The sequence below is a fragment of the Acartia tonsa genome, chromosome 12, assembly GCF_053477335.1.
Source record: "Acartia tonsa isolate MP-2025a chromosome 12, ASM5347733v1, whole genome shotgun sequence".
NCBI lineage: Eukaryota > Metazoa > Arthropoda > Copepoda > Calanoida > Acartiidae > Acartia > Acartia tonsa.
In genome coordinates, this window is record NC_137271.1 from 8,996,610 (window position 1) to 10,078,195 (window position 1,081,586).

At 32.2% G+C, this 1,081,586-nt stretch overlaps 16 protein-coding genes, 3 long non-coding RNA genes and 1 other non-coding gene across 29 annotated transcripts; 12 read left to right on the forward strand and 8 right to left on the reverse strand.

Moving 5' to 3' along the window:
* Positions 1-2,864: 2,864 nt before the first annotated feature.
* Positions 2,865-5,231, reverse strand: LOC145333515 (uncharacterized). Its single transcript, XR_013884524.1, has 3 exons — positions 4,426-5,231; positions 3,720-3,872; positions 2,865-2,936 (listed from the first exon to the last, which is right to left on the reverse strand). It is a non-coding gene; the product is annotated as an uncharacterized LOC145333515 (long non-coding RNA).
* A 1,987-nt stretch (positions 5,232-7,218) lies between these two features.
* LOC145334166 (uncharacterized) lies at positions 7,219-12,635 on the reverse strand. The gene is made up of 7 exons (XM_080179524.1): positions 12,584-12,635; positions 10,677-10,760; positions 10,481-10,536; positions 9,667-9,714; positions 8,434-8,546; positions 8,327-8,361; positions 7,219-7,409 (listed from the first exon to the last, which is right to left on the reverse strand). The coding sequence occupies exons 1-6, from the start codon at positions 12,614-12,616 to the stop codon at positions 8,357-8,359; spliced, it is 339 nt and encodes a 112-aa protein (XP_080035650.1). The 5' UTR covers positions 12,617-12,635; the 3' UTR covers positions 7,219-7,409; positions 8,327-8,356.
* An 11,606-nt stretch (positions 12,636-24,241) lies between these two features.
* Positions 24,242-30,171, forward strand: LOC145334197 (uncharacterized). The gene is made up of 11 exons (XM_080179567.1): positions 24,242-24,278; positions 24,759-24,825; positions 25,680-25,731; positions 25,981-26,038; positions 26,454-26,517; positions 27,050-27,133; positions 27,676-27,718; positions 28,114-28,237; positions 28,757-28,835; positions 29,677-29,748; positions 29,907-30,171. Exons 5-11 carry the CDS (start codon positions 26,495-26,497, stop codon positions 29,953-29,955), a joined length of 474 nt encoding a protein of 157 aa, XP_080035693.1. The 5' UTR covers positions 24,242-24,278; positions 24,759-24,825; positions 25,680-25,731; positions 25,981-26,038; positions 26,454-26,494; the 3' UTR covers positions 29,956-30,171.
* Positions 30,172-32,364: 2,193 nt separating this feature from the next.
* Positions 32,365-51,055, reverse strand: scf (Calumenin B scf). The gene is made up of 13 exons (XM_080179526.1): positions 50,976-51,055; positions 40,940-41,047; positions 39,908-40,030; positions 39,389-39,459; positions 37,035-37,147; positions 36,673-36,722; positions 36,223-36,300; positions 35,730-35,841; positions 35,493-35,580; positions 34,960-35,028; positions 34,379-34,484; positions 32,934-33,341; positions 32,365-32,559 (listed from the first exon to the last, which is right to left on the reverse strand). The coding sequence occupies exons 2-12, from the start codon at positions 41,045-41,047 to the stop codon at positions 33,297-33,299; spliced, it is 963 nt and encodes a 320-aa protein (XP_080035652.1). The 5' UTR covers positions 50,976-51,055; the 3' UTR covers positions 32,365-32,559; positions 32,934-33,296.
* A 941-nt stretch (positions 51,056-51,996) lies between these two features.
* Positions 51,997-69,109, reverse strand: Pfk (ATP-dependent 6-phosphofructokinase). The gene is made up of 22 exons (XM_080179525.1): positions 68,950-69,109; positions 67,844-67,891; positions 66,729-66,780; positions 64,530-64,584; positions 64,093-64,150; positions 63,496-63,594; positions 62,694-62,766; positions 62,324-62,405; positions 61,385-61,507; positions 60,596-60,707; positions 60,150-60,225; positions 58,326-58,665; positions 57,829-57,936; positions 57,181-57,264; positions 56,688-56,788; positions 55,418-55,547; positions 54,625-54,832; positions 54,212-54,315; positions 53,606-53,671; positions 53,117-53,234; positions 52,408-52,522; positions 51,997-52,221 (listed from the first exon to the last, which is right to left on the reverse strand). The coding sequence occupies exons 1-22, from the start codon at positions 69,030-69,032 to the stop codon at positions 52,096-52,098; spliced, it is 2,361 nt and encodes a 786-aa protein (XP_080035651.1). The 5' UTR covers positions 69,033-69,109; the 3' UTR covers positions 51,997-52,095.
* A 3,273-nt stretch (positions 69,110-72,382) lies between these two features.
* Positions 72,383-97,788, forward strand: Prp4k (Pre-mRNA processing factor 4 kinase). Of its 4 annotated transcripts, none has more exons than XR_013884737.1 (32): positions 72,383-72,595; positions 72,905-72,969; positions 73,668-73,757; positions 74,346-74,406; positions 74,764-74,853; positions 75,336-75,411; positions 75,580-75,617; positions 75,756-75,818; positions 76,468-76,514; positions 76,986-77,060; positions 77,479-77,517; positions 77,798-77,860; positions 78,168-78,224; positions 80,332-80,425; positions 80,666-80,734; positions 81,368-81,449; positions 81,933-82,011; positions 82,518-82,622; positions 83,188-83,311; positions 83,743-83,841; positions 84,580-84,684; positions 85,108-85,216; positions 85,822-85,877; positions 86,783-86,910; positions 87,647-87,760; positions 88,088-88,152; positions 89,211-89,325; positions 91,272-91,366; positions 92,046-92,200; positions 96,465-96,572; positions 96,898-97,123; positions 97,682-97,788. XR_013884737.1 is itself a non-coding variant. In XM_080179527.1 (31 exons), exons 1-31 carry the CDS (start codon positions 72,494-72,496, stop codon positions 97,003-97,005), a joined length of 2,676 nt encoding a protein of 891 aa, XP_080035653.1. In that variant the 5' UTR covers positions 72,383-72,493; the 3' UTR covers positions 97,006-97,299. The 4 variants fall into 4 exon arrangements, 2 of the variants coding, with proteins under 2 accessions (XP_080035653.1, XP_080035654.1); XR_013884738.1 differs by having other exon boundaries at positions 96,898-97,098; XM_080179527.1 differs by lacking the exon at positions 97,682-97,788 and having other exon boundaries at positions 96,898-97,299.
* LOC145334172 (trypsin-1-like) lies at positions 92,361-94,932 on the reverse strand. Its single transcript, XM_080179530.1, has 7 exons — positions 94,829-94,932; positions 94,502-94,587; positions 94,238-94,346; positions 93,644-93,820; positions 93,207-93,310; positions 92,891-92,996; positions 92,361-92,564 (listed from the first exon to the last, which is right to left on the reverse strand). Exons 1-7 carry the CDS (start codon positions 94,872-94,874, stop codon positions 92,410-92,412), a joined length of 783 nt encoding a protein of 260 aa, XP_080035656.1. The 5' UTR covers positions 94,875-94,932; the 3' UTR covers positions 92,361-92,409.
* A 773-nt stretch (positions 97,789-98,561) lies between the features above and the next one.
* Positions 98,562-123,582, forward strand: LOC145334170 (WW domain-binding protein 4). Its single transcript, XM_080179529.1, has 14 exons — positions 98,562-98,624; positions 99,135-99,254; positions 99,605-99,725; positions 102,085-102,147; positions 102,683-102,733; positions 103,043-103,132; positions 103,896-103,961; positions 107,760-107,820; positions 116,608-116,705; positions 119,952-120,014; positions 121,160-121,245; positions 121,841-121,898; positions 122,392-122,465; positions 122,984-123,582. Exons 2-14 carry the CDS (start codon positions 99,154-99,156, stop codon positions 123,024-123,026), a joined length of 975 nt encoding a protein of 324 aa, XP_080035655.1. The 5' UTR covers positions 98,562-98,624; positions 99,135-99,153; the 3' UTR covers positions 123,027-123,582.
* Positions 123,583-137,077: 13,495 nt separating this feature from the next.
* Sh (Potassium voltage-gated channel protein Shaker) lies at positions 137,078-680,718 on the reverse strand. Of its 6 annotated transcripts, XM_080179531.1 has the most exons (21): positions 305,681-306,051; positions 305,262-305,339; positions 296,400-296,479; positions 203,245-203,299; positions 194,477-194,545; positions 192,405-192,490; positions 187,572-187,670; positions 185,907-185,987; positions 181,819-181,882; positions 172,392-172,474; positions 164,680-164,773; positions 163,040-163,153; positions 162,098-162,172; positions 161,595-161,664; positions 160,381-160,435; positions 159,385-159,470; positions 158,715-158,844; positions 156,302-156,492; positions 146,369-146,472; positions 142,295-142,361; positions 137,078-140,984 (listed from the first exon to the last, which is right to left on the reverse strand). In XM_080179531.1, the coding sequence occupies exons 2-20, from the start codon at positions 305,331-305,333 to the stop codon at positions 142,302-142,304; spliced, it is 1,668 nt and encodes a 555-aa protein (XP_080035657.1). In that variant the 5' UTR covers positions 305,334-305,339; positions 305,681-306,051; the 3' UTR covers positions 137,078-140,984; positions 142,295-142,301. The 6 variants fall into 6 exon arrangements, with proteins under 6 accessions (XP_080035657.1, XP_080035663.1, XP_080035661.1 ...); XM_080179537.1 differs by lacking the exons at positions 305,262-305,339; positions 305,681-306,051 and adding an exon at positions 286,649-287,220 and having other exon boundaries at positions 162,098-162,176; positions 163,044-163,153; positions 296,400-296,481; XM_080179535.1 differs by lacking the exons at positions 296,400-296,479; positions 305,262-305,339; positions 305,681-306,051 and adding an exon at positions 680,627-680,718 and having other exon boundaries at positions 162,098-162,176; positions 163,044-163,153.
* Positions 307,226-308,588, forward strand: LOC145333692 (uncharacterized). Its single transcript, XR_013884580.1, has 2 exons — positions 307,226-307,361; positions 307,843-308,588. It is a non-coding gene; the product is annotated as an uncharacterized LOC145333692 (long non-coding RNA).
* Positions 456,847-459,210, forward strand: LOC145333465 (carbohydrate sulfotransferase 1-like). Its single transcript, XM_080178616.1, has 5 exons — positions 456,847-456,885; positions 457,335-457,392; positions 457,834-457,897; positions 458,223-458,397; positions 459,000-459,210. Exons 3-5 carry the CDS (start codon positions 457,849-457,851, stop codon positions 459,181-459,183), a joined length of 408 nt encoding a protein of 135 aa, XP_080034742.1. The 5' UTR covers positions 456,847-456,885; positions 457,335-457,392; positions 457,834-457,848; the 3' UTR covers positions 459,184-459,210.
* Positions 573,316-574,860, forward strand: LOC145334374 (uncharacterized). Its single transcript, XM_080179828.1, has 2 exons — positions 573,316-573,804; positions 574,168-574,860. Exons 1-2 carry the CDS (start codon positions 573,316-573,318, stop codon positions 574,378-574,380), a joined length of 702 nt encoding a protein of 233 aa, XP_080035954.1. The 3' UTR covers positions 574,381-574,860.
* Positions 625,818-628,582, forward strand: LOC145334220 (uncharacterized). The gene is made up of 4 exons (XM_080179596.1): positions 625,818-626,043; positions 626,367-626,566; positions 626,690-626,886; positions 627,180-628,582. Exons 1-4 carry the CDS (start codon positions 625,939-625,941, stop codon positions 628,010-628,012), a joined length of 1,335 nt encoding a protein of 444 aa, XP_080035722.1. The 5' UTR covers positions 625,818-625,938; the 3' UTR covers positions 628,013-628,582.
* Positions 649,192-970,061, forward strand: LOC145334174 (all trans-polyprenyl-diphosphate synthase PDSS1-like). The gene is made up of 16 exons (XM_080179538.1): positions 649,192-649,202; positions 930,361-930,530; positions 931,029-931,068; positions 931,982-932,053; positions 932,565-932,673; positions 933,292-933,369; positions 951,280-951,341; positions 951,884-951,968; positions 956,342-956,375; positions 957,168-957,201; positions 957,680-957,761; positions 961,852-962,019; positions 964,678-964,748; positions 967,500-967,557; positions 968,619-968,682; positions 969,254-970,061. Exons 2-16 carry the CDS (start codon positions 930,377-930,379, stop codon positions 969,322-969,324), a joined length of 1,182 nt encoding a protein of 393 aa, XP_080035664.1. The 5' UTR covers positions 649,192-649,202; positions 930,361-930,376; the 3' UTR covers positions 969,325-970,061.
* Positions 846,304-911,865, forward strand: Ttc26 (tetratricopeptide repeat domain 26). 2 transcript variants are annotated; one of them, XM_080179066.1, is made up of 26 exons: positions 846,304-846,401; positions 847,780-847,818; positions 848,608-848,678; positions 851,882-851,954; positions 855,236-855,337; positions 856,361-856,410; positions 861,217-861,261; positions 862,254-862,321; positions 863,191-863,239; positions 863,692-863,725; positions 868,119-868,208; positions 869,066-869,142; positions 870,158-870,203; positions 871,365-871,451; positions 871,812-871,913; positions 872,456-872,521; positions 873,502-873,549; positions 878,353-878,396; positions 878,778-878,895; positions 906,394-906,468; positions 906,854-906,904; positions 907,412-907,528; positions 907,824-907,848; positions 908,158-908,239; positions 910,226-910,277; positions 911,358-911,865. In XM_080179066.1, the coding sequence occupies exons 1-26, from the start codon at positions 846,357-846,359 to the stop codon at positions 911,415-911,417; spliced, it is 1,716 nt and encodes a 571-aa protein (XP_080035192.1). In that variant the 5' UTR covers positions 846,304-846,356; the 3' UTR covers positions 911,418-911,865. The 2 variants fall into 2 exon arrangements, with proteins under 2 accessions (XP_080035192.1, XP_080035193.1); XM_080179067.1 differs by lacking the exon at positions 861,217-861,261.
* LOC145334836 (small nucleolar RNA U3) lies at positions 869,316-869,519 on the reverse strand. Its single transcript, XR_013885033.1, has one exon. It is a non-coding gene; the product is annotated as a small nucleolar RNA U3 (small nucleolar RNA).
* Positions 970,062-976,223: 6,162 nt separating the features above from the next.
* LOC145334175 (uncharacterized) lies at positions 976,224-990,446 on the forward strand. The gene is made up of 6 exons (XM_080179540.1): positions 976,224-976,287; positions 976,670-976,719; positions 977,279-977,332; positions 982,527-982,607; positions 983,137-983,224; positions 989,876-990,446. Exons 1-6 carry the CDS (start codon positions 976,254-976,256, stop codon positions 989,899-989,901), a joined length of 333 nt encoding a protein of 110 aa, XP_080035666.1. The 5' UTR covers positions 976,224-976,253; the 3' UTR covers positions 989,902-990,446.
* Positions 990,447-1,004,411: 13,965 nt separating this feature from the next.
* On the reverse strand, positions 1,004,412-1,049,075 carry tun (N-terminal glutamine amidase tungus). The gene is made up of 12 exons (XM_080179087.1): positions 1,048,962-1,049,075; positions 1,047,704-1,047,810; positions 1,044,033-1,044,093; positions 1,037,811-1,037,927; positions 1,037,126-1,037,231; positions 1,032,552-1,032,598; positions 1,027,655-1,027,727; positions 1,025,031-1,025,080; positions 1,009,105-1,009,177; positions 1,008,371-1,008,453; positions 1,007,813-1,007,860; positions 1,004,412-1,006,936 (listed from the first exon to the last, which is right to left on the reverse strand). The coding sequence occupies exons 2-10, from the start codon at positions 1,047,790-1,047,792 to the stop codon at positions 1,008,371-1,008,373; spliced, it is 699 nt and encodes a 232-aa protein (XP_080035213.1). The 5' UTR covers positions 1,047,793-1,047,810; positions 1,048,962-1,049,075; the 3' UTR covers positions 1,004,412-1,006,936; positions 1,007,813-1,007,860.
* LOC145333526 (uncharacterized) lies at positions 1,022,239-1,022,674 on the forward strand. Its single transcript, XR_013884528.1, has 2 exons — positions 1,022,239-1,022,344; positions 1,022,498-1,022,674. It is a non-coding gene; the product is annotated as an uncharacterized LOC145333526 (long non-coding RNA).
* Positions 1,049,076-1,057,272: 8,197 nt separating the features above from the next.
* Positions 1,057,273-1,058,929, forward strand: LOC145333545 (uncharacterized). The gene is made up of 2 exons (XM_080178708.1): positions 1,057,273-1,057,362; positions 1,057,857-1,058,929. Exon 2 carries the CDS (start codon positions 1,057,876-1,057,878, stop codon positions 1,058,851-1,058,853), a length of 978 nt encoding a protein of 325 aa, XP_080034834.1. The 5' UTR covers positions 1,057,273-1,057,362; positions 1,057,857-1,057,875; the 3' UTR covers positions 1,058,854-1,058,929.
* The last annotated feature ends 22,657 nt before the right edge of the window (positions 1,058,930-1,081,586 follow it).

The following is a 1,081,586-nucleotide window of genomic DNA, read 5'->3' on the forward strand; positions in this document are numbered from 1 at the left end:
ATTCAAAAAGACAATTTTCAAGTCTTGATATTTTAAAAACTACGTAGTAGAAAATTAAAATTCTTTCAATTATATGCCATATAAATGCAGTTTAACCAATTAACCAGAAAAAAATATGTGGTTCACTAAATTAAGTTCAAATGCATTTCGTGAAACTACCCCTTTGCATTGAAATTGCTATTATGAGGAAAAATACAGAACATTCAAGTAACGGCGCCTGAACTGAAGTTTATTTTGGCATAAAGGAAGCTTGCAAGGAATACACCGCTCAACTGATTAATGACTGCCACAAGTAGACCCAAAATCCCAAATGTGAAGCCTTCAGCTTCAAAAACAAAAAAATGGATGATGGAAAAAAACGAATTTTATTGTATTTTCACAGTAGCTTTTCTCCTATTTCTAGCCCCTGCGGGGACATTCACCCTGGGAGAACAATTTTCCTAATCCTGCAGGGCAATCATTAACATTTACCTAACTTAACCTAAATAACCTACGAAACCTGCTACTTTGTTATTTTTCCATGGTCCAAAAAGTTATAGGCTTCTTAAATTACATTTAAGGTAGATGACAATTTGAAAGTTTTCCAGCACTTCAAATAGAAATTTCAATATTGAATTATGTCAGCTAAAAGCAATTTACAGTATTTGAAAACAAAATTTCCACCAATGGATAATAAATGAGAAGAAATCATATGCTACAAGTTTAATAAAATATAAAAAGAGTATCTACAAATAACAACAAAAAGGTGCATAATTCTTGATTTTTACATTCTTGTTTAATTCAGAATAATATTACATATTCTTGTTTTTTTTTAACGAACTTATTATGAATATGAATTTCATTTGATTTAAGTTATAAATATTCATCAGTCTTATAACATAAAAATTTTCTCTTAATCTGTTTACTTAAAATAATAATTTTAGGCATTGTTCTTATCTGGAAAAGCCAAGAAACGGAATATCAACCCCCCCCCCTTCCCCCCCCCCAAAAAAAATTCAAAACAAAGATGTTTGAGATTATAAAGGAATTATAAAATGTTAAATTAAAATTTGAAGACTTTAGGTATAAAATTGTTATAAATCGAAGATAATATATATATAACCCACAGAAAATCTAAATAGCATTATAAAGGGGGAGGCGGAATTAATGCAACCATCTCGTAATCAGTGTGCAATTGCATATAGAATCCGAATTTCATTATGAAACTTAGGATGAGTAAAGGGAGGGGGCGGAATTGACACTTTTAGAAACCACAACTAAAAGTCAAAGGAACTCATCTAAATAAAGAGTTACAGCTCTGAGATTCGGCATGGCAGTTGCTTTTAAGAGGTACAATATGGAACTGTTAAGAAATGGCGGGTGAAACACTGCTACCGCCGAAAACCGCCATTACCCACTGAAATTTTTTTGCATTTCTCGCTAAAGTAGCTAAACAATTTTCAATCATCTGAGATAAACTTTTTTTTTCAAAATAATATCCAGCGTTCTCCTCTTAGTAATTTTTAAAAATTTTATACCCCTGAAGTTCCTTTGATTCTTAGTTTTGGTTACAAAAAGTGTCACTTCCGCCTCCAACCTTTAAAAAGTAACGGCTAATGGCTGATACCTAAGCCGTTCAGTCTTTTTTTTGTTGTTGCTATTTTCAGTACAAATCCCTCACAAGCCCTACACCATATAGGCCGATCCAAACGAGAAAGGGACTGGTACTAGAAATCTAAAAGTTTTTTTTGGTATCATTTAGCTTGAATTAATGAGCCTTTAGCTGTTACTTTTTGTTCAATTTAGGGAAATAGACCTACCAAGGATATTTGCACACTGATTACGAGATGGTTATATTGCCCCCCTCCCCTTTATTTTAGTTGAATTAATTCTAGATATGCAAAGCGGATGCAAAGATAATTAGGTATAATTTAAAGATTTTTTACTATTTAAATTATTATGATAACAAAAAAGGCCAGTCTGAAATAAAATTATGTTTTGTCACAAAATATGTCTGAATGGTTTTTATTTTTTATCGATAGATTGCAACATGGTTAAAGTCACTGAATATACCCAAAAAATTAACGTTGTGTTTTTTTTTCATGCGCTGCTAACCGATATTGTTAGGCTAGGGATGTCTACTGCTGCATCTGGCAGGCACAACTCCAGCAGCCATTAGGCGACGGTTTCATGCCTACTCATTCTTAGCAATAACCTCTTGGGATAAAGACTTCCAGTATAGGTCAGGGATCGACTTGTTAAATATCTACTCCAAGGATTTAGTTTGAACAGGCGGTTCCGGCGAAGGATCTTTAAAATCTTACTGTTCGTTTAATTACACATTTCCTGTTAAGACAAATTAGATGTTATTTGTACATAAAAAATGTTTTAAATTAAAATTTGCTTAGGTAATTTACAAAAACAAAACAAAAAAGCTTTTTTAAAATTTTATATGATTCAACAAAAAATAAACTCAAAATATAAAACGATAGCTTATTCAAGTAGTTTCATGTAGAAAATAATAGAGCCCCAAAAAATATTGATTTATTATGTTTTGCTCTGAAAACTTAATACATAATAATCTTATATCGTCAGTATTAGTTTAAAAAACAGAAAAATATGTGGGAGGGGTAACAAAAGTGAATAAAATTAAGAGTACTAAAAACATTTTTCCTTTTTCAACCCTCCTAAGGAAAAAAATCAGTGGGTGGGGGAAAAAATGATTTGCAGCCGAGGAAAAAAATTAATCTTGTGTAGATAAACACCCCTGCATTTTTTACAAAACAAATTATAAGTTAGAGATAAATATGTCCATAATCTCTAGGTGCGAAGCCACTAATTATATATAAAACAACATGGAAGAAAATGAAATAGCATCTAGTTTGTTCCTTGAGTGACGAGTTATGAGAATAAGAATTATGTCACTCTCCTCTCCTGTTCTTTCGTATATACGTGTCCTGAAAATAAGTATATACTTTAGTCAAATAAGGTCTGAAAATTGAAAACTGATTAATGTCTGCTAGATTAGAACTGGTTCTCAGCTATACAGAAAAAATCAATTTTCCACGATTACTAAAATAAAAAACATAAAATGAATACCAGATTTGTTAGCCAGGCCTTCGACCCCTGGGGTTCAAAACTGGTTTTAATCTTATATTTTTTCATTTATGATCTGCGGAAAGCTGTCTATAATACAATGTGAGAAATAACTATGAAATGACCAATTAGGTGAATTTTTTTCTTCAATTTTTAGGGTGATTCCCTAGTAGTGATACGACATACATATGAAGCTTATCTACAATGTAGAAATCAATCGGTTCAGTTGTTAATGAAATCTTAACAGAAAAAAGCTTAGGAAACCTTCAAATAAGTCCGGGATTTTTATTATACTGATTCATATTGAGATTTAAGTCTTAGGGTGGTTTTAGCTAATTTTTCCTGTCTCTCCCTCCCTCTTTACTTTAAGAGCCCTTACATGCAAGGGGGGGGGGAGGGGCAGTCGCTATTAGGATACAATAGCACTTGTACCTTCGCCTTAAGTCCTTAAATTATTTTTTTTCTAGAAAGAAGAAAATTGTGTAAAACATTGCTTGGACTAAGGGGAATTCACCTAAAAAAGCCTACTCGGTGCAGCGCAGCGGTTGAACAGATAAACAGACATCATTCTATTTTGTAAGATATCAGTAAGTAAATTTAGGTACATAAAAAAAACCTTCCATAGGACAATCCCGTTACATTACCTTTTAAGAATTTGAGGAACTTAATTATTTTGTCACGACGCACCCCAGCACCTCTTTCTTCTCTCACCAGTCACAACCACTGGCGTCCCAACTTTTGTTCCTATTTAACATCCACAGGGGTTTCACCTCTCAGAGTTTGGCAGCTGGCATAGGCTGATAAGATAAAAATTCTAAATAATTACAAATCAAATTGAAGAGTAAAATAAAAAAGAAATTATTACTCACAGCTTTTAGCAATCGTTTAAGTTCATGGATAAACTTGATTTTAGTTTTAAATAGACTTATTGACTTTCTGATAAGGGGTGTTTTTAATGCAACCAACTCTTAATCTATGTGCAAATATTGGCATTTAGGATTCGAATTTTGTTATGAAACCTGGCTTGAATAATCCTTGTTAGGTCTATTTTCCCTAAATCGAACAAATAGCTGGAAAAGTAACGGCTAACGGCAACAAAATTCGGATTCTAAGTGCCATTTGCGCATTGATTACGAGATGGTTCCATCCCCCCCCCCCCCCTTAGTATAGAGTTGCAATGCTTCCCAGATTCTACCTAACTGTTATTGCAATCATATAAAGTTTGAAGTCGACAGTTGTGTGTGTGTGTGTGTCAATGCTTAAATAAATGGGCTATCTGTTACGGATAAACCGACCCTTACTATAAAAAGCTATGCTTTCATAAAAAATAAGATTATGAATGATATCTACCTAAAATAGACCCGTTGAAGGAAAATCATTGTGTGTAGGTATTCATTCTAACTATGAAATTTTTAAATATTAGTATTTTTAGGATATGGGAATGTTACACCCGTCATCGATTTAATTTGAAAACATTCATGGGACAAAACATTAGTTTCCAACACATTATTATATATTAGTCAAAATTTGTCTTTGCTAACAAGCCGAAGCCCCCAATAGCGACAAAACAAAAGATGTTTTAGCTATATTTTTAACTTAAGGATATTCTTAGTATATGAACTGTAACACACCACATTTTAGACTAACAACTAGTAAAGTATATCCACCCCCCAACCCCATCAACTTCGGCCATCTCACTTGACTTATAATTGACATGAGAAATAAATTCTGAAAAATACTTTATCTAACACTAAATAAATTTGAGAATTTTAATAATGTTAAGATTTCTAATAGTACTCTAAAATAGTAGATATTATTACGTACCAACTATTTATTTTATAATTTTTAACAACGATATTTTCGTCGATTTTTGATGGAAAACAAATGATAATACGGCTAACAAATGGTTTAGTAATCGAAATTAAACATTTAAGAGATCCTCTGTATTATTTTTAATTTAATTGGCATGACCTAAGAATCTCTTTAAGTGACATGACCAATGAAAGCAGAAATTACGTTATATGTCAAATGATAGATAGATTTATAAGCACTAGTGGCTGCGTCACTAGCATATTTAGGGACTCTATATTTGTAGGGATATGGAAAGGCTGAAAAATAGCCCATATCATATAGGGACTATAAATTCGAAAGGGCATGGAAGGGAAGAAAAATATTTCCTCGGACGGACGGACAGACAGACACACGTACGGACGTCGGACAAACCCTGCTTGATCTAAAAAGCTTCGCTTTTAAAATAGGTAATGCTAATATTCATTGTAAATAATAACCAGGAATCTTGTATGGGAGATAACAGTATACGATTAGATTATTGAATGAAATTTAATACACTTTAGAAAGAATGTAATAAATTAAGAATTAATTGAACTACAAAAAGTACCAGCATCGATCGATCACTAATATAAGAAATTGAATTATAAAACTACCATTTTATACTGCTGTCCTTCCTCCCTAAAATTGCAACCCAGTTATTTTCAAGTCGAAATCTTTACTTAATAACTAAAATAAAACTACTTTATCACAATTTTAAAAAAGTTTACGACGCCATTATGATATGAAATCAGCTGTTTGTTGTTGTGTAAATATTATTGTGTTTTTTTTTAGATATTCTTTGTATAATATTAAAGCCGACGAAATTAAATATCAAATAAGTCTTTTTTGTTGACAACTAACCTCTGCAGTTTTTAAAAAATAATTATTTTTTTGTTTTAAATCGTCGACATATTTTTATTGGTTAAAAAAACTACAGCTTCAGATACACATCACCACCTAGCGCGTAAGTAGGGATTTTAACAGTTATTGCTAAGCTCTATCAATTTGATGTAAAAATAATGAATTTTTTCTCGGTTATACATAAAAATTATAACTCAAATGCTAAACAAAATATGTATGGTTACTGGCAACCTAAAAATATGACAAAGATGGGATTTTAATTTTGCTTCTCGGCAACGTAGTTAATTTTTAAAAATTTTCATAGAAGCATTAAAATTCTTTCAAAAATTTCATGTAACACAAAATGCCGTTTTAGAAGGTCCATAACTTTTTTGTTATTGAAGCTTAAGGCTTCAAATTTTGTGTATGGGGTCTACTTGTGGCAGTCTTTCAGCAGTTAGAGCGCTGTATTTCTTGCAGGCTTCCTTTAAAAAAGTTTACTTGATGACAAAAGATATAAATTAGAATTAATTATTTTTATACCTCAACACAGCTGGCAGTATTTTCTAACAGATTTATTTCATCATAACCTTCCTTTTCTTTTCCTTGTGTAAATTTTTGGATTATTTTTGCTCTAATTCCAACCTTGATCAATAATTGAAAATCAATTGATAAATTTTACTTATCTATACCAATCTCTTAATAATAGCTCTATTAGGTTGTTGTATAGTATCTTAAATTTAAAATGGTAATTTATAGTAGTAAAGTTTTGATATAAAATAATGTTATTACAATTTTTAGCACATTGATTTCAAATCTTTTGTGATCTAAATATAATACATAACAGATGAATATGAAGAATAAAAAATCAAAACAGGTCTATATAAGAAAATTTTCTTTTTATTCTTGTATTATGGTATCAAAAACAGTAAAAGGTTCATTGAAAAAAGTAAAATCAGATGAAAAGCTTTACTAAAAATTCTGCTTAAAGCTGTTAAAAGCCACTTAAAAATTCTGTGAAAAATTAATTAATTGATAACAACTTTCCTTTTGGTCATTTTTTTCTTCCAATTTAGTTTCAATTTCTTTAACTTTATTGTATTTAATTGCATCTAATAGCTCTTCCCCATCATGCTCACTTAACCTAAGTAAAGAATATAATCATTTTCTAAATAAGGAAACTAAGGAAATTTTCTCTGATTGAAAACAAGAAAAAGTTATGTGTCATATATATCAAAAAAAATTGATTAAATAAATCAATTCATTAACTATCCCTACCTTAAAGTTTGGTAAAGGATCTCCATTATTTTCACATACCCATGTTTGGCTGCAATTTGGAGTGCAGTTTTATTCTACAGTGGGAAAATTATCACATACTATGTTAGAATGTAGTCTATAGTCAGAATAAAATCTTTAAAAGAAAATTCAATTTAATAAATAATTAAGTCCAATTTACTCTTTTTAAACTTTTACCTCTTTATTTTTTGTTTTTACCCATTCAAGCACATTGGAATCATCTGTTCCCTTTTTAGTTTTTAAAAGGAAAAGAAATGCAGCTTTGTTTCCACTATAAGCTGCATGATGTAGTGCTGAATTGTTATTCTCATCTATTTCCTTTTCTTCAAGTTTGTTTGTATTAGATAGAATCTCTAATAGCTGTAGAACTAAATGATAGAAAATAATTGATATCTTAAATAAAGGGGGGGGGGGAGGGGTTTAATGCAACCATCTCGTAATCAGTGAGCAAATGACACTTAGAATTCGAATTTCAATCTGAACTTTTGCATGAGTAATCCTTGGTAGGTCTATTTTCCCTAAATCGAACAAAAAGTTGGAAAAGTAACGGCTAGCGGCTCAGCCGTTCAGCCGTTTTTTTCCTATTTTCAGGGTAAATCCATCATCAATTACATAGGAATCGACTTTTTAAAACATATTTTTGGTTTAATTCATGTTAAATGATAGCAATAACCAATTTTAAAACTTCTAGTACCAACAGCTACCGTCTAGAACCGTTTGATAGCGTTTTGGAGTAGAAAAGAGTATTATGTTGAGAGAGGTTTCGTGACTAATTTGCAGTATAAATATAAAAAAAATGGCAAAATAGCTGAGCCGCCAGCCGTTAGCCGTTACTTTTCCAACTTTTTGTTCGATTTAGGGAAAATAGACCTACCAAGGATTACTCATGCAAAATTATAGATGGAAATTCGAATTCTAAGTGCCATTTGCTCACTGATTACGAGATGGTTGCATTAAACCCCCCCCCCCCCTTATTAATTTAAATTCTAAACCATTGATATATGTTTTTATCATCTTTATGTCTGAATGTTTTAATATTTTAATTGTTTCAACCTCATGATGGCATTTTTGTTTATTTATCCTGGTATAAGCTCACCATTATGCCATGAGAGTGTGCACAATTCACAAAAATATTAAGCTGCTTTGAGATTTTAACTGCTCCTCCCTTTCTTCCCCTCTCTCAGAAAACAAAGCATTAAATTTAAGAAATATGGGAGAAATAAATGATTTAACTCACTCATAGAAAGTAATGGAAAAATTATATTAAATATTCAAAAATATTAACCTTGTTTCCCCTCCTCTTCTGTAGAGTACTTTATACTAAAAAAATATACTTTTATTAAAATACTTAGGAAATGTAATATCTTAACTCAATATATCAATATTTCTTACCTACAAACTTCATGGAGTGGATATGTTCCATTACTTTTTTATTAACATCACAGCCCAAATCCAAGAGTTTTTTAATAGTGTCTAAAGAATCCAAGGTCTTGTTCTTAAAGCAGCTGTATGTAAAAAAATACTATATCAGATTCTATATAAAATAAAAGGTTTTACTAATAAATTAAGTATTTATTAAAACTAATAATTATATTAAACAAATTCTTGTTAAACTGTTTTTAACCTATTTTTTAATCATATATCAAAAATTTACTATGACACCAGTAGAGACAGACTGCAGAGCCCAAATTTGAATTAAGTCCCCAATAAACTTTTTTGGGGGGATTTAAAAATTAATTTTATATGTTGCTGTGATCATTTTGACGGAAGCAAAAGCAACTTTTAGTTTGGGGTTAAATTGTTTCTTACAGAACAATTTTATTTGATTCAGTTTATATCAATACAATAATAAAAAAAAATCTACTCTGTTCGATGGAAATAATTTTGTTTCTAAAACAATCAATTTCAGTAAAAAAATTAACATAATACAATAAAACACATTTGCTAAAGTTAAACCAATAAGATTTCTTGTTTCATTTCAATTTTTTATGATTTCCGAAAGAGTGTTTTCACAAAGTGACTTATTTACAATGTAGTTAAATAATTTTTATTTAATTAAAATGAAAAGAATGAAAACTATACACGTAAAAGATACATAATTTTTAAAAATATTTTTTAAAAAAATAAGTTTGAATAATCTTATTTTATATCATATTTGTATATGTGTCAAAAATAATTTTGTTGTATTGCATAAACATTTGTTGACATCTTGTAATGTTGACATAAAATTTAACCCTTTACAGCCAATTTTTATGTGTTTAAAATAGGTGAACGAACACAAACATGTTAATGTTAATTCATTGGTATATTGTAAAGATTTAACTTTTTAGTGAATTTTTATAGTAAAATCATAAGGCCTAATTTTACTCTATACCAGAATACAATATTTATGAAGCAAAACACTCTAAAAGCTACGAATTTTACCCAAATAAAAAAAAGACCTTTTGCTTTGATCAAAATGACTACGGCAATAGTAAAAATTAATATTTAAATCCCCCAAAAAAAGTTTATTGGGGACTTAATTCAAATTTAGGCTCTGCAGTCTGATTTTACTGGTGTCATAGTATATTTTTTATATACGTTTTAAAAATAGGTTAAAAACAGTTTAACTAAATTTTCAAATACCTGATTGCATACATTAAAGGAGTTCCTCTTTCCCCATCAAATGGAAGTCTTATGAAAAATAATTGTTTATACAAGGTGTTTTTTTAATAGGACTAAAGTATTGCTTAATGTAACCCACTTTTCTTTGACGGAAATTAGTAATTTATATATTATTTTCTTCATTGGGTTGGGGAGTTTTGTATCAGAAAAAAATATATAGCCATTTTCAACAAATTGTACCCTAAAAACCTGTTTTTTTCCACGGCGGGCAGTACATTCAGAGCAAGCATATCATTTGAATCGTAATTGAAAGATCTAAAAGAAATCTTTGAAAATTAATCACAAAAAAGAGCAGAAATTGCACAGCACACAAAAATGCGCAAAAAAATTAAACAAAATTGCGCATTTTTATTTGCTGTTCCATAGCTGTGAAGTTTTAGTTCTTGACTAATTCTTGTTTCTTTATATATTTCAATTCTGGTTCTAATAATATGTTGTCAGAGACTGTGCTGTATGTCAGTCGTTTGGGAGCTAGCTCCATTCAAAGTTATTTAGTCAGAATAATGACCTTGGAATTAGGTGTGGTGGGTTCTTAAAACATGCTATGGAAAAACCGATTTATAGGGTATTACCTGTTGAAAATCGCTCAACATATTTTTGATTATACAAAACTCCTCAAGCCAATGAAGAAAATAAGATATTGATTATCAATTGCTGTCAATGGTAAGTTGGTTAAATTAAGCATAAGCAATACTTTTGTCCTATTTAAAAAACATCCTGAACTATTTATAAAGATGAAATAAAATGAAAGTATGTAAAATATAAACAAAAATACCTGGAAAGCATATCTTTCAATTTTTCCAACTCTTTTAAATTCCCATTTTGTATGGCCTTACAGCATAAAATCAATTAGAATAATAAAACATAAAAAAATTCTAAATCAGATTAATATTTATGCTATTATCATATTTATGTCTAAAACAAAATCATTTACTAAAAAAGGATCACAATAAAATTTTAGTTAAACTCACCTCATAAACTTGATTTTGTTTATGGGAAATGTTCTGAGGATTTTCAAAATCTCTCCCATTGCTTTCAATGTCATCATCAGGAGGCTAAAATTTAAAAGTCAATATGCATTATAAAATTATCTTCAAGTTCCAATGGCATCTCTAATAAATTTAACATCTTTTTTAAAAATCGGTATTGAAGGTTTTTAATCAAAAATTAAGAAAATTCAGAATAAGCAAACAAATATCAGTAAAGGAAGTCTGCAGGAAATACATCACTTTAACTGCTGAAAGATTGCCACAAGTAGACCCAATACCCCAAATTTGAAGCCTCCAGCTTCAATAACAGAAAAGTTATTGGCATCTTAAAATGACATTTTAGGGAGTTTGAAATCTTTCAAATTTTTTGACTCCTCATATCAAATATTTTAATATCAAATTTTACCAGGTAGAAACATACCAGTATAAAATAGATATTTTGACTATAAAAAGGGTCTTTCTATTGCAAAAATATAATCAGTTACTGGCATTTTAGCTTTAAGCCTAAATAATCTTACAATTATGCTTCTACGTGGTGTAATTTAATAATGTTATTGAGTGAAATAAAATCAAGTTCATAGTGGGTTTGATGATAGTTATACATTTAGCAATTAGGAAGCATCTGCTTTACAATGTCTATATAAAAGAAAACAGTAAAAGTGGCGAACTATGACGTCAGAAGAAATTAACAATTAACCAATGAGAAGCCAGTATTCACAATAGTAAAATATATAGCTACCTCTCATTGGTTAATTGTTAATTTTTTCTGACGTCATAGTTCGACACTTTTACTGTTTTCATATAAAATCACAAACACAAAGTATATTTATATTTGATATCATTAAGGGTGAGCAAAAAAATGCGGACCATTTTAAATTGAAATTGCGCGGCTTGTGTTAATAGTAGAAAAATGTTATGCATACCGTTAGAACCGCTATGAACTTTAGTTTTTGGAAATATAAAAATGATTCCTGTGCTACATATAGTAAAAATACGTTGTAAAATGTCTCAACTGACTTAAAACTTGACTAAATCTTTAAAGATTACAGTTTAGAATGTGCAAAAATTAATAAGTACATTTTTAAAATTCAATCTGCTTGGGTTGTGTTAATGACAGTATATATAAATATGTGCAATTGTTAAAACCGTCATAAACTCTTCTTTTTGGAAATAATATAAGAATCAATCTTGTGCTATTTGTAGTTGAGAAGCTTCATTGAAAAATGTAATAAAGGTTAAAAAAAAATTTAAGTCAGCTGAGACATTTTACAACGTCGCTCGGTAGCACAGGGACCGTTTTTATAGTACCAAAAACTAGAGCTTATAGCGGTTCTAGCGGTATGCATAACATTTTTCTACTATAAACAAAAGACGCACAATATCAATTTTTAGAGGTGCGCATTTTTTTGCTCGCCCTTCAACTAAATCAACAAGTCAATAAGACAAGGCCTTTAAATGCTAGAGTGAATCTGAAAAAAAACCTTCACTAAGCTTATAGGAAAAAGTAAAACTTAATATTCAGAGCTGGATCTTTAAATCATTTCAATGGTGCGCTAAATCACCCCGCGCAGAATTTCAAAATTTATATCAATACAACTATTAGTTAATTCACTTCATCTCAACCTATATGTGTATATAAATGGTCCTAGGACAAACCCATGAGTCCCAAACGTCGAAGTGGAAACTTTACCTAAACTAACCTATTTTTTAAAAATGCCTAACCCCTGCGGGAGGCTTATTTGTATATTCATATCTTAACCTAACCTAACCTGTATAGAAATAAATTATTATTTTAACACTCTTACGTTTGTCCACTATTACGTTTGGGACTCCTGCGTTTGTCCTGGAACCGTATATGTATATGTATGAATTGTACAAATAAATTCTACCTTTCCTCCTTCATTGGACAAAATGTTTCCCATTTTGGAACAAAATCAAAATGATTTGAATATGATTATGACCGGCTATATATAATTTTTTTAAACAAATAAATGTGATAAGGTTATTTCAATTTTTGAGACATTGACATTATTTTTTACCATGGATATAGAAATGTGACAATGGATCTAAAATCATTTTCTTGGCTATAAAGACTTTGGTTACTGAAACTGATGCAACTTTTCTTATTTTGGCTAATTTTAAGACTTTGGAGACTACCGAACATAATGCCGCTGAACTTGTTAAGATTCTAATATACAAAAGAACATTGAAAATAATGAACATAATTTTTAGCAGACAACAAGATTCATATTGAACAAAATTATTTGTTCTGGTTCGAAAAATTATTATTTCTCAAAAAAGCATCATTTCATAGATAGAAAATTTACTGTGATATTTGTGTAATAAACAATCTAAAACCCGAATATTCAAAATTCATGTTTTCCTGTATTTTGGTGTCATTTTTTATTAAAGGAGTAGGGGTGAATATTAATAAGTTCCAAGGTCAATTTTTCTGGTGATTATTTACAGAAAGTTTACTTCAATGTAATGTATTTGTATCCGAATTTTCAAATAAATGCTTATTTGCCTATAACTCTTTCTCATATTTGAGTTTTCTAAAATAGATAAGCATAGCACTTACTACTTTCTTTGGATTTTCTGGGTATCAGCGAAAACTCTTAAAGTGAATTAAAGGTCACCCCCCCCCCCCCCCCCATATAATATGATAAACTTTCTAATACACTTTCTGAACCTTGAAAAAAAAATATAAAGTACATAGAGAGATAAGTTTTCTTAATATTGACACAACATCTTAAGTAACATTAATTTATTTACTAAATGGAACAAATTCAGAAAGCAACCAAAGGCTAAAGATTAAAACGTTTTTAAGTTTAAATTAATATGCTAAAGATTACTGACCCACGACAAATAGGAGCTGGATCTTTAAATCAATTAGTGATGCCCACTGCCACTGCCGAAAACTCTCATTAAAAAATATTTAATTCTCTACTTTTTCTGACTAAACTTGAAAGTCAAGGGTCAACTCCTTCCCCCCTTTCCTCAAGTGTCCGCTATATACATATCCTAACATTTATAATTATAGAGTAGCTTTGCTATTCAAATTTAATAAGAAATTATAAGAAAATAGATAAGTATAAAGGTCAGTCCTTTATCATTCTAATTTTGAATAAAAATTATACAAATAGAAATTATTACTTAGTACGTTTTGAAGACAATAATACAAGTCTAAGATATCTGAATTCAAAATGTTTTTATTTACCAGATCTCTATTCTTATGTAAATATAACATAATGTTTGTCTGTCCGTGCCTAAAAGTCTCTCAACTCCCTGGATCGGAATCCTTCTTCTTTACAGTAAAGTTTCTCATAGGTCCCAAGTAGATTTATAACTATTTTAGGGGGAGGATACCTTCACTCTCACAAGAGTAATAGTCCCTTCGTTAATCCTAAGTGGATTGTTGGCTTACTTCCCTCCCCCATCAAACAAGTTCCATTGGATGCAGCCTCAAGGGTCATAGCCAATAGTTTATAAATAAGTTTTCCCCCCATTTCTTCCAAGAGCTTCAGTAAGAGAGAGGGTTGCTAATTACAAAAGTCCCCAAAGTTTTATTATAATGTCTCAATATTCGTTGGCTTGTCAACTTTTGGGACTTTAGTAAATTTTGATTGGTTGCTTCATTAGGTTGAGTGTTCATACGTTTCAATTACTCATTTTAATGTACAGAAAGGATAATTACGTGTATCATCATTAGGGATGTACATCAATTTATCGGCCATTGTCTTATCCCTTTAGATCCCTGCAAAAGCTTCCATGTTCAATACGACATTTACTGTTCATCTAACAAGTTAAAGTAGCTGGATGTAAATCTAAATGTAATTTATGATCTTGGAATTAATAGATCTGAGCTGGGTGGGGTAACTATCTCATACTACTAGTAAAGTACTTCTGCCTACTTACGTTAAACCCAGGAAGGGATGGGATATTGGGCTGTTTATTACACTAGTCCTTAAAGTTTTATAATAACGTTTTCTTATTCGTTATTTCAACAACTTTGGAGACTATATTAAATCTGATTGGTTGGTTCATTAAGTTGAGTGTTTAAAGTTGTTCAACCACTAATTATAATCTACAGAAGGGATAATTTTATATGTATTAATTTGAGATTTATATAAATTTATCGGCCATTGTCCACTTTAGATCCCCGCGTCATACCCCTGCCCCAAACTCAACACCCTCCGCTCCATCTCCCTCCACCCCCCCCCCCCCCCGCCCTCCTTTAAAGTGAATATGAAAAAAAATGAGAAAACAATGTATTTAAATCAACATGATTGTATGAATTGCATTTTTAGGTGAAATCTCAATTTCTCCAGGGAGGGAGGGGACAAGGGACTGTGATTCATAATAGAACCCAAAGTTTTTAAAAACGTTCTGTCATTAGTTGGTTAATTTACGGTTGGTCTGTACATTGTGTCCAATCTTTTTCTGCCAATAACTTTTACCATAACTAGTGTATTTATTTATCCGTCATTGTACTCTCCCTGCCTTTTCTTGCATTATGCATTTTCTACTACTTGTTCTACAAATATTAGAAACTTTAATCGATATATTATTACTTGGATGTTGCACCAGATTTCCATATACTCTAATTAAGTGATGCTAACAGCTGGCTAAAATAACGATACCCGCCATCCAAACCCTCCTCTCCTACTTGATAAACGAACGATTAATAAATGAGGTTCCTATTAGCAAGCTAAATTGACAGTACATTTTCCCCTGTTAATATATCCATGTATATTCTAAATCCAATGCAACTTTCCACCTGTACTAACATGGTAAATTTAAGCTGCGAAAATAACATGAAGGAGAATATCATGAAAGAGGAGCCGTCACTTTTATCTGGCTAAGTTGTTATAAGTGAAGCATTTATATAATTACGCGGTCGTACGCAGTCATTCGCAATTTTTGAAGTATGACGCAAATTTCATATTTAAATTTTCGCGATTTGATTTACTTATTTTCTCTATAGGATAGGATAAAAGCGATGCTTGCAAGTTTACATAATTCGCTATGATATAAAGATGAATTTTCTCAAATCGCGAAAACTGATCTGACCCAAAAAAAATGAACTAAAATAAAAAAAATGGGGTTGTGAGGGGAGGGGAACATTCAATTTCCCCGCCCACCACCCTCCCCAAAAAATACTTCCTTTTTTAATCTACATTTAAAAAAAGGGTTTTGAGATTCAACTCCCCCCTCCTCATGTGCCCCTAGAGGCCTCTAGAGGCGTAGCCGCTAGTATTTATGTAAAATAGTAATTGTTTTTTGTCTGTTGCTTAAGATATGAACTGATTTTTAGATACATGTCTTGGTATGGAATTAGGCTATTTTTTGTTTAATTCCTTCCTCTTTGAATGCACAGCATCTAAATGCTAGTGGCGCATCCACTAGTAAGTAAAATTGTAGTCGTAGAAGGAAATGGTTTTTGTCTAGAAGATGATAAAAAAGGACAGCAGCTGTATATGGTAAACTAGGATGACAACATCCATGATAAGGGAAGCTATGAAATGGTTTGACAAACGAACTTTTACATTAAAGAGTGTCAGAACTGAATAAGCGTAATATAATTTACATAAGTTTAAATTGAGTTATAAGTAAATTAGTTGAAAAAACTGCTTAAATATAGCCAGGATAATGTTTAAGGACATACTTACAATTTTAGGACTTGATTATAGAGATGCTTCGCTTATAGCATTATATTTTGTTGTTCTAGGAATCAGTATTCCAAAAATCAGATCAATCGGATAATATTATCATATACAATTTTTTGGTAAAAAAGCTAAAGATGAACATGTTTAAATGTTCGTACGGATCATAACGCTAACTAAATTGTTATAGGAATCATCATGCAAAGTTTAAAATCGATAGGACAATTTTGTCATGTCTAAATAAACGAAAAGAGCCAACCGTTTAAACAGACGGACCAGCCTTAAATATAGAAATGCTTTGCTTTTAATAAGAAGTTATTATTTATTATGGACATACCATGCCAATTGCTATACGTTTCACGGAAGATGATTAAAGTCCCTCCAGAGATTATGACGTCAAACGATAAAATAACCAATGAGAGGCCATCATAAATTTTACCATTGGTCAATAACAGTGTATACTGTCCTCTCATTGGCTATTCTATCGTATGACGTCATTCATTCTGTGGAGGGACTTTAATCAGCTTCGTTTAACGGTGAAAGTTATTTATGTGAAAAAATGTACTACTCTTACTATCTCACTTTCTAAAACTTGTGGCTGCCCTGTGCTCTAATAGCAGTACCAGTATGGCTTCGAAACCGTTTAATATCCGCTGGATTAGAACCGGTTCATGATTAGCATCGTATTACAGACATCTTTCCACGAATATTAAAATGAAAATCATAAATGGCAGTTTGGTTGGCCAAGGCCCTCGGGGTTATCAAAACTGGGTTTAATATTTTTTCATTTTGATATCCGTGGAAAGCTGTCTTTAATACGATGCGATAAATAACTGCTTTTTACTACAAGTTCAAAACATACATAATCAAAAGCATTGATACGCATGGATGGATAAACAAAACAATTTTGTTCATTCTTTTATTAAAGTTATTCTTTTATTAAAGATAACAGGATGACTATCTGTTTATCTTTTTGTCTGTCTGTACCGAAGGATCTCGCTAACTGATTAACTGACATGGTTCTACTCTACTATGTAGCTTTTATAGGCCCTGGGATATAATAATTTTTTTACTGATGAGTGGGGGGGGGGGAGTAATACCTCTTACACTTGAATGCCCTTGGATTTTTCCATAATTTTTTTCATGGTTTGTTAGCTTAAATTAATGCTGCGCCTCTTGTTTCTTTACTTATATGGTTTTGACAGTGGGAATGGATTTATTACTACTTGGATATTACACCAGATTATCATGTATTTTATTAAAGAATACCTTGTAGCTGGCTCTAATAATGACCCCCCCCCCCCCCACTATACAACCCCTTTACCCCATCCCCTACCCTCCTGCAGGATGAACGATCTGACCTATAAGTAATGTCCATGTAAGCAATCTATAATATAGATTTATATACCGATAACTACCTGCCCCCCTTTTCAAAGAACCTTTTTCGTCTGCTAGCAGATTGTTTCTGCTACTTGGCTGTGTTACCATTCCCGACACTATTGGTTGATTTTCAAAGACCCGATTGAAAGTTGGCAAAAGGTCCTTGGGATGGGGACATACAGTTATTTAAACCCTTCCCCCCTTCACTCTATTGTTTACATTTATTGTGAACATAAGTGTCACACACTTTTACAAATGAAGAAAGTTAAATTTCACAAAAAAATTTTATTAACTAGGTATGTTCTATAGTTTGCTGCCAACCATGGTATTAAGTGCACATATATGGTATAACATTGAAAAATAATATTTCAATCAAACATTGATTAATAAGGTGCTAGTGAAAATGTGAAAAATATGATTTTTTAAATGATTTGATTAGATTTTCAATTTTAAGTAACTAATTTAACAGAAAGATTTTTTATAAAAAAAATAGTTATGAGAAGATTAAAAGGAAATTTGTTGCATAAACATTATGAATATAAGGAAATTTTTTATAATATATAAAAGTAGCAGGATGTCTGTCTGTTTGTCTGTCTGTACCGAAGGATATCGCTAACTTAACCGATATGGCTCTCCTTTACAATATAGCTTTTCATAGGTCCTGGGAAGGTTTATAGCTAATTTTGTGAAGTGTACCACCTTTCCACCTCCCTCACAAAAAAATACAACCCCCCCCCCCCCTACATTCTTTTTTTGAATTGTCAGATGGGTTGTAGACTTCCCCCTCCCACACCACAAATGCCCCTAGAGGCCATGTTTTCTTTTTATAAATTTTTTAAATTAACAATATAGATATAACAAGAAAGCTTAGATCCAAAACTAAATTATCCTAGTAATAAATATACAGTTGCAACTCATTTCAAACTGAATCTAACTATTACAAGAATCATGTTAAGTTTCAATTTCCTGAGCCGATTCTAACTTCTCTATATTGAAAATCAAAGCTAAAAATTATTAAACTAACTGACCTACTGATTCTAGAAAAGCTTCGTTTAAAAATATTGTTTTCCTTATTTTTTCATTACAATTGTTATCATTAATATGAAAATAATTAGGTATAAATAGCTTTGACATTTTCTTCATTTAAAATTATATGCATATACAAAATTATAAAATAAAATTCTTGAATGTCTTTTGTAAAACAATTATAATCTTAAATTAACTGTTAATATTTCTAAAAAAATTGTAAGTGGTTTTCCTTATGTCCTAAGGCGGGTTCTTTTAAAAGTGCCAAGCTAGCACAGAATATCGATCCCCCCTACCACATTTTTAAATGAATTAAAGTAAGGTGGCAGGTAGTTTTCTGTGTCTCATTGTTTTACTTCAGGCTACGTTAGGTTATATTAAGTACAGGATAACCCAGTAGGAGATAAATATATAGGGAAAAACAATACCCTTTCCGCCGAGAATCGAACCTATCACCTCCACGAAGAAAAGCAGATGCACTACTTAGTAAGAAAAGGTCGCCGCAACGGTAAAAATTCGTATACTTTATTTACTTTACTAGTGGCTGACTAGCATTTAGGGGCTTCAAATTCAAAGTAGGATGGGCAGAAAAATAGCCTAAAACCATATCAATACTTGAACCCAAATATGAAATAGCCTAAAACCATCCGAGAACCTATGTGAAGCTTCACTAAAATGGAGAACTTAATCACTTCTTCATTAATTGACATCTTAAGCTGCAGACAAAAAACTACTTTTTATAATAGAACTGCTCTTTCATGTTAAATAAAAGAAAGTTGTTAAAAGAAGATAAACGTAGAATATTCAGCGTAAACAAAAAAACATATTGGTTTTGCATGGTATATGAGTATGATCTATATCAGGAAGGGGGGATTTCGGCTGTTCATTACATTAGTCCCCAAAGTTTTTTAATAACGTTTTCTTATTCGTTAGCTCAATAACTTTGGGGACTATTGTTGAATTTTGATTTTTTGGTTCATTAATTTGAGTGTCCAAACCTTTTCAACCAATGATTTTATTCTACAGAAGGGGTTATTTTGTTTATTATCATTGGGGATGTATTTTAATTTATCGGCCATTCTTTTATCCCCCTTGATCCCTGGATCTTAATCAAATTAATGATTTTAACAAATAGATAGATTAGGTCGAGGCATTTTCCCCTGTTTAACTAATAATAACGCGCATTTGCCATAGGAGCAGTTGGAACCTCTTTATAATATGTTGTTTAGCCTATAATTTCAAACCTATCACCTTGACGATGTCGTCATAAATCTTTATTTCCCTGTCGTTATATCAATATAGAACAAGGATGAAAACATCCATAAAAGCGAAGCACTGAAACGTTAGGACAAACGGACATTAACACTTGTATAGTGTTAGAACCTAATTATCATAATATAAATTTATAAGAGTCAAAGCAAAATTGTAAGTAAATTTGTTGAAAAACTGCTTGATACAGGATAATTTTTATGGACATACTTACATTTTTAGGACCTGATTATAGAGTTGCTTCGCTTATTAGATTGTACTTTGTTGTCCCAGGAATCAATATACCAAAAATCAGATCAATCCGATGATAAGATCACATAAAAATTTATTGTTAAAAAAGTAAAAAATCACCTGTTTAAAATGTACGTACGGACATTTTGGTAATGAATATAGAGTTGCTACGCTTTCTAAATCGTACCTAACTACTAAAGGAATTACGAATTTGAAATCGATAGGACAATTCTAACATGCCTAAATTAACGGAAAAAGCTATCCTTTACGGACGTACGGACGGACGGACCGACCCTAATTATAGAAAAGCTTTGCTTTTAAAAAAAATAATTAAAATTAAATAAGAGAAACCTACAATATTCACCGTAAACAAAAAAAATCGAATGCATTTTGGTTTTGCACGGTAGATGAGTTTGATCTACATATTAATCACGGATCTGAAGAGATAGGACAATGGCTGATAAATTGATATACATCTCCATTGATGATACACAAAATTACCTCTTTTGTAGATCACAATTAGTTGTTTGAACGTTTAGACACTCAACTTAATAAACCAATCAATTAAAATTCAATAAAAGTCCTCAGTGTTATTAAGCTAACGAATAAGAATAGTTATTTCTCGCATCGTTTTTTCGTCACCTCGGGGCTAAAAAAACTAGTTTTAATCTCATAATTGTACATTTCTATATTCGTAGAAAGCTGGATATAATACGATGCTAGACATAGTTTTTTTCGTATGGATGAGAACCGGTTCCTATCCACCGGATTCGAATGAATACGAGAAACATTATTACACAACTTTGTGGACTAATCTTATAAACAGCTCATTGTCCCCTCTCTCCCTGCATATTAATAATCTTATTTAATACTTATATTTGCGGGAACTTTTGTTTAATGAAATCTTCCAATTTTTAACATTAACAAAACAGCCTGCTTTATTGCAAGATCCATGACAGATCTATATAGGAAACTAGCGGCTGCGCCCCTAGCATCTAGGGACTCATTCCAAGACTTATTTATAAAGATAAAATAGCCTAAAACCATCTCAGGACCTATAAGAAGCTTCACCATAAAGACTAATTGTATCGGTTCAGTGGTTAGCGAGATCCTTCGCTACAGACAAAAAATCTTACTACTTTATATAATAGGATAAATGTCTATATATGAGATCAAATTTTCCAAAGAATTAATGTTTAAAACTCATAGTGCTCCAATAATCCGTAATAAACTCTCATTGACCAGAACGATAATACCCATTATTTTACTGTATGAAGTATAAATTTATTTTTTTATTTCATATAGCTATTTGAATTATATTCAAGTATTAAATTTCTATCCATAAAATAGAAAATTTAAATCTATAATATAGTAAATAAAAGAAAACTTAGTTTTAAAATAATTTGATACTAGCAATACGTGCATAATGTGTTCAGATATTGAACTAAAATCTAACAGTTAACTTAACATTTTAACCCTTTCAGGACGATAATTTGAAATAAAAAATATTAAGATCCTAAAAAATTTTAAAGAAAGAAATCGTCAGGGAGAAGATAATGGAAGAATAGGGTTAATAGTCAGAATTCAGATAACCAAAAGAAAGTAAATAAAACATTGAATAAACCTAGCCAATAGCGAGATAATAATAACGAGCCCAACTCTAGTCAAATATATAGATTGCTTTGAAACCAATAAGGGTAACATCAACCATAAACATGAATTTAAAAAAAAATGCCTTTGATTTAGGTTGTAAATTTGCCGAATGTGTAAAATTTCCATAATTGGCGTATTAGAGGCACTTTAAATTGGGGGATACCAAGATAGCTTAAACCAACCAAAGACTTAAATCTAAAAATAGAATAGCCTAAAATTATCACAGGACCTATGTGAAGCTTGCCTACAACAGAGAACCTTATCTGATCAATAGTTATTGAGATCTTAAGCTTCATACAAAAAAAACCTTACTACCTTACATAATAGGATAGTATAGTTATGCAACAAATTGACAGGCGTCTTCATTGGTTCTGGCCTCTGTTTAGTTTTGTTTATATCAGTCAACATAGTTATTAGAGATACAGTCAACTCAGACATATTTTCATCAAACAATTTGGATTTCAATTTTAATACAGGTAATTTTATATAGGGATCTAAAGGGATAAGACAATGGTCGATAAATTGATGTACAACCCTAATAATGACAAAAAAACCTTACTTCTTTATATAAAAGGATAGGATAGATATGCAACAGATTTACATACACATATTTATATCACACAACTTGGATTTTAATTTTATTTCAGGTACTTTTATACACAGAGAGAGAGGGGCTGTTTATTATACAACTACGCAAAGTTTTATAATAACGTTTTCTAATTCGTTGGCCCAACAACTTTGGGGACTTTTGTAAATATAGATTGGTTGGTTTATTAAGCTCAGTGTTCGAACGTTTCAACCACTAATTTTAATCTACAGAAGGGGTGATTTTGTTTTTCATCATTGGTAATACAGTACAATAAAGTACAATAATTTATCGCTCATTGTCTTTTCCCTGCAGTAAAACTACTCTATAATATAAGGTAGAAGTTTCATATTATTTGGCATATGGATCACAAAGATCAGTTTAAGTTAGGTTGGTTAAAAGTATCTAATTAGCGGGATCATTTTTTTAATAGGATTTTAAAAATATTTTCAGTATTTAGCTAATTATTTCATTAATTTTTTTAGTTGAAAAATCAAATCAAGAATCAAATAAAAATCTGTCCGATTGGGTTGTGAACTTTGATAATAATTCTCCATCCTTTCATCCCTGGAAACAGGTAAGAAAATATTTATAATCCACTACATCTCCTGTCTCCCTGGCAATGAGTGTACACCAAAAGCTTGGTGTTGGTTGGAGGTGGGTGGGTAATCTGAATTAGTGGATCATGGAAAGAAAACGAAGTAGTTTGGTTTGTTATATTTTCACAGTAGCTTTTCTCTTATTTCTAGTTCCTGCGGGGGGCTCTAACCCTGAGGGGCCAATTTCCTAACCCCTATCAAAAGCTACTATGATAATAAGAGTTTTTGAGAATCAAGCTATAGAACTAGAAATTTATTCAGAATGAAGATTTTTAAAACCTTATCATTAGGAGGGGAGGGGGGCTATAAACTCATCTCGCCCCCCCCCCCCCCATTGTTTTCTGTGGTTAAAAGATAGAAGAATCTAACTTATTTACTTTTCAAATTGAAAAATTACTAATCCACATGTAGGAATTTCATTTTTTAATAACAACATCCTGGCAGGCTAAGGTTGCCAGAAAACCTGTCATGGTCATCCATATAACAATAATTTTTAGGCTTAAACTAAGCATCAAAAATGGCCTTAATGAACATAAATAGATGAAGGCAGTAGCTTATTTGATTTATCTAAAACTTTATTCTAAGATTCTGCTCATATTTTTTTTTATAGGATGCATCATGTAAAAATTTAACAGTTAGATTTGCTGCTAAGAAATTTTTCTGGCCGCCCACAGCTCTTGTGTCTTATCCAGGTTCCGGAAACACATTTTTCAGGTAAATTGATTATTTAGTTCTTTCCATAGAGGGAGGGTACATTGGGCTGTTTATTACACAACACTAGTCCCCAAAGTTTTATAACAACGTTTTCTTATTCGTTAGCCTAACAATTTTGGGGACTTTAATGGAATTTTGATTGATTAGTTCATCTAGGTTTGTGTTCAAACGTTTCAACCAATAATTTTAATCTACAGAAGGAATAATGTAATGGGTAATCATTTGGTATGTACATCTATTTATCGGCCATTAAATTCTCCCTTTAGATACCTGGATTATTTGGGATTTTCCTGCAAAGTGCCTATTTAAATTAAATAAAAAATAATGATAAAATTGTTTCGGTGATCTTTAAGCACTACACTGAAAAAAAAACCTGGGAACGCCACTGTTTTTAATTCTCAAATAATACCACTTAATTTTTTTAGGATATTAGTAGAGCGATTAACTGGAGTTTTTACAGGTTATACTACAGCCCCTATAATAAAGTAACGGGATCTCTGTGTGTCTGTACCGAAGCTAACCGCTCAACCAATATGGTTCTGCTTTACTTTGTAGCTTTTCATAGGTCCCTGAAATTACGTTTTTTAACTATTGTAGGGGTGGAAAAATTAATAATTTCGGGGTCTAATTTAACCCCTCACCACCTAAAGTGCCCCTAGAAACCTCTAGGGGATGAAGCCGTTAGTAAAACATACGACAAATAAAAATAACAAGTGACATCAAACTTAATGGCAAATAAATTCACCATGAACCGGTTCTACAGCATACTAAATAATCTTGAATAGCATCGTATAAAAGACAGTTTTCCATGAATATTAAAGTAAAAATCATTAAATTATCCCCGATGAGCCGAAGGTTTTATCTTAGAATTTTTTATTTTAATATCCGCGGGAAGCTGTCTATAATGAGATGCTAAAAAATAACTGTCATTTATAATCAGGAGATTTGGGATTTGATGATTTTTCCATAAAAGCTGGATTATTGGGGAGTACAACTGAAAGAACTTGGTAAGACACATTTTCCCATCCAATTTCCGCTGGATAAAAACCGGTTCTGAGCCATACTGAAAAATCATAAGTCGTATCCTATCATAGAAAATGTTTCACGCATAAAAAATATCATAAATTACACCCTGTTTTTGATAGCCCCTTGGGACCAAAGCAAAAAATTAATCCTTTTATCTTATTTACTATCAGCGGAAAACTGTATATAATATGATGCGATAATAGAATATTTTATCATCGGCTACGAACAGAAAAATGTCCATAAAAAAGTATTAAACCGTGGATGTATTTCTTCCATGGTTATGTCAATTTTACTTTTTATTTATTTGTATTTTTACATTCATCTATACTTTTATTAATTCACCCGTTTGCATTTTTTTTATCTAATAAACTAATTATCCATCTGTCCACCCATCATCTATCCAATAAATCTAATGTAGAGATATATAACCCAGACAGCTACCTGGCCCCGGTATTGGGGACATTTTCGTCTGTTAGCAAATTACTTTCTGCTCTTTTGTAGCGACTTGGCTGTGTTGATATTTACGATACTATCAGCTGATATTCAAAGACCTGATTGAAAGTCGGAACAGGATCCACGGGTTCGGGATATACAGTTAATTTACCACTTCCCCTTCCATTGTTTTACCGGATATCCGGCCATTTTCAATATCCGATCGGATACCCGATCTTGAAACTTTCCGGATGCCAGATATCCGGCTGATTTCTAATGTAAAATCTCCGTTTATCCGGCCTAATATCAACTAATTTGCAGAATATTCTGCGTTGGCCAGATATCCGGTAACCGGCCAAAAAAGTATCCGGCTCAATTCTAATCTATACATCTATTATTTTAGGGATGGAAGTACAATATTGATAAAAACTCACCATAATCACGAATTAAATGAGGTAGCTTTATGAGTTTTGTATTTTGGTAGCGTAACTCCTCTATAGTGTTATCTGTATTTCTTTTATTCAGATAAAAAAAATAGATTTTCGATTGACTTAGATACTAATTTATTTTGATAGAATTTTCTCCCTTTTATCTTGTTTCTAAGTGCTTTTGGACAAAATTATAAAAGTAGTAAAGTTTTCTTTCTCTGAGGCTAAAGATTCCAATAACTGGTGAAATGATTGATTTTTTTCTGTAATATTTAGTATAGCTACTGGAAAGTGGATAGGTCCACAAGGAAGGCATTTGTCGAAGCTTATGAAGGTACAACTTTAATATTTATTTATTATATCGTATTATAGATAGCTTTTCAGAGACATCAAAATTAAAAACCGAAGGCCTGGTCTAGCAAGACTGCTCTTAATCTTATTATTTTTATTTTAAGTTTAGTGGAATTTTTTTTGTAATACTATGCTATGCATGATTTTTCAGCATTGCTGAGAACTAGTTATAATCCAGTGGATATTAATCGGTTTTGAAGCCATACTAGAAAATGTATAGTTTTAGCAGCAAAGCAAATCTGTGATTCTTAAAAACTTACGGCTATTAATACTTGATGGACCAAAAAAAGCATCTTTATGAAACAAATAAGTTATATGTAAAACTTATTAGTCGATAAAATCATTGAAAAAATAGCTTTTTTGTGTGTTTTAAAACTTTTGAAACATATTTTTTTAAGGTTGGGGAATTTTGCTTATCAGAAATCCATTTGAAGCAATTATGTCGTATTATAATCTTGAAAGGTATCTTTTGTTAAAATATAATTAAACAAGGATGACAACATCCGTAAAAGCGACGCCCTAAAACGGTAGGACAAACGAACATTAGCACTTGCAGAGTGTCAGCACTGAATAAGCAGAATATTGATGCACAAGTCTAAATAAAATTAAAAGTAAATTTGTTGCAAAACTAAAAAACAAAATTCAGCATGTATTAATGGAGGCACGGACTTTTTGGAAACGATTACATAGTTGCCACGCAAGAACGCCCAAGCTTTTTTATTTGATTGCGGGGGGGGGGGTGAAAAAGTTAAAAACTAATGTATTATGTAGAGAAACAATACCATATTTAATATTTACAGAATTAGGAGGGGTTAAATAGAATAGTAATAGATACCTTCCCTTTATATACATATTTTAGGGGAAGGAGTAATTTATATTTATAATTTGCCTAAAATAGAAATAATACAAAAAAAATATTATTATAGGAAGCGAGGTCATTCTTCAAATAACTCTGTCCGCTACTTTTGTTTTCAGCTAAAAAATATGTTTTTAGAACGATGAATAAAACAGGAACAGTTCCCATATCTGAGTTTAAATCAGAAAAATTTCAACAGTTTAGCAGTGCTAGTATAATCAGGTATACTTATTTATCGCATCGTATTATAGACAGCTTTCCGCGGATATTAAAATGAAATATTTCAAGATTAAAACCAGTTTTGTTAGAACCGAAGACCCAGGCTAACAAAAGTCGCGGGTACAACTTTCGTCATTTCAAACTATGATCATTAATATACACAAATTAGAGATCTATTTGTACATTTGTTTATATATACATCTATAATACAAAGTAGCTTGATGTCTGTCCGTCCGTCTGAAGCTTAAGATCTCGGTAACCACTCAACTGATCGGATTCTACTCTTTAGGGTATATACCTATTGGTCCTGTGGTGGTTTTAAGCTATTTTCTTGGGGAGTGGGACACCCCCAACCCCCCAAAAAACAAAAAAATCCCACCCCCATTTTTTTTTTTTTAATTTTTTTTTTAAATCTTTTTTTTTTGCTGAAGATTTCCTTGGTCCTTTAACGAATTTCGCCTTAATTTTTTTATCACCTCTTGGGGCAAAGCCCCTAGAGGCTAGGGGCGAAGCCACTAGTATTATATATTTTATTATTGTTCCAGGTGGTATGAAGTGATAGCAGATTGGTTAGATTTCGGAGATAAGGTAAATTTTAGTAGCGAAGCTACTCTATGACAGCTCATGTTCTTATGTCTGTGAAGAATGAAGATAGGGTCGTATAATTTTTTGTACCAATTATTCAACTAATACAGTATTTTTTCTTTAAAGGAACAAAAGTATTTCTTAATTTAACCCACTTGCCATTGACAAAAATTTAAAATCGAACACAGTAATAGTGTCTGACTGATTATGACGTAACAAAAAAAATTTAGCCAATGAGAGGCCGTTATTGACTAATGGTAAGATTTATAGTGGCCTCTCATTGGCTAATTTTTTTTGTTACGTCATAATCAGTCAGACACTATTACTGTGTTCTTAAAATCAATATCTTATTTTCTTCATTGGCTTGTAGCGTTATAAATAACTATTCTTATTTATAGGTTTATATTGTCTTCTATGAAGACCTGGTGTCCAACCCAATAGCCGAGGTGGAGGCAGCGCTCAATTATTTTGGATATCCTATTCAGTCAGATATGAAACAATGTCTTATTAATAATTTTACAGGTCAGGAAACCTATATATTACAATAGTCCCCAAAGACTTACAATAACGTTTTTTTATTCGTTGGCCTAACAACTTGGGGGACTTTTAATTGAATTTTGATTGGTTGGTTCATTAAGTTGAGTGCCTAAACGTTTCAACCACTATAATTCCAATTTACAAAAGGGGTAAATTTGTGTATCTTCATTGAGGATCAATTTATCAGCCATTGTCTTAACCCTTTAGATCCCTGTAAGAAAACCCTAAAATATAATTTTTTGTGAAGATTTGTTTGTTGTATAAGAATTTAATGTACTAGAGGCTATCAATCTATGAGCAGCAGCAAACTAGAAAATTAGCCTATAACCAATAAAGCCTTTTTAGACTTAAATCTTAAAATAAATAGCCTAAAACCATTCCATGGCATGGCAGAAAATAACATACAACCTATAACCACCTCGACTTAAATCTTAAGAAAAGGCGGTCAAATATTTGCAAACTTGCAAAACTCTGTACACGCCACTGATAATAATTTTATTTTAGAAAGCATAAATAACAATTTGAGACGAAAATCTCACCACAACGACTGTCCCTTTAACGAGGATAATATCTTATTATTTAGGTAAGCGCATTTTACATTTACAGTCTTGAAACCACTATAGTAAAATTGAATATCAATTAGTATAAATCAATAGATGGAGAAGGAATTAAATAACTGCATGTTCCCACCCCGAGGACCCTGTGCCGACTTTCAATTGGGTCTTTGAAAATCAACCTACTGCGTCTGTAATATTAACACAGCCAAGTCGCTACAAAAGAGCAGAAAGGAATTTTTTAGCAGACGAAAAAGGTCCACGGGCCAGGTAGATGTATGTAGCTATACATCTATACTTATTACATTTATTGGGCAAAGCGATTAAGAAAGAAAAGTGAAACCGTGGCTTAAGGGCTTTTAATTGAGATAAGATAATACAATCCAAAAGCTATAATTGGATAATTGATTAACTTACTTCTTTAATTTTGGTTCTATAATATTTATTCATCGCATCGTATTATAGACAGCTTTCCACGGATATCCTTATGAAAAATAAAGATTAAAACTAGTTTTGTTAGACCTGAGCTAAAGGCCCGGGGCCTAAAAAACTGGTATTAATCTTGCAAATTAGTAATTTTAATATTTGAGAAAAGTATCTGTAATACGATGAAGACGAAGAAATTCGCTCAATGTAACGTCATAAAAATGAGGGATTATCCATCTCTTTTTAGGGGTTTTCTTTCCCACTCCTCCACTCCTTTTATGACGTCAGAATTATTTTGAGCGACTTTTTTCGTCTTCAATACGATGCCATACATTATTTTTAAGTATGGCTCAGAACTGGTTCTGTTATCGAGCTAGGATACGGTTTTGAAGCCATACTGTAAAAAAATTATCACTTATACTTATTTTTTTTTTACTTTTTAAGACTTATGATAGATTTAGCAGCAAAAAAGCTGAAAGAAAAGACTGGAAAAGTTCTGCCTCATAAAAAGTATAGGTAAGCCTTTAAATTGTCTTCTCATACAAAGAGTGAGAATGTCGTACTGGAGAAAAACAAGGATGACAAAATCTATTAGTAGCGAAGCACAATATTAAAATGAATAAGATGAATTCAAGAATAGCCGCACATAGTACCTACTAATTATTTATTTTTAGATGCTATCCTTCTGATGAATTGAGACCATTGGCTGCAATCAGAAATTAAATATTCAGATGAAATCAAACGTCATGAACGCGAAAGATCTTTATTTCTTTATAAATTGTCAACAGAAACCTAAATAAGTAGCCCCTAATCCCTAAACCCAGCTAAGAATAGGGTGGTACTACGTCAAACACTAGATACGTCAAACAGTAGATGCGACAAACGCTAGACAGACAAACAGTAGATACATCAAACGCTAGACAGACAAACAATAGATGCGTCAAACACTAGACTACGACAAACAGTAGAATTTTCAAATTCGCGACAAACAGTAGAATTTTTGAAGGGCGACAAACACTAGAAGAGACATATGCTAGAATTTAAACTTTAAAAAAATATCATAAGTATTTTGTTAATTAATACTAAATTTATACCTATTACTATAATTGGAGGGATTTAAAGGGATAAGATAATGGCCGAAAAATCTATGTACATCCCCTATAGCGTAAAAATAGTGGTTAAAACGTTTGAACACTTTGAACTTATTAAACCAACCAATCAAAATTCATTGAAGTACCAAAAGTTGGTTAGCCAACGAATAAGAAAACTTTCTTTTAAAACTTTCGACCCACTCGCCCCAACCCCATTTTTTATTTTAGTATTTTTTCAGGTGGGGGGGTATAATTATTTTCTAGGGACGAAATATCTTGAGATGGTGGTAGTACCCTTCCCCAAAATAGGTTTAAACCTTCCCGGGACCTATGATAAGCTACCCTGTTATGGAGAATCCGATCGGTTCAGCGGTTAGCAAGATTGTTTGGTATAGACAAACAACCATCCTTTTACTCTTTTATAAGGATTAATTCTAGCGTTTGTCGCATCTATTGTTTGTCCCATTTACAAAAAATCTAGCGTTTGTCATATTCTAGTGTTTGTCGTATTCTAGTGTTTGTCGTATCTAGCGTATGTCGTGTCTAGGGTATGTCTGTCTACTGTTTGTCTGTCTAGCGTTTGTCGCATCTACTGTTTGACGTATCTAGGGTTTGACGTAGTACCGAATAGGGTATAGCCTACAAGTGAAATAAATATAAAATAATATTTGGGGGGCAGACAAAAAGGTCGACAATGTCCTATGGTCCCAGGTATAACCAACAAGTCAAATAAATCTAAAATAATATTTGTCGTTAATTTTACTATATGTTGCCCCACGACAGTCGAAAACCACACGTATGTTTCGAGATTTTTTTCGAATTTATTTCGTTGTTGGTATAAGCAAACCCCAGCTCATTTGGGCTTCAAAAAAACTTGTGATTTTTCATTACAAAACTGTGATTTGTTCTCTAAAATTAAGCATAAACTTGGACTGATCAATAGATAATAATTTTCTTTAGTGTATTTTGTATTTTTTTTAGATTTTAAGCATTAATTTTAAAATCTAATAATTGCCAAATTGTTTGTGATTCAAAAATAAATTTGGTTTAGAACTAGAAGTATGTTGTTTATTTGGTCCTACGACAAACGCAGGAGTTCCAAACGTCGGAGTGGACACTTAACCTTACCTAACCTATTTTAGACCATCTTATAGGTTTTTTAAATGCCTAACCCCTGCGTGGGGCTTATTTGTTCATTCATTTCTTAACCTAACCTAATCTGTATAGAAATACTTAATAAAATTAATATTTTAACACTCCAGCGTTTGTCAACTCCGACGTTTAGGACTCCTGCGTTTGTCCTGGAACCGTTTATTTTTGGTAAATTGTAATTCAATATTTTTAAAATCAAAGCTTTGCTATAATAAGAGTCGGGGTGTCCGTGACATAACGGTTGGCTCTATTCGTTGATGTACAATGTTATATGCGAAGTATCTCTATAAACAAACCCTAAAATGCAAGTATGTCCTTAAACAGTATCCTTTATTTAAGCAGTTTTAAAACAAACTTACTTAAAATTTTGTTCAGATTTTATACATTTATATTCTGCTTATTCAGTTCAGAAACTCTAATAGTTTTAATGTTCGTTTGTCCTATTGTTTCAAAGCTCCACTTTTATGGATGTTGTGATTCTTTTTAATTAAGTGATTCTTTTTAATTAAAGGTTCAAACAATAAAACAAATAGGTAATATAGATGATAAATAAACGTAAAATGTTTTTGCCAAAATTATCATTAATTCAAAGCACATACAAATTTTAAAACCAAAAATCAGTCCACCAATAAGAAGCCAAGCCAGCCTAACCACAAAGTCGGGCTAACCTACACTAAATAGAATAAACCTTAATAAACCCAACTTAACCTAACCTATCAGATGGCTATTTTGTGAAATGGATGCAAATCGACTTCCACAATCTTTTATTTGGTAAACTCTACGCGACAATAATAGGAGGAATGCCTTGGCCCAAAAACAGGCGCAATTCATTATCATGCATTGCACAGTTAGTTTTTTTCCCTTTCGCTTTAAGGTAACAAAATACAAGTTTTTATTTCAATAATAAAATTTTATTAACAATTATAAAAAAAATACAATTAGCTAGCAAATAAAATTAATAATACATAAGAATATCTAATAAAAATGCTGGATCAAACAAACAAAAATGCATTAAATTGAATTTAACAAAATAAATAAAATTATTAACTATTAGTACATAATCTAAGTTAACTAAAAGGCGGATCTAGTGTAGTTCACGGCAAAATGTTCCTGGTGACGAATATCTCTAAAAATCTATGAACTTAAAAGGTTGCCAAACGGATGAACGTTCATGGCATGCCCGCACAACATGTTAGCGGCATAAGAAGGCCTATAAATAATCTGAAATAACTAAGATCCATTATGCACAGGTAAAAGACTCGCGACTTTTTCACGTATTTATGTGCACTGCGAGATAACTGTGCATTATTGAGTAATGGCTATTCTAGTTAATTTAAAAGCCTTCTTTTGTCGGTAAAATTTTTTTTGCGATTACAATCTGTGTGTTTCAACGTTTGGCCGTAATCAGCCTTTAAAATACAAAACTTTTGGGGATAATAGTTAACAGGAACATTTTACTGTGAACTCTACTAGATTCTAATAAGCTTATAAATAACTTTTCAAAAAATCACTAATTTTCAATTCACTGGCAACGATAAAAAAATGAAAAAACAACAATATGTATTGCTATGCATTTTAAGAAATAAAAAAAGGCACTTTCGGTACTTTAAAAAAATAACAAAATACAAAATTGTGCGATTGATAATGAAATATCATTTGAGATTCAATGTAGAAATTATTGGTTTAGAATTGGAAGATTTAGTTTTAATAGAAAACTAAGAAAGTTAATTTTTTCTAAGTTCTTAATTATAATGAGTATCGGTTTGGTTACGTAAATAAGTACATTCATAACAGTATATAATTGTGGTAGTTTCAGACCAATTAGAATTCATCGTGTCTGTAAAGAGCCTCCCCAAAGTCAGTAGCCTAAAACAATTAAATTAGTATGATACAAAAACAATGGATGTGCAATTGTGGCAGGGAAAAAGTTGTCGTCAATTTAGCTTGCTAACATGGAACTTGAAATTGATCAGTACATTCATACAGTAAGAGGGGAGAGGATGGGGTAAATGGGGGATCGTTATTTTAGCCCGCTGCCAGGTATAAGGTATAACAAACAAGTGAAATAAATCTAAAATAATATTTAAGGGGCAAATGGAGAGGTCGTTAATTCTGCTATATGTTGCTTCCCAACGACAGCTGAAAACCACGTATAGATTTCGAGATTTTTTTCCGAACCCGGTATTAGTGTCGGACTGATTATGACGTAACAAAAAAAATTAGCCAATGAGAGGACATTATTGACCAATGGTAAAATTCATAGTAGCCTCTCATTGGCTAATTTTTTTTGTTACGTCATAATCAGTCCGACACTAATACCGGGTTCTTTTTTTCCAATTTATTTCGTTGTTGGTTTAAGATACCCCGCTGCAAGTTTCACTTTCTAAGAGAATATGAAAATCTAATGTAAGATCCACGTAATATCGATTTTAATGAAAAGTTCAAAAAGTTCGAACAAAACAAAAGGTTTTGCTAAATAGTGTCCTCTCTTTTTTGTTTATCTTATCTGAAGCAATATCTCAAAATATACTAGTCCTAAATAATTTGATTGAGATTTTCAGTGAAGATTTATTATGTATTTAAACTTTTTTCATATCACACCCCACCAAGGGAATTATCTAGTCAGAGGCTTAAAGTTTTTTTTTAATATTGAAATTGGGGACAGAAATAGAAAGGGGTGGGGGGAAATAAATTTAACTAAAATGGAAAACAACCCTGAATAGATTAAAACTAAAGGGATAGGACAATGGCCGATACATAAATGTACATCCCCAATAATGATGCACAAAATTCCATTTCCATAAATTGAAATTATTGGATGGAATCTTTGAACACGTTACTGAAAACTTTGGGGACTAGTGTAATAAACAGCCAATTGCCCCTTCCTTTCTGTTGTTAAATACCTGAGACCCGACGAACAGATCATAATTGTTAAGAATCTCCTCCTTTGTAAGTTTGCTGTCCTGGTCCTCATCTGCTTCGAATACAAGATGCTTAGCCTCTGCCTCACTGTTGTTACCAAGTATATCAATCAATTCAAGCAATGTCCAGTAGTAATAAAATATTTCAAACAACTTTTTGTTTTAAAGTAGGATTTGAAATACGTTTTCGAGAATCTTGATAATCCAAATTTTAATGTATCTTTAAAATGAAACTTTTAGGGTAAATATAAAATAAATATCCATAAATACAGATATGTAGAAATGTAGGTTAGAGTAAAACACTAGAGGGAGTAAGGATTATATAACTGTATCTCCCCATTGCAATTGTCTTGTACAACCTTTCTTTTGGGTCAATGATATCGCTTATATTACACAGCCAAGTAACAGAAAATAATAATAAGCAGACGAAAGAGGTCTATGAAAAATGAAGGGAGGTAGTTGTCTGTATATACATCTATACTATAGATCTGTTATCAATACAATAGGAAAATGAAAATATTCTAAAAGTTTATAATTTATTTTATATTTTCATTAATATATCCCTGTGATCAAAATCTGGGGGCACAATCCAGGCTTTCACTTCTTCCACGTCCAAATATCCATTTCCATCCCTGGACAAAAAAACAAGATTAGTCTTCTTCAAAATTGACGTCTTTTTTTAACTAAAGATGTGTGTGTAATAGCCACAAGAGTCCCTAGAGGCCTCTGGGGCACTTGTTTAATTTCTAAAATGATCATATTGTGGTGTTCTTTGTACAGGGAAGCAAACAATAAACATAGAAAAATGTTCAATGCTTGGCGGTCAATGCAGTCAGGGATCTAAAGGGATAAGACAATAGCTGATAAATTGATGGACATCCCCAATGATAATACACAAAATTACCCATTCTGTAAGTTACAATTAGTTGTTGAAACGTTTAAACACTGTGACTTAACTTAATAAAGCAACCAATCAAAATTCAATAAAAGTCCCCAAAGTTGTTAGCTAACGAATTAGAAAAACGTTAGTGCATAACTTAGGGGACTGGTGTAATAAACAGTTCAATATCTCCTCCCTCCCTGTTCTAACCAGTACCTGTCTCTCTGTTTGGTAAACATCTCTCTCTCGGAGACAACCCACTCTGGTTCTTCAGCACCCTCGGAGGAGCCTTTGAACATGTCGCCTTCGAATTTTCGACATTCAATCCAAATTCTTTTAAAATCTCCAAATTTTTATTTTATTTTACTTCCTAGTGCCCCATAGAGGCCTCTAGGGGCGTAGCCGCTAGTAAATTAATAAATACACTAGTCTTTAATAAATGATTGAATGAACCTATATATTCTTGAAGCGTAATTTTTCCATCCTTGTCTTTGTCAATATCCTCGAAAGTTTCCGTGACAACAATATCTCTCATATGGTCCGCGTGCTCGGGGTGAAGGAATGACTAAAATAATACAGGGATAAGACAATGGCCGATATATGATAATAAGTTGCTGGCAACCTAAGTTTCTGCCGAAAATAAGATAACAATTTTGCTTCTGGCCAACTTAATTTAAAATTGAAATTTCTATCATGAGCAATAGAAAACTTTCAAAACTTTCATATACCAAAAATGTCATTTTAAAATACGTATAACTATTTTGTTATTGAAGCTGAAAGCTTCAAATTTGGGGTTTTGGGTCTACTTGTGGCAGTCTTTCAAAAGTTAGGTCGGAGTATTTCTTGCAGGCTTCCTTTAGGATGAAATTACGCATTATGTGGAAGACATTTATATTTATTTATTATTTACTTAACGAACTTCAAAACACGGCAAAACAATTTTTACCTGGAATTCGAGCTTTGTAAGCCTGCCATCCTTGTCTACATCTGCTAAACTAAATCTTCTCTGATCTCTAGCTTCCATCTATTAATAAACAAATTATTGGAACAATAATTAACAGCATGTTATACCGAAGGAATCTCGCTTACCGCTGAACCGATCTTGTTCTCCTTAACAATGTAGCAACTTAACAAGTGTAACAAAATAAACAAAATTCCGCGAAGTTGTGAGTCAAATGCGCTTATTAGATCAAACTGTTTTTAAATATGCATTTAACAATAGTATACGTTTGGACAATATTTAACAGTTAGACTTAATAAGCGCAATGACTGGAAGCTTACTCACAATTTTCGGAATATTGCGAAAGCTACTATTCTCTTTCTAAAAGATATGATGTAAAGCCTTATTTGGACAGACAGACAAGCATTCTATTAATTATGTGTTAAATAAACTTACGTCTCTATATGAGAAACCTTCTTCAATAACATCGCCTTCTGGCTCATGATCTAAAGCAAAGCAAAATCAAAATATAGTTATAATTTGGCGTCAAGCATAATAATAACGGTATGTCTGTCTCTCTGTCTTTTTGTACTGGAGGGACTCTCCAACCGCCGAACCGATGTGGTTCTAATTTACAGAATAGCTTCTAGTAGGTCCTAGGAAGCTTTATAGCTATTTTGAGGAAGGGTACCACCACCCTCCTAAGATTTAGGGTTAAGGATCTTTTTAATGGTTAGGTATAAATATTGTTATTTAGGCCTTTTGCAGCAACGCCAAAAATTGATTTAATTTGCGGTACAATTTCCAAATCAACTTACCCAAAAATCCATAGACAGCCTCCCTGTATTCATGCCAGTCAAGGGTATCCTTCTGACCATCTGTTGCCTGGCGATAGTTCTCCCATTGCTTCTCTGTATCTTCATCTACGTATCTAAATATATAATCCTTATAAAAAGTAACAGGATGTCTATCTATCTATCTGTCTGAACCGATGGATCTGGTTAACCACCCAACCGATATGGTTCTACTTTACAGGGTAGATTCTCATAAGTCCTAGGAAGGTATACAACTATATAATTTTGAGGGAGGATACCACCACCCTCCCAAGAGAAATCGCAAAAAAAACATGCCTAAATCTAACTAGCATTTTTTGGTAAACAGCTGATCTTAACGTAAATAAAAAAAAAACAAAAAAATTATGTTACGCTAGCACCCTCTAGTGGCGTAGCCGCTCGTGAAACATATTACAGATAGCGGATTTAATTTATATAAATTTTCTATCTTTTATATTATCCCATGCATAAAATACACCTCTGTTTCTTATAAAAATCATTATATAATCTATTTTAGTTTCCAAACAGACTAAACCCCACATAATAAATATATCCTATTATAAAGGGTGTGCAAAAAAAATGCGGACCTTTTTAAAATTTAGATTGCGCGGCTTGTGTTAATAGTAGAAAAACGTTATGCATACCATTAGAACCGTTATGAAGTCTATTTTTTGGAAATATAAAAACAATTCCTGTGCTACGTATAGTTTAGGAGCAATGTGGTAAAATGTCCCAACTGACTTAAAACTTGACTTGCGAGTAAATCATTAAAGATTAAAATATTTAAAAAAATATGTACCTTTTTAAAATTCAAATTGCGCGACTTGTGTTAATAGTAGAACAACGTTATTTATAACGTTAGAACCGCTATGAAGTCAATTTTATGTAAATGTAAAAACCATTACTGTGCTACTTATAGTTTAGGAGCTACGTAGAAGAATGTCCACACTGACTTAAAACTTGACTTGAGAGTAAATCATTAAAGATAAAAAAAAAGTGTGTGCAAAAATGCAGACATTTTTAAAATTCAAACTGCTCGGCTTGTGTGAATAGTAGAAAAATGCTATGTATATCGTTAGAACCGTCATAAGCTCTATATTTTGGAAATATAAGTACGATTTTTGTGCTATTTTTAATTTAGGAGCTGTATTGATAAATGTGAGAAAAGTGGAAAAATTTCATCCTTATTGATTTACTCGCAAGTTTTAAGTCAGTTGGGACATTCTACCACATAGCTCATAAATTATACGTAGCACAGGAATCGTTTTCATATTTCCAAATAATAGAATTCATAGCGGTTCTAATGGTATGCATAACGTTTTTCTACTATTAACACAAGTTGAGCAATTAGAATTTTAAAAATGTACGTATTTTTATTTGCATACCCTTTAATTTAATCTTTAATGATTTACTCGCAAGTCAAGTTTTCAAGTGCAGAGAAATGCAATAAAAAATTTTTTTGGTGGCGGCGGAAAACGGCGGCTGACGGCGGGAGCGGCGGTCCCGCCGCCGTTTTTTTGAAAGATACCAAAACTTGGGGTTATTAGTGACCCAGCCCAAAAGATTTTACCCAATTATCTCTAAAACTAAGGGTGTAGCATCCAAAATAAAATTGCTGGTATGTCGTGGCCCGAGTCACCACATTTTACCCCCCCCCCCTTTATGAAAAAATCTACCTAAATTTATACAAAATAGTCACTTACAAATTTTGAAATATCTGGTAACCTTGTTAAGATCAGCTGATTCACTCCCACACTCTTCTCTCTCACATTGTATTCGAGATTAAAGAATAAATATTTTTAAAAAAAATTTGGTGATTTTATTTTTATTGTCAAGGATCCGGATCCAAATCCGCACTGACCAAATTTGGAGGATCCGGATACAATCAATGCGGATCCGCAACACTGGAATATACCTACTGGTCCTGTGGTGGTTTTAGGCTATTTTCTTGGGGGGGGGGGGGGGAGAGGAGGACACCCCCAACTTTTTTTTTCTTTTGCTGAAGATTTTTGTGGTCCTATTACGAATTTCGCTAAATTTGTGTTTTATCACCTCTTGGGTAAAGCCCTTAGAGGGCGAAGCCGCTAGTTAGTTAGTTATATATCGCATCGTGTTATACAAAGCTTTCCGCGGATATCAAAATTTTTTAAAATTTAAACCTGTTTTGTTAGACCAGAAGAAACAAAAGCCCGGGCTAAAAACACTGGAATTGATTTTATGATTTTTATTTTAATATACATGGAAAGTTGTCTGTAATACGATGCTATACATAATTTTCAGTAAGGCCTCAAATCAAGCGGATATTAACCAGTTTCAAAGCCATGCTAGAAATTTTTTACCTGGCCTGAGACTGTTTGATCCATTCTTGCATCTCTTCAACAGTTATCAAACCATCATTGTCAGAATCAATCTTAATAATAACAGATGAATCATTTCAGGAAGGGAGGGGACAACACTCTTATCAATATTTTTTTTTACTCCCTTAGCTCCTCTCATTTTTTTATACTAAAAACCAAGATTATTTTTCTTCTTATCAGAAGAATATTCTAATTTTTCAAAACAATAACCCTTTTAGTAAGTGAAAATTATAAAGAAGTTGAAAAGTTTGGACACATTAGTTTAGAACAAATCAATCAAAACTCAAAAAAGTCACCAGTGTTTATTATGGTCCATTGTCCCCTCCAGCCCAGGTATAACCCATTTAATTAGTTATATTAGATATTTTTTCCAGTATGGCTTCGAAAACGATTAATATCCGCTGGTTTAGAACCCAGGGTTAATAAATCTGGTTTTGATCTTATAATTTTGCATTTTCAAATAAGCTAAAAACTGTCGTATGATACAAAGCGATAAAATACCTTATCAACAATGAGCGCCAGCCGGCGTACAGATTCCTCCGGATCTAGTTCATTGAACTCAGCAGCCTCCTCCTCGCCAAGGAAAGCTTCGTGATCATAGTCATGGGTCCCGTCATCATGCTCCTAGAGACAATTTTAGATTTTTGTTTGATAGATTGAACAACAATAATGAATGAATTAAATGAATAATATACCTATACATTTATTTTTACAGTCATATTAAATTGAAATGTTTTTTTATTGGTATAAAAATTTTCTTCCCTAATGGCAGTTTCCTAAGGAGTACCTAGTAAGTATGCAGAAATGCGCATTAACACATTCTTTTCATACCTATATGCCATATAAGTAAGACAAAAAATAAGTTTAAACGATAGATAAAAATCATATTGTAGACTTAGAGGAAGGAATGATAATAGGAAGGATTGATTAGGGCACAAAAGTATAGTTGTGTTGACTATAGTGATATAAAATTCTAAATTAAAAATATTTGCTTCTACGTTAATAACACTGCCCCTACACTCCGTCGTTGTTCTAGGAATCGCCATCTAAAATCACCTAAAAGTTATACCTTATGGCTGAACCTGCGACCGTGGCTCAACGCGTAGCACATTCACTCGTCGTCGGGGAAACTTATATCATTCACAGTAATGTCACACTAATGTCGTGCAATCAAAGGGTTTGTTGTCTATTGGGCAAATAAAAAGACTTCCACTGCAATTAAGACGCGGAGTATGTTTCAAGGTGCGTGGTAAGGTCTAGAACTCTGCCATGTTCCTTTCCGACAGTATGTGATTGGACCAGACCCACAAGAAGAAAAAAATCGGCATGTTTAAAATGGACGTACGGACTTTCTGGTAACGATTGTAAGGATGCTACGATTCCCCAATCGTACATAATTGTTATAGGAATCATCAAGCAAAGGTTGAAATCGATAGGACAAGCCTTACCTGTTTAAACTAACGAAAAGAGCTAACTGTCCCGGAAGGACAAACCGAGCCTAAATATAGAAAAGCTTCGCTTTTAAAACTATACCTTATGGCTGAGGGGAATATCCTGAAGAACTCTGTCATGTTCCTTCTCCACAGTGAATGATTGGACCAGACCCACAAGCAGAAAACCAGCCACAAGATACAGTCTCATCTTTTCACAGTTGTATGTTTGTGAATACTTTATTGATTACGCCTACGTAACAACCCTAGTAGGCCTCTAGGGGCACTTGAGGGGTACCAACCCACTTACAATTTTAGATTTAAAAAGAAAAAAAGCTTTTTTGGGGGAGAGGATTTTTTTCTATGAGCGATTACTCCTGGGGGGGGGGGGATTATGTTACCCTACCTCAAAATAGTTATAAAACTTCCCAGGACCTGTGCGAAGCTATCCTGGAAAGGGGTATATTTACTTAGAAGCACGACCTAGCTTCAACTCATACTCTAGTTTTTATCCTCATATATCTTTTGTTTATCTTTGTAAATTCCTGTGTTAAATATATATCTTTTATTTACAGATTCAATCACAGGAGGGTTAACGTTTACCTTACTCTTATTGATCTCTTACTTGTGTGATTTCAGAGAACCATGATTGGCCTCCAGTTTGTGCCTGAGTGAAGGACTAGTCACTAAGGTAACTTTTAGTCTCTTTCAATGGTACCAGAGCTACGAAAAAGGCTTTGCTAACATTGTATAGGCAATCAGAAATTCTCTCTGTGAAGTGAAAAAGAAAGGTTACCCTACAGGCTAACGAAAGCATAGCCTAAACATTACGGTTCCCCTAAAGTGAATGCGGATATTCGCTACGATTAATAATCAAACTTAAGTGATCAACACGGGCATCAGTGATACTGTGAAAAAGAGATCAATAAGGCAATCGGTAAATCCGAACAAGTGAATAAAAATGTCAATTCTTAAACCCATTGTTAACCCTCCTGACCTAGAAGAATGTCAGACCTACGCAGAGTTCAAGAGAGACATAGCAGCATGGAGCGGAATGACGCATGTGGAAAAGAAAATCCAGGGTGGAGTGATAGCGTACAACCTATCCAACAATTCCAAATTTGGGCATGATCTTAAAGATTATGTTTATTCGGAACACACGCCTGAATCCCTCAATGACGATGAGGAAGGAGTTAAAAAGGTTCTGAAGGTACTTGACAAGTACCTGGAAAAATCAGGCCTAACTAAGGCAGCAGAAAAATGGGACGACTTTCTGGATATCAAAAGAAAGCCTGATCAACCCATCAAACAGTATTTACCTCAATTTGAAAAAGTATGTCAAGGATACACTGAAAATATTGGTGCACTCACAGAACTAGGTAAGGCACTTCACCTTCTGCGCACGGCAAACCTGTCAGAAACTCAATATGAACTCATTCTTGCTGTAAACAACAAAGATGAGAACATGACAAATATATACAAAAACATCAAAGACTCCATTATGATACACCTGTCAGACAGACTCAATGAGCTACAAACAAACTCATCAAAAGAAATAAGGCACGAACAAGCCTTGGTAACAGATGGCCAATCCATGGAGGACCTGGAAGCTGAAATCAAAGAAGATGTATATGCAGCAAGCTTCTACCAAAAACAAGCATGGAAAAAGAAGCAACTCTTACAACAACAACAAAACCAATACTACAGAGGATCAAGCAGGCCTAGCAGAGGAGGCAGAAATCAACAGCCATCTAGACCCCAACAACCCCAATATCAACAACAACAGCAACAACGACAACAACAACCAAGACAAGGAATGTCTAGACCATATCAACCTCAACAAGACAGAAGGTGTAATTTCTGCCGATCTAAAAATCATATCCTAAAAGACTGCAACCAATACAAAAAGATGAAAGCTCAATATCTAAACTCAAAGAGATTCTCAGGATATCAAATCCATGCAACAACGGAAGAACAAGAACAACAACCTGAAGAAAATATTGAGAATGACCTTGGACTCAATGACTTAAACTTGCAGGATGATGACTTTGATTCAGAATCACAATTCAACTTCTCTGAAGATCAACCAGGAAGTATCTGCCTATCTGACAACATGAAAGACCCAGAACTGAGCAGATTCACAAATGAGGCACTTAACTGTGCAGCATTAGATACATGCTGCTCGCAGACAGTCGCAGGAAAACAATGGCTCCAAATCTACCTGAGATCACTTCCCAAAGACCTTAGGGATGCAACAATGGGACCACTCAAGGCCAACAAACAATTCAGATTTGGAAACAACCAACTCCTAACAGCGACAGAAAAATGGGAACTGCCAGTATACATGGGCGACAAACAAAGAATCATCACAGTCTACATCATACCCTCTGACATTCCAATGCTTATGTCAAAATCTGATTTACAGGATAATGACACAATCCTATACATGAAAGAAGACAAAGCCTCGATCAACGGAAAAATAGTTGACCTCAGCACCACCACTGCCGGACACTACATTGTGAACTTGCTTGAGGATGGAGAAATGCATGACATATTCTTAGCAGAAGATGATTTTGAAGAGATCTTCGCCGCCATAGACCTCAAAAATGCTGATGAAGCAACTCAAATGAAACTACTGAAAAAGCTTCATGCTCAATTTGGGCATCGGCCCAAACAAGCTTTTGTCGACCTTCTCAAGCATGCCAATGCTTGGCTACCAACATTCAGTAAAATGCTAGACAAAATCATTGACCCATGCGAAGGCTGCGTTCTACGACGAAGGAACCCAGACAAACCCGCAGTAGCCATGTCAATGGCCAAGGATGTGAATGACGTCATAGCCATGGATCTCAAAAAGCTAAAGAATGGCAAACACATTCTTTATATCATTGACCTGTTCTCTCGCTTCACAATGGCAAAAATAATTAACACGAAAAAGCCTGCAGAAATTGTTAATGGTCTCATGGAAAAATGGATCAGCATCTTTGGCACGCCAAGAAAAATCCTCACAGACAATGGAGGAGAATTCTGCAATGAAACAATGCTACTACTGACAAACAAATTCAATGTGGAACACAACACCACTGGAGCGGAGTCACCCTGGGAAAATGGTATATGTGAGAAAAACCATGGGACAAATGACAACATCGTGGAAGCACTAGAGGAAGACAATCCCGATGTACCCCTAGATACACTCCTAACCTGGGCTCTAGTTGCTAAGAACTCCCTACTAATGGTTCAAGGATTTAGTCCATACCAAATAGTTTTTGGAAAAAACCCCAAACTACCCAACATAATCACCGACCCGCTTCCAACATGGGATGATGAAGGCATCTCAGGTGCCCTGCTCAAGCATCTCACAGCAATGAAAAGCGCTAGACAAGAATTCATCAAACAAGAGAGTGCACTCAAGCTAAAGAAAGCACTAGAAGCCAAAATCCGTACCAACAATACAGTCTACAAGCATGGTGACAAAGTCTATTTTAAAAGAGCTAATTACAAGAAATGGTTCTCCGGAAAAGTTGTCTTTCAAGACGGAAAGATCATAATGGTCAGCTGTGGCAGCTTCTTCTACAAATGCAGTGCAAATAGAGTTATCAAAGCAAACACTGAACATGCATCCAATCACGACACTGATGGACAAGAAACCCAAAGTGATAACACCCAGACTGGAAATATCACAGAAAACACAAATCAAGCAGAAAACGCAAATCATGCATCTAGAACTACAGCATCAGAACTACAAGCTAACAATAGAGAGAACAAAACCACTGAAGAAAACACCGAGAAAGTAAATGAACAAGATGAAACCTCTGATAGCACCAACGAATTGGACCAAAACCTACAAGAAGCCAGTCAAACTGACAAGAACACATTTGACGATAATACAAATGAAAATGCATCAACACAAGGGCCTCATGGATCAACGGTAGAAGTCCAAACACCAACTGCAAATAACCAAACCAATCCCAAAAAGAAAGACAATGCCAAACAAAAGAACAAAGCAAAGCAAAAAGACAAAGCACAAACAACAACATATGAACCACCGACTCTCCATAAAGGAGATCTAGTAGAATGCAAACTTGAAGGAACATGGAGACCAGGCAGAGTTTTCTCGCTGGGAGGCAAAAAAAAAACAAACAGACACTGGTATAATATCACTTTCCCGCACCTAAACAACACCATTGGAGTCAATACAGAAGAAATTGAAACGAAAAGGTCCAATGAAGAAAACATACTTGCCTTATGGGTACATGACGAGATTCTCGCCACAATGACAACACCAGATACCAAGAAGACTGATGAAGGCTTAAAAGCTATGCAAGAGGAATTACAAAAACTTAAAGACTTTGGCACCTACACTGAAGTTCCAGACAATGGGCAGAATGCAATTACCACGACATGGGTACTTACAGAGAAAGAAGGATCAATCAGAGCCAGACTTACAGCAAGAGGATATGAAGAAGAAAGCAACATAAGATCAGACTCACCAACAGTTCAATCAACGTCACTAAGATTTCTTCTCACTCTGGCAGCAGCAAATGTCTGGAACGTCTGCTGTACAGATATAAAGTCAGCCTTCCTTCAAGGAAAAATACTAGACAGAGAAGTATTCATAAAACCCCCAAAGGAAGCAGACGCAAAAGGGATGCTTTGGAGACTAAACAAATGTTTATATGGATTAACTGATGCATCTCGCCAATGGTACGAAGAAATAGACGAAAAACTAGAACAACTAGGATTTGAAAAGTCTTGCCAAGATCCCGCCCTGTACCTATACAAAGAAGACGATATTTTGGAGGGATTAATAGCTATTCATGTAGACGACTTCCTACATGCTGGTACGGATAACTTTGAAAACAACATTATCCCAAAGCTATTAAAAGACCTAGTAGTTGGAAAAACTGAGATAAATAACTTTACCTACACAGGATTCCACATTGAGCAAAGCAAAGATCGCATAACTCTAGACCAACACGAATACTTGAACTCTATTGAGATACCAACCTTTGATGCAAAGCGTATGAAAGAATCCGCAAGCCCCCTAAAACCAGAAGAAACGACAACTCTTCGCCAAATCATGGGCAAAGTTAATTGGGTCATAAGAGCAACAAGACCAGACTTAAGCTATGAAATGGTTCACATAAGCTCAAAATTTCACAATGGAACCATAGAAGACATGAAACAAGCGGCAAAAGTAATGGCAAAAATGCAAATGAACAAAGCATACATCACCATCCCCAATATTGGCAATCTAGACAATGCGGAATTATGGTGCTTCTCAGACGCAAGCCATGGAAATATTTGTAATAGACAGGAATCAGTCATTGCATACATCATTCTAATAGCAAACAAAGACACAAAACAGGCGGCACCCATTGCCTGGAAAGCAGGCAAACCAAAACGAACCTGCCTATCGACACTAGAGGCAGAAACGTTGGCCATGGAACAAGCTCTAACAGCAGCAATTGGAATCCAACAAATGGGTGAGGAATGCTTAAACATCAAAATACCAATAGTAGGAGTAGTAGACAATTACTCATCATATGAATCAATACGGTCAAACAAACAAGTGGCTAATGCTAGACTCAGAAGAGAGATTCACTGTGTCAAGCAAATGCAAAAACATGGACATGTGGAAAAAGTTATGTGGCTTCAAGAAAACATGATGCTAGCAGACTGCATGACTAAACGAGGTATGCCAGGTAGAAACCTACTGGAAACACTCCAAACAGGTTATCTAGGAGAATCTATTGATGCTGCCAACTCCTCGGAATTCTTCATGACCTACGATCCCAACCAAGACAAAGAACTTGCAGAACACACCCCCAACTGGTAACCTTATGAACCAACACAAGCCAATCTCAACTTTTATTATTGTAATATTTGTAAAAAAAAAAAAAAAAATAAATATTAAATAAATAAATAACATGTAAACAACGACAAGTGTTTCATTATTTCGGAGCTTTGTTAGTTAGAAAATTTCCCAACACAAATACAAAAACATTTTTTTCTTGTACACCGGCATTCCTTCAAATTATCCCTAGTCAACCATCTTCACCAAAAACTTATTTGTTTTTCATTTCAGGCAAATATAAGAAGAAATCTCATCACCTTGGAAAACACAAATCATTCCATCAAAATAATCATCAAAAACCAAGATCCGATGACCAACACATTTGTATTAATCAAAAAAATATATATAAACCACATTTTTTGTTTCTTTTGCTTTTTATTTTTCTTTAATTCATTTTTCTCAACAATTACACTTTTTTTCTTTCTCCCCTCAATTTTCATATCTAAAACAACATGCTTCCCCCATTCATCATATTTCCTGTATGTCGAATCTAATGGGCAAGAACCAGCCCTTCAAAAATCAAAAATTATTGTGTATGCCTCAATTCCGTCGATTAATACAACAAACCACAAAAATATCATATTAAACAATATTTTCACCAAAAATTTCATATCAAACAACAAGTAATCCAAACCCCATCTCAAATTTTCGAACCTAAACGGAAGACGACATTCATAACGTCATAAATATACGCGGCATTCAAAGATATTACGCGCGCGAAATGGACGAAAATAGGCGCAACAAATTTTCCCTAAAAACTACCCTCAAAAATTGAACAGATAATTACGAAAATTTAAGTGATAGAAATGAACAAACTTATAACGACCATCACCAACAATTTTCTGTGATAATTTATCACAAACAATACATACACAAATGGAAAGCATAAAAGGAATTTTTAAAAAGAGAAAACATGTCCCCTCTCAAACCTGCCGCACCAAACCAAAACAATAAAGAATTTCAACCCGACGTGGGAAATGGGAATTATATCCACTCAACAAATAGTGATTTATAAATGTATTTTTACTGTTATTTTAATCGACGAGTTTATTTTAAAAAGAGTTAGTTAAAAGTCATTTTAATCCTACAGTTATATTTCATGCTAAAGAGCCAGTTACAATTAGTTTGTTTTTCTTTGCTCACAATTATAATATATAAACGTATCTACCTTCAACCTACGGCGTTTTTATGAAAAGAAACTAGTTACAATTAGTCATTTTTCTTGCTTCAAATCCACAGTCATCCTTTTATATAAAGAAGCTTGCTAATGATTAATTTAACCCCACAGTTACAAAAATCGACATTCTTTTGTAAAACTAGTTACATCATTGATTCTCCCAAAAGTTTTTTTTTTTCACAATACCTTCCTTTTTTTAAAAAAAAAAAAAAAAAAAATAGAAATGCCATAGTTTTTTTTTTCTTTGTGATTTTTTTCTGAAACACCAAAAATTCTTTGTAGAGATCAACAAAACAAAATTTTTTTTTCCTCCATTTCAGAAATTACCTCAATTGAAATGTCGGAAAATATGTCTGAAGACAATGAAGTCATAATATTTGACTGGATCAAAGACCTAGATCCTCTCTCTGATGACATCTTTGACTGTGGTGATAACCATCATGAGGCTGACACGACTAAGTCAACCAATCACTCTCAACCCAGTGAAAAATGTGAAAGTCAAGGTGAAATCGAAAAATCTGAAAAGAGAAAGTCTGTCTCTTTTGAAGATGCAGAGAAACGCAGTCAAAAGCGTTCAAGAAGCTCCTCCAGAAATAAAAATCACTGGACCTCCACAAGGAGCTTATCAAGAGAAAAATCCGCCGGAAGTAGCAGGCAAAGCCACTCACCATATAGAGAGCCACGAAAGAGGTCTCTATCAAGGGATCATAGACATCAACAAAGAAACAGCAGACAACCATCCAGAGAATATAGAAGATCCCCCTATCGTGAAACATCCAGCAAAAGAACCTCAGCCGCCACTGCCAGCTCCTCCAACCACGAAACCAATCAAGGAAAATTAGATTGGGACAGCATTGCAATCAAGAAAATTAACTTTAAAGAAGAAGAACACTATGCTATAGTTGATTTTTTTGTCTCAAAGTCCATGCTGGCCAAAGCAACAAGCAAGGATGGTAAAATACACTTTGATAGCATCAAAGATGGCACCATCAATGACCTTGCAAATGCTGTCTCTGAAAGAATCCAGCAGGCGAAACAAACAAGCAAAAGGACCTACATCACTGCCTCCATCTTCAATAGACACTTTGAGCGCCTGGGAAGAGATGGTGTTATTGCTATTACAAAAGAAATAGCTGAACTAATCCCAATGGACCGCAGAGGATATTCAAAGATAAGACTTACCTTCTCAACTATAACATACGCCCCATCATTGCAACACCGCTGGCAAGAAATTCAAGAAGCAAACTACTTCCTAAAACAAGTGACTCATGCTCTAGGATCAGCACCCCTGAATGGTCACAAATGGACACTTACCATGAACAGATATCACACCAAAAGAAGAGAAGTAATGGCTCATTGCTTTGAAGAATACAACCGAAAAACCGGACTAGGACACCAATTAAGCCTAGCTGGTACAGAAAAAGTCGCCAAAGCCATCATCATGCATCATACAAGTGGAGTCCGTGAGATAACAGGACAAAACTTTGACATGGAACCAGCCCCAGTCCATCTAAATATAACTCCTGGTTACAAGCTGCCTGACAATGAATGCAACAACAGAGAATTGGTGAATGAAAGGAGATGGCTTTTCTCTCTTATGGGTGCCATAGAGGGCAAAACCCAGCTGGCAAAGAAAGCCTCAAGACAAACTGAGGGAGAATTCAAGTCTATTGTAAAACAAGCTATTGAAGAAATCTTAGCAAGCCAGCTTGAGAGACAAGGAATACCAATTTATGAAAAGGAACAGACAACCATGGAAGTAGTTACCATCGAAGACAAAGCAGACTCCATCCAAAATATTCAGCTAAAAGATATCATCAAGGAACAAGAAAACAAAATAGCTGAACTAGAATCACAAGTTGCTACATTCAATGACTGCAGAGAAGACTTTAAACAAGCACTGATGGAGGAAACAAACAAAACAGAGCTACTTCAACGAATGCACAACAAAGAAACTTCACACTTCAAAAGACAAATTGAAGATTTAATGCTCCAAAGAAGTGAAAAACAAGAACCAGATGACAGAGCCCAGAAAAAGATAGACAGACTTGAGAACAAAGTGGCTAAGCTGCAAAAAGACTTGAGAGATGAGCAGGACGACAATGCTAGAGACATGGAAGAGGCCAAAGATGAGATAAAGAGTCTAAAAAGCAAAACCCGTGCCCTGGAATATAACCTGAAAGTTGAAAAGGAACTAAACAAAGCTCTCAAAGAAAAACAAAAATAAAAATAATACCAATATTTGATTATTATCAATCACCTACCTACCTACCTAGGTGAACCAGCAGATCTTCCAGTGAGAAAGAAATGTCTCCACAATCAACACATCCTGTGATTTGTATATATCTTAAGAGCACACACATGGCTCTAATGTTTATCCTAGGGACACGAACCAGTCTCACCAATATTATCATAAATATCACTTACTTAGGAGAATGAATAATCTCCACTATTACTTACCTAGGAGAATGAACTATCTCCACCTAGTTTTATATTTACTTAGAAGCACGACCTAGCTTCAACTCATACTCTAGTTTTTATCCTCATATATCTTTTGTTTATCTTTGTAAATTCCTGTGTTAAATATATATCTTTTATTTACAGATTCAATCACAGGAGGGTTAACGTTTACCTTACTCTTATTGATCTCTTACTTGTGTGATTTCAGAGAACCATGATTGGCCTCCAGTTTGTGCCTGAGTGAAGGACTAGTCACTAAGGTAACTTTTAGTCTCTTTCAAGGGGAACTATCTCGGTTCAGTTGTTAGCGAGAACCTTCAGTACACACAGACATATACTGTTAAAATATCATAAGGGTTGTTCTGTCTTTGTAACTATGAATTTGCCGTTTCCCTCAAAGTGCCTTGTCGTGCATAGAACTTCCTCCCCCCCTCCCTTATTTCGAAAAAAATTTAAAATTGTTTGGTTGATCGTAGGTCCCACAGCGGAGGGGTAAGTCATAGAAGAAATCTGAATATCTAGAAAACAAGAAAGTAGTCTCGATAGAAAATGCAGAGTCAAATGTAGTTTTGAAGAACTCTTTTTAAAAAATATAAAATCTTTTCTTGTAAATCATCAAATATTAATGAAAGTTCACAAACAAACCTTGATGATATAAAAAAAATCTCTAAAACTTGAAAGCCTTTTCACTATAAGATTCTGAAAATATTTTTAATATCAATAAATAATAATAATAAGACTAATTTATATTTTATATTCACCAGACAGAAGAGTATAAATATGCAGGGTTCTAAAAGACAATGGCTGATAAAGTGATGTACATTCCCAATGATGATACACAAAATTACCCCTTCTGTAGATCACAATTAGTGGTTAAAAGCTTTAAACACTAAACTTCATGAACCAACCAATCAAAATTCAATAAAAGTAACCAAAGTTGTTAGGTCAACGAATAAGTGATCGATATTATAAAACTTTGGGTACTAGTGTTAAAAACAGCCCATTGTCCCATCCCTCCCTGATAAATATGTCACACAGATCTAAACTAAGTTACAAACAATAATCTCAATTAGTTTTTCAATTTGGTTTGTTTTCCAGGCTAAAAATCAACAATAACATCTTCAAATTTTGGTGTAATGGCAAGCAATCAGTTTTCAAAATGTTATAAAATTAGAATGATTATATAAATTACTACAAATGCTAAACAATTTCTAGGCTACTTGTAGGTTCTTTTTGTATATAAACATTAAAAGCAAAAGCATTTATTTTTGAGAGTTTTCATAAATTTTATTTTATTGGCACGGTTTTTATTTACTTTGTACAATTTTGTTCAGTTGCATTTTTTGTGAAAAATTTTGAGTACTAAAACTAATATGGCATTAAAGTGATTTTTTCAATATTGCAAATTTTTACTGACATATAATTTTAAAATTAGCGAGACTCTTTATGCAAAATTAACACAGATAACAAATACTAACTTCTTTATAACTACTAATAGTTGACTAGGTAGGATTTTTGTTTATCATTTTACTTAAAAATGGCACAAACTTTTTAAATTTAAAAAAAACAAGAAATAAAATAATCTCTAAAATGAATAAAAAAAATAGTTTAATAGTAACATTATTAGAATTTATGAATCTTTTAGTCATTCAACATTAAAAAAAACTTATAATTTGCTTTGTTATCAGAAAAGTTAAAACAAAGGCTTAAAATAATATTTTAGGCTCTTTTTTGAGATGGAGAGTTAAGTTTCTGTTAAACTTTCTTACATATTTTCTCCTTCAGTATAGGCCTTGGGATCGAGTCCGTCCACTTCATAAGTTGAGTTATGTTGGGCCAGAATATTCATGATGCTGCGAACCTTCATCCACCACTGACATTCAGTTTTAGCCTGAAAAATAGAGATACTTAATTTTGTAATTTGAAAATATAGTAGTTTAACGTTAGGACACTCAACATAATAAGCCAACCTATCAAACTACAGTTAATGTCCCCAAAGTTGTTTAGCCAACGAATAAGAAAATGTTATTAAATAACTTTGACAACCCATTGTCCGCCTCATCCCTGAATAACTTACCTTGCGATACGTGAAGTCAGTTTCCTTCTTGACCTCACTGACAGGCTGGAACTTGTATCCCCTGGTGCGCATCCCCAACAGGGTGGCCGTCTTCGGGTCCTCAGCATACACAGTCCTGTGCAGTCAGAACAAAGGGTTAGAAAATGGTCAGAACAATATTTATGGATGGTTGGCAGGTTATTACAAGTTTGCAAATGTTTAAAGTATATAAAGAAACATTGAACATAAACATTGAAATAAAATTTGGGCCAATTTCCTTCCTTTTATTTTTAATATAAATGTTTTCTTTGTTAGATTGTTGTTTAGACACAAAACAAATTTTGTCCCGTTTGTTTATAAAATCCCTTCACTCTATCATTGATTTTTAAATATTTTGTGTTATTTTTTAATATACTAATGAATGAAGTTCTAAACTTAGTCACGTATAAGTGTTGCAATCCTGTTCAAGGGTGATAAATATTGCTTTAAAAAAATAATGTTAAGTTAAACTAAATTAACTAAATACACCAAAGTTAAAACAAGGAGTTTAAAAAATATAAGACAAAAGCTAGAATATAAATAAATTTAATACTTTGTGGAATATAAAAAAAGGTTAATATAGAAAACAAAATAATAAAGCTTTAAATTAAATCAAGTGTGAAAAAAATCTAAAAACTCATGCAAACTAAAAAAAGCAGGTGTTAATTAAGTTGACCGTTCTCACCCTGACCTATCCAAGGCAGCGCAGTGAGTCAGCTGTTCAACCAGCCACGTGACTGTTTTTGCCGCCATTTTGGTGGCCACGTTGCGGTCAAATGGAGACGGCCAGCCGCCTTGCTGCATATGACCTAGAAGAATAATACTTGCATCAAGAAAGCTGCAAATTTTATATAAGGACATGTATAGCTCAAATACTGATTAAAATCTGCAATAACTGTGAATTGCTTTTTAAAGCTTTAATCAGATTAAAACTGCAGCTATTGAGATCAGAATAATCCAACAGACAGAGACCATTCATATCTCTTTTGCATAAGGAAACGTTGGGCAGTTTCCACCACACGTATTTTTAATGCTTTTTAAGATTAGGTTAAGTAAAGGTTAGAAGAGTAGCTTAGAGATAGGTCTCCCGGAGGTGCTAGAGGAAAATTTGTTTAAAAGTCAAAATTCAGGGGTCTAAAAATAGGTTTGAGTGAAACTATATTCTTGATGCAAGTATTGCCTAAAATGTTCTGTCGGACAGTGAAATTTCCTTTGCCCTCTTCAGTAAACACGCGGTACAGGAAATCTAATATTAGGCATATTATATTATTTGAAGATTTACATATTTTGATTGTCATATTTCTTTAAAATAATGATAGATAGAACATTGAAATCCTCTTTTTCTGGCTGTGTCAACTTGTCAAGATTAAATCAAAGAAATAAGGGAATGGTGAGTTTCCAGTGATCCAAAGGGATAAGACAATGACTGATAAAAAATTTACATCCTTTATGATTATTCAAATAACTACTCCTTTTTAGATTTCAATTACCTAGTGATTGAAACGCTTGAAATTGATAAACCAACCAATCAAATTTTAATGAAAGTCCACAAAGTTGTTAAGCCAACGAATAAGGAAACCTTATTATTAAACTTTGGGGACTAGTGTAATAAACAGCCAATGTTCCCTTCCTCGCTGGTGAGTTTCCTAATTTCATTGAAATTAGACAAAATTAGGATTCATGATTTCTTAAAAATATCAAGTTTCAGATAACTAAGGTTAATGGGACATCCTTTACAAACAATAATTATAAGGTATCTGTTAATACTCTATAATATGCTATTTTCCTGTATCATAGTTAGCAGAAGATTTCTCATTTCTCAGGATTAATCCACGGTAAATATTTCCATGATCCATTTTGTGAACCATAATCTCCAGATCTCGCAGGATGTCCTGTAGTTCAGGGGATTAGGCAATTTAAATTGATACATTTGGACAGGTTGAATAAAGAGGTATCCTTATATAAAAGTAACAGGATTTCTATGAGTGAGTCTGAAGGATCTCGCTAACTGCTGAACCGATATGGTTCTCCATCACACACAATTTAGCTTCAAATTTTTTGGTTTGTTTAAAACTAAAATTAAAAATTTTCCCACCCACTTTACGTGCCCCTATAGGCCTCTAGAGGCGTAGCCGCTAGTATCCAAAATATAAATCAATTGATATTACATCCGGCGCATTTAATTGACCACTAATCCTTTCCTTCATTTTCATTGGTTCTTCAAAAATATACGCGGCATCTGCGCCTCCCGCCAAACCAGCCATGGTTGCCAAATATCCGCAGTAGCCGCCCATAGTTTCCACAATGAACACACGACGCTTGGTGCCCTGTGCAGACTGACGGATTCTGTCGCAGATCTCAGTAATTTCATTAAGAGCAGTGTCACCACCAATAGAGAAGTCGCTGCCTGATTTCACAGAATAATTAAAAGAAACCCAAAGATCATAATAAAGTACCTAAAGGAATTGATAGATTCAAACGTTTAACATCAATTATTAAAATGTTGATTCCGTTTAACTTTATTAAAGTGTTTAATAACATATGTATAAGAGGCCACATTTACATTTTACACAATATTCTATTCTAAGAAAAGGTGAACTGAATTTTATTATTAAAATGAAAAGGTATTCCTGAAACATTTGATCATTACACATCAAATTGTATGTTTATACCTAAGAATTTTAGTCCTTAAAACAACTTACACTTACAAGTTAGATAAAAATTTCAGTATCGCTTGGAACCCGATTAATATCTGCTGGAATAGAACCGGTTCTAAGCCTAACTGAAAAATCACGTATTGTATCGTATTATTATCCAGTTTTCTAGGAATATAAAAATTTACAAACATAATATTAAAACCAGTTTTGTTAGCCTGTGCCTTCGGCATCTCGGTGCTAAAAAAACTAGTTAAAATCTTCTAACTGTACATTTTTACATCCGCGGAAAGCTGTTTATAATACGATGCGCTGAATAACTATTCATTATTCTATGCCTGGAACATTATTAGAAATGGTGGCGGGAAGTACGACCATAGGAATTCTGAACTCATGAAATTTATCTCGAGCTTCTGAGAGCTGGCACACGGCTTGGAATGCTTCAAATCCTCCAATCACAACAAGGCCCTAAAATACATCAGGAATAAACCAGGGAGGATGGGTGGGGACATTAGGCTGTTTATTCAGCAGTCCTCAAAGTTTTTATAATAATGTTCATAAAAACTTTGGGGACTTCAATTGAAGTATTATTGTGTGGTTTATTAAGTTTAGTGTTGAAACGTATCAACCACTAATTGCAATCTAGAGAAGGGTTAATTTTATTTATCAATTTATCAGCCTTTGTCTTATTCCTTTAGATTTCGGGGAATAAACTAAAAAAAAAAAAATTATTTTTAAAGCAAAAATAACTCCTAACACAAATATTTTATTTTACACTGGTTGTTTTTATTATATATGTTTTGGTTTGTTATTTCTATCAGCCTTGAAATGAAAATAAAAATTATAACTACAAAGAGGGTCATTTTTTTCCGTATTGTCCGTAAAGTTTTGTGTTAATTTTGACCATATTTTATTTATACATTTATTCAAAATAAGGAACAGTTTGACTTAATAAGAGCATTTGACGAAACGCTAACACACAGCTTTACGGAAAATACACGAAAAAAATGACCCTCTTATTACTGCAGCGAAATATTACCCTGTTTATCATTACTTCTTTCTTATTATATGTAGAACAAACACCTTACTTTTTTGGGGGTAAAGAAGTTTAATGGAAATAAGTCACTAATCTTAGTTTGATATTACTTTTATCTCATTAAAGGTTTAGCAAGCCCTAAGAGAAAATAGTACCAAAACAAACAATATGAAGATTTATCAAAAGTTGAAGTCCTCTCTATATACAGAGGTGGGTTTTCTAAAGAATTATTGCCGCGTGTTAAAACACTTGTATACATCAAAATGCCAACTAAAATTCGAGAAAGTACATTTTACAATGTTAGTTTTACTTTTTATATCTAATTTTTAATCCTCCTAGCTTAGTTTTTCTAGAAAATATTACTCGTAAGATTAGATAAGAAAAAAAAACTAGAAGGATTAAAAGCAGATTATAAAAAAATATTGCAAAAATGTACATTTATTTGATATTTAGGTTGCATCTTGATGTATACAAGTGTTATAATGCACATGGCATTATTTCTTTAGAAAATCCACCTCAGCAATATAACAGATTTTTATAGATTCATGGACTTTAGTGTGAGGTATCAATACCTGGATGTCAAATTTCTTGAGGTTTTCAGCACACTTGGCCAAATCTTTTTCAGGGAGAGTTCTCCTGGTTCCGAGCAAAGCTCCTCCCTCAGACACCCAACCTATATTTTGTTATGTTCATACAAAATATTTATTTGGCCAAATATTTAATAATTACTATTTACCCACTAAAAGTGAAATTAACTTCAAGAAAACATTATATGCATATGGAACCTTATATTATATCTTATTATATAAAGTACTAAGGTTTTTTTATCAGTATAGAGGTCAATATTTCGATAACTACTAAACCAGTAAAGTTACCATTTTAGGAAGCTTTATTACACTTATGTACCGGGGTGGTTTTGGGCTATTTTTCTGTACTTTCATATCCCTTCTATTCTAGATGCTAGGGGCACAGCTTCTCATTTATTATATTCATTTATTGGGCGAGTGACGTCTATATTTTCTTATAATAATTTACAAATGAGACTATTCTCAGTAAGAAGAGAACCTGTAACATCAGACCAGTTGATAGGCTTGATTTCACCATTAATCAGACCCTCAATACCATTGTGGATACCAATAGGATTGTTGCCTGAAATAGTTTTTAGATTTTTATTTCGTCTTCAACAGTTTGTATGTGTATGTATATTAATCTGTGAAAAAGTTAATTATGCTTCTATAAAAGCATTCCAATTGACAATGCCTATAATTCTTGTATAGTTTTATATCTAACTTCTATCATGGAAATATCTTACAATTTAAAATCAGGAAGGAAGGGGACAACGGGCTGTTTATTACCCAATTGCCAAAGTTCTTAATAAAGTCTTAACAACGTTGGGGACTTTCAATGAATCTTGATTGGTTGATTCATCAAATTGACTGTTCAAACGTTTCAACCAATAATTATAATCTATAGAAGAAGGAATTTTATGTATCATGTGCATAAATTTTTCTGCCATTGTCTTATCAATTTAGATACCCGGTTTTAAATATTGGTCCTAGGACAAACGCAGGAGTGAAAAACGTCGGAGTTGACTAACGTCAGCGTGGACACTTAAAACTAACCTAACATAGAAATACTTAATTTACTCAATATTTTAGACACTCCTGCGTTTCTCCACTACGACGTTTGTCCGGGAACCTATCAAACATTTACCTGAGAAAATACAGTTTCTGGCAAAGCTTCTGACAGCAGCATTCATGCCACAGCAAGGAGCCCCACAATGAACAACTGCCAGGTTCCAGCCCATACCTTTCACGCCACCTGCACAGTACCATACAGCCATTATATGACAATTTAGCAAAAGGGGACTTTGCACTAACGAAGGCAAGTGGTTTTAACCACCTTCCAGCACCGATTTTTATTATTTTCAGGTGTAAAAATAATAGGTTTTTGTTTAATGCCTATAGTTTATCAATTAAAAAAATTTGTTTTCCTAATGATTTATATTTTGTGACGGAAAATCATCAAATGAGATACAATAGCCACCACCAATACAACACAACAGGATCTATATGAAGCTTACCTAAAATAAATAACCCAAGTAGTTATTGAGCTCTAAAGCTTCAGACAAAAACCATTAACGACTTTATATTTTAGAATTAATGGCTTAGGTTTAGAAAATTTGAAATTTCTTGAAAATGCATGCATGCCTTTTGGTTTGTTCTTGGACAACATCCTGAAGGTTTCCAGGTTTCTCTGGAAGGATCTGCCCCTGAGTTGCACTGCCAGCTGCCAATTCTTTTCCGCCATAGCCTTAGTAACGGCCTGTGTCTTCTCCACACAAGCCATGAGTGGTACTCTAATTGCTTGATTTCCCTCTAGCGAGACTACACAAGCCTCAGTTTCAGGAGTAGCATCCATCAGGGCAAGAACTGCTTCAGCACCCATCCTGCAACCTAGAATTCTGTCAAAAGCCGAGGGTGAGCCACCTCTCTGTACATGTCCCAGGACAGTGATTCTTGTATCCTGCTGCAAACGATCTACTACAACCTGAAAGATAATTTTTGTGAATCAAAACATAATTCTCTCATAAATTAGGATAATAGCCTAAAACCCTCCTAAGACATTTATATAGCTTCCTTGAAAAGTATAGACTATCTTTAGCTAAAAAAAAACATAAGAACTTTTTCTTGGTAATCAGGCAAATCGTTTTATCAAACAGTTAAAAATGGATGTAGTATATATTGATGATATATCAGGAGAAAAATTGTCGTCAATTTAGGTTTTACCCCTTGCTTTTATTGGTCGGACCGTTTATTCAGTAGGAGGAAAGAGTATAGGGTAAAGGCGGGGAATGGGGGAGATCATTATCTTAGCCCGCTACAGAGTAAAAAATTCCCTTACTCTGATCTACCAAAGTTATGGAATGAAATCATTATTCCTAATACTAATCCTAATCCTGAAAATGAAAATGATAATAATAATGACGAGGTTATTTATACTTTTAGCACAGTTATGTCAAGAAAACAATTTTGTATGAAACTCAAAGATTTTTTGTTGGAAAAACTTAATTTTATATGTAATAGAGAAAACTGTTCTGAGTGCATAAACAGATCTTGAAAATTGATTTCATAAAAAACCTAGTGATTTTTTAAGTAGGGGGGGGGGGGGGTTGTCTTTTGGCGGGGAGGGGAGTGTTGTTTTTTGGCGGGGAGGGGAGGGTTGAATATAGGGCAAAGCTCAAAGTGGCATTCTATAAAAAAATATTATTTTGAATTGAGAAATTTCTGTTTTTTTTTTGAAAAATAATACAATGACAAAGGCTTGAAGTATTGCTTTTTTTTCCTTTTTATGTTTTTTTTTCTTTCTCCTTTCTTTTTATAAAAACTTTACTTATTAATCTTCAATGATATTTTAAAACTTGAAATATGGTATTAAAATTATATACAACAATGATCTATCTTATTATTTTTCCTTTTTATTCTCTTTACTTTCATATTAATTTTGTTTATTTTTCTCTAAATTCCTTCATATATTTTTTTTTTCATTTTTCTTATTATTTACTGATTTCTCTAGCATAATATAAATGTTTATTTGTGTTTTTTTTTACTTTTTTACCATCCTCACAACTCAATTTAACTAAATTAAAGTTTCAATTTTCCCTTTCACATTTAATTTGTTTTATATTCTTTTTTTTTCTTTTCGTCTCCTTTAAAAAGGGGCTTCAGGAATCAAATACACTATCCCCATTTTGGTCAAGATAGTACTCCTGTAGCTCCTGGTGCATATCCTGAAAATTTTACTTCTTTCTTTCCACTTTACTATAGAACATGAAAATCTGGTGTAGGATCCAAGTAATAGTACATCCATTCAGTTAAGACTACTATACATACAAAGGTTATGTGATAAAAGTTGATTATCACAATACCATAGCATTTAGTTCTAGGCATGAATTCAAAAGGCTACTAAACAAGGTCTATAAAAGTTGACAAGGATCAACCAAAAACAACCACATGTTAAAAGGGAAAACTGACCTTCTTAACCATCTCACAAGTGATATCATTGCCGTCAGTGTCTATCGCACCCTCAGCCACAATAATGATATTCAACCTGTAAAAATTAATATCTATTTTAGAATATTGCAATTGACACAAGAAAATGAAATATTAAGTTTTTATTGAGCACAGAAATTATTGAATGTGTTCCTTTAGCTTTTTAAACAAATATACCTACCTACTACACATTTAAGATAGAATTTCAAATTAATTTCTTCATTATATGACAAGAAGTCTTTTTAAAGTAGCTGCTATACAAAATCTCTAAAGTTATTTGAATAAAATTAAATAATTATTAGCTTTTAAAAAGATTCCATGAAAAAGAAAATCACTTTGTTATAGCAGTTTGCGAGATTCATTGCTAAAGACATGCCAGACAGACAGACTAAACAGACTTCCTTTTACTTCAATATAAGGATTAGTACCTATTGCCGACTTCTCTCTCTGTTTCCAGTTTCTTGCAGAGGTTGTCCTTCCAGGCATCCTTGTCCACCGGCCATTCAGGGATAAAGATAAAGTCGGCCTCTGTCACAATACCTGTAACAAGAATATATTTGTTTAAATCATTAATTCATAATATCATTTCAACACAAAAGACGACATTTGACTCTTTAATATTCTACGCAGCAATCATGTACAAGTATCACGTTCTGTCAACAGCTGATTTTTGTTTACATTACACTTCCAGGAATCCTTGTCCACCGGCCATTCAGGGATAAAGATAAAGTCGGCCTCTGTCACAATACCTTAAAGGGATAGTTCCATGAAGTGCATTTAATGAATTAAGCTACTATACTTGGAATAGTGAACCGTAATTATGGGTTAGCAATTTAGATATTTGAAACAAAAATCAACTTTTCCTAGACATTTTTGAGATACACTTTAAAATGTCTAATATGGTACAACTTTCAGAAAATATTTTCAAGCATAAAACACAAGAACACCTTATTTCAAAAGGAAGTAATAAAATATTAAACAGTATGGTAGGTACTACTAAAAGTTTTGCCTTGCTGTTTTGAATTTTGATAAAAATTTTACGACTTTAAAAGACGCATAAAAATTATATCCGAAGAGTTTTATTATTTTTACGTATAAATTTAGAAAGAGATTTCTGGGTACCTAATACTATCTATCATATTTGATATCCAAGATTTCTACCCAAGACGTTCATGATAGTATCTATCTAGCTAGGTACCTAATCCTATCTATCTAACCTGCAACAAGACCAAGATATCCACAATGTCTGCCCATGACCTCCATGATGAATGTCCTCTGATGGCTGTAAGCTGTCGCCTTAATTGCATCCACAGCCTCGATAATTCGATGCAAGGCAGAATCTAAAAAGTTTAAGTTATATTATTTTCGTATTACATTAGCGGTTTTGCCTCTAGCATCTAGAAAAATATTCTAAAACTAATTCAAGACTTGAATCTGATATACAAATTAGCATAAAACCATCCCAGGACCTATGTGAAGCTTCTCTAAAATGGAAAACCCAATCGGTTCATTAGTTATATAAAATTTAAGCTATAGACAAAAAAAACCATACTTCTTTGAATCTTTATTCTATACATAGGATAAATCAAAAGTTTGATACCCTTCCCAAATTATAAGCCTTCCCTGGACCTATAAAAAGCTTCACTATAAAGCAAAAACATTACGGTCCAGCGTTTAGTAAGATCCTTTGGTTCATGGAAAGCAAACGAAGTAGCGGGTTTTGTCTATTTTGACAGAAGCATTTCCCCTATTTAGCACCTGCGGCCGGGGGATCTAACCCTGTGGTGGGGCAATCATTAACATTTACCTAACCTAACATAACCTATCAAAAGCTTCTGTGAAAAGAGGACGAAACCCGCTACTTCGTTTTCTTTCCAATACCGATCCTTTGCTACAGACAGAAAGACAAACAGATAGACATCTTGTTATTTTTATTATCCCACTTTATCAGTAAGTCTTTAACTCTAGGTATTATTGTACACGGAGGTAAAGTAACAGTCTAGTAATATTTAGTAAATCTAGTTATATCTATTAATCTATGGATTGCTATAATTAACAGGGTTGGTATTTTTAAAGTAAATATGTAGTAGACATTTTCTTGGATAGGCGTATTTTGAGATACGCGTTTTTTGAGTATAGCCTATCTATCTATATACCTGTTCCAATTGTCATATCAGTTCCACAGAAGTCATTATCAATAGATCCAACCATACCAACAATGTTCAGATGGCTGTTTGCCTGTACAATTTCAAACCATGGATCCAAATTAAAGTTATAAAAGGATATTGTATTTTATCAACCTACCTTACTTCCAAAATTGGTGAAAAATTAAATCATGTCTTTACGAGATTTGTATTTGCACTAGAATTTTGAGGAATAAAATATATAGTTCACTAGCGTCTACGTTCCCTGGACATATAAGAAGTTTCACTGAAAAGGAGAACCGCAGTTAGCAAGATTCTTCGGACAAATAGACAGACAGACATCCGGTAACTTTATTATAAGGATATCCTATCCATAGTTTGCCTTGGCAGTTTCATCATTAATGGAACCATTTGTCTTTAATTCTTCAACTAGAGAAGGCCACTCTTGACGAAATCTAAATATAAAACAATACAGGGTTAACACAATGGCTGATACATTAATGTACATCCCTACTGACGATACACAAAATTAACCCTTCTGTAGACAACAAATAGTGGTTGAAACGTTTGATCACTCAACAAACCAACAAATAAAAAGGGGGGAGGCGGATTTGCCACTTTTTGAAACCAAAACTAAAAGTCAACCTGTGTAACCCTATAAAGCAACTGCCATGCAAAATCTCAGACCTGTAACTCTTTTTTTTAGTTGAGTTCCTTTGACTTTTAGTTTTGGTTTCAAAAAGTGGCACATCCGCCTCCCCCCTTTTAAAGTCCCCAAAGTTGTCAAACCAACGAATAAGAAAATTATGGGCACTAGTGTAATAATCAGCCCAACCATCACAGGTCAAATAGGCATGTTCCCAGAAAAGTCGAGCCCAATTGGATCAGTGGTTCCCGAAATACAAACGGAAAGACAGAGAGACAGTTACTTTAAATGTTTAATTGAAAGTAAATGTGAAATCTATTTGTACTGAGCTGTGTAGGATCTTATAATATGAAGTAGTAAGTTTTTATCTGTCTCAAGCTAAATATCTCGGTAAACAGTGACATGAATTGGTTGTACTTTTCAGGGAATCTTTAGAAATGTCTTTGGGCGGTTTTAGGTTATTTTACTTACCTTCTCCCCACCCTCCCCTAGAGGCTAGGGGCGAGGAAACTAGTCTTTTTAAAAAATGAACTAAAACCTGTTAGCACCAGTCAAAGAACCGTCACCACCAATGACCACAAGGTTTGTAATGCCATTCTTTATTAAATTCAGTGCTGCCTTCAATCTGCCTGGCCGCTCCTTTAGGATATTTTTTGTTAACTTAGAGTAAATACATGTAATAGTTAATTTTAAAATGAAAAATTCAGCAAATAGTTCTGTTCTTTGTTTAAAATGTTTAGTATGATGAGATGTGGAACTAATTTTCTAATTTCCCTATTTGAAACATTTATAAAATACCTACCAAATTTACTAACTTAAAAAAAATTGGTAATTCAATAATCAAGGAAATTGAAGTAATTCCTCATTAGTTTAGTTCATGGATTGATAAAGAGATACAATCCAACTTATACGAACTACGAAATAAATTTTTTTGAAATCGCGAAACCTATGCATGATTCTCAGCTGTTGTTGTGGGCAACACTTAATAAAATTTACGACCATTGCATCTGCCCCCCAAATATTATTTTAGATTTATTTCGCCTGTTGGCTATAGGTACCTTATTCCTGATATCAGCACACTCGTAATTATAGAGTAGCTTCTCAACTAAACTATTTACTCCTAGTTAATCCTTATTCCTTAAATTCCATGCATCTTGCAGATCCAATAATGGTTCCTCCACGGTGGATTATACCTGAACAAAAAAATATTATGAGTCAGGAATGCATTAACACCAGATTTGCCTATTTCAACCGTGATATCAAATGACCATTATAAATAATTGGGTTAGGGACAATATCTTGACATGTAGGCTTCTTAAGCGTTAAATCCATAAATCCGTTTTTTTTGTCATACTTGTTGGATTAGATTATTATAAGAAAAATCGGCTAGAACCCCTTTCGGTCTTTTAAAAGTTGTAGGGAACCTTAACATATGAACATATTAAGGTGTAAAAACCAGATATTTTTATTAAGGCATAAATCCTAAAATATTTTAATATATAAATACAATAAGTATCATGTTTTAAAAAGCATTAGATCTCCACGTAATCGTATTCCTGGCTATGTCTTTACCTGAAACAGATGCCCAAGTTGCCTCCACAATGTTTTCTCCTCCATCTACCATCCCCTGAAAAAAAATAGTTGAATAATATTTTTTACGGGTAATATCCTCTTAGAAATATTTTTTTCAATTTTGAATTTTTTTTGTTTAAAACACAGTGGGATCTTTTGCCAAAAAACGGGACATTAAGGGTAGACAAAAGTAAACATCAATAAAAAAGCTTGTATTTGACGAAATGATGTAATTTCTTTTGCTTTAACTCAAAAATAACATAAATTTTGCTCCTGTTAACTTCTAATGTGCATTTGGTAAGTACGTCTGGCGGTTTTGGAGGAGCGAAGCTACCCTATTTTTAAAAAATCTATAAACCTTCATAACTTTAGTTAGGATAGGAATATTTTAACAAAATAAACGTCTATGTAAATATTTCTTCAATGCAAACAATGTTTGTGAACATGAATATAGCGTCAGGTGCACCCAGTTCGAGTCCTGGCATTTTTAGGTAGGTCCAGTATAAGTAAAATAGGACACTAATAAGGCATGTTTTCTAATGTTTTTTTTTACAGATATAAACAACAATAACATAATTTTCAAAACACTTTTGATTTTGTGTTAATACCTTTATTCTAAGTCTAGCTATCTTCATTTAAAGTTTGTATAAGAATATAAACATAATTGCTTATATTATATTCTCTCTCAAACGTATATTTCTCTCTCTCTCTCAGACGCATATATAATGTTTTTGCAATATTATAATTAATCCCCGAATTTGAATTTCTGCTGAACCAAAACCAGTTAGAAATACAATTTTTTTCAGAACACATGAAATTTAGCAAATTTAATTGCTAAAATAAAAGTATTTTTAAGTCATCTTTTTTTAAGGACTCCTTGTTCCCTTAAATGTTCATTAAAACCGCGAGAATGGCAAAAATCGTTAAAAATCACACTTACGGCGGCAAATAACGGTGAAACGGTTGGCCGGAGGCAAATAATGCATAAGTAAAGAAAGTTCTGCCTCAAAAAGTTAGAAAACATTGCAGAGATGATTTTGGGCTCTAAAATGACTCCTTCCCCCTCTAACGAGGGAAAATTTCAAATTAAAAAGAACGAAATTGTTCAAACCATGCAATGTAAAATGCTCAATTACTCAAAAACGGCCGGGAGGCCCCAGGTTATGAAAACTGTTTTAAACACAATACATGTTGCATATTAATATTATTATTGCAAAACCCGGGGCATCCTGGCCGTTTTTGGGTAAAATGGAGAAAACTGATTTTTTGGGGTTAAAAATCTTAATATTTTTGGTGAAATTTTCTCACAAAATGTCAATTTACACCACCAAAAAAATATTTTTTTTAAATTTTTCTTTAATTAGACATTGGTACAGGTATCTGAAAAGTACCTCAATCAAAAATTATTTTCATAAGATGAACATAAATGTATTTTTTGTTGCTTTGAAAAAATTGTGTAAAAAAATCTGGAAAATCATCAAAACTGAAAAGAAATTTTTCACTACCTTTTTTAAAAATGGCATAAATCCGCCAAAAATGAATATTTTTTTAAAAATTTCTTTTCTAGCTGTCTACTTACAGCCATTATTAATTCCTAGGATAGATAAAAGTCAATTTTAAATTTTTTGGATGTCCCACTGGATCCCACTGTGTAAAACAGAGAAAATAATCTAACTAGATTTCGATCCGAACCTCTAAACCTAGTTAAATCTAGGTGTAATCTAGATGTTAGAAGTAATTTTTTCTGTGAGAGAGTAGTGGATGGTTGGAACCTAATTCCTTCGGACATCGATAACACACCAGATGTTAAAAAGTTCAAGCAAAAGTTGGTTGAATGGATGCAGGTACCAGTTTAACAGAATATCAGACATTCTCACAGGGCCCCTAGCTGGGAACACGGAGAATTACAACATCAAGTATCCCAAGTAAGTAAGTAGGTAATAAGTATTGAAGCACGGAACGGACAAAGTGAGTTATAGAGCAGATGTTCAGTCAGAAAGATAGAAAATTTGTGATACTAAATTGTATAAATGAACGAAACACCGAGTTATTTAATTTATATCTCCACTAACAGAATTCTCTGTCTATCTTAAATGTCAACAGAGTGAATCACATTTCCCCTATAGTCTGTAAGACAGATCGACGTACAGACAAAGAAGTGAATTAGAGAGTAGCTTCGCTACTTAAAGCTTTACCAACCTGATAACCTTCTTTGATAAAGTAAACTTTGCATCCAAGATAAATGCCAAACCTGAAAGTAAAATGTACACATGAAAGTCTAATGATACCTAAATTATAAAAAGAGGGGGGGGGGGCGAAAGTGACACTTTTTGAAACCAAAACTAAAAGTCAACAAAGGAACTCAACTAAAAAAAAGAGTTATAGGTCTGAGATTTTGCATGGCAGTTGCTTTATAGGGGTACATTATGGAACTGTGAAGAAACGGCGGCGCAACCGCCGAAAACCGCCGTTTCCTGCCGAAATCTTTTTTGCCTTTTCTCGGCGGTTTTCGGCGGTTGCGCCGCCGTTTCTTCACAGTTCCATATTGTACCCCTATAAAGCAACTGCCATGCAAAATCTCAGACCTGTAACTCTTTTTTTAGTTGAGTTCCTTTGACTTTTAGTTTTGGTTTCAAAAAGTGTCACTTTCGCCCCCCCCCCCTTTTTAAAATCCAATAAAATTTTTTTTTTATTTTTGAGGTAGGTAGGTAAGTAGTTCTTTAGGTAGGTAATAGAGCATCTGAAATAACATATTCTTCCATTTACTGTTTTTAAGTAAGCAGATAAGTATAGTTATTTATCTAGTCGTATTAAAGTGAGATAGCTTTCCGCGGATATTAAAATGAAAAAATTTAAGATTAAAACCAGTTTCGACCCTAGGGGCTAACAAAACTGGTATTAATTTTAAAATTTTTATTCAAATAATCGTGGAAAATTGTCTGTAATACGATGATATTCATAGTTTTTCAATATGGCAGAAAACCGGTTCGAATCCAGCGTATATTATCGGTTTCGAAGCCATACTGAAAAAGATATTTTGACATTTTAAAACAGCGGCGGTTATCCATAAAAATCAGGGATCATAATATGACAATTGACAATTCATTAGGTAATGAACATCCTCAATGATTAAAATTAATTGTTTATAAGTTTGAAAACTGCTAGTTTGAACAAACCAATCCAGATTTTATAATATACCCAAAGTTTTGAAGCCAATGAGTGAGAGAGTGTATTCACAAAACTTTAAATTCAAGTATTCTAAACAAGCTAATGTCCCATCCCTCCCTGATTACAAATCAACATGTAAAAAGTACCTAACAACGGCTCTAACGGCTGCATTCATTCCCTGAGAATCTCCTCCACTAAAAGGTGACTTTTCATCAGAAATATTATTTGTTAGAATTGTCTTATCGATAACAAACTTTGCATGGTGATTCCTGTAGTAGTAAGGTACGATTTAGAACGCGTAGCAACTCTGTAATCGTTACCAGAATGACCGTATGTCCATTTAAAACATGTTAATTACTAACCTTTGTGACAAAAATTTTCGATTTTTTAATTTTGATTCCTATTACAACAAGTTACAATATCCTAATAAGCGAAGCATTTCTATAATCAAGACGTAAAAATGTAAGTATGTCCTTTCCTTATGTCCTGTATTTAACAGTTTGAAGTTTTGCAACAAATACTAACAATTTTGTTTAGACTTTTACACTAAAAGTTTCTTTTCATTATAAATAATATTTGTTGGTTTTTAAGGGGTAGTACCTTGCACTCAAGTCGGACTATTTTAATCAGCACAATAAACATGATTTTTTTTGTAAAAAAAATAGTGTTATTTTAAGACAAATCAAAACAATATCCTGTAGGTAGCCTATGGAATTTACAATATATTATGCATCCATAAGAAGTATTTTTTTATAGCAATTGTAAATTTTACATTAATAAAACAGTACAAGAGCATTTCATTTAATTGTTTGTATATTACATGATATTTAAGAAAGAGAGTTAATAGGTAATTCTTTACAAAATCATTTCTTTGGAAATATTCTTCTACAAAAATTACTGAAATTATACCTAATGTAATTCATTGAATTTTAATAAAACTGAATGATCAGCTAAAAATAAATTATCTTTAGTGATTTATGATTACATTACAGATAGATATTTCAATATAATTTTAATAACATTTTCATGAAAAACATTTTTGACCATAAAATTAAGTTTTTTGTAATAAATCTAAGCATTAAATGTTGAAGTAAATCGTTGAAATGTACTTAAATATTAGTTATAGCTAAACATACTAAAGTAACAAATTATTTTTTTTTAAATTCGTTAGATTTGCCTAGGTAGGTATAACTTTTTCATTATTTTTAAAACTGTTTTATTTCTTTCAATGTATTTTCTGATGAAAAGATTCCTTGTAAAGACTGCGATGCCCTTGCCCTTCTGAGATCCTTGGTCCACCAACTTTCTTTGCACCTCTAGGGGTAGGATAGGCATGGGGTCATGGAAGGGATCCGCAGGGGTCTTGGTGGGAGTTTCTGCGGGGGGTAAAACTGTTAATTGCAGAATATTATTTTTAAGCTTTCGTCATCCTTATATATATAATGAGAGATAAAGTATCAGAATGTTAATCAGCCTATTGTAACCTAAGGTTCGCTAACCGCTGGATCGACACTGTTTTGTTGGTGGGTACCTCCACTCTATCAAAAGAAATCGCCCCTGGAAAAAATACACCCACCTCCAAATTTATTTTTACTTTGTCTTTTTAAATCTCTCCCTTCCCTAGATGACTTGCCAGAGCAACAATACACTTTATTCATGATAAAACCAATAATGGTATTTCGAAAAAAAAAATAATTTTACAGCAAAGCTACTTTGTGACTATATACTAGCGGCTGTGCCTTTAGCATCTAAAGATTATGAGTTCAAGGGGTACTAAAGGGGCAGTCATGTACCCTACAACCATCTCAATGATCGATTTTAAAAATGAAATAGACTAAAACCAACCCAGAACCTGTATGAAGCTTTCATAAAAAGGAGAACTCCTTACTACCTTACTACTATATAAAATAGGATTAATAGCAGGCATAGTTCAAGCTTTAATATTCAGTTCCTTGAGGAGATTCTGGTTGAAAGTCTTTGGTTTCTTTTCCGTCAGCCATTTTGGTTCTTTATTGTGTTAGGTTGTATCAGGAGATTTTAAGGGAAGGAGGAGTTTCTGAAATAAAAAAGTCAATCACTATTTATTTTCTACATCAATCTTTAACCAAGGATAAAAATATCCATGAGTAACGAAGCACAAAAAATCATGAAAATAACAACTAAAATGAGTTTTCATAATAATTACAAAAAAACCAACAGAATCAAAGTCATAGGAATCTTCACTAAAAAGTTCAAATGTCTATTTAAATTGCAGCCGATATAATCACATTTCCCCCATAGCGTTACAGATTTACTGACGGACAGACAAAGTGAATTATAGAATAGCTTCACCACTAAAAATCAGAGAACTTATAATGAACCAACATATTTATGTTCAGTAGCTAAGAAAGGTAAAATACGCAGAACTATTATCTAATCCCTTGAAAGCTCTCGTGATTCTAAAGTTTTAGCATGTTTGTATGTGTGTGTCTATCTGTGTTTTTGTGTGTGTGTGTCTGTCTGTACGTGTTTGTGTGCTAGAATGTCTGCTAGCGCGCTGGTTACATAAGCTAGACTGTACGTGCATAGACAATTATTATAGAAAATAGAACATGAAATATCATGAGTAGGGGTTTGTTTGGCTTTAATTAATAATTATTGTGGAAAATAGAATAGGTATAAAATATCAAGAGAATGTTTTTCTTTGTACGTTAAAAATGAACCTAACTAATCACGCATTAGGCTTTTATTTACATCCAAGAAAATTCTAATGAAGGATTTAGGCTAATTTCTTCCTTCACCCTCTTTGTATGTTCTAGAGGGATGGCAATCCGTCAAATTTTTGGACCGGATTTTGGATTGTAGTATGCCCTTATTAAAAAAATCCAGATAAATTGTCCATATCCTGAAAGCTAAGTCAGCTGTTTATATGCCTGCCTTGAGTTTTTTTCTTCTTAATAAATATGTAAATACGTCTGTATCTAAGCGAAAAAATGTCAGGGAGGGAGGGAACAATAGACTGTTTATCATACACTTGTCCCCAAAGTTCTGTAATGATGTTTTCTTATTCGTTATCTCATCAACTTTGGGGACTTGATATCTTGATTGGTTAGTTAATAAAGTTATGTGTCCAAACATTTCAACCATATATCAACCATTAATCAACAATAAGGAGTAATTTTGTTTATCATCAATTCAAGGACCATTGTCTTATCCCTTAAAATCACTGACAAAGTCCAATGTAAAATAATTTTCATCTAATTTTAATTTAGAAATTAAATGCTTTTAGACATTTAAAGTAAACTTTAATAAGTAAAAGATTAAATTTTAGACGTCCTATACCTATCGTACATGCATTTAAAACATCAATAACCCTAAAATTTCGACTTTAGCATTATTTTTTATTGTCAAAAAGGCTTATAGTTCATTATTTCATTTACATTTTGTAAATAAATAAACTTTAATACTTTAATATATTAAATGCTAAAAAATAAACATTAAAACATAAAAGTACATTTAGAAAATAAAATTTCCATTATATACATAACAAAATGTTATTTTTTTTATCACGTATAACTAACTTTTTAAGACTTTATATGAGTTTTTTGGTTGTTTTACAATGAAGAGAAAGTTCACTTGTTAAAATCGTGACATTTTCCAGATTTTTCCCCTTGTAGTAGACAGACTGACGAAAATTCTGTCTGTCTGTTTTTCCGTCAGCTTTCATCTCATTTGATAAGGATGGATGTTGAATAAAATATACTTTGATAATTTTCCCCCTAATAATTTAAATTATAAGATTTAGCAAAAATTTCACTTTAAACATTATCAAAATATTGGAAGATCAAGGGTTTAGACATCTCATCTCTCTTTTTAGTTTTTAGTGGCGAAACGACTCTATAAGTCACGTCGTTAGTCCATGAATTGATACTATGGGGGAAATGTGAATTTATCAGCTGCCATGAAAGATAAGCAACTGAATTTTTTTTAAATTCTCTGCTCTGTAACTACTATGGATGATTTGATCCTTGTTCCTTTTTAAACTGTTGCAAAAGTTTATTAAACAAGTAGGGAAAAAATAACCTTATACAAAATAGAGAAAATATGTCTATAAACTCCGATCAAATGTCGTCGTACCTATTGTAAGCGCTTTTGCCGCGGTGCATCACAAACATGTAAACGTATTTTCAATTTTGAGCCGACGACGAATGGAAAACAAATACATGCTGGTTACTTATTTATATTACCTATTTATATTTCCTATTTAATAAAGTAGTGATGTTGTTTCTTTGTTTGCCCATATATTAAGATCTCGTTAACAAGAAAACCGATTGAGTTCTCCATTTTGAAGAGGCTTCAGTTGTATCGGGCCGGATATGGATTTAGGCTATTCTTGTATATATAGCTAGCTACCCCCCCCCCCCCCCCATCCCCATACCTCAAATTCAGAGCCAATTTAGGCATTTAGGGTAAGGATATAATTATTTGTAGAGGTATTCACGTACTTGTACACCCAACTAATTGAAAATTAATATAAATAAGTGTAATGTCGAGTTTTCTATCCCTTCTTAAATAGTTCATTGAATAAGTACCTAGGTATATCTTGTTTAAAATATAATTCCTTATGTGCGTCCGTCTATCCGTTAGACACGAAGTAGGGGAAACGTTATTTTCTCGGCTCCTATTTCAAGATCCACATTTTTGTAATCGGACTGCTTTTAACGGGTTTTTGGCTATTTTTATTTATTCACATTTTCCCCCAGATCTTAGGTGTTTTGGTCAGATTTTAAAAATTTTACAGATAAGATTATATTATAATGGGAGGTGATTCTAGCGAAACAGCTTCCGAAGACACAACTGTGTCCAGCGAACAATCCACAGACCAAGAGGAAATTGAACGGAAACGCAGAAGAAAAAAGGTACCCAAACCTAGCCTTAAAAGTACTCAATGACATTTGTGTGCCTTGTAAGCAAGGATGACAGCATTCATAAAAAGCGAAGCTAAAAAATTTTTGGGTGGTTCGATGAACAAGTAAGAGGATTCTCTTTAATATGAAATATCTTCAGCAGTTATATCTAAAATAGCAGCCGAGAAAATCCCATTATTCTTACAGCGTTTCAGACTGGTGGACGGACAGAAAAGTAGATTATAGAGTAGAAGCTACAATTAGTTTTCAAGTTACGATCTTAGCTACTTTTCTAAATGTTGATCTTTTAAATTATATTAGAAAAGCAAGAAACGTCGACGGGCTAGAAGTAGCAGCAGTGAGGATTCTGATGAAAGTAGATCAAGGTATAATTTTTACACATCTGCTTGCTTTAAAGTGTCCAACAACTAGAGATCTAAAGGGATAAGACAATAGCCGATAAATTTACATATATACAACATCCCCCAATGATGATACAAAAAAATGTTAAATCAACGAATGAGAAAACGTTATTCTAAAAATTTGGAAACCAGTGTATTAAACAGCCCCCTTCCCCTTCCCCTCTCTCTGAGTTCAAGGTATTACTTTTAATAAAAAATAATAGGATGTCTGATTGCATAAGAGTGTATCTAACTACCCATTTTTTGGAATAGGTCACTAGAATTTAAGTTTCTCTTTAGTTGTTTAGCCTATGAAAACATACAAATGTTGTGTAATTGTTATATGTATATTATTAGGTAACTAGATGTGGAAATTGTTTAAATTACAGAGGATCCTTATCGTCATAAATATAATTTTCTTTTACATAAAAAAAAATATTTCTTAATCTTTGTTACCTGTTTGTTACTATTCATCCTTCATGACACTTTTAAAACCAGCAGATTAATAATAAATGTTTTTTTAGACAAAATTGTTTGTGTGAATTTATAGGTATTTGATAGATGAATTTGTGGCAGATAAATTACTTTAAATATGACTGAAGTTTTGGCAGAGGTTAATATTATATTTTGTTAAAAAAAAGCACCCACCTATATCTCTATGCTATAAGCTTCTGATATTATAGGTCACGCGAAAGAAAAAAGAAAAAGTCCAAGAAAAGTAAAAAGAAAAAGAAACGCAAGAAGAGAAGGAGGGAATCATCTTCTGAAGAAAGGTAACAACCAAGTTTAAACTTATCTGCAATTTCCTAAATTATCAAATATTTTTAATGAGCCAGAAATTACCCCAAGTATCAGTGATATCTTATATTGTCTTTATTGTGATTTTTTTTTAAAGATGGGACAAAGCAATATCCAGCTAAAAAATAAAATTGATTCTCAAGTGCGAAGGAATTATTGATATTATGCGCTGCTGCAAAAGACCTAATTACTAGATACCTAAATTACAAAAGATCCATTCCTACTCGTAATTAATTTAGGTCTTTTGTAATTAAGGCCTTTTGTAGGGTTAGGCCTTTTTTAACATTATCCCTTTTGTAGGATTAGGTATTTTTCAATTTAGGCCTTTTTTTGGTTTAGGTCTTTTGTAACATTAGCACTTGTATTTTGTAGGGTTAGGGTTTTTGTAAGATTAGGTCTTTTGTGATTTAGGTCTTTTGTAGGATTAGGTCTTTTGTAATTTAGGCGTTTTTAATTTTTATTATTTAGGTCTTTTGTAATTTATTTGTTTTGTATGTTTAGGTCTTTTGTAATTTAGGTTTTTTGTAGCAACGCCTTTATTACCTAAAAATGTATTGTTTTAGTTCTGAGGAAGAGAAGGAGTCAAAATCCAAGACTTGGTCAATGGTAGAAGATAGAGAAGAGGTAAGATAACCGGTTTAAGAGTTAATTCAATTTTTAAAATAACAAAGAATAACTGGATTATAAAAGTAACAGGATAATGGCAGTATGTTTATGTGTAGAGAAGGATCTTACTGACTGTATCTAGATATCCAGGAAGAAGAAGGGGGAGACTTGTGTAGCTATCTAATTTTTATCCATCTGTCCATTATTACTAAGTATTAGAGATGCATCTAGCTATGTAATTTTTAATCATGTATTAATCTAGAATCTAGATATCCAGTGAGGAGGAGTTGGCATCTTTGCTGATTTTTTATCTCTATATGTCTAGATATCCAGTGAGAAGGGGATGGTATATACATCTAACATCTATCTATCTAGATATCAAGTGAGGAAGAGGGAGAGGATGGGGACAGTGCCAAGGGTGATGATGTTGATAGCTCAGATCTTGACATCAATCATATGCTCGAGGCAAGGATAAAGTGCGAAGAAGCTAAAGTATAGCTTAAAACCATTCCAAGACTTAAATCAATGAAATAGCCTAAAACTTTATTAGTTATTGAGATCTTAAGCTTCAGACAAAAAAAAACATACTACTTTATATAAAAGGATATTTGTATTACTAGAGGCTGCATCCCTAGCTAGCATCCCGAGCTCTTTATACAAACGATAGAAATAGAATTACCTTAAACAACATTAAAAATCCCTGGACCTATGCGAATTTGCTTAAAATGGAGTATTCTCTTTGTCAGTAGTTATCAAAATCTGAAGCTTCAGACAACACAACCTTGCCTTGCTACTTTATATCATAGGATTGATAAATAATGATTTTAACCACTTCAAAGCAAACATGTTTTATTTATACTTAAGTTTGAGTTTTACCTTTGAGCTAACATTTGACAGAGAAAAAAAGAATAATGCGTACACTTCTTTATCCTTTTTGTTACCTATAGGAGATCGAAGAAAATCTTGACTTAGACACGCTCATGAAACAAAAAGAACTGCTACAGAGAAAGCTTGGTCTTGAAGGTACCTTTTTGTAGAAGAAAAGAACCCACTTATTTTTAAAATCCCCTATTAAAACTGAATTAATGCTTTCTCTTTTTAATTACGGATATTTTTTGAGCTTCTCTCCTCTACGATTAGGTTTTTTTTACGTGTAATATAATAATATAAAAACTCATTATTTACTTTTAGGTATATCTGATGAAGATCTTATGAGCAACGAACCACAGGTAGATTTTTAAAAAACAAAACACGGTACAGTTATGTTTTTAATTTCTGACACTCTACAAGTGTTAATGTTCGTTTGTCCTACTGTTTCAGTGCTTCACTTTTATGAATGTTCAAGTTGTCATCCATTCTAATTCTAGACTGAGAAAGTGACACTAGAAACTGTATCAATACATTCAGATGAAGAGCCAGAAACTACTCAGGTAAATAATAGTTATCGTATTATAGACAGCTTTCCGCGGATATAATAATATTTAAAATTATAAAATTTATCAGTTTTGTTAGCCTTGAGGGGCCGACAAAACTGGTATTGATTTTATGATTTTAATTTTAATATTCGTGAAGTATTGTCTGTAATTGGATGATATATATGATTTTTCAGTATGTCTAAAAACCAGTTCTAATCCAGCAGACAAAATAATCGGTTTCGAAGCCATACTGGAATAAAAATTAAATAAAAGATCCAGGGTATGAGACAAGGAACGATATATCGATCAGATCCTTCAATTCCAATGGCTTTGTGGTAAACTAAAGCTCCTCGTCTGTAGATTGGTTTAAAAATATAGACGCTATGAACCTACATAAACTCAAACTCAAAGTTGTAGAATAAGATAACATGGTTATAAAAATATGGATACCAGTGTAATTTACCTAGAATCATGTCTCATTTCTCCATGAAAAAAAATCATATGCACTTCGTGTCTAACGAACATACGGACGGACATTTTTAGTTATAGAGTTGCTTCTTCGCTACTAAAAATCATACGTTAAGGACACATTATCGTTTGAAGACGATAAAATCCTTGAATATGACTTAAATTGAATAATATTTGATTTTATTATTTTTAACAGGCCAAAGCTGATTCTACAGACGTGGAGAGACTTAAGAAACAAGAAAGGTAGAAAGATTTAAAACTAGCCGAATATAAAAATAGGATGTTTGTTTGCTTCAAAAGATCTCTCTAACCGCTGGGCTGATATGGCTATCATTTACAGTGAAGCTTCCTATTTTTGTTCGGGGAGGATTAACAATTAGAATAGTTGATCCACCACTGCACCCCTTAGGTGACCATAATAGGTTTCAATGGGTCGTATGAATCCACTAGTAAAATTATAATATATTGGTTTTAAATATTCCATCGATGGGTAATAAATCTGTTAAACAGACATATATTAACCTTATATAAAAGTAACAGGATTTCTTTGTATCGAAAGATCTCGCTAACCGCAGACCCTAAATGATTTTCCTTTACAGTGTACTTATATTCTCATAGGTCAAGGGAAGGTTTTTTTTAACTATTTTGGAGGTTAAAGAGGATTTTTTTTGGAAAATACCTCTCGTCAAACACACTGACTGACATTTTTTAAAGGCGAAGAGAACGAGATTCTCGACATTCAGAAGCTTCATCTAGGTCCAGCCATCAAAACAAATCACATCATTCGAGGTATTTTTGCCTATATGGTGTAAATAAAATCTGCGACTGTCGTTTAAAACGTAGTTTATTCCATTTTCTACGGGTAGGTAACATGGGTTCTAATCTCAGCCCAAACCGCATCATAACTAAAGAGGTAAAAGTTGTACATACCGATTCTATGTCAGATGCGCCACATTAATGTTAAGATTATGGGTAATGCCTTGTCCCAAAACAAGCGCTACAGCATGCACATTCATGACTTCCAGTCTAAATTTGTCCAATCAATTTTGCCTAAATGTCTGCAATAGATGGGATAGTTTTATACGCACCCTTATACAATTTCTGTGAAATGTTTTCTTTATGCATCATTGCATAGAATGGACTAATATATCAAATATCTGATAACCTAATTTTAATTTATCTCAACAAATTTTTATTTTATTTTCAGAGATCATAAATCTAGCTCCCATGCTCATCATTCGTCTAGGTAAGCTGTTTTAGAGATATTGAAAACCACTAAATGTTATTTTTAAGAATCTTTTTTTCAATTTTTCCCCACTTTGGGGGGGGGGGGGATTAAAAATGAGTACCTACCTACTGAAAATATTTTACCTTTTTTTGTAGAAAATACCAGGTAGGGGATGTGGGGGGAGAAATGAAATATTTTGTGACCTGCCAGCTTATGAACTTTATGTTCCTACTTGATTAATGTTTACGAATTTCATAGTTATATCTATCCATCTATTAAATGATGTTTTTGTTTACAGTCCATCAAAAGACAGACTGAGGGAGAAATGGAAATCATATGGAGATCGCAAAGAACGTGAAAGGTAATGAGTCTTTTAGTAATAAATTATTAGATATGGAACCCTTCTTATATGTTATAGTATAGTATGCCCTTAATAAGTAGAGTATATTTCCTATACTTTGTCCAATGAAAATATTTCTTTAAAAAGTGCAGTGGTCATTAAAAAGTTTGTGTGTCTACTCTCATACTTTCATTTGATTTTAGACATTTTTTGTAGCAAAAACAAAATTATTTGTATTGCTAAACATCCAGCTTGCTCAATTTGTATATTTTTGCCTACCCTAACCGTTTCTCAATGTTTTTTTAAGCTAAAACCTTTTTTGTTTTAGAGATACGCGGGATTTGAAGGATGTTCGTAGAGAATATGAAAGAGAAAATAGAGACAGGTCGGTTTAATGCTATTTTAAACTAAACAACCAATGTCCCGAAATTACGATTAATTTTTCTTTGCCTTGGTTTACAAAGTACAACTGAGAACCAGGGAGGTAGGGGACATTGTGCTGTTTATTACTATAGTCCCCAAAGTTTTATAATAACGTTTCTCGTATTCATTTGAATCCGGTGGATAGGAACCGGTTCTCATGAATACGAAAAAACTATGTTTAGCATCGTATTATATCCAGTTTTCTACGAATATAGAAATGTACAATCATAAGATTAAAACTAGTTTTTTTAGCCCCGTGGTGCCGAAGGCACCGGCTAAAAAAACTAGTTTTAATCTTATAATTGTACATTCTATATCCGCGGAAAGCCGTTTATAATACGATACGAGAAATAACTATTCTTATTCTTTTGCTCAGCAACTTTGGGAGCTTTTATTGAATTTTGATTGATTGGTTCATTAAGTTGAGTGTCCAAACGTTTCAATTACCATTTGTACGCTAACGAAGGGGTTATTTTGTGTATTGTCATTGGGGACTTACACCAATTTATCAGCCATTGTCTTATCAATTTAGATCCCTGTTTACAAAATCACGCTTGTTCCAGATTAGTTCTACATAGGGTAAGGGGGGGGGAAGTTTCGGTAAGGGGCTATTCTCGGTAATTTCGACCTACCTTCATTAAATGACCTTTTTCTCCATGTTCCTTTCAAATGACAGAAAAAAACATAAAAGCAAATTTGTTCCTTATTAAATTGCCTACAAAAAAGTATAAAATGAATTTTTTGTGAGATGAATATTAAGGGTACTTATTGGGTCTCAAAGTCGGACGAAAAATTTTTTTTTTCCAAAAATTTTTTAGTAGGTGTGTAAAGATCGACCTACACAAAAATTGGTAAGACCTAGAGCTGATCTGAAAAACTTTTTGAACTAGAAATTGCCCGCTTTTTCCAAATCCGTTGAGAGCTTTAAAATCGGGTTAATATTTTTTTCAAAAATGACCAAAGTTGGCGCCGGGGGAAAAATCGGTAATTTCAAAAGAAATTAAAATTCAACTTTTAAGGTCATGTTTTCATGTTTTCTTTTGTCAAATCTATTATTCCATATGGACTTTTTAAGAATTAGGCCTAAAAATGAATAGAACAGATAAAAAACAAAAAAAAAAAAATTTTATTTTTTGAATCAAAATTTTGCAAGGAAAAAATCAAAATTTCTGGTCCTTTGAAAAAAAAATATTTTTGACATAGGAGGAATAGTCCGATCTTTATGAATTTTTTTGTGGTTAATCCCAATCACCTATACTAATTATGATTTATTACGCTTGTTTGGTCGTTTGGCCTTTTTTCATCGATTTTTTTAAGGTTAAAATGTAGTCAAGATTTTTTGCAAAGATGACACTTTTGCTTCAAATTCAATTTTTGAGGTCAATTTTTAATCAATTTTCATGTTTTTTGGGCTAAATCTATAGTTCAATGTGAGCTTTTTTGGGATCAGGCCTAAAAAGTAATAAAATACGTTTTTTTCTTATATTAATTTTAAGTTTTAAAAAAAAAAAAATTTCGAAAAAAAAAATCGAAAATTCGCGTCTTTCAAAAAAATTCATTTTTAACATAGAAGGAATAGTCCGATCATTATGAAACTTTTTGTGGATAATCCCTATAACCTATACTAATTATGATTATTTATGTTTGACTGGCCGTTTTTCATCGATTTTTTTTAGGTTGAAAAAAATTACCGATATTTCCCCCGGTGGTGGGGAAATATCGGTAACTTTTTTGCGGTCAATTTCGGCCAACTTCTAAAAGTCCTAGGATAATGTCCTTTTAGGACCTGATAGTCCTTTCCGTAAGCTTTCTACTAGTCTTGGTTTCATTTGAAAATATTAATATTTACCCCATTTTTTTCAAAAAAAACGAAAAAAACCCGAAATTTCCCCCCCTTACCCTATTACTTTATAGATTTGAAATGCATAAAACTTGTAATTTTTAATTTAGCATGTTGTCAAAAACGGCCATAAGATTAAAGCGGCCTGCCTTTCCCTTTTTTCACCCCTGCAAGGTTTACCCCCTCCCACTCCTGTGCACAGTGCACACCACTAATTAATATGTTTTAGAAATCGTGAACGAGAAAGAAGGCCATATGACCGTGACCGCAGGGATAGAAATGACCGGGATAGAGACAGAGACAAGGATAGAGAGAAACAAAAAGTAAGTAGGGACATTTAAAAACTATAATTTCAACAAAAAAAAACATTGAGCATGGGTTATAGAAAGAGAGGGATTGATTACTCCTTCTTCTACTAGCCCACTTTTATATTAATGTTGTTGTTTGTATTTTATTTTCTCTTATTATTTAAACTTTAAAAATCTCTTGAAATTTTTTTAAAAAATCTTCGAAACTTTTTGAAAATTTTAAATTTTCGCATTGAACACGAATGATTTTATTAGGAAGAGGAGAAAAAGAAAGAGGAGAGCTCATCTGAAGAATTAGATATCGACTTAGATGAATTAAATCAGGTCAATATTTATTTGGTTATTACACTAGTCCCCAAAGTTTTATGACAAGGTTTTCTTATTCGTTTGGGACTTCTTATTGGTTAGTTTATTAGGTTGAGTCTTAAAACGTTTCAGCCATTACGCGACAGAAAGGGTAATTTTGTGCATCATCATTGGGGATTTACATAAATTTATTGGTATTGTCTTATCCCTTTAGATCCCTGGGCAGGATATTGATAATAAAGATAAGCAAGAAATATCAATCTTCTATTTTGCAATATTTATACAAAAAGGAAGAGATTAGTTGTTAAGGAAATTTATTTTTACACAAATATATTCCCTTTTAATACTTTTCATTAAAGTAATAGAATAGAGAAGCATGCGCTATATCTATATGTAACTGTCCACATTGTGGGGACCCTGTCCCAATTTTGTATTGCGTCCCTAGCATCCAGGGTCTCAGTAATCAACGAAAAACAACATAAAACCATCACAAGACTTAAATAAAAAAAAATATCTCAAAAACCTCACTTGGCTTATATAAAAATTCCCTGAAATCGAGAACTAATACGGTTTAGCAATTATCAAAATCTTAACTACAGACAAAGAAAACCTTACTACTTTATATAATACCTAATAGGATTCATATTATAGGATGAAGAAGAAATTATTGAGAAAAGAAGGCGGGAACGCGAAGCTCTGATGAGAAAGTTGGCGGGCGGCGGTGGAACTAAAGGCGTGTTTATACAAATATTATATTATATCCTGATCTCGCTAACTACTAAACCGATCTCTTTAACCACTGAACCGATATTGTTTTGCTTTATAGTGTAGCTTCTCATAGGTCCTTTTTTTATCGCCAGCTTTCCGCAGATATTAAAATGAAAAATTATGAGATTAAAAGCATTATACTGTTAAGACAGTATAAGTAAACACAAATGATTGTCAGGGAGGAATGGGACATTGGGTTGTTATTAATACAGTCCCCAAAGTTTTATAATAACGTTTTCTTTGGCATAACAACTTTGGGTACTTTTACTGAATTGAATATCGATTGTTTGGTTCATTACATTGTGTGTCCAAACGATACAACCACTAATTGTAATACACATTAGGGTGAATTTTGTGCATCATCATATAGGATGTACATAAATTTTTCGGCTATTGTCTTATTCCTTTAAAATCTCTACAATGTTGTATGAACATAACTGTGACAAAGGTTCAGAACCCAGCATTTCCCAACCAGGATCCAGACCTGTTACCCCTCCGGAACTAAAGATTGTAGAGAAAATTAACAGGTATGTTGGACAATGAACAAACTCTTGCAAAATTACTTTAACTTGCCTACTATACTTGACCTCTTTTTGCAATCATTTTTTTGTGTTCAATTAGCGATATTATAAGTCTTTTTGTCTGTCTTTTTTTGCCGGAAAGAAGTTTGGACATTTGGATCAACTTTGCTGTCTTTCCTCTTATTTTATTTTTTTCTTTGACTACGGAAATATCTAAATATGAAGGGTCAAGTAGTTGTTTTTCTCTAAGTCATAAGTTTAAGTAGAATCATTTTTCCAGTATGACTTCGAATCCGATTAATATCCGGTGGATTAGAACTGGTTCTCAGCAATACTGAAAAATCGTGTAACGTATCGTATCATGTCCAATTTTCTACGAATATAAAAATGTACAATCAAAATATTAAAACCAGTTTTGTTAGCCTGTGTCTTCGGTATCTTATAATTGTACATTTTTATATCCGCGGAAAGTTGAATATAATACGATGCAATAAACAATTATTCTTCTTCAGAGAGCAAGAAGAAAAGAAATGGGCCGTGGAAGAAGAAAAAGCATCGGAAAGAAAAAAGAAAACTGAAGAGAGTAAAAGGAGAAAATCTTCCGACAGCTCAGATTCAGGAAATTATACTTAGATATTAAAGTCGAATTATGTCAATTCTCGCATCATTTCATTAAATTTTTGTTGTTGCTATGCCTAACACTTAAAATAATATTATGAACAGAGAATTCCCCAAATAACGGAAGTCTTCAATATGTACTGTAATGACTTTTAAGGCAAAGGTCAAGTAATCAGCACTTCATCGCAGCATACATAAAGCCTTATACAAAAACAGTGAAGCGGCACTTATTGTATTAGGTTAACCCGCGGCGCTGGCACATCACATAGCACATCCTCGGAGATATAATGGATTCCAATGTCAACTCAACACTTTGTCTTTACTAAATGTTGAAAGTGGATCTTACTGCTGGTTACCATGCAATGCACAGTTAAGACTTTTAGACAATTCAAGAGGTTTATCGTCTTTATGTCGTTCAGCCCCATTATTCTGCATTTCCTTAGCAAGACTTGGTTCAGAGTTTTACTAATATAAGAAATGATAGTGGATTGTAACCTATAGGTAGAATAGTACTGATTGAAGTCTCAGCTCTTTGCTCTGAAAATGCTAAGTTATAATGCCATTAGATTCTGAGCGGCGTAAGAGACACAAGAAGAAAAAGAAGAAAAGAAAGAAGAAGAGAGGAAGTTCCTCCAGTGATTCCAGATCCTCAGATAGTGATTCCTCTTCTCATAGTAGGAAGAAAAAGGTAACATAGATATATAGAGAGACAGACAGCAAGCTATACCATAGATTAATAAAATATGGACCACAGTTTTAGGCACATAGACAGACTGTTAGAAGAATAAGATTAATAATTAGGTAATTTTTTTATTTTGTTGGACTTGATAGATTTAAAAATATTAAAATTGACAATGACATGTATGCTTAAAAAGATCGTCAGTGGGATGTTGATTTACTTAACAAAGTGGATTATTTTTCCCCCTATAAGACAGTTATCCATTCCATTGATTGCATGAATTTTAACTTTCATGCTTTCACATAATTTATAGATTCTTTGGGACATCTAAAACGATGGTTCCCTAAAAGGTTGTCTGTTCGTCCGTTTGTTTATTTGTTACACGTTCATTATACTCTAATTCATAATGAACATACATGTTACATATGTCCTTTATTTAGGGAAGTAGCAGTGACAGTGAAGATTTAGAGTCTGAATTTAGAAAAGTGGAGGAGAAATTGAGGGTCAGCAAAGAACCTAAACAAGAGGCTGAAGAAAAGGTGGATATTTTGTTTATTGTAATGGCAGATAAGAGATGGGTCCCCAAAGTTTTTAAATAACCTTTTCTTATCTGTTGGCTTAACAACTTTGGGGACTTTAGTGAATTTTGATTAGTTGATTCATTAAGTTGAGTGTTCAAGCGTCTCAACCACTAATTTAATCTACAGAAGGGTCAATTTTGTGTATCGTAATTGGGGATGTAGATCAATTTATCGTCTATTATCCCTTTAGATCCCTGAAAAAATAGTCATAATAACACAAGCATAGCTACACTATCATCTTAATGGGTAGTCTTATCTTATGAAATACTAACCCATTATTTTGGAAGAAAACGTCTTACTCTTAATTTTATATGTCTTTGGGTGGTTTTCGACTCTGGTCAAGTCATGCATGTTTTGACTTAAGTCATAAATTGAGGAATGTTTAATTCATGTTATTTGTCATTCTTTTACTTAAGTTGTTACTTCACAATATGCCTCCAAGAAAATGTATGTCATCATTGTTTTGTTTTTTTCATTGGTATATACATTAAAAATGGTTAATATATATATAAAGATAATTTTTCATGGCATTCAATCTCACAAGTTTTTGTTACTGTTTAATTCTTTCTTTTAACTGCCGTTAAGTCTGAAGGGTAAATCCTTGTGGGAGCTAAACCACTATTTAGGGCTATCCAAGCTATCATAAGCCAAAGCTAACGCAACTTGACCTAACCTAACTAACTGGATGAAATTAAGATTGAACCCGAGAAGCCGAAACAAGAGGTTGATATGTTCTCTGAAGATATGTTTGCTGAAGATTATAATTCACCTTCTGGGGGACAGGGTCTTATTCAAAAACAGGTTAGATAACAAGTAACAGGATCTGTGTGTGTGTGTGTGTGTATATATGGGTAAGTGTGTCTTTCTGTCTGTCTCTACTGAAGGATCTCGCTAACCAGTGAACCTAAATGGTTTTCCTTTACAATGTAGCTGCTTATAGGTTATAACTATTTTTACGAGGGTACCAAAACCCTCTTAAGATAAATTGCCACTATAAAAAACCTTTCCCTCCCCCCCCCCCCCAAAAAAAAAAAATGTTCCTTTGTTTCTTTCTCTTTTAACACTAAAATTAATATGTCTATTCCCCCCATTTAGTTCTGTTTCTTTTTACTGTGAATGTGATTGAAATTATCAATATTATTTCATATTCCACAGTTTCCTGATATTTTTCTGCCTTTCAAAAGTATCTATGTTGGTGCACAACCTATAGATAATTTACTTTAGAACACTGAGAACCCTAACCTGACTGATAATTGGGACGACGCTGAAGGTTATTACAGAGTTAGAATTGGAGAAACCTTGGATGGAAGATACAATGTCTTTGGCTACACAGGTTTGCTTTATTCAAATATTCTAAAATTAAAATAACAACATCCATAAGAGCAATGATCACTATCAGGAGGGATAGATGAACAATGACAATTATATGGCAACTGAGCTACCTTTAATACACTTAACTCTAAGCTTAGACAAAAACCAGCTGTAATTCTGGTTAATGTGGATGACGTAACAACCTTTTAAGACGTAATTAAGAGATGTTAAGCCTCAAGTATTTGCAGACTGGATAATTTCTTTTAAGAAATTAAAACTTCTATAATAAGATTGATTTCTGAAAGGAAATGGTAACTTTACATTACCGATAACCATTATTAGTCCTAGTGATATAGTCACAGTATGGAAATGGTTTCCCTTATTTTAATAGCCTAAAACCTGTCTTGGACCTTTCTGTACATGCCCATGCTGCTGTTACTTTAGATTTTAGATTTAATATATACATATGTTTGTATACAGTCAAATTTTATTGATATGGTTATTTTGTATGAAAATTTTCTTCCCAAATGATGTTTCCTAAAAGGTAGGAAGTATGACTATGCAGTAACGTGTATACTATTCACACATTGTTTTCATACAGGCCAATAAAATTGTAATCTAATTTAGGTCAAGGTGTGTTCAGTAACGTGGTGAGAGCAAGAGATACAAGTAAGGGTAATCAGGTAATTCACATTTTTACCATCAAGATTCTATGAGAACAACAATCAAAAGCCTTTTGTAAATTGTTGTTGTTGTAGCCATGATTCTCTGAAGTTAGGACTCAGATGCACACGGAGACTTGAAGTGAGAATCCTTTGGCCAATCTTAGATTGGTAAGCTTCGCGCACAGCTGATTATATTCTATGTTACATTACAAGCTGACCCGCAATTCTCGTGGAAGCTACTCAATTATTACATCACCCTGGCCTAGAATTTTGGCAGGTGTTCCATATTAAGCCACCCTAATTAATGGCACTCTCATACGAGGAGCATGGATGAGTGAAAGCATGGTTAGAGCTGCTTGATTTGTAGAATCCTAACTTCCTACAAATCTCCCTCCTTACAACCCTAGGGCATCTTAGGGAAGGTTGCGTGATCATAATCTGACAAATTGCGACAGCATTTGTCAACCAAGTGCAAAGTCTATGTGGGGACTTGAACTCGGTTTCTCCCAACCACAGCGTAGTGCGCTAACCACTACACTATGGGACACCCTATCCTTTTGTAAATCAAAAATATACTCGAATTGTATAGGTACTTTTTTTTTGCATAAACAGGTGAATTTTTGACAATATTAGGTCAGGTTTATTTTGCCACTGAACCAAGGGCCACTCGATTGGGGGTTCAATTCGACCCTCATCCCTCATATTTTTATTTTAGTTTAATGACGAAAAGTTTTTAAAATCGGGGGGGTGGGGGGGGGGGGAAACAGTTTCCCAAAATTCTTATAAACCTTCCTATGAGAATCTACATTGTAAAGGAGAATCAAATGAATCGGTTCAGCGGTTAGCGACATCCTTCGGTACAGATGGACAGAGAACCAGTTACTTTATAATGAGGATTTAACTATCTCCATACATCTATCTAGGAGATAGCTATCAAGATTATAAGAAACAATGAGATAATGCACAAGGCTGGGCTGAAAGAGTTAGAAAATCTACGAAGAATCAATGACAATGATGCCGATGACAAATATCATTGCATTAGATTACACAGGTTACATAGTTATCTATCACATCGTATTATAGACAGCTTTCCGCGGGTATAAAAATGAAATATGATTAAGAAAGATTAAAGCTAGTTTTGTTAGCCCCGAGTGTCTATGCTAACAAAACGGTATTAATTTTATGATGTTATTGTTTATTTCATTTATGAAAATTGTCTGTAATACGATGCTTTACATGATTTTTTAGAGTGGTTGAGAACCGGTTCTAATCTAGTGGATTTCAATCTGTTACGAAGACTTACTAGGATCGGAAAGCTATTCCTTATTTAGAATGTATAATGTATATAGTAATATGTTATTAACTGATTTCTTATGTAATTTTGGAATAGTTCTAAAATATTAAACTTTAGGTACTTAATATTTACATCTTCAAATTTTGGTACATCCATGGTAGTCAATCCTCAAGCATCCATTTTTATTTTGTAAGATATCTAAATTAATACTGAATACCATTAAAGTCCTATAATAGCAATTTAAAATATTCATTGGTATTTCATTTCTTGGCGCGATTTCTCTTTGGAGGAGGGTTGTGCCCTCCCTAAAATAATTATAAACCTTCTAAAGACCTATGAAAAGCTTCTGTGTAAAGAAGAACCATATCGGTCCAGCGGTTAAGGATATCCTTCGGTACAGACAGACAGACAAACACCCACACAGATCCTGTTTTTTTTTTATTTAGAGATAGTATGAAGAGAAGTTTGATATTTATTGTTCTATTTTTTCTAGATCATTCTTCCACAAGAATCACTTGTGCATGGTGTTCGAGTCGCTGTCCATGAATTTGAGAGAAGTTTTGAAGAAATATGGAAAAAATGTTGGTCTACATATCAAAGCAGTCAGGTCGGTCAATTAATTTGGGTACTTGGTTTAACTTTGGGTACTTTAATTCAATTTTATTAGTTAATTTCATCATAATAATAGTGTCCAAACTGTGAAACCAATAATTTAAATCTAAACCAGGTTTAATATTGTTTTCACCAATGGGTAGTATTGTTTACTCACTTTAAGCAACTTTTTTTTTGTTCTTAACTTTTTAAAGAAAAATGGGTACTAATCTTTTGGTTTATGGTGAGTTTTTTGTTGAACTTGAAAAATCTGAACACCATAGCTAGGGGCCAGGTACTTGTCAGGGTTATACATCTATACTTATTACATTTATTATCGTAGGTCATATTCCCAGCAGCTATTACTGGCATTGAAGATTATGAAGAAATCTAATATTATCCATGCAGGTATAACATTTTCCAGATACCGATTAATATCCGCTGGATTAGAACCGGTTCTTAGCCATACTAAAAAATCATGTATAGCATCGTATCGTATTACAGACACTTTTCCAAGAATATAAAAATAAAAATCATAAAATCGATACCTGCCAGTTTTATTTTCAGCAGTCCGTCTAACGATTCGTTACATATTTGGTGAAAAGGACTATAGATTAAGATATATAAGTTTTCCGGAATTTTAATGTTAGGGGGAGATTTGAAATCTGGATCAAATTTTAAGGATCTTTTATAAAATTCGTTTTTTGTATAATTCTTTATCTAAAAGCGGAAATGCATTTTAAGTTAATTAATTTTGACCAATAGGATAGGTGGATTTTAAACTACCTGTGCTCTAATTGGTTGAATGATGTACGCCATCCAATCAGAGCGCAGATTTTTTAAATCCACCAATAACAGATGCCAAAATTAATTAACCTAAATTGCATTTCCGCTTTTAGATAAAGAATTATAGAAAAAACGAATTTTATAAAAAATCCTCAAAATTTGATGCAGATTTCAAATCTCCCCCTAACTTTAAAATTCCGGAAAACTTATATATCTTACTATAGATAGTCTACCAGTTTCTCTCTGGCCACGAAATCTCCTATACCTTATTGTTTCTTTAGTTACTAACTAGCGTCTGCGCCTCTAGGGGCACTTGAAATGTTTTTTTTTTCAATCTATGTTAAGGTCAACTGTTTACCTAAATATCAAATTTGCGGCGTTTTCATATTTTTTTTTATTTTTGGCGATTTCTCTTTGGAGGATGGTGGTACCCATCCCCCACATAGCTTTAAACCTTCCTTGGACCATTGAGAAGCTCTACTGTAATGTAAACCAGAACTGTTTCGGTTCAGCGGTCAGCAAGATCCTTCGGTACAAACAGACAGAGAGGGATCCTTTTGCATGATAGTTTTACTAACAAACTATAGAAGGGTTTTTCTTTAAAGTCACTGCATTGCAATTTACTGTTGTTTTTTTTTCTAGCTTTTTAATGCAAATAAATATTCTTATTTAAATTTTAGATATCAAACCAGACAACATCCTAGTGAATGAGTCCAAACTTTTGTTGAAACTTGCGGATTTTGGATCAGCCTCCCATGTTGCTGAGGGGGAAATTACTCCCTATCTTGTATCAAGGTGGGTTACATCATTTTGATATCTCCTTGTCCTAATGAACTGTGAATTATAGGAAGCTGCTTATTTTAGGTTAGACATGGTTAAGAAAGGTTTAGTTAGGAGAGGCCCTGAATACTAAGTTACTAACCCTTAGAATATAATGTCAAAGAGTTAAGCACAACCCCTCCCCTCCACACACAAGGGCTTGATTGAAATATGTTAAAAATTGAAAACAATGGAGGCGGCTTCATATAAAAGGATTTATATATTATTACTTGGATGTACAATCAGATTTTCATTTTCTCTAATAAAGTGTTACTCGCAGCTGGCTAAAACAACGATATCCCCACATCCACCCCGTTTAACACATCCCCTCCCTTCTTACTGGATGAATGAACTTACCAATAAATAAGGTCCATATTAGCAACCTAAATTTCCTCTGTCAGTGGGTATGTCCATGTATTCTATATCCATTAATAAAAGCTATCCATTCTAATCATATGTACTGTCCAATAAAAAGAATATTTAAAAGTTGACAAAATACAGAAACTTCTATTAAATCAATATAGAAGAAAATTTGATGATTCCTAATACTATGATACCTTTCTGAGTAATGCTAATAAGTGTTCCTTTTCTTTTCCCGTAATTTTATTGTCAAGGAAAAAGTTTTTTAACAAGGATGATATCTTCCGAAGATTAACAATTACAAAACTTTTTTTTTAAATACTTAAATTGAAAACTATATTACAGGAAATGGGTAAATTTAAAATATTTAATCTCGATTTCTCTAAGTTTGTTGCCCCTATAGAGTATATACATTATAATACATATTAATCTTACTATTAAGAAAGAATAAAAACATATGTCTTTAGTAAGTTCTTCTTTTTACTTTAAGTAAGGCTTTGGTAATATTTGTAATACGGCGGTTTCCCTGAAAGTTCCTAGTCGAGCACAGAAACTCCCCCACTTATATTGAAATAAATTGAAAATAAGGGGGAGGAGGTACATTTTTCTGGTGTTAATTTGTAAATTAAAAGGTTTTAAATAATCCAGAGGCTTCGGAGCCACACTAAAATCGCATCGTATCATAGACAGCTTTCTGCAGATACTAAAAACGATAAATTGTAAGATTAGAACCAGTTTTGTTAATCCCGAGGGGCCGAAGGCTCGGGCTAACAAAATTGGTATTAATTTTATGATTTTTCTTTAATATTCGTTGAATATTGTTTATATTACTATGCTTTACAAGACTTTCAGTATAGCTGAGTACTAGTTATAATCCAGCGGATATTAATCGGATTTGGAGCCACACTGGAAAATATTTTAATAATATATTCTTTAATAATAACAGCACAGCGGCCAATAAAATTCAGGGAAGAATTTTTATTGTCTTCTCTTTACCAAGAAATATCAGATTTATGACAAGTATTTCATTAGCCAAAGAATTCCGTTTATCACATTTTTTCTTGCTAAGGAAGGAAACAAATTTCCTATGAAAAGGTTTTGAACAGGATAATGTAAAAATAAAGAAATAAGGCGACTATTTTCAAGTATTTAGTTATCATCTATCACCCTAGTGTATCTGAATAATTTTATTTATACCTAGTAATTTTAAATCAAAATTTGTAAGAAATTTTGTATTATTTATAACAGATTTTTGGCAGTTTTACCTAAAGTACTAAGTCAAGTATAGACGTCCCATACCCCGCCCCATTCTTAATATTAGAATAAATTGAAAATGAGGAAGGGTTAGTTAGTGTTTTAACAAGTTATGTTGGGTACTGGGTTAGGTCACCGCTAATATAGGACCTGTAGAGTTAAGGCCCCTGAAGGGGTAAAAATAATTGAAAAATTTGATACGTTTTAGGGGTGGGGGTGGTTCTGAGCTTGGTAGTTTAAGAGAAATCACTGTCATTTTTTCAAATTAAACTGGATTGGACGAAAATAATATTTTTTTCTTTATGTAGGTTCTACCGAGCACCAGAGGTTATTCTTGGGTTGAAATATGACTTCATGGTAGATTTGTGGTCCACAGGAGCTACTATTTATGAGCTCATGACAGGTATTGTCTCTAAATTTCATGGATAGAAATATCAGGGATCTAAAGGGATAAGACAACAGCTGATAAATTGATGTACCTAATCTACCAAATGATGAGACACAAAATTACCCCATCTGTAGATTAAAATTAGTGGTTGTAACGTTTGAACACTCAACATAATGAATCAACCAATCAAAATACACTAAAGACCCCGAAGTAGTTAACCAAACGAATAAGAAAACATTATAATAAAACTTTGTGGACTACTAAAATAAAATAGAACAGCCCATTGTCCCCTCCCTCTCTGTAGAAAGATACACATAAAAATATCTTAGACAACTCAGGTAGATATTTTATTAGACTGCTGGGTATTTATTAGAATAAATTTTAGGAATTTAATAAACCCCTTATTTTAAGTCTAAGAGTAAAAAGCAAACCACCCATCTAAAATAAAGTATTATTCCTATTTTATAGTGGCAATTTTTCTATTAAAAGGGTGGAGGCACCCTCCTCCAAACTGCTATAAACCTTCGCTGGACTTTAAGAAGCTTTACCTTAAATTATTACCATACCCCTGCTCAGTGGTTAGCAAGATCTTAAGCTGTAGACAGACACACATCCTATTACTTTTATAAAAGTATTAATTTTTTTTGGCATGGGAGATTTTTTTTATGAAATATTATCAAAAGTTTTGTTTTAGGAAAAATCATGTTCCCTGGCACAACCAACAACCACATGTTGAAGTTATTCATGGACTTGAAGGGCAAGATTCCCAACAAGCTGATCAGGAAGGGGCAGTTCAAGGACCAACACTTTGATCAAAACTGCTGTTTCATGTACAGAGAACTTGATAAGGTTAGATTTTTCAGTTTAATATCCTTGGACAGTTTTAGTTCTCTCATCTAGGATATGTCTGTCTGTACCTCAACGACTACTAAGAATAAGTTTTCAATACTTAGACTTCTCATCAACAATACACATTCCATGGTTTAAAAAAGTTTTTAAAAAATACATATCAAATTAGTTAATTTATTCTTACTGGAAATATGAAGAAAAAATTAAAATTATTGGTTGTTTGCAATCCAGTCAACAAAGTATGAGACTTCAGTGTAGACACCGGGACTCCAGAGACCAGCACAGCCTCTGCCCCAGCTGACCACTCCACCCAGGTAGCCGGATCCATCACCATTGTAACAGATCAGTGGTCCACCAGAATCACCTAGAGCAAAAAGAAATCATCTTTAAAATATAGATATCTTCAAAATCCTCTAAATAGGTATTTTGTTTACCTATTGTTTTTATTCATTGATGTTAAAAGTCCTATGAATTTGAAAAGAAAATTTTGTCAATTTAACCTCATTCTGAAATACAAAACTACTCAAGTGTCAATCTAAGATTTATGACCTACGTATGGATCAAAGTTACAACTCTCTGAAGGAGGTCAAAATTTATTGTTTGATTCAATACCAAAGTTTTCTTTGTGTCTAGACCTAGACAACTCAATAGTTTGATCATTTAATCTTATACTCAAGCTTAAAGTCTCACCTTGACAGCTGTCCTTTCCTTGTTCTCCAGCACACAGCATGCTCTCAGCAATAGAGAAGGGGTATTCTAGTTTGCAGGTGCCCTCTTCAACAACAGGTACATTTACCTAACAAAAATATTATTTAAGTTTTGTTCTTTTTGTTATCTTCGGGTATGAAAATAAAATCGTAACTGAAAATAGATTCTGTGTCTTGAGATCTAGATTTCTCTTTTTTTTTAAACATTTAACAAGTTAAGCTAAGCTTGCCTAAATTTCAACAAGCAATAAACTGGGTATTGGCTTGCTCTGCTTAACTTGATCCCAAAATACACTGACCTTCATAAGAACATCAGGCGTTTGTCCACCAGCTGAAAGAGTTCCCCAACCAGTTACTGTACATTCTCCTGTGGACTGTTGCTTAGGTGAGGGAAGTGTAACTCCTGAAATTTTTAATTGATTGGATGGATTGAATCTAAGGCTTATCCTCTGATTGGAGTTTTTGATTTTCTGTTAAGGCCTTGCTATTTTCTGAAATTTTTAGGGAATTTTTTCACATGTCTTATAAGTTTTAGGCTATTTTAAACTTAAGTTAAAGTGTTATAATATTTTAAAGCTTTTTTAATAGCCCCATTACTTTAATTCTTTCCCTTTGGAAACAAATGCTAGGGACAAAACTGATGGGTTCTAAATAGAATAACATATAGTAGATCCAATTGTAGAATTAAAACTGAAGGTATTTAAATATGTACCTAAAATTTATAAAAAATGTTAACCTGAAACATACTCATTTAACACCAAGGGCTCAGCCAGAGACCAGATAGCAATGTCATTTTCGAAAGCCTTTCCATCCTGGTAGTGCTCATGGACAGTGAGCTTGGCAACATTGACAGTCTGCTCAGTACCCTCATCAACATTCTTGTTGTGTTCACCAGCAACAACAACTACCTGATCTAATTAAATTAAATGTTTAATAGTTATTTCTTGCAACGTATTATAAACATCTTTCTAATCCACCAGATATGAATCAGTTTCAAAGCAATGCGAGTAAAGGTGTTCTTGCCTTTGTAGATATTTTATTTATGTAGACCTACACAAGCATATGAAATACATGATTTTTGGGTAAAGTGTTGCTGGCTTTTAATAACTCTAAAGGCTGCTTGCAATCAAATGGCTAAATGTACATATTATTATACAACAATGGAAATATGCCAAAAAAAGACTTTATAATTGTAGATAATTGGGCCAGTTGTAAAACATGTATGTGCTGCAGTTTCCGCTAGCAGCCTTTAAAGTTCTTAGATTTTGGTTGACATAATCGATTCTTGCAACATTTTTCTACAACTTTACCAGATCCTAAACTTGTATACCTGGAGAATCCCAGATGACAGTGCAGTGAGCAGCACTGATGACAGTGTTCTCATTCAGTACAGATCCTCCGCAGAAATGGAAGTTGTCTGACTTCCTTCTCAAGCTGACCTGCATAAACATAATTTCAATTGATTTTTGAAGTTTTCTAAAAAATCCTTACGTATTGGATAAATTGAAGAAATTTTTAAAAACATAATATTTTAATACAAAATAGCATCCAAAATAATACTAAATTTCACAAAAGATTAATGTGATAGACTGACCTGCCATGGAAATTCATGGGGAGTAGCCTCCTCACCTCCAACAATCTTGTCCTTGTCAACCAGAGAGGCAGCAGTGGTCAGACCGACTAAGAAGTAAAGAAATATAAGTTCTATTTCTTAGCCAAAAAATAAGACTGTATCATACCCTTTAAATTCTAATGAAAAAAAAAATTTTTTTTAATCATTTCTGCTTTAATTTTATATAATACAGACACTTGAAATTTCTTGTACATTATAATTAATCAAAATTAGATTAAATTGTTGGTCCCAAACATTATAAAATTATGATTTTACAATAACTGTTTTAATTTGTTGTAAAAATATTACCCAATGCTGTAAGTATTAAGGCAGATCTCATTTTGATGACTAGCATAAGGACAGAGATAAAGTTTATTATTTATATAGGTATGTACACTCTTTGTCTTATCTTTGTTTGCTTTTTAAATTACCTTCATTATATTATAACATTAACTTTTTGTCAAAGCCCTCTTTAGTTTTAATTCCAATTGATGTATTATATTCTTTTTTTTTTGTTAAAAAAACAGATAAACTAAATTTAAAGGGTTTTCTGTAGTTTTCTTTAACAAAATCAAAATAGCCTACTTGCCAAAGGGTTTGTTTTCAAATAAAATTACATGTCTGTTTCATATCGAAAAAGTATACTTTAATATTATGTATCTTATATATAAAGTAGGTTTTTGATTGTCTGAAGCTTAAGATTATGGTATCTTCTGTACCGAATGAGTTCTACTTTTGAGGAAAGCTTTTTAGGCTATTTTATTTAGGGATTTCAGCATTTAGGCTAATTTTCTGCCCCCATCTTACACCCTTGAATGCGGATCCCCTGCACATTCGACTTGAAGTGTAAATGGAAAACAAAAAATGTTCTAGCTCTATTTTTAAAATGATTTATAAAGAATTTTTTTGTTTTCATTTAAAACTTTTTGGTTGAGGATAAAAGGGATGAGAGCAAGTGATTCTAAACACCTTCCTGCAGTGATTCTAAATGTTTTTTTTTTGTGAATATACAAGGGTTATGATTGAAATCGTTATATCAATTTAAAAAAATAAGTTTTACCATGGTTTTATATGAAAAAAAACTTTTAAATGTTAGGCATTTTTTGGGTAAATATAATCAAATGTTTTGTTGAGTTCAAACTCTTGTAACACAAAAGTTAACTTTTTCAAAAAAAAATTTTAATTAAAAGGTACCTATGGTAATTGTAATATTGTTAACAGTTTGTTAGTGTACTTTCGTAATTTACAGCATTTGATTATTTTTTGATGTGGTATTTGATATGAACCTTTAAACTCACCAAATATATGATGACATTTCATCAAAAAATGCTTAACATTTCAAAGTTTAATTCATAGAAAATCATGGTGAAACTTAATTTTTCCTTTTTTTACAACTATATCAAACATAACCCTAGTATATTCACAAAATAATATTTAGAATCGCTGCTGGAAGGTGCTTAGAATCACTTGCTCTCGTTCGTGCATAGTCCCCTTTTGATGAAATAATTTAATAATAAATGCAAACAATAAACTCTGAAGTACCCATATTTGTATGAGGGGTTTATCATGCTTATTTTGTAAGGATACTGCAATTGTACTTATCTCTGAACGTAGTTTAGTATTTTTCAAGCATCATAGTAAAGTTTTAAGCAAATAAACACATTTTATAAAGGACACATCACGTTTGATAAGATAACAAAAATAAAAGAATTTTATTGTAACATGATTTATGAAGCGTTAAGAATAAAATACAGAATGCTTTAAATCTCAGAATTAGTTGGACATCTAAACAATAATGAATACGACCAAATTTTTGCAGGAATCTTATGGGATAGGAGTAGGACAATGAAAGATAAATGAGAACCGGTTTAAATCCAGCGGATATTAATCGGTTTCCAAGCCTTATAGGAAAAAACGACCAATCCTTACCAAAAAATATTTGTAGGTAACCCAGCGAGAAAAGGTTGTCCAGATGCCGACAGTGAACAAGACAAGAAACTTGGAGACTGAGCTCAGTGGCGGTCACAAGCTACCTGAGGATCAATTTAGAAAGGTATACCAGCAAACTACCTAAAATAGTTTGATATCAATAAAAAAAGGACCTCGGCTTATACAAAATTAAGCTAATTTGTGACAGATCACCAAATTAATAAAATGCATAAGGGATGGAGGGGGTATGTTACTCGAAAGTTTTATAAATATTCTCTTTCATTTGTTTGCTCAAAATTTTGGGTACTTCCTAGATCTTGATTAGTTGGTTTAGAATTAAGTGTTCTAACTTTTCATCAAATAATTTCAATCTGTAGAATTTTATTTCTAATCTTTATGGGTGTATAATCTGTATATTTTTTTACCCAGTTAACCTTGTTTATATTCAGATATCCCAGTTGAGAGATTTTCTGGAGAAGATTCACATGGTTGACCCGGCCAAGAGAATTTCACTCAACCAATGTCTTACACATCCTTTCATTCAAGATAAAACATAATTTCATTGTTTGTTTATGTGGAGAAAAGAGCAGATAAAGATTTATTATAACTTGATATTTCCCCTATCATTTATTGGACAGTTCGTTCATCCAGTAGGAGGGGATGGGGGTAGAAGGGGTATCTTTATTTTAGCCAGCTGCGGGTTTCACTTTTTTAATGAAAATCTGGCACTTTTAAGAGTGGAGGGGTAGGGAATTGGATGGTCTTATTATATAACATCTTTGTTTGCCAGTTCTACTAGTTGATGTTACATGTTTAAGAAGAAGCAGCTTATACTGCCTATAAAAAATTACGTCATACAATACAAATGACCAATAATAGGCCAGTATACATTTTAATTGACCAATGGTAAAATGTTTACCAACTCAACTAAAAAAAGGGTTACAGGTCTGAGATTTTGCATGGCAGTTGCTTTATAGGGGTACAATATGGAACTGTGAAGAAACGGCGGCGCAACCGCCGAAAACCGCCGTAATTTTTTTTGCCTTTTCTCGGCGGTTTTCGGCGGTTGCGCCGCCGTTTCTTCACAGTTCCATATTGTACCCCTATAATGCAACTGCCATGCAAAATGTCAGACCTGTAACTCTTTTTTTAGTTGAGTTCCTTTGACTTTTAGTTTTGGTTTCAAAAAGTGTCACTTTCGCCCCCACCCCCCCCCCCCCCCCCTTTAATAAGCTGCTTGAAATTTAATAATAACATTTGTGTAAGCCAAATTTAAAATTGAATAAATTTTTCAAAGTGTAATTTTAATTTAGTTTCAACAATATGATTAAAGTCATTTTCACTGCAATTCACTAAAATGTAAATAATTTTCACCCATTCTTTTTTTGTGCAATTTTTTTTTATAAAAAATGTTGTTAAAAGGCATTTTAATTTTAAATTGTGTGGTAATTAATTTGAAACTAAACTGTATGTATGCAGGGAGTAAGGGAGGGGACAATGGGCAATTAATTCAATTTAAGAGGGTTCGCTGAAAAGCAACGAAAACCAGATTTTTCAAGAAAATTTTACCAAAATTGTAAGGGGATCATGGTAACCTAATTTAGAACAAAATTAGTTCTAAGAAAAAAATCATTTACTTGAAAATTAAATTATCAACACATCGCAATGTAGTAAACATTCTGTAATTAATCACTAGAAAAATCTTGTTTAAACCACCCTCAACCCTTCTAATATATTTATAACTGACCCCAAAATTCAAGCGGTTCTTAGATTATTTAATACATAAATATCACAGTAGAGTTTCTATACATGAAAAGATATTTTCTTGGGAAAAAATATTTGTTAAAACCTGCAGCGATAAATAACAAACTTTTTTGTCTGCATATTCAAAACTAGCTCAGCTAGTTAGCGGGGCATTGATGCGCAAGTCCCCAAAATCAGTAAGAATCTGCTGTATTCGTGCACATTCCCTTTAAGCCAGTCCCCAAAGTCTGAGACTACTTAAAAATTGAATATTCGATCCATTGTCCCCTCCCTTACTCCCTGGTATGTATGTTTATGAGAATACATAAAATTTTCTGCCAGAAGCATTTGACAAGTTTTGATTAATTTTCAGATTAAATGTAAAGAGTTGATTTATTTGTGATTAATTTATTTTTTCCAATCATAAATAAAGGTAAGAAATAAAGTAGAATCAGGGAGATACGGATGGGACAATGGGCAATTAATTTAAGGATGTTTGAAAGTATATGGGGGGGGGGTGTTTTATGCAACAATCTCGTAATCAATATGTATTCGAATTTCGGTCTGAAATTTTGCATGAGTAATCCTTGGTAGGTCTATTTTCCCTAAATCGAACAAAAAGTTGGAAAAGTAACGGCTGGCGGCTCAGCCGGTTAGCCATTTTTTGGCTATGTCAGGTGCGTGACATCAATAGTAAGGATGGAGAAATGTTTTTGCCCATAAATAGGCGTAAATCATTACCATGTACAGTTAATACTTCCAGACAAAGGTCGTGCAATCAAAGGGTTGTACAACAGATCAATTTTATTTCTAAATTACTACCTACAATTTTTCTTATTAATTTACAGTTGCTATTAAAAAAACTTAGTTAAAAGTCTGGTGTTCGATCCAGATGATAATAAATCCTTTGCTTCTAAAATAATATCAAAGTATTAATGTTTAGATCTAGACCCTGACTGAAGATGACTGAATACTGGAAAAGTCAGGAGAACTGGTTTTGTAAATACTGTAAATGTTGGGTCAATGACAATCCGATTTCAAGACAAATCCATGACAATGGAAAGTAAGTATAACTATACCAGTATGGCTTCAAAACAGACCTATACCGCTGGATTAAAATCGGTTCTCAGCAATACTGAAAAATCATGTTTAGCATCGTATTACAGACTATCTTCCGAGAATAATAAAATAAAAGTTTTAAATTAATAGGTAACAGTTTTGTTATCCCGGGCCCTTGGCATTTCGGGGTTAACAAAACATTGTTTACTCTTATATTTTTTCATTTAAATATCCGAAGAAATCCATAGATAATAAGCTGCAATAAATTACTATTCTAAAAGAGCAGAAAGCAATTTGCTAGCAGACGAAAAAGGTTCCCAACAGGAGGTTACAGATCTATATATATTATGTCAGGCGCCACAAGCAAGCAGTGGAGGAGAAGCTGTCTGAAATGCGCAAGAAACAGCAGGCGGATGCAAAAAATACAAAGGACGAACAGCACTGGCTCAAAAAGATGGAGGAGGCGGCTTTGAAGGTTTGAAAATATTTTTATTCATACCCATGAAGACATAGGATAAACCAGAAGGAACAAAAGTAGAAAACATTTTGAGAAATGGATTAACATTTATAATCTAAGGAAATATATTAATATGCTGTTATGTAGTTACTTTTTTTTTTTATAAAAAAAACGTAATAGAATGCCTCTTTGTAGCGAAGGGTCTCGCAAATCGCTCTCACTGTCCAGAAAAAGTTAATAACTCGGCCTTTAGGATGGTGGATACTTCTCAGGTATAAGGTTTAACCAACAATTGAAATAAATCTTGAATTAAATTTGGGGGGCAAATGGAGAGGTCGTCAATTTTACTATATGTTGCCCCTCAACAACAGGTAAAAACCACGTATAGGTTTCGTGTTTTTTTATAATTTCATTTCGTTATTGGTATAAGGTGGATACTCTTACCCTCCTAAGAGAAATCGCTCTAGAAAAAGGACCGGTTTATAATAATTTACTTGGGTGAACTGAACACAGAAATTATGAGCCTTAGCATTTTACATTTTTAACAAATAAAGGGGGGGGGGGGGTAAAATGTGGTGACTCGTGCCACGACATACCAGCAATTTTATTTTGGGTGCTACTCCCTTAGTTTTAGAGATAATTGGATGAAATCTTTTGGGCTGGGTCACTAATTACCCCAACTATTGGTATCTTTTAAAAAAACGGCGGCGGGACCGCCGCTCCCGCCGCCCGCCGCCGTTTTCCGCCGACACCAAAAAAAAATTTTTATTGCATTTCTCGCCGAATTAGGCAATTTGCAATCATTTAAGACCATGTTATTTTTTTCAAAAAATTTTCCCCTTACAAGCACCCCTTGGTCATTTTTTTCAAATTCTCGTTTATCAATGCATATCTTAAATTCAGTGCTACTCCTGTGCTTTTAAAGATATTGAAACAAAATCTTTTTCGGTAGGTCAGTAAAAAAATATTTGAAAATATTTGAATAAAAAATGGCGGCGGGACCGCCGCTCCCGCCGTCCGCCGCCGTTTTCCGCCGCCACCAACAAAAACATTTTTATTGCATTTCTCGCCGAATTAGGCCATTTGGAATCATTTGAGACCATGTTATTTTTTTCAAAAATTTTCCCCTTTCAAATTCTCGTTTATCAGTGTATATTCTGAGCTACTCCTGTGCTTTTAAAGATATTCAAACAAAATCTCTTTAGGTTGGTAAGTAAAAAATATTTGAATAAAGAAAACGGCGGCGGAGCCGCCGCTTCCGCCGTCCGCCGCTGTTTTCTGCCGCCACAAATTTTTTTTTCATTTCTCGCTGAAATAGGCAATTTGGAATAATATGAGACAAAGTTATTTTTTTCAAAAATTTCTTCTTACAAGCAACCTTGCTCCCGCCATCCGCCGCCGCCGTTTTCCGCCACCGCCCCCCAAAAAATTTGAAAAAATAACATGGTCTCATATGATTCAAAATTGCCTAGGTAATTCGGCGAGAAATGCAATAAAAAATTTTTTTTTGGTGGCGGCGGACGGCGGTGCTGCTGCCGTTTTTTTTAGAAAGATACCAAAACTTGGGGTAATTAGTGACACAATCAAAAAGATTTCATCCAATTATCTCTAAAACTAAGGGAGTAGCATACTGTATTTAAGATGTACCTTCATAAACGAGAATTTGAAAAAATGACTAAGTCCCCCCGCAGGGTTGCTTGTAGGGGGAAAATTTTTTGAAAAAAATAACATGGTCTCAAATGATTCCAAATGGCCTAATTCTGCGAGAAATACAATAAAAAATTTTTTTTATGGCGGCGGGAGCGGCGGTCCCGCCGCCGTTTTTTTAAAAGATACCAATAGTTGGGATAATTAGTGACCCAGCCCAAAAGATTTCATCCAAAATTTTTGGTGGCGGCGGAAAACGGCGGCGGACGGCGGGAGCGGCGGTCCCGCCGCCATTTTTTATTCAAACATTTTTTTACTGACCTACCTAAAAAGATTTTTTTTCAATATCTTTAAAAGCACAGGAGTAGCACTGAATTTAAGATATACCTTGATAAGCGAGAATTTGAAAAAAATGACAGTCCCCCCGCAGGGGTGCTTGTAAGGGGAAAAATTTTTGAAAAAAATAACATGGTCTCAAATGATTCCAAATTGCCTAATTCGGCGAGAAATGCAATAAAAAAAAATTTTTATGGCGGCGGGAGCGGCGGTCCCGCCGCCGTTTTTTTAAAAGATAGCAATAGTTGGGATAATTAGTGACCCAGCCCAAAAGATTTCATCCAATTATCTCTAAAACTAAGGGAGTAGCACCCAAAATAAAATTGCTGGTATGTCGTGGCACGAGTCACCACATTTTACCCCCCCCCCCTTTCAGAACTTTTATATTTTTTAGGACTACAAGAAAAAAGATATTGAAAGTAACAGAGATTTCACAGCTAAATTGTATAATAATGAGGTAAAACTTTTTTTTGTAAGAACTGTTTTTCATGCAGCGGATATTAACCGGATACGAAGCCATACTGGAAAAATCGGCGAATAAATCACTTTTCAGTGGCACGGGAAAACTTTGACATTTTAATAAAGTGCTTACTTTAAAAGTTTGACTTAATGCGTCACTTAAAAAGTTTGACTTAATGCGTCACTTAAACTGGTTTGCGTTCGCCAATTTTTATGTGTTTTTCTATAACTAACAATAATCTAAAACTGGAATTTTCCAGTGTTTGCTACCTCTTTTCACTATTGAATTGTTTTCAGTACAAAAAAAGTTTATTGTATTGTTATTTTTATTTGTTTCATTTTCTCTAGGAAGTGTAATAGGTTCAAAGTTTTCTTAATATCTTGATTTACGAGACCTCTACAGTCTACATATATCTAAGCATTACTCCCCCCCCCCCCCCCCTCCTTTCTACGTTTTAAACTGCTTGTGTTTTTATTAGTACAATTTTACTGTGCTAAAAAGTACTGAGTTTAGATTATTTATGTTAATTTAGGATTTGCCGGATATTGATGAAAAATATGAGAGTATTAGGCAAGCGAATCAGGTATTACAAAAAGATAAAATATTAATAAAATTATTTTCGTAATTTAGAAGAAAAAAAATTTTGTGTTCACCCAGGGAGGAAGGGGACATTGGGCTGTTTATTACTCTAGTCTCCAAAGTTTTATAATAAGGTTTCCTTATTTGTTGGCTTAACAACTTTTAGGACTATTATTGAATTTTGACAGGTTAGTTCATTAAGTTGAATGTCCAAACGTTTCAACCACTATTTTAAATCTACAGAATGGATAATTTTGTGCATCATTATCAGGGACATACATCAATTTGTCGGCCACATAATAATTACCCATAGGTTGGACCAAGACTTCCAGGGGAACCCGAGCCAAAACAACAGAAATTTGAGAATATGTTGAAAGCCGGCTCTGAATCGGCAGATAAAGATGTAAGTTTGTATTTTATTTGTATACTAGCGGTCGTGCCCCTAGCATCTAGGGGGTTTATATTCAAAGTGATATGGAAGGACAGAAAAATAGCCCAAAACCATATCAGGGCCTAAAAGAAGCTTCACTATAAAGGAGAACCATAACGGTCCATCGGTTAGCAAGATTCTTCGCTACAGACTAAAAATTTTACTCATTTATATAATACTAGCGGCTACGCCCCTAGAAGCCTCTAGTGGCACTTTAAATGTTTTTTTTTGTTGTTGCGTTCAAGTTTCTACTATATGTTGGGTAAGAGACTCTTTGTACGATACCTCGCAATGTTACGTAGAAGTCTCTATACTTCAAATAAAAATTTTGATTTATTATTTTTTTTTTTCTTTGGAGGGTGGAGGTACCCTCCTTCAAAATAGTTATAAACCTTCCCGGGACCTATGAGAAGCTACCCTGTTAAGGAGAACCCGATCAGTTCAGCGGTTAGTGAGATCCTTCGGTACAAACACACAGACACACAAACAGACAGACATCCTGTTACTTCAGTATAAAGATTATTATATGTATAAACACAGTTTAATTTTTTATAGGATGGATATATTATTACTCTGATGTTACACCAGATTTTTATGTCCTCCCCTCTTCAGTTATATGAAAAACAAGATATTATTATACCCCCCCCCCCGCTAACTTCCAAAGGTTTCGTGATTTTTTTTGTAGAATTGATTGTTACAATAGCTAGGCCTGATTAATAGAAATCAATTTTTTCAGATTGTGATAGCACCAAGAAAAGCTACAACCTCGGGGACCAAGTGGCATAATCCGCCCCCTCCAAAAGTAAGGTTTAGATATATATTTATTAAAAAAAAACCAGACTTATGTGTGTGTGTGTGTTACAGTGTCCCGGATTAGAAAAATTTTGTTAAATTTTGGCCCCCAGCCTAAATACCTATGGTTGATTTATGCAAAAAAAAAATGAAATTTTCCCCTTATGGAGGTCAAAAGTTCATTGGTGCTCCATGGAAAGGCCTTGAGGAGTAGAATCAGGAACTTTTGTCCGTTTCAAAATATCCCTCTCCTAGCCTGAGAAAATCACAACTACACAGCCAAAAGTCGCTACAAAAAAAAACAGAAAGCAATTTGGTAGCAGACGATAAAGGTTCCCGAGACGGATCCAGATAGATATCTCAGGGTTTTAAAATATACATCTATACATAATACATTTTATCCTTGTGTTAGAGTTATCTTTTGTAGCAAATGAATGAGAATAATTTGGTTTAGATTGCTAGGCTAATAAGATATTAATCTTTTGTTTATTTAAAAGTTATTTGTTAGTTATTTATTAAAGTAAACAATATTACAATAAACCTTTCATCCTCCAATTCAACTGTAATGGTCTCCTTACCACCCAAGATGAACTCCACAACCTTATTTCAACCCTTAACATCCCAATTACCTGCCTCCAAGAAACTAAACTCTCCTGCAAATCTAATCCTAAACCTCTCCCTGGCTATAACTTCATCAGGAAGGATAGACAAGACCGACCTGGTGGAGGAATAGCCTTCCTCATTGCCGAAGACATCCCCTTCACCCAACTTAACCTTAACCACCTCTCCAATGGCCCCCTTGAGGTTGATGGCATCCAAATTTCCCGCAATGGCTCCCCTCTACAAATCATCAACCTTTACCTCCCCCCACACTCCTCCTGCCCCCCACAATACACCCCTGACTTTAACCTCCTTTTTGAAAATCCAAATGACCTTATCCTTGTCGGTGACTTCAATGCCCACAACCCTGCCTGGAACTCCATCACCCTCGACCAATCTGCCATGAATCGTGGGGAGGCTCTGCTGGAAGCTCTCAATGAGAGCAGCCTTTGCCTCCTCAACGAGGATTCCCCTACCCGCCTTCCCCCCAATGGCCAACCTACCTCCCCTGACCTTTCCCTATGCTCTGCCCACCTTGCCCTTGATTTCTCCTGGCACACCCTTACCACCCTCCGTTCTGATCACCTTCCTATTCTCCTCTCCATTCCTGAAATCACCAGAACCCCCCGTCCTGTCAAAACCTTTCACAACTTCCATAAAGCAGACTGGGACACCTTTACCCTAGAAACTGAAACCCTTTTTGAAGACCTTCCTGACCCTTCCTCCTGCTCCCAAGGTGAAGCCACTTTCCGCCAAATCCTCCAAACTGCCTCCAAACACACTGTTCCTGCTGGCTTCATCAAAAATTCCAACCCTACCCTCCCTCAGTCTGCTAAACCCCTTATCCAGCAAAGAGACTCCTTAAGAGAAACCAACCCCCATGACCCTCAAATTCAAATCCTTAATGACCAAATCTCCTCAATAGTAAACCAACATTCCAACAAAAAATGGCAAGAAACCCTTTCCAAATCCGACCATAGAACAAATCCTTCCAAATTCTGGTCCCTCCTCAAGTCCCTTTCCGGTAAAAACAACTCCCCTCCCTCCAACCAACCCATTTCCTTCAACAACAACAAAGTCCACACCTCCCACCTCCACATTGCTGAATCCTTCACCAGTCAATTCACCTCTGTCTCCCGTCATACTTCCAACCCTTTCTCCAGAAAAATCATCCGTAAAATCCGCCGCCGTAACCACCTTAACAGAAACTTCCAACCTTTTACCCCTGCCCTTGTCCTTGAAGCAATTAAAAATTCCTCCAATTCCTCTGCACTTGGCCCCGACAACCTTAACATTCTTCACCTTAAACACCTTGGTCCAAATGGCATTTCCTACCTCACTAAACTTTTCAACCTCTCCATCTCCGCTGCCAACATCCCTGCCATTTGGAAACTATCCAAAATCATTGCCCTCCTCAAACCTGGTAAACCCCCTGACCTTTCCACCTCCTACCGCCCAATCTCCCTCCTCTGTCCTGCAGCAAAAGTCCTTGAACGCCTACTCCTTCCCTACCTTAAACAATCCCTCTCCACCCACCCCTCACAACACGGCTTTAAACCCCTCCACTCCACCACCTCCTCCCTCCTCAACCTTTCCACCACCATTGCCAATGGCTTCAATCAAAACCTCCCTCCCAGCCGCACAACTGTTGCCTCCATTGACCTTTCCAAAGCATTTGACTGCATTCCCATCCACCTCCTTCTCCAAAAAATCTCCTCCTCCAACCTTCATCCCAACATCATTAGATGGCTGTCCTGCTACTTGCGTGGCAGGATGGCTTTCTGCTCCTATCAAAACACCAATGCCTCTCCTAAAATTGTCCACACTGGCGTCCCCCAAGGCTCTGTTATCTCCCCTGTCCTCTTCAACTTCTACATAGCAGATGCCCCCCACATTCCCCCTGCCCTCACCTCCTCCTATGCCGACGACCTTAACTCCTTCCACTCCTCCCCTAACATCCCCCAGTCAGTTGAATCCATCAACTCCCACCTCTCCTCAATCGCTGACTGGGCCTCCACCAACGGCCTCTCCATAGCCCCCAACAAATCCACTGTCACCCTCTTCACTCCTGACCGCAAGCACCAATCCAACCTCCATCCTCAAGTCCAAATCAACGGCTCCACCCTTCCCCTTGAGAAAACCCCTAAAATCCTTGGAGTTACCTTTGACACCTTTTTCAATTTCAGTTCCCATGTCTCCACCATTTCCTCAAAAATTTCCTCCCGCCTTAGAATCCTCAAATGTCTGGCTGGCACCAAATGGGGCCACCAGAAGGAGACTCTCCTTACCACCTACAACACCCTCCTCCGCCCCATCACCACCTATGCCTGTCCTGTTTGGTTCCCTAACACCTCCAAAAACAACATTGACAAACTCCAAGTCCTCCAAAACCAAGCCCTCCGCATCTGTACTGGTTCCACTAAAAAATCTCCCATCAGCCACCTCCACCAAGAAACCAAAATCCTACCAGTACGGAACCACCTTTCCCTTCTTTGTTCCCAATACCTGGCCTCCTCCCTCCGCCCCTCCCACCCATCCTTCCACAACGTCACAACCCCCCCTGGCCCTAGATCCAAAAAATCAACCATTCAATCCATGTTCCTTCCTACTCTCCAACCTTTTCTTTCTCCCGACAACACCCTCCTTCCCACAAACTACAAATCCACAATCTCCAGACTCCACACCTCAGCTGTCACCCAAGCCATAAATTCTTACCCCCCTAATCCTGTCCTTAATCAAGCTCCCCCTGACATCAACCCCTCCGAAATCCAACTTCCCAGGCACTACAGAACCATCCTCTCCCAATTAAGATCCAACTATTGTCCTAAACTCCAAAGCTACCTCCATTCCATCAACGCTTCTCTTACCCCCAACTGCCCATCCTGTCCTGCTAATCCTACCCCAGAAACAGTCCAACACCTCTTTTCATGCCCAAATAATCCTACAAATCTTACTCCTATGGACCTTTGGCAAAATCCCACCCATGTAGCTGCCTTCCTCTCCTCTCATCCAAGTTTCACCAGCCTTCCTCCCCTCCAACGCCCCCCTCCAGAGCCCCCACCATAAGCCCACGCCCCCCCCCCTCATCCTACTGATGACAACCCGGACCGGAAACGGACAACGAACAGCCAAGACAACAACATATTACAAATCTAATTGATTTTATCCAGTGCAGCGTAGCTTCTCTTCAACTAACCATTTGTTTTAGTACTGGTACGAGGCTAAAAATGAGGATGGACATTCTTACTACTGGCATGCCAATACTAAAGGTTAGCAGATATTATTTCAGGGGTGTATATTTTGCATGGGATCCCATGCTTACATGGGGAGGGAGGGGGGTAAAAATGAGAAACTGAAGAGTACCTAAGACATTTTTTTTTTCTCCTCGGGGAAAAAAACAGAAAATAATAAAATAGGGGGGTAAATAAGATGAATGAAATTAAGAACACTGAAAACATTTTTCCTAGGAGAGGAAGAAATAAAATATTTTGCGTAGAACTCTATGAAATATTTTTTAAAGGGAACTATCGACGAACGACAGCAAGTTATTCTAATCACCTTCCAGCATTGATCCATACTATTTTTTTTAATGAATATAATAGGTTTTTGATTAATATTATGTTTATTGACTAAATAGTTAGGTTTCACCATTGTTTTATTTGAAATAAACTTTGAAATGTAAAGCATTTTATTGATGCAATATCAACAAACGCTTTGTTGAGTTCAAAGGACAAAATAAAATAACACGGCAGAAAAGCATAAAATGCTGTAAATTGCAAAAGTACATTTGATAAACTGTTTTTTACAATATTACAAGTTACCAACTCTTTTTTTAGTTATACATTTTTAATCAAAATAATATACATTTGCATTAAGCTATTAAACAACAGTTTGAACTCATTAAAACATTTGATGATATTGCGCCAAATAATGCTTAACATTTAAAAGTTTTTTCATATAAAACCATGGTGAAACCTAACTTTTTAGTCGATAAACCAAATATTAAACATAAACGTAGTATATTCACTACAAAAATACTATGAATCAATGCTGGAAGGTGCTTAGAATCACTTGCTCTCGTTCGTGGATAGTCCCCTTTTTTTTAATCTTGGTACCCCTCACCTGACAGAACTATGACTCTGGCATAGAATAACAAGGGGGGGGGAAGTTTTGCCACTTTCGCGTAATCCGTGATTATTAGGCTAGGTATTGATGTGAGACTATAGGTTATTTGGGATAAAAGTTTACTTTTGGGTAGTACTTCACGTATATTTAATCATTTTTTGGATAGGTCTCCAGGTTCAGGTGCTGCAGGCTGGAAGGTGGTTTCTGGACAGGTAAAAAAAATTTAAAATTTTTGTTTGAAGAGTTAGAGATCAAATTATTAAACAAAATATGCATCTTTATGGATATTATTGAAATACCAGAAGAAAAAATTAAAATCGGCCTCCAGGTTCAGATGCTGCAGGCCTCCAGGTCCACTCTGGACAGGTAAAAAAACAAGTTTTTTATTTGAAGAGTTAGAGGTCAACTTATAAAACAGAAAATGCATATTTTTTTATATTATTGACATATTTGAAGAAAAAATTAAAATCGGCCTCCAGGTTCATGTGCTGCAGGCCTCCAGGTCCGCTCTGGACAGGTAAAAAACAAGTTTTTTTTTATTTGAAGAGTTAGAGGTCAACTTATTAAACAGAATATGCATATTTTTTTGATATTATTGACATATTTAAAGAAAAAATTAAAATCGGCCTCCAGGTTCAGGTGCTGCAGGCCTCCAGGTCCACTCTGGACAGGTAAAAAACAAGTTTTTTTATTTGAAGAGTTAGAGGTCAACTTATAAAACAGAATATGCATCTTTATGGATATTATTGAAATATCAGAAGAAAAAATTAAAATCGGCCTCCAGGTTCAAGTGCTGCAGGCCTCCAGGTCCACTCTGGACAGGTAAAAAAACAAGTTTTTTATTTGAAGAGTTAGAGGTCAACTTATAAAACAGAATATGCATATTTTTTGATATTATTGACATATGAGAAGAAAAACTTAAAATCGACCTCCAGGTTCAGGTGCTGCAGGCCTCCAGGTCAACTCTGGACAGGTAAAAAATCAAATTTTTTATTTGAAGAGTTAGAGGTCAACTTATAAAACAGAATATGCATATTTTTTTATATTATTGACATATTTGAAGAAAAAATTAAAATCGGCCTCCAGTTTCAGGTGCTTCAGGCCTCCAGGTCAACTCAGGACAGGTAAAAAAATAAAAAAAATTATTTGAAGAATTAGAGGTCAACTTATAAAATAGAATATGCATTTTTTTGTTATTATTGACATATTTGAAGAAAAAATTAAAATTGGCCTCCAGGTTCACGTGCTGCAGGCCTCCAGGTGCACTCTGGGCAGGTAAAACAATCAATTTTTTATTTGAAGAGTTAGAGGTCAGTTTTTAAAACAACATTAACATCTTTTTAGATGTTACATGTATATTTGAAGAAAAAAAATAAAATTGGCGTCCAGGTTCAGGTGCTGCAGGCTTCCAGGTGAACTTTAGAGACTATTTTCAGGTATATTTCCTATTTATTTGATTTCCCCCCTTTTTTTTTTCTATTCTATATTTATTTAAACCTGGTAGTTATCATATTTATTGAAACTTTTTGATGGATCCCAGTGACTGCTGTTGACCATTGGCCAGGTAAATATCCAGGTAATTTTTGAATTTAGAGTAAAGGTATGTATTTAAAAAATGGTTAAAATAAGATAATATAGTAAAATTAATCATTTAAGGCTTCAAAATGTGTGTCCAGACAGGCTCCAGGTCCTTTAATTTCACTATATTATTATATTTTAAGTTTTAAACTTATACTATTTCGAAATCTTTCTTATAAATTCCAAAATAACCATTTGAGATATTCACCTGGCCGGCAACAACCAGCGTTCACCAGGATCCAGGTAAAAGTGTCACTGTCCATATAAAAAAAGTAAAAATGTATGATAACTACCTACCACGTTTTAAAACAGGAAAAAAAGCAAAAATACCTGAAAATGAAAGCCTGCAGCACCTAAACTTGAAGGCCGATTTTAATTTTATCTTCAAGTATATTTATTATATCCATAACAATGCATATTTTGTTTTATAAGTTGACCTGTAACTTTCCAGATAAAAAGACTCAATTTATACCTGTCCAGAGTGGATCTGGAGGCCTGCAGGATCTGAACATGGAGTCCGATTTTAATTTTTTCTTCAAATATGTCAATAATATAAAAAAAGAAGCATATTCTGTTTTATAAGTTGACCTCTAACTCTTCAAATAATTTATTTTTATTTTTTACCTTTCCAGAGTGGACCTAGAGGCCTACAGCACCTGAACCTTTAGGCCGATTTTAATTTTTTCTTCAAATATTTCAATAACATCAAAAAGATGCATATTCTGTTTTTAAAGTTGTCCTCTAACTCTTCAAATAAAAAATTTGATTTTTACCTGTCCAGAGTTGACCTGGAGGCCTGCAGCACCTGAACCTGGAGGCCGGTTTTAATTTTTTCTTCTTATATGTCAATAATATTTATTAAGATGCATATTTAGTTTAATAATTTGATCTCTAACTCTTCAAACAAAAATTTTAATTTGATTTTTTACCTGTCCAGAGTGGACCTGGAGGCCTGCAGCACCTGAACCTGGGGGCTGATTTAAATTTTTTCTTCAAAAATGTCAATAATACAAAAAAAGATGCATATTCTGTTTTATAAGTTGGCCTCTAATTCTTCAAATAAAAAAATATAATTTTTTACCTGTCCAGAGTGGACCTGGAGGCCAGCAGCACCTGAACCTGGAGGCCGATTTTAATGTTTTCTTCAAATATGTCAATAATATCAAAAAAGATGCATATTCTGTTTTATAAGTTGACCTCTAACTCTTCAAATAAAGAACTTGTTATTTTACCTGTCCAGAGTGGACCTGGATGCCTGCAGCACCTGAACCTGGAGGCCGATTTTAATTTTTTCTTCAAATATGTCAATAATATTAAAAAATATGCATATTCTGTTTTATAAGTTGACCTCTAACTCTTCAAATAAAAAACTTGTTTTTTTACCTGTCCAGAGTGGACCTGGAAGCCTGCAGCACTTGAACCTGGAGGCCAATTTAAATTTTTTCTTCAAAAATGTCAATAATATAAAAAAAGATGCATATTCTGTTTTATAAGTTGACCTCTAACTCTTCAAATAAAAAATTTGATTATTACCTGTCCAGAGTTGACCTGGAGGCCTGCAGCACCTGAACCTGGAGGCCGGTTTTAATTTTTTCTTCTTATATGTCAATAATATTTATTAAGATGCATATTTTGTTTAATAATTTGATCTCTAACTCTTCAAACAAAAATTTTAATTTTTTTTTACCTGTCCAGAAACCACCTTCCAGCCTGCAGCACCTGAACCTGGAGACCTATCCAAAAAATGATTAAATATACGTGAAGTACTACCCAAAAGTAAACTTTTATCCCAAATAACCTATAGTCTCACATCAATACCTAGCCTAATAATCACGGATTACGCGAAAGTGGCAAAACTTCCCCCCCCCTTGTTTTGCAATTAGGTTAGGTTAGGTTATAGGCTAGGGGGCCGAACGCCTTGGCTAGGGTGCCGAGCGGGGGGGGGGGGAAATAAAATTTTTAAAATTAAGATAATACCAAATATTTTACAGCCAGAGAAAAAAATTAATCTTGGACAGAATATACTCCCGTTAGGTAGGTACTTCTTTTAAATTAACTTTTTTCAGAAGTTTTTTACTGTTGATTAGAGTGCATATTTACAATATAAACAAGCATGCCAACATTCATAAAATAATATTATTGGGATAATATAAAAATCAGTTAAATAGGATAATTATATCACATAAAATATTTTGTTCAAAAGGTTTTAATAAGCTGCTTGTCCTCTCTTCTACTCTATAGACACAAAGAGAATTAAGTGATATAAATATAATTTCAACTAGGGGGGGGGGGGGGGGATTTTTTTGCAGCAGGTGAAAACATTAATATTGTGCAGAATTTTCTACACCCCTTATTATATAACCAGTGTTGTGTAGTCGTTTGATTTTGTGGTGGCTCCTCGGAGCCACCTTTGAAAATTACAGCTCCGGCTCCTACCTAAAATCAAGAAAAACTCAACAAAAATTGGACTAGAAACACTTATAAGGGTTTCCAAATTTAAACATTAAGTTTAATCAATGTATCAAAAACCTTTTTTTTTCAGATTTTCTTTTAGCTACCCCCGGAGCCGCTTTGAAAACACTGTGATAACTAACTTAATCTTTAACATTAAAAAAATAAGTTATTAAGTAGGTAAATATATAACTTTCTGATACATATTTTTGTTTTTAACTCCCTCCAATATCCTATTCTAAATAGGGTGTTCATACAAATAGTAATATAAATAAACATAGCATTTTTTACATGGGTTAACATAGCCAACCACTGAACCGAATGGGTTCTCCTTTTTAATGAAGCTTTACTTATGTCCTGTAATGGCTTGAGGTTACTGCCTCGGCCCCCTTCACTGTGATGAAATCGGTATAAACATACCTATTTTAGCCGATTAGCACTATAAAGACATTCTATTAATATTAAGTTTTTTTTAATGCAACCATCTCGTTATCAATGTGAAACTTGGCATGAGTAATCCTCTAATTTTTTTAAACTTTTATGTAAAAGCATAGGTATGTCGATTTGTTGCTAATTATGTTATTTTTCATGGTTATGACGTTTTATTTACTGTTTACATTCTAGTTAACTCATGTTATAATTACCTACAAAATTGCCAATTAGTTTTTTCTTTAAGTCACATAAACATTATTTGGTAAAAAAAGTTAAAGGGATAAGTCCATTTAACTAGTTTTGTTTCTTTGAGTAGTGAACTAATCTAATCATATGTTCATCCGACTATCTATCTATCTAGAAAGTAGATGGGACCCTCCTCCTGAAGGATATGTATCTATAGAGGAATAATCTAATCATATGTATATCTGACTATCTATCTATCTAGAAAGTAGATGGGACCCTCCTCCTGAAGGATATGTATCTATAGAGGAATAATCTAATCATATGTATATCTGACTATCTATCTATCTATCTAGAAAGTAGATGGGACCCTCCTCCTGAAGGATATGTATCTATAGAGGAATAATCTAATCATATGTTTATCTGACTATCTATCTATCTAGAAAGTAGATGGAACCCTCCTCCTGAGGGATATGTTCTATAGAGGAATAATCTAATCATATGTATATCTGACTATCTATCTATCTAGAAAGTAGATGGGACCCCCCTCCTGAAGGATATGTATCTATAGAGGAATAATCTAATCATATGTATATCTGACTATCTATCTATCTATCTAGAAAGTAGATGGGACCCCCCTCCTGAAGGATATGTATCTATAGAGGAATAATCTAATCATATGTATATCTGACTATCTATCTATCTATCTAGAAAGTAGATGGGACCCCCCTCCTGAAGGATATGTATCTATAGAGGAATAATCTAATCATATGTATATCTATCTATCCATCAATCTAGAAAGTAGATGGGACCCTCCTCCTGAAGGATATGTATCTATAGAGGAATAATCTAATCATATGTTTATCTGACTATCTATCTATATATCTAGAAAGTAGATGGTAACCCTTCTCCTGAGGGATATGTATCTATAGAGGAATAATCTAATCATATGTTTATCTGACTATCTATCTATATATCTAGAAAGTAGATGGTAACCCTTCTCCTGAGGGATATGTATCTATAGAGGAATAATTTAATCATATGTTTATCTGACTATCTATCTATCTATCTAGAAAGTAGATGGTAACCCTTCTCCTGAGGGATATGTATCTATAGAGGAATAATTTAATCATATGTTCATCTGACTATCTATCTATCTAGAAAGTAGATGGTAACCCTTCTCCTGAGGGATATGTATCTATAGAGGAATAATCTAATCATATGTATATCTGACTATCTATCTATCTAGAAAGTAGATGGTAACCCTCCTCCTGAAGAATATGTATCTATAGAGGAATAATCTAATCATATGTATATCTGACTATCTATCTATCTAGAAAGTAGATGGGACCCTCCTCCTGAAGGATATGTATCTATAGAGGAATAATCTAATCATATGTATATCTGACTATCTATCTATCTAGAAAGTAGATAGGACCCTCCTCCTGAAGGATATGTATCTATAGAGGAATAATCTAATCATATGTATATCTGACTATCTATCTATCTATCTAGAAAGTAGATAGGACCCTCCTCCTGAAGGATATGTATCTATAGAGGAATAATCTAATCATATGTTTATCTAACTATCTATCTATCTATCTAGAAAGTAGATAGGACCCTCCTCCTGAAGGATATGTATCTATAGAGGAATAATCTAATCATATGTTTATATAACTATCTATCTAGAAAGTAGATGGGACCCTCCTCCTGAAGGATATGTATCTATAGAGGAATAATCTAATCATATGTATATCTGACTATCTATCTATCTATCTAGAAAGTAGATAGGACCCTCCTCCTGAAGGATATGTATCTATAGAGGAATAATCTAATCATATGTATATCTGACTATCTATCTATCTATCTAGAAAGTAGATGGGACCCTCCTCCTGAAGGATATGTATCTATTGAGGAATAATCTAATCATATGTTTATCTGACTATCTATCTATCTAGAAAGTAGATTGGACCCTCCTCCTGAAGGATATGTATCTATAGAGGAATATTTTAATCATATGTTTATCTGACTATCTATCTATCTAGAAAGTAGATGGAACCCTTCTCCTGAAGGATATGTATCTATAGAGGAATAATCTAATCATATGTTTCTCTGACTATTTATCTAGAAAGTAGGTGGGACCCCCCTCCTGAGGGATATGTATCTATAGAGGAATAATCTAATCATATGTATATCTGACTATCTATCTATCTAGAAAGTAGATGGGACCCCCCTCCTGAGGGATATGTATCTATAGAGGAATAATCTAATCATATGTATATCTGACTATCTATCTATCTAGAAAGTAGATGGGACCCCCCTCCGGAGGGATATGTATCTATAGAGGAATAATCTAATCATATGTATATCTGACTATCTATCTATCTATCTAGAAAGTAGATAGGACCCTCCTCCTGAAGGATATGTATTTATAGAGGAATAATCTAATCATATGTTTATCTAACTATCTATCTATCTAGAAAGTAGATGGGACCCTCCTCCTGAAGGATATGTATCTATAGAGGAATAATCTAATCATATGTTTATCTGACTATCTATCTATCTATCTAGAAAGTAGATGGGACACTCCTCCTGAAGGATATGTATCTATAGAGGAATAATCTAATCATATGTTTATCTGACTATCTATCTATCCAGAAAGTAGATAGGACCCTCCTCCTGAAGGATATGTATCTATAGAGGAATAATCTAATCATATGTTTATCTGACTATCTATCTATCCAGAAAGTAGATAGGACCCTCCTCCTGAAGGATATGTATCTATAGAGGAATAATCTAATCATATGTATATCTGACTATCTATCTATCTATCTAGAAAGTAGATGGAACCCTTCTCCTGAAGGATATGTATCTATAGAGGAATAATCTAATCATATGTTTATCTGACTATCTATATATCTATCTAGAAAGTAGATAGGACCCTCCTCCTGAAGGATATGTATCTATAGAGGAATAATCTAATCATATGTATATCTGAATATCTATCTATCTAGAAAGTAGATGGGACCCTCCTCCTGAAGGATATGTATCTATAGAGGAATAATCTAATCATATGTATATCTGACTATCTATCTATCTATCTAGAAAGTAGATAGGACCCTCCTCCTGAAGGATATGTATCTATAGAGGAATAATCTAATCATATGTATATCTGACTATCTATCTATCTATCTAGAAAGTAGATAGGACCCTCCTCCTGAAGGATATGTATCTATAGAGGAATAATCTAATCATATGTATATCTGACTATCTATCTATCTATCTAGAAAGTAGATGGGACCCTCCTCCTGAAGGATATGTATCTATAGAGGAACAAGAAGACCTGCAGAATAAAAAAGAGGAAAAGAAATATAAGAAAGCAAAGGTAACTGAACTCTTATTAGTCGAAAATATGTTTATAAACCCCGAACAAACATATTATGCAAATCTGAATTTTCAAAATAGCAGCTTTATTATTCATTTAGAATGATTTTACAATAAATATGAAACGTAGATGCCTCTTTTGGTTACAAAATTCCACTGTTATTTTTTAATTAATCAGCACCAATAAAGCACAAGATCTCAAAAACAGCATTTGGGGGTAATACTGGTGAACAAATATATTATGCAAATCCAAAACAAAGCAACAAAAAAAAGTTTTTTTGGCACTTTTCTCCTCTTTTACAGATTGATTATGATAAAACAATATTTTCTCAAGGGATTTATGCATTAATTATTATGAAATATAGTATAAGGTAGAAATTAATGAATTTTTTAAATAAGAAATGATTGAAAAAAATAAATTCGATCCCTATCACTTTAGAGGACAGCTGCTGACCCCCAGTCTTATGGATGGACCTAAATACATGTTAAAGATAAAAATTACCCTGAAAAGTATACAAAAATGTTTTTTTATGTGTTAAAAAAATTCATTTTAAAATCTTGATTTTGAGGATGATGACCTTTCAGATGCTCCTGTTGGTGGTGATGGTGAGCCAAAAGTTATCTAAGTACATGCCCATTACAACAACTTGTCTATTAACCTATGTACCATTTTTTGTAGTCATAGCAGCCTCCAATGGAGCCTTCCGACAAGAAATATAACCATCTTCTAAAAACTACAGTATTCACCTTATGAATTGAAGTAAATAAAATTGCAATTCTTTTCTTTTTTAATAATGCTGGGCTGGAGGATGCTATAACAACAAAAATTGGATCATAGTTTAATATATAAGTTGTCATCATGGACATGCACTTTGATAACATTTGGCTCACCATCGCCACCAATAGGGGCATCTTAAAGGTCATCATCCTCAAAATCAAGATTTTAAAATAGATTTTTTCAACACACCAAAAAACATTTTTGTATAATTTTCAGGGTAATTTTTATTTTTAACATGTATTTAGGTTCATCCATAAGACTGGGGGTCAGCAGCTGTCCTCTAAAGTGATAGGGATCAAATTTATTTTTTTCAATTATTTCTTATTTAGAAAAATCATTAATTTCTACCTTATACTATATTTCATAATAATTAATGCATAAATCCCTTAAAAAGAGGGAGGTCATTTTCTAGTAAATCCCGTAAAGGTGTGTGTTATAAGGCCTAGAAATAGTAGTAGAACGATAAGGTGCTCTATATATTTGTATTCCCTATTGAATAGAACAATAGGGAAATTTTTTTTTTTTTTTGATAACCGTACCTGGAATATCTTTAAAAAATACGAAATTTCTATCAAACGCTTTGTTTGGCTCAAACTGACAAAAATTAAAAAAAAATATAATTATAATAATAATGTTTTCTATAGGTACAAGGTAAAGGTTAAGAACAATCTATACCATTAAACAAAGGAAGAAGTCATTCTTTACAGGTCGATTTATTATAATTATATTCTTTTTTTATTTGTGTCAGTTTGAGCCAAACAAAGCGTTTGATAGAATTTTCTTATTTTTTAAAGATATTCCAGGAAAGGTTATCAAAAAAAAAAAAAAATTTCTTCCCTATTGTTCTATTCAATAGGGAATACAAATATATAGAGCACCTTATCGTTCTCCTACTATTTTTAGGCCTTATAACACACACCTTTACGGGATTTACTAGAAAATGACCTCCCTCTTATTATTTTATCATAATCAATCTGTAAAAGAGGAGAAAAGTGCCCAAAAAACTTTTTTTTGTTGCTTTGTTTTGGATTTGCATAATATATTTGTTCACCAGTATTACCCCCAAATGCTGTTTTTGAGATCTTGTGCTTTATTGGTGCTGATTAATTAAAAAATAACAGTGGAATTTTGTAACCAAAAGAGGCATCTAAATTTCATATTTATTGTAAAATCATCCTAAATGAATAATAAAGCTGCTATTTTGAAAATTCAGATTTGCATAATATGTTTGTTCGGGGTTTAGTAGTAAGATTTTTTATTTGATGTTGAAACTTTCCTTAGAGGAAAAAGAATCCCAATTCCCAAAATACCTCTAAATATGATATGATAAAGGAACCTTAAAAAGGGCCAAGGTTATCTTAGCAACAAGCTTTTTTTTGATAAGGGAATAGTTCCTTATCGCATCGTATTATAGACAACATTCCGCGGCTATTAAAATGAAAAATTATATGATTTAAACCAGTCTTGTTAGCCTTGAGGTGCCAAAGGACTAGGCTAACAGAACTGGTATTAATTTTATGATTTTTATTTCCAAGAAAAATTGTTTGTAATACGATGCTGTGATGGATGATTTTTCAGTGTGGCTGAGAACAGGTTCTAATCCAGCGGATATGAAAAGGTTTCGAAGCCATACTGGAACATATTTTACTCTTTCTAAAGTAAATTATCTATGATTGTAGCATTTGAACCGAAGACAAAAATTAATCTATAATACAAAGTAGCTTGATGTCTGTCCGTCTGTCTGTCTGTCTGTCCCTTAAGATCTTGGTAACCACTGAACCGATCGGATTCTACTCTTTAGGGTATATACCTATTGGTCCTGTGGTGGTTTTAGGCTATTTTCTTGGGGGGTGAGACACCCCCAAAAACTAAAAAAACCCACCCCCCAAATTTTTTTTTTTTTACATTTTTTGTAAAATCTCAGTAACTGCTGAACAAATTGGGCTCTACCCTTCTGGGAATATACCTACTGGTCCTTTGGTGGTTTTAAGCTATTTTCTTGGGGGGGGTGGGACACCCCATCCCCCCAAAAATAAAAAAATCCCAACTTCCAAATTTTTTATTTTTTTTTTTTTGCAAACAAAAACCACAAATTGGGGTGGGGTAACCCCACTGCATCATGGGGCGAAGCCCCCATGAACCCCCCCCCCTCCTCCAAAAAAAAAAAAATTTTAAATATTTTTTTTTTACAAATTTTAATTTTTGTGTATGCGAACAAACTGGGTTTAATTTGTACAAATTGAAATTTTTGTGTATCCAGCAAACAACCTGGGTTTAATTTGTACAAATTGAAATTTTTGTGCACAAAACGCACAACCTGGGTTTTATTTTACCACAGAGTAATTTAACAAAGAATATTTTTTTTGATTATTTCTATAAGGAGGGTTGACTTCCCATTACTTCATAGGGCGAAGCCCCTAGAGGCTAGGGGCGAAGCCGCTAGTATCTTATAATGTGTATTATTTCCAGATAATTCAAGAGCAAAAAGAAAAGTTTACACCTAAACCTGAAGTTGAAGCCGAACCAGAAAAGGTAAAATCTAAATGCGTATTTAAGATCCTATCTGTATCAGTGTATATTCTAAAGAAGTATGATGTATGTTTGTGTATTCTATATAAAAAAAGAAATTCTAAAACCTTTAAAAAGGTATAAATTTTAAATTGCTTGAATACAGGATTCTGTTTAAGGACATACTTATATTTTTAGGAAGATCTTAAAGACGCTTCACTAAAAATATCATACCTTGTTGTCCTAGGAATTATTGTATTACCTAAATGAATTATGGTAACAATTATAGAGTTAGTACCTATGCTTTCTAAACCGCACCTAACTGTTACGTACATACAAACCCTAATTATAAAATCTTCGCTTTTTAAAAAAAAACTAAGAAAAAGTTACCACGTAGTGAACCAGGGATGAAAAGATATCAGGGAATGTTAGAAAACCTTATTTAGACATTGTTAATTCAAAATTGACATTTGTTTCACAAATATCAGCGCTTAGGCCTACGGAAGAATTATGTGCTTGAATTAGATGATTAGCTATCCACCATTATCCATGAATTAGTTTACACACCAGTAAAAACTACGATTAGACACAAAATTAACTTTTACAAACTGAGAAAAAGTTAATAAATCCTTATAATAAAGTAACAGGATGTCTGTCTGTCTGTACCGAAGGATCTCGCCAACCGCTGAACTGATATGGTTCTCCTTTAAGTTTATCTTCTGGGAAGGGTTTGTAGCTAAACAAAAAATCCAAAAAAAACATAACTAACCCCATCTAGACTTAGAGGCGAAAAATATATTTTTCATGAACATCTGATCTTTACATAGATTGAAGGATAATATTTAACGTCCCCCCAGAGGCCTCTAGTGACGTAGTTGCTAGTAGAACATATAACAGGACAGATAAAGATTCAATACTAAAATATTTAAATGTAAACAAGTATCTAAAAATCACAAGAAGATTATAAATCAAACTGGTACTCAACGTTTTATTAACAAGTTCTCTCATTCGTTGGCTTTGAAAGGTTGGCCATTTTCTGATGCGGAGTCAATAGCATTTGATTATACTTAAAGCCAATATAAAACATTAATAAAGTTACAATCAAGTTTTATATTTCTATTAAGTGCCAACCCCCTGTATTCCTGAATAATAGCTTTTTTATGTTTAAGATTGATGCATACGGTGGGAAGGGTTGGCAGACAGTGGAGGCCCCCGCCCCGACCCCCAAAATTGATCTTGGCCTTCCTGAACAAAGGTAATTCAGAGTCTAGAGGTGGATTCTTTTTAAAAATAAGGGTCACTGCTCGCTGGTGAGGCTAAATTGTTTTTGTAAGAAAATCCTTCAAAATCACGTAAAAAATCTACAAAAATTAAACAAAATCTTATGATCTTACCTATTGATCTTTGCCTTCCCGAACAAAGGTATTTAGACCAGGGATCTAAAGGCATAAGACAATGGCCAATAAATTGATGTACATTCTTAATGTTAATACACAAAATTATCCCTTCTTTAGATTACAATTAGTGGTTAAAACGTTTGGACACTCAATTTAATAAACAAACTAATCAAAATTCATGAAAAGTCCTAAAGTAGATAAGCCATGAAGAAAATGTTATTATCAAACTTGGCCTTTCTAAACAAAGGTATTGTAGACCAGCTTATACAAACAGCGAAATTAATTCGGGAAAAAATCACGAAACCAATACGTGATTTTCAGCTGTTGTTGAGGGGGGGGGGGCAACACTTTTAGACTATCTTTGTGAACAAAAAGAGGTTATGAGCCAAATTACAAAGTTTAAAAAGTGAATAGGTCAAATTATGCATAATTATAGTTATTCATTATATTTAGACCTGATAAACATGCTCCAGTAATCCAAGCCGTACCTGACAGACAAATAACATTTAAGGTAACTTTTATCAGTGCAGATTCCAGAATCATATACTTTTCTATAGTTCAATCCTTAAATCGGTATTAGCATGGATCTCAAGGGATAAGACAATGGCCGATAAATTTATATACATCCCCAAAGGTGATACACAAAATTACCCCTTCAGTAGAGTAAAATTAGTGATGGAAACGTATGAACACTCAACTTAATAAACGAACCAATCAAAATTCACTAATGTCCTCAAAGTTGTAAAGCCAACGAATAAGAAAACATTATTCAAAACATTAGGTACTAGTGTAATAAGCAGCCCATTGACCCCTCTCACTGTAATAAATCATTGCTAAAATTAAAATATATATTCATGTCTTTGAATGGTGTATTTTATTTAAAATAAGTTAGAAAATAAAAAAATAAATATTTTCTCATAACGATAATTTCTAAAACTTGTTAACATTTGTTATTTATTTAAACCTCGTTATTAATCCCAAACGGTTAAACTAATATATTACAGGAGAAAACAATTGGCAGTTTGGGAGGCGAATCTTCGAGCGAAGGGGCCGGTTCCAAGCCTGCAATTGTATTTAGGTAATTGTTTTCGACCATCGATTGCTTAAGCTGCTATAAATGGCAGTTGAAGGCTATCAAATCAGCCGCAACAGTCACTTAAAATCCTAAAGAAAAGCTTTTATGATCTAAAATCTACATACAAGCTTGTTGGGTGTCAAGCTATCAAAGGAAGTCATATACTTAAAGAACAGGATGATTGACTGTCAATTTGCATGTCCGTTAAGATATCGTATACAGCTTAACCGAATGTTTCACAATTTTCATAGGTTAGGGGAAGGTTTTAGGATATTTCAAGTGGGTTACGACACTCACTCCCCTATTACATCTAGCCAATATGCCCAAGCCCCCCCCCCCCCCACGCTCCCAAGAACAATATAAAGGGTTACTACTACGAACCCATTTTGGCGAAGTCACAATTATGGAAAAAAATGAAGGATTATTGTTTAATGAAATAACATTAATATGAAAGATATATAGAATCAAAGAAAGAAAAATAATTGGAAATAATAATAATACACATATTTGTCTTATTTCAGGAAAAGAAAAAACCAATCAATTCGCCAACGAGGTGAAGATTAATTATGAAGAACAACAATAGTTCTATTTTTTTGTTACATCATGTTTCTTTTTACCTATTGAATTCAAAATCAGTAAGGATAATAGTTATTTATTGCTTCGTATCATAAACAGCTTTCCGTGGGTATTAAAATGAAAAATTATGGTATTAAATCCAGTTTTAACTAATCCATATTAATTCCAGCAAACTTGAGTCATTTTTCAATTTTTTTAAAATAAACATTTTTTTACATAATTTAGCAATAAATTATTAAATAGTCTATTCTTTATTTTAATACCTTTCGTTTCATTTGCAAAAAATTATTTGAAATTGAGTTTTATTCTTTTTAATAACAATATAGGTAATATTTTCTAGGTTTTCAATTAAAGTTTTATGAATGTATTAGCCTGAAAGTTTATTTTAATCCCATAATCAAATGTTTATTTTGTTTCATTTAAGTTTGAAAAATTTAATTTTCCTTAAAATGTAAAAACCAATGAATTTAAATTGTACCTTATTTTTATTTGTATCCCCTTTTATGTTCATAGTGTAAATAAAAAATAGACAAAACCAAAAAAATTGTTGTATTTATTTGTTAGATAAATTAAAATGTCATTAAACAATGATCCATAAAAGCGAAACTCTGAAATCAGGATGAAGGACAAACTTATGATATCGTAACTTGTTGTTGTAGAAATCATAATTTTAAAAATTAGATGTATAGAATAATTATTTTATCATACAAAAAATATTGTCTAAAAGTAAAAAATCAGCATGTACATTAAGATATATATGTTTTTATAAAGAATTTAGGTAGATTTGCAATCTGCATCAAATTTTGAGGATTTTTTATAAATTCGTTTTTTTGTATAAAATTCTTATTTAAAAGCGCCAATACAATTTAAGTTAAATAAATTTGACATCCGCGATGTTTACGCGAAAGTGGCAAAAAGTACCCCCCCCCCTTATCTCTTTTCTACTGAGAGGGAGGGGACATTTGACTGTAAATTATACTTTTGCCCAAAGTTTTAAAATATTCTCTCTCTGTCTTGCATGCTTAAAAATTTTCCATAATTTTTTGTGCTTCGCTACTTACGGATGTTTTCATTCGCGTTTCCAATGGTGTTAAACTAATATTTTATAGGAACCTTAGAACTGGGCTTTTAAGTATTTAGTGGTTGCTTATACAGTCGACGGCAAGGCAATACAATGATGCAAGAAAAAACCTGACAACTAATCAATCTATTTCCCACTAGCGGTTACGCCTCTAGGGTTGGTGGGTGGAAAGTGAGTCGACCCTCCCCCCCACTTTCAATTCTATTTTCAAAAGAAAAATTACAAAAAAACACTCATGAGATCAGTTTTTTAGGGGCCATTTCTCTGGGGAGACCAAAATAGTTATAAACCTTCCCGGACCTATGAGATTAACATCAGTTAAGCAGTAAGTAAGATTCTTCAGTGTAGATAATCAGATACACAAAGACATCCTGTTAATTTTATGTAAGGATGATTGCATGATTCATTCCCCCCCCCCCTTTTGTAAGTTAGACGGTCACATAAGTTAGTAAATAACAGGTGCTTTCCCTCAATGTACCTATCGAGCACTGCGAACCCCTCCCCTCATTTTTTCTTGATAAATTGAAAATAATGGGGGAGTTTCAGAGGGTATCCATGTGCCGAGGGAGGGGGGGTCAGTAGGGGAAAAAAGGTTGATAACCCCCCAAATACCAATTTTTAAAAGTAAAGCTAATTTTTTTCCCGTTTTATATAAACGTTCTAAACACACAAATTCTTTTCTAAACAAACTTAGTTTAGAAATAAAGAAAGGGCTAGCTGTAGAGAGAGGGGGGTGGGGTGTAGCCACCCTCCCTGCCAGAACGTAGGGACAGGAAAGATTATTTTATAAATAACTATTTGCTGTTATTAAAGACAAAGAAAACCACTAAACTGACTGAGTTCTCGTTTTAAGGATAGCTTCACATAAGTCCTGGGATGGTTTTAGACTATTTTTATACAGAGCCCTTAGATGCTATGGGTGCAATCACTAGTAGGATGATAAATATATCCAAAGAAAAATTACAGCAAACTTATTTTTTTAAATCCGATCTTAAGAAATATTTAACAGAATGTAAAGAATAGTTATTTATCGCAAAATCCCAGGCTAACTAAACTGATAACTATCTTATTATTTTCATTTTGATACCCGTGTAAAATTGTCTGTAATACGATGCTATACATGATTTTTCAGTATGACTGACAACCGGTTCTAGTCCAGCAGATATTCATCGGTTTCGTAGCCATACTGGAAAAGGTTTTAAACTTTGTTCTTCCTGTCCTGGGAAAACAAATTTAAATTAAAGAGTTTAAGTTTGGAAACCACAAAATGCTGGTGGTAGGTGTCTTGGGTCAGGGGTAGGCCATCTCAAGATAATAAGCCCGCGTATTGCTGTCAGGTTCAAGTCTGGATCACACTACGTCATTCTAGATTAGGCCAGATACCGGATACAAGATATCCGGATAGTTTCAATATCCGGTATCCGGCCGGATATCTGGAAAACTCTCGATATCCGGCAAAATACCGGATATCCGGCATTAAAAATCAGCCAGATATCTAATATCCAGATAGTTTCAATATCCGGTAACCGGCCGGATATTTAAAATGGCCGGATTACCGGCCAAACCGGATATCCGGCCAAACCCTATTCTAGATACGTTTAAATGAGTACCCACTGCTGCTATATCAGGAACGTGATATTAATAGTAAGAGATGGGAAATGTCCTGACCCATATTAAACAGTCGCAACTCATTACCATGCACATTTAGGATTTCTAGATATGGTTTGTGGAGTAAAATGGATGCTTTACACTGCACGGAGTATGTTTCAGACAAACCCCAAACTGTCCCACTTTGAGAAAGACGATTCCAGTGACGTCATATACGTTTAAGGAAGGGGGGAAGAAAATCTCTTCCCTTTTCTCCCATCTCTTTTAAAGAGATTTTCCTCCCCCTTCCCTTCTTCTTTCCCAAAATGTATATGACGTCACTGGAATCGTCTTTCTCAAAGTGGGTGGGGTTCGTCATGTTTCAAGGTGCGTAAAGAGGTCTAGAACACTAAGGGACACCAAGTCCCCTAGAGATCATCATGCCAAGTAAATCATTATTACAAGAAATTAGAATTCAGTTCAGTCTTCTAATATCCCCCCCCCCAGAAAAAAAAAAAAAACATTAGAAAAATTATATTTGACCCCTCCAGAGAAAGATTTTCCAAAAAAGGAGTTTTTGTCTGACGATTTAAATCTCAATAACTATTTAACCAATAGGGTTCTCTATTTTAGGCACGCATCACATAGATCTAGTGATGGTTTACGGTTAATTTATTTTCCATTTTAGGTATTTTGATGGTTTAAGCTGTTTTTAACCCCTATCTGCATCTTCTAAATTGAAGTCCCTAGATGCTAGGGGCTTGGCCCAAAGTGTTCTAAAAATAAAATTTAGAATAGGTGGTAATTTAAGGTAGGTTTGATTTTAGTAAAGCGTTCGATTGGCATACAAATTTTTGTGCTAAAAATATCTGTTATTGGTACACTTAATAGAATTTCCATATAAGTTGGTTATAGACTATATCAATGTTGCCATCAATAAATGTATAACATCATATAACCCAGACAACTACCTAGATCCTATGTTGGGGACCTTTTTCGTCTGCTAGCAAATTGCTTTCTGCTCTTTTGTAACGACTTGTCTGTGTTAATATTTTTGACGCTATTGGCTGATTTTTTAATTAAAAGTCGGCAAAGGGTTCCACGAAATTTGTTCTTTTCCCTCTATTTTTTTACTGTAGTGTACAACCAAAAACATTTAGTTACATCGTATGCATTCTGACTTTACCCTAAAATATTAAAAGGAAGAGACATGGAAAATGGTTAATCCGTTAATGCATACCTAGTCAGGGAGGGAGGGGCCACTGGGCTGTTCATTACACTAGTACCCAAAGTTAACATTTTCTTATTTGTTGGTTTAACAACTTGTGGACTTTTATTGAATTTTGGTTCATTAAGTTAATTCCAAATGTTTAAACTAATAATTGTAAACTTCAAAAGGTTTAATTTTGTTTATCATCATTGTACACCTTTTATCGGCCATTGTCTTATCCCTTTAAAATTTCAACCAAATATATAATATAGGTAAGTCTTACAGCTAACATAGAAGAGCTTGCTAAAATGTAGATTTTTTTATTTTGTGAGAGCGAAGGTTTCCTCCATAAAATTAGTTAAAAATCTTTTATGAGACTTATACGAAGCTTAAAAGTAAGTAAAGTAGAGTAAAATATATCAGCGTTTAGCAAAATCTTTTGGTGCAAACACCCCCCCCCCCCCTATGGGTTAAACATTTTTTTGGGGTGTTTTGATAAATTCAAATTGACTTTGCAATTGTATCACTATAAGTACGTCTAACAACACCATCTGCAATATAATGTAACATAATAGATTATCATATTTTTGAGAGACACTGATCATATCAACATAAAAAGACCTTACTAAATATACGAAAATATATAAATACATATGTTATTCATAATCTTGCCTTTTAAACTCTAAACCGGGGGGGGGGGGGGTGTTAGGCCATCTGAAGTTTAAATGGAAATTGCAAAGACTTCTTTAAATCCTATTTTTTCAATAGAAATATTTGTAAAGAAAATAATGTTTTAAACTTTACGCCTTTTCCATTATTTCAATTCAGACATTGTGTCCGATTTCTAAAGACTTTTTGTCTCTATTATATAACGGGTAAGAAACAGGATTTAGAATACAGAAAATCAGCTGTTATACTAATTAAAAAAGCAACTCTGGAACCCAACTTATTCCTTTGATCTTTCAAGAACACGCGTGTAAAAGTAAAAGGCCATTTTGAATAACGTAGCTATGCTTATTGGGACATGTGTGTCATTACGAATCAATAATCTAGTCCTCCAGGGATCTAAAGGGATAAGACAATAGTCGATAGATTGCGTTACATTCCCAATAATGACACACAAAATTATCCCTTCAGAAGATTACAATTAGTGGTTGAAAAGTTTAAACACTTAACTTGTCTGGAATCTCTAATCGGGCATGGCTACGCCTCTTAATGGGCCAAGCCCTTCCCCCTATTATTACTATATTGCTTAAGCTAAGTCTTTATCTTTAACTATCTCTATGGGTTCTTAAGGAGAGGGAGTTGAATATGATATCCTAATTTTATATTTAAAATTAGAAAAGAAAAAGTTTTAAAAATTTGGGGGGGGATTCCCACCCCCCCCCCCACCCTATTTTCAATTTTAATCATAAAAAATTGTTTGGGGAAGTGGGGGGGGGGGGAAATTTTTTCTAGGGGCGAATTATCTTAGGAGGGTGGTTGGTACCCTATGAGAAGCTACCCTGTAAAAGAGAACAATATCGGTTCAGTGCTTAGCGAGATCCTTAGGTACAGACAGACGTACATACAGTCAAAGATCCTGTTACTTACTAGGTATAGAAAGCAGGGTTCGGAAGCCGCGCCTCAACCGCGCATAAGCCTCAGTTTTAAACCTGCTTGTGAGCAGAAAAAGAAATTTCCGAAAGAAAGATTGTCTGCTAAAGAGCAGTTTTATACATCCAGCTGAGTTTTATAGTGATAAAATGAAGATATCATTGAGGCTTACACGCGGCTTACGCGCGGCTTCCGAACCCTGATAGAAAGCCTCCAGATTTTCAAATATGTGTAGTTTCTCAGGGAGGAAGAAATCAATGGGCTGTTTATTACACTAGTCCCAAAAGTGTAATGATAAAGTTATTTCATTATTTGGCATAACAACTTTGGGGACTTTAATTATATTTTTCTCGTATTCATTCGAATCCGTTGGATAGGAACCGGTTCTCATCCATAAGAAAAAACTATGTCTAGCATCGTATTATATCCAGCTTTTTACGAATATAAAAATGTACAATCATAAGATTAAAACCAGTTTTTTAGCCCCAAGGTGTACATTCTATATCCGCGGAAAGCCGTTTATAATACGAGAAATAACTATAATATGTTGGTTTATTATGTTGAGTATCTAAACGTTTCAACCATTATCTATAACCTACAGAAGGGGTAATTTAGTGTAGTACATCAATTTTATTGGCCATTGTCTTATCCTTTTAGATCTCTGGTAGTTTGTATGGAGAATGTTTGATGATATGAATATAATAATTTATCATTGTTCAAATTATTATTCTGAACATATATCTTATTAACAAAAATTGCTGGATAAAACATTTCAATTTTGTCCACCCTGACAAAATATGTAGCGATGATATCTATAATACAAAGTAGAACGATGTCTGTCTGTCTGTCTGTTTGTTTCTCTGTTTGTCTGTTTGTTTGTAGCGAAGGATCTCGCTAACCGCTGAACCGATCGGGTTCTCTTTAACAGGGTAGCTTCTTATCGTTCCCGGGAAGGTTTATAACTATTTTCTTGGTGGGTGGGACACCCCCAACCCCCCAAAAAATGAAAAATACCCCCCCCCCAAAAAAAAAAAAAATTCTTTTTAAAACTAAAATTAAAATAGTGGGGTCGACTACCTTCCCCCCCCAAAAAACAAAAAAAAATTACCCCCCCCAAAAAAAGAAATTAAAAAAAAAAATTTCTTTTATATCTAAAATACGAAAAATTGGTTTGATCAAACCTCTTGGGGCAAAGCCCCTAGAGGCTAGGGGCGAAGTCGCTAGTGTATATAAAAGTAACAGGATATTTTTGTATCTGTAGCTTAAGATGTCGCTAACCACTGGACCGATATGGTTCTCTTTTACAATTAAGCATCTTAAATTCCCCCACCCGAAAAAAAGGATATCTTTTTACTTAAAAAGTAAAGCATCTTAAATTCTCCACCCTAAAAAAAATATTTTTTTACTATAAAAGAAAATACAATTGAAAGTAGAGGTTCGACTTTAACCCCCCCCCCCCTCTCCCTTAAGTGCCCCTAGAGACCTCCAGGGGGTATATCATTTACGTTTTACATGATGACCGTTTTTGTATTCTTTAGTATGACATAGTAAGTGAAATGAAAAATCACAAGATTAGTTTTTTGATTTTCAAAATATACAAGAGTTTTCAGTATGTCTTAGAACCGGTGCTAATATAGTGGATGTTAATCGGTTTGAAAGCCACACTGGAATAGATTATTCCAGTTTTATTAGATCCATTTCTCCAAATGAAGAGAATAATTTTTCTTCTTTTCCAAAAAATTATTTTTATTAGATTTGGTCTCGAGGTAAATAACCAGGGATCCAAAGGGATAAGACAATGGCCAGTAAATTTATGGACATCCCCAATGTTAACCCTTCTGTGGATTACAATTAGTGGTTGAAACATTTGGACACTGAACTTAATAAACCAACCAATCAAATTCACCGAAAGTCCCCAGAGTTTTTAAGCCAACTAATACGAAAACGTTATTATAAAACTTTGGGGACTAGTGTAATAAACAGCCCATTGTCCCCCCTCTCTGTGTAAATAACAGGGACTGGATCAATCTTTCAGAAATACAAACATAATAAAAAGGACAGACTAACATTTAAGTTACTACATACAATGCAATGTAATAAATGTACAAACTAGACAACTACCTCAAGTGGTGGGGACCTTTTTTGTCTGCTATAAAATTGCTTTTGTAGCTACTTGGCAGTGTTTATATTTCCGACGTCATTAACTGATATTCAAAGCCTAATGAGAAGTCGGCACAGAGTCCTCATCCCGAGGGCAGAGTTGCAAATAGCTCGTGCCCCCTCTATTATTTTACTTTGATTACAATGTTATGAAGAATAGGTATTTTTGTATCCTCTTTATTTTAAAAAGTAGAAAGGTTTTTTCGGATCAACTGCAGTTCACGGTAAATATGAATTTTAAAGGCTACTAGCTGCCAAACGGCTGAAAGTACTGTCAAGCCAGCACACTTTTTAAGCGGCATAAGAAGGCCTACAGATAATCTGGAATAGCCATAAATCAATAATGCATAATTATCTCGCATTGCAGAGAAATGCGCGAAAAAGACCTTTTTTACACGTTTTTTCTTCAGTGAAGCTTTCCCTGTGCATCATTGGATCTTTGCTATTCAGATTATTTGTAGGCCTTCTTATGTCGCTTAAAATGGCGTGCGGGTATGATCTGTACGCTCAGCCTTTTGGCAGCTTGCAGCCTTTAAAATTCATAGATTTTTGGAAATATTCGTTACCAGGAATTTTTTACCGTGAACTGCAGTTGATCCGTTTTTTTATTCTCTCAGAAAATACTGGTTGTAATATTTAAGAAAACTTATAAAGTATGTTTGGTGGTTTTAGATTATTTTCCTGGAGGCTAGGCTTGGTGCGAAGTAACTAGTATCAAATAAAGTAGTAAGGTTTTATGATCTAGATTTAAAGATTTCAAGAACTACTTTTTTTCAGGATGCTTTGCGAGGAGGGTTTTAAGCTATTTTATTTATTTATAAAAGTCTTGGGATGACTTAGGCTATATACTTTACAGCCTCCTTGTTTTGCCTTCTATAGATGCTAGGGGCAAAGCGACTGAGGTTAGATTAAGTTTTACATATGTATTCACTGTGGGCTAGAATTGTATCAAGACAAAAGTAAGTGCCGAGCCCTGGGACCTATGTATGGTGAAAATAGACATAAAACCATTATGATTCCAGGTAAAACAAAAATATTTCAGCGGGGGCTTTTTGAGAAAATTAGATTTGAAAATTTCTAATTCAATTTTCACCCCCTGGGAGTTGCCGCATAATCATGACAAGAAAAGCAAATATTATTTATTTTACATTTTGAACAACTTTGCTTTTATAAAGTTCTTCATAAAACCACTGCTGGAGGGAGTTAATTAATGGCCATTTTTATCACTTGCTTTGCAAAGGTCACGAAAATTCAGCCCAAAATAAATCATATATAGAGAGGTTTTATGAAAGATTTTATAAAAGCAAAGTTGTTCAAAATGTAAAATAAATAATATTTGCTTTTCTTGTCATGATTATGCGGCAACTCCTAGGGGGTGAAAATTGAATTTGAAATTTTCAAATCTAATTTTCTCAAAAAGCCCCCGCTAAAATATTTTGGTTTTACCTGGAATCACCATACATAGGTCCCAGGGCTCGGCACTTACTTTTGTCTTGATTCAATTCTAGCCCACAGTGTATTGTTTAATGCTAGTCAAAGCTAGATGTCAAAGTGTTTAATTATATATTAGCTCATATAAGTTACTTGACCATTTGTTATGTACTTTTTAAACTTGCTGTGTACAATCTCAGTCTACCGAGTATCTGTCAACTAATATTCTTGTAATTGGGAACCAGAGAAATTACACCTGAAGAAAAAACATGTTTCTGCGACTCCAAAGAAGGCCGACAAATAATCTGAAATAGTCATTATTCAATAATGCACATTTAACTCGCAGTGAACATAAATGCGCAAAAAGACTTCTGCGTTTTTTCTTCAGTGAAGCTTTTTCCCTATGCATCATTGGATCTAGATTATATCAGATTAGTTTTTTCACAGGAGCTTTTGATAGGTTATTTAAATGATATTGATTGCTCCGCAAGGTTATGTTACTTATAGAGAAGGCTCCCTACAAAAAATATCTCTCTGACTAAGAAATCAGGGATCTAAAGGTATAAGACAACAGCCGACAAATTGATTAACATCCCCAATGATTATATACAAAATTTACTCTTGTAGCTTACAATAAGAGTTGAAACGTTTGGCCACTCACCTCTATAAACCAATCAAAATTCAATAAAAGTCTCTAAAGTTATTAAGCCAACAAATAGGAAAACGTTATTATAAAACTTTGGGGACTAGTGTAATAAACAGCCCAATGTCCTCTCCCTCCCTGACTAAGAAATATAATCCTAAAGAGTAAATAACTAAATAAGTGTCAATTAGGGATAACAAAACTGGGACAAGGAACAATATTCGTTAAAACAGATAAATATAGCCTTAAACCATATTCAAGCATCTATAATAAGCTTCTCTAAAATGAAGAAATGCTTTAGTGGTTCGCAAGATCTTAACAAGCAAACCAAAACTATCACTAATTAATATAATACAGAGTGATAAACACAGTGTTTCATGGTTTAATTCTAATTCAAATCTTCAGTTGGTTCTAAATAAAAAGACATGATACTTTGAAGAATAAAAAATCTAAAACTATTGGCTTCTCTCCTATCATCTAGGGGCCCTGTATTCTAAGGGCTAATGAAGGACAGACAAATAGCCTAAAACCATCCTGGGACATATTTGAAGCTTATCTAAAATGAAGAACTCAATAGGTTCATTTGGGGGGGGGGGGTCCTTTACCACTTCTGCTATCATCCTTCCTTTTTTTCTGAAACTTTAGGCTTTCACGGAAAAACAACCTTACTCCTTTATATAACAGGACAGTCATAGATTTCTTGGAATAATTTCTACAGAAAATTCCACCTTATTAGTTTTTTTTTTATAGAAAATGTTTGTATCTGGAATGAGAGGGTAAAGAGATACTATACACAAAAAGATATCAACATTTTACGTGGAATTAATCTTTGAATAGTTATTTATTGCATTGTATTATAAACAGCTTTACGTTGTTATTAAAATGAAAAATCATAAGATTAAATCTTATGATCATTTTAATATCAGCAGAAAGCTGTCTATAATTTTATGGGATAAATAACTTTTCTAGTATTGGCATTAGGTATATATATGTTGATTAAATAACAACAACAAATGGACGAAACTGAATTAAAAAACACTTACATATCTCTTATTCCCTGCATATTTATATAATTAGACTTCTCTTAGAAAAGCAACATTAGTAATTAGATACACATAACTATTAACAGAAGAAGAAATCAGGGATCTAAAGGGATAAGTCAATGGCCAATAAATTGTTGTACATCCCTAATGATGATGTACAAAATTATCCCTTTTGTATATTAAAATTAGTGGTTAAAACGTTTGGATTTTCAACTTAATTAACAAATCAATCAAAATTCAATTAAAGTCCCCAAAGAATAAGAAAATGTTATTATAGAACTTTGGGGACTAGTGCAGTAAACAGTCCATTGTCCCCCCCCACTCCCTCTCTCTCTCTCTCTCTCTCTCTAAAAATATAAACAAACACCAAGTTGTTGAGGAGTATTAGTTTTTCCAATATGGCTTCGAAACCGATTTATATCCGCTGGTATAGATCCGGTTCTTAGTTATACTGAAAAATTATGTATAGCATTGTATTACAGGCATTATTCTACTAATATTTTTAAAAATCATATAATTATTAATACCAGTTTTTCTAACAAAACTGGTTTTAATCTTTTTCATTTAATTAGTTTTACATTTTAATATTCACAGAAAGCTGTCTATAATACGATGCGATATATAACTATTATCTTACTCATATTTAAACTAGGACTCGGTAGCCGATTTTTAAACAAATATAAAGTGTTACGGTTTCTTTGCCCAGTTCAATATAATGTTATCCATTAGTCTTATTTATTTATTTACTTCTTAAAATTATACAACAAATTCAGTAACAAATAAGAACTTTTAAAGTAAAAAGTAGTTATTTTTGTCTAATAAAAGTTTTTAAAAGGAAAGTCATGTTTGTTTTGATTTATTTTTTTTACAGGAAAGATACCCTATAATCAATAATGCCTAGAAAATTAGTAAGATGGACTCTAGGGGCGTAGCCGCTAGTTTTTAAATAAAAAAGGAGTTTATTTTTCTATGCCTAGCCCCTGCAGTAGGCACTTTAACTTAACCTGATCTAAAGTAGCGGCTACGCCCCTAGAGCTACTGTGAAAAATACGAAGAATCGCTCCTTATGGAGGGATGTCGTGGAAAGGACTATACCCAAGTAAACAATTAAACAAAAACTTACCCCCCATCCCCCTTATTTTTAATTTATTTCAAAAAAAGGGATGCGGGTCAGGAATAAGGTGTAGCCGACAAGCGAAATAAATCTAAATAATATTTAATAAATATAATAAATTAATTTCGTTGTTGCTGTGTGGGGTTATCAGTGCTTAACAAGTTATTTAGGTGAAAGCATCGTAAGGTCATTGACTACAAACTATTGAATCATCTTTTTCATTGTTTTTCATAGTTGTGTCGTCGATGTGAATTGACATGCTTGTTTCTCAGTAATTAGATTTAGATGTGGGATTAAAGTTAATAAAAGTTTCTTTTTAACTTTAATTACCAGGCACACCCACACAACTACTCTAGTGAGGGGGGGGGGGGATTGAGCTGTTTATTATACTAGTCCCCAAAGTTTTATAATAACGTTTTTGGCTCATCAACTTAGGGGTCTTCATTAAATTTTGATTGGTTGGTTTATTAAGATGAGTATCAAAAATTTTCAACCACAAATTATAATCTACAGAAGGGGTAATTTTCTGTATCATCATTGGGAATGTGCATCAATGTATCGGCCTTTGTCTTATTCTTTTAGATCACCCTGCAACTAATCATACCATGCTGGAGTCAAATTAAGACATTAGGGAAGGGAGGGGACAATAGATTTTAAACTGATACCAAAATTTTTAATAAAAACATTCTCTCATTCGTTGCTTTAAAAGTTTGTGTGTTTAAGTTATCGTCCATTGTTCCTTAAAAGGCATTTAATTTATCTAAAACAGACTTTTTTTCTTTTTTCGAGGGTTGGAGGAGCACGGACAAATGGTAAAATTTTTTGAAAAACGGATATAACGACTTTTGCTGAAATTTATAAATATTTTCAAATAGTGGAAATTATTTTGATTTTAAATAGTTCTTGATAAAATCATGGTGTCTATTACATTATTAAAAAAATCACGTCTCAATGTAAAATAATGTCGGGGTGCATTAATAACAAATAAAACAAGGATGACAACATCCATAAAAGCGAAGCACTGAAACGGTAGTACAAACGGACATTAACATTTGTATAGTGTCTAAACTGAATAATCAGAATATAAAGTATAAGAGTCGAAGCAAAATTGTAAGTAAATTTGTTGGAAAACTGCTTGATACAGAATAATGTTTATGGACATACTTACATTTTTAGAACTTGATTATAGAGTTGCTTCGCTTACAATATTGTTCTTTGTTGTCCCAGGAATCAATATACCAAAAACCAGACCAAACGGATTATTAGATCACATAAAATTTTGTTGTTAAAAAAGTAGAAAAATCAACATGTTTAAAATGGCCGTACGGACGTTCTGGTAATGATTATGGAGTTGCTTCGCTTTCTAACTCGTACCTAACTACTACAGGAATCATCATGCTAAGTTTGAAATCGATAGGACAATTCTAACATGCCTAAATTAACGAATAAAAGCTATCTATCTCGGACGGACCGACCCTAATTATAGAAAAGCTTCGCTTTTAATAACACCAATAGAATTAACAATTATTATATCCTAACACTAGCTGCTACATCCCTAGCTTACTACTTTACATAAAAGGATTAAGAGCACCATACTGTTTAATAAATCCAACTTAAAAAAATTAAGATTACAAAACCATGGAGTCCAAAGGAGGCTAGTGAGGAAAAGTAATATATAGCAGCAGCGATTCGTCGTATTTTTAAAATGGCTTTTCATAGGTTATTTTAGGTTAGGTTATATTGGGTTAGGTGATGGCCTCGCAAGGTTAGAGCCCCCCACAGGGGCTAGAAATAGGAGAAAAACTAATGTGAAAAATACGAAAAATCGCCCCTTAAATTGCCACGAAAGGGACTATACCCGCAGTATTGATAGGAACTAATAATATTTTAATTTTTATCGCATCGTATTATAGTCAGCTTTACGCGGATATTAAAATAAAGAAAATAATTGATCAGTTTTATTTGGTCCGAGGCCCGGTTTAACAAAACAGGTATTAATCTTGTGATTTTTATTATAATATTGGTGGAAAATTGTCTCTATTACGAAGCTCTGAGTGATTTTTCACTGTGACAAAGAAGCGGTTCCAATCCAGTAGATATTAAACGGTTTCAAAGCCAGACTAAAGTACACCCAACAAATAAAACAGCTTTGCTTATGAAACAAAAAATACAGATTTTTTTTGCACAATTTATTGATTGATGTTTACTTGGCATGGATTGTCATATACAGCTGCGAGATTTACCAAATAGTCCAATAGAGGTCGTCTTCTAGATAAACACGAAAAATCGGCGGGAAAATGTCATCAGTTAAAATCCCTCCTATCTTGTTCTAGGATATGTGAGGAAAAAAAACGTTGGTTTCAGCAACCACTCTAGAAAAAGGATCCTTGATTTTGTGTAAAAAAAATTAAATAAGAGGGACATTTTTTCACGTAATTTCCTAAAGTTTGTTGACGATTAGAAGTCAAATGTTCTTATTAAGTCAAAGTTTTCTTAATTATAACCAAATGTATATATATGAAATGGTCCATAATTTAGTACAGTTTGACTTAATAACAGCAATTGATTACAACTCAACACCCAACTTTACAGAATTTCGCAAAGAAATTCCCTCTTTTTAGGGTTTTAATTGATGATATTCTCAAATATATAATAATTATAATCATAATAATAATGATAAAGAGACCAAATTTTAATTTTTTAATCATGGCAATTCTACAAAGCTCTCAGAAAGGATTAGTATGAAAATCATTCAGAAAAAAATAAATAGAATTTGCTTTAAAAAAAAAGGGGTGGGTTGTTTGGTTAGGGTTTTTGGGCAGTGAAATTTGAGTGAAACATTTTCTTTCTGTGAGAAAAATAAATGATATTACTAAATCTTTTTCTATAGACTATATATTTTAAAAATACATGAGATATACTTTATAATTAAATCAACAAGATCTTTTAGATAAAATTATAATTTTAATGAATCTTTATTTTAAGAATTTTTTGAATTTAGGAAACTAAGTTTAGTAATAACATTAATTTTTTCTCAAAAAAAAGAAAACAAATGGTATTACTTTGCTGTTTCAAGCCAATTATTGAATAATTTAGTAATAACAAATCTTTGCATTCGTATTTCATTTCAGCAATAAAATAAATTTTCAGGCTTAAAACTTTGGATTTTTTGGTATTGTGATTTTCAGTATAAAAATTGTTCAGCAGCCAAAATAAAAATGGTCTTAATATCTAGAAGTATGAAAAAGCGATAATATTATAAATGTTGAGCAAAGCCTTAAATAGAGATTACAAGCACTAGTTATGGTTATATAATAACAAAGAATAATAAAGTAGATAATAATTGCATTCTTGAAATTTTGATATGATTAAGCAAGATGCAAAATAACATTCAGTCTTCAACTAGAATTATTAATTGTAATCTAAATAATTTTTCTAAAGCATCATTTTTAAGGCAGCAAACAATTATCATCCTTTATTTTCTTTTGTTAATTAACCATTTGAGGCCATTTACAGTTGACTAGGGTATAATAATTAATTAATTAATAATTTTAGGTCTTTTTTTTATAGATCTGTACATTTGTCATCAGAGATATAAAATAGAGATTCAGGTTTCAGCACTTAAAATGTACAATTTAAAATTAAAATCATATTTAATGAAATAAAATATCTTTTGCTTCAACTGAAATTAAAATAGTTTTTTTTGTAACAATTAAAAGAAAAAAATGAAATAAAATTTTATGCTCTGAATTTAACAATAAAAATAAAACAAAAATAGCAGCAAGAAAAACAAATAATGATTCAACAATAAATATCACAATTTCTATATAGATATGCATAATATACATATTTACATACTTAAAAAGGGATCATATACAAATTATAAGTTTCATATAACCGGGGTAATCATATATAATATATAATAAGAATTCTATAAAAAAAAAATCAACAAAAATTGTACATTTTAAGCCTTTCAAACAATCACAACTAAGGCAAATTATTGGTTTTCTCTTAATTTTAATTCTTTGTTTGCTTCCTAGGTTGGTTTAGAAAAATAAATTCATTTGTTTAAAAGATAAGAGAGGGGAAAATAATGATAAATCTGACAAAATAATAATACCATGTAGAGCTATTTCTATACACACTGTAAAAAATATAAAAACAAAGTAAGTATCAAATATAATTTTGTAGATAATATTTGATAAATTTTATAGTAGTTTACAGAATTAATAAAAATTGCTACATGAAGTGAAATTAAACAAAAGGGATTATTTTCTACTGAATTTTAATAATTTCACTTAATTTAATACAATAAATCTAATCTGATAATACATAGGTAAATCATAATCTTAAATTTTTTGAGGTAATTTGAAGCATTTTCAAGTAGTGCTTGCTTTTATTGTGCAGACTCCCTTTCTTTAATAATTTTTTATAAAACTAATTCAGATAATATAAATCTATTCCCAAAATTTTAATAAACATTTTCAAACCATGTAACACACATCAAAAATAAACTGAAAGTCTTTTTATTATAATATGTTGTTCTAAAATTCTATATTTGTGCCGACACAAAACTTGTGCTTTATATAAAATTTATTTTATGCCTATATATTGCCTGTTATAAAACAACACATAGTGGATAAAAGCTTAGTAATTATCTTTTTTTATTTCATTAGCAAACTAACTGAATTATGAAAGAAAAACCTAGAGAATAAAAAATGTAAAATATACCTCTATTTTTATTTCAGTACAATCCACATTTTAAAGATTTATTTTTTGATAGATTATTTTGGGAGGACCTTTATTTTGTTATTTTCTTTTATTTTTATATTAAGATAATATTCTCTGTATAAACAAGTGACTGCTAGAATGGACAGTATTTCTTAGAAATATTAGTACACATAAAGAATCTACCTTAAAAATACCTATACTGAAACCAAAGCCAAAAGATTCATTGGACTATAATGAAAAGCATCAATTTAAAGCTATATTTTATCATTTTGTTAGATTTAAGCAAAAAAAAAATGGTTTCAGAATAAATTTTCATTTGGTAGATCCCTATCTTGACACTCCATATAAATTGCTTGAGATTTCTGAGACAAAGCATTTTATAACAAACATTATCATAATTTTATTTCAAGATAAAAATACTTTACTAACAAGACATAAATAAGCTATGAATAAAAATACGCTGTTTGAAATATTTTAAATATAGCTTTTTTATTTTGCTTTAATATTTTAATTTTGACCTCAGAAATCTAAGCAAAAATATCCAGTTATTTTATTTGTTATCACAAAGGTTATATTGGAAATATAGTTCTTTTTTTTTACAAATTATACTTTAACTTATAACAGACCTTTCACATGATTTATCTATTAATGTTTTCAAAAATTGTTTTTCTTTAATCTAATTGATAATATCTCCTTTCTTTTCTGAAAATATTTGTGTGAGGTTATGAAAGAAAGGATTTTGTTTATTTATTTTCATTCATACACAAGATATCTTGATCATCAAGTTTAGAAATACACAAAGTTTTTATTTAGCTTTTGTCATTTATATTTTATTAATACACTCCGAGTCCTGGAATATCATTACATGATCATTAAGTGGATTTTCAATAATCCCGGCAGACAAGCGCCAGGAAAAAATATTCCAGTCATCAGGAAATTATATTTACCATGTTAATTTGTCTTCTATACCAAAATAAATAAGCTCTGTTAGAATTAATTTGAGCAGTTTCAGAGCAGCACTTTACAGAGCAGATGGTATTTTTATTTATATTTTTTCTTTATTTATAATTTTTGTTATATTTAGTACAATTTTCATCCACAAGATGAACCATATTTTTTTTCTAAACATTCAACAGCTACAGTTGTTTGTGTAAGCTGTGCAGACTTAAAGGCTGTCAGTTAGATGGCCAACAGCTAGAAGCAAGTGTGCACAAATGCTTTCACAAACAGACACACATTTATTTATTGGGACAAGAGGGTTTATATAGTTTTGGTACATCTAGCAAGGTCTTTCTGTTTCTCTCTCTAAATTTTAGTTATTCTCTAATTCAGCACGATCATTAATGTGACCTGAAATAGAAAATCTAATTAATTAGAGCCAGTAAGACTTTAGTAAAGTGTTTGATATGTCATCTAAAAAATATAGTTATACAAAAAATAAATATTGAGGGTAAATGATATAAACTTAAAAACAAAATCCTTTTAATGATGATCTAAAAATCTAAATTTAGTTTAATTCCAAAATGTAAAACAATATAATACACCATATTTAAATTCATTTAGATTAGTGTAAATTTAAACAATAAATTCCTAACTGTCAGTTTTGCTACAGCATGACCCTCGAAAAAGTATTTTTAAGCATCTGCAGCCTATATTTCTCAATAAAATATTAAAAGATTCATATGTACTTGTTTTCTATAATTTTCTACATCAAAGGATATCAAAATATTTTTTTTTACATCAATTAACAGCCGAGATTTTTAAAGCCAAAGTTTGGAAAAAGTGCTTGAGAAACTGGATAATGCTAAATATTTCTTAGTTTTTATTAGTATATTAATTTTTATCAACCAGTTAAAAAACAAATAAGAAAGAAGAGCAAGTTTACAATTGATACATTTTTTATTGCATTAAAAAACGTTACTTTTACATATAAAAAACTACTTTTCAAATTTTACTGAATACATTTTTCTTATAACCATTTTCCCTCAAATCTTATAATATCTCCCACTTATTAATATGACCTTAAATAAACCCCTCCCCAATTTATGCTCATTACCGGAAGATTAGCACCACCTTTACCAATAAATTCACGCCCACTCATCAAATTAATCTAAGACACATAAAAATCATTTAAATTGTTAAATGTTTAATAAAAGTTTGTAGCTGTAACTTTTTGGTTTTTTAACTTATTTTGATAAAATAAAAAGTGTTTGATTTCTGTTTATGTAAACTTTCAATTTGCTACTAATTTTTATAGGATTTCTTTCTGTAAGGGTGTTTTTGCAATTTACACTAATCTAAAAATGCCTTTTAGAGCAAGTGAAAAAAGTGCTTTCAGCATGAAATAAATTTCTTGGAAACATCTTTATATAAGTTTTATAAAAAGTATTGAAATTATGAGGAAAACACGTCATTTCACTTTAAAAAAACATTTTTCTTGAAAAGTTACTTTTTCCTCAGTAACTTTTTCAAAACTTTGGCTCTAAAAATCTCAGCTGTTAATTGATGTAAAAAAATATTTTTATATCTACTTATGTGGAAATCTACAGAGAACAAGGACATATACATTTTTTGATAATTCATTGAGAAATATGGGCTGCAGATGCTTAAAAATACTTTTTCGAGGGTCATGCTGTATATTATAGCTGAGTTATACTTACCATTTTGTCAGACATCTGTTTCTATACTGACTGCATTGATATTGTTGTGTCTTGAGTTACAGTTGGCCTTAAAATAAAATTCTATTATATATTATTATCTTTTTTACCGTTTTCCATGAAGTTATATGCTAAACTGATTTTTTCAGAGAGAGAGTCAAAGCAGTAGATAAAATCTGGTTGAGGGCTTAGATATTACAAAATTTCTTTTAGTTTTAAAATTGATCAACCAACAAGGTAAAATGTATTGTGAAACTGTTATAAATCCTTCAATCATTTAGAAGAAAATTAATTCATTTAGACATCAGTAAAGTGTTTAATAATTAATTGTAAAAATAACAATTTTTGATAATTTACCGAACACAGTAATAGTGTCTGACTGATTATGACATAACAAAAAAAAATTAGCCAATGAGAGGCCGTAATGACCAATGGTAAAATTTATAGTGGCCTCTCATTGGCTAATTTTTTTTGTTACGTCATAATCAGTCAGACACTATTACTGTGTTCTAATTTACCTTTTCTCATCAAACTCTTAAAAAAATATAAAAATAATGCAAATCAAAGCCAAAGCATTATATAAATAATTTTTAAAATCTAATTAATTTTTGAAAAGCATTCAAATTCACGCAGATAATATAAAAGCATTAGAGTGAATAAGTTGAGTAAAAAGTTCTTTATACTTTTTATGACTGTTGATATAAAATTTTTTAATGAAATTACTTGAGTCAAATAATATAAAAATTATATAAAAATTGCATAAAGATGAATTTTAATATCAAAGTTTGATCGAAACCTGTGTTTGAAAAAAGAAAAGATGTATCATAATTATTCAAATAGTATATTCTGTAACTATTGTCTATTTAAAACAAAATTATATGATTGTTACCAAATGTTTTTGTTGGTTTTCCTGAATATTTATGTTACATCTTTAGCTTGCAAAACTAGTGCATAATAAAGCTTGAAAAAGTGAAGATTACAATACTTAGTTATGCAGATAAAAAAAGAGTTGTGTGTGCAGCAGTAAAAATAATCTCTAACAAGAGATTTACCATTTACATACCTTTTGTTCTTTATTTATTTATGTATTTATCCTAATGTATTGTTTTTGTACCTAGTTAATTATGTCAGGGACAGGTTATGGCACCTAAAAAATTTTCTTAAACTTTTCTGCCATTTTCACGATATTTCTGTTATTTTTTAAAACTTGTTTTGCAATGTTAAGAATCAAAAAAATACACAGAAAGAAAATATTGATGATCCTATTAAAGTTTACTAATGCCAAATTTTTTTGTAATACTTAGACTTTATTAACAAATAAATAACTAAATTTTTATGATAAATTATTTGTAAGTAAAATTATGAAAAATATCCTTAGTTATTCTTATCTATTAAAAGCATTATTTTTGTGGATTTTTATAATTAGAATATGTTTAACCTACTTTAATTACTTAAAATAAGTGCCTTTTTCTCAATAGTTATTTATGTTTAAGGAATCAAATCAACCTGCTTTGCTTATAGAAAAGATAGACCAATTACCAATTGAAAATTTACCCTTTTTGACCAAACCTATTAAAGCCTAACAAAGCAAAATATCTAAGAATATTTTTTTTCTCTCTAAATCATTAAAGACTCTAGTTGCAAAACATGATTTCACATAAAGAGTAGCAAAAAAAATATTTGGCTATTAATAACATTTAAAATAATCAAACAGTAATATTCCATTCAAATCTAACAAATTGTACACTGTGTTATCCCTTTGTTAAGAATATTATTATTGAAATTGTTTTGATATGTATATTTTCTGGCTAGCAAAGCATTTGATTAGAACATCCTTTAACCTCAATGTTGTAGAACATACCTATTTAGTGAATACTCACAGTTTGGGACAGGACATGGTACAACCAAAAACTAATAAACTTTTTATTAAAATAATATTTTTAAAAATATTCTATAATATGGTATGACCCTTTAAAGATCCTTAAAGAAACTAGTTAAGGAAAAATGAATCTTCCTTATTTTGGGGGGATTTTATATTTATTATAACATTTCTAAAACAAAATTTGTGTGAAGTAAGTCTCTTTGTTGAATAAGTAACTTAAAAACTATTAAAAGCTGTCTTGAAATTCTTTAAGATAAACTCATTAAACAGATAACCTGTAACAATTCTAAAGTTGTACTATACACTAATAAGTGATATTTGAGCAATAAAATTAATGATATAACTCTTTTTCCTTTTTCATTGCTTTTGTGAAACTTATTTTAAAATGAATAAAAAACAGTGTTGTTTAAATATATACATTGGTAACACTTTAAAAAGAACTATAATAAACCAGAGATAGAGACAAGTTTTCTAGAGAACAAATAATAGAACATGAAAGACAAAAATTTGAGAAGTTTGATAGAATTCAGTCACTTATTTAATTTGTATATATCTAATGAATATCATTCTTTCATTAATTTTAAAATCCAGAAGTCTAAAAGTATCTCATCTGACTGTAGATTTATTTTTGTTCTACTATTTGTTTTGAAGACTGCATATCCCTATCCCTGTAATCAGATTGATTACTTTATAGTTTCTGTTCGATATTCTAGTTGACAATTCTGAAATTCAGCAATAGGGAATTCAATTAGATTGTGCTTTTCAGTAGATTACTGGTCCTATGGTATGTAGAAAAATGTTCATCCTTATTACTTAAAACTACTTTTGTTTTATTTCAGTATGGTGAAAACCATAACAATAAAATATAGCTCCTAAATGTTAAAGTAGAAGGCTCTAGCAGTTTTAGATTAAGCTAAGAACTGAATAAACATTAAGTGTCATAATTCAACAAAGGATACCCAATTTTATTGGAAAAACTTAGGCTTGTCCTTATTTCTACTAGACATTTTCAGTACCTTTCCAAATTTCAAAACCTTATTACTCAAGAATTAAAACTTCAAACTAATTTAAAAATCAATATTTTAATACTTTTATATTTTTCTTCTGTTATGTTTTAAAATTTTAAAATATTTTAGAATGAAATTGAAATTTATTTAATCATAATTAACATCATTAATTTAAGCTAGCACATACAAACAAGCAAGGGACGCCCACTACCCTTACCAGCCTATACCTATAAGTAAACTTCAGAAACTGATAAACCTATACCCCCCTTGCTAACGCCCCTACAAACATTTATAAATACTGGTGGCAAACAAGTAGGAAAATTATACAAAGTCATAAATTACATCTTTTCTCATTTTTTAATAATTTTGCCACTTTTCATAAATTTCCGCAAGATAGAAAACAAGTTGGTGTTTTTATAATCCCGCCAAAAAGTTTAAATTTGTTGTTGTTGCTGTACTCTAAATACAAAAAGCTCTGAAATAAATGAATTATGTAGGAAATGCCATAACCCCTTGAAATTTATGTTGCTCACTACCCCTTAACACAAAAACTTAGATAACTTGTTAATTATTTTCTCTATTCTTTATTTGTAAATGTATGTAGTAATGATTCATGATTTATTATAAAAATTGTCAGCTGGAATCATAAAAACACCAACAATTCAGAATAAAAGATGCAGGGATTGGAACAAGAATTTAGAAAAACAAATTTTCAATGGGATTTTTAAGTGGAATAGTTGAAGAAACATTATTCTCTATGATAATTGTTTTTTGAAATGAGGACCAGAAATAAGAAATTTTTATGAATTTGAACCATGAAAATTCTTATCATTTTGAAAACATTTACTTTTAATTTCCCTGATTCATTCCATAATTTAAGACAATTAAAACCTAAATTAATACCCCTGCCCCACTTCTAAGATGGATGGAGGAAATATTTGTTTTCAAACTATATGTTCTTGTCCCTATGAAGAATAATATTAAGAGGCAGGACTCGGCAGCTGCCTGTAAGCCTCATGGAAATTAACCTTGTACAAACATAAAAATCTAACTTAAAAAGTCTAAACCTAACCCAAATATGGCACACCCTTTTAAAACAAATGTAAAGCATCCAGGCGGGTTTAAATTTGAGGCTTAACGCGGCTGCCGAGCCCTGAATAATGTAAAAAGGCATCCAGCATGCAATACCTTAGTTTGTGCATGTACCGTTGTGTAACTCAGCACACTCCCCTCCTCCATATTCATTATATCACTCGAGCTCTCACAAAGATGAGATTTTCGCAAACTTTCTCCTAATAGATAGATAGATAGTTAGATTAGATAGGTAGATAGCAATATAGTTTATGGGAGAGATAGATAATTTTGTAGATGTAGAGAGTTTCAAGAACATCAAATTAAACAACAATTAATAAAACAGGGGAAAAACTGGTTCCTTTTTTACCTTTACATTACTCCTATAACTATTTGCCAGTCCTGTATTATTATTTGTTATTTTTTTATCAAAATTTCAGATGATAGATAGATTAGTTATTGGTAGATAAATAAGTATTTTGAATTTCAAACAGTAGATCAAGACAAAACCTCAAAATATAAACCTTATTCCGAATTAAATGTTCCTAAATTCAATACTTTAATTTACATTCGTCCTGATCTACTACTTGTTTCATTTTTATACCCTAAGCTTAGATCTTTAATTAGATTTAATTAATTACATATTTTTGAAAGAATATACTCATATGAAATAGAATCAAAAGCTTTTTTGCAATCAGAAAACCAATATTGAATACAAAATAATATTTGAGAACAATCTAACTAAAGATCTTTATTATTGCAAGGGGTCAGGTCAAGTATTCTATAAATATATAGAAAAATAGAGCTTGCAAAGATTCACGAACAAAAAGAATTGCAAAAATTATAACTTCAGCTTTTAAGGGCCATGAAAAATGAAAAGTTGTAAAGGGAAATAAAATGAAATTAATAACTCAAATTATGTTCTCTGTTTTTCTATTTATTTTTGACTATTTGTATCTTTCCCAATTTAAAAATGTGAATGAAATGAATTTGATGTCAGTCTAAAAATAATTAAGAACACATTTATGTAAAATTTAAAATTTCACTGCGCACATCGTTTTGATGAGATTTAATTAAAATTTTTAGTAAAATCCACAATTTAAGAATGCACCATTTTACACCACTCTCAATGGGTAAAAGGTGTTCTAAAGTATCTTACTCTATTTGTTGCAAAAGGGGATGAAAAGAGTGAACAAGCACTAATCCTAAAATGTTTACCCCCTAATTTGCTTGACACTATACCACAAATTTTTTCCCAGAAAATCATGTATAGTATCGTATTACAGATAATATGCCATGAATATTAAAATAAAAATCATCAAATCATTACAAGTTTTGTTAGCCCGGCCTTTGTCACCTCAAGGCTAACAATAGCGTTTTAACAATATAATTTTTCATTTTAATATCCGGGGAAAGCAGTCTACAATGTGATGTTATAAATAACTATTCTCCATTTCAAAATCATTCCTTATCCATATTAGTTAAAAAATTTCCTATAGCGGGCGCGGGGAGGGGGGGGGGGGGGGGTTAAACAAATTGAACCATGGACAAAAAGTTGATTTTTGCAAAATATCCTCTCTGTTCCCTCAAACAAGCAAAATAATAGATTAATTTCTATCTTCAATAAGATAATTGAGTTCTTTTAAATTAAAAACAATATTATTATTCTTGAGTCTGGTATCTTATTTATAAAAAAAAATTATTCTTTGAATAAATATTCAACAACTAGGGTTTAATTTAAATTTTCATCTTTATGCAAGAACAACTTTCTTTCTCTTAAATAAAATAAGAAAATCAGTGTAAAATAAACATTTCTTTATATTCTTTTACTGACATCAAAATCATTTTCAAAACCATAATTTATTTATACTATGATTGATAGATATTATCTTAACAAAAATACTTATAAATTTATTTCTATTCTAATTTATAAAAAGAATTATAAATTTATAAGTCATTTTGTTCACCTGAAAACTTTAAAAAAATATTTTCTATTCTTTTTCAGTTTAAAAATGTCACCTGATCTGAGTTATACCAACCACTAATTCTGCTTCAGACCTGACCAATACCTACCCTAATACTCTACCTGTTGAGTAATCTATAAAATTCAATTTTAAAACTTGGCACCTTGGGTTTAGAAATAAAAAGTATGGTATGTTTTTAGTTTTCAAAACTACTTTGCTTTGTGTTAGGATTGTAAATAAGCTTTAATAGAAACTTTGTAGCTTTAGTGGAACAATCATGCAAAGTTAATGGTTTAAGGCCATTCAGAGAAGGGATAAGTCAATTGGAGTAGAAATTAAGTAAAGTGATATTTGTAATAAAAAAATCAAGCAAAATAAATGGATACAGTAAACTCCACAGTAAAACATTGCTAGAATGGAAAATGTCAAACAAACTAAGAACTTTATAGGCTGCTAAAGGTAAAATGAATGGCTGATTGACATGTCATGATTGTAACCTGCATTCAAGTAGGCTTAAAAATGATAAAATGTTATTGACTAGGGCACAAAATAACCTATTTCTGTAGCCATGTGCTCCCTGTGTTAAGTTGGATCTTTGCTATTTCAAGGCTTTTTAATGTAGCTTTAACCAGTTGTGTGCACAGGGTTTTTCCGGGGGCTGACACCCCCCCCCTTATTATTTCTGAAGCCCACTTTAAAAATATAATATCACATCTCTTATAGTTTCCGAGATAAGACAAATTTCTTTGATAGATTTTGTAAATAACAAAAAATAAACAAAGGTTTTTGTCTGCTAAATATTAGTTTTTAAATTAGTTTTTAAATTTGACAAAAAATCGGATTTGGTGGATTATCTAGATATATTATGGCTATTACATTGAGTACTTTTACTAATACCTATCAGAAAACTACCTTTTGATTGCACAGACTTTAGTGAACAGTGGAGGTAGCAAAAAATATAATATAATATAGACAACAAGAATGTGTTATTTTAGAGTTAGGGGGGTGGATATACCCCCAAGGTATCCAGGGAGGGGTGGAGGGGCGTTTATACTTCCCTGTTTTGCACGCCTCTGGATATAACAATATGCGAACAAAATATTTCAGTGGCCTTTAAAGTTAACAATTTTTCAGCAACATTTTACCGTGAACTGAATTGGATTCATATGACAAAAAGTATCTCCTTTTGACTTTCCCCTTTATCCCTAAATGTAAGGGGAATGATAAAGTTAAAGTAAATTTGTACATTTAAGACAATTTAATGAAAACTGAACAAAAAGCATGCATATCATACACAGACTAATAAAATGATATTTAATGCGAATAACTCTGCATTTAAAATTTATTTACATTCAGTTATTATTATAGGTTAATTATAACCTTATAATTAAGATATATGATTTATTCAAAAATATACTTTTAATACTTTTTAGATTGGTGATTTTTTAAGGTATCCTAATTAGAAATTTTGCTGGGAAACTCTTACAATCAAAATACAATCTTTGCTTGACTGAAAGCTTTGAAATTACGAAAACTTTATGAAAACTTTAATTACCAGAAATCAAATCTTCAGCAGACAAAAATATTTTAAAGTAAATGATTTGACTAGTGGAATAAAAATAGATATTGAGATCATTAGAATTTGGAGAGAAAGATTGAAATAGAAAGAGAAAGTTAGATACATTGAGAGAGAGAGAGAGAGTGAGAGAGAAAGAGAGAAAGAGGGGGAGGGAGAGAGAGAGAGAGAGAGAGAGTGAGAGAGAAAGAGAGAGAGAGAGAGAGAGAGAGAGTGAGAGAGAAAGGGGGGGGGGGAGAGAGAGAGAGAGATGCCTTGAAAATGAAAGGGAAAGAGATAGATAATAAGATATATAATAAATAGATATATATAGAGAGAGAGAAGGGAGAAAGAGAGATAAATACCTAGAAAATGAAGAGGAAAGAGGTAGGAAGAGATAAAGAGAGAGAGAAAAAGAGAGAGAGAGAGAGAGAGAGAGAGAGAGAGAGAGAGAGAGAGAGAGAGAGAGAGAGAGAGAGAGAGAGAGAGAGAAAGAGAGAGATAAATACCTATAGAATGAGAGGGAAAGAGATAGATGATATAAGTTTGATATGTTGACACAATTTATCCCCCCACTTCAATTTAAACTTTATGCCTTGCTCTATTATACTAAAATCACTTTGGTTACCAAGAAATGCCTGGGATCTAAAGGGATAAGACAATGGCCAATAAATTGATGTACATCCCCAATGATGATACACCAAATTCCCCCTCAGTAGATTAAAGTTAAAAATTAGTGGTTGAAACTCAAGTTAATGATCCAACCAAAAAAATTCACTAAAGTCCCCATAGTTGTTATGCCACAGATAGGAAAACATTATTATAAAACTTTGGGGACTAGTGTAATAAACAGCCCATTGTTCCCATCCCTCTATCCCTGAAGAAATTTACTTAAGATTATTTTAGAAACAAGGACCATTATCTTCATAAGTTACACAACTAGCTAAAAACATTTTGATTAAATTAGAGCAGAAAAATAGCTGGACGTATACAAGGACGTCCAAGCTTTTTTAAGGGGGAGGTGGAGGGGGTAAAAAATCTGTAAAAATGGATAATTCTCTTTTTGTCGGAAATTTTATCCCAGGGGAATTAATTTCCTAAATTTAGTTTATTTTTGGGGGGATGGGTAAAAACCCGTATTTTTGGTATAAAATGTACAAAAATTATCCGATTTTAACAACTAAGGGCATTAGACCTTTTTTGTTTGGGGTTTAGAGGATTTGGGGGTCCAAGTTTGGGGAAAAATTATTTTTTGGATAGAGGATCATGCCAACATCCATAAGTAGCGAAGCACAACATCTATTATAAAAAAGACAAACGGACAAAGTGAGCAGTAGATAATCTGTTATCATAACAAAGAAAAGGAAGAGAGAGAATATGCAAACACTAAAAATCACAAAACCTTTAAAAAGTCTTTTCATGTCTTTAAAAGTTATAAAAAGAAAAGCAGCCATACTTCCATAGATTTTTTTTATCTAATTATGGTGCATATTGAAGGGAAGTTGTAGTTGTGTAACTTTTGCAGGAGAAGATAATACATGTTGTATATAGTAAAAGCGGCTAAAAATAAGTAGTCCGACCGCTACGGATGTTTTATACTAAATTATGCTTTATATTAATGAGAATATTGACAAGAAATTTCAGCCTTCTATCTTTTGTAGGAGCCGAGAAAATCATGTTTTCCCCAATTTGTCTCTAACAGACGGACTGACGGACGGATAAACGGACGAACATTTCGAATTTTAGAGTAGCTTCGCTACTAAAAAAGAAAACAAATTTTGTATATTTAATTAATAAATTTAAAAACTAATCTGTGTTTTTATTTTATGATAGTTGTAATTTAAATAGAAATCAAAAAGCTTTACTGTCGATAAGCAGGAATTTTAAACAAAGACCGATAAATTGATGTTTATTTCCAATGATGATACACAAAATTTTCCCCTCAGTAAATTAAAATTGATGGCTTTGACGTTTGAACACTCAACTTTCTAAACCAAACAATCAAAACTCACTGAAGTCCCCAAGGTTAAGCCAAAGAATAAGGAAACGATTTCAAAAACTTTGGGGACTAACCAACAGCCCATAGTCCCACCTATATCTGGTCAATAAGTAACTTTTAGGGCTCACTATTCTAATTATTCAAATAAAACTAAAAGTACTATTTAAAAAAAAAAACTAAAAAATATATGCATACACACAAGCTAAAATTGTCATCTGTCAATTTCATGGGAAATACAAAACAAGGATGCATTTTATCATGCAAGGGTGGCCAAATGTCAAAATTTTTGCCACCTTGTCTCATGCTTGGTGTTTATACATTACAGCCAAGATTAAAATCAAACTATATTCTATACTTTCATTTAAGATTGATATATATTTTCAAAGATTATAAAATAATTTTTTATAACATTTTTTGTGCATAAAACTTTGACTGTATTGTAAAAACACATGTTAGATATGTATACTAAACTAAAAGTGTTAGATTATTGTAAAACTACAAGGTTTATAAACTACAAGTTCACATAGTTTGCAAGATTTGTGAAGCAATTTATTATAAAGTTTTCACCAAGGTGCCAAGACAATAAATTGAATTTCATATCACCAGAGTAAGATAAAGTAGGATTATACAAACCTAGAAAATCCCAAGAGAGCAACTGAGAGTTCAGTTTGCAAGCAAATTGCAAGGATTGTTTACTAAAATCTTATTTTCGCAGCATAATTTGTCCCAATAAACAAAAAGTACTTATTTGGTAAAAATTCTCCAACTTATTCCTATTAAATTTCTAATTTCTCTAAAAAAATATTTACCATTTCAAAAGATATTTGCTTTTTTTTCAACTCTTAGTAAACAATCCTTTACAAAATGTGTTTGTAGCTGCCCTTTTAAAGGATATCATAATTCACTGGCTGGATCTAGTTTTGCTGTCTTTTTATTCTATGTTTGACGGCGGGAAAAAGGGGAAGATTTGGCGGGAAAAAATGACATGGATGCCAAATTTTGAGAGAAAAATCCCCTAAATTATAAGATACAGCTTGTGTAAGTAACCAACCAGAACTGAATTATGGCAAATTGGCTGATAGCATTGTTGTGGCTAATCAGACTCTGTCAACATGACCTCAATTTATTGTCCTGACCTCTTGTCACCCAGAGGTCGGAATTATGACCTCCGGGAAGAGCGAGAGTCCGGGTATGACGAAATGCTGGGGTTCTGCACTTATTTTAACCAATGAATTGCGCATTTGAGGAAGTAATGGTTTTCAGACGACCCAAAGAATCAATAAATTCCTAAATGAGACCCAAAATTTTTGAAAAATTTACATTCGAGTAATATCTTACAATTTACAGTGGCCATTGATTTATTTTCATAAATTTACAAAAAACATTTTTAATATTTTGTTCAAAAGCTTTTGTGTTGAAAGCTAAATATTGAAAAATGTGCCTTTTTTGCTAAGCTTTGTGATATTGACTGTTATACACAATCAAAATTTTTAAAGATCAATTTACATTATTTTTATAAATAAATCTTCAAATTCTTTAAAAAAAATTATTATTACATTAAGTAGTAACTAATAGATTAAATATTAAATAATTTAACATTTTATCTAAAATTTTTATGTCTCTTCGAACTAATCAATGTAAAATAAATGATATAGATATGCTCCAAGCCATTTTTAGTTCAATTTTTGTAACACAAACAGAAAAAAATTTTGTGTTATAAATCATTAAAAAATTTATAAAGTTACATTTTTAAAATCCTAATCTATTACATAAAGATTTAGAAAGTATTTAACAAAAGTGTGAGCATGGAGTATAATTATATTGTGTAAAACAGTCAATTTTGGCCAAAGCTCCCAAAACTGGTGAGAATAGGTGCAAGTAAATTTGAAATTTGTCCTAATATGTGTCTTAATAAAGCCATATGTAATTAGATATCAATTTGACAAATTAAAGACAAGTAGCTGATGCCTTATTTGGTTACTTGTGTTTAATTTTAAATTGATAATGAAATATTATTAAATTACTTTTATTTCTATCTCTAAGCATACGATTTCAAAACCCTTGCTTAGAGCTAGGAATAAAAACAATTAATAAATATTTTTAAAATAATTGCTGAAGCAGTAATGTCAACCAATATAGCAACCATACTTCCCTCCGTCATTCAAAGCAACCCCAAAGGGTTAGATGGGTTCTTTTCTTATTGATATTTTGTAAGCAACTTAATTTTGTGTGTAATTATTTTCAATTGCTGATAGTAAGCTTTGCATAATTTGTACTGAAATAGCTGGCCAGTTTTACAAATTAAAATAGAATGACAAAATAGATATAGAAAACTGAAAAATTGTTTGAGTAATATTTTTTCATTAAATTTTAAGACTTATATCTTAAATTGTCACTCTATCTTTAAAAAAAGTGCTGCCCTATTAAATAAAATTCTTTTAGGTTTGCTGTTCTAAGATTAAATAGAAAATAAATAATTTCTTACACTTAATTTCTTACAGTTAAGACCTATTTGTTATAAAGAATTAATATTTTCATTTGATTAGCACAGCAAACCTAGAAATCTTTAAACTCAATGAAAATAAATATTCATATGGAACTTAATAAGCTTTTGGTTTGTAATAAATAAACTTTTCAAAGGCGAATTTGGTTAATTTAAAATATTTGTTTCCTATTTTTATATTTTAAAATTACAATAAAGCAATTTTGGTAGAATTAACCATAGGAAATTTTATAAATCAATCAATCAACTAATTCTTTTTGTAATTTATCTGTTTATTTTCTTTCTTTAAGACTTTTTAATTATATATTTAAAAGCATATTTCCTATCATTATTTCAACCATTTCTGTTCATGCTAAGCACATAAATGTGTTCAAAACAAAGCATGACCTTATTTGTCCTTCATAATTATTAGCATTTTGCTAATATTTCTTTTAAAATCATAGAAGCTAAATCCTATTTATTATCTATATAGATTTTAAATTTCAAAAAATCTAGCTTAGTTAACATTTTCTTTCTAAATTTCATTAAATTCAAATCAAAAGTAGTTTCCCCTTGTAAGACGATTAATTTCTAAATACATTTGATTTCTAAGTCAGCTATTTTACATTTACTGGGATAGAGGGTTCACATTCAAAACTTTTAATTGTGTAGGTAGGAGGAGGAGGAATTAAATATGGAATTGTATTTTAATACTGAAATCTAGATAAATAGTCTTGTTATGAAATAAATTGAAAGATCTATAAAAAGCACATGAAATTGCCATGCACTTTAGAATTGTCCTTTTACAACCTTCAAGAAACTTAAAATTTCCAAGACATGCCCAAAAAAGCAAATAGTGTTAAGAAAATTACAACTACTTTTGTAAGATTGCAGCAAAGCACAGTAATGATTGGAAATTAATAAGTGAGGTGAATGGATAAAGGAAGGGGTCAAGGTGATTGAATTTTATAAAAGATGAATTACCCAGATAATAATTTTATGGTCTATGGTAAATCTTAATATTATTTTGGAATTTTACACTTGCATGCCACACCGTCTAGTATATTCTACAGAGAATACTTGCTACATACAGACCACACCTTGATCATTGATTAATTAACAATATACTTCATCAACAGTGACACAAAACACACACAAGACCTAAGCTTGTTGTAGGCAAATATATGATGATTTTTTAAGGAAAAATGTCTGGAATAGTTTGTGTTATCTTACAACATATATGAAAAATCTATCACATAACTTTTTCCTTTAGCAAATTTAAATTTTTTAAAAATAATTCATAAATTGTACAAATTATTTTACACTTTTTTTACTGGAGTTTAGACATATTAAAAATTCCTTTCATTTCTTTAATAAATTCCTACATCATATATTTCACCTTATTGAGCACAAACAAGCTATCTAGTAATCCAAAGTCATTAAAGCTAGAAAGCATTTTATAAAAAAATTAGTTGATTGATTGATTGAATCATGTCATAAAAGCTGCATTTCATATATTTTTCTTTTTTAAAGTTTGGAGCCACCATAAAATTATGAAAGAAATTTGACCAGAAACTCAATTATTAATTTGCCAAAACTAATCGTAACATTCTGATGGAAAAATTAGTTTTTTTTCCACACAATGTAGAAAAAGAGAATATTAAAAAAATTTACCACTTTTTTTCTCTCGGCTGGGGGAGGTGTTTTCTGTAGCTAAGAGTTTACTCACTTTTCATATGGGTGTGTGTGTGTGTATGTGTGTTTGAATGTGAAAAAATGTAAAGCATTGTATATTTTTCATTTTATTCAAAACTTTATAAAATAAAATAGCAGGGGATTGATCAAATAAAATTGTTACACTTCATAACTTTCTTTTTACAGAGTATATTGGTATAATTTTATAAAAATTTCTTCCATTCATACACACACACACAGAGATACACTATGCATTTTTGTATGCATATAGCTGATGTATATTAATGTATCTTAACATTTTTCAATATAAAAATAAATGTAAAATATATAAAAATTGATGACTTGAAAAAATCACCTAAATGGCCTGGCAGATAAGGACAACTTTGAACATGGTTAAAGTTTTGTGATTGCATCTCCTCTTGGTCAGTTTCGCGGTGATAAAAATAGTTGAAGTTGCTGACAATGACGGGCACGGGCAGGGCAATTGTCAGAACCCCAGTAATGGCACACAGGGACCCCACAATTTTGCCCCAGACCCCAACAGGCCTGAGTAAAAGAAAAAACGAGATTTTTAGTAACGTCTTTTTTTCTTTAAATTGTGTCATTTTTTGTGTTACCCCAGACCCTATTGGGCCTGGGATAAACTATGAGATATGTTATCTCATACAAAAAATATTAAACATAAAATAAAACATCATTAAGGTTAGTTTAGTAAAGTAATGAGACTAATATAGTTAGTTGTTAGAGTAAGGTTAAGATGCAGGGGTTAGAGATGTAAAAAAAACATTTATAATTATGCTTTTAAGACATAACATAGATAATGTAATTATAAGAAGAAAAAAGTCATCCAAATTTTCCTAAAAAGAGGTAGAATTGTATAATTAAAGCCTATCTCAAAGCTCAATATTTGTTAATTATTAGTAAGTTTCAACTAAAGTCTAAGTTAGTTTTAAATTTCCCAAAACTTAGTATTAAATGGGAATTATTAAAAGCAGATAAAAATTGCTAAAAAATTTGATGATAAAAATCTCATAAGCATTATAGCATCATATTGTCTTATTAACAAATGTAGGGTAAAATAAAACACCAAGAGTTTTTAAAAAATAGCCATATAAATTATTTACATAAAACATAAATATTTCCTATAATAAAAAAAATATATTTTGGGGCATTATCTCTATTTCCTAAGTTTTTTTTTGTCATGCTTCATTAGTTTTTCTAAATAAATGTTAGTTAATTATATTATTTAGTAAGACCTAAACCTACAATTGGATTATATGTGTAAATATTTTGTAAATTCATTAATAATTTTGTTTTTTGTTACTTTTCATGCCTAATTTAAAAAAAAATCTAAATAGTAATATTGTTATTTTTTGATTAATAATATTTTGTCATGCACTTTCCTAAATATAAAATATAAACATCTAAATCTTTTCCAGTGTGGCTTTCAAACCGATTAAAATCCTTTAGATTAGAACTAATTCTCAGCCATACCGAAAAATCATGTATAGCATCGTACTACAGACAATTTTCCACGAATAATAAAATAAAAATCTTAAAAAGGTTTGTTATCCCGGGCCCCTAAAACTGACTTTAATTTTATCATTGTTCATTTTTATATCCGCGGAAAGCTGTCTGTAATATGTTGCGATAAAGTACTATTCTGTATGATAATCATAATCTAATTTCTCAAGAAAAAAAACTTTGTTGAAAAAATGAGAGAAATCTGGAAAAAAATGCGCCAGAACTTTTGACGTGGCATTCATCATTTGCTTGGAATAAGATTTTATGCATTTCTAAAATTTAAATGAAACAGCTGTTTGCACAAACTGGATAAATATTCAGTAAAAAAAAATTGAAGAATAGAACAGTTAAACGATTTTTGTAAATAAAGATTAAGTTTCATAGGTAATTTTTCATTAAATTCAGGGATCTAAAGGGATAAGACAATGTCCGATAAATTGATGTACTTTTCGATGAAGATAGACAAAATTACCCTTTCTATAGATTATAATTAGTGGTTGAAACTTTTGGACTTTCAACTAAATGAACCCACCAATCAAAATTCTATCAAAGTCCCCAAGGTTGTTGTATAAAAAACTTTATCATAAGACTTTGGGGACTAGTGTAATAAACAGCCCAATGTTCCCTCCCGCCCTGATTAAATTACTTTAATCTACAAAAAATCTAAAACTATAATATTACACCAATAATTTTTAAAAGAAAATTTATCTATTTTCTGATTTTGTGCTAAACTTAATCTGTCAGGAATTAAATGATTAAAGTTTTTAGCATTGCATAATTAATCATCAAATGATAAAGGATACCAAATAATTTGCTACAATTCCTTCTGCTATATAATTAATAATTTTCCCTAAAATCTTATATGTATTTTTACTAATGTATATAAATCCCTTGTCAAACCAGTTAAAATTGGCAAAAATGTGCATTTGTAAATCTCTGATAAGACATTCTTCAAATAACACTAATAAGTATTTAAACAATAATTCAAAAAGAAGCAGCCTATAGAGCCTATAAAAAATAACGTTATACAATACAATTGACCAATGATAGGCCATTTACATTGTAATTGACCAATCATTGGTCATTTGTATTGTATGACGTCATATCTTTTATAGGCACTATAAGCTACTTTATTCATAAAAAAATTAGTAACCAAGAATCCTTTTTTATGACCAATTTTGACTAAATTGAAAAGGTAATCATAAATATACTAATTATGGGGGGTTAGGTGTGCGATTACTTACGTCATATCTCCGTAGCCGACGGTGGTCATGGTTACAACTGCCCACCAGAAACCATCCGGTATAGACTTGAACTGAGACTTTGGGGACCCCGCCTCCGCAAAATATACTGTACTGGAAAACAGCACGACACCTGCCAGGTAAAACTTGTGTTATTTTTTCTTTCTTTTTATATTTCTATCTGTCTATCTAAGCTTCTATTCATCTATCTATTATGAAATTTACTAGTAGTTAGAACTTGAGTAAAAACAGGGAGAAGGGACCAGGATTCTGACAAACAATAATTAGTGAAACTTTCTCTACAATCCACTTCCTTCTTTTGGCCTTTTCTAACTTATTTCCCCTTAGTTTAGTCTTCTCCATATATATCTATCTATCCATCTAGATGTCTATCCATCAATTTAACTATATATAAAGTACCCTATGAATATGTAAGACATATCTATCTACATACTTATTCTATTTGAGGCAATTTAAGTATGTTTCTAAACTTCTAAATGAATTTCAATCCATTCATCTACCCATACGTCTACCTAACTCTCAATCCATTCATCTTCCTATCTATCTATCCATCCATCTATCCATACGTCTACCTATCTCTCTATCCATTCATCGATCTACCTATCTATCTATCCATCCATCTATCTACCTATCTATCTATCAGAGAACAAACCTATGAATAGAAAGAACATGAGAAGTCCAAGTTCTCTCATGGAAGCTTTTAGTGTTCGTGCAAGAATCTGAAGTCCTTTTGAATGCCTGAAAAGAATATTGTCCAAAGTAGGTTTCATCGAACATGATTTATCTATACAGCTACCCTATATATATGCATAACTCTATCGGCTGCGCCCGTAGAGGTCTCTAGTGGCACTTTGAATGTTTTTTTTTATTTAAAATATCTAATAAGAGAAATAATTGGTTTATGTTTCGTTCAAGTCTCTTTTTTCTGGGAGGGGTATTTTTTTCTGGGGGCGATTTCTCTTGGGAGGGTGGTGGTACCCTCCCCCAAAATAGTTATAAACCCTTCCGAAACCTATGAGAAGCTACCCTGTTAAGGAGAACCCGATCGGTTCAGCGGTTAGTGAGATCCTTCGGTACAAACACACAGACAAATAGACATCCTGTTACTTTAATATAAGGATATGTATAACAAAAAAGGCTGCGCCCCTCTAGTGGCGTCTTTATGCACTTGAGTTGGAAGGGGGGGGGGGGGAGAAAAATACCCCCCTCCCATTTTTAATTTTAGTTTTAAAAACAGAAGTAAAATCAAATTGGGAGCGTAATTTTCTACGGGCAATTTCCCTTAAGAGGGTGGTATACCCCTAAATAGTTATAAAAGAAGCTACATTATAACGAAGAATCATATCGGTTCAGCGGTTAGCAATATCCTTCGGTACAGATATACACACAGACAAACAATCATTACTTTTATATATAGATGGATTATCTTTATAGTCAGAAAATAACCATCTATCTATTTTTCTATCTTTTTTCTGCATTTAAAATAAAAATTTTGGTATTTAATTTTATACTTTATTAAATCAAATTATTTATTCCTGTTTCTAAGCCTTTTTTCTCAACTAGATATTGCAATTTTGTCTATACTTTTATTCTTCTCTATACAAACTTTTGCCTGTCTGTCTATCTATTTTATTAAATATGAACCAACCTGGAAAGTTTGAAAATTCTAAATACCCTAACTAGACGAATAACTCGTAATATAGCTAAAAAGAAAAAAATCCATTAAAATTTTTAGTAACTTTAGTAGAATTAAGGCAGATACTTAAATTTTTGTTACATATTTACAGAAAAAGCTGTAACTTTTTTTAATTTGGAAAATTAAATAAAACATATATATTTTTTACATCTATCCGAGGATATAAAACCATGAAAAACTATAGAATCGCATAGTATAATAAAACAAGGATGACAACATCCATAAAAGCGAAGCTCTGAAATGGAAGGACAAACGGACATTAAGACTTGTATAATGTCAGAACTGAATAATCAGAATGCGAATGTATAAGAGTTAAAGCAAAATTGTAAGTAAATTTGTTGAAAAACTGCTTGATACAGGATAATGATTATGGACATACTTACATTTTTAGGACTTGATTATAGAGTTGCTTCGCTTTTAATATTGTACTTTGTTGTCCTAGGAATCAGTATACCAAAAATCAGACCAATCAGATAATTAGGTCACATACAAATTTGTTGTTAAAAATGTATAAAAATTAACATGTTTAAAATGGACGTACGGACATTCTGGTAATGATTATAGAGTTGCTACGCTGTCTAACTCGTACCTAACTATTACAGGAATCACCATGCAAAATTTGAAATCGATAGGACAATTATAACATGCCTAAATTAACAAAAAAAGCTATTTAAAAAAGTAAAAAAATCAACATGTTTAGAATGGACGTACGGACATTTTGGTATTGATTATAGAGTTGCTACGCTTTCTAAATCGTACTTAACTATTACAGGAATCACCATGCAAAATTTTAAATCGATAGGACAATTATAACATGCCTAAATTAACGAAAAAAGCTATTTAAAAAAGTTAAAAAATCAACATGTTTAAAATGGACGTACGGACATTTTGGTAATGATTATAGAGTTGCTACGCTTTCTAAATCGTACCTAACTACTAAAGGAATCACCATGCAAAATTTGAAATCGATAGGACAATTCTAACATGTCTAAATTAACGAAAAAAGCTATCCGTTACGGACGGACGGACGGACGGACGGACGGACCGACCCTAATTATAGAAAAGCTTCGCTTTTAAAAAGGGGTTAACCATCTGATTTTTCTTATTTTTTTTTTGATCGAAAAACTCTTATACACACAGTTTTGATTTTAATGGATTTTATTTTCCTAAAGACATGGCTTGATTTTGATTATTTTGATGTGGCATCACAGCTGGCTTAGGTGCTATCACTTCCTCCTTAATAAAGATAGAAAATTAGATATCTAGACATCTAGCTATCTTCATATGGCCACACAGCTGGCTTAGGGGCTATCATTTCCTCCTTAATATAGATAGAAATTAGGTATCTAGACATCTAGCTATCTTCAAGTGGCTCCATAACTATACTTAACTATATACCTATATAGCTGTACGTATCTATCTAGTTCTCTACCGATCTATCTATGTATCTTTCTTTCTAACTAGGTATCTACCTATCTATATTGGTATCTACCTATCTATCTATCTAGGTATCTATCTATCTATATAACCTTTTCAGCCACAATGGTTGCAAGCGTAATGAAGTAAGAATTAATGGCTACCAGAATTTAATTATCTATCTAAATATCTACCTATCTACCTATGTATCACTATCTTCCTATCTATCTATCTATCTAGGTATCTATCTTACCTTTTCAGCCACAATGGTTGCAAGCGTAATGAAGTAAGGAATAATGGCTACCAGATCAATCATGTTCATGATGTCCTTGCTGAATAGTTCAACCAAAATCACAATTCAGAATTCAAGGACATCCTTTTTATTTCCGGGGGGAGGGGGTCACCCCTGTACCCCCACTTGGACGTCCCTGATTCAGATATTTTACAGCTTATGCAAATAAAATTATGGTAGAATTATGCAATACCTCAGAGAGAGAGAGAGAGGAGACAAAGTGCTGTTTATTACACTAGTCCCCAAGGTTTTATAATAACGTTTTCTTATTCGTAAGATTTGGGGACATCTAAATGAATTTTGATTGGTTGCTTTATTAAGTTGAGTGTCCTAACGTTTCAGCCCCTAATTGTAATCTATAGAAAGGGTAATTTTGTGTATTAACATTAGAGATGTACATAAATTTACTGGCAATACCTACAGTTCTAGTAATTATGTTTTTGTCTAGAATATAAGAATTAGAAGCGGTTATCCTTTTAGTAAAGTTCTTATTAAGCCTTTGCCCCCTTCCAAAAAAAAGCGATTCAAAAAAAGGCAAAGTCTTTACTATTTAGGAAAAGAACCCCCCCCCCAAAAAAAAAAAATCTATCTAACAATAATCAGCCTTCTCGAGAAAGAATTAATTAATGATATGTTATCATAAAAGACCATATTGTAATATTTTTTTGGACAATGGAAATAAATGGAATCACAAATCATAACCAGCAAATGAAGCTTTTATTGCCCATAAAAAATGATGCCATACTTGCCTATCATTGGTCAATTAAAATGTATACTTGCCTGTCATTGGTTATTTAGTGTGTGTATTGGCCTATCATTGGTCATTTGTACTTTTTTTAAAGGCACTCTAAAGAGCTATTTCTAGAGTAGAATATCGAATAAGATTTGATATTTTGGTTGAACTTTCCTAAACTCCATTTTACTCGGACACGCTAGGAATCGAACCAATAGCTCAAAAGTAAACCAAATTATACATAAAGTCTCCACAACAAAAAAGGGGTCCGTAACATCAGGAACCTGAAAAGTATATTTTTAGTATTTTAAAAATTATTAGAGGTCTCTAAGGACTTCCGTTATATTTTCCAATATGCCTTTCTTTTTAGGGAAGCTTACATATTATAAGGATGGACACGCGGAAAAAATGAACTATTATTTAGCAGTGTCATGAAAAAAATATATTTGATCAGCCTAAGACACGTAAACACTCATAAGACAAATCTAAATCAAACTTGGTGAAAATATGTAGAATGTGAACTATTTAAATCCCCAAAAATTTCAGTCGTCTATCTCGAATAGGAACCGAGAAAATCACGGTTTCCCCTAAACGTTACAGAGGGATTGACGGACCTACAGACGGACGGGCGGATATTTCAAATTACAGAGTAGCTTCGCTAATAAAATATTATCTTATCTATGTACTGAAAAGTAAACTTCGTACAATGTATATGTACACAGTAAATATATTCTAATTTAAGAAAATTTATTACAAACAGTGCTGAAACTTAGGGAGAGAGATAGGTATTCTAATAAACAATTAAAAGAGGATGACAACATCCATAAAAGCGAAGCTCTGAAACGGTAGGACAAACGAACATTAACACTTAGAGTAGAGTGTAAATCTGAATAATCAAAATATAAATTTGTATTTAAATATAAACAAAATTGTACTTAAATATGTTGCAAAACTACTTAAATACGATAATAGCTTTTTGTTACGGACATACGGACCGACCCTAAATTGAAGCCTAATTTAGTACCAGTTCTAAGTAAGACAACCCTATCGGATCAGCTTTTATTTTGCCTTTTAAGACTTATTATTATTAATGCTTTACTTAGGTCTAGATTACAAAAATGGCTAAAAAATATTAGGATTTAAAAGTCAAACACATTTTTATAATATAATTTTTCTTAGTATTTTATTAATTTCTTATGAGCAGTGGCGTGCACAGCGATTTGCCATGGGGATGTAAGAAAAGGGAAGGCAGGACGTCCCAATTTAAATTTTAGGAAGGGTGTTGACATTCCCCTTCCGTAAGCCACTGCCTTTAACAACACATTAAATTGCAAGACCTTATATAATATATATGATTTGCTCATTTTAAGTGTCAAAGCTCTTTTATAATATGGCTTTAAAACCGATTAAATCCGCTGGAACAGAACAGGTTCTTGGCCATACTGAAAAATCATGTATAGCAACTTATTACAGATATTTTTCTACTTCTACTGAAAAATAATAAAAATTAATGCCAGATTTGTTATCCCTGGCTAACGGTCCGTCGGGGCTAACAAATATGGTTTTAATCTAATAATTCCTAATTTTAATACCCGTGGAAAGCTGTTCGTAACACGATGCGATAAATAACCAATAAAGTCGAAGACAAAGAAAGTCCCTCAATGACGTCATAAAAATGAGGGATTAGGAGAGGAGGAGTGGAAAAGAAAATCCCTAAAAAAGAGATGGATAATTCATTCCTCGTTTGCTGATTTTTTAAGGGACTTTCTTCGTCTTCAATTATGTCACGCGCCTTACAAAGTAAACTTACCTCATCCTCAACGATTTTTGTGCCACCCGCTGTAGTATTGAACACTTTGTAGTGCTTAAATTCAGGTAAGGTCTCCAAACAGAATATCACGATACTGAAATAATGGATGTACAATATATTATGACAGGAGAAAAATTATCGTCAATTTAGGCTACAATTTTCCCTCGCTTTTATTTGTCGGGCCGTTTATTCAGTAGGAGGGGAGGGGATGGGAGAAGAGAGAGGGATGGGGGAGATCGTTATCTTAGCCCGCTAACTTTATTATAGATAGGATATGAAAATCTGGTGTAAGATCCAAGCAATAATATATCCATTACTTAAATATAAAAGGAAAGGCATTACGGATTGTTAGCATAACCGACCGACCAATTAAATTTTTTCCTCAATACCTTTCATTTTAATTTATCTGTTTATTTTTCTTTCTATTGTCTACTTTGTCTGTTTGTGTATCTGTCTATTTGTCTATTGTGCCTATCTTTTTGTCTATTTTGTCTATTTGTGTATCTGTCTATTTGTCTATTGTGCCTATCTTTTTGTCTATTTTGTCTATTTGTGTATTTGTCTTTATGTCTATTGTCTACTTTGTCTGTTTGTGTATCTGTCTATTTGTCTTTATGTCTATTGTGCCTATCTTTTTGTTTATTTTGTCTATTTGTCTATTTGTCTATTTGTCTAAATGTCTATTGTCTACTTTGTCTGTTTGTGTGTCTTTCTTTTTGTCTATTTTGTATATTTGTCTATCTATCTATTTGGCATTCTGTGTGACTATCTACCTGTCTATAATACGAATAACAATCTTTTAGATAGATATAATTATCTTTTTATAAATGTATACCTATATTTTAGGTATAGCCATATCAATGTGCAGATATTTATTAATCTAACCACCCATCTATCTTATAAGGACACAGACAACAAAATATATAAAAAAAAACTAAAAGTAATTTCTTCCCCTCCAAAACAGAAAGTAATTCCATCCTTGGAAAACATTTAGATATTATTTTATTATTTTCTCTTTTCACAATTTTGTATTTATTATTTAACAAATACATTCTTATTCTCATGATGATATAAACAAACAAAGCAACAAAAATTTTTAGTTAGAAGATTTCAAGCAAAGAATAAAAAAGGGGGGGGGGGAGGGTAGTTTTCAGGACATGTTAGGTTTAGTTATATAGGGTATTGGATAGCACCACTGTGTTATGGCACCTCAGGTATAGGCTCCGTTGGATGGTAGTCCCTATAGCAGGGGTCAGTCATAGGGAAACAAGGATCACAACATCCATAAAAGCGAAACTCTGAAACGATATGACAGACGAACATTAACTTTTGTTGAGTGTCAGAACTGAATATACAAAATATGAAAATAAAAGGTTTGACAAAATTATACGTAAATTTGTTGCAAAACTTCTTAAATACAGAATTCTGTTTAAGGACATACTGACATTTTTAATACTTGATTATAGAGATGCTTCGCTCATAATATTTTACCTTATTGTAATAGGAATCAGTAATCAAAAAATCAGATCGATCGGATGATTTTATCACATAAAAAATTGTTAATAAAAAAGTACAAAAATCAACATGTTTAAAATGGACGTACGGACATTATGGTCACGATTATAGAGTTGCTACGCTTTCTAAGTCGTACCTAACTACTACAGGAATCACCATGCAAAGTTTGAAATCGATAGGACAATTTTAACATGCCTAAATAAACGAATAAAAGCTAACTATCTCGGACGGACGTACGGACGGACGGACGGACCGACCCTTATTTATAGAAAAGCTTCGCTTTTAAAAATATGGATAGGGGGGGGGGAGTTCCTAATTGGAGCTTACTCATTATTAACCCTTTACAGTCGGGCCCCTAGCCGCACCTTAATCGGTTGGGGGGGGGGGGGGGGGGGGCGTTCAACGCCCCCCCTTATTATCTCAGTTCCTATTAGAGCTAGAGGGCTAAATTTTTTTGTGCAAGTCCCTTGTTTGATAATGAATTTCCGACCTTTTATAAGTCTAAGTCAATTTTCGCTTCCTTCACCCTTTTATTTAACAACCTTTGTTTTTAGGTCTTTTTTTACCTAAAAATTTCAAACGGCTGTAATTTTCTTATTTTTGAAGCTAGAAGAAAAATTTTTTTCCAGAAAATGTTTAACTTTATGTAAATTTCACATTTGAAATATCAAAATATAAATTTCAGCGGCCGCAGCTGTACTTGGCAGCTGCCAGCCGCCGCAGTCGGCGGTCGGCGGGAAAACGGCGGCGGATCTTCATGAAATTTTAATACGTTATGTAGACATGTCAGAAAAGCTTAAGTTTAAAATTTGAAGCCTCTAAGTCAAAAATTGCGGCCACAGGAGCCTTTTAAAGATTTCTGGAGACCTGGAGGATCAGGACCTGCAGGATCATACCTGGAACCTGAAAGTGACTTGAACACCTGTATTTCATATTAGGATGTACTACTAGAGGATTTTTTAGTATTTTGGTAAGATAAAATGCTTTGTTTTAGTCAAAAAAATATTTTTGCTCTTTACCTGGATGACCCTGCCAGGTTTGCTGGCATCCTGTGCCCGCCAGGATGGAGATATTCAAAAACTTCCAACTCTCAGTTATGTGTCATACCCATACTTAAAAAGTCAAGCAGTTTGGGCTCTTTATCTTTCACACACAGAAAATGAGATAGAAAAAACCAGATGGGGGGGCGTTCAACGCCCCCCCCCCCCCCCCCGACCGTTAAGGGTTAACTAAAACTAGCCTAAGTATGGCAGGTGCTATTTTGGAGGAGGTTACAACCACCCTCCAAGAAAATTCTTATTGCTGCGCTACTTATGGAAATAATAGTAGTTTCTAGAAAATTTGTTGGTTGTTTTTGGGAAATATAATTCTGTATTTTATGAAAATGATTTTATTTAAACAATAACAACACAAAAACAAATTGATTAAATTTAGCAACATGTAAAATGAGATATTTTGTTTTAGTTTTTTTTTATCATAGAAAAACAAATTATAGACAGTTATGTAAGATTTGTAATGGAGGGATGGAACATTGGAGTATAAATCATAGTGGTACCCAAATTTAAACACTTCTTGCCATTTGTTTTTTTTATCAAATCTTAAATGATTGGCTAAAACTAGCAATGCTCAAATGCTTGACTTTAATTAAAAGAAGTAGTTTTAAAAAGCGAAGCTTTTCTATAATTAGGGCCAACCCGTTTGTCCTTACGTTTGGAACGGCTTTTTTTCGTTAAATTAGGCAGGCATGTTAGAATTGTCCTGTCGATTTCAAACTTTGCATGGTAATTCCTGTGGTAGTTGGGTACGATTTAGAAAGCGTAGCAACTCTATAATCGATATCAGAATGTCCGTGCGTCCATTCTAAACATGTTGATTTTTTACTTTTTTTTAACAACCAATTTTTATGTCATAAAATTATCCGATTTATCTGATTTTTGGAATACTGATTCCTGGTACAACAAAGTACAATTTTAGAATAGTTGCTCTACTTTTTGGTCCATATATCTTTCCTAACTCATTTGACATTGTTAGCAAACTTTTTTACTATCCAGAGAAGAATGGGAAAAAAGAGAAATAAATAACTTTTTCTTGCCTAACTTTTAATTTTTTAACAAGATATGTATCATATGTTTAGGTTAAGTGTATAAATAACTTTTTTCATCTATTTTTAGAATCAATATTATTGAGATTTTTATTAGAGACCATGGAAAGAACAAAGTAGCGGGTTTCGTCGTATTTTCACAGTAGCTTCTGATTATTTTAGTTTAGGTAAATCTCAATGATCAACCTGCAGGGTTAGGAAATGGCCCCGCGGGTTTGGAGCCCCATGCAGGGGCTATAAATAAGAGAAAAGCAACTGTGAAAATACGATGAATCCCGCTACTTCGTTTTCTTCCCATGATCAAGATGCTATTCTATACTTTAAAGTGTCACTTCGTCTGTCAGTACGTTACAGGAGAATTATCATCTTGTTTAAATAAATAGTTTCCTCTTACCCTAAACAGCTTAGATTTGTTTGTCTGTATGTTCATTTTCCGGATTTCTATAGCTCTAAGATTTGTTAGATATGTTTTTTTTATGATTAACTTTTCCTACATACAATAAAGATTGTTTACGATAATAAAACATGTTATTCATTTAAAAATGAATATTCTTAAGTGAAATTTCAGCCGCGGCCGCAACTAGCCGCGCATGGGTTGGAAGCAGCCAATTATCTTTGGAGATTATAAGCGAAACTTCAGCCTCATCCTAGTCCCAATTCAAGGCTTCATTTTTTCTTTTTAGTTTTCGTCCATCTAAAAAAAAGATTTTTTGGCATGGCTTCAATGTGTTAGTTTTAAAAAACATCTCTTTAGTGTGTATGATACATGCATATTGTAGTAGTATGAGTCGGGTTTTAGAGTTTTTTGGTTTCATTTGTATAACATAAACGCAACAGGCTTGCCTTGATAGAAATTTTACTGTGACACCATGATTTAAAGCAATCCTAGGATCAATTGAATGTCTTTTGGGATATAGAACTAAATTTATTAGCGCTTCTCTGGGGAGGGGGCCGGGTAAAGTTAACCAAAGGACACATTTGCTCATATATCCTTATATGATATTAAGAGGATGTCTGTCTGTTTGTATTTATATAGCAACGAAGCTACTCAATAATTCACTGTCCATTTGTCCGTAACGCCAATATTTTAATTTGATTTTTCGGCTGCTATTGTAGTTAGAATGATAATTTTTTTAAAAACAGGATGATTTTTTTCTTAAAGTATATAGTCAAGCACAACCTCCCCGTAATATATGAATTAAATTAAGAGACGAGGTTTTTTCTTTTATAATTTTAGGTTATCCTGGTTGGGGTCTATTCAGGATAGGCAAAATTTGAATTTCAAGAAGTTTGCGATAAGGAAAATAAACTAAAAAACTCTATTTAAATTTTAAACAATTTCATCAGGAGACAAACACCAGAAATACAGGAATATGTCAATGGAAGACAAACTATTTACGGTTCCAGGACAAACGCAGGAGTTCCAAACGACAGAGTGGACAAACGCAGGAGTGTTAAAATATTAATTTTATTAAGTATTTCTTTACAGATTAGGTTAGGTTAAGATATGAATGAACAAATAAGCCCCCCGCAGGGGTTAGACATTTAAAAACCTATAAGATGGTCTAAAATAGATTAGGTTAGGTTAAGTGTCCACTCCGACGTTTGGGACTCCTGCGTTTGTCGTAGAACCCTATTTACTCCTATCTTAAAGTTGATAAATTATTACATAGTGGGCTTATTATCAAGTATTTTCATAAAAATTTCCCTCTCTGATTTACATTTGAATGAAACTTGTTCTGTGCAAGGCTTTTCTATAACTTTGGTATTAATTACTTCGGACCTAACATTTTCTTCATGTTATTACAGATTTAATAGTCCTATTGGTCATTATAGTATTGCAACTACTGAAAAATATATCAAATGTCCTAATATTCTTTCTAATTTGTATTAAAGAAAGATACTGTATATTATCTAATTTATAACAAACTATGTCCGTCAGTCTATTCTTTACATTGTTTTTCAAGGACTAGGTCTTATTTAATAAAGATATTTTGCAAGATTATGTCTTCTTTAAATACGGTCCTTTGTAGTTGGGATCTACAAATCAATTTCATATGTTTTTTTGTTGCTTTGTTGTTATGTATGTTGTCATCCTTGCGTCTACTAACTCATATTGAATTTGTAAATGTTATCAAAGAGAATTTTAACAGTCTGTGTATGTATATTCAGGGATCTAAAGGTTAAGACAATCGCCGATAAATTCATATACATCCCCAGTAATATTACACAATTAAAATTACCCCATCTGTAGATTACATCTAGTAGATGAAACGTTTGAACATTTAACTTTATGAACCAACCAATCAAAATTCCATAAAAGTCCCCAAAACTTATGGGACTAGTGTAATAAACAGCCCATTGTCCTATCCATCCCTGATAATACTGTACATCTAAATAGAATGAATGACAGGTCTTTAGTTACAGTACGTTAATAAGGTTGTTAAGTTCGATATTTTTTTTATTTTGAATCTTTTAAAATTTACTTTATGTACATGATGTACCTACCAATCTTTCTATGAAATTCTATCTATCAATCCATCAATCTATCTTTTATGTTTCAAAAGATCTGCTTATCAATCTATCTTTCCAATAACAAGGATGACAACATCCATAAAAGTGAAGCTCTGAAACGGTAGGACAAACGGACATTAACACTTGTATAATGTCAGAACTGAATAATCAGAATGCGAATGTATAAGAGTCAAAGCAAAATTGTAAGTAAATTTGTTGAAAAATTGCTTGATACAGGATAATGATTATGGACATACTACTTACAGTTTTAGGACTTATAATATTGTACTTTGTTGTCCCAGAATCAGACCAATCGGATAATTAGATCACATACAAATTTGTTGTTAAAAATGTAAAAAAATCCACATGTTTAAAATGGACGTACAGACATTCTGGTAATGATTATAGAGTTACTACGCTTTCTAACTCGTACCTAACTATTACAGAAATCACCATGCAAAATTTGAAATCGATAGGACAATTCTAACATGCCTAAATTAACGAAAAAAGCTATTAAAAAAGTAAAAAAATCAACATGTTTAAAATGGACGTACGGACATTTTGGTAATGATTATAGAGTTGCTACGCTTTCTAAATCGTACCTAACTACTAAAGGAATCACCATGCAAAATTTGAAATCGATAGGACAATTTTAACATGTCTAAATTAACGAAAAAAGCTATCCGTGACTGATGGACGGACGTACGGACTGACCGACCCTAATTATAGAAAAGCCTTGCTTTTAAAAATCTATTAGCTTTTTATTACAGCAATATTTCAATTTGATTATCTTTCTATCTTTTAATGTTCAAATCTCCTAATTATGCATTAATCTTTTTATCTATCAACTAATCTATTAATTCATCTATCAATCTATTAAATGATGTAGCTCCTAATCAATTGTAAATCTATCTTACTATCTAACAAGCTTCCATATTATCAATTTATCCTTCAATCTGTTTATCTAGTTATCTAACTTTTATATAAGTGTTCAGCTATTTGTAGTGACTTTAAAAATAACGTTATACATTACAAATGACTAATGATAGGCCAATACACAGACTAAATAACCAGTGGTAGGCCAGTATACATTTTTATTGACCAAAGGTAGGCTAGTATGACGTAATTTTTTATAGGCACTATAAAGAGCTTCATATGCATGTACCTAGCAGAATAATCAATACATATCTATCTATCTATCTATCTATCTATCTATCTATCTATCTATCTATCTATCTATCTATCTATCTATCTATCTATCTATCTATCTATCTATCTATCTATCTATCTATCTATCTATCTATCTATCTATCTATCTATCTATCTATCTATCTATCTATCTATCTATCTATCTATCTATCTATCTATCTATCTATCTATCTATCTATCTATCTATCTATCTATCTATCTATCTATCTATCTATCTATCTATCTATCTATCTATCTATCTATCTATCTATCTATCTATCTATCTATCTATCTATCTATCTATCTATCTATCTATCTATCTATCTATCTATCTATCTATCTATCTATCTATCTATCTATCTATCTATCTATCTATCTATCTATCTATCTATACCTGAGCAGAATAACAAATACAGAAATAATAGCGACGACCCTGGCATACTGTGAGGACTCGGGATACTCAAACAACAGCCAAACCTGAAAAATTGAGCAGCATTACTGATCAACCTTCTGCAAATATATAGGGACAATGGCCTGTCTATTACACTGATCCCCAAAGTTTTATAATAATGTTGTCTTATTCTTTTGCTTAACAACTTTGGGGACTATATTGAATTTTTATTGGTTGGATCATTAAGTTGAGTGTTCAAACATTTCAACCACTAATTATAACCTACAGCAGGGGTAATTTTGTGTTTCATTATTGGAGATGTACATCAATTTATCGGTCATTCTCTTATCCCTTTAGATCCATGTCAAATATCTATTTTCGGGTACATTGTAGCTCTTTCAGTATTCAACGGTTGTTGTTTTGATTCAATTATCAAGTCACCCTTCTTTTTTTTGCAGATCTGGAATGTTGTCTCACTGGCGGCTAAGGGGTATCAAAGATATATGCTGATGGCTGCGGCTCTGACGTTCTTAAAAATAGCGTCTAAGATGCCAAACAATTGTAAAGACTCTTATTAGAAGCGAAGCTTTTCTATAATTAGGATCGTTCATGATTTCTATGACTGTTAGGTATGATTTAGGAAACATAGCAATTCTAACCAGAATTTCAATACGTCCATTTAAAACATGTTGATATTTAAACTGTTTAACAACAATTTTTATGTGATATAACTATTATATTCAACTGTTTTTTTTTAATACTGATTACTATTACAACAAGGTACAATGTTATATGCTATGTTAGACTAAGTCCTTTTAATTAAAGTATGTTACAATTTTGTTCCGACTTAAACATTTAAATTCTGCATATTCATTTCTGACACTCTACCATTGTTAATGTTCGTTTGTCCTACCAATTCAGAGCTTAACTTTTATTGATGATGTCATCCTTGTTATTAATTATAAATGACAGAAATTAACATTTCTGTACAGTTAGTGCAGTTTTATAAAAGTTTTCTACATTTTATTCATTTATTTCAAACTTTGGTTTAAAAGTGAATATGTAATTTCTGAAGAATGTTTAAAAGATTATTTTTGGGAGCTTATGCATCGATTGCTATAGATATTTAAGCATGTAGCTTCTAACAAAAATCCACGTTTTGCAACTATATTCAGAAGAAGATGGGGAAATGGGCTGTTTTTTATTACACTAGTCCCCGAAGTTTTATAATAACGTTTTCTTTTTATTTGTTAACTTAACAACTTTGGGGACTTTTTGATTGGTTTGTTCATTAAGTTGAGCGTTCAAAATTTTCAACCACTAATTTTTTTCTACAGAAGGGGTAATTTTATGTGACTTCATTGTGGATGTACATATATTTATTGTTCATTGTCTTATCCCTTTAAACCCCCTGAACTATACTGCATATGTTTTATGGTTTGGAATGGTAAATTTAAGAATATTTCTTGCTATTTGTTTTTGCCAAATGTATTTTATGGTTCCTGTAATCAAATATTAAAAAGACAGGGGCCAAATTTTATTTTTATGAAGTTGTTGAACTAAATAAATGTTGAAAATGATTTAAATATTTTAAAATTAAAAAAAAATGTTTTAAAGACAATGGTCGATGAATTAATAGGCATCCCCAATGATAATACACAAACTTACTCCTTCTGTAGATTAAAATTAGTTGTTGAAACTTTTTAACGCTCAACTTAATGAACAAACCAATAAAAATTTACTAAAGTCCCCAAAGTTGTTTAGACAAAGAATAAGAAAACGTTATCATTAAACTTCGGGGACTAGTGTAATAAAAAAACCTTCTCCTCTCTCTTGCTGTTTATGTGTACATTATTTTGTTGAAAGAAAGCTTTTATATTGTTTTTATATTCTACATCAATGTTTAATGGATAATAAAAATAAATCTTATAAAATTGAGTAAAAAATGTATCAATGAATTTCTACTTTCGACCTTAATTCATTTATCAAAGTAAAATAATAGAGGGGGCATGAACTATATGTAACTCGTCCAACAGGTCAGGGACCCTGTCCCAATTTTGTATTGGGTCTTTCAAATTAGCTAATAGCATCGAAAATATAAACACACAAATATAAAGTCCCTACAAAAGAACAAAAATCAATTTGCTGGCAAATGAAAGGGTATCTGATACTTGGGGCAGGTGGTTTTCTGAATGATACATCTATGCTTATACATCTACAATTTTTTGGTTTGTTTTTTATGGATCAATATCAGGTACCTAAAAGTTCATCTGTAGATAATAATCTGTGTCTTCTATAAATTGAAACAATAAGTCAAATTTGCTATTAGCTTGATGCAAATAGCTAAATTTGGGCAATAAATTTACATTAAACATTATATATGTGTACTTTATATAAGCTCCTTAGTTTAAGTAAGACTTGATATAATATGCTAGATACTTTAAATTTTCATATATAAAAATATTTTAATTTTTCATAATATGTATATTTTTGTATGATAAGCTCCAATTAGGAAGTTAAATTTTTACTAAAAAGATATAAAGAGTTGGTTTAATTTCCAATATTTCTTTCGGAGTCAACTAGAGTTAACATCGATCTGAACCATGAATCATACATGTATATCTTAGCAGTTTTCTGCTCAAGCTAACCAGTGCATTATATGCTACCAGAGATCTAAAGGGATAAGACAATAGCTAATAAATTAATGTACATCACTAATGATGATACACAAAAATACCTCTTGTGTAAGTTACAATTAGTTGATAAAACGTTTGGACATTCAACTTAATGAATCAACTAATCAAAATTTAATAAAGGTCTCCAAAGTTGTTAGGCCAACGAAAAAGAAAACGTTATTATAAAACTTTGGGGACTAGTGTAATAAACCCCTCCCCTCCCTTCCTGTCATAATATAATATAAGTGTAAAAGAAATTATGTTATGAAAAAATACTTTCATACATATTACAGTCTTGATACCTAGTAGAAAGTAATTATAGCCAGAGAGAGAGGGATTAAATTATGTGGAAAAAATATTCATGAGTTCATTACTTTTTTGAAATTATCTATAGCACAACATTGTGTTTTAAATATCTTAAACAAAATAAAGTGTTTTCAATTTTCAATGATAATTTTGTAATCATCTGTATCTTAATAACTAATTATATTTATATTTTAACAATTTTTTACCCTACAATTCTTTACATTATTTAAGTTAATATTTCAGGAATCTAAAAGGATAAGACAATGGCCGATAAATTGATGTACATCCCAATTATGATGTACAAAATTACCCATTCTATAGATTAAAATTACGGGTTGAAACGTTTGAACTTTCAACTTAATGAATCAACCAATCAAAAGTCCCCAAAGTTATTGAACCAATGAATATAAAAACCGTTATTTTAAAACTTTGAGGACTAGTGTAATAAACAGCCCCCTCTCTCTCTGTTAATAATTTCTGTTCCATATTAGAGAGTGTGTTGGTTGCCCATCTGGAAAATATTCCCTGAACTTGCACATCTGTGCCAGGACAGGTACAATTATTTTGCAAATCAACACAGGCACTTTTTCAATGATTTTCTTTCTGCAAAAATTCCAACATAACTAGAATTTTATTCATGGACCTAAAGGAATAAGGCCAATAATTCATGTACATCCCCAATGATGATCCACAAAATTACCCCTTGTATATATTACAATTAATGGCTGAATAGTTTGGACTCTCATCATAAATAACTAACCAATCAAAATGTATACAAGTCCCCAAATTTGTTTAGCCAACATTTTTATGGAAATCACCAAAAACAATATAAAAAAAATTATTGTAAGGGCTTTATAGTTATACACCCTTTTCAATAATTCGTTATTAAGATATTTGTTCCCCAATCTGTAGATCTCAGTATTAAGGTATGAAAATATATGCTTACCCATTTATTACCAGAGAGAAATAACTTTTTGATGGATACAGACAAAGTTAGAGCAAGAAAATTGATTAGTCCTGTTTTGGAAAAGAAAATAATGCAAAAATGTAATCCTTGTTATATTTTTTACAAATTACACAAAATTTTCACATTTTTCCCATTCTTTTAAATTAATTAAGTTCATTTCAGGGAAATCCTCACATTTTCCTTACATTTAAATTAATACATTGCATTGGTTTAATTGATTAGAATTCTTAAAAATCATTATTTATAGTTAAAGTATGAAATTTTAGTATGGTATAAACTAAAATTTATATTCTTATGATTATTAAAATCTTTAATTTTATAGGAGGGAGGTTCCTATTGGTTCCTATTGGTTCCTAATTGATGAGATATTACAATATATTCCACCAAATGTCACCAGCATTTAGCATCAAATATCATTGAACCTTACCGTATTAAACTTGAATTTGGAAAAGAAAAGAAAGATGAATATGTGAAAGGAAGAGTCTTTTCTGATAAATGAGGAAAACTCTTTAAGATCTTTTAACCCTTACAGATCGGGGGGGGGGGGGCTCAAAGAGCCCCCCCCTCTAGTTTTTTCAATCTCATTTTTTTTGTAGGTAAGATGGAGAGCTGTAACTTCATGAATTTTTAAGTTTAGTAATTATACGTCGGCAAGAGTTGATTTTATTAGGATATCTGGTCTGTGTCGGTCGTGGTGTCCGGTCAAAGTCGGTTGGGTAGCAAAAAAAATTAGAAAAAATTCTAAATAAATCATAATTTCTACATTATGACTTTTGTGTATAAGGTAGAAACCTAAATTTTTTTTGGTGAATACTTAGATATCAATGACCATCTGAGAAAAGTGGTGTTATGACCGTTTGACCGCTCCCTGACCGACTTTATGACCGATTTTTGTCCGGCTTTTACTACAGACATATATCATGAATATCGTGGCTTCTATTACAGCTAGAGACCTATAATTTGTTTTGGTAAATCCTTGAGTAATAATAAACAGATAAAAATAATAATTTGCGCCGCCAACCGCCGTTTTACCGCCGTAACCGCCGAAAATGGCGGTTTCCGTTATTTGCCGTTTTTCGGCGATGATCAGAAAAAGTAATTTTTTTGTTATGAAAAATAAAAGTTCGTCCTAAAATTTGGTCATCCTAGCTGCAAAATTGGCCGCTCTACAGCTGTTTTAAAATTTAGCGGCTGGCCGCTAAAAAGCGGCTAAGGAGCGGTCTGACTGCTATGACTAGAAAAAGTAATTTTCTCTAAAAATACACATGAACCACCAGAAAAAAATTTTATGTCTTTATCTGTACCAGGAGCCGAGATAGAGGGGGGGGGCTCTTTGAGAACCCCCCCCGGCCCCCCCCCCCCCCCCCCGATCTATTAAGGTGGGAATTGGGGCCCGATCTGTAAGGTTTAAATATTTTTGGTGACCATTTGGATCATGAATATATATTTTCTTCCTTGTTTTTATATAATATAGTTTAAATCATCATTTTATGTGGAGCGCTAGAAATGTTAGCACTAACAATATTGGAAGTTCTAATTAAAAGTTTTTAAAAATGTTTTTCAGTTTAAATATTTTTTTCTCTATATTATTTTCAACATTTTTACCCTAGGGTTTATCATTATCATGGTTTTTGATAGTTGTGGGAACAATACCTCATTTATATCATGACATTTGTTTGACTAAAAACATGGAGTGAAATACAAGTGTATTGTTATCAATTATCAAAGAAAACTTGTTAAAAATGCTATGCATCTATTTATATGGGAAAAGAGCATAATGTTCAATTTCTCTCCTTCTATTCATGTCAAATTGTATGAGACCCCATTCTGTCCATGAAGTATGAATGGCTATTAGATGGGTTATATATTTATATGTGCTGCATTATTTTCCATCAATTTCATTAGCTTAAGACATTATAAGTGTGTAATGAAGTTATTAAACATCTTATAAATTTAGTTGATGATGACTTGAATTTCTCTTTAGTTTGTTATAATCAAGATTTGGCCAATAAGTAAATCAGTAAGAAAAAATTAATTTATTTCATAAGTTGAAATCAGCTGTTTAAGGGTTTTTCCTTGAAGGGAAATTATTACATAAAAAATTGCAAATGAAATATTCCCTGATTGAGAACTCAGGGAGGTAGGGGATATTGGGCTGTTTATCACATTAGTCCCAAATGTTTTATAATAATATTTTCTTGTTTGTTGGTTTAAAAACTTCAAGGACTTCAAGTGTCTGAACGTTTCAACCACTAATTGTAATCTATTTAAGGGGTATTTATAATATCATAATTGGGGATGTAATCAATTTGTTGGCCCTTAAGATCCGTCCTCTGAACAAAAATACTAATGAACTGAACTAATGAGTTTCAGAACTCAGTTTTTTAACTCCCGTTGCATTATCTGATTTCAAAATTATTCTTTTAGTTACTATTTCTTGTTGGTTAACCCTTATATGTACTATGTTGTTTATCATGCAGTATGTAAATTTTAATTATTTGAACACCCTGTAATTTGCAAATTAATATCATTTATATATTTTTCTTTTTCATATTAGTTAATCAGTTAGGGAGTTGAATCAATTTTTATAGAAGCAGAAATATAATCTATGATTATGGTTTGGACCCTCTAAAACTGTAATCTACCTTTCCACTTTCCCCTCTCTTGGTGAAGATATCTTCAACGCCGATACGATTTTTGAAATGTAAGATTCTACTTTCCCTTCTCTTGGTGAAGATATCTTCAACGCCGATACGATTTTTGAAATGTAAGATTCCACTTTCCCCTCTCTTAGTGAAGATATCTTCACCAAGAGAAGGGAAAGTGGAGGGTAGATTACAGTTTTAGAGGGTCCAAACCATAATCATAGATTATATTTCTGCTTCTATAAAAATGGATTCAACTCCCTAACTGTTAATAGTATTTAAGTATGTGTGTGTTTGGGATGATAAATATTTTTGTTTGTAGTGTATATTATGTTCTTTATATACAGAGTTCTCTCAGGGAGGGAGGGAGGAGGCATTAGGCTGTTTATTATACTAGTACCCAAAGCTATATAAAAGTATTTCCTTATAGTTGGCACAACAACTTTGAGGACTGTCATTGAATTTTGATTGGTCCACTAGTTGAGTACCCAAAGGTTTCAACCATAAATTGTAATTTATAGAAGGGATATTTTTGTGTATAATCATTGGGGATGTATATCAATTTATTGTCTTATCCCTTTAGATTCCTGGAGTTGTCTAGAAAATGAGAAAATTATTCAAGCATCTATAATAGTCTCGTGTTGTTTAATGGTACTAGGTTTTTTTTTTATAATCCACTAGAAAATGAGAGTTGAATTAAGAGAATTCGAGTCCGGTGGATAGGAACCGGTTCTCATCAATACAAAAAAACTATGTCTAGCATCGCATTATATCCAGTTTTCTACGAATATAGAAATGTACAATTATAAGATTAAAACCAGTTTTTTTATCCCGAGCCTTCGGCATCTCGGGGCTAAAAAAATGGTTTTAATCTTTTAATTGTACATTCTATATCCGCGGAATGCTGTTTATAATACGATGCGAGAAATAACTATTATTAGTTTGTTTATATGTTTCATTTAAATATATTTATTAGTATGTGTATGTATATTGATATTGGATGCTGTAAGAGTTATTTATTAAATCACATTTTAAACAGCTTTCCGCGGATATAAAAATGTACAATTATAAGATTAAAACCAGTTTTTATGGCCCCGAGATGCCGAAGGCACGGAATAAAAAAAACTGGTTTTAATCTTATGATTGTACAAATTTATATTTGTAAAAAACTGGATATAATACGATGCTATACATAATTTTTCAGTATGGCTGAGAACCAATTCTAATCCAGCGGATATTGTTTGGTTTTAAAGCCATACTGGAAATAAATTTATATTTTATATTTTACAGGATGCAGTCTAATTTGACAAACAAAATTAACTTCAAAATTAATTCACAATGGAATCTCTGAACTTAAGTGTCATTAATAGGTATTCTGTGATTGTCTATCCTGTGTTATAAATTAGTAAGCTTTTTTTGTCTGTAGCGAAGGATCTCGCTAACTGCTGAACCGATATAGTTTTCCTCTACACTGAAGCTTCTTATAGGTCGAGGGAAGGTTTTTAACTATTTTTGGAAAGATATCCTCCCCCAAAGAAAAAGCATATAGGGTGAGAGATAAAGTATTGCATTGAATTAATTAAAAAATAAAATAGACTAAAACCATAACGGCTCAAAAGAAGATTCCTTAAAATTGAGATTTCAATATTTTTTTAGACAAACAAAACGTCTTTTTAAATGGACTGATCAATTATTTTCTTTTTCTTTCAAAGATATGTTGTTAAAAACCTATTCTTTCATCTATTGGAATCGTGTATAAATAATTGATAAATTATACTTGGAATGAAATATATGTTTGTGTCTATGTATAAGGAGACGTATTACAGAATAGTTATTTCTCGCATCGTATTATAGACGGCTTTCCGCGGATATAGAATGTACAATTTTAAGATTAAAACTAGTTTAAATCTTATGATTGTACATTTTTATATTCGTATAAAGCTGGATATAATACGATGCTAGACATGGTTTTTTCTTATGGATGAGAACCGGTTCCTATCCACCGGATTCGAATGAATACGAGAAAAACAATTAGTATTTCCGTACAAACTGTAGGAAAAATAATTTCTTATTTTTTTTCTTATAGTTACCCAGGGAGGGAGGGGACAGTGGGCTGTTTATTACTCTAGTCCCCAAAGTTTTATGATACTGTTTTCTTATTCGTTGGCTCAACAACTTTTTTTTGATTGGTTAGTTCAATAAGTTGAGTGTCATTATGTTTCAACAACTTATTGTAATCTACTGAAGGGTTAATTATGTGTATCATCATTGGGGATATTAATATTTCATCAACTATTTTCTTATCCCTTAGTTAACAAAGGCTGTGTTCAAAATATCAAGATACCAATATGTTCGTAACTAAATACTAATAAGTTATTTTCCAGTATGGCTTCGAAACCGAATAATAACCGCTGGATTATAACCGGTCCTCGGCCATACTGAAAAATCATGTATAGCATCGTATGAAAGACAATTTTCCTCGAATGTTAAAATAAAAATCATAAAATTAATACCAGTTTGGTAAACCCGGGCAAACAAAACTAGCTTTAATATTATAATTATTCATTTTATTCTCCTCGGAAAGCTGGCTATAATACGATGCGGTAAATAACTATTACAGACCTTATTTTGTAAATCACTGGTTGGATTCTCCTAAAAGGAGATGAAATTTAAAACAAAATATAAAAAACACAATAGATTTTCAGATATGCCAAAAGCATTTGATAATGTCTGTTACCTAAAAAGGGACTTTAGATGCCTCTAGGGGCGTAGTCGCTAGTATATATATAAAGCATCTAAATAGCAAGGATGTTACAAAAATGAAAAAAAAGTCAAACCTTTCGTTGTAGATCATTGGTCGGCAACGGTTTCTCCTCTTCTTTGATAAATCCTTCATCCTCCCTGAAATGATCAAAATTACAGTTTAATTAGGATGAGAATCTGAAAAATTAACCTTTCACAGATTTAAAAATGAGCTGGAAGTCTAAACCTTTCCCAAATATGGCATTCAAAATTTCCATAAAATTATGCTAAATCTATCATGGGAATCCTACAAGAAATTTCAAACATCTATCTTTAACACCAACCAAGAAAAATTACTGCATCTCAAATGGACCAACTTAAGCATTACGCAGTAGCTTCGCTACTACTAAAAGATTAATCAAACACAGTTTTAGGAAGAGGGGAACAAATATATCAAATTTTTCAACGAAGAGAGTTACAGACATACAGACAACGGATAAATACATTGTAATAATGGATATTTTATTACTTGGATCTTACATTAGACTTTCATGTTTTCTAATGAAGTGAAACACGCAACAGGCTATAATAACGTTTTCCCACTTCCCTCCTACTGGATGGATAAACTGACCAATAAATTACAGGGGAAATAGCAACCTAAATTGACAACGATTCTTTTTCCGGTCATAATATCCATTATTTTCATTTATTTTATATTTCAGAGTTAATATCTCAAATATTGATGTTTATATAACCTTAAAAATATAAAATAAGAATTAAATAAAATTTAGTTCAGATGAAAATTTATATTAAATTTACTCTTTAGTATATGTAATAATACATTATTTGAATTCTTGTCTTAAATTTCAAACATAGGTATAGTTTAGCTATACGGGAATTTTAAGAAATTTTATATTCAGGTTATTGAATACTTTATAAAAAAAGAGTAATAGAAAAAGAGATTTTTAGAGTAAGAAAAATAGATATAAAGGGATAAATCGAAAAAATGTAATAAAAATATTAGTTTCATTAAAACTCATGCCTCTCAAAATTAAAAACTTTTAATTATTACTTTACTATTTACTAATAGATTTATTAGACCCAGATAGTCAAGCAGATACAAAAAAATATCTGATTTGAAAAGGAAGTCATAAGATTTTGAATGTGGCATAACTTTTCATGTGCTCTTTTCCTATTGGTCAATTATGGCATTGAGGATTTAGACTTTCTTTACTATTGATTTATTTAATTTAAAGAAAAATTGCCCAGATACGCTTTTCTATACAAACAAACGGGCTTCTACTTCAACTATGGGATAAAGGCATAATATAATAGTTATCTATTGCATCGCATTATACATTAACAGTTTTTCGCGGATATTAAAAAGAAAAAAATATAAAATTAATTTAATGATTTCTATTTTATTATTCGTGGAAAAATTGACTGTCATAAAGATGCTGTACATGATTTTCAGTATGGCTTAGAATCGGTTCTAGTCCAGCGGATATTAATCGGTATTGAAGCAATACTGGAAAAATGTTTAAAGGAAGCCTGCAAGAAATAACACGCTTTAACTGCTGAAAGACTGCCACAAGAAGACCCAATACCCCAAATTTAAAGCCTTCAGCTTCAATAACAAAAAAGTTCTAGGCATTTCAAAATAGCATTTTATGTACAATGGAATTTTTGAAAGATTTCCAATGCTCATAAAAGAAAAAAACAATATTAAATTACGTCGCCTAGACACAAAATTATACCTTATCTTTGTCAGAAACTTAGATTGCCTGTAACTGATTACATTTTTACAATAAAAACACCACATTTCATAGGCAAAAGCTATGAAAAAAATTCGATTTAAATTGCATTTTTAAACGAAAATCATAGCGGAAACAAAGGGGTAAACTAACACAAGCTCAGCTGTGATTGGTTATTAAGCTGATTCAGCCTTCTGATTGGCTACAGTACATTCGGTACAACGCAAGTAAAACTTAATTTTTTTAATGATTTTGACTATAAAAATGGGTATTTTTATTGTAAAAATATAATTAGTTACTGGAAACCTAAATTTATGACAAAAATAAGCTTATAATTTTGTTTCTGAGCCACGTAGTTTATTTTCAAAGTTTTTAACATGAGCATTGCAATTCTTTCAAAATTTTCATTGTACATAAAATGTCATTTTAAAATGCCTAGAACTTTTTTGTTATAGAAGCTGAAGGCTTCAAATTTGGGGTATATGGTCTACTTGTGGCAGTCTTTCAGCAGTTAAAGCGTGGTATTTCTTGCAGGCTTCCTTTAAAATCTGTATCTCCTCAGTACTGTAATTCTAAAATGAAAGTTTATTGAAAGTGATACTAAACTGCACATGCTACCCAGCCTTTTTTTTTTTACATAAAGTTGAAAAATAAATATTTTTTAACAGTGTATTTCCCACCCTCTTTTAAGCCATATGAAAAGTTAATATAGGAGAGAGGGACATTAGGCGGTTTATTACACAAGTCCCCAATGGAAACAATAAAGTTAACTTATCAACCTTGGGGACTTTAATTGAATTTTGATTGGTTGGTACATTTAGTTCAGTGTCCAAACGTCGCAGAAGGGATAATTTTGTGTATCATCAAGGTACAATTTATCGGTCATTGTCTTATCCCTTTAATTCCATGTAAGAGTAGTGAATAGTTTTTCAAATCTCCATACAAAATAATACTGCTATATCATAACGTTTAAATGGAAAATTCTGTTTCTAAATAATGTTGTGAAAATACTAAATAAGAAAGCGATAACATAAAACCCCTTTAATCGTACAACCTTTGTTTTATGACCTTAGCTGTACATCATGACGAATTTTGTGCTTGCAAAATTGAGCAAAACCACGCCTATTTGACAAAATTGGACAAGTTTACCTAAATTCTTTATTGATTGCTTATATTGGCAGATTTTATCACTAAAACCTATTAATTTTGCAGCGTTTAAGTAAAGTAATGCAAGTTTTTGCACATGAGAACAAAAGGAGCTGAACGGTTTGCAGAATACACATTTTTACGCTAAAATAATTACATTTCAAAATAGAGTTAACTTAGAGGTTTCATATCCCTAGTTTTTATGAAACCTTTTCTTGTTTTCATTTCTTGATCCATAACAGTCAGTTCTTTAATTGCACGACCTTTGTGGTTACCATTTTATAAGTTAATTATACTATAATCTTTTGTTATAACCAAAGTTCATTATTTTAGTTTACGAAAGATCTTACACTTTGATTGCACGACCTTTAGTTAGGTACATTTTAACCTTAGGCCCTCCCCCTCCCCCTTACGAATAATGTCACACGACTGATATAGCATTAGAAGTAATAACTATAGTCTTACATATCATTTCTAAGTTTGATCAATCTAAATTATTATCTCTATTACTTTACACGTTCTTAGCAAATTTAGGAAAATTAAATTAAGCCTTTTTCCTTAACTTTTTATATTTCAAGAGTACATTTAGTAAATCTATTTTTAGTTTTTGAGGATTTAAAAAAAAAATATCTAGAATAAGAAAAATCTTGTAGACATATCTTAATTTAACTGGAACCCATTAGTTCTAACCTAACACTGTGCCATAATTGAAGACTTTAAAAATGGTTCCTACTGCTACTGATACCAGATATACGACATTAATGGACAGAGTAGAGTGAATGCCTTGGCAAATAAAACAGTCGCAACTCAGACTAACTCCTTGGTTGTTGGTCCTGATGTTAAATTACATGGACAACAGTCTCGCCCGTGTCAGTTAATTGATAGATACAATTAACAAAGAAAGATTATAATAGTTATTTATCGCATCGTATTATAGACAGCTTTCCGCGTATATTAAAACGAAAAATTATAAGATTCAAGTTTCGTTAGCCCCGAGTGACCGGAGGTTCTGGTTAACAAAACTGGTATTAATATTATGATTTTCATTTTAATATTCGTGGAAAATTTCAGTAATACGATGCTATACATGTATTTTCAGTATGGCTGAACCCCTGTTCTAATCCAGCGGAATAAATCGGCTTCGACGCCATACGGGAAAAGATTATAAAAAAATAAGACAGAAATCACCTTCCTTGGTGAGAATTTGTAAGAAAAAGGAAAGGAAATAGCCTTCCTAACCCAAGGAAGGGAATTTCTGTCCTTATTAGGAAAGAAAATAATACCTGAATTTTGTAATGGCAGTTTCCCCCAATTCATAAAACTGAATTTCTTCAGAAAAAATATCTAAAGGAACGTTCACCGGCCTGAAAAAAGGAAAATCATTAATTTAGGAAAAATATCATTTATTAAACAAGGACAATAAAGCAGGATATCTGTCTGTCTTTAGCTTTAGATCTCGCTAACCAAGGAACTGATATGATTCTCATTTGAAGCTTCTTTTGGTTTCAGAAAGGTTCATAACTAGGGGAGGGAAAACCTTCACCATCGCAAGATATAAAACCCCTAAAAAAATAAGCTAATTTTTTTTTTATACATTTTCTTTTAAAGTAACGTTTTAATGTACCACCCCACCCACTCCTCTTAAGTTACAAGAATAGATGAATTTCAAATTTTAGTAGGAATTGTTATTAAATCAAGAATTAATGGAATGAGCCTAATTATCTTTGACTGTAATCAGTTTTTTTTATGTACTTACAAATTGTACTTGTAGAGTAGCTACAAAATTTATAAAAAAAAAGAAGATTAGTTCAATGTAAAACAGTCCTTTAGAAATAAATTGTAAAAGTAAAATTATACATAACAAACTTTAATATAAAAAGATACAAATTTTTTTCTAAATAATAATTTTGTTCAAATTGGAAAAATCTATTTTGTTCTTGGTTGCCCTATACCTGAAATTATGTAGCCTCCTGTCTAAACTAAATTGCTTAATTGACACGAGGTGAGGAAAACATATTTATCTCTAAATTCCATTTTTTAAATAGCGAAGTTACTTTATAACTAGCATTTGGCCGTTCGTCACTTTCTTAAAACATAATTAGCTAATTCGGACTTAGTGTCCTTGTTTTATTAGCAACATCTGCCAACATGTTTCATTTTTACTTAAAAACATTTTAATATGTGTAAATATTGGCAGGGATAAGACAATGGTCGATAAATTGATGTATATCTCCAATGATTAAACAAAAAATTACCCTTTCTGTCGATTTAAATTAGTGGCTAAAACATTTGAACTTTCAACTTTATAAACCAACCAGTTAATGAGCAGTAAAGGTCCCCAGAGTTGTCTAGCCAACGAATAAGAAAACGTTATTGTAAAACTTTGGGGACTAGTGTATAAACAGCCCATTGTTACCCCTCTCTTTGAAATATTGTTCTTTGTTATTGGCTTATCCTTGCTTCGCTACTTATAGGTATAATTATCCTTGTTAAATTTCTTAATAAGGTCATTTTGTTGAAAGTTTTTTTTTTAGATGTTGCGAAGATATTCTGTAATTCTTATCTGCGTTTGCTTAGATATTTTTATAAGTAACGAAACTACACTAAAATTCACTTTGTCTGTCTGTCTGTCAGTTCGTTATAGCGGAAATTAGATGCTATTCAAGATAACTGGCTGAAATTAGTTATGAAGATTTAGTATAATAATAAGCAGCTATTATAAAGCAGATTGCCAGAATGTACGGACTTTTTGGAAACGATTATTGAGTTACGACGCTTTCTTAACTAACTATTATAGAAATCAATATGCAAAGTTTGAAATCGATAAGACAATTCTAACATATGTAAATCAACGAATAGAGCTTACTGTTACACGAAAAAAAGCTGACCGTTACGGACGGACAGACCCTAACTATAGAAAAGCTTCTCTTTAAATAGTAAGCATTTACCTTCTTAATCTTCCCCCACTTTGATAATAATAGATAATGGCTTCAAAGCAATTTCGGTGACGGTCGAAAAAATATTCGTTGTGCACAGGGTCATAGAACCTGAAATTAGATAGATTGTTATGTAGGTAGATACATGAGAAGATATTTCATAGAACCTGAAAATAGATAGAATGTTATTCAGGTACGTAAGAAGATATTTCATAGAACCTGAAATTAAAAAAATTTTTATGTAGGTACATTGGATTATATTTCATAGATTCTAAAGTTAGATAGATTGTTATGTAGGTAGGTACATGAGAAGATAATTCATAGAACCTGAAATTAAATAGATTATTATTCAGGTAAATAAGATTTTATTTCATAGAATCTGAAATTAGATAGATTGTTATGTAGGTAGGTAAGAAGATATTTCATAGAACCTGAAATTACATAGATTATTATGTAGGAACATGAGAATATATTTCATAAAACCTGAAATTTACATAGACAATTATAGAGGTACTTTCCTTAAACACATTCTTTAAGATAAGTAATTCATAGATTGGTAGTTCACAGAATGATAAAAAATAGATAGTTAGTAGGTTTAGTATTATATAGATTATAAGATAGGTACATAGTTAAGGAGCCCAATTTACAATTTTAAAAAGTACAATCATAGATTAAAAAGTTAAAAAAATAGAAAGAAAGAGAGATACATGTAAAATAGACAATTAGACAGAAGGATATAGATTTATAATATGTAGATAGTTAAAAGTATACAATAGATACCATTTAGACAATTTAAAATCATATTGTTGTGTTTTAATCTTCTTTGTGCCGCCTTTCACTTATGTTGTCATCCTTGTTTAATATGCAAAATATGGAAAGAATACTTAATCAAGAACAAGCATATGCATGACTGGCTCATTTAAAAAGACAACAAACGGTGTTATCCCTCAAAGTGCCATGTGAGCAAATATGCCCCCCCCACATTTTTAATTTGAATTTAAAATGGGTAGGGGTGGAGTTTTTCGCCTGTTTATTTTACTTTAAGTCAGGCTAGGTTAGGTTATATTAGGCACGGTTACGGCACCGATGTTATAGTTAGTGCCCTAGTCAACAGTTAGGCATTAGTCACTTGCACTTGTGTGAAAAAAATTTTAAGAAAATTTTTAACATTTATTAGCTGTCACTTGTGGATGTAAGAACGAACGGACATACCAACACATGATTATAGAGTAGCCTCGCTCCTGCCAAACCACTATATTTCTGCTGTCATAGCTGAGCTTCTAATAGGATTACGGTCAAAATTTTCCAACATTTCTAAAACTTTCAACCAAAGAGGTTAAGAAAAAGGATGTTCCTATAAAGAATTTGAAGTCAAAACAGCAAACTTGTCAAATATGAATTATATGAATGATATTTGTTAATATAAAAAATATATATAAGATTAAAATAAGTTTTATTCATTTCATTTTAATATTTGCAGACTTGATTTCTCGGCATGGCTGTAAAGTGGTTCTAATCCAGCGGATATTAATCAGTTTCGAAGCCATACTGGAAAACTAATTTTTCTTTATCCTAGATTTTGTCTTTTTCAATTTGTAGAGCTAAAGAACAAGAAGTTTCCGATAATTTACAAACAGACAAACAAACATCCAGCTACTTTAGTATTTAGGATTTTGACTTGTAACAGAATAGTTATTTATCGCATCGTATTATAGACAGCTTTACACGGATAGTAAAATGATAAATTATAAGATTAAAACCAGTTTTGTTAGCCCCGAGAAGTCGAAGGCACGTGCAAACAAAACTAGTTTTATTTTCATGATTTTATTTCATATTGTCTGGAATACGATGCTAACATGATTTTCCAGTCTGGCTGAGAACTTGTTCTAATCCAGCGGACATCAATCGGTTTCGAAGCCATACTGGAAAAAAATATTTCCCATTATGATTTACTTCCAATAGATAAAAGTTAAAGGTGTCTTTTCAAAATAACAAAATGTTTTAAAATTAAATATTTTTGGGAATGTTTATAGTTTATCTTCTTTTTAATAAGAATGGATGAATAATGGAGTTGAATCATTAATAAAATCTTTATATTTTCAAATTTTAAAGCAGCTACCAGAAATATAATTTTAAATCTCCTCCTTCCCTCTAAAATAAGACAGTTTGAAAAAGATACATTTTAATAAATTATTTTGATTGCTGTTTTTATTTTCTCTAAATTGTATAAACACTCCTATTGTAGATAAAGATTTAACCCGGCTTTTTCATATTATATTTTTGGGTGTGCATACAGTTACACAAAATCTAAAAAGTGACAAACAAAAAATAATTTGGGAAGCAACAAAATTAAAATCCACCAAGGACTCACCTAATGATGATATACAAAATTACCCTTTTTGTAAGTTACAATTAGTGGTTGAAACGTTTGTACACTCCATCAATAAATATTTAATAAAGGTTCCCAAAGATGTTGAGCCAACGAATAAGTATATGTTATTTATTACAAAACTTTGAAGACTAGTATAATATACAGCCCAATGTCCCCTCCCTCTGTGCAATTGTTTCCTTTTTTTGCTATCTAAAATTTTTTTGGTCCAGTTTTTGAAAATACATTTTTTATGTTCATAAATCAAATGGCACAAAATATTGGAAATGACTGGTGGTTACCAGGGAGGAAGGGGACATTGGGCTGTTTATTACATTAGTCCCCAAAGTTTTATCATAACATTTTCTTATTTGTTGGCAACTTTGAGGACTTTTAATAAATCTTTATTGGTTGGTTAATTAGGTTGAGTACCTAAACGTTTCAATCACTAATTGAAATCTACAGAAGAGCTAATTTTGTGAATCATCATTGGGGATGTACATCCATTTATGGGCCATTGTCTTATCCCTTTAGATCCCTGAAATTGACTGGTGGTGACTGGCCGGTGTCAGCGGCTGTATTATGGAAGGGCATTGGACAGGTTTGCTGGTAAAAAAATGGTAGCTATTTACCCATCCAAGTAACCTTGAATGAAAAATAAGCAGAAAAAATAACCAGGATTGTAATTTTTGTGGTTTATTATCATTGTTGGCTAGGACGCCCAAGCTTTTTTTAGGGGGAGCGGGATAATCCTATTTGTTTTAGGGGGGGGGGGGGTAGAGAACCCTTTGACCATCCCTTTCTTGGACGTACATTATGAATTTTAAGAAGTCACATACAAGTAAATTTATTTAATCAATTTTTGTTTTGATACTCATTGTCCGTGTTTTGGTAGAAAAGGCTTTATCAGATAACAATTTATTTGATATTTGTGATAGCATCGCACATTGCCATTAGGTTCAAATTGAAAAAAAAACTATTTTAATGAATGAACACAGTAATAGTGTCTGACTGATTATGACGTAACAAAAAAAATTAGCCAATGAGAGGCTGCTATTGACCAATGGTAATATTTATAGTGGCCTCTCATTGGCTAATTTTTTTGTTACGTCATAATCAGTCAGACACTATTACTGTGTTCTTAATGAATATACATGGATATTATGACAGGGGAAAGATTGTAGTCAATTTAGGTAGCTATCATGGACATCTCTTATTGGCCAATTCGATTATCCAGTAGGAGGGCAGAGGATTGGGTAAATGGAGTGGTTAGGAAATTTTTGTTTTAGCCAGCTACAAGTTTTCCTTTGCTAGAGTGAGTACATGCTATCCAAGATCCAAGTAATAAAAAATCAATTACTACTCTTAAAGCTTTTCTCCGTAAATTTTCGACGGGATTTCAATTTTTTTTTGTTAGGGATAAGACAGTGGTAGAAAAATTGATAAATTCCCAATGATATTAGGCTCATAAATTAGAAAACGTTATTATAAAAGTTTGGGGTCCAAACAGCCAAATGTCTCCCCCCTCCCTTATTTTCCTTAGTTTTACTTGAATAAATATTTGTTTTACCCCACAATTGAAAAAAAAATAGCTATTGATGTATTGAGCACGAAGTACAATTCTTACAATCATTGTATAGTATAGTACATTGATAGATAGATACAAAAAGATGTCAAAAAGAGATTTATCAAATATGAATTTATGTTTTAATAAAAAAGAATATGGTTTCCAGTATGGCTTCGAAACCGATCAATATCCTCTGGATTAGAACCAATTCTAAGACATACTAAACTATCATCGTATTACAGACACTTCTCAACGAATATCAAAATGAAATTAATTCTAGTTTTGTAAGCCTGGGCCTTCGGCCCCTCGGGTCTAACAAAACTGGATTAAATCTTATAATTTATCTAAATATCCGCGGAAAACTGTCTATTATACGGTGCGATAAATAGCGAATACCTTCCTAAATTTTTAAATATTTTTTATATATAGATACATGGCAAAAAGATAGAAAGCCAGAAGAATAGAATAGTAAAAAGGGTAGCTAGCTAGATAGATTGATGGTAATAAGATAGATAGCCAGTTAGATTCCCAGAAGGATAGCTAGATAGTAAGAAGGATAGCTAGATAGTAACAGGAATAGCTAGATAGTAAGAAGATAGATAGCCAGTTATATAGCCAGAAGGATAGCTAGATAGCCAGCTAGATAGTAAAACGATAGCTAGATGGTCAGAAGGATAGCTAAGAAGGATAGCTAGATAGTAAGAAGGATAGCTAGATAGTAAGAGGGATGGCTAGATGGTAAGAAGATAGATAGCCAGTGAGATAGCCAGAAGGAAAGCTAGATGGCAAGAAGGATAGCTAAGAAGGATAGCTAGATGGTAAGAAGATAGATAGCCAGTTAGATAGTCAGAGGGATAGCTAGATCGTAAGAAGATAGATAGCCAGGAAAAATAGCTAGATGTCTGAATACCTGATTCTTCTGGATGGATCTCCAAGTAGGGTGTCTGGAAACTGATTCAATGTCCGGATTTGGGTTTCGTATCGTAACCCGCTGACCTAAAATCGAACAGGATTGAATTAAATTTATAATTAATAAATATGAAATAATGTCTTTCTTTTCGGGGATCTAAATTGATAAGACAATGGCCAATAAATTGATGTACATCAAAAATGATGTTACACAAAATTACCCCTTCTGTAGATTTAAATTAGTGGTTGAACCATTTGAGAACTCAACTTAATAAAACAGCCAATCAAGATTCACGTCCCCAAAGTTGTAAAGCCAACAAATAAGAAAACGTTATTATAAAACTTAGGGCACTGACAGAACATTGTTCAATCTCTTTAGTAGTAGGAATGCATTAGCCCAAAAAATGCGCAACCTATTACCATGCACATTGCACAGTCAGGACTTCCAGTCAAAGGTTGAGCAATCAATTGGTTGGTTGTCTGAAGGACGTTTGACTATATAATCATGCACATAATTAAGCACGATTTACACTTCTCGTTTAAGTGTAAATTCCTTGATTTTATTTCATCCAATAACATTCCAATGTGATACTCAATTTACGGTAAAAACATCAAGTAGAATAGTTTTGCTATTAAAATGAGAGAAAGAAAAGTTTAATATTTCTATTTCACAAATCCAATTTGTTTAATCAAGTAAAAATAATTGGATAAAGAAAGAAAAAAGAGAGAGAGAGAAAGAGAGAGAGAGAGAGATATGGAGGGAGAGAGATGGAGGGAGAGAGAGATGGAGGCAGTGAGAGAGAGAGAGAGAGAGAGAGAGAGAGAGAGATTAAGATTCGAAATAGAAAGAAATGGATGGAGGGTAAAAAAGAGAACTTAATACTTAAATATAGAAAAAGAAAAGAGATAGAAAGAAAGAAAGATAGATAGATAGAGAGAGAAAGAAAGATAGATAAATAGAGAAGGAAAGCTATTTTCATATAGAACAGGATAGACATAAAAATATGGTTCTGCCCACAAACAAAATTAATTCCTATGTGAGGAAAGGATCTATTTGACCTAAATGAACAAGGAAAGTCTCATATTTCAGAGTACACAAATTTAACCTCCCCCCCTTACCTTTAAATGACTTTATAGAAGCGCAACTAAACTGCATATACAGTTGTACCCCGCCTACAATATCTACGCAGTTTCTGTCTTAGTTTGTAAAGTTAACTGTTTTTAAAATCGAAGCTTCTCTATAAATAGCTTCGGTCTGTCCGTCCGTCCGAAACAGTTAGCTCTTTTTGTCAATTTAGACATTCTAGAATTGTCCTATTGATTTCAAACTTTGCATGATGATTCCTATAAAAGTTAGGTACGTTTTTTGATGTCTGTACGTCTACTTAAAACATGTTTCTCTTTTTCCTTTTTTACTTATTTTGTTTAGAATTATATACATTTATATTCTGCTTTTTCTGTTTTGACAATGTGCAAGTGTTAATGTTCGTTTGTCCTGCAGTTTCTGAGTTTCGCTTTTATGGATATTATCATTCTTTTTTTCTAATCTAACACTTCAACATGTTTTTTTCCTTCTAATGTTCTTTTCTTTTCTTTCAGCATAAAACGAATTTTTTGACCCTCTACTTGCAATGAAGTAATTTTGATGATAAATGGTGTGGAAACGGGGGTGTTTGATCCACTGTAAGCTGAATGTATTTTGCCAGAAATGATTAAATATAGGTTTTGGCAATTCATAAAGTTTCAGATTAAATCTATTCAATTTCACCATGGAGGTTATTGACATTGCGCTGTTAATTACACTAGTCCCCAAATTTTTATCATAACATTTTCTTATTCGTTGGCTCAACAACTTTTCAACCAGTAATTTATAACGAAATAAAGGTTAATTTTTGTGTATCATCATTGGGGATGTAAATCAATTTATCGGCCATTGTCTTATACCTTAAGATCCCTGCAATTTTACTCACACATGGATATTAGGTATGCAGCATTATAAAAATGGCATAGACATACAGACAAACGCGCATATGGAGTTATAGAGTAGCTGGGTCTAGTTAAAAATATACTTACATTGATAACAATACGTTGACATGACGCGTGATCGTGAGGCACTGGATGGAAGTGATGTTGCCCGGTGTACTACAATTCAAAATGGCCGCTTAATCACGTGGTCATATTTCAAATAATGGCGGGAAAACGTTATTTCTTGAATCTTAATTTATTTCAAGAAGTATCATTAATCTGTAATTTTATATTTTAAGATTTATTCTAATGCCCAATTAACCCATTTAAACTTTTTTGCACTATTGAAAATCGTAATTATAAGTGTGCTTTGAAAAAAAACTATTTGATTGATATTATAATAAAACCTTTACTTAAACACCAGATATAGTGAATCCGCAGGTTGTAGGACAATTTAAAAGTTCGAATCTCAGCCTTTTCTACATAAAATTCAAAGGAATTAAAAAAAAAAGCCTTTGCTCTGAAGTTGTATGCAATAGTTACAAATTAATAACCGTCCCCATAATAGGTATTTCAGGAGCTAAAAGCATAAAAGATCAAGGCTTTTAAGTTTAATTTTTATGTTTTAGTATCAAATGAAATACAAAATATATGTAAATTTTATTTCATTTTGCATAAGTAACTCTAGGAAAACTAAACTACAAACATAAATACATACAATGAGTGAAATTACATTTTCTGTTCCACAAAAACAGACAATTTTGTTCAGCACTACAAACAGATATAATATATCTAGATAATACAGCTGAGCACATTTTTTTTCATAAAACTTAAATGGAATATTTAGCAGACAAACACCATTGCTTATCTTTTGTTATATACAAGATCTACTCAAGAAATAGTGCGTTGAATTTTTTTGATAATATAATTTTAGAAAGCTAACTTTATCCTTCGATTCAACAATTCATAACTAACTTATAATGTGGTTTGTCATGTGTTTCACATTATAAGAGGAAAGAAATTTTACATGATATAATTTATCCAAGAAAAGTTTATCCCAAGAAATGCGACAATCCATAGCTGACTCAAAATGCCTACGAAATGAAAAAAATATGATATTTCGTACTGAAATCTGTAAAATGTTTGAACCAATGACATGTCTGGGTTCTTGTCTATTCTCCTATTGGCTGATTTAGACATTATGTTCCCAGATCATCTCTATTGCACTACACAACAAAATAGACTATTATACTATAGAACAGTAAACAGAAACTCTTTAACTTAGGGAATATCACCAATTTTTTTTGTGTGCACCTTCTCTATATATTTGTCTGATCGACTATCTGATAAAGATCACTTTAAAATATGACTTTAACTCTCAATCTTAGCACTTTTGAAACAAATTTACTCACAATTTTGATTAGACCTGATCATTTATATTAACAGATTCTGCTTTTTCAGTTCTGACAAAGAGTCAATGTTCGTTTGTCCTACTGTTAGAGCTTCGCTTTTATTAATGTTGTTATCCTTGTTTTTTAGAATCGTTGGCAAGTTTTTGGTTTTAATTTTGTGCTGCCATTTAACAATCTAATTCAATAATACTCATTTAATACTTATATTTGCGATTACTTTTATTTAATGAAATCTTCCAATTTTTAACATTTACAAAACGGCCTGCTGTATTGCATCAAGATCCATGACAGATCTATATAGGAAATAAATGTCTATAAACGAGCTCAAGTTTTCCAAAGGTAAGATGTTAAAAACTCATACTGGTTCAATAATCAATCATAAACTCTCAATGACCAGAATGATAAGACCCATTATTTTACTCTATGAAGAATAAATTAAATTTTTTATTTCATGTTGCTATTTAAATTATATTGAAGTATCAAATTTCTATTCATAAAATAGAAAATTTAAGTTTATAATATAGTAAATCAAGGAAAACTAAGTTTTAATGTAATATTATACTAGCGACGCGCCCGAATGTGTTCAGATATTAAACTAAAATTTAACATTTAGCTAAATAGTTTAACCCTTTCAGGACGACAATTTTAAACAAAAAACATTAGGATCCTAAAATATTTTAAAGAAAGAGAGACAAAATTATAAATACGGTTTTAAATAAAAATAATGAAATTAAAATAAAGACGGAAGAAAAGGGAAGTGAGAGAGAGGGACATTAAATCTTTAAAAAATGATGAATAAACGAAACTATAAAAGTCGTAGTAATCTTTATGAGTAACTTGATTTGTAGTACGGTTCGGAGAGACAGAGAGAGAGATTGAGGGATAGGTCAATGGAAGAAATAAGATTAATAGTCGGGGATAGGTCAATGGAAGAAAAATGATTAATAGTCGGGGATAGCTCAATGGAAGAAAAAAGTTAATAGTCGGGGATAGGTCAATGGAAGAAAAAAAAGTTAATAGTCGGGGATAGGTCATTGGAAGAAAAAAGTTTAATAGTTGGGGATAGGTCAAAGGAAGAAAAAAAAGGTTAATATTCAGGGATAGCTCAATGGAAGAAAAAAAGGTTAATAGTGGGGGATATGTCAATAGAAGAAAAAAGGTTAATAGTGGGGGATAGGTCAATGGAAGAAAAAAGGTTAATAGTGGGGGATAGGTCAATGGAAGAAAAAAGGTTAATAGTGGGGGATAGGTCAATGGAAGAAAAAAAGGTTAATAGTGGGGGATAGGTCAATGGAAGAAAAAAGTTAATATTCGGGGATTGGTCAATGGAAGAAAAAAAGTTAATAGTCGGGGATAGGTTAATGGAAGAAAAAAGTTTAATAGTTGGGGATAGGTCAATGGAAGAAAAAAAGGTTAATATTCAGGGATAGCTCAATGGAAGAAAAAAAGGTTAATAGTTGGGGATAGGTCAATGGAAGAAAAAAGGTTAATAGTCGGGGATTGGTCAATGGAAGAAAAAAGGTTAATAGTCAGGGATAGGTCACTGGAAGAAAAAAGGTTAATAGTTGGGGATAGGTCAATGAAAGAAAAAAGGTTAATAGTCGGGGATATGTCAATGGAAGAATAGGGTTAATATTCAGAAGTGAGATAACATAGAATATAATTTTTTAGGTGGTGCCTGCACCACCGATTCACTAGTAGTTATATATTTACAAAATCAAGTTCAACTTTTCAAGGAGAATGATTTGTATGTTGTTTTAAATTCCAAAAGTGTTTCCTTTTAGCAAGCACTCAAATATACATTTCCAAATGTAAATAAATATTTCCCAACCAACAACAAGCTTAAATACATGTGTTATGTAATTTGTTTTGAAAATGCATTGTTATCAAGGGCCAACTCCCCCCCCGGGCCCCCCCCACCAAATCTAGAGAAATAACAAAGGTTACTTTTTGGTGTTGTGATGTATTTAAGTGCTCTGATTAAGTCAAACTGTTTGTAAATATTTCATATTTGTTACATTTGGGCATAATTAAGAACTCTTTGACTTAATAAGAGCATTTGACTAAAACCCAACATCCATCTTACATGCGAAAAAATGACCCCTTTATAATTTCATGTTTTATCAATCTGTGGTTTAAGGATTAAACAGGAAAACCAAACACAACTCAAACATGAATGATATTGCTAACATTTTGTGTTTGTTGTGTGACAGAGAAAAATTAACTTTAAACAGATACAGCCGAGACATACACATGAATATAATCTTCAACAAAATGAACTTACAATAAATTTACTCCCCTTACATACAAGTTTAGTTTAGATTTTTAAAAATATTTTGTATTTTTGACTATCATTGTTTTGTCTGCTAATATTTATGAAAAAATATATTCATTAACATTTACATTTTCTCCTACCAAAAGACAACTGTTATTTAAATTACACATACCCAGTGCATAATTGCTTTTAAACATAAAAATGTAAAAAAAATTTTAAAAGCAAATTTCAAAAATAAAATAAGGAACAATGTTGTTCAATGTATTGAAGGCAAAGTTCTAAGTGCTTTTGCTTGATAACATTATCAATTGTTTTACTAGATAAATTATGCTTATGCAGTACAGCTAAAATTTATGATTTTTTGAGTTAATTAATTATAAGATTGTTAAAGTAAGAAATAGTATAACATCTTGGTGTACAGTATATAAAGGCTGACATTTATTCACAGTTATTGGTCAATAATTGTTTGTGTTGTTGTCATTTTATTTTTAGTCCCTATTTTTGTCAAAATAATATTTATTTTTCCTGTGAATGGTACAAAACAGTTTTTTAGATTTAGTAATATTTAAGCTGATTTGAGGGAAATCCAGATAAAAGCATTTGAATATTTGCAACAGAGAGTGGCAGAGGAGCAGTGAGCCAGAAATAAATCATCTAAATTCAAATTCACATCATGTATAAGTTCACTGTTTCATAAATGATCAGGATTTAGCTTTGTGTGTTAGTGAGAGTGGGTGTATTTTTATATCTGGGTAATGCTTATGCAGAACATGAGATGTGCATGGTAAACTTTCGTGGTATTATTTTGTGAATTAGCTTGCAATATATTATAAATAATCCCAATTTGAAATTCCTGATTAGTTTTAATGATTTTGAACTGAAATACTGCTTTTACTTATTTCAACCCATAATCTTAGAATTTCTACTGCACTATTTGGCCTAAATTATTAATATTTTCTCTATTTCTTTGTTATTCTTTTATTCTTTTACAAATTGTGCACTTTGCTGTACGCTTAAATCTTAATATCATTGTGCATCAATAAATCAAAATGTGAACTGAATATTTCAAATCTTCAAAAGTGTAAAAATAATCTACAACATAACATTTTATGAATACATTTTTTCCAGTTGTTAATTTCTAAATTTTGCATTATTTATATGAAATAGTGGTTGCATTTGGCTCTGTTAGTGGTCTAATTAAGTTGTTAAATTGTCAATAATTATCTTTTCTTTTATTTTTTCTCTTTTTATAGTATGGTATGAATTAATTATTGTACTAAATATGAAATATTTATGTATGACAAATTTTTAATTGCAATCAAGAAAATGCACTTACATCTAATTATTTCCGGATGCAAAAAATGCAAAATTGTGTAACATTTGCTTTGCTTATCTCACAAGATAGTAGAAAAAAGTTGACATTATCATTAGAGATTAAACTGAACAATTTGGACCCTCCTATGTAAACTTATATAATTATTGTTTATTTATCTACAAGTAGCTACGACCCCAGAGGCCTCTAAGGGAACGCAAAATGTTTTCTTTTCAATCTATGTTAAGATCAGCTGTTATATTTTTGTGGTTGCTAGATGGAGGGGTCAGTTATATATTTTTTTGTTGCAGTTTCAACTGGGAGGGCGGTGGTACCCTCCCCCAAAATAGTTATAAACCTTACCATGAACTTTGAAAAGGAGAACCATATCAGTTCAGCAACATCATTTAGTACAGACAGAGATCCTGATACTTGTATAAAAGGATACCTTATGATTTTAACTAGTTGTTACATTTATGGCTTATAATTGACTAATAAAATGGAGGGGATCAAAGAGGCACAACTAGGAATACAATGGATAATGACCATACAGCATTTAGAGAAGACATGACCTCTAAAACTTGTGAAAAGCACATTTATCTATTTATATTTTTGAAAAGTAAAAGTTAGAGCTAACTTGTTTACAACTGGGAAAGGAATTTTTTCTAAGTGTGTAATATAGAAGGTTTTTTTCTTCTCCTTTTGTTTACACTATAGGCTGTAGCATAAAGGAATAGTAATATTAGAGGCCTCCAGTGGCACTTGAGGTAGGGGGAGGGGGTAGGGTGATGAATTCGACTCATCTTATTTTTAATTTTAGTTTTTATTTGAGGGGAGGGTATTAACATTCCCATATAAACGACCCTCGGGTAAAAAATATTCATTCCTAAACAAAAAACTGGATAAAAAACTCGTGAATAAATGATGACCTATCGGTCCATCATTTAATCCCTCGGGTAAAAAATATTCATTCCTAAACAAAAAACTGGATAGGAATACCCCATTCCCAGGACCTATGTAAAGGAGAACCATATCGGTTCAGCGGTAAGCCAGATAATTTATTTAAGGACAGAGGACCTGTTGCTTTATTAAAAGGATAATCTTGTTTATGAAAAAGGTTAAGTTATAATTTTAGAAATGTCGATTGTACAATATTGTACTTTTATAGATAAAAATTGATTCTGCCAGGGAATGGTAAATGGTAAACCTTACAAGTTTGTGAAAAACATTTGCACACTTTAGCAAAACATTTGACATGTGTACCAGGTTCAATAACAATGCCAGCTGATCCAAAGGAATCATTTTCCAGTATGGCTTCGAAACCATTCAATATCCAGTGGATTAGAACTGGTTCTCAGCCATAATAAAAAAATCATATACAGCATTGTATTACAGACAATTTTCCACAAATATTAAAATAAAAAAATAATACCATTTTGGATGCCTCTCGGGAATAAAAAACTCGTTTTAATTCTATGATTTACTAAATGTTGAATCAATTGCTTTCAGATGATAAATTTCAGATTAAATAAACTTTCAAAATTTTGTTAAGTAACATAAATAGTGCTAATAATGTGAACTGGGAAAGGAGCAATTAATTCTAAATATTAGCCCTAGCAAGGAAAATGAGTTACAATATGGGCTAATTGCAATAATTTGAGGTTAATAATTGTTCTAGCATTGAATTTATTTACTCATCCTATTGTTTCTTGATTTTCCTCCCTTTTATATAATATGTAAAGATATTTAATGTTATGTCATTTATAAATTTATTTTCTAAAATTTTATTATATAAAGTAGTAGGATCCTAATAACTTCTGAATAAATTAAGTTCTCATTATTAGGTAAGCTTCACATAGCTCCTATAATGATTTTAGGAAATGAATTTAGGAATGACTTATATGTTTAAAAAAGTCTATTTAGATTATTTCAACAAATGTAATAAGGGTTGGTTAACCAAGCTTAAACTCAACACTTGTTGACAGGGTTTTCCAGAATGGCTTCAAAACCGATTAATATCCCAGGAATTATAACCGGTTCAAAGCCACACTGAAAAATCATATATTGCATTATATTGCAGACAATTTTCCACAAACAATATAAAAAACCCATTAAATTTATACTAGTTTTGTTAACTTTGGTCTTTAGTTCCTCGGAATTAGTTTTAATCTTAAAATTTTTAATTTTAATATCCGCGGAAAGATGTCTATAAAACGATGCAATAAATAACTATTATTAGCACAGTTGAACCATGTCAAGGTTAACAGAAATAGTGTATGGAGGCACACCTGAGATTATTATGGAAGGTTGTACTCTATACAGGTATAATACATCATGTTAAACAGGCTGGAAAACCTCTTAACACCATCAACAACAACTTATTCTACATTCTCATATCTAACCATGTGGGTATAAACTAATTTAAATTAGGTACATTTTAAAATTAGCAATATTTAATATGATGCTTGATCTTGTAAATGTTTTTTTATCTTAACTATTGTGAGGAATTTAAAATTTTTGAACAAATACTAATGATTATCAAACCTTTTTAGAATATAAAAAAAAACATTATTTTTTTCCTTTTTATCCAATAAGCAACAGGTATAAAAAAAAGGGTAAAAGTTTTGCTTCTTTTATCTTCTTTCTTAATCCTGTCTTATTATACTGCAAAGAGATGGATTTGCGAACAAAACTTTGCAGTGAAAACAGAGGGAAAATAGAAACTTAATACATTTGCCAAATTTACTTTTTTTAGAAGATGAGCATTTCTATAATTCATTTGTTGGTTTATTAGTAGGTTGGTAGGTTGGCCTATATTGATAAGGAATAAAAAGATTAAAGTGCAAGAGGAGTTTCCTCAAAGGGGCATTGATTTAATTATATTATGAGATACTATAAATTGGGGATATTGTCAAATCGTATCAGAAGCGTTACTTAAATAAAGACCTAACTCTCTTTCTATTGACAAAATAGTGTGAAAAGGGGTAGGGTTAATGGCTTACATTCTTTTTACAGCCTCACTTGCACTGGACATAACCATCCTTGTAAGAAAATTGATAGGGCTTGCCCTCTTTCATTAGGTTAAGTGCAACTCAATAATAATCATGAAACTTCATATGCTATAAATTTAGTTTTACATTAGATTAGGAAAATAATTACAGAGTTGTCTGCCTTGTTCTACAATTTCAAATTATTTGGAAGATTTATTTAATGTTGGTATAAAATATAAAAAGTATTGGTTTTGTAATCAAATAGACATTCAGTATGGAATGTTGGGTTTTCTTTGGGAAGTTGCTGCATTCTATCTATAATACAAAGTAGAACGATATCTGTCTGTCCGTCTGTCCGTCTGACCGTCTGTCTGTCCCTTAAGATCTCGGTAACCACTGAACTGATCGGATTCTACTCTTTAGGGTATCTACCTATTGGTCCTGTGGTGGTTTTAAGCTATTTTCTTGGGGGGTGGGACACCCCCAACCCCCCAAAAAACCAAAAAATCCCCCCCCCCCATTTTTTTTGTCCGTTATTTTTTTTTGTAGAAGATTTCCTTGGTCCTTTACGATTTTTGCCTTAATTTTTTTTATCACCTCTTGGGGCAAAGCCCCTAGAGGCTAGGGGCGAAGCCGCTAGTTTATTATAAAATAGAATTCAACTTGCATGTAGAATAAAAAAACTATTTAAAGGTAGAGATAAAAATTCTGGGGGGTTTTCTCTTGGAAGTTTCGTTATACCCTCCCCTAAAATAGTTATACACCTTCCCAGGACCTATGATAAGCTAACCTATAAAGGAGAAATCATTCAGTAAAGACAAACATCCTATTTAATGTTTTAAACATTATTGAACTAAATTTTGTGATTAAGCGTGTGTGTTAAATTCCTGGGGATTTTGATGTATTCCTTCTTCCTCCCCTGTACTTATCTTGGGCAAAGACCTGAAATAAAATAAACAAATATTAAAAAAAAACATTTAATTTAATTATTGGTGAATAAATTAGTATAACATCAAATAATATGAAAAAGCCTTGCGTTATACTAATTTTGTATTTATTCATTTTCTATTATGTACTTTACATTAAGAAGCTTTTTATAATGTCTATACAAAATGACGTCATACAATACAAATGACCAATGATAGGCCAATATTCAGACAAGATTACCAATGGCAGGCCAGTATACACTTAAATTCACCAAGAATAAGCAAGTAGGACGTCATTTTTTATTAACACTCTTAACAGCTGTGTACATTAATATTTAATAATATCAGTGTCTTCCCTCCTAATTACCTGTTAATTATATACTGTTTGACTTTAAAATAGCATTTGATAAACCCATTAAATACCATTAATAACAGTTTGACAAAAGAATCGCATTTGATACAAATTCTTCCACACTTGATATACTTACTTTAGCTGTGTTTCATTGAGATCTATAACATCTTTGTTAGCTTGGTTTGTATTAGAAGAGTTGGCGTCGTCTGTATTGATTATGCCTATCCGGCATCACACATCAATTTGTGCGTTTTTGCGCATTTATGAATTTGTTTTAGTTGATTTTGACCATTTAACAACACTTTACAATTTCTGTTTACTTAATGTAAGATACTTTTTAATTACAAAACGAGTAAAATATATCAACAAAGGACAATCTTGTTAAGTATTAGCGCAGCAATTTGACAAAATTTATTATTATTAGAGAATTGCAGATCGTGTTTTTTTTTTGAGGGTATTTTTCATCCTTATTAGTATACAAAAAAGACCATCTATTTTATATGAACAAATCTAAAAGAAGCGTCAAAATAATAAGAAACAATCAAAGGTATATTTGATTGAAGATTTTTTAAAAGAACTATAAAAAACTACAAGAAGAAAAACGAAAATGCAGTTAAGAGATATATTTTCCTGTTTTTAATGACTTGGGTAAAGTTTTAATTGAAGATGCCTTTCAATTATAATAATTAACTAGATCCTAGGTACTGTTAGACTGTCCAGAAATCATTGCAATTATTCTATACCTCTTATAGATTAGTTTGATAAATCTAGTAAGTATTCATTTCAAACTTATAAATATAAAATAATTTTTCTTTTACTGAAATAAGAAAATAATTATATCAAATAAATATTCTATTAAACTCGACATATTTATTCTAAACTTTAAAATTTTGGGTAAGATTATAGTACCTATAGAAAGATAATGTTAGTTAAAGCGTAAATGTGCTAGCGATGCATTATTCCCATATATATATTCCTAGGAATTAAGTAATCAAACGAAACAGTAAATTAGTTGCAGAAAAAATCTATGAAACTAAAATAGGAAAATCAACCAAAAATGTCCGACGGTTCTTAAATTAGGAAGTCTAGGATGCCTTACTTAAAGATTGCGGTAATTATTATGTATTATCTTTAAAACGTAGCAATTTAATAGGTGATAATAAATAGATGTGCGTCCATCGGTTGATTTGAACTTTAAAGGTGAATCCCAAGACGATGAGTATAAAATCTAATTCTTAATATCAATTTAAATTTGCTAGATCGATGGAACACCCTTAGTGTGCAATTATTAATCAAGGAAGGTGTTGCTTGAGTGTGTGTGTGTGGGGGTGTTTGTGTGTGTGTTTCCTGCATATATTTTAAATCTAATAACTTTACCAACAAAAATATGAATTCTATTTAAACTTTGGTAATTGGTTCCCCTTCCCCTGTGGATAAAATAGGATAGGGATAGGTTAACTGCGGATATTATTAATTAGCGTATTGATAATTAGTTTTATTAATAGTCAAAGATTTTAATGAATAGAATAATAGTTATTTATCGCATCGTATTATAGCCGGATCTCCGCCTACGACCCGGGGTAAAAAAACGTTATTACTTTTATAATTTGTTTGGAAAATTATCTGTAATACGATTCTTTAAATGATTATTCAGCATGGCTGAGAACTAGGTGTAGTCCAGCGGATCGGTTTCTAAGCCATACTTTTTCTAATGTGTTTACTTTTTCTCATAATGTCTTTAAAAGAAAATGTTTCAATTTAAAAGATACACTAAAAAGGTTTAAAAAGCAATACATATATTTATCGCATCGTATTTTGTATGTCCAAGGGGCCAAAGGCCAATAAAATAGGTACTTGCTATAAATGTTTTTTTTTCTCAGTAGAGGAAAATTGTATATAAATTGATTCAATACATGTTTTGTTTTCAGTGGGGCTGAAAACGAGTTTTTATCCAACAGAAACAAATCGGATTCAAAGCAATACTAGAAATCTAAAAGTAGATGTACTGTTACTGTAGATAAAAAGAAAAATATTAGTTTTTGTATTTTTGTTCTGTCAACGAAGTAATGACTCTGTGTTTTAAACATTTTAAACTCAATTAATCATGACGGCAACAAAACAAAACAATTCTCATGTTTTTTTAAAGGAGCGAAGCTTTACTTTACGTTATAATGCCTGTCAGTTAATTTTCGTGACAAACCAAGAAAAAATGCATTTTGACAAGGAGGGTAGTGTCTATGTTTGTGTCTGTTTTTAGCATATGTTCTCGCTTATCACTGGACCGATATGGTTTTCTTTTACAGTGAAGATTCTCATAGGTCCAGGAAAGGTTTATACTAATTTGTGGGATGATACTGTCGTTTGATAAATTTTCTTTAAAATACTTTAATTTAAACTAGCGGCTTCGCCCCTAGCCTCTAGGGGCTTTGCCCTATGAAGTAATGGGAAGTCAACCCTCCTAAATAGAAATATTCAAAAAAAATATTCTTTGTTTAATTACTCTGTGGTAAAATTAAACCCAGGTTGTGCGTTTTATGCACAAAAATTTTAATTTGTACAAATTAAACCCAGGTTGTTTGCCGTATACACAAAAATTTCAATTCGTAAAAATTAAACCTAGGTTGTTCGCATACACAAAAATTAAAATTTAAAAAAAAATATTTAAATTTTTTTTTTTTGGGGGGGGGGGATTCGTGGGGGCTTTGCCCCATGTTGCAGTGGGGTTCCCCCACCCTAATTACTGGTTTTTGTTTACAAAAATTTTTAAAAATTAAAAATTTTGGAAGTGGGGATTTTTTTATTTTTGGGGGGGTTGGGGTGTCCCACCCCCCAAGAAAATAGCTTAAAACCACCAGAGGACCAGTAGGTATATTCCCAGAAGGGTTGAGCCCAATTTGACCAACAGTTACTGAAATTTTACAAAAAATGTAAAAAAAAAATCTTTGGGGGGTGGTTTTTTTATTTTTGGGGGTGTTGGGGGTGTCCCACCCCCCAAGAAAATAGCCTAAAACCACCACAGGACCAGTAGGTATATTCCCTGAAGAGTAGAATCCGATCGGTTCAGTGGTTACCGAGATCTTAAGGGACGGACAGACAGACAGACAGACAGACGGACAGACGGACAGACGGACAGACCTCAAGCTACTTTGTATTATAGATAAATATTCTAAAACAAAAATCTTTTTAATGGAAAAGAAAATATTGCTTTAAGGAAGTAAGTTTCAGAAAATTTTAGATAAGATTTATGTTATTTATAATGAACTGTACAAAAATTGAAACTGCTTTATATTTAATCTGTTAATAAACTAGCCTATAGAGGCCATTTAGTCGTTGCTTCATACTCGCAAGAATTAATAGGGCAACTACTAAATAACTTGGCATGTAAATACCTTTATTCTTAATTCCGTCTGCCAGTTCTGACATTATCATTTCTAAACATTGTTTCTTTTTATTTAGAGCTCTTTAGCTTGATTGTTGCCAATTATATGCTAATGTATATAAAAGGGATAATAGAAACATATTCTATGCGCTCCTAGCATCTAAAGGCTTTATAATCTTGGGAGAATGAAAGATTAGAAAATAGCCTAAAACCATTTCAAGATAGATTTAAAGATAAAATAGCTTTAAACCACCCAGGAACTGTGAAAGCTGTGATAAAAAACTCAATTTGTTCAGTATTTATTGCATTCTTAAGCTACAAACAAAATCCTTGCTACTTTTTATGATAAGATATGCAAAATTTTCTACAAGATTCTTTTATGCTACACTATAGAAACATCACCATTTTTCCTTTATTTCTTTTGTTTTCAACTTTGTGTTTACACATTTTTACCAGGGATCTAAAGGGATAAGACAATGATAAATTGATGTACAATTATATCCCCTAAAATGATGCACAAAATTACCCCTTGTGTAGTTAACAATTAGTGGTTGAAACGTTTGGATACTCAACTAAACCAGTTAATCAAGATTTTTGATGAAAGTTCCCAAGGTTCTTAAGCCAAAGAATAAGAAAAAGGTAATTTTAAGACTTTTGGGACTAGTGTAATAAACAGCCCATTGTACCCTCTCTCTCTGACACTTTCAAATGTTTACTAGGAAGAAGGAGAATATATCAATATACATACCTTTCATTCCCCCACAGCTTATATAAGCCAGAATTTTATTTTCAAGAATTTGAAGTAAAATTAATTTAGCGTCTATTGTCCTATCCCTGCATATTTGCCAGACAGAGAGAGAGGGGACAATGGGCTGTTTATTACACTAGTCTCCAATGTTTTATAATAACGTTTTCTTATTCGTTGGCCTAACAACTTTTGGGACTTGGTTGATTCATTAAGTTGAGTGTTCAAATGTTTAAAGCACTAATTCTAATCTACAGAAGGGGTAATTTTCATAATCATCATTGGGAATGTACATGAATTTCTCGGCCATTGTCCTATCCTGTATCCCTGCATATTTGCTCAAATTCAGTTTGTTTTACTTATTTAATGCAAAGGACAAGAATTCTTTGATTTAGATGGTTGAAATGAATAAAATATCCGACTGAGCCAGTAGAGTTCTCCATTTTAGGGAAGCTTCTTATAGGTCCCTGGGCTGGGATTCTATTTTTTTTATTGAAGTCTTTAAATGGTTTTAGGATATTTCTGAAACATAACCCCTAGTTGGTGGTTGTACATCCGCTAGTTGTTTAAATAAAGTAGTTTTCTTGTTTTTTACTATTTGACTTTGCTGTGTTACTTAAAGACCTTCTGTTTTTTTATTTAGATTATATTTTACTGTAAACTTATCCGGTATTTTTATTTTACAAATTGTATACTTTCTTTCTGTAAATATTTATTTAGGTTGTACTCTTTAATTCATTTCATTTTTATTGTAGAAAAACAACAAAACATTTTTTATTTGGATTTAAAATTTTTTTCCTTCAAATTATGAAGTTTTAGAGTTTTTAGTGTGTTATATAATAGGAATAGAAATTAGTATAATAACGTAAATAAAAAGCCATACTTGATAATGTACTTTTACACCATGAGAAAAAAACGTGTTGTAAAAAAAATGACTGGCCTACCATTGGTCAATTAATATGTATACTGGCATGCCATTGGTAATTTTGTCTGTATATTGGTCTATCATTGGTCATTTGTATTGTATGACGTACTTTTTTAATAGGCACTATAAAAAGCATCGTACTTTCAGAGTAGCTACACCACAAGAAAAAAAAAAACGTGTGATAAAAACTGTATTTGAAGTGTGTAGTAAATGCCCCAAATTGCATTTATCCGGCAGACAACATAAATAATAATTTGTAAGCATGTGACAGACATTACTTATAATAAAGTAAAAGTATATCTTTATAGGGTAGCGTCTCATAGGTTCTGGAAAGGTTTATAACAGTTTTCGGGGGGAAGGTTCCACCATCCTCCCAAGAGAAGTCGGCCCTGAAAAATGACACCCCCAATTATATGATAAAACTTTTCTTTTTAAAACTACAATTCAAAGTGGAAGGTCGCCTTCCCCCCCCCCTCCCCTCCACTAAAGGACTAGTAAACAAAATAATTGAATTAAAAATATAAACTTTAATCGAAATAATAAAAGTACCAGGATGTCTTTCTTTTTGTATGTTCATAGCTAATTGCAGAGCCGATTTACTGTGAGATTCTCTACATTTTAGATTTGTTTAGAATAGTTGCTGCAACCCTATTTATTATTAAATATATGTATAATTATATCTTCTATGATGGAAAGACAGTCGACAAAGTGTTCCAACATTGTAGTCAAACATTTCATATAAATTGTGTCAAAAAATTATGTAGCGCATCTACTTTACAATTAATGCATGTACGTAGGTACGTATGAATACCTCTTCCATATACTTTTCGTTTGGCGGAATATACCGTCTTTGCTTTATTTAGCCACTAGCGGTTATGCCCCCCTAGAGGCCTCTAGGGGCCCTTCAGGGCGGGGGGGGGGGGGATATAGTTATAAACCTTTCCAGGACTTATGCGAAGCTACCCTGTAAAGGAGAACACAACCGGTTTATTAGTTAGTGGTAGACACACAGACAGATATCCTTTTACTTTATAATAAGGATTATCATTAAATCAATTGAAATTCTTCCTTTCCAATGAAAAATTCTTTCAGGGCTAATTAAACAAATGTGCAGTTATGTTGAAACACCAGACTCTAGCTCTATGTGCATGCAAGATAAGATATTTATCTTTTAAATAACACAAAAAACAAAATATATTTATTAGGAAATTGTAAGGGAAAAAATAAAGTACGGATCAAGAAAATATCAAATGATAGGTTTAAATTGTCTCTGAATTAAAAAGCCTTAAAAATGTCCAATAATGACATTAAACCTGCTCTTAAACTAATTACACCTAGCTGTCTATTTATTATATAAGGTAGGATAGACAGTAAGTGAAAATACGATAATAAATTACTAGGACAATGGTTTTTTTTATGGCATATTATTAAGAGATGGCTTAAAAGTTGGCGTTTATAATCTATTGAAAACCAAAAAAATTAACCCTTAAGTTATCAATTCATTTATATAAATAACATGGTTTAAGTACAATACAAATTAAGTGGAATAGATAAAATAAGGGAATACTGTTTTTAAAAAACAAACACCAATTTTCTCGTACTCATTCGAATCCGGTGAATAGGAACCGGTTCTCATCCATAAATAAAATTTACAATCATAAGATTAAAACCAGTTTTTTAGCCTGTGCCTTTGGCACCTCGGGGCTAAAAAAACTATAATTGTACATTCTATATCCGCGGAAAGCCGTTTATAATACGATGCGAGAAATAACTATTCTTAATTATTACTGTATTAGTGTTTACTGGTACATTTTCAAATATGTTATTTTGCTATTGCTATGATACTTAATTTTCCTTGTTATTAATTATACTATTTTGGATATCTACTTATTTTCTATTGCTGGCTATTTAGAAAATTTTCAAAACATGTTTTGTTCATTTTTAAAAGCAAATCTTTGCTATAATTAGGGTTGATAATAGTCCTACTTACGTCCTTCCGTTCATAATGGATAGCTCTTATGGTTAATCAATTTCAAACTAGACATGATGATTCATTAACAATTAGGTTCAATTTAGTAGGCATAGCAACTCTATATTCAATTTCAGAGAGTCAGTACGTCCATTTTTAACATTTGGCTTTTCCAAAAACAATATTTTATATGATATTATCATTCACTTGGTTTTTTTTCTGAATATTAATTCAAAGTTCCATTAGGTATAATTTTGTAGGCAAAGCATCTTTATAATCAAGTTTTAAAATGTAAGTATGTTTATATTAGGCATCCCATATTGCAGAAAATTTGGAATAGGTTTATACTGAATTTTTGATTATTGGTTTTTTTGTTATCCAAAAAAAATATGTTTAATGGTATCAAACGCTTTGCTAACTTCAAACTGCTGTTAAATACAAAATTACAATTAAAGTTTAGAATGAAGATTTTTATAGCATTGTTTGACGTTTGAATACTCTAGGATAGCTCCAAAATCTTGAGGTTTGAATACTCTAGGATAACTCCATTATCTTGAGGAAAAAGCAGACAAAATGTAAGCTACAAAATGTATAGAAGGTTTACACTTTTACTACTATGGTCAAAATGATAAAGAAAATGGAAGTTTAAAATATTTTTTTTGAAAAAATAATAGATTTTATAATTAGAGTCATAGTCATATTTTATAAAAGGTAGGATGTCTCTTTGTCTATATGCCTATCGGCCTGTGCCCTACGATCTCGGATCTCGTTAATAGATATGTATACTCTTAAGTTTTATCCACAAAAAATCGCCCAAAAAAGTCGAACATTTTTTTAAATGTACAAAACAAAAAAATGTACAAATAGAAAGGAAAAATAGTACAAAGCCTTGATTAGTATATGTAGAGAAAAATAAAAACTGTAATCAGAGTAATTTTATATTTAATCAGTTTCAGGAAAAAAAAACACATAAATGTTATATATTTCTTTCTTTTAATAAAAAATACCCTAATAAAAAATGTAGTTTTTTCCAATAATATCTCAAAAACCACTGAAATATTTTATAGGTAGGTCAATGGCTTGAAAACTAATAGCCTCCATAAAAATCAACCAAACCCCGTCGGGTTACAAATTTGGTTGCACTCCTATTAAATATAACTAGTTTTGACCACTATATAGCCTTAAGCCTGCTTCTTAAATAAAAATGTAATTAATTTGTACGTTGACAAAAATTTGCTAATATCCTGTTTAATTGTTATACACACAATAGAAAGTGTCTCATAGATAGTGTAATATACCAGGGATATAAAGGGATAAGACAATTGCGGATAAATTGATGTACATCTCCAATGATTATTGTCACTTTTGTAGAACACAATTAGCGGTTGAAACGTTTAGACACTCAACTTAATGAACCAACTAATATCATTAAAAGTCCCCAATGTTGTTGAGCCAACTAATAAGAATACGTTATTATAAAACTTTGGGGGTTAGTGTAATAAACAGTCCAATATCCTCTACCTCCCTACTCATAGACAGTGTAATATATGTACAGTTAAAGGGAAAGGCCTTAACACAAAATTTAATTTGTCGAATGTCGAAATTGTTCTATGTTTATGGTAATTCATAAATAGTTAAGTACACTAAATAGTAGTTACTAAATTTTTTAAAATTTGAAATTCCTAGAACTTTTAAGCTGTATATAATTAGCAAAGCATCTCTATAATCAAGTCTAAAAATACAGATTTTAACAAATAATAACGACTCAGATTTTGATTTTAATACTATAAGCGCAGTCATCGTTATTATGTCCATCTGTTTCAATGCTAAGCAAGGACAATTACGTCCATTATCAACTATTTAAAAATAGATTTTCCCTTCATTCGAAAGTAATATAAGATTAAATTGGCAAGACAAGAGTTAATAGCAAAACCTTTTTGTATAATTAATTTAATAGCAAAGTTGACACAATAAAAACTGTCCCAAATTTGTATTAATTTTGAGGAACACGACTCCAGTGACGTCATATTTTTCTTTCCCGAAAAAGGGAAGGGGGGAAGAAAATCTCTTCAAAAGAGATGGGGAAAACCCCCTTTTCTCCCATATCTTTTTTCTTCCCCCCTTCCCTTTTTTTCTTTCCCCCTTCCCTTTTTCGGGAAAGAAAAATATGACGTAACTGGAGTCGTGTTCCTCAAAATTAATACAAATTCGGGACAGTTTTTAATGTGTCGCCAAGTTCCACTAAGTTTAAAATACCACCTTTTTTTTGTCGGTTTAGATATCAAAAATGAGGCTGAAATATATTTTTAAATAAAATTTAAGAGGAAATGGTTGGTTGTTTATTTATATTTTAGCGTGATTTTTTGTTTTTGATCATAGAGCCTTTAAACTAAACTTAGCCACAATAGATTTTATTCAAACTAAACACAACTAAAACCAGGGCTCAGCAGCTGAGTCGTGCATGATCGGAACTGCGCAACTGCTGAGCCCTGCATAAAACTATTCTCCTTTAGCAATAACTAGTCCTCAAAGTATTATAATAGTGATTTCTTATTAGTTTGCTTAAAAACTCGGAGACTTTCGTGAATTTTGATTGGTTGATTCATTAAGTTAAGTGTTTAAACGTTTCCACCACTGAGGATGTACAACAATTTATCGGCTATTGTCTTATCTCTTTAGATCCCTGAGAAATTGAATAGGTTTCATATCAAAAGCTTTTTGTTATTGCTTTTATTTGATTTTTATAGCCACGTAGTCGTAAAAACTACAAATGTTTGTGTCAAAATAGTCGTAAAATTTTGTCGATCACATTTTTTCATGTAGAATTTTTTTTTTCAATAACTAAACTTTTTCTACTTTGTCAAAACAAGACTTGATGTTTGTACTTTTTTCACCCGCCATGAAATTTATCAATCACTTAAAATCTAATAAAAAATGTTGCATTTATGAGTATAAGCATTATTTACCTTTATGTACAATATCCATTCAAAATACTTTGAATTTTTCCTTTCAATAATATATTTGAAATGGTTAAACATATGACAATTGAAAAAGTAGAGCCTCTAGATGCTAGGGGCGCATCAGCTGGTCCTTATATAAAAGTAGCAGGAAGTCTGACTGTCAATGTATGTGTGTGTCTGCACCGAAGGATCTCGCTGAACAATGTGTAGCTTCTAGGGAAGGTTTATAACTTTTTTTTTGGGAGGGTTCCACTACCCTAAGAAGAGAATAGCCCATAGAATAAAATTAACCCAAATCCCATTTTTACTTTTTCTTTTTAAAACTAAAATTGAAAATGGCATCACCCCTCCCCACCTCATGTGCCCCTAGAGGCCTGTAGGGACGCAGCCGCTAGCAATATTCAAAGTACATAATATTAAATGTAACGTGTATTTGTAAATTTGTTTGCAGATGATATTTTGCTATATATCATAGCCATATCTGAAAGTAATATTAGCCATATATATCACGCAAAAATATGCACGTGTCCCTACAAAAATACAGAATAGTTTTTTTTATCGCATCGTATTATATACAGCTTTCCGCGGATATTAAAATACAGATTTTAAAAAATCTGTTTTGTTTGCTATATGGTTAATAATCGGTTCTAATTCAGCGAATATTAATCGGTTTCGAAGTCATACTGAAAAAAATTCTTCATATGACATGTAATTAAAAATAAAAATAAAAACATTATAAAAATGCTTTAGCTTTTGTTAAACAACACGAAAAACTGGATATTTTTCGACAATTCCTTCTTTTTTTTAACTTAAATTTTTTTCGTGAAGGATAAACATTGAAAATTTATAAGAAATCTAAAATCTTTTTTTTTTTACTGAAAACCACATTCATTCATTTATAAAAATAGGGTGAATTTTTGGACGCTGAAAATAGGACCGTTTTCAAAAATCATTCTAGGATATGATGGACTTGTGTATTTAGATACTCGTAGAATGTTGATCAGCGAAATAAATCTAAAATAATATTTGGGGGGCAAATGGAGAGGTCGTCAATTTTACGATGTGTTGCCCCCTAACGACAGCTGAAAAACACCTATAGGTTTCGCGATTTTCTTCCGAATTAATTTCGTTATTGGTATGAGCTGAGAAATACTATCAGTTGCGCCCCTGGCATCTAGGAGCTCTGTATTTAAAGGGACAAAAAATAGCCTAAAACATCCTAAGACTTAAATCTAAAAACATAGTATCTTAAAACTATATGAAGCTTTCCTTGAAAGGAGAACTAAATCAGTTCAGTAGTTATTGAAATCTTCTACTTTAGAACAAAAAACTTTGCTACTTTATATGATAGGATGTCAAAATAATTGTAGAAGTCAGAGGAGACTAAAAATAATATTGCAAATAAGTGCAAATATACAAGGAAAATGTAGTTTTGATTCAATTCTTATTCTAAAAATAACCTGGACCTACTTTGATATCTGTCTATCTTAATATCAATCTTTCTCCCTAGACATGGCACTAATGATGTCTATCACTAATTACTGCAAAGAAAAAAGAAGAAAGAAAAAAAAATATAGAATTAATTGCTTTTGTATTTTATATACATTATATTAAAGTGAAAGATTATGTATTGCTAAGCAAATAATTAATGGCAAATGTATGTTTTTTTTTTATATATTTAGATTTATTTTATAGAATAAATGAGGAATAAGGTTTAGTAAATGGTTATCATTATAAAATAAAATTGTACATTGAAATTATGCCTGTCTGTCTGTGTGTACTGAAGGATTTCGCTAACCACTGATCCGCTATGGTTCTCCTTTACAGTGTAGCTTCTAATTAGTCTAGGGAAGGTTTATAACTATTTTGGAAAGGGTGGCCCAACCTTCCCTAGAGAAATCGCCATTGAAACCAACTCCCCCCTCAAAAAAATCTATTCTAATTCTTTTTTCTTTTTATGAAAATTCGAACCTAATCCCTTGTGTAATGAAGGTTAATTAGAGAGAAAATACATTAATGATAAGTGATTTATATTGATTTATATACAAACATTTATTATACATTAAGTAGAGCCATGATTTTTACAAGTTTTAAAGCTTGAAAAGCGAAGCTCTGAAACGGTAGAACAAACGAACATTGACACTTGTAGAGTGTCAGAACTGAATAAGCAGAATTTAGATGTATAAAATAAAAGTAAATTTGTTGAATAATTCCTACATACTGGATAATGTTTAAGGACATACTTACATTTTTGGGACATAATTTTAGAAATGCTTCGCTTATAATATTATACTTTGATGTCCTAAGAATCAGCATCCCAAAAATCCGATCAATCGAATAATTATATCACTTAAATATTTTTTGTTAAAATAGTTTAAATCAACTGTTCTCTTTCTCAATTGTAATTAACTACTACAGGAATCACCATGCTTAGTTTGAAACCGATAGGACAATCCTAACACGCCTAAATTTATAAAATGATGTGTATCCTTCCTTTTAGATTGTTAAACCAACCATTTTGTCCGGCTTTCAAGGTTAGCTTCCCTAAAAAGTACTCATATCAATTAAAAATCAGTTTTCAGTTATTAAGCTGCATAACAAATTATAAATATTTGTAATGTTTTCTACATTTAGAAAGGACCATTAAAATCTTTCTTTCTTATAATTAGTATAGTCTGAAGTTTTTGCTATTGTATTTAATGACAAAAATATGACAAAATCCAGGGAGGGAGGGGACATTAGGCTGTTTACACTAGTTCCCAAAGTTTTAAATTAACATTTTCTTATCTGTTGGATTAACAACTTTGGGGAGTTTAATTGAATTTTGATTGATTGGTTCATTATGTCTAAATGTTTAAACCACTTATTTTAATCTACAGAAAGGGTAATTTTGTACATCATCATTGGGGATGTACATCAATTTTTCTGCCATTGTCTTATCCATTTAGATCCATGGATAAAATCTTGCCTTTCTTAAATTTAAACTGAAACTTATTGTGTCGGCTGGTTGGATCATTATCATTTCTGGAGTATTCATTGCTGTAGAGACCAGCAATGTTTGCCATTACCCTGACTTCAGGGTAACTGCTTCAGGTACTAGCCCTGCACACAGGAGAGTACTTCAAATAAATCTTCATCTTTAGAAGGTGTGAAAATGGTTTGCATTTGTTGTACTACAAAAACACACTCATGAAATGCTACCTTTTAAATGGCTTACACTGAAATAAAAGTGTGGTTTTAAGAGGATTTTATACAAGTTTTCTTCTAAAGCTAGCTATTGTAGCATTTCAGAATTATTAAAAAAAGTTTTTTTTTTAAAACTTAATTTGAAATACTATCCTGTAAGGAGCTAAAGCTATCCCATTAAAAAAATCATGGTAAAGGCTTTTTATATTTCATTATAAAGCCTTATTTGTATAGTTCATAATTCTTATTTGTTTAGCTATGGCTTTGATTTATCCGTTCTAGCCAACATTTGGATTAAATGCTTTTTAAAAATACGTCTTTCTATAGAAATGCCTTAATAATTATCAATTCTAGTTGCACATCTAATTTTCACTTTAACACAACATTTTACAATTTTTAGACAAAATAAATCACTCTCATATTTATCATTTAATTTCACTAAATCTGTAACATTGTTATTTCTAAAATTTAATATAATGTTATTCTGTTGATGTTCACAAATTCAGGACTTTAATTTTCAATTCTGGAAATACATAAGCAAACAAACATACATACACATATTTCATGTTGTACAGTATCCAACAACATATATTTTGGGAAAACAAGAGGAGAGAGAAAAAAACATTTTGTATATATTTATTGTGTTGGTAAAACTGCATTTCAAATAAGACCAAAAATGCATTACTTAGCAAAGATGGATCAGTGCCCAAGTGTAAAGCAAGTAGTTCGGGATTTTAAAAATTTTAAGTTGATGTATTTTTTTCCTTCAATAAACAAGAAAAAAAGTCTCAAATGAAATTATGAAAAGACTTTATTCAGCTATGAAAGATTTTTGTTTTATATGTAATAAGTCAAAAAGAATGTTTAATACCAAATATTTGAGATTTTCTCTTTTTGAAATAAAAAAAATAGTTTAAAAACACCTTTCTCATCTTATATTGAAGAAATGAAAGCTCCAGATGGTTTAATTAAGGAAAAATTGTCATTAACCAGCAGTTAATTGGCCAAAAGTGTTCCACATTACCCACTCTTGTTATCTGCAAAAATATACATAACATAGAAATATTAAGGACCATCGATAAAGGCAAGTTAGTGCATTTTTTGCACTTACTGTTCACTTTCATACATAATTACATTATATATAATGTTCGTATATATTCTTACATAGTACTTCATATTAACAATTCATATAAAAAATATAACATTTCATTTATTATTTTACAATATTGTACATGTAAATATATTATTTATATCATTTTCTATTTTTAACTCATACAATGTTTACATCAAATTTTTTTTTATAAAAAAAAACGTTTATCGTTGTTGATTTAATTAGGAGTACCTAAAATGGATATTTGCAATGAAAAGGCAATGTTTGATTTCGAGCAAATGAATTTGATGTAATTTATGAATTTTTGTCACTAGCTTTGTTTGAGTTTATCTGTTTAAAACTGTACACATTTTATTATTAATATTATTTATATCATGTGACCCATAAAATGATAATATTATTTTGACCTGGAAACAATAAAACGAGGAAGAAGGATAATTAATTAATATAATCAAATATTCTTCCTGATTTTTTATTATCATCTGTTTAAGGTTATAAAACACATTATGAAAAAGAAGACTATAAGATAAAGTATATTTTTAAGGTCTCTTTAAATAGATGCTTTTTCATGCTTAATTCATTATCAATGTTAGTTTAGGTAAGGTTAGGAGTGTCTCATAACAAAAAAAAAGATCAAAATAATGTTGAAGACATTGTCTGTCCTAATAATCAGGCCATTTAGACCAGTTCTACCTCAATAGTAATCCATCATTCTTGCAAATACTTATTTTGATAAAGTAGCGAGAAGAAATCAATTCTAAAATATCTTTGGTTAGGTTTGGTTTATTGAGCCCTCGAATGTATCTATATATCGATAAGTGTCTTATCCCTTCAGATCCCTGACTTTCTAGCTGTACTATTTAGTGACATAACTTGTAATTATTGATGTAAAATTTTATTCTCATTAAGCTATATACGCTAATGAGTAAAAATAAATTTCTAATGATCAAATATGAAATTTTACTTTGATCAAAATAATTCAAATTAATTTATTCTAGTAATTAAAATTTTAGGTAATTCCAAGGTGTGAATATTATGCGTCGTCTTTCTAGGAGCGTAGCTGCTCTTAACTTGGTCTTACTTAGTTTTTGAAATTAAATAGATTTGCACTAACATAGAGACAATTTCTTCAAAGACATTGTTACTCCATCCTATTATAAAAAGCAGAAACGTTTTTTGTCTAAAGCTCAAGATCTCAATATAACTACAGAGCCGATTTGGTTCTCTATTTTTGATAAGCTCCTGTTGTGGTTTTAGTCTATTTCACTTTAAGGTTTAAGTCTAAGAATGGTTTTAAACTATTTTTTAGGCTTTCTGTTCCATCAAATACGGAGCCCCTAGATGCTAGGGCAAAGCCGCTTCTCTAGTAAACTGAAAAAACTGGTTTTAATCTTATGATTGTACATTTCTATAATTGTAGAAAGCTGGATACAATACGATGCTAGACATAGTTTTTTCGTATGGATGAGAACCGGTTCCTATCCACCGGATTCGAATGAATACGAGAAATAACTATTCATATGCACTATCCCATTGTGGCCGAGAAAGAAACATTTATGAAAAGAAAGGAAATATTTAAGAACTTTTTGGTCTTCTTATGAACAAATGAAAGTGTTGTTTTATGCAAAACAACAAACTTTCGATCTAAAAAAAAAATATTGATAATTTCATTATTTGGATCTAAAGGGATAAGACAATGGCCGATAAATTCATGAACATCCTCAATGTTAATACTCATAATTACCTGCATAATTACCCTTAATGTAGATTACAATTAGTGGTTGAAACGTTTGGACACTCAACTTAATAAACCAACCAATCAAAAAATCCCAACAATCGTTAAGCCAAAAACGTTAATTTAAAACTTTGGGGACTAGAGTAACGACCCATTGTCTTCTCTCTCTCTCTGAGTTTTACAAAATATATTTTAAAAACTAAATGTAAGAAAGATAAAACTATCCAATAATCTATTTTCTTTTAGGAGATTTATTTTCTAAATTATTAAAATTTAGCTAATTTATAATATTTACTAGCTTGTAAAAACAAACATAATAATGTAAGTCGGTCAGCTGAATTTGAGTTGCCGAATGTGTAAACAGTTTCCTCATCCTATCTAAACATTTACTACTAGCTAAAAAAGCTTCAAGATTAAAAAAAAAATGAAAAGTTAAAATTTTGGATGCATAATGTATGAATTATACAATATTTTTTTTGGAAGTCTGAAGTTTTTATAGCTAGTAGTAAATATTGAGATATTGTGAGGAAACACCGAGGAAACTGTGTACACATTCGGCAACTCAAATTCAACTGACCTGAAAGTCTGTAGTAATGATGTGATGAAAATGGATTGCCTATTTCTTCCCTAATTTCCAAAGTTGTACAGCAGATAACCCAATCATTGCAAACGCTCTTTTAGCTACTCTGGTAAAAGGGAACAGCGATATAATGTATAAACGATTTATACATTATACATTCAAAATTTTAATTTTTCAAATTAAATTTTTTTTTGGAAGTTTGAAGCTTTTTTTATCTAGTAGTAGTAAATATCGAGATAGGACGCGGAGGCTAGGTACACTATCGGAAACTAAAATTCAGTATTTCTGTAGTAATTGTAAGTCATACCATATTTTTTGAGTTGGGAAGCTACTCTATAAGTCAACTATTTTCTTCTGTATTTTAGTATGTTTGTCTGTTTTAATACTCTTTATAAAAAAAGCGTACAGTAGGGGTGTAGAGGGGTGTCAAAACCCTCTCAAAATTGAAACTGGAAAACCTTTTTTTCCCTATATTCACCTCGTTATGGTTTCACACCCCCTAGCGAATCGGAGGAATGAGAAACTGTCCCAATTTTGTATAACTTTAGCGGAACAAGTTCCAATTACGTCATATTTTTCTTTCCCGAAAAAGAGAAGGGGGAAAGAAAAAAAGGGAAGGGGGGAAGAAAAAAGAGATGGGAGAAAAGGGGGTTTTCCCCATCTCTTTTGAAGAGATTTTCTTCCCCCCCTCCCTTTTTCGGGAAAGAAAAATATGACGTAATTGGAACTTGTTCCGCTAAAGTTATACAAAATTGGGACAGTTTCTCATTCCTCAGCGAATCGCTGTGTACGCCACTGATAAAAATATTTGAGCTTAACTTTTTTTTATGCCATATGTGCTAATGAAGCAGCTTATAGTGTCTATTAAAATATAACGCCATACAACCCAACGGACCAATAATAGACCAATTTATAATTAGTCACTATAAGCTGCTTCGCTATCAATTATTGTTATTACAAAATAGTAAAATTTCTTTAAAGCTTTCCTCCTATTGAAAGAAGTTTTACTTGTTTGGATAATATTTTTTTTGGTTTAGTGCAGGTTGATGGCTTATTATGATTGATATTTTTGGCAAAATTTCTAAAAGGTTTGCCAATTTTGTTTTTGCATAGAAAATCAGCAATAATTGATAAATTGTTTATAGAAAATATTCATTACTTAAAAACTGGAGAAAATAAATTTGAAAATATTTAATTGATAGAACAATGGAAAAAGAGAGAGAGAGAGAGAGAGAGAGAGGGGGGAGGGAGGGCGGGGGAGAGGAAAAGAGGAAGGGAGAAAGAGGAAGAGAGAGAGAGAGAGAGAGAGAGAGAGAGAGAGAGAGAGAGAGAGAGAGAGAGAGAGAGAGAGAGAGAGAGAGAGAGAGAGAGAGAGAGAGAGAGAGAGAGAGAGAAAGAAGGAGAAATAGAAAGTGGGAGATAAAAAAGTGAAAAAGAACTAGTTTGCCTGCCCAACTATTTTCTATTTTTCTTATTTTTATTTATAACAATTACAGCAGGCTAACACAATTTCTTTTAGAGTTGAACTATACCTTGATTCCCTGGACAATAAGGAAAGATGATCATTTCATTAGCGTCTTAATATAAACTATACTACAACCAAATTATGTATTTTTGTCTGCAAATTTGTAGCTTCTCTTTAACTTGTTTTATTCAATCTCCGCTCTGGTAGAATTTATAATAGTAATTTATTGTATCGTATTATAGACAGCTAATCGCAGATATTACCAAGGCTTACAAAACTGGTATAAATTTCATGATTTTTATTTTAATATTTGTAGAAAATTGTCTTTAAAACAAAATTTCAGTCGCCAACCTTTAATAACAGTCAAGTAATTTATGTAACTTATATAGGGTTTATTAAAGACAGACAGACAGACAGACGGAAAGAATTAGATTATAGTATTTTTAATTCACTGTAATACAATTTTGAAAAGAACTGTATTACAATATAATATTGGTAATAAGTAAAAGTAAAATGTAAAGAAATAAAATATTAATGTATTTAAGAAAGAGAGAGAGAGAAAAACTAAAAACATTTTCTTTAAGTGCTTAAAACTTTTTTACTTTTAAATGTACGTATTTTTCTTATTTCTATCTATTTGTCTGTCTATTTCATATGTATAAATACTAACGGCTTCGCCCCTATACTCCTTGTGAAGTCCCCTCCTATATAAGATTAGTCGTTTGTAATTTGTCAAAAGACAAAAAAAATTGAGGTGGGTATTTTTTCTGAAGGCTTTGCCCATGGTGCGGTGTGGGTTCCCTGCCCCGCTTATTTGTATTTTTTAGGATTTTTTTTGAGGGGGGGGGGGTGGAGGGAGGTGTCCCACCCCCCAAGAATATAGCTTAAAACCGCCACAGGACCAGTAAGTATATTTGCTGAAGAGTAGAACCAAATCGGTTAGATATCAAAGTATTGCCTATAATTTTGCCTGTGGAACATATTACTCTATCTAACTGTAAATCTATTTATCAATAAATCGATTAATCTATAATCAATCTATCAATCAGTCAATCTATCTAGTAATATATCTATCAATCTATCTATCAATCTATCTATCAATCTATCTATCAATCTATCTATCAATCTATCTATCAATCTATCTATCAATCTATCTATCAATCTATCTATCAATATACCTATAAATCTATCTATCAATCTATCTATCAATCTATCTATCAATCTATCTATCAATCTATCTATCAATCTATCTATCAATCTATCTATCAATCTATCTATCAATCTATCTATTAATCTATCTATCAATCTATCTATCTATCAATCTATCTATCTTTTTATCAATCTATCTATTAATCTATCTATCAATCTATCTATCTATCAATCTTTCTAAAAAATGTTCCAAGCTATCAATCTGTTATCAGATCAATATATTATCCAATCTATCTAATAATCTATCTATCAAACTATTAAAAATTTAAAACATGTATCAATCTATGTATGAAAATGTCTAGTAGAAATTTCAAGTGTCTGAGCACTTTGAAAGTTTTCTCCCTTCAACTTTGTTCATTGAAAATCCCTTTTTATGACTTTTGAGTGTAGGGAGATGGAAACTGACACAAAGTTTAACTCTTTTCAAAGTTTAGAAATTACATTTAAAAGAGTAACTTTGCCAGGGATAGTTATTAGGAATAAGATAAAGAAATGGGATCATTGAACGAAAATAAAGTAGCGGGGTTCGTCGTATTTTCACAGTAGCTTTTGATAATTGCATAGCAGTGTTAGAAAATTGGCCTCGCAGGGTTAAAGCCACCCCCCCCCCCGGGCAAAAAAGGAGAAAAGCCACTGTGAAAATAAGACAAAACCCGCTACTTCGTTTTCTTTTCATGATCCAAAAAAATGTTTTACAGTACACGAGATATCAAATTTTCTTTTCTATCAATGCCTTATCAAAATACTATTATATATGAAATAAAATAAAATACCAAAATCTCTCCTCTCCTATGACTGGTGAAAAGTGAAGGATAAAATAAGTATTAATATGAGAAAAAAAGAGTATTAATTGAATAAGCTGCGAAAACATTATTGGATTTTTTTTCTTTTTAACTTTAGGTTATTCAATTGATGAAAGTCTTCATATATGAAAAATCAACATATATGGAAACTAGTGAAACTATACAGCACAATTTCAGGTGGTAAACGTCAGTTAACATTCTGTTATTGTAGCTACTTGTAGACCTTAGAAACCAAAATGAAGGAAAAACATATAAGGAAATATGTGTCTCTTGATTTCAACTGAAATACCAATTTTAAAAGTTTAATAGAAATCTATTGCATCGTTTCAAAGACAGTTTTCTGCGGATATTAAAATGAGAGTACCCGTCTATTAAAACCTGTATTAGTTTGATGATTTTTAAATCCAATAATCGTAGAATATTGTCTGTAATACGATGCTATAAAGGGTTTTTCCGTATGACTGAGAACCGGTTCTAATCCAGCGTATATTAACTCGAATTTCTCATTCGTAATAATAATCACGCAACTTCCCCTGGTTGTGTTAGAAGGGGATTATTGAGTAAGTTTGGATACCCAATAGTCAAGTACATAACATCAGTACTACCCTTATCTCAAGCTTCTCTGCAGAGAGCGTCATTCATTACGGTGACTTAATTTGGGACCCCTGCCATACTCGGCGAGGGTGAGGTAATAATGAGTAGCTCTCATGAGACAGCGGGTCAAGTCATAATGTGCTTGAACGTGGAGCTTGATAGCCCTAGTGGCTAGACAAAAGTGTCTCAGCCTACTCCATGACTACTTAGACCCAAACCCTAAGAAACTATGGCTAATCAATCAATCAATCAATCAAGCGGATATTAATCGGGTTTGAAGCCATCATACTTGAAAAACAATTCCAAAAGTAAAACGATGCCAGCCTATCTTTCATATACGATCTCAGAAGAGTTAGGAAAAGCTAGATGTAAAATGTATGGATGTTATAGACCATAAAATCTTGCTTTAAATCAGACAAAATTGCTAAATTTTCTATATCATTTTTTTCCTTGATTTTTGGGTAGTCTTTTTTATTGTTTGAACAATTCCTATGGTATGTATCAAAAGTATTTTGATAATCCAGTGTTACATTAGAATTTATGTCTGTACATCATATCTATAAAGTGTCACTCTACCATTGCAAAGTGTCTTTAGGAACAGCTTTTCTTTATGAACTTTAACATGGAAATAAAATGTCACTGAAAACATAATCATTTTCTTTTTCCTTTTTCAACAGCGCTTCTACTATATAACAATCCTATTATATTGTATAGTAAGAGTTTTTGTCTGTAGCTTAAGATATGGCTGGCCACAGAACCGATTGATTTCTTCACTGTAGAAAGCTTCGCATAGGTCTTGGGATGGTTTTAGGCCATTTAATTTTTTTATTCTAGTATTCTTATATAGCAACGTCTTTTCTGTATTAAAATCAAATATATACACACTCACACACACACAAACACACACACACACAAACACACACACACAATACTGCAAGAATATTAAATCTTTTTCTCGTATTCATTTGAATCCGGTGGATAGGAACCGGTTCTCATGAATACGAAAAAACTATGTCTAGCATCGTATTATATCCAGTTTTCTACGAATATAGAAATGTACAATCATAAGATTAAAACTCGGGGCACCTCGGGGCTAAAAAACTGGTTTTAATCTTATAATTGTACATTCTATATCCGCGGAAAGCCGTTTATAATACGATGAAAGAAATAACTATTCCCGTATGGCTTCGAAACAATTAGTATCCGCTGAATTAGAACCGGTTCTCACCCCTACTGAAAAATCATGCACAGCACCGTATTACATACAATTTTCTAAAAAAAAATTTAAATAAAAATCATAAAATTGATTCCAGTTTTGTTAGCCCGGACCTTCGACACCTCTGGGTAACAAAACTGGTTTTCATCTTATATTTTTCTTTATGATATCCGCGGAAAGCTGTTTATAATACGATGGATAAATACCTATTCTTTATGAATAGAGTACTTTCTATCTATCATCCTTTTCTTATAAAAAATCAAACCTTCAATATTCGACATTGTATTGAAAAAAAGTATTCTTTATAAAGATATATAGATGTCCTTTTATAGATATAAAGCATTGATAAAAGATAAAAAAGAAAAAGGAATAAATACAATAAAACTGACAATTATGTCCCAAAATACCGCAGCGACATTTTTCTATAATATAATATACGATTTTTATGATAATAAGTTTGAAGAAATATGTTTTAAATTATCTATAATACAAAGTAGAACGATGTCTGTCTGTCTGTCCGTCCGTCCCTTAAGATCTTGGTAACCACTGAACCGATCGGATTCTACTCTTCAGGGAATATACCGGTACTTGCTTACATGTGGTAGACTGGAGCACCGAAAACCCCCCCCCCCCGCTTAGTTTTGACAAAAATCAAAAATAAGGGGGGGGTAGTTTTTTAATGTCTGGAAAACGGCAAGGAGGCAAAAAGCACCGCAAGGCAAAGAATTAACCCCCCCCTTAATTTTGAAGAAAATCAAAAATAAGGGGGGGGTAGTTTTTTCACTGTACAACACGCCAGAAAGTTGAGTGAGGTAAATCAAGTAAATCCAGTATACCAGAGGGGAAACCTTATTACGAGATATTCATGTTTTGGGGCGTAATTTCCTTATTTATTGACTTTGGCCAGTAAAAGGTTTTAATTTTGCGCAAATTTTCTTGATTTACCTCACTCAACTTTCTGGCGTGAAAAAACTACCCCCCCCCTTATTTTTGATTTTCTTCAAAATTAAGGGGGGGGGGTTAATTCTTTGCCTTGCGGTGCTTTTTTCCTCCTTGCCGTTTTCCAGACATTAAAAAACTACCCCCCCCTTATTTTTGATTTTTGTCAAAACTAAGCGGGGGGGGGGGTTTTCGGTGCTCCGGTCTTCACATGTAAGCAAGCACCAATATACCTACTGGTCCTGTGGTGGTTTTAGGCTATTTTCTTGGTGTTGGTGAGACACCCCTAACCCCCCAAAAACAAAAAATCCCCCCCCCCCCATTTTCTTTGTAGGGGATTTCCTTGGTCTATTTTTTGTAGGGGATTTCCTTGGTTCTTTTACGTGTTTCGCCAAATTTTTTTTTATCACATCTTGTGGCACAACATCTAGAGGCTAGGGGCGAAGCCGCTAGTGTATTATACATGACAATATAATTTTTTTACTTTTAATTTTAAATTTTATTTTTACTCCTTGTTTTCTCACCATAAGATTGTCGGCCGGAATTAAGGATTAAGTTAATTGAATTATGGTAACTTCTCTTTACTTGTGCAATTTTTTCTCTCCATAAATGTATCCTAGAAAAATTGACATATGTTGAATAATAAAGTTTATAGAAAGTGCTTGTCATTCTTATTCAGTAGCGTACCTTCTTTAGATCAAGGGTCCGTACAGCGTCAAAGGAGGGAGAGATACGTTGCAGATAAAGGGAAAGGTAGGTTTCGGGTAAAATCCGTAAAGGTTATGTGTTATAAGTTAAAAACAGTAGTAGAACGATAAAAATTTTTAAGCCTTAAAACACACACTTTTACGGATTTTACCCGAAACCTACCTCTCCCTTTTTCAGCTCTGATATAGACCCACAAGTTTTTTTTTACATTACATTTGCAAAACAAAGACTTTCAAAGTGAAAAAGGCCAGAAGAAATTCAGAAAAAACTCTCGACTAGCAAATTATTAAATTTTTTCTCTCAAAAATCTTTGCAGCAAATGGACGCAATTGTTCTCGTGTGCTTAATAGTTATTTCTCGTATCGTATTATAAACGGCTTTCACCGGATATAGAATGTACAATTATAAGATTAAAACTAGTTTTAATCTTATGATTGTACATTTCTATATTCGTAGAAAACTGGATATAATACGATGCTAGACATAGTTTTTTCGTATTCATGAGAACCGGTTCCTATCCACCGGATTCAAATGAATACGAGAATAGTTATTTATCGTATCGTATTATAGACAGCCTTCCGCGGATATCATAATGAAAAATATAAGATTAAACCAGTTTTGTTACCCCTAGGGGCCGAAGGTCCGGTCTAATAAAACTGGTATTAATTTTATGATTTTTACTATAATATTTTTAGAAAATTGTATTTTATACGATGCTATACATGGTTTTTCAGTATGGCTTAGAAACAGTTCTTATCCAGCGGATAATAATCGGTTTCGAAGCCATGCTGTAAATACTTTTATTGATTAATATGTTATCATAAGATGACAGAAACAGAAATTTTTTTGTTACATCATATAATAATATAAAGTTTTTTTTTTAATAGACATAACTTCAAATTTCATATTTGTTTAGTAAAAGTAAAAAAGTTACCATTGCTTATAGCACGGGGAGGGAAGTGTTAATACCTACTTCACCCTAATACATCTTATCATATAAAGTAGTAAGGTTTTTTGTCTGTAGCTTAAGATTTCGAAAACTACTGAAACGATTGATTTCTACATTTTATGGAAGCTTCTTATAGGTCTCTGGATGGTTTTAGGCTATTTTATTCATATATCTAAGTTTGGTTTTAGGCTATTTTCCTGCACCCCTTACTCCTTCGAATGCAAAGCTCCTAGATGCTAGGAGCGCAGTCGCTAGTAACATATAAAATTACAATTACGTCTGAAATTTCAAAAATATATTTCTATCTTTGTTTATCTAATAGTATTTGGTAAAAAATATAAATACAGCTTTAAAAATGAGTAAACAGAAAGTTTTCTTTTATCAGGGATCTTAAAAGATAAGACAATGGATAGCCCCAATTATGATAAACAAAATAACCTCTTCTATAGATTAATATTATTTCTGGATACTGCTAGTTTAATTATAACGTTTTCTAATTTGGTAGCTCAACAGCTTTGGGGACTTTTATTAAATTTTGATTAGTTGAGTTTCTAAAGGGTTCAACCACTAATTGTAATCTACATAAAGGGTAATTTTGTGTATCATTTTTGGGAATGTACATCAATTTTTCGGCAATTGTCTTACCCCTATACCCCTGCTATTTTCAAGTTTATTTGGTTGTATCTCTTCAATTTCAAGAGTCGCGTGATTCAATTTTGTGATCCTACTTGTGGGCTAAAATTCTAGGCTCTAATAATAGCGAATTATAGCAACTTACAAAAAATATTATATAAACCCCAATAAATGTATGGAGTATAGATGTATAACCCGAAAAACCTTTTCCGTATGATAGCAAATGGCTTTCTAAGTTTCTACTCTTAAGTAGCGAGTTGGCTATGTTAATATTTACGACGCTATTGGCTGATATTCATTAACCCTAATTAAAAGTTGGTCTTGGTCCAGGGGGGTTGGGTAACTAACGTTATTTAACCCTTTCCTCCTCTATTATTTTACTTTAATATAAACCCTTATCTTCCATAAATTACTACTAATGTGAAAAAAGTACTGCTGTAAAAAGCTAACAAATTTTTAAAAGCTATATCAATAAATTTGTATTAATTTTACTTTTCATTAACAAGATAGGGACATCTATCGAGCAAACGAATGTACAAACATCCCCTAGAAAATCAAGTAGCTAAGCCTCCAAAAACTTTTCTGAATCGTATGAACATTCTAAAAGTATACTATCAGGAAAATGATGAAAAATGAGGGAGATAGTAAAATAAAATCTTCACATAGTAAAATCTATAAATAGATTTCTGGTAAAGTATTCTTGAAATGTTTTCACAAAATTTTACTTTTTCTCTTTTTATTGGCCTTTTTTTTTTAACTATTTACAGTTTTTCTTCAATTAAAATCATAAGGTTTGTTCAGGATTTATCAGTGCAGTATAATTAAGGGTAACACATATAATCTTTTGAAGGAGTCATATATAGTTATTTTTATTTTTAATAATAATGGATTTATTATTACTTGATCTTACCCCTTTCCCCTTATAACCCATTCCCTCCCCTCCTACTGGATAAACGAAGAGACTTACAAATGACAGCGAAAATAGCAACCTAAATTGATCACAATTTTTAATCTGTCATAATTTCAAAGTATATTTGGAAATATTTGGGAAAAAATCTGACTATTATCTATGGTATATTCTCTTTGGTAGGTGTGTATTTACTTTTGCATATCGCCATAGTATTTTATGGTATATAATATATATACATATATTATATATATATACAGGAAGGAAGGGGGCAATGGACTTTTTATTACCCAAGGCCCTAAAGTTTTAAAGTAACGTTTTCTTATTCGTTGACTTAACTTTGACTTTGGGTTCGTTATGTTAAGTTTAAACGTTTCAACCACTAATTGTAAGTAGGGGTAATTTTGTGCATCATTATTGGGGATGTACATAAATGTATTGGCCAATTCATTATTCCTTTAAATCTCTGAAGGATATGTGGTGAGAGTTAAGTATAATAAAAGGTGGATTTAGTGCAGTTCTTATATCTTGCAATTTATAATGTGATACACATGCGGAAGTGGATGGAAACCCGCCATGGTCTGCAGTCCCTAACGATGATACATAAAAATTACCCTTCTGTAGATTAGGCCAACGAATAAGAAAACGTTATTATAAACCGCCCATTGTCCCCTCTCTCCCTGGGTTTTAATACAGCTGTTATATTATGCGATTTTATATTATGCTACACAAACGGAAATGGATGTACACCATAGCTATGGTCTGCAGTTAATAGTTGTCATTCCCTCCAAACCTTCCATCTCAAAATGCATTTTTTACACCTCTTATATCCTTCTTTTCACTTTCACACAGGGATATAAAGGGATAAGACAATGGCCGATAAATTGATGTACATTCTTAATGAAGATACACAAAATTACAATTAGTAGTTGAAACGTTAGTACACTGAACTAACAATTAAAATTCAATAAAAGTCCCCAAAGTTGTTAAGCCAACAAACAACAAAAAGTTATAATATAAATTTGGGGATCTGACATTTACCTCAAGGACAAAAAGTATTAATTTTAGATTTGGCATCATGACCTACAATTGATCAAAAAAATACAATTGATCAAATAAGAAAAATGCGCTAAAACCATTTTTAGATGTTGACACCTAAGTTTTTAATTTTCAACTTTACTGTACTTTTTCAACAAAAACTGTAATTTTTTTTGGTTGTTTCATAATTTCCTTTAAAAAACGAAGAAAATAAGCCATTAATCATTAAATTTGTTAGTAAGAAAAAAAGGAAAAAAAAATCTCAAAGAATTTTGATATCAAAAGTCGAATAGAGTGAGAAAATATTATTTATAAAGTCTGATTAATCTTACCACATCCCCGATTATAATAAACCATTTCAGGGTCCCTTTTCCTCCTTTACTTGGCAGTGGATATTTTATCTGTTTGGTTTTGATTTTCAATGATAAATAAATAGGTTTACCTTGGCAGTCAAAATATCTATAAATAATATCTAAAGCTGTAAATCAATATGATTTTGCAAACCTTGTATTAATAAACAAATAAATAAATTATATTAAATACATCTAGATATCCAAGAAGGAAGGGTACATTGGACTGTTTATTACATTAGTCCCCAAAGTTTTATAATGACGTTTTCTAATTTGTAGGCTCAACAACATTGGGGACTTATAATGAATTGTGATTGTTTGGTTTATTAAGTTGAGTGACATTTTCACCACCAATTTTAATCTACAGAAGGGGTACATTTCTGAACATCAATGGAGATATACATAAATTAACAGCCATTGTCTTATCCCTTAAAATCAAACTTTGAATTACTTGTTGCAAACAAATTATATAATCCATAATTTAATTACAAAAGTGACCTTTTTTCTTTGTTTTATATAAAAAGTACATGATAAAAAAGATAAAAAACTATAAAAAAATAATATTCTGACCAAAAATTATTACAAGAAGTTATTACAAAACAACTATGATTTTTATTTGAAATAGCCAAATAATGTCTATAAGAAATAATTCAAGCTTAATGAAAGCTTATTAATCATGCAAATATAATGCTATATTTTCTACTAGCGGCTACGCCCCTAGAGAAGGGGGAGTTGATTCCGATAACCCAATTTTTTATTTCAGATTTAAAAAGAAAATGTTTTGCTTGGGATTTTTTTGGGGGGAGTGGGTTCCTCCGGTTTTGATTTAAGTTAAAAAATTGAATTGAAATTTTTTTCTAGGAGCGATTACTCTTGGAACCCTTAGTACCCTTCCCTAAAATAGTTATAAACCTTCCCGAGACCTATGAGAAACTACCCAGTACAAACAAACAGACAGAAAGACATTCTGTTACTTTATTATAAGAATTATTAGCTAAAAGATTAAACAAATAAACAAGGCATAAGAGTGTAAAAAAATATGTTCAGCCTTTTTGTATTGACATCTCTGATTGCATGACTATGAAAATAATATTAAAGACTTCTTAGTGAGCAGACAAAAAGAATTTTTAATTATTTTCCAACATTTTTAATAAAAAAAAACATTTTTCTCCGTATATACAATATTACAAAATGCGATACATAGTTTTGTCGTATTCTAATTGAATTGCATATTCCAGTATTATTTTTCAATACAGTAATATGTACATTAATGTTGTAAATACAATAAATTTTTAAAAAATTGGGCAGTTTTCATCCCTGTTAAAAACCCATAAATTTGATATTTTTCTACAGCAATATGAAAAGAGGACATATAAAAGAATCTTTTATTTTTTTCTTTAGATAAATTTGTCATCCCAAATTTGAGAAAGATAATTCATCATTTTGAAATTGAATATTTTATCATCACTTCTCCTTATCTTTTAAGTTTTACATTAAAACTTTTTTCCTTCGTTTTATAATCATTTTTACATGTTTTTTTTTAGCTGCCTGGCAGCTGATTATTCGAGATCTAAAGGAAGATAATGGGAGTTAAATTGATGTACATACCAAACGATGATAAACAAAATTAACCCTTCGGCAGATTACAATTAGTGGTTAAAACGTTTGGACACTAAACAAAATGAACAAACAAATCAATATTACCAAAGTTGTTAAGCCAAAGAATAAGAAAACTTTGGTTACTAGTGTTTTAACAATCCTCTGTTCCTGCGCTTTTTTGCTGCAGAATACTTTCTTAATAAGATGAGGGGTAACTATGTATCTAACAGGATGGGATCAAAGTTTTTTTTTTAATAGCAAATACTATAATACCCTTAGGTACATATTTAAAGATATATTAAATATAAGAACTAGCAGAATTTCAGTTTGCTGACACGCGGCCGCAAAACCAAGAGCGTAGCTGCTGCTGCTTTTTAATGCGTTTTCTTTCTTTGGAAATTACAAAATGTAAAATTGTTACTGCTTTAATACTTGTCTATATAACTAATGGAAACGCCCCTAGAAGCCTCTAGGGGCACTTATGGTTGAAGGGAGAAAAGTTGAACCCAACCCCCCCACATTTTTATTATTCGGTTCAGCAGTTGGCGAATTCCTTTCCTACAACGGAAAAAAGCTTAATACTTTATAAAATAGAATATACTGTTATCTAGAGTTGTTTAGAATAGCAAATATAAATAAAATATTTTCAAATATACATGCACGGTAATATACTTTTTACATTGACGAACAATATTGAAAAAAAGTTATTTTTATATAAAAACTTTTATTTTTGGTTAGACAAATGACTCATAGAAACTTTTTATCAACAAGACTTTTGTAGAATTTAGACTGTACATTGGTAGTATGTTGATAAAAATGTTATTTCTCATTTTTTAAGTCAGTATTCTTCATATGCGTAGCAACTCTATACTACCCTATTATATAAAGAAGGTTTTGTCTGTAGTGAAGGATCTTGCTAAACCGATATGGTTCTCCTTTGCAGTGTAGCTTCCCATAGATACTGCGAAGGTTTAAAACTATCTTACAAGAGAGATCTCTATATAAAAAATAACCCCCCAAAAATAATTATGTTAATTTTTTTTTCTCGAAATTTAATTTGGAAAGAAGCTGGGGTCAAAACCACCTAATCCCCTGTACCCTAAGTTCCCCTAGAGAACTCTATAGTAAAATTACAAAGTTGCACTAACTCTATTGTATTTTTTTTTGTCTGCAAAGTTTAAAAATTCGGATAAAATTGAAATAATTGGATGTATATTGTATATGAAAGTCTAAGATATCAAAAAAGAAGATTACTTTAAATTTAAGAATAAAGATCATACAACAAAAGTAAATTTGTACGTAGTTAAGATATTGATTTTTTCACCTTAATGACATTGGAATGTTAATTACACTAGTACCAAAAGTCTTATAATAACGTTTTTTTTATTCATTGGTTTATAAACCTTCTATTGAATTTCGATTTAAAGGTTTATTTAGTAGAGTATCCAAAAGATTAAACCACTAATTGTAATCTACAAAAGGGGTAATTTTGTGTATTATCATTGCTTTTTTTTTATCAATTTATTGGCCATTGTCTTATCCCTTTAGATCCTTGATTGTAAGTAATAGGTTTTTTAATTAAATCTTTATCTTATATTCGAACATTTATCTTTTTTTACCGAAAAAAAGACACAACTATATGGTGCCTATTAAAGCATAGAGATTGGGGTGTTTGAGTTTTTCAACCAAAGTTTATTACTTGAATTAGCTAAATTTTAAATAGATATTAAAATAAAAGTTTTAATATTTCTTGAAAGTCTTTTTAATAAAAAATCTAGAATAATTTCCATGCAACAATTACTAGATTCAAATTAATTTATAAACATTTTACCAATCTATAATAAATCTATAGATATAGATGTATAACCAGACGACTACCTGGATCCCAATGTTGGGGACCTTTTTCGTCTACTAGCAAATTGCTTTCGGCCTTTTTGCAGTGGCTTGGCTATGTTAATATTTCCGATGCTATTGGTTGTTTTTCAAAGATCCAATTAAAAGTCGGGACAAGGTCCATGGGATGGAGACATACAGTTATTTAACACCTTCCCACTTTAGTGTTTTACTTTGATCAATCTATTAATAATTTTAACTACTTTGTGCTATTTTTAATGATATATATTTCATGGAATAATGAAGGAACACCAATGATCACAATAACCTAATAAAGGCAACAATAAACCCTTAATGTATGTCCATACTAAACTAACAAAATTCTACAAAAAATTTACTCATATTCTGTAAAAATTACATATCTTTTATTTAATATCTATATATTGCAATTTATTTATATATATAAAATCAATGAAAATAAAAAATAGAATTTGGTATCTTTTTGTTGTACAAGCCAAATTTTAAAAAAATCTTTAATTTCATTTGGACAAAATTTTGATAAATGTGAGAATAAATAAATTAAATACTTTGTTTTAGTCAAGGTTTCATTAATAATTGGATTACTTTAAAAGTTTCATAATCACGTTCTCTCAATCGTTAGTCTTAGAGCTTTGGAGACTTTAATTCAATATTGATTGTGTTGTAAAAAATAATTACGCAAAAACGTTACAAACAATTATTATATTCTTTAGAAGGGGTATTATTGTTTAATTTAATTTGGATGAGTTTAAAAACAAAGAGGTTTAGCTTTATTTACTTATTTTTGTAAGATTAATTTATTAGAATTATCTGCTAAAATGAAGCCACACCAAATAATTGTAATCTAGCTCAGTAATTGGGTGTGCAAACAAAACAGTTTAGATTTTAGAAATTAATTGTTAAAATCACATGTCACTTTGATAATGTTCTAAATCTACATGCCATATAAGTGTCAAAACAGAAAAAAGAGGGTCAGTTTTTTCGCGTAATTCTGTAAAGTTAGTTATTGAGTAGTAGTCAAAAGCTTTTATTAAGTCGAAGTGTTGTTAATTATAATGAAATGTATGTATATGAAATGGTCCATAATTAAGAACAGTTTGACTTAATAAGAGCATTTGACTACAACCAAACACCCAACTTTACGAAATTACGCAAAATAAATGACCCTCTTTGTAACAAAATTTAAATTAAAATGTGATGTAGGGTGATTTTAAATATTATGAAAAACAGGTTCTTTAGCACAATAGAATAAAAAGCCCTACTTGTAATTGAGGAAAAGAATAAAAACAGAGAGTAGAAGGAAAAAGAAAGGGGTGCCTTTTTATATAAAGCATAGCTACCCCATACAATAGTCAATCTGTAGGTTTTAATCCTATTATATACAGTAGTCAGGGTTTTATGTCTGAAGCTTAAGACTACAATAACTGCTGAACCAAGTGGGTTCTCTATTTTAGGTAAGCTTTATACAGATACTGTAATGGTTTAAGCCTATTATATTTTTATATTTAAGTCTTGTGATAGTTTTAGGCTAGTTTTTAGTCCCTTTCTGTTCTTCAGAGTCCCTAGGAGAAGGAGAGGAAAAGGTAAATTAATTATTTTCTTTTTATCAATTTGCTAATTTTTAATGTTATAGTCCTTGCTTTTGTTTGTTAATTTTTACATGTTTTGTATCTACAAAAATTGTAAAAAATTATAAATAGAAATAAAATTCTCAATGTTTTTATAAATTTAAAATAATGAAGACAATCTTTGAGGAAAAAGTAATTTCTTCACATTCGATATCTTATAAAATGTCAGTCTCAGTGTTAAAGCAAAAAAAACAAAAAAATTATTTTAATCATTGCAAAAACTATGGGATTTAAAGAAATAAGACAATGGTCGATAAATTGATTTACGCCCCCAAAGATTATACACAGAATTTCACCTTCTGTAGATTACAATTAGAGGTTGAAATGTTTGGACACTCAATTCAATGAAGCAACCCACGAAAATTCTATAAAAGTATCCAAAATTTTTAAGCAAACGAATAAGAAAACGTCCTGATATAACCTTGGGGACTTGTGTAATAAACAGCCCAATGTCCCCTCCCTCCATTATAAAAACCTAATCATATAATGATTTATTGCCAAATTATTATTGTATTGTAAAGTATGGCGTCTTTAAACGAGCATTACCAACATACAAACCAACCAACCAACCAACAGTAGACTAGTTTTGCTTGGGACTTACTTATCTAATTTCAAATGTCAAGACAAAAGGAAAATGCTACCAGGGAAATATCATCTAAAGATATAAAATACAATTTATCTTAGAACACATTATTGAACTCAATGTTGTATATTTATACTACGCCCCTAGAATCTAGGTTTTTTGCATTAAATAGTTAAGAAGGAGGCACAAAAGTAGGCTAAAACAATCCAAAGGCCTAATCCTGAAAATCCGTTCAGTAGTTAATGAAATGTTAAGCTTTAAAAATAAAACCTTACTACTTTATAAAATATCATTAGAATATTTTGAATTAATATATTTATAAAATATTTAGCATAAATATACATTAAGATATAGGAAATAACCTCTGTTTAATATTAGGTTTGATACTATGTTATGTTTAAACTGAACTGAACTATTAAATTAAGTAGTAAGGATTTTTGTCTGAAGCTTAAGTTATCGATAACTACAGTACTAACTGAGTTATCCCTTTTAGAGAATCTTCATATAGATCCCGGGATGGTTTTACGCTATTTACTTCATTATTCATATAGACTAAGAAAATATGTCAGTCAACATTCAACAATATAGTAGATAAAACCATTGATAATGTATGCCATCCTAGTCTAACAGGGGATTTTTATTAAAGATATTTAACTATATACATATATTTTCTATACAATTTATATTTTATGTACTATAAATTATACATACACATATAATTAATTATCAATTTTCATTAATTAAATAAAAATAATCATTAATAACCCCATTAAAACACATTGGAAACACAGACAAGTTTTCTATATAAATAATAGTAAATATAGACAGACATAGATCTTTAAGGAAAAATGTTCAAAAACTTTTTTCTATAATTTTTCTATAATTACATATAAATAATGAAATAGTTTTTTTGTTTTTATATCTCTCATGTCTCATAATACAACCAATTACATTAAATTTTCACACCCAAGACGTGCACTTTTAGTGCGCTAAAGCAGCGCTTAACTGAGGAGTAAAATCTCTCCTCCTTTCCTCTCCCTCAAATTTTCTCCGAGAAAAAAGTGTCCGACAAAAATGTCTGAAAAATTTTTTAGAAAATTTTCCAAAATAATTCATCCTTATAATAAAGTAACATGATCTGTATGTACCGAAGGTTCTCGCTAACCACTGAACCGATACGGTTCTGCTTTACAGTGTAGCTTCTCATAGGTCATGGAAAGGTTTTTAACTATTTTGGGGGAGGGTACTACCACCCTCCGAAGAGAAATCACTCTAGAAATAAAATACCCCCCCCCCCCCCCTAAAAAAAAACGAATAAATTGTTAATTGACTATTATTTCTTATTAGGTGAAATAAATATAATCAAAGATACGTTTTTTTTCCATCACGGCCCCGAATCCAATACATTTTGCTGGATAAAAAACCGGTGCTGTAACAGGAGAGAAATTGCCCACGAAGACAAAAGCAAAATATTCATTTGATTGTAGTCTATTTCAAACTTTATTTTGTTAGCTAACTGTCTTTAAAACAATATTATAAATTATTTATATATTTTAGGCTAATTTTGATGCAATTTTTTAGCTGTTTTTTAATCTACACACGTAATAGAACGTTAAAACGCTTCTCTTTCTCATTTTCTCTGTTACACCCACACACGCATTCACCCACACACGCACTCACCCACACACATACACACATACTCACACCTTTTTAGAAACATAATGGGGCCTCCTAAACCCTCTTACATCCCCCTCCCCCCCGTCTTCTTTTAATTAAATATGTCCTTATTTTTACTCTTATTCGATACTTTCATTTTCTCCTGATTTTAATAATTTAATAATAGGATAAAAGATATACGTGGATATTATGACAGGGGAAATTGTCCTTTTTTCAGGTTGCTGACATAGAAATCACTTATTGGTCAGTTCGTTCATTTTGTAAGAGGTTAGGGAAAAGTTTAAAGGGGTGGATCGTTATTTTAGCCAGCTACAAGTATCACTTAATTAGAGTACATGATAATTTGGTGTAAGATCCAACTGATAATAAATACATTATGATATGTAAATGTTTAAATTTAAAAAATTAATTTAGATACTTAAAATTTCAGCTTCTCTAGAATTAGGTTAAGACCGCACTACCGCAATTTTTTATCGTTTATTTAAATTTGTTAATATTGTTATTAATACCAAAAAAGATATACGCCTATAATTTTCTCTTTTTTCTCTCTCTCAATCTCTCATAGGGGTTACTCTTAACACACTTTTATATAGATATGTGTGTTTGTGTGTGTGTGTGTGTGTGTGTGTGTGTGTGTGTGTGTGTAAGTGTATGTGTGTGAATAAGTGGGCAAATTGTCTGTGTTTGATTATGAGTTATGTGTTGGGATAATTTGGTGTGTGTGTGTGTGTTTGTTTAAGCATAAATACGTGACAATAATTTTTTGTAACAAAGCTAATCTAAAACTTTATACATAATTTCGTCTCAATAATGATAGTTGTGTCTGTTTTGACCGAAATATCTCGATCTCGCTAACCAGTGGACCGACATGGGTCTCCTTTTAGTGAAACTTTTTATAGCTCACAATTATTTACAAGAAAAAATCGATCATATAAAGAAATTAGGCCTATCAAATTTTTATTATAATGTCAGAATAAAGTTTTAAGGCGGTGAATTCATCCCCCACCGCCATAATAATTTACCCTTAGCAACTATTTTTCTATCTATAATACAAAGTAGCTTGATGTGTGTCCGTCCGTCTGTCTGTCTGTCCCTTAAGATCTCGGTAACCACTGAACTGACTGGATTTTACTCTTCAGGGAATATACTTACTGGTCCTGTTGTGGTTTTAGGCTATTTTCTTGGGGGGGGGGTGGGACACTCATAACCCCCCAAAAAACAAAAAAATCTCCCCCCATTTTTAAAAAATGTGATGGTTTCAGCACCATAGGTACTTTTTTTTTAAAATTATCTCTTGGGGCATAGCCCCTTGAGGATACGGGCGAAGCCGCTAGTATTTATATAATTCTGCCTCTATCTATCTATCTATCTTTGTATCCAATCAAAAATAATAATAGGGTCTAACTTGACACACAAAAAGAGACCTTGATTTTTTATTCATCAGATTTAGGGACTTTGATTCTTGAGAATAATTAAGAAAATTTAGGGATCTAAAGGGATAAGACAATGGCGGATAAATTAATATACATCAAAAATGATGATAAACAAAATAACTTATTCTGTAGATTACAATTAGTGGTTGAAACGTTTGGACAGTCAACTTAATGAACCAACCAATGTTCCCTCCCTTCCTGTGGACAATTAGTTCAAAATAAATTACTATTATATTATATGGTAAAAAATTTAATTAGTTTTTTTTTGGCAGATTCTGGCAATAAATTACTTAAAATTTGGCTTGCACAAGGTCGGTCAATCAGACAAGCCCTAATTAAAGAATATGGCTTTGAAATCGATAATGGATAATAGATTAGAACCGGTTTCAGCCATAATGAAAAATCATTTACAGCATCATATTACAGACAATTTTCCACGAATATTAAATAAAACTGATAAGATTAATACCAGTTTTGTTAGGTCCGATGAAAGCTGTCTATATAATTCGGCGCAATATATAACTTTTCTGAATAATTGTTCTTAGCCCTTGATTTGCTATTATTCTTCTTTATTGGTGTTTTATTATTGGGACTTATTTTTTTATGCTTTAGTCCTAGTATAATGTAGGATACTGTAAGAATAAAAATGTCTGAGTGGTGGGATTTTTTAGGCTCTCTCGTTATATTTTAATAAAAATACTTCTATTGGGTATAAGAATAGGCCTAATTGATTTACAATTTTTTTTCGATTCCAAAAAATGAACTTTCCTCGTTTTTTATCCAAATTGTATGAAACAATACATGTATATGTATTATGTAAAAAATATCTTTTTTTTATATATTGATTATTCATTAGCCTAACAATTGTTTTTTGTAATAATAATTTTTTTCTCTCTCTACATGGAATACAAGAACGATCAAGTCCAAAGTATACAAATCATCTTGAAATCTTAGGTATGGGAACAAAGTGTCTCAAAAAATCAACCTTGTGACGTCATAAAAATGAGTGATTATCCATCCCTTATTTAGGGGTTTTCTTTTCCACTTCTACTCTCATCTCCCTCTTTTTTATGACATTACTTGGCTGATTTTTGAGACACTTTGTCCCGCTACAATATTAATTATTTAAACAAGTATTTTTAAAAAGTATGAAACGCAAGAAGTTTATTCGTCTCTGTTGCTCATTTGGGGTTTACTATTAATAGCCTAAAACCCTCTATAAATTCTATACTTATTGAAATTGCCGTTTGTACAATATTCATAGGATAACTAAGATTCAGAGAAATGTACAGACTGTATAATATGTAGAGTAGCTGCACTCTAACTAATAATATTCTTTGTCACACAGAAAAAATAACATAAAAAAGATGGAAAATAAATATTCTGTATTTATTTTTACCTACCTATACTAATTTTAGATAAAATATTTCATTATATATTCAAACTCAGCGGCTTCGCCCCTAGCCTCTAGAGAGATAATCAACTGGGTTTGATCTACCCATTTTTTTGTATTTTAGATTTTAAAAGAAAGTAAAAAAATAAATTTTGATGGGGGTTAGGTCGACCTCCCCCTTTTTTAATTAAATTTTTTTTTTTGGGGGGGGAGGGTTTGGTTTGTCTCACAACCCTAGAAAATAGCTTGAAACCATCACAGGACCAGTTGGTATATTTCCTGAAGAGTAGATCCCAATCGGCTCAGTGGTTACTGAGATCTTAAGTTTTAGACAGACAGACATTGTTCTACTTTACAATTATAGATATTCTAAAACTAAATATATTCAAAGGTGTAAAAGATAAAGAGAAATTGAGGACGATAAGATTTATAAAAGCGAAGCTAAAAAAAATGAGACAGACAAACATATTTAAGGAATTAAAGTGTTTTATATTTAATAATATCTTAAAGTCTATACAACATTTCCGTGTTTATCATTCCCAAAATCTATTGATGACGAGATGCTTAATACTTTTAAACTTTATCATAGAGATGCTTTGCTTATTATATAATGCTTACTGCTTAGTCGTCTTAGAAATCATTATTAAAAAAAATATATTATATAAAAAATTGTTTAAAATCAACATGTTTTATAAAGATCAGGGGGCTTTCTAGTAATAATTATAGAGTTTCTATTCTTTGTACCCGCGACCGTGGCTCAACACGTAGCGCATCCGCTCGTCGTCGGGAAGGTGATAGGTTCGAATCTCGGTTCGACACCGCGTCATAACTAAAGACGTTAAAATTGGTTCCCTCTGCTACTATGTCAGATGCGCGACGTAAATAGTTAGAGTAGGGGGAATGCCTTGGCCCAAAACAGGCGCAACTAGCTACCATGCACAGTTGGGACTTCTCAGACAAAAGTCGTGCATCTCAGAGAGTTGGTTGTCTGATGGGTGAATGGACGCTTTACAACGCAATCATAAGTATTGCATGTATGTTTCAAGGTGCGTGGAGGTCTAGTACCCGAAGCGACACCTAGCCCCTAGAGTCTTAACTCTTCTACTCTTTGTAAATTGAACCTAACTATTACAGGAATCACCATGTCGAGTTTAAATTTATAAGAACAATTCTAACAGACATTAATTATCAATAAGAAATCCGTTAAGTCCTGACAAACGGACCAACCCTAGATTACAGAAAAGCTTTGCTTAAAAATATAGAAGAGACAAAAATAGCAATTTATGTAAGGATTCTAGATAACATTTCTTTTAATGTAAGTTTTAATAATGTTCCAATTTAGGAGCTAGGGCCTTGCGTATCCTATTATATAAAGTAGTGAGGTTATTTCGTCTATAGTTTATTATTTTGATAACTACTAAACCGATTGAGTTCTCCATTTTATAGAAGCTTCACAAAAAACTATCTATCAAAACCTGCTTATGCTCTATATTAAGCTACCCTTAAATGGAGTACTCAATTATTTCAGTCATCAAAGGGATCTTAAAGACCCAACAAAACTCTTAACTACTTTATATAATAGGATAACTTATCTTTTATAATATAGTTATTTTTATGTATTTTAAGAATAAAAAGGTTTCGTGATTTTTCATCCAATGAAATACTCAATATTACTATTTTAAATACCATTGGTTGCGCCCCTAGCATCTAGAGACTCTGTAATTCAAAGGGAATGAGTGTAGATAAAGAATAACTTAATCCATCCTAAGACTTCAAATTATAAATAGCCTAAAACCCAGGTGAAGCTTCCCTTAATTGAAGAACTCATTAACGGAATAAACAAAAACCTTTAACAGTATTCTTTATCGTCATATAATACTTTAGAACATTTTTTCCATGGAGATTTCCATGTTTCTAGTTTAATGTCATAATAGTAATTTGTCGCATCGTATTATAGACAACTTTCTGAGGATAATGAAATGAAAAATTATAAAGTTAGTGTTAATTTATGATTTTTATTTTGCTATACATTATTTTTCAATATGGCTTACAGCCGGTTCTAATCCTGTGAATATTAATCGGTTTCGAAGCCATACTGAATAAGTAAAGCTATTTAAATGGCCAAAATTCTTATATACTTCAATTTGCTATATTGGCTTTATTTATGTATCTTTTTACTTAAATTTAGCCTTTGTTAATACTTTTATGATACCAAAGTTAACAGACTAAAAATGACAATTTTGTGAGCCCAAACTCTTATGTTGGCAAGCTAAAGCCAACTTATTAAATTTCAAAACAGTTACAAAACTTTTAAATCTAAACGTTTTCATAAAATTACTAAAAAAATTCAGTGCTCTGCCCTTTTTTTAATATTTCTTTTAATACAATTTTAGCTTTGAGGCTTTTTCTAATAGGGGAGAGAAGTTATTAAAGGATAAGACAATGAAAGATAAATTGATGTACATTCCCAATGATGATACACAAAAATACCCCTTCTGTATTTTACAATTATTGGTTAAAACGTTTGGACTTAATGAATCAAAATTAAAGAAAAGTCCCTGTAGTTGATAAATTAGCGAATAAGAAAAAGTTAATATAAAACTTTGGGGACTAGTGTAATAAACAGCCCAATTACTCTCCCCCCCTAGCAATTTAAAATCCTAGAAAATAAGAACTAATGCCATGGTCTGGAATGATGTGTCCTTGTTATACATACCCTCATACATTTATTGCTGTTTTTTGAAGATTAGTTTTGCTGTTTTATAAACTTTACCAAACTTTTGCATATGAATGTCAAAACTAAAATTCAATCAAAACAAAAATTGAAATTGAAACAAGAATAAACCCCCGTCCAAAGCGGCAAGTCTTTAAGTTGCTTATGAATTGTTTTAACATTAGTTGTTAATTATTGTTTATATTCTTTCATTATTATATACTTAAAATCTCTTAAAGTTACATTTTCCTTTATAAAAAGCTACGTTATTCCAAGGAAGGGGGATAAACGCAGCCACCCCCCCCCCCCAAGTTATTTTTGTCTATTATTTAAATTATATGAAAGATAGAATTACAAATTTTCTGACTTTTTCAAATGGCACAAATATGCAACGCTTTTTGGAATTGTGATACACTAGTACCCAAAGTTTTGGTTATCTTTACAACCTTGGGGACTTCAGTAAAGCCTGATTGGTTGGATCATTAAGTTGAGTGTTCAAACGTTTCAACAATGAATTGTAATCTACATAAAAGGTAATTGTGTGTATCATCATTGGGGATCTACATTAATTTATATCCCTAGGTTAAAATACAATATTTTTTAGGAAAAGAACTAAAATTCTGGAGAAGCCACGCATCTTAACAAGATTGAAAACCTGAAATGATGATTGTTATGATTCCTGGAAAGTGGTGGGTGGTATATTAAAATCAGAATTCTCAGAGATCTAAAGGGATAAAACAAAGGCCGATAAATTGATGTACATCCCCAATTATGATACACAAAATTACCCCTTCTGTAGATTACAAATAATGGTTGAAACGTTTTGACACCTAACTTGATGAACTAACCAATCAAAATTCAAAAAAGTCCTCAAGTATTTAAGGAAACGAATAAGAAGAAGTTATTAGAAAACTTTGGGGAACAGTTTGATGAACAGCCCAAATAATCTTTCCTTCCTGAGAATTCTAGTGTGAAAATATTTTCATGTAAAAAGTTGTTGGAAGAATTTTAATAATCAAATTCTATTGTTGGTTTAATTATTATCGTCTTTGAACTCTTTTCGTTTTTAAATTGATTTTTTCTCTCTTCAGGCTCAATTTTTGTATTTGGTTTTAAATGATAATATAACATACTTAAAATCTTTTCATTTATAAAAGTAACAGGATGTCGGTTTGTCTGTAGCTTAAGATCTCTTTAATTGTAGGAGTGATAGGGTTCTGCTTTGCAGTTAAGCTTGATCAGCAACGTAATTTGTCTTAGAATTCTAAATATTATTCAATAAGTAGCACAGCAAAAATAACATTTTCGTACGAGAAAATAAAATTTAACACAAAAACCAGGGAAGAAAGTAACAACCAATGGACAATAGTATTACCTATCAAAATTTATATAAATCCCTAATGTTGATAAACAAAATTACCCGTTATAAAGATAACATTTGTGGTTGAAAAGTTTGGATACTTAACTTGATAAAACAACCAACAAAATTAAATAATATTCCCCAAAATTGTTAAGTCAACGAATAAGAAAACGTTAATATAAAACTTTTGGGACTAGTGTAATAAACAGTCCAATGTCCTCTCCCTCCCTGGTTAACTTGGGAGGTAAGATTGAATCTTGATTGGGTTGTTCAAAGTAACCATTTAAACTAATAAATTCAATCTACATAGAGGGTATTTTTGTCTGTCGTAATTAAGGGGTACATTAATTTTTCATCAATTTTCCCATTCCTTTAAGATAACTGATTTAAGAATATGATATTTTAGGAGATTTAAAAAAATAAATGTATATGGTATAGATATTAAATTCCACCAAATAAATACTTGACCCAAGTGGTGAAGACCCTATTCGTATGCTAGCTTTCTGTTCTTTTTTTTAGCGACTTTGCTGTGTCTATATTTCCGACGCTATTAGCTGACTTCAGAGACCAAAACATAAAATCGGGACAGGGTCCCCACTATGTGGAAAGAACTACAAATAGCTAGCTCATGCCACCTTTATTTCTTTACTTTAATTCTAGATGTATCAAATTTGTCTTTAGACATGAAATTTATGGTCAAGAGTAACTGACGAACATAAATTTATTTTTATACAGTAACTACATTTGAATAAAATAGCTTTTTAGTCAAAATCATTTAGTGTTTGAAGTACTCAAAGAATTCAAAATATGTTAAATATCTAAAATTAGATATTTAATTTAAAATGATATTATGCAGTTTTAAAAAGTAAAAAGAATATTAAGGAATGCAAAAATATAGATTTTAACTGTCGAATGTCGAATTTAAGTTTTTTTTTCAAGTCAAAATTTAGTAAACTTATCAATTATCTTTAAATATTTTAGAAAACACAATTAAAATAATTTGTATAATTTAAAACAAAATGTAAAACAGTCCACATAAAGCGTAAGTTTATATTGAAATGTAATTATTTTCTGCTGAATTAAAACCGGTTCTAAAATACGCTGAAAAATGTATTACATTGTTAACAAAAAATGTTTGATAGAGGAAATAAAAATCCTACAATTAACTCTTTTGTTGTTGTTGTTGTTTTAGGATTTCGTCAATTATGGGCGAACAAAATAGGAAATAATCCTGAAATTTCCCTATTCTTGTCTTCGGACAACAGACTATAATACCATGCGATAAATATATATCATAGTTTTCCTTATAAACAAACTGTCCTTTTCTTCTAAAATCCACCAAAAATATTTTAAAAATCACCAAACCTTTATAGCGTAAATAATCACGCAACCTTATAAAAATCCATCAAATGCTATTTTAAAGTCAAACTGTAATATATCAACAATACGAGTTCTCTACAGCAATATTTGAATCAGTACTTACCTAAAAATAATAAATAATATTAATTATTATTATAGAATTAAAACAAAGATGAAAAGTAAGGTAGCTTATTACAAAATTGGAAATTGGAAAAGAAAACACAATAGCAAAAAGGTTTAGACATATCAAATCATAGGATTAAATTATAAAATTTAGTTTTTTAGATTAAAAACTAAACACGAATTATGTAACAACCAAGTTTGTAAGTAACAAATCAAATTGAATAAGGTTCCCAATAATGTCCATCCAGTATATCCTTCCTTAGCTTTCCTTGTAAACAAAGCTTTCAATATAATTCAAAGCGGTATTTATCTTTTTCATTTTATATTTGATTTAAAGTTAGAGTAAGTATGTATTAAAGGTATGCGTAAGAATATTTATTCTAAACCTATTTTTAGATTTTGTCTTCATTTTGACCATGGTATAGTAGCCAGGGAACAAAAAGGGAAAAGACAATAGCCGATAAATTTAAGTACATTCCCAATGATGATACACTTAATTACCCCTGTTATACATTGCAATTAGTAGTTGAAACGTTTGGTAATGAACCAATCAAATAAAATTCAGTAAACGTCCCAAGAGTTGTTGAGCCAACGAGTAAGAAAATGTTCTAATAAAACTTTAAGGTCTAGTTTAATAATAAGCCCAACGCCGCCTTCCTCCCTGTATAGTAGCCGCCCAAAATTGAAAGGATATTTATTCAAGATTTGATTTCAAACCTCTTTGTTGAGGGCTTTCAATGGTGCAAAATAGTGTGCGCTGGTAAAGCAGCAAATATTTTAGAATAACCTCAAATAAATATTGTATGACAGTTTAGTTATTCTTTTGTGGTTTTCTGTTAGCTTGTCGAAAAGTTTCTCAATTTCCACTGGACTGTTTTTATTAGGGAAGGAATGCTTTATCTGTTTTTTTTTATGCTATGGACATGAGAGGGTAGGGGATGTTGGGCTGTTAATTATGCTGGTCCCAAAAGTTATAAAAAAGTACCCTAATTCCTTTGCTCATAAACTTTTATTTTATTTCATTAAATCTTGATTGAGTGGTACAAACTACCGATTTCCAAACTTTTTGACCGATAATCTTAATCTACATAAATAAATAATTTATCATAATTGGGGATGAATATTAATATGTAGAGTTCATTGTCATATCCCTAAAGATCCCTAGAAGGGAGTAAACCCACTTAAGAAATAAACACAAAAACAAAAAAAATTATCCAATTTCCTGTTAAATTTTTTTGAGAAAGCCAAATGAAATTTAATTAGAATTTTTGAAAAATAACAACCGAAGTAAAATCGAAAAAACATTTGTTTTAATCAGTCTTCCTTGTTTTAAATGTAAGATTCCAAAAGTTAAATGAAAAAGATTATATATTTCTAATTTTATGTTTTATTGTAAAAATATATTGAAATAGAATTCTTTGCTTCGCTTGTATACAATATACACGTCTATATACTGTAAACACGCAGGGATAAGACAATGGCCAATAAATTGATGTACATTAAATGGATTAAAATCAGTGGTTGTAATGTTTGAACAATTAAACTTAATGAATTAATCAATTAAAATCAATCAATAGTCCCCAAAGTTGTTAATCCAATGAATAAGAAAATGTTATTATAAAACTTTGGGGACTAGTGTAATAAACAGTTTCTTGTCCCTTCTCTCTCTGGTAAACTAGTATACATATAGAAAGAAAGGATATTTTAAACCGAATCTACTCTACATATATATACTTTTATGCAAGATGTATCGGGTATTTTAGGTTTAGTAACATCGCCTACTAAGGGGCGTTTCGTCGTATTTTCACAGTAGCTTTTGTTAGGTTTACTAACATCATAGATAAAAGATACACTTAAGACATAATTTTTTTTGCCTCGAATGACTGAAAACTTAAGCTTTTAAATTAAAAATGACTAAAATAATTATTATCGTAAACAGCTTTCCATGGATATTAAAATGAAAAGTTATAAGATTAAGACTAGTTTTTCTTGATTTTTCAGTATGGCTAAGAACCGGTTCTAATCCAGCGGAGATTAATCGGTTTCAAAGTCATGTTGGAAATATTTTTTTAAACTTTCAATTAGAATAAATCAGATGAAAACAGCCAACCAAATTGATATGAGAAACACATAAATAGGCTTATAGAAAAAATATTGAGTTTTAGTCTTACAAATAATGAGAAGTATTTTTTATGTCTTGAGCTCAAGATCTGGTTAAATCGGATATGCTTTTTGGGGAAGCTTTATGAATGTAATTATATGGCTTTAGGCTATTTCACCACCCCTTTTCTCCCAAGAAGTCAAAGAGGTTAGTGGTAGTATTGTAAATAGAAATACAGATTTTACTTTTGTATTATTAATAAGAAATGCCTGCCCAGCCCTAAATATAATCTTACAATTTTCAACCAAAACAACAGAATTATATGCATATATGTTACTTGTAAACGCTATCCATTCATTTCTGGTAGACTTTTTTTTATTGCTTTTTACCTAACGGGGGCTGGATTCTCCGTCGATTTTAAGTAATCATATAGAGAACCCTAGGGCATTTTCCGCTTGTAATGTGATACAATATTCTAACGCCCTCTTGTTAAGTAGCATGAAACATGCAACCAACCTATTGATTGCACTACCTTAGTAGGGAAAACAACATCAGGACTTCCCGAGAAGAAGAACCCAATCGGTTTTTTGGTTGCCGAGATCCTAAGCTTTGAATACCAAAATCTAATAATCAAAATTTACTGAAAAGTTCAAACATAAATACGGCATGTAATGCAATTTAAACCGAGAAATACATTTCAATTTATTTCTGCTTTACACCTTTAACCAAATTCAAATTAGAATAATGCATTTTTTACTTCATTTTTCATTGTTTTTTTACAATAACATTTTTGCATAGAGCTATTTTTATTGGGTTAAATCTATGTTATAAATATTATGTACTACAAATGTCATATATATTCTGGGATCTAAAGGGATAAGACAATAACCGATAAATTGATGTATATCTCCAATGAAGAAACACAAAATTACCCTTTCTATATGTTCCAATTAGTGATTGAAACATTTAGACACTCGACTTAATGAACCAACCAATACAAATTGTCCAATGTTGTTGAGCCAACGAATAGGAAAATGTAACTATGTTACTTTGGGGATTGGTGTGATAAAGAGCCTTATGTCCCCTCCATAGACGTTCAAGGGGGGGGGGGTAATGGGGCGATTACCCCCCCAAATTTTTTTTCATTTTACCCCCCCCCCCATTTAAAATTTACCCCTACCTTGGGGGTGCCGTAGGCACCCCCAACAATGTAGGACGGGGTATTTACCCCCCCAAGCAATTTTTTTTTTTTGGGGGGGGGGTTAATACCCCCCCCAAAATAAAAAATCTCTATAAAAATTTTTTTTTGCGCGCGCGCCATTTTACCCCCCCCCCCAAAAAAAAACGTATTACCCCCCCCTTAAAAAAATGTTACCCCCCCCCCAAAATAAAAAGCTTGGACGCCCCTGGTCCCCTCCCTCCCTGGATATATTTCTTTTCTAATAAAAAAATAGCAAAATTAATTATGAGGAACTAATTTTTATAATCCTTAAATGGAAACTCTTTTTCATTTAACAAGAAGTGACGGGAAAGTTGGATGATGTTAGATTTTTCTTTTAATGACTTTAATCCTGTGACCATTAGCCCCTTTTCACTAATGGCTTAAACCCTGCGGTTACTTGTTAAATTCAAATTTTAGTATAGTAAAACAAAAAAAACAGATTTTGGATGGGGGCACTTAATAGCCTTTATAATATAGACCAATCACCATAGAATTTGTAAAATTTGAAATAATGTTCAGATCTACTATATATAAAAAGATACTTAATTCTGTAGATAAACCTATGTTATTAATGTACATTTAATATAAAAATCCTTGGAATTCCTATAATCATATTATTAAAAAAATGGAATATTTTCTTATTAAATTCTTTTGGTAATTTAATTATGAAAAAATTAGATTTTTCTTACAGAAAAAAATTCTGTATTTATTGAAATAACTTGCGAAATACTTGCTGAAATATTAAATTTTCAAACTATTTTTGTAAGGAAAAATCTTATGGACTATTGTAACAATATGTGTGTCTGTTAGTCTGATAAGATCTCGTAAACAGTTGTATCGGAATCTCAAAAATACTCTTTTTAATTCTAACACAAAAATATAATGATGGGTAGGTTAACTTCGTATCAAATATGGGTAAATGCCCCTTAAGTATAAGAGCGAAATTCATAATGGTTCAATCCTATAGTTTGTATTATAAATGTATGTACATTTACAAAATTACCCCTTCTGTATATTTCAATTTGTGATTATAACGTTTGGACACTCAACTAAATGACTTTGCGGTTTTTAGTAATATATGGTTGGATGATGCATTAAGTTGAGTGTTTAAATGTTTCAAACACTAATTTTAATCTACAAAATGAGTAATTTTGTGTATCTTCATTGGGGATGTAAACCAATTTATCGACCATTGTATTATCCCTTTAGATCCCTGAGGTATGGATGGATGTATTAGATTGACTGAATTATATTTTTTTGTTTGCAGATATGCAGTCCACCTGCCATAACCATATACGTGCATCCAAACATAACATCAGTTTTTAAATACACAAGAACAATCAATTAGGGAGGGAGGGGAAATTTATCACTGGGCCCCAAAGTTTTATAATATTAATAACATTTCCTTCTTCGTTGGCTTAACAATTTTGGGTTGTTTAGTGTATTTGGATTGGTGGATTCATTCTGTTAAGTATTCAAATGTTTCATCCACTAATTTTAATCTACGGAAGGGGTAATTTTTGTGTCATCATTGGGGATGTTAATCAATTCATCGGCAATTGTATTATCCCTTTAGATCCCTGCAATGAATTACATTCAAGCTTTATCGGAGATCTTAAGGGATAAGACGTTGGACTGTAATATATGACATATAATAATAAACAAAATTAACCCTACCGTAGATTACAAGTAGTCCCTACAAATAAACCCAATTGCTATCAGATGAAAAGGGTCTCCACCACATGGATACATCTATACTTTATGGATATTTTCACTCTTAATTATTTGTTTTAAAGGGTTTAATATTGACGCTAAAATATAAAAAAAAGATGAATATATTTTTTAAAACTATTTTGACAAAACAGAATTATTATGATGAAAACAAGAAAAGCAATATTCAAAACAGGTCAACCAAATGTTATGAAATAGAAAAAGATACGATAAAATCAATAAATGACATAGCAAAAATATTTTCGGTGAAAAAAGTAGTATGCTACAAAGATAATGGTCGTGCATATAAAGATAAATAAACTTTAATTAAGGGTTAAAGGAAAATTTCATATCATATATAAATGTAAGGGTTTGGATTGCCCGTTTATTCTCGCTATTGCCCTGTTCCGATTTTTACACATCACCTATGATGGTGGAACATAATGATCAATATCTGAAAACTATATTAGCAACCTAAATTGACGACAAAAATTACCTTCTCACAATATCCACGTATTATATAACTATTCCACTGAACCAATTGAGTTCTTAATTTAAGGGAAGCATCACATATGTCTCAGGATAGTGTAAGAAGTTTTTTTTTAGATTTAAGTCTTTGGATGGTATTTAGCTATTTCTAAATACTAGGAGCGCAGCCCCTAGTAGTAAATAATAATATTGCATGTATAATTTTATTTAAAATACGTCTATAAGTTGAGGAAAGGCAGTCATAGAGAGAACATGTCTCTCTGTGCAAACATTAAAATAATTAAATATGTGATACTAGTGAGTGACTAAATCAAACACATTTCAAAATGAAACTAAATTTTTTTTTTTTTGCTAACAATTGTAGCAAGTTTTTTTTCAAAAGTACTCAGATCAACTCACAAACACAAAAGGTAAAATTAGTAAAACAAACATAAAACAAAAATATTATGATATACAAACTGAAATACTTTTTTCATATCTGGTCAACATATAAACACAATATGCCCAATCCGCTGCTAATCAGACTATACTCTTACTCTTACAAAATAAAACTTTTAAAATTAGAACAATCCCAAAAAAGAATGTTAAAATTGTTAGGGATGCACATTACTTGTCTGCAGGACAAGCCTTGATTAGAAGCTCCAAGTAATCCTTACTTAAACATCGAGAGAAATGGATGCACACAGAAAATAAAGATATTTATGTTAAGTACCTTCCTTAATAAAAATGTTAAATATTTCTTTATTTTCATATATAATAATTCATTTTAAATAAAATAACAACTATTTCTTTTTTACGCAACAATAATTTGCTTAATAAGCATATCAAATATAACATTCATAAATAAAACAAGAATTTGCTTAATAAGCATATCAAATATAACATTCATAAATAAAAGTTTAACACTTTAAATTTTTTAAAATCATCTAATTTATTTCAGGAAAAAAGACTTGTTATCATAAAATAAATTACTTTAAAAGACAAATTACTAAAAATACTAAAATTACTAAAATACACTAAAAAAAAAAAAACTAAACAAATACCTAAACTACAAAAAATGACAAACATAAAAATAAACACTAAAAAACAAAATACTTTACAAAAAAAAATTACACTTTGAAAATACACTATAAAATAATACACTTTTAAAGTAAAAAATATGCAAAAATATAGACCTACATCAAAAAAACTTGACTTAATTAAAAAATACTCTCAACACAATAAAAAAATGAAATTATCAGCAAAAGTAGGTTTATATCAGCCTTCCTTTTCTCATCTCATTGGAAGCCTGCTGGTTTTCTTAAGCTTGGTGTAGCTTTAAAGCACTTTAAACTGTAACCCTGTAAATTTAACCTGGTCAACTGTAAGACTCCACTGATTGAAGCATATCATAGGAGGGTGTTGACCATGGTCTGCATGTTATATAAATTATAAATTTTTTATAAAATTGTAATCTTATCAAATGTAGATTCGAAAATATATATATTCATTCATTCATAAGTAAGGAAGTATCAGTCATTTTTGTACAAAAAATAAAAAGAATTGTAATTATTGAATCGTTGTCTCTGCTAATATTCCATTTCATAAAACATGTCCCTCTCTCTGAAAACCAAAGCAAAAAGTAGTTGGAGGTTATTTTTAGAACTCATATTCATGAATCATACAGATTTGCCAATTTTTTCTTTCATATTTCTGTTTTGACTGATTATCAGTATCAGAACTACTATGTAACTATTGCAGCCTAAGTCATTCGTTGTTCCCTAAAAAACTTTATTTATGTATCTACTAGTTTAAAAACAACCAATAAATATGCAATTACAAAAGTTTTAAAGCAACAAAAAGATTTAACTTTGGATACTGATGTAATTTATAGTCCAATATTTCCTCTTTTATCTTAGTTTTTTAATGAGGTAAAATATGATACTGTCATCATTGTTCTTTAGTATTCTATGGTCCCTCCTACTTGTAAATATACTTCTATAGTATTCTAAGGTCCCTACTACCTGTAAATCTATTTCTATAGTAGTTCATGGTCCCTTCTACTTGTAAATCAAATTCTGTAGTATTCTATGGTCCCTCCTACTTGTAAATCTACTTCTACAGTATTCTATGACACCTCCTACTTGTAAATCTACTTCTATAGTATTATATGTTCCCTCCTTTACTTGTAAATATACTTCTATAGTATTCTATGGTCCCTCCTATTTGTAAATATACTTCTATAGTATTCTATGGTCCCTCCTACTTGTAAATATACTTCTATAGTGTTCTATGGTCACTCCTATTTGTAAATCTACTTCTATAGTATTCTATGGCCCCTCCTACTTGTAAATCTACTTCTATCTCTATTTCAAAGAAAGGAAGATTTTTATTACATTTTCAATAAAACGTTTAAAGTGTTCTTTCCATCAATTTCCGTAGTTTTCAGGCTTGACAACAATAAAGCCCCCCCACCCCCTCCAATAAGAATATTTAGTATAGCCTAATGGTGGAATTTGTTCCACTGGCAAGAAATTTTGGTTTATTGATAACCCGTTTACCCCATCCCTTATCCTCCTTCCCCACTTTCTCTTTCATTACAAAATTCTGATGAAGGAAGATCTCGATCATAACTATTTTCGGATAGATTCACCCCCTCTCTTTCTCCATTCCCTTTGAACTGGATGGTTCTGGATTATCTATTCCAAAACTTGTTAGCGATGAGGTGTTTATACAAGTGCGTTAATGTTTTTTTTTATAAAATTGTTAAAAAATGACATCTGTTTGGTTTTCCTTTGCAATTAAGCTTTTTTTTAGGTACAGGGAAGGTTTTTAACTATTTTGGGAGAGCGTATCTCCACCCTCCCAATTTAAAATCACACCCCCAAATTTTTTTTCTGAATATTTCTTATTAAAACTCAAATAAAAAGTAGAAGGGCGGTTGACTTATCCCCCTCCCACCTTAAGAACACCTAGAGGCTTCTTGGGGGCGTCCGTTGCCCCTAGTCTTTCTTAAAATAAAAGCTATGTATTGCATTTTTTTTCAATTAGGTGTTTGATCACGAATTTCATATGGTAAAAATATTTTTCTTATTTAATTGTTATCCTAATAAGATAAAAGTTATGCTTGAAAATTGTTTTAATAGCTATTATTATATGTTGCATTTTTAGATAAACGTCAGAATTTGCGTCATTTGCGTCATTTCTATTTCAGATTTTTATTACCCGTCATCCAAAATTCTTCCATCCAATCTTAACAACGCTACTCAATAATATAGCTCACCAAATTTAAACATGAGCTGACGTTAAAATCGGAAATACATATCATTCATTATGAAAACAATATATCCAAGTGCGTCTGTCGATAAAAAGAGAAAGACGCAGTCACTCATTTAGCTCTATACTTTAAATTTTAAGTATAAAAATATCGTTTTCGGCTATTCCTTGTCCGATTGTTATATTTCTTCAAGGGAGGGAGGGGACATTGGGTCCAATCGTTTAAATCACTATTGTAATCTACTAAAGGGGTAATTTGTGTATCATCACAACAATTTATCGACCAAACATTCCAGATCCCTAAAAAAGAATAATTTACAATGGAATGGATACAGGAATAATACAATGGATGATAAACTAACATTATTCTGTCTTTGGTAGTTATTAGATATTTAGAGAAAGACTGTGGTGAAGATTGATTTATTAATTGTCATCTGTGATTAAAATAGGTAACATGATGTTTGTCTGCCTGTAACTAAAGATCTCGTTAATCTTCTACAATATATAGTGAAGCTTCTTATATTTTTCTGGATGGTTGTTTTCAAATTATTTTTTCTTAACCCTCCTTACTTAAAAGAAATCTTGACTAGAACAATTTAAAACTCCCCCCCCCCCCTGGTCACGTTGTTTTCCCCTGTTTCAAACAAAAATTTAAGTTGGGGGGAAGGGATTATTTTTGTCTTTTTCAAAAAAAAGGATACTATCTAGTATCTTTTTGCTATCCCCCCACCCCCTCACCTCTTTCTTCTTTAATGTCCGTCTCCATTTTCAATCTCTTATTTCCTTTTATTTCTCGGATAAGAACTAAACAAGGATAATTGTTGTTTCTTGTAGCATAGCTTATTATAATACACTAAAGGCCACGCCCCTAGAGGCATCTATAGGAAACAGGAGGCGTAAGTCAACTGTCCTTGTTTAATTTGAGTTTTAAAAGAAAGAAATAACAAAGATATTTTTTTAGGGAGGGGTTATTTTTTTCTAGGGGAAATTGTATTCAGGTACCCCCCCCCCCCCGAAATGGCTGTAAATATTCCCTGGATATATGAGAAGAATCAGTGTGAAGGAGAACCATATCGTTTCAGTGGTTTAAATGATCTTAAGCTAGATACAGATTAGTAAACCGAATTTTTAAAATTGTTTAGCTGATATATTGAGCTTCGCTGTTATGAATATTATCATCCTTGTTTTCCTTTCACTACTGCAAGCGTATTTGTTATTTATCACATCCTAATATAGATTGCTTTCCGCGGATATTAAAACGAAAAATTATGAGACTAAAACCAGTTTTGCTAGCCTCGAGGGGTCGACAAACCAGGCTAACAAAACATGTATTAATATCATGATATTTATTTTAATATTCGTAGATAACGATACAATACGATACGATATATGATTTTTTTCTGTATGGCTCGTAACCGATTCTAATCCAGCGGATATTGATCGGTTTCAAAGCCATACTGGAAATCCTATTCCTGACCGACAGTCTAACCGACCCAACATAAAATGTGAAAAATAAATATTCTAATAATAAACTAGATAAAAGCTTCGCTCCGGTTTAATGCGTAAAAGTAAAGGATAAAGTCAGTTTTAAACCATTGAAAACTTGAACAGCTGAAAAAGTACCTATGTTAAAATATATCGCATCGTATTATAGATAACTTTCCGTGGAAATTAAAATAAAAAATTGGAAAACTGTTACCAGTTTTGTTAGCCCCGTAAGGCCAAAGGCCAGGGCTAACATACATGGTAATAATCTTATGATTTTTCTTTTAATATTCATATAAAATTGTCTGTAATACGATGCTAAGCATGTCTTTTTGTAGTATGGCTGAGAACCGGTTCTAATCTAGCGGATATTAATCGGTTTTTAAGCCATACTGGAAAAGTATTTACTTGTTAAGTTTACAAGAGTGCTTATAACTCTTGGTATTTTGTATTAAGGGGAGAGTTAAAGCTTACAACCCCCCCCCCCCCCTAATCCTGACCCCAATCTTCAACAAAAAAACCTATCCATAAAAAATACAAACCACTCTTCTAACGAACAAAACTATTGTGGTATTCGGCGGCCGTGAGCCATGTCTATGGCAACCCTGACCTTGGTTCGGAGAAGGGCCGAGGGCCCTCCCCCGAGTACTGGGGAAGGGGTCAGCCGACCCCCTCCCTATGCCTAAAATTAATGATAGATTTTGACAGCCTTATTATGGTTAAGCTGTATTGTTAATTCCCCCCACCCTTTCCAGGGATGGGGGATCATTATTGCCCAAACTGATTATTGTATATGTATTTATATTGATTCTGTTTATGATTACTTATTCCAATCTGTGTATTTATTGTTTGTTGTATATAACTTTAGTAAACCTTAGACCCTGAATAAAGGAACAACTGAATAGACTCTGTTTGTTACTTAGTGATTGTTAGAGAAGCATAGCTTCTCTATAATATATGTGTCCACGTCTGTTCGCACTGCCGTAGTCATTTGAACTCGGGTGTCTGCCATTTAACCTAGGCGGATACCACACTATCAGTAGTTTTATATCTTAATAATACTTTATAGGAGTATGTTTCATAATTCAGATACTTACATATAACAATAATAAAGAATAAATAAAATAACATATCTAAAAAAATTGTAATTAAACAATGTATTAATCGTGGAATCTAAAATTCATTTTGTTTTTTTACAGCATTAGCAAGAAGAATAATCAATAAAGTTCAAGTCGTAACATAAACAATTCTAAAAATTATAGATTAATGCTGGTTTTGTTGGTCCCGAGGGCCTGAAGGTCAGGTCTAATAAAAAAAATATCATTACAAGATATAAGGCTTAAGTTTTCTGAACTAAAAAGGAGAAAAGAACCTTATTTCGAAAAAAAGTATACTAACGTATTTAATATATTTTCACCAAATATGTATGATCCTCAGTAAGGGAGGGGACATTTGGCTGTTTATTACATTAGTCCCCAAAGTTTTAAAATAAAGTTTTCTTATTCGTTGGCTTTACAACTTTGGGGAGTTTTATTGAATTTTGATTGGTTGGTTCATTAAGTTGAGTTTCCAAAAGTTTTAATCGATAATTGTAATCTGTAGAAGGGGGATAATTTTGTGTATCATCACTGGGGATGTACATCAATTTATCGGCCATTGTCTTATCCCTATATAAACTTAGCATGCTTTGAGTATGTAAATCAACACTAAACCACAAATTGTAAGTTAAACACTTTCAATATAACAAAACTAAAAGTTGAATAGAATGATGGGAAACGGGCAGGGGTCTGGAGGGATAAGACAATAGCCAATAAATTGATGTACATCCCCTATGATGATACATAAAATTACCCCTTCTTTAGATTACTATTAATGGTTGACACTTAACATAATGATCATCTAATCAAAATTCCCTTAAAGTATCCAAAGTTGTTAGGCTCAAGTAAACGCTATTATAAAACTTTGGGGACTAGTGTAATAAACTTCACATTGTCCCTTCTCTCTCTGAATAATCATAATCTTGAAAATTATAAAATTATTTACTAGTCCTTGGCATCTACGGGAGGGCGGGTAGTGGTATCTTAAAGGACAATATAAACTAAATAAAATGAGACTTGATACATGCGGGGCTCTATTTCTGCTGGTTTCTAACCTTATTAGACTTAGTTCTAGTTTATCAATCATTTATAACCAAGTTGTGCTTCTGTCTGTGTGTGAATAAATGTACAAGTATAGATATATTATCTTGAAACTACCAGGTTCCAGTGGTTGGACCTTTTTCGTTTGCTAGCAAATTACTTTCTGCTTTTTTGAAGCAACTTGGCTGCGTTAATATTTCCGACGCAATTGGCTGATATTCAAAGTCTTAATTGAAAGTCAAAGCATAGTCTCCACCCCGTGAACTTTTAATTTAATTTAACCCCTGTCCACTCAATTCTCAATTTTTATGCTTAAAATTTATTTTATGTATTTATTAATATGTTTATTTTCTTTGGAAACAGTATGTAATAAGTAAGAAATTCTGCATTAAGATTTAAAGATTTAAGATATTAGAGGGAACAATGGTTGTAGATTAATTTCAGGGATCTTAAGGGATAAGACAATGAACAATAAATTAAAGTATAATTTCATCATCAATAACAATAATAAAATTACAATTTTTTTTGTTATAAAGTACGGACATTGCTAGTTTGAACCTACCAATCATGATTTTATAAAGCTATACATGGTTTTTAGGCCAATAAATGAGTCAAATATTTGTTTTAAAAAAAGCTGTTTTAGAAAAGTTGATTAAATACTTCCAGGGATCTAAAGGGATAAGACAATAGATGATAAAATAATATACATCTCCATTGATGATACACAAAATTACCCTTTCTGTAGATTACATTATGTAGTTTTAACGTTTTCTCAAATGAATAATTCGATAAGTAAGACAACGTTATTATAAAACTTTGGGGACCAGTGTAACAAACAGCCTGTCCTGTTTAACTATCCAATTTTGATAATATTACTCTGTTTCCGCGAAGCAAACAATAAATTAAATAAAACGTCAGGAGTTAGGAAAATATTTTTGATGTGTTCAAATTAAAAGGGAATCAAATTTGTTTTCAAATTTCAATTTAAAATGTTTCTGCGATTCAACGAAAAATTAGGGATTTGGTGATTTTAAACTGGAAGGGTTTTGATCTACAGAAAGGGTATTTTGTTGATGATGATAACTAAGGATGAACATTAGGGTTGGCCCATTTCGCCATTTTTTTAGATTTTACTGTTATCATAAGTTGTGGAAGTCATATATATGTATGATAAGCCCCATTCAAGTTTCAAAAGTGACTTGGCTCTTATGGCTGACGGCGCGTGGGGGGTATAAAAAGAGCCCATCCCCATATAAAACCAAAAATTTAAATTCCTTCAAACACAGGCATGTTGCATATCAAAATGACCGCATTGAAATGCTGATTACGAATCTGAAAACCGTTTTGAAAAATATTGCTCCTAGTTCGAATAAGATCTCATTAAGTACCTAAAAACAGCTGATTTAGTCAAAATTGTTCATTTTGGTAGGTTATTTGAAAATTATTTCAGACTAAATCAATATTTTTCAGAACGGTTTTCAGATCTGTAATCAGCATTTCAATGCGGTCATTTTGATATGCAACATGCCTGTGTTTGAAGGAATTTCAATTTTTGGTTTTATAAGGGGGCGGGCACATTTTATACCCCCCGCGCGCCCGTTGTTTTTGAATTAAAAAACCTCTTTCAAGTTTCACAGGGTTTTATATTGGTCCAATAACCCTTGTCAATGTCTACTAATGTGAAATTCCAAAATCGACCCGCCCTAATGAACATCCATTTACCGCCCATTTTCTCACCCCTGCATATACCCGTTTATGTATATTTCAAATGACCTATCTTTGCTGAAAATAATATTTATCGCATCGTATTATAGACAGCTTTCCTTGATATTAAAATGAAAAATTAGATTTAAACCAGTTTTTTCCACGAGAGGCCTAATCTTAATAGTCGTGGAAAATTCTCCGTTTTACTATGCTATACATGATTTTTCATTATAACTAAGAACCGGTTTTGATTCAGCGGATATAAATCGGTTTCAAAGCCATACTGGAATGATATTTATGTAGAAGATTAATTTGCAGTTTTATAATAAATCCTGGGATTTAATTTGTATGCATAATATAAAGCATCAACCATAGAACATTTTAGAATAGTAACACAATCGAAAAATATGATATACCACCTACTTTTCTGTTGTAGGGTTGCTTAGCTTGGCGTGTAATTATAATGTTCGTAATAATTATCCATAAAATAAAGTAAAAGGATCTCTATCTGTGTGTGCAGAAGGATCTCGCTAACCACTGAACTGATATGATTCTTCTTCACAGGGTATTGCCTCATAGGTCCTGGGAAGGTTTGTAACTATTTTAGGGGAGGGTATCACCATTCTCCCAAGAGAATGATGCAAAAAAACTAAAATAACTAACCCAGCGGCCGTATATAGCCGATCTTAACATATCAAAACATCTTAACATTAAAAAAAATAATTAACGTGCCCCTATTAATCTATACATAATTGAATTTGAATAAATGTAAAGGCGCTTTCACACAATTGAAGTACACTGCTGAATACCTCCTTTCTTATTTTGACATTAGTTTTAGTTATGTTTTAATGCATACAATTGCTGTAAATTTGTATATAATAATGTATATAATAACAATGTATGTATATATAGACAGACAGAGAGGGAGAAGACATTGGGCTGTCTATAATACTATTCCCCAAAGTCTTATAATAACGTTTTCTTTTTCGTTGGCTTAACTACCTTATTGAAAAGTGATTTTTTGGTTTATATAGTTGAGTGTCCAAACGTTTTTCTACAGAAGAGTAATTTTGTGTATCATCATTTGGAATGTATATCAATTTATCGGCCATTGTTTTATCCCTTTAGATCCCCTGGTATGTATACAATATGCTTGTATTAAACATTAGAGTGGCACAAATGAAGGTCTAAATCGCTTTTCAATACGCTGAAAGTTAAAATAGATTATGCATTGTTTGTAGATTTTATCCCTATAATTGATTTTAAGAAAAAATCTATCGCTACCTCGTCAAATGGATTTTTATTTTCACCGTTTCTTCCCCAATTAAGAAAGCCTTACACAAGATATAAAGCAAAACATCAAATATTTTTTGTCTGCTTGTTTTCAAACATTTAGACGTTTTTCTGAATTATTCGGCAGGAATGGCAATTTTGTCCACTTTTTGAAATTGATTCATGACAGTTCTTTAATCATTTCTTTCTTAAAATTATGAAAATATGAAGTTTTTGATAAAAAGCTTAGAATTGAAATGTCGAGGTCAATTTTCATGGTAGAGAGGTCTAGTTTTCACTAAGAGGTCTACTTTTGCGTCGGTAATAACTTCAAGGTATCAGCAAATTGATATGGGAAAGATTTAAAAATTCATGTTTTTTTGGGCCAGCCTATTAAACATAAATCATATATAAGGAAAAAGAACAAAAACACAATTATCTTTAACTAATGCGCAATTTAACTCTTTTTTTACCCAATTTTTCGGACTAAAATGTAGTTAGGATATTTGTGTCTCAAAATGAGCTTCAAGCACATGTTGAGCCGGTAAATTGCTAGGAAACGTGTAGAAAACTAATTTTTAACAAGATGGTCAGTTTGAACAATAATAAATAGTAAGAAACATAAATACTTATGAAATACATGTAAATTTTTAGTAATAGCATATTAGAAATCATCATTCACAAAAAAAGTTATTTCAAAAATTTTAATTTCTATTTTTAACAAAATTGTTCCTTCTTTATTCAAGTGTATCTGTTTGTAAGTAAGGATATTTGTTTATTTGAGTGACTTTTTTGGTGTGTGTGTGTGTGTGTGTGTATTCGTATGTGTGTGTGTATTCGTATGTGTGTGTGTGTGTGTATGGGTATGATTTATTTGCTGTAGTTGTTTATACCAAAAAATTAGCATAGGTATCCGCACATTTTAGCAGAAAGTCTTAATTTTTTTTTTGAAAATCTAAGGGATATTACAAAGGACGGGAAATTGATACATCCGCAATGATGATAAACAAAATCATTTTCATTTCTGTAGATTATGTTAAAAGGTTAGGACACTGCTAGTTTAGAACCAACCATCAAAAACTTAACACAAATATCCAAGGTTTTTCAGCCAACATAGTTATAATTTTGAGAAGATGACTAGAGTCCCTCAACATATTATGACGTCATACAAGAGAATAGCCAATGAGAGGCCCGTATACACTGTAATTGACCAATGGTAAAGTTTATGCTGACCTCCCATTGGTTATTTTATCGTATGACGTCATAAACTGTTGAGGGACTTTAATCATCTTCAATTTTAAACAGAGACTTTTATAATAACTTTAATGTATAAATGACACAACAGATGTACGGATATAATGGACCGAAACATTTTGTACTTATAGAGTAGCTACGCTATTAACAAGCACCTAAATATGTAAGTGTGTAGAGACACCATTAGCATATATTTATCTCTCTTTCTCTCCCAACATAACACTACAACAAAAAACAAGAACAAATTATTGCTCATATTATTTTTGGCGCAATAGGGGATGCGAAGTCTTTTAGAAAAAACAAACTAAGAATTAGAAAATAGAGACACGAGCTATTGTAACTTTAAATATCAGCCAATAGCGTCGGAAATATAGGCACTGCCAAGTCGCTACAAAAGAGTAGAAAGCAGTTTGCTAGCAAACAAAAAAGTCCTCACCACTTGAGCCAGATAGCTGTCTGGGTTATATATCTATACTTATACCTTTATTATCTAAGATATAACGTTTGCATTACTTTATACGTAGCTTAAAAGGAATCCAAACCTCATAAATTTTGCAGAAAATCTTCTAATCTTGGATTCTAGAGAAGTTTTGCTGCTAAAAAAGCTGAATAAGTACACTGCGGGGTTTTAAAACATTAGAGTCATGTAAAATATAAACATACACAGTTTTGCTTTAGATTTTTTATTTACCGCATGCCGGCGATGAGTTCGAATCTTGGCTTAATCAAAGTCAAGTTCCTATTGTTAGCGCCGTAATGGCGACATTAGGGTTATAAAACACTTTCCAGTATCGCTTTAAAACCGATTAATATCCGGTGGATTAGAACCGGTTCTAAGCCATACTTAAATCATGTATAGCATCGTATTATGTCCAGTTTTCTACGAATATAACAATGTACAATAATAAGATTATAATCAGTTTTTTAGCCCGTACCTTCGTTTTCTCGGGGTTGAAAAAATTGTTTTTCTATGTTATAATTGTACATCTTTATATCCGCGGAAAGGTGTTTATAATACGATGTGATAAATAACTATTATTTTTTTACAGTTCCCCCACCTATATTTATTTGTGTTTTTGAATACATGTCCATAACCATCATACACATTTCAATCTGTTTTTGTGCTCAGTTCTATTTTTACATTTTTCAACAACGCAAAGAAAAAAATTATTGTTAAATATTTCTGAACAATCTGAAACTTACTTACTTTTATATAAAGAAGTAAGTTTTTTTGGTCTGTAGCGAAGGATCTCGCTAACTGCTGCTCCTTTACAGCGAAAAGGAAAGGTTTATAACTATTTTAGGGAAGGGTATCTCTACCCTCCCAAGAGAAATCACCACTAGGAAAAATGTCCTTTCCCCCTTAAAAACCTGACAAATTCTTTCCTTTTCCTTTTAAAACTAGATTGCCCATACCCCCCCCCCCCTCCCATTCCCTTAAGTGTCCATAGAGGCATCTAGGGACGTAGTCGCTAGTAAATAATAAAATGACAATAGAAGAAAGACAAAAAATAAATGATAGACCGATAAGACAGACTAAAAGTCACATTAAAAAATATATTAAACGCTTTGCTTATATCAAACTGTATCTTTACTTGGATATTATACTATATTTTCAAATTCTTTGACAGAGTGAAACTTGCAGCGGGCTTTAAATAACGATCCACCCCTTTAAACCCATTCCCTCTACTCAAGTAATATCTTAAAAACGGCTGGATCAATATTTTCATAATTTTAAGAACTTTTGCATGATTTTGAAAAGGTTCTTATCTATTAAAATCAAAAACGGAAAATGAAATAAAATGTTGATTCTTCATTCTAGAGATAATAAATAAAAGCAAGGTGCCATAAATAAATATTGGTATGCTTACAAAACGTCAAATTATTAATAAAACTATAGAAAAGAATATTAAGTGTACACTTCATTGTTTTTTTTATTTACATTATCTATTATACTACCGGCCTCTAGAGACATTTTAGGGAGTGGGAGGAGTCGGAATTCAACATTTTCAAGGAAAAGTAAAAAAAGTTTAATTTCCAAATAAGAAGTATCACTGTAAAGGAGAACCATATCGGTTCAGTAGTTAGCAAGATCCTTCGCTATAGCCAAAAAAGCTTACTACTTTATATCAAAGGATATACGAATATACCTTAAAAGGAAACTTAAATCCTGCAAATAATAAGAAATAGAAGGTAAAACATTCAGATTCTAGACATGTTTTCATATATTTTGTGAAAATGTGAAAACGTTTTAATATCTTCTAGAAGCCATTAAGCCCGGGAAATACAAGATTTATTATGGCTATTGAGATTATAAAAACAATCATTTCCCAAAAGTAGGATAATTTCATAAAATTAAACTAATATTATCAGGGCTATAAAGGGATAAGACAATGGATGAAAATTTGATATACATCCCGAATGATGATAAACAAAATAATCAGTAAATTTGCTGGTTGAAAAGTTTTAAACCAATCAATCAAAATTTGATAAAAGTACCCAAAGTATTAAACCAATTTAAAATTACACAATTTTGGGTACCAATAAGATTTACAGTACATTGTCCCCTCCCTCCGTGAAAAAACAAGTACAAATACGTTTCCAACTGGCGAGATTATAGACAAAAATCTACCCCAATAAAATGATGAGCTTTCAAGAAAATTGTGGACCATTTAGTTAAGACATTTACAAGATCTTACTAGACTTACAAACAGACAGACAGACAGACATACAACTACTTTACATCATATATCTATAATACAAAGTAGTACGATGTCTGTCTGTCCGTTTGTCTGTCCGTTTGTCTGTCTGTCCGTCTGACTGTCCGTCTTTCTGTCCGTCTGTCTGTCCGTCTGACTGTCCGTCTGTCTGTCCGTCTGTCTGTCTGTCCCTTAAGATCTCGGTAACCACTGAACCGATTGGATTCTACTCTTCAGGGAATATAGCTACTGGTCCTGTGATGGTTTTAAGCTATTTTCTTGGGAGGTGGGACACCCCCAACCACCCCCAAAAATGAAAAATACCCCCCCCCAAAAAAAAATTTTTTTTTTTACTTTTTCTTTTTAAATCTAAAATACGAAAAATTAGGTTGATCAAACCTCTTAGGGCAAAGCCCCTAGAGGCTGGGGCGAAGAAGCTAGTATAATAATATAGCAACTAAAAGAATTTGTTTGTTTAATTTCTTTAGAAAGAGATATATGACTTACTTTGCAAATCTGGATAATGTTTCAAGTGACACAAATTTTGAAATTATGAGGTTCTAGAATAATAGCAGGTGCATTCCAACAAAATGCCAGTCGAGCACTGTAAAGTCCCCTTTATGACAAAGAAAAAATTGTGTCAAAAATGATCGATGTGACGTCATAAAAATGACGGATTATCCATCTCCTTTTTTGGAGGTTTTCTTATCCACTTCTCCTCTCATCTCCCTTATTTTTATGTTGTCACATGGATTATTTTTGACACAATTTGGTCTCTGTCCCCCTTATACTTAAAGCTGGGATCGGCAGCCGCGCGTAAGCCGCATATAAGCTTCAGAGAAATTGTCATTTTATCACTATAAAATTCAGCTGGATGTATAAAACTGCACTTTAGCATACAATCCTTCTTCCTAAAATTTCTTTTTCTGCTCACAAGCAGGTTTTAAACTTAGGCTTATGCGCGGCTGAGGCGCGGCTGCCGAACCCTGATTGAAAGTAAATTGAAGTTAAGGTGGAGGGGTAGTTTTTTCCTAAGCACCTTCAGGGGTACGGGGGTTCCTAACACTGCAAGGCTACCCAGTCCCAATTTAAACTTCCCCATCCAATTATTTTCCATTTAAAAAAAAAATACGGGGGATGGGGAGGGTTTCTGCTCAAAAAGGCACAATGAGGTAAAACGCCCAATTGCAACAGGAAAAGTAACGGACTTTCCTGAAAACAATTCTATACTAGCCAAGTAAAGATTTTATTACTATTCTACTGATAAAATATTTTGTTTGCAGGTAAAGAACTTCCTTCCCTTTTGATTTTCTTTATTTCAAACTAGGGGGGGGGGGGAGTTGTTCTATGCTCAACTAATATAAGCAATAAATAGTTCTTAGTTTATCTTTTGTGTTTTTACAATACTTTTTCTTTCCTTTGCATATTAATACATAGCAATTGTGTGTAAGAATGAAATAAGTAAACATTTGACTTATTATCCTCTAACTAGGGTAAATCCGTTTGAGCATTCTAAATATTTGTTACTTTTTACTTAATACTACTTTTAAATAAAAGTATTCTTAAAAGTAAAAAGAGCTATCAAACAATTTAAAATTTTGGGATTAAAGCAGCTTGTAGTGTATATGAAAAATGACCAATGATAGGCCAGTATATATTTACATTGCAATGAAATTAAAATGTATACTGGCATATCAATGGTCATTTGTATTGTAATACGACATTTTGTATAGGCACTATGGGCTGCTTCTTTGTGATTTATTGACAATATTTTGTAGTTCTAAACAGCTTATTATAGATATGCAATTAATGGAAACTTTAAATACTATGAATGTCCCCATCCTTGTGCATTAAGCAAAAAAAGATTTATGTCTCAAAGAAATGAAATGTTGATTTAGTGGACAAATTTTTACACTCAGAATAGCAAAAAAGAAGTTGTAGATTCTTATATGAATATAGTAAATATATATATATATATATATAATAAAACTTGTATTACATTTTAAGTAAACCAAAAAGATTATCATAAACCTTAAGTAAAGGACTAGAATAAAGTTATGTTTGTTTAAATTTCTTAATAGATTAAACCCAGGGATCTAAAGGGATAAGACAATGACCAATAAATTGATGTAAATCCTCTATGATGGTACTTAAAACTACCCCTTATGTAGATTAAAATTTATGGTTGAAACACTCAACTTAATTAAGCAACTAATGAAAAATCACAAAAGTCCTCAAAGTTGTTAAGCCAACCGATAAGAAAACGTAATTTTAATACTTTGGGGACTAGTGTAATAAACAGCCCATTGTCCACTCTCTCCTGGTTTTAACCACTATCCACTTTTGATATGTTTCTGAAATATCAAAATATAAGTTATGCCCATAAAATATCAATTCTTAACAAATATAATAACGTTCAAATGGTCTAAATCTGAGCCAAATAACATTTTTTCTCTTCTTTCTGAATTGTCTATAAAATTCCATGTACCTTTCCTTAGAAATACAATATGATAATACCTATATAATCTATTACAAAAGACAGTTGGGAGGTTAAAACTATTTTTACTCTATTAATATGATAATAACAATTATGTGCATAAGTAGCAAATCATTGTATCGTTCTTAACATGCATAACAAAAAGCGTTTAGTTAAAGCAAGTTTAGTTAGTTAAAGCAAGGGAGGGAGGGGACATTTGGCTGATTATTACACTAGTCCACAAAGTTTTAAAATAGTGTTTTCTTAATCGTTTGCTTAACAACTTTGGAGACTTTTATCAAATTTTGATCGGTTGGTTCATTATTTTTAGTGTCAAAACGTTTCAACAACAAATTCTAATCTATATAAGGGTTAATTTTGTGTATCATCATTGGGGAGGTACATCAAAATATTAGCCATTGAGATCCCTGAAAGCAATAATAGCATAAATTTCTTTAATTCAATCTAATTTTGAAATTGTTATTTTTTTGTTGTAAAAATTTTGTTATTTGAACATTGCTATTAAGAGAAGAAAAGTATGTTTCATCTTACAACTGTTAGAAGTATAACTATAATATTATTATTAAGATTGATGTCAGACAGATATAAAGGGGCAATTTTGTAGGAGGGGATACCTATCTGTGAGGGAGAGAACAAGGATGATTAAATTAATCTACAACACTGGGATCTCAAGTGATCAGACAATGGCCGAAAATTGATCTACATCCCCAATGATGATACACAAAATTACATCTTCTGTAGATAACAATTAGTGGTTGAATCATTTGGACATTCGACTAAATGAACCAACCAATCAAAACAAAATTACACTTTCTGTAGATAACAATTAGTAGTTGAATCATTTGGACATTCGACTTAATGAACCAACCAATCAAAACTAGATAAAACTTTGGGGACTAGTGTAATAAACAGGCTTGTCTACAGTATTTTTTTACACTTATAATAAAGGGAGAATTTTACACAATAATTGAAGAAGATTAATCTACCGTCTAATTTTCTTTACGCTCATTTTTGCCCTTTTCTAAACTATTTATGATCCACTTTTTATCTATTGGAGCTAAATCCTAATTGGTGAAGTATGGTTCCCTTTTGAATCGATTTTGTTTTTAGTTTTTGTTTATAAACAAACAAAAAATCAAACTAAATTTCCTGATTTATCTAATAAAAAAAACTAAGCTTTAATTGTTCAGGGTAGCAGAATAATCTATCTGATGATTGTTGAAAAAAGACTTACCTAAAAAGTGAAAAAAAGTGATTAGAAAATACGAAAAGAAACATGTCAAGATATGTAACTAATTTTTGATAAAAGTATTTTTGTTCCTTTTTCTTGATATATTTATTATTATAGTTTAAAATTCTATTTTGTCTCTATTAAAACTTGTTGTTAAAAAAATTTATCTCCCCTTTGCCACAAATCTCCCCTTAGTATATTAAATTACCAGCAGCTTCGCCCCTAGAGGCCTCAAGAAGTAATTGAGAAGGGGGGGAGTTGAATCGATAACCTCCCCACCATTTTCTATTTTAGTTTTAAAAATAATTTAAATTTTTTGGGGGTGGGGTAATTTTTCTAGAGGCGACTTCTCTTCGGAGAGTAGTGCTACCTTCCTTAAAAATAGTTATAAACCTTCCCAGGACCTATGAGGAGCTTCCCTGTAAAGGAGAACATAGGGAAGAAAGATCTTACAGTACAAACAGACAAACAACAAGACATCCTGTTACTTTTTTTATAGATATAATGTAGCAGTAATCTTCTTCAGATCTTAATGTCTCCTTTTCATCTGTGGATTAAAGTATAATGAACATTATTGAGACACAACCAGAAACAAATAATAACAATATACAAAGGTATTCTTGCAAAGAGGATAAAAAAGTTGTAAAAAAACATCAACAAACTTTTAATGTTTAATACATAAATAGCACACTCTATATTATACAGTTGATCATGAATGTTAATTGATTCTGTTTTGATGGCTCCGATGGGAATCTGAAGAGGCAATGAAAAAATAGGATTGATTTTTACAGGTATTTTAATATCATAACCCAAATGAATGGTTAAAAGATATAACAAAACATGCAAAACTGAAACAAATATTAAATACATGCAAAAAAAAGTTTTGAAAAAACATGCACTTTTTGGAATATATAAAAACACTACAATATAAAAAATACAATGTTGTATACTAATATATATACATGTTGTAACAGAGATACAGTGATAGGCGTAAGGTCTACTGCAATCTTCATTTGTTTGACTAATTTTCAGGAACTTGGGGATTAAAATAAAAACACATGTTTATTTGTTAGATTTAAGGTTACTAGGTAATTCTCAAAACAGTGTTATGATAAATCAATAAAAGTAAGTCAATATGATGGTTCCATAGGAAGAAACTTTGATACTCATAGTACAGGAATCCTAAATTTCTATATTCAAATCAAACCCAAATATTAATAGAATGCAGGGAAGGCTCCATATTATTTTTGCTTTCTTACATTTGGGATATTTTTTGGATTTGAATATTACCAAGAAGTTTAGAAGTATAATAGTTCACACAAATAATATAAAGCCAACTTACTTTTCTAGATATTTACATTAATAGATGAATATAAGAGTATTATCTAATATTATATATTTAATGTTCTTATGATAAATATAACTAAAGTAAAATAGCAAAATGTATTTTACTTTTATTTACTTAATTTATTATTTATGCAGAATAGATCCAACTTATTGTCATAAAAATGTCTCAAAGTTTGAAGTAAATAGGTATAAAACCTAGATCCAACCCAAAATTATAAAATTTTCAATGCTACTTTTTGTAACATTGTATTCATCAGAAAATAAGAATAATATATATTACATTTATATTTGTTATTTTTGCTTCTATTAATCCTTTCTCATCTTACTAACAATACCTGAGTGTCCGCTATCTTTAATAATGGCCATGAAAATACAGGTCAAAAATTTAAACCAGACATTTTTCATAGGGGTAGAAAATAGCTTAATACCATGCAAGAATCTGAGAATAAAATAGCATAAACCCATCACAGAACCTATGTTAAGCTTACCTTAAGAAGAATCTTAAGCTTTAGACAAAAAAACCTTAAAACTTTATATAATAGGATACAATACTTGGGATCCTTATAAATCCTATTATATTCTTTTTAATTAAAGTACTTCACAAAATAATTGAAGTGGTATTAAAAACTGATTTTGGTGGAAAAATACAAATTTTCTTCTTAGTTTATTGTTTTTTTTATTCATTTTATAAATAAAAAAAACTTAATTATCTTCAAAATTTTCAATTTTAAGAAATTTGTTTTTAAACTAAAAAGAACTAAAAGTTGGAAATAATTTCCTCATCTATTTCAGTCAGACAGACAGACAAACATGATCTAGTTTTAATGCAGCATGGCTACTCATTTACAAAGTCACCAAGAAAGTTATTACAAAACAAATTAGAGTTTTTGCTTCAAGGTCAAAAAATGATTATTGGTGCTGGGATATGGAATCTTAGGAAAAACTTTTCTAGTATTGGCTTTTAAAACCGGTGGATTAGAACCGGTTCTCAACCATACAATTTTCCACAAATACTAAAATAAAAATCATAAAATGAACGATTAGTGTTCTAACATTTCAACCAATTATTTAAATGTAAATAAGTGTTAATTTGTTCATAAAATTTTCGATCATTGTCTTATCCCTCAAGAAAGATTAATATAAATAGGTAGATAGGTAGAAAGGTAGAGAAAGGGAGAGAGAGAGAGAGAGAGAGAGAGAAGAGAGAGAGAGAGAGAGAGAGAGAGAGAGAGAGAGAGAAAGAGAGCAAGAGAGAGAGAGAGAGAGAGAGAGAGAGAAAGAGAGAGAGAGAGAGAGAGACAGAGAGAGAGAGAGAGAGAGACAGAGAGAAAGAGAGAGAGAGAGAGAGAGAGAGAGAGAGAGAGAGAGAGAGAGAGAGAGAGAGAGAGAGAGAGAGAGAGAGAGAGAGAGATAAAGGGCAGAGGTTGATAAGACAATAATGTCAATGGGCAAAGTTATTGACAACTCAATAAACAATTAGACATTAATTTCATGATAATAATACTTTCTACCGAGTTTACTTTCAAAGAAAATAATTAATAAGTTTATTTTTCTGTTTGTTTGTCTATTATGATCTTGCCAATCTTTTTAGAGAAGCTTCACATAGTTCATGGGTTGGTTTTAGGTGATTTTATTTTAAAATATAAGTCCTTGCATGGTTTTAGACTATTTTACTGTTTCACAAACAAATATGCTAGGAACCTTGACCAATAACAGGGGTGGGGAAACCCCCAAATTAAAATTATTAGATTGGATTTATCTTTTTTTCGGGGGATGTATTTCTACTAGATAGACTAAAACCTGCTTTGTAGTATTACAAATTGTGGAATAATTTGTTTAGCCGTTTACGAGATTTTAATGGACAAACATGCATAAAAATAACAGTAAGCTAGATTAAGAGTTTGAATACTTTAAAACGTACATGAGGCCAAGGGTGTTTTGCGATGCAATTTTAAAGTTAATTAGTTGTTAGTTCTATTATTAATCAATAATCATGGACGTACAGACAAGCATGTAAATATTGAGTAGCAATGCTATAAAAATCAAGAATTTAAGGATATGACAATAAACAATAAAATTGATGTACTTCCCCAATGATATTACACAAAATTATCCCTTCTTAAGATTACAATTAGTAGTTGAAACGTTTGGACATTCAACTTAATGAACAAACCAATTATAATTCAATAAAGTTTCCAAAGTTTTACAGCCAACGAATAAGTTAACATTATTATAAAACTTTGATGACTAGTGTAATAAACAGCCCAATGTCCCCTCCCTCCCTGTATAAAAATACAATATCTTAATAATTATATTTTTGTAGGAGGGATATTGATAGACAAATTGTCTGCTTGCTTTCAATCAAATCATTCTTTCATGTTGGAAACATGGTGGCTCTTTAAAACTACCAAAACAATAAAGACAAAAACGATTATGTCTACTTGGTCAAAATATTTTTTTTACCAGGAATCTACTTAAGGGAATTAGAATTATATACATTCCCAATGATAATGAACAAAATCACTACTAATATAAATTAAATTTAATTTATTTGGTGAAAAGTTTGAACACTACTATATTGGAACTAACCAATCAAAATTCAAGTACTCTCATTTTCTGAGCCAATAAAGGATAACGTGGATATAAAACTTTGGGTACCAGTGTAATTTACAATCCAATGTCTTCTTCCTCTCTATATTTTACTTTTTATTATGGAAAATCAGACTTACATACTAAGCCCTTTACCATTCACCTGTAGCAGCCATATTACAACACATAGTTAATAATATTGTTTCCATTATGGATTCGAAACCGATTAATATACACTGGATTATAAACGATTCTTAGCCATACTGAAAAATCATGTATAGTATCGTTACACACAATTTTTCCACAAATATAAAGATATAAATGATAAAAATTAATACCAGTTTTGTTAGACCTGGCTTTCGACCCCTCAAGGCTAACAAAACTGGTTTTAATCTCATTATGTTTCACTTTAATATCCGTGGAAAGCTGTCTATGATATGATGCTATAAATAACTATTCTGTTAACTCCTACAAACACCCACCCTAGGTGATAGAGACACAAAGATAAGAGTAAAAAATCCTAAGGACCAAACTATTAAACAACACAGTACATTAACAAGCTTAGCAAAGTAAAATTCTAATGTAACACAAGAATAAATGGTGTATAGTCCCGGCCTATAAAGAGTGGATATCCTGAGGGGATATTTGACATATTACTCCAGTTTCCGATTCATATCATATAAACATTATACCCAGCTACCAAGTGTCCACCAAAATCAACAAAATATTTGGAGAAAATCTGTGAAATAATAATTGAAAAATCTACGAAAAATATTATTTTTGTACAATTTTGTTAACTAATGTAGTTTCTTTTAAATTTAACTTTAGCATGCTTTTTCAATTCTTTTTGGCTACGAATTGCTAGTAAACAAGGTTTTTAGAAACACAAATCTACGTTTAAATTTACTAGAAAGATAGAATCAATCATTTTTTTCCTAGAAGAAGAGAAAGTTAGTGTTTTAAAATTAAATCAATTCATATATTTAGTATCTCTAGCCTTTATATTGTGCTAGTGGCTGCACACCTAGTTTCTAGTATTATAGAAAAGACATAATATAGCCTTAATCCATTCTAAATAGCCTAAAACCATCCCATGACCTATATGAAGCTTACCTAACAAAGAGAACTTCTTTAGTTATTGATATCTAAAACTTGAGACAAATAAAAACCTTGCTACTTTATGCAATAGGATATTAAACTTTTGATAAAGAAATATTAGTATAAAAATCGTTAACGGTTGACATAAGGTACCTTTTCTAACACGAGGCTTTCCTGAAAATTGAAATCCAAATCAGTAAAATTCAGCCATGCATTTTACTGTTATATTAATTGTTTTTCATATTTCTTGTCTATGTAAAAGCTGAGTTTTTTCACCAAGCCTAGATTAACTTTTAATGGAATTGGAAAGGGGAATAGACAAAATAATAATCTAATATGCAATAAAAGCATTTCTTTATAAGAAGAGCATAGCAACTCTGTTTGTTAATCTGAGGAACATTTATTTAGTATCAGAAAACAAAACTAGAATTGTCATATTTTAGACATTAAAATTCTAGTAGATTGTGATCAATAATATTTTCTAATAAGAACTTAACTATTTTAAAAGCTTTGCTGTTATAGAAAATTATATCATTATTTATGTAATAATTATTAATTTTTTTTATATAATATATTATGTGAAATTATTGAAAAAAGGAGGAAAATATGATAAAACAGAGTATCTAAATCAAAATAGTTTTCATTTTTTTTTACAAAAACTCGAAAACAGAAAAAAATTATGATTTTAAAAGTAATAATTTGATTTTCGATGTTTTACAAAAATTGTCAAAAATTGACCCACATATTATTTGTTAAAATATTAGTCTTTTTTATCGTTAAAATTTTTGCTTTATTTTAGCTTGGCGTGCAATGAGTGAATGATTTTCTATTTACCAAATAATTATCAGGGCTCGGCAGCCGCGCGTCAGCCACCTTTAGGCCTCAGGTAAATCAGCTGGAAGTCTATACCTGACCCAGTTGAACCATCCTTAATTTTAAATAAATTTCCAAAACACTAAAACAGATTTAAATCTAATGCTTTGTCGCGTTTGACGGGTGGCTGCCGAGCCCTGATAAGTATCGTATTTCTGCCTATTATTTGCTCATTAAAGAGGTATAAACAACTTCCTATTTCCTTGATAAAAATGTCAAGAAAACAATATAGTTGACGAATTATGTTACAATTCGGATGTCCTTACATTTTTGCATTTAATTTTTTAAGCAAACATCTTTTTTCTTAAGAGTAGATTATTACAGGGATCTAAGGGGATAAGACAATGGCCGATAAATTGATGTATAAGCCCAATGATGATAAACAAATTTACCCATTCTATAATTAAGAACAAGTTGTTGAAATGTTTAGACACTCAACTTAATAAACCAACCAATCAATATTCAATAAAAGTCCTCAATGATGTTAGGAGATCGAATAAGAAAACGTAATTGTAAAACTTTGGGGACTAGTTTAATAAACAGACCATTGTCCCCTCACTATCTGCAATTATTAAATCTTAAAATTTTAGGGGTCTTTAAGAAATTGGGCATAATCATTTATTTTTATTATTCATTTAGTATATCAAATTTTAAAATACTAAAATTATGTACTACTCCTTAATATGTACAAGCTAAACAAATTTAAGTTGTAAGGAATAAACTCTCCAATTTCTTATATCCTGTCATTTATAATGGTTACCAATTGGGTGGGGAATTTATGACAGGTACTATCCTTTACATAAATCATAAGGATGTTCGTTTGTCTGCAAAAAAAAGTTAATATATATGCTACTAGTAATTTTTTGTCTATGTGTTTTCAATTTGTATGCAACTCAATATTGATCTAATATCAAATGCTATTATAAGTTCAAAGTGACTTTAATTGTCAAATATTTCTACTCAGGGTAGGAGAGGACATTTTGTTGTTTATTACATTAGTCCTTAAAGTTTTATAATAACGAGTTTTTATTCGTAGGTTTAACAACCTTTGGGACTTTTATTAGATTTTGATTGGCGGGTTCATTAAGTTTGGTGTTCAAACGTTTTAACCAGAAATTTAAATTTAAAGAAGGTGTAATTTTGAGTATCATCATTGGGGATCAATTCATTAGAAATTGTCTTATTCTGATTTCTACTAGTGTAAAAAAAGTGAAAACGTTTAATTTATTAAAAAAATTGGTTTATGAGCTTTAACTTTTGTATATCAAATTGTTTAAACAATTTGACTGTGCAAAAAGATTATAGTCAGATATACACTTTTATTAGTGTTCATACAAAAACTGCAAAAAAATGTACATTTCAGAAAGTAAATTCAAAAACAGAATAAGTACTCCCCTTCCCTTCCCCAAAAGTAGTATAGTGAATTCTATTATTATATATCTACAATTTATACTAAAGTCCGAAGAATAAATTTTAATTTTGAATATCAATTTTGGTTGCATTTTGATAAAACTATCATTGCGTGCTAGACCATACATATACGCAAGCAAAATAAAGCCTTACATTGTAAAATACAGGAATAATTAATCTAAACAAAAATGTTTTTGAAATTTTCTTTCCAAAACATGTTAAAGTACAACTTTAGATACCTATTAATTCAAGGCAATTCAATATGTATAATACTATTAGCTGCGCTCCTAGTATCTAGGAGCTTTGTATTTAAGATAGGGGTAGGGAATGACAGGAAAAAAACCAAAATCTTACTCAAGACTGAAATCTAGGTTTAAAATAGCTCAATACGACCTCAATACCTGCTGCTCTTCTTAAATGGAGAACTTTATCAGTTCAGTAGTTTCAGCTACAGAACATAAAAAGATTACTGCTTTATATACTTGAAGACTAGTTAATTTGCCCCTATACTCTAGGGAGGATTATGGAAGGTCAGCCTAAAACTTCCAAAGAACTCCTAAAAAGTACAACAAATTTGCAACAGTATTTTTTTGATATCTCAAGCTTCAATCAAAAAACCTTACTACTTTATATTTTAGGATTTGTTTATTATATTATTTATTCTAGTTCCATACATAACAAAGCTGTTAGAACCCAGGCATTTAAATCATGTTCCACCCTCCTGACATGCAATATTAATAGAATATGGAAAAACATTTTCCAGTATGGCTTCAAAACCGAATAATATCCGCTGGATTAAAACCGGTTCTCAGCCATACTGAAAAATCAAGTAAAGCATCTTATTACATCCAATTTTCCGCAAATACTAAAATAAAAGTCATACAATTATTATCAGTTTTGTTAGACCGGGCATTCGGCCCCAAGGGACTAACAGAACTAATTTTAATCTTATAATTGTATATTTTTGTATCCGCGGCTACACTTTATAATACAATGGGATAGATGACTATTAAACTGTTTATAGTAGAACAGGACAGACACAGATTATGTTTTCTCTGTAGAGTGCAAACCAAATGAAAAATCAGCAGGGATCTTAGGGGATAAGAAAATGGATGATGAATTAATTTACATCCCCAATGATGATAAACATAATTACCCTTTAAATAATAATTATTGAAAATTTTGGACACCACTTGTATGGAACCAAATTAAATAAGTTTCTAAGACAATTAATAGGATAATATGGTTGTAAAACTTTGGGTATCAGATTTATTTACACTCGAATGTCCCCTCTTTTCATGGGGATAGGATATCATGTTGAATTATTAAAAAGTTAAAGCCACTGTTTTTTAACCGTTTTCTTTTACAGGTATTGGTTCTCCTCTTTGTATTAAGTTCAACCATAAACTATCCCTGTATCCTAATCTTTATGCAGTCATAAAAAAATAATGAGAGAGGGGACTACGGGCTGTTTATTACACTAGTCTCTTAAGTTTTATAATAACGATTTCTTGTTCGTTGGCGTAACAGCTTTTGGTACTATAGCAAATTTTGATTGGTTATTGGATCACTAATTTTAATCTGCAGAAGGTCTTATTTTGTGTATCATCATTGTGGATGTACATCAATTTATCAGCCATTGTCTTATCCCTTTAGATCCCTGTAAGAAAAACTCTTGATTCTCTGTTTTTTCCCCATTCTTTTCCTTCCTAATATTTTGTAATGATACTGGATTAAACTAGTATAGCCAATCTACCAACCCTTGTACTAAGTTATCTAATACTTCAGTGAATAGGAAATGTATTCTGACAGACAAAAGTATAAAAAATTGTCACTGATATCTATACTGCAGAGAATGGCTACTAATCACCCAAATGCATTAATACAGCTTCCAAGGAAAGTATAAACCATTAGAATAAACCTTTTCCTTTATACAAGAAAAACCTTACTTTTTTACATTAAGTTTCTATTTCAAGTGCTTTTATGCTGCTAGATTAATTGAAACTATTATTTTTTGTGCTCTGTTTTATTATTTGGTTTGTAGAATAGTTTTCTGTGTTTGTAATTCTCTTGGAAACTGTATAATTTTTACAATTAAATTGCAGTCTGGGACTATTCTGGATGTTTTACACTATTATTAAGTTGAACATTTTTAACACCCAGCCCAGCCCCCCAAGTCAATCAATTTTAGTTAGAAAAAAACTTTTGTTAATGGGGTTTAGGTTAAATTAAATTATACAGGACTTCAGCAGGGATAGCCCCCTACTGTGTTAGAGATCTTAACATTAATAGCAACTGCTAGTGTTTAAAATCTTGGAAACTATTGGGGGAGATTTGCAGATCTTGTCATTATATAGGAATTTGCGTTATTTCTATTATTCTTTCTATTTTTAGAGACTACATTCAATTACCATAGCACATAATTGAATACTAAATATGCCATTTTTTTCAATTCTAGAAATGGGTTACCAGACACAATTGACAATTACAGCATGCTTAATTATATAGAATTTTAAGTGATTTAATCTAAGATTTATACTAAATATGTTATGAAGAAAACCAACTGAACATTATTGAATTACCATAAATCAATATCAGACTTAATTTACAAAATAGAGGTTAATTTAACTATCTACTACTAAGGATGTTTAAATTTGACTCTTTGATTTTAGATTTATTGTACATTTTATTCTAAAAAGTGTATTTTACTTCTAATCTAAGACAACTTTTAATTTTTAAAAGAACCTAAATATTATTTTTATATAAACTAATTTATTTTCTATCAACACCACAAACTAATAATCTATTGTAATAAACATTGGCAAAGCAACATATAATACAATCTGGATGCATTTTCAGTTTATAATGATTATTATTCTATTGTTAGCTTACATTTTTCTCTCTGGTTGTGGGTTGATGGCATCCTTTAGTTTTTGATAGCATGTGAGGAAAGCAGAAGCTGCGCAATCAAGACCAGGTGACATTCTCTTTACACTCTATCAGTGTAAGTGTGAGTGTGTTTGCGCCCGGCTAGCTGAGTCTCTGTACAGCGCCCTGTACACAACACACTTTGTACACGCGGCAAAACACAAAGACGACTTTTATGACTTCCCGCCAAAATGAGGGGTTGTCAATTGTCTGTGCACTTTTGGGGTCCACAGAACAAAAGCTGAAGCATTAGATGTGTGCAGTCAAGCAGTTGCTGGTTATGTGGATCAGCAACGTGGATGCAAGGGTTTGTTGTTATTTATGGCTCGCCTACAGAGGACAAAATTATGGTTAATCATTGTTAATGAATAGGTTCTGTTAGTTTTTAAATAAAGAGATACTTTACAAAACAATAAAATGCTTTTCTTCTCATAAAAAAAAATTTCTAAAATGATTAGAATATACAGAAAGCATCTCTTTTTATTGTAAGTTTACAAGGATTAGAAGTGTACTTTTTATATGTAGTTAAATTTATAGTAAAAGATATAGTGACTGAAACAATACAGTTAACAATTCTAGTTTAAAGGTTTGTTTCTAGGGGGAGTTATCTAATACTACAGTGCACATAAAGTACATAAGATTTATTTATTTTGTTTGTCTACCTCAAGTGTTACTTACATATTTATTTTGTTTAAATTTACTTGTTATATATTTGTTTTGTCATATTACATGTTGAGCAAAGTAATAAAATCAAAATTGTTTGAAAATGTGAAATTTCTAAATGTTCATAAATTCTTTTCATGTCTGGGTTCACAAAGATTTTTAAAATTAATTGAATTTATTACGGCAATTGTATAAAATATGACTTTCTACAAATATTACTACAAATCTGGGTTCTAATATTTCATTTAATTGAAATTCTAATCTAAAAAAGCTTTAAAGCATGTTATTACAAGATTGTGTACAATGCTAAAACAAAAGCTTTTATCTTTTTAACACATTGTGGCCTTGCTAGATCAAAAGCTAAAACTTTAAGCTTAAGAAATGGAAAGTATTCTGGGTATTTAGATAAAGAAAACAGATAATTTGTGAGTATAACCTTTATAGGCAGTTTCAAGGCCTGTCTGCATAAAAATGACATGTCCCACAAGTTAAAAAGACAGGAACAATTTTAATAACTAACAAGGAAGTCTATTTAAAGAAATATATTTATTTTTTTCTCAACTGTGCAAAAATTGCACTTTTTTAGGTTTATGAGTTTTTTATAGCTTAAGGTAAGTGTTTGAAATGTTTAAAGTTATACAAGTGGGAAAACTTTTTAGTATGATTGTTTAAATCTATACTTTCAAATTATTTGCTAAAATTATAGGATTCTACACCGGTTTTTCCTACTCAAGAATGAATAATATTCAGTTTGATTAAATGTTTAATATGTACATAGAGTATGCGGATCATGATCAATATTACACCATCCCACACTCTACACCAAGGGCTTGATATGTTAACTTATTCTAGCAAATATTAATTCTATATACCTACTTGTCAAACACAGATTTAGCAATGAAGAAAATGGTAGAGATATTTCTAAACATTACTAATGTTAAATACTTATTTCTAAGTAATAAAAACATTAGCTTAGAATGTTTAAGTTGTGGTCAGTTTGAATTAACACCAAAGAACACAAATCTTATTTGAAATGACTGCAGCAAAACCTGTGGCTCTGGTGTGGCACAAATTTAAAAAAAAACCTAGTTTATATGGTACTTCTATTAAAAATTAGTCCAGATTTTCAAAATGCATATCTTATTATTAAACAGTTTAGCATAAAAAGGAAAATGTTTGGATTTGATTTTTATTGCATTCATTTTCCATAACAATTTGCATATTTTGATTGCATTTTGGTACCTTTTTAAGATGCTAGAACATTGATAAATTAATAATAACATTTTGATAAAAAAAAATGTTAAAAAATATTTTTTTAAACACTGATCTTAATTGTAAGATTTTGCAGTTACAGCCAAGTGATAACACTTCCTGAGGAAGGAACTACAGTTTGTTAGAAACCTTAATATCACAGCACAATTCCTTTCTGATATAGCATGCTTTTCTTGTGATTTTTATGGGATATAAGTACTATGGTAACAATATTTTTATATCTATCTACTAAAGCTATAAAGCCTAAAGTTTTGCTTTATTTGCTGGGCAAATTTACAGTTAAAACTTATCTTAAACTAGGTATAATTAGCTTAAAAAGATAAATTAAAGATTACTAAAATAGATTTTAAGTTAAATTACAAATGAAATCTTTTGTTTAATATGTACTCAAGACAAAAGGCTTTTTTTTTGCTGCAAAATGACATTTAGCATATTTTTTTGTGAGGGTATTCTAATATCGTTGAACATATTACGATATGGGCAAGGAAACAGCTAATATTCAGAAAAAAATGTATATAGAAATTCTTTACGTGAAAAATATTTAAAAGAAACTAAATTTGGCTTTGCTTATAAATCTTGTTTTACCCTGTAATCTTAAAATAAAAGGAAAGAAGTTGTATCAACTTTTTTGCTTTTTATTTAAGATAGCTAGCCGGTCCTTTCAGTAAGTAGTAGATGTAAAATTTTTCATAGAATTCAGATATGCAATCGTTTTTTTTGTAGACCTCTTATTTTTTAAGTAATTTAAGTTTTTTAAAAAAATAATTAAGTCGGTTTTAAGGTACTAAAACGCAACAAAATAAAAGAAGAAAATAGCCAGTATAAACAAAAATAGTAAGATCTTTAATTTGACACCTTACTTTTAAAATTCTGTTGAGTAATTGTTGAAAAAATCTATTTTTTAACCTCGGTTTAATCAAAACATTAAACCTAAATATTTTCTCATACAGACATAAAAAATATGGGTTCATATATACCATTAGAATGAGAAAAATAATATGAATCCATTGTAAGCAAAATTGAAAAAGTTTAAAAAAATTGTAATAAAAAATAGAAAAAATAAAAAAGTTATTTTAAGAATTGTAACTACTAAACTAGCCAATCACAAATCGCAAAGATTGAAGAATCGGGAAGCCTAATCTATAAAATTAACCTATAGAATTGCCAGAAAAAAAGGAGAACGTTCATACAATATATACAATAGATACTACAATAAATATAGTGATATTAAAGAACATGTAAAGAATGAAAAATTATGAACAAATATGCATCAGTCTGTTTATAAACTTCAAAACAATGCAGTTAAAAATACATTATTGTTTCTTGTGTTTAAAAAATATCTGCTACATTGCATTGTCTTTTGTTTAGGTTTTGTTCAGGTTCGGTTCAAGCTAACCCTTTAAAGCCGAAAATTATGATTCTTAAAATAAACTTATGTTTTTTATTATAGTTTTATAAAACTTTTTCAATTTTGCTTAGAATAGATTCGTAATATTTTTCTGATTCTAAAGGTATATATGAACCCATGTTTTTTATGTCTGTTTGAGAAAATATTTAGGTCTAAAGTTTTTATTAAACCGAGTTTAAAAAAATAGATTTTTTCAATAATTACTCAACAGAATTTTAAAAGTAAGGTGTCAAATTAAAGATCTTACTATTTTTGTTCATACTGGCCATTTTCTTCTTTTATTTTGTTGCGTTTTAGTACCTTAAAACCGACTTAATTATTTTTTTAAAAAACTTAAATTACTTAAAAAATAAGAGGTCTACAAAAAAACCGATTGCATATCTGAATTCTATGAAAAATTTTACATCTACTACTTACTGAAAGGACCGGCTAGCTATCTTAAATAAAAAGCAAAAAAGTTGATACAACTTCTTTAAGATAAATTGATGTGCACAATAACTATGATAAAATGTACCCATTCTCTATGGTGAAGATATTGGTGGAAGAGTTTGGACACCACTATTTTATTCAACCCAATTCAAAATTTATCAAAAGTAATCAATAAGGTTATTGGCCCCGCAGGGTTAAAGCCCCCCGCAGGGACTAGAAATAGGAGAAAATCTACTCTGAATATATGAAGAATAGCCCATTAAGGGGCGTTTCCACAAAAGGGACTATACCCCAAATTTTTAGTGCCAATAAATAAGAAAACTTTAAAGTTATGGATAATTCACAGTCCATTTTAGGGTATTTCCTTATTTTATAAAGTTTCTTTTGGACACATGTCTCTTTTCCTGTATATTATGATAAAGGTATAAAATATGAATATCTTTATACTTTGCTAAAATATGTTTATATTAAAGCTGCCAAAGAAAACTCCCAAAAATTTGGTCAAAAAAGTATATATTGATCAAAATTGAATATTATATAAAATTGTAGAAAAGAATATAGAAAAAATTGTTGAACCTGAAAACTATATTAAAAGTGAAAACCTAACCTAAAAAACTATTTAACATCTTTAATTTGTCAAAATATTAATAGGACTAGATTGGGAGGGAGTCATTATTTGACTTTAGCTGTTTCAGAGACATTTAATAATTCGACTATGTAAAAACACATTCTTGTATATAAATTGCTACCAATCTAAACTGCATATCTTCAAAGTATACTTTCTTACTTAATACGACATACTGTAAAAAGCCTCCTATCCCCCTTAGTTCATCCCACTTTTTAAAAGTACCCTTACTCTTATTTATACATAAAAAAATTCCTTGTAGACGGCAGATTAACAATCTAACAAATTGCTGAGTAGATTTTCATCCAAGTTGAAAATGATAAAAATTATGAAGTATATACATTATTCATTCATAAAAAGATTATAAAACAAGTACACATATGTTCAAAGAAATCCTTAAATTCAGAGAAAGAAAAATTAAAGTGTTTAGGGTAATATTGGAACATATAAAATTTGAAGCAGTATAAGTTTACCTATTATCACATACTAGCGGTCACGCCCCTATAGGCACTTGAGAAGGAAGGAGTTGAATTCGATAACACAATTTTTATTTTAGATTTAAAAAGAAAAAAAAAATATGGAGGGTGGGGCTCGATTTCTTTTGGGAGGGTGGTGGTACCCTTTCTCAAAATGGTTGTAAACCTTGCCCCGACCTATGAGAAGCTACTCTGTAAAGGAGAACATTCTCGGTTCAGCCGTAAGCGAGATAATTTGGTAGAAACATCCTGTTAATTTATTATAAGAATTAACACACAGACCAACCAAATTAAAGAGAAGCTGCGCTCTCAACAACTCAACAATCATGCAATAGAAAAGAAAACTCGAAGTAAAATATGAAAAAAAGTAAAACTTCATTATTGTAATAGTTTTACTGGTAAATGTAAAAAAAACACATTAAATTTTTGTGTAGTATTCAAATTAAGTCCTCAACTTTTTAATAAAAGTCAAGTATAATCATATTTTTTATCTCAAAAACTTTATATTTGAATAAAGCTTTAAAACGCTTAACTAGAAGCAATTCAGTGCCATGTGCTATTTTGATAGAAAAATCATGCATTTTTTGCTTTCTTAATTGCAACTCAATATAATTTTTTGTATATCATCAAATATTATCCATTTTTAAAGCAATTATTTTGATAAACAGCGCAGCTATAGCAAATTTGTGAAATTTTGAAAAAATCTCAGAATTGTTTGTTACAAGTTTTTCAAAATTATTAAGATAAATTTATAATGAATAACACAAAATGAGAATTGCAGAAATATTGAACCAATCTAGGTTTAAAATTTGTCAATTTGGGTATAGTCCCTTTCGTGGCAACGCACCTTAAGGGGCGATTCTTCGTTTTTTTTCACAGTAGCTTTTCTCCTATGTCTAGCCCCTGCGGGGTCAATCGCCTAACCCTGTGGGGCAATCATCTAACCCAATATAACCTAACCTAACCTATCCTAACATAACCTATAAAAAGCCATTTTAAAAATACGACAAATCTCCCCTTAAGGAACGTTGCCACGAAAGGGACTATTCACGTCAATTTCCCTAAATTGTCATATGGACATACTCAGGTTATGGAGTAGTAGCGGCTCTAAAAAATATTTTTTTTGTTGTTTCAATTTTGATATACATAAGTTATATTGAAGTAGTAAAGAGAAAAGTTTTCCAAAAAACTAGATAATAGAACATTTTGTTTAGAATTTAACCTAATTTTGTTTATCATAAAGGGGTTATGTGATAAGACTATAAATAATATATGAATGGTTATATAAATACTTGGATGTTACACTAGACTTTCATGTTCTCTAATAAAGTAAAACTCGCAGCGGGCTAAATCAACGATATTTCCTACCCACCCCGTTTACCCCATCTCCTCCCCTCCAATTATATAAACAAGAAGACCAATATAAACTCTAATTTGACGTTGATTTTTTCTCTGTCATAATATCCAAATATACATATATTCTATTTATCCATTAATATATGCTTTTTACACCAATAAAACAACAATTAGGAAATTTAATTGTACCTATCCTTTCCTTCTCATAGATTTTGTGGATTTCTTCTTCTAAACTCTAATCTGCATGTTCTATTATCAGTTTTCTGGAAAACTTTTAATATCCTTGAAATTGAAAAAAAATTAAAATATTTGCGAACAGACCCAAAATAAACAATGATTACCGTCTCTTATGTTGCCTTTTCCCATACATTCTAGTTGACCACAGGCAAGGAGGGGTGACACAACTTTACAGGATCCTGCTGGTATCCAGGTATCCTGTTGCCAGCCAGCAACGGTCAGGTACACAACTACAACTAGTCAGCTTGATAAAAATAACGCGGGACTAGTTTTTAGTGGCGTGGATTTTTTTTGTTTGTTAAACACCTGTCATATTTACTTGATTTTCATAGATTTTTTAAAATTCTAATTCACATTTTTTGAGGCAATTTTGTGTTGGTTAGTTTATTAGTGATTTGTTAATAACTTATCACAGCTTTAATAATTCATTGTTTTTCTTCAGAAAATGAACATAAGACACATCAGAAATGATAAATTAGAAAGATAAAACAAATTCAGATTTGTCAGAAATATTTTTACTTTGATTGTTAACATTCAGAACTTTTTCTTCTTTGAATCACTGGGAGAGTGGGTATAGATTGTTTTGGGTTAGGTTAGGTTAATGTTAGGCTAGGTGGTTTCATAGATCATTGTTGAGTTGGATTGCCCTCGCTGAGAAGCTACAATTCTTCCTGGTCTAATATTAGAGCACGTTTCATGAATTAGTAATTAAAAAAAATTTAGAAATATTCTTAATATTTCGAATCATGAAAAGAAAACGAAGTAGTGGGTTTCGTCATATTTTTATTAGGTTATTTTAGGTTAGGTTCGGTTTGGTAAATGTTAATGATTGCCCCGAAAGGTTAGGAATTATGCCTCGCCGGGAGAAAAGCTAAAGTAAAATTACGACGAGTCCCGCTACTTCGCTTTCTTTCCATAATCTTAAATTTCATCTGAATTAATTCATGAAACGCCCACTTTTGAAATGTTTGAATTTATGTTTGTGTTTGTTAGTGTGTGTTTTATTATTGCAGACAAATAAATTACTCAAATGGTTGGGTGGCGCACAATATTGTCTATTCTTTAAAAATTAAATTGGATTAGAACCGGTTCGCAGCCATACTGAAAAATTATGTAAAGCACCGTATTATATCCAGTATTCTAAAAATATACTATCATAAGATTAAAACCAGTTTTGTTATCCCTGAGATGCCGAAATTGTATATTTTTATATCTGCAAAAAGCTGCTTATTATATGATGCGATAAATAAGTATTCTCTCAATCTTTCAATTAAGAATTGAAAAGTAAAAATTTGATCTTTTAATCCTATTCTGGGCAGCTATAAAATATCCTTATATAAGGGGGGGGGGGGGGTTATTTACGCCCTCCCCCCAACCTCAGCCAAAAGAGATATCAAATCAAAATGGAAAGCAAATTAAAAAGAACGAAGATTGAAATTAATTTATCATCGCGTCACCGTTATTAAAAGGTTAAAACCTGCAATTTCAATAAAATAATTAGTAATTAATGATAACGAAAGAAAATATTTTTAGCTGCCCAACTTTAAAAAGTTGCTAAAATATGCAATAAATGTTCAAACTAATTCCTCTCTCGCTTTCTTTAGCAGTAGAAATTAATTTAAATACTTTTTTTCTTTAAATTTTTGATTAAATTTCATATTTATATAATAAGAGTCATAATTCAGATTTATATAGAATTATAAAAATAGTTTTAATTTAGTTAGTAATGATGATTTTCAAAAGATCATAAAGAATACTAAACTAAAATTCAGTAAAGACAGTATATTAAATTATCTTTGAGTGACTAACGGTTATTGGAACGTAGTTACCTAACTTCTATATTCAAAATCTATTTGATCATAGAAATAAAAATATATTAAGATATTTTTATACTTGAAATAAAAAGAGAGAAATTAAAAAGAAACAAGGATGTCAACATCCATAAGTTGCAGTATACTTTATACTCATTGATAATGCATATCTTTACCAAAATTTTCAGCCGCCTTTCTTTAATAGCAGCTGTGAAAATCGCATTTAACTTGAAGCCTTCTGGACGGACAGGTAAAGTAAATTATAGAGTAGTTCTGCTATAGAAAAATACTGTATAAATATACAGAGAGCAAAAAAAAAGAGAAAAATCTATATTTATAACAAGCAACAGAAGTTTGTACCATACGTTTAGCAAATAATATTCTTTTTTCTTATAGATATATCTGTATCTATCTATCTATTTCCTTGGTATATCTGTATCTATCTATCTATTTCCTGGCTATATCAGTATTTATCTATCTATTATATATATATATATATATACCATACGTTTAGCAAATAATATTCTTTTTTCTTATAGAGAGATCTGTATCTATCTATCTATTTCCTTGGTATATTTGTATCTATCTATCTATTTCCTTGGTATATCTGTATCTATCTATCTATTTCCTTGGTATATCTGTATCTATCTATCTATTCCTTGGTATATTTGTATCTATCTATCTATTTCCTTAGTATATTTGTATCTATCTATCTATTTCCTTAGTATATCTGTATCTATCTATCTGTTTCCTTGGTATATCTGTATCTATCTATCTATTTCCTTGGTATATCTGTATTTATCTATCTATTTCCTTGGTATATCTGTATCTATCTATCTATTTCCTTGGTATATCTGTATCTATCTATCTATTTCCTTGGTATATCTGTATCTATCTATCTATTTCCTTGGTATATCTGTATCTATCTTTCTATTTCCTTGGTATATCTGTATCTATCTATCTATTTCCTTGGTATATCTGTATCTATCTATCTATTTCCTTGGTATATCTGTATATATCTATCTATTTCCTTGGTATATCTGTATTTATCTATCTATTTCCTTGGTATATCTGTACCTATCTATCTATTTCCTTGGTATCTATCTATCTATTTTCTTGGTATATCTGTATCTATTTATCTATTTCCTTGGTATATCTGTATTTATCTATCTATTTCCTTGGTATATCTGTACCTATCTATCTATTTCCTTGGTATATCTGTATCTATCTATTTATTTCCTTAGTATATCTGTATCTATCTATCTATTTCCTTGGTATATCTGTATCTATCTATCTATTTCCTTGGTATATCTGTATCTATCTATCTATTTCCTTGGTATATCTGTATCTATCTATCTATTTCCTTGCTATATCTGTATCTATCTATCTATTTCCTTAGTATATCTGTATCTATCTATCTATTTCCTTGGTATATATGTATCTGTCTATCTATTTCCTTGGTATATCTGGCTTTGGTTTTGACATATTACTTTGCTCTATGCTCCTACAAGATTCAGATATGCGGATCTTTAGAAATATTTATCAATTATGCAGCTAACCATTCCAAAATTATGTCATTCTGACGGTCTTAATTCTTCCTTGTTTAGAGATGGATCTCAAAAATCACGAAAAGTGAATTATAAAAGTATACAAAGCATCATAAAATCAATCCCATTAAAGAATTTATCAATCATTTCATGAATTCCAAAATTACTTTAAAAATTGTAGCAGAATTACTTTTCCTTTGTTGCCCATTGAAATTGTGTTGTAAATTTTTTAATGGTAGAAATCTTTTCGCAGGATTACTTTATATTGTTTGCATTTTAAATTAGCAATTTTAATATTATTAAATTCTCTGTTTCATTTACGTTTTTCTACCAAAATAATGTGCAAAGCACCACAGCCCTGCCTAATATTGATGGTGGAATAAGAAATAAGAAAATTAATTTTTTCCCGAGCATATTGGGTGCTGGGTAAACAAGGAAAATTATGTTTATAGGTGTACACAATATAGAAAGTAGTTTTGGCTTTATTTGGTTAAAATTAGATAGATAGAGAAACAAAATAGATAAAGCGAGAGAGATAGATAGATAGTTAGACAGAGAAAGACAGAAGAGGGACATAGAAAAATATAGAGATAAGGAGAGACACAAGAAATAGAGGAAATGATAGTTAGGTTAGAGATAGATGGATAGAAAGAGATAAAGAGAGAAAGAAAATGAGAGAGAGAGAGAGAGGGGGGGTTGGGGGGTTGGGTGGAGAAATAGAGAGGAAGAGGAGAGAGAGAGAGAAAGAGATGATAACATTAAAAGAAGAAATAGAAAAATATAATTATAAACTTTCGATCTGTAAGGGTAAAAAGAAACAATTTTTTTTAACGGTTCTCAGTTGCTTGTTTCTACAGTACATATTACATAAGACATAATAGTTATTTATCGCATCGTATTATACAAAGCTTTCCGCGGATATTAAAATGAAACAAAGTGGATTCATTTTTGCAATTAAAAGTTTTTAAAAGTATTAAAAATAAAGCATATTTTGAATTACATATTTTAAGTCATATTATTTATAAAATATGACTTTTTTCCGTTAACGAGATCTTACAGGACATACTTATATGAGTTTAAATAAATTTTTGTAGAAAACTGTTTAATAAGGTGTTAATGACAATGTAAATATATAAAATCTACAAAATATGTAAGACAAGGGTAAAGTTTCTTCAAAAGAAGGTGTTCTTATAAACCTGTAATAGATTGTTTAAAAATAATTAGCAATTTAGAGTCAATATATATTTCAGTCTATTCTAAACTTGATAGAGTAAAATAAAACATATTTTGTCTGTCCTATTCTTGAAAAGCTTTTTAAGGTGCCTATAAAAAATGATTTCATACAATGCAAATGACCAATGATTGGCAAATACATAGACTAAATTACCAAAGGCATGCAAGTATACCTTTTAATTGACCAATGGTAGTCAAGTATGACGTCATTTTTTACAGGCACTTTAAAGAGCTTCTGTTCTTGATTATCTTTATGTAAATGACATTAAATCTAACTTATCCATTCATGTTGTTTTGTTACTATCTGTTAAAATAAATATTTGAGGCTTCTTCTAAAAGTTATAGAAAATATTTGAGGTTTTATTGTTGTAAATATTTAAAACTTTCAAAAATCTAATATCAGTTTTTAAATGTCTAAAATCTTCGCCAGCCTGCTACAAATGACTCTAATGCCCCAACACTCAAAAGAAAACCATTCATCAATTAAAGTTAGGCTAGAAGTTTGAAACTAGGGCTTAAGATAGGCAAATATATTTCAATAGAAACAGTTTTCAACTTTTACACAAAATCAAACAAGCTCATTAAAGTTTCAAATTTTGACTTGCAAAAAGCATTTGATACTGTGCTCTTATATTTCATTTTTGAAAATGTAAATAATATACAATCCTATACTATGGAGTAGTTTGTATATGTTAGTAAGATTTATTAAACAAAGGTCGTTCTATTATAGTCAGGGACGTTTTGTATTGGTCTAAGCGAGGTATTATGCAACCTCCATCCCAAGAGTTTTTATTAGACCATAAGAGGCAATTAGAATTTTTATGAATTAAAAAAAAACTGAAATCGTAGAAAACATTAATTTTTATTTGCCTAAATATTTAACCAAGAGACAATTATCTTCAAAAATAGTTTTCTTAAAATTTATAAACTAAATATAAAAGTTTAAAAAATAATATTCTACAATATGTTTGCTTGTTGAAAAAGAGTTAATGTAAAGGTATACAATGAACAAGAAAAATGTAACCCAAAGTACGTATTTAAAAAAAAAAATTAAAGAAGAAATTGATGCTCTGATATTAAGAAATTATTAAGTACCTTCGGCTTCAAACTTTAATTTTGTTTCTTGATATCCATTTTTCCTTTATTATAGTTAACAAACAAGATCATGAGCAAAAGACAACCGGACATCTAGCCTTTAATAGTAGCTTCGCTACACTTAACACTTACATAATGTATAAATCTTTTGATGCATTTTTAGGTTGAAAAAAAAATTATTCAACACGATGCCAAGTTTTTACGAGCTTACGGGAGAAAGGAACAGTAATTAAAAAAATTTCCAGTATGGCTTTGAAACCGATTAATATCCGCTGTATCAGAACCGGTTCTCAGCCATACTGAAAACTCATGTAAAGCTTCGTATTAGAGACAATTTTTTGTTGAATATTAAAAAAAATAAAAAATTAATACCAGTTTTTTAAACCTTGGACTTCGGCCCCTCGGGGATAACTGGTATTTTATCTTATAATTTTTTAAATATCCGCGTAAAGCTGTCTATAATACGATACGTTTTAAAAGATACCCTTAAATTATCTACTATCTTATAATTCCCCACAAAACTCTGAACTGTAATAGAATATATATAGATCCATCTCAACCCAAGGCCACTTTATCAAATTAACATATATTTTTTTCTTTTCTTTTCAACATTTTTAGAGACTTTTACTCAATTTTGATTGGTTGGTTCATTAAGTTGAGTGTCGTCAACCACTAATTATATTATACAAAAGTGGTAATTTTGTGTATCATCATTGGTAGAGTACATCAATTTGTCGGTAATTGTCTTATTTCTTTAGATGTTTTCTATGTAAAAAATTGTTCTTGTTTGTGTAGCTCGCTGCCGCCACGTTTTTTTGGACTCATTATTTTATAATCTACCTATCTTACTATTCTGCATATTTGTATTTCTTTTCATTGATTAAATACATTAAATATGAACAAGCGGCTGCGCTCCAAGCATCTGAGGTCTCTGTATTTCAAGGGGAACCAAGGGAGCAAAAGAATATCCTTAAAAAATCCCAAATTTACTAATTTTTCTGTTTATTAGATATGTGGTATTCGGCAGCCGTGAGCCATGTTCCATGGCAACCCTGACCTTGGTTCGGAGAAGGGCCGAGGGCCCTCCCCCGAGTACTGGGGAAGGGGTCAGCCGACCCCTCCCTATGCCTTAAAATTAATGATAGATTTTGACAGCCTTATTATGGTTAAGCTGTATTGTTTGGTTCCCCCACCCTTTCCAGGGATGGGGGATCATTATTGCCCAATCTGATTATTGTATATGTATTTATATTGATTCTGCTTTATGATTACTTATTCCAATCTGTGTATTTATTGTTTGTTGTATATAACTTTAGTAAACCTTAGACCCTGAATAAAGGAACATCTGAATAGACTCTGTTTATTATTTAGTGATTGCTAGAGAAGCGTAGCTTCTCTATAACATACGTGTCCACGTCTGTTCGCACTGCCGTAGTCATTTGAACTCGGGTGTCTGCCATTTAACCTAGGCGGATACCACAGATACATAGTAGAATGTATCAAACATCTTTATGCAAGAGATATACACAAAATAATTTCAAGATTTTTTAATTTATATAAAATGTGCAACTTAGAAAAAGGCATTTGTCTTATGACTAAGCAGTGTTATCTGACTCACAAAGTCAGGCATGACGGGGACAAACATTCTGAAAAATATATATTTGGTCTTGTTGTTATGGTTGGTATACATAAGGTTAAATTATTACCCTCAAATAAAAAGGAGCTTACTTACCCCAAATTCTTCCCCTAAATTGCCTCTGGAGGCCTCTAGGGGCTTAGTCTATTCATTACAAAAAAGAAATATTTAAATAAATTCAAGACAGACGAATGACTATTCCTTGAATTCTAGATTATCTTGATAAAGTATTAAACTCCTTTACATGAACAGAGCATAAAACATGATGTTTAACGTCTAGTTGTACCGAAGCTTAAGTTATAGGCTAAGAAAGAGAAAGAGAGAGAGAGAGAGAGAGAGAGAGAGAGAGAGAGAGAGAGAGAGAGAGAGAGAGAGAGAGAGAGAGAGCGAGAGCGAGAGAGAGAGAGAGAGAGAGAGAGAGAGAGAGAGAGAGAGAGAGAGAGAGAGAGAGAGAGAGAGAGAGAGAGAGAAGGAGAGAGAGAGAGAGAGAATAAGTTTTTCCTAAAACCTAAATCTTTAACAGCAAAGACTTTTCCTTGTAAAAGTTTACTGAATCAAATGCGATAATATTATTTTCCAGTATGGCTTCAAAACCGATAACATCCGCTGGATCAGGCAAACTAAAAACTAAAAGCTTTTTATAATGTGATGTTATAAATAACTATTATAGATTTCTTATTTGAGGAGACTAGCCAGTGCCAAAATGCCTGTGAAAATCTAAAAGTGGCTGACATTTAAACATTTAAAGCAAGAAGATGCATAAAACAGGGATACAGTGATATGACAATGGAAAATAAAATTATATTTCTCCTTATATATATTTTTTCTTTTAGTAAAACAATGTTTATATATGGAAAAAGAGTAAAATATTTTCCAGTGTGGCTTCGAAACCGATTAATATCCGCTGGATTATGACCAGTTCTCAGCCATACTGAATAATCATGTAATACAGACAATTTTTCACGAATATTAAAGTAAAAATCAAAATTAAAATTAAAACCAGTTTTCGGCCCCTCGAGGCTAACAAAATTTGTTATCATTTCATTTTAATATCCGCATAAAGCTGTCTATAATACAATGCGATAAATAACTCTTCCAGTTACAAATGCTGTATTTATTTTTGAAATAAAGTAAAAGAATAGATAAATTAATGTAGAAAAATGAATCAACTTATGAAAATAGATTATTTTGTAGGAATTTATGCTATAGTGGTGCCTTTTACCTTATCTAGTGGTTGTTTCCCTAGAATCCAAGTGATGGAATCTTAAAGATAGGGTGGGCGATAAACCACCACTTAAAAATGTTAATATTGAAATAAATTTGAGGAAAAACTTTATCTTGGGGAGTTGACTATTTCCCCTACCCCCTTCAAATGCAAGGATCTTTGTAGTTCTAGCAATTAAAATTCAAGAGACTGAAAGATAAGCGGAAAATATACTTTTATATTAGGATTGAATCCTTGAAAGTTTCATTTCACTCAATTCATGCTTAACATATAATATTTTGTTATTTTCAATATCCAATTCTAACATATATCTTTTTTTACTCTCTAATCAGAAACCTTTGACAAACTTTGAAATATATTTGTATTATTACTAATTATGTAAATACGAAAATAAGGATGACTTCATTCATAAGTAGCAAAAAATTATAGTTAGGGTTAGTTTACAAAAAGCACATCAAACAGTTAACATAAACAACACATTAAATTATATCTAATTTATTTTTGATTAATTTATTTCTAATTTTCATTCCTTTATTTAAATTTAAGCTGGTTATAGGTGTCCGTCTTTCTGTATTTTTCAGGAATTCATTGTTTTAAATTTCTAAATATTATTTGTTAGTTATTTTTTTAAACACACACAAACAGAAGTGGATTATATTAAAGATTACATATTGACTTTAATTATAAATACAAGTTTTTTTCTTCAAGGTAAAGTGGTTTAAAACATTCAATACTAAATTGTATCTCAATTTTATAATCTTTAGTATAAACTTCTTACACAAACATAAATGTAACATTTATATGCTTGGCAAGGTTTAGGTTCAATTGGTTTGAAACATAAAAAAACCTTCTAAAATTCTATTATTTTACATTAACTGAAATGATTTTATAAACCACGTAAAGATTTGATTGTATATGTATTCTTTCAAGTTTTAGGCGTCAGAGTCTTCCTTCAGTTGTGTTATACCTTTATATTATATAAAAAAAAATTCTTTCTATAAAGGGGGTCATTTATTTGCGTATCTTCAACAAAATTGGATGTACCCTTTTAGTTAAATGCTCTTATTAGGTCAAACTGTTCTTAATTATGACAAAACGTTGCTTTATAATCTGTTCATTAATAAGAACATTTAGACTTAATAAGAGCATTTGATTAAAGGTTTAACCTTAATTTATGGAAAATAATTGAAAAAAAAGGAGCCCCTTTGTTCAAAGTTAATTTTAGAAAGGGGTTAATTATGGTTCAAACCACTAAACCTAAAAATTACCAATAGCATGGTTAGTTAGCCTGGCAGGTTGTATCTGTACCTATTGTATCTGTCGAGAAGATTCTGGATGCTGGGAACATTGTCGTAGTTCTCCTCTTTCTCCTCCCTACGGAGCTCCTGCTGGACAGCACACACCAACGTTGAGACAAATTTTTTGTTTTTATTTTTTACCCTATACTTGCTATGAGGAAAGAGAAACTGTCCCAATTTTGTATATCTTTTGCGGAACAAGTTCCAATTACGTCATATTTTTCTTTCCCGAAAAAGAGAAGGGGAAAGAAAAAAAGGGAAGGGGGGAAGAAAAAAGAGATGGGAGAAAAGGGGGTTTTCCCCATCTCTTTTGAAGAGATTTTCTTCCCCCCCTCCCTTTTTCGGGAAAGAAAAATATGACGTAATTGGAACTTGTTCCGCTAAAGTTATACAAAATTGGGACAGTTTCTCTTTCCTCCTTGCTATTAACATCTTTTTGCTGTTTTTAAGGAAGCTGTGTAGCTTATTAAGCTCTTTATAGTGCCTGCGAAATTGACGTCATACAATACAAGTAACCAATGATAGGCCAATACACAGACTAAATTACCAATGGAAGACAAGTATACATTTTAATTGACCAATGATAGGCCAGTATGACGTCATATTTTATAGGCACTATATTAAGCTTCGTAGCTTATTTGTAATTTTACCATTTATAAATCGTGCATAGTTTTCCTTTTTGGGAAACAGTTAACATTATGAGACAAATTTTCATAAATTGTTACCAAATTTTTGGTATCTTTTAGACTATACTTTTTCAAAGAACTAATGGACGAATAAATAATCATGACTTAATTAAGGATTCAACTTACCTAAAAAAAATAAAATATATAAATAGTTAATTATAAAATAAAGTTTTATTTTTTTGGCTAAATTATTACAATACTCTTCTAATTTTACAACAAATTAATTCCCATCAATTGTAGTCCACGTTAAAAACTAAATGAATTTCCGTTTATAGACAAATAGTTCCTACAAAAAGTATCTTAAATAAATAAGAATTAATTTTAATCTTATCCTAATGACAGACTATATCAATGCAAAATCTAAATTAACAAAATAATCCTATAATTCATTATTAGTGAAAAATACATTTTTTTACATATTTTTTGACAATGTACTTTTTTGTCAACATTTTGGCTACAATGAATGGGCGTACTTAAAGACACATGTTTAAAAAACTGGCATTTTTCCAATTTATAAATGTTATCTACTCTCTCTATGCATATTGTATTTAAATGTTAAACAGATAGATGGATAGATAATTAGTTAAGTGGATATATAGACAAAAATTATCTTTAATGGGTTAGAAACAATATAATTGTAAACAAATTTAGGTTTGAAAAAAATGATTACTGTCCTTTAATGTATCATTGAACCCTATAAAACATTTATAAATAAAAATATAAAAGAATTTAAAATCCAAAAAAAGGGAAGATACAAAAATTCATTTGGACAGACACAAGTACATCCTACTACTTTAGATGAGACTAATGTGTGTCCTGTACTACTAATTACAGATTTTGAATATGAGTTTAAATTTATGTTTATGCTTCCTTTATGGCGCCAATATAAGTATATTTCGTCAAGAAGGAAGGGGACAATGGGCTGTTTACTGTTTAGTACATTAGTCACCAAAGTTTTTAATAGGTTTTTTTTTAATCGTTGAAGTAACACCTTGTTAACAAATTATTGTAATCAACAGAAGGGTTAAGTTTGTGTATCATCATTGGATATGTACATAGATCAATTTATCGGCCATTGTCTTATCCCTTTATATCCCTGAGTATATTTAGTTTATATTTCCTTCCATGTATGATTAGATAGTATTTATGAATACCATTTGCATAGTCGTACACCAGTTGTTATAATCAACATTTACTAATATGATTCAAAAATAATTTTTATATGTATTAAATGATAATTCTATAAAAACAAGGATGACAACATTCGTAAAAGCGAAGCTCTAAAATTAGAAGAAAGAACAAACAATAACTCTTGTAGAGTGTCAGTACTTTATAAGCAGAACAATAATTTCTAAGTCAAACGAAATTGTACATAAATACATGATAGAGTAAAAGGGCATACTTTCATTTTTATGATTTTATTAAAGAGTAAAGTGAACAAAATAGTAAATTAAGAATGTATCAACTAGTCTTATTACAGAACTGTCTTCTAAACAATTATAATTATGGTCGCAAACATAGAATAACAAATTCAAGGGCGGAGATATTGCCACCCAAAAAACAACTAATTTGATCTCAAACAAGGATCCTTTATATGGTTATAATTGTCTTTAATTTGCTGTACAAAGGACAAGCTAAAACAACATTTTTTTCTTAATACTTTTATTTCAATATTTTAATAATTATTTACAAGGATTTAAAGGTATAACAATGACCGATTAATTGATGTACATCCCCAATGATTATACACAAAATTACCCCTTTAGTATATTAGAATTATTGATTGAAACGTTTGAACAACCAATCAATCAAATTCAATAAAAGTTCTAAAGGTTGTTAAGCCGAGAAATAAAAACCCGTTCTAATAAAACTTTGGGGACTCCTTTATCTATCCTTTCAATAATACGAATTAATTTTTTTGACTATTTTATCAAAAACTACTGGCTGTATCAAAAAAGTACACTCTACCAATATTGTCATCCTTGTTTAATATTAGTATGCTATATCATTATAACTAATGATATTGCAACCAGAAACAGAAACAAATATTCTGTAAAAAAAAGTAGAAAAAATCATCAGTTTATCTTAGATAGCAGCCGAGAAAATCACATTTCCCCTCTACAAACGGACTGGCGGACAGACAAAGCGAATTAAAAATCACAATTGGAATTTTAATATTTAAAGCTCGCGAAAGCATTTAAAGTCAATTTGATAGCATGAGAGTGAATATTTCTTCAAGTATGGCTTCGAAACCGAATAATATCCTCTGTATTAAAACCGGTTCTAAAAAAACCAGTAACAAGCCCTTTTCACTCCACAGGGGGAGCAAAGGCCGCGGACAATTTGTCAGTGTTTCTGTAACAATGTGGCTTTTTATGGACATGGGATAGGGTTGTCAGCCCTAAGCCCTATGATTGCGGTGTAAAGCGTCCATTTGCCCATCAGACAACAAACCCTTTGATTGCACGACCTTTGTCTGAGAAGTCCTAACTGTGCATGGTAGTGAGTTGCGCCTGTTTTTGGCCAAGGCATTCCCCCTACTCAAACTATTTATGTCGCGCACCTGACATAGCAGCAGTAGGAACCATTTTTAACGTCTTTAGTTTTGACGCGGTGTCGGACCGAGATTCGAACCTATCACCTTCCCGACGACAAGCGGATGCGCTGCGTGTTGAGCCACGGTCGCGGTTCTAAGCCATACTAAAATCATGTATAGTATCGTATTCTACGAATATTGAAATAAAAAAATAATAAGTTTAATCTCAAAATTTTTAATTTTAATTTCCGCGGAAAAGCTGTCTCAAATGCGATAAATAACTAGTCCAATATGTAACTGTAAGAAAGTAATAAAACTATTGCAAAATCACCTTAAAATAATTACGATTTAGTAACAAGTTTAATATGCCTACTTCTAAGGCTCTTTTAATTTTATAGATTTTTTTATTTGCAAATTTGAAATGGCAAATTCATTCATAATTTTGAAATATAAAATGAAGCAAAAAGTAGGCTAGCTTCCAGGGATCTAAAGGAATAAGACAATGATTGATAAATTGATGTACATCTCCAATTATTATACACATATTACCCTTCTGTAGCTTACATTTAATGGATAAAAACTTTTTGATGCTAACTTAATGAGTCAATTAAATCAAAATTCGAGAAAAGTCTCCAAAGCTGATGAGCCAACGAATAAGATAAGTTATATAAAAAATTGGGGACTTGTGTAGTAAATAGCCTATTGTCCCCTCCCTCCCTTGCTAGCTTCATACATATGAAGATGTTTAAACATAACTACATGTTTGAAAATATTAAGAAATTTTCTCGTATTCATTCGAATCCGGTGGATAGGAACCGGTTCTCATCCATATGAAAAAACTATGTCTAGCATCGTATTATATCCAGCTTTCTACGAATATAAAAATGTACAATCATAAGATTAAAACCAGCTTTTTTTAGCCCGTGCCTACGGCACCTAGGGGCTAAAAAACTGGTTTTAATCTTATAATTGTACATTCTATATCCGCAAAAAGCCGTTTATAATACGATGCGAGAAATAACTATTAAATTCCGCACTTTAAGGAATTAAGTAACGTAGCTGTTGCAATAAAATTAAATCATCAAAATACAATAAACGGAAATCTGTCTGTGCCGAAAATTCTCGCTAACCACTAAACCGATATGGTTCTCCTAGGAAGGTTTATAACTAATTTGGCAACACCCTCCAAAGAGAAATCGCCAAAAAATACCGAAAAAAATTTATCTTTTTTACGCAGGGTTGCGCCAGTATCGTAGACATTAATAAAAATAACAGCTGATCTTAACAGAGAGAAATTATTTATCGAATTAGATATTTAAAAAAAACAAAACATTTAAAGAGCCACTAGAGGCCTCTAGGGGCACAGCCGCTAGTTAAACCAAAACAGTAATAATACAGAAAACCAACTTTACAAAGAACCGTAGCCTCAGTACATATTGACAAAAACACCCTAATTATATTGTAGCAACGCTTATTGCAAGAAGTTATTGTTAGTTAAGATGCTATAATTCAATAATATAAAGTTCATTTTCAAACTCTTATATCTTTAATTTTGTGTCCAAAAAAACTTTGTAATGCTCAATTTTAGTTTTTACGGACACCCTGTCTGATGCTAAGTATAAAATTCCCATTTTTACGGACACCCTGTCTGATGCTAAGTATAAAATTCCTATTTTTATGGACACCCTGCCTGATGCTTAGTATAAAATTCCCATTTTTACGGACACCCTGCCTGATGCTAAGTATAAAATTCCTATTTTTATAGACACCCTGTCTGATGCTAAGTATAAAAGTTCATGGACAGATAAACATCTAATTTTCAATTTACATTTTCAGAGAATTTATCAAACATCAAACAACTCACATTTTAGTTAACAATTTTTCATATCTAAAATTAGACCGTTTTCCACGAGGAAAAAGCTCGAGATTTATTAATTTAGGCTGAAAACAAATCAGAAATTAATAAAATCAGAGAGTGAGAGAGGACAGTGGACTGCTTTTTACACTATTCCCCAAAGTTTCATATTAACGCTTTCTTATTCGTTTAACAAACAACTTTGGGAATTTAGTGAATTTTGATTGTTTTTTTCATTAAGTTGAGTGTTCAAACGTTTTAACTACTAATTTGAATCTAAACAGGGAGTAATTTTGTGTATCATCATTGGGGATATATATCAATTAATCGGCAATTATCTTATCCCTAAAATAAAACTGTAAATAATCATATTTTTCCTAATCGTTCAGTGATTCCTCATTTAATGTTTCAAAAATATGGGAATATGATGTTTATTTCATATAATGTGATATAAAATTAAATTGCTATGCTTTCGGATTTTATCTAATTGATACATGAATCCGTTTTCTGATAAATAATATAGGAAGCAAAAAAATACAATTGTAATGACCTTGGTGCTTTGGTGCAACATCAATGTTTCTACCAAATGTTGCTCTTCTATTATTACAAATAGACTTTACTAATAGTTTACATCCAGAGATCTGAAAGGATAGGACAATAGCCGATACATTGATGTACATCCCCAAAAATGATACACAAAATTACCCCTACTGGTGATTGAATCTAGTGGTTGAAACGTTTGAACTTTCAAGTTAACGAAACAACGCATTAAAATCATTTAAATCCCCAAAGTTAAGCCAACGAATAAGATACGTTATTATATGACTTTGGGAACTAGTGTAATAAGCATCCAATTGTCCTCTCTATCCATATCTAATATCACAAATAGACTTTACTAATAGTTTACATCATAAGGAAGAAAGAATAGTTATTTATCATATTTTCGTAATATTGATGAATGCTAGAATAGTTATTTCTCGTATCGTATTATAAACGGCTTTCCGCGGATATAGAATGTACAATTATAAGATTAAAACTAGTTTTTTTAGCCCCGTGGTGCCGAATGAATACGAGAAAACATATTCTTAACTTTATGACGCATTTTTAGTAACTTAAAGGTTACACATATGTTCATAGCCCATATGATTTTATTCAGTAGTAAGTTTTTTTTGACTGAAGCTTAGGATCTCAATAACTACTAAACCGATCCTATGATGGTTTTAGGCCATTCTAATTTCAGATTTAAGTCATGAGCCCATCTGAATGCTTTTAAGCCCCTATCTAACTCTTACAGAGGGCTAGATATTAAAAAACTAACCAAAGAGAAACTAACAACATTTAGGAAATAAAAATAGACCTCATACTGAAATTATCTTTAAAACGATCAAAAAAAGGATTGAAGTTTTATGTCAAATCCTATATTTCAAGCATAAAAAGAATAGCCTTTTATTACTGTAAATATGATTTTTATCATATTAGTAAATGTAAGTTTGTTGTAATTACATGTTTAACACATTGTTGTAAGCAAGGATATATTCATTGGTTAGATCATAATATTACAAACAAGTTTATCGAAAGTAAATATTTTTTTTCGTGTATTTTCCCTAAAAATAGATTTAACCTTTTAGTCAAATGCTCTAATTTAGTCTACAACCCTAGACTCTAGGTGAGGGTTGGGTAGATTAAGTAAATAATCTAAAACCATACAAAGACAATTATACAGCTTTGCTGAAAAATTACATTCAATCCAGATCCAATTTCCAGAGATCTTTAGCTTTAGACAAAAAAAACCTTACTACTTTATATCATAGGATATATTTTTTTGATAAATCAGGGTGTAATGACAAATTAAGTCCTATCAATTTCCCATCCTAAACAGATTATTAATTAGGTATCAAAATTACATTTTGAGGGAGGAAAACATCTTAGATAGGTTAAAACTGGGCAAAATAGTTTTTCTCCACTTTCCTGTCAGTTTTATTTACATTTTTTATATATTTTTCTAAATTATCTCAGTTGATTTAGCTGTTTAAATTTGGATAAAACTGGTGGAATGTCTGACTATTGTTGCACATGATACAAAGGGACAAAAAAGAACAATACAAAAGGAGAATATTATTCAGAGAGAGGGAAAAGTAATCTGGAAAAACATATCATTAATACCCCGAGTAAAATAATACACTAAAATTGTTGTTTATACATAATCTGATATACTATTCAAAAAAGTTTAAAAGTTATTTATCGCATCGCATTGTAGACAGCTTTCCGCGGATATAAAAATGTACAAATGTAAGATCAAAACTGGTTTTAATATTATGGTTGTACATTTTCATAAAGGAAAGTGGATATAATACAATATGATCTTTCAGTATGGCTTTGAACCGGTTCTAGTCTACCGGACATTAATAGGTTTTGAATAGGACTCACTCTATAAATCTGTAGCAAAGACATTTTGAGGTAAATTCAAATCATGGTCAGTATACAGGCTAATAAACATTTTCATTGACCAATGGTAGGCCAGTATGACGTCATTTTTATAGGCATTATAAAGAGCTTCTTAAATTTGTGGTAATTATGTTATATATATATTTGATCAAAAACGGGGGTAGGGTTATTAGTGGAGATATCTCGTAGATCAAAGTATGACTTAGAAATAATACAGTAAGAAAATTGTTTACATAAAAACAATCTTTATCTCTCATATTGCGCCAGTAGTGAATACAAATCATTTTTCACCCTCACAAGACGTGTTAAAAACAGCTAAAATAGTATATAGGAAGAGCTTTTTGGTAGACTAAAATTTGGTACTTTCCCGTAAAGTACCTTCAATCAATGAACCTACCAAATTTTATCTAATCAAAATGAAAATAAAATATGAATGGAATGATTTTACTTCCTTATGTCTAGCCCCTGCGGGGGTTCCTAACCCTTAATGGCTACCCTGAACTAAGTATAACCTAACCAAACCCTGCATAATGTGTATATTAAATATAGCATAAATATTTTGTTGAAAAGTAAGCACAACATCTCCCCTCTAATTTTAAGAAAATAAATTTAGATTAGCTATGTAATTACAAATAATAATGCTAGTAAATGTTTATTATAGAGGGGGAATTTCTTTGTCTGCAGATACATTAGATGGTTCTAATAAAAAAGAATAGATTTTTAAAAAACAATTGCAAATAAACTTTTATTTAAAAAGGAGAGAAAAACAATGAAAGCTACCCATTACATTTATACGAACTAACACAAATTATTGAAAGGCTTCACTTTTTTAAAATTTAGACTGTAAATTTCAAATTTATCAAATCTATTGAAAATATGTCTGCATGGGTATATATATTATGAGAATATGAATTTATATATTTTTGTTCAATAGGTTTTACAATTAAATTGAAAATTAATAGAAATCGTATGTATTTTTTATCAGCAATTATATAGGCAAAGGAATAAAAGTTTAGTATTTTGTCTCCATTTTGTGAAAACTATACATTAATTCGAATACATTTTTTAAAATTATTATTTTATTTTAATATCATTTCATCAAAATAACAATTTCCAAAATTACTTAAGAAATTTTCTAAGAATCTTAAAGGATAAGAGGATGTTGTACCTCCCCAATGACGATAAACATGATAACCCATTCTTTGGTTATTGATTGCAATGTTTGAATTGAATCAACCAATCAATATTTAATAAAAGCTACAAAATTTATAAAAAAAAACAACAAATGATTTAATAACAAAAGTCCACCAAATTAATTTTAAAATTTGTCATCAATGTTGTGAAATGTCCCTTTGTGATCTCTTGGACACTGCCTCTCTGTTGCTTCTCAGAGATTAGATATGAGGCTCCGGAAGATATCATTACTCTCTACACTCACATCAACATCAATCAATCAATCAGTTTTAATATTACTTATTTTATATTGTGCATGGGTTAGCTTTGAAAGAATAGTTAGAAAAAATAAAAATGTCAAATCAGAGCCTTTTCGAACACAGAACCCTCTCGACTTTTCATATAACTTGAAAATAAGGAGAGAGATAGGGTAATCTTTCTTTAGGTTAAGTTAGGTTAGGTTATATTGGGTGCTTGGTAGCTCTAAGAGTTAGGGCATTGCAGGTAAAGTCTCCGGAGGGTTAAGGTCCCCCAAAGAGTTAAGCATTGAAACTTTGAAGGAAATTATATTTTTGAATAATCTGATTTTAAAATTCCTAAGATGTGCGAAGATGTGGCAACTTCCAGCTTGAGTCACCACTACTTCTGAACTAGACAACAGGTCATCACTACCACACCAAGTAACAATATCAGGCGCGTGTAACTCACTAGGCTTATTATCTAATGCAACAATAACAACAAAATTAAAACACTTTTTCACTATTTCACTGCACTCTTTGCACGATTTTAGATCACATTGGGGGGCACTGTTGGTAATAAGGTTGGTGGGTGGGTGTGGGGTGGCGGCGTCAGGACTCCTGCACAATTTCCTGGATTTTCTGCTGCTGGACAGTTTCTGGACAGATGCACCTGGCAGGGGTCTGGTCATACTTGATGGGAGTTGGTTTCAACACCCGTCACATCTACAGCAGGTGTTTTATTTGAGTCTTTTCATTTGGGATCTTTGAAACTATAAACTTATTATTCCAACAGTTGCAATGAATATTTATCTATTTAACCATAAGCAACTACCTTACTACTTACAAACATAAATAATGCTAGAAGCTATATACACAGTATATCAAATCTTTCTAAAAGTATAATTAAAAAAATATATCTTATTTATTGTCAAAAATTATAGTTATATATATATAAAAATAAAAACACATATTTAAAAAAATTACTCAAATGAGTAAACTGCTTGACCCAAAAATCTAAAGAAAAATTGAAAATACACATTTTTAAAAATATCTTACACATACCTTTCTAAGAGACACAGCCTTAAACTTATATTTTACCTTAGATTTTTAATTGGATACGATAATCTAACACCCAAGAATATTAGGTTAAGTAACTTCCAACAGACAACCAACCCTTTGTCTGAGAAGTCCTAACTGTAAATAATAAATTGTGCTTGTTTATGGGCCAAAGCATTCCCCCTACTCTAACTATTAATGTAGCGCATCTGACAGCAATATAAACCATTTTTAATGTCTTTAGTTATGACGCGATGTCGGGTCGAGATCACCTCCCCGACAACAAGCGGATTATCAATGTTTAAAAGTGCTATCATAGAAAAGACAAGTGCTTAAGATATATAAAATTATTTATGTTAACACAAAATATAAATATTTTTTAAGGCCCCAGCTCTGATATTTCCCAATTATCCTGAAATCTAATACACTGAAAGACAGACTAACTTCTATTTATGTCAATCCAGAAAGGGAATTGTGTTAGGGAAAACTATGTCTAGCATCGTATTATATCCAGCTTTCCGCGGATATAGAATGTACAATTATGAGATTAAAACTAGTTTTTTTAGCCCCGAGGTGTGGGTCACCTCCGGGTTCTAGGGACAAATGTAATCCTTTATCACAGAACTACAATCTCTCACCAATGTCTCCTTTCCAGATCAGTGACGCATTAATCTCTGTTCGGCGAGTATATCTAACCTTAGAATGGCGGAATTATATTACACCGATCCTAAATCCAAGTTCGCTTTAAGAGATAATCTTTTTCTTAATAGCCCTAATCCGAAAATGATATCAAAATATTACTGATAACTTTGTATTCCTATTTAATCTGAGAATTTTTTATTCCTAGGTATCTGACTTTACCAACTTAAACTGGAAGTATCTGTTGTGATTACCAGAGTCATGCGAACATGACTACAACATTCCTGTTCTGCTGCCTGTATCCCCGTGAGGCGTGAAATTCCTTGTTAGGTACCTTTGTCAGGTAGGTAAATCACTAGGCCAGCACCGAACCGATCTTCCAGAGTATTAGCAAAATAAAACTACCTTTAAGACTTGAACTTATTCAGAGTTCTAATTCGAAAATGTTAAATTGTCCGAATAGATAATGATCTCCAACCTTTTTGGACTTCAGAAGCTCGAGGGAAGATCCGGTTTGTTAGTATCGGCCGTCAGATAATGAGCTATCATCAACCGTAGTGGCGCTGCCACCACCGTGCTTTCCCTTTGTTATTCCTATTTAGTCCCGTAGTAACTTGCAATTTAATGGTGTGGTCACACCACGCTATAGGAGTTCTCTTCAGAACAAAACTTGGAGATAACTATCCGTCCGGATGCCTAAGCTTTTAGGCCCTGAGAAGGCCTTATCCTTAAATTTATCTCAATTGACCAACATAAAATGATATTCTACAATTTATTTAACAAAGTATTTATGAATTTATCTAACAAAACTTTTTATTTTTTAGGTGTGTTTTAAATGAAAATCCTAAGTGTGAGCCGCCAAGACCCTCAAGAAAATTCCAAAGAAAGAGAAGGGAGTCTTCCCTTTAAATTTTAGAATTTTTTTAAAGAGTATATGTAATATAGTAATTCCGTATCACGACTGACTGTTTCTCTTTCCCAGGTTTACTTTTATAGGCCCTGAAGCCTTGGGAAAAAGAGAGACAAAAGGGATGACTTTTATTTTTGTGTTAATTTTCATGTTTTAGGGAAATTGGCGACCTGATTATTAAGATTTTGCATTTAAAAGTGTGTGCATATCTCAACTAAATCACAATTAGCATTGCATAAATTAGTAAGATCACATTTTATTTTATTTTACATCAAGAATACATTAAACTATTGGTTTCAAATTAGTTTTTCTAATAATGTTTTTTCAATGTCACCTTTATTTTTACAAATTTTTATTCTTTTAATTTAGTTTGTTTATCTCGAAACCTCTAATTTTATGATTCTTGTGTTGTTTTACTAATGTTAATTTATATTGACAATTTTTGCTAATAATTTTTTAGCTGTACTATGACCATTCTATTAAAAGGGGTATTGTCTCTCACTTTACCTTTATAGGGTCTTCGTTTTATAGATCTTATTTCCCCATTTTAATAAATAGGTCTTTATACGTGCTTTTTTACTTAAAAATTGTTTTAAATTTGTCTAATTTTGATAATATTTTATCGTCTTTTATTTTCATTAGAATAAATACATAATTTGAGGTATGGTTTGGATTTTTCCCCAGCAAAGCTACTCTACAAGTTATTCATAGAATCGGTTTAGGGGAAAAGGACGAACCATGTACCCCCCTCAAAAAGAAAAGCTCGATTATAACACGTTTCAAGAGGCTAAGGATGACCCGTGTTTCATACAGCCTTGGTTTTTGAGGTGTTTTAAATCATAGGACATCTTTCGTTTATTATTTTAATGATTTTTTTGTGTTTTTTGTACAAAGAAAAATTACTAAATACTATATTTACGATTTTGTTAAGGTTTTTATTTCATAAATATAAAGAGACCAAAAATACTTATACCGATGGCCAAATGTCGTCTTATCTCACATATTTCGCGAATGCCGCGTATACTCCAGAGTACGCCATTTTGAATAACCATGCCGGTTTTAGTTTACTTTAAGGTGGCGGCACGCTGAAAATTTTTTATTTTGTAAAAAGGGAAAAATACAGTGAAAATTCACCTTTTATAGGTTAATAATATGAAAAAAGCATGAGTAAATGCACAAATAAAGGCTAGGTGATAATTTCAATATTTTTTCCCTTCGAATTAGCCTTCGGTGATAAGTTTTTTGTCTTGTCGTATGAGGAATCAATTCTTCATGTTGATATTATTAAAAGTGATTCTTATTTTTCAGAATTTTCGATTATTTTCTGCGACCTCATTTCCTCAATTTTTAATTTATTTTTGTCAGGCATTATGTTAAACGAAGTTGCCATGGGGAGGTTATACTCGGTCCTGGCCGAGTATAATCTCACCATGCAACAGTTTAATGCCCTAAACATCTATACCGGCGGTAAGCTGGTAGAGATGCTAGGGCAGCCAGGCAGGGATAAGGAGGAGGACCGGTTGTTTCTGCAGGTAAATATACCTTTTTTATTGTTCCGGCACTGATCCTTAATCCTGTTCTTTCTATGGAGACTTTTTTACTATAATAGATAATGTTTTATCAAATGAATATTTCAATCACAATAATGTATTTCCTTAATATTAATAGTTTTATATTTATTAGAATCAGCTTCTGTTTTTGGTTTAGCTTTTTTCTTTTATTTGCTGATTTTAATAAACATAAAATGTTATTACATTAATTACAATATTACTTTAATTACAATATTTTCGGTCATTATCGCTTAGTTTCAAAGTAAATCATTTATATCAGTTTTCTTAAAAATCTCTATTCCTTAATTTAGAATTGTATAATATTTAGTCTCCCTATGGCGGTAGATAAATATCTTTTTCGGACTAAATTTTATACGTTTTCTTTAAAGAAACTTTTTTCATTTTCATAATCATATAAAATTTCAAACATCCCTGTATTATGCTTATCGCATAACAGTTGTTTTGTGTTTGAATTTTATATTTTATTTATTTTATTCTGTTTTAATTATTCTCTTTTGATAAGTAAATGATTTTTCCTTTTTTCAGAATACGTTATACCAGTTGGAGAAAGTCGGGCTTGACATGATAAGTCCTGCTGATCCCGTGTCCGGAGACGTGTTGATTGCCACCCTGACTCTCATCTCTCTGCTAATCGTTCTCCTTTCTGCTAAATTCCGTAAGTGCATAGTTCGTTTTATTCGATTTTGACCGATTTTTTAATATATTTTAACTTTACTACTTTATTTGCTGAAAGTAAAATACTCAAACAATTTAGCCTCTTTTTATTTGTGTATTTTTCAATCAGTTTACCATATTTTAAATTATTGGTCAAAGGAACCGTCTGATCAATGTCACCCTCTTCCACTTATATTATTTACATAAGAGCAGCTAGCAGTGAGAGAAAGCTATCATTGATCAGATATTTCCTCGAGTATATATATATATTATCGTATTTTATTGTTTTAGACAACTTAATTATAGAGTAGTTTCTTCCCTTTAGCTTTAGGTTTTTTTTTGTGGTTTTTTAGCTAGCATTAGCTTTTTTGTGTTTTTAATTTTTAAAATTTTATAAAGTTTTCCCTTTTAAAAGCAGGAAATTTTGCTTTGAATTATTTGAGTAAGAATAAATTTTGTTTTGGGTTTTGATTAAAAATAAATTTTGCTTGGGGTTTTTTGGGTAAAAATTTGTTTTGAGTTTTTTGAGTAAGAATAAAATCTTTTTTTTTTTTTTTTTTTTTTTTTTGCGTTTTTGTTTCCAGTGGTAGATTTTCATTACATTTAATTTTGTAGTCGTTTGACGGTCCTTTTTGTTGGAATCTTCCTGGTCTCGTGTATTTTTGTCTTGTGGTAGTCGGGATTATTGTGGAACATATTGAGTTTTTTGTCTATCATTTGTTGTGTAACCAAGTCCATTTGGTGTCTGCTGAGGTTTTTTATAATTCTTATCGTTCTGCATACAGTTTTCCGGCTTCCTGGTAGAAAAGACATAGGCCCAATGTCTATGTCATACACAGGGGTTTTTAGAAACCAATTTATGATGAAACGCCCGTCTCGTCTGGCTTCATTTGCCAAGAAGGTCCATTTATGTTCCCCAACTACATTATATTGTTGTTTTAGTATTACGGCAACTTCTGACATTTTTCTGCAATCTTTGTAGCTTCCTAACCAGTTATGTGTACACAAAACATTGTCTCGGTTAAAATCTAGATAGGGGATCTCGGTTGTTTTAAGGTATTTTATTTGTTCTTGGTATTTTTTATCCCATAGTTGGAAAGGATCTTCAACTTCCGCGGCTGTTACAGGCAGTTGGCTAACGCTGTCCATGGGGGTTGGTTGATCCATTGTACACTCCATGCTTGGTTGGTTTATCTGTTGAGTTGGTTGAGGGGCATTGGCTATGTCCTTGTCTATTTCAGCAAAGAGGTCCTCTAACATGTCGCTATAGTCAGGGAGATCCTGAAAGGTAAGGTTTAATTCCGTTTCTATGGTTTCTTCCAGGCTTGGTGATGTTGGTTCTAGCGTATTCGCAGAATTTGCCGGGGCATCTTTGCAGTCAATGCCAAGAACGCTTTTGACTATGGTTTTTCGATAGTAGTTTAGGTCTTGACCGCCAAAGTTGAGTGGTTCTCCCCTGATCAAGGCAACCGCCGTTTTACAGACGTAAAGGCCACATTCATTTAGATTTGTTTGTTGTGGCGCATCGTTGACGATATTAGCGGTTACAGGCGCGTGTAGAATTCTTTCTTCTACAAAAATGTTGTGTAATTTTTGCAGAAATTCAACAATACTTTTTCTATGATCTGCTAAGTCCCATTGAAGGAGCGAGTCATAGTATGCTATTTGATTGCTTGATTTATAAACTACGACGAGAGCCCAGTGGTTTCCCCTTAGGTGAAGGGGAATTAGGACTACTTCTCTATTTAACATGCTATTTAGTTGTCCGTCATATATTTGGTTTAGTTCCTCTCGGCTGTTGCTTTTTAGAAATTCGCCAAAATAGGTATGTAGAATAGCGACGTTTTCGAGGTGACCAAGTTCTTCCAATAGAAAAGCAAATATTACTTCCCCTCCCATCCATTGATTAGGACACATAGTTAACATTTCAGCTGGGGTGATTGGACGTTTGTATTTTGGGGTGTAAACGGTCAAATTCCTCTCAACCAATTGCATTACTTCTCCAGATGGGAAATCTATTTTTTCAGCTGATAACATCAGCTTCCTTAAGGCTTCGGTTAGGACAGATTGGTATTGCCCCTCGGGATAGGTTGCAGATTGTCTAACATGATTATTTACCCCCTCAATTGGAGCTGTCGTTCCTGAAAAATTATCAGCCATTGTCAATCCTCTCAATTGTCCACCTGAGCGTGGCTGGGATAGGCGGGAATGCCCTAACAAATACAGGTGGTAGAACCACCCTGAGCGGTGACGCTGTATTTGCGGGACTTTGCAGCCGCAGCTAATAACTTCTCGTCTTTAGGAAATGCAAACTCTGATTGTTCATTCTAAAAATATTTAAAAATCATTAAAGATTCTGTATCCTTTCCTTTATCCCGGATTAATGTAGCCTTTTTTGATTAAGAACAGGAAAATTATTAATTAGTGATTGGAACGTATCAGAATTGTTTTAAAAATTTAAAAATTGGAGAAATAAGCATTGGTTTTTGAGGTACTAGGTGGTTATTTATCACGTATGATTTATTAAAATTATTTCGTAATGGAAAAACTGTGGTTTACCTTAAAAATTGTTCTTTTACAAAACTATTTCTATTTGAATTATAATCAATGAAAGCCAAGCATAATTTTAGATAGATGTGTCCAGCCTCAAGTCTTAATTGTAACTGATTTAATTTGATTTAGAATTATTCTTTACATTTTTTAGAACAATATGGAGGTTTTTTATATGTTTTTATAATTAAGCAAAATTTGATTTTGTGACATAATAATGTTAAAATTTGTGTGCCGTAGTTTTTGTAAAGTAGACCTTTGCGTTTTAAATGTCTAGTTATTGTCTTTTGGTCTTTTTTAGAATTTTAATGGTTTTTTGGTTACCCTGGTAATTTCTGGTGCTGCGTGGATGTTGTACAATTTTCCTAGTCTGTCGGTCTAAAAATATATATATATAGGTACCTAAAAACAAAATTAGCAGTAAGGTAATTGGATGTATATTTTTTCCTAAATAAATTTGGATCTTTTAATGATATTAATTTAGTTTTTTGATAATTTTATTTATTTTGTTAGGAAATTTTTGTGTACACTGGTGGTCGACCTCTTAAGCGGCTGGCCTTTGGAGGTTAACGAGCTCATATTCTGTAGGCCTAATTTCTTGTTCTTTGCAACAACAACATTTTGCCAAATTTTTTGCGTCATCTTTTGTGCAAGGGAACCATCTGAATTCTCCTTCGTTACTAATGAAATAATTACTAAAGCATGTAACAATGATTATGATCACGTTAAGACCTCCAAAAGAAACCCACACGAAAATTGCCCACCAGTGTTGCATTATAAAGTCGTAAATTACTCCTAAAATATCATTGAAAGATCCGGTTTTTCCAAAATGTTTGTTAATAAGGTCTGGTGTCATAAGAAAGCTGGCGATAGGATTTCCTTCGTGTTGGTAAATTTCACATGTAGTGTTACAGGCATAAGTTAGGTCCTCTATTAATTCTGTGTGTGCGTCTGCTGAGAATGTAAAAGTATAATCGCAACTTTTCACGGTGTCCTTTATGCATTTGTTGTCCTCTACTCTTATATGTCTTCCTAAGCAATATACAGAGTGATGATGGATTAGTGTTTTGTCACAAAGGAGCTCTGGGGGAAAGGTAGATGAAAAAATCGTCCTTTCTCGCAAAGCCCATTGTGGCACACCACCAAACCACATCGATTTGTATTTGTATCCATAATGTTTATCTGTGTTAAAGGCCCATAGATAATCATCATGGTACAACATGCTTACTATAGGTTTATCAGCAGCTACTAAATCTACGCATTCTCGTAGTAAGGTGGGATCAATCACTTTAGGTTGATCCCCTAATGGAATAATATTAATTAGATAATTTGATATTAGGTCTATTTCTTCCATGATACGGCGGTATATTCTTTGTCTCAAAGGTGTTTTGGTCCCTTTTAAGATGTCATAGATTTTTTGTATTCTGAGGCCTAAGTCAAATTCCTGTAGTTTTAAGGTTTTTCTAAAATTGATTTTGGAATAGAGTGGTGTGAGTCCACTATTTGGTATAGATTCTAGAGTATTCTGAATTTTTTCGCTATCTCGTGCTAAGCTTGCTAAAATTTCAGTTAAAGTGTCATATTTTGTTTCCAATCTTATTAATCTTTGTCTAGTTTCCGGAGTTTGTACTAAGCTTTTGATCTTTTTAATTTCGTCATAAGCTAGATTAATTTGAGACAGAACTTCTTCGGATGTTCTGAAGTCTGGATAATCAGATTCGTTATCACCCTCGTCATTGTCTCCATTATCTGATTGTTCTGACCTATCGTTATTATTTTGATCTCCATTATTATTACTTTGTCCTCCATTGTTATTGTTTTGTCCTCCATTGTTATTGTTTTGTCCTCCATTGTTATTGTTTTGTCCTCCATTGTTATTATTTTGTCCTCCATTGTTATTATTTTGTCCTCCATTGTTATTATTTTGTTCCCCATTGTTATTATTTTGTCCTCCATTGTTATTATTTTGTTCCCCATTGTTATTTTCTTGGGATGATCCAGCATTGACTGGAGGTGTTTCACTGTTTGTTGGAGGTGCTTCACTATTATCAGGAGGTACGCCGTTCGCTTCTGATTGTCCTCCATTGTTAGCTGGAGGTGTTTCGGAGCTTGATCCTGCCGGTGGTGCAGGTTTTTCAGAGGATGAAGGAGTTCCATTCTCCACTTTTGGTCCGCTGATTGGTAAATTATTGCCTTCAAGTATTTGTCGTTTTAGAATACGATTTTGTTTCTTTAAATCCCTATTTTTCCCCATAGTTTTCTTGAATAGTCCTCTAAGATAGCGGTTTTTTAATGTTTTTGATTTTAACATTGAGTCAATGGAGATTATATTATTTTGTAATGCGATTTTTTCAGCAACAAGTTTTAGTTCTTTATTTTTTGCTACTGCTTTGTCATTTTGCAGAGTTTTTTCTGTTTCAATCCCTTCATTGATGTATGAAGTAGCAGATTGAAGTTGTTCTTTTAATTCTGAAATTTCTTGTGACAATTTCTCTCTTATTTGTAAGATGTTTCTCCCATAGTCTTTTTGAGCTTTTTCTTTTTCTAGTGTTAAATCTTTGATAGTTTTTTGGCAGTCTTCCAAATTATTTTCTAATAAACCCCTTTTTACTTCTATTTCTTTTATTTCTTTATTTAGCCATTTTACCTTATCATCTTTAAACCTATCTTTTTGGAATATTAAGGTATCTAATTGATTTTGAACTGTGGCTTTTTCGTTAATGGCTTTATTTCTTTCTAGTTCTAGTCTATTTATTTCTTTTTGCAAAGCAAGTATATTTTGATTTAATTCTTGGAGATTCTTATCTAGAGCATTTGTCCTTTTTTCGCAATTCTCTAACCTTATTGTTAGTAGTTCTTTATCATTGTTGACCTGTTTGTTGTCTATTGTTAATGATGTTACAGTACTTTTAAGTTCATTGAGATTTAAATCAGTACTTAATTTTTCAGCCGTTATTTGTTCGTATAATTCATTTAGTTCTGCCCATCTTCCTTCCGCTGTATCAGCTCTTGTTTTTTCAGCTGTTACTCTACTTTCTAGTGTTAATTTACTTCCAAATAAGGCTTGATTTTGCGTTTCTAGGTCATCATACCTTCGACCTAAGTCCTGATATGTTGTGGATAAATGTGCTAAGCTTGCTGAACAATCTCGTTGTAGATTTTCTAGCCTGGTTCTTTCCTGTGTTTCCAGTTTAATGATGTTTTCTAGATCTTCTATATGATCTTTTAACCTTGTTATTTCGCTATCTTTACTAGCTGCTTGATTAACTAGTTGACCTAGATGTTGTCTTAATTCAAAAATAGTTTGTAGTATGTTTACATGGTTGGGTTCATCACACTCTGTTAGATCCACCTCCATTATTTCCTCTGTCAACCTATTTAGTGGTATACATCTTAATCCCTTTCTATTATTTTCATCTTTAGGTAAAGGTTTTATTGAAGCATTACTTTCCCCACTGACTTCCATATGTGATTCGGGATTATTTTCTGGTTTTATTGGGTTAGGGTCATCATTGTCAACCTCCATTTCCGTGTTAAGGTTGTTTTCAGGTTTTATAGCATTGGCATTTGAGATGGATTCTTCCATGTCTTTGGATAGATAAGATTCTATGTCGGGTTTAATTAAGATGTCTTCAGGTTTTATGGGTGGAGTGTGTTCGGGTAAAGGAGGTTCTTCTTTTACAGGTGAGGAGTTTTCAGGTGAATGGGATTCTTCTGTCACAGGAGAAGAATTTTCAGGTAGATGAGATTCTTCTTTCACAGGAGAAGAATTTTCAGGTAGATGAGATTCTTCTTTCACAGGTGGAGAACGTCCAGGTAAAGGAGGTTCCCCATTGGAGGCTGCATGGCTATGTTCTTCCTGTGGTTCTTCCGGTTTGGGAGAAATCATAGGAGCTTCTGTTTTTGTTGTAGGATTAGTTTTTGCTACTGTTGCTGAGCTCGATTTTTCCGTAGGGTTAGAGCTAGTTTCAGTAGTTGGAGGGGTTTCTGTTTTTGTTGTAGGATCTGTACTTGCTACTGTTGCTGAGCTCGATTTTTCCGTAGGGTTAGAGCTAGTTTCAGTAGTTGGAGGGGTTTCTGTTGATGGGGTAGATTCAGATTGTGTTGAAGGTAGTGTTGGTGGAGGTGATGGAGGTAAAGATTCAGATGTTGGTTCCTCTGTTGAGTATGATGAAGGGGGTTGTTCATCTCCTAGATCATCTAGTTCACTTTCGTTAATTTCATCGCTATCGCTTTCAGAGTCGGAGCTTAAACTCATTTGAGCGTCAGAGTCTGTGTCAGGGTTATAATTTGGGTCGTCATAGTCATTATAATCATTATAATTGAGTCCTCCTAAATCCATGTTTTGACCCCCGTTGTCTTGACTGTTACTATTTGTATTTATATTATTTGAAGTAGAAGGGCCAGCTGAATTAGCACCAGGTAATGGAAGATTATTTGAATCCAAAAAGTTGATTAAACCAGAAGTTGAATCGCTGACATATCTACGAAACACTTCGTCTGGCATTTCTTCCATTCCTAGCAATTTAGCTATGCCTTTTCTCACTTTCTTTTTTAGTACTCGGGTATTGTATCTTTTTAAATCAAAATTCCCTAGTTTTCCTATTCTAAATAATTGTTCTCTTCTTAAATTTTCGATTCCATAATTTACTGATATACTTATTTTTAGTTGTTCAGATCTGGGTCTATCATTATATTGAGTAGGTGGGTTTTCAAAACCGTTATCAAAAATTATTTCCAATATTTGTCTCATAGTGAAAGCTGGAAATGCTGGATTTTCTATTGCTGGTGGTTTGTTAGAAATTGCGGGGTCAAGACGTGGTTTTTTAGGTTCACTTCGCTTTTTTCTAGTAGGACTTTCAGTGGTTGTAGGGTTACTAGCAGTAATCATGTCATATAATTCTATAATCAGATCCTCTACGTTAGCTAATTTACATGTAATAGTGCCATTTTTGATTCTATCCAAACTATTTTTTAAGTCTAGTAATCCTATACCAATATGGTTCAGTTGTTCGTTTTGGAAATATCTCCTAGCAATGAATTTAAAAGCTTGCCAAAAGCCATGTCGAATTTGTTCTCTAAAAATGTTTTTAAATTCTTTTTCCCCTAGAATTTGTATTTTGAATTTTATGGAATCTTGGTAATAAGAAGGGAATCTTTCTACTGGTAGGTAGTGAGATTCCTTGAGAAAACTGACCTGTTCCCCTTGTAACACACCACTACTAGCCCCAAATAGTAAGGATAGGATTAGCAAAATCATTTCCTAAAAGTAGAAAAAGTTTTTTAGTTTTTCGTCTAGTTTTTTGTGTAACCACTGAAAGTCATACATTTTTAATCGTCCTAGTGCTTTAATTTATCATAATGAATAAGCAATTTTTTGTTTACAATTGCATTAATCGGATAGTCAGGTGTTATCAGACAGTGCAGGTAGTCAATCCATAATTTGTTGTAGTCTGATTTGATGTGTAATCCATTGTCTTTTTTCAAGTCTAACACATATTTCAGTATTATTTTTTGAGCGGTCTTATTCCCTCCTAAATTTCGGAAAGAGTACCAGAAGTTCCTTTTGCACAGTTTTTTCAAGAATTCCATATCTGCACAAAATATTTCGTTTATGTCCAGGTTGATTAGTATGAAGTTGATCCAGTGGCGCAATGGCACCACTCGGACTATCGGTACTTTTTTTAAGGTGAAACATTGTTTTAAAGTTAATTGCATTGATGACACTGTATCATGGATTGTTTTTAAATCTTGTGTGTGGTGATTAGGATCTTGGCAACACGTATAGATAAATCTTGGGGAGGTTGGCAGAATCACGATTCTTTCCTTCATCTCTGACACTTCCATCCTTTTTTTCTTGAAATTTCTAACCAGGAGCCTTATTAGTTTTTTCATACATTCTATGTAGGATATTGTTTTGTCGTTGTCGAAACCGGTTGTATTTTCTGGGTTGTGGTGGTCATTTTTACATTGGTTGACAAATAGAGAGTTTCCTGTTAAATTTAACAGTATTAGTGTGTTATTGTTTAATTCTTTTCTTAAGGTTTTAAAGAAATTTCTTTTCATTTCCCTTTTTCTGGGGGGTAAGTTTGATGAGTATAACATCTGTACATTTGTTAGAAAAAGAAAAATAAAACCTGCCTTTTCAAGTTCGGACCTTACTCGTTGAAAGTAACTTCCCCCTATGCATATAACTTTTTGCTTTTTATATGCACGCGCCATCTTTTAATCTCTGATTTATGTGCTGTGCTGAAACATAAAAATAATATAATTGCTTTTTGAAAATGATATCAATTAATAGATTTATTGAGTATTGGTCCGATCTTTAAAAGGTTTATCTTAAATTATTTATGATGTTTTATTAATTTTGATTTATTTTCAGTGTTGCCAAAAGACAAACTGAAGACCTTCTCCCGGCGTTTTTCCCTGGCGTTTGGCCAGGTGTTTCATCTTCGCTCACGTCCGGGGGGGGCCACTGAAGAATTTCAGCTCCAGGATGTTGAAGCTCCTGTTTCTAACGCCGCTGTTGAGCGCAATGTTGTTGCTGTGGAGGATGCTCCCCCAGCTTATTGTTCTATTATGTGGTAAGTAACTTTTTTAAGTATCGGACTTATTTTAATAAAGTGTTCTCAATATCCCGCTAATTTTTATCTCGATTTTAGCGTTTTATTATCTAAAGACATTTAACAAGAGTCTTTTAATATATTTTTTGGTATTTCTTTACTAATTTATTTATGTTATTTTCAGATTTTTCTGCTTTCCCAGATCTACCTGGGGTATTTTTTGGCCATTTGGCTGTATGCTAATTTCACCATCTATTTTATCTGCTGTTTAGCAGATTGCGAGGTAATAATTAGAATTTTGATATATATATTGCTTTTTTATTTAGTCAGTGAAATTATACACTGAAATCTTACAGTTTTTGATTAGTTATTGTTATGGATCCCAACTACGTTTACGACGAAGATAGTAGTGAGGAGATTGGTGTTGATCTCCATGATGGTTCGTTGGACTATCATAAAGATTTTTTACGTTGCTTAGAGCCTTCTGTAGTTAATGTTATTTGTAGGTAATGATTATTTTTTGTGCTTTTTTAGAAGTATTTATTAGAGGAAAAAATAGTATTATTTATTAATTCTATCTTTTTCTTTTTTAGTCGCTACCAACATCCAGCGCCGCCTGTCTTGTTTAACTGTTCCGAAAATATCTCGGATTTGAAGGAGGCGCCCGTGAGCGGCCTTCGGGCCGCTTGCCCAGCACTCTTGCTGGTTGGGGCTGGCGTTGTGTGTTTTCTTTTGGTTATTGTGGTGAGTACCTTTTATGTTTTTTAAGTTTCAATATATTTGGTTTTTTATAACCTATGGTGCTTTCCTCCCTGTTTTTATTTTAGGGTCTTTGGAAAGTTATTTTTAGTCTATGTTTGACCTATTGCCCCGTTCTTATCTGTTTATAAGTTTGGGAGCTAGTTGCTCTTTTTGATTTGAGCTAAAAGACCTCTTTTTTCTTTTATTGAGGAATAAGGCCGTATGCATACTTTACCCTTATTTTATTTGAATGAAACTTTAAAGGATTTTTTATTAACCAAAAGATTTAATGTTATTTGCTATGGCAAATACTCTCCCCCTGTGGCAAAAAAATTACCGTTTAGGGGTATTTTGACGACATATATGTAGCTTTTATATCTCCTTTAATTATTTAAATTCCAGGGATTTAGTGAGGGAGGGTGTATTTGTTGAAAATTATTTTCTATCTATCTTATAAGTGATTATTTGTTCAAGACTAGTAGCGCTTTTTTACTGACTTTTAGAATTTTGCCTGACTGATTATTAGTGATATAGATTTAGTCGAGAGAAAGATAGATAAGATTTGCTATTTTATTTTATTTGTTGTTTTATGTGGACATTAGTTTGTTGCTATTTTATGTTCCTCTTTGTCTGGGGTTCGGTTATGGCTGGTTGTCCAATAGGAATTCGTTTTAAAGACAGGTTTAAGAGGTGTACTCGTGAGTTAAGTGCACGTGATTTGTTTTTATGAGCTTGGGTTTTTGGTATAAAAATGGTTTGCTTTTGATTTGGTTTTATTAGTTGTGGATTTTTGTTTGAAAATGCCTTTAACAGAGGAGGAGAAAGTTGAAGCTTTCGAGTTGAATAATAGCCATTTTGAGAGTTTGAAATTGAATTTTACTTTCCTGTTGGATAGATTTCAAGATGAGGCCCGTTATGCTAGTTTTACTAGATTTAATGATCCAACGTTGCCTATAAGAATGAGGGAAGAGTTCTGGGCCTCTGGATTCTTTGGTTGTTTGGATAGCCTATATGAGAGATTCCTTATCCTACAGCCAGTATTTGGTGTTGATCGTGATTCTTTTATTGCTAGTATTAGACCTATTATTGAAGGATATTATCAGCTGCGCGAAGAGTTTTATGCTAATATGATTATTAATTAGTTTGTTGTTTCTTATTAATAAATATGATGTGTTGTATAATTTGTATTTTATTTTTATTGTTGAGTGTTGTTAGGTTTTAATATTCGAAATTAATTTTATTTGGTTTAGTATCTATTTGTTTTGTTTATGTTAAAAAGTTTTATAGCAAGGATTACATTTTAGATGCAATGTTAAATATTATTTTTAATTTTGCTAATTTTTTCTAGTGCTGTTGTGTGTTAACGCTATAAGGATTATAACCCACATTTAGAAGTTTTATAAATTTAACGCTTTTGGAACAAAATTTAAATTTTTCCTATTTATTCTAAGGTTTAAGTTTTTTACTTGTTATTTGAATTTTTTTGATATCGGTGTGTGTGTGTTTGTAATCTGTATGTATGTTATTGACAATTTTAAGTATAAATATAAGTTGTGCTTTATGATTTTATCATTCTTTATTGAACTTTGGAGTAAAAATGTCTGAGAAGGATTCCATGGATGCGGATGTTTGTTATGAAAATGCGTATGAGAGTGCCTGTGAAGATTGGGATTTTATTCGAGAATACGAGTTTGGTTGTGCTCGGCAGCAGTTCGAAGCATATTTGGAATGTGTTGATGATGGTATCTGTATCTTGGCTAAAGGATGTTTGCGTGAATTGGATGTACTGTTCAACTATTTCAGCTTGAGCCGCCCCATCTTTGGAGAAACCAAGGGGGCTTTTATACGAAGAATTAAGCCTATCTTTAAAAAGGTTGCAAGACTGGATCGATTTTTCCGGGATGCTATGGGCTTTGCTGGCCAGACTGTTTATGATTTTTGGCAAGAATATTAAAAATTTAAATTTGTAGTTTAGTTTCAATTTGTAGTGTTTTATGAAATTTATTGTCATAATTTATGAATAAATTTTGTAATATTTATTTATTTGTTGTTTTGTATGTTCGAAAATATTTCTGATCTATTTTGTTTTTGTTCTATGGATGGTTTATTTAGTTTTGCGCGCGCGTATCTGGTGTGCTTAGAGTTCTAATGTTTTTTGGTTTTGGCCTTACTTTTAGTTTGTTATCGAATATTTAAAAGAATGGCTGCAAGCGAAACTGTTAGATTAATTTGGGAGGATTTGACTAGCGTCATGAGGAATGCCCATAGATATTTACAAGCGAGGATTGAGACCTCTGATCCTACCGTAGATAGACAGGAGGTGGTTAGACTATTGGCTGTCCAAGAGACTTTAGTCCCAAGGGTCTTGCTCTGTCGGCCTTTGCCGGGAGAAACTGAAGATGTTCAACTTGCTAAGTTGAAAACTGTAGAAGATGATGTGGAGTTTCACCAGCTGCAAGTTTTTCATGTTTAGACAAATTATTTGTGTTTCAAATATGCATTAATAAATGTGAAAATTTATTTATTTTGTTTTATTATTATTTTTTCTAAAATTTTGTTTTTGTTTTAACAATTTTGCCGCCTCTTTTATTGTCTAGCTGCCTGCAGCTGTTGTGTAGATTGGTTTTTATTTTAATCGGTTTAAAAAGGGGTGTTTTTTATTCTCCAGGTGTGATAGCTTATTAAACCTTTGTTATTTGGCGCGTTTAATTTGCGCGTGAGTTGGTTTATCTTTGTGTTTTAGTTGATGTTTGCTTGGTTTGTTTTGTTTAATTTTAGTTGTGTTTGGTTGCTTATTGCGAAAATGCCTATTTTTGCTAGCCGCGAGGCTCTAAAAGTTATTTATGGCGATTTCACTAGAAATATAGCCAAAATTGTGGTGGGTCTACAAAACGGCGAATACGGAGATTTAGCTTCTCAAACTGATCGCGATAATTTTAGAAGAGAATTGCTGGATCTAGAATTTGAATGGGTTATTCGTTTCACACCAGATGATACTAAGCCTGCTACGTTTGCCGATGATTTTATCGAGTATTCGAATGATTATGTTGATTATATTCGTCGAAGACTCGATTCAATTTCCAACAGGATCTGTGCGGAAACCAGCGGTAGCTTTCCTTGATTTCGAAATATTGTTCTTATTGATTCCAAATTAATTTTTTCAATAAATTGTGGAAAATTGTTTTTTATTTGTTTTAAATGGCGTAATAATTTATTAATATTTTTTATTAAAGGTTAGATTTATTTTATATTGTAATATTTGTATTGGAAAGGATTGTAATGTTAGGCTTGCCGCTGTAATTTAGCGCATTATCATGCAGCATTCTATTAGCCAATAGGAATTGATTAATGACAGGTTAATGATGTTTACTCGTGAGCTTGATTCGTATCCCTAGCTTAGTGTACCTGGTTATTTTGGTTTAAAATGAATGGTTATTATGGTATTTTAATCAGTTATATTTTCTGTTTGAAAGATGTCATTTGCAGAAAATGTGCTGGAAAATTCTCAAGCCTTGCTTGTAAATAATCTTAATTTTGAGAATATGCAGAATCATATTAAGGTTTTATTGGATAAAGTGTTGGATGAAGTTAAATATGAGAGTGTGACCAGGTTCAACAATCCTGAATTACCTATGAGAGTTAGGGAAGGTTTCCTTATTGGATTTCATGAACGTTTGGAACGCCTATATAGTGTCTTTCTCTCCCAATATCCCAGCTATGGTGACGACCGTGAGACCGTTGTCGTTCGCATGAGACCTATTCTCGATGAATATTTACGCCTACGCGAAGAATTTTTTATTAATATGATTATTAATTAATTTGTTACTTTTTGTTAATAAAAATTGTATTTTGTATGTTTGATGTTTTATCTAGGCTAAGTGTATTTGCGTGTGTGTGTGTGCTTTGCGCAACACGGGTGGTGTGTGTGTGTGTGTGTCCCTCAGTGACCTTCTGAGATGTACTTTACTGCTAATTGGCTTGTGTGTGCGTATGCCTATATGGCACTAGGGTGTGTGTATCCCTAACTGAGTGGTGTGACGCAAACACACCAGTAGGCTAGGCTGTGTGAGTGTGTTTCAAAAATTCGCAAGTTGGACTTTAAATAAGCAAGATGGCGTCATATTTATTCAAACTTGCATTGTTTGAATTAAATTTTAAATAATTTTGGATCTGTTTTATGTTCAAATTTGACATGTGTCAACTTTTTTAACCCTTTATTAGTTCTTACAAAAAGGGATGTTCATTCATTTACAAACAAAAATAATTTTGGAGCGAAACTTTCTCTAAAATTAGCTTTTTCCGTTCGTCGAAATAGATTTTTGTAGTAATTATTTTTTTAAAAGTCATTTTTCTGCTTAGGACCTTTTTTATTTTAGTTATTACATTTTTATAGAAACCTTTTTTTTGGATCGGTCCCTTTTCTAAAGTTAGCGTTTTATTTAAGTATTAACGTATAATTAAGATACACTTATCAACTAAAATTTTTTGGAAATAAATAAGTTTTTTTTTAAAAATTTGCGTTTTCGTTTTAATAACAATCCTATCTTTCTGGGAGCGAAGCTTTTCTAGGCATCAGCCGCACATTTTATTGATACAATTTGAGGCAAAACCTACTATTGTCGCTTAGAAACCTTTTTATAAATTTTTCTCTTTTTATAGAATCAAAATTGCAATTAATTTTTAATTAACTTATCCCTATCCTTCTTAAATAGAGTTTATCAATCTTTCATAATTATTTTTTAGACGACATATTAACTCATTTTGTGCTTATTGATTATAATATATTTTGATTAAATAAAGATTAACATATAGTGATTATAATATTAATATGGTTAAATAAGATTCAATAAGGATAATATGGTTAAATATAGATATCATGAATAAGGATTAAATATGTTGCTACTCTAGACTACCAACTAAGCTGATGGGTGCTAATTTTCTTAGCTGTCGTGACTTCTAGTGGTCATAGCGTGGCACTGGTTGAACCGAGGCACAGCGGCGACGTCCTCTGTCAAGTTGTTGGCGAAGGTCGCCACTAGTTGGCCAAGCTCTGAATCCCCATGCTGCTAGGCCACTAGGCCTTTGTCGCTGTTCCCTTGGGTACTCGCCAAGTATGTTGCGAGTATCGTGCTGGTAATGGTTAGCACGGTGTTCTTGAAGGTGTTGATAACGTCTATCTCGTCTATCCTGGTTGCGGTGAGAACGGCGGCTGAGGCTTTGGAGTCGGCTTCCTTCGTGATGGGGGAGCTCGTGTCGCTCTCTCTGAAAACGGCTGGGTTTATCTCGTCCCTCCCATACTGCAGAGTCCCATTCCCTAATGGCTTGGTGGTATCTGTTGATAGTATGGTCGATGCTGGCTGCATGGTCAATGAAGATTTTAGGCAGCCTTTCACTCCGTGGAGAGTCGCGGAACCATGCGATCAAATTCTTTAAGAAGGCTTTCCATTCGCCGTTCTTTCGAATTTGATCGCTCAGCTGGTCATGAAATATCTCATCGGAGGTGGCACTTTGGACCCATCTCAAGTCTCTGAACATTGCGTTAAAGTAGAAGACGTAATCATAGCAAAGTACAATCACATCCTCCGCCTTCATATCATCACTCACTAGTTCCATAAGTTTTTTCTTAGGGAAGCATCTAAAAAGTTCTGGTGAATTCACAACTATCATTGTTTTTCACTTAGTTTAAGTATTGTCTTTATTTTCTGATTTTTTACTGAAAATAATTTGTGTAGTTTATTTAAATGAATGATTGGTTGACTACTCTAAAGAGTTTTGTTGTCCTAAATTTCTAATTTGTGCGGCTAAACTTAGAATGACTCTTCTCAAATAAGGGCGTGCCATACGTTGATAGTTTAACTCCATATATCTATAAAAACGTGCGTCTGATTCCTGAGTAGCTGCTCTCCTTTTTAATTTCTTACAAGCTCTGCATAAACAGATTTTGGCTTGGATGATTGCGTTGTACAATAGATCCAACTGTCGAATTATTCTAACTAGCTCCCAATATATACTCATGCGATCATGGGACACTACTTGTTTGCTTTTTGTTAGATCTATTGTTTTTGGATGACACATATTACACTTATTCTAGCAAATGTGTTTTTTAATCACTTATTTTATTAATTTATATTTTTTATTTTCAGGTGACCTGTATTTGTAACTCCCTCTGCCTTTGGTGTGATTTGAGGAATGTTCGCCAGCTGTTGAAGAGATCTAAAACCGAAGAGGAGGGGTTAAAAATTCGCTATAGAATCTTGAATGCAAAAACCCAACGCCTAAGAGTGGAATGTTTGCGGCTGCGGACTGAAATGCATGGTTACCAGCGACGTTATAACGTGGCTAAACTAAAAATGGATCTAATCCCGTCGTCGCTGCGCGACCCTACTCCAAGATCTCTGCCTTGTTTGTACCCCATCGGAACCCGAAGCCTTCCCACCTCGCTCCAGGACATCTGCCTGTCTGGCTCGTGGCTGGAGCTGGATGTTTACAGTGAGGTCCAAGATGCTGTTACAAAACAAGGAACTGATGGACAAGATTTTCCCTTGGAGTCCGATGAGCTTGAGCTTTCCGAATTTGGCCGCAATGAAAGGTGGGTTTTTTAAATATTAAAGGAGAATAGCTACTATATAACTAGGATATTTGTCTTTCTTTAATTTAGCTAAGATTAAATACTTGACAGTGAATCTACTCTAGAACTAGATTTGTCGTCTGATATACTTTTCAGTATTCTATTTGCTTTATTTATTTTGTTAAATTTTCGGATATCTCGCAAGGTCAGCACCTTAAAGTGTTTAGCAACCTTGCTGGGTAATTGATAATCGCCTATTAAATCCTCACGCAGTATTTTTATTTGCGTGGGGTTCACTTTCTTTGTAGAAGTGCTCCAGATATTTTTTATCGTAATTAGGGGTGTTCCTATATGAAGTATTACCCATACTATTAAATCAAAAACTGGTTTATTTTTTGCGTAGTATTTCTTTTTTAGATGGTCACGGCGCAGCACGCAAAACTGCCCCACTTTATATTTATGGTCATGCCTATTCTTGTTAAGTTTTTTCAACAATTTTTCTTGTCTGTTAAAAATAAACTCTTGTGTTTCATCATGTAATTGCTTAAAAGGAATTTGATAATCCTCAAATCTCTTGGATAGAGATTTGGGGTCAAATGAGAAATTAGGTCTAAATAAATTATCATTTTGCACAATTCCACCTTCAAAACCGTACAAACTAAGGTAATGGAGGTTATAAGGACTTAGTTTTGTCCCTATTAATTTTATAGTATTCACTATATGTATTACTGTGCTTAAAGCTGTTTTAATTTTTACTTCTGCGGCATGTGCTCTTGCAATTCGTACTAAATTTTGGATTACTTTAATCCTATTCTCGATATTTCCGCGCGAAGCACTTTTATAAGCAGCACTGTCTAAAAATCTTGAGCCTATTTTTCTCAGAAATAATTTACTTTTAGAATTTTTGATGTTCTTACCGTTGTCGGCCCAGAAATTTTTGACATGCCCATGTAATAAAATGTATTGGCTTATGCCATTCTCAATGTCTTCGTAGTTTAGGTCTGGTAGGTAATGTAGTGTAATATACTGGGTGGCAACATCCATAAAGACAAGTATTCCTTTTATTCCATCTATTTTTGATTTCTTACTAAATTCTAATATGTCCATTGCCACCACAGTATTTCTAAATTTATTATTTCTATTAATTGAGGTTAATCTCTTTAATCTTAAGTGATTATTTTTGGATTTTATGCATGTACAACATAAGCCTATATGGGCTTCAATTATTTTCCGCAATTTTGATTTATATTGTACATAAAATGTAGATGTTATATTATCACGAACCCTTTTCACCCCTGCATGTACCATATCACGGTGCATACTTCCAGCAATATAGCCATAAAGAGGGTAGGGTAGAATTAATAAATTTTGCTTATACTTTAATGTCGTTGGATTGACGTCATCTGACAAATTTTCTTTTATTTGTAATTGTATAAAGGTAGACTTTTCAAAAATTCGCAGCCTTTCAAAAGTAGCATTTGCATTTGGTAATAATATTATGCTATCTTCATATTCGGTGTGACTTTCAGTTTTATTTGACAGATTTTGTTCATTATCATGGGGTTGATTTAGGAATTCATTTACTATTTCTTTTCTCATTTTTTCCCTTTCTTCCCTGTCAGGTTTTTTATTAAGTTGTTGCTCAAAATGTGCCATTTTGTCTGCCATAGCCTGATTTGAACTATGTCCTACTGTACTATGTTCTTGTGTATTTAATAGGACTTCAGAAAATGATTTTTTTGTATCAATGCTTATCCCTAAATCCTCAGTGTTTTCAACATTTAAATTTATTTTTGAACTCGTGTTAACATTTTGTTCAATAGGGTCAGGAGTCAGGGGATCTATATTATTAAAGTTTATTGATTCATTATCTGCAAGATTACTTATTGGATTTTCTATTATTTTTTGCTCTTCGTCAGGGAGAATTGGAATAGGATCATTTATAATAAATTGTTCATCCACGGGCACAATATCTATTGGATTATTATCCTCAATTGTTATAGGAATTGGGTCATTAAAAAGTTGTTGATTTTTATCTGAGTCTGTATCCTTAACCCCTGAATAAAAATTAACATGTTGGTCATCAATTTGATTTGAGCTCTTTTCAACATGTGTCTTATTGTCTGATGTCTCGGGGACAGGGATAGGCATACTAGTACTTTCATGTTGCACATTAATATTTTCTTCGGACGGATTTTTAGCAGGGACAGGAGGCAAAACTTGTTCTAGTAATTTTTCTGCTAAAGCTTTTGATTCTTGCAATTCCTTTTTACTGGGCTTTTTGGTTTTATCCTTTTTTGCCCTTTTATTGCGGGTTGTTAATTCCTCATATTTTTTAAGAACTTCGTCAGCTTTGCCTCTAGTTACTGCTAAAATTTGTACATCCGTGTCCTTGTTTATAAAGTTTTCTTTGTCCCGTATAATGGGTGCTGCATCAAAAATAGCAAAATTTTCCCCTTGATATACAGGCTTTATTTCCTCCACCTGAAAGTCAAGTCTTTCAGTAGCATGGGGCATTAAGCGGCTAATAAAATCGGCCAGCTGTTCGTCTGTCCGAATAGATAGAAAGGAAACCATTTTTCCAAACCAGTAGAGAATTTTTTGACTCAAGTAATCAAGCTTACTCTTACGATTCTCAATTTTCTTGTTTCTAAGGATCTTATAACAAGCCACATTGTCTGTCAGTATTAGTGTCCTTGTACCTTTGATCTCCACCTCAAAGAAGGTGAGGCCCTCGTATATGGCCAGGATCTCTAGGTACACTATACCTGTGGTCTCCATAACTTTGGGGGCCACGGTTTTTGAGAAAAACCCTAATATTTTTCCTCTCACATTAATATCATTTAAATTATTTTTCATGCTTTTTTCGAGGAACGTATAAACTTCTCTGTCACCGACGTCTAGATTCTGAACTGTCTTTTTATATTTTCTCTGTTTTATTTCAAAATTTTCTTTTACTCCCAAATAATAAAAATTGTCATTATTAACAAAAATTATAATTTCAGAGTTGGAGGATTCGGTGAACCGCTGGTAGAGCAAGTTCTCGAGGATGGATCCGTCCTTGCTTGACAGGTAAATTATTCGAAGTTTATGTTTCGAAAACATTGAAAAAGCATAGAATAGGAATGTCTGAACGTATGGATTATTTAATGATAGAGCCCCTGCTCTAAGTAGATTTATTTTTTCTACAAATATTTTATTCATTTCTTTTTTAGTCCTTACAACATCGTCAGATGTGACTTCCAAAAGATAGCTTAATTGTGAGTACATTGTAAAATTATTTGAAAAAATTTTATACCAATTTTCATATGAATTTGAAAAATCTAGTTTTAAGAAGATTGATATCTGATAAAATAATTTTAGATAATTTGATTCTTTAAAAAGTACCCCTATCGCTTCATGGTCATTAAAATATGCTTTTAGTTCAGCAGGCATGTCCATAAAGTTAGGCAGCTCGGATTGGAAAAGGTCTTTAATTTCAAATCCTAGCAAGCTGGAACCTATGGCATGCTTGCTGGCGTCCGTATATAACATCTGAAAGTCTATATTTCTTGCTGATTCATTGCTGAGATTATCAGATGCAAGTATTTCTTTGATTTTATTGAAATGAAAATCGGCTTCTTCATTCCAGTCAAAATTCCTTATTTGGGGGAACAAAGCATTCATATGTCCATGGATAGGTAGGGGTAAAAGTGATCTATAATATTGAAGATTTCCTATAAATGATTGAAGTTCTTTTAGTGTTTTTGGAGCCTTTAGTTGCATTATATATTTGACCTTTTTGTCAGGGATGGTAATCCGTCCCTGGCCGATTTCATAGCCTAGTACTACTACTTTATCTTTATTTAAGTCTGTACAGAAAGTACATTTGTCCAAATTTAATTTTAGATTTAGCCTGTTAAGGCGGGATAGAAAAGTTTCTAGTTTGGCGAGGTGGTCCTCTATGTCCTCTTCATACCAACTGAAAATTGAGAGATCATCGAACCAAACTAGTAACAATTCTATAATGTCATTAATTTTTAAATCATTTAAATGAATATTTGATAATATATAATGCAACAGAAGGCTGGGTGTTCCCGCATAGCCGGTGATGGCTCTTTTGAAGCGGAAACACCCAAAGCTAGTCACAATGCAGGACACCCCTGAGTCTAGAACTTTTTGGGATAGTTTAAGATTATAAAATGCATTTTTAATATCTACAAAAGTCCCATATCTTACTTTAGGTAGCAGATTTTTTAGCGTATTCATCGGATCCATTGTGATCGATGATACGCTGTAAGGAATACTAGCATTTACCCCCCTAGAGTCAATGATTATACGTGGGGGCGCCTGTTTATCCTTACGGCTCGTAAGGAAAACAGGTGACCCAAACTGCTGGCTGGGTGGGGAGCATTCTATAATGTCCATTTTTAAGCATAGGTCTATGAAATATCTAAGATGGAGCGTATCTGTTAGGGAGAGATTATAGATTTTAGTATTCTTATCATAATTTTCAGGGCAAGGGAAATCCATTTCTTCAATGCTTTCCCCAATATCGAAGTTGTGGGACGCTCCACTTTCAAATTTTAATAAAAGACTAGCTACTCTTTGTTTTACATTTTGGTCCTCTATGTAGCTTAATTTTCCTAATATTTGTTCTAAGGTTAATGGTGGTGGGGGTAGTGGCGCAGTCAACTCAATTCCCTCTTTATTATCCCCAAAAATATCTGCTATTTCTTCGAGACTTAATTCATTTTCTGGTTGTATTGTATTTACACTATTTATTTTAATAATCTTATTTATGTTAACATATGTTTTATCTTTCTTAAAAATATCAACATTAGAGCGGGGCTTTATACGTTTTTTAGCACTATTTTAAATGGTATTTTATCTAGTAATTTATTTACAATATTTTTTACTTTATTCTTAACATATTTTATTATATTTAGGATGGGTTTAGTTAGATAATCGCGCGTCTTTGACAGAATATTGGAACCTTTTTTTATTTTATTAAGCTGCTCTTTAATTCCATTGTTTCCTCTCAAGACAGCGATTGATTTAATTGAACCCATTTTAGGTGCTTTAAAACCTTTTAATTCTAATTTTTTGTTTGTTTCAGGTTGGCAAGGCAGGAGAGAGATCAGAAACCCGCCTGGTTTGATGACAAGAGGATTTTCTCCTACATTTTCACAGTACACCGCGAGTTTATTCTCCCCTGTCCTGGTTATTGAATACATTTTATATCTTATCTTAATTTGAGTATACATGTTTGAAAGGTGTGGGATAAAGTGTTCTTGTTTTGGGTCTTTATCTTTGACTTCCAGTTCTATTAATTTTTCTTCTCCCTTTGCTAATTCTAATTTTTTGATGTTGACAGCAAAAGGATTTTTTACCTTTTTTCTGTTAGGGTTTATTTCTATGTAGACTTTTTGCCCCTTTACTTGCATGCCTATATTACAAGTGATCAAAAATGGGCGTCCTAATAAGCAAATATTCTTTTCTTTAAGTACATGGAAGTCCAAGAACACTTTTCCCACCCCCTCAAACTCGACCCCTAGGCGTCGGGCATCAATGACGCTTATCGCTTTGCCTTCTACTGAAGACAAACGGTAGGCTGAACAAAGCTCCATCTCGTGGTAATTAGGCAGCACTTTTAGTAAGATATTTTCTGACACGCAGTTTACTGCGGCCCCAGTGTCTAGTTCAAAAATTATTTTGCTGCCATTAATTGCCACGGGAATTTGGATCTTGTCCAGCACGCCTAGGTGGCTTTGAATTGTTTTAATTTCGAGATTTGTTTCTAATTTGTCTATATCTATTATGTCGGTTGTCCTCTCAGCCAGCAATTGCAAGAAATATCTCCCATTGGGTATATTGACATATAGGAAAATTATTGTCAATAGCCCATATGGAGCAAGATAATTTCCCAACAACATGGCTGTGAGCACAATCATGATAATTGTCATAAGTTTATTTTGGTTTGGGTAGTCGTGTAAATAACTCAAAAACGATATTGTTTTTGCAATTTTTACACGACTCTCCAATGATAATTCATTTTTAAAATAATGTTTTTTATGTTTTATTCTGCTTTCAGACTCATCATCAGGTTCTAAAAATGACTGCTCAATGTGTCCGGCTTTATGTTGTTCCCTAGCAGACGCTGCATTATCAAATTCGTCCAGGTAAAAACAGCCGCTAGCGATAGTTTCAACTTCAGTCTGTTCGTCTGTTTTTATTTTGTTTGCCATATCTATGTTAGCTATGGTTTGATTGATATTCAATAAGTGTTCCTCTACAGATTTATCTCCCCGATACTCGAAATTTTCAAATATTTTTTCCAATCCGGATTCGGAGATTGATGGGGGAATATTTTCATCCTCATCTGAGCTAAAATCGCTACTATCTAAGTCACTTAAGTTTGATAAAGAGTCTTTGTCACTATCTAATTCAATTTTTTCGATTTCGGCCATGATTTCAGCCCTAGTTAATCCTGTAATATCTGTTAATAGATCGTTTTCATCTATATCATATTCAGGGGTATCTTCCATTGAAGGGTTTTCTTCGGAAAGAATTTTTAAGTCATTTTCTTCAATAGATTGGGTATCATCAGAATTACTACTAACATTTTTTATTTCTATTTTAGGGTATAGCGTTGTGTGTTCAAGAAGGGTGCTATTGGCTTTATCTTCGTTCGAAATGGGTAAGTTGCTATTATTGCTATCATTAATTGGTTCGTTTTCTGATTCTTTAAGCTCTTGTAGTTTTTCGGATATACCCTTTTTTACAATTTCTTTGACAGGTATGGTTTCTGTCAAATTGATATCTAATATTTGGTCATTATTTATACTATTACTATTTACAATATCACAGCTGTTACCTTCATTTAAGCTGCCAGGGGCTGCTGATTTATTATTTACAGATTCATCTTGAATATCATAATTAAGTGGAATATCTACAGGGTTATTTTGTTTATCTTTATTGGTTGAACATTCCAGTAGTTTAATTTCTTGATTTTCATTATTTATTTCTGTTTTTAGAGTGAGTGTAACTGCCACTGGAATGGATATTTGATGTTTGTTTATAGCAGGTGAGTTTTTCCCTTTGTCAAGGGCGCCGGGTATTTCCCAAGAATCCGTATTATGTATTTTATTGATTTCTTGAGAAGTACTCGGCGGCCTTAGCCGTTTTTTTCCGCTGGCAGTGGTAAAGTACACGCTGCCAGTGGATGATGGCGTCTCGTTATCCCATAATGTAGGCATCTAGGGCATTGTTCTTGAGCCGGTGTCACATTGGGGTAATAGTGACAATCGGCACTACCATGGGTGTCAGAATTACATAGTAGGCATACGATACGATTGGCTAATTCCTTCTCTTTTTTCTTTTTGTCCCACCATTCCCCATTAGCTTTCCTAATAGCAGGGTCTGGGTGTTTAAGACAATGTTTGCTATAATGTCCTTTTTTGCAATGTTCGCAGACAGGTTTAGGTTTTGTAGATACATCTTTGGCATTTTTATCATTTTGTTGTCCTTTATTTTTGTCATTATCTTTTGGTGTCTCTTTTTTGGCTGTTAGGGAATTTAGGCGATTTTTTCCTAATTGATTAACATTTCCATTTTTCTGTTTTTCCATCCTTCTTTTTCTGTCCACAGCTGCATGATAATAGCTGCGATTGTTGCTAAACCAGTTTAGTATTGTCTCTTTTGTGCAATTTGGTATATTTGTCGTTGCCAAAAATGCAGATTGCAAATATTGCGGTACCAGATAAAAACACACTTTTTCTCTAAGTTTAGCCATTTGATTATCGTGGGAATTTCCCGTTTTTTGCAACATTGCAGCTAGATTTATGACAGCTTTGTTAGGTCTGTCCTCGTCCTCTGTCGTTATCCTATAGGTATGGAAGCGCCTTTCGTAGTCCTGTGGCCCAAGTATTTCGGCACCTATGGTAGTTAAGATGGCTTTTACAAAATCCTGTGCACTTAGCACATTAGGATCTATTTCTAGCATGTCCAATTTGTTCCTTGATTCTGGGTTAAAATAGTGGATTATTATGTTGTTATAGGAACTATGGGTGAATGGTTTTATATATGTTTCTAAGTATTTAAAAGTGTTGAAGAAAGTATAGGGATTGGTTTGTTCCCCATATAGGTTAGGTATTTTGCCAAGGTATTTTATTTGGCGGAAAATACGCTCATGTTCCGCGGTACCCCATACTAAATTGTTTGGGATGAGTTTTATAATTTTTTTAATATTTAGATCTGTATGACTGGGCGAGTCTTGGAGGAGAAGTCTCAACTTATCCATCTGTTCAGAGGTTAGTTTATTTTCTAATATGTTCATTTCGATCATTTCCTCTCTATTTCTATTATCTCTATTGTTAGAGGATGTTCTTCTGTCCCAATCTGATTCGGTATCAGATGAACTGGAACTTGAACTTGATGTTGGACTACTACTGTCTCTGCGTTTATTCATTCTCTTTGGCATTGAGAAGTTTTTTTCGTCTTTCCTTCTGTCCTCTTTGTCGCTATCGCTTTGTTTGTCTTTTTGTTTGTGACGGTGTTCATGATGTTTATGATATCGCCTATCCTCAAAGCCATGAGGATTGAGAGGATCATAGTGTCTGTATTTTTTATTTGTATGTTTTTTATTTTTTCGTTTTTCTGAGTAGTCGCTAGATTCAGATTCATATTCTGGTGGATCTGATGATGGTTTATTTTCTTTTTTAATTTTAGGCTTTGTGCCTGTTTGTTCTTGCTTTATTGCTTGTGTATTATGCTCTATCTCATTTTGGAGGTTGAGATGTAATTGTGGCCTATGCAAGATTCTATTTCTACGTCTGTTATTTAAAACAAACATGGCTGGTATTGTGTGAACCTCAGGCTCAGTTTGAATTCGAGGTATTTCCTCGATTTTATCATTTATAGTTTCTAAGTGTAAATACTGATCTTCAGTATTATCTAAGTTAGGTTGATAATCAGGGTTATATGGTGGAGGATTTAATACATCCTCGTCTATATTATCAATAATATTATCTTCCATTTTCAGGACATATATTCGAGGCTTAGAAGAATACGATGTTAATTCTGACTATGGATATCTAGCGGTAAGACTTATTTAGTGGCTTTGTAGCCCTCTCCCCCCCTAAAGGAAAAGTTAAATCTTACCTGGGTTTATCCGGTAACGGAACCAATTTTATGGGTCACCTCCGGGTTCTAGGGACAAATGTAATCCTTTATCACAGAACTACAATCTCTCACCAATGTCTCCTTTCCAGATCAGTGACGCATTAATCTCTGTTCGGCGAGTATATCTAACCTTAGAATGGCGGAATTATATTACACCGATCCTAAATCCAAGTTCGCTTTAAGAGATAATCTTTTTCTTAATAGCCCTAATCCGAAAATGATATCAAAATATTACTGATAACTTTGTATTCCTATTTAATCTGAGAATTTTTTATTCCTAGGTATCTGACTTTACCAACTTAAACTGGAAGTATCTGTTGTGATTACCAGAGTCATGCGAACATGACTACAACATTCCTGTTCTGCTGCCTGTATCCCCGTGAGGCGTGAAATTCCTTGTTAGGTACCTTTGTCAGGTAGGTAAATCACTAGGCCAGCACCGAACCGATCTTCCAGAGTATTAGCAAAATAAAACTACCTTTAAGACTTGAACTTATTCAGAGTTCTAATTCGAAAATGTTAAATTGTCCGAATAGATAATGATCTCCAACCTTTTTGGACTTCAGAAGCTCGAGGGAAGATCCGGTTTGTTAGTATCGGCCGTCAGATAATGAGCTATCATCAACCGTAGTGGCGCTGCCACCACCGTGCTTTCCCTTTGTTATTCCTATTTAGTCCCGTAGTAACTTGCAATTTAATGGTGTGGTCACACCACGCTATAGGAGTTCTCTTCAGAACAAAACTTGGAGATAACTATCCGTCCGGATGCCTAAGCTTTTAGGCCCTGAGAAGGCCTTATCCTTAAATTTATCTCAATTGACCAACATAAAATGATATTCTACAATTTATTTAACAAAGTATTTATGAATTTATCTAACAAAACTTTTTATTTTTTAGGTGTGTTTTAAATGAAAATCCTAAGTGTGAGCCGCCAAGACCCTCAAGAAAATTCCAAAGAAAGAGAAGGGAGTCTTCCCTTTAAATTTTAGAATTTTTTTAAAGAGTATATGTAATATAGTAATTCCGTATCACGACTGACTGTTTCTCTTTCCCAGGTTTACTTTTATAGGCCCTGAAGCCTTGGGAAAAAGAGAGACAAAAGGGATGACTTTTATTTTTGTGTTAATTTTCATGTTTTAGGGAAATTGGCGACCTGATTATTAAGATTTTGCATTTAAAAGTGTGTGCATATCTCAACTAAATCACAATTAGCATTGCATAAATTAGTAAGATCACATTTTATTTTATTTTACATCAAGAATACATTAAACTATTGGTTTCAAATTAGTTTTTCTAATAATGTTTTTTCAATGTCACCTTTATTTTTACAAATTTTTATTCTTTTAATTTAGTTTGTTTATCTCGAAACCTCTAATTTTATGATTCTTGTGTTGTTTTACTAATGTTAATTTATATTGACAATTTTTGCTAATAATTTTTTAGCTGTACTATGACCATTCTATTAAAAGGGGTATTGTCTCTCACTTTACCTTTATAGGGTCTTCGTTTTATAGATCTTATTTCCCCATTTTAATAAATAGGTCTTTATACGTGCTTTTTTACTTAAAAATTGTTTTAAATTTGTCTAATTTTGATAATATTTTATCGTCTTTTATTTTCATTAGAATAAATACATAATTTGAGGTATGGTTTGGATTTTTCCCCAGCAAAGCTACTCTACAAGTTATTCATAGAATCGGTTTAGGGGAAAAGGACGAACCAGGTGACTAGTTTTAATCTTATGATTGTACATTTCTATATTCGTAGAAAGCTGGATATAATACGATGCTAGACATAGTTTTTTCGTATGGATGAGAACCGGTTCCTATCCACCGGATTCGAATGAATACGAGAAATGATATTATGTTTATTAATAGAGCAGCAATAACAATATTTTAATAAAAAAAATGGCAAAGTAAAATTAATTTTAAATGTCAAATAACCTAACTATAATTTTTATTCGTTTCCCTATTTATGTCCAATTTTCTAACAATATTTAGTTTAGTATTTTTTTTAGTTATATTGCACTTTAGATTCATATTGTATTTTAACTTTATTGTTAAAGAATTCAGTGGTATAATTCATGGATCTAAAGGGATAAGACAATTGCCGATAAATTGATGTACATACTCAATTACGAAATTACCCATTATATAGATTACAATTAGTTGTTAAAACGTTAAGTCACCCAACTTAATAAGCCAACCAATCAAATTTATAAAAATCCTCAAACTTGTTAAGCTAGCGAATAAGAAAATGTTATTGTAAAACTTTGGGGACTAGTATAATAAAGAACCCAATGTCATCTTCCTACCTGGATATAATTAAACTGAGCTGGATCTTTAAATCATTGTAGTGGTGAGTTAGATCGGGGTGAGCCGAATGATTTAAAGATCCAGCTCTGAACAATACTAAACTTTAGTGACGTTATTGCTTTATATTAGCCATATGACGTCATAAAATAAGGAATGAGACGAGAGGTGGGAAAGACAACCCCTAAAAAGGAGATAGATAACCCCTCATTTTTATGACGCCACATATCTGATTTTTTAGACACGTTGTAAAGCTTCTCTAATGAAAGTAAATAACTATTAGTAAATATATTAGTTAAATAGCTTGTAAACTATTAGGACAATATTTAGGGAAACCGGCTATTATATCTTGGTAAAGGGATAGTTTGTCTTTTTATTTCAAAGTAACCTTCAACCCCCCCCCCCCCCCCCCCCCAAATATTTTAAAAATAAATGTAGAGGGATGTGTTAATTACTTTAGTTCAGATTCGGTTACGTTATCCTGCGTAATGGGTAGCCCCACAGTGTTAGGGCCCCTCTCCAGGGGTTAGGCATAGAAAAAACTCCTGCTTATTTTCAATGTATATTAAAATTGGGGAAGGGGGTTCTTATTAACAATTTATTATCAAGCAATGTCTATTATCGGCAGGGTGATAATATTTGAAGAAGAAAGGGTGTAGATTCATTTTACTGGTATTTTATTCTCAAAAAATCCTTTTCCTTTACACACAGGCTTAATTAGCAAACTAACCGTTTTAAAAATAAAACAATTGGATTGGTAATTTTTCCCAGCACAGCTTTGAAGCCGATTAATATCCGCTGGATTAGAACCGGTTCTCAGGCATATTGAAAACTTATGAATAACATGGTATTATATCCAGTCTTCTTCGACTATAAATATGTACAATCATAATATTAAAACCAGTTTTGTTTTGCCCGTACCTTCGGCATCTTGGGGATTACAAACTGGTTTTAATTTTATAATTTTTCCTTTTACATTCGCGAAAAGCTGTCTATAATACGATGCGATATGTAACTTTACTAATATTTTTTTACATTCTACAGCAGAAATAATTTCCTCATGAATTTTGTTTGACACCCAAAAATTTGTTTCCTTACTCTAGGATGCAATCATGGATTCAACAAAAACTATGGACAATGGATATATTATTACTTGGATGTTGCACCAGACTTCCCTGTACTCTGATAAAGTGATGCACATAAGTGGCTAAAATATAAATACCCCCTATACAACCCCTTTTGCTCATCACCTTCCCTCCTATTAAATGAATGAACTGACCAATAAATGAGGTCCCTTTTAGCAAGCTAAATTGAGGACAAAGTTTCCTCTGATAATATATTCATGTATATCCTATATCCTTTAACATTACAGTTTAAGTTTATAACAAACAAAGAAGGAAGGAAGGGGGCAAAAAGTATAGCATAAAATCATCCATTGAACTCTGTAAAGTCTCAATAAACCTTGCTAACGAGAGAGAATAAAGACTTTACAATTGTAGAATTATTCAAAATAAAAATTTAAAAATGTTTTTTTTTCTGTCTTAATAATTTTCTGTAAAATTATTTCTTTCCTTGAATTTTGTTTTAAAAGTTAGGTCAGTGATTTTGTTAAAGAATTTCTTAATTAAACATTTTCTTGAAAGACTATTTTTTTTTACAAAAAAAATATTTATTTATTATTTCAAACTTTTAATTTTAATACATTTTTTTCATCAATATATTCATGGATATTAAGGATATATGCAAAAGACTCCTGTAACGGATGTATCAATTCATATTGGTCTCGGCTTACTTTTAGGCCTTTGACCCCGTTCCAATGATAACAATTAAATTCTATGGGTAAAAGCTACTAGTTTATATAAAAACTAGCGGATACGCCCCTAGCTTCTGAGGGCTGTGAATTCGAAGGGGCATGTTGAGGCTAGAAAATAGCTTAAAACCATCCCAATTTATTAACATGAAACAGTCCAAAACCACCAAACAACATATGTGAAGCTAAACTTAAAAAGATAACCCAATAGGCTCAGTGGATGTTGAGAGCTTAAGCTTCAGTCAAAAAAAACCTTAGGTAGTGATCTTATATTACAAAAATTTATTTGCAAATGAGTGCTAAAAAGAAAGCTGTTGTATATCGGGCATACAAAAAAAACATATAATATAATTATTTCCTAATTTTTGTTTTGTGGCTAGTGTACACTTACTTAAATCCGTGGTGTTTCCTTAATACAGATAATGATCATCGACTACGGATAGCTAAATATAGTTAAAGAATAGAGGGGGAAGGGATTAAATATCAGTATGTCCCTAAACCAAGGACCCTATGCCGACTTTCAATTGGGTCTTTGAAGAACAACCAATAGCATTGGTAATATTAATACAGCCAAGTCGCTACGAAAGAGCAGAAAGCAATTTGCTAGGAGACGAAAAAGGCCCCCAACAGTTGCCTGGTTTGGTTATACATCTATATTTATTGATTTATTAGCTAAATTAGGAAGTGTTGTTTCATTTGCATTTTTCATTAGTATTTTATGACAATAAACAATGTGAAACTTATGAAAAATACTTTTACCAAAGATTTCAAATATAAACTTATCAATTTTACGAGAATTTTTACAATTAAAGCAATTTAAGAAATCCTTTAACCTAGATTTCAATATAAATTTGCTGGTTTTTACATATACCTTCATATAGACGCTATTTATATGTGCATTCTTTCTTATGTCCAAGCCAGGGATCTAAAGGGATAAGACAATGGCCGATAAATTGATGTACATCCACCATGATAATATATAAATTTACTCCTTCTGTATATTACAATTAGTGGATGAAACGTTTAGACATTGACAAAAAAATTTAAATTTTTGTCAACAATTTTGGAAAGTGATATGTAAAAAAAATTGGATCTTTAGTATTATTTTTAACTCCATTTTCTTTATTTCTAAGAAGATTTTTTAATGATGTCATACTGACCTAACATTTGTCAATTAAAATGAATACTGACCCCCGCCATTGGTAATTTAGTCTATGTAATGGCCTATCATAGGTCATTTGTATTGTGTGACGTCATTTTTATAGGCCCTATAAAGAGCTTCGTTTTCTAATCAAATCTACTTATAAAGCAACTCTACTTCTTACTATCTATCTCTTATTCTTTTATTTCTTTGGTTTTTTCTTATTTGATTGCCAATCAAGGACTTTACTATTAATAGGTATGTTAGGTAAAATTTAAGGGAGGGAGGGAACATTGGACTGTAAATTATACAAATACCAATGTTATCTTATTCGTTAGCTCTTAAACATTGGGTATCTTCATGAAATTTTGCTTTAATGGTTCAACTGTTCAACCACTAATCATAATCTATAAAAAAGTTATATTTTTTTATCTTTTAGGATGTATATCAATTTACCCTGGTAAAAGAAAGAGTGACAGACACACGTAGACAACTTGTAGAGAGTCATATCTACTAATAAGAAACAGTTTGCAGCATAGTACAAAGAAATGTATTGATTACTAAGTAAAGTTAATGTGTAATAATTTGTATTTTCTAAACAAAACTCCCCTCAGGGGCCTATACAATTTCGTCCCAACATTCCAACAAAAATTTTCCATAAAGTTACTTGTTACTGTTTAGTCAAATTTGCTTATTAACTCAAACTGTTCTTCATTTTGACCAAAAATATATATATAAAATGGCCTTAATAAGTAACAGTCTGACTTAATAAGTGCCTTTGACTAAAAGCTAACATGCAACAGAAAATACACGAAGAAAATGGCCTTTTTTATGTTTGTTTGCCTCCTAGAGATTTATTCATCTAGAAGTAAATAAGATCAATACTTTGTTGGGTTCTAATTTTTAAAAGATTAAAGGCTTTGCTTCTTAACTTTTAGGGCAGCTAGGTATAAGACAGTCTCCAATTAAATAGCACAAAGCTTCTCTGAAAAAAAGATTCTTTGCTTCAAATAGGAAAACCAAATTGCTTTGGATTTAGATAGGCAATGATATATTTTTTAGCTTTCAAACAAATATAACATTAAACTGGCTATTTTTTTAGTTACATTGTATAAAAGTTGTTAACAATATCTTCATTAGTAGTAACTAATTATTTGCTTTATCTATTAGAAAAGGATTGCAGGCTCTCTTTCCCTTGGTAAACATATATACTTATTATATATACATCTACTTTACTTTTGCGAGCACCGCATTTTATACTCTTGGCATTATAAAACCAAATTTGATTGTATTTATATAAAAGTAACAGGATGTCTATAGCTTAATATCTTGCAAACCGTAGTACCGATAAGGTTCTCCTATGCAGGGGAAACATCTTATTGTTCCAAGGAATTTTTTAAATTATCACATTATTTTTTTACTTTTGATTTTTAAAACTAAATTTTGAAGTAGCTAGGCGACTTATCCACCCGTCTCTTACCCTCAAGTGCCCCTAGAGGACTCTAGGGGCGTATTTGCTTAAAGCTTTGATATGTTTCAAAGATATTTATCACTTCATAAATCAACCAATCTAATAATTTGTTTATCTGTTAATAATTCGATGTACTTTACATATATATGTCTATCTATCTATATATAATTATACAAATGAGAGATTAACTCACAAACATATTTATATGGAGCGTTTATTGTTCGGTATAAAATTTTAGTGTAAACACCAATTTTACATACTTATTACATAACCTAAAATATCCCATCTAAAAATAGACAGAAAAAAGGCCTTCTATGCTAAGTATTCTTTTAATCTATTGTTTTTTTTTGTAATTATAGAGTGTATTTTTAGTCTGTATATTTGTTTGTCTGTTTGTGTGTGTGCGTGTGTATGTGTGTGTGTGTGTGGGAGTGTGTGTTCCTGGATAACCATTTGTTTACCCTTCTAGCTAACCCATTGCAGGAAGGGAACAGTTATCTGAAAATATTTCCTTAATTTATAAACCAACTAGTAGCTACGCCCATAGAAGCCTCTAGGGGCACGTAAAATGTTTCTTTTAAATCTATGTTAAGATCAGCTGTTTACCAAATTTGATATGTTTTGCTGATTGGCGATTTCGTTTTGGGAGGGTGGCGGAACACGAGATAGCTATAAACCTTTAAAGGATCTATGAAATCTACAATGTAACGGAGAACCATATCGGGTCAGTGGTTGATAAATATCTATCTTATGATGCTATTCTTATAATGACATTAAAGGTCCAGCCTTACGTTGATATAAAAAAGCATAATTTATTTTTGAATACTTCTTTCCAATCCCTTTTTGTTTTACCTATTTGAGGTTTGTGTATACTGTCAGGGATTCTAAGGGATAAGACAATTGACGATAATTTAATAAACATACCCAATAACATTAAACAAAATTACCCATTCTAGTGATTTAAATTATTGGTTAGAATGTTTGATCACCATTAGTTAGGAACCAACATAGCAAACCTAATAAAAGTACCCAAAGTTTTTGAGCCAACAAAGACTATAACACAGTTTTAAAACTTTGGATACCAGCCTAGCTTGTAGCCCAATGTCCCCTCCCTCCCTGGTATACTGTATATATACCAAAAGTGTTTGTGCTGGGATTGCACTTATAGGTTATAGACAACCCCATAAGGATAATTATTGCCGGTATTATCCTCTTAGATTTTTTTTTCAATTTTGAAAATTTGAGTACTCCCCTCCGACAACGAACAACTCTGGCCGCAGCGCTCAGCTCCCTAGCCTGCCTAGCCGCAGCGCTCGGCCCCCTTGCCTGCCTAGCTGCAGCGCTCGGCCCTATTGCCTGCCTAGCCGCAGTGCTCGGCTCCCTAGCCTATAACCTAACCTAACCTAAACTAAAATAGTTGTTCGTTGTCGGGGGGGGGAGGGGGGGGGGTACTCAAATTTTCAAAATTGAAAAAAAATTTCCTAATAGGAAAACGCATTATTGCCAATAGTACAACAGCAAAAATTAATTTAGGGAATAATAGACAGTTAACTCTTATGGAGTGAAAAAAGGACGTTTGGGCAGGTATGGTCAATAAATCTTTCACTAAAAGGAAGTTATTTTATGATATGACTTTGTCGCCGGAAAAAAATACATAAATGAAAGAATAGTTATTTATTGCATCGTATTACAAACAGCTTTACGCTGATATAAACATGTACTATCAATAAACTGGATATAATGCGATACGATACATGATATTTCAGCGTGGCTTTGATTCTAGTGGTTCTAATCTAGTGGATATTGATCGGATTAGAAGCCTTTCTGGAAATTATTTTGTTTTATTGTTTCCTTTGTACTATGACATGGTGTATAATTACATAGAATATAGCTTTTTTGGATATTGTCGGTTTTATGAAATCCCATCTTAAGGTGCGTTTCGTCGTATTTACACAGTAGCTTTTAGGTTAGGTAAATGTATAGGATTGCCCCACAGTGCAGTGTTAGGAAGTTGGCCCCCTCGTAGGAGCTAGAATTAGGAGCTACTGTGAAAATACGACGAAACGCCCTCTAGAGGCGATGTCACGAAACCGACAAAACTTCCTACTTTTTTTTTTAATGGATTAAAATTAGAATAAACTCTACCCTTACTCAATTGTAATTGTTAGGTATGGAAAAGAATAATGAATAATAAAGGAAAAAGAAGAAATTCCCTAAACATTCAAGTGGCTTAAACTCTACCCTCCCCCTTATAAAAAACATCTACATAAAAATTCCAGAAAAATACAGGAATAGGTATTTATCGCATCGTATTACAGACAGCTTTCCACGACATTAAGATTTAAATATTAAAACTAGTTTAATATTTCCTGCTTTATGGGGCTAACAAATATGGCATAAACATTATGATTTTTATTTTAATATTCGTGGAAAATTATATGTAATACGATAGAATACACGATTTCTCAGTATGCCTGAGAACCATTTCTAATCCAGCGAATATTCATCGGTTTCAAAGCCATACTGGAAAAATTATTCTTCATTAGAAGAAATATTACATAAATAGGTGTAAAGCATTTTAAAAATATAAGTTTATCGAATTATATACTCAAATATTCTTTAAGCCTTTTCCAACTAAATATTTTCTGAAAAAATGTTTCTTACTAGAAGACAATATTTGCTTTTAAGCATAATGTTATCAACGTAAAGAAACTCTTTACCTATCATATTAATAAGATTAGGCATGTGATGGTTAATAAGTCGTAAAACAGGGCTAAAAATTTAAGACAATACAAAAAAAGTGACTGATTGAAGCAATGGGTACCTTTTCTAACATAAAATCAGGTTTATGAACGTACTAGTTGCTTCAAAAGAAAAATGGCCTGAAACCTTTCCAAGATATTTAAAAAGCTTTCATGTAAAGTAGAACGAAGTCAGACCAACATTTTCCAAGATCATTAGCTTCATACAAAAAAAACTTACTACTTTAGATTATAGGTTATTATTGCTTGAAAAACCTGTTTTCAAAACGTAAACCTAACTATTTACACATCAAAGGCTTTGCTTAATTCTAAACTACACAAATTGTAACATTTAAATTGACCCTAATAATGTAACATGACAGGATATTTATGAAAAGGGGGGGAAACATCAGGAATCTAAAGGGATAAGACAATGAAAGATAAATTGATGTGTATCCCCTATGATGAGACACAAATTTACCCCTTTTTTAGATTACAATTAGTGGTTTAAACGTTTGGACACTCAACCTAATACCAACCAATTCAAGAAAAGTCCCCAAAGTTGATAAGCTAACGAACAAGAAACAAGTCATCAATATGAAACTTTGGGGACAAGTGTATTAAACAGCCCAATGTCCCCTCTTCCTCCCTGGGGAAACAGGGTGTATGTGTGTTTGTTTGTGTGGGTGTGTGAAAAAAATTGACAGTAAGGGATAATAAACAATAGACAATTTACAATTTTAGACAAATCATTTAATTTGTTTTTACCTAGAATTCAAATAATACATCAACAATTAAAATATTGATATTTAAATAAAAGATCTTAATAATAATAAGGTTATTTTTATGCTCCCTACTTCCTATTTCAAATATAGAGAATCTAGGGGAGAAGCCACTTGACTGTTATAAAATGAATATGCTGAAATAATTTGACTTCGCTTATAACATTTTACTATATTGTCCTATGAATCAGTATTTCAAAAATCAAATGAATATGATAATTATATCAAACGAAGAATTGTTGTAAAAAAATCATTCTGGTAACGGTCAAAAAGTTGCTGCCATTATCTCACTTTTACGTATGGACGGACCCTCTAGTTTTACCTCTATTATGTGGGGGGAGCATTGAGGAATAAATAAATCTTTTGTTTACCAAACATTATATTTCAATATTTATGTACACTATAGGGAGAAGGGAAACAATAAATTGGTTTCCAGAGCTGGATCTTTAAATCATTTCAATGGTGCGCCAAATCGGGGTGCACCGAATTTCAGCCAATCACAGCGCGGCATTTAGTAAAATGCTGTGCTCTCATTGGTGGAAAGTTGTCTCACCCCGATTTGGCGCAACATTGAAATGATTTAAAAATCCAGCTCAGTGTTGCTTTAAAACCGTTCAATATCCGGTAGATGAGAACCGTTTCCCAGCCATACTGAAAAACCCTGTATACCATCGTATTATATCCCGTTTTCTACGAATATATATATGTACAATCATAACATTAAAACCATGTTTTTAGCCCTTTCCTTTGCCATCTTGGGACTAAAAAAACTGGTTTTAATCCTATAGTTGTCTATTTTTATAACCGCGGAAAGCTGTTTATAATACGATGCGATATGTAGGTGTCTTTCTGATTACTGAAATAAGTTTCATGTATATTTAAACTTATGCTAACTAAGGAAACCCAGTTTTTTGACTCTCAAACAATGGAAACTGATCAGGTTTTATTTTATTTTCTGTTATCATTATATTAATAGTTTATTGAGAATATATTAACTTTTATTTCATTGTACTGTCTATGTATCCATGATATTTGCTCAATTATGTACTTATTTTTTCTTCGTTACTCATTCGATATTTTTACATAAAGTAATAAGTTAGAATAAGGATAAGTTATTATGAAACTAAATTTATATCAAAGCTAAAAACAAATTTTGCTTTTAATTTAAAATCGGTCTTCCAAGGATCTTACGGAATAATATCTTAGACAATGGATGATAAAAAATGTTCAATGATGATAAACAAAATTAAACCTTATTTAGTTTAAGATTATTGATTGGAAAATTTAGACACTGCTATTTAATAAACAGACCAATTAAGATTAAATAAAAGTATCCAAAGTTTTTAAGTTAAGAAAAATGTTGGGGACCAATAAAATTTACACTTCAATGTGTCTTTCCTCCCTCTAGTGTTTAATCAAAATTGTATCAACCTTTCAAATAGTTAGATTAACCCTTTCTTATAATCTAAAAAGGACAAAATCAAATTAATTTGATGGAAAAAAGGTCGAACTAAAAAAGATTTTTTTGATTAAGATATTTGAGGGCAAAGTAGTGAAAGAAAGGAAACTGTATTCTAAATATTAATGCGACGAAGCCCAATCTGTCCCACTTTTGTGCAAGACGATTCCCATATGACGTCATATAAAGGGAAAAAAGGGAAGGGGGGGGGAAGAAAATCTCTGCAAAAGATATGGGAGAAAAGGGAATCGTCTTGCTCAAAAGTGGGACAGAATGGGCTTCGTCTATTAATGCATGTAAAAAACATGAAAATTAGTAATAGACAAAAAAAATGTCAAAAAACTTGCTCAAATTGTTTAGTATTTAAGCTAAAGGGTGTTTAAAAAAAAACCAATCGCTTTACTCTTTTTAACATAAACCCTACAGTTTTAGTCAAAAACTAACAAAAAATGACACAAATCATGTCCAAGCAATGACAATGAGAAAGCACTATTGAATTTTGATTTCTACTCACCTCTCCTGAGCACTACAGCTCGAGTCCTAGCCTTTGTGTAGAATTTTTTCCTTACATGGAGATAAAAAATCAACAAATCGTCTTAAATACTTAAAATCTTGTAGATAGACCCCATAATGTTTAGAATTTTTGATGGAGCATGTAAAGACCTTTCTATAGACATCTTAACCAGGTTTCTAACTCAATCCTAGCCAATTTGGCATTAAAAAGACAGACCCATCAAACATTTAGACATGACAGGTCTCTCCAGTTCTTGATGTGTGACAGATCTTTCTTTTTGATGTCAAAATGGCTAAGATTGTGTTAGAAACCTGAGTAAGGTGTCTATAGAAAGATATTGACATGCCCCATAAAAAATTCTAAACATTATGGGGCCTATCTACAAGATTTTAAGTACTTAAGACGGTTTGTTCTTTTTTTTAAAAGACAGAGCAGTCATGTCTCAATGTTTGATGGGTCTGTCTTTTTAATGCCAAATTGGCTAGGATTGGGTCAGAAATCTGATTAAGGCGTATATAGAAAGGTCTTTACATGCTCCATCAAAAATTCTAAACATTATGGGGTCTATCTACAAGATTTCAAGTACTTTAGACAGTTTATTCTTTTTAAAAAAAGATAAAACTGTCTTAATTTGTAATGAAATATGCACTATCCACGTAGAGAAAAATTTTCCACAAGGGCTAGGACTCGAGCTGTACTGCTCAGGAGAGGTGAGTAGAAATCAAAATTCAATAGTGTTATCTCATTGACATTGCTTGGACATGATTTTGGTCATTTTTTGTTAGTTTTTGACTAAAACTGTAGGATTTATGTTGAAAAGAGTAAAGCGATTGGTTTTTTTTTAAACACCCTTTAAACATAGACAACAATTATTAGTTAAATTATATTAGTATTTATTATAGATGTTATTTTAAAATCAAAATGACATTCGAGTTTAAAGCAATTAATGCAGAGAGAGAGAGGGGACATTGGGCTGTTGGTTACACCAGTCCCCAAAGTGTAATACATTTATATCATTTTCTTTATCGTTGACTTAACAACTTTGAGAACTTTTATTGAATTTTGATTGGTTAGTTCATGAAGTTGAGTGTCCGAACGTATCAACCATTAATCAAAATACACAGAAGGGAAAATTTTGTGCATCATAATTTGGGAAGTACATCAATTTATCGACCATTGTCTTATCCCATAGATCCCTGGATAAATGGCAATTAATCAATGTAAAAAAGCGCTGTAGTAATGATATAAACAGTAATGAATACACAATGAATTACTTTTCCGAATAAAATTCACCTTCCCCGAGAAAGAGAATAATAACCACAACTTCATTTAATGTGGTCTTATACCCTTGCCAGGGACGTAAAGGATATATGGTGTATAGAAACATATACATTCAATTGTAATGTTTTATAAAATTTAACATATAATCTTGAAGGGAGTGAAAATCAGACTATAAATCATAATGATGCCCAAAGTTTTATAAACTTACTTTCTAGTGTATTGGCTAAAAAACTTAACACTTTTAAAAGAATGTTTTGATTGGTTGGTTTATAAAGCAGAGTGTAATTTAAATCTACAGTTGTGGAAAATATAGGCATAAGACATGCACTAAAACTCCTTGAAATATTTCTAATCATCTGGGCCTCTCTGTGCTTTCTTATCCCACAGAAAATCTTCATTTCAATCCACCTTTTTTTCTGGCTATCCCAGATTCTATAAGCTAAATGAAGACAAAATTAAAAGCATAGTTGCCTACTAGACTAGCCTTTTTATATAATATCTTGACTGTCTAAACCCGTTAAATTATATTTAAAGTCATTTTTTATAAAAACTTTTTCTTGATTGTATGGTAGCCCCCTCTCCGCCTATCCCCACAATAAATTTTCATTGCACAGAGATATAAAACAGTGTTGCATCAGGACAGCAACGTTTTAGTTTCATAGTTGGTTCTAAGTATTGCATAATAAATGGAAAATGGAATATAAAAAAAAACTTTACATTAAATTATCCAGTAAGTTTTTTTTGTCTGTAGCGAAGAATCTCGTTAACCACTGAACCGATATGGATATCCTTTACAGTGAGGCATCTTATTTTTCGTGAGATGGTTTTGTGCTATTTTATTTTTAATTTTTCTGTCCTTCCATATCCTCTCTTCGAATATAGAGCTCTAAGATGCCCATCAGCTAGGTTAGATTATTTAGATTATATTAATAGGCTAGAGATTATTCTACTTAATCTATTATGTAATGATACTAGACAATAAAAGGTTCCATTAAAGTAATCATGTGTCAAATTCTACCTTAGGTAGTTTAAAGTCTATTTAGTCTAAATAAATTTGAAATGATGAGTTTCGGGATGATTAGACAAAGCATCTATTTAATCAAGTTTAAAACAAAATTACGTCAATACTAAATATCATGTGTTAAATAATTTTTTTTAGATTTAGAGTTTTTAAATTAAAGATTAGATAACCCGTTTGAATTGTTGAGCTTCGCTTTAATGAATGTTGTTATCCTTGTTAAGAATATATTTATTGCTAGAATGTTGGTACACTATAAGGATGGATTTAGAGTAGAAGATTTGGGGCAAAATGGACAATTCTTAAGTCATTTCATAAGACATTTTATCATCCTTATCACATCATAATATGTGTACCATAAAGTTTTCGTATTCAACTGTTATATTGTTGAATGAAGGGACCGTGTAACCAACTTTATTCTACCCTTAGCTAAACACTCTTTGATCATAAAGACACACGAGTTACAAATACATAGCAATTTTTTCTTGGAGGGGTCGTAGCTACTCTTCGCCTTTCTGAGATTGTCAGTATTTCTAACACTGAGCTGGATATTTAAATCATTTTAGTGGTGAGCCAGATCGGGGTGAGCCAACTTTCCATCAATGAAAGTAAAGCATTTTATGAATTGCCGCGCTGTGATTGGCTGAAATTCGGCTCACCCCGATCTGGCTCACCACTAAAATGATTTAAAGATCCAGCTCTGGTTGCTCAATTCAAAGATTGACATATTTCCAGCAATTTTAAGATAAATAAGATCAGGGAACATTTGGTTCTAAAAATTGCATTTTAGGTTCATTAAATACTTTTGAACAAGTGGTTTTAAGTTAAAATTCGATAGAGAAAAAAAAGTGCCTCTATCAAAGTATCATGTAATTATTATATAAAAATGTCTTTATAAAAGCATATTTTAGATTATAAGTCAGCATTTAATAATGACAAATGCCCTCTAGCAATACAATATTACAATACTTTTCAAATTTGCTTTTGCGGTTTTATTTCAAAAGCTCTGCCATTGCATAGGAAGTAATCTTTCTTGTTTATTTACTAATAGGCATTCTTTGTACTTGTGGTTCAGTTAGAGAGGGGACAGTGTGCTGTTTATTGCATTAGTCCACAAAGTCCTCTAATAACGGTTTCTTATTTGTTATTCTTTGGGAACTTTTATTTAATTTTGATTGGTTGGTTCATTCAGTTTAATGTCAAAACGTTTTAACCACTAATTGTAATCTACAGAAGAGACAATTTTGTGTATCATCATTTTTTATGTTGATTAATTTATCGGCCACAGTCTTATCCCTTTAGATCCTTATTATTGTTAAAGAATTTTAGAATTAATACATTACTAAAAATCGATACTAATTAATAATATAAAGACAATTGCAATTTATTATTTTTGAAAGCCAATAATTTAATCATTGTATGCCTATTTAATACATACATTTTATAAATATACTGTCCATTATAATAACAAATTGTTTCTAAAAATAGAAAAAATGTTATTTACTTAAATAAAATTGAATAAAACTATTTTAAACTTTTTTTATTTTACGTATTAACACTAAGTTTAATAACTTTTTGATAATCCCTATAAAATAACCTTAAACAATTCAAGATTACAAAACACAGAACCATAGAAGTTATCAGTAATACATAGATAAACAAACATCTTATTACTTATAATCTATAAAATATAAACGTATGTAAATGATATATTGTCATTATTATTTTTCCTAAACTTCACTAATTATGGAGAAAGTCGCTACAATCATTTAGTTCCTCCATCATGGAGGGGATGATTATTTAGAAGAAAAATATATTCACATGTTAACTATATGACAGAGAATAAAAAAAATATAAGATTATCTTTTTAATTAAGTCCTAAAATTGTGTTTTATTAATGTTAATGTCCGTTTATACCATCATATGGTTATAGATCTTCACTTTTATAAATGTTGGCATTCTAAGGGATTTAAAGGAATAAGAAAATGTACATCCCCAATGTTAATTAACATAAATTACCCCTTCTGTAGATTAGATCGCATTTAGTGGTTGCAACATATGGATAATCAATTTAACAAACTCAAAATTCATAAAAAAAAGTCCCCAAAGTTGTTAAGCCAACGAATTAGAAAACGTTATTATAAAACTTTGGAGACTTGTGTAATAAACAGACCTTTGTCCGCTCTCTCCATGTGTCATTCTAGTTTCTACTATATTATAATGATTAAATGTCCCAATTCCAGCATTTAGAATCATTTGGCCCCCCTTTCCCTAACTTACTAAACTAAATATTTAATAGTTTTTAAAAGTGAATCTTTTCAACATTTAGGGCGTAAGAACGATCTTGAATTTAAAAATTATTTAGTGAGGGAGTAGACATTCAACTTTAAATTATTCTGGTCCTCAAAGTTTTATAAAGACGATCCCTCATTCTTTGACAAAAAAACTTGCAACTTATTAGCTACCATGGTGTAAGCAGTATATTTAGTTCTCCAATTTGGGAAAACTTTATATATATAAATATATATACATATACGTACTTGAATTTTTGATTTGATTGGTTTAATGCTTTTTTCCTACCCTTTCACATAGATAACCCTAGAGGCGTGTCTGCAAATAGATCTAAAAGGGTTAAAGATAATAATGGATGGTAAGAAAGGGGGTTGAAGGAGAGTCTTGGCTCCTAATTGTTATAGAGAGAAACTTTCTTGATTATACAAACTTTCCTCTTCAAGTAGGGTATGTAGTTCAGCTAAAATTCTAAATAGCAATATAAATTATATGATTAGATGGGAAAAGGCAGAGAGAAAGGGGACAATGCGCTGTTTATTAACGTAGTCCCCAAAGTCTAAAATAAAGTTTCATATTCGTTGGCTTAACAACTATCGGGACTTTAGCGAATTTGATTAGTTGGTTATTTAAGTTGAGTATTTAAACTTTTAACCACATATTTTGATCTGCAGAAGGGGTAGTTTTGTGTATCATCATTGGGGATGTATATTAATTAGCTTCCGCACTAACCTAAAAAAACTAATTTTATTTTGTTGATTTTTCAACACACTTTTCTTAAGAGTCTTCTATCTATACCATGTTACCAAAGTCATAAATTCTACTGGAATCACAGTACAGTAACATAATTACTAGAAACCTATATCCTACTGTTATACTAGTGATTCATGCATATTAGAACCTAGCTCTAAATTTGTAAACCAATGCCTCTTTTTTTTTGCAAACTTTTGCTAGAAAACAGATTTTTTGCAAAACAACAAAATATAATTTTTTTTTTAAATTTTAAGAGTTCTGTATTCAAAGGGGACTAATGATAGTCTAAAACCATCCTTAGCTAAAATCCAATCATAAAATAGCCTAAAACCATCCTGGGACCTATCTAAGGCTTCCATCAAATGGAGAACTCAATCAGTACAGTAGTTACCGAAATCCTAAGCTTCAGACAAAAAAACTTACTACTCATAAAATAGGATAAAAAAACTACTGCAAACATTATTGATTATGCACGGATAAGACTACGGACAAAAGAATTATTGAACAATAAAACAAAATTTGACTTTAGTTTTGGTTTTATTATTTTAGTTTAAATTTTATTTGTAATTTCAAATGAACACTTACTGAAGAAATAATGCTATGGCAAATAGAAAGTAATAAACTGACAAAAGTTTTATTTCGAAATCATCTACTCTATCAAAAAGAAACTATTTTTTTCTTAACAAAAAACCTCAAATCGGTTGTACTTCGACTGTTTATGTTTATTGATTCCCAATTACTAAAATAACTTGAAACTGAACTTTAACTTATAACAAACCACTGTAAACACATAGTTTCCTAATGTTTTAATTACTTTTTTTTCTAAACCAAACCTTCTGCGCAAAACGTACATTTTTAAAGCTTAAACTTTTGGCAATAGATAGGATATAATTGAATTAGAATATCACTTTAAAATGCACAAGAAGTGCTAAGAACAAGAAGGGAAAAAGATATAAAGTTTAACCTATACCTATTTAGTAGTCATTTGTGAAAGAATCCAAAAAGAAGTAGTACCCAGAATGTAGTAAATTTTTCAAAAAAATATTATTTAAAAGAAAATCTGACTTAATTTTAAATAGGAATGTAGATAGGCTATTTAATAAGTATTATAAGTTAAAAAAATTGGGTCCATTTCAAAAGATTATTTTGATTTTTTTGCTGATATAATAACATTAGATAATTATTGATTTTATAAGCTAAACTTCTAAATAGTGTTGAATGTTTGTCTGTGCACACATCCGTCCTTTGCCCATATTATATTAGCTTTAGTCTATCTATTTACTGCTTATATTATAACAATTTATAAACTCATCTAAACATTGTAAAAATTAAACTTTTTTGTTTAAATACCTGGATAGGAAACCATTGCATACTGCACAAGAGAAAGATGTTTTTACCCAGGGAAAAGTCTTTTGCTTACACACTATTTAGATTGGCTGTGATAGATTAATACTTGGGTTCGGGGGGCTCTAACCCTCCGGGGCAATCATCTAACCCAATATAACCTAACCTAACCTAAAATAACCTATTATAAGCCATTTAAAAAATACGACGAATCATCCCTTAAGGGGCGTTGCCACGAAAGGGACCATACCCAAAAATTTTTTTTTTGCTATTATAAAATTCTGGTGTATTTGTTGCACACCTATAAAAAGGGAAAGTAAAATTGGGGATCTAAATTGTAAAATGAACTTGTGCATCTTTAAGAGGGTTAAACATAGTTACCAACTCAAAAATGATACAATTCACCATATTGAAAGGATAAAAAGTGACATACATTGAACTAATCATGATCATTATCTTAAAACTTTCCTATTGAAAATTAGAATTTAATTAAAAGATCTTAGCAAGAAATAAATAGGAGTATTTTGTTCGTCAATCATTAAAGATTTGATACTGAAAATTTACCTACTTTCCTTATGTCTAAGACGTATAGAGTTTGGGTAATGTGACTTTTTAACTAATTTCATAGAAATATGAATATTTAGAAAACACAACAATTTAAAAAATATATATTAACTAGAAATATATAAGCCATAGACAGTTTTATAGTATTGACATCCCTCGCCTACAGAAACCATTTGCTCGGATTGGTATTGCTTTAAAAGCAGTGTATCTGAGAGGCATAAATTATGTGCCAAAAATTGAGATCTTTTTATTTTTGCAACCAAAATCCAAGGATCTTTCTTTCTCTCTTTATCTCCTCCACTGTTGATCCCAAGATTTTATTTTTATTATGTTTGCATTTTTAGCACGACATACAATTAATTCTATTTTATTTATGATAGTATTAACAAAAAAAATGCATTACTTATGTAAATTAGTAATAACAAAAACATTTTCAACAAACAAAAATTGGTGAAAATTAACTTGTTCTTTTGTAGAGATACAATAAACAGTATACTTTTCCTAATTTTGAGATGCAATTATTAACAGTAAGTGTGGAATTGCATGAAACATGGTAAATTGTGTTTCCTAGTTCATTACATAATACATGAGAAATGGTAAATATTCAAAATTGGGACTTAATGTCAAATCATAATAATGAATTGTATTTTTTACTTCTAGATACTGTACAACAAAACGTATTTTTAGAATATTTTTAAATCCCTTTCCTCCCCCTTAGAATACAAATTCCCTAGGTACTAGGTTAGAAGTCACTAGTATTTTAAGAGAAGCTCAAAATTAAAATTTTCTTCTATTAAAACTAATATATTATTTCATGGATGTAAATTTCAACTAAATCCTGGATGCACACATGTACATGGATAAGCTGAAAATGAAGAGAAGAAATTTCTGGGAAATAAAAATCCATCCTTCCTTTTCAATCTCCTCTGAGTTCAAAATCCATATTTAAATGAATATATGATTTCAAATATATATATTATGTACAATTTATATATTTACTAAATATTTTAAATATATGGAAATGTATTAAAATATGAAACTCTGAAGTAATCAATAATAACTAGCCTAATATCAGTTTTTCTTAATATTCAAATTGTAACATATCTTCAGATTAATTTTTACATATATGTATGTCTTGAAAAGTATGTTTTTAGTTTTTATTTTATATTTTTAAATGTAAATTGTACACTGGTTGCAGAAAATCTTTCAAGGATTTTCAGATAAAATGTTTGTAAAGATTTATAATACTTTCTATACACAGACAACCGCAATGTGTGCGGGTGTGTGAATGGGGCGGGGTGTCTAAATATATACATCTGTGTGTGTGTGTGTGTGTGTGTGTACTGCAGTCTATGTGTGTAATAATGTGTGCTGGTTAGTGTGTAATAGTGTTTGTTAAGACTTTTGTGTAAAGTTGCTTGTGAACTGCATGCTATATTGTATGTGAGGAAAGAAGAATGGGGTAAATATATTGGTTTCCAATCCAGATGATTAAAAACAATGGAGGGCAAGTCAATGAAATGAAACAAATCTCTGTTGGCCACTAAATTATCAGCTCTTTCTTTATGCATTTACTTACTTTGCAGGGTTTTAGTTGTACTTTAGATATCTGTTTTAGAGATTATGCTTATGTTAGTATTTCAAACCAACATTAGGAATACCATCCCTAGGCAGTCTGAAGTATTAAATTCGAACAAGCCACAGTTTTCTTGTCCTTTAATATTCTTGATAAAAATAATTGTATTATAGGCCCGAGTTAACAAAGCAAGTTTAAGTTTTATGGTTTTTAATTTAATATCTTTAGAAAATTAATGTAATATGATGCTATACATGATTTTTTTCTAATCCAGTAATTATCAGTAATCCAGTACTTGGTTTCAAAGCCATACTGGAATTACAAAATCCATAACATACATAATATATTAAGAGCTTCAACTATTTAATGCACATTTATCAAGAAAGTAAGAAAAAGATCGATAGAAAAATGTAAATTCTTTTATTTTAGTCATATGGACAACTAAATTAATGTGCATTTGAAATTTTAAAAAAAAGTATTGCAATAAAAAAATATTTTTTTCTAAATAAAAATTATATCCTTAAAAAATCAATTTCCAGAAGAAAATCATGTTATATAAAGTGCTAAGGTTTTTGTCTCAAGCTTCAGATTTCAATAACTGCTGAACAGATTGAGTTCTTCTTTATGGAGAAGGTTCAAATGTATGGATTTAGGCAATTTTTCTACCCCCTTTCTACGCCTTTGAATACAGAGCCTCTAGATATCATGGACGCTAGAAGTTTAAAAAGAAGATATGACCAGTAGAAATGTTCCCTTAAAATTTGAGCTCAATCAGTACTAGAATTATTTTATGAACTGACGTACATACATCAGTTAGGGAGTTGAATCCATTTTTATAAAAGCAGAAATATAATCTATGATTATGATTTAGACCCTCTAAAACTGTAATCTACCCTTCCACTTTCCCCTCTCTTGGTGAAGATATCTTCAACGCCGATACGATTTTTGAAATATAAGATTCCACTTTTGTCTCTCTTGTTAAAGATATCTTCACCAAGAGAGGCAAAAGTGGAATCTTAAATTTCAAAAATCGTATCAGCGTTGAAGATATCTTCACCAAGAGAGGGGAAAGTGGAATCTTACATTTCAAAAATCGTATCGGCGTTGAAGATATCTTCACCAAGAGAGGGGAAAGTAGAATCTTACATCTCCCTAAATTATAATATTGTTATTATTGCTCTATCTACATTGAAATCTAGAAGAATAATGTACAGTTAGGGAGTTGAATCCATTTTTATAGAAGCAGAAATATAATCTATGATTATGGTTTGGACACTCTAAAACTGTAATCTACCTTTCCACTTTCCCCTCTCTTGGTGAAGATATCTTCAACGCTGATACGATTTTTGAAATGTAAGATTCTACTTTCCCCTCTCTTGGTGAAGATATCTTCAACGCCGATACGATTTTTGAAATGTAAGATTCCACTTTCCCCTCTCTTGGTGAAGATATCTTCAACGCTGATACGATTTTTGAAATTTAAGATTCCACTTTTGCCTCTCTTGGTGAAGATATCTTTAACAAGAGAGACAAAAGTGGAATCTTATATTTCAAAAATCGTATCGGCGTTGAAGATATCTTCACCAAGAGAGGGGAAAGTGGAAGGGTAGATTACAGTTTTAGAGGGTCTAAATCATAATCATAGATTATATTTCTGCTTTTATAAAAATGGATTCAACTCCCTAACTGATGTATGTACGTCAGTTCATAAAATAATTCTAGTACTGATTGAGCTCAAATTTTAAGGGAACATTTCTACTGGTCATATCTTCTTTTTAAACTTCTAGCGTCCATGATATCTAGAGGCTCTGTATTCAAAGGCGTAGAAAGGGGGTAGAAAAATTGCCTAAATCCATACATTTGAACCTTCTCCATAAAGAAGAACTCAATCTGTTCAGCAGTTATTGAAATCTGAAGCTTGAGACAAAAACCTTAGCACTTTATATAACATGATTTTCTTCTGGAAATTGATTTTTTAAGGATATAATTTTTATTTAGAAAAAAATATTTTTTTATTGCAATACTTTTTTTTAAAATTTCAAATGCACATTAATTTAGTTGTCCATATGACTAAAATAAAAGAATTTACATTTTTCTATCGATCTTTTTCTTACTTTCTTGATAAATGTGCATTAAATAGTTGAAGCTCTTAATATATTATGTATGTTATGGATTTTGTAATTCCAGTATGGCTTTGAAACCAAGTACTGGATTACTGATAATTACTGGATTAGAAAAAAATCATGTATAGCATCATATTACATTAATTTTCTAAAGATATTAAATTAAAAACCATAAAACTTAAACTTGCTTTGTTAACTCGGGCCTATAATACAATTATTTTTATCAAGAATATTAAAGGACAAGAAAACTGTGGCTTGTTCGAATTTAATACTTCAGACTGCCTAGGGATGGTTGGTTTGAAATACTAACATAAGCATAATCTCTAAAACAGATATCTAAAGTACAACTAAAACCCTGCAAAGTAAGTAAATGCATAAAGAAAGAGCTGATAATTTAGTGGCCAACAGAGATTTGTTTCATTTCATTGACTTGCCCTCCATTGTTTTTAATCATCTGGATTGGAAACCAATATATTTACCCCATTCTTCTTTCCTCACATACAATATAGCATGCAGTTCACAAGCAACTTTACACAAAAGTCTTAACAAACACTATTACACACTAACCAGCACACATTATTACACACATAGACTGCAGTACACACACACACACACACACACACAGATGTATATATTTAGACACCCCGCCCCATTCACACACCCGCACACATTGCGGTTGTCTATTAGAATTGTTTTTGATTTTTTTACCGCACTGACTTGGCTTTTCTTGAGATGATTCCCCTATGAACAAGATACATTTATTAGTATGGCTCAGTTTGCCAGTTGGCTGGTCATAAATTGCAGGAGAAAATAGGAAAAACTTGAAACTCACGATTCTGGAAAAGGAATATTCAATTGTTTTTTTTGTCTTTCAATCACGTAAATTTAATAGCAGTTAAGCTATTTATTTTTTTCTATGGGCGAATTATCAATTTTCAGGTAGGATACATTAAAAAATATCCTTTATGGTGCCTATTCGAAATCCATTCAGCTATTTTTATATAAAATTGAAATGTGAATCATACTAACATGTAAATAAGTTGAATGAATGATAAATACATGTTAATAAATAATTAATATATTGCAAATACAGAATGGAAAGTACTAAAAGAAAGCAGGATTCTAAAGGGATAAGACAATGGACGATTGATTGATGTACATCACCAATGATTGTGCACAAAAAAATCCTTTCTGTATAATACACTAGAACGCTGTACATCCCAATTATGATAAATAATGTAATTTCTTCGGATTAAAATTATTGGTGGAAAAGTTTGGACACAGCTTTGAAGATGTGTTTGGGGGGTTCAATGATGGGATATAAATGTTTAGTTCCGCTATTTGATTTATATTGTTCTAGTTTTAATGACTAAGTCAAAAGTTGATTAATTATTAATAGGTAACAATCATATTTTTAATCAATACAATAAACAATCAAGTACCTATTATACTCAGTTAATGTAGCGCAGCTACTTCATAAGTTTATGGCCTGGCGTGTCCGTACGTCCGTTTATCGAACCTAATAAACTTGGCTTTCTTGCATAAATTTTCCAAAAAACCAATGAATAGCTATTCATCCATATGTATAAAACTATGTTATGCTTGGCTAAGAAAAACCTATTATTTTGCCAATAAAAAATGCATACAATTTTTATATAGAATATATTAGTATACATACACAGTGCGTTCAAACATTAAAACATATATAAAAAAAAGTTTCCATTATAGCTTCGTAACCGATTATTATCCATTGAACTAGAACAAGTTCTCAGCCACACTGAAAAATCCTATAAAGTATCGAATTAGATACAATTATAAAAATCATATAAGTAATGCCCGTATTGTTAGCTAGGGACTTCAGCCCCTCGGGTATAAAAAAACTGGTTTTAATCTTGTTTAATATTTTGTCATTTTATTTTCCGCGGAAAGCTGTCTATAATAAGATGCTATAAATAACTATTTCCAATCATTGTAAAAGAGAAAAGTTTTGTTGACTTTTTCATTAAAATGAATTATAAAACTAACATACATAACTAAAAGAATCTTAACTTCTGAATTGATCTGAAACGTAAATAGAAATCATAGTATTATAAATTGTCAATACAAATTTTACAATAAATATTGCTATATTTTTTTACTTTTTTTTAAAGCATTGTATGTACATATAATAACATAATATACTAGTGAATCGGTGGTGCAGGCACCACCTAAAAAATTATATTCTACGTTATCTCACTTCTGAATATTAACCCTATTCTTCCATTGACCTATCCCCGACTATTAACCTTTTTTATTCCATTGACCTATCCCCGACTATTAACCTTTTTTTCTTCCATTGAGCTATCCCCGACTATTAACCTTTTTTTCTTCCATTGAGCTGTCCCTGAATATTAACCTTTTTTCTTCCATTGACCTATCCCCAACTATTAAAGTTTTTTCTTCCATTGACCTATCCCCGACTATTAATTTTCTTTTCTTCCATTGACATATCCCCGACTCTTAATAATTTTTCTTCCATTGACCTATCCCTGACTAATAACTTTTTTTCTTCCATTGACCTATCCCCGAATATTAACTTTTTTCTTCCATTGACCTATCCCCGACTATTAACTTTTTTTCTTCCATTGACCTATCCCCGACTATTAACTTTCTTTTCTTCCATTGACCTATCCCCGACTATTAACTTTTTTTCTTCCATTGACCTATCCCCGACTTTAAATTTTTTTTTCTTCCATTGACCTATCCTCGACTATTAATCATTTTTCTTCCATTGACCTATCCCCGACTATTAATCTTATTTCTTCCATTGACCTATCCCCGACTATTAATCTTATTTCTTCCATTGACCTATCCCCGACTATTAATCTTATTTCTTCCATTGACCTATACCCAACTATTAATCTTATTTCTTCCATTGACCTATCCCCGACTATTAACTTTCTTTTCTTCCATTGACCTATCCCCGACTATTAACTTTTTTTCTTCCATTGACCTATCCCCGACTTTAAATTTTTTTTTCTTCCATTGACCTATCCTCGACCATTAATCATTTTTCTTCCATTGACCTATCCCCGACTATTAATTTTATTTCTTCCATTGACCTATCCCCGACTATTAATCTTATTTCTTCCATTGACCTATCCCCGACTATTAATCTTATTTCTTCCATTGACCTATACCCAACTATTAATCTTATTTCTTCCATTGACCTATCCCTCAATCTCTCTCTCTCTCTCCGAACCGTACTACAAATCAAGTTACTCATAAAGATTACTACGACTTCTATAGTTTCGTTTATTCATTATTTTTTAAAGATTTAATGTCCCTCTCTCTCACTTCCCTTTTCTTCCGTCTTTATTTTAATTTCATTATTTTTATTTAAAACCGTATTTAAAATTTTGTCTCTCTTTCTTTAAAATATTTTAGGATCCCAATGTTTTTTGTTTAAAATTATCGTCCTGAAAGGGTTAAACTATTTAGCTAAATGTTAAATTTTAGTTTAATATCTGAACACATTCGGGCGCGTCGCTAGTATCATATTACATTAAAACTTAGTTTTCCTTGATTTACTATATTATAAACTTAAATTTTCTATTTTATGAATAGAAATTTAATACTTCAATATAATTTGAATAGCAACATGAAATAAAAAATTTAATTTATTCTTCATAGAGTAAAATAATGGGTCTTATCATTCTGGTCATTGAGAGTTTATTATTGATTTTTGAACCAGTATGAGTTTTTAACATCTGACCTTTGAAAAACTTGAGCTCGTTTATAGACATTTGTTTCCTATATAGATCTGTCATGGATCTTGATGCAATGCAGCAGGCCGTTTTGTAAATGTTAAAAATTGGAAGATTTCATTAAATAAAAGTAATTGCAAATATAAGTATTAAATAAAACGTGCATAAAAAGACAATGAAAAATAAATAATTATATTGTTTTATAACAAAACTTATGTAATTCAAATACTATAAAAAGTCAAGTTTTTATTTATTTTGAATAGTTCCACAGGACTCACAAGCAAATACTTTTAATATTAAAAACATTATGTATTTATTTCCATTACTGTGATTTTAGAATTGGTATATTTAAATTGTAATTAAGGAATAATAAAATATTAAACATAAAATATAAAGTCCAACTTTTAGTTTAAAGTAAAACCTGACCTAAGTGTTGGGGACCATTTCGTCTGCTATCAAATTGATTTCTGCTCATTTTTCAGCGAATTTTCAGTGTTTATATTTCCGACGCTTTTGACTGATATTCAAAAATTCAATTAAAAGTTGTTACATGGTCCCCACCCTGTGAAAAAGTTACATATATTTCGTTACCTCTCTATTATTTTACTTCAATATTTAATTCTTTATTTCTGTATAACTTTTAAGTTGAATTAAAACCAGTGAAACAAATTATATTTACAAAGTTGCTAATTTACTCTTCATACGTTACAGCAAATAAAGAACTACTGACTATCCTATTAAATAAAGTAGTAAGGTTTTTTGTCTTAAGCTTAAGATCTCAATAACTTATAAACTGATTGGGTTCTCTTTTTTAGGTAAGCTTCGCATAGGTCCCAAGTTGGTTTTTCAGATTGAAATCTTGGAATGGTTTTAAGCTTTTTTCTAAGCCCTTTTCAGTCCTTTCAAATACAGGGCCCCTAGATGCTAGGAGCGCATCCGCTAGTACCTTATATACTATTCGTTTGAATTTAAGACTGTGTTCGAAGATTTTTGTTGAACCACAGTACTGGGCAAATAAGAAACCGTGTTATTAACATTTATTAATTTTATATTTCGGTTTGTTAAAACACTTTTAATTTGTTTCATCTCCTTAGAGGCAGTTTTTCCTAAGTTATCAGATAAAACCGTTGATAACTATATCAATAAGTAGCTGGAAGTTCAACAACATGTAAATACGGTATAATAATCACTTTTAACAGTTATAAATCTATCTCAACCATAACATTTATAAATTAGTAACTACTGCTGCTTCATAACGAAATATATTTCAAAGAAAAAAATCTTCATTATCAATCGCATCTTTTAGTGAAGTGAATCAAGCAAATATAGCTTGGCCAGTTTAGACTATAATATTTACCATTGTATTTTTTTGGATAGTTCATTTTATTTTTATCTAAAATCTTTAAACAAAAATAAATAGCAAATAATTGCTTTTAAAGGTTACCTAGACACTTTTTTTTTGGTTAGAACACTTCATTTTATTGTTGAATCTTAAAAATTTGCTAAATTTTCAAGTTTAATGAAACACTAATTTTGCAACTATTCCTCCCCCCCCCCTCTATGCCATTCCCTAGTTGACTTTCAAAGAGGCTTCCCGCATTTTATTTAGCATTATAATTACAGTGAAATTGCAGTCTTTGCTAGCCAACTTATATGCTGTGTAAAAACAATGCCAGAATGCCTTTATAACCCAGCTTAAAGTGCACATACTTAAAGACAATCCCCGTTTTTATTCTTTATCTGTTTAACAGAGCTAAAGGATAGTTGTGGTGTTTCTGCAATGCAGGGAAGATAAAGATTTTAATAATATTACGGCAATTTTTTTTTTTATATTCATACAATAATCTTTCGTGGCAACGCCCCTTAAGGGGCGATTCGTCGTATTTTTGAAATGGTTTTTGATAGGTTATTTTAGGCTATGTTATGTTATATTGGGTTAGGTGATTGCCCCACAGGGCTAGGCAATTGGCCCCGCAGGTTTAGAGCCTTCTGCGGGGGTTAGAAATACGAGAAAAGCTACTGTGAAAAAAACGAAGAATCGCCCCTTAAGGAGCGTTGCCACGAAAGGGACTATACCCAAAATTCTACCAGTTTTGCCTTATATGATTTTTTACTTAATTCATAGTTAAAAATAGTTCAGATAATCTTCCTCTTGGTTTTACACTAAGTATTTTTATTCATAATTTTAGATTTTAATTGAACTCTAATAACGTAGTGAATCAAATAATACTTCATTTTCCTATTTATACCTAAGTTTTTTAATCTAGTCTTGATAGACATTTTTTGCTTTTGTCAGATTAAAGTTCTGAATTTTGTTAATATGTAAAAACTGACTCTAAAGTAGAAAAAAAGGAAAGCCTTGGGGTAGAGCATATTCTACTTTACACTTGGAGAGGGGAGATATTCAGAAAAATAAATAGTAGAAAAAAACGAGACAAACATGTTTCCTGGTTTAAAATATTGTCCTATGCTTTAAAGTAGTAAGGTTTTTTTGTGTGAAGCTCAGGATCTCAATAACTATTGAACTGATTAAGTTTATCGAAGCTTCTCAAAGGTCCCGGGATGGTTGTAGGTTATTTTTTTTTATAATCTAGGATGGTTTTCTTTGCTCCCTTCTTTAATTCCTAGGTGCTAATGGTACAGCCGCAACTTATATAATTAATGAAGATAGGTTCAAGAAAATAAACTTAACTCTGTCCCCCCTTCCAATTAAGATTAGCAAATAATCATTTGTGTAAAATAAAATTATTAATAGAAAAGTTGGGACAAGATTTTTTGATTAACTGTCCCATATCTCAACTTTAGAGTATACATGGCCAATTGCTTTTATTTCAAGTGTAAGTATTAAGGATCTTAAGGGATAAGACAATGGATGATAAATCATCAACTAAAATAAAAAATGACCACTTCTGTAATAAAAAAAAAATGTTTAAAAGTCTTACCACTGCTAGGCCTACTAAAGAAGATAAGCTTATAAAACTTTGGGTACTAATTTGAAATAACTCTATAACTATCTTTCTATCTATTTACACATTTAATAATTAAAATATCTATCTATCAATATAATCGTTTATCCATCTTCAAATTTATGTATCAAAATTATACATAACTTCCCACCAAAACTGAAAGACTCAAATAAATATTCCTGTATTTCATCAGATGCCCATTTCCTCCTTCAAATCTTACATTTTAACTTTTTAATTATAAATGTAATTATTAAATCTTGAAAAAGGATCACTGAAATCACTTAACAACCAAGCTATTAGGATTTTATTTATCACTAATTTCGAGGATTTTTTTTGTTTGGATTTTTAATAACTGGAAGATTTTTTCTCACTTTTTCTTCTGATTGTAATTTTTATCACAGAAAAACATAATTAGAGAAGGTTATTACATCTGTAACAAAATTAATTAAAAACTTATTTATTTACATCATATTTAGATATTGTTATTTTAGGAACTGCTACAAGATCAATTAAAATTGATTTAAGATTTAGAAATTTATAACATTCTGTGTCTTAGTGCTTTTTCTTTGCAGTATCATACTATTTTTAACATAATATATCATATTTCAATATTTGGAAAAAACATATCAACAAATCAATAATTCAATTTTTCATAAAACTTATCTATATCATTAGTTTTTAGTAAAGAAACCTTTAATATAAATAGGTAAAAATTATAAGATTATACGTCAATGGCCTATTACGTCAAAACAAACTTTTTCCATGGTTTCCTCTCTTTTATCTTCCCCTCCTTATAATCAAGGATTCGTTTACTTAAAAGTCAAGATTTTAAAACTTTGTATCTTTTTAAATCGTTTGAATATTAATTAGGTCTTCTTTCATTATTTTAATAGCGTTATTTGAAAGTCTTACCTCTAGAAATGCTTGATCTTGAACATGAACTATATCTCTAATAGAAGCATAAAAATAAGTTCTTTATTAACAAATTAATTATTAAATTAAAGATCAAAACATCTCTTTAAAGATCTACATATAAGATTAATCGAACACTTACATGATTAAAATAAATTCTTCACCGTTTAGTAAAACTCCCACCACCTCCCAGGATATAGTCTATAAATATTTTGCCTTGAGAACTTTTTTGTTTGTTAATAGCTATCAACCAATTATCCGAGTTTTAAACAACCTTTTAGCAGGAAAAACTTGACTTGGTACACAGTTTTAAAACAGTGACAAACAACTTGAATATTACGAACAGGGCAGATACATTTTTAAGTACTAAATTATCTTCAATTATTTACAAGAGGCAATGAGTTATAAACAAAATATCCCCGTTTGGAGCTAAAATATACCAGTACATAATTTGTCCACAGTTTGATAAAAATAATAGAAAAAAAAGAATTTAAATGATTTAGTCTCTTTAAAATTTCTAATTATGCAACAAATGTAGGTATGTTTAAAATTTCCATTTCTTATATTATATTTTTTCCCTATAAGATTGAATTAAGATAAGGCTTTCATGATAAGGTGAACTTTTCAAGGCGCATTGAAAATATTTGGTGTTATTTAATTTTTGAAGTATGAAGATAAACTGACCTAATATTCAGGGGTCTAAAGATATAAGACAATAGCCGATAAATTGTAGTACATCCCCAATAATGATACACAAAATAACCTTTTCTGTAGATTACAATTAATGGTTGATGTAATGAATAACGTAATGAAGCAACCTATTAAAGTTCAATAAAAGTCCCCAAAACTGTTAGTAGCCAATAAATGAAAATACGAAATTAAAAAACTTTGGGGACTAGTGTAATAAAAAGCCCCATGTCCCCTCCCTCCCAGCCTAATATCACTGAACAGACGGTGTGACAAATCACAAATATTTGGGATCTTTTGAAAGTATATCATTTTAAACTTACACACACACACCCACACACACAAACACACACACATATATCAAATATATTACGCATATACAGACAGACAGACAGACGGACATACAATACAAATATAATACACAGAGTTTAAACTTTTCAGGGATTTAAGATATGATAATTTTTAAAACAAAATTTATTAAATAAAATCTATCTTTATCGTTTAATATATCTTATTTTGGAACAACGATTCCTAGGACAAAAAGATACAATACTATAAGCAAAGCATCTCTATAATGAAGTCATTAAAATATAAGTGTGTCATTAAAAAGAATTCTGTATTTAAACAAATTTGCAATAGATTATGACATTCTGCTTATTAAGTTCTGACACTCTACAAATGTTAATGTTCGTTAGTCCTACTGTCTAATATTAGAGCTTTTATGGATGATATCATCCTTGTTTTATTATGGCTTCGCTGTTTGATGATTTTTTCGACTAAAGTTAAAAATGGTTTAAATTTTGTATGTTTTACTATACTTTTTTAGAAGGCTTATCTGGCGTAGAAAGTTGGTAAACACCCTGATATCCTGATATCTAATTTGAAAAGCTGAAACTTAAATTGAGTTTTGGGACAAGTAGAAACACAAACACACACACATTCACACACACAGACACACACACATACACACACACACACATACACACATACACACACACATACACACACACACACACACATACACACACACAGACAAACATAAACTTGTTATCTTTATATCTATCTAGGTGTCTGTATATTTAAATCTTGTAATTTTTAGGATGTCTGTCAATTTATTTAAAGCACAATTTTATATTGTAATGTAGCCTGGTGTATGTTTTTTTTAAAACCTCGCCACCCTTTGCAATAATTAGTTTACGATACAAAGAAAAAAGTTGAATTGATAAGATCAGGTTTCAGGCTATATTCCTTCACAATATTTGACCCTACTAAAGTATTAAAAAATATTTTTTTTTCTTTCTCATGTTTTATTTCAATAAATGTGGTTGAGGGGTTGCTTCAAACTCATTCTTGGGGGAATAAATTATGAAAAAAGGCTTTAAAAGCGTTACAGCCCAAAAACAAAATCTGTAAGAATGTCTCTAATCTTTTAAAAATCTTTTTCTACTCTGTTCTATTTATTACTTTTCATAACAATTTCTCTTTCCTTTCATAAAATTGCAAATTGTAAAAATTCTTGCACTTCTTCCTTTGTAAAATATCATACGCAATTTCCATTAGATCCAAGATAAACCATATAACACCTCTCCCAAGATTTAAAAAAAAGATGAATAAGGAAAATTGACTAGAAAAATATTGTTGTTTAATTTGCAATTTAATCCGATGAATGCTAAGTTTTGCTATGGTTATTACCATGCAGAAATAACCTAATGAAATTTAGGCTTAGTTGGGTGGTGGGTTATAGTCAAATGCTTTTATTAAGTCAAAGTCTTATTAATTGTACTCAAATGTATATATGTACATATATGAAAAGGTCTATAATTAGAAAAGTTTGACTTAAAAAGAGCATTTGACTACAACCCAACACCCAACTTTTTGGAATTATGATATCTATATTTAAAGCTACAACGTGGGAGGGGGGCTTTGAGGTCCAAAAGGTACTTGAAGAGAAATTGCCATATTATGACTGTGGCCATCAAACGCTTTACTGAAGTCTAACTGCTCATAACTGCAAAATATTCCCTTCCTCTATTTCTCTATGAATAGTAATACGAATCAGGGATCTTAAGGGAGAAGACAATGGACGATAAATTAGTGTATATCCCCAATGATGATACACAAAAAATTGTATAGATTATAATTAGTGGTTTAAATGTTTGGACACTCTAGTTTATAAACCAACCAACCAAATTTCAATACTATTCCCCAAAGTTGCTGAGCCAACAAATACGAAACTTTATTATAAGACTTTGGAGAACAGTTTAAAAAACAGCCCAATCTTTTTTTCTCTGAATACGAACTGAACTTTGATTACCTATTCACCTTTGTTAAATGTTTCTATTAAATTTTGCCATATCATAAATCACTAAAAAATCTTCAAATTTGAATGAATTAATTATCTTAATGCCAGGCTCCCCCAGATGATTGGTGCACTGCTGGATTTGTGCATTTACAAATTACGTGAGCAAATTAATTTGTTCAAAAAGCTCCTTTCAAAGACCATTTTATACATCAATGTGACAACAAAGTTATAGAATACCATGGGTTTGAACCTTACTGTGATGGAAGGGTATTGAATAATTTTGGGCAGAGCTTAAAATTGAGCAGAGTATAAGAAGAAGAACAGGGTTGGGCAGATGCATGCACAATTTAAAAGTGTTGGTACGATTCTACCAATATTAAAATAGTAATTATGATTCTTAATTGCTTAATTTATATAAAATTCTTGTATTAATTAGGTACAACTTTGAAACCGGACCAATATTAAAAGCCAGAAATTTTGAATTATCAGAATAATCTTAATTACTTTTGAAATTTTAATTCCTAGGGCGATAAGGCAAAGCTAGCATTTCTATAATCCATTAAAAAGCTTTATTTAAGCACTTTTCAACATAAGTTTTTTGTACTGACTTCTAGAAAATTAATATTTTTTAATGTTATAAAAGCACTGTAATTCGTCTGACTGTATTATTGGTTCAGCTCTAATTTTGTGGATGTTGCGATCCCTTTTCGAATATCATGTTCCTTATGAGATTAATATATTTTGTCAACAGTTTAAATTTAAAATTAAGCTATATTATGAATTGACGGTTTTGTTGGAAACCCTTTTGAATTGAAATCCCAATTTGGTAGTGAATTATTTTGACACCTAGGTAGATTTGCAAAGAATATTCATCTTGGTTTACCTATCAAGCTAATCCCAATCCTAATTTAGTGGCTTGTTATACAAATAGGAGTGGTGGGGGGATAGTAACGTCCAAGCCTTTTTTTTTTTTTGGGGGGGGGGGTTAAAATAAGAGTGAAGTTTAAAATGTTTGAGAGTGGTAATTCAATATTTTTTTTAAACAGGATAAAATAAAGGGTTTCAAAGCTTCCATCCTTGGACGTCTATCTTATAATTTAGTAACAGGATGTCAGTCTGTTTGTCTGTACCGAAGGATCTCGCTAGCCGCTGAACCGATGGGGTTCTCCTTTACAGGGTAGCTTCTAATAGGTCCCGTGAAGGTTTATAACTATTTTGGGTGAGGGAACCACCACCCTCCCAAGAAATATCACAAAAAAAACGAAAAGAGTCTATCAACAACCAATTATTCGGGTTGCTTTGTCATCCAGAAGGGGCTAGATAAGTTACACAAACAGAAAAACAACCCTTTAATCACATGGCCTTTATCAATCTTTTTTTTGAAAGAATAATCATCTATTTGTCTCAATCTTATAAAAGGAACGTCCAATTTAGCCTATTGCTCCCAGAACAGGTGAATTGACTAAGACAACCCTTTAATTAAACGACCTTTATCTAGGTGTACTAGTCAGAATATGTTTCAAGGCAATCACTCTAAACTTAATATACAAGGTAATTATCAAAATTATCAGATATTGATAGAGCTATGAAAATTTGAAATGTAGAAAATAAGAATACATTGTTTGTAAATCATTCATAAAGTCCCCCCCCCCTAATTTTAAATTAAAATTTTGTTTGTTTCATGAATCACGATATTAGATTATATTTGTTTATTCTGTTATACTATTTTTTCCCTGTGTATAAATCTGAACAGCTGATTGCAAAAAATAAGTTGGCACATTTAGGAAAGTCTTTTAGATTTTTGCATTTTAACAAATTCACATATTATCATAATGTAAAAGAGGTGCGATGTCCGCCTGTATGTTTGCCTAAATGACATCTTAACATACTATAGGTTATTTTAAATTTTAATTACTTAGGTAAAATTTTCTGCCGTAAGTCTTATAAATAGCTGGAATGATCTATTTGAAAGTTGTTATTTTAATACAAGGGCAAAACTTTTCGACGCGCTTCGTGCATATTCAAAATTATTTCCTACATTGAACTTGATCATAATTTACTGATCTTTATGCTTTCATAATTTTCAAATATTTATCATTTCATTTAGCACAGAAAGAGAAATATATTCTTTAAAAAAATATTGTACAGCCTAATAACAGCAACAGGATCTGTGTGTGTCTGTCTGTTTGTCTATTTGTGTGTATCGAAGGATCTCGCTAACCACTGACTTGCTACTGCTCTCCTTTACAGGGTAGCTTCTCATAGGTCCTTGAATGGTTTATAACTATTATTGAGGAAGATAGCACCATCCTCCCATAGAAATCAACCCTAGAAAATAGGCCCCCACCAAAATTAAAAATTTTTCTTGAAAACTACAATTAAAAGTTGAGGAGGGGCTCCTAGAGGCCTCTAGGGTCATAGCCGCTATTACTTAATATTGTGTCAATTAAAATACAGGGATGTCTGTACAATACGTGGGTCAGTCTAAAAGAAAGAATCTCACCAACTGAATAAGTGAATGCTTATAATTTCAGTGGTTTATTTCAGGTATAATATGGCAATAAATACATAAGGTTGACATAAAATTGAAATGATGCAATTCTAATAACATTGTAATAAAAGCCTTATAAAACAATGAAATCAGACAGAAGACAGTCGATTTTAATAATTTCCTATAATTTACTAGAAAATTGAATCTTATCCCATTAAAATTTATAAAACGTAGCTGTGTCCCAAAAATTAAGGTTCATTGAAATATTGAAATGAAATGAAATTTTCCAGTTGAAATGTAATAAACTAGCTAATTTTTGCTGACTACGACAAATTATTTGATGCCAAAAAATAAAATTAGGTAGGTTCAAATTGGGATCAGGATTTCAACAATTGGACAAAGATTTAATAAATTGTTATTTTTCAATAGCGAAGCTTTTCTATAATTAGGATTGGTCTGTCCGTCAGCCTGTAACGGATGGCTCTTATAATTTATTTAGGTATGTTAGAATTGTCCTATCGATGTCAAACTTGGTATGGTAATTCTTGTAGTAGTTAGGTAAAATTTGGAAATCGTAGCAACTCTATAAACGTTTCCAGGAAGTCCCTACGTAAATTTTTGATATACTATTCTATTACAACAAGGTATAGTGTTATATGCGAAGCATCTCTATAATAAAGTCCAAAAAATGTAACTATGACCTTAAACAGTATTATGTAATTAAGCAGTTTTAAAACAAATTTACTGACAGTTTTGTTTCGACTTACACTAATATTTTTAAATTCTGACACTCCAAAGGTGTTAATGTTCGTTTGTCCTAACGTTTAGGAACTTTGCTTTTATCGATGTTGTCATCCTTGTTTTACAATAAATATCTTCATAATGAACTACATAAACAATATACAAAAATCTGTTAAATCCTACTTTTTCCTGAATTTTTTCTCTCCAAATTTTTATCCCTCTCGCTGAACAAAAAACCGGAAAAAAACTGAGAAAGCAAAAATATTTTATCTTGAAATTTACATTGCACATTGAGCGAAAAATACGTTTTTTCTTAAACTATTCACTCATAAGAACTTTAAGGTATAATAATCATTCCTGCTTTTGGTATAAAATTATGCTTTGCTTATTGTATAAAATTATGCTTTGCTTTTTGTATAAAATTATGCTTTGCTCTTTGTACAAAATTATGCCTTTCTTAATAAAAAACTAGCAGCATCGCCCCTAGTTGGGTCTAAAGGCGCTTCAGGTGAGGGGGGCTTGAATTCGACCACAACCGCAAACCTCCCACTAAATTTCTTTTTATCATCTGAATAAGAAAAGTAAAAAAAATAGTAAGGTATTTTTTTGGTGGTTCTTCCCTTCAATTCCCTAAAACAGCAATAAACCTCCCAAGGACATATGAGAAGCTACACTGTAAAGAAGAACCGTATCGGTTAAGCAGTTAGTAAGATTCTTCGCTACAAATCTTACTACTTTATTTTTTAGGTTTTAAAAATGTTACATTTAAAAAAATATCAAAAACTAATCAATAATAAATAATGTATAAACCTAATATTAAAACAATAATAGGAAAATATATCTAATCTATCTATTCCTAATTTTCACTTATTTGTATCGAATTGAGATTTTTATTCTTAAAAATAATTAGTAAATCAAGTCAAATAAAATTTTATGTTAGACAGATAATTCATCCTTAAGCGAAGCTCTTAAATTGAGGTCTGTACGTCAGAAGATCACATACAGAAATAATAATAATAGTTTTTTTCGAATTCTATATTAGACAGCTTTCCGCGGATATCAAAATAAAAAAAATCTAAGATCAAAAGCAGCATTGTTAGCATCGAACGTCCGAAGGTCCGGGCTGCCAAAACTGGTATTAATTTTGATATTTTTATTTCAACATACATGGAAAGTTGTCAGTAACATGATTATATAAATTATATTTTATAGTATGGCTAAAACCCGTTCTAATCCAGGGAATATTATTATCGGTTTCAAAGCCATACTTTCTACTTGCAGCTTTGATTTTTCGACAGATCTAATGTTAAATATTTTTATACTTTTTGTTTTTGAGAATACAGATGCGGCAACCTGGTAATGTTGTATACGGATATACAAAAAAGCAATCACGATTACCACACGCGTGAATGAACCAACTAAATGAACACAAGCAAAGAAACAATGGGAAAATGAAGATAAAAGTTTTTTCCAGGATCGCTTCGAAACCGAATTATATCTACTCGATTAGTATCGGTTTTTTTGTAGCCAGTGACTTCGGCATCTTGGGGCTGAAAAACTGGTTTTAATCTTATAATTGAACATTTTTATACCCGCGGAAATCTGTTTTTAATAAGATGCGATAAATAACTATTATCATTAAACTGTTCTTTCAGCTATTCATTTTATTATAAAAATCATATTCGACTATGTCAAACTCTTCAGTGAGGTCAAAATATATAACATAAACATTTATTGTGCTTTTGTGATAGTAGGTTCAAAATTATAAATTTAAATTCAACTGTATTTTAAATTAGGAATAGTCTTAATCTTTTGTATTCAAAGTTCGTAAATCTTAAGTTGATAATAAGCTTTAGATCCCTTCAAACCCCAAGCTACTTTATTAATATACATTTTTTGATTTTTTCAATTATACTAAATAATCTGATGGCATTAGTTTTTGAAAACCAAACAAGTAAAATTGTTTTCATACAAAAATCATCAATGCCATATGAATAAATATATCCTGTTATAAAAAGTAGTAAGAGTTTTTTGTCTGAAGCTTAAGATCTAAATGGAACTACAGAACGGATTGGGTTTTCTATTTTAGGTAAAATTTTCATTGGTCCTAACATAGTTTTAGGTTTCAGATTTAAGTCTTGGGATGGTTCTAGGCTATATTCTGAACTTATGCTTTAAATCAAAATATTATAATTTGAAAACTTTAAAAAAAATTATAGCATTAAGATTGAAATAATAAATTTTCAACTTTATCAAATGCTATACTTAATTCTAACTTCCTTGAAACAACTGTTTTAGAACTTATATTGCTAATCACTAATGCCCTAAAACAATAAATCTATTCACCATCGAATGCTTTAATTCAAACTTTCATATGAAATAACTAATTTTTTAAATGTATTATCACTATCAACTGCTATTCTAAAGTCAAACTTTCATAAAATAACCACTTAAATATTTTTTTTTAAAAATAACTTAAACAGTAAATTTTAAAAACAAAAGATTTGCACACTAAAAAAATCACTATCAAATGCTATACATAAGTCAAACTTTCATGAAATAACTATTTCGATATTTTTGAATGATAATGCTAAGAACTAAAGCACTAGGACACAAAATGATCTTTTCTTTACATACACACATATACACATATGTATGCAGGTCATTTCACTACATTTTCCCCTACACCCGTCCCTAGGCTGCAGATGTCCACACAAAACCACCCAAAAATTACAGAAGTCAAGCTGTTTGTTGAATATTTTGCCTTCATTTTCTATGCTTATTTTCTCTTATCTTATTTATTTTTGTCAAAAACAATTTTTAGATGGTTTGCTGTTGTTTTTACGGGCTTATTTGATAAATTCTAACTAATCTTTTTGGAGGGGTTTTGCAAGGACACCTGGGCTCACGCCCTGAACTCCTAAACACCCATTTTCAATGTGTAAAACAGGTGTATTGAGAATAATATTACAAGCAAAACTGTAAAAAATCACTGATATTTTAAAGGATTTGTTGTAAGTATATTAAAATTTTTAACACACTAAAAACCATAAATTTTTCTATTTTCACTTAAAATCCACATACACACATATTGTGCTACATGTGTGTGAGTGTGTGTGTGTGTATACGGGTGTGTACAGGATATAGTTGTGTGTGTAGTTGTGTAGCTAATACACGGTGTAACTATCTGTTCAAACTCTCTGCATTCAGATTCCCGAACTACGCGCCCCCCCGGCCTCCCTTGCTCTCCCCCCTCCCTCCGCCCTCAAAAAAGCCTCCCCCACGTCTCATTTCAACCATTTCCCACTTCCCTTCTATCAACCTACCCACCCCCCTTTAAAACCATACCCCACCTCCCTTTTTTGAAACCCCCCATTCCCTTTAGAAACCCCATTTCAGACCCCAAATTGTGATTGTTTTCTCTCCTTCTTTCTCTCTTTAAACATACATATAGCCTCACTGAAAATATATAATATATTATATATAAGGGTGTTTCTCTGTATCCTTACTCTTATATATATATTATCCTTTTTTCTGTCTCTCTCTCTCTCGCTCTTTATTTTCTTTTGTTTCTATCTTTCTCTCTATCTCTCTCTCTCTATCTTTTATCCTCTTTTCTCTTTCTCCCCATCTGTTCCTTTTTGTTTTATAAAGTTTTTTCCTAATAGCAGTCAATGATAGCCCACTTATTATCCAAGGAAAAGTAAATTGTTTTTATTCTTTTCAACAAAAGTTTTAAACTTTTAATAGATAATAACTTCTTTTAAAAATTGTATTGTAGACATATACAACTAAAATTTGTGGTCCAATACTGATGAAAACTAATCTTAGACTATTTATTTATTTGTATAGAATTTTGTTTAATTCCAGGGCTCGGCAGCCAAAACCGCAAATGTATTCAGAAGCACGGCTTTAAAAGCTAAAAAATATGAACATTCAGTTTGAATTAAGTAGCAGATGAGCGCAAAAAATCCACAATTAAATTTGTAAAGATTTATTTTTTCAGAACAATTAATTTTCGGATTTGAAATAGTTATTTCTCGCATCGTATTATATACGGCTTTCCGCGGATATAGAATGTACAATTATAAGATTAAAACTAGTTTTTTTAGCCCCTAGGTGCCAAAGGCACCGGCTAAAAAAACTGGTTTTAATCTTATGATTGTACATTTTTATATTCGTAGAAAGCTGTATATAATACAATGCTAGACATAGTTTTTTCGTATGGATTAGAACCGGTTTCTATCCACCGGATTCGAATGAATACGAGAATAGTTATTTCTCGTATCGTATTATAAACGGCTTTCCGCGGATATAGAATGTACAATTATAAGATTAAAACTAGTTTTTTTAGCCCCTAGGTGCCGAAGGCACCGGCTAAAAAAACTGGTTTTAATCTTATGATTGTACATTTCTATATTCGTAGAAAACTGGATATAATACGATGCTAGACATAGTTTTTTCGTATTCATGAGAACCGGTTCCTATCCACCGGATTCAAATGAATACGAGAAATAATTTTACTAATTTTATTTTGATTTTAATGTATGTGTTACTAATAATACCACCAAACAAATACAAAATTAATAATAATCTTTAATAGTTATTTCTTTCATTGTATTGTAAACGGCTTTCCGCGGATATAGAATGTACAATTATAAGATTAAAACCAGTTTTTTTTAGCCCCGAGGTGCCGAAGGCACGGGCTAAAAAACTGGTTTTAATCTTATGATTGTACATTTTTATATTCGTAGAAAGTTGGATATAATACAATGCTAGACATAGTTTTTTCGTATGGATGAGAACCGGTTCCTATCCACCGGATTCGAAAAAAAAAGCAAAAATTAATTCCAGTATTGATAAAAAAGCTGCTATTTATAACCCTTTTGAGTTCTTGCTCAATATATTTTAGAATAGTCTAAAACCAATTTAAGACTTGAGTCTAAAATACAAATTAGCCTAAAACAATGCCAGGACCTATTTGAAGCTTTCCTGAAATGGAAGACCCAATTAGTTCATTATTTATAGACATCTTAAGCTACAGACAATAAAAACTTACTACTCTATATTATAGGATTAAGATTTTATCATCCAGCTTATCTAACAAGTTAATCATAAAATTATGAATTTTTAGAAGCTCAAAGGGGGCTGAAACGAAGCTGCCGAGCCTTGGTAATCAAACATATTGCAAAATAGCCTAAAACCTATAGGCGGTAAGGCTTCATAATAATGATAACAAGATTGGTATTATCTTTTAATGAAACACAAAAAACCTACAATTTTGTATCAAACTAGCGGCTTCGCCCCTAGCTTCTAGGGGCTTTGCCCCAAGAGGTAATTTAAAATAAAAATTGGAGATGCAACCACTTATTTAGAACATATTTAAAAAAAAACATATTTTGGTGCTGCGAACCATAATTTATGGGTTCCACACAACGCTTTCCCACCCCCCAAGAAAATAGCCTAAAACCACCACAGGACCAGTAGGTATATTCCCTGAAGAGCAGAATCCGATCGGTTCAGTAGTTACCGAGATCTTAAAGTACAGGCGGACTGACAGACAGACAGACAGACAGACAGACAGACAGACATCATTCTACTTTGTATTATAGATATGAAATACAACTTAATTTAATATAGCTCAAACTATATCTTGGGGAGAAAACGAAAACTTTTATGACGAAGGGCAGACAAAACAAGGGTGAAACAATATTTGTCATCCCAAGGAAAAATAAATTACATAGTAGCTTAAGGGAGAGGAATAAATATAATGCAAAACAATTTGTATTATTGAGATGCAGGGATTTAAAGGGATAAGCCAATGGCTGATTCATTGATGTACATCCCCAATAATGACACAAGTCGTTGGAATGTTTGAACACTCAACTAAATAAACCCGCCAAATAAAATTCAGCAAAAGTGCCCCAAACTTATCATAAAACTTTGGGGAGTAGTGTAATAAACAGCCCATTGTACCCTTTCTCTCTGAATGGTTGTTAATTTTATGGGGGGGGGGGTGAGGGGAAGTTATTTATCGTTTCGTATTAAAGACAGCTATCCGCAGATATTAAAGTTATAAAATAAAAAAGAAACTTTGGGGAGTAGTGTAATAAACAGCCCATTGTACCCTTTCTCTCGGAATCGTTGTTATTTTTAGTGGGGGGGGGGGGGAAGTTTTTATTAAATAGAAAATGTTTTTATTTTTACTATTGTGAGCTGCATACTACTAGAAGTTTACAATGCTATTCATATATATTTTTACTATTAAATTTTAAGATGTTTGTTTTTAATCCTTATACATATCCATGCTATTTTTTCCCACACCACTGCCACCCGGCCCCCCCTCTGTCCAAACCTCTTTAAAACAATTCCCACCAGAGAATAACCTCAACAAGTGGGGGATGGATGGGTGGGGACACCCCTCCCCTCTCCCCACAAACACACACACACAACCACACACACCCACACCCACACACACACACACACACACACACACACACACAAACTTGAACAAGGGGTGGACAGAGAAAGAAAGAAGAGAAATTTAAGGGAGTTAAAAAAGGGGGGATGGATACACACACTGAGAGAGATATATGTTACCATTGTTCATTTTTTCTTACCACTTTTATTCCCTTTTCCCCTTTTCATATAAACATATATGTAAGGGAGTATGTAACAAACCATTTTTCTTTTTAAAAGCGAGGCTACTCCTAGTTTATTATATATGTCCGTCGGAGGGGTTGTTTTTAAATCTTGGCTTTTAATAAAGATAGAAGTCTGAAATTTCTTATTTTAATTTGTCTGTCCATTTCGTTGAAGTGGTAATTAAAATTTATGTAATCAGTCGTTTAAAAGATAAATCCTATTACTTAGAGTAATTAATTTTTTTTATGCCTGTAGCGAAGTATCTCGCTATTCGCTGTACTGATATGGTTCTCCTTAACACTTTATAAGCTACTTATATGTCTGGGATGCTTTCAGGCTATTTTTCTTCCCTTCCGTTTGAATATAGATGCTAGGGGCACATCCGATAGTATTTCAAACTTAATGTGTAGATTTTATTTAGAAAAGAGCATCTACTCTTATTTCGCATTTTGTACGTTGGTCTATCGGTAAAACAGCTACTACTATTTCATTATGTCATTTTCAAACTAAGCAACAAAGAAGGATATAAAATAATAACTTGGTCGCTATATAAGATATACTTCTAAATATATTCTTAAATAAGCCTCTATATATTTTATTCTGTGATTCGCAACTTATCATGGATCTAAATGGATAAGAAAACGACCGATACATTGATGTGCCTCCCCAATGTCAATACACAAAATTACCCCTTCTCTAGATTACAATTAATGTTTGAAACGTTCGGACAATCAAATTAATAAACCAACAAATCAAATTTCATTAAAAGTCCCCAAGGTTGTTAAGCCAACGAATAAAAACGTTATTATAAAACTTTGGGGACTAGTGTAATAAACAGCCCATTGCCGCATATCTCTCTTTGTTTTTATCCTTGTGTTGATTCTTTCTCTTTTTCCAATCAAAAAAAGAGATCGAAAGAGAGAAAGGAGAAAAAAGAAAGAGATAAAGTGTTTCATATATAATATTAAAACATGCGGTGAATCCTGTGTTTGTGTGTGTGTGGGTGTGAGTTTATGTGTATGTTGAGAGTCATTAAATGTACCCCTACACCATTTTTTGTTGGCTGATTTTAATAATTATATCATAATCGTGATTTTTTATACACCACAGTAGCCAGATGCATGAAATATGTAAAAGTAAATCCAGTAAGATCTCGAAAACACTTGTCAGGTTCTAAGCTATTTTACTATATCTGTAAGCAACCCACTAACTTTGAGCTAAGCTGAAAGAAAAGTCTCTATACAAATTTCTTTAATACCAATTCCTAATTTTATGCTAAGAAAGTTTCAACTAAGATAAAATAGTTGTTTATCATATTGTATTATAGACAGGTTATATTAATAGTGGAAAATTGGATGTTATATACATGATTTTTCATTATGGCTGAGAACCGTTTCTAATTTAAATCTATTTCGACGCCGTACTGGAAAATGTATCAATGCTTTGTTTAATAAAATTTCTAGTAAAATTTTTACATAGATTGGTTGTCTTAACAATGTGTAGTTCAGAAATTTAATCCTAAACTAAGAGAGAGAGAGAGAAAGAGATAAGATAATTCTGAAAAAATAAAAATTTATGTTTATCATCCTTATAATAAAGTAACTGGATGTCTGTTTGTTTGTCTGTACCAAAGGATCTCGCTAACCGATGAACCGATCGGGTTCTCCTTTACAGGGTAGCTTCTCATAGGTCCTGGGAAGGTTTATAACTATTTTTTTGGGCCTCTAGGGGAGTAGCCGCTAGTAATTTTAATAAGGAAGGACGATAAATCTATGTTCATCACCAATGCTTATTAAACAATTTTCTATCTATAGATTACAATTATTGGTTGAAAAGTTTAAACACTACTAGTTGAATCAACCAATAAAGATTTAATAAAGTGCCCTAAATTGATAAACCAACTAAATACTAAAACTAAATACTAAAACTTTTAGCACCAGTGTAATTTACAGTCCAATGTCCCCTCCCTGTGTTGTAAAATTTATTTTTGAGAACACATTTCTTATATTTATATTACTTTTATAATAAGATATTTGAGTTAATTTCACAGGAATTTAATAAAATAATTTTCAGATGATATTTTTATTTAATTTTTTGGTTTACAAAGACAAATCTTGGCCAATAGTAGCTCAGCAACCTCTATCTATAATACAATGTAAACCGATGTCTCTACGACTGTCTTTCTGTCACTCTACTAAAAACAAAACAAAATTAGGATTTTTTTATCTTATTAATTATTAAGTTGGGGTAACCCCTACCCCTCTCCCTTAGGACAATTTAAAACGAAATTTCATAGTAACTTTTGTCCTATTTCTAGCCCCTGCCGGGGTCTTTACCCTGCGGGGCCTATTTCCCAACCCCGTAGGGGCAATCATTTACATTTATTTATTCTAAAATAACATATTAAAAGGAACTGTGAAAATACGACGAAACCCGATACTTCGTTTTCTTTCCATGATCCAAAATTTTCATTTTAAATTAGGTGTAAATTTTACTATGAACAATAAAAAATGTATAACTCCCTCTACAGTCTGCTTAGTTTTATTATAATGAGTTTCGCTACTTATGGATGTTGTAATCCATGTTAATTTTGAGAATATGACAAATGGCGCAATATGTTAACTGTAGAAAAGGCGTTGTTCTTCTTAGATAGAGACATAAACACTAGGGAGGGAGGGGACATTGGACTGTTTATTTTACTAGTTCCCAAAATTTTAAAATTACATTTTCTTATTCGTTGGTACTTTATTTTCAATTTTGATTGGTTGGTTTATAAAATTAAATGTCTAAACGTTTCAACCACAAATTGTAATCTACGGAAAGGGTAGTTTTGTGTATCATCATTAGGGATGTGCATTAATTTTTCGACCATTGTCTCATCCCTTCAGATCCCTGGACACAAAGGAGTTTCACCAAGGATACAGGATATAACCTTCATAAAAATTTTTAAGAGTGATATTCTAATTTAAAATTATAAATAATTGGGGGAAGAAAGAAGTGTAGATTAATTTAATAACCACTATCCTTTCTTTCCCTGAGTTCCGCATTCATATGTAAGGCTCTTCACACCAAAGTATTAAATCTTCAAATCTTTATTAATATCTCTAACATAACAAGGTTGATAACATCCACAAAAAACGAAGCAGGGATCTTCAGAGATAATACAATAGACAATTAATTAACGTATATTCCTAATTATGTTATACAAAATTAGCCCTTCAGTAGGTTAAAATTAATGTATTAACTTTGAATTATAAGAGTCTCCAAAGTTTTAACGTCACCGAATTTTGGAACGTTTTTCAAAACATTAGGCATTAGTATAATAATATGTTCCCCCGCCCCCCTCGGGTTTTATCTAGTTAAGGTGTTAAGCTGAAGGCTAAGCCAATCTAAAATTTATTTAAGATAATAGATTCAAAATACAGTTTGTTTTTATATGAGAATTTTTTTGAAAGCAATTTTACCCCACTTATAGTTATCAGAATTTAATGATTAATGGCTTATTCTCTTCATTTTTTATAATCATTAAAATAAAAGCAAAAAAATATTTCAGTTTTTATTTAAAAAGTACAGTAAATTCAAAAATTCAAAACTTAGGTGCCAACATCAAAAAATGGTTTTAGCTCATTTTTCTTATGATCAAATCTCCTAGCCTTTGCAAGAATGGCTGCAAAACGCTTTAAAGTTATGATAGAGAGCTAAAAATTAATACAGATACTATTGGTGATATGTACTAGAACATTTTAAAATTTGAAGGACATATCTTACCAGAGAGGGAGTACAGGACCTCCAAAGTACTCCCTCCATTCTTGCAAAGGGTAGAAGATTTGAGCATAAGGAAAATGCGCTAAACTCATTTTTAGATGTTGACATCTAAGTTTTGAATTTACTGTACTTTTTAAATAAAAACTGAAATATTTTTTGTTTTTATATTAATGGTTTTATTAATAGATTCAAATCCTAGATGCTAAGGCCACAGTCACTTGTTTAATGTAAGTAAATAAATAAAAATAAATAAAGAAGACTATAGAGATAATTTTATTAATCTGTATTATACAAATAAGAGGTTTATCCCAACAAAACTTGGAACATAAATTATTATTTACCCTTTCTCATCAAGAGGGATGTAGTATCAAACAATATATTATTTAACTAATAGCCAGGGATATAAAGGGATAAGACAATGGCCGATAATATGATTTACATTTCCAATGATACACAAAAATAACCCTTCTGTAGATTAAAACTAGTTACTAAAGTTGTTAAGTCCACTAACAAGAAAACGTTATTATAAAACTTTGAGGACTAAACTTCCAGACAAATATTATATAATCAAGGGTGTTAATAATATAGTTTTTTTAATGGGAACACATAGATAAAAAAACATATAAAAAAGAGGCAAAATGTTTCTTTTCTTTTGAGATACAATATCTCTAATTTTCTTGTGTTTCTTATAATTGTAATATCTCTTTCAGGGAAGTGTTTTGTATAATAATCATATTATTTATATTAATATCTATTTTTACTTTATTGTTTATACAAGGGGCTTCGGCTTTAGACTTTACTTAAGGATGTCTTAAACCCTATGATTGAAAAGTGTAAAACCAATAAAAACCTTCATTGATAGACTTAAACTTAAACCAAGAAATTTTTGTAAATATTTAACTCCTAATAGAATGGGTATAGAACACTTTTAACTTTGGTCCATCAACAAATACGGAATAACGGTTTATACGCTCCTCAAAACAGATTTGGGTATAGTCCCTTTAGTGACAAAACCTAATAAAAGGCGTTTCGTCGTATTTTCACAGTAGCTTCTACTTTATTTCTAGCCCCTGTGGGGGGGGGGGGTGTCTAACCCTTCGGGGCAATCACATAATTTAACTTAACCTAACATAACATAACCTAACAAAAGTCTCTGTGAAAATACGACGAAACGCCCCTTAAGAGGCATTGTCACGAAAAGGACTATACTTACAGATACAGACTTTTAAAAGAATTTTTAGTAGAAACATACGTCTAACTGCTTTGGGAGAAAGACCTCAGCTATTTATTATCTATATCATCGTTTTATAACCAATTTTTCACGAATCAAAAATAAAAGAAACATTAATTTTGTTAGCCCGGGACTTCAGCCATTCCGGGCTAACAAAACTGGTTTTTATCTTATAATTATTCATACTATAATAAAGCCTACTGTTTTCGAGGTCCATTGGGCCAAACAAATGGAGAGAAAACATTTCATTTAAATTTGTGGTAAAAGTAAAAACTATATCCCTTTTAAAAAAAGCATTAAAACACAATAAAAGTGGACAAAAAATCGATTATTCTGGAAGATTTTCCTCGGTCATTATTTATTTATATTTTTGTTATAAAATGATACGTTTTATGTAACTCTTATGTGTAAGGATTATGGCTTTTGTTTTTCTGCTGTCATTTGATGCAACAGAAGTAAACATTAGACAAGTTATATGCAGTGATATAAAGGGATAAGACAAAGTTAACCCTTCTGTAGTTTACAATTAGTTGTTGAAACGTTTGGATACCATTTAAAATTCAACAAAAGTCTCAAAAGTTGTTAATCCAACGAATAAGAAAACGTTATTATATAACTTTGGGTGCTGAAGTAATAAAAAGACTAATGTCCCCTCCCTTCCACGATTTTATGTCGACAATAAGAGCTGAAATAACAAGATTTTTGTGTAAAAAAGAAGTGTGGAGCATTTGTGATCAGGCTTGTCAATCAATCATTGAGAATGACATTGTTAGAAAGATACTTATCAATAATCACAAATTTTTTGTTAAATCATCCATTAAATCAATTAAAGGGATTATTGCAAAAATAGGTACAGTAGCTAATATCTAATTTAACCTCAAACAACAGAAAATAAACAAAGAAATGGTATAGCATGCAATGAACACCTATTTCCATTAATATTCATAATTCTAGCGATAATTTGATGCATGTATGGTAGCTACGCATAGATATCATACATAAAATAGAGGTATAAGACAATGGCCGATAAACTGATGTACATCCCCAAAAATGATACAAAAATTAACCCTTCTGTAGATTACAATTAGAGGCTATAAATAGGAGAAAAGCTATTATGAAAATACGACGAAACCGCTACTTCGTTTTCTTTCCATGATTCTAATTCATATATTTATAGTATTTGTCAATATTTTTATTTTTAAAACCTCTAAATGACCCTTAATGTGTAAATATATTAGTTCAATAGCAATTCCTTTTTACAAAATAAAAAAATAAATGAAAAAAATAAACTTATTTTTCTAATAATTAACTTTTTAAGAACATTTTTTGCTGACGTCAATTCAAGTGTTTTTAATTAAAAATCTGAGAAATGATAATTCAGTTTTTTAGTAGCGAATCATCAATATAATTAGGGCATGATTATTTGTCTGTCTAACGGCAATTACATTCAATAATTGAAAATTTCAAAGTATCTACATAATTACAGTATTCATGATTTTATTTAACCATTTGGGATAAGACAATGGCCGAATGATGTACATCCTCTTTCTGTAGATCACGATTAGTTGTTGAAACGTTTGGACACTCAACTTAATGAACAAATCAATAAAAATTCAAAGTTGTGAGACCATCAAATAAGGAAACGTTATTATTATACTTTGGGGACTAGTGTAATGAACAGCCCAATTTTTCCATTCTTTCTGATTAAACCTCTTACAAGCAAAAATTGATTACATTGTATTTAACTTTTTGCTTCATTCGTTTACTGTTATTTTGTCCTATATCCCATTGTTGCTGCGCTATTGCGGACAAAAAGTCCTTTAAAAAGCAAAGCTTTCTTTAATTAGGATCGGTTTGTCCGTCCGTCCGTAATGGGTAGCTCTTTTTATTAAATTGTGCATGTTATAATTATTATAACGATTTCAAACATTGTAATTCCTGCATCCAAGCCGTTTTGCAAAAAAATGTCATACAACTTTATTTAGACTCATATATTTATGTTCTACTCATTCATTTCAGACACTCTACAAGTGTTGATATTCATTTTCTTACTATTCCAAAGCTTCGCTTTTTCATCCTTGTTTCATATAAAATATATTAGCAATATGAGTTAATTCACAGAAATATGATGGAGAATAAAATTAAGAAGAAAAGGATTTCAATATAAAAGAATATAACATCATAAGAAAAGCAAATCTGCCTCCAAATTTTCTATCAGTCAAAACAGATGTTTTCAGCAGCCACTAGCAATAGCCATCTATTAAAACCCATATTTCTAGAATATCGTACAATTGACAGAATTGGCGGTTTCCATCATTTGAAAGAAAATATTTTTTTTGTGGCTTATTTACTATTAAAAACAACTACATCTGACTTTTTTCATATAATTTTTTTTGAACATTGGAAACGTTTGAGGAAAATAAAATCAATCCTCTAGGAAGCTCTTTATAGTACCCATAAAAAATTAAGTGATAATCTACAAATGATCAATGACAGGCAAATACAAAAACTAAATTTCCAATGGCAGGCCAGTATACATTTTGATTGACCAATGGTAGGCTAATATGACTTCATTTTTTAATGCACTATAAAAAGCTTCATCCTCAAGGATAGATTAGTTTCTTTTTTGATACTTTTGTTAACCAGGAGTTGAAATCCACGATCCATCAATTAATAAACTTGAATTGACTTACCTAAAACGAATTATATTATCATCATTATCAATGTAGAAAAAATAGAAATAAAAATTTCAAAATTAAAATAAAATTTCAAATTAAGGTCCACTTTAAATACTTTTTCAGTATTGCTTCGAAACCGATTAATATCCGCTGGGTTAGAGCCGGTTATCAGTCATGCTGAAAAATCATCGCATTGCAGACAATTTTTCACAAATATTAAAATGAAAATAAAAAATTTGGTTTTAATCATATAATTTTGATATCCGCGGAAAAGTGCCTATAATACGATGCGATAAATAACTATACCTTACTCAAGGGGTCAAAATAACCCACTCCCCACCATAAACAAATGAAACAAGGATGACAACATCCATAAAAGCGAAGCACTGAAACGGTAGGACAAACAGACATTAACACGTGTATAGTGTCAGAACTGAATAATCAGAATATATGTAAATGTATACCTCAGAGTCGAAGCAAAATTGTAAGTAAATTTGTTGCAAAACTGCTTGATACAGGATAATGTTTATGGACATACTTACATTTTTAGTACTTGATTATATAATTGCTTCGCTTATAACATTATACTTTGTTGTCCCAGTATTCAGTATACCAAAAATCAGATCAATCGGATGATTAGATCACATAACAATTTGTTGTTAAAAAAAGTAAAAAATCAACATGTTCAAAATGGACGTACGGACATTCTGGTAATGATTATAGAGTTGCTACGCTTTCTAAATCGTACCCAATTACTAAAGGAATCACCATGAAAAGTTTGAAATTGATAGGACAATTCTAACATGCCTAAATTAACGAACGTACGGACGGACCGACCCTACTTATAGAAAAGCTTTTCTGTTAAGAAAGCAAAATATACATACCAGAAGAATTTCATAAGCTTTGCTAAATCACCAAAATTTCCAAAATAACACTTTCAAATCACTAAACACTTATATTATTGCAATGCAATGCTATCATTTAAAAGATACTTTTAAAACAAATAATAGAACAAGAAAGATAAATAGGGTATTATTTATTACTTTCGTACAGTTGGGTGCAAGCTTCCAGTCAAATGCGCTTATTAGGTCAAACTGTTCTTAATTATGCTTTTAATTCTACTATGGGTTTGCTCAATTTACGAAATTACGTGTAAAAATTACCCTCTTTTTAAAGCATGATTATCATGGATAAAATCTTCTGAAACTAATTCTTTTCAAGCGTTGATGGTTGATTATTGGCACCGTATTATAGACAGCTTTCCGCGGATACTTATATGAAAAATTAAAAGATTAAAACCAGGTTTGTCATCCCCGAGGGGAAGAAGGATAACAGAACTGGTACTATGATGTTTATTTTAATATTTGTGAAAATTGTCGTTAATATGATGCTATACATGATTTTTCAGTATGGCTGAGAACCGGTTCTAATCTAGAGGATATTAATCGGTTTCGAAGCCATACTGGAAAATCTTTGAAAAGATTGTCACTCTTGCTTCGTTGTTATTAATATGACTAAACTAATTTTCCTACTTATTAAAATAAATCCACCAACAGGCTGCCTCTAAAACATTTTGTCTTGATACTTTAACAACAGTTTAGACAAAAATCTGGCTTATATACAGCTGTTGTGCTTTAAATTAAATGGCCTAAACCCCCAGCTAAAATGTAGTAACTTAAGGCTTGGTTTTAAGACACCGAATTTAGAGGTATCAAATAAAAATTAGAGCCTTAAAAGACTTTAAAATAATTGTTCTATTACACAATTTTGATTTTATTAATATCTATAAAAGACGTCAAGGAATTAAAGGGATTAGACAATGTCCGAAAAATTGACGTACATCCCCAATCCTGATGCACGAACTACACCTTCTGTAGATACAATTAGTGGTTGAAACGTTTGGGCACTGAACTAAAAGAACCAACTGATCAGAATTCAAGAAAAGTTCCCAAGGTTGTTATGCCTACGAATAAAAAAAAGTTATTATAAGCCTTTGGGGACTAGTATAATAAACTGCCCAATGTCCCGTTCCTCTCTGGAAAGGCGTGGTACTGAGACAAGACAAGTGTCCTATCAATGCCGCTAAATAAATCAAATTATTACAGCAAACAATTACTTTTAAACTTTGCTTACTTACATAATACTGCATCTATTTTTTTCTATTCGCAGTTTGTAAAGTTATAGGCCCATATGCTTTTTCACCAAAGATTTTGCTAACTACTCAATCGAAGATATTAATACTCAAACTTCACCTCCAATTTTTTTAAATTAGAATTTTGGATGGGTGTGTAAGATGGATTTAATCACCCATTTAGAAATCACGTTATATAGAAAGGTCAACCATTATTGAATACGAAAACTAGCCATATTTTGTATTTATTACTTACTATTTATAGACCTTCCCAGAACCTATGAAAAACTGGCCTGAAAAGAAGGACTAGTTCAGCAGTTAGAGACAAAAAAAGACAGACATTTTGTTACTTTTTTGCAAAGATTTTTTTTCTAAAATGGTTATAGAACTATATTCTTAGACAGATGAATGTTTTTGTGCGAGCTCTAAAGATTGCAGATGTTAAATTTAGTTGTGTAGAATATATAATATAAGTACCAGGGATCTAAAGGGATAAGACAATGGTCGATTAATTGATATTTCCATTCTGTAAATTAAAATTAATGGTTGAACTCAACTAAATAAATCATCCAATTAAAAATTCAGAAGTCCCCAGAATTGTTAAGCCAACGAATATGAAACTAGGGGACTGGTGTAATAAACAACCCATTGACCCCTCTCCTTTCTCTGCTTTAGTCCTATCCTAGGGTAGGGAGAAAGAAAATAAACTGTAAACTATTCTGCCACACACTATCTAAATACTTTGTAATAATCATTCTAGTATTACTTCAGAACCGATTAATATCCGCTGGATTAGAACCGGTTTCAGTCATACTAAATAATAATTTAAAGCATCTTATTACAGATAATTTTCCACTAATATTAAAATAAAAAAAAATGAATGAAATGAATAAAAGTTTTGTTTGCCCAAGCCTTCTGCTCCTCGGGTCTAACAAAACTGCAATAATCTTATTTTTCATTTTAGTATCTGCGGAAGTTTTCTATAATACGATTTAACTATTATTGATTGGGCTGTACAAAATAATGGTGTCTAAACTTTTCTACCGGTGATTTTAGTCTACTAAAGGGGTGAATTTGTTCATTATATTTGGTAGGTATATTTATTTGTTGTCAATTGTCTCATCCCTTAAGATTCCTGCGAAGTACAACTGTATAATCAATTTGGACAAACAAACTTTATACTTACATTTGTAACTATGAAATATCAATAAACATTTACATGAAGCCTTTTGTTTTTAATAAATAATCTGATCATAGATTAGGATATACCAAAGATTTCCTATTATATAAAGTAATAAGTTTTTATTTGTTTGAAGCTTAGGATCTTTGAAGTTACTTGGTGGGTAAAGTTGATTAATATAGGCTTTGTGATGTTTTTTTTAACGGCTAGGCACCCCTTAACCAAATAATGAAGCCCATGAAAAGTTGCTGGTTTATAATATTTCAATAAATACATAAATAGAGATTTAAAAATATTGGATGTTGTTTGTGTCAGGGATCTAAAGGGATAAATTAATGGCGGATATATTGATGTACATCCCCAATTATAATACACAAAATTCTATCTTCTATAGAAAATAATTATTGTTTGAATTGTTTGGAAAATCAACTTAATGAATTTACCAATCAAAATAAATTAAAAGTACCCAAAATTGTTTAGCCAACGAATAAGAAAACGTTAATAAAAAACTTTCGGGATTAGTGTAATAAACAGCACATTGTCCCCTCTCTCCCTGGGTTTGTGAAGTGATTGGAACCTGCTTGGTGGCTGCAGCTAGGAATAACCAGCCATGGCAAGAGCATGCATTGGCAGAAACAATCTGTTATTCTTGTATACTACATACATACAGGGAGGGAGTGGACATTAGGCTGGTTATTACAGCAGTTTCCAAAGTTTATAACAACTTTTTCTTATTCATTGACTTTACAATTTTCAGGACGTTTATTGAATTTTGATTGATTGGTTCATTCAGTTAAGTGTCCAAACGTTTCAACCACTGAAATTAAAATCTACAGGAGGTAATCTTGTGCATCATCATTTGGGATGTGAATAAATTCAACAGCCATTGTCTTATCCCATAAAACCCTGCCATACATAACTGTAACAAGTAGACATTTGAATTCAATCCTTGCCCAACAAAGAGAATTGATGCAGTCTAAGGGTACTCTGACAAAAATAACTAAATTAGTAAATATTCATCAAAATTTTGAAGAATCATTGGTTTATAGGGCCTATAAACAATGACGTCATTCAAAACAAATGACAAATGATAGGCCACTACACAGACTAAATTACCAATGACAGGCCAGTATACATTTTAATTGGCCAATAGTAGGCCAGTATGACGTCATTTTTTATAGGCACTATAGATAGTATTTTTGCCAACATTTTTGGTTTCAAAAAATTTTCAAATTTAGATATAAAAAATACCTATTACGTCTTAATTAATGATTATTAAAATAATGAAACTCTACAAGTTAAATCTTATACAGAGTGTAGCAACCCTAAATAATAATATATTTATAGATATCAAAATTAAAAAATAAATAGAAATTATAGAAGTTTGTTGTTATTAAACCATAAAAGAAAGAAAGAGTAGGGACCCTGTGTCGACTTTCTATTGGCTCTTTGAATATCATTCAAAAGTGTCGAAAATGTAACCACACAACCAAGTCGCTAAAAGAGAACAGAAACCAAATTGCTACCACACGAAAAAAGGCCCCCACACCTTTGGCCAGGTAGTTGTCTTGGATCTACATCTATACGTATACATTTATTATCAAAAATGAAAAACATAAAATTTTTGATTTTGTATACTATTTTTAAATCCTGTTCTATGCTGTTTTTGAAGACATCCTACTACTATGTACATGTCTTTCCGGATGAATTATCAAAATTGCTTTAGATTTACAATTACAATTATATTTATAGAAACTCTTTGTCCTAGTATCAAAGTAAAAGATTAGAGGTAGCATGAGCTATATTTAGCTCTACCCATAGGCCGGGGAATCTGTCCCGATTTTGAATTGTGTCCTTAAAATCAGCTAATAGCGTCAGAAATATGAACATAGCTAAGTCAATACAATAGAACAAAAAACAATGTGCCAGCAAATAAAAAGGGTCTTTCAGCAGGTAGTCATCTTGTTTATAGATCTACACTTATACATTTATTGATCCAGTAAGCTGTAAGGAAAACTAAAAATATTAGGTCAAGTAGCTAAAAAATACCAGCACAAAGATTAAATATGTGCAAGACGAAATGGAAGATAATAAGATCCATCCTGTAGGTCACAGGAGGTATCTAAATTTCAAAAAAAATCAGATATAAATGTCTCCTAAAATGTCTCACGGGGGCCTATAAAAAGTTTTACTGTAAATGAAAACCAAATCGGAACAGATGTTAGCAAGATCATTCAGGATACGGTTTAAAAAAACATTTTAGCTCTTAATAAAATTTAGTAAACCTCTCAAGTGATATCTTTTGACATCAAAGATAATTTCGTCTAACCTTGAATTATTGTTAACTCTCTAATACCTATTCTCTGGATTCATTTTCAAGTATTTACAAACCATTAGACATTCATAAATCCATAACTTTGTAGATAGATAGGTACAAGTATCCAAAAACATAATATTACCCATCCAGTGGACCCTTTGGACTTTCAATTGGGTCTTTAAATAAAGTCGGTACTAAAGAGCAGAAAGCAGATAGAAAAGGTCCTCAACACTGGATACTGGTTATGCATTTATGCATATACATTTATTGTTTTAAGTAAGGTTCTTGTTCTACCTTTTAAAAACGTTATCATTTTTTTTAGTTTACTCTTAATAGGTCAATTTGTTTCGTCCATTGCCTCTGGAGGCATAGACGTCCAAGGGGGGGGGGGGTAAAGTGGGGATTAACCCCCTCAAACGAATTTGGGGGTGCCGTAGGCTTCGCTCGCATTTTACCCCCCCCCCCCAAAAAAAAAAACGAATTACCCCCCCCCCTCCAAAAAAAAGCTTGGACGCCCCTGTCTGGAGGCATGTTATTGTTCAACCACACCATTAATTTTTGCTTTGACAATTTTTTTTTTATTTTTTTTTTTTTGGGGGGGGGGGTGAGGAAAGTTGTGCATCCCGCTGTATAATAGCCCAAAACTTTTATAACCAATGTATAACTTTACTGCTACAATGTTATAACAGACATACTTACAAACAAACAAACTTCCTGTTAACTAAAATATAAGGGTAATATATGTATATAACTGTATTCTATATTATGTTTTAAAATAGTATGGCTTTGAAACAGATTAGTATTCGCTGGATAAAAACGGTTCTCAGCCATACTGAAAAAAATGCATATTATCGTATTACAGACAATTTTAACGAATAATAAAAATAATTCTTGTTATCCTTGGCCTTTGTCATCTCGAGGTTTACAAAACTGGGCTTAATCCTATAGTTTTCATTTTAATAATCGCGGAAAGCTGTTTATAATACGATGTGATAAATAACTGTTCCCTTTCCCTGATTCAAAGTTGCATTTGATCTTATTATGATATACTAATGACTTGTAATACCTCCTAAGTAAATTTAGAGTTGAAACTTTGGCGCAGAGTTTCCACAATTTAGGTAATATAATTAATTTTGCTATATAATAATAATTCACAAAATTACCCCTTCTGTAGATTTTATTTACCGGTTGAATTGTTTAAACATTCAACTTAATGACCCAACCAACAAGAATTCAATAAGAAAACGTTACTCTTAAATACTTTGGGGACTATGGTTTAATAAACAGACCCATCTTTCCTCCCTTCTTGAGTATAATAATATATTTGACCTAAGGCCTTATATTCTTGGAACCCAAAGGCATTGTTTATTTTTCAGCTTACACGTATAAAAGCTGAAATTTAAAAAGTAAAATAAGCTTTTTTCATTTTTTAAAATTTTTTTAAACATAAATTTTGAGATAAAACAGTAAAGGTTTATTAACTCTCACTGATAAAATATTAGCATACCTATGTTTTTCTTTTAAACAATGCTCCAAAATGTACAAGATTAAAAAAAGGGTCATTTTTTTGGTAATTCCATAAAGTTAAGTCAACCTGTTATTAAATATGGACCATTTCATACATATACATTTGGTTATAATTAAGAACACTTTGACTTAATTAAAGCATTTGACTACAGCCTAACACTGTGGCCATTTGTTAAACACACAGGGTTGTTGTTGACATGATTCTCAAATCATATTTATGTCCATACTTAACCCACTGTGGCCATATGTGATAAACACAGTGGGTTGTTGTTAACATGAATTATAAATTGTTTACTTTAGAAAACTGAAAGAACAGCAAACATAAAAATGTTTCATCGGAGCATATGAAAAATTCGTTAGCATAAAAGACTAAAAGTACAAAATAAAATTGAAAAAGTACAAAATTTAAAGATAAATAAATTTAGTACTAGAAAAAAGAACCTATAATAAGAATATCTTTTATGCTTTCACAAATAAACATTCTTTAGATATCTTGGTTGGCTAAACTATAAGCTTTGGTTGATTTATTCCTTGTTTTTTATTATTATTTTTGTTAGCACATTTACCTGTTTACTTTAAAAAATTAACTGCATAAAACTTATTTTTTTTCATATATGATATTGTCTGTAATTTATGCTTTTCTTTTAAGAAATAATTCAATATTGCTAGAACACCAAACAGTTTAGGACAAAATCCTATTTTGGACTCTATGAAATTAAAATGTTTTATTGCTTTAGCTAAAAATTTCTAATGCAAAAATTAGCAAATATTTTTGATTTAGTTTAAAGCTAATAAACACGCAATTAGGTTTTTTAGGTTAACAATTAATTGCATAAAAGGTTTGGTTCAAAATGATATAATTTTCTGAATGACAAATAATAACTGTTAGTAGAAACCATGTTAGGATACAACCATTAGGTATTGCCAGGGAAAAGGGAATGTGATTCTGACAAACAATTCTAAAGGAAAATTTTCCCACAACTCCCTTCCTATTTTCCTCCCCCTTCTTACCCACCCCTCTTCGGTTACATTAAAAAAAGATACACCCTCACCTTACTTCCAAAGGTTTCGTGATTTTTTTGTGGAATTGATTGATAGAATAGCTAGGCATGGGTATAGCAAGGAGTTATCAAAATTCCCATTACATTTATCATTGACAAAAACAGATATTAATTTTATTATTTTTATTTGTGGAAAATTGTCTGTAATATAAAGCTATACATCATTTATCAGTATTGCTGAGAACTAGTTCTAATCCATACTGATAATAATATACAATTGAATGTATTATAGTTTGAACTTTGCACCGTTTTGAAATTTTTCTTGCTAGTCTTACAAATGTTTGAGGATTTTCAAAAATAATTTTGGAAGATTTTTTGCTATTTAACTAAAATAAAATTTTCAATATTGTTTCAATACTAGAGAAACTAAAAAAAGGCCTAGGTTTCTAATTTTCTGGTAAAAACAGATGCTCTAAAAATCACAACATTTTGAAAGCTAACAAATATTGAATAGGCTCGGCAGCCGTCAATAAAAATTAAACCTGGAGACTGTCTCAATGGCTGATTTCACTATTTGCGAAAATATATGGCTTTAATTAGTTTATATGTCTGAAAATTACCCCTTCTGTAGATTAAAGTCCCCAAAGTTGTTAACCCAACGAAAAAGAAAAGCTTATTATAAAACTTTAGGGACTGGTGTATTAAACAGCCCATTGTCCCCTCTCTCTCTGGTAATGCTTTCCTTTGAGAAGTCACATTCAATGATTTACTGGCAGATTTCTTACTAATTTTCTTCGATACATTTAGGGTTAACAATTTAAATAAAATATTAGTCTAAGATTAAATAAAACTGATTTTATTTAATCTTAGAAGGGCAAATAGATAAAAACAACAATATACTTCAATCTGACAGTCCAAAAGACTTTTTTACAACTATGTAACTTTATACTAACAGGCTAGTCTAGTTAGAATTTGTACTGTTAAACTAATGTTATTCACAATACTAGAAACTGTTCAGACTTTCAGTCCCAAAAAATATTTATTAAGATAAGGTTAATGACAAGTTTATCTGTCTGTGTGTTTATCTAGCTATCTAGCCATCTATCTATCTTTCTATCTCTTTTTCCGTATTTATATATATGTTTGCTTCTAAAATTTCTATCTAATATTCATTATCTATCTATTTTTCTATACATTTTAAAGGCGAAGCTTTTATACATTTATGGTCAGTACGTTCGTTTAGTCATAAAGGATAGATGTTTAAGACGTGTTAGAGCAGTCTAATCTTAATTTTGTCATGATGATTCCTGCAACAGTACTTTAGAAATCGTAGCTAGCAATACAAGTTAACACCAAAAAAGTCATTATGTCTATTTTAAACATTTTATTTTTTTTATTACATTTTTATAAGATGAATTAATCTAAACTTTTTTTGAAATATAGAATCTGGACTATTAACCTATCTATCTATCTATCAACCCATCTCTCTATCTATCTATCAATCTCTATCATTCTATAAAATATATCAGACTAACTACAAGACATAACACTGATACAATGTCGTATTATAGAATACTAATAATATATTCTGTCATTAAGATTTTTTTTGTTTTTTTTTTGGTTGGTAATTAAAAACTTCAGTATATACTTTGAAATAAAGAAGTCAGCGAAATTTGAGAATAAAGCAAGGAGAGAAGGATTCTTGGACTGTTTATTACACTTTACCCCAAAGTTTTAAATTAATGTTTTATTATTATTTATTTGGCTTAACAACTTTTGGGACCTTTATTGAAAGTCGATTATTAGGTTCATCTTTGGTGATGTAAATAAATGTATCGTCTATTGCCTTATTCCTTATATATCCCTGGAATAAAGATAATACGGCCTAGACTGTATGACCAGCTGCGCCTAAAGTCTCTCTCCGTGCCGGTCAGAATTCAATTCAGGTAGTAGTTTTTACCCACTTCCCCTTTTTATTGACTCCCCCTTCTCCCAATGTACCTTTTTTACCCCGCCCACTTTTCTACCTTTCCCGTTCTTATTATCTTTATATCTCTCTCTTTATCATTAACCTTTCTTTCTCTCTCTTTATTAAAGTTGTCTCTCACTCTCTTCCTCTCTCTCTCGTTCTCTCTTTCTCTCTCTCTCGTTCTCTCTTCTCTCTCTCTCTCTCTCTCTCTCTCTCTCTCTCTCTCTCTCTCTCTCTCTCTCTTCTTCTTATTTTATCGTACTTTATCTCTTCTTTTTGTCTTTAAACTCTCCCTTTCTCTCACTCATTAATTTAAATGTTTACCTTTCTTTTTTATGTCCCTTTAAATTCTTTTCCAGTATGGCTTCGAAACCGATTAATATCCGCTCTATTTAAACCGGTTCTAAGCCATACTGAAAAATCATCGTATTACAGACATTTCTCCAGGAATATAAAAAAAATCATAAAATCAACAACAGTTCTGTTAGCAAAGGCCTTCGACCTCTCGGGGCTGGCAAAACTGGTGTTGATCTTATAATTTTTCATTTAAGTATTCGCGGAAAGTTGTCTATGATACTTACGATAAATAAAGTTATAGCATAAATAGTTTTGCATATTATTATATATTGAATTAGTAACAAAGTTACAATCTGCTGTTTAGGTAGGCTTAATTTAGAGTTCTTTCATGTTTAGATGCGGCCACTGGATCCATCCAAAATCCAAGAAGATCAAGCCCCAAACCCTTGAAGGAGCCTAATCTTTATGACTCATATTGCTCCAGAAAAAAATTTACTTTGAAAATATAAGCTGAACTGCATTTTGACTTTTTAAAAACCGTTGCATTTAATGGTATACAGAAGTTTCCATTTTACCTGAGGCGTCCTACTGACTTTAAATTACCACAAATCCCTTAAATGCGAAAATAATAAAGAGTTTTACACTGCTTATAAAAATGACGCCATACTGGCCAACTATTGTTCAATCAAATTGTATACTGGCCTGAATTTGGTAATTTAGTCTGTTTATTGGCCTATCATTAGTCATTTAAATTAAATGACGTTATTTTTTTTTATATGCACTACAAGAGACTCGAAATTAATTTATAGACAATGCCTGCTACAAATTAACTGTTTTATTTAAAACCGTAGTTGGCTTGTTACTGCTTCACTATTTATTTACATTGTCCATGTCCATATCTGTGTTGGCTGCACTACATATGAACATAATTGTCCTTGTTTTCATAGAATTATTCCCCAAACCTGAGGTGTAAGGACACAGGGATCTTAAGGGATAAGACAATGGTCGATAAAGTGATGTATATCCCCAATGATATTACACAAAGTTGCTCCTTATGTAGATTACAATTAGTGGAACTCAACTTAATGAGCCAACCAATCAAATTCAATAAAAGTCCCCAATATTAATCTAAAACTTTGGGGACTAGTATAATGAATATTTCCACTGTTCCCACTTGTCTCCCTGGGTGTAAGTGTAAGGACAAATCTGAATTCCTAACAAGCATTCCTGAGTTTCCGGTTTCTGCATGCGTGTACATTGTACATATTTTATATTACTAATTTGCAAATAACACTTCTATCTACCTATTGCTTTGTTATTCATTATATTTATACTAGCGGATACGCCCCCAAGAAGCCTCTAGGGGCACTTAAGGTTGGAGGGAGAAAAGTCGATATCATCCAATTTAAAATTTGAGTTTTCAAAGAGTAAAAAAAATTTTTGGAGGCGAGGGGGTAAAAACAGCCTCCCCTAAAATAGATTAAAACCTTCCCAGGACCTATAAGAAGCTTCACTGTAAAGGAGAACAATGTCGGTTCAGCGGTAAGCGAGATCCTTCGGGACAGACAAAAAACGCTTACTACTTTATATAATAGGATTATCGGCACTAGAGGCACTTAAGTTGGGGGATAGGGAGACATCCTCAAATTCAAATTTAAGTTTTAAAAAGAAAAAGTAAATAAAAAAATTGGGGTAAATACATTTTGTTTCTATGGGTGATTTCTCTTGGGAGGGAGGAGATACCCTCCCCCAATACAGTTATAAAACTTACCTACACCTGTAAGAAACCCTTTAAAAACTTTTTGAAAAAGGCGTTTAGTTTTAGCCTTTTTTTCACTGATTCTTTCTAAACATCATAAACTAAAAAAATAATTTAATTTTTAGTTTGTAAGTTTAAAAACAAGACTTGTATCAACATTAGATGAGTAGTTATGGATTTCTCGTCCATTAGGCTGTCCCTAATGATCCCTGGCTTCTAACCAACAAAGATTTAGAGGTACATAAAATAGGTTTTGTGATTTCAACAAACAATAATTCTATCAGATATTTGTTAAATTAAAACCTTAAAGATTATTATTGGTAATTAAATCACCACCTGAAGAAAAAGAGATAATGGACTATAAATTAAATTGTTGCCCTCCAAAGATTTTCATATTTGTTCTGCCATTGGTTAGCAATTTATCTATCATAACTGAGGGTTAAGATATTTTCTCATTTTCTTATTGTTGTATACTTAACACTATACCTTCTTTACGTTGCTTTGATTTTGTTTAGACAATTTTAACTTACCTAAAAACATTTATAAGAGTTATAACATTTAAAAGTTAGATTAAAAACATCTAAAACATATTATGGAAAATTTTTTATGGTGCCTTTAAAAAATGACGTCACACTTGCCTACCATTTGTCAATTAAATTTTGTACCGGCCTGCAATTGGTAATTTAGCCTGTGTATTATTGGTCATTTGTATTGTGTGACCAGTGGCGTGCGAACCGAAGGGGGCATTTGGGGCAATCGCCCCCCCCTAGCGACCAAAACGCCCCCCCCTGCCCCCCTCTAGCCACAGCCCCCCCTGCCCCCCCCTAAATGTTGAAAAATGCCCCATTTTGCCCCCCCCTGGTCAATAAAAATGCCCCTTTTTGCCCCCTACCCTACAAAAAGCAAAACTATCCCAGTTTCAAAAAAAAAGATCAAGAAATACTCCAAAAAAAAATTTTTGGCGCTTCGCGCCAATCAGACAGTTACTATTCATTTAACCTTACCAAATTTTTTAATTAGTGTAGAAATTAGGTTATAATCTTTTTTCACTGAACATAACAAACCAGGTAATAGGAAGTATTTTATTTTGTATAATATAAACTTTTTACCAAAGAAATTTTGTACATCCCCAATGATGATACACAAAATCACAAACCCTTATTTAGATTACAATTAGTGGATGAATGTATGGAAACTCGACTTAATTAACCAACCAATCAAAATTCCATTAAAGTCCCCAAAGTTGTTGAGCCAACGAATAAGAAAATTTTATATGAAATATTCGGGACTAGTGTAATAAATAGCCCAAAAACCCCTCCCTCCCTGCATATTTGAAGAAAAAAATTTGCGCTTCGCGCCCTTCCAAACGGTTTCTGCTTTTTATCACATTGCATTGTATATTGTGTTTTTATTTCTTTAAAAACATGTGTAAACAACAAATATTTAATCAAAAAGTTATTTTATATAAAAAAGAAACAGCGTTGATATTTATCTAAGCCTTTTTCTCAACACTGTATGTCTGTCTAAATGAATAACTATATATGATGTCATTTTATTTTCAGGATAAGTTTATCATTTTTTTTGTGTACATACCCTTACAAAAAGACATGTTTTTTTTATGGCAATTTTCATTAAAAACCATTAAAACTAACTACACTCTATATTCCTAACCTGTTCAAATACGCCACTCTTGTTGTCTTTAATTGATTTTAGTTCAAAGGGTGAGTAAATATTTTAGGTGCGCTTCACGCACCGCCCTTATAAATCATTGGAAACACCACTTTATAAAAATTAACAGAGTTTTAAAGTGCCATTTAAAGAGGGTAGGATATGTTGATATAACTTTTTAGCATCTCTATAATTCACTATGGCTGTCAGTGCGTAATGCTAAGGGGGAAATGTGATTTTTTCAACTGCAATTAAAGATAGAAGGCTAAAACTTAATGTTAACATTCCCATCATTATGGAGTATAATTAACTATTAAAAATTCATGGAGGTTGGACTGCTTTTCAGGACGTTTTTGGCTATTTTTGTATCTTTTAAATTTCAGGTATAGTCCCTTTTGTGACATTGCCTCTTAAGGTGCATTTCGTCGTATTTTCACAGTAGCTTTTCACCTATTTATAGCTCCTGTGGGGCCAATTGCCTAACCCTGCAGGGAAATCACCTGACCTAACTTAACCTAGAATAACCTTTTAAAAGCTACTATGAAAATACGACGAAATGCCCCTTAAGAGGCGTTGCCACAAAAGAGACTATACCCTATATTTCTAAGAGATTTTTATATCTGTAGATGAAAGGACAAGTAATTTTTTTGTGGATTATAATATTTAAAAAAATAAAATTTCTCGCTGATTCGAGCATCCAGTATGTAATTTACTTTGACTGTCATCACACAACATACAGAAAAAAGGATTTGTGACTTTTTCTACCTAAAATATATATTTATTTCAACAGATGCTCTTTAAATTTACTTGTCTGTATTCTTATTCATGATTTTTTGTGCTTTGCTACTTAAAGATGTTGTCATCCTTGTTGTCATACAATAAATAAATATTTAAAATCAGTTTTACATATTAGGTTAATTTTTGGTAAATTATTTCCAAAATGAGTGTTTTTATCTCCCCCCCCCCCCCCAAATTTTTTTAGTTAGGTTATTCATCCTTCCTGCTGAGATTTTATAACATCCCCTTCCACCCATAAAAAATGTTTTGTGGTGGGGGGGGGGGGAGGTTAAATTATTTTCTCTACTTTTTTTTCAAAGATGCTTTCTAGCTCCCTTCCCTTCGGTCATTGCAGGGTGGGGAGAAGGAATTGGGGAGAAGAAGTGGGGGGGGGGGGAAGATGTGGGATATAAATGGGAAAAAGGGATGGGGGAAGGGATGGGGAAGATGGGATAAGAACTAGAAGGCCCATAATCAAATAATCCCACCCCTTAAAACGCCCTTATTTAAAATTAGTATATATAATCAAAATGCCCCCCCCTAGACAAAGTGCTTCGCACGCCACTGTGCTTCCATAATAGGCCACACTTACAAATAAATGCTGTTAATTTAAAGAGTAGCTGCGCTTCTGAAATACCTCTAACAAATAAAAAATAATTATTACTTTTTTATAAGTTATAAAAATAACTCGAAATAATAATTTGTTGGACTGGAGGACTTTGATGAAAGAAAAGTTTGTAAATTATAAAAGTTTATGCTGCATAGCAGGTTTTGTCAGCCGCTATTTTTCTTCCAGAATGGCTTCGAAACCAACTAATAGCCCCTGGATTAGAACCAGTTCTCAGCCATAATGAAAAATCGTTATTAGCATTGTATTATAAACAATTTTACACGAGTATTAAAATATTAATCATAAAATTTATTTTAGGTTTGTTAGCCGGTGCTATCAAACAGGTTTTAAACTTATAATTTTCATTTTAATATTCACAGAAAGTTGTCTTTAATAATACGATGCGATAAATAACTATTATCAGTCAGCTGAAGTTGAGGGATAATTTATTTTTTTTGACAAACTGTAGCTGTTGAATTAGCAATAAGTTGCGATTTACATAAATTTGCGGCGGCTAATTATTTTAAAGTGAAGAGGGATATTAGCCACAGAAGAATTTAATAGTTATTTCTCGCATTGTATTATAAACGACTTTCCGCGGATATAGAATGTACAATTATAAGATTAAAACCAGTTGTTTTAGCCCCGAGGTGGCACCGGCTAAAAAAACTGGTTTTAATCTTATGATTGTACATTTTTATATTCGTAGAAAGCTGGATATTATACGATGCTAGACATAGTTTTTTCGTATGGATGAGAACCGGTTCATATCCATCGGATTCGAATGAATACGAGAAAAAGTTTTACGGCTGGTTATCATGATGGACCATGGATCTCTTGTTGTTAAAAGGATAAAAGGATAAGCTAGCGGCTGTGGCTGCCAAATTTGTTTTTTTTAAATGTTTTATTAAATAGCAACTAAATACAGCTGTCGCAGCTGACAACTGTCTCTCCTAAGAATAAAGGAATACTGTTTTATATTATTAAAGTTCAAATATCAAAACCCGTGGTTGATATTGTACACCTTAGTACCAGAAATAGTTAAGATAATATTAAAATTTAAGTTTTCATTTTAAGAACTATTTCAATCTAAGGCAATCGCAGTGAGAATCATCATTGGTCTTAAATTATCGTCAAATTATTATTAAAATGTAAATAAAATGACTTCTGAAAGTAAAATTAGTATTTGATTTCATTATTGTAAAAATTATTAGTAGCTTGAAAAAAACATATGTACTGTGCAAAATCGGGCAATGAATTTGGCCTGGCACTAGTTACTATTTGCTATGATGGCTTATATTAATTGGTGGTGGTCATGAATATCATTATCTTAAGTAAATAAGTTAGTGTATTTTTCAATCAGATAGTTGGTCGTCTGTCTTTCCATCATGAAAAAAATTCAAATACAGGATTTGTAAACAAAATTGTATTTGACAATTATTTAGCAATCTGCATTTGTAATCTATTCATCTGCAGTTACTAATGTGTGTAAATTTTCTCCAAGTTGATCAGACAAGAAGATCAGAATTGCTAACATACTTCAACATATTCTTGCAAATTCCTAATTAAATTGGGCGAGAAAAATATGTGATGAGACAAAGCAGAGATTCAGAAAGAAACAATTACTCTAAAAAAAACGTTAAAAGAACTAAAAGGATATAATGAGTAGTTTTTGTATTGTATTGAACTAGAAATTGTTGAATATGCAACTTTTGAATGTATTTTATATAAACCAATAAGGTATGTTTTTTTTTGTGAAAGCGTACTTATGTAAGTTAAAAGTATGGGTTCAGTAAGATCTCATGAAGGGCTGGACCAAAAAGTAAGTAAGTAGGGTAAGTATAGGTTCATGTGCACAATATTACTCCTAAACATTTAATATGCTTAGTGTCAAGATTAAACTTAGGTGTAAAATCTTTGTTTTCATTTATCTTCCATGATCATTACCAAGAATTAATGTGATCTATAAATTATTTGATTGTCATAGCTTGCTAATTGTATTAATGAAACTTCCAATTCATTGAAAATTTCTTAATCTTACTTTACCTAATTTTAAGACCTAATGAATGTCTCTGTCAGTGTCAGTAAGCAGAATAGTGACTGATTCTTATCCTAAACTGTTGCAGAGTTTTGTTACATTAGAAGAAATGCTTTAAATGTATTCAGTGCTTTAAGGTTGAATTTTTTCCTTCCAGGTACAAGAAAGAGATGTAAGTGGCAAGTCGAATCCATGTGACTTAATTTCTATGGTAATCTTTCAGATGAGGTTTTTTAGATTCTTCTTACTTTTAGAATCGGTGAATCTAACTAAAGGAGTCAACAGCAAAGAACACTTTAGTAGTTCAACATTTATCTGGAACAATTAAAACAATTAGATTTTTGAATAATCAGGGATATTTAGCCTCCAACCAAATATGAGATATAAACTCCAAAACAATGTAAAATCCACTGTTGATTATGGACCGCGCTCTTCTGCCTCAAGTGTTAAAATATTGGTTAAATTAATCTCTTCTGAAAACTGCAAGGTATGTATCACATGCAGTAATAATTTAATTGTTACTTTTCTTATAACATTAATTGCTGTATCCTTAGCATCTAGGGGCTTTGTATTAAATAGGGCAAGGAGGCAAAAAATACTCTGTATACCATCCAAATTAAAACAACTTGCGCTACAAAGAAAAAACCCTTACTACTTTTTATAGTAGATAATACCAATATATAAATTTGATACTTAAATAATAATTTTTAAAAATGGATACACTGAAGTAATGTATTCAAACAGAAAAAGTTTTACAAACTTTAAATACAAATTGTATTTCATATTAATGAAATAATTATTCAATTTACTCTTTCACATATTTGTGTAACTAACCAGTTCAGTTTTAGTAGCAAATCTTTTCTAAACTGATTGATTGACTAGCTGGACCTAGCTAAGCTTGTTTCAAAGTTTGAATGACTTTAAACAATCACACTACAGCAATCTACTATGGGATTACAGTAATTATAATAAAATATCAAATAGAATATAAACTGCAATAAAGGCAAAAATTCAATTTTGAAATATACAAAACATTTGTAATTCACAAAATTAGTTTTACTTATATAACTTAAGAGAAATACTAAAATAAATTACCAATTTCAATTAAACTTTTTTATTTCTTTAAATAATTCCTGTATTGAAGAAAACTTTATTGAACAAAATTTCTTTTAGAATTTCCAGCTTATTTGAGATTAAAACTTGTTTTGAATAATCAGAATACTAATGATACAATTATCATTTGGATCTTTCTCTTATTTGCTATCTAAATTTTAGAAATTTCAATAAAAAAAATTAGATCATCTTAAAAGATACTATTTAATAAATATCTCTTTTGCATCTTAACAGATGTACTCTATAAAAAGGAAATATTTGCATATCGTTCTGATTGTCCAAACTATACCTGCACAATTACCTAATATTACCTAATAACATCTTGTTGTAATTTTAATTGAAATTCACAAGTTTCATGAGCAAAGTATTAAATAATTCCAGTAGGGCTATGAAACTATCTAACATCCACTGGATAAAAACTGGTTTTGAGCCATACTAATCATAAAATTAAAACTTTAATCATATTATTATTTTTTATTTATTGTAAACACAATAGCAAATATTTTTACTAAACTTACTTTCTTCGTTCATGAAGTCTTGAGCCATCATTGGAAATTCCAGCATACATGCTGACTCATTCAACCAAGCAAGAATGCCGCGCACAATTTTTTATCACTAATAACGTGCCACGTGACAGCAAACATGAGAATGCTGCACAAACAATCTCTACATCATTTTTATTTTGCGCATAAATCTGCCAACATTGAATTTTATGAATAATTTTACTTTGATTTGTCAGCTTTTAGTGAAAACTGGCTCACTGCTGACTCAAATTATCACTTTATAATATTTCTTTAATTTTTATTTATCATTCAGGTTTTTATCTCAAAGACAGACACTTCAATTATTGTAACATATTTAGATCTCATCTAATCCATGTTTCTATTTCTAAGAAAATAAATTTAAGCAATTTGATTTATTCTCAATGGTTGTTCTGATTAAATCTTTGACAGGTTAAATGAAATTGCTTGAACTCAATCAAGATTTGGACAGATAGAAAATCTTAATTGCATAAAAACTAGTTTTAGTCAGGATGAGGGAGGTGCTTTTTGCCAGTAAAAAAAAACAGTTTCACTTTAATATTTTATTATTTTCTTTGTTAACAAAAGTTATTTAATTTAAAGCATAGTTACTCATTTCCTTCTTTGCCTAAAGTTCCCTTAACCCATAAACAAATCCTAATACTCAATAGAAATTGATGAAGCTAGAATAGGGCAACCACAATATAATTTTTAAAGAAATATGAATCATTACATTTTTTGTATAAATTAAAAGAATGAAAATTAAAGGTTTAAAATTTTTAGTAGCACAGCTTTTCACAAAAAAAGTAAAAATAATATTTGGAATTTTCAACAATTCATTTAACAAGCATTGATAAAGTAAAACAATTTTATATCAAAACTTCTTGGAACTGTTAAGAATAAAAGAAGAAAATGGCTAACTAATTGATGTATAAACCTAATCTTAATACACAATATTACCCCTTCTGTAGATTACAATTAGTGGTTGAAACGTATGGACACTCAATCTAATAAACCAACGAATCAAAATTCATCAAAAGCCCCCAAAGTTGTTAAGCCAACAAATAAGAAAACGTTATTATCAAACTTGGGGGACTAGTATATTAAACAGCCCATTGTCCTCTCTCTTTGATATTTGTCCTTGTCTTGTGTTGAATTAATAAGTTTCTTTGTTGGGAATTAAACAAAGTAACTTTCTTATATTTATTACAGAGCTAAAAGAATTGTCTAATTAATTTATAAATCAATTTTGAACAGTAATAAATTCATGTTTAAATAAAATTACCCATATATTGTCATTTTAAAAAGGGCAATATAATCTTGATAATAATATAAAAACATGAAAAAATCAGTAAAAATAGTAAAAAAATGAAAATGTTGGTTTGTACAACCCAATCATTATAATGAAAGTCATAATTGTTTAGGCGTGGAAAATACAGAAAATTTACTTTACATGGCTACGTTCGAATGTTGAACATACTGTTATGATATTTCATCAGCTCTAATATTTTTTTAAATGCTAAATCTATAAATAATATGCCTTTGTTTCTTATACTAGACTATATTACCTATCTGTTTACTCATAATACAATCAGACCAATGAGATTGTTTTTGTGTCTGTGTATAATATACATAGATAATATTCAGGAAGGAAGGGGACAATGAGTTGTTTATTATACTAGTCCCCAAAGTTATTAATAGCGTTTTCTTATTCGTTGGATTAACAACTTCGGGGACTTTTAATGAATTTTGATTGGTTGATTCATTAAGTTGAGTGTTTAAACGTTGGGAATTTTATTTATCATCATTGGGGATATACATCAATTCATCGCCCATTGTCTTATTCTTTTAAATCCCTGTATAATATTAGCATAGTTTCAACAAATAATTGGAATATGACAGACACAAAGATTGATAATTTAAAATAAATTAAAAGACCCAATAGCTCACAAGATTCTGAGCTTACTATCCCATCGTGGATGAACTTTTTAATATAATGTTTCAGCCAACGCGACGAATCGAATTTTATATCAGGGGCATATGATAATTTTGGTTAAACTATTAAGTTGAGTGTTTGGTTGTTTCAACAACTAATTATAATCTGCAGTAGGGGTAATTTTGTGTAACATGATTGGGGGTGTAAATCAATTTATCGGCCTTTGTCTTTTCCCTTTAGATCCCTGTTCTCTTTGTGTCTGTTTTTTGTATAAATTTATAAATCTTTGTTTGATAGTACTCTAAATGGTTCCGAAGGTCTGGGCCAAGGTTAACATAAGGTTTTTATTTAATGCGAAGCACCTCTATAAGTTATTGATACGAAATTGTTTAGTAGCACAACTACTTTATATAAAAGGTTTACATGTCTATCTTTCGCTCATCAGATTATATTATTTTGTTGATTATTAGCTGTTACTTTGAAAATTTACATAATTTGTTCCTTCTTTGTAAAATACTAACTATTGAGTCCCTAGAAGCCTCTAGGGGTACTTAATGTGGGAGGGGGAAAAGTCAACAAATTTTTGATTTTTTTAAAGTAAAAAAAAATTAGGCGTGTTATTTTTATTGAAAACTTTCCTTGGACCTATAACAAGGTTCACTTTAAAGGAGAACCATATGGGACGAGCCGCTTGCGAGATCCTTCGTTACAACAAAAAAGCTTACTATTTTATATAATAGGATTATCGCAGCGTTGGTCCTTTTAAAATAAAGGTTCTTCTGAAAAGATCACAAAGTATTCTGTATATGGACTTTTTCATCCTCGAAATTTATTTCTCTTTCTCTCTCTCCCTAGAGAAATATGGGATAAGGATATTCAGATATAAAAATATTATTCTATTAGGGAAAAAATACAAAATTTTATACTATTACTAGGGTACTATTAGGGATATTGGACTATAAATTAATATTGTACCACTTCTTCGCTTGGTTAAAATTGCGGGTACTAATTAAAACTTTACTAGCAGTCTCTAAGCTTGTAAACAAATAATTTAGACTACAGAAGGGTTAATTTGTTTATCAACATTGATTTTATTGTATTACGATCCTTATTGGGTTTTTAGGGTAAGATGTAATTATTATAAAAATAATGCAAGTTTTAGATCTTAGGCGTCCAAGAGTGGGTAGATAGGGGTAAAGGGGTGTTTACTCCCATCATAATTTTAAAGATACATTAGATTACCCCACTCAATCGTTTATTCATTATATCTAACCCAAAATAAAAAGCTTGAACGTCCATGTTTTAGAGAATGTTTTTTAGAATACGAATCTCAAACAATGGTTCAGATAAGAAAAAGCTTCGGACTCAGCAAAAAGTGAGAAACAAGTGGTTTGGTACCAAAAAAGCGAGAACAAAAATGCTACAAAAAAGCGAAAATTGATTATCTCGAAAAACAACCATTTAATTTTTCAAATTTATTTTGCATAATTATTCTTATTTTTATCATTTCTTTAAAACTTAAATGTATTTAAATATGAGCATTTAAAAAGAATAATGATGGTAATTTATATGGTAAGAACAGCTAAAACGGCAAAATTGGTCAAGTTTTTGGGCACTTTAAGTCAAAGGCTATGCAATGGAATTTTGTTATTGTTACATTGAAAAAACACCCGTGTAGGAAGGAAGGAAGTGTTTCTATGTAAGACTACACTAAAATTAAGACGTTCATACGATTTGCAAATTTTATGGAAGATGATTAAAGTCCCTCAACAGATTATGACGTCATATGATAAAATAACCAATAAGAGGCCAGCATAAATTTTACCATTGGTCAATTACAGGCCTCTCGTTGGCTATTCTATCGTATGACGTCATGATCTGTGGAGGGACTTTAATCATCTTCAATGTTATGACATATATGTAATGTATGTCTGTACGTTATTTTCTGTCAGTAATGCTTTTCCTTATTCTCTCTCCTGTATAAATACACTTAATTAAAAATTCACTCTCTTTATAATATCACATTAAACGTCTTAGCTACAATAATTATTATAAGCGAAGTAAGTATGTCCTTAAAAATTATCCTGTATTTAAGAAGTTTTGCAACAAATTTACTTAAATTTTGTTTAGACATATGCATTGATATATTCAGTACTGATAACCAGGGGCGTCCAAGCTTTTTTATTTAGGGGGGTAAAATTTTGAAAATAAAAATTTTTAGGAGGGGGTAATCTTAATTTCATAGAGGCATTTTTTTTATTTGGGGGGGGGGGCATTGAAAATCCAAAATTTTTGGGGTGCCTTTACCCCCCCCCCCCCCTTAGACGTCTATGCTGATAACCTATATGTTTTGATAATCATTTGTGCTACCGTTTCAGAGCTTCGCCACTTTTGGATGCAATTGTCCTTTTTCTGTGCAGTTTTGTGGAGTTTGTAACAATTAATGAATTGAATCTTGAGTCTTGTCTTTAATGTTTTTTGTGTCCAACTGCTGGCGGTGCAAAAACAGATAAAAATTAGCAATTCCATTAATATCAGGAATCTAAAGGGATACGACATTGGCCGATAAATTGATATACATCCCCAATGAAGATAAACAAAATTACCCCTTTTGTGGATACAATTAGTATAGGGGTTGAATCGATTTAACACTCAAATTAGTGGATCAACCAATTACAAGTTGTTAAGCCGACAAATAAGAAAACGTTATTATAAAACTTTGGGGGCTAGTGTGAGAAACAGCTCAACGGCTCCTCCCGCCCTGGATTGATATAGTAGCGAAGCTACACTTTAAGCTTTTTATTTAGTATGTACTTTTGTATGTCTGTTAGTTATAAATAGGGTAGGTAAGTTGGTTATAAAGTGAGAAATATAAATACTTTGTGTACACTACTGAGGGGAGGGAGGGGACAATTAATTGGCTGTTTATTGCACTAGTTCCCAAAGTTTCATAATAATGTTTTCTAATTTAAATTGTTGGCTTATCAACTTTGGGGACTTTGGTTCTATATGTTGAGTGTCCAAACGTTTCAACTCCTTATTCAATCTACAGAAGGTTTAATTTTGTGTTTCATCATTGGGGATATAAATAAATTTATTCGACATTGTCTTATCCCTTTAGATCACTTACATTATTGTATGATTACTCCATCCATATATATGGGTTCATTGTTAGGGATAGATTAAGATTTTAAGGACCTAATCTTGAAGACCGTATCCTTTTTGTTTTAATTCATGATAAATGAGATGTAATGAGCAGAAAGTCTACATAGAATTTACATAATAATGCAAGAGTTTTAAAGATTAATCATGGTTTTTAAGAGATATTATTAGAAATTTAACAAGTAGCTAGTTCTGTAATCTAAAGAAACTAGCTGCCTCACCCCTAGAAGAGGACTTGAGAGAGCAGGAAAATAGCCTAAACCATCTCAAGACATTTCCTTGGAAAATTCAACATATTTGGACCTGGAATTCACGAGATCTTTAGCCCCAGAAAAAACCTTACTACTTATATAATAGGAGGAATAATCTGATTCCACAAGTAATTTAAAAACATAAAAAAATAAGTTAAAATTTATGATGTACGTATATTAATTAATGTAAGTTTAACTTTAGCAAAGCTTTTAATATTTGGTATTTAAAATAAATCGCTACTTTATCTTCATTTGATCCTCATATAAAAGTAACATAATATCTGTTGTAAGTGTGAATGTGTGTAATGAAAGATCTCGCTAACAACAAAACTGATATGTTTTTTTCAATATGGTGATTAATTGTATTGGTCAAGCAAATGCTTATAACTATAAATTAACTCTACAAACTGTTTGTAAAATAAAATAAAAATCTTATAGTAGAGTCAAATAGCTTGTTTTAGATTAGATTAAACTATGTAGTATAATATATTTTTGCTGAAGATATTTTTTATTTCTTCAAAGATATTGTTATCTTTTATTGCTGCGCTTTTTATCAACATAATTATCAGAATTTTTCACATTATTTTCACTGTAAAATCACAAAAGAAAGCATAGACATACTTAGAAATCATATTTTCTAATAAAAACTGAGTGTATTGTTATGTAGTTTTTTTTGCATGGGTGTTCTTAGGGTGTTTGTAGGTAACAAAGACCGGTGTTTCAAAGATTGCAACATAGGTGTCCCTATATCTTAGCTAATATTAGAGATAGTAAGATACTATCCTTATAATAAAGTAAAAGTATGTTTGTCTGTTTGTACCAAAGGATCTCACTAACCACTGTACTGATATAGTTCTCCTATCTCCTTTCCAGGGTAGATTCTCATAGGTAATGTTTATAACTATTTTGGGGCAGGTTACCATCATCCTCCAAAGACAAGTAGCGAGTAGTAAAAATGACCTTTCCCCAATTTTTATTTACTTTTTCTTTTTAAAACTAATTACAATTGAAAGTGTGGAGGGGTCGACTTCTCCCCACTCTAAAAACAACTAGAGGCCTCTAGGAGCGTAGCTGCTAGTTCTAGAGAAAGGTGAAGCTATATTAGAATATATTGATATGTGCCAATATCTAACATAATATCGACTTTTAAATAGGGAATATGCTTATATTTACGTCGACATTATCAGCCTATTATATTATTACAAGATATTGAAATAAAACAGTCATATAAATTCCGCATAACAAACTAAGCGAAGTAAATTACTTATGTAATGTTATTCGCATTTTTGTTGCGTTGTTTTTAATGCACATACTAGAGGCAGTTAAAAACAAAAAAATATCATAACATCTAAGCAGGTAAAATTAGTCGCTTTAGTTTTCGACCCCTATTCCTTATGCCTACCGATTAAATATGTAGTAGTGTATCCCCCCCCCAAAAAAAAAAAATCTACAAGATCAGTATTTGTCTGGGGGGGAGGGTATAGAAATATAGCCCCAAACCTAAATTTATTAATAGAGCAACCTAGGACCTATGCCGAGCTTCCCTTTGATGAAAATGTCAATCGGATCAGTAATTAGCAAGATCTTAACGGACAAACAAAAATAAAATAAATAAAGTAATTTTTGTTATATTTATTCCAAGGGACTTAAATAGATAGGGTCAAATTGAAAAGGGTGGAAAAATGAAAAAAATATTATTTTCAGATTCGCACAAAATTTTAATCCCTTCTCCTCTTAGACTCATTTGTTTTTTAACTTTTAACTTATTTTTTCTTTAAATTATGAAGGTGCTCAAATAAAGGTTTCTTAGAACATTTTAGTTTCATATATGCAATGAATGCTATAATGATATCAATAAAGATAATCATATTCAATGTCAAATAGTTATATTTTTGAATGGAAGTTAAATTGTAAAGTTAGTTTTTACAAAAAAAACTTTCCTTAAAATTAAATAGACATTTTCAGTGTGGTTTCGAAACCAAAACTGATTAATATCCTTACTTAAAAATCTGGTATCGTATCGTATTACAGCCAGTTTTCTAAATATTATAATAAAAATCATAATATCAATACCAATTTTCTAAACTAAGCATTCGGCCCCTCGGGGCTAATACAACTGTTTTTTATCATATGATTTTTTATTTTAATATCCGCGGAAAGCTGTCTTCCATGCGATAAATATCTATAATAGTTTTTAAGTCAATATAAATAGAACTGGTGTAGCGGGTAGGCCAATAGAATAGATAGAAATCAAAACACATGTTCTTGACTATCAGTAAGCAATTTTTGTGAATAGTGTCAGAGTCCTTGCCATTATTGCTCTGACCCAAGTATCTTATATACATTACACATAACAAATTCACTAAATTATTGATTTATCAGAATAGCCAAATAGCTATAAAATGTACGAGGGAAAGATTATCAAAACACTTTATTAGTTAGTTAAAGCCAAATATATATGTATATATATATATATATAAATTTAAATTTTAATATTTAGAGTTTATAAAATTAAAAATGTTAGAATATTAAATACTTTAAAAACATGGCTTTAAATTTACAGGGTTAGATTGATAATAGACAATTAATTATTACCTTTTTTAATTGTTTTTTTTTTGTATTATAAAAACCCTTGAAGTGATGATTTACATCCTTATTAAATAAGTTTTTAAAAGTTCCTAGTAGATTATCTTTTTTTCCTAAGAATCAAATTATGATTAAAAATACTTTCGCTAAATTAACATTTTGCTTAAACAAAGAAACACCTCACAGGTGAATAAAAGATTTGGCAAAACACTTTTTCAGAAACAGGTATATTTATTCCTAATGTTAAGTATATTATCCATCATTATCCATTATAAAAAGCAAGAAGTTTGTTTGTCGAAGAATTTTACATGGCTAACTATTATAGTAGAGTTTTTTTTAGTTCCCAAGTTTTTTTTTAAATCTGATGGGCACATGTACCCTCCAAAGATGGATTGCACCCCCCTCCCCCCCCAAAAAAAGAAATCTAATTCTTTTCAGTAGACTTTACCACCTTATTTAAATTTGAAATAAGTTTAGGATATAAAAACTAGTATTTTCAAAATTAATATATTCAACCAATATTAACACTTTATATAACTAAGTTTTTTTATCAAACATGTCTTTTATAGATAGGAGTTAAAACTGCTCCTATGAATACACCCAGAAAAATACTCCTATGGCTACACCTGGGTGCTCCTGGCCCCAGGGTTCACTATAACTGATACACCCAACATTTTTTTGCATAAAAAAGGGGAAAATGTATAAAACGCCTTTCATTTTGCCGTTTTGACAGTAAGAGAGAGAGATTAGGAGATAAGAGGATAGTTCAGTAAGTTTATTTCATTTAACCCTTTTATATTTTTTTTCTTATGAATTAGCTTTATTTTGTTAAAGTTAAGTTGGGTGTTTTTATTATAAGAGAGAAGTTTCATATTGGTCCTTAGGATAATTTTTTAGGTAATATCAAATTGTCATTATCAAATTAAACAAACAAAGCAAAGCACCTAAAGTCTTATATCAAGAATTGTAATATTAAGTTTTTTTCTATTATATTTTCTCATTGTATTGAATATTTATATTTTCAAAACTAATAGTAAACATTTGTCAATTACATTCAATAATTGTTTAGGAGAAAATTTTGTAGGCAAGTTACATATCCATGTATCCATATATGGAGAGAGAAAGTATGTATAATCAAGATAAAAACAAATAAGAGAAGACTCCTAATTTAGGGGTAAGACAGGGTTAGCTTTTCTAAAAACAGAAAATCATAAATAAATGCTATCACGCAAAACTACTTTTTTGGTAAATTTTACTCAACCTAACACAATAAGCAATTATATACATTTTTTTTGTTAAAAAATGTTTGTTTGTGGTCAATATGCGATTTGAGTGAAACCACCAGTCAATGCATCCAGTAAGAAAATTAGCTGCTTTTAGCTAAGGGATAGCCAGTCTTTTTTGTCGAGACAGTAATAACTAACCTATATTTTCATTGTTTATTAAGTAATTTTAGAAAAAGAGCCAAGCCAAAAAAGAATCACTGATTTATTTCATTCTTTGTTGTTTATGCTATACCACTAAAATATTACTTCGAATTGTATGATTTGATTGATAATGATAACATTTCATGAAGTTAATCTTATTTGTTTAGAGAATGCATGTCTGTTTCTGTTTTTATGTTGTTTGATTTCAATCTAACAGGGCTATTCTATATTGAATATGACAGTTAAAATTTTTTTTTAAAGACATGTAGGAAGACTAATAAAATTTACTTTCAATATTTCTTTTCTGAGAATATTTTGAATATTTTGTTATCCCTGCTTTCGGATTCAATTCAAATTTGTAGAAAAAATCCTTTATTCATTGAGCAGCCATAACTTAACCCAATCCCCATTTAACATGGGTTAGAAAAGTCGGGCGGTTTCACCCCGATCTATTGATAACATGTCTAAGACCCTATCTTTTATGGTTAATTATAATTTTGTCCTTAAAATATTAAATTAGGTTTGTTCGCTGGTTTGTTCGCTAACGAAGCTGTTTGAAATAATAAGCTAAAGATTTAATTTACATGAAGAGACAAAAGAAAGAATAAAAAGGAATGAGAAGGAAGGAAGTAATGGTCATCGAAAGAAATAAAAGAAAAAAAGGACAGAACGACAGAAGAACACGAAACCTTACAAAGCAGCTCCGCTTTGATTATATTCTTAAAACTGAAGAAGAAGAAAAACATACTTTCTATTAGGCATACAAACAAACACAATTTAAATTACAGAAGTATAAATTACTGAAGCGCTACTTTAAAAAAATGCAAGGGGATCCAATTTTTAAATCACGGACTAAGCCTAAAATTGTTAATTGTTGTATTTCTGCTACGAAGCACAAAATATAGTCATGGGTAATTGAAAATATATTTGTCATACTTGTTTAGTATTTAGATTCAGATTTTATATGCAAAGTTTTTTTTACAAGAAGGATTTAGCAAGATTAACGAAACATTCAACGGTTAGCTAGGATATAATATGGATTAGAAATCTTTGAACTAACATATATACCCACCATTATAAGAGGTTGAGAAAAGGCCTTAATGATCATGGAAATAAGAATAACAGCCTTCATATAAGTAAAGCATTACTTTCTTAACTTGATTACAATTAAGGGTGAATCATTACCTATTGTTTTTTAAAAAAACATAAATGTCGATATTAAAAAAACAATAATTAATAAGAAATGGAAAACAGAAAAAAAATGTAGAAAATGTATTAATTAGCAAAGAGAATTTTTGGCATTGCTTCGTATATCTTATGTTTTTGCATTTCTTAAAAACGTTTTTCATGCACTTAAAGCTTCAGCCCTAGCCTCTAGATAGTTTTTTACAAGAGGGGATCAACTGTTGATTTTGTGATTCCTTATTTTTGTGTTACAATTAATAATTATGATTTTTGATTATATGCATTTAACCATGCTAAAGTTGAATAAATGTTGATTATACGAAACCACTTTCATTAGATTGTTCACTAATGGCTCCTAAATGATAAAAACATACCAAACTTTTAGTAGCAAGGCGTTTTTATTTGTCCGTTAAGGTCTAAGCCGAATAAATATCAAGAAGTTTACTCAGGGAGTAAGGGAGGGGACAATGGGCAATTAATTCAATTTAAGAGGGTTCGCTGAAAAGCAATGAAAACTAGATTTATCAAGAAAATTTTACCAAAATTGTAATGGGATCATGGTAACCTAATTTAGGACAAAATTAGTTCTAAGAAAAAAATCATTTACTTGAAAATTAAATTATCAACACATCACAATGTAGTAAACATTCTGTGATTAATCACTAGAAAAATCTTGTTTAGAACTACCACAACCCTTCTGATATATTTATAACTTACCCCTAAATTTAAGCGGTTCTTAGATTATTTAAAACATAAATATCACAGTAGAGTTTCTATACATGAAAAGACATTTTCTTGGGAAAAAATATTTGTTAAAACCAGCGATAAATAACAAACTTTTCTGTCTGCATATTCAAAACTAGCTCAGCTAGTTAGCGGGGCATTGATGCGCAAGTCCCCAAAATCAGTAAGAATCTGCTGTATTCTTGCACATTCCCTTTAAGCCAGTCCCCAAAGTCTGAGACTCCTTAAAAATTGAATATTCGATCCATTGTCCCCTCCCTTACTCTCTGAGTTTACTACTTTATTATCATTATTCTTAAACCTTGGACAGTGATTTTTATTTTATGAAATATTGAAATAAATATAACTATTTTTCAGGGAGAGAGGGGACATTGGGATGTTTCTTACACTAGTCCCAAAATATTTATAACAAGATTTCTTATTCATTCACTCAACAAGTTTGGTGACTTACATTGCATTTTGTTTGATTGGTTCTAAAATTGGATGTCCAAACGTTTTTTACCACTAATTGTAATCTGAGGAGTAATTTATTTATCATTATTGGGGATGTCATGTCAATTTATCGACCATTGTCTTATCCCTTTAGATCCCTGCCTGTTAATGCATAAATTGATTAATATATATTATCTTGAATTAAGATGTACAAATCTATGATAAATAAATCCCCTGTTATGTATTAGTAAAAGTGGCCACCAAGGTGTAATAACATAATATAAAGTAAAAAATTAAATATTTACTAGTATGGCTTCGAAACCGATTAATATCCGCTGGATTAGAACCAGTTCTGAAAAATCTTGTATAGCATTGTCTTACAGACACTTTTTCACGTATTTTAAAATATAGAAACAATAATATTAATACTAGTTTTATTATTATCTCTGGCATTCGGCTGACAAAAATGGCTTTAATCTTATTCTTATTTCATTTTAATATCAGGAGAAACCTGTCTTTAATAAAATGTGATAAATAAATATTAACATTTTGTACTTTATATACTTAACATATATTATTATTTTGATAACAAGTTACCTTGTATATAAAATATAGCTAAGGGTCAAAAATGATGCTTTGAAAAAATATCTTTAGAAATCTGTTCGTGGAAGCCTTCTTATTCTATACCTATATGAGCGACTACTTTTTCTGTTTTTAACCTTATGAATTATTTTTGACAGATTTTTTATAAAACGGCTTGCTTTAGATCAGCTCCAAATGGATTTCCTATTCGAGCCCTAGTTTCCTAAAGTGTACAGCAGATAACCCAATTATTGCAGACCCTATTTTCAGCTACTCCGGAAATTTGTGAAAACAAAGCAATTTATACAGGTTAAAAATCAAAATTTTTATGTTTAAATTTTTTTTTGGAAGTTTGAAGCTTTTTTAGCTAGTAGCAAATTTCGAGATAGGACGCGGTCGCTAGGTACACTTTCGGAAACTAAATTGGAGTTCATCAAAATTTAACATTTAAACAAACATTTTAACCCTTTCAGGACGATAATTAGAAACAAAAAATACTAGCATTCCAAAATATTTTAAAGAAAGAGAGACAAAATTATAAATACGGTTTTAAATAGAAATAATGAAATTTTAAAAAGACGAAAAGAAATGGAAGTGAGAGAGAGGGACATTTAATCTTTAAAAAATGATGAAAAAACGAATATTTAGGGATAGGACAATGGAAGAAAAAGATTAATATTCAATCTAGCCTATAGCGGTATAATTTGAGAACGCCACCTCTAGTTAATTATATTGGTACATTTTTGGTAAAAAAAATATTCTTTTTGTACTATCTTTTTAAATTGAAGTAATCAAGCACTTAAAATAATCAAATGCACATAAAAAGATATAAAAAGTTACAATTTTTCAATGCTCAATTTTAGTGTTTTTATGAAACTGCCCCAATGATATGTTTATTAGGAGAGTCCCATAAGTTTCATAATAACGTTTTCTTATTCGATAGCTTAATAACTTTGGGGACCTTTATTAAATTTTGATTGATTGGTTCAATAAGTTGAGTGTTAATCTTGCTCAATTTAGTGTTTTTATAAAATATTATCTCCCTTACCTAACCCATACCAAGAACCCTCACTAAACTATCGTGCTGTTTTGTGAGAAGCACATCTTTTTAGCATACCTCTACATTAGCAAGGCAATGCTAAAAATCTCAAGCACTTTTAGAAAGTGGCAAAAGTGTGATTTTTATGCTAAAAGCTTTGATAGTGACTTAAATGCTGATATCCTATTGTTTTGTCTGAAGCGAAGGATCTCACTAACTGCTGAACCGATTGGTTTCTCTATTTTAAATAAGCTTACGGAGGCTCTGTGAAGGTATTAGGATCTTTTATTTTCATATTTAAGATTTAAGTTTTGGAAGGGTTTTAAGCTATTTTTCTAGACCTTCTTTACTACTTCAAATACTGAGTCCCTAGATGCTAGAGGCTTAGCAGCTAGTATAACTTGACTTCCCTAATTTTATCAATAAATTAAAAGTGAACAACATTCTTTTAGTTCCAAACCCTGAAGGGGAACTCTAACACTAAAGATATTACCTTTTACTGATACTTACGGTGCTCTGACCCTGCTACCCAATTAAACCCTACCTTTCTTATTTTGAATTGATTTTAAGATTAGGTGGGGCCGGGGGGGTTCTGCGATCGACTAGGCACTTTGAGGGAAAGTGCCCAATTTATTCTCAATTTCAAAAGTACTTAATAATTTATAGTTTAAAAATAATGGGATGAAATTATCTTTGAATCTTGTTATCTATCTTTGAAAAGAAGCATGAAAAGTTTACACTTGCTACTATCCTTAGTTTTTTACATTTTAGTTTTCACAGATTTTTAAAATCATTCTAGTGCATTTTCTGTAGTAAATTAATCAAATAATATTAGACAAATAGATTAATTTGATATTATTGTAATATCAGAATCTAAATGAATATTGTACGATATTTAAAAATTTTTTGGTGTATAGTCCTTTTCGTGGCATCGCCTCTGAAGGGGCGATTCGTCGTATTCTGAAATGGCTTTTGCTAGGTTGTAATAGGATAGGTGATTGGTCCCTTAGGGTTAGAGCCCCCCACAGGGGCTAGAAATAGGAGAAAAGCTACTGTTAAAAAACGAAGAAATGAAAAATTTTCTCTTAATTATAATACACAAAGCTACACCAATAAAGTTTAAACAAGAATGACAAAATCGGAAAGTAATGATTATAGAGATATATACTTTTTATAAATGTACTTAAGGAATTTCTTGTAACGAATTAAGGGTTACTACACTTTCTAAATCGTACCTTACTGTTAAAGGAATAATCATGTAAAGTTTGACATCGATGGGACAATTCTAGCATGTCTAAATTAACAAACATGGTTAGCCCATTACGGAAGGACGGACCGATCCTTATTATAAAAAAGCTTTGCTTTTAAATTTGATGTTCAATGTTACTTTGTACTAATAAAAAATTAACTTTGCCTCTCAGAGTTTTTGACAAATGCTGAAATGCTGAAAATCTCTGTTGCAGTATATACACACTTTTAGACCTTTCTTAGGCATTGATAATTGCAAAATTGCAAGAAAGCTGAAAGTTTTTTTATGTCCTCAATTACTTAACATTAATCAGATAGAAAATATCTTTAAAAGATTTACAATTGTCCGTTACATAAGAACACTAAAAATTTTAAAAATAAATAAAAGATTAGACACTGATAACACAATTTGATTTAATAAAATTACCCAATTTTTTTTAGATCAAAAGCTTTAATTTTCCAAATTTCAAAAGTTTTATCAAATTTTGAAATTCCAGCATGCCTGCTCGAATGTTTTTTTTTGTTAAATAGAAATAACATGAATTTTATTACTCTATAAAGTGGCCAGTTAGCAAAAGCATTAGTGAATTAATTTTAAAACAAGGATGGCGTCATCAACAATTACCAAAGCATATAAAAAAAAGAAAAAATAGGTGGCCAAAGTTGACGAAGCCCAATCTGCACCACTTTTGATTCCTATGACGTAATAAAAATGAGGGATTCTCATCTCTTTTTTAGGGGTTTTTCTTTCCTAGTTCTCCTCTAATCTCATTCATTAAATGACGTCACCGGAATCAAAAGTGGTACAGATAGGGCTTTGTCGACAAAGTTTTAAAGTAGACTATTATTGGTCAATATAATCTTCGAAATATATTTCAGAAGCATATCTATTCAGGGATATAAAGGGTTAAGACAATAGCCAATAAATTGTTGTACATCAATTATGATGATACATAAAATTACCCTTCTGTAGATTAAAAATAATTAGTTTAAATGTTTTGACTTGATTAATCAATGCATAAACATGACTACTCATTTTAGTTGCAAAGCCATACTACACTTCGGACATTGAGTGGGTAACTTGTACTAATGTACTTATTATTACATAAGATTGACATGTACTCCAATAAAGTAAAACATGTAGCAGGCTAAAGAACGATCACCCAATCCATCCCCTCCTACTAGATGAACGAACTGATCAATAAGTGATGTCTATGTTAGCAATATAATATTCATGTCTCATTATTTTAATGCATTACCTATATATCTACATAAATACCGGAGAAAAGTCTGTAATAAAATATTTTCTGATTGCAGTAAAAATAAGACGACATATGAAATAGAACAACTTAGTATTATTTCTTTTTTTGGAAACAAATGTTTTCTATAAAGATACTCTACTCTTTGAGCTTCAAAAAATAAGATCTATATCTATGGAAGGATGAAACAGTAAAAAAAATAATAGCTTTTTCGCGGAAATATGTCATTTTATTTACTTAGTCACTTTGTTGGATAAAAAGTTTCTTTGAATATAAGAAAGGCTGAGAAAAACAAAAAAATTGTCCCAGTCGTTTACTATCGCTCGACAATTTAATAAATAGATAGATAGATATTTATTAATTCCACTAATTATTTGAATATGAAGCATTGACCTTCCCCCTCCCCTAATTTACATTCCCTCTTTGTCATTTATCATGTAGAAAAATGTGAGTGTCATGGTTTTTGGTGTTTGGGCTTTTTACCAGGGCAAAATCAAAATTTACATTGATAATATTTAGTGGAAGAGAAATGTAATGGGGGCTTAAAGAGCTTTAGTAGCAAAGTATGAAATTCATAAAATTGTAAAAGTCTAGATAACGGATAACTGTATTGAAAAAAAATCGACGCTTGGTTATTGTACTCAGTTAGTAAGAAATGTGAGTAATTATTTATATTTAATTCCTATAACAATTAGTCATAGTAGTTCAATTTCTCGGATATTGTTTGATTGCTTGTTTAAAATTATATCGTAAAAAATGTAGTTCGTGTTTGTTAATATATTTGACTTAATAAATTCGTCTGCTTAAAATTTAAAAAAGTTGGACGGATTTATGGATCTGTTTGACCATCTAGGGCTATAAATCTATTATTTCATACTTTTGCTCGTATTTCCTTGAAAGAAAAGTCACGCAATGTCTTTATGTGTGTGTGTAAGTGTTTGTGTGTGTCTGTGTGTGTGTTTGTGTGTGGGTATTTGTTTGTTTGTGTGTGGGTATTTGTTTGTTTAAGTGTGGGCGTGTGTGTGTGTGTGTGTGTGTGTGTGTGTGTGGTTGTGCTTAATTAAGCCTTATCATTTGATTGGCAATTTTCAGGCAGGGAAAAACGCTAGAAAGTAAATCTTTATTTAACAGAAATGGGATGTATTTAGTATATCTGTTTGTGTGTATTGAAAGATCTCACTAAACACTAGACCGATACGGTTCTCCTTTAAATCGAAGCTTCTCGTGGGTTCTGAGAAAATTTAACTATTTAGGGAGGGTACCACCATTCCTAGAGAAATCGTCCCTAGAAAAAATACCCCCCCCCCCTATGTTTTTATTTTAAAAAATAGAATTGATAGTGCCTCTAGAGGCCTCTATATGCGTATTCGCTAGTTATTAATAAAATAAAATTAGGTTTACTTGATTTAAATGTTAACCATTGGCAACAAAATAATTACAGAAAGCTTTTCTTTTAACAAAAATGCTTCAGGTCACTGAAGTTTCATATATAATGAGGAAAAAATACTGTTAGAAAAATGTTAGTTAGGTTGAATTTTAACTTTGATAAATTGAAAGGTTTGAAAATATTTAGGTAATTAACAAAAATTGATTTTGTATTTAATGCAATATTTTTATTAGGAACAGAAATAGATAATCATAAAAACTTAAGGAACACCATCCCTTATAGTAAGAGAAAGTTGTTCAGTAAATTAACAGTGCTCCTACTCTTTAAATTGGTAATGCTACTTTTTGATTTATTGGCAGAAATATATTCAATTCATTACAATGCACAGCAAGGACTTTAAGACAAAGGACATTCAGTCAAAAATAAAATTTGAAAGGTTGAAGCTAAGCAAAATTGAAAAAACCGGCTAGACATTAAAGCAATGATATATGTTTCAGTAATTCAGATTTTATTAAGGAATCTTAATGAAGGATAACAAAATGTAAATGTGGTAGTCGGACAGACAGACTGTCATTTCCTAGAGCATACTACGCTCTGAGACTCCCGGCAAATGCAGGTGTTAAAACTCCACCCATCACATTCCTAAACCAACTCTTTCTTCTATTTTGACCGCCAAAGAATGCTGTCAAAGTTATCAGCCGCCGATGTGGGGAGGGAGTTGCCCCTCCCCCCTTCATGTTCCAGTTAACCTACCCTTTTCCGGGGGACGTCTACCTTACCCCCTACAGGGGCCTGCCCATCTGCTATTCACCTAACTGCAGCCCCCCATCTTCTCCACACCCATTTTCTACCTAACCCAATATTGTAATCTGTTTGTATATAAAGCCATTAATTTGTTTTGTATAATCAGTTCAAATAAAACATTCAAACTGTAACTACTTGTAGTACTTTATTGATAGAATCCTTAAGGCTAGGGGCTCTTTTGACCGGACTCGCTCAGTAGGGTTGAACTGCTTCACCCCTACCACATAAACTCCCAATAATGATCCTGTAGGCGAAAGTTATTGATTGGAAAATTAAGACTCATTTGTATTACCCAAGATCAAGTTTTAGTAAAAGTCTCAGGTATAGTCCTTTCCACGACATCCCTCCATAAGGAGCGATCCGTGTATTTTTCACAGTAGCTTTTCTCCTATTTCTAGCCCCTGCGGGGGGCTCTAACCCTGCGGGGCCAATTACCTAACCCTGTGGGGCAATAACCTAACACAATATAACCTAAATTAACCTAAAATAACCTATAAAAAGCCATTTTAAAAATACGAAGAATCGCCCCTTATGGGGAGATGTTACGAAAGGGACTATTCCCAAAGTCTCTAATGTTTAAAAACCAACGAATGATAGAATAGAGTGCGTGTTTATAAAACTTTGGGTACTAGTATAAGTTTCTTTTCTCCCTGAGATTTTTCCTTCTTACTTTCTTTCTTGTGCATAAATCAAATAACGACCTTAATTTTGATGCGAGGCAACTAAATATCAAAAGAAATATAAAAAAGTTAGGAAAATATTAGGTTATTTAATTTTTATTGATTATTTCATTAAGTTGAGTGTTTAAATATTTCAACTACTACAACTTCTAATTCTAATCCCCAGAATGGGTAATTTTGTGTATTATCATATATAGGGGAAGTACATTGTACATCAATATATTGGCCATTCTCTTATCCCTTTAGATCTCTGTTACTTCCCCATAGCCATGATATATAAATTTAGACTCTATAAACCGTCCCATTTCATCTACAGTAAATTTTTACAGGATGGATAAATTGGTTATGCTCATTTACTGCCACGCCCAGGAGAGCAATTTAAGTTTTATTTTGAAGGTGGGAAATATTCGGACCTTTAATGGGATTTCCTAGATTTGTTGCATTGCATTAAATCCATTGCTATGCCGACATTGATGACTTAATCAGTTTACAAATTAAAAGCAATGCTTCTTTATAACTCTACAACTTTATGGCAACTGAAGAATACTTTGAAGAATTCTTTTATAATTTTTATAAGGGAAAAAAAGATATTTTTGAAATAAATAAAAAAATCTATAATTAAGAAATTCTTCTGTTGATATTGATTTCGCAAGCTATTATACATTTAATATAGTTACACTTTCAAATTTAATCTTTATGTTTGCGGATTTTTAATTAAAATTTTTTGGGGATTTTTAATTTTCATTTTTGGGGAATTTTAATTTTCTAAAATCTTATGATTGTCTTAGGCTATGCTTTAATTTTCAAAATATATAGCCCGAAGATGCTAGGAGCGCAGCCGCACGTCAAATTATTGTACATAAGTTACATATATGAAGGGGAAATAAATTGAAGGAAAACTAAAGTTATTGGTTACAAAACAATCAACGAATATAAAATAAACATCCGCATTAGTAAGTTTATTTTACTAGAATATGCTATAAATAGATTTAATAATAGTACTACATTTTTAGTAGTTAAGCTACTCGAGACTTTCTTATATCTGGATTCACACAGAGATGGATGGGGCGAAAAATAGCCTTAACCCATTCAAGGACCTATATGAAGCTTCCCTAAATGAATAACTTAATTGATTGAGTGGTTAGCATGATCTCAAAGGACTCAATACGTCATAAAAAAAAACATACATGATACATCTTTAGCACCCTTAGTATGACGCAATGAAATTCATGCACTAACTCAAAACCTTCCCGACTTAATTATCTATCTATCTGAATACTGGATGGATAAGAAAAGATATTGTTAGAAAAGTATTCATGGTTCCATTTTGTGTCAAACTCGGCGAAAAGATCAATCTAGCAAACTTATGTAGAGATTCACAAAGAAAATTCATACAAGTTACAATATTTCCAGTATGGCTTCGACACCGATTATTTTCCAGTGGATTAGAGGTGTTTCTGAGCCATGCTGAAAAACTATGTATAGCATTGTATTTTACCCAGTTTTATACAAATAAATAAAGCTGTTAATTAAACTGCAAAACTTTTTGTAAGTTTGACTTAAAAACAGCATTTAATTTCCTTATGGAAACAAACCTTAACATTTTGTGAAGCTTGGTACTAATCCTGGGTATTTTAGCTTTTTAGCAGTGTCTTTTTTCCAACACTGCTTGGTAAAATTGCACATAAAAACTTTAAACCTACGAATTAATTTTATTCAAGTTTAAAAATATATTTTAAATAAAATAGTTGGATTAATTTTTTGATAATTAAAAATGAAGAAAATACAAGGGAATTAGCGTAAAGTGGCACAATAAAGTTGACCAATGAGAGTCCAATTTTACACTGTAAACCAATGATAAAATGTTTAGAAGCCTCTCCACGATTATTTTAACCTGTGACGTAATTTTTTATTGCCACTTTACTCTGTCTTAATACAATGACTTGAATTGATTAACTTTGTAGTTTTGAACAAATTTTTAGGTTCATTAATACTTTCTTTTCTTTACTTTGGGTGATAGGATAAGGGCATATGGTAGGATAAATAGGTGGATGTTTTTCTAATTTTTAAAAAAGCTCAGTTCTGAAAGGTTAGCAAGTAACACCATTAAATCGATAACTCTTAAGAAGCTTAAAAGAATAAATCTTAGTCTTTCAAAGGAAATCTGACAGATGAAAAATAATACAAAATTAACTTTTCAAAAAAGCAAAATATACAATGAAAATTATAATAAATATGGGAATAATCCCTTTCGTGGAAACGCCCCTTAAGAGTCGATTTGTCGTATTTTCAAAATGACTTTTGATAGGTTATTTTAGGTTAGGTTAGGTTATATTGGGTTAGGTGATTGCCCCACAGAGTTAGGTAAATGGCCCCGCAGGGGCTAGAAATAAGAGAAAAGCAACTATGCAAAAAAACGAAGAATCGCCCCTTAAGGAGCGTTGCCACGAAAGGTACTATACCCATAAATATTTTGTACAAAAAATCTTCCAAAATATTTTTAAAACTCCTTTAAAATTAAACTCTTTTAATGGAATCAATATGTTTCTTTTTATTCATAATAAACTAAAGCAAAATGCTTGAATTTTCATTAATAAGGAAAACAATAAAATAATATTAAAATTAGGTACTTTCAAATAGCATAAAGAGATGAAGTAGGAACTACTTAAAAAAAGTCATTCGAAATAATAAAGCACATCCATGAGAGGTATTTATGATGGAAAAAATCCTAAGAAACCAAATTTATTTTTTGGATAGAAAAAAATTCTGTTTATGCTAATAAGGACAGAATAAGATGCCTTATCCTTCATCTATGGTTTTCTATGCAAAAAAATGCAAAGGGCTAGCCCCCCTTCTGAATTTTAATTTTGTTCTTTTTCTAAGCTGTACATATACTAGAGGTTAACATTGTTAGATTTAAAAATTGTATTTATTAAATATTTTTAAATTTCAGAATTATCTACAATTAGCATTGTTGGTCCGTCTGTAACCCTTTAAAAAACTAATTAAATTTTTCTGTTTAAATTAAAAATTAAAATATATATAAATTAAGAATTAAAAATTTTACGCATGATTAAGCTGTAATTAAAATTTTTTTTAACTTTTCAAACCTTTAAATTAGGAAGCCCAATTAAATAATATTATAATGATAGCTAATATAGAGCCATAATTTTCAGAAATCATTATATTATATCTCAGAAATTCAGAATTTTATACAACCGAGAAAAATCGTCTTAATAATATATGAAAATTATCTTTATTTTATCTTGTTTATCAATTTAATTTGAGTTGAATATATTTTAAAAAGGCACATCAAAGAAAGTGTTCCCTTATAACATTGAACCATTCAATCATATAAAAATTAATCTTAAATAAATGATTAGAGACGAAAAGACAGACGTTCATACAGACGGACATAAATGTGAAAAGGTTGGCTTTAAGAAAATAATTGAATAATCTCCACATTTAAAAAATTATTTTTCCAAATACTTTTCTCTCTCACAAGTCACCAGAAATCACTAATCAAAGGGGGACCCATCACTTTTCAGCTCTAACTTTGAAATTCCGCATTCTACTATTCTAATAAAACTTTAAAAGTTGGCGAGGAACCGAAAGAGCACCATGCTTCTGGAAAAGGGAACGGAGAAATTCATTGTAAAGTTAAGAGAAAAAAAGGGGGACCATGGAGTGAAGGTTTCAATAGAGTAATCTAGATGGTATTATATCATTTTAGCAGATTTAAGGCTTGCTTGAAACAAAAGTAAGATATGTCAAAAATTGAAATACAGAGATATAATAGTATATTTTCATATATTGTAATACAATTTTTAAAAAATCTGTTAGACCATTTGTAAAAAATCCACGTATTTATTTTAAATGTAAAAAATAGTATCTTTCTGATGATTGCAGAAGCATGAAACTGTGAGTAAAATAAAATAAAAATTAAAGATAAAATACTGTTTCACTTTTAAGAGATATAATAGTTATTTATCGCAAAATTAGTATCAATAGGTTTCCACGGATAGTAAAATAACAATTATTTCAAGGGCCAACAAAACATAGATAAATTTGATAATCTTTTTTTATTATTTGGAAAATTTTCTATAGTATGATAGAAAAATTATAAGATTTATTTTAGTTTTGTTGGCCCTAGGGCCCCGGCCACCAAAACTTGAATTATTCTTACAAATGAAAAAAAGTCTACATGATTTTTCAGTGTGGCTCAACCATATGTGTCAAAGCCATATTTGAAAAAAATGAAACAGTAAAAATGTCTGACTCTGATTATGACTTTAAAAAATTAGCCAATGAGAGGCCACTATAAATTTTACCATTGGTCAATAACAATGTATACTGGCCTCTCATTGGCTAATTCTTTTGTAAAAAAATCGTATTCCATAACTATTCATGTATTTTGAAAAAAATAATGCAAAATCTAGCAGTTTTAAATGCATAGTAAGTAGTAATCTTTTAGAAGTATATATAAGGTACATAGACTCATAGAGGGTGCGTGGTTAGGTTAGGTTAAAATTAGATACTAAGAACCTTTATTGTCATAGAATAACATAAAAAAATCTACCTAATTTAGCCTGCTTAAAGACAGTAATTTCATAGAATTGATGGTTATAGAACCAGCTTTTAGTTACGAGAGGGACACGCCAAAGGGATAGAGAAAATTATTCTATGGTGGTTTTGCAATGTTACAAGTAACAGAAACTCATTTTTAGCCGAAAATAGCTTACCGAAAATAACATTTAGTTTCATTCATGTTTTGCAAATCAACAACTCTTTCATCCCTCATTGATCCTTTCTACTAACGGGTTGACTTATCAAAGCAAATTATATAGAAACTGCCGCTGAATGGATCTATTATTGCATGGATCTTACACCATACTATCATGTACTCTAATAAAGTGAAACTTGTAGCTGGCAAAAATTACGATCCCTCCACCCCCTCGCATCATAGTAAGTGAAAGAACTAAAACAATTGAATTTCTGTGGTAATATGAGAATAACCATAGGTATAGTGGAGAGATATATAATTTGAAAATGCATGATAAGTCTTCAACATAAAATGATTGTAAACCACGGATTTTAAGGGATAAGACATTGGAAATTAAACCATTATTGGTCGAAAAGTATGGACATCTTAACCGTGTACATAAATCAACCTAGACCATAAAATTCGGTTAAATAAATATAGAAGGCAGTAAATTATAATACAGTATCAGAAGAAAGAAATTAGTCTTCTATAGGTTCCGAAAATCATTATTATCTAAATAATAATTTATCCAATTCTGGAATAAAAAAGCATAAACCTTTAACTTAAAGTACATTTACTATGGATTAAAGTACTATGCTGTCTGTGGGTCTATTTGTGCGTGGGAGTGTGTGTGGGTGTTACTTAAGATCTTAGAATTGCAAAATCTACAGGGTGCGCCACATATCTAGGGACTTTTTTAAAACGGCCATAGCGTCAAAACTTCTTGACCAATCAGGACGTTTGACCCCACTATAAAAAGCTTGGGTAATGACCTTTTAGCACAAAAAAATCTTTGGGCGAAGATGGGCTCGTACTCCAAGCTGGCCGCGCTTATGTTCAACAAGGCAGATTCGAAGTGCGCCGGTGGTATAATCTGGATTCTCAACTAGGGCCCACTAAATCGGACCTCAGCCCATCTGTAGATGAGCTAGAGTTATGCAACTTGCTGGGGATACTGTTAGATAGATAAGTAAGACACTAGAAAAGACTACAGCTCTTTATCTAAAATGGCTTGGCTTTAGTACTCCGGTAAAGTGAAACGTGGCAGATTTAGAGTTGTCAAAAACGTCAAAAATCGTGAAGATTTCTCGTTTCTCGACGTCAGAGACCCATATGGAGCTTAAAACTCATTTTAGACTATGAATTGCGCTGACAACCCTAGATGAATCTTACTGCCATTTCCAAAAAGGAATAGAACGTCGTTCTAGCTCAACTGTGGTCCAAATAAGAGCCTCCGTGTCAAAGGGTAGCTTAAAAGTTGGGTGAATTTGGATCCTGCGGTTACTCACATTCCTAAGGAAATGGGGCCTCCCAGCAGCCTGATCTTAATTCAACGGACTTTTGGACCTTGGGCTACTTTGAAGCATGCACCAATAGACGTACCCATACCATAAAGTCCTCCCTCATTGCCACTATCAAGGAGAACTTCGCCAGCTTTTACAGTTACATTCTGACCTTGGCCTGCCGGTGGTTGAGCAGGCGGGTAGAGGCGGTGATTGATGCTGGCGGCGATTTTATTCAATGATCTAATAGTCATATACCTAATTTGCTCCCCAGTTTTTAAAATTTAATAAAATCTTTAAAATTGACGATTTTATGTTCATTTGTTTACAATTTAGAAAAAGTCCCTAGATATGTGGCACACCCTGTATGTAGCTTTTAATTATTTTAGACATGGTAAAAGATTTATGACTCGTAAACCATTTATTTTATATTTATCACATTAAACATCTTCTATAATATATTATCCTGTTATATAAAGTAGTATGCTTTTTAATGTCTAAAGCTAAAGATCAAATTGGTTTTACTTTTCTGTGAAGTTTTTATAGAAGTCCTTGGGTGGTTTTAGGCTATTTTCTTGGCCTCTCCCGGCCTCCTCTAGAGGCTAGGGTAATAGATAAATCGGTAAGGCATGTTTTAGTTGAACCTAAAGATCTCAGAGGTGGATGGTCAGACTTTGTTAAAATTTTCTTGGATGGTTGATATATCTCTTTTGATGAATTTATACTATTTTCATGTCCCGAGGCAAAGCATATAGAAGCTAATGGTGCAGCTGTTAGTTGTCTTAAAAGTTTAATATGCCTTTGGATTATGTTTGAGTACAATACCTGCTTTTTATACCATCTTGTTACACTAAATCAAACAAAAAAACCACTTACCTGGAAACAAATATAAAATTTTTTTTTTTTTGTTAATTTGTGTAAAAAAAACATTTTTAGGGAAGCGCAGCTCTTTGAATGTTATAGATAGTCTTACCAAACTTTAGCTTTTCTTACTTTTACGTCTGTTTGTTTGTTTGACATTTAAGATCCTACAAACAATGTAATAAGTTCTTCATATTTTTGTAGCTTCGCATAGTTCTTAGGTTGGTTTTAGACTAATTGTAAATTTTGGTCTTACAATGGTCGAGGCTACTTTTCTTCACCATCCTCCTAATATATAAATATTTTTTCTGTAGCGAAGGATCCATTGAATCGATATGGTTCTCATTTTTAATGAAGCTACTTATAGGTCTCGGGATGGTTTTAGGCTATTTTATTTTTTATAAAAAGTCTGGGTAGTTATGTATTAGTCTATTTATCTGCCCTTTCATATTCTTTAGACCCCCTAGATTCTAGGGACGCAGTCGCTAGTATTTTAAATAGTTCCTAAACGTATGAACGCTCCGCTAGTTTTAAATAAATAGTTTAAAACCCTTAAAAATTGAGTTTGCTGCGCTACTTATGGTCATAATTACTCTTGTTAACAAAAACCACGAGAAAACTTTTTCTTTTTTGTTTTAAGGAAGCATACTTTTTAATAATATTAGACATGTAATAACTTTTTTTTAGTACCGAAACTGCTTTACAATTGGGACTTTTACAAATATACAAAATTTTGAATAAACAAGGATGACAACAGCTGTAAAAGCGAAGCTCTGAAACGGTAGGAAAAAAAATATTAACACTTGAGAAGTGTCAGAACTGAATAAGCTGAATATGAGAAAAGTTGTTTATAATTTGTAGCAAAACTGATTAAAAACAGGATACTTTTTAGGACATACTTACATTTATAGGAAAGGATTAAAGAGATGATTCGTTTATAACATTGCACTTTTTTTGTCATAGTAAGTATTCCAAAAATCAGATCAATATTTTGAGGGGAGTAAAATTAAGGACTTCAAAGTTTTGAGTGGGGTAATCTAATATATTATTAAAATTTTAAATTTTTATACACTTAGACGTCGATGTATTAACTTTATGAATTCAGTGATTTACTAGCATAAAACATGCAATTTCTTTATTGTTATTATTGATAATTAAGGAAATATTGTAAGATTATGATTGTTGCTGTGCTTCTTTTCAATCAAATTGCCCTTGTTAGTTTAGTCTGTTGCGTCCAACCAGTAAAATAAGCAGGGATTATAAGATAAAAGACAATGGCCGATAAATTGATGTACATCACATGCACAAAATTACCCATTCTGTAGATTACAGTGAGAGGCTGAATCATTTGGGCACTTAACCAAAAGAACCACCCAACCAAAATTCAATAAAAATCCTTAAAGTTATTAAGAAAACGTTATTATCAGACGTTGGGGACTCGTTTTATAAACAACCCAATGTCCCTTTCCTCCCTGAAAATAACTCTATTGTCAAATCATGACATTAAATTCAAATAAAATTATTAACTTATCATTTTAAAAACAATGTTATGGCTCAGTTTTTTTTTATTTTCAAATGAAGTTTATAAAAATTTAAACTATTTGTGATACAAAGTTTTGGATCTACTGCAGTTCACGGTAAAATATTGCTAGTAACGAATATTGCCAAAAATCTATGAATTTTAAAGGCTGCTAGCTGCCAAACGGCTGAACGTACAGATCATACCCGCACACCATTTTAAGCGGTATAAGAAGGCCTACAAATAATCTGGAATAGCCAAGATTAAATGATGCACAGGGAAAGCTTCACTGAAAAAAAACGCGTAAAAAATGACTTTTTCGCGCATTTCTCTGCACTGCGAGATAATTATGCATTATATATTTATGGCTATTCCAGATTATTTGTAGGCCTTCTTATGCCACTTAAAACAGTGTGCGGTCATGATATGTACATTTAGCCGTTTGGCAGCTAGCAGCCTTTAAAATTAATAGATTTTTGGCAATATTCGTTACCAGCAATATTTTACCGTAAACTGTAGTAGATCTAAAGTTTTAATTTGTAGCTACTGTGCAACAAAGTTGTGTCCTAATAATTAGCAAGACAACGATAATTTGCAATACATCATTATTGATAATAAACAAAATAATCCCTTCTGTAGATTAAAATTATTAATATACAATTTTGAAGACTGCTATTTGAGAATAAACCAATGAAAGTTCAACAAAAGTACCCAAAGTTTTAAAGATAAAGTGGTTAAAAACTTTGGATACTACTGTAATTTTAAACCAATGTCCCCCCCCCTCAATCTCCTGTAATTAGTGATGTGTCGGGTAACTGTCAGAGAGTTTTTGGGTTCGAGTCTGGATAACACCTCGTCATATTAAACGTTTTAAAACTGTCCTACTGGATATACAAACTGACCAACAGACGAAAGGGGGAAAAGCAACCTAAATTTATGACAATTTTTCCCCTGTCATAATATCCACGTATAATCTACATCCATTTATATAATGCCTGTATGGTTGCTTCTATATTAAAGTAATATATATAGAGCGATAAATAGTATATGTAACAATCACCCCTTTTCAAAGGCCTTCTACTAACTTAGGGTTGGGTCTTCGAGTTCAGCTGATTCTTTCAAAAATGTAAATACAGCCGGGTGCTGGCAAAAGAACAAAAGGCAAATTGTAAACTAATGTTAACACAAGGACGCCCAAGCTTTTTACTTTGTATTGGGGTAAAATTAGGGGTTCTATACAATCAAGGAGAGTAATCAAACGTATTTTAAAAAAACTTGAGGGGTGTAAAATAAGAGATTCAAAGTCTAAAGGGGTAAACACCCCTTAACCCTGTACTTGGACGTCTATGTATTACCTTTAATGATTTCTGTATTTTTTCCTAGTTAATTTCGTTTAATGATTTCTGTATTTTTTCCTAGTTAATTTCGTTTTTGTATTGTTTAAATACTGTTCATTTGTTGAAAATATTTTGAAAATTATCTATTGATCTCATATTACTGACAATAACCCAATAGTTTAAAATAAGGACATAGATAATTTTCCAACACCTCATGGATAGCTCAACCCTTTACGGAAAAATAATTGAAAACAACGTAAATTCAGGCAAAAAAAAAATTTGGGAACATCTGCAATATATTAGTTCTATATTTGTCGCTAGGTGTCACTAAACACTTAATAATTATGATTTACAAGAAAGTATTTACATGATTAGGAAAAATGTCTTGTTAATCATAAATAACTAGGTTTAAAAATATAGTAGTGTAAATCGGAAAAGATGATTATGAATATAATTTTAAAGGCAGGATCCTAGTTGTGAGAAATTGATAATGGTAGTTTTAAATACTTTTTAAAAGTTTACACAGTAATGGCAATTTTTCACAAAAATTGTCCCTTTCTTTTTCAAAAAGCAGAAGAAAGCATTAAACAGCTGAATTTAGAAAGCAAAGTTTAATAAAATTATTTTCGTCTGCTGAGCTTTAGGTCTTTGCTTTGGAAATCAAATAGTACGCTCTTTATACATCTATACTATAAAGAGGGAGGTCATTTTCTAGTAAATCCCGTAAAGGTGTGTGTTATAAGGCCTAAAAATAGTAGTAGAACGATAAGGTGCTCTATATATTTGTATTCCCTATTGAATAGAACAATAGGGAAAAAATTTTTTTTTTTTTTTTGATAACTGTACCTGGAATATCTTTAAAAAATAAGAAATTTCTATCAAACGCTTTGTTTGGCTCAAACTGACAAAAATTTAAAAAAAATATAATTATAATAAATCAACCTGTAAAGAATGGCTACTTCCTTTGTTTAATAGTATAGATTGTTCTTAACCTTTACATTGTACCTATAGAAAACATTATTATTATAATTACAGGGTGCGCCACATAAAACCGGACTTTTTCTAAATTGTAAACAAACTAACATAAAATCGTCAATTTTAAAGATTTTATGAAATTTTAAAAACTGGGAAGCAAACTAGGTATATGACTATTAGATCATTGAATAAAATCGCCGCCAGCATCAATCACCGCCTCTACACGCCTCCTCAACCGCCGGCAGTCCCAGGTCAAAATGTACCTGTCCAAGCTGGCGAAGTTCTCCTTGATAGTGGCAATGAGGGAGATCTTTGTGGTATGAGCACGTCTATTGGTGCATGCTTCAAAGTAGCTCCAGGCCCAAAAGTCCATTGAATTAAGATCGGGCTGCTGGGAGGCCGCATTTCCTTCGGATTGTGAGTAACCGCAGGATCCAAATTCACCCAACTTTCAAGCTACCCTTTGACACGGAGGCCTTTAGTTGGACCACAGTTGAGCTAGAACGACGTTCTATACCTTTTTGGAAATGGCATGAATTTTCAGCTAGGGTTGTCAGCACAATCCATAGTCTAAAATGAGTTTTTAAGTTCCATATAGGTCTTTAACGTCGAGAACTGAGAAATTTTCACTATTTTACATGATTTTTGACGTTTTTGACATTTCTAAATCTGCCACGTTTCACTTTGCCGGAGTACTACAGCCAAGCCATTTTAGATAGAGAGCTCTAGTCTTTTCTAGTGTCTTACTTATGTATCTAACGGCATCCCCAGCAAGTTGCATAACTCTTCCTCATCTACAGATGGGCTGAGGTCCGATTTAGTGGGCCCTAGTCGAGAATCCAGATTATATCACCAGCGCATTTCAAATCTGCCTTGTTTAACATAAGCGAGGCCAGCTCGGAGTACGAGCCCATCTTTGTCCAAAGATTTTTTTGTGCTAAAAGGTCATTACCTAAGCTTTTTATAGTGGGGTCAAACATCACGATTGGTCAAGTAGTTTTGACGCTATGACCGTTAAAAAAAAGTCCGGTTTTATGTGGCGCACCCTGTATATTTTTTTAAAATTTTTGTCAGTTTGAGCCAAACAAAGCGTTTAATAGAAATTTCGTATTTTTTAAAGATATTCCAGGTACGGATATCAAAAAAAAAAAAAATTTCCCTATTGTTCTATTCAATAGGGAATACAAATATATAGAGCACCTTATCGTTCTACTACTATTTTTAGGCCTTATAACACACACCTTTACAGGATTTACTAGAAAATGACCTCCCTCTTTATTGCTTCTATTCAAGCTGAAGTAACGAATACTGAAAACTTGTATTAAATCTAAATTCATAAACGTCCCCCTTCATGAAAATATAAAAGTCAACCCTTTGCCAAAATGTATAGATAGATATCAGAAAGAAAGTTTGATAAACTAAATGAATAATTTTAAATAGCAGAGCTACTCTTTAATTCACAAAATGTTCTTTGGATTGTGACCAGAACTTATTTACCTTACAAAATTCTTGTCTCAAAATTTATTAGTGAAAATGTTTCCTAAAACTTTATCTATAATATTCTATGTGTTTACATTATAATATTCAAATCTAAATTTACAAGTAAAAATATGGTACCTTATAATTAATTTATAATATATATGTGTAGCCAGTATAATATTCAAATCTAAATTTACAAGTAAAAATATGGTACCTTATAATTGATTTATAATATCTATGTGTAACCATTATAATATTCAAATCTAAACTCACTAGTAAAAATATGGTACCTAATACTTTATTTATAATATTCTATGTGTAGCCAGTATAATATTCAAATCTAAATTTATAAGTAAAAATATGGTACCTAATACTCTATCTATACTATTCTATGTGTATCTATTATAATATTCAAATATAAATTTACAAGTAAAACTATGGTACCTAAAACATTATCTATAATATTCTATGTGTATCTATTATAATATTCAAATCTAAACTCACCAGTAAAAATATGGTACCTAAAACTTTATCTAAAATATTCTATGTGTATCTATTATAATATTCAAATCTAAACTCACCAGTAAAAATATGGTACCTAATACTTTATCTATAATATTATATGTGTAGCCATTATAATATTCAAATCTAAATTCATTAGTAAAAATATGGTACCTAATACTTTATCTATAATATTATTTGTGTAGCCATTATAATATTCAAATCTAAACTCATTAGTAAAAATATGGTACCTAATACTTTATCTTTAATATTATATGTGTAGCTAATATAATATTCAAATCTAAATTCATCAGTATAAATATGGTACCTAAAACTTCATCTATAATATTCTATGTGTAGCCATTATAATATTCAAATCTAAATTTATTAGTAAAAATATGGTACCTAATACTTTATCTATAACATTCTATGTGTATCTATTATAATATTCAAATTCTAAACTAATTAGTAAAAATATGGTACCTAATACTCTATCTACAATATTCTATGTGTAGCCATTACAATATTCAAATCTAAACTCATTAGTAAAAATATGGTACCTAATACTTTATCTATAATATTCTATGTGTAACCATTATAATATTCAAATCTAAACTCATTAGTAAAAATATGGTACCTAATACTTTATCTATAATAATCTATGTGTAGCTATTATAATATTCAAATCTAAATTTATAAGTAATGATATGGTACCTAATACTTTATCTATAATATTCTATGTGAATCCATTATAATATTCAAATCTAAATTTACCAGTAAAAATATGGTACCTAATACTTTATCTATAATTTTCTATGTGTATCAATTATAATATTGAAATCTAAATTTATTAGTAAAAATATGATACCTAATACTTTATCTATAATATTCTATGTGTAGCCATTATAATATCCAAATCTAAATTTACAAGTACGAATATGGTACCTTATACTTTATCTATAATATTCTATGTGTAGTCATTATAATATTCAAATCTAAACTCATTAGTAAGAATATGGTACCTAATATTTTATCTATAACATTCTATGTGTATCTATTATAATATTCAAATCTAAACTTATTGGTCAGAATATGGTACCTAATACTTTATCTATAATATTCTATGTGTAACCATTATAATATTCAAATCTAAACTCATTAGTAGAAATATGGTACCTAATACTTTATCTATAATATTCTATGTGTAACCATTATAATATTCAAATCTAAACTCATTAGTAAAAATATGGTACCTAATACTTTATCTATAATATTCTATGTTTATCTATTACAATATTCAAATCTAAATTCATTAGTAAAAATATGGTACATTATAATTGATTTATAATATCTATGTGTAGCCTTTATAATATTCAAATCTAAACTCATTAGTAAAAATATGGTACTTAATACTTTATCTATAACATTCTATGTGTATACATTATAATATTCAAATCTAAACTCACTAGTAAAAATATGGTACCTAATACTTTATCTATAACATTCTATGTGTATCTATTATAATATTCAAATCTAAAATCACTAGTAAAAATATGATACCTAATACTTTATCTATAATATTCTATGTGTAGCCAATATAATATTCAAATTTTAATTTATAAGTAAAAATATGATACCTAATACTTTATCTATAATATTCTATGTGTATCAATTATAATATCCAAATCTAAATTTACAAGTAAGAATATGGTACCTTATACTTTATCTATAATATTCTATGTGTAGCCAATATAATATTCAAATCTTAATTTATAAGTAAAAATATGGTACCTAATACTTTATCTATAATATTCTATGTGTAGCTATTATAATATTCAAATATAAACTCATTAGTAAAAATATGGTACCTAATACTTTATCTATAATATTCTATGTGTAGTCATTATAATATTCAAATCTAAACTCATTAGTAAAAATATGATACCTAATACTTTATCTATGACAGTCTATGTGTAGCTATTATAATATTCAAATCTAAACTAATTAGTAAAAATATGGTACCTAATACTTTATCTATAATATTCTATGTGTTGCCATTATAATATTCAAATCTAAATTTATAAGTAATGATATGATACCTAATACATTATCTATAACATTTTATGTGTATCTATTATAATATTCAAATCTAAACTCATTAGTAAAAATATGGTACCTAATACTTTATCTATAATATTCTATGTGTAGCCATTATAATATTCAAATCTAAACTCATTAGTAAAAATATGGTACCTAATACTTTATCTATAATATTCTATATGTAGCCATTATAATATTCAAATCTAAACTCATTAGTAAAAATATGGTACCTAATACTTTATCTATAATATTCTATGTGTAGCCATTATAATATTCAAATCTAAACTCATTAGTAAAAATATGGTACCTAATACTTTATCTATAATATTCTATATGTAGCCATTATAATATTCAAATCTAAACTCATTAGTAAAAATATGGTACCTAATACTCTATCTATAATATTCTATGTGTAGCTATTATAATATTCAAATCTAAATTTATAAGTAATGATATGATACCTAATACTTTATCTATAATATTCTATGTGTAACCATTATAATATTCAAATCTAAACTCATTAGTAAAAATATGGTACCTAATACTTTATCTATAATATTCTATGTGTAACCATTATAATATTCAAATCTAAACTCATTAGTAAAAATATGGTACCTAATACTCTATCTATAATATTCTATGTGTAGCTATTATAATATTCAAATCTAAATTTATAAGTAATGATATGATATCTAATACTTTATCTATAATATTCTATGTGTAGCCATTATAATATTCAAATCTAAACTCATTAGTAAAAATATGGTACCTAATACTTTATCTATAATATTCTATGTGTAACCATTATAATATTCAAATCTAAACTCATTAGTAAAAATATGGTACCTAATACTTTATCTATAATATTCTATGTGTAACCATTATAATATTCAAATCTAAACTCATCAGTAAAAATATGGTACCTAATACTTTATCTATAATATTCTATGTGTAACCATTATGATATTCAAATCTAAACTCACCAGTAAAAATATGGGACCTAATACTTTATCTATAATATTCTATGTGTAGCCATTATAATATTCAAATCTAAGTTTAAAAGTAAAAATATGGCACCTAGTACTTTATCTATAATATTCTATGTGTAGCCATTATAATATTCAAATCTAAATTTACAAGTAAAAATATGGTACCTAATACTTTATCTATAATATTCTATGTGTATCAATTATAATATTGAAATCTAAATTTATTAGTAAAAATATGATACCTAATACTTTATCTATAACTAGCTGCTACGCCCCTAGAGACCTCTAGGGGCACTTGAGGAGGTGGAGTTAAATCCCAAAACCAACATTTTTCTATTTTAGTTTCCATTTTTTTTGAGGAGTGGGAGTAATTTTTTTCTGGGGGCGATTTTTCTTGGGAGGGTGGCGGTACCCTCCCCCAAAATAGTTAAAAACCTTCCTTGGACCTCTAAGAAGATACCCTGTAAAGGAGAACCCAATCGGTTCAGCGGTTAGCGAGATCCTTTGGTACAGACAAAAAAAGCTTACTACTTTATATTATAGGATATTCTATGTGTATCAATTATAATATTGAAATCTAAATTTATTAGTAAAAATATGATACCTAATACTTTATCTATAATATTCTATGTGTAGCCATTATAATATCCAAATCTAAATTTACAAGTAAGAATATGGTACCTTATACTTTATCTATAATATTCTATGTGTAGTCATTATAATATTCAAATCTAAACTCATTAGTAAGAATATGGTACCTAATACTTTATCTATAACATTCTATGTGTATCTATTATAATATTCAAATCTAAACTCATTGGTCAGAATATGGTACCTAATACTTTATCTATAATATTCTATGTGTAACCATTATAATATTCAAATCTAAACTCATTAGTAGAAATATGATACCTAATACTTTATCTATAACTAGCGGCTACGCCCCTAGAGGCCTCTAGGGGCACTTGAGGAGGAGAGAGTCAAATTTAATAATTCAATTTCTTATTTTAGATTTTAAAAGAAAAAGTTAAAAAAAATTTACGTTTGATGTTTGTTTTTCGTTGAACTCTCTTTCTAAAATTGGTAATTTTTTTAAAAATTTAATTTCTCTAGGGAGGGTGGTGGTACCCTCCCCCAAAATAGTTATAAACCTTCCCGGGACATATGAGAATCTACCCTGTTAAGGAGAACCCAATCGGTTCAGCGGTTAGCGAGATCCTTCGGTACACACAGACAGACAGACACACAGACAGACACACAGACAGACACACAGACAGACAAACATCCTGTTACTTTAGTATAAGGATATTCTATGTGTAACCATTATAATATTCAAATCTAAACTCATCAGTAAAAATATGGTACCTAATACTTTATCTATAATATTCTATGTGTAGCTATTATAATATTCAAATCTAAACTCATCAGTAAAAATATGGTACCTAATACTTTATCTATAATATTCTATATGTAACCATTATGATATTCAAATCTAAACTCACCAGTAAAAATATGGAACCTAATACTTTATCTATAATATTCTATGTGTAGCCATTATAATATTCAAATCTAAGTTTACAAGTAAAAATATGGTACCTAATACTTTATCTATAATATTCTATGTGTAGCCATTATAATATTCAAATCTAAATTTACAAGTAAAAATATGGTACCTAATACTTTATCTATAATATTCTATGTGTATCAATTATAATATTGAAATCTAAATTTATTAGTAAAAATATGATACCTAATACTTTATCTATAATATTCTATGTGTATCAATTATAATATTGAAATCTAAATTTATTAGTAAAAATATGATACCTAATACTTTATCTATAATTTTCTATGTGTATCAATTATAATATTGAAATCTAAATTTATTAGTAAAAATATGATACCTAATACTTTATCTATAATATTCTATGTGTAGCCATTATAATATCCAAATCTAAATTTACAAGTAAGAATATGGTACCTTATACTTTATCTATAATATTCTATGTGTAGTCATTATAATATTCAAATCTAAACTCATTAGTAAGAATATGGTACCTAATACTTTATCTATAACATTCTATGTGTATCTATTATAATATTCAAATCTAAACTCATTGGTCAGAATATGGTACCTAATACTTTATCTATAATATTCTATGTGTAGCCATTATAATATTCAAATCTAAATTTATAAGTAATGATATGATACCTAATACTTTATCTATAATATTCTATGTGTATTTATTATAATATTCAAATCTTAACTCATCTGTAAAAATATGGTACCTTTTACTTTATCAATAATATTCTATGTGTAGCCATTATAATATTCAAATCTAAACTCATTAGTAAAAATATGGTACCTAATACTTTATCTATAATATTCTATGTGTAGCTATTATAATATTCAAATATAAACTCACCAGTAAAAATATGGTACCTAATACTTTATCTATAATATTCTATGTGTAGCTATTATAATATTCAAATCTAAACTGTGCTCTGTGCCAAAACTGGTTTCAACTTTTCTAATAAAAACTCAGATCATATGGACTCAAACTTACCACGGCGATCGAACTTTCCAGCAAAAAAAACCTTTAATTAGTTAGCACAGTTAAAAAATTACTTTTTGTAACACATTTTTTATAAAATCTACAGCATGACCCTCGAAAAAGTATTTTTAAGCATCTGCAGCCCTTATTTCTCAATGAATTATTAAAAAATGCATATGTCCTTGTTCTCCATAGTATTCCACGTAAGTAGATATAAAAATATTTTTTTTACCTCCATTAACACCGGAGATTTTTAGAGCTAAAGTTTTGAAAAAGTGACTGAGAAAAAGAATTTTTTTTTGTTTCTCTTATTTTTTGGATGGTTATATTTTGTTTTTCTGGCAATTGAATAATGAGACACAAAGAAAAACAAGTTAACTAAATATTTCTTTCTTATTCCACCAAAAATGTAAATTTTTAATGGCAAAAAATACTACTGAATGAATTGATTATTTGCAAATTTTAGGTTATTTATTAACCCTTATTTATAGAAAAGGATTAATTATGACAGTTGCTCCGCCTACTTTTCTGACATCTCAATTATTTAATCAGGGGTAAATTAAGCTTTTTAGACTAAAAAATCATTATGTTTTATTTTTATTTTCTTTATAACTTGTTTGTTATTAAAGTTAGGATTGTGAAACAAAAACAATTTTCCTGCTATATTCATAGAGATTTATTTGGTTTTTTAATCTTAAACAATTTTGCCTAATAAGTAAGTTTTTCAAAATATCATTAAACTAAAAAGACTCAAAAAATATGTGTAAAAAAATGCTTTTTACTCAAAAACTAAATTTTTTATTTCATTTTTGTATAAAGTTTCTGCTAGTAACAAAAATAAAAGGATTTCTAGCTTAATTTTGCTAAAAAAGTCGTATCATGTTAAAAGTTAGTTTTTCCTCAGTCACTTTTTCAAAACTTTAGCACTAAAAATCTCCGGTGTTAATGGAGGTAAAAAAAATATTTTTATATCTACTTACGTGGAATACTATAGAGAACAAGGACATATGCATTTTTTAATAATTCATTGAGAAATAAGGGCTGCAGATGCTTAAAAATACTTTTTCGAGGGTCATGCTGTATATCTGGGTTTGTTGCATATTATTACTAGCGGCTAAGCCCCTAGAAGCCACTGGGGGACTCTAAGGTGGAAAAAAGGTGGTTTATTACACTAATCCCCAAAGATTTATGATAACACTTTCAAAATGGTTAGCTTAACAACCCTGGGGACTTTAATTGAATTTGGTTGGTTGGTTCATTTAGTTGAGTTTCCAAACATTTCAATTCAACCACTAATTGTAATTTACAGAAGGGGTAACTAGTGTATCATCGTTTGGGATATAAATCAATTTTTCGGCCATTGTCCTGTCCCTTTAAATCCCTGTATTTTTTCAAAACTAAAAATATGTCAGAGAAGGGTATGGGGGGGGGGGGGAATTGATTAAAGGCCCATTTATTGATATCAGTGAAAGCACAAAAGTGCAATTAATTTCATATCCAGGATGGTTTCCAGACTTTAATAATAGGTTTTGCTTTTAACAAATTATATATATAAACCATGTATAAAAAATATTAAACAATAAACAAGTTTTTTTATTAGTCCTTTACGATCTCGCTAAACACTAAAATATTCCATGTGACCCTTTTTAGAAAAGCTTTGTATGGTACGGTTTTAAGCTATTTCATAGTTTTAGGTTTATAGCTCTTTATCTTATCCCTTGAGATCCCTGGGAATAATGATATTTAAAATTATAAACTGTATATTTATTAGAGGAATCATATATAGAGCAATCTATAAACCTTTTTCCATAAGCTGCTAAATCAGCAACATGAGACTATAATTCAATTTGTATGTTTATGTCTGTCCTTCTTTTAGTTAGTTTGTTATTCCGTAACGCTAAATATTATGCTAAATCTGTTTTTTTGGGAAAACTAATCTTTTCTGGAATAATACTATTAATATTCACCAATACAATCAAACTATCAGTTATTGACACACGATCACAACCAAATTATAGGATAGGTTTGGATAGAAATATCATAAAATCAATTTTTTGGCCAGCTATAATTTGAGGTTTTTATACCAGACTCATTTACTTAATTCACGTGTCATTGAAACCAGGGAGGGAGGGAACATTGGGCTGTTTATTAAACTAGTCTCCAAAGTTTTTATAATAACGTTTTTTTCTTATTCGTTGACTTTAGGTACATTTTTCAATTTTAATTGGTTGGCTCATTAAGTTGAGTGTCAAAACGTTTCAACCACCAATTGTAATCTACAAAAAGTGTAATTTTGGGTATCATTATTGGGAATGTACGACCGTCCAGTTATCGACCATTGTCTTATCCTGTAAATCCCTGCATTTAAGCTGTAATTAAAGCATATTTATAATTTTCATGAAAAACCAAGACAATTATGTTCAAAAGTAGATCTCATATAATTGCATGGAAAAGGGAATGTGATTCTGACAAACAATTATAAGTGAAAATTTACCCTTTAACTCCCTTCCCTTTTTTCTCCCCCTTCTTATTCACTTCCCTCTCAGTTACCCAAAAAAACAAATTTTACTCCAACTTTACTCCAACAAAATTTGAATCTTCGGCAATTTCAAATGGAATTAATTGGCTGAATAGCAGCCCCTATATAAATGTAACAGCATGTTTGTTTATCAGCCTGGGTGTGTGTCTGACCGCATGTAGCTATAGATCTGGTTAACCACTGAACCAATATGGTTCTTCTTTCCAATGAAGCTTCTTATTAATCCAAAAAAGGTTAACAACTATTTTCAGGGAGAGTACCCTTAACAAAAATTCCCCCTGGAAAACTAAATTGTAAAGTGGAGGGTCAATATACCCCTTCCCCCTATTTATTGATGCCCCTAGAGGCCTCTAGTGCCTAAGCCGCTATCTATATTGATATTTTACTTTGAAGATTACAACACAGTATGATGAAGCCATTTACAAGATTTATTGAAAATACCAAACTTTTAATTGATAGATTTATTCTAGATTTAACTGGAAATAAATTCTTTATAAAATAAACATTTTCCATAAAATTAATAATTAACCAATATATTTAAATATCGAGTTTTATTTATTTCCATGTAGTTTAATTTATTGCTGAACATAAATTTAATTTATAAACAAACAGAAATTGAATATGAAGATATGCTTACAAAGCAGCTTAAAACTTGTCTGAAGAAAAACTTTTCATCTGACCCTTTTTCACACTTTATTCAGGAAGAGAATCTTTTCTGTTATTAGGGTCTATACGTCTGTCCGTACCTAACCATTTGTATTATATGTCTTTTTTATTAATGTCAAACTTGGCATGATGATTCCTGTACAAGTTAGGTAAGATTTACATATTTTTTTAGGATCATATTAACAAAAATCTATACGGATATAATTTAGTAGCGAAGCTACTCTTTTAATCATTATTTCTATCCTAGCTTAATATTCTTTTCTCTCTTTTCGTAGACTTAATTTTATCAATTTTAGTATATTTTAAACAGAAACACGTAAATACATTTTTGTTGAATTATTAATGTTGTAATTAAATTGTTGATATCGGTGTGTATCAATTTCGCATATGTTTTATTATATTCTAATGGATATATTGTTTATAGGATATTACACCAGATTTTCATATTCTCTAAGAAAGTTTAACTATCACCGGGTTAAAATAACGATCACCTCCACCTACCATTTACCCCATACCCTTCTATTCTACTGGATGAACGAACGGACCGATAAATAAGTTCGATGTTAGCCACAATTTCTTCCCTGTCATAATATCCTCGTATAGAAAGGTTATTAACATAATATTTTATCTAATTCTTGTAGATTTCTCGTATGATTTTGTAGGATATTTTACAAAAAAAAATCAATTTTTGAGATCTGGCTACCATAGCCGATTCAGCATCCCAAAAGTTTTTAAAGAATCCAGGGGTATAGTTCCTTTCGTGGCAACGCCCCTTAAGGAGCGATTCACAGTAGTTTTTCTCCTACTTCTAGCCCCTGCGAGAGTTCTAACCCTGCGGGGCCAATTTTAAAAATACGACGAATCACCCCTTAAGGGGCGTTGCCACGAAAGGGACTATACCCGAATCCACTTCTGTTTTATAATTTCGATAATATGTTACATGAGCGGAAGTGAATACACACCGTTGTTAATATGAAACCATAAGAAACTGGAAAACTTTCCATGAAAAAATCTGAAATAAAATGACACCATGACACAAATATTAGATCTGTAAATCAATTTAACTTTTCTTAATGTTTAATAATTTTTGTAAGTTTTAATTTAGAATTTACCCATTCTTGATTCATAAAGATTTGTTGTCTTTAAACGTTTATAAAGGATCTCATACAAAGATCTTGCCATAAAGAATATAAATGAATTTTTAGATTATTATTTATTTTCTTGTCCACCACATTTATTTAGAATAATTATCTCTTTACTTTGTTCAAAACTCAGGACCAAAAAGTTAAGTAGCAAAGTAGCAAATTAAAAACAAACTGTGTGTAGGTCAATTCACAAGATATATCCTATTTTTTAGTAGATTAGTTAGCTTTTTTATCTGTAGCGAAGGATCTTGCTAACCGATAAGGTACTCCTTTATAGTGAGGCTTCTTATGGGTTTTGAGATAATTTGTAGCTATTTTTTCTATAAAAAAAAGTCTGGATTTAGTCTATTTTTCTGATTTTTAATATCCCTTCGTAAATCGAGCCTCAAGATACTAGGTGCGCAACCGCTAGTGTTTACATATATAGTAGATAGGATGTGTCATCCTTAAACTGCTAGGTGTCTTTCTTAAATCAACCAGATACATTTTTGTTTACAACCAAGCACATTCCTTTTATTTGAAATCAACGTCCCAACGTTTTCAGACTTGGCTATAGAGATGCTTCGCTTTTTACGTGGTACCTAATCATTCTTGTCATCCTCATGTCAAAAATTATGTCAATAAGACAACTATCTCACTAATAAAACATCTAAAGAAGAAGATTCGTTTAAAAAAATAGTTTATTGTATATATTCCCCAAAAAAATGAGCTGTCATTCTTAATTTAGGTTTAATTTTTTTGCTGAAAACATGATAAATGTAAAATATTACAAGTTGTTTGCCAATTACTTTAAAAACTGTCAGCACTAATAATGTGTTTATTTAATGATTCAAATATCAAATGGTAATTATGTTTCTTTGCTTATTTATATCATGTACTATATTCATTGTTTCAAATTTAACTTTTATTTTTTTTATGATATTTTTTTGCCGCTAAGGAGTTATTGTATTGATTGTACTAATTGATATATTATTACTTGGATCGTACACCAGATTTTCATGTTCTCTAATAAAGTGAAACACGTTGTGGACTAAATAACGATTCTAGCTTTTCACCCTCTTTAGCCCATCCAATCTTCTCCTACTATATGAACCAACTGACAAATAAATGCGTTTCATGTTATTAAGATAAATTTACGACAATTTTTCCCTTGTCATAATATTCACGTATATTCTACATCCATTTCTGTTCCATAACTTTCTGAAGACATTCTAAATGTTAACAACTGCTACTATGTTATCTTTCCTCTGATTATTGAAGATAATTGAGTAAGACGGAGGATTAATATTACATGATATCAGTACAACCTTTATCCCAAGCACTTGAGGAGAGTGTAGTAAATAACGGTGACATGATTTGGGACACCTGATATATTCAGCGAATCTGAGATAATAATGAAATAGCGGATCAAGTCAAAATATACTTGAACCTAGAGCTAGAACTGGCCCAAGTTGAGTGGTATTAACAGTAGGAAGTGGGAAGAAAGTCTTGAGCAAATAATAACACAACTCCTTAGAATCACAGTTAGGTTTTCCTAACAAAGGTTGGGAAATAGATTGCTTGGTTGTCTGATTGATGTTAGATTGTACAATACCCTATGGTCTTCTGACGAGAACAATGAACATGTAGTCAACCTCTAAAATGTAATAGGTAGATAAACAAAAACAAAAAATATTCCTACCAAAATTGGTTTTAATGTAGAAACTTCTTATTGAAAATATATTTTTAAAACAAAGTACGTCTATATATCAATTATCATTATAGGACCAGGGTCAAATATCTTTAATATTGATTCATTTAAAAATGACATTATTCCTTTTTTTAAAATGCAAGCAAAATTGTTTATACTTTAAAAGAGTATTTTTGGCAGAGTATTGTATTAGAATTTTTTTTTTTTATTGAAAATCTATTAAATTAAGACTAATTAAGACTCAGGGATCTACAGGGCTGATACAATGGCCAATAAATTGATGTAATCCTAAATGATTTTACTCAATATTACCCCTTCCAAAGATTAAAATTAGTGGTTGAAACGTATAAACACTCAACATAATTAAATGACCAATCAAAATTCACTGAAGTCCCCAAAGTTGTTAAGCCAGCGAATAAGAAAACGTCATTATACGTCATGGGGACTAGCGTTATAAACATCCCATTGTCCCCTCTTTATTTGTTATTATGTTTGTAAAATTGTTGAATGTATTGCAATGTCCTTAGTTAAATCCAAGCCTTTCAAGAATATTTGATGTAGTTTAGTCTACAACTTATACCAGACACAATTGGTTATAATTAGTAAAAAAAAATACCTTTTAAAAACTTGGACATAATTTCATTTTTAGGACTCCAAGAGCTACCTTATGTCATATGATTTTAATAACTTTATATTTCTGTATTAGCTTTTAGTATCGAAGCTACTCTATAATTCAATATGTCTGTCCATCCGTCCCCCAGTAACGCTAATGGGGCAATTTTTTATATTCTGTTGTTATTTTCTCCAATAATCTATTAATTATTTAACAGATGCTCTTTGAATCTCCTTATCCTTGATTTATTTGTGCTTCGCTACGTTTGGATGTTGTCATCCTTAATAAATCATTTTACATTGTTTAAAGTTTTGAACTAACTCTTTCATTATTTGCAGATTTTCAAACTTAATAACAGAAGTGATACAACAAGACCAAAGGAGGGATGGGACATTGGCCGTTTATTACTCTTGTTCCAAAAGTTTTTGTTCTCAATGTTTTCTTATTTTTTGGCATAACAACTTATGGGAATTTTATTGAATTTCAATTGGTTGATTCCTTAAGTTGAGTGTCCAAACGTTTTAATCATTAATTGTAATCTACAGAAGGGGTAATTTTATGTATCATCATTGGGGATGTAAATCCATTTATCGGCCATTGTCTTATCCCTTTAGATCCCTGCGTTGTTATAATGAGACAGAGTTTAATGTTGATTTTGACCTGTTCTGGAATATCAACTATTTTTGTATTATATTATAATAATATGGATTTGGAAGATAATTATAACTTCAGGTTTAAATTAATTTAAATGATTTAAATATTAAACATTTTAACTATGTTTTTTTTTATAAAAAAATATTATTTTACTTCAACAAATAACACTTTTCTTTGTGTTTTTAAGTATAGAAGCTACTCTGTCTGTAACACTATAGGGAAATATAATTTTATAACCTTTGTCCTTCATTCTGTCAGTCCTTAAATAAATATTAAAGAATACTTGAGAAAGCTTTCGTGATTTTTTTCTCCATTTCTTTTTATTTTCATTTTAACAAAAGCTCATTAAATCTCCCTATTAATCCATGATTTTGTGCTTCGTTATTATTATGGATGTTGTTCTTCTTATTTATATTTATTTTATTTATATTGACTTAACAAAAGCATTTAACTCTAGGCCAAATTCATTCTATAATCAAGAAGGAGAATTGCAAAGAGGTCTTAGGAAAGTGATCATATGTTTTATATGCAGCCAAGGATATATCAACGACAACAAAACTTTAAAAAGTATAAAAAGATGTAATTTCACATCTATTATCAAACATTTTAAATTTATTTTTAGAATTTAAGGATAACCAGTATGTCTTTAAACCCGATTGATATCCACTGGACTAGAACCGGATCCCAGCCCCACTGAAATAGCATGTATACACTATACATGTTATTACAATTTTCTACGAATATTAAAATAAATATCAAAAAGTTAATGTAAGATTTGTTAGCCCGGACCTTCGGCCCCTCGAGTCTAACAAAACAGGTTTAGATCTTATAACTTTTCATCTATAGTATTCGGAGAAAGCTGTCTATAATACCATGGTATAAATAACAATTAATGATACGATTTATGAAGCTACTCTGTACAGTTTGTAATTTGATTGGCCTGTCAATTAATAATTTACTTGTCAACTTACACGGGCAATTCCAAGGTTAAGCTAAATGTATGTCAGGGGCGTCCAAGCTTTTTTTTTGGGGGGGGGGTAAAAAAATTTAGGGGGGGGGGGGGTAATTCGTGTTTGGGGGGGTAAAATGGCGCGCGAAGCGCGCCGAAATTTTTTTTTACCCCCCCCAAAATTTTTACCCCGGGGGTAAAATTTGATTGGGAGGGGTAATTACCCCCCCTAAAGTCTGTTGGGGGGGGTAAAAACTCCCCCCAAATCTGTTGGGGGGGGTAATTACCCCCCCCAAACTAATTTACCCCGGAGGTAAAATTTTTTTGGGGGGGTAATTTAATTATGTAAAAAAAGCACCTACCTAATCTATTAAGTTAATAAGTACTATCCTATAACATAAAGTAGTAAGTAAGGTTTATTTGACTATAGCTTCAGATTTCATTACTTTTAATACTGAGTTCTCCTTTTTAGGAAAGCTTCACATAGATCCCATGATGGTTCCACACTATTATAGGTCAATCCTTTGAATGGTTTAAGGCTATTTTTCTCCTCCCTTTTTACCCTTTAGAAAACACGAGTTCTTAGATGCTATTCAAATATATAGTAGTATCTCATTCTCAGAACATAAAAATACAATAATTAACTCACTAACCAATGAACCAATATGATTATACTTTAAAGTGAAGCGTCTTATAGTTCCTGGTAAGTTTTATAACTAGTTTTGAGACACCCTGACATCCTCCCAAAAGAAATCGCCTATAGAAATTCTTTTTCATTATTTAATGAAATATTTAATTTAGTTAGGTATCTATTTTATGGAATCTTCAGTGCTTTACAATTACATCATAGATCCCCGGGATGGTTTAGGGGGGGGGGGGGCGGGGATTACTCCCTCCCCCCCCCAAAAAAAAATTTTCAGTAAAATTTTTTTTTTAAGAACATTCAATTTGGGGGGGGGGGTAAATACCCCCCCCAAAAATTTTTTTTCAAAGAACATTTATTTTGGGGGGGGGGGTAATTACCCCCCCAAAATGGTTTGGGGGGGGGGTAAATACCCCCCCCAAAATCGTTGGGGGTGCCTACGGCACCCCCAAGGTAGGGGTAATTTTTTATTGGGGGGGTATTGTTCAAAAAATTTTGGGGGTGCCAAATGGCCCATTACCCCCCCCCTTGGACGCCTATGATGTATGTACACCTTAATTTGATATTAACTAAATTACCCCCTTTTTAGATTAAATTATTTGTTGAAAGTTTGAACCAACTAATGTTGATTTAATAAAAGTACCAAATTTTTAAGTCAACGAATGAGAAAACGTGATTGCAAAACACAGACAGTAGTAAATTTTAAAATAGTGGACTTTTTTACGGGGGGTGGGTATAAAGTATTGGGGAGTTGAATGAAAGATATGTAGATTATAAAGCATCATCATCATGATCACTGTTTTGTAGAAAAGCTTTGAATAACCTGGCAAAAGAATATTTGATATACAATGATACAGCTATGCCTGATACTAATTCAGATCAGTTTTGGACAGGTAATCTTAGCTTATAGCAATACAGGTCTATTCCTGTGGGTCTATCCTTATAAAAATTAAATTTATCAGGGAGGGAGGGGACATTGGACTGTAAATTACAACGGTACTCAATGTTTTTAGACACCTTGGCTCAAAAATATGGGAACTTTTTTTTTGTTGATAAAAATAAGGGATTATCCATCTGTTTTAGGGGTTTCTTTCCCACTTCTCCTTTCATCTCCCTCATTTTTATGACGTCACATTGCTGATTTTTGAAACACTTTGTCCAGCTACAAAATACGTGAACAGCAGAAAGGGTTAATTTTGTTTGTCATCATTCATATGTATTCATATTCATAAAACAGAGATCAACTACATTTGAAATATCAATGAAAACAACGAAAAAGAAGAGTCGACAGACTGACGGACGTTTGTAAAATTTCAAGTTAATGAGTAGCTGCGCTACGCATAATAAAACAATTATTATTGTTTAGAAGTGAAAACACATATGGATATACCAGTGGGTATTTCTCTTAAACCAAATCAGGAATTTTATAATACTCCAACAGAAACTAGTTGCTACCCCCCCCCCCCTATCTTCCAATAAAGGGCGAAATATGTCAGAAAAGTAGCCTAAACCCATCCTTATCCTTGAAAAGTAGATTCAGACTGGCAAGAGCTTACTACTTTATATGATAGGATAGATTATTAAGGAAAAACTGGAAAGACAGATAGGTGGATAGACAGATAGGTGGATAGACAGATAGGTGGATAGACAGATAGATGGATAGACAGATAGATGGATAGTTATATAGATGGATAGACAGATAAATGGGAAGACAGATAGGTGGATAGTTATATAGATGGATAGACAGATATTTGGATAGACAGATAGATGGATAGTTATATATAGATGGATAGACAGATAGATGGGTAGACAGATAGATGGAAAGACAGATAGATGGAAAGACAGATAGATGGAAAGACAGATAGATGGAAAGACAGATAGATGGAACGACAAATAGGTGGATATCCTTATAATAAAGTAACAGGATGTTTGTCTGTGTGTTTGTGTGTTTGAATGTTTGTACCGAAGGATCTCGCTAACCGCTGAACCGATCGGGTTCTCCTCAACAGGGTAGCTTCTCATAGGTCCCGGGAAGGTTTATAACTATTTTCTTGGGAGGTGGGACACCCCTAACCCCCCCCAAAAAATGAAAAATCCCCCCCCTCAAAAAAAAGAAAATCTCCTCCTCAAGTGCCCCTAGAGGCCACTAGGGGCGTAGCCGCTAGTCCTATTTATAGGTAATAAGCTTTTTTTCTCTGTAACGAAGGATCTCACTAACCGCTGAACCGATTTAGTTCTCCTTTTTCAAAAAATCTTCAAATATGTCGCAGGATGGTTTTAGGCTATTTTATTTCTTGATTTATGTTTTGGGATGGTTTTAGGCCATTTTTGCCATTTTCTAGCTCTTGAAATACAGAGTCCCTAGATGCTAGGGTCGCAGCTGCTAGTATCTATATAATGAAGAATAGATTGATAATCAAAAGATTAATATATCCATAAACAGATAGTTAGGTTTAATGCAGGTGTTGAGGGGACATTCAGCTGTAAATCACGTCTATTATCCTGATTTTTTGGCTAATACAGTATTATAAATAATGACAGACTACAAATGTCTTGATATTAACAACATGGAGAACCGGATCTTCGTTTCTGGGCCAACTAATAAACTCTTATCCAGGTATTTAATGACTGGACTTGTTTTAATTGTTTAAGAATTGACCTAAATAAATTTGAGAATAATAAGGCTAGGGCAATGTTAATTCTTATAATTTAAAGCTTTGACAAATAATATCTGTTAAGGAAAGTTAACGTGTATATCATTAAATCTATATAGAATTTTAGGGAGGAGGGGGGGGGGGGGGGGAGTGTCATTATAAAATTTGTTTTCCATTTAATGTCTGTATAAAATACTAATTTGGAAAAAATTTCTTCAATAAGGTTTCGTGATTTCTTTTCTTTCGTTACAGAATTGTTTTTAGTTCCAAAGCAATCCTAAATTTGGTATCAGTCCACCGCCTTAAGTCATAAAACTTTGTCATATTGCCACAATTTATGAATTTTAAGAATGTAATTTGTATTTAGGTGTTTTCTATTATTTTGAACCCCTACAAGTGTACAACAAGAAAAAGAACAGAATAACTTCAAACCAAAAAACAAAATTATTATCAAAATTGTACAAATGCGAATTTGATGAGCAAAATTCAGGAATCTTTTAAAAAATAATCTTGTAGCCCCTTTTTAATGGCAAAACATTTGCCTGAAGGTCCTAGCAGTAAATGTAGTTTGGCTGTATATAAATCAAGAAAATTTCTCATTTTCTTTCCTATATCAAACATTTAAACCTTTCCTTGACCCAAACCCAGCTTTCATGAACATCTAAGACCAATCAATACATCCATATTCTAACAAACACTGCATCTACTTTAATATTAGTGATTAATTTTTGAAAGATTTAATTATCAGAATATCTTGATCATATTTATCGTCACAGATATTTCTTCAAAAATGACAGAAGTACTAGGTAAATTTTATTAGTAGCGAAGCTATTCTATAATTCATTTTGTTTGTTTGTCAGTCAATCCGTAGCACGATGGAAAAACTTTTTTTTCAGCTGTCATTGAAGATAGACAGCTGCAATTTAAAGTGTAGATTTTAAACACAAATATATTGACTTTTTCATACACGATTTTTTAATATGGCTTTTTAAAACTATATTAAAAACTTTACTGTGAGGGTTTTACTTAATTTGCCTAATTTAAGGGAAAGCACTAAGATTGCTATTTTTTAAAGTAACTAATCATGTTTATTACTCAATTTTAGGTTGATGAGTGCTTGCAAGCATAAAGAGACAAAGTTGTGTTATAACCCTAAATTTCTGGGCCTCATATGTCCATACTATCCAGTCAAACTTATCAAATCTGTGAGGTGTTTATACAAAATAATGCAGCAATAAATGTTTAAGTATAGATGTATAAGCCAAACATCTACCTGGATCCCCTTGTTGGGGAAAAATTTCGTCTGCTACCAAATTGCTTATTGAACTTTAGTGGCGACTTGGTTGTGTTAATATTCCCGACGCTATTTGTTGATTTTCAACTTAAACATATTTTTTTTTTGTAAAACCTGACCCAAAATAATCATCTAAAAACTAGGGAGGGGGGGGGAGTAGTATTGGACTAGAAATATCGCTAGTCCCCAAAGTTTTATTATAACATTTTCTTATTTTTTGTTGTTAGAACTTTTGGGACTTTTATTGAATGTCATTGGTTGGTTAATTTAGTTGAGTGTACAAATGTTTCAGCCACTGATTGTAATTTACATAAAGGGTAATTCTGTTAATCATCATTGGGGATTTACATCACATCCTTGATGTTTTGCTGTTAATTAAGAAAAAAACTTTATCTGTTTGTATAAACACTTTTATGTTAGAATACGAATGAAAGAGGCTGTTCAGTTATTGGAGGACAAAAATTTAAATCTCAAAGGCACATTCGATTTCATTGTTTATATATTATTTTCCTCTTTTTTTAAGAATAGTAAATTCTAGCGAGTCAAAGAATAGTTATTAATCACATCGTATTATAAACATCTTTCCGCGGATATCAAAATGAAAAACTGATTTCAATTATATGAGTTTTTATTTAAAATTGTCTGTAATACGGTACTATATATGATTTATCATTATGTCTGAGAACAGGTTCTTATCCAGCGGATAATGTTCAGTTTCGAAGCCATACTGGAAAAAAAATATCCGATTCCTAAAAAGTAGCCAAGACAATCCAACTTAATCCCTTAAATTTCTTTAATACTAACAGACTGGCGAATATTTTAAATTTAAGAGAAAAAAAAACCATAGTTTATTTATGATTTTATAAATATTATTTACTAAAAATTCCTAATAAATCTTTTACAAAATGTAAATCAAAATGTTTAGTAATACTATTGGTTCGAGACCCACGTGGTATTTTTGCGTCCAGGTAATAGGATATTTTTAAAAGTAAAGCTACAGTAAAACTCCTAAATACATGTCGGTTTGTTTGTAATGTCATTCTATGCTATCGCTAATTTAGTTTTGTGGTTAATAGGACAAGTTACAACTGTTTAATATGACGTTCACCGATACAAATTAATTCCCTGAATTAAAATTTTTAAAATATTCTTTTTTTACTTTACTAACACTGTAAATATATTGTGCTGATGTTCATTTAATCACTCGAATGCATGGGAATAAAATAACAAAAAATGCCTAATTTTATACAAAAGTAACAGGTAAATTTGTGTCTGTCTGTACCATAGGAACCCGCTAACAGCAGAAACATTATGGCTTTTTACGTTTTCTTTTTAAAATTAGAGGCTGTCGACCTCCCCCCCCCTTCCATCCCATAGAAGGGTCGTAGCCGCTCTAATATATATCATACATGTGCAGGGAGGACGGAGAGGTAAAGAAATGGTGCCAAGAAGACAAAGAATGTAGCAATATTGAGGTAAAACCAGGGAGGGAGTGGACAATGGGCTGTTTAGTACACTAGTCCCTTAAGTTTTCTTATTCGTTGGGTCAACAAAATTAGGGATAATATTCAAATTTAGATTAGTTGGTTTATGTAGTTAAGTGTTCAAAAGTTTCAGCCACTTAATAAAAGGGGAAATTTTCTTTATTATAATTGGTTATGTAGATCAATTTACAGGCCAATATATTATCCTTTTAGATCTCGAGGTAAAACATCTAGGATTAGGTTAATTGCAGAAAAAAATTTGCAATTTTCTGGATTTAAAAAATAATTAAGTCAGCAATAATAAGCTGCTTAATAAAAATACAGAATATTGTTTGAAATAGAGGGCCAGTAAGTTATATAGAAAATCATGTGAATAAGCCTATAAGTTATAGAGAAGCTGCGCTACCGAATAATCTATAAAATATTATTCAGGATACATGTGATAGTATGTTAGACGATGTTGATACAGCCAAACATATTTACCATCAATACCCAGGTATGGAAACCAATAAAATTCTAAAAATAAAGCTGTTATATAAGCATAAACAATTGGATGGTAGAAGGGGGGGGGGATACCCACTATACAAATCATTGCAAAAACCTATAAAGGATATTTAAAGCTTTAGTGAAAAAAAAACAAATTGATCCAGCGGTTTTGAGGGTAAAACAGTGGAAAAATAATGGATACTTATTTATTTATTTTCATTTTTTTTTGGGGGGGGGGGGCTCTATCTCTTAGATTAACCTATACCCGCAAAATAGCCTAAAACCTACCTTGAACCAATCATACAGATACATTAAAATTTATTTTTCTATTTCAGAAAGAATATTCCTTTTACGCTATGAGGATCTAAGTTCTGACCCGCAAGGGATTGGAGAATCTATACTAAAATTTCTGAGACTACCAATGCATAAATCCTTACAGGACTTTGTTCAGAGTCATACAAAATTTAATAAGACCAAGAAAGGAATATCCAACGCTTATTCGGTGTATAGGTATGTGAGCATTGAGAAGCGAAGCTTCTCATCCAAAGTTAAGCGGTTTTTGGTGAATCATTGAAGGTTTTTATATTGCCTATAAAAAATGACGTAATCCTGACCTACAATTGATCAATTAAAATGTAAACTGGCCTGCCATTAGTCTATGTATTGGCCTATCATTGGTCATTTGTATTGTATGACTTAATTTTTTAAAGTCAATTTAAAGAGCTTATGAATCATTTATTATAGGGATTTATACGGATAATTGACGAAAAATTGAAGTATAATGAAATTTACTTCATTTGCAGACTAAATTAATGTTGGAAAACTGGTTATTACAACCCTATCACTATTTTTTTTATCAAACTACTGAGAAAATGTGTTTATACCTGACGAAAAAAATGTGCCGTTATAATGTCATTTGTTTGTCGATATTTTGAGTAGATCATAAACAGTTTCTATTAAACCCTTGAAACTGCATATCGATAAAATAATACGTAATTTTATTAGGGTGAAATAATGATTATAATTTAATAATTTTTTTTGGAAGTTTTAAAATTAGTAGCGTTAAAAAAATTATGTAATAATTCAATTTTAATATTTTAATATTATTTTAGAGACTCCAAATCAACCATATTAAAATGGCGGGAGAAGCTAACGTGGACTCGAGTAAAAACCATACAAGATAGATGTACTAAAGCTATGGCTTCTCTAGGGTATAATAAACTTAATCGTATCCAACAGAATAATTTTGTTAGCCCTAGTATTCCTAAACATACATGGCCTTTTACAAATACGTAATTGTGACAAACATTGGTTATATTATTACTTGGATGATGGATCTTATACAAGACTTCCATGTACTCTAATAAAGAGGGCTCAAATAATTATTCCTCCCCCCCCCCTTACTCCATCCCCACTGAATGAATGAAACGGGTAATAAATAAGTTCAATGTTATCATTCTAAATTGTAAACAATTTTTCCCATGTCATAATATCCACATTTATTCTATACCCATTGACAAAACAAATTTATTAGAATATGATTTCACGACAGTTGTCTACGGACACAAAATAGAAAATTTTCAAAAAATTTCGCCTGTGCTAACATTATAAAGTGTATCTCTTTATATACAAAAAAATATTAGCCTTACTGCAAATTAACGATATTTGTGATATTCTTAGAGAATTTAAATTACTCTTTTATTTTCGTGAAAGCCGAAACTGTGATTGAAAATTAATAAATTTCATATTGAAAATAAATTAAGTTATGTTATCAATGGATGCTGTGAGTATTGGTGCAAAAAATATGACGTAACAGAAAAAAATTAGCCAATGAGAGGCCGTTATTGACCAATGGTAAAATTTATAGTGGACTCTCATTGGCTATTTTTTGGTTACGTCATATTTTTTGCACCAATACTCACAGCATCTTATCAATGAAAATAAAAAAAATAAGCCAATCTGTAAGATTCAAATTGTTAGTTAAAATAATACCATACTGTTAATTTGAAACCAATTTAGATTTGATAAAAGTACCCTAAGTTTAAGCCACTTAATGAAAGGATATTTTAATAAAACTCTAGGAAATTGATAATTAAATGTTTACCTATTTTAATTAATATATAATTTGATTATTTTTCAACTTACCTGAAAATGAATAAAATTATGTTAAAATGTTAAAATGATTTAAGGAAATCATTGGATTCGATTAAAGAAATAGAATGATGTTTATTTATCGCATCGTATTATAGACAGCTTTTCGCAGAAGTTAAAAAAATATGAAAAAAATTATATGATCAAAACCAGTTTTGTTAGCTGAAATCCGGAGTTAACAAATTTGGTATTAATATTATTGTTTTCATTTTATGATACATGGAAAATTGTCTGTAATACTCTGATATACATGACTTTTTAGTATTGCCGAAAAACGGTTCTAATCCAGCGAATACTAATCGGTTTCGAAGCCATTCTGAAAATATATAGATATATATAAAGATATATTTTTGTAAATTTATCAAAGTAGAGAATTGAAAGGTCGTCATTGTAAAGACACACTTTAAAAATAATTTTCACAATTTTAAAAAATACATTTTTTTTATGTAAAAGTAAGGTTTAATGGGCGGGCATATTTCTTATACATGGAAAACATATAGGGTGTCAAAATAAAGGTATTTATCAATTGTTTGTTTATTATTTTAGTTCAGGTTAGGTTATTGTGTACATTAAAGCTAGAGCAACAAAAGTATAAGTGTTATGAATAAGAAAAACAAGGAAGACAACATCCATAAAAACGAAGCTCTGAAACAAAAGGGCATTAAAACTTGTATAGTGTCAGAACTGAATAAACAGAAAATAAATGTATAAGAGTCGAAGCAAAATTGTAAGAAGATTTGTCGAAAAATTGCTTGATGCAAGACATACTTATATTTTTAAGACTTGTTTATAGGGTTGCTTCGCTTATAGTATTGTACTTTGTTGTCCCAGGAATCAGTATACCAAAAATCAGTTCAATCTTAAATTAGTTCATATACAAATTTGTTGTTAAAAATTTGAAATCGATAGGACAATAACGTGCCTAAATTAACGAAAAAAGCTATCCGTTACGGACGGACGGACCGACCCTAATTATAAAAAAACTTCGTTTTGAAAAACCTTCCCACTACCCTCTTACTTTCAAAGATTTTCAATCTTTAAGGTGGCGTGGGTGGGGTTTCAGTGTTCGATAGGCATTTTGTGGAAAAGCAAATTATATTATTTTGAATACTATTTGAAATTTGAGAACAAAACTAAAGGGGTAGTTTCACAAAATGCATTTGAACTTAACTTAGTGAACCGCATATTTTTTGCTAGTTAATGGGTTAAACTATATTTATATGGCATATATTTGAAAGAATTTCAATATTCTATCACGTAGTTTTGAAAATATCAAGACTTGAAAATCGTCTTTTTGTGATATATGCAATTTAAAAAGACAATTTTCAAGTCTTGATATTTTAAAAACTACGTGGTAGAAAATTGAAATTCTTTCAATTATATGCCATATAAATGTAGTTTAACCAATTAATCAGGAAAAAATATGCGGTTCACTAAATTAGGTTTAAATGCATTTCGTGAAACTACCCCTGTAGAATATAATATTTGCTCAGAGATCAATACATAAATGCAGGGATCTAAAGTGATAAGACAATAGTATAGCCGATAAATTTCAAACATCCAAACGTTTTTTAAATCTGAGGCTTAGTCGCGGCTGCCTAGGTTTCAGAGCTTTGCTTTTATGGATGTTGTCATCCTGTTTTATTGTATTTAATATTCTGAGTTAGTCTGGCTCTAAATTCAAGTTAGTGGCAAATTAAATAGTTGTAGCGCATTTTAATATATTGGCAGTAGCAAAGCTGTTCAATAATTAGTTTTCCGGCCGTCTGACATCCACTAATATAGAATATTAGGATAATAAAATTAACAATTAGTAGTAATTACTTTGTCATCAATTACTTGCAGCTACGACCTTTAAATCTCTAGAAGCATGTACAGATGGAAATTAAAACACCCATCTCAATTTTCAGTCTAAGTCTTGAAGAATTTATGAAAAATTAAAAATTTTACGAGGTTTATTTTTTTCTAAAGGTGATTCATCTTGGGAGTTTGGAGATACCACTCCTCAAAATCTTCCCTGAACCTAAAAGAAGCTTCTCTGTAGAGGACAACCATATAGGTTCAGCGGTTAGCGAGATCCTTCGTTAGAAACAAACAAAAATACTACTACTTTATATAATAGGAGCGCAAGGATTGTCATAATTGACAATTGTTATCGACCAAGCTAATGAGCTTTTTCAAAAGGCTTTGCTTTTACATTAAAAAGATTAGAAAGCGAGAGAAAGAGGAACCCAGTAAAAGTGTCAAACTATTACGTCAGAAAAAATTAACAATTAACCAATGAGAGACCGCTATATATTTTACCATTGGTCAATTACAGTGAATACTGGCTTCTCATTGGTCAATTGTTATTTTTTTCTGACGTCATAGTTCGACACTTTTACGAGGTTAGAGATAGAGAGATAAAGAGAGAAAAATAAAGAATAGAGAATTTGTATAAAATGTAAATATGAAATAGTTGAGACTATCCCAAGGGATGAGAATAAAAACTGCCAGACACTTTTTCTTTCTTTTTCATAAAATTGTGTTCCATCATTGGTGTAAAAAAATCGTTTAGAATCTTTTTCCCAGTGTGGCTGCGAAACCGATTAATATTCGATGATTTGGATCCGGTTCTCAGTCATACTGAAAAAGCATGCATTGCATCGTATTACCGACAAAATTCTTCGAATATTGATATGAAAATCCTAAATTAATACCAGCTATGTTAGCCCTAAATAGACGAAGGTTTTAATCTCAACAATTGTAATTTCAATATCTGCGCAAAGCTGTCTATAATACGATGCGATAAATAACTTCTCTTGGATTGTTTGAACTCTGATTATTACACTAGTCCCCAAAGTTTTATAATAAAGTTGAGTGTTTAAGCGTTTCAACCACTAATCCTAATCTACAGAAAGAGTAATTTTGTATATAATCCTTGGGGATGTATGTAAATTTATAAGCCATTGTCTTATCCCTTGTCTACTAGCTGTTTCGCCCATAGAGGCCTCTATAGGGAGACCTAAGAAAGGAGCGAGGTCAACCCTCAAATTCATATTTTAGTTTTAAAGAGGTCCACCTTCCATGGACCAATCACAAGCTTTGCTCTTATGGAAAACCTTATCGGTTAAGTGGTGATCGAGGTCTTAAAAAAACAGACAGACATCCTGTTACTTCTCTATAAGGATTATAATCTACATGTTGATATACATAAATGAATTATGTTTCTTAATCCAGAAAATGTTCCCAACTTGTAACTAAATTTAGACTTTACACATTTCACACCATAAATAATACAAACAAGTGAAGCTTTTCTATAATCAAATTGGTCCGTCCTTTAATCTGTCCGTCCGTTCGTTACGGATAGCTCTTATTGTTAATCCTGGCATGTTGATATTCAATATCAAATTTGTTACATACTTACTTATTAGGACTGGATTATAGAAATGCTTCTTTTGTAACATTGTACAATGTTGTAATAGGAATCATTATTCAAAAAATTATATCAATAGAAGAATTAAATCACCTAAAAATATTGTCAAAAAGGTTCAAAATCATCATGTTTATATGGATGTACTAAAACTGACATTCTGATAACGGTTATGGAGTTGTTATGCATTCTAAATCTAAAGGAATCAAGTTTAAAGTTGATAGGGCAATTCTAACATGCCTAAATTAACGAAGAGATATATCCGTAACGGAATACAGACCAACCCCAATAATAGAAAAGCTACTCTTATAAAAACAATATGCAAACTCCACATAATATACATATCAGAAATCTTGACTGATAGGCAATATTTTGATAGATTATTGCCTATTATGTGTAGTGCACCAAAGGAAAAAGACAATTATGCTGAAAAAGAGGGACTTTTTTGTGTAATTCCGTAAAGTTGAGTTTTAGCCAAATGCTCTTATTAAGTCAAACTGTTCTTAATTATGGACCATCTCATATAATATACATTTTGTTAAAATTAGGAACAGTTTGACTTAATTAGAGCATTTGATTACAACCCAACTTCATTAAATCAAGCAAAATATGACCCTCTTTAACTAAAAGATGTAGGTTGTTACAAGCCTCTTTAATGATTTGCTTCTCTTTTTGTCTTGGGCTTTAGCATAGTTTTTATTATCTATTTTAGAGAGAGGGGAGGTGAATCCTCCCAAATAAAATTATACTTTGAAAATTATTCCCACTTTAAGCATTGTAAATAATATTTCAAATTAAAAAGATGTGGAAAAAAAATTAAAAATACATATTCATATTCTTAGTTAGATAATATGTATATAAACATATGGAAAAAGAAGAATTCTGCCTGTAAATAAATGTCAATACATTAAAAAAAAAGATATGTTTCATATTTCAGAACGTTAGCAGGAAACATTTCAAAAGTAACTATTCTAACAACAAACAAGTTAACAATTGCCCTACATGAGACTAAAATTTGTTTTCACTATTTACTCTGTTGAACACTTCACCAAGAAGGAAAACCTCGTGAGTATTCGAAAGATGAGCAAATTTCAAAATCTCTTTAAATAATAGCCTAAAACAACCCCATAACCATTTGATAAACATTTGCTTCATATAATAGATATCACTTATTTCAATAACTCTAGGGAACTCTTATGTAAGGATCTTGAGTTATTTTGAAAGACTTTTAAAGGCTAAAATATAACTGTAGAATAGATAGAAACTATTCTAGTAAAACTACTGCTTCAGTCTATATTATGTAACTTTGGGAAGAAAATCTATTATATCTTAAACCAAAGCAAATATTCACTTTCTAGATAATATCCTGATTTACTAGAAGAATGTTTCATTTATACCTGACCCAAAAAAAAAATGGATAATATCATTTTTTTCTTCAAATCTTCTTGGTTTAAAGAAAAGAAAGGATGAAATAAGTTTCAGAGCACTATAAGCAATTATTTTAGCATTATAGATGGGCAATGACATGCTTAAATAATGTATGCTCATTGGTATCTAGCCATAAAAATCAAATTTTCTCCATAGCCCAATGGACAGGCTGTAAGAAAAAGTAAGTTAAAGAGAAGCTTTGCTACTGAAAAACATTGGTATGGAGGTGGATAATAAGGAAATAGGTGACATACAAGTTTTAGAATTCTTAATAAATTCCACTTTTATTTTTAAAAAAAAGAGGAGATTACAATATCATAGATACATAAATATATTCCATCATCAGTAAAGCTTATCATAGTTTCAGCAAGGCATGCAAAATTCAGAAATAAAATCAATATTAAAAGGTAAATAAAATAACACAATTTTAAAAAAAAATATCAAAATTTATGTCTAATCTACAAAATTGAAAAAGGAAGGACAAAATTCATACAACACTTTTTTAATTTTTCTTTTTGTGTATTTAAAAATGTCATCTGATCTTAAGATCCACATGGGTGGAACACTTAAACATCCTACATCTTCAATATAAGTTGTAACATCTTTAAATTCAATATCACATATCCAACAAATTATTCTTATCACAACAATGAGAATGAATACATTGAAAAGAATATTAGTCTTAATTTCTGTCTTATTATTTTTTAGGTTGTAGGTTTGGTTGTTTACTGGGCTTCTTTCATTTCCTGCAAAAGTTAATATTTCAGAAATGACTAAGTTTGTTAATATATTTTGCAAATTAATAAATCTCTGCTAAATACATCTATTGTCTTTCAAATATATTAGCATTTAAACATTATGATGTTTTCTTTTGTATAGCTTATTGAAGTATGGCTTCTTAAAAAATTTACCTTGATTTCTTAGCAGAACCGAATTGTGTAAATTCTGATTTTCAGGATTTGAAATACTTCTGTTATCATTTATATTTCTAGATGTATTGCTGATAACAAATATCGATACAGGATTTTGATTCTGTTGGCAGTTACTTTGCAATTGTTGTAAACTTTCTGATGTTTCAATTGATGGACGGATTCTACAAAGTTCAGAAATATGAAATTGATTTTCAGGATAAGCTTTTAGAAATTTTGTAAAAGTTATTTATTGTATTTATTGATTATGCTGGAATGAAAATTTCTAATATTCTGTCAATGTGTGATCATGGTAAATCTTGAAAATTGCTCCCCTACTTATTTCTCATGGTGTAATTTACTAAGTATGCCATGTTATAACTATATTGACAAATGAATTCGGAAATCTATTCCTGTATGTGTACTATTATATTGTAATGCATTTTTCAATATCATTAATTGATACAATAATACATCATTATTCTAAATAAAATATAATTTATTACCTATTTTGATTTCTTCTTTTAATGAGTAAAATGATCCTGTAAATTAATTCTGGTAATCCAAGAGAAATAATATGTATCATATTTATTGGTGGAATAGCTTTTATTTCTGAAACATTCACCCCATACTCCTTTTCAATTTTATGTAGTTTATTACAAGGACATAGAGATCCATAAATGAAAAGGAGGATTAACTTTTCAATGATGTTGAGTCCTATCATGATTATGAGTGCAAATTTTTTAAGACGATCATGGTCTAAACTTAGATAGCTCAATGTATTGACCATCATGTAACATTTTGCACACAGTATGAAGAATAAATTAGTCTGAAACAATGAGCCAGGTACAAAGGTTGAAAGCAAGTTGCAGGAAAGTTCAGTGTGGTAGGTGTAAAAGTAGTTTGCTTGTTCTGGAAACAAAATGTGAAAGAATCTTATAGTCTTCCTGTGATTGCTGCAGTTATCATCAAAGTCCTCATAAGATATGTTACCAGAGTCTTTTTAGTTTCTGGTAAAGATCCATAGTATTTGTAAATACTGAGTAGACTTAGGAATGAGCATATTAACAGAACAAACTCAGTTGTAGCAGTAAATATTGTTGATTTAAATACGAAGTCTAAAAGAAAAGAAAAAATAATGTGTATCTCCAAAATTTGACAAGATATAAAATAATTAAAACTCAATAGTTAAAATATTTTAATAGAGAGGAACAAAAGTACATTATAAGAAATGATTATGAATTGTGAAGGCAGTGATGGACAAAATCATTAGTATACTCCTTACTACCCCACTTTATAATTCACAGAGAAAAATGATTGAATACCTGCAAGAAAAATAACTATAGCACATACAACTGGCGGCAAATAGATCCACATCCTGTTAAAGACTGAAGGAAAAGAAGAAATTTCTCTCTTCCAAATTCTCTTAAATCGTTTTTTTTATAATTATTGATTAAATTCAGTGTCCAAGCTTTTCCACAAATAATTTGATCTAAATAAGGATCAATTATAATTGGGAAAGTCCATTAACTTTACATTTGTAACTTGTACATTAACACCATCTTTTTATTCTTATAGATTCCTGGATTTTTGACTCTGATTGTCATGATATAAAAAAATTTTAAGATCATAATCCAAACACTCATCTCAATACCATATCAACAATCTAATTAAATTGAACATTTTATTATTTTTCAATTTTCAAAATATAAAAATCCATTAGCTATATATGGACAATGTTCAGTTTTGTAAACTATAACACATTAATATAATTGGAGAAATAATTAGTTATTGTTAACTTTAATATAATCACTAAGTTAATAAATTTATAAATTTTGTATCTAGTTGCGTTAATGGCAAATTGATGTTGAAAAAGAAACTTGGTTTATGTATAGTTCAAATGATATGGTACATCATAATAAAAAAAGAAATGGTCTACAAGATTCCTAAAAAATAGCTTAAAATAGGTAAGACCCTATACGTATCTGTCAAGAGATTAGCTTCTTTGAATATTTTATGAGATGTGAGACACAAAATATACATTCCAGAGTATTAGTAGGCCTTGTATACAGGTTTCAATGATATTCAAACTTGAGATTATTCAATAATGTTACCACTAGTTTTTATAAGAAAAAAGATTATATTTCAGCAATAGTTCTCCATGAACTGCACTAGATCCAATATTCTTAACATACTTTAATTTATAATCAATATATTTTGATAACTGATAAAACAAAGATGATACCAACTATCAGTAGTGAAGCTGAGAAACAACTTAGTAAATATTGATAAAAACCAAACAGATTTACTGGAAAAGTAAGTATACACAGTTATATAAATGCAGACCTGAAAAGACTAGAATGCCACTAACCAAAGGATTTTTTAATAACTTTATCAGGTGTGTTGACTAGGAGCTGAGAAAATCATGTTTTCTTGTAAGGTGAACTGACAAAAAAAAGAAATAGTGATTTTTAGATATGCTTCTTATGATTATAGAAATTTAAAATTTCTGGTAACGTCTATCAATTTTCAACCTCTCCTAATCATTTAAAATGAAGTTTATTTAAAGAATATTACAGAAGCATGATGCTTGATAATATCGGTTTTTCATTATATATGCTTATATGACCAGATTGTTATATAATTAGTAAGATTAGGTGGGATGAAATACGCCTAAACAATTACAGTTTTTACTATTCACAGTTAGGGCTTTATGGACAATGTTCATGTTAGGAAATATTTTTTTCTCTTTGATTATCCCCAGTTGTTGAACAGGAAATTTTTAGCAATCTTTATTTCTTCTTTATTTTTCAAAAACATCCAATAGATATATTGTAAATTGTTAGGTTATATATAAATAGTGTGGTTGTATGGCTTTCAAAAGGTTTAGGCGAGGGGCTTGATTACTGTAAGTGTAATACAATCCTCTGTAAAAGAAAACAACAAAAAGTTATTGCAGTAAATTCTTAAAGAAAGTCTGCAGGAAATACACAGCTTTTACTGCTGAAAAACTGCCATAAGCAAACCCAATACCCTTAATTTAAAGCCTGCAGCTACAATAACCAAAAAATTATTAGTATTTTAAAATGAACTATTTTCAACAATACTCTTTTCACCCTATTTTTGTATCTAATTGAAATGGTTAACTTTAATTGTTCTTAAAATTCAATTTAGGAAAAATAATCTTTCTTAGAATTCCAGACTAACATACAAAGACTCACACACAAATTTATTTTACAATATTTTCTATTTTTCAATTTTCTTCTTTTCTCAAGCATAGCTTCTCTACCTGTATTATTTTTAGTAAAAAGTACATTTTTATTTAAATTTGATCTGCGAGTTTTCAAAGCTTTTATTTAATTACCTAATCAAGATTTTTTGCATTACAGGTTACTGTTCTCTTTTTTTAAATGTGAACAGCTTACATTAAAAAAATACTTATTTAGTGCTATGCTACTCTTTATACTTGACAAAGTTATAAATAGCTAATATTGTTAAGCAAGCAATTAGGCCCTTTCATATATTTAGGCTCTTATTAGAGCTAATAATCTTGACAAATATGCAAAAATGAAATTGATTTATAAAAGACATTTTTTTACTACTAGAGTATGATCATATAATACCGAAATAAAGTAAATGGTCATTGTTTTTTTTAACTTTATTTGAGCATTATCTTATTTTAGTAATATATGATGAACCCAGTAAAAGTGTCGGACTGATTATTACGTAAAAAAATAATTAGCCAATGAGAGGCCACTATAAATTTTACCATTGGTCAATAATAGCCTCTCCTTGGCTAATTTTTTTGACGTCATAATCAGTCCGACACTATTACTGGGTTCATATATGATCATCACCACTATTTAAGTAACTCTGGTTGATATTTATTGTTTTATGAACACAGCTTTATATTATATTTTAAAATCTATGAGCAAGTTGATCCTTGTTTGATTCGACTTTTCGACATTTCTTTTTTTAGGGATAACGAGACAAAGTTGTATTTTCCTCACTCCAATAATTGATCTTTTTATCTTTCCATCAACATATAAAAATATTAGGGATGCCTGGACTGGATTATAAGGAATTTAATTCAATTTAAGTGAACACACTGAAATACCACGAAAACCAGATTTATCATTAAAATTTTAATTCAAAAGGTATGCAAAAGAGTCCTGAGAAAAAAGGCATTAATTACAAAAATAGCACAGAAATAAATTCTTTAAAAAAAAACTTTTGCCTCACTAAAATTTTAGTGAAGCAAAATTATGCCCTCAAAATTTTTAGTGAGCCTCACTGATTTTAGTGAGGCAATTTTTTTAAAGAATTCTCCTCAGTATAGTTTCTATAGATGATACATGAAACATGAATGAAATGTGTTTTTTAAACATTAATTTTCTAAATTTATGTTAATACTTTTCAATGAATTTAGTCTGTTATGATCATAACAAATTCAGTTGCATTATGTGAGCTTTAAAATTAAAATTGAAATTAAGAAATAAAACGTGGCACTAATTCCAGTATCGTAAGTTCAAGACAGCCAAGTAAATGAATTTAAGATCTATTGTCCCATCCCATTTATCCCTGAAAATATATAGATTTTTAAAATTCAAGATTCTTAACATAAGAAATAAGAATTTATAATACAACCATCAAAATAATTAAATTATTTCTTTGAAAAACAAGGATGACAACATCCATAAGAAGCGAAGCTCAAAAATTATAAATGGACATCCTGAATAAAATGACTAGTGAGCAAAAATTAACATTAAACTAAAATAAATCACGAAATCTTTAACAATTTATAATGTGACAATCTAGGAATCGATCTAGCACCCCAACAAATAAGCAAATCTTAATTAAACTTTGTGAGAGTATGTAAAATATAAACTTATTTAATCCCTTAAAAGTTGGGCCTTCTATCTTAATTAGGAGTCAAGAAAATCATGAAACTTAAAAAGCACCTCAATTAATTGACGAATCTCAATGAAACTTTGTGAAACTATGGAGAATGTGAACTTTTTTAATCCCTGAAAATTTCAGGCGTTTTTGCTTGAGTAGTGGCTGATAAAATCACGTTTCCCCTAAACGTTTCAGAAGGACATATGGACAGACGGAAATTTCGAATTATAGTAGCTTCGCTATCAAAAATAAATTTAATCGTTGAAAATAAAATGTGGACAATTAAAACATTTTTGATTTGCCCAGAAAATATTTAATTTACATTTTTTAAATGTAAAGAAGACCAGACAATATACAGGGTCATTCAAGAGAAATGATTTTTTTAAAAACTTAATTATGCATAGAAAATAAAACAATAATGTAAAATCCTTTAGATATTTGGAAAACCTATTATGAGACATTTATGTTTCAAATATTTGAAAATGATTATTTCAACAAATTATGCCCTAAAAACCGGTTTTTCCAAAGGCCTTTTTTTCGAAGATTTATTAATTTTAGAGTTGTAAAAAAATGCGCACCTTTTTGAAATTATAATTGCGCAGCTTGTATTAATAGTAGAAAAATGTTATGCATATCATTAGAATCGTCATAATCTCTAGTTTTTTAATATATAAAAACCATTCCTGTGCTACCTATAGTATAAGATCTACGAGGTAAAATGTTCCAATTACTTAAAACTTTTCAACCTTTTTCTCACATTTTTCAATGTAGCTCCTAAACTACAAATAGCACAAAAATGGGTCTTATATTTTCAAAAACTAGAGCTTATGACGATTCCAACGGTATGCGCAACATTTTTCTACTATTAACATAAGTCACGCAATTTGAAATTTAAAAATGTGTGTATTTTTGCACACCCTTTAAATCCATAAATCTTCGAAAAAAAGGTCTTTGGAAAAACCGGTTTTTTGGGCATAATTTGTTGAAATAATAATTTTTAAATATTTGTAACATAAATGTCTCATAATAGGTTTTCTAAATATAAAAAGCATTTTACATAATTGTTTCATTTTCTATGCATAACATAGTTTTTAAAAAAATCATTTCTCTTGAATGACCCTGTATATAACTACTCAGGATTAACGTACGGATAGATTCTATGTTTATAAAAGCATATAGGTACTAAATACATAAAGTTAAAATCAGAAATTATAGATATATTTATAAGCGTTAATGTAGTGTTTATTTACAAAGACTTAATAATGCTATACAATGAAAATGGTTTTATGTGAACAAAAAGTTGATTAATATTGCCGCAACTTTCAAATCTGTATATTTCTGGAACAAGAATAATGTTTTCCAGTATGGATTTGAAATTTAATAATATCCGCTGAATGCTGAAAAATCATGTATAGCACCGAATTACAGAAAATTTTCAACAAAAATTAAGTAAAAATCATAAATCAAAACTGGTAATGATTTTATGATTTTGATTTTTATGTCCGCGGAAAGCTGTATAAAATACCACGCGATAAATAACTAATATAGTCTATAATTATGGTAAACCAAGCGGCTTCATGAAACACTTAATATTCTATTATCCATTCAAAGAACAAAAGCAATGTTTCATTGGCGTATCTTTCACACAGAAAAGGATATATAATAGAGATAAAAAAAATACTTTTTCATCTACTAAATTTAAACAGCTATACCCCGCAGATGAACTACCATACGTAGTAATGCTTAAATAGGAAGAGGACATTAGGCTGTTTATCAAACTAGTCCCCAAAGTTTTATGAAAACGTTTTCTTATTCGTTGGCTCAATAAATTTTGGACTATGTATTATTAAATTCGGATCAATTGGTGAATGAAGTTGAGTATCCAATCGTTTCAACCACTAAACATTTGTGTATAATTAATGAGGCTGTATATCAATATTTCAACCATTGTCTTATCCCTTTAAAACCCTGATTAGAGCAACCTGTAGGGGCTAACAACACACTAAATTGAAAAAGGTGGGACATTTAAGTTTCTTACTGCTATTTGTTTTCCTTTTTCCGTGGGCCAAGTTGTACAAGAGCGATATAGTTGAGGTTGCATTCTAGTTTTAATGTTTATTTAATACCACAATGGTTATCTATCGCATCGTATTATTGGCAGCTTTTTGCGGACATTAAAATAAAAAAATATAAGATTAAAACCAGATTTGTTAATTCGTGCTTTCGTCCTCACTTATGATTGCACATTTTTAGGTAGATGATATAATAATTACGTCTGAATTTGATATTTCGACGGTTTTCCTCATAGTCGAAACTAATACCCCCCCCCCCCTTCGGCATTTTGTTGTGTTGTTCTTTTATGTCAGGTTAGGTTGAATTGGCCGGGTACAGAGTGGCCCCGGAGGTGTTAAGCATATTACAAATAACCATTCTCCTATTTTTGATTTATTTTAAAAAAAGAAGTAGGGTTTTTGTGCTTGCAAGACTCTTAGAAGGAAACCCTAAACATTTCAGTACTACGCTTCAGTAAATTTCGGACCTTATTTTGGCCGCTGATAAATATTTTGTATACGACAATTATTCTTGTGAAATTTCAAATATTTTTAAAGAAAAATTAGTAAGCACTATTTTATAAACACCATTGCTTTAAAACAATGCAGTTTCGTCATTGCATGCAACTTAAAACAACTAGAATAGATATAATAAATATGGATATATCATGCCATAAATTAAGTCATATAATTATGGATAGATAAAATTCTAATTCTAACACAATTTTTTGACACAATTTTGACACAACTAATTTATAATCTTTTTATCCACATTATTATTCAACTATGTGCTATAATTATTTAATTTTACAATAACTTGGTTTTCATTGGAGGCAAAATTGTTTTTCTTTTGTTTTAGAATGTACTTCGTATCTTTTAAGAATTTCTTTAGCAACAAAAACATACAAGCATTTTCATTATTGCTTCGAACCCGATTTATATCCGCTGGATTAGAACCGGTTCTCAGCCATACTGATAAATAATGCATAGCATTATATTACAAACATTTTCCACAAATGCTAAAATAATAGTCATAAAATTAATCCCAGTTTTGTTAGCCCAGGCACCTAATTTAAATTTAATCATATTATTTTTCATTTTATAGTCCGCGGAAAGCGATGTGAAAAATAACTTTTCCTCCATTATTTATTTATCGAATATAACAAGAGAAATCTGGCTTTAAATTGAAATTCAACTATTATTATTTCGGAAAAAAATAACTTCATCAAATTCATTAATTTAGAATTCAATTTTTTCAATATTGAAAACTGATGAATGTGAAGCAAAGCATACTATATCTAGCGACTCTAAAGCTCTGTAGAGCCTCTGTGTGTGCGAATGGGGCGTTTGTCCATAGTTAGGTATGGAGACCGCTCTTCTATGAGTACTACTAAAACCTAATTTTAATGCAATACACATAGACATTCTCATCGTCGGTTCGTTTGTTTAGAATGCTTAACCCTCTATTCCCACAAGTATAATACGAATTTGGTTGAGCTGGTGGAAGCTCAACAAAAGACCCACGCGAAGTATTATGTTGCTTTAACCTAAGAATAAATGGTTGGTTTTGATATTCGATCAGAATTATATAAGTATGTTAAGTATTAAGGAAGGAAAATGTTTTTATAAAGTGTATTTATATCACAAGTGCATAAGTTAAGTATGAAAATATTTACAGGATAAGTGTTAAAATTATAAGTAGAGTAGGACAGAAATATGCCCTAAGTCCCAAGCAGTGAATTGTGCTAAGTGTTAGAGTTCTAACATAAGGCCTGAGCTCAATTCATGCCAAGTACTAAGGGGCCTAAATTTAAACTACAATGCATGCCAAACAACTAAGTCATTACCTTTTAAAGCCAGAAAGAGAAGTTGATGGTAGGAGAGTTAGTAAATAACTGAATAAATTCAAGAGGTACATGCTATAACATTAGCTCTGGACCAGGATTTTAGTGTTTGTCTGTGCAATTAAATATCTGTGTGTTAATATGTGACGTAAATCAGGCATGGTTGTAGGCATACATATTTGAACTAGTTGTTTGTATGATTACATTAACTATAAACATAATATCTTTAATAAACATATACTATTAGCAAATCACATACAGATTACCATGAATAGGCTAGCGTTACCCATATATGGTGTCATATAGGTAAGGATAGGCCTATGAATGCATAAATTGATACAAATAATGCCTTGGGCCTAGCTAAAGTAATTGTGTCTTGCCCCTGAGTGCTACTAGTTAATTGCAGGGCACGTGTCAATCAAAGGTTCATAATATGATCTATAAAGTGTTGACTTTATATCAAGCATAGATAGATAGTTGTGGTTGCGAAGCATTTCTGTAAAAGTCTCATATGTACGTTCAAAGAATTTGAAAATTGAGGATCGCATCTCCAATGGGGGTAAGTTGTTAAAAAAGAAAAAAGAGAAAAAGAAAAAGTTTAGTAGTCCCAGTATATAGGCATATATAATAAACTATAAATGTATTCCAAGCTAAGCTAAATACGCTTTCCATTAAGAAAGTATGCTTTGCGTATTTTCATAGCTGGGTATACAAGATGATAAACCTCCCAAATAGAATACATTCTTTTCTTGAGGGGTTTAGTTTTATCTAACATTGTCACATCAATAAATGTTTTTGCGTTGGTTGTTCTGGATAGTTCAGCTTCTTCTGATGATGAACTAGGTGGTGAAGTGCTCTCGTTCGAAGTGTAGGTTGAAGTTGGGGGTGAGGTAGATATGTAGCCAAGGGCGTCCACTTGTGCTACCTCGTTACCATTCTCGTCCAAGGTGATTGAGTGATTTTCCAGGTCATAGTAGAGTTGGTTGAGGTCATTTGTAGAGAGGGATAGTGTGCTGCTGGAGCTAATGTCACTATCGGTCTCCACTCTACTATCTTCTCTGGTATTCAGGGCTGTATTTAACAAGAAATTCCTGATGGTGATGGACAGGTTCTCTGAGAATCCATCGTACTCTGGTGTGGTGATAATGTTGTTGTTCTCGTCTATAGTGTCAAGGTGTTGACAGGAACACAACCGCAATCCGTCCAAGGTAGGGTGGTGGTAGGGCTCCAATACTCCATGGTCATCTAGGTTATCTCCAGGCTGGTCCATGGTAGATCCTAAAAAGAGTTAGTGCGCGTGCTCCAACCGGTTCCTTGGGGTATCCTGGCTATGGTAATCTAAACAAAAGAAGTTTTAATAATCTTTTATTAATCCTTTTATCCCTGGGATATTCTAGAAATTCTTTCGTTACAGATAGACCTATAATGGATTGGTTAGTTATCTCTATTTCTGTTAAATATAACTGTTTCCTGAATATAAATAATATTTTATATAAAAATGTATAAGTACAATTAGTATTTACATATCGTATTAATTTCTTTGGTTACATTACTCGTATGTATGTAAAAATATAAGATTTTACTAACAATAGTTGGTAACCCTTTGTTTGTATATTTTGTATATGTACATATGGTTTATACCATTGTTGGCATTAGCTGTATTTATGTTAATTTTAACATGAATAAATTTTAATCATTTTAAAGACTAATATCTTACATTACGTCGTTGTCAAGTGTACCTTATAGACTTAATATCTACAAAATATATCGTTCGACGTCCGTAATTTAAATTTTACGTAACAATAAGTTGTCAACCCTTTGTTTATGTTTGGGCGGTCAAAAGTGATAGGGGTTGGATTTGAGCGAGGTTATAAAAAGCTGGCGGCCCAGTAATTATGCTCATTTATATAATAATTGTCTTTGCGAGCGGAGCTTGCGTTCGAGTGTTTAATTTTACCGCTAAATTCCAAGAGAATTTATATAAAAGTGATAAAATATAGTAACCCGTTTGTTTTATATGAATGTTTTTATGTTATAGATTGTTGATATGCCCATTATTGCATTCGTTAGCCGCTATTTAAGACTCAAGAATCTTATTTTCTTCGTCGATAAGGCCTTTATCACTGTATTTTTAAACGAAAGTGGGTTAGAAGCAATATGGGTACATCTTCAATATATGACAATTTTGTTTTATATAATATTTGTAGTTTTGATAGGACATATCTGAGTCATCAGGTAAATTGATGTACCTTGTTTTGTTTACGTTTTCCGTCTGCAAAAGTTAAATTCGTTCATCGTAAACAAAACTTATATTGACACAGATATGTTCCATCATTCTATTCGTTTTAACTTTTGATTACAGCGTTCCCCTTTTTATAATCAAAACTTATTGAGTCCTGATTCAAATCTTCTAAAACAATTTTACTATAGGTTTTAAAATAAGATTTTCTTTTTACTTAAATCAATTATAATGACGCTAATTGATAGGTTATTTACGTTACGAGTAACTCAACAATATTTATTTTAAAATGGTCGCTTACAAAAATTATATTTAGCTAGCTTTATTTAAAGTGTTTTTAAAACATCATTGAAGATATTCAGATTTAGCTAGTACATAAGTTTTTAATTGCTTGATACATCATAATGAATATGTTTTTTTTTTTGATAGCTCAGCGATAGCTATTTTTAAGCGTTGAATCATGTAAAATTAATTACATATTCTTTAACTTAATTGAATCTAATAAAACAAAGTTTTAATGTTTGAATAGCTTAACGATAGCTATTTTTAAGCGTTGAATCATGTAAGATTAATTACATATTCTTTAACTTAAAGAATTTTACTTTTAGATGATAAATCAAAGTTTTAATGGTTAGGAGGTTCAACCATAGTTGCTTAGAATACAAAAAAATATTCGTGTGTACAGTCTTTTTCATAAAATTAACTTTACTATATTGCCTTTCAGAATCTCTAGTCCTCTATTTTAAATTTACATTCGCTCATAATGTATATACCTGACAGTTCGGACGCGCATCAGAATATTAAGGAAAGATTCGAGGAATCAATGAGAGCGGCTGCGGCCACTCTTGCCAATTCCTCGTTTCTTGAAAACTCCTTAGACGACTCGAGTTCAGTGTACAGCGACCAGTCTGGGATGCCAAGCCTTGCTGATGTCGATGACTATGGGAGTACAAGTACTTTTGATACTGTAGAGTCCGAAAGGGATCAAGGGGAGATGTTTGGCAACGAGCATCTCTCACTGATGCTTAGTAGAACGATACAAATCATCTGGTCTCTCCTCAATTCGGTGATGCAGAACTCCTGCGGTGACATTGGTGACGATGTTGCCGGAGGTGATTCTGGGTCTGCCGAGTCGAGGAGAGACCAGAAGACGAGTCTGGACACATTCAACATGGATGGCTTAATTAACATGTTGTTGGGTTTAGGCTTGTTTTCATGTGCTCTCATAGTGGTCTTCTTCGGTGCTGTAGGGCTTGAGACTCTAACACGTATTGACAACACCTCAGACAGGTCGCTGGCTCGCTGGATAAGAGATGTATGTACGCGCCTCCGAAACATAGGCGTCAGGACCATTGAGCTTCTTCACTGCGGTAACAGGACCAACAGGACTAGATCTGGGGCTATGTCGCCAACTGCGGAGCCGTCGGACACCATGTATGAAGCCGCGTCCTCTGAGATTGATGATATTCTGTCAGATACACAGGTGAGTTTTCTTCTGTTGTATATTTCTTTTCTGTTTTGTATAATTTTTTCTAGCCACCCGTTTTGTCTAATAAAGCATCATGTTGTTGCAGGGTTGTTCTGTCCTATTCTCACTTCCTCAACGTTGACTTTCGGCTCTTCCATATATATCGCTCACCGTTTGTCGTCGTTTTATGTCGCCAGAGAAATCCGCTCGGTTACCGCAATTAAATTGAGATACCAGTTAACCTTTACTAAAATCTTAATTAGCAACCTAATATTATTTCCCTCTGGGAAGGTTAAGAGTTTGCTCGTGCCGCACGTTTCTCATTGGGGGTTTAAATGTTAGATCAAGACTTTAATGTTTTCTTTTTGTTTTAGGCTCCCTCTGCTAGTCCATCGACTCCAGCAGAAGTAAGGTCCAGAGTTGGGCTGTTTGCCGTACACCGTCTGTCTGCCACTGAGGATCGAGTTACTGGAAGTAATGGGCCTGCGGGATTGGACACCTCGACGGGAAGCCCTGGTTTCCGTCCGTTGATCTTTGATCAAACAGAGCGTTTACATGTAAGTATCCATGCTTTAGTTTTTCTATTAATTTTCAGAAAGAGGCTGTATATTTGTACACGTATCTAGAGGTATTTGCAACTAAAATTCTTTTATTGGTAGAATATTAATCTTAAAATGTATGGTTGCATAAGCATTTTTGAACCGATCTAAGATTTTAATTCTAGTATAAAATGGGTTGAAGTGCTATCTAATCATATAGCTTTACAGGATTTTAGGCATTCTCATTTCCTGATTTTCCTAGATTCTTCGTTGGCGTCGCGATTAAACTAATAAGATCTATTATATTTTAGGCGACCAACTCAGTCAATCTGGAGGAACACTATACAAACATGCTAAGGTTTAGCCCACCCAGTACTGGCGGGTCTGCAGAAGGATCCAGCTATAGTTCATCTCTGTGCTTAAGTCGCATTGATTCCCCATCTGCAGCGGACCTTTCAGCGGTAAGTTTGCTACATTCGTTTAATATTATTAGTCGCCAAAACTACGTGACTTGAGGTAAAGAATTTGGTGACTTTAGCTATGCGTATATACAATAAGTTATTTTAATCATGGTGCTATTCCCGTTCCAATAGTTAGCATTATGACTTTAGCGGAGTTAATAAAAATTTTCTAAAAGTATCAGGGCTGCTCAATTATCTATATGGGTAAGCATTATTATATTTTTCCCTGATTATTTGTTAAGATGTTCTGTTTTAACTAATATTTACTTCCCTATTTTAGGAAGCGGAAGATACACTTCCTCTGGTGAACGTGTTCGAGATCGATATACCATCCAGCCAGTTCGGTTCCATGGGTAGTGAGATTCGGTTCCCATTGCCAGAGAGAGTGGTTGGAGGTTTAGAGCGGCTGTGTCTTACAGTCGAGACTCCCACCCCATCTCTTCCGCCAGAGACTGCCTCAGAGACGGCTAGCCTGACTTCAGTTGCGCGTTCGTCGGATAACAGCAGGGAGGAGTCCGATGCTGAAGGTGTCCCTCGGCGACGGGGTTCTGCCGGCCCTAAGCGTACGCGCTGAAGTGGCGAATGTTAGCTTGGTCATAGACATTGTAAATTTTACTAGACAAAAAAAAACTGCTCAGACACGTGTGACAAAATTCTTAATCTATGTAACTAGTCAAAATAGTGATTACTATTTAGTAAAATATTAGACGTTATGACTTTCATACTGTACAAGACCAAATAATTTACACCAATGTTATTTTGTTATATCATTACATGTTAGCTTGTAAGGGACTTAGTATGTAAGGAAATAATGGTATAAGGTTGTATTTTCTTTTCCCCTAATTTAAAACTTCGTGTAATCTCAATTACTTTCGTCATAGTTGAACTAAATTTCTTTTCTCAATATTATATTAACAATTTTAATTTTCAGCCTTATATCACAATTTATTCATTCTTGTTAGCTTTTAAGGGTTATGTATATAGATATTTAATCGAACTTGCGCCTCAGTACCTTTTCTCTGATCTTTCATTTATATCCATCCCTGTGCATTAATCGTGAATCTTAATTGTGCTGTGATATATAGAGAGGACCTGTAAATAGCATATATATTTTTTTTTGTAACCAATATCTAAGTAGACTGAAGGACTGACGTTAGACAAAGCTATTCAAATATGCTTATTCAAGTACTTGTAAGAGAGATATGTAAAGACTGTTTGTAAATTTTAATATTTGAGCAATTAAAGTAGTTTCATTGATCGGGTAATTTCATTAAGGAAGATTATTTAACTTATTAAGGTTTAGAGCATATATCATTCCTCTTCAAAACTATAGAACTTTACATCCCTTTAATTCTTACTACAATAGCCGTAAAACTTAAGTTTTCGGGGTAAAATTTTCTTAGGCCTGTCATTAAAGTTAAATCTAAATTTTTTTATTTCCACCAAATAGAATTTTCCTGATTCAAGTAGAGTCGTTGATAGGCTGTGTGCCTATATATATATATATATAAGTTTTTGCATTTATTGCTCAATTGTTTTTAATGATCTCGGAATTTTTTTTTCTTATGTGCCAGTATACAGCTTAAGTCAAAAAGAAGAAATATATTAACTAAATTTGTTAAAACTTGTCAGAAATCTTTCTTATTATCACAATTTTGTTTTCCAAAGATTTTGTTAAATGAAAATTTATATTCTGTTTTCGAAATTGTCTTAACTTTATAATTTTCACCAAAGAGAAATATTTGTCAAAATTTTATACCTTTTTCTAAAGATTATCTACTTTTGTTAAAATAAATATAGAGATTTTAAGTTACATATATACTTGTTAATTACTGGTTTAATATATGTAAAATTCTATTTACGTAGCTACTCTATAAGCGTTGCTTGTTCGTTTGTCACGTTAGTAGTGATAATAATTAAATTAAATTGTTACCTTTATGAAGCGTTTAGCCTAGTTTTAAAGTTCGCTTATTTTATAACAATTAAATGAGTAATAACATTACCTACTATGTTCTTTTGGTATCATAGTTACTATATATGTGGTTTATTTTCTTACCGTTTCTATCATTACCCTTTTAGATAACTCATATAATAATAACGTGGAGATTTTTATAAGAACGTACAAGAATATAAGTACAATATTGTATAGGTAATTACGAGAGTGTTATATTTTCCGTTTGGCAAAGTCTTTTATATCATTGGGAATGTCCGTAAGTCTTTCCATCTGGATGCATTAAAAGTTGAGTCATAGGAATCATGTTAACTTGTAAATTTATCTAACTATTCTGTTTGAGTTTCTAGGTCGATAACTAGCGGTAGTCGCGGCGGGGTGACCTCTCCTGCCGTAGATTACCGTTAGGTTATGATGATGTGCATCTGGTCGTTGAGGGATAAGCGTTCTACCGCGTATACGCAAACTCCTCTGAAATACTCTTAATATTCTTTTCAAGAGTCTGACTAGGAATGTAGTGATCCTGTCTAATATTATGACCATGATAATTGTTATCGACACGTATATAGCTATTTCTTCTATATGAGCGAAGATAGTTCTAATGGTCAATGGTTCTTTAGGTTTTGGTGGACACAGTGATTCTGACGCAAATGGTAAAGTTCGTGCCGTGGTCTGTCAGTCATATCCTAATGCGAACTGTGTGATCGTATCTCCCAATGTGAGATTATATGATCCTCCTGTTATAATAAAAGGAGTGGATGTAATAGTTATTGATGCATTCTCTAAACTGCGATTAGTATTCTCACTCAAGCTAGTAAAGACAATTCCATCTTGCACATGAGCGTAGGGATAAGTCTGTTTTGCCAAAGGGCAGTGCTTGGTTATCAATGTTTCATTAACACTAAGTAGTCCCTTAAGGCACTGGTCAGCTTCAACCGGTAGATAAGCGTTATAGTAAGATTGTCTGTATACTCTTTTGGTTTTATCCAAGTAATAAATGGAATCGATATAGCACTCATCAAAAGGAATTGGTGCATATCTGTAGATTTTTATTGGCTCAGAACTTAATTCCATGGATAGGATAGTGGTGAATGATGTGGTACCACCACTTAAACGACTTTGGACTTCCAATCCAAGATTATGAGTATAGTCCAAGTTAAGCTCTTGCCTTACAAAAGTTTTAATAGAGTCTGTGATGTCTGTCTTTGCAAGATCTTGAATTAGAGTAAGTCTGAAGTTCAAGTCTGCTTTAAGCTCTTCTAAGTTCGTGATGGCTAAGTTGCTCAAGCTATCAACATAAGAGTATTCTGCTGTTTGCACAAAGTTAGCTGCTTTGGCATGAAGAGTTATACCACTTACAATTTGTGGTACTATCTCCGCAAGCAATAACTGTGTAAAATCAAACTTATCATGATCTAGCTTATAAGAAAGTTTATTTACGTTATTAGTCACTTCAATGCGGTTAGAACTTATTAAAGGAGTTACTGTTTCAATAGCTTCCTTGATTTTGCGGATAAGTTTTATTACTTCAATAAGCAAGTCCTTAATCTTTTTGGTATATAACTTGCCTATAAGTTTTGTTTGTGCTGAAGTGAATGTGCGTCCATCGTAGCTAATGTCTAATTGAGTCTTCAGGCCATCATAGATTGCTATTTCAGGCGCTGTATTGCCTACAGATATATCAACTTGAATGGATTGAATTGCTACAGCCGTGTAGCCTATATATTCTCCACTTTGATAGTGAGTGGGTATCAAGTCTGTCATTGTGTCTGCTGTTGTACTATAGTAGTACGTACTTAGTATTATTAATATTATCTTAGAATACATTGTTAAACAGTTAAGTTTATTTAATAGATGCTTATATCCACAATCAAAGTTACTTTTCTGACTGATACACTTACACTAATAGTTAAGGTCTTCACTGCTTGGAGTTCTATGATAAACTAACTTATTTTTCCAAAATCTATTTATTATCCCACTTTCGCTACTGCTAGATCCTGAGTGGGCGTTTCCGGTTTCTAACTATAATTAAAGTTTTTGACATATTTTTTTTGTATGTAGATTGGTTATAAGCTTAATAACTAATCAAGTTCATCTCAATTCAAGGCATATATATATAGGTTGTCTAATAATATTTTTTATGCTTGTGTGATTTACGTAGTTTGTATTAGATATTTTAACTTTTAACTCAATTTTGTATATATTGGGTTACGCAGTGACATGCGTATATTTGTACAGTTTGTATTACACGTTTGACTCTGTTTAGATTATACAGATTCAAAACTTATACATATACAATTTTCCTTTTATATATTTTTGTGTATAAATATTTTTGAAGGGATCGACTTATTTAGTCGACGTGTATTGTATATGGTTGGTCTCCCCCTGTCAAGAGAGAAGACGTAAATTTTACCACTGGATATATAACCTTGAGTGGGAAAATTCTACATAAATTATGATATCTCTGTTATCAGATTAGAATAATATACTATTATATTGTTCCCGAGTTTACAGGGTAAACGGAAATGCAAGTGATCGTTATTGGACTTGATTTATATCTCTCGAAATCTGATATTATAATTTATGTTTAATGTTTTATAGACATGAATTCTGTACGTGTGCAGAATTATAGGTTTTGTATTAATTAAATTTGCATTTTGTTATAATGGTAGTCATTCTGCCGTTATTTGTGCATATAGGGATGACTGTGCATATATTTCTGGTCGCAGATTTTGCTTTGGCCAAAATTATAAGCGGAAAAGTCTCGTTTAGTTAATTATCTTTAGTCCATGACTTTATTGTAAGACTTTATAATTACTCTTTTGTATTCTCTATGAAAGTGTCAAAATATTAGCCAATTGGTTTGAAACTCTTTGATTTTGAAAGGGTATTTAACTTGTCTGTATTTATATCAGATCTCCTTTCAACCATGTTTATTTTGAAAACTTGCAATTTATTAATACTGTGAGAGGATATGTGTGATATTAGGATTGGTCTTACGTGGAAAGTATTTAGTTAATTCCATGAATTTTCTGTAAGTTTACCTTTATTTTATTATGTGATTTTTAGTTGTAATCTTATCTTTAATTAGCAATTAAAACAGGTGTTAGCATCTTTTAAAATAGATATAGGGGAGTTTTATTATTTAAATTTTTAAATATCCCTGTTTTATCAAAATTTGCGTACAGCATATAATATCGCGTAAGCAATAGTGTTCCCTTCTTATAGTATGAGCTATAATTAGTTCATATGGTTTATAGCTTAAATATTTTATGGCATTATTATTAGTTGTGTTGTTGTTATAGAAGTTCAAATCTAATTTGGTTAGAACTGTAATATACCTGTTAATCATTTGTTGACAAGATGCATTGGTATTTGGGTTATATTATAGTTCTGAAGTTTAAAGTTTTAAAGAAGTCTGAGTACAATATGCGAGAAAGAAAACTTAATCTTGTTTTGATTGAAATTTTCTTTGAGGGTAGGCAATGGTTTTTGCTTAATTACTAGATTTTTAAATAAAATCATTGATGGGTGAAATTGTGGCATATCACAATGTATACTGTTGCTGTGTTCTTAAATAAGAGCATTAAAGATATAGTTTTGTTCGTACAGATCCTAATTGATAGTTTTTGTCTTTATCACAATTATATACAAATTAGATGCACCTTTGCCGCAGCATGGTTTTGGGTACATGTTTCAGGCATTATTAAAGGCTGATGGGTTAAGTATCCAAGATGTGTTTCTTAGACTTAATGTTAACTGCAAGGTTACTTGGGAATTATAATTCATAGGGTTTTCGAGATAATCAAAATTTAAATTCAAGCGATTCAATACTGTTTTCCCTTGCTTGCAAATGCAACGATAAGCTTGGTATCTTATCACCAGGAGTGATATAGTATTGTATGCTCATATAAAGATTAGATCAGGTGATAGAAGTGGTCTGTGAGTTCTGATAATGCAGTTCAAATAAGACTATTATATAAAAACTAGAGGTGGTACTAGCTTTATTTGACAGGGTTATTTTACATGTCAATTGTGCTAGTTAATTCTACCAAAATTGGTCCAATTGCCAAACTTTCTTAGTGTCCTCTAAGCTTCACCGTTGTGCTAGGATTGAGACAAAAGTTCATCCAACCCGAAAGTATAAGTGAGATCGAATGTGCTATTGGTTCATTTATGCCTATTGTTGTGAATATGCGCATAAAAAGTCTTCTTTCAGTAAAATCTGTAAGTCCATACATCTTTTGACAACTGCTATGCTTGTTTTCAATTTATACTGCGATAGACATGTAAACCTAGAACCAAGGAAAAGTTACAACTTTTCAAGGTAAGTGAAATTTTCTCAAACTAAATGTTCTATCTTTTATGTGCGTATTCTCCACAACTTTCTTCAGAATATTCAAAATGTATGCTCAGTAATTCTGACTTCGGTTTTAGATAGTTCAATCAATTTAATGATACTCCCTAAGTATACTGGGCTCCTGGGGTGGAGTGTACTATCTAGGTCATGTCCTAATATATATATTTATGTTTTACAATTTTGTCTTGTCTGTCTTAGGTTGAGTTTTAGTGTAGGATTTGCTTCACAAGTAATGATAGTCTTTAGACAAAGTCCCAGTGGTATTTTGGCACTGTTGATTGTTCAGGACTTTTTGTCTACATGTGAATGTATGAAGATTTTAGAATTATGCCATAAAACATTAGCCATATTACTATTCAAGTTTCTCTCTTTTTTTTTTGTTGAAATAGTAGTGTGTGAAATTTTCAATCTTGACCATACACCTTAACCTAATTTCTACAACATCATCTATGTGTTCAATGAATTTACTGTATTCAGGAGTAGATGAGGCTGGAATTTTTATTAGCATTAAGATGATAATCAGATTAAGATCACTCATGATATGTGAGTGCCCTGTTCGATAGTTGTATGAATTAAAGTGTATCTATCAGCTTAATAAGTTAATCAATGTAATTATTGATTTTGTGTTTCAGATTGGTATAAGAGTATTATTGGGTTGGTTACTAGTAATTAGAGTGATCTAATTAATAGCTGGCATGTTTTTTGTGCTATGGCAAGTTGATCCAATTCGTCATCAGATTCGTCTACTTCTGGTAGCATAGGTAGTCCATATATGAATGATCCTGAGAAGTCAAAATCAACGACTACCTCTCTGACAATAGATTGGTCGCTGGACTCTATGTAACCAGTGATAACTGTGTTGGTGATAGTGTGATTGGAGTTGTTGATTATTAAAGCTCTGCCACTGAGTTGTCCATCATCATTGATAATGAGTTGTGTTTGTCCAGGTAAGATCTTGATTCCTGCATTTTCGTTTGAAATATGATCGTCGCTGAGGATCACTTGTGTTCCAGGTGCTAGGTTGAAAAAGTGGTTGATATTCATTACTATCACTTGGGTTTCTTTAGCTTTGATCTTTTTAACTACTCCTGTACAGAGCTGGAGCTCAAGTTCAGAACAGAAGATACTGCTCAGCGGTCCTTCAGGGTGAAGAATAGAATACAAACACGGTGCTAACCGGTATTTGTCTGTGACAGGCGTCCATGTTAGCTGTAGGCTTCTAATACCATTCAGTCCAATTATCATAGGTGCGACATCCTCATGGTCTTCAGCTACAATTGAAAAGAGAATTGGGTAATGACGGCTTGAAAATGATGTGGGGCGAATCATGAGAGTTACTTCTCTGGGTTCGGGGATCTTGTGATCTGCGCATGTAACTGGTAGATCATGACTTTCTTCCAGCTGATTTTTATCATCGTTCATTACTATGCCAAACAACTTGCTATAGTACCTGGCTGATATGATGTTTTTATCTGTTGCTGAGTCAAGTAAAGCTGTCATGCGTACATCATAGTCATATTTACAATCTATTTCTTCTGGCATACAACCAGAGCAATGAAGGTACAATTTTCTTTCTTCCTCCTTTGCTGGTGTAATGTTATCTCTTACTTGATCTTTAGGCTCATTGGGAATTATTTCCGCTGTGGCAGCTGTGATTCCACTGAGGTTACAATCTCTAGATGATTCCTCAGCATTGGCTTTAGCCCAGTTTTCATATGTTTGCCTGAAGACACCACTAGGTTTCACCTTACCACTATGGTATAATTCCATCATGGCTGGCCTTCCAGGACATAAGTGTCGAGAATGGTATAACTCTTTACCATATGTCTTATAACAGTTTGTACAGAAAGCTGATGTCAATACAGTTGGGTATAACCGCCCTGTATCATCACATAATAATCTACATCCATCAGATATGTTGTGAGAATATTGTCCACATGCTACACAGTAGCGTCCAGGTGATAACCTATAAGAAGCCTGATAATCCCGCTTGGTATTCCTTTGAAAATGCCTGTCCCTGTTATCCCTGTGATGAGGTTTGGGATTGGGTGATTTTGTAGCCATTTCTTTAACGGTGGATTTTCTTCTATGATAATTTGAGATGGCCTCTATTTTGGCAATTTGTCGTTCTCTGTAGTTAGCTCTTCTCTCTTTAGATTTCGAAGTGTTGGTGGTGTGGATTCTCTTGTGTTCTACACTCGTTGTACAGTTTGTGCAGAGATTCCTTCCAACTTCAAGTGAACCACTCGTGGTAGGTCTACCAAGTTGTATTGTGTTCAGTTTCTGCGAGAGTAGAAGTTCTTCTGCTGGTTCTGCTACTTTTGTCCGCCTGCGGGAAACAGTTTTCCACGAGTCTGATAAGTTAGCTTGAGTTGATAGTGAGGCCAGAGATATCGCATTCAATTCAGGGCTCATATTCCTCTTGCCAATTTGTTCTGATTCTTCTAGATTGGATATTTGTATTTCCTCATAAGCATCGGAGTCTCTAATGTCTGTATTAGCTGAAGGGGTGTTTATACCAGGTGTTGTCGAGCGTCCCCGACAAGGAGTGGTTTCCTTACCAGCTTCATCATCCTGCTGGCCTTGCTTGCGGGCAGATGACATGATAATAGTTGTAAAGTCTTAGAACTAATTGTAAGTTCTTTTAGATGCCAGTGGAATATTGTACTATTTTTATGATAAAAATAGCGGAAGTTCGAGAGGATTACAAATAATGGGTATAGTTTAAAACAATCAAGAATCTGTTTAAGTTAACAATTCTTTGCTTTAAATTGTGTTTAGCTATAGATGGGTATGATATATGCTTCACCTATAGTTGTTTCTACGTCGTATATACGTGCATGTGAGCTTTTGATTGATATTCTAAAGATGTGCGCTAATGCACCCTTATCCTTAATTAAGCTCAACTGTAGAAACACTCCTACTTAACTTTTATATAGTTTTATTCATGGAGTCAATTTGAGCTAGTTAGCTATTCAAGTTGGTTATTAAGTTAAGTAATGTTTGCAGCGGAGTTAATTTGGGTATGCTTATATACTATCGCAAATTAACTTTTAGTTTGCTCAGGAGTCGACTTTCCTAGCAAATTATGGTTGTCGAGAAAAGAAAACAGCAATTTATAATCCTTGTTGAACTCTTACTTCACTCTAAGGATATGTGTTTATAGCCTACGATCTACTTATTCCTGTAAGGCTATTATGAATATAACTTACTAAGGTTCACTCCCAAAGGATCGTCTATATTCTAATAATATTGCAACAATTTTGCCTGAATGTCAAAGATCTCGCCACCTCTTACTTATAGTTGTATTAGGGGTTTCCTTCCAATCCTATAACGTAATTTGCGCAAAATTGGGGCTTCACTTATGACTTCAATTCTTATAACTGTAGTAAGATATACAATTTAGATATACCTATATTTATATATGTAGAGATTGTTTTCAAAATTATCTGACCGGATGTAATCTAATTATAATTAGTAGTAATACAGTGTTCAAGTGCAAGTTTACTCTGAGGAAGTGTGAGATCCTACACTAGGTGGCCAACCTATAATGTGGAGGTTGTCAATCAAACTTCAAAGGAGCTTATCAACTTTGAATTAAACAATACTTATACCTTATGAAAACTAATCTGACTGATTTTAGTGCACCTTTTTTTTTCTAACTTATCTAAAAGTAATCTGTTAGGTTATAAAAACTCTGGGCTATATGTAGACACACTTTTATGTTACTTGGTTATAGTCTATGTGCTAGTACGCCTAAGTAAACATACGTTTCTCGATATGTAAAAAAAAAAATGTATGATTCCGGATATTTAAAGACAGTAGGGTACTTTTCCGTAGTACTTCTGCTACTTCTTTTAGAGACGTCCTACTCTCCCAAGGTAGGCTGCTGCAACCTCCTGCTGCGTTTGGTTTATAGAACTTTGTCTCTTAAAGTGTGCTATTCAGTACATATAGGGCCTATATTGTTGACTATACTTTTATATCACTAATGGTCACTATCACTAGTAATTAACTTGTCTTCACTTTCACTGCTGAATCCTGGTGGTACATGAAATAGAAATGTTAGCATTAGCAAAGTAAGTAAAAATTTAGTTTTCATGTCCTACTTATTGTTGAGTGAACTGTTTATTATATTTATGTATGTGTTTGTAAGGAACATACAAACAAAAAGATTTTCTAAGTTAAGATTGAATTAAAAACTTTCTAAGTCAAAATAAAATAGAATCACTCTAAGTCCAAAGTTGGAAAATTTTGACTAAGTCCAAAAAGTTTCTAATGAAATTATTCTAAGTACAAAATCAATAAATTTCGGCTTAGGGAAAAAAAATTCTGAAAATATTTTAAGTGCAAAATTAATAAATTTTGACTAAGTCAAAAAAAATTTTATTGAAATTATCCTAAGTACAAAGTTAGTGAATTTTGACTAAGTCCAAAAAATTTCTTTTCAATGAAATTATACTAAGTACAAAATTAGTGAATTTTGATTAAGTTCAAAACTTTTCAATGAAATTATGCTAAGTGTAAAAAATAGTGAATTTATCTTGAGACAAAAGAAATAGAATTACTCTAAGTCCAGACGTGGAATATTTTGTCCGAGATGAAATTTCCTAACAGTTCATTCACAAAGCTACTTTAGAGATTGCCTATAAGTCAAAAGAAATAGAATCACTCTAAGTCCACTATTGGAATATTTTGACTAAATGCAAATCTCGCTAAGTTAAGGATTTTAAAATTATAAAGTATTAGAGCGTTAGAATTATCCTTCACCAAAAGAAATAGAATCTCTCTAAGTCCATAATTGGAATATTTTGGCTAAGACAGAAATACTCTAAGACAAAATTTTCTTTTAAGTGTGGAAAATGAAATTTGCTAATCTAGTTGGAAAAATCGTAATTATTACAAGTCCGAATTTTGGTAAATTTCCAACCAAGTTCACAATTTCATAAAATTACTATAAGTCCAGAAATTCGAGATTCTCTCTGTAACAAAAGAAATAGAAACGGTGCTAAGTCCAAAAGTGGAATATTTTGCTCAGAGTCTCAGGAAGTCTCTGGAGTTATTTCTCTGATTGCATACAGCAATTTGTCTACACTTATATCATTCCAACCGATCGATGTTGAGAATATCTTTGAGACTTTGAAATACTTTGTTTAACTCAAAATTTTAGAGGCGATAGTTATTTTGATACATCCGCATATAAATCAGAATTGCATTAAGAATATAAGTCCTAGGCATGTATAAGTAAGTGCAAATCTCAGAAAATCGGTTCTAACGGCACCAAAGTATTAGTACAGTTTAACTTGAGTATAAATGCTACAAGTTTGTAATAATCTTTTGGCCCTTTACTACGACTCAAGAGTACTAACTGCTTTCGGCATATTGTTTCAGAAACATGGCTCCAAAGACAATATGTATCCCAACTAACAGCGTTTCCCGTGTTCTATAGGATTTGCTCCTAAGTTTTCATTTAATAAGACAGTTCAAAATGGTCCTTTACAAATAGTATTTTGATAGCTTATAAATGAAAAGTTACTCCATGCTTGATTCTTAATAAGTTCTGGTTTAAGTATCAAAGATTCAAGTATTTCAACACTTAGAGAATTTCCGAATAAGTAAAAATCATACTAAGTCCGAAGATTTATATATATACTCCGCCACCTAGCACAACTCCTAAATTTCAAAATTCTGACTAAGTCCAGAAATCAAAATTTTGCACATAGCTCAATCATAGATTATTCCAAATCAAGTGTTTTACTAAAGAGAGGCGGACATGGAGGTGCCGGTGTGCTGGTATTCTCTAGGGCCTCTAGAGTGTCAACCAGTGCGAGTGTCCTTATAGGGCGGCGACCAATGGCCACAAATATGCTAGCATTCTCTAGGGCCTCTAGAGTGTCAGCTAGTGCAACTGCTCGTACACGAGGCTCTCAATTGCATTTGTGTCGTGCCTTTCAGTCCCTATCTCTTCAAACGCCTCATAGTCCTAACCTTGCTCTCAAATAGTATCACAGGTTTTGGTAAATCCGATTTTGCCATAACTACAATTATTCGATTTTGGTAAAAATACCTGCCTTAGGCGGTTCGGGTACGGTAAGGAAAAAAAAGAAAAAAATTTATGAAGTAAAATTTTCTAAGATACAACCGGTAAGTTGCACCATTGTGTGTGCGAATGGGGCGTTTGTCCATAGTTAGGTATGGAGACCGCTCTTCTATGAGTACTACTAAAACCTAATTTTAATGCAATACACATAGACATTCTCATCGTCGGTTCGTTTGTTTAGAATGCTTAACCCTCTATTCCCACAAGTATAATACGAATTTGGTTGAGCTGGTGGAAGCTCAACAAAAGACCCACGCGAAGTATTATGTTGCTTTAACCTAAGAATAAATGGTTGGTTTTGATATTCGATCAGAATTATATAAGTATGTTAAGTATTAAGGAAGGAAAATGTTTTTATAAAGTGTATTTATATCACAAGTGCATAAGTTAAGTATGAAAATATTTACAGGATAAGTGTTAAAATTATAAGTAGAGTAGGACAGAAATATGCCCTAAGTCCCAAGCAGTGAATTGTTCTAAGTGTTAGAGTTCTAACATAAGGCCTGAGCTCAATTCATGCCAAGTACTAAGGGGCCTAAATTTAAACTACAATGCATGCCAAACAACTAAGTCATTACCTTTTAAAGCCAGAAAGAGAAGTTGATGGTAGGAGAGTTAGTAAATAACTGAATAAATTCAAGAGGTACATGCTATAACATTAGCTCTGGACCAGGATTTTAGTGTTTGTCTGTGCAATTAAATATCTGTGTGTTAATATGTGACGTAAATCAGGCATGGTTGTAGGCATACATATTTGAACTAGTTGTTTGTATGATTACATTAACTATAAACATAATATCTTTAATAAACATATACTATTAGCAAATCACATACAGATTACCATGAATAGGCTAGCGTTACCCATATATGGTGTCATATAGGTAAGGATAGGCCTATGAATGCATAAATTGATACAAATAATGCCTTGGGCCTAGCTAAAGTAATTGTGTCTTGCCCCTGAGTGCTACTAGTTAATTGCAGGGCACGTGTCAATCAAAGGTTCATAATATGATCTATAAAGTGTTGACTTTATATCAAGCATAGATAGATAGTTGTGGTTGCGAAGCATTTCTGTAAAAGTCTCATATGTACGTTCAAAGAATTTGAAAATTGAGGATCGCATCTCCACCTCTTTAAAGTTCACCTAAAATCTTAAGAAGAAAAAAAAACACGTGGAAAAATAGTTGTTTATTGCATCGTATCAAAATATCTATCCGAAGATATTAAAATGAAAACTTGAAAGATTAAAACCGCAGGCCAGGGGTTAACAAAGCTGTCCAGGATTTCTAAAATTTAATAATCTTGGAAAATTGTCTGTAACACGATGTTATACATGATTTTTGATACGATGTACAAACAATATAAAGATAATATTTATATAGCGATTCTAACGGTATGCATAGTATTTTTCTACCATTAACACTAGCCGCGCAATTTGATTTTTAAAAACAGATGCATTTTTTTTGCACAAGCTTTCCGCGTCTAAATTGGTTTTTATCAACAACTTACCTAAAATATGAAGTATTTTATTATAGGGTTTAAAATTTTATAAAATTTCTAACCATTTCACTATTTAAAACCATTTAAAAGCAAACTGAGACTTTCATGATATCACTCTAAGAATATAATTTTGATATATAGGTGATATGAGTCGAACCAACAAATACTTATTTTGTCAAAATCAATTATTAAAAGTGTGAGTGATAAAATTTTTCATACCTAATCTCAATCGACTAAATTGAAATCTAAGTAATATATCTTAAATTATAGGTTTCAACATATATTTTAGTATTTTCTAAATAAATCATATAGCCTTGGCACAAACACAAGGATATTTTTTTTATAAAAAAAATATATTTAAAGAATATTTCAAAAATTAAGATCTATTTTACATACTTATCAAGAGACACTATATTGAAAGGGGAAAGACGGGACAGAGAATAGCAAAATAGTCTAAAACCATCTCTGGATCTAGATCTGGTAACTTCTTGGATTAGTTCAGCGGTTAGCAAGATCTTAATGTACATACAATAAACTTCGTGGGATAGAACATCTTTTAAAAACTAAAATTTTTAAACCTGTAACTATTGGTTCTCTAAATTGTTTTTATGATAAGTTTTATCCATTCCTGTGTTACCTAACCTCTCAAGACCTAAATACACAAAAATAGAATGATTTATTTTCATGTTTACCAAGGGTAGTATACCCAAAAGTTAACTTTTTCAGATACATACATATCATCGTCATAAAGCATTTCATCAAATCCCTTTAGTAAATCTAAACCTGCTGATAATTTGAACTTCTAAGATAGTGGTCTGATGTTGAAAATACTTTTTAAAATTGAAGCTTTTCTATAATTAGGGTCGGTCCGTCCTAACGTTCGTCCAAGATAAATAATTTTTTTTTCTCGTTAATTTAGGCATGTTAGAATTGTCCTATCGATTTCAAACTTTACATGGTGATTCTTGTAGTAGTTACATACGTTTTAGAAAGCGTAGCAACTCTATAAGCATTACCAGAATGCCCGTACGTCCATTTTAAACATGTTGATTTTTTTACTTTTTTAACAACCCATTTTTATGTGATCTAATTATCCGTTTCATCTGATTTTTGGTATATTGATTCCTGGGACAACAAAGTACAATATTAAAAGCGAAGCAACTCTATAATCAAGTCCTAAAAATATAAGTATGTCCATAAACATTATTCTGTATCAAGAAGTTTTTCAACAAATTTACTTACAATTTTGCTTCGACTCTTATACTTTTATATTCTGAAGAAGTATGCAAATTTGTTTGGAGGTGTGGGTGGAATACTTTTTTCAAAAACTTTAATACTTCACTGTGAAAGAGAACCTTATCGGTTGGGCGATAAGCGAGATCCTTAAGTACTTTATTGGAGGCTGATAAACTCTAAAAGTTAGATTTAGATATTTTCCAAGAACAATAATGTTATGTTATAAATTATTCAAATGAGACACGAAATCTTACACTAATATTGATTTTATTATGCAAATTATAAAAAAAAACACGCAACCTCAATTGCTAAATTATTCTGATCCTATTATATACAAATTAAAAAGTAAAATAATAGAGGGGCACGAGCTATATATAACTGTACCCTCAGGGTTGGAATCCCTTGCTGACTTTCAGTCAATTGACTCTTTGAATATCTGAAAATGGTGCCGGAATTATAAACACAGCTTAGTCGGAAAGCTTCACCTTTGGAAATAAAATTAAAATTCTTTAAATACAGACTCTCAAGATGTTAATAACTTAATTCTAAACAGTAAATAAAATTAACCTTTATTTTTATTAATTTTAATTACAGAACAATATATGCAGGGTTAAACATATTACTGTGACTAAACTTATAAATTTGGTTTTTAAAAAATATTATTTAGTAAATTTTGTCTAATGAACCTTTTTAAAATATTTGTGAAATCTTTGGAAAACTCTTATGTACAAAATTGAATCCTGAATTAGCCATATTTCTTACATTGTTTAAGCAGGCAATGAATGATGTAAAATATACATGAATATCATGACAGCCCGGAAAAATCGTCAATATAGCTTGCTAACATAATACTTATTTATTGGTCAGTTCGTTTATCCTGTGGGAGGGGAGGGATAAATGGGGTGGAAGGGATATCGTTGTTTACACTTTATCATAGAACATGAAATTTTGGTGTAAGATCCAAGTAATAATATTTCCATTAAAAAGCACTGTGGATTCTACTTGCTCTTGTTAATATATACATGATTCTTAGACAAAGTATAAAATTCTGATCAACCATCAAAAGTTGTTGCAACGAAAAATTAGTTTTACAAAATAGGAGGGAAATTGATTGTTGTTTCAAAACCACGTAATCTGAAAATATAGTTTTTAAACAGCCATCAATAATATTTGGTTGCTTAATTATCAAATAATAGTATTTGCCACAAAATGTTAAATATCATTGTTTAAAGCATAATGGCTAAAATGCTCTGGACCTGGACCTGAAGCTACATTGTAAAGGGTAACCATATAGGTTCAGCGGTTAGCGATATCCTTCGCTAAACAAATGAAGACAGATAGATATCCCATTACTTTATAAGAATACTAGCGGCTAAAAACATTATTATCTACGGTTTGTAAGATAGTAAAATAGCCTCTATTCACCCCAAGACTTAATTGGAAACTACAATAGCCTAAAACCATCAATAAACAATGTGAAGCCTTTCTAAAATGAACTCAATCGATCCAGTGGTTAGGCAGATCTTAAAGGAAAAAAACCCTACTACTTTGTATAATATGATGATTTCCCTGGCAGGTGGAAAGAAATCACCCCTTCTTCAACAAATACCTAGCCAGCCACTAGTCTAATAATACTTAATTTTATTTAATGAATATCTATCTACGTTATTATTGGACGTAATCATCCTTGCTTAATTGTTACTGTTTTGAAAGCAGATCCTAAAATTTTGTAAAATTTAAAAAGTTTGATATTTAATCTGCTATTTTTAGAAAATCAAAGATATTTGATTTTAATATAAAATTTGTTAACATTTAAATTATAATCTTATCCTCTATATTATACAAAGTAGTAGGGTTTTTTTCCTTTAAGATCTGCCTAACCACTGGATCGATTGAGTTCATTTTAGAAAGGCTTCACATTGTTTATTGATGGTTTTAGGCTATTGTAGTTTCCAATTAAGTCTTGGGGTGAATAGAGGCTATTTTACTATCTTACAAACCGTAGATAATAATGTTTTTAGCCGCTAGTATTCTTATAAAGTAATGGGATATCTATCTGTCTTCATTTGTTTAGCGAAGGATATCGCTAACCGCTGAACCTATATGGTTACCCTTTACAATGTAGCTTCAGGTCCAGGTCCAGAGCATTTTAGCCATTATGCTTTAAACAATGATATTTAACATTTTGTGGCAAATACTATTATTTGATAATTAAGCAACCAAATATTATTGATGGCTGTTTAAAAACTATATTTTCAGATTACGTGGTTTTGAAACAACAATCAATTTCCCTCCTATTTTGTAAAACTAATTTTTCGTTGCAACAACTTTTGATGGTTGATCAGAATTTTATACTTTGTCTAAGAATCATGTATATATTAACAAGAGCAAGTAGAATCCACAGTGCTTTTTAATGGAAATATTATTACTTGGATCTTACACCAAAATTTCATGTTCTATGATAAAGTGTAAACAACGATATCCCTTCCACCCCATTTATCCCTCCCCTCCCACAGGATAAACGAACTGACCAATAAATAAGTATTATGTTAGCAAGCTATATTGACGATTTTTCCGGGCTGTCATGATATTCATGTATATTTTACATCATTCATTGCCTGCTTAAACAATGTAAGAAATATGGCTAATTCAGGATTCAATTTTGTACATAAGAGTTTTCCAAAGATTTCACAAATATTTTAAAAAGGTTCATTAGACAAAATTTACTAAATAATATTTTTTAAAAACCAAATTTATAAGTTTAGTCACAGTAATATGTTTAACCCTGCATATATTGTTCTGTAATTAAAATTAATAAAAATAAAGGTTAATTTTATTTACTGTTTAGAATTAAGTTATTAACATCTTGAGAGTCTGTATTTAAAGAATTTTAATTTTATTTCCAAAGGTGAAGCTTTCCGACTAAGCTGTGTTTATAATTCCGGCACCATTTTCAGATATTCAAAGAGTCAATTGACTGAAAGTCAGCAAGGGATTCCAACCCTGAGGGTACAGTTATATATAGCTCGTGCCCCTCTATTATTTTACTTTTTAATTTGTATATAATAGGATCAGAATAATTTAGCAATTGAGGTTGCGTGTTTTTTTTTATAATTTGCATAATAAAATCAATATTAGTGTAAGATTTCGTGTCTCATTTGAATAATTTATAACATAACATTATTGTTCTTGGAAAATATCTAAATCTAACTTTTAGAGTTTATCAGCCTCCAATAAAGTACTTAAGGATCTCGCTTATCGCCCAACCGATAAGGTTCTCTTTCACAGTGAAGTATTAAAGTTTTTGAAAAAAGTATTCCACCCACACCTCCAAACAAATTTGCATACTTCTTCAGAATATAAAAGTATAAGAGTCGAAGCAAAATTGTAAGTAAATTTGTTGAAAAACTTCTTGATACAGAATAATGTTTATGGACATACTTATATTTTTAGGACTTGATTATAGAGTTGCTTCGCTTTTAATATTGTACTTTGTTGTCCCAGGAATCAATATACCAAAAATCAGATGAAACGGATAATTAGATCACATAAAAATGGGTTGTTAAAAAAGTAAAAAAATCAACATGTTTAAAATGGACGTACGGGCATTCTGGTAATGCTTATAGAGTTGCTACGCTTTCTAAAACGTATGTAACTACTACAAGAATCACCATGTAAAGTTTGAAATCGATAGGACAATTCTAACATGCCTAAATTAACGAGAAAAAAAAATTATTTATCTTGGACGAACGTTAGGACGGACCGACCCTAATTATAGAAAAGCTTCAATTTTAAAAAGTATTTTCAACATCAGACCACTATCTTAGAAGTTCAAATTATCAGCAGGTTTAGATTTACTAAAGGGATTTGATGAAATGCTTTATGACGATGATATGTATGTATCTGAAAAAGTTAACTTTTGGGTATACTACCCTTGGTAAACATGAAAATAAATCATTCTATTTTTGTGTATTTAGGTCTTGAGAGGTTAGGTAACACAGGAATGGATAAAACTTATCATAAAAACAATTTAGAGAACCAATAGTTACAGGTTTAAAAATTTTAGTTTTTAAAAGATGTTCTATCCCACGAAGTTTATTGTATGTACATTAAGATCTTGCTAACCGCTGAACTAATCCAAGAAGTTACCAGATCTAGATCCAGAGATGGTTTTAGACTATTTTGCTATTCTCTGTCCCGTCTTTCCCCTTTCAATATAGTGTCTCTTGATAAGTATGTAAAATAGATCTTAATTTTTGAAATATTCTTTAAATATATTTTTTTTATAAAAAAAATATCCTTGTGTTTGTGCCAAGGCTATATGATTTATTTAGAAAATACTAAAATATATGTTGAAACCTATAATTTAAGATATATTACTTAGATTTCAATTTAGTCGATTGAGATTAGGTATGAAAAATTTTATCACTCACACTTTTAATAATTGATTTTGACAAAATAAGTATTTGTTGGTTCGACTCATATCACCTATATATCAAAATTATATTCTTAGAGTGATATCATGAAAGTCTCAGTTTGCTTTTAAATGGTTTTAAATAGTGAAATGGTTAGAAATTTTATAAAATTTTAAACCCTATAATAAAATACTTCATATTTTAGGTAAGTTGTTGATAAAAACCAATTTAGACGCGGAAAGCTTGTGCAAAAAAAATGCATCTGTTTTTAAAAATCAAATTGCGCGGCTAGTGTTAATGGTAGAAAAATACTATGCATACCGTTAGAATCGCTATATAAATATTATCTTTATATTGTTTGTACATCGTATCAAAAATCATGTATAACATCGTGTTACAGACAATTTTCCAAGATTATTAAATTTTAGAAATCCTGGACAGCTTTGTTAACCCCTGGCCTGCGGTTTTAATCTTTCAAGTTTTCATTTTAATATCTTCGGATAGATATTTTGATACGATGCAATAAACAACTATTTTTCCACGTGTTTTTTTTTCTTCTTAAGATTTTAGGTGAACTTTAAAGAGGTGGAGATGCGATCCTCAATTTTCAAATTCTTTGAACGTACATATGAGACTTTTACAGAAATGCTTCGCAACCACAACTATCTATCTATGCTTGATATAAAGTCAACACTTTATAGATCATATTATGAACCTTTGATTGACACGTGCCCTGCAATTAACTAGTAGCACTCAGGGGCAAGACACAATTACTTTAGCTAGGCCCAAGGCATTATTTGTATCAATTTATGCATTCATAGGCCTATCCTTACCTATATGACACCATATATGGGTAACGCTAGCCTATTCATGGTAATCTGTATGTGATTTGCTAATAGTATATGTTTATTAAAGATATTATGTTTATAGTTAATGTAATCATACAAACAACTAGTTCAAATATGTATGCCTACAACCATGCCTGATTTACGTCACATATTAACACACAGATATTTAATTGCACAGACAAACACTAAAATCCTGGTCCAGAGCTAATGTTATAGCATGTACCTCTTGAATTTATTCAGTTATTTACTAACTCTCCTACCATCAACTTCTCTTTCTGGCTTTAAAAGGTAATGACTTAGTTGTTTGGCATGCATTGTAGTTTAAATTTAGGCCCCTTAGTACTTGGCATGAATTGAGCTCAGGCCTTATGTTAGAACTCTAACACTTAGAACAATTCACTGCTTGGGACTTAGGGCATATTTCTGTCCTACTCTACTTATAATTTTAACACTTATCCTGTAAATATTTTCATACTTAACTTATGCACTTGTGATATAAATACACTTTATAAAAACATTTTCCTTCCTTAATACTTAACATACTTATATAATTCTGATCGAATATCAAAACCAACCATTTATTCTTAGGTTAAAGCAACATAATACTTCGCGTGGGTCTTTTGTTGAGCTTCCACCAGCTCAACCAAATTCGTATTATACTTGTGGGAATAGAGGGTTAAGCATTCTAAACAAACGAACCGACGATGAGAATGTCTATGTGTATTGCATTAAAATTAGGTTTTAGTAGTACTCATAGAAGAGCGGTCTCCATACCTAACTATGGACAAACGCCCCATTCGCACACACAATGGTGCAACTTACCGGTTGTATCTTAGAAAATTTTACTTCATAAATTTTTTTCTTTTTTTTCCTTACCGTACCCGAACCGCCTAAGGCAGGTATTTTTACCAAAATCGAATAATTGTAGTTATGGCAAAATCGGATTTACCAAAACCTGTGATACTATTTGAGAGCAAGGTTAGGACTATGAGGCGTTTGAAGAGATAGGGACTGAAAGGCACGACACAAATGCAATTGAGAGCCTCGTGTACGAGCAGTTGCACTAGCTGACACTCTAGAGGCCCTAGAGAATGCTAGCATATTTGTGGCCATTGGTCGCCGCCCTATAAGGACACTCGCACTGGTTGACACTCTAGAGGCCCTAGAGAATACCAGCACACCGGCACCTCCATGTCCGCCTCTCTTTAGTAAAACACTTGATTTGGAATAATCTATGATTGAGCTATGTGCAAAATTTTGATTTCTGGACTTAGTCAGAATTTTGAAATTTAGGAGTTGTGCTAGGTGGCGGAGTATATATATAAATCTTCGGACTTAGTATGATTTTTACTTATTCGGAAATTCTCTAAGTGTTGAAATACTTGAATCTTTGATACTTAAACCAGAACTTATTAAGAATCAAGCATGGAGTAACTTTTCATTTATAAGCTATCAAAATACTATTTGTAAAGGACCATTTTGAACTGTCTTATTAAATGAAAACTTAGGAGCAAATCCTATAGAACACGGGAAACGCTGTTAGTTGGGATACATATTGTCTTTGGAGCCATGTTTCTGAAACAATATGCCGAAAGCAGTTAGTACTCTTGAGTCGTAGTAAAGGGCCAAAAGATTATTACAAACTTGTAGCATTTATACTCAAGTTAAACTGTACTAATACTTTGGTGCCGTTAGAACCGATTTTCTGAGATTTGCACTTACTTATACATGCCTAGGACTTATATTCTTAATGCAATTCTGATTTATATGCGGATGTATCAAAATAACTATCGCCTCTAAAATTTTGAGTTAAACAAAGTATTTCAAAGTCTCAAAGATATTCTCAACATCGATCGGTTGGAATGATATAAGTGTAGACAAATTGCTGTATGCAATCAGAGAAATAACTCCAGAGACTTCCTGAGACTCTGAGCAAAATATTCCACTTTTGGACTTAGCACCGTTTCTATTTCTTTTGTTACAGAGAGAATCTCGAATTTCTGGACTTATAGTAATTTTATGAAATTGTGAACTTGGTTGGAAATTTACCAAAATTCGGACTTGTAATAATTACGATTTTTCCAACTAGATTAGCAAATTTCATTTTCCACACTTAAAAGAAAATTTTGTCTTAGAGTATTTCTGTCTTAGCCAAAATATTCCAATTATGGACTTAGAGAGATTCTATTTCTTTTGGTGAAGGATAATTCTAACGCTCTAATACTTTATAATTTTAAAATCCTTAACTTAGCGAGATTTGCATTTAGTCAAAATATTCCAATAGTGGACTTAGAGTGATTCTATTTCTTTTGACTTATAGGCAATCTCTAAAGTAGCTTTGTGAATGAACTGTTAGGAAATTTCATCTCGGACAAAATATTCCACGTCTGGACTTAGAGTAATTCTATTTCTTTTGTCTCAAGATAAATTCACTATTTTTTACACTTAGCATAATTTCATTGAAAAGTTTTGAACTTAATCAAAATTCACTAATTTTGTACTTAGTATAATTTCATTGAAAAGAAATTTTTTGGACTTAGTCAAAATTCACTAACTTTGTACTTAGGATAATTTCAATAAAATTTTTTTTGACTTAGTCAAAATTTATTAATTTTGCACTTAAAATATTTTCAGAATTTTTTTTCCCTAAGCCGAAATTTATTGATTTTGTACTTAGAATAATTTCATTAGAAACTTTTTGGACTTAGTCAAAATTTTCCAACTTTGGACTTAGAGTGATTCTATTTTATTTTGACTTAGAAAGTTTTTAATTCAATCTTAACTTAGAAAATCTTTTTGTTTGTATGTTCCTTACAAACACATACATAAATATAATAAACAGTTCACTCAACAATAAGTAGGACATGAAAACTAAATTTTTACTTACTTTGCTAATGCTAACATTTCTATTTCATGTACCACCAGGATTCAGCAGTGAAAGTGAAGACAAGTTAATTACTAGTGATAGTGACCATTAGTGATATAAAAGTATAGTCAACAATATAGGCCCTATATGTACTGAATAGCACACTTTAAGAGACAAAGTTCTATAAACCAAACGCAGCAGGAGGTTGCAGCAGCCTACCTTGGGAGAGTAGGACGTCTCTAAAAGAAGTAGCAGAAGTACTACGGAAAAGTACCCTACTGTCTTTAAATATCCGGAATCATACATTTTTTTTTTTACATATCGAGAAACGTATGTTTACTTAGGCGTACTAGCACATAGACTATAACCAAGTAACATAAAAGTGTGTCTACATATAGCCCAGAGTTTTTATAACCTAACAGATTACTTTTAGATAAGTTAGAAAAAAAAAGGTGCACTAAAATCAGTCAGATTAGTTTTCATAAGGTATAAGTATTGTTTAATTCAAAGTTGATAAGCTCCTTTGAAGTTTGATTGACAACCTCCACATTATAGGTTGGCCACCTAGTGTAGGATCTCACACTTCCTCAGAGTAAACTTGCACTTGAACACTGTATTACTACTAATTATAATTAGATTACATCCGGTCAGATAATTTTGAAAACAATCTCTACATATATAAATATAGGTATATCTAAATTGTATATCTTACTACAGTTATAAGAATTGAAGTCATAAGTGAAGCCCCAATTTTGCGCAAATTACGTTATAGGATTGGAAGGAAACCCCTAATACAACTATAAGTAAGAGGTGGCGAGATCTTTGACATTCAGGCAAAATTGTTGCAATATTATTAGAATATAGACGATCCTTTGGGAGTGAACCTTAGTAAGTTATATTCATAATAGCCTTACAGGAATAAGTAGATCGTAGGCTATAAACACATATCCTTAGAGTGAAGTAAGAGTTCAACAAGGATTATAAATTGCTGTTTTCTTTTCTCGACAACCATAATTTGCTAGGAAAGTCGACTCCTGAGCAAACTAAAAGTTAATTTGCGATAGTATATAAGCATACCCAAATTAACTCCGCTGCAAACATTACTTAACTTAATAACCAACTTGAATAGCTAACTAGCTCAAATTGACTCCATGAATAAAACTATATAAAAGTTAAGTAGGAGTGTTTCTACAGTTGAGCTTAATTAAGGATAAGGGTGCATTAGCGCACATCTTTAGAATATCAATCAAAAGCTCACATGCACGTATATACGACGTAGAAACAACTATAGGTGAAGCATATATCATACCCATCTATAGCTAAACACAATTTAAAGCAAAGAATTGTTAACTTAAACAGATTCTTGATTGTTTTAAACTATACCCATTATTTGTAATCCTCTCGAACTTCCGCTATTTTTATCATAAAAATAGTACAATATTCCACTGGCATCTAAAAGAACTTACAATTAGTTCTAAGACTTTACAACTATTATCATGTCATCTGCCCGCAAGCAAGGCCAGCAGGATGATGAAGCTGGTAAGGAAACCACTCCTTGTCGGGGACGCTCGACAACACCTGGTATAAACACCCCTTCAGCTAATACAGACATTAGAGACTCCGATGCTTATGAGGAAATACAAATATCCAATCTAGAAGAATCAGAACAAATTGGCAAGAGGAATATGAGCCCTGAATTGAATGCGATATCTCTGGCCTCACTATCAACTCAAGCTAACTTATCAGACTCGTGGAAAACTGTTTCCCGCAGGCGGACAAAAGTAGCAGAACCAGCAGAAGAACTTCTACTCTCGCAGAAACTGAACACAATACAACTTGGTAGACCTACCACGAGTGGTTCACTTGAAGTTGGAAGGAATCTCTGCACAAACTGTACAACGAGTGTAGAACACAAGAGAATCCACACCACCAACACTTCGAAATCTAAAGAGAGAAGAGCTAACTACAGAGAACGACAAATTGCCAAAATAGAGGCCATCTCAAATTATCATAGAAGAAAATCCACCGTTAAAGAAATGGCTACAAAATCACCCAATCCCAAACCTCATCACAGGGATAACAGGGACAGGCATTTTCAAAGGAATACCAAGCGGGATTATCAGGCTTCTTATAGGTTATCACCTGGACGCTACTGTGTAGCATGTGGACAATATTCTCACAACATATCTGATGGATGTAGATTATTATGTGATGATACAGGGCGGTTATACCCAACTGTATTGACATCAGCTTTCTGTACAAACTGTTATAAGACATATGGTAAAGAGTTATACCATTCTCGACACTTATGTCCTGGAAGGCCAGCCATGATGGAATTATACCATAGTGGTAAGGTGAAACCTAGTGGTGTCTTCAGGCAAACATATGAAAACTGGGCTAAAGCCAATGCTGAGGAATCATCTAGAGATTGTAACCTCAGTGGAATCACAGCTGCCACAGCGGAAATAATTCCCAATGAGCCTAAAGATCAAGTAAGAGATAACATTACACCAGCAAAGGAGGAAGAAAGAAAATTGTACCTTCATTGCTCTGGTTGTATGCCAGAAGAAATAGATTGTAAATATGACTATGATGTACGCATGACAGCTTTACTTGACTCAGCAACAGATAAAAACATCATATCAGCCAGGTACTATAGCAAGTTGTTTGGCATAGTAATGAACGATGATAAAAATCAGCTGGAAGAAAGTCATGATCTACCAGTTACATGCGCAGATCACAAGATCCCCGAACCCAGAGAAGTAACTCTCATGATTCGCCCCACATCATTTTCAAGCCGTCATTACCCAATTCTCTTTTCAATTGTAGCTGAAGACCATGAGGATGTCGCACCTATGATAATTGGACTGAATGGTATTAGAAGCCTACAGCTAACATGGACGCCTGTCACAGACAAATACCGGTTAGCACCGTGTTTGTATTCTATTCTTCACCCTGAAGGACCGCTGAGCAGTATCTTCTGTTCTGAACTTGAGCTCCAGCTCTGTACAGGAGTAGTTAAAAAGATCAAAGCTAAAGAAACCCAAGTGATAGTAATGAATATCAACCACTTTTTCAACCTAGCACCTGGAACACAAGTGATCCTCAGCGACGATCATATTTCAAACGAAAATGCAGGAATCAAGATCTTACCTGGACAAACACAACTCATTATCAATGATGATGGACAACTCAGTGGCAGAGCTTTAATAATCAACAACTCCAATCACACTATCACCAACACAGTTATCACTGGTTACATAGAGTCCAGCGACCAATCTATTGTCAGAGAGGTAGTCGTTGATTTTGACTTCTCAGGATCATTCATATATGGACTACCTATGCTACCAGAAGTAGACGAATCTGATGACGAATTGGATCAACTTGCCATAGCACAAAAAACATGCCAGCTATTAATTAGATCACTCTAATTACTAGTAACCAACCCAATAATACTCTTATACCAATCTGAAACACAAAATCAATAATTACATTGATTAACTTATTAAGCTGATAGATACACTTTAATTCATACAACTATCGAACAGGGCACTCACATATCATGAGTGATCTTAATCTGATTATCATCTTAATGCTAATAAAAATTCCAGCCTCATCTACTCCTGAATACAGTAAATTCATTGAACACATAGATGATGTTGTAGAAATTAGGTTAAGGTGTATGGTCAAGATTGAAAATTTCACACACTACTATTTCAACAAAAAAAAAAGAGAGAAACTTGAATAGTAATATGGCTAATGTTTTATGGCATAATTCTAAAATCTTCATACATTCACATGTAGACAAAAAGTCCTGAACAATCAACAGTGCCAAAATACCACTGGGACTTTGTCTAAAGACTATCATTACTTGTGAAGCAAATCCTACACTAAAACTCAACCTAAGACAGACAAGACAAAATTGTAAAACATAAATATATATATTAGGACATGACCTAGATAGTACACTCCACCCCAGGAGCCCAGTATACTTAGGGAGTATCATTAAATTGATTGAACTATCTAAAACCGAAGTCAGAATTACTGAGCATACATTTTGAATATTCTGAAGAAAGTTGTGGAGAATACGCACATAAAAGATAGAACATTTAGTTTGAGAAAATTTCACTTACCTTGAAAAGTTGTAACTTTTCCTTGGTTCTAGGTTTACATGTCTATCGCAGTATAAATTGAAAACAAGCATAGCAGTTGTCAAAAGATGTATGGACTTACAGATTTTACTGAAAGAAGACTTTTTATGCGCATATTCACAACAATAGGCATAAATGAACCAATAGCACATTCGATCTCACTTATACTTTCGGGTTGGATGAACTTTTGTCTCAATCCTAGCACAACGGTGAAGCTTAGAGGACACTAAGAAAGTTTGGCAATTGGACCAATTTTGGTAGAATTAACTAGCACAATTGACATGTAAAATAACCCTGTCAAATAAAGCTAGTACCACCTCTAGTTTTTATATAATAGTCTTATTTGAACTGCATTATCAGAACTCACAGACCACTTCTATCACCTGATCTAATCTTTATATGAGCATACAATACTATATCACTCCTGGTGATAAGATACCAAGCTTATCGTTGCATTTGCAAGCAAGGGAAAACAGTATTGAATCGCTTGAATTTAAATTTTGATTATCTCGAAAACCCTATGAATTATAATTCCCAAGTAACCTTGCAGTTAACATTAAGTCTAAGAAACACATCTTGGATACTTAACCCATCAGCCTTTAATAATGCCTGAAACATGTACCCAAAACCATGCTGCGGCAAAGGTGCATCTAATTTGTATATAATTGTGATAAAGACAAAAACTATCAATTAGGATCTGTACGAACAAAACTATATCTTTAATGCTCTTATTTAAGAACACAGCAACAGTATACATTGTGATATGCCACAATTTCACCCATCAATGATTTTATTTAAAAATCTAGTAATTAAGCAAAAACCATTGCCTACCCTCAAAGAAAATTTCAATCAAAACAAGATTAAGTTTTCTTTCTCGCATATTGTACTCAGACTTCTTTAAAACTTTAAACTTCAGAACTATAATATAACCCAAATACCAATGCATCTTGTCAACAAATGATTAACAGGTATATTACAGTTCTAACCAAATTAGATTTGAACTTCTATAACAACAACACAACTAATAATAATGCCATAAAATATTTAAGCTATAAACCATATGAACTAATTATAGCTCATACTATAAGAAGGGAACACTATTGCTTACGCGATATTATATGCTGTACGCAAATTTTGATAAAACAGGGATATTTAAAAATTTAAATAATAAAACTCCCCTATATCTATTTTAAAAGATGCTAACACCTGTTTTAATTGCTAATTAAAGATAAGATTACAACTAAAAATCACATAATAAAATAAAGGTAAACTTACAGAAAATTCATGGAATTAACTAAATACTTTCCACGTAAGACCAATCCTAATATCACACATATCCTCTCACAGTATTAATAAATTGCAAGTTTTCAAAATAAACATGGTTGAAAGGAGATCTGATATAAATACAGACAAGTTAAATACCCTTTCAAAATCAAAGAGTTTCAAACCAATTGGCTAATATTTTGACACTTTCATAGAGAATACAAAAGAGTAATTATAAAGTCTTACAATAAAGTCATGGACTAAAGATAATTAACTAAACGAGACTTTTCCGCTTATAATTTTGGCCAAAGCAAAATCTGCGACCAGAAATATATGCACAGTCATCCCTATATGCACAAATAACGGCAGAATGACTACCATTATAACAAAATGCAAATTTAATTAATACAAAACCTATAATTCTGCACACGTACAGAATTCATGTCTATAAAACATTAAACATAAATTATAATATCAGATTTCGAGAGATATAAATCAAGTCCAATAACGATCACTTGCATTTCCGTTTACCCTGTAAACTCGGGAACAATATAATAGTATATTATTCTAATCTGATAACAGAGATATCATAATTTATGTAGAATTTTCCCACTCAAGGTTATATATCCAGTGGTAAAATTTACGTCTTCTCTCTTGACAGGGGGAGACCAACCATATACAATACACGTCGACTAAATAAGTCGATCCCTTCAAAAATATTTATACACAAAAATATATAAAAGGAAAATTGTATATGTATAAGTTTTGAATCTGTATAATCTAAACAGAGTCAAACGTGTAATACAAACTGTACAAATATACGCATGTCACTGCGTAACCCAATATATACAAAATTGAGTTAAAAGTTAAAATATCTAATACAAACTACGTAAATCACACAAGCATAAAAAATATTATTAGACAACCTATATATATATGCCTTGAATTGAGATGAACTTGATTAGTTATTAAGCTTATAACCAATCTACATACAAAAAAAATATGTCAAAAACTTTAATTATAGTTAGAAACCGGAAACGCCCACTCAGGATCTAGCAGTAGCGAAAGTGGGATAATAAATAGATTTTGGAAAAATAAGTTAGTTTATCATAGAACTCCAAGCAGTGAAGACCTTAACTATTAGTGTAAGTGTATCAGTCAGAAAAGTAACTTTGATTGTGGATATAAGCATCTATTAAATAAACTTAACTGTTTAACAATGTATTCTAAGATAATATTAATAATACTAAGTACGTACTACTATAGTACAACAGCAGACACAATGACAGACTTGATACCCACTCACTATCAAAGTGGAGAATATATAGGCTACACGGCTGTAGCAATTCAATCCATTCAAGTTGATATATCTGTAGGCAATACAGCGCCTGAAATAGTCCCTTTTTGAGCACTAATGCCCCCTATTCTCCATTTAGAAAAATAAACTAATTATAAAGTTGCGGGTAGCTTTTTGTTTCTTTATTAATCACATTAGGTCAGGCTAGGTTAGGTGATATTTGGTCCTGTGTACTATGTAGCCCCGCATAGTCATAAAGAAACCTTTTTTACAGACAGGGCTGGGGGATATCAATGCCAAACTTTTTTTTTCAAAGACTGCTTATTTATCTGTATATTTATCTCTTATTTATTCAGAAATGTAAAAAAAGTGCATCGAAACTAAATGTTAGATCATCAAATTGTGTTCTGGGGTATTAGGCCATTTATTGTTCAGGAGCATAAGAAACTGTATTTGGAAGATTTCTTTTTCTTTACTAAGTAGATGCCAGTTTAGCATATTAGAGTAAAACACTATAGGGAGAAAGAGTTAAATAACCGTATCTACCCATCGCAACCACCTTGTGCAACCTTCTATTGGGTCATTGAAAATCAACCAATGGTGTCAGTTATATTAACACAGCCAGATAGCAAAAAAATAGAAGTAAGCGAAAGAGATCTTTGAAAAAGAAAGGGAGGTAGTTGTCTGTATGTATAGTAAGATATATAAGTTTTCCGGAATTTTAATGTTAGGGGGAGATTTAAAATCTGCATCAAATTTTAAGGATTTTTTTATAAAATTCGTTTTTTGTATAATTCTTTATCTAAAAGCGGAAATGCATTTTAAGTTAATTAATTTTGACCAATAGGATAGGTGGATTTTAAACTACCTGCGCTCTAATTGAATTTAATTGGTTGAATGATGTACGCCATCCAATCAGAGCGCAGATTTTTTAAATCCACCAATCACAGATGCCAAAATTAATGAACTTATATTGCATTTCCGCTTTTAGATAAAGAATTATAAAAAAAAACGAATTTTATAAAAAATCCTCAAAATTTGATGCAGATTTCAAATCTCCCCCTAACTTTAAAATTCCGGAAAACTTATATACCTTAATGTATAGTGTATATGCATCTATACTATAGATTTATTGGTTACATAAACTTTAGTTGCGTGGTTTACATATGTTAACAGTAGTAATTTCTTATTAGTGTAAATTGGTGCTTTCTCTTAATGTGTCTATTGACCAAACAACCCCCCATCTTTTAAAAATTGATTTTAAAAAAGGGGGGGTTGGTTTGTTTTTTTCCCGCGGTGTCCAAACCCTGTGGGGCTAACCGATGCTCAATCGAACCTAACCTAACCTGACCTAATTTTAAAAATAAACAAAAACTCCGTTCCTTCTTTCCTTTCAATCACAATGAGGGAGGGTGTTAGAATTCTGTACTCCATTAGGCTTTGATCTTTTCTCTGTTCCTATATCCCATTATTTGTAATTTCTTATCTTTAAATTTAGAAATAACATTTATTACGGTTGAAAAAGTCTTAAATAATGAAATTGCAACTAATTTTTTTATGGTAAACTGTAGCAAAGATACTTTAAAATTAAATATATTTTGCCAGTATTTAATTTTTTGTAATTCTAAACATAGGAATTTTTATGCATCATAATTGTTAAAACTCTAATTCTGAAATTTAAAGAAAAAAACTATGTAACAAAAATTTGACAAACGGTGTTAAACATTTTAGTTTATTCTTTCATAGAAATAGTTTCCAGATTTTTCTGTGATGAATAATGGACAATAATTTCAGCTCCCTCATTCTTCCCTTATTGTCGCCAGGGATCGGAAGGGATAAGACAATGTCCAATGAATTGATGTACATCCCCAATGTTGATACACAAAATTACCCCTTCTATAAATTTCAATTAGTGGTTAAAATGTTTGGACACTCAACTTATTGAACCAAGTAATCAAAATTTATTAAAAAACCCCAAAGTTGTTAAGCCAATAAATAAGGCAATGCATACTAATACTATGGGGACTAGTGTAATAAATGGCTCAATGTCCCCTCCCTCTCTATAATGTCACACAATGAACCAGAAGTTGTTAAATCATCAAAGAGATTAGACCAAACCCCAAACATTTCTAATATCTTAAAGTTTTATCCTCTGTATAAATTAAGAAGGCTTTTTGTCTGAAGCTGAAAATCTCAATAACTATTTAATTGATTGATTTTCCTCTTAAGGGAAGCTTCACATGGAATGGTCTTAGAAGAAATTTAGGCAATTTCAATTTCCTAAACAAGAATTGTTATTCTCTTAGGCTATTTTTCTAATTCGAATTCGGAACTCCTAAATGCCAAGGGCAAAGTCAATAATTACATAAAAAGTGTTTTATTTTAAAAAATTTACTTATACTCATTGTTTAGTTTTGCTACATTTATACTAAGTTCCCATTCGGTTAGACAATTATTTTATGCCCAAAATAGCAATAAACTTCAACGTCATACTTATACTAATGATGTATTTTAAATCAATATTTAAGTTTAAATTAAATTAAATTTTAGCCAAAATATTACTAAAAGACCATAGTTATGAAATGACTATATAGTGTATGAAAAATTAGAAGCTTTATTCCTAAAATGAGTCTTGAATCTTTTTATATGTAAAATAGAATTTTTTATCCAACACAATCTACATTTTCATAACATGGAAATTATCATTAGTCGCTGTTTATATTTACATTTTTATGTAAAAACTTTACATTTATTGTCTGAATAATAAAATACATCTAGCAAACAAAGCTTTATTATTAAAAAAAAGATGCAAAAAAGCTAAAAAAAACGCTCAAGAATAATTCTAACTGCCGATCTTAAAAAAAATGCTTCACTATGCGCTTCGACTTCTATCATTAAAAGCAGCTAAGTGATTATGACAAAAATACGAACAATGGAATAATTATCACCTGGATCTTACACCAGATTAATCTATACTTATATATATTTATTGTATTTGTTAGTGTCTACAATGGGCGATTCGACGTACAGAAATTACCTAGTCATAAAGAAGCTGCGCTACTAAAGAAAAAAATGGAATGTCACTATTGACAATTAAAAGTATTGAGGTTCCGAATCTACAATTGTATCTACAAGAAGGGATCTAAAAGGATGGAATAATTCTTATATAAAAGTAACAGGAAGTTTGTCTACTTCTGTCAGTGTGTGTGTGTGTCGAAAGATTACGCTAATTGCCAAACTGATTTGGTTTTTCTTTATAGAAAAAGCTACTTATAGATCCATGAATGTTTTGAACTGATTTGGGAGAGGGTCCCTCTAGCCTCACTGATCAGTGATGAAGTCGGCCCAGTGCATTTTTAAAAACTAAAATTGAAAAGGGCCCATCCCCCTTAATTTAAAAGACGTAGTCGTTCAGTGAATGATTATTTCAAAGAAATATTAAATTATTGTAGATTTAATATTACTTTTTTAAAGCTGACTAATGGCAGAATTAAAAATAATTAATTGTTTATTGTCCCATCCCCAGAGAGGTAGGGGGAAATTGACTGTTTGTTACACTAGTGCCCAAAGTTTTATAATAATGCTTTCTTATTCATTGGTTGAACACATTTGGTTACTTTTTATTGAATTTTAGTTTGTTGGTTCATTAGGTTAAGTGTCTAAACGATAAAAACCACTAACTGTAATCTACAAACGTGGTAATAATTTTTTTTTCATCATTGGGAGATGTGCATCAATTTATCGACCATTGTCTTATACCTTTAGATCCATTGCCCATCCCTCAGAATTCCTGATTAACTTAAGTTAACCATTTTGCCACACAAAGGCAAATAACATTGAATGGCAACACTATTGCCAAACTTTTTTTTTGTCTCGGACCGATCCTTAAAAAGAGTAACAATAAATTTGAGGTAAGCTTTTTTTATATTAGTAAAAAGATATAAGAGAAACAAATATGACAATTTACATAAAAGTGAAGCTCTAAAATTATACGGAAGGCCAAACTAAAAATTAATATTTTTAAAGTGTCAGAACATAAACTATTTAGTCCAAGCAAAATTAAATATAAAATGTTGCCAAAATGGTTAAATACAGGATACTGTTTAAGGACATACTGATATTTTTAGGACTTGATCAAGATGATGCTTGGCTTATAAGATTGTACTTTGTTGAACAAGAAATTACTATTCCAGATATCAGATGAATAGGATAACTATATCATACCTTATATAAATCTTGTTTTAAATGAGCTAACGGACTTTCTAGTGACGATTTTATATATAAGCTACGCTTTTGAAATTGTACCCAACTTGTAGAAATCCTCATGTCGAGTTTTAAAAAGTTCTACTGCTGTGGTTGTTTGGTCTAACTAATGTTCCCACTTATTCTCTCTGTTTAATAGGAATTAAAATATCAAAAAAAAAATAAGTTACTATTTAAGAATTGGACTTTGTCTAAAAAGAATTCAGACAAAGGGTTAATAAAAGTACATCTTTCAATGTTCCTAATTTATTTCGATGACAGATACCCAGTAGTCCAAAAATGCATATAAGTTAAAAAATCAAAGAGGGAAATGACCTCAGGCTACTTATTACACCAGTCCCTTAGTTTTATAAATACATTTTCCTTATTTGTTGGCTTAACAACTTTAGTGACTTTCATTGAATTTAATTAGCTGGTCCTTTAAGTTGATTGTCCAAACATTTCAACCACTAGTTGTAATCTAAATAAGGGTTATTTTTGTATCATCTTTTTTTGAAGTTTATTAACAATTGTATTATCCCTTTAGATATCTGCTAAAATACACAATAAAATTAACCTACAAAATACAGCTTCTAAAAGTGGAATCATTATTTATGCTTTAGTAAAACTCAAGAATAACACATATGTACAAAATCCGAACCTTAATTTACCAGCCATCCTCTTTTCTTTTCTTACTATTTTATCTTGTCACTTTATGTCCGCAAGGTTTAAGATTTAGATATATTGCCAATTTAAAGCGTAGCTACTCTTACACTAATATTTATCAAAACTTTAATCCTATTACATAAAGTTGGTTTGCCTGTATATAAAGGTAGGTAACTACTAAACCGATTGGGTTCTCTATTTTAAATAATCTTCACATGGCTCCAGTGATGGTTTTACACTATTTTAAATTTAGATTTAAGTTTTGGGAACAAGATCGCTTTAAGCTATTTTTCGGAAAGAAAGAAAAAGATGAATTCCTGATTTTTATTTCAACTTGATATAAATTTGTGAACCTTGTAAATACATTTGTAACTAGGTTATTTTATTCCTTATAATGGTCTGTTTGGAATGGGCATTCTAAATAAAGAATTAAGTTTTGTACTTATTTTTTACAGTATGAATTTATCGAATGCAGGGAGGAAATTTTAATGATACAAAACATATTTTCTCATTCGTTGGCTTTCAAACTTTGTTTTCATTAATCTTTATAAATAATTATAGTCTGTGCAATTCCAGTGTCCAAACTTTCCCACAAAGTATTTTTTAGTAATAAGAAGAAAGAAGGTCTAAAAATGCGCCCAATAGTAGTTGAATATCTATATGGATATATTACTACTAATAAAAAAACCTTTGGTACACACAAAAACATCCTGTTACTTTATTATAAGGATATTTTGTCCCTATCTGTGTAATGTCTTATCCTTATCCTTGGCCTCTTACACAACTTTTTTTTGTATTTGAATTGAGTATAATCACCACAACCGTTTATTTTTATGGACCTAAATGGTAACAACCATCCATAGACAAGTGGAGCACTCTTTTGTTCACCCTTTCTACTTCTATTTTTTGTTTGGGGCATTGTGATGCTTCTTATGAAAAGATAGATACAGTATAATTGATTAGTTAATTTCTTTGTTACACAACCTCTACGAGTATAACATGTGTCCAAAATTAAGTCATTATAATAATGACTGACGCTTTCCGCTAGGAAAGTCAAAGCTTTATATTTGAGGGGGGTAAAATTGTAATATTTTCAAATTTTTAGGGTGTCAAAATGAGGGGTTTTAAAGTTTGATGGGGTTAACACCCCATTACCCCCCACCCATTGACGTCTAAGGTCTCCGCTTGTTAAATGGATAAGGGTTGTACTGCTGTAATGAATGTAACTTTTGGGTATACAAACCAATCAATAATCTTTCTTCTTACACAACCAGTAGGATGTTGCGTGTGAGTATTGCGATAGAAAAATTCAAGGTGACGAGTATCCCGAAAAATTAGGACTATAAATATGGTTTAAAATACAAAAGCTAAATGATGTGAGATGATGCTGTGAGTATTGGTTTAAAAAATATGACGTAACAAAAAAAATTAGCCAATGAGAGGCCGTTATTGACCAATGGCGGCATGCGTAGTGGACTCTCATTGGCTAATTTTTTTTGTTACGTCATATTTTTTAAACCAATACTCACAGCATCATGTGAGATATTAGAGAAGAGGGTATGTGTGCTCTTCTAGACAATAACATAATTCTGACCCCTACAGTTCTTTTATTTTATTTCAAGTGGACAACTTTTCTCTCTCGCCCTATCTATCTATCCCACCTTTTTCTTTTATTTTTTTATTTGTCAAATGAATATTTATTCTTCCTTTTCTTTAAGTTTTTAAGTTGTAAACCCACTCTCTTCTAAAAAGCTAATGCTAAAACCTTACCTAAAAAAATGTATAAATTATCAGTCCAGCCATTTTATAATATTGCGGGACATTCAGACGGAGAGATAGACATACTGTTTCTTTTAAAAAATCTCTCCCTCGATCTTATTTTCTTTATTCTCCCTCTCTCTTTCTTTCTCTTTCTTCCTCTAATGAATGAATATGACTATCCAAAGTCTGTAAAGTTTATTTTATTCCTCCGGTCAGAATGTCTCTTCAATGTTCATTTTAGTTGTTGAGCCAAATCTTTGCTCTGTGGGAAAGGGAGGATCAATAGAAAAAAATAGAAAACAAAGTAATTCCATCTTTTCGAATCAATAATTCCATACATAAAAATTTTTCTGCTATGGCTTCGAAACCAATTAACCGGTGTGGAGCCATACTCAAAAATCATGTATAGCACTGTTTTATAGAAAATTTGTCACTAATACTAAAATGATGGCCCTGAGTTTTAATCTTCATTTTACTATCCACGAAAAGATGTCTATAATATGATGAGTTAAATAATTATTCCAGTATGTCTTTGCAATCTTTTAATATCAACAAGATAAGAACCAGTTCTTAGTCATACTGAAAAATTACGTATAACATCGTATTACAGACAATTTTTTATGAATACTAAAATGTTAGTCCTTAGTTTCAATAAAAAAAAATTTTATATTACTATCTTCAAAGAACAATATTCTAATTTTTATGTGAATCTTTATCTAGCAGAATATTTGTCTAAGGTAGAAACTATTAATACTATCCAATATCTAAAGTTATGTTATGTACCTAGACCTCAAATAGTTATACACAATAGATTTATAATAGACTGATTATCAGCAGTATTTACATAAAATAAAACTTTGGAAGGGGGGGGGGAGTTTTAAAAAAAAAATTTCTTAAGACAACAATGTACAGTATTATAAGCGAAGTATTATAAATGAACAAATGTCCTTCTACAATATTAAGTATTTAAGCAATTTTGCAACAAATCTATGTATTATTTTGTTCAGACTTAAAAATAATGTTCTGCTTATTAAGTTCTGACACTCTACTATAGTTATAGTTCATTTTCTTTCCTTCTGATTCTAGAGCTTCGCTTTTTTTGGATATTGTCATCCTTGTTATAAAGTAATTGTATCGACAGGGAAGCTGTTCTTGTGTCTTTTGTGTTGTGTACTGTTGTGAAAAGTCCTATGCCTATTAATCCTTATTCCAGAGGTGGTGACGACGACATCTCTTAACCACCAGAGAAATCCTAAGTGCAGCATTGCTAGCGAGACGCACATGTGGCTCCGTTGAGCGTCTTTTCCATTGTTGTTGAGAGAATGCGTGCGATGTGAGATGTATGTTGATTGTTGAGAAAGAATCGGACTTGTAAGCTTAAATTCACCTGTAAGACTGTCATGCTTGCACGGATATTGACCAGGTAATGATTTATTCCATGCGTGATGAATATAGGGATTTAATTGCAAAATATTTTAATTTGGCAGAGAAAAAGCAAATTATTTTCTTTTGTTTTGTTTAATAAAGACCAACCATACCTATGTAATATGTTAATTATTTTGTATTACACTTAAATAACCTTTTTGTATCCTTCAAAACAATTTATGATTTTATTACGCTTAACTAAATTTGTCTTATTGCATTTACATGTATTATTTTATCTCATGTTATTTTTATTTTGAAGGCAAAAAGTTTTCATTCTTTGAATAAAAGAATTTGTAAACACCGAGTCATTCACTCCGTCAGACAGTGCTAAGGTGCTTTTCTGTCGCCAATTCATTGTTGGTACAATAAGATCTCCATTTCGGCTGCCTGCCGAAACAGAAATATTATGATTGGTCTAAATTATGAGGTCTATTGTTCTTGGGTAGTTTATTTAAAGTTTGATCAAATTCTAATTTCTAATTTGTTACGTTGATTAAATTGGTTTCTGTGGTTTTCTATTCCTGTGCTTGAATAGTTTCCAATATTAATTACAGTTGAGTGTTCAAAGGTTTCACCCATTAAGTTAAATCTACAGGAGAGTTAATTTTTTCAATATTAATTATGTATAGTATTATAATATTATCAAAGTTTTAAAAAGAAAGCTTTTCCTTGCTATGCTAGGTCTCTTATGGATGGCTATGAGAATTAATTTATGCTCTTTAGCTTGGAATGATAATTCTTGTAAAAGTAAGCACAACAACTCTTTAACAATAAAACTTCATTGATAACCAGAATATTTCTAATTAAAGCATATTGAAGCATTTTTGACACCAATTTTTGTAAGAGTTGCGAGGTTGTGTTAATACCGAACATTAGTTTTGGGTTGTGAGGGTGGAGGATATTTACAAGGAGAGAGGTGACATTTGGCTCTTTGACACTAGTCCCCAAAGTTTAATAATACCATTTCTTTTACAGGGGCCTAACAACTTTGGAGACTTTTATTGAATTTTGTTTGGTTGGTTCATTAAATTCAGTGTTCAAATGTTTAAACCACAAATTGTAATGTACAGAAGAAATAATTTAATGTAATTTTTCTGAAATAGACGTTTTATAAGTATAGCAATCATTAGGGATGTACATCAATGTATATGACAATAATTATTTCCCTTATATCCCTGGGACATTATGTATGTACATAATTCTAAATCTAAATTGGGCGATTATTTCCTGACATAATTACCATTGACATAAGTTTTTACAGATATTTTGGTGGTAAAACATTTACTTGACAAAAGTAGTGTTGGCAAATTTATATTTTCACAGTGGGTTAACATTAGTTGAAAACGATTCAGATTTGTTTTATCAAAAGTGGAATTTTAACGTTTTTTTACCTTATTCCATTTGTAGGAAGTGTTGTTCATTTAGGCTTATTGTCTCGGATTTTAGTTAGGTGAATTATTCTCCTTTTTTCTCTTTCAGGCTTTCTACCTTTATCGCCTTTTTATGGTAAATAACGGTGTCAAAGCGGTAAAATTAACTTTAATGTTCCTGATCTTAAATCTTAGACAGCTTTGATTTTAAGTTTGTTTGGATGATTAATTGATATTCATCTCCAATGATTATAAACAAAGTCAGACATTCTGTTTAAATCATGCCATTTGATATTTTCTTTATCCAAATTTGCCTTTAGTATATGAAATTACCCACATTATGTGAGATTTATATGCTTATAGGGGGTAAAATGTCTCATCTAGGTTGCTCATAAAACAGCAAATTTTTTATAGCATCAAATTCTTGAAAAGGGACTGAATTAATTAAGAAATTGTGTAGACAAGCATTAACTTTAACTTTTGATCCGAAACAGTATATAACCTTAATTGCTATTCAGTCTTATACTTATTTAGTTTTTAGATTTTTTGGTAACATTGTCCAAAAGCTCATCTACCATAATGGTCATTAAAGCTTTCTCAAATGCAGAGAAATGAATTATAAAAAGTAATTAAATGATATCAAATGTAAGTGGTTATTACAGATAAATTATCGACATGCCGTTTTCTAAAACATTAGCATCGACTATTTAATAGCATTATTCAATTCAAAATGTATTTCTACTAAACACATAAACATACTCACAGATACGCACCCGAGAGGCCTCTAGAGGCTTGTAAAATGTTTTCTTTTAAATCTATGTTAAGATGATCTCTTAGGTTTAGTTATGCTTTTTTGCGATTTCCATTGGGAGGATGGTGGTACCCTCCCGCCAAATAGCTGTAAACCTTCCCAGGACCTATTAGAAGGTACACTTTAAAGGAGAACGATATTGGTTCGGCGGTTAACAAGATACTTCGGTACAAACAGACATCCTGTTACTTCATTATAAGGATTTTTCTTAAAACAGTTCTATGCTTATACTATAATTGTAGGAGAAGAAAAAGAACTATTTAGGTTATGTTAAACAGTGTTATGAAACACAAACATTTTCTCATTGGCAGTAGGAAGCAGATAAGAACAATTTAAAATTTTAGACAATTTTAATGACAAAACATAAAGAAATTATTGAAAAATGATTCATACTTGAAAATATGACTTACATATCTTAAAAACATAACTTTGAATATCAGTTAAAAAAAAAATTCTATAAAAATAAATCGATACCGTTTCTCATTGTTTTTTTTTTACTTTTTTGCCAATTCATTCCCCCAAAAATACATAATTTTTTCGAAGACAACCTAGGATTCACAAAAACATTTTTTTCCAGTATTACTTAGAAACCGATTAATATCCGTTGGTTTAGAAGCGTTTCTCAGCCATACTGAAAAAAAACATGTACATCAAAGAATTACAGACAATATTCCACGAATGTTAAATAGAACTAAAAAAAAACTAATACCAGTTTTGTTAGCCTGGGCCTCCATAACCAACGGGGCTAACAAAACTAGTTACTATAATTTTTCATTTTGATATCCGCGAAAAGATGTATATATATAGTACGATGAGATAAATAACTATTCTAACATTGTATATGTGTACTATGTAACATATTATATTATTAATATTCCTAAAAGTGATGACAGAAACCTAGTAAACCAAAAATGTACGTAAAAACATAGTAAACCAAAAATGTACAGAGGGATATAACCAATAAAAATGGATATAGAATACGTTTAATGAAAGGGGAAAATTTGTCGTTAATTTTAGTTAATATGGACTTCATTCATGGTTAGTTCGTTTATCTAGTAGTTTGAGTGGGGATAAGATTAAAAGAGGTTAATAGGGGTATTGTTATTTTAGCTAGCTGCGAGTATCACTTTATTAGAGTACAAGAAAATATGGTGCAACATCTAAGTGGTTTTATATATGGATTGAACTAAAACACTACTTAAAAAACTTTCTTTAGCATTTAAATTTAAGAAACCATTTTCTCGCATTCATTTGAATTCGGTGGATAGGAACCGGTTCTCATACATACGAAAAAACTATGTCTAGCATCGTATTATATCCAGCTTTCTATGAATATAAAAATGTACCATCATAAGATTAAGACCAGTATTTTTAGCCTGTGCCTTCGGCACCTCAGGGCTATAAAAACTGTTATAATTGTGCATTCTATATATGATATTCTCTGGCAAAGAAACCTGAAAAGCAACTTTATCTTGCACAGTCCAGACATCCCAACTAAAAATCTACATACAATAATCAAATCGGACGAGACCCTGAAAAAAGAAAATAAAACCATCCAAGAGCATTCCAAGGAACTTATCCTAGAGCATTATGGCATCGAAATTCCAGACAGCGACTTAGCAGCCTGCCACAGACTGAAAGGGCCGGGTTCTATTCTGATTAAATTCAACAACCGCTGCAATGATAGTGCCTACAGCAAGCTGGTCAAGTCTGTTAAGAAAGGTGGGCTTAAAGGAGAAGAAAAGCGAAATGCAAAATCAAAAGAAGAAAAGGCAAATATCAAACTTCCCAACTTTTTCATCTGCTTTCACCTGACAAAGCGAAGGAGTATGCTTATACAACATCTGAAGAAGCTCAAGAGAAATGGAGACATCAACGCATTCAGCTCAGACCAGAACGGGACCATCTGCATGCAGGTCAAGCGGGACGGCGGCTGGGAACCCATCACTAAGCAGTTCGGAGATGATGACAGTAAAGTGACCATGACTGAAAGTGAGGTAGACTTATTAATTCAAAAAATCAAAAAGGACAATTATAATAAAAATTAGGACTTTATGTGAATTATCAGAATTTTAAAAAAGATTGCTATCTATATTACTTCATAGTTACAAAAGATCCAAATTTCATTATTAAAGTTTATAACTTTCCTATTCTCAAATTTTATCAGCATTGTTAAAACATCTTAACTTAAAAATTAACACATCCCTGTCATGTGAAATATTTTGCCTGTATATATATCCTTGCACATTACCAACTGGAGCATGACTCTCGTATTTTTTTCTATTCTCGTGGCATTAAACTTAGCTTACTGGTCTCATATTGAAAATGATTGATAATTTTGTAGATGAAAATCTTTTTAAATGTTCTTACTTCAGCTTGGAAGAATTTAATGATCTGTATAAGGAAAAGACAGAAATTTGCTCCTTGTTATCATATAATATAAGAAGTCTTAAGAAAAATTGTAAAAGCCTAGAAAGTCTTTTAAAAAATATAGCAAATGAAAAATTTAATTTCTCTGTTATTTCACTTCAAGAATTATGGGCTATAAATAATAAACAGGATGTTAAAATTCATAACTATCAAACTATAGTATACAAGGGGAGGGAGGGGAAAAAAGGGGGCGGTGTCGGATTCTTAATAAGGGAGGGACTTAATTTTCAGGAGTTAAGGGATTTAAATCTCTTTAAAGAAGGTTTTCTTGAGAGCATGTTTATTAAAGTATTTACACAAAACGGCAGATATAAGATAATAGGAAACATTTATCGCCCACCAAATAGTAACATTGATATCTTTCTACAAGACTTAGAACTTATTCTCAAAAAGCTTGACTGTAAGGAATTTAAAAATGCAGAGGAAATATTAATTTCTGGAGATTTCAACATTAATGTTTTATCACATCTAAATCATGCCCCTACAAATAGGTTTTTATCATTGATGCTTACCCATTCCTTTATGCCTACTATAACTTTACCATCAAGAATAAGTGAAAATACAGCCACCTGTATTGACAATATATTTTCTAACAAACAAAATTTAAATTTTCAAAGTGGGTTAATACTAGAACATATTACAGACCATTTACCTGTCTTTTTAGCACACACATGTGAGGGGAAGGAAGAAAGGGGTGATATAAGTGAAGATAAAGTCAGAAGTATGTCTAAGAAAAATATCAATATTTTTAAAGAAAAATTAGCAAAATCAAATTGGGACAGCGTTATGAATGAAATTAGGCCGGAAGTAGCTTTTGAGTCATTCCAGAAAAAAATAGAAAAGGAATTTAATGAAAGTTTTCCCTTCTCTAACAGAAGAAAAAATCGAAAAAAACACCCCCAAAATCCATGGATGACACAAGAACTACTTTCTATCAGAAGACAAAAAGATAAGTTATTTAAAAAACGCATCAAATACCCTAATGAAACTCATTTTAATGATTGGAGGGACTTAAATCGGCTTTACCAAAATAAATTAAGGAAGGCAAAAAAAGATTATTATCACAATAAATTTCTAGAATTATCAAATGATATTAAGAAAACTTGGACTCTTATAAACTCAGTTATAAATGGAAGAAAGCATAAGGAAAGTTTACCTAACATTTTTTATGGTGACATAAAATCATATTCAGGGGCAAAGTCAATAGCTGATGGTTTCAACGACTTTTTTTCAAGTATTGGGTCTAAAATTGCAGAAAATATACCAAATTCTCAATCCAATTTTCACAGTTTTCTTGGGGAGAAAAATGATACTAATTTCAATTTTGGTATTGTAACTAAAAAGAACTTGTTGTATGCTCTAAATAAACTTAAAAGCAAAAAGAGTTGTGGGGAGGATAACATCTCAATCTTTCTTATCAAAGAAGTTATAAATGAAATTATTGATCCGTTAGTATACCTATTTAATTTATCATTAAAAACAGGATTCATACCACAAAATTACAAAATTGCTCGTGTAGTACCTATTTTTAAAGCAGGGGAAAAAAATAAGTTTACTAATTATCGTCCAATTTCTATTCTTTCAGCATTTAGCAAAATTTTAGAAAAAGTTGTTGCATTACAAATGATCAAATTTTTATCAGATTGTAATATCCTGTATAAATATCAATATGGGTTTCGTCCTAATCATAACACAACACAGCCTTTATTAAATTTACTTAAGCATATCTATGAAAATCTAAATAAAAAGAACCCTGAATACACAATAAACATTTTCCTAGATCTTTCAAAAGCCTTTGATGTCCTAAATATAAAAATTCTTTTAAACAAACTTGAACACTATGGTTTTAAAAATACCTTGAAATGGTTTGAAAACTATTTAATAGGACGACAACAGTTTGTTACAATCAATGGTGTAAATTCAGCTAAAAAAATCATTCAAACGGGGGTTCCACAGGGAAGTATTTTAGGCCCCCTCTTATTCATTCTATACATAAATGATTTACCAAATGCAACATCTTTTTTAACAAATTTATTTGCTGATGATACTACATTTAGCAAATCAAACAACAACTTAAATGATTTAATTGCAGATTCTAATTTAGAACTCGATAAAGCAAAAAATTGGTTTAGAGCAAATAAACTAGCCTTGAATGTATCAAAAACTAAATATATGATTTTTCGCCCACATAAAAAGCTATTTGATCCAGAGTTATGCACATTGAAAATAGGAGGGGAAAAATTTGAAAGAATTGGCAAAGATTGTAATACTAAATTTTTCAAGTTTGTTGGTGTTCTTATAGATGATGAACTAAAGTGGGACAAACATATAAACTATGTAGAAAATAAAATAGCAAGCTCAGTCTATGCCCTATCCCAAACAAAAAAGCTCTTTCCAACCACTACTTTAAAACAATTTACAACAGCCTTGCTAAGCCCCACATAGAGTATGGCTTAATTGTTTGGGGTGCGGCAAAGGATGAGCATATCACAAAAATTCATAACCTACAGAAGAAAGCTGTAAGGAATGTTTTAAATGCTAAGTACAATGTGCATGCCGAGCCCCTGATGGGAAAACTAGATATTCTTAACATTTTTGACCTAAGGGATGCAAATGTAGTTGAATTTGTCTCTAAATATTTAGAAAACAAACTTCCCCAATGTATGCTTAATTTTCTAACACCATTGCAAAATACTAGATCAAAATGTCTTAGAGTAGAGAAGCCAAATTATAAAATATATGAATTTTCCCTTCAGTAAAAATCCCGAAAATTTGGAATAGTTGGGCAGGTGAGCTAAGATCATTAAATTCATCCAAAGCTGTTAAAAAATATGTAAAAAATAAGTGTATATCAAAGTACAAAACATTTCAATGCAGGGAGAGAAAGTGTTATCCCTGTGGAAAAACCTAAATATAATTTAAATATCGCAACCAGTAAGCTACTTAAATGCCATACCCTGTAAATAGCTAATATTATTTTATATCATTTGTGAAACTAGTAAATATATAAGAAAAAAAAACTTAAATGAAAATTGGGCCGAAGGACAGTCAAGATTGACTTTAAAGGCCCTGTAGTACAGTTACCCTAATTATGTCAATGTAAATAAATATATCTATAAAAATTGATGTAATTTAAAATGTACTAAATTATTTGTTAAATTAATCTGTAATTTACTGCTAATAAATCATATCATATCATATCATATATCCGCGGAAAGCTGTTTATATATAATACGATGCGAGAAATAACTATTCAAATTTGAAAAAAGTCCAATATATGACGGTACAAAATCGAACCCTAAATTAACTTCCATGCAGAAAATAGCATACTATGTCAGGGATCTAAAGGGATAAGACAATGGCCGTTTATTGATAATTACCCCAATGATGACACACAAAGTTATCCATTCAGTAGGTTAAAATTAGTGGTTGAAACGTTTGAAAACTCAACTTAATAAAACAAACAATCAAATTCAATGAAAGTCCCCAGAGCTATTTAGCGAACAAGAAAACGTTTTGTAAAACTTTAGGGACTAATGTAATAAACAGTCCATTGTCTCCTCTCTCTCGCTGATACCATGTACTTGAAATATAAGTACACTAATATATTTGTTTAGACAAATCATTAACAAAACTCCATTAGGATTGTTTTTGTACAGTTTTTTCCTCATTTATTATTATTTGTAACTAGTCTGTACAGAATATCCGGTGAAAGAAGCTCTTTGTAGTGCCTATTAAAAAGGGGAAAAATCTTAAAAATTTTGACGTCATAATATAATAATGTACTATTTTTATTTGGCTAAAAGTTATCAAATTTATCTCCTTTTTATAGGCACTATAAAGAGCTTTTCGGTGATACATAGTATCACCCATACGACAAAGTGCCTATTCGAGTACAAAACCCTTCCTCTTCTCTAAAATTTTGTATTTTAAACTCGAAATGAGGGGGAAAGGGAAGATTTTTGTTTGGTAGTATTTTATGTTAGGTTAAGTTATATTGGGTAAAAGTTAGACCCGCAGGATTTGGGCTTTGTAGGAAGGATACCTTCAGGGTTAAGCCTAAAAAAAAATTCCTTCAAATAATTTATGAGGGTTTTGTGTTCTGTAGGCATTTTAAGGGAAAGCATCAAATAATATTTAGCAAGATTAGTTTTGTTAAAGTTGGGTCGACGTGAAGGTATTTTCCTAAATTTAATTTAAACCAAGGACTTTTATGGCTGTTCCTTATTTAAACAAAATATCTTACATTTATGCAAATACAAGTTTACAAGAACCTCGTAAAAGTGTCGAACTATGACGTCAGAAAAAATTAACAATTAACCAATGAGAGACCGCTATATATTTTACCATTGGTCAATTACAGTGAATACTGGCTTCTTATTGGTTAATTGTTAATTTTTTCTGACGTCATAGTTCGACACTTTTACGAAGTTACAGATTTTAAAATGAAAATTTATAAGATTAAAAAAGTTTTCCTAGCCGCGAGTAACAAAAGGCTATGGCTAACCGAACTAGTATTAATTTCATGGTTTTTATTATATTGTTGGTGGAAAATTGTTTGTTATACGATACTTTACACAATTTTACAGTATGGCTTAGATATGGTTCTAGTCCAGCAGATCTTAATCGGTTTGGAAGCCATACTGAAAACTCTGTTATATTTTTTAAAAACAAAATACTTACTTTCAAAACCATTTGATGTTTCAGAAATCAGTGTTTATTTTATTGACATAGATCACTTACCTTTAATAAAAATAAATATTCAAAAATATCCTAAAATAATAATATGTATGCCTGAGCACGTTTACTATCTCTTCAAATTTCAAATCATTGTTTTTTACTGCAATTTTTACCATCGAAATTAATATAATATAACCACAAATTTTAATTTATAGAAGGGGTAATTTTGTGTATCATAATTAGGAATGTACATTAATTTATCGGCCATTGTCTTATCCCTTTGATCCCTGCTTTCTAAGCAAAAAATAATATTAGATTAGGTTGTATATGAAATCTGTTCTTGATAAATTATATATGTAATGACAAATTAAAAGATGTTTCTTTAGATATCAGAAAAAAGTTGTTAGCTGCCATTTAATGTTTTAAAAATATTTTTTGGGTTAAAAAGTGTCATAAAAATACTTCTAAATCCATCTCTTTTATAGGTTTCGTTTCCCACTTCTCCTCTCATTCCTCCTTTTTAGACTTATTTTTATGACGTCACACATGACACTTTCCAGCGCTTCGCTTACAGACTTACATTAGTTATAGAGTTGCTACTCGTTACTTAAACAAGTTAAGGTTTAAGATAGAAATAACACAAAATATGATTTAACTTATGTATGATTTAGCTTTAGACTTTATCACATAATTTTTTCTCGTATTCATTCGAATCCGGTGGATAGGAACCGGTTCTAATCCATACGAAAAAACTATGTCTAGCATCGTATTATATACAGCTTTCTACGAATATAAAAATGTACAATCATAAGATTAAAACCAGTTTTTTTTTAACCGGTGGCTTCGGCACCTCAGGGCTAAAAAAATAGTTTTAATCTCATAATTGTACATTTTATATCCGCGGAAAACCGTTATTATACGATGCGAGAAATAACTATTAACGTATTGGTATCTAATATTAACTAACTGGCTGTTTTGTTTCCACACTTCATATTAGATTTATCAAATGCACAACAATTTTAATAGAACTTGATTTATGAAAGATTTGATTGTATTTTAACATTCCGAAGTTTTTAATTTTTCATCTTAAACTATTGAGAAACTATGTATAAGTGTAACAGGAATGAAGTCTACAAAATTCAATTAATCGATATTTAATTACTTGGATGTTGCACAAGATTTTCACTCGCTCTAATAAAGTTATACTTCCCGATACATTCCTTTTACCCCATCCCCTCCCCTTCTACTGGATTAACGAACTGGTCCATAAAAAGAAGGCCATATTAGCAACCTAAATTGACGAAAATTTAATATCCATTAATAATGACGATAATTAAAATTTCCCAACTAAGATAACGTTACTATAAAATTTTAATTACCAGTGAAATTTATATTCCAATTTCCACTCTTCTTCTGATTATCTTTTAAAATAAGCATCTATTCATGTATTAATTTTTGTTCTTCTCTGTCCTATACATCAGGAATTTAAAGGTATAAGACAATGTAATGGATGAAAAATTTATGTACATTCCCATTAATGAGACACAAAATTACTCCTTCTGTAGATTAAAATTAGTAGTTGAAACGTTTAAAAACTCAACCTAATGAATCAACCAATCAAAATTCTCAGAAGTCTTGAAAGTTGTTAAGGAAACGAATAATAAAACGTTATCATAAAACTTTGGGGACTTATGTAATAAACAGCCTAATATCCCCTTTGCTTATGCATGCCTCTGATTTTTAAAAGCGAAGCTTTTCTATAATTAGGGTCGGTCCGTCCGTCTGTCCGTCATAGATATAATGTTTAATTAAGGCATGTTAGAATTGTCCTATCGATTCCAAACTTTGCATGGTGATTCCTATAGTAGTAAGGTACGATTTAGAATGTCCGTACGTCTATTTTAAACATGTTGATTTTTTTACTTTTTTAACAAGTGTTAATGTCTGTTTGTCCTACCGTTTCAGTGCTTCGCTTTTATGGATGTTGTCATCCTTGTATACTATTCTTTTCATTATGAAGAATTATAAAATTTGTTTCAAATATAATTTAAATTTTGAACTAAGAAAACAACATATCTTAATTAATAAAGACTCTAATTTGCTTATGCGGTTAATAATTAACAACTCACTGAATTATAAAACTTTTACTTCGACATGTTTCTGCAGATCAACATAAACAAAAATGATCATTATTGAAAAATCAACGAGTTCTTTTTTGGAAAAATCCGCGAATCGTTTAACATATTTAAAAGCAGAGGTGGGTTCTTAAAAAACCTTACCCCACTGAACTTTGGAACACTCGTTTGGAACACTCAATTGCTCCCTTGTTTTCCCATTTTTTTTGAACATCAAATGGAGTAAATGTGATTCTCATTCTTAAAAAAAAATCAATTGAGAAAAAAAAGTGGGGCAAAATAATGTTCCAAAGAGTGTTCCCTAGTTCAGTGGATTAAGTTGGGTAGCCATAATTAAATTTGAACCCACCTCAGTTTATTACAGGTGTCTTAGGACTGTATACATCTGTACCTAATAGAATTAAATACTTTTGAATTAATAAAAAAAAAAAAAAAATGGTAAGCTGTTTTCAGGGAGGGAAGGGACATTTGACTGTAAATAATACTGCTCTCCAAAGTTTACAAACCGATCTTCAATTCGTTAACTGAAAAAAAAATTGGGGTTAGGGTGAGAAATGGGAGGATAAAAAGTGTAAAAGTGTCCAAACTTTTTAACCAATAATCTTACGTATAGAAGTTGGGATGAGGGAGTTAAATTAGTTGTCCCATCCCTTAAAGTCCCTGGATGTTTCTAATCTTTCTTATGATTAATATCGACTGTTGGTTTGTCATTGCTGCGCTACGTATGGACATAATCATCCTTGTTTAGCAGGGATCTACAAGGACACTCAACTTAATGAACCAACTAATCAAAATTCAATAATACTCCCCAAAGTTGATAAACTAGCCAATAAGAAAACATTCTTTATAAAAATTTAGGGACTAGCGTAATAAACAGCCCAATGTCTCTCTCTCTCTCTTTCTGCTTGTTTTATCATTGTATAAATTTGCTGCTCTGGTAAAACTTTTGTCCTAAATTTTCCTGTAAAGTTTTTTCAATATAATTATATAAGAAATTAAAAAGTTGAACACTGCAGACATACTACGGATCATAGCGTTATTAAATCCAAATTATCACAGTAAAATTTCTGTCTAGTTAAGCCTAAAAATTTGCTGTTACGGCAAAATAAATTGATGACTTCTGAAACCATTTTCAATGACATTTTTCATCAATAATAAGCATTGTGTAAAAAAGAAAGAAAAATTAATGACGATTTTTTTATATTTATTTTATAATATAATTGTAAATTATAAGACTACAACATATCAAACACCAATATAAAACAAACAAAAAGTTTCCACTTTTTAGTAAAGCCTCTATTAGAGTAAAACACTAGAGGGAAAGAGGTTAAATAACTGTATGTCTCCATCTCAAGGACCTTATGTCGACGTTCAAATCAACCAATATTGTCGGGAATATTAACACAGCCAGAAGCAGAAAACAATTTATTAGTAGAAGAAAAAGGTCAGTGCAAAAGGGGGGCAGGTAGTTATCTGTATATACATATATACTATAGTTCTATTAAGCCTCTAAACTAAGCCTCTGGATCTTCATTATAAATTATTAGATTATTTTCTACAAATGAAAGCTTTCATCCTTGTTTTTAATATTCAGTCTTATTTGAGATTTTACTATTTTTAACATTTTAAATGTCAAAAACCTGATATCTCTCCCTCTTGGGGCACAGATAAAAATTCATGAAAGGAAACTGTAAAGCAAAAATATAATAGACTTTTTGAATTAATAATGAATGATTATTGTGAGTATTATAATATTTATCACATATTAAATACCAAATATTAATATATAAAAATAGTTACAACCATTGCCGTGCAGTTTGGGGGTGCTCTCAACCCCTCTAAATTCATAATTCTAGGGGTTTGCCTTCCCCTTTATTTTACCCCCATTACGGTTTCACATCTCTATTGTGGATTGCTAATTACATTCTCTTTTAGGTAAAACATTTATATGTTTTATTAGATGCCCTACATCAATAAGTTCAGCCGTTTCCTCTTCAAGTTTCACTCTCTTAAAACAAACATTAGTAAGATTTTGTGAATTTTGTAGTGTAATTGTGCACATAGAGAGGTATAATAGATTAGATAGATTAGATAGATTAGATAGATTAGATAGATTAGATAGATTAGATAGATTAGATAGATTAGATAGATTAGATAGATTAGATAGATTAGATAGATAGATAGAGAAGAGAGAGAGAGAGAGAGAGAGAGAGAGAGAGAGAGAGAGAGAGAGAGAGAGAGAGAGAGTGAGAGAGAGAGAGAGAGAAGATAATAAGAGCCAGTAACAGGTAACAAAGCAGTTTAACTTACTTTTTTACACATTTCTTGATACTTTCTCATTTTTGAAGTATAGCCATTAACACAATATAAACATGATATGGGAGGTAAGGTATTTTTCAAATTCCTAAATCCTGTAGAAGGTGGGGGGGGGGGGGATCCTTCTGGCCCATACCTGCATTGTCCTAAAACTGTGGGACTGTCTAGTATTGAATATCACCTAACCAAACCTGATTATCAGTGCTTAAAAAGGTACTTTGTGGTAAATCGCCTCATTATGTTACATATATTAAGACTTTTCAAACAAGCCATATCAACAAAATACAAAATAATATGCAAAATTATAAATATATATAATTCAGATAAATGCTTTGATCCAGTGTAAGACATCTTTATAGTCTGCTAGCAAATTGCTCTCAACCCTTTTGGCTGTGTTACTATTTCCCTTCCCCCTCTATTGCTTTCCTTAAATAAATATACTTGTATCAAACGCTTTGCTGAATTCAAAGTGTCATTAATTATACAAATTGTATTGTATTTTTATAACGTGCCCCTAGCATCCGGAGGCTTTGAATTCAAAACATTACAAACTCAAAAATCTAAAAATTTATTAGCCTACAGCCATCCCATGGTCTATTTAAAGCTTCCCTAGAATAGAGAAGTCGGCATGTTGAGTAGTCCTCGAAATCTGAAGTTTCAGACAAAATAATCATACTACTTTTTTAAATTTTTGATTATATATCAAATCTGAAAGTACAGAAAATTCAAGCTATAGTAAAGCTGTGAGTTTTTACTTTACAAAAAGGCGAGGAAAAATTATTCATAAATATAAAACAGTAAAAAAAAAGAATAATATGTAATAATAATAAAATATTTAGAAAATTATGAAAAAAAAATAAGTTTAATTGAAAAACTATGGACATAATTTACCAGGTTGCTTTTTCCAAGGAACTATAATAGCTCACATGCAGAAACTTTGTCTGCAATTTTTTAAAAATATATTGACGGGTCTAGCTTGGAAGTGTATTTTGATTGGAAGGCCTAATACGAAAGTGTATATTGATATTACTATGTACTATTAATTCATTCGTCTTATTCAACAGCAGTACCTACGTTTATGGTGTAATGTGGAAGAGACTAGAACCCGAAACTGTAAACAAATTCAATAAAATTTTGACTATATCCTAAATAACCCATGATCAACACGTAAAGAATCCGCTCGTCGCCGGGGTTGTGATATGTTCGAATCTCGGGCCGACACCGCGTCATAACTATAGACGTTAATATGGTTCCTACTGCTGCAATGTCAGGTGCGCAACATAAATAATAAGGGTAGGTGAAATGCCTTGGCGAATAAGCAGTCGCAAATCATTACTATGCACATTTAGGACTTCTCAGAAAAATGTCGTGCAATCAAAGGGTTGGTTGTGTGATGGATGTTACTTAACATAATATACTTGGATGTTAGAGTTTTATTACACGCGGATGATGCCCAGGATTCTCTAGATGAATACTTCAAAATCGAAGAGGAATCCCGCCCTTACGAGGTAAGGTAATATCCCAAATTAACATTTTTTACAGAAAAAGTTTTCCATTTGTGTAAAAAAAAAAGAGGGACAGACAGAAATGTGAATTTCTTTACGCTTTGGCATCTCCATAATTCATACTAGAAAATTAATGTCTGCACATTCCAATTTTATTTCATTGGGCCTTTTCTAACCCCATCTATATGAATTTATTTTTTTGTTGCTAAGTTTTATTGTTTATAGCATTATATCTGCTAATACCCCCTCTAACACACATCCAAGCTTTTTTTTTATAAAAAATGACCTCATACTGGCATACCAATGGATAATTAAAATTTATACTGGCCTGCCATTGGTAATTTAGTCAGTTTATTACATATCACTGATCCTTTGTATTGCATGACATCATTTTTAATAAGCACTATAAAAAGCTTCATCTAAAAAAGATTATCTATACCTTCAAATTGTAAACCATGAAGTCTAGTCATTTTAAAGATATTAATAAATACATACCAATATATATTAAAGTAATAGAAGTTGGTAGGGGTTAAATAAAGCATAAATTTAGTTTGCTGATATATAAATATAAAATATCTTTAAATGTCAGTGGAGAGCAATGCTATTCTGTTGTGTTATGTAAGTTGCTTCACATTAGATAGTTAACTTTTACAAAAGTACAGTTTTATAATGACAGACTAATAGCCACCTAATCTTTATGTGTTCTTACATAATTAAAGTAAAACAAGGATGACAACATCCATAAAAGCGAAGCACTGAAACGTTAGGACAAATGGACATGAACACTTATATAGTGTCAGAACTAAATAATCAGAAGAGTATAAGAGTCGTAGCAAAATTGTAAGTAAATTTGTTGAAAAACTGCTATATATAGGATAATGTTTATGGACATACTTATATATTTAGGACTTATAACATTATACTTTGTTGTCCCAGGAATCAATATACCAAAAATCAGATCAATCGGATGATTAGATCACATAAAAATTTGTTGTTAAAAAAGTAAAAAAATCAACATGTTTAAAATATACGTACGGAAATTTTGGTAATGATTATAGAGTTGCTACGTTTTCTAAATCGTACCTAACTACTAAAGGAATCACCATGAAAAATTTAAAATCGATAGGACAATTCAAACATGCCTAAATTAATGAAAAAAGCTATCGGTTACGGAAGAACCCTAATTATAGAAAAGCTTCGCTTTTAACAATAGCGGGGCAATGGGTTAAATAACTGTATGCTCACAACCCGTAGACCCTGTGCCAACTTTCAATTAGGTCTTTAAATATCAGCCAATTGCATAGTAAATAATAACACAGCCAAGTAACTACAAAAGAGCAGAGTTTGCTAGCAGGCGAAAAGGTCCCCAACACTGGATCCAGGTAGTTTCTATTTACATTTATATCTTACAGTGATATCTCTCTGTGTATGGTTCACATGTGTGAAAAGAAGACACTAATCTAATTAAACAAAAGTAAGTACATATAAAGTCATGGGTATTGTACATTGTGGTAAGAAATTAAAAAAAATTATTTGGATCAATTTGGCTGCTATCTGCCAAACGGCTGAACGCACAGATCATGACCGCACACTGTTTTAGGCGGCATAAGAAGGCTTACAAATAATCTAGAATAGCCATAAATCAATAATGTATAATTATATTGCAGTGCAGGGAAATGCGCGAAAAAGACCTATTTTACGCGTTTTTTCTTCAATAAAGCTTTCCCTGTGCATCAATGGATTTTGGCTATTCAAGATTATTGTATGCCTTCTTATACCGCTTAAAATGGTGTGCGGGTATGTTCTGTACATTCAGCTGTTTGGCAGCTAGTAGCCTTTAAAATTCATATATTTTTGTAAATATTCGTTACCAGGAATATTTCACCGTGAACTGCAGTTGATACAATAATTAAGTTATATGGGATGGTTCTAGGGTACTGTAGATAAGTCCCTCCCTTTGGATGCGAGGATAGATCTATAAGAAACTATTATAGTTGCATATTAGTTATGATAATAAATTATATAAATTATCTAAGTTCAAAGAAACGGTTTACATAAATTTAATTTTGTATACTTTTATTTGGTTTCAGGTAACAATATAAATTTGTGCTAAATATTATCTCTCCAATTTCAAAGTTTTATAAGGAGTGAGGAGGGGTTGATTTTTGCAAATTACAATACAAAATAAAACTATTTACATTGAAAAAATAATGAGCGATAAATCTGAAAGTCATTTATGTGTTTTCTGGTAGCTGTAAAATTTATAATTTTTCTAATTTATCGAGGAATAGCATTTATTTCTAAGGATTTATTTTTCAATATTTGAATTAATAACCCTTGTAGGAGACAAACAGGTAAACAACCAGGCCTAAGTCTTTCTTTTATGTTCAAACACGCGCGGTGAACATTATGGTCGTACGATGAAGATAAAATAAAGAAAGGGCATTTCATAACTTGTATAACTATTTGAATAGCCCAGCGATAATAGTTTGGAGACTACAATAACTTCTGTCTTAATGCTTATTACTGTTTACGTATAAAGATTTTTAAAATACATTGTTTAATTTACTTACAACTTAGCTTTTTAGTAGGGGGGAGAATTTTTAGAATATCTTCTTGTTTCTTAGACAGAAGGGAGGTCAATAACCCCCCCTCACTTCCCCTTAAAGGCCTAGGCCCAATGATTAGGTTTAATCAACTTCAAATTATTTAAATTGCCTTTTTTTTTTATTTTTTCGTTGCAAAAATGTTTGCTGTTTTTGTTTGTAATCATTTTTCCATTGCATTGTAAGAACACTAAAGGTAAGAGTCTTGGTGAAAACTTTGTTGTAAAATCCTTTTTATAAACCAAGTTAGAGTCCTGATGAAACATTTAAAAGGACAGGACAAACAATATTATTAAAAAGTTAGCCTTAACAAAAATTAGTTAACACTGAAGACGAAGAAAGTCCCTCAAAAAATCAGCATGTTACGTCATAAAAACGAGGGATTATCAATCTCTTTTTTAGGGGTTTTCTTTCACACTCCTCCTCTCCAGATCCCTAATTTTTATGACGTCATTGAGGGACTTTCTTCGTCTTGTTAACATTTTTTTGGAGGAACCTACGGCCTTAAAAAAGCATTTAAAAATAGCAATATTGTGATAGAAGCACAATTATTTCTCGAGTATTATAAACAGCTTTCCGCGGATATGAAATGTGCTATTAAAAGATTAAAACCAGTTTTTTAGCCCCGAGATGCCGAAGAAAATATTATATCCATTTTTCAAAAAATCATTTCACAAACCTGAAAGCATTATATCGACGATTCGCACCTAAATGTGCAGGGCAATTTTATCGTGAGGGGTTTCCCCCCTCTCCCCCTTCCGGAAAATGGCTATAAACTACCATTGCATGGACCAATAGGTATATACTTCAAACGGGTTTCTCCAAAGTATGATGCTTAATTTATAATCTACTTGTCACTTTTAGCTAAAATGTGTGAATACTTTTGATGAAAGTTTCAACACCGGATTAACCATAAAGGAAAATATAGAGACAAACTTACTTAAATTAAATACGTTATATATATTACTAGCGGCTTCGCCCCTAGCCTCTAGGGGCTTTGCCCCAAGGGATGATCCAAAAAAAATAAGGTGAAAGGACCAAGGAAATCTCCTGCAAAAAAAGGACCAAGGAAATCTTCTGCAATAAAAAAAAAATATGGGGGGGGGGGGGATAAAACCACTATAGGACCAGTAGGTATATACCCTGAAGAGTAGAATCAAATCGGTTCAGTGGTTACCGAGATCTTAAGCTTCAGACGGACGGACAGACGGACGGACGGACAGACATCATTCTACTTTGTATTATAGAAATATAGATGCCTTTTTATATCTTTCTATTTTATAGCCAGTTTTAATGTTCATAATTAACTTATTAAGAATGATTAGCTAAAATACCCTTTCTGTAAGTTATTAACATTGGTTGAAAAGTTTAAACACTACTAGTTTTAAAACAACTAGTAAAAGCTCAATAAAAGTACCTAAAGTTATTGGACTATCAATAAAACCTAGGTAATTAGTGTAAAATACAGTTTAAAGCATAGCTCGGCAGCCGCTTGCGTTAGCTGCGACAAAGCCTCAAATTTAAACACATTAGGATGCTTAGAATCTTTTTACTCGAAAAGAGGGTTGACATGTCTGAGGCTTACAGTCGGTTGACGCACGGATGCCGAGAACTGATTCAAAGTCTCCTCCTTCCCTATAGAATTTGTAAAAAATATCTACCCATAGAAGCTTTTAAGTCATTACTTGATTGACGTACATAAGAACCTAATTTATAGGGTAGCTGCGCTATTAGAAATAAAATATGGGGTTTGAAATAGTTTAAAAGAGTTTTAGAATCACCTCCCAATAAAATTTGTAAATTGTGCTCACAAACTCATATACACACACACGAACTCACACAAACACACACACACACACAATATTGGTGTTTCTATTTGCCAGTCAAAAATAAGTTTAGCATTCCCTAGCATAGAAAACTAAATGATAGTACTCACCGCTGCTTATTAAGTGACTTACGGCTACGCATCTAGGTGCCTCCAGGGAACTTTGGGGGAAGGAAGAATAATCAATTCACTTTTAATTTTTGGTTAAAAAAGAAAATACAATTATATTTTTTTGAGGGGGGTAGATTTGATTTTTTCTGTGGCCGATTTCTCCTTTGAGGACAGAGGTACCTTCCAAGGACCAACCCGAAGCTTCACTGTAAAGTAAAACAACATCGGTTTAGCGGTTAAAGAGGTACTTTGCTACAGACAGAAAGATAAACAAATAGACATCCTGTTATTTCTATATAATTTTATAAACTTGCCTTTGTCTTAAAACACTCATAATAAAAATGTTTGCAGATACAAAAATAATAAGGCATAGGTTTTTTTAAATTTTCAATTTGTTATTATCAACTTAAAAATAATAAAATGAAAGTAATTTTTTTGCTAATCAATCTTTATTTGAATAAAAGTACTTCTGACTGTTTGAGTCTTGCTTCCGTGAATGTTGTTATCCTTATTTTTCTCAAATCAAATCTATCATAAAGTGGATTATTTTTTCGCGTAATTTCATAAAGTTGGGTGTTGAAATGTAGTTAAATGCTCTTATTAAGTCAATCTGTTCTTAATTATGGATCATTTCATATAATTATATATATATATATATATACATTTGAGCAATTAAGAACACTTTGACTTAATAAGCGCATTTGACTAAACGCTAACACACAACTTTACTAAAAATGCGCGAAAAAAATTTGTAACATTGCTGGCAAACCTTTCACACAAACCTAATCTTTTCTTTCCGCTTTGTGAATTTATATTTTTCTCTATTTAAATATCAAACATATCTTTTAACGCTCTCAATATTTTTTGCTCCTATTTTGAAATACAAGACAGACAGAACAAAAACAGGTGGGGATTTTTATTCTGGAATCCATAAAAAAAACAAGGATGACTACATCAACCAAAGCGAAGCTCTGAAAATAACATAAAACTTGTAAAGTGTCAGAACTAAATAAACAGAAAATTAATGCATAAGTCTCCAAAAAAAATTAAATAAATTGATTTGCTCCAAAACTTCTTAAATAGAGTTTAAGGACATATTTGCATTATATTACTTGATTATGGAGATGCTTCGCTTATAACAGTATTTATAAAATCAGATTAATAGCATAACTATAACATACAAAAATTGTTGTAAAAAAAGTAAAAAATCAGCATGTTTTAAATGAACGTACGAACTTTCTTATAATGATTGTAGAGTTGCATGATTCCTAAATCGTACCTAATAGGAATCGTCATGCAAAGTTTGAATCGACAGGACAATTCTAACATGTTTAAATCAACCAAAAAAAGTTAACTGACCTGGTCGGAAGGACGTACTAACCGACTCTAGTTATAAGAAAGATTAGCTTTTAATGAGCAAACTATTAGCTTTTTTGCTATGATTATTAAGTTTTATAAACATCTGCCAATTCTTCCATGAAAATAATTAAAGTACCTCAACAGATTATGACGTCATACGGTAGAATAGCCAATGAGAGGCCAGTATAAACTGTAATTGACCAATGCTAAAATTTATGCTGGCCTCTTATTTGTTATTTTATCGTATGAAGTCATAATCTGTTGAGGGACTTTAATCATCTTCATACTTCCATATCTACCAGAGAAGGAGAGTAAATTGTACTGGTCCAAAAACTTTGGTGTCTTTATTGTACATACTAGCTGTGTTATACTTTTCAACCAGTGATTATGCGGTAGGGTAATTTTTTTTGTTTAGAATTCTAAAAACACTCACAGGAAAATAAATTATATATTCCTGTCAAACCAATATACTGTTTTCTAGTAATCTATGGTTTTACAATCGATTTAGTATTACTCGGATGTTGCGTCAGATTTTCATGTATTCGCAGCTTGCTAAAATAACAAAACCCCTTCCATCCCCTTTACCACATCCCCTAATCTCCTACTGTATGAACGAACTGACCAATATTCCATGTTAGCAAGCTAAATCGACGACAAATTACTCTTATGTCAATATATCCACGTATATCCTATATCCATTAGTTATAATCTTTAAAACAAGAACTTTTTTGTCCATTAATAGCGAAGTATGGAAATTAAAACTAGCCTAGAAGAATAGTTTACTCTTATTTTCAATAAATTAGGAAGTGGGTAAGGTTATGAAAGAAATATTGAATAAACTGTAAATAAATAAAAAAGCTAAAAAACCTTGTTCGCTAAAGCAATTTCTATTTTGATCGTGTTTTACAAACTAATCGTGTCCAATTTTTATGTACTCTGATAAAGTAATGCTCGCAGCTGGCTAAAATAACTATTCCTCCATCCCCTCCCTTCTTACTGGAAGAACGAACTGACCAATAAATAAATCCCATATTAGCAAGCTAAATTGATGACAAATTTCCCCTCAATACAGGGGACAATATCATAAGCGAGGCATCATTTTGATTAAAATCCTAAAAATGAAACTATGTCCTTTTACTGAATCATGTATTTACGCAATTTTGCAATAATATTTTGTTTAGATTTATAAATTAATGTTCTTACACTTTAAAAATGTTCGTTTGTCTAACCGTTTTAGAGCTTAGATTATATGGATGTTGGTATCCTTTTTTTTATAGAATATCTTCATGCCATGTATGAATTGTGAGATAAAATTTTATTGTTACACCTCGGTATAAAGTTTACAGCGCTAGATCTATAGAGTTGTTATACACACAGTTTACTGTTATGTTCAAAATTAGCGGCTAAGAGGGACAGCGAGTCGACCCTTCCCCAATTTAAGTATTAAAAGAAAGATTGGGATAGATTTTTAAAAAGGGGCGTGGAATTTCTTCTGGAAGGTTTGTGGTACCGTCATCCCAAATAATTATTAACGTATGCACTATAAGAAGCTACACTGTACAGGAGAATCATATTGGTTCAGCGTTTAGCGAGATCCTTCGCAACAAACAGGCAGAGGGACATTCTGTTACTTTTAAATAAGTATATCTTGATAAAAAGAAATGATCTTTAAATGATAGGCTATATTATTGAGTAAAAAAGGATACATAACTTACAGGTTTGCTACATATCAACACATTCATACTTGTTTTTATATTTATCAGTAAATTCTATGTGTTGCCACCATCTATCACTTTATGACAATCATGAAAAAAAGAAGTCAACGCTGACAGATATGAGATATCTTTCTTTTATTGGGGTCCGAAGCTATTCTATATAGGGCCTGTACGCTACATGGTTGAATTGTCCAATCAATTTAAGACTTTAGACAAGTTATGAACCTTTGAATAACAATGATATTGTCCACGGAAACAAAAATAAAAACGTATTATTTGTTTTAGCCTGTCAGTGACAACATGAAAAAAATATATTTTTTTACACAATTTTCTGCGGACAACTATTAATTTAACCAAGCAAGACAACATTGTTTGTTATCTTTTTAAAGATCACACTTTATGCTCGCAATACAATTCTAGAATGTAAATCTAATTTAATCTTTAGTATCAAATATAAACTGGATTTTAAATATTTCTTTTTAAAAACAAAGCTTATCTATAATAAGGGTCTTTCCGTCGGGCCGTCCGCGACGGTTTGCTTTTTTCGTTAATTTATACATGTTAGCATTGTCATATCGATTTCAAACTTTGCATTTCGATTACTATAACAGTAGTCCATACGTTTATTTACAATATGCTGATTTTTAACTTTTTGACAATTTTTTGTACACTATAATACAATCCTCTACATCTGATTTTTGGAATAATGATCCATAAAACATCAAGTACAAAATTATAATCGAAGCATCTCTATAATCAAGTCCTAAACATCTAATTTTAAAGCTTCGCTTTTGTGAATGTTGCATCCTTGTTTTCCTTACAAGTAGTATACTCGTACCCAAATTGAACTTTAAAATATGTAAATGCAACTCTCTCATAACTCAAAATAACTCATGTCAGTTTAGTTTTGTCATTAATAGTACATACCTGCAAAAGCAATTAACAATGAAAAATAAATCATGTAAATAATCATAACAAGAAAGTTTGGGTATAGTCTCTATTTAGGGGCGATTTGTCGTATTTTAAAATGGCTTTTTATAGGTTAGGTTATGCTGGTTTAGGTGATTGGCCCACAGGGTTAGGGAATTGGCCCCTCAGAGGCTAGAAATAGGAGAAAAGCTACTGTGAAAAATATAAAGAATCGCCCCTTAAGGCGCGTTGCCACGAAAGGGACTATCCTCGAAAGTTTTAATGCATTATGAAAATGCAAATGAAAAAATATTACTTTTTTGTTTTTAATCTAGAATATTATTTATCTCAGCGAATTTTAGACAGATTTTCGAGGATAGAAAAATGAAAAAAATTCAAAAAGTTTTTTTTAGACCCGAGTGGCCGAAACCCAGGACTAATAAAACAGGTATTAATTTTATGATTTTTAAAAGCGAAGCTTTTCTATTATTTAGGGTCGGTCCGTCCGTACGTACGTCCGTAACGGATAGCTTTTTTCGCCAAATTAGGCATGTTAGAATTGTCCTATTGATTTCAAACTTTGCATGGTGATTTCTGTAGAAGTTATGTACGACTTAGAAAGCTTAGTAATTCTATAATCATTACCATAATGTCCGTACGTCCAATTTAAACATGTTGATTTTTTAAAATTTTTTAACAACAAATTTTTATATGATCTAATAATCCGATTGATCTGATTTTTGGTATACTGATTCCTGGGACAACAAAGTACAATATTATAAGCGGCGAAGCAACTCTATAATCAAGTCCTAAAAAAGTAAGTATGTTCATAAACATTATTCTGTATCAAGCAGTTTTTTCAACAATTTTACTTACAATTTTGCTTCGACATTTATACATTTATATTCTGATTATTCAGTTCCGACACTATACAAGTGTTAGTGTCCGTTTGTCCTACCGTTTCAGTGCTTCACTTTTATGGATGTTGTCATCCTCGTTATTTTATTATTCGCGGTAAATTGTCTGTGATATTATGCTATACATGATTTTTCAGTATGACCGAGAACCGGTTTTAATCCACCTGATATTAATTCGTTTCGAGGCCATACTGAATTATACTTTTTATTCGATACTATTGTAAATTGTCTGTGATATGATGCTATACATTATTTTTCAGTATGACCGGGAACCGGTTTTAATCCACCTGATATTAATCCGTTTCAAATCTATACTAAATTATACTTGTTATTCGCTACTATTGTAAATTGTCTGTGATATGATGCTATACATGATTTTTCAGTATGACCGAGAACCGGTTCTAATCCACCTGATATTACTCCGTTTCGAAGCTATACTGAATTATACTTTTTATTCGCTACTGAGAGCTTCACCCTTAAGCATTTTTGGTTTGAAATAAAAAACTCCAAGAAAATGTTTGGGAATATAATGATATTTTGTATTCCTAATCTTTAAAAAAAAAAATTTTTAAACATTCCATAGCCAATATAAAGCTTATCTGTAAAGAAGAACCAAATTGCCCAGAAATACTTCATCCAGATAGATAGCAACAAAACAAATAATTTAACAAAACTAAAATGTTTCTATGGATCAATCTTGTTTTTATCTATAACGATGCTGTACGTATTGGTGCAAAAAATGGGGACAAATTTCAAATTGTTTTGGTGTGTGACGTCATACCCCCATCTCTTTTCTAGGGGGTTTCTTTTCTCCTTCCCTTTTCTTTCCCCTCACTTGTGACGTAAATAAACAGCCCCGTCAAATCAATTTAAAAATTGTCCCCATTTTTTGCACCAATACGTACAGCATCTCTATAACAAGTATATAAAAGCTTTGCTTCAAAAAAAAAAGAATAATAACTCACAATAACATAAAGTGAAAATATGTTTGAAATGAGTAAATGTTAAGTAGGTTATTTTTCTCCATCAATTTAACCCTTAACGGTCGGGGCACAGTGGGTTTTTTGGCTGATTTGGGGATTTTTTAACTTTATGAGTCACAAATGCCAACAAAAGCTTATTCTATCTAAAAATAAAGTTAAAACCTTTCATATACAGGTTATAGCTTATGTAATATAACATATTATATACATATTATTGTGATTTTAATAAGAAAAATGTCCCTAGAACTACTCTACTCATATGGTTAAAAAATCGAAATTTCTGATATTATTCTGTTAAAAAGAAATTTTCTTTTAACATCGACTTAGACCTCAATTAAAACTTTTGGAAAGTTTTTAAGGTGGACACATGTGATTAATATATATATTATATGCTTCTAAGTTTTCAATAAATAGTATACAGGGCTCGGCAGCTGCGCATCAGCTGTGACTAAGCTGTAAATTTTAACCCATTTTGATGCTTTAAAAGATTTTCGTTAAGAGGGATTGTCATACTTGGGTCAGGTTCAAACTTTTAGTTGATATTTAAAATTGCAAAAGGTTTGCCTGAGGTATACAGGCTGCTGAGCCCTATTACAATGTCCCTAAAAATTATCCTGTAATTATTCAGTTTTTCAACAAATTTACTTACAATTCTGTTAAACTTTTATACATTTATGTTCTGATTATTTTGTTATGACAATTTATAAGTGGTAATGTTCGTTTGTCCCACCGTTTCAGAGCTTTGCTTTAATGGATGTTGTCATCCTTGTTATTTTCAAATTTTGATAGTTGGATGGAAAGTTTAAGCAATACCTACAGTAAATGAATGTGGATTCAGGGACTACTATTAAATTTAGAAACCAAGGGCATTAGAAGGAAAGAACAATATAAATCAAGTATTTTAAACAAAGGTAAAGGACAGACAGAAAAAAATAGTGGCTTATAAATCAAATTTAATTTAAATGTTTCAGAAATAAAGAAAGGAAGGAATACGCACATTTAGAAAAATTGAGCAGCTTGTTCCTATTACTATTTCATTATAATCATTATATATATGTTTTCAGTATATCCCATAATATAAAGTACTAAGCTTTTTTTGTGTGTAGCGAAGAATCTCACTCACCACTGAACCGATATGGTTCTTTAGAGGGAAGCTTCTTATAGGATGGTTTTAGGCTATTTCATTTTTATAAATAAGCCTGGGTATTGTTTTAAGCTATTTTTTTGCCCTTCTATATCCCTTCGAATATCCTAGATGCTAGGGGCGCATTACAATCAATGAGGTAAATCTTTCCCCCCCCCCCAAAAAAAAAGCTGTCTATCTAAAATTACAGCGTAGCTTTTCTATAATTAGGGTCAGTCCGTACGTCCCTGCGTCCGTAACGTTAGCTTTTTCGTTAACTTAGGCATGTTAGAATTGTTCTATTGATTCCTGCATTAGTTCTGTACGATTTGGAAAGCGTATCAACCCTATAATCATTACCAGAATGCCAATACGTTTATGTTGATTTTTAACTTATATTATAAGTATAATATTATAAGCGAAGCATCTCTATAATCAATTCCTAACAATGTCCGTTTACCCTTAAACAGTATTTTATATTTAAGAACTTTTGCAACAAATTTAGGCAAAATTTTGACAAAACTTATTTATATATATTTTACATATTCACGCTGTTTGTCTGTCACCCCTTTTCAGAGCTTTGCTTTTATGAATTTTGTCATCCTTGTTCAAATATAAATCAACTGGTTGTCAGACCATTACCGATAGACTGAAGGACTTAGTAAATTATAATCTGGATGCTTCTTAGTATGGTAATAAAGTCTTTTAAATAGCAGCCGAGAAATTCACGTTTTCCCTAATAATGTTTCTAACGGACAGATGTACCGACAGACGGACGTATCATTTACAGAATAGCTTCACTATTAAAACCGGAAAGGTAACCTTTAAAGATTAAATATGTGTGTTATTAAATTATATCAATTTTTAGTAGTTTGACTTCATAATGGTATTTAATTTATATTAATACCACTTCACAGTATCTATTTTCTAAGCTGGATTTCTCATTTGGGGCTACGAGGTGCCAAGAGTTATGAACTAATCTTGAATTATGAATACTTGAATTTAATCAGGGCCTAAATAACTTTTGGCAACTCGTAGCCCCAAGTGAGAAAAACCTTTAAACGTAAAAAATACATGTTATTTTAAGATGCAATATTAGGTGTTCTTGGATCTTAAATTACAGATTTATGACAACTTTTCTTATTTTTCTTTGCATTTTAAAGTAGAAACATCTGTATATATCAATGAAATATTGTTACATATCATTTAATCAGATTTTTACACCAATTTACTCTAGGAAAAAGTAGGAAAAGCAATGTATGATGATTTTAATGAAAAAATTAACTTTTTAAAAATATTCCTTTGACCACGTTCAGCAAAACGGCTGTATTTTGCCTAATTTTGTAGTATATAAAAAAATCTGTTGCATGGCAACTTTTGAATGGTAATACTAGCCCCTGGGACATTTAACTCAAAATTGAGGAAATTTAAAAAATGACCAAAAATCCCACTGTGCGGGGGGGGGGGGGCGTTGAACGCCCCCCCATCCGGTTTTTTCTATCTCATTTTCTGTGTGTGAAAGATAAAGAGCCCAAACTGCTTGACTTTTTAAGTATGGGTATGACACATAACTGAGAGTTGGAATTTTTTTAATATCTTCATCCTGGCGGGCACAGGATGCCAGCAAACCTGGCAGGGTCATCCAGGTAAAGAGCAAAAATATTTTTTTGACTAAAACAAAGCATTTTATCATACCAAAATACTAAAAAATCATCTAGTATTACATCCTTATATGAAATACAGGTGTTTAAGTCACTTTCAGGTTCCAGGTATGATCCTGCAGGTCCTGATCCTCCAGGTCTCCAGAAATCTTTAAAAGGCTCCTGTGGCCGCAATTTTTGACTTAGAGACTTCAAATTTTAAACTTAAGCTTTTCTTACATGTCTACATAACGTATAAAAATTTCATAAGGATCCGCCGCCGTTTTCCCGCCGATCGCCGACTGCGGCGGCTGGCAGCTGCCAAGTACAGCTGCGGCCGCTGAAATTTATATTTTGATATTTCTAATGTAAAATTTACATAAAGATAAACATTTTCTGGGAAAAAATTTTTCTTCTAGCTTCAAAAATAAAAAAATTACAGCCGTTTGAAATTTTTAAATAAAAAAAGACCTAAAAACAAAGGTTGTTAAATAAAAGGGGGAAGGAAGCGAAAATTGACTTAGACTTATAAAAGGTCGGAAATTCATTATCAAACAGGGGACTTGCACAAAAAAAATTAGCCCTCTAGCTCTAATAGGAACTGAGATAACTAGGGGGGGCGTTGAACGCCCCCCCCCCCCCGACCGATTAAGGTGCGGCAAGGGGCCCGACTGTAAAGGGTTAATCAATTTAATCAGGAAGAGAGGGGACATTGGGCTGTTTATTATATTAGTCCCCAACGTTTCATGATAACGTTTCCTGATAGTTGGCTTAACAACTTTGGGGACTTTTTTTGAATTTTGATTGGTTAGTTCATTAAGTTTCAACCATTACTTGTAATCTACAGAAAGGGTAATTTTATGTATCATCATTCGATATAGATCAATTTATCGACTATTGTCTTATCCCTTTAGGTCTTTCTTACTGCCCATTGATTTTGTTATGTTACACAACTATTCAACAAACAAAAAACGGCTTAAACCATTTTCTCGTATTCATTCGAATCCGGTGGATAGGAACCGGTTCTCATCCATACAAGAAAACTATGTCTAGCATCCAACTTTCTATGAATATAAAAATGTACAATCATAAGATTAAAACCAGTTTTTTTAGTCGGTGCCTTCGAAACAAGGATGACAACATCCATAAAAGTGAAGCTCTAAATTCAAATTTTAAACAACAGAAATCAACAAATCAAGTTTAAAATTGATGGGATATTTCTAACCTGCCCAAATTAACTATTACCTTCCTTATATTTCCCTACTTCTGTATCCCTGTATCCTAGAGACTATACCCAAGGATCTAAAGGGATAGATAATGACCGATAAATTGATGTACATAACCCAATATTGATACAGAAAATTAACTCCTATGTAGAATAAAATTAGTGGTGGAAACGTTTGATCACTCAACTTAATGAAACAACCAATCAAATCCAGTGAATTCCCCAAAGTTGTAAAGCCAACGAATAAAGAACGTTATCAGAAAACTTTGGGGACTAGTGTATGTAACAGCCCAATTTACCTTATCTCTGTGGACTATAACTACCTACCCTATATTTCAAAATTATTCCCCGTAAAATCTAAAATATGTTTCTATAAACTTGTTTAAAATTGTTAAAGTTCAGCAACAAGTATTATATTGGATAAAATATTTTCAATTAGATCTTTTTGATTATTATTTAATATGGGTTTCGACATTCAAATCATTTAAAAGATTTATTTTTTTGTACTGTGTTAATGTTTTATGTTCTTTGACATTTTGCTGATGATATACAAAATTGTCCTTGTTTTAAATGTGAACAAGAGAAGTTAAAGTTAATTACTTGACTAAATGTAAAAACAAACAAACAATGAGGAGAAAACAAAGAGAGCTTTATTACAATTCTTTCTCTCTAAATACATAAATTACTTAGCATTTAATTGCAAATTGTAATTTCCAGTATGGCTTCGAAACCGATTAATATCCGCTGAATTAGAAACAGCCATACTGAAAAAAAACATGTATAGCATTGTATTAGGGACTAACAAAAATGTTTCAAATTTTATAAGTTTTCATTTTATCTTCCGCGGAAAGCTGTCTTTAATACACTGCGATAAATAACTATTATATTAATTCAGATATTGTAATAAGTTTATTTCGACGACTTGTCATGACTTTTTTGTTGTAGGGGGATCAAGGGGGTGTAGTTACCCAGTTCACCACCCTGATAAAAACTAATAAAATATTTAGTGGCATTTCAGGTTAAATTTTTACATTTCATTTGTAAAGAAAATATAATCTTTCATAACTAATTAACATAAAATTATCAAAAAGTTATTTGTTAAGAAGCAAAAATATACTTTTCATCTTTGTTTTAATTGTATTATGCAATTTTACCAGGGAGGCAGTTGACTATGGGCTGTTCATTACACTAGTCCTCAAAGTTTAATATAACGCTTTCTTATTCGTGGGCTTAAAGACTTTATGAACTTTTGATAAATAGTGATTGGTTGGTTTATTAAGCTTAAGTGTTCAAAGTTTCAGCCAATAATAATAGCAATATACAAAAGTTGTAATTTTGTGTATCATCATTGGGGATGTACAACAAATTGTCTTATCCCTTTAGGTCCCTGAGTTTTACCATATGTGACAAAATTTAAATTTAACCATTTAATCTTAATTAAGTGTTTACACAAAAGGAACCAAAAAAAGTAGATGTTTTTTGCCAGCAAATATTTAATGGTATCCCCATTTAATTTTTAATAGTGATTTTTTTACCTAATATATTTTTTTTAATTGAGGGAGGAAAGGGTAATTACCACTTAACTTCCCCCTCCCACTGCTTAGAATCATCTATAGGTATAACTAACAATTGAAATAATTCGAAAAAAAATATTTCGTAATTTTCGTAGACTGCCCATTATCTGAAATTACGATATATTTTTTATCAAATTAATTTTGTTGTTGGTTACAGCTGGCTTAGAATTGTTTTCTTGATAAATGTCCCAATGATGATGCACCAAACAATCGTTGCATCAAACTTTATCTGTCCATCTGTGTTTCTAACTAATGTTTCATTTACAGTTAAACTAACTTTAAAACAAGAACTCTATTATGTAAATATAGCGCAGCAACAAAACTAGTAGACTTTCTGAATTAAATTAAGTGTAAGAATAGTTATTTATCGCATCGTATTATAGACAGATTTCCGCGTATATAAAAAAAAATACTGAGATTAAAATCATTTTTTAGTCCCGAGGAAGTGATGGCCCGGGCTAACAAACTACTTAAAATTTTATGATTTTCATTTTAATATTCATTGAAAATTGTCTAAAATACGATGATATACATGATTTTTAAGTATGACTGAGAACCGGTTCTATCAAGCAGATATTAATCGGATTCGAAGCCATGCAATACTGGAAAAATTTTAACTTTAGCAACGCCAAATCTTAATTGCTGTTAGAAATAAACTATAAAATAACATACATTAAAATATTCCTATGTTTTTTTTAACTCTCTTTTAGTATTCTAAGACATATCTACAATGTTTTGTTAGCTAAACCGGCTTAAACTTGACTGAGGCACCTTTTTCGTTTTTCATCCACGGTTGTTCTTTTGTCAGTATAACTTTTCAAGGCTATAAATGTCCTTGTTGCATCAACAATTCCATTAAAAACCTGGAATTCAAACGTTATGGTATCTATTGAAGATATTGGGCTGTACAAAATCATCAATATTCATGCAAGTACTTGCAGGCAGACAGGGAGGGGACATTGGGCTGTTTATTACACTAGTCCCCAACGTTTTATAATAACGTTGGCTTAACAATTTTAACAGCCTTTATTGAATTTTAAAAGGTGGGTGTATTAAGTTTAAAGTCCAAAATTTTAACCAATTTTTCATTCATTTCCATTCCTGGAACCTTCAAGTACTTCAACAATGAACAACAAAAAACCTAAGAATTTCAAATTTGGTATTTTAAATAACAAGGATGACAACACCTCATATAACAAAAGAAAAAAAGTATATATGGAGAAATTAATAAAAGTATTAATAGTGCAGATATTCAGTGGTTATACAAATGACAAGAAAATGCGTATATAAAGTTGACCATGACCTTTCAATTTCAGAAATATAATGTAAATTCCTCGTCATGTTTTTTTTTGTTTGGGGGAGGGGTGGGTTAACGCCCCTCAAATTAGTCTTCCTTGGATTTAAATGAAGCAGTTAACTTTAGATCTTAAGCTAATAACTGACACACACATTCAGACATACTGACTGCTTTGATTCAAAGATAATCATAGGGTTCCACGACAAACGTAGGAGTCCCAAACCTAGGAGTGGAAAAACATCGGAGTGGACAAACGCAGGAGTCCCAAACGTCGGAGTGGGACAAACGCAGGAGTGGTACAAACGTTGGAGTGGACAAACGCAGGATTTTTGGGACAAACGTCGGAGTTGACAAATGCAGGAGTCCCAATAATTTTTTTTCAATTTTGAATTTTTCTTTAATTTTTGATTTTGTTTTCAATTTTGATTTTTTTTCAATTTTGAAATTTTTTTCAATTTTGATTTTTTTTTCAATTTTGAATTTTTTTTATCCATCCTCCCCCCCCTTTATTCGGTCCCCTTATTTTTCTTAGTTAGGTTAGGTTAGGTTATAGGCCAGGGGGCCGAGCGCTGCGGCTAGGCAGGCTAGGGGGCCGAGCGCTGCGGCCATAACCATTATTTTGTAGACATGCAGTGGTATAAAAAACTTTCAAAATTGTCATATTATTAAAATAGCGGACACTCCTACGTTTTACTTAAGCAATGTCCACTCCGACGTTTGTCCACTCCGACGTTTTTCCCACTCCTATGTTTGTCCACTCCGACGTTTGGGACTCCTGCGTTTGGGACTCTTGCGTTTGTCCACTCCGACGTTTGGGACTCCTACGTTTGGGGTAGGACCAATCCTAGTATAGATTTGAGTAACAACACGAAATACTTTCTGATATATTACAATAAATATTCTAATCTTCTTACAATAAGTATAATAATATGGTAAAAAACTTGTAATCCGCTATTGGTCATGTTTTGAAGTATGCGTATATAAGAAAACTGCATATAGTGGAATAGTAGAATAAGATATCCAGAAATGATCAGGACCAAGGATCTAAAGGGATAAGACAATGGCCTATAAATTGATGCACATCCCAAACAATGATACACAAAATTTCCCTTATGTAGATCACAATTTGTGGTTGAATCGTTTGGACATTCAACATCAATAAAATTTCCCAAAGTTGTCAAGCCAAGTAATAAGAAAATATTAAAATATAAAACTTTGAGGACTAGAGTAATAAACAGCCTAATGTCCCCTCCCTCCCTGGATCAGGCCACAATGCCTATCTACAATTTGCATATCAGGGTACAAGGGACTATGATTTAACTTATTTTTTTTTAACAAAAATATAACACAAATGTAATCATTATATTAAAGTAACAGCATGTCTGCCTGTTTGTTTGTTTGTCTGCCTGTCTGTTCCGAAGGATCTCGCTAGCGGATATTTATGGCAAACAGCTGATCGAAAAGAAAACATATAAAATGTGTTTAGTAGTTAAGTTTTAAATATCCCTTTATCATTTCATTTTAAGTCATATATATTCTAATTGAAGTTTGAAAGTCCTTATTCCAGAGTCATATCCAACTCGTATCTCGTAAAAATGCTAATACAATTGAGCCCGGGAAAGGGAAAACTTTTTCCAGTATGGCTTCGAATATCCGGTGGATAAGAACCAGCCACACTGAAAAATCATGTATCGTATTGTATATTATCCAGTTTTTTTACGAATATAAAAAATGTACAAACGCAATATTAAAAACCAGTTTTGTTATTCCCAGCCTTCGTCATCTCGGAGCTAACAAAACTGGTTTTAATCTTATAATTGTACACTTTTATATATATTACTATTATTATGAAAGCATGGACCCTTATTCATTATTAAGCAAGAAAAAAAATTATTTTAATAAAGCATATTTTATTTGGATCATTTTATCTTTTTTAATTTCATAATTTTGATTTTCAAAACTTTTAAATTTTTTTTTCGTAAAACAAATGAGCTAAATTTCCCTTAGACTTAATTTTGATAAAGTTCCTGAATAAGCTATCTATCTATAATACAAAGTAGAACGATGTCTGTCCGTCTGTCTGTCCGTCTGTCCGTCTGAAGCTTAAGATCTCGGTAACCACTGAACCGAATGGGCTCTACTCTTCAGGGTATATACCTATTGGTCCTGCGGTGGTTTTAAGCTATTTTCTTGGGGGGTGGGACACCCCCAACCCCCCAAAAAACATAAAAATTCCCCCCCCCATTTTTTTTTTTTTTTTTTTTTTTTTTTACAAATTTTTACGAATTTTATGAATTTTATGAATTTTACGAATTTTACGAATTTTACGAATTTTACGAAATTTACGAATTTTACGAAATTTACGAATTTTACGAAATTTACGAATTTTGCGAATTTAATCGCAAAATGTTTTCCTGCTGGGTAGGTGCGAAAATTTGTGACCCGTTCTGCTGGGTAAGTAATAGAAGATGTAATTATACCTCTTGGGGCAAAGCCCCTAGAGGCTAGGAGCGAAGCCGGTAGTGTAAAATAAAGTGACTTTATTTTGTCTTTTTATTTCTTCAATGTACAATTTTTATTAGAGGGATAAAAGATACAGCCTATCAAGGAAGTTGCTAATAATGAAAATATGACTAAAATATGCACGCTTTTCCTCAACAGTTTAGCGGATTTAAAACCGACACGCAACTAGCGGCCAATGGATCCTATAAATAGACACATTTGCTGAAGCAAAACTGGTTTTACCTAAATTGTATCTGTTCCTTCTTCGCGATTATAGAATGTCAAAGATTTTAACAAAAAATGTGTGATGATTTGACTTTAAAATGGCCTTTGATGTAAAATACAGGGTGGGGCAAATAAGACCGGACAAATTCTAACTTCTAAACAAATGAACATAAAACCGTCAATTTTAAAGATTTTATTGAATTTTAAAAACTGGCAAGCAAAATAGGTATATGACTATAAGATTATTCAATAAAATCGCTGCCAGCCTTAATCACCGCCTCTACCCGCCTCCTCAACCGCCAGCAGGTCCAGGTCAAAATGTACCTGTCCAAGCTGGCGTAGTTCTCCTTGATAGTGGCAATGAGGGAGGTCTTTGTGGCATGAGCAGGTCTATTGGTGCATGCTTCAAAGTAGCCCTAACCCAAAAGTCCATTGAATTAAGATCGGGCTGCTGGGAGGCCACATTTCCTTAGGAACGTGAGTAACCGCAGGATCCAAATTTACACAACTTTCAAGCTACCCTTATACACGGAGGCTCTTATTTGGACCACAGTTGAGCTAGAACGACGTTTTTTACCTTTTTAGAAATGGCATGAAGTTTCAGCTAGGGTTGTCAGCGCAATCCATAGTCTAAAATGAGTTTTAAGGTTCAATATGGGTCCGTGAAGTCAAGAACCGAGAAATTTTCACAAATTTTCACGGTTTTTGGCGTTTTTTACATCTCAAAATCTGCCCCGTTTCACTTTGCTGGAGTACTACGGCCAAGCCATTTCAGATAGAGAGCTCTAGTCTTTTCTAGTGTCTTACTTATGTATCTGACAGTATCCCAAGCAAGTTAGATAACTCTACCTCACCTACAGATGGGCTAAGGTCAGATTTAGTGGGCCCTAGTCGAGAATCCAGTTTAAACCACCGGCGCATTTGGAATCTGCCTTGTTGAACATATGCGCGGCCAGCTCGTTGTACACGTCCATCTTCGTCCAAAGATTTTTTTTTGCTAAAAGGTCATTACCTAAGCGTTTTATAGTGTGGTCGAACGTCCTGATTGGTCAAGTAGTTTTGGCGCTATGGCCGTTTAAAGTTTGTCCGGTCTTATTTGCCCCACCCTGTATATATGCTTTATATTACCCTTAACACATGAAAGCAGTAGTTGTTTTAAAAACCTTTTTTTGTAGATTAATTATAACTTATAAAATTGTCGACGGGGTAACTTCTGACTTTATCTAATGCTTGTTTTTCTTCAAATTAACTTGAAATTTTAAACTTATAAGTAAAAACAGTAATAAAAAATAAACATATCATTTAACTAAAAATACTGGCACAATTGATTTACAACATAAACTTTTTTTAAATTGAAGCTTTTCTACAATTGGGGTCGGTTAGTCTGTCCGTCCGTCAGTAACAATTAGCTTTTTAGGTGGAACAATTACCTTTTTCATTAACTTGGACATGTTAGAATTTTCCTATCGATTTCAAACTTTGCAAGGTTATTCCTGTACTAAATAAATACGGTTTAGAAAGCGTATCAATTCTATAATCATTACCAGAATGTCCATACTCCCATTTTTAATATGTGGATTTTAACTTTTTTTAACAACAAATTTTTATGTGTAAAAATTATCTAATTGATCTGATTTTTGGGAGACTGATTCCTAGGACAACAAAGTTCAATGTTTAAAGCAAAGCATCTTTATAATCAAGTCCTAAAATGTAATTATGTCCTTTAACATTAACCTGTATTTAAACAGTTTTTTTAATTACAAACAATTAAACAAATTTACTTACACATTTGTTCCGACTTTTATAACTTTATATTCTGATTATTCACTTCTTAAACTGCACAATGCTAATGTCAGTTTGTCCTACGGTTTCATAGCTTCGCTTTAAAGATGTTGTCATCCTTGTTTATATAGAAACAATTAGCATTGCCACTCGAATTTTGTATGTAAAAAAGACACGATAGTATTAAGTTATCAACCCCATAAACAATAGATTGTTGAAGACATTAGGCCTTTAATTGATTATATCAAAGGACTGTTATTAATAAGTATACCTATTCAAATTAGTTAACAACTAAATAGTTGATTATACATTAAATAACAAGGATGATAATTTCCATAAAAGTGAATCTATGAAAGGGTAGGACAAAAAACATTAACATTTGTAGAGTGTCATAACTGAATAAGCAAATATACATATATGTATATGTATAAGTCTAAAAAAATGTAAGTAAATTTGTTGCAAAATATAGGATACTGTTTAAGGACATTCCTACATTTTTGATATGCTTTGTTTATAACATTCTACCTTTTTGTAGTAGGAATATAAAAAATGTTTCAAATCAACTTTTTGTAAATAGACAACGATTGTAGAATTGCTACGCTTTCTAAATCGTACCTTACTATTACTACAGAAATAACCAACCATGCCAAGTATAAAATCAATAGGACAATTATAAAATGCCTAAATTAACGATAAGATCTATCCTTTATGGACAGACAGACGAACAATAAATATGGAAAACCTTTACATGTAAAGGTTTTCTAATCTAACCTAAAGACTAACCTTTATTAGTTTGTTAACGTAAAATCCTCCATTATTAAAGATACTTGTTGTATGTATATGCTTCTATCCTTTATTCTTTATCTTGAAAGAGTCTTGTTTAAAAAAAAATATAATTATAGATCAACAAGGACCAAAATCTTTGACCTATTTAGATTATGATCACATTTTGAAAAAGGTTTTGCCATGTCTTAAATAAGATACAAAATTAAATAATACTGGTTTTCAATTGCTAAATAATCTTAAATACACAAGACAATAATTTGGTGTTTAATGAAGATATACTAGCTCAATATAAAAAAAAAGCGATTGTGCCTATCGATTTCAAACTTTGCATGGTCATTCCTGTAGTAGTTTGGTACGATTGTAAAGCGTAGCAACTCTATATTCATTACCAGAATGTCCGTACGTTCATTTAAAACATGTTGATAACTTAACAACTTTTTTAACAACTAATTTTTTATGTGATCTAATTCTCCGTTTGATCTGATTTTTGGTATATAGATTCCTAGGACAACAAAGTACAATATTATAAGCGATGCAACTCTATAATCAAGTCCTAAAAATGTAAGTATGTCCATAGACATTATCCTGTATCAAGCAGATTTTTTTTAACAAATTTACTTACAATTTTGCTTCGACTCTTGTACTTTTATATTCTGATTATTGAGTTCTGACAAGTGTTTATGTCCGTTTGTCCTACCGTTTCATTGCTTCGTTTTTATGGATGTTGTCATCCTTGTTCATTATATCAATTATTTTATCCATATAAAATTCAAAATGGTTTAGAACAAAAATATTTACTTTTGTGTAATAAACGGCAAAGGATCTAAACAATTAGAATTAATAATTAAAAAGTACTTTTGATATGACTTTTTATATCACTCATAATGCATAAAATAACCATTGTTATAAATTCTAAATATGCAGTGTTGAATTGTCATAGAAATATTGTTTTAAAACCTCAACAAATATGACAAACTTATATTAATAAGCCATGAACATTAAGATTAAATGCTATTTTAAAGTCAAATCATCGCACATTTTTGGTTAAAATCTTTGAAATTCTATAATCCTGAAGAAGGAACAGATACAATTTAGGTAAAACCAGTTTTGATTCAGCAAATATGTCTATTTATAGGATCCATTGACCGCTTGTTGCGTGTTGGATTTAAAACCGCTAAACTGTTGAGGAAAAGTGTGTATGCTATCAAAAAGTTTTAATAGTTATTTTCGCGGTAATCAAAGTGAAAAATTATAAGATTTAAACCAGTCTTATAGGCCCCGTGGTAACAAAGGCCTGGGGTAACAAAACTGATATTCATTTTAAGATCTTTCATGAAAAATTGTCTGTAATTCGATGCTATACATGATTTTTCAGTATGCCTGAGAACTAGTTCTAATCCACTAGATGTTACTTTCAAAGCAGTACTGGAAATATTTTATCTATTAACTACTTAAACAAACATCTAATCATAGTCTATCATAGAAAAATAATCTATAAAATCTACAATATTTTAAAGGCTAATGATTTGTGAAACCTTCTTATAATGTACACATACAACCTTTTCATTTTTAAAGGTTGCCATTTAAAATCCATGTTATCGTGATAAAAAAAAAAGATTGGCATGATCCACTTTTTCTGAATTATAGTACCTCAACCTCTTAATGGGGGAATGCATTGGACCGAAACAGGCGCAACTTATCACAATGCACAGTTGAGACTTCCAGAAAAAAAGTTATGTTTTTTGCTCAGCTTCTTTGTACACATTTGTCCTTATTATACAAAATAAAAATCTGTCAAAGTATAAATTAATTAAAATTAGGAGTTGTTATTCAGCCAATTAATTCCTTTAGAAATTTAAAACTTTTTGGCGTATAATTAGAGTAAAACTTTTTGGTGTAACTGAAAGGAAGTGAGTAAGAAGGGGGAGAAATAAGGCAAGATGGTAGTGGAGAAAATATCACTTGAATTGTTTGTCAGAATAAGATTCCCTTTTTCCTGATTAAAATTTACTAGACTATTTGTTTTATTTGTATGTAAACAGCAATGAGTAAAAAATAATCAATATCCTTTTAATGAAAAATAATTAGTTAAAGAAAATCACCTTAGAAAATAACTAATATTTTTAATGGTAAAATTATTTTTGTAAAAATGTTTTTTTATACCCTATATCTTTTCATATGTTTTTTATTAAAACAGATTGACAGGATTTTTTCTTATAAAACCTATTCCAAATCCCTGAAATCGATAACGCAAACAATTAAACATAAAAGAACTTGTAATTGTAATTAATGGCTCTTTTATCGATTTATAGAACTTGTATAATATGGTATAATATACTAAATATGAAATAATGAAAAGCGTTAACAGGAAAAGTATTTCAAAATATAAATTATCTATTGCATTGGATTATAGTCAGCTTATTTATCAGGGGTATTAAAATGAAAAATTATAATATTAATACCAGTATTGTCAGCTCGTAAGAGCCAGCGGACTGGGCTTACAAAACTGGCGCTAATTTATGAATTTTATTTTGTTATTCATGGAAAATTGTCTGTAATTAAATGTTATACATTAGTTTTCAGTATGTCTGATAACCGGTTCTAATCCACCGGATATTCATCGTTTCCGAAGCCATACTGGAAAAGAAATTAATTTGTTATTTGTTATTAAAGTGTTTTTGGCTAATTAGTGTTCTTTGTTTGAATTTCTGTTTTTACTAAATTAAAATTTTATTAACCGGATAGCTCTAATTGTCTATTAATGCATGATCAAATTGTTTAATGGGTTCAAAACTTTGTATCAATAATAAAGTAATAATTAACCCGGGACCGTGGCCTAACACGTAGCGCATCCGCTTGTCGTCGGGAAGGTGATGGGTTCGAATCCCGGACCGACACCGCGTCATAACTAAAGACGTTAAAGATGGTTTCTACTGCTGCTATGTCAGATGCGCGACGTAAATAGTTAGAGTAGGGGGAATGCCTTGGTCCAAAACAGGCGCAACTCGTTACCATGCACAGTTTGGACTTCTCAGACAAAGGTCGTGCATCACAGAGAGATGGTTGTCTGTTGGATGTTACTTAACCTAATATCCTTGGGTGTTTGGACATAGAAGGGTGCGTAACAGTCACCCTTAGTCTTCCTGGATTGCTGGAATAGGACCTGGACAGTACATATAATATAATATAATAATAATTTATTTGGAAATCAACAAGTAGATACAATATTGCATTGGTTAATAGCCCACTGGCTATGCGGAATTGGTCGACAACTATGTCGTTGTTGGCCCTTCCGTGTTACAATGATACTAGTTACATTATTTAATACAGGATGATAAAAAACAATTATGTTGTATTGATTGTATCCAACGCTGTATCTAGACTTCTTGATACCGTACAGGGGTGTCGTGGGTATGAATTGTTCATACCCAATCACTATTGTGATTATAGTCTAAAAGACCGACGAGCTGTTTCGTTAGTTCACATGTCGATGCTGTCCTTATCCTGGGCCTGGCCCGTCAAGCCAGGTTCAAGCATCAAAGAGCATGACATGTCCGAGAACCTCATTGACGACTCCAGGGAGATTGGGTTGGGTGGGACTCTGGGGGAGGGTGTTAAATAATGAATCATATTAATAGTTAAGTTTATAATAAAAGGTTGTTTTGATAATATGTTAATATGTTAATATGTCAGGATTATTCATGATAATTCTAATGCGTAATACTTTGTATGAGTGATATGGTTTGGTATGGTATGGAGTGGAGTTTTGTAAGAACATTTAGATTAATTACGAGAGTTTTAGGAAAATTTAAGAAAATTTTTTGAAACAGGTAATAAGTGTTACGTATTAAGTATAGCAGAATATATAAGGCATTATTAGATGGTACGAACATTGTAAGATTTAAGTCTGTAAACTATTAGAATTAGATGTAAAGCTTAACCGAGAAGATTTCTTAATTTTCCAACCTGGCGTAAAAATGTCAAATTAATTATTCATTAAAGGCGTGCTCATTTGACTCATTTTATCCTTGTTGTTTGCGTTACTATTTTATTAATCCTATTCTTATTGTTTGAAGGCCCCACGTGTTTTTAGACATACCGACAAAAGTTTGCCGACAAAAGTTTTACCGACGATCGGGTTAGGCAGACAAACGAACAAACAATTAGACAAACAATTAGACACACGCGTAGATACATTTCATCATCTTTAAATTTTTGCGGAGGTGTAATTAATATTCTAAGTGTGTGTGTGCGTATGAATGGATGTGTGTTCGCGTGTGTCTGTTAGTGTTAGGAGCTGTGTAGTGCTAGGTTGGGATGGGTTATTATATATGAGGGTGGGGGTGGGTTGAGGTTGATGATCTTAGGGGAAAAGTCCCTTTGCGCAATTATCATCACGTGACCACTGTTTATTTAAGAGAGAAAAGGGGTAGTAATTAAATTTGCGCAAAGAATAAAGATGCATTTTATTGGGGGTGGGGGATATCAATTATTTTATTGGCTTATTATGTTGCTAAGAATTCCTACCGACAAAGATATTGCATTTCCGTTTAATTGTTCACTGACCGTTGCCAAGCCCACATCCTAAGTTAATCCAATCCTACGCTTAATTTTATATTTACTTTTACGCTTCATATTGTTGATTTCTTAATACTGGTGATGTCTGGGAACATTCGAGAGTTGTTGGCCGCAGCCGAGGCAGTAGATGCGGACCCGCATCCTGTAGAGGACGCTGCTGTTAACGTCAACAACAACGCTGTCGTCAACGCCATCGACATAAACAACTTGGTTCCGGCCGCCCCCCATGCATTAGAGTTCTTAGCGCAGCAGCCTGCTTTGAACCCAGACTTAATGCCGGGCTGGTACAGAAGCGGACAAGTTTTGCAGAGATTTTTCAAGGAGATCTGCAAACTTGTGTACCGGTCCGGCTTCCAGTCTATCATTAACAACGAGGCCATCCGTTTCTTTAATGAGGGGGTCGGCCTGTTCCAAGTGCTGCAGGAGTCTCTGCCATCCTCCCAGCGATCCCGCGAGGAGAACGAAGAACAGTTGGAGCTGCTCGAGGCCAGGTGCAATGGCTACAAGGAAAGCGTCATTATGGCGCTGACCGTGTTCGACATTGCACTCAACCTCGAGCAGACTGTAGATCTCAGCGACGAGGACGAGCCTGCCGCCAATCATGAGGACGACGACCGCTGGTCCTACGAGCCCGATTGGTCCGTCGACACGAATGCTTCATCAGGCGGAGTCGATGATCTGACCGATCTGGAGGACGAGGACGAGTTCCCCGGTGACGAACAAGAGGAGGGAGAGGAGGGGGAAGAGGAAGAAGAGGAGGAGGGGCAAGCTTCGTCAGTCATAACCATCGACTCCGACTCGGACGTTGAGGTCGCCGTCGAGAAGGCTCACAACATGAGCGTTGAGATCCTCGATTAATTATTCACCTATATGTCAACAATTTATCTACCTCTGCTATTATTAAACGCCAGTATATAGTCAAAAATGCACAAATATTTCTATTATTACTATGAAAATTACCGTAAAATTCCTACAATTGTGACGCAATCTACAAATACAAATATATATAACATATTAATCTGAATAGCTTGTTTCTTATTTTGGTTATATAGTTGAATAATATAATTGCGACGTTGCTCTATAATTCATTAAAGTCTGTTCGTGCGTAATGGAAAAAATTTTTAATTGGATATCGGTTTGCAAAGAATTATTATTAATAAAATACTTGGATAATTATCTATATTATAAATAAAAATTGTGTGAATAGCGTAAAACGTGTAAAACTTAAAGACTTAAAATAGCGTAAGACTTACGTAAATATAATTATGTATGAAAATGCGACGCTTCTCTATGATTAGTTCGAGTCTGTTTGAATTGATTGATCAAATTAATAAGAATAACATTTAAGTAATATAAGGAAGGTAATATGAAAGTTCGCGTAGTTATTATCTATCCGGAATCTTGATTATCGTGAATAGCTACCTAGTTAATTTTAATATTGATATTCGTATTAAGATAAAAAGAAATTGCGACCAGATAACAAAAATATCGTTTAAATAAAATAAGGAAGATAATATGAAAGTACGCGTAGTTATTGTCAATTCGGGTTCTTGATTATCGTGAATAGCTACCTGGCTAAAATTAATGTCGATATTCGTGTTAAGATAAAAAGAAATCAAAAGAAATTGCGACGTTGCTCTATGATTCGATCGAGTCTGTTCGAATTGATTGACCAGATTGACAGGAAAAACATTTAAATAAAATAAGGAAGATAAATATGAAAGTTCGCGTAGTTATTATCAATCCAGTTCTTAATTTTCGTGAATAGCTACCTAGTTAATATTAATATTGATATTCGTATTATGGTAAAATAATATTAAGGTGTAATTATTCTGATAATAATAGGTGTAAGAAAGGTTTCCTATTGAAATATTAATGGTATAAAAATTCTCGTAATTTTGTCAATTCGGACTCTTAATTATCGTTGATAGCTGCTTGGTTAAAGTTAGTATTTGTATTCCAATAAAATTAAGATTTGGGTATGATTATTCTGATAGTAGAAGGTGTAAGAAGAGTTTCCTGTTAAAAAGATTCTTGTCCTGTAAAGACTTAATGTCTGCTGGTAATTTATTCCATACGTTAGGAAAGGAAAAGAGTGGGAGGGATTTGATATACTGTTTATTCGTGAATTGAATGCTAAAATCATTATCGTTCCTTAGCCCTCTAGTTCGCGTGTCCCTATTTAATTTCCATGTGTTGTCAAATGTTGCGGGTACCTTTTTATTCCTATAAAGAAACATAAATCTGGCCGTGTTAAATAATACAAGTTTTTTAAATGGTAGTATGCCTAATTCAATAAAAAGATCCTTCGTATGCGCTCTGTTATTGGTTCTGCTGATTATCCTAACTGCTTTCTTTTGTAAATTCATTATAGGTTTGGTACGCGCATTTGGCAAATCAACAAATAAGGGGGAACAATAGTCCAGCAGACTTTTCAAATAAGAATTATATATTAATATGAGATGCCGTTTGTGTAAAAGGTTTTTCATCATTTTCATTGTGAATATAATTTTACTGATTCTAATTCTTAAATTATCAAAGTGAAATTTGTATGAGAGTTTATTGTCGAAGAGAACGCCTAAATGCCTGCAAAACTTTTCATTTTCGTTGGGGGTAAGAGTTAATTTGGTTATTTTACTTGGGTCATTCTGTCCTTCATCATTCATGTCAAAATATACTGGAAATTCCCTTAGTAAACCTAAATTAATATTATCTAAAAAACGTTCATTTCTTGCTAATCCAAAGATAAGGACTTTAGTCTTCTTCGGATGTAATAACAATTTGTTACTGCTATACCATGCTAATAGTTTTGGTAATTCAATGTTTGCTAGATTAATAAGGTTGGCAAGCGTATCGCTTTCTAGAAACGCGCAGTTATCATCCGCAAATAAATAGCTTAATAGAGTGTCTGAGCATGAATCTATATCATTGATATAAATAAGGAAGAGTAAGACGCCTAAGATCGATCCTTGAAGCACCCCCCAGTCTATCAACTCAGTTCTGCTAGAATTAACTCCTTTGTAAAAAACTCTTTGTCGTCTGTCTTTAAAATAGCTCTTAAACCACTTAAGTGCATGACCTCTTACCCCTAGATTCTCTAGCTTTTTTAGTAAGATAGACCTATCTAACATGTCAAAGCATTTCCTTACGTCCAGCAGAACAACCATTGCAATTCTGCTGGATGCAAGGCATGCAGTGATCTTGTTGACTAGGTGTAATATTGCATGAAAGGTTGATCTACCGGGTCGGAATCCATATTGAAGTTTATTAAAGTATCTATGTTGTTGTAAGAATTCCATTAATTGGATGTAAAGGCATTTTTCTTGAATTTTAGAAAAACTATTTATGAGAGATACTCCTCGATAATTATCTAAGTAATAAAATGGTCCGTTTTTATGGATTAAGATTGTCCTTGTTATTTTCTGTCCGTCTGGCATTGTCCCCGTTGCAAAACTTAAATTTATTATGTGTAGTAAAGGCTTAATTATTGTTATTCTTACAAAGTTGACCAGATATAAACTTATATCATTGTCATCACTGCTTTTCTTATGTTTCATGTTGCCTATTAATTCTAGTAAAAATCTCTCTGTTATTGGTCTTATGAAAAATGTACTTTCTGCCGGGGGGGGGGAGATAATGCTGAAATGTGCTACTGTTAATTTTAGGTAGAAGTGGTGTTAAACTCCGACCTATGTTGGCTAGATATTCATTAAATTTATTGGCAATTTCAGTGTCATCATATATTTTCTCGTTGCCTACTTCTATGTATTCTATCCGTGTGTCCTTCTTGCTGGTTCCCATAGTGTCTTTTAAAATGTCCCAAAGTTTTTTAGAATTACCTCCAGCATCTAATATTCTCTCTCTGTAGTGAAGTTTTTTGGTTGCTCTGTTAGCCTTATTAAAATTGTTTCTAAAAATTCTATAACTCTCTGCAGCCTCTGGTGAGTCTTTACGTGCTAAATATAATTGTTTCTTTTTAAGTCTACTCTTCTTAAGCTCTTTGGTCAAGTGTTGGTTCATAGGTGTGGATCTCTCTCTGTTGTTAACTAATTTATTAGGTATGTTCTGGTCGAGTATTTTCAAAAATTTCCCTATAAAAATTGCGTACGCTTTATTTACGTCTTCCTTTTCATTCATCACTTCTCTCCAGTCCGTAATCGCTAGCGCTGTCCTAAATTTCTCTAAATTTTCGTTATTGAAAGATCTTTTATAATTTGGTTTTGCCTTATGACTGTTGTTAGGTGGGTTTTTTATTTGTATTAAGTTAACTATCATATGGTGGTCTGATATATTTGTGGGTATTATACCACATAGGTCAACTTTCCCAATTATATTTTTACATGCGATGTTGTCAATCAAAGAGTATGTGTTGTCTGTAGTTCTTGTAGCTCTACTTATCGTGGGTACGTAAGCATTCGAAATTAGACTGTTAAATAACGAAGTTGCTTCTGAGTTAGGATGACTTAACTTGAATAGGTTAATATTGAAGTCCGAAAATAGTATTACTGGTGTGTTATGTCTGTCCAAAAAGTCGAGGTGTGCTTCAAGTATCGATAGAAATTCATTGACAGCTGTACTCCTAGTCATATTAGGGGTGGTTGGTGGTCGATATACGTTTAGTAATGTGTATTTTTGATTACTTATTGTAATACTTAGCGTGAGACATTCATAAATCCTATCTCTAAAAAATTCATCGTCATTTATTCTTGTTACTGCTATTCCTTTACTGACTAAAAAACCTACGCCGCCGCCATTCCCTGACCTCCTATTATTCTTTATATACTGATACCCGTTAAAGGTAAGATCGAACGAGTGCCAAATTTCTTGCATAGCTAGAATATTAAGTTTCGAATTGCCCGAGTTTATGTTATCTATGAAAAGTGTGACGTCATTAAATTTACTCAAAATAGACTGCACATTTATAGAGAAGGTGGATAAGTATTTTGTATTAGTCGAGTTAAGAAAGTTTTTAATGTCTTCTTCGCTGTAATATTTGCAGGTGGGTAAATTAAGATCGCTTATAAAATCTGTATAGTTAGTACCATATAGTACCTGGCAGTTTAGGTTAAGGCGAATATCATTATTAAGCTCATTGATACTATTGTTTATGAGGTTATGAATATTGGCTACATCGTTATCTGCTATGTTAATTACTCTATTTGCATCATTAACTTCATCTCTTAATATATCAATATTATCATCAATTTCGTTTAGGTCAAGCTCAACCATTTATACGAGAATTCCTAATAAAAGACTTATTTAGTTTGCTCGTACTAGTACTCCACTCCAAAAAAGACTTTAGTTCATTAATAATCCCGACGTGACTACTGTTATCCCTATTCCCTAATCCCCCCCCTCCCTGAGGTCATTTCAATGGGTTCATTGGTGCTGGTTGGCATTCAAGCCTCCCGTCATTTGCGTTCCCCATTCCCCCCTCCTTACTGGTTCACCATAATTTGTGATTATAATTACAATTAAAATTAAATTAAATTAAATTAAGCCGCTGATTTCGAGTTGGATACATTCAAAAAGATGAAAAAGAAAAGATTATAGAAAATAACTGTTGGTATTAATATTATTGAACCCTTTCCTTCTATGTGCTAATTTACTGTATCTAGTAAAGAAAGCTTAAAAACTAACGTTCCGAATAAAAAATCGAAGAGTTTGAGAAAAAGAAAAAAAAATGGAAAAAAGAAATACAAAGAGTGTACTAATGCTATGAAAGATTTTAAAGATTGCGAAGCGAAGGGAAAAATGAATTTGTTACTTAATTAAATAATTTATTACATGTCTTTTTACTGGTTACATCAGAGAGAAAAAGAAAAGAATGTGCATGATTAAAATTAAGTTTGTTTATGTAAGTTTGACTTTAGTTTAACGTTTGACATCAAGTCGAAAAGTCATGTACTGCAATCCCGCCCGTACGAGGTAATCTGAGTTAAGTAATAATTAAGTAAAATTTTGACAAAGTAGCAACTGTGTAATCATTTATTATTATGATGATTTCTTAGCTTTATTGACATTTTTTTTATTTATTAATTATAGAATAAGGATTCTTAGGAAGATAAGAGAACAATTTTTATAATACAGTGTAAACATGTAAATTTTTAATATTTGTGTGTCTAGCTATCTGACATGTTAAGATTAATTTCTATAAATGCTATTCTCCTTGTTTTAAAGTTTTAAACATTTTACAAAATTCTTAGTTTTTGGCCATTACTTACATGAAATCCTTCTTCAAAATGACACAAACGACAAAAAAAAGATCTGTCATTTTTGCAGACATGAAAAAGTTTTATTTTTTTAAAATAAGAATGACAGCAACCATTAATAGCAAAGTATATAAATACTAGAAACTACGCCTCAAGCATCTAGGTGCTCTTAAAACAGCTTTAAGCCACCCTAAGGCTTATATCTAAAATAAACACCTTAAAACATCTTAGAAGAAGGATAAAGTAAATCATAGAGTAGATGCTCTTGGACATATGAAACTTCACAAAGAATAAAAAAATAATGATAGCTTTAGTAGCTTGCGAATAAAACACGATTGCAACAAACCATTTCTGATATACAGACGGGCAATGGCATTTGAAATAAAATTTTCATCATGTCAGAATTGACGAATGCACACACCGACAAAAATATTTGCAGAATAATCGTTATATGTAGATTTAGACACATTTCTCAAATAGCAGCCAAGTTAATCATATTCTCAAAAGAAAATTGCATCATCTCTCTCTCTCTCTCTCTCTCTCTATCTCTCTCTCTCTCTCTCTCTCTCTCTCTCTCTCTCTCTCTCTCTCTCTCTCTCTCTCTCTCTCTCTCTCTCTCTCTCTCTCTCTCTCTCTATCTCTCTCTTTCTCTCTATCTATCTATCTATCTATCTATCTATCTATCTATCTATCTATCTATCTATCTATCTATCTATCTATCTATCTATCTCTCATCCTCTTCATTTCTCTTTCTTTTCTTTCCCCTCTAACACCTTTTGAATTTAATAGAATAGGTAAATATTTTCTAAATAAATAAACCCAAGATCTAAAGAGATAAGGCAATAGCCATTTAATCAATGTATAACTCCAATGATATTGATAATACACAAAATTACCTGGTCTGTAGATTTCGTAACATCGCCCCATATGTGGCGATTAGTGGTATTTCTAAAATGGCTTTTAATAGGTTATTTTAGGTTATGTTAGGGTATATTGGGTTTGGTGATTGACCCACAGGGTTAGGTAATTAGCCCCGCAGGGTTAGAGCCCCCCGGAGGAGCTAGAAATAGGAGAAAAGCTACTGTGAAAAAACATGAAGAATCGCCCCATAAAGTGCGATGTTACGAAAGGGGCTATACCCGATTAATTTTACAGGGATTTTAAATAGATCTATACAAATATGACTTCAAGATATAAACATGCTTAGTTAGAATGACAGATAGATGACATCAATTTGTGTTTTTTTTTTTAACAATGTACATGGACGATAAAAAATTCCTGGTCTAATGCCTTGAGTTTTTTTATTCTGAGGATTTTACATGTTGGGCTGTAACCATTCGTCCTACTAAACATCAGTTATTGGTAGAAAATATAGGTAGATACATAAGTTGAAATTTGAAAAATATAAAAAAAGGTATTCAAGACATATAGATAACAAGGATGACAACATCCATAAAAGCGAAGCACTGAAAATGTAGGACAAACGAACATTAACACTTGTAGTGTGTTAGAACTGAATAATCATGATATAAATATATAAAAGTCTAAACAGTATTGGAAGTAAATTGGTTGAAAATCTGCTTAGATACAAGATAATGTTTAAGGGCATACTTACATTTTTACACTTGAATGTAGAGATGCTTCACTTAAAACATTGTACTTTGTTGTTAAAGGAATCAGTATTAAAAAAATCAGATCAAGCGGATAATTTATCACATAAAAAGTAGTTGTTAAAAAAAGTTAAAAATCAACATACTTAAAATGGACGTACGGACATTCTGGTAACGATTATAGTTGCTACCCTTTCTAAATTGTACCGAACTACTACAGGAATCACCATGCAAAGTCGATAGGACAACTTTAACCTGTTTAGACTAACGAAAAGAGCTAACCGTTACGGACAGACGGACGTACGGACCGACCCTAATTATAGAAAAGAAATTAGACAAAAGAAAGATGGAAAAATAAAAAGTCTAATGTGAGTATTGAGTAAGATAGAAATAACAAATTTTGAAAGTTGAAAGAATGATTGATGTAAATTGAAAATATTGGTTTTATTTTACCCTACACATAGTACCCAGGGAGGGAGGGGACATTGGGTTGTTTGTTTATTACACTAGTCCCCAAAGTTTTATAATAAAGTTTTCTTGTTCGTTAGCTTATTAACTTTGGTGACTTTAGCGAATTTTGATTTGTTGGTTTATAAAGTGTACAAGCGTTTCAACCACTAATTGTAATCTGCAGAAGGAGTAATTTGGTGTTTTATCATTGCAGAACTACATTAATTTATCCCCTTAGATTCCTGCATAGAATATATCTAAACTTTACAAACAATAATGTTTTGATAGACGTAGCGGTTTAGGTTTGAATCTCAGCTTAAGACAGCATCATAATTTAAAAATGTTAAATATGGTTCTTACTGCTGCTTTGTCAGATGCGCGACATTAATAGTTATAGTGGGGGGAAAGCCTTGGCAACTCATGAACAATAAGAGGGATATTGATATGTAGGTAAAAAAATGTTTTAATAGGCTATCTTCTTTATTATTTGTAAGATTACTCTTCAACTTACTTTGTCCGTCTATACGTTAGTCTGTACAGCAATGTCTAAATAGGATTTTCTCGACTATTTAATCTTTGGAAAGATTCTCTATTTAAGCATTTACTTAATCCATAAAAACTATTGGCAAAATATGATTTTATTTACTTTATACGAGTTCATTACTTACATCCCATCCCTTTCTATGTTTAGAGGTTTTCTGTGTTTTTAAAACAAATTTAGGGTATGAGATATGAAACTTATTCTAACAAGGACATTTATATTTAATTATATCAGTTAGAATATTTCATATTAGTAACGTGTGAATTAGATAGTTGGATAGATAGATGGTAAATTAAATAGATAGATAGATAATGCCTGGGTGTGAAGTATATGAAACCTCTAAGAATAATCTAAGGGTTGTAAATCTTCTTACTTGAATATTTTTCACGGAGCCAAACGGCTGGGTACCATCTATACTTTTTAGATGCGCAGCTACCTTGTACTCACAGTATATTCATTTTTACTTTCCCTGGATGATAGTCGGAATATTTAATACTATAATATAAAGTAGTACGCTTTATTTGTCTGTAGCGAGGAATCTTGCTAACTGCTGAACCGATATGTTTTCCTTTACAGTTAAGCTTCTTGTAGGTCCAGGGAAGGTTTATAACTATTTTGGGGAAGGGTATCTGCTCCCTCCAAAAAGAAATCACCTTTAGAACAAAATTAAAACACCTTTTTTTTTACTTTCCTTTTTAAGACTAAAAGTGCCCATAGATGGTTTAGAAGCGTATCTGCTAGTGTTTTTAAAGTGCTGAAATCTATCTAAATAATTTTAATGATTTAAATCTAACTTTTAAATCATTATTATATGTACTAGCGGCTCCTCACCTATTATTCAAAGAGAAAATAATTCATAAAATAGATCAAAACAAACCCATGACTAAAATCTGTGTGTGCGAATGGGGCGTTTGTCCATATTTAGGTATGGAGACCGCTCTTCTATGAGTACTACTAAAACCTAATTTTAATGCAATACACATAGACATTCTCATCGTCGGTTCGCTTATTTAGAATGCTTAACCCTCTATTCCCACAAGTATAATACGAATTTGGTTGAGCTGGTGGAAGCTCAACAAAAGACCCACGCGAAGTATTATGTTGCTTTAACCTAAGAATAAATGGTTGGTTTTGATATTCGATTAGAATCATATAAGTATATTAAGTATTAAGGAAGGAAAATGTTTTTATAAAGTGTATTTATATCACAAGTGCATAAGTTAAGTATGGAAATATTTACAGGATAAGTGTTAAAATTATAAGTAGAGTAGGACAGAAATGTGCCCTAAGTCCCAAGCAGTGAATTGTGCTAAGTGTTAGAGTTCTAACATAAGGCCTGAGCTCAATTCATGCTAAGTACTAAGGGGCCTAAATTTAAACTACAATGCATGCCAAACAACTAAGTCATTACCTTTTTAAAGCCAGAAAGAGAAGTTGATGGTAGGAGAGTTAGTAAATAACTGAATAAATTCAAGAGGTACATGCTATAACATTAGCTCTGGACCAGGATTTTAGTGTTTGTCTGTGCAATTAAATATCTGTGTGTTAATATGTGACGTAAATCAGGCATAGTTGTAGGCATACATATATGTACTGGTTGTTTATATGATTACATTAACTATAAACATAATATCTTTAATAAACATATACTATTAGCAAATCACATACAGATTACCATGAATAGGCTTTCGTTACCCATATGTGGTGTCATATAGGTAGAAACAGGCCTATGAATGCATAAATTGATACAAATAATGCCTTGGGCCTAGCTAAAGTAATTGTGTCTTGCCCCTGAGTGCTACTAGTTAATTGCAGGGCACGTGTCAATCAAAGGTTCATAATATGATCTATATAGTGTTGATTTTATATCAAGCATAGATAGATAGTTGTGGATGCGAAGCATTTCTGTAAAAGTCTCATATGTACGTTCAAAGAATTTGAAAATTGAGGATCGCATCTCCAATGGGGGTAAGTTGTAAAAAAAGAAAAAAGAGAAAAAGAAAAAATTTAGTAGTCCCAGTATATAGGCATATATAATAAACTATAAATGTATTCCAAGCTAAGTTAAATACGCTTTCCATTAAGAAAGTATGATTTGCGTATCTTCATAGCTGGGTATACAAGATGATAAACCTCCCAAATAGAATACATTCTTTTCTTGAGGGGTTTAGTTTTATCTAACTTTGTCACATCAATAAATGTTTTTGCGTTGGTAGTTCTGGATAGTTCAGCTTCTTCTGATGATGAACTAGGTGGTGAAGTGCTCTCGTTCGAAGTGTAGGTTGAGGTTGGGGGTGAGGTAGATATGTAGCCAAGGGCGTCCACTTGTGCTACCTCGTCTCCATTCTCGTCCAAGGTGATTGAGTGATTTTCCAGGTCATAGTAGAGTTGGTTGAGGTCATCGGTAGAGAGGGACAGTGTGCTGCTGGAGCTGGTGTTACTATCGGTCTCCACTCTACTATCTTCTCTGGTAGTCAGGGCTGTATTTAACAAGAAATTCCTGATGGTGATGGACAGGTTCTCTGAGAATCCATCGTACTCTGGTGTGGTGATGATGTTGTTGTTCTCGTCTATTGTGTCAAGGTGTTGACAGGAACACAACCGCAATCCGTCCAAGGTAGGGTGGTGGTAGGGCTCCAATACTCCATGATCATCTAGGTTATCTCCAGGCTGGTCCATGGTAGATCCTAAAAAGAGTTAGTGCGCGTGCTCCAACCGGTTCCTTGGGGTATCCTGGCTATGGTAATCTAAACAAAAGAAGTTTTAATAATCTTTTATTAATCCTTTTATCCCTGGGATATTCTAGAAATTCTTTCGTTACAGATAGACCTATAATGGATTGGTTAGTTATCTCTATTTCTGTTAAATATAACTGTTTCCTGAATATAAACAATATTATATATAAAAATGTATAAGTACAATTAGTATTTACATATCGTATTATTTTCTTTGGTTACATTACTCGTATATATGTAAAAATATAAGATTTTACTAACAAAAGTTGGTAACCCTTTGTTTGTATATTTTGTATATGTACATATGGTTTATACCATTGTTGGTATTAGCTGTATTTATGTTATTTTTAACATGAATAAATTTTAATCATTTTAAAGACTAATATCTTACATTACGTCGCTATCAAGTGTACCTTTTAAACTTAATATCTATAAAATATATCGTTCGACGTCCGTAATTAAATTTTACGTAACAATAAGTTGTCAACCCTTTGTTTATGTTTGGGCGGTCAAAAGTGATAGGGGTTGGCTTTGAGCGAGGTTATAAAAAGCTGGCGGCCCAGTAATTATGCTCATTTATATAATAATTGTCCTTGCGAGCGGAGCTTGCGTTCGAGTGTTTAATTTTACCGCTAAATTCCAAGAGAATTTATATAAAAGTGATAAAATATAGTAACCCGTTTGTTTTATATGAATGTTTTTATGTTATAGATTGTTGATGTGCCCATTATTGCATTCGTTAGCCATTATTTAAGACCTAAGAATCTTATTTTTTCTTCGTCGATAAGACCTTTATCACTGTATTTTAAACGAAAGTGGGTTTGAAGCAGTATGGGTACATCTTCAATATATGACAATTTTGTTCTATATAATATTTGTAGTTTTGATAGGACATATCTGAGTCAGCAAGTAAATTGACGTACCTTGTTTTGTTTATGTTTTCCGTCTGCAAAAGTTAAATTCGTTCATCGTAAACAAAACTTATAATGACACAGATATATTCCATCATTCTACTCGTTTTAACTTTTGATTATAGGGTTCCCTTTGTATAATCAAAACTTATTTGAGTCCTGATTCAAATCTTCTAAAACAATTTTACTATAGGTTTAAAAATAAGATTTTCTTTTTACGTAATTCAATTATAATGACGTTAATTGATAGATTATTTACGTTACGAATAACTCAACCATATTATATAAAAAAAATGGTCGCTTACAAAAATTATATTTAGCTAGCTTTATCTAAAGTGTTTTAAAACATCATTGAAGATATTCAGATTTAGCTAGTACATAAGTTTTAACTGCTTGATACATCATAATGAATATGTTTTTGATAGCTCAGCGATAGCTATTTTTAAGCGTTGAATCATGTAAAACTAATTACATATTCTTTAACTTAATTGAGTCTAATAAAACAAAGTTTTAATGTTTAAATAGCTTAACGATAGCTATTTTTAAGCGTTGAATCATGTAAGATTAATTACATATTCTTTAACTTAATTGAATCTAATAAAATAAAGTTTTTAATGTTTGAATAGCTTAACGATAGCTATTTTCAAGCATTGAATCATGTAAAATTAATTACATATTCTTTAATTTAAAGAATTTTACTTTTAGATGATAAATCAAAGTTTTAATGGTTAGGAGGTTCAACCATAGTTGCTTAAAATACAAAAGAATTATTCGTGTGTACAGTCTTTTTCATAAAATTAACTTTACTATATTGCCTTTCAGAATCACTAGTCCTCTTATTTTAAATTTACATTCGCTCATAATGTATGTGCCTGACAGCCTGGACGCGCATCAGAATATTAAGGAAAGATTCGAGGAATCAATGAGGGCGGCTGCGGCCACTCTCGCCAATTCCTCGTTTCTTGAAAATTCCTTAGACGACTCGAGTTCAGTGTACAGCGACCAGTCTGGGATGCCAAGCCTTGCTGATGTCGATGACTATGGGGGCACAAGTACTGTAGAGTCCGAAAGGGATCAAGGGGAGATGTTCGGCAACGAGCATCTCTCACTGATGCTTAGTAGAACGATACAAATCATCTGGTCTCTCCTCGATTCGGTGATGCAGAACTCCTGCGGTGACATTGGTGACGATGTTGCCGGAGGTGATTCTGGGTCTGCCGAGTTGGGGAGAGACCAGAAGACGAGTCTGGACACCTTCAACATGGATGGCTTAATTAACATGTTGTTGGGGTTTGGCTTGTTTTCATGTGCTCTTATAGTGGTCTTCTTCGGCGCTGTAGGGCTTGAGACTCTCACACGTGTTGACAACACCTCAGACAGGTCGCTGGCTCGCTGGATAAGAGATGTATGTACGCGCCTCCGAAACATAGGCGTCAGGACCATTGAGCTTCTCCACTGCAGTAACAGGACTAACAGGACTAGAGCTGGGGCTATGTCGCCAACTGCGGAGCCGTCGGGCACCATGTATGAAGCCGCGTCCTCTGAGACTGATGATATTCTGTCGGATACACAGGTGAGTTTTCTTCTGTTGTATATTTCTTTTTTTTTTTGTTTTGTATAATTTCTTCTAGCCACCCGTTTTGTCTAATAAAGCATCATGTTGGTGTATGGTTGTTCTGTCCTATTCTCACTTCCTCAACATTGACTTTCGGCTCTTCCATATATATCGCTCACCGTTTGTCGTCGTTTTATGTCGCCAGAGAAATCTGCTCGGTTACCGCAATTAAGTTGAGATACCAGTTAACATTTACTAAAATCTTAAGTAGCAACCTAATATTATTTCCCTCTGGGAAAGTTAAGAGTTTGCTCGTGCCGTACGTTTCTCATTGGGGTTTAAATGTTAGATCAAGACTTTAATGTTTTCCTTTTGTTTTAGGCTCCCTCTGCTAGTCCATCGACTCCAGCAGAAGTGAGGTCCAGAATTGGCCTGTTTGCCGTACACTGTTTGTCTGCCCCTGAGGATCGGATTACTGGAAGAAGTGTGCCTGTGGGCTTGGAAACCTCGACGGGAAGTCCTGGCTTCCGTCCGTTGATTGTGGATCAAACAGAGCGTTTACATGTAAGTGTCCATGCTTTAGTTTTCTATTAATTTTCAGAAAGAGGCTGTATATTTGTACACGTATCTAGAGGTATTTGCAACTAAAATTCTTTTATTGGTAGAATATTAATCTTAAAATGTATGGTTGCATAAGCATTTTTGAACCGATCTAAGATTTTAATTCTAGTATAAAGTGGGTTGACTTGCTACCTAATCATATAGCTTTACAGGATTTTAGGCATTCTCATTTCCTGATTTTCCTAGACTCGTTGTTGGTATTGCGATTAAACTAATAAGATCTATTATATTTTAGGCGACCAACTCCATCCCCCTGGCACAATTTTACACCAATATGGGGAGGTGTAATCGAGTCAGCTCTGAGAGGACAGCTGAGGTATCCAGCGACAGCTCTTCCTTGAGCTCTATTATGTGCTTAAGTCGCATTGAATCTCCTTCTGCAGCTGATTTGTCTGTGGTAAGTTTGATAAGCTCTTATAATATTTCTTCGCTGCAAAAATTACGTAACTTAGACTAGGCTATTTAGCTCAGCTAGCTATGCTTTTAGGCAATAACTTTACTTTAACTATGGTGTAATTTCTTCCTAATAGTTAATAGCAATATTTTAGATAAAGTATTAGTAAAATTGACTCATAATCATATATGGATTAACGTTGATAAATTTTCTTGTGAACATTTTATTAATATGGTTGTCTAATAACGTCCCTTTTCTTAATTTTAGGATTCGGCCAGTTTAGTTCCACTGGTTGACGATATCGAGGACCCCGATCTTCCGCCGATTCGATTTAATGCGGTGACTGATGAAATCGAGTATCCCACTCCACTGCGGGTCCTCAGTTTAGAACGTTTGCGCCGCTCCATGCGTACTCCAACGCCTGCTATCTTGGAAGAGATAACATCAGCGGAGAGTAGCTTCAACTCAGCTACGCATTCCTCAGATAACAACAGGACAGAGGATTCCGGCGTCGAGGGAGTCCCTCGACGTCGGGGTCCCATGTTCCCTAAACGCACGCCGTGAAGTGGCGCTGTTAGCTTGGTTGAAACTATGACATACAAATTTTAAGACAATGACCAGTTTTAGACAACATGTGACTAAATTTACAGATTTTCTATTCTTATGTAACTAGTCAAAATAGTAATCACTATGAATTAAAGACTTTTGTTATTAGACATTATGACTCTTTATACTGTACAAAACCAAACATTAATTTACACTTCTGCCATTATATTATGTACATATATGTTTAGTCTGTAAGGATATTTAGTATGTAAGGAAATGATTATAAGGTTGTATTTTCTTTATGCCCATAATTTTTAAAACTTCATTCAATTCTTAATTACTGTCTTCGTAAATGAACTAATCCTTTTTCTTTTTCAATAGTATATTAATAACGGTAATTGCAGCCTTATATCGCAGTATATTCATTCTTGTTAGCTTGTAAGGGTCATGTATATATAGATATTTAATCGAACTCGCAACTCAGTACCTTTTCTCTAAATTTCATTTATATCCATCCCTGTGCATTAATCGTGAATTTTAATTGTGCTGTGATATAGAGAGGACTTGTAAATAGCATATATATATTTTTTTTTGTTTGTAAAACAATATCTAAGTAGACCGAAAGACTGACGTTTAGACAAAATCATTTAAATACGCTTATTCAAGTATTTTTAAGAGAACTCATGTAAAGGCTGTTTGTAACTCAAGTAATTAAAGTAATATCATTGATTGGATGATCTCATTAAGGAAGTTTTATTTAATTAGTAAGGCTTAGAATAAAAGGTTTTCCCCTTTTAAATTTCGATACAATGGTCATAAAGTTTAAAGTCTCAAGGTAAAATGTTCTTATGTCCCTTTGGATTTAAAACTAAGTCTGAATTCCAACAAGTAGAGCTAAAAAAAAAAATTTTTTTTTGTGCTCACATTGGCTTGTTGTTAGGCTATGCGCTTTTTATATGAACAAATTCAACATTTAGCGTTTGATTAATCGTATTAGCAATCTCGAAGTTTTATTATGTGCCAATGTACAGCTTATGTCCAAATTATATTAACTAAGATGTTAAATTGTCAGAAAACTTCTTACTATCGTAATGTTTTCCCAATACTGTAAAAATAAAAATTTATGTTCTGTTTTCAAAATTGATTTAAATTTTAGTTTTCACCAAAGAAAAATATTTGTCAAAATTTTTTTATACCATTCTAAAGATTATTTACTTTTGTTTTAAATAAATATAGCAATTTTAAGTAGCGTATACACTGTTATTTACTGATTTAGTATTTATTGTGTACAACTCCCGTTTACGTAGCTACTCTATAAGTATTATTGTCTGTTCCTTAATTTAGTTAGATACATAATTAAAGTTTATTTTTGCAAGGTGCTTAGTTTAGCTTACATTCACTTGGTTTATGATAACTTGTATAAATAACAAACTTTCTTGTTATGTTCTTTTTGATATCTCTACTATGATTTATGCGATTAATTTCCTATCGTTTTCAATAATTACATAGAGATATATGAGAATATAAATATTTTACATCAATACACATATGTACAAGAGGTTTTATCATATGCAAAACTTTTATATCGTTAGGATACGTCCGTACGTCTTTGTTTAGAACTCAGATTATAAGAATCAGTTGTAATCTAGTTTACTCTTCGTGGATAGTGGGGAGAGTACAATGACCAGAAATAAGAAGGACTGTGTCTCTCAGATTCTCTATTTGGCGTGCTACTGCCCGTAATTCGTCTGTTATAGTCTGTCGGTTTCTATACTCTTGCTGTCTATACCGTGTAACCAAACGGTTGTATGCGTCTCTATAAGTGTTTCTAAGTATACGACAGTGCAAGTATCGTACAATACGACTAGGTTGGCTGATTCCACAACTAATTTTAAACGCTAACATTTCTTTAATCATCGTAAGCAAGTTATAACAATATTCTACTAGGTTTGCGAAGGTCTCATGTAGAACCCGTTGTGATCTAGGCATAGGCTTTCGGAATCTAGTTTGCATTTTATAACTTTTGTAAAATATTCTGTTAAGACTTACGTGTTATGTGATAACTGTAGTACTTCACAAGGTTGGTGATTTCCTCACTTGTGGATATGTTATAGTAAACTGACTCAATTTCAGGGTAAAATTTAAGTTATCGTTATTGTTTACTACTACTAAAATTCTGAGTGGGCGTTTCCTGTCCGAAGTTATAATTAAAGTTTTTGACATATTTTTTTTGTATGTAGAGTGGTTATAGTTTCTAATAACTAATCAACTCATCATGATTCAAGGCGAATATATATAGGTTGCCTATTAGTACTGCTATGTTTGTGCACTTTGTACAATTTGTATTAAATGTTTTAAATAGTTTTTGTGTATATTTTAGGGTGCGTATTTAACATTTGTAATATTCGCATTTATGTACAATCTGTATCAATTGTTTGACTCTGTTTGCCTATACAGATTCAAAACTCTCTATATGCAAAAATTTGTTTCATGTAAGTGTTTTTGAAGGGATCGACTCTTTAGTCGACGTATATTGCATATAGTTGGTCTCCCCGTTGAAGAGAAAAGATGTATATTTTACCACTGAATATATAACCTTGAGTGGGAAAATTTACATGAATATGATAACTTAGTTATCAGATTAAAATAACATATTATCATATTGTTCACAAGTTTACAGGGTAAATGGAAATGTAAATTATGGTTGTGAACTTGTGCCATTCCGAAATCTGACATGTCTATCATTTATTTTCCTAAGTCGTCGACCTCCGGTAATAAATACGGAATCGAGTGTCATGTCCTCGTCGTCACTTGAGTCCTCTATGTCCGAATCAGAATCTAATGGTTTCTTATTTTGTGACGCTTCTTTTCGTGTTTCTAAGGGTGAGTGTGCGCGTATTCCTGGTTGTGGATCTTTTGAATTAACCGGAAATATAAGCGGAAGTGTGTCATTTTTAACTAATGTGGCTATCTCTTGATTTGTGAGTTTATTATAAGGCTTTGTGATAATATCCCTTATTTCCTCTGGGAGGGTGTCAAAATGTTCGTCAATTGGCTTGAACTTTTTGATTTCGTTGAAAGAGTATTTAAATATTTCAGTCTTCTTGTCAGAAATTCTTTCAAGCGTGCAACTGTTAGGGCTTACATCTAGAACTCTATAGGGTGAAATATGATAGATAGGTCTAAGATTGGGGTTAACACCAGGTGTAATAGTGTTATTTCTAACCAAGACAAGATCTCCTATATCAAATTGTTTGTGTATGCGGGTTTTGTTAATATACTTTAGTCTTGCCTCCCTTCCCTTTTCAATAGCTTTTGCTGAAATGTCCAAGTTTTCTTGTATACCGTCTGAGAGGTCTTGCACATAAGCTTCTGTGCGTGCTATTTCAGGGTGATATTCATCCGGTTTTATTGCTCCAAAGAACAATTTAGACAGGGAGCTACGTGTCCCGAATAATAATTCCATGGGTGAGAATCCAGTTTTTGGTATTTTAGTGCAATTATATTGTCGGACTATTAACGGTAGTAGATATACCCATGAGGTTTTTGAGTCTTGCGCCAAAATTTTAATGATTGGCCATTTTATTACTTTGTTGCTAGCTTCCACCAATCCTTTAGAGGGTGAAAAGTACGCAGTAGAATACAAAACTCGGATGCCAATAGAAGCAAAGAATATTAAATTTTGCTTATCTAAGAATGATTTTGCATTGTCGCACAATATTTGTCTGGGGGAGAAATTAGGATAGAAATAAAACATGAATTTGTTTATAAATTCACGGGATGTGAGTGATTTCATGGGATATGCAAGAATCATTCCTGTTAGTTGGCAGACTATAGTGAGGATATGGTTATAACTACGATATGGTGGCAAGGATTGTATATAGTCAATACTTACACATTCAAAAGGTCTTGAAATTGTACTATAAGTTCCTACTTGTTCTAGTTTTGTAGATGAATTTTGAAGTTGACAATTTAAACAAGATCTAGTGTAATTTCTAACATATTTCTTAAGGTTAGGGTGGAAGAAATTTTGCATATTCAAAAGCATTTTAATTTCTCCACTATGTACTAACAAAAGATGAGTATAGCATACTAATACTGGTAATAGTTTGGTTGGGAGATAAACCTTTAAATCTCCTTTTACTTTTGTGAACAAAATCGTGTCCTTAAGTTCGTAGTTTTGTCTTTTATAAGTGTAGGTATTTGATTTAGAGGTTAGACAACGTGTGTAAATATCAGAGTATTCCTCTTTTTGGTTTGCAATTATATTTTCTATACTAATCTTTTCTTTTAGGATTTCCAAAGGTCTTAGTACTTTGCCTATAACTCTATGTTCTGCGGCAAGTGAATTTATGGTGATTTTGGGTTTTTGTTGCTTTGGCTGTGGGGGTTGTTCATCATAACCCAAATAGTCGGGGTTATCCATAATGAACTGTGTCCATTCCTCAATAGTCCAAACTTTATATTGGGGTAAGTTATCTTCAAACCCAGATTTAACAAACTTAGGTAGGGCTACCTTTTTAATGCTTGGTAAAGTAGCCTTATATGCCCTTGTTAAGAAATCTGCCAAATTGTCTTCTCCTCTTAAGAAAGACATTGTTAGCTTCGGTATTAGAGTCAACAGAGTGGTATTCCATCTCTTCAATTTATTAACGGCTGTTAATGCTTTAGGATTAAAGAGATAATAAGCACACTTTGCGTCTGTTAACAAAGTACATTCACAGCTTGGACCTATTAGAGTTCTAAACGAGTTTGCTGCATAAATAATTCCTAGGATTTCAATGTCTATGATATGTAATCTTGACTCAGCAACGGTAATTTTCTTTGAGGTGTATGCGATAATTTCAAACATAGACGCTAAAGATTTTAAATTAAAGCTATTGGTTGATGAAACCATTGCGGGTCTTACTATGTGTTGCTCTTTGTGTCCATATAGTAAAAATACAAAAGGGGGTTTTGTTTTGTCTGAACAGTGTTGAGTGACAGGTTTGACACCCTCTATATTTGTGATAACTATCACAGGGCGGTACATAGCTACACTAAGAGCTTCAAATATGAGTTGTTGCGGATCTAGATATACATATCCATGCTCTAGTTTGCGAATAAATTCTAAGAATTTATCCCTATCATTATTAAATACAAATTGAATATACTTTTGTCTCAACATCGTAGAACGTATAATTTTTGATGCTCTTTGCAGGATAGTGGTCAAAGGTGTTTGAACTTTATTTAGTTCTAGAAGCAATTGTAAAGATATCCCGAGACTATTGTGTACAGTGTCTTCAGGATAGCCCAAAGTTTTACTAGCCAAATATTCAAACTCAGGTGGTCCATCTTCAGACATACGCTTCGCATAATCCTTAATGTTTTCACCTTCATTCTGCAAAGGTAGGGGTAAAATTGGTAACCTATTATCATAAATAACATGGTGTACAGGGTCATCGAAATTTAGCCCAGGGGGTAGGGTTTTAGCCTGTAATTCTGGTGTCACTATTTGCGCTAAGACTGCCGAATATGAGCCAGTTGAGGTGCCGGCTGCGTCTGATAAGATAATCTTAGGTGCAGATAAGTTAACTAATTTGCTAAAAATTGGTCCTGAAGCTAAAGCTTTCTTAATGTCTTCGAATGCTTGTCTTTGTTCTGGAGTTGGGACAAAAGTTTTACCTATTCTAGTAGAAGTAAGTGAAGTTAGAATATGTGTAGGAGCCATAATATCAAATCTTAAATGTTTATGCATACTTTGTAGTACTCCCATAAAAGATCTCATTATAGTAATATCAGTAGGCATGGGAATATTTAGGAGTTTTTGTACTCGCCTTTGATCTACACAGCAATAATTATGTGAAATGAAGAACCCAAAGAAATTTACCCTACTTTTAAAAAGTTGTGATTTCTTTAAACTAATCTTTCCTTTATGCGTGTGTATTCTCCCCATAACTTTCTTCAAAATCTTAAAATGTATATTCAATGATTCTGATCTAGTTTTAGCTAGTTCAGTTGAGACAATGAAATCATCGTAAATGTGTTGGACTTCTGGGATAGGTGAGTATACCATCTTGGCTAAATCACCTTCCATTACAACATTACCACTATCATCATAAACCAATTCCCAGTGTAATATCTTTTCCATAAAGCGTGATAGACTTTCAGGTGAAGTCTTAATGCCGGTTGGTAAGGATGCATGTCTAAAAGCTCCTAAGGGGGTTGCAAACAATGTTAGGTCTCTGCAAGAAGGTTCTAGCGTTATACTATGAAAGGCGTTAGCCATGTCACTACTACTGTGCACAAATTTGTCCCTTAGAGACTGAATCAAATTTTCTGCTGTGGGTAGCAGTGCAGGTTCAGATTGCAGACATGGATTCAATTGTTGAAAATTTACAATTAAACGAGGACAGCTCCCCTGATCCGACTTTGGAATCAGATATGCTGGGCTTGCATAGTTGTTATAGGAATCCCCATCCAAATTAGCTCTTTCAATGGTGCCGTTCTTTAACAAAAACTCTAAGATAGATTGCATTTGCATTTTTTCTACGGGTGATAAATAATATAATTTCTTATGCTGGGGTAAAGTTTGACCAGGTTTTAGTCTAATTGTATAATTGCCTAGATATTTACTCATGTTACCTCTGTCAGTAGAATGTGTAGATATGATATCAGGGTAAGATTTTAGGAATATGTCCTCTATATAATGTCTTACCTCTGGTGGATAGTCTGACAGCACCACAAGATCCTCTGGTTTAACAAACTGATCCTTAGGCACACTGTAGCCAGTAGGTTCTGTTACATAGTCCATGAGGTTATCAGATTCAGCTATATGTTTTAAGCCAAGTTCAATAACGTCATCACTATTCTCAAAGAGTTTATTCTTTTCAGGATCTGGTGTAGTTAGAATTTCATCAATATTAGAACGGTAGTCAGATAAGGCTACTCCTGGTACTGGAGTGTCATTGTTTATAGCTGTAGGATTCGGTATATATCCATCAGCTAAAGGAAAAGATCGTTCTACCAGATTGATGGCGCTGTATTTTGGTAGCTATAAGAGTTGAACTGAATGGTTTCTGGTGTCTAGTGAGATCTGATTGATGGCTGGAGCCGTATCTTTTTCTGCGTGTCGCTCCAGGGCTTGTACAATCTCATCTAGCTCAGTTGTCACAGATACATTGTGTAGGAATGATTGCGTAAAGTCAAAGTCTGTGGTGATCTCCTTGACTACAAATTGGTTGCTTGGTTCCAAGTATCCGGTGATAACAGTGTTAGTGATTGCATGTTCAGTGACATTTGTTATCATTGCTCTTCCACTAAGTTGTCCTCGGTTGTTGACAGTCAGTTGCGTTTGTCCAGGTTGAATTTTAATTCCTCCATTTCTATCATTTGCAATGTGGTCATCGCTGAGAATGACTTTTGTTCCGGGAGCTAAGTTGAAGAAATGGTTGATGTTCATTTCTATAGTCTGAGTTTCATTAGGGTCAATTTTGTCTATTGTCCCTGTGCAGAGTTGTAACTCATAATCAGAACAGAACAGGCTATCTAGTACTCTCCCAGGATGGAACATAGAGTATAGATATGGTGCTGGCGGGTGGTTATCCGCAACGAAAGTCAACCCTAATTGGAGATCCCTAATGCCGTTCATTCCAATGATCATAGGTGTGACATTCTTGTGTTCCTCAGGTACAATCATAAATGGTACTGGTCTATAGATGCCTGAGAATTGTGTGAGACGAATCATGAGAGTTATCTCTCCAGCTACTGGGATTTTGTGTCCAGAATAGCTGACAAGAACCATGTCACTCTTTTCCAGATGGTTCTTAACCTCATTTTGTTGTACTCCAAATAACATACCAAAATAGCTGGTTGACATGATATTTCTGTCTGCTGCTGAGTCAAACAAAGCTGTCATGTATACATCGTAGTTTCCATTTGACATACAGCCAGAACAGTTCAGGTACATTTTCCTATTTTCATCCATGATAGCTGCAGAACTATCGACCGCTAAAATCTTGGGGTCATTTGGATCCATTCGAACGGTGATAGCGTTAACTCTACCTGTTCTGCCACGCTCCTTGGATTGTCCATTGGCTTTGGCCTCAACCCATTCTTCATATGCCTGTCTAAACACACCACCAGGTCTTACTTTGCCACTATGGTACAGTTCCATCATTGCTGGTCGTCCAGGGCATAGGTGTTGCGCGTGGTATAGGTCTTTGCCATACTTCTTGTGACAGCTTGGGCAGTATCCGGATGTTAGTGCTGTTTGATATTGTCGTCCTTGGTCATCACACAGTAGTCTGCATCCATCGGATATTTTGTGGGAGTTTTGACCACATGCACCGCAGTAGCGTTTATTGGATGTACCATAGGAGATATGATAATCTTGTTTAGTGTTCTTTTGTGGTTGCCTATCTCTATTATCCCTGTTTTCTCTGTTGTAGGTTTTAGGATAAGCTGGTTTAGCAGTAACTTCTCTAACTGTTGGCCTTTTATAATAGCTTGACGTAGCGGCAACTTTAGCAGGTTGTTTGTCTCTGTTCATTCTTGTATCCCTGTCATGTGAGTAGTTGGTGTTGTTCGTCTTTTTATGAAGCGATAAATCTCCATTGTAACTGGCTGATACACCATTCTGCTGTAGGTCCAGATCTAGGTCTTCAGTTCTAGGATACATGGAAGCGGTCAACTCATGATATGTAGGGGATCTTCCAAGATCATGTGTGAGATTGTGATGGTTTTCAGATGCTATATTGCGGCTATTTGTTGGTAAGCTACGTTTAAGTGCCTCCACTGCAGTTATGTTGAATACATTCTGTCTTTCCTTCTTGTCTGTATAATGAACAGCGGCTCTGCTGGCAAGATTCTGAATTGTACTGACAAGCTTAGGGAATGACATGGCTTTTGTTCCCTTAAAGGCTATCAGCTTAGCTTGAGCTTCCTGTGGGCTGATGAGTATATCATACTGTAGCAGTAAGCTATTGTAGACACTTTCAATGGATAGTCCAAGATTGAAACTCTGCTGGATAGTAGTATATGCTTCGCCAGTTGTGGTTCTAAGCATAAAGGTTTCAAATTCTGATCTTGAGAGGTTACATAACTCCTGAGCAGTGTTCATCTCTGATAGGTAATCAGTAATGTAGGGTGGTTTACCATCTCCTTTGAAGCAATGCTTGAGAGGGAAGGTTCCATTGGCTAACTTAAGCTTTTGATCGTTGCTTAGGGTGCTCTTACTTGCATAGCTGCTTGGTGGTTTAATTCCAGTTTGGTTGGTGAAGTTACTGAAGTGTCGTTGAGTGCGTTTGTCATTCTCCACTTGTACAATACGCTGGGCTTCTAACTCAACTTCACGTCTTTGTTCCTCTTTGTATTCCCTCATACTCTGTGTGTAGTTGGTACAGAAGTTCCTCATCATTTCTGAGTCCACACGTAGGTTGGGGTTACAAAGTCTTATTGTATCCAGGAATTGTGGGAACAGGAAATTTCCCAGAGGATCTGCTAGTGTTGCTCTAACATATCGGTCTCTGATCAGTGCGTCTGGTGAGTCCTCTCGCATGGGTATGGATCTTACAGATTCCCTGTCTGGTTCTGGCGTCTGGGTTCTCTCACCATTCTGTTCTGGTTCCTCCTGGTTGGGCATTGGTTCCTCCCTTCGTGTATCATCTCCTGCAGAAGCTGCATCAGCTGACGGAGTTCTTCTTCCAGGCGTCGTCGAGCGTCCTCGACGTGGAGTGTTCGCCTTTTCAGCGTTGTCATCTTTCTTACTTTTATTAAATAATGGCATTACAGCTAGCTTAAAGCTTTTAAACTTTCTATGAGTTCTTTAAAGAAGCTTATGAGATGTTGTACTATTTTAGGATTTAAATAGCAGAGGTACAAGAAGAAACCGACTAATGCGCTTAACGTTAAAACAATCAGGAATTGTTTACAATAACAAATTTTTCTTTTAAAATTGTTAAATATAGATGAGTATGTATTGTCTACTTCACCTACAGTTGTTTCTACGTCGTGAATGCTTGCGTGTGAGCTTGGAATCTTATTCTGGAGTGTGCGCTAATGCACTCTTATCCTTAATTAAGCTCAACTGTAGAAACACTTTTACTCAGATTTATTCTATATTTGCTTACAAAGCTAATGTGGGTTAGTTAGCTATACAAATTAGCTATAAGGTTAGATAGAATGTTAAAGTTTGCAGCGAAGTTAATTTGGGTATGCTAATATACTATCACAAATTAACTGTTATTTGCTTAGGCGTCGACTTTTCCTAGCAAATGTTATTGTTGAGAAAAACAGCAATTTATAATCCTTGTTGAATTCTTACTTCACTCTAAGGATATGTAGCTTACAATCTGCTTATTCCTGTAAGGCTTTATGAATATAACTTACTAAGGTTCACTCCCAAAGGATCGTCTATATTCTAATAGTATTGCAACTGTTTTGCCTGAATATCAAAGATCTCGCACCCAATACTTATAGTTGTATTAGGGTATGCCTACCAATCCTACTAAGTATTATTCGCGAATTATTACGGGGCTTCACTTGTGATTTCAATCCTTATAACTATATTATTGAGACTCAATTTAGATTATCCTATATATATGAATATAATCAGTCTGTTTTCAAGGTTATTATAGACCGGATGTGCTCTACTTAATTAGTGAGAACACAATATTCTATGTGTCTTACTGAAGTGTGATATCCTACGCAAGGTGATCAATCTATACGCTGGAAGTTGTCAATCAAACTCTTTAAAGTAGACTACAAGGTTGGTGTTATTGCTTGGTCAAATATTATTGAAAATCAAATTAGCTGAATTAGTGCACTTTTTTTTTCTAAAAAGGTAACAATTTTAGATTATAAAGACTATGAACTATATGTACACACTTTATTTTACTTGGTTATAGATTTTATACTAATAATCCTAAGTAAAATTAAGTTTTCTCAATGGTATAAAAGAAAATATTCTTTCTTTGTTTTAATCCGGATGTTTTATAAAGACAGTAGAGTACTTCCAATATTACTTGCTACTTCTTTTAGAGACGTCCCAAGACTCCCAAGATAGGCTGCTGCAACCTTTTGCTGCGTTTGGTTACTAGAACTTTGTCTCTTATAAGTGTGCTTTTAAATTACATATAGGGCTTAGGTTGTTGACTATACTTTTAAATCACTAATATTCACTATCACTAATGATTGATGGTTTATAACTCTTCTCAAGTTGTCTGTTGAATTCTGGCGGCACATGAAATAGAAATTTTAGCATTAGCAAAGCAAGTAAAAATTTAGTTTTCATGTCCTACTTATTGTTGAGTGAACTGTTTATTGTATCTATGTATGTGTTTGTAAGGAACATACAAACAAAAGATTTTTCTAAGTTAAGATTGAATTAAAAACTTTCTAAGTCAAAATAAAATAGAATCACTCTAAGTCCAAAGTTGGAAAATTTTGACTAAGTCCAAAAAGTTTCTAATGAAAATATTCTAAGTACAAAATCAATAAATTTTGGCCCAGGAAAAATCAAAAATTATCTTAAGTACAAAAAGTTAGCAAATTTTTTTGACTAAGTCAAAAGATTTTTTTTTTGAAATTATACCAAGTACAAAATTAGTGAATTTTGACTAAGTCCAAAAATCTTTCAATGAAATTATGCTAAGTACAAAAATAGTGAAATTTTCTTGAGACAAAAGAAATAGAATTACTCTAAGTCCAGACGTGGAATATTTTGTCCGAGATGAAATTTCCTAACAGTTCATTCACAAATCTACTTTAGAGATTGCCTATAAGTCAAAAGAAATAGAATCACTCTAAGTCCACTATTGGAATATTTTGACTAAATGCAAATCTCGCTAAGTTAAGGATTTTAAAATTATAAAGTATTAGAGTGTTAGAATTATCCTTCACCAAAAGAAGTAGAATCTCTCTAAGTCCATAATCGGAATATTTTGGCTAAGACAAAAATACTCTAAGACAAAATTTTCTTTTAAGTGTGGAAAATGAAATTTGTTAATCTAGTTGGAAAAATCGTAATTATTACAAGTCCGAATTTTGGTAAATTTCCAACCAAGTTCCCAATTTCATAAAAATTACTATAAGTCCAGAAATTCGAGATTCTCTCTGTAACAAAAGAAATAGAAACGGTGCTAAGTCCAAAAGTGGAATATTTTGCTCAGAGTCTCAGGAGGTCTCTGATTGCATACAGCAATTTGTCTACACTTATATCATTCCAACCGATCGATGTTGAGAATATCTTTGAGACTTTGAAATATTTTGTTTAACTCAAAATTTTAGAGGCAATAGTTTTATTTTGATACATCCGCGTATAAATCAGAATTGCATTAAGAATATAAGTCCTAGGCATGTATAAGTAAGTGCAAATCTCAGAAAATCGGTTCTAACGGCACCAAAGTATTAGTACAGTTTAACTTGTGTATAAATGCTACAAGTTTGTAATAATCTTTTGGCCCTTTACTACGACTCAAGAGTACTAACTGCTTTCGGCATATTGTTTCAGAAACATGGCTCCAAAGACAATATGTATCCCAACTAACAGCGTTTCCCGTGTTCTATAGGATTTGCTCCTAAGTTTTCATTTAATAAGGCAGTTCAAAATGGTCCTTTACAAATAGTATTTTGATAGCTTATAAATGAAAAGTTACTCCATGCTTGATTCTTAATAAGTTCTGGCTTAAGTATCAAAGATTCAAGTATTTCAACACTTAGAGAATTTTCGAATAAGTAAAAATCATACTAAGTCCGAAGATTTATATATATACTCCGCCACCTAGCACAACTCCTAAATTTCAAAATTCTGACTAAGTCCAGAAATCAAAATTTTGCACATAGCTCAATCATAGATTATTCCAACCCAAGTGTTTTACTAAAGAGAGGCGGACATGGAGGTGCCGGTGTGCTGGTATTCTCTAGGGCCTCTAGAGTGTCAACCAGTGCGAGTGTCCTTATAGGGCGGCGACCAATGGCCACAAATATGCTAGCATTCTCTAGGGCCTCTAGAGTGTCAGCTAGTGCAACTGCTCGTACACGAGGCTCTCAATTGCATTTGTGTCGTGCCTTTCAGTCCCTATCTCTTCAAACGCCTCATAGTCCTAACCTTGCTCTCAAATAGTATCACAGGTTTTGGTAAATCCGATTTTGCCATAGCTACAATTATTCGATTTTGGTAAAAATACCTGCCTTAGGCGGTTCGGGTACGGTAAGGGAAAAAAAAAAAAATTTATGAAGTAAAATTTTTCCAAGATACAACCGGTAAGTTGCACCATTGTGTGTGCGAATGGGGCGTTTGTCCATATTTAGGTATGGAGACCGCTCTTCTATGAGTACTACTAAAACCTAATTTTAATGCAATACACATAGACATTCTCATCGTCGGTTCGCTTATTTAGAATGCTTAACCCTCTATTCCCACAAGTATAATACGAATTTGGTTGAGCTGGTGGAAGCTCAACAAAAGACCCACGCGAAGTATTATGTTGCTTTAACCTAAGAATAAATGGTTGGTTTTGATATTCAATTAGAATCATATAAGTATATTAAGTATTAAGGAAGGAAAATGTTTTTATAAAGTGTATTTATATCACAAGTGCATAAGTTAAGTATGGAAATATTTACAGGATAAGTGTTAAAATTATAAGTAGAGTAGGACAGAAATGTGCCCTAAGTCCCAAGCAGTGAATTGTGCTAAGTGTTAGAGTTCTAACATAAGGCCTGAGCTCAATTCATGCTAAGTACTAAGGGGCCTAAATTTAAACTACAATGCATGCCAAACAACTAAGTCATTACCTTTTTAAAGCCAGAAAGAGAAGTTGATGGTAGGAGAGTTAGTAAATAACTGAATAAATTCAAGAGGTACATGCTATAACATTAGCTCTGGACCAGGATTTTAGTGTTTGTCTGTGCAATTAAATATCTGTGTGTTAATATGTGACGTAAATCAGGCATAGTTGTAGGCATACATATATGTACTGGTTGTTTATATGATTACATTAACTATAAACATAATATCTTTAATAAACATATACTATTAGCAAATCACATACAGATTACCATGAATAGGCTTTCGTTACCCATATGTGGTGTCATATAGGTAGAAACAGGCCTATGAATGCATAAATTGATACAAATAATGCCTTGGGCCTAGCTAAAGTAATTGTGTCTTGCCCCTGAGTGCTACTAGTTAATTGCAGGGCACGTGTCAATCAAAGGTTCATAATATGATCTATATAGTGTTGATTTTATATCAAGCATAGATAGATAGTTGTGGATGCGAAGCATTTCTGTAAAAGTCTCATATGTACGTTCAAAGAATTTGAAAATTGAGGATCGCATCTCCAAATCTGGAAATAGAATGTCCTAAAACCATAACAGAAGCTATGTAAAGCTTACCGAAAAAATAGAAGTCAATCGCTTCAGTAGTTATTGATATCTTAAGATTCAAACAAAAACATCCCTACTACTTTATATAACAGGATTAATTTTAAGTTGATAAGTTGATACCCAGCTGCTTAAATTTCACATATCTTAATTCTTTAGATGAGAGTTATAAAGAGGGGCCAAGAAGTATAATAAAACTCAAGGATCTAAAGGGATAAGACAATGGACAATAAATTGATGTACATCTACAATGGTTTTAAACAAAATTGACAGTCAGTAGATAATTTATTTTGGATTTAAGTTTAACCACTGTTTGCACCAACCATTCAAGCCATTAAACCAAAAGAATACAACAAGATTTTCATAAAACTGTGGGTACTAGCATAATTTGCAGTCCAATGTCCGCTCCCTCCCTGAGAAAGATATTATATTTCATAAGGTTGAGTAACAAGACTGCTCATCGCCATAGAAATATATATAAATCAACAATAGTTGTATTTTTAGACGTCTTTAGTATTTTACAAATGTTCTAGATTCGAATACGAGAGTTAAGATACATAGAAAAAATACACTGAAATAATAGTCATAAGAAGTGAAGAAAGGAAAGGGACATTATACAGTAAATTATTATTGTACCAAAAATTATGGAACTTTAATAAATATTAATTGGGCGGTTCAAAATAATATTGTTTACACATTTCAACTAGTGATTTTACTCTTCTAAAGGGGTAATTTTGTATATCATCAATCTATCCAAAATCTTCTCTATTCGCCTTTCATTTCTTTCATTTAATCTTTTTAAGATTATAATATGCCTTTCCATGATTGTATAATGTTTAAGAATAGTTCATGGGAAAGAAGTCGTTATTAAGTCAATATTGAACAAGAATATTATCAAAAGGGGGTGTAGGGTTATGTATTTAACCCTATCGCAAAATTCTGAGTTTGAATACTCCCAAATACTTCTCCTTGTTTTATAAGTTAAAAGAAACAGTTTTCAAAATAGATTCTACACGAATAATCATTAATCAAATATCAAATGCTTTGATTAAGTCAAACATACACTAATTAAATGTAATAATAAATAATTAAAAAAAAAATATTTTTCCATCGTAATAAAGACAGGTTTCTTAGGATAGTAAATTTTTTCCTTTAATATTCGCTTTATTCCAACCGGTTTAGGTCATATCATGTATATAGTCGTGTTATTGGCTATTTTCTACAATACCATAAGGAGCACATATATCAAGCTAAAAACAGGTATTAAAAAAAAGAATAACACATACTTAAAGAATACAAGTATATAAGTTTTTAAGGCCAAAATTTCATTCTGAGAATATGAAAAAAACTACAGTTTTGTCATATTTTATTATTGCAATGCATAATATAGTATAGCAACTAAATCTAGATTTGCCATAAAAATTTATTTCCATTAATAACAGACGTTATGTAGAGCAGCTTTTTTTCTAATAAGAAAGTATACAATATATATAATACAACTTTCCATATCTTATCGATTATATCAGGATCAATACATGGCAATAATATTTTGTAAACAATTTGGTACACCGAAAACACATATTTTTATGGCGTCACATATGACACTTTCCGCGGTTTCAGAGAAATTGTCGGACCCGTTATGGGCAAAAATGAAATAAATCTTTTTAAAAATAATGAAACTTAATAAATTAAAATAAACATTTTTGATAACATACAATGGTTTTATTCACAGTAGATGTTAGAATTCCTATTGCTTCAAGAACGTATAAAAAGGTTAGTCCAGGTTTTAGACTATTAACGATGGAAAGGATCACTCTATGGTCCTCCAATGAAATATGCACTCCACCTAATTAAAAATCGTTTAAAGTAAACGTCTTTACATGTTTAATATACCATCCTATCATATAAAGTAGTAATCTTTATTTTCTTTGCCTGAAGCTTAAGTTTACAACAACTATAGAATTGATTGAGTTCACCTATTAAGGAAAGGATTTCACATGTCCCGGGATAGCTTCAGGCTATTCTACTTTTAAGACTTCAACCACTTTGTATACAAAGCACCTAGGTGCTAAGGGCGTAGCCACTAGTGACATAAACAGTGCTACACTTTTTTGTTAAGTAAAATGCGCTAAAACTTAATTCACACTGTTGTTCACCCATAGTAAAAGTTTAGTAAATATTTTTCCACAAAGAAAAGCAATTAAAACGTTGGATAATTAGAAACTTATATTATTACTTTTCTTTATAAAGATATACATACATATACTTTAGTATCTATCTATTAATTAATTATTAGCGCAGCAAGTCTTTTACTGAGTCTAGAAGTCCCTCCGGTATTGTGTAATATGTTAAAAAATAATATTTGTCGATAAATATATGATGTATATGATTTTTTTTATAAATCCCGATAACAACTTTACTGTCGGATTGCTGTTTGACAGCGTTTTTTTTTCTGGTATTCAAAATAATATACGTAAGTATAAATGAAATTGAAACAATTTAAAGATATTATGTATAATTATTCTGTAATTTACTGCTGAAATAATCATATTATACCATATCATACGGAATATAAAATTTATGAATTCTATTTAATAAAGTAATAAGTTTTTTTTCTCTAAGGCTAAAGATTACGGAAAAGCTAAATATTATTTAAATGAATGAAATGAATTGGGCAAAATGAAAACTATAATTCCTAGACAACTAGCATAAACTAGAAAATAGACAAGTTAACATTTCATTAGGATAACTCTAGTTTACTATGTTAATAATATTACAAATTATATCTCAATCATGCTTATATAAAAGTAACAGGATGTCTATCTGTAGCTTAAGATTTCGTTTATTGATTAACAGATATGGTTCTCCCTAGTGAAGCTTCTAAGATTTAAAACTAATTTGCTGGAGTTTACCTCCACCCTCCAAGGAGAAAATATTTAGCGTAGCCGCTAGTATTATATAAAGTAAATTTAGCGAATATTTAATGTAGAATTTATGGCCATTTCTTTTCTAGTGTTATGATGGTTTGGGGCTATTTTTCTCACCGATTACTAAAAGAGTTCTTGCCCAGTTAAGAATTTAAACCTTTACATTTAAAAGTTTTTTTGTTTAACTCAAAATATCAAATCGAACTAAAGCCCCTAGAGGCTAAATGCAAAGACTGTAATGTTGTATAGTTTTGTAACGTAGACCTGGGTGAATTCTTAATTCTTGATATGTGTCAAATAACATACATATCTCAGAATTTGACATCAAGTTAAATTTGATAGATGTATATTTAGAAATGTGTTAGGTTACAAGTCCAAAATATTTGATTTTTATTTAAGTAATTGGATTTTTATATATTTTGATAACAGCTAGCAATGAAATGTTTTTTAATTTTCTTGCAAGCTCAGTTTTTTAAAAGCGAAGCTATTCCATAAATAGGGTCGGTCCGTCCTGATTTTTTACTTTTACTGATTCCTATTACAACAAGGTACAATGTTATAAGTAAAGCATCTCTTTAATCAAGGCCTTAAAATGTAAGTATGTCCTTGTTAAGCCTTATGCATTAATATTCTGCTTATTCAGCTCTCACACTCTAAAAATGTTTATGCTCGTTTGTCCTAGCGTTTCAGAGCTTCTCATTTATGGATGTTGTCATCCTTGTTTACTATTTATTTGAGCGGATAAGGCTTAAGAACAAACCTTTTATTTTTAAAATCTAAAACTACGTAAACGGTGATGAGTTTAATTTGATTGGCTTAGTTTAAATGGTATGAACCTTAGTATTAGATCCATTAATCTACATCTTTAATATATATATATATATAGTTTTAGAGTTATACATATAACTAATTTGAATATTTTTTTTATATAACCTAGGTCTAAGTGCTGATTCCGATTAAACGGATAAGACAATGGCCGATAAATTGATGTACATCCCAAATGATGGTACATACACTATTACCCATCACAAATAGTAGTTGAAAAGTTTGGACACTCAACTAAATGAGCAAACCAATCAAATTTCAATAAAAGTCATAAAAGTTATCTAACTAACGAATTACAAAATGCAATTATGAAACTTTAGGGACTAGTGTAATAAACAGCCCAATGTCTTCTCCATCCCGACCAGCAATCTCCCTCCCCCATACTATTAAAGATGTCTCTAGGGAAGTAAAATAATATTTCTGTTAACTCTAACTGTAGCACAATTATTGTCTATGTATTTGAAACTTAATGAATCTCATTTAGTTTCTAGTTGGCAGTTAGCTCCACCCAATAAACGTAATTAGTTTATGTCTATCTTTCTATCTAGATAGATAGCTATTTTATATGTATCTTTCTATCTTTTAACTTTGTGGGCTTTACCAAGAAATCATAATTATTAGGTATATATCTATCTTTTAATCTACATATTTATTTTCTATCTAAATAACTATATATTTAGTTGGTAGAACGCTCTTCATAATTCTTTGCTAGTTTTTGACTTTCATAGTCAAGTAAAAAAGTGTTCTTATGAACTAAAAACAAAACATAATATAATTTTCAGTATGGCTTCGAAACCGATTAATATCCACAGTATGAATTAGATCCCGTTCTAATCCATACTGAAAAAGCATGTATCGTATTATATCCAGTTTTCTACGAGTTTAAAATTGTACAATCATATGGTTAAAACCAGTTTTTTTTAGCCCAAGCCTTCGGCATGTTTTGGCTAACAAAACTGGTTTTAATCTCATATTTTTTTCAAATAACTACAGGGTATTTTTTTAGATAAATTTTATAATATAGGGTGTTTTTTTTTAATAAGACAAAAGTATTGCTTAATATAACCCACTTGCCATTGACAGAAATTAATAATATATATCTAAATTTCTTCATTGGGTTGGAGAGTTTTGTATAATAAAAAAATACTTGGCGATCTTCAACAAATTATGCCGTAAAAACCGGTTTTTCCAAATAATTTTTGGGGGGTAAATACCCCCCCAAAATAGAAAATCTCTAACAAAAAAAATTTTTGCGCGCTTCGCGCGCATTTTTAATACTAAATTTTTGATCAAATTTAAATTACCCCCCCAAAAATTTTACCCCGGGGGTAAATTTTGGGGGGGGGGTAAACAAATTTTACCCCTGCCAACAGATTTCAGGGGGGGTAATTACCCCACCCCCCCCAAGCAAATTTTACCCCCGGGGTAAAAATTTTGGGGGGGGTAAAAAAAATTTGCGGCGCGCTTCGGTTGCCATTTTACCCCCCCCAAAACCGAATTACCCCCCCCTTAAAAAAATGTTACCCCCCCCCAAAAATAAAAAGCTTGGACGCCCCTGCCCCCCAACCCAATGAAGAAATTAGGATATCGATGAATAATTTCTGTCAATGGCAAGTGGGTTATATTAAGCAATACTTTTGTCAAATTAAAAAAAACCCTGTATTATAAAATTTATCATAAAAGTGAGAAGGAGGCAATAAGAAGAATATTTGGATCCGAACATTTTTCATTTTTCACGACCACGGAGGGAGGGGGACACTGGACTGTAAATTACAATGGTACCCAAAGTTTTATGAGCACGTTATCTTATTTATTGACTTTATAACTTTGGGTACTTTTATTGAAAATTGATTGATTGGTTCAAAACATTTAAACTAATAATTTTACTGTGAAGAAGGGGTAATGCTGTTTCTCGTATTCATTCGAATCCGGTTGATAGGAACCGGTTCTCATCCATACGAAAAAACTATGTCTAGCATCGTATTATATCCAGCTTTCTACGAATAAAGAAATGTGCCTACGGCACCTCGGGGCTAAAAAAACTAGTTTTAATCTTATAATTGTACTTTCTATATCCGCGTAAAGCCGTTTATAATACGATGCGAGAAATAACTATTCTAGTATTCATTCGAATCCGGTTGATAGGAACCGGTTCTCATCCATACGAAAAAACTTTGTCTAGCGTCGTATTATATCTACGAATATAAAAACTGGTTTTAATCTTATTCTATATCCGCGAAAAGCCGTTTATAATACGATTAAAGAAATGACTATTATTTATCAATTGTCCATTGTCTTATCCCTTAATATCCATGCCTATGACCAAGGTTGGATGGCTTGTCAGGGAGGGAGGGGACATTTGCCAGTTTATTACAAAAGTCCCCAAATTTTTTAATGAAATTTTCTTATTCATTAGCTTATCAACTTTTAAACTTTATTGAATTCTGATTGGTTGATTCATTAAGTTGAGTATCCAAACGTTTTAACCACTAATTAAAATCTAGTGAACTGGTAAATTTGTGTATCATCATTGGGTTTTTACATTAATCTATTGGCCATTGTCTTATCCCTTTAGATCCCTGGTGGCTGGTATACAAATTAACTCCATAAATTTTATCTGTCGCTGTCAGGGCTTAGAAGCGGTAAAATTAAACTTTAGAGGACAGAGGGGAAATTATTATAATGAGCTGAAAAATTATGCTTGAAAGTAATTTATGGTATTGTCTGAGTTATATAAGTTAGGTGTTTATTAAGAGCTAGGTAACCACTTTTATCATCCAGTGTATATAGACGATTCAGTTTTATAGACACGTTCTCTTATTGATTGGCTTGAAAAACTTTATTTACTTTTATTAAATCTTGATTGTTTGGTTTAAAGCAACGTTGGTAATACAATTTAACAAATTATTTTTTCTTTGGAAGAAGTAATTTTGTGATGTATATAAATTTATTATTCATTGACTTATCCCTAACGATTTCTGAATGAATGGATGATAACTACTTATATATGGTTGATTTATAAGTATATATGTACAACAAATACTTTTTAACTAATAATTTGATATACAGAAGCGGTAATTTTGTTTATCATCAGAAAATTTTATATCCATTATCTTATTTCTAATACTCCCTGAATGATAACTATATGTATATTGACAGGGATCTAAAGGAATAAGACAAAGACTGATAAATTGATGTACATCCCCAATGATGATACACAAAATTACCCCTTCCGTAGATTACAATGAGTAGGTGAAACGTTTGGACAATCTTCTAATACACCAATCAATTAAAGTTTAATCTTCAAAGTTGTTAAGCTAAGGAATAAGAAAGTGTTGTTATAAAACTTTGGGGACTAGTGCATAAAAAACAGCCAAATGTCCCCTTCCCTGCTATATTGGTTATTAATAAGTATGTAAAAGCTAGAATAATGGTGTATTGTACGCAGAGGAAACAGATTTGTATATGTTTATCTCACCAGGAGCGTAGCTATTATATAATTATGGTCTGTCAGTGCAGAGGAAACAGATTTGTATATATTTATTCTCACCAGAAGCGCAGCTATTCTATAATTATGGTATGTCAGTGCAGAGGAAACATATTTGTATATGTTTATTCTCACCAGGAGCGCAGCTACTACATAATAATGGTCTGTTAGATCATTTATCCTTGTTATTTTTGCAAAAATGACTGTACTAAAATGCTAAAAACTAAATGATCTATCCAGTAGCGTGCACTAGTTTTTGTCAAAGGGGTGCACTCAGCCAACCCAAAGATTTTAATCCCCATCTAATGATTTTTGACGACCGCTTTTAACCAAAATCGGGGGATAGTGTATGGGTGTGTGACATTTTTACTTGACAACCCCCTTTAATGTACTATGGGGACTGTATCCAGGGGGTGAAGACCTTTGCATCCAATTGTGCCAGATGGGTGGATACACCCCTCCTACCCCTTTCCACACCCCTTCTGAACGCCTCTGGATCTAACTCATAAATGTTTGTCATTTAGTAAATTATTCAAATACAAAATTAAAAAATACATATATTATAAGATAATGCTGTTCTTTACTGCTGTATTTCTTATGGACTTTATTGTTCTTGTTTTCTTTCATCTAGTTTTTTCCCACATCGTCTAGAGAAAATATAAAACCGTTGACTACTTTTTAAAAAATAGCAAAAGCTAAAAAGGTGAGAGGTTACTATATGTTTTCGATATCTATCCAAACGAAAATAAAATAGCAAAAAAACCAGCGACCAGTATGTCTTAACGGACAAAACAACCTTACTAACTTATAATAGAACTAGCGGCTTCGTCCCTAGCCTCTAGGGGCTTTGCCCTAAGAGGTTTGATCAACCTAATTTTTCATATTTTAGATTTAAAAAGAAAAAGTAAAAAAATTTTTTTTGGGGGGGGGTATTTTTTATTTTTGGGTGGGGTTGGGGGTGTCCCACCCCCCAAGAAAATAGCTTAAAACCATCACAGGACCAGTAGGTATATTCCCTAAAGAGTAGAGCCCAATCGGTTCAGTGGTTACTGAGATCTTAAGCTTCAGACGGACAGACAGACGGACAGACGGACAGACAGACAGACAGACATCGTTCTACTTTGTATTATAGATATCAATTTGGTGATGAGGTTCTTTATTTTTGCTTTTTTGTAAATAAATTATATAGCTATAATAGTAGAACAATTCACAAGATCTTTAGAATTTTTCCTTTTGCAATTGCTAATTGAGCAATATTCCCATCATAAGGAAAACCTTACATGAATTTTCTAAAAAATTCTTTATGAAACTAACATTGAAAACATTAACCTTACTTATTGGTCAGTTCGTTCATTCAGTAGAAGAGGAGAGGGTGGGGTAAAGTAAGTGGAACGGGGGAATGGCTAGTTTAGCCTGCAATAAGTTTCACTTAATTAGAGTACATGATAATCTGACGTAAGATTTAAGTAATAATAAATCCTTTTATGCAGTTCATAAGAATTGAGTTCCCAGCGTTGCAAAACTAGCTTGTTCTCTTCACTTACCTAAAAAAAGCATTAAAATCAATTTCAGCTTTTAAAATTGTTATTTTTTGTTAGTAAATGTACTCATAAATAAAATACTACATAATGTCTTACATCTATTTTATTGATATTAAAGATTTAATCAATTCACAAATGTATATTTATAATTTGTTCCTGAATTCCCCCTTCTATCGGAAACAACCTTTTTGTTACTTCTGAATGTTTAAACACAATGTTTCTGAAAAGTGTATATCTACATGGTTTAATATTTGAAGATTGCATGAAAAGTGAGATTTTGTGGCTAGATTGCCTAATAAATTCAACCTTTCTTGCATATATACGACTACATTCTTTACACAGGTAGGGAGGGGACATTTGGCTGTTTATTACACTAATCCTCAAAGTTTTTAAATAATGTTTTTTTTTTCGTTGGCTTTACAACTTTGGGGGCTTTAACTGCATTTTGATTGGTTGTTTATTAAGTTAAGTGTTCAAACGTTTCAACCAATAATTGTAATCTTCAAGGGTTGTAATAGGGACGTGCACCAATTTATCAGCCATTGTCTTATCCCTTTAGATCTCTGATTTTTTATCTTATGGCTTTCAACCAAGTTTTATATCATTTAAACAGTTTACGGGGTTTTATATTCGAAATACCTGTAGAATGATTATTTGAATCATATAAATGAAGCTTTTCTTAAAATATTCTTTAGCATAATCGAAGATAGGTACCTCAAATAAAAAAAAATTATGAGCCAAATCTTATGAGATGTCATAAGCTAAACTAGGAATTTCTATATATCTATGCAAAAAAAAGAAGGCCCTAACACAAAGACTAGCCTACGATATTTTGGAGGGTTGACAAAGAAGCAGCTTATAGTGCCAAATAAAAAATAACGGCATACAAAACAAATGACCAATGATAGGCCAATATGAATTTATATTGACCTATGGTAATATGTATACTGGCCTATCATTGGTCATTTGTATTGTTTAACGTCATTTCTATTAGACATCATAAATAAACTTTCATAAACTGTAGTCGCTATTGTTTTAAATGAAATGGCTAAACAGAAATAAAAAGCACATACATTTAATATACTTAACCTTTATATATCAAACATATAGCTTATTTTCAATAGACAAAAACAAGTAGAGGTCAATCCTTAATCGCATTGCAATATCTTTTAGAATAGCTTTTTTTAAATGTAGTAATTCACATATGAGTAAATTAAAAAAATTAAGAATGGCCCATTCTTAAGTAGCGAAAAGCATAAGAGATCAAGTATCAAAGTTATAAAGAAGATGGATTGGATTATAGAAAGAAAACGAAGTAGTGTGTTTCGTCGTATTCTCACAGTAGCTTTTAAAAGGTTATTTTAGGTTAGGTATATTTTATGATTTGCCTACAGGGTTATGAAATTGGCCCCGCAGTGTTAGAGATCCCCGCAGGGTCTAGAAATAGGAGAAAACATACTGAGATTATACCCGCTACTTCGTTTTCTTTATATGATCCGATAATTTTTTAATTGATAAATCGAACATATCTTATTTTAGAATAGCTATTCGACTAAAAAGAACCCCTTAAAACATGAATATTCTAGTAGAGTGCCGTTATCAATGTTTACCGTAGTAAGCTTTTTAAGTATTGAGCTTATTGTAAAAAGTAACGTATGTATATTAAAACAAATAACTCCCCCGCCTTAAATAAACCTGTCAATGCGCATCATAAACATATGGAAAATATTCAGGGCTCGGCAGCCGTACATTAGCTGCATAAGATTCTCAAAATTAAAACCTGTTTGGTGTATTAAAAGGTGAAATTTTTAAAATGAAATAGTTATTTATCGCAATGTATTATAGACAAGTTTCCGTGGATATTTAAATGAAAAAATATAAGATTTAATCCTGTTTTGTTAGTGTGATGTATAGTCCCTTTCTTCCTGTCTTGAGAGCATTGTATGTATTTTGTATATTAGCTTTTAGTTCTTGTGTCACCCGTCTCGGAGCAAGACTTTGCTCTGCGACTCGGCACGAACCTAAAAGTGAAACCTTGCTATTATATTTAATATTATAATTGTATGTTTAATCTGTCTTGAATTAATACACTTTATTAGAATATTTAGCTGTTTATTCTTACTATTATTACACGTCATTTTGGCGCAGTAGTGTAGTACGAATCTACGGCTCAGATTTTCTTTTAATTGTATTATTTCTTTTCTTTTTAGTTTGTTCAGGTATTTTTTTGTGTTGGAACAATGGGCTTGACCATTGATGAGTGGAGGAAGTTGTCTCAGGATGAGAAGGACATGTATTTGATTAATGAGGTTCATGCTCTTGGGACTAGAATTGATAATGTGGCGGCAGAGCTGGGTGGACGTATTGATAATGTGGTGGCGGAGCTGGGTGGGCGTATAGCGCCGCTGGAGAAGAAAATGCAGGAGTTGACGGATAATGTTGATACCAACAGTTCTGCGGTTACTGGATTAGCTACTCGTATGGACGATTTAGAAGATCGCCTTACTAAAATAGTGGTGCCTGGTGTTGAAAGTGATATCAAAACCGAGAATGTGACGGTTGTTGATGAGTTTATGACTGGCCAGCAACGAATTTTGGATAGAATTGCCCAGCAGAATAGTTTGAATAACTCTATGCCTTGGCAGAGGACGGCTGGAGGATCTGTACCAGAGGAGAAGCCTAAATTGTTTGCTAGTGGTTCTCGAACTATTTTTGGTGGAATGCAAGATCATGAAGATAAGATCATAAAACTTTGGGAGCTGTCTAAGGTTGATGCTGTGGATAATATCTACAATGGAGTTCTCATGTGGTGGCCAGCCATTTCTGAGGTTAAAGCGGAGGATTTTAATACGCTCAATTTCTTTGAGGCTGGGCTGAGTGAGTCACAGGTTAGTTGGTGTAAATCTCTTGTTTATGTACCAGATAGATCTTTGTACGTATCGCAGGGGGAGGAGAATGTTCATAGGTACAATGAAACGTGTGCTAAGCTTGATGATCAGTTCAGAAAGAATGCGCCTGAATTTTTAGTAGACGATGATGTGATTTTCTTTGATGATTATTTAGAGAGATTTTGGATGACTACTAGATGGTATCATATGACTAATCATCAAGTGTGCAAGGAAATTCTGTTTGACAAGTGTGTGGGTGTAAGAACCGCTTGTGGTTATACGCTAAAACCTGCTGATATGGAGAATAGACGATTAACATTAAAGGGGTACTTGTGTAAGATGCGAGAGACATTTTTACCACCCGACATGAAAAATGTGTGTAAAGATGCGTATTTGTGTGTTAAGCAGCATGAAAATGATAAGATTGATGCATTTTTTGATAAGATATTATCATTCTGGAAACGTGCTTATCCGAAACCAACCGATGATATGTTTATGGATTTCTATTCTCAAGTGTGTAATGTGATTTTATCTCCACTTTTGGCTAACCAGATGCGTCAATTTTCGTTACATTTGGAGCGTGACGGACAAGTGCGAATGATAACGAAGTTTCGGACAGAGTTAATAGTTAAAGCACAGCTGATTGTTAAAGGGCTACAATTTAATCAAATTTCAGGGTCAATGGCTAGAGGATGTACAACAAACCAGATGGCTTTGGCTAAAACGATGGTTGGTGGCGCTGGTTCCAAGTCAAATCCTGTAACTATTGATCAGGTTAGTGATGAAGATAATTTTTCATATGAAATAAATCAATGTGAAATTGATTTAGCTGATGAATTTGGTGGACCAGCTGAACTTATTCCTTTAATTGGCGCAATTCAAGGTGGTTTTATTTGTTATTATTGCAATAGAAAAGGACACATGATGAGGGATTGTTTTGATATTAGAGATAAAAAGTTACCTAATCCTAAAGGAAAATACTATTTGCGGTGGGGAAACAAGCCTTTTGTTCCCTATAAAACGGGGCAAAAGAGTTTTAAAAAGGATGAAAATGGCATTGATAAAAAGAAATTGGTTGGTGAAATTGAAGGAGGGGTGAAGCATGAAGCAGATACGAAGGAAGTGGCGTATGTCGATGGTTTAGGGGCACGCGATTATGAAGATGATCTTGTAGCGGAGGTTGAGGCATGGAATAGTGCTATTATAGATGACATTTTATGGTATTAATGTTTTGTATGTATTATGACCACTAAAACCTTATTCCATTTTCTACATGTTACGCGGCATTGTTTTGATTTATGCGCGTTGTAAATAAACAACAACAAAACAAAATTAATGATAAAGAGTGAACGAAGCAACTCTAATACTGTGATAGTTTATTTTGATGGTTTATTTTGGATTATGAAAAGATAACATATTGTTTATTACCGTATATGAAGTTATGAGATTATGTTATAATAAAAATCAAAATAATTATTTTAGTTTTTGATTATGTTTTGTTGTAATTAGAAAAATTCATTTTTGTTTCAGACTGTTGGGGAGTCTAACAGAGATAAGAATAATAAAGAATTGAAAATGGAATAACGAAATAGGAATACAATTTTGTAAAATTGTTAATGAAAGAAAATTAATTTTAATTTTAAATTGAATCAAATTGGATAAAAATGTGAAATTAGATATTTGAAAAGTATTAAATTTTGATGAAAATGTGAAAAATTGTTTTAAAAGTTGAGTCAGTTATTGTGGTTTAAAGCATTTAATTTTAAAACAATTATATTGCGATTTAGTAATGTTGATTCAGCAAAATTTTTTATGAAGCTTAGAATTTCATGAAGCAAAATTGTTATAATGCATTAGATATCATCGTGGAGTAGCCTCTCTTCATAAAGGGAGGGAGGGGTTGGCAAATATTTTGCGCTGTCTCTCGGAGTTGGTATGCGCAAGAATGGTGGAGCTGTCTCTCTTTTGAGGAGAAAAGGGGGAGTGAACAAATTTGCAAAGAAGTTTGGACTATCTCTCAGAGCTGGTATGCGCAAAATGGGGTGGTGTAGAGAGGTAGCTGCAATGATTAACAGGAGTGGGGCGTTCCATGCGCAGAAAGTTGAGCTGCACAAAGAAGTTGAGCTGCGCAAGAAAGTTGAGCTGCGCAAGAAGGTGCTCTCAGGTATAGAGAAGTATAGTTAGTTGAGTTTCGACTTTCAAAAATCTAATACATAAAAGTAGTGTGCAGGAGATCAGTTATTAATCTGATAATAATAGTATTATTAGGTAATATTTTATTGAATTAGAAAAAATCTATGGCATTCAGAAAGAATTATTTAGTTGCTTGGTGATTGATAACATTTGATTAATATTATATTTCTTAATACAATCTCTTTTATTAAATGTGTTGCAAGTTTATTTGTTCAGTGATAACATTTAAATATGGCATCTAAAATAATTGTATTATATTTTAGATTGGTCGGGAAGAGTAGTTGTAGTGGTTGAGATATACTATTCATTTGATGGTGAGTTGTTAAGATTTTATTTTATGTTGTTCAATATTTGATTACTATTATATATATTGCTGTTCGAAAATAGATCAGTCTTGTAAAACAATTAGTTATATATATTAATACCGATATTAATTCTTGTTTAAAGTGATTTATTTACTAATTGGCATCTAAAATGTTTGTAATATTTTAGATTGGCCGGAGAGAAGTTTTGTTGATTGTGGATTGAGAGATATTTTGGACATTTCTGTTGGAGGTGGAAATATTGTCGGTGAGTGATTTGTCTTATTCTGTTATTTGTTGCAAATAGATAGAAGGTTATTTGATAGGAAAATTGGATAGTTACAACCTCATAACTGTTGGTGTTGGTTAGATAGCTGTTTTCTAATTTTCATGAAGATTCTGAGATGGCGGCTGGAGCAGCTGAAGTCTACGTTCCAACGAAGATTGGTGGCATGGAAATCCTGGCCTTAGTTGACAGCGGTAATGCCCGTGGCTGCCTGATCTCTCAAGTGTTAGCTAGAAAACTTGAATGTACGATTGAAGAGACGGATTCGAAAGCATCAGGGGTGCAGGGTTCCAGCATCAAGATTGACGGTGTTGTTCGGAATGTTGAATTTCAGATTGGAGGCCACAGTTTTAAAGAAGATTGCTATGTGATTTCTGGCATGACTGTACCTATGAATCTAGGTAGTCATTGGCTTAACAGAAATCACGTGAAGACGATATTTGGGAAAGATGGTAACAGGATTGAGATGCATGGAACCAGTGTGAATCTGGTAGCTAAACGAAAGATTGTAGTGAAGAATTTGGTTCATACGGTTTTGGAGAAAATGGAGAAGGCAAGAACTAAGAAACCTGAGATTAATGTAGCTACGGATATTGGATCTTGTACTTTGGAGGAGTATGATATTCAGTTGGTTCCTGGAGCTCAACCTTTCAAAAATAGAATGATTAGACTTAATCCTCATCATGCAGAGAAATTAAAGGAACAGATTGATTTATGGTTGGAGACAGATGTGATAGAGGAATGTAATTCACCGTTTAATTCTGGAATCTTTGCTGTTAAAAAGAAAGTGGGAAATACTAACGAGGTGAAAGTCAGGTTTGTCCTGGACTATTGCTCGTTAAATGAGATAACTGAGAAGATATGTTATCCTTTGCCTAACATTGGTGAGTTATTTGACAAACTTGGAGGAAAGAAGATTTTTACGTCTATTGACCTTACTTCGGCGTATAATTCGATGCATTTGAAGGAATCTGTCAGGAAATATACAGCATTTTGTTCTAATGGGCGGCAGTATTGCTTCAAGAGGCTACCGTTTGGATTGACCAATGCTCCAAGTGCGTTTGTAAAATTGATGGATAGAGTAATGGATTTGAGTCCTGAATTAAGAGCATTTTGTCTCGTTTATTTAGACGATGTTCTCGTATATAGCATGAATGTGGAGGAACATCTGGAGCATCTGAATACACTACTACGAACTTTCTGTGAAGCAGGACTCAAGATTAATCTTGGAAAATGTACATTGTTTGCAGAGGAAGTGAAATTTCTGGGTCATATCATAAATGCAGAAGGCATATTCATGGATAAAGCATACATTGAGAAAATTAAGAATTGGCCAGTACCTGAAACAGGTAAAGATATTCAAAGATTTACTGGTTTCATAAATTATTATGGTTCATATTTCAAGAATTTTTCTGATATTACGGCACCATTGAACAAATTCAGAAACAGTAGTAAAATAGAATGGGATGAAAAAAGTATGGAAGCTTTTACAAAGACTAGAGAATTGTTCTGTGAAGAAATAAGCAAATCATTTCCAGATTGGAGGATGGAGGCTGAACCATTTGTGCTGGATACAGATTGGTCGTCTACAGCTATGTCTGCAGTGTTAAGTCAAAAACAAAATGGTCAAGAGAAAATGATATCGTGTTGGTCACGTGTTTGTTCAACTCATGAAGCCAATTATGCAGCGCATAAAGGAGAATTATGTGCATTAGTAAATGCTGTTGAAAGATTTGAATGTTATTTGAGACACAAGAAATTTATTGTTAGAACTGATTCAGCTGCACTGAAACATCTATCTACTTGGAGACAAAACGGATATTTTGTTGGCCTCACCATAAGGTGGATAAATTTTTTATCCACCTTCAGTTATGAGGTTGTACATAGGCAGGGCAAGATGCATACTAATGTTGATATATTGTCACGTACTACGTTAGTGGATAGTAAAGATAGGATATCTAAATTATCGACGGACGAACAAGGAGAGTTAATATTGGATACTGTATATCAATTAGAAGATCCTAAATTATGTCTTATTGCAGGAATTGGAGCAGAGACGGCCAGTCAAATAGCGGCAAGATTGAAGGCGAGAGAATTCAGTCGTAGTCTGGAGAAGGATCCTGTTTTAGTGGAGGTGAGGAAATTTATTGTAAATAATGTCAAACCCACGTCCAGAGAATTGTCTCAAATGCCTTATCGTGGTAAACAAATATTAAGGTTTTTCGAACACTTGAGTTTTCGAGATGGTTTAATTATTTTGACTTCACCCATGCGGCTCCAGAAAGAATTTCAATTTATAGAAAGGGTAGTGGTACCTATTGGGATGTACAATAAAGTTTTTTTGTTGGCTCATGCAGATGTTACAGCGGGACATAGGGGTTACCTGGAGACTTTGAGTAAGATTAACAGACACTTTATTTTTCCCTATGTGTCTAAATATGTAGCTGCGGCAGTTGCAAATTGTGTTATTTGTTTGAATAGGCGTAGAAAACCAAAACATAATCATAATATAGAATTTTCACCTTTGGCTGGGGAGGCTATGGCAGAGTTAGCCATAGATGCGATAGGTCCTTTGAATGAGTGTGAATATAATGGAGTCATTTGTAAACATATTTTGATAGTAGTTGACAGTTGTACTAGATATGTGTGGTTGTTTGCTATTGAGGATGTTAAAGCTGAAACAATTATTGAATGTTTGAAGTTTAATTTATTTTCTGTCTGGGGATTGTGCAAGAGAATCAGGACTGATAATGCACAAAGTTTTAAATCGAAAGTTTTTAGGGAAGTTTGTTTAAGGTTGGGTATTGAACAAATTTTTATCCCTCCCCGCTCAGCTAATTCGAATTTTAGTGAAAGATACAACCAATCAGTGTATTCGTTTCTTAAGACTGATTTACGTTTTCAAGATGGAGATTGGGCTCATAAACTTAAAGCTACACAATTTTGTATGAACACTTCTTTTAATCGGAGGTTAGGATGTTCCCCGTTTTTCAAGTTTTTCCTACGTAACCCTAAGCTTCCATTGGACGCATTTGATCCTTTAACACGCACAAAGATTAAATATATGAATTTTTCAGAGTTATTGGATTGTCTTGACAGAAATTGGAGAACTGGACAAGAGAGGACTGAGAAGTATTTACAGGTAGAAAATACAGAAAGGATAGGTAGGCCGATAGCTATAAATTCCTATTGTTATATTTATTATGACGTCACAACGATTGGTGTAGCTCGTAAACTCTGTTCTTTATGGGTGGGTCCGTGTCTAGTGACAAAAGTAATTTCTGCCAGTTTGTTTGAGGTTCAACCCCTAGAGAAGTGTAGATTGAAAGACAAAGGGGTTAGAATCGTGCCAAGGGATAAAATATATGTTATAGAAAGTACTCTAGATTTGACTCCAGATGAAAAGATTGACTTAGTGGTTACAGATGAGTTCTTCTCTGTGGACAATGACTTGAAAATAAACTATGATTTTCCCAATACTTTAAGAAATTTATCTTGTTCAGGCGTTACCGAAGAGGAGAATAGTTGTGGCGCTAGTCCAGAGGTGGTTGGAAGGCGGAAGGATGGACAGGTAACACCAGATTTTTTGGAGGATTCTTTTTTGGGTGTGGGCTTGTCACAGCAAAGGTCAAATGTATCTAAGGATAATGAATATTTAAATGATTTAGTTGAGGATCTTAGTGATACTTTGGAAAGTACTCATATTTCTGAAAGTGTAGATATGAATGACAAAACTAAGTTAGATTCTACATATTCTACTATTAGTAAAGATAGTGTTTTTCATGGAGATTATGCGAATGATAATAGTTTAATAGACAACAGTTTGGGTGTAGAGGATATTAACATGGAATCTGCTAGAGAATTAGAGTCTCGAATGAGTATTTTAAAAGACACTTTTCCAAAACTTCAGAGTAAAATTGTAAACTTGGAACAATGAAGGGGAAGTGTTAAACGGGGTAGGGATGTTGAGGAGGATGATTTAGATAGATCGTTAGATAATGCAAAATCGCAAAAAATGTCCGAAACTATTCCTGTGAAAGGTCGTCCTAAAGGTTCTACAAATGAAGTACAATTACAAAAATTGGATGAGGATAGACAAAATAGAGATAAAGATAGATTAGAACGTTATTCTGTAGCAGATGTAGTAACTAGGAACCTCGCAAAATTGATTAAAAAATAATATTTGTAATAATTTGTATAATATTTGCAGGAGAAGAGATTACCATGACAATCGTCAGGAGCGTGACGACAAGCGAGGAGGCGGCGGTGGTGACAGACATGACCGGAACAGAAGAGAGGGAAATGATCGTGGTATGCGGAAAAGGTCACCCGACGCTTGTAGTTCAAAGAGTGGACGTTCTGGACCAATACCTGTGAAAAAATCCAAGGATGATAGAGGAGTCAGGTACTTGGATATTTTGCTATTTTTTGTTGTGATGCAGACCTATTGTTTTGTAATTGTTGGTTGTATGTATGCGTCACAGGATCCACGGTTAGCGGCTTATGATTGTTCTCAAATAAGTGCTGTTGAGCTTAGATCAGCTGCCTGTTTGCATGATAGGATGGAACTGGTCAGATCTGTGGAATTACTTGGTTTAGCGGAAACTGATTTTATCTTGTCGGAGGCTATTAGTTGTGAGGTTAGGCTAAAGTTGGAGCGCTGGTTTTGCGGCACTGCGAGTCATGTGCACGTGTTAGACGTGCCACATGAAACACAGGTAGAGTTAAGTATGGATGAATGTAGAAGGGTTTTCCATTCTGGCAAGTATCAGCATGATGGTATTAGTTTTAAAGTGAACATAGATTTGCCAACTGTTCACAGCTTTACGGTTAATGGAACATTGTCACCTTTCGGTGATGTTGGTGGTGAAAACATTCAATGCAAGACACTGGGAGTATATGCGCACAACATGTGGTTCAACTTAGGTTTTGCTATTGGGACTTTGCATATTTTAGTAAAAAATACTCCAGTTTTGATCAAGGGAAATGTTGTTATGGATTATGATAAAAAAACGATTGTGGCGAACTTTGAAGAAAATCATTTGTGGGCAACATCAACTTCACGCTATTTTCCGTATGTAGTACGAAAACCGGCCAGTAATTTTAAGGTAGTTTTTCAAGATACATTCAATTTAACTACATGGAATGATCAACTTTTTGTTTCTAACTCGGAAAGGAATATTTTAGTTAAAGTTATGGGAACAGAGAAACTTGTTTTGCAGCATCTGGATTTTAAGATTTTTGTAACAGAATTGGAGGGTATCAAGTTTTTAGAGGAACCGAAGGCGGCTGTTAGAAGTTATTTTGGGGATCTGTTAAAACAAGAAGCCAGGTTTGATTTAAATGCTATGTTTTTGGCTAGTAGAGAAAGGAATGAGAGGATGATGGAACTTTTTAGTATTTCTAGATGTGCTCAAACAGAAGTTAGATCAAATGTACAGTTGCATCATGGGTTCAGAATTATATACCTGGGAGAGATTGCTAAGTATGAAAAATGTACAGCGGTTGAAATTCCAGTAAAGTTAGGTGTGGATTATGGATGTGCTGTAGGACATTTGTTGGTGGAATATAAAAGTGAGACAGTTGGGATACAAGAATATAGTAGAATGATTGTTACAGTAGAGGAAATAAAATTGTTGAATTGTTCGCAAAGTCCGGTATTTTTGAAGTTGACAGCTAATTTGTTTCTTGGGAATCAGGGGCAGGGACTCGAAATTCTTCACATTGCCAATGAGAAATCTGAACATGTGGGACAAAAGATTTTTCTGAATGATGAAAAGGTGTTTATTGCTGATTTTAATAAGACTATTAGATATCAGGGCTTAGAGGATTTTGAGGATTTTAATGGACAGGCTTCTAAATTGGATTTTGTTGATCATAAGTTGTCATTTTTCGAACAAGTTACAGGTTCTTGGTTTGGTTTAGAACATTTGTTTAAAGATATACTACCATTGTTTGCTAAGTTTGTATTGATTGTTTTGATGTTGTTGTTAGGTATAATTCCCATGATGGTAGTTTTGTATTGTTGCTGCTCATGGTGTTATAAAAAAAGATTTACCGAAGAAGAATTTAATGCTAGGTTTTAAATTCTTATGCTGAAATTTAATTATATTGTATTTTTGCAGGTTGGTTACGGCGGCAACAATGAATCAACAGTTATTGAGCAATGAAGAAAATGGCCGCCACAAACAATCTGCGGATGAAGGAAATCAAGTCAAACCTGGTCTACCTGTAAGCGCGTTGGTCAGCAACTCTGCATCCCGGCTGGTGTTGATAATGTCGCGCGTCGAGCTGCCAACGTTGAGTGTGGGTAGATCGTCGAGGAATGTGTTTATGAACAGTGAAGACATGCCACTTGCAGATTTAATTCGTCTTATTGATAATGAACCAAGGTTCAAATTGAACTTAGTAAACATGCTTTCGTTGCAGTTAGAGATGGGGAGATGTATAAACTCATTAGACTGGGCTTTGGACAGGATCCCTATCTTTACCAGCCAGAACTCAAGACACTTGAACCTGGTAGCGGCTGGTGAGCATTCTAAAGCTATAAACAGAAAGCTGTTCTGGAACGAGACAAATAATTTGAATAAATTGAGTGCAACTATGTTTCTCTCCAAGCTTGTTTGTGAAATGTTACCAAGTTTGGTGCTTCTTGCCAAGATTGAGTACCGGGATGGAGATGAGAGAAAAAGCTGCCAAACGTTGGGAGAATTGTTGCCTATAATCAAGCACATGGGGGAACTGGATGACTGGCACCAACTTTCCAGAGTTGACGTCATACCTGCAGATGGTCGAATGAGTCTTCAGTCGGTGCTGAGAACGGTGGGCAATAGCATTGATGCGCGTTTGAAGACGCAGGTTGTATCAGCTATCCGGCTCCTGGCATCCACAACTTTATTCGAGTTACAAAAAGAGTGGCTTGAAGGAAAGTCTGAACAGGATTTGAGTGCTAAAGTGTTTATTGACGCTATTCATGTGAATGAATACACGAACCTATCGGTTTTTATACCACGCATCTTCAACGTGAATTTGGTCAGCTTAATTACCAGTGGAGAGATGCCAGCTGAGATACGTTATGTTAGATTGGATGGACAAAGAGAAATAATTGAAAATCTTGTGAGTGCTACATATACAGGTAGTTTGGTTAACAATAAAGTAGACGGAAGAGTATTGACCTGGGAAATGCAGATGTGCTGCAAACGTCTGCGTCCGACTCTAGCCAAGCAGACGTTGCTTTGTGAGCCAGGTACTACTTTAGAGGATGTGGCAAAGGAACTTAGATTGGAGTTGGATGGAAAAGTTCATACAAGTTTGCTGGCAACCAATCTCGAATGGAAGTTTAATCCTGAACACAAAGTAAATGAGTGGTTTGAGGGTGATTTTAAGTTGGTTACTCGGTTTGGGGGTCCTGTTTGTGTCCAGCAGGATCAGCCTTTGGATCAGAACATTCCTGTTTGCCTAGACCTTGAATTGTCAGGTCAGCAATGGCGTGTTGATGAACAAGCGATGGAGGAAATGAGGATGGAACACATGCCTGGAATATTGACGGTGCTTGATAAATTCGGGGAGGAGGTTAGTCGTAAGCATCAAAAGATTTTGTTTACTCAAGAGGAGGTTGATAGCGTTGCGACCTCGATTTCAGTTGCGGTTAATAGCGGATTTGAAAGATGTTTACATATGCTTGGTGATACTGAGGCAAGGATGCCTCAAGACGGCCTGTGTGATGAGACTGCAAAACTTGGAGTGAATGATAATGAAGCTACCATTCCTATGGATATTGAAGAATCTGGCAAGAAAGGAAGAGCAGCTGGAAAAAGAAAGTAATAATTATAGTTTAATGTGTATTAATTCATATTTTATTTTATTTTTATGTATTAATGTTTAAGTATTTGTTGAGGCAGTAGTAGTCTTGAAAGGTTTAATATCAATGCTTTTATAACAATGCATCTCTAATGACATGTTTTTAAATCAATGCATTTCTGATGGTTATATGTTAATCAGTGTTTTTATTTATCATGCATTTATAATAACTATGTTAATCAATGCATTTCCAATGTTTATATGTTAATCAATGCATTATATGTTAATCAATGCATTTTTCAATGATTATATGTTAATCAATGTTTTTTTTTAAAAATATATAAAAAAAGGAAAAAAAAACACATAAAGAGAAAAAAAGGAACATATAAAAAAACATAAAAGAGTTCTAAGGAACCAAAACAAAAAGAAAAAAAAATGTATATGAAGTGTTTAAAGATCTGGAAATAAAATTTAAAAAAATATAAAAATTATGGCAGGTGTCATACCAGATCAATTATTATCTATTTGATAAGCATTCAATGCTATTTATAATATATTTGATAATTAACATGTAATAAACATATTGTTATATTCAATCTGTAATGTTACAGTTTCGAAATTTATGTTCATGTTAAAGCCGGGGAGAAATGTGATGTATAGTCCCTTTCTTCCTGTCTTGAGAGCATTGTATGTATTTTGTATATTAGCTTTTAGTTCTTGTGTCACCCGTCTCGGAGCAAGACTTTGCTCTGCGACTCGGCACGAACCTAAAAGTGAAACCTTGCTATTATATTTAATATTATAATTGTATGTTTAATCTGTCTTGAATTAATACACTTTATTAGAATATTTAGCTGTTTATTCTTACTATTATTACACGTCATTAGCCCTGATTTCAAAAGTTAGAAAAATAACTACAAATAACTAAAGCGCGGCTGCCAAGCTTTAAAATATTCATTAAAAACAAGGACAAATAAGACTATAAATAGATTGTATGGTAATATTTAAAAAGAAAGTAACAGAAAAAAACAAACTATTAAAGATATATTTTAAAGGAATACTTCACTTTTATTAGTTATTGCAAACCAATCAATGATCATCACATTTTCTTTGGATTGTCAGTTAAATTCTTTTTATTAAATATTATAGTAATACATAAGATATTTTTATTTCATTGAAAAAATATTAAGTAATTAAAAAAGGAAATCTTGTAGCTGACTAAATATTTATATGAAAAAAAGTTTATTTTTCGCTAACTAAATCATTAATCAAGAATGCAATTTGAACCCAGCAAAGAACATACTAAACTTTATAGGGTAGATTAACAAAAAAAATATTTTTAGTTCATTTACCTATCTCAGTATACTTTGTGTTATGGCTATAGAATACTCAATTAATGCTCGGCTTTGTCTGCTTGTTCATTAAGTGCATAATTTATTAAACTTAATATTAGAGTGTTCTTGTAATTAGCGTAGCTTCTTTATATTAAAACTAGTGGCTGCGCCCCTAACATGTATGGGCTTTGTATTTAATAGAGTAACAAAGGACAGAAAATATAGCTTAAAACTATATAACATAAATCTAAAATAGCCTAAAACCTTCCCGGGACCCATGTAAAGCTATAATCAAATAAAGAACGCAATCCGATTTGTAGTTATTGAAATATGAAGCTACAAACTAATTAAACCTTACTACTTTATATAATAGGATATGTTCGCATGTACGTGAATACACAATTAAAAGAAATTTAGATTTAGAGTTAACAAAACTGGTATAAATTTTATGATTTTTATTTTAATATTCATTGAAAATTATCTGTTTTAATACGATGCTATACATGATATTTAGTATGGCTAGGAAGCGGTTGTACTCCAGCGGATATTAATCGGGTTGAAAGCCATACTGAAAAATGTTATCCAAATGCCCTTATACTTCAATGAACTGTCTATTCTTTACGCACACCCCTCCTTAACCGAACTTTAGATTAAAAAAATTTCCCAAACATTAGGACAATTGGGCGTTCAAATAGGACCTAGTGGTAGTTAGAATCAGTTGAGAACAAAATCCCAGCCGTTCCTTCTTTCCAGATATCGCCATTTTAAAATTTTTAGTAAAATTGGACTAAATATCCAAATACAAACCTAAATCTTCTTAAATTTTTTTAGTATAATTTTAGTGAGACAGTCCCAAAACAGAGTATCTTTGCTCCTGTGGCCAAACTGACTGCCTGGTGTCCCTAACAGAGAGTGCCTTTATGTGCTAACACAAGTAGGGATTCGAACCCATTCCCAAAACTAACTAATGTGGAATAGCTGTGTATTACAGCATTAGGTTAGTATTTTCACCACTAACAGATGGAAGGCAAGGCCAATCCTAACCAAAAAACCGATCATTCACCCACAGGCCCCAGTGAAGCACCTTGGAGGTCTACTTGTTTTCTAGGGTGTTGTTCACCTGCACCTATGGATTGGGCAGGTTGAGACCCAATGGTGCCCTCAGATTCCCATGAACCCTGCCATTTGGGCCAAGCTCAGAGTGATGTCACACACCTGGCTTGTGCCCTGTCCATGAGATGCTTTCCTGCCAATCACAGATCAGCACAGCCGCCATGGAAGAATAGCTGCAGGTGGTTGGCCGCATACCTTTGCTCAAGATGCAAGTTACAACCCTGATCTTGATCCTCCAGGAGATCATGGTAGTGTGCATCTTGAACTATGCCCAGAGCCTGGGAGGGTTCTTTCTGAGGGAGTTGGGGACACCATTACTGTTTGACAAACCCGAGCTGATGGTATGGATCAATAGGAAGAGCAGCCATGGTCGCCCCCATAAAACACGAAAAATTAATTTGATAAAACCGCTGGTTTATATATAGTTTATTATATATGTTTAGATAGATAGATTAATAAACATAATAAAAGGGATAATTTCATTGTTAAAATTATTGGAGATAAATTTATCGGCCATTGTCTTATCTCATTGGATCCCTAGAATACAATTTATTCTAATAAAAGTCAAAGGCTTTGGTTAAGTCAAACCTACATTAAGTTATAACAACAAAACATTTTCCATTATCATCAAAAATGACTTAAATAATTTACATATCCGCGGACTGTGTTTTTAATGCTGAAATTTATATAAAAAAACAGTATTTGTTATAAATCTAAATAAAAGCAAACGTATATATCCTAAAATTGCAGGAATTGAATAACTTAAAAGCTTGCAAGAACTATTCCAAAGACCAAAACATCAAAGACTGCCAATTTTTGCCAATTTTGCTTATATATTTGTTCATAGGTTTATACAATACAACGCATTATGACAAGAATTTGATAAAACAATGCATAATTGAAAGTAACTTTTAAAATATAACATCATAAGATATGATTTATAAAACCTGAAGACTATTCTAATATGACGTCATTTTTTTGTCTAAAAGGTTTAAAATTTATCCTCTTTTTTATATGTACTTTAAAGAGCTTAAATAATAAAGCAGCTTATAGTGCCAAATAAAAAATGACGTCATACAATACAAATGACCAATGATAGGCCAGTATACATTTTACCATTGGCTAATTACAATGTATTTTATTGAATGACGTCATATTTTATTAGGCAATATAAGTTGCTTCTTCCTTATTGTTTTAAGATGTGTGCCTCTAGGCTAAATACATTTTTAAAAACTTAATTGAATGCATACCAGCAATTTGTGTATATAATTTTTGGCATACATTTTACTTTGTGGACATTTGAGATTTTTATCGCATTTTTCTTTAGATTGTAAAAACTTATATATCTTCCTATACATTAATCTATCGTTCTAGTATCTGTCTTTCTATCTATATATCTTTCTATATTTCTTTGGGTGTAAGTAAGGTATAAACTAGATTTTTAATTCTTCAAGAGTATATTCACAACGGGGATGGACAATGGGATGTTTATTAAACCAGACCAACAAAGTTTTAAAATAACATTTTCTTATTCGTTGGCTTGATCAAATTTTGATTGGTTCCCAGCCGACAAATTTGCGAAATTTTCGCCAACTTTCGCAAATAAATTGCGAAAAAATTGCGAATTCGCGAAATATTTGCGATTATGTGTTGCGAAAATTAGCGAAAGTTTGCAAAATTGCATATTTTGCGAAACCTTGCGAAATCGCGAATAAACATGCAAAAAAAAATTAGCGAAAAATTGCGAAAACGTTTTTTTTTGGCGAATTTTTTTGGGTTGCTAAAATATACAAAATCGCAAAAAAAAAGCTAAGATAAAAGTTGCAAATACGAAATAAATCTTAAAATGTGCTAAAACTTGCTAATTCACTTAAAATGAAAACTTGCAAATTACCTATCTTGCTAATAATTGCTAATGATTGCAATTTAGCACTAATTAGATTTATTCCCTATCTTGCTAATTAGCAAGTTTTAGAAAATTTTGAGATATAGTGCGATTTTGCAACTTTTATCTTAGCTTTATAAGTGCGATTTTGCATATTTTCAAAAAATTTTTAAAATTTTCAATCTTGCTAATTAGCAAGTTTAGTAAATGAGATTTAGAAAGATTTTGCATATTTTCGCCAAATTTTTAAAAATTTTCAATCTTCCTAATTAGCAAGTTAAGCATATGAGATTTAGTGCGATTTTGCATATTTTCGCCAATTTTTGAAAATTTTCAATCTTGCTAATTAGCAAGTTTAGCATATGAGATTTAGTGCGATTTTGCATATTTTTGCCAATTTTTTAAAATTTTCAATCTTGCTAATTAGCAAGTTTAGCATATGAGATTTAGTGCGATTTTGCATATTTTCGCCAAATTTTTAAAATTTTCAATCTTCCTAATTAGCAAGTTTAGCATATGAGATTTAGTGCGATTTTGCATATTTTTGCAAATTTTTTTAAATTTTCAATCTTGCTAATTAGCAAGTTTAGCATATGAGATTTAGTGCGATTTTGCATATTTTCGCCAATTTTCTTAAATTTTCAATCTTGCTAATTAGCAAGTTTAGCAAATGAGATTTAGTGCAATTTTGCCTATTTTTGCCAATTTTTGCCAATTTTTTAGAATTTTCAATCTTGCTAATTAGCAAGTTTAGCATATGAGATTTAGTGCGATTTTGCATATTTTTTTTAAATTTACAATTTTGCTAATTATAAGTTTAACATTTGAGATTTAGTGCGATTTTGCATATTTTCGCCAATTTTAAATTTTTTTTAAAATTTTCAATCTTGCTAATTAGCAAGTTTAGCAAATGAGATTTAGTGCAATTTTGCATATTTTCGCCAATTTTAAAAAATTTTCAATCTTGCTTATTAGCAAGTTTAGCATATGAGATTTAGTGTGATTTTGCATATTTTTTTAAAATTTACAATTTTGCTAATCAAAAAGTTTAGCATATGAGATTTAGTGCAATTTTGCATATTTTGCCAATTTTGAAAAAAAAATTTAAATTTTCAATCTTGCTAATTAGCAAGTTTGGCATATGAGATTTAGTGCAATTTTGCATATTTTTGCCAATTTTTAAAAATTTTTAATCTTGCTAATTAGCAAGTTTAGCATATGAGATTTAGTGCGATTTTGCATATTTTCGCCAATTTTTTTAAATTCCCAAATTTGCTAATTAGCAAGTTTAGCACATAATATTTAAAAATTAAATTCCCAATTTTCCTAATTAGCAAGTTTAGCATATAAGATTTAGTGCAATTTTGCGTATTTTCGCAAATTATTAAAAATTTTCAATCTTGCTAATTAGCATACATATACATATATTAAAAACGCATAAAAAATAAAGTTTTTATAAAAAGTAAGAGACACATAGCGGCAAATATTTGAACTATAAAGTAAAAATTTGTTTAACTCCATGCAATGGAAAAGACAATGGGAGGGAGGGGACATTGGGCTGTTTTTTACACTAGTCCCCAAAGTCTTAGTATTGTTCCTTGGCTTAACAACTTTAGGGACTTTATTGAATTTTCATTGGTTGTGTTATTAAGTTGAGTGTTTAGACATTTCAATCACGAATACTAATCTACAGAAGGGGTAATTTTGTGTGTCACCATTGAGGATATGCAAATCCCTTTAGATTTTATTGAGAACATTTCCCGATAAATAGACAATTGATGTTTTTGGGTATTAATAGAGACGATGTGAATTGTCTTTCTTATATACCCATTATTTAGTTCAAAGATGAAAACGCACGAGCATTGTCGGTCAAATATGCGCACTACACCAATAGCAGTTACATGAGGTGCATGTGAGAGCATATGAGCGGTCAAACTGGACACGTAATAAACAGGGAGGGATTGGGGATTGGAATTTAAAATATGCTGCTACCCAAATTTTATAAAACGTTTGCTCATTTTGGTTGGCTTTTAAAAGTTGGATACTTTTAAAAAATTTATATAAATATTTATCCCAAACTAAATCAAATACAGGATGCTTAACATTTGAAAATTAAAAAAACAGTGGTGCTTTGCTGATAACTTTGTGTTTGTTCGTTTAGATCTCGGTAATCATTAAACTGATTAAGTAATTCATTTTAGGGAAGCTTCCATAGGTCCGCCTTTAAGCAATTTTAGTTTATCATCTTATCTTGTTTATCAACATTGGGAATGTATGTATATCAATTTATGATCCTCGGCCTCTCAGGGCTAATTAATTTTATCTTATAATTGTACATTATAATATCCGCGAAAAGCTGTTTATAATACGATGTTAGCTTATGAAACAAAATCTTTATGTTTTTTTCTTCCAATATGTGAATAATATTCAAAAAGATGCATATTTTGTTTTATAAGTTGACCTCTCACTCATCAAAAAAAAGTTGATTTTTAACTTTTACCTGTACAGAGACCACCTGGAGGCCTGGAGCTCCGGAACCTGGAGGACTATCCAAAAAATCTTAAAACTTGGGAAATTCATCATATAAGAATGATTTTACGTATGTAACATAAGTTGTGTATAGAGAGAGATAGTTGTGTATGTAAATATATTTATATATTTTTAAAGAGCAATTGAAAATTTAATGCAAACTTAGGGATCTAAAGTGATAAGACATTGAATGATGATTACCCCTTATATTATTAAAATTAGTGGCTGAAACGTTTGAACAATTAACTTAATTAACCAACCAATCAAAATTCTCCAAAGAAAAAAATATTATTATAAATATTATAAAACTTTTGGGACTAGTATATTAAACAGCCCATTGTCCCCTCTTTCTCTTCAAACTTTTCCAACAAATAATCTAATTGTTCATAAGGGGTAATTTATTGTCAAAAAAATCAATCTTTTATAAGAGTCGAGAAAATCACGTTTCCCCCAAACTAAGACAGACGGACATTTCAAATTATAGAGTAGCTTCGCTACTGATAAAAAACAATAAATATCAGAGAGAGAGAAAGGGGACAATGGGTATATTACACTGGTCCCCAAAGTTTTACAATAACGTTTTCTTATTTGTTGACTTAAAAACTTTGGGGACTTTAGTGACTTTTGATGGTTGGTTTATTAAGTTGAGTGTTCAAACTTTTACACCACAAATTTTTAATCTACAGAAGGGGTAATTTTGTATATCAATTTATCGGCCATTTTCCTATCCCTGTATAAACATACACTTAATCATAGAGTAGTTGTATTTATTCAATTGTTCATTAAAATTTTTCCAGTTTGGCTTAAAAACTGACTATTATCCCCTTGATTAGAACCGGTTCTATGTCCGGAAGCTTAAGATCTCAATAACTACTGGACCGATTGGGCTTTCTATTTCAGGTAAGCTTAATATTTGTCTTGTGATAGTTTTAGGCTATTTTATTTTAAGTCGTGGATTGGTTTTAGGCTATTCTATTTTAAGTCTTGGGAAGGTTTTAGGCTTTTTAACTCTCCCCTTTGAATACAGAGCCACTAGGGGCGTAACCGCTAGTATTATATAATGGATTATTATTACATGGATTTTACACAAGATTATCATGTACTTTAATAAAATGAAACTATTAGCTGGCTAAAAGAACAAACGCTCTTATCCACCCACTTTACCCCCACCCCTCCCCTCCTACTGGAAGAACAAACTAACAAATAAATGATATTCAAGTTAATGAACCATTCAATGAAAATTCAATAAAAGTAACTTATATAGTTAAAAATTCTCTTACCTTTTAGAAAAACTTTATTTTTTACCGTTTTTAAAATATATATTTTTGTTTAAAAATGCAAGAAGTAAATTCTAATTAAATTTGTTTCTCATATAATTTTTTTTTCTTCAATATTTGAAATATTTTAATGTAAATACTACAAAATCTAAAGGCAACGTGATCAATTTTAGTAAGGTTCTAAGTCAAGCTATAAGTTAGTTCTAACACTAAAATCTTCACCCTACATACATTTTGAAAGTAAAGGATAAGAAGGTCTTTAAAGTATTCTAATTATTATGAAGAGCTAGTATATTCCTTAACTCAATAATATTTAAAATGGACGTACGGACATTCTATTAACGAATATAATATCTGTAAATGATATGTAATATATTTTTCATAACTAAACCCATTTGAAAATAAATCTTATTTAATATAGTTGCTACGCTTTCTAAGTTGTACCTTTCTACTACAGGAATCACCTTGCAAAGTTTTTAATCGATGGAAAAATACTAACCTGCCTAAATTGACGAAAAATTTATCCGTTCTGGATGGACGGACCGACCCTAATTAAAGAAAAGTTTCACTTTTAAAAAACTGAAATTTGAATAACAATATGACAATTCTAACTACTTAAATCTATAATACAAAGTAGAACGATGTATGTCTGTCCGTCTGTCCGTCTGAAGCTTAAGATCTCAGTAACCACTGAACCGATTGGGCTCTACTCTTCAGAGAATATACCAACTGGTCCTGAGATGGTTTTAAGCTATTTTCTTGGGGGGTGGGACACCCCCCCACCCAAATGAAAAATTAGGTTGATCAAACATCTTGGTGCAAAGCCCCTAGAGGCTTTATATATCCTTATACTAAAGTAACAGGATGTCTGTGTGTCTGTCTGTGTGTCTGTCTGTGTGTACCGAAGGATCTCGCTAACCGCTGAACCGATCGGGTTCTCCTTAACAGGGTAGCTTCTCATAAGTCCCAGGAAGGTTTTTAACTATTTTGGGGGAGGGTACCACCACCCTCCCAAGAGAAATGACAAAAAAATCGAAATTTTAAAAAACGTTTAGGAGACTTCAACGTCAAATGAAGAGGTATCGTACGTAAAAAAAATATAGTAGAGACTTTATCAAACAAAAACATTTAAAGTGCCACTAGAGGCCTCTAGGGGCGTAGCCGCTAGTTCTTTTATATAAAGTAGTAAGCGTTTTTTGTCTGTACTGAAGGATCTCGCTAACTGCTGAACCGATTTTGTTCTCCTTTACAGTGAAGCTTCTTATAGGCCCTAGGAAAGTTTTAAACTATTTTGGGAGAGGGTGTCTTCACCCCCCTCCCCCCAAAAATATATTTTTTATCTTTTTGAAACTTAAATTTTAAATGGGATGAGGTCGACTTTTCCTCCTCCTACCTTAAGTAAAGTGCCCCTAGATGCTTCTAGGGGCGTAGCCGCTAGTATACATATATAGCAAAGCTTTCTGTCCCTATAGGTTGAAATCTTTATTTTCATCAAATCCTAAAAGGAATAGATTATTTCATCGTTAGATGGTTGTCCGCGGATAGTAAAATGAAAACTTGTAAGATTAACTCCAGTGTTATTGATTTTATGATTTTATTTTACCATATGCGGAAAAGTGTTTATTGTGATACATGACCCAAGAACCGGTTCTAATCCAGCATAAATTTATCAGATTCAATGCCATACCGGTTAAATATTTGTCTGTTCTTGTATATGGAAATTTACGGATAATTAAAATTGACATTGAATTTGAAATTTACTTAATATAAGGTGTAGAAAACAGGGATCTAAAGGGATAAGACAATGGCAAATGAATTCATGTACATTCTCAATGATGACACACAAAATTACCCCTTCTGTAGATTAGAATTAGTGATTGAAATGTTTGAACACTTAACTTATTAAGGCAACCAATAAAAGTCCCCAAATTTGTAAAGCCAACGAAAAATACTAAGACTTTGGGGACTAGTGTAAAAAACAATGTCCGCTCCCTCCCTGTGTTTAAAATTGTGGCGAGCTATCTTTATATTTTTTCCATTAAATTTAATTTTAATAAATTTACATATACCTTATATAGTTTAAATTTTTGCCGCTAGATGTCTCTAACATTGTAGAAAAATATTTTTTTTTTGGTATTTTTAATATATGTATGGTTGTTTAAAAATGAAATAAGTTTATCATATTTATAATGGTTTCCTATTTCATTTTTTTTCGGTATTTTGAAATTTTTTGTAAGAAATAAAAACAAAATCTAAACAAAAGACAACAAAATACATTCAGAATAGGATGGAAAGGATATTAAATATTGCCACCTAAAAATGAATATATGGGTTTTTCATCACATAACTTCTGAATTAGAAGTTAAAGTTAAGCATATCTGAAGTACATAATTGTGAATCCGCTAATTTTTACGTAGGCTAGAGCTTGAGAGCAACGGTGCCAGATGTACACATTTTGTGCGTAATGTACACATTTTTGACCTGATTTTGGACAAATGTACACATTGGGCAAAACCGATGAGGATGTACACATTTTCAACATTTTTGTAAAAATGTACACGTGTACATTCTAAAAATTTTCGAAATTTTTATGAAATATATTTTTGTGGCAGAAATTCTGCCATTGTGGCAACTCTGTAATAAATTAAGGCTTGAAGCCTTGAGCTCAAATGCCGCGTATTTTAATTCTGTTCGGGTTTTAGTAAAATGAATCTTGTGTGTTATTAAACTTTTCATGAAATTATTTTTTTTACTTAAAACTGCAATTATTACTTTAACATATTTTACATAAAGCCTAGCCTAACCTGTCTGTCGCGAATAACAAACAACACACACACACATTGTGAATCATTATCAAATCGACGTATTATTTAAATGAAATATTTTATTCTATATACAAAACATAATCTTTTTTTTAATCAGTTTGAAAGTGCGATTTATTGTAATTTTATATTTTCTCTTATATTTTGGTGGAAACATGTTTTGTAACTTAAAAGTGAGTGAATTAAATACTATTATTTGAATTATATGAATTAAGCAGTTTTACAATAATATGCTTCTTTATATTGAAATTGTGACATTTTTAGGGTTATTTCAAATCTTTTTTATTTCACTTTTATAAGAAATTCTTGAATTGTGTTCATAAAATTTTAATATTTGTTAAATTAATAAAATTTTTAATTTTTCAAAACTAGAATGAAAAAGAAAAAACAAAATGATGGTTCTGCCAAAATATCAAATTACTTTAACAAAAAAGAATCTCCAAAAAATATGGAATCTGAAAAAACCAAAGAAAACATAACTGGAAAAGAAACAGATCAAGAACTTTTTAAATCCAAAGAACCAGAAGTACCTAAAGAAACTATTCCATCCAAAGAACAAAACGATGAAGTGATAACTATCAATGAAGACCAAGCTGAAAAAACAAAGAAAGATAAAGTTCCACGTAGCCATTATCAAAAACCAACAAATGCTAAGTTAAATAAATGGTATTCAGAATACAAGTTTGCAGTCTGGGGAAGTTTAGTTGAAAATGATTTGGGATGCCATGTTAGGTAAGTTTTACACCTATAATCAGTTACAGGATGTGTGTACATAATAATATCAGTAAACCTAGAGGCATAGCTGCCAGTATCCAATTTTACACCATAGTAGAATGTTTTATTATTTGTTGACTTAATTTAATAACAAGTTCAATATAGCATTTTCTTGGGGGTGTTGGTATTTTTTGAGCTTTTTCAATTTAAAATAATGGTAGAAGACAAGTAAACCTTGCTCTGTATTTAAAAAAAAGTAAATTAAGAAGAGGGGGGACAATGATTGAATCTTTGTATTGTCAATGATTAATACTGTTTAGATGTAGACTGTGTCACGACAGAAAAGACCAAGCTATAAGGCCAACATCATTCGACATAAAACGGCATTATGAATCAGCAATACACATAGCCAGAGATCCTGACAGTATCAAAGCTGCCAACCATAACCAGAGATCTATGGCGGATTACAGTAACAAAAGCGGCAAAATTAAACTACAGGTAAAAATATGCTTTGATAATTAATTTCATTCCAGCCTTTGGTGTTTTATCTGAACAGATGAGTTAATCTATTGAAAATTACCTATTAACTTCTTTTGATGTAACTTTTAAAAAAATTATAAAAGCTTTGCTTTTATCAATTGATAATCCATTTTCCAGTATGGCTTCAAAACCGATTAATATCCGTTAGATTAGAACCGGTTCTCCCTTATACTGAAAAATTATGTAAAGAATTCTATTACAGACAATCTGCTGGATTAGAACCGGTTTCTGCCATACTGAAAAATAATGTAAAGCATCGTATTAGAGACTATTTTATTATAAAAGCTTTGCAAAATCAATTGATAATCTTTTTTTCAGTATAGCTTTGAAACCGATTAATATCCCTTGGGTTAGAACTAAAAAAGAGCTAAACAATCGACGTACATATGGACAGACTGACCCCAATCATAAAAGCTTTGCTATTATCAATTGATGATTCATTTTCCAGTATGGCTTCAAAACCGATTAATATCCGTTGGATTAGAACCGGTTGACAACAGATGAGTTAATCTATTGAAAATTATCTATTAACTTCTTTGGATGTAACTTATTAAAAAATAAATATGATTATTTATTGATTACAAATGTTTTCTTTATAGGATGCTGAAATTCAACTTGCATGCAGTTTTGGATGTCATTGTTCTTTTTTGGGAGGCGAATGTATTGCTAGAGTAATAGTAGCCCATGGAAAAAACTCAGCCTGGCAAGAAATGAGAATGGGGAGAACTAAAGCAAGTGCTATTGTCAAGTAAGTAATTGGCCTAGTCTATTAGAAAGTAGATAACCACTTATTATAATATGGATGATCATCTTAAGCTTTTCTTTGGAATCCTATACTTTTCCATTCTGAGTACATGTCCTAGCCACATAAGTATTTTATTTTCTACTTCTGCTTCCATACTATTGCACTTGTATTGTTGACAAAATATCCACCAAAAATAAGAATCCGAAAACCGTGAGAATCCGGAATTTTTTTTACGGATTTTTTTAAGAATCCGAATCTGAATTTGGTCCAAAAATTTGACAGATTGCCAACCCTAATAATTACTATGATTGATAAAGACATTCATCTATTTCAGAAATGTCATCAGCCCCGAGTTACGCGTTCAGTTAGTAAAAGCTGTCAATGGCCAGAAGTTTTCCATTCTTGTAGATGAAAGCACTGACGTCTCAAGTTCCAAAAATTTAGCTGTGACCATCAGATACTACAATAAAAATGAAAAGAAGGTTAGAGTAAAACTTTGTCAAGGATAATCAGCAAAGGAAGAAATGAATCTTACCCATAATAATTCTGTTTATCTGGAATTTTTTTAAGATAAAAAATTAAGTACCTATTAAGATTTCTTTTGAAGAGGATTATATGATTAAATTAAATTTTTCCTCATGTTGTTAAAAATTTGTGTAGAATAAAATTGGACCTGCTGGTAGTTTATAGTTATTAAAACTGGCAATTAAGCTTTTTTTATGTCCATTTACATAAGGTTTTCTGTTCAGGTAATTGACCAATTTCTCGGCATGGAATCCATGGTCAAGGCAAATGCTGATGCAATTTTTACAGCCACTATGAAAGTGATGAATGATTTAGGCCTTAACAAAGAGGACTTAATTGGCATAGGTATGCTATTTTAACTAGTTTTTAATATTACTTTATTCATTAAAATTAAAATTGGTTCATGGAGATGTACTTACTTTAAGGTGGGCCAATTTAAACTACCTTTTTTTATACTTCTTAAATGTTTAGGAACTGATGGAGCTAACGTGATGGTAGGAGCACATAATTCTTTATGGTCAAGAATGAAAGAAATATTCCCAGATTGCATTGTTATCAAATGTATATGCCACTCATTAGACTTAGTTGCCAAAAAGGTACTTTGAAAGCATTTAAAATAGCTACTTCTAATAAATCAATCAATTAATACATTGCTTATTTAGATTCTAACATATTTTATTCTTATTTACTTATTTATTTTACCAAAAAGTAACAAAACTTTTAGAAACATTCTTCATCATTGTCAGTTATAAGTTATTTCTTCTTAGAACACAGGCCATGCATAATGGTTCTTCAATCTTTAGATTTTGCATGATTTGAGGAATTGCTGAGATATTAGATTTCCTTATTTTCCAGTTCTAGTATTAGTTCCCTCCAACATGTTTTTTACAAACAGTACAAAATGAAAATGTTTATTTAGGCATGTGACAAAAATGTACCCAGAGATCTATTTGAATTGCTGCGGGGAATACCTGCATACTTTTCACACAGCGGACTACGACAAAGCTTATACAAAGATTACTGGCAAATTAGAAATCCAGGAAAATCATGTGATATCAAGTTTCCATTCAAACCTCTAGCCAACACAAGATGGTTATCTTTGGGAGATGTTATCCGAAGGTCAGTTAGTTTAGTAAGTTAAGGTTGTCAGTAATATAAAAATTTATTTAAGTTTGATAGTGTCTACTTTTCTTTTCTCTATTGTAAATAGACAAAAGGTAATAAATGTATATTCTATTTTAGAATTTTGGATCACTGGGATATTTTACTTGATTGGTTGAAACAACAGCCTGGTAGCTTTACAGATGGCAATGTGGGAAGACTTGTAAGATACTTGGAAAATCCCTTTTTTCGTGGATGGACAATTTTCCTATGCCAACATATATCTGATATAGAGGATGTAAATAAGAAGTTTCAGCAATCTTCTGCAGATATACCAGGTTAATTTTCTTAATTTTCATGCAATTTCATTTCATAATATATATTAACAAAGGGATTTAATTAGTACATAAGCAGTAGAGACAGAGGGGACAATGGACTGTTAATTAATAGTCCCCAAAGTTTCATAGTAAAGGTTTCATCTTTATTTAGCTCAACAACTTATTCATTACACTATTATAGTACCCAAAGTTGTATAATTTGTAATTATGTTTGTCATCATTGGAGATGTACATTTATTGGCCATTGTCCTATCCCTTTAAATCCTGCTAAATCTTTAAATCTACTCTTTCAGGAGCAATCAGATCATTGGTATCTTTCAAAGAAAAACTCAGGCTCAGATTGTTCGTAAAGAATAGTGTTGGTACATTCACCAAGAGAAAGGAACCATCACTTGGAGGTGATATTCTGCAGTATATCATGAATTTATCTAACTCTGATGCTAAAGCAATTGAGAAGTTTAAGAATGATCTGGACGGGTTTCTTACCACTGTATGGGATGAGTTAGAGTTGAGGACTGACACTAATTTAGAAATTCTGATGAAGATTCACATGCTATCCCCAAAGAATATATTTGCTGATAAAGTGATTATGGATGAAATCCCAACTGCTTTGATGTCAGCCTATACAAAAGATCGGGAACTACAATTGCAAATCCAACGTCAGTATGAGACTCTTAAAGTTGATCAAACCCTTTTTTCTGAAACCTTGGACCTTGAAGATGAAGTGAAGAAATGTCAACCAGAAACATTTTGGAGTAAACTTCTTGATTATGAATTAGAAAATCAGGAAGAAGAGTATATTGAACTGAGTAAATTTGCTCTGGCTTGCCTGAGTTTGCCCCTTTCATCAGCATTTGTTGAACGGATTTTCTCTCAGTGTGCATACATTAAGGACAAATACTCCAACAGAATGATAAACTCAACTCTAACTGCTATCTTATACTTGAAATCAAATCCTGATTTGAAGAAGCCAGGATGTTGCAAAAACCTCAAAGTAACATCAGATATGAGAGCTAGAATGAATGCTACAATGTATGAGAAACCAACTCAGGATGATAGTGAAGATACTTTCTTCGAAATATGTGAAATTCTAAGAACTGAACCCAAGTCAAATGGACATGACTGAGCTACACAGCCTACAGAGCTGAATCAAAATATGCTAATTTGACTAGTCTAGGTACCTACTTAAATGTATAAATGCTATTTTTTTTATGTTAACAGAGCTTAATTAGAGCTTCCATACCCAGTCAAACATTTTTAATATTTAAATATCTGATAATTAGAGTAAGAGCTTTCACCAAGATCCAGTCAAATATTTAAGATAATTTAAAGTAAATGTGCTGTACAGAACTGAATGCCAATCCAAAATATGCTTATTTAACTAGTCTATATACCTACTGCAATGTATAAATGCAATTTTTTTCTGTAACAGAGCTTAATTAGAGCCACCAAGATAATTTAAAGTAATGTGCTATACATAACTGAATGGCAATCCAAAATATGCTAATTTGACTAGTCTAGGTACCTACTTCAATGTATAAATGCTATTTTTTTTTATGTTAACAGAGCTTAATTAGAGCTTCCATACCCAGTCAAACATTTTTACTATTTAAATATCTGATAATTAGAGCTTCAAAGATCCAGTTATATATTATTTTATGTAAACATCTATTAATTAGTAAGAGCTTCCACCAAGATCCAGTGAAATATTTTTTTTATGTAAATATCTATTTTTTTCAGACAAAATAATGTGAAGTAAAAAGTAATCAAAACAAACAGCTTGATTTAATCAGGAAATTGATAAAATTAAATTAATAGGTTCTTTTGTACTAGATATATTACTTAAATATTAAAAACTCTGACTTTAACTTCCCTTACATGTTTCTCAATATGTAATTCTTATATTAGGATAGCAGAGCTAATCCCCCCTCGTACCCCATCCCCTTCTCCCCCTTCCCCCCTCCCTTTTCCCCCTTCCCCCCAAAATGTACACATTGGAGGTCCAATGTACACATTATTTGTACACTTTGATCTGAAAAATATCTGGCAACTATGCTTGAGAGAAATAAGACAAAAGACGCGAATTAGCAAGAATTTGGAGGGAATAAAATAGAGAAAAGCCGCGAATTCAGAATGATTTTGAGGAAAAAAGAGAATAGCCGCGAAAATAAATAGATAAAAGTCGCGAATTAGCAAGAATTTTGAGCGGAAAAATAAAGAAAATGTGCGAATTCGCAAGGATTTTTAGAAAAAAAAGATAAAAGCCGCAAAAATAAATAAATAAAAGTTGCGAATTAGCAAGAAATTTTAGGAAACAAATAGAGAAAAGCCGCGAATTTGCAAGAATTTTGAGGAAAAAAAATAGAGAATATCCGCGAATTTGCAAGGATTTCTTGAATAAAAAGCCACGAATTTGCTAGTTTTATCTGCGAATTTTTTGCGATTTATAAAAGGCGAATTTATTAAAGGTGATGACGAAGAATCGCAAATATTTTGCGAAAAATGCTAATTCGCGAATTTTCTCTATTTTTTTTTCGCTAAAAATTAGCGAATTTGCAAATTTTCGTTCTCTAAAAAATCTAATTAACACAGTCGCAATTATTAGCAACTTTTAGCTTGCTAATTCGCAATTTTTAGCAACTTTTAGCTTGCTAATTCACAATTTTTAGCCTATACATTTCGCAAAATTTTCGCGAATTCGAAATTTTTCGCAAAAAATACAAAAATTTTGCTAAAAACTGCAAATTTGCATTTAATCCCTTGCTAAAGTTCGCGATTTCGCCTGGCGAAATCGCTAAATTGTCCGCTGGGTTGGTTTATTAAAATGAGTGTTCATAAGGTCTCATAGATAATTTAGCAGTAAAATAAATCAAAGTTTCCTTTTACAAATACCATAAGTTACCGAGTAAGTTTTTTATTCATAAAAACAAATAGTTTTAAGTTTTTTTTTAGTGTATGTCAACTCCCTTCCCCTCTAGCTGAAATATATTTGTAGATTTTTAATTTATCTTTCAAGAAGAGTGAAAACATGTCATGTGTTAGTCCTACTTATTCTCTAACACAGGGAAAGCTATCCTGAAAATTAAATTGAAGCACATTTGTTTACATCAATTATTTCTATAGGGTTTATCTCATTCTAATCTTAAATTTTGTAATGTTAGAATTATCCTATTAATTTCAAACATTGAAACTTTCTATATTAAACAAGGATGACAACATCCATAAAAGCGAAGCACTGAAACGGTAGGACAAACGGACATTGACAATTGTATATTGTCTGAACTGAATAATCAGAATATAAAAGTATAAGAGTCGAAGCAAAATTGTAAGTAAATTTGTTGAAAAACTGCTTGATACAGGATAATGTTCATGGACGTACTTTCATTTTTATTATAGAGTTGCTTCGCTTAAATATTGTTCTTTGTTGTCCTAGGAATCAATATACCAAAAATCAGATAAAACGGATAATTAGATCACATAAAAATTTGTTTTTAAAAATATTTAAAAATCAACATTTTTAAAATGAACGTACGGACATTCTAGTAATGATTATAGAGTTGCTACGCTTTCTAAATCGTACCTAACTACTACAGTAATCACTATACAAAGTTTGAAATCGATAGGACAATTCTAATTTAACCAATAAAAGCTATCTTTCCCGGACGGACCGACCCTATTTATAGAAAAACTTCGCATTTAAAAAGTGTAATATTGATATTTTCCTATAGATATTGTTAAAAACACAATATTTAAGTAATACAATATTGGTATTTAAAACAAATTAATAAATGTTAGTATTAACTTAACAAGTTTTTTTTAAATGACGATTCCAAGGACAAATAAGAACAAAATCTTTAAATTAACTAGGGAATGCTATAACAAGTTTATCTGACTTCAATATTAATGTTCTTGTATTCATGACAAACGTCGAAAAAGACACTTAACTTAACCTAGCCTTTTTGAAACCTATCTATAATACAAAGTAGAACGATGTCTGCCTGTCTGTGCGTCTGTTTGTTTGTCACTCCAGGAGCAGTATTTGTTAATTTGTGTATCCCTGTGTATTTCATTTTTACTTTCAACATCTAAACTGCTTATTCTATGTCTGGCTTAAGCAAAGGAATATTTATTTCACTGAAAAGAAACTTTTATCAATAAAATAATAATTAGTAATTATCAATAACTAGCGGCTACGTCCCTAGAGGCCTCTATTTATCTATTTTCATTCTATATTAATATATTTACCAAAAATATTTTGTTAATATTCCCGACACCATTGGTTGATCTTCAAAGACCCAATTGAGAGTCGGCACAAGGTCATTTGGATACAGTTAATTAACCCCTCCCCCCTCTAGTGTTTTACTTTAATAAATAGACTTCTCTACTAGAAAAAAAATGTCAATTTAATTTTTTCTTTATCCCGAAAGAAAAAATACATAAATATTATTACACACTTTCTTTTTCTTCAGGATTTGAAGCTTCTCTACAATTTATTATCTCGTCGTATTTTTGTAGCAAAGCTAATCTATAATACAAAGTAGAATGATGTATGTCCGTCCGTCTGGCTGAAGCATAAAATCTCAGTAACCGATTGGATGCTAATCTTCTGGTAACTACTGGTCAGGTGGTGATTTTAGTTTATTTTATTGGAGAGGGGGGGACACCCTCAACCCTCCAAAAAACAAAGAAAAAAATATTAGTTTTAGGTACCTAATTCTTTATTTTCTTAACTGATTAAGTCCAGTTCATTACATCTTGTGGTAAAGTCACTAGAGGCTAGGGGCGAAGCCACTAGTATTTGATTAAAGCGTTATCAACTGTTCAAAATTAAATTTTGTTATTTTTTAAAATCAAAAGATAGTTTTTTTCTGGGCGACTTTTCATAAAATTAAGAAATTCAATTATGTATTGAAGAAAAAAATTGTAGCTATGTACACAATGGACATATTAGTTATTGTTTGTCTGTCTTACATTTTAGTTCATTTGTCATAGTCCTAGTAAGAAAGAAAGTTTTACGTAGGAATTTTTACGCTTAATATGTGTAGTATATTCTTAATATATCATATAAAGTATATAAAACCATAATGTTTGGTAAAATTAACAAAAGAAATATTAGAATTTGTTTCGTCATTGATTTCCAAAGTAGTATAGTTAAAGATAAAAGTTTTTAAATTAATAATGAATAAAAATACAGGCGGACAAACATAATTACAAACAGACAGACAGGCTGACAAACAAAAATACATCATTCTATAATTTAGCTTCATAAATTATTGATTAGCTTACCCTTGAGAGCAGGACATAGTAAACGGCGGCAAATCCGTTGCATCTGCGCTCAGCCGTCGGGAAAAGAAACCGCCACCCTCACCGCCGCGAGAGGAGGGCGGGGGACCCGTCTTTCCGCCGTGCATACTTGCAGAAATCATGATATTTTCCTCAACTTTTTCTTCAATTAAAAATTTTAACTCGGCCTTGTAAATAGCCTTTTCATTATTACTATATAATAAAATAACACTTATAACTATAATGATATAACAAGTATAACAAATAACAAAATAGTTACAACTTTTTTCTTTTCACCATTTTACACCATTTTGATACATTTTTTTTATCAAGTATTATCCATTTGCATAAGCAAACAGTACCATAATATATGATTTTAAATCACTAATAACATATGAAACAAAATATATAATTAAATAATAGTTATTTCTTGCATCGTATTATAAACGGCTTTCCGCGGATATAGAATGTACAATTATAAGATTAAAACCAGTTTTTTAGCCACGAGGTGCCGAAGGCACGGGCTAAAAAAACTGGTTTTAATTCTATGATTGTACATTCTTATATTATAGAAAGCTGGATATAATACGATGCTAGACATAGTTTTTTCGTATGGATGAGAACCGGTTCCTATCCACCGGATTCGAATGAATACGAGAAAGAATTATATGAATTATACTAGCGGTTACGCCCCTAGAAGCCTCTAGGGGCACTCTTAGGAGGGGGAAAAGTCGACATCATTCCATTTTAATTTTAAGTTTCAAAAGACTTTTAAAAATATTTTTTGGGGGAGGGGGTGAAGATATCCTCTCCAAAAAAAGTTTAAAACCTTCCCATGACTTTTAAGAAGATTCACTGTAAAGGAGAACAATATTGGTTCAGCGGTTAGCGAGATCCTTCGGGACAAACAAAAAACGCTTACTACTTTATATAATAGGATAAGGTTATTAAACGCAGGGCTCGACATCTGCACATCAGCCACTTCTAAGTAATAATGGATATCATCGTTATCCTATTATATAAAGTAGTAAGCTATTTTTGTCTGTGGTGAAGGATCTCAGTAACCGCTGAACTGATATGGCTCTCCTTTACAATAGACCTCCGCCTTCCATTGAGAAATTGACCCCAAAAAAGTTTTTTTTTACTTTTTCTTTTTAAAACTAAAAAATTATAGAGGGGCAGGGTAACCTCCCCATTCCTTCCGGGGCATCTAGGGGCGCAGCTGCTAGTATTTAATAAAATCAGCTACCCATAATGTTGCAATTCGTCTGATTAGTAATAATATCCAAGCACCCAACCGGGATTAAATCATTAATGTAAATAATCATTCCCATATAAACAACCCCTTAAATAGTGGATGTAAATATTCATTCCCATATAAACAACCCCTTAAATAGTGGATGTAAATATTCATTTATTTCCCTGGTATCTCATTTATATCCCTGGTATGATTTTAGAAGATTTTTAATTTTTTTTGGAAGATTTTATAATTTTTATTAATTACTAAAAGAAAGAAAAATTATACCAGGGAAATAAATGAAATCTAAAAACCAAAATTAAACCACATTTTACTAGCATAAAAATGAGTTTTTGTTTAAATGAGAATGATATTCCTGTCCAGTTTTTTGTTTAGGAATGAATATTTCTTACCCTCGTGAATAAATGATGACCTATCGGTCCATCATTTATTCCCTCGGGTAAGAAATATTCATTCCTAAACAAAAAACTGGACAGGAATACCCCAGTAATAAGTCTGCTCTTTTGTAGTTACTTGGCTGTGTTAATATTTATGATGCTATTGGCAGATATTCAAAGATCCAATGAAACTTAGCATAGCGTGAGGACATACATTTATGTAACCTCTTTCCTCTCTATTGTTTCACTCTAATGCTTAATTAATAGGGTGACATTTTCTTAGATATTTTTAAAACTTATATAGAGCATAGGTTAAAAATTTGCCTTTAACCTTGTAAAGTAAGTATGTCAAAAATAGTATGTTTATGCCTTTCAGCGAAAAAAATCAAAACTAGAGGGAATAGTTATTTATCGCGCCGTTTCATGAAACAGCTTTCCGCGGATATAAAAATGTATAATTATAAGATTAAAACCAGTTTTGTTAGCCCCGAGATGCAAAAGTCACGGCTAAAAAAAGCTGGTTTTCAAATTATGATTGTACATTTTTAGATTCGTAGAAAACTAGATCTAATCGATACAATACATGATTTTTCAGTGTGGATAGAACAATTTCTTATCCACCGGATAATCATCGGTTTCAAAGCCATACTGGGAGAAAAAACATTTATATATCAAAATCATTCATTTATTTTTGTAGGTACTTTTTGGATTTTAAATTTTTTTAAGGATTCAATAATTCTTTTTTGGAGATTTTCAAAACTTAGATTTGAAGATTTTTTGTTTGATAACATTTGAACACCTATAGACATATTAGGAAAACAACGTATTGGGGGGATTGGGGAATACAAATTTGAGAGGGGAGGGGCGATAAGGGACAGATATTTGTATTCTCAAAAACAGTTTAAATTCTGTATGGATATAAGAAATAGCAAAAATTGAATAAAAAGAAAAAAAGGTTGGTTTACAAAAGGCTATAATTAAATATAATATATAGGTATACCTATCACTCACTAAAAATGTATCTATCTCACACAATAAGGAATTCCTACATGGGAGGTTGATATATATTTTATCATATAACTTTTATGTGAAGCGTTTCTTAGCCATATTGAAAAATTAAGTATAGCATTGTATTACAGACAAATTTTCACGAATATCTAAATAATAATTAAAATAGTTGGAGGTACCTTCCCTGGACCTCTAAAAAGCTTCAGTCTTTTTAAGAACCATATGGGTTCAGCGGTTACCAAGATTCTTAGCTAAATACACATAAAAATCTTGTTATTTATAAATAATAATTATTCATTGGAAATATTGTCCTAAACGACGAGAAGTGCCGAGGAAAAATGCAGGAATAATTCTGTTCCAATTTGTCTTATGTTTATTAGAATTGACGGCCTGACTGCCTTGACTCTCTGTTACAGATCCTATTTCATTTCTAAATTGCTCTCATGGATATTTTTGTGTTTGTTTAGCATCTTCTCTATAAGTTATCCTATCATATAAAGTAGTAAGTGGCTTTTGTCTGAAGATTAAGATTAGGAAAGCCTCACATGATTCTAAATTTAAGATTAACATGTATTTTTTCAATAGATATTACTACTGCAAATACAACAAGCTAACAATAATTCAGTAAAAATAAAAGAACAAGCATGACAACATACATGAGAGCGAAGCACTGAAACGGTAATGCAAACGGACAATAACATGTATACAGTGTCAGAACTGAATAATCAGAATATAAATGTATAAGAGTCGAAGCAAAATTGGAAGTAAATTTGTTGAAAAACTGCTTGATGTAAGATACTGGTTATGGACATACTTACATTTATAGGACTTGATTATAGAGTTGCTTTTCTTATAACATTATACTTTGTTCTCCTAGGAATCAACAAATTAAACATCAGATCAATCGGATGATTAGATCACATAAAAATTTGTTGTTAAAAGGGAAGGGGGGAAGAAAAAAAGAGATGGGAGAAAAGGGGGTTTTCCCCATCTCTTGAGAAGAGATTTTCTTCCCCCCTTCCCTTTTTCGGAAAAGAAAAATATGACGTAACTGGAATCATGTTCCGCAAAATTAATACAAAATCGGGAAAGATTGTATTGTGTCTTTTTATTAGGCACTTTAATGTGCTTCATGTGTGTTGCTTATAATAGTGTCAATACTGTTCTACCAATAGATAAAATCTAGACACACACACACTCTCTAAATCAGCAAATAGGAAAAACATGGAGGAACAACTTTATCATTTAATTGGTTGGAAAGTGTACAGAATTTTTGTGAGAAAGAGTGGTATTGTTTTTTCATTTCATGTGCATACTGATTCAGTTAGAAATTGTCACATTACTTAGGCTTAAAGTTAGTTAATAAATTGTTTGTCTGTTAGAATATGCCTTTTAAGTTTGACGAATTTGGTGTCTGATGGACCATCCAGATATATTATGTCAATTGTTCTACCATGATTCACAAGATTCACAAATATCTTATTTCTTATTAGCGGTTGCGCCCCTAGTATCCAGGGGGCTCTGATATTAAAGGGGGTAGATTTAGGTAACAAAAATAGCCTACAACAATCCCAACGCTTAAATCGAAAATCATAATAGCCTAAAACCATGCCGAAAAATATGTGAAGCTTTCCTATAAAGGAGAAATTAATCAGTTCAGAAGTTATTGAAATCTTAAGCTTCAGATAAAAAAAATTAAAGTACTTCACATAATAGAATTTAATTTTCAACTATTTGAAGAAGTTACTTTTTTCAATATCCGGCCGGATACCGGATATTGAATCTGTCCTGATACCAGATATCCGGCTGATTTTTAATGCCGGATATCCGGTTATCCGGCTGGATCTCCGGTAATGTGCTGGGTATCGAACGTTGGCCAGATATCCGGCCCAACCCTATTTTTTTATTCTTGTATTTGTTTTGAAAACTCATGATATGCATATTTGTAATTTGCTTAGCTTTCATAATAATCCTTTTTATAGTAAACAAGGATGAAAACAAAACAAAATGCTGCACTAACTACGTTATAAATTACTAGCGGCTGCGCACATTTTGGGCCTCTGGTTACGTGCCTGAGATCCTTTGCTACCGATAAAACAATTTAAATCAATATATAAAACATCCCGTACATTAAATAGTAAAAATCTAATTAAGATTGATAGGAAAAAATTACTAAAAACACGATTTTTAATGAAATTTTTATTATATTTTTCAAATTCAGATTTTACTCTTGTGTGTACATTGTACATTTGATTGTACATTGTACTTGTAAATTTGGCAGGGAAATATTATTTTTTTCTTCTGTTTAACAAAACCTGTAACCTCAGAAAATCAAGCAATATGCAATAAGGGTAGAATTAGAAAAAGGGAAAGACATTTCAATTTAAGTAATACGGATAAATGTATACTTTTAAACTTTAATCTAAAAAAAAATAATATTATTTAGTTTTAGTTTAGGTCATGTTTTACTATTTAATTTAATCGTTTTGTTGCAGATGAACCTCTCAATTTTTTTTGCTATATTACATAACATTTGTAGACAAAATATAATTCTATTGACTACAGCCGTAGGCTAATAAAAGAATTAAAATAAGAGCTAATAATACCTTCTCATTGAGCTTAAATTATACAGGTGGCTAAAGTTTTTCAAAGTTGCTCTCAAAATCTTTAGCTTAACATCTTTATGTACTTTTTATCGAATCATCTCAATTTGTAGACCATTGTCTTATTCTTTAAGTTCGCTGATTAGCGGTGGTAAAATTAAGAGAGATATGGGACAATGGGCTGCTTATTACAATAGTATCCAAAGTTTTATGATAATATTTTCTTATTCGCTGGCTTAACAACTTTGGGGGCTTCAGTGAATTATGATTAGTTGATTGATTAAGTTTAGTATCCAAAGTTTCAACTACTAATTGTAACCTATAGAAGGGGCAATTGTGTGAGTCATCATTAGGGATGTACATTAATTTATTGGTCATTGTACTATTCCTGTATTCCTGAATATTGGTGGTAAAATTGCCTAGTGCAGGTTTTGACAGAATTCTCGGGTTTTTGGAATTGCAACTCTTCATGTACAAATGCATCATTTTATGGCAGGTGTTCTAATAAACCAACCAATTATTGCTTGTTATAAATTACATCCGTAAATTTTATTGTCAGCGGAACGCAGATTGTTAAAAAGTAACCATTCCTGTGGATGAATTATTTCATATCATATAAAAACCTGTAAACATATCTAAGAAGAATAAATAAAAATGGGCCGAAGGACAGTCAAGTTTGACTTTAAATGCCTTATTTGTACATAGTAGTTACATTTATTTTGTCAATAAAATTAATGTAATTTAATTTTATTATATGAAATATTAATCTGTAATTTACTGTTAATATAACATATCATATTAAAAGGATAAAATGTTATTTGTTTAGAGTAATATATCTCAGAAATTGCTGTTCCTATTGGGTTATAAATTTCAGGTAAGTTTCATGCAAATTCAGCATAGTTTCAAGCTATTTTTGGGCAAATTTCCTATACCCTTACGCCCTTTTCTATCTAAATTTAGGACCTTAAAGGCCAGGAGTAAAACTAGTTTATCAAAAATAAAAAGAGGGTAATTTTTCTCGACTTATTCTGTAAAGTTGGGTTGTAGTCAAATGCTCTTATTAAGTCAAACTGTTCATAACTATGGACAATTTCATTTATATACATTTGGTTATAATTAACAACATTTTGACTCAATAAGAGCATTTGAATACAACCCAACACTCAACTTTATGCTGTTTATTTTATAATGCCCTAGCAAAATGGGGATATATGTCACTGCTTTTGTCCTACCTATTCTGTTGACGTCAGAAAATACCCTATACCCCATCTCTTTTCTAGGGTGTTTATTTCCCCCTTCCCTTTCTCTTTCCCTCTAATATGACGTCAATAGAATAGGTAGGCTAAAAGCAGTGACATCTTTCCTTATTATCCTAGGGCACTAAACACAGCTACATATTTATAGAATTACGCGGGAAAAAAATGACGCTCTTCCTCAACAATTTTGGTTTATTAGAGAAACACTTGAGGATGTGCACCATGAGCTAATCATGGATAAGATTACCAAATAGCCTAATGGCCAACAGCAAATTTGAGAAACAAGATAAATTTGATGATCTATTCTTAGGGAAAGTAGTTATACAGATTGTGAGATTTTTTATAAGAAATACCGAGGATTAAAATTTGTACTAAAAGCTTGTTAGAATAGTTATTTATCGGATCGTATTATATACAACTTCCACGATATTAAAATGAAAAATTATTAGATTAAGGCAAGTTTTGTTAGCCCTTAGAGGCCGAAGACACGAGCTACCAAAAATGGTATACATTTTATAATTTTTACTTAAATATTCGTGAAAAATTGTCTATAAATCGATACTATACATGATTTTTCAGTTAAGATGAGAACCGGATATTAATTGGCTACTAAGCCATACTGGATAAGAAATTTTAAAGGAAAGTGGACTGGCAGGCATCAACACTTTTAATCCGACGTCCTGCAAGCCATATAGGTTTGATTTCAGTATTTCTTGTATTTGTCTAAAAACTTCTGATTTTCTTAACTTTTATCAAATCTTTATTTTAATGTCAAATCGCTAGATTTAATAAATATTTAAGTGGATACTATTAAATATTAATAACGAGCATGTCATAAAATAGCAATATCTATCAAAATGTTCAACTAAATTATCAAATTTCTGGTTTATTAATTAATTTATCTTAAGAGATTATTTTTTTTTAAAGTTAGGCCACTGCTACAGGGTCATTCAAGAGAAATGATTTTTTTTTAAACTTAATTATGCATAGAAAATAAAACAATTATGTAAAATCCTTTAGATATTTGGAAAACCTATTATGAGACATTTATGTTTCAAATATTTGAAAATGATTATTTCAACAAATTATGCCCTATAAACTGGTTTTTCCAAAGGCTTTTTTTCCGAAGATTTATTGATTTAAAGGTTGTAAAAAAATGCGCTCCTTTTTGAAATTTAAATTGCGCAGCTTGTATTAATAGTAGAAAAATGTTATGCATATCGTTAGAATTGTCATAAGCTCTGTTTTTTTAATATATAATTAAACCATTCCTGTGCTACGTATAGTATAGGAGCTACGAGGTAAAATGTTCCAATTACTTGAAACTTTTCAACCTTTTTCTCACATTTTTAAATATAGCTCCTAAACTACAAATAGCACAAAAACGGGTCTTATATTTTCAAAAACTAGAGCTTATGACGATTCCAACGGTATGCGCAACATTTTTCTACTATTAACATAAGTCACGCAATTTAAAATTTAAAAATGTGTGTATTTTTTGCACACCCTTTAAATCCTTAAATCTTCGAAAAAAAGGTCTTTGGAAAAACCGGTTTTTTGGGCATAATTTGTTGAAATAATAATTTTTAATATTTGTAACATAAATGTCTCATAATAGGTTTTCCAAATATAAAAAGCATTTTACATAATTGTTTTATTTTCTATGCATAATTAAGTTTTTAAAAAAATCATTTCTCTTGAATGACCCTGTAGTTTGGAACCAACCAATCATTTTCTACATAAGTTCCCAAAGTTTGTGAACTAACGAGTGTGGTTATAAAACATTGGGTACTATATATAATTTTTTTAGATTAAATTCGAAAAACCAAGAGAATGTAAACCAGAGTTTATGCTGGCATTGAATATACTTAAATAGGTAAACTTGATTATATGGCAAATTTTATAGCCAGTGTTTTTACAAAAAAGTTAAAAATTAAAATTTTTATTAGCCATAATAAATATCACTTTGTTGGGTGAATTAGGAGATTTTCTTGTCTTGTTTATAATTGGAATGGATAGGTTTCAAAAGAAGAATATAGAGTGTACAAACATTTCAATCTCAATAAGACCAGGACTCGGCAGCCGCCAGTAAGCCTCGATGATATTAACTTTTTACAATTTAAAAAAATAGATGGAAATCTATACCGGAACCAAATACAGCAATACCTCGTTTTAAAGACCTGCAAATTGCAACTAATTCTAAGAACAGAAATTTTTATAAAATTGAACCTATTCCAAAAATACTTTGTATTGTATGGATGTGACTTTATGGTAATATGATGGTGGCATTTTGGTGCATATGAAAACAAGGGAATATCTAAATTGTAATATATTTTTTTCTTTCATTTTGACTCAGTCGTAGCCATACTATTTCCCGGGTTTGTAAATTCATATCCTTTTGTATAAAGTAGTAAGGTTTTTTGACTGAAACTTCTAAACCGATTGAGATATCTTTTTTTATGGAAACTTCACAGAGGTTAGAGGCTTGTCTTACACTATTTTTTTTAGATTTAAAAACGGTAAGGTTTTAGACTATTTTATGCGACCTTCTTAAAGACTACTTATATGCTAGGAGCAAAGCCGCTTGTTTTTCATATTTCATTTGGAAACTTTTACCTTATACAGTTTGCATATTTTTTAGTTGTTTTACTCATCGTTTTTTTCTTAAATACATTGCATAATAAGCGTTTAAACCAAAATATATTTTGTGTTTCTTTTTAAGGTCAAGTTAAATAAAAGGTTTAAAATCTAAATTGTTTACAAAAGGTTTTAATAGTATAATCAAATATTCGAGCAACGAAGTAGATAGATAGTTATATTTATACTACGCTTTCTAAAATGTTTCTAACTATTGCAGAAATTATCATGGCAAGTTTTATATTAATAAAACAATTCTAACATGCCTAAATTAACTAAAAATTTGAAAATATTCGCTTTTATAGACCCTTAATTATTACAGGCAAGCACTGCAAAAAATCATATTACTTTAATGAATTGGAAAATGAATTTATCATGTAATGTCCTATCCCTGACAACTATTTGAAAAGTTCATTTGTTAAATGCGGTTAAATTACACCTGAGCATACCGAACATTCCCAACATTTTAATGGACACAGACAATTATTTTAGAAAACAAACAGCAAAAAAGAATTAAAATCTTTAGTTAAAAGTAACAGGATGTGTGTGTGTAGATAAATAACTCGTAAACTTTTCTTTTTAAACTAGAATTGATTTAGAGGGTCGGTTCCCTCCCCTCCCCACACCTTCCCTTACTCAAGGGCCCCTTAAGGCCTTTAGGAGCGTAGCCACCAGTTAAGATTAGAGAAAAATCAAACAATAAAATGAAAGATATTGATGTTGCACAATAAGAAAATAAAACAAAACTGATAATCATAAAAATGAATGTTTTAAATGGCATAAATTTAAAGCAATTTTTTTCTTGGTACATTTTCCTTCATTCAAAATATTTCTAACTTTTTTTTATAATACGTATTACTTTTTTGGATTTTCTTAGGGTATTTTAAAATGTTTAAAACTCCATGTACTATGACAATGTTTTATTTCAGGCTTAGATTGAAACTTTATTTACAGATATTGTTTTTCTTTAAAGTGAATATTTTTATAGGAGCTGATATGGTTTTAGGCTATTATATTTTTATAAATAAGTTGGGTATGGTTTTGGGCTATTTTTCTGCCCTTCCATTCCCCTTCCAATATATATAGCACCTTGATGCTTGGGGCGCAGCCGCTAGATTTCAATAATTCACCAAGCTTATAAACTATAAGCTTTATCTGTAGACTTAAAACGCGAATCAAGATATTTTGCAAAGCGCATTATTTATAGCTGCTCCAAATAAGTGTAGCGATACTTTCATATGTTTCTGCAATGTGTAAGTACATATTAAATAAAGTGTAAAATAGCATGATATTACCAAAAAACAAATAAGAAAAACTTAAAGTATTTTGGTAAATATATTTTTTATGGTTTAAATTCAGTATGCAAGCTAAGATGATGACAAATTTTCCCGTGTCAATATTTCCACGTATAACCTAAATCCAATACAATGTATAAGAAACAATTTTAATATTAACTTTTTAAAAATAATTTCAACGACTAACAGACAGACTCGAGCTATATTATATAGAGGCTGTAATATTAAAGGCAAAATAACTTTTTAGAAAATTTTCAGTTGTATTTGAAGAAAGCTTTTTGTCTTTATCAAGAAATATTTCAGATATTTGACTTACAACTTACAAGCTTTTTAACGTCGCAGTTACAAATATAAATATAAAATACATTATAGAATAACTAGAGACTGCACCCCTAGTATCTAAGTTTTCCGTATTTAAAGTGGAAGAGTGAACATAATAAAATGGCTCAAAACAATACCAATAATCGAATCAAAAAATAACCTACAGCTATGTTAAGCTTGCACTTCAAACAATTGGTTCAACCGTTCTTGAAATTTTAAGCCACATACAAAAACTACTTTATTTAAAAACATATAATTTCTATAATTAGGATTGGACCATAACAGACAGTTATTATGATTAATCAAAGGAATGTTAGAATTGTCCTATCGATATCAAACTTGGGATGTTAATTACTGTAACAGTAAGGTACTAATTGAAAAGAGTAGCATCTCTATAGTCATTTAAAACATATCGTTTTTAAAACTTTTATTGTTAATTTTTTTTTATATGATATAGTCTGATTTTTGGAATGATGATTACAAGGACAACAAGGTAAACATTTATTAGCAAAGCATCTCTAATATCAAGACTCAAAAATGTATCCAGTAAAAATGCAATTTTCAGGAAATTTACATGCAATTTCTGGAGCAACATAATACAAAGTTATAAGCTAAGAATGTTTATAATAGAGTCCCAAACATGTAAATATACTCTTAAATTTTTGCAAAAAATTATTTACTATTTTAATATTCTTTAAATTAAGTGCTGATAATCTACGCGTTTTAATGTTTAATTTCTAATTCAACGAATTCAGAGCTTCGCTTTTATGGAGGTTATCATCCTTGTTGTACTGTCTCCATGCTAATTACAAAAAAATAAGAGTAATGGAATAATAAAATTACATAATTAAAAGAACATACACACACACACACACAGAAACACATACATAAACAAACACACAACACTCACACACACACACACACACACACACTGAAATTTACAAACAAACGTATAAAAGCCACAAAGGTAAAAGAGTTAACGCAAAACGAAGAAAAAATCTGCAGGAAAAGGAAGTAGTGAATTATAATATTTATATAATTTTAAAGTAAATATCTTTTTTGAAAGTTTAATAAGTTTAATATAACTACTTATAATCTACCCTTTAATAGCACAACCTTTGTCTCTAAGAGTCCTAATTGTATAAAAAAAAACAATTAATTGCATTTGATTTTGAAAAAAGTGATTTGGGCAAGATCTAACGAAGAAAAAACAAAATTTTGAAACATCTTTGGTATACCACGATATAGTACACAAGCAGCTGCGCACCTAGTAACTAAGGGCTCTGTATTTAAATAGGTAAAAAAAGGTTTTTTTTATTGCCTAATACCATCCCAAGGTTTTAATCTGAAAATGAATTGGTCTAAAACAATCCCGGGACCTATATGAAGCTTCCCTAATAACATGACATTTCAGTAGTTATTTGAGTCTTGAGTCTTAGACAAAAAAAAAACCTAACTACTTTATATAATAGGATATATCTAGATTTTAAAAGCGCCTGATATTTATCTATAGAAACAGCTTATAGTTGACGCCATATAATACAAATGACCAATGATAGGCAAGTGTATTTTCATTGACCAATGGTAAAATGTATACTGGCCTATCATTGGTAATTTGTATTGTATGGCGTCATTTCTTTATAGGCACTATATAAGCTGATCTTATCATTATAGTGACTTTATAAAATTGGTTGTTTTATATAAAGTTGCAAAGCTTCAACAGGGGGAGAAGTTTTCTAAAGAATTTCCAACTTTAAGAAAGGAAGGCCCTGGGGTAAAAATTCCAGTAAAACTGAAAACATTTTTTTAATAGCAACATACATAATTCCGAAATGCTTTGATATGATCTTTGTAATCAATTTACACTTTCTAAAAATAAATGTATAAGTATAGATGTATATCCCAGACATTTACCTGCCCCAAGTGGTAAGGACCTTTCTAGACTGCTAGCAAATTGCTTTTTGTTCTTTTGCAGAGGCTTTTCTGTGTTAATATTTCTATATTTAATACTGGCTGATATTTAAAGACCCGATTTCGGCACAGGGTCCCACCCCGTAAATAGAGTTACATACAGCTCCTGCCCCCTCTATTATTTTACTTTAATGTCCTAAAAATAAAAATAACTTTAATCATTTTCGATTCAATTGTGATAATAAATATGTATTGCTATAATTTTCATTTACATAAAAATTATTTACTTTGTCTCAACACCCGCAGGGCCCTTTCACCTAACCCAACCCTACATTAAACAAAAGAAAGGGAAAAAAGTGCATAAACTTTTTATAAAAGAATAATAATCAGTTCGTTTGTGTTTGTGTGTGTATGTGTGTGTTTGTGTATGTGTGTGTGTGTGTGTGTGTGTGTGTGTGTTTGCATGTTTTTGTTATGTGTTAGTTAATAAGTAATGTTTTATAACACTAGGTTTCTTAAAAATATTTTTTTCAACTTTTCTAAGATGAATGATACTTTTGTATTAAAAGTTAAATGTACATTATTACTTAATATGTATTAAGTAGTAAAACCGTGTGTATTAACCATTTAACATCCGCTCGTCGTCGGGGAGATGATCGGCTCGAATCTCAGCCCGACACCGTATCATCACTAAAGTCGTTGAAAAAGATTCCTACTACTGCTATGTCAGTGAGCGTGAGTTAGGATAGGACTTTTTAGACAAAGGTCGTGCGATAAAAGGGTTGGTTGTCTTTTAGATGTCACTTAACCTAATTTTCTTGGGTGTTAGAGTATTACATCATATTACAAGCGGGCGAAACATTGGATTATTTACATTATCACCTATACATTTTTTAAAGTTTAGCGATTAATTGCATAACATTAAGACAAATGAATTATTTTAAAAAAACTATAAATGTTATTTTAATGTCATATAGTTATAGACATTTTCCCCTATTGGTTTAGAATACATTAATACAAGATAAATATCTTAATGCATAATTTATTCAGTATAATCATCCTATTTAATAAATGTACTTTGTGAACTGTAATAAGTCTGTTCAAGACAATGACTTTTATCATAAATTGATGAAAACATGAACAAATCTATCAATATGGATTTATAACCAGACAAATACCTGGATCCCCCTGTTTAGTATCTTTTTTTGTCTGAGCTTTCTGCTCTTATAAAGCGATTTTGCTGTGTTAATATTCCCGACACTATTTGTTGATTTTTAAAGATCCAATATAAATTCGGGTGGGACAAACAGTTATTTAACCCCTTCTGCATTATTTTGCTTAAGTTATTTATTACTACGGGTATTATCTCTGATAGTATGGTGACCTAAAATAGTCTTAAACCTGCCCATATATCCAACCAAGCTTTGTCAGTGTGGACAATTCAGCTGTTTTTATTCAATAATTCCATACAGGTAAGAAGTAACACATTTGTATGGTATATTGCCATAGAAACAAACAAAAAAGTTTCATATTCAATATTGATAAAAGTTTTATAATTTCAAAAGCGAAGCTTTTCTGTAAATAAGGATGGTTCGACCGTACATCCGTCCGGCCGTAATGGTAAGCCTTTTTTACTTGTCCTATCGATTTAAAACTTTTACATAACAGTCAGGTACAATTTAGAAAAAGTAGCAACTTTAAAATCGTAATTTGAGTGACCGTACGTCAATTTAAAGCATACTGATTTTTTACTTTTTCATAACAATTTTCAAGTAACTATTATATTAATCTGATTTTTTAAAAAACTGATTCTTAGGACAACAAAATACAATGTTATAAGCAAAGCTTCTCTATACTCAAGTTCTATAAATGTCCTTAAACAGTATCCTGTATTTGTGCAGTTTTGCAACAAATGTACTTAAATTTTTGTTTAAACTTGTATAGTTATACTTAGTTCTGACTCTCTACAAGTGTTAATGTTCGTTTAGCCTATCAGTTCAGATATTCAATTTTATGGATGTTGTCATACTTTTTTCTAAATAAATTTAAAATATAAGAAAAAATTGTACTCTAAAAAGAAACTAGTACTCGTACTATTTATCTACGTCTTTACTGCAGAAACAGTCATAAAATATTAATGGACTATTCAAACTGGGAACAAGTATCTTCAAAACAAACAGTACAATTGAGTATTTTATGGTCCAAGAGTTTTAGGGATCGACAGACACGCATGAGACACTATTTAAAACGCGTTTTAATGCTGATATTTTTAACTCAAAAGGCGGATTGTAACATTAGGAACAGATTAAGCTGATTAAAGATTTTAAACGTCGTTTTCTCTCCCGTCTAAGATATAGATATAACAAGGATAATAACAGCAGCTCTGAACCAGTAGGACAAACGAGCATTGACTCTGGTCGAGTGTCAGAAATGAACAAGCAGAATATAAGCAAGAATGTAAGTAAATTTGTTGCAAAACTGAAATGGACGAAAAGTGCTAACTGTTACGGACGTATGAGAGAAAATGACTATAAATGATTGCCAGTACAGTGTATTATCCCTCCCTGTATTCACGTACTTACATGCACTAGTTGTAGAGGAGCATCGGTAACAATAGATTATTAAAATGAGATAGTAGTTGGTGATTTGGACCGCTTAGTTCTTTTTTTAATAAGTTTATTTGCCAACGAAAACAAGAAAATCAAATACAATGGCTAACATGACCATTTAATAGTGGGTAATAAAAACCCTTTTTACTAGGAAGAAAGTGAACAACTGAGTATGTTTTCCAAACGCGTTCTCTCATTTGTTGGCTGTAAAACATTGGATATTAAATTTTGAGTATGTGTTACTAAATTAAGCAGTGTCTGAACTTTTTTATTTAATATTTAACCCAACAGAAGGGGGGGGGGGGGGATTGTTTATCTAAATTGTGAGGGAGTACATTAATTTGTCGTTCATTGTCTTATCCCTAAATATCCCTGCTATAAATATAAATCATTAGTACATAATTCCCTGTCCTAGGTACTAAATTACATTTGCGGTATATAGAAGTAATGGCAGTTGTATATCAAATGTTATGCTCGGGTCAAACTGATCAAAAATACATCATAAAATCATTCTATATCCGCGGAAAGCGGTTTATAATACGATGAAAGAAATAACTATTCCAGTATGGCTTCGATGATTAATAGCCGCTGGATTACAAATTGAGTATAGTATCGTATTACATACAATTTTCCACGAATATTAAAATAAAATTCATAAAATCACTTGTTAGTCTGGACCGTTGGCCCTTTGGGTCAACAAAACTGGTTTTAAAAAATAGTTTTCGGATTTCCGTAAAACTACAAGTTTTAAAAAGTTAGATTGTATATTTTTTAATGAAATAACTCTAAAATTAGGGTTTAGGTTCCTATGTACATTTAGCACATGTTTTCATTTAGTTTCAGTTAAAAATTAGAGTTTATTTAGCCACTCTTACAGGAAACAGAGAGTCCGTAAGTCCATATTGCTAACTAGCTAGCAAATCCACCCTATTATATAAAGTAGTAATCGTTTTTTGTCTGTCCCGAAGGATCTCGCCAACTGCTGAACCAATATTGTTCTCCTTTACAGTGAAGCTTCGTATAAGGTCCTGGGAAGGTTTTAAACTATTTTTGGGGAGATTGTCTTCACCCCCCTCCCCACAAAAAAATATTTTTTTTACTCTTTTGAAACTCAAATTTAAAATGTGATAATGTCGAATTTTCCCCCTCCAACCTTAAGTGCCCCTAGAGGCTTCCAGGGGGCGTAGCCGCTAGTGTACTATAAAACAAAAGAATTATCAAAATAAACGTACACCTATAATGAACATATTATACAACAAAACTTAAATGACAAAAGAATTTCTAGCCAAGTAGATATTACAGTTTTACAAATGATACCAATTATAGAGAAAGAAGGTTAATTATAGGATATACATATTTGATGATATTGTTTAGTTCATTTCTAATTATATATTTTCTGTACACAAGCGTACAGATAACAATACATGATAAATTAACAAGGATGACAACATCCATAAAAGTGAAGTTCTGAAACGGTAGGACAAACGAACATTAACATTTGTAGAGTGTCAGAACTGAATATGCTGAAAATATGTATGAGAGTATACACAATTGTAAGTAATTTGTTTTGCAAAACGGATAATTACAGGATATTGATTTAGGATATACTTACATTTTTATAATTTAATTATAAAGATGCTTATAACATTATACCTGTAAAAGGAATCATTTTTCCAAAGTATCGATAAATGTATCTTTATCTAAAATCTATTATCTTAAACAACCAAGCTAATAATGCTTGTGATTCACTTCTACAAGAGATTTGATTGAAAATGAAGATTTTTTTTCCTTTGCAATGTATGAAGTTATCAAGCAGCAGTAGTTACTAATTTATTTTTTTAGTTGAGATAGATTTATAACTGTTATAAGTATCTTTAGAGTGATCTTAAAATTTCATTTAACTTAAATAGTTTTTTTTGGCCTTTTTTTTAATATTCGTGAAAATTGTCTGTAATACAAAACTACACATGATTTTTCAGTACGGTTGAGAACCAGTTTTTATCCAGCGGAAAATAATCGGTTTCAAAACCATGTTGGAAAATGATCAACCTTATTCATAATCAATTATCTTATTAACTTTCTATATTATTTTCGTTTGTAAAATAGCATCAACACTAATTAGTTTGTTACAACTTTTTAAGGAATTTTCTCCTAGCAAAGATACTTTACATGTTGGAAATATGCAGGGATCAAAAGGGAAAAGATAATGGCTAATAAATTTCACAAAAGTACCCCTTAAAAAAACAATTAGTATTTGAGTCGTTAGGACACCCAACCAATCAAAATACAAAAAAGTTCCAAAATTTGTTAGACTAACGAATAAATAAGTTTTATAAAACTTTGGGGAATAGTGCAAAAAACAGCCCCTCCCTTTGTGGAAATATGATTATAACGTTATTTGTATTACTAATTATTATTTCTTATATAAATTTAAATGACATAGATTGTAAATTAAAATAAAATCTCAGAATAGGAAGACATACATAAAACATTTGATTTTGATATTTTGTTCAAAAACTACGCGACTTTTGAAAACAATATAGATTGACTTCTCTATTTTTATCATTGAAATGCATTCTTTACCTCAAAAAGTAAGTAGATACATTTTTAAAGTAATTTCAGAATTGTACGTTGCTCTTTAAAATATAGTCCCTCTACTAAAAGAGTGACTTCTTTCATATGAAGATATGTCAGTCTGTAATCTAGTCTATCAGGCATTGTAAGCTTTATTCGATTGTTGTAGGTTCGATGACTATTAACATGTTTAGACATTTAAAAACAAGTATGACAACATCCATGAAAGCGAAGCTCTGAAACGTTAGGACAAAAGGACATTAAAACTTGTATTGTGTCAGAGCTGAATAATCAGAATATAAATGAATAAGAGTCAAAGCAAAATTGTAAGCAAATTTGTTGAAAAACTTCTTGATATAGGATAATGTTCGTGGACATACTTAAATTTTTTAGGACTTGATTATAGAGTTGATTTGCTTATATTATTGTACTTTGTTGTCCCAATAATCATTATACCAAAAATCAGAACAATCGAATAATTAGATATCATAAAAATTTGTTAAAAAAAGTAAAAAATCAATAAAAAAAACCAAGTTGTTTAAAATGGACGTACGGACATTCTGGTAATAAATTATAGAGTTGCTATGTTTTCCAAATCGTACCAAATTACTACAGGAATCATCATGCAAAGTTAGAAATCGAAAGAATAATTTTAACATGCCTTAATTAACGAAAAAAGCTATCTGTCTCAGACGTACGGACGGACGGACCAACCCTAATTATAGAAAAGCTTCGCTTTAAAAAAAATCTCTCCAACAACATATAGAGTAGTGTAGAGTAATGAGGTTTTTTTTACTGTTGCTTTAAATTTCAATAACTACCTACTGAACCAATTGAGTTCTCCATTATATGGAAGTTTCACATATGTCCAGGGGATGGTTTATGACTATCTAATTTCTATATTTAAGTCTTTGGATGTTTTTTTGGCCATTTTTGTGCTTTTACTACCTTTCAAATACAAGAGCAACTTTTGAACAATGATCATAATTTTTCTTGTTAAAAAAGTTATATAAAATAATATTGTCTACCAGTAATAATCACATAAAAGATAATAATTCAATTGATTATAATAACATAGGTTAACTAAGTACCCATAAGCGGAGTTAGGTATACCTTTATATCTTTCAGTTTAAGTAAATAAATATAATAAAACATTTATATATGAATCATTAAAAAAATTTAAAACTCAAAATCACTAATCCTTTACTAATCAACATAGGAATAAAAGATTATTGAAATCACAACGAAATTTAAGAATAACTCTAGGTAACAAAACACTCCGTAACATGTTAAATAACTCTCCGACAATTTAAGAATCCGTCGGAGATACATTCCTCGTCGGAGGTTGTCGCTCAACTAAACATAATATCATTTCTTTCTTTCTCTGCTTAGCACAGAAACCTTCTCGTAGGACTTGGGTAGGCATGCTTTTCAGCTAAATTTTAGGATTGATATTTTGACTACCCTGTTTTACAGTTTGCACATATTATTTCATACTTTTTTTATTTTACATTGCAATACATAGCTACTCTATAATAAAGGTATCCAAATGCTGAAGGTTCCTCGGCCGCGACTAAATCTCAAATATATACCCGTTTGAATGCTTCGGAAATCTTTTGAAAAGAGGGATAGCTTTGATTGGGCCAGGTTTATACTTCCAACTATTTTTCAAAATTGTAAAATGGTTGATTTCCCTGAGGCTTACAGGCGGCTTACTCGCGGCTGGTGAGCCCTGCATATAATATAAAGAATATTTTGCCTTAAGTAAAAGATGTCAAATATTGCTCGTCAAAAGGGTTCTACTTTTCAGGAAAGCTTTTTAAACTTTAATATTTTCTTGACCAGATCACTTAGAGTTTGTATCTTTAAAAAAAATAATTATGAAAACATTCACACGTAGCAAAGCACAAATAAATCATTAATCTACATTTCACCCAAAACGTTATGGCATACAAACAGACATGTAGAATCCCTTCAATATAGACTAAAGCCTGACTAAGACCAAAACAAAGCTTACATCCATTAAGTCATGAAGAGCAATCTTACTACTTTATTCCCTAAAACTTTGAAATAATTTGCTATATTGTAAAATTTGGTGGATACATGCGAACACCGTAGAACTTCTTATTTCTTCGAGAGCACTTATCCCCCCTCTGTATATCCCCCCCCCCCTCTCACTATCCACATAACCCTGAAAATGCGGAAAGAGAAGGGAATGGTATATTTGTGGGTGGTGTATATCATAATATGCTATTTTGAACAGGTAAAAATAACTTTTTCTCCTCACCGAGCAAAGCTTTTCTGTAACTAACTTGAATGTAAATTGGATTTTTTTGACATTTAAATATTATCTATCAATTTTAATTTTACACTTCACATGGTGATGTAGTAACAGGATTTCTCTGTGTTTGTAACGAATGTAGCTTTTCTTTGGTCCTGGGAAGGTTTACAACTTTTTATTTTTTTTTTTGGGGGGGGGGGGATACTGCTCGTAAAATAAAAAAAGATGTAAGGGGAGGGTGGTAAGATTTTCCTTTTTGGAATAAAATAAAATAAAAAAATTTATGGTCAAATTCAACCCCCCACCACCTCAAGTTTCCCTAGAGGCCTCTAGTTTCCCACATAATAAAGTATATTATCTAACAAGACATTTATTTATTATTTAAATAAAAAATAATACATTTTTAAAATTATATTTTTTCGGGTATTTTGTATGGCTGAATCTATTAAGGGTGGTATACCAACTCTTAAGTAATAGTTTTATTAGTACTTATAACGGGACAGATTAAAAAATGGAACACATGTTTTTGCTAACCTATATTAAATTATTTCCATATTTAAATATATTTTAATTATTGTATTATTCAATTATATACTTTTCTATACTTCTACGTATCTTGATATCTATACATCCACCCAACTTTTTCTCTATCTATCCATATTTTTGCTATCTATCTACTGCAGCCATATGCAAATATATGAGGTAATAGAGTATGAAATATGTTACACTCTTACTTTATCAGGACAATAGAGTGTTTCATATAGACTGATAAAATCAGTTAATTTGTAACTTAAAATTTAGTGTTAATTTGTAAATTAGCGGTTTAGGAGGTGATGGTTAACTACTACAAAAGATGGTCAAATTGGTTCATACTACAGCTTATTATTTGTCACAGGACAAACAGACAATCTAGTCTTGCAGTCAATGAAATAGGTTTAAGAAATGTGTCAATTTGGTTCGAGTGAAAAATGTTAAGAAAGCACAGAATCTTAGAATAAAACCACCTTGAAAATTATAACATTATATCAAAGACACCTTCTAACATTTGGTTTATTTCAATCTAAGGTATTAACGGCTCAGTAATAGTTGAGTATCAACGTGGATGTTAAACTACTATTAGTAATTGAATATCCACGAATTCCCCAAGAGTAGTTGAGTATCCACGCCTATTTCCCAAGAGCAGTTGAGTATCCACGCCTATTTCCCTAGAGTAGTTAAATATCCACACTTATCCCATATATCCCCCCTAATATTTGGTTTTAATACCTTTACCTTTTTTCGCACCTTAAAGGTTTATACCCCTCTAAAAAACAGTGCACGCCACTTTACCAGAAGGATACTCGAGGAACTTACCTAAAAAGATCAAATCAAATAAGTTTAATTAATCTAATTTTCTAAAAGTGTTAAAAAATGTATCTCATTACAATACTTCATTGGTTAACAGTATATAAAAATCATAATATCATTGGAATCAAAAAAAAGATGAAAGAACTGTCACATTAGGAGAAGTAACGCATTATTATATAAAAAAGAACATTAGGAGAATGCCTTGACTTTTAAACAGACGTACCTCATACTGTAATGTTCAAATAAATTAAGGCAATCTAAAGAAATTAAAGTTAAAGTAAAAAAATGTGCAAAAAATATGATATTTAAATGTTTTAGAAAATTAGTGAAGTCTAGAACTTAATACTCTATTGTGTAAGTTACTTATTTTAACCATCCTGTGTTTTGTCATAATTGCATTACACACGAATGTGCAAAATTTACATTTTTTCTCAAGGAATAACATACAATAGAATAGAAGACAAGTACATGAAAATCTAGTGCAACATCTAAGTAGAAATATATGGAGTTGGCTGCTGTTATTGTTGAAAGATAAGGTTTCTATAATTATGGTCCGTTTGTCCGTACGTACCTACGTCCGTAACTCTTTTCATTAAGTTATACATGTCTCAGAATTCTAAGTTTGCAAACTTTAACAGTGACACCATGGAAACTGTCCCAATTTTGTATAACTTTTGCGGAACATGTTCCAGTTACGTCATATTTTTCTTTCCCGAAAAAGGGAAGGGGAAAGAAAACAAAGGGAAGGGGGGAAGAAAAAGAGATGGGAGAAAAGGGGGTTTTCCCCATCTCTTTTGAAGAGATTTTCTTCCCCCCTTCCCTTTTTCGGGAAAGAAAAATATGACGTAACTGGAACATGTTCCGCAAAAGTTATACAAAATTGGGACAGTTTCCATGGTGTCTTTAACAGTTCGGTACATTTTAGGGAGCTAAACAGCTTTATAATTGTTACCAGAAAGTCTGTACCTTAATTACAAACATGCTGATTTTTAACTTTCTTGACAACATTTTGTATGAAATAATTATCACATTCATCTGATTTTTGGAACAATCATTCAAGGCACAACAAGATACAATATTTTAAGCAAAGCATCTCTTTAATTAACCCATGTGCAACGCATGTACAAGAATTTAACAGGTTCTGACTGATTTTGAGTACTAGCACATCATTCCGCTAACTTTTAATGATTTAGTCTATAATATCGCAGACAGAAATGTTTGTCATGAGATGGCTGGTTTTAACAATTTTTTTACTCGTAAAAAAATCATTTCATAGATAAAAACTGTATTTTGATATTTGTGTAATAAACAATCTAAGAACCCTTATATTTAATTATTGAATTCAGTGGCATTTTGAAATATAGGCTATGGGGTGAACAAGTTCTAAAACAATTTTTTTCTAGTAATAAATTACAGAATGGTTACGTCAGTATGATGTACTTGTAATCTAATTTTCAAAAGAATGCTTCGTTTCTTAGAACTTTTTTTTTATTTTATAGTTTTCTAGATTTGCTTAACACACCCTTTACAATTTTCTTCAAATTTTCTGGATAAATCTGGATTTTATGTCCTTTCAGCGAAAACTCTTAAATTGAACTAATTAATTATTGTCCCCTCCCTTACTCCCTTACTTTATGGATGGTACAGCCAGATAGGCAGACATACTACCTCAACTGTTTAAGACAATAGAATTTCTATGTTTTTATTCTATGTTAATTGAACCATGCTGTTAACTTACAGTTATAGTGTGCAATTTTATGTCAACTTTCACACGAAAATAAATACTTTTTCAGTATAGTTTCGAAACCGATTATTATCCGCTGGATTAGAATCAGATCTCTGGTATACTGAAAAATTATGTATACCTTTATATTACAGACAATTTTCCACGAATATTATAATAAAAATCATAATTAGTGACTGTTTTGTTAGCACGGGACTGTGGACCCTCGGGGCTAACAAAACCTATCTGATCAAATATCTATTAATTTTAATATCCGCGGAAAGTTGTCTATAATACGAGGAGAAGAATACCTGTTTCTGCATTTACAAAATATCTTCTGTGGGGCTCTTATCGTTAATTTAGACATGTTAACTTTTAAACTTTATAAATAGGTATGATTTTTTTAAAGAAACAACTGGCGTCTTTGTATTTTCTTAAAAATTTCAAACGGTTTTGTACCCTAGAGACTACTAATATCATCATATTACATTTGTTCGTTTGTCTGTCTGACTAAATTTTAAACAAACAGTGTTATTTATAAAATTCAATGAAAATAATTTCAACCAATTTGCTTCTAACATATTATTTAAAAAATTCAAACATGCTTTTGCTTTAATAATAAGGAACATAATTAATATCCGCTGGATTAGAACCGGTTCTCAGCACTACTGAAAAAAAAACATCTTATTACAGACAATTTTCCACGAACGTTATAATAAAGATCATAAAATTAATAACCGTTTTGTTAGATCGGGACTGCGGCCTTCGGGTAACAAAACTGTAATATTAATACCAGTGTTGTTAGCATGGGCCTTAGGTCTCTTGGTGCTTACAAAACAGGTTTAATCCTATATTTTTAATTCCAAATCCGCGTTAAGCTGTCTATTATACGATGCGGTAAATGACTATAATATCAATATTTGTAATAAGAATGTAAAAAATGCATAAAATTCTAAAAATACTTCTCTATACATAGAATTATGGGTGGGAACACATATAATTATACAATTAGTCAACAATTACACGGTGTAAAAGGGATATATGACATTTAGAACAATTGTTGCATTTAAATCAAAATGGCAGTGGTGATTTTGAGGGTATTTCAAAATTGTTTTTCGCTGACCACTGCCTTTTTGTTTTAAAATCCAGGTTTTATTGGCAGCAATGGCAGTGGCATCGGCAGTGGAAGAAGACAAAACTAAATGATTTAAAGATCCAGCTCTGAGTGACAGAACATTTTTTTTGCTTCACACCTATCTTCTAGAGGCATATCCACAAAGAGGAGGATGCAGACTATTTTAGTTTTAAAAAGATAAAAATAGTTCTTATTACAAGCGGCTTTCCCCCTAGCCTCTAAGGGCTTTGCCCCAAGAGGTGATCAAAAGAAAAAAAATCCGATCGGTTAAATGATTATCGAGATCTTAAGGGACGGACAGACGGACAGATAGACGGACATACAGACATCATTCTACTTTGTATTATAGATTACTAGACATTTCTGAAATAGTATGGGGTTAAATAATTAAGATAATTATTCAATATTATTCTCTATAACTTTATATCCTGATATAAATGGTGTAAAGGGCTACCATAGGGTTAAATTAATCAAGATAATTGGTTCTTCTAGCATCTGCCATTTAGAGGTATTTCTATATTGTAACAAATTTTATAATTGAGCTATGTCAACTTTATATCTAGATTGTCTAGTTTCTGCAGAACGATAAACAATTGAATTTATGACTTTTTAGTCATAAGTAGCGTAGCAATAACGTTGCATTAGAATAAATGGTTGGCAACATTCAAGCCATATTGATATGATAGCTGTGAAAATACAAAAAGTAAGGCTAATGCTATAATATAAAATAGTAATTTTTTTGTCTGAAGCTTAAGATTTTAATATCTACTTCTTCTTTTCATGAAAGCTTTTCTTGAAAGATTGTTTTAGCTTTACCCTTTTTGCTTATCAAATTAAAAATTGGGATGGTTTTGGGCTTTTTTTCAATCTTTGATTAAAGACCATCTAGAAGCTGTAGGAGAAACCAATAGTTTATTTTATAAAGTAGTAAGTAATTTATGTTTTTTACCTTAATAGATCGGGAGGGGGGGGCATATTGACCCCCCCCCCTCTATCTCGGCTCCTGTTACAGTTAGAGACATAAAAATTTTTTTCTGGTGGTTCATGTGGTTTTAGAGAAAATTAATTTTACTAGTCATAGCGGCCAGACCGCTCCTTACCCGCTTTTTAGGGGCCAGCCGCTATATATTAAAACAGCTGTAGAGCGGCCAATTTTGCAGCTAGGATGACCAAATTTTAGGACGAACTTTTATTTTTCATAACAAAAAATTACTTTTTCTGATCATCGCCGAAAAACGGCAAATAACGGAAGCCGCCATTTTGGCGGTTACGGCGGTAAAACAGCGGTTGGCGGCGCCGATTAATATTTTTATCTGTTTATTGTTGCTCAAGGATTTACCAAAAAAATTATAGGTTTCCAGCTGTAATAGAAGCCACGACATTCATGATATATGTCTGTAGTAAAAGCCGGACAAAAATCGGTCATAAAGTCGCTCAGGGAGCGGTCAAACGGTCATAACACCACTTTTCTCAGAAGGTCATTGATATCTAAGTATTCACCAAAAAAAAAATTGGTTTCTACCTTATACACAAAAGTCATAATGTAGAAATTAAAATTTTATTTAGAATTTTTTCTAAATTTGGTGCCACCTTACCGACGTTGACCGGACGCCACGACCGACACAGACCAGATATCCTTATAAGATCAACTCTTGCCGACGTATAATTACTAAACTTAAAAAGTCATGAAGTCACAACTCTCTATTCTACCTACAAAAAAAATGACATTGAAAAAACTAGAGGGGGGGTCAATATGACCCCCCCTCCCCCGATCTGTAAGGGTAATTTCATATGTAGACTTAAGTCTTGGAGCTGTTTTAGGAAGTATTTTCCCACTCTATTTGAATTACGAGCCATTAAATGCTTGGAGTATCTAAAATTTATATTTTTTCAGTGTATTTTAATTGTATATTTTGTATGGACGTTCCATTTGTATAATTAGAGATCTCAGGCCTTCTTCGTGTAATTTTTGTATTAACAGAAACAGAGATTAGTTTTAGCAGAGAATAAGTTTATTTCTAGTATGGCTTCGAAACAGATTATTGTTCTCTGTATTGGAACCAGTTCTCTGAAAAAATTATGTATAGCATCAATTACAGATAATTTTCCACGATTATTAAAATAAGATTATTTAATAAAATTGACTATCTTAAGATTATGATAAAGTAGCTTCGATAAGTAATAGATAAGTAAGATGGACAATGTTAACACCTCTTTATGAAATATCCAATGTGAACAGTTTTTTTATTGAATAATTATACCTAATCCACTAATGATACGCTTCCAGACCTTTTACATTTCCATGAGAGAGAAAACCCAAAAACAAATAGTGGTTCAAACCTTTTCTCCTTTTTATGTCCTAGAAAACTTTTTAGATAAAAAATATTTTTTTAAGCCAGGCTTTTTATAATTACTGTATGTATGTCCGTCCGTTCGACCGACATTCCGTAACTGTTAGCTCTTTTCGTTAATTTAGACATGTTATTTATGTTCTATAGATTTGGAAACTTTGCATGATTATTCCTTAAACATTTACGATTTACCAATAAACTCTGCAAGTCAATTTGAAATAAAAGCCAGCGATTTTAAACTTTTTACAATATTATAGAATATTTTCTACGAGTAAAAAAAATTAAAAATATGAAAATAATACCAGTTTTGTTAACCCGGGCCTTCGTTTTCTTCGGAAATGTCAACATCTTATAACTAATCATCATTTTTTAGTCTTTTTTGTTATCAAAATTTAAACAATAACAATCAAAAATAATCTAAGAATTGCATATTAAAATTTTGTACTTTCCGCAAGGAATGAAAAGAAAATCCACAAAAAAAACACAGAATGAAGCGATATTGAAGTTGCATTTTTTCCAATAACCTGTTTTGACATCATTGAAAAATTTTCAACAAAAAATGCACTAAACAAATAAAAACAAGGAAGATCAATTTTACAAAAGCGAAGCCTAAAAAAAATAAGAAGGTCAGAAAATATTAAAAAATATAGAGCGTCAGTAGAAAATAAAACAAATATTCTATACAAAATCGCTTAAATACAAGATGCTTGTAAAATATTGAAATTAAAGCAGCTCTTTATTGCAAGTCAGGTAAATTTATATGGCGTCGCTCCATTCAAAGCTCTTATTTTTAACAAATGAGTATACACTAAATGTGTTTAACTCCACCACTACAAAAAAATTTATTTACGTCCTGCTTAAAATTTTGAATGAGTTACGTCCTTTCTTGTTGCTTTATCTAGGACTTAAAGTGAAGCTTCGACACTTCAAATATAGGCATTGAAAAATGAATTTTATAACTATCACAAAAAAAGAGATTATTTTTAGTATCTATTTTTAAATCGCTTAAATGGTTCTTTCATGTGAACCTAGAGGTGGCTCTTACTCTACGAGATATTATCCCTGCGGGACTCATCTAACTGAGGAGCCCCATACCTACGTGATATTATTAAAATTCAATAAAAGTCTCTAAAGTTGTTAAGCAAACGAACAAAAAAACTTTGGGGACTATTTTAATAAACAGCCCAATGTCCCTCCTTCCCTAAGACTAATAGCTCTTGGAATTTATCGAGATCTTACTGGATATACTTATATAACACAAGATGTACAATAGGACAGGATGTATTATTACTTGGATCTTACACCAGATTATCATGTACTCTAGTATAGTGAAACTTGTCGCTGGTTAACCCCCCAACCACCCCTTTTACCCCATTCCCTCCAAACCTACTGAATGAACAAACTGACCAATATGTTATGTCCATGTAATCACCCTAAATTGACAACAATTTTTTCCTTGTCATAATATCCACATATATACAAAATCCATAACAATAGAATACTTTTGGTTGATTGGGGAGTATTGTTATTCATGTAGGTCAAAATTATAATAAACAAAGAAAAAAACAAATGTTATTAATTAGAAGTGATGGATGGGATGGACATCCGGAATAAACTCCAGAGCAGTGTAATACAAATAAAAAATAAAATAAACAGCGAAACCTTTTATAATGTGGAAATCTTGGAATCGATCTGGCACCGCACCCAAAATGTAAATCTTAATGAAACTTTGTGGTAATATGTGAAATATGAACTTATTCAATCACTAAAAATTTCAGCCGTCTATCTGGACTAGGAATTAAAATAAACCTTGAACACTTAAAAAAAAATAGGAATCGATCTAGCACTCCAACCAATAAGCAAATTTAAATGAAACTGTATAGAAGTATGCAGAATTTGAACTTATTTAATCACTAAAAATTTTAGACTTCTATCTTGAATAGAAATTGAGAAAATCATAAAAATGTTAAAGTCTAGGAATTTTATTGATCTTACACTCCAATCAATTGACATATCTTTATAAAACTTAGTGAAAATATGAACTCATATAATCCCTGAAAATTTCATACATCTATTTTGAAAATAAGCCGAGAAAATCACGTTTCCCCCAAAACGTTACAGACGGACATTTCAAATTATAGAGTAGCTTCGCTACTAAAAAAAATGGGTACATTAATTACTAAACCAGCGAAGCTTTAACGCACTAAAAACATGTTAAGTTGAAAAAAAAATTTTGCCTTGTTGCAACAATGATATAAAAACCAGGTATAAGGTATAACCAACAAGCAAAATAAATCTAAAATATCATGTGGGGGGGAGGCAGATGAAAGGTCGTCAATTTTAATACGTGTTGGCCCCCAACGACAGCTATTATATAGGTTTCGTGATTGTTTTCGAATTAATTTCGTTGTTGGTATAAGCTGCATAAGAAACGTCATACTAGCGGCTAAACTTAATTTCTCTATGGGCTCTGTATTCAAGAAGGTAGGAAGGGGATTTAAAAATAGCTTAAAATCATCCCAAGACTCAAATATAAGAATAGAATGGTCTTAAATCATGAAAAGAGATATGTTAAGCTTATCTAAAAAAGATAACTCAATTGGCTCAGTAGTTATTGAGATCTTAAATTTAAGAAAAAAATAATAATCTTTATATATAAGGAAATACTTTTAGATTATTTTGATATAATAAATACACAGAGTTTGACAAAGAAAACTAAAATAATTAAAATAAAAGAAATCAATGTGTTAGTATTAGAATCTTCTTGAGCTATTTTTATTTCAAAGCTCTCCATTATTTAAATTATTCTTTATATTAGGTTAATAAACAAGGAAGTTATAGGTATTTACGTATTCATAAACAAACCAAAATTATTATAGCATATGTGTATTGTATATAGAAATAAGACTAATCTAATTAACATGAATAAACCAGATAAGACATAGCTCTTTATATAACATAAACATATAACATGAAAATAACATTTTACAAATTAGTTTTCGTGAAAACTGGTGCCTTTTTGCAATAAACCAAGGATGACAACAACCATAAAAGCGAAGCACTGAAACGGTAGGTCAAACGAACATTAACACGTGTAGAGTGTCAGAACTGAATAAGCAGAATATAAATATGAATATATAAGATTGTTATTAATTTTCTTATAAAACTGCTTAAATACAGAATGCTGTTTAAGAGCATACTTACATTTTAGGACTTAATTATAGAGATGCTTCCCTTATAACATTATACCTTGTTGTAATAGAAATCAACATTTCACAAATCAGATGAATAGGATAATAATATTAATCAGCATGTTTTAAAGCATTTCAGGCTTAAATCACATAAATCCTTACTACTTTACAGGGTGTTTTTTTTAGGACAAAAATATTACTTAATTGAACCCATTTGCTATTGACAGAAGTTAAAAATCTATTTCTTAATTTCTTCATCGGGTTGGGGAGTTTTGTATAAGAAAAACATATTAGCGATTTTTAACAAATTATGCCTTAACAACCGGTATTTCCAAAGTACCTATTTTTGGAAGATTTTTGGAACATGACAAATTTTAAGAGTGTGCGAAAATGCGTATTTTTTTAAAATTCGAATTGCGCGGCTTGTGCTAATAGTAGAAAGAAAAATGTTAAGCATACCGTTAGAATGGCAAGTGGGTTAAATTAAGTAATATTTTTGTCCTATTAAAAACACCCTGTAAATAAAAGAGGATAGTTACATTTTAAAAAGATAGCTTTAACATCATATTTAGACACTATTTTCCAAGGGCGAATTAATTATCTTCGGAGAGTGGAGATTCCCTCTCAATTAGTTATAAACATTCCCTGGACCAATAGAAGTCTTCCCAGAAAAGGTGAACCGTATAGGTTAACGAGATCCTTTGGCACAAACACTATGTTAACTTTTATGTTTAATTGGTACTGACTTCTTAAACAGTTAGGAACGGTTAACTGATATGTTTCTTCTTTACAGTGTAGCTTCTTATAGGAAAGTGTAAATCTATTTGTATGAGAATACAATCTCCCCGACCCCCCTAGAGATTAGTAGCCCATGGATAACTCTAGGTTAAATAACATTTGATTATCAACTAATATAAACCACAGAATTAATTATGTGAAAGAATAACAAAATATTTTCTTTAAATTCTTTCCAAAATAGGACGACATTTGATTTATGCATTGAAGTCGTTTTCTTTAGAAATTAATTGTAAACAGGGAAGTTATTTTGAAAAATGACAACATCCATAATTAACCCTTAACAGTCGGGCCCTTGCCGCACCTTAATCAGTTCCTATTAGAGCTAGAGGGCTAAAATTGTTTGTGCAAGTCCCCTGTGTTATGGTGAATTTCCGACCTTAAGTAAGTCAAGGTCAATTTCCGCTTCCTTCACCCTTTTATTTAACAACCTTTGTTTTTAGGTCCTTTTTTACTTAAAAATGTCAAACAGCTGTAATTTTTTTATTTTTAAAGCTAGAAGAAATTTTTTTTGCAGAAAATGTTTATTTTTATTTAAATTTTATAATTGAAATATCAAAACATAAGTTTCAGCGGCCGCAGCTGTACTTGGCAGCTGCCAGCCGCCGCAGTCGGCGGTTGGCGGGAAAACGGCGGCGGATCTTTATGAAATTTTAATACATTATGTAGACATGTAAGAAAAGCTTAAGTTTCAAATTTGAAGTCTCTAAGTCAAAATTTGCGGCCACAGGAGCATTTTAAAGATTTCTGGAGACCTGGAGGATCAGGACCTGCAGGATCATACCTGGAACCTGAAATGGACTTGAACACCTGTATTTAATATGAGGATGTACTACTAGAGGATATTTTTGTATTTTGGTAAGATAAAATGCTTTGTTTAAGTCAAAAACAAATTTTTGTTCTTTACCTGGATGACCCTGCCAGGTTTGCTGGCATCCTGTGCCCGCCAGGATGGAGATATTTAAAAAATTCTAACTCTCAGTTATGTGTCATACCCATACTTAAAAAGTCAAGCAGTTTGGGCTCTTTATCTTTCACACACAGAAAATGAGATAGAAAAAACCGGATGGGGGGGCGTTCAACGCCCCCCCCCCCCCGACCGTTAAGGGTTAATGAAGTACAAAAAAAATGACGGATAATAATACGGACAAGGATATATTAAAAGTATACTGGATACTCAGAAAACCTGTCTAATTTTATTACTATTTATCAACCAAAAAAATATGTAAAAAGCCAAAAGCCAAAATACCCAAGAACAACGGTAAATTTGATGTTAATAGCTTTGATAAAAGCCGAGAAAATCATGTTTTCCGCAAAACATTTCAAACGGACAGACGAATGGGTAATATCCTCTTAGAAATATTTTTTCAATTTTGAAAATTTGTATACATGGCTCGGCCCCCTTGCCTGCCTAGCCGCAGCAGTCGGCTCCCTAGCCTAAGACCTAACCTAACCTAAAATAGTTGTTCTGTCGGAGAGGGGGGGGGGGGGTACTTAAATTTTTAAAATTGAATAAAATATTTCTAAGAGGAGAACGCCCGAATGTTTCAAAGTATAGAGTAGCTATGCTACTAAAACTAGATACAAGAAGTTATAGTCTAATAATATCAATTAACATTTTTAAAAGCGACGCTATCATATAATTAGGGTCGGTCCGTACGTCCGTCCGTAACGGTTAGCTCTTTTTGTTAATTTAAACAGGTTACAATTGTACTATCGATTTCCTACTTTGCATGATGATTAGGTAGCACTTATAGCGTAGCAACTCTATAATCGTTACCAGAAAGTCCGTACGTTCATTTAAAACATGCTGATTTTTCATTTTTTACATCAAACTTTTGTAGGTTAACTGATTTTTTTAAAACTAACTCCTATTACAACAAGGACAATATTATAAACGACGCATATCTATAATCAAGTCCTAAATATGTAAGTATGTCCTTAAACAGTATCATGTATATCAATAATTTTGTAACAAATTTACTTATTTTGTTTTGTCTTAAGCATTAATATTACGTTTATTTATTTCTGACACTCTACAAGTGCTAATGTTTGTTTATCCTTTCATTTTAGAGCTTCGCTTTTATGGATGCTGTTATCCTTGTTATCTAATAACTCTTTGTTACTGCCAAACTTTCTTGATGATTTTTAAGTGCGTTGAAAATTGCTTAGCATTGAGAAAAATTTGAAATCTATAAAAATAGCCCAAAACCTGCTCAAAAGCAGTCTGACCATAATTGATGTTTTATAGAAAATGATGAGAATGTCTCAACCACTAATAATAATCTATAGATGGGATATCTTTTTGTATCATAATTGGGGATGTACATTTATTTTTAGGCCATTGTCTTATCTATTTAGATCTCTTTGATACAAAATATTCTATATTCATATACGACCAAAGACTTTCTTTAGTTTAAATTGATTTTCTTTTTGTGTATGTTTCAAATATGCCCTAAACTTTAGAGGTATATTGGTAATTTAATAGTCAATGATAATTTTAGAGTACATTTGCTAGTAAAAATAACGAAAAAATACTAAAATGTGTTTAAGCAGAAAATAAGGGCAAAAAGGTGAAGGTATTTACAAAAGGATTCTGTTGGCCTGATTAATGATTTTCAACATTATAGTCAAGGTTGTTCAATACAGGTTGGACCTAAATAAAAAAAAATAAGTGTTTACAATTTTTCGGATGGAAAGCCATGATTATTTGACTTTTAAAACCAGTAGGAATTGGAATATGTTCCCACCTCCCCACCCCCATAAAGGGTTCCAGGACAAACGCAGGAGTCTCAACATCAGAGTGGACAAACGCAGGAGTGTTAAAATATTAAATAAATTAAGTATTTCTATACAGATTAGGTTAGGTTAAGATATGAATGTACAAATAAGCCCCCCGCAAGGGTTAGGCATTTAAAAACCTAAAAGTTTGTCTAAAATAGGTTAGGTTAGGTTAAGTGTTCTCTCCTGCATTTGTCAACTCTGACATTTGGAACTTCTGCGTTTGTCCTAGGACCCAATAAAGTTACAAGTATTTGTGTAGGGTTCTGGCTTTTTCTTTAAGTAGACAAGAAGCTTGAAATCTTTCCTGAACAAATACTAAACTTTCTGCAAGTTATAGAATGATCCGCCCAGCTAAAAAATACTTGATCGGAAAAATTAAGGGAGTTTTGTTATTTATTATGAATAGCTTTCTACAGATATAAAAATGTGCTATTATAGGGTAAAAAACAGTCTTGTTAGCCCTGAGATGCTGAAGGCTCAGGTTAGCAAAACTGGTTTTAATATTATATAAGATTTTATTCTATAATATAAAAGAATCCAACAATATCGAATTTGGAATTTTCTCTTGCAAAATAATGTATCCTCAATAAAAAAATATTTGTCTGCTTTGTTCCAAAGGTTCTTTACCATAGTTGTAAGGTGGTTTTAAAATCATAAGAGGAATACTTATAACAGAACAAATTAAATAAAGATATGAATGTGATTTCAATCTTATGCCAACTAAGAAACCCATCTCAAGTAAAGTTTAATTGCAAATATGTCAAGTGTCACTGTGTCATACAAACTTTAACCTAAATTACATATTTTATGGTAACTATTCTGATATTGAGAATTTATATGGCAAACAACATGATTATTGTTTTATTTTGTAAATTTAATGTTTTTTCTTATGTATTATTATAAACAACTCTGTTTAGTTCTTTGAAAAAAAAAAACAAAGTAGAAATGTTCTCGATTATGATTTCTTCTGGTATAAACAATTTATTTCTTTTCTCTTTTTAAATTAAAAATGAAAAAGTTTTATAGTATAGGAAAATGATGAATATACTATAAATTGAAATAATCTATTACTAGGCTATATAGGAATATCTAGAAGTCTACATACAATTATTAACCCTTAATGGTCGGGGACTTGCACAAAAAAAATTTAGCCCTCTAGCTCTAATAGGAACTGAGTTAATAGGGGGGGAAGGCGTTGAACGCTCCCCCCCCCCCTGACCGATTAAGGTGCGGCAAGGGGCTCGACTGTTAAGGGTTAAAGTAACAGTTCTTAGACATTCTGAAAAATTATGTATAGCAACCTATTTATTAAAGACTACATGAATAATGAAATAAAAATCATGAAATTAATACTGTTTTCAATCGTATCTTTTTTTATTTTAATAACTGTAGAGAGCTGTAAATAATACAATGAGATAGAAAGCTATCATAAAAAATTGATAATATTCATATTAGTTTTTTACCCTATTCAGCTAGATGGGTAACTGATTCTAGATTCTATAGATTAATATTTCAAAATTTCTTGAAATTAGAGCCAAAATGGGTCAGATGTTAGACATCTCATTTTAGAAATCTCGAGCCAATCATATTTTTACGTCATCTGTAAAAGCCAAACCTGGAATAAATAACCTAACTGTATATAAAGATATAATGATGGGTGGGTATAGCTAAAACCAAAGATAATTAATATATACAGTACTCATCTACTTAGCCTTGTTAGATGATCTGTACTTTTAAGCTTATATAATAGTTATTATTATTATAATTATTAATATAAATAAAGTTCTGCTTAACTTTATTTAAACAAAATAGTTATATATAGCATCGTATTATAGACAGGTTTCCGCTGATAATAAATGAAAAATTAAATGAGAATTTCCAAAAAAGGAATTTTTTTCGTAAGAATAAAATTTCACGTAGTTTGACTTCCCTTGTGTTTGGAAGAAGTCCAATAAACACATTAACCTTTAAAATTAAAGCTTGTAGAGTAACTTCACAACTTACAATAATGACAATATCCATAAAAGCGAAGATCTAAAATCCGAAGGAAGGACAAACGAACAATAAGTCTTGCAGAGTGTCAGCACTTGATTAATAAGCAGAACATTAAATTTGTGCCAAATTGCGTAAATAAAATGAACTTACTTTATTTGCAGTATTGTTTATTTGCTTATTATATTGTTGTGTTCTAGGAATCATTATTACAACAAGGATGGCAACATCCATAAAAGCGAAGCTCTGAAACGGTAGGACAAACGGACATTGACACTTGTATAGTGTCAGAACTGAATAATCAGAATATAAATGTATGAAAGTCGAAGCAAATTTATAAGTAAATTTGTTGAAAAACTGTTATATACAGGATAATGTTCATGGACATACTTACATTTTTAGGACTTGATTATAGAGATGCTTCGCTTATAACATTGTACTTTGTTGTCCTAGGAATCAGTATTCAACAAATCAGATCAATCAGATAATTTTATCTGATAAAAATTTGTTGTTAAAAAAGTTAAAAATCAACATGTTTTAAATCGACGTTCGGACTTTCGATTATAGAGTTACAACGCTTCATAAATAGTACCAAATTGTTCAGGGAATAATCATTTAAAGTTGAAAACTAATTAACAGCACATCTACTAAATTAGAAATAAACGAAAAGAGCTAACAGTTACAGACACGTACTGACGGACTTACCCTAATTATAGAAAAGCTTCTCTTATGAAAAGAGGCAAATAATTGTTGAAACTTTGTTGGGCAAGAAAGAGAAGATTTAAACTTTTTGTGATTATAAATGAAAAATTGTCCCAAAACTTTTCAAGTAACATTTCATATTTAGGATTTCCTATAAAACAACTTATTTGTATTTCTAAATAATTTATGCCGTTTTTTTCAATGCTTGTGTTAGGGAGGGAGATGACATTGGGATTAAAATAAATAAAAGTACAAAACTTTTATAACCACGTTATTACATTCCTTGATTGTGGATACTTTTTTGAAATTTGATTGGTCAGTTCTAAAGTAGAAGTGTCCACACTTATCAACCAATAATAATTTCATACTTAAGGGGTAATTTTTGTTGATTATCATTAGGGATGTAAATAAATTCATTGCCCTATCCCTAGTTGTTTTTACATCCAGATGGTGTGTAACGTAAAGCGCCGATAGTAAAATTAACCCTATTTATTGGGGGGGGGGGGGGTGGTGCTCCAAGTAATCACTTTACAGACAGTGGGGGGATCTAATCTCCCCCCCCAGTCCCCTAACTTAACTCAAAAACTATAAAAGCTACAAAGACAGACTCAAAAGCAAAGTTGTTCATTATTACAATTCACCACCCCCCTCCCCCCCCCCCCCCCAAGCTGTTTGTAAAGAAAATTACAGCACAATGTAGAAAAGCTATTGTTTTAAAACGAATCTCTTTATGGTGCCTATAAAAAAAGATATCATACAATACGAATGACCAATGTTAGGCCAATACTCATATTTTCTATTTGCATTATAAATAGCATCTTTTAATACTGGTCAAGTATTGAAGAAATATTTTGAATAAGTTTGTGTCAATTTTATGAAAAGATAGGATAAACGATGTCTCCAATGAATGAGAAAGTACTATACCCATAAACAGGGATGGAGGGTTGGGACAACAAAAGAAAAAAAAACCGGCATTTTCAAAATTGAGCACCAATAACTCCTAACCTTGTCGTTATATAAAAAAAAATTGGGATGGGGCGGGGGGTATTTTTTGTTTGTTTATTACGTTACGTTAGGTTAAATTAGCCTTGCTGGGTTAGGCCCATTGTTTTGTATTCAAAATAGCTAACAGACAAAGATAAGACAAAAAAACATAGAGTACATTTTCTGCTAAAGGTTATATATTACGAACGTTTTATAAATTTTGTGATATTTTACAATCTCTTTCTAAATCCTATAATATAATTTAATGTTTAATTTTTGTCTGTAGCTTAACTAGTTTAGCCAATTTTATTTCTAAATCTAAGATATTTATAATGACTTTAAATAAAAAATAAATTCTCAAAAGATTGGCTTCTCAAATTTTAAATTGATATGAAAAAAGTAATATTATCATTTTAGGTTAAAATAGGTAAAATTGAAAGACAATAAATTACGAAGAGAATATTGAAAATATAGACAATTCTTCAGGTGAATCTAAAGGGATAGGAAAATTGCCGCTAAATTTAAGTACATTCCCAAGGATGATACGCAAAATTATCCAATCTGTAGATTACATTTAAAGGTTGATACGCTTGAACACTCAACTTAATGATTCAACTAATCAACAAATAAAGACTTTTAACCTACTACCGTGGCTATACACGTAGCGCATTCGCTCGTAGTCGGGGAGGTGACAGGCTCGAATCTCGGCCGTTCAGCTCGTCATTACTAAAGGTTTTTTAAAAATTTGCTACTGTTGCTATAATAGGTATGCAACATAAAAAGTTAGAGTAAGGGGAATGCCTTGGCCCATAAACAGGATCAACCCATTACCAAGCACATTAAGGACTTTAAGGTCGATCAATTAAAGGCTTGGTTGTCTATTGTATGTTAACTTGTTCAATATATTTATTGGGGATATGAATTTAATATTTCATTTTCCTTACCTAAAAAAGTTTTTTTCTTTTATTTTGTGATAGAAAATTAAAACTATTTTTTATTTAATCATGTAAATATAATAATCATTTCACTTATTTTTGTTGTTTAGCTGTATTTTTCTAAAGCTGGTTATATTTCAAGTTTTTCATAAAATCAGGGAGGGAGGGGACATTGGTCTGTTTATTACACTAGTCACCAAAGTTTTATAAAAATGTTTTATTATCCGTTGGCTTAACAACTTTGGGGCCTTCAGTGAATTTTGTTTTGTTGATTCAATAAGTTGAGTGTTTAAACGTTTCAACCACTAATTTTAATATATTGAAGGGTAATTTTGTGTAACATCATCGGGTTTGTACATCAATTTATCGGCCATTGTCTTATCTCTTTAGATCCCTTGAGTAGAGCACATTTTTCACACATCAAATAAAAGTTGGATTTAAGTTTAAAAGAGAGAAAATTTTATTATGGCTTTTAATGCATTTTTTGCATACCTCAGGTTTCGCATAGTAGGTATTCTATAATGTTAAAAAATGTAATAATAGTTATTTCTTTCATCGTATTATAAACCACTTTCCGCAGATATGGAATGTACAATTATTAGATTAAAACCATTTTTTTAGCCCCGAGGTGCCGAAGGCGTGGGCTAAAAAAACTGGTTTTAATCTTATGATTGTACATTTTTATATTCGTAGAAAGCCGTTTATAATACGATGCTAGACATAGTTTTTTCGTATGCATGAGAACCGGTTTCTATCAACCGGATTCGAATGAATACGAGAAAATATTATTACAAGATTTTGGAAAATTACACAACAGAATAAGAATAGATAACATATTCAAATTAAAAACATATCGAAAAAACAACAACAAAATATCTCAATTATTGATGCATCTAATTATACATTAAAACCTACAAACAACAGTCAACCTAACAATAATCGTTTGATCGCTCAAAATATATACATTTTTATTATTGAGACCTCGTTTTTCCTCCACTCCCTATCCCCTTCCTTTTCCAGCATATTACTGTATATAGTGCACATTACATAATAAAGACCTCTTTATAAAATATAAAAAATAAACATATAAGGCTTAATTATATTGTGCTAAACCTACAGTTTTCATTTCTTATTAGTAATACTTTAAAAAAATACTTAAAAAAATACTAAACCTAAAAGGCTGAATTTTATTGTGGTAAACCTACAGTTTTCATTTCTTAATAGTAATACTTTATCAATAATTTTAATTTGTAACGATTAAAGACCCCTAAACTTAATGTTTAAATATCTAAATATTTGAATTCGAACAAAAAGTTGACCAAAATTACTTTTATTTTAGAAAAGATTGTTCATAATTTTTTATATTTTTAAATATTTTATTGAATTTGATATTTCAGTCACTTTGAATTTAACAAAGCATTTGATTGTAAATATCAAATACGCAACATAATTGCACTATGTTAATACCTTAAAATATATTTTTAAAAATATACATATGATACTAAAAGATATCATTGAATATATAAGAAAGATGGACGTTTTTATATAATTCATAAAACCCCTGATACATAAAAGATTGGATAGTAGGTATGTCATCCTATTTTATAAAGTTTTTATTTGTTTGTCATTTAGTTTTCGTTAACCACTGCATTTGAAACAATCACATTGTTAGGATTAGTTAGAGTTTTAGGTTATTTTATTTTTATATGTCTTTGAATTAACTCATGTTACTATTAAACTTTAAACATATTATATGATGTTTAAAATTATCCTACAGGATGTCTGTCTGTTTGTACCGAAGGATTCCCAAGATAAATCGCCCCCAGAAAAAAAAGTTATTCCACCCCATAGAGATAATTTTTACCTTTTGTTTTTAAATCTAAAATAAGATATTTGGTTAGAGAATTCAACTCAATTCAAGTCCTCTAGGAGCGTAGCCGCTAGTAATATATAAAAGTTTTGCTTTCAAAATTGTTGGATCGAATAGTATAATCTATATAAACTTTTGAGAATTAACATGTTTCCTTAAAATCAATGCATAACAGATTATAAAAGGTGGTGTATAATCAAAATTCTGTTGTAAAAAGAAAAATACAAAGTATTAAAAACCCGTCACTAATCTCTCAGGGAGGAAGAGGACATTGGGCTGTTTTTTACACTAGTCCTAAAAGTTTTATAGAAGCGTTTTATTGTTCCTTGGCTTAACAACTTTGGGGACTCTTATTGAATTGTGATTGGTTGGTTCATTAAGAAGAGTGTTCAAAAGTTTCAACCCCTAATAGTAATAAGGGTAATTTTAGGGATGGGAGTGTACATTAATTTATCGGCCATTGTCTTATCCCTTTAGGTCCCTGTTAATCTGTAAAACTTTGTGTTTCCTGTGATTTGGTTACATAATTTTCTTAACACCTTCCTTTAATCTTATATGTGTTGGAATAGTCCAACCTATCCTTGTAATAAAGTAACAGGATGTTTGTCTGTATTCTGTACCGAAGGATGTCTTCAACCGCTGATCCGATAAGGTTCTCCTTTACAGTGTAGCTTCTCATAGCTCCTGGGAACGTTTATAGCTATTTTTGGGGATGGTACAACCACACTTCCAAGAGAAATCTCCCTAGATTTTTTTTCTTTTCTTTTTAAAATTACAATTGAAAGTGGGGATGTTGACCATAAATGCTCCTAGAGGCCTATAAGGAGCGTAGTCGCTAGAAGAATACTATAGGAACCAGAATCTAAAAATCTAATTGAGAACTGTTTTTATTTAGGCTGGGTGAAGGGGGGAAAACTTTTTACAAAAGATGGTAGCTAAACCTCTAATAAAAAGGCAAAAACCATGCCAAAATCGCAAAAATATAACTTAATCAGTTGTAATGGTTCACGGATACTAAGCTTTTCATATACATTAAAAAGTACATTTATCATCAGATAAACCTTTTTTGACTTTAATATTCGATGAAATAAAATTTTTAATTATGAAAAGTAAGTGAAAATTGTATAGTATCCTCCAAAGTATCATTTTGATAACTTAAAATCTTAAAAAAAATATATGCGAAATATTATTTTACAAATCTGCTAATTTAAATGAACAGCCGTTACCACTTTAATTCAACCCAAATTTTGAGAATCAACATTCAAAACCGAAAGAAGATTTAACACGACGTAATCCAGTCTTAGAAATATTATTTTTCATTTTATTAGGATTGTGTTAAAAAGATATTGACAGACAAATGCAAAAGAAATAAAAGATAGTTGCTATCTATAATACAAAGTAGCTTGATGTCTGTCCGTCTGTCCTTCCGTCCATCTGAAGCTTAAGATCTCGGTAACCACTGAACCGATCCCTTTCCCAATTTTTTTTTGTAGGAGATATCCTTGGTCCTTGATCCTTTTTGTTTTGTAGATGATTTCCTTGGTCCTTCTTATTTTTTTACGAATTTCACCTTAACTATTTTCTTATCATCTCTTGGGGCAAAGCATCTAGAGGCCAGGAGCGAAGTCGCTAGTTTGTAATAATACAAAAGGAAGACAAATACGTCAATTTGATTAAAATTGTATTGTCATATACTGTCTCGCTTACAATATTGTACCTTCTTGTCCTAATAATTATTAATATTTATTATTAATTAATTAATAGGATAATTACATACAAAAGTTGATGTCAAAAAAAAATCAGCATGGCTTAACCCCTACAGATCGGGCCCCAATTCCCACCTTATTAGATCGGGGGGAAGGGCTAATTTGCCCCCCCCCCCCCCCCCCCCGATGTATAATTACTAAATTTAAGAAGTCACAACTCTCTATCTTACCTACAAAAAAATTACATTGTAAAAACTAGAGGGGGGGGGGTCATTCTGACCTCCCCCCCCCCCAAATCTGTAAGGGTTAAATGAACATACAGACTTTCTGTTACCGATTACAGTGATGCTACGCTTTCTGAAGTTAAAGGGTTAAATGAACATACAGACTTTCTGTTACCGATTACAGTGATGCTACGCTTTCTGAATCTTACCCAACTGTTAAAGTAATCATCATGCAAAGATTGAAATCGATAGGACAATTCTAATATGTCTATATTGATCACGATCCTAATTATGGAAAAACTTCGCTAATTAAAAATTAGTCTTCCCATCTCAATTTCAACAGAATACTCCCTTTAATGGAAGTACCTACTTTCTATTAGACACCTCTTAACCAGTATAAGAAGAGTGCAGCTACTAAATAATCAAGGAATGTTATATCATGAGCTTTTAAATTTAAAGTGACTGAAATCTAATCTTTTAAAATTTGTAATGTCTTGCATAGAGACAAAACCCAGGATTAAACAAAACCTTTTTGACTTTTAATGCATTTTGATTGGTTGGTTCATTTAGTTGAGTGTCCAAACGTTTTAATCTAACAGAAGAGTAATTTTGTGAATCATCATTGGGATGTAATTCAATTTATCGGCTATTGTCTTTTTACTTTTTATCCCTTAAATGCATATGCAAACCATTATTAACTATTGATTAAGAGATACCTACATATGTATAATACGTTTCTTGTTTTTATCAGGATTGTGTGTGCGAATGGGGCGTTTGTCCATAGTTAGGTATGGAGACCGCTCTTCTATGAGTACTACTAAAACCTAATTTTAATGCAATACACATAGACATTCTCATCGTCGGTTCGTTTGTTTAGAATGCTTAACCCTCTATTCCCACAAGTATAATACGAATTTGGTTGAGCTGGTGGAAGCTCAACAAAAGACCCACGCGAAGTATTATGTTGCTTTAACCTAAGAATAAATGGTTGGTTTTGATATTCGATCAGAATTGTATAAGTATATTAAGTATTAAGGAAGGAAAATGTTTTTATAAAGTGTATTTATATCACAAGTGCATAAGTTAAGTATGAAAATATTTACAGGATAAGTGTTAAAATTATAAGTAGAGTAGGACAGAAATATGCCCTAAGTCCCAAGCAGTGAATTGTGCTAAGTGTTAGAGTTCTAACATAAGGCCTGAGCTCAATTCATGCTAAGTACTAAGGGGCCTAAATTTAAACTACAATGCATGCCAAACAACTAAGTCATTACCTTTTAAAGCCAGAAAGAGAAGTTGATGGTAGGAGAGTTAATAAATAACTGAATAAATTCAAGAGGTACATGCTATAACATTAGCTCTGGACCAGGATTTTAGTGTTTGTCTGTGCAATTAAATATCTGTGTGTTAATATGTGACGTAAATCAGGCATGGTTGTAGGCATACATATTTGAACTAGTTGTTTGTATGATTACATTAACTATAAACATAATATCTTTAATAAACATATACTATTAGCAAATCACATACAGATTACCATGAATAGGCTAGCGTTACCCATATATGGTGTCATATAGGTAAGGATAGGCCTATGAATGCATAAATTGATACAAATAATGCCTTGGGCCTAGCTAAAGTAATTGTGTCTTGCCCCTGAGTGCTACTAGTTAATTGCAGGGCACGTGTCAATCAAAGGTTCATAATATGATCTATAAAGTGTTGACTTTATATCAAGCATAGATAGATAGTTGTGGATGCGAAGCATTTCTGTAAAAGTCTCATATGTACGTTCAAAGAATTTGAAAATTGAGGATCGCATCTCCAGGATTGGGTTAATCCTGTAAATGGCATGGCATAGCTATTCTTCAACTCTTTATAACACTCTAAATGATTTACGAAATATTCTGGTTGTTTTAGGGGGTGTGAAGATCCCTTTTCAGGGGGCGCTTACATTTCCACTAGGAACAACGATGATTTAAAATAAATCAATTCACTATTTTACGTTTATTAAATCACTACCAGTATTGTAACGAACCCAATTAATATTCGCTGAATCAAAACCAGTTCTACTGAAAAATCATGTATAGCATCGTAATAGACACAATTTTCATAATTATTAGAATAGAAACCATAAAATTTGTTTAGTTATCCCGGGACTGTAGACCCTTGTGGTAAAAAAAACTGGTTTTTATCTTTTCATTTTAATATCCACTGGATGCTTTTTATGATACGATGAGATATCTAACTAATCCGTGTGATAAACCTTATATAGTTTATGAATTGATTAAATGACTCGGTCCACTTTACTTACATCTTAATTATGTATGTTTGTTTACAGTATGGCTACGAAACAGAATGTCTGTTAGTGTCGGATTAGAGCTGGTTCTAAGCCATAAAGAAAAGACATCGTATTTTAAACATTTTTCTATGAATGATAAATAAAAATATCATGAAATTAATAACAGTTTTTTTATTCTAATATTTAATTTTAATGTCCGCAGAAAGCTGACAATAATAACTAACATTTATTTCAGTTTCTTTTTATTTCAACATTTTAACTATTTAAAGCATAGCTTTTCTATACTTTGGGTCGGTATATTAACAACGGATTGATCTGATTAGTAATTTATATATGTTTGAACAGGCCCCTCAATTTCGAACATTGCATGATGATTCCTGTTACTGTAAAGTACAATTTGAAAAGTGGAGCAAATCTGTAATATTTACACATCCTTGACACATGACTTTTCGACAGATCAAATATAACAGTACAAAATAGTAAACTAAAGAATGCTAAATAATCCCAGATATCTAAAGGAATGAGACAATAGCCGATAAATTAATGTACATCCCAAATAATGATATACATTTTACCCCTTCTGTAGATTACAACTTGTGGTTTAAACGATTGGACACTAAACTTAACAAATCAATAAATCAAAATTCAATGAAAGTCCCCAAAGTTGTTAAGCCAACGAATAAGAAAACGTTATTATAAAACTTTGGGGACTAGTGTAATAAACAAACATCCCAATGTCCCGCCCCTCCCTCCCTGAATCCCTTTATTATTTGTTAGTGGTTCCAAAGTTGAAAGTTGAGTTAGAATATTTGGCTAGATATAATTTGTCTTATTCTACACGTTCAAATTAATTATTATTTTCAGCAAGGAGGAGGGGGGGGGGGGGGATTAGGCTGTTTATCACACAAGTACCCAAAGTTTTATATTAACGTTTTCTTTTTCGTTGGCTTAATAACTTTGGAGACTTTAACAGAATTTTAATTGGTTATTAAGATGGGCATCGTTTTAACTTTTAAATGTAATCTACAGAAATGAGAATTTTGTGTATTTCAATGCGGATGTATATCAATACATCGGGCATTGTCTTATCCCTTTAGATCCCAGGTTATTCATATTAAACCCTGTGGGGAATGGGGGAGGCATATGTTTTTTTATTAAATTAGGTGAGGTAACAATTTTTAATGTAATAATTGAAGCATCTTTTAATTCTTTTTAAAATACTTTTTCTGATGTTTTCATATCTGAGCTTTGTTTTTTTATGATTTTATTATCATTCTTGTATTTACCTAGCCTTATGTTTAGATTATATGAAGAAGAAAAAACAAGAATGACAACATCCTTTAGTAGAGCAGCACAAAACATTAAAAGGTGCTAAAAAAACAAAGAAAATATCAAAGTAACATAAAACTATCTGGCGATTTATCTACAACTAGCGGCTACGCCCCTAGAGGCCTCTAGTGGCACTTTAAATGTTTTTTTTAATTTCAAAATATGTCTGTGTTGCGTTGACGTTTATGTTGCGTTGAACTCTCTTTGTAAAATCGAGAAACAAAATTTTTTTGTGATTTATCTCGGGAGGGTGGTGGTATCCTCCCCCAAAATAGTTATAAACCTTCCGAAACCTATGAAAAGCTACCCTGTCAAAGAGAACCCGATCGGTTCAGCGGTTAGCGAGATCCTTCGGTACAGACAAACAGACAGATAGATACACAGATAGACATCCTGTTACTTTATTATAAGGATAAAACATCCTTTAGAACAACTTTAGATATGGAGTATATGTGAAAAATATAAAAATATCCAAAAACATGCTAAAAAGCATTTCGACCGCCATGGATGTTTTTTATTATAAACTAGCGAATGCTCCCCTATCATCTAGAGGCTCTATATTCAAAGAAATAAGGATGGACAGAAAAATAGCCTAAAACCATCCAAGTACCTATATGAAGCTTCACTGTAAATGAGGACCATATCGGTTTAGAGCTGTCAGCAAGATCCTTCGCTACAGACAAAAAAATGCTTACTACTTTAGATAACAGGATTACGCATCATAATAATGGAAATCTTGACAAGAAGTTTCAGCCTTCTGTCTTAAATATGAGTCGAGAAATCACGTTTCCCCAATTTCGTATTTTACGGACAGATGGACGGACGAATTTTTGGAATTATTGAGTAGCTTTGCTACTAAAAACAATTATATGAAGATAAAACGTATTCTTTCATCTCTAAATTGGAATCATAATTGGAGACCACATTTTTATTTTTATTGTCTTAGAAATAACATTTTATTATAATAAATTTTTTTCTCGTAGTTATTCGAATCCAGTGGATAGGAACCGGTTCTCATCCATACGAAAAAACTATGTCTAGCATCGTATTATATCTATCTTTCTACGAATATAAAAATGTAGAATCATAAGATTAAAACCAGTTTTTTTAGCCGGTGCCTTCGGCACCTCGGGGCTAAAAAAGTTTTAATCTTATAATTGCACATTCTATATCCGCGGAAAGCCGTTTATAATACGATGCGAGAAATAACTATTCTAGTTTCACTTGCGCGGCTTCACTTTAATGTGAAATGTCTGTCTACATTTCTCGGCGGCTATTCAAGATAGAAGACTAAATTTTTATAATTGCAACAGATTTACTAGATTTATTTAGGTTTATACATTTAGTTCTGAATTTGAATTCTGCTTTGATGAATGTTGTCATCCTTGTTTCAAAGTTATTATGGGATTTAATTTTTTTTATTAGGATGTAGATACATTGTACATTTAATCTTTTAAATGAAAAGAAAAGAAACAATTTATTTTAATTGTTAAAAGTTTAGTCATCATGAATGCATTATTTTGCAAAATAAAAAAGTTTTTTTTTGTAAGCAAAGCTTTTCAACAACTATGAGTTCTGTTTGTTAACCAATTTAATTAAAATACATGTATTTTTTGGTAATTAATGGATTTTGAAAGAATACTGTCATTATCAAGCAAGTTTTATTCCTTTTTGAAATAAATTTTGTTAATTTCTATTGCTGTGCTACTTTTGTGAATAATTGCCCTTCTTTCTTTAATAATCTATCTCATAATAAAATTATATTTTGTCTTACAAATTTTAATAAAAATAAGTAGAAAACGTTTTATAAATTACAAAACTTCTTGCTGATAATATATTGTTTAATTAATATTTTGCTGAAGAAACTAAAATTGGTAACCTCTTAGATAATTGAATACAAATGAAAAAAATATAAAACAAATAAGTAGAACAGCAGAAGATTTTTTTCTCATGAAAAGGGATAAGCAAGGACGTCCAAGGGGGGGGGGGGGGGGTAAATGTGTGATTACCCCTGCCCCCAAAAAAATCATGTTTGAATTTTTACCCCACCCCCTTCCCTTAAAATTAAAAAGAATGGACATCCTTGCCTATATGATATATTAGAGAAAAACACTAGAGGGAGAAAGGGTTAAATAACTGTATCTCCCCATCGCAATCGTCTTGTGCAATTTTCCTATTGGGTCATTGAAAATCAACTAATGGTATAGCTTATATTAACGCAGCTAAGTAGCAGAAAATTATTTAGAAGCAGACGAAAGAGGCCTTTGAAAAATTGAAGGGAGGTATTTGTCTGTATATACATCTATACTATAGATCTGTTTATGATATAAAGATTATCCCCGTAGGCATCCCCAAAATTTAAAATTTGGAATTTTTACCCCCTTCCCCCCCCCCCCCCAATGTAAAAGATTGAACGTCCTTTTGGATAAGAAAATGACCGATAAATTGATGTACGATACAAAAAATAACCCCTTCTGTGGATCACCATAGTGATTCAAACGTTTGGATACTCAACTTAATGAACCAACCAATCAAAATTCAATATTGACAAAAATTAATATTTCCATAATACCATTTTAAATTATATCAGTTACGACTACCTTTATTACCTTGAAATTGCACATTAATACTATCAATTAAACAGGGCAATCACGGTTTAATTTGTGCTTCGCTACTTTGTCATCCTTGTTCTTATTGATAAATGTATTACTTATAGATATTTAATTCAGATAACTACCTGGATCCTCTTTTGAGGATTTTCTTTCGTCTGCTAGCAAATTGCATCCGCTCTTCTGTAGCAACTTGACTGGGTTAATATCTCCGACGGCATTTGCTAATATTCGCAGAGCCAATTGAAAATTGGCACAGGGTTCACGGATTGGGGATATGCAGTTATTTTTTCCCTTTCTCCTCTATTATTTTACTGTAATTTATTGTTTCAAAATCTAAATTTGCCTTACCTTTGAAGATTTTTATCATCCCCCGTTTTTCCGCCAGCCTGGCGCTTTTTAGGATCCCCGATCCCCATGATTTTCATCCACGCGTTTCCGCCCCCTAATTCAGATCATATACATTCATTTCATAGCATTACCTAACTGTTATGTATTTGTTTGTTTGTCTTCTGTATATCTTTTTTTGTTTGTTTTTTAGCCTGTATGTTCTTTTGACTTTCTGTCTGCCTTTTAGTCTGCCAATTTGTCTAACTGTTTGTATGTCTATTTATCTGTCTGTTTGTCTGTCTGTTTGTCTGTCTGTTTGTCTGTCTGTTTGTCTGTCTGTTTGTCTGTCTGTTTGTCTGTCTGTTTGTCTGTCTGTTTGTCTGTCTGTTTGTCTGTCTGTTTGTCTGTCTGTTTGTCTGTCTGTTTGTCTGTCTGTTTGTCTGTCTGTTTGTCTGTCTGTTTGTCTGTCTGTTTGTCTGTCTGTTTGTCTGTCTGTTTGTCTGTCTGTTTGTCTGTTTGTCTGTCTGTTTGTCTGTCTGTTTGTCTGTCTGTTTGTCTGTCTGTTTGTCTGTCTGTATGTCTGTCTGTTTGTCTGTCTGTTTGTCTGTCTGTTTGTCTGTCTGTTTGTCTGTCTGTTTGTCTGTCTGTTTGTCTGTCTGTTTGTCTGTCTGTTTGTCTGTCTGTTTGTCTGTCTGTTTGTCTGTCTGTTTGTCTGTCTGTTTGTCTGTCTGTTTGTCTGTCTGTTTGTCTGTCTGTTTGTCTGTCTGTTTGTCTGTCTGTTTGTCTGTCTGTTTGTCTGTCTGTTTGTCTGTCAGTTTGTCTGTCTGTTTGTCTGTCTGTTTGTCTGTCTGTTTGTCTGTCTGTTTGTCTGTCTGTTTGTCTGTCTGTTTGTCTGTCTGTTTGTCTGTCTGTTTGTCTGTCTGTTTGTCTGTCTGTTTGTCTGTCTGTTTGTCTGTCTGTATGTCTGTCTGTTTGTCTGTCTGTTTGTCTGTCTGTTTATCTGTCTGTTTGTCTGTCTGTTTGTCTGTCTGTTTGTCTGTCTGTTTGTCTGTCTGTTTGTCTGTCTGTTTTGTCTGTCTGTTTGTCTGTCTGTTTGTCTGTCTGTTTGTCTGTCTGTTTGTCTGTCTGTTTGTCTGTCTGTTTGTCTGTCTGTTTGTCTATCTTTATTATTGTGATTTTGTCTATCTGTCTATCATTCCATTTGTATGTTTATCTGTCTGGTTTCTGAAATATATCTAACTATAAATGAATGTATATATTCCTAGAGAGCTCCCATACATGGCCATCAGACTGCCTATTTTATTTCACTTCTCATCCATCTGTGCATTTTAATTATGTTATCAAAATGGATATATTATTACTTGGATTGTCATGTTCTCTAATAAAGTTTAACACGCAGCGGGTTTAAATAACGATTTCTCCTTTCCAACCCCTGAACTCCATCCAATCCCCTCGTATTAGATGCACGAACTGACTAATAAACGTGTTCCATGTTAGCAAGCTAAATTGACGACAATCTTATAATTAGAGTATACCCGCATGTATGCAGGGATCTAAAGGGATAAGACAATGGTCGATAAATTGATTTACATTCCCAGTGATTATACAAAAAAACCAACCCTTCTGTAAAATTAATTAGTGGTTAAAACGTTTGGACACTCAACTTAATGAACCAACCAATCAAAATTCAATAAAGTTCCCCAAAGTTGTTGTACAAACAAATAAGAAAATGTTATTTTAAAACTTTGGGGACTAGTGTAATAAACAGCCCAATGTCCCCTCCTTCAATGACTTTATGTTGATTTACTGCACTTTTAAAAATCCTTTCATTTAGTTAGGGATTGGAAGGTGATGATAAAACTAATTTGCCAGCTTCCAAAGGCCTAATTTCATTGGATATTGTTTTTTACTGAAATATTAATAGCAAGGAGGGAGTGAATACTAATGGGTAAATATTAAAAGTAATAAAGTTTTACTTATACATAATTTATCATCCATTGTCTTATCCCTCTAAACAGCTCTGATAAATAGTAGTAATGGCCAAAGTTTCTTGTTTCACAGAGATTTGAAGATACCAAGAAACAGATATTCATCGAATATAAGTGGTTGATATCAGGGAGAAAGGGAGGGGACAATGGATCAAATATTCAATTTTTAGGAGTCTCAGACTTTGGGTACTGGCTTAAAGGGAATGTGCACGAATACAGCAGATTCTGACTGACTTTGGGTACTTGCGCATCAATGCCCCGCTAACTAGCTGAGCTAGTTTTGAATATGCAGACAGAAAAATCTGTTATTAATGGCTGGTTTTAACAAATATTTTTTCCCAAGAAAATGTCATTTCATGTCTTGAAACTCAACTGTGATATTTGTGTAATAAAAAATCTAAAAACCCTTCGTGTAAATTTGCATATTATTTATACCAATCCCTTTAAAACACTATAGGGAGGGAGGGGATATTTGGCTATAAAAAAAACCGGTACCCAAAAATTTAACTTTGGTTAATTCTACTGAATTTTAATTGGTTAGTCTAAAACTAATTGTGTTAAAAATGTTCAACAAATTATATAAATCTATCAAAGGGAGAATCTTGTTCATTATCCTTGGGGATGTTTATCAATTTAGCATCCATTATCTTATCCCTTAAGATCCCTGATATTACATTACTAATGATAAAGTTTTGCCTAAAAATGCATATATTAGTATATAATATTCACATTCATTAAAAATACATGAAGTTTATACTATTATAATAAGAACCAGTGGCTACGCCCTAGCTTCTAGGGCTCTGTATTCAAGAAAAATAGCTTCAACCCATCCCAAGATTTGAATATTAAAATTAAATAGCATAAAACCATCAAAGGACCTATAAGCTTGCCTAAAATATAGAATCATCGGTTCAGTAGTTCTTATTAGATCTTATGCTTTCTCTAATAGGATAAAGGAATTTGTATACTGGTTTAAAATAAACAAACCAAATAAAAGAATAAAACAATTGGGTAAATGATAATTTTTACACTATTCTATCCCTGTATACCTAAAAATTATACTTTTTCTATTTGCAAAAGTAACAGGATGTACGTAAGTGTTTGTATCGATAATCAATATGTTTCAATAATCTACAATTGAGGAGAAATTATGACCAATTTACAATTAAACTTGTCATAGAGTAGTTTCGCTGCTAAAAAAAAGTTGATTTCTTTCTCGCTAATGTATCTACATATATTATTTTTGGTGTAATACTAATAAAAAAAATCAACGGAAATAGTTATTTCTTGTAAAGTATTATAAACAGCTTTTTATCTGCGTAGATGTAATACGATGCTAGACTGATTTATTCTTATGGATGAGACCCGGTTCTACTCTACCGGATTTTAATCGTTTTCGAATGAATAAGCAGTTAAGCAAAGGTAATTTTAAGAATTTATTGTTAACTAATTACTGAATTTGACAATTTTGAATAGACTATTTGGCTGCGCCCCTATTATCTAGGGGATCTCTTTTCAAAAGAGTAGGGCAGGACAGAAAAATTACAAAAAAAATAATACTAGGACTGAAATCTAAAAAAATAATAACCTAAATCTAACACGTGACTTAAGTAAAACTTCCCTAAAATCAAAATCTTAAACGGTTCAATATTTACCGAAATCTTAAGCAACAGTAGATAAAAACCATACTACTTTGTATTTTAGTATTTTTTATGGTCATCTTAGTAATTGACTTGATAGAACGAAGTATGGAATTACACAGTATCCTTAATCAAAAACATTTAAAGCTATGATTATAAACCATAGGTTTTTATAGACATATAATTCAGAAAGAGAGGAACAATGTTCTGTTTATTACAGTAGTCCCCAAAGTTTTATAATTATGTTTGCCCATTCGTTGGCTTAACAGTTTTGGGACTTTAGTGAATTTTGATTGGTCGAATTATTAAGTTGCGTGTTCACACGTTGTAACCTCTAATTTTAGTCTACTAAAGGAGTATCTTTGTGTAACATCATTGGAGATTTACATCAAATTATCGGCCATTGTCTTATCCCTTTAGATCCCTGAATATAATTACATTTATTTAGACAATGTCTGGTGTCTTAGCAAGTTTATGTGAACATATCTATAATACAAAGTAGCTTGATGTCTGTCCGTCCGTCCCTTAAGATCTCGGTAACCACTGAACCGATCGGATTCTACTCTTCAGGGAATATACTGGTCCTGTGGTGGTTTTAGGCTATTTTCAGGGACACCCCCAATCCCCCCAGAAACAACCCCCCCCCCCCCATTTTATAAAAATAATTTTTACAAATTTTGCGAATTCGCCATTTATTCGAGGCTAGGGGGCGAAGCCACTAGTGAAACATAATGTACTAAATATTGTACTAATGTTTTTAGTTTGTATGCAATCATTACTGCAGAGGAAAGTCTGATTCTTTAGTTTTATTGCTTGTAGAAAATAGTTTTTTTGGTTCTAATTTTAGTGTCTAGTTTTTGTCCTCTTTTTAGATAATTCAAATTAAGTTATTATGTAAAATTAGGAATTAGAAAATAGTTATTTATAGCATACTATTATAGACAGCTTTCCGCGAATACTAAAAGGAGTATTATAAGATAACTAGTTTTGTCTATTAAAACTGGTATTCATTTGGCAATTTTATTTCCAGAAGCCATACTGGGAAAGTTTACTACAAAAAACAGTTAATGAGTAAAGAGAAGAGTAGAGTATGCATATTCATTGAGGGTCGGGACATTGGGCTGTTTATTACACTAGTCCCCAACATTTTTTAATAACTTTTTCTTATTCAAAGGCTTCGCAAGTTTGGGGACTTTAAGTGAATCTTAATTGGTTGGTTCATTGAATGTCCAAACGTTTTAACCACTTTTTGTAATCTTCAGAAGGGGAAATTTTATCGGCCATTGTCTTATCCCTTTAAATTCCGGACGCATATTAAAACTGAGAGATATGAGTGTCCTGTTATGTGTTTGTATATAGAATAAACATAATCAATGGTAAAGACCGAAAATATTCAGGGAAATGTCAATAGAAGAAAAATTAATATTTCCTACATTTTTCAGTTATTTATTGTTTATCTTTTTAGATAAATTTATATTCCATTTTATACCTGAATTGAAATCATATCAACGATACGGTATAATTAGTTTTTTTTTGTCATAAGCTAAAGATCTCTGAAAATGCAATTCATAAATGTTATGGGTTAGTTTCAGGCTATTTTTCTGACCTCCCCGCCCTCCCCTAGAGGCTAGGTGCGATGCAACTAGTATTGACATAAGACAATAAAAGTCAATAATTTGTCAGACAAAACCACTTTAAAAATCCATATTTTATAAATATAACAAGGTGTAAAGATTTTAGTGTTCACAGGATTCCAGCAAACCTATCTGGAATGTAATTATCAACAAAAAGTCAGGATGGGAGGGAACATTGTACTGTCGATTACACTGGTACCCAAAGTTTTGTAATTATCTAATTCGTTTGTTTACCAAATTTGGGTGCTTTTTTAAAAACTAGCGGCTTCGCCCCTAGCCTCTAGGGGCTTTGCCCCAAGAGGTTTGATGAAACAAATTTTTCGTATTTAAGATTTAAAAGAAAAATTTTTAAAAAATAATTGGGGGGTGGGGTTGGGGGGGGGGTAGTAGACCCAACTGTTTTAATTTTAGTTTTAATAGGAATTTTTTTTTGGGGGGGGGTTTTCATTTTTGGGGGGGTTGGGGGTGTCCCACCCCCCAAGAAAATAATTATAAACCTTCCCGGGACCTAAGAGAAGCTACCCTGTAAAGGAGAACCCGTTCGGTTCAGCGGTTAGCGAGACCCTTCGCTACAAACAAACAGACAAACAAACACACAAACAAACAGACAGACAGACATCGTTCTACTTTGTAGTATAGATTATGATTGGTTAGTTAAAAACTAATGATGTCCAAACTTTTAAACCAATATTTAATCTCCAAAACAGCAAACAAAAAATCTGGAATATGGCTTTCTCTTAGAATAGCAAGAATTAGATATGGTATTTAGCTATTTCTTTAAACACACATCATAAAAAACACTAATGTTTTTATGTAAGTAAATGTTTTAGTATGTAATGATTATATATATATGGATGTTTAGATTATTATGTTTCATTATTATTATTATTATTTTAGAAAGAATGGACATTAGGTTTTTACATGAAAAAGGAGAAAATAATAATTAGATATAAATATTTTGAGGGAGGGTATGTTTTGGCTGTTCTTGATATTTTGATGATGAAAACGATCTTGGATCTAAATTATTTATGAATCCATCAGAATATATATTGAATACTCTTTCTACAATTACTCAATGGAAAATCATTTTCTCGGCAATTTTTCCATCTAAATTATATACACATAAATCATACAATAATTTTTTTTCGTTAAAACAAAAGAAAAATTTAAGCTATACACATTTTACATAGGGATGACAACAACCAAAAGTAGTGAAAACAGATAAAAATGTTATGTACAAACGTCAAAGTGAGTTAAATAAAATAGTGAAGAAAGCAAATTTTGAATTGTCAAAAATTCTTTAAAAACAGGGGAAATGCAAAAAAAATAGCTCTCTAGCTCTAAAAGGAGCTCAGATAACGGGAAAGCATTCAACGCATCACCCCCCCCCCCTTCCCTCCTCTCCCCAAACTCATTAAAGTATTAAGGTCTGAAAGAAAGCCCGACTGTTAAGGGTTGATATCTATAAAACAAAGTAGAATGATGTATGTCCGTCTGTCTGTCCATCCGTCCGTCCGTCCCTTAAGATCTCGGTAACCACCGAATCGATCGGATTCTACTCTTCAGAGAATATACCTACTGGTCCTGTGGTGGTTTTAGGCGTTATTCACATTTTTAACTTTGCTCAATAAGATGAAAAGACAGATAGTACTTGTAAGTTATTTGGTAACTTTGCTTTAAAGCCGTATCATAAGACAATTATCAGATAAAAAATTGCTGAGATCCAATGTAAAGTTATATATTTCATGGTAGACTTTTAAAGTCACCCAACCTAACAATCAATAGTTATCGAAATAAAAATAGCTGTAAATAAACATGTCGGTCCCTTAAAATCCCACAAACCGCTTGACTAGTTGACTATATTGAAAATCTTTTAGACGGTATAAAAGAATTTAAACAATTGGTGGATTTTTAGCGGCTGTCGGGCTCAAGTTTAAATTGAAGTATTTACATCATTAAAACTTTGTTTTCCAGTTTTAATTCAGAGATTAATCATAAGTTTGGTAAAATATTTGAAATCAAACAAAGTTTAGTTTAAACCACAGTTAATTGGAATAATCTCCACTAATTTAACATTCAAAACATATTTAAACAAGTAAAGGGTTGTCCATATATAGCAAAAAAATAAATTATATATTTAACTTAAAACAGAAAGAAAAAAAATACAATATACTTTTTAAATCATTTTTTTACCCTAATAAATAAACATAAAGCTAATGCTGAAACAACGAAGATATAGACAGTCGAATCGTCGGACAGACGAACATATATCAATATTAATATCTTTTTTTAAAACGTTTTAGAAAATAACTAATTCTGAAAGTAAAACTAAAAATGTAATCTAGTTGGAAAAATATACAAATCTGATTACACTAACCACTATAAAAAATTAGTACTGAGTCTGAATATTATGCAAGCACATTTGCACAAGGTGAGTTTTGAAATTGAACTGTAAATTACACTGGTACCTAACGGTTAATTAACATATTCTCTTATTGGTTAGCTACAAAACTTTGGGTATTTTCATTTAATTTCATTGGGTTGTACAACCGCATAGTACAAAAACTTTTCTCCAAATAATTTTAATCTACAGGTGAATTAATTTTGTTTATCGTAATTGGGTGCGTCTATGAATTTATCATCCAAGTATCCCTGTATGTTTCAACAATGTTTTTCCCATAAAATTAACCCTTAACGGTCGGGGGGGGGGGCGTTCAACGCCCCCCCCCCCCCCCCCCGACCGATTAAGGTACGGCAAGGGGCCCGACTGTAAAGGGTTAACAGAATTTATGATAACATATTTCCTGAGCTATAAAGTCTTTTTCTCTTTTTATTCACTTTTTAAAATCACTTTAAAGTCACAAATCACTTTTTTTGTGTCTTTCTACATCACTAAGGCATTGTTTTATTAATCACTTTTTAAAAGTTTTAAACTCACTAAAAATTAGTTAAGCCATTTTCATTGTATTCACATTTCTGAAAATATGATAAGGATTTAAAACACGAAATATCTGAGAAATAGAAATATGAAGAAAGAGAGATACAGAGAGGGAGAGACAGAGAGAGAGAGAAAGAGAGAGAGAGAGAGAGAGAGAGAGAGAGAGAGAGAGAGAGAGAGAGAGAGAGAGAGAGAGAGAGAGAGAGAGAGAGTGAACGAATAAAAGTAAGATAAAAGTTGTGATTTTAATTATTTTTAAATCTACCTGACTGTTACAGGAATCACCAACCATCCCAAGTTTGAAATCGATAGGACAATGAAAATAGCTAATTGTGATTTGTTAAAGACCCTAATTATAAAAAAGCTTTGCTTTTAAAAAACGAGTAAATATTCTCTTGTATAACCCTCAAATGAAAGCTATGACAATTAAAACAAATTATATTCAACTAAAATTAACTTGCTGTTGTAAGCAAAAGTATTTCTTGACAGGGGTCTAAAAGGATAAGACAGTGGCCGATAAATTGATGTGCTTCCCCAATGATGATGCTAAAAACTATCTCTTGTATAGATTACAAACGTATGAACAATCAACTTAATGAACCAACAAATTGAAATCCACAAAACGCCTCAAAGTTGTCATGCTAACGACTAAGATAATATTATTATAAAACTTTGGGGACTAGTGTAATAAACAGCCCAATGCCCCTTACATCCATGATTTCTGGAACAATAGTAAGCTTTAGGAAATCAATTTGTCAACTAACAATAATAAAATATGAGTCCAAAATTGGACGTGAATACAAAACTTTATAATTTTGAGTAAAACAGAGCAAAAACAAAACATTTGCATTTTTTACCTAATTATCTAAAAACTTTACATGATTTTGAATATATTATAGGCAAAATAAATCAAAATCTATAGTATTTCATCACATTTTAGATTACTAACAATTTGTTTGCCCTCTTTAAACCTGTATTTTTAGATTCACTATGATCAATGCGGAAAATACAGAAAGTAGAAAACTCTAAAGTTATTCTTTATCTGCAACTAAAATTATTGTTTTTACTTTATCTAAGACTCATAACATAATTAATTCAAAAGTAATTTTATCAATAAAGTATAACAACATAGACAACTATCTGCTAGCAAATTGCTTTCTGTTTTTTTTTAAGTAGCGAATTGGCTGTGTTTATATATCCGACGCTATTGGCTGATAATCCCAATTGAAAGGGTCCCACCCCGTGGTTAGAATTACTTTTAGCCCTTGTTCCCTCTATCTTTTTACTTTAATATCTTACCTTATAGAAATTTTCTTTATTTTCTAATTTATTTCATTTATATTATTTCATGTGTTGTATATACACTAAGTTTTATAATAACTGTAATTTTAAAATGCAAAACACATTATACATATATAAATTTATAATTGTACAAATTGCATTATCGTGCTTTATGTAAAGACAATGCATATCAGTCAAGTTATTTAGTGAGACAATTTGGTACAGATAGACAAATATTAAACCTCATAAAACCAATTTTGATAGTTTGTGTATGTTTGACTTAAATATAACGTTTGATTATGTATTGGTCTTTTTTTTTTCATGTTGCTTGGGACAAAATTTATTCATGATCAAGTCCTAAAAATGTAAGTATGTCCATAAGTATTATTTTGTATCAAGCTGTTTTACAACAAATTTACTTACACTTTTGCTTCGACTCTTATACATTCTGATTATTCAGTTCTGACACTATACAAGTGTTAATGTCCGTTTGTCCAACCGTTCTAATGCTTCGCTTTTATAGATGTTGTCATCCTTGATTAATGAAAAATATATCCCTCTACTCGACCTATCCCCTTAGGTTACTAATGAGGCCTGATTTATAAGGACAAATTTTCATGCTACAATACACCCCTGAAATGACCAATATCGGGCAACAAATTTTTGCACACTCGAATTATGAAAATTTTATGAACATTGATGATAACATCCATGATAAGCATAGCTTAAAAACTATCATACCCCGAAGTGAGGGAGGGGATGTTGGACGGTTTATTACTCTGGTCCCAAAAGTTTTCTTATTCTTAGGCTTTCTGAAACTTTGATTGAATTTGATTGATTGATTTCAAACAGAGATTTCGAAATATCGAGCAGCTTCGCTGATGAAAAGTGGAAAATGTATATATTAAAAAAGTAAAGCCCTTAATTGCTCATTTTCTACCATGTTAATTAGACTTTTAGCGTGGTGTGTGTCCAGATTAGCTAAAAAAATAAATAGCAAAAGCTATTAAAAGATTTTTGTCTATATGGGTTTAACGATCGATGTCAATTCATTGTATTTTGTGCTTGTTTTCCCGTATGTTTAGTATTTAAGAATTTTTTATTAGAACTCTCAACATTTTTCGGCTTAAGGAAAAACATTTACAATTTTTTTGTGTTCAATGGTCTGAAAATAAAATATTGGTGTTTCAACAAACCGTGAGAAAAAATAGGAAAAAGATTACACTAATCCCCAACGTCTTATAAAAATGTTTTCTTATTCATTGGCTATTAACTCTGATGACATTTATTGAATTTTTGGTTCATTAAGTTGAGTGTTCAAACGTTTTAACTACTAATTATGATATCAGGAAGATATTTTGTGTATCATTTGGGATGTACATCAAGTTATCGGCCATTGTCTTATTCCTTTATATCCCTGCTTAAATACAGTTATGTTATTCTAATGTTGATATAATTAGAGCGAACATAAATATCAAGACTATTGTTTGCTATTTTTTATTTTTGATAATATTGAGTGAACGTATATCTAAAGATTGTATAGGCCACCTGAAATGTTTTGTATTTGATAACAAGGATGACAACAACCATAAGTAGCGAAGCTCTAAAAATCCATGGAAGGACAAACAGACAAAATGAATTATAGAGAGGATGTTCAGTTGATTAATGTGCATAATTAGTAAAATTTCTTTCTTATATTATAGATTGTTCATAAAAAAATATAAATGTCTTTTTTTGTATTTTTGCTGAATTTAAAAAGCACTGAACCTTAACCCCCAAACCCCTTATTTAAAAAATGAAAATATGGATGGGTAGTCATAGTGTGCCCTATGTTAGGTTAGGGTTACATTGGGTACAACTACAGAGTAGCCAATGCAAGGTAAGTTTCCCCCCTATTTTTCCTTCTATTTTAAAAATAAGTGGGGGGCACTAAGCACTTTAAGTGAAAGCACCAAAAAAAATAGTAAAATACATAAATCACAATCAAGCTTAGCATAATAGTTCTCATTAAGTTATAAATGTATTTTATTATTTCCGTTTCAAACAGCTGAAAGTAAGGAAAATAATTATTTATCCCAAAAATTTGTGTACCTTTTCATTACTAACCATACAAGGCTTACCAGTTACTTTCTTAACCTAATTTAACCTGAATTGGATTCTAAAAAAAATAATTAGGGTCGCTGCTCGCTGGTGGGGCAAAAAATCCAGCAAAATCGAATAAAAATCTACAAAAGTTAAATAAAATCATAAAAGAGTTATTAACATAAGATTTTGTCTAATTTTTGTGATTTTGGAGGATTTTTTACAAAAACAATTTGCCTCAACAGGGAGCAGCTACCCTATTTTTTAAAAAGAATCCAAGGTTAGGTTAGGTTAAGAAAGTAACTGGCAAGCCTAGTATGGTTAGTAATGTAATAGTACACACATTTTTGGGATAAATATTCACAAACAAATGAAAACAATGCTCTTATTTTTAATTTATTTTAGAATAAGGGATGCGAGTTGTTCTCTACAAGGCACTTTAAAAAAAACGCTCAATATTTAATAAATAAATTTTTGTCTGCAAATATTTTACCTAACCTTAGTATATTTGCTTATACACAGACATATACATATTGTATCATGGATAAAACAATGTCCCAATAAATTGATTTTCAGCCCCAATGATGATACACAAAGTTACCATTACTTAGTAGTTAAAGATTTTGAACACTTAACCTAATGAAGCCATCAATCAAAATTCAATTAAAGTCCCCAAAGTGGTTAAGCCAACAAATTATAAGCCATTATAGAACTTTAGGGACTAGTGTAATAAACAGCTAAATGTCCCCTCCCTCCTTGAATTGCATATAAGTTTATGCTTATAATGTTTTCTATGTTTAGCTTTTCCAATAAGATAGTTAATTATATACTTGAGTAAAACAATTAGTCCACATAACAATTAGTTTTCTAGGCCAGGTATTATTTGACAGTTTCCTTACACTCTAAAATATATTCGTGGATCATTTTTAGCAATTGTTAAAAACAATATTTTTGTTTGATTTGCTATATCTTTCCTTAACGACCTTTAGGAGCACTTGGTGGATGGGGGGAGTAGACCCTTTTAAGTATTAAAGATAAAAAAATTTTGGGGTAGGGTTTTTTTTCAGGTGGAATTTCTTGTAGGAGGTTTGTTGTACATACCCAAAAAAAAGTAATAAACTTTCCTTGCACCTGGAAAAAATGTCTAAAATATTTTTTCAACTGTATGATGAAAATATATATTTGACTTATTTGACAGTAACATTCATTACTTTTCCCTTAGATATAATACAAAATTTTAGAAAAATTATCAGTTTCAAAACAATAAAAATCTATTTTTAGTTTAATTCTAAAAGTAGTGACAAAGGAAGGGATATTGGACTGTTTATTACACTGGTACCTAACGTTTAAAAACTTCGTTATCTTATTTGTTGGCTAAAAAACTTTGGGTACTAGTATTAAATTTTGATGGATTAGTTATAAAATAAAGTGTCCAAATTGTTCCACCAATACTTTAATGTATACAAGAGGTAATTTTGATTAGGTTCATTAGTAATGCATTTATCTTTATAATAAAGAAACAGGATGTCTGTTTGTTTGTCCGTCTGTCTGTCCGTCTGAAGCTTAAGATCTCAGCAACCACTGAATCGATTGGATTCTACTCTTCAGGGTATATACTTATTGGTCCTGTGGTGGTTTTAAGCTATTTTCTTGGGGAGTGAGACACCCCCAACCCCCAAAAAACAAAAAAATCCTCCAATCCCTTTTTTTAGGTAGGCTGTAGGGCTAGGCGTCAGCCTGTAGCAGTGCCTATTTTTTTAACAAATCTGCACTAGGCATCAGCCTGTAGCAGAGCCTATTTTTTTAAAAACAAATTTTAGGAGGGTTGGAGGGTTGACTTTCCCTTACCTCATAGGGCGAAGCCCCTAGAGTCTAGGGGCGAAGCCGCTAGTTTAATAATAATCTAACATACCTTTAATGTTTATTACCACTGGAAAAGTTGTAACAAAACTTTTTAGTAAATATCATTGTTAGATATTATCTAGACAGATACAAGATTGATATCATAATAGTTTTTAGTAATCAGTTATTTTTTCAAAGATAACATGTTTTTCTTTTTAATTATTCTTATATAAAAGTAACAGGATATCTGTCTGTCTTTTTGTATCAAGAGATCTCGCTAACCACTAAACCGATACGGATTTATTTTACAGTGTTTTTTTTTCATAGGCCCTGGGAAGGTTTATAGCTATTTTGGGGAAGGATACCACCACCTCTCCAAGAAAAAAAGACAAAATTATTAAAAAACATTTCTAAAGTCCTTTAGGCAAGGACGTCCAAGGGGGAGGGGGGGTGGTAAACAAAATTTACACCTGCCAACAGATTTCAGAGGGGTAATTACTTCCCCAAGCTAATTTTACCTCTGGGGTAAAAATTTTATTTCATCAATCATTAAATTTAAAGTCATTACCTTAAAAGAATAAAATGTTCCAAATTGTATTTTCCAGTATGGCTCCGAAACCGATTAATATCCACTGGGTTAGAACCGGTTTTCAGCAATAATTACAAATCACTTATAGCATCGTATTACAGACAATTTTCCACGAATAATAACATAAAAATCATAAAATTATTATCAGTTTTGTCAATCATTAATTTTCATTTTAATATTTGCAGAAATCTGTCTATAATACGATTCGAAAAATAACTATTATTGTAAGCTAAGGTCAGGTCATGTCTGACAATAAGGAAAAGTATAACAAGTAAACAGTACATAGCATGAATATTAAGATATATAAGTTTTCCGGAATTTTAATGTTAGGGGGAGATTTGAAATCTGCATCAAATTTTAAGGATTCTTTTTATAAAATTCGTTTTTTGTATAATTCTTTATCTAAAAGCGGATATGCATTTTAAGTTGATTAATTTTGACCAATAGGATAGGTGGATTTTAAACTACCTGCGTTCTAATTGGTTGAATGATATACGCCATCCAATCAGAGCGCATATTTTTAAAATCCACCAATCACAGATGCAAAAATTAATTAACTTAAATTGCATTTCCGCTTTTAGATAAAGAATTATAGAAAAAACGAATTTTATAAAAAATCCTCAAAATTTGATGCAGATTTCAAATCTCCCCCTAACTTTAAAATTCCGGAAAACTTATATATCTTAATGAATATGTTAAACAATACATAAAAACAAGTGTTAATAAAATTAATATAGTGTTATGATCGGATATATACAGTAAGCCATAAAAATAAGTTGAGTAATTTTACCACATAGTGTTGTAAACGTTTAGGTACAGACAGAGTAAGTTATAGAGTTGTTCATCTTGTAACAAATAAAAAAGGGTAATTTATTAACAGCATGCATGTATTTTGTAAGCCTAATCAATATTACACACAAGGAAAAACAGGGATACAACCATGAGAGATAAATTAATCTTTCCCGAAATTCTATGTTCACGTTTGCCGGGGGTAGATTCTTAATAATGGAAAAGGAAAATCAATCAAACCGTTATTGTCCCCCCCCCCCCCTTCCAACCCCTCCTATTTTGTTTACTATTTTCTCTATAAGATAAAAGCGATGATTGAAAGATTATTTAATTAGCTATTTATTAACAATTTGTTCCAGGAATCGCCATATCAAAAGCAATCAATTGGATACATTATTAATTGATGGATAAAAACGACGATCCTTAAATGGCGCTATGTCCTTACAGACTTACAATTTAAATAAAAATGTTTTTCTTATTCACGATTTTACCATATTGTTTAAGAAATCCTCAGATAATGTATAACATGGATGAAAAGAATCAATTAGAGCCATCCAAAACAAACAGACAGACAATTCCACAATTAAAGCAAAAAAATCTAATTCACTTAGGCTGGTGTTCTATTTTTGACATAAAAAAGGATGAAATCATCCATAAAAGCAAAGCTAAACAAATCAGGTGGTCAGACAAACGAACATTAACAAATATAGAGTATCAATGAATTTAACAATATATTTACTACACTCTATGAAAATTCCGCATGTATCAATCAAAATTACTTAAATACAGGATACTTACACTTTATTTCTATTTTTTTGAGAATGAGATACATTACTTATTACGTTATGCCTAATCGTCCTAACAATCAATATTCTAAAACTCAAGTGACTAGGATTGTTATACTGTATAACAAAGTGAAATAAAAAAACTAGAAAAAAAGTTCATAATCAACATACTTTTTGGTAATGATTATAAAAGTTTTGAAATTGATTCGACAATTCTAAGAGGCCTAAATTGCCGCTAAATTAACAGGCGGAACGATCTTAAGTGAAGAAAAGCTTCGCTTTTAATAATAGAAATTAGGTTGCTTGATTACAATTACTGAACTCTATATCTGCTTGCATCTTACATAATCAATATAGGAATGTATAAATTAGCAGGGAACTATAGAGATAAGACAATGGCCGATATTATCGTATATCCTCAATGATGATACACAAAATTTCCACTTTTGTACATTTAAATTAGTGGTTGAAACGTTTGAACACTCAACTTAGTGAATCGATCAATCAATCAAAATTCAAAGTCCCCAAAATTGTTAAGCCAATTAATAAGAAAACATTATTTCAAAACTTTGGGGACTATTGTGATAAACAGCCCTCTCTCTCTGATAAATTAGCTTTGCTTATGGATAGCAAGTCTAACGACATCCATAGGTAGTAAAGCACATGAAAAAGGATAAAATAAGACGAGCAGACAAAGTAATATATACAGTAGAAGGTCAGGAATGCCTAAGATAATCTCAGCAGATATAGGACAGCTTTACAATGTGTGTTGGAATGATTTTTCTTGTATTCCCTGGCAAGTTCGAACCCATTAATTCCCTTTTCCTTACACCAGAGAATGAGTGTGTTACGCGGCATTCCTAACTATCTCCGCGCTTCGCTTGTAAACAAACAAAGGCGCGCACATTTTTCCTTGTTGATTCCCATGTGAAGAGCTACGTGAATAAAAATAATGTATTGGATGGATATACATGCGCTCTAATCCGTGGAAGATCTCAAATAAGCCTTCCTGCTTAGTTTGACATCATAATGTGGTAAGAATTTATCTTAATTCTTAATAATAAGTGTAGTATGGTATATTTTTACGAAGAAATTTAGAACATTAATTTTTCAACAAATAGACCATTTAACTGCTAACTTTTGACATACGAATATTTTCCTTAATTTTATTGATCATTTGAATCTAAAATTATCAATTTCTGATGCTATTTAATATGTTTCGTGCCAATTTAAAGTTTTTTAGAAATTTTATATTTTTAATTAAATTGAAATCACGCAACCTCGATATACAAAAATAATAAACCATTAATGCTATGTAATTAATCTTTATATTTTTGTTTTAGATTCACCGTTTTCATGGTAATAAATACACATTTGTAAACATTCACATGTTGGTCATTCGGAGGGCTTGGAGATTAAGATTTCGTGTACGGCAAGGCATGCGTACCGAAACAATGAAAACGAGACAGAACAGATGCGGCTAAGAAAATATCTGTGAAGTTTTGTGAATGTGTTGGTTGTGATACCTTACCACACACTATTATAATCGTAATCAGTACAGTTAATTATTGTGACAATCATGGGTCCTAAAAAGAATAAAGGCGCTCAACTGGGACTACGGCTGCGCCCAGCCGTCGAGGCCCTAACCAGTGAACTAGATAAAGTGATGAAGTTGGTCAGTGAATCTTCAGAGCTTGATGTTAGACATTTCACTAAGGAGTCAATCCTTGTCCATGACAAGTTCGAGACATTCGATAGCATTATGGTCGGTTTTAGCAAGCTTGGTGTGAGAATCCAAGAGCTTGAGGAGTTTAGTGACATTTATTCTAATATAATTACTGTGCAAAAAGATTATAACGCTCTGAAAGATGCTCTAGATGCTATGGAGGAGCTTAGTGACATTCAAAGTGTTGTTGATTTAGTTGGTGATAATTTGCCTGACCATAAGGCTGAACTATATGATCGTTGCTTAAAGATTGTGAAGGTTATTAAAGGGTCATACTTTCCCTTACCAGAACCAATTATAAACACTTTGTCTGCTTTGATGAAACGGCTGGCCGAGGTTAAGCTTGAACCTGTGAAGCCGCCTACAACGACGGCGGGTGCTTCGACAGCATCGCCATTTGTGTCGCCGTTTGGCACACCACAGTTCGGCACCGGTTCTATGTTCACGCCAGGATATATGAATCGTGTCGACGAACGTCTTCTTCCAAGCTTTGACGGCTCAGAGTCAGCCTACGTAAGTTTCAAGGACAATTTTAAAAAGCTTACCGTAGGACAGGACCCGTCATATTTACAGTTATTGTTGAGCAGTGAAAAGGTCTGCAAAAATAAAGAGTTAAGACTTCAGTTAATTCAGATTCAATCACATGAATCTCAATGGGCTTACCTCGACGCACGTTTTAAGTCCAAAACACGTCAGATGCTCTGCCTTTTCAACCAATGGGAGAAGAAGCCTAAACCGTCGGACTCCAACCAGATTGTGACAGTCTTAGCAGAGTTTGGTGGTGCAGTTAGCCAGCTCGAGCAGCTGACTAAAGATGATGATGATGAGGAAGTCACCACAAGCCAGTGGTTGACCATTATTCTTTTGGAAATGTTATCCAAAAAGTTGCCACGTGATTTCCAGGACAAGCTCAACCTGGCGTTGGGCTCGATGGATACCCCAAATATTCCTAAGCTGTTGAAGATTATAGAGGAACAGCGTGGCGCCATTTTGATGAGGTGTTCAATCGATGTAGACACCCCCTCCAAGAAGAAAGGTAATCCTGCGGCCGCAGCTACAGCCGTTGGTAAACCTGGGTCTCCAGCTAAGACCAAGAAGAAACAGCCTTGCCCGTCGGAAGGTTGTAACTCTGATCACCTGTTGTTTAAGTGCTCCAAGTTTAGGGATATGTCTGTTCCTGAACGCAAAGTCTTCATCAAGAAGATAGGCGCCTGTTTGCTCTGCTTACAAAAAGGGCATCGGGTGGCCGATTGTCCCAGAGCTGATAAGCTTGGCAGCTGTACCATTGACAGTTGCAACCAGCCTCATAATTCATTATTACATGAATCAGTTGCTAGTGGACAAGTTGCGGCAGTGTATGAATCACAATTGTTTAGCAAGAACAATTTTATGCTGATGTTGCAGCAGGTCCCGGCGTTGGCGGCTGACAAACGTCAAGTCACCGTCAATGCCATGTGGGACAGTGGAGCAAATTTGACGTTGATTTCTAGAAGTATTGCCAAGAAGTTAGAGTTGCCATCAACTGGTCGCACAGCTACTATTTCTCTGGCAGATGGAAAGAGCCAAGCATGTCCTACAGTCAAGATTTGTTTGGTTGACCGCAACCGGAATTCACATATTCTGGAGGCGGCGGTAGTGCCCAGCATTGGTACTGAAGAAGGGTTGCGTTCTATTGATCCTACAGCCGCCGCCGACATTTTCAACATGAAGCCTGATAATTTTTCTATGGTCGACGGCAAGATTGATGTTTTAATCGGCCATTTAACACCAGCTATGTTCCCGTGTGCAGATAAAATGGTTGGTGATTCTAGACTGTACAGAAGCTTATTTGGTACAGGCTATTTAGTTGTGTCTGCAGATGGCAGGACTGTTGCTAATCCTGTCGCCTGTAAAGCTGTGAAGTTGGAGGTCAGCAAGATGGAGTTCCTGAGTACTGAGAGTTTGGGAATACAGCCGCCATCAATGTGCAGCGGTTGTAAGAACTGCCGTCATTGCGCCGCCATAGCCGCCGGGCAGTCCGCCTTGGATGTGCGTAAGCGGCAGCTGATTGAAGAAGGTCTGACATTAGATCTTGAGAACCATGTTTGGACGGCTTCATATCCCTACAAGCAGCCGCCAAGTGTGTTATTTGACAATTCAGAGCAGGCCTATAAGATCTGCTTACGTGACCGGCAGAGAATGATTAAGAAAGGTGAATACAGCACCTTCTGCCAAGTGTTTCAAGAAGCTGTGTCTCGTGGAGTGTATCAGAAAGCTTCGCCAGAAGACCTAGCTTATACTAAGCCCGTGTATTATTCGAGCCTAGTCTGCGCATATAAAGAGTCTATTTCCACGCCCTTGAGGATATGCGCCAATTCTAGCCTCTGCTGCAAGGGGCTAAGCCTCAATAGTATTATGATGGACGGCCCAGTTCCATTATATACTCTGATGCACAATCTTATCCGGTTCAGAAGTTATAAGTGTGCATTCGTGGCTGATATTCAGAAGTTCTATAATTCATTATTAGCTACCTATGAAGATTCTCAGCTGAAACGTGTTTTTTTCGCTGATACAGTTGATGGAGAGCCAGAGGTCTACCTTACCAAAACCATCAACTTTGGTGAGGCCTTGGCTGGAGATATGGCCGTGACCGCCCTCAGACTCACTGGTCGTATTTTTGGTGGACGTTCCCAGCAGGATGTTCAAGATGTTTATGGATCTGAGAAGATTAGAGGTTGTGACGTTGTAGCCCAGCAGGATGTGTGGAGAGATGTTCAGCAATCACTCAGTTCCGAATTTATTTTGTATCAAGATCCTCCATCGGTCAAATTGGAGACTTGTACTTACGTGGATGACTGTTTGAGCGGTCATAACAGCAAACCTGAAGCTGTCCAGCTGGTCCAAGAGCTGGAGGATATGATTGCACCTGGCAATTTCAAGTTTAAATCTGTTGTTTATTCTGGAGATGATGTTGACAGTGTAAAAGTTCTGGGCCTTGTATGGGACCCTAAACAGGATAAGTTGTTCCTACCTGTCAGAGCCAACCACGGCGAGAAGATTAAGGGTAGAAAGTTACTGGAGGATCTGGATCTGGAGGACCTCTGGAGAAGTCTACCTGAGTTGATAACTAAACGTGAAGTTTGGAGAATTGTGCAACAACTTTATGACCCAATGGGTCTAGCAGCGCCATTGCTGCTTAAATCCAAGCTTTGTCTACGCTCAGTTTGCATACATGGATGCAACTGGGATGATGTTATACCTGGAGAGTTGAGGTCGGAGCTCGTGTCCAGCCTCCAGGACCGTTCGGCACTTGGAAATGTGTCGTTTAGACGTTCGATGGTTCCTGATAAGCCGTTGGGGCTTCCAATGCTTGTTGGTTTCTGCGATGCATCTAACCAGGCCTATGCAGCCATCATCTACCTGAGATGGCCAGTTCCTGGAGGATATGATGTAGTTTTGTGTTGCGCCAAGTCACGTGTCGCACCAGTGAAGATTGAGTCTATACCAAGGTTAGAAATGCTTAGTTGTCTAATTTTGGCAAGGCTTGTGGATACTGTTGCCAGAGCCCTACCTTTCAACATCTCTGGCAAAGTGTTTTTTAGTGATAGCAGCTGCGCCCTAGCTCAGCTATCCAGTGACAGTGTTATGTTAAATGTTTTTAACAGTCATCGTGTTTCCGAGATACAACAGTTGACGAGCCCTGAAGATTGGAGATGGGTTCCAACCCAGCACAACATTGCCGATTTGGCAACGCGTGGTTTGTGTACGATTGAGGATGTACAACCTGGATCTACATACCAGGAAGGTCCAAGCTGGTTGCGCCTTGAACAGGACCAGTGGCCCGTTAAGACGGCGGGTGAGGTAAATGCATCCATTCCCGAGAGCGAGCTAAATCCCAAGATGGCGAAGCTCAAGGTAATGTTCACACAGGTAGTGGACAATGATTTTTGGAGGTCTCTGGCAAGAAGGACCTACAGGCAGGCAAGGAGGACTGTGGCCGCAGTTCTTAAGGCTGCCAACTGCTTTAAAACGCTGCTTATCAAGAAACGTGGCGTTGCAGCAAATGAGGATGGTGTTAGCAACACTGATAGTTCTAAGTATCATGAGAACTATACTTTCACAAATACATACATGGATTCTGTTTGTGACCTGTTTTTGACTTCCTTCAACCAAGAGGAGGAGATGACCATGGACGCCGAGGGGAAATTTGACTCCCTTCAACCGTATCATCACAAGGTCCAGGTTTGTTGGCCCATTGTGGGTCATGATGGATGTTATCCTCTTAGGACATTTACAATATTGAAAATGTCCGGGAGAGGAGATGAGGCTCTTGAGGCCGCTGCTGGAGGCCCCAGGAAGATTATGAAGGACAGCCCAGGTGTTGTCTTGCTCAGCCGCCACAACAGGCTGGCGCGGCTCATCCTTCAACAGTCCCACGATGAATTGGGGCATGGAGGCCATCGTAAGACGTTGGCGCAAAGCCGCAGGTATGCATGGATCACACATGGCCGCATGGAGGCTATGAAAGTGGTCAAGAGTTGTGCTGCATGTTCCATTGAATATGCCAAGCGTTCGAGTCCCGCAATTGCTAATATTCTGCCAGATCGTGTCGAGCCCTCTGAGCCCTTCAAGGAGGTGCATATGGACCTTGCGGGGCCGATCGAAGTTACGAAGCCTGGCGTTGGTACCAGGAGTTCCAAGACCAAGTACAAAGTTTGGTTGTTGATTGTGGCCTGTAGATTTACACAGGCTGTGTTTGTTGATGTGTTGACTGATTATTCAACTGAAGCCGTGCTGGTCGGCTTGAGAAAACTTCAGGCGTTTTACAATATGCCTAGAAGGGTTACCACAGACAGAGGCACCAATATGGCCGGTGCCAAGCGAATTATGGATGAACTTTTGAAGGATACCCGAATGCATTTTGAATGGCATCTGGTGCCCACCGCAGCACACTCGTTCGTGGGTACTGTGGAGAGGCAGGTTGGGCTGGTCAAGCGTGTGTTGAACAAGAAGTTGGCTGGTGCTACTGTAACCTTCAATGATTTATTGGTATTGTGTGCTGAGACTGCAAAAGTCTTGAATTCTAAGCCATTGACCTATGCCACCCAAGGAGATGACGTCAATTGCTGGAGAATAATTTCACCTGCTGATCTGTTAGGCGGCAGGACCAACGATGCAATCTGCACCTTTGAGACAGGTTGTAAAGAGCCCATCACCAGGAGGCTGGAGAACTTGGAGGAGTTGACCCGTCAGTTCCATCAGGTGTACAAGGAGCAGCTCATGCCTGAGCTACTCAAGTCCGTCAAGTGGCGCAGCAACAAGGTGCTGCTCGAGCCGGGAGATGTGGTGCTGATCGACGATAGCACAAATTTGATGAAGAAGTTCAGATTGGGGCGTGTGTAAGAAGTGCGCCCAGGTGGGAGGACCGTGGTTTGCAAGTTCAAATTATCAGATGACGCAGCCGCCACGAGTAACGAGACTTCCGCAAGACGTCTGCTCAAGATCAATCTACCCAAAGTTTAGTATAAGTATCGTTCTTGTTTAACTTTGAAATTTATTTTTACGGTAGATTTATCAGATATTTTTTTCGAAAGACAAAAAACGCAAATTTTGACTCAATTTCGTTTAAACTTTCAAATCGACGCAAGATTTTTTCATTTTAAATGCAAACTTAAGTTATTTATACATTTACGCAAGTTTTTTCAATGATTTAAGTCTTTCCGGGACCAGGGATTTTTTCGCGGAAATTTTCCTAGGTACCTACGCAAATACGAACATTTTTATCCTTGTTTAATTGAAATTCGATATGATAAAAAGTAACACAATGAAATTTTTTATATCATACAAATATTTCTTTAAGATTTATTATAATCACATAGATAATTTAATATTACATATATATTAAAATTATTTCTATTTACCTTTTAACCGATGTACCTAAAGAAAAATGCAGATTTTTTCGTCTTGAATTAAGTAGATTCTTTGAGTTCGAAGATTTAAGCTTAATAAGACCGCTCTATAGTGTATCTTAGCTCTGTTACCTCGGCCAGACATACTACAGAACGGCAAAACTAAAGCATAAGATAATTTTATTTTGATTGCTTTGATTGATGATTCTAAAGTTTCTTGAATTATTCATGATTCTTTAATTTTTGATTTGATTTAAACATCACTAATTATGTTTCTTTTCAGTTGATGGAGCCCTGCGCCAGAAATCCTGTCGGAAATTATGCAGTATCAAAAAATTGTGATGGAAAGACATAACGTCCGTCAGGATAGCTGGAACATGGCATTATTAATATTTGAAAGATTGGTTAGTTTGTATCTTGAGGGGTTCATTCTAACTGAGGCCCCAAATTGCCTTAATTTTGACTGTATGAATATGTACAAGTTGCTTTCTTCTTAAAACAGAGAGAAATTGCAAACTCAGCATTTAGAGAAGTTCTTTTCTTATAATTGAGCTTTTGTTTTATTTGGTAATTTAATTTGCATATTTCAATTGCAATTTTATGTTACGCAATTTTGATCACGAAGATTTAAAATTATGAGATTTTAATTTTCCGATGTTTGATGATTTTTTTCACAGTCATATTTTATTTAGATTTAAGTATCTATTTTATTAAACATGTTAGATTTAAGGATTTACCTATTTTATCTAAGAATGTCTAGATGTAAGCCCGAGTATTTTTCCGCTGGAGAAAATGCTTAATTTTGAGAAGTTTTTTATGAAAATTATATTTTTCTTTTCTAGCAAAAAGATTTAGTAGAAAAAATGTCATTATTTAATCTTTCTTTCTTTTGATTAAAAGTTTGAGTTGATTATTTAATTATTGATGCGATTTTTAATATAAAAATCATTTGCCTATTATTATGTAGGTACCTAATCAAAGTTTAGGTACTATTGATTATTAATTCATGTATTCGCAATTACATGGTCTGTAATTCTAACTTTAATTGAGATTATGAGGCCATGATTAATGAGATGTGTGAGTGGTAAATGTGCATTTCATGAATGTTGAATGCTTTTCCCATTCCTTATTCCTATCCTTATGTGGTAGTGGAGTCGGTTTGAGTTATTGTGGTGTTCGTAAGTTACCATAATTAATTTTAGGCCTGATGGCCATGCCATTTTAAACTCTTGTAATTTATGCGTTATGAGATTGTGATTTGTGGACACTGTCTGCACGCATGATGTTAAGATGAGTTATTGTGTTCGATTCCCAGTGACTAGACGGGTGTGTGTTGGAATGATTTTTCTTGTATTCCCTGGCAAGTTCGAACCCATTAATTCCCTTTTCCTTACACCAGAGAATGAGTGTGTTACGCGGCATTCCTAACTATCTCCGCGCTTCGCTTGTAAACAAACAAAGGCGCGCACATTTTTCCTTGTTGATTCCCATGTGAAGAGCTACGTGAATAAAAATAATGTATTGGATGGATATACATGCGCTCTAATCCGTGGAAGATCTCAAATAAGCCTTCCTGCTTAGTTTGACATCATAATGTGGTAAGAATTTATCTTAATTCTTAATAATAAGTGTAGTATGGTATATTTTTACGAAGAAATTTAGAACATTAATTTTTCAACAAATAGACCATTTAACTGCTAACTTTTGACATACGAATATTTTCCTTAATTTTATTGATCATTTGAATCTAAAATTATCAATTTCTGATGCTATTTAATATGTTTCGTGCCAATTTAAAGTTTTTTAGAAATTTTATATTTTTAATTAAATTGAAATCACGCAACCTCGATATACAAAAATAATAAACCATTAATGCTATGTAATTAATCTTTATATTTTTGTTTTAGATTCACCGTTTTCATGGTAATAAATACACATTTGTAAACATTCACATGTTGGTCATTCGGAGGGCTTGGAGATTAAGATTTCGTGTACGGCAAGGCATGCGTACCGAAACACAATGGAAGGAGGGACTTTTGGACTGTACAGTACATGATTATAGTCCCCAAAGTTTTAAAAACATATTTTTCCCTTTTTGTTGACTTAAAATTGTAGAGTTTTTTTGTAATAAATATGTCCATAACTAACTATCTGACATATTTTTTTTTATTTTTGCAACAAATAACTTTAGAATACAATCAAATAAAACAATTCCATATTCAGCAAATGTAATGTTTAATTTCTTGTTGGGGGAAATAGTTTTCAGTTTGAAAATTTAGATTTATGACCCTCCCTCCCCCCTCCCATCTTAAAAAATGTATACTTTCTATTTATATTTTTTCTTGCGTACTATTGAATATTCAAAAATATGTATGTATGTATATACAGATAAGAAACAATGATTGTGTTTTCATCAATCTTACTTCAAGTGATACATATATTATATACTTATAACATTAAAGTAAAAAAGAGTGACTCTGAGCTGACTTTTTACACAGCCAAGTCGCTACAAAAGTGAGTTTTGTAGCAAGGATATTTTATCACGATTCTTATAGCAGCATCCAGTATGTAATTTATTTTGTTCGTCGGTCTGTCAGTCATGTTAAAATTATAAATAATATAAAAATACTGATAGGTTTAGTGATTTTTTTCTAAAATAAACCTCTCGTGCTCTTATGTATTTTATATCCTATTTTTTATAATTTTTAAAGTTTGTCTGCATCTTTATTATTCCTTACTTATTAGTAACCTTCGGAAACAATTGGTCTTGTTTGACTACTTCTTTTGATATGTTTAAATGTAATTCTTCCCTTACATAAATACGTAAGAAATACCATCAAGTTATAATATGCTAACGGCTAAAACATTCATGATTTCCCTGACCAATTATTGCAGGGGAGTATGCAGAGTTCCAAATCGCAGGAAATTGCCATTCTAAAATTCAAGTTAAAACTATGAAGAATTGGTTTAAAGAGTTTGACAATTAACAATATGACAACATTTAAACTACTTTTTATGATTTATTTTAGACTAAGTTAGGTATTTGTAAAATAAGTGTTTTGTCCACACTTCGTTTGTTGAGCTACTGCACATCTTCTCTACATGATCCGCAAGATGAAATAAAAGTTTGGAAAAACTTCTTTATTAATAATAATAACTTATCCTTTTTTACTATGGTAAATATCAGGGCTCGTCAGCCGCGCGTGAGCCTCGCAAAACTTGCGAATTTGAACTCGTTTGGGTGGTTAATATTTTTTTCTGTTCCGACCAGGGATGGTGGGCACATTGGGTTGCTTATTTTATGATTTAGTGTCTGAACTTTGCCACCAATAATCTTAATATACAATATTTCAAGGGATAATTTTGTTTATCATATCGAGGACTTAAATCAATTTATCATCAATTGTCGTATCCCTTAAGATCCCTGAAATAAGAAGTATGTAAAGAACATGATTAGCCATCCAGCTGATAAAATCAATTTACCTGCGACTTTAAGGAGGCTGACGCGCGGCTGCCGCGCCCTCGTAAATATCATTTGTCGAGATTATAAGATGTTGTAAAACTTTTACATCACTTTGCTCTTTGGCTTTTTCTAATTCAGTTATGACTGCGTTTTAGCAGCTTAGGTTTTTTTATACGATTTATTTTAATTTTTAGTCCGTTAACTCTACAATTTTGGATTTATGATAGTTAATTTATCAGTCTTCAGCTTTAATCCAACTTAAGGACCCCAGCCATCCGTTCCCATGCCCCCCCTCTACTCTAACTTTTATTCAAATTCATGATGCTCAAAATGGGTATAAATTATTTTTGGTTATTCATTATAGAGATGTTACGCTTTCAAAATTTTATTTTATTAGCAGGGATCTAAAGGGATAAGACAATGGCCGATAAATTGATGTACACCTTAATGATGATTGACAAAATTACCACTTCTGTAGATTACAATTAGTGGTTGAAACATTTGGACACTCAACTTAGTGAACCAACCTCCTATCTAAATTCAACAATAGGCACCAAAGATTTTAAACCAACATATTAGAAAACGTTAATATAAAATTTTGGAAACTAGTATGATAAACAGCACAATGTCCCCTCCCTCCCTGAATTCTTTTGCTAGTTTCGAAATCGAGATGTGATGAAAATTGATTGCCTATTTCTTCCCTAATTTCCAAAGTTGTACAGCAGATAACCCAATTATTGCAAACGCTAATTTCAGCTACTCCGGTCAAAAGGAAAGGCGATATAATGTATAAACGATTTATAAATTCAAAATTTTAATTTTTCAAATTTCGATTTTGTTGTGGAATTTTAAAGCTATTTTAGATACTAGTAAATATTGAGATAGGACGCGGAAGTTAGGTACACTTTCGGAAACTAAAATTTAGTACATCGAAATCGATCCTTACAAAAAATGTATTCTAAAAGTTTCAAGAAAAGGGTAAACTTACAGATAACCGCAAAAAATTGGGGGAAAAAAAACTTAATTTTTCAAAAGTATCTTTCTATATTGTTTACCCCGCACAAATATATTTTGTCTTTCTATTGATGGGATTAATTGATAGTCTGGGCTGGAGTGTCAACTACCCTTTGGGGACAAATATCCCACACTTTATGGTTCTACGTTCACCAACAATTTTACTGCTACAATATTGCAACTAAATACTTCCCTTTTGTGGTTTATATATTTACAGTGGCTTCGTCGCAGGCTCTACGAAAGTATCCAACCATGGCCGGGTCTAAAGGAATAGGACAATGGCTGATAAATTGAGGTACATCTCCAATGATGATAAGAAAAATTACCCCTCATGTAGATTACAATTGGTGGTTGAAACGTTTGGACATTCAACTTAATAGATCAACCAATCAAATTGCAATAAAGTCCCCAAAGCTGTTAGTAAACGAATAAGAAAACCTTATTAGAAAACTTAGGGGACTAGTGTAAAAAAACAGCTCAATATCCCCACCCTCTCTGGAAAGTACCGAAAACATTATTTTTTTTTTCAAAGAAAAAGAAATTTTATGTGGTTGGTGGGTGGGGGGGGGGGGAAGGGGTTGTGAATTTTTACAGGAGTCATTATTTTTGGAAGGGTTAACCAACCCTCAAAAAAATATATAAATACATACTTATGATCAATGCAAGAATCCATTGCACAGAAAATAATCGGTCTAGCCGTTACCGTGATACTTTTGTACAAACAGACACAGGCAACCTACCTTTTTTACGTAGGAATGTATTTCTAATATATTGGACTGAAAGAAAATTAACCCTTTACAGTCGGGCCCCTTGCCGCTCCTTAATCCGTCGGGGATGTGGGGGGGGGGCGTTCAACGCCCCCCCGGTCAAGTTTTTAAGTCAAAAATTGCGGCAACAGGAGCCTTTTAAAGATTTCTGGAGACCTAGAGGATCAGGACCTGCAGGATCATACCTGGAACCTGAAAGTGACTTTAACACCTGTATTTCATATAAGGATGTACTACTAGAGGATATTTTAGTATTTTGGTATAATAAAATGCTTTGTTTTAGTCAAAAAAAAATATTTTTGCTCTTTACCTGGATGACCCTGCCAGGTTTGCTGGCATCCTGTGCCCGCCAGGATGGAGATATTCAAAAAATTCCAACTCTCAGTTATGTGTCATACCCATACTTAAAAAGTCACGCATTTTGGGCTCCTTATCTTTCACACACAGAAAATGAGATAGGATGGGGAGGGGGGCGTTCAACGCCCCCCCCCCCCCGACCGTTAAGGGTTAAAAGACAGTATTTAAAGGTATTATTTTTTTTAAACGGTTCTTAGCAATATTGAAAAATCGTGTATAGCCTAATAATATAGAGCAAATATTAATTTATTATTTTACTAAAATCGACACAGCAAACCCACTCTGCGATGAAAAAATCCCGTACCTCCATTTTGAATGCTCTTTTCCCTTAGTCAGGGAAAAGGGAATGTGATTCTGACAAATAGTTCTAAGGGAACAACCCCATTCCCCTTTTCCTCTCCTTCTTACCCACCCCTCTGCAGTTACATGAAAAAAAAGATATACTCCCAAGTTACTTCCCAAGGTTTCGTGAATTTTTGTAGAATTGATTGTTAGAATAGCTAGGCCTGGCCTTAGTAGACTTGATTTTTACGATTTCATATTAGAAAAAAATTAACCTTATATATTATTTGTTTTAACATGTTTTAACATGTTAAATTAAAAAGCATTTTTTATACAATTTTTTATGAAAATCTAAAACTGCAACTTCCTTAGAATCTTTTACAAAACAAATAATTAATTATCTAAAATGCATTCTTCTTAAGAAAATGAAATGAATATATTAAATCTTTTAAATATTTAGTAAAAGTTACTTAAGTTGACTAATAACTAATAGGAAAATAAAGTTTTACAAAAGTTTTGTCAGTTGTGTACTAGCCTCTAGCTGTTTTCAAGGATTTATTAAAGTGATGAACATAAAGTCATTATTTTTAACTTTATCACATCACAGTTACATTGTTTCTTCAGCTTAACTTGCATTGTAAAGATTGTAAATTAACTGTCTAAAGACACCACTTGAAGACTTTGATGCACAGATATGAGATTTTCACATTTTAAACATAGGATTTAATCATAATGGAGAAAAAAATCAAAGCTGTTTTGAAACTTACAACTTACTTCATGATAAAAGCAATAAAATGAGAATAAGTTTTCTACCAAAAAAACACTATATATAGATCATAGAAGGGCTGTAAACTAATTTATTTAAAGAATAAGGTGGGCTTTATTTTTGCTCAACCGTCCACTGTATGCTTCTACCTCAATTTCTAACCTTGAATAATATCAACTACCTAAGGAAAATTTCACACTTAAAGGTATGAAAGGAAAGATTAATTTATCGTCTATTGCACTTTCCATGTATTCCCACTAAAAAATAAACTGTAATTGGCATGGATCTTAAGGGTTAAAATAATTGATGATATAACGATCTATGTACATACCAATTGATAATAAACAAAATACCCCTTAAGGAGATTACAATTATTAGTGGAAATTTTTGACACTTGCAGTTTATATAAATTCAAATTCCTTAAAAGTACCCAAGGTTTAAAAAGTTATAAGACTTTGGGTACCAGTAAATTTACAGTTTAATGTCAGTATCCTACCTGGTAATAGTTATTATTGTAGGATTGTATTCATATATAATTTTTTACTTTCTTTTCAAAGATAAGTTTACAAGTGACATTTATGCATTTTAATTTTTATACAGCCTATACAAATAAAACATACCCTTAGTATCGCAGCTACTCTATAACTAAAGTATGTATGTAATTACAAGGACTAAAGTGATAAGACACTCATTAAAAATCCCAAATTATGATACACAAAACTACCACTTCTGTAGATTACAATTAGGGGTTGAAATGTTTAGACATTCAACTTACTGAACCAACCTACAAAAATTCAATAAAAGTCCCCAAGGTTGTTAATTCAACGAATAAGTAACGTTATTAAAAGACATTGGGGACTAATGAAATGAACAGCCCTACATCCCAATCTCCTTAATGTAAACGTGAAATTTCCAATTATTTCTTTACCTTTTCAGTAAATCTTTATCATTTTATTGATTTCTAAACTTATTTTTGTACCATAATATTACTAGCGGATGCGCCCCAAGCATCTAGAGGCTCTGTATTCTGTAAAATAAATAGCTTAAAGGCTTAAATAGTACAATGAAATAGCCTAAAACCATGATGGAACCTATATGTGAAGCTTCCATAAAATTACAAAAAAAATCAGTTCAGTAGTTATTTAGATCTTAAGCTTTAGACAAAAACCATTACTACTTTATATAATAGGATGTATTTTTTTCTTCAAAAAAATAGCATAATATTATCTTGAAAATGTCTATCTTACATCATACTAATCTAATAATTACGATAAAATTTCATAATTTTCCAATTATTTTAATGCTTTTATCTTTTGTACCGAGAAAATTAATAATCAAAAAGCAAATTTTACTTTAATTTTTTTTTATCTAAAGATTTTTTTACAAGGAATAGTCATTTCTTTCATCGTATTATAAACGGCTTTCCGCGGATATAGAATGTACAATTATAATATTAAAACCAGTTTTTTAGCCATGAGATGCCGAAGGCACGGGCTAAAAAAACTGGTTTTAATCTTATGATTGTACTTTTCTATATTCGTAGAAAACTGGATATAATACGATGCTAGACATAGTTTTTTCGTATTGATGAGAACCGATTCCTATCCACCGGATTCGAATGAATACGAGAATAGTTATTTCTCGTATCGTATTATAAACGGCTTTCCGCGGATATAGAATGTACAATTATAAGATTAAAACTAGTTTTTTTAGCCCCGTGGTGCCGAAGGCACCGGCTAAAAAAACTTGTTTTAATCTTATGATTGTACATTTCTATATTCGTAGAAAACTGGATATAATACGATGCTAGACATAGTTTTTTCGTATTCATGAGAACCGGTTCCTATCCACCGGATTCAAATGAATACGAGAAAATTCATTAATTTCATACAGACAGGCACATCTACATGCTACTAATTTGGCATATAAAAATCCTTTTACGACTGGAAATATTTTTCTATGGATTGTAGCCACAAAAATATATTTAAATTTTCATCTACAGAAGGGGTAACTATGTTTATCCCCATTGGAAATTAACATTAATTTATCTTACATTGTCTTATTCCTTATGAAAGACAATTAAAATTACGCTATAAAACAAAAAATACTATTTTCTTTTACTCTATAACAATCCAGAGAAAGGGGGGGGGGGGAATGGGCTGTTTATTACACTAGACCTCAAACGTTTTCCTATTCGTTAGCTTAACAACTGGTTATTTTGGTTGGTTAATTAAGTTGAGTGTTCAACGTTTCAGCAACCAATTTTAATCTACCGAAGTGGCAATTTTGTGTATTATCATTGGGGATGTAAATTAATTTATCTTCCATTGTCTTATCCCCTCAGATCCCTGATAATGAAAGGGCGAAGCCATTTGTATATAATAAGCAAGTATCATATATTGGGATAATGGATTTATTATTTATTGGATCGTACACCAGATTTTCATGTTCTATGATAAAGTTAACTCTGTAGCGGGCTAAAATAAGATTAAGTATATCCCAATTCCCCCTCCTTTACCTTATGCCCTCCCTTCCTACAGGATAAACAGCCCGACCAATAAATGTGACAATTTTTCTCCTGTCATAATGTCCACGTATATTCTACATCCATTATTGGGATTTTATCTGGTAAATAAATCAAACTGGTAGCGCAATATCTGCTGAAATGAGTATAAAAATTGTCACAATATTACAAAATATGTTCCAACAATATTACAGGTAGAGAATATTAATAAAATAGCCAATATTTTTACACGGAGCAACATTATTGGATGTTTTCATTGGAGGATTTTTTTCTCAATGTTTTTCAGTTCGAAGATTTTTTCTTTCAATATTTTTGACAAGCCTTGAAAATAAATTTAAAAATCTTTATCTTTATGGGAATTGCTAAAACTTTTAAAAATGACAATGTTGAAAAACATAGAAATAAAACCATAGAATGTCTGTTTAACTTAAATTTGCAGCATAAATATAAATAAAATTACTCTGTCTTTAACCAGAGATCTGAAGTGATAAGACAATGTCCGCAAATCAATGTACAATGTACCCAAAAATAATACACAAAATTACGCTTTCTGTAGATTAAAATTAGTGGGTTAAGATGTTTGGACACTCAAATTAATGAACCAAATAATCAAAATTCAATTAAAGTTCATAAGGTTGAGCCAGCAAATAAGAAAACATCATTATTATACAACGTTGGGGTCTAGCCAAATGTCTCCGACCCCCTCCCCCCTTTATCTTTAACGTGACGTTTGATTTATTTCAATGTGATAGAAAAAATCACATTTAGGATAGGGGGGAAGATAGGTCAATGAATTCAAAATTCCTTAAAAATTTCCTCATTGTATGAACACAAATACACGATATAATGCTTTTCTTTTAACACATAATTTTTATATTTTTCCTTTTATGTTATATTTTTCTTGCTTTTAATAGAGCGCAGCTACTCTATTATAAGGGTAGGTACTACGTCCGTCTAAAGGTACTCAGTAAGCGTTTGAAATACACGCGTTTTCCCTAAAAGAGCCTTGCTGAGCACAGAAACCCTTCCTCCACTCACACAAGTTTAATAAACAATATTAAAAATTGTTTGTTTATGCCTTTAGGTAAGGATAAGTTAAGTTATATTGGGTAATGTTTAGCCTCGCAGGGTTTGGTGCTCGACAGGCAATATTAAGAAAAGTAGTATTGAAAGACAGTAGATAAAATTTATTTACTTTAATCATACAGTATAAACTCATTGGTCATTAAAACTATTAGTAAAACTAATAGAGGCCTCTAGGGGTACTTGAGGAAGGGGGAGTTGAATCCCAAAATAAATTTTTTAGTTTAGTTTTGAAAAAAATTGGGTGGGGGGATAATTTTTCTCTAGGGACGATTTCTCTTGGGAAGGTGAAGGTACCCTCCCCGAAAATAGTTATTAACCTTCCTGGGACCTATTAGAAGCTACCCTGTTGAGGAGAATCCGATCGGTAAGCGTACAACAAACAAACAGATAGACATCGTTCTACTTTGTATTATACAGGGTGTTTCAAGAGAAATGCGTTTTTAAAAAACTTAATTAGGCATAGAAAATAAAACAATTATATAAAATGCTTTATAGATTTGGAAAACCTATTCTGGGACATTTATGTTTCAAATATTTAAAAATGATTTTTTTGACAGATCATGCCTTAAAAACCAGTTTTTCCAAAGGCCTTTAGAAGATTTACGAATTTACAGGTTGTGGAAAAAATGCACACATTTTTAAAATTCAAATTGTGCGGCTTGTATTAATAGCAGAAAAACGTTATGCATACCGTTAGAATCGTCATAAACTCTAGTTTTTGGAAATTTTTGCCATTTTTGTGCTATTTGTAGTTTAGGAGCTACGTTGAAAAGTGTGAGAAGGGTTGAAAAGTTTTAAGTAAGTTGGAACATTTTACCACGTAGCTCCTAAACTATACTTAGCACAGGAATGGTTCTGATATATCCTAAAGCTAGAGCTCATGACGATTCTAACGGTATGCACAAGATTTTTCTACTATTAATACAAGCCGCGCAATTTAATTAAAAAATAAGCACATTTTTTCCACAACCTTTACTTCTGTAAATCTTCAAAAATAAGGCCTTTGAAAAACTGGTTTTTAAGGCATAATTTGTTGAAATATTCATTTTTAAACATTAAAACATAAATGTCCCAGAATAGGTTTTCCAATTCTATAAAGCATTTTATATAATTGTTTTATTTTCTTTGCAAAATTAAGATTTTAAAAAACGCATTTCTCTTGAAACACCCTGTAGATTGTCATGCTTTACCCTTACAGCTCGGGCCCCAATTCCCACCTTAATAGATCGGGGGGGGGGGGGGCTCCAAGAGCCCCCCCCTCTATCTCGGCTCCTGTTACAGATAAAGACGTAAAATTTTTTTCTGGTGGTTCATGTGTATTTTTAGAGAAAATTACTTTTTCTAGTCATAGCAGCCAGGCCGCTCCTTAGCCGCTTTTTAGCGGCCAGCCGCTAAATTTTTAAACAGCTGTAGAGCGGCCAATTTTGCAGCTAGAATGACCAAATTTTAGGACGAACTTTTATTTTTCATAACAAATAATTACTTTTTCTGATCATCGCCAAAAAACGGCAAATAACGGAAACCGCCATTTTCGGCGGTTACAGCGGTAAAACGGCGGTTGGCGGCGCCGATTAATATTTTTATCTGTTTGATGTTGCTCAAGGATTTACCAAAAAAAAAATATAGGACTCTAGCTGTAATAGAAGCCACGATATTCATGATATATGTCTGTAGTAAAAGCCGGACAAAAATCGGTCATAAAGTCGGTCAGGGAGCGGTCAAACGGTCATAACACATTTTTTCTCAGAAGGTCATTGATATCTAAGTATTCACCAAAAAAATTTTAGGTTTCTCCTTATACACAAAAGTCATAATGTAGAAATTAAGATTTTTTTCTAATTTTGGTGCTACCCAACCGACTTTGACCGGACACCACGACCGACACAGACCAGATATCCTAATAAAATCAACTCTTGCCGACGTATAATTACTAAACTTAAAAAGTCATGAAGTCACAGCACTCCATCTTACCTACAAAAAAAATGAGATTGAAAAAACTAGAAGGGGGTGGGCTCTTGGAGCCCCCCCCCCCCCCCCCGATCTGTAAGGGTTAATTCGAATTGTTAATTTCAAAATCTAATGAACATAGGACAAGGTAAAAAAGAATGCAACAACGCTATGCTTATTATTATAACGTAAAATTTAATTTGAAGATAATAATATCATTTAGCTGATCGTATATTGAAATGCGGATTTCTGGGACAATGAGGTGCGATTTTGACTAATAACATATGTGGCAAATGGAGAGGGGGTAAAGGGGTAAATATCCCCCCTTTTGAATTTTACCCCCCCCCCCCAAAAAAAAAAATAATAATGCTTGGACGTCCTTCCCTACATGATATAAAGATTACCCTCCCCCCCCCCCCCCCCAATGAAAAAGCTTCTAAGGATTTTGTGATTCCTTTCTAATTATATCAACAATAAGTTTAAGTTGTTACTTATAATTCTAAAAAGGTTTTTCCCTTTTCTGAGAAATTAGCTCAATAACTTTTCTAACTGGATAAAATCCTAGGATAAGGACATTTTTCATTTTGTTTAAACTGCAATTTTAAGTATATCTATTTATTATAGACAGATTTTCGCGGATATTAAAATAAAGGTTATAAGAATAAAATCAGTTTTGGAATGAAATTTATTTTAAATTCATGGAATATTGTCTGTAATACAATGCTATGCATGATTTTTCAGTATAACTGAGAACCGGTGCTAATCCAACTGATATTAATCGGATTCGAAGCCATCTATAATACAAAGTAGAACGATGTCTGTCCGTCTGTCTGTCCGTCTGTCCGTCTGTCCGTCTGAAGCTTAAGATCTCGGTAACCGCTGAACCGAATGGGCTCTACTCTTCAGGGAATATACCTACTGGTCCTGTGGTGGTTTTAAGCTATTTTCTTGGGGGGTGGGACACCCCCAACCCCCCCAAAAATGAAAATTTACCCCCCCCCAAAAAATACTCCTGGTGCTGCTGGTGCAGCTGCTGGTGCAGGTGCAGGTGGTGCAGCTGGTGCTGCTGGTGCTGGTGCAGAAAATTATTTTTTTTCTAGGGGCAAAGCCCCTAGAGGCTAGGGGCGAAGCCGCTAGTACTATATAAAATACATTCTCCAAGGACGTCAAAGCTTTTTAATATCAAAGATTTGGGGAGTGTAATATCATGTTTTTTTTTTATAAATCTTTAGGGGTATACAATTTTTTAATTTTTGAGGGGGGGGGGGGTTGATAAACACCACCCTTGGGCGTTAATCACCTCCTTCTTAAGAGACTTGTTACAAAACAATTAGCAATTTTTTTAAAATAAACCTTCCTTACCGCTGAAAATATATATAATGTATTTTTCCTGCTTTTTTTTTCTTTTGTAATTTCAATTTAGTGCCAACAGACATATGTACGATACACATTCAAATAACAAGAACAAATTTACAATAGAAGCAACTTCAGTATTACATTTTAGATTTGAAAAAGAACAGTAAAGATAAATCCTTACTTAAAAGTAACAGGGTTTTCGTCCCTACAAAAAATGCACCAACCCCTATAATTTGTAAAAGCGAAGCTTTTCTATAATTAGGGTAGGTCCGTACGTCCGTCCGTCCGTCCGTACGTCCGTCACAAACGGATAGCTTTATTCGTTAATTTAGGCATGTTAGAATTGTCCTATCGATTTGCATAGTGATTCCTTTCGAAAGCGTAGCAACTCTATAATTATAACAAGAGTGTCCGTACGTCCATTTTAAACATGTTGATTTTTTTTCTTTTTTTACTTTTTTTAACAACAATTTTTTATGTGATTTAATCATCCGATTGATCTGATTTTTGGTATGTTGATTCCTGGGACAATAAAGTTTAATCTTATAGGCAAAGCAACTCTATAATCAAGTCCTAAATATGTAAGTATGTCCTTTAACAATATCCTGAATCAAGTAGTTTTTCAACAAATTTACTTACAATTTTTTCTCCGATTCTTATACATTTATGTTCTGATTATTCAGTTCTGACACTATATAAGTGTTAATGTCCGTTTGTCCCACCGTTTCAGTGCTTCGCTTTTATGGATGTTGTCATCCTTGTTTTTTTTAAAAGTAAATATTTATTGTTAATTATATCCCAAACTATGATTAGCTAAGCGCCAGTAGTACACACATACACTAATTATAGATAAGCGTCTCCCATAAAAAAAAAATCTTAGGGTCTTCAGATGACCCTCCCCACTCAGGGATGAAAAGGGATAAGCCAATGGCTGGTAAATTGATGTACATCCCCAATGATGATACACAAAATTACCCCTTCTGTAGATTATAAATAATTGTAGAAACTTTTGGGTACTTAACAAAATCAACTAATCAAAATTCCATTCAAGTCCCCAAGGTTGTTAAGCCAATGAATTAGAAAATGTTATTATAAGACTTTGGGGCCTAGTGTAATAACAGTAAAATGTCTTCAAGTCTGAAATATGATCATTAATATGTAATTTATGGACAAACATGCAATCGCAAAATATAGAGAAGCTGCGCTACTAGGAACAGAGAAATCCCCTAGAACAATAAATCTTTCAGTCTCTCACAATTTTGATGATTTGAGGCGATAATTCATTTTCTCAAAGTGTTGCAGCAATTCTGCATATTTTTTAGAAACTTAGCTACCGGATACGCCCCTAGAGGCTTGTAGGCGATCTAGCAAATGTATTTCAAATGGTAAAGCTGAGTTTATCAACAATAAAAACACCAAATTTATAGGACAGCAGTTAACAATAACAGCGGGTAATAGAAATACATTTTGGGTACAACAGAAAGTGTCTTGTGTTACGTCATAAAAATACGTCTAAAAAGAAGGATGAGAGGAGAAGTAGGAAAGGAAAATCCTAAAAAAAATAAGTATAATAGACATATTTTTATGACGTCACACTTGACACTTGACATATGACACTTTCCGCTGTCCAATATTTTTTGTGATATTTTAGAAACACTTATTACTGGGCAAAAAATGTTGTCTCTGTTTTCCCTAATGATCGCTTTAAACCAGGAAGGGAGGGGATATTGGGATGAATATTACAGTAGTCCCCAAAGTTTTCTTATTTATTGGCTTAACAACGTTGGGGACTTTTATTAGATTTTATTTGTTGTTTTATTAAGTTGATGGTCCAAACTTTTCAACGACTAATTGTATTCAATAGAAGAGTAATTTTGTGTATCATCACTGGGGATGTATATCAATAAATCGGCCATTGTCTTATCCCTTTAAATTCCTGGCTTTAAGCACAAAAACGCGCTCACACGCACAAACACAAAACTTTTTGCTCAAACAGCTAAATATTTATTCAAATAAATAGACTTTCTTCGAGTTACAAAAAATATATTTTCAATGCTAATACTATACTCCTAATCCTAACGTCTTAAACAAAATTTTTTGAGCCTAATAATGTTAAAAAAGAATAATGTTTTATAAAAAGCAGAAAGTTTTTTCATATTAATTTACTATCTATGGTGTATATATTCATAAGTGGACGCGTAACAACTATCCCTTTCCCCATAAAGGACGAAAAAAAAACAAAAAATCAATGGGCTTCTTCTATGGTGTTTTGAGCTAATTTCTTGCAAACTAAGACAATAATGAAAATATAAATCTGTACGAAAAAAAAAGAAATAAACGTACGGGTCTTTTAAATAAAAAGTAACTTTACTAAATTAACTGTTGTAATATGAGTCATTTGCTGGATTCAAATGATAAGGAATCTTTTCAAAACCCCTTTCATAGTAAAATATTGTAAAAATAAAATATATTTATATGTAATTTAAATCACTTTGACTTAAGAATAGCATTTGTTATGTTGTAAAAGTTATTTGTAGTCATTATAGGAGAAATTTTAATCATAATGATCCAGCTTCCTAGCTCGTTACATGCATGATTTAAATTTTACATAAAATGTATGTCTTTTTAAAGCGAACCTTTTCTATATTTAAAGTACTAAAAGTATAGTATTTATACATTTAGGCCATCAATACGTTCGTTTGTGTTGGTTTGGATAAAAATGGATTTTATAATTCCTGTTACAATTGGGTATAATCATTGGAAGAGTAGCTATTCCATAATTAGGTCTTTGTGTCAATTTTTAACATGTAAATTCATTATGATCTTTGAAAAATTAAATCTTTCAATGTATTTTATTTTTATTCTACCCTTTTCATGTAAATAATAAAATAAACAAGGATGATAATATCCATATAGGGCTGAGCACAGATAATTTATTGCAATATTTAACAGAAATTTGAAAACAAGATTAGATAAGGCTTAGTAAGAATTTCATTTAATCGAAATTTCTATTCCAGTTTTTTTCCCAGAATAACTAAAAATAAATACTTCCCATTTACAGACAATCGGATAAGGTTTGTTATATACTGTATGTCCATTGGTATGTAAAATATTTACAAAAAATCATCTACCTTAAATAGCAGCTTAGAAATAAGATTTCCCTCCAAAAATCTATGATAGACAGACATCTGGAAATATATATTGGCTTTGGTGCTAAAAAGTAACAGAAATAATATGATATGAATAAGAGAATTAATTGATAGTATTATATTACACACTTTATCAGTAGAGCAGCTGTACTTGTGGATTTATCAATGACATAAATAATAGCCAAAAACCACCTCAGAACCTTCAGATTCCCTGAAAAACACAAGCTATTGTCACAATACTTCTAAACTATCTCTCTCCATTTTCTCTTTCTTTGTTATTTTTTACTACTGCGCTTATGCTACTTATAAACATAATTGGCCTTGTTATATCCTATCATAAAAAGTAGTCAGTATTTTTTCTTTACAACTACTATACCGATTTGGTTCCCTATTTTATAAAAAAAAAGCTTCACACAAGTCCTGTTATCAGATTTAAATCTTAGGATGGTTTTAAGCTATTTTTTAGCCCCTCAGCACCCCTTTAAATACAGATCCCATAATTATGAGCTTAGGAGGTGTCGCTTACTATATCTAAATACCCAGAATATTAGGCAAAATAACAACAACCAACCATTTGATTGCACTACCTTAGTCCGGAAGTCCAAATTATGGAAATTAGTTGCACCTGTTTATGGGCTATGACATTTCTAAAAATTCCAAGTAGCAGTAGTAGGTATTTAGTTGTATTGTCTTTAGTATGACGTAGTGTGGTCCACATTCGAATAGTTTACTGTACAGAAGGCCTACATGTTAATTAGATAACAATGTGATGTTGTATCTGTGAATTAATGTCAGTTATTGAGTGGATTAGCTATGGTATAGCATACTATACTTTACCGTCAATATTTGTAAAGGGAAACTACATTTCTTATATTTTATTGTATTGTTAAAAATGACATAAAAACATACATTTTTAACAATTATAAAATACCTATACTAAGAATCTTACAGAAATATTTTAGTAATAGTTATTTATCAATTATAGACAGAATGAAATAAAAAATAAAAGATTAAAACATGTTTTGTTAACTCCTAGGAGCCCAAGGCCCGTCTAACAAAACTGGTATAAATTTATTTTAATATTCGTAAAACATTTCTGTAATTCGATGCTATACATTATTTTTCAGTATGACAGAGCCATACTGAAAGAAGCTTTACTTATTAAAAAAATTTAGCATGAGACTAGAAGCATACAAAAAGAGCTTAATAAATTAAATCTAATGGTATAACATTTATGATCTACATGATTTTTTTGTAGTACCATTGTGACAGAAGGATGTAAGACATACCATTAGTATAGAGAAGTTGTGCTACAAAAAAATTAGAAGAAAAAACAAGAAATAAATTAATATAAGAGTTTCCTGTAAAGGATCATATTTACATATTTATTCTAGAGGCTTTTCTTACATATTACATCATCCTTTTATCAGTAGGAGGAATAAATGTTATTAAAAAAATAAAAATAAAACTTTTTTATGATAATATGTTCTGTATATTAAGTTAGATGTATGTATGTTCAATAAGATCTTGCCATTCAAGAATATTTTTCCAGTATCGCTTCGAAACCGATTAATACCCAGTGGATTAGAACTGGTTCTCTGCCATACTGAAAAATCATGTATATGATCAAAATACAGAATTTTTCACAAATATTAAAATAAGAATCGTAAATATAATACCAGTTTTGCTAGCCCGTGCCATCATCCACTCAGGGCTAAAATACTGATTTAATTTTATGATATTTTTTCATTTTGATATCCGAGAAAAGCTGTCTATAATACGTTGAGATAAATAATTATTCTTAAATAATAAAATATGCTAACGTTTTCTTATTCGTTGGCTTAACAACTTTTGAAGCTTTACATAGTGAATTCTTATTAGGTGATTGATTAAGTTGAGTGTTTAAACGTTTCAACGACTAATTTTAATCTACAGCAGGGGTATTTTTGTGTATCTTCATTGGGGAATTATCGGTTATTATTCCTTTAGATCCCTGCTAATTACATCATGTTTCTTCTCTTTACTCACTTAGATATGTTTTTATAATATACACAGGGATAATCATACTCATAAGTAGCACAGCAATATCAAAATAACAGGGCTTGTTTCTGAAAAAGTGCCTTGTCAAAATTATGAGCAGTAACTTCATCAGTATAAATATAGAATTCATTAGAATAACGATATGTTGATAAGTTGTCACCCTAAAATAGAATGTATTTTGAATATAGTGTGTCATGTGATTTTAAAATTGGAATGTTGATAGCTAGTTATCCATGAGCACTATTTATTAAAGTTTTTATTATCCTATCGAGCGAGGGATCTTGCTAACCGCCGAACCGACCTGGTTCTCCTTTACAGTGAAGCCACTTATGGGCCCTGAACTGGTGTAAGGCTATTTAACTTTATGAATAAATCTGGGTGTGGATTTAGGCTATTTTCTGTCCTAGAGTCTAGGGGCGCATTCACTAGTATCCTTGATATTATCAGCTTTCTACCCTTTTGTGTAAAAGTTTATGCTTGTTTCTTACAGTTTTGCTATTTTTTGTCTGTTATATTTTCTAAAGAAACTCCTATTTTTCTTGTAAGTGTATATAGAACGGCTAATAATAATGTAATATTAATAATGTTACTTTATGTATTTACTAGCAGCTACGCCCCTAGAGGCCTCTAGATGCACTTACGTTATTTTTTAAAAGAAAAGGTAAAAAAAAATAATTAAGGGGGATGATTTTTCTTGGGAGGGTGGAAAAAACCCTCCCCCAAAATAGTTAAAATCTTCCACAGACCTATAAAAAGCCACACTGTAAAGGAGAACTTTATTATAAGGATTTTTATGTATATTTCTTCATTATCATACTTTTATGTAGGTTAATCATCTTGTATCAGTACTAAAGCATTTTATAATCGCTTTAAAACCTTGAGCAAATGTTCCTGTAACAAAAAGGTATAATTTAGACATATAGCCAACTCTTAAATCTTTGCAAAAAAGTCTCTACGTCCATTTATTTGTTTTAGAGCGATAAAAGATACTTTTGTCGAAGCTTCGATTTTAAAAAGCTGAATATGAGATTATGTGTATTGAATGTATTTTGAAATATTTTGAGATAATTCCTTAAATCGACTAGTTAAAACATTCCCCCAATCCCAGTTTAGCATCTAAACTTTGACCAACATCTTTCCCCAATACAATTTTAAATCCTTTATTACAATACTATTACATCTAGGGGCTCTTTATTCGAAGGGGAAAAGGAAAATAAAATATATTGTTAAACCATTTCAAAACTTACACCTTAATAAGAAAATAGCCTAAAACCATCCCAGGACCTGTGTGAAATTTCCTTAATAGAAATATAATAGGATTATTTTAGTGAACATAAAATAGGATTATTTTATTAAACATAAAATAATCCGGGATTGAGGGTTTTTGTTGCTTGACTGGGGTTTAGAAGGATGTTGGCAAATGTTTCAGCTAGGCTAGACGTCAAAGTATTGTATAGATAGAATATTTAAAAATGCATCAAAAAGCACAAATATACACCAAAGACAGGGGAAGATTTAACAACAAAAAATCTGTAATAAAATTTACGGAAAAGACATGTAGCTTTATAGTATTCATACGGAGGGTAAAAGGGATGTAAATTGAATATTTCATTTTCTATAAGTTCAGACTTTAATATGCAATGAAATGCCTTTGAAAGTTTTGGCTTGTAATTCTGAAATATTTTATAGAAAAGTTATTAGTCTACTAGGGACGCCCAAGCTTTTCATTTTGATTGAGGATTTTCAAATGTAAGAGGAGGGTAATCTAATGTACTTTTTTTAATATAGAGGGTTTCTAAGTTTGAGGGGATAAACACCCCTTTACCCCCACCCTAGGACGTTTATGTAGTCTATGCTCGGTAGCGATCTTAGAGCCCTTATAGCATTATATTAGTTTTTTCACAAAATCGTAATTGGAGGCGAAGCCTTGCTCCATATACAACTATAACCACTTAGCTTTTAAGCAATTGCAAAACTGATTATAGAATATTGTGATTGATTCCCACATACCCTGATTAAATGTTTCTCCTAGCTGGCTAATATAACTATATCAGCACCTGACCATGGAGGAACGTATTGACCAACATATGAGGAATATAAATTGATAAAAATGATCCCCCTGTCACAATATCCACTTATTCTATATTCATTACTAGCGGCTATGCCCCTAAAAGCCTCTAGGGGCACTGGTAGGAGGGTGAAAAGTCGACCTTATCCCATTTTAAAGTTGAGTTTCAAAAGAGTTAAAAATATTTTGGGGGGGAAGGGGGATGAAGAAACTCTCTTCAAAAATAGTTTAAAACCTTCCCAGGACCTATAAGAAGCTTCACTGTAAAGGAGAACAATTTCGGTTCAGCGATTAGCGAGATCCTTCAGGACAGAAAAAAAACGCTTACTACTTTATATAATAGGATGTTTTTTGTTTTGTTTTATAGAATGTGTATCCCTATAAAACTATGTGATCTTTTTTTCTGAGTATATGTCATAACAAATATTAACTTTTCATAACATCATACTCAACAAAAGGGGGCATTTTTTTTCGTTTAATTCTGTAAAGAGTTGGGTGTTGGGTTGTAGTCAAATGCTCTTATTAGGTCAAACTGCATTATATGTAATTATTATGCATTTAATTATACATTGCTTTTTGTCATAATCAAGAACAATTAGACCTAAAAGCACATTTGACTGAAACTTGCTCAAAAATCTACGAAATATCGCGATAAAATGGTCCTCTTTATCTTTATCCAGTAACAAATAAAATATTTGTACTTTTTTCACCTAAACTATTGTTGAAATTTTTGTACCAAAGATGTAGGAATTGTCAAGGATTTACAGGGATAAGACAATGAATGATAAATTGATCTACATTTGCAATAATGATACACAAAATTACACCTTCTCTAGCTTACAATTATTAGTTGAAACGCATGAAAACTCAACTAAATGAACCAACCAATTAAAAATTCAATAAAATTCCCCAAGATTTTGAAGCCAACGAATAACGTTATTATAAGACTTGGTATATTTAAGACTATTGAATTTAAAACCTTGCATCAATTTAAAATTCAATATTGCTTGAAAGTCCTGTGACATCGATATATTATTACTTGGATGTTGCACAAGCTTTACAAGTACTCTAATAATGTACTTGCAGCTGGCTAAAAAAACGATACCCTCCATCCACCACTTTTACTCTATCCCCTCCAATCTTACTGGATAATAGAACTGACCAATTAATGAGGTCAATATTGGCAACCTTAATTGAAAACAAATTTTCCCCTGTCAATGTATCCACTTATTCTAAATCCATTCAGATTAAACAACAAGGTAACTTCAAATTGAAATTGTGATATCTTAAACGATTAGAAACAATGCTACAAACAAAAATATTTTTTATAATCAAATCCCAAAATTCAATTAGAGGTATAAAGCATCCTGTAATTATACAATTGGGCAAACACACTCTTTTTTTGTTAATTTTCCAGCTGTATAAGCTTCGTTTTTATAGATGTTGTCATTCTTGTCCTATATATTATCCCCAACTCTCTCTAAAAATAAAATTGTAAAATTATGTTTTGTAATTTGATAGAATTTTAATTCTTTTTAAATGATAATTATAGAATTTCTTAAATGTTTTATGTAATAGATGAATTAAAAATAATGATTATGTAATTTTATAATAAAAATCTATCAAATTTTAAACCATTTATTTGATTGGAGATTATTATTTGAAATTAATATTTTTTTCTTCAACTTCGTCATGTATGTACAGTCTTATAATTAAATTTGTATCGTCTTTGAAATTGTTATTAACAATTAGCCTCTTTTATGGATTAAAATCAAAAGATAAGACACTGCTCTAATAAACTTCCTTATCAAGATCAATAAAAAAATCCCCCAGATGTTTTATTCCATAATCCAAAAACTTATTATTCAAACAATTATAATCGTTGTTTTTTTCTGCAAATAACAGATAATTTTATGTATTTGAAAATGAAGTTATATAGAATCTACGCTAGTTGTAAAGTACAATCCTTCATATAGTAGAAGTAGTTATATCGGAAAGTGTTGTCAAAAACTGATAAATTTTTCCAACAAAAAAATCGTTCAGTATTTTTAAATGAGCATAGAAAATGCAAATTAGTGGAGAGCTGACTTACTGCTAACCGCCAGCAGCCAAAGCCGCTGTTCTTTAACCATTAAAGCTTTTAAGTAAAGATAAGTCGAGATATTAAGTAGGTACTATGCCCCACCACCCCCCCCCCCTCCTCCTCTCCAAAGGTTCTGCTAAGGGTTCTATCTTCCAGGGTTAATGCCTTTCTATACATACACTGAAACTATCTATAATTGGTTGTACTATATGTACACTACATATTGTAAAGTAGATATACTAAATTTTAAATTCCGAAAGTGTACCTAGCCTCCGCGTCTTATATCAATATTTACAACTAGCTAAAAAAGCTTCAAACTTTCAAAAATTTTATTCTTTTTTTGGAAATTTTAAGCTTTTTTAGCTAGTAGTAAACATTGCGATAGGATGAGGAAACACCGCGGAAACTGCGTACACATTTGGAAATTAAAATTCAGCACATCTGTAAAGTAATGAAAATCAGGAAGGGAAAGGAAAATTGGACTGTAAATTAATTATTATTATCCAAGTTTCTACCAATACAATCTTGTTTGTTTGCAAAACTTTATTTAATCATGATTGATTGGTTCAAACTAACTTTTAAATCTTTTACGGGATTGGTTTATAATCCATTATCTTATCCCTTAACATCCGTGGATGAAAACCAAAACCCAATATTTTGTCACTCCACAAACTATTGAAAAATTTCTCCAGTTTGTCACCTAAACCCTCATAGTCATAGAGGATGAACGCAGGGATCTAAAGGGATAAGACAATGACCGATAAATTGATTTACATCCTTAATGATGATACACAAATAATTCCTGCTGTAGATTACAATCAGTGGTAGAAATGTTTGAAGACTCAACTTAATGAACCAAACATTCTATTATTATCAATAAAAGTCCCCATAATTGGTGAGCCTACAAAAAAGAAAAAGTTATTATAAAACTTTGGGGACTTGTGTAATAAACAGTCCAATACCCCCTCTCTACCTGTGATGCATGACAGTTTTTTTAACAGTACTAATAGTTATTTCTTGCATCGTATTATAAACATCTTTCCGCGGATATAGAATGTACCTCGGGGCTAAAAAAAACTGGGTTTAATCTTATGATTGTACATTTTTATATTCGTAGAAAGCTGGATATAATACGATGCTAGACATAGTTTTTTCGTATGGATGAGAACCGGTTCCTATCCACCGGTTTCGAATGAATACAAGAAAATAATTTTCCACCGCGCCGTAATTTATTGTAGATTAGGGGTAAGAAAAAAGGTGTTTTTAAATTTTGAATAAGGGACCAGGTACTCAAGAAATAGGTTTGAGTGAAACCACCTTTATTTAGAAATTATGGTGACCAGTCTTCGCCGTTTAGACCCTCTTAGACCCCCTTGAAAAACACCCTGTGCCATTGATATACTTTTAAAATCAATATCGTATTTTGAAAATAGAAACAATATACATGTAGTTTTCAGTTTTATAAACTGTCTCACTAAATCACCAAATATTAGGAATAGATCACTTTTAAGTTCACATTATGAATGTGTGTGTATCACTTGAATATTTTTTTGTCACTGAATTTATTCCTCTTAATCACTTAGAAACCATATAGTTATCACATCACTAGAATTTTAGCTCTGAAAATTACAGATGCTGTCTAAAATGGTGCAAAAAATGGGGACAAATTTCAAATTGATTTGACGGGGCTGTTTATTTACGTCACAAGTGAGGGGAAAGAAAAGGGAAGGAGGAAAGAAAGCCCCTAGAAAAGAGATGGGGGTATGACGTCACACGCCAAAACAATTTGAAATTTGTCCCCATTTTTTGCACCATTTTAGACAGCATCAAAATTACATTAATGGGCGTGCGGAAAGGGGGATGTCTTCGCATCATTTATAATTATTATTGGATAGGCCTACATCAACCCCTGATAAAACCTTGTGCACATTTTTATGAATTCATTTTACAAATTATCTGAAAATAAAACATATTTGAGATTAATTTCAAGATAATTTATTTTTATACCAAATGTTTTAAAATATTTGGTTAAATTGATTACAGAAAACTCTAATATATAATAAAATATAAAATTTAATATTAATTAATGTATAGTATAAAAAAATTGGGTATAGTCCCTTTCATGGCACTCTGCCACCTGCGGAGGGCTCTAACCCTGCAGGACCTATTGCCTAACCCTGCGGGGCAATCACCTAACCTAATATAACCTAACCTAACCTCTAATAACATATCAAAAGCCATAGTGAAAATACGATAAAACGTGTGTGAGGTGTTGTCACAAAAGGAACTATACCCAAATAATCTATCAAGATCTGGGAGTGAGGGGATATTGAAATGAAAATAACACTGGAACCAACGTTTTATAAACACTAGGACTTTTGGAACTCCATCTTTCATATTAATTTATTGTTCAATGAAAATATACGTCAATTTGCCGTGCATTGCCATGTCCCTTATGATTCTGAATAAGATATAGAGATAATGTTTTTCATGACAATTAAACAGAAAATCAGAAGAAAGATATTTTCATATTTTAGTGTTTCTTCAATCATAGATGACAGCAGCGTTGCGGAGCCTTTGGTTTTGGTTCGGCTCCGGTTCCGGATCCGGCTCCAGTTTTGGCTTCGGCTCAGACCTAAAATCAATAAAAACTCGACATATTTTTTTTTCACCCGTCATTTTTTACTTTTGATCAGGTTACCAAGTTATAATTTATAAACAATCTCTTTATTTATCTAGTCCGGAGCTGGAGCCGTTTTCTAACGAAAATTACGGCTTCTGCTCCGGCTCCAGCAAAATATGGCGACTCCACGGCTCCCGGCTCCAGCTCCGGCTCCGCAACACTGGATGACAGCACACACAAAGTTTCAATTTTTACCTTAGGATTATTATACCTAGTTTTACTATTTTACTTTTTTCTATACGGTATATTTGTTTTACTTATAATTCCATTTTTTGGATTACAGATTGTAGTTATTTGAGTTGTTCTTGTTTTCATGTTTTTTGTTATTAGAATTTACGGATTATGGAAAGAAAGTAGTGGGTTTCGCCGTTTTTTCACAGTAGCCTTTTTTCCTATTTAGGGTCCCTGCGGGTGGCTCTAACCCTGCGGGGAAATCCTTAACATTTACCTAACCTAAAATAACTTATCAAAATATACTGTGAAAATACGACAACGAAATGCGCTTTTATTCTAGCCATGATACGAATCTACTAACCATAGCTTTTAGTTTGCTATATTTTACATTAATTTTTTGTAATTTTACAAGGGCACCTTTAATCTATCGGATGAATACATTACTTTACTTCATATTATGGATTATTTTGTCATTATGTTAATAATAAGTAAACAATTATTATCATTTAGATTTCTTATATAATATTAATCATAATTTGTAAAAAGCAAAGTGTATCTATACAACATTTTTTCTGTCACTATATGTATATACTAGCGGCTACGCCCCTAGAGTCCTCTAGTGGCACTTGAGGAGGGGAGAGTTGAATTTGATAACCCAATTTCTTATTTCAGATTTTGAAAGATTTGGGGGGGGGGATTTTTTTTGGGGGGGAGAGTTGAATTTGATAACCCAATTTCTTATTTCAGATTTTGAAAGATTTGGGGGGGAGATTTTTTTTTGGGGGGGGGGATATTTTTTTCTAGGGGCGATTTTCCTGGGAGGGTGGTGGTACCCTCCCCCAAAATAGTTTTAAAAAACCTTCCCGGGACCTACTTAACATGAGAAGCTACACTGTTAAGGAGAGCCCGATTGGTTCAGCCGTTTGCATATTAGAGTAAAACAATATATAGAGGGGGGAGGTGTTAAATAACTATATGTCCCTACCCAGATAATTGCGTCGAATATATTACGCAACCAAGTCGCTACAAAAGAGCAGAAAACAATTTGCTAGCAGACGAAAAAGGTCCCATACACTGGATCTAGATAGTTGTCTAGGCTATACATCTATACTTTTACATTTATTCCTTACATTTAATTTGCTTATTATCACCAAAACTGTCTCACATCATATTGAATTGTTGCAAAATCTTAAAATCTGTTTTCAGACTTAATTTTAAAGTCAGTATTCTTTTTAAATAACATAAAGGTATATGTCATCACCCTTACATCCCTACTCAGAAGACTAGTTTATAAACATTGCATTTCCTTTTTTGAATCACTCCCACATCTTAATTTTAGAAGGAATAATTTCAATGCGCTTCGCGCATTTATCAGACAAAATATGCATCAATATGATGCTATGTATTTAGCCGTGCACATATTTTACTGTAATTTATTAACATTTAAATGTGAGAGATAGACGTGAATACCAGGGAGGGAAGGTATATTGAGCTGTTATACGCCAGTCCCCAAAGTTTTTGGTTACGTTTTTTACTCATTGGCTTAACAACTTTGGGGATTTTTATTGAATTTTGATTGGTTGTTGGTTTATTAAGTTAAGTAAGTATCCAAACTTATCAACAACTTATTGTAATCTACAGAATGGACAATTTTTTGTATTCTTATTAGAGATGTATAATTAATTAATTTATAGACCATTTTCTTATCCCTTAAAAACCCTGTGCATATACACAGTTTTGTTTTTAAAGTCTGACATTGAAATCTGAATTAGAACATCATTTCAGGTTCCTTCAGCTGTTTAGAATTAAAATTGACAGCACTGAAATGACACAACCCAATCTGTCCCGATTTTGTATCACTTTGAAAAGTGCGATTCCAGTTACGTCATATACGTTTGGGAAAGAAAAAGGGAAGGGGGGAAGAAAATCTCTTTAAAATAGATGGGAGAAAAGGGAAGAGATTTTCTTCCCCCCTTACCTTTTTATATGACGTCACAGGAATCGCACTTTCCAAAAGTTGTGTCCACTGAAATGCATAAGAAGCGTAGCAATGATAATCTAAAGAATTAGCAGATAAAGAATTATGAAGCTTTGGCTTCGAAACCAAATAATAACAGCTGGATTAGAACTGGTTCTCATACATACTGAAAAATAATGTAATCATCGTTATACAGACAATTGTCTACGAATATAAAAATTAAAATCATAAGATTAATACAACAATCTGATAATTTTTCATTTTAATATCTGCGGAAGCCTGTCTTTGATACTATGCACGAGCAGATCCGCTACCAAAGTGCATAATACATAGATGTGGCAAAGAATTTTCGATGTCTTTAGGAATGCTATGAATTGTGTGAATGAGGTTAGATTCAGGGATATAAAGGGATAAGACAATGGATGATAAATTTGAGTACATCCTCAATGATGATTCACAAAATTTCCCCTTTTGTAGATTACAATTATTGGTTGAAACGGTCGGACACTTAACTAAATTTGAACCAACCAATCAAAATTAAATAAAATTCCCCAAAATTGTTATTCCAACGAATAATAAAACGTTATTATAAAAGTTCGGGGACTATTTTACTAAACAGCCTAATATCCCCTTCCTCCATGGGTTGGATTGATATATTGAAAGTTTTTCTATAAACAAAACTGATATATCTATCTTTTTATGTATTTACATTTACATTTATAAATTTAAATCATTATTTTTAAATTATGAAATTTCGAACCCAAAAGTGATTTAATCCTTGGTCACAAATTAGGTAATTAAGATAATTTTTTGTATAAAATTTTAAATATTTTTGTTGTCTGCTGTAAAAGAGCTCAGCAAACTATAGGCCGATGTTGTTTTATTTTCTTGGGAAGTCTAATATTGGTTCTATGATGTACCTAAACATTTTACTTTACAAATGGATGGCTCTTTAACAAACATGATATTTTTCCAATTATTAGGGCCTTTATGGGGTAGAGGCGATGAATCTAATATTGAAATAATGAAAATATCATATTCTTGCAAACAAAATGTGTTGTCTAAGGGTCAAATATCTAAATACTTTATCTTTCTAATTCAAGCTCTGTAGATTTTTTCAGGGATATAAAGGGATAAGACAATGGCCGTTAATAAGATACACTTCCCTAGTGTTGATACACTACTTCTCTAGATTACAATTAGTGGTTAAAACGATTGAACACTCGGGAATAGTCCCTGTCGTGGCAACGCCCCTTGAAGGGCGATTCGTCGTATTTTTAAAATGGCTTTTGGCTGGATATTTTAGGTTAGGTTAGATTGTATTGGGTTAGGTGATTGCCCCACAGAGTTAGGCAATTGGCCCCGCAGGGGCTAGAAATAGGAGAAAATCTACTGTGAAAAATACGAAAATTTGCCATTTAAGGGGCGTTGCCACGAAAGGGACTATACCCGAACACTCAAATTAATGAACCAACCAACCCAAATAAATGTCTACAAAGTTGTTGAGCTAACGAATAAGAAAATAAAAAAAATTGAGTACTATAGGAATAAAAACTTTGGGTACTAGTGGAATAAAAACCCAATGTCCACTTCCTTCCTGGGATATTTTACTTTTCATTTCTCAAACTCATTGTTGGAACATTGACTTTTACCCTGTAAAAGGACAATTATAGTCATACGTATCTCAGCAAGGACAAGCTTTCAACATTTTTTTTTAAATCCAAGATCAAAATTAGTATAAATGAAAATATGTTAATTATTCAATAAATAAGAAATAGTTTCATAAAAATCGTTTTTTTCATATGCTTTATAATATTTTATAAGGGATATTGAAGGACAGAAAAAAGCCTAAAACCGTATCAGGACTTATAGGAATCTTTGCTGTAAAGGAGAACCATTTTGGTTCAGCGACTTGCGGGATCCTTCGATACAGACAAAAAAGCTTACTACTTTATATAATAGGATAAATGTATAACCCAGACAACTTCCTGGGTCCAGTGTTGGAGACCTTTTTATTCAACTAGCAAATTGCTTTCTACTTTTTTTTATAGCGACTTGTCTGTTTTAATGTACCCAACGCTATTGGCTGATATTCAAAGGACCAGTTGAAAGTCTGCACCTTATCCACGGGGTGGGGACATTGAATTATTTAACCTCTTTTCCCCTCTATTGTTTTACTTCAATGATAAAACTATTCTATCAAATATTAATTGGGTTGTACAAATTATCAGTGAAAAAAAATTCTATCCAATATTAATCAACAAAAAGGCGTAAACATTTTGAGTGTACATTAATTTGTCTTTCTTTGTCTTATCTCTTAAGATCTCGAAAGATTAACATCAACGTACTAATGTTATTTTAAAGGGATTTGAATTCTAAGATAAATGGGATAAGACAATGGCCTTTAAATTGATGTACATCCCAAAACATGATACACAAATTTACCCCTTCTGTAGATTACAATTAGTGGACGTTTGGACACTCAACAAATGAACCAACCAATCAAAATTCAAAATTCCCCAAAGTTGTTAAGTTAACAAATATGAAAACATTATTTAAATACTTTGGGGAGTTAATAACAGCCCATTTTCCCCTTCCTTCCTGATTTGAATTTATTCTTTTCTTTCTATAATACTTTTCCCTCGCCTAAAAAAGTAGTGCGAATAAAAACAAGGATGTCATCAAACATAAAATCAAAGCAAACGTAGGACAAACGAACATTAACAGAACTGAGTACGCAGGACATGAAAATAAAATTCGAAACAAAACTGTAAGTAGATTTGTTACAATACTGAGTAAATAACTATTTATTAATGTACTTTCATTTTAGGACTTGATTATAGAGATGTTTTACTTATAACATTATACCATATTGTAATAGTAAACAATCTTCCAAAAATCATATTTATAGGTTAATATCACTTAAAAAATTGTTGCAAAAATATATTAAAACCAACAGGTTCAAACGGAAGGAAGGACCTATCCTAATTATAGAAATCTTCGCTTTAAAAAAAAACATTTCAGAATGCATTGTAAAGTTTACAACTAGAGGTTAATTTCAGACATTTATTTTAACTTTTTTACATTTTGTGTTTAAAAACGAGTTTGTTCAAAATCTATTTTCTTTGCCATATATATTTTTACAACATTTACAAATATTTTTTGAAATTTAAATAGAAATTAGTTCTAGGTATCATTCAAATCTGTTCGTAAGGTTAAGGGGGGAGGAGGAGGGGTTGGATTATAATAAATTTTTCAAAATATATTATATTACCCGCCATCAAACCTTTGAAATCCCCCGTTTTAAGCCACTCAAAATAAAAAGCTTGAATGTCCTTTGTTTGGCAAAAAAAATGGTTTAATTTTAATATCCAAAGAAAGCTGTCTATAATACGATATTATACTGTCATTTTAAAATATATTGCTGCGCTTGTTGCTGACATAACTGACCATGTTTTACTTGTTTTATCTTTTTAATGGAATTTTTGACTTTCATTCGTGAAATCATTAATTATCAATTAAAGCGATAATATCAGGGGGATAAGGATGGGAAAATAGTTTTAAAATTTCATTTTTTATTCGGATTTTATAATTCTAATTATCATTATTAACACATCTACTATAAAACTATAATATATCTGTACGTTGGGGTCACGCCAAAGATTCGTCAGAATAATTAAACGGACTATTTATGCTTTACGGGTTTTATCATATTCCAGCCCTTTTCCTATATGCTCTAAAATACCCGCACAGACTAGTACACAGACACACACAAATATATATATTATAGTGGCTTTGTCTTATCCCTTTAGATTCATGACTGTTACAAATATACTTATTTCCTTAGCACAGGCTAGAGTCAATTACTACATTTTATTTAGTAATCCAAGCATATAGAAATAGTTTTCATGGATACTTCAATTCTAAATTGACATTCAAAAAAGATAAAATTCATTATCTACAACTTTGAATTAAAACAATTTTTAAAAGCGAAGCTTATCTATAATTAGGGTCAGTCCATTCCTCCGTCCGTAACGGATAACTCTTATCGTTAATTTAGGCATGTTAGAATTGGCCTATTGATTTTTAACATTGTGATTGCTATGGTAGTTAGGAACGATATAGAAAGCGTATCAGCTCTATAATTATTATTAGAATGTATGTACGTCCTATCTAAACATGTCTATTTTTACCTTCGTTATTTCATCAATTTTTAGAAATGTAAGTTATTCCTTAATCAGTATCCTGTATTTAATCAGTTTAAAAACAAATTAACTTCAATTTTGTTTAGACTTTATATTCTGCTTATCCATTTCTGACATTCTACAAGAGTTAATGTTCGTTTGTACCGTTTAAGAGCTTCGTTTTTATGGATGTTGTCGTCCTTATTTAATGTCTAGGGTTGATTTGTCCAATACGTATAAATCAACGTGTTAACTTAATCCTGATCGATTTCAATCTGCTTAATGATTTTAAAAATAAGTTAATAAGTAAGGCATGTCTACAACAATTACATTTTGAACAGTTAGTTTCTTTGTTATTATGTCGTAAAATTTAAATTTGTTTATTACGTCATCTTGATTTTAAGAATAAAAATTCCTGGGACGATTAATCACCAGGCATAAAGTTTTTTTATGGATCCTGTTTCCCCAGCAATTTTAAAGATAAAAAATATATTGCTATTCGACTGTCATTTTCTTGCGTTGCGCTTTTTTAGATGTTGTTATCCCTATTTTTTTTATTATTTTACTTTTGTGACTAAGAAATCAGAAATATTACAGATTTTTATTCGGGCTAAATCTTATGTTTTGTCTTTTTAATCTAAATTCAGCTTTGCTGTAATGAATAATATAATTTTTGTTTAGAATAACTCGACTTTTGAATTCAACTCTTGTAATTTTAGTTAAAGAATGCTGTTTGAAATTCTTTAGGTTTGTCCTTAGGTTGTACCAAAATACTTCTTCTCACTTCAATAACTCCAGAGAAAGAGAGAGAGAGAGAGAGAGAGAGAGAGAGAGAGAGAGAGAGAGAGAGAGAGAGAGAGAGAGAGAGAGAGAGAGAGAGAGAGAGAGAGAGAGAGAGAGAGAGAGAGAGAGAGAGAGAGAGAGAGAGAGAGAGAGAGAGAGAGAGAGAGAGAGAGAGAGAGAGAGAGAGAGAGAGAGAGAGAGAGAGAGAGAGAGAGAGAGAGAGAAAGAGAGAGAGAAAGAGAGAGAGAGAGAGAGAGAGAGAGAGAGAAGAGAGAGAGAGAGAGAGAAATAGGGAGAGAGAGAGAGAAAGAGAGAGAGAGAGAGAGAGAGAGAGAGAGAGAGAGAGAGAGAGAGAGAGAGAGAGAGAGAGAAAGAGAGAAGTAGGGAGAGATAGAGAGAGACTGAAAGATAAAGAAAGAAAGAAAGAAAAAGAGAGAGGGAGAGAGAAAGAAAGAGAGAAGTAGGGAAAGAAAGAGAGAGACTGAAAGATAAAGAAAGAAAGAAAGAAAAAGAGAGAGCGAGAGAGAGCGAGAGAGAGAGAGAGAGAGAGAGAGAGAGAAAGAGATGGTTAGATCAGAATTGTACAAAATAACAGTGTCCAAACTTTTCAACCAATATTATTTAAAGGGTTAATTTTAATGTTTGTATTACTAGGAAATTTAAATGTATTCTTAAAATTAGAAATGTTTATCTTAAACTATGACTTATTTTGTAAAAACATTGTGAAACTTAATAGTTTATGTTTTGACCATTTCCTCTCAGTTTTTTTTTTGCACCAGGAAGTTTAGAAAGATACATACAACTAACATAAATACACTCTTAAAGTAATTATGAAAAAATAATTAAATTTGAGATCTTTTTAAAAGCTCGAACTTTTTTTAAAAAATCCCTTAATTCTTTAAAATTAGGGACGTTGCACCCCCCTCCCTCATTTTCTGTTTTAAACAGAAAAATTTAAAAAGAAAAAAAATATTTCAAAAATTTAGCTACAGTGGTTTGCGAGATTTTTCAAAACAGACAGGCACATGGATTTTGTTAATTTGTGTAAGGATTTACAGTCAGTTTGATTTTAGCAAAGCATTTAACCGTAATATGATAATGGGTAATAATTCATTCTTTGGTAGTCCTTTGCATATAAAATTTGCGTAAAATTGTTATTATTATATTCATTGAAGGATCTACTGCAGTTGACGGTAAAATATTGCTGGTAAGCAATATTTCCAAAAATCTATGAATTTTAAAGGCTGCTAGCTGCCAAACGGCTGAACGTACAGATCATACCCCCACACCATAAGAAGGCCTAAAAATAATCTGGAATAGCCAAGATCCAATTGTGCACAGTGAAAACTTCACTGAAGAAAAAACGCGTGAAATAGGTCCCGCATTTCTCTGCACTGCGAGATAATTAAGCATTATTGATTTATGGCCATTTTAGATTATTTGTAGGCCTTCTTATGCCGCTTAAAACAGTGTGGGCATGATCTGTACGTTCAGCCGTTTGGCAGCTAGCAGCCTTTAAAAATCATAGATTTTTGGAATTATTGCTTACCAGCAATATTTTACCGTAAACAGCAGTAGATCCTCATTGAATAACTAGATCTATCTATGGACCAAACTGTTAAATTAAACATCATTCTAATTCATTGTTGCTTTACCTCTGAGTGCCTTGTGAGCAGAGAAACCCCTCCTCCTTATTTTAGAACTAAATTGAAAATTTGAAGTGGACGGGGTTGAAAGAGTTTTTTATAATGCCTAAACCCTGAAGAGTCTCTAACTCTACAGGGCTACCAAATACCCAACATAGCCTAACCCAACTTGATTAAAGTAAAACACAAAACACTTTGGGGGGAACCGTCATAATATCATTACTTATTTAAAGGTCAATATAAAATGAAAATATTCTAGCCTGGAAAAGATTTTTTTACAGTGTGGTGAACTGAACATACAAAACATACTTAAAGGAAAAACAACTTCGTTCATTGTCAACAATTCTGCCTGTTATTTTACTATCGTAGCCTTTTTATCTCATTTGTATACTGTTGTTTAAATGCATTTTTTTCATGTATGAAAACAAAGGTATGCAGAAGAGGTTTGTATCCAACCCTTTGAGAAATAAATGGGGGTGTACTGTCCATATCCCTATACCCTCTAATACAGCTAAGGGGCATGTCCTGGTAAATAAAAGTCAAACACTTCTTAAATTTAAGGGGGATGTTAAAAGAACAATTTGCGCGCTTCACGCGTCAATTTACCAATTTAGGGTAAAATTTGTTTGACTTTTGAGTGAGTTGGTTGACACCTAGCCGGGTGCATCCATCCCCCTGACACTAAAAATCCACATCTTTTGTACACCTTTATCAAGTTGTTGACCTCCTCAATTTGGTTTAAGCGAGGTATCAAAATTATTAGTTCAAGCAACCGTATGAAGAAAGGTTTAAACACACAATCACGTTGTCATTTTGTTTATCTTATATCACATACCACAAACTTGGAAGCGACTGTTTATGGCTATGATTTAGTTTTAAGCGGCTGCTATTGTCTGCCATTAGCTGCTGCGGCTTTTGAAACCTAGTAATAGCAATAGAGGCAGTCTTTTCATAATTCAGCCGCCTGTAAAAATAAAACGGCTACATGCAGTTTGAAAAAAAGTGACTAGAATTACGTCTGTGCCTATAGGTCTTAAATATTTTTTTTTTAAACTCAGAAGCTGTTTAAGTGCTTAAAAATGATGTCATAAAATATAAATTACCAAATATAGGCTAATACACAGAATAATTTACAAATAGCAGGACAGTATGCATTATAATTGACCAATGGTAGGCCAGTATGATGTAACTTTATATAAAAAAAGCTTCTTTATATCATCTAAGCTACCATACCTACTAATATTATTTTCCTTGTTAACTTCTTTAGTTGTTTTCTAAAATTATTTAAATTTTCATTTATGCAAATTTAATTATAATGATTGTTGCCATATACGGAGCCGAAACATCAGAAGAAAAGTGTGGCTTCGAAACTCATTAATATCCGCTGGATTAAAACAGGTTCTCAGTCATAAGGATAAATCATCGTATTACAGACAATTTTCTAATAATAATGATACAAAAACCTTTAAATTAAATGTTTTGTTATGTGATAACAAAACTGGTTTTATTCTCAATATATTTTGTTGTGTTAGCATTTTCTCCCCACCTCCAATCCTCCTTAAATACAATTAGGGGCGCAGCAGTTCAGAAGTAATTTAAATCCCCCCTTTGTTTCAATGAAAGTTGTGTTATAATTTTTAATATGTAAATTTGACAGTCTTAAATTACATAAAAATATACTCTTAGTCCTCAACTTAGTAATTGTGTATCTCATAAAACTGCTAATATTTTATTATATAGAGTGGTGAGCTTTTTTTGTATATAGCGAAGGATCTCGCTAACCTCTGAACTGATATGGTTCTCCTTTATAATGAAGCTACATTTAGGTCTATGAAATGTTTTAAATATTTTGAGGTGGTTTTCTCCCCCCTCCACATAAACAAAAATTATAACCCAAAAAAATATTTTTGTTAATTTTTCTTTTTAAAAATCGATTCGATTCGACTGTTAACCCTCCCATCTTAAGTGCCCCTAGAGTTTTTTTAGGAGCGTAGCCGCTAGTCTTAAAAAAATTATTTTGGGAAGCAAAAGACAAAAATAGGGTCAGCTGAATTCTAGTTTCCGATTGTGTACGTAGCATGCTTATCCTATCTCAATATTTACTACTAGCTAAAAAACCTTCAAACTTCCATAAGAAATATAAATTTGAAACATTGAAATTTGGAATGTATAATGTATAAATCGTTTTTACATTATATTTATTTTTCTTTTGACCGGAGTAGCTGAAAATAGATTTTGCAATAGTTGTGTTATCTGTTGTACAACTTCGGAAATTAGGCAAGAAATGGGTAATCAATTTTCAGTTGATCAAGAATAGGGTTGAACAATTTTATTAGCAGCATTTACAGAGCACCAGTTATGAATTGAAATAGAATAGAATCGTTGAGAGGGATTAAATTTCATAAGAGCTTTCAAAGAGAGATAAAAAGCACAAGTAAACGAATAGGCATATTATTATCATTATATAGAACATTCTGCAGAACACCTATTCCAAGTAATTTGACTTAAATCAACAAAACATATAAAACAGAATAATATAAGCTACAAAAAACCGATTTTTTTTTTATAAATATCAACATAAGATAGTTTCGTTAGCTTGGCTTACTTGTAATAACAGTTAAAGACAATTTTTAAAAAAATAAAATCGGCATACGGACAAACATCTCTAATTTTAGAGTAGCTACTTTTGTCAATATACATAAAAGGTTTTTGTGTGGGAAATGAATAGTTACTTATTACATCGTATTATAGACATATTATTATATTCCGCTGATAGTATAAAGAAGATTATTACACTAGTTCCAGTTTTGTTTGCCATGAGAGGCCGATGGACCAGACAATCAAAATTGAATTAATTTCATTATATTATTTGATTATTCGTGGAAAATTGTTTATAAGAAAATGAGATCCATCATTAATCAGTATGGCCTAAAACTGGTTATAATCCAGCAGAAGTTATTCGGTTTGGAGGCCATACTGGAAACATTTTTCCGGTATAGTCCCTTTCGTGGCAACGCTTCTTAAGGGGCGTTTCTTCGTTTTTTCACAGTAACTTTTCTCCTATTTCTAGCCCCTGCGGGGGGCTCTAACCTTGCGGTACCAATTGCTAAACCCTGTGAGGCAATCACCTAACCCGATATAACCTAACCTAAAATAACATACCAAAGGCCAATTTAAAAATACGTCGAATCGCACCTTAAGGGGCGTTGCCACGAAAGGGACTATTCCCCATTTTTCTTATTCCGCAATTCCTGATAGAAAAAAAGTGGAATTGGTTGAATTTCTGGCAATAAAGGATGACAGATTGTATCATAAATTCCAAGTAGAAATAGTTAAAAAGAAAATAAGAAAAGAGATATTCACGTTATATTTGGGATTTGCTTTTATAATGGATTTGAAAGTCTTTTTTCAATTCTATAATAAAATTGATTAAATATAAATTTTTACTTTTAAGTGCTTTAGAAAATGAGAACGACAATCATAAATACATAGTAGCTTTGTAACCTAGAGATCTTAAGGGACAAGAAAATGGGCAATAAATTGATATACATCCCCAATGATGATAACAATATTACCCCCCTTTGATTAAAATTATTGGTTGAAAAGTTTTGAGACTAATTGATTGAAATGAACGGAAAAGATTCAGTAAAAGTACCCAAAGTGTGATTATTAAACTTTGGGTACCGGTATCAAGCACTGATTAACTTCCTCTCCTCCCTTGCTCGCAACCACAAAAAAAAATTATTACCCAGGTGGAGGAGGGTGAATGAATGAATAGGGAATAGCGGTCGTAGCGGTTATGCGCAAATTTCAGATCTCAGTTTTCGCTATTTGAGTTACTTTGTTAAAAGCGATGCTAGCAAGATTATTTAAATTGTTATAATATAATGATACTTTTCTTTCAAATCGCGATACCTGTGATCTGAAATTTGTGTCACCCTTCCAACCAGACGCATGACGGCGTGTGACCGGGAGATATTGCATTATTTTATCTACTATCGAATAGGGACTGTAAAATTATAATGGTGTCCAAAGATTGCTTACACTAGTTGGGATAAATCTTGGGTACAGAAGGGGTAATTTTGTAAATATCATAGGGAATGTTTTAAAATTTGTCATCCATTTCTTATCCCAGTGTGTACCTTAAAATAAGTGTGTTAAAGAATATGTTATCTTGTTTTGAACCAGATATATATTGGGTAATAATTTATTCATTAGTAACTATATCCAATGAAGGATGATCCATGGCTAAAGAGTACAATAAAAGATTATTTAATCTACATCCACCTTTTACTAATTATTTACAAGCCCATAAAATAAAATGTTATTCACTTAAGAACATAATAAGAATATAAAAAATGTTGATTTAACTTCTATTGTCCTCTCCCTATTTTGACTACAATATGATAAGTAATTATAGTGGATTATTCTATTGTTGTGGGGAAAGTGGTTAAATAAATGCATGTCCCCACCCTGTGGACCTTGTGTTGGCTTTCAATTGCTTCTATGAATGTCAGCCAATAGCTTAAGAAATATTAACACAGCCAAGTCGCTTCAAAATTGCATAAAGCAATTGGCTAGCAGACAAAAAAGGTCCCTAACATTGGATCCATGTAGTTATCTGGATAATATCTATACTTATACATTTATTCCCACCACCCTCCAAATGAATCGTACGCCTGGCTGTGCTTAATTCCTTTGGTTTAGAGGATAAAATAGCTCAGATTTTTCAGATTTTTTGTTACACTATCCATTTTTACTAGGTTCCAAATTTATAATTTAATTAATAAGAACTGGGGGAAATATTAATTTATCGTACATTTTCCCAACCCTATATTACTGAAGGTGTCCTGTAATGTGACGAATTAATCAAATTTGACGTTCTATCAAACAAACACAACAAAAGTTAAGCTATATAGCCAACTCATTCGAGCATCGCCATTACCCTGTGACAAAAGTATGTTCGCAGGGATCTAAAGGGATAAGACAATGGCCGATAAATTGATGTACATTCCCAATAAGGCTGCACAAAATTAGTTTTCTGTAGAATATAACTAGTAGTTGAAACGTGTGGACACTCTACTTGAAGAACTAACCAATCAAAATTTTTGGGGACTGGTGTAATGAATAGCCCAAAGTCCCCTCCATTCCTGGTATGTTCGTCAGTCCATCTGACCGCATCAAACTTTTACAATTTGCTTCTGCTTGATGCAATTTTCAGTGGTAAATTTATATAAACACTTATCTATGAAATATTTGTATTACTCTTTGAGTCAAAGATAGTATTATGCACTTCTTCTTATATTATGATATGTGCAAAGATAGAGATATTCACTGGTAAGCAGGTAATTTTAGACATTGGGAATCATTTAGGACGAACAGAATTATATAACACTGGCGGATACGCCCCTAGAGGCCTCTAGGAGTATTTAAAGTGAGGATAGGGGAGAGGAAGGGAGCTGTACCAATTTTAAATTTTGAAAGGAAATTTTTTGTGAGGGATTTCATTTCTAGGGGCGATTTCTCTTCGGTAGTTGGGGAAATCCTACAAAAAAAAGGGGGGGGGGGAATTTCCCTGGACCTATAAGTAGCTTCACTATAAGACGAACCAAATATGTTCAGCGGTTAGCAAGATCCATCATTACAAACAATAAAATCTTACTACTTTATATAAAAGGTTGAGGCTATATTTATGTTACAAACTTTTAAAGCAAAGTAATTTTGGACAATTTAGGTAGTACACTACCAGCGTCAAAAAATATTTTCAACAACATAAACTGTCCTGAATTATCATCAGTTGTGCAGATAGATACATTGTAGTTTCCTTTCATCTTGTGCGATGCATTGCAAATATAATTCTTTGCTAATAACCCAATTTTTAAATTTTCACATAATTTTACTTTTTTAAAGTGGCAAAACTACTCTATTTCTATTACTCGTTGGTCAGTTTTAAGTCTAATTACCCTAAAATCTTTAAGATTACTTTAAAAATAATTTTAGAACTTTCTATGTAGCCGTTCTTAAAACTTAATGGCTAATGTATGAGAATAGTTGTTTATCGTATAGTATTATAATTGGCTTTCTGCATCAACAATTTTACACGAATATTAAATAAAATTATGAGAAAAAAAAACAGTTTTGAGAGCCTTAAGGGTCCGAAGGCCCAGTCTAACAAAGTGGACGAGGGGGATCACATATTCTGGGTGTGAAATGCAAAATTATTACATAATTTTGAAAAAAAATAAGGTCATTAAAAATTGGGGAGGGGGGTAAATATTTTGGAGATTAAACACCCCTTTACCCCCCCCCCCCTTGCATTTTTAAATCTTAATAATTTAATCAAACATTTGTTTTTTCTTAAATAAAGTTATGAAGAATATTCAGAAAGAAAAGTTTAAAAGTTGTTGAATTATTCAGTTAGGGAGTTGAATCCATTTTTATAGAAGCAGAAATATAATCTATGATTATGGTTTGGACCCTCTAAAACTGTAATCTACACTTCCACTTCCCCTCTCTTGGTGAAGATATCTTCAACGCCGATACGATTTTTGAAATATAAGATTCCACTTTTGTCTCTCTTGTTGAAGATATCTTCACCAAGAGAGGTAAAAGTGGAATCTTAAATTTCAAAAATCGTATCGGCGTTGAAGATATCTTCACCAAGAGAGGGGAAAATGGAATCTTACATTTCAAAAATCGTATCGGCGTTGAAGATATCTTCACCAAGAGAAGGGAAAGTAAAATCTTACATTTCAAAAATCGTATCGGCGTTGAAGATATCTTCACCAAGAGAGGGGAAAGTGGAAAGGTAGATTACAGTTTTAGAGGGTCCAAACCATAATCATAGATTATATTTCTGCTTCTATAAAAATGGATTCAACTCCCTAACTGTTATTGGTACAAAATTTAGCAACCTGTTAAACCTATTTGTATTTATATATTCAACATAAACAAACTTTTACCATAATAATTACAAAATAGCAAAAAAAAACAGTCCGTAAATTAGCAAAAGTTAGAGACAAAAGCAAAATAACCTAATATCAATTTATATTTTGTCTCCTCTGTATCCTAATTAGGACAGGTTATGTTAGTTTATCTTTGTGGACTGGGTAGCCCCACAGGGTAAGGGTACCGAAGTCATAGGCCTTGCAGGTTTAAGAAGTAGGCATAGGAAGTAATCCCCATTTTTCATTTTATTTTTTAAAAGTGGTGGGTGTTCAGTGTTTGACAAGCATTTTGAGTGAAAACATCAATATGTGTTCAAATGATTTATAAAAAATTACCTTTAAACTCTTTAGGACATTGGACTTTCCAATGGACGTATAATATGCGTGGATATTATGACAGGGCAAAATTCTCGTCAATTTAGCTTGCTATATCTCTGTCATTTATTTGTCGGGGATTTATTGAGGGGATGGGGATGGGTAAAGGGGGGACCTGGGAAATCATTGATTTAGCACTCTTAAGGATTCACTTTAATAAAGAACATGAAAATTTGTTGTAAGATTAATAATAAATCCATTGACTGCGCTGAAAGTTTAATTTGCTATTCAGATAAATTTGTTGCAATGAATGAAAACTAGGTTTAAACAAAACTTAAAGTTTAATTTTTTCAGGATGACAGTGATTGTTAATGGAAATAGGATAGTTATTTATGGCATCGTATTATAGACTGCTTCCTACGGATATAAAAATGATAATCATATAATGAAAACCAATTTTGTTAGCCCCGACCAGCCGAAGGCTCGGCTAACAAAACTGGTATTAATTTTGTGATTTTTATTTAAATATTCTAATCCACCGGATATTAATCTGTTTCGAAGTTACATAAGAAAAAATATTTCTATTTATATTTAATTTTAATCTATTCTTATTTTAAGCAATATAGAAGTAACATTGTTTATATTACCATTGGCATATCAATTAAACATATCACTTAACCCCTGCAATTCTTTAGTTTTACATATATGAGAGTTTAATTCAATATACAGAAAGGCAAAATTGTAAATTTATTTCACTGTATTCATTCTATTTATTGAAGCAAAGTTTTTGTACATTGAAATGATCTTCATTTTACTATTAATTAAAATCTAGCTATTAAGAATGTTACATAATCTACACCCTTTGATTTCCCCCTCTACAAAATGGTAGAAAGCTTTATTTCATGTCTTAATAAAAAATGCAATTTTTATGCTTTTTCTCAAGCTGCGCAATCCTCAGTGTATTAAGTCATTTTTATAAATTGTTATAAGAATATTTTTAAGATTCTGGTTGTCTAACTTTATTTTAAATTGAAGTAACATTTAACATAAGTTAATAAAATGAAAACTAAGCTTATTTTAATTCAATTTGCGTATCCTATTAAACAAAGTAGTAAGGTTTTTTGTCTGAAGCTTAAGATCTCAACAACTACTGATCCAATTGTATTTCCAATTTTATATATGCCCTGTGATGGTTTTGGGCTATTTTATTTTCAGATTTCTTCGTAAACAAATCCACTAGATGCTAGGGGCATGCACATTGCATAACCCCAATTGAAAAAAATAAATATTATATCGATGGAAACCAATGTATGAAGAATAAAGAAAAATAAGAAATGTTTTGACAACAGAGAATTTTTTAACATTTCAGGTATCAGAGGGAAGAATACTGGTAGTAATTCTATGATTTTTATTTTAATGTTCGTGGAAAGTTGTCTGTAATACAATGTCATACATGATTTTTAGTATGGCTGAGAACCGGGTCTAATCCGGCAGATATTAATCGGGTTTGAAGCCATACTGGAATAGCAGGTAAAGACTAAAAAAGTTAAAGTGAATTGGAAGCAAAATTATTTTTCGTCAATTTTTTTTTGAGGACAAAAGAAATCCCTGAAATTTTGTAAAGGAATGTAGGGCTTGCCAATATGTATGGAAGAATTCTTTCAACTATACTACAGAGTTACATATAGAACCCTCATGCAGGGAGGGAGGGGGGACATTAGGCTGTTTAATACACTAGTCCCCAAAGTTTTTTAATGATTTTTTCTTTTTCGTTGGATAACTTTGGGACTTTTATTAAATGTTGATTTGTTGGTTCATTAAGTTAAGTTTCCAAACGTTTCAACAACTAATTGTAACCTATATAAGTGGTAATTTTGTGTGTCATTATCGTAGAACCCTACAAAAAGAACATAATATGTGAAGTCTAGCATGGTTTTGTCTGTAAATAAAAATGTAGAAGTTCCCCATTAAATATTGGTTTCTTTTAGCATGAAATTGACCCAACAGTTTGACAGATATTACAATTATAAAGGACTATTGTCTGCCAGAAAGAGAGGGGACAATGGGCTGTTAATTACTCTAGCCCCCAAAGTTTTATAATAACGTTCTCTATTCGATGGCCTAACAACTTTGGGGACTTTTAATGAATTTTTGATTGGTTGGTTTATTAAGTTGAGTGTTCAAACGTTTGAACCACTAATTGTTGTCTAGAGAAGGTTTAATTTTGTTAACAATGGGGATATACATCCAGTTTTGACCCTTGTCTTATCCCTTTAAATACCTGATTGTCTTCCCCCCCCCCCCATGTGCCTACTAGGAGTACAGGGCTTTAGAATTAGAATAAATACATATATAGATGCATTATCCAGACAACTACCTAGCCAAAATGGCGGAGACCCTTTTAGGCTGCTATCAAATCTGTTGGGATATTTGACTTATTTAGGGGGACAACTTTCACAGTAAAATAAGATAATGGCCCATAAATTGATGTACATCCCAAAGGAAGATTAGCCCTTCTGTAGATTAAAAATAGTGGTTGAAACGTTTTGACAACGAATAAGAAAACTATATTATAAAACTTTGGGGACTAGTATAATAAACTGTTTAATGTACTCTCCCTCCTTTGGTTTTTAGCTACTTTAAGGGTGGCTTCTGCAAGTTAACCGCTTAACCAAAGAGTTTGAAAACCTTTGAAATTCCCACATTATAATAATAATATTTATTTATTGCATCGTATTTTATACAGCTTTCCGCGGATATTTAAATAAAAAATTAAAGTATTAAATTTTATTATTTTCATTTTATTATTCGTTGTAAATTGTTTTTTTTTATTATGGCTGAGAACCGGTTTTAATGCAGCGGATATTAATCGATTTCGAAGCCATACAGTAAAAATAATGTCCATTCTTTGTTGAATATTGTAAGAAGTTTTGTTTTGCTTCCATATGTTACAAAAACTCAGACAAAGCCCATTTCCGTTTTTTTCTTATTTCAAAATCACTGCTCAATTTTGCTGGAGGTTTGTCCTGGCTGACTTGTTATTCAAAGGATCGTATTATAGACAGCTTTCCGCGGACATTAAAATAAAAAATGGAAAAAAATATTAACACCAGTTATCTTCGACCCTAGGGGCTAAAGGCCCGGGCTAACAAAACTATTATCCCCTTCTGTTTTCTTTCTTTTCTTTAATTAATTGAAAAGTAATCAGGGCTTATATTAAATTAAAACGGGTTTAAATTTGAGGCTTATGCGCTGCAAAGCTCTAAAATAAATATTAAAGTACTTAAATACAATAATATCTTACTTATGTCCAGCTTCCACTTTAATATCACAGTGTAGTATGAATATTAAATCCTATATCACCAAAATCCAGAATTTATTCTTTTACAGTATGTGTCTAAGCATTTAAAAAATTTCCATTGAAAATGATCCTATTATATAAAGTAGTAAGCGTTTCTTGTCTGTCCCAAAGGATCTCGCTAACCGCTGAACCGATATTGTTCTCCTTTACAGTGAGGTCGATTTTTCTCCCTCCTACCTTAAGTGCCCCTAGAGGATTCTAGAGGCGTAGCCGCTAGTATTAAATAAAGTAGTAAGCATTTTTTTTCTGAAGCTTAGAACCTTAATAGCTACAGAACTGAAAGGTTTTTTTTAGGTAAGGTTCAAATAGGTTTTAGGCTATTTCATTTTCAGACTTAGGTCTTGGGATAGTTTTAGACTATTTTTTTAGCATACATTTTCTGCCCCTATGAATACAGAGCCCCTAGTGCAGCCGCTAGTGTATAATATAAAGCAGAACAATGTCTGTTTGTGTCAAATATAAAATACAAATTTTCGAAACTCCTTGCTTAAAATTGAGAAAATAAATCTAGAAAAAAAGAAAATATAAATCATAAATTATCATTTACAAACGTTGTGGGTAAAAATGAAGCTTTGTTTATTTAGGAGAAAAAATTTGTTTATTTTCATCTATTTGAAAACTTTAGAAAAATGACTTAATCCCCTTTTCTCAAACAGTAGACTGTCAAACATACATATCATCAGAGAGTGAGAGGGGAGTTTATTACACTAGTCTTCAAAGTTTTATTATAACATTTTCTTATTCTTTTGCTTCAAAACTGTGGGGACTTTAGTGAATTTTGATTGGTTGGTTTATTAAGTTGAGTGTTTAAACGTTTTAACCACTAATTTTACTCTACACATGGGGTAATTTTATGTAAAATGATCGAGGATTGGCCATTGTCTTATCCCTTTATATCCATGCATTGGTTGTGCTGTTAAGAAAAGATTAATAAAATGTAAAGGACAGGTAAAAAGTGAAGCTAATGTTTTAAAGTTTTGATTGCAAAATGTAACATTAAGGCAAATATTAGGCATCTTAAGAGATAAGACAATGTTAAATAAATTGAAATGTATCCCCATTGATAATAAACACAATCATCTGTAGATTACAATATTTTGTTAAAATGTTTGAAACTAGTCATTGAAATTCAATAATAGTTATTTCTCGCATCGTATTATTAACGGCTTTCCGCGGTTATAGAATGTACAATTATGAGATTAAAACTAGTTTTTTTAGCCGGTGCCTTCCGCACCTCGGGGCTAAAAAAACTGGTTTTAATCTTATGATTGTACATTTTTATATTCGTAGAAAGCTGTATATAATACGATGCTAGACATAGTTTTTTCGTATGGATGAGAACCGGTTCCTAACCACCGGATTCGAATGAATACGAGAAAACTACTACCCTATGTTTCTGAGTCAACGAATAATGTAACGTGGTTATAAAACATTGAATACCTGTGTAATTCACAGTGCAATGTCCCCTCCCTCCCTAAAAAATGTAGAGATAATCTTTAAATGAATCTTCCCCTCAAACTGCCTCATAATATAAGATATTCTTTTTATTACCTTTTTCGGTTGATATTTTAAGTACTGTACTTTTACGTTGTGATGTACGGATAGACGGATGTGGACGTACAGATAATACTTTCTTAGAGTAGCTGCACTACTAAAATTATTTGTTTAAACACTATGTACTCTGTACATCTATTCATAACTTGTATGAAAGGTAGATGGTTGCATTCAACATTCTACCACTGCACGTATCATATCATGGGTGGGAGGAGACATAGCACTTTCACACAAATACTTTGCAGTGCACTGAACCCTCCCCGCAAAAAAAGGAAATTGAAAATATGGGAGATGGTAGTTTTACGTTTTCTTTTCTTTACTTACATTTGGTAAGGTTGGGTTAGGTCTTATTGGGTAATGGGCAGAGCCCCTTAGTGTTAGGGCAACACAGTTATAGGCCACACAAAAATAAAAGGCCTCAACAGGATTACACAAAAACAAGATAGAAGGGAGGGGGGGTTTATTGATAAACAGTTACTTTATGTGAAAGCATCTGGAACATTATTTTACTGTAAATTACACTAATATCATATCCAAAGTTTTATAAACACATTTTCTCATTTGTTGGCTTGCACTTACATTTACTTTAATTGGGTTGTCCAAACTTTTAAAACAATACTTTTAATCTTTAAACATATGAGAATAGCTATAAAGTTAACATCTTAGAATTTTTATTCTATCTGACCTGTTTATTATGCTAACAATGATGACAACATCCATAAAAGCGAAGCACTGAAACGGAAGGACAAACGGACATTAATACTTGTATAGTGTCTAAATTGAATAATCAGAATATAAAAGTATAAGAGTCGAAGCAAAATTGTAAGTTAATTTGTTTAAAAACTGCTACAGGATAATGTTTTTGGACATACTTACGTTTTTAGGACTTGATTATAGAGTTACTTCGCTTATAATATTGTTCTTTATTGTCTCAGGAATCAATATACCAAAAATCAGATCAAACGGATAATTAGATCACATAAAAATTTGTTGTTAAAAAAGTAGAAAATCAACATGTTTAAAATGGACATACGGACATTCTGGTAATGATTATAGAGTTGCTACGCTTTCTAAATCGTACCTAACTACTACAGGAATCATCAAGTAAAGTTTGAAATCGATAGGACAATTCTAACATGCCTAAATTAATGAATAAAAGCATCTATATCGGACGGACGGACGGACCGACCCTAATTATAGAAAAGTTTCGCTTTTAATTATGCCTTTTTCGATGCTCTGTCATTTAGCTCAACTCGAACAATATGTTCCATGAGTAGGGGAGCAATAACAAATTAGCAAGTAGATAAAAGTGACTTTTAGTCATAAATCAGTTGCGTATAATCCTCAAATACCAGCTTGTGTTCAAAAAAATAATGGTGGATTGTCTGTTTAGAAACAGGTTTAGACTTCCAGCTGAATTTTAGAGTTATAATATGACGATTTTAATTAGGCTTACGGGCGGCTAACGCGCGGTTGCCGAGCATTGAAATAAATAAAGATAAATTTGACATTAAAAATAGCTTAAAACTATAAATTCTATCACTAAGCATGGTTGTAGACCTCTATCTGAGCTATCTTAAAATGGTCTGACGAACTAATTCTAATTATAGAGAAGCTGCTCTATTATAAATTGTTTTTGCAGAGGAAGCAGGGTTGCACTTTAAATTAAACATTAACAACAGACAGATAAGGGGACATTTATCTTGGCAGGTGCAAATCTAATCTATATGTTATTGTTTTTTTCTGCGTTGTTTTGGTTTATAGTAAAAGCTTTTACTAGTATAAAAAGGATTCCTGAACAAACGCAGGATTGAAAAACTTCGGAGTTGACAAACGCAGGAGTGTTTAAAATATTAAGTTAATTCCTTTAGGGTTAGGTTAGGTGAAGATATGAATTTACAAATGCTCCGAAATTTGTCACTTCTGAGTTTACCTAGGACCCCAAAAAGCAAAAACACACAAGATGTTTTGAAAAAAAAATAAATTAAATCTTTAATTTGATTAACCTTTTATTTAATTTCATGCTTTTCAAAATGATATATTTAAGGAAAACATATTTTTTAAGTAAGATATCCGATGGTTTAGAACTGGTTTTCTTCCATACTGGACAACAATTTATAGCATCGAATTACCGAAAATTTTCCATGAAAATCATGAGATGAATACCAGTTTTGTTAGCCTGGGCTTCTGCACCTTGGGGCTAACAATACTTTTTTTAATCTTATATTTTTTCCTTTTAATATCCACGGAAAGCTGTCTATAATACGATGCGATAAATAACTGTCATAGATTTTAAAATCTTTGTCAAACATTAAGGCTTTATGATTTGTAAAGAACTAAATATAATTTTGTTAGGTAAACTAATATTTAAATTTTGCACAAACTAAGTTAATGAAATGTACTGTTACAGAACATTTGGTAAAACAATTCACGGTTAAAGATAATGACAAATATTATGAAAAAAATCTCTACATATCTCGAAACTAAAGCCAGGGATCTAAAAGGGATAAGACAAGTTCCGATAAATTTATGTACATCCCCAATGATTATTATCCGATCTTTAAATTAAAATTATTGGATGAAACGTTTGAACTCCCAACTTAAATGACCAAACAATCATTTCACTCAATTCCCTAAAGTTGCTAAGCCAACGAATAAGAAAATGGTATTATTATTAATCTTTGGGGACTAGTATAATAGATAGCTCATTGTTACCTCTCTCGCTGAACTAAAGCATATATCTGTAGGTTTTTGTAGACTAGAAGTGAGGGGGGGGGGAATTGGTTAAAAAAACCCCATAGGAGATATTGCCTCCCTTCCCCCGAAAAAAATATTCATACTTAAAATTTAAAGTTACCTACCTTATAACATTGTTCCTTGTTGCTCTAGGAAAAATCAGACCAAAGGATAATTATATGACACAAAACAAAGTTATTTTAAAATGTTTAAAAGGGACGTATGGACTTTCTTATAACGAATATAGGTTGCTAGGCTATCTAAATTGTACCTAACTAATATAGGAATCAACATGCAAAGTTTAGGACAATCCTAACATGTCTAAATTAACGAAAAAAGCTTACCGTTATGGACGTACGGACAGTCCGACCCTAATTGTAAAAAGCTTCGCTTTCAAAAAGACATCCTATTACTTTATAACATAGGATACTTATTCCTTCCCCTGTGTTATGTGACAGTCAAAACGCATTTTGCGGACAATTACCAAAAAATATTTTACAAATATGAGACGGTAAATTCATTTGTTTTTTAAAGGTAACCCGCTTTTCTAAAAGTTGTGTCTGTCAGTTATCAAAATTCAATTGAATAAGCCTGTTGTCCGTGACGGATAGATTTTTTCGTTATTTTAGGCATGTTGGAATTGTCCTATCGATTTCAAACTTTGCATGGTGATTCCTTTAGCAGTTAGGTATGATTTAGAAAGCGTAGCAACTCTATAATCATTACCAGATTGTCCGTACGTCCATTTTAAACATGTAGATTTTCTACATTTTGATAACAAATTTATGTGATTCCTTTAGCACTTAATAATAATTTAGAAAGCGTAGCAACTCTATAATCATTACCAAATTGTCCGTACGTCCATTTTAAACATGTAATTTTTTTTACTTTTTGATAACAAATTTTTATGCGATCTAATCATCCGATTGATCTGATTTCTGGTATATTGATTCCTGGGACAACAAAGTAAAATGTTATAAGCGAAGCAACTCTATAATCATTATCCTGTATCAAAAGTTTTTCAACAAATTTATATAAAATTTTGCTTCGACTCTTATACATCTCTATATTCTGATTATTACGTTCTGACAGTATACAAGTGTTAATGTCCGTTTGTCCTACCGTTTCAGTGCTTCTCTTTTATGGATGTTGTCATCCTTGTTTGAAACATAACTTCATTAATTTTACCAAATAATATTCACATAGACGTCCAAGGGTGGGGGATAAAGGGGTTTTACCCCCCCCCCCCGCAAACTCTGATAAACCGTCATTTCATTAATTGAATAACTTCCTTTAAATATTTGAAACTGATCATGTTACCACTCTCAAAATAAAAAGCTTTGGCTTCCCTGATCATTCAGTTTTTTTACATAAACATTTTGGTATAGCTATGCATTAGAGTAAAACACTAGAGGGAGAAAGGGTTAAATAACTGTATCTCCCTATCGCAACCACCTTGTGCAACCTTTCTATTGGGTCATTGAAAATCAACCAATGCTGTCGCTTATATTAACACAACCAAGTAGCAGAAAATAATTTAGAAGCAGACGAAAGAGTTCCTTGAAAACGGAAGGGAGGTAGTTGTCTTTATATACATCTATACTATAGATCTGTTAGCTATACAAGCGTTGCAGCTATAATCTAAAATTGATATTAAATGTCTTTATTGTCTATTTCTACGTAATATTTGACAGGTTAATGGCATACAATTTTCTTATAGTGTAACTGTCGTCAGTATGTCTTTATAAAAGCAATTATTTAGCTAAGGGTAGAGGGATAAAGGAATAGTTATTCAAAGTATCGTGTTATAGACAGCTTTCCACGAATATTAAAATAAAAAATTAGTAGATTAGAAGGAGTTTTTTTTAGCTCCGAGGAGCCAAAATCCCGGGCTACTAAAACTGACATTGATTTTTTATTTTTATTTCATCATTCCGGAGAAAATGTCTATAATACGATGCTCTACATTATTTTTCAGTTTTTTTTTATGAACCGGTTCTATTCCAGCGGATAATAATCTGTTTTGAAGCCATCTTCATAATAGAATTCATAATTTAGCGTCGACTCAAACATTTAAAAAACCAGCTAAAACCGTCAAAATTTCATATTCTCAAACTTTATAATTTGCTGTTATTTTTTCATCAAAATGCTATTAACTTCATTTATGTGTTATTTAAAACCCAGCTTTTAAAGTATACAATTAAATAAATGGACAATTTTGCGACATGGGTTAAACGTTTATTTACAACCCCATAGGGGCATGTTAATCTTAAGAACAATTATGTTGTTCAATAACGTAGCTGTAGGTATTATATCAAATAGTATTGTGGTGTACAGTAGAATAGGTATTTACTAATTCGTATTACAGATAGTTTTCTGTGTATGGTAAAATGAAAAAAAGATTTATTCCATTCCCGGGCCAACAAAGCTGGTAATAGTATTATAATTTTTTTAATAATCGAAGAAAATTTTCTATAATACAATACGATACATTATTTTTCAGTGTGCCTAGGCACCGTGTCTGATAAGTTTCGAAACTATACTGGAAATATTTTAATCTTTCTGATATTTTTCTTTAAAAAGTTTAACTTTTTTTAATGGATAATTGTTAAGAAGTCTAGTTTTCGCTAGTTTATCCAAACGGACCGGTAACATTATGGAGGAAATACGCTTTTTTATAATTTAGGTGAGGGGGAAAAAGTCAGGGAATTAAAGAGATAGGACAATGGCCGATAAATTTATGTACATCATCAATGATGAAACACAAAATTAACTCATCTGTAAATTATAATTAGTAATTAAAACGTTTGGATACTCAACTTAAGTAACCATCCAATAAAAATGCAATAACAGTCCCCAAATTTGTTGAGCCAACGAATAAGAAAATTATATTGTAAACATTGGGGACTAGTGTAATAAACAGCCCAATGTCCCCTCCCTCCCAGGGAAAAACTTAATTGTTTGTTTTAACCTTACCTTCAATCTTTGCTCACGACAATAAAGACGTTCTAACATTATTTTTAAAAAAAACAGTAAATAATAAAAATATTGTGAGGCTTTTTAAAGTGCCTTTTAAAGTGATATCATACTGGCCTACCAATGGTCAATTGAAATGTATACTGGCCTGCACTTGGTAATTTAGTTTGTGTATTGGCCTATCATTGGTCATTTATTTTGTATTCAATTTTTATAGATATTAAAAAAAATGTTAAATTTTCCTCATGCAAATAATGATAATGAAAATATTTGTCCATAATAAAGCAAATGAACATATCAAAATATTTAACACTGTTTTAAAATGACAAGCTTTACGCCTCTTGCTAAAATTGAAACAGTAGTGAAGTGTATAGTTCAAAATGTTTATATATTACTTAATTTTATACGTGCATCGCGGTCTAACAGACAGACAAACATCGTAACAACAGTCTTAAATTGTATTGGTTGTTTTAAAGGAATACTTTTAATGATTAGGTAAACACATTTATGTATCAAAGCGTTTTCTTACATTGTTAGAACAAGTATGACAACATCGATAAGTAGCAAAGCTGAAAAATTATGAATGGATATCGGGAAAAAAATTTCTTATAGAGCAGTGTCATACAATATTCATTAAACTTGATAAAAAAGGGAAATCACGATGCCTTTAAAATCACACAAGCTTTAAATCACGAATAACTAATAATCTGGGATTCGATCTAGCACCCCAATTAATAAACAAATCTTTATAAAACTTAGTGAAAATATGTAGAATGTAAAATGAATTAATCTCTGAAATTTTCAGCCTTTTGTTTTGAATAGGAATTGAAAAACACACGAAAACTTGAAAATCTAGGAATCGATCTAGCACCCCAAATAACAGACAGATGGACAAAACAATGTATATATTAGATGGGTATATGTCATAGGAACATTCATTAAAAATTTCAGCTTTCTATTTTGAATAGGAGCCGAGAAAATCACGTTTCCCCTAGTAGCGTTACGGACTGACGACCAGACAAAGGGAATTATAGAGTAGCTTTGCTGCTAAAAAGATCTGTAATTTTACAGAGAGAGAGGGAACAATGTTCCCAAAGTTTTATAATTACTTTTCTCGTATTCATTCGAATCCGGTGGATAGGAACCGGTTCTCATCCATACGTAAAAACTATGTATTGCATCGTATTATATCCAGCTTTCTACGAATATAAAATGTACAATCATAAGATTAAACCAGTTTTTTTAGCCCGTGCCTACGGCACCTAGGGGCTAAAAAAATTGTTTTAATCTTATAATTGTACATTCTATATCCGCGGAAAGCCGTTTATAATACGATGCGAGAAATAACTATTTTAAATTTTTTTGGTTAGTTAATTAAGTTTGGTGTTCAAACGTTTCAACCAACAACTTTAATCTTCTGAAAAGGTAATTTTGTGTATCATCATTCGGGATGTACATCAATTTATCGGCCATTGTCTTATCTCTGTAGACCACTGGTATTTGATATATTCTATTAATTAATGTGTTGCTGAATTTATATGTTATCGTATTATTGCTGCCCTTCTTGAAGTCATAACTGTTCTTGTTCCCTTGATATTGGCTATTTCTTAAGAAATATCTAAATGGATAAGACAATGGCCGATAAATTAATATACAATATACATCCCCAATGATGATACACAAAATTACTCCTGCTGTAGATTACAATAAGTGGTTGAAACGTTTGGATACTCAACTTAATAAACCTTAAAATAAAATAAAAGTCTCCAATGTTGTTAGGCCAAAGAATTAGAAAACGTTATTATAAAAATTTGGTTGTAATACACAGGCAAATGTGCCTTCTCTCCCTGCTATTTCTAGTAATATTTAATATTTTTTAAAAATGAAAATAACAACCACACCACATTCCCCTCTTGCTACACCCATTAAAAATCTTCAACCCTGTCTTTTAGCTGTTTTTTGTTTGTTTTGTATTGGTCTGCTGTTAGACCATAAATAGATATGTAGCGGGAGTGTAAATATGTTTAAAATGTCAAAAAAAAAGTTTATAGGTATGTGTTTTTACTAATATAAATTATAAAAATTTAATTTTAACAGTATTTTTAATTGCATAACCTTTTATAAAGATGCGATGCATCTCTACAATTCATTAAATTAAAAGAAAAAAAAAAACGTTAAATATCTTATTCAGATTTTTCAAAAATAGACTTTTTGTATGTATTGTTTACTGATTTTTTTTTCCTTTACAAGACGATTGAGAATGAGCTTTTAAAACTAGTAACATTGAAAACTATATGCTTAATTTCATCATAAAATATCATATATACAGTATACAATAAAAGGATAATTTATATAAAAAAAGGACAAATATCTCCATAAAAGCAAAGCACTGAAACAGTAGGACAAACGGACGTTAACACTTGTATAGTTTCAGAACTGAATAATCCTAATATAAATGTATAAGAGTCAAAGCAAAATTGTGAGTAAATTTGTTAAAAAACTGCTTGATACAGGATAATGTTCATGGACATACTTACATTTTTAGGACTTGATTATAGAGTTGCTTCGTTTATTACATTATACTTTGTTGTCCCAGGAATCAATATATCAAAAATCAGATCAATCGGATAATTAGATCACATAAAAATTTGATGTTAAAAAAGTAAAAAAATCATCATGTTTAAAATGGACGTACGGACATTTTGGTAATGATTATAGAGTTGCTACGCTTTCTAAATCGTACCTAACTGCTAAAGGAATCACCATGCAAAATTTGAATTCTAACATGCCTAAATTAACGAAAAAAGCTATCCGTTATGGACGGACGGACGGACGTACGGGCGGACGGACGGACGGGCGGACGGACGGACGGACCGACCCTAATTATAGAAAAGCTTCGCTTTTAAAAAGGACAAATAGCTCACTAAGCAGCAAACATTGATTCTACTCTTTTTAAATCTATGTTTTGTATAGTTTAAATCTTCCAAAGCTCTTAATAGTGCTTATTAAAAAGGGGATAAATCTAAAAACTTTTGGCCAAAGTATACCGAATTACGTCATATTAGAATAATGGATTGTTCTATTAAATGTATCCCCTTTTTATAGGCACTATAAAGAGCTTTCCAAAAATGTTTAACCCTCCGTCAAAGTTCCATACATGCCTTATTTATAGATTGTCTGTGCTACTAAATGAAAGAAAATAAACTTTATAATATGTTTTATATTTGATCTGGTTGTTTGAACACTAAACTTGATAACCCTAATAGCCTTTAGGATTTCCTATTACAAAAAATAGTAAGGTTTTTCTGTCTAAAGCTTCAAATTTAATTAACTAATGAACAGATAAGTTCTCTATATAGACTATATAGATTCTTAGATTTAAATCTTGAAACGAATATAGTAAATATCAGCATTAATACTTTTATAGCTGCGCTATTTATGAACATAATTATTATAAGCATGTAATATACATTTTACCACAAGATTAAACATAATCATTAATCAATATGTGTTGTAGACTTCATTTTACATAATAACTAGTGGCTACTGCAGTACCTCTAGGGGTTTATAATTAATATTAAAAGGAAAGGGCTAAGTTTTAATGGGATGAATACTAGGCCTAATATGTACTTTTTAACCCCAATAAATTATAGAATAATAAAAGAATATTTATTTACAGCATCGTATTATAGAAAGATTTCTGCATATATTAAAATAAAAAAATTTAATTAATTCCAGCTTTGTCAAGCCTAAGGGGCCGAAGGCACGGGCTAACAAAACTGGTATCAAAATAATGATTTTTATTTTATTATTCGTATATTTATCTTATGTAAAAATATTGACATAATTATTAATTGCTATTATGAAGTCAAACATACACTAAATTAGACATATATTAACTCAGATGTGGATTCTTAAAACACTTTTTTGGCTTACTGTCTCACTAAAAGCAGTGAGGCAAAATTATCCCCACCAACTTTTTAGTTAGACTCACTGATTTTAGTGAGGCAGTGAGCCAAAAAGTTTTTTACGAATCCACCTCAGTAGTTTTCAATAGTTTATCGTAATCGGGGTGGTGATATGTTCGAATCTTGACTTAACACCGCGTTATAAATAAGATGTGAATATATTGGCAGGACATAATTTGTTGTGAACTTAGCTTGCTAAAATGGACCTCATTTATTGGCCAATTCGTTCATCCTATTAGAGGGTAGGGGATGGGTTAAAGGGGGTGGATGCGTGGTATAGTTATTTTAGCCAACTCCAAGCATCACTTTACCAGAGTACATGAAAACATCAGAGTAACAATATATCGATTACTGTATAATACCATAAAATTTTTACAAGATCAATATTGCTGCGCTACCTGTGGACATAATTGTCCAGATTTTAGGATGTTTTATCTACTTTCTACCTCTGACTGACCTGCGGATCTAAAAGGATAAGACAATGTCCAATGATGATAACAAAATTTCCTCTTCTGGAGATTACAATATTGATAGAAACATTTGGACACTCAACTTAACATTAATCAAATAACAACAAAAAATTAAAAGTCCCCGAAGTTGTTAAGGGAACAAATAAGAAAACGTTACTATAAAACTTTGGGGACATGGGTAATAAACATCCCAATGTCCCCTCCCTCCTGCCTGACCTATGATGTTCAAATGAAAATTTTTATTGATCAAATTTACATTGATTTTCAAATAGAATTATACAGATCAAATGTATTTCAAAAGTGCTCCTACATTTTTACAAATTTTATAACTTTGTATAATTTTTTCTTAAAAATTTACATATTTTTACAGCTATTGTATCTAAATCAATAGGCGTGCGGGAGTGGAGTGAGGTGGGGGTTAAACACTCTAACTTAAAATCAAAATAGGAAAGGCCTGTCGTTTTAAAACCCCATAAGATTAACAAAACCCTGTGTACGATAATATCCTTTAAAAAGTTTTTGTGAACTTAGTGTTTACGCAATTTACTAAAGCAAAATAAAAGTATTCCTGCAAAAACTTTAAAAAGTAATGAATTAAAAAATCTTCTAAATAAAAATTTTTGTAGTTTTGAATGAATAGTATTATACAATGTAATAGATTTGACATGAAAGATGATCAATAAGACAAAATAACTCCATTCAAACTAAAAATAAATCTAAAGTTAACTTTATAAAACATGAACGTGGAATATTTGGACAATAAAATTTTTGTCCCAAGAAAACAGTTTATAGCTGAGGAGGAGTAAAAAAAACACAATAATATAGTAGGTTTGTTTCTACGCTGTGTGTAACACATGGTTCAATTAAGGGGGTGTTCACATGTGTGTGCGAATGGGGCGTTTGTCCATATTTTGGTATGGAGACCGCTCTTCTATGAGTACTACTAAAACCTAATTTTAATGCAATACACATAGACATTCTCATCGTCGGTTCGCTTGTTTAGAATGCTTAACCCTCTATTCCCACAAGTATAATACGAATTTGGTTGAGCTGGTGGAAGCTCAACAAAAGACCCACGCGAAGTATTATGTTGCTTTAACCTAAGAATAAATGGTTGGTTTTGATATTCGATCAGAATCATATAAGTATATCAAGTATTAAGGAAGGAAAATGTTTTTATAAAGTGTATTTATATCACAAGTGCATAAGTTAAGTATGGAAATATTTACAGGATAAGTGTTAAAATTATAAGTAGAGTAGGACAGAAATATGCCCTAAGTCCAAAGCAGTGAATTGTGCTAAGTGTTAGAGTTCTAACATAAGGCCTGAGCTCAATTCATGCTAAGTACTAAGGGGCCTAAATTTAAACTACAATGCATGCCAAACAACTAAGTCATTACCTTTTAAAGCCAGAAAGAGAAGTTGATGGTAGGAGAGTTAGTAAATAACTGAATAAATTCAAGAGGTACATGCTATAACATTAGCTCTGGACCAGGATTTTAGTGTTTGTCTGTGCAATTAAATATCTGTGTGTTAATATGTGACGTAAATCAGGCATGGTTGTAGGCATACATATATGTACTGGTTGTTTATACGATTACATTAACTATAAACATAATATCTTTAATAAACATATACTATTAGCAAATCACATACAGATTACCATGAATAGGCTGTCGTTACCCGTATTTGGTGTCATATAGGTTGAGACAGGCCTATGAATGCATAAATTGATACAAATAATGCCTTGGGCCTAGCTAAAGTAATTGTGTCTTGCCCCTGAGTGCTACTAGTTAATTGCAGGGCACGTGTCAATCAAAGGTTCATAATATGATCTATAAAGTGTTGATTCTATATCAAGCATAGATAGATAGTTGTGGATGCGAAGCATTTCTGTAAAGGTCTCATATGTACGTTCAAAGAATTTGAAAATTGAGGATCGCATCTCCAATGGGGGTAAGTTGTTAAAAAAGAAAAAAGAGAAAAAGAAAAAGTTTAGTAGTCCCAGTATATAGGCATATATAATAAACTATAAATGTATTCCAAGCTAAGTTAAATACGCTTTCCATTAAGAAAGTATGATTTGCGTATTTTCATAGCTGGGTATACAAGATGATAAACCTCCCAAATAGAATACATTCTTTTCTTGAGGGGTTTATCTAACATTGTCACATCAATAAATGTTTTTGCGTTGGTTGTTCTGGATAGTTCAGCTTCTTCTGATGGTGAACTAGGTGGTGAAGTGCTCTCGTTCGAAGTGTAGGTTGAGGTTGGGGGTGAGGTAGATATGTAGCCAAGGGCGTCCACTTGTGCTACCTCGTTTCCATTCTCGTCCAAGGTGATTGAGTGATTTTCCAGGTCATAGTAGAGTTGGTTGAGGTCATCGGTAGAGAGGGACAGTGTGCTGCTGGAGCTGGTGTCACTATCGGTCTCCACTCTACTATCTTCTCTGGTAGTCAGGGCTGTATTTAACAAGAAATTCCTGATGGTGATGGATAGGTTCTCTGAGAATCCATCGTACTCTGGTGTGGTGATGATGTTGTTGTTCTCGTCTATAGTGTCAAGGTGTTGACAGGAACACAACCGCAATCCGTCCAAGGTAGGGTGGTGGTAGGGCTCCAATACTCCATGATCATCTAGGTTATCTCCAGGCTGGTCCATGGTAGATCCTAAAAAGAGTTAGTGCGCGTGCTCCAACCGGTTCCTTGGGGTATCCTGGCTATGGTAATCTAAACAAAAGAAGTTTTAATAATCTTTTATTAATCCTTTTATCCCTGGGACATTCTAGAAATTCTTTCGTTACAGATAGACCTATAATGGATTGGTTAGTTATCTCTATTTCTGTTAAATATAACTGTTTCCTGAATATAAACAATATTTTATATAAAAATGTATAAGTACAATTAGTATTTACATATCGTATTATTTTCTTTGGTTACATTACTCGTATGTATGTAAAAATATAAGATTTTACTAACAATAGTTGGTAACCCTTTTTTTGTATATTTTGTATATGTACATATGGTTTATACCATTGTTGGTATTAGCTGTATTTATGTTATTTTTAACATGAATAAATTTTAATCATTTTTAAGACTAATGTCTTACATTACGTCGCTATCAAGTGTACCTTTTAAACTTAATATCTATAAAATATATCGTTCGACGTCCGTAATTAAATTTTACGTAACAATAAGTTGTCAACCCTTTGTTTATGTTTGGGCGGTCAAAAGTGATAGGGGTTGGATTTGAGCGAGGTTATAAAAAGCTGGCGGCCCAGTAATTATGCTCATTTATATAATAATTGTCTTTGCGAGCGGAGCTTGCGTTCGAGTGTTTAATTTTACCGCTAAATTCCAAGAGAATTTATATAAAAGTGATAAAATATAGTAACCCGTTTGTTTTATATGAATGTTTTTATGTTATAGATTGTTGATATGCCCATTATTGCATTCGTTAGCCGCTATTTAAGACTCAAGAATCTTTTTTTTTGTCGATAAGGCCTTTATCACTGTGTTTTTAAACGAAAGTGGGTTAGAAGCAATATGGGTACATCTTCAATATATGACAATTTTATTCTATATAATATTTGTAGTTTTGATAGGACATATCTGAGTCAGCAGGTAAATTGACGTACCTTGTTTTGTTTACGTTTTCCGTCTGCAAAAGTTAAATTCGTTCATCGTAAACAAAACTTATATTGACACAGATATGTTCCATCATTCTATTCGTTTTAACTTTTGATTACAGCGTTCCCCTTTTATAATCAAAACTTATTGAGTCCTGATTCAAATCTTCTAAAACAATTTTACTATAGGTTTTAAAATAAGATTTTCTTTTTACTTAATTCAATTATAATGACGCTAATTGATAGATTATTTACGTTACGAGTAACTCAACCATATTTTTTTTAACAAAAATGGTCGCTTATAGAAATTATATTTAGCTAGCTTTTATCGAGAGTGTTTTTAAACATCATTGAAGATATTCAGATTTAGCTAGTACATAAGTTTTTTTTTATTGCTTGATACATCATAATGAATATGTTTTTGATAGCTCAGCGATAGCTATTTTTAAGCGTTGAATCATGTAAAATTAATTACATATTCTTTAACTTAATTGAATCTAATAAAACAAAGTTTTAATGTTTGAATAGCTTAACGATAGCTATTTTCAAGCGTTGAATCATGTAAAATTAATTACATATTCTTTAACTTAAAGAATTTTACTTTTAGATGATAAATCAAAGTTTAATGGTTAGGAGGTTCAACCATAGTTGCTTAAAATACAAAAAAAACATTCGTGTGTACAGTCTTTTTCATAAAATCAACTTTGCTATATTGCCTTTCAGAATCACTAGTCCTCTATTTTAAATTTACATTCGCTCATAATGTATGTGCCTGACAGCCTGGACGCGCATCAGAATATTAAGGAAAGATTCGAGGAATCAATGAGGGCGGCTGCGGCCACTCTTGCCAATTCCTCGTTTCTTGAAAACTCCTTAGACGACTCGAGTTCAGTGTACAACGACCAGTCTGGGATGCCAAGCCTTGCTGATGTCGATGACTATGGGGGTACAAGTACTGTAGAGTCCGAAAGGGATCAAGGGGAGATGTTCGGCAACGAGCATCTCTCACTGATGCTTAGTAGAACGATACAAATCATTTGGTCTCTCCTCAATTCGGTGATGCAGAACTCCTGCGGTGACATTGGTGACGATGTTGCCGGAGGTGATTCTGGGTCTGCCGAGTTGGGGAGAGACCAGAAGACGAGTCTGGACACCTTCAACATGGATGGCTTAATTAACATGTTGTTGGGTTTAGGCTTGTTTTCATGTGCTCTTATAGTGGTCTTCTTCGGCGCTGTAGGGCTTGAGACTCTTACACGTATTGACAACACCTCAGACAGGTCGCTGGCTCGCTGGATAAGAGATGTATGTACGCGCCTCCGAAACATAGGCGTCAGGACCATTGAGCTTCTCCACTGCAGTAACAGGACCAACAGGACTAGAGCTGGGGCTATGTCGCCAACTGCGGAGCCGTCGGACACCATGTATGAAGCCGCGTCCTCTGAGATTGATGATATTCTGTCGGATACACAGGTGAGTTTTCTTCTGTTGTATATTTCTTTTTTTTTGTTTTGTATAATTTTTTTCTAGCCACCCGATTTGTCTAATAAAGCATCATGTTGGGGCAGGGTTGTTCTGTCCTATTCTCACTTCCTCAACGTTGACTTTCGGCTCTTCCATATATATCGCTCACCGTTTGTCGTCGTTTTATGTCGCCAGAGAAATCCGCTCGGTTACCGCAATTAAGTTGAGATACCAGTTAACATTTACTAAAATCTTAAGTAGCAACCTAATATTATTTCCCTCTGGGAGAGTTAAGAGTTTGCTCGTGCCGTACGTTTCTCATTGGGGTTTAAATGTTAGATCAAGACTTTAATGTTTTCCTTTTGTTTTAGGCTCCCTCTGCTAGTCCATCGACTCCAGCAGAAGTAAGGTCCAGAATTGGCCTGTTTGCCGTACACTGTTTGTCTGCCACTGAGGATCGGATTACTGGAAGAAATGTGCCTGTGGGCTTGGAAACCTCGACGGGAAGTCCTGGCTTCCGTCCGTTGATTGTTGATCAAACAGAGCGTTTACATGTAAGTATCCATGCTTTCGTTTTCTATTAATTTTCAGAAAGAGGCTGTATATGTGTACACGTATCTAGAGGTATTTGCAACTAAAATTCTTTTATTGGTAGAATATTAATCTTAAAATGTATGGTTGCATAAGCATTTTTGAACCGATCTAAGATTTTAATTCTAGTATAAAGTGGGTTGAATTGCTACCTAATCATATAGCTTTACAGGATTTTAGGCATTCTCATTTCCTGATTTTCCTAGACTCGTTGTTGGCGTTGCGATTAAACTAATAAGATCTATTATATTTTAGGCGACCAACTCAGTCAATCTGGAGGAACACTATACAAACATGCTAAGGTTTAGCCCACCCAGTTCTGGAGGGTCTGCAGAAGGATCCAGCTATAGTTCATCCCTATGCTTGAGTCGAATTGATTCCCCATCTGCAGCGGACCTTTCAGCGGTAAGTTTGCTACATTCGTTTAATATTATTAATCGCCAAAACTACGTGACGTGAGGTAAAGAAGTTGGTGACTTTAGCTATGCGTATATACAATAAGTTATTTTAATCATGGTGCTATTCCCGTTCCATTGGTTAGCATCATGACTTTAGCGGAATTAATAAAAATTTTCTAAAAGTATCAAGGCTGCTCAATTATCTATATGGGTAGCCATTATTATATTTCTCCCTGATTATTTGTTAAGATTTTCTATTTTAACTAATATTTACTTCCCTATTTTAGGAAGCGGAAAATACCCTTCCTCTGGTGAACGTGTTCGAGATCGATATACCATCCAGCCAGTTTGGTTCCATGGGTAGTGAGATTCGGTTCCCATTGCCAGAGAGAATGGTTGGAGGTTTAGAGCGGCTGCGTCTTACAGTCGAGACTCCCACCCCATCTCTTCCACCAGAGACTGCCTCAGAGACTGCTAGCCTGACCTCAGTTGCGCGTTCGTCGGATAACAGCAGAGAGGAGTCCGATGCTGAAGGTGTCCCTCGGCGACGGGGTTCTGCCGGCCCTAAGCGTACGCGTTGAAGTGGCGAATGTTAGCTTGGTCATAGACATTGTAAATTTTATTAGACAAAGACTGCTCAGACACGTGTGACAAAATTCTTAATCTATGTAACTAGTCAAAATAGTGATTACTATTCAGTAAAATATTAGACGTTATGACTTTCATACTGTACAAGACCAAATAATTTACACCATTGTTATTTTTGTTATATCATTACATGTTAGCTTGTAAGGGACTTAGTATGTAAGGAAATAATGGTATAAGGTTGTATTTTCTTTTCCCCTAATTTAAAACTTCGTGTAATCTCAATTACTTTCGTCATAGTTGAACTAAATTTCTTTTCTCAATGTTATATTTACAATTTTAATTTTCAGCCTTATATCACAATTTATTCATTCTTGTTAGCTTTAAGGGTTATGTATATAGATATTTAATCGAACTTGCACCTCAGTACCTTTTCTCTGATCTTTCATTTATATCCATCCCTGTGCATTAATCGTGAATTTTAATTGTGCTGTGATATATATAGAGGACCTGTAAATAGCGTATATTTTTTGTAACCAATATCTAAGTAGACTGAAGGACTGACGTTAGACAAAGCTTATTCAAATATGCTTATTCAAGTACTTATAAGAGAGATATGTAAAGACTGTTTGTAAATTTTAATATTTGAGCAATTAGAGTAGTTTCATTGATCGGGTAATTTTATTAAGGAAGATTATTTAACTTATTAAGGTTTAGAATATATATCATTCCTCCTCAAAACTATAGAACTTTACATCCCTTTAATTCTTACTACAATAACCGTGAAACTTAAGTTTCGGGGTAAAATTTTCTTAGGCCTGTCATTAAAGTTAAATCTAAATTTTTATTTCCACCAAATAGAATTTCCTGATTCAAGTAGAGTCGTTGATAGGCTGTGTGCCTATATATATATATATAAGTTTTTGCATTTATTGCTCAATTATTTTTAATGATCTCGGAATTTTTCTTATGTGCCAATATACAGCTTAAGTCCAAAAAAAAATATTAACTAAATTTGTTAAAACTTGTCATAAATCTTTTCTTATTATCACAATTTTGTTTTCCAAAGATTTTGGTAAACGAAAGTTTATATTCTGTTTTCGAAATTGTCTTAACTTTATAATTTTCACCAAAGAGAAATATTTATCAAAATTTTATACCTTTTTCTAAAGATTATCTACTTTTTGTTAAAATAAATATAGAGATTTTTAAGTAACATACATATTTTGTTAATTACTGGTTTAACATATGATGTGTAAAATTACGTAGCTACTCTATAAGCATTACTTGTTTGTTTGTCACGTTAGTAGTGATAATAATTAAATTGTTACCTTTATGAAGCGTTTATCCTAGTTTTAAAATTCGCTTATTTTATAACGATTAAATGAGTAATAACATTACCTACTATGTTATTTTGGTATCATAGATACTATATATGTGGTTTATTTTCTTACCGTTTCTATCATTACCCTTTTAGATAACTCATATAATAATAACGTGGAGATTTTTATAAGAACGTGTAAGAATATAAGTACAATATCGTATAGGTAAGTACGAGAGTATTATATTTTCCGTTTGGCAAAGTCTTTTATATCATTGGGAATGTTCGTAAGTCTATCCATCTGGATGCATTAGAAGTTAAGTCATGGGGATCATGTTAACTTGTATATTTATCTAACTATTCTGTTTGAGTTTCTAGGTCGATAACTAGCGGTAGTCGCGGCGGGGTGACCTCTCCTGCCGTAGATTACCGTTAGGTTATGATGATGTGCATCTGGTCGTTGAGGGACAAGCGTTCTACCGCGTATACGCAAACTCCTCTGAAATACTCTTAATATTCTTTTCAAGAGTCTGACTAGGAATGTAGTGATCCTGTCTAATATTATGACCATGATAATTGTTATTGACACGTATATAGCTATTTCTTCTATATGAGCGAAGATAGTTCTAATGGTCAATGGTTCTTTAGGTTTTGGTGGGCACAGTGCTTCTGACGCAAATGGTAAAGTTCGTGCCGTGGTCTGTCGGTCATATCCTAATGCGAACTGTGCGATCGTATCTCCCAATGTGAGATTATATGATCCTCCTGTTATAATAAAAGGAGTGGATGTAATAGTTATTGATGCATTCTCTAAACTGCGATTAGTATTTTCGCTCAAGCTAGTAAAGACAATTCCATCTTGCACATGAGCGTAGGGATAAGTCTGTTTTGCCAAAGGGCAGTGCTTGGTTATCAATGTTTCATTAACGCTAAGTAGTCCCTTAAGGCACTGGTCAGCTTCAACCGGTAGATAAGCGTTATAATAAGATTGTCTGTAAACTCTTTTGGTTTTATCCAAGTAATAAATGGAATCGATATAGCACTCATCAAAAGGAATTGGTGCTGTAGCAGATCGGACGTAATAGATAGCTTTTTAAAAACTATTAAAGCCCGCCTCGAGCGGTGTGGCGGCACTTCACGTTGGAATGGTAACGTTGTGGCTGAAGCGATCCAAGAGCGAAGCAACTCGTTCCCTTCGTTTGTACGTCTCCGCTAAGTTAAATAACGAATACTACACGCAAGTACCCACAGGGGATTTTATATGTTTCTGGATAATTAATTGCAGCTATGATTAGCTGCCCACAAATTGGAGTTGATACTCTACTAACAACTGTTTGTGCGGAACTGATGTATTTTCAATAGACAAGTATAGTTTACACAAAATTAATGAATACATATTATATCAATATACATATAGGAAAATTACAGAGAGTATTGAAGTATTGAGGGGGCGTTTCTGATCATACAGGGATGGCAAGGGATACACGTAGGTCTGCGTAGGATATATCAGCAGGCCGGAGTGTATGTTGAGTTTCCCGTTTAGTCACGTTCAGTTGTGCATGGAAAATCTCCGTGATGCATTGAGGATGCCAAATCCCTGGATAACTGGAGCTCTCTTCTACAAAAGTACATAAGTTAAATATCGCCTAAAACCTACACGCGTAGATGATAGAAAGGTCAAATATACATATAAATGCGGAGCATTATATGTATATTGATTTCTTGGAAAAAATATGGCCTCATATGAGATATCACAAGATTTTAACAGAATATAATAAGTACAAATGTTTCATAATTAAAACTCGGGATCCGTCATTTGTGGGCTTAAAAATTCAAATAAAAGAAAAATCAATAGAGAAAAATTAACGCTTTAAAATGGTACTAATTTCATAAAAATCTGTCCACTCGTTTAGGATCACGAAAATGCCATTCTGCTTATTTTACAAGTATCTCAAGTAAGACCCACTACATTTTCTCCCCTTTTTATCTGGCGAACAGACGTGCCAGATAACATAACGCTCAAATTGGCAAAGACAATAGACTGGTCGGCCAATATTACCTATTGCGATGTCATGGTATTAAGGTTGATAGCCTAGATGTTTTAGTCGCAGTGTTGTATGATGGCAAGGATGCAGGATCTAACATGATGGGCTGTATCTCTGTCATCTGGATCTTCGGGGTTGATGTTGTTGGTAATAGCGACGTTGTCTCTGCTGTTGTCGTAGGTTCTCGCCTCTCAGGTCTGGTATCGGCCTTCTTCTTTCTCATAAGCTTCTGGTAGGAATGCTTGTTATAAAGATAAAGGTGGGCAATTAAGGCGATGGCGGCTCCAGGTCCTACACGTAGAAATGTGAGGATAATGCATATCAGATCAGTAATAAATTTTAGCCCTAGGATGACCAGGCATGCGAATGCCATTAGGTCGCCATATTCATGGAGCCAGCTCTTGACGCTGCTCCACAAATCAAGTTTGCGTTCCATGTCCGGCACTAGGTTCTCAAGGGTGTACAGGGGTAGGTTGTTGGTAGAAAGTTGGTTACAATTCCCATCTCCGATGCAGAGTCCGTAGGTGATCTCCTTCAGGCTTGCCTCGGTGTAGGAGGGGAAGGTGAGGGTGTGTAACCATTCCGCTCTCTCTCTTTCCGTGTAGATTCCTCCATGGCTGAAATCCGTCCAGTTAACTAGAGGGGTGTCGATGGTCATCTCCATGGGGGCTTGAGTCTTGATGATGGCGGGAGTCAGCTGAATCCAGCCTTCTTTAGACTTGACAGTTAGGGGGAAAGTTGCTGAACACGTTACCCTTGTAGAATGCAACTTATAATGTTTAGTTGCAGCATCTGCATAACCATCAGGGTCCAAAGGTATATCTTGATAACAATTGATGTCGTCCTTGATCTTCTGAGTCCTCTTGGTGCACTGGAAGGTCATCAACAGGTCTCCCTTCAAGAGTCCGTAAGTCTGCTCATGCAGCAGCACTGGTTGGTCTGACTTTCCATGATAATGGGTTTCGCATATGGTCTTCCGTAGTGTTACATCTAGTTGGCTGAAGGTCTGGCGCATACTGTAGGCTAAATAATTTAAATGTACTGCAGCTTGAAGATTTACATCTATTTGTCCGGGGTCGATGGTGGCGAGTCTGCTGAGTTCGCTGGTCTTGCCCAGGTAGATGCCGTCGTGGTCCGTGGTGATGACATTAAAGGGGCAATGCATTAATTTCATTGCGCCTGTAGTGTTGAGTAAAACTTGCTGCTGGTGGTCCACTAGGTAGGTGTCCATGGTGGTGAGGGGGTTGATGGTGTTGACCATCTGTAGAGTGCAGGAGCTGTCGTTGATATTCCAGACGAATGTCGCGGCGCCAGTGATGCACTCCCCTTTATGATATGGACATGGTAGAGATAGATGATCCGTTTCACTCTCTACCTTGTTGTTGCTAACCAGAAAAGTTTCTTCTTTAAGTAGAATCTGGTACTCAGCTAACTTCAGGGTGTTGTAGTGGATGGTGTCGCCCATGCGGATGGTCTGCCCAATGCAGGTGATCTTGTCGTCTTCCATCTTCAGGGATCCGGCCAGGGTTGCCGAAACGTAGGTTGGGCGGTTAAGTTTCACTTTGATAGGGTCACCGTAGCCAGAAATTTGATATTCCTGCACCAGTGACATGCGGCGGCAATTTTCTGCAGTAATTTCTTCGTGCCTCATAGTTTGGGGTACCTGTTGTAACTTGAGGTGGCCCCAAACTCCGCACTTGAAATGGTACAAGGATACCCTCACTTCGCAGGAGTATCTGTGTACCTTCGTCAGGGTTGGCCTCTGTAGAATTGTGTAGCGCTCCTTCACTGGAACTTCTTGTGTAGGTTCCTCTGCTCTGCATATTGTTTCCTTGTTGAATTTCTTGATGGTGGAAGGGTTTGTGCAATCTACTATATCTATTGAATATGCCTCACTGGTTGGTGCTACCGAAGCCGTTAGCACCGCGATCAGTGGTAGGAAGATTATCGACATGATAAAATTCCACCTCGCGAGTCTCTAGGATCACCGCTTGACACACTCGTTGATTCTTGTTGAACTCCACTGCTTCGGTACTCAAGTTCCAGAAGACTGCTTGTATCTCGCCGGTGTAGTCGCTGTCCACTAATCCTGCCAGTAAAATTACTCCCTCCCGTTCTATGCTTGAACGGCCAAAGAGTTTCAAAAAATATCCGGGGGGTACACGGGTGTGTAGCTTGAGAGGGACGCAAGTCTGTTGCCCAGGGGGAAGGATTGTGTGGGCGGGGCAGTATATGTCATGGCCCGCACTCTCTTTCGTACCCTTGTACGGCAGCTTTGCTCCGCGTTTGACGGGGATTCTGATTGTCCGCGCAAGTGTAGCCACTGCAGGCGGGTCCATATCCTCGTCCGAGCTGTCTAACACCTCTTTGCTCTCCTCCACTTGCTGTTGCCAAAGTGTCCCACTCCTCTGCTTCTTTCCTCCGGATTTAACCCTCTCCCCTTTTTCGGGTGAGTCCGTGGACGGCTCTTCATTGTCGCTCAGAGCGCGCTTCTCTACCCGGGGTGCGGAAGGGTATGTGTACGTAGCTCGCTCGCGCTCTCTATCTCGGCGCGGTGTCTGCGGGGGCGAGCTTCTTCTCGGGCTTCTCTCTCTATCGGGGGTTCGCTTGGCATCTCTCCGTTGAGTGCCCGAACCGGACGGTTCGCAAGATTGATCTCTCTCTCTCCCTCTCTTCTCACTCTGCTCTCTGCGCGGTGTGCGCTGCATCGCTGGTGATCTGGGCGGTGGTGTATCCGGTAGGGGAAGGTTGAGGGGGTCAATGTTGGGCGGTGGTGGTGGTGGTGCTCCTCCCGGTCTATTGGGGGGTCCTCCCTCATCATCGCTGTCATCCCCGTTTGAGAAATCAACTCTTGGATTAGGCGGCTTCGCCTGCCTTTCTGGATTCAAGGGAATTTGCTCCCCTGCCTCATCTCCGTCTTCTTCAAATGGTTCTGGGGGAGAAGTTGGGTCTCCATCTGTCATTGCTGGGGGGTAATATGGTTTTAACCGACCAACATGCACAACCAAGTCCTCCTTTTCTCCCGCTGGTATTGTCTGAATCTTGTATAAAACGTCGGCACACTTCTCGGTAATCAAGTATGGTCCACTCCAATGTTTGGTCATCTTCTTCTTTGCTTTACCATGGTTGGGTGCCAAATAAAAAACTTTGTCGCCTACTCGAAATTCGCGACTGCCGTGATACTGCAAAGCATTTCTTCGAATAGTGCTTGCTTGACTCTTTGCCATGGCTTCATACATGGTCGTGTATCTGTCCAATAAATTTCTCACGGCTGTGGGAATATCCTTGTCATCGTCAGGGTTTGGTAACCGCAAAATCAAATCCGCGGGTAGAGTAGCCTCTCTACCCTGGAAGGCAAGAAAGGGGGTCACGCCGGTGCTGCTGTGGATCCTCGTATTATATGCCAGGACAACTCCAGGTAAGTATTCTGGCCATAGAGTCTCCCGTCCTTGGATCACGGTTCTCAGCGTCTCTTCCATGGTCCGGTGCCACCTCTCTATAAGGTTGCTCTGGGGGTTCGCCACGGGGCCTAGCTCGTGCTTAACACCGAGCTTCTGCAAGAGTTTCTTCATGATGGTGTTGCAGAACTCTTTGCCCTGATCGCTGTGGAATGCCTGCGGGCATCCAAAAGTACAAATGAACTTATCCATTATCGTCGTGGCGACCTCGTCGGCGGTCTTCTGTCTCAAGGGGTACGCCTGAACGAAGCGTGACCATCCGTCCTGCAGTGTCAGGATAAAATTGTATCCTTCTGTAGTTGTGTCGAACTTGCCCACCACATCCATATAAATTGTCTGGAGCGGGTACCCGTTTTGGATGGGTACATGCGCTCCTATCTTGATGTTGGCCTTGATGTTCTTCTGAACGCAGTCATGACAGACGGCGATCCTCAGGCGGATGTCTGCTTGATGTCCCACATAATAAAAATTCCTCAAAAACTTCGATATGGTGGAGTGCATGCCAAAATGCGCTCCTGTGGTAGTTCTGTGGCAGTGAGTGAACACCTCTTCTCTCAGGGACAAAGGGACCATGATTCTGCGTCGCTTCCCTGTGAAAGTGTTGATCTCCTGCTCAATAACTCCATCTTCTGCAATGCGCAGAGTGTCGAAAATCTCAGCCAGCCGGTGCACGTCTCTACTCTCTCCACGCAGGGTTGCCTTGTCTGGTGCACGCCGGTCAACGCCAATCCATCTACGAACCTTCTCCAAAATAGGGTCGTCTAACTGATGCCGGTACACTCTATCTCTGTACCGTTCTCGGCGGTCAGGAAGCTCGTCAGCAGGATCATCTACAGCTCCGACGTACTCTTCCTGCTCAGCCTCTTCCTCGGCTGTGGGGTCTGGCATGTCAGCATCGGTACGCCGGCTTAACGCGTCGGCGTTGGTATTGAGTCTCCCCGGCCGATGAACCACACGGAATTCGTAACCAGCCAGTTCCTCAGTCCACCTGGCCATCATGCCAGTGTTCTTCTTCAGTGACTTCAACTGCTTGAGGGCGCTGTTATCCGTATTAATTTGGAACGGCTTGAAGCTCAGGATTGTCCGAAACTTTCTGATGCCATAAATAACTGCGGAGGCTTCTCCTTTCCATGAGGGATATCTCTGCTCCGCGCCAGTCGTCTTACGTCCCATGGCGGCGATCAACCTCTCGGCGCCATTCTGAACCTGACTCAGGATCGCACTGATTGCTCTTCCTGAGTAGTCGGTGGTCAGTTGAAATGGGGTATCCGCTTCAAAATCAGGCACAGCGCGGATGGGGGCATTCTGGAACTTGTCCTTCAACTGCTGGAACTGCTCATCCATCCCTGGGGTCCACTCTAGCTTCGTGGCTTTCTTCTGTGCATTCATTTCACACGTCAAGTCGGCGTACTCCGGTATGAAGGTCCGGTAGTACCCGTAAAAACCAAGGACACTATTCAACTCGGCGACAGTTGAGGGCGGCGGCCAGTTCTTGATACGCTCCACATACTCTGGCACCATACCGATACCCTCGTGACTTAGCATGTGGCCAAGATACTGGATCTTCTTCTGGAACAGCTTGCTCTTCTTAGCCTTCAGCTTGATTCCAGCCTTGCGGTGGGCCTCAAAAACCTGTCGCATCTGTGGTACATGATCCGCAACTCTCAGGTTGTATGATATTACATCATCGAGGTAGCATTGCGCTACCTCGCTCCCCAGCGGGTTCATTGCGGTGCTGATGAATCTGCTATATACCGCTGGTGCTGTGCTGATGCCGAAGGGCATGCGGCGGAATTGCCACAAACCCGTTGGCGTGGCAAAAGCCGTCAGCTCCCTGGATGCTGGATCGATGGAGATGTTGAAGTAGGCGGCTGTGGCATCTAACGTTGAATAAACACGATGTCCTCCTGCGCGGTCCAATAGCGTCTGTATCCTCGGCAGCGGGTAACTATCTTGCTCTAAGCAACTGTTTAGCCTGCGGAAGTCCACTGCCCATCTGATCTTTCCATCCTTCTTGCGCACGGGGACAAGGGGGCTCGCCCATGGCGATGAACTCGGCTCGATCACTCCTTGGTTGAGCCAGTCGGCCATCTGTGCCTCCAGGTCCTTCAACATCTTAGGGTTCAACTCCCTGTATCTCTGCCTGATGGGCTCCGTCCCTGGCTTGAGTTTCAACTTCATGGTTACCAGGTCTGTGTGCCCAGGGGCCTCTCGACTGAATATGTCTCTGTATTCATAAATGAGCTCCTTGACTTGCTTCTTGACATCGGGGTGCTCGTTCAGTAGTTCGTTGTCCTCCATCTCCAGGTCCTCCCAAACTTCCTTGAATGTGGGGTTCTCCATCTGCTCCTTCGTCATGGGCTTGGTGGCGTCGCTCGTCTTGTTCTCGGACATGGACTGAATCACTTCATGGGGCTCTCTCAACACTAAGCTTTCGGTGTTGATCACCATACTGCTGTCCTCACAAATCTCGGCGGTGAACACACACCCGGCCGATGCAATGCACGGCGCCTCCTGCAAGTTGACGACAGGGATGCGGACTATCCCATTTTGTTGGGCTCTGTATACTCCTTCCAACACACGCACTGGACTATCATCTAAGACGGTCTCTTCTACCATGACAATCGCTTGCGGTCGGAGTTCTCGGCTAGGAAGAAAATTCACGACAGACACTGACTCTGGCGCGAGAATCCTAGTCGCTTGGACGGACAAACGGACAGGACGCGGCCGTTTACCTACTGCGACGGTTTTCAAACGAACGGCCGGCCCTTGGGAATTACGAAGCGGTCCCTTGACATTACGTGTCCAAACGTTTTTGCGCTCAAAATCTGCTTTTGCTTTGTGCTTAAAAGAAAGTTGCGCAACATATGATTCGACGGAATCCGGTTTAAGTGCTAAAAACTCACGTGAATGGTGCACATTACCATTCGCAAAATTATCTTCTGCTTTACATAAATCTTTAAAAGTGGGCGTACAAACATTTACAGCATTACTATAGCTACTTATTTCTGCATTCAACTCCTCGAAGGCTCGTAATGAAACACTTATCTGAGGGTTGGGGGGCGAGTGCTCCCCCGGCGGTTTTCCAGACCGCTCTTCGTCTTCTGAGGTACTTGGAACCTCGTAGTCGATGGACTGCACAAGCGGGACTCTCGTCTGCTTCACGACCAACGCCGCCTGCACCGGTGATGAGTAATCTAGAACTCCACGAATCTCCTCGACCCACTTGCACCCAAGATTGATGGGGGTGCGAAGCTCAGGTATAACCAAGGCCTCTCGAATGTAGCTAGGACAGTCATCTCCCAAGATGACGCTGATGTTGTACACACGGCCGATGACGTCCATATCGCCGCCATTCGCCGCTGTTCCCACTGATAACTCGCAAGGAACGATCGGCAACTGTAGTTTCCGGGCTAACTCCTCATTTACGGCGACTCCTTCGTGCAACTTGTTACCGGTATCGATGAGACCATAGGTCCGCACAGTCGGTCCATTCGCACGCAGGCTGATCTTAACCATGGCCCGGGCGCCTCTCCGTCCTTGCATCTGATTGAGGGTGGTAGGGTCTACAGCTGCTGAGGGACTCCGACCTACCGACGGGAGCCCTCTCTCACATTTTTTGAAGTCTTGCTTCTGTGGCCAACTGCTTCCAAACAGTTGACATCTCCGTAGAACTGCGCCTGGTCATCATCTCCTACGCCACTGTCCGCGTCTCCAGGTTCGTTGGTACGCATCTCTCGCACGGCGTGCCGGCCACGATCTTGATATTGTCGGCCGCGTCCGCCGCTGTTGGCGTTCTTCTCCTGGTTCCTCTTGCGCACGTTCGCCAGCTTGTCCTCAGGAATAGTACACGTCTTCTGCCAATGGCCAGGCGTGCCACACCTCCGACAGTTGCCTTTCGGTTTGTCTTTGGTGGCACCGCCCGTACCCTTACTCGCTTGCTGTTTCTTCTTAGGGCAATTGCGCGAATAATGGCCTGTCTGGTTGCAATTGTAGCACTTGACGCTACTAGTTCCATCTCCGACAGCGTTGACCTCCATATCCTCGGTGCCGTCATTGCGATAGATGACACGGTTGGACGTGGCGAGGCCATCCATGGAGGTATCCTCAGCATCTCCATGGTGAATAAGTTGGCGCTGCGTGGCAATCTCGTTCATAATAACATTCCGTAGGACACCCATGCTGGTAATACTAGGTAGCTGACAGAAAACTCTTTTTCGTACCTCTCGATGGCGTAAACCAAGGGTTACCTCTTTCCGGAATTGGCCTGGATCACGGTTGTCTGGGGAGTAGGCCTTCAACCACATCTGCTCTTTCTTGGCAAGGTACGTCTGCGGAATCTCGTTCTTGCCCTGCGACAACTGCTTATACGCGTCCTTGTTGATGTCTGAATCTGATGGTGCTAGGAATATGGCGTCCAGCCTATCCATTACCTGCTCAAGGGTGAGCGCATCTTGGTTGTCAGCAACTTCTCGGGCCATCTGGAACGCTTCTCCGTCGAGACTCATGATGTATTGGCCTTTCCTGCCCTCTTGATCCGATGGGTGATGACGGGCAATTCTAAACGCATTGGCCATCTTTGTCTTGTGGCCATCCCAATCTTCTCCGGCACGGTTGCAAAACCGGGGAAAATTCTGCTTGTTAAGCTTCCGGCGCTGGTTCTCCAACCAGGTATTGCCTAGCGCAATGAGCTGAGCGTTCTCATTCGGCGCTCCTTCTGCCTGTGCCTCTTGAATAGCACGCTGCAAATTCAACTGCTCTAGATCAGCGGCCTGTTGAGCTTGCGCCATCTTTGAAACTTAACGAAATTTCTTCAAAATTTAAGGAAAATTTTACCAAGTTGATGTCCCAGACGTCAGAATGGTTCCACACTGGTCTCCAAACACAGGGGTTTTCGTCCTTTCTGATCTCAGTTCTCATAAAACTCGTCTGGATGTACACAATCGTCCGAAATTACCGTAGTTCCTCTGGGTAATTTCCTCGTAAATCTCCTGTTGAGCACTGCGGTTTATCCAAGCACAGCTGTCACCAGTTTGACTGTAGCAGATCGGACGTAATAGATAGCTTTTTAAAAACTATTAAAGCCCGCCTCGAGCGGTGTGGCGGCACTTCACGTTGGAATGGTAACGTTGTGGCTGAAGCGATCCAAGAGCGAAGCAACTCGTTCCCTTCGTTTGTACGTCTCCGCTAAGTTAAATAACGAATACTACACGCAAGTACCCACAGGGGATTTTATATGTTTCTGGATAATTAATTGCAGCTATGATTAGCTGCCCACAAATTGGAGTTGATACTCTACTAACAACTGTTTGTGCGGAACTGATGTATTTTCAATAGACAAGTATAGTTTACACAAAATTAATGAATACATATTATATCAATATACATATAGGAAAATTACAGAGAGTATTGAAGTATTGAGGGGGCGTTTCTGATCATACAGGGATGGCAAGGGATACACGTAGGTCTGCGTAGGATATATCAGCAGGCCGGAGTGTATGTTGAGTTTCCCGTTTAGTCACGTTCAGTTGTGCATGGAAAATCTCCGTGATGCATTGAGGATGCCAAATCCCTGGATAACTGGAGCTCTCTTCTACAAAAGTACATAAGTTAAATATCGCCTAAAACCTACACGCGTAGATGATAGAAAGGTCAAATATACATATAAATGCGGAGCATTATATGTATATTGATTTCTTGGAAAAAATATGGCCTCATATGAGATATCACAAGATTTTAACAGAATATAATAAGTACAAATGTTTCATAATTAAAACTCGGGATCCGTCATTTGTGGGCTTAAAAATTCAAATAAAAGAAAAATCAATAGAGAAAAATTAACGCTTTAAAATGGTACTAATTTCATAAAAATCTGTCCACTCGTTTAGGATCACGAAAATGCCATTCTGCTTATTTTACAAGTATCTCAAGTAAGACCCACTACAGGTGCGTATCTGTAGATTTTTATTGGCTCAGAACTTAATTCCATGGATAGGATAGTGGTGAATGATGTGGTACCACCACTTAAACGACTTTGGACTTCCAATCCAAGATTATGAGTATAGTCCAAGTTAAGTTCTTGCCTTACAAAAGTTTTAATAGAGTCTGTGATGTCTGTTTTTGCAAGATCTTGAATTAGAGTAAGTCTGAAGTTCAAGTCTGCTTTAAGATCTTCTAAGTTCGTGATGGCTAAGTTGCTCAAGCTATCAACATAAGAGTATTCTGCTGTTTGCACAAAGTTAGCTGCTTTGGCATGAAGGATTATACCACTTACAATTTGTGGTACTATCTCCGCAAGCAATAACTGTGTAAAGTCAAACTTATCATGATCTAGCTTATAAGAAAGTTTATTTACGTTATTAGTCACTTCAATGCGGTTAGAACTTATTAAAGGAGTTACTGTTTCAATAGCTTCCTTGATTTTGCGGATAAGTTTTATTACTTCATTAAGCAAGTCCTTAATCTTTTTGGTATATAACTTGCCTATAAGTTTAGTTTGTGCTGAAGTGAATGTGCGTCCATCGTAGCTAATGTCTAATTGAGTCTTCAGGCCATCATAGATTGCTATTTCAGGCGCTGTATTGTCTACAGATATATCAACTTGAATGGATCGAATTGCTACAGCCGTGTAGCCTATATATTCTCCACTTTGATAGTGAGTGGGTATCAAGTCTGTCATTGTGTCTGCTGTTGTACTATAGTAGTACATACTTAGTATTATTAATATTATCTTAGAATACATTGTTAAACAGTTAAGTTTATTTAATAGATGCTTATATCCACAATCAAAAGTTACTTTTCTGACTGGTACACTTACACTAATAGTTAAGGTCTTCACTGCTTGGAGTTCTATGATAAACTAACTTATTTTTCCAAAATCTATTTATTATCCCACTTTCGCTACTGCTAGATCCTGAGTGGGCGTTTCCGGTTTCTGACTATAATTAAAGTTTTTGACATATTTTTTTTGTATGTAGATTGGTTATAAGCTTAATAACTAATCAAGTTCATCTCAATTCAAGGCATTTATATATAGGTTGTCTAATAATGTTTTTATGCTTGCGTGATTTACATAGAAGTATTAGATATTTTAACTTTTAACTCAATTTTGTATATATTGGGTTACGCAGTGACATGCGTATATTTGTACAGTTTGTATTACTCGTTTGACTCTGTTTAGATTATACAGATTCAAAACTTATACATATACAATTTTCCTTTTATATATTTTTGTGTATAAATATTTTTGAAGGGATCGACTTATTTAGTCGACATTTATTGTATATGGTTGGTCTCCCCTTGTCAAGAGAGAAGACGTAAATTTTACCACTGGATATATAACCTTGAGTGGGAAAATTCTACATAAATTATGATATCTCTGTTATCAGATTAGAATAACATACTATTATATTGTTCCCGAGTTTACAGGGTAAACGGAAATGCAAGTGATTGTTATTGGATTTGATTTACATCTCTCCAAATTTGATATTATAATTTATGTTTAATGTTTTATAGATATGAATTCTGTACGTGTGCAGATTTATAGGCTTTGTATTAATTAAATTTGTATTTTGTTATAATGATAGTCATTATGTTGCTTATTTGTGCATAAAGGGATGACTGTGCACATATTTTTAGTCGCAGATTTTGCTTTGGCCAAACTTATAAGCGGAAGCGTCTCGTTTAGTTAATTATCTTTTAGTCCATGACTTTATTGTAAGACTTTATAATTACTCTTTTGTATTCTTATGAAAGTGTCAAAATATTAGCCAATTGGTTTGAAACTCTTTGATTTTGAAAGGGTATTTAACTTGTCTGTATTTATATCAGATCTCCTTTCAACCATGTTTATTTTGAACACTTGCAATTTATTAATACTGTGAGAGGGTATGTGTGATATTAGGGTTGGTCTCACGTGGAAAGTATTTAGTTAATTCCATGAATTTTTTGTAAGTTTACCTTTATATTTTTTTTTTTTTATATGTGATTTTTAGTTGTAATCTTATCTTTTAATTAGCAAGTAAAACAGGTTTTGCATCTTTTAAAAATAGATATAGGGGAGTTTTATTATTTAAACTTTTAAATATCCCTGTTTCATCAAAAATTGCGTACAGCATATAATATTGCGTAAGGAAAGAAGAGCAATAGTGTTCCCTTCTTATAGTATGAGCTATAATTAGTTCATATGGTTTATAACTTAAATATTTTATGGCATCATTATTAGTTGTGTTGTTGTTGTAGCAGTTCAAATCTAATTTGGTTAGAACTGTAACATACTTGTTAATTATTTGTTGACAAGATGCATTGGTATTTGGGTTATATTATAGTTCTGAAGTTTAAAGTTTTAAAGAAGTCTGAGTACAATATGCAAGAAAGAAAGCTTAAGCTTGTTTGATTGAAATTTTCTTTGAGGGTAGGCAATGGTTTTTGCTTAATTACTAGATTTTTAAATAAAATCATTGATGGGTGAAATTGTGGCATATCACAATGTATACTGTTGTTGTGTTCTTAAATAAGAGCATTAAAGATATAGTTTTGTTCGTACCGATCCTAATCGATAGTTTTTGTCTGTATCACAATTAGATACAAATTAGATGCACTTTTGCCACAGCATGGTTTTGGATACATGTTTCAGGCATTATTAAAGGCTGATGGGCTAAGTATCCGAGATGTGTTTCTTAGACTTAATGTTAACTGCAAGGTTACTTGGGAATTATAATTCATAGGGTTTTCGAGATAATCAAGATTTAAATTCAAGCGATTCAATACTGTTTTCCCTTGCTTGCAAATGCAACGATAAGCTTGGTATCTTATCACCAGGAGTGATATAGTATTGTATGCTTATATAAAGATTAGATCAGGTGGTAAAAGTGGTTTGTGAGTTCTAATAATACAGTTTATAATAAGACTATTACATAAAAGCTAGAGGTGGTACTAGCTTTATTTGACAGGGTTATTTTACATGTCAATGTGCTAGTTAATTCTACCAAAATTGGTCCAATTGCCAAACTTTCATAGTGTCCTCTAAGTTTCACCGTTGTGCTAGGATTGAGACAAAAGTTCATCCAACCCGAAGGTATAAGTGAGATCGAATGTGCTATTGGTTCATTTATGCCTATTGTTGTGAATATGCGCATAAAAAGTTTTTTTTTTTGTAAAATCTGTAAGTCCATATATCTTTTGAAAACTGCTATGCTTGTTTTCAATTTATACTGCAATAGACATGTAAATCTAGAACCAAGGAAAAGTTACAACTTTTCAAGGTAAGTGAAATTTTCTCAAACTAAATTTTCTATCTTTTTATGTGCGTATTCTCCACAACTTTCTTCAGAATATTCAAAATATATGTTCAGTAATTCTGACTTCGTTTTTAGATAGTTCAATCAATTTAATGATACTCCCTAAGTATACTGGGCTCCTGGGGTGGAGTGTACTATCTAGGTCATGTCCTTAATATATTTTTTTTTTTACAATTTTGTCTTGTCTGTCTTAGGGTGAGTTTTAGTGTAAAATTTGCTTCACAAGTAATGATAGTCTTTTAGACAAAGTCCCAGTGGTATTTTGGCACTGTTGATTGTTCAGGACCTTTTCTTTTGTCTACACGTGAGTGTATGAAAATTTTAGAATTATGCCATAAAATATCAGCTATATTACTATTCAAGTTTCTCTCTCTTTTTTTTGAAATAGTAGTGTGTGAAATTTTCAATCTTGACCATACACCTTAACCTAATTTCTACATCATCATCTATATGTTCAATGAATTTACTGTATTCAGGAGTAGATGAGACTGGAGGTTTTATTTAGCATTAAGATGATAATCAGATTAAGATCACTCATGACATGTGAGTGCCCTGTTTGATAGCTGTATGAATTAAAGTGTATATATCAGCTTAATAAGTTAATCAATGTAATAATTGATTTTGTGTTTCAGATTGGTATAAGAGTATTATTGGGTTGGCTACTAGTAACTAGAGTGATCTAATTAATAGCTGGCGTGTTTCGTGCTATGGCAAGTTGATCCAATTCGTCATCAGATTCGTCTACTTCTGGTAGCATAGGTAGTCCATATATGAATGATCCTGAGAAGTCAAAATCAACGACTACCTCTCTGACAATAGATTGGTCGCTGGACTCTATGTAACCAGTGATAACTGTGTTGGTGATAGTGTGATCGGAGTTGTTGATTATTAAAGCTCTGCCACTGAGTTGTCCATCATCATTGATAATGAGTTGTGTTTGTCCAGGTAAGATTTTGATTCCTGCATTTTCGTTTGAAATATGATCGTCGCTGAGGATTACTTGTGTTCCAGGTGCTAGGTTGAAAAAGTGGTTGATATTCATTACTATCACTTGGGTTTCTTTAGCTTTGATCTTTTTAACTACTCCTGTACAGAGCTGGAGCTCAAGTTCAGAACAGAAAATACTGCTCAGCGGTCCTTCAGGGTGAAGAATAGAATACAAACACGGTGTTAACCGGTATTTATCTGTGACAGGCGTCCATGTTAGCTGTAGGCTTCTAATACCATTTAGTCCAATTATCATAGGTGCAACATCCTCATGGTTTTCAGCTACAATTGAGAAGGGAATTGGGTAATGACGGCTTGAGAATGATGTAGGGCGAATCATGAGAGTTACTTCTCTGGGTTCGGGGATCTTGTGATCTGTGCGTGTAACTGGTAGAGCATGACTTTCTTCCAGCTGATTTTCATCATCGTTCATTACTATGCCGAACAACTTGCTATAGTACCTGGCTGATATGATGTTTTTATCTGTTGCTGAGTCAAGTAAAGCTGTCATGCGTACATCATAGTCATATTTACAATCTATTTCTTCTGGCATACAACCAGAGCAATGAAGGTACAATTTTCTTTCTTCCTCTTTTGCTGGTGTAATGTTATCTCCTACTTGATCTTTAGGCTCATTGGGAACTATTTCTGCTGTGGCAGCTGTGATTCCACTGAGGTTACAATCTCTAGATGATTCCTCAGCATTGGCTTTAGCCCAGTCTTCATATGTTTGCCTGAAGACACCACTAGGTCTCACCTTACCACTATGGTATAATTCCATCATGGCTGGCCTTCCAGGACATAAGTGTCGAGAATGGTATAGCTCTTTACCATATGTCTTATAACAGTTTGTACAGAAAGCTGATGTCAATACAGTTGGGTATAATCGCCCTGTATCATCACATAATAATCTACATCCATCAGATATGTCGTGAGAATATTGTCCACATGCTACACAGTAGCGTCCAGGTGATAACCTATAAGAAGCCTGATAATCCCGTTTGGTATTCCTCTGAAAATGCCTGTCCCTGTTATCCCTGTGATGAGGTTTGGGATTGGGTGACTTTGTAGCCATTTCTTTAACGGTGGATTTTCTTCTATGATAATTTGAGATGGCCTCTATTTTGGCAATTTGTCTGTCTCTGTAGTTAGCTCTTCTCTCTTTAGATTTCGAAGTGTTGGTGGTGTGGATTCTCTTGTGTTCTATACTCGTTGTACAGTTTGTGCAGAGATGCCTTCCAACTTCAAGTGAACCACTCGTGTTAGGTTTACCAAGTTGTATTGTGTTCAGTTTCTGTGAGAGTAGAAGTTCTTCTGCTGGTTCTGCTACTTTTGTCCGCCTGTGGGAAACAGTTTTCCATGAGTCTGATAAGTTAGCTTGTGTTGATAGTGAGGCCAGAGATATCGCATTCGCTTCAGGGCTCATATTCCTCTTGCCAATTTGTTCTGATTCTTCTAAATTGGATATTTGTATTTACTCATAAGCATCGGAGTCTCTAATATCTGTATTAGCTGAAGGGGTGTTTATACCAGGTGTTGTCGAGCGTCCCCGACAAGGAGTGGTTTCCTTACCAGCTTCATCATCCTGCTGGCCTTGCTTGCGGGCAGATGACATGATAATAGTTGTAAAGTCTTAAAACTAATTGTAATTTTCTTTAGATGCCAGTGGAATGTTATACTATTTTTATGATAAAAATAGCGGAAGTTCGAGAGGAATACAAATAATGAGTATAGTTTAAAACAATCAAGAATCTGTTTAAGTTAACAATTCTTTGCTTTAAATTGTGTTTAGTTATAGATGGGTATGATATATGCTTCACCTATAGTTGTTTCTACGTCGTATATACGTGCGTGTGAGCTTTTGATTGATATTCTAAAGATGTGCGCTAATGCACCCTTATCCTTAATTAGGCTCAACTGTAGAAACACTCCTACTTAACTTTTATATAGTTTTATTTATGGAGTCAATTTGAGCTAGTTAGCTATTCAAATTGGTTATTAAGTTAAGTAATGTTTGCAGCGGAGTTAATTTGGGTATGCTTATATACTATCGCAAATTAACTTTTAGTTTGCTCAGGAGTCGACTTTCCTAGCAAATTATGGTTGTCGAGAAAAAGAAACAGCAATTTATAATCCTTGTTGAACTCTTACTTCACTCCAAGGATATGTGTTTATAGCTTACGATCTACTTATTCCTGTAAGGCTATTATGAATATAACTTACTAAGGTTCACTCCCAAAGGATCGTCTATATTCTAATAATATTGCAACAATTTTGCCTGAATGTCAAAGATCTCGCCACCTCTTACTTATAGTTGTATTAGGGGTTTCCTTCCAATCCTATAACGTAATTTGCGCAAAATTGGGGCTTCACTTATGACTTCAATTCTTATAACTGTAGTGGGATATACAATTTAGATATACCTATATTTATATATGTAAAGATTGTTTTCAAAATTATCTGACCGGATGTAATCTAATTATAATTAGTAGTATTACAATATTCAAGTGCAAGTTTACTCTGAGGAAGTGTGAGATCCTACACTAGGTGGCCAACCTATAATGTGGAGGTTGTCAATCAAACTTCAAAGGAGCCTATCAACTTTGAATTAAACGATACTTATACTTTTTTTTTTTTTTTTTGAAAACTAATCTAACTGATTTTAGTGCACCCTTTTTTTTTTTCTTATCTAAAAGTAATCTGTTAGGTTATAAAAACTCTGGGCTATATGTAGACACACTTTTATGTTACTTGGTTATAGTCTATGTGCTAGTAAGCCTAAGTAAACATACGTTTCTCGATATAAAATTTTATGATTCCGGATATTTAAAGACAGTAGGGTACTTTTCCGTAGTACTTCTGCTACTTCTTTTAGAGACGTCCTACTCTCCCAAGGTAGGCTGCTGCAACCTCCTGCTGCGTTTGGTGTATAGAACTTTGTCTCTTAAAGTGTGCTATTCAGTACATATAGGGCCTATATTGTTGACTATACTTTTATATCACTAATGGTCACTATCACTAGTAATTAACTTGTCTTCACTTTCACTGCTGAATCCTGGTGGTACATGAAATAGAAATGTTAGCATTAGCAAAGCAAGTAAAAATTTAGTTTTCATGTCCTACTTATTGTTGAGTGAACTGTTTATTGTATTTATGTATGTGTTTGTAAGGAACATACAAACAAAAAGATTTTCTAAGTTAAGATTGAATTAAAAACTTTCTAAGTCAAAATAAAATAGAATCACTCTAAGTCCAAAGTTGGAAAATTTTGACTAAGTCCAAAAAGTTTCTAATGAAATTATTCTAAGTACAAAATCAATAAATTTTGGCTTAGGAAAAAAAAATCTAAAATTATCTTAAGTACTAAAAGTTAGCAAATTTTGACTAAGTCAAAAAAAATTTTCTTATTGAAATTATGCTAAGTACAAAATTAGTGAATTTTGACTAAGTCCAGAACCTTTCAATGAAATTATGCTAAGTACAAGATTAGTGAATTTTTTTTGAGACAAAAGAAATAGAATTACTCTAAGTCCAGACGTGGAATATTTTGTCCGAGATAAAATTTCCTAACAGTTCATTCACAATGCTACTTTAGAGATTGCCTTATAAGTCAAAAGAAATAGAATCACTCTAAGTCCACTATTGGAATATTTTGACTAAATGCAAATCTCGCTAAGTTAAAGATTTTAAAATTATAAAGTATTAGAGTGTTAGAATTATCCTTCACCAAAAGAAATAGAATCTCTCTAAGTCCATAATTGGAATATTTTGGCTAAGACAAAAATACTCTAAGACAAAATTTTCTTTTAAGTGTGGAAAGTGAAATTTGTTAATCTAGTTGGAAAAATCGTAATTATTACAAGTCCGAATTTTGGTAAATTTCCAACCAAGTTCACAATTTCATAGAAATTATTATAAGTCCAGAAATTCGAGATTCTCTGTAACAAAAGAAATAGAAACGGTGCTAAGTCCAAAAGTGGAATATTTTGCTCAGAGCCTCAGGAAGTCTCTGGAGTTATTTCTCTGATTGCATACCGCAATTTGTCTACACTTATATCATTCCAACCGATCGATGTTGAGAATATCTTTGAGACTTTGAAATATTTTGTTTAACTCAAAATTTTAGAGGCGATAGATATTTTGATGCATCCGCATATAAATCAGAATTGCATTAAGAATATAAGTCCTAGGCATGTATAAGTAAGTGCAAATCTCAGAAAATCGGTTCTAACGGCACCAAAGTATTAGTACAGTTTGACTTGAGTAAAAATGCTACAAGTCTGTAATAATCTTTTGGCCCTTTACTACGACTCAAGAGTACTAACTGCTTTCGGCATATTGTTTCAGAAACATGGCTCCAAAGACAATATGTATCCCAACTAACAGCGTTTCCCGTGTTCTATAGGATTTGCTCCTAAATTTTCATTTAATAAGGCAGTTCAAAATGGTCCTTTACAAATAGTATTTTGATAGTTTATAAATGAAAAAGTTACTCCATGCTTGATTCTTAATAAGTTCTGGTTTAAGTATCAAAGATTCAAGTATTTCAACACTTAGAGAATTTTCCGAATAAGTAAAAATCATACTAAGTCCGAAGATTTATATATATACTCCGCCACCTAGCACAACTCCTAAATTTCAAAATTCTGACTAAGTCCAGAAATCAAAATTTTGCACATAGCTCAATCATAGATTATTCCAACCCAAGTGTTTTACTAAAGAGAGGCGGACATGGAGGTGCCGGTGTGCTGGTATTCTCTAGGGCCTCTAGAGTGTCAACCAGTGCGAGTGTCCTTATAGGGCGGCGACCAATGGCCACAAATATGCTAGCATTCTCTAGGGCCTCTAGAGTGTCAGCTAGTGCAACTGCTCGTACACGAGGCTCTCAATTGCATTTGTGTCGTGCCTTTCAGTCCCTATCTCTTCAAACGCCTCATAGTCCTAACCTTGCTCTCAAATAGTATCACAGGTTTTGGTAAATCCGATTTTGCCATAACTACAATTATTCGATTTTGGTAAAAATACCTGCCTTAGGCGGTTCGGGTACGGTAAGGAAAAAAAGAAAAAAAATTTATGAAGTAAAATTTTTCCAAGATACAACCGGTAAGTTGCACCATTGTGTGTGCGAATGGGGCGTTTGTCCATATTTTGGTATGGAGACCGCTCTTCTATGAGTACTACTAAAACCTAATTTTAATGCAATACACATAGACATTCTCATCGTCGGTTCGCTTGTTTAGAATGCTTAACCCTCTATTCCCACAAGTATAATACGAATTTGGTTGAGCTGGTGGAAGCTCAACAAAAGACCCACGCGAAGTATTATGTTGCTTTAACCTAAGAATAAATGGTTGGTTTTGATATTCGATCAGAATCATATAAGTATATCAAGTATTAAGGAAGGAAAATGTTTTTATAAAGTGTATTTATATCACAAGTGCATAAGTTAAGTATGGAAATATTTACAGGATAAGTGTTAAAATTATAAGTAGAGTAGGACAGAAATATGCCCTAAGTCCAAAGCAGTGAATTGTGCTAAGTGTTAGAGTTCTAACATAAGGCCTGAGCTCAATTCATGCTAAGTACTAAGGGGCCTAAATTTAAACTACAATGCATGCCAAACAACTAAGTCATTACCTTTTAAAGCCAGAAAGAGAAGTTGATGGTAGGAGAGTTAGTAAATAACTGAATAAATTCAAGAGGTACATGCTATAACATTAGCTCTGGACCAGGATTTTAGTGTTTGTCTGTGCAATTAAATATCTGTGTGTTAATATGTGACGTAAATCAGGCATGGTTGTAGGCATACATATATGTACTGGTTGTTTATACGATTACATTAACTATAAACATAATATCTTTAATAAACATATACTATTAGCAAATCACATACAGATTACCATGAATAGGCTGTCGTTACCCGTATTTGGTGTCATATAGGTTGAGACAGGCCTATGAATGCATAAATTGATACAAATAATGCCTTGGGCCTAGCTAAAGTAATTGTGTCTTGCCCCTGAGTGCTACTAGTTAATTGCAGGGCACGTGTCAATCAAAGGTTCATAATATGATCTATAAAGTGTTGATTCTATATCAAGCATAGATAGATAGTTGTGGATGCGAAGCATTTCTGTAAAGGTCTCATATGTACGTTCAAAGAATTTGAAAATTGAGGATCGCATCTCCACACAGGAATCTAAAGGGATAAGTCAATGTCAGATAAATTGATGTACATCCACAGTGATAATTAAAAAATTTTTACCCGTTCTGTAGTTTATACTTTGCGGCTGAAACGTTTGGACAATCAACTTAAGAAAGCAAACAATCATAATTCAATAAAAGTTAAGCCAACTAATAAGAAAACGTATTAATAAAACTTTGGGGACTAGTGTAATAAACAGCCCTGGGTGTTTATCTAGGCTTCCAGTATTTATTTAAAATGTGTATAATTTAAAGTGATCCAGCATGCATGCGTTCATAATTAAATTAAAATTTATGTTTTCATGTCTAAATTTCCAGTTTCAATTCATACCAGCGTTTCAGCCTTTCACAAAATTAAACTTTTCATTTATTTTCATTTTTTATTAGTTTTTTTCAACTATTTATATGTAGCATTTATGAAAGGGTTGTTTTCGATTTGATTTTAAAAAATGAAAAATATAAATTTTATTAAATGCAAGGCAAACGTATAAAGAAAAGGGGTATATATTCAATAGAGATTTCAGAAACCTAAATAGTTTAATTTATCGCATCGTATCCTATACAGCTTTCCGCGGATATTAAAATGAAAAATTATAAGATTAAAACCAGTTATCAATTTCAGAATTTTCATTTCAATATTCGTAGAAAATTGTCTGTAGCACGATGCTATACATGATTTTTCATTATGGCTGAGAACAATTTTCTCAAACTGTTTCTAAATGTACTCCATAGAAGAAAAACAAAGTCATTGCTAGAATAGATACCAAACAATTAAACCAAGCAAATTTGTTTGATTCACTTCAATAAGAGATGCATTTGATAATGAGTTTATTTTGTTTGAAATATAATTCTGAGTGATAAAGTAGACATTTTCCTTTCAAATTGGATTTATATAGGCGGCAGCAAATCCCCGGTAAAAATGCTTGCAAAAATATTTAAATAAAAACTGAAAAAAAAACATTTAGATTTGCAGGTAAAACACAGGGATCTAATGGGATAAGACAATGGCAATTTGTGATTGGAACATTTGGTCACTCAACTTAATGAACCAACCAATCAGAATAGGAGAAAAGTCCACAATGTTGTTAAACCAACAAAAAAGAAAATGATATTACAAAATTTTAGTGACTGGTGTAATAAACAGCCAAATGTCCCCTCTCTCCCTGTGTAAAACGGCCTAAATGAGCCTATCTACATTTTTAGGGGCAACACTTTACATCTTTCTGCATTTTTTATGACCTTTAAAAATAAGAAAATGTTTAGGGAAGATGAAATTTTATTTCAAAGCATATTTTTACACAAATGCTAAAAGATATGTTAAGCCAACGAGTTTTATTGTAATTTAAAGGTTTTATTGTAATTTAATAGTCCTTACATTTTTTTCAAATCAAAATTAGTTAAAACCAGTTGATTGCTATGTTTAGACATACTATTTTTACTATTTTGTTATTTCTAGTAAAAATTGAATTTTTCACAGAGACAAGCATGACAACATCTATAAAAGCGAAGATCTAAAAAAAGAATAAACGACGAACAAGAGTGTTAGAACCTTTTAAGCAGAAAATCAATTTGTAAGTTTAAACATAATTGTATGTAAATTTGTAAATTTGCATAAACACAGCTTACTGTAAAAAGGACATACTTTCCTAATAATTTGATAATAGAGATTCTTCGCTTTTATAGTGTACCTTGTTAAAGTAGGAATCATTATTTTAAATAGTTAAAAAATCAGCATGTTTGAAATTGACGTTCGAACTTTCTGGTCACGATTATAAAGATGCTACACTTTTTAATTCATACCTAACTGTTATGGGAATCACCATGCATAGTTTTATATCGATAGGATAAGTCTAAATTAACGGAAATCCGTTAAGGACAGATGCATCGACCTAGTTATAGAAAAATAATAATTTTTGCAGTTTTACAAAAGCAACTCACAACTGTCATTTGGCCCTGTATAACTCTATCTGTGAGGAAATCTTTAGATAAATGTCCCGTATTCAAAAATCGTCCTATTTATGCTAAAAAAATCACTCACTAAAAAAAGAGTATTCATACATTTTTGCAAAAAAGCTCCCAGGTCAAGAAAGCATAATTCAAAAATATTTTTATGGAATCAAATAAAAAAACACAAATAAAAGTAAGAAAAAGAACAGAAAGGTAAGTTTATTTAAAACAAGTTAATTTTTAACCCTTTTATTAACAATTTTTAATGTGTTAAATTTTAACTATTAATCAAAATTTTGAAGTGATAATTCCTAATACATCAAGGTACAATTTTAAGGTGAAGCATCTGTATAATAAAGTCCCAAAAAAGAAAGTATATTTTTTACAATATCCTGTTTTAAGCAGTTCTTCAAAAAAGATTACCTACAATTTGTTTAGACTTGAACATCTATCTTCGGCTTATTTAGTTCTGAAACTCTACAAGTATTAATTTTCGTTTGTCCTACCGTTCCAGAGCTTCGCTTTTATAGATGTTGTCATCCTTGTTATAACATATATCATGTAAGATTTGGATGATGTAACGGACATCCATTGCTGAAAGAGAAGTTTTTACCTGGTAACAACTAAATCGATTGAGTTCTCCATTTTAAGGAAAGTTTATAAAGTTAATGGTAAGGGGTTAGGATATTTTTCAAATAAAAAAGCTGCCTTTAGAGGCTAGAGCACAGCTGTTTATTTTTGAATATAATATTTTGTATACCCTCAATTTTTTAGGATTTAAAATTTTTTCTTGACTTTTATATTTAAAAAAAAATGTTGTGACATTGATAAAGCATTTTTCTGTAGTAAAATTGTGTTTTCAAATGTGTCCACAAAATGCATATAAATGCAAATACTACAGAGTTGAGGGATGGTAAAAAAAATCAACTTCCCAACTTATATCTAAAAAAAATATTAATATCTGTAATTTTAGGTCCCTCCTTAACTAATACTAGCTGCTCTGAACCTAGCATCTAGGGGCTCTGTATTCAAAAGAGTAAGATGCTGGTAAGATGGGATAGAAATAGAAGTCTTAAATCTAAAAATAAGATAGCTGAAAACCATCTCGGTACATATGTGAAGTTTCTCTAAAATGGAGAACGTAATCAGTTAAATAGTTATTGAATTCTTAGGCTACAGCCAAAAAAACTTTTCTACTTTATATGAGCTAAAAATATGTCCAACAAATAGACATTTAACATTTCGTAACTGATGACAACTTTGTATAAATTAAAAATTTTTTATGTTATTATTATTGAAAATTGTCAATAACTATCCTTTTTCCAATAAATATATGCAAACAGATTTATTCACACGTTATAACTTCACTTTAGGCGTTTCCTGCATTTTTTTATTCCCATTTTTATTACTTTTACAATGTTATAAAAATTCAGTTTTACAGTTTCAGAACTTTTCTAAAGCTAAAGTATGTTTGTACGTCTGTTTTTTAGATGATGTTACGACAATCTTTTGCACCAAACATAATAATCTTAGCATCAAAAATTCTCTATATACATATATAATAGAGGTTGCTCCCCTAGCATCTAGAGACATGGAGGTAGGAAAGAAAAATAGCCTAAAACCACACTAAGACTTAAACGTAAAAATCAAATAGCCCAAAACCATCTCAGGACCCATCTGAAGATTACCTAAAATAGATAACTCAATCAGTTCATTAGTTATCGCAATCTTAAGCTGCCTTAACGGTCGGGGGGGGGGGGGGCGTTGAACGCCCCCCCATCCGGTTTTTTCTATCTCATTTTCTGTGTGTGAAAGATAAAGAGCCCAAACTGCTTGACTTTTTAAGTATGGGTATGACACATAACTGAGAGTTGGAATTTTTTGAATATCTCCATCCTGGCGGGCACAGGATGCCAGCAAACCTGGCAGGGTCATCCAGGTAAAGAGCAAAAATATTTTTTTGACTAAAACAAAGCATTTTATCATACCAAAATACGAAAAAATCCTCTAGTAGTACATCCTTATATGAAATACAGGTGTTCAAGTCACATTCAGGTTCCAGGTATGATCCTGCAGGTCCTGATCCTCCAGGTCTCCAGAAATCTTTAAAAGGCTCCTGTGGCCGCAATTTTTGACTTGGAGACTTCAAATCTTAAACTTAAGCTTTTCTTACATGTCTACATAACGTATTAAAATTTCATGAAGATCCGCCGCCGTTTTCCCGCCGACCGCCGACTGTAAGGCACCATTATTCGAGTCTAAAAACATATTTATTTAAAGATTAGTGTTCTTTTTTAATCCAAAATCTAATATTAAATATTATTAAATTGTACATTTTATAAATGTTCATTTTTGGTTCTTTTTTACAGTACAGAGATCTAAAGGGATAAGACAATAGCTGATAAACCAAAGCATATCCCCAATGATGATACATATAATACCCTTTTATGTAGATCTCACTTTGTGGTTAAAACGTTTTGACACTTAACATGCTGAACAAACCAGTTTTTGAGCCAACAAATGATAAAACGTTATTATAAACTTTGGGGACTAGTGTAGCCTGATGTCACCCCTCCCTCCCTGACTACAGAAGCACTCTGGAGAATGTATTTTTCATGTTAGCAGTTATGATTTTTATCGACATATCAAGTAATTTCTTTGCCAATATAAACAATTTATTGCTATAATCAGGGGTAGGGAATGGATTATTAAAGTAAAATAATAGAGAGGAAAAGGGTTCCAGGACAAACGCAGGAGTGACAAACGTCGGAGTGGACAAACGCAGGAGTGTTTATAATATCAAGTTAATTAAGTATTTATATATAGGTTAGGTTAGGATAAGATTAAACAAATAAGTCTCCCGCAGGGGTTAGGCATTAAAGAAACCTATAAGAAAGATTGAACTACATGTTTTTTCTTTAGAATAATTATCCTTGCCACTGAACAACACAAAAATATGGATAAACCATATGTAGAATCCTAATAATATAAATTAGAGTTTTTTATTTACTTCGATTTTGCACCGCTGTTTTTGTGCGTAGCTTTTATAATTAGTGATTTGAAGGGATAAGACAATGGCTAATAAAGTGATTTACATCCCTAATGATGGTACACAAAATTACCACTTCTGCATATTACAAATAGTGGTTGAGACGTTTAGACAATACACCCAATGAACCATCCAATCAAAATTGAATTATAGTCTCCAAAGTTGTTAAGCCAACGAATAAGAAAACGGTATAATAAAACTTTAGGGACTAGAATAATAAACAGCCCAATGTCTCATCCCTCCCTGTTTTATAATTCTTCTTGTCTGTTTCAGAGGAATGAATCCCAAAAGATGAGACAATGAATGAAAAATCAAAGTGAACCAAAATTATGATTACGTATATTAAAATTATAGGCGGAAAAGTTTAAACAATTACTTGTTACTCTTTCTTTATAGCCTATTCTAAACTTCTGTAGCTTTTTTTGTTCCTTTTATATTCATTAACAAAAAAAATGAAAAAGACAAAATATATCGATCTAACTTTTTATCCTTTATCTTTTTGTACTTAAAAGCATGCTAAGTATAGGGACATAGAATAGCATAGCTAAAAAAAAATTTGTCTGTTCTATTTGAAAAAATAAAGTAAAAACAATTTTGAAGGACCACAGATTCCCCTTACTTATTTTATATCATAGAGGAGATTAATTTTTTCTAGGGACAATTATGGTACCTTCCCCAAAAATAATTTAAACCTTCCTAGGATTAATGAGAAACTTCCCTGCAAAGGAGAATCTTTTCGAGATCCTTCGGTACAAACAAACAGACAGACAGACATCCTGGCTGATGGCCATTCTTATTTTATTTAACTATTCCTTAGCTAAATATAAAGATACATCACAAGTGTATTCATAGAGAATTGAGAGCAAGGGCATGCACAGGTATTATAATTGAGGAGGCAATGATATTGTATAATCTAAAATTATCAAAAGTTTTAAGTGTGGGGGATTGATAACACTCAAAAAAAAGTAAATAAAACCAGGTATCTAAATTGATAAGACAATGCACCGATAAATTAATGTACATCTCTAATGATAGAACACAAAACTAGCCCTTCTGTGGGTCAAAAAATGAACCATCAAATCAAAATAAAGTAATAGTTCCCAAAGTCAAAGAAATCGTTATTACAAAACTTTGGGGACTAGTGTAATAATCAGCCCAATGCCTCCTCATTCCCTGAGAAAAAACCCTGCCTCTTTCTGGAATGAAGGTTCTTGATAAGTAAAACTCAATCAATCATGCAGTTAACGGGATCTTTAGGAACAGATATATAAAAATGCTTTTTTTTAAGGATTTATACAAAAATTATTTATGGTAAAGAGCAAATTCTTAACACAATCTAAAAAGGGGTGAAGAACCCACTCTGAAACACCCAATACTCACGCCCCTGATTGAGAATATTGACAATGCGTATTGAGATGTGGAATGCATGCAAAAAAAATGGATGTGACTTTGTTCAAGCTAACAAAAAAATATGCAATTGGAAATCTAAATTCCTTTTTAGTGGCTACGCCCCTAAGGCCTCTATAGATGTGGTAGTATCCTACTTCAAAGTAATTATAAACAATCCCTGGACCTAAGCCACATTATTTAGAAGAACCATATCGGTTCAGCGGTTAGCGAGATCCTTCGGTACAAACTGGTAGACAAACACACAAACAGATTTTGTATCATTTATATAAAGGTTAAGATGTCTTACAATCATTATCGGTCCGTCTGACCGTCCACATGGATTATTCTGATCAATAGTTTAGGCATGATAGAATCATCCTACAATATAAAACTTTCTGCTATTTTTGTCATTATGTTGCTTCGCATGAACACTTCACAAAAAACTAAGAAGCGAGACACAAATGTTGTTTTCTGTATTTGCTAGAAATATATGTACATACAATATCGGATTTTCCTTATAACTACTCCTGGCATCTAGGGGTACAAAAATGGCCAAATTCATTAATCATCATTCAAAGTTTGAAATCGATAGGACAATTCTAACATGCCAAAATAAACGACAAGTTAAAACTGTGAAGCACAAGCAGACGGACTTATAGACCCTAATTACATAAAAGCATTGATTTGAAATATTTGTTGTTTTGCTTGAATTACTAACAAATATATACACTTTACTGTACACTTAAATGTCAAAAACTTTAGCCTATCTTCCTATATCAAAACTTCACATATCAGCCTTTTACATTTTATTTAGTTTTACTTCATTTCAATTTGTAATTTATATTTATTTGTAAAAATTTATTATTTAGTTATATGTAAAGGATAATCATTTTATAAGAAGCGCAATATTCAAAGTATTAAATTTCATGGTGGAAATACGCAGTAGTAAAAAAGCAACCTACAAAAGAAAAATCAGGGTTCTTAAGGGATAAGACATTGGCCGATAAATAGGTGAACTTCCCCAATGATACACAAATTTACCCCTCCTGTACGATTAGTGGTTGAAACGTTTGGACACTCCACATAATCCTTATCATGCCTCATAGCTTTAGGAATCATCACTTTTAAAATACAGACCTCTATCTACAATACAGTATATGAATATTTGCTTAGATTATTGAATTAAATACCTTGTCTTTCAAGATTTAAATCTGTTCAAGGAATAGGCAGTATTGTTATAATAAACTCTTAATTATGCCTAATGGCTTCGGGACTCTTCACTTTTTCAATACAGACCTCTATCTTTTAAATATACTTTCTTTCATACAATAAATGAATATTTGCCTAAATTATTGAACTAAATACCTTGTCTTTCAAGATTTAAATCTGTTCAAGGAATAGGCAGTATTGTTATAATAAACCCTTAATTATGCCTAATAGCTTCGGGACTCTTCACTTTTTCAATAAAGACCTCTATCTTTTAATATGTTTTCTTTCATACAATATATGAATATTTGCCTAAATTATTGAATTAAATACCTTGTCTTTCAAGATTTAATGTGCTTATGGGAAAGGCCGTTGTAAAATCAACAAATTTAAAAATATATTTCAAGAGCAATTGGCGATAAATTCACTTCTCTCGATGGAAATTATCGGTAGAAAAGTTTAAAAAATAATAGAATTAGACTTGAGCCAGCATTTCTAAATTAAAGGAGAAAATTAGTAGACTAGATTTTTTAAATGGCACAGTTTTATAATTTTGATATAAAATTATATTTCCTTTTTTTCCTTGCTATAATAAATCTCTCAATGTTTGACTGAATATTTTGCTTATAATTTTAAACAGCTTTGCCATAATTGGACTTTATTGGTATAGTTTGTAAGAATAAAATTCACAAATTTTTATATGCTTCGTCAATTACTGAAATAGCTTCGAAGATGATTAATATTCGCTGGATTAGAACCGGTTCTCCGCCATACTGAAAAATAGCATCGTATTACAGACAATTTTGCACGAATATTAAGATAAAAATCATAAAATCAATATCAGTTATTATTAAAAAAAAATTCATTTTAATAACTGCGGAAAGGTGTCTATATTACAATGCAATAAACAACTACTACATAAGGTATATTTTAGCTTTTATTTACACATCCCTTGATCCCTACAAGATGCTGAGACTTAACGTAATTAATTTCAACTTTTCTCCATTAAAATTAAATTTACTCTATTATCAAAATGGATGTAGAATATACGTGGATATTATGACAGGGGAAAATTATGTCGTCAATTTAGGTTGTTATAATGGTTCCATTTATTGGTCAGTTTGATGATCATCCAGTATAAGGGGAGAGGATGGGTAAAGAGGGAATGGGGGGGGGTCGTTATTTTAGCCCGCTGCAAGTTACACTGTTAGAGAAACATGAAGATCCAAGTAATAATATATCCATTATTATTAAGTCCACTCATAAACATTTTGTGTAGGTATATGTGTATCGTAGCTACTCTATAACTTTCTTTTGTTTGTTTGTCTGATTTGTCATTTTTGTTATAAAACAGTTTTGTAATATTTTAGAATGTGTTTCGAGTCGTGAGCTCTTACCATACATTGTGAATTTTAAAAGTTTGTGTTTGGTCCACTTTTAGTTTCGGGAGGAATTGTCCCAACTTGCTGTTCCACTTTTGATATTTATATTGACAAATATTCAAGTTGAATTCTTATGTGATAGGATGAGGGTTATGGCATATGAGGAAACTTTTTTGTATAAAATTTGTCTGTTTGTTTGTCTGTCTTCCCGTCTGATCACCTGTCTGCCTGTCTGTCTCTTTGTCTCTATCTGTTTGATCAACAACCTGTCTTTCTAACTGTTTGTCTCTCTATATGTCGGATCACATATCTATCTGTCTGTCTCTCTGTCTGTCTCACTGTCTGTCTCTCTGTCTGTCTCTCTGTCTGTCTCTCTGTCTGTCTCTCTCTCTGTCTGTCTCTCTGTCTGTCTCTCTGTCTGTCTTTCTCTCTGTCTGTCTCTCTATCTGTCTCTCTGTCTCTCTGTCTGTCTGTCTCTCTCTCTTTCTCGTAAAAAGTAGAAAAGTTAATCCTTTATAACCCTGCAAATTGTCAAGTTTTGCGACTGCAAATATATCAAAAATATCTCAATAAATTTGTTAGTACCAATGCCATGCAAATTTTCCATACATATTAGGGTGGGCCCATTTCCCCCTTTTTTTAGATTTTACTGTTATCATAAGTTTCGGAAGTCATATATATGTATGATAAGCCCCATTCAAGTTTCAAAATTGACTTGGCTCTTATGGCTGCCGGCGCGCGGGGGGTATAAAAAATGCCCATCCCCTTATAAAACTAAAAATTTAAATTCCTTTAAACACAGGCATGTTGCATATCAAAATGAACGCATTGAAATGCTGATTACGGATCTGAAAACCGTTTTGAAAAATATTGCTCCTAGTTCGAACAAGATCTCATTAAGTACCTAAAACAGCTGATATAGTCAAAATTGTTCATTTTGATAGATTATTTGAAAATCATTTCAGACTGAATCATTATTTTTCAAAACGATTTTCAGATCTGTAATCAGCATTTCAATGCGGTCATTTTGATGTGCAACATGCCTGTGTTTGAAGGAATTTCATTTTTTGGTTTTATAGGGGGGCGGGCACATTTATACCCCCAGCGCGCCTGTTGTTTTTGGATTAAAAAACCTCTTTCAAGTTTCACAGGGTTTTATATTGGCCCAGTAACCCTTGCCAATGTCTACTAATGTGAAATTCCAAAATTGACCCGCCCTAATACATATTTACATTTTTGCTAGCAAAGCTACTTTATAATTAACTTTGCCTGTCCGTCAGTCAGTCAGTTTGTCCGTAACGCTATATGTATATAATTTTCTCGGCTGCTATTAATGATATATAGCTGAAATTTTAGTGAAGATTTATATGACATTTGGTGTATCTATTTTTTGTCCATATGTCTGTCGGCCAGGTTCCAGGTTTTCTTTGTTATAACAACTGAACATTTGCTCTGTCTAACCGGTTTTTTTTGTACTTCTCTGCTTTTAGATATTTTTATCCTTGTAATTGTTAAACTTTTGTGTGAATCTAGTAAATCGAATAATTATTCATAATGATTTTAAAAAAATAACAGCAATAGAATTAGGACAAAACATTTTTATAAATATTCTCGTTCTACAAACAAAAGATATTCTAAATTGTTTTCAGTAAAAAAATGCGCTATACCAAAAAAACAGGAATCTAAAGGAATAAGACAATGGTAGATAAATTGATGCATCTCCATCCCCAATGATGATACACAAAATTATCCCATCTGTATCATTTATTGGTAAAAACGTATGGACATTCAACGTAATGAATCAACCAATCAAAATTCGATAAAAGCTAGCAAAGTTGTAAAATTTAACGAATAATATAAACCTCATTATAAAACTTTTGGGACTTGTGTAATAAACAGCCCAAGGTCCTCTACCCCTGCATAAAATCAATACCAGCATCAGTTATATATAATTCTTAAAAATTTCACATGAATAAAATATTATGCAAAAGAGTTTCTTCAAACATACAAATATTTCAAACAACGTCTTATAGCACAGTATAACAAGGATGACAATATTCATAAAAGAAAAGAAAGTCTATGTTATCATTATAATATTTACGAAATTAAAATTATATATAAATTGATCTACCAAAAAAATTTTAAATGTATAAATTTGCTTTACTTATATTCTTTGGAATAGATGTAGAATATACGTGGATATTATTCCCCCCCCCCCCCCTGTCTTTTTTTGGCCAGTTTGTTCAACCTGTAATAGGAAATGGGTTTGGATAAAGGGGGTGGAATGGGGAAATCATTATTTCAGCCCGCTGCGTCATTTGCTTTTTTAGAGAACATGTAAATCTGGAGTATGATCCAAGTAATAATATTTCCATTTTTGGGACTTTTAAAAAAATGTGCCAATCTAAATTTTCAACGTTATTATAGAGATGTTCTGCCATAGATTATCTCATAACATTGAGGCTCAATAGAAATTTATGTCAAAAAATATAACTAAAACTGAGTAATACGGAAAGTGTCTTGTGTGACGACAAAAAATACACCTTAAAAGGAAGGATGAGAGGAAAAGTGGGAAAGGAAACCCCCTAAAAAAGGGATGGATTTAAAGGTATTTTTATGACGTCACACATGACACTTTCCGTATCTCCATTAAAACTGTCTGTTCATGATTAAACATATGAAAGCAAAGGTTTTATTTAAGATTATTCCTTATCGTTTCAGAAACCTCCAAAAGTTTTTAAAATGTTTGTTATGGACGTATGAATCACCCAAAGACTAATGTTATAAGACTGTGCTCACTACACTATTTATGAATATAATTGTCCTTGTTACTTATATTATATTATATTGGAAATATTGTTGTACATTTGATGGACGTATTATGTATGTACCTAGGAGGGAAGGGACATCTCACTGTAAATTATACTTGTATCCAAAGTTTTAATAGTTATTTCTCGCATCGTATCATAAACAGCTTTCCGCGGATATAGAATGTACAATTATAAGATTAAAACCAGTCTTTTTGCCCCGAGGTGCCGAAGGCACGGGCTAAAAAAAACTGGTTTTAATCTTATGTACATTTTTATATTCTTAGAAAGTTGGATATAATACAATGCTAGACATAGTTTTTTCGTATGGATGAGAACCGGTTTCTATCCACCGGATTCGAATGAAGACGAGGAAATATGTTCGCTCATTTGTTGGCTTTGTGTACTTTCATCAAATCTTGATTGGTTGGTTCATTAAGTAGCAGCGTCAAAAAAAATTAATGTTTTTTATGTACGTATTTGTAATTTGTTTATCAACACTAAGGGTGTACAATGTACATATAGATTAATTATTAATTTATTGTCCTGTGTCTTATCCCTTCAGATCCCTGTTATATACCCCTGTATTTCATGCAAGGTGACCATTACAGAGAACCTAATATTTGTACACGATTATGACTTGTGCGTTCGTACGTCTATCTGTAAGTAACGGATAGCTCGTATCACCTCACAGATATCCTATTTTCTTTATTTTTTTTTATAAAAACAAGTATGACAACATCTATAAAACCGAAGCTCTAGGATCTGAAGGAAGGACAAACGAACAAAAGCTCTTGTAGAATGTCAGAACATAATAAACAAAACATTAATTTGTATGTCAAAACAAAATTGTACAAAAATGTATTGCCAAAATTACGTAAATACAGGATACAGTAAAAGGACATACTTTCTTTTTAAAAATTTAAATATAGAGAATGAGAGAAAATTAAAAATCTTCTAATTTAATATTTGTTTTTTTTTAGCGCTTCATTTACAGGTAAATTCAATAATCTATAATGACAATATTTGTTTTAAAAATTGTGTTTCGCTACAAAAGAAAAATAAGGAAACTAATACTAAATTAAAATCAGAATTATTAAATCTACAAAATGTACAGAAAATTGTTGCCGTGATTTGTTTAAAACTCATGCAAATGTCAGATCAGAGGAAAAATGTCTTTCCAGTAGACGAAAAACTATCCTTTTTTCTAGTGATACGTTCTAAAACTCCTTTAACCCAATTCCAGGGGGCCTCCAAATAATCACCAAAAAGGGTGCCATGGCGGTACTGGGGGGTCCTTGCAATCTCGTAAAGTATAAGAGATATCAAGACACACTAAAAATCAAAGTTGATCATTTTCAAAAGATTGTAAATATGCACCAAATGGACTCAAACAATAATTATATAGGCAATTTTAAACAATTCCTAATGATGAAAATTATTACGAAATACTATGCAAGTCTTTTTCTAATAGACTATCAATATAAACATTCTAACATTATTTTGTCTATTGCTAATAGAATGTATAGAAAGTACATATATACAAGATATATATACATCAGGAAGGTTTGGGACATTGGGATATTTATTACACTAGTCCCAAAAATCTTATTATAACGTTTTCTTATTCGTTGGCTTAACAGCTTTGCGCACTTTTATTGAATTTTGATTGGTTGGTTTATTAAGTTGAGTGTCGAAACGGTTCATCTACTAATTGTAATCTACAGAAGTAGTAATTGGGGATGTTCATCCATTTATCGGCAATTGTCTTATCCCTTTAGATCCCTGGCAAACATGCATGATATATTATTAACAAGATTCACACAGTTCCCAGCGAGCCCAGCCAGAATAAATCAATACATTCAAATATCATACATGTCAACATTCAATACAAACTTTGTTGGAGTAAGGAATTAAATAGAAGAAGAGAGATAAATATATAAAGAGATAGAAGGATAGAAAGAGAAAGATAGAGATAGAGAGAAAGTAAGAAAGAAAGGAAAATAAAGAGATAAATGGATAGAAAGAGAGAATAATATAAAGACAGAGAGAAAGAAAGAAAGTAAATAGAAAGAGATAGATAGATAGATAGAAAGAAAGAGAGAGAGAGAGAGAATGTGTGTAAAATAAAAATAAAGAATAAAAACAGATTTTTTAGATTGGAATAAAAAACAATAGAAGAAGAAAAAAGCAAATTTCATGAATATTACATTAATACAGTTTGACTTTCAAGAAGCATTTGATTTAATTTTATAGATTTTTAAAAGCTAAGTTTTTGATTATAATTAGAGTATGCTTGTATGTCTGTTCGTAATGGATTGCTTGTATAGTTTCTTTAGTCATGTTAGAATTATCTTATCGATTTCATACTTATGTTATGATTCATTCAACAGTTAGGTACGCAGGCGTAGCTGGGGATACACCCCTTAGTTCCCCTTCTGCACGCTTTTGCTTAGTTATGATAGCTATTCTACTGAAAATATATTTACAGAATTTTACAAGGAGGACAACATAAACAAAAGTACCTTATTGTGTTAGAAATCATTCCAAAAATCAGATGAATAGGATAATAAGGTTAAAAATCAACAAGATTTAAACAGGTCAAGTTTGAAATCGATAGGACAATTATAACATTCCTTATTGAAAGATAAGTGCCCTGCGAGACGGATTGACCGACCTTAATTATAAAAAAGCTTCGCATCAAAAAATGTTTATTATCCTATAATTTTATGCTTCATAAAGAATTAAGCTAATTAAGTAATTTAATTAGGTTTAGGAAAGGTAAACAAATATATTCAAATTTTCAAGTTTTTGTGGCTAATTAGAAAATTTGGTGTTTTATTCTGTAAACATAATAAGATATTTTTAATTCTTATTTTTCAAATGTTTTACTTTAATTAGTAGACTATAATATACATATATCCATTTTTGATAATGCCATCATAACTAATACTTTTTTTACAAAGATAAACGAACATATTAAAAGTGTGTCGAGTACTTACACCATGAAAAAGCCTACCCTATTTTTCAAATAAATTGAAAATAAGGGGTATGCTTGGAGCAGTGATACTATTGGACCTACCAGTACCTAACAAACCTAACCTGAACTAAAGTAATAAACAGACAAACAAAAATCTACTAACCCCTCTATATCAAATTTATTAAATAAATATGGGGAGGGGGTTGCTTAACAAGGCAATTTGAGGGAAAACTCCAAACTTGAAAGATAAAGTATAAAAAAAAATTCTAGGTAAAAATAATTGAATCCTGAAAATATTTTGACTAAAGATTTCAAAACATTATCCATCCTTCACTTCAGTTTAGGTATCAACACATTTAATCAAACATTTTAAAAGCAAAATTGTGCAGAGTTTAAAAGTAGGAAAATAAGTAAATTTAAAGATTAAAAATTATATAAATGACAAATTAAAATTATTTCAAATAATATTTTATACCCTTTCGGCAATGAACGAAACAAATAGTCCTGGTATTTAACGTTATAAGGTTTTTTTTCTTTCTACATTACGATATAACCACTGAACCGATTGAGTTCTCCAATTAGGGTAGCTTCACAAGGATCTAAGGTGTGATAGCTGGCAGAGAGAGAGGAAAATGGGCTGTTTATTACACTAGTCCCCAAAGTTTTATGATTACGTTTTCTTTTTGGTTGATTCAACAACTTTAGTGTCTTTTATTGAATTTTGATTGGTTGGTTCATTAAGTGGAGTGTCCAAACGTTTCAGCCACTAATTGTAATTTGAAGGATAGTCTTATCTATACTCTTTGGAGATGCACATGAAATTATCAGCATAGTCTTATCCCTTTAGATCCCTAAATATTTGCTGAAATGTATGAATTGTCAGATTTTAACATTATATGTCTCCTTCAATTAGTTTCAGACAGTATTTTAGTCTTAATACGTTTAGCCTTAAAAAGATATCATTTTTTAAAAGAAAATCATTTTAAAATAAGGAATGAAGGAAAATTGCCTATAGATTACACCGATACCCCAAAGTTCCATTCCAGGTTTTCTTATTTATTGAAGCAAAAAAAAACTTTGGGAATTTTTTTTAATGTCGAAACTTTTCAATTAATTATTTTAAGTTACAAAAGGGGTAATATTGTTTATCATCATTGGGAATGTACATTATTTTTTAAATCAATTTTGTAGTCAGCTACAAGTTTCACTTTTTTACAGTACATGATAATTTAAGTAAATCCATTAGTTGGGGGATAGCTTCTTTTCGATAAAAGTTTCTATAGAACATGAATTGTCAATCAATATAGGAAAATTCTTAATAAATGTAAATATTTTAATAATAATGCCCTTAGTTAATTTACCAATACATTGGGTAATATTTATATTGATAGGGACAATCTTAGTAGAAATCAATACTTGAACAAGGTTAGAAAATACAAGAAATGTTAATATTTTCATAGCTAGTATGGCTTGCTTAAGCAACTAAACAAATTGGGTTCTTCATTTTTCAAAAGCGAAGATGTCCCTCCACAGATTATGACGTCATACAATAGAATAGCCAATAAGAGGCCAGTACACACTGTAATTGACCAATCATAAAATTTATGCTGGCCTCTCTTTGGTTATTTTATCATATGACGTCATAATCTGTGGAGGGACTTTAATCATCTTCTACAAAAGCATTTTAAAGGTCCTGGGAAGGTTTAAGGCTAGGTTGTTTAGATTTAAGTCTGCATTTGCCTAATATAAATACAGAGCCTCTAGATACACAGACGCTAGTTAAGGTATTGTTTGTGTATAAATGTCTAGGGTTCTAATTTTTAATACGTCTCATTTACTTTTGGGAGGTTTTTCATTTAAAGCTTTTAGAATTTGTCAAAAAATTTTAAATTCCAATTAATCCAAGGAAAAGACAAAAGACATAAATGTATGTACATCCCTTATGATGATAAATAAGATTACCCCTTCTTTATCCCTATAATAAAGTAACAGGATGTCTATCTGTCTGTTTGTCTGTACCGACGGATCTCGCTAACCGCTGAACCGATCGGGTTCTCCTTAACAGGATAGCTTCTCTTAGATCCCGGGAAGGTTTATAACTATTTTTGGGGAGAGTACCACCATCCACCCAAGAGAAATCACAATAAATCGAAATTTTATTTAAGTATATAGACTCATACGCAACATAGCTAGGTAGCGTAGAAACTTAAATGCAACAAAAAAACAGTAAAGTGCCACTAAAGACTTCTAGGGGCATAGCCGCTAGTATAATTATAATTAGTTTAAATGTATGGGCACTGCTAGTTTGTCCAAGGGGGGGCTGGGGGTAGGTGATGTTATTTCTATGTTGGAGTTATTTGTTGCTCTCCTATTCTCTCTACCCCTTCAAATACAGAGCCCCTAGATGCTAGTTTATAAGTAGAAAAGCTGTCAATGCAATGTATTCTGGGGTATTGTGGAAACATCTGCAATAAACAGATAAAGGGTACAACGTGCTGTTTATAACACTAGTCCCCAAAGTATTATAAGAGCATTTCCTTATTAGTTGGCTGAACAACTTTGAGGACTTTGAGTGAATTTGATTGGTTGTTAATAAAGTTGAGTGTTTAAACGTTTCAACCACTAATTTTAATCTACAGAAGGGATATTTTTTTAAAAATCAATTTATTAGACATTGTCTTATCCCTTTAGATCCCTGAAAATAAGACAAATAAAATGAATGTTAAAATAAATCCTCCCGGCTTATACATGACATTAAAATAGACCTTCAATTTTTCACTCTACTTTTAGATTCAAGAAAATCAGACAATACAAAATGACATGGAAATTTAACTGAAGATAATTTTCTAAATGAAACTTTTCTATACTTTGGTTGTGTCTGAAGTATACATTTTTTTATTGCAATCATTGACAGACAAAGATTGTTTTAGCAATAAGGTATTAATTAGGAATAAAATTCATATAAAATTAATACATTTTCCCTAAATAAAACTAAATAGAATTATCAAATAATTAGAATAATAGTTATTTATCATATTGTACTAAAGACAGTTTTTCGCGGATAGTGATTTTTTAGATTAATTTTAGCTTTGTTGGCCCTAAAGAAAGTACAGCTCAGACCAAAAAAGTGCTATCGAGCATAGGATTCTTTATTTCATTAATCGTGGAAAATTGGCTGAAATACGATACGATACATGAATTTATAGTATGGATCAGAACCGGATTCTAATACAGCGGGTATTAATCGGTTTTAAAGCCACACTAGAAAAGATTTTCCAAAAAGATAAAGAATAGTTTAAAGATTATTTGTCTTTATGTCTCTATGTCTTATCCTGCGTCTATCTTGATTCGTGTTTTATCAAAACAGCGGATTTTTCCAGTCTTATTAAAACGGAAGAACGGAAGTAGCTAAAATAAAGTTTCTTTACAATTTTCAGGGATAATGGACGATAAATTGATATAATATTCAAATTCCTGATTATGATACACATAATTACCCTTCTTGTAGATTTAGCAGAACGATATTAACACCATTCTAGTTGACGTACCTGTAAAGATCGAAAAAAAAAAAGAGAGAGAGAGAGAGAGAGAGAGACAGAGAGAGAGAGACAGAGAGAGAGAACGAGAGAGAGAGAGAGAGAGAGAGAGAGAGAGAGAGAAAGAAAGAGAGAGAGAGAGACAGAGAGACAGAGAAAATACCCAAAGTCATTTTAAAGACGAATGAACTATGTAATAAGCAGGTAGAAAAGGATGTATGCTTTAGAGAAAAGTAATTTTTGCTTGAAATTGGAAAGTCACTTAACGTGTATCTATCTTACTAAATATATAAAACAGTAAAGTTCTGTTAGTTTGTTTTGATTTTGGGATATTTCTATTATATTAAGGGTTGCTTTGGCTCTAGGCTATTTTCTACTGTCCCCCCCCCGCCCCCCCCCCCCCACCTTAAATACAAAGCCACTGGATGTTTTTTTTCTATTAAAAAAATTATTAGAAAGTTTGCACAATACCAATTTACCAAACCAATCGAATTTTGGGTTTTTAATCAATAATTGAAGGAGTTTATAAGATTTTTGGGAACAGCTGCTATATGAAATAAAAGACTTCGAGTGGGTCTTTGAACAGCAGTAAATAGCGTTAGAAATATTAGCCCAGCCAAGCAACTACAAAAGGTGTTTGTCAGCGTCATACATCTATACATTTATTGCTGCTATAATTGTCAAATAACAGATATTTTGTAAGTTCTGTATTCCCTAATTGCCTGTTATAATACAGATACAGGTCTTGTCTGTAAAAACTTTCAGCAATTTCCAGGGTTAATCACAATACAAATGTTAAATACAAATCAATGCTCACTAAATTCGTATCATTCGGGTTTTAGAAGAAATTATAAGTTTAAAGTCTAAAAAGTAACATTAAAAGCATAAAAACTAAGATAATATTTAAGTCAATACTAAAGACTACGCTTATTTAGGGAAGCTACTCAAAAATAAGTGTTTGTCCTTAGGACTTTCTTTCGTTTTTACAATTATCTAGTTTTTACGTGTAATCTAAACTTTTAAAAAGAAAAATAATATTGTATCTAATTTTTTCTTCAACATTGTTATATTAATTTAGATTATTTGAGATTATTAGGATTTTTATTTTGAGGGTGGTAAAATAAGCGGATTCAAAGTTTGATGGGGGTAAACACCCCTTAGACCCATCCTTAGACATATATGTAATCAATATTCATAGTTAGGTTAGGATAGCCCAAGTTCATTTGCACCCGAATAGGGAGAGCATGGGGCTAGTGCTCAACCGTGGCTCAACACGTAGCACGTTCGCACATTTTCGGTGAGGTAATATCGGCTTTAAAGGGCTAGGTCTTCCAGACGAAGGCCGTTAAATCAAAAAGTTAATTGTCTGTTGGGCGTTGCTTAACCTAATAAACCATCATTTGGACGGGAGAGATTTGCCCCCCCCCCCCTAAGTTCTCCTTGGTTGTTTGACCTGCCATCGCCTTTTCAAGGTAATTGAAGCCGAAGGTAGGGTGCAATTACCCTATAGGTGTAATGTCAATGGAATCGTTGCAAACTAACCGTATCAGTAACTTTGAGTTAAGCATGATTCAATGGATACAAATATCATAAAATTACAATGATAATACAGCCTTAGCTAACCTGTTACTCTTATGTGACAGAAGACTGAAGAGTAATTTAGTATCGACTTTTAGTTATTGAGCAATGATACCAACTAACAACAACAACTAAAAAAGTATTCTTACAATTTAGCATTTTTTATATTTAGATTTCAGAACGTTAGAAAGTAATATTATAGCGGCTAGTTGCCCCTAGAGGCTTCGATGGGCCCATATGGGATGGGAGAATGGAACTTGACCCTATTTCTTCCCCAAATAGTTATAAACCTTTAAAGGCCTTAAGAAGGAGAACCATATCGATACAGCGATTAGTAAGATCCTCTACTATAGATAGACATTCTATTTCTAAAATATAAGAATTGAAAATTAAAGCAAGTATTACTCAATTAATCTTTAACAACAATTTTAATAATATCAGGATTATATCAGGTGGAAATTTAAAACAATTTTTGTATTCTGGGACATTTATCACTTTTTGTTAATTTAAGCAGGTTAGATTTGCAATATTTAGATTTTTAATATTTGCAACAAATTTACATACAAATAAGTTTAGACTTATGCATTAATGTTCTGCTTGTTAAGATTTGATACTCTTCAAGTAGCAATGTTTGTGTATTCTACCGTTTCAGAGCTTCGCTTTTATGGATGTTGTCATCCTTGTTTAAAATAAAGAATATGGATAATCATCTTCAAAATTTAGCTGTTTTGTATTTGAATATCCACAACAAAGTTGCAAAAGAATTATTCCACATATTGCACGTGGTGTTTTTACAAAATAAATGCAATTAATCAGCAAAATTTATTATTTAATTTCATAAAACACTGTACTTAGAGGTTCGTTTATCTTTATTGTTATCTGTAATTGTTTAGCCAAAAACTGTATATTTTTAAAACACAATATTTGTATGATTTAAGCATTCTTATTTACTTGACCCGATAAATATGGATTCCTAGGACCATAAGGTATTCATAACAAAACATTTCTGTAATTGAGTCTTTACAATGTGCTTTACTTTAATATTATTGGCAATATTATTTTTGATTGCATTGTATGATAACTTTTCACATACTGCACTGTAATTTCTAGAAGTAGGGCTCTCAACTAGAAAATTCAATTGATGTTTATATATCAACATTTCTATCTATACGTATCATGTGAATTGGTTGATGCCCGTGGATTTGTTTGTTCGTCTGTCTGTCAGTCCCAAAAAGAATATTCTGAATTTTTTTTTTTTAATGAATTTGTATTTTTAAGAAGTATTAATTAATATTAGACTATAAGATATTGTAGTCCCCAGGGAATTATAAATTAATTATGTTCTCTCTATTATTGGCATAAAAACTTTGGGGACTTTTATTCAATCTTGATTGTATTGTATAAACTAGTAGTAAACTAAACTTTTCAAACAAAACTCTAAAGAATAGAAAATTTGAGTATCATAATTGGGACATCAATTTATATTCTATCGTCTTATCTCTTGAAATATCTGATTAATACAATACATTTAAAATTGTATGACAACCTTTTGAACTCATTATACATTCAGCTATAAAAATTGGAAAGAATTTTAATGAATATAATAGATTTGAAATCTGCATAAAATTTTAAGGATTTTTTTTTATAAAATTCGTTTTTTATATAATTCATTATTTAAAAGCGCATATACAATTTAAGTTAATAAATTTTGACCAATAGGATAGGTGGATTGGAAACTACCTGCGCTCTAATTGGTTGAATGATGTACGTCACTTAAGCTTATCCAATCAGGGCGCAGATAGTTTTCAATCCACCAATCACAGATGTCAAAATTATTTAACTTAATTTGTATTTGCGCTTATAGATAAAGAATTATACAAAAAACGAATTTTATAAAATTTCCTTAAAATTTTATGCAGATTTCAAAACTATTATATTCATTAAAATTCTTTCCAATTTTTATAGCTTATTATACTTAATATGTTAACGTTTATGTTTATAAAACGTAATCAAACGTATTATAGAAAATTGGGGCGACAAATTGAAGGTCTGTTGGACGTACAGCAATGTTCACTTTATAAGGAAGCTGCGCTGCCCAAACTCTGACATAAATCAAATGGTATTTTCAGAAGAAAAACTGGAAGATGTTTGTTTACAAAATAAATTAAAACTGTTTGGTTGCTATCAAGGTGAGACAGCCGCTGTTGTTTTGTTTCTTTGAAGATTTTTTAGGAATTTTTTAGTGGATTTTTAACATTTACAGTAAAACTAATTATTGTAAGACTTTTTTATTTATTTATATTGTCTAAAATTAAAAATGAATCAAGAGGCGGTTTCGATGCTGTCTAAAATGGTGCAAAAAATGGGGACAAATTTCAAATTGATTTGACGGGGCTGTTTATTTACGTCACAAGTGAGGGGAAAGAAAAGGGAAGGAGGAAAGAAATCCCCTAGAAAAGAGATGGGGGTATGACGTCACACGCCAAAACAATTTGAAATTTGTCCCCATTTTTTGCACCATTTTAGACAGCATCGGCGGTTTCTCTTGCGAGAGTAGTAATACCCTCCCCCAAAATAATTATAAACCATTCCAGGACCTATGAGAAGCTATCCTTTAAAGGAGAACCATGTCGGTTTGGTAGTTTAGTCTATTTTAAAATATAATAAAAGATAAATCTGATCATAGTATATTTTAACTATAAATGTTATCATATCATTTGTTTTACTTTTTATAGATTTTATAAAATTCTTTTAGCATATGAAGAAATCAAATTAATTTGGCGTTTGCAGAAACTTAGATGTTATGTTCTTTCTATTTGATGAAATCAAGAAAATTTTCAAATTAGGTTAACAAAATCTTCAAAATTAAGTTTTCTAAAATAAACTGGCTAGGTAAACATACATTTTGTTGATAGATAAAAATAGATGTTTTCAAAAAATTTAAAGAACTGACGAATGTTATGTATACAAAAAAAATAATTTTGTTATTTAAACTCGTAATATATAGTTTTTTTTGTTTTTTCTTACATGAAAGTAAAAGGATGTGTCTCTGTGTACCGAAGGATCTCGCTAACCGCTGAACTAGTATGGTTATCCTTTACAACAACTTTTTTCATATATCCAAGGAAGGTTTATAATTATTTTGGACAAGGGTACTGGAGAAAAAGATATAAGTTAAGGTAAATCCTTTCCCTTTTTTGTTACTAAAGGCTGCGTCCCTACATATTAGACTTTTTAGAATTGAAAAAAAATGCCTAATTTAATCCCAAGTCTTCCATCTAGAATTGAAATAGCCAAAGACCTTCCTAAGACCTATATGAAGATTCTTAAAACTCCTTTGATTTTGTAGATAATGTAATTTTAATCATCCATCAGACTGAAAACCCATAGGTACTACTTTGTATCATTTGTTAACAATTGTTTGTTTTAATAAGATATACCTCTATAATTATGATTCAAAATTTATGTATATCCATAACCAATTAATTTTATGAATCTTAAACTTTTTAAAATATCTCATGTATAATTAATGAAAAAGGATGACATTTGTAGTTTTTTTTTAAAATATAGTAGTTATTTTGTATATAAGATATTGTTAAAACAAGTTTTGATTATTGAGATTAGAAATTTAATTTAAATCTCTAAAATATATCCTTAGCCAGAAACCTTTTTTTATGAGCAATTTAGCAACACATTTATATACAATTGTATTTAGACTAATGCTTATTTATTCAGTTCATAAACTCTACATATAAGTGTTCATGTTAGTTTGTCTAACTGTCTTATTTTAAAGCTTAGCTGTTACTGATGTTGTCATCCTTGTTTTTTTTTTATAAATTTCCTTACGTACTGGCATTTGCAAAACATAGATACTCGGCAAAGGGGGAGGTAGGTTGGGCTAAAACTCTGTAAAAGTGTGAGTAAGCTTCCAGTCAAAATATCAAAAGCGATTATTAAGTCTAACTGTTCTTAATATCGACAAATCGCATAGTATAATTAAACGCATATTTGATAACAGTTAGACTTAATAATCTTAATTGGGACTGAAATTTTACTCACACTTTTACGTAATTTAAGCACAACCTACCTCCCTTTTTTTCAAGTATGTTAAACAGTCAATAGTACATTATTACTCTTATTTTAATTTACATATGTTAAATCTTTTATACTTACCACTTAAAAAATTAAACAACACTTAAATTAACTTTAATTAATACAATTAGATTTCACACAAAATTACTTTTTTAAGTCACAAAAAATCACAATAGCCTGGTGTAACTAGAAAAAGAACACTGTCGACTTAGGCTAAGTATTTCACATTTAATACATAAAATATACATATATATATATGTGTATATTATTTGTCTTACTGGTCCGTAAGCTTCAAGGAAGTATTCATAACTGCTTATCTCTCTCTCTCTCTCTTTTTGTCTCTCTCACTTTCTCTCTTAATCTATCTTTCTCTAACTTTTCATGTGTGTTCCTCAAAAATTCTCTCAAAATTCAGAGTATGCTTTTCTTACTTTCTCTCCTTCTTTCTCCACCTTAACTCTCTCTCTCTCTCTCTCTCTCTCTCTCTCTCTCTCTCTCTCTCTCTCTCTCTCTCTCTCTCTCTCTCTCTCTCTCTCTCTCCCTCTCTCTCTCCCTATCTCCTGCCTCCTCTCTCTCTTTCTCTCCGACTGCCCGTGTGTGAGAGGTAGAGAATATCTCCGTCGCTTGCGATGATTTTCCGACCTTATTTATCTCTTGTTGCTTTATCATGTTTACGCAGACATACCGGCTAGATATCTTTCTATCTGTCTAGATATATTTCTATCTGTCTAGATATCTTTCTATCTGTCTAGATATCTTTCTGCCTGTCTAGATATCTTTCTATCTGTCTATATATCTTTCTATCTGTCTATATATCTTTCTATCTGTCTAGATATCTTTCTATCTGTCTAGATATCTTTCTATCTGTCTATATATCTTTCTATCTGTCTAGATATCTTTCTATCTGTCTAGATATCTTTCTATCCGTCTATATATCTTTCTATCTGTCTAGATATCTTTCTATCTGTCTAGATATCTTTCTATCTGTCTATATATCTTTCTATCTGTCTAGATATCTTTCTAGCTGTCTAGATATCTTTCTATCTGTCTATATATCTTTATATCTGTCTAGATATCTTTATATCTGTCTAGATATCTTTCTATCTGACTAGATATTTTTTTATCTATCTAGATATCTTTCTATATGTCTAGATATCTTTCAATCTGTCTAGATATCTTTCTATATGTCTAGATATCTTTATATCTGTCTAGATATCTTTCTATCTGTCTATATATCATTCTATCTGTCTAGATATCTTTCAATCTGTCTAGATATCTTTCTATCTTTCTAGATATCTTTCTATTTGTCTAGATATCTTTCAATCTGTCTAGATATCTTTCTATCCTTCTAGATATCTTTCTATCTTTCTAGATATCTTTCTATCTGTCTAGATATCTTTCTATCTGTCTAGATATCTATCTATATGCCTATATATTATTCTATCTGTCTAGCTATCTTTCTATCTGTCTAGATATTTTTCTGCCTGTCTAGATATCTTTCTATCTCTCTAGACATCTTTCTATCTGTCTAGATATCTTTCTATATGTCTAGATATCTTTCTATATGTCTAGATATCTTTCTATATGTCTAGATATCTTTCTATATGTCTAAATATCTTTCTTCCTGTCTAGATATCTTTCTGCCTGACTAGATATTTTTCTGCCTGACTAGATATTTTTCTGCCTGTCTAGATATCTTTCTATATCTCTAGACATCTTTCTATCTGTCTAGATATCTTTCTATTTGTCTAGATATCTTTCAATCTGTCTAGATATCTTTCTATCTGACTAGATATTTTTTTATCTATCTAGATATCTTTCTATATGTCTAGATATCTTTCAATCTGTCTAGATATCTTTCTATCTGTCTATATATCATTCTATCTGTTTAGATATCTTTCTATCTCTCTAGACATCTTTCTATCTGTCTAGATATTGTTTATCTATCTAGATATCTTTCTATCTGTCTAGATATCTTTCTATCTCTCTAGACATCTTTCTATCTGTCTAGATATCTTTCTATCTGTCTAGATATCTTTCTATCTGTCTAGATATCTTTCTATACGTCTAGATATATTTCTATCTGTCTAGATATCTTTCTATTTATCTAGATATCTTTCAATCTGTCTAGATATCTTTCTATCAGTCTAGATACCTGTTGTATGTCTATCTATCTACCAATTACATACTTGTGAAATGTCTATGCATCAATTTATTTTTATCTAAAAACAGAAAATAGACATTCTCATACTATTTTATTCAAAAAGAGAGAGGAGACAATAGGCTGTTTATTACACTAGTCCCCGAAGTCCAATAATAACATTTTCTCATTCGTTGGCTTAACAACTTTCGGGACTTTAGTGAATTTTGATTGGTTGGTTAATTAAGTTGAGTTTTCAAACGTTTCAACCAATAATTTTAATCTACAGTAGGAATATTTTTATGAATCATCATTGGGGATGTACATCAATTTATCAGCTATTGTCTTATTCCTTTATATTCCTAATTTTTTTTGGATATATTAAATATATATTATATATGTAATTTAGTAATCAAATGCTACGATGATGTCAAACTGTCAATAAATATGCTACTTATTTTTGAACTAAATGATTTAATCCAATTTTCTTTGAAGAAGTTTAGCTGCTCTAAGAGATGAGTATTTCTGTACATTCGGTCAAGTAAGTTACATAATTACTAGTCCATTTACCCCTGGCAACTAGGGGCTCTGTATTCAAAAGGATGAGAAGGGGTCAGAAAAATAGCATGAAACCATTCCAAGGCTTGAATCTAAAAGTGAAATAGCATGATACCATCTCAGGAACTATGTGAAACTTAACTAAAATAGATAACACACAAGCTTCAAGCAAACAAAACAATATAATAAGACTTGATTTAGAATTGAGAATTTTAAAAAATCCAAGTTCTTTGATTTCTTACGATTATTCTCAAAATAATGTATTATGGGTGTACAGATTTTTAGTAGCGAAGCTACTCTATAATTCACTTTGTCTGGCCGTCAGTTCGTAAGTCAGCCCATAACGATATGGGAGAAACCTGATTTTCTCGGTTCCTATTCAAGAACTTTTCATGATAAAAAAATAAATTCAATCAAGATTTTCCAATAATTGAGGTGCTAGATCGATTCCAAGATTCTTAGGTTTTTATGATCTTCTCGATCCCTGTTCAAGATTGACGTCTGAAATTTTCTGGGATTGAATATGTTCACATTCTACAATTTCCATCAGATTTCATTAAGATTTGATTCCTAGATTTTCAAGTTTTCATGATTTCCTCCACTCCTATTCAAGTTGAACGGCTGATTTCCAGGGATTAAATAAGCTTACCTACATTCTAGTAATTTGCAAATATTTTCATTATGATTTGTCTAGTATTGCGGTGCTAGAAGAATTCCTAGATTTTTTTAGTTTTCGCGATTTTAAAGGTTTTGTGATTGTCAAATTTATTGTTTATTTTTATTACACTGCTCTATAGTTAATTTTTTTATTAATAATTGTTGAGCTTCGCTACTTATGGATGTTGTCATCCTTGTTTATTTCTTGCTACTTAGAAAAAAATAATTGTTGGAAAAAGAGATAAAAAAAAAAATCATAAAATGTCCTTAAAAGTTATATCTATGACATATTTGTTACATGATCTATAATTTTCAAACTTTTCCAACGGTTCAAAGATAGGACAATGTAATATAAAGTCATATCTTATCATCTCATATGAGCTCGATAATTTTGGGGAAAGGAAGGGTTGTAAATATTATTAGCATTGTTTTCTTTCAAAATTCTGGAAGTTTAAATAAGGATTATGAAAAATATTATTTTAAAGAAAAAACAATGATTCAAGTTTAAGTAAACTACCAATAACAAAAGTAAAAAAATCTGTTAAAAAAGGACCTCTTTAGAGGGAAAAGTAGAATATGTTTTTTTAGAAAAGATATCTCCAACCCTGTCTTTCTGTCTGCCTCTTTTTTTGTGAAATATGAATAACTGTGTGAAAGTTAATATACTGATAAATGTCAAAAAAATATTTTATCCTCATATTTTAGACTTTCAATACAATGAACAAAGATTTTTTAAAACTATACATATATAAACTTAACTTAGTGAAGACATTTAAATACATTCATAAAACTACATCATTATTATTAGAGCTTATTATGGAAGAAGAAAATTTGCTGTCACTAATGTAAATGTTGGTATCAGAAAATAGATAGCTCCTATAAGAGCTAGAGAGCCAAAAAGTATGTACTATAGTAAAAAACGTGGTCACAAGAGCCTTTTAAATATTGCTGAAGACCTGGTAGATCAGAACCTGGAAGATCATACCTGGAACCATAAAATTAACTTGAACATCATAGTTTATGTTGTTTTGAACTACTAAAGGAATTTGTTTTACATTTTGACGATAAAAAAACGCTTTGTTTAAATAAAAACATATTTTTGCTTTTTACCTGGATGACCCTGCCAGGTAAATCTTTCTATAATTATGAGCAGACCATGTATACGTTTCTACTTTATCCTATCGTTTTCAAACTTGGCTTGCTGGATCCTGTAACTGTTAAATACAATTTAGAAATAGTATCAACTTTACAAAAAAGTCCGTATGTACATTTTGGTTTGATATTTTTAAAAGCGAAGCTTTTCTATAATTAGGGTCGGTCAGTCCGTCCGTCAGTCTGTCCGTAACAGATAGCTTTTTTCGTTAATTGGCATGTTAGAATTGTCCTATCCATTTTAAACTTGGCATGATTATTCCTGTAGTAGTTAGGTATGATTTAGAAAGCGTAGCAACTCTATAATTGTTACCAGAATGTCCGTACGTCCATTTTTTAACATGTTGTTTTTTTTTACTTTTTTAACAAAAAAATTTTACGTGATAAAATCATACGATTGATCAGATTTTTTGATTATTGATTCCAATTACAATAAGGTACAATATAATAAGCGAAGCATCTCTATAATCAAGTCCTAAAATTCAGTATGTCCTTAAACAGAATACTGTATTCAGTTTTAACACTCTACTAGAGTTAATGTTTGTCTGTCATACCGTTTCAGAGCTTCGCTTTTATGGATGTTGTTATCCTTGTTAAACTATCAAATTGCAGTCACTATATGTTTGTAAATGTTCGTTTGTCCTTCTAATTTGAATGACTTGAATGTAAAAGAAATAAATAGAAACTTAATAGAAAGATATGACAAAAAAATAATAGACAATTCTTTATGATTTACATAAGTAATAGATAAAATATCAATTACGATGAGAAAATCTGTATCACATCAGAGAGGAAGGGATGAGTGGGGATAAACCTCCCCCCCCCCCCCATAATATCTAGTACTAAGTGTCATGCATGGACTCTAGTTTAAATATTAATTTATCGTCCATTGTCTCATTCCTGAATTACTGGTATCACAATCGATGTATTATTACATGGATGTTGCATCATAATTTTCATGTACTCTGATCAAGTGATGCTCACAGCTGGCTGAAATAATGATACCCCATCAACTCCTCTCATACAGGATGAACGAACTAACCAAGCAAGTTAAATTGACGACAATTTTCCCTTGTCAATATATCCACGTATATCCTATATCTATTGGTATCACATATGCATTTAGATTAGTAAAACATAAATACAATGTAGCTAAAATAATAAAACAGCTTAAATAAAAGTAACGAAAAAGCAGCGATAATAAGCTAACAGTCCTATTCAATAAAGTAATAAGATGTATGTGTGTGTGTGTCCTCAAAGATCTCGTAAATTGTTGGTCAGATCATTTTTAAGGTAATTTGATAATGTTATGGAGAAGGTTTATGTCTCTTTGGAGGGTAGGGCTGCGACCCTCCCCCACCTTCTTCCCTTTAAATATGACAAAACCAGGGGCTGCTCTTCAGCCAATGAATTCCATATGAAATTGTCGAAAATTAAATATTTTGTTGAAGTAAAGTTGGAGTAAAACTGAAAGGGAAGGGGGAGAAAAAGGAAAGGGGTTTTAGGGAAAATTTTCACTAGTTTTTAATAGAACAATAATCTAAAATCTCTGAAATATAAAGAAAATTTAAATTGATAAGCGCTTTGCAGTACATAAAAAAGTATGCAATAATTAATAAAACCGTGTATTTAAAGTTCAAAATAGTCTTAGATTTGATTCTTCTTAACATTTTGTTAGCAAGTCCAAAAATTGACTAATTTTCAAAGTAATTATTGCAAGATTGAGTTGCATACAAATTTACAGAGAATAGTATTCAATATTGGTGTAAACACAAAACTGTTAGATATTTAAATTAGAAGATTTAAAATAAAGATATTATCTAAGGATTATTTATATTAGGCTGTTTATAATAACCTTTTCTTATTCGTTGTCTTAAAATCTTTGGGGACTTTGATTGATTGGTTCATTAACTTGAGTGTCCAATCCATTAAACCACTAATTGTAAGCTACAGAAGGGTTAGTTTTGTAATTGTATATCATCATTGGGTATGTACATCAATTTGTTGGTCATTGTCTTATCCCTTTAGATACCAATTAACAAATTGCTGTTGCCGCTGACGGCCATAAAAGATAATATAGTAGATTATATTAACCTTTACCCAAAAACAAAGTTACCATCAGGTGAAAGGTGGCAAAATTTTAAGCATATCTACAACCATCTCTAGAATTTATAGGTCCTTAACCCCATAGTTAAATGTCATTACTTAATTAAAATAAAGTACATCTTATTTTTTAATTATATTTTATGCTATAATTTAACATTCTGTTTTAACTTTAATGAGGTGACATCTTGAATATTGAGAAAACTATAATGGTCCAGGGACAATATATTCTGGGATGGAGCGCAAATTGGGCCCGGCTGTTTATTACACTAGTCCCCAAAGTTTTATAAAAACGTTTTCTTAAGTTGTTAGCTTATCAACTTTAGGGAATTTTATTGAATTTTGATTGGTTGTTTCAATAAGTTAAGTGTCCAAACGTTTCAACCACTAATTGTAATTTAAAGAAGGGGCAATTGTGTGTGTCGTCATTGGATCTGTACATCAATTTATCGGCCATTGTCTTATCCCTTTAGATACCTGCAATGTAATCATGACCTAATATAACCTATGAGTGGGCTTTAGACTGATATCCAACCCCCCCCCCTCCTATTTTGATGTTTCTAGGGGCTGTTTCTTCTTTAACCCCGCAGGGCCTTAACCTATCGGGACAATTTCTCTTTACACATACTTAACCTAACCTATCCTAAGCATCTACAATACGTTTTTTTTTGTTCCTTGTTTATTTATGGTCCACTTTTCTTTCTAAGGAAATTGGAGAAATTTATAGCATAGCATTATAAAATTTCTTTAAGATTACTTTAATTCATAAAGTACAACCAAATTTTTTAAATCCATTATCTATCCCTTAGTCCAAATATTGGTCCATTATAGCGTGACATATATTATTATTCTTAGCTGTGTCCTTCATTATAGATTTGAGTCCAACCTTGCCATCAATTCTACTGTTATATTGCTGTAACTAAAGGACTTTAGAACCACCTAAAGTGTTTCGTTGAAATGTATATTTAAATCTTTGTACTTCTTTGTATAATTCACATGTACAGGGTGTCCCGTGCAAACTGGTTTTTAAAAGCGAAGCTTTTCTATAATGGGGGGTCGATCCGTACGTCCGTCCGTACGTAACGGTTAGCTCTTTTTGTTAATTTAGGCATGTTAAAATTGTCCTATCGATTTCATACTTTTTATGGTGATTCCTGTAGTAGTTAGGTACGATTTAGAAAGCGTAGCAACGTTATAATGTTATGCATTTTAATTATTCAATTGATCTAATTTTTAGAATACTGATTCCTATTACAAGAAGGTACAATGTTATAAGTGAAGCATCATTATACTCAAGCCCAAAAATTTAAGGTTTTTCCTTGCCTCGTTTACTCTACCATCGAATAAAGAGCGTCTAGATTCTAAGAATACCAGCCGCATGTAATTTAGATAAAATGTTGGTTAAGAAAAGTTTGTCCTATTTCGATCACTTTGACTTTAAAATAGCATTTAACAGTTGGCAAAATTAACCAATTATGCAACAAATTAATTTACATTAATGTTCTGATTATTAAGTTCTGACACACTGCAAGAGTTATTATTTGTTTTTCCTTCATTCTGATGTTATCCTTGTTAAACTGTATTCTTTTCCTCCAAAACTTTTCTAGGAAATTTTCGTAGTTTATATTTAATTTGGGATTTAACTTCATTTTACATGATCAAAATCGTTAAATATCATGATTTCTGTTCCAGTTGATTAAAGAATATGTTAGTTTTTTTGACCGCTCCATGAACCAGGTACTAAAATTCAGGAAAACCCTTTTAAAATCTAAATTTAAAAATATACAAAAACATACATCTTAATTTCGCCCTTTTCCTCCCTAAACAAAAATCTTTGAGCTTCCCAATTTTTTGACACTCCACACATAAAATATGGGTTTTCGATCCCCCATCCCTTCCTCAAAACAATTTTAAAGACATGTCGGAGCTTTACGCTATCCTACCCCTATCCCCAAACGATGTTGATTTACACAACCCTCCCCCCTCCAAAAATACAAAAAATCCTCGGTTGTTGAGATCTTTTGACGCAGAAAGACATTTTACCTTTTTAAATGAATAAAGCCAATTCATTATCATATGTATTTTTTGTATAGATAAATATTCACTGTCTTCTTGCTAAGGCCTGTTTGCATACCCTAAAGATATTGTGCTTAATTTAGCGTGAAAAATGCATATGACGAAACAAATATCAACTAAATTATATCCTCAACAGTCTACAACATTTAGACAGAGCTTTCTCTTTCTTTTTTTCTGTCTTTATTCATTTTTCCTTCATTGTCAAACTTTTTTTGCTGTTAATAAATATACTGTCATATAAAAAAAAACTAGCGGCTTCGCCCCTTTTTGTTTTTGGGGGGGTTGGGGGTGTCCCACCCCTAAAGAAAATAGCCTAAAACCACCACAGGATCAGTGGGTATATTCCCTGAAGAGTAGAATCCGATTGGTTCAGTGGTTACCGAGATCTTAAGCTTCAGACTGACGGACGGACGGACGAACAGACAGACATCAAGCTACTTCGTATTATAGATATGATTTAACTACAAATGCTATCCGACAATCATTAATTGCCATTTTGTCTTAAAAATTATAGGGGAATTTTTTCAACCCTAAAATAGATAAAAAAAAAAACCTGCAAGAAGGTTTCCTGAAATTGAGAGTCATATTAGTCTAGCGGTTAGCGAAACAGACAGACAAACAACCTGTTACTTCTATAAAAAGATAAATAGATTATTTTAGTATCAAAAAATTGTCATAGTTTAAAATTCCAATTTTTAATACCTCACACCCCCCCTCCCTCCTATTTAAATAAACTGTGTACATCCCTAATAATGATACACAAAATTGCCCCTTCTGTAGATTAAAATTAGTGGTTGAAACGTTTGAACACTCATAATAGTGAGCTAACCAATCAAAATTCACTAAAGTCCCCAAAGTTGTTAATCTAACGAATAAGAAAACATTATTATAAAACTTTTGGGACTAGTGTAATAAACAGCCCATTGTCCCCTCTCTCTCTGAGATATTTAGATATGCTGATAGTTGAATAGATAGATTACTAATTAGCCTCCCCTGACAAGGTCAACGGGTCAACTTCCTTAGTTTCGCCCTATTTCAATTCTTATGTCAATTCTACATAGTTTTAAAAAAATGAATGTTTATAATATTGTTAAATAATTTTAGTACCGCAGCTACTATATAATTCACTAGGTCTGTCTTTCCGTATGTCTGTCCGGTGCAATTAGCTCTTTTCGTTGATTTTAACAGGTTAGAATTATCCTATCGTGCTCAAACTTTGCATGATGATTCCTATAACAATTAGGTACGATATATGAAGCGTAGCAACTCTATTATCATTACTAGAGAGTCCGTACGTGCATTTAAAAATACTGATTTTTACTTTTTTGACATTTTTGTATGTTTAAACTATCCTATTCATCTGATTTTTAAAATGCTTATTCTTATTACCACAAGGTACAATGTTATAAGCGAATCATCTCTATAACCAAGTCCTAAAATTAAAGTATGACCTTTAACAGTATTCTGTAATTATAAGTTTTGCAACAAATTTACTTACAATTTTATTTAGATTTTTGCATTAATATTATGCTTATTCAGTTCAAACACTCTACAAGTTTTAAAGTTCGTTTGTCCTACAGGTTCAGAGCTATACATGGATGTTGTCATCCTTGTTCCAATATAAGTAACGCAGCTAGCTTGTGTTCATTGGTCGTTATCAAGATTAACCCTCATACTTTAAACTACAAGATACAGAATTTCAAACATATAAATCTATAATACACTTTATTTTACCCCTATAACAGAACCAATAAGAACCTTCAATATAAAATAAAAGAAATAATTGCAACATGTATGCATAGTTATTTATACAGTTGTTTAAATTTTAAAAAAAAGATTTCATACAAAGATGATTTAAATTTGAATAAATCCTAGTGTAAGAAGTTTCGTGATTTTTCGGTCTAAATTTTTTTTTAATAAATATCTTTCTAATTTTTTCGGGTGTTTGATTCTATTATTTAATTCTGTTTCCTTTACAGGGAAAATAAAACTTTTTCTCGTATTCATTCGAATCCGGTGGATAGGAACCGGTTCTCATCCATACGAAAAAACTATGTCTAGCATCGTATTATAAACCGCTTTCTACGAATATAGAAATGTACAATCATAAGATTAAAACCAGTTTTTTTAGCCCGTGCCTTCGGCACCTCGGGGCTAAAAAAATGGACGGACGGACCGACCCTAATTATATGATATCTTAAAATATGTTTTTATTGTTACATTAAAGCATTTAATGCTAGAAAAGCTTTGCTATTATCATTTTGGTTCGAGCTAAATTTGTCTTGTTTTTATCATTTTCAGAAAAGTGGATTTATTAAACATGGACATATCTTTATATAAAAGTAACAGAATGTATGTTTGTGTATATGACTGTCTGTAGTGAAGGATCTTGTTAAAACCGATATAGTTTTCTTTTATAATAAAGATTCTTAAAGGCCCAGGGAAGATTTATAACTATTTTGGGGAAGTGTTCCTACCTCCACCCATCTCTAGAGAGAGTTCGCCCCTTGTAAAATCTAAAATAGTTAATGGGTTGTCAAGCAGCAGAAGTCCTTATTTCAGTATATTTTAAGAAATTTCACAGATTTTTAAAATCAATTATTTTTTTGTTTTATTTCGATTACTAAAAAGCCAAGAAGTTAGGATTTCGTTCCTTAGCCTTACATAGAGGAATATGAAATTGTTAGATTTTAGAATATCCTAATGATATAGGATTTGGCCCATTATTTACAAGGTCTATATTTAAGGCACAATTTGAAAATAGTTATTTCTTTCATAGTATTATAAACGGCTTTTTGCGGATATAGAATGTACAATTATAAGATTAAACCCAGTTTTTTTAGCCCCTTCGGCACCTCGGGGCTAAAAAAACTGGTTTTAATCTTATGATTGTACATTTTTATATTTGTAGAAAGCTGGATATAATACGATGCTAGACATAGTTTTTTTCGTATGGATGAGAACCGGTTCCTATCCACCAGATTCGAATGAATACGAGAAAAAAAGTATCCGGTTTAGGGGTAACTTTAGCAATGACAAAAAGGAATTATAATGTCAACTATTTTAAATTCACTTTTAAAACATTTTAAGATTTGATGAAAAATCCTTAGAATAAGTCTCAAAAAATATTCTATCTACGCCATCCTAAATAGCTAGATATAAAATGAGAGAGAAAGATCTCCACTTTATAGGAATAATTTTTCATCATTATACTTCACGCTTTGGTGCCCTTCTTTATACTATACTTTAGAAAAAAGTGTTTATATTTTTTAAAACGAAGATTTCATACTTTTTATTTTGTTTAAGTAACAATTTTATAATATCATAGCTACTCTATGTATAATGGTTATACTAATTTGTTGTTTGGTTGTTTTTTTAAGCTTGACTTTCGAAATTAGTGTTTTGAGCAAAGCTACTCGAAAAGTCTGTCAGAACTATTTAATCTGTCTATTGATACATACTGTCTAATAAACCAAGAGGTCTTATTTTGGTGTATCTTTGAAGCATTTCTTGCTAATGCAGTGCATAATTAAGCTGCCGTTCGCTCCAACTAACCTTTTTATTGCATGACTTTTGTCTGAATTTTATAGTATTAGCATCTGTAAGGCTATGGCTTTACCCATAGTCTAACCAATAAGGTCGCCCAACTGTCGATCACAGCACTAGTAGGCCTTTCTTGGCTTATTTAGTTGGGCGATGCAAACCAATCATCTATCCTACTGCCACAGTCGCAGATTGGATACAAGTGTAAAGCATACTTTGTATATTTAATGTAATAATAATACAGTATATGTACTGTTACTGAAGTTTATTTTAAAAGATATTACATCTTTATATGATACTCTTAAGTAATTAAAACAACACCCACACAATATTTCAAGAATGTTTAAAGCTTACATACAATTTTAAGATGCGTAGGAATTCTATATATGTCATAATAACTGGCAAATTGTAATACAGTCAGGAAAAAAGACAAACAAACCAAATACAAGCAAACTTAAAAAATACAAATAGTCAAGTCAACACACAAACAGACATACAAACAGACAGACAGACAGACAGACAGACAGACAGACAAACAAATAGACAAACAGACAGACAAACAGACAGACAATCAGACAGACAAACAGACAGATAACAGACAGAAAAACAGACAGACAGACAAACAGACATACACATAAGTAGACAGATATACGGACTGACAAACAGACAGACAAAGAGACAGACAAACAGATAGACAAAGAGAAAGACAAAGAGACAGACAAAAATAAAGACAAACTGACAGAAATAGAAACAGACAAACAGATAGACAAACAGACAGACAAACGGACAGACAAACGGACAGACAAACAGACAGACAAACAGACTGACAACCAGACAGACAAACAGACAGACAAACAGATAGACAAACAGACAGACAAAGAGACAGACAAAAATAAAGACAAAGAGACAGAAAAAAAAACAGACAAACAGATAGACAAACAGACAGACAAACAAACAGACAAACAAACAGACAAACAAACAGACAGACAAACAGACAGACAAACAGACAGACAAACAGACAGACAAACAGACAGACAATCAGAAAGACAAACAGACAGACAAACAGACAGACAAACAGATAGACAAACAGATAAACAAACAGACAAACAGGAAGAGAAAAATACAGACAAGTCGACAGACAGACAAACAGACAGCAAATAAATAGTCAAACCTACAAACAAAAAAAGCTTAAGACAAACAAACAGAGACAGACAGGTATACAGAAGGAAAACAAAACAAACGCAAAATAGGTTAAAGAGACACATTGACATTCTACTTCTTTTATAATAGAATAAATTCTTGTAATACGTCACTAATAAATGATAACAAAATATCTTTCTCTATGTTATATTTTCAATGTTATATTTCTAATAGTCACAAACCAACTCCTCAAATACAAAAATTAATAATCCTAAATCACATTTGACAAGTGTGGTTAATATTTTTGGTTGACGTCATAAAATTATATTTTGTTCAAATTAAAACAATTTTTCTACAATTTCATTGCTTAAATTTATTTAAATATTACTTTTTTATTATAAGTCTTACAGTCTGCCCCCAAAAAGCTTAAAATTTCATTTAATTAGGGAAAACAAAATTTCAATTAGACTGTTTGATAAAAAAAAAATTTATTTTTCTGAACAAAATTGAATATTTGAATATATAAAAAAGTGTACTTTTTAATTGTTTTACTTAAAAATCAAAATTTAAAAACATACTGTAGTTTTGCTTATTTTTTCAAAGAAAAAAGAATATAAAAAAAACGAATTACAGCTTGTATTCAGAACTTAGAATTGTATTGAAATTTAAACATATTTTGGAAAAGTTATTTTTTACAATATTAATCAGGGATTCATCTTTTAATCATGTAGATGTTCTTGTTTTGTAGGCATTCCTGGTGGCATCTGTTGTTACAGTATTCTATACGTCATCAGCTCCTGATGGTTCCAGTTTCATGTATCCAATGTGTTCATTTCTCTATATTCCAGGGATGAATGGATGGTGCCTCAGCAGATTAATGGTTTTCTCTGCTTTTACTGGTCGGACTCGTACACGGAACGACGTTGTTGACTCATCATGGTCAGGTAACAAAAGTGATTTCCCTTTAATTTGTATTCAATAATAATTCCAAAAGCTATAAAAAGAATTTTCTAAGTTCTAAATTGCTAATCAAAAGACAAAAAAATTTTAATTTGCTTATTCATAATATTCAAATGATTAAAAGGAAAAAAAATTTCTTCTGTAATTTTACTTTTCAACAAAAAAATCTTAATTTGCTTATTACTTTTAATAAAATTTTAACTGAAACTTTCTGAGGAGACTTTAACATAATTGTAAAAATTTCTTTAATAATAAAATTTTCTATTTTTTTTTTATAAAAAAGGAAATAAACCACTACTTTTACATTTGAACATTTGCAATGAAAAATTAAACATAGAAATCACTTGACTATTCCTTTATCCTGTTTAGTTTTAGTTTCTTAATTTCAGGTTTTTTGTTGATACCAGTTTCAACCCAATTTTCTGTAATATTTTTAATCATTAGTTTTACAGTTTCCAGTGATCTATACACATCTACTAGAATCTATCATTTTACTTTCTAATTTTTTATTTTTCTTGATAATTTTATTTTAATTATCTTTTAAACTTTCAATAACTTTGTATAGTCTATCATAAATCTTCCAAGAAAAGTAATATCTTTTTAATAATTTTTATAGATATTTTCTAAAATGAGTTGTAGTAATACCGTTTACCTTCAGTTTAAAAAACTTATGTCTGTGTTTACTGTGGCACAGGCATTCAAATTTCTAGTCAATGAGCCGTTCAGCGCCATTTCGTTCTTGTCAGGATCCGTTGACCTATCCTTGGACACCCTAAAAGTAAACAGAATTTTATTTTAATGAATTTTTCAACTATCATTTAATTCTATACATTTTTAAATTAAATATCTTAAAATTTTCTTTAGGCATTTTCTATCGTAAATTTTCTTTAACCATTTTATCTTTCTATTTAAATTATCATTCTAATATTTTTTCCAAGATTATCATAAAATTATCTTATCTTTTTATCTTTTATTTAGGGTAAAACTCAATACCTTGATGAGATGGATCTTCCCACCGTTAATTTCTCCGGCATCGTATTATGGACATCGTTGATTTTCAGCATCCTGCTAAATTTTTTCTTGTTGTGTCTCGCAGGTATTACCTAAAATTAATTTATATATTTGAATTATCTTTTAAAATTTTCTTTAAATATTTCTTTAAATATTATCGTTTTATAAAATTTCATAAGTTGAAACCTTAAATATTTCACAAATTTACCATTTTAAAGTTTCATTAAATTTGAAACCTTAAATATATCTTTAATAGCATATGATAAGTATCTTTTTGAGGTTTAAACCTTAAGATATGGATGATATATGGAGGATTTAAGGTTTAAACCTTAAAATTATCGTAGAAAAAACATTAAACTATGGTATGGCATTAATTATCTGACAATTTATGAGTAAAAGGATTTGACGAGTATTTAATAATCACAGGAAATTTGAGTATTTAATATTATCTTTGAGCATTTAGTTTCCAATATCACTAAAAATGAGAATTTTAAGTATCATAAGCGTAAGAATATATTTGATATAATGTGTGAAATTTATATTTGAAGAAAAATGTTCTTTTAAGGATGGAACCCTGATTACAACTCTGTGCACGCAATTTCTTCGCTACTTGCTTGTCTGTTACTCCATAATAATGGTTTTACTGGTGACTTCATATGAATCCCATACAAAATTACCCCTTTTAAAATGAATTTACCATTTTTACTTTCATTTTAAAAGTATTATTACCCTTTACCTCATAAGGGTAATCTTTTTAGAATTACTTTTAACATATAATTCATAATTCTAAAAAGCTTCGAATTAATGGTTACCGTAAATTAATTAATTCAAAGAATTTTTGCTATGGTTTAATAATGATATTTCTGAACGTTTAACTATACTTTGTTCAATTGAGGGATATCTTTATTATAGTGTTCTAATAGATTTTACTCAATTCTCTATTCACTAGCCCATAGACTTTTATATTTTTTTTTCTGTAAGAAGCGTGCCACTGACAAAAACCCGTCTGCTCAAGAAGAAATTAGGTAATAATTTTTACCTCATATCTTTATTCCTGTCTCTTTCTCTATCTCTTGCTTGCTCCATTTTCTTCTGAAATTTCACATATATCATTAACTGTATTATAATTTTAATTTATTTCTTATTTTAAATAAATTAAAACCAAGAATTCTTGTTTACTATAACTGAGATCATTAATTATTTTAACTTGAGATTTGTTTCATATAAGAGTATTTCTAACTAACTAATGTCATACCAGCTGCTTTACTTTAGTTTGATAGTTTTTTGTCCAGTTCTAAAAAGATGTTTTATTTAAAAGAACAGTCTTATGTTTGTTTTTCTAAAGTTTTTTTTCCTTGTTTATTATTTCTATTTAAAACAGATTTTTTATATTTCTTTTGTTATTTTTGATTAAAAATTTATTTAATAATTTCTCAACAATATTTATTTCAATTTGATATATTAACAGACCGAGTGTCCCTTTTTTAAAGCATAATTTATAAAAGGACAGTCTTTTTTTTCTTTTGACTTTCTAACTTTATTTTTAACTTTATTTCAACAATTTTTTATAACCTAAGTTATCTTTTATCATATTTCATAAACCACATTATCTTTTACAAGTCTTTCATTTTTATAATTTAATAACCCAAGTTATCTTTTATCATATTTCATAAACCACATTATCTTTTATGAAGAATAATTTACAAGTCTTTCATTTTTATATTTTTTATCTTATAAATTTTTCTTTGTAAGTGTCCCTTTAAAAAGGTAGTTTATAAAAGGACATTCTTTTATTTAATGTTTTCTTAAATAATCATTTTAATATGTCACCCCTGTTACAATGTATAATTCCGGGGGGGGGGGGGTGGTGTGGTTTTGTTTATTTGGTGTTTATAACTCTGACACTTTATCTTTTTTCCCTCCATCTTTAATTTTTTCAGTATGTTGGGGGGGGGGGGGGGGGGGGTTGTGGTGTTGTGTGTGTAATGTTTGACCCTTTATCTTTATCTTTATATCTTTTTTTTCAACTTTTATTTTTATTTAATTCAAAGTAAATCATTTTGCTTTTTAATTTTACTAAAAGAGTGTCCTTTTCTTAAATTGGAGATCCCACTTTATTTTTACCTGACCGTTTTTATTCATAGTGTATAGGACACTCCATTTTTTAAACATATTTTATATTAAAACTATCTTAATGTTTCTCATGGATAATTTTTCTCATTTCCACTAACATTTTTCTTCACATAAGTGAATATTTAAAATTTTATTTATCTTAATAAAAATTTTCCAATAAAACTCACTATGGTTTTTTCCTTTTTAACTAATATTTTTTACTCACAGAAGTAAATATCTAAAATTTTATCTTCTCTAATCTTTTTAAAATTTAACGATTATCTTTCTTTAATTAACAAATGATTGTTGTTGTATACATTTTGAAAATATACATTTACATTTTAATTTAAACTATCATTAGGTTAGATTTTTTAATGATCAGCAATTATTTCATGTCTCCTATTTCAAATCCATAATAAGTTACTTTACACATTTAAAATACAATTTTTGTTTATTTAATCATTTTTATGTTTATGAAAGTTTATTTAATCATTTTATTTTTATATGACCTCAAAACTTTTTAAATTTTTATGAATCATATACCTTTTTGAGTGTTTATTTTATCATTTTATTTTTATATGACCTCAAAACTTTTCAAATTTCTATGAATCATATACATTTTCAAGTGTTTTTATTAAACATTTTATTAACTAGTGTACACTTTTTATTTAATTACCCTTAATTAGTGTGATTAGGTCTATTTTACAGGTGTCCTTTTTTACGGTTTTATGGCTATCATTTTTAAGTATCAGCACCTAATTATATAGTATATTCAATTTCCTAATTTTTCTTTTTAAATATACATTGATTTTTCAAAAATATCAATAAATAGTACCATTATTCTTTGTTTATCATAGAAATTATCATTTTGAAGATTTCATTATTTCTTATCATTTTTCCAACCAATGTTAGGCCAGCAAAAATATCAATAAATAGTACCATTATTCTTTGTTTATCAAAGAAATTATCATTTTGAAGCTTTCATTATTTTTTATCATTTTTCCAACCAATGTTAGGCCAGTAAAAATATCAATAAATAGTACCATTATTCTTTGTTTATCAAAGAAATTATCATTTTGAAGATTTCATTATTTTTTATCATTTTTCCAACCAATGTTAGGCCAGTAAACACAGACTTTTTAATTTCTCAAAATTATCTTCAATATTATTATTCTTTGTTTATCAAAGAAATTATCATTTTGAAGCTTTCATTATTTTTTATCATTTTTCCAACCAATGTTAGGTCAGTAAAAATATCAATAAATAGTACCATTATTCTTTGTTTATCAAAGAAATTATCATTTTGAAGATTTCATTATTTTTTATCATTTTTCCAACCAATGTTAGGCCAGTAAACACAGACTTTTTAATTTCTCAAAATTATCTTCAATATTATTATGGAAATTTATCTTATTTTGCATTTGTAAACAAGAACATGTTTCTTCATTATAGGGTTTTATTATGAACAAATCTAATATATCTATTGATATGGTTCTTGTTGAGAAGAATGAAATCATGAAGTGTATCAGCACTAAGATTTTTACCTAATTTAGCTTCTTCTAATCTTAATATTGACAGTAAATCTTCTGGCAAATACTTTCTCATTTGAGAATGTATTTTTCTCTCTTTTTCACTAACACGCAATCATAAGTACGTTCAATTTCCTAATTTTCTTTCACAAGTGTTCTTTTTACTGTTTTATTACTATCATTTAGTTTATTACTTTTTAATTACCGTACATTCAATTCTTTACCTTTTAATTTATCATTTTATTTATCATAAAAATTTTATTTATCATTTTAATTATCATAAAAATTATCTTTTTTAGAAATTTTCATTATTCTTTCCACAATTTGATCTGAGATATTTATTTATTTTGTCTCTATTAAGCAATATAAAATCATGGAGTGTTTCACTATTAAGATTTCTACCTAATTTAGCTTCTTCTATTCTCAAAATAGATAATAGTTGAGTTGGTAGATATTTCATCATTTGTGAATGTATCCTTCTTTCTTTTTCACTAGCAGACATAATATTAGGAGGCAAATTATTTATTTTTCTTCTATACTCATCATAAATATCCTCTATGTTTCTCTTGGATGTTTTAAATGTTTCAAGCATATAATCAATGTTATGATTTGCTATACGTCCATTGTTAACAATGTCACTGACAATGTTTAGATAATCTTTGCTAGTCAATTTTGCTGGGTTTATATTTTTGCATTCAATTCTATCTTTAGTATCTCTTGGGAGAGAATTGTGGAAAACCGCATTGAATTCAAACTGGGAAAATCCATCAAAATCAAATTCACAGAATTGGTCGATGTAATCGATCAACCCTACATTTTTCAGTAAGAGGAGTTGATTTTTTATAATTTTTAATTTATCACTAACTTTTTCAACATTGTAATATCTTAGACTTGTATCTATAAATCTGGGTGTGAAATCATCACAATTATAATACTTTGATGAATTAAATTTATTTTCCAATGTTTGTATCTTACCAATTTTTGATAATTGTTTAATAACATTTTCTTTCATTTTTTGTTTTTCTGCTTGATTTGATACTAAATATTCCTCTAATAGTTCTACCGCCTCTGCTGCATGAGTCAGCGAGAGTCCCGCAGGGCTAGTGTCCCTGTTTTCAGCAGATCTATATACTGTTTTAGCTTCAAATTTTTCACCTCTAGCTGGTTTTCGTTTTAAATATTTTATTTCCATATTTAAATTATCAATTTTCTTTTGCAAATCATCCATATACTTTTTGTTTAAATAAGAGTCTCTTTTTTCTTGAAAATTATCTTTTCTGTGTTGTCTAGAATTTCTTTCATTTCTTTCAAAATATCTTTCATTTCTTGGATATCTTTGTTCTTGTCTATAATTAAAACCTCTATAATCACCCCACTGATTTTGATATTGATTATTTTCAGGGTCATTTGTGTTAAAATTTTCTCTATCAAAATTAAATTGATTAGAATTATCTTTATGTTGATTAAAATTTCTTCTTTCAAAGTTCATTTCTCTGTCCCTTTCATCCCTGAGATTTCCAAGTGAAAAATCATCAGTAAACTCTGTAAAGTTATCGTTTGTCACATAACTTTCTGCCTCTTTGTTACGCAATAAATCCATTGTTTCTGTATTGAAATCTGCATGGTTTTCACGTACACCCTTGTAATCTTCTCCATTTAAATTTTCCAAGTTATCTTTATATTTTTGTAGCCTTTCTAAATATTTTTCCTTATTTTTAAGAAACCAATTACTAAACTTTCTTCTTCTGGCACCAGCAAAATAAGGATCATTTTGTTGTTCTGTGTCCGACATTTTTTATTTTCTTTATCTTTATGTTTTAAGAAAAAGGTTTTTTTACAGTGTATTATAAAATAAAATTTGGTTACCGTTGGAAGTTTTTATTTTAATTAATATCTTTTTATTTTTATCTTACCAAATTATATAAATCAGGAACAATTTTCTTGGCAGAGACTATCTTTACTTTAGATTTTGATGAAATCTGAACAGGAACAATGTATTTTGATGATTTTCCAGCTTAATCAGGTAGAGTTATTTTTTAAAATTATCCTTACCAATTTTCAGATTTGATAAAATCTGAACCAAAAAAATTTAGAGTTATCTTTCAAAATTATCTTTACCAATTTTCTAGATTAACAAGTAGAATTATCTTTTAAAATTATCTTTACCAATTATCCAGATTTGATGAAATCTGAACAGGAATAATATAGAATTATCTTTTAAAATTATCTTTTCCAATTTTGATGAAATCTGAACAGGAACAATGTAGAATTATCTTTTAAAATTATCTTTACCAGGTAGGGTTATCTTTTAAAATTATCTTCAACCTAAAAAGGAAATTTACAATGTTTGTTTGAACCTAATTCTTATAATATTTATAGAACCAAGACTAATTTGACAGCTTCGAATTTTTTCAATCCAATGTTGTCCTCTAATTTCAGTACATAGAATTTTTAATTTCCATAAACCGAGAATATTTAAGCAAAATTTTATCATTTAATCACTTCAATAATAATTTTAGAAAATTTTTATTTTACTCAAATATTTTTATCCAAGTTATCCTTTAAATTATAATTTTATTTGTTTTATAAATTGAACTATTCTTTTGTGTTCAATATACAAAACTTTTATTTTATCTTTTTTAATTATCTTTATATTTAGTTTTATAATTTGGACTTTTCTTTTGTGTCCAATGTACAAAACTATAATATTATTTTTCTTAACAATTTTTAAAATGTTAGGTAATTAAAAATTTTCCAACTTCCCAACTCTTTAATATCATATAATAAAAGAGATATAATTCCAGTGTATGTCCGGTGTACACACTTGTATTGAAATATTTACACTTTTATACAACAATTTTTTCTTTGAAAATTTCAATATTTTTATGTTTTTATGACGTATATTTTTAAAACTTTATTCCGAATCAGAATGATAGATATTATCAATTTGACTATTTCCAACTATTATCGTTCCTCCTAAATATTTTCTAAACTCAGGAAACCTGTCCAAAGTTCTGTTTATTCCAAAATGACTAAAGGTAAAGGGACCTGCTATTTCTTGATCTACCTCCTCTCTATCATATAATGAATTATTATTAAGATTCCCAGCTGTATCTCTATCTCCTATAGCTGTATTGTCTAGTCTTAGTAAATTATATCTATCTTGAATTAATCTTTTAACTGCATGGTATAAATTTTTCAAATTTTCCCCAATTTTAAATGAGAAATTTGCTTCATAAACATAAAAATTATTATTTTGATTTATTGACTGATCAAAAGTTTTCTTTTTTACATCAAATTTAATGATAACTAGTTCAAAAATGTTTATTACCAACCTTAGAACGTAGTGTAGCATAAATTTATTTTTGTTGCCTCTATTTTTAGTAGACAAACTTTATTTTTACTATCTTTTTGTCCTTATCAGACAAAATTATCTTTTTTGTACTATCTACCGTAACTAAATTTTATCTTTTTGCCTCTATTTTTAGTAGACAAAACTTTATTTGTACTATCTTTTTGTCCTTATCAGACAAAATTATCTTTTTAAAAAAAAAGGAATTAGATTTTATTCACTAACAATTAAATATCTTTTTGAAATTATAACTTAGATTTACTTTAATTAAAAGTTACCATTTACCCGACTAAAAAATTTTGAAAAAAACAAAAATTTTCCAAGTCCAAAAAAAATTTTCCTTGATTCTTGACCGATGGGGTTGCCAATCTGTAATATGTCGCTAATAAATGATAACAAAATATCTTTCTCTATGTTATATTTTCAATGTTATATTTCTAATAGTCACAATCCAACTCCTCAAATACAAAAATTAATAATCCTAAATCACATTTGACAAGTGTGGTTAATATTTTTGGTTGACGTCATAAAATTATATTTTGTTCAAATTAAAACAATTTTTCTACAATTTCATTGCTTAAATTTATTTAAATATTACTTTTTTATTATAAAAGTGTTACATTCTGATATCAGAAAAATAAATTTGTTACTAAACTGCAGTTCATCATCTTTTCATAGGCTTTTAGTAATCCTGACATAATCCTTATCATCAAAACTATCAGCTAAGTGCATTTACCACTTATCTTACAAACTACCTGTCCATATGTAAACATGTATGATGATTTACAAATGCACCAAAAAAGACAAAGACCCCTTTGTTAAAAAAGGAAATTTTCTTTTTGGTACACTTGTAGAGGTACTAAGATTCTCAATAATTCTGTGGATGGGTATTATTTTACTATTGTATAAGGGAGTTGAGTTAATACCCATAAAGGATAAGAATGCCTATAGAGATGCATAGCATAGTGAAAAATAGTAAAGGGATTAAACACTTACAGAGATACTAAGCATCTGAAAATTGTCTGAGATAATGTTGTAGTTGTGTATTTTCTTATTATTTTATAAGGGAGTTATAAGTTAGTTCCTGTAAGGAAACAGAATGCTTATAGAGATGCATGCATAGTAAAATATAGAAAGCCTATAACCTCTAGTTTTTATATTGGCATATAACATTTTTGTACTGTTATTAGTTTTTGAGATATCCTCTATAGAGATGCAGAGCATAATAAAAAATAATAAGGGAATTAAACACTTATAGAGGGACATATCTTGTGAAAATTTTCTGTGATAATGTTGTAGTTGGGTATTTTCTTATTGTTGTAAATGTGTGTGGTAAAGAAGATAAACTTTATCTAAGGAGAAGTTTAACGGTGTGGGAAATTAATAGCAAATAATTTCTTATTTGGTTCTTTAGCGCTTAAATACATGGTATAAATTAGAAATAGAGAAAATAACTTTTTTATAGGTTGGGAGGGAGTTATTTATAGTGACTATAAAAAAGGGGATAGATTTAACAACTTTTTGATGAAGTATCCTGAAATACGTCATCTTAGAATAATTCATAACTAAATATGATTCGAGATACTTCTGCCAAAAGTTTTTTAATTATCCCCTTTTTCATAGACACTATAAATAGTTTCATGAGGAAGGGGGGGGGGGCATTGACCCTGAAGGGTATAATCCCTTAAGACCATTATTTAATATTTATTTAACTACTAATTACCTCATACGAATTAGGCTGCTGTCTATAACAATCTAACGTAAGGTCAAACAACTAAAGATAACTATGGGGATCCAATATCTCCTTTTCTGTCCAACCACCCGGAGTATTTGGTTAAGTAACACCAAACAGACAACTAACTCTTTAATTGCCTAACCTTTGTCTGGAAGTCTTAACAGTGTATGGAAAAGAATGACACCTGTTTCAGGCCAAGGTATTCCCCTTACTCTGTCGTCTATTAATGTTGCGCATCTGACTTTGTAAAGCTTCCCTAAAATGAATAAAACAATCAGTGGTTAGCGAGATCTTAATGAACAAACAAAGTACCTTAATGATTTATTTTATTGATTCTCCTTTCATATCTATTTGAATAAGCTGCTTATAGTGCCTAATAAAATGACTTCTTAAAATACAAATGATAAATGATAGGCCAGTATAGGATTTACCATTGGTCAATTAAAATGTATGTACACTTGCCTATCATTGGTCAATTGTATAGTATGACGTCATTTTTATTAGGCTGCTTTGAATAAGCTGCTCTAACCCCACACCTTTAAAAGCCAGTCTTCAACAAGTTTCTTTACACACACTCACAAATCTTAAATTAATTTTACAGTCGTCAGGATTCCTTACCAACTAGCAAGAGATAAAATAGTATGATTTCCAGAGAAAGAGGGGACAAAGTGCTGTTTATTACACTAGTCCCCAAAGTTCTCTAATAAAGTTTTCTTATTCGTTGGGATAGAATTTTAGGATATAATTATGGAGATGCTTCGCTTATAACATTACACCTTGTGGTAATAAGAATCAGTATTTCAACAATCAGAAGAATAGAATAATTATAACACATAAAAAATTCATGTCAAAAAGATTAAAAATAAGCATATTTGAAACGGACGCACGAACATTCTGGTAACATTTAAAGAGTTGCTAAGTTTTCTAAATTGTACCTAACTGTTATAGGAATCGCCATGCCAAGTTTGAAATCGATAAGAAAATTATATAATTCCTAAACTATCGGTAAGAGCTAACCGTTACGGATGGACGTACGGACCGATCCTAATGATTAGTTTATGCTTAGTCTTCAGGCATTGGTCTAATTTTGTAAACACTCTTTATCCTGCTTTAACTTTATTTGCTGCTTCAGATTATACAAAATAGATTTAGCTCTTTTGTAACAAGGACGATAATGTCAACAACTACAAAAAAATTCAATTATTGTATATTTATGTTGTGTGCATGATTACGCGGCCATACACCCTGCAGACAACATACACTACATTGCACGACCTATGTTTGTAAGTCCTAATTTATACCAATTCAGTTTTTTCTTTTAATGGTATTTTATGGGTAAAAGGTACAAAACAATTTTACCAAATTAGTATTTATACTTGAACTCACAAAAACTTTTGTGTTTTTAAATGAGAAGCTTTTCTATAGTTAGGTCGGACAGTCTAACTTATATCTTTTCGTAAATTTAGACATGTTAGAATTATTCTCTCGATTTCAAATATTTTATAACAGCGTGGCAACTCTATAAGCGACACCAGAAGAAGATGATTAAAGTCACTCCACAGATTATGACGTCATACGATAGAATAACCAATGAGAGGCCAGCATAAATTTTACCATAAGTCAATTACAGTGTATACTGCCCTCTCATTGGCTATTCTATCGTATGACGCCTCAATATTTTTGGAAGGACTTTTATCATCTTCCACCAGAAAGTCATGTTACTATTGGGATTTCTTTAAGGACCGTTTGTCGGTAGGTCCTGGAATAGTCCTAAATTCCATAGTAATATATTTTAGGTACAGGGCAGTCCACGCAGGGCTAAGTCTCCTGGAGGGGTAGTCATAGGGGAAAATAATAACTAGGCTCCCACCACTCATTCTTATTTTCAATATATTAAAAAAATATATCAAGTGGGGGATGGGTATCAGTGATTAACCGTCACTTTGTATGAAATCACCTTCATAACCAATGCCTGTTTTTTTTATATTGTTGTTATACTATAGGCTATACGCGCAGCCTATATGCTTTGTATATTTACAGTAAATATGTACTAATCTATAATACAAAGTAGAACGATGTCTGTCTGACTGTCTGTCTGTCTATCTGTTTGTCCGTCCGTCCGTCCGTCCCTTAAGATCTCGGTAACCACTGAACCGATCGGATTCTACTCTTCAGGGAATATACCTACTGGTCCTGTGGTGGTTTTAGGCTATTTTCTTGGGGGGTGGGACACCCCCAACCCCCCCCCCAAAAAAAGCAAAAAATCCCCCCCATTTTTATCAACTCTTGGGGCAAATTTTGAAAAACAATGTAAAGCTTGGCCGTTTATCAAAGTTATACCTAGTACATATATCTAAAATCTGTGAAAATTTTGATTTTAGGCTAGAATTCATACGGAATCCGAATCCTAGTTAGGAACTATTCCTCTGATTGCCATCCCTAATTTTACAAAGCTATACCTATGTATATAATATATCATTCCTTTCAAAAGAATAAGATTAAAACTAAGGATGGCAATCTAAAGTACATAAAAATAAATATAAAAACTATCAGTGTATGTAATAATATTTAATGTCTTTAAGTTCATACAAAACAAAAAAATATTAGAAATACATACATAGTTATATCGCATCGTATTGTAGACAGATTTCCGCGGATACTAAAATAAAAAGCTCCAAACCAGTTTAATATGAACCGAGAGGCTGAATTTGTGATTTTTTATTTAATATTCGTGGAACAATGTCTTTAATACGATGCTTTCGCGGAGAACCGGTTTTAATCCAGCGGATATTAATCGGTTTATGTTGAAAATATTATACTGTTATTTCAAGTAAAGTTTTCTACAGTTGTAATAAGAGTTAAAAAACAGCCTAAAACCATTCAAAACTAAAAGTAAATAATTTTTAATAGGAATAACTATATGATTTATATAAAATAGAAAATACTATTTCTACAAAAATATTTGTAAAAAAAAGTTTAGTTTTGTATGGCCATATTATTATGTTTAGTATATGAGAATATTTAGTATGTAACAAGAACAAAACTATTTATTCCGAAAAAGCTAAAAGAAACATAAACACCAAACTACGGACATCACTGAAGTAGCTTATAGTGCCTAATAAAAAATGACGTCATACAATATAAATGACCAATGATGGGCCAGTATATATTGTAATTGACCAATGGTAAAATGTACACTGGCCTAGCATTTGTTATTTGTAAGTCGTTATTTTCTGTTAGGAACTTTAAGCTGCTTCACATCACTCCTAGGCTTTTTGGGGAGGGGGAGGAGATTCTCCCAGCCATTTATTTAAAATATATTATGAAATAGATATTATTTTTAACATATAGATATATAGAATATACACAAAACATATACACAAAAGGGAGGGGGTCAAGGGTAGACAAATATACCATCCTTCAATACACGCATACACTTTCCTTTTAGTAAAGCTTCTTATTGGTTCCACATTGATTACTTAGTGGGGATTTAAGGGTGAGGGAGGGTAGAGAGAGAGGGGGCAATGAATTACACGAGTCCCAAAAGTTTTATAAGAACGTTTTCTGATACGTTTGTTTAACAACTTTGGGGACTTTAATAAATTGTGATTTGTTAGTTCATTAGGTTGAGTGTTCAAACGAATATAGTAATAGTGTCTAACTTTTTATCTTTGTGACGTAACAAAAATCGAAGGATGAGAGGGGAGGTGGGAAAGGAAACCCCTAAAAAAGAGATGGATTTTTGTTTCGTCACAAAGATAAAAAGTTAGACACTATTACTAGGTTCGTTCAAACGTTTCAACCACTAATTTTAATCTGCAGAAGGGGTAATTTATCAGACATTGTCTTTTTCTCGGGGGGGGGGGGGGGGGAGGTTGGTTAACAAAATAGGAAACAATATAAGGAAACGAGTAATCGCCGTTATCAATTATTGAGTGAGATGTTTAGGGATACGGATACTCAAGAGATTATGTGCATGTAAAAAAATCAGAAAGGTAAACAATACCCCCCCCCCACACCCATCCGACCGTTAAACCTAGAAAAACAATTAATGAATGAGAGAGTTAGGGATGCTGATACATATAGAGATCATGTGCATACAAAAACCATTAGACAAAAAAAGAAAGGTGAACTATACCCCCCCCCCCCATCCGACCGTAAAGGGTTAAACCTAGAGTAACAATTAATGAGTGAGATAGTTAGGGATGCTGATACATATAGAGATTATGTGCATACAAAAACCATTAGACAAAAATCAGATAGGTTAACTATACCCCCCCTCCATCCAACCGTAAGGGGTTAAACCTAGAGTAACAATTAATGAGTGAGAGAGTTAGGGATGCTGATTCTCATAGAGATTATGTGCATGTAAAAACCATTAGACAAAAATCAGGAAGGTAAAAATACCCCCCCCCCCACATCCGACATGGTTAAACCTAGAGTAACAATTAATGAGTGAGATAGTTAGGGATTCTGATACTTATTGAGATTATGTGCATACAAAAACCATTAGACAAAAAAAGAAAGGTTAACTATACCTCCCCCTTCCCCTACCCCCATCCAACCGTAAAGGGTTAAATCTAGAGTAACAATTAATGAGTGAGAGAGTTAGGGATGCTGATACATATAGAGATTTTATGCATATAAAAACCATTAGACAAAAATCAGGAAGGTAAACAATAAGGCTTTGCACACCATATTAAGGTGTGCACACGAATACTTGAAAATTCATCATATTAGCAAATTTTTTGTTATCTTGGAAACCCATGACTGTAGCGTTAATTGTCGTTGGGGAGGTGATGGGTCGAATCTAGGCTTGAGCTATGTAATGATTAAATGAGTTAAAAGTTGTAACTACTACTTCTATACATAGATTATGTCAGATGCACAACATTACAAAACAAGCGTAACCATGCACAGTTTGGACTTCTATAAAAAGGTCGCAAAATGAAAGAGTTTGTTTTCTGGAGGCATCAGATAGGTTTTTGGTTCCGTAAACTCAACAGGTTCACTTTTTTTTGATAGCCGCAGCTGTCAATTTTTTTTCTCTTGCTTTCAACTGCTAAATTTTTAGCCGCCCGCCGACGCCACTGTCTTTTATGTAGAGACTGAAAGTCACAATTAATCCTTATAATAAAGTAACAGGATGTTTGTCTCTATATATCGAAGGATCTCGCTAACCGCTGAACTGATTTAGTTCTCCTTTACAGTGTAGCTACTCATAAATCTTAGGAAAGTTTATAGATATTTTGGGGGAGGGTACCCCCACCCTTCCAAGAGAAATCGTCAAAATTAAAAACGACGCCTAGCAGATATTTACAGTAAACAGTCATTCTTAACATAGATTGAAAAGAAAACATTTTACGTGCCCCTAAAGGCCTCTAAGGTCGTAACCTTTATTAAGCATTATTCAGTAGTACATTTTTGTACAGTTCAACCAAAACTATTTGCGAAATTACATAAACGTATAAATTATGAAACATTAGAAGAGATTGGCTATGTTTATTTTGCCTTAGTTTTCCCTTACTTGTAATATATTTACCAGGGAGAAAGGGAGGGGACATTGCGATGTTTATTACACTAAACCCAAAAGTTTTATAATAACGTTTTCACTTCCGTTGGCTCAACAACTTTGGGGACTTTTCTTGGATTTTGCTTGGATGGTTTAAAAAGTTGAGTATCCAAACGTTTTAATCACTAATTGTAATCATTATTGGAGATGTACATCAATTAATAGGCCATTGTCTTTTCCCTTTCGATCCCTGATAATTGCTCACATACATGATCAATAATGAGAATGAGGATATATGTAGCGGGATAGACTAACAATGTGGAAATTTTTTGTACAAAGTTGATTATTAAACAATAACATTATGATCATGCGGTAAAAAGCAGCTATGCGCCCACAAATAATAATGTTCTTGTAAATCATTTTCTTAACTAAATTATTCCTATTAATGTAATCCTTTTTTTGTATTTGCCATTCCTTCCCAATAGATGGACCTTTATTGATATAGGGAATCTTCACAAAAAATTTCAACCATCTATCTCAAATAGCGGCCTAATAAATCCCATTTTCCTTATAGCGTTACTAGCTTACAAACATGCAGAAATGGTAGATTATAGAGTAGCTTCGCTCCGCTTCTTACACTATAAACAGACAAGTTGGATTATAATAGTTATATCTCGCATCGTATTATAAACGGCTTTCTGCGGATATAGAAAGTACAATTATGAGATTAAAACTAGTTTTTTTAGCCCCGAGGTGCCGAAGGCGCCGGCTAAAAAAAACTGGTTTTAATCTTATGATTGTACATTTCTATATTCGTAGAAAGCTGGATAAAATACGATGCTAGACATAGTTTTTTCGTATGGATGAGAACCGGTTCCTATCCACCGGATTCGAATGAATACGAGAAAATTTATTAATAAGTAATAGAAAGCCAAGCACTAAAATACCAAAAAAGGTAAAACCAAAATACATAAAGCAATGGAATGGTTTAGAATAGAAAGCAAATACTTGTCTACCTGTATATTATGCAAGGGTAGAAAGTAGTAAGGAGAACATTAGGGATACATTGAATTAGATATTGATGTAAATAAATATCACTTAAAAATGCAATTTTTGTTCAAATATAGGACTTTTTTGGCAATAAGTAGCATTGCAATAGAACAAAATTGTCTGCTTTTAAATTTATGTACCAGTTTAGTAAAACAGAAACATAGAGACTACAGTGAATATGTTAAAAATGTCAAAATAACTTTCCTGTAGAAATACAACATTCTTTTGTAAAAGTAACACTTTAACAAACTAAACTTTCTTGTGAATTTTAAAATTTTAACTTTTAACTATGCTAGATATTTTCCTTTTAAAGAATATATTTTTCCGTATGGCTTCGAAACCGATTAATATCCGCTGGATTACAACCGGTTCTCAGCCACACTGAAAAAGTATGTATAGCATCGAATTACAGACAATTTTCCAAGCTTACTAAATTAAAAATCATAATACCAATTCCAGTTTTGTTATTCTGCGACTTTGGCCTCTCGGGTCTAACAAAACTGGTTTTAATCTTATAACTTAAGTTTTTATATCCACGGAAAGCTGTCTATAATACGATGCGATAAATAACTATTTCTTTCGGTCTTTTTAACTTTGATAACAATAAATGTCTTCAATGATTTTAAATAAATATTATATACACTTATAGATAAATATCATAGTTTTGATAAAAAAAAAATTTAATGTGTTAGTTAAAGTATTTAGACATAGTTTTGAATAAAAATGTTTAATGTATTACCTTAAATCTAAGTCTTTAGGCATAGATTGGTTATCGATTGTGCTGTTATTTTATTAATAAAAGTCTGCTGTCGTAATGGCTTTTTAAATAGCCTTATTTTGGTGTAGAAATTTAGATGTTTCACTTTGTGTTTTTGATACGAACACAGTAATAGTGTCTGACTGATTATGACGTAACAAAAAAATTAGCCAAATAGAGGCCACTATAAATTTTACCATTGGTCAATAACGGCCTCTCATTGGCTAATTTTTTTTTGTTACGTCATAATCAGTCAGACACTATTTCTGTGTTCATTATAACGTCATACGATAGAGGCCAGTAGTAATTGACCAATGGTAAAATTTATGCTGGCCTCTCTTTGGTTATTTTGTCGTATGACGTCATAATCTGTTGAGGGACTTTAATCATCTTCGAAATTATATGTAAATCTCATTTTAAAAATAAAAATAGTTGCAGTACATAAAAACTGCGTTTTCTGGTTTATGAGGGCAACTAAAGAATTCAGAAAAGATTGTATCTTTAAAAACACATTAACCCTCTGTAATTTCCAATCACATATACAATCTTTTTCAGATTCAAAATGATTTTATCACGAGCAAAACCAGCAATCAACACAGGGCAAGAGGTAATTTTAAAAGTAACAGGATGTCTGTTTGTCTGTATTAAAGGATCAGTGAAACTTCTTGTGGGTCCAGGGAAGGTGGACAATTATCCCCCCTCCCAAAAAAAAATATCACCCCTTGAATAAAATAACCCCAAATAACCCATAGCAGCTAGTTTATGATTATAATTAATATAAACATAAAATTAAACCTAACCTTAATAACATTTAATGTGTGAAAAGGTCTAATATTTAGTATTTACCTTTCGACTATTTATCCTAGAGGGAGGGAGGGAGGGGACAATGAGATGTTTATTACACTAGTCCCCAAAGTTTTATAATAACTTTTCTTATTCGTTGGCTTAAGAACTTTAGGGACTTTTATTGAATTTTGATTTGTTGGTTTATTAAGTTGAGTATCTAAACGTTTCAGCCACAAAAGGGGTAATTTTGTGTAACATCAATGGGAATGTACATCAATTTATCGGCCATTGTCTTATCCCTTTAGATCCCTGTATTTATCCACTCATCCCAAGAGTAAAATATATTTAAAAGTTTGTTCTAGTAAAAACACATATCCCAAGCCCATTGCCATTTTTAATCGAATTTACAGGAAACAAGGATGACAACATCCATAAGGGGGAAGCTCTGAAACGGTAGGACAAACAGACATTAACACTTGTCAGAACTGAATAAACAGAATGTAAATGTATAAGAGTCAAAGCAAAATTGTAAGTAAAATTGTTGATACAGGATAATGTTTATGGACATACTTACATTTATAGGACTTGATTATAGAGTTACTTCGCTTATAATATTGTACTTTGTTGTCCCAGGAATCAGTATAACAAAAATCAGACCAATCAGATAATTAGGTCATATACAAATTTGTTGTTAAAAATGTAAAAAAAATCAACATGTTTAAAATGAACGTACGGACATTCTGGTGATGATTATGGAGTTGCTACGCTTTGTAACTCGTACCTAACTTCTACAGGAATCACCATGCAAAGTTTGAAATCGATATGACAATTCTAACATGCCTAAATTAACGAATAAAAGCTATCTATATCATACGGACGGACCGACCCTAATTGTAGAAAAGCTTCGCTTTTAAAAAGTATTAGTAATAGAGACAATGTCCATGATTAACACAGAATAAGTAATAAATATGTGATTAAGTTTAAAAATTAAATTTACTACCTTAAACCTATTACATTAAACTGATTTAACCGTTGCAAACAATTCTCTACTAATATCAAATTTAAAAAATATAAGATTAAAACCAGTTTTGATAGCCCCAAGGTTTTTTATCTTTTAATTTATTATTTTAATATCCGAGGAAAGCTGTCTGTAATAAGATGCGATGAATAACTGTTAACTACTTTAATTTTTGTTTTAGGATGAAAAAGAGAAGAAGGCACAATCTGGAAAGAGAAGTGTAAGTAACGCTTATAGTATCAAAACTACTCTACAAGAACTTGTTGGTTTGAGATAAGGATCTACTGCAGTTCACGGTAAAATATTGCTGGTAAGCAATATTTCCAAAAATCTATGAATTTTAAAGGCTGTTAGCTGCCAAACGGCTGAACGTACAGATTATACCCGCACACAATTTTAAGCGGCATAAGAAGGCCTACAAATAATCTGTAATAGCCAAGATCCAATGATGAACAGGGAAAGCTTCACTGAAGAAAAAACGCGTAAAATAGGTCTTTTTCACGCATTTCTCTGCACTGCGAGATAATTATGCATTATTGATTTATGGCTACATCCAGATTATTTGTAGACCTTCTTATGCCGCTTAAAACAGTGTGCGGGCATGATCTGTTGTATGTTCAGCCGTTTGGCAGCTAGCAGCCTTTAAATTCATAGATTTTTGGAAATATTGCTTACTAGCAATATTTTACCGTTAACTGCAGTATATCCTGAGATAATCCTTATTTAAACGTGTAGGATGTCTATCTGTCTTTATGTCTGTACCTTAAGATTAATAAAAGTAAATCAAAAATGAAACCACATCCACAATGACGCAAACAACTCGTGGTTCTAATAATTCAATGAATGTATAACCCAGACAACTACCTGGTCCAAGTGATGGGGACCTTTTTTCGTCTGCTAACCAACTGTTTTTTGCTATTGGCTGATATTCAAAGACACAATCGAAAGTCGGCATAGGGTTCCCGTTAACCCCTTCCCCTCTATTGTTTTACTCTAATGATAATTGCAGGTTCCAAAGATGGAGGATTTTCTCAAGTCTCGCGACTACACTGGAGCAATGACTGTTTTGGAATTTCACAGGTAACCCCAGGGAGGGAGGGGACAGTGGGCTGTTTATTACACTAGTCTCCAAAGTTCATATAGTAACGTTTCTTACTCGTTAGCTTAAAAACCTCGAAGACTTTTATTGAATCTTGATTGTCTGAACGTTTTAACCACTAATTTTAATCTACAGGGGTAATTTTTTGTAGCATCATTATGGATGTACATCAATTTATCGGCCATTGTCTTATTTCTTTAGATTCTTCGATAAACTTTTGATTGTACGACCTTTCTGAACTAATGGCATAGCCACTATCCTCCTAGAGATATCCCGTCTCTTGGAGAAGCCACAAGTACTTAAAGCTAAAAGCTCTGTTTTCATATAGAAAGTCATTCTTGTTGAATAATATCCATAATAAAATTGGATGTTTAGAACATAAAAAATGCAGCTTTTCAATAGTTTCCAATAAGTTATGAGCATAAAAAGTGCCTATATGAAATGTACAAACAGAAATTATTAGTATTGCAGTAAACATAAATTTACTTTTATATAATTCAAAGTATATAAAAATAAAGAAATAAAGAAAAAAGAATTTCTTTGCACGGTTAATAAAAACAATCTTGTATGAAAATATTTATTTAGAAAAATTATGATAATAATTATAACATGCTTTTAGAAAATTAGTATAGACTAACTATAGAATTGCCTTTACAGTATGGCTTTGAAACCGATTAATATCCGCTGGGTTAGAACCGGTTCTCAGCCATACTGAATCATGATAGCATCGTATTACAGAAATTTTTTTTTAATTGTAAGAAAGCTTCACATATTTCAATGTAATGATTTAGTCTAATGAAAATCTTAGTATGGTTTTATGCTATTTTTCAACCTCTTCCTTCCCGCTATTATTATCTCCAATATGATACGGACAAAGCAAAGAGGATTTCAAAGCCGTTCCTAATATCTAAAGAAACATACAGAAACTGCATTGTAAAAGTATGTATGTATGTATTGATGTTGGTGTAAGTGAAAAGAAAATGGTGATAATATATACATATATGTATTATAAAAGGCATTAGGAAATTTCCCGTAAATCTCATGCGGGGCATATACCCCCCCCCCCCCCCCCCGCCTGTCTCCCATAATTGCAATTTCTAATTTGGTAAAAAAAAAACATCCATAAATAACAAAAAATCTTGGACAGAAATATTAAAATGTTATTTAAAGAACAGCTGTTTAGTGATCATAATTCAAGAATATATTTATAGAAATCTAAATACCTTGCATCATTGTTTTATATGTTGAATATTTATATCTTTATAGTATAACTGACAGACCGACGGGACAAGGAGATTAAATACTTGATGCTTATTGATGTAAGAATTTTTAACCAAAAAAATCAGGAATCCAGGGGCGTCCAAGCTTTTTTTGGGGGGGAGGGGTAAATTTTTTTTTAATTGGGGGAAATTCGTTTTGGGGTGGGTAAAATGGCGCGCAAAGCGCGTCGCAAATTTTTTTTACCCCGTCCAAAATTTCTACCCCGGGGGTAAAATATGCTTGGGGGGGTAATTAAACCCCCTGAAATCTGTTGGCAGGGGTAAATTTTACCCCTCCCCTCAAAATTTAGGGTAGGGGTAAATTTTAAATGGGTGGGGTAAAATGAAAAAAAATTTTGGGGGTAATCCCCACTTTACCCCCCCCCCCTTGGACGTCTTTGCAGGAATCTACCTGTATTGGCATCCGAGAAAATCATACTTACCCCATAGCATTACATAATTATGGATGGAAGGACATACAAAAGTAATTATAGAGTAGTAACTAAAAATGAAAATATACATGAAGGTAAAAAAATCAAAATTAAAAAGTGGGCTAATTTTGGTTCACTGATCCATTGAAGGGGTGTTACAAGGTATTATTCCCAGGGTGGGGAATTGATGGATAGGTATATGTATGTATGTACATCATCATTAGAACTATTATAGATTAACCCATTTATTTTGGTAGTGTAGCTACTTGCAAATTTGTGATCATAGCTTCTTTGGAATAAATTAGAAGACATTTGGACTCAAACAGTCAGTTGTAATTTCATGATTAAAATGCTCTGAAAGATTTAGAACTTTATTTGATATAGATGGAAGCAAATTAAATCTATTTTCCTCCTTATTTTGCCATAGTTAACAATGAGTTTTAGCTATTGATAATTTTTTTCAAAGACCTCTTTCGTCTGCTTCTAAATTATTTTTCTGCTACTTGGCTGTGTTAATATAAGCGACACCATTGGTTGATGTTCAATGACCCAATAGAAAGGTTGCTCAATGCGGTTGCGATGGGGAGATACAGTTATTTAACCCTTTCCCTCTCTAGTGTTTTACTCTTATGTTTAATTTGCTAAGGTTAACTCTAATATCTACTTATTCTAAAAAGTAAAATTGGGGGTTATTAACGATAATATCTAGTGTTAGTGCCTGCCAGAAAGTACTGATCTGATTAATCTAATTAAATTAAGTAAACTCTAATATGTAGTGTTTAATGCAGCTCATTAATTACTGATTCTAATTAGTCTAAAAGGTTAAAGTTACTTATAATATATCAATTAAATGCGTGTCAGAAAGTACTGATTATGATTAGTCTAATTGGCTTAGGTTAATATCTAGTGTTTGAAGGATATTATAAGTAAGTACACTAGTAAATTTAGAAGCACAAAAGTATTGTGTTTAATGCATGCCAGTAAGCACTGATTCTGATCAGTCTAATTGGCTTTCTAATATCTAGTGTTTGATGGATGCAATAAGTACACTAGTACATTTAGTAAAAGAAAAGTACCATATTTTCAGAGTTATGTGTAACTATTATTGTGTGTCTCAGTACGATAGATAGATGGCAATAAGATTGATAGATAGATAGATAATTATAAAGACAAAAAGAAAAATAGTAATTTAGATAGATTTTCTTTTAAAAGACAGGACAGTTTAATAGAAAAATGGACGGATGGATGGATAGATAGATAGATAGACAAATTCATTGTTGACAATGAGAACAGTAGTTTTAGATATCTTAAGAAATTAAGTCAATTATAAATTTGAAACAGAATTATAAATTAATTGATATAGATGTTTCGCAAAATCAGATTATATTCTAAAATATTGTTTAAAATCAGTAGAACAATTCTAACCTGACTAATCAAAACTTATCTCACAAATCAAATGTAAAAAAAACTATTTCTTCTTTCTTTAATTTTAAGGCAAACTGGAAAAGGAGGGGATGAGACAGACATGTGGCTTGGATACTGTGCCTTTCATCTGGGGGATTATAAGGTAGATAGATAGATAGGTAGTCACATAGATAGATAGATATGTGGCTTGGATACTGTGCCTTTCATCTGGGGGATTATAAGGTAGATAGATAGATAGGTAGTCACATAGATAGATAGATATGTGGCTTGAATACTGTGCCTTTCATCTGAGGGATTATAAGGTAGATAGATAGATATATAGGTAGATAGTAGATAGATAGATAGGTAGTCACATAGATGGATAGATATGTGGCTTGGATACTGTGCCTTTCATCTGGGGGATTATAAGATAGATAGATAGATATATTATAGGTATATAGCAGATAGATAGATAGGTAGTCACATAGATGGATAGATATGTGGCCTGGATACTGTGCCTTTTATCTGGGGGATTATAAGGTAGATAGATAGATATATAGGTATATAGATAGATAGTTAGATAGATAGATAGGTAGTCACATAGATGGATGGATATGTGGCTTGGATACTGTGCCTTTCATCTGGGAGATTATAAGGTAGATAGATAGATATATAGGTAGATAGATAGATAGTTAGATAGATAGATAGGTAGTCACATAGATGGATGGATATGTGGCTTGGATACTGTGCCTTTCATCTGGGGGATTATAAGGTAGATAGATAGATATATAGGTAGATAGATAGATGTGTAGTCACATAGATGGATAGATATATGGCTTAGGTACTGTGCCTTTTATCTGGGAGATTATAAGGTATATAGATAGATACATAGATAGAAAGGTAGATAGATAGAAATACAGACACATAGATATATAGATAGATAAAAAGACATGTGACTGTTTTACTGTTCTTTTACCTGGGAGATTAGATAGATAGGTAGTCAAATAGATGGAGAGATTTATGGCTTGGATACTGTGCCTTTCATCTGGGGGATTATAAGGTAGATAGATAGATAGGTAGTCACATAGATAGATAGATATGTGGCTTGGATACTGTGTCTTTCATCTGAGGGATTATAAGGTAGATAGATAGATATATAGGTAGATAGTAGATAGACAGAGAGGTAGTCACATAGATGGATAGATATATGGCTTGGATACTGTGCCTTTCATCTGGGGGATTATAAGATAGATAGATAGATTGATATATAAGTAGATAGATAGATAGGTAGTCACATAGATGGATATATGGCTTGGATACTGTGCCTTTCATCTGGGGGATTTTAAGGTAGATAGATAGATATATAGGTAGATAGTAGATAGATATATAGGTAGATAGATTGATAGGTAGTCACATAGATGGATAGATATGTGGCTTGGATACTGTGCCTTTCATCTGGGGGATTATAAGGTAGATAGATAGATAGATAGTCACATAGATGGATAGATATGTGGCCTGGATACTGTGCTTTTCATCTGGGGGATTTCAAGGTAGATAGATAGATATATAGATATGTGGCTTGGATACTGTCTTTTCATCTGGGGGATTTCAAGGTAGATAGATAGATATATAGATATGTGGCTTGGATACTGTCTTTTCATCTAGGAGATTATATTGTAGATATTGATAGATAGATAGATAGATAGAAACATACATAGATACATATATAGATAGATGTATATGATGCTTAGATAGTGTCCTTTTCATCTTGGGAAATATTTTAAGGATATAAGGTATACAGATAAAGAGATAGTTGTATAAACAGATAGATAAATGCACATAGATAGAATGATACATGTTATCTGTGCTTTTCTTTTGAGAGATAACAATGTATATTGCTAGTAGATAGATACATCTAGATTAAGCTAAAGAACTGCTTCTTTTAGGAATATCCTGTTTAAGTCAAATAGATAGAAAGATAGATAATCATATGCTTCGTCCCTCAGAGAAGGGTGAGCCCCCCCCCCCCTCACTTTTATTTTAAAAAGAGAGAAAGGAATATTTTGTGGGATATTTCTTTTTAGTAGCGAAGCTACTCTATAATTCACTTTGTCCGTCCGTCAGTCCGTCAGTCCGTCAGTCAGTCCGTCCGTCAGTCAGTCCGTAACGCTATGGGGGAAATGGGATTTACTCAGCTCCTATAAAAGATAGAATGCTGAAATTTTTTGACAACATTCCCATCATTAAGGAGCACAATTGACTATAAAACATCATTGGCGTTCGGACCGATTTTTAGCAGGTTTTAGGCTATTTTTATATTTTTCACATTTTTCTCCATATCTTCAGTGTTTATGGTCCGATTTTCAAAATTTTTTCAGTTACAGATATCAAAATTAAATTTCCCGTCGTTTAAAGAAACAATCATGAAGGCCAGACTGCCTTTTTAGCAGGTTTTAGGCTATTTTTATTTTTTTCACATTTTTCTCCATATCTTCAGTGTTTATGGGCCGATTTTCAAAAATTTTTCAGTTATAGATATCAAAATTAAATTTCCCGTCTTTTAAAGAAAACAATCATGACGGCCAGACTGCCTTTTTAACAGGTTTTAGGCTGTTTTTTTTATATATTTAACATTTTTCTCCATATCTTCAGTGTTTATAGTCCGATTTTCAAAATTTTTCAGTTATAGATATCAAAATTAAATTTCCCGTCTTATGAACAAAATAACCATGACGGCCAGACTGCCTTTTTGGCAGGTTTTAGGCTATTTTTATATATTTAACACTTTTTTCCATATCTTCAGTGTATATGGTCCGATTTTCCAAATTTTTAAGTTAAGGATTTAAAAATTAAATTTTTTGTCGTTTTGATTAAACAAGCATGACGGCCAGACTGCCTTTTATCAGGTTTTTGGCTATTTTTATATGTTTTACATATTTCCCCATATCTTTGTTTATTTTGATGCAATTTTCAAACTTTTATGGGATATCAGTATCAAAATAATTTTTCCCATTGTTATGAGCATCTTTAATATAATTTACTTTGACCATCGTCATCATGCAAAATAAAACAAGGTTTCATGTCTATTTTATCCAATAAATCTATTCTTGATTTTAGTAAAAACCTTTTAAATCTACCTGTACGTATTCCCATCGACGATTTTTTGTGCTTCGCTACTTATGGATGTTGTCATCCTTGTTTTTTTATCGAGGGAGCTTTGTACTTTAAGACAAAATAACATAAAACCTTCCCTGAAAATTGTGCCGTTTACGAGATCTATTGAGACAAACAACTTCCTTTTTTTTATAGTAGACTAGAGGCTTCGCCCCTTCGCATTAAGATTAGTTTGAGATATAAAAACAGATAGTTACAAAGATATACAGATAAAGTTGGAGGAAAAATTGTGTTTTGCTACCATTGTAATTTCTCTGTCCGCTATTTTAGAGAGCTATGCTTGAATTTGAGGCAGTGACCCACTCCAAGACAGCCCCCAAAGAGGTTTGGGTCAACCTGGCCTGTTGCTACTTCTATTTGGGGATGTATAAGGTAACAAGCAGGAAGGAGGGGGACTTTGGGCTGTTTATTACACCAGATAGTCCCCAAAATTTTATCATATCGTTTTCTTATTCGTTAGCTTAACAACTTTAGAGGCTTTTTTTTAAATTTTGATTGGTTGGTTTTTTCATACTGAAAAATTATGTATAGCATCGTATTACAGATAAATTTCCACAAATATAAAATATATACCATAAAATTAATACCAATTTTGTATAAGCTGTCTCTAATATGTTGTTGTATATATAGAGAAGCTTTGCTCCTTTGTGAAAATTGTTTAATTTTTCATTTATTGTAAGTAGTGTAGCCTGTCAATTTCAGAAATTTAATTTTGGGGGAAAATTGGTTTATTTTTGGAACAACAAATGCATTTTCAGTATGGCTTCGAAACCGATTAATACCCGCTGGATTAAAACCGGTTCTCATCCATACTGAAAAATTATGTAAAGCATGGAAATACAGGAAATACAGACAATTTTCTACGAATATTAAATTAAAATTATAAACTTATTACCAGTTACCCAAAACTTCGATAACTCAGTTACAACTGCTAACAAAACTTGTTTTTATCTTATAATTTTTCAATTTAATATCCGCGGAAAGCTGTCTATAGAACGATGTGAGCATAACTAGTACTTTTTTTAGAAATAAGGTAATAATTTGCAGTAAGTTTGTGGGTGATGCACTTTAAAGTAGCACTTCTACTCTATAGCCAGTGATGCCCTTGCGCCATGAGAACTGTAACATCCTTGTTGTTTTATGGATTTTAAAAATTTATAAATTACATGATATAGTGGGCAAAATTGTAATGCTTGAATGGTTTGTTGAAAATTAGCATCAAATTATGCAATTATTTTCGAAGCTTTTTATATTGCCTATAAGAATGACGTCATACTGGCCTTCCAATGTTCAATTAAAATGATCATTTTTTATATGCACTATAAAGAGCTTCGTTATTGTATTAAAAAATTATAGATATTTTTAAACTTTTTTTACAAAAGTATTTAATTATAGGAATCTGAGAAAATTTTGGAAAAAGCGGACAAATCGCGTTTAAAAACCAGGTAAATAAAGCACTATCTAACAGGACTGGGACTATATGCCGACTTTCAATTGGGTCTTTGAATATCGGAAACATGAACACAGCCGAGTCGCTACAAGCGTTTTGCTTGCAGACAAACAAGGAACACAGTAATAGTGTCTGACGTAACAAAAAAAATGAGCCAATGAGAGGCCACTATAAATTTTACCATTGGTCAATAACGGCCTCTCATTGGCTAATTTTTTTTGTTACGTCGTAATCAGTCAGACACTATTACTGTGTTCACAAACAAACTTTGCTTTTGACCTTGATATATTTCAATTCGGCTGTGAATTTTGCATTGCTGCAGTAAATGGGGTATTCCTAAACAAACAAGGATGACAACATCCATAAAAGCGAAGCTCTGAAACGGTAGGACAAACGGACATTAACACTTGTATAATGTCAGAACTGAATAATCAGAATGCGAATGTATAAGAGTCAAAGCAAAATTGTAAGTAAATTTGTTGAAAAACTGCTTGATACAGGATAATGATTATGGACATACTTACATTTTTAGGACTTGATTATAGAGTTGCTTCGCTTATAACATTGTACTTTGTTGTTCAAGGAATCAGTATACCAAAAATCAGACTAATCGGATAATTAGGTCACTTACAAATTTGTTAAAATGTTAAAAATGAAAAAAAATCAACATGTTTAAAATGGACGTACGGACATTCTGGTAATGATTATAGAGTTGCTACGCTTTCTAACTCGTACCTAACTATTACAGGAATCACCATGCAAAATTTGAAATCGATAGGACAGTTCTAACATGCCTAAATTAACGAAAAAAACTATTTAAAAAAGTAAAAAAAATTAACATGTTTAAAATGGACGTACGGACATTTTGGTGATGATTACAGAGTTGTTACGCTTTCTAACTCGTACCTAACTATTACAGGAATCACCATGCAAAATTTGAAATCGATAGGACAATTCTAACATGCCTAAATTAATGAAAAAAGCTATTTAAAAAAGTAAAAAAAATCAACATGTTTAAAATGGACGTACGGACATTTTGGTGATGATTATAGAGTTGCTACGCTTTCTAAATCGTACCTAACTATTAAAGAAATCACCATGCAAAATTTGAAATCGATAGGACAATTCTAACATGCCTAAATTAACGAAAAAAGCTATCCGTTACGGACGGACGGACGGACGTACGGACGGACGGACGGACCGATCCTAATTATAGAAAAGCTTCGCTTTTAAAAACTGGATAGGAATATCATTCTCATTTAAACAAAAACTCATTATTATGCTAAAATGTGGTTAATTTTGGTTTTTATTTAATTTTATTTCATTTATTTCCCTGGTATTATTTTTCTTTCTTTTAGTAATTAATAAAAATTCTAAAATCTTCCCAAAAAAATTAAAAATCTTCTAAAAATGATCATACCGGGGAAATAAATGGGGTATTCCTGTCTAGTTTTTTGTTTAGGAATGAATGTTTCTTACCCGAGGGAATAAATGATGGACCGATAGGTCATCATTTATTCACGAGGGTAAGAAATATTCATTCCTAAACAAAAAACTGGACAGGAATATCATTCTCATTTAAACAAAAACTCATTTTTATGCTAGTAAAATGTGGTTTAATTTTGGTTTTTAAATTTCATTTATTTCCCTGGTATAATTTTTCTTTCTTTTAGTAATTAATAAAAATTCTAAAATCTTCCAAAAAAAATTAAAAATCTTCTAAAATCATACCAGGGATATAAATGAGATACCAGGGAAATAAATGAATATTTACATCCACTATTTAAGGGGTTGTTTATATGGGAATGAATATTTACATCCACTATCAAAGGGGTCGTTTATATGGGAATGTTTGTTGTAAAAAAAACCGTCAGCTATTCTTGGGTGCGGTTAATGCTAGAATTGATTGTTTGGGTGGGATGGTTGTAATTTAGAGTCTAATTTTGTACAGCATATATTTGGTACATTTTGGCTCCTATGGAAAAGAGATTCTAAAAGAAAAAAATATTTACTTTTACTTTTTTATTTTTTAACTTTATCTACATTACATTCTTGGCCACTGGTTGTCTGAAATTCTTAATAAACCTTAAAGTGGATATTGTGGAAAATTGTCGTCAATTTAGCTTGCTAACATGGAACTCGTTTAATGGTCAATTCGTTCTTATAGTAGGAGGGGAGGGGTTGGGGTAAAAGGATGGGAAATCGTTATTTTAGCCTGTATCAAGTTTCACTTTATTAAAGAACATGAAAATCTGGTGTAAGATCCAAGTAATAGTAAATCCAATAAAACAAAGATGACAACATCCATAAAAGCGCAGATCTGAAACGGTAGGATAAACGAACATTAACACTTGTAGAGTGTCAGAACTGAATAAGCAGAATATAAATATATAAATTCAAACAAAATTTTAAGTAAAACTGCTTACATACAGGATACTGTTTAACGACATACTTACATTTTTAGAAATTGATTATAAGGGTGCTTCGCTTATAACATTGTACCTTGTTGTAATAAAAATCAGTATTTAAGAAATCATATAAATAGGCTCATTAGTTATATCATATAAAACATATTTGTTAAAAAAGGGTTAAAGTCAACATGTTTTAAAGAAGCTAGTAAAAGAGGCTGACTCAGATTATGACGTCAAAAAAGAATAACCAATGAGAGGCCAGTATAAACTGTAATTGACCAATGGTAAAATTTATAGTGGCCTCTCATTGGTTAATTTTTCTTGACGTCATAATCTGAGTCAGCCACTTTTACTAGCTTCTGTTTTAAATGGACTTATGGTAACGATTTCTAGAGTTCTTATGCTTCCTAAGTTGTACCTAACTATCATAGGAACAATCATGCAAAGTTTTAAATCGATGGGACAATTCTAACATGACTAAAAAACGAAAAGAGCTAACCGTTACGGACGTACGGACGGACGGATCCTAATTATAGAAAAGCCTCGCGGTTAACAAGGATAATGAATTTTAATTATTGCATGTAAGACACAGAACCCTTTGTCTTAACCTGTCTGTATAAATAGTTAGTAGTGTCAATTATCGATAAATTAATGTACATCTCCAATTATGACACACAATATTATCCCTTCTGTAGATTCAAATTAGTGGTTGAAACGTTTTAACACTCAACTTAATAAAACATCCAATCAAATTTCATTAAAAGTCTCCAAAGTTTTTTAAGCCAACGAATAAGAAAACGTTAGTATAATACTTTGGGGACTAGTGTAACAAACAGCCCATTGTTCCCTCCCTCCCTGTAATGAATTTCAATTATTATATGTAAGACACAGAACCCTTTGTCTGTATAAATAGTTAGCAGTGTCAATTATGTCAGAATTTTCTATGCATAATTAAAGGAAAGCTCCACAATACTTCAGGGAGGGAGGGGGCATTAGGCTGTTTAATACACTAGTCCTCAAAGATTAAAAGATTTATAGCTAAAATAAAACTTATTACTTATCTATTGCAACTAAATTCTAATTTCTCATCTATACTTGAATGACCGTATGTGACACTATAATACAAAAAAACCAATAAACCTATTGTAGCTTCTAAATTGATCTCGGAAACTTCAGAGAGAAAGAGGGGACAATGAGCTGTTTATTACACTAGTACCCAAAGTTTTATAATAACGTTTTCTTTTTCTTTGGCTTAACAACTTTGTGGACTTTTGAATTTTAATTGGTTTGTTCATCAAGTTGAGTGTCCAAACATTTCAACCACTAATTGTAATCTACAGAAGGAGAAATTGTGCATTATCAAGGAGATGTAATTTATCGGCCATTGTCTTATCCCTTTAGATCCCTGACATTATATACATTATACCCTTTGTTATAAGTGGGGAATTTGAAATGATTGTGATTTTTCCATAGTACCTTACACCAGGGAGAGAGGGAATATTTGGGCGTTTAGTCCCCAAAGTTTTATAAAACGTTTTCTTATTATTTAACAACTTTAGGGACTTTTAATGGTTTGTTAATTAAGTTGAGTATCCAAACGTTTCAACCGCTAATTCTAATTAAAAGAGTGTTTTGATGAATATCAACTTCATATTTTATCATTAAAACATTATTTTGTGTGTAAATTTCATATGGGACCTACTCTGTGCAAATAGGATACATCCCGACAAGGACGCCAAAGCTTTTTTTTTGGGGGGGGGGGAATAGGGTTTCAAAGGTTTCAGAGGGATAACCTAATGTATTTTTTGTAATTATGTTTTTTTCTTCAGTGTAAAAAGTTCCTTCTTTTTAACTTAAGTATTGATGTATTTTCCTTTAGACCACGCTAAATTTTATTAAATTCAGTTCAAGCTCTTTACTATTTAGATATTTTAAGTAATAAACTTTACATTTGTTGTGAAAATACGTTTCTCCACGGTCAGGGGAAGAGATGGTGTAAAATCATAAGGTGGACCAGGGGTATTGGGATATTAGCCAGCTGGGAGAAAGATTTAATCAGGGTATGAGAGAATGTCTCACAATATCCTTGTATTCTATGTTAATTCTCTGGGCTAACAAAAAAAAATATATTTTCCTATCTGCGGATGACTGTTTATAAAACAATACAAGAGATATACAATTAGAGTAAAACAATAGAGGGGTAAGGGGTTAAATATCTGTCTTCACCCCGTGGACCCTGTACCGACTTTCAATTGGGCCAAGTCGCTACAAAAAAAGAGCAGAAAGCATTTTCTAGCAGATAAAAGGTTCCCAACACTGGATCCAGATAGTTGTCTGGGGTATACAATACACCTATATTTATACATTAATTAATTACTTTTTTATTCTAGTAACAAAACCCAGGGAGAAGGGAGAAACAACGACTGCACTTTGAGGTTCTTATATTACATGTGTTTTAATATATTATTGTGTTTTTATATGTTTTCATTTTAATTTACTTATTTTCCTATAATTTTTTTACAAATATTACGAAGTGCAAAAATTTTCATAAGATTTTAAGTAATTTCCTATTTATATTAAAATTTCCTCCCTTCTCCCTGTACAAAAAAATTTATCTACAATTTTAGAGAAAAAAAAGCATCTTCCTCATCTACTTATTCTCCCTTTTACGTCTTATAACCTCTTTAATTTGAAGATTTGTAGTAAATAGGTAGACTTTTATGTTTTTTACCTTTTTTATAATTATTATTTATAGCTTTACTTTTTTTGGTTTAACTATTCTGTGCAAATATCCCTAGTTTTTACTTTTTAAATTCTTTTCTATAATTAGGTCCATCCGTCCGTAACGGATAATTTCGTTAACTAATGCAAGTTAGAATTGATCTATGGAATTTAAACTTTGAATGATGATTCTCATAACAGATAGGTACGATTTGGAAAGCTTAGAAACTCTATGATCGTTACCATAAAGTATGTACTTCCATATTAAAATTGCTCGATTTTTAACTTTTTTTACAACAATTTTTCATGTGATAAAATAATCCTATTCATCTGATATTAGGAATGATGATGCCTAGGTTAACAAGGTCCAATATTATAAGCGAAGCATCATTTTTAATTTAATCTTAAAAATGAAAATTTGTTCTACATAATAAACTGTATTTACGCAATGTGGCAACAAATTAATGTTCAATTTTGTTAAGATTTTAAAATTAAGTTCTTACACAAGAGTTATTAAATGTTTGTACCCAACTACTACAGGAATCATCATGCAAAGTTTGAAATCGATAGGACAATTCTAACATGCCTAAATTAACGAATAAAAGCTATCTATCTCGGACGGACGTACGGACGGACGGACGGACCGACCCTAATTATAGAAAAGCTTCGCTTTTAAAAATTTCATTTGATATGTTTCTATTTGTAGGTTAAATTTTCATTTGGCTCACAAATTTGGAGATGAAAAAAAGTTGATGCAATACCACCAACAATTAGGTAAATACTAGGGTTAGGACGGATACTTTTTTGGCCGGATACCGGATACCGGATATCCGGCTGATTTCAAATGCCGGATATCCGGAAACCGGCCGGATATCCGACCAACGCCGGATATCCGGCAAATATCCGGTTATCCGGCCAAATTACCGGATATCCGGCCGGATAACCGGCCAAATTACCAGATATTAAAGTAGTAAAAAAAAATTCTTCAGAAATCTTATATAAATTTACATAAAGTTAAACTTATTCAGAAAAAATGTTCTTCTACCTTCAATAATAAGAAAATTATAGCCATTTAAGATTTTAAAAAGCAGAGATTTTTGGTGTAAAGTATAAAAAATTATAGAGCCGGATATCCGGCCGGATAGTTTCAATATCCGGTATCCGGCCGGATATTGAAAATGGCCGGATATCCGGCCACACCGGATATCCGGCCCAACCATAGTAAATACACAGGGAGGGAAGGTAAATTGGACTGAAAAATTCACTGGTACCAAAGTTTCATAACCATATATTATTATTTGTTGGCTCAAAAACCTTTAGGTTCCTAACTCGAAGTGTCAAAACTTTTCAACCAATATGTTACTAGACTTTATCACTGGAAAGAAAACTTCAGTTTATTTGATTGTAGGAGAAAATAGTTTCCTGGGTATTCAAGATTAATTACTTTAAAAAGTAGCACTGCCTGTTCAAATTAGTATTTGAAAAATGAAATACCAAAATTCAAATCAGTTACCTAGAGTGTGGCAATTATTTTTTTTCTTTTAATATACTCAGTAATAATAGGTCAAAATACACAATAAAGGAGATGAAAAATTAAATTTCATGACATTTAATTATATTTTTACGCAATTTTTGTTTTTTAGAGGATGTAATCGAAGATCAGCTGTCCCTGGCCTCAATTCATTATCTCAGGTCTTTTTAGAATTGAGCGCTTTTCCGCAAAGTGCATTGCGGGCACAGAAACCCCCTCCCCCCTTATTTATGAATTGAATTAAATATAAGGGGGGTTGTTTAATTTCTTTATGTCTGCATCTGCAGTGGATGCTATGTTTGTGGGGCTAGCCCTATGGGGCTATCCTATACCTAATACAACCTAGCCTTACCTAGCCTAAGGTGCCAATGGAAAAAAGAAAAAACTATCCAGATGCCTATTTTTTTATTTATTTCAAAATAAGGTAGGGGAATACTCTGAGGAAAACCTCCTCAAAAATATTTGATGATAAGAATGATAACTATGCCCATGAGTAGAGCAGTAATAATATGATACAATATGTATAGGTGGAAATGGAATATTTATGAAAGATTTATATCGATATTTTTAAAGGAACTTTTTCATAAAATTAATTGTTTTTTTTTCTTTATAGGTCACACTATCAAGAAGCAATTGATATCTATAAGGTAAGTCATGTTTTATTTTTTTTATTTTTTGGTTATAGTCGGGTTTTAAGCTATTGTCCTAAATAAGTGAGTAATTAATATAAAAGTAGGATGACACCAACTATAAAAGCTTTATAATCAAACGATAGAACAAACAAATTTAAACACTTGTGGTTTATCAGGATTAAAATTTTAGTCTAAACTAAAATTTATGCAAAATTGCTTAAATACAGGATACTGTTCATGGACATACTAACATTTTCAGGTCATGATTATAGAGACACTTAGCTTAAAATATTGTACATGAAGAATTAATATTCTCCCAATAAAATGATTATATCATACAAAAAGTTGTTATCAAAAAAGTTAAAAATTAGCATGTTTTTAATGGACGTACAGACGTTTTGTTAACGACTGTAGAATTATGCTCTTTAAGTCATATCTAGCTAATACATAAAAATGATAATTCAAAGTTTGAAATCCATAGGACAATTCTACCATGCTAAATTAAATTATTAAAGAGCTAATATTTGTACGGACGTACAGACGAACGGACAAACGTATATACAGAAATGCTCAGCTTTTTTTAAAGTTTATTTTTTTAATATTAAAACTGCAATAAAAGTGACATTTGATAGAAAGATTTTACAATTCTTTGAAACCTATTTCTTATTGTAAAGTTCTCGAGATCAATTTAGAAGCTACAATGGGTTTCTAGGGTTGTTTTGTATTATAGTGTCACATACAGTCCAGGGGTCTTAAGGGATAAGACAATGGCCGATAAATTGATGTACATACTCAATGATAATGCACAACATTACTCCTTTTGGAACCTAAATTGACGACAAATTTTCCACTACCAAAATATCCACTTACACCAAATCATTTTTAAAAGCGAAGCTTTTCTATAATTAGGGTCGGTCCGTCCGTCCGTACGTCCGTCCGAGATAGATAGCTTTTATTCGTTAATTTAGGCATGTTAGAATTGTCCTATCGATTTCAAACTTTGCATGATGATTCCTGTAGTAGTTGGGTACGATTTAGAAAGCGTAGCAACTCTATAATCATTACCAGAATGTCCGTACGTCCATTTTAAACATGTTGATTTTTCTACTTTTTTAACAACAAATTTTCAAGTGTTCTAATTATCCGTTTGATCTGATTTTTGGTATATTGATTCCTGGGACAACAAAGAACAATATTATGAGCGAAGCAACTCTATAATCAAGTCCAAAAATTTAAGTATGTCCATAAACATTATCCTGCTTCAAGCAGTTTTTCAACAAATTTACTTACAATTATGCTTCGGCTCTTATACTTTTAAATTCTGATTATTCAGTTCAGATACTATACAAGTGTTAATGTCCGTTTGTCCTACCGTTACAGTGCTTCGCTTTTATGGATGTTGTCATCCTTGTTTTATTTTAAGGCATGAAATGATTCATCTTATTTTACTAATATTATTGTAATGTTATCATCTAAACAGAATGTCTTTGAACATTTCTTTAAGTGTGCGCTCTACCTCTGAATGTTAAGTGACATTTCATTTCAACAAGAGTAAACTAAAACAGTTTAGACCATACTTGGGTAGCTAAATGTTAAAAACGGGGAGAAAATAAAACTTATTGGTGCTTTTTTTTGTTAAATACCTTGAATTAGAATGTCATAATTGTATCTAACTCAGGGATCTTAAGCTTAAGGGATAAGACAATGGTCAATAAATTGATGTGTATCTCAAATGATGATACACAAAATTACCCCTTCTGTAAATTGCAATTAGTGGTTGAAATTATTAGACACTCAACTTAATGAACCATTCAATCAAAAATCTATAAAAGTCCCCAAAGTTGTTAGGCCAAATAATAAAAAACATTACCTTTAAACTTTAAGGACTAGTGTAATAAACAGCCCCTTTATTCATTAGTCATTTGAGGACCAGGGAGTAAGGGGACATTGGAGTGTTTATCATACTAGTCCCCAAAGTTTTATAATAACGTTTTCTTAAGTGTGGCTCAACATATTTGGGAACTTTAAATAAATTTTGATGGATTGGTTCAATAAGTTGAGTGTACGCACATTTCAACCACTAAATCTAATCTACAGAAGGGGTAATTTTGTGTATCATAATTGGGGATGTACATCAAATTATCGGCCATTGTCTTATCCCTTTAGACCCCTGGTTAGAGACACACGTACATATTGAGATGCTTGGAATCAAGATATTGGAATTATTCAGACTTTACAGAAAATCTTTGGATTTCCGTGGAAATATTTCAAAACCTCTGCAGGCTTTTAGCCACATTTTTGTAAATAGCGCAGCTATAATATGATTTACCAAGACGAACTTCCCTAAGAAATAAGATCATATACAGAATACAGACACCTAGACATCCAACTGGTTTTGGTTATTAGTAAACTTAATATAATAGACAAAAAAAGCAGATCAAATTTCTTTATCTTAGACCAACGGCTAAGTCCCTAGACACCTTAAGTGCGCACTTTAGAGATACAGGGTCGATCCTCCACTTTGGATTACAATTATAGAAACAATAAGCCGGTTAAGCGGTTAGACACCCTGTTACTTTTATTAATGAATGAATTTGTAATCTACAAAGTTTTATTCTGTTATTCTAAACATTTTAAAAATGTATTTGAATATATTATTTATTTCATATTGAAAATTTATCCCCACCGAAGATTTATTTTTGTTTTATTCATTGCAATGTAATAGTACGTGGCATCTATTGTATGCTTATAAATAAATTTTATGCTTTATTTTCTACTTGGTGCTACGTCCTAGCTTTCATATTGTTAGAGGTAGGGTTGAACTTACCAATGTCAAATAACAACAAAAATTGCTTTCATTAGTATGTAGCAGTTCGATTCAATGATCTTAGGTAAAAAAAGATCCACCTTTTTTTAAAATGAAAATTTTAGCATGAAATTAAGGGACATTGGACTGTAGATTAATTGGTACCCAAAGTTTTATTATTATACTCACTCAATCTCTCAAAACCTTGTGTGGTTCAAACTAACAATGTCAAATCTTTTAAACTAATTAGACTCTAGGGATTATTTTGTTGATCGTCATGGGGAATATCAGTTTATCATCCATTGTTTTAGCCCCTAAAATTTCCTGTATATCAGTAACATAGTTAAGTTCGAAAAAAATACCAAGTTGTGTTTTTTCGGGAGGATTCTAATTAATTATAATCAGGTTTTTTTAATCTAAGCCCTTTATTCATTTAAGAATTAATTTAACAAACAAAAAGATGGTTTCAAAGATCTCAATCAACAGAAATACAGTCATAGATAGACCCTATATTCGATACAAAACGAATCAAACAAAATTTTAAAAATTAAGCATGCCTTTCCTTTGAATACATTCTGTCTTGTTTACAAAAATGTGTTCTATGTATTAATATGCATTTATAAAGAATTATAAAAATACAATCTTTCTTTTAAACCTTTGTATAACAAACAGAGGTGAATTTTTTTTTAAATAACCTCACTAAAATCAGTTTGCCTCCCAAAAATTTTAATGAGGCAAAATTGTCCCCTCTAAATTTTCAGTGAGCCTCACTGATTTTCAGTGAGGCAATATTTTTAAAGAATTCACCTCAGGTTTTTAACTTTTGCTCCGTTATTTTATAAACATAAAACTGTAGTCGTAATTCCAGTAAAAAATAACTTTATATCGATAATATGACAGTTAAGATTCGACAGTGGCATAACATGTAGGGTTGGGCCGGATATCCGGCCATTTTCAATATCCGGCCGGATACCGGATATTGAAACTATCCGGCCGGATATCCGGCTATATATTTTCTTATACTTTACACCAAAAATCTCTGCTTTTTAAAATTTTTAATGGCCATAACTTTCTTATTATTGAAGCTAGAAGAACATTTTTTATCTTTATGTAAATTTATTTAAGATTTCTGAAGAAATTTTTTTTGCTACTTTAATATATGGTAATTTGGCTGGTTATCCGGCCGGATATCCGGTAATTTGGCCGGATAACCGGATATTTACCGGATATCCGGCGTTAACCGGATATCCGGCCGGATACCGGATATTTGGCATTTGAAATCAGCTGGATATCCGGTATCCGGCCAAAAAAGTATCCGGCCCAACCCTAATAACATGTAGCTCATCCTTTCGATGTCGGGTAGGTAATGGGTTCCTACTAATTCCTAATTCCTACTACTGGTATGTCAGATGCGAGACATGAAGAGTTAGAATATTGGAATAAATGAATCGGTCCAAAAAAGCGCAACTCAATTTTATGCACTGCACAGTTAGGACTTAAATAGCATATTGTCGCCTTTCATTATGTTATTATGTGTAATATCAGCATATTGATAATATGTCAGCCATTTAGTTAATATGCTTAAAAATTATTATTTTTCAGCGGATTTTGCTGGATAACCGAGAATATTTGGCCCTGAATGTTTATGTGGCTTTGTGCTATTATAAGCTTGACTACTATGATGTTTCTCAGGTAATATGTCTATCTATATATCTATCTGTCTATATATATGTCTATCTATTTATCAATCCTATCGTGAATGTTTATAAGCTTGACTACTATGATGTTTCTCAGGTAATACATCTATCTTTCTATCTATTTATCTGTCTATTTTTCTATCTATCTATCTGTCTATCTATCTGTCTATCTATCTGTCTATCTACCTGTCTATCTATCTGTCTATCTATCTGTCTATCTATCTGTCTATCTATATGTCTATCTATCTGTCTATCTATCTGTCTATCTATCTGTCTATCTATCTGTCTATATATCTGTCTATCTATCTGTGTATCTATCTATCTATCTGTCTGTCTATCTATCTATTTTTCTATATATCTAACCATATGTCTATCTATCTATCTGTCTGTCTATCTATCTATCTGTCTGTCTATCTATCTATCTGTCTGTTTATCTACCCGTCCTGTACGTTTATGTGGCTTTGTATTATGTCTTTCTGTTTATCTATCTGTCTGTCTATCTATTTATATTTTCATTTGTCTAATTATCTATTTATCATGTCCTAATTTTCTATCTTGACTACTATCATGTTTCTCAGATATTATATCTATCTGCTGATCTATCCATCTATATGTCTGTCTATCTGTCCGTTTATCTATCTTTATATCTATCTATCTATTTATATATCCCGTTCTGAATATCTACAGGTATTATGTCTTTCTGTTTATCTATCTATTTATTTGTCTATCTATCAATCTGTTTATATATCTCATACTGTAGAATAAATTTATTTGTGGAAAAAGTTATACTATCCAATTAAGCTTTAAACCAACGAATGAGAGAAATATCTATTTATCCATCTATTCATATAGGAAGTGTTAGCTGTGTATTTACAACATTTTCCAGATTCTGCAATTGCTATAAATCTCAAGGCGTGTAATCATTTCAGGTAAGCAAGGATAGGGTTCTGAAATTCAATAGTTATTTATTGCATTGTATTATAGACAGCTTTTCGCGAATATTAAAATGAAAATTATAAGATAAAACCAATTTGACCCGAACCAGTATTTGAATTTGTTTAGCATATGACTAGCATCCACTAGAGAATGAGATATAAATTTGACCACTCAGCCGATGTCATGGTCCATCTAGGAGTTCACAGAGTGACTTCCAAGCGATCATCGATATATTGATGGAGTCAACCATCAACGCCTTCTCACGCTCAAGACATGACGTTCAACTCATCATCATAGCTTAACTATTTTAAAGTTTCGAAAAGAAATAAAGGATGTATCCTACAGAAATGATTCTGTGAAGTATAATCTTACCGTGTACTGACCTTTTTCGGAGATATGTTTAAAAGACTATAGATAGGTTGCTGACCAGCTGTAGACCTCCACACACAGCTTGATTCAGTTGCTGTGTCGCTTAGAAATGCTATCTTTATACTTTTTATATACCTGGTGACACACTTTGTTGATGTAACCTCCGGTTGGAGGTCTTCTATGAAAAAAAATGAGACACCTAGTGGCTAAATTATCAACTACATAACACACGTGTTTGTAGAGAAATTCTGCAACTGCTCCTTGGCAGGTTATGTGTAAGTAATTAAACAAAGAATAACTTTTTTGAATATTTCTAATTAGGAAGGTTGACTTCCCATTACTTCATAGGGCGAAGCCTCTAGAGGCTAGGGGCGAAGCCGCCATTTTTCTACAAAGTGTAGATAAGCGCTTGTAAAGCTACCAGGAGAAGCCGAAGGCCCTGGCTAACAAAACTGGTATTGATTTTATGATTTTTATGTTGATATTCGTGGGAAATTGTCTGTTATACGATGCTGTACAGTAAGAACATCTTAGAGCCGGTTCTAATTCTGTACACTTAACTTATTGAACCAACCAATCAAAATCCAATTAAGTCCCTAAGGTTGTAAATCCAACGAATAATGATACAAATGACTTTAGGTTGTATAATGGTAAAGCTGCTGAACAAGAATTAAAAGCACTCCAGGTAAAAGTGGAAAAGTTGAGGGTTAGTTGTAACAAATTTCTGACAAATATAGAATGATGTCCTTATTCACTTTAGGTTCTTTTCTTGAAACATAAATGTATAAGTTTGTATGTATAACCAGACAACTAACTTTGTTGTTTTAATATTTCCGACGCTATTAGCAGATACTCAAAAAAAAACAATTGAAAGTCGTCATAGGGTCCCCAATCCATGAACATACCGTTATTTAACCCTAGCCTCTCTATTGTTTTACTCTAATCCTAAACCATTGCCTGTTTGGTTTTATGTTTCTAAAGTGTAGCTTTTCTACAGTGTGTTTTTTATGAGAACTTTTTTGAAAGCAATTTTACCCCACTTATATTTATCAGAATTTAATGATTAATCACTTATTTTCTTCGTTTTTTAATGCAAAAAATAGAACAACAAAAAAATATTTCAGTTTTTATTTAAAAAGTACAGTAAAATCTAAAATTCAAAACTTGGTGTAAACATCTAGAAAAGGTTTTAGCGCATTTTTCTTATGCTCAAATATTCAACCTTTTGCAAGAATGGCTGCTAAACACTTCAAAGTTGAGATATAGAGCTAAAAATGTATACAGATACTATTAGGGACATGTACTAGAACAGTTTGAAGGTCATATCTCAACCAGGGAGGGAGTACTGGCCCCTTAAAGTCGACTACAGATAAATCCATTTTTTTTCTTGCAAAGGGTAGATGATTTAGGTATAACAAAAATGCGCTAAAACCATTATTAGATGTTGACACCTTAGTTTTGAATTTTAGATTTTACTGTACTTTTTAGATAAAAACTGAAATATTTTTTTGTTGTTCTATCAATTGCATTAAAAAACGAAGAAAATAAGCCATTAATAATTAAATTCTGATAACTATAGGTGGGGTAAAATCGCTTTCAAAAAAATTCCCATAAAAAAAACACACTGTACTTTACTACTAGTCGCTGAATTTAATATTATCTAATCGTCATATTATTACTTGGATGATTTTCATGCATTCTGATAAAGTGATACTCACAACTGGCTAAAATAAAGATACCCCACGTCAACCCTCTTCACCCTATCCCCTCCCCTTCTACTGAATAAACGAACTGACCGATAAATGGGGTCCATATTAGCAATCTAAATACAGAAATATACTTTCAGGATCAAACAACCTCTTCATTCACCTTTGGACAAGATCTTCTTAAACACAACCTTGTGGTCTTCAGAGGTGGTGAAGGCGCATTACAGGTAGTTTGTTATTTAAAATATTAGAAACAGCGGAATAAATACATCAATAATTCATCTTGATTTTAACCTTAATTTTAACTTTAATTGATAAACTGATAATTGGATTGAGAAAGATTTCTAACTGAATATTTTAATAATAATGAACAAAATTTCTAAGCATTATAGAGTCTATCTCCAAGATTTCAATTATTTGAGAAGGTTTAAATTGTGACTGATTGTTTTTTATACATTCTTTATATAGTAGACATTTATTATTACTACAAGAACATAAGTGAATCACAAAATCAGATTATGCTTAAATTTGTAATATCATTTAATAGGGGATATCTTTGAACTTATCTTTCTATCTATTTAATTTAGATCCTACCCCCCTTGGTGGATGTGATACCAGAGGCTAGACTCAATCTGGTGATATATTATCTTAAACAGGATGATGTCAACGAAGCTTTTCAGTTGATCAAGGTATACTTTAAACATTATTTCATAATAGCAGCTACGCCCCCTATAATGCCTCTAGGAGCACTTGAGGGGGGGGGGGGGGTTAAATCCAACTGCCAAATTTTCTATTATAGATTTAAGAAGAAAAGTAAAAACAAATTAGGGGGGTAAGTTTTTTTTAAAGGATGACTCTTCATGGGTTGGCGGTAATACTCTTCCCAAAATAGTTATAAACTTTTCCAGGACCTATGAGAAGCTATACTGTAAAAGTTAACCATATGGGTTCAACTGTTAGCGAGATTTTAGGGTACAGACACACATAGACAGACAGAAATAATTGTCCATAAATAAATGTAACTCCAATCACAGAAAATAAAAAATAGCCTTTTTATTTTAAAACATAACAGAATTGTCTATATGTTCTTCTGAACCAAAAAATCAAATGATATCTGCGTAAAGTTCTTTTTCTTCGCCAAAAAGCCCAGTTGGTTCAGTTATTAGAAAAAAATCTTATGTAATTTCTAAATACATACAAACAACTTCTTTATTATAACCAGAAAATTTAGGATCTGGAGCCTACAGTCCCACAAGAATATATTCTGAAAGGGGTAGTCAACGCAGCCGTTGGACAGGTAAAAAAGCAAAAGAAAAGATGGGGCCCTGTGTCGACCTTTAATAGGGTCTTTGAATCAGCCAATAGCGTCGGAAAATCCAAGTCTCTACAAAAGAGTAGAAAGCTTAATTTGCTAGCAGACGAAGAAGGTTCCCTCCACTTGGGCCAGATAGTTGTCTGGGTTATGCATTTATATTTATACATTTATTGGACATGTAAATAAAGGGTCGGGTTGCAAATTTTCTTGCCTTTTAAGCTTAGTTCAATTGCCTCCTATTGCAAAATTAAACTAATGATATTCAATCTTTAAAAACAATTGAGGGAGTGGATATTAGAATTTAAATTACACTGTTACCCAAAGGTTCATAAACACGTTCTCTCATTTCTAGGTTTATTAACTTTGAGTACTTTATAAACATCTTGTTGGTTGGTCCAAACTAGCAATGTTTAAACTTTTCAACCAATAATTTTAATCTACATATTTTGTTTAACATTATTGGGTATGTACATCAATTTATCTCCATTGTCTTATCCCTTAAGATCCCTGATAAAAGCAGTAGCACTTTTTTTCTTGAATTAATTTTCCCTTCCAACTGGAAATAAATAACATTTTAAATTTTTAAATAGCTGAAGAATTTAAGTTCTGAAGTTTAAATTTGATTAAAGTTGATTAGCTAACTTCAAATTTATTGATTTTACATAAAAGTTTTGAAAATACAGTAAGAGTAAATTTAGGTATATAAAGGGAAAAGATAAGACATTGGCCTACAAATTGTTGTATGTACATTCCAAATGATGAAACACAAAACTACTATTCTAAATTACAATTATTGGTTGAAACCTTTCGACACTCGACTTAATGAAACAACCAATAAAAAGCAACTAAAAGTTTACAAAGTTGTTAAGCCAAGTCCCAACGAATAAGAAAACATTATAATAAAACTTTTGAGTATAGTGTAATAAACAAATTATAAGAGTGTATACTCGTATATTTTTTAGGAGAATGGAAGCAGAGAACATTTGAAGATTGCACAACAATACTTTCAGGTTAGTAACGTTTTATACATGTACGTTCGTCTGACAGTATGACATTTAATTTTTGCAACAAATTTATGTTCAATTTTGTTTAGACTTAAAAATTAATGTTCTGCTTATTAAGTTCTGACACTCCTCAAGAGTTTTTGTTCGTTTGCTCTTTCATCTTATTTTAGAGTTTCGCTTTTATGGATGTCGTCATCCTTGATAAACATTGATTTCATTAAATTTTTGTTTGGCAAAAAAACGCCAAAAATATTGTCTATTAACCCAATTTATTGTCCAACAAAATTTTGTTTTGGCAAAAAAATGTTGTCCATTTTTGTAGAACTTTATACCAAATTGGTATCCTAAAAAGTCTACAGTTTAAAACACTTTTAAGTGTATTATATTCGGCTTTCAGTTCTCAGAACAGAAATATATAAAAAAAAATCCAATTAGTTAGTAATAGGAATATTTGAGTGCTAGAAGATATATTTCATAAGGTGAAATAGAAACAATGTAAAAGTAAACAGAGAATAAATTAAATAGAATATTTGACAAATACAATGTACAATATAATTTAGTTAAATTCTTAGAATTTAAAATTTCAACAATTTAGGCATCATTGTAATTGAGTTTTAAGAAATCATTAATGAAAATACTGTCTCCTTGCCAAAGCAGTGTAATCAACCAAAGAGCTGAACAAGTTGAGAGCAGATAAACCTAACCAGAGTCCAAGAGCAGATCCAAGGTCTACTACCAAGCTGAACATATCATAGGCAGACACAACTGTGTAAACATTTACTTCATCATAGAACAACACATCAACATAACCCCTACTTATCTTGTTAAAAACTTTGCGTATTTCAACTAACTTGAACCCTAGTTTTAAACATGGCTGCTTGCACATTGACAGAGATTTAATATTCCATCCATAGACAAATTTTGAAATCTCTTTGTAAAACACATCAGGCATCTTGAGATTCTTGACATTTTCACATGATGTATTAGCTGCATCAGGAACCCAAGGAAGTAAACAGCCTAATTCCATTAACATGTTATTTCTCATTCTATCTTCAATGCATTCTCCATAGCTGGAGCCAATTCTATCATAGTCAATGCAGGAAAGACCATCATTGATTCTCTCATCAAGCAAAGTAAGCTGCACTTCATATTTAAAATCACTGTAAAACCCATTGCCCAAGGGTCCAAAATTCAGTCTGGCACTCTTACTACCAAGCAGGACTAGATCATTTGAGTATGTTGGATCAATTATTAACACACTTGTACTTTCTTTAGATTTCAATGTAACTTCATTTTTTAACAAACTCCATGATAAACAAAAGCCATCAGGAGTAAGAAATTTTAGCTCTGAGTTTACATCACCAATCTTGTCATTCCAATGTCCAAAATGAGCTTCAAATTCTTCATAATTATATTCAAACATTTCAGCCTGTAGATCAGCAAATGATTTATTTTCATTTAATTTTTTCCATGATGTGATGCCATTGTTAGTTGCTTGTAAGCCCAAGGTAAATCTTGTGAATCCAGTGTATCCATGCTGGTTTCCTTTTGTGTAGTTGAATTGACTTGTCTGCAATTATAATATATCAACAATGACTATAAACTACCCTAAGAAAACTGTGAAGAGGCATGAAAAAAAAATCAGAGAAGCCCATATTTTCTGTAAAACTATACATCATATTTACAAAAGGTATTTTTTATTACATTTATAAATGTGGCACAAGGATAAGGGATGGGAAGCATAACAAATATTATTTCAGGCCTATTTCAAGCCTAGGCCTAAAAAAAACAGTTATGGGATGGTGCATTAGTTTGTTATCAACTTTAACGAAATAGCTAAAAAAGCGTTAAGAAGATAAAGTATAGAATGAAATTCTGGTAGCTAGCCTAAAGTAAACATAGAACTTTTTATAAACCAATATATTAATGGCTTTTGTTCAATGTTATAATGTTTTTTTGTCTCCCAAAAATTTTTTATCTCTTACTCTGGTAATTAGAATTTTTCAGATAGCTTTTGTTTGGTTTGCCTTAGACAGATTTTAGGATGTAATGTTTGCATTTTTATTAATGAGTAAAAATTTTATTTAAAAATATTATTTTATCATTGCTTATATCTTGGTACTTTGTTACCTTACCCCAAATGCCCAGGGGACGACATTTGTACTGGATATGTGCTGGATATACATGCGGCATTCTCTTGGAACACTGCGCGTTATAAAGACAAGCGCTCTCTTAGTTTGTTTTGATAGCACGGGAAAGATGTTGTGACAATGAAAAATAATGTTTTGTATGAAAGAATTTTCTACCGTTGCTAAATTTCACATCCATGATCTCCCTGCTTGATGGAAGAATTAACTAGGTAATTTTTCATCTGTGGAAAATTGCGCGAATGAATGATAAAGTGGGTTTATTTCATCAAGCAAAAAATGTATTTTATTTTTCATAATTTTAAAAAGAAAGACCGATTAATTTTGATTAAAACTTGTATACGAATAAAGTAATATGTTTTTATGATAATTTGATATATGAACCATTTATTTTTATTCTGTTTTAATGTGTTTATTTTGAAAAATAAGTTATTTTTCATAAATATAAATCCTTTGTTTAAAACATAAAATGAAATTGTGAAACCTCATATTATGATTTATATAAACAAAAATGTAAAATTAAATGTATTAATTTTAATATTTTGTTTCAGGCCCAACGTTTTCATAGTAGAGTTCAATAAACTTACTATTTGTAAACTGCCTTATTTCTCCATGGGGAGTAGATGTTGTTTTGCTTGAAGCAAAAAGATCTTGGAAACAGTCTGTTATACTGTATTCCTGAACAGCTTAGTAAAATTCAAAAAAAAATTTATTTCTTGAAGCAGACAATTTAAAATTTTCCTTAATGTGCAGATGCTGCAGTTTTTATATCAGCAGCTGCCAATTGCCTATTGATTAATACAAAACAAGCTGTTCCTTATTGGTTTAGAGTGATAGCAAATTGGGAGCGGCCGCCAATGACATCATTTAATTAGGAAATGGTAAAAGTTGCAATATCCCTTTCGAAACTAGGCCGGGACCTAATTCATGGCCAGGTTTCCTAAACCTTATCCATGATGTGGCAGTGTTAGTAAGAAATCTAAGAGGATATTTTTAGTATTTTCGTATTTTAAATGCTTTTTTACTCTGCAGCTGCAAAGTCTTAAATGTGTATAACTACCTGATAAAAGAAATGGGTTCTTTTATTTTTTTGGGTCATCTTTGTTCAATCAATCAATGACAATTAGATAGCAAACGTGTGAATGCCGCAAGTTATATAATACTTGTTTTAAACATTCAATGTGTTAAACGCTTAAAGTAAGAAACAACAACATTCAACAATTTATAAATCAATAATAAAAATAATAAATGATTATTTTAAATGATGTATGAGCCCCTGTATCTTTCTATCTCCCCTTCTGGTAGCTTTGAAATGTGTCTCCCTTCCTTTTGTATTATCATTATTATTAATTCATAAATTATTGAATGTCGTCGTTTCTTGAGTTAAGCGTCAATGCCACAAAATCTTTTTTAATTTTCATAATGATGATTGATTGAACGAAGACGACAAGTCAAAGATTGATTGTACGAAGAAGACCCCAATTTTCCTAAGAACCCACCTCAAACTAAATTGGTATCTTTATTTTGTATTTTCAAAAATAGAAAATGCTATGCAATCAATATATGAATGTCTTAGAAGGGAGCTTAGTTTGCAAACTGTTATGATAAATAGGTTAATTTTCATAATTTATATTAAATTATCATCTTCATATTTGAAATATTATAACCTGGCAAATAAACATCATTGGCTTGTGAATGTCATCAAAGTGAACTGTAGAGGTTTGTTGGACAGTTGGGTTGTCTTCATATTTCCTTAGTGAATTTTGCATTTGAAATACAAATATTCCAAAAGCGAAAATTTCTAACAGTCGTTTTAATAACTGTATTTTATCCATATCTCCTAGGAGCTGAAAGTCAAATGACACGTATTGAATTTAGCCTTTGAAAGTTCTTAGAATTAAGAGTAATTTTTTTTCTCTAAATTATGGATAAAATAAATGTATTTTGTCAGCAATTAAAAATTTCATATTAAAACTATGTAAAAATTTATTTTTTTTGTTTAAATATATTTACCCCTAAGTTTTTAATTTAATAAAATGTCTATTCAATACTTGACAAAGGGCAGCAAACATTGTAATTGTATGTATTCATTAAGGTTTACACCATAATCACAAATACGCCTAAAAAATAAACATTTACAATTAAAACATGAAAAGCAATTTTTACTTACTATAAATGAAAAACCTAAGTGAAAAGCATTTTATCATCAATGATCTGTTTTTCACCTATTTTTTAAAGGTATCTCACTTGTAGAATCATACTGCAGAGCTAGAAATGAGAATAATACCCCAAATCGATTTTTATTAGGATTTTTGTTTTAATTAATTATATTCATTAAGCAAATTTTGCTACATATTGAATGTGTTTTTTCGTTTTTTCTATTTACTTATCTGCTTGTCCAGTTGAACTGCCTGTTAACATTTTGTTAATATGATATAAAACTCGGTCCCTTCTGAATAGACATTTTTAATTCTAATTGTTCTTTTTTTAATTATTTAGGATAAATAATGTTACTGAGAAAAACTGTGTCTTTAATTTTTTTATTTGCTCCTAAAAATCAGTTTGTTGTTAATTTATTTAGTTTTTTAGAATAATCATAATTTCTTATTTTTATTAATTTATTTGTTTCAGAACCACATGATAAGTAAGATTTTATTTTTAGTTGGTTGGTGGCAGTGCTTCTGAATGTGACACAATACCTGGAAGGTAATATTAGTTATTCATATGATGAAAAATCATGTATCGTATTGTATTAGAGACAGGTTTCCGAGGTTTGTAAAATGAAAAATATAAGCTTAATTCAAGATTGTTGGCCTAGATGGACCGAAGGCCAGTACAAACAAAACTGGTATATTGAAAATTCGGGTGGCTCATTTTTTCCTTTTTTTTGTGGGGATTGGGTTGTCTCGCCCCTTCAAGAAACAGCTTTAAAAATAGTATAAAATCACCAAACTTATAGTATTTTTATGTTTTGAGAAACATAACTTTTTATGTCCAGCTGTTACCGAGCTTTAAATCATCAGACGGACAGACAGACATAGTACTATTTTGTTTAATAGTAACCACTTATTTTGATATCTTTTTCAGACAATGTATGGCAGCCTGTTTTTTCCTACTGAAACAATTTGATGACGTCCTGTTGTATCTGAACAGTATCAAGTCTTATTTCTACAATGATGATACTTTCAATTTTAATTATGCACAGGTATGTTCCTATTTTCAGGTTATTCCCTTAAAGGGACTGTTAAGTACATTCCCCCCCCCCCCCTCCCCTCTATTGATGACGTGTTGCTGTATCTGAACAGTATCAAGTCTTATTTCTACAATGATGATACTTTTAATTTTAATTATGCACAGGTATGTGGCTATTTTCTGGATGTTCCCTTAAAGTGTCTGTTGACCACTGACCCCCCCCCCCTCCTACCTATTTTGGAAATAGTTTGAAGTATACTTAACCCCTGCGGGGAGCATCAACCCTGTGCGGGTAGCCAGTACCCAAATAACCTAACTTTACCTTACCTATATAGTAATATACAAACAAAAGAAAAACTAACCATCATTTTCTCTTTCTTTTGTAAGATCCAAGTAATAATAAATCCATTTGTTTAATTTATATTTAAAAGCATATATTTGTAATTTCTTTCTTCATTGTAAAAGCATTGAAATAGATTCTGCAAACAATTTAACCATAGACTATAAGTAATATACTCAAAAGAAATTCTGTGAAAAAAGCTAATTAGACTTTTCTCAGAAAAAAAATAGAAAATTTTGGTTGAAAAAGAAACAATTTAAACAAATGTCCAAGTTTAGTTAAGCTATTCTATGATTAGCTTGGCCATTGTCTTATCACTGTAGATCCATGATTAAAAGTGAGAAATGTGGAAGGGTGATCATCTTGCTCAACTTTCAAAATAAGGGAATTTGTTCTGTTTGCTCATTAGAGTATAAAGTATAATACCCCAAGATAAATGTTGTTAAAAAGTGTAATTCAGCTAATCCAAAACAAAGACAGGAATATGTATTCTGGAAAATAATCAGGGCATAACAGCCACTTGTCAGCATCAAAGAAATCCACCGTATACTTAGAAATCAGCAAAACCTGACCCAAATACTGTGGAGATAAGATAAATTATAATGTCTTTTGTTGTGACACAGTTATAATAAAGTAAATAAGATAGTAATAAAAAACAATCTTTCGCTTACTTATTTATAGTCAAATTTATAGCAATAACAATGTATGACCAGTTCAAATATTATTGATTTAGTAATTATAACCATGTCTGCAAAAGATCGGAAAGAAACTTTGTACTGTTTTATAGATTACTATTGTTTTATTAAAATGTTATTTTATGCTGTGCTACTTTGTACTTGTTGTGTATTTATAATCAATTTAAAGAATAGTTATATATCGCATCGTAATATAGACAGCGCTTCTGGGATATTAAAATATAAAAAAAATATGAACAAAACCAGTTTTTATAACCCCGAAGGGCCGAAGGCAAGGTCGTACAAAACTGGTATTTATTTCAAGATTTTTATTTTAATATTCGTGGAAAATGTCTGTAATTCGAAGCTTTAAATTATTTTTCAGTATGGTTGAAAACCTGTTAGTAACCAGCGGATATTAGTTTTGAATCCATACTGGAAACCTTGTTCCTGTTTCTGATCCCCGCAAAGAAAAAGTAGTAAAAGTTTTTTCATAAGCACTAAAAAAGTTTTGGTCTGGGGTGAATCTATTAACACTTAGGATCTGACCAGGGATAGCAGGGATATATCTTTTTATAAAATATAATATAGATATATGTATAATCCAGATAACTATTTGGATTTAGTGTTGGAGACCTATTTCGTCTGCAAGGAAATTGCGTTCTACCCTTTTGTAGCGACTTAGCTGTGTTAATATTACCGATGCTATTGGCTGATTAAAGACCCAATTGAAAGTTGACATTCGATTTTTTTCTAATATAGGAACTCTATATTTTCATGAAGTCATTGCCTCTATTTTAAACAATAGCGGGTTCGCCCCTAGCCTCTAGGGGCTTTGCCCCAAGATGTATAATTACATCTTCCATTACCTACCCAGCTGAAAATGCGAATTGATCGCAAATTTTCGTAAATAACTGGCGAATTCGCACAATTCGTAAAATTCATAAAAAATCGTAAATACCCTGAAGATAGGTTCAGTGGTTACCGAGATATTAAGGGACAGACGGACAGACAGACGGACGGACGGACGGACGGACGGACAGACATCAAGGGTATAGTCCTTTCCATGACATCGCTCCATATGGGGCGATGATTTTCTATAGCTCCTTCAAGGAGCTATAGCATAGCCTCTTATCATATGGAGCGATGTGATAGCCCCTTTTAAGGAGCGTTCATATCGCCTCTTATGATAAGAGGCTATGCTATAGCTCCTTCATGGCCTCTTAATAGCTCCTTTGAAGGGGCGTTAATATCGCCTCTTATGATAAGAGGCTATACTATAGCCCCATGATGGCTCCTTCATAGCCTCTCCATCGCCCCTCCATAGTCCTTTACCTCCAGTGCCCCTTCATCGCTCCTTCATCGCCCCTACATCGCTCCTTCATCTCTCCTTCTTGAAATTTATATTAAATTGTACTTTGATGGCCCCTACATCGCCCCTACATCGCCCCTACATCGCTCCTTCATCTCTAATTCTTGAATTTTATATTACATTGTACTTTGATGGCCCCTACATCGCTCCTCCATCGCCCCTACATCGCTCATACATCGCCCCTACATCGCTCCTTCATCTCTCCTTCTTGAAATTTATATTACATTGTACTTTGATGGCCCCTACATCGCTCCTCCATCGCCCCTTCATCGCTCCTCCATCGCCCCTACATCGCTCCTTCATCTCTCCTTCTTGAAATTTATATTACATTGTACTTTGATGGCCCCTACATCGCTCCTCCATGGCCCCTTCATCGCTCCTACATCGCCCCTACATCGCTCCTTCATCTCTCCTTCTTGAAATTTATATTACATTGTACTTTGATGGCCCCTACATCGCTCCTCCATCGCCCCTTCATCGCTCCTACATCGCCCCTACATCGCTCCTTCATCTCTCCTTCTTGATATTTATATTACATTGTACTTTGATGGCCCCTACATCGCTCCTCCATCGCCCCTACATCGCTCCTCCATGGCCCCTACATCGCTCCTTCATCTCTCCTTCTTGAAATTTATATTACATTGTACTTACTTTGATGGCCCTTACATCGCTCCTCCATCGCCCCTGCATCGCTCCTCCATCGCCCCTACATCGCTCCTCCATCGCCCCTACATCGCTCCTCCATGGCCCCTACATCGCTCCTCCATCCCCTTACATCGCTCCTTCATCTCTCCTTCTTGATATTTATATTACATTGTACTTTGATGGCCCCTACATCGCTCCTCCATCGCCCCTACATCGCTCCTTCATGGCCCCTACATCGCTCCTTCATCTCTCCTTCTTGAAATTTATATTACATTGTACTTACTTTGATGGCCCTTACATCGCTCCTCCATCGCCCCTTCATCGCTCCTCCATCGCCCCTACATCGCTCCTCCATCGCCCCTACATCGCTCCTCCATGGCCCCTACATCGCTCCTCCATCCCCTTACATCGCTCCTCCATCGCCCCTACATCGCTCCTATATCGCTCCTACATCGCCCCTACATCGCTCCTTCATCTCTCCTTCTTGAAATTTATATTACATTGTACTTACTTTGATGGCCCCTACATCGCTCCTCCATTGCCCCTACATCGCCCCTACATCGCTCCTTCATCTCTAATTCTTGAATTTTATATTACATTGTACTTTGATGGCCCCTACATCGCTCCTCCATCGCCCCTACATCGCTCATACATCGCCCCTACATCGCTCCTTCATCTCTCCTTCTTGAAATTTATATTACATTGTACTGTGATGGCCCCTACATCGCTCCTACATCGCTCCTACATCGCTCCTTCATCGCTCCTACATCGCCCCTTCATTGCTCCTTCTCCAAATTTATATTACATTGTACTTTGATGGCCCCTACATCGCCCCTCCATCGCTCCTACATCGCCCCTCCATCGCTCCTACAACGCTCCTTCATCGCTCCTTCTCCAAATTTATATTAAATTGTACTGTGATGGCCCCTACATTGCTCCTACATTGCTCCTTCATCGCTCCTACATCGCCCCTTCATCGCTCCTTCTCCAAATTTATATTACATTGCAACTTGATGGCCCCTACATCGCTCCTACATCGCTCCTCCATCGCTCCTTCATCGCTCCTATATCGCCCCTTCATTGCTCCTTCTCCAAATTTATATTACATTGCAACTTGATGGCCCCTACATCGCCCCTTAATAGCCCCTTACCTTAATTTATATAACAAAGCTCCTATATGGCCTCTCTATCGCCCCTTAATAGCCACTTAATTTAATTATATAACATTGCCCCTACATAGCCTCTCCATCGCCCCTTAATAGCCCCTTACCTAAATTTATATAACAAAGCTCCTATATAGCCTCTCCATCGCCCCTTAATAGCCCCTTACCTTAATTATGTAACATAGCCCCTACATAGCCTCTCAATCGCCCCTTAATAGCCTCTTACCTTAATTTATATAACATAGCCCCTATATAGCCTCTCCATCGCCCCTTAATAGCCCCTTACCCTAATCTATATAACATAGCCCCTACAAAGCCTCTCCATCGCCCCTTAATAGCCCCTTACCTTAATCTATATAACAAAGCTCCTACATAGCCTCTCCATCGCCCCATAATAGCCTCTTACCTTAATTATGTAACATAGCCTCTACATAGCCTCTCCATCGCCCCTTAATATCCCCTTACCTTAATTATATAACATAGCTCCTACATAGCCTCCCCATCGCCCCTTAATAGCCCCTTACCCGAATTTATATAACATAGCCCCTAAATAGCCTCTCCATCGCCCCTTAATAGCCCCTTACCTTAATTTATATAACATAGCCCCTACATAGCCTCTCCATCGCCCCTTAATAGTCCTTTACCTTAATTTATATAAAATAGCCCCTATATAGCCTCTCCATCGCCCCTTAATAGCAAATTTATATAACATAGCCGCTACATAGCCTCTCCATCGCCCCTTAATAGCTCCTTACCTTTATTTATATAACATAGCCTCTCCATCGCCCCTTAATAGCCCTCCATCGCCACTTAAAAGCCCCTTACCTTAATTTATATAACATAGCCTCTACATACATACAGACAAAGATCCTGTTACTTTATTATAAGGATTAAAATAAAATAGTTATTAACCTCCCCAGGACCTATGAGAAGCTACCCTATTAAAGAGAACGATCTCAGGACCTATAGGAATCTTCACTGTAAAGGAGAACCATATTGGTTCAGCGGTTAGCAAGATCCTTCGGTACAGACAGACATTCATACATACAGACAAAGATTCTGTTAATTTATTTTAAGAAATACAGATAAAATTGTTATAAACCTTTCCAGGCCTAAAACCATCTCAGGACCTAATTTCTGCCGTTGACAACTCGAGTTAAGTTACTATATTATTTTTACAATGTTTAACTTATCTGTTATTATTGGCTGACGAAAAGTTTGGGCAAAAAAAAAGATTTATCCTTCAATGAAATATCTCTCCAGTATAATTTTGGCAAGTGCTAATTTATTAAGAATAAAGTTTGCCACAAATTTACCAAAAAATCTCATTGTCATTTCGCCAGGGAGGATTAGGATAGTTCCCAAAGTGTTATAAGTTGGCTTATCCAAGAGTGCTGTCTAGTCTCCAAAGTTTTATAATACCGTTTTCTTATTCGTTAGATTAACAACCTTGGGGACTTTTTATTGTTTTGTGATTGTTTAGTTCATTAAGTTGAGTGTCTAAATGTTTTAACCACTAATTCTAAACTAAAGAAGGGGTAATTTTGTGAATCATCAATGGGAATAATTAATATATAAACATACATATATATACAGTGTTTTTTTTATGAGAGCATTTTTGAAAGCAATTTTACCCTACTTATAGTTATCAGAATTTAATGAGTAATGGCTTATTCTCTTCGTTTTTTATAACCATTAACAGAAAAGCAAAAAAATATTTCAGTTTTTATTTAAAAAGTACAGTAAATTCAAAATTTCAAAACATGGGTGTCAACATCTAAAATAGTTATTTCTCGCATAGTATTATAAACGGCTTTCCGCGGATATAAAAAGTACAATTATGAGATTAAAACTAGTTTTTTTAGGCCCGAGAAGCCGAAGGCACTGGCTAAAAAAACTGGGTTTAATCTTATGATTGTACATATCTATATTCGTAGAAAGCTGGATATAATACGATGCTAGACATAGTTTTTTCGTATGGATGAGAACCAGTTCCTATTCACCGGATTCAAATGAATACGAGAAATGGTTTTAGCGCATTTTTCTTATGCTCAAATCTTCTACCCTTTCCAAGAATGGAGGGAGTACATTGGGGGGCCAGTATTCCCTCCCTGGTTGAGATATGGCCTTCAAATTTCAAAATGTTCTAGTACATGTCACAAATAGTATCTATATAAATTTTTAGCTCTATATCTCAACTTTGAAGCGTTTTGCAGCCATTCTTGCAAAGGTAGATTATAAGAAAAATGCACTAAAACCATTTTTAGATGTTGACACCTAAGTTTTAAATTTTTTAATTTACTGTACTTTTTGAATAAAAACTGAAATATTTTTTGCTTTTCTATTAAAGGTTATAAAAAAGAAGAGAATAAGCCATTAATCATTAAATTCTGATAACTATAAGTAAGGTAAAATTGCTTTCAAAAAAGTTCTCATAAAAAACACACTGTATATATGTATATATATCATTTTATCGACAATCGTCTTATCCCTGTAGATCTCTGATTATCAGAGCATTTTTGAAATATTTGCTGCTTATTTTTTGGCTGCCTTTGGCAAAATAATTTTTTTTCATAAAAAATGTATACAAAATTATCGTATTAATTTGGTAAATATATCATTGCACTTGAATTATTTTTAAGTCACTAACGGCTAATCCCATAGATGACCCTAGGAGTACTTTAATGAATAGATGTGGTGGAGAGGGGGGGGGAGGGGGAAGGTTAAGAATTTAAGGGAAGTGATACCTTCCGGGGGCTGAAAGTGTTGGTCCCCTCCCCAAAATGAAAACTTTTCCTGCGAGTAAAATAAGCTTCAATGTAAAGGAGAAGCATATCGGTTCAGTTGATACTGATAAACATCCTGTTACGTTAATGTAAATATTAGTTTAAGGATAGTCTGTATAATCTCAGGGAGAAAGGAAACATTAGGCAATTTTTACAATAGTCTCCAAAGTTTTATAATGAAGTTTTCTTATTCGTTGGCTCAAAACTTTGGGGACTTTTGTCATATTTTGGTTGTAGTGTTGCAATTTTGTGTATCGTTATTAGGGATGGATAAAAATTTATCGGCCATTGTCTTATTCCTTTAGATCCTTGGTATAATCAACTGAATAACAGTTCCAACAACAAAAATTAAGATATTGCTTCGCTTTTTATGGACAAATATCCTGTTATTTTATTATAAGGAAAAAAAATAAACTATCTTAAAATCATCTCAGGACTCAGCGGTTAGCAAGATCCTACGGTATAGACAGACAGACATACATCATATCGGTTTAGCAGCAAACGAGATCCTTTGCTACAGACAAAAAAAAACTTTGTATATCGACTAGCGGCTACGCCCCCAGCATCTATTGGCTCTGTATTCAAAGGGGAATGAATTAAAGCCTAAAACCTTCCCAGGACTTAAAATAGAATAGCCTAAAACCATCCCTCGACTTAAAATAAAATAGCCTAAAGCCATTACAAGACAAATATTAAGCTTACCTGAAATAGAAAGCCCAATCTGTTTAGTAGTTATTGAGATCTTAAGTTTCAGAACAGAAAGTCTTATTAACGTGGACAAACGCAGGATGTTTCGGACAAATGTCGGAGTGGACATTATATAAGTAAAACGCAGAAGTGTCTATAATATCTTAAAAATTAGGTTTCAACAACATTTGTTTAGTTATTTCTACACAGGTTAGGTTAGGTTAAGATATAAATATACAAATAAGCCCCCTGCAGGGGTTAGGCATATAAAAAAACATATTTGACAGTTGTAAACAATGTGAGAAAAAAATATGTTTTAGTTTAATGAAATGTTCTATCTGTTTCAAACCTTTGCCTTTCGATAGAACTTACCTACTTTGGAAAACTGTTAGACTGATTTTAAAATTTCAGTCTGTGAGAAAAGATATTCAAGATTTTTTTTTGTTTTGAAAGATTTTTATCTTATAAATAAAATAAAAGACACTCCTGCGTTTTACATAAGCAATGTCCACTCCGACGATTGTCCCATTCCTAGGTTTGTCCACTCCAACGTTTGTTTATGTTTTACTACTTTATATAATAGGATAATATGTATTCTTCTTTTATATTTCTCTTTTCTTATTCACTTGCAGCTGCGCTCTTTTTAATGTAAGGAGGCAGAAAAATAGCCTAAACCAATTAGGGGCTTAAATCTGAAAATGAAAAAGCAAAAAACCATCCCATGACCTATGTGAAGCTTCCCTTAAATGGAGAATTTAGTCAGTTTATGAAATTTTTAAGCTTCAGACCAAAAAAAATACTTTTTTTGTTAAAAGAGAGACTTTTCTACAATTAGGGTTAGTCCTTTCGTCATTGCTCTTCTCATTAAGTTAAGCATGTGGTTTTCTCTGCTATTGTTAAAGATAGACTGTTGAGATTTTTAGTGAATATTCCCATGACATATGTATATCCAGTCTATAAATTATTTTGTCTGTCTCTCAATTATGCTTCAAAAGACTTAGGTTTCGTGATAATCTTTGAGTAATAGCATATTCTCTTAAAGTCTGCTCTATAACTTACTTTGTCTGTTTGTCCATTATATGATCCTTATTCAATATTCTATTTAACTAAAAAATTTCATTCTCTTAGTTTATTCTTTTTTCTTTATTTCATTATGTTATTATATTATTTATATTTATTTTATTAATTCATTATATTTGCATTATAATTTTCCTTTTTAAATGCGAAACTTTTCTATAGTAAGGATTGGTTTGTCCGTACGTCCAAACGGTTTGACGACATTTTCTTTAATTTAGACATGTTATAAATATCCTATCGATTTCAAACTTTGCAGAATGATTTCTATAACAGTTGGGTACAATACTATATTCATTACTAGAAAGTATGTACGTCCATTTTTTTGTATAATATCATTGTCCCATTCATCTGGGTTTTGGAGTAATGTTTCTTAGGACAACAAGGTTTAGTATTATAATCAAATACTAAAAATAAAATTATGCCCTTTTACTATATTCTATACTAGCAGATTCGCCCCTAGCCTCTAGGGGCTTTGCCCCAAGAGGTGATAAAAATTTTTTTTGGCGAAATTCGTAATAGGACCAAGAAAATCTTCAGCAAAAAAAAAATGGGGGGGGATTTTTTTGTTTTTGGGGGGGTTGGGGGTATCCCACCCCCCAAGAAAATAGCCTAAAACCACCACAGGACCAGTAGGTATATTCCCTGAATAGTAGAATATAATCGGTCCAGTGGTTACCGAGATCTTAAGGACTGACAGACGGACAGACAGACAGATTGATGGACAGACATCATTCTACTTTGTATTATAGATTTACGCTAATTTTAACAAAATTTATGTTTGACCTCCTGATTTTAGAGCTTTGCTTTTGTGAATGTTGTTATCCTTGTTATCTTGCTTTTTTTTCCTTTTTCATAACCTATTATATAAAGTAGTAATCTTTTTTTTGTCTGTAGAAAAGCTAACCGCTGAACCTATATGGTTCTCCTTTACAGTGAAGCTTCTTTTAAGTTCATAGAGGGTTTATAATTATTTCGAGGGAGGGTATCTCCACCCTCCCAGAAAATTCACCCCAAGAAAAATATTACCCAATCCCCTCAAAAAATCTTTTTAACTTTTTAAAAGCAAAGCTTTTCTATATTAAGGATCAGTCCGTACGTCTGTAACGGTTAGCTATTTTCGTTAATTTAGGCATGTGATTCCTGTAGTAGAAAGGTACGATTTATAAAGTCTATAATCATTATCAGAATATCCATACGTCCATTTTAAGCATACTAATTATTAACTTAGAACAAATTTTTATGTATCAAAATTATCCGATTAATCTGATTTCTGGGATACTGATTCCTAGGACAACAAAATAGAATGTTATAAGCGAATCATATCTATAATCAAGTCCAAAAAATGTGAGTACGTCCTTAAGCATTTTCCTGCATGTAAGCAATTTCTCAATAAATTTACTTACAATTTTGTTTCGAATTTTAAATTTATGTTCTGACTATTCAGTTCTGACACTCTACATTATTAATGTTCATTAAACTTTTTTCTACCGTTTCAGAGCTTTGCTTTTATAAATGTTGTCATCCTTGTCATCCTTTTAAAACTTAAATTTAAAACTGTAGAGGGTCACATTCCTTCCTTACCTTAATGCCCTACCTTCTATAATGAAGGGGCAATACAATTACAGAGGCTGTACAGGAGCCATAAAGGGCCTATGTTATATAAATTAAGGTAAGGGGCGATGAAGAGGCTATGAAGGGGCTATGTTATATAAATTAAGGTAAGAGGCTATTAAGGGGCGATGGAGAGGCTATGTAGGGGCTATGTTATATAATTAAGGTAAGGGGCTATTAAGGGGCGATGGAGATGCTTTGTAGGGCCTATGTTATATAAATTAAGGTAAGAGGCTATTAAGGGGCGATGGAGAGGCTATGTAGGGGCTATGTTATATAAATTAGGGTAAGGGGCTATTTAGGGGCGATGGAGAGGCTATGTAGGGGCTATGTTATATATATTAAGGTAAGGATTATATAAATTAAGGTAAGAGGCTATTAAGGGGCGATGGAGAGGCTATGTAGGGGCTATGCTATATAAATTAAGGTAAGGAGCTATTAAGGGGCGATGGAGAGGCTATGTAGGGCTATGTTATGTAAATTAAGGTAAGGGGCTATTAAGGGGCGATGGAGAGGCTATGTAGAGGCTATGTTATATAAATTAAGGTAAGGGGCTATTAAGGGGCGATGGAGAGGCTATGTAGGGGCTATGTTATATAAATTAAGGTAAGGAGCTATTAAGGGGCGATGGAGAGGCTATGTAGGGGCTATGTTATATAAATTAGGGTAAGGGGCTATTTAGGGGCGATGGAGAGGCTATGTAGGGACTATGTTATATATATTAAGGTAAGGATTATATAAATTAAGGTAAGAGGCTATTAAGGGGCGATGGAGAGGCTATGTAGGGGCTATGCTATATAAATTAAGGTAAGGGGCTATTAAGGGGCGATGGAGAGGCTATGTAGGGCTATGTTATATAAATTAAGGTAAGGGGCTATTAAGGGGCGATGGAGAGGCTATGTAGAGGCTATGTTATATAAATTAAGGTAAGGGGCTATTAAGGGGCGATGGAGAGGCTATGTAGGGGCTATGTTATATAAATTAGGGTAAGGGGCTATTTAGGGGCGATGGAGAGGCTATGTAGGGGCTATGTTATATATATTAAGGTAAGGATTATATAAATTAAGGTAAGAGGCTATTAAGGGGCGATGGAGAGGCTATGTAGGGGCTATGCTATATAAATTAAGGTAAGGGGCTATTAAGGGGCGATGGAGAGGCTATGTAGGGCTATGTTATATAAATTAAGGTAAGGGGCTATTAAGGGGCGATGGAGAGGCTATGTAGAGGCTATGTTATATAAATTAAGGTAAGGGGCTATTAAGGGGCAATGGAGAGGCTATGTAGGGGCTATGTTATATAAATTAAGGTAAGGAGCTATTAAGGGGCGATGGAGAGGCTATGTAGGGGCTATGTTATATAAATTAGGGTAAGGGGCTATTTAGGGGCGATGGAGAGGCTATGTAGGGGCTATGTTATATATATTAAGGTAAGGATTATATAAATTAAGGTAAGAGGCTATTAAGGGGCGATGGAGAGGCTATGTAGGGGCTATGCTATATAAATTAAGGTAAGGGGCTATTAAGGGGCGATGGAGAGGCTATGTAGGGCTATGTTATATAAATTAAGGTAAGGGGCTATTAAGGGGCGATGGAGAGGCTATGTAGAGGCTATGTTATATAAATTAAGGTAAGGGGCTATTAAGGGGCGATGGAGAGGCTATGTAGGGGCTATGTTATATAAATTAAGGTAAGGAGCTATTAAGGGGCGATGGAGAGGCTATGTAGGGGCTATGTTATATAAATTAAGGTAAGGGGCGATGGAGAGGCTATGTAGGGGCTATGTTATATAAATTAAGGTAATGGGCTTTTAAGGGGCGATTGAGAGGCTATGTAAGAGCTATGTTATATAAATTAAGGTAAGGGACTATTAAGGGGCGATGGAGAGGCTATGTAGGAGCTTTGTTATATAAATAAAGGTAAGGGGCTATGAAGGGGCGATGGAGAGGCTATGTAGGGGCTATGTTATATAAATTAAGGTAAGGAGCTATTAAGGGGCGATGGAGAGGCTATGTAGGGGCTTTTTTATATAAATTAAGGTAAGGGGCTATTAAGGGGCGATGGAGGAGCGATGGAGGAGAGATGTAGGGGCCATCAAAGTACAATGTAATATAAATTTGTGGAAGGAGCGATGAAGGGGCGATGTAGGAGCGATGGAGGAGCGATGTAGCAGCGATGTAGGGGCCATCAAGTTGCAATGTTATATAAATTTGGAGAAGGAGCGATGAAGGGGCGATGGAGGAGCGATGTAGGAGCGATGTAGGAGCGATGTAGGGGCCATCAAGTTGCAATGTAATATAAATTTGGAGAAGGAGCGATGAAGGGGCGATGGAGGAGCGATGTAGGAGCGATGTAGGAGCGATGTAGGGGCCATCAAGTTGCAATGTAATATAAATTTGTAGAAGGAGCGATGAAGGGGCGATGTAGGAGCGATGTAGGGGCCATCACAGTACAATTTAATATAAATTTGGAGAAGGAGCGATGAAGGAGCGATGTAGGAGCGATGAAGGAGCGATGTAGGGGCCATCAAGTTGCAATGTAATATAAATTTGGAGAAGAAGCGATGAAGGGGCGATGTAGGAGAGATGAAGGAGCGATGTAGGAGCGATGTAGGGGCCATCACAGTACAATGTAATATAAATTTGAAGAAGGAGCGATGAAGGGGCGATGTAGGAGCGATGGAGGGGCGATGTAGGAGCGATGGAGGGGCGATGTAGGGGCCATCAAAGTACAATGTAATATAAATTTGAAGAAGGAGCGATGAAGGGGCGATGTAGGAGCGATGGAGGGGCGATGTAGGGGCCATCAAAGTACAATGTAATATAAATTTGGAGAAGGAGCGATGGAGGAGCGATGAAGGGGCGATGTAGGAGCGATGTAGGGGCCATCAAGGGACTAAGATATATATAATAGTGAAGGGGCCATGAAGAGGCGATATTTAATTAAATAGCCCCTTGGGATAAGAGGACATATCATCTCCTCTTTAGAAGGGGCGATAAAGGAGCGATAAAGGATCATTTAATCGCCTCTTAGGGCAAGGGGCTATTAAATCGCTCCTTTCAAGGAGTCATAACATCGCCTCTTGTTATAAGGGGCTATTAAATCGCTCCTTTCAAGGAGCCAATAGATCGCCCCTTGTCATAAGAGGCGATCAATTAAAATCATCGCCCCATATGGAGCGATGTCATGGAAAGGACTATACCATAGTCCTTTCCATGACATCGCTCCATATGGGGCGATGATTTTCTATAGCTCCTTCAAGGAGCTATAGCATAGCCTCTTATCATATGGAGCGATGTGATAGCCCCTTTTAAGGAGCGTTCATATCGCCTCTTATGATAAGAGGCTATGCTATAGCTCCTTCATGGCCTCTTAATAGCTCCTTTAAAGGGGCGTTCATATCGCCTCTTATGATAAGAGGCTATGCTATAGCCCCATGATGGCTCCTTTATAGCCTCTCCATCGCCCCTCCGTAGTCCCTTACCTTAATTTATATAACAACCCACTTGATGGCCCCTACATCGCTCCTCCATCGCCCCTTCTCCAAATTTATATTACATTGTACTTTGATGGCCCCTACATCGCTCCTACATCGCCCCTTCATCGCTCCTACATCGCTCCTTCATCGCTCCTTCATCGCTCCTTCTCCAAATTTATATTAAATTGTACTGTGATGGCCCCTACATCGCTCCTACATCGCTCCTTCTCCAAATTTATATTAAATTGTACTGTGATGGCCCCTACATCGCTCCTACATCGCTCCTTCATCGCTCCTACATCGCCCCTTCATCGCTCCTTCTCCAAATTTATATTACATTGCAACTTGATGGCCCCTACATCGCTGCTACATCGCTCCTTCATCGCTCCTACATCGCCCCTCCATCGCTCCTACATCACTCCTTCTCCAAATTTATATTAAATTGTACTGTGATGGCCCCTACATCGCTCCTACATCGCTCCTTCATCGCTCCTACATCGCCCCTTCATCGCTCCTTCTCCAAATTTATATTACATTGTACTTTGATGGCCCCTACATCGCCCCTCCATTGCCCCTCCATCGCTCCTACATCGCCCCTCCATTGCTCCTTCATCGCTCCTTCTCCAAATTTATATTACATTGTACTTTGATGGCTCCTACATCGCCCCTCCATCGCTCCTACATCGCCCCTCCATCGCTCCTACATCGCTCCTTCTCCAAATTTATATTAAATTGTACTGTGATGGCCCCTACATCGCTCCTACATCACTCCTACATCGCTCCTACATCGCTCCTTCATCGCTCCTACATCGCCCCTTCATCGCTCCTTCTCCAAATTTATATTACATTGTACTTTGATGGCCCCTACATCGCCCCTCCATCGCTCCTACATCGCTCCTTCATCGCTCCTTCTCCAAATTTATATTAAATTGTACTGTGATGGCCCCTACATCGCTCCTACATCGCTCCTTCATTGCTCCTACATCGCCCCTTCATCGCTCCTTCTCCAAATTTATATTACATTGCAACTTGATGGCCCCTACATCGCTCCTACATAGCTCCTCCATCGCTCCTCCATCGCTCCTTCATCGCTCCTACATCGCCCCTTCATTGCTCCTTCTCCAAATTTATATTACATTGCAACTTGATGGCCCCTACATCGCTCCTCCATCGCCCCTTAATAGCCCCTTACCTTAATTTATATAACAAAGCTCCTATATGGCCTCTCTATCGCCCCTTAATAGCCACTTAATTTAATTATATAACATTGCCCCTACATAGCCTCTCCATCGCCCCTTAATAGCCCCTTACCTAAATTTATATAACAAAGCTCCTATATAGCCTCTCCATCGCCCCTTAATAGCCCCTTACCTTAATTATGTAACATAGCCCCTACATAGCCTCTCAATCGCCCCTTAATAGCCTCTTACCTTAATTTACATAACATAGCCCCTATATAGCCTCTCCATCGCCCCTTAATAGCCCCTTACCCTAATCTATATAACATAGCCCCTACAAAGCCTCTCCATCGCCCCTTAATAGCCCCTTACCTTAATCTATATAACAAAGCTCCTACATAGCCTCTCCATCGCCCCATAATAGCCTCTTACCTTAATTATGTAACATAGCCCCTACATAGCCTCTCCATCGCCCCTTAATATCCCCTTACCTTAATTATATAACATAGCTCCTACATAGCCTCCCCATCGCCCCTTAATAGCCCCTTACCCGATTTTATATAACATAGCCCCTAAATAGCCTCTTCATCGCCCCTTAATAGCCCCTTACCTTAATTTATATAACATAGCCCCTACATAGCCTCTCCATCGCCCCTTAATAGTCCTTTACCTTAATTTATATAAAATAGCCCCTATATAGCCTCTCCATCGCCCCTTAATAGCCAATTTATATAACATAGCCGCTACATAGCCTCTCCATCGCCCCTTAATAGCGCCTTACCTTAATTTATATAACATAGCCTCTCCATCGCCCCTTAATAGCCCTCCATCGCCACTTAAAAGCCCCTTACCTTAATTTATATAACATAGCCTCTACATAGCCTCTCCATCGCCCCTTAATAGCCCCTTATATCCTCCTTCAAAACAGTTATACACCTTCCCAGGATCTATTGGAAGCTACCCTATAAAGGAGAACCATATTGGTTCTGCAGTTAGCGATCTTCTTTGATACATACAGACAATGATCCTGTTACTTTTTATAAGGATTAAAAATAAAATGGCCTAAAGCCATCTCATTACCCATAGGAAGCTTCACTGTAAAGGAGAACCATGTCGGTTTAGTGGTTAGCAAGGTACAGACAGACATACATACAGACAAAGATCCTGTTACTTTATTATAAGGATTAAAATAAAATAGTTATTAACCTCCCCAGGACCTATGAGAAGCTACCCTATTAAGGAGAACGATCTCAGGACCTATAGGAATCTTCACTGTAAAGGAGAACCATATTGGTTTATCGGTTAGCAAGATCCTTCGGTACAGACAGACATTCATACATACAGACAAAGATTCTGTTAATTTATTTTAAGAAATACAGATAAAATTGTTATAAACCTTTCCAGGCCTAAAACCATCTCAGGACCTAATTTCTGCCGTTGACAACTCGAGTTAAGTTACTATATTATTTTTACAATGTTTAACTTATCTGTTATTATTGGCTGACGAAAAGTTTGGGCAAAAAAAAAATTTATTCTTCAATGAAATATCTCTCCAGTATAATTTTGCCAAGTGCTAATTTATTAAGAATAAAGTTTGCCACAAATTTACCAAAAAATCTCATTGTCATTTCGCCAGGGAGGATTAGGATAGTTCCCAAAGTGTTATAAGTTGGCTTATCCAAGAGTGCTGTCTAGTCTCCAAAGTTTTATAATACCGTTTTCTTATTCGTTAGATTAACAACCTTGGGGACTTTTTATTGTTTTGTGATTGTTTAGTTCATTAAGTTGAGTGTCTAAATGTTTCAACCACTAATTCTAAACTAAAGAAGGGGTAATTTTGTGAATCATCAATGGGAATAATTAATATATAAACATACATATATATACAGTGTTTTTTTTTATGAGAGCATTTTTGAAAGCAATTTTACCCTACTTATAGTTATCAGAATTTAATGATTAATGGCTTATTCTCTTCGTTTTTTATAAACATTAACAGAAAAGCAAAAAAATATTTCAGTTTTTATTTAAAAAGTACAGTAAATTCAAAATTTCAAAACATGGGTGTCAACATCTAAAATAGTTATTTCTCGCATCGTATTATAAACGGCTTTCCGCGGATATAGAAAGTACAATTATGAGATTAAAACTAGTTTTTTTAGCCCCGAGGTGCAGAAGGCACCGGCTAAAAAAACTGGGTTTAATCTTATGATTGTACATATCTATATTCGTAGAAAGCTGGATATAATACGATGCTAGACATAGTTTTTTCGTATGGATGAGAACCGGTTCCTATCCACCGGATTCAAATGAATACGAGAAATGGTTTTAGCGCATTTTTCTTATGCTCAAATCTTCTACCCTTTCCAAGAATGGAGGGAGTACATTGGGGGGCCAGTATTCCCTCCCTGGTTGAGATATGGCCTTCAAATTTCAAAATGTTCTAGTACATGTCACAAGTAGTATCTATATAAATTTTTAGCTCAATATCTCAACTTTGAAGCGTTTTGCAGCCATTCTTGCAAAGGTAGATTATAAGAAAAATGCACTAAAACCATTTTTAGATGTTGACACCTAAGTTTTAAATTTTTTAATTTACTGTACTTTTTGAATAAAAACTGAAATATTTTTTGCTTTTCTATTAAAGGTTATAAAAAAGAAGAGAATAAGCCATTAATCATTAAATTCTAATAACTATAAGTAAGGTAAAATTGCTTTCAAAAAAGTTCTCATAAAAAAACACACTGTATATATGTATATATATCATTTTATCGACAATCGTCTTATCCCTGTAGATCTCTGATTATCAGAGCATTTTTGAAATATTTGCTGCTTATTTTTTGGCTGCCTTTGGCAAAATAATTTTTTTTCATCAAAAATGTATACAAAATTATCGTATTAATTTGGTAAATATATCATTGCACTTGAATTATTTTTAAGTCACTAACGGCTAATCCCATAGATGACCCTAGGAGTACTTTAATGAATAGATGTGGTGGAGAGGGGGGGGAGGGGGAAGGTTAAGAATTTAAGGGAAGTGATACCTTCCGGGGGCTGAAAGTGTTAGTCCCCTCCCCAAAATGAAAACTTTTCCTGCGAGTAAAATAAGCTTCAATGTAAAGGAGAAGCATATCGGTTCAGTTGATACTGATAAACATCCTGTTACTTTAATGTAAATATTAGTTTAAGGATAGTCTGTATAATCTCAGGGATAAAGGAAACATTAGGCAATTTTTACAATAGTCTCCAAAGTTTTATAATGAAGTTTTCTTATTCGTTGGCTCAAAACTTTGGGGACTTTTGTCATATTTTGGTTGTAGTGTTGCAATTTTGTGTATCGTTATTAGGGATGGATAAAAATTTATCGGCCATTGTCTTATTCCTTTAGATCCTTGGTATAATCAACTGAATAACAGTTCCAACAACAAAAATTAAGATATTGCTTCGCTTTTTATGGACAAATATCCTGTTATTTTATTATAAGGAAAAAAAATAAACTATCTTAAAATCATCTCAGTACTCAGCGGTTAGCAAGATCCTACGGTATAGACAGACAGACATACATCATATCGGTTTAGCAGCAAACGAGATCCTTTGCTACAGACAAAAAAAAACTTTGTATATCGACTAGCGGCTACGCCCCCAGCATCTATTGGCTCTGTATTCAAAGGGGAATGAATAAAAGCCTAAAGCCTTCCCAGGACTTAAAATAGAATAGCCTAAAACCATCCCTCGACTTAAAATAAAATAGCCTAAAGCCATTACAAGACAAATATTAAGCTTACCTGAAATAGAAAGCCCAATCTGTTTAGTAGTTATTGAGATCTTAAGTTTCAGAACAGAAAGCCTTACTAACGTGGACAAACACAGGATGTTTCGGACAAATGTCGGAGTGGACATTATATAAGTAAAACGCAGAAGTGTCTATAATATCTTAAAAATTAGGTTTCAACAACATTTGTTTAGTTATTTCTACACAGGTTAGGTTAGGTTAAGATATAAATATACAAATAAGCCCCCTGCAGGGGTTAGGCATATAAAAAAACATATTTGACAGTTGTAAACAATGTGAGAAAAAAATATGTTTTAGTTTAATGAAATGTTCTATCTGTTTCAAACCTTTGCCTTTCGATAGAACTTACCTACTTTGGAAAACTGTTAGACTGATTTTAAAATTTCAGTCTGTGAGAAAAGATATTCAAGATTTTTTTTTGTTTTGAAAGATTTTTATCTTATAAATAAAATAAAAGACACTCCTGCGTTTTACATAAGCAATGTCCACTCCGACGATTGTCCCATTCCTAGGTTTGTCCACTCCAACGTTTGTTTATGTTTTACTACTTTATATAATAGGATAATATGTATTCTTCTTTTATATTTCTCTTTTCTTATTCACTTGCAGCTGCGCTCTTTTTAATGTAAGGAGGCAGAAAAATAGCCTAAACCAATTAGGGGCTTAAATCTGAAAATGAAAAAGCAAAAAACCATCCCATGACCTATGTGAAGCTTCCCTTAAATGGAGAATTTAGTCAGTTTATGAAATTTTTAAGCTTCAGACCAAAAAAAATACTTTTTTTGTTAAAAGAGAGACTTTTCTACAATTAGGGCTAGTCCTTTCGTCATTGCTCTTCTCATTAAGTTAAGCATGTGGTTTTCTCTGCTATTGTTAAAGATAGACTGTTGAGATTTTTAGTGAATATTCCCATGACATATGTATATCCAGTCTATAAATTATTTTGTCTGTCTCTCAATTATGCTTCAAAAGATTTAGGTTTTGTGATAATCTTTGAGTAATAGCATATTCTCTTAAAGTCTGCTCTATAACTTACTTTGTCTGTTTGTCCATTATATGATCCTTATTCAATATTCTATTTAACTAAAAAATTTCATTCTCTTAGTTTATTTTTTTTCTTTATTTCATTATGTTATTATATTATTTATATTTATTTTATTAATTCATTATATTTTCATTATAATTTTCCTTTTTAAATGCGAAACTTTTCTATAGTAAGGATTGGTTTGTCCGTACGTCCAAACGGTTAGACGACATTTTCTTTAATTTAGACATGTTATAAATATCCTATCGATTTCAAACTTTGCAGAATGATTTCTATAACAGTTGGGTACAATACTATATTCATTACTAGAAAGTATGTAGCCTCAGGGGCTTTGCCCCAAGAGGTGATAAAATTTTTTTTTGGCGAAATTCGTAATAGGACCAAGAAAATCTTCAGCAAAAAAAAAAATGGGGGGGGATTTTTTTGTTTTTGGGGGGGTTGGGGGTATCCCACCCCCCAAGAAAATAGCCTAAAACCACCACAGGACCAGTAGGTATATTCCCTGAATAGTAGAATATAATCGGTCCAGTGGTTACCGAGATCTTAAGGGACTGACAGACGGACAGACAGACGGACAGACAGACAGACGGATGGACAGACATCATTCTACTTTGTATTATAGATTTACGCTAATTTTAACAAAATTTATGTTTGACCTCCTGATTTTAGAGCTTTGCTTTTGTGAATGTTGTTATCCTTGTTATCTTGCTTTTTTTTCCTTTTTCATAACCTATTATATAAAGTAGTAATCTTTTTTTTGTCTGTAGAAAAGCTAACCGCTGAACCTATATGGTTCTCCTTTACAGTGAAGCTTCTTTTAAGTTCATAGAGGGTTTATAATTATTTCGAGGGAGGGTATCTCCACCCTCCCAGAAAATTCACCCCAAGAAAAATATTACCCCATCCCCTCAAAAAATCTTTTTAACTTTTTAAAAGCAAAGCTTTTCTATATTAAGGATCAGTCCGTACGTCCGTAACGGTTAGCTATTTTCGTTAATTTAGGCATGTGATTCCTGTAGTAGAAAGGTACGATTTAGAAAGTCTATAATCATTATCAGAATATCCATACGTCCATTTTAAGCATACTAATTATTAACTTACAACAAATTTTTATGTATCAAAATTATCCGATTAATCTGATTTCTGGGATACTGATTCCTAGGACAACAAAATAGAATGTTATAAGCGAATCATATCTATAATCAAGTCCAAAAAATGTGAGTACGTCCTTAAGCATTTTCCTGCATGTTAGCAATTTCTCAATAAATTTACTTACAATTTTGTTTCGAATTTTAAATTTATGTTCTGACTATTCAGTTCTGACACTCTACATTATTAATGTTCATTAAAGGACGCCTGCAAGAAATAACACGCTTTAACTGCTAAAAGACTGCCACAAGAAGACCCAATACCCCAAATTATAAGCCTTCAGCTTCAATAACAAAAAAGTTCTAGGCATTTCAAAATAGCATTTTATGTACAATGGAATTTTTGAAAGATTTCCAATGCTCATAAAAGAAAAAACAATATTAAATTACGTTGCCTAGACATAAAATTATAACCTTATCTTTGTCAGAAACTTAGATTGCCTGTAACTGATTACATTTTTACAATAAAAACACCACATTTCATAGTCAAAATCTATGAAAAAAAATCGATTTAAATTGCATTTTTAAACGAAAATCATAGCGGAAACAAAGGGGTAAACTAATACAAGCTTAGCTGTGATTGGTTGTTAACCTGATTCAGCCTTCTGATTGGCTACAGTACATTCGGTACAACGCAAGTAAAACTTATTTTTTTTTAATGATTTTGACTATAAAAATGGGTATTTTTATTGTAAAAATATAATTAGTTACTGGAAACCTAAATTTATGACAAAAATAAGCTTATAATTTTGTTTCTAGGCCACGTAGTTTAATTTTAAAGTTTTCAACATGAGCATTGCAATTCTTTCAAAATTTCCATTGTACATAAAATGTCATTTTAAAATGCCTAGAACTTTTTTGTTATAGAAGCTGAAGGCTTCAAATTTGGGGTATTTGGTCTACTTGTGGCAGTCTTTCAGCAGTTAAAGCGTGGTATTTCTTGCAGGCTTCCTTTAAACTTTTTTCTACCGTTTCAGAGCTTTGCTTTTATAAATGTTGTCATCCTTGTCATCCTTTTAAAACTTAAATTTAAAACTGTAGAGGGTCACATTCCTTCCTTACCTTAATGCCCTACCTTCTATAATGAAGGGGCAATACAATTACAGAGGCTGTACAGGAGCCATAAAGGGCCTATGTTATATAAATTAAGGTAAGGGGCGATGAAGAGGCTATGAAGGGGCTATGTTATATAAATTAAGGTAAGAGGCTATTAAGGGGCGATGGAGAGGCTATGTAGGGGCTATGTTATATAATTAAGGTAAGGGGCTATTAAGGGGCGATGGAGATGCTTTGTAGGGCCTATGTTATATAAATTAAGGTAAGAGGCTATTAAGGGGCGATGGAGAGGCTATGTAGGGGCTATGTTATATAAATTAGGGTAAGGGGCTATTTAGGGGCGATGGAGAGGCTATGTAGGAGCTATGTTATATATATTAAGGTAAGGATTATATAAATTAAGGTAAGAGGCTATTAAGGGGCGATGGAGAGGCTATGTAGGGGCTATGCTATATAAATTAAGGTAAGGGGCTATTAAGGGGCGATGGAGAGGCTATGTAGGGCTATGTTATATAAATTAAGGTAAGGGGCTATTAAGGGGCGATGGAGAGGCTATGTAGAGGCTATGTTATATAAATTAAGGTAAGGGGCTATTAAGGGGCGATGGAGAGGCTATGTAGGGGCTATGTTATATAAATTAAGGTAAGGAGCTATTAAGGGGCGATGGAGAGGCTATGTAGGGGCTATGTTATATAAATTAGGGTAAGGGGCTATTCAGGGGCGATGGAGAGGCTATGTAGGGGCTATGTTATATATATTAAGGTAAGGATTATATAAATTAAGGTAAGAGGCTATTAAGGGGCGATGGAGAGGCTATGTAGGGGCTATGCTATATAAATTAAGGTAAGGGGCTATTAAGGGGCGATGGAGAGGCTATGTAGGGCTATGTTATATAAATTAAGGTAAGGGGCTATTAAGGGGCGATGGAGAGGCTATGTAGAGGCTATGTTATATAAATTAAGGTAAGGGGCTATTAAGGGGCGATGGAGAGGCTATGTAGGGGCTATGTTATATAAATTAGGGTAAGGGGCTATTTAGGGGCGATGGAGAGGCTATGTAGGGGCTATGTTATATATATTAAGGTAAGGATTATATAAATTAAGGTAAGAGGCTATTAAGGGGCGATGGAGAGGCTATGTAGGGGCTATGCTATATAAATTAAGGTAAGGGGCTATTAAGGGGCGATGGAGAGGCTATGTAGGGCTATGTTATATAAATTAAGGTAAGGGGCTATTAAGGGGCGATGGAGAGGCTATGTAGGGGCTATGTTATATAAATTAAGGTAAGGAGCTATTAAGGGGCGATGGAGAGGCTATGTAGGGGCTATGTTATATAAATTAGGGTAAGGGGCTATTTAGGGGCGATGGAGAGGCTATGTAGGGGCTATGTTACATAATTAAGGTAAGAGGCTATTATGGGGCGATGGAGAGGCTATGTAGGAGCTTTGTTATATAGATTAAGGTAAGGGGCTATTAAGGGGCGATGGAGAGGCTTTGTAGGGGCTATGTTATATAGATTAGGGTAAGGGGCTATTAAGGGGCGATGGAGAGGCTATATAGGGGCTATGTTATATAAATTAAGGTAAGAGGCTATTAAGGGGCGATTGAGAGGCTATGTAGGGGCTATGTTACATAATTAAGGTAAGGGGCTATTAAGGGGCGATGGAGAGGCTATATAGGAGCTTTGTTATATAAATTTAGGTAAGGGGCTATTAAGGGGCGATGGAGAGGCTATGTAGGGGCAATGTTATATAATTAAATTAAGTGGCTATTAAGGGGCGATAGAGAGGCCATATAGGAGCTTTGTTATATAAATTAAGGTAAGGGGCTATTAAGGGGCGATGGAGGAGCGATGTAGGGGCCATCAAGTTGCAATGTAATATAAATTTGGAGAAGGAGCGATGAAGGGGCGATGTAGGAGCGATGAAGGAGCGATGGAGGAGCGATGGAGGAGCTATGTAGGAGCGATGTAGGGGCCATCAAGTTGCAATGTAATATAAATTTGGAGAAGGAGCGATGAAGGGGCGATATAGGAGCAATGAAGGAGCGATGTAGGAGCGATGTAGGGGCCATCACAGTACAATTTAATATAAATTTGAAGAAGGAGCGATGAAGGGGCGATGTAGGAGCGATGGAGGGGCGATGTAGGGGCTATGTTATATAAATTAAGGTAAGGGGCGATGGAGAGGCTATGTAGGGGCTATGTTATATAAATTAGGGTAAGGGGCTATTCAGTGGCGATGGAGAGGCTATGTAGGGGCTATGTTATATATATTAAGGTAAGGATTATATAAATTAAGGTAAGAGGCTATTAAGGGGCGATGGAGAGGCTATGTAGGGGCTATGCTATATAAATTAAGGTAAGGGGCTATTAAGGGGCGATGGAGAGGCTATGTAGGGCTATGTTATATAAATTAAGGTAAGGGGCTATTAAGGGGCGATGGAGAGGCTATGTAGGGGCTATGTTATATAAATTAAGGTAAGGAGCTATTAAGGGGCGATGGAGAGGCTATGTAGGGGCTATGTTATATAAATTAGGGTAAGGGGCTATTTAGGGGCGATGGAGAGGCTATGTAGGGGCTATGTTACATAATTAAGGTAAGAGGCTATTATGGGGCGATGGAGAGGCTATGTAGGAGCTTTGTTATATAGATTAAGGTAAGGGGCTATTAAGGGGCGATGGAGAGGCTTTGTAGGGGCTATGTTATATAGATTAGGGTAAGGGGCTATTAAGGGGCGATGGAGAGGCTATATAGGGGCTATGTTATATAAATTAAGGTAAGAGGCTATTAAGGGGCGATTGAGAGGCTATGTAGGGGCTATGTTACATAATTAAGGTAAGGGGCTATTAAGGGGCGATGGAGAGGCTATATAGGAGCTTTGTTATATAAATTTAGGTAAGGGGCTATTAAGGGGCGATGGAGAGGCTATGTAGGGGCAATGTTATATAATTAAATTAAGTGGCTATTAAGGGGCGATAGAGAGGCCATATAGGAGCTTTGTTATATAAATTAAGGTAAGGGGCTATTAAGGGGCGATGGAGGAGCGATGTAGGGGCCATCAAGTTGCAATGTAATATAAATTTGGAGAAGGAGCGATGTAGGAGCGATGAAGGGGCGATGAAGGAGCGATGTACGGGGCGATGGAGGAGCGATGTAGGGGCGATGGAGGAGCGATGAAGGGGCGATGGAGGAGCGATGTAGGGGCCATCAAAGTACAATGTAATGTAAATTTCAAGAAGGAGAGATGAAGGAGCGATGTAGGGGCGATGGAGGAGCGATGAAGGGGCGATGGAGGAGCGATGTAGGGGCCATCAAAGTACAATGTAATGTAAATTTCAAGAAGGAGAGATGAAGGAGCGATGTAGGAGCGATGAAGGGGCGATGGAGGAGCGATGGAGGAGCGATGTAGGGGCCATCAAAGTACCATGTAATAAAAATTTCAAGAAGGAGAGATGAAGGAGCGATGTAGGAGCGATGAAGGGGCGATGGAGGAGCGATGTAGGGGCCATCAAAGTACAATGTAGTATAAATTTCAAGATGGAGAGATGAAGGAGCGATGTAGGAGCGATGAAGGGGCGATGGAGGAGCGATGTAGGGGCCATCAAAGTAAGTACAATGTAATATAAATTTCAAGAAGGAGAGATGAAGGAGCGATGTAGGGGCCATCAAGGAACTCAGATATATAAAATCGTGAAGGGGCCATGAAGAGGCGATATTTTATTAAATAGCCCCTTGGGATAAGAGGACATATCATTACCTCTTTAGAAGGAGCGATTATGGAGCGATAAAGGATCATTTAATCGCCTCTTAGGGCAAGGGGCTATCAAATTGCTCCTTTCAAGGAGTCATAACATCGCCTCTTGTTATAAGGGGCTATTAAATCGCTCCTTTCAAGGAGCCAATACATCGCCCCTTGTCATAAGAGGCGATCAATTAAAATCATCGCCCCATATGGAGCGATGTCATGGAAAGGACTATACCCCTACTTTGTATTATAGATTAGCGGCTTCGCCCCTAGCCTCTAGAGGCTTTGCCCCAAAAGGTTTGATCAACCTATTTTTGTGTTATTTAAATATTAAAAAAGAAATTTTTTTTTTTTTGGGGGGGGGGGTTTATGGGGAGTCGAACTTCCTTTTTAAATATTAGTAATAAAATGAATCTTTTTTTTTGGGGGGGGGGTGTCCCACTCTCCAAGATAATAGCTTAAAACCATCACAGGACCAGTAGGTATATTCCCTGAGAAGTATAGCCCAATCGTTTCAGTAGTTACTGAGATCTTAAGCTTCAGACAGACAGACAGACATCGTACTACTTTGTATTATAGATTAGTTTTCAACTTTTTTTAACACAGAAAATAATTAAGCATTTTAATTTCTAGAAAAATTAAGTATTATCTTATAAGCGAATCATCTCTATAATTAAGTCTTTTATTTATACGTCTTGTATTCAAGTATTTTCATGACCGATTTTTTAATGTTTCTTATAAGTGTTAATGTTCGTTTGTCTATTCTGGACATGTTGGCATACATATACAATTACAGATAGATACGTTTAAATTCAGTCTAATTAATTTAACCTAATCGGTAAGCATATTGAGGTTACTGCAGCAATGCAATGTATTTGAATGAACTTCCCTCAACCTTTTCCTGTATCTTTGAGATACAACATTTGTTAAAGCTAACACAAAATCTTTATATCATACAAAATTTGTATTTATCTAAAAATAGAAATTGTTGTTATTACACATTAAGTAGAAAAAGAATTAAAGGATCATGGAAAGAAAACGAAGTTTCCGGTTTCATCGTATTTTCACAGTAGCTTTTGAAGGGTTATTTTAGGTTAGGTTAGGTTAAGTAAATGTTAATGATTGCCCATGATCCGAATTAAATAATCATAACCGTGAATGTAAGAAATTTTTATAAGCGTCAAAATTTTTATAAACTTCTTCTAACAGTTAAATTAATATTTGTTTTTTAAACCTTTTTGTTTTGTACATATTAATATAAATAAATCATTGACAAAATATTTGTAAAACTTGAGAAAAAAAACATATGAACTGTACAAAATTAGACTCTTAATCAAATTCTCCGTTAAAAATGGAATTATCTTTTTTTGTTCTTTTTATATCCATGATTAACTTCAATGATAATGTGTGCTTTCTACCTCGTTTCCAACAATGGATTTATTATTACGTGGATCTTACACCAGATTTTGGTGTACTATATTAAAGTGAAACTTGTCGCTGGCTAAAATAATGATCCCCCCACCTCCTGGATGAACAAACTGAACAATAAATGATTTCCATGTCTAAATTGACGACAATTTTCCCCTGTCATGATATCCATTTTTCGGGTATATTTCAACTGAACCAAACTTTGTTTTATCCCTAAAAATCACATTAAATTTACGTGTCTCTAGACAACTATCTGAAAATAAAAAATATCTCATTTTTTCTTTTATTTAGGCCAAAGCAGCAGTTGGTAATTTCCAAGAGGCAGAAGAAATATTCCTAAACATCACAAGTGAAAAATTAAAACAGGTAAAAATTGTTTGAAATTTGTATTAAGATATAACTTACTTTTATTATGCCTAGGACTTACGTAAATTATAATTCCTTTAAGTTGATTAGAAGCATTACTTTCCAATTTTAAATCTTTATCTTTTGTAACTGGTAGATTTTTATTGTCATCTTTGTATGTCTTTTTGAAAAAAAGGCATCTAGTTTTCACTTCTTCCGCCATTTTTTTAAATTCAATGCTTTCTCGTCATTTATATGGCCTTTTGGACGGTGGTCTCCAAAAAGTTTGTCTTTCCGTCCGTTTGTACGTTTGTGCAGGAAAAATATCATTTTTCCATTTCAAAAAGGCATCAGTTTTTATAAAAACTAATCTTGTTTACAACATAATTTATTTATTTATTATCAGGATTATGCCTACTTGGCCTGGCTGGCAAGAAGTTTCATTATGAATGGAAAGGTAACACATTTTCTAGTGTGGCTTTGAAACCAACTAATATCCGCTGGATTAGAACCGGTTCTCCGCCATACTGAAAAAAAGACAATCATTTTCCACGAATATTAAAATAAAAATCGTAAAATCAATAACAGTTTTGTACCCTCGGGGCTAACAAAATTGGTTTTAATTTTATAATTTTTCAATTTAATCCGCGGAAAGCTGTTTATAAATTTTTATGTCCTTAATCAGAGACATATTCTTAAATTTTCTATTCAAATATTGTGAAGAACATGATAGATTTTTCTATCAATTTTAAACTTTGTATAACTATTCCTATAACTATTAGGAACGGTTTAGGAAGTGTAGCAACTCTATAATCGTTACCACAAAGACAATAGTTCATTTAAAACAATTTTGTGTAGTCTATACATTTATATTTTGCTTTTTAGTTCTGATACTATATACCGTTTCAGAGCTTCGCTTTTATGGATGTAGTCATGGATGTTGTAAAATAAATTACTTATGTAGGCTCGTCTTGCCTGGGAGTTGTATGTAAAGATGGAAACTAGTGGCGAGTCTTTCTCTCTGCTACAGCTCATAGCAAATGATTGCTATAAGATGGGACACTTCTACTACGCCGCTAAGGTGATCATTTGTTCTTGTTTTAAATGGATAATTGGTTGCTACGACCTAGCTACGACCAAGATATCTATAATGCTTACCTTAAAAAAACAACCAATCTGGACCCACAATTTCAGAGATCCTTTTTCTGTATTTCACTTTACTGTTCTTATTATAATCTAAAATATTCCTCTTATGACGATCTTTGTTTTAATTAATACAGAATATTCCGTTGATGTTCTTTACTTTTGATTTTAAGAATTTATTTAAATTTTTTTACAGTTAATGATTATATTTAACTAAACATATTTAATTTTAGGCTTTTGATATGCTGGAAAGATTAGGTAAGCTTATTTTAGTCACGAAAATCTTTTAAAACAACAATTCTTTTAATCACGCAACCTTTTTGTGAGAGAGGTTTTGTGATTTTTAAGATTTTTATTTTTTTTCAACTTTGCAAATGTTGAAAAAACATCGACTTTACTTCGTATTTCACATACCATTATAAGGACTAGGAAGCAAGATTGAAATTATTTTCATTTTATTTTTCGTGGACAATTGCGATATATGTTTTTTAAATATTGTTAAAAAACATTTTTATCCAGTAATAATCTAATCAGATTCGGAGCTTGGTAGACAAAATTTTGTTTTAGATCCGAATCCCGAGTATTGGGAGGGTAAACGAGGAGCTTGTGTCGGGGTATTTCAAATGATCATTGCGGGCAGAGAGGACAGGTATCTATTTATTCATCTATTTGTCTATCTATCTATCTATCTGTATTTCAAATCAACATTGCGGGTAGAGGTATACTTATCTATCTATAATCTAATCAGTATCTTTCTATCTATTTATCTATCCATCTATCTGTATTTCAAATGATAATTGCGGGTAGAGAGAATAGGTATACTTATCTAACTATAAACTATCTATCTATCTATCTATCTTTATGTATTTCAAATCAACATAGCGGGTAGAGGGGGCAGGTATACCTATATATCTATAATCTAATCAGTATCTATTTATCTATCTATTTATCTCTATTTCAAATTATAATTGCGGGTAGAGAAAACAGGTATACTTATCTATCTATAATCTAATCAGTATCTATATATCTATTTATCTATCTATTTATCTCTATTTCAAATGATAATTGCGGGTAGAGAGGACAGGTATACTTATCTATCTATAATCTAATCAGTATCTATCTATCTATTTATCTATCTATCTATCTGTCTATAATCTAGTCAGTATCTATCTATCTATTTATCTATCCATCTATCTGTATTTCAAATGATAATTTAGCAATATATTCATTTTATGTGTAGAGTATATCTATCTATACTTCTGTATACTTTCTGGCTTACTATTTATTCTGTGTATCAGTCCTATATTTCATCTGATAAATGTTTAAGTAGAAATATAATCCAGAGCGGTATCTTTAAATCATTTAGTTGTGAGACAGATCGCGGTGAGCCACCCCGATCTTGCTCACCACTAAAATGATTTAAAGATCCAGCTCAGATAACTACCTGGATTAAGTGTTGGGGATCTTTTTCGTCTTCTAACAAATTTCTTTCTGCTCTTTTGTAGCGAGTTGTCTGTGTTAATATTTCCGACGCTCTTGGATGAAAATCAAAGACCCAATTGAGAGTAGACACAGGGTTCAAGGGTTTAACATAAGTTAGTTAACCCCTCCCCTCTCTATTATTTTACTTCAATTTCTATCTATCTATATTCTATCTATCAACTTACAAATCTATATATTTAAATGAAAATGCTTTTAAGATTGCATCCATAAGGAATTCATTCCAAAGTGACATGTTACTTAAATATTTTAAACATCAATCTTTTAATACCAAACTTTACTCTTAGTTTGTTCTTTTTTATAAAATAAAAAACAAGGATGACAACATCCATAAAAGCGAAGCTCCGAAATGGTATGACAACCGAACATTAAATCTTGTAAAGTGTCAGAACGGAATATACAAAATATGAATATGTAAGTTTTGACAAAATTATACGTAAATTTGTTGCAAAACTTCTTAAATACAGAATTCTGTTTAAGGACATACTGACTTTTTTTGACTGGATTATAGAGATGCTTCACTCAAAGTATTGTACCTCATTGTTATAAAATCAGTAATCCAAAAATCAGATCAATCGGATGATTTTATCACATAAAGAATTGTTGTTAAAAAAGTAAAAACATATAAATGTTTAAAATGGACGTACGGACATTCTGATAACGATTATAGAGTTGCTACGCTTTCTAAATCGTACCTAATTACTACAGGAATCATCATGCAAAGTTTGAAATCGATAGGACAAATTTAACATGCCTAAATTAACGAAAAAGCTATCCGTTACGGACGGACTGACCGACCCTATTTATAGAAAAGTTCCGCTTTTAAAAACATTTTTAAGCATTTAATTACATTTCCAGTAGGGCTCAGAAACCGATTAATATCCGCTGGATTAGAACAGGTTCTCAGGCAAACTGAAGCATCATGTATAGCATCGTATTACAGACATTTTTTTCACAAATATGAAAATAAAATTCATAAATACCCGGGGCTAACAAAACTGGTTTTAATCTTATAATTTTTCATATTTACTCCTGTGGAAAGCTTTCTATAATACGATGCGTTAAATAACTATTCTTCGAAAATAGAGCTTTCTTGAAAAGCACTATACTATAAAATTAACTTTTACCTTTTCAGGCAAGCTTTGGCCGACGTGGTTCAAATTCTACGCAACACATCGAATCCTCAGGTTTTATAGTAGCGAAGATACTCTACAAGTTTTTGTGTCCGTTCTTTTGTCTGTCTGTGTCGCTAATGTTAGATGGTTACATAAATTTGCGACAAAACTCTCAAATTTGACTTAGAATTAAAAAATTGCTGTAAGAAACAGCGTGTAGTGCATAATAAATATAACGTCTTACGATACAAATGACCAATGATAGGTGAGAATACAATTTACCATTGGAAAATTACAATGTTTACTGTATCATTGGTAATTTGCATTGTATGATGTCATTTTTTATTAGGCACTATAATAAATATATAAATGTTTCGTCTGTCTGTCGTGTTACATTTAAAGTAAAAGAATAGAGGGAGTAAGAGCTAAATGTTACTTTCCCTTTTAGGCAAAGACCCAACTTTACATTTATTGTGCTACAAAATCTAGAGGTTTCGTGATTTTTAGTATATTTTTTTCTTTCTTTTTCTTCATTTCTTTTTTATAATGATTGAACATCTTCTCTATAACTCACTTTGTCGGTTTGTCAGCCGGTAATTTTTGTGCAATTGGATGTATTATTACTTGGATCTTACACTAGAGTAAACTTTTGCCACACTAAAATTTTAGAGAGGCAGAATTATCCCCTCTAATTTATTAGTTTGCCTCACTGATTTTAGTGGGGCAAAAGTTTTTTAAGAATTCACCTTAGATTATCATATACTCTAAGTAGAACTTGTAGTGGGCTAAAATAACGATCATACTCACCCCCCCCCCTCTACCCTATCATTTTCCCTGAACCTAGTAAAAGTGTCGGACTGATTTTGACGTTAAAAAATTAGCCAATGAGAGAACATTATTGACCAATGGTAAAATTTATAGTGGCCTCTCATTGGCTATTTTTTTGTTACGTCATAATCAGTCCGACACTATTACTGGGTTCATTTTCCCTCCTACTTGTATGAACTAACAATAACTAATATATGACAGGTGAAATGCAACCTAAATTGACGACAATTTTTCCCCTGTCATAATATCCACGTATATTCGACATCCATTGTTGTGATTTGTTACATATGGATTTGGATGTTGTCATTCTTGTTTTTTTTCTAGGCTGAGATGATAATAAAGACAATGAGAAAATGGGCGAAAGAAAACCGAGTCCCAATATAATAATCATCATATTTAATCAAAATGTTTTATTTAGTAAAAAATGTAATGGGAGAGCGGAAAGTGACATGTGTGACGACATAAAGATGCGTCTAAAAGGGAAGGATGCGAGGAGAAGTGGGAACGGAAACCCCTAAAAAAGAGATAGATAATAGACGTATTTTTATGATGTCACACATGAGACTTTCCACTGTCACAATAAATTCAATCTTTGCATTTCAAATATGTGTATTTCCAATTATGATTTGTTTTTAAATTGATTGTAAGAGGCTTCATTATCATAATAAGAAGTTTCATTGCCTTGCAAGGCTTTGGCTTGCCAAATAACCCAAACTTTTATTGCGATTTTCTTTTTTATACATTAATAAAAATGTTGACTTAATGTACTTATAAATATGTAATGTACCTTATTATAACATTAACAAATTTTTAAATAAAATATTTCATTATTTGCTGGTTATATCCTAGTATATCTATAATACAAAGTAGAATGATGTCTGTCTGTCTGTCTGTCTGTCTGTCTATCTGTCTGTCCGTCCGTCTGTCTGTCTGTCCGTCCCTTAAGATCTCGGTAACCACTGAACCAATCGGATTCTACTCTTCAGGGAATATACCTACTTGTCCTGTGGTGGTTTTAGGCCATTTTCTTGGGGGGTGGGACACACCCAACCCCACAAAAAACAAGCAATCCCCCCCCATTTTTTTTTGTAGAAGATTTCCTTGGTCCTTTTACGCATTTCGCCAAAAAAAAATTTTATCACCTCTTGGGGCACAGCCCTTAGAGGCTAGGGGCGAAGCCTCTAGTATTATATAAAGCAGTAAGATTTTTTTGTCTGTAGCTAACCGCAGAACCGATTTGGTTCTCCCTTACAGTGAAGCTTGCTATAGGTCCTGAGATAGTTTTAGACTATTTTCTACCCTTCCATATCGCTTTGATAGAGCCCCTAGATGCTATGGGTACGGCCGCTTGTCCTTATAATAAAGTAACAGGATGTTGACTGTCTCTACAGAAGGATCTCACTAATCGCTGCACCGATATGCTCTCCTTTACAGGGTAGCTTCTTATAGGTCCTGGGAATTTCCCAAGAGAAATTGAACCTAGAAAAAATTACCAGCCCCCAAAAAAAATCTCCCACCTAATTTCTTTTTTTAATCATAAATAAAATAAATGTTTTCATCTTCTTGTTACTTCGCTACTTTTAGATAGTATTTTCTTCGCTTTAAAAAGTACAACATTTTTGAGCCATGAAAAGGCTTATGTATAAAGTTTATTTTAGGTGTCAATAGGTTAAATCTTTAGGATCATTGTATTCTTATTTTAAAAGGTAAAAAAACATAGATTACATTATCCATAAGTAGCGAAACATATTTGAATATTATAAATGATTCTCAATCGCATGACAAAAAAAGTATTGCCAGATGGAATATGTAGGCCTATGATTGACGCTGCCTAATATATAATGACTTAAAAACTTTTTTTTCAAAGTGCCATAGTTTTGAAGATTAACAGACCATGACTAATGTAAAGGAAGTGGAAAATTGCATACATTTTAACATTCAAATTGCGCAGCTTGTGTTGATAATAGAAAAATATTATACATACCAATACAATTGACATAAACTCTAGTTTTTGAATATATAAGAACCATTCCTGTGCTACTTATAGTTTAGGAGCTACATGGTAGAATATTCCAACTGACTTCAAAATTTTTAATCTTTCTCACATTTTTCACCGTAGCTCCGAAACTACAAATCGCTAGAGTTTATGACGATTCTAAACATTTTTTCTACTTTTAACACAAGCCGCGCAGTTTTAATTTTTATAATGTACGCATTTTTTGCACAATCAGATTATTTTATCATATAAAAATTTATTGTCAAAATATTAAAATGGACGAATGAAAATTCTGGTAAAGATTATAGAGTTGCTACGCTTTCTAAATCGTACCTAACTACAACAGGAATCACCATGCAAAGTTTGAAATAGATGGGACAGTTCTAATATGCCTAAATTAACGAAAAAACCGACCCAATTATAGAAAAGCTTTACTGTAAAAAACACACTGTATATTAGATATTAACATTAAATAAACTATGTTTAATTTTTTTTCACAAGTAAATTAATAAAATTGGCCATTAAGTTGTTGTGTAGTCTGGCGACATAATAGATATGGTATATTATATCATCAGTTGTTTTCTAACCTTTGCACAGTCAAGTAGTGATTAGTTCGATATTTTACACAAAGAAACTACAGTTTACTATATTTTAGTGATTTATAAGTAGTGCGAGTGTTAATATGTTTAAAATGTCGAAAAAGTTTATAGGACGAATGAGAATGAAAACCTTAGTTTTTGAAAAAATATATTTGGCCTGAAGTGTACAAAGATGTTATTTTGTTGATCAACAGCTTTTAAAACTTTAGTGATTTGTTTTATTAATTTTTGTGTTTTTTATTAACTTATGAAAATGAAATATCCTTATGTTTTTACTTGTACAGTGAAAGTTAAATTTGATGATTTTACAAAATTTTAACTTTTATATGATGATATTGTTATGGTTTTATTGTAAAACTGCTAATAATTTCGCTAACTAATAACTTATGATATTATTAGATTTTGTTAATAAGCTACCAATCCTACAATATAAATTAGTTTTTTTTTTGTCTGAAGCTTAAGATTTCAATAACTACTGAACTGATCGTCATCTCCGTTTAAGGGAAGCTTTACATAGGTCCCGGGATGATTTTAAGCAATTTTTCAGCTCAAATTTGGAGCCTCTCGATGCTAGGAACGCAGTCGCTATTTTTTTATAAATTAATTAAATTATTGTGACTTTTTGCAGTAATTTAATAAAGGAAGTCTTTTACAGAAAGATATTAAAACAACAGAGGTTTTGAATAAATTATTAAACATGCAATTTTCCAAAATAAAAATTTGCCTCTAGATGGGGATAGTTTTGCTTTTTAAAAGCGAAGCTTTTCTATAATTAGGGTCGGTCCGTCCGTACGTCCGTCCGAGATAGATAGCTTTTATTCGTTCATTTAGGCATGTTCGAATTGTCCTATCGATTTCAAACTTTACATGATGATTCCTGTAGTAGTTAGGTACGATTTAGAAAGCGTAGCAACTCTATAATCATTACCAGAATATCCGAATGTCCATTTTAAACATGTTGATTTTTCTACTTTTTTAACAACAAATTTTTATGTGATCTAATTATCCGTTTGATCTGATTTTTGGTATATTGATTCCTGGGACAACAAAGAACAATAGTATAAGCAAAGCAACTCTATAATCAAGTCCTAAAAATGTAAGTATGTCCAAAACATTATCCTGTATCAAGCAGTTTTTCAACAAATTTACTTACAATTTTGATTCGACTCGATACTTTTATATTCTGATTATTCAGTTCAGACACTATACAAGTGTTAATGTCCGTTTGTCCTACCGTTTCAGTGCTTCGCTTTTATGGATGTTGTCATCCTTGTTTATGCTATTTCTCTTGAGAGGTTGGTGGTTAAACTATATAAGTTTGAAGGAATTTTAATTAATATAATAGATTTGAAATCTGCATAAAATTTTAAGGGTTTTTTATTAAATTCGTTTTTTATTTAATTCTTTATTTAACGGCGCAAATACGATTTAAGTTAATTTATTTTGACCAATAGGAAAGCTAGATTGAAACCTACCCGCGCTCTAATTGGTTGAATGATGTACGACACTTAAGCTTCTCCAATCAGAGCGCAGATAGTTTTCAATCCACCAATCACAGATGTCAAAATTAATTAACTTAAATCGTATTTGCGCCTTTAAATAAAGAATTATATAAAAAACGAATTTTATAAAAAAAACCTTAAAATTTTATGCAGATTTCAAATCTATTACATTAATTAAAATTCCTTCAAACTTATATAGTCTATTGGTGGTACCCTCCCCCAAAATGGTTATATTCCTTCCTAGGAAAAGTTACCATGTGAAGGAGAACCATATAAGTTTAGCGGTTAGCGAGATCCTGTGTTACAGATAGACACACTTTTACTTTATTATATTGTTTTGATATCTTGCTAAAAAAATGTTGTCAATGTTAGTTATTTTGTGCGACCACCTCCTATATTATTATTGTTATTTCAACTGTCACGCTACAAGATTTTTGACTCCGTGACGTGGTGTGCGGATGAAATCAGGGATCAAAAGGGATAAGACAGTAGTCGATAAATTGATGTACATCCCCAATGATGATATCCAAAATTAGCCCTTATGTAGATTTCAATTAGTGGGTGTAACGTTTGGACACATAACTTAATGAACAACCTATCAAATTCAATGAAAGTCCCCAAAGTTGTTAAGCTAACGAATAAGAAAACGTTATTATGAGACTTTGGGGACTAGTGAAATAAACAGCCAAATGTCCTTTCTCTCCTTGGGATGAAAAATTTGTACCAAGCTTTTGTTAAGATTTGATTAATTACGTATAAATTTTATCCTATAAGTGTTTTGTTTTCAGTATGGCTTCAAAATCGATTAATATCCGCTTGTTTAGAACCTGTTATCAGCCATACTAAAAAAGCATGTATATCTTATTATAGAAATATAATATGAATATTGAAATGAAAGTCATACAATTAAAACAAGTTTTGTTAGCCTGGGCTTTCATATTCATTTTAATATCAGCGGAATGCTGTCTATAAAACAATGCGACAATTAGACATTAAAATTAGAAATCGATATATTTTAACCTTAACTTTATTCGAGTAGCATAACAATGACTCAAGAGATGCTTCGCTTATAATACTATACCTTGTTATAATAGCAATCATTATTCTAGAAAACAGATTAATTGAAAAAATATTTTAAAAGGGCGTACGGTCTTTCTTAGTAACGATTGCAGAGTTGCTACGCTTTCTAAATCGTACCTAACTGTATTTCTGACATGCCTAAATTTACTAAATAGCTTATTGTTATGTACGGAGAAATTACAGGCGGACAGACCCTAATTATAGGAAAGCTTCGCTTTTAAAGTGGTTTAGAGATAAAAACAATAAAAATATGATATGCTATGTTTTGATACGAAATAGTTGTACACTCAGAGATCTTAAGGGATAAGACAATGGACGATAAATAGATATACATCCTCAATGATGACAAACAAAATTACCTCCTATCTGGATTCAGATTAATGGTTGAAAGTATAGACACTACTAGTTTGAAACCAACCAATCAAAATTCAATTGTAAATTCCCAAAAGGCTTTTGAGAAAACGAATAAGATAATGTGGTTATTAAGATATGTAAGTTGGAAAAAAATTTAATGTTAGAGGGAGATTTGAAATCTGCATCAAATTTTAAGGATTTTTTTTTATAAAATTCTTTTTTGTATAATTCTTTATCTAAAAGCGGAAATATAATTTAAGTTAATTAATTTTGACATCTGTGATTGGTGGATTGAAAATTATCTGCGCTCTGATTGAAGAAGCGTGTCGCACATCATTCAACCAATAAGAGCGCAGGTAGTTTCCAATCCACCTATCCTAATTGTCAAAATATATTAACTTAAATTGTATTTCCGCTTTTAGATAAAGATTTATACAAAAAAACGAATTTTATAAAAAATCCTTAAAATTTGATGCAGGTTTTAAATCTCCCTCTTAACATTAAATTCCTTCCAACTTATATATCCTAGTGGTTATATATGACTTAGGGTACTGATGTAAATTACAGCCCACGGTCCCTCCCTTCCAGTGTACACTTACGTGCAGACGGTTGTACGGACGTTCACTAATATTAAAGAAGCTACGCTACTAGTTAGTTTCCGGTATCTAAAGGGATAATACAATGGCCGATAAATTAATGTTCATCACTTAATGAACCAACCAATTAAAATCTAAGAATTGTTAAGCAAACAAATAAGAAAACGTGATAATAAAACTTCGTGGACTTGTGTAATAAACCGCCTAATGTCTTCTCTCTCTCTCTCTCTCTCTCTCTCTCTCTCTCTCTCTCTCTCTCGCTCTCTCTCTCTCTCTCTCTCTCTCTCTCTCTCTCTCTCTCTCTCTCTCTCTCTCTCTCTCTCTCTCTCTCTCTCTCTCTCTTTCTCTCCATATTTCTGTTATTTAAAGTATGCATGTGTGTGTGTTTCAGTAAAAACGCACTATTAAGGCAGATTTGGGGCTTGTTTCAAAACAGGGGGTTTAAAGTCTCAAAAGTCGCTACGTCACACTGCGCTGGGGTCTTTTTAGTTTAATTCGAAAGTTTACTGTATTTTTGTGTTTGAAAAATCCTCGAAACAAATTATTTTAGTTTGCGTTGCATGGCCTTCTCGAGTCCTGCTGTTGGTTCAGTCACTATCAGGGAGGGAGAGGACAATGGGCTGTTTATTACACTAGTCCCCAAAGTTTTATAATAATGTTTTCTTATTTGTTTGCTTTGCAACTTTGGGGACTTTATTGAATTTGATTGGTTTATCTAATTGAGTGTCAAAACGATTCAACCACTAATTATAATCTATGGAAGAGTTAATTTTGTGTATCATCATTGGGGATGTACATCAATTTAATTTTCATTGTCTTATCCCTTTAGATCCCTGAGTGTGACTGTGTGCTCACTTTTCTGACCTTGTCTGCCAGTTTTGTTGCCAAACAAGCTGTAAAACTGCCATTTTCTGGTTAGGCTTTGGTAACGCATAGCAAGATCAATTATGGACCATAGGTAGCGCAGTAATAACAAGATTACAACATATAACAAGATTACAACATATTTAGTTGCAAAATAACAATAAATTTTAGATATATAGTATAACATATAAGGGGGGGGGCGAAAGTGACACTTTTTGAAACCAAAACTAAAAGTCAAAGGAACTCAACTAAAAAAAGAGTTACAGGTCTGACATTTTGCATGGCAGTTGCTTTATAGGGGTACAATATGGAACTGTGAAGAAACGGCGGCGCAACCGCCGAAAACCGCCGAGAAAAGGCAACAAAAATTACGGCGGGAAACGGCGGTTTTCGGCGGTTTCGCCGCCGTTTCTTCACAGTTCCATATTGTACCCCTATAAAGCAACTGCCATGCAAAATCTCAGACCTGTAACCCTTTTTTTAGTTGAGTTCCTTTGTTGACTCTTAGTTTTGGTTTCAAAAAGTGTCACTTTCGCCCCCCCCCTTTTAAATGAAAAAATATTATTTTTTTTTGATTAATTAATCTACTATTATTTCTTCGCCCAATCTGAACCTACCTTCATAGGCGTCATTTTTATGCATGAGAATCAGAATTATTAATTTTTCATCCATTGAAAAATCCCCCTGTAACAATTTTGTGTTAACCAAAAAAAATTGGTATAATGTTAGGCCTATGGGTTGGTAACTGCATATGCCTGAAACCATCCCGTACTCTCCACCAAGTTGCTTGGTAGCCCCCAAATTCATGCAAAGCTCGGAGTTTACATAATATTGCCAAAAATTTGATATTAGCAATTCTATTTAAATTTCAATATTTTATTCTAATCATTGTTTTGTGTTTTAATTATTTAAGGGCCTTTTATATATTGTATGTTATTTAAATTTTAGCTATAAAAAGCATACATAAAATTTGCTGTTTTGCGTGGCAAACCAATATGGTTCAATGTGGCTGCGCTGCTTATGTGTACATGGTGTTGTTTAGTAAGTCAGAGACCAGCGCAACCGTATCATGATAGTGGGGGCCAGTGTCTTTCAAGTTACATCCTTGATAATTTATCTGTATTTTAGTTTATTTTAACAGTGCGTGTCTTTTAGTGAAAGATCGAAAAACATGAAATGTTTATATATTGAATTCTTTATAGAAGACCAATTAATTTTCTACTTACGTTTCATAATTATATAATTAATATATTAGGTGTATTGATATATTATCTTCAGATATTCATTTAAACTTTTTTTATTTTTTTTGGTTTTTAAGATTTTTTTAGATTAAAAGCTTTTATGATTAGGTATAGTGTTTGAAGATGTTATAATGTAATAATAGTTAGTAATCGCATATTATTATAGGCAGCTTTCGGCGGTCATTAAAATGAAAAATTTGGAGGTTAAAACCAGTTTTATAACCCTGGGCCTCGGGGCTAACAAAACTGGTTTTAATCTTATGATTTTTATTTTAGTTTCTTGGAAAATTGTTTGTATTGCGATGCTATACGTGATTTATCAGTATGGCTGAGAACCGAGTCTAATCCTGCAGATATTAATCGGTTTCGAGGCCATAATAAAAATTAATTCTATAAAAAAAAATTATTTTTAATGAGGTAACAAAATGATATTTAGAATTTTTTTTATTTAGTCATTATATTTTGTTGCATATTTTAATGAAATGGTTTTTATTCTAATTCTTTTGATTAGGTAATTTAAATGAAACAAAATTTTACAAAGGAGGAGGGTTTCTTTTTATTGTAGAGGACTTGTAGTCTAGGTATAAGGACATTTAGAAACGTAGGGGGACAAAGTGTCTCAAAAAATCAGCCATGTGACGTCATAAAAATGAGGGATCATCTATCTCTTTTTAGGAGTTTTCTTTCCCACTTCTCATCTGATCTCCCTCATTTATATGACGTCACATGGATGATTTTTGAGACATTTTGTTACTTAGAAACATCCTAGAAAGCTAAGAACTCATATATCTGTTTTGAAAGAGGTATTATGAGAAAAAATATGTATAACTAAGTATTGGCCGTCAAATTACTGTCTTTTTTTAGTCATTAAATGCTTTGTTGAGTCAAATAAATACACAACAAAAAATGTTTATCAAAAATAATATTTTCCGTAAAAATTTTTGTAGGCGTTTAATTTTTTATCTAAAAAAATTTATCGTAAAATATTGATGAACTTCTTATTTTTTTCCAAATTGGTTTGATCCAAATTAATAAACTAAACCCACATAAAATTTGCATTTTACAAATCAATCTATAATTATTCTTAAGAGATTAAGGTTTGCCTACTGGAATAACTATGAAATTAATCATTTAATCTATCTTTCCAAATAAAGCTTCCTTAAAAAGGAGACAGACAGACAGACAGACAAACAGACAAACAGACATACAAACAAACAAACAAACAAACAATTTTACAATTATTACATAATATAATAAGCAAAGTCATTTGTTTTAAATTGCTTTAAAAAAGGATTGAAATTACTGATTAGATTAGTTTTTTATTGCTTTGTATTATAGACAGCTTTCCACGGATATTAAAATAAAAAAATTAAAATATAGAATTAAAACCATTTCTGTTAGCACCGTGGGGCCGACAAAAACTAACAAAACTAATATCAATTTTATGATATTTATTTTAATATTCATGGAAAATGTCTGTAATACGATGTTGTACATAATTTTTCAGTACAGCTTAGAACCGGTTCTAATCCAGCGGATGTTAATTCGTTTCAAAGCCATACTGAAAAAAGAGATAGATTGATACAAATGTGTACTGTACATTATTTTAGAATTTGTGTTTCCAATAACATATAACATTTTTACCTGCCTTAATTCTCAGGGAATCCGGGATGGGATATTGGATGATAAATTAATGTTTTCCCTGATCATTATGTGTATGTATTTTATTTTGTTATACTGAAATTATTGAAGAAAAAATAAGTGTAGATTTATTTTAAAACTATTGTCTTTTCCCTCTCTATCTTAACCCTAGTATATGCGTTCAAATAGTCACATATGCGCGTAACTTTCACTTATGGTTCACCCCCACCCTCCCTCGCCCCAAGACAAACAGACCATTAAATCAGCTGATTTTTAAATTTCACATCCACGAAAGTTACATGTAGGGATCTTAAGTTATATGACAATGAAAGATAATTTCATGTACATTCCTGTTGGAAATAAACAAAATTATTTCTTCTGTAGATTAAACCAACCAATCAAGATTAGTTAAAGTAACCAATGAATGAGGGAGTGAGCTTATAAAACTTTGGGTACCTGTATAATTTGTATAGCATTTTTGTTAAAAATAAAAGGAGTATGGTCGAAGTTTTTTTATTGTACCACCTAAAGGAAATTGTAGTACAATGAAAATCTTTCAAAATTTTCATTGTACTAAAAGAATCATTTTAAAATGTCTGTAACTTTTTTATTATTGAAGCTGTAGGCTTCAAATTTTGGGTATTGGGTCTATCTACTCATGGCAGGCTTTAAGCAGTTAAAGCGGGGTATTTCTTGCAGGGTTCCTTTATTATGACATTACATTTATAAAACTATAAGCAATTTATTCATATAATCTTTCAGAAAAAGGTAACATACTTCTAGTTATAGAGTAGCTTAGCTTCTAAATTTAAAGTATGTTTTTTTATACAGTACAGTTTTTTATCCCAGGGGTAGATTTTGTTGTTGTTGTTTGGTATTCAAATTTTCTAACATATATCCTGGACTATTACTAATAGTCTATTACATGTTATTTTCAATAGTAGGTAACATGATGTCTGTCTTTGTGGTATTGTTGTTATTGTTTATATTACTTTTTTTATTTTTACATATGGTAATGAAAAAGTTGTTTGCAGATATATTTAGTTGAATCAATGTATAATCCTTACATAAAAGTAACTGGATTACTGTCTGTCTGTTTGTCTGTACCGAAGGATCACATTAACCGCTGAACTGGTATGGTTCTCCTTTATAATGTAGCTTCTCTTAGAAGGTTTATATCTATTTTTTCTTTTTTTGAAACAATAATAAAAATTGCCAAGTGCCCCTAGAGGCGTATAACATATAAATTAAATAAATAACATTTACGACCGTTTTAGGATTTATTTCATTACAAGTTTACGGTAAACATCGATAGAAATAAGTTAATTAATCAATGTGCAACAATTTTTTTATTACGTTTTGTATGAGCACCTGTTACATAACATATGGTAGTTAACTAAAGGGGACACGGAAAAGCAATTACATTCATGGAGGGGACATAACAACTAGTCCCCAAAGTTTTATAGTAACGTTAACGTTGTCTTAACAACTTTGGGTATCTCATCAAATTTTGATTGGTTGGATCATTAGGTTGAATGTCAATACGTTTCAACCACTAATAGCAATCTACAGAAAGTGTAATTTTGTAAATCATAATTGGTAATGTACATTAATTTATCGGCTATTGCTTTATCCCTTTAGTTCCCTGAATTAGATTACGTTTTTAAAAGCTTCCTGCTTTTTCTAAAACTATGTCTTATAAAGCTACTATTTATAGAGGTTTAGCTTTATATTTAGTTTTTGTATATGCCGGGATCTAAAGGGATAAAACAACGTCCGATAAATTGATATCCCCAATGATGAGACACAAAATACCTCTTTTTGTAAATTACTATTAGTGGTTAAAACGTTTGGGCACACGACTTAATGAATCAACCAATCAAAATTCAATAAAAGTCCCCACTGTTGTTAAGCCAACGAATTAGAAAGTGTTGTTATAAAACTTTGGGGACTAGTGAAATGAACAGCCTAATGTCCCCTCCCTCCCTGTGTATATGTGTTCTGTAAGATCTCAAAAATCACTAGTCCTATTCAAGTGAAAATTCCTAAGAATTTTCATATTTAGGCATATTTTTTAACTCTGTAAATATTGGTTTATTTCCGCATAATAGTGATAAAGAAAAGCTCTCTATTGCACTTAACTTTAATTACAGTTTAAAATACCTAATCTAACAGTTATAAAGATAAAATAATGGTTCTATAAAAAAAATTAGCTTTTAATTGTGTTGCTAAAATTGTGTTTTAAGAAATGACCGAATAAAATAAGATTTGAATTTTTATTTATCTCATCGTTTTATATACAGCTTTCCATGGATATTAAAATAGAAATCTTTAAGATTAAAACCAGTTTGTTAGCCACGAGGGGCTAAAAGCCCCAGGTTGACAAAACTGGTATTGATTTGTGATTTTTATTTTAGTATGTGTAGAAAAATATCTATAATACGATGCTATACATGATTTTTCCGTAAGGCTGATAACCGGTTCTAATTAAGCGGATATTATTCGATTTCGTTGCCATACAGGAAAAACATTTAAGCATAAACATATTTGGCGTTTTTGTGATAATTTTATATAGGTAGATAGATAAATCTTTGAAGCTAAACAATAATTCAAAATTAATTTTAGTTCTGAAACTATAATTTTGATAATTTATGTTCAAAAACTCAATTCTAGTAGCACAGCTACAGCATAACATAAGCTTATGTCCGACTGTAACACAACATGGAACATATTCTCTACTAGGGAGGGAGGGGACATTGGACTGTTTATTACACTAGTCCCCAAAGTTTTTATAATAACATGTTAACAACTTTTGGGACTTTTGTTGAATTTTGATTGGTTGGTTCATTTAGTTGGTTGTCTAAACGTTTCACCCACTTATTGTAATCTACAGAGGGGTAATTTTGTGTATCAATTTATCGGAAATTGTCTTATCCCTTTGATCTATGAGTGTCTACGCTGCCTTTCTATGCATTGTTTTGCTCTCATTTCATGCTTTGAATCTAAATAATATTTAAATATTTTTAATTAATACATTATAAATTTAATTGGCGGATACGCCCCTAGCCTCTGGGTTCTGGGTAATCGGAGAGACAAAGATGGGCCAGAAAAAAATAGTTTAAAAACATCACAGGAGCTGAAGCTAACCTAAAATGAGAACTCCATCGGTTCAGTAGCTATAGAGCTCTTAAGATTCAAATAAAAAAACCTTAATACTTTACATATATTTTCTATTTGTGTGTTTGACTAAGAAGTCATTAAAATAACGCGACAAGTGCTTAATATATGCATTACGTATCAACCAACTGACACATCTCCGTATATTGATGTAACAGATAATAATATTAATTGAATGAATGTAGTATATACGTGGATATTAGGACAGGAAACAAAATTGTCCCCTGTCATTTATTGGTCGGGCCGTTCATCCAGTAAGAGGATAGGGGTGGGGTAAAGGGATGGGGGGTGATCGTTATTTTAGCCCACTACAAGGTTCACTTTATTAGAGAAAATGAAAATCTGATGTAAGATCCAAATAATAATAAATTCATTATTGATGTTAGTAGCATCGAAGCGTTACATGCGTATTAAACAAAACAACAAACATATTTAAAGCTTAATTTAGTATTTGATAACACTATGAATCAAAAAAATATTACTAAATAAACAAATTACAAGCTATTAATTATAGTACCATATTCACATAATAGGTTTCTAGAGGTCACCCCCCCCCCCCCCCCCCTCGGCCCTATACATAAAAACTAGATATTTAAAACACTAAAAACCTATGTTAAGACTACCTGAAAAGCACATTCATAAGTGATATATTCGTCAACATTCTGTTGGTCTTTTCCGTATTTTCTACCATCCTTATAATAAAGTAACAGTATGTGTGTTTGTCTGTATGTCTGTCTGTTTGTACCGAATGATCTTGCTAACCGCTGAACCGATTGGGTTCTCCTTAACAGGGTAGCTTCTCCTAGGACCCGGGAAGATATATAAATATTTTGGGGGAGGATACCACCACCCTCCCAAGAGAAATCGCCCCTAATAAAAAAAATTCCCCCCCAGAATATTTTTTTACTTTTTTTTTAAATCTGAAATAATAAAATGTGTTATCAAATTCGACCCTCCCCTCCTTAAGTGCCACTAGAGGCCTCTAGGGCACTTAAGGTGATGATGGCTTTTATTTTAGTTCCAAAGAGTGAAAGATTTTTTGGATGGAGTTGTGGTACCCTTCCCAAAAATAGCTATAAACCCTTTCCACAACCTATGAGAAGTTGCACTGCAAAAGAGAACCTTACCAGTTCAGTAGTTAGCGAGATCCTTCGCTACAGACAAAAAAACATCTTACTACTTGGATAATTTGAATTTGCTATTTATCAATTTCTATCATCATATAGTAGTAACTATAAAATACTGTATATTTTTAAGTGCGCCCACACTTCTGCAAATATGCAAAATTATTACAACAGCACAAACTCTCACATCTTCTTTGCCTTAAACTCATTTTTAGATAATGAATCTTTTTTATGATTAGGGTCGGTCCGTCCTTCGGTTTGCTCTTTTCTTTAATTTAGACAAGTTAAAATTGTCCTATCGAATTAAAACTTTGCATGAAGATCCCTATAACAGTTAGGTAAGATTTGGAAAGCGTAGTAACTCTATAATCGCTACCAGAAAGTCTGTACGTCCATTTAAAACATGTTGTTTTTAACTTTTTACAGCAATCTTTTATATGATATAATTATCTCATTCATCTGATTTTCGAAATACCGATTCCTAATTTTTAAATATTATGCTGACTTGAATGCATAATATTTTTATGGCCTTGAAACTAAAGTTCAACGTAAACTGTGCCATTGGCGATAATCAGTTGTAGCTATAGTGACAGGGATAGGTAATCTAAAAAAAGTTTTTTATACATTAATTGCGGAGTCATACTATGAAAAATGATAACTTATAATGTAGATGGCTAGGATAACGACCCCATAACCCTCATTTACACCATCCTCTCCCCTCCTTATGACTGAACGAACTGACCAATAAATTATGTCCATGTTAGCACTCAATTTCCCCCTCTCTTAATATTCACGTAAATTCAACATCCATTAATAATTTTGACTGTAATTATAGAATAATTAGCCAAAATGTAATTATAAACCAAAAACTTTATAAAAGAATCATGTGCTTTTAGCAATTTATAATCTTAAATATTTATAATCAGTGATATAAATTAAAAGGATTTTAAATAACTTAACTTGGCCGAAGGACCGACGTTTTTGTGGATGTTTTGACATTACTTATGTAAAATTTTTTTTTGTTTTACAGATTTGTTGTCCCTCTCTCTGGATGTTACCATGCAGTGTTGTTCTGTTTTGTTGTTAAAATCAAAGCATTTTATTAATTCGCTATAATTTTGTTCTTTTGTCATTAAAAACGGTCAATGGCAATATCACTTTTATGAGAAAATCAATCTTACACATGCTTCTTTTAGAAATTGTCATATTATTTTTAAATTGGTAAGTATTAAGTATATTAATATTTTATCTAGCATCCTATATTTCTCACATCACGTTTTTGTTTTGTCATCCATGTTAAAAACAAGGATGACAACATCCATAAAAGCGAAGCACTGAAACGGTAGGACAAACGGACATTAACATTAACTCTGAACTGAAAAATCGGAACATAAATGTATAAATGTCGAATCAAAATTGTAGGTAAATTTGTTGAAAAACTGCTTAAAAACAGGATAATGTTTATGGACATACTTACATTTTTGGACTTGATTATAGAGTTGCTTCGCTTATAATATTGTTCTTTGTTGTCCCAGGAATCAATATACCAAAAATCAGATCAAACGGATAATTAAAACCCTTGAAAATTTGTTGTTAAAAAAGTAGAAAAATCAACATGTTTAAAATGGACGTACGGACATTCTGGTAATGATTATAGAGTTGCTACGCTTTCTAAATTGTACCCAACTACTACAGGAATCATCATGCAAAGTTTGAAATCTATAGGACAATTCTAACATGCCTAAATTAACGAATAAAAGCTATCTATCTCGGACGTACGTACGTACGGACGGACCGACCCTAATTATAGAAAAGCTTCGCTTTTAAAAATGTTACACAAATTACCAGTATTAACAGTATGTTTCATAATGGGAAATAATCATTTGTTCACATGAATAATTTCATACTAAGTAACAAAAAATCCCTTTTCATAATAAAAAAAACAAGGATGATAAAATACACAAGTATTTTCATTCATAAATAATTGCAAGTAATAAAGGATTTATCGCAACACATTTTTTGTAGTCATCTTTGTCAAAACAAGGATGACAACATCCATAAAAGCGAAGCACTGAAACGTTAGGACAAACGGACACTAACACTTGTATAGTGTCAGAACTGAATAATGAGAATAAAAATGTATAAATGTCGAAGCAAAATTGTAAGTAAAATTGTTGAAAAACTGCTTGATTATGTTTATGGACATACTTACATTTTTAGGACTTGATTATAGAGTTGCTTCGCTTATAATATTGCACTTTATTGTCCCAGGAATCAGTATACCAAAAATAAGATCAATCGGATTATTAGATCACATAAAAATTTTTTGTTAAAAAATTTAAAAAATCAACATGTTTAAAATGGACGTACGGACATTCTGGTAATGATTATAGAGTTGCTACGCTTTCTAAATCGTACCTAACTACTACAGGAATCACCATGCAAAGTTTGAAATCAATAGGATAATTCTAACATGCCTAAATTAGCGAAAATAGCTATCCGTTACGGACGGACGGACGGACCGACCCTAATTATAGAAAAGCTTCGCTTTTAAAAAAGTTACACAAATTAACAGTATGCTTCCTAATGGGAAATAAACATTTATTGACATAGATGATTTCAAACAAAAAATTAAAAATGTACTTTTCATAATTCAAAACAAGGATAATAAAATACAAAAACCATTTATGATAAGGGTCGGTCTGTCCATAACAGTTAGCTCTTTCAATTACATATACATGTTAAAATTGTCCTATCAATTTCAAACTGTGCATGATAATTCCTATAACAGTTAGGTATGGATTTGAAAGCTTAACAATTCTATAATTATTGCCAGGAAGTTTGTACGTCTATTTAAAACATGACGATTTTTAACTTTATTGACAACTACTGTTTGTATGATATAAATGTCTGATTTTTGGAGTACTGGTTTCTAGAACAACAAACTACAATATTATGTTATGCTTATAAGGTTCTGACGAAGATTAATTGTTCGTTTGTCCTTTACCTTTGTTTTAATGGAAGCTTCATCTTTTAAATTGTATATATTTTTTTAGATGATTGGCCTGGCTTTTTCTTTTGCACTTTTAAGATTTTTTGCAGAACTATTTTGAAATCATTGCAAATATCTGAAACTTTGCATTTGACCACGAAAAAAACCGTAATCTTGATTTAAAAGAAAAGAGTGTTTTTCTTAGCCACTAATTTTCGTTAAGACTAAAGGGGTAGTTTCACGAAATGCATTTGAACTTAATTTAGTGAATTGCATTTTTTTTCCTGGTTAATGGGTTAAACTATATTTATATGGCATATAATTGAAAGAATTCAAATTTTCTACCACTTACTTTGTAAAATATCAAGACTTGAAAATCATCTTTTTAAATTGCATATATCGCAAATAGACGATTTTTAAGTCTTGATATTTTCAAAACTACGTAGTAAAAAAATAAAATTCTTTCAAATATATGCCATATAAATATAGTTTAACCCATTAACTGGCAAAAAATATGCAGTTCACTAAATTAAGTTCAAATGCATTTCCTGAAACTACCCCTTTAGTAACAAATTTGGAGTATAATTTGTATTTAATGGCATGCACAGGGTTTTTTCCATGAGGGTCTAAAACTATCCTTATTTCCTTGATATAGAACTTTCTTTTTTACAACATTAGTAAATATTTCAATTTTTTCATGAATTTTGTGTTTTTGTAGGGGCACCATGAAAAAGACATTAAACTGTAAGATCTGAAGAGTCACTAAATATATTTTCTCTAACTACAGTCATTGTCATGATACCAGGGAGGGAGTGGACAATGGACTGTTTAGTGTTTATTGTACTAGTCTCTAAATGTTTTTTAATTCATGGCTCAACCTTAACAACTTTGGGAACTTTTATTAAGTTTTGATTGATTGGTTCAATAAATTGAGTGGTTCAATTGTAATAATCACTAATTGTTATCTAAAGAAAGGGTATTTTTTTGTATCATCATTTGGGGATGTACATCAATTTATCAGCCATTTTTATATCCCTGTCATAATACAGTATGCTCATATGCTATACAAAAACCAATTTTTAGACATAATTTGTTGCAAAATGCTAAATATTTTTTTATGATACAAAACTCTCCAATGCGATGAAGAAACAAAGATATTGATGATTAATTTCTGTCAATTGTAAGTGTGTTAAGTTGAGCAATACTTTTGTTCCTAAAATATTTCATTCGATTTAATGGTCCTCTCCCTTTTGATTTATGTAATATATGTTAGCAGTAGGAAAAAAGGGGGAGGTTATTAGCTTATAAGAACTTTATAGATCATTTTAGAATTCTTTAAACCGTTTACAGTAACGGATTTATTATTACTTAGATCTTACACCAGATTATCATATACTCTAGTGAAACTTGTAGCTGGCTAAGATAACGATCTCCCCATTCTCCCCCTAGTACCCAACTCCTCCCCTTCTTTTATCTGACCAATAATTGTTGTCCATATTAGCAACCTATATTGACAACATTTTTTCCCTATCGTAATATCCATTATTACAGTATTCTCATAGAAAACTTAAGTGGATCTAGAAATCTTGGGTAGTTCTCAAATCCTCATGATTTTGGCGCTTTTTCCAAAATCTATTGTCATATTTACTTCTGTGAAATTTTTGTGTATTTGTTTTCTTTATTGATTACAATCAAAGCATTCTTTTTGGATGACAATATTTATATATAAATAGAAAAGTTTTGGATAGAAGAAAAATTCTTGCGATATACCGGTTTAAAGATTTTGGCAATTTTAAGAATTTTATCGCAACGTTTACTATTCTTAAATTGCATTTTTCGTTTTCCTCAAATCACAATGACAACAAAATTGTCATCTAATCAAAATAAATTTTTTTTTCTAGTGTGTCATCGAAACCAATTATAATCCGCTGGATTAGAGCTGGTTCTCAGCCATATTGGAAAATAATGTATTGTATCTTTTGACAGACAATTGTCCATGTATAATAAAATAAAAATCCTAAAATTAATACTAGTTTTTTGGTTCAGGCCTTGGGCGGCCTAGGGGCCAAGACAACTTGAATAATATTCAGATTTTTCATTTTACTATTCGTGGAAATCTGTCTATAATACAATGCATTAAAATGAACAATGTTTTTTTTTCAGAAAATGCTTTAAAAATGGCGACTTCTAGTCCGTTTAGAATTGCAACCAAAAAGCTGTTGGCTGGCAATGGCCGCAGTATTGTGTCCAAGTCTGGAGCAGGCAACTGTACCTGGAACTTGGATGGGATGGCCGCCAGGAGTATGTCAACACTAAAAGGATCTTCCCCAGGTATAGAAATAAAATTAAGTATGATTATGTCCAATCGTCACACAGTTTTAAGCTTCTAGGGGACTCTAGGTGTGATTTAGTAAAGGTAGAGGAAGTCGACCCTCCACTTTTTATTTTTTAAAAGAAAAAAAAATTTAAGAAAAAAATGTCTTGGGGATTCAATCCCTGCGGGGCCGGGGCTTATATCTGTGGCACAATTGCCTTGCGGAACTATCCTTTACATAACATAACCTAACCTAGACTTAGTTAACAAATAAAAGAAAACAAAAACTAACCCACTCGTTTTTCAAAATATAGGGGTAAGGAGTCCTGTGCTCAATAGGTGTTTTGAGGGTAAATGCCAATTTTTTTGTTTATAAAAAATCATAAAGCACCACTTATTATATTAATAATTTAAATTATAAAGGTTCAAATTGTTAGTTGAAAATAAATATTTCTTGGCTAAGATATTTAATTCAAAGCTTTAGTAAGACGACAAATAACAATATATTTTTTCAGAGCAAAGAAGAAATGTACATCATAACTTGGCCTTTAACAGGTATAAATTGTTATATTACCTAAAATTAATAATTAAGAATAGTTATTTCTCGCATCGTATTATAAACTGGTTTTAATCTTATGATTGTACATTTCTATATTCGTAGAAAGCTGGATATAATACGATGCTAGACATAGTTTTTTCGTATGGATGAGAACCGGTTCCTATCCACCGGATTCGAATGAATACGAGAAAATATGTTATGCTTTTTTTAGACGTCAGTCAAAATTAAAACTTATTGTATAATATATAGTCGAAATTGAATTAGTTCATCCTAATATTTATCATTTTACAGGTGGAAAATTTGGGGTATAGTCCCTTTCGTAACATCGCACCTTATGGGGCGATTCTTTGTATTTTTCACAGTAACTTTTCTCCTATTTCTAGCCCTTGCGGGGGGCTCTAACCCTGCGGGGCCAATTACCTAACCCTTTTGGGCAATCACTTAACCCAATATAACCTAACCTAACCTATAATAAGGAACCTCGTAAAAGTGTCGAACTATGACGTCAGAAAAAAATAACAATTAGCCAATGAGAAGCCAGTATTCACTGTAATTGACAAATGGTAAAATATATAGCGGTCTCTCATTGGTTGATTGTTAATTTTTTCTGGCGTCATAGTCAGACACTTTTACTGGGTTCTATAATAAGCCATTTTAAAAATACGACGAATCGCCCCTTATGGGGCGATGTTACGAAAGGGACTATTCCCAAAATTTGTTGTGATAGCGTACTAGCAATAGTGGCGGTACCCTCCCCAATTAATCTATTTCTATTCTATTTAATTTCTACTTTAATCAATATTAAAATAGAAACATTACCGAGTTATTAAACTGCTGATACACGCAGACAGACAGATGAACATTCTGTTACTTTATTATAAGAATGTACCAAGTATAATCTATTTCTAGTGACCCAGCCCCGAAACGCCTGAACGTGATGGAAAATCTTGTCTCGGATATCCATCATTCTCTTAAAAGAAGGTAATATATATTTAGGAGATTTTTAAACAATTACATGATGTTTGTATTCTCTTAGTTATGTCATGTGTAAAATCACCTAAAATTTAAAAGTGTAGAGGGTTGAGGTTTTTTAGAAGCTTTTTCATACAAGATAATTTAGTTACTCTCCCACAAAATTGATAAAAACCTGCTCAGGACCTAAATGAAGCTTGAATGCTGTAATATTGTTATTCCTACGATAGCATAATTCTCAGAGAGGTGGGGGCAGTGGGCTGTTTATTACAATATTTATTACGTTTTCTTATTCGTTGGTTCAGCAACTTTGGGGATTTTTATTGAATTTGGATTCGTCGGTTTATTAAGATAAGTGTCCAAACGTTACAACCACTAATTTTAATCTACAAAATGGGTAACTTTTTGTATCATTATTGGGAATGTACACCAATTTATCAGCAGATGTCTTATCCCTTTAGATCCCTGCATAATAGTACTTGTTTAACATATTCCTATTAATTGTTGATTTTTATTTCAGTGATACCCTGTTGAACGAGATGTCTGTGTATTACTTTAATGGCGAGGGTAAATTTATCCGACCCAGGCTGACCGGAACTATGGCTGGTGCTGTCAATTGCCATCTAGGGGTAAGTGTTTCAGTTTACCTGTATTGTTACTCGTTAATTCCTCATTCTTTAACATAAATCAAATAAAATGCTGGAAAGTTATTGAATTAAAAGAAAAAAAAATTCATTTGAAGGTGTATCCCTAAGCGCTAGACCGATATGGTTCTCCTATACAATGTAGCTTCTCATGGTCATGGGAAGGTTTATAACTATTTTGGTTGAGGGTACAACCACCTTCTCAAGAGAAATCGGAGAAAAAAACTATTAACGAAAAAAATTTACGTGCCCCTAGAGGCCTCTATGGGTGTAGCCACTAGTAATAAGATAAAGGAAATAAAATACGGAAAAATTTAAATGGATAAAACACACATATTAATGTAAAATGCCTTCAACAATGAAATTATGTTTAACAATTACATTTTATGTTCTGCTAGGGTTCGAACTTTACTCCTCTAAACATTAAAAAGCACATTGATATGTCTAAACTCAAGGTAATAGCTACTTGTAAAGTTAAAAAGCCAATAAACTAATTAGATATTTAAATAAAATTACCTAATATTAAAATAATGAGGTATAAAAGAAAGCTAAGACCTTTAGAAAACTCTTTGCGCATTGAATCATCAAAAATAAATATTTCAGATTGAAGGAGATGCCGAGCTGGAGAGAAAGCAACGAATAATCAGCATGGTCTCGGAGATGTGGCATACTTCCAGTCTGGTAAGTCAGAAGGATTTTCATATTGTAGAGGAGCTTCGCGCCTAGTATCAGAATCTTTCCCTAAGCAATGGTTTAATCTCAACGACAAATGCCCCAACTGTAAAATACACACCCACACTACTAACCACTTGTTCAACTGCCCTCAAAATCGTACCAACCTAACTGTTTTATCCCTATGGACTCAGCCTATCCAGGCAGCGAATTTTCTCAACCTCGACACGGGCATAACTTGAACTGAACAGAAAAAAAGAACTGTGATGACAATTCCTGCTGGAGGCTTATCAATCAATCAATCTCAACCTAAAGTTAACATCCTTAAAAGTAAAAAGTGTTTGTCTATACCGAAGCATCTCGATAACCGCTGAACCCATCTGGTTTTCATTTACAGTAAAGCTTTTTGAAGGTCAGGGAAGGTCCATAACTAATTGGGGAGAGGGTTACTGAACCCTCTCAAAAAAAACTCAACCCAGAAAAAAATTTAAAGGGTAGAATTAACCACCCATTCCACGTTCCCTCAAGAGCCCCTAGAGGCATCCAGGGGAGTAGAGCAAATTTTAAATATTTTCCAATTTTTTTAACACAAAATTAAAAGTTTGAGGGATTTTTTGTTGTATAATTTTGCCACCCTAAAAAAACAAAAAGAACAATTTTCTTCAATTTGCCTTTACTTGCAACCCTGGACTTAAACTACAGTTTTATTTTATGACTTTAAAGAAGTAATAAATTATAGAAATATACTGTACAAATTATATTTGTTAGATAACAAACAATTAAACCACGTTAGTAACAAAATTAGGCTTTATCCCTAAAAGCCGTGTTGAGGACAAATAACCCCCCTCCCCCTATTATTTTTATTATAGATTGAAAAATGGGGAAGGGTGGTTTTTTAGTTTGTTTGTTTATTACTTTAGGTCAGGTTAGGTTATATTTGGTACTAGGCAGCCCAACAGGATTAGGGCCCCTCTCAGGGACAACCATATTTTTAATATATATGAATAACATGGGGAAGGGGGGATTATCAGGCACTATGATGGAAAGCACCCAAAATTCTATTTTTTTGAAAATTATACGAAATTGAAATTAAATAGAAGAGAGAGCGAAATAGATTAAAAGAGTAAGTTCTGTTATTTGATAATCAAATGAATAGCAAAATGAGAATAAAGATAAATAGATAGATAGAAAACTATTGAAATAGAAAGATAGTTATGGTAAATATATTTTTATTGCTAAAAGGCAACCACAGCATTTAGGATAAATTTTTACTTTGTGGTTTTTTGGTTTTGTTGTACTACATGGTAGATAGATAAATAGATAGATTACTATTTACTAGAAGGGAGTACATTACATGGTACCCAAATTTTTAGGAAAACGTTCTCTCATATGTTGGCCAAAAATCTTTGGGTACCTTAATAAATCTTGATCAGTTGGTTAAATCTTTCAGTGTCCAAATATTTCAACCAGTTATTTTAATACAGAAAAAAAAGGTTATTTTACCCATCATAATTGGGATGTACATCAATTTATTGTCTGTATATCTACAATACAGTAAAGTTTTCATAGATAATTAGTATTTTGTAAGCCTAAGAAAATTGGTATGCCTATAATTTATCTTTTTCTTAAAATGTAATTAACAATGATTTACGTATGATAGCAATACTCGACAGCCGTGCAAAAAACGCGCCAATTTTAAAAGGACGGACTACCAACGGACGATAGGATTTTTATTTTTTACATCAAGCTTTTGTCGAGCAATTAATTGAAAATGATTACTTTTAGTTTTTCGTTTGCTTGCTTGTTAGGTCAGGCTACGTAGGGTTATGTTTGGTACTGTCTAGCCCCGCAGGGTTAGGATACCGCAGTTATAGGCCCCATAGGGTTAGAGCTCCTTCGCATGGGTTAGGCATTAACAAATACCCCCCCCCCCTATTTTTTAGAATAAGGGGGGATACAGTGCTCGATAGATACTTTAAGGGAAAGCCTCTGTGGCTAAAGTTTGGCTGATGCGCGGCTACCGAGCCTTTTTTTTAAAGAACATGTTAGGCATAGTTTATGGCTTGAAATTGCATTAAGTGTGCCATAGTTACAGTTTGGCTTCAAAACTAATTAATATTTGCTTCATTATAACCGGTTCGTATATTCATATTATAGACAATTTTCTGTATATAGTAAAATAAAAATCACAATATCAATGCCAGTTTTGTTAGACTGGGGCTTCGGACCCTCGGGGCTCGCAAAACCGTAATTAATATTTTAATTTATCGTTTTATTATCCGCGGAAAGCTGTCTATAATACGATGCGATAAATAACTAGTCTAAACAGATGACTTTAGACAGTATGGCATAAGCTAGATGTTTTGCGGATTTGAAGGCACACAATTGCATTTATGTATAATTTACAGTGTCTGTATCTATGGTTTTATATTGGGATATAGGAATATGTAAATTAGAAAGTTTGAAAATTTAAATTTATTAAATATTTTCTTTAAACAGAAAAATATTTATGGAGGAAAATGACATTGGCTGATTAGTTAATCTACTTCCTTTCTTCTTTATAATCACTCACAGATTTATTTCATGCATATTGTCCTATCCCTTGATACCTGAAAAATTATCCTTGATTGCATTCTGCATTCTTGAACATGCAATGTGAATACCAGTTTTTTTACCCTAGTCAGGGAAAAAGGATAATTCATCGCGAGAAAAACTGCCATACTATAGAGAGAGTGGGGACAATGGGCTGTTTATTAAACTAGCCTTTAGGGACTTTAGTGAATTCTGATTGGTTGTTTAAGTTAGTTGAGTGTTCAAACGTTTCACTACTAATTATCATTGGTGATGTACATCAATTTATCGGCCATTGTCTTCTCCCTTTATATCTCTGGCCATATTTTCTTTTATTTTGATATTTACTATTTACACAATAAATGTAATCAGTATAGATTTTATAACCCAGACAACTACCTGGCCTCTGTTCCCTAACCCTTTTTCGTCTGCTAGCAAATTACTGTCTGCTCTTTTGTAGCGACTTGGATGTATTAATATTTATGATACTATTGGCTGATATTCAAAGACCCTATTGAAAGTCGGCATTGGGTCTACAGATTTGTGACATAGAGTTATTTTACCCCTTCCCCCTCTATTGTGTAACTCGAATATTAACATCATGCTAATGGATTTAGGATGTTTTTTTTTGCCATAAGCTTTATCTCTTTTCCTACCTTATACAGTAAGCAGTAGAGAACCATTTTAATAGGGCCTCGTGAACCATTTTAATGAAATAATGAGGAACCAGTGATCTAAAGGAAAAAGACAATGGCCGATAAATTGAAGTGCATCACCATTGATGATTTACAAAAATTACACATTGTCTAGATTACCATTAAAAGATAAAACGTTTGAACACTAAACTTAATGAACCAACCAATCAACATTCAATAAAAGTCCCCACAGTTGTTAAGCCAATGAATGAGAAAACGTTATTATAAAACTTTGGGGACTAGTTTAAAAAACAGCCCAATGTTGATAAGAAACAATAAGGAAATAATTGTTTATTGTTGATAACAAATTGATTTATGTGACAATTCAATTTTCTGTCTAGAAATAAGGAGGTTTAATTTTTTTTGCGTTTTTCGGACTGTCGAATGAAAAAACAAAAATGCTAATTTTTTTGCGGAGAGGGAGAGAGCGGACAATGAGCTGTTTAATACACTAGTCTCCAAAGTTTGATAATTACGTTTTCTTATTCGTTGACTTAATTAACGTTTCAACCACTGAATTAAATCTACATAAAGGGCAATTTTGTGTATCATTATTTGGGTTGTAAATCAATTTATCGGCTATTGTCTTATCCCTTTAGATCCCTGCTTACCTACTAAAACCCTTCCTATTGACGCCATTATTTTCCCGTAGGGTTTATACAGTATGCATTGTTTAAAATTGCACTTTCTGGTTTTATCCAAGCAAAAACACAATGAAAATTGATAAGTATATTGGAGAAAAAGGGCTTTGTATAAAATGTATTTATAAAATACGTGGATTTATTGACAGGGGAAAATTTGTCGTCAATTTAGGTTGCTAATATGGAATTTATTGGTTAGTTCGTTTATCCAGAAGGAGGGGAAAAGATGTGGTAAATGGGGGGATGGGAGTGATCGTTGTTTTAGCAAGCTACAAGTTTTATTTGATAAACAAATTAAGATGTAAAATCTAAGTTAAAATAAATCCATTACCCCCTCAAATAAAATTTTAGGTGCAGCAACTATTTTTTTGCCTGGGGGGGGGGGGGGTTGGCCCAAATTAAAATTTAATGTTGACACATCATTCCCGCATGCCCTTGATTATAAACATATTTTCATTCGATTTTTTCTTGATTTATTTACAATCTTTTATTTTAGAATAATAATTTTTAGGCATACCTATCCTGTGTTGGATGCAAATCTTGCAATCCTTATATTAGTCTTTATGTACGTACAGGCGTCGTTTTAATAAACCAACCCAAAAACAAGGACGACAAAGTCCGATTGTAGTCCAGCATTTTAAGATTTATTGTGAACAGAAAGAGGGATAGGGCAATGGTGGGATCTACTGCAGTTCACGGTAAAATATTGCTGGTAACGAATATTGCCAAAAATCTATGAATTTTAAAGGCTGCTAGCTGCCAAACGGCTGAACGTACAGATCATACCCGCACACCATTTTAAAAGGTATAAGAAGGCCTACAAATAATCTGGAATAGCCAAGATCCAATGATGCACAGGGAAAGCTTCACTAAAGAAAAAACGCGCAAAATAGGCCTTTTTTGCACAATTCTCTGAACTGCGAGATGATTATGCATTATTGATTTATGGCTATTCCAAATTATTTTTAGGCCTTCTTATGCTGCTTAAAACAGTGTGCGGGCATGATCTGTACGTTCAGCCGTTTTGCAGCTAGCAGCCTTTAAAATTCATAGATTTTTGGCAATATTCGTTACCAGCAATGTTTTACCGTGAACTGCAGTAGATCCCAATGATGATTAAATCAATCTTTTACCCCTCCAATTTTATAAAGTTTCATTTTTACACATACGAATTGGGAAACGATAGATTCTTCGTCCATTGTAATACCTCTTTAACCAGGGATCTAGAGGGCTAAGACAATAGCCGATAAATGGATGTACATCCCAAATGATAATACACAAAATTACCCTTTCTGTAGATTACAATTAGTGGTTAAAATGTTTGGACACTCAGCTTATTAAATAAACCAATCCAATTTAACAAAAGTCCCCAAAGTCGTTTAGCCAAGCCAACGAGTAATAATAACAACCTCCATAAGAGGCTTAAACCCTACGGGGCACTCCTTAGCCTAACTCTTAGAGCATAACAGATACGATATTTTTTTTAAAATGTGTTTTGTATGAAATGTTAGAGAAGCCCTGCATATAGACAGACACACTAGCATAATCCATTCTGGAGAAATTTCGCTATATTAAAAGATTTATCATTAGCTAAATCTGTTTGAATAGCTGAAATAATACTTTTAAGTTATAAGCAATTGATAAGCAATGAACCATGGCAAAACTGGTATTTCTTTTTGCTTAAATAAATAAACAAACATAATATCCTTGATGTATCTTGCAATAGTAGGTGTTTCATCACATCTGCATAGTGGGACAGCGGAAAGTGTTATGTGTGACGTCATAAAAATATGTCCAAAAAGGAAGGATGAGAAAAGTGGGAAAGGAAACCCCTATAAAAAGCGAGAGATAATAGGCGTATTTTTATGACGTCACACATGACATTTTCCGCTGTTCCCTGCATAGTATAACATCCGCATAGCGGTTAGGTTATATCAGGTATTGGGTAGCCCAGCAAGGTAAGGGCAACCCCTTTTTTAGTTTCTTTCAAAAATAATAAGTGGGGGGGGGGGGGCAGTGCTCGCCAGGCACTTTTTAGGAAATCCCCACTATGTAGAAACCGGGGACCAAAAGAGACAAGACAATGGACGATTAATTGGTGTACATCCCCAATGATGATACACATAATTAACCCTTCTGTAGATTACAATTAGTGTTTGAATCGTTAGGCACTTAGCTTAATAAATTAACAAATCAAAAGTCCCAAAAGTTCTTTAGCCAACGAATCAGAAAAAAAAAATGGAGACTAGTGTAATTAACAGCCAAATGTCCTGGGAAAAACGCATTTCCATACATATGCGTAGGTGATTGTACACCATGTTGAATTTTATTATTGCAATTTTGCGCATTGGCTAGGATTGGGCTAGGCTATACGTAGGCTACGTACTATAACAACTTATATGGGGATAAAGGAGTTTTAAATTGGCTTCTGTCTAGAAAATTGTATATGTATGTTTTTATTGCTTTGATAATAATGGATATATATTTAATTGGATGTTATATCAGATTTTTATGTTCTATAATAAAGTGAAAATCGTAGTGGGCTAAAATAAAGTCAACCCACATAATCTTTTACCTCATACTCTCACTTCCTACTGGATGAACGAACTTACTAATAAATGAGTTCCATGTTAGAGATCTAAATTGACGATATTTTTGTATTCTATATCCCCCCCCCGGGCCCCCCCCCCCCCCCACCCACAACATCAAAAATAGACAATTCTCGACAAATCATAGCATTACTGAATCTAAATAATTTGACAATTCCTTCATTCTATTGCTGGTGCATATTCTTGATTGCTGGTTAGGGCTGGATCAATGCAGCCAGAGTTCAAGTTAAACCATTTTTTAGCAGTGCAGTTGAGCAGGGAGGAAGGAGACATTGCGCTGTTTATTACACCAGTACCCAAAGTTTTCTTATTCGTTAGCTTAACAACTTTAGGGACTCAAAATTTTGATTGGTTAGTTCATTTAGTTGAGTATCAATTCGTTTCAACCACCAATTGTAATCTACAGAAGGTATAATTATGTTATGTGTATCATCATTGGGGATGTGCATCAATTTATCTGCCATTGTCTTATCCCTGGCAGTTGGGGTTACTCAGGGATCTTAAGGGATAAGACAATCAATGATAAACTGATATACCCTCTCAGTGATTATAAACAAAAGTACCCCTTCTGCATTAGTCCCCAACATACACATTAAAAAAGTTTTTGAGTCATTGAGTAATGTAACTTAGTTATAAATTTTTGGGTACCATTGTAATTTTCAGTCTAATACCCCCTCCCTCCCCCATACCTGGTTTTACTGTACGTAAGTCTGTTAGACATCAAAGTGTGTTACGCATAATGACATTAAGTTCCTTTTTCGTTGGCAAAATTGAAAATAACAAATTGTAAAACTGAATGAACTTTTGTGAAATGGTTTGAATATTGAGATAAGCTCACATATTTCAAAAAACTTTTTTTGCCAGCGGCTTTTTAAAATGATTTATGATGATAGCTTTGTTTCAGTTTAATTTACACCAAGTCACTATTTGCTAGCATTCGATACATTATTACTTGGATGTTGCACCAGATTGTCATGTACTTAGATAAGTAATGCTCGAAGCTGGCTAAAATAACGATACCCCCCCCCCCCATCCAACCATTTTACTCCATCCTTTCCCCTCTTACTGCATGAACGAACAGACCAATAAATGAGGTCCATATTAACAGGCTAAATTGACAACAAATTTCCCGCTGTCAATATATCCTCATATATCCTGTAACCATTTTGCAAGATCATATATTCAGCGCATTTTCTTTGTTTATAATCATGTTTTTAATTAATATTTTGATAAAGAGCTTGATAATCAAGTATTAAATTGAAATAATGCGATTCATAGATTTATTTTATAATTTTTAACGTTGTTTTGGTTTACACCGTGTATCTTTATTTAAAGGATGACAACATCCATAAAAGCGAAGCCCTGAAAGGTAGAAGAAACAAACATTAACATTTGTAGAGTGCCAGAACTGAATAAGCAGAATATATAAAGGTTTATGTCTAAACAAAATTATAAGTTTATTTCATAAAGGTTCAAATAAGGTTGGGTTAGGATGCCTGCGGTAGGGGGTAGTTGCGGCATAGAGTGTCTGATTCATATTTCAAGCTGTTCAGCTTCTTGAAAGCAGTCTGGATTGTTGCGACAGCAGCTTCGTAAAAGCTGCGCAAATGATTTTTCTGCGACTGCAGTTTTTTTTCTCAAAATAACTGACTGCGGGTTGCAGAGACTAGTTGTTAATTGTATAAGTTGGCTATGGCCAGGGGCGTCCAAGCTTTTTATTTTGGGGGGGGGGGTAAAATTTTTTTAAGGGGGGGGGTAATTCGGTTTTGGGGGGGGTAAAATGGCGCGCCGCAAATTTTTTTACCCCTCCCAAAATTTTTACCCCGGGGGTAAAATTTGCTTGGGGGGGTAATTACCCCCCCTGAAATCTGTTGGCAGGGGTAAAATTTGTTTACCCCCCCCAAAATATACCCCCGGGGTAAAATTTTTGAGGGGGGTAATTTAAATTTTATCAAAAATTTAGTATTAAAAATGCGCGCGAAGCGCGCAAAAAATTTTTTTTGTTAGAGATTTTCTATTTTGGGGGGGTATTTACCCCCCCAAAATTGTTTGGGGGGGGTAAATACCCCCTCCTAAATGGTTGGGGGTGCCTACGGCACCCATAGGGTAGGGGTAAATTTTAAATGGGGGGGGTAAAATGAAAAAAATTTTGGGGGTGCCTACGCGAAGCGCGCAAAAATTTTTTTTGTTAGAGATTTTCTATTTTGGGGGGGTATTTACCACCCCAAAATTGTTTGGGGGGGTAAATACCCCCTCCTACGGCACCCCCAGGGTAGGGGTAAATTTTAAATGGGGGGGTAAAATGAAAAAAATTTTGGGGGTGCCTACGCGAAGCGCGAAAAAATTTTTTTTTGTTAGAGATTTTCTATTACCCCCTCCTAAATGGTTGGGGGTGCCTACGGCACCCGTAGGGTAGGGGTAAATTTTAAATGGGGGGGGTAAAATGAAAAAAAAATTTGGGGGTGCCTACGCGAAGCGCGCAAAAATTTTTTTTTGTTAGAGATTTTCTATTTTGGGGGGGTATTTACCCCCCCAAAATTGTTTGGGGGGGTAAATACCCCCTCCTACGGCACCCCCAGGGTAGGGGTAAATTTTAAATGGGGGGGTAAAATGAAAAAAATTTTGGGGGGGATAATCGCCCCATTACCCCCCCCCCCCTTGGACGTCTATGGCTATGGCTTAGGCTTATTGGGTGGCTTCTGTTTGCCGCATGGCTGAATATTATGAATGTTAAGAAATACATTAGTATTAGGCGGCTATGTCTTGGTTTCTAGAAGAAAAAATTGTCTGTAACCTAATGAAGTTGCTTATTTCCTTTAAAATTACCAAAAAAAAGTTTCGAGATGTAATGCTTTGAAAAGAAATTTTATGCAGTTGTCATTCTTTTCTTTTCCTTAATAGTTATTAATAGCGCAACTACTTTAAAGATAATTTTTTCGCAAATATATTTTTACAGAGATTGTTAAAATTTAAATTAGTATTTTAAAAATTAATAAGCAACAAATTTCGTTTAGTCAAGTAGCTCACGCTTGGCTGACTTTATAAAGTAGTAAGGTTTTTTTTGTAAAGCTTAAGATTTCATTACCTATTAAACTGATTGAGTTCTCCTTTTTATGGAAGCTTTTTAGGCTATTTTTGCTTACTTTTACAACTTTGAATATAAAGCCCCTATTTGCTAGGGACGCAACCGCCGCGCTGGTATAAGAAAAAAAATACCATTTTTTTGAACATTTTTATTCTTGTTTTATGATATCTGTATATAAAATGTGATGTTAACAAAACTGAAAGTGTACTAAAACCTAAAAAAGTGTACAAATTTCTAATAAAAATGTCTCATCATAATATTATATCATTAAAACAACACACTCAAAATATCAGGGTTCGGAAGCCGCGCTATCAGCCGCGCGGCTGCGGCTGCGGCTGAATCCTAATTTGCGGCTGCGGCTGTGGCTGCGGCTGCTTAAAGTTATGGAAGTGGCTGAGGCTGAGAGTGGCTGAGGCTTAGTGCGGCTGAGAGTGGCTGCGGCTGAATGCGGCTGAGGCTTAATAAGAATTTGGGTGGCTGAGGCTTACAGTGGCTGAATTGGAATTTTGTGGCTGAGGCTTCGAGCGGCTGAGGCTTACAGTGGCTGAGGGTGGCTGAGGCTTACAGTGGCTGAAGGATTTGTGGCTGAGGCTGCGGCTTACTAAAAGCCGCACGGCTCATAGCGGCTGCGGCTTACAGTGGCTGATTGGAAAATTAAGCCGCGCGGCTGAGTGAGGCTGAGGCTGAGAGTGGCTGATAACATAATTAAGCCTCGCGGCTGATTCTGAGGCTGCGGCTTACTGAAAGCCGTTCGGCTGAGGCTGTGGCTGAATTAAATTCAGCCGCGCAGCTGAATGCGGCTGCGGCTGAATACAATATTAAGCCTTGCGGCTGATCTTATGGCTGATTATAAAATAAGCTTTGCAGCTGAGGCTTCGGCTAAATTGGATTTTTTAAATGCATTCTAGCACATTTTTTGGAGAGTTGAGGGTGGTTAGGGGTTGTGAGAATAAGAGTGGAGGGAAGAGGGGGGAGGACAGCAGGATTTTTTCAAATGTTTGATTCAGAATTAGTACCCAAATTTTATACTGGTACCCAAAGTTTTATACTAGTACCCAAAGTTTATTCTGGTACCCAAAGTTTTATTCTAGTACCCAAAGTTTTATACTGGTACCCAAAATTATATACTAGTACTCAAATTTTATTTTGGTACCCAAAGTTTTATTCTAGTACCCAAAGTTTTATACTGGTACTCAAAGTTTTATACTGGTACCAAAAGTTTTAGTCTGGTACCCAAAGTTTTATAATGGTACCCAAAGTTTTAGACTAAAACCCAAAGTTTTATACAGTTACCCAAATTTTATACTGGTACCCAAATTTTATACTGGTACCCAAAGTTTTATACTGGTACCCAAAGTTTTATACTGGTACCCAAAGTTTTATACTGGTACCCAAAATTTTATACTAATACCTAAAATTTTGTTTTAATATTGGTACCCAAAGTTTTATACTGGTACCTTAAGTTTTATACGAGTACCCAAAGTTTTATACTGGTACCCAAATTTTATATTGGTACCCAAAGTTTTATACTGGTACCCAAAGTTTTATACTGGTACCCAAAATTTTATACTAATAGCCAAAAATTTATTCTGGTACCCAAAGTTTTATACTGGTACCCAAAGTTTTATACTGGTACCCAAAGTTTTATACTGGTACCCAAAATTTTATACTAATACCTAAAATTTTGTTTTAATATTGGTACCAAAAGTTTTATACTGGTACCTTAAGTTTTATACTGGTACCCAAAATTTTATACTGGTACCCAAAGTTTTATTCTGTTACCCAAAGTTTTATACTGGTACCCAAAGTTTTATACTGGTACCCAAAATTTTATACTGGTACCCAAAGTTTTATACTGGTACCCAAAGTTTTATACTAGTACCCAAAATTATATACTAGTACTCAAATTTTATTCTGGTATCCAAAGTTTTATTCTAGTACCCAAAGTTTTATACTAGTACTCAAAGTTTTATACTGGTACCCAAAGTTTTTATACAGGTACCCAAAGTTTTAGACTAGTACTAAAATTTTATTCTGGTACCCAAAGTTTTATTCTTGTACCAAAAGTTTTATACTAGAACCCAAAGTTTTATACTGGTACCCAAAGTTTTATACTGGTACCCAAAGTTTTAAACTGGTACCCAAAGTTTTATACTGGTACTAAAAATTTACTGGTACCCAAAGTTTTTTACTGGTACCCAAAGTTTTATAATAGAACCCAAAGTTTTATACTGGTACCCAAAGTTTTATACTGGTACCCAAAGTCTTAAACTGGTACCAAAAGTTTTATACTGGTACTAAAAATTTATACTGGTACCCAAAGTTTTTTACTGGTACCCAAAGTTTTATACAGGTACCCAAATTTTATACTGGTACCCAAAGTTTTATACTGGTACCCAAAGTTTTATACAGTTACCCAAATTTTATACTGGTACCCAAATTTTATACTGGTACCCAAAGTTTTATACTGGTACCCAAAGTTTTATACTGGTACCCAAAGTTTTATACTGGTACCCAAAATTTTATACTAATACCTAAAATTTTGTTTTAATATTGGTACCCAAAGTTTTATACTGGTACCTTAAGTTTTATACGAGTACCCAAAGTTTTATACTGGTACCCAAATTTTATATTGGTACCCAAAGTTTTATACTGGTACCCAAAGTTTTATACTGGTACCCAAAATTTTATACTAATAGCCAAAAATTTATTCTGGTACCCAAAGTTTTATACTGGTACCCAAAGTTTTATACTAATAGACAAAAATTTATTCTGATACCCAAAGTTTTATACTGGTACCCAAAGTTTTATACAAGATTTTTAGCAGTAGGATTTTATTTCAACATCTTTAGTTATGATGCAGTACAAAGCCTATCAACTCCCAGACGACGAGCCGATGCGCTACATGTTGAGCCACGGTCGAGGGTTTCTATGACATTAACTCAAGGTCCAACAACCCTGGATAACTAAGGGGAATTATATCTTTCCTTTGCGCCTGTTCATGTTGCACACCTAGCACCTAGGAACCATTTAATGTCTTCAGTTATAACGCAGTGTCTGCGCGAGATTTAAACCTATTACATCCCTGATGACAAGCAGATGCGCTACTTGTTGAACCTTGGGGAACCAATTCTTTCCTTTTCTGTATTAGTTTAAGTAACATCTATCCAGCAACCAACTTTTTTTTATTGAACTACCTGCCTGAAAGTTTTATGGTAATGAGTTATGCCTGTTTATGAGCCAAGGAAATCCTCCTACTCCAACTTTACATGTTGCACACCTGCCATAGCAGCAGTAGGAACCATTTAATGTCTTCAGTTATAACGCAGTGTCTGGCCGAGATTCGAACCTATTACCTCCCTGATGACAAGCAGATGCGCTTCTTGTTGAACCTTGGATAATTAAGGGGAACCAATTCTTTCCAATTTAAGTGACATCTATCCAGCAACCAACTACCTGCCAGAAAGTCCTATGGTAATGAGTTACGCCTGTTTACGAGCCAAGGAAATCCTCATACTCTAACTTTACATGTTGCATACCTGGCATAGCTGCAGTAGGAACCATTTAACGTCTTCAGTTTTCACGCAGTGTCTGGCCAAGATTCGAACCTATTACCTCCATGATGACAAGCAGATGCGCTACATGTTGAGCCATGGTACGCAGGTTAAATTTGTCTTAAAAATAATCATCTTTAAAATGCTTATCATATGTACACTTGCAATAAATGTATTTGTCATAAAAACTTACCTCTTATGAAAAATGTTTTTTTTACAAAAATGCTTTTTATTACAATAATTCATGGGTATAATTTTTATGACTAACTTTTTATGTCACATAATCTTAATGACAATGTAATTATGAAGTTATTACAAAAAATACTAAACAATAGGTACTGGAAAAAGAAGAACTGAATTAAAATAATTTTTTGGGGGGTAGGGTGATTTTTATTGGGTGGGGAGGGCCAGGGCGAGTAAATCCCATTTTTAATTTTGGGGTGATGTTTAATTTTTTTTCTAAGGCAATTTTTTTCTGGTAGTGTGATGGTACCCTCCCCCAAAATAGTTGTAAACCTTCCCAGTACCTATAAGAAACTACCCTGAATAGGAGCACCATATCGGTTTAGTAGTTAGCGAGATCCTGTAGTACAAACATATAGACAGACAAACAAACAGACATCATAATACTTAATGATCTAAAAATAAGACAAATTTTCATTTTGAAATATTGGAGCTCTGATAGCTTTTTGGTACGGTAACAGCTTTGAACCATCTATCATCCGGGTTCGAATCCCAGAAGAAGAAAAAATTTGGGGGGATGAAGGGTGACTTTTATTATTTTTTTTATGGGAAAATAGGGGGGAGTTTGGTTGAGCACCCACCAGTTTTAATTTTAGTTTTTTAAAAAATTCAAAAACTTGGAAAAGGCAATTTAAAAAGTTTTCATTAGTTCAGTAGTTATCGAATTCTTAATCTACAGACAAAATAACTCTCCATACTTTATACAAGGTTTTAGAAATAATCATATGTAATTCTTGGTGGAATTGAACAGAAAACCTTTCTTACACATTATGGTTCACTAACCCTTAGAACATAGGTGTAAAGCAATTTTATATTAAAATTTAGTTAATAATATTACAAATAAAGTAAGTTTACCTAGAACAAATCTCCTCTAATCTTTTTTTACACATTATATCCACCCTCCTTTTAAAATTTTTTTTCAACTTGAGAGGAAAATAACTAAATATAAATGAGAGGAAACAAAAATTATTGTCCATTGTCCCAATGTCCATAGCAGAATAAAAACTTTAATCACATTCAATTCTTGGTGGAATTGAACCAAGAACCTTTTCAACACACGACTGCCACACTAACCACTAGACCAAAGGTGACAGAAATTTTGAAGAAAAATTTAGGTCTAAAAAAAAATAACAATTTAATAAATTATTGGGTGCTAAATTTCATAGGTATAACTCTTATGTACATACTTTTAAAACCTGTTTTAATATGTAATGAGTTAATGGTTAAAGGATACTAGTGGCTGCGCCCCTAAAACCTCTAGGAATACTTAAGGGAAGCAAAAATAATTTATTTTGAGGGACATCTTTTTTTGGGAGGGAAAAGATACATTTCCCCAAAAAAATTATAAACTTTCCCTGGATCAATAAGAAGCTTCACATTACCACTTTATATAATAGAATATGTGGATATATTAAAAAAAAGAAAATTTGTTAATAAAATTATGGACCTCATTTATTGGCCAGTTCATTTATATATCCCATAAGAGGGGAGAGATGGATTAAAGGGGGTGTATGGGGGTTATTGTTATTTTAGCCAGCTGAGATTATTTCTTTATCAGAGTACATGAAAATATGGACAACATCAAAGTAATAATATATCGATTCATGTATTGCTTATAAATTCAGAAATTGTATAACATAATGATAAAGATAAAGAAACATTTTTTTATAATAATTGCAGTTTCGAAAATAAAATCAATTTTAGTAAGCATCTTTGTAAAATAAACAAAATCGGATGATATATGATAATCATTTAACTATTTCAATCTATCGAGTACATAAAGATTATGTAGATTTTTTTGCATATTATACAGGACAATTTATTGCATTTTACAGACCTTTTTTCAACCAACTTTAAAAAGTAAAATACATCGCTGTTTAAATTTTTTTTGTTAGAAAACATATTAGGATAATTTGTGTTCAAAATAAACACACACACACACCCTCCCCCCTCCCCAAATCTTAATTTAATTATTTTCATTAATTTAAAAATACTATGAAAAATGAAATATGTATAAATCTTTTTTTTTGCATAACTTTTTCAGTGTCTCTCATCAACCACAAAGTATTAAATACATTTAAAATTGAAGAAATATCTAAGTAGGAGAAGCTTAATTATATAGAACAAGTATTGCGTACCTAAACGGAAAAATAATAGAGAAGCTACTATATAACTTGAGTATCACAAAAATTGATTGCCCCCTGTGAGGTTTGAACTCACGGTCCCTAGTTTACAAGACGAGTGCTCTACCATTGAGCTAAATAGGCCACTTGTACAAGAAAAAAAATTTAAGATAATACAAATTCATAGTGAATATTAAGTAAATTCTGAAAAATTTGTATCTTTTAAAAACAATAAAATTAGGCAAACGTCAGTAGGGCAGTTACCCTATAAATAGTATTCAATAATATTCATAAGTATCAACGTTCAAAAACGTATTGCTCCTGGTGAAATTCGAACTTATAACCCCGGCATAACAGTGTAGAAGAACCGTGCGCTAACTGATTGCGCCACTCTGGAGCTCTTACATTACAGGTTCAAACTTTTTGTAGTTGTTCGAGATGGTAGTTTCTATGTTGTAATTTTAAAAAAACTTAAGATAAAATTTTTATGAAAGAATATAAAAAAATTTAAAAGTATAACATTTAAAAAAATTATTTTTGGGCGATGGAAATGTCTGACCCCCACCCCAAAATTAGCTCAAAACCATCCAATGTCAATATATATATAACTAGCGGCTACGCCCCTAGAGGCCTCTAGGGGGCACTTGAGGAAGAGAGAGAGTCAAATTTAATAACCCAATTTCTTATTTTAAATTTTTAAAGAAAAGTAAAGAAAAAATTTTTTTTTGGGGGGGGGGGATTTTTTTTTTTAGGGGGGGGGGGCCTCCCCCCTCATTTTTAATTTTAGTTTAAAAAATTTAAAAAAATTTTTCTTTTTTTGAGGGGGGGGATTTTTAATTTTTTTGGGGGGTTGGGGGTGTCCCACCCCCCAAAAAATAGTTATAAACCTTCCCAGGACCTATGAGAAGCTACCCTGTTAAGGAGAACCCGATCGGTTCAGCGGTTAGAGAGATCCTTCAGTACAGACACACAGATACACAGACACACAGACATCCTGTTACTTTAGTAAAAGGATTCCTGAGAAGGACAACATTGTCAGTTCAGTGGTTGCTGAGATCTTAAGATTCAGACAGACAAAATTAAATGAAAATTAAGCCCCGCGGCTGAATTGACGGCTGAGGCTTGTACTAATTTAGCACCTGCGGCTGCGGCTGGGGCTTACAATATCTCAGCCGCGCGGCTGTGTCAAAGCTGCGGCTGAATTTAATAAATTAAGCTGCGGCTGAGGCTGCGGCTTACAAATATCAAGCCGCGCGGCTGCGGCTGCGGCATAATCATAACTTTGCGTCTGCGGCTGAGGCTTTCTTGAAGCCGCGCGGCTGAGTGCGGCTGCGGCTTCAAATTATTAACAGCCGCGCGGCTGAGTGTGGCTGAGGCTTCCCCAACTATAAGCCGCGCGGCTGATTGCGGCTGAGGCTTAGAGGGGCGTTGGCTGAATGAGGCTTAGTGCGGCTGAGGCTTAATGTGGCTGAATTGGAGTTTTGTGGCTGAGGCTTACAGTGGCTGAGGCTTACAGTGGCTGAATGCGGCTGAGGCTTACAGTGGCTTATGTTTTCTTTAAGCCGCGCGGCTGCGACTATGGCTGAGGCTTATTGGGTGGCTGAGGAAGCCGCGCGGCTGATTTTGAGGCTTCTCGTAAGCCGCGCGGCTGATGGTGGCTGAGGCTGAGGCTGCGGCTGCGGCTTCCGAACCCTGCAAAATATAATAATATCAAGATTTAAGATTTAAAAGAGTATAAAATCTAAATCAATAGAATTATCAGAGATCGGAAGGGATAAGACAATGGCCGATTAATTGATATGCATCCGCAATGATGATACACAAAAAGTACTACTTCTGTAGATTAACATTAGTTGTTGAAACGTTTGGACACTCAACGTAATTTACCAATCAATCAAAATACAATAAAAGTCGCTAAGTTTTTTATTTGGGGCAGTGATCCAATGTGTCCCCAAAATTTGTTGGGAAGGGGGGATTTGTTCCATCCATCCCCTCCCCCCCCCCCCTTGGACTACCTTGTTGTAAAAATACTGTTTTGCATCTAACAGTAATATGTCTTTTAATTTGAATTTGTTATATTGTACATTAAAATAAGCCTGTAAATAATTATTTGGCCCAACCAAATGGGCAGTGTTTTGATTAAATTGAAATTAGTATAATAAGGGTCGGTCCGTCCGTAACGGATAGCTCTTTTCGTTAAATTAGACATGTTAGAATTGTCCTATTTTATACTTTGCATGATGATCCCTAAAATAGTTAGGTAGGATTTAGAAAGTGTAGCAACTCTATAATCGTTACCAGAAAGTCCGTACGTCCATTTAGATATATCCTTAAATAGTATTCTTAGTAGTGTAGCTACTCTACTAGTACAAGTTAATTAATTTTGTTTATCTTTCAGGTTCACGATGACGTCATAGACCACGCAGAATCAAGAAGAGGATACCAGTCTGTTAATGACAAGTAAGATAGATAGATAGATAAATAAATAGATAGAAGGATAGATACATTGATAAATAAATAGATAGATGATAAATAGACAGAAAATTAATATATGTAGAGATATCAGATATATATTACATAGATGGAGTAAGGGACGGATGAATAGATAGATGGATAGATAGATTGATAGATTTTTAAATTGATAGATGGGTAGATAGACAGAATACAAATAGAAAGATAAATAATAGATATATAGATAGCTAACAAGAAAGATAACCAGACAAATAGAAAGATTTATAAAAAAAGTTTGAATGATTGATGAAAAAACCTGAAAGATAAATGAATAGATGAATTATAATTGAAACTCATAATTTCAGATGGGGTGCGAAGCGGTCAATATTCACTGGAGATTATGTGTTAGCTGTTAGTGTTAAACTTTTAGCAGATAGGAAGATAGACAACTAACTGGATATATAGTTAGACAGATAGACAGAGGCAGTTAGAAAATATAGAAGACACTAAAAAGATAGATAAATATTTAGATTTGAAACTTATAATTTCAGATGGGGCGCGAAGCGGTCAATATTTACTGGAGATTATGTGTTGGCTGTTAGTGTCAAACTTTTAGCAGATACTCAAAATCCTAAGGTAACTTTTACTATCAGACAGGTTATCAGTATCAGGGAGGGCGGAGACACTAAATTAAAATAGTACCCAAAGTTTTATATCTATCTGTCATTCGTTAGCTTTGGGTATATTTAAGAAATCTTGATAAATTGGTTTAAAATAGCTCAAAATTTTAAACCAATAATTTTAATCTTTAGAAATGTTAGTTTTGTTTCTCGTTTGAAAAAAACTATGTCTAGCATCGTATTATATCCAGCTTTCTACGAATATAAAAATGTACAATCATAAGATTAAAACCAGTTTATTTAGACGTTGCCTTCGGCGCCTCGGGGCTAAAATTTTTTTATAAAAATTTCCCCCTACCAATTTCAAAGACATATTTTTATAGTATACAACAAACTTATTCCGTTCGTCTTCATTTGTTTTAATCTTTATGCTTCTCCACTTGTGAATGTTGTCATCCTTGTTATTAATGAAAGTTATCTTTAATATTTCTTTTAAAAATCCCCCTCCCTGCCATAATTAAAACCAGTAAAATCTAAAATTTATGACAAATCAAAACGCCTACTTTGCCTTCTAAAATACGAAGAAGGGCATAGGAGGACGGGGAAATGAATTCTAAAAAAAAAACTGGCATGATCTAATAGTAACAGGATGTTTTCCTGTATGTATGTCTGTCTGAACCTTAAGATCTCTCTACTCGAATAATGGACATATTCCCATCAACAAGCCGACGTGTTAGTTATACCGCAGTTCCAATAAAATAACTTATTCTTCCCCCCCCCCCCTTCCCCATCCTATTTTTTTTCTTCAGATAAAAACTCCCTGACTACAATTTTTCTTCAATTATTTGGCTTAACGAATATTTTTATTGCCTGAAAAGTAATTTTTTATTCAGGGAGAGAGGGGACAATGGATTGTAAATTGCACTGCCTTCGTTCTGCTGTTCGTTAAATTTAAACAAAGGGGAGGGGGCGAATAAGATGGATTGGGTTGTACAAAATAATCGTGTTCAAAATTTTCCACCAATGATTTTAATTTAGAATGGATGTATTTTTTTCACCGGTAACATTTCAACTGAAATATTTTGAGAATAAAAATGTTATTTCAGCTGTTTTTCACGGGTTGTCTCTGTAGTAATGACTCCATGATTATCTGTACAAGTTATTTTTTTAATTGATTATTGCTAGATGGTTATACATTAGAGTAACACAATAGAGGGGGAAGGGGCAAAACAATTGTATACCCCCACCCCGTAGAGCTGTGTCGACTTTCAATTGGGTCTTTGAATATCAGCCCTTAGCGTTGGGATTATTAATAAATTCAAGTCGCTATAAAAGAGCAGAAAGACATTTTCTAACAGACAAAAAAGGACCTCAACACTGGACCCAGGTAGTTGTCTGGGTTGTACATCTATATTTTTCAGATTTATTGGTTATACATTATTCCTGTATCTACGTAGTTGATACTTCAATAAGATATGAACAACGCATTTAATTTCACATACACACAAAAAACAATATATTAACAAAATTACTAAAATCAAAGATTATTAGAACAGAAATATCAAAGGATTTTTTTAATCCAAAGAATATAGACTTCCAATTATAGAAAAAGCGATTACATATTTAAGTTTTTAATTTAAATACTATTAATTTCACATTAAAAATGATGTGCTTAAGATACTTTCCTATAAAATTGAATGGCGTTTCTAATATGAATAAAGTCTCGTTTAGGCTTAATAATATTTTGACAATCTTTTATTTTGATTGCGGAAATGGTGGTTCAACTTTACTTAAAATTTTCTTACAAATTTTAAGATCTCTATTGGTTACCAAGGATGAAAACAGCCATATAAAACAAAATGTTTTCAAAGCCAACATGGTTGTTGTAAACCATAATAATAAAATTTTAAAATGAAAGCTTTTTCATAATTAGGATCAGTCCATCCGTCCGGAACGGATAACTTTTTTCGTTAATTTAATCGTGTTAGAATTGTCCTTTCCATTTTCAAACTTTGCATGGTGATTCCTGTAATAGTTAGGTACGATTTAGAAAGCGTAGCAACTCTTTAATCGTTACCAGAATGCTGTACGTCCATTTAAAACATGCTGACTTCTACATTTATTTTCTGTTTATTTTTACAAGTTTTAATGTTTAGACATATGCTTTTATGGATGTTGTCATCCTTGTTTCCCTGTAAATATGTGTAACAAAACTAAATCTTGAAATTAGAAATAGATGTCAAAATGTTTAATTAAATCAAGAAGGTTTTTTAAGCTGTATAATTTATAGGGGATAAGATTTTAATTGACGTCATAACCATATCCTGTTTCCCTGATTTTTAAAAGCGAAGCTTTTCTATAATTAGGGTCTGTCCGTCCGTCCGTCCGTCCGTCCGTCCGTCCGTCCGTACGTCCGTCCGTCCGAGATAGATAGCTTTTATTCGTTAATTTAGGCATGTTAGAATTGTCCTATCGATTTCAAACTTTGCATGATGATTCCTGTAGTAGTTGGGTACGATTTTGAAAGCGTAGCAACTCTATAATCATTACCAGAATGTCCGTACGTCCATTTTAAACATGTTGATTTTTCTACTTTTTTAACAACAAATTTTCAAGTGTTTTAATTATCCGTTTGATCTGATTTTTGGTATATTGATTCCTGGGACAACAAAGAAAAAATTGTAAGCGAAGCAACTCTATAATCAAGTCCAAAAAGGTAAGTATGTCCATAAACATTATCCTGTTTTTAAGCAGTTTTTCAACAAATTTACCTACAATTTTGATTCGACATTTATACATTTATGTTCCGATTTTTCAGTTCAGATACTATACAAGTGTTAATGTCCGTTTGTCCTACTGTTTCAGTGCTTCGCTTTTATGGATGTTGTCATCCTTGTTTTCCTATAATTAATAGAGCTTCACATCCAATTGTGCAAATCATGTAATAACAAAATATATTTTAAAGCATAGATCTTTCGACAATACCCGATAAACAAATTGTATCCCATATGTGATGACAAACAAAATTACACCTAACGTAGATTGATAGAAAAGTTTAGACGCTTTCACGTTGTACAAACCAATTAAGGTTCCAAGTAGAGACTAACGAATGGCAGAAAGAGTTTATTGGGGTCGGAATGATTTATTTTTTGTCCCCTCTATTCTAGCTTTTAAAACCAGGGAGTGGGGAGACAATGGACTGTTTATGTCCCCAAAGTTAAATGATAACGTTTTCTTATCTTAATTTAATTGAATTTTTATTGGTTGTTTAATTTAGTTGAGTGTCCAAACGTTTGTACATTTAATTGTATCTAAAAAGGGGTTATTTTATGTATCATCATTGGAATGTACATACATCAAATGATCCGCCATTGTCTTATCCCTTAAGATCCCTGTTAAAACTATTGGATCTACTGCAGTTCACGGTAAATATTGCTGGTAACGGATATTGCCAAAAATCTATGAATTTTAAAGGCTGCTAGCTGCCAAATAGCTGAACGTACAGATCATACCCGCACACCATTTTAAGCGGTATAAGAAGGCCTACAAATAAACTGGAATAGCCAATAAGCTATAAAAATTGGAAAGAATTTTAATGAATTTAACAGATTTGAAATCTGCATAAAATTTTAAGGATTTTTTATAAAATTCGTTTTTTATATAATTCATTATTTAAAAGCGCAAATCCAATTTAAGTTAATAAATTTTGACCAATAGGATAGGTGGATTGGAAACTACCTGCGCTCTAATTGGTTGAATGATGTACGTCACTTAAGCTTCTCCAATCAGAGAGCAGATAGTTTTCAATCCACCAATCAAAGATGTCAAAATTATTTAACTTAGTTTGTATTTGCGCTTATAGATAAAGAATTATAAAAAAAACGAATTTTATAAAAATTCCTTAAATTTTATGCAGATTTCAAATCTATTATATTCATTAAAATTCTTTCCAATTTTTATAGCTTAATAGCCAAGATCCAATGATGCACAGGGAAAGCTTCACTGAAGAAAAAACGCGTAAAATAGGCATTTTTGCGAATTTCTCTGCACTGCGAGATAATTATGCATTACTGATTCATGGCTATTCCAGATTATTTATAAGCCTTCTTAAACTGATTAAAACAGTGTGCGGGCAAGATCTGTACGTTCAGCCGTTTGGCAGCTAGCAGCCTTTAAAATTCATAGATTTTTGGCAATATCCGTTACCAGCAATATTTTACCGTGAACTGCAGTAGATCCAAACTTTTGTTACATCTTGATTTGTACAAACAAGCAGTTCTATAGAAGGGCTAATTTTGTTTATCATCATAAGTAATTTCACTGTCCATTAATTTATTGTTTATTGTCTTATCCCTTAAAATCCCTGAATTAATTAATATTTAATTTTAGGTTATAGAGACGATGTCACAAATTTTATCAGATCTAGGAACAAAGTGACCCTTTAATTTACTTTTCAAACTAGCTTCGAATCCGATTAATTTTAGAACCGATTTTCAGCCATATTGAAAAATCAAGTTTTAGAGCCAACCTTTTTAAAAGTGAAAAAGAATCATTATTGAGATAACATGTAGTCTATATCTTCTTATTATTTTCTGCAATACAATTTTTGCAATCATAAAGGAATTGTTTCTTTTTTAATTGACAGAAAGGCAATTTTAATTGACATGTCATGTTTAACTGAAATGATTATGAAAAAAGGATGACAAAATCCATTTGTAGCAAAGTATAAACAAATAAATAAAAGAGCAAATGATCTGTGATCATAATTAAAGAAAGGAGGAATAAGAAAGAATAGAAGATAGAATAATAAATAAAATCACGAAACATTTATAAAGGTATTTATATGTTGTTTAATGCATGAACAACAGACAGACATACATAGTAAGTTGTTTACTGGATGCTTTTTGGAAAGGTTATCTGATTTAAAGTAGAAATAAATAATAGAGTAGCTTCGCAACTTAAAAGTTTTAGTGATTCCCTTGATGATTAGGCTATACATGTTTTTCAATGGTTACACTGAAGATTTATCGATTCCCATAAGGATTACATTACCAATGTATTTTAATGTTTTCAAATAAATTAAGAAAAAAATCTTCGAACTGAAAAATATATCGAAAAAAATCCTCGAATGAAAACATCAAATAATGTTAAATCTAATCTTTCTAGTGCTACGTGTAAAAATGAAAAATTATTCTAAGGGCACTTTTGAATTTTTTAGTAAACGGAGAATTCCAACAAATGTCAAACAGGTTTGTTTTACTTTTTTTTATCAAATAGTTATTCACACGTTTTATAGTAATTTTGGAGAAAATAGGCCATCACGTAGAGAGGGGATATTGGACTGCAAATCATAATAGGTACCCATTGTTATTTAAACATGCTCTCGTTGGCTTAAAAACTATGGGTACTTTTTTATTATATTTTGATTGGTTGGGCAACTTAATGAAATAATGTTTCCAATATGGCCTCGAACCCGATTTATATCCACTTGATTAGAACCGGTTCTGATTAATACTGACAAATCATGTATAGCATTGTATTACAGAATATTATCCACAAATATTAAAATAAAAATCATAAGATTGATACCAGTTTTGTTAGCCCGAACCTACGGCCGTTTGGGCTAACAATACTGGTTTTAAACTTTTTAAAAACCTTTTTTATGTTAATATTCGCGAAAAGCTGTATATAATACGATGCGATAAATAACTAATCTTGTCTTTTTAGAGAGGACGATGAAGACAGATTTCAACTTTACCTGGACAAAACTTTTAACAAGACAGCCAGTCTCATGGCCTACAGTTGTAAGGTAGGTGCCCTACTAGAGAGAGAAGTCAATGGGCTGTTTATTACACTAGTCCCCAAAGTTTTATAATAACGTTTTTGTATTCGTTGGCTTTACAACTTTTGGGACTATAGTGAATTTTAATTGGTTGGTTATTTACGTTTCTAACCACTAATTGTAATCTACAGAATGGGTAACTTTGTGTATCATCATAGGGGATGTACATCAGTTTATTAGCCATTGCCTGATGGCCTAAAGTTGTAAGGTAGGTGCACTACATGCTATGCATACCCATATAAATATAATGAAACATTAGACGACCGAGCATTATTTAGTACTGAAGCTACTAAATAATTTCCTTTTGGAAAATGTGATTTTCTCTAGGGCTATCTAAGATAAACAAATAAAATGTTTAGTGAAGATTGTTATGGCATGTACGCATCTAGTCTTTACATTGTTTTGTCCGTTTGTTTGTCTTTCATTCTTAAAAAGACATAAAACTTAATTTATCATAAAGAATTTCTTTGATTCTTAGGCATATTCTACACTTTTTTGACAATTGAACATCTTCTCTTTTGTTTGTTTGTTTGTCTTTCCATGTTTAAATTTGTGCTTCTCTACTTTTAATGTTGTCATCCTTGCTTAGAATGCAAATTCATCATGTAAGATTAAAGATATGTCTGCCAAGATAGATATTTGAATTTGAGTACTTGCGACAAGTTTTTGTTTTGAGTTAAACCATTGTGTTTTCATCAAACCTTAGACGTATAGGTATGTTTACCCCCCCCCCCCCCCCCCCAAGAATAAAATACCTGCTTCCCCATCCCATAAAAACTAAATCTCCAAGTTGGGGATAAAACAATCGCTATTAAATTAATTATACTTAAAATTACCCCTTCTGTAGATTACAATTAGTTGCTAAAACCTTTGGACAACAAGCTTAATGTAACAACCATTAAAAATTTGATAAAAGTCCCCAAAGTTGTTAAGCCAACAAATAAGAAAATATTATTATAAAACTTCGGGGACAAGTGTAATAAACAGCACTCTCTCCCTGCATAAGCCCTCAACATTATTCTCAGATTATTCTGTTCATTATAGGCTGGTGGTTATGAATTTTTAAAAAAATTTGCTGTTTTGTAAGATATATCCACCCACCACCAGAAAAAAAACTTATATGCAAAATAAGCCAATCCTTGATTACCTTTATGAATAATTATCGGCTACGCCCCTAGAAGCTTTACGGGCACTTGACGGGGATGGGGCGGGGGTTGAATTCATTAACTACATTTTTTTATTTCAGATTTGAAAATAACGTAAAAATTTTAGGGGCAATTTATCTTAGGAGGGTGGTGGTACCCTCCACCAATATAGTTATAAACCTTCCCAGACCCTATAAGAATCTACCCTGTAAAGGAGAACCATATCGGTTCATCGGTACCATATCCTTTGGTACAGAGAGACAGATCCTTTTTTATATGGATAGAAAAAAATATAAAGGAATGCGACATAATTCTCAGCCTTTATTTTTTTATTTGTTAAATCTTTTATATTTAGAAAATAATTAAACAAGGATGACAACATCTATCAAAACTTAATAAGCAGAACATTAATCTGTAAGTCTAAACAAAGTTGAACATAGATTTGTTGCAAAACTGACTAAATACAGGATGGTGTATAAGAACATACTTTCATTTTTAGGATGTACAGAATTTCTGGTAACGATTATAGAGTTGCCACGCTTTTATAATCGTAATTGTGGCAAGATTTAAATCGATAGAACATTTTAACATGTCTAAATTAACGTTAAACTTAAAAGCTAACCGTACAGGACGGACGGACCGAACCTAATTATAGAAAAGCTTCGCTTTTAAAAATGCTGATTACATAGAAACATAGTTACCTGCTGAGCCCTCTTTTATTCATTTTAATTGCAAATTTTGACATTCAGGCATTGTTGCAAAATTTATAGACAAATTTTAGGAAACTATTAAAATAAATTTTAGTAAAAGTAGCACAGCTACTCTTTAGCTTCATATTTCTGACTATCATTGTGTCAGAGTATTCTTATTTAAAGTAACAGGATTTGTGTCTGTCTGTGTGTGTGTCTGTCTGTCTGTCTGTATCAAAGGATCTCTGAACCGATATAGTTCACCTTTTCAATGTAGCCTCTCAAAGATCCTTCCTGGTAAGGTTTATAACTATATTAGGATTGGATACCACCACCCTACCAAGAGAATAATATTTATTTGGTTGTGCTTCCCATTCATTGGTCTTCAGATACAAACACTTGAAATATAATAGCACCTATTGTTTCGTTAGAAGACCTTTTTTCCCCTCTGCAAAACACACCTTAAAATACATCTTATTATAAAACAATTCATACTTTTTAAACAATAAATGTATTAGTTTAGATGTATACTACCTGGCCTAAATGGCGGAGACCCTTTTCGTATGCTATAAAATTTCTTTCTGTTGGGACTTGGCTGTGTTTATATTTCCGATGCTTTAAGATGATTTTGAAGACCTAATACAAAAACCCCGTGGGCAGAGTTGCATATAGCTCATGCCCCTCTTTTCTTCAACTTTAATAGCTATAACAAGTAGAATGCTTTTGACCATAAATAGGCGCAACTTATTACTTTTTACTTAGTACGTACTCCTAGACAAGATATGCAATGAAAGAGTTAATTATATGTAGATTAAACTTTTTAAAATCTTCTAATTTTATAATAAAATCTTCCAATGATTTAAACTTATAAATTAAAGTATTGAAATCAAAGATTAAATTATATAAAAGGTTTTGTTTTAAAGATATAATTCTATAAAGAAAAATACTGGGAAAATAGTTTATCAAGATTTTATTGACAACCATCCTTTACTCCTCTGAGGCCATTAGAATTTGCACTTGCCCCCATTTATTTAGTTTCAAAAAGAAGAAAAAGAAGAAATAAAAAAAAAAACATTTTGGGTGTGGAAATATTTTTGGTGGAAAGTGGTACCCTTCTACAAATAGCTATGAACCTTCTCAGAATGAAAAGTTAAACTGTAAAGGAGAACCGTATCGGTTCAGTGGTTTGCGAAATCCTTTGATTTTAACTCATGATGTTTTTATCATTATAAAGTTTGTATACTAATGATTAAATCGTTCGTTAAGTGAGTTTCTAGTCGTGATTAATTCGAGAAAGAGTTATGCAACTTTACTAATGATTCAACACCAAAAAAATATCTTTTCTCGTATTCATTCGAATCCGGTGGATAGGAACCGGTACTCATCCATACGAAAAAACTATGTCTAGCATCGTTTTTTTAGCCAGTGCCTTCGGCACCTCGGGGCTAAAAAAATAGTTTTAATCTCATAATTGTACATTCTATATCCGCGGAAAGCCGTTTATAATACGATACGAGAAATAACTATTATAGGTGAAGAGGTTGTGTGAATATTTCCAATTTTTTTTACAAATATGATATGTCGAAAGATTAACTAAAACATAGGAGGCTTTTCATAGTGCCTATAAAAAGTAACGTCATATTGGCCATACTGGCCTGCCATTGATAATTTAGTCTGTGTATTGGCCTATCATTGGTCATTTTATCGTATGATGCATTTTTATAGCACTATAAAGAGCTTCAAATATAGTATCAAAGAAATTTAAAAGAGTAGTTATTTTTATCAATTTTGTCGAAATCTATTTGTAATTCTTTTTAAAAAATTATATAATTTGCTAAAATTAAAAATAAAGTCTTAAGAATAACGTCTCTGTTATGTATTAAACTTTGGAAATAAAGTCTGTATTATCATAATACATTAGTAACATGATGTCTATCTGTGTGTACTGAAGAATATTGCTTACCACTGAACCATTATGGTATTTGCTCACAGGGAAATCTGATAAAAATATTTTAAGGGAGAGTTACCAACAACCTCTCAATAGAAATCGACATCTGGAAAAATATTACCCCACTTTTTATATTTAAAACTAAAATTCAAAATAGGAGTGCGCCTTCCCTCTCCCCTCCCCTACCTCCCTCTAAAGTGCCTCTAGAAGCCTTTAGAGACGTAGCCGCTAGTTATAGTTTAATTCAAAAGTTTTCTCAAAATCTTATATTTCAGTCTGTAGCAGAGTTAGCTGTGCCAGAGACGCGGCCCCCCAGCCCTATACCCCACTGGGCTTTCAAGTATGGAGAAAATATCGGTCTAGCATTCCAGCTCATCGATGATTGGTTGGATTTTGTTGCGTCAGCTGACCAATTGGGCAAGCCGGCGGGAGCTGATCTTAAGGTTGGTACATCCTTAAATAAAAGTAACAGGATGTCTGTATGTCGCATAACCGATATGATTCTCCTTTACAATGTAGTTTCTCATACATCCTGGTAAGGTTTATTTCTATTTTTTAGGGGAGGGGGGATACCACCACCATTTCAGAAAAATCACCCCCCTAGAGGCCTCTAGGGGCGTATCAGCTTGTATGCATAAATAGATTGTGAACGTGGAATAGCATCAAGTGAGGGAGAAAATATTTGACTGAATATTACCCTGGTACCCAAAGTTATATAACCACGTTATCTCATAACTGGTATTTCATTATTTTTATTTTGATGTTTGTGGAAGATTGTCTATAATACGATGCTATAAATGATAAACTGTGAACCGGTTCTACTCCAGCGGATATTAATCGGTTTCAAAGCCATAGTGGAAAATTGATTTAAAATATTGGATTATCTGCCTCTGTAGTGCAGTTCACCTGACTTAACCCCAGGGATGTAGGGGGAAGGACTTTGGTTTTTCCCCAAGGTTTTATAGAAATATTTTCTTATTTGTTGGCTTAACAACTCTGGGGACTTTATTTTATTTTAATTGGTTGAGTTGAGTGTATACTCTTTTAATAGTAATTTTGTGTATCATCATATTATCATCAATTTATCGGCCATTGTCTTATCCCTTTAGCTCCCTGGCTTGACCCACCTTTGTTTGTTTTCTTTGTCTCTGTGTCTTGCCTGTTACATGTTTATTTATTCTTTATGTTTGCAATACATTTATTAAGGCGCGCAGCTGCTTTATATTTAGAGCGTTTATATGTAAATTGACTTAATTTTTGGCGTATATTAAAGATTTAGAATGTCGATTTTTAAATTTAAGATTTTAGTTATTCTTTTTTGTCAATGGAATGATAATATTATGATACCCTAAAAACTTATATGTAGTTTCGTGATAGTTTTATCTTTTTTGTATATATAACTTTTTATATTACTATATATTTAATCTTTTCTAAAGTTTTGGCCCCGCTACTTATAAGCATACTAAGTCACTATTTAAGTTCAACTATTCTCATAGAATAATAAACTAGATTCTTTGACTTTCTAAGAAAGACTTTACCCTTAGCCTCCATGGACAACATTTTTTTGGCATCAGCGATATGTTACTGCAAGATAAAACATTTTTCTCGTATTCATTCGAATCCGGTGGATCTGGATAGGAACCGGTTCTCATCCATACGAAAAAACTATGTCTAGCATCGTATTATATCCAGCTTTCTACGAATATAGAAATGTACAATCATAAGATTAAAACCAGTTTTTTTAGCCCGTGTATAATTGTACATTCTATATCCGCGGAAAGCCGTTTATAATACGATGCGAGAAATAACTATGATTTATCATTTTCTTCTCTCTTTTTCTGATATATCCGCAATATATTAATTCTATATTAATTATTCTATGTTGAACCGCACCCAAAAAGCATGTGAAAATCCGTGCAAAATTTTTACTTTCTGCAGGGCACTTAAGGGATAAGACAATGGACGATAAATTATTTTACATTCCCAATTACGAAAAACGTAGGCATCACTTCTGTAGATTATAAGCTATTGGTTAAAAGTTATAATCTAAAATTGATTAAAGAACCCAAAGCTTTTGAGCTAGCGAATAAGATAACGTCATTACACAAGTTTTGGTACCGATGTAATTTACAGTCCAATGTCCCCTTCCTCCCTGACCCTTTGTCATAATTTTTCACCTCTATATGACAAAGTAAAAAAAAACAGAATTACTAAGATATTGAGCTAATTTATTGAAAATTCTACTGAAATCACGGCTAATCTACAATTTGATGGTCTAAGAATGAACAAGAATTTAACAATTAGTTTGGGGTCATTTTAGAGGTTAACTTCTAATAAATCCTTATATAAAAGTATCAAGATGTCTTTTTGTCATTGTGTGTCTGTCTGTCTGTACAGAAGCATCTCGCTAACCGCTGAACCGACATGGTTTCCCTTTCTGTGAGTATGAAGCTTCTCATAGGTCATGGGAAGGTTTAAAACTATTTTTAAGGAGAGTACCACCGAATTCCCAAGATAAATCATCCCTAGAAATTAATTACATTTTTTTTAATTTTCTACTTTTAAAAACTAGAATTGAGAGCCCTACAAACTATAAATCATTAACTATCAGAAATTATCCATTCGAAAAATTTTGATTATGATAAATGAACAAGAACAAAATAGGTCAACGGCAGCACAACATTACTATAAGTAAAGGGTGTGCAAAAAAAATGCGTAGGTTTTTAAAATTCCAATTGCACGGCTTGTGTTAATGGTAGAAAAAAGGTACGCATACTGTTAGAACCGCTATGAAGTCTACTTTTAGGAAATATAAAAGCGATTCGAATAGTTTAGAAGCTACGTGTTAAAATGTCCCAACTGACTTTAAACTTGACTTGCGAGTAAATTTTGGGATATTTTACCACCTAGTTCCAAGATTATTTGTAGCACAGGAACCGTTCTTATATTTCCAAAAATTACAGTTTATAGCGGTTCTAACGGTTTGCAATGATAACATTTTTTACCATTAACACAAGCCGCGCAATTTGAATTTTAAAAATCTACGTATTTTTTGTACACATTTTACCAACACGGGTAATTGTATCAAATTGTTGTTTTAGTTGGGTCTGGCAACTGCACCAGTTCTGTTTGCAAAGAAAGAGTTCCCCGAGTTGGCTCATCTTATCAACAGGTAACTTTCATGCTGTAAGTAAAACAAGGATGACAACATCCATAAAAGCGAAGCACTAAAAACGGTAGGACAAACGGACATTAACACTTGTATAGTGTTAGAACTTAATTATCATAATATAAATTTATAAGAGTTAAAGCAATATTGTAAGTAAATTTGTTGTAAAACTGCTTGATACAGGATAATTTTTATGGACATACTTACATTTTTAGGACTTGATTATAGAGTTGCTTCGCTTATTACATTATACTTTGTTGTCCCAGGAATCAATATACCAAAAATCAGATAAATCCGATGATTTGATCACATAAAAATTTGTTGTTAAAAAAGTAAAAAAATCAACATGTTTAAAATAGACATACGGACATTTTGGTAATGATTATACGTTGCTACGCTTTCTAAATCGTACCTAACTACTAAAGGAATCACCATGCAAACTTTGAAATCGATAGAACAATTCTAACATGCCTAAATTAACGGAAAAAGCTACGGACGGACCGACCCTAATTATAGAAAAGCTTCGCTTTTAAAAATTAATGTGTTTTATACAAGAGACAACTACTCTGCTATCTACTACAAGTTACGGATTTCTTTACAATAGAAATGAAGCGCTACCTATGAACTTAATTGTTTTTGTAGTACATCTATCTAACTTATTTACGTGATATTTTAAGATTTTAGAAAGAAAGAAAAACATATTATAAATTTTTCGTATAAAGTTTATTTTGTCATTAATCTATTTAGAAAAGCTGCATACTTGTGGTCTAGAAAGTTATCACACAAAACGTATTAGCATAGAACAATTATGTTCAATAGTAGTATTTTGAACATAAACTATAGAATTTGCGTCCATGATTATCATCTAATAGTTGCTTCACCCCTAACCTCTAATGTGCTGGCATATTCAGGAAAATAGCACAAAACCACCCTAAGACATTAGTAAAGCTTTCCTGAAAGGTAAAACCCAATCGGACCTTAAACTTATATAAAGCTTCAGTCAACTTTGTAAAACTCTGTACACGTACCTATATTAATACTAGAGTTGGCTCGATATAATTATCTCCCTTTTGGCTAGTTTTCTATATGCATATCTATTTCTCACCCGGCATTACTATCTAAAAGAAAGTAAATATTTAATAATTTAAATGATTTTAAAAAGATTTTTTAAATTATATTTTTTTCTTTACATTACCATCACCAAAGGGTTAATGATGATGATTACAACTTTAGTTTAATATTTGAACACACAAAATGTCGCCACAATCGAATTCTTTTAAAACAGAGTTTTCTTAAATTTATTATATTATAAATTTAAATTTTCTTTTTTATGATTAGAAATTAAATACATCAATATAATGTAAATAGCAACATGAAATGAAAAAAATGAATTTATTTTTAATAAAGTAAAATAATGGGTCTTATCGTTCTGGCCAATGAGAGTTTATTATGGATAATTGGAGCAATATGAGTTTTAAACATATATTTCTTGGAAAACTTGAGCTCGTTTATAGACATTTATTTCCTATATAGATCTGACATGGATCTTGAAGCAATTAAGCAGGCCGTTTTGTACATGTTAAAAATTGGAAGATTTCATTAAATAAAAATTATCGCAAATATACTTAGTAAATAAAAAGTTGCTAAATACTACAATTTTTGAATAACACTGTCGGGTCTAAGCATAGATAGACAGTCAAGAATTTTATATAGAATCATATTTTATCAGACTCTAGCTTGGTGCAGGGATCTCAAGTGATAAGGCAATTGTCGATAAATTTAAATACATCCCCAATGATTGTAAATAAAAGTGTTAATTATTGGTTAAATAGTTTGGACACTACTAGTTTTGTACTAACCAATCAAAATTCAATAAAATTATCCAAAGTTTTTGAAATAACAAGTATACTTTATTGAACTTTAGATGTGTAATTTTATAGTTCAATGTCCCCTCCCTCCCTGAGTTATGGGTAACTAGCGGCTTCGCCCCTAGCCTCTATGGGCTTTGCCCCAAGAGGTGATCAAAAAAAAATTTTGGTGAAATTCGTAAAAGGACCAAGGAGATCTTCTGCATAAAAAAAGGACCAAGGAAATCTCTGCAAAAAAAAATTCATTTTTGGGGGGTTGGGGGTGTCCCACCCCCAATAAAATAGCTTAAAACCACCACATGACCGATAGGTATATACCCTGAAGAGTAGAATCCAATCGGTTCAGTGGTTACAGAGATCTTAAGCTTCAGACGGACGGACATACGGACAAACAGACAGAAAGACATCAAGCTACTTTGTATTATAGATATTCATGTCGACTAAGCTCAGTTTTTCTTTGTTTTCATATAACAGGGACAGATATTATGAAATGACAATGAAAGATGAAAATGCATAATTGTATCCGCTGCATTAGAACCGGTTCTAATCCATCATGGCAATAGCAATTTTCCATGAATATTAATATAAAAATCATAAAATTAATGGCATTTTTTTGGCCCGGGCCTGAACAAAACTGGTTCAAATCTAATGATATTTAATTTTTATATCCTCGGAAAGCTGTCTATAATACGATGCGATACTAATGCTAATTTTGATACCTAATGCTTTATCCTAAAGTGCCTGGCGAGAAAAAAAAGGCACCATTCTCTCATATTTTCAAGTGAATTGAAAATTACAATTACAATTTTGTATTTTAGGAACTTTAAGATGTCATAATATCCACGTATATTCTAAATCCATTTCTATAGTAATTTTTGTATTTTAGGAACTTCAAGATGGAAGGTGATGTAGAAAAGGCATTTGAAACTGTTCTCAAATCTTCGGTAAGTTCATATACCCATGGAATAATTATTATTTAAATCTTATACTAGATTACCTGAAGAAAAATAGAGAAACTTGTATATGACTAAAATAACGAGGCCTCTAGGGGTGTAGCCTCTAGTACAATGTTTCTACAAAGCCAGAAAGTTGGACATTATTATGTTTTCTCAGCTACTTTAAATATTCACATCCTTGTCATATAATTCTTGACATTCTTTGCAAAATTTCAACGCATCTCAAGGGATAAAACATTGGATGATAAATATCAAATTATGACAAACAAAAACCTTTTTATATAAATTTAGATTAATTGTGGAAAATTTTGGATACCAATTTAAAAGTCCCCGTAGACAACGAATGAAAGGACATTCTTACCATTATAATAAAGTAAAAGGATGTTTGTTTGTCTGTTTGTATATACCGAAGGATCTCGCTAACCGCTGAAAAGATCGGGTTCTCCTTAACAGGGTAGCTTCTCATAGGTCCCGGGAAGGTTTATAAATATTTTGTGGGAGGGTACCACAGCCCTCCAAAGAGAAATCGCCCCTAAAAAAATTAATCCCCTCCCCCCCAAAAAATAAAAAAGTTTTCAAACTAAAAAAATTATGTTGTGTTTTAAAAAAAAGGTTTTGGTTACGAAAGGGCCTATACCCAAAAATTTATAAATATTTATATAACTTTACTAAAAAAAAATTTCTGCTTTTTTTGTGGGAGTTTTGAATTTTCTAGATGAAATACAATAATTGTATGAATAGCCCAAAATAAAAGCAGCTCAAACTAATTTTTATCCTTTTAAAATAGTTAAATTCTGCAACTTTCCATGACTTACTAAATTAATTCGCAGATAATAAAATATTAAGAATATTTAAGCTGGTATTGGGGGTCTGGATGAAAACCTTTTAATCTCACCCACAAATTTATTTTTATTTCTAAGTCTTTTTGGGGATACTTGGACAAGTTTTATTCATAGACAAATTTCAATAAATGGGTCAGATTATGAAAAAACACAAATGTTTTGTAAGCAATATCTAAATCTTTAAGTATTAAAACATTTCTTTTTCAGGGATTGGATGAAACAAAAAGATTTGCAAAGGAGTATGCAACTAAAGCTATTTCTGATATTAAAGGTAAGTTTTATTTATACCAGGGACAATGGAATTATATTCTGACTAACAACTCTAAAGGAAAATTTCCCCACAACCCCCTTCCCCTGTTCCTCGCCTTCTTTCCCATCCCTCTTCACTTACATGACAAAGCAAACTATATCACCAGATACCCCATAAGGTTTCGTGATTTTTTGTAGAATTGTTGTTGAGACTGGCTACCCCTGATTTATACTTGCAAAGCTTTTATAAAATTATTCATATTCAATTTTCAATCAGTTGGTCTGTATTAAAACTAATGTTGATTATTATTGGTTAAAAAGTGTAAACTTGCCTATCACGATTTAATAAGAGTATTAATAATTTTTGAGCCAACAAACTAAATAACGTGTACGTTAAGAACGTAGCTAAAATAATGCCCCCCCCCCCCCCCCCCCAACCTTTCACCCCAATCACCCCATTTCCTTCCCTTATACTGGATTTACAAACTGATCAATAAGAGATGTACATGTTGGCAACCTAAATTGACGACATTTTTCCCCTGTCAAATATACACGTATATTATATATCCATTAATGTAAAAACATATTTTTAGAACTACGCGAAAGTTCTTACAAGGACGAGTTACGACGACTAGCGGAGAGTACTGTGGAAAGATGTAGTTAACGAGTGTCTGCGCTCCTACAGAAAATAAATGTATTTCTAAACAAAAAGTATAGAACAGGACCAATTGAGAACCTTAAAGTTTTTTATTTAATTCTCAAAAAAAATTATTCAAGCCTTTTTTATTTTTAAAAATAAATCTGCTGTGTTATACTAATTTTTTTTATAAGTTTTGTTACTATTCAAACTTTAGATATGTACATTTTAATAAACTTATTTATATGGTAAAATTTATACCAGTATGGCTTTCAAACCGATTAATATCTACTGGATTAGAAACGCTTTTGAGCCATACTGAAAAATAATGTATCGTATCGTTTTAAAGAAAATAATCCGCGAATTAAAAATAAAAACCATAAAACTAATACTACTTTAGTTTGGCTAGGCTTTAGGCCACTCGGGGCCAACAAAACTAGGTTTAATCTTATGTTCTGCATTTTACTATCTGCGGAAAGTTGTCTATATTACGATGCGATAAATAACTTTATTAGATTTAATGTTTTTATAAGATTTTACAAAATTTACAATAGTATTTGCAAAAAATTCCATAAATAAATTTTCCTTTTTTATTTTTGTATTTATAAACATAAATTTCCAATGTTAAGAATTAATTAATTTCAAAATATTTTTTAAAAACTATTATGTATGTATTAAATTGAAGAATATAAATTTAAAGTATTACATTTATATATTGTTATTACTCTAATGAAATATGTATTATATATAATAAAATGATTAAAGATTCTATTTTGTTTTCTTTTTGAGTATAAAATAAAATTTTAGATTTCATTTCATTTGTTTTTCGTCTGCTAGCAAACTCTTTTGTAGCTACTTGGCTGTTTTAATATTTACGATGCTACTGGCTGATATTCAAAGACCCAATCGAATGTTGCACAGGGTCCATGATGTGGGGACATACAGTTATTTATTCCCCCTCTATGGTTTTAATCTAATGTTTGTACTACAAAATGGATAGAGTTTAACTTAAAGTCAAGAAAATAAAACATTATGATAACCCGTTTTACCCCATCCCTTATCCTCTACCCCACTTTTGCTTTCATTACAAAATTCTTCCATCCTAACTTAACAACGCTACTCAATACTGTGGCTCACCAAATTTACACATAAGGTGACGTTAACATGGGAAATACATATAATTAATTATGAAAATAATATATCCAAGTGCGTCTGTCGATAAAAAGAGAAAGACACAATAAATCATTTAGCTCTTTATTTTTAATTTTTTAAGTTTAAAAATATTGTTCTCGGCTATTCCTTGGCCGATTTAGGCTTTTAATCATATCCTGGCCGAGACAAATTTAGACCGTTGACTAATCAAAAATCGGTTCAGTTAGAGGGATACCCAACGTCTCAATTTATTGCTACCAAAAGTCTTATAACTACGTTGCAATTATATAAAAACCCGTAAATTGAGTTTAATCAAAGGAGTATACTACATATTTCAATCACGCCCCCATCCCGTGATACAGCGTGGATTTAATTTGTCATCGACCACAAAATGTGTTTGTGTTATAGTATAACTCTATTTCATTTTAAATATTGAGCACTCTATAACATTGCTCTATTGGCTTACACACACTATTGTTATTTACAGGGAGAAAATTGGACAATAAACTTTGGATAATCTACACCCTTTCTTCTTCCTAATAATCATTATTTACTGTGATATATATGTGAATGTTAATTTATCTCACATTGTCTTATCCCTCCACCCTGCGTTGGGGTGCATTGGGTGGGTTGACCCCAAAATCTCGCGAGGCCGGCCTTCAAGCGGGTCATACTAAGTGTTCATACAAATCCATCCTATAATTTTATGTGAAATTTTAACAAATGAAAATACATATAAAACGGTCAAATATCCAGAGATCTAAAGAGATAAAACAATGGCCGATAAATTGATGTGCATCACCAATGATGATATACAAAATTACCCCGTCTGTAAAATGAAATTTGTGGTTGAAACGTTTGAACATTCAACTTATTGAACCAACCAATCAAAATTCAATAAAAATCCCAAAGTTGTTATTTTAAAACTTTGGGGACTAGTGTAATATACAATCCAATGTCCCCTCCCTCCTTGTCATATATCATAGGGCAGCTAGAATTTTTTTTATGTAGTTTTGTAAAAATGTCGTAAAACGGCCTAGGATAGTAAGGGAAAAGGGTCGGCAGGAGAAATACAATGTAAAATATTGTTAAAACAAGAATTTGGGGTGTTCATACGCTGAATACAAAAAAAATGTAATTTTTTTAGAATTTGATAGCAGCAAAGTATACTCAGTAAAATCACTATACCTTAAATCTAAGTTAGTGAAATTTTTTTGGAGATTAGTTTACATAAAAATATTTTTTCTTTGGTTATTTCAAATCTGTATTTATCTTTTAGATTCCAGTTAATATGGTTTAAATCGGCTATATGACATTTAAATAGTGATCATTGCTGACAAATTATCGACAAATCGTTGTCACTGACAATTTACCTTTTTCATCGGCATAAAAAGATTTATTTAAAATCTGAATTAAGCAAAACTGCTAGAAAAAGGTAATATAACACTATTCTAATGAGGGGCTATGACTTACAACTTAAAGTAAAATAGTCCATAACAAACCGTAAATTGTATTAAGCTTCCATAAAATGAAAAATAGCCTGAAATCGTACATAGACCTATATGAAGATTCTCTAAAATGGAAAACTAAAATGGTTCAGTAGTTAATGAAATCTTAAGCTACAGACAAAATTAACTTTTTATAATAGTATGATAACATCATTACTTGATATAGTTTTTTGTTAATATGTTAACAGCATTTGGTTTGTTACATTGTAAAAGCTATAAATATAGAACAGTAAAGAATATAAAGAAATAGATATTTATCGCATGGTATCATAAACAGCTTTCCGCGGATATCAAAATTAAAATTATAATATTAAAACCAGTTTTGTAAGCCACGTGGGGCCGAAGGGCTATGATATAGAAAAACTGGTATTAATTCTATGATTTTTATGTAAATATTCGTGGAAAATTGTGTGTAATACGATGCTGAGAACCGGTTCTAATCCAGCGGATATCAATCGGTTTGGAAGCCATACTGGAAAAGCTTTTCTAGGGGATGGCTAGCAAAGGGGGAAAGTAGAATACAATATAGGGTTGAAATAGGCTACAGTTTTACAAATATTTAGCTTAGTAGCGCAGTGCAATTTGAAAGAATAGTAGGCTATAGCAAATATTTATTATTCAAAGATAATCTTTTTAAACTTTTTACTTACTACTTTCTTTTTATATAAAGTAGAATTTTTTTGTCTTAAGCTTAAGATCTCAATAAATACTGAACCGATTGAATCATATATTTAAGGAAAGGTCCTATAAGGGTCTGTTTTCAAATCTAATTGTTGGGATGTTTTTATATTTTTCTAACATATTTTGCCCCTTTGAATATAGAGCCCGTAGATGCTAGGGCTATAGCCGCTATTTCTTTTATAAAGGGTTAACGGTTTTTTGTTAACACGTTAATATCTTGCTATCCACATATCGTTTAAGTTCTTAAATTTATAGGGAAGCTTCAAATAGGTCTTTGTACAGTATTCCTTAAAGAATTTTGTATGTAAGTATTCGTGAAAACCTTTAGAAGTCTTTAGGTAAAATAACTTTTTTACGGGTATTGTCCTTAAATTTCAAAAATATTATCGATATGTGTAGGTGTTAATGCCTTTTATTTGCGCAAATCTCGTTCCAAACAGAGTAAAAAAATATGTTAAGCTTTTCCCTTCGGCTGTTATGTCAGATGCGCGATATTTTTAGTAAGAGTAAGTAAAATAGCTTGGTACAAAACAGGCGCATTTTATTATTATATGTAGCCAGGACTTACAGATAAGGACGGTGTAATCAAAGAGTTGTTTTTTTTACAAAAGTTAAAAGTGCTACATATCCTACTTCAAAGTTATTATTATAGAATAATTTTTAATTTATCCCATTTTTTGTCAGGTCAAAAGCTTTGCTAAAGTCTTACTAACAGTCATAATTATTTTTCGATTTTACATTGCATTGTCAACAATTAGATCTGAATTACATAATACTTTTCCTCGTATTCATTCGAATCCGGTGGATAGGAACCGGTTCTCATCCATACGAAAAAAAACTATGTCTAGCATCGTATTATATCCAGCTTTCTACGAATATAAAAATGTACAATCATAAGATTAAAACCAGTTTAGCCCCGAGGTGCCGAATCTTATAATTGTACTTTCTATATCCGCGGAAAGCTGTTTATAATACGATGTGAGAAATACTATTATCATCGCAGCTACTCATAAAGTATGTCCGTCCATCGGTCAGGTTATGTTAGGTTATATTAAATACTGGGAAGCCCCGCAGAGTGAGCCCTCTGCAGGTATGACAAAACCAATAGTGTCCTGTTGAGAGCATAAATTACGGGATAGAAGAAGTGAAGGGGGGGAAGAAAATCTTTACAAAGGAGATGGGAAAAATGTTGTTCTCCTTTCCATTTTTCTTTCCCTTTCCCTAAATTTATGACGTCACAACAGGACAATATGGGCCTTGTCACAGGTATAGATTCCTCAGATATAGGACCTCTTTGCAAAGATTAGGCATAGGTAAAACATTTATTTTAAAGTTCTAGTGGCGTTCGTTACCTCCTATTGATTTTAGACCCCCTTTGTGAATCGCTATGAACGCCACTTTTCGAAACAGTCAACGGAAAAAAATGGACAATGCGAAGCTCTTTATAGTGCATATAAAAAAAATGACGTCATACAATACAATACAAATAACCGATGATAGGCAAATACACAGACTAGATTACTAATGGTAGGCCAGTTTGACATCATTTTTATAGGCACTATAAAAAGCTTCGGATAGAGCAAAAAATTCATACATTCTAAGAAAAGTGATAAATTACACGCCAATTAACAAACAAAAAACAGAACAAAGTTAGATTTGCTTATAAATAGTGCAGCAATAACAATATAACAGCAAGTTTGAATTAAGGAAATAACATGTATTTACAATGTATATTGGTCATGCAGACAGACAAACGGACCGTAAAAGTAAGTTATAGTGGAGATGCTCCGTTGGGTTTTATTAATCCTAAACTAAAGATCTAGGTAATTTATGGTCCGAAAGGGTTTTACTCTTCAGATAAGCGCTAGAAATGTCTCTGGGTGGTTTTAGGCTATTTTTCTCACCTCCCCTGACCTTCCCTAGAAGCTAGAGTTTTGTGACTAACCGACAAACAGATGTAAATAATTCTTAAAGAGAAGCTACGCTTCTTAAAGGGAGTGTGAACGTAAAAATTTCTCATCTGATTATCAAATCTTAACATTTACTAAGCACATTTCACTACACTGATCAACCAAAAATGTCCTATTCACAAAAATATCCAGAAATAATGCCTTGATTTTATGGTATTTTGAGAGGAAAAATGGAAAAAACAGGGAAAATCTGAACGTTTTTGTTTCTTATAATGTTTGTAGGGATATTTAACTTGTCATATATAGTTGAAACAATTTACTTACTGTTAAGGATTTATTTTATGCTATAAAATTGCCAATTCGTTTTTTTATAACGTAGTAATTAGGTAATAAAGACATATTTTAAATTCGTATTATTGACAAAAAAATACCTCACTGTCTACAAAGGGTTGAATCTCATAGGTTATATAAAATAATAATATCCTTTTTTATTGTGTTGAACAATAAATAACCCACTTTGGAGAATTAGTTTACACTTTTATCAGACTGTTTATAAAGAAATATTGCGTCTTTATTATTTACAAATTTGTAATTAAAGGTGGGCGAGAGATGGGCCATTTAAAGTTAATTGTATATTAATAAAAAACCTGTTTCTGGCTTTGTTATTGTATTTGGATAGCCTGATATCTAGTTGCCGAATGTGTACGCAGTTTCCTGAGTGTTTCCTCATCCTAGCTCAATATTTACTACTAGCTAAAAAAGCTTCAAACTTCAAAAAAAAAAAATCAAAATTTAAAAAATTCAAATTTATAATGTATATTGTATAAATCGTTTACACATTCAAATTTTGATTTTTTTAAGGGAAGTTTGAAGATTTGTAGCTAGTAGTAAATATTGAGCGAGGATGAGGAAACACCCAGGAAACTGCGTACACATTCGGCAACTAGATATCAGGCTATCTGTATTTGGTTTTCAATAAAAAAATATTGCTTATTATATCAATTTCTAAGTAACTATACATTGGATTAAAGCAAGGATTATGTTAAAAGTCAGCTTAACTGTTAGGAAAAATCTAGAACTATGTGAAAAAGTTTAATTTTAGCTATAATGGGAGAAAAAAGCAATTAATGCACATTTTATATAATACGGAAAATTTCTTCCTTTCCCCGTACCTTATAAAAATCGTCGGAAAAAGCCGTTTTTTAAGCAAACAAAAGCGCGTTTTGCTCTATCTGTGAGATATTATGAATGAGATAATGTTAAGATTTGATATTAAGATGAGAAAAATTTACGTTTACAGTCCTTTTAAAATAAGAAAAATGCTTGGGTTAGTTTTTACATCTTTGTCCCATTGTTTTTTAACAAATTATGCGGAAATTTGTCTAAATATATTTAACCTAAATATGTTTTTTTGCAAAAAAAAAATATGATGATATTAAGTAAAATATTTTTTGTCGTTTTTTTAAAATTTTTATAAAACAATTAGTTTTTATATTTTGCTTGCCATTTCTTACAGATTATGACCATAGTTTATGAACCGTATCTAAACAGTAAAACCAATTCGCACCACGCCCACCAATTTCTGAGATCTTTAGGTTCCGACAAAAAAAGCTAACAACTTTATATAGGGTTACAATAATAAATGTTTCAAATTTAAAAATGTATGTTTAATTTTCAGAAATCCGCCAAATTTTAAATTTTCAAAATGACTATGTGGGCAGATAACATCAAATTTGTCAAGGAAAATACAGTTTAAATGAGAACAATGTTAAATATCCGTTTTTTATTTTTTATTTTAGTATCGTAGTTACTTAATAATTAGGAAATGACCGTAAAGATGTTCGTTCGTCCAATATTTTGTGCTAATGGAATGAAAACAACGAATTAACAGGATTAAGTACTCTATTCACTTCACCTTTGTAAATTACTGTATTACAGTTTAATTTTCTTTTTTACCTAAACTACTGTCAGCATATTTTTGACGTTCTACCAATAGACAAAATTACCCTTGTAACGCTACGAATTTTAAATCAAAGTCCATATAAATTATTTTGAATTTTAAAAAGCACATTTAGTTATTGACTTCAAAAAAAAAAATTAAATTAAACTTAAATATGCTACAGGACATCCTTGACGGTAAATACAAGAAAATCGACGATGCTGTCGCTGAGGTAGGATTTATTTATAGAGTAGCTATGCTGAATGTTTTGTTTTATTTTATGGCACAATTTCAGCTAAACAAATATGACAACAACCATAAGAACGAATCTCAACAATACACAAAACAACAGAATACTATTAAATGGTCTAAAAAATATATGATGTTAAATAGAAGCGTGGAGAAGGGCTTTAAGACCCCCTGAAAAATAAAAATAAATCAAGGGGGTGGATCACCGAATACAACCCTCTTCATCTACATATATTTACTCCTGATACACCCTTCCTTAAACATCCAACAAGGCTTTTTGACTTTCGAGTTAGTCTAATAACATTATGTAGTGGTTGGACACTTAAGAGTTGTATCCCCCCATCTGATTTAAAATAAAATTAATTTCTTGTCTGTATTACATCCCCTTAGATTATAGTTTAAGGGAGTGTGCTTCACCCCACTTTACGCTACTAGACATTAAAATGAAAATTTGTAAATTTAGCATTTAACAAAATTATCTTTCTTACAAATGAAACATTTATTTTGCAAAAATGCTTCGAACTTAATCTTTTTTGTTTCAGTTGACAGAAAATGCTGAAATCTTGGCCAAGGAACCTGACTCCGCTAAATCTAGGGTAAGATAGATAGTCAGATAGCAGGATATAGGGTAAGATAGATAGTTAGATAGCAAGATATGGGGTAAGATATATAGTGGGATAGTAAGATAGATAGTGAGATAGCAAGATATAGGGTAAAATAAAGAAAGATAGAAAGATATATATATATATAGATATATATAAATAGTGAGTTATAGAAATAGACGGATAGACATAAAAATAAAGAATAAGTTGCAGATGTTAGTATAATATATAATTCTAGGGAGATTTTTAGCGATAATTCTAGGAAAAAAAGACATAAATATAATATCTTAGTGAGATAGATAGATACCAAAGTAGATTTTACTAATATAGATATAAAATGGAAAGATAGATAACGCATTGATATACAAATTTTTAGATTGGTGTATAAATAAAATGAGAGATAGACAAAGAATTGTTACACGGATAAAAATGTAAAATCTTCTTGAAATTCACCTAATTTTTACACACGTGTATTTGCCAATTCATGGACAAGTATTATAAAAAGACCTATTATTCTTCCATTTACCTTTACTTAAAAAAACAAACCTTACCTTAAGTGCCTGTTTGGAAGTATCCATTTGTAGAAAATCAATCAATTACCTAAAATTTGTCTGCCTGTCTTTTTTAACTTAATTTAAATTATGTACTATCTTACAATTGCTAAAAACTTACTAACATATGATAATCTGTGATTTATTAAATATTTGCTTAAAAAAACCTTATTTTTAATGGGCTACATAATTGTACTAATCTTTCCCTATCTTAAATTTTAGTTTAACTTTTTCTACTATTTTATTTTTTAGAAAACTTTTGCTGAAAATGCGCAGAAATAAATCCGCGACAGACGCAAAAATTTGCAACAAAAAAATTGTCGTGTTCAAATAATTAAGTAAACATGCCTTTATAGTATTTGGGCCTTTGAAAGATTTTTTTTAAAAGATTATTTTTTCCCAAAGTTTAAGGCTAAATTTGGCAATTTCATTACCGCATTACCCAACAGAAAAATGCATTATTAACTTTATATGTATTTTTCTCTAATTTTAATCTTATTGATAATCTTTGAATCATGGATAGAACATTGCTGTAAATGCTTGGTCGATTAACTCAAAGACTGCATTCAAAATATTTTTTGACATAATTAACTAAATGAGTTTTTATGCGTCTTTTGCTGAGTATGAGGTAGGGGGGTGGGGTAAAAGGGGGGATATTGTTATCTTAGCCAGCTGCGAGCCACACTTTTAGAGTACTTGAAAACTTGGATCATAATCAAGTAATAATATATCATTTATTATATTTCATCTTATTTGAGTATTATCTTTGTTAAATCCGCCAATGAACTGACGTTTGGTTGCCTACACAATTTTACAAGAATAATTTAGGGTTAAGCATCAATTTTAAAGATGTATATTAAGAGATATAAGTTTTCCGGAATTTTAATTTAGGGAGGAGATTTGAAATCTGCATCAAATTTTAAGGATTTTTTTATAAAATTCGTTTTTTATATAATTCTTTATCTAAAAGCGGAAATACAAATTAAGTTAATTAATTTTGGCATCCGTGATTGGTGGATTTAAAAAATCTGCGCGCTGATTGGATGTCGTACATCATTCAACCAATTAGAGCGCAGGTAGTTTAAAATCTACCTATCCTATTGGTCAAAATTAATTAACTTAAAAGTTAAAATGTATTTCCGCTTTTAGATAAAGAATTATACAAAAAACGAATTTTATAAAAAATCCTTAAAATTTGATGCAGATTTCAAATCTCCTCCCTACATTAAAATTCCAGAAAACTTATATCTCTTAATGTATATTGCTGCTTTTAGGCTTACCTAGTTTGCTTTTTAAATTTAATGAAAAAAATGTTGTTTTGAAAGCGACTAAGCAAAAACTGTGGACAATTTAGCCTCTGTTTTGCTTAATTTGTTGGACCCATAATCTTTAACAAAATATTGTTTTGTATATTTTATTACCTTACTCATTTTAAGTGCTGTTTTTTGCGCAGTTTTTAGTACATGATGCATTTTGTTTTGTCCAGGGAGGGGGGAGGGACAATGAATTGTTTATTACACTAGTCTTAGTTTTAAAATAATGTTTTCTTTTTCGTTGTTAATAACTTTGGGACATTTTTTATATTTTGATTTTATGGTTCATTATGTTGAGTGTCTAAATGTTTCAGCCACGAATTGTAATCTACAGAACTCTGTGTATAATTTGGAGATGTACATCAATTTATCGGCCATTGTCTTATTCCTTTAGATCCCTGGCTTTGTTCCGAAAGTGTGTCAATAGAATTGAGATACGTTTTGTGAAGAAGAAAAAAAATTTACACGGAGCCTTATAAAGATCAGCATTAACATTATAGGATGTTTTTATTGGAGGATTTTCTCAATGTTTTTCAGTTCGAAGATTTTTTCTCTCAATATTTTTAAAAACATTGAAAAAAAATACATCGAAAAAAACTTTCCAAAATTTCTATAGAGTATTCTTTATCATGATTTTTTAAACACAATAGTTTTTTTCCAGGGTTTGCAGTCGGGCGTTTGCATGCTTTGACAATTTTTTTGAACGGAGTATTGCCATATTTGAGTCAAATTTCCCCTGAGGCTTACAGGTGGATGATGAATGGCTGTCGAGCCCTAGTTTTTTCATGTTCATATACTTTAAAGTTTTTTTTATGCAATTGTTTTTTATGATTGTATTTTGACTTAAAATGATTCTATGTATTACTAAAGAATAAGATGAAAATGCATAGAAATCATAATAGTTATTATCATGTTCTGAACCGTTGGCGTGCAGGGGACTTTGACACTCGCCCCCCCCCCCACCCCATCCTTAACCAAAACGATGGGGGGTGTTAGGGGATGTATTACAAACAACAAGAAGGGTGTATTTATATTAGGGGGTAGATACACCACCCTTAGGTGTCCACCTACTCACTCAAAAGTCAAAATAGTGTCCCTAAATTGGTAAATTGGTGCGTGAAGCAGGGGCGTCCAAGCTTTTTTTTTGGGGGGGGGTAAAAAATTTTAGGGGGGGGGGGTAATTCGTGTTTGGGGGGAGTAAAATGGCGCGCGAAGCGCGCCGAAATTTTTTTTTACCCCCCCCAAAATTTTTACCCCGGGGGTAAAATTTGATTGGGGGGGGTAATTACCCCCCCTAAAGTCTGTTGGGGGGGGTAAATACTCCCCCCAAAACTAATTTACCCCGGGGGTAAAATTTTTGGGGGGGGTAATTTAATTATGTAAAAAAAGCACCTACCTAATCTATTAAGTTAATAAGTACTATCCTATAACATAAAGTAGTAAGTAAGGTTTATTTGACTATAGCTTCAGATTTCATTACTTTTAATACTGAGTTCTCCTTTTTAGGAAAGCTTCACATAGATCCCATGATGGTTCCACACTATTATAGGTCAATCCTTTGAGTGGTTTTAGGCTATTTTTCTCCTCCCTTTTTACCCTTTAGAAAACACGAGTTCTTAGATGCTAAGGGCGCCACTACTATTCAAATATATAGTAGTATCTCATTCTTTAGAACATAAAAATACAATAATAACACCCTGACATCCTCCCAAAAGAAATCGCCTATAGAAATTCTTTTTCATTATTTAATGAAATATTTAATTAGTTAGGTATCTATTTTATGGAATCTTCAGTGCTTTACAATTACATCATAGATCCCCCCCCAAAAAAAAAAATTTTCAGTAAAATTTTTTTTTAAGAACATTCAATTTGGGGGGGGTAAATACCCCCCCCAAAAAAATTTTTTTAAAGAACATTTATTTTGGGGTGGGTAATTACCCCCCCCCAAAATGGTTTGGGGGGGTAAATACCCCCCCAAAAATCGTTGGGGGTGCCTACGGCATCTCCAAGGTAGGGGTAATTTTTTTTTGGGGGGGGTATTGTTCAAAAAATTTTGGGGGTGCCAAATGGCCCATTACCCCCCCCCTTGGACGCCTATGGCGTGAAGCGCCATTTTTTTTTCTCACATCCCCTTTCTGCACCACCACTCTGTTCTAAACAATTTAAAAATCGTATTTATGTCATCATGGGTGACTTCATAAACTTTGGCAAAGAAAGATATTGCATCCTGTAAATAGATCGAAAGATAGAAAATTCAGATTTTGTGGAAATTTGTTATGGATGATTACAAATTTATTTCTTTATTTTTCACTCTTGTGTCATCATGAATGAAACTAGGATCACAACTTACATTAAAGCGAGGCTTGATGATAATGTGAAATTCGTGAAAAATTGTCGATACATTGATTTTGCCAGGTGGTGCATTCACTGCACAGGATTTAGAAAACATTTGATAATGTTTCGAATCCGAGTTTGCGATTATAAAGGTTTATTGTGGCGTGTGGTTTTTAGATTTAAGGCACAGCAAGTCTAAGAAGGGTTAGGGCCCACCGCAGGGAGTAGGCACATCCTATTATCTATATTTATGAGGAATGAGGTCATAGATACTTAACTGGCACTTTGTGTTATAGATGCTATAGATGTATTTGATATAGAAAATAGTAATCCTTTTCAAAAAGGTTCAACTTTATTTTATAATTGTTTTACATATTTTATTTTGTCAACAAAGCGAACAAATAGAAATTTTGTGAATGATTCTTAGAGTCTTCTTTTCAAAAAAGGATATGAAGCAAATAATCGCAGATTATTTTTGACAATTGTACCCATTTGTATATTTGTTTAATTTTAAGAAAGATTTTCTTATTATTTTTGAGAAAAAGATTTGGGTTAAATGTACAATAATTTTGGTTTTAACAATCTTTTGAATCATTTCTTGCTTCTATTTGAATGCCTTTGCATCTAAAACCAAATAAGTTATCCTTTCAGAGAAGCTTTTAAAGGTCTTTAACACGTATTTTTAAAAATACTTCATAAAAAAGTAAATCAAATGCCTTTCTTAGGTCTAACTGCTTTAAATAATTCGATAAATTACCCAATCATTTTAAAGACTTTTAGAATCTCATACATTTCATATATTTGGGTCATCTTTCTGTTCATTAAATTAAAATTATGAAGATATAATATTTGATGTATTTTTGTTTAGGAGGCCATAGTGAGCTCCGGAAGAACTCTGGAGATAATGGAACCCAAGGAGATTGAACTATCTATCTATCTATATTTCAATCTATCTATATATCTGTCTATCTATCTAGCTATTTTGTTTAGGAGGCCATAGTGAGCTCAGGAAGAACTCTGGAGATAATGGAACCCAAGGAAATTGAACAACTTCTTTCCACTATTCTGGATGTAAGTTCAATAATTTTTAACCAGTAACTCAATTAACTGTCTGTCCGTTAGTTAAACAGTATTAGAGAAAATAGCATTTGCTAAAATTCTATAAAATATCAAATTCACGTGACTAATGAGAAGATAAATATACTTCCTAACTCACTTTGTCTGTCAATCACGAATTTTCAAGTTAATAATGGTATATACTCGGCTGTCTGTCATTAGATAATCTTATGCTAATGCTTCTATATATTTGTGTATATTTTTTTGTGTTATGAATTTATTAAATGGAGAAAAGTAAATGGAATTAGTTTTTCACTTATATTTACTTCCCCTTTTAATCCGTTCGTCAGTTTTATTTAATTTTATTTTATTCTAGCTTAATCATATCCCATTATATAGAGTAGTAATGTTTTTCTTTGTCCTTTAAAATCTCACATCAAATACGTATGTTTAGGCAATTTTTTTCTGATTTAAGCCAAGTGGTCGGTTTTAGGCTATTTCTTTACTGCTTAATACGGTTAATAAACTTAGTTTTTTTTTCTAGGATCTTCATGAAAAAGAGCGCGAGACTCTGGAATCTGAAGCCAAGGGGAAACTGGAAAGCCGGGTAAACGCTCTGGCCAAGTTCAAAGAGGAAAATATTGCTATTTCATCCTTATTTTATTACCAGCGGCTACGCCTCTAGAGACCTTTAGGGACATTCGTGTTTTGTAACAAGGCGCGATATTCCTTGGGTGGGTGGTGGATTCTTTGGTACTGTTTTATAAGGGTCACATTAAAGATAATGGGTTAATTTCTGTAATGAGGCGTAGATAGAAAGATTCAATTTAGGATATAATTGGACGAAATTGTCGAAAGTGGACAACAAACAAAACTTTTGACGTGTTTTTAGGGCTTTTGCTTAGGTTTGGTTAAAAAGAAATTATGAAGGTCCTCAGGGGTAGAGCTCACTAAAGGCATAGAGGGGTTGAATGAGGGGGGGGGGCCTTCGTTTGTCACTCGTCCTTTCATAAAAATTAATCCAATATAAGTTAGAAAATATCTAAAACATTCACATTTCAGTTAAAATAAAATGAAATTCTTAAAAACTATTTTATTTGGTAATAAAAAGGAATTTCGATAGCAGATAAATAACTTAATGAACATTTAAATGTTCAAATTTAAAGCCAAAAAATATTCTAATGTAAAGTCAAAAGCATATTTCCAAGTTTATAAGCGCAAAGCTATGCATTAATTAACTATTATCAGTTTGTTATTATAATTTTGAAATAGTTTTAAGAAACAATTTGATTCTCAAGCAGTATCTAAATTATTGTGAACCAGCGGCTATGCCCCTAGAGGCCTCTAGTGGCCCTTAAGGTTGGGGGTAGATGTTGAGCCCCTCCCCATCATTTTCATTTTAATTTTAAAAGAGAAAAAGAAAGAAATATTTTTTGGTATAGACAATATTTTTTTGGGAGGGTTTATATAAATAGATAACCTCTTCCAAAACAAAATAGTTAAAAACTTCCCTGGAAATATAAGAAGCTTCACTGTACAGGAGAACCATATCGGTTCAGTGGTTAGTTTGATCCTTTGCTACAAATAAAAAACCTTACTATACACAACAAGATATTTTCACACCATTCCTAAGCTAATTTTTTAAACACCATTTAAAAAAGTTAAATAAAAGGAATGTAAAGTTGACATCTGTATAAGATACAGAAAATATTTTTGTTTTGCTCGGCTTTGTTGACATAATTAGGAGAAAACTTGAGCAACTTAAACTTAAAAATATTTGTAAAAACAGCAAAAAAAATATTATACAAATGGTGATATGTACTGTGCAGTTAATATTTAAAACTTGTGAGACAAAGATTAATAAAAAATTATGTACGCAAAACCGTCAGTCTGTCTGTTTGTATTTCTGGTCCAGTAGTTATCCAACTTATATTTCCAGAATATACCATAAGATAATCTAGATTATCATTTAAATTCAGAGAGAAAAGGGACATTGGGCTGTTTATTACACTAGTCCCCAAAGTTTTATAATAAGGTTTTCTTATTCGTTGTCTAAACAACTCTTGGTACTTTTATTGAGTTGGTTTAATGGTCCATTAAATTATGTGTCTAGACATTTCAACCACTAATTGTTGATTTTGGACATAATTGTCTTTGTAGCTATAAATTAGCATTTCTATCTGAACACTGAAAAGCAAATATTTGAAAAATGAAGAAAGTTGCATTGAAAAATAATAATCCCCTTGTCACTCCAAATGTTTTCTTAAAATTCTTTTAATCTTTTTAAAAAGAGTTCTTTCATATTTTTTAGCTTTTTTAGCAGGCTATTGTGTGACATATTTAAATAGGTTTTAAACTGATAATCTCTAAAATGACTAAAACCCAGCTCATGGCCCTAACCATATACGAAGCTCTCTAAAGTGCCATATGTTTCATTATTCTAATATGACGTCATTTGGGACTTTTCGGCCAAAAGTTTTTTTAATTTATCCCCTTTCTTATAGGCACTATATACTAATAGAGCATCGTCATACGTTCTAAGACCACAACCCCCATAGCCCTCTAAAAAAAATCTATCTTTAAAAATGTGTAAGAAATTCTTTCTCATTATGAAATGTTGTTTTTCATGAAGAATGTGTCACATGCTAAAAATCGATGATTATGCAGGGATCCAAAGAGATATAACAATGGTCGATAAATTGATTTACTTCCCCAATGATGATACACAATATTACTCCTTCTATAGATTACAATTAGTGGTTAAACATTTGGACACTCATCTCAATGACCAACCAGTCTTAAAGTATTTAATCCAATGAATAAGAAAAAGATACTATAAAACTTTGGGAAAAAGTGTAATAAACAGCCCATTGTCCCCTCCCTCTCCGATGATAATATGTGGGGGTTTTTTTCAAAGAAATTCCATTCTTTCAACTGACAACTTTTTTGAAATTCTTCTGTACGTAGATGTCATAAAAAGAAAAAATTTTGTCACTTGCAAAACAAATTTTAGAGCAACATAAAGTAAACAATGAAAATTAATAGGATTACCAACCGATGACCTGGGTTAACAAAACTGGTTCTAAGTTTATGATTTTTATTTTAATATTGGTAAAATAATACTTAAAGAATCATTACGTAATCTACATTTTAAGCACTAGAAAGATATCTTTGTTAACACATAAAAACATGTAAAACTTTTGCTTTTCACAGGGAATTTGAAATTCATTAACCCTTTACAGTCGGGCCCCTTGCCGCACCTTAATTGGTCGAGGGAGGGGGGCGTTCAACGCCCCCCCCCCCTATTATCTCAGTTCCTACTAGAGCTAGAGAGCTAATTTTTTTTGTGCAAGTCCCCTGTTTGATAATGAATTTCCGACCTTTTAAAGGTCTAAGTCAATTTTCGCTTCCTTTACCCTTTTATTTAACAACCTTTGTTTTTAGGTCTTTTTTTACTTAAAAATTCCAAACGGCTCTAACTTTCTTATTTTTGAAGCTAGAAGAACAATTTTTTTCCAGAAAATGTTTATCTTTATGTAAATTTTACATTAGAAATATAAAAATATAAATTTCAGCGGCCGCAGCTGTACCTGGCAGCTGCCAGCCGCCGCAGTCAGCGGTCGGCGGGAAAACGGCGGCGGATCTTTATGAAATTTTTATACATTATGTAGACATGTAAGAAAAGCTTAATTTTAAAATTTGAAGTCTCTAAGTCAAAAATTGCGCCCACAGGAGCCTTTTAAAGATTTCTGGAGACCTGGAAGGATCAGGACCTGCAGGATCATACCTGGAACATGAAAGTGACTTGAACAACTTTATTTCATATGAGGATGTACTACTAGAGGATATTTTAGTATTTTGGTATGATAAAATGCTTTGTTTTAGTCAAAAAATAGTATTGCTCTTTACCTGGATGACCCTGCCAGGTTTGCTGGCATCCTGTGCCCGCCAGGATAGAGATATTCAAAAAATTCCAACTCTCAGTTATGTGTCATACCCATACTTAAAAAGTCACGCAGTTTGGGCTCTTTATCTTTCACACACAGAAAATGAGATAGAAAAAACCGGAGGGGGGGGGGGCGTTGAACGCTTCCCCCCCCCCCGACCGTTAAGAGTTAAAGATAATTGAAATTCAAAAAGAAAACTTATTAACCGGAGAGGGATGGGACACTGGACTGTTAATCTCACTAGCACCCAAAGTTTTATGATAACTTTTTCTTATTCGTCGGCTTTAAAACTTTGGGTACTTTTATATGAATTTTTAATAGTTAATGCATAACCTTTCAACCAACATTTTTATTCTACAGAGGGATTACTTTCTATGTCATCAATGGGTATATATATTAATTTATAGTAACAGTAACAAGCCCTTTTCACTCCACAGGGGGAGTATAAGCCACTGATAATTTGTAAGTTGGGGAGCATAAGCCGCTGATAATTTGTCAGTTGGGGAGCATAGGCCGCTGATAATTTGTCAGTTTTTCTGTAACAATGTGGCTTTTTTATGGATATGGGATAGGGTTGTCAGCCCTAAGCCCAATGATTAACGGTGTAAAGCGCTCATAGGCCCATTTGATGGGCAAATAAATTTATAGTTCATTGTCTTATCCCTTAAGATCTCTATAATATACAGCCACAAGGGCCGGCTAAAGCTGCACATTGACCCACTACCTCATGAGAGCTCCTCAGTATTACCCTTGCCGAGTTTGGCAGGTGTCCCCAGATTAAGTCACCATAATGAATGACACTGTCCGCAAGATTATTTTTAGAATGGATTTGTGGCTTTGATCCTTGCATCTAATCAACCTTGTTATTTTTTTAGTAGGAAAAAAATTAAGGGATTACTTTTCTCTGGGGCAATAACTGGTAGGGCCGGTTACCTATGCACTCCTCCAAATAGGATAACTTTTTTCGCCATCTACGAGATCTTAACGGACACGCGAACATACATCCTGCTACTTTATTATGCAGGATACTGTTCCATGTTCATTCATGTCTTGTGCAATTAAATATGTTTTCGTGGATTAATTTCAACTCATTCTCTTGTTGCTAACCCATCAGGACAAATATGTCCATTAAGATATATAAGTTGGAAAGAATTTTAATGTTGGAGGGAGATTTGAAATCTGCATCAAATTTAAAGGATTTTTTTTATAAAATTTGTTTTTTGTATAATTCTTTATCTAAAAGCGGAAATACAATTTAAGTTAATTAATTTTGACATCTGCGATTGGTGGATTGAAAATTATCTTCGCTCTGATAGAAGAAGCTTAAGTGTCGCACATCATTCAACCAATTAGAGTGCAGGTAGTTTCCAATCCACTTATCCTATTGGTCAAAATTTATGAACTTAAATTGTATTTCCGCTTTTAGATAAATAATTATACAAAAAACGAATTTTATAAAAAAAACCTTAAAATCTCCCTCTAACATTAAAATTGCTTCCAACTTATATATTCTAATGTCCATAAGAAGTCAGGGAGGCAGGGTACATTGGGTTGTTGTTACATTGTTTTGATAATTTTTTCTTATTCGTTGGCTTAACAAACTTAGAGACTTTCAGTTGAGTGTCTATATGTTTCAACCACTAATTGTAATCTACAGAAGGAGTAATTTTGTGTATGATAATCGGAGATGTAAATCAATTTATTTGCCATTGTCTTTTCCCTTTAGATTACCTTTAGATAGTGATGCAATACAATAAACAATAAAATCCACGGATATTAAAATAAAGATTATTAGATTAAAACCAGTTTTGTTAGCTCCAAGGGGCCGAAAGACCAAGCTAACAAAACTGGAATTGATTCATTGACTTTTGTTGTTATATATGTGGAAAATTGTGCTTAATGCGATGCTATAAATATTTTTCCAGTATGGCTGAGAACCGGTTCTAAACCAGCGGATATTAATCGGTTTCGAAACCATACTGGAAAATTAATATTCTGCATAGGAATTTGGTAGGACGGATGGATTAAATTAAAACCTACCTTTCTCCTAAGATAACTGTGCTTTTGAAAAAAAAATATTAAAAGATTAACATATAAATCTAATAAAATTTAAGAGCCAAATCTTGACTATTTTAAGGCCAATAAAAATGTAATATATGCCCAATAACACAATATTGGAATATTTATTTCCTCTTTTAATTAAACTTTTGGGTTTAGCTCTGATTCATTAATTCTTTTTGAACTTTTGTTTTATTTTTTCGTTTAGATTTCAGGCTCAATGAGAAATATTATAACGATAAAAGGGACTTAAATTAGCACAGTGACTTCGTCTGATTGGGTTTATAGAAGAGTAGGATAATAAATAATCCTTATATTACAGTATCTGTGTCTGTCTGTTTGTAGACACACTAAGTCCTATGAAGGTATATAACTGTTGTGGGGGAAGGTACCAACATCCTCCTATGAGAAATCACCCCTAAAAATAATGCCCCCTCCCTAAAACATTTTTTTAGCTTTTTCTTTTTAAAACTACAATTAAATTTGGGAGGGTTCGACTCCTCCCCCCCCCCCCCCCTAAAGGGCCACTTAGCGGCCTCTAAGGGCATAGCAGCTAGAAAATAAAAAGACAAAACTAGCACACAGAAAGGCACACAAAATTATATTATACTACATCCATAAAGCAATATAACCCTTATCGAAAAATTATTTTTATCCAGAGTTTATATCAATTACCCCTGATTATTTGTTTCAATAGAATAAAGCAATTCACTGCGGTCAAAATCTCAACTAATTAACTTTGATGTTTGCCCAATTTTTTTACATTTTAAAACAAAATACAAGTATTTTTTCCTCATGTAGGTTTTGTAAACAAAGTGGGCCATGTACCCCCCCCCCCCCCTCTCACCCTTTTTTATATAGATTTTTAATTTATTGCTCGTATGGGGCTACCCAAAGTTGTACTTTACATATTTTTAACTGAGAAATTCAAAAATAATGGATTTATTATTACTTGGATCTTACACCAGATTTTCATGTTTTCCAATAAATTGGACCTTGTAGCATGCTAATATAACGATCTACCCCATCCCCTCACCTCCTACTGGATAAACGAACTGACCAATTGATAACAGGGAAGTAACAACCTAAATTTACATCCATTATTTGACAAGAACTTGTCAAATGCTTTGGTAATGTCAAGACTACAAGAATTAAATAAAAAAAATATAATTTAACAGCTATATAAAATCAATTTAAGTTAGTGGTAGATTTTTTTATGATTTGGTTAAAAAACAGGTAAAATATGCAACAAAATATGAAATAGCAATTTTTGAATTTAGCTGAAGACTACTCTGAAAATCTAAATATTGAATACGCTGGTCACAAACTCATCATTTTAACAATATTTCTTGTATGACTTTGAAACCGATTAATATCCAGTAGATTAAAACCGGTTTTCAGCCATACCAAAAATCATGAATAACATCGTATTACAGACAATTTTCCGCTCATATTAAAATAAAAATCATAAAATTAAAACCAATTTGTTAGCCGGAGCCTTCGGGCCCGGGGTCTATCAAAACTGATTTAAATCATGTAATTCTCATTTTTATATCCGCGGAAAGCTGTCTATGATAAGGTGCGATAAATAAAGTTATCTAATATCATCTAACACTTACATTTGAGTATTATAATCTATCAAAAGAATATTAAATTTGAAATACAAATTTCCATTAAATTTCAAAATAATTTAAACAAATTTAGTATTCTTAATAATTTTACAAAATTTTGCTCTATATTTATTAAATATTTATTAATTAAAAAATTGTAATTGACAATAAGTATACAAAAGATTTGAGTTTTAACATTGTAATGTTTTAAAGTTTTTAAATAAAGATCTCAATCAAAATGTGTTTTTTTTTATTATTTTTTCTCGTATTTATTCGAAACCGGTTCTCATCCATACGAAAAAACTATGTCTAGCATTGTATTATATCCAGCTTTCTACGAATATAAAAATGAACATTGTATATTCTATATCCGCGGAAAGCCGTTTATAATACGATGCGAGAAATAACTATTAAAATTTAAAGATTAGAGGCACTTACCGGTTGTCTAAAGAAAAATATCCTATTACATGTTGAGAGTTTTTTTGCCTGAAGCTTCAGATTTCGATAAGTACTGAATCGATAGAGTTTTCAATTTTACAGAAGGTCCCGGAATTGGTTTTAGGCTATTCAAATTTTATATTTTAGTCTTGGGATAAGGGCGCAACCATTAGTCAATTAAATGGCATGTTAAGAGAAGGTTTCATTTTTTTGAAACTTGAATTTATTTTTGGAAATGGACACAGAACGAGCCCGTGGCTATAGTATAAAACGTAGTGCATACTATCGTCGCCAAGGTGTTAATAAGTGTTGAAGTTAAGTGTATTTTGTTAGTCGTAGATCCACCATGTACCCGTATAAATGTACAATCCAGACAACTGCCTAGCCCAAGTGGTGGGCTGAGTTTATTTTTCCGACGCTATTAGCTAATCAAAATCAGGATAGGGTCCTTGGCCTGTGGCTAGAGGAAAATTTTTACCCTCTATTCTTTTACTATAATAGGGCCAAGGGGGGGGGGGGGGGGTCATCTAATGAGTTCATAGTAAAGACTGCCAGATAAAGATGGTTGGGACGTAAGTGCCTGGCAATATTTTCCAAAACAAAATAATAAAATATACATAATAATATAAAACGCATTAAAATTAAATTCTTACACTTTAGGAAATCAAAGTTTGTAGACATACATAATTGATAAAAATCTTCAAAACGTTTTTCTCTTTTTTATGATAAAATCCACAATTTTAAAGGTTTTTTATGGTTTTCTGATTTCTTGAGTTACCTGCAGTTAACATCAAAATATTTCATTTATAAATAAATTTTTCTCACCAAAAAATTACTAAATTGCTTTGTAAACCCTTGAATTATGGTTTTCTATTAGGTCCTAAGTAATTCATGCAAGGTACCCATACCAACATAACGTGCGAGGATAGGGGTTAAGGGGTGTTTACCCCCCCCCCCCCTCAAACCTTTGAAACCCCTCATTCACCCCCTCAAAAATTAAAGCTTGGACGCCCTGCAAACCACCAAAGAGTATCTGTTTAATATCACAAACAAAATATGGGCGTGGCAACCTATTTAAGACGGCATAAACAATATTTTGGTGTATTTGGGAACTATTTCACGGAGGGAGGTGTAATTTGGATGTTTATTAAACTAGTCCCCAAAGTTTTAGAATAGCGTTTTCTTATTCATTGGCATAATAACTTTTGTGACTTTAATGACATTTTGATTGGTTGGTTCATAAAGTTTGTCTAAATTGAAATCTACAGAAGGATTGATTTTTTGTATTATCATTGGGTATGTACATTAATTTATCGGCCATTGGCTTATCCCTTTAGATCCCTGATACTATTTGTTTTCTTAATTAACAAAACAAAACGGCCACTTGTAGTATCTGAAATTCAACAGGGATTTAAGGGATAAGACAATAGCCGATAAATTGACGTACATCCCCAATAATGATCCACAAAATTACCAATTAAAATTCAATACAATAAAAGTCTCCAAAGTTGTTAAGCCAAAGTTATTATAAAACTTCGGGGACAAGAGTAATAAACAGCCCAATGTCCTCTCCCTCCATGGAAATGTAAATACACAAAAGAGAAAAACATGAGGTAAAAATTGAACAAACAGTTTTGTTTTTAATTAGTATTGATACATTCTTTAAGTAGGGGCGTGCGATGGTAGCATTTAGGAATGTTGGCTAGAAATCATAAGAATAGTTATTTATCGCATCCTATTATTAACAGCTTACTGCGGACATGAAGATGTGCATATATCAGTTTAAAACCAGTTTTGTTAGACCTGAGATGGCGAAGGCACGGTCTAACAAAACTGGATTTAATATTATGATTGTACATTTTTATATTCGTAGAAAACTGGATACAATACAAGACGATGCATGACTTTTCAGTATTGCTTAGAACCGGTTCTAATTTAGCGGATATTGATCGGTTTCCAAGTCATCCCCCAAAGATTCACACTAAATTCTGCCCGGAAGGGAGGAGACATTGGGACGTTTATTACACTAGTCCCCGAAGTTTTATGATAACGTTTTCTTATATGTTGGCTTAACAACTTTGGGGACTTTTATTAAATTTTAATTGGTTAGTTTATTAAGTTAAGTGTCCAAACATCTCAACCACTAATTTTAACCTACAGAAGGGGTAATTTTGTGTTTCAGAATTTGGAATGTACATCAATTTATTGGCAATTGTCTTATTCCTTTAGATCCCTGACATCCTGAGGTAAAAACTTCTTTGCATGCCTCTGCTTTTAATATGATTTTTAGATTAGACAAACATATTTATTTTATAGGTTTTTGGGTAGTTGCTCGCGGATACGAATATAGAAATAAATGATATGGCTCGGCATCCACGCATTACCCGTGACTAAGCCTCAATTTTAAACTAGTTTGGATGCTTTTTAAAAATTTTTAAAAGATGGATTACAATGTTTGGGTCAGGTCTAGACTTCCAACTGATTTTAAAAATTGTACCAGATTGATTTCTCTGAGGCTAATGCGAGGCTGCCGAGCCCTCCTGAGGCTGATGCGAGGCTGCCGAGCCCTGCTGAAAACAATAGGATATTCTTATCACGATCAAATTTATGAAATTTTTACAAACACCCACATTTTTAATGTAAAAAAATTTAGTATATGTTTTGTAATGAAATTATTGTGCAAGGAAAAGAGATTTGATTATAACTCTTAACAGTCAGAATCAAAGCCTTTTTCTTAAAAAAAACCTAACATTTAAAAGATTTTTTTTTTGCCAATTTCCTTCATGGAATTTATTCTTGTAAAAACAAATATATTCTTGAAATTGTTTCTATTCTTCAGCTGGATGTAAATATGTCTAGAAAGATCTCGAAAATTACTGGACTAATTATAATACAATTTTCAGGAAAGCTTATTATTGGTCCAGGGTAGATTTTAGGCTATTTTTCGCTTAATATGAGTGAGTAGGGAGGGGTAGGGGGTTCAATCATCTTATGATAAAATTTAATACCCTCACTTTTGTGGGGGTAAAGCCTATCCCCTCCATTGGGTGCAAAAAATTTAATCGGGTTTTGTTAAGGTTTTTTTTAATAATCTGTGACCCGTGTTTTTGTTTTTCCAAGAATTCGGTCACAATCTTAAATATGGGACCGCGAAAAGCATGAAGTAAAATCAAAAAGAAAAGAATATGTAATCGACCTAAAAAAAATACATAAGAGGAGTTTTTATATTACTTTGTTGTCTTTTTCATAGACCGATGAAAAGATAAAAACATTTAAGTCCTTTCGTATTGGTTTTAATTGTTCTACAAAATAAAAAAGTTTTTTGAGGGGAAAGGGGGGTGAGGGTTAGCATGTGATTCTTTATATGCAATGCACGCATGGGCTTATTATCATCAACGGGTGCTTTCCCTCAAAAAACTCTTCCCCCCCCCCGCCCCCGTTAGTTTTTTTTACAAAATAAATTGAAAATGGGGGATAGTTTATTTTTTTCTTTGTAAAACCCCTTCGCAGGACCTAACCCTGTGGGCTACCTTTTACTAAATATAACCCAACCAAACATGGCTTAAAGTAATTAACAACAAGCTAAACACTGCCTCCCTTCCCCTCCCCTTCTAATTTTATTTTTTTTTCTTCAAAAAAAGTTGAGGGAATACTGTGATCGACAAGGTACTATGAGGTAAATTGCCTCATAAAGGAATAAGACAATAGCCGATAAGTTGATGTACATCCTCAATGACGATTCATAAAATTACCCCTTATTATGTAGATTACAATTAGTGTTTGCATCCAAGCAAGATTCAATGAAAGTCCCCAAAAGTCGACAAATAAGCAAACGTCATTACAAAACTTTGGAGACTACTGAATAAACAATCCATTGTCCCCCTAAAAACCTTTTTCCTTATTTTGGGTAAATTTCTATATCATCATTGATTCCTTTATCCCTTATGACATATTTTATCTAAAGGAGAGAGCGAAATCTACAATCTGTGCTTTCTATCCAAATTAGCCTGGCAATATAAAAAGTAATAGGATTGCTCTGTGTCTGTGTGTCTGTTTCTATTTCTAATTTGTGCCTATAGTACAATTTTATTTGATTTTTTAAGGTCGTATAAGTAGTAGGGTTTTTTTGCCTGTAGAAGGGATGTCGCAAACTGCTGAACCGATATTGGTCTCCTTTACAGTTTAACTTCTTATAGATCCTGTGAAGGTTTTTGATAATTTTAGGGGAGGTTGCCACCAACAAGAAAATCACCAAGAGAAATAACCCCTAGAAAAAATTACCCCAAAAACTTTTTTTTGAATTGAAAATGATTGAGGGTGAAAACAGCCTTGCAAGATCTGACAAACGGCTAAATCGATTTGACTACAATTTTACGGATACTTTGTATTGGGCAGAGTCAGGTTTTAGGCCATTTAGAACGTCAATACCCTCCCTAAAAAATATAACTTTCAAAATTCTTTTGTCAAAGTAAAATCATTAAATTTTAGAGTGGCTGAGCAATTCTTGAGAAAAAGTGTAATATTCTAAATTTGGATAGTTTAGGAGAATAAACGATGTCTCAGCCGTTGACATAAACTCATAAAATATTATCGTCATGGACAAGGTAATGAATTACAAACAATTATAATTACAATTTTTTAGTGCATTTTCCTAGAGAGGCTATCAAGCACTGCCCCCCCCCCTCCCTCCCATTGTTTTAATAAATTGAAAATAAAGAATCTCTAGTTTTGCAGGGCCTATTACTATGTACTCTGTTCCTAATGGTTCACGTTACCCAATTTAAACCTGACCTTAAGTAGTAAACAAACAGAGAAAAAACCATCCCAAAACCCACAAGCCTAGTTCACAAAAGACATATGTCGACCTAAAGAAGCTTTAGGTTGACCGATTTTATAAAGGCATTTGTTAGTTGTACTTGTTTAGGTTGTCCTACAGAATAAATCGGTCGACCCCTAAAAGTTGTTTGTGAACTGAGCACTAATCTTTTATTTATTGCAAATAAGGGTATTTTGACGGAAAACGCCCTAATTCTTATTTTGTTTTACATTGCACCCATCCGTGCTTCTGATGATCATAATATTTTCAAAATGAATTTGACAAATGGAAAAAAATAACTGGGCCATGAATTGTAGGCATACTAAGGATTTTTTGAAATATATTGACACTTATTTTAATATTCTTCAAAATTAAATTAAATTTTAATAAATGAAATAAAATCATATCTGGTTAATAGTAATACCTATGTATTAAATGTTGGTAAAATTATATACTTTCACAAAGCAGGGAGGGAGGGAAAATTGGGCTATTTATTACACTGGTCCCCAATAACGTTTTCTTATTCCTTGACTCAAAAACTTTGGGAACTTTCGTTGTTTTTTTGATTGGTTGGTACATACAATTCAGTGTCTTAACGTTTCAACCATTTATTGTGATCTACAGAAGATTTATTTTGTTTACAATCATTGGTAATGTATTCCAATTTATCGGCCATTGTCTTATCCTTTTAGATCTCTGATTACAAAGGCAGTAACGGACAATTACTCGGATAGTTGACAAAAGTTGACAAAAATTGGATGTTCCTTAATTATTAAGTAGCTCCGCTTCTTTAAAAAAAAAACAACCCTAGTTTATTTTCTTGTTTAAAAATTTATTAAGGCAGTCAAATAAACATTTATTTTGTGTCAAGGAGAAACATTATAAGATAAAAGAGAGAGAGAGAGGTCAATGGGCTGTTTGTTACACTACTACCCAAAGTTTTATAATAACGTTTTCTTATTCGTTGTCTTAACAACATTGGGCACTTTAATGAATTTTCATTGGTATTAATTTAATTTCTTTAAAAGAAAATAAGATGCGATCGACTGCTATCAAAAAGATTTTAATATGGCCTTAAAATATTAATTGATACTTTTCTTCAAAGTGCCTGTCGAGCTCTGAACCTCAACCCTCAACCCCCCCCCCCCCCTTCTGCACCACATGAAAACATAGATTGACAAACGGCAAAATTGAATCAAGCAAATGTTTAGTGGTCATAAAAAAAGAGTAGCAGAAAAGGAAATACAAAGAATAACATAAGATTGGAACATTAATGGCCGGCAAACAAAGTAAGTTGTAAACTGTAAGATCAAAACTATGTAAAAAATCAAAATAAAGCTACTTTTCCTTGCATCTTTGAACGCCAAAATCCTTCAGAACTCATGAAAAATTCAATTATTACACTACTACCAAAAAAATGAAATGGACCAAAAACACTATAGATAAGTGAACATCAGTAAAAAAGCTAAAATAGCTGAAAAGCTGCTTTAAAGCAATCGGACCAATATGAATGACATATACTTAAATATGTCCCATAATGATGGAAAAAAGATATCTAGCTTTAGTAGCAACTGAGTAAATCCAATTTCCTCCATAGCGTTACAGACTGACAGACAAAGTGGATTATAGAGTAGCTTTCAGCCTTCCTTTTATTCGCTTTTAATATGATTTCTTCCTTGAATCATTTTGTATATTTATATTCTGTAACTTTTTGTAAATGGAAAAAAGATTAAACAGAAAATAAAATTAAAGTATATAAGAATTTACTCTTTAAGGGAAAACATTATAATTTCATTGACAGCCCATTCCCAAATCTTTTAAAGAATTCCATTAAAATTCCACAAAATTTTCACCTACCTTTGAAAAAGAAAATTAGAGTCATTTGTAGTTAATAACAATAGTTCTTACATAAGTTTTATTCCAAAAGATGCTAATTTATTTAGAAATGTTATTTCTTTAAAAAAAAGGATTTTGCCCCCTAGCTTAGATATAGGGACTTATTTGCAATAAGCATAGGTTATGATTTATCAGGAGTAATTTCTTTGGGAGGGGGGGGGGGGGTGGGGGGGGGGGTTTCTTTTACAACACTCTAGCCTTAAATAAATGTTTTATAGTTATAAAGAATGCTAAAGGTAGATATATAAATTTTAGCCTAACAATTGTAAGTATAAAGAATTTTTTTGGGGGGTTGGGAGAAAACTTCACAATTTAAAATATATTTGTAATAGTACAACATGAAACAAAATTATAAATATTACAAGAATTACCCTAAATATTTGTGCGTGAAAAGAGACAGGGATCTAAAATGATAAGACAATGGCCGATAAAAAGTTGTACATCCCCAATGATAACACACAAAATTACCCCTTCCGTGTAATAAAATTAATGGTTGCACACTTAAGTTGATAAACCAACCTATTAGAAGTCCCCAAAGTTGGCAAGCCGACGAATAAGAAAACGTTATTATAAAACTTTTGGGGACTAGTGTAATAAACAGCCCAATGTTCTCTCCCTCCCTAAAAATTACCCCAAATGTTTGTGCATGAAAAGAATAGCAGCTCTGTTCTTAACCTTGACAATATGGGGATGAAGTTAGGGGAAATTTTCCAGGTATACAGAAATATTTCATAAATAACAAATAAAATATTTAAGGAGACTAAATTATACCTGCGATGCTACTAATTACCTAATATAACCTAACCTAACTTGTACTAAAGTAATAAACAAATGATTCAAAGAAGAGGAAGGGTGGGTTTTAGTTGAATTCTCATAGAGGCAATGACGATACAATTAAAAGAGGAACTGTTATATCAATGTAATCTATAATACAAAGTAGAACGATGTCTGTCCGTCTGTCTGTCCGTCCGTCCCTTAAGATCTCGGTAACCACTGAACCGATCGGATTCTACTCTTCAGGGAATATACCTACTGGTCCTGTGGTGGTTTTAGGCTATTTTCTTGGGGCGTGGGACACCCCCAACCCCCCCAAAAACAAAAAATCCCCCCCCATTTTTTTTTTGTTGGGGATTTCCTTGGTCTTTTTTTTTGTTGTAGAAGATTTCCTTGGTCCTTTTACGTATTTCACAAAATAAAAAATTTTATCACCTCTTGGGGCAAAGCCCCTAGAGGCTAGTAGCGAAGCCGCTAGTATAAATATATAATAAAAGTTGATGTTTTAAAAATTTGTTGATATTTCAATAGATTAACAATTTCATTTCTTTTCACCAATTTGTTTTGTAGAATATATTTTCCTGTTTGTTCGTTTGTCGAGGAAATTTTTAGAAAAGTGCGTTTTGTTTTAAAGCATTTTAATACTAAATAATTTAAATTAACACGAAAAATAATTACCTAAAAGATAACATACTATTGATTCAATAAAAGTATCTTTTTAGATCCTTATATTTATTGATTCAGAATACTTTAAAAAAAAAAAATGATAATTGGTAGAAAAAGGAATTTTTGAAGGCAGGTTTCGTGATGTTATTCAATTTAAACTACAATTAACTCTGAAATATTTGTAAATTGGACGATTTGCCACGGAATTTTAAAATGTAGGGTGCTATATCAAGGACGTCCAAGCTTTTTATTTTGAGGGGGGGGGGGAAATGAGAGGTTTTAAAGATTTTAGGTTGGTAATTAGAAGATTTTTAAAAAGATTTTAAAGGGGTAAAGTAAGGGGGAAAACACGCCTCTACCCCCACCCTCAGAAATCTATGGGCTATATCCTGAATCTTGATGCTTCACTCCGTAAAATATGTGTTTATAAAATATTTGCAATGACCCTAAAAACCGAGGGGGAATGATCAATGTCATATGCAAGAATGTATGCAAGGAATAATTACTACATTATATCTTACTAGCGGCTTCGCCCCTAGCCTCAAGGGGCTTTGCCCCAAGAGATAGTAAAGAAAGTGTAAGGTGAAATTTGTAAAAAAAATAATAAGAAGGACCAAGGAAATCTTCTACAAAGGAAATATTCCACAAAGGAAATCTTCCACAAAGGAAATCTACAAAGGACCAAGGATATTTCTTACAAAAAAAAATATAAAAAAAATGGGGGGGATTTTTTTGTTTTTGGGGGGGTTGGGGGTGTCCCACCCCCCAAGAAAATAGCTTAAAACCACCACAGGACCAATAGGTAGATACCCTGAAGAGTAGAATCCGATCGGTTCAGTGGTTACCGAGATCTTAAGGGACGGACGGACAGACAGACGGTCAGACGGACAGACATCGTTCTACTTTGTATTATAGATAACTTTACTCGGGGAGGACAGGGGGGACGGACGGACAAAGTGAGTTATAGAGTAGCTTTGTTACTAGAAAAAAAAGGTAAGGCTTGAATTTTTTATATTTGTAGGTCATTATGCATACAAGGTTTATGAAAAGATCAACGAGGACCAAAATTAAGCTTTTTTTGCAAAGAGTGATGTAATTATTCTAAAGGTAAGTAGAGAGAGAGAGAAACATACGAACAGGCAGACATCCTATCTCTTTTAGAAAAGGATTAAGTCCATGTCAAAATTTGAACAAGGAAAAATGCATCAAATTCAGATTTTTAGGCCTGATATTTTGTGTAGGTCATGAAATTTAAGAATATTTTAAAATTTACAATTGTTTTGTTTTTTTAGACTTGGCCTCTGTCAAATATTATTTGTTTCTGAACATATACTAAAACTATTTAGTCAGAAAGAGAGAGGACAATGTGCAGTTTATTACACAAGTCCCTAAAGTTTTATAATAACATTTTCTTTTTCATTGGCCTTACAACTTTTAATGAATTTGATTGGTTGGTTTACAAAAATGAGTGTCCATGTATTGGTTATTCAGTGGTTTTCAGAAAAGAAAGAAAAATCCCTTTTGATATTTTGATTGGTTGACTCAAATTGTGTGTGTATTTTAATATCTCTTTCAAGTAGGTTTTCAAAGAAGACCTTTTTTTTGAATTTTGAGAATTGTGTGCGGCATTTTGATTGTTCACATGCGCATCATATTGTGTTTGGATTTTGTTGGTAGAACAGGATGGTTTCTTTATTGAGACAAAATGTTGTATTTTTGTGCATATGAGAGCTTGTGTAGTGAGATCAAGGGGTTAATGAATGAACATTACAGGTAGGTGTGTTAGATTTCTCTTTTTTAACCCACCCAAAAGTAAGAAATTACGTATTCAAACATGGTATAACTAGAGAGGCATTTTTAAAAATGTATATAATTATTTTTTAGTTAAAAAAATGAGAAAAGAAAAATAAACATATTTTTTAAGCCCAGATATTTTTTAAAATGTTGATACACCTCAGAGTTTTTGATATTCCGAAGAATTTTACTTTTTAGCTTTAATTTGAACAATGCCAAAGTGGTTATGAATGCTATTAAGATTTTTCAAACTGAATATTTACAAGCATTTTGATATCTTATATATGACATTTATTAAACTGTACTAATTATGTATTTCTTTCTGTTTTAGATTCACCACCGTTTTTTATGACTTCAATAAAACTGTTGATTAAACTGTTTTGTCATTCATCTTATTTCTGGCCAAGTATCTCTATAACCTGGTCGTCTGATATGTCCTAATTGAAAAGTCGGTTTTGTTTGGAAAAAATGACCCCCCCCCTTTCTTTATCCCATCCCCTCATACTGGATGAAAGAACTGACCAATATATGACAGGGGAAATGGCAACCTAAATTGACGACAATTTTCCCCCTGTCAAAATATCCACTTATTATCTACATCCATTACTGTCTATTACAAATATAACAAAATTAGATTTTATGAAATTTTATGACTTTGTATTTATAGTTCAGCAATTTTTCCTCATTACATCTATTGTTCTGAAGATACAAGACAATGCAATGGAAAAAATTACCAGAGCTGGATCTTTAAATCATTTCAGTGGTGCGCCAAATCGAGGTGAGCCAACTTTCCACCAATGAGAGCACAGCATTTTATGAAATGCCGCGCTGTGATTGGCTGAAATTCGGCGCATCCCGATTTTGCGCACCATTGAAATGATTTAAAGATCCAGCTCAGAAAGTTTAAATATTTTATCAAAGTAAGACGACATTGAAAGTTATATCATTTGTTAATCCTGTTTTTTGTCCATTAATATTTATTAGTCTCATCTTGGGCGCCAGCAAAACTGAAATTAATCTTAGTTTTTCTTATCCTATCCGCGGAAAGCTGACTCTATAATACGGTACAAAAAATATTTTTTTTTCTGTATAGCTTAGAACCGGTTCTTATCAGACGGTCATTGATCGGTTGCAAAGCTAATCTAGAAAACTTTGAAGTGAAAAATCTAAGTATTTTATAAATCAGAATCTAGAATTGTGTATATAATATTATCTGCTAGATACTTTTTTAAGGGGGACTATAGTATTAAACATCTTCAAGTCGTGATGTCAACAGGGATCCAAAGGGATACGAATATATTATACAACCACAATCTTAATAAACAAAATTATCCTTTATATACAATTAAAATCAGTGGTTGAAACGTTTGGATACTTATCTTAATAAGCCAACCAATCAAAATTCATTAATAGTCCAAAAAGTTTTCAGCGAACGAATAAGAAAACGTTATCATAAAATTTTGGGGACTAGTGAAATAAACAGCCCATTGTTTTCAACTCTTTCACTGGATGTCCAGACTCTGTTTGATGAATTTTCATTGTATCTGTAAAATAAGCTATACCATGAAAAATTTTAAATATCAAAAAATATAAAAGGAGTTATAAAGCATCAGGATTATAAGTTTTCAAAATCTTTAACAGAAATGCAAACATTAAGTCATAATGATTAAGCATATTTAACAAAAAGAGAGGAAAATTTATAATTTTTTATTAGTGTGATAAATGTACTTGTGTCTTTTATAGAATTTAAGGAAACACACTTTGAACTCAACAAAACATGTGATGCTATTTAAACAGATATAATTATATATTCACCAAATAAATGCTTAAATTCACTGCTGGAAGGTAATGCAAAGTTCCATTTCTCCCCGTAGATGGTTTCTTGGACATATGTTTTCATCTTACAATGAAAACTTTTATAGATTACATATAAGAAACTGTTATGATTTCTTAATTCTACCTAAGCGTAGGGAGCTGAGGGGGTTTATAATTGCAACCAACTCGTAATCAGTGTTATATGTCAGGAGCATAGACGTCAAAGCTATTTTTTTTTTGGGGGGGGGGTAAAAAATGTTAAGGGGGAGGAATTCGTATTTGGGGGGGTTAATTTAGTTTACCCCTCCCAAAATTTATCCCCGGGGTAAAATTTTTTGGGGGGGGTAATTTAAATTTTATTAAATATTTAGTATTAAAATTTTTTTATTGGGGATTTTTTATTTTGGGGGGGGTAAATACCCCCTCCTAAATGGTTGGGGGTGCCTACGGCACCCCCAGGGTAGGGTAAATTTGAAATGGGGGGGGTAATCGCCCCATTATCCCCCCCCCCCTTGGACGTCTATGTCAGGGAGTAAAGGAGGGGACAATGGATCGAATACTCAATTTTCAGGAGTCTCAGACTTTGGGTACTGGCTTAAAGGGAATGTGCAAGAATTTAGCAGTTTCTGACTGAGTTTGGGTACTAGCGCATGAAATGCCGTTACTTGCTGTGTTAGTTTTGAATATTGCAGACATAATAATTTTTTGATATGGCTGGTTTAAAAAAAAATTTCTCCAAAAAATATCATTTCATAGATAAAAACTTTATTGTGATATTTGTGTAATAAACATTCTAAGAACCCTAATCTAACAACCTAAATTTAATTCTTGTGTATAGTGGCATCTAAAATCTAGGAATATTGGTTGGATGAGTTACAGGAATATTTTTCTAGTAATGATTAGAGAATGGTTACGTCAGTATGATTTATATACTGGTAAACTCATTTTCAAGTGATTGCTTTTTTTTCTTGGAACTTTTTTTTTATTTTATAGTTTTCTAAATTTTATATACACCCCCTTTACAATTTCCTCCAAATTTTCTGGATTAATCTGGATTTTATGGCCTTTCTTTGAAACTCTGAAGTTGAATTAATTGCCCAATCCCTTTGTTCCCTCCCTTATTTCCTGGTTATATGTGCACTGATTACGAGTTTGTTGCATCTAACAAGAAAGACAGTCAGCGAAAAACCAAAGTTCAAAGCTTTCCAGGAATAAGTCTTAACAAAAAAAATGACTGATGTGCCCTTTATTTTGTTAAAGGGAGTCTTTTTTTTGACAACTCAATTGACTCCTTGACAACAACTTTTAACACTATTTAAAAAACTGGTTTAAGAAAGTTTAAACTGAAATCCTCTCTAATGAAGATGCAATGTTTTTATAGTTGGTCCCTTAAGATCTCGCTAAGGTCTTTATTGTGTTCATAAGGTATTTGTTGGTGTATGTTGTCAGGGATTGTAAGGTAGGAAGAGGATATAGGGTTTCAAATTATAGTGGTATCCAAAGTTTTAAAAACACCTACTCTCCATCATTGGGACAAACTTTCGGTGTCCAAATCCTTCCAAAGTATAGGTAATTTTGTTGATAATAAATTAATAATGTCTTATATTTTAAGATTGATTCAAATGAGTGTTGCGGATCCAAAGTGCCATAGCTGGATCCACCATATTTCGCCGGAGCGTGGAACCATGGGTAGCTAAAAAAATATCTGAAATTTATTTTTTGTACCTTGATTAAATTTTATTAATTTTTCAAGGCCAACAGCGACTATGTGTATAATTCAGCAAGTGACTTAATTTATTGTTTTGTATAATACCTAAATATATTTATTTCACTTTTCCACTTTTCTTAGAGGTGGCTCCGAGGAGCCACTAAAAAATTAAGTGGATCCGCAACAATGCTTCACATTGTACATAACCTAGCGCCCCCCCCCCCCCCTGGAGTATTTATCATTATCTTAGCCAATTTTATTCCAGTGACAATAACATAACTTATATTAACAATTTGAGAAGATTTCATGTATATTCAATATTTAATTATTACATAATTTACAGGAATAAAACATTGTTTTGTATTATCTCTTTAATTTATATGTATATATCATAAATATGAAGGAAAAAATATACAAGTAATAATAATAAGCAACCACAATTTATATTTTTATATAATATATATATATAGAACATCCAAAATTTAAGACAAAAAATAAAATTTGAAAATACAATAAAATTTTGCGTCCACTATAGATATTTTTTTAGATTAAATTTAATTTTTTTTCGTTTAAAATAATAAAATAACAAATATTTACAAAACTGATTTTAATCCAAAGATATGACAAGTTGGTAACTTATTCTATAATCATTTGGAAGCAAATTGGCCTCTAAAATCCATTTCTATTATCTTATTGCCTGCCCCAAAGAAGCCGACAAAATTGGAAACGGATTTTTGTTTGGTCTGTCTGCAGCCTCATCAATATAGAAAAGATGTTTCTTGTATGGCTTAGAAACCGATTTATATCCGCTGGATTAGAACTGGTTCACGGCCAAACTGAAAAATCACGTATAGCATCGTATTAAAGACAATTTTCCACGAATATTACAATAAGAATAATACCAGATTTGTTATCCCGGGCAATCGGCTACTGAAACTAACAAAACTGATTTTAATCTTCTGATTTTTCATTCTAATATCCTAGGAGACTTGTTTATAATACGATGCGATGAATAACTATTTAAGTATTTTTGATAGCTATGTTTAATAATAATTTTGTGCTTATTTCTAAACCTAAGAATATGTTTTTAAAAATTTATATAAAAAGTAGAATTCTATAATGGTTATTAATGATTTTGATACTTAGCTTTATATTGTAAAATCATAACAATGATAAATTTTTAATAAAATCATTCAGATTTAAATTTAATAAATTTAAGAAATCAGATCTAAAAATATCTTGTATTGAAATTTGCCTAAATTACTTTAGCTATAAACTTTAATCTAAAATCAGAAAGGTTTAACATTTGTAAGACATAAACTGATTTATAAAAGTTTTATATAAAAAATGAATCTTAACTAATACTAATTGTGTAAACTGCCTAAATTTGTCTGCGAAGTAACAAGTTTAAAATATTAATATTTTATAATTATAGAAAAGAACAACAAGAATGAGCAAATTACATTGTCATTGAAAGAAAATTATATGTTCCTGATTTAAGTGTAATTTAGGAAATTTTAGGAATCAACATTTACTTTGCTTTTGAAGACCATTTAAGTCTTTCTTTTAGTATTATGCATTTTCAAATTAATAAATATTAATTGAAAGATTAAAAAAGCTGAATAGATTTTTTAAAGAAAAACTTAAAAGCAGAAACTTATACAAAAGCGCACAACAAAAATATAAATACACTGATATTGGTAGTAAAAATTTTAACAAGTAGCTTTTGATGGTTTAATTTGTTGATTAAGGTTTTTAAAAAATGATAAAATATTACTGTTGGTTTTTTAAAATGTAAATATCACAAGAATGAAAAATACCATTAAGGTATAGATGATAAGAGGCTTAATTAAAGCAGAAATTCATTAATTTTCCCTTTTGGTCTTTTTTTTATGTATAATGTATGGCCATGATAAAAGCTGATTCGGAAAAAAAGCTTAGCAAAATATGCAGAGATTTGGTACAAAAACTGATTGCTTCTTCAATATACATCATATAAATAAATATTATATTTAATAATCGTATTAATAATAAGTTCACACATATGCAAAAAGAAAAAAAACTACATTTAGAAAAGTTTGTGGAGAGAGTTGAGAACAAACATGACAACAAGGGACTAAAAGCTGTGTGTGTGTATGTACGAGTTTACATAAGTAAACGCGGCATTTTGCGCTTGCAACAAATTGCGGCATTTACGCATTGTCACGCTCACGCGTATCATTTGTTGCAGCATGGAACTGACAAGCCACGGCGTTTTCTCACAAAAAAGATACGCAGCATTTGAGCACATATAAACACATTAGCATTTGCTCACACAAAAAGACATTTTTGCAAACACAGAGAATATGCCGCGGCATCTGCGCACACAAGGTCACAGCTGCAATCTTCTGTAATGTGAGATGGTATATCAGCAAACATTGCCGTTGGGTCAAATAAAACTGCTCTTTTTATTTTAAGAGATTTTCTGTGTTTTGGCTTTAAGTAATAGTAATCTATAATTAATACAAATTTAAAGCAATTTAAATTTTGAAAAAAAGAGCAATCATATTTACCCCTGAACACACAACAACAATATCAATATGCAGTTTGATTTTTCATGTAACAAATCTCTTTGGTTTCAGTAACTTTGATCATGTAGGATTTTTGTAAATAATGTTTTTATTTTTCTCAATATTGAATAACAAATTTAGAATATATATAATGATATCAGAAAAGTTGGGGGGCAACCATGGTTTGAATTTAGAAAGTAAAGTTGCCACCTCTGTTTAAACAGGTTTTTTTTTATAAACACCACAGAATATTTTCAATTTCACTGTCTTCACCTGAAATAAAATTTAAAAGTTCATTAGGTAGGTATTAGGGTGGGTCGATTTTGGACATTTTTTTTCTGAGGCCAAAGCGGGGATCTGCACTCAATTTATATAGATATAATACACCTCTGGATGATTTAAAATTTATCCTAAGTCTTAAAACCGCTGACGACCAGACATTCAATTGTATAGCTATTTGTTAATGGGAGTCAAAAATTTATTGAATCAGAACTATGGCTTCATGGTGCCCCATGGAAATGCCTTGAGGAGCTGAGTCAGGAACTTTTGTCCGTTTCAAAAAATCTCGTTCCTAGCCTGAGAAAATCTAAAAAACCTCTACAAATTGGACATTTCTCAATAAACCTTAAAAATATTTGTTTTTTTAGTGATTTCTAAGGCTAGGAACGAGATATTTTGAAACGGACAAAATTTCCTGATTCAGCTCCTCAAGGCCTTTCCAGGGAGCACCATGAAGCCATAGTTCTGATTCAAATTTTTTTGAATGTCGTCTTTGCATACTAATAAGTAATGAATTATATTTTTAAGTGGTCGTGTTCTAAAACTCAATTTTTTAAAATTCTTTTTCGGTCAGAAATGTTTTTAAGGTTAATTTTATCTGTTGCATATCCCCGCTTTGTCTAATTCCGATATGAACCCACCCTAGTAGGTATTATTATTCAAGGGAAATTAAATATTGGTCCTTGCTAGATTTAAAGCTATTTTACATGGTATGGGATTGTCAATCCACCAAAAAAATCATTTTTCAAGCTCTTGGAAAAGGAAAAACTCTTCCCTCCATTTTTTTATGCATCACAAAAATTTGACAGAAAGGGCGAGGGGATGATAATCCGAACCCTATTGAGAATAAACAGAAGAAAAAATACTTACTTTATGAAGGAAAGGCCATTTAATAATAAGGACATATTCACTCTTCACCTGGTAATTCTTGGTTAAGAAAAAAATATTACCTAAAAAGCCTTTTTGGATTACAACTTTAAACTGGTTGAAACTATTTTCAAAACTAACGTATAAAATGATGATTCAAAGACATATAATTCTAAATCTTGACGTAATCAAAGTAAGTAAGTATCGAGTCTGTTTATTGGCCAAGTCACTAATCCATGCTCCAAATGCCATGGCTCTGACAAAAGAGCTAAGGTATATTTTTAAAATTCATAAGTAATAAAATAGTCATTTATCGCATCGTATTATAGACAGGTTTCTGCGGATAGGAAAACGATTAATTACAAGATTTATTCCGGTTTTGTTAGCCAGGTGAGGTCGAAGGCCCGGGCTAACAAAACTAGTATTAATACTATGATTTTTCATTTTATTGTTCGTGGAAAATACATGGTTTATTTAGTATGAGAACCGGATCTAATTTAGTCGATATTAATAGGTTTTGAAGCCATACTGGAAAACTTAATTATGATAAACAAGAATTGCCTAGGGTGCATGAAACTTCTTGACAAACTCTGTTAGTGAGAGAACCTCTCCTAGTCCACTTGTTTCCATATTTATAAACTCATCTAAAACAAATTATTTTATTCAACATTTTTAGATTTTTTTCTCTGGGAAGGATCAGAAATATTCAAATCCCCGATCAATATTTGAAGACATTAGATTTTACTTTTAGACTGTGAAGGTAAAAAATTATATTTAAAGCATAAAACACCTTATTGTTTTGTAATTGTATGTACTCTTTTTGTCTAAAACCTTAAGAAAATAAGAACGATGCCGTATTTAATATTCCATCAAGCTGATCCACTTGATAAACTTTACATTATTAAGCTCCATTTAAAAAAAACAATTTAAAAACACGACTCTAAAATTATAGCTCATAAATCTTAACTTCTTGCTTGTATTATAAGATTGAATCATTTAAGATACTTCATTATCCAACCTTTTAAGATAGGTAGTTATTAAATAAAGCTCATATCATTCGTTTTGTATTATTGTATTTCAGTTACCTAGATATGAAAGTAAAATAATAGAGGGGGCATGAGGTACATGTAAATCTGTCAGGGTAGGGACCCTGTCCCGATTTTATATTGGGTCTTTAAAATTAGCTAATAGCGAGTCCCTACAAAAGAACAGAAAGTAACTTGTTAGCAGACGAAAAGGGTCTCCACCACTTGGGCCAGGTAGTTATCTGGATCATACATCTATACATTTATTACCTAGATTGTGCTGACTTGTTGGGGATACGATGCAGGGATAAGGGGGAGGTGGCTTCAACCAACTTCCATCCTCCTAAAAAATAAGGTTGAATCATCTCAAGCAAAGAAACCTTAAATGCACGAAAAATAACAGACTGGCCTATTCCAGAACCATTAAGGGCCGGTAGATGCCCACTAAAAAATCAATAGTCGTCTGAAAAGGGTTAAATTTATATAAAGTCTTTTAAAATATTAAAAACTGTACATTTTTTGTCTAAATAATCAAATTTGTGTTTCTTGATAAAATATATAAAAATTTAGTATAAGTTAAAATTATTTTATTTTGTACAGCAAATATTAAGAAAAACCAGTTTCATTTGTACATATTAATGCCAGTAGGTTATAAAAGGTCAAGCTAAACATACTATCTGTGCATTTTAGTGATATTAGGCAAAACTTAAATCAGGTACTTTCATTTAAATCAATTTTATTTCATTTGTTAAGTTTTTATTCCCTTTTTCTTATTAAGTAACTTTTTCTGTAATTCAAATTTATAGGGCCTTTTTTATTCAAATTATCTATTTGTTTATTTTGTAGTAATTTTATATTAATATCTTAGAATTTCCGTGTATGATCCAGTTTGTGCAATGTCCACATCTGTGTCTAACTACTTTTGAAAGGTAACCATCCCTAGATAAGGTGGGAGGGCCAGGTGTTGGTCATTTATTCCTATGTTGATTCTCTGCTGATCAAGTATGTATTTTTTTTAATGTTATTATCAATAAAGATGTGAAAATTACATTTGAGTTGGTTATTTTTGGCAGTGTGTTCATACGTCACGGTCTTATACTGATTCTTTTGCAATAAAATGCCGTTTATCCAACAATTCTGATTTAATGTCAAAACTTGATTGATTTAAAGGGAAGGGGTTGGTAATTAACCCAAGTCTTTGCCTTTATATTTATTTATTTGCACTGCCAAAAGCTATTTGAATAACTATTTATGACAATAGTAAAGCTTCCCTGGTAGTTCAACAAGAAATCTGTGTAGAATATCTACCAACTTAAATCGCTGCCAAAAATAACTAAATCATTTCACATATTTATTATGATTTGAGTTTATAAAGATCAAACTGAAAAAGTCACTAAACCTCTCTAAAGAAATTTAATATTTGCAAACGCAAGTCATATCAGTTGCATTACTCCATTTATTGACATACAAATACTTATATTGATACTATGTTTCTCTAATCAAGTGACTCATATGTTTCAAATGTTATTTATATCTATTTATTTGTCAATGGTTATGGAAAAAACGTCGATTTCTCTTCAAAGTCATTACTAAAACTATAGAAATCTAAGTATTCAATATTACTTGCATTTATGTGAAGTTTATGTAGCTAAAATAATAGATATTTAAGCATATATCTACGCAAAAATCGCCGGAATAGTTTATCCGTATTAGTCGACAAATTTTCAACAAAGCTTAACCTCCGACCACATACGTAAATTGGCCTAGGCTTTTACAATTCAAGACTTTAATTAAACCCAAGAGTTGCAGTATCAATATATCATTGTTTATGTACTTATATATATATATTGAATGTGTTGTTGCGTAAATACGCAGGTTTTGTAGTCGTCTGTAAAGCTAGGCAAGGTATTTGAGAGTGATAAAGCATTATTGTGTTGAAATAACATAAAGACACACGGGTGCGTGATCGCACATTATTTCTCTTTATTGTTGCATTTAATAATATATGTTTAAAGGGATTGTGCATGAAAATCCTTGTATTTAAATTTCATATTAAAGGGATTGTGCACAAAATACTTACATTTTAATTTGAATATTATGTATTTAAAGGGAGTGTAAACAAAAATTGCTTCATTTTAAATTTCATAATATTGTGCATTTAAAGGGATTGTGCATGAAAAAATTTTTTTTTCACTCCTATTAAGTATTTATGTACAGTAGGTTAATTCAATAGCTAAGTAAGCACCATATTGATATTAACAGAACATAAATACACCATTTACATTGAAGAATCATTAATTAAATAATAGTTTATGATATACAAACATAATTTAATAGATTCTCATTTGTTGAATTTGTACTATGGAAACAAGATCTAAATCAAGAAGGGATGGGATGGGTAACCAACCCAAATCCTTGCCTTCTGATGGAAGTTCAAGTACAATTCAGTCTGTGGAAAGGGTGGGGGAGGACCAGGGTGATCATACCCAAGCTTTACCCCACCCCTCCATGGCAAATAATTCTCAAAGTAGAGTTGAAGGGGGGATGGCTACCCGGATTCTGGAACAAACCAGACCCCCCACTAACCTACTTTCTAAAGCTTTCTCATTGATAAGTAAGGGAGGGGAAACAATGCTGAACTCTTTTCAAAAATCCCCCCCAACACAAACACAATCTCCTAGAGTAGCCACGCCACTACCTACACAATTTCTTGATTCATCTGGAAAGTCACCTAAGGACTCCTCTAAGCAGTTTTCAGTTGATCACATTGCTTCTTCAAGCAGATCAGGAGTTAAGGATGTTGTTTTAACTTCTCCATTGTCGAGTTCTTCTCCAAAAAGACCAGTCTCAGTAATAGGCCGCATATTTCAAAGGAATAAGTTCCCGACAGCTTCGTCTAGTAGTTATGTTCCCAATACTACTGCCAATACTTATCTTCCAGATTCTCCCCAAGTGCAGCATGATCAGGAACAGCAAATATCTCTTCAAGCAAATGCTAAAAATAGACTTCCTCCAGCTGAATCGTTTCAACCATCCCTGGAATGGGATAACAATGATATTGCTATTGAAGATAATGTTTTCAATGAAAGTTTCTCCTCTTCGGGTGAAGTTAACAAACATGAGCTACTTGTCTCATTCAGAATAAAAATTGATGAGCTCTATGAAGGAATTGAAAATCCAACACTTCTTGCTAATATAAGTACTTTTCAAATTCTTGAGCAATTAAGTGATCTCCAGGATTGGGTAGGAAAGCTGCCACTCCATATGAATGCTGAGGACAGAAAAATTGTTGAGGATTTGGAAAATAAGATTCCTAAATTGATTGAATTTTTCATAAATGTCCACACGAATGAATCTTCATCACATAAATCTTCTGAAGTTAGATTTAATTTTGGACTCCCAAAACCACAAGATCAGGAATATTTTCATAGTTTTTCTTCACAACCTCTTGATAACACTGTCCCCATGAACAGAGACAATAACTCTAATCTTGAAACCCATGATCCTCGTCAATTGCATAACTCTGATCTGCATGCACAAAATTGTCAACCTGCTTCTAGCCAAGAGTATCTTTCTTTGGGTGATAAAAAATGGCTTGTAGATGAGCTTGCTAAATGTAAGAAAAACTGTGAGGATAAAATTTCTGCTCTCCGTTCTGATTTGAAAAAGGATTTTTCAAACTTTTCAAATTATTTGGATTCAAAACTTGAAAAAACAATCCAGGATAAGGTCTGCCATGAATCAAATATGATTCAAGTTAAATGCATTAAATCCAAAAATGAGATGCGTAAAAGCTTGCTAGGATTTCAGGAAGCTGTTGTTGAGGAGTTTAAAGTCCTGCATGAAAATAATAAAATATTCAAGAACAGTCTTGAACAACTTTCCAATCAGGTGCTGGAACTAAGATCAGACTTTCTCATTCATATGAAAGACTCCTGCCCTAGTTCAAAGCATTCAGGTGTTACATCTGATAACCTTATTGATGATAATTATGACTTATCAAAGGATTTGAATGCAAAAGGTACTACAAGAGTAGAAAATCCTACAGTTCCAAAAACAATAGTTCCACCTATCCAGCTTGATTTTTCTTCAATCCAACACTCTATAGACTCTGTTGATCATTGTTCTTCATTATCTACAAAGGGTTCTAGTAGACTAATGTCAAGTCGTTCTAGATTATCTAGAAAAATTCAATTTTGTTGCCAACAGATCAATGAAATTGTACAAGAAGAGGTAAATAATACCACTTCTCGTGCAAGAGTAATTGAGATACAAAGTTTTGAACTTGTCTCCCTTAGAACTCTTAAAAAGGAATTGGATGACCTAGAAATAAGAGCTGAGAAAATAGGGCTCGAGAAATGTATTGAGCAGATAGATAAGACCCAGGAAAAAATTAAACTGTGGGAATTGTCTGTGACTCAACAACGCAAGGCAAATCATCTTCACTTGTCTTCTGAAAAAAGTCTTCTTAAGTCTGTAAATCTTCCTAAATTTGATGCTTCTCCATATGGTCAAACGGTTTATACCTTCCTGGCAACCTTCTTTAGATTTGCAGAGAAAGCATGTAGCCCAGCTGATCAAGCCCTGTTGATTTACACTACTTATTTAAGTGATCCCATCAAAAGAGAAGTTGAGTCCTTTCAAGATTGTATAGATAGAATAAAGGACCACCTCATTGATCGCTATGGAGACTTAAGAACTATTGCTGAGTCAAGATTGCAAGCAATAGCTTCACTCCGACATCCTTCTTCTTCTGATCATTCACAAATTGATTACTATAAAAAGGTATATCAATGTCTTCTCCAAGTGGAAAGTCTTTGTCAGGCAGATCTGATCAACAAAAATGATCTTAATACTGTAATATTCACATCGACATATGTGAAGCAGTTAGTCTCGCACATGCCAGAACCAATCATAGACACATTTAGTGAAAGAATTGAGAAGGAAAAAGCCTTGGATAAATCCAAGGGTGAGTTCCATTTCTTTGTTCTGAAGGACATTATAGACCATAAATGGAAAAAACTTTCCACTAAATCCAGCATCAGATCACTAAGGGAAGGAGCTGGTACCTCTAAGAGCAAAACTGTGAATGTTGTTGATGCATCTGAAACTTCAACTCATGCCGTCAACACTTCAAGTCGGTCTCTTGTGTTTCCCTGTCCATTCCATAAAGATAAACATGAGCTTGGCTATTGTAGGGTTTTCATGACTTGCTCAAACAAACAGAGGCGTTCACTCTGTATTGAAAACAAAATATGTTGGTTATGTTTTCGAATTGACTGTTTTAAATCCAACAAAGGATCATGTGTATCCCTTGCATCACTCCCAGAAGGATTCTTATGCTCAGATTGCCAAATAGGCAAGGCTAAACCCTTAAATGTGTTGACTTGCACTTGGGATCATAAGAAATGCTCTCCTGCAGAGATTGAGAGAGTTACAAGATCCTACTTAAAAATCATTGACACAGAACTTCTGTCAAAATTAACCATGAAATTTAATGCAATTGTATTCAACAAGGTTAATTCAACAGATTCTTCAAGGGTAGTTCCAAAATCAAAATCTTCCTTTGATGCTTCCAGGGAAGTACCATCATTTGATACTTCAACAGGAAAAACTGTAAATCCTGATTCCACTCGCTATGAATCTTCTAATGAAAGTGTTTACATTCTTCAGGCATTGCTGATTGGTGACAAACAAAGTTTATGTTTTTATGACTCAGGCGCAAGTGGAAATTTAGTTAGGGGAGCATTTGCTGAGAAAGCTGGTTTCAAGACAATTGATCCTGAAAACCAACGTATTAGTGGTGTTGCGAACGTTAGTATGTGGACTAATTATGGAATATATTCTTGTCAATTAGGCCCAGATCGCAATGGCGACTGGTGGCAACTTGCCTTCCAAGGTATTGACAAAATCACATCCAATATCCCTAAATATCCCTGGGCTGCTATTAATAAGGAAGCGGTTGAATTCAACTTAGTTTCTGAAAATGAGTGTCTTCCTCCCTTTGTGGGAGGATGTGAAGTTGACATGATCTTAGGATTGAAAACCCCTGAGTTAATGCCAATTCTTGAATTCTCAACCCCATCAGGAATTGGATGTTATCGTTGTCCCTTTCAAGACATACATGGATCAACTCTGGCTTATGGTGGAGCTCACCACATTATTTCTGCTATCAACAAGACCTATGGCCATGTGTCTGTCAATCAATTGGCAGTTCTCTTGACACAAACTGTCAATGCTTATCAAGGTTCCCCTTGGATGACATTATCAGAGCTTCCATTACCTAAAAAACCATTGACAGTCCAAATGTCTCATTCAATGTCTCACAAATTTGAGACAACTCCATTGTCAGGTCAAGAAATCTCTCTATTGCTTCCAAAGAATGAAAGCAAAACATCTCTTCTTCTTGAACCTTCGTGTACTCACACTCCAAAACACATTTGTGTTACTCAGTTTAAAGCCAAGGTACCTCTTGCCAAACTTAGACAACTTCTTGATCATGAAGAGCCATTAGTATCATACAGATGTGAAGAGTGTGAAGCGTGTCGTAAATGCATTGGATCTCCAACTTTGAAATCCGCTTCTGTTAGAGAAAGACAGGAAATGAAGTTAATCAAATCTTCTATTCGCATAGATTATCTTCAAAGAAAGGTTCTAATTAGTCTTCCATTCACTGTTGACATTGATCGTTTCTTAATTCAACACTTTCGTGGTAAATCTTCAAACATTGATCAAGCTATGGCTGTTTATAAGCAGCAAACTAGGAAAAATGATGATATGAAGGAAAAAATACGCAATGCTATGAATCAATTGATTGATCTAAAGTTTGTTGAAAAACTTGATGATTCTGATCCTGAAATCATTGAAAAAGTTAACATTGCCCCTGTTACTCACTTCCATATCTGGCGGCCGGTATTTAAAGACTCTTTAAGTACCCCAGTCCGCCTCATAGTAGATCCTTCATCTACTATGTTAAATCTTGCGGTTGCCAAGTCTGATTCAGGCTTAAACTCAATGTTTTCCATTTTACTTCGATTTCGCTCTTCTAAAGAAGTCTGGTCATCAGATGTGAGTAAGCTCTACAATCAACTCCATTTGGACCCTTCTTGTGCACCTTACTCACTTTTTGTCTACCACCCAAGTCTTGATGAAAATACACCACCTGACAAATACCGAATGTGTCGTGGTTGGTATGGAATATCTTCTACTGGTCCACAGGCAGCTGAAACTTTAAGAAGAGCTGGAGAAGATCATGCTCTATCTCACCCACTTGGTTCTGAGGCTCTCTCCAATGATTTGTTTGTTGATGACCTAAATCCTGGTCAAGACTCCATTGCTTTGTGTAAACAACAAGTCCAGGAGGTAAAGGAAATCCTTACAAACATAGGCATGGATCTGAAATATACTGCTTTTTCCAAAGAGGATCCTCCACCAGAGGCCAGTAAGAATGGTATTTCCATGAGTGTTCTTGGCATGGCCTGGTCTCCAAAGGCTGATAGAATAGGTCTTAATCTTCCCGAAGTAAATTTTGGAGTTAAAAAGCGTGGGGAGAAAACCCCCAATGCTACACCTGCTGATTCAGATGAGAAAGTAAAAGACTTATGCGACTCTCTTCCTGTCATGACCCGCAAGCATGTTGCCTCTAAGATAGGAGAATTTTACGACTGTACTGGTTGTGCAGAGCCTGTCAAGGCATTTTATAAACGTGCTGCTTCCAGATTAAATCATCTTGATTTTAAGGATCCTATTCCTGACGATGAGCGAAGGTTCTGGACTACTCAGTTCATGTTATGGCCACAGTTCCTTAAGATCACTTATCCCAGAACAACAATACCTGATGATGCTTGTGTTCCTCTGCAAGCCAGGCTCATTGTATGTTCTGATGCTAGTGATCAATGTGGTGGAGCTGCAGTTTATGAAAGTTATCTTACAATAACTGGCAATTGGTCAGTAAGATTGTTAACAGCCAAATCTCAGTTACTGAGAATGTCAATTCCAAGGAATGAATTGCATTCCTTAGTATTGGCAGCTGAGTTGTGCTATGCTGTTGTTGTTTCACTCCAAAAGAAGAAATATCAGGATATACTGTTTATTACAGACGCTCTTGTTACCCTTTGCTGGGTGTCCAATGAAAACGCTAGAAACAAGGTTTATGTCTCTAATAGTGTGTTAACTATTAGAAGATTTTTTGATTGGATAAGACAAGTGTGTGGTGGAGAGACTACAGTTCAAGTAGCTCACTGCAAGGGCACACTTAATCCTGCAGATTGTCTAACCAAGGGAAACATTGGTCCTAAAGATATATCTGTAAATTCCAAATGGTATTCTGGTTATGACTGGATGACTAAGAATATCTCTGAAATGGACTTGACTAGGTTTGAGGATGTTTCCTTATCAAAGTCAGAGATTTCTGATTACTTAGATGAAGTTGCTCTTGCTGATCTAGACTTTATCAGAAATGATGGTAATGATACATCAAACTATATGATCTACAATGATCATTCCCTTTCAAATTCTAAAGTAATGTGTGCTATAGCTCCATCCTCTTCAGTACAATTTGAGACATCTGTTGTTAAATGCTATGCATCACAACACAACGTAAAACAGCCTTATCTTGTTGATGTTGTTTACCAAGGATGGCAGAAAGGAAATTCTATTCTAAAAATCTGCACCAAGTTCTGCCATAAGTTATTCCATCAAACACACATTAACACCAGGAATGTTGCAGTAAAATCAGCCATGAGCTTACGCTGCCCAGTCTGTATTCTTGATCGTGAAACAGTTGGACAAATGGATGATCCTGTTTTCAGATTTTCAGCCATGAATCAAATAGACATTGCTCCGTACATAACCCCTTCTTCTAGAGAAAAATTTTCTCCATCAGACAGTTTAACAGTTGGATCTGAAGTTTCTTTCGATGTCACATGTAATGATGCTCCACAGAATGTGGAATCACAAATTGATTCTGTTGAACTTATTACTTCTAGTGATTCACTCACACACATTGCTAACCTTGAAGCAGTTGCAGAAAGTACTCTCAATGCCTATTGGGATAAAACTGCAACTAAAGAATGTCTGGATTCTCTAAACAGCAAAGAACTTGTACATTATGAGTTGAACAAAAATGTTTTGTTTTACAAAGGTAGAATATCTAATGAACAATCTGTCAGTGTGCATGATTTAGATATGCTTGAAATGGAGTGGTTAGGTTCAAAGCAGCTAAGCTTTCATTCTCCTTGTGTCTTATCTACCTCTGATATCTTCTACTCTTATTGTATCTATGCTCATTTCAGCTTATCAATTCATGGAGGTGTAGAAGCTACATATCTTGAAATCCAAAAAAGATTCCATGTTATCAATGGCAGAAAAGTTATTGCAGCAATAATCAAAGATTGCATAAAATGCAAAATCATAAGAAAGAGAACTTTAAATCAAGCTATGAAAAACCATAGTTCGCTTAGGCTAACATTTGCTCCAGCGTTTTTTATAGCTATGGTTGATCTGGCACAGGATTTTCTCACAAAAACCAGATTTCAAAGCAGAGGTAAAGACACCATGAGATGTCCAGCTCTAGTGATTTGTTGTGTTGTCACAGGCAGCACAAATGTTTTAATGTGTGAAAGCTGGTCAACAGAAAGTGTCATCTTGGCTCTTACAAGACATAGTAACAGGTATGGCACACCAAACATTTTGATTGTGGATCAGGGATCTCAACTCAAAAAATTGAAAGAAGTCACATTTAGTCTTAACTCATTTGTTAACTCTGCATCTTCAAAGGTTTCTTGCACTGTTATAGTATCAGCAGCCAAACACCACGCTAGCCAAGGTAAGGTGGAGCGACGCATTTGTCTTGTCAAGGATTTAATTGCCAAGCTGGGGAAGGGCAACTCCCTAATGAGTTTTTTAGGTTGGGAAACATTGTTTTCTCAGATTTCAAATCATTTAAACAGTTTACCTATCTGTAGATCTTCAGCAAGATCAGTTAATTCACCTGAGTTTACTGTAATCACCCCTAATCTTCTGTTGTGTGGATACAATAGTAAGCGTTCATTAGCAGGTCCGTTGTTCTTAGATACAGCTCCTACAGCGATCATAGACAAGATTTCATCAATTCAAGAGACTTTTTTCTCTTTATTGGCAAAACAGCTTCATCTTCTTGTTCCGAGACCAAAATGGTTTGAAGACTCCATGGTTATGATAGGTGATGTGGTTCTTTTTTACACATCTGAAAATGTGTTTCATGCTAGATCCATACCATGGAAATATGGGCTTGTAAAGGCTATCTCAGGTTCTAGACTTACTATAGAGTATACAATTGGTGATTCATTTGCCAAGAAGACTATTGAAAGAAATAAAAAACAAGTAGTTCGAATTGCTCATGAGTCTGAGCTTGATTTCAATTCAGATAAACACAAAGAAAGACTAATTGAAAATGTAGTCTAATCAGATCATTTTTTTTTAAATTTGTCTAGATCTTAAACTTGCAAATTATGTGAGTTTAAGACAAAATCATATTCAATATTCAATATTACTTATACTGTACATGTATATATATATTCTATATTAGTTTGGCTAATTCTTAGTCTTTCAAATCATGTAAGGCTATGAATTATTCATAAATTTAATGTATGTTATACTATTATTTACTAACTTAATCTACTCTTCTTGTTGGTAGTAATAAGATTCTCCCCTAAAAAGGTAAAAAGTGTAAGACATATAAATGCTTATATTGATACTATGACTCTCTAATTAAGTGATTCATATGTTTCAAATATTATTTATATTTATTTTAGATCAATATGGACGAGAAAATAAATGTGAGAAAATATGATGAAGTACACCAAGATGAAGTCAATTTTAATACAATTGACAATCCTGCCATGAACACTATTCCCTACCCTCAATCTAATGCTATAAAGGAGCCATGTGATAATAACTTATTTCAAGCTGAAATGAACCCAGGGGAAAAATGCATCATTCAGCATTTAATATCACAAATAAACTATCAGCCTGTAGATGTTGCTGGGAGTTCATATAAAGCCCTTATGGAAGATTTTATCAAGAAGCTTGAAAGTTCTGACAATGCTTGTGAAGTTACTACCATCAATTTTCATGATGACAGTACTGATAAAGTAAAGGACTTTATTGATTCCTTCAACAGACACATGGAGTCACAGATTTCCCAATCTGTTCCTACCTCCTTTTATAGTCTCAAGGTTCAGTATATCAAAGTATCAGGTGCCCAGGAAGCAAGGGTTGTTAGAGATTGTATGTCTAAAAATAGTAAAGCTGGAATACAAATCAACAAATACTCAGATGTTATCTTGCCTGCTAGAATATCCTTTACTTTCAACAACAAACACTTTCATATAATATTTCCCTGGATACCAACACCTGAAGGTTTTTTTCTTTCCATCAAGGGATGTACACCTGACATATACAAAGTGTTGTTTTCAAAGTTTAAAGGTTTGGCCATTGCTTTAGAATATTCTAAAATTTTAAAATCCCTCAATGAGTTCATGACTGAAAATTACTTGTTTGTCAACAAGAATTCTGGAATAGTTCTCAAGGGAGTTGATTTATCAGTGTTGCTAACAATGGTTGGAGTTGCCAATGTTCCCTACAATTTGAATGCTTTAGCATTCCATTTTCTTGGGGTATACAATACAGAGATGTTTGTTGATGGTCATGGAGTTAGTGATGATAATGAGAATCTTTCAATGTTTTTACAACACTCTGGGATGATGTTATGGAAAGTTTCTGTGCTTTGTCAAATTTTGTTCACAATGCTTATTGCTCCTACCCCTGGGATGGCTATAATTGTAACAAAAAAATCACCAAACAGTTTTCTGACTTGGATTAGTATGCTTATAACTGATATTTTGGATTGTGCTGAATTACCTGTCAAAGCAGATTATGTTACATGTCCCAGACAGTTGCTGACTCTCCTGTGCTACACTAAGGACAAATACTGGAATTCAGATAAGGTGCTTTCACTACTACCTAAATGGCGCAGTCTGACTGGAGGTGGAAGCTTGAGTGATAGGCAATGCCTACAGTTTAAGGTTGGTAATGTACCACTGCTGACATCAAAGTCTTTGCATAAGTCTTTAAGAATAGCTGATCCTGGAGATATAGGCAAAGGTTTGTGTTATAATTTCAATGAACCTGCAGTGCTTTCACCTGACTTTTATCACAACATAGGTATACAGTTTGATCCAATGTGCTATACATTACCAAATGGAGATGCCCTGGAGGATGAAGTTGTCAAACATAGAGTGAATGGTCAAGATGATCTAATCCTGAAAGATGTTATGCCTAAGTTGAAACAAGCCATGTATGAATGTGAGCTAATTGAGGGAATTTCTCCAAATGATGTGTATCTAATGCTTTGTTGGAGGTATATCTCTCTAGCAGCTTATTTTTTGGATTTTTATGGTGAGAACATGGATCCTATTGATTTCTATAGAGGGAGTGGTTTCTGTTATGCCATAAGAAAGTTGGAGGGAGATAAACCATCTCAAGTTTCAACCTGGGAAAAGCAAAATCTAGAATCTGTAAGAATTTTCTCCATTATAAAAAATCAGAAGCTGTTAAAGAATGATAGTGTCAGTGCCTCTGTAAAGTCTAAGGCTTTGGTTAATCTTAAAAAGGTATGCAAGAAGTTTGAAATTCCAGTTGATCAGGCCACTAAGTTTGTCTGGAAGAAAATCAAGGAGTATGATTCTAAACAAAGTGTTGATGCTGCCAAGGCTGAGGATAATCTTACTATTGATATGGAGTTAGATTTATGTGGATTCACAGATGATGGAGACATGATTATTGCCAGTGAGAGTGCAGTTGAGAGTACTGCTGTTGCTAATGTTACTGAGCATAATCCTACTACTGTTGATGATGATTCTGCTGCTGTTGGGGGTGATTCTGCTGCTGTTGATAATGATTCTACTGTGGTTGATGGTGGTTCTGCTTCTGTTCATGGTGATTCTACTGTTGTTGATGGTGGTTCTGCAGGTGTTGATGGTGGTTCTGCTAATGATGGTAGCAATGAGGAAATCATGGATTTTTATGCAGCAGATCCTATTGATGATCCATTATTGATATATGATTAATTTGATATGTTTGTTTGTAATTAGATTTAAGTTAAGATCTATTGCTGATATATGATTAATATTTGATATATTTTGTTTGAAAATTAGATTTAAGTTAAAAAAATGCAATTATATTGATTTTTTTTTTTGTTCCCTGTGGGGAATGTCGTCTGAAAAGGGTTAAATTTATATAAAGTCTTTTAAAATATTAAAAACTGTACATTTTTTGTCTAAATAATCAAATTTGTGTTTCTTGATAAAATATATAAAAATTTAGTATAAGTTAAAATTATTTTATTTTGTACAGCAAATATTAAGAAAAACCAGTTTCATTTGTACATATTAATGCCAGTAGGTTATAAAAGGTCAAGCTAAACATACTATCTGTGCATTTTAGTGATATTAGGCAAAACTTAAATCAGGTACTTTCATTTAAATCAATTTTATTTCATTTGTTAAGTTTTTATTCCCTTTTTCTTATTAAGTAACTTTTTCTGTAATTCAAATTTATAGGGCCTTTTTTATTCAAATTATCTATTTGTTTATTTTGTAGTAATTTTATATTAATATCTTAGAATTTCCGTGTATGATCCAGTTTGTGCAATGTCCACATCTGTGTCTAACTACTTTTGAAAGGTAACCATCCCTAGATAAGGTGGGAGGGCCAGGTGTTGGTCATTTATTCCTATGTTGATTCTCTGCTGATCAAGTATGTATTTTTTTTAATGTTATTATCAATAAAGATGTGAAAATTACATTTGAGTTGGTTATTTTTGGCAGTGTGTTCATACGTCACGGTCTTATACTGATTCTTTTGCAATAAAATGCCGTTTATCCAACATGACAACATACAAAAGTAGCGTAGCAAATAAATAAAGTCTTTGCTCTAGAATGTAAAAGGACAGACAGAAAAAAATGATTTACAAACAGTAAGAAGAATTTTCAAAGAAAAGTAGTAAAAAAACTAAAACTACAATGTGAACTTTTGTGTTAAATTGATCTACATATAGCAGCACATTTTCTTATATCAGTATGTATGTACCAAAGGATCTCGCTGAACTGATATGGTTCTCCTTTACAGTAAAGCTTTTCATAGGTCTAGAGAAGTGATCTAACTATTTTCGGAGAGGGTACCACCACCCTCCCAATAGAAATAACAATCTATAACCAATTAAGAGTTGGGGGTTGCTCCCCCCTTTCTTCATGTTGCCCTTGTGGCCTATAGTCAAAGATAAATCCACTTTAGTAGACTATGGTAATTCAACTTTATAAATAAGAACATCATATTAATCATCCCTCTCTATGTAGTTTACACTTTTAAAAGTTGTTAAGCAAACACATAAGAAAACGTTATTATAAAACTTTGGGTACTAATGTAATAAACAGCCCAATGTCCCCTAACTCCTTTGTAGTTTTAAATGTGCTTGGTAAGATCTAGTGAGAACAAAGAACAAGTTTGGTAAACATTTCAAGTTTAGAAACTTTTCATGCAAGGAATATGAACATTAGGATCTTCATACAATACTGCTCATGTAATACCTATATTGACGACAACTTTTACTACACAGAAACTCCCAATTTTGAACAACAACAAAATCCCTGCCCCTCTCGGAGAGCCTTGAACTCGCGACACGCGAATAAGGAAACCAACATTCTATATTTGAGCTATACTGGAATCCAATTATCATATTGTCTATATAGGTGCTATCTCATAAAGTCTCCCTTTGAGCACTAAAACCTTCCTCCTTTCTCATTATTTTTTCAATTGAAAATAAGGGGGATGCTAGTTTTTTGGTTGTTTGTTTATTACTTCAGGTTAGGTTATATTGGGTTCTGGGTATCTCCGCAGGTTAAGGTCCCTAAAGGTTAGGCATAGAAAAATAAAATCCACCATTATTTTTGAGTTTTCAAAAATAAGTGGTAGGTTTACTGCAAATGTTAAATCAAATTATTCAATTTAGCAATCTTTTTGGGAGTATTTTAAATTGTTTGTTAAAACACTGACCTAACCACTAAACATTCAACATTAAGCAAGTTTATTATTCAATGCAGGTTTAAAGTAAATTTCATATTTGAGAAAGGTAAACCGTAAGAGGGTGTGTTTCCTACAGATCTTTCTCTTAGTCAGGTTTACTTAATCTTTACAAAAGATAGCCTAAAACTTGCCCAGAAAAAAAAAGAAGATTTGTAGACCTATCAGTTTAACCCATTCAGAGTTGCCATGTTTTAAAGATTGAAGGACAACTGTCATACCAAGGCTAAGATAAGGCTTTTATGGTGGTTTCTCTCATAAAGCATATGGACCACAAATAAACACCCAGTGAAGAACTTAAGCTATTTCAAAAATATTGTTGTATCAGATCCCTATACATTAGAAGTCTAGTTTATTTAAAACAAACAAAAATAAAAACATTACTTTATATCATCTTTGTCTTATATTAAACTAGCGGCTTCGCCCCTAGCCTCTAGGGGCTTTTCCCCAGAGGTGATAAAAGAATTAAGGTAACATTTGTGAAAAGACCAGGGAAATCTTATGCAAAAAAAAAATACAAAGGAACAGGGAAATCTTCTGCAAAAAAAAAGGACCAAGGAAATCTTCTGCAAAAAAAAAGGACCAAGGAAATCTTCTGCAAAAAAAGGACCAAGGAAATCTCCTGAAAAAAAAGGAGGGGGGGATTTTTTTTTGTTTTGGGGGAGGGGGTGGAGTGTCCCACCCCCCCAAGAAAATATCCTAAAACCACCACAGGACCAGTAGGTATATACCCTGAAGAGTAGAATCCAATCGGTTCAGTGGTTACCGAGATCTTAAGCTTCAGACGGACAGACATCATTTTACTTTGTATTATAGATGGGTATCACCTGTTTGAGGGTCAAGACATTTTACGTAAACACTAGTTATTATGATAAACAGTGGGCTAAACTCAAACAACTAACAGAGCTGTTTACTTTACTTAATGCGTGTCGGTCAATTTGCTTGAGCGTGGAGATTAAACCAGCTATATTCTATTCATGTATGCTAAGCAAAAGTCCAAGCTCATGATGACCTAGATCCTAGCACTAAGTAGCTAAGGCTAACTAATTAATCAAACAAATGATTAATGCACTTACCCTGCGCATGTGTCGTCTGTCCGAGGCAAAGTGTGTTAGGAAGGTCGGCGCTGAAATAAAAAGAATCTTTACAAAGTGTCTAAAAAATCAGCCTTGACGTCAAAAATATGATGTATGAGTGGAGAAGTGGGAAAGAAAACCCCTAAAAAAAGAGATGGATAATCCCTCATTTTTATGACGTCACATGGATGATTTTTTGAGACACTCTGTAAAGCTTAAAAAAACATTATATTAATGGATATATTATTATTTGGGATCTTACACCAGATTTTCATATACTCTAATAAAATAAAACTTGTAACGGGCTAAAATAACGATACCCCCCCTCCTTTTGAAATCTGAATCTTTTTGAATAAAGCTAAAGATTTACTGTGTTTTTTTGCTTCTGGTTGTTAACAAAACCATGCTTGTTAAAGTCATAACAGTTCTAAACTAGAACTTTATCCTATTTTTAGAATCGTAATGTGTCCTTTACTTTTAGGTAAATTAAAAATACAAAGAAAATGTTATTTAGAATTACTATTTAAATGAAGTTAGTTCAACTTAGATCTCATTTGGACCACAAACATTTTCAAAAAAAAGTATATTTGATGTTTACATAGGTTATGTTTAGTAAATGTTAGGAAATTTAAAGGCTCGCACATCAAATACTAGAAATATTATAACTTCCAAAATTTTAAAAAAGAATAGGGAGGAGGGGAGAGAAGGGGTACAATCTACAACTTAATTTCAACAGAAGTAAATGTAAAGATCTATTCAGATATTGCCTTGCCCTGTGGTATTTTTCCTGTTTTTATAATAATAAGAACAGTCAAAAGTCTATAAAGGTGATGTATGTAGAATATACGTGGATATCATGACAAGGGGAAAATTGTCGTCAATTTAGGTTGCATCCCATGTCATTTATTGGTAAGTTTGTTTTTATAGTAGAGGGAGAGTGGATTGGTTAAAGTGGGGATGGGGGAGATCGTTATCTTAGCCTGCTACAGGTTTCACTTTATTATAGAACATGAAAATATGTTGTAATATCCAAGTAATAATAATTCCAGTATAAAGATGATACATAGTTACATAACAAGACGAACAAATTAATGTTGGAATAGCTATGGGTCCTCGGTACTAGCAATAACACTAGTAGTATACTAAATGTGAATGTGTTTATGTTAATTTACCAGAGTAAACGAGAAGCAATAACTTTAAACCAGGGGTATAGGGCATTAGAAACTGGTGGATCCAACTAAAAAAATTTCCACTTAGTTAGAACACATCTTATTAAAAATAAAAGACAATCATCCACGGAAAGGAAAATAGGACCAAAAATACAGGAATTAAACCTAAAATAATATTCGGAATGTGGTACTTTCGGTATAGTTCAGAACCTGTTCTACATCAGCGGAAATGAGTAGCGTTTGAAGAGCATTATTTAGAGAGAGAAAAATTATAGCTCAAGAAAACCGGTTTAAACTCAAATCGCATTGGTTTTCCACACGTAATAGTTGCTGTAATACTGACAGAAAAGTTTGAAGCAACATAGTTTTTTTTTACTTTCAAATAAAAAGCTTTTATATACTGGCGGATTTATTTTTTTATATCAAATCCCTTCAATCCCAACCTACACCGCCCACTCTTTCAATCTACATATTGAGTACATATACACTTCTAAAATACAATTTTCTTTAAAACAATCATTTTACTACCGAATAGGGATTAATAATCGAAAGAAAATTCGAAAAAGTGATACAAAATGTTTAACAGATTTAATAATAGTTTGATCAAAAAAATCTATCTTTCTAGGAAATCATTTAAAATTTTCCATTGTCCCACTGAGCTATCATGGATTTAGCAGGGATCTAAAGGGATAAGACAATGGCCGATAAATAGATTAAATTCCCAAAGATGATATACAAAATTACTTCTTTTATATATTACAATTAGTTGTTAAAACGTTTTGACACTGTGACCTAACCATATGAAGCAACCCATCAAAAGCTTATACGACTTTGGGGACTAGTGTAATAAACAGACTAATATCCCCCCCCCCCCCTGCCTATGGATTAAGCCTATTTAGGACCAAGAGATTCTTTTTAACTCTTTTTAGATTTTTCATTAACAGTAGTAAATATAGTTTCTACAAAAAGAACATAAACGGACAGTTTCTTAATATATTTCCATAAGTTTGTTTCTTTAAATATTTCTCAATTTCTTATGAAAGCAGTTCAACAGTTTTCTTTTTAAACAATGGATGTGTGTGTGTGTGTGTGTGTTTATCTGTGTTTAAACTGAAAAGAATTAAAGAGCTAGACTGTGGAATGAGAGTAAAAAGTAAAACCTTGCCATGACTTTTCAAAACTTTATCATTTTGGGTCAATAACTCTATTTTCTGATTACATTTTTTGGCAATTTACATGTTTGTCTGCCTGTCCGTTTGTTTGTCCCGGCCATACGATCTCGTTAAAAGTTGGAGAGATAAATTTTGGGAAATTATTATTTAAAGGTATAGATTTTAAAAACAGTTTTTTATTACCTTAAGCTAAACAATTTTAAAAATTTGGCATATAGTCTAAAAATGTTTTGGGGACCACTGTTTTATAGGCCTTTAGAGCCACAAAGAAATGTATTCTCACCTGGTATGACTCTAAACACTCGGTGGTATTCGGAATTTAGAATTGCGTCTGTTCGAAAGGTTTCTGTCACATACTGAAATTAAAAATATTTGATTTCAAGAACAAAGTCTTTAATAATCAAATATACGCAATTTATAAAAATCCTCAGGGTAAAATGAAATAATGTAATTATTATCCCATAGGCTCTATAAATGTGTGGTTTTAGGCTTTTTTTTCCAGATCTCCACTGCCCTTGGATATAGGGTGAAGCAACTATTATAAGTAAATAGTGGCTGCATCACCCAAAAACTCTTAATGCGCTATTTATATTAATAGCTTCGAATTAATAAGTATCAAATGCTAAAGTAAATGCTACTTTTAAGTCAAGCTGTTATTAATTCAAAATAAAAGTTTACGTCCTTGGAAGGGTTTTAAACTATCTAATTTAATAAAAAATAAAACCTTGTTTCATTCAACTATTGTTCGATTTTTAATTTTTTAGCTATCTTGAAATATGCTATACAATAAACAAGGTTGACAACATCCATAAGTAGCGAAGCTCAAAAATTATAAATGGATATCGGGAAAAAAATTTACTGTGGAGCGGTGTCATAAAATAAACAATAAACTTGAAAAAATAGGGTTATAACAAAACCTTTAAAATCTCGCAACCTTTAAAATCACGAAAAATTAAAAATCTATGAATCGATCTAGCACCGCAAATAATGGACAAATCTTAATGAAACTTGATGGAAATATGTAAAACATGGGTATAATCATTCCTTGGTAATTTCAGCCATCAATTCTGAATAGGAAGCGAGAAAATCTTTAAAACTTAAAAATCTAGTAATCGATCTAGCACCCCAAATAACAGACAGATGGACAACACAATGTATAGATTAGATTGGAGTATGTCATAGAAATCTTCCTTAAAGAGTTCAGCTGTCTATCTTGAATAGGAGCCGAGAAAATCACGTTTCCCCAATTCATTAATTACGGACAGACATTCGGTATTATAGAGTAGCTTCGCTTCTAAAAATAAAATTATGTATAAAAAAGCTAAATTTAAAATGAACAAAATAGGAAAGAGTACGTTTAATTTTACATACACAGAGCAAAGTTGAAGAAATTTTCACTCAATTTGGTTTCATGAATGCGTTCCTTTTAAACAAGGACGATAACATTAGTTGTTATGATATTTTTATTTTGGTTGGTCCGTCCGTAACGGATAGCTTTTATCAAAAATTTTCGGCTATTTATTTTGGGATGGAGGCAGGGTTGGGGAAAATCCGTGTTTTTCTTGAAAAGTCCGCGGACAATTAAAAAGTCCGGTTTTAGCCGGTTTAATCGTGGAAAAACTGAATTCTCAAAAAAAATAATATAAAAACTCAGAATTTACAACAAAAAAAGACTTAATTTTAGAAAGCAACATTTTTATTTAGGACCTTTTTGGAGGCAAAAACAGCATTTTTTCAAGGTAGACTTTTGCTATGAATTTTTGTTGGGGGGTTAAAACTGGAAAAAAATGTGTTTTTAACTGCCATGTACTTTTCGTGCCAACCCTGAGCGTGGGACGAAGGCGGGGATGAAGTATCAAAATCTCAAGAGTGCGTTTCCTTAAAATTATTTGTATTTATAGCAACAAATTTGCATACAATTTAGACTAAATGAAATTATCATCTATGATTATTTTGGACCTAATTTAGCTTAATGAAACATATCTAGTTATCCAAAACCCAACACAATACACTTATAGACTATCTTAGCTCCTTAAAGAAAAGTTTAAGAATAAAATTCAAGTTAGAATCCGGGTAAAAACTTGCAACTTACGCGTTCTTTTTAAAACAACGAAGTGTTTTATTATTTTTAAAGAAACCTTTTGTATATAATATAACACCAAAAGAACAATATTTCGTTTATCATTCTGAAACGCATCAATTTAGATTTAAAAAGCTTCAATGAACGTTTGTAAAAAGGATTATATATTACCTAAACGCACAAATTGGGGTTGCTAAAAATGAGTATTACCCCCCAAAAAGTACTAACATAAAACGAAAAATTAATAATTTAAGAGCGCATACATCGGCAAGTTACAACCAACCCGTGTATTAAATTATTTAGGTTATTATACAGGGTAGTTCAAGAGAAATGATTTTAAAAAAACTTAATTGTGCATAGAAAATAAAACAATTATGTAAAATGCTTTATATATTTGGAATACCTATTAGTATTATGAGACATTTATGTTTCAAATATTTAAATATGATTATTTCAACAAAATAAGCCCTAAAAATCCGGTTTTTCCAAAGACCTTTTTTTCGAAGATTTATAGATTTAAAGGTTGTGCCAAAAATACGCACATTTTTAAAATTCAAATTGCACGACTTGTATTAATAGTAGAAAAATATTAAGCATACCGTTAGAATCGTCATAAGCTCTATAAAATGTAAATCCCGTTTTTGTGCTATTTGTAGTTTAGGAGATACATTGAAAAATGTGTGAAAAAGGTTTTACAAATATATATTGTTTTATTATATATGCATAATAACGTTTTTAAAAAAAATAATTTCTTTTGAATGACCCTGTAGGGTTAGTCTAACTGTGAGGATAAGTAAATAGCACTTGAAACATACTTTTTAAAAGAAATGGGTCGTTCCGTTCGTAAATAAAGGATAGTTTTCATCAAATTATGCTTATTAAGATTGTCCTATAATTTTCAAACTTGGAATAATGGTTACTGTAACAATTAAGTACAATATAATACAAAGCATAGCAACTATCTCATGAACTTCTATTTCGATTTTCGGGTCCTAAGACGATTAGGCAACGGTTACTCTTATAAGCGAAGAATCTCTTAAATCAAGTCTAAAAACGTTAGTATGTCGATATTGACTAAAATATTCTCAGTTTTCATTCTTTTTTTTTTTATATGCAGTAAAAGTGCAGTCGATCTTTATTTGACAATATTTATCCGTCTGATTTGTTAGGTTTCGCTTTTTAAAATGTTTTCATCCTTTGTTAAAAATAAAAAATCTTCAAAAAAAACTTTTCAGATTATTTACTTTTCTCTAGGAATGACATAACGTGTACTATAAAAGTACTTTTGTATATTTGGTTGAAATATATTTTAGAGTTTAATCCTAATATAAAATCTACTTTTAAATAGAGTTTCACAAAAAAAAACATAAAAAGTTTTATTAAAAACTTGTAGCTTAAGAAAGATAATTGTCTTTAAATGTACCAAAATGTACAAAAACTAAAATACAAAGAAAAATAGTTTTCATGACATAAGAAATAAAAAAAAAAATTTTCTGATATTTGCAATAATGATTCCAAGGACGACGAGGAACATTTTTTTCAAGCTAAGCATCTCTATAAACAGTATTCTGTATTTAAGCTGCTTTGCAAAAAATTTACATACATAAAATTTTGTTTAGACTTGTACATTTATATTCTGCTTATTAAGTTATGATACTGTGTTCTATTGTTTCAGAGCTTCGCTTTGTGGAAGTTGTCATCCTTGTTAATTTACAAATTAAAGAAAATCTTAGAAATTTGATATCCAACAAATAAATGTTAAGCAAAGTTTTGTGTTGAAATAATTTGTTTGAAAATTTTCAACAATTTGCACAAGTCTCTGGGGACCTCTGAAACTTGATTAAAACAATACAACTTTATTGAAATAGATATAACTACAAAGACCGTCTTTAAAGGGTTATCCTTATATTTAAATAACAGGATGTTTGTCGGTCTAACCACTGGGATTATATGATTCTGATTTATAGTGAAGCTTCTTATAGGCCCAGGGAAGGTTTATAACCATTAGAGGGTAACTCTACCCTTCTAAGAGAAATCGTCATTGAACAATTTCCACCCTTTTAAAAAAGTTTTCTTTTTTTCTTATTTTTACAAATTCTATTATATAAAGTTGTACCTAAGCTTTTTTGTCTGTAGCGAAGTATCTTGCTAACCGCTGAACCGATATGGTTCTCCTTTAGAGAAGCTTCTTATAGGTCCAAGGAAGGTTTTTATTACTTTGGAGGGGGGTATCGTTTTAAAACTCGAATTAAAATTAGAGGGGGGAATCGACTATCTCCATCCCATCGTAAGTGCCCTTTGAGGCCTCAAGTCGAATAATATGCTAACGTATTTTAAAATTATCTGTTTTATTGGTTATATTACAAGCTTATTCTTGACATAAAAATTTCAAAATTGTGAAATAAATATGAATTATAAATTCATTCTCTAGCTTTATAAAATAGGTATTTTTTTGTCTTGAGTTATATATTGGAATGAATTAAATCAATATTAAGGAAAAAATAAAATAACTTTTTATGGAATGACCATATTAATTGTTAGAGTAAATAAATTTTACGTGTAGGCGGATTTTCTATGAAACTCTTTATTGATCAAATTCAATATTATTCTACCAAGTTTTACAACTTGAAACATTGTTAAGTAAGATTGGATTAATTCTATATTAACTAATAATTTTTTTCTTGCCTACGATTATACAAATTAAATACCTTTTATGTTTTAATTATCCTACTATATCAAGTGGTTAGTAAGATTTTTTTGTGTGTACCTGAAGGTTTCGAGGCTACTAAACCTATATTGAGTTCTTAAGTTTAAAGACGCTAATCATAGGATACGGCATGGTTTTAGGCTATTTTCTACCCTTCCAAACCCTTGGAATATAGAGCTCCAAAACGTTAGGGGCGCAGCAGTTATTAATAAAACGTTATTTGACTGAAAAGTTTGAAGCATAATTTTTTTTGAGCAGATCTAAGGCACTGCTTTGAATTTTTACTGAAGAGTTACATGCATTACGAAATGAGCAATAAGAGTTATCCGTTAAAGACGAACAGACCCTAATTATGGAAAAGCTTCGCTTCAAAAATATCTAAGACATACTAACCTTATGAAAGTAGGTTGGGAACGGTAGCTCAGAATCAAGGTCGTATACTATAAAAACCAATTAAAAATAGATTGACATCAATTTTATAATTTGTATGCATTTGCCTCTCCGCGCTGACAAGCTTCAATTGGGGATGTTTCAGACAATTCAACACATCCAACGCGAAAGATTATGTTAGATTTTAGGGCATAGTGATATATTAATTAGGGGGGGGGGGGGGGGGATTATTGAAAAATAAATAAATAGGGGTGGAGGGGAAAGATTGACTAGTACACAAAATTTTAAAAGAAATTATATCTCATTTATTGATTGATTTGTATAAACTTTCAGTGTCGAAACTTTTGCACCAATAATCTTAATCTACATCGGTGTTTTTGTTTATCGCAATTGAAGGTGTACATCAATTTATAGTCAACCTTATAATCCATAATTGGTAATGAATATGGTAAAAAAGCATATTCTTTTAATTTATGTCCAAACTAAATTTTCATATTTTCAAATATTAAATATCAAAATTTAAGAAGGTAGGTAAAAAATTACCAAAAATTGTTAAATGTGATTATTAAGTCAAATTAACACAAATATCCATCAAATATTATACATCCTGTTGAAAAGGATTTTTTAAAAATCTTCCAAAATTGAAAAAAATGTCCTAAATACTTTTCATTATAAACATAAACGTACAGCTGGGGGTACATACGGAGAATGTCTCGACCAGTCCCAAGTAAAAATATCAACGAAAGCTAATTAAAATTAATAACTACATTTAGTTTAGCTAAAGTATAAATTAAACATTTATATTATTCAAATTATTAGTAATTGCAGCTTTTATGTTTTAAACAAAGACTTGGATTGTCCTCCATTTCATAAACTAGCGATACTTTAGGGGGGGGGGGGGGGGGAGGGTGAATGTCGCTCCCCCCCCCCCACTTTCAATTTTAGTTTTAAAAAAAGTTAAAGAAAATAATTTTTGATGATACACAAAATTATCTCTTCTGTAGATTAAAATGAGTGGTTGAAACGCTTGAATACTCAACTTAATATTCCAAAAATCAAAATTAACTAAAGAACCAAAAGTTGTTAAGCCAACGAATAAGAAAACGCTATTCAAAAACTTTGGGGACTAGTTAATAAAAAGTCCATTGTCCCAAAGTCCATTGTCCCCTCTCTTTCTTTCTCTGGTATATGGCTTTGCTAACAGAAACTTCCTATTGATTTATCTTTGGAAAATAAAAAATCTAGTTTACACAATTATATAGCAGTGGCAGGGAATAGGGATTTACCACCTCAACAATAACTATTTTCTCGGCGTATTCCCCTTAATTAAAATAAAATTGAAAATAAATGATTTTTGTTTGTTTCTTTATTACTTTAGGTTAGATTAGGTTAGGTAATATTGTGTAAGGTAGCCCAGATAGGCTAGAGCACCGGCCATGCAGGTATGGAAAGTAAAAGACTAACGCCCCCCCCCCTTATTACCTTATTTTTTTTTTAAAACGTATAAGTTAGATTTCAAATAGTTATTATTCAGTTGTCATATCCCTCTGTCCTCGGGCGGATGTAGTAAAAGAGAATTGTTTCTTAAATTGATCTAATATAAAGTTAATTAACTTATATATGATATCTCAGAATAACAAGGATGACAACATTTGTAAGTAGCGAAATATCTGAATATTGGTATTCAAAACAAACGGATGGGTAGAGTAATTTGTAGAGGAGAGGCATATCAATCAGTATCCAAACGTTTCTACCACTAATTGTAATCTACAGAAGGGGTAATTTTGTGTATTATCATTAGGGATTTATCGGCCATTGTCTTGTCCCTTTAGATCTCTGATTAAAATTACCTCAAAAGCATTAAAACGGAACAGACAAAAAAAAAAATAGTCAAATTATAATGCATAGCAGCCGGAATAAATGATTTCCCTTAAAATATTAAAGAACAGACAGACATTTGGAATTTAAGAGTAGGTTTGCTATTAGGAAGAATAACAGAATACAATTGTTTTACGTCAACACTGTATCAACAAATAAGAATTGTGTACTTCTTTTTATAGATGTTGTTATAAAAATATAACAAGGATGCAAACTTGAAACATTCGTAACAAGGATGACAACATCCATAAGTAGCGAAGCTCAAAAATTTATTGATAGACACCAGGAAAAAATAATCTTTTGAGTATGTTAAAAAGACATAAATGAAAAAATTCACGAAACCTTTTAAAAATAATATCTTTTGAAGCATTAAGCTAAGAAGAAAAACGTGAAATCTAGGATTCGATCTAGCACCCCAACCATTAGCAAGTCTTTAATAAAATTGGTGAAAATATGTATAATGTTGACTACTATTAATTCCTAAAAATTCCAGCTATTTATCTTGAACAGGAGTCGAAAAAATCATGAAAACTTGAAAAACTAGGAATCAATCTAGCACCCCAACCAATTATTATATCTTTAAAAAGCTTTATAAAAATGTGTAGAATGTTGACTTAATTAATCCCTAAAAATTCCAGCCGTTTATCTTAAACAGGAGGTGAGATAATCATGTAAACTTGAAAAACTAGGAATCGATCTAGCACCCCAATCAATATACAAATCTTAATGAAACTTAGTAAAATTATGTAGGATGCAAATTTACTTAATCCCTGAAAATTTCAGTTGTCTGGCCTGAAAAGGAGTCGAGAAAATTATAAAAACCAAAAATCTAGGAATCGATCTAGCACCCCAATTAACATACAGTTGGACAAAACAATGTATAGATTAGATGCGCATATGTCATGGGAATCTTCACTAAAAATTATTTCAGCTGTCTATCTTTAATAGGAGCCGAGAAAATCACGTTTCCCCCACTTTGTCTCAGACAGACGGACATTTCGAATTATAGAGTAGCTTCGCTACTAATAACGAAGTGAAAAATCAGGGATGAAAACAGAGAAAGGTAGTTAATAAACAGAGCTGGATCTTTAAATCATTTCGTGGTAAGTCGAGCCAGATCTGCCTCGAGGTGAGCCAAAGGTGAGCCACAGCTACTGCTAAAAAAAACATTGATCTTTAAAAGATTTACGGCTCGGTGTAAGCCAGATCACTTCCCGGCTCGGTGGCATTACAATACGAGTGTTGCCGGTGAGCCGTAGGCAAGCCGCTTGGTGAGCCGGATCACCAATGCCATTTCGATTTAAAGATTGATATGAGGTTAGCCACTTTCAAAATCGGCTCGCTTGTGGCTCGGCTCGGGCAGATCGGTGATTTATAGATCCAGCTCAGATGTTTAGTTTACATAAAAAAAAATATTGAAACCTTTTTTGTACCATGACTTACAGACTATTGGACCAAGAAAGTCATATAATGGAGTTTCATACAGGGAAAATTCACAAAAAAATCCGTCTACATGTTTCAAACTGACTGACATTTTAAATTATAGAGAACCTTTGCTTTAATAAAAAAAGGACAATTTTGTCTAAAAATAACAAATCATCAGAAATCTGTGAAGAAACAGTAAGCTATAATACATTAAAATTTTTAAATATCTTATTATACATTTATAAACCTATTTTTCAACTTCAGAAAATGATTCCTCCCTTTTAACCTTTATTTAACCTAACCTAAAATGAGCATCATTATTATGTGTACAGTAAGATATATAAGTTTTCTGGAATTTTAAAGTTAGGGGGAGATTTGAAATATGCATCAAATTTTAAGGAATTTTTTATAAAATTCGTTTTTTGTATAATTCTTTATCTAAAAGCGGAAATGCATTTTAAGTTAATTAATTTTGACCAATAGGATAGGTGGATTTTAAACTACCTGCGCTTTAAATTGTTGAATGATGTACGCCATCCAATCAGAGCGCAGATTTTTTAAATCCACCAATCACAGATGCCAAAATTAATTAACTTAAAATGCATTTCCGCTTTTAGATAAAAAATTATTTTAAAAAACGAATTTTATAAAAAAAAATCCTCAAAATTTGATGCAGATTTCAAATCTCCCCCTAACTTTAAAATTCCGGAAAACTTATATCTTAGTGTACAGCTTAATTCTATGTGGCCCATATGCGGTAAGAGGGAAACTACCGTAACAATACAACGCAAATGTAACAATGGATATAAGATATACGTGGATATATTAATGACATGGAAAAAGGGAGGAGTAGGTTGCGGTAAAAATCCGAAAAGGTTGTGATATTTAAGTTAAAAACAGTAGAAGAACGATAAAAATTGAAGTTAACTTTTAACATTTTTTTTGTCTATAGTTCTTTTCAATAAGAAATACACATATTTAGTGAATATTACCGTTCTACTACTATTTTTAAGCCTTAAAACTCACATTTTTAGGAATTTTTAGCGCAACCTACACCTGCCATTATGGACACCTGCTATTATGGACCACATTTATTGGTAAGTTTGTTTATCCAGTAGGAGGTGATGGGATGGGGTAAAGAGGCGTCATTTTAGCTAGCTGCAAGCATCACTTGATCAGAGTACATGAAAATCTGATGCAACATCCAAATAATAAATTAGTGTAACTGTACAGTTTTCAGATGATGACAATCTATTAAATTTTTGTTGGCTTTCCTAAAGTTTTTTCGTCTGGTTTGTAAAGGAAAATGACATGGTAGTCCCACAGGACCAATTTTTCCTCGTCGCGGCCAGCTTTTTGCCGCCACAGCGGAACTACCCGCTGTTTTTGCGGTGAATAATCCATTATTTTACAAGTAGAAAACATTGTTTATCTTCCCCTAGTCATGAAAATTTAAAAAAACAATACTTTCCTTTTAATTTTTTACAATATTAAAGGCCTCGATGATGAAAAATATTTTGCTTACAAATTTTCAGCTGGTTAAAATATTCTATTTTGAGACAAATTCTATGCTAGAGTGCAATAATAATCATTGGTTATAAAAAATCAATGCTAACTGTTGGAAAATATTTTTTCTCTCAAAAAATGAAGAAAAAAATGAAACAATCTAGTAATCATTAAAATATATTAACAAAAATTTTTATTTTGCCATTCTACCTCCTACATTATAAAAAGAGTAGCTTCTCTGTATTTATAGTATGTCCGAACGTCTGTATGTCAAAACGTAAAAGTTCTTTCATTTAGCTATATATTTTAATTTTTAAAAAAAATACAAACCTCTCTTTGCTGTTTTTACATCCAAACAACATCCAATACTGCGCTACTTATGAACATATTTGTCCTTGTTTTTCTCTTTAATTTAATAATACGTCCATGGCATGAAAAGTAATGGATTATTGCCTTTTTGTTGGACACGAAAACGGCGCTGCATTTATCGAGCTCACTTTTGGCATTGTCCCTCACATGTTCGCAGATTTTGTACACGTTCTCCTCACAATAACACGGCGCATACGAACACTGAAAATAAAAATAGTTATATTTAGCATGGTACTATTAACAGCTTTCCGCAGATATAAAATGTACAATTATATGATTAAAACCAGTTTTTTTTACCCCCGAGATGCCGAAACTGGATATAATACGAAGCTATGCATATTTTTTTATTTCTGAGAACCAGTTCTAATCTACCGAATATTAATCGGTTTTGAATGAATACGAGAAATGTTGTTCAAAAATAATATGATCTCTTTCCTTACACCAAAAGTCGTCTTTCAATTGGATTTGAGCGTGTGTGCGGCATTGTGCAGCTTTTCTGCCTCCACAAATATAGGTTTAGGAAGTCCGGATGAATAATACCTTCCAGAGTCGTCCAGACTTTTTATTTTTAGGTGGTAAAATGATGGGTTTAAAAGGTTAGAGGGGGGAAATCTAACGTTAAAAAAAGTTTTGAGAGGGGTAAAATGAGGATTTTCCAAAGGATCAATAGGAACACATGGAAAATATACCAAGAAACCAGGGATCTAAAGACAATAAGCCAATATCCGATAAATGATCCCCAATAATGATACACAAAATTACCCCTTCTGTAGATTATAATTAGTGATTGAAAAGTTTGGACATTAAACTTAATAAGCCAACCAATCAAAATCCAAAAGAAAGTCCACATAGTTGTTAAGCTAGCGAATAAAAAAAAACGTTACTATAAACTTTGGGGACTAGTGCAATAAACACTAACAGCCCAATGTCCCAAACTCTCTGAGTAAAAAAAAAACAATGAAACTATACAAAGAAACTTAATTTAAGACGCAATTAAACGATTAATCATTGTAAATATTAGTGCATTTACATTTAACTAATCTATAATTTTAATTATTGTATATTAAAAATTTATAAAATTTTGTTTGTATGAAATTAAATCAAAATCAAATATGCAACCGGTTCTCAGCCATACTGAAAAATCATATATAGCATCAAATTAAAGAAAATTATCCACCGGGCTAACACAACTGGTCTTAATATAATAATTTTTAAAAGCGAAGCTTTTCTATAATTAGGGTCGGTCCGTCCGTACGTCCGAACGTCCGTCCGTACGTCCGTAACGGATAGCTTTTTTCGTTAATTTAGGCATGTTAGAATTGTCCTATCGATTTCAAATTTTGTATGGTGATTCCTTTAATAGTTAGGTACGATTTAGAAAGCGTAGCAACTCTATAATCATCACCAAAATGTCCGTACGTCCATTTTAAACATGTTGATTTTTTTACTTTTTTAACAACAAATTTTTATGTGATCTAATCATCCGATTGATCTGATTTTTGGTATATTGATTCCTGGGACAACAAAGTATAATGTAATAAGCGAAGCAACTCTATAATCAAGTCCTAGAAATGTAAGTATATCCATAAACATTATCCTGAATCAAGCAGTTTTTCAACACATTTTACTTACAATTTTGCTTTGACTCTTATACATTTATATTATGATTATTCAGTTCTGACACTATTTAAGTGTTAATGTCCGTTTGTCCTACTGTTTAAGTGCTTCGCTTTTATGGATGTTGTCATCCTTGTTAATTTTAATATCCACGAAAAGCAGACCATAATACGATGTAATAAATATATTCTTAAAATGTTTTATTGTACTGAACATTAAATGAAAGAAGGTAAAAATTATGTTTTAATTAGGTATTAGTCTTTTAATTGGTGGAAAATTATAAGGGGGTGGGGAAGATGGCATCCCAACCAACAAAATTTTTAAGCTATTTAACCCCAAAATTTCACACTGGAGATTGGAGCAGGGGTTAATTATTAATCTTCCATTGTCCTATATCTAATTCCCTGTTGATATCTGGCTAGACCCTGGATTAGACTTGGCCCAGACTGTTTTCATCCATTTCAGGGAATTTCATTGCATATTAATCAGGTTGAGATATATTTCAAAGGAATTCCACCTTTCACAATTTATAATTTCTTATTAGGTCATCATATTAGACATTTGGAAATTATGTTAGCTTTCCACGGATAATAAAATGATCAATTTCAGTTTTTTTGACCGAGGGGCCAAAAGGCATGGCCGACAGAACTGGTATAAATTTTATGCTTTTTATTTTATTGTTTGTGGAAAATTGTCTGTAATACGATACAATACATGATTTTTCAAAATCATACGGCTCAAAACCGGTTCTAATCCAGCGGATATGAATCAGTTTCAAAGCCATACTGGAAAAAATGATAACTTTCCATTTGTCTACAGACAAATAAATACCAAACCTTAGTATATAGAAAAAATATTTTCTGATACAAAAAAAATACTTTTAAATACTGGGTAATAATGCCTTACATAATAAAAGGATTATACCATTTTATCAATGATATCTTATCAACAATTTTCAACAAAACATTTTATCTAAATTTCTTAACCTGTAAAAGAAAGTTTAAAATTCTTGGAATTTAATTTTAAAATTGCTAAATACAGTACATACAATTTATTATTTTTAAAAGCGAAGCGTCTTTACGTTTATGTACAGTCTGTCAGTATGAACATTTATCTTTTATGGACTTCTGTGCGTTTAGATGGTTGAAGGATTACCTTTTGTAAGAAAAAATGCCATTGTGCATTATGCCATTTTTGAAACCAACACAATTTGAATAAGAATGAAAGGTAACATTAGAATATAGCAAAGCAGCTTTTTTTTGTTGTGGTACTATAAGTCAACTGTCGATTTGCCAAAAAAAAAAGGTAACAGTTGAGCTAATTTAAAGTGCTGTAACTGTTAAATTTTGAATATACAGTATACGTTACGAAAAAAATAGTCTAGCCCCCCCCCCCTTTGTAATGAAGTTGTAACCCTAATTTTTGAGTAAGTGATCTTTATATACATGTATGATGGTGTTTGTATCAGTCAATTAGAACAAAGAACATTTTCCGACATTCAGCAGGCTTTAAAAGAAGAAATTCAAAATGAAAAAATTCAGACCCTTATTTTTTAAAGTAAATTTTACTTAAGCCGAAAAATTACATAGTATAGTTGAATTAAGCATAGGGAGTGTGTCGAGTTTTATCTTAAGGATAAAATTCTGCTTCATACAAGTCATTTGAGCCCAAAAAGTATGTATCAAGACCTCAAAATCTATGATTTTTCGGCTTAACCAAAATTCACTTAAAATACATAAGGGTCTGAATTTTTCATTTTGAATATTTTCTTTCATAGCCTGCTGAATGTCAGAAAATGTTTTTTTGATCTAATTAACTGATACAAACACCATCATACATGTATATAAAGATCACACACAAAAAAATAGGGTTACTACTTCATTGCAGGGGGGGCTAGACCATTTTAAAAACTGGTAATTTTTCGTAACGTTTACTGTATCATTGTCTTTTTAAAGGTTTAGAAAAAATCAGCCTTTGAAGGGAAGAAAGTGGATAAAATATGTCGTCCACTCTTCAATTTTCCGTAAAGTGTAGAAATCTTAAATCATATTTCTATTATTAACTTTTAAAAGACAACTGCGGTGTAAAAATACTATTTATATAATTAATCAATTACAAGCTATAAAAAGATTTGTTACTATGAAACAAGGGTGGCAACATCCATAATTACCAAAGCTCATAAAAAAGACTATAACAAGGTCAGAAAACTTTACAACAATTGAATACTTTCTCATATTTCATTTTTAAAAGCGAAGCTTTTCTATAATTAGGGTCGGTCCGTCCGTCCGTCCGTCCGTCCGTCCGTCCGTCCGTCCGTCCGTCCGTACGTCCGTCCGAGATAGATAGCTTTTATTCGTTAATTTAGGCATGTTAGAATTGTCCTATCGATTTCAAACTTTGCATGATGATTCCTGTAGTAGTTGGGTACGATTTAGAAAGCGTAGCAACTCTATAATCATTACCAGAATGTCCATACGTCCATTATAAACATGTTGATTTTTCTACTTTTTTAACAACAAATTTTCAAGTGTTTTAATTATCCGTTTGATCTGATTTTTGGTATATTGATTCCTGGGACAACAAAGAACAATATTATAAGCGAAGCAACTCTATAATCAAGTCCAAAATTGTAAGTATGTCCACAAACATTATCCTGTTTTTAAGCAGTTTTTCAACAAATTTACCTACAATTTTGATTCGACATTTATGTTCCGATTTTTCAGTTCAGATACTATACAAGTGTTAATGTCCGTTTGTCCTACCGTTTCAGTGCTTCGCTTTTATGGATGTTGTCATCCTTGTTTTTATATCTTTACAAAAAAAATATCAGCCAGTAGCATCTGTGAAAATCCAAATCCTTCATGTATTTTTAAAAGCGAAGCTTTTCTATAATTAGGGTCGGTCCGTCCGTCCGTCCGTCCGTCCGTCCGAGATAGATAGCTTTTATTCGTTAATTTAGACATGTTAGAATTGTCCTATCAATTTCAAACTTTGCATGATGATTCCTGTAGTAGTTGGGTACGATTTAGAAAGCGTAGCAACTCTATAATCATTACCAGAATGTCCGTACGTCCATTTTAAACATGTTTATTTTTCTACTTTTTTAACAACAAAGAGGGGGGGCGGATGTGCCACTTTTTGAAACCAAAAGTAAAACGGGCATGATCTCAGCCCATAAAAGAGTTACAGCTCTAAAATTCGGCACAGCAGTTTCTTTTGTGGAGAACAATATGGAACTGTGAAGAAACGGCGGCGGAACCGCCGCTCCCGCCGAATTCATAAAAATTATAAGAGAAAATATTTAATCTCAGATGATTGGGAACTGTCTAAATTGGCGAAAAAAAGCAAACAAAATTTCGGCTGGAAACAGCGGTTTTAGGTGGGAGCGGTGATTCCGCCGCCGTTACTTTACAGTTCCATATTGTTCTCCTCAAAAGCAACTGCTGTTCCTAATTTTAGAGCTGTAACTCTTTAATGGAATGAGATCATGCGCGTTTTACTTTTGGTTTCAAAAAGTGGCACATCCGCCTCCCCCCTTTTCAAGTGTTTTAATTATCCGTTTGATCTGATTTTTGGTATATTGATTCCTGGGACAACAAAGAACAATATTATAAGCGAAGCAACTCTATAATCAAGTCCAAAAATGTAAGTATGTCCATAAACATTATCCTATTTTTAAGCAGTTTTTCAACAAATTTACCTACAATTTTGATTCGACTTTTATACATTTATGTTCCGATTTTTCAGTTCAGATACTATACAAGTGTTAATGTCCGTTTGTCCTACCGTTTCAGTGCTTCGCTTTTATGGATGTTGTCATCCTTGTTTATGGACAAACACAGTTGGTTATGCGTTAGCTTCGCTACGAAAAAAAAACTTTGAAAGAATTGCAAGTAAAATTAGAACTTTTGCGGCTTAAAATAAATTATGATTCGACTACTTTGCTTGCTCTTAAAACAAGGATAATTATGTGGCACTTGAAAGTAAAATTATTTCAAAATGAAAAGATCTTCTTCATCAGTATCTTATACGGTGGGAGAGGAGGTTTATTAAACTAGTCCCCAAAGTTTTCTAATAAAGTTTCAACCACTGATTGTAACTTACAGAGGTGTTTATTTTGTGTACATCATTGGGGATATACATAAAATTATCGGCCATTGTCTTTTCCTTTTAGATCCTTAATTTATTATGTAACAATTCTACCGGGGGAGAGAAGTTGCGGGAATGCGCTTGAGGGTGAAAGTTAATAAATATTCTGTAGTTTGTGGAGCGGAGTGACAGACATACTGACATACTTACCCCAATTATATAGCAGCTACGCTACTAAAAGTTATGAAAATAGGCAGTGCACAAAAAGTTTTAAAATAATTTGTAGACTTTCTGTTTCAATTTTGATGAAAAAATAATGCGAATTTTATTTATGGAATTGTAGTAACTTTTGTAGTAACCTAAAATAAATCTTCCTACTAAAACTTTATAAACTAGAATCTACAATTTTGGAAGGTTAAAATTGCTAGAGGTACCCAACCCATGATAAAATTCCCCAAACTTTACCATATTATCTACCATAGAAGGAAACTTGTTTATTAAAACTTGGAGAAAATTGAGGAGTGATCAGTATATCCATACACACACATTCACATACTACTTTATAGGTATTGTCCACGGAAACGAAAATATTATGTTTACCTGTGCTGCTGTGGGAATATTTGCTGGTAACTGGATCCGGTTTCCGGATATTGGCCGTACACTGAAAAAAAAAAATATGTTTACTATGTGGATAAGTACCTAATAAACATAGAAATTACCGATGCTTTAATTTTACTACTAGTACTATAGAGTCGGAACAATCTTGCCATATTATTGGCAAGAAATTGTACCTACAAATTTTAGTAAGAAAGAAAATTTTATGTGACAAAAAATCAATATTTTAAAGTTAGTAGGTATGTTTTTTTTTAAATACACTATTCTAAGACATGAAGATATAATTCGATTTTAGCAATCATTTTCAAATCATTTTGTCTAAAAAATATAGGTATGAGACATTAGATAACAGCAAATATGATCAATGATATTAAACATAACTTTATATAAAAAATGTCACACATTATTTTGAAACTTATCACTAGGAAGTCCAAAAAAAAAATCAAACAAAAATTTTCATCCGCTGAATTTCTTTTCAAATTGGACAGCTTTTTTTATCTAATTGGTCATCTTTGGTAATACATCTATTAGGTTGTGACAGAGAAAACAAAAAAGCAGCGTTTCGGAGCCGGAGCCGGGAGCAGCAACATTTTTGGTGGATCCGGAGCCGTATTTTTCGTTAAAAACGGCTCTGGCTCCAGATTAGCTAAAAATGATTTTTTAAAGTAATATTATAATTAGGCAACGGTCTATTTCTATATAATAAACTGAAAAACTATTGTTACTTAACAAATAGACACACATCCTTCTACTTTTAATATTTTATATTATTTATTTTATTTTATCAAATTCAATCCTATTATATAAAGTAGTAAGCGTTTTTTGTCTGTCCCGAAGGATCTCGCTAACCGCTGAACCGATATTGTTCACCTTTACAGTGAAGCTTATTAATGGTCCTGGGAAGGTTTTAAACTATTTTTGGGGAGGCTGTCTTTACCCCCACCCCCTCAAAAAAATATTTTTTTTTATTCTTTTGAAACTCAAATTTAAAATGGGGTGATATTGACTGTTTCCCCTCCAACCTTAAGTGCCCCTAGAGGCTTCTGGGGGGCGTAGCCGCTAGTAATGAACAAAAATTGATATATTAATTTTAAGGTAGGAGCCAGAGACGGAGTCGGAGCCGTATTTCCAGATACGGCTCCGCGGAGCCGCATCAAAATTAAACGGCTCTGACACGCTGCAAAAAAGTGAGCAGAGGAAAATTGTTCATATATCCTAATTAAAGAATTGAAAGACAACCAAAAACATCACTGAATAGATCTACATAGATTCACAGAAAAGCTTTCGTAGAAAGCCTAAATTAAAGAGATATAACATTTTTTGTTATACAAAAACGCATACATGGACGACGAGATGTCTACTAAAATAACATGCCACTTTAGTGCTTTAAGTCTATACAATAAAAAAGCATGGTAAATGCATTTAATTGGAAGAATAGAAAGAGCATGAGCTGTATGAACAGATCTATAGTATAGATGTATATACAGACAACTAACTCTCTTTCTTTTTCAAAGACCTTTTTCGTCTGATTCTAAATTATTTCCTACTACTTTGCAGAGTTAATATAAGCGACACCATTGGTTGATTTTCAATGACCCAATAGAAGGGTTGCACAAGGTGGTTGCAATGGGGAGTTACAGTTATTAGCTATTTAACCCTTTCTTCCTCTAGTGTTTCACTCTAATGCTGTATGTAACTCTGCCTAGAGAGTGGAGGAGACTCTATCCAGATTTTGTATTGGGTCTTTGAAATCAGATAATAGCGTCGGATTTATTACACAGCCTGGAGCCAAGACTCCACAAAATAACAAAGCAATTTACAAGCAGACAAAAAGGGTTTCCACCACTTGAGCCAGGAAGTTGTCTGGATTATACATCTATATTTATACATTTATTGTAAATACTCCCGAGAATGCCATAATTATTGAAACACTATGCTTTTCTTGAAGAATCATATATGCATGAAAAAAAAATAACTATATGTATTATGATGCTCAAACATACGCAAAATGCAGAGTCATTGTTTATGATTAATATATGAACTTTCTTCTCATTGTTTATGTCAGGGCTCGGCAGCTGTATATTTAAAATGCTCATATGCAAATCTTTGAAAAAGGCGGCTCTAATTCTAGCGGCTGCAGCTAAGACTGTCCAAAAATAGACTGACTACTGCGAATTGTCGAAAATTTGGCAGCTGTGTGCGGCTACCAATACCGAATTTCTATACTCTCTGTCATAGGATATGATATTGTATAAGATTATTGAGTTATTAGTATCAAATAACATAATAACGAACAGAATATTTCTCAATAGTACATTTTAGTTTTTTTTTCAGTAAGGGAGGGTACATTGGGCTGTAAATAAATCATAAATGTTGACTTAATTACTATGGGGACTTCGATTAAATAATGATTGGTTGGTTCAATCTAGTAGTGTCCAAATTTTTCAACCAATAGCCTACCATCATATAAGATGTAGATTAATTTATTGTTTATTGTCTTATCCCTTAAGATCCAAGACTTAGTTTTTATTCAGGTAAGCTTTGTAATTTCCCAGACTATTTTCTTTATAAATATTTTTCACAAATTCTAATAGGGGTATCCTATAATATAAAGTAGTCTGAAGCTTAAAATCTCGAAAAATTCCAGTCCAAATGAACTTTAGTTCTCAGAAAAACTTTATAAATGTCTTTGGGTGGTCTCAGGCTAATTATAAAAAAAGGCTCTGATATTTGTTATTACCTACGAATCGACTGACATAAATATTATAGAGTGGATTTCCATTGGTAAGGTGAATCTCAACTGTTATATTTCATTGTATTGTAAATGTCAAACTTTAATCAGCAGCCGAGAAAATATTAATGTTTTCCCAAAGCAGACGAACTGGTGAATAATAAAGTAGCTTTGTTATTAATAAATCTTTATAATTTAAGCAATATTAAGCAAGTTCCCTTAAGAAATAAAGTGGTTAATTTAACATTGGGGGAGAAATAAGAGTTGATAAACTTTTTATTTGCTGTTTTATATGAACAAAACTAGTGTGAAGATAGTTTGGATTGAGTGGCACCCTTGGGAGTCCCACCCCATCTAAAATTAGCTTCCAAAGTTACTTTATATCATAAAATCACAGTAGGATTTCAGCCTAGTACAGCCCATTACACAGCTGTTACTAATCTTTTTTAGAATCCGCCATTTAAACTTTCAGTGCAGACCCTCAGAAAAAAATTAGCACAAGAAAGAAGACAGATTTGAAAAGAAGCCATTAAAAAATTGAATGCAAAAGATTTTTAAGCAAGTTTAAAACTTATTTAAAGCCTTTTTTAGGTTTTATGTAATTGCTCTATGCACTGTAGATGTTTTTTCCTTTAGTCTTTTGAGTATCAACCACTAGAGTCGGAAAGATAGACACAGCAAAGACGCTACAAAAGAGCAGAAAGCAACTTGCTAGCAGACGAAAACGGTCACTACCACTTAGGCTAATTAGTTGACTGGGTTATACATCTACACTTATACATTTATTTTTTTAAAAACTAAAATTACGAATCTAAACAGTCGTCATCAAAATAACAACATTATATTAAAAAATCTAGGACCTTAAACCACATATATTTGACAAGGCAAGGTTGCGTGATTATACTCTCAACAAATTGCAACTGACCTGACTGTTTTGTTTGGTGTACGGGGGTTGTTTCCCTCCTTAGCTGTGGATGACATCCTCCAAGTCTTGCGTGCACCCTCCTCTTTCATCTACTCGAGACTCAAATCCTTAAAAATATCTTAGTTTTGATAAATACTTACAATTTTCTAAATAAAGCCTATCATAAAAAATAGTACACTTTTTTTTGGTATGTTATTTAAGATCTACCTAACCACTGCACTGGATTGATTGAGTTCTCCATTTTAGGAAAGCTTTACATAGTCCTTGGGATGGTTTCATGTTACTTTATGTATAAGTTTAAATCTTGGGATTGTTTTGGGCTATTTTGTCCCCCAACTCCTTCTTAAATACAGTCCTATTCTAGGACCATAGTTACATGGAGTTCTGGAATACATCAATTTGCTTTCAAAGGAAGCTTTAATAAAAAGATTTATTAAAAAAAAATCAATTTCTCCTTAATTTTTACTTTCAAAACAATAAAAGGATACCTAGGATATTGGATTGTAACCTCCCACAAATAACAGAGTAAGTAGCAAGAAAACATTAGGAAAGATCAATCTTTCATTAACATACCCCTGTATCCCCAAATACACCCTAGCTATGAAGAAGAAAGGCAGCTATAGTAACAGAATAGTTTAACACCTAGTAACAATAGAAAAATAAACTTTAACAAAAATGCATTCTAAATATAAATCAACAATCAACATTTTTAATTCTTTTTCTTTCTTGTTTTCCCATAATATAAATAGAAAAAAAAACAATTGGGTGAATATTTTTCCGGTTCTTTTAGGGCCTTAGGTAGCTTGAATATAGCTAGGAGGGAGGAGTAATTTATCTGCTATTATCCTTTTACCAGTTTTATTAAATGAGAGAAGCTGTTTAACCCATATTTTCTGTAGATTTTGGTGTTTTTTGGTTGATTAAACTAAGTAGGTAGGTAGTCCTTAAACTAAATAGATTATAACTGCATAAAATGAATACTTTATTTACTAGATTTTTTGTCTTGCAATGAAGACCTCTACAACATTTAATTTCTAAGCTTTTAAAAGCTAAGATATTTATTCAATTTTTTTTTGGTAAAAAATGAAACATTGTTGTTATGTAGAATTTTTCTTGTACCCTTTTGCTCTATTTATAAACAAAGAAAACAAATAGAAACCTTTTTTCAGTATGGCAAATAGACCCTGTTTAAACAAAAAAAGACATACTGACATAGTAAGTTTAAATGTAGCTACTCTATAATAAGAAAATTACGTACCTACAGTTTCTTTATCACAGATATTAATTAACAATTTCTTAGGGGTTTCTGTAAACTATTCTAATCTATATCATTGTTTTCTGAAAATAAAATAAAGTATAAGGTTTTTTGTCTGAAGCTTAAGTTCTCAATAACTACAAAACCGATTGGATTCTGTATTTTAGATAAGCTTTATATAGGTCTCAGGATGGTGGTTTCAGCTATATTTTTAGGTTTAAGTCTTAGCATGTTTTAAAGCTATTTTCTATTTATATTATCCCTTTCAAATAAAGTACTCCTAGGCGCTAAGGGCACATTCGCAAGTTCTATAAACAGTATTAAGGCTTTTTGTTTGTCGGCTAAGAACTCACTGACAACCAAACCGATTTAGTTCTTTATTTTAAAATATCTTTACTAGGATAATTTAAGACTAGTTTTACTGCCCTTCCTTCCCTAGATGACGGTGGCGCAGCCGCAGATAGTACATATTTAATATTATTTCATTTCATTAAATAAAAACTAAATAAATAAATTAAATAAAAATGTACTGTAACTGTTATATAAAAATTATTAAATAACAGGACAAAATAGTTGCCTATTGTTTAAGAACTGAATAAAAGAATAATGGTATTGATTAATATTCAAACTGAACCGGATAGGTAAATTAAAAATTAATTGTATAGGGTATAGTTCCTGTAGAATAATTGAGAGTCTTATGTCCCCTTCCTCCCCTGTTGGCATAATAGTTATTTCTCGCATCGTATTATAAACAGCTTTCCGCGGATATAGAATGTACAATTATAAGATTAAAACCAGTTTTTTAGCCCTGAAGTGCCGAAAAAAACTAGTTTTAATGTTATGATTGTACATTTCTATATTCGTAAAAAACTGGATATAATACGATGCTAGATATAGTTTTTTCGTATGGATGAGAACCGGTTCCTATCCACCGGATTCGAATGAATACGAGAAAAAAAATTACAGTCAAATGTCCTCTCCCTCCCTGACTTTTTGTACAGTTTTAATTATTCGAAAAATAATATTTAATTTTAATACCTATTAATTTTCAAGTTTAATTTTTTACAGGGGAATAGCCTAGGTCATTAGCCAATACCCCCCCCCCCGGGCCCCCCCCCCCCCCCAAGAAGCGTAGGGTACAAGTAAAACAAACCACAAATAAAATTCCAACTAAAAACCAACCACACCTCCCTCCTCTGTCTTAAAAATAAAACAGGTTAACTGTAACTCAACCAACATTTATCAATAATGATACCAAGGTCATTGTATCATTTCATGGAATAAATGAATATGTTTAAGGAAAATAAACTTGAACACTGATTAATTGATTAAAATTATAGTTAGTTATTGCATCGTATTATAGAAAGCTTTCCGCAGAGAGTAAAATAAAAAAATAATGCCAACAAAACTGGTAGGTACCTATATATTTTATGATTTTTCTTTTATTATTCGTGGAAAATTGTCTATAGAACTAAACATTATTTTTCAATATTTCTCAGGATCGATTATAAAACATAAGATAAAAATCGGTCTTATCCCTTTAGATCCCTGGTACTATTATAATAAGTATATTGTATATTTTTTTTACAAGCATTGTATGTTAGGTGCACTGCATTATTTTGGATTAAAGATAGCTTTAATAGTTACAAGTTGCATCTGTTTATGAACCAATGCATTCCTCCTCCTTTCAATATTTCACATATGACGTGGCATCATTAGGAACATTTTATGTTCTTAATTGGACGTCATTTTGGCTCAAACTTGTTTCTCATATGAAGTAGTTATTTTTGTGACAAAATAATAACATATTGACCTATTTCTTAGCCTTTGCAAACAAATAAAAATCCACCTGCTATATATTTTATATCTACATTACTTATCATAGATATTCATAGACAAAGAGCCAGGTAGCTTAATATGCCCAACTAAGCCTAGGCAAATTTTGTCTAGTTAAAGATTCTAGATTTGATAAATATTTTTTTGAAAACTTGATACCTAGTCAATAATCTTAAGTTTATCTTTATTTAGTGCCAACTGCTTAAACAAACCTAAAATAAAAATATTATCATTTAGAATTTTTTTTTCAATTTGAAAATTTGAGTCCCCCCCCCCCCCCTCCAACAAAAACTCTGGCCGCGGCGCTCAGCCGCCTGGTCTGCCTGTCAGCAGCGCTTGGCCCACTAGCCTACCTAGCCGCAGCGCTCGAAAGGATGACGCCAAAAAATCCCCCCCTAAATATTATGAACTTAAAATAAATTACTTAATTATCAAGTGTATTGCTATAACTTTTCTTTGGCAGAAAACTTAGATAAAAAATAGAATATCTTGAGGTGCCAAAGCCTTATTCCTATACAGTTGCAATTCTCTATTATTCTGTGTAACTACTGCAAAGTTACAAGGAAAATTGAATGAAAATATTGTAGAATATTTTGTGTATCCTGCTATCAAAGGTGCTCCTTAACTTCTGTTGAACAGCCAAAATAAAATAATCATATTGTCAAGATATCTCTAAAAGGATTTATAATTATTTGGATATTGCACCAGACTTATATGTACTATAATAAAGTGATACTTACAGCTGGCTACAATAACGACCCCCCCCCCCCAAATCCACCAGTTTTACAAAATCCCCTCCCCTCTCACTGGATGAAAAAACTTAGCAATAAATTTGGTCCATATGCGCAGTCTAAATTGACGACAAATATTTCCCTTATTATATCCACTTATTCTAGATCCATTAACTCTTTTTAAAAGGAGCTTATTCTATAATAATGTCTAAGTATCATAAATAACTAATGCCAAAACGGATCCTCTCCAAATAGCTAAAACATTTGGTAGGTATTCTGATTTTGTATTTTATGCGGATGTGAAGTTTAACTGGTATAAAAATATACATAGTAGAATATATTTATGTAGCCTAGGTAACAATCATTGTAAATCGTATGTTGGGTTTCTCACAGAGTTACAGGGATAGGTGAATAAAAAACAATATGATAAATCTTCCTTAAGATTAACTTATGGCCAGAAATATTAGAGAGAAGGGGGGAGGGGGAGCAGGGTAGGATTTGATAAAGAAGGTCATTTTTTAGCGTATTTTCCGTAAAGTTGAGTGTTAGTGTGTTATCAAATATGCTTATTAAGTCAAACTGTTTTTTATGATGAACATTTTATATATATATATAACCCGCGACCGTGGCTCAACACGTAGCGCATCCGCTCGTCGTCGGGAAGGTGTTAGGTTCGAATCTCGGTCCGACACCGCGTCATAACTAAAGACGTTAAAAATGGTTCCCACTGCTACTATGTCAGATGCGCGACGTAAATAGTTAGAGTGGGGGGAATGCCTTGGCCCAAAACAGGCGCAACTCGTTACCATGCACAGTTAGGACTTCTCAGACAAAGGTCGTGCATCACAGAGAGTTGGTTGTCTGTAATGTACTGTACCACGGGTATGAGGTGAAGGACCAAGAGTCTGGCCTTGAGTTGACAAGTTGACTGTTCAGTCCAGGTGCAACTCACCCATACGACATTATCATATATATATATATATATACAATTGTTCAAAATTAAAAACAGTTAGACCTAATAAGCGCATTTGACTTAAAGCTAACACACTTGGAAATTACGCGAAAATAATGATCCTCTTTGTAAAGCTAAAAAGGACTTGGATATTGTGTGGACTTGCATCCCTGAAAAGCATTGCAAATTGAAATAGAATGGTTTGTGACAAGTGCAATTGAAAAGTAGGAAAAATATGAAAATATTTGCACCATAAACCACAAATTTTATTCCAGTACTAAATATACAATTGCGTTCCAGGGGTGTTCTTTTTAAACTTTCACTTTTTATACCTAGAGGTTAACCCCATCTCCATAAATGTAATAATGAAAAAAATCTTATTAAAAGTAGGTCCATGTTAGTATTTATATCCAGGGATAAGTCAAGGTCCAATAAATTGATGTATTACCCCAATGATGACACAGAATTACCCATCTGTAAATTACAATTAGTGGTTGTAACAAATAAAAATTCAACTTGTTTAACCAACATATCCCCAAAGCCAACGAATAAGAAAACGTTATTATGAAATATTCAGAACTTGTGTAATAAACAGTCCATTATCCACTCCCTCCCTGATTTATATCTGAGTTGTTGAGCTTTGCTTTTATGAATGTTGTCATCCTTGTTCTTTTAAGTGTATGATTTTGTTTGTTTGTTTGTGTGTTTATGGAAGAAATGTGTTAATGAGTAATGCTGCAATTTCCTCAAACAATATTTAGAGGCAAACTAGTTTACAAAATTGACTTAGTAGCGCACCTACTCTTTATCAATATTAGCCAATATACCAATTTATTGTGATAATATTCTTTTTTAAAGATACTATTCTTTACAAGAATCATGGTAATGTATTGCAAATATTTTTAACTATAAGATTGCTCATTAATGGGAAGTTCAGTAATTCTAGTTTTCAAAAATATAAATACCTTTTTTGTGTTGTTTATGGTTTAAGGGCTGTGTGTAGCAAGCTTTTAATGTATATTTATAAAAAAATTGCTATACTAATGGCAATAAGTAAATATAACTTACTAAATGAAAGGAAATAGATTCTTATCATATACATATTGTTACGTATAATACTATAATCTTTAAAATGTGTGGTGCAAAAAATAAAAAAATGAACTAATTCATGAATTAAAAAGTTTTAAAACTTACTTGTTGAATACATTATAGAACTACATATTTGCTATGAATATAAAAATGAATATTTTCAATTTTAAAAGTCTCTTGATCCCTATTCCCATCGCCATATGATGAATGACTTATTTTTATTAAAAAAAACACATGTTAAAAAGTTTTTCATTGATAGCTACTTGAAAACTTTCAATAAAAGTACCCAAAGTTTTTGCTCCAATGAATAACATGACGTGGCTATAAAGCTTTCGATACCAGTGGAATTCATAACAATGTCCCCTCCCTCCTTGATGGTTACATATTCATGGACAATTCTAGCATAATATTTTCATTATTATTCAACTTACTAGATAATAGGTTAATGAGTAAGGGTTGAGTCACAAGTTAATGTTATTGTTATAAAAACATTCAGGCAAATTATCAAATATCAACCTAAAATTGATGCACTTATTTATAAACAAGTAAATTGCAATTTTCCTGAAGACAAAAATATTTTTTAACCCTTATTTTCTTATTTAAAAACAGACATGTCACACAAATATCGAAAAAAAAACATATATCTTGCATAATGCAATTGATGAAATACTAATAATTTGCAGTTAGATCTGATTAAAGTAAAATAATCAAGGCCCTAATAAAAGTCCTATTATATTTTTAATACAAAAGAAATAACCATAAACCAACCATCAATTATAAATGGAATAATAAAAAGTATGCTAAGAAAATCTGTTTTGTATTAAAATTTTTTTTTTATTTGCTGAAGAGTTATCTAGTATTACCCAAATATCTTTCTTGTTATTGAAGTTTCCACTGTACATTCATGAATCATTCATTATTAAAAATAAAATAAAATTCTCAATGGTTGCTCACTAAATCAAAAGCTGAATTGAGAATATTCTGTTCATTAGTTTTGTACTGAAATCACAAAATACAAAATAAAATCCTAAAGTCATGGATCTGAACTGGAAAAAAGAACTTCAAAATTAACCCTAAATGGAGGACTTCTCATCTCTCAGCGATGCCACTTCCTTAGAACATTGGAAAATCATTGTGCATGGCCTATTCTCAACCTTGATTATGATAGTAATCTATCCATTTGCTTTAGAGCAAGATTATTTTCTACTCCTTCAGCTTTGGCAGCATGCATAATAGCATTGTTTTAATTTGAGTGTCATTGCTAAAATTATGATATAAAATTTCTAATAACCCTGAATTCCTTATCAACATTATAACCCAAGGTCAAGGCCAATTAGAGTAATTCAACTTTAATTTCCTAATGAAATTATATAAGTTTCAATGTATTTAAATGACAAGATGTGAATATTTTTTTTCCAGCATTAAAATGTTGCATTGCAGATGGACTGATATACATATAGTTCATTTCATGGATAAAGAAATAGGATTTAGAAATGTAAATTTTATAAATCTATAATAACAAGTTTATAGGCCAATTTTATTAGTGACAACTTTTTTTTACAGAATAACATTATAATACAAATTCACAAAGCAGTTTGTTTGCTAAAGTTATCCTGCGTGTAGCCCATATTTAAAGTTTAGAAGTAATTCATCATTTTACACTTTTAATTTATGATAAGTAAAAGTTTTATTGTCAGTATTACCTCAGCCCAATGTTTATTTTCATAATATGTAAACTATAGTCTTATTACAAAATTATATCCTGAATTGTTAAGAGTTATATCATATTTGGTTCAAACAGCCAAAATATTGAATATCAGACCTATTAATCTATATCCCTGTAGTTCTGAGTACATATACACTTCACATCTAGCTAGCATAATCTACATTCTACAATGCATACTTCAATATCCATCCAACCAGAAATATGTACAGGTTCAGTGTATTCCAGGATATATTACATTATAATTACACAAATCACAAAATAACTAGCTACAGTAATCAATAGAAATGAGACCCTAACAATATTTGTGATTTTCAGAAATTAATTTTATGATTACCTTTGATCATTAGCATGAAAGTTAAAAGATCTTGAATAACAAGCTAGGGGCAAAGTGGCCTTTTAGGGTTTCCTCATGTACACCAAGACTTTGTTAGTCCTAATTCTATCTAATGCAGTTTTAAGGGGTAAACTGGATATATGCTTGGTAGGGTTGGGTGAATGCAAGCAGGCAATGCAAGCAAGTAAGCAGATGCAAATATAAAATCAAATTCTCACATTATAAGGATAGGTTGATGGATGGATGGCTTGATGCAAAGTAAAATTTTATATACATACAAAACTAATTTATACTAACTACCTAACTTTTTAAAATTCCTCATCATTAAACTTTCTCGGATTAAATTCATTGTTATATTTCATCAAACTCTCGTGTTATATCATAAAGTATTTTTAAAAATCTTTACCTAATTGAAAACAATGAAAAAAGGTAATAATACAACTCCAACAAACTATATACCTATTGCAGTATTATTTTATTTTTGTTATATATTTGTATACATATAAATGTTGAGTACACACATAATTACAAACATTCTGATGTATATATTGGTTACATGGAGCAAATCAACACTGTGTATTTTCTACAATAACAAGAATGTATACAGCCATTTATCAATAGATGTACTATCAAATAGTCTAAAAGGGAATTTAAGGGGGATAATCAAAACAAAAATGGACATAAAAAACATTATCTGAGACTATATTCTATAATAGAAAGTAGCTTGATGTCTGTCCCCTGTCTGTCTGTCTGAAGCTTAAGATCTTGGTAAGCTCTGAACCAATTGGATTCTACTCTTCAGGGAATATATCTACTGGTCCTGTGGTTGTTTGAAGCTATTTTTTTGTAAGGTGGGACATCTTCAACCCCCCCCCCTTAAAACAAAAAATCCCCTCCATTTCTTTTTTATAAGGTAGGGACCTATTTTCTTATAATTTTATTTTGGGGTAGGTACCATTTTTAAAAATTACCTCTTGGGGCAAAGCTCCTAGAGGCTAGGGGCGAAGACGCTAGTATTAAAAAAGAATTTAAACATAATGTAAAAAATCCATAGCTATAGTACATTATGAAAAGTATAAAATAGATGGATCATTTTAGTTTTAGTTTTAGTTTTAGTTTTAGTTTTAGTTTTAGTTTTAGTTCAGAGAGTCGGGCTGAGAACACGCATTTTGCAAGCTCTCCCCCGCCCTACCCCATGTGTTAAGCTCAGTTCTACCTTCCCCCTCTCTCTCAACTAGTTCCCCTCTCCCCACTGCCCGTGGTCACTCCGCAGTTGGAGGAAAGGGAAGACACTGTAGCCAGAGGGCACCTCGTATTTAGGCCTGGCAATGTGTATGTGTTAACGTATCGGTCAATTGTTAGCACAAAAAAGTGAAAATAAAACATTAATGAATTAAAATTCTTTTTTTAAACTTATGTGTAACCTAATCGCTTTAATTTAATGAACAATTTTTGGTGAAAACACTCTCAAAATTTTTTAATAATTTATCGGTCTGGCAACATTTTACCGGCGCAAAGTACTCCCGACAAATAAGCTCTCCCATTGGCTAACATTTTTTCGCGTCCCACCATTGGTCAGCTGACCCACACTCACTCAGCACCCTCGGATCCGCCATCTTCACTTCATCATGGCCTGTAGTACGTGTGACAACCCAGAATATTGGTCAAAATTTAAAACAAATTTGGACGCTGCTTTGGATGTTAAGTTTAAAGAATACGATGCGAATATAGCTAAGGTAAGGGATGAGCTTATTCATAGTACTTTTGCCAGTCATAAAACCGAAATAAACGATATTAAATTGAGAGTCTCAGATTTAAATGTTAAAATTCAATCTATCGAAGGTATAGAAAATTTCGTAGATGCTAAATCTGTTGCAAGTGAACAAAAAGCGATTAGGACCACGATTACACAACAAAAAGACTATCTAAACTCTGTCGAATCGTCGAGAGAAAATTTCGTCAAATTTCAACTTCTACAAAACTCGATAAGAGAGCAAAGGTGCCGCGATTGGAGTTGTAGAATAGTGAATTTTCAGCAGCCGTGGAGCCGTGAAAATATTACAGAGTTTATCATATTTAGAAACATTATAAGGCCCACCCTTGAAGCCGCTCTTAAACGTGGGGAATTAGAATATATTCCCTCACATTTTTGTGATATCGTCGAGCGTGCCCATATGCTCCCATATACAAAGGGCCAGATCCCCGTTTTTATTTTTCGTTTTATGTCTAGATCCTACCTCGACGCGTGGATGAACAATAAGAAGGCTGTGCTTGACCGTTACAACGCCGAGATCAAGAGGTTCAATCCCAGGAACAACGCGTCACCGGTCCCGTTCTTCCCCAATAGGTTAGTCCAGGCGAAGCAAGATATGTCCGACCTCAACAGGAAGACCATGACCTTTGTATATGCCACAAACCAGATTTCGAGGGCCAAAGTCGCTGGCCAACATGTCCAATTCCAGCTCAAGAACGGCAGCCGCTGGATACGCTGCCTTAACCCATTTGGCAAAGACCTGAAGGAAATGGCCCAACCCATACCTGGAAGCGAGGATTTTTTTCTGTCAGAGGCACCGCCTATCCTTTGTTTCAACAAGCTAGCGCCTGAGGAAAGGAAAACATTCTTCTCGAATCAGGCTGATTTAACAGAGGATGACTTCCCAAGGCAGTTTAGTACGATCACAGCCCACCCTTCCAGCACGGTTCAACACAATTTAACGTCTGCCCCTGCCCCAGTTCTTGGGGACCTGGCTGTGTTTCCTCCCATAGTCTCTGCCGCAACCGTCGCAACCGCCGCACCTAGTGCACATACAGCCGTTGCACCAGCCGCACAGTTTACACAGTCAGTACCTGCCGCCGTCGCATCCGCCGCCGCCGCTGACGCTGATTTCACTGCCGCACCTGCCGCCGCGCTCACCGCCGCACCGGCCGCCGTGACCGCCGCCGCACCTGCCGCCACGTCTGCCGCACTTGCCGCCGTGTCTGTCGCCGTACCTGCAGCATCCATTGCCGCACCTACCGCCACACACACCGCCGCACTTGCCGCCACGTCTGCCGCATCTGCCGCATCTACACCTGTCGTTGACTCAGCACCTTCTGATCCTGTTGCCATGAAGGCATTTACCGTTGACTCAGCACCTTCTGATCCTGTGGCCACGAGGGCCAAAGCTAGAGACACCGCCAACAAAGCTAAGCAAAGCAAAGCAACAAAGGCGGTAATCACAACATGAAGATAAGTATCTTTTACGACGAAAAAAGGTACCTAACTAAAAACATTCAGCTTAGTTATAGTTATTATTATTGCCATCATTTTCAGAATGATTTATTTCGAAAAATTGAAAGTTTTGTATCCACGTGAACTCTATAATATTATAATATTATTATTATATATTACCTAAGTTGTTAAAACGCCCTCATCGCATATTAATTTCAATCTATTTTTCTTTTCTGCTGATTAACATATAAAATACATGGAACTTGTATGAAAATGAGTAGGGGGAACTAAACTAGCTTTAAATGTGTTGCCACCCCCAACACACACATAAACTAAACGCTATCGGAATAACCATAGTAAATATGGTAATTTTTTTCGCTTTAACGATAATATATTGTATATTAACTATTTTTATTTGTCCACTAATATCTACTGTGTTTCAGATGTCCATACTTGATGTTAAGACGATTCCTCCTGCGGTGCTCCTGGACCAGCTCTGCTATGACAAACCTCCCTAATGATCAGATTAACCAGGATCACGGTAACTTAAACGATAACATTGGTCTAAATCTTATGAATCCGATTTACGGCGACTACTTTAACGATTTCGAGAATGAATTCGGAATAAATTGCGTTTTTTCAAGTGAACAAGGTATCGTACAGAAACTGAAAACATTCAATGAAAACCTTCTCAATATTTTTAGTATTAATTGTCAGTCATTACATTCTAAATACAATGATATTGTCTCCACTGTAGACTTCTTTAGGCAACATGATATCCACTTAAATGTTCTGTGTTTTCAAGAATTATGGCTAAATAAGGATGTAAATATGGATTGCTATGGGATTAACAATTACGATTGGCATGTTAAACTCCGCACAAAAAATAGGGGGGGAGGGGTAGGTATTCTAGTAAGCAAATATTATAAAGTAGATAAACTATTTGATAAGTTTTCATTTAAAGAAAATATTCTTGAATCTATTTGCTTAAAAATTTCCCACAATGGACTAAAGTTTTGCTTACTAAACTGCTATCGGCCACCTAATCAGAATAATGCTGAAATAGAAGAATTTTTTGAACTTTTTTTAGACCTGATTGATAGAATAGCAGCTTTAAGCATACCATACTTCATTGTGGGAGATTTCAATTTTGACCTTTTCAAAATAAATAATATAAATAGCAACTCCATGAGAATTATTGAGTCTTTCTCTTTTAACGGTATCATAAATACTGTTACCAGAGCTACTAGAGTAACTAGAACCACTGCAACCCTTCTTGATTTATTCGGGGTAGGTAACTTTATTCAAAACCTAATGTCTTCCTTTGTTTTAACATCAAAAATCTCCGATCACTTGCCAATTATTAATTCATTCCGAATAGACAAAGTAAATAAACCCAAACCTCCAGATTTCTTTGAAAAAAGAGAATTGAATGATGAAAACTTTGATGCCTTAAACTATGCACTCTACCACACTAACTGGAATCACGTTTTAAGCCAAGACAACACAAACATTGCTTATGATAACTTTATTTCAACCTTTTTGAGACTTTATAATGAAAAGTGTCCAGTTAGAAAAAAACGAAAAAACAAACGTACCCAGCCCCAGCAGCCTTTCATGTCAGACTATTTATTGCGTTGTAGATTGCATAGAGATATTTTGTACAGCAACTTTTTAAAAGACAAAACAATTGAAAATGAAAGTATTTACAATGTCTATAGGAATAATTACAATAGGCAAGTGAGAAGAGCAAAGATTGATTACTACAGAAAACAAATAAGAGATGCAAACGGGGATGGGAAAAAACTCTGGAAAACCCTAAAGGAAGTCATCGGGTTTAGTAAATCTTCCCCTGAGTGCACATACCTTCAAGTAGGCCCAAACAAAATTGAAAATGACCAAGAAATAGCTAACGAATTTAATCGTTATTTTAGTCAGATTGGGTCTTCCCTAAGGCCTGAAATTCCTTCCACCCCCAAAAACTTTTTTGAATATTTACCACCCCCATGTCAAGATTCCCTCTTCTTTGAGCCATTGTACCCCTTCAAGGTTATTAATATCATTCGTAGTATTAAACCTAAGCGTTCCACAGACATAAATGATGTCTCGATGTATGTTCTGTCTCGCTGTGCTGATACCATTGCCACTCCCTTAACACATGTTTATAATTTATCACTTCAAAATGGCACTTTTCCTGAAAAAATGAAAACCTCCAAAATAGTTGTCCTTCACAAATCAGGTTCACTCAGCGAGGCAGATAATCATCGAGGAATTTCACTCATTGACAACTTTTCCAAACCCATTGAAAAATATGTCTGTGATACGCTGGTTAAGTTCTTAGAAGATCGGTCTTTTTTTAGCAATCGCCAGTTTGGCTTCATGAAAGGGATCTCAACCTTTCACAATGTATTGAACTTAAGTACATTGATCACCCAAGCACTCAGTCGAGACACTTCCTGTATGGCCATATTTTTGGACATAAGGAAGTGTTTCGACATGATAAATAGGGACATCCTTTTTAGCAAACTGGAGAATTCAGGGATAAGGGGGGTTGCACTTGATTGGTTCCGTAGTTACTATGCAAATAGAAAGCAGCGTGTATTTTTTAAGGGCCTTTTTTCCTCTACAATTGAATTCATTATCATTGGCGTACTCCAGGGGTCAGTCCTGGGACCAATTCTTTTTTTAATTTTTATCAATGACCTTGTTTCATGCAGTGAAGAGATCCTAATCAATCTCTTTGCTGATGACGCAGTAGGCTTCATTGAAAAGCAGAATATTATTCAATTGATTAACCTTGCAAAGGAGCTTGTCCCCAGACTGACCCAATGGTACAATGCCAATAAACTTCTCATTCACCCCCGCAAGACCAAATGTATGGTCTTTTCCTCCCCCCGTGAGATACTCACCCCCGCTGAGCTCGCCGCTAAGACCAACTTTGAAGTCTATGTAAACATGAATAATCATAATGAAAATGATGAGTCAAAAATCACTAAGTTGGATCTTGTGAGCGGTACCAATGAGGGTAGTATCAAACACTTGGGAATTCAATTAGACGAGAAAATGAAGTTTTCTTATCATCTCGAAAAAGTCTACAGCAAAGTCTCTAAAATAATTTATAGTATGAAAGTAATGCGTCATTTGTTGGACAAGAAACACTTAAAGCTACTCTATTCTTCTTATATTAAGTCGAATATCGAATATTGTTGTCTCCTGTTCACTGCCTGTCCTATGTATCTGTTAGCACCAATCATTAAGTTGCAGAAGCAGGCCATTAGAATAATCGAAAATTTGCCAAGCAGAGCTCACACAGCTGAATTCTTTAAATCTAATGGCATACTTCCGTTTAACCTGTTAATTGAATTCAATGTTTGTAAATTTATGCACGCCTATAAATTAGGCAATTTTCCCAAAATCTTTGAAAACACCTGGAATTTTGTTCAAGACAGACATACGTATGGCACTAGGAACAGGAACAACTTTGCTTACGAACCGGGCACCAATAGAAACTTTCTCCTGCACGCCCCTCTTAACTCTTTCCCAACTATATTCAACAACCTTCCACTTGAAATTAAACTAATTGATAATAAAAATACTTTTAAGAAAAAATGTTTTACTTATTACCTAAACAAGATTGAGTTTTAAAAAGCAAATATTCTATTTTTTTAAAAAATATTTTCAAGAAAAATGTTTTACTTATTACCTAAATAAGATTGAGTTTTAAAAAGCAAATATTTTATTTTTTTTCTCTTCCTTACTTACAATTTTTGTTCTAACTAAGTTTCTATCCGTATTTTTAGCCCTCGACTTTCTGTAAGCATTTAATTTCTTTATTAAAAATCAATAAAACAGCATTTCTTTAACCTCAAATCTCAACGAATAGGTTCCGTAGGAACCGACATACATACCTATGTATAGAGTAGCTTGGCATAGTTTGTTTCTTATCCATTTTATTTATTTTACACTTTATATTTTGACTTTGACTTCTTCCATTATATTATATATTATATATTTTTATCAAGCAGCTAACGAATCGCGCAACCTCTACCTCTATCTATCTAATAAAAAAATAACAAAGTTTTTTAGAATTTTGACCGAAAATATATTTATTTATTTAAATTTAGATATCAAAAATTTTGTAATGACTATCGCTGACTGGTTAAGCTCATGTAGTGGGCATAGCCATCTACTCGTCGTAGTCGCTGGAGTCGCCGATGTCGTCGGGTTCCTGTTGGAGGAGCTCCTCCACAAGGTCCTGCTGGACGGTGACCAGGCGGTCCATTGCGGCGATGGAATCCATGTTAGCCTGGAAGGAGCGGGCGTACGTGGGCATTACTGATATTAACCTCACGACTAACCCATAGTTGGAATACATCATGCGGAGGATTTCCTCATCGATGGCGTCGTTGCGGAATCTCCTCCACATCAGCATGTCGCCCTCGTGCACAACGCCCAACAACCTCCTCTTGACCATAAACCAGAGGTCCAGACAGCGCCTGTCTACCCCCGGAAATGGGAGTAGATCAGGCACTGCCGCAAGGTTCAACAGCTGCTGGACGCCGTGCACGGGTACAGGATCATCGACTTCATCGCTAGAATTGAGCATAGCGATGAGCTCCTGCACCTGGTCATGGAGGGGAACATTTTCCTCACCTCCAGCCTCCTCCGGAACTTCCGGCGCCCCATCTGGTAAAGCACCTTGGCCTTGTCCTACTTCCTCTTCTTGATCTGACATCTTGGAGACAATTGAAATTTGACCTTACCTACCCCATATTTATACCCCCCTTGTGTTTTAATACCATGCATTATGCAATCTTAATTTAACTTATTAATTAGTAAATAACTTTCCCCACTTCCGATTTCCCGCGTATTTCCCCTATGCTTTACAACCATTTGTCTCCCTCCCGCCCCTTTTTTCCTTTATTATACTGTGCTTTACCGGAAAACCACTCTTCCCCCGCCCCCTATTTTTTCTCCCCCCCTAGCATATACCAAACGATAAGCGCCGCTCCGTCTATCTGGCTGGTAGCCACGACCGCGCACAAACCACTCACCACGCCCCATTTTCTCCCCCTCGTTTTTCCTCCCCTCCTCCCCCATACCTGTTCAATTCCTTGACCCATCTCCCTTATTCTAACTAGTCTCTCACTTCATCAACTTACATTTCTTATCCTTACTTTTTATGCTAATACTAAATTAATCCATAGCAAAATATTAATTAACAGACATCCTATTACTTTATACATCTTTCAAATAAAAAATAAAAAGTTCATAGCAAGATATCTAGGATTTATTAAAAACAAATCAATGAATTTATGGTAAATTATTTTTAAAATTATATTTAACTACTTTTTTTAAAAAAACTAAACTGTATTATTTATTTCTCACTTTGCAGATTTTTTTTTTCTGTTGATTCATTGTTGATTTTTTGAGAACGTCTTGCGGATATTTCCGCGGTTGTTTTTAGCGGATATTTTGCGGATATCTTGTATATAAAGTCGTAGAGAACTTGACCATAACTGGTCCAGACCGGAAATGGCCAACTTCTGGAGCTATAGTTGGAGACAAGCCCCCTCTTGTGCAGTTATCCGCTCAGCAATTTCACCTAATTTAGTTTCATGATACTCCATATCTTTGTTTGGGTTGTATAGTGTGAGTGCCAACTCGGTTTCTAAATAACCCTGTTGGTATAGTAGACGGGCTACCTCACGACGTACTTCCTCACTGACATTGTCACCATTAACTATATTGAGAAGTCGTTGATATGTTATTGTCAATCTATTGCGTAACGGTTGCCACATTTGTTGGTATTCTTCCTCTCCAAACATTTTCGTGCCTAAACAACAGTAAGATTTAAACTCCACTAAAGCAAAGCTATAACCAAATTGTGCGCGCACTAGCACGCCACAGACTTTTTTTTCATGACCCACTTTCACCCTTTACTTTCAAAAAAAGAGTGAGATCAACGTTTTCGAGCACAAATCACTCTCCCCTCTCCTTCCCTCACCTCACCCTTCCCCATATTGTTGCCCCATTCACAGCCATGCTGTGACCAGTTCTCAAAACATAAAAATCAGATTCCGGAGGAATCGAACCTTACATATTTAGGGACACACTCCCATTATCAAAAAACCAAAATCAGATTCCGTAGGAATCGCACATGACCTATTCTTTATTCTGTACAATAGTACAATTGTACATCATGGGATTATTATATCCATTCTCAAGAAATAAAAATCAGATTCCGTAGGAATCGAAACCAACCATTACACCTTGTTCACTTAAGTACATGATACGATTATATATTAGGATATCTTATTCATTTTTTGGATTTTTGGATTTTTTGGATTAGACCAAGTGTTATCGCGAGATTTGCCGTTATCCTGTAATTATTGGTGTGGAGATGTCCTTAGACCTGGACAAAACTCCACTCTATAATGAAAATAATTTGTTATAAAGGAAACTGTCTATATAGAGCTGAAAAGGGATCACAACGGGAATAGCGACTCCTAGTGGAGGTTTTGGTTCCTTAATTGTTCCGAATTTACGCTTGGAGAAGTTGCAACTGATAGTAGGAGGATGTCTGAAATACACAGCAAGATATTTTATTCTTTCATTGTTAAGATTATTATTTATTTGCACATAAAACATTGTATCGGCTTAGCAAGCGTCAAAGTACACCAGTGGCTCCACAACCCTTAAAGGGTTATGCTAACTATCTGGTACAATGTTGCATGGAATTTTTATTGTAAAATGTTATCTTCATCTTATTCGAACTGGCCTGGTAACTAGGTGGAGACGAAGTTCGGCCAATTCCATGCTAGGTACTTAATAATTAGTTATTATGTATATCATTATATTATCAAACCTGCATCAAACATAACAAACCAGAAGAATCAAACAAATCAAAGCATAGTAACATAGTGTATGATATATATCTAATAAAATATGTTGTACCTTTGAGGAAAATAAATCTTATCTTATCTTATCTAAATTCACACAGACAAGGTTAAGCAATGCTTAATAAGCATATTTTATAAAGATTACATCAAATCTGAGGGAAGGAGTAATAGACTGAAATGAAAAGAGAGGGAAGCTATCTAGAGATGAAAAACACATATAAAATATATACATTTGTAAGAAACAAATAAACAATATTCCTCCCAAACCATTGTGACACAGAATGTGATTACTATCTCACACATGTATTACATTGATGGAAAAGATAATAAATACTAATCAAACATGAATATGAGGGCAATAAAAAGTTTGGTATTGACATCTATTTATATTTTTATGTTTTTATTTGTTTATTATTATTTTATGAGTTATCACTCATGTTCTGTAAAAAAACCTATCCTAAAAGTTCAGTATTTAAATAATTTTAATATAAACTTTATATTTTAATAAATATATAGTATTGTATTCATAATACTATACTTCAAAAGTTTGTATAGTTGAATGTTTGTATGTTGAGCAAGGAAAAATTTGGTGAATATTATTTGATGTCTTGTCTCATACGTATCTTGATAACTCACACATTTATTCTTTTCTAGACTCACAATTCCTATTTATAATATTTTTAAAATAATATTTTTCTTCCATCATGTTCTATATACATGAAGTAGATAAAAATTCTTGTATTAAAAAATGCTTTAGTACCACACAACAGATTATGTTTACAATATGTAGGATCATTCTAGTTACATTACAGTTTTCAAAACCTAAGAATTTGTTAGATGGTTACTTTATATTAAATTTACGGCTCCGCTCCTAACATAGGGGCTCTATATTTGAAAGAAGAAGCTTCACTGTTAAGGAGAAACATATCTGTTCAGTGGTTAGTGAAATCCTCTGCTAGAGACAAAAAAAGAGCTTCCTACTTTTTATAATGAATGAAATTTCTGAATCCCCACCCAAATGTACAAGAGAATAAAAAGTAATTCATACCTTCATACCTTTTTTTTTCAAATTGGCAATTTTCATACATTATCTAAATCTAAATTACTATTGTTTAAAATAAAGATATCTATTGAATTTAATTTTCTTGTTTGGTACCTATAGTATTTAAAAAAAAATAATGTTGCTATTTTCTACAAAAATATTTTTAGTCGTCTATCAAAAAATAAAAATAATATTGAAGAAAATACATTCAATGAAACAATTTTCTAAACATAGTGTAGACCTCACTTAAGTGCAATAATGTACTTTCAACCATGCATGTTGGTTACAATGAAATTAACCTCATACATCTTCACACAAACATAAAAAATGGCAGTTTTATTGTTCTTTCCTAATAACATGAGAAAGTTTGTATTATTTTGTGTTAGAGTGTGTTGTTACTTGTTGGCTACATAACATTTGCAAGTTTTAACAATAGTTTGTTATTAAAAACATTAGTAAAGCACTTAGATTCTCATTTTTCTACAGACATACTATATATCTCTAATTTCTTGTCCTTATAAATAATATTTTGGTTTGGTTCATGATAAAAATTGGATGACTTGATTTATGAGCTATCCTAATTGATTTTAGTTATAAATATTTGTCTGATTTATTAGTGCATTTTCAGGTTTTTTAAAAAGGAATTAGGTCTATTACCTTTTTTTTAAAAAAAGACGTTACCAAATTTGAAATAAGAACAAGAAGATTAGTTTTCATAAGTAGTTTTAATTGGTAATGACTGGGTCTTTTATTTTGATTTCATGTTCTAGCCCAGGCCAGCATCTAAATCGATGAATATTTTTTGTCGTTACTAAGATATTTCTGATATGTTTTCCTAACAAAACTGATATAGGTATTGTGAGTCTCTTATACACATACTAGCTACAAGCCTCGCAATAACCTTTGAGATATTTTATGACAGTTTTATTGTATTCTATAGCTGACCCTGCCAGTATTTTTAGCCAAGGTAAGGATATTTTATCTGAGGAAAACCTAATTTACAATATTTTTTTATCAACTGTCAAAATAAGCTCAAAGAAATACCGTTGATATTGTCTCAAAAATTATTGACTATTGTATAATGGTGGGCAAAATAGTTTCTTCCCATGAAATATCCCTACCTGATCTAAAGAATTAAAAATCAATTTTATACTTTTAATTATTTGTTTAGGTGCTTTGAAGAGTTTCACTGAGTATTGATTTTACTGGACCTTATAATCCTTGTTTCTATGTTAAACAAGGGACTTGTAAGCCTGGATAATTCTTTTTCAAGTGCTGTATATTTTATTTTTTATTGATATGTCCATTGTTGTACAGAAGAGGAAAATAATAAAAGAAGCAACACTCAAATTTTTAGGTAAAATGATTCATCTATAATAGTAGAACGATGTCTGTCTGTTTGTCTGTAGCAAAGGATCTCGCTAACCGTAGAACCGATCAGGTTCTCCTTTACAGGGTAGCTTCTCATTGGTCCCGGGAAGGTTTATAACTATTTCCTTGCGGGGTGGGACACGACCAAAAAAGGAAAAATACCTCCCCCCCAAAAATTTTTTTCTTTTTAAAACTAAAATTAAGATAGTGGGGTCGAATAAACCCCCTCCCTCCCCACCCCCCCCCCAAAAAAAAAAATTAGTTTGATCAAACCTCTTGGGGCACAGCCCCTAGAGGCTAGGGGGCGAATCCGCTAGTATTATTAATATAAATGATGTATATCTTGTAGCTATAGAATTGAATAGATCTAAAGGTATAAGACAAAGGAAGATAAATTAAATTCATAACCATTGATGCCAAACACAATTCTGTGAAAGAAAAAGTTTTAACCAACCAATCAAGATTTAATACCCAGGGCCAGTATACCCAAATTTTGTTTGCCAATAATGAGAGAGCTGATCAAAAAAAACTTTGGGTACCAGTTTAATTTAAAACCTAAGTCTGATAGAACTGCATCCACAAGGGAACTTCATCTTTTTCACAAATATACCACTTGTATAGTTAGGTTAGGTAAGTTAAAAATTATTATTATTATTTAGTCCAAGCTTTGTGAAAATTGCCCAGGTTGTGTAACAAAAAAACAACAAATCCATTGGTTTTGGGATTGTTTCATACAAATATTTTCAAAAATTCAATAACTTTACCTCACCCAATTAATATTAATTTTAAAAGTATAGAAAGAAATCACAAACAAAAACCTATTATTGCAGTTTAAAAGCTTATGATAACCACAAACAGAGTTATCAAACTAATAAATGAATTTATCAATTAACTGACATCAATTAATACAGAAAATTAAAGATAAGACAGCCGGATTTTATTTATGAAATGTCAATCAATTATAATCTTATTATGTTATTATCATTATAAAAAGGATATTTTGTAATTAAAATGCTGTAAATTTGATATTTTTTAGTTAACTAGTGTTTTGACTGAGTAGCTGAGAAAGGTTAAATATTTATTAAGTTTATTTTATAGAATCAAGATTTATAGATGCCAAAAAAATATTTAAAATGCTTTACGGTTGTTTTAAGTTATTATTAAAGCTACATTCATATCAAACTCATATGTCCTATGACCATACATTTTCATTTACATAAAAGGTTTTATTATGTAAACAAAAAAACACCACATATAATTATCATGTTAAAGTATATTGAACCTCCTCCTGCTAGGACATTATTCTTGAAGGAATAGTTGTATCCTTGTTAACCCCCCAGTAATTAGAAACATATTACACCTAATCCTAAATAAGACTTATGATTATATACACAACATATATTTGTGTATCTTAGTTACAGGGAGAACATAATTTATGCATCTATTATAAGAAGTGATTTAGCCTGGATCTACACTCCCTCCCTTACCAATCATTAATATACCCTCATTAATTAACTTTAATTAGTTTCTCTTCAGGAGTGTGTTTGTGCTTACTTTACTTATCTACATATAAAAGATATTTCATTTCAATATTTTGCAATAGTTTAATGTACATAAAAATTTGATTGTTTAGAATTCTCAGATTTTAGTCCTAAAAAGCAAATATATTCAGTTAGGAATTTAATAACTTTCTTGAGGCATACAAAAAAATCTAAAAGTTGCATTAAAGTTTTGTCTTAAATGTGTATGTGTTTGACCTTATTATAACTTATAAACTAAAGGTAATTACATTTCCACAGTTTCCAGTAATTAATAAAAAAAATATCACTTATCTGAAATATGGGACACTTAAAATTTGATGGAAACTTCTTTTTTAATTTTGATCAGTAAATATAAATGTAATTTAAATGCTGAAAATTTTTTTTTGTTGATAATTGCAGCAGACTAGACTTTTCAACTTGACAACCAGTGGGGCAAAAGTAAAACAAAGTTTGACAAAAATACCATCAAAATATGAACATGACTTAGTTTTGCCAATTTACTGTCACTAAACTTTCCAAAACTAGACTAACTTATGATATTCATTGTAATAAAGAAAATAAGATTAATAATAAATGATGGCTATAAGTTAAGATGGTAATATAAAACAAGAATTGGGCAAGTTTTCTTTTACTTTTAAATGTATTTTTTTTACAAACTAAGACTAATATAACAATTCTGCCTAAGCATTTTTTTACTAAGTCAGAAAAAGGTGGAAAACAGGGAGACATGTTTTATTGGGTGATAATAAATTAAGAACTGGGTCTAATAAATGTCATTCTCAATCCACAACATAAATATAACATATTGAGAATTTGGAAATTATATTATTTATACCAGTTGTGAAAATAATAATTTAATAAAATAATTTTATATGTATTATGCAACACTTTATGTTTGTGTAATTTTTCTAGCCTAAAATATAGTTTCATTTATAATTTCTTTTGTTAAAGTTGGTAATTCAAACAAATGGGTTCAGGATCATTTATTACTGCTTACCACATAACTTAACTAAATGATGATTTTTTTCCATTAAAAAAAAACTATTAAAATATTATGTAGGAGAAAGTTGAATGAAGATACTATTTTACTTGTATTTTTTTCACTATTAAAAAATTACTTTTTGAGTACCTACCAGAATTTACTTATCGTTAAAAAATAAAGAAAGTTCTCATTTTAGTGTGGAAATTGTTTAATCGTATTTACCCAACCAATACATTTTTTTATTAATCATCATTAAACAAACAAAATATTATGCAGTAAGTGCTTAATGTTAAAAATTATAATACAAAACTTATGTTAATGGGGTTCTTTAATTATTAAAGTCCTTATAATCATTTTGTTGCCATTTTAATTTAAACTAAAACCAAACATAGGAAAGATAAATTAAAAGTTTGTGGAGATAAAGAATGATTTTGAAAAGTTTACATTTGTGATTAAAGTTTGTACAACTAATAATTAGAATAGAAAGTAATGAATGTTGGATCTTTAATTTATTCTTAAGAGCTCATAATTTCCTCAATGATAATATGTCCTTCAGTTCTTGACCGACCGTACACTGTAACATTTACTTTAACATATAATGAGAAGTATTGCACCTTAAAAATAATCAGCTAAAGTTCATTTTTATAATGTTGTTTGCGAGATAGTCATAAAATGACTAAAAATACGACTTCTAATACAACTATTAGAATATTAGAAGCATAGCAACTCTATAATTTACTCAATGGTTAAGAAGTTCTTATTAAGTACGGAAAGTGTTCTTGGCTTTGCTTTAAAGGATTACTTCATTCTTGTTTATTTTATCTCTAATATTAGTGCACAAACACATTTTATTTGTTGTCAAGGGGTGTTATAATGATTGATGAAAAGAGTGTCACACTATTTTGTGTAATCTTGCAAAATTTTCAAGTCTGAGATAAAATTCTAGTAACCGAGAAATTTTCTTGAAAAGTGAAAAATCAATTTATCATTTTTTATGAATCTTCACCTGAATATTAAACTTTTGATTACACAGAGAAACCTGAACATAATCTTACTTTTTTATAATGTTTAATGATTGAAAACAAAACTTTTATGTAAAAAAGATGAAAACAAATAATATTTTTCTGAAATTGATTAAGATTTCCAAGATTTTATCTAATTGAACATGTATTTTCTAAGTTCAATTTAAACTTAATCATGATTTAAAACCTAATAAATGTAATATTTAAATAAAAGAGTATGATAAACAAATATAAGAAAATTAAATTAATGCAATATTCCAATCAGAATCTTTAAAAAAAATAAGATAATCTTTTAATGTAAAATACTTGGAGGCTAAAGAGGGTGGGTTATAACAATTCTAATATTCCTGTAATTATATTTAATCTCCTCCCTTATGTTTTCAGCATACTTCAGGCAGTTTGTGTTCTTATCCTGTATAAGAAGAGAGAGCATTGTGTATGATAAAGTATATTTAATGTTCAGATAGTTAAGTAGGCTAAGATAATGTGTACTTGTGGTAAGTAGGTGTTGCACAATGGATATTTAACTTCCAATTTTAAAATGCTTTTAAAAAGGGGGGGGGGGGGTTAATGCAACCATCTCGTAATCAGTGAGCAAATGGCACTTACAATTTGAATTTCGATCTTAAATTTTGCATGAGTAAACCTTGGTAGGTTTATTTTCCCTAAATCGAACAAAAAGTTGAAAAAGTAACGGCTAACGGCTCAGCTGTTTAGTCGTTTTTTTGGCTATTTTTAGGGCAAATCTGCCATAAATTATGTAGGAATCAACTTTTTAAAACATATTTTTGCTTTAAATCATGTGAAATGATACAAAAATAGTTATTTCTCGCATCGTATTATAAACGGCTTTCCGCGGATATAGAATGTACAATTATGAGATTAAAACTAGTTTTAATCTTATGATTATACATTTCTATATTCGTAGAAAGCTGGATATAATACGATGCTAGACATAGTTTTTTCGTATGGATGAGAACCGGTTACTATCCACCGGATTCGAATGAATACGAGAAAAAACATTTTTATATTTCTAGTACCAGCAACTATTGGCTAGAACCGTTTGAAAACGTTTTGGAGCAGCATAGAGTATTATATGGAGATAGGTTTTGTGATGATTTCCCTTTGAAAATAGTTTTAAAAATGAATAAACTGCTGAGCCGCCAGCCGTTAGCCATTACTTTTCCAACTTTTTGTTCAATTTAGGGAAAAAAGACCTACCAAGGATTACTCATGCAAAATTCTAGATCAAAATTCTCATTTGCTCACTGATTACAAGATGGTTGCATTAACCCACCCCCCCCCCCCTTTATTCAGTGAATTATAGATTAGGTAAAATATACCTAGACATTTAAAACAGTGGTGTAATTACATTTTAAAATATTTTTTTTGTTCCTACTTTCTTAATTTACTTTTTCCTAAAAAGAAAAACCACAGAACAGCTAAAAAGTTGATTTTATAAAAATGTTTAATACAGAATGGTATAACTTGAAGGTTGATTATCCAAAACTCCTTGAAATGTCCACAGTGTGGGTATGGGAGTAAGTTTAATTAAAACTATAAAGGTTGGACTCCAGCAAAGAGGTAATGAACATTGGAATATCTCACAACAAAGCACATAACTCATTATTGTACTTTTAGGTGTGGAAGAACAAAAAAAAAGAAATAAGATTAGTTAAAAATGGTTCAATAATTGAACAGCAACTTATAAATAATGCAATTTTTTTGTCTTATGTCTATCTTAAAATAATTTTCGAAACTTTCCATTCAGTAACATAATAAAAACCAACAGCCTTAGAAGTTTTATCTAATTTTTTCATTGCTTGTATAAACTTCTGCCAATCACACCCAAATTTCAAAATTGCTTGAATTTGACACATATTTTACTTTAATAAGATTGAAATCAATAAGATCAATTATAATTTAAACATTTTAGATGTATTTTACTTCAAAAGGAAAAAAAGAAAGAGGTCATTTACATTTAAAACAAGAATTTATCAAGCAGACAGTTTAATGATTCCTTTCTCTATTTTTAAATCTGAGGATTAACAAAATGTTCTCAACAGTAAAATCTTTTTGAGAAGAATTCTTCATTGGTATTCAGGATGGTAAAAATATAATTCTAGATCCGGCAAAAGTGGAGTATTTGATTTTTACTCAGCTTTAAGGAATCCAACTTGAGCTTTTCTTAACAAGCAGATACTTTAACTTATATAAAAAATTATGTTTTTGATTTCTAATAATTCTAGAAAATAAGTTAATGTTGTAAAAATTTTCAATTATTAATAAATGTGCTAAAATAATAAAGATTTATTATTGCATCCCTCATTGAATAAACAAATTCAGTAAAACTGATAAGATAAAAAATTAAACTTTTATGTTTTATTATGTGTAGGTTTAAGTTATAATTTCTTGACATCTAGCCTATAGTGTTTCGTCCTTAGCATTTAGAGGAGTTGGTGGGTGGGGTATCCCCCATTATTTGTTTTTATAATAAAAAAAAGTAGGTATTCATATCACATTTTGAAAAAAAGTATAGAAGTACTCAAAATAAGATTAAAAATGATCCCCACTCCCTGAGAAGGATTTAGTGTGTGGTTTACAATGGCTGCCATAAAATCATTGTTTTCCAATAGTACAGAAAACACAAAAGATATCAGTAATATGCTTGATTTCAGCATCATTACTAGACTTTATTACATTATCTGTAGGTAGAGATTTTGAAAACTCTTAAATCTGCATTTCCTAAAGATGTTCAATTTTCAAACTTGCACCCAAAATTGCTATTAAAAGAAAATGCTTGGTATTTTAAGTTGGTATAGAAACACTATGTAAGTTGTAATGTTTATCAGGGAGTAAGGGAGGGGACAATGGATCGAATATTCAATTTTTAGGAGTCTCAGACTTTGGGTACTGGCTTAAAGGGAATGTGCACGAATACAGCAGATTCTAACTGACTTTGGGTACTAGCGCATCAATGCCCCGCTAAATAGCTGAGCTAGTTTTGAATATGCAGACAGAAAAATTTGTTATTAATGGCTGGTTTTAACAAATATTTTTTCCCAAGAAAATGTCATTTCATGTATAGAAACTCTACTGTGATATTTATGTATTAAACAATCTAAGAACCGCTTGAATTTAGGTGTAAGTTAAAAATATATGAGAAGGGTTGATGTAGTTCTAAACAAGATTTTTCTAGTGATTAATTACAGAATGTTTACTACATTGTGATGTATTGATAAATTAATTTACAAGTAAATGATTTTTTTCTTAGAACTAATTTTATTCTAAATTAGGTTACCATGATCCCTTTACAATTTTGGTAAAATTTTCTTGATAAATCTGGTTTTCATTGCTTTTCAGCGAACCCTCTTAAATTGAATTAATTACCCATTATCCCCTCCCTTACTTCCTGAATGTTTATGCAGGGTTTAAGGGATAGTTTACTTGTTAAAATCAGATTGATTTAACTTAATCACAAAAAAAATGTTCTTAATTTTATAAAATTTTTACAAAAATACTTTTTTTTAATTGACATAAAACTGTGGAAATTTAGTTTTTGTTTAATTTTATTTCCCTAAACCCTGATTATATAGTATAGTATCTAACTCAATAGGTGCCATTTAATTAAAAACAACATCTTCAAGGGGGAGGGAGAGGATATAAACATTACTCTGAAAACTGCATTGCCTCCTTACCACCAAAATTACTTTCTTTAGTTTTATATAAAGGTGAAATTTAACAAACAGAGTTTGGTTACAAAACAAGGATAACCACATCCCATCCTTTCCAAAATAAGGAACAAAATCAAAATAAATTGATTTTTGAAAGTGTATTTGGTGGATTTAGCTCATTTCTGTAGTGATCTATCTATTGTTTAGTACATCAGTATTTTTTATTGAGTTGATTTGAATTTAATTGAGACAAAACTTACTAGGTATTAAATCTAAAGAAAACAAGGATGACAACATCCATAAGTAGCGAAGCACAAAAATCATAGATGGGAATACGTACAAGTAGATTTAAAGGGTATTTATTAAAATCAAGAATAGATTTATTGGATACACGAAACCTTGTTTTATTTTGTATGATGACGATGGTCAAAGTAAAATACAAATAAAGATGCACATTACAATGGGGAAAATTATTTTGATCCTGATATCCCAAAAAAGTTAAATAAAAAAACAAAGATATGAGGAAATATGTAAAACATATAAAAATAGCCAAAAACCTGATAAAAGGCAATCTGGCCGCTTTGGTTGTTTTCTTAAAACGACAGAAAATCAAATTTTTATACCTATCCTTAATTTAAAAAATTTGGAAAATCGGACCATATACACTGAAGATATGGAGAAAAATATAAAAATAGCCTAAAACCTGCTAAAAAGGCAGTCTGGCCGTCATTGTTGTTTTCTTTAAAAGACGGGAAATTTAATTTTGATATCAATAATTGAAAAAATTTTGAAAATCGGACCATAAACACTGGAGAAAAATGTGAAAAATATAAAAATAGCCTAAAACCTGCTAAAAAGGCAGTCTGGCCTTCATCGTTGTTTTCTTTAAACGACGGGAAATTTAATTTTGATATCTATAACTAAAAAAATTTTGAAAATCGGACCATAAACACTGAAGATATGGAGAAAAATGTGAAAAATATAAAAATAGCCTAAAACCTGCTAAAAAGCGGTCCGACCGCCAATGATGTTTTATAGTCAATTGTGCTCCTTAATGATGGGAATGTTGTCAAAAAATTTCAGCATTCTATCTTTTATAGGAGCTGAGTAAATCCCATTTCCCCCATAGCGTTACGGACTGACGGACTGACGGACTGACTGACGGACTGACTGACTGACGGACGGACATAGTGAATTATAGAGTAGCTTCGCTACTAAAAAATAGCTACCTAGTATATTTCTTTTATAATAAAAAGTACTGAAAAGATAAATAACAAATATTTAAAAAAAACATCATAAGTATAGTACATCTTCTTACTCTTTTATTTTTAAGGATTTTATAATTTTTCTTGAAAATAAGTACCTACCTATCCAATATATATTTTAGTGGGCAATTAGGTTACATAATTGGTTATACAATAACATTTGTAGTAAAACAAGGATGACAACATCCATAAGTAGCGAAGCACAAAAAATCGTCGATGGGAATACGTACAGGTAGATTTAAAAGGTTTTTACTAAAATCAAGAATAGATTTATTGGATAAAATAGACATGAAACCTTGTTTTATTTTGCATGATGACGATGGTCATAGTAAATTATATTAAAGATGCTCATAACAATGGGAAAATTTTTTTTGATACTGATATCCCATAAAAGTTTGAAAATTGCATCAAAATAAACAAAGATATGGGGAAATATGTAAAACATATAAAAATAGCCAAAAACCTGATAAAAGGCAGTCTGGCCGTCATGGTTGTTTTATTAAAACAACAAAAAATTTAATTTTTAAATCCTTAACTTAAAAATTTGGAAAATCGGACCATATACACTGAAGATATGGAAAAAAGTGTTAAATATATAAAAATAGCCTAAAACCTGCCAAAAAGGCAGTCTGGCCGTCATGGTTATTTTGTTTAAAAGACCGGAAATTTAATTTTGATATCTATAACTGAAAAATTTTGAAAATCGGACTCTAAACACTGAAGATATGGAGAAAAATGTTAAATATATAAAAAACAGCCTAAAACCTCCTAAAAAGGCAGTCTGGCCGTCATGATTGTTTTCTTTAAAAGACGGGAAATTTAATTTGGATATCTATAACTGAAAAATTTTTGAAAATCGGACCATAAACACTGAAGATATGGAGAAAAATGTGAAAAAAATAAAAATAGCCTAAAACCTGCTAAAAAGGCAGTCTGGCCTTCATGGTTGTTCCTTTAAACGACGGGAAATTTAATTTTGATATCTGTAACTGTAAAAAATTTGAAAATCGGACCATAAACACTGAAGATATGGAGAAAAATGTGAAAAATATAAAAATAGCCTAAAACCTGCTAAAAATCGGTTTGAACGCCAATGATGTTTTAAAGTCAATTGTGCTCCTTAATGATGGGAATGTTGTCAAAAAATTTCAGCATTCTATCTTTTATAGGAGCTGAGTAAATCCCATTTCCCCCATAGCGTTACGGACGGACTGACTGACGGACGGACGGACGGACGGACAAAATGAATTATAGAGTAGCTTCGCTACTAATAACAAAAACTTTTCCATACATCTTTAACTTCTATTTCCCAGAAAATATTGATAATTGTAGACAAGAGCAATTTTGATCAAAGTAGCTTAGCAACAATATTTTAGATAACAACAATAGGTAAAATGAAAAGAAATACACTATGTATGGTTGAATAATTATTGAGATATCTATATTTTTTACTTTGGCAGTTATTGTAAAAAAAATATGTATAGTGAGATTGTACATTATGTTTTTAAATTCTAAAATAATATTTTACAGTCTAATGTCCCCTCCCCCCCGAGAAAAATTAATATCAAGATCACAATAAAACATAAGAAAAACAAAGTATATGTTTTAGAATTGAGAGAGAATTAGCATACTGTGAAAACAAGGAATAAACCCTTATATTAAAGTAACAGTATATCCGTATGTCTGTCTTTACGTACCATAGGATATTCCTTTACAATGTAGCTTCACATTGGTTCTGGAAAAGTGTATAACTATTTTTTATGGGAAGGGTAATTCCACTCTTCCTAGAAAAAAAAGGACCCCATCCCAATTTTTTTAAATTTTTCATATGAAGACTAGAATTTAATTGGGAGCAGGGGGGGGGGTGTAGAATCCCCTTCCTCCCCCAAAGCCTTAAGTGCCCCTAGAGGCCTTAAAAAACTATAGGAATGATAATGATAGAAAAATTGTAAATCAGGGTATTGAAGATGAAGATACAATTTGATTAATACCTAGGTAACTTCCACGAATCAGGTATAAAATTCAAATTCAATATCGACAAGGTATAACTTTGTTTTGATTCAGCAAAGCGTTTTATTGGTCAAAAATAATACTTTATTTTATTTCAGTCACGTAATACTTACCTAATCAGGTGGTTGAAACGTTTGAACACTCAACTTAATGAAAAATTTACTAGTCCAAAAGTTGTTAAGCAAACGAATAAGAAAACGTAATGATAAAAGTTTGAGGACTAGTGTAATAAACAGCCCATTGTCCTCTCTCTCTCTCTCTCTGCTACTTACTTCTAGAAAGCTATTTCAATATTATAAGAAATCCTTTACAACAGTTAAATCAAGGAAGAAAAGACAATATGATTGTTAAATAACCTTAGAATAAAATTTCCTAAAGTCAAACCCTTAAGTAAAAAAAAACGTTTTGCTACACAAAATTATAACTATGTGTCCTTTGAATAACATGTTAATATGAACTGAAAAGAAACACCTTTTTATATTGTTATTATTATATCGTCATGTTATTATTGGAATAGTAATATAGAGGGTTAATAAAAGTATCCATATACTTTTTATTCTCACAAATTACATAAAAAGTGTTGAAGAAAAAGAATTTTTAGTATAAAATTAAGCTGAAGGCATAAGGAACCTATATGTAATACCTACTAACTAGTTTTATAAAATATCATTTTTAAGCCAACTTAAACTACTTGGCCCTATATCAATAAAAAGAAAAACAAGTAGCGCTAGTTTAGGAATGAAGGGGTAAACGCCCCTTGGGTTTTACACGCTCTAGTTATTGTAATCTTATATTATTTTGTGGCTTTTAATATAAAAAAAACACTTGTACGCAGTAAATATCAACTTTTTTTCAATATCAAATCAATAATATTAAAAAGTAAAAGAAATGTCTCAGTGTCAATAAAGAAAGAGAAATCATTTGTTTTCCGGAAATCCCATATTATTAATATTTTTTATTTGGAACAAAATATTAACTCAGCTATATAATAGTGTAAGAAATACAACAACTAAAAACCTTTTTCTCGTATTCATTCGAATCCGGTGGATAGGAACCGGTTCTCATTCATACGAAAAAACTATGTCTAGCATCGTATTATATCCAGCTTTCTACAGATATAAAAATGTATAATCATAATATTAAAACCAGTTTTTATAGCCCGTGCCTTTGGCACCTTGGAGCTAAAAAACTTGTTTTCATCTTTTAATTGTACATTCTATATCCACGGAAAGCCGTTTATAATACGATGCGAGAAATAACTATTATTGTTTTTTAATATACTAGTTGCTTTGCCCTTAGCTTGTAGGGGAGGAAGGGTGAAATATGGAATAGTTATTTCTCGCATCATATTATAAACAGCTTTCCGCGGATATAGAATTTACAATTATAAGATTAAAACCATTTTTTTAGCCCCGAAATGCCGAAGGCACGGGCTAAAAAAAACTGGTTTTAATCTTATGATTGTACATTTTTATATTCGTAGAAAGCTGGATATAATACAATGCTAGACATAGTTTTTTCGTATGGATGAGAACCGGTTCCTGTCCACCGGATTCGAATGAATACGAGAAAATAGCTTATAACCACCCCAAGACAGTTATAAAGCTTACCCTCAAATTACAACTAACTCGGACCAATAATTCTGAAGATCTTCAGCTTTAGACAAAAAATCTTTACTACTTTTTATTTTAGAATGTCTCTTCATATTTTAGTTTTAAATGAAGATTAGGATATTTAGAAAACGTTATATTTCAATAAAAACATGGAGGGAGGGAGGGTATATGACATCTCGTAACTAAAGATGATTTGATCTTTAAATACAATTAAAAATTAAAACTTCGACACCTTTGGCAGCTTTAAGTAATTCTTCACTTTGGTAAAAAAATTTGGCCAGTAAAAAATGCTACATAAAAATATTAACTTTTTCTGTATATTGATGTACAATGATGTGTTCATAGCAAGAAAATAATATAACTTTTAAATGACCCTTTATGTTAAACTAACAAACTAGCGGAGAAGTTAAGGGCAAATTTGTTTTTCTTTCTTTAAAGCCTGTAAAACTTTTATTTTTGTATTCTTCAAAGTGTAAAAGAATATCCTACCTTACTGCCTTATTATAATTCTGCCTAAGTGTAAAACTTTCAACCATTTTTCAAAAACTGTAATAAAAACAAAACTGACACAAAACACTTTTTTTCAAGTTTGTCCAGCCACCCGCTTGCTATGTGACTTGAATAATAAAACAATGGCAGTTACCCAAAGAAATTAATGATAGTCGGATTAAGCAGCAGAAATATTTATAAATGCAACATACAACACAATAAAAAATATATATTACAAAAAGGGAAGGGGGGAAACTTAAGTATGTATTAAAGTAAAATTAGGGAAGGTAGTTGGTACAACAAGGACTGTATATGTATGAGTATTCATCAGTCTAAAGGAAGGGAAGTAATGTACAATATACATACACTTTACAACAACACACACACACACACATATTCATGCACACACTCATATTCTTTAGCAGGGTTGTAGGCAGTATAGTGTCAAATGCGTTGCTAAGATCTACTAAAATGAGTGTGTGAATGGTGAAGGGCTGGGTGGGTGGGGTGGAGAAGGAGGGCTAAGACTTTTAGGTTTTGAGGGGAGTTTGGTATGACTATGCAGTGTGCAGAGTGAGGGGAGAGTGAACCACCACAACCACACATTAACTAACTAACACTACATACAGTGTAGGCACTTTTTTTCTTAGCGCATGTTCATACAAAATTTTGCTCACTTTTTCTATTTTTAAATGCTTTTTTTGCTTTGGTATTTTTTTATATTAATTAAATAAACTTTCTTGTGGTAGATATTAAAACTACAATGCCAAGTATAATGCACAACAATGTAAAAAGACCACAAACACAGCCTAGAAGTTTAGCCTGCATGCTTTGTGAG

What these genes read in the sequence shown, in the direction of transcription:
- LOC145334374 (XM_080179828.1), top strand. Translation starts at nt 573,316, where the DNA reads ATGTTCGGCAACGAGCATCTCTCACTGATGCTTAGTAGAACGATACAA. An exon ending in ATATTCTGTCGGATACACAG is followed by an intron (nt 573,805 to 574,167) that starts GTGAGTTTTCTT and finishes CTTTTGTTTTAG; the next exon opens with GCTCCCTCTGCTAGTCCATC.
- LOC145334175 (XM_080179540.1), top strand. Translation starts at nt 976,254, where the DNA reads ATGACTATGTGGGCAGATAACATCAAATTTGTCA. An exon ending in TCGACGATGCTGTCGCTGAG is followed by an intron (nt 976,720 to 977,278) that starts GTAGGATTTATT and finishes TTTTTGTTTCAG; the next exon opens with TTGACAGAAAATGCTGAAAT. An exon ending in TTCTTTCCACTATTCTGGAT is followed by an intron (nt 982,608 to 983,136) that starts GTAAGTTCAATA and finishes TTTTTTTTCTAG; the next exon opens with GATCTTCATGAAAAAGAGCG.
- Sh (XM_080179531.1), bottom strand. Translation starts at nt 305,333, where the DNA reads ATGATATCTTCCGGAGCCTCATATCTAATCTCTGAGAAGCAACAGAGA. An exon ending in GATCCATCCAGAAGAATCAG is followed by an intron (nt 187,671 to 192,404) that starts GTATTCAGACAT and finishes ATCTAATTTCAG; the next exon opens with GTTCTATGACCCTGTGCACA. An exon ending in AGTGGGGGAAGATTAAGAAG is followed by an intron (nt 185,988 to 187,571) that starts GTAAATGCTTAC and finishes TCCTTTTTTCAG; the next exon opens with GCCGGTGAACGTTCCTTTAG.
- LOC145334170 (XM_080179529.1), top strand. Translation starts at nt 99,154, where the DNA reads ATGACTGAATACTGGAAAAGTCAGGAGAACTGGTTTTGTAAATACTGT. An exon ending in TGGAGGAGGCGGCTTTGAAG is followed by an intron (nt 99,726 to 102,084) that starts GTTTGAAAATAT and finishes TATATTTTTTAG; the next exon opens with GACTACAAGAAAAAAGATAT. An exon ending in CTGAATCGGCAGATAAAGAT is followed by an intron (nt 103,133 to 103,895) that starts GTAAGTTTGTAT and finishes CAATTTTTTCAG; the next exon opens with ATTGTGATAGCACCAAGAAA.
- Ttc26 (XM_080179066.1), top strand. Translation starts at nt 846,357, where the DNA reads ATGATTTTATCACGAGCAAAACCAGCAATCAACACAGGGCAAGAG. An exon ending in GCCTCAATTCATTATCTCAG is followed by an intron (nt 863,240 to 863,691) that starts GTCTTTTTAGAA and finishes TTTTCTTTATAG; the next exon opens with GTCACACTATCAAGAAGCAA. An exon ending in TTGCACAACAATACTTTCAG is followed by an intron (nt 873,550 to 878,352) that starts GTTAGTAACGTT and finishes TTTTATTTTTAG; the next exon opens with TTGGTTGGTGGCAGTGCTTC.
- LOC145333465 (XM_080178616.1), top strand. Translation starts at nt 457,849, where the DNA reads ATGTTAGACGATGTTGATACAGCCAAACATATTTACCATCAATACCCA. An exon ending in TATTTACCATCAATACCCAG is followed by an intron (nt 457,898 to 458,222) that starts GTATGGAAACCA and finishes TTTCTATTTCAG; the next exon opens with AAAGAATATTCCTTTTACGC. An exon ending in AACGCTTATTCGGTGTATAG is followed by an intron (nt 458,398 to 458,999) that starts GTATGTGAGCAT and finishes ATATTATTTTAG; the next exon opens with AGACTCCAAATCAACCATAT.
- Pfk (XM_080179525.1), bottom strand. Translation starts at nt 69,032, where the DNA reads ATGCCTATCCTACCCCTAGAGGTGCAAAGAAAGTTGGTGGACCAAGGA. An exon ending in TTAATGATGAAACTGCCAAG is followed by an intron (nt 62,406 to 62,693) that starts GCAAACTATGGA and finishes GAAATTGTACAG; the next exon opens with GCAAACAGCCATCTGAACAT. An exon ending in TGTCCGACAGAACATTTTAG is followed by an intron (nt 53,235 to 53,605) that starts GCAATACTTGCA and finishes TTATTCTTCTAG; the next exon opens with GTCATATGCAGCAAGGCGGC.
- LOC145334172 (XM_080179530.1), bottom strand. Translation starts at nt 94,874, where the DNA reads ATGCTAGTCATCAAAATGAGATCTGCCTTAATACTTACAGCATTGG. An exon ending in CTTAATACTTACAGCATTGG is followed by an intron (nt 94,588 to 94,828) that starts GTAATATTTTTA and finishes TTTACTTCTTAG; the next exon opens with TCGGTCTGACCACTGCTGCC. An exon ending in TGTCATCTGGGATTCTCCAG is followed by an intron (nt 93,821 to 94,237) that starts GTATACAAGTTT and finishes TAATTTAATTAG; the next exon opens with ATCAGGTAGTTGTTGTTGCT.
- LOC145334197 (XM_080179567.1), top strand. Translation starts at nt 26,495, where the DNA reads ATGTCGTATTATAATCTTGAAAG. An exon ending in TCGTATTATAATCTTGAAAG is followed by an intron (nt 26,518 to 27,049) that starts GTATCTTTTGTT and finishes ATATGTTTTTAG; the next exon opens with AACGATGAATAAAACAGGAA. An exon ending in AGCAGTGCTAGTATAATCAG is followed by an intron (nt 27,134 to 27,675) that starts GTATACTTATTT and finishes TTATTGTTCCAG; the next exon opens with GTGGTATGAAGTGATAGCAG.
- LOC145334166 (XM_080179524.1), bottom strand. Translation starts at nt 12,616, where the DNA reads ATGGGAAACATTTTGTCCAATGAAGGAGGAAAG. An exon ending in TGTCCAATGAAGGAGGAAAG is followed by an intron (nt 10,761 to 12,583) that starts GTAGAATTTATT and finishes TTTAAATTTTAG; the next exon opens with CCTCCTGATGATGACATTGA. An exon ending in TTGAAAGATATGCTTTCCAG is followed by an intron (nt 9,715 to 10,480) that starts GTATTTTTGTTT and finishes ATTTTTCATAAG; the next exon opens with ACTTCCATTTGATGGGGAAA.
- LOC145334220 (XM_080179596.1), top strand. Translation starts at nt 625,939, where the DNA reads ATGGTAGGAGCACATAATTCTTTATGGTCAAGAATGAAAGAAATATTC. An exon ending in TTGGGAGATGTTATCCGAAG is followed by an intron (nt 626,567 to 626,689) that starts GTCAGTTAGTTT and finishes ATTCTATTTTAG; the next exon opens with AATTTTGGATCACTGGGATA. An exon ending in ATCTTCTGCAGATATACCAG is followed by an intron (nt 626,887 to 627,179) that starts GTTAATTTTCTT and finishes CTACTCTTTCAG; the next exon opens with GAGCAATCAGATCATTGGTA.
- LOC145333545 (XM_080178708.1), top strand. Translation starts at nt 1,057,876, where the DNA reads ATGAACAATAAGAAGGCTGTGCTTGACCGTTACAACGCCGAGATCAAG.
- tun (XM_080179087.1), bottom strand. Translation starts at nt 1,047,792, where the DNA reads ATGAAAGAGGAGGGTGCACGCAAGACTTGGAGGATGTCATCCACAGCT. An exon ending in AGTGTTTAGAGTCATACCAG is followed by an intron (nt 1,025,081 to 1,027,654) that starts GTGAGAATACAT and finishes TTTTTATTTCAG; the next exon opens with CGCCGACCTTCCTAACACAC. An exon ending in ACAGACGACACATGCGCAGG is followed by an intron (nt 1,009,178 to 1,025,030) that starts GTAAGTGCATTA and finishes CTTATTTTTTAG; the next exon opens with GAGGATGGAAGTTGGTTGAA.
- Prp4k (XM_080179527.1), top strand. Translation starts at nt 72,494, where the DNA reads ATGGGAGGTGATTCTAGCGAAACAGCTTCCGAAGACACAACTGTGTCC. An exon ending in CATTGCATTAGATTACACAG is followed by an intron (nt 86,911 to 87,646) that starts GTTACATAGTTA and finishes TATTTTTTCTAG; the next exon opens with ATCATTCTTCCACAAGAATC. An exon ending in ATCTAATATTATCCATGCAG is followed by an intron (nt 88,153 to 89,210) that starts GTATAACATTTT and finishes TTTAAATTTTAG; the next exon opens with ATATCAAACCAGACAACATC.
- LOC145334174 (XM_080179538.1), top strand. Translation starts at nt 930,377, where the DNA reads ATGGCGACTTCTAGTCCGTTTAGAATTGCAACCAAAAAGCTGTTGGCT. An exon ending in CATAACTTGGCCTTTAACAG is followed by an intron (nt 931,069 to 931,981) that starts GTATAAATTGTT and finishes ATCTATTTCTAG; the next exon opens with TGACCCAGCCCCGAAACGCC. An exon ending in TTCCAACAAATGTCAAACAG is followed by an intron (nt 957,202 to 957,679) that starts GTTTGTTTTACT and finishes TTGTCTTTTTAG; the next exon opens with AGAGGACGATGAAGACAGAT.
- scf (XM_080179526.1), bottom strand. Translation starts at nt 41,047, where the DNA reads ATGAGACTGTATCTTGTGGCTGGTTTTCTGCTTGTGGGTCTGGTCCAA. An exon ending in TGGCGCTCATTGTTGATAAG is followed by an intron (nt 39,460 to 39,907) that starts GTATTTTATCGC and finishes GTTATTATTAAG; the next exon opens with ATTGATTCTGACAATGATGG. An exon ending in ATCAAACAGTCTCAGGCCAG is followed by an intron (nt 37,148 to 39,388) that starts GTAAAAAATTTC and finishes TTATATATTTAG; the next exon opens with ATACGTAGATGAAGATACAG.